Source organism: Caretta caretta, chromosome 1 (assembly GCF_965140235.1).
Source record: "Caretta caretta isolate rCarCar2 chromosome 1, rCarCar1.hap1, whole genome shotgun sequence".
Taxonomy (NCBI): domain Eukaryota; kingdom Metazoa; phylum Chordata; order Testudines; family Cheloniidae; genus Caretta; species Caretta caretta.
Genome location: NC_134206.1, coordinates 316,497,331 through 317,650,763, shown reverse-complemented (window position 1 = coordinate 317,650,763; position 1,153,433 = coordinate 316,497,331). Strand labels below are relative to the sequence as shown.

The 1,153,433-nt window shown below is 41.6% G+C and overlaps 2 protein-coding genes, 2 long non-coding RNA genes and 1 other non-coding gene across 6 annotated transcripts; 1 reads left to right on the top strand and 4 right to left on the bottom strand.

The window, feature by feature from the left end:
- Window positions 1-470,672: 470,672 nt before the first annotated feature.
- Window positions 470,673-972,873, bottom strand: LOC142070925 (uncharacterized). The gene is made up of 5 exons (XR_012666853.1): window positions 972,705-972,873; window positions 947,274-947,438; window positions 732,836-732,985; window positions 479,313-479,439; window positions 470,673-472,983 (listed from the first exon to the last, which is right to left on the bottom strand). It is a non-coding gene; the product is annotated as an uncharacterized LOC142070925 (long non-coding RNA).
- Window positions 532,132-532,315, bottom strand: LOC125630723 (U2 spliceosomal RNA). The gene has a single exon (XR_007354772.1). It is a non-coding gene; the product is annotated as a U2 spliceosomal RNA (small nuclear RNA).
- Window positions 726,297-727,971, bottom strand: LOC142071025 (uncharacterized). Its single transcript, XM_075125202.1, has 2 exons — window positions 727,227-727,971; window positions 726,297-726,838 (listed from the first exon to the last, which is right to left on the bottom strand). Exons 1-2 carry the CDS (start codon window positions 727,804-727,806, stop codon window positions 726,297-726,299), a joined length of 1,122 nt encoding a protein of 373 aa, XP_074981303.1. The 5' UTR covers window positions 727,807-727,971.
- Window positions 885,501-888,111, bottom strand: LOC125630633 (uncharacterized). The gene is made up of 2 exons (XM_048836828.2): window positions 887,547-888,111; window positions 885,501-886,155 (listed from the first exon to the last, which is right to left on the bottom strand). The coding sequence occupies exons 1-2, from the start codon at window positions 887,956-887,958 to the stop codon at window positions 885,593-885,595; spliced, it is 975 nt and encodes a 324-aa protein (XP_048692785.1). The 5' UTR covers window positions 887,959-888,111; the 3' UTR covers window positions 885,501-885,592.
- Window positions 972,874-1,011,575: 38,702 nt separating the features above from the next.
- LOC125630634 (uncharacterized) lies at window positions 1,011,576-1,036,604 on the top strand. 2 transcript variants are annotated; one of them, XR_012666563.1, is made up of 3 exons: window positions 1,011,576-1,012,025; window positions 1,018,490-1,018,693; window positions 1,031,910-1,036,604. It is a non-coding gene; the product is annotated as an uncharacterized LOC125630634 (long non-coding RNA). The 2 variants fall into 2 exon arrangements; XR_007354729.2 differs by having other exon boundaries at window positions 1,031,770-1,036,604.
- The last annotated feature ends 116,829 nt before the right edge of the window (window positions 1,036,605-1,153,433 follow it).

The window sequence follows — 1,153,433 nt, the reverse complement described above, 5'->3', positions numbered from 1 at the left end:
TTGAGCACTGTATTTGGCACGTGGGGCAGTTTGACCTGACCCAGCAAAGCTCTTAAACATGTGCTTAACTTTAAGCAAATGAGTAATCCCATTGATTTAAGGGAGACTACTTACATGCATTAAATTAAGCACATGTTTACATTCTTTGTAGGACTGGGACCAGAGGGTCTTAGAGGATTGAGCCTTTGGAAAGTAAATACATTGTTATGTTTCCATCAATTTAACCCCTACTCCATCAACTACCAGCCTCTGTAATGGAATGATCAATAATTCTATTTAAAGCACTGCCCAAGTTAATCATTGAAAATTTAGAAACCAGTCTGAGATTAAGCCAAATGCCTACTTGAGGTATGTGTCTGTTCTTTTCACACAACGAAAGATAAACCTTTAACTGTGACATTTAAATGCAAAATTAATGAACCTATGTTGAGAATAAGCATATCAGTAAGTGAAAAGCTTGTCCTTGAAAAAAAACCCAAAGCTTATCAGATATAGGCAATAAACACTCATTTTATCTTTTTCCTCTTAAAAGATCTTACCATCTCTAGTCACAGGTTCTGCATCCATAGACGGCCACATCAAATTACTTTCACAGCTGCAGTAAGGCAAATTCAGTGTGTATCCACCTTTATATTTCAATCATTGTCCCAAAGGTAGAGCTGTTCCTACTATTTCCTTTTTTCATCGCGTTCATTGTTCAAAATCAAGTGTCCTGACTAGGAAAGTTTTCTTTTCATTATTCTGTAGTATCATTTCCTGGCCATTCATGTCTTTCCTTGTTTACTGCCCCCTTAAATTCTATGGAAGAGAGAAAATAACATGCCAGCTAAAATCTTCAATACTGGTATTGAGAATATCTATGTAACACCACATTACAATCCTTTATAGAATTCACCATAAGTCAAGCACTGAAATACTGATAGCAATTCTCAGGACCAAGATTATATTAGTTAATAGAACAACATGAACTCGTTTTGATGAAAATGGTCTTATTTTGAGTGGCTGATTGAATAAAACTAATCTATTCTTGATACAATCTTCAGATTGTGATTTAGTGCTAAGCACCCTACAGATGTTGTAACCAGCTTTGGGATGTGCTGTTTTTCAATGTATATGTTATGAAAGGGAAAACAAGTGCTAACATACAGAAAACTCATACAATTGGGACCTAGGGCTTTCCAGTTTAATGCACTGGTGTTAGCAGTCCTTTTATTTTCTAAACCACGCTGTGATCTGCAGATACAATGGGCTGGGCACCTACAACTGCCATTGAAATCAGTGGGAGCTGCAGATGCTCAGAAACTCTCAGGTTTTGGCCATTTAAAATGAAGATAGCTGAGAGGGAGCTATGCCCTTAGATCTATTCAGGGAGTGGCCCCTGTGTGCCTGGATCTCCTCTCTCCTGCATGGAAGCTGGGCTGAGCCACCTTTGTGGAATGATCTCTTTTTTTGGACAGTACAGGGGATTGGAACCAGGCAGAGAGAGGGCTGGGGCTAGTGGGCTGAAGGAGGAATGGATAAACCTCAGGCAGAGCCAGGAAGGGAAGGTGCCCACTAAAAATCAATACTGTCTGAGACTGTATGTTCCCCCTCCCCGGAACATCTAATGGGGCTGGGGGTAGATACCTGGTGCAGCGGTGGCCAGAGGAAATCCCTAGTTGCACTGCTGCAATTGAGTTCTGCTACCAAGGAGCAGGCCAAGCACCATTGTGGATAGAGAGTGGCTAGTTCAGATGTACAGGGGCTGTATACAGATAATCCTTGCCTCCCACTGGTCCCTGGGGATTGTCTAAGCTTGGTGGTGGCTTTCATGGCCTATTCTGTATGCAGGTGGAGCAAGCTAAAATCCCTCATGGTGTTTTCCTTTCCCACCAGCTTCCCTCCTGTGGATTTAACCATGAAAGGGAAATAGTATCACTCTTTAGTTTTTACTTGCAAAGGTACATAAGACTGGCATATTTAGAAACAGTGAGTGGAATTTTCAAAAGTACTCAGCTTTGGCCAAACTTTTCTCTCATTGAGCTGAATGGAAGTTTCACTGATGATTTCAGGGGGAGCAGATTCCTGATTGCTTTTGAAAATCCCTTCCATAAAGGATGCAGATATTTTTTAGTGATTCCAACAGAACTTCTTGTTCTTTCTGGCTTTTTACTGGATTCTGGATTCCGTTCTCAGGAGGTCGTCTGCACTGCCTTTATGACAGAGAATGAGAAAGCTTTGAAAGCCACCTTCTTGGCTGCTTGTAGCTGCTGCTCAGCAAACTAGTACCAAGGCAATGTGTGAAGTGCAGTAATTAAAATATCAAACTTTCTGGAGTCCTGCTGGGGCCCACACACACATTCTCCAAGTATTTTGACAGGGCTAATGAAAACATTCATGTTAATTAGTCAAAACAAGAGACATATCACTCTCCTTCAGAAAAGGGGGTCCTGTGAGCTCTTCAGAGGATACTCATGAGGCTGTTCATTCAGCTGCTTACCAGCAATAACATCTGGCATGCAGAAATGTAACTCCGATCCTTGTTGGAGGTTTCAGAGATCCCTAAGCAAAGACACTTATGAAAGATAACTTGAGTGGACTTACATTTTGGAAAGCACTAGAAACTCTGTGGCTGAGTGAATAGGGCACTGGACAGGAACTCAGGAGAGCTGGGTTTGATTCCTAGCTTTGCTGTTGGGTGACCCTGGGCAAGACATCTCATCTCTTTGTGCCTCAGTTTCCCCATCTGTAAAATGTGGCTAATGATACTGACCTCCTTTATAAAGTGTTTTGAGGTCTAACAATGGAAAGCACTATATCAGAGCTAGGTCTTGTTGCTATTTTCAGCAAACCATATTTCTGTTGAATTTCCTGGCCTTGATGTACTAGTGCCATGGTACCCGAACATTTAGTGCTCGCATGTATGCTATGCTCATATGCAAAATCCTTGAGGTATGGGTCCCTTACAAAATATCAAATCTTGGAAATTCAAAAATTGCAGCTTCCCAATTATATGTGTTCCACTGTCTTTGTTTCCATCATGTGACATACTCATCCCTGGGCATTCTGCCATGGTCTTCCTCCTCCTCCTCCTTTAAAACCATGTTTTTTAAAACCCTTGTCAGACAGGACAAGGAGTAATGGTCCCAAGTTGCAGTGGGGGAGGTTTAGGTTGGATATTAGGAAAAACTTTTTCACTAGGAGGGTGGTGAAACACTGGAATGCGTTGCCTAGGGAGGTGGTGGAATCTCCTTCCTTAGTAGATTTTAAGGTCATGCTTGACAAAGCCCTGGCTGGGATGATTTAATTGGGGATTGGTCCTGGCCTTTGAGCAGGGGGTTGGACTAGATGACCTCCTGAGGTCCCTTCCAACCCTGATATTCTATGATTCTATGATTCTATGTTAATTGAGACAGAAGGGGGTGCTCTAAGAACCACAAAGTTGGCACACTCGGACTTTACACTTAAAGGAGTAAGTACATCATTTTGACATCTCCACCTGTCTTCATAACCCAAGATTTCAGACACCAGCCTAAGGCCTTAAGTACCAATGCGCTATTATAAATGTAATTAAATATACTCACTGAGATACTGTCCCTTTTCCATATGCACATACATAACACTCATTATCATGAATAGGAATTACCTACCTGCATTGAGAGGAAACACTCCACCTTTACAGAGAAAGTAGATTATTCCTGGGTATATGTGATAACTAATGCCCCAATCCTTCAAGCTGCTCTATGTGGGCCAACACCTGCAGAGTCCTATTGCCTACAGTGGTGCTCCATGTGGGTTTAAGGGTCCATGGGCAGGATCAGAGACAAAATTGGGTCAGACACCAGAAAAAAATGATTCTTAACAAATTATTGATGAATTTTTGCTGTTTTTCTTCAATTAAATTACTGAGTGGAGCACAGATAATTAGCTGTGGCTGAATATGGCACAGATTGTTTATGGAATAATAGAATAGGTGCAGAATTCACCAAATCATGTATTTGACAAAAAATATTCAGCGAGCTCTACCAGTAACCCTTTTTTTTCATACCTCTGTGCTTCAGCCATGTGCCAACGCTGCTTGGAGTTGGAAGGGTTGCCTCCCCTCCATTTTTTGTAATTATATGGCTCCTGGTTCACCTGAGTTCCCTCATTTGCTTTTCACAAAGCTGCAGTATGTAGTTTGAGAACCAGCTATCGGTAAATTAGATTAACTTAATATAAGGACACTAGATTACTGTTTCTTTCCCAGCAGTACATATTTACATGGATATTGGTGTATCTTTCCTGAATATGGAAAAGTATAAACCAGAGATCAGCAACCTTTGGCCCGCGGCCTGCCAGGGTAAGCCTTCTGGCAGGCCAGGCCAGTTTGTTTACCTGCCGTGTCCGCAGGTTCGGCCGACCATGGATCCCACTGGCTACGGTTTGCCACACCAGGCCAATGGGGGCTGTGGAAAGCTGCGGCCAGCACATCCCTCATCCCGCACAGCTTCCTGCAGCCCCCATTGGTCTGGAGCGGTGAACCGTGGCCAGTGGGAGCTGCAATCGGCCGAACCTGTGGACGCAGCTGGTAAACAAACTGGTCCTGCCCTCCAGGGGGCTCACCTTGGCAGGCCGCATGCCAAAGGTTGCCGAACCCTGGTATAAACAGTGATTGTGTGATGTAACCAACATTTTTTAAATTCTGTACAGTCAATTTTATATTTACAGCAGTTTGGGTGCCTTTCGTAACTTACCTTAAAACAATTTTCAATACAAGTGATTTTTTTTTTAAATTTGAAACTATGAAATCATAGTATATGCAAAAACTGTGTGCTACTTAATGTTAAAACATGAGTCTAAGAGTGAGGACACTTCAGTTCTAATCCACCTCTGCAACTGATTAGTTTTGCACTATTACGTTTGATAAATTGCTCCTTACTAGTATTGTTATTTATTATTAGTTAGATTACAATAGCACCAGGGCCCCAGTCAGTGCTCTGCTGTGTAAGACACTGCACAAACACATACTAAGCAAGAATGATTGCTACAAGAGTTTACCATCTGATTTAATCTCTCTGTACTTCAGTATCCCTGTCTATAAAATGGGAATAACAATACCGTCTCACCTTTTGTAAGTGCTTTGATATCCTGGGACAAAAGTTTAAATGCGAAATATTAGTATTATTATAACCAAGGGCAGAATTCGACACCGGGATTAGCAACAAAAAGAATTATGAGGTCATAAATTCTAATCTAACCCTCCATTCAGGAGGCCATATCTTCATCTGGTGTAAACTGGCATAGCTCCACAGAGCAGCTCACCGATTGACCAAATGGGGATCTGGCCTAGTTAGTTATATTTTTCTACACATGAGATGACCAAGTGGCGTCTGGATTCAAGTTCCACCTAAATTAGAATTCAGGCTTGGGATTTCTATCCAAATATTGAAAATCTTCCAGATCTTTATTAAAATCTGGCATCCAAAGCAAAATGCCAGAAATCTCATGAAATCTTGTGTTTCGAAGACATTTCCATGACTTTTGCCTGATGCCCATATTGCTCTACTTCCCTTATCACAGTTCACCCCCATGGAATATAGTCATCATTGCTGTTTCCTGGAAAGTGGCCTACAGGTCTTTATCTCCTTGTAAGACTCTTCAGGGGATACTACTGGCTGGTTCCATATCACTGTCTCTTTGGAGGTTGCCATGTCAGGCTGCCAATCCCACAGGTCCAACAGGGTATTCCAGGGGTAGCAGCTGACCTAACCTCAACTGTGCAACTGGAAGCACTGCATGTGCCTATTGGAACTACAAATCCCAGAAGTCCTTCCTCAGTTCCATAGGATTGTGATAAGGTGTTTAGCTTTTATAAATGTCACTACATCAAAGTAGACTTGAGTGTGTTATTGTGCATGTCATTGCTTCAAACATTTGCCACGTGGATCCCAGGCAAACTGTTCCATCACAGAGCTGGCCTTTTTAGCTATAGAACCCAGCTTCCATGTTGTCAGTGGGCACGATTCCCATTGGTTTAGCTTTGATTTACACAAGCTCAGCTTTGGCTCAGTATGGCTCAAAAATTATCTTTATTAGCATCTCTGCTTGATATTAAGGAACTTCTGTGAAATAGCCTGTTCTTACTGAAACCCTTTATATTGTTATTCCATTAATGCACATGATAAAAAGCTGTACACAATAATTTTAATATGTTAAGGATATTTTAGGAGCTAAATCCTTTTTTAAAAAAAAAAATTACTATATGCATTTATAAGTATAATTAATGTACTATTGGTGTTGATCAAACTGATTACCCTAGCTATGTAATTGGTGCTTTTTGAAATTAATCTTTCATTTAGTATGCCAAAAGTAATGTTAAATTATCTGCCAGAGATTTGCTGCGTAAATGACATATTACAGGTTTATTATATCTTGAGCATTAATACTATGGTCCTTTACATGCAGCTCATGGGAAAGGAACAGAACACATTTTTCTGAATTGTACATAATAATTAAAACTCATTTAGGATGATATAGACATTCCTAACTTAATCGCTGTCTTGCAAATTATACAAATACCTCATTCTTCCAGGCAGCTGGTCTTGTTGAATTATTGTACATTGCTCTCTGACACTAGCTTTAGAAGAGAGAATGATACAGCAATCTAGAACTGGGTTTTCTACATAATATATCACTTATCACTAGAGTTATTGTCACAACAACCAGTCCATGTCACGTTACATTACTTGCCTTCATTATATTTGTCTCAAGAGTGTAAAACAAATTGGAATATGAATGGCTCACATATTCTGTGAAATATGTTGTAAGTTCTATTGTTTTAACCTGTTGACTATTCTGTTCTTTCACTAGATGGCTACTCCCATATCTACAGTCTACTTTAACCTCTAAGGAAAAAGAAAAAGGGCCAGTTGCTGAAAATATAAAACACTGAGGATGAAATTCTGATTCCACTGAAGTCAAAGAGCGTTTACGCATTGACTTCAATGGGGCATGAATTTCGCCTTGAAAGTATAGAGTCTCTTCATGCTCTACATCTTGTGGTCCCTTAGCAAATGGCTGTTGAAATAACTAGGAACCCAATATTTCAGAGAAGGAAGATGCTGAGTTATTGAGTAATACAACTTTGGGGGCTGATAATGGATTGTCCCAATTGCTTGCCCACCAGTAGTACAGTGATGACTTTATTCCATCAGTGACAGATAGGGCTGGGGAAAATAACAATATGCTACACATCAGTGGCAGAATTAAGAGGATCAATTTCCCATTGGCCATTGCTCATCGGTTGGTAGTGTGGCCTCCATGAACTTAACTAATCCTTATCCCTAGCATCTGTCAAGGTGAGCTTCAATAACCCAACTTCATGATCAATCAAAATCCAATCTATACTCACCATAACCTCACCAGTGACCCAAATTTGTGATAAATATTGCAATAGGACCAGGCGATAGCTAAAATTGGAACTATTCTGGTGGAAGAGTTGTTAAAGAGAATACATAATGACATGATATAAATGTGTTATGACACTAATTGCAATAAGAATGAAAAGTTGTACTTGAACCCAATTTGCTTACAATTTTATTATTCTAATCTGATTATAATTGTGTTGTTTCTCCTAAAGCATGATGGGCAAGAGTCTCAGCTGGTATAAATTGGTTTAGTAACTGTATCGTTACTGTATTTGTTCAGCCGTGCTAAAAAAAACACTTTGTTCAAGGAAAACAAGTAATTAGGATCGGAAGTAAAAGGAAGACAATGTTTATTGACATTTGTCCATCTACCCATATTTTGTTCATCTCTATCTGGAGTGGATTAAAAAGTATGCGATAGCAAGGAAAGTTAAAATATTGCATTTATAACTATCTACTCTGTATATTACACAATCTGTTGAGTACATTGAACAACATCTGGGCACAGTCCAAATGCTTATAAAAAATTGCTGAAACTCTCATTAGCATTTTGAAGATGTCAGCCATTTTTATATAGGTCAGTAGAATGTAACATGCCAAGGGAACCAGTTGGCATATTGCTTTGTGTCAGAACAAATATGATTAACACTATGCCAGATGTGTGTCCTCATGAACTTCCATTAGGGATCAGAGAATTAAACCTTGGCGTCAATTAATGCAACTGAAAGTGCTGCATACCACAGGTTTGTGTGCCCCAACAAGTACCTTGCACATAGGTCTATGAGGGCCACTGAATGTGTGTGTATATAATGTAAATGAACAGATGCATTCCCATTATTTCACATCATCTTGTTATTCCTGTTTGTTGAATGCATTTTTTCCAAGAGAGAAATCAACATGCTCTAGCACTTCCCTAGAATAGAAATCCATCTTCTTCAAACTGACGGGAACTAGGACAAATATTGCTGACATGTTGTGGTTTATCACTTTGCTCTTCTTAGTGGCCTGGGAGGAGAATCAATTAAATTAAATTCAAAATCAGTCCAATACAAACTGTAAAAAAAGATTCTGAAATAATAGAAAGAGGCTGTGCTTTTAATCTACCCATGTCTCAATTCCCCATCTGTAAAATGGAGAAAATAGTCCTTCCCTGCCTCAGAGGGATGTTTTAAGGATAAATATATTAAAGATTTTGAATCACTTAGATACTACAGAGACATTCCTATGATAGAAAGAATTAAAATATTATATTTATTATTATATTATAAATTATAAATGTGTATGTGTTTACATGCACAAAATCTTCTTTATATGTATGTCTAAATATGCATTTACTATGCTAGTGAATGAGAATATTTAAATTAAATGAAGAAATACACCTGGTATTTAAATATATGTTCAACATCAAAATAACATATATAGAGATAGATATAGTTATATGAAACTTTTATCTCATTTTTATTTCATTTTTCCAAAACAATCCTTTAACAAAGTCTGATAATAAAGGTGTTAGACAAATACAGCATCAAAAGACTCTGCAGAGGTTATCCACTGTGTGCATATTTTGTGAGAGCCTTGTCACCTGTGGTATTTAAGATTTCTTTAGATCTTTCCTACTGTTTGATTTTCCACTCTCCTCTTAGCTGTTTTAAGTCCAGCTGTTAGAGTCTGATCAGGTGTTACTCTCACAGCCCAGATGACTACACATTGGGGAGTGATAATGCACTGCATCCGAGAGTGCTAAAGGAGTTGTCGGATGTGATTGCAGAGCCATTGACCTGTATCTTTGAAAACTCGTGGCGATTGGGGGAAGTCCTGGACGACTGGAAAAAGGCTAATGTAGCGCCCATCTTTAAAAAAGGGAAGAAGGAGGATCCGGGGAACTATAGGCCAGTCAGCCTCACCTCAGTCCCTGGAAAAATCATGGAGCAGGTCCTCAAGGAATCAATTCTGAAGCACTTAGAGGAGAGGAAAGTGATCAGGAACAGTCAACATAGATTCACCAAGGGCAAGTCATGCCTGACTGATCTATTTGCCTTCTATGATGAGATAACTGGCTCTGTGGATGAGGGGAAAGCAGTGGATGTATTGTTCCTTGACTTTACCAAAGCTTTTGATACGGTCTCCCGCAGTATTCTTTCCAGCAAGTTAAAGAAGTATGGGCTGGATGAATGGACTATAAGGTGGATAGAAAGTTGGCTAGATTGTCGGGCTCAATGGGTAGTGATCAATGGCTCCGTGTCTAGTTGGCAGCCGGTATCAAGTGGAGTCGGTCCTCTGGCTGGTTTTGTTCAATATCTTCATAAATGATCTGGAGGATGGCGTGGATTGCACCCTTGGCAAGTTTGCAGATGATACTAAACTGGGAGGAGAGGTAGATACACTGGAGGGTAGGGATAGGATACAGAGGGCCCTAGACAAATTAGAGGATTGGGCCAAAAGAAATCTGATGAGGTTCAACAAGGACAAGTGCAGAGTCCTGCACTTAGGACGGAAGAATCCCATGCACCGCCACAGACTAGGGGCTGAATGGCTTGGCAGCAGTTCTGCAGAAAAGGACCTAGGGGTTACAGTGGACAAGAAGCTGGATATGAGTCAACAGTGTGCCCTTGTTGCCAAGAAGGCCAATGGCATTTTGGGATGTATAAGTAGGGGCATTGCCAACAGACAGAGGGACGTGATTGTTCCCCTCTATTGACATTGGTGAGGCCTCATCTGGAGTACCGTGTCAAGTTTTGGGCCCCACACTACAAGAAGGATGTTGAAAGATTGGAGAGAGTCCAGCGAAGGGCAACAAAAATGATTAGGGGTCTAGAACACATGACTTGTGAGGAGAGGCTGAGGGAGCTGGGATTGTTTAGCCTGCAGAAGAGAAGAATGAGGGGGGATTTGATAGCTGCTTTCAACTACCTGAAAGGGGGTTCCAAAGAGGATGGCTCTAGACTGTTCTCAATGGTAGCAGATGACAGAACAAGGAGTAATGGTCTCAAGTTGCAGTGGGGGAGGTTTAGGTTGGATATTAGGAAAAACGTTTTCACTAGGAGGGTGGGGAAACACTGAAATGGGTTACCTAGGGAGGTGGTGAATCTCCTTCCTTAGTAGATTTTAAGGTCAGGCTTGACAAAGCCCTGGCTGGGATGATTTAGTTGGGGATTGGTCCTGCTTTGAGCAGGGGGTTGGACTAGATGACCTCCTGAGGTCCCTTCCAACCCTTATATTCTATGATTCTATGATTCTAATGGTAAAAATGTGGTGGAAAGCCAGTTAGGATTTGATTTTGTTTGTTTGTTTTATAAATAACAAAATGTTTTGAAAAATCTTAGAGGAGATTAAGGCCTTGGTTATACTTGGATTTTGGCCACTCTGGGGCAAGATACAGTGCTGAAAATCACTCTACACCGGTGTTAACTGTGTCTATGCTACGGCTTTGAGCTGATACAGCTATGCCAGTGGCTGAAATCCTACTGTAGACAAGGTCTTAGAAAACAGATTATTTTTGAACTAGCTCCCCAAATTTTTCAAAAGAGTGCTTGAATACTTTAAGTGAGAGAAAATGAAAAGTATAATATTCTGGTCCCTTTCAGGTTGTTGGAAGGCCAGGGAGTAGGAAAGATTTTCTTGAGCTCCATTTGGACAGTTTGATGGGCTGAAAATTCACAAATATGATGGGATAAGGTGTGGGTGAACCTCATGGATTCTGAGGTGCCAGAGCCCGGAAAGGAACCCAAGATTCCTGAGACTCACCCTTCCTCTGCTATCAGCAAATATCTGTGAAACTGGCAAAGTGAGGTGTGTCTATTCCACATTAGTGCTGGTCCATTGAGAGGATGACAATTGTCTATTACTAATACTTACTCCATTAGCTCAAGTGGCAGAGGTCTGTATGGTGGATCGAAAGGTTCCAACCCTGCTGATGATCCAGATGGGGATCAATATAAGGCCACATGACAAACTTTCTGTGTTTAAAGTTAGGGTTTTTTAAAGCTAGGAAAATACACACAAAATACATTAATATCAAGGATGTAAAATCAGTGACTTAAAAGTTAGGAAATGCCAAAATTAAGGTTGTCTGTGCAACCGTAATACTGTCCCCTTGCACATATGCATAGATACAACCTTTAATTATCTGATCATAGGCCCTCTGCCTTATTCAGTGCACAGGATGGACTTGCTTTGGGGATGAATTATGGTTGTATAGTGATGGAGGCTGTTGTCTGCAGGAGCCCTCCCTCATTTATTTGAAAAATTGGAAGGTGGGTAGTGAATGAGGCAGGGGACTGCAGGAAGAGAAAGGATGATCTCATGGTTGAGGCAGTTGAATGCTGTCCTAGAGAACTGGATTCTATTCCTGCCTCAGCCACAGAGTTCCTGTGTAATATTAGGTGAGTCACTTAAACCAAACTTTTCACAGGTGGTCACTAAACGAGATCATGGAGCCTGATTTACAGAAGTGCTGAGCACTCATAGCTGTAAGTGAAGTCAATGGGAGCTGTGCTTGAATACGTAGAGTGCTCTGTACTACATACCCAGAAAATTAGGTCCTAAGTGTCTTACATTGAGCATCCAAAATTAATGGATATTTTTGACATTAACCTCTGTCTACTTCCCATCTTTAAAATGGGGATAACACCATCCCCTCACAGGGGTTTTGTAAAGATAATTAATGTTTGTGAATTACTAAATACTAAAATTATGAGCATCATAGAAAAACCTATTAGGAAATGAATAATTCTGTCTTCAGAGTAAGCTTTGAACAGTGTGCAGGAAATAAGGCCTAGGGCCACACCCCGAACAATGAAACAAAATACTGAATAGCTGATCATTAACTAAGTACCAGTCACCCTGTGGCCTAAATGAGGGATCCTGTGGAAAAAAACAGTATGTGATCATGTAACTGAAGACTCATAAGAGGGCCAAATTAAGTTTGCACAGGCAATTTTAATTTTGGCGTATCCTAACTCCTGAGTGATTCACTTTGCAACTTCAATAAAGGTCTTTTAAAAATAGGGTTTTTTGTGTGTAATTAGGGCTAGACGGGACTATTAAAAGCTACACAGGCAGTTGCCCTACATTTGCATTGTGCTGCAGATGCATTTTCCTTCGTCTGTTACACTCTTTCCCTCCTCCCGGCTCCATCTCTCATTGTGTCACCTAAGCAGGAAGTGAGTGAACTCACTAATGCTTTAGGTGATCTTTTCATAGAGTCATAGAATCATAGAAGATTAGGGTTTGAAGACATCTCAGGAGGTCATCTAGTCCAATCCCTGCTCAAACCAGGAACAACACCAACTAAATCATCCCAGCCAAGGCTTTGTCAAGCCTGGCCTTAAAAACCACTAAAGATGGAGATTCCACCACCTCCCTAGGTAACCCATTCCAGTGCTTCACCACCCTCCTAGTGAAATAGTGTTTCTTAATATCCAACCTAGACCTCCCCCACCGCAACTTGAGACTTGCTCCTTGTTCTGTCATCTGCCACCACTGAGAACAGCTGAGCTCCAACCTCTTTGGAACCCCCCTTCAGGTAATTGAAGGCAGCTATCAAATCCCCCCTGAGTCTTCTTTTCTACTGACTAAATAACCCCAGTTCCCTCAGCCACTCCTCGTAAGTCATGTGCGTCAGCCCCCTAATAATTTTTGTTGCCCTCCGCTGGACTCTCTCCAATTTGTCCACATCCCTTCTGTAGTGGGGGGACCAAAACTGGACGCAATACTCCAGGTGTGGCCTCACCAGTGCCGAATAGAGAGGAATAATCACTTCCCTCGATCTGCTGGCAATGCTCCTATTAATACAGCCCAATATGCCATTGGCCTTCTTGGCAACGAGGGCACTCTGTTGACTCATATCCAGCTACTCATCCACTGTAATCCCCAGGTCCTTTTCTGAAGAACTGCTGCCGAGCCATTTGGTCCTCATCCTGTAGTGGTGCATGAGATTCTTCCGTCCTAAGTGCAGGACTCTGCACTTGTCCTTCTTGAACTGCATCAGATTTCTTTTGGCCCAATCCTCCAATTTGTCTAGGTCACTCTGGACCCTATCCTTACCCTCCAGTGTATCTACCTCTCCCCCCAGTTTAGTGTCATCTGCGAACTTGCTGAGGGTGCAATTAATCCCATCATCCAGATCATTGATAAAGATGTTGAACAAAACTGACCCCAGGACCGACCCCTGGGGCACTCCGCTTGATACCGGCTGCCAACTAGACATGGAGCCATTGATCACTACCCATTGAGCCCGACAATCTAGCCAGCTTTCTAGTCCATTCATCTAATCCATACTTTTTTAACTTGCTGGCAGGAATACTGTGGGAGATCGAATGAAAAGCTTTGCTAAAGTCAAGATATATCACATTCACCGCTTTCCCCATATCCACAGAGATAGTAATCTAATCATAGAAGGCAATGAGGTTGGTCAGGTATGACTTGCCCTTGGTGAATCTATGTTGACTGTTCCTGATCACCTTCCTCTCCTCCAAGTGCTTCAAAATGGATTCCTTGAGGACCTGCTCCATGATTTTTCTGGAGACTGAAGTGAGGCTGACCGGTCTGTAGCTCCCCAGGTTCTCTTTCTTCCCTTTTTAAAAGATGGGCACTATATTTGCCTTTTTCCAATTGTCCGGGACCTCCCCCGATCACCATGAATTTTCAAAGATAATGGCAAACCCAAGGGCGAGATCCTCTGCTGGTGTAACCCAAGATTTCTGAATGGGCATGAAATGAAGCAAACCTAGTTATTCCATCCCTGAAATACAATCTTCTAACTTAATTCCAGTGCGTAGTTCTGGATACTATGCACTTACTAAATTGTTTGTTTTTCCAGTCTCTCATCTTTAAAGGGATTATAGTGCATGTGGCAGTAACCTCTGTGAAAATCAGAGGTTATCATGTTTTCTTGACAGTATACCTGCTGTCAAGAAAACATGATAACATTTTTATAATATAGCCTAATTGTCTTCCTCATGGCCAGGTTACCTAGAAATGCTTGGTTTGCTTAAACCTCCTACTGTATTGGACAGTTTGTTACATTAAATGACTGGCACCTATTGAATTCTATCAGCATAAGACAATATTCAAACAACAAACCTCATGTTACATGTAGATTAGCAAGAGATAGTTTTCTTCTTTGGGAAACTATTTAACCTCTCTGCGTTTCAGAACCCCATAAGATTCCTACCTTGTCTTGTGGATGTGAATTATAAGTAACTATAAGTTATAGAGGGACTAAAGGAGTATTGGGTAAAAATAAAAGAAAGTTACTATTTTAGGGCTAGATCCTGCCTGGCATTTACACAGGTGTGCAGTGGGGCAAGAGGTCACAGAAACCTCCACGCTTGGCATGTGTAAAGGGCCAGGCAGAACTGCAGTCACTTCACAAAGTCTACTCCCTCACTACTCCTCTGGGCACACACAGCTGCCTAAAACTGGCAGGGAGGGTCAGACAATAACTGGGGCCAGGAGTCGGCACTCCCACCTCTACATGCTGGCCACACGAGGAGTGTGCTGCACACTTGGAAGGGTTATAGCAGAGTGCGGGTCGGGAGCTCTGCAAGGCAGAATGACTCCCAGGTGTAGAAACACGCCTTGTGAGCCCTCTGGATCAGCACATCTCCACCTTGCACCCAGCACAGGATTGTGTTAAATGGTACAACTGAGGCCTTAGAAAGCCATGTATGGAGTAGACGCTCTCAAAACACTCAGAGTTAAGTAACCCCCCGATCAATTTATCAACCTTTGCTGGAAAGTTGGAGGTTGTTTCCCTTCTAATCTCTAAATGACCAACCATTACTGTAACTGTGAGCAAAGACAGAAAGGAAAACTGTCGTTTGAGTAAAATGTTTATGAAGAGCGTGAATCAAGTACGATTTCATATAACAAGCCTAATGAGCTTAGATAGGTGTTTGTCCAGTTAGTGCTGTAATTTAGAAGGCCATGCACTGCTGATCCTCCATATGGAAACAGATATATTGATTAGCTGTACTACGCTAATTGAAAAAGCAAACAAAATGGTCTCAAAGTTAAAGGCTTCTGCAAGGTCAAGATAATAGGAATAAATTAAATACTCTAAATAGATATTTTTAAAATATATTTTCAATTAAACCTGTTGGCAGTTAATAATTTCTTTCTATAGGTAAGGCATGAACACATTGCACCTCCAGATAACTAGCCAAATAGCATGGCACAAATCAAAATTCTTCAATAAAGACGACAATCTATTGTAGACTTTACTAACAGGTATTATGGGTGCAACCTCAAATGAAATTTTATTCGAAGGAGATTCATTTAAAACATATAAATGATGTACCAGAATAGTACTATGGGATGTTCCAATCAAACTGATCTTATGTTCTTGAAAATACATTTCAGTTTCAAGCCGTCATAGTCTTTCATTTAGCCAAGACATTTTGCTGACGGTAGACCTGAAATAGCTAGTGTATCTACCAATTTAATATGTTCGCCATTACAAAAAGGATCTGCAGGGTACTTTCCAGTGGCTCCCCCCAAGTATGGTGCCTCACATAGTTGCTTTTTCAGTTACTTGTTTGAATGGGGTAGTGGTAATTTAAAAGTGACTATTTAAAATGTCACCTTCCTATGCAATAGATCTACTCCTTGATTTTCTTAATGATATCTATATTCTTTACAAATGTTCATTTTCACCAAAGCCAATCTAATCTACAAATATGTTTAGTCATTTTGGGTGCCTCAACCTGAGTGAAAAATCCGCATTCTGAGTTGGAGGAGACAGTATTTATTAATCCCAAAATGCTGATGAGGGGGAAGGGTCTGGATTTTGTTCCCGGTAGTTGTACATGCAGAGACACATTTAAGAAAATACATAAAACTAGGAGACAGGTCTTGGAATCTCTAAACTGCTTGGCTCTGGTCTGTTACACAGCCATGATGATGTGTGGGAATGTTCAGAGAAGCCCACAACTGAACCCTTAGGCGAATTTGTGCAGAGGAGGAATTCTCTGCCTGTAGGAGCTGTCCAGAGTAGTTTCCAGGTATTGACTATCACTGTGCAGGCTCCCAGTGCACAGGGTGTGAGATCAGGGGTGCTGGAACTGGGCATGCCAAGGGGGCCATAGCCCTCCCAGTTTTTGCTGGGGAAGACCCCGCCCCATTCCCCTCCTTTTCCCCCTATGGCCCCACCTCCTGGCCAGGCCAGCGTGGAGCCTGGCCGGGGAGCCCAGGCAGATATGGGAGGGAGCCACGTGGACTCTCCACCTGCCCACAGGGGTGGGGTGTGTGTGCACAGAACAGCCTTCAGCCTGCAACCCTGCACCCAGGCTCCCTGCCTGGCCAAGGGCAGGTGAAGGTTAAGTGTCCGCGACTCCGCGCCAGCTCCCTACAGCTGCCCGTGAGGCTCTCCCCAACCCAGCTCCGGTCTTGGGTGGGGGGAGGGGCTCGAAGCTGCAGTCTGGCCATGGTAAGAGCCACGTGGGCAGCTATGGGGAGGCTGGGTCCCTCCACTTGCCCTGGGCAGGGAGCCTGGGGGGTGGGGACACAGGCAGGGGGCTGCTTTTGGCCCAGCCCTGCTCTGGCTTCTGGGTTGGCCAGGGATGGGGCCTCCGGGGGAAAAGGACGGGTGGGGGCGGGCCCCTGGGGGAAGGGGAGGTCTCAGGGCGGGGCCTGGGGGAAGAGGAGAGGCAGGGCCTCGGGCACTTTGGGGAAGGCTCCAGCGCAGGGGTGGTGAGTTGTATGGGCCTGTGGTGCCCAGGCTCCAGCAATGTTTGGAGCTGGGTGTCTCCCCCTGCCCTGCCTGCTGCCCCCGTACACCTCCCCCGGGCCCCAGAGCGTCTCTCCCTCTCCCCTGCAGCTCCGCAATGCCTCTGCTCTGCTGGCTCCCCACATCAACTGCCACTGCAGAGTCCTAGGGCCTCCGTCCACGAGAGGCAGGGCAGGCTGCCCCGACCCTGCCCTTCCGCCTCAGGCCCTTCCATTTTCTGGCCGAACCCTCCACCAGCACAGGGGGCTCCCGCGCCCGCAGCCACCACTTCTGCCTCACACGGGACAAGGAGCAGCCCCGCTCCCCACCTCCAGTGAGGCTACAGTGAGGGGCAGCAGCAGGGGAGGAGGTGCACGTGTGATGGTGGAGGATCTTTAAAAAGGGAAGAAGGAGGATCCTGGGAACAACAGGCCAATCAGCCTCACCTCAGTCCCCGGAAAAATCATGGAGCAGGTCCTCAAAGAATCAATTCTGAAGCACTTAGAGGAGAGGAAAGGGATCAGGAACAGTCAGCATGGATTCACCAAGGGCAAGTCATGCCTGACTAATCTAATTGCCTTCTATGACGAGATAACTGGCTCTGTGGATGAAGGGAAAGCAGTGGACTTTTGTTCCTTGACTTTAGCAAAGCTTTTGACATGGTCTCCCACAGTATTCTTGCCAGCAAGTTAAGGAAGGGGGGAGGGATAGCTCAGTGGTTTGAGCATTGGCCTGCTAAACCCAGGGTTGTGAGTTCAATCCTTGAGGGGGCCATTTAGGGATTTGTGGCATAAATTGGGGATTGGTCCTGCTTTGAGCAGGGGGTTGGACTAGATGACCTCCTGAGGTCCCTTCCAATCCTGAGATTCTATGATTCTATGAAGTATGGGCTGGATGAATGCACTATAAGGTGGGTAGAAAGCTGGCTAGATTGTGGGGCTCAATGGGTAGTGATCAATGGCTCCATGTCTAGTTGGCAGCCGGTATCAAGCGGAGTGCCCCAAGAGTTGGTCCTCTGGCTGGTTTTGTTCAATATCTTCATAAATGATCTGGAGGATGGTGTGGATTACATCCTTGGCAAGTTTGCAGATGACACTAAACTGGGAGGAGTGGTAGATACGCTGGAGGGCAGGGATAGGATACAGAGGGCCCTAGACAAATTAGAGGATTGGGCCAAAAGAAATCTGATGAGGTTCAACAAGGACAAGTGCAGAGACCTGCACTTAGGACGGAAGAATCCCATTCACCGCCACAGACTAGGGATCGAATGGCTAGGCATCAGTTCTGCAGAAAAGGACCTAGGGGTTACAGTGGACAAGAAGCTGGATATGAGTCAACAGTGTGCCCTTGTTGCCAAGAAGGCCAATGGCATTTTGGGATGTATAAGTAGGGGCATAGCGAGCAGATCGAGGGACGTGATCGTTCCCCTCTATTCGACATTGGTGAGGCCTCATCTGGAGTACTGTGTCCAGTTTTGGGCCCCACACTACAAGAAGGATGTGGATAAATTGGAGAGAGTCCAGCGAAGGGCAACAAAAATGATTAGGGGTCTGGAACACATGAGTTATGAGGAGAGGCTGAGGGAACTGGGATTGTTTAGTCTGCGGAAGAGAAGAATGAGGGGGGATTTGATAGCTGCTTTCAACTACCTGAAAGGGGGTTCCAAAGAGGATGGATCTAGACTATTCTCAGTGGTAGCTGATGACAGAACAAGGAGTAATGGTCTCAAGTTGCAGTGGGGGAGGTTTAGGTTGGATATTAGGAAAAACTTTTGCTCTAGGAGGGTGGTGAAAAACTGGAATGCGTTACCTAGGGAGATGGTGGAATCTCCTTCCTTAGAGGTTTTTAAGGTCAGGCTTGACAAAGCCCTGGCTGGGATGATATAGTTGGGGATTGGTCCTGCTTTGAGCAGGGGGTTGGACTAGATGACCTCCTGAGGTCCCTTCCAACCCTGATATTCTATGATTCTATGGCAACCCCCCTCCCCTCCTGGCACCCACCACAGGGGAAGCGACGGGCCTTCCTGGACCTGAGAGGGGCCCTAGGAGCATGTGCAGTGACAATGGTATGAGGTGAGTGTGCTGTCGGGGGGGAGATGGCTGGGGGAAGTCCTCCACTCTGGTCCCAGCCCTGGGGCAGCCTGCCCGCACCCCAAACTCCTCATCCTCAGCCCTGCCCCACCCCAGAGCCTGCACCCCCAGCCAGAGCCCTCACCCCCTGCACCCCAACCCTGTGCCCTAGCCCTGAGCCCCTCCCACACTCCAAACCCCTAATCCCCAGCCCCACCCCAGAGCCCTCATATTTTTACATTATTTTAAAAATATATATATTGGCTTAAAAGGCGGGTGGGGGGTGGGAAGGACGGGGGATGGGGAACTTGGACCAGTTCTGGGCACCACCAAAAATTATACAGCTCCCTACTGTGAGATTGTTTTCTTTATGCTGTACTTTTTTCCTGTTCTGTGCTTGCAATTTCCTGGTGCACTGCCCCTATGGATCTGAGGGAGTTAAATGGTTGTCATGTGAGTGTCACTCTGAATATCAATGGGAGTGCGGTAGCACTCAAGGCAATGGAGCTGGCGTGACAGGCCAGATATTAACATTCTAAATTTGATTTGTGTCCCAGGAGAGTCAAGCCAGCTGGCTCCTTTTTTCATCTCAGTTCTGGTCCTTGACTTGCCTAGTGTGACATTCCCCGGGTTACATTCTGGACTGTTGGACAGCTGTGTCCCCTCAACTCTCCAGTTGGGGTGCCTTTTACACTACTTCACTGTGAGAACAACCACTCCTGGTCTGTTTACATACAGCCTCTAGCATGCAAAATCTCTCTGAGCTGAATCATATGAGTGCTTCTAGGCAAACACTACTGAATTATATTGCAGAGTGACACAAGCAAAGTCCCAGTCACAGACTTGTCCCCAGAAATGAGCATTTTGTACAGCCCAGCCTTTCCTTCTGTGCAGTATAAGCTCATAGAAAGTCCATCATTTAATTAATAGAAAATGATATGCATAAACTCTGTTATCTCAAATGGAGATTCCAGACACTTCAATCCAAACACACACAAGATTAGATAAAACAGCTGGTGTTCTGGTGACAGCAAGTCTATCTTCCAAGATGTAAATTTATCACTCACACCCTTCATACTGCCAAAGAATGCTGCTCAACCTAGTAATAGTCCATATGACTATGCTAACACCTGGCTGAAACGCTGGCTAATCTTTTGTCTCTGAGGATCTAGTTTGGGCTCCTTTTCTACATTTGGAGCATGTCTCAGCAATGTCATATAGTAAAATCTTATAACTTTACATACAATATTGCTACACACATCTTACCCAGACAATAATGTTCAGTAGATTATAGATTTTCAAATGATACTTCACAAGGCATATTTTGTACAAAATTTATCACAGTCTTGCAAAAGAGGTGAACATAGAGGTACAGTCTGTCACACCTAGCAAATCTCACTACTCACCAAAGCTATCCACTTAATTAGGTTTTTCAAACTGACAGAGATTGGAAATTGGAAAGTTGCTCACCTATGGACTATTCATGTAACTTTTAAATGTTTTAATTTTTGGTATCCACATAGGAGGAGAAGAAAGACTCTCTGCCCTCTATCAGATCTTACTGGACAAACTGGTGGATGGATGATGGACACAGTCCTGTGATCACACTCCTTACTATCATCTGTCATTCAGCAGTTAATATCGTGCACCCATGTTAGATACTAACAACAGGTAGACCCAGTGGCAAGGTGGAAGGCTCTGAGTGTAAAAAGGCACGTGCAGCTTTGCTCCTTTGAATGAAATGTTCAAATCTTCCTCCAATTCTTTAGATTTATTTATTTATTTTGAAATGATGTCACCCTAATTTTTAAAATATATTGCAAGATACAAGAAAATAAGCCTGAAGTAGCTCAGGCCATGGCCAACATACCTCCTCACCAGTATAGTCATATGCGCATCTTTTGTTCTGGGGGTAGGCGAGTGATACTACTTACTTGCTAAGTGCAATAGTAGCCATTTCAATCTGCATCTAACCCAAGTCCCTAGTAAGAATTACACAAAATGGGAATTAGAGTTATATGATTTTTAAGATCTGATATGTCACAAATATAAATACAATATTTTCCAAGGGCTAACAAAACGCACCTGTTGGTCCCACATTTCAAAGTCCTGTTGCAAACCACAGAGGCAAAATAGTCAGAAGAATTTGTTTTTGTAATGGAAAGCGTCGTAAAACCATATTATAGGGATTGCTTTCTTGCTCACTCCACTTTCTTGCCTTCTTCCCTCAGTGTATACAAAAAAGAAGAGTGTAAGTGATATGGAAAGCACTTCACAACTGAGGAATTACTTTATACTGCCTAAGTGGCAGAGGAATTCTAGATTATGTAGAGTTATTTCTGCAAGCTTTAGCTTGCTTGCAAAAGTTCCCAGTCTTGTTGGCATTCTTTTTTATTTTATTTTATTTTGTAATGAAAAGAATGCAATATGAGCCAAAAATTGGACCTACCCACTAGTGAAATTCACAGGAGCCCTGGGATTTGTTACCTTGTTGCAGAAGACATAATGTAATGTTAAGAACAAGATAATTGTGTCATAGTCAGAGCTTCTGGTGGTTGTCATTTATACACCAGCAAATCACATTGGTGAGGATTTTTCATCTATGTTCTTTTTATTTCTTGTGTCACTGAAAACTTTCAGTCTTACCTTTGGTCATAAATTTCTTATACTTGCTCTCTCATCCACATATATGGGCCTGATACTGCATTGTCTTGCACTTGATGTCATCATCTATATCAGTACAAAGTAGGTATAAAATGGTACCATATCAGAATGGTAGTATCTTAAACCCACTTTGCACTGATGTAAATGAATACACAAGGTTCAGGCTAGGGAGAATTAGGACCATATAAGTTTACAAGAAGCAGTTACTCTTGCTGTGCACACACTCTTTTTTTTTCCTTTTTCATTCCAAAAATCAAGTAAAATTTCAATTAAGCCAGATATCTCTGTAATTTGGAATGGAGTTGTTTTGTATAACTTCAGAGTGGATGTCTTATCTTTCAGAGGATGTCTCTGACTGTTGTAATAGGTACTTATTTGTTTAGATTTCAGCTGTAGTAAAAAGGGGTACCTATGCCAGTCTGTAAACATCCCTACTGTACATTACAAAACCAAAAAATAAAATAAACACCCAGCAGAACACAAAACCCTCATCCATTCCCCCAGGTCTAATCACCATTAAAACACCCCTTACAAAGCAGGTCATGCAAATAGACACACATTGCAGTAGATATTGACATTTTCCATTTCATATCACCTGTATTTTTAACTCCTGATTTGATATGTGAGGACATTGGCCTTGATTCTCAGTTCTGGCCAAATTTGGAACTGAAGGCTTATCTATATGGGGATGTTAATTCATGTTATTTTGTTTGTGCTAATTACACCAAATTAACTATATCTAACTGAATTGCATCCATTCCTCTTTGTTATACCAGGTTAATGTACATCCCTTGTTAATTACATCTCCACAGCTCTGCACTGTTTGAATTAACCCCACAGCATTCTTGGCAGATATCCCATGGTGCAATGTCCTGCCTCTTTTGGATCTATACATTCTGGATTTTTTCTCATGGTGGATTGTGAGATGCCTATCAGAGCCTACAGAAATTCTGGGACTTAGGAGCAAACTAACCAACTCCCATGATTCCACTCTTTGCATCCCAAAGTTCCTCTGTATTTTGCCAGCACCATTTTCAAACTGCTCTGGCACACACTGCTGAGTACCACGTTCATTACAGTCATTAATGTGAACAGGATGACACACAGGTCTTGGCAGTTGTGCAGCCAGATGGGTTGCTTGGCAGCTTTTGAGGGTTTTGGAAACTTCAGCAATACGGCTACAGGTGGAGGACGAGCAGGAGAATGAAACTGAGCAGTTATTTCCATGAGGCTTTTGTCTGGAGAAGCATTACATGATGGAGCACTGTTTCTGGGCTCAACCAACTAGCAATGTCAGGTGGGAGAGGATAGGGATGAAGAACTGTGACTACCTCCATTGGCTGCAGAACTTCAGGATCTGGGAGGTCACTTTCTTAGAAATCTGTGCAGGGCTCACTCCAGAGCCACAGTGGCAGGAAACTAAGACGAGAATTCCCCTCAGCGTAGAGAAGTGTGTTGCCATCACCAACTGGAAGCTCATCAAGCCTAGTTGCTACTGGTCAGTAGCTAAACAATCTGGTATTGTTTCATATTCTCTGTGTGTATATAAAGTCTGCTGCAGTTTCCATGGTAAACATCTGATGAAGTGAGCTGTAGCTCACGAAAGCTCATGCTCAAATAAATTGGTTAGTCTCTAAGGTGCCACAAGTACTCCTTTTCTTTTTGTGAATCTGGTGTTGGTCCATCAACTGTCGGGGCTGGTTTCATGGAGGTTTGTAATGCTCCTCAGAGGGTGCTGCTGTGCCAAGTCATAACGCTTGACAATGCACAGGTTGAAAGCTTTGCACAAATGGGGTTCTTGAACTGCACAGGGGCTATTGATAGGACCCACGTGCCTATTCTTATCTAATCATAGTTTGTTCTTTATTTAATAACATTATATAATCTCAGGCATCACAGGCAACCAGGTAAGTTTCACCATTGATTTCTACTGGAATTCTCTTCATGAATATGATCCTATCCATAAATTCATTCCAGAAGGGACCATTGTGATTATGTATTCTGACCTCCTGTATAAGGCAGGCCAGAGAACTTCACCAAAATCATTCCTAGAGCAGATATTTTAGAAAAAACTTCCAATCTACGTTTAAAATGGTCAGTGATGGAGAATCCACCATGATCCTTGGTAAATTTGTAAGCAGGGGAATGGTCCTGCAATTGTGGGGAATTTTCCTGTCTTCTATACTTCCCTGGTGGAATCAGATGGTGAAAGGATCTGAGTCCCCACCCCAAATGCCTTTACCTGTATGTCTGCCTGATCTTGAGGACTCGTCTTCCTCTCCCCCATGTGTCAGAGTCCTCATAATCCTGATAAGGCTGGGGCCAGGATCCCTGGGGGGCTTAACCCCCAATCCCACTATGTGTCACTCAGGACAGGGGTGCCCACTCTGGGGCACACTCCCCTCACTCGCCCCTTCCCTGACCCAGTGATCACTATATTGAGTTTAAGCCACATACAATTTATTAAACAGCAATTGCAGACAAATAAGGGAAAAATGGACAAGGTTGAAGGACCTAGGAACCCTGGGCTGTAGCATGGGGATACCACACACAAGAGTTCCTGGCACTCAAGAAAATTGTCTGTCTGTTCTGTACACGTCCCAGGCCCCCTGCCCAGGCCCTCGCTGCACTGTAGTGATACTGTGAGCGAGGCACTTGCTCTTGTGGCAGCTACAGGCCCTCAGGCTCTAGGTGATGGGACCCTTCTCCTCAGCATTGGTCCTCCCATCAGGTCACATCTCCCCTCTTAGTCAGGCCTTCAAGTCCTCAGGGTCGGGCAGGCATACAAGTAAAGGCATTTGGGGTGGGGACTCAGATCCTTTCCCTATCTGATTCCACCAGGGAAGTATAGAAGCCAGGAAAATTCCCCTCTTGTCTGGTGACATCTCTGATTGGGCCCTCCTCCCCTTTGGACTCCCCAGCCACTCACCGTGCACAGCTCCAGTATTATGTGTGGCAGGGCCAGCGTCTACTGTTTGGATCTCACTAAAGCTCAGGCCTGGATTATGGCTGGTGCGGATGGTCTGGGCTATTCTGGCTCCCAGCTTTGGGCCGCTGCTTTCTCCCTGGCTCCATCTACTCTGCCCAGGCAGCCCCAGCTCACATAGAGGACAGGGCCTGGGCTGTTGACTCCCTCACTGGTCCCAGCTGATGTGGAGAGCTGGTCTCCCCATTGGCCCTAAGGACTCTCAGTCTCAATATCCTGACTCCTCTTCAGCCCTTCCCCTTTCTCCTGGTATTGGGAGAGAGCCAACCCCAAACCCCATCAAATTTCAGTAAGGGGCCAACAGCCCCCTTGAAAATTGTTTGAGTGGTTAATTGCTCTCACTGTTGAGTAATTCATCATGTAACTCTCTATCTTTTTCATTCATATTGCAAAGCTGTATTTCCCGGCCATTGCTTAGCAGCTAGCAAACCCCATGGCAATAGCAAATCATCCAAGCATTCTGGGCCACAGTGAATGGCCAGAATGTGTGAAACATCAATGCAACAAGTCAGAAAATCAAGAGGTCAGAAAATAATTTTTTTTTGTGCAATTATTTTACTTGATGCTGGAGGAAGAGAGAGAACCCTAAGTTAAATTATCTGCTGCTCTGGAGAGAGACTCACACCAAAGGTTTTCCATTGAGCAGAGGAGGTAACTTGAGATTAGTAGCCAGAGTGCCATTTGAACCCTGCTTGTGAAGGCTCCGGGCAACCTTCATAGACTTCTATTCCCATTCCCACCTTGCGTGGATGAAAGGGTATAATTATTCCTGCTGTTGCAACTTCATCTTCTTCTTCCTTCTGTAGAGTTTATGCCAGCACAGAGCTCTCCTATAGAGGGAGCAAATGTTAACCCCGGGTGAATCTGGACCAAGGTGGATTCAATGTTTTAGGACAGGGGTGGCCAACCTGTGGCTCCGGAGCCACATGCAGCTCTTCAGAAGTTAGTATGCGGCTCCTTGTATAGGCACCAACTCCAGAGCTGGAGCTACAGGTACCAACTTTCCAATGTGCCAGGGGCTGCTCACTGCTCAACCCCTGGCTCTGCCACAGGCCCTGCCCCACTCCACCCCTTCCTACCCCCTCTCCTGAGCCTGCTATGCTCTCGCTGCTCCCCCTCAGAGCCTCCTGCCCGCCACAAAATAGCTGATCGGGAGGTGCGGGGATAGAGTGGGAGGTGCTGATCGGCAGGGCTGCCGGTGGGCGGGAGGTGCTGGGAGCAGGGGTGGAGCTGATGGGGGGCTGCTGATGTATTACTGTGGCTCTTTGGCAGTGTACATTGGTAAGTTCTGTCTCCTTCTCAGGCTCAAGTTGGCCACCCTGGTTTTAGGAAAAAAGGAGAACAGGAAAGGTGAGATTCTTCCCCAAACTTTCTCAGCTCTAATTAGAGCCTGTTTCCTTTTTATCCTATGCATTGCAAATATTAATTAGGCAGTAAGCCGTATCAGAGGTGACACTTGGGGAGGGCATGTGGGGGTCACTTCCCCCCCCCCCGCTCCAATTTTCTGCTTGGCTTGGACTGAGCATGCTCAGTAACACTGCTGAAGCCAGTTTCCTTCACTCTGACGCCCCCGCTATTGGTGGGCCCGGGTCATCTCTGTAGAGACTGTCTTTTACTCTGTCTGCAAAGTGCCTAACATGATGGGGGTGAAGTCAGGATTGGGCCCTCTAGGTGCTGCTGGAATACAAATTATTATTATTACTTATTAATACATACACGTGTGTGTTTCAGATTTTTTAAAAACATGCTTATATTAGAAGAAAACTGAAGTAGCAAGCAGTTCAAGTTATACAATTGAAAATGTAGGTTCAGATTTATTCTTAGATTATAAATTCTTCTTAACCCTAGGACAAAATCAATCAACTTCCCTTAATCCCTATAAATGCTTTTCCTTTTAAATTGTTCCTTCAATTGTTCAAGTCTTCACTTAACAAAGGGATGGGAATTAGTTCTGCAGACATAACAAATTAGTCATATTGATCCTGCCAAAGGCCCTAAATTATTAATAATCAGCCCATCCCTACACAGCCAGCTTTAGACTTGTAAGAAAGCCTTTATGAAATGTGTGATGCCACCATATAGGAACCTAGGAATCCCCTCTTGTTTTCAAGTCTGTTACATACTTTAATCTTTTACACTGTTTCATGCTGCTTGATGTGTAAATGGAGTAAAATATAAAAAAAGGTTTTGTCAATTTTGCTTTCATGTTTTGGGAGGTGAGTAGAATCTTTAAATGCACTAAAATTTCACCACAGGGAAGAAGATTAAAAAATAGATGAGAAAGTCAATATTCTTTAGTGGCGTTCCAGCTGTCTTCGTTCTGAGAGCCTTGTTTGTAGACAGCCATGTCAGCATTCTAAGTGAAATAAACTTTATTGTCCTGAAGTGCCAATAGTCAATAGTCAATAGTCATTACAATTGCTGGTATGCACTGTGTTGCCAGAGATTGCTTAGACAGAATGAATATTGTTGTTATAAATTACTCCTCAGAGCAGAGAAAAAAAGAAAGCAAACACCTGCCTGTCATTCTTTGGCAAGTGGCTTGTGCTTAGGTTTATGCCTGTTTAATTTACATTTTGGATTAATTGTGTTCCATTCTATACAGGTTCAGGAACATTATTAGGGGAGGGTCTCTTTCAACATTTCATTTCTGTGTTTCTATCACATCAATACAGTCATCACTATGTATCCTCACCCCCATGTGGGTGGATGGTAGTTTGTAAATTATAGGGTTTATTCCCCTATTATAGTGAGGGTTCTGGCATTCTAACTCACACGGAGTATTGTTTTATTCTGCAGATAGTCCCATTAATTTAAATGGGGCTATTCAATGACAGCAAGATTTGATACTGTCACAGGGAAAAGCACCCATGCAATGAGCAAACTCATGACAGGCAATAGTCACATTGCTATTAGTCAGTTTCTCTCTTCCTATCCCTCCCCCCAGCCCCCATCTCGGTAGGCTCTTTGCCCCAGTTCCAATTTTTATAGTGGGGGTGCTGAGAACCACTGAACCAAACTGTAAATCCTGTATATAATTGAAACCACTTCAAGCAAGGGGGGTGCAACAGCACTCCCAGCACCGCTAGTTCCAGCACTTATGCAATTCCCTATCTACTCTTTTCCCTTCCCTTGATCTGTCCTTCTGCAGTCAAGTTAGGCAGCTTCCTCCTCCATGTTGTCTGGGTACAAGTGGGGGTCACTGAGAGCTCAGGAAAGACAGGCTCGTTGATTTCAGTTCTGGTATCCTGCCCTGAGCATCTGAGATCCTGCAATTACAAAAGTCTTTTTTCACCTCTCTTGGCCCAGGTGGAGCATGCACAGTCTGGTCACACGTGGTAGCTGTGAGGTGCTGGATCATGAGCAGTTCACATTGAGTCTTTGAAGATTTTAACTGAAAAACTCTGAACCTCTACTGGGCATATGCAAACTGAGTTTTTAATGGCTTTTAACTTGGCCAAATCGGAGTAGATTTTCACAGGCACAGCAAAAGGCTCATCCCTGATACAAAACCCTACCGCCGCCTCACCCGCCCAACCGCCCCACCCCCACTCCCCACCAAATTTCAAGTCCCTACTCTAAAACTTGGGAGTGCTAGGAATAGGTCACTAGAATTTTTTTAATATTATAAAACAATGTATTTTACCCTAATCTTGTTCTCAGTCAACCTGTTTTGGCTGAAACTTTCCAAAACAATACATTATTAGGCTGACACCTGCCATGGAAAATTTCGGCCCAAACATTCAAGTTTGGCAAAGTTATAAGCAACTGAAAAAAGGTCTTATGATGGGAAGTGTCAGGCTACCTTTTGTAATAGGTGGTGCTATCAGCCCAGCCATAATACTAGGTACATGGAATTCCTACATTTTTAACAGTAGTTATTATTCATAATCATGTGCATTTAGCATTTCTATATTGTCTTCCATCCCAGGGTTCCAGTATTAATTAATTAAGTCTCTTGACAGCCCTGTGAAGTAGGGTATTAATAGCCACCTTTTTTACAAATGGGGAAATTGAGTTACAGAAAGGTTAATTGAGTTGCCCAAAGTCAAACAGCTAGTTAGTGTCAGAGCCAGTCACCTGATTCACTGTTCCATGTTCTAACTACCAGACCATGATGTGTCTTTGGAAACCCTTTAAAATGTTTATTGGTGGAGAAAAGTCATATGCGGGAAAGGGGAGAAGGAACATACAAATAAGAGGAAAATGTATTGGTTCCATTTCAACCTGAAGTGCTCATGGGATAGTGAAAATTAGCAGTGTCCTTATGACAGGAATAGATGCACCTGAGAATACCTGAAACCCATTCAGACATTGAGGGGAATCTAAATTTACTCTCAGAAATTTTCTGTCCTCTCTGAAATAAAACTTCTATACATTTGAAGGGTCAATAGCCCTCCAGTAACATGCTTGTATGCACTGGAGCCACCCAGGTTAACAGCTTGTCTACATAGGGAAATTAACCAGCAGAACTTGTGTAATTGTAGGACACCAGAAATAATTATTCCAAAATAAAGTCACTTTTGTACCAGAATAGAGTGTCCACACGGGGAGTTATACTGGCACAGCTATAGCAGGACAACTAGACCTATATAGTTCTGCTGATCAGTTTTCCCATGAAGACAAGTCCTAGTACTCCTATCATCCTAGGTATACCTGGAAATTCCCTTGGATGAATGGGAATATAAAACACTGGGCCTGATTCTAACTTATACAGAGGACTCTTTACACTGTTCTGACAGCATAAAGAAGTGTTAAAGTGTCCATAAAAGATTTTTATACTCATTTTAAGACCCCTTTATATTGCCAGAGTGCTGTAAAAGGACCTCAGTATAAATAAGAATAAGGTTCATTATGTATCTTGCTGAAAATTGTGGAATAAGTGGAAAAGTAAGGACTACTGGCAAAGGGCTAGAGAGCTAGTTCTTCCTAAGGGATTAGCATGTAAAACAAATTTGAATTTTCCAGACTAATGGGTTTTTGAGATAAACCCCCCAACCTGAAGCAAATAATCACCAGTAACCACACACCACACAACAAAAACACGAACCCAGGAACCTATCCTTGCATCAAAGCCCGTTGCCAACTGTGTCCACATATCTATTCAGGGGACACCATCATAGGGCCTAATCACATCAGCCGCACTATCAGAGGCTCGTTCACCTGCACATCTACCAATGTGATATATGTCATCATGTGCCAGCAATGCCCCCCTGCCATGTACATTGGCCAAACCAGACAGTCTCTACTGTAAAAGAATAAATGGACACAAATCAGACGTCAAGAATTATAACATTCAAAAACCAGTCAGAGAACACTTCAATCTCTCTGGTCACTTGATTACAGACCTAAAAGTGGCAACATGACAACAAAACAACTTCAAAACCAGACTCCAACGAGAGACTGCTGAATTGGAATTAATTTGCAAACTGGACACCATTAAATTAGGCTTGAATAAAGACTGGGAGTGGATGTGTCATTACACAAAGTAAAACTATTTCCCCATGTTTATTTCCCCCCCCCCTCCACCCCTACTGTTCCTCAGATGTTCTTGTCAACTGCTGGAAATGGCCCACCTTGATTATCACTACAAAAGGTTTTTTTTCTGCTGGTAATAACTCACCTTACCTGATCACTCTCGTTACAGTATATATGGTAACATCCATTGTTTCATGTTCTCTGTGTATATAAAATCTCCCCACTGTATTTTCCACTGCATGCATCCAATGAAGTGAGCTGTAGCTCATGAAAGCTTATGTTCAAATAAATTTGTTAGTGTTTAAGGTGCCACAAGTACTCCTTTTCTTTTTGCTGATACAGACTAACACGACTGCTATTCTAAAACCTGTTAAAAAAAGAGGAATCTCGTGTTTAAAAAGTGAATTATCACTAGAATGCCTTGTCTTATTAAATTCAAACTGCAAAAAATACATAACCAAACCCCCAAATCCCAAATCCTTCTGTGACAAGTGACATTGCCAGAGACAGGACAGGCAATATTTCAGGTAGAAGGGAGTTTTTTTGAAAAAAGAAATACAAGTTTGGAGAGATCAAAACTGGCTTTATGCTTCCATACTTTCTTGAAACCTTAAGAGTCACTATAACTCCATAATATTTTGATTGCATTTGCTGAGTGCACTGTTTTGGTTCTTTACTTTGCATTTGAACAATCAGTTGCACACATACAAAATGGGAAGGAATACTGCGGAAAGGAATCTGGGGGTCATAGTGGATCACAAGCTAAATATGAGTCAACAGTGTAACGCTGTTGCACAAAAAACAAACATCATTCTGGCATGTATTGGCAGGAGTATTGTAAGCAAGATACGAGAAGTAATTCTTCCACTCTGTTCCGTGCTGATTAGACCTCAACTGGAGTATTGTGTCCAGTTCTGGGCACCACATTTCAGGAAAGATGTAGACAAATTGGTGAAAGTCCAGAGAAGAGCAACAAAAATTATTACATGTCTAGAAAACATGACCTATGAGGGAAGATTGAAAAAATTGTGTTTGTTTAGTCTGGAGAAGGGAAGACTGAGCTGGAACATAACAGTTTTCAAATATATAAAAGGTTGTTACAAGGAGGAGGCAGAAAAAATGTTCTTCTTACTCTCTGAGGATAGGACAAGAAGCAATGGGCTCAAATCGCAGCAAGGGCAGTTTAGGTTGGTCGTTAGGAAAAACTTCTTAACTGTCAAGAGTGGTTAAGCACTGGAATAAAGTGCCTAGGGAGGTGGTGGAATCTCCATCATTGGGCATTTTTAAGAGCAGGTTGGACAAACACCTGTCAGGGATGGTCTAGATCAGTGCTACTCAAAGTGGTGGTCCACGGACCAGTGCCAGTTCGCAAGCCACCAGCTGCCGGTCTGTGCACACTGGAAAAAAAAATTGCCTGTCCCCCACATCAGATAGCTTGAGAAGCACTGGTCTAGATAATACTTAGTCCTGCCTTGAATGCAGGGGACTGGACTAGATGACCTCTCGAGGTCCCTTCCAGTTCTATGATTCTATGATTTTTATGATTTCCTTTCTTTGTCTGTCTAGCATATCTGTTATGCTACAACATGAACATATTGGTTCTGTAGCACATAATATAAAGAACTACCGAAATATATTACTGTAGCTATTAGGTGGGATTTGACAGAATTTGTAATGGACAAAAATACCCCTTTACAGCATAGTGCCTATGCACCATGTATGTCCTCCTTAAGCCATATTTTCACCCAATATGGGCAAAGAGAATTTTTACTGTTAGTCTTCGGTGACAAATTTTCAACCAGAGTCTGTTAATGTTCTTGCTGACCAGTGTTCTACAACTAATTATAAACATTGTTTGCTGCATTTGTTGTTTGTATTGGAAATGCTATTGAGACAAATGATAGTTGATCGTACTAGTTAAGAACATTATTTTCTTCCCTAAAAGACTGAAGGAATTTGAAAAAAATAAACATTTTCCTATCCTATCAATGTAATTTATTATTCCCTCAATATTAGGGAGTGCTATGAATTATGGGGCATGCATTACTGGTGGCCCCTTGAATCTGTCAAAAATAAATTGTTTTCTCTTTGAGAACTGCAGTGCTATATCTTTGCTATTCAGACCAGTTCATCTCCACACCCTCCCGCTCCGCCTCCAATCCCTTTCTTGTGCATTAACCAAGTATCTCAGTAATCAAGGCACATGAAAACTATTTTCCATAAACTAGATGGAGGACTTACATTCTGCTACTCTTTAATTTAAATTAAATAGAATTCGCTCATTACAATCCATAAAGTCATGCACTGTGTTACAGAAAGGCAACATGCTTATATCAATTACAGAAACAGAACAAAAGTGGAAATGGTATGAAACAACACAATGTTGATTAGGTGGCTACCAAACAATCCTTAAGTTCATATTTTAAATTACCAGGTGAGGATCAGCCCCCTAACATTTTTATGATTATTCTGCTACTGGAAATGTTTGCACATGGCTTAACAAATCTCCTAAAAAAATTGTGTTCAAGTATAGCTTCTCAAAAGCCTAGAGCTTCATTCTGGACTATTATTTTGTTTCTCCTTATGCTATTTATGGACATTAACTTATGCAAAAGTTTTTAAATGTCATAAAATTTGATAGCTTCTGAACTCAAACATGGGAATGTAAACCCAGTTTGGGTTTAGCTCAAACACAACAAACCTTTGAAGTTTACATCTGCTTAGATTTTGTTCCCAACTGGCTGCCCAGCCCTAGAATACAACGATATAAATAGCTTGGCAGTATCATGTAAACCTAAACCATCTACACCCAATTTAAGTAAATTTTCTGTCTCTGCTGATTAGTAGTTTTGGACCCTTGCCATAGTGTACAGTTAAACTGATGCAGTCCTACCAATAAGAAAGTCATTTTAAACAGTGGAACCAACATCTGCAACATTTGAAAAGCACACCTCCTCCTTGAATTACATAAACTGCAGTTTCTTTTGAGGCAGCTGAAGTATAAAATTTAAGGTTTAGCTTTTTGTTCTGGAAACTGAAGAGGGAACACAGAATTGTAAAATAACAAATGGCATCCAACCTACCAGGCTTAACATGAAAAACACAGTGCTCCCTTGTTCATCTAACTTTGGCAAGAAAAATCTAATTGGCAGATTTAAAAAAATAATTTAAAACAGTGGTGGGCAACCTGCAGCACATCAGGGTAATCCGCTGGGGAGCTGCGAGACAGTGTTTATATTGACCGTATGCAGGCATGGCAGCCCATTATTCCCAGTGGCCATGGTTCACTGTTTCTGGCCAATGGGAGCTGTGGGAAGCGGCAGCCAGCACGTCCCTGTGTCCCACGCCACTATCCACAGCTCCCATTGGCCGGGAATGGTGAATCATAGCCACTGGGAGCTGCGGGCAGCTGTGCCAGCGGACGATCAATGTAAACACTGTCTTGTGGCTCACCAACAGGTTAGCCTGATGGGCTGCATGTGGCCCGTGGGCCGCAGGTTGCCCACCACTGATTTAAAATCTTCCATGAAACAGCCTTAGTCTTCAAGTGCTAACCAAACAATAATGCAAACTCTATAGGTACGTTTAATATATCTCATTTGTATTTTACAAATTGATTATTATAATTCTATTGTAATACTGCCCAACGGCCCCAATCAGGATAAGAGTTCCCTTTCGCTACGTGCTGTACAGTTTCCTAGCAGGACATAGTTTTCTGCCCCAAAGATCTTACAATTCTTGCAAAGCCAGCATTTTTATCCAATTGAGCTGTGCACTGTTGTGTGTAAATGTTCAAATGAGCCTATTCGTAGCTAGACATTTGTGTGGGCCACTACATGGTTTACAGCATTTATGAGTGTAAATTAGGCAGGCAATTACACTGTATTCAGTGAAGCTCTACCAGTTTATACCAGCAGAGGAGGTGGCATGAACTCTGCCCAGTTGGCACCCTCATCAGTTTCCCATCCCATCAACTGGACACTGTGCAGCTTTAAAGTACCTACAAACCAGAAAATAATTATACTTGCAAATCTTTCACCAGGTAAATGTATTGAGATTTCATATACAAGCTGACCCAGGGCAAAAAAACCCAGCAGCACACTTTTAAAATGGACACTTCAATTACAATTACATAGCAGTGCTAAAGGAATATTGTCAAGGTAAGTCAACATTTTGATCTACTTTTCTTCTTATGCCTTTAGGCAGAGTCCTTTTTATGTGTTCTAAAGTGAATCTACGGCTTGGGAAAGGTATTAGATTGAGAGGACTGGAAATTGAACTACTAGGTACCAATAGGGCATGGCCAGAGCAAGATAAGCACCCATGATTTCCTGGCAATGTAGTTCAGCTATGACCCAGAGGGGCCATTTATGAGTGTGTGAGGTGATTGCTCCATTTTCATGCACATTCAATCCGTGGCCTTTTCACTCAGATATCCAACATGAGGTGCTAAGTGTAATGGCAGATTTTTGTTACGTGTCCATCTGTCAGCTAGAAACTAGACTGAGCACATCAACCCACTTTCTGTAGACCACAGAACAACAGAATAACAGTTATATATCACCAGACACTACTGTGTTCCATTATTAATCTTTTTCTGTTGTCATTTCAATTTTTTTTCTTAAAAGCAAAAAGCCTGATCTTCATTTGGTGAAAATGACTTTAGCTGCATGATCTGGCCCAAATCATGCAATTATCTTTTTTCTTACTACTGCAAGATATCTAGATAGACATATAGATTAGCTAGCTAGATAAAGGGTGATAGATTGGAAATTGAGGCCACTCTCACCCATCCTTTTGGGGTCTTATGCGCTTACAAAGAAGCAGATACATACAGATGTTGCGTAATCAAATTCATAAGCATGGAGGAAGCGTTCTGACATGTTGGCTGACAGTGTGATCAGTGTTGTCTGTCTGCCAGTTGCCAACTTCCAGAGTAGTCTGTCTTGTTCCTGCTCATTCTTTTTATGGGCTCCCCTCCTGGTTTATCAGCTGCAGCCTCAACTCCACAAAGCATTTGTACACATGCAAAGCTCTTGGGCCCAGATCCACAAAGGAACTAGGGCACCTAGTCGCCAGTAATGCCTACAGTCCCATTTTTAGGAGCCACTTTAGGAGCCACTTGGCCACGTCACACAGTGCCTGAATTTTCAGGATAAAAGTTTCCTAGGTGTTTATGTTTCTGCCTCTGGGCATATGTCCTGCTGCCTCACTCTAGGCCAGTGATCCCCAAACCGGGGTTTTCTGAACCCCTGGATGTTTGCAAAATGTTACAGGGGGTTCTCGGGAAAAAAATCCCTAATGGCAGACAGAGCTGTCCCTAGGGACCCCAGGAAGCATGGGGAAAGCAGCCTGGAGCCCCTGGACTTCCAAGAGCTAAGCAGATCAAAGCAAGCATATCTATCATACTGGGAAAATTTAAACTTCAAGACTCCTTAAAAGAAATGGAAAGGGAAGTAGATATTTGTTTGCTGTTTTTACAATTAAATAGGCAGCTAGTATTGTTTTTAAAATTATTATGAAGAACAAGTTTAAGCTTTGTTCTAACATGCGTTGTTTGCGTGGACCGCTCAAGACCTGATTGCTTGTAAAGGAGGAACTCTTTGAGTTGGCTTCTTAAATACCTTCATGATGTTTCACATCTGATACTCCTTGATGAAGCCTAGGAGCCTTGTCTTATAACAGGCTTATTCAAAGTGATACAAGCTACGAAAGTGAGAAGCGTGTTGCCCTGTAATAAAAATACTGTAATGATAAATAATTAATAATAAATAGTGTCTAATAAGCACGTCATACAAACAAATTTTATATTTCTAAGAGCACTGCTTTTACAATTTATATTCAGGTAAAGGAGAAAATCCCTGGAAATATTCATTTTTAGGAGGGGGTTCACGAGACTTGACATTTTAGTGAAAGGGGTTCACAGGTTGTTAAAGTTTGGGAACCACTGCTCTAGGCACTTATCTCCTGCCTAAGCCCCAAAGTGATCAGGATCCAGGAGAAAACAGCAGGACTGCCAACCTCAAGTGATCAAAAATCATGAGTCGGATCCCCAAAGATCATGAGATTAGCCCCACAAATCATGAGATTTTAATATCATCCAACCATGTTTTTAGTCTGTCTTTTGCTTTTTAATTCCCCTCTACCCTCTGACTATCTGTGTGATAATTTCAATTTGAAACATCATCCTTTAACACACACAAAATACACGTGTCTCCCTGGCTGCTCAGCTGGAGACTCCTGTTTCCTTCTCCAAACCCCTGAGATAGGCGAGCTGCCATTGATTTCCTGTGATTACCTTGACTCCTCTCCTCCCCTTCCCTTTGCTCAGCAGCACCCCCTCCATCACTCCTGTCTCCCTGGCCTTGCTGCCCCTACAAGGCTCCTGGATCCCAAGTAGGGAAGAAATCCCAAGGCAGCGGGAGGTAGGGAAGCGTTGCGATAGGGTCCAGAGTGCAGCAGCTTTTCCCTGACTCTCCTGCCTACTGCTGCCTCAGGTTCCTCTCTCTGCTCGAGGGCCATACATGAAAGTAGGGCTCAGTGGCAATGCAGGTTTTGTCCTTAGCCCAGGGGCTCTAGCAAACAGCTCTGCCCATGTGACTAGAACTGAAAATCACAGGATTGGAGGAGCGTCTCACATCAATGTGACAGCTCCTCCTGCAGGTGCCAAAATCCCATAAATTCTTAAGAATTAGAAACAATGCAGTGCTGCCTTCCCCTGGCTGATGGGAGGGGATTCCCCTGACACACCACTACCCCCAGGCTGGGGGAGCTTCCATTCTATCCTCTCATCTCCCATTACCATCACTGTCCTCTGCATTCCCCTCAGCCTGCCTCCGGTCCATACATCCTTCAGTGCCCCATTCCCCTGAAACCCTTAAATCTGCCTCCTGCTCCCCATCATGTTTCCCATCCACCTTTCACGGTGTCTCTGCTGCTCCTCACAGTCTCTGTGTCCCATCTAGTCCACTGAATTATAGAGTGGCAGCCATTTTTTCTGTGGGCCTGGCTTCAATCTCATTGAAAACAGTGTGATGTGGCGGTCAACTTTATTAAGAGCAGCCTCACTTCCACCTGTAGATGATAGGAAAATGGTGGCCATCTCAATGACTTCAGTCCCATTGGCAGAAATAAGAGATGGTAAGTAAGCAAGTAAAATCCATTTATTCATGTCTGAACTTTGGTGACATCATAGCAGAATGTTCGGAAGCCTTTTTGATCCATTGCTAAATCACACCATCAGCAGCTGACCTCCCAGTGATCTGCAGAACATTATCTATCCATCTGAAGACCTTCCACTATTCCTTTCATGAGAACTGTTTCAAGGCCATTGCCATCTCTATGCCTGATGTGAAAAGGTACATAAATTTGCACCTATTGATTTCAGAGATCAGTGTCTCTCCAATAACATTTCTAACAAAAACATTCATCTTCTTTTCTGTCCAGGAGGCACACAAGTCTTCACCAGCACTACATCTCAAAGACATCATTTTTCCTCTTGTTAACTGCATTAGTTTCCCAGAATTCACATCAATAAGTCACTATGGAAAAAATTAAGCTTTTCACAGTTGATTCCAGATAATAAAATTCAGCTGCTGTTTCCCAGGTTGCATCCTGTTATTACTGATGATAACCTACGTGAACTTCATTTTTGCCACATTTGGGGTAATCCATATTCCTCATTAACTTTTTTACAGTCTCAAAAATTCATTGCATTGCATCAGTGGTTGCCGTGAAAAGCATCGTATCATTAGCATCCCTGAGGTCAGTTAAGACGTGTCCAACATTGGATACCCCAGGTTCTTTCACTTTATTAGGGTTACCAACCCTCCAGGAGACTCCAGGAATTAAAGATTAAACTTTAATTAAAGATTACGTCATGTGATGAAATATCCAGGAATACATCCTATGAAAATTGGCAACCCTACAGTTTATAGGAGATGGTGGGTATTTTTTGAATAAAGGAAAATTTTTGACAGCCTTTCATCATGTTTTCATGATATAGGTAAAAATACCCCAAACTCACTAGAGCTGTGATAAAATCACAAGGATTTGCAATACCCGGATAGGCATTTCTCTGCATAACTTGCCTGTGGGGTCTGGCCTGGTCTAGTAGGAGTGCTTAGAGGCCACCTAACTCCACCCAAAACAGCAGCAGCAGCCCTCCCTTATAACTTTCAGCCCAATGGTTAGGATATTCACCTGGGATATGGGCAACATTCACCCTCTCTCTGATGAGAAGGGATCTGAACAGGGATCTTCCACCTCTCAGGTGAGGGCTACAGGGTATTCTGATGTGGGTATCCCACAGTCTCTCCTATTGAAGTTGTTCCACTTTAATTAAATAACTGAATAATTAAATATTAATTGGGACAGAGACAGTGAGAATCACTTTATAGCCCAGTGGTTACAGCACTCACCTGAGAGGTGGCAGATCTCTGTTCAAATCCCTTCTGTTCATCAGGTAGAGAAGGGACTTGAACTGGGGTCTCCCACATGAGTACCGTAACCACTGGGCTAAATATTATAAGGGAAAGCTGCCTGCTCCACATGGGTGGCATGTGAGCTGCCGATTGGGGGAGGCTAGCCCCCAGCCCCTCTCCTTTCACCCCCCAACTGGAGCACAGAGGGCCCCTGTCATAAATATAAAGGGAAGGGTAAACAGCTTTAAATCCCTCCTGGCCAGAGGAAAAACCCTTTCACCTGTAAAGGGTTAAGAAGCTAAGATAACCTCGCTGGCACCTGACCAAAATGACCAATGAGGAGACGAGATACTTTCAAAGCTGGACGGGGGGGGACAAAGGGTCCTGTGTGTCTGTGTGATGCTTTTGCCAGGACCAGAGCAGAAATGCAGGTCAGAACTCCTGTAAAAAGTCAGTAAGCAATCTAGTTAGATATGCATTAGATTCTGTTTTGTTTAAATGGCTGATAAAATAAGTTGTGCTGAATGGAATGTATATTCCTGTTTTTGTGTCTTTTTGTAACTTAAGGTTTTGCCTAGAGGGATTCTCTGTGTTTTGAATGTGACTATTCTGTAAGGTATTTGCCTTCCTGATTTTACAGAGGTTTTTCTTTTACTTTTTCTTTAATTAAAATTCTTCTTTGAAGAACCTGATTGCTTTTTCATTGTTCTTAAGATCCAAGGGTTTGGGTCTGTGTTCACCTATGCAAATTGGTGAGGATTTTTATCAAGCCTTCCCCAGGAAAGGAGGTGTAGTGCTTGGGGGGATATTTTTTTTGGGGGGGGAGACGTTTCCAAGTGGGCATTTCCCCTGTTATTCTTTGTGTAACACTTTGGTGGTGGCAGCTTTTAACCTAAGCTGGTAAGAATAAGCTTAGGGGGTCTTTCATACAGGTCCCCACATCTGCACCCTAGAGTTCAGAGTGGGGAAGGAACCTTGGCAGCCCCCACCTCAGGCCGCCCCAGTGGCGCAGCCCCACCGCAGAGCGCCGGGTGGGTGGGCAGCATGGCCCCAGCTCCCCCCCGCCAGCTTCTGAGTACTGGGTGGGCAGCACAGCCCCAGCACCCCCAGTCCCAGAGCGATGGGTGGGCGGGTGATGCGGCCTCAGCCCCGGAGCACCAGGCGGGCAGGTGGCATGGCCCCAGCCCCAGCCCATTCCCAGGCCACAGCACTGGAGAAGATCCACAGAGCAGGAAGCAGGAGGGAGCCTGGGGGCAGATCATGGGCAGGGCTATGCCTGGCGTCTGGGGAGGCTCAGGCTCCCCCAGCCTCTGATACCCACTGCCCATGCTCCTCCACTCCTTTCAGCTACTTTGTCTGGAGTTTGGTGGCCTTGGAGCATGCCTTTCCTCACTTTGTGGATTGCTGAACAGAGATATGAGCCTTTGTGAAGCTTGGATTTAGATGCCTAAGTCCATGAGAGGCATGGGGCTTAGGACACACCTTTCTCATGGGCATCTCCCAGTGGCTAACTTCAAAGCCAGCGGGTATCATAGGCTGGGGGAGGTTCTGCCTCCCCAAACAGCCAGGTGTGGCTCCGCCCACACTCTGCCCCCAGTCGTCAACGTCGTTGTCCCCCCGCTTCCCACTCTTTGACTGCGTGTGGCTGCAGTTCCCCAGTGCTGGCCCTGGCTGGGGCTGTGGCCACAAGCCGTCCGCCCTCCCAGCACTCCAGGGCTAGGGGCAGTGGGGGAGAGGGGTTGCCTGAAGTGGGGGCCAGTGGCCGTAGGTTTGCCAGGCATCTGGTTTTCGACCAGAACACCCAGTTGAAAAGGGACCCTGGTGGCTCCTGTTGGCACTGCCAACGGGGCTGTTTAAAGTCCGGTCGGCGGCTCAATGGGGGCCTGGGGCTAAGGCAGGCGGGAGAAGGGGTGGGGCAGGGGTGGGGCCTCGGGCAGCAGGGGTGGGGCTTGCGGGCTAGCCTCCCCTAGTCTGCAGTTCATGCGTGGCCCATGGCTAGCTTAGACAGGTCCTCATCTAGAATGGCTTTTGTGGATGTCATTCTAAGGTACCTATCTCTCCCCACTCTTTGAATAGGGAGCCTAGGAGACTAACCCAGGCTTTATGGATTGCATTGTTGTTCTTTTTTCAGAGGAACAGCCGTGTTCGTCTGTATTCGCAAAAAGAAAAGGAGTACTTGTGGCACCTTAGAGACTAACCAATTTATTTGAGCATGAGCTTTCATGAGCTACAGCTCACTCCACGTGAGCATGAGCTCACGAAAGCTCATGCTCAAATAAATTGGTTAGTCTCTAAGGTGCCACAAGTACTCCTTTTCTTATTGTTGTTCTTGTGATTTTCTAGGCACCGTGATGCTAAGCATCACAACACCTGAGTCCTGTTATGGACGTGGGTCTTAGGCACATGAAGTCAATGGAATTATACATGTGCTTTAGCACTTTGAGTTAGAACCTATCTGAAATTAACTGGTCTCGGGGGGGGGGGGGGAAGAAATCATATGATTTCAATGTAAATAATAAAATCACTGGCAGTTTTCTGAATAGAGCATATTATGGAGCACAGTTCTCCTTCACTACTTCTTGCCCCTTCATCTTGCATCTGTCATGTCTCTCCTTCTCTTTTTTCTTAGGAATAACAGGCAACATGCTAACATCATCTTTTCTCTCAGAAAAGGAAAATAAATAAACCATCACACATGTCATCACCAATGAAACACTGTCCCACTTATATTGACATGATTTGCATCATCCTGTGAGTAGGCAACAGCCTGTGTAATCAAAAGGAGAACAACCCCCAACTGGCTGCTTTTACCTGTAACGAGTACAGAATAGATAATATTTCTGTGCAGCAGACCACTACAGCAGAGGAGCCAGGTCATGAGGACTAAGCTTTTATTGTGGTGCCCATTTTCGAATTGTCCTCTGGCATGTCAACAGGGCATAAATGTGGTGTTTTGGCACATCCCCCTTTCATTCTTCCACTGCTACCCTTTTGTTCATTGTGTGTGCTGAAGGCCAGTAAATGCAGCTACAAATAAGACAATGCTTAATTAACACAATACATTTCAACTTGTTGAAATACTCCCCAGTCCCCTAGCCAGAGCTCTGACACAGAAGCTATTGTTAAGATATAGCTGCATCCTTCTTCACTTAGACCATGCCTGGCAATGGCTTGTGGTGAACAGCGGTATGCGCGTCAAGTGACAGAAAACTGGAAACCAGTAAATTCAGTACTTTTACTTGGTAGAAATATTTATGCACTGTTGTATATGGAGTGGGAGTGTAACAAAGTTCTTTCATACATATATCATGTACAAAAAAATACAGACATACATAAGGGATTTTGCAACAAATACAGTGGCCAACTCTCATTGTTCCCTGCACAAAAGTTATAACAAAGACATTTTAACACCTGTGAAAAATATCTGAATTGCCTGCTGTGGCAGGCAGGACTCACCTTTCCAATTTTTAATTGTCTCAGTGTTGTTATGAAAGAGGTGTTAATGGCCTGCCATTAGGATTCTTGGAAGCAAACCTGATCCAAGACCTTATCACAGTAAATGGGGGAGTTAAACTTTCAACTGAAGTCCCTTGTGTAGTAAAAAAAGCTGCAGAGAAAATAGGGAGCTGACACCTAGATCTGTTGACAAGACTATGCAGCCCAGAGGGAAATGTGTAACTAACTCCTGCATCTCAGATTCAGGGGCTGGGACAAATCTGTTGTGCGGGCAGTCAGCTTGGAGTTTGTATAGTTTAGCTGGGTCCCCTGAAGACAGACAGAGAGAAGAGAGTTGTTTCTTGAGATAGGACAGAAGGGTCTGGTCCAACACTTGAAGAAGCGAATTGCCTGTGTTCAGTGTTGTTCCTACCACTGTTCAGAGAAGCAGGACGTGTACATTTTGTGAATAAATAAATTACACTTACTCTGTGTCACCGATTTCTCATCCAAAAGGAAACCACCTTGCAAGACTCCAAATTTCAGCTACCACTTGGCCACCGGGGCCAATAATATCTACAGTGAGGATTCTTAATGTTGAGCTTTCTCTCCTGGCTCTTACACTTACAGAGTTGAGTCCTTCCAGGACACAAAAAAGCAACACAGTTTGCAAATGACTTACTGTGTTTACATTTGAACAATGGTTTACATTTGTCCATCTGTAAAAATGCTTTGAGATCTACTGATCAGAAAGATGTTTCAATACAATCTTTAATTAAAATAAATCTAGAAAGCTTGTTTGCACAAATATGTGTGGGGAAAATGGAAGCACTTCTTTGTAATAAATACAGCAGCATAGTCTAGGAAAGCAGTTATTCCTACTCTGATTTCAGTAGATATTTGGTAAGAGAAGGGAATTTTATGTTTTGCATATTGTCCCTTACTTCAGAGAATGAGATTTTCAGCTGTTTGAAACAGGGAACAATCCTTCATGCACGTTCATACAGCAGCTACCTCAATGGGACCTCTGGACACTATTGTAATATATCTATATCTATATTTATATATCTATATCTATATCTATATAGTTAGAATGAGAATATACCTCATCCTTATATAATATTAGATCTTCAAAGTGCTTTAATAATAGGAACTCAATAACCCCAATGACAACCCTGTGAGCTAAGCAGGTATTTATTATAATAATCCCTATTTTACAGATGGGGAAACTGAGACAGACTGGCTTGCCTAAACCCATCTGGTGAATCAGTGGCAGAAATGCAGCATTACACTTGGCATTTTGTGCCTCCCAGTCTGATTCCTATTAACTAGACCATGCTGCCTCTCTGGGAAGTTTAAATTCACTGCTAGTGTATGTTGTGCTTCGTGGTGCTTTCGCATGAAATACTCGATGAATTATGACTGGGCTGGTGTTGGTGACATGTTCTTCCTTGAGCATGTCACATTTGGCACTCTGGCAGGGAGAAACAAAGATAAAGCTGACACAAAGAGAGAGCTAAGAATGCTCTACCATGTAGCGGATCTAGTAAATCCTATACAGATTCTGCAAATTGTTTATAGTGCCAGTTTACAGGGTTTTATTGGTGATCCCACATTAATGGCGGATTTCTGCCTTTTGCGGACAGAGATGTGCTAGAGGGTGTGCTCAGGGACTGCTGTTTAGCCAAACTCCTAGGAGGGACTCAGCGAGAATTCTTGGGGCTCCCTGAAAGAGCGTTCCCGAGTGGCAGCTCGACTTCTCTGCCAGAGTCTGTCGTGTGCACTCACTTCTGCACCTGAAGGTGTGCTAGCAGGAGCCAGGGCTTGCATTCTGCTCACACTTATTGGTTGCTTGGCTCCTGCATGAATATACAAGAGGGAGAAGGTTTCTTTTACCCTCCCTTCTGCACCCCATCATGTGCACCCACAGGGCCCAGCCACAGCAAGTGAGTTATTCTTTAATTCACTTTTATTTTCTGTTTTCTCTCTAGACTGTAGAATCCTAATAAATAACTTTCTGTTGACTCTAATCCAACCTCGGTTGGATCTGGGGTCCATATTTGCAGATGCTCTCAAAGGGGACCTCTCTATTATTCTTCAAGAGGCAGCGAAAGGTGAAAGGGCTCGTCACTGGGCAGGTTAAGTCAGTGTGTGTCTTCCTCCCCAGCTGTGCCAAAGAATGGTCATTGGCTACAGTTGAGGGAACAAGAGGGACAATTCACACCCAGCCAGATCTGATTAACCAATACTGGACATATGCACAAGATCTGAAGCAAATCCAGAAAGTGCAAATAAATCGAAGTACATACTGTCCATTGATAACAAACAATTACATACATGAATGAGTTTTTCCTACAATAATCTTATGGAGATGACTTTCATTCATTGTTCACACGTCAGAGCTCTGAGAATTCTATTAAAGTGCAATGACCTGCTATGCAAACACTGTCCTTAATAAGCCCTTGAAGAGAGCTTTTGTTTGCCAGTTGCTGTTCACATGTCACTTTAAGATGTAACAGATAGCAGCTTTATAATTTGGCTTAGATAGTAAGCATTTTAAGCACCTCTGTTATTGCTCTACATATTGCCTCAATAACACACACGTGGCAAAATATGGGGGAGCAAGAAGACAGCTGTCACAAAAGGGAAATGTATTTATCAGAGCACTTGAGGTCTGCTTTGGATCCTAATGAGATTTATTTATCACTAATGCTACTGTTCTGCCTTTGTAAAGAAAGGGAATAATATTTCACCTCTTTTGGCAATTATTTAGAAAGTTGAGTTCACTGGGCCTTATTGTACTTGACAAGATTCTAAAATTTGCATAGGACAAAAGTAAAGGCAGTAATGTTTGTGGAATGCAAGTGACTGCACATATTATACAAATTGTCCATTTTCCGGTGAGGAGCACATTTGCTAATTATGTATGTTTTTTAGATGCTCTTGGACGCCTGGGATCTCAATTTGTAAGTCAGCATAATGTGATGCAACTTGACAAGCAATATGGTTGTAGCAGCTAACATCCAGATAGATCTGCAATATCTGTGAACTAGCAGCTACTCAGATTCTCTAACTGTATAAAAGATTTTCAGATAATTTGGCACAACTCTAGATAAAAGCAGACAAACAAGGTCGGAGAGGGTTGTTAATTCAATTTTTTCAGAAGAAAAAGAAGTAGCACTCCATAATCTTTCGATTATATGTCCATTTTTCTTAAGAGAGCTTGTCATGTTCTTTGGCTTTTACCATTTTATATTAAATGGTTACTGTTGTATTTATTTGTTATTATTATTCATACCTTTGACTATGAAGAGCAGGTAATTACAACAGGGATTTCAAGGACTTTCTTAGATTCTTCTCCAGCTCATCTTCTGTAGTTCTAATTTTAAAAGGGAAACTGCAGTAGCTTCCTCTGCCTTCTCTCAACCCTGACAGCTCTATTTCTCTACCTCTCCAGACCAATTTGTTTTTCAGGGTCACACAGGAAATCCTTACATAAACTCAGTGGGCCCAGTGGGGAGCGGGGACTCAGGAGGCAAGATTCTGGGTGGCTGCCCCACTCCTGGCTGAGCTCCCAGTGGGGAGCAGGGAATGGAGAGCAGGAGGGGGGCAGCTCCCCACCACTGCCCCTCATAGGTCTGTGGAAGCGCTTCTGGCGAGGACGCGTACCACTGACTGTAGGTGGGTAATGTGGACATGAACCACAGCAGTAATTAGTGTGGTGGCTGTAAGTCGATCTAATATAGGTTGACTTAAGTTTTTAGTGTAGAGATGCCTCATTTTAAGGTATGCAAGGGGCTTCTTTAGCCACCCAGGATTGGGAGGGTGTGAGGGTGGTTTACTGCCACATTAACCATCAGTTCCCTCCCCTAGGTTGTGAATTCTGGGCAGTCCTTCTTAGAGGCACAGCACAGAATGTCACCCCTTATCTTTTGTTTCTGTATTGCTGCGCAGAAGCACTTTGCATAACACTGGCTTTATCATTACACACCAATATGCAGCACTCTTCAACTAAGCACATATTTATTGGTCTCCACAGCACTGATAATGGTGCCCTGTTTAAGGGGGAAAAAAACACCTCCACATAGCCAAATCCTTCCTTGGGCAGTGCTTTTAGAAGTAACAAGGATGCTGGTGAGATGTATCCTCTCCTCCTCTGACTTCTAAGCCCATTGTGACAATCCAGGTCCAGCCAAGCCAGGGGGAGAACAGAGAGGTCTAAACCTCCCAAAATAAGCAATTTAATCACCTGGTTGTGGACAATGTCATTGTGATATAAAGTATGTCAAGTAAGGTCCTTTATGAAAGCTTGTAATGTTCTGAACGTGATGGTTCTTAGGAGATAGGTGACAGATTATGGTTATGAATGTGTAGGCATGTATATATGTGTAGAAAATTGTAATTGTCACTATAATGCAACCACAGCATCACCTCACAGCAGTGTGTGAGGCAATCAGGGAGGCAGGGCACCTTCCAGGCCAGGTGTTTACATGAAACCAACTCCAATCACCTCTCATTGTCCAGCTAGGAAGAGACAATGGAGGACCATTAAAGTTCAATGGGAACACATTGAAACAACTTGAAAGTAAAAAGGAAAGTCCAGTCTGGAAAACACCCCTGTTCTGTGTTAATATAAATTACCATAGTCTGAGGAAAAAGTAAAAAGAGCTGCAAACCCTGTTAAAAGGCAAGGGATTTGAAGTGAAGGCTATCTGGAAATTGAGGACCAGAATCTAAGCAGGGTGCTCAGTCTGTTAAACACTGGCTCCCCTCTAGGACAGTATAGAAGTGTACAGCCTGATATTGCATGTTTATGTTTATTTTCTGTGTCGCCTGTATGTGTTTGATTTTCCTTATTATTTGATCTTTGAATCTATGATTTTTCTATTTCTAAACTTTTTGTTTATTTTTACTTCAAGCAAGTCTGTTGTGCGAACTGCGTGGAGTGTGTGTGCCAAAGTGGACTAACAGTTGCAGGCAGGTTTTATGCCTTCGGAGGTGATGAACCAGAGGGGAAAAGTCCAAATGTCTGGTAATTAAGAACTCTGGAAGACTTGAACCATAAGAGATTGTTGAGTCACTGTGCAAGAAATAACGAGGCTGGTGAAAGCCAGTGTGGGACCCTTTGCTTGTCAGATGGCCACTGGTGTCAGAGTGCTGAACTATAGCAACATAGCATAAAGACACCCAAAGTTACAATGCAGGTGGTGACAGAACCACTTATTGGTCTGGGTGATCCCCCAAATGTTACACCCATGTTTCAGAGAAGTTCCGTGAGGAAGGTAGGGGCAGGAATGTCTGGTGGGGACACACTTTGAAAAGGAGTGTGGTCTAGCTAGCATGTGCTGCAAAGTGCCGCATAGTTCCTAGCTGCGGGAGGCAAGGTAGAACTGGACTTGACACCTCCCCAGTAACACCACTGGCTTCCCTCACACATGCAAATTTAGGGCCATGGCGTTCAGGCTAATATAGGAGATTTTTAGATTTGCCACCAGCTAGTTTTGAAGCATGTGGCAGATACTCCTGTCTTCATTTATTTTATTTTTCCCTTAGCTTGTAATTTAAGATAAATAGATAGAGAGAGAGTTAGCCCTGGTCTACAGAGGGATGATCAGCGAGTTATCTCAAGTGTCTATACACAAATGCAAGAAGCCTGGGAAATAAGCAGTGAGAACTGGAAGTCCTGGCACAGTCAAGGAAGTATGATGTGATTGGAATAACAGAAACTTGGTGGGATAACTTACATGACTGGAGTACTGTCATGGATGGATATAAACTGTTCAGGAAGGACAGGCAGGGCAGAAAAGGTGGGGGAGTAGCACTGTATGTAAGAGAGCAGTATGACTGCTCAGAGCTCCGGTATGAAACTGCAGAAAAACCTGAGAGTCTCTAGATTAAGTTTAGAAGTGTGAGCAACAAGGGTGATGTCGTGGTGGGAGTCTGCTATAGACCACTGGACCAGGGGGATGAGGTAGACGAGGCTTTCTTCTGGAAACTAAGGGAAGTTACTAGATCACAGGCCCTGGTTCTCATGGGAGACTTCAATCACCCTGCAATCTGCTGGCAGAGCAATACAGCGGTGCACAGACAATCCAGGAACTTTTTGGAAAGTGTAGGGGACAATTTCCTGGTGCAAGTGCTGGAGGAACCAACTAGGGCAGAGCTCTTCTTGACCAGCTGCTCACAAACTGAGAAGAATTAGTAAGGGAAGCAAAAGAGGATGGGAACCTGGGAGGCAGCGACCATGAGATGGTCGAGTTCAGAATCCTGACACAGGGAAGAAAGGAGAGCAGCAGAATATGGACCCTGGACTTCTGAAAAGCAGACTTTGACTCCCTCAGGGAACTGATGGGCAGGATCCCCTGGGAGAATAACATGAGGGGGAAAGGAGTCCAGGAGAGCTGGCTGTATTTTAAAGAATCCTTATTGAGGTTACAGGGACAAACCATCCCGATGTGTAGAAAGAATAGTAAATATGGCAGGCGACCAGCTTGGCATAACAGTGAAATCCTTGCTGATCTTAAACACAAAAAAGAAGCTTACAAGAAGTGGAAGATTGGACAAATGACCAGGGAGGAGGATAGAAATATTGCTCAGGCATGCAGGAGTGAAATCAGGAAGGCCAAATCACCCTTGGAGTTGCAGCTAGCAAGAGATGTTAAGAGTAACAAGAAGGGTTTCTTCAGGTATGTTAGCAACAAGAAGAAAGCCAAGGAAAGTGTGGGCCCCTTGCTGAATGAGGGAGGCAACCTAGTGACAGAGGATATGGAAAAAGCTAATGTACTCAATGCTTTTTTTGCCTCTGTCTTCACGAACAAGGTCAGCTCCCAGACTATTGCACTGGGCAGCACAGCATGGGGAGGAGGTGACCAGCCCTCTGTGGAGAAAGAAGTGGTTCAGGACTATTTAGAAAATCTGGATGAGCACAAGTCTTGGGGCTGGATGCTCTGAATCCGAGAGTGCTAAAGGAATTGGCGGATGTGATTGCAGAGCCATTGGCCATTATCTTTAAAAATTCATGGTGATCAGGGGAGGTCCCAGATGACTGGAAAAAGGCTAGTGTTGTGCCCATCTTTAAAAAAAGGGAAGACGGAGGATCCAGGGAACTACAGGCCAATCAGCCTTACCTCAGTCCCTGGAAAAATCATGGAGCAGGTCCTCAAGGAATCAATTCTGAAGCACTTAGAGGAGAGGAAAGTGATCAGGAACAGTCAGCATGGATTCACCAAGGGCAAGTCATGCCTGACTAACCTAATTGTCTTTATGACGAGATAACTGGTTCAGTGGATGAGGGGAAAGCAGTGGACGTGTTATTCCTTGACTTTAGCAAAGCTTTTGATACGGTCTCCCACAGTATTCTTGCCAGTAAGTTAAAGAAGTGTGGGTTGGATGAATGGACTATAAGATGGATAGAAAGCTGGCTAGATTGTCGGGCTCAATGGGTAGTGATCAATGGCTCCGTATCTCGTTGGCAGCTGGTATCAAGCAGAGTGCCCCAAGGGTCAGTCCTGGGACTGGTTTTGTTCAATATGTTCATTAATGATCTGGAGGATGGCGTGGATTGCACCCTCAGCAAGTTTGCAGATGATACTAAACTGGGAGGAGAGGTAGACACGCTGGAGGGTATGGATAGGATTCAGAGGGCCCTAGACAAATTGGAGGATTGGGCCAAAAGAAATCTCATGAGGTTCAACAAGGACAAGTGCAGAGTCCTGCACTTAGGACAGAAGAATCCCATGCACTGCTACAGACGAGGGACTGAATGGCTCGGCAGCAGTTCTGCAGAAAAAGACCTAGGGGTTACAGTGGACGAGAAGCTGGATATGAGTCAACAATGTGCCCTTGTTGCCAAGAAGGCCAACGGCATTTTGGGATGTATACGTAGGGGCATTGCCAGCAGATTGAGGGACATGATCATTCCCCTCTATTCGACATTGGTGAGGCCTCATCTGGAGTACTGTGTCCAGTTTTGGGCCCCACACTACAAGAAGGTTGTGAAAAAATTGGAAAGCATCCAGTGGCAGGCAACAAAAATGATTAGGGGACTGGAACACATGATTTATGAGGAGAGACTGAGGGAACTGGGATTGTTTAGTCTGAGAAAGAGAAGAATGAGGAGGGATTTGATAGCTGCTTTCAACTACCTGAAAAGGGGTTCCAAAGAGGATGGCTCTAGACTGTTCTCAGTGGTACAAGGAATAATGGTCTCAAGTTGCAGTGAGGGGAGGTTTAGGTTGGATATTAGGAAAAACTTTTTCACTAGGAGGGTGGTGAAGCCCTGGAATGCGTTACCTAGGGAGGTGGTGGAATCTCCTTCCTTTGAAGTTTATAAGGTCAGGCTTGACAAAGACCTGGCTGAGATGATTTAGTTGGGAGCTGGTCCTGCTTTGAGCAGGGGGTTTAACCCTGCACCCATCCACAAGACGAAGCCATTTTCGTGAAATTAAAGGGCTCTTAAAATCAATTTTTGTACTCCTCCCCAATGAGGGGATTAGCGCTAAAATCAACATCGCTGAGTCAAATTTGGGGTAGTGTGGATGCAATTCAACACTATTGACCTCCGGGAGCTATCCCAGAGTGCTCCATTGTGACCGCTCTGGACAGCACTTTCAACTCAGATGAACTAGTCAGGTACACAGGAAAAGCCCCAGGAGCTTTTGAATTTCATTTCCTGTTTGGCCAGCATGGCGAGCTCATCAGCGCAGGGGACCATACAGCGCCAGAACTGCAAAAGAGTTCCAGCATGGACCAAACTGGAGGAACTGGATCTGATCGCTGTATGGGGAGACGAATCCATCTCCGTTCCAAAAGACGGACAACTCCATTCCAAAAGACGTAATGCCAATATATATGCCAAAATCTCCAAGGACAAATGCGAGGTGTTTACAATTCTCACAACTGCAGCGGTGATTGGAGCGGGCTCCCGCTTCCAGTGCTATGGCGTATGCGTGGGCAATCCAGGAAAAAGGGCGAGAAATTATTGTCTGCCTTTGCTTTCACGGAAGGCGGGAGGGGTCACTGATGACTTGTACCCAAAACCACCAGCGGCTACCTTGTCCGTTATCTCAATTTTTTTAATTAATAAAGAAAGAATGCATGGTTTCAAAACAATAGTTCCTTTATTTCGAAGGAGGGAGGGTGGTTGGCTTATAGGGAATTAAAATCAACAAAGGGGGCTTGTTTGCATCAAGGGGAAACACACACAGCTGTCACTCCATAGCCTGGCCAGTCATGAAACTGATTTTCAAAGTCTCTGTGATGTGCAGCACACCTTGCTGTGCTCTTCTAATCGCCCTGGTGTCTGGCTGCTCAAAATTGGACTCCAGGCTATTTGCCTCAACCTTCCACCCCACCATAAACATCTCCCCCTTACTCTCACAGATATTATGGAGCACACAGCAAGGAGCAATAACAATGGGAATGTTGCTTGCGCTGAGGTCTGACCAACAGCGCCACCAAGCTTTTAAATGTCCAAAGGCACATTCTACCACCATTCTGCACTTGCTCAGCCTATAGTTGAACTGCTCCTTACTCCTGTCCAGGCTTCATGAGCCATGGGAGCAAGGGGTAGGCTGGGGTAGGTGCGACCGCGTGGTGCTGCCAGCTGGGAGAGCAGCCTTAGGCAGAAGCCTCCAGCTTGCAGGATAGCAGAGTTGCAGTGGAGCAAGCAAAACACCATTGATGAGGATGGCTAGCAGTGCTATGGTGTCTGCACGTTTAACCCAGGAAAAAAGCCACAAAACAAATTGTCTGCCATTGCTTTAATGGAGAGAGGGAGCGAGGGAGGGGCGACTGACAGCATGTACCCAAAACCACCCGCGACAATGTTTTTGCCCCATCAGGCATTGGGAGCTTAACCTAGAATTCCAGTGGGCAGCAAAGACTGCAGGAACTGTGGGATAGCTACTCACAGTGCACTGCTCCGAAAGTCGACGCTAGCCACGGCACTGTGGACGCACTCCACCGACTTAATGCGCTTAGTGGGGATACACACAATTGACTGTATAAAATCGCTTCCGAAAAATCGACTTCTATAAAATCGACCTAATTTTGTAGTGTAGATGTACACTGAAAGAGAGAGAGAGGAGCTGATTGTGGTGTGACTGGGACTAGAGTGAGTTAGTGCTATTCAGAATCAGCAAAGGTTGTAGGAAATGGCCCATAATTGGATTTGTGGGGATAGTGAACAAAAATTAAACCAGCTTAAAGAAAATCAGAGAATTATTATTGTTAAGTTCCAGATTTTATTTTTATTTCAGAATCGCTGCTTATTTGAATACAAGAGAATGTGAAACACTCTGGTAACATTTCAAAGCTGAAAGTAGGGAAGTGAATAACGTTGGACTGGAACTGCAATGCTCAGCAGACCCTTGAACTGCTCTGTGAAATCTGGCAAGTACTTGACAGCCTTTATTTGTCTGGATAATGGATGGAGGCAGAAGGTATGATCCAACTTTGAAAAGCAGAGAAAAAATAAGCCATAAGCACCCATACAGATAGCGCATAACTCTTTCAATCAGCCTCTACATTCTCCTGGGAGTCTGCATTCTTTTGGGTTGGTGATAACAACCATATAGTATTTACCCCAAGAACACATGCCAATAACATCAAAGGATTCTTCTAATTGACTTCAAATAGAATAAAGGGAGTGAGTGCTTTCTGTGCATGCCACAGAAGTATGTTTTAACTCTCCACTAATAGTATATCACTGGCCTCACATGAGATCTTTAGAGGGGCTGAGTTGATTCATTATTTGCCAAAAATGACCAGACATTGGTACAATCTGGCATTGCTGCCAACGGTGGCACCACCCTGTTCTTTTTGTTTTATCATGAGGTCAGAGAAAGGTCTTTTGATTTGTATTTGACTGTCATAAAATGTATTGTCCAAAAGGCCACAATTAAAGTAAATTCATTACTGTTACTGGCTCCTAGTATTACAGATCAGTTAGCTATATTAAGGCAGAACTCTAAGTACCTGATTTTCAGCTGGGCCTTATTTCTGTGACCGTAATTGCACCTCCTTTGTTACTCCCATAGTTTACTGTGAGCACAAATATGAGTAGTTAGACTTCTTCGTTTGTGGGTGTGAAAAAGGCAGGCACAGCTGTTTGCAGGCATGGTTTTGTGCTTTCCAAAAGAAAAAAGAGGCACATAATATGACTACTTTTGTGTTATCAAGACTATACATTTATTCCCACTCAAACCAGAAGACATGGGCAGCGGGTGAACCCCTGGCTTGGGTAGACTAGCCCCCACCTCGACCCGCCCCTTCTGCCTAAGGGCCAGCCCCTCCCGCCAGAGCACAGAGCCACCCCTCCCAGCACACACCAGCCACCTCGAGCCCTGGAGTGCCAGGTAGGTGAGTGGGTGGGTGGGTGGTGCGGCCCCCCTCAGCCCTGGAGTGCCGAGTGGGCGGCGTTGCCCCTCTCCCCCAGCCCATGAGCACCTAGCGAGTGAGAGGATGGCACAGCCCCCCCCCCCCCTCCCAGCCCTGAAGTAGCAGGAAGGAGGGCGGGTGGTGTGCATCCTCCAGGCCAGGAATGCTCCCCCCACAGCCCCAGTGCACTGGGTGTGAGACATGGCCCCCCCTCCTCCAGCCCCAGAGTGTTGGGTGGGTGAGCGAATGGTGCACACCCCACCCACCCCCCAGCCCCAGAGCACCCTCCCCAGACCTGGCCCGTGTCTTTGCAGATCTCATCTCTTCTACCCCCACCCCCTGTGGCTGGAGGCAGCTTGTCCCTTCCTGCCCGCACACTTGCACAGTGTCAAAAGGCAGCTAACACCTCCAGGCTGCTGCTGGCCACTGACATAACCCTGCCGCCTCCTGTCCCCTGGCTACAGGGCAAGCAGGAAGGGGTTAAGCCCTAAGGATGCATTGTGCATCAGGGCCCTGGGAACCTGACTGCAGGGGCTTCAACGAACCTGGCCAGAGAGGTGGCTCAGGAGGGGAGGGTGCCTAGGGGATGGAGCAGCCCCCATGCTCTCTGGGGGCAGGACCCAGGGCAGGGAATTGGGGAGTAAAGAGGGTAATAGGCTCCTGCCTGGGGTGGGGCTGCTGTGGAGCCTTCTGGTTTGAGGAGTGAACAGGGTGTAAATCGCTTTCCCCCACCATTCCAGAGCTTAGCGAGGGGCGGAGAGGCTTCCCCATGCCAGTGCTGTGTGGGGCTTGGCACATACAGGGCTTGGCTTCTCCTGACCAGCGCCTTGAGCTGGAGGTTTTTGGGCTTTTCCAGGGCACCAGCCCAGGCAGAGGCAGTGGGGGAAGGAAGGGAGCCTGCCGCCCAGGCTGTTGGTGAGCTGAGCTCTCCAACCAGGGGTTGGTTCTCCGCACAGTGCTGGCAGCAGGACGTGCCAATATGGAGGAGCTGGGGAGGCGAAGGGGCAAAGCAGGGAGAGGACAGCCAGAAGGGAAGCACGTAAAGAGCAGATAGGTGGGCAACAGAGGTGACCCGTAACTGGCCACTGCCTGGCACCTGCCCGCACTCACCAGCCACCACAGCTCACTGTGCGCAGCCAGCGGCAGCCAGAAACGAGACAGGGGGCAGGGCCCTGCTGGCCAAGAGCTGACATGCAGTAGGGGCTGCACTCAAGGACCAGCAGGGGAGCGGCCAGCCCCGCATGTTGCAGCTTTATCTTTTATTGTATTTATTTATTATTATTAGAATAAGTTTATTCCTGTAGGTTCCCAAGGCACGCCATTGAGTGTGTACAGGGGCCAGAGAGGTGGAGGCAATTTTAAATTCCTTTGGGAGTAAAGGGACTGCAGCAGAGGGGTGGATAGAGGATTCACAGCTATCCAACATCACCACTGGGGATACTCCGGATCTCCTTTAATGTCAATATCAGGCACCCAGGCACCTGTTGCTCACTCCCGAGTAACCCATGGAGGAAAGAGGGGGAGGGGGTGTTATTTTGAGTACTGAAACGTTACTGGGAGGTAATCATTTTGAGTACTGAAACATTACTGGGAGGTCTCTCCGGAATACTAAATCATTACAGGGCCCTCTCAGTGGCACTTCAATAGATATTATTCCTTTGGAGTTTCACAAAGCATTCAAGAGTTTCCTATTCACTGTGTGAAATTTTTATGGAATTTGTTTTGAATATTAATTAGTACTTTCTAAATTTTAGCTATTTTACAGTATTTGTACTAGTGGGTAGAGTGTTAAAAGATTCAGAGATTCAGTTTACTTTATAACAACCTTAAACACCACACCTATTTTAAAATTTAGATGAAGAATCCAAACCGTTTCTGTGACGTAGCTCTGGAAGACACAATACAGAAACACTTTCCTTAACAACTTCCTCATCTCTACTAATTCTCTCCAGAGGAGTTCTTGAAGGAACTTTTCCCCCAGCATGCCTTTCAGGGGCTGACCCTTTAAATTTGGCAGAGCCAAGCAGCTGCACTCTTAAAGGTTTCAGAGTAACAGCCATGTTAGTCTGTATTCGCAAAAAGAAAAGGAGTACTTGTGGCACCTTAGAGGCTAACCAATTTATCTGAGCATAAGCTTTCGTGAGCTACAGCTCACTTCATCGGATGCATACTGTGGAAAATGCAGAAGATGTTTTTATACACACAAACCATGAAAAAATGGGTGTTTATCACTACAAAAGGTTTTCTCTCCCCCCACCCTACTCTCCTGCTGGTAATAGCTTATCTAAAGTGATCACTCTCCTTACTCTTACACTCTTAAAGTAGCCATTTTGGAACAGGCTGCTGCTGACTGCATCTCCCATCGTCCAGTTGGTTTGTACCTGTTATGTTTTTTTGCGTACTCTTAAGGCTAAGCCAGGAGTCAGAGGTGCTGGCCTCTGTCTGGGGGTGGAGTGGAATGTCACCTTGAAGGAGAGCCATGTATTCTCCCTTGAGTAGCCACCTGGTCAATGAAAAGAAAAGGAGGACTTGTGGCACAAGTCCTCCTTTTCTTTTTGCGAATACAGACTAACACGGCTGCTACTCTGAAATCTGCTCAGTGAGTAAACAGGGGGAGTGCACAGGCGAACGGGGAGCTGCAGTTGCATCCAGCTGCTACACAAAGGCACAAGAGAGGAGGGAGGCTTTTTGTACCTTCCATCTCTGCCTGTGCCTCTGCAGAGCCCCTGGGGCCAAGCTGGCCTGCAGAGAAGAAATTCTGCTTGAAATCCTTGCAAGCTAATCTGTAGTTCACCTCCAGTCCATGACTCCTTATTCTGAAATGGTAAAAGCTTATTTGCATGTGGCAAGGGTTACTATGCAAAAAACCAGCAGTGTCCTTAGTTAAGAAGTCTAGAGGTGTGAGAGGCATCTGCTACTTTGCTGCCCCCCTGGAAAGTAACTGGAAAGTGGTAGCATGTACATTCTTTGCTTTTTCCAAGCTAAGCTGTTTTCTTGCACATTTTTCTTACAACACAAATAAATTCATACCCATACAGATAATGGAGCTTAAATACAGAAAATCAGCTTAAAAAGATGAGATACAAACCAGTAACAAGCAATACTCACAATCAATATTGCCACACTGTCCTTAATTCATCCCCTTTGCTTAAGTAGTGTAACACTTGTGGGTCTGGATCATCCTTTCTGGAGGAAATACCTGCAGGAGGGGGTAGATTGGGGAAGAAATCTCAGTGAATATCCCCTTGTGGAGTTCCTCCCCATCATTCCATTGGGGATGGGATTTGCATCTTTGAAGAATATACCATGGTCATGCCACCAAATCTGGTGGATTCCTGGGTACAGAGTTAAAAGTATTGTTTCTTTAAATCTGTAGCAGGGAGCCAGAGGTGAGAGTAAGACGTTGGCAGAAGCTCCACACCTAAAGCAGACACATATAAAGTAGAGTTAGGGCTAATATTGCTTCCTTTTTTCTAATAAAGTTCCTTGTTCAGTGTCCGAAGAAAGCAACGCTTTCCATGATTCTTTAGCACTATCCTATACCAATGATCTGTGGGGAAATGGTGCTGTATGTGCAAAGGCTCCATGTCTCTGATCCAGCTCTAGCCCCCCAAATCCTTCCCCTAACCCCTGGCTGCTGTGAGCTTCCCAGGCCACAGAGGCTCCCAGGAAAGGGAGTATTCTGTAGTTATAATATACGCCAGTCTCGGTCCATATTATATTTTCTAGGGGATCTCCTGGGTGTCCCTCAGCTCTGTCCTCAGCCTGTCTAGTCTTTATTTCCCAACGCCATGGACCCGACCTATGGTGAAGCAGAGAAAGAAAAGGGGCAGCCTTTGCAGAGCCCAAAGGAGGTCTAGATTCCCTTTTCCTGCCTTTATTGCAGGTGAAGGGAGATCTACATGCAGAGATTCCCCTTTGTGCATGGACCTGCTGGGAGGGAGGATGCAGGCAATGGTTATTCATGAAGGATCTTAGAACGGTATGTGATTTTAAATAGCACTATGTACTGTAATGTCTAGGCACCCCAGCATAAATTTAGTGTGATACGAGAGGATTAACTCATCTGTTCTTTTGCTTGTATTGTTCTGCTTTCCAGAACTTTTAAACTTTCCTTAATATAGTACATGAATAGTGGCCAGAAGAAATGCATGAGACGTTTTGTTATACTTTTAATACATAAAAAGTTTTTTTGGAGTTGAGAGAACACATTACTGTGAATTTGTTCTTCAATAACCTAATGATATTTACTTCAAGTTATGCATGGCTTCCTAAGAAAGTTATCCCTGTATACTCAAGGAGTTTACGCAAGGTAAATACTCTCAGTAAATAATTACAGCTACAATTCATCTGAGAACCCAGCAAAGGATTAATGAGCATTAGTATTAGGGATGATTGCAAGGTGGGTGAGGTAATATCTTTTATTGGTGTTACTTTAAAGAATCAGCTGTGATCTCTGTTCTGCTAATCGGTCTGTTTTACCAGATGCAAACTATTGTCGTTGGGATGAGTGTTGTTTCCCGTATTTCACCCAAGCATGCAACATTAGCTAACCTGAGAGATTTTCTGAAATGTTGTATCCTTTATTTTAAGCAAAGCTTTTCTTCTTGATGACTGCATTGTTCACTAACTAGAGAATAATCAGCATGTTCAGATTCCTTGATATGCACATTCTTTAACTAATCGCCAGAACTGTAAATCAATAATCAGATTAGGAGCTTCTTGCAGAAAGCAATGGATTTGGTCTCCCTGATTGACAGCAGTAATGTAGTTCATTATTAGGATTAGTTCTTTCAAAAAACTCTTCACATTACAATAATATGTGCACTAGGACGTTTTTCTCCTTAGGTATCTCTTCCAGCCCTTTAGTCCAACTTGTGCAGTGGTGTATTACTCAGTGTGTCTTCTCCCCAGATCACTGGACAAACCAAAGATAGCATGATATTTGCTTTTTAAATAGATAGACTTTGGCATTTTGAAAGAAGCTCCCAGCAGGATGGCCTCCGCTGCTGAAATATGTCAGTAGCCATCTCTCCTCATTATTCAAATGGCCTTTTTGATGAATGGCAGCAGCAATCTTTCCTTGTTAGTGCTAGTTAGCAGAATGCTCATCACTATTGTTTTAGCATAATTATCTTCAGTGTTAGATGGAGGCCAGACTGTTTCCTATTAATGCTACTTGCTGGAGCTGATTTTTGTTCATAACTGTTAGTGCTAAGGCACGGAAATCATGAATACTAAAAAGCAATACATCACTTACCCATATGGAATATGCAAGAACATTTTTTTATTTCCTTTTTAGAAGGCATCACTTTAAAAATTCTCTGAATTGTATAAAGCTATTGGCATGTCAAATCAAATAATTTTTGTCTGTCTAACAGAGAGGTAGAAATGAGTATATTCCCAGGAATGTTTGTATCTCTTGACTTGATTGAACTAAACATAACTAAACTTTTGTCATTGCATCTCTGAGAGTGGGAAGAAAGAAAGAGAGAGAGAGATGTGTATTGTTCAAAATTTAAGAAATCTGCAATGATTATGTTGATGAAAGGTTATAACTATAGGAATGTTTTGCTAGCTGGAAGCTGTGCCTCAAATAAAGGGGAGGGAGAAAAAGCCCTACTCTTAATCTCTTAATGAGATAACATGTTACATATCCATTTACTGTAAGATTCCAGTCCACCACTGCTGGCTACAGTCAGGTTGGTTATGTAATGATGTTATTAGTATTATGAAATAGATTGCAATTCATTCATAGGGATATGAGCTCTGCAGAGTCCATTCAACTTCTCCCAAGAAAGAATCTATTTCTATTGTTCCAATAAATTTTGACATTTCCTTTTTAGGTCAACTGGTAAAAAATGTGTTGATAAGAGCATGTACTTTGAGGATGAGGTTTAACTTTAAAGAGAGTGATTATTTAATAAATCACTTTAATTATGCAACGCCTCACCAGCAATTAAAATACACAATTTAAAAACTAAGGCTCTGATTCTGCAATATGCCCCATGCAGGGACTGCCCATGGAGAACTCATTACAGGATCAGAGCCTCAGGTACTTATAAGAGTAAAGAGAGGGAACATGATAAAACCAGTCACAATTGCTTTGCTGTGGGTGAGCTTTTACAAAGGAAAAGGTCTTTATGTCTTAAAAAGGAGCCCCAGGTATAGCATTGTTTAGGTTCAACAGCAGGCCAATTTAGAGGCGAGGGGCAACAGAGGCAAAGATATGAATAGTGCCAGTGTGGGGAATCAGAGTAACAGCCGTGTTAGTCTGTATTCGCAAAAAGAAAAGGAGTACTTGTGGCACCTTAGAGACTAACCAATTTATTTGAGCATGAGCTTTCGTGAGCTACAGCTCACTTCATCAGATACATACCGTGGAAACTGCAGCAGACTTTATATACACACAGAGAATATGAAACAATACCTCCTCCCACCCCACTGTCCTGCTGGTAATAGCTTATCTAAAGTGATCAACAGGTGGGCCATTTCCAGCACAAATCCAGGGCCTGCAGCAGAGCCAATCTCCAGGCAACCTAATGAGCAGGGTGGGCCTTTAGTGGGCTATTTGGCTATGTCTCCTGATTGGGTGGAAGCGTCAGCAGACTGGCTCTTAAGCCCAGCAGCAGGGGCAAAGTGGCTGTTCAAAACATTTGCCCACTGCTGCAAGAGCTGCTGTGCCCGCTTGCTGCTGCCTTGTTCCAGCCTTGGACTCAGCCCTGTTCCTGTCTGGCCTTACTCCAATAACCCAGTTCTGACCCTCAGCTCCAATTCCTAACTTCTGACTTTGGCTCTGGCATCTGGTCTCTGACTCCAGCTCTTACCCTTCGGTTTGGCATCTGCCTCTGGCTCCAGTCCTGATCCTGGGCTCTGAGTTCTGGCTCTGGACTCCGATTCCTGGCGACAGATGTCAGATCCAATCACTAGGCAAGACTGCCCATGTCCTGGGTCAATGACAGTTTGAGCAGTCCCAACACCAAAAATAAGGGAACTAGAGTTGATACACCAAGCATGAATTCTACCCAGGTGAATCACTCTGATAGAAAGTAGAAACCCTACAGACTTTGCCCAGGTTGATACCCTGCAGGTACAGAAAGCGGTCCTATAAACTCAAACCACACTGCCTTCAGCTCTGACTCCCCCAACCCCAACGATCCCAAGCTCCCCCGACCTGACAAGTTCAATGGCGACTGTGACAAATTTTGTGGATTCATAAATCAGTGTCTGCTCCTGTTTCTGCTATGCCCACATTCATACTCCACAGACCAAGTATGAGCGGGATTAATTATTAGCCTGATTACCTGGGAGGCCATGGCTTGGGCATCACCGCTCCTGGAAAATCCAGCCCCCTTCCGGGACAATTTCAGGACTTTGTGAGGTCTATGGGGGTGATCTTTGATGACCCAAGTTGGCCTAAGCCATGCTTCAGGTATTGTGGCAGGGACACTGGGCAGTTGCAGTGGCATTCAGATGCTTGGTAGCAGACATAGAGTGGAACAAGGTTGCCTAGTGTTAACATTTCTGGCTCAGCTTAAACAACAATATTAATGATGAATTGGCATAGGTGGAATCCCTGTCTGGCATAGAAGTCTTAGTTGACCTATACATCAAGGTCGATGACAGTTTCACTGAACACCACCAAGACAAAGATGGTCCTGCTGGCTCCTGCCAGCCGTGCCATTGCTGACACTTCCTCCCATCACCAATTCCTTCTCCATCACCTAAACCCATGCAATGTCACTCCAACACAGAGAAGAATCATTGCTGGGCATTGGACCTCTGCCTTGACTGTGGGAAACTAGGACACTTTGCATCAAGCTACACGGCTAACATCTGATCTGTGCCCAGTCAGGAAGTGCCAAGCTCGAGCCCCAATAGTAGGGTACAGGCTGTGCTGGAGCTCTTCCCCTCTTCCCAGCAACTCATACCAACACTCATTTGCCCATACCCTGGTGATGGCCAATCAGCACCTAACATCTCTCCACCTCCCTCTCCTGCTTCATCACTCTGTGATACCTGATATCAACCTAGGCAGGCTGGTGGACTCAAGTGTCTCAGGCAATTTCGTAGATCTGGAGTTCACCCAAGCACACAATATCTCCATCCAATGCAAAGGACTCCCCACCTAGATGCGTCCCTCTTTTCTTTGGGACCAGTCACCCACCAGAGGGCTCCCTTAGAGGTCACAGAGAAACTCTCCAGTTTGGGCTAATTTGTGCATCCTGGGCATCCCCTAGCTCATTGCCCGTCCACTGTGTATCCATTGACAGGCATGATACACTTTGACTCCCCATCTTATTGATAATCCTGTTTCCCAAGAACCAACCCAGGACCAGCAACCCATTGTAACTTACTCAGTCCTCCAAAGAATTCAGAGATATGAAGCAAAGGTGATCTCAGCAACCCTCACCACCTCCCCAATGACCCCAGGTATTCCTGTTAAATATCAACACTTTGCCGACATGTTCAACAAAAAGAAAGCCGAACCCTATTACCTCATTGCACCTATGCCTGCTCCATCAGCCTCTATCTGGGAGCAAAGGTTCCCTTCAGGTGCATTTATGCCCTCTCTGAACTCGAACTACAAGATTCCAGAGATGTATCGAGGAAAACCTGCAGAAATGGTTCATTTGTCCCTCCATGTCCCCAGCCAGGGCCCCAATCTTCTTTATGGTGAAGAAAGACAGCTCCCTCTGGTTTAGTTTGGACTGCCAAGTACTGAACAAGATTTCAGTCTGAAACTGACACCCCATACCACTTATTAATGAACTGTTCGAAAGACTCCATTCTGCCAAGATCTTCACAAAGTTGGATCTCTGCGGAGCTTATCACCTGGTGAGGATCCAGGAAGGAAATGAATAGAAGATTGCCTTCCTGATCAGATATGACTACTTTGAGTATTGGTCACAGTGTTCGGGTTGTGCAATGCCCCGGTGACCTCCCAACATTTCATAAATGACATAATTAAGGACATGTTGGATCCAATTTGTTGTCATTTACCTAGATGGCATCCTCCTTTTCTCCAAAAGTGAGGATCTCTACAATCATCACATGTGCACTCTTTTGGAGAGACTCCTCCAAAAACCACTTCTTCATGAAGCTTGAGAAGTATGAGTTAGATGAGGACAATGTGGAATTCTTGGGATATATGATCTTGCTTGAGGGACTCATCATGGACTTTCATAATGCGTTGGCAATATCTGTCTGGCTGAACCCAAGGATGTACAGGGGATGCAGCAATTCCTGGAGTTCACCAGTTTCTATAGGTAATCTATTGAAGGATTATCTAGCCACATTGCATCCATAACTGCACTTCTGTAAAAAGGGGCCTGGTTCACCTGGACCACAGAGGCCTTTGATCTACTGAAGAGGGCATTCACCTCACACACATCCTGATTTACCCAGTGCCTACTGAACCATTTATAATTGAGGCCATCACCTTTAATTTTGCATATGTGCAATTTTATCTCAACATGCAGGCACCTGCAATCAACTCCACCCCTTTGTTTTGATTCTCAAAAGCTAACCCTGGCAGAAAAAAAATGATGATATTTGGGACAAGCAGCTGCTGGCTATGAAGGCAACTTTCAAGGAGTGGCGCCACCTCTGAGAAGCCCGATTCCCTGTCCAAACATGATGGACCACAAAAACCTGGAATATCTATGGATTGCTAGATGCCTTAACTAATGCCAAATCCACTAGACCCTCTTCTTCACTCACTTCAACTTTGTGGTCACCTATCATCCATGGACCAGAAACAAGAAAGCAGATACCCTATCCCACAAGGCGAATATCTTGAACCTGGCAAAGAGCCCTCTGCCACAATGCTAACGGGGACAATTGTCAGCAGAATGACATCCTCCATCAGTTTCCTGCTCCCTAATGACCCAGATCCACATGACCTGAATGATGTGGGTACCCAACATGACTCCAAGTTCCGATTACAGAATGGTCTCCTGTATCACAAGGGTTTTATTTATATTCCAGAAGGATAAACCAGTCTTCAAGTGTTGAAACTATGTCCTAATTCACCACTTGTGAGTCATTTTGGCCAGTTTAAGACCTGAAATCTGGTGTCAAGAAGCTTCTGGTGGTCAAGCCAATGAGCTTATAGCAAGGATTATATAAATTCCCACAACCTCTGCGACTCCACGGAGAGCTCCATGATCTCCTCCAGCCTCTTCCCACTCTTCTACAGCCTAGGTCTTCAGTACCAATGGACTTGATTGTAGAACTGTCATATCCCAGGTGTTGGGTCACCCTCAAAGTTATATAAGTATGATAGAATTATAATTATGTAGTAGTAGAAATAAAGATAGACAAAAGAGTATATAGGTATTGTAAAAAGGTATGAACATCAGTTCCATGCTGTTGAATTTCACTCTGTAACAAATGCAAGGCCAAAGTGCTAATTATTTCAGGCTGGTACAGGACAAACAGTCTGTGCTGGAAAGTGATAAGAACTTTGAGGAAACAATGCTGTTCTTTAAAACAACACCCTGATGCTCTTTCTCTGTGGGGGCCCCTGGTCATAGAATCATAGAATATCAGGGTTGGAAGGGACCTTAGGAGGTCATCTAGTCCAACCCCCTGCTCAAAGCAGGACCAATCTCCAATTTTTGCCCCAGATCCCTAAATGACCCCCTTAAAGATTGAACTCACAACCCTGGGTTTAGCAGGCCAATGCTCAAACCACTGAGCTGTCCCTCCCCCGCTATGCCTATGTCATGCCTATGTAAATCTTGGTATCCAAAGAGGGAAAAATAGATAGTGGGATAAAACTTGTTGAATGAATCAAGAGTCATAGATTGTGTTGTTAAGTAAAAGAATGAATGATGAGTGCATGGAATTGAGAGCCTGAAGCAGGGAAATAATTGGTTAGTAAATGGTGCCAGCCTCATCCTAAGAATTTCAACCTTGATATCGATGGGCCAAAGAATATATATATATTGCGGATGATACTAAACTGGGAGGAGTGGTAGATACGCTGGAGGGCAGGGATAGGATACAGAGGGACCTAGACAAATTGGAGGATTGGGCCAAAAGAAATCTGATGAGGTTCAATAAGGATAAGTGCAGGGTCCTGCACTTAGGATGGAAGAACCCAATGCACAGCTACAGACTAGGGACCAAATGGCTAGGCAACAGTTCTGCGGAAAAGGACCTAGGGGTGACAGTGGACAAGAAGCTGGATATGAGTCAGCAGTGTGCCCTTGTTGCCAAGAAGGCCAATGGCATTTTGGGATGTATAAGTAGGGGCATTGCCAGCAGATCGAGGGACGTGATCGTCCCCCTCTATTCGACATTGGTGAGGCCTCATCTGGAGTACTGTGTCCAGTTTTGGGCCCCACACTACAAGAAGGATGTGGATAAATTGGAAAGAGTCCAGCGAAGGGCAACAAAAATGATTAGGGGTCTGGAACACATGAGTTATGAGGAGAGGCTGAGGGAACTGGGATTGTTTAGTCTGCAGAAGAGAAGAATGAGGGGGGATTTGATAGCTGCTTTCAACTACCTGAGTGGTGGTTCCAGAGAGGATGGTTCTAGACTATTCTCAGTGGTAGAAGAGGACAGGACAAGGAGTAATGGTCTCAAGTTGCAGTGGGGGAGGTTTAGGTTGGATATTAGGAAAAACTTTTTCACTAGGAGGGTGGTGAAACACTGGAATGCGTTGCCTAGGGAGGTGGTGGAATCTCCTTCCTTAGAAGTTTTTAAGGTCAGGCTTGGCAAAGCCCTGGCTGGAATGATTTAATTGGGGATTGGTCCTGCTTTTGAGCAGTGGGTTGGACTAGATGACCTCCTGAGGTCCCTTCCAACCCTGATATTCTATGATTCTATGATAATATGCAAAGTGGAGATAACCGGATGATCAACGGAGGGCGAACCGGAATCCACGCAAAACGCATCGAGGAAGAACAAGAAGATAACACCTAGCCATCATGGAGCTGTCATGGATGTTCCACCTGCTGATTGAGCTGATTGATGGTCATCTCAATTGTAAATTCAGCATGATGAAGCAACTCCCATAGACTTGTATTGAACCAGAGACCTATAAAAATTGGGTCCAGGGACTGTGTTCTTTGAGTCTGATTCTACACTCCAGGAGCATCGGATGCGCATCTGACAATGACTTGGCTCCATTCTCCTGTCCAGGCCACCTGGCCAGTGACCTGGCACGAGCAACATCTAGGCTAGTAACTATAACAACCTTTATGTAGAACCTGTGTGCGAATGTCTGTGTGTCTGACTGGATCTATATAGAAATTGCATATAGGAATATTTTGTTGTATTTACAATAAACGTGGCAATTTGCCTTGTCCCTCTTACAAGATCCTGTTGGTATCATTTTTATTAGTGTAACATAATTGGTGGAGAATTGTGGAAGAGGGAATATTGGCATCTGTCCCGGTTATCATAAACCAACTAGTGTGCACACAACTGGCTCATAGGAGTACAGCATTATTGGTTGACCTAAGCTCACTGACCTCCGGTAGGTAGGAGCTCACAGAGAAAAATAGAAAACTTTGGTAAAGCTACAATTACGGTATCCAAGCCAAATTACTCGCCGAACAAGATCAGGAGTAATAAAGAGCCGAAAGGCCTGGCACTCACCTGCTGAACGATAGATATCAGGGGTAACAAAAAGGAAACAAAAATAAGCTTGTAAAAATGTTTAACAAAAGGCAGGGGAAGCCAATAACAGAGGGAGGAATGGAATTAACAGAAGCTCCAGCCTCTCCCTTTGTAAAAGAAGGTACACCTTTTAAACAAATCCTTCAAAAATTTGGGCACAGTCCTTGGACTGAACAAGCCCTAGCTGATGTCTGCACTATTTCAGACCTAGAGGATAGAATGGCTCAGTATATCCTCACATACAAACCTTCTAGTGCTGCCAAAAGAGATGTAGCAGCAATTTGGTTGTTGTGGGAGGCATGTAAGGATTCTTACCTCCACTTGTCCTCAAGTAAAGAGGAAAAGGCACAAACGGAAAAGGGAGCAGACAATTGGATACCCAAAGTCAGCTGAAAATAGTGAAAGAGGCACTCCAGGAATGCAAAAAGAGAGAGAGATTCCTGGCAGACCAAGCTAAAGCCTCTGAGAAAATGGAAAGAGAATCATGTGCTCCAAGGTATGGTAAAGAAATTAACCTTGAAGCAGGGCAGAGCACCTGCAAATCCTAGTCGTTGTGAGTCACTAATTAAGAGTCTGAGACAAAAATTGGGCTTTGCCTCTAAGCGGGTAGCAGCCATTACAGCAGGTGAAGGGGGAGAAGGTCCTATGTAGGGCACTCCCAGGCATAATTACAAAGAGAAAAGAGAGTGAAAAGTTAACTCTGCAGAGGCTGGAGGGAATTAAGCAGCTAAACTTTGTGAAAATGTTAAAAAGAAAAAGTGTTAGAGGAAAATAATTCTTGGTTTCTTTGCAGCCATTCTGAAGGAAAAATGGGCCCTTTTCCAAAGGAATGTCTGTAAATTAGCCAGGCAAAAAATAAACTATCTGATTAAAATCATTGGACTGGACAATTTAGTCAAATTTGCTAAAAGAACATAAGGGAGTTCTATTGGAACTTAACTGCCTCAAATGTATAAAGGGAATGTAAGATGTAAAAAAGAGAGCAGTGTGGAAGGGATGTTAAGAAAAGGAAAATGTGTATGTATCTATCTGTGTGTGTGTAAATATGTAAAGCTCTAAGGACCAATTGGTTTTGTTTTTGTATTAAATAATGCCACTAAAAATCCATTTGACTCTTTAATTCAAAGTTGCAAAACTGACAGACCTTTTTGCTCGACACAGGTAAGTAGTGTTGTTTGGCTTTGGGATTTGGCATTTAATCCTTAAGAGGTAACCTAATGCTTTACAAAATTTAAAATGTTTTTAAGTTGTGGCTGCAGCCAGGCAGTCAAAATCAGGAGAATAGAAAAAAAAAAAAATTTGGATTCTTTTTGTTTGTTTGTTTGTTTTTTGTTTGTTTTTGTAACAAAATAGCACATGAGAGCTGTAGTAAAAGAATAAATAAATAAGAAATTAAAAAAGACAGTGTCCCTCTGAAGCAACAGCAGTGGTGAGCTGCACAAAACAAAAAGAAGCAATGTTAGAAACACTGAGTCTTAAAATGGCTCTGTGTAATCAGACTCACTTGAGTAAAGGTACATGAAAACTCTGTAAGCACAAAAGAAATAGTTACACCTTATGTAAAAATTGATATGGATAATGTTATAGAACTTAAACTATGCAAGGAATGTGCATTTGCCCCAGAACATGTGCAGGGTATATTGTAGAAGGGGCAAAAGAAATGCAGACATACCATGCTACTTAATTAAAATGCTATTAGGGCTCCAAAGGGAGCCACCATAGGTTGGATTTTCTTTTTCAGATTGTTGTGTGTTGTGGAAGCAGAAGTTAAAAGTTAAAAGTAATCAAAACTCTGGTGAAAGTTGATTCGGTCCCTTTTAAGATAGAGTCTCTGAGCTGCTGATGGCTTTAAATCCAAAAGTCTGTGAAAATGCAAATTACCTAAATGATAAAGGAAGGAAAGAACTAGCAGCACAAAGGAGCTGCAGATAAAGAACATACCTGGTCAGCAAATAAATTGTCTAAATAAAAGGCATGGTATAACACGATAACTTTAATAAATCTAATGATAATAAGTACCCCTGTACAGTGTGTATGATTTTTGGAAAAATCCTTTAAGGTCATATGGTAATGATGCTTCTCAGCTATTACCTGTAAATAAACTTAAAACTTAACACACACAGGAAAATATGAGGGTAATTCCTCTGTTTTGCCTGCAATCAGCAAGGGTATTTGTAAAAGAAATATTTTAAGCAATAATCTGCCACCCCAAAAGGGGTAGAAACATGTTCTTTTTGTCTTTCAGGAAATCAGGAAAAGCTGATGCCAGCTGAAGAGCAACCCAATACCATGAATCTACTGTCACAATAGAAATTGTGTTTTGTGTTCTATGTTTTGTCTTGAGATTTGTCTTGTTGCTAGCACTGTTGTGTGTTTAAAATATATATATATATGCATATATACTGCAGACTTTCAGGTAATTAAGAATAAATTAAGCTCTCTGTGCCAACTACAAGATAGCCTAATTCAGAACGTAGACCTGGTTCCAATAGGCATTGGCAATGTAAAAGCTAGATGGAATCTTTGGCAATGGCTTAATGCCACTACCTGGATGTTGCATAAACAACAATTACAGCTAGAAAACCGCACAGCCATAGCTATGGGGTGTACGGAGATGCAAATTATGGCACTCTCCATATTAGAACAGGAAATGTTCTAGGTTATATCAGGGAATACTAAGGTCTTGCTACACCTACTAAAACAACAAAGAAGATCACTGTTTGACACATATCGGTACGAATGGATGCAGTATGTGTCCAGTAATGTAAGACCAGAACTACTGCTTGGAGAAATTATTATTAAAATATCACATCAACAAGGTCAGGAGACTCGGGTATGGAAAGTTAGCCCACTCCCTACAATGCATGTGGGATCACACTGGCTACCTCGGACTTCGAGCCAGTGGGCTGGGGAGGACGGAAAACTATTGGATATTAGAGGATGTACTGAATGGACACCTCAAAAGTGGGTGTGCTTATCCCTGCCTGAAGCCTCAGAACCTTGCAGTAAGGATATGTCCATTGGATCCTGTGTATGGGATGAGTTAAATAATGAAACCAGGGTATTGTATAATGGGCAATGTGTTTGTATTACCTCATGAAAAATTGTATATTGGGAGGATGGGAGGACCAGTAATCCACCGGTAGATGAATGTAAATGTAATGTAAGCACTATTTTCACTAAAAATCATACTTACTATTTGCGACAGCCAAAAATATCTCAATTTACAATGGAGGCAGAATTGCCAGAGTTCTCCATTCACCTTGATCTTGACTGGCAAGAGTTAGCACTAGAGTTACTAAAGAGCAAAGAAGTCACCCAGCTATTAGAACAAACAAGTGAGACCATAGGGAATAGAACTATCCACGTTAATTGGAATAAGAAAAGGAGTACTTGTGGCACCTTAGAGACTAACCAATTTATTTGAGCATGAGCTTTCGTGAGCTACAGCTCACTTCATCAGATGCATACCGTGGAAACTGCAGCAGACTTTATATACACACAGAGAATATGAAACAATACCTCCTCCCACCCCACTGTCCTGCTGGTAATAGCTTATCTAAAGTGATCAACAGGTGGGCCATTTCCAGCACAAATCCAGGTTTTCTCACCCCCCCCCCCCACAAATTCACTCTCCTGCTGGTGCTAGCCCATCCAAAGTGACAACTCTTTACATAATCAAGTCGGGCTATTTCCTGCATAGATCCAGGTTTTCTCACATCCCCCCACCCCCATACACACACAAACTCACTCTCCTGCTGGTAATAGCTCATCTAAACTGACCACTCTCCAAGTTTAAATCCAAGTTAAACCAGAACATCTGGGGGGGGGGGGGGGTAGGAAAAAACAAGAGGAAACAGGCTACCTTGCATAATGACTTAGCCACTCCCAGTCTCTATTTAAGCCTAAATTAATAGTATCCAATTTGCAAATGAATTCCAATTCAGCAGTTTCTCGCTGGAGTCTGGATTTGAAGTTTTTTTGTTTTAAGATAGCGACCTTCATGTCTGTGATTGTGTGACCAGAGAGATTGAAGTGTTCTCCGACTGGTTTATGAATGTTATAATTCTTGACATCTGATTTGTGTCCATTTATTCTTTTACGTAGAGACTGTCCAGTTTGACCAATGTACATGGCAGAGGGGCATTGCTGGCACATAATGGCATATATCACATTGGTGGATGTGCAGGTGAACGAGCCTCTGATAGTGTGGCTGATGTTATTAGGCCCTGTGATGGTGTCCCCTGAATAGATATGTGGGCACAATTGGCAACGGGCTTTGTTGCAAGGATAAGTTCCTGGGTTAGTGGTTCTGTTGTGTGGTATGTGGTTGTTGGTGAGTATTTGCTTCAGGTTGCGGGGCTGTCTGTAGGCAAGGCAAATACTCACCAACAACCACATACCACACAACAGAACCACTAACCCAGGAACTTATCCTTGCAACAAAGCCCGTTGCCAATTGTGCCCACATATCTATTCAGGGGACACCATCACAGGGCCTAATAACATCAGCCACACTATCAGAGGCTCGTTCACCTGCACATCCACCAATGTGATATATGCCATTATGTGCCAGCAATGCCCCTCTGCCATGTACATTGGTCAAACTGGACAGTCTCTACGTAAAAGAATAAATGGACACAAATCAGATGTCAAGAATTATAACATTCATAAACCAGTCGGAGAACACTTCAATCTCTCTGGTCACACAATCACAGACATGAAGGTCGCTATCTTAAAACAAAAAAACTTCAAATCCAGACTCCAGCGAGAAACTGCTGAATTGGAATTCATTTGCAAATTGGATACTATTAATTTAGGCTTAAATAGAGACTGGGAGTGGCTAAGTCATTATGCAAGGTAGCCTGTTTCCTCTTGTTTTTTCCTACCCCCCCCCCCAGATGTTCTGGTTTAACTTGGATTTAAACTTGGAGAGTGGTCAGTTTAGATGAGCTATTACCAGCAGGAGAGTGAGTTTGTGTGTGTATGGGGGGGGGGGGGGGATGTGAGAAAACCTGGATCTATGCAGGAAATAGCCCAACTTGATTATGTAAAGAGTTGTCACTTTGGATGGGCTAGCACCAGCAGGAGAGTGAATTTGTGGGGGTGGGGGTGGAGGGTGAGAAAACCTGGATTTGTGCTGGAAATGGCCCACCTGTTGATCACTTTAGATAAGCTATTACCAGCAGGACAGTGGGGTGGGAGGAGGTATTGTTTCATATTCTCTGTGTATATATAAAGTCTGCTGCAGTTTCCACGGTATGCATCTGATGAAGTGAGCTGTAGCTCACGAAAGCTCATGCTCAAATAAATTGGTTAGTCTCTAAGGTGCCACAAGTACTCCTTTTCTTTTTGCGAATACAGACTAACAGGGCTGTTCCTCTGAAACCTGTTAATTGGAATGTGTGGAATGTGTTGTTGGATAAAAAGAATGTATGTGAGGCTAGAATCACAAGCCCAACTCGCCTCTCAATATATGCTCTCTCAAAGATTATATAGAAAATGACACTATTGACTATATTATTATAGTGTCAAAAGAGGGATAATGTTGGGTTGCCCTCAAAGTTACATAAGTATGATAGAATTATAATTATGTAGTAGTAGAAATAAAGATAGACAAAAGAGTATATAGGTATTGTAAAAAGGTAGGAACATCAGTTCCATGCTGTTGAATTTTACTCTGTAACAAATGCAAGGCCAAAGTGCTAATTATTTAAGGCCGGTACAGGACAAAGAGTCTGTGCTGGAAAGTGATAAGAACTTTGAGGAAACAATGCTGTTCTTTAAAACAACACCCTGATGCTCTTCCTCCGTGGGGGCCCCTTGTCATGCCTATGTAAATCTTGGTATCCAAAGAGGGAAAAATAGATAGTGGGATAAAACTTGTTGAATGAATCAAGAGTCATAGATTGTGTTGTTAAGTAAAAGAATGAATGATGAGTGCATGGAATTGAGAGCCTGAAGCAGGGAAATAATTGGTTAGTAAATGGTACCAGCCTCATCCTAAGAATTTCAACCTTGATATCGATGGGCCGAAGAATATGCAAAGTGGAGATAACCGGATGATCAACGGAGGGCGAACCGGAAAACGCATCGAGGAAGAACAAGAAGATAACACCTAGCCATCATGGAGCCATCATGGATGTACCACCTACTGATTGAGCTGATTGATGGTCATCTCAATTGTAAATTCAGCATGATGAAGCAACTCCCATAGACTTGTACTGAACCAGAGACCTATAAAAATTGGGTCCAGGAACTTTGTTCTTTGAGTCTGGTTCTATGACCACCCTCCAGGAGCATCGGATGCGCATCTGACAACGACTTGGCTCCATTCTCGTGTCCAGGCCACTAGCAACATCTAGGCTGGTAACTATAACAACCTTTATGTAGAACCTGTGTGTGAATGTCCGTATGTGTGAATGAATCTATATAGAAATTGCATATAGGAATATTTTGTTGTATTTACAATAAATGTGGCAATTTGCCTTGTCCCTCTTACAAGATCCTGTTGGTATCATTTTTATTAGTATAACACAAGGACCCACAGTAATCCTGGTTGCCATTCGGCACACTTCATCCCATGCTTTACTGTTTCTACCACATGGGAGACAGCAAGGCTATTCTTGGAAATCATTACTAGGTGATACCCATAGTCATTGTGTCAGACCAGGGATTCCAGTTCATCTCCTGATTCTGGTAGGAATTTCTCCAACTCCTTGGCAATGAATCAGCCACAATTTAATGGGAAAACAGGGACAATCAGTAAGTTATCACCAGGGTGACTGGCTCCCTTTATTGTGCTGTGCTGAATATGCATATAACAATACAATCCATGTCTTGACCCAACATAGTCCATTCTTTGCAAACCATGACTTTCATCCCCCTCTTTCACCCAGATTTATACGTGATTTCCCCAGTACCAGCCACCATGGATTCACCCTCCCATCTACACTGCATGCAGCAAGAGCTAAAGGAATACTTGCAATCCTCCAAAAGAAACCTACAAACACCATGCAGACCAAAAAGAAAAGGAGTACTTGTGGCACCTTAGAGACTAACCAATTTAAGCTCATGCTCAAATAAATTGGTTAGTCTCTAAGTGCCACAAGTACTCCTTTTCTTTTTGCGAATACAGACTAACACGGCTGTTACTCTGAAACATGCAGACCAAGACTGTCAGGCTGCCCCCAATCTGGTTAAAAGGAACAAGGTGTGGCTTTCTGTCCAGAACCTTAAACTGAGCCAGCCATCTCCCATTGTAGGCTATCAATACCTGGGCCCCTTCAAGATTATAGAATGGGTAAACACTATGGCCTTCAGGCTACAGCTGCCCAAGTCTTAAAAAATCCACCCCATCTTTTACATCTCACTTTTAAAACCTTACACTGAGAACTCATACCTAAACAGTTCCATACCACTATCGCCACCTATAACAGTCCGTAGACAAGAGGAATACTTGGCCCATTGAATCCTCAATGCCCATTGAGTTAGGGGAAGGCTCCATTACCTGGTGGAGTGGGAAGGCTATGTTCTGGCAAGCACTCTTGAGAACTGGTAGAAAACATCCATGCTCTGGACCTAATGAGAGTTCCATCAGAAGTACCCTGAGAATCCAGTCCCAAGGCCTGTAGGAGGGGCCAATGCGGGGGAGGGGTGGTACTGTCAGGAATCAGGGCTTCCATCACAGACAGGCTGGAAGCAGAGCCTGCATCAGAGCCAATAGCTGGGCAACCTAACAAGCGCAGCTGGCCTGTAATAGGCTGCCTAATTGACTACGCTGCCTGACTGGTAGGAAAAGTTAGCAGACCTGCTCTTAAACCCAGAAACAGCAGCAGTTCAGTGGCTGGTGGATCAAAGCATTCACCCACAGCTGCAATATCTCCTGCTTGTTCCCAGCCTTCCTCCTGCCTTGCTTTAGCCCTGCTCCTGCCTTTGCCCCAGCCTTCACCCTGCCTTGTCTCACACCAGATAACCTGGTTCTGACCTTCAGCTCTGATTCCTGACTTCAGCTCTGACCCTTCGCTTTGGCATATGGCCTCTGACCCTGACCATGGGTGCCAATTCCCTTCTGCCAATGACTGCTCCAACCATTAGGCAAGACCACCCATGTCTCAGTCTCTGATGCCACCCTCCTTTTCCAAACAATGATTTGACTATTTAATGAAATATCTTTAGTTTTAGTAGGCAGTTTTTATGCATTATTCAAATGACAGTTAAGGAAATTTATTCAGGCTCAAACAGCACTTTAAATGGATTTTAAAACAATCAGCAGCAGAAAAAAATGAGAGGGGTGGGAGCACAAACTTGCTTATAAGATATGTACACAAATAATTGTATATTTTACATCTTTGTGGATTTATATTTTGTGATCCCCAAAGTACCACTTTCAAGAACATAACTTAGCCTTGAGATTTACTTTATTGAAGCATATCTTGGACTCAGAAACAGGGTGAATATCAAGTTGCTCATCAGGAAGATTTTTTCAAGTACACTTAGTAGAAATTAAATTCCTATGGAAGTATATTATTTCAGACCTCACATAATGCATGTCACACAGCTATTTTAGGATTTTTGAAAGCTGAAATGTAATCCAGTGAGGCTATCATGCAACCCACATCATTACTAAAATTATGTTGCATCGTTATTGTCATTGAGGAATAGCTTTTCTGATATGAGTATGTCCTTCTGTATACATTTGATTTTCCCCAGTCACTTATACTAGAAACATCTTTGAGTGCCAGATAACTGAACCTGGATCTAATCTGTAACTGATTTACTGCTCTTGCCTTCAGGGTCATCATCCATATACTTAATAGCACCAGTAGACATACCAGCTTTGACAGACTGTATATGAAGTTTTGTTTATAAAGCTCAGGCTGTGCCCAAACCCTGAGGATCTAACTCAAGCAAACTCCTATTGACTCTTGAACAAGGAGTAAGAACCTCAGGATTTGGCCCAATGTGTATGTAATACCAGGAAACTACATGCTTCTTTTAGATAATAAACAAAAAGGGGGGGGGGTCAAATCGTCTCAAGCTCAAAGACCAGTTAAGCACATGCTTACTTCTAAATATGTGAGTAGTCCCACTGATTTCAATTAGACTGTTTTGTGTGAGTAAAACTATGTGGTAGTAGGTGATATGAGGCTTAGGGAAGAGAGGATACCAGTACTATCGTTTTGGAGCAGGTGGAATCCATATAAAATCATTTCTTTTTCTGGGACCTTGAGATCCTACATGGGAGCCCCTGTGCTTTCCACAAGAGCAAAATTAACTAAGGGCTTGTCTTCACTACTGAGGTAAGTGGACCTAAATTACGCTACTCCAGCTACATGAATAATGTAGATAGAGACAACATAGCTTATGTCGACTTACCCTGGTGTCTTCACTCTGGGAGACACTCTCCGGTCAACTTACCTTGCTCTTCTTGGGGAGCTGTCGTGCTGCAGCTGACCAGAGAGTCGATTTAGCGGGTCTTCACTAGACCCGCTAAATCGACACTCGCTGCATCGACTGCAGCAGTGTTGATCTCCCTGGTAGTGAAGACAAGCCCTAATAGTTGAGTCCACATTCAGTGACTAGAATTGATTGGCTTGAGTCTCCTCTCATTTACGCAGCTGCTTCAACTGAGTTACTCTTGACTTACCCTGGTGTTTTTTTCTGACATACAACTAAGCCTGAGATTCAGACAGGAACCTCCTGTTATGTATGCAGCAACTTTATCATATGGATCGACAGAGAGCTTCTCATTTGTCTCTCTGGTAAGGGCTATGCTAAGCTTGTCTCTTGTGAAGTGGATCTTTCTGCTGTCATATAACAGTAAGATATTTTTCACATAAAGCACATTTTTAAGGCAAAATAATTATTGAGAAGACCCAAAAACAGAATTGCCCAATAGTCTCCTACCCCAGCCTTTAATAGAATAAACATTCTAGAATAAACATCCCATACAAATGGGAAAATGAGAGAATAGACCACCTTTGGTAAAGAAAATAATGATCCATTCATCTTAGAGTTTTTTGCTGCTTCCCATACCGTAGTATCTAAGTGCCATCCATGTAAAATAGACTTGGCAATGCCAGATTTTCTAGTGGACTTCACAATGATGAAAAGGGAGTTGGAAGGGAGTGTGGGTCAGAAAGAGGGCAGAACAGAACCTGTTTTTATTTAAAAATAAAGAAAAGTTACATACACATTTATAAGGTACTACAGTTTATTGCAACATTTATTTACTTTGGGATTTCTCATTAAATTGTGTAAGTGGCACCTTTGCAGTATGGTGCATGGCGACCAAAGCAGCCTTATCCAGACTTCCTAAAGGCCATTTTCTAGGCATTCACATTTTGTCCAGTCAATTGTAGCATTCCTATACAGTTTTCTGCTGTAAAAGATTATGGATAAAATTTTGTTTCCATTTATGTCAATGGTTTTCAATGGATTTCATTCCATGATGTCTCTTTCTAATGGCTTGTCTAACTGTTTGGTGCCCCATGCAGCTATATGTGCTGCTTGCCTCTTTAAAAAAAGAAAAAAAAAATCTGAGTTTTATTGTAAAATAGATTACACATATTGTGTATATTATATGATGGAACTAAAGTGCGTGATGCAGTGGAGTTAGATCCTTGTGATGTGAAATAGTGAAAAAATAATTGTTTTGATCTTTTTTTACGTGAACCAAGTTTGATATTTGGCCATCTCCCAAAACTAGGAGGATTATTATGTGGGAAAGTAGCATGTTACACTTGGGAGAAGTTGGATAATTAGTGCTGTAGGTTTTAGAACACCAAGATGTTTATTATTTTCCCCCTTCCTTTTTTTTTTCTTTTTCCCCTAGTAATCCTTCTCATCTCAACTAACTTGGCAAATCTCTGTGCTTCACCCCCATCTGTATTATGTACAGAGTGGTGAAATTTCACTAGCAAGCTCCTCAATTGCTGAATACTGCATAGTGTTCCTTCACACATGCAGCACTTGAATGCTTTGATCTTGTCAGTGCAGGAACAAAGCAGAATGAAAACCCTTGCATTTTCTATAGGATATGGATTCCTAAAGCAATCACTGTTGTTTGGCGCCATGCTCTTTAGCCAAATGATCACCAGCAGTGAAGCAAGTTCACCCAGCAAGCTGGCTGGTGGCTAAAGCACTGGCTGGTGGCAAGGGGAGCTAAGATTCTGTTTAGTGAGCAGTTGCTGAAAAAGTGGAACCAGAGCCTTACGGTGCCACTAGCTGACAGGTAACGAAGAAGCTCCATGGCCTTTGGGAATCAACTATTTTCTCCACAGCTCTTTTTTCTTAGTTCAGTTTAATTTGTCTGCACAATCCCAGCAGTAGAGATTTTTATTATAAATCAAATAAAATCATTCTTTATAATGGCATTTTTGAAAAGATCCAATCAATTTTAAACTATATGTAAAAGGCATTTTAGGACATCCTGTGATGTTTTTCCAAGGGGTAGTTGCTATTTTTAGTGGCTTTTTTGTAAATCTCTTAAATTTAAAATGTATTGTTTCAATCAATTAATACATAGTAAATACAGCACAGTTGCAGCCTACATCTAAAAATCCAATTCTAAACTCTATTTTAGGTCTGTGTGAGCTCTCATAGACATTTTTCACTATCACAAAATGTATACACCCCTGTTTACTGTGTGGAAGTTAACAGAGAATGGGAGCTCAAGATTGGACACAACAGGGCCCCAGTTCAGCAAAGAAATGCACTAGGTTGGACCTCTGTGCCCATGTGGAATCCCATTTTTACTCCCAATGGAATTCCAGGGCTCCATGCAGGGGCATTTATTTGTATTTTAGTAGCACTCAGATTTCAACATAATGGACCTATTCAAACCAAGTCAGCTGGAAGCATAGACAAAGAGTGCAGGGAATCAGAGTAGCAGCCGTGTTAGTCTGTATTCGCAAAAAGAAAAGGAGTACTTGTGGCACCTTAGAGACTAACAAATTTATTTGAGCATAAGCTTTCGTGAGCTACAGCTCACTTCATTGGATGCATTCAGTGGAAAATACAGTGGGGAGATTTATATACATAGACAACATGAAACAATGGGTGTTACCATACACACTATAAGGAGAGTGATCATTTAAGGTGAGCTATTACCAGCAGGAGAGCGGGGAGGGGGAAGGAGAACCTTTTGTAGTGATAATCAAGGTGGGCCATTTCCAGCAGTTGACAAGAACATCTGAGGAACAGTGGGGGGTGGGGTGGGGGAATAAACATGGGGAAATAGTTTTACTTTGTGTAATGACACATCCACTCCCAGTCTTTATTCAAGCATAAGTTAATTTTATCCAGTTTGCAAATTAATTCCAATTCAGCAGTCTCTCATTGGAGTCTGTTTTTGAAGTTTCTTTGTTGAAGAATTGCAACTTTTAGGTCTGTAATCGAGTGACCAAAGAGATTGAAGTGTTCTCCAACTGGTTTTTGAATGTTATAATTCTTGACATCTGATTTGTGTCCACTTATTCTTTTACGTAGAGACTGTCCAGTTTGGCCAATGTACATGGCAGAGGGGCATTGCTGGCACATGATGGCATATATCACATTGGTAGATGTGCAGGTGAACGAGCCTCTGATAGTGTGGCTGATATGATTAAACCCTATGATGGTGTCCTCTGAATAGATATGTGGACACAGTTGGCAACTGGCTTTGTTGCAAGGAGAAGTTCCTGGGTTAGTGGTTTTTGTTGTGCGGTGTGTGGTTGCTGGTGAGTATTTGCTTCAGGTTGGGGGGCTGTCAGTAAGCAAGGACTGGCCTGTCTCCCAAGATCTGTGAGAGTGATGGGTCGTCCTTCAGGATAGGTTGTAGATCCTTGATGATGCGTTGGAGAGGTTTTAGTTGGGGGCTGAAGGTGACGGCTAGTGGCATTCTGTTATTTTCTTTGTTGGGCCTGTCCTGTAGTAGGTGACTTCTGGGTACTCTTCTGGCTCTGTCAATCTGTTTCTTCACTTCAGCAGGTGGGTACTGTAGTTGTAAGAACGCTTGATAGATCTTGTAGGTGTTTGTCTCTGTCTGAGGGGTTGGAGCAAATGCGATTGTTTCGTAGAGCTTGGCTGTAGACAATGGACTGTGTGGTGTGGTCTCGATGAAAGCTGGATGCATGTAGGTAGGAATAGCAGTCAGTAGGTTTCCGATATAGGGTGGTGTTTATGTGACCATTGCTTATTAGCACCATAGTGTCCAGAAAGTGGATCTCTTGTGTGGACTGGTCCAGGCTGAGGTTGATGGTGGGATGGAAATTGTTGAAATCATGGTGGAATTCCTCCATGGCTTCTTTTCCATGGGTCCAGATCATAAAGATGTCATCAATGTAGCGCAAGTAGAGTAGGGGCATTAGGGGACGAGAGCTGAGGAAGCGTTGTTCTAAGTCAGCCATACAAATGTTGGCATACTGTGGGGCCATGTGGGTACCCATAGCAGTGCCACTGATTTGAAGGTAGACATCCCACCCCCCTGCTCTCCTGCTGGTAATAGGTCACCTTACCTGATCGCTCTTGTTACAGTGTGTATGGTAACACCCATTGTTTCATGTTCTCTGTGTATATAAAATCTCCCCACTGTATTTTCCACTGCATGCATGCGATGAAGTGAGCTGTAGCTCATGAAAGCTTATGCTCAAATAAATTTGTTAGTCTCTAAGGTGCCAAAAGTACTCCTTTTCTTTTAGTGCAGGGAATGAATCTTGGCCTGAGGCAGCCAGGCCCACCAATAGGAATTCCAGGCGCCAGGGCCAGGGCCTTAGGGGGGTGGGGCCCAGGGCGGAAGTGACAAATCCGTCACTTCAAGGACCTCCCGTCACTTCTGGGACTGACCCTGCAACGGCTCATGGGACCCCCCTCAAAATGCGGGGTCTGGCCCTGGAGTGGTCACACTTGCCTAAGAGCCCTGCGGCTAGCTCTGGCGATTTAAAAAGGCCAGGGGCCCCAGGTCCTTTTAAAATGCCCAGGCCCCTGGGCAATCCTCCTGCCCCCAGTTGGTGGGCCTGGAGGCAGCATATGTATAGAATAAGTACAATAGGTTAGGCCACTGTTTGTTGGGGGAGCAGAAGTGGGCAAACTTATCTAAGAGCTGCTACCCTCTGTCTGTTTCCTATGACCCATAAGCAATGGCAAGTAGAGCCTAAGAGTTTGTCTACACAGCAACTTAATGCATGGCAAGCCACAGTGTGTGTCTACTACTTGTAGTAAGACAAGCCACATTCTGGGACTTCTCTGCGGGAAAGCAATATCCACATGGGATGTTGCTGAGTGGCAAGCTGGTGTCCTGTAGATTCACACCCTGGCTTTCTGCACAGAAACTTACCTTGTAGACAAGCCCTCAGAGTAGCACTGAAACGGGGTCCAGAAGATGGGGTTTGAAATATACTGGGACCTCCAGCAAGGGCCCATAATATGGGGCATGCATACATAGCTTAGAGCCACCTGTGCACATCCCCTCTGTGAGTACAGGAATGGAGAATCAAGCCAAGTATCTCTTAGATGATCATACTTTACTTAAAAAAAACTCTTTACATTTGAAGTAATTTTGATGAGATCTTAATGTGATGGGTAATACTTTGGTATTAGCACTGACTCCGGAATGTCTGTATTTTGAAAGAGCATTACATAATTTAAGAAAGAATTATACAGGTACTTTGGAGAACTTGTGGGGCAAGACTAGCTCATTCACATTTTAAAAAGAACCTCCTACGGTGCTTTTTACTTAAGACTAGTCACCCAGCATATGCAATGTCTTGTCACTTAATCACTTTTGAAGCATATTATTAATTTAATATCATGAGAGAATAAAATCATATCCAAATAGGTCTTAGTACTCAACAAGTCTCAGCAGCTGTGGGCAAGTTTCCAGTAGTTTTCCACTCTTTTTTAATGAAACATATATTCATACCTATTAACAGGTATATACAGTAATTTTGCAGAGAGTGTCAAGGATGTCAGTGATAGCTGTGGAAATGCATCTCATTCATATCTGCTCTGGTACAAACTACTACTAAATAAAGAAATATAGAAAAGAAAACAATGTACACAATCTGCTTTGCATGGAAACACTCTCAAGAGCTGTATTCCCTTTCCATTGTTTACTTTTATCTTTCTATCTTTTGTAACCTACCTATTATGGTGCATTGTCATTGGTAGTTAGTGCTCTAATTTTGCCAGTAAGTTCTTCGAGGCAGGGACTTTGCCATTTTATATGTCTATGTTGCCTGATCCTTTTTAAGGTTAATAATGTTTCGATTGATGATCAATTAATCTGACTGTGACAAGGTTCTTACCGCAGAATCAGACGATACAGAAATAAAACTATGGAGTTCAGTATCTTGTGAGGAGCCTCAGGGTGGATGACAAGGACAGTCACACTGAAGGCAAAGTAAAACCTTAGATATCTTCATTAAAATAATGAACAACGCCAGAAAGGACCCAAGTCACACGATAACCCTGATTTGTATTATCTCTGCTTTATCGATGATAGCATTCTTTGCATAAGCTCATAGAATTACATACTCACACTCTTCCTTGAGGACCTGGCGGTCAGAGACAAAGGGCCGCCCTGTCTCTGGCATGCCATGGTGTCCAATGGTCCAAGTTCCTCAATGAGTTGAAGGGTCAAGTAATAGAAAGTGAACAGTGATGGAAGAAGCTCAGAAAAGAACTCTAGACCACAGGGTGGCTGCTCTGTTATAGGGCCTGAGCATTATCTGCTTATGCTCAGTCTTCCATGCCCAAATTTATCCTTTTCATCCACATAGTATTGTGGTGTACTTATTCTATAGGTTAATATATTGCTATGTGTAACTGCCATCTTAGCTCATTCTCATACCCTTCACCCCTTGTTTAAGCAGATTTGCAATTATCACTTCCCTGTTCCCGATTGTAGCATTTACTGGTACATTCTAACTCCTACCATTGAGCGAGCTCTCCTTAGTTCCCAAAATCTAAAGGTAACTGTTAGACCATTTATCTATGCCCAGGGTTACAGCCTACTTAACCACATTTATGCTAATTTATGCTTAAGCTAATGTCTTGCAGGATACAGGCCTGCAGGTTTTTTGTATTACAGCTACAGTTGAATATAATGAAAGCAGCTAAATATCATGAAGGCAAGCCAGTGGATATAATATGCAAGCTTGCCCTATGGGCTACATCTATAAAGTGCTATGCACACCAATGGCACAGCAGAAATAACAATTGCACTGAATCTGTTCCTTGGCATATATCCCAATTATAAATATAAAACCCAAACAACCTATGTTAAAAGAACATTACAGTTGCATAGCTGAACACTCAAAAGTTAGGAAACTGAATGAGGCAGGGACCTGAGGAAAAACAGTATATTTACATGGAAGACTGTATCATAATGCATACACACAAGGGATCTGAATTAAGATTGCACAGGCAAACTTAATTCAGGCATTTCCTAAACTCATGGGTCATTACCAAGTTTGGGACCTTATATCCACAGCACAGTCCTCTACCACTTGACCTGATGGAATAAATGGTAGCAGTGCTCGACCCCAACTTCTGCTGGCGCCGGTGGGTGCTCGACCCCCCTCTGCCCCTGGCCCCACCCCAACTCCACCCCTGTCCTGCCCCAACTCCACCCCCTCCCTGTCCCTACTCCAACCCCTTTCCCAAATCCCGGCCCCAGCCCCTCCTCTTCCCCACCTCCTCCCCTGAGCATGCCACGTTCCCGCTCCTCTCCCCTCCCTCCCGGAGCTTGTTACGCCGCAAAACAGCTGTTTTGCGGCGGCAAGCGCTGGGAGGAGAAGCGGGGACGCGGTGCGTTCAGGGGAGGAGGCGGAGGTGGAGGTGAGATGGGGCGGGGAGGGAAGCTTGGCTGCTGGTGGGTGCAGAGCACCCACCAATTTTTCCCTGTGGGTGCTCCAGCCCCGGAGCACCCACGGAGTCGGCACCTATGGTAGCAGTAGAAGGCTGTTATCTTCTGTGTACCCCTGCCATGAAAGGGTGAGGGAGACACATATTTGCCAGTGGGTTTCACTGCTATTTGATAGAGAGCAAAGGAATATTGAGACTCAGGAATCCTGAGTTCAATTCCAGGTTTTGTAGGGGAGTGGACTGTAGTGGTGCAACACTTTTTCCCCTGTATCCCTAGCCTCTCCCTATCCCGTTCTCCCCATTCTTTCTCCTGCTATCCCCCCTGACTCCTGCCCTAGCCTGCACCTCAGCTCCTGCTGCACCACCAACTCCTGTCCATGTTCCCTCTCCCTCTTCTCCTATCTTTTAGGTCTCCTGCCCTATCTCCTAATTGTTCCTCTCACCTCTGTCTTCTTCCCTCCCCCTCCTCCCCGCCACCATTCCTGCCCATATTCCCCTCTCACATTTCCTGCTCCTAACCCACTTTCTGCCTTCCCTGAGTTCCTACCCCATCTCCTCCACTTGCATCTCATCCTCTCCCCCCCCGCCATCATTCCGCTCCTTTCCGCATTTGAGATGAGCTCATTCTTCTGTTCACCAGCAGGGGGAGCATTGAGAGGACAGGAGAGACAGTCTCCCTGCTTTCAGATTCAGTGCTCGGCGCCACTGAGGAGCAATTGGTGGGAAAGTCCTGTTCAGCTCCTTCAACACTGGAATGAAGCATGCTCCATGCAGATGAAATCCTAGGGAAACTTAGCTGCTAACCTGAGCATGTGCAAACTGAGATTTTTAAGAGGCTTGGACAAACTTAGGTGAATTTTTACAGGGATGGCTACAGACATCTTGACACCATGGCGGTCTCTATCCCCCACCACAGCTGAACTTCAGGTCTGATGTATGGAGATGCTCGAGCCCCTCAACAAAACAGCTGTAAGCATTTTTTTTAAATGGACAAAATGTGAATTTTTCTAATCTCGTTTTGAGAAATGGCTGTGCCATTTTAGGTGAAACTTCCCAAAAATGTCAGCCTGAGGCAGACACCCAGAATGGAAAATTTCGGTCCGAACTGTTAAAGTTCAGCAAAGTTTCGTAAGCAACTGAATACAGTCTTATAAAGAGAAGTACCAGGTAATCTTAAGTATAGGGGTTGCTATTTGCACTGCTTATTTTAAGTAGGCCAATTATTTACACAGGGTGTCAGTTCAGCATATACTACTATACTTCTTCCTTTGCTATAGGCGAAGGTTCTAGGAAGAGGGAAAGGGCAAGGAATAGTGTGAATAAGGTTCTCTCTCTTTTGTGCCTGCACAGGGAGCACACAGTTCAAAGTGTAGGGGAATCCATAACACCACCCGCAGCTTCAGATACCCCACAAGAGAGATAGTGGGGTGGGACAAGATCACAGCCATGGCCCCACATCCCCTGTACACTGCCTGGCAGTCCAGTGATGCCCCTAAGGAAGGCGCACAAATTAACAGGGATGCTCCATTTGGCCTCAAAAGCATATGCCCTGCCCACCTCTGTCCTCTCCAAGCAGAATGCTGTTAGCAACACCTGCCTTAGCCCTCCGTTACAATGTGTCAATGATGGGCACAACTGTGATCTGTAAAAAGAAAGAGAGGACATTCAGCTACGAAGTATTTAAACTAGCAATCAGTTAATGTCATTGCTTCTTTTTTTAACTGAGGCCTAACAGTTATCCCGTTAAAAATACTGACTATTTCATGAGCATTTCATCACACCCCAAGGTTACAACTGAATAGCTAGAAACATGGGTAGTTTAAAATACTTGGCCTTCAATGAGTTTCTCTGCTTAAACTGTTCTCTGAGAAAATACCTATGTTTAGGTATTTTTTGTCTCTGGTGGAGATCACTCGTGATCAGCATGTACATAAATCTCTAATGGAAATGTGTTATAACCGCATATGCTGTATAGGGGCTCAAATAGCTTGAGGCTGACCCCTTAGCATTCTCTAAAACTTCCATACATTCAGGTGCTTCATAAGACAGGGATGATCAATAACCTGAAAGCATAAGACCACTTGCTGTGCTCTGTATCACAATACATTTAAGGTGGCATAACTGAGGCACAGAACTTTCTGAAGGCCATGTAATTAAAAGGGATGCATCAGGCGAGGTATTTCCAGTAGAGATAAGGAGGTGTTAGTACCATTATACAAGGCACTGTGTGCAGTTCTGGTCTCCCATGTTTAAGAAGGATGAATTCAAACTGGAACAGGTACAGAGAAGGGCTACTAGGATGATCCGAGGAATGGAAAACCTGTCTTATGAAAGGAGACTCAAGGAGCTTGGCTTGTTCAGCCTAACTAAAAGAAGGTTGAGGGGAGGTATGATTGCTCTCTATAAATATATCAGAGGGATAAATACCAAAGAGGGAGAGGAATTATTTATGTTCAGTACCAATGTGGACACAAGAACAAATGGATATAAACTAGCCACCAGGAAGTTTAGACTAGAAATTAGATGAAGGTTTCTAACCATCAAAGGAGTGAAGTTCTGGAACAGCCTTCCAAAGGAAGCAGTGGGGGGCAAAAGACCTATCTGGCTTCAAGATTAAACTTGATAAGTTTATGGAGGAGATGGTATAATGGGATAACATGTTTTTGGCAATTAATTGATCTTTAACTATTCATGGTAAATAGACCCAATGGCCTGTGATGGGATGTTAGATGGGGTGGGATCTGAGTTACTACAGAGAATTCTTTCCTGGGTATCTGGCTGGTGAATCTTGCCCACATGCTCAGGGTTCAGCTGATCACCATATTTGGGGTCGGGAAGGAATTTTTCTCCAGGGCAGATTGGAAGAGGCCCTGGGGTTTTTTCGCCTTCCTCTGTAGCATGGGGCACAGGTCACTTGCTGGAGGATTCTCTGCACCTTGAAGTCTTTAAACCATGATTTGAGGACTTCAATAGCTCAAATATAGGTGAGAGGTTTATTGCAGGAGTGGGTGGGTGAGATTCTGTGGCCTGTATTGTGCAGGATGTCAGACTAGATGATCATAATGGTCCCTTCTGACCTTAATATCTATGAGTCTATGAGAATTTACTCAGAAGAGGGAAAAATTCCATCTCTTTAACCACAGACAGACTGAAATACAGATTGTAGGACAATATTCTTAGTTACCATGTCAGTTGTGTGGAAAAGACTTTTCTGTGACAGGCTATCAGCTGGATTCTGGCATATCTGATGCCCTTTCTTGAAAGTTGGTCTTTGTGGGCAGACCAGTAGGCCTTTGAACAGCCACCTGGAGTTCTCTGAGGTTGTGTGACACAGGGTGATACTGCCTGTTTAGGAGGGAAGAGGGCCAGTGTACCTATGACTGGTCAGTTAACTCCATATTAGGCTTAAAAGAGGGCACCTGGGCCCTAGAGAGGAGGGTCTCTCAAGGAAGTTGGAAGGGGTAGGAGACAGGAAGGAGGAAACTTGAGGAGCAGCAGCAGCAGATGGTGATGAAAGCCAGTACAGAGAACCACTGGGAAGAGCAAAATGTTGATGGTAAGGATTGGCCAGAGCTGGGGACTCCCGGCCGAGCTGAAAGAGAGCTTGGGCAGAGGCCCCTGGGAACAAGGGGAAGAATCAGCCATGTTAGGAGAAGCTGAGCTCAGAACAAAAAGGTTGATGCTGGAGGACGGATCCCAGGAGCAGCGGTAGGACTCAAAGGTAGGGAGGCCTGGGTGAGTGGAACACTGTGGGAAGCCCCTTGCAGCAGGCCTGAGTGGAGGACTGCAGGAAGCTGAGTCCATAGGGGTCAGCCATGGTGGGATCCCTAGTGAGGGTAGGACTCACAGGCAGAAAGGCTTGGCTGAGTGGAATGCTGTGGGGAGTTCCATCACAGGAGACCCAACTTGGGGTTACAGGAGGCCACTTGTGGGCAAGAAGTGAGTCTTGGAACTGCCAGGGAGGAGGCTTGGAGTTGAGGGTCCTGGAACATGGGCTAAAGGAATGAGATAGTGGTTAATGGCTCTCAGGTGGGTGACCTTGGAACATTGACCTTTGAATGGGATTGACAAGCTGCTGCATTTGAACCTGGTATTCTTCTAGGTTTTGAGAAGAATGGTTCTACTATGAGGAATCTGTGGAGTGTGGCATGCTATATGAATAAAAGGGTTTGAATTTGCCACTAAGAGTGACAGAATTCTTTTGCCTGGGTCATATAGAGGGGAGACTGAGGCAGGCACACTGGTTGTGCCACAGCCTACCACAGTAGGGCGCTACAAGGAGGGGTGCCTTGTCATAATGAGGGGACAGAGGGCTTCCTGAGCAGAGCATTTTGCAGGATTGGTGCCTGGAAGAAGATTAGTGATATCGCCAAGCCTCACATTGGTTACTGACATTTGAGGAAGGCAGACTTAGTCAGGAGTAGAGTTAAAATTACAGATGGACCCTCTTAGAATTTTGCATGCATAAGAGTAATTTTATACTTTCAGTCTGAAAGACATTTTAGATCATGGAAAACAGCCATAAAAAACAAAAATATATTCTACATGCAAGAGCAGTGTGTAGGCCTCACTGACATCATTTTATATAGGTATAATTCCACAGACCTCCATGGAATCATTCCTGACTCATACCAGAATAAATGAGAGGAGAATTAGACCCTGTGTTTCTGTGCTGTAACAGGCTGCAATAAAACAGCTGTGATCTTATCACACAGGCAGGGTTCTTAGAGATTTAAAGGCACAGTACACAGACAAAGTCATCACAGCTTCATAACTAGATACGTTTCAGTTTAATCTTAAAATTTGATTCCGGATCCAAACCTTCCTAATATCCAGGGATATTTGGAAATGGAGTTATGATTTGGACCCATTTCTAATTAAACTCAAGCCAAAGGCCTTTTGTTGTCTCCCCGTTTATCAGGAGTGACAGTCTCTCATCTACATTTCACATTTTGTATGATCTAGCAGATAGATTCTAAATGATTTTTCCTGTATGAAGAAAAATGTAAAAACCTATCTCTTCCTTTCTTCATCGGATGCATCCAATTGTTGGGGACACTGGGGCATGGCCACTAGGTAACTTGAGGGGATGGAAGACCACGAGTGTCAGCCTCTCGGCACTGGGTGCCGGCAACACGATGATGTGAGCTGTAGCTCACGAAAGCTTATGCTCAAATAAATTTGTTAGTCTCTAAGGTGCCACAAGTACTCCTTTTTTTTTTGTGAATACAGACTAACACGGCTGCTACTCTGAAACCTATCTCTTCCTTTGTTCCCCTTAGGTCTCCTTTCATGTACGTGTTGTGCAAGCAGGCATTCTTAGAGAATCAAACAGTTCCAGGCTGGTTTCCGTTTATTAAAACAAAGCAAGAGGAGTGAGATAAATAACCACCTGAAAAACAGGTAAGGGTATCGAGTGCTTTGCCATTAGAATTATTTATCTATGCTATGGAAGTATCACTTAAGATTTCTCAGAAAACTCTGCCCGTGGCATTCCACATACAGTACATTTTTGCCAGAGTTTCAGAGTAAGCCCAAGTTTCTCAAAGAACAGCTGCAAACTAAAAGATCTGGGTTCTGAAGTTTTTAAAAGATGGCATGTGTAACCTTCTTATAACACACTACCTACTTGTCTGAAGCAATGTTCTCATAGTAGTAACTAATCGGCAGGCAATTCACCTATGAACCAAACTATAGATTGCAAATTATTTTACTGGTCATATCTGTAGTTTTACAATCCATGTTGCTTTAACGTATGATAGTTTTCCAAGAACAAGTACTGTGATTGCTTTCTTTTTACTATGTTGACTCATAGCTATAGAAGCGACACAAAAACATTTAAAATGGATGTTTCTTATTTCAAAGACATAGAAAAGTGACAAATGTATTTTCTTAAATCACGTGAGAATAACATGGCACTCACTTTTCTATTTATTGACAGAGAAAATAATTGTTTTACATTTTATTTAACTATCTGGAGTAGATAGATTACAAAATCACTGGATATGAGTCTGAACCAAAACACTGGTTTAAAATATCCCCACACTTCTAGGGAATGCGGCTAAGGACCTGCACTAGATATGTATTTCCCAGGTATATCTCTGTGGAATGGGTCAAACAAAAGCCCCAAATCCAACCCCCCTCTCCACCAAGCATTAGAAGTTTACTGTTCAAGCTCATCTCAAGTGATCCCTTTTTTGGTCCTTAAGGAAATATGTCCCTCCATTTCTGTCACTAGACTTGTCCTCATGTCCAAAACACTTCTTATGTTCAGCTTAGCTACAGGTAAATGTGAATGACCTTTTAATTCACTAACTAGCTAGTGGGGAATGAGAGAGACAAGGTGGGTGATTGAGGTAATATCTTTTATTGGACCAACTTCTGTTGGTAAAAGAGACAAGCTTTTGAGCTACACAAAGGATCATGCCTGCAGAAAAGCCTGGTGTAGCATGAAAGCTTGTCTCTCTCACCACCTGAAGTTGGTACAAAGATATTACCCCATTCACTTTGTGTCTCTAATATCCTGGGACCGACATGACTACAGCAACATGGCATACAATAGTGGAAAATGAAACAGTTAAGTAGATACATGTGTTTTTATTCAATTATTTTTTTATCCGGTCTCCAGGGCTAATGTGAACAGTCTTAAGTGATCCATTACCTCCTGTATGTAGAATTAAAAATAACCAGAGGTTTATACAATTAACATCCTTTATAGACCAGACGTGTAACTATTTTCGCTGAAATTATTAGCCAATATTTTTATTATTTATTCCAGTAGAAAGGAAAATCACTGACAAGCATTCCCTCCTGAACCTTCAACATGACAATAAATATGTCCAGCTACAGCCTGATCCTGCTCTCATTGAAATCAAAGGGAGTTTTGCTACTGACTTCAATAGAAGCAAGATCAGACTCATAATTGCACTGAAAAGCAAATACTAGTATTCTTCAAAGTGATCTTTCTACTCCTGGAATTCAAGTATGTAATCATCAAGGAGGTGCAGACTCTCTGGGGAGGTGCAGGGTGTTCACAGAATCACATGCCTAGAGTCGCCATCTGGTGTGAGGCCAGAAGGTAGTTTGATGGTGGAGGACAGGTGGGTGGGAGGGGTTGGATCCTGTTGGAGTCCAGAAACAGATAGGAGAGATTTAGTTAAGAAGGCATTTTGCCCCAAAAGGTAATTTCATTGGGTTGAGGGTGGAATATTTTGTACAGATGGAGTATACATTTTGGAAAGAGAGGTGTGCAAGACAATTAAGTGACTGTGTGACCCTTAATTTTGTAGTCCTCATCTGTCTATTCTATTGTTACCACACCTATTTTTGGTAACACTGACTTGTTGCATCATGCCTCCCATTAGTCTGTAAACTCTTCAGGACTTGGAATATGCCTGTCTTTATATTCCATGAGGCCCCAAGCACACTGGAAGCACTATGAACCAATATAAATTAATGTATTTTTCACACTACATGTCTGACACAAAATATATCTCCTCTCTCTCCAGAACACAATTACTGAACATGCATGCTATTCTCTCTTATCTGAGATGCATGACAAGATCCCTTTCAAGCTGGTTAGATTTGTAGTCACCTCAGCTGTCAGTAAATAGTTAGAATTCCTCTGGAGCATTAACCTGCCACACCAGCGTTCCATACAAACACACACTCTCTTTTGAACTTCTAAATTAGGCATTCTAAATATTAGGCAGCAGCTGCCTTTCAAAAGTATGGACAAAACTCATTCGACAAGAAACCGAAACTATGCAAACAATTTAAAAAATTGGATTGGAAACCAAAGCACCCAATAAGACTCAAATGCTTTAGTTCCACCCAGAGACAATGCAAAATATCACAAAACAGGCAATAAAAAGACTTGTGTAAACTAAATAATCAAAAATACCCTGCTGAAATATGTACTGACACTGCTGGACATTTAATATACTCTTTTAAGACATATGTAGTGCTCTCCCTATTTCCACAGCTATTTGTACATACTTTAAAACCAAAATGTAAATAATAAAAGAAACACACAACCTTCCTCAGTGTTTATAATTATAGACACAGTATATGTTATGGATAAAATCCAGGCTCCATTGCAGTCAATGAGACTTTTGCCATTGACATTAATGGAGCTAAGTTTTCACCAGACTGCAGGGGAAAGGTTGTAAAATAGTGCCAGAGTCTGGCCACGTGGGACAAGAATAGCCCAAAGTTAAATCATTCTGTCATCACAACAGGGGGTTGGACTAGATGACCTGAGGTCCTTCCAACCCTGATATTCTATGATTCTATGATCACAATGGGCATTGTTTTGCAACAGAAAGACATGAACTCTAATCATTGATTTGACTGGTTTATTGTTTTCATTATCTTTTAATAGTGCATATGAAAGTGAAAGAACAACTTGATGCCCTTCTGCAAAACAATCCCCATGTGATCCTAGAAGATTTAACTTTGAGCTATTTCTGCCATGTGTGGGCAGACTCTGGCACTGTTCTACAACCTTTCCAGCAGCGGTCTGGTGAAGTATTACATATCTTGCTTTAATCTGTGCAGATGAACATTAGCTGCTGCTGTGTTATAAAATGGGAGGAGCAGATAGAAATCTTCCTGTTTTGACTTAGTAATGTGTGGATAAAACTGCAATAAATATTTAAAAACTTTGAAATTCATGTATGGAAAGTCAGCTCATGGATTTTTTGAATGATAATGTAAATGCTTGGTTGCAATCACAGCTACTTTGGAACCTTGCTGTCTTTGGTGGAGCTCTGCCCTCTTTCCCTGCATCAAAAAGAGGGGAGTTAGCAGTTACTGATTCTAGAAGCCACATTGTGTGGCAAAAATCCTCAGGGTAAGGAATAGAGTATATTATGGATAGAGTCCTACCAAATTCACAGCCATGAAAAACGCATCATGGACCATGAAATCTGGTCACCTCCCTGAAATCTGGTCTTTTGTGTGCTTTTACCCTATACTATACAGATTTCACAGGGAGACCAGTGTTTCTCAAAATTGGGGGTCCTGACCCAAAAGGGAGTTCCAGGAGGGTCACAAAGTTATTTTAGGGAGGGTCACAGTATTACCACCCTTGCTTCTGCGCTGCCTTCAGATCAGGATGGCTGGAGAGCAGCGGCTGTTAGCCAGGCGCCCAGCTCTGGAGGCAGTGCCCTGCCAGCAGCAGCGCAGAAGTAAGGGTGGCCATACCATCCCATGCCACCCTTACTTCTGTGCTGCGGCCTTCAGAGCTGGGTGGCCGGAGAGTGGTGGCTTCTGACTGAGGGCCCAGCTCTGCAGGCCGCAGCGCAGAAGTAAGGGTGGCAACTCTGAAGGCAGTGCCAGCAGCCGCAGCAGCACCACAGAAGTAAGGGTAGCAGTACTGCATCCCTCCCTACAATAACCTTGTGACCTCTGCCCCTTCCCCCCAGCTTCTTTTTGGGTCTGGACCCTACAGTTACAACACGGTGAAATTTCTGACTTAAATAGCTGAAATCATGAAAATTACGATTTTAAAAATCCTATGACCATGAAATTGACCAAAATGGACAGTGGATTTGGTAGGGCCCTAGTTATGGAGAATAGCTATTTCCAGCTTCGCTCCATCCTGTCCAAACAATGCCCCTGCTGACTTGTGAACCCCAAACTAAGAGTTGCAGAGAGGAAGTTTATGTGGTCTCTATGGAAAGGGGGGGCATGCTGTTTTATTTACATATAAGGAGAAAGAGGGAGCAGTGGATCCTGTGTTTATAAGTGTTTTCCAAATGAGGTTGTGGGAAGTCATGCATGCATGTTTGACTCAAATATCGCCTCATGATTTAAATGTATTATCTTGTAATTTGCATTCTGATGTATTAAATAGAAAGACAAAGGCTCATGTCCTCCAATGTGCCACAAGTCTACTCAGTGCATTGGGCGGCAAAGGTGGCTTAGGCCAGAGTACGTCTACACTACAAATGAAGGTGCAGTTGTAGTCTGGGTAGGCATAACTGGGCTAGCTGGCGTGGCTAGTAAAAGCAATGAAGAAACTGTAGCATGGACCCTCGTGTGGCCCAGCTATCTGAGTATGTACCAAGGTCTGCAGCAGGCTTATATTCAGGCAGTTAGCCTGCACTGAAGCATGTACCACCACATCCTCACTGCTGTTCCCTGTGCCAGCTAAATTAAAACTAGTGTGGACATGCTTACCTGTACTGCAACCAGAGCTTCATTTGTGGTATATATGTATCCATAAAGCCATCCATACACTGCCCCAGGCTATGGGATACCTGGGGGCCCCTTTGTTCCCTGGCAGAAGTCAGGGCAACCTCCATGCTGCTTTAATTTGCACTGGCTTGAAACAGTCTCCTGTGGGGCATTAATTTGGCAGGGTTCATGGGAGCAAAGCACTCTCCATTATGGTCCCTCGCACCTCTGGAAGATGGCCTGTGCTGGGGAGGGACTGGAAGGGAAGCATAGAGGTGGCTATGCAGGCTCTGTGCCAGTCAGGTATTCCCCTACAGAGGGGGAATCCTAGCAGTCATTATATCGGTTGGAAAGTCCCTTTGTGCTGCTCTGGTGGTGCAAAGTAGCTACAGCTTGAGCTGGGTCATGTCCAAAAACACATCTGTCTTATATGGCTTCAGAGGAGAAACAATCTATTTAGTATGGGTTAAGATAAGAAATATATTGATGCTGTAATTGTTAACATTATTTGTTAAAGGAAAAAGAATAAATCAGTCAAGACTTCTATTGCAGAAAGACCAAAAGAGCAGCATGAATTATCATTTTCACAGAACCCCTCTTACTTTAAAACCGTATTGCCGCGACACATAATATTCTAAACCACAAATATTGTTTGTTAATCTTCTTGGTAGTTTGCATGTGGTTGGACACTGGTACTGCAATTGATTCTGTTAGTCGATTATTAACTCTTCGAAAAACTGAGACTAGAGACTTTGCATTGCAAACAAATTCCCAGGAAGGCTCTTAGATGCCAAAATACATAGACATACTTTTCCTCAGAATCCTTCTCATTTGTTTTTATGGCTGTTATTCCTAGTAATAGTGCTGCCTCACTATCATTTATTTATTTGTTTAGCACTGACAATGTGTTTGCCATGACACAGAACCCGCCCCACCCCCACCCTCACCCCCAATGCTGATGATTAAAAGCTGGCATTATTGGTGCAATTGGAGAAAATGTATATGTATTTTACACTTCAAAGTGTTTTAGTTAAGCCTCACAGTGCTGTGGTGAGAGGCTATTCCCATTTTACAAATGGGTAAAATGAGACACAAGAAATTAAATAACCCAAGATCACACAGCTCAGATGGCAAAGCTGTAAATAGAATTTAGGCTGTGTCTACACTAGGAGCACTTTACTGGTATAGGTATACGGGTACACTATGTTGGTAAAGCACTCCTTCTGTGAATGGAGCTATAACAGTAAAGCTGCACTTTGTATTGGTCAAGTAAAACCACCACCATAAGTGAAACAATCTATACCAGTAAAGGCAGAGATATGCTGGTATATGCAAGGGGCTTCTGCCAGCATAGCTGTGTCTGTCAGGGATAACTCCTTTTCACACTCCTGACTGACATAGCCTTAGTCTCCACCTTGGGGCTCAATGTCCAAGTCCAAGTCCCAGTTTCCTTGTCCAGCCAGTCCCAGTTCCCCCTTCCCAGCTCCACAACCAATATGTCTATCCTCTCCCCTGCACTGGCTCCTGGTTTTAGTTTCCTTCCCTCAGGCTCCTCATATAATCTCAGCCTCCGTGTCCCAGTCTCTGTGTTTAGCAAGTGTTTAGCAGATCCCATTGTAAAGCCAAGGCATCTCTAGACACACAAGTGTCTGTAGCTATCATATCAGGTTTAGTGATTGGGAATTTACCCACTCAAGTGGTAAATTATTAGGGTATGTCTACACTTACAGAGTTTTTGCGTTGTAAGTTTCACCGGTGATAGGGAACCAGTAAAAGGAAAGCGCTGGTTTGTGTACTTACTCAATTCCTCAGGCGTCAGAGAGTGTTTACACTACCAGCACTTCCATCGCGGATGAGAGCAGCGCTGTAGGGCAGCTGTCCCACAGTGCAGCTCTCTCGATAGATCTTGTGGGAAGCGGGAGTGGGGTGAGCAAAAGGCATTCTGGGTCCCTGCTCAGTGCCCCGTGCTGCCCTGCTTCATGTCTCAGGAGCCCCATTACTTCCTTGTTTTTTTCGTGGCATTTTTTAAAAAACCTCCTGCTGTCTGGCTGCTTTCCCCACCACATCTACAAACAAAGGAAAAGGGAGCTTCAATCTGACCAGGGCTTAAGGGGGAGGGGCGGACGTCTGTGCATCAGAGCAGCGGAGATGCTGGCCAGAATGGTCACTTTTGGAAGTGTGGGATATCCTTTGGAGGCCAAAGGGTGTTTACACTGGTGGAACATGTCTTCACTTTCACAGCAGCGTGAAAAGAACAGCGGTGAGAGCTGTACGGTAAGCGGTAAGAGCCTCTCGTGAAGGCAGTTTTCTTTTTGCGGTGAAACTTCTGAGTTTCACCACAAAAAGTCATTAACAAGTGTAGACGCTCCCACGGTTTCAGTGCAAAAAAGGGACTTTTTGCACTTTAAAAGGTAAGTGTAGACATACCCTTAGTTATCAAGACAAGCAGGAATTCTCAATGCTCTAGCCTGTCTGCAAAAGTAAGAGTCAATAAAGCATGAAAAGTATTGTCAAGATAAAATAATAGGGGATAGAAAAGATTACATCTGAAAATATCTCCTAACAAAGTAATTTTTACAGTGTAACTTTAGAAAAATACCTTTGTAAATAGCAACTACTGGCATTAGAACTTCCTCTATTAGAAAATACGGGTGTATTTTTCACATGTGTCAAGACGTATTTCATTAGCAAGACAACTGGCTCAAGCTATCCCTTCAGACATATGCTATGTTTAACTACTAAGCCAACTGCCTGAGGATTCTTCTGGCATGGGGAGCATTCAGGTGATATAGGGCCAGCATAGGAGGTATAGGTTAGGAAAAGAGGGCATGACTGTGGAACTGCTACATTTGGCCAATCACCAGCTGACATAGTGACCCCATTAGCAGCTGGTGCAATTCAGAGAAATTCTGAGTTAAGGCAAGTGCCGTTTGCATGTTGGCCCCTTTTTATTCAACCCGCCAGTGTTCAAAGTGTTGAGATAAGTGCTTTGGGTTTTGGTCTAACTCTGTTTGAGACACAAAAGATCACAGTTCACTATAATAAGAGAGTAAGAGTTATGGTGGTATTAACAAGTTTGAAATATATATTATAAAACTGGTCAGAATATGTGGTACATTTAGTTTTTTTATCCTTAAGTTTAATGCTGTTTTATCAAACTTGTATAAATATATAAACTTGCACCTTATTTTGAGTCCTCAATATATAGCATTAATAAGACCATTACTGGAACACTGTTTTCAGTTCTGGTGTCCACATTTTAAAAAGTACGTTGACAAATTGTAAAGGGTTTAAAGAGTGCGAGACTAATAAAGTTCAGTCTATTGATTGTATTCAAGAGAAAGTTAAGAGGTGACTGGGTCATAGTCTCTGAGTACCTATATGAGGGGGAAGATTTTTGATTGTAGACAAAAGCATCTCAAGATTTTAATCTGGCAGACAGAGGCATACCAAGCTCCAGTTTCTGGAAGATGCCACTAGGGGCTTAGCGACACTTATATTTTATAGCACTCTAACGTGCTGGCTTAGGGCGGTGAAAAATCAAGTCAGAGTGCTTTAAAGCACTGGTGTAAACAGGCTCCAAGTGCTGGGAGGTGCGCTGCCAGTGCTCAGGTCTAATCCCTTTGTGGAGGTGGATTGCCAGGAGCTCTCTCCCAGCGCTCGCGCGCGACCACACTGGCAGTTCAAAGTGCTGCCATGGGGGGAGTGCTCCCGCGACAGTGCTTTGAAGTTTCCAGTGTAGCCATGCTCTAGAAAAATCCAGACTAGAAACAAGGCACACATTTTTAACAATCAGGGTAATTAGTCATTGTAACAATTTATTTAGAGATGTGGTGGATTTTATATCACTGGAAGTCTTTCAATTGCTATTGAATTTTTTTTCCCCTCTAAAAGATAACCTCTGGTTGTGGCAGAGCACATGGGCTTGACGCAAGAATTACTGTCCTGTGTTATGCCGGTCAGACTGGATGCTCATAATTGTCCTTTCTGGTCATAACATCTATGAATTTTAGAAGTGCAAAACGCATCAACTGAAGCACAATAATAAATTGACAAATTACAAAGCACAAATACCATTCTTTTAGTATAAGTGTTAGGATATAGAAATTCAGGCCTGTCTGTAAAGGCCTATACTCTAAGAATTTAGGTGTATTCTTATCACTTAGCTAGTAATAGAGGTATAAAAGAGAGAATCAAAATCACTGTCTGACTGTATAAGGCCTTTTCTCACTGTGACAGTCTGAGGCCCTGTTGTTAGGCTAAGGCCTCTGGCTAAGCACCAGAGGCAGCCATAAGATGGGAAGCGAATGGTCACATCCTCACATTCCAACCTAGTCACATTGAGATAAGGTGCTATTGGGCTGTTAGGAATACAATCCTGTCCTGATAATGCCTGTCGCCTCCAGAGAAAGGGAAGTGCCTAGAAAATGTAAAAGGAAACTTAGTTTGATAGCATCCTGTCTGGCAAGAACTCACTTATCAATAGCTGGGATGTGAAATCCTCATTTCTGTGTTTGTTCTATCACTGTAGTCTCCATTTCCCTATTGTTTGTCTGTATAATCTCTGTCTGCTTCTGTGATTGTTTCTGTCTGCTGTATAATTAATTTTGCTGGGTGTAAACTAATTAAGGTGGTAGGATATAATTGGTTAAATAATCATGTTACAATATGGTAGGATTGGTTAGTTAAATTTCAGTAAAATGATTGGTTAAGGTATAACTAAGCAGAACTCAAGTTTTACTATATAGTCTGCAGTCAGTCAGGAAGTAAGGGGGGGAATGGGAACAGAGAATGGGGGTGGGGAAATTGGAATAATGTTTTGCTAAGGGGGGGAATGGGAACAGGGACACAGGTAAGGCTCTGTGGTGTCAGAGCTGGGAAGGGGGACATTAAGGAAGGAAACTGGAATCATGCTTGCTGGAAGTTCACCCCAATAAACATCGAATTGTTTGCACCTTTGGACTTCGGGTATTGTTGCTCTCTGTTCATGCGAGAAGGACCAGGGAAGTAAGCGGGTGAAGGAATAAGCCCCTAACAATAAGGAGCAACTAGTGGTAGGTATAATGAAACTATTTATTTCTCTGTAGATAGCTGTCTTGAGACATTTCTTTTCCTATGTGATATTTTGATATACTCCTGCTGTAGAAAAGAAAAATAAATGTAAGAACATTGATGGTTATGGAGAAATATAAGGTACAAAAGGTATAATATTCCTGTTGCAGGTGTGTGTTCATGTGCTTTGGGGTGCATTATGCCATTGACTCCATCTCACAATAAAATCTATCTCTCACAGATACCTAGGGAAACATCTCCATTCATTTTCAAATATTGGTCTTATCTCGTTAAGGTGCTGAGGACAAGAGATACTGAGCATGATCGACTCCTACTGAAGTCACTGTGAGTTGAGACCCTGATTCAACCCATGCTTAACAGCACTGGAGTAATCCCATCACTATTCAGTGTATCATATGCTTAACTTTAAATGCGTGCTTAAGTCCCATTCACTGTCATGAGACTTAAACACATAATGTTAAGTACTTTCCTAATTGCTTGGCAAAATTAGCACCTGAGATGGCTCAGCACTTTGCAGAATCAGACTCTTGCTGGCAGTTCACTTAGAGCTTGATGTCAAGGCTACTGAAGTCAGTAGAGACTCTCCCGTTAATTCCATTGGGCCTTTGATCAGACCCATAGAATTATATTAGCAACATGTGTATGTATTTTAAAGTTTAACACCCTCCCACCTCCATATCACATCTTCTTAATTATAAGAGGAGGACATGGTTGGCAGGTATTAAAAGCCAGGACAGGCTAAGCCGCCCCGACCCAGGCCGTGGCCTCACCCATCTTCCCCTGGGAATCCGTGCCCTGCCTTCCCCTCTTCCCTGAAGCTGGTGAAGGTCAGCCTGGCACTGGGGGTTGGGCAGGGGCTGGGGGCTCAGCCCAGCACTTGTGGGGACCAGTGACTCATCTGGGGTGGGCAGGCTGGTGGCCACGGGGGGGGTGATCTCGGGGTTCCTCTGGTTGCTGGGGCAGGGAGGGTGGTAGGGAGGGCTCAGGGCTCCAGCGTGCGGGGATGGGGCCTTGGGCTGAAGGGGCGGGGCCAGCATGCTAGTCTCCTGGAAGTGTGGGGTGGGGGTTCACCTGCCGCCCATGGACAAAGAGAATGAAGGCAAGACAATATTATGATGGTCAACTGATGGCTCAGGCAGTGGTGCTATAAGAAGGGCTTTAGGTTTGAACACTGGGAGGCATTCATGGACAGAGGACAGTTCTCGTATGATGGACTCCACATGAGTAGGGAGGGAATTATACTTCTAGGATGGAGGTCGGCACAACTTATTAAATGAGCTTTAAACTAGTAACTTGGTGGAGAGAGTTGGGAGATGCTCATGTAATCTCCACGCCTGATTTTAACATTGAGAGGGAGGAAAATCAAGTCAGAAAGGATACAGGAATGGAGAAAGGAACAGCAGTGGGTAGGAGAATGGACATTAAGAGGAAGGATAGTGCTGTTACCAGTCAGATAGGCAACTCCGGCAGTAGAGTGACTGTACCCAATCGGGCGAGGAATGTGAGTGAAGCCAAGCAGCAACAATTTAGATATTTGTACACCAATGCAAGGAGCCTGGGTAACAAAATGGAGAAACGAGAACTACTGGTTCAGGAAGTGTGACCAGATGATATAGGCATAACAGAAACATGGTGGAATAGTATTCATGACTGGAATACAGATATTGAAGGGTATGTGCCGTTCAGGAAAGACAAAAATAAAGGCAAAGGTGGTGGAGTAGCATTGGATAATAATGATGAGGTAGACTGTAAAGAGAAGTGATGGAATGGATAAGACAGAATCTGTTTGGGCCAAAATCACTTCAGGAAAGAAATCTATTAGAGGTTTCCCTAGGATTGTTCTGGGGTGTGCTTCAGACCATCAGGATCTGATTTGGATATGGATAGAGACCTCTTTAATGTTCTTAATGAAATAAATATCACTGGGGATTGTGTGATTATGGGAGACTTTAACTTCCCAGATATATATTGGATGACAAGTGCTACTAAGAATAGTAGGGCCTAGATGTTCCTGGATGTGATAATTGACAGATTTCTTCACCAAACAGTTGCTGAACCAACAAGAGGTGATACCATTTTAGATTTGTTATTGGTGAATAGTGAGGCCCTCATAGAAGAACTGGTTGTAGAGGGCAACTTAGATTCGAGTGATCATGCGCTAAATGGAAGGATAAACAAAAATAGATTTACAACAAGGGTCCTTGATTTCAAAATAACGAACTTTCAACAATTAAGGGAACTAGTTAGGGAAGTGGACTGGACTGAAGAACTCAAGGGTCTGAAGGTGAATGAGGCTTGGAATTACTTTAAGTCAAAATTGAAGAAGCTATCTGAACCCTGTACGCCAAGCAAGGGGGGGGTGAGGGGGATGTGTAGGGAAGGGTTGCAGACCAAGCTGGATGAGTAAGCATCTCAAAAAGATTATTAAGAGAAAGCAGAAAGCCTACAAGAAATGGACAGTGGGAGGGATAAAAAAAGGAAAGCTACCTCTTGGAGGTCAGAAAGTATAGGGGAAAAGTGAGAACTGCCAAAAGCCAAGCAGAGTTGGACCTTGCAAAAGGAATTAAAACCAGTAGTAAAAGGTTCTATAGCCATAGAAATAAGAAGAAAACAAGGAAAGAAGAAGTGGGACTGTTAAGCACTGAGGATATGGTGGAGATTAAAGATTGTCTAGGCACGGCCCAATACCTCAACAAATACTTTGCCTCAGGTTTAAATGAGGCTAATGAAGAGTTTTGGGGTAGTGGCAGGGTGACTAATGGAAATAAGGATATGGAAGTAGATATTACCACATCAGATATGGAAGTCAAACTCAAATAGCTTAATGTGGGACCCGGATAATCTTCATCCAAGAATACTAATGCAGCTGGCTCATTAAATTGCAAGACCATAGCAAGGATTTTTAGTAAACTCAGGGGCCATACCCTATGACTGGAGAATTGCTAATATAGTTCCTAATTTTAAGAATGGGAAAAAAGTGATCTAGGAAACTATTGGCCTGTTAGTTTGACCTCAGATGTATGCAAGGTCTTGGAACAAATTTTGAAAGAGATAGTAAGGACATAGAGGTGAACGATAATTGGGACAAAATACAACATGGTTTTACAAAAGGCAGATTGTGCCAGGCCAACCTGATCTCCTTCTTTGAGAAGATAACTGATTTTTCAGAAACAAGAAATGCAGTAGATATAATCTACCTGGATTTGAGTAAGGCATTTGATGCAATTCCACATGGAAAATCATTTGTTAAATTGGAGAAGATGGGGATTACTATGTGAATTGAAAGGTGGATAAGGAACTGGTTAAAGGAGAGATTACAAGAGGTCATAATGAAAGGTGAACTGTCAGGCTGGAGGGAGGTTACTAGTGGAGTTCCTCAGGGATTGGTCTTGGGACCAATTTTATTTAACATTTTTATTACTGACCTTGCCACAAAAAAGTAGGGTATACCAAAAATTTGTGGATGACACAAAGTTGGGAGGTATTGCCAATATGGAAGAGTACCAGAATATCATACAAGAAGATCTGGATGACCTTGTAAACTGGAGTAATAGAAACAGGATGAAATTTTAAAGTGCAAAGTGCAAAGTCGTGCATTTAGGGACTAACAACAAGAATTTTTGCTATAAACTAGGGATTTATCAGTTGGAAGTGACAGAGGAGGAGAACAAATTGGGTCTATTCGACATTGGTGAGGCCTCATCTGGAGTACTGTGTCCAGTTTTGGGCCCCACACTTCAAGAAGGATGTGGATAAATTGGAGAGAGTCCAGCGAAGGGCAACAAAAATGATTAGGGGTCTGGAACACATGAGTTATGAGGAGAGGCTGAGGGAGCTGGGATTGTTTAGCCTGCAGAGGAGAAGAATGAGGGGGGATTTGATAGCTGCTTTCAACTACCTGAAAGGGGGTTCCAAAGAGGATGGCTCTAGACTGTTCTCAATGGTGGCAGATGACAGAACGAGGAGTAATGGTCTCAAGCTGCAGTGGGGGAGGTTTAGATTGGATATTAGGAAAAACTTTTTCACTAAGAGGGTGGTGAAACACTGGAATGCGTTACCTAGGGAGGTGGTAGAAAATCCTTCCTTAGAGGTTTTTAAGGTCAGGCTTGACAAAGCCCTGGCTGGGATGATTTAACTGGGAATTGGTCCTGCTTCGAGCAGGGGGTTGGACTAGATGACCTTCAGGGGTCCCTTCCAACCCTTATATTCTATGATTCTATGATTCTATGATTCTATTGGTTGATCACAGGATGACTATGAACCATCAACGTGATGCAGCCATGAGAATGGCTAGTGCAATTTTAAGATGCATCAGGCGAGGTACTTCCAGTAGCGATAGGGAAGTGTTAGTACCATTATACAAGGCACTGGTGAGACTTCATCTGAAATACTGTATGCAATTCTGTTCTCCCATGTTTAAGAAAGATTAATTCAAACTGGAACAGGTGCAGAGAAGGGCTATTAGGATGATCTGAGCAATGGAAAACTTATCTTACGAGAGGAGACTCAAAGAGCTTGGCTTGTTTAGCCTAACCAAGAGAAGGCTGAGGGGAGATATGATTTTTCTCTATAAATACTTAGAGGGATAAATACCAGGGAGGGAGAGGAATTATTTAAATTGAGCACCAATGTAGATATAAACTGGCCATCAACAAGTTTAGGCTTGAAATTAGGTGAAGGTTTCTAACCATCAGAGGAGTGAAGTTCTGGAACAGCCTTCCAAGGGGAGCACTGGGGGCAAAAAACCTAACTGGCCTCAAGACTGAGCTTAATAAATTTATGGAGGGGAAGGTATGATGGGACTTCCTCAATGGTGTGTGGCCCATCTGCAACTGCCAATTTCAAGAAACCCCAATGGCAGGAGACAGAACACTAGAGGGGGAGGGCTCTGAGTTACTACAGAGAATTATTTCCGAGGTATCTGCCTTGGAGGTCTTGCCCACATGCTATGGGTCTAACTGATCACCATATTTGGTGTTGGGAAGGATTTTTCCCTGGGTCAAATTTGCAGAGACCCTGGGGGGTTTTCCTCTTCCTTTGCAGCATGGGGTGCGGGTCACTTGCAGGTTTAAACTAGTGTAAATGGTGAATTCTCTGTAACCTGAAGTCTTTAAACCATGATTTGAGGACATCAGTAACTCAGCCAGAGGTTAGGGGTCTATTGCAGGAGTTGGTGAGTGAGGTTCTGTGGCCTACAACAGATAATCACAATGGTCCCCTCTGACCTTAAAGTCTATGAGTCTGAATAAATCATGCTAGTAATAGTTTAATTATGTATTTCATATTGAACAGCCAGTGACTGGATATTTTTCTGTGTTAAAAATTAGTATTAAAGGAACCAGAAACAAGTCAACAATAATAAGACAAAGCTAAGCAGTGACCTAGCCTATTTGGGACTGTGATGGGGTTAATAGAGCCCTTGGGAGTCTGCGCAGGAGGTAGCCAATCAGAGAGGAGCTGTGAGGAGCAGCCTGTCAGGGCCCAGCTGGCCCATATAAGAAGGGCTGCAGAACAGAGCAGTTTCAGTAACTCCCTGGAGCCTGAGGAGGGAGGTAGACTAGCTGCCTTGCAGGCTGAAAGCAGCAAGCGCCCTGGACAGGGAGTAGTGCTACAGGCAGAGGCTCAGGGAGCTAAAGGCAGCTCCTGGTGGGCTGCAGGGATCTGCAGGCTGAGGCCCTGAGGCAAGGGCAAAGAGGGTGCTGGGGCCATGGGGAAGTGGCCTGGTGAAATCTACTTAGGAGTTGAAGGGGGCGCTGCAAGCAGTGGCCATCTACAGGGTTCCTGGGCCCAGAACCGGGAGTAATGGGTGGGCCTGAGTCCTTTCCCTCCTTCCCCCCTCCACCACTTGCTACTGAGGAAATGGCTGGACTGAGGAAATGTGATACTGTCCCTCAGAATAGGGGAACACAGAGTGTGGCACAGTCAGAGGGCTGTGTCATGAAGAGGATGCCGTGGTCCTGGGAGTGACATGGGTCCCTGGAGTAGAAGTGACGGTGGCTAGATGCTACCAGAAGAGGGTGCTCTGGTGAGAAGAGCTAATCCCCATGACAGCCAGCAGGAGGCACTGGAATGGTGAGTCGCACTCCATCACTTTTGACAACTTTCAACCAATAAGAACATAAGAATGGCCCTACTGGGTCAGACGAAGGGTCCATCTAGCCCAGTATCCTGTCTTCCGACAGTGGCCAGTGCCAGGTGCCCCAAAGGGAATGAACAGAACAGGTAATCATCAAGTGATCCATCCCCTGTCGCTCATTCCCAGCTTCTGGCAATTTGGCTGAATTGATGAACTTCTTGCTATGGTATGTACATTTGTGAGAATGGGGGATAAAAATAATGAGTTGCATATTCTTTCTTTCCTCTATTAAAGTCTAAACAAAAGGGAGTGCTAATATCGTACATTGATAATGGAAGTTTTCACAGTGGTTGAACGTTTTGGACACTCCCCTATTGAATTCACCAGAGGCTGTAATTTCTAGACACTCCCTAGTCCCTACCCTTGCTGTCTTGGGTTGTGGTAGTGTAGGGGTATACATTTTAGTTTGAGTCCTGTTCTATCTCTGAGTGTGTCTCTGCTCTGTATTGCAGGTGTTTGTACTATCAGAAGTAATAAAGAATCCTGTGCCTTCAAAGAACAGAATCTGAGTTTCACGTGTGTTTTATATGTTGGTAGGAGAGGATGGTTGTGAACTGCAGGCTCCAGGAGTTGGAAAACCCTGCCTCTAAAGAGCAGAGCCTAGAAAAGCAATACAGCTAGCAGCTGTAACTGGGAGTGGTACAGAGGGATACACTGAGCCTAGGAAACAAAGATTGCTGATGCTCAGCTGGAAAAAAATCTGTTTACAGCTAGAGGGGCAATTTTAACAGGTATGGAGTCAAGATCTCTTTATTATTTCACTGTAACATTTCAGGAGAGAATCAAAGCAGAGTTATAGGAAAGTCTTGTTTAGCTCTAATTAGGAACTTTATTCAGCACTTAGACTGTGAGGATGTTGCTAGTTTAGAAGATCATGACATATCTCTGTTGCTGGACCTAAGGAACAGGATGGGGTAGATAACCATTCCACCCCAGGAAAAGAAAAAAGAATGCAATCCCAGTGACGGAAGTGACAGTAGTATGAGCTCCGTGGTGTGAAACCCTGCTAAAGAAAGACTTCAAAAGAGATAAGACAGATTGGAGATTTGAATCAGAAGGATGAGCTGAGTTTTTCTAGTCTAGTCCATCAGACAGAAACAGGACTGCAAAGGGGCTGTTCAGAACCTGAAGCAGTGAAGGCAGTGGTTAAAACAATTTCTCCTGCATTAAGTCTTCATAGAATACCAGGGTTGGAAGGGACCTCAGGAGGTCATCTAGTCCAACCCCCTGCTCAAAACAGGACCCATCCCCAATTTTTGCCCCAGATCCCTAAATGGCCCCCTCAAGGATTGAACTCACAACCCTGGGTTTAGCAGACCAATGCTCAAACCACTGAGCTATCCCTCCCCCCCAAGCTACTTGGAAGGAAATAGTACCATGAGATTACCAAACTTTACAGGAATTGACATCCTATTATAAAAAGAAGGCTGCAACTAAACTGTATCATAATCTTGTCCCAGAGACTCAAAGAAACACCCCAGGATTTCCTGCTACATGTCTTGGATTTGTGACCGAAAATATTGTTTGCATCACAGGAAGCTGATTCCACTCTGAAGGATGATCCACTCCTGGTGCAAAATATGTTCCTCCATTCAGTCTCCACTGGCCTGCAGAATAATAACATTCAAACTGTGATGTTGTCCTATATCCAAGTTCAGTCACAAATGAAGCTTTGTTGGAAAGACTGAGCATTGTAACATGCTGTTTTTCTCTTTCCCAGCTAATAAGAAAAAAATCTTAATGTAGTCCTAACCTGATGACTGGGATTGGAGAATTGAAGATCAGTTTAGCAGAAGTAAGAGATGGAGATCACTGCTACCAAAGAGGTTCTGAGGGCACCCCCATCATGACGGAAGGAGACCACTCCAATCCACAGAGAGAGCTCCTCCCAACTGCCAGAAGAAGGACAAAGGCGATACCTGCAGCCACGGTTTTCAGTGTGGGAGTGAAGAGCACTACCAGTATGGATGTCATTTCATGATGAGGCCCCAAAGTAGTGGATCAGAGGGAAAACTAGGTCTCTCCAAAGGGACCACAAGTGACCAACCATCCCCAAAAGTCCCATGGAGAGACAATCACCAAAAATAAACAAGAAAATGATAAATCCATGTGACTAGTAGAAGTAAACTGATGAAAACTGGTGTAGAGGTACTTGAACAGAGAAATGAAAACAGTGAGTATAATTGTAATGTTGAAGGGATAGTCGGAAATTGTTCATTGTCACCACAGCAGCATGCTAGGCTAACTAACATAGTAGGGAAAAGTGTATGGTTTTGTGTACTTTGAATGGAGTTAAAGAAACATCTTTGTGACACTTTTGTGCACAGAGATTCAAAGTGTCATGCCAATGGGTGAAAGAGGACCTTCGTAATATATCAGTAAGGGAGCTCATGGAATTGCATGAGGGAGATCAAGGTCTGAGGCTTACAGTTGCTAAAGGCCCCCCTATTCCTTGTGACTGGTGAGTTGAAATACAGTTTCATCTGCTAAATGGTGGGAAGGTGCTAACAGTCCCCATTCTGGTCACAACTCATGAGGTGGAAAGTCTTATCATTGGGTACAATGTCATTGAAGAGGTTGTTCAACAGTATTGTCTGGAATGGCCAGTACCCCCAACCCTCCATAGTGTTTTGTCAGTGGTTTCTCCCAGTGTTCAGCAAAAAAAGAAATGAATGTGTTGGTACACTTTCTAAAGACCAGAAAGTCTGGGGAACCTTGGTATGGTACAAGTAGGGAAATAGACTATGTAGAGTTACATGAAAATATGGGTCACCTAGATGCTGACTGTGTTACTGACCTTGCTAGAGACTGTTTCTGTTGGCCCCAGATGAAGGAGGATATTGAGCAACATGTAACTCAGGTTTGTCAATGACTGACACATAGGAGATTGTACCAACATACCAAAGCCCTGTTACATCCTATTAGTACCACAGAACCATTTGAACTAGTCTTAATAGATTTTCTCTTGAGAATGACCCTGTATCATTCCCAGGGAAATGGAAGACCATAAATCTAATTGGTAAGAGTCTTTAAACCAGTCCATGTGTGTTTATAATTATACACACAATGAAACAGGATTTTCTCTATTTTACTTTTCGTATGGGAGACTCCCTTGCTTATATTTGATTGTCGGCCTTTATTTGGTTTAACAGGGAATCAGGAATCAGTGGAGAACTGGGATGATTATGTGAAGAACTGGAAAGCACAGATGAGAGAAGCTTTTGAATTAGGGAATAAAAACTCCAGAAAATCAGTTGCCAGAAACAAGAGTTTCTGTGATTGCAGAGGTCACCCCAGGAGATCAGGTACTTGTCCTGCATTTGTCAGATAATGGGGGATGTGCAAAATTAAAAGTCTACTGGGATAAGCAGTCACATTGTTTCCAAAAAGACAGGGGATCATATGCAAAGCAGTTCCAGAGGATCAATAGGGAAGGGCAAGGGTATTACCACACAGTCTCTTACTGTCTTGTGATTACTTGCCTATAGATAGTTCAACAACAATAAGAAACCCAAGAAAAGTGAGAATAGGAACACATTCTTCAGTTTTTGAGGAACAGACTCCTCTGACAGGTCAAAAGATGACATACAGGTTCAACACCTTAAACCTCAAGGTCAGAATAAACCTGTACCTGTTAACATTGGTGCACAGCATCAAGAGGATAATCCTAGTATTGCAAATGAATCCCAGCCTGTGGGTAATTCTGATGGAATTCTGAGGTATCACACAAAAATGGCCATACTATGTCAGATCAATATTCTACCTAGCCCAGCCCCGATCATCTTGGCTAATAGCCATTGATGGACCTATCCTCCATGAATTTATCTAATTCTTTTTAACCCAATTATACTTTTGATCTTCACAAAATCCCTTGGCAATGAGTCCTACAGGTTGACTATGCATTATGTGAAGAAGTACTTTCTTATGTTTGTTTTAAACTTTTTGATTATATATTTCATTGGGTGACCCCTGGTTCTTGTGTTATATGAAGGGGTAACTAACACTTCTTTATTCACTTTCTCCACACCATTTATGATTTTATAGGTTTCTATCATACACCCCTCCCCCCCCCGTCATCTCATGTCTAAACTGAACAGTCCCAGTCTTTTTAATCTCTCCTCATATGGAAGCTGTTCCATACCCCTAATCATTTTTGTTGCCCTTCTCTGTACTTTTTTCCAATTCTGATTTATCTTTTTTGACATGGGGTAATCAGAACTGCACACAATATTCGAGGTGTGGGCATACCATGGATATATGTAGTGGCATTATAATATTCTTTATCTTATTATCTATCCCTTTCTTAATGGTTCCTAACATTCTGTTAGCTTTGTTGACTGCCACTGCACATTGAGCAGATGTCTTCAGATAACGATTCATGATGACTCCAAGATCTCTTTCTCGACTGCTAATTTAGAACCCATAATTTTGTGTGTATAGTTGGGATTATATTTCCCAAAGAGTATTACTTTGTACTTGTTAACACTGAATTTTATTTGTGGTTTTTGTTGCTCAGTCTCCCAGATTTGTGAGATCCCTTTGTAACTCTTCACAGTCAGTTTTAGACTTAGCTGCCTTGAGTAGTTTAGTATGATCTGCAAACTTTGCCACCTCACAGTTTACCCTCTTTTCCAGATCATTCATGAATATGTTGAACAGCACAGGTCCTGCTATAGATCCTTGATGGTCTCAGTTATTTATCACTTTCCATTGTGAAAACTGACCATTTATTCCTATCCTTTGTATACTATATTTTAATCAGATACTGATCAATAAGAGAACCTTCTCTCTTATCCCATGACTCCTTAGTTTGCTTAAGATCTGTTGGTGAGGGAGCTTGTCAAAGGCTTTCTAATGTAGATCAAAGGAATCTGTTCCAGCACAGGCACAGGCTAACACTGACAGTCATGGATGCACCAGGATGAGAAAGGAACTGAGGATATTCACATTGATGAGCTTGGGACCCTAAGTTACAGATCAATTTGGCTAGACCCTCTAGGGTTGTGTCTTTAGCATACCAGGTACTAAGTATTTAGTCTCGGTGAATTTATGTCTAACAGTGTATATCTACCATATTTAAATGGTTAATTTGAGCTGTAGGATTATCTCTGTCATTAGAAAAAAAGTTTGATGCATAGCTCTACCCCCTTTGTGTTTTGATCAAACATTGATAACTAACTTTTTAACAGTGGTTGAACTTTTTGGACAACCCCCCACTTTTCCCCAGAGGCTGTAATTTCTGGACATTCCCTACCCTTGCTGGGTTGGGTTGTTGTGGCATAGGGGCAGATATTTTAGTTTGAGCTCAGGTCCATGCAGAGAGCCCTGAATTTCTCTCTGCTCTGCATTATGGGCGTGTGCTAAAAGTTTGTGCTTTAAAGACTTTGAAAACATTTATTTCCTAAATATAAAATGGCTCAAAGTACTAGAAAGATGTGGTTACACAAAAGAAGTTGAGTTTGTTTTACTATGTGTTGGGCCAAGCTTTGGATGCTAAGTACAGTAAAGAAACAGAAAAGCTTTAAACCATATGGCTTACTGTTATTAGGCTATTGAATCAAGTTGTTCAGCCATGTCAAACCACATCTGAGACATTTTAATTTGAGCCCTGTTCCTTACAGACCTGCAAGTGTCTCTCTGCCTTCGAAGAATAGAACCTGAGTTTGAAGCATGTTACAAAAGCATGCATAAGAGACAAACATAGCAACACCAACAGGAAGAATCAGGACAAGGGAGATCATTTTACAGAAAGGAAGTTGTATGCTTCAGATATTTATGCTTTGTGTGACATCTGCTTTTCTTTCCACAGCAACACAGAGAAATGTTTGATTCAGATTCTCAGCTGAGATCCATTCCTCTGTGCCACTCATGTACTGTAAGAGGTTCACCTCTATCAGCCAACATGTCAAAATACAACTTGTAATGTCTACTCTAGAGTTTTAAAACATGTTAGTTGAAACATGTTATCTGACATATTTGAAAATACACCTTTTATATTAAGCTAGACAATCTCAATCTGGCCTTTAATTATTAAGATATTGGTTCAACAGAATGTTCACTGATCTATTTAGTTGTTGTTTTCTTAGGGGCTGTTGCTAGAATCATTGCTGTTTAAGAAATTAACAACAAACCCCTTACCCTGACTTTACATATCTTCCCAGGGTGTGTATGGGTGTGTGTGTGTGTGTGTGTGGGCGGGGAGCAGATATGATTATTTCCTCTTACAAATATTATTTGGTTATTACCTAAAAAGAAAAGGAGTACTTGTGGCACCTTAGAGACTAACCAATTTATTTGAGCATGAGCTTTCGTGAGCTACAGCTCACTTCATCAGATGCATACAAGTGAGCTGTAGCTCACGAAAGCTCATGCTCAAATAAATTGGTTAGTCTCTAAGGTGCCACAAGTACTCCTTTTCTTTTTGCGAATACAGACTAACACGGCTGTTCCTCTGAAACTTGGTTATTACCTGCACTTTTGTGGTTTAAATCAACTTCCTGGACTGAAAAAAAGAAAAAAGATCCTCTGGTTTAAGAACAGGCAATCAAAGCAATCTCTTTTCTGTGACATGTTGTGGATTTTAAATAATGAAGAGCACACGTGCGTTACAATCAAAATAAATAATAGTTCAGGGCATTTAATCACGTCAAAGTTGTGGTTAAGGGGAAGGCAAACAAGTATTTACAGAAATGTGTGCTTTAAATGTGAGAATGAACTTACCACACCTATTTCTCTATCCTGGTTCCCAAGGATTCTCAAGAAATTGGATTCAACTACCGTGCTGCTGAATGCTCTGCCAAAGCAGCTTCCTTCAGTATGACATTTAAAAGGCAAACATTGTATTACGTGCTTTTTAACTTCAGGCAGGATTTGCTAAACTATATTTTTTCTCTAAATATTAGTAAAATCTAAGCTGTAAATAGATTTAAAGCTTTTTGATACTTAAAGGTGAACTGAAATTTACTTTAGATTGGTTTTGATGCATGGATGACTTACATATGTTGTATTATTATTTTTTCTTTTAAAGTAAAGTAGAACATTTTTAGAGATAACTTCAAAGGTAATTTACTAATCATCCACAAAACACCTTCATTAACTAGTAGAATGGCTGTTGGAATCATTGTATCTTATTAAGAATCATTAAATTACATGGCAAACCAGAAAAACTTAATTGGAAAAAAATGAACAACTTGTGACAAAACAAATGAATAAGTGTCTTTTTTTTTCACGAGAACTGGTGGGTTATTTGTGCATAAGAATTTTCTTTTTAGCACTTTTTTTTTAAAGGATATGTGTGAATTTCATGGGTAATGGGACTAACATCACTGGTTTGACCCAAGTTAATACTGGCAGGAACACTACAGATGTAAATCCCACACAGAAATAATGATACACCCCAGTCTTGGTATGACACACAAATGCTATTTTACTGCCCTTGGGCCTCTCTTTACTAGAGAATGCCAGTTGTGGTCATTTGTGTGGGTCTTTGGTGATAAGACCAAAAGAGGGGGATAAGATCAAATACTTTTTCACTTGTGTTCTGACCTACAAGACCAGATCTGAATCCTTCTATCCAGGAAAAGAGAGACTAATTCAGTTATGGTCCACTTTCCAAAAATGTTCACTGTTTTTGAAGTATCTAACTTAAGGCATCTAAGATTCACAAGTGGAGAATGGAGGTACCCAAAATTAGTGGACCCTTATGAAAATTTGAACCTCATACACTGTGGCTTTTCCATCCAAATAGCTTTAATGCCATGTCTACTGATTTTTATTTTTTGTGACATTTCAGTATAATGTGTCACACTTTTTCTCTTAAGTTTAAGCATTCATACCTGCTGGATGGTTGAAGTGAAATAACAATCACCTAGTTAAAAAGTTAGTTTGTTGTAGCCAATGGAATAATTATTTTATGGTGTTAACTGTGTTTTAACTTTTGGATGTTTACCACAATTTGTTGTGTTAAACGGTTTGCAAAAAAAAAAGAAATATGTAGGACTAGATTGTGCCATCAAGGCACAGCCATGTTTTGGCTGCAGAGCTGCTCTGCTTCAGACGGAGCACCTGGAGATCTGTCTGAGTTCCCCAGTGAGTCGATAGAGTACGCTTGACAGACACCTTCAGCAGCCAACACACCAGGAATTGAACTGGGGACCTCCAGCGCTAAATGCATGATCCTTTCTGGCAGGAGCTAAAGAATTAGAGAGTGGCTGTAACAACTCATATTCTCTGTGATGTGGCATAGCAGGGGACTTGTAACATACATCCATCAATCGGTAACACGTACACTGCTACACACTTTCAAAGGGCACAGCACTTCCCTGCCAGGCAGCTGACCAGTTCTGCTGATTAGCTTGTAAAGGGGGCAGAGCTATGGCCCTCCCCACCAACTTTGAGGTGCTGTGCACCACAGCAGAGTTTGATCACTTTGAACTCAGTAGAGTGTAGGAGCTGCAATTTTTTCTTGTCCTCAGGTAAGCTGTGCAAAGGGAGGGAGCCTTCTTACTCCTTTCCCAGCACCCCCCCCCACACACACACACAAATGAGGAACATGCAGAGCCCTTATTTGGTGAATGTAGCCCTATTACTGTTTGTACATTGTCTGCAAACATACTGCAGGGTTTTAAACACGCTTATGAATATTGATTTTCAAATAGATTTCAGCTTAAGAATTGTTCATTAACCAGTTGCTCTGGGTAGTCCTTTGAGTGATCAATATCTGCAATTTAATATTTGAGAAATGTGGTTAGCTACATTACGTAGTGTTGTTTCTGTTCCACAAGTGAATGACCTGAGCTTTATACTATTTACTCTTCCACCAGGAATACATTTTGTGTTTTGTCACAAAATGTATTTTACTGGATGACTAAATGAATCTCAGCTCCAGGCCCAAGATTCTGCTCCTGAGATCATGCATACAGGTAACACTTAGTTCACCTGAATGTTTGCAGAGGTGCAAACATGGTTGCAGAGACATTTAATGAGTAATTGAAGAAATGATTTTTGGGGGGGAGGTTTGCTGGGGTTCTCAATTTTGATCCAACACTATATACTTGCATAATAGTTTATTTCTTCACTTTGTTCGATAAGAATACTAGGTACAGTACTACTGTATGCCAGTTAGGAAATACTGTAAAATGAAGTCAGGGGATCAAATGTTAAATATTTAGCAGTCACAAATCAAAGTCTATTTTGCAGGAATTGGTGTGGCAATTCCATTCATATCACCTAATAGGCTACTAGAGTAATGACCTAGAAACAGTGAATGTCAGAGTCACAGATCTTGTTTTTTCCAACCAAATCAGTGCAAGTTGTTTTGATCACCTTCTGCTATTGAGGGCTGAAATATTCTAGGTTTCTCTCCTTCTACAGTTTCTGCACTTCTGTGGTTGGCATTTTAATATGAAACAGATACATGCCACTTAGCTGGAGGAAAACATCAGTAGCCATCATTACCATATGTATGTGCCATCTCTTCTAAACACACACTGTTTGCTGAAATGCCTTTTAACCCCAGTTGAATAAATGAAAACGTTGTATAAACAATTTCTATTCAACTTCTGTTGTATCTAAAGTACCAGCCTAAGGCTTGGTCTACACTAAACTGTAAGTTGATCTCAGTTATGCTAGTTAAGTTATGTAAATTACATAACTTAAATCAACATAACTTTGAACATCTTACAGTGGTGTCTACATTATACTATGTCGATTGGAGACACTCTCCCACTGACATAGCTTCTGCTTCTTGTTGAGGTGGAGTACAGACATTGATGGGACAGCGTTCTCCCATCGAGTTAGCGCATCTTCATCAGACCCGCTAAATCGACCCCACTGCATCGACGGCAGCAGTGCCAATTTGGCGCGGTAGTGAAGACATGCCCTAAGTCTACTTGTTTTTCAGACTGAAGAATTTAACTCTGAAATCTGTAATCATAACGATTATTATTTCAGGTGGTAAATAACACTGGCTCTCTAAAATATATGAAAGCTAATACTTTGAATCTACAATATCAAACACTGAGCAATAATTACATTTCTTCCCCACCCCCACCAAAGAAAAAGAAACTAAATAAAATTTAATATAAAAAATAAAGTACCAAAATAAAGAAATGTTATTCACATCCAAGTTCCTTTAGATTCCTAACATATTTGACATATATATATATATTTCCCAAATATGATTTTTGTTTAATGTACATGGGAGCTGTCTTCCTCTGACATACTATTTGTCATGCAGATATCAGAATTCAGACAAGTGAAGTTCAACAACTATAATGATTTGTTTAAATAAAATGTTGATGATAAATTCTTGAAAATAAACCAGCTGCATCCCTTGAATGAGGTACCCTATATACATGTAAATAGTAAATCTCATATCTGCCTAGTTTATGCTTCTGCATTCTTTGTAGTGAAATTGCAAATTCACTCCCTATCCCAAATTTGCCTGTATGGCTTTTCAGCAGCCAGAGTCCTGATTCCCAGTTAAGTGGAATGGTCTGGTGGATAAAGATGGCTTTAAGTATTCCAGCCATGGAGGAGCCAGTGCATCTCTGGCATCAGTTAGAGTAGCCCCAGAGCTGCTCTAATTTATGATTTGCTTCCTGGAAAGCAAAGAATCAATGGAGAGCAATCCATCTGAACCACCCTCTCTCTCCTGCTCCCCATCCCTGACATGCACCCTTAGCTGGGAGTGGAGAAAGTGTAGGGCTGCTCTGCTCTTCTACACCAGTGGGGGAAAGTTTTTATTTAAGGGGTGTTCCCTGAGGCTGTTTTTGGCCCCTTGAAGGCCTCCCTCTTTTGCTGCCAGGAGTGGTAAGGCCCCTTTATACACTCCATCTGGTAAGGCCCCTTTATACACTCCATCCATCTGAACCACTCTCTCTCTCCTGCTCCCCATCCCTGACATGCTCCATTCAGTCTATGGTGCCCTGGAGAATGTTGTCTATTCTAGAAGGATATTTTTGATTTCAGCATTTTGAAGTTGCATTTCCTGCAAACCTGATTCACCACTACCTTCCGTTGGGCATAGTCAGTAACATTTGTGCAAATCAAGCCAACACGGGTGTGACACTGCACCCCATATTCTTTGCAGGGATATTATTATATGATTATGACATAATTATAATGTATTTTATGCAAGATAAGTCATGTGAGGTATCACTGGAAAAGTTATAATTTGCTGGATATGATTATCTTATTTGTATACCTGTATCATTTTTGTATGAAGTTATTAATATTGACTATGTATCTGCATTTCAGCTGTAGTTACACATGGGTAATGCCCACTAGACAAGATGTTTTCAGTCTAGATAGTGGGTGGGGAAGGGCCTATTCAGAGCAATGGACCATTAGGAAAAAACAATAGGCCTTAGGAGAAGCGTATCTCCCACCTGTGGACCCTTCCTGAGTATGCTACAGACAGCCATAGGATGGTCTCCCTAGTGGAGTCCCGTGGCAGGGATCAACCAGGTTAAAGAAAGGAGCCCACCACTCTGTATATTTTCCTCCCAAGTGGTGACTTGGGGAGAGAGGAGGCAGGGAGCCCTTTACAACTGGGCTAAACTATCTTCTCCTCAGTGACTAATTTATTTCTAATTTATAACCCCCAAATCTTCTGAGTAATGGCTGCTATGACTCTACAAAGACATATGATCAGACCACATGATGCTGAACTCCATCTTGGGTTGTCAGTGTTTTTTCCACAGATTGTTCTGGGAACCAAGCTTTGAAACAAAGGGTTCCTGCCATATGTAAAAGCTATATAAGGAAGGAAGTGACAGTTTTTGACTCCCCACACAAGAAGAATCCTGGAAACTCCTGAGGGACAAAGACTGAACTCGGGGAAGTGCTGGACCCAGGCTAAAGGGATTTCTAGCCTGTGAATGAAACACCTGGGGATTCCAAGCTGTAAAGCAAGTGCAGCTTGCCCCTTTAGAATCTGCAGCCTGCTTGTATCATCTCTTAGGATGAGAATCTGCTATTCATATTCAATCTATTTAGTATATTAAGCTTAGTTTGTGGTTTTTTGTCTATTTGCTAGGTAATCTGCTTTGATCTGTTTGCTGTCACTTATAATCACTTAAAATCTATCTTTTGTAGTTAATAAACTTGTTTTTGCTTTATCTAAACCAGTGTGGGAATCATAATTTGGGGGCAAAGGCTGTGGCATATTCCTCTCCACATTGAGGGAGAGGGCGAATTTTATAAGCCTACACTGTACAGTTCGTGTGCAGTGCAAGACGGAATAATTTTGGCTTTATACTGCAGAGGGGGTGCATGCCTGGGCAGCTGGGAGTTGCCTTAGCTGTAGCCTTCCTATGCACGAGCTGGTCAGAGAACCTGCATGTAACTGCAGTTGGGTGTGTCTCTACCTGTATGTGTGCTGGTGAAAATGCAGGCAGAAGGGCTTTGCAGTTTGTCACAGCAGTACAGTGTGAGAGGGAGCCAATGCTGGTGCATCAGGGGGCTCAGTCGTATCCCAGTTCCAGGTGACACCCTGGGGGGAACCCATTACAACCATTGTGAAGCAATATTTTACACCCACTTTGTATTCACATTGCACAGGTCTAAATGACAATACAATGTACAAGACTGGGGGATGACGGGTGCCTGTGACGCTACAAGGCCTGTGTCAATCTGGCTCATCATGATGCACTGAGCAGGCTCAGAATAGCCTCCTGACAATCTATTCTAACAAAGGGATAGGGGCTGGTTGTATTCTACCTGCTGGTTAGGGAATAATCTGAAGAGGGCCACATGGTCACAGGATGGTCTCCCTAGTGGAGTCCTGTGGCAGGGATCAACCAGCTTAAAGAAAGTAGCCTACCACACTGTAGATTTTCCTCCCAAGTGGTGACTTGGGGAGGAAGGAGGCAGGGAGCCCTTTACAACTGGGCTAAACTATCTTCTCCTCAGTGACTAATTTTATTTCTAATTTATAACCCCAAAATCTTCTTGGCCCACAGTCCATTCTTCTCTGATAGGCTAATTACTCCAGGACTAAGTTTGTACAGTAGTCTTGTCTGTAGGTTGCCTGGGCTGTGGAGGGGGAGGAAATGGAATTGGACTGGATATTAGGTAGCAGTAGGGTGTGGAAGGCAAAACTCCTTCTTGCCAATCCTTCCCCGTTTTCTTTTTACTCTGTACACTAGACTTAGAATCATAGAATCATAGAATATAAGGGTTGGAAGGGACCCCAGAAGGTCATCTAGTCCAACCCCCTGCTCAAAGCAGGACCAATTCCCAGTTAAATCATCCCAGCCAGGGCTTTGTCAAGCCTGACCTTAAAAACCTCTAAGGAAGGAGATTCTACCACCTCCCTAGGTAACGCATTCCAGTGTTTCACCACCCTCCTAGTGAAAAAGTTTTTCCTAATATCCAATCTAAACCTCCCCCACAGCAGCTTGAGACCATTACTCCTCGTTCTGTCATCTGATACCATTGAGAACAGTCTAGAGCCATCCTCTTTGGAACCCCCTTTCAGGTAGTTGAAAACAGCTATCAAATCCCCCCTCATTCTTCTCTTCTGCAGGCTAAACAATCCCAGCTCCCTCAGCCTCTCCTCATAACTCATGTGTTCCAGACCCCTAATCATTTTTGTTGCCCTTCGCTGGATTCTCTCCAATTTATCCACATCCTTCTTGAAGTGTGGGGCCCAAAACTGGACACAGTACTCCAGATGAGGCCTCACCAATGTCGAATAGAGGGGAACGATCACGTCCCTCGATCTGCTCGCTATGCCCCTACTTATACATCCCAAAATGCCATTGGCCTTCTTGGCAACAAGGGCACACTGCTGGCTCATATCCAGCTTCTCGTCCACTGTCACCCCTAGGTCCTTTTCCGCAGAACTGCTGCCTAGCCATTCGGTCCCTAGTCTGTAGCTGTGCATTGGGTTCTTCCGTCCTAAGTGCAGGACCCTGCACTTATCCTTATTGAACCTCATCAGATTTCTTTTGGCCCAATCCTCCAATTTGTCTAGGTCCTTCTGTATCCTATCCCTCCCCTCCAGCGTATCTACCACTCCTCCCAGTTTAGTATCATCCGCAAATTTGCTGAGAGTGCAATCCACACCATCCTCCAGATCATTTAGGAAGATATTGAACAAAACCGGCCCCAGGACCGACCCTTGGGGCACTCCACTTGATACCGGCTGCCAACTAGACATGGAGCCATTGATCACTACCCGTTGAGCCCGACAATCTAGCCAGCTTTCTACCCACCTTGTAGTGCATTCATCCAGCCCATACTTCCTTAACTTGCTGACAAGAATACTGTGGGAGACCGTGTCAAAAGCTTTGCTAAAGTCAAGAAACAATACATCCACTGCTTTCCCTTCATCCACAGAACCAGTAATCTCATCATAGAAGGCGATTAGATTAGTCAGGCATGACCTTCCCTTGGTGAATCCATGCTGGCTGTTCCTGATCACTTTCCTCTCATGCAAGTGCTTCAGGATTGATTCTTTGAGGACCTGCTCCATGATTTTTCCAGGGACTGAAGTGAGGCTGACTGGCCTGTAGTTCCCAGGATCCTCCTTCTTCCCTTTTTTAAAGATTGGCACTACATTAGCCTTTTTCCAGTCATCCGGGACTTCCCCGGTTCGCCACGAGTTTTCAAAGATAATGGCCAATGGCTCTGCAATCACAGCCGCCAGTTCCTTCAGCACTCTCGGATGCAACTCGTCCGGCCCCATGGACTTGTGCACGTCCAGCTTTTCTAAAAAGTCCCTAACCACCTCTATCTCCACAGAGGGCTGGCCATCTCTTCCCCATTTTGTGATGCCCAGCGTAGCAGTCTGGGAGCTGACCTTATTAGTGAAGACAGAGGCAAAAAAAGCATTGAGTACATTAGCTTTTTCCACATCCTCTGTCACTAGTTTGCCTCCCTCATTCAGTAAGGGGCCCACACATTCCTTGGCTTTCTTCTTGTTGCCAACATACCTGAAGAAACCCTTCTTGTTACTCTTGACATCTCTGGCTAGCTGCAGCTCCAGGTGCGATTTGGCCCTCCTGATAACATTCCTACATGCCCTAGCAATATTTTTATACTCTTCCCTGGTCATATGTCCAACCTTCCACTTCTTGTAAGCTTCTTTTTTATGTTTAAGATCCGCTAAGATTTCACCATTAAGCCAAGCTGGTCGCCTGCCATATTTACTATTCTTTCGACTCATCGGGATGGTTTGTCCCTGTAACCTCAACAGGGATTCCTTGAAATACAGCCAGCTCTCCTGGACTCCTTTCCCCTTCAAGTTGCCAGATTGTACGTGGACAGTCAAATCTAGGCTACCTACTTGTCCCTTTGGGAGCTGCAGTACAGTATAATATCTGCTACCTCTGAATTATACCTGCATTGACCCACTTTAAAGAAAGTCGTGTGTCTTTAAATTCTAATAAAACCTGGTAAGTGCTTTGTGCTGCTTTGTGCTGCTTCAGGGTATTTCAAATTTCATGTGATGCAGCTTGACCTGAAATAAACCCAGTGCTACATCACATGAGAGAATACAGCTGTAGCCCAAAGGGAAAGATGACTTTAATAATTTTGAAAATCATGGAATTTGTTTAATCAATTCTGTGCTTCTTACTGAATACATTTTGTGGAGAACCTAGGTAACTGGTGCCTAATAAACTAATGAATCAAATGCGCTTTGCAAGTTAAAAAGCATGTTGGTTTTAATTAAGAACTGTTTTGGGGAAGGGGAGGTTATTTAAAATAATCTATTTTTCACTTAATTACACCTTTCCTCACATGAACATGAGCCATGCTTCCAGCTGCGAGGGATTGGATATGGTTTCCTCCATAGCCAAAGCCTGTCAGCGCTATGCTCCAGGGTCAGATGGAGAGGTTTATTTAAAATGTCATGAGGGGCACCCTCCCCTCCAGCAGCTGAATGTCCTGCCTCCATATTACCCCTAGTCCCTGCCAGCCTGAGAGCTGGGTTGGGATTTAAATTCTGATCTCCTGCCTGGTGGCATAATAAGCTGCCACAAGACTGCCTGGTTGGCTCCAATTAAAACCTTTCAAAGCTTTTGCACTTTTACAGATGCAGAATGTTCCTTAGTTCCTATGCAACCATTTTGCTTTCTCAATGATCTCTAGGCATTTTACTTGTCAACCATCCTGATACAAAATGTGCTGTTTTTGCTTGACCTACATATCAATGCAAAGCTACTTGGTTCTTTAATTCACTGCCAAATAAAGCTGCTGTTATCTCAGGATGGATAAAGGGGAACTAGGCCAAATGGCGATAAAGTCTCAGGGATGAAATGAGATTAAGCCAGTTCTACCTCACCTTGCTATTTGCTAATTATGTATGCACGGGTCAGCGGTACTTACTGTCTGTGTAATAGTCTGTCTAAAGGCCAATTAAAGGGGACTAATGTCAGCAAGTTAATTTCCAGTGAAAAGTGTTAATAGGCATGTTCTTTTTTTTTTTAAGAACACCCCCCCACACACATCCGATGAAGTGAGCTGTAGCTCACGAAAGCTTATGCTCAAATAAATTTGTTAGTCTCTAAGGTGCCACAAGTCCTCCTTTTCTTTTTGCAGATACAGACTAACCCGGCAGCTACTCTGAATTCTTTCAGGGTATGAGACATAATTTATCAGATTACAATATTATGTTAAAATTGAGGAGGATTTCTAGTATTTTGCCAAAACGGCTTGGCAAAGAGAATAACAACACAAATATCCAATCAGGTCAAAGGAATACCCCAATTTCTTTTTAATTAACACTTGAAAACATTGCTAAAGAAAAACATAGTATTACGCAAAGTCTGATGGCCAAGTTAGCATCAGAAACCTCTCAAGGGCATCATGCAGTGCTAAGCAGCTGCCTCAGAAAACTTTTTGGAGCACTTCCTCATCTCAGTCACTGCAGAAACAGAGACTCAGCTGTAGAATAACTGTTTTGTAATAAAGGAGAGTGAGCAGGATTTTCAGGTTTTGTTTTTTTTGTTTGTTTTTTGAGGGGAGGGGAAGGAACTGAAATTTATAAACCTGTGGGCAGTTTTTAAATAAAATTAGCTGAGAAATCAGCAGATCAAAGCACTCTGGGTCATTCAGGAAGTATGTACAGCATCCTTGAAAATGCCTCCTTGGATCCTAATACATTCAAGCCCACCACTGACACACTGCCTCTCTTACGACTAGTCTCCCTTGCCTCTCTGGACCCAATTCCCTTTTCACTTATACCCGTGTATATCAGGAGCAACTCAACTGATGTCAGTGGACCAGTGTAAAATTAGTAAAAGAGAAAAGAGGGTCTATGTCCGTCAGGCTGACTGTCATATTTAAGCAGCTCCTCAGGAGGCAGCATCTGCTGCCCATCAGGGAAAGAAAGCTCTGTCTGGATGCAGCCTCACAGTACTTCCTTTCACTGGTTCAGAAGAGGCTTTGAGTCCAACAGAGCTACCTTAGCACACAGAATATACAGAATCAAAAGACAGTGGGAGAGAGAGGGAAATAATGGAGAGGGATTGAGAGCTGAGGGTATGTCTACACTGCAATTAAAAACCCACAGCTGGCCCAAGACATCTGACTCAGATTTGCAGGGCTCAGCCTAAGGGGCTATTTAATTGTGGTGTAGACATTCAGGCTCAGGCTGGAGCATGGGCTCTGGGACCCTGCAAGAGGGGAGTCCAAGCCCGAACGTCTCCACTGCAATTAAACAGCTTCTGAGCCTGAGCCCTGCGAGCTTGTCAGCTGGCACGGGCTAGCCGCGGCTGTCTAATTGCAGTGTAGAAATACCCAGAGTGGCCACAATAAAGAGGAAGAGAGCTGGAAGAACAGGAGATAACAAGAACATAGTTAGAGAGATAGTAGAGACAGAAGAAAAAGAGACTGATAAAATCGGAAGAGCTGACTCAGGTGTGAGGAGCTGCAGGGACCTGAATAATGGCATTGGATGCAGACAGATTGACAACTCAAAGAGTAAAGATGTCACCACTGTTTTGGTGTTAAAATGTTGTAGCCTATGAGATTTGCAGCGTGACGGGGATCAAAATAACAGTAGACACAATCTGAAAATTAGAAATGTGAGCAACAGCAAGGGTTTGGGGCAGCATTTTTCACTTAAGCAATATGCACATGGAATAAGTTGTCATGAAAGCAAAGTTTTAACAGATATCTACCTGTATTTGTGAAAGAGAGGGCACTGGAGGATATAGTATGACACAGAAGGGAGGTGGAGCTCATCTTAAATGTGGATTAGCTTTTTCCACCAAGACATCTTCATAGATCTATACAGAACTGAGCTGACGTAGCTTGGAATAAAATGGTATTGGTGTAACATTTACCTGGAACTATTTCAGATTACCTGGTGAGAGATCTGTTAGCTGACTCACCTTATATGGCTGTCCACGTTTTGGTCTTGTAATGGGCTACCTCATCTTCCATGTCATACCACTCTCCTCCTATCATATTACCTGCTAACCTATATTACCTAGAAATGTCGCTGTTCTTTATATAGTCTTTTAGGAAATTAGGGCACAGTCCTGTTCAAGTTGCAGTCTGAAGGAACAGAAGTTAAAGTCTGTTCCTTTAGCTACGTCTGTGGTGCAAAAGTAATGGAACGCATCAGCTGGCAAGCACCCTCCTGCCTTTGGTGTCGGGGGCATGCTGGGAACAGGGAAGAGGCAAGAGTGTGGTGAGATCTAGCAATCACCATGTGTTGTACAGTTCCTTGGCTGGAGCTGGTGCAGACTGGCCCGGAGAAGGGAACCATAACTAGCTCCATGATGGCTGCTGAATGGATCTCAGAGAGAATGTTAGCTATAAAGCATGAGGGACTGCAGGCCTTGAACCCTGGACCCACAGCCACCACCCAGCCTCTCATCTAAACAATTGGAGAAGGAAGCCAGTGAAGCGCTAGCTTGCAAAGGGCCCCGCCAGAGGCGACCTGGGGGGGGGGCAGGTGACCCCCACATATTCCCCCCCGATTTTTGTCAGGGTTTGCTGGCCGCACTCAGTTACATGGTGCTGCTGGGCCCTGTCCCTGCATGGCAGCTACTGGACCCGGCAAGCTGAGAGCTGTGGCCATGGAGACATGAAGCAGCAAACAGCTGGAAGTTGCAGGGAGAACTGCTGCTTTTGCGGCTGCCTCTCCCCACCTAGCTAAGGCGGCCCCTCCCTGCAGCTCCCAGCTGTTTGCTGCTGCCTCTCCACATGGAGCTAATGCCTGGGAGCTGCAGGGAGGGGCCACTGAGGGCAAAAGGGGGGCATGCTTGGGGTGTTTGTGACTCAGGCTGTTGGGGGGGTGAACCTTTAAATTGTGCCTCCCAACTCTCAGCAGGTACCAATCATCTCTGGGCTCCACCCATGAAACTCCTGATCAGGGGAAAAAATCCAGTATCACTGATTGGAGAGCTCTATTTAAACCAGAAAGAGAGACAGGAAGTTGTCTGAGCAACTAGAGGAATTGCTGCTGGCATGGACCCTGCCTGCTTACCTGACTTTTGGGTCCTGCTGTCCTGCCTGTTCCTTCCTCCTCGCCTGTTCTGTGTTCCTGTCCTTATCCCAGACCTCCGTCTCTTCTTTGTTTCTGCCTCACTCCAGCCTACTGCTCCTGTGTCTTACCCCTGATGCTGTCTCTTGCATCTGACTGTAACCATCAGGCATGACTGCCCAGGCCCCAGTCACTACATAATGTTATTGTCAGAGGTAATAAAAAGGGATCTCAGGTATCAAGGTATTATTAGGTTTTTGCCATCGTTAATACAGCCCAATTTCTGACTAATCTTCTGTATAATGTAAGGACATTGTGGTTGAAGCATGCTGCCACAATAACCGTATGGACAACTAACACTAGTGTTAGTACAGTTTGTCTTGCTCCCAGGTAAGCATACTTAGATGCCTAATAGGGCTAAATTTGGACTCAGAACAGTCTGAACCCTTAATTAATTTGCATCATTTGGAAGTCAAATTTGAAGATAACTTTATTCAGAGACAGTGCCCTTACTGGAATGTAGGATGGAAGAGTATGGGTGAAATCTTAGCCCCACTGAACTTAATGGAAGTTTTTCCATTGACTTCAGTTGAGCCAGGATTTCACCCACTATACACTGTAATCAAACCAAAAATGGAACAAGGAGTCAACCTGAAATTTCAGTATGTCTGTTTATTGTCAATTTCTACTAAAATAGCTGAAAAATGTGTAGAGGAAAACAAAAAACTTCCATAGAAAAACAGAACCACAAGCAACAAAGAACAGCACAGTTTTATAAAGAATAAAGCTTGATAAACCTTTTTTTTTAATTACAGAATTTTGTCTCAGTTCTACTTCAGCCATTTCTTTTGTAATTAATCTTCACTCATGTAAATAAGGATTGCTTGTATGAGTAAGGGTTGGATAATCAGACCCCTACCAGATGAAAGGAATGCAGTTGATTAGAATATTTTGATTTTTAATAAAATAGTTGATTCCCTGTCTTTAAAAAATATTTCCCTAAAATTAATTCAAAACAACCTGTATAACAAATTTTGTTGCCTTGATTAAAAACTGGCTGAAAGTCTATTAACAAATGTCAGTGATAAATGGCAACGTATTGAATTAGGAAGAAGCATCTCATAGGGCACCACACGAATCAATGTTAGGTCCTGTTGCAGTTAACATCTTCATTAATGATCTGGAAAGGGAATTAACAGCATGTTAATGAAATTCACAAATTATTCTAAACGGGGATGGGGGAGGAGTTGCAAAGACAGCAATAAAACAAAGCCACATAAAAGCATAGAAGTGTGTGCCAAAAGCACCACAGTAAATTGAGGAAATTGCAAGCTATTATTTTTGGAGAAAAATACTAAAATATACAACTATTCAAAGGGTGTGGAAATGTGGAAAGCAGTAATGCTGAAAGACTTAAGGATGATAGGGGAGAGCAAATATACCTGTGTTTTCAGAAATATGGCAGTATAAAAAGCCAGTGCAGTTTTGGATTGAATATTATTGCTGGTTGTGAATTATTCAACAAAACCAAGGTTCAAGTCCCTGCTTTGCCTGATTGACTTGAATCTAGATCTCCCATATCCGAGTTGAGTGCCCTAACCACCAAGTTATCAGTATTCTGGGGTAGAGATTGTCTCTCTCTTTTCTCTCTAGCGATGTTCACACTTAAAAAACTTAAAAGGTCTCATTTTCATTCTCATGTGGAATGAAAAAATTAAAAACCTCAATTTGTCATAGAACATTATTCCTGTTTTCTGGCTTCCCTAATGCATAGCTATCTGTCTTTGGTATGGATATGCCCCCACTACCATAGTTTCTGAGCTCCTTGTGATCTTTAGTGCATTTATCCTCACAACAGTCTGGTGAGTTAATAATACTTCTCTGAATGTCTTTACGGTGTGCACATCTGAAATACTGCACTGAGTTCTGGCACTCTGTTAGGAGAAAGATTTTGAGAAAATGGAGGACATTCAGAAAAGAGCTACAAAAATGATAAGAGGGCCAGAGGGGATGACATATGGGGAAAGATTAAAAGAACAAAATAATATTTAACATATGTAGCATGCTTAAGTGACAAGCAGGGGACACAATAAGCAAGATATTTACAACTATTTACAAGATACAAAGACGGAGATGAATTATTTTAGAGATGGGGAAGGTAGATGGCAATAAAGTAAAGTGAAAATTCCCCTGACATCTTTCTGAGAATGGGCCATGTTGTGGAAGAGATGTTTAAGTAGAGCATTTCTGCTTAACAGTGACCCATATTGTACAATTTTATCTTATCAGGCTGTGGAATCATCTCCCAAGGATGACGAGGACACTCCGTTGCTTTGAAATTTAAATCTAGACTGGACAAAGCATTGAAAAACTTAATGTGCAGCTCTAGCAGAGAAATGAACTAAATAAGTTATTTGGCCTTGTCTGCTTCTAAAGTCTGTGATTTCCAGGTGATCAAAGGAAGTTTTCTGCGTGTAGCCGCCCCAAGCACTAGTCATTGGATAGCCTGCCCAGTTTAACCACCTTGAGACAAATTACATGTTACATCTGCTCAACCCATAGGAAGCAACTAATGGTGAGGTTCCCCTGAGAATGCTGTTCCCATAATCATTCACTCCAAATGGGCCATGGTTTGTCCCACCCTGAAATAAACCAGGTGTCTGCCCCCAAACTCCATTGTTTTCTGAGCATAGGAAGGAGACAAGGGCCATCTGACCAGAGGCTTTGTGCCTTTGCATTTGTTTTGTCTCTCTCAGGTTGCTTCCTCTTCCTCACTTGCCCAGCCAACCCATGATCTTGGCCCACCCAATCGCCACACCCCTGCCTTTCTGTGGATCATAATGGTGGTCTATCTGCAGGCTCCTAGGAAGGTGGAAATACTGATGCAAGGAAGCTGTCCTCTCACCATCCCCATTCCCCATGAAAAAAGTGTGATCCATACACAGAAGAACCCAGCCCCGTCAATGCCCAGATCTCACGATTTGAGATATATGAGACACTTCAGAAACATTTAGTACTAATAAACTAGAAGCCAGTTGTATTTAATGTTCCACTTGTTGTTTTTAGGTAAATTAAGTGGTTGTAAACTTTATTTTTATGACATCAATAAAACAAGCCTTGGAACAAAAACAAACAAACAAAAAGAAGCAAGGGGTGCCACCAGACTCCTTGCTGTTTTTGGGGATACAGACTAACAGGGCTACCCCTTGATACTTGACACCAAAAAGAAGCTAGGTATTGAGAACACAGAATCTGCCAGGAGAGTAGGAAGGTTCAGAGAACAATACAAAAAAATGCCTTAAGTCTTGGAAAATGTTACATAAAATAAGTGAAAAGCTTTACAAAAACATGTATATCTGATAATTTACTTTATATATTCTGGCCTCTCCTCCTTGGTTAGACTTTTAAATTGTCTTGAGAAGGAGAACTGGCAAGATGACAGCATATATTTGTGGTGTTCATTTTACAATGATTACAAGAGGCCTGATCCTTTAGTCCTTACTGGGAAAACCTTACATCAACTTCAGCACCACAGAAGATGCAAGGTTAGGCTCATGATCTAGCAAAATAGGGTACTGGAATAGGAGTCAGGGCACCTGGATTTTAGTTCTGGCTCTGCCATTTTCCTGCTATGTGACCTTGGGCAAGTCAATTTCCCTCTTTGTTTTTGTTTCCTGCACTTTTGCATTGTCCATTTAGATTGTAAACTCTTCAAGGCATGGACTGTCTTGCTATGGCCAGAGCCTGAGCAGGTGTAAAATGCCATAGCTCCTTTCACTTCAGTTGAGCTACAGCGATTTACAAAAGTGGAGGATCTGGCCGCAGCGCAATGGGGCCCCAATCTTGCTTGGGGTCTCTAGACACTAAGGGAATACAAATAAATAATAAAGTTAAGTCCAGAGCAGATATACCCCAACAACAGGGCAGCAAATGAAAGACTGTGGATTCTAGGCTATCCTCTTGTGCTGAGTCAAGGCCGTAAAGAGTGTGGTCTCCACCTCCCTCTCACTTCCTTCTTACCATCCATAGAGAGAATGGGAACTTCTCATCACTCTTCACCTTTAGTTAGCCAGCCTTTAGGAAAAAAAATCTCTTATTTGTATGTAGTTGTAGTTAATTTGAGTGTTAGTATAGTATAGTTTAGTTAGGTAGTTAGTATTCTCATTCTGGGGTTTTATTATGCAAAAATCCCCAGTGTTCAAGCAATGTGCCACCTGTAGGGCCATGATCTCTGTTAGTGATAGGCACAAAAGCTACCTAATTTGTTTGGGTGAGGAATCCGTGAGGGGCAAATTTTCTATTTGTACCTCCTTTCCAATGAGGACAAAGAAGCAGAGGAATTTCTGCTTTAAGGTGCATCTCCTGGAAAAGGTGATGAGTCCCTCTTCAGAGCTTGACCCTGACCACAAGAGGACAGACAGTTTATCCACAAGTAAAGGCCCTCTGGCTGCCCTGGTTTCAAAGCCCAAATTGAGTAAGAAACACTGCTCATATTCTCATAGCCTCTTTGAAGCAGCCAAAATCACCTTCATCCTCTGAGACTGACAGACCATCAAAGTTTCCACAGAAATCCTGAATGGTCTTCTGGTGCCAAGTCGAGGTCTGGTGGCAGGCACTGACTCACCAACACAGTTGCTTGAGGCTCGAATGGATCTATTGAGACTTTGCTGTTATCAGACAGACCCTTGACCCAAGCACTGCCAAGTCTAGTACCACGAGCATTGGCACGGTAACGCTTGCCTCTGGTTTAGATGCCGTCCACACTGCAGTAGTGAAGTACCTTTTTTGTCTCTTTCTGCCGGATTTTCCTGTATTATATCTCCCAGCAGTGATCAGGTTAGCCTTGACCACATCAGCATTGTCAACATCTACTACCACTGCACCGGCAGAGACAAGTGTGACCGTGTCAATGTCAACTCTGCTGGCACCATCAGCATCAACCGACCCTTCAGCCTTCCAAATACCTTGCCTGCTTCCACCAGCTCTGCTACATTGTTAACATCAGTACCTTTAGATCAGCACTGTGTATTGCTGATGTGGAGACTTTCACCAACGCCTGCAGAAACTTTTCCTCCATTCACTGATAAGAGCTAAATTTCCTCCTCTTCACACTCTCACCATGATAGATATATATTTCCTCCTAGGTCTTTCAGGTCTCTCTACACCTGGTGCACTAGGGACACCAGAACCATAGAACAAGAACAATATTCTTACCAGGATGCCCCCGTGGGTACACACCATTGTGGGCAGTACAAAGACTGGAATATACTTTTTCAGCTTCTTGGATATCTTGAACTGCTCCAAAAGCATCTAGGCCCCCATCTGAGACTTAATCTAGCAGATCTCCAATACTGGTTGCTACTAGGGAAGATCCTCTTGAAGTCCCTCAATGACCTCCTTTATTAGTGCGCAGAGAAGAGGAGGCAAGGGAGGAATCCCTAGATGCCCCCCCTTATATTTCTTCCTTTTCCCTGGATGAGACCATCACTTCAGAATCAGCTTTCAGAGGAACAGCCGTGTTAGTCTGTATTCGCAAAAAGAAAAGGAGTATCTCCTTACCCTTAGGTTTTTTAAAAATGTCAGGACCTTATGAAGAAGCTGCACACATCTCTAGGTGTGCAGGCGGAATTTATGCAAAACAATCAAGACAAACTGTTAGATATCTTGCAAACTCCAGTTCTGGGAAGGGTTCTCCTTCCCATTAGAAGCCTTGCTGGAACCTGCCAAGATCTTCTGGCAGATACTGGCCTCTATTCCACCCACTGCAAAACAGGTGGGCAGGTGTTGCCAGATCCCCTAGCAGGAATTTGGTTATTCCTTTCCTCACCCCATCTCAGACTCACTAATGGTCTCAGCAGCCAAATGAGCGATTGAGACCATCTCACCCTAAAGCTACTCCAAAAGATAAGGAGTAAAAAATACTAGACATGTACGGCAGAGAGGCATATACCACGCCAAGCCTTCAAATAAGAGTGTAACATTATCAGGTATCGTTGTACCATCATACCTTTATTAATGCGTCAGAAATTTTGAAATTTGTAGATAAAAGATGGATTGACTGATTAGGTAAGCTTCATAGTATGTTTTTTTCCCCCTTTCTTTTGTCCCCCTTTAAGAAAAAAAAATCTAAATTATGACAGTGACAAAATGAAAGTTCTGGTTTATTACCACATTAAAGAGATAATGCACCTGGGAAAATAAGCTGTAACTCATTACTCACCATTAGTAATAGTTGAAATATCTCTGCATTGTCTCATCTCCTTACAGGGTGGATGGTGGGAAAATAAGAAATAAGAGCTTTTGTGACAGACTTAATTGCAGAGCTGAAGTAAAGGTATCATGATGTAACCAGTCATATAAACTAACCTTAGATATGAAAGCTTAATTGCCTCTTGTGTATATGGAATCCAGTAATTATCTGCAGGAATTCCAGATTGCTTGTATCATTATTATCTATCATTGGTTTTACAGTCATTTTAAAGTAGTGCCCAGAGGCCCCAGTCAGGATCAAAGTCCCATTGTGCTGTTCACTCTACAGATCAGTGCCTGTATTTTCACCCTTACTGTAAGCATACAGTGCCTGTATTTTCACCCTTACTTGTGTATTTGATTGGGTTGTAGCTCTAAAAACTACAAGGAACTCTTTTAGGAGAAGAAATACATGCTATGTCAATTAGTCTACATTATATCAATACAGTTTGATTTTTCCTATAGCCTCAAGCTCAGTCAGCGGTCAATAAATTAAGACCAAAATAATGGTACAGAACATTGTCCTTTGACCAGGCTACTGTGTAGTGTTATCTGGTCTGGTTATTTACTCTGGCACTGGAATCCCCCATGCTAACCTGCCCCCGAAGACTCTCTACTATTTGGTTATCCTTCACTGAGCTGTCTGTGGAGGTCCCTGTTCTGCACAGAATGAGGGGCAGTGCACCTGTGACACTGTCTGTCTCCTGCAGCCCTGTCTCCATGTGAATGCCCATCAGCCAGAGGTCCCCAGGAGTGCTGTAATTTCTGGGAGTGTGGCCAGGAGAAGGTGGAGCAGCCACAGCACAACCCAGCCAGTGGCAGCATGACTCCAGCAGAGCTGAACTGTCTAGTTGAGAGGGAGCGAGCAGAGTGACATCTGGCCCAAGGATGGCTCTAGGCTTCACACAGAAATGGCCCCTTCCCTATGGGTGTCTGAAATTCACGGTTTTGGGAGAGGATGCATCCTCCAACTCCTCAAGTCCCTTTCGTCAGAAGGGCCATTGCCAGGAAATCTCCAGAAGGGGAAGCTTGCAGAAGTTTCCCCACTACCCATTGCCTCCACTTCTTTGCCTTCTCCTGTGGTATTTTCTGAGAGAGGGTGCAATCTGGCCAGCAGTTACCAAATATAGGGGAAGAGTAATGTGTTGTTCAAGTACCACAGCTCTGCAGAGTGGTTTGCCAGATGTTGTGCTGGGGTTGTCCTGTTAACTCCTGATTACATGAGATTTATTTTAACCTGGGCGGAGAGACACCTGACCAAACAGTTACCACTAAGAAGCAAAAATCAATGTTTCCATGGGGAAAAGAATCATCTCTGCTTTTTGAATACCAGGACTTTTCTGAGATGGTATATCACGTTGAAATACACCATCTAACTTACTGATAACCAGGGTGACTGAGGCAACTGCTCTTTCAGACGGGCCTGCTCACCACAGAAATTTGAGATGCCTTCAATGCAATATTATGTTATACTTATCTGAAAAGAAATGGCAATAAAGCATAAGTAAAATAACAACCATCAATGTAAAAGTCTGAATGCACCATGGGTCTCATCTGCTCCCATTGAAGTAGTAGTGAAAGTAGTAAAAGTTCCATAGTATTTCTGCTCTGCTAAGGTTTAGATAGTCATCTATCTGAACTTCCAGTTACTTGTCTGAACTGATCTTTTTTAACTTTGCTCAATACTAACCATATCTGGTCGCAATACTAGACATCTGACTTGCTCACTGCTCAGATGCTTATGGATAACTTTACCATATATTCACCTTCCTGCAGTTGATATGAATAGTCATAGGGCAGGGCATATGTTGTGTAATACCTTAGGAAAGGAAAACAGTGCAGAAAAAAGTTAGGGTATCGTAAGTTAAGGCTAGCCCCATTGCTTTCCCTTCCCTTTAAAGGGTTTTACAGTTGATAGGGGGCATTCTGGCTCTTGCTGCTTAAATGATCAATTGTATGGTTATGTAATTCTTGGATGCCCTTTATTGGGGCAGTTATCTTTACAGAAAAGGTGTAATTCCAGTAGTGGCAGTTACTGGCTTGCAAGTAAAACTGACTGGACAAAACTCAGCCTGATGATGTCCCTCAGAAACTGCCTACCTTTGAAAGGTGGGCAAACTTTTCTGAACCATTCTTGTCTACTAGTAAGCACTGAAAGACACATTTAAGATTCCATAGCAAATTCCTGTCATAATGGAAGTTTGAATTAGCATACTGAGCAAAGTACATGAAATAATATTTGCAGCCAGTGCTGTGCTCATTCAAATCAAGTTATTTTTCCATTGTTATTTACATATTGTAGTTTCTGAGCTGTGAATGTGGAAGGATAATACTGCCTTGACTTACTGGGTTTTTGCCATCATTCTGTGCTAATGAATGGAGTAAGATAGTGTATTCCTTAAGATGTACTGCAGCCTCTTGTTCTTCTCTTTCACATTTTTCACAACAAATCACGTATGAAATAATAAATGCTTCAGAGTCCTGTTAAATCCTTGCTTGTTGCTATAGATACCAATAAAACCACTGTAAACTCATTCTCATTTTTAAAGAACCCCAAATGGCTTCAAAATTCCCTGCAGTTTTTTCAGATTGCAAATTAGGGGAGTTTGGGGGAAAATACTCTCAAGCAGAAATATTCAGTGGGAGGGAGAAAGTTAAGATAGTGGAAGAAGAGCTAGATGAATGGTGAGCCAGAAAGTAGATAAAAGTCTGTGAGGTCAGTGTAATTTAGGGCTATACATAAGAGACAGAACCAAGCCAAACAAGTCACAAAGAATGCAAGAGATAGTCTTCTGGATAGCCCTGGTAAGACTTGAAATGTCCCGTCCAGGTCTCAGTGCCTCAACATATGTAAGACATCGACAGATCAGAGACAGTTCAGAGAAGAGAAAAAATGATTAGGGTACCAGTAAGATTGACTTATGAATAAAGATTTTTCCCCAGGTTCACCAGTATGCTCCAGCTGCCTTGTACCACAGAAGCAAAGAAAAATAGCTGTTAGTCCATCTAAATGAACAAGTGAAGCCAGACTTTTACCTGCTTTGTATTGATGAAACACTGCAAAGAAGCTGCAGTGTATTGTTGAGTCTGGCTATTAAAGAGATAAATGTAAGGGCAACTTTACACAAGTGGCCGACCCACTCTTACACAGAGTAATGATTTCTCAAACAACTAAGAAACAAGTAAATGCTCTGTAGGATTAATGATAAATCAAAACATTGTATTTGATAAACATCCTCAAAGAAACTGCTTCTGATTTTTTTGAGTTGACTTTGGAGAGCTCAGTGCAAGTCCAGTGGTGGGAGGACGTGCAAAGGTGGCTTTAAGTAACAGCTTCCAAGCTGGTGAATTTATTCAGAGTCAACTCTTTCTGTATCATGGCCCTGCTTCACTAGCTCATTTGGACTGCTTTATGCTACTCCACTGGGGTAAGGCAGTCTTGAACCCAGAGCACTTTTCCCATGGCAAAGACTCTCCTATTTCAAACACTTTGCGGCTGGAAGCTTGGAGGCTAGTTCTGAGGAAAAGGGAATGTGGCCAGGAGAGCCTTAAACTGGGCTGTCAGTGACCAGGGCATGGGCAGTAAGGCCTAATGGTTTAAGCAGTAGCAGTGAGAGCCAGAGTCAGGAACTGAGCAAAACTGGAGAGGGCTGGGAACAAATCAGCGAACAGGAGTGATTGGAACTGCAGGTGTAAGCTTTGAGTATCCAGCAACCTGCTGCTGCTGCTGATTTTAAGAGCACGCCTTCTGGTTCCCTTCAGCCAATCAGGCACGTTGGCTAATCAATCAGTTTTGCTGTAGCTCATGTGTTCATTAGTCTTCCTGGAAACTGGAGACTCAGTGGCAGGCCTTTCTTCCTGACATGGGCTAATCAATGGCTACCATAATGGCTCCTGGGATCCACTGGCAGCCATCATAAATACAAGGCCGTTAGTTGGTATAAATTAAAGGAGCCCAAAGGTTACTTTAATTTAAATTGTCTGCCAATTAATCTCAATGGTCCTTATGGCAGCCAGGAACCAACCGGGTGTATGGATGCCCCAACATGTCCTCTTTTCTCAGCTTTCTGCACTGGCGGTAGCATAGGATCCACTTTGGTGGCTTTGCCCCACACATAGTTCCCCTTTTCCGGGGGAATCTGCCAGCAGTTGGCTGCACCAGGTTTAGTTACTGAGTGGCACAAAGCAGCCTGAACATACAGGAGAATCAGGGTCACAATATAGAAAGGTTAGTCTGAATGGATTGCTCCGTTTGAGTTACCTGGGGTTACTTGAGGCAGTAGTTTCCAGTTGTGCTGGCCATTGAATTTTGTTCATGGTCCAAAGTAGATGGAAAGAGGTAGGAAGGTCCTTAGTAAAACTGCTAAAAGAAACCACAGTATGCAGTCAAAGAAATAATGCGAAATGAATTGGTTTAGACTAATGCTCGGTGACTATGGGCTTTTGAGGAATCTGGTGAGGATACAAAATTATTATAGCTATACACCATTGCCTCCTTCAGAGGAGAGAGAACATCAGAAACTTGTTCTGACTGGAGAACTCTGATGGGACATCCAGCTTCCTCTCTTGGAATGTCTCTCTTCTCCTTTCCCTTGCCTTTCTGATCAGTAGTGTCAGTGCATAGCTCCTACTCAGTGTTTTGCCATTACATGTCACTGGGGCCAAACAGCTTCCAACTTTCCACTCTCCCATTGGTCCAATACAAAAGCATTTCAGACTTGGGTTCTTCAGCTCCTGCATCTCATAAAATGCCAATGAGAGGTATTGATTCTAAGGCAAAAAGCCATTAGCTGTCTCAATGGCTGGTGATATTCTGGAGGAAGGCAAGTTCTCTTCTGGTCTGGTCTTGTTCTCATTGAAGTTAATTGGAGTTTTACATGGGAGGAGGATTAGGTCTTTAGCTACCTCAGGGGACAAGGGAAAAACCAATACAGCCCATTTTTATACAAATACATTTAAAAAGCACTTTTTGTCTATTTGAAGAGGAAATGTGTGAAACTTGTTTGAACATAAATGACAGAACTCCATGTTCTCCTCCACCTTACAATTATCTCCATTTAGAACTATGCTTGTCTCACATATTAGCAATTTCCAGCGAAAGCTCCATCATTTCCCGCCTCTAGCATGGCTAATTACTTAAACAGCATATCCTTGAGGAGTAGTCCAAAAGATCTTTGAGATTATCATAGACTGAGATCACATAACTAGAGATATATTTCCATCTCTTTGATCAAATACTGTAATGAGGGAATCAAATTATAGTTCTTTTTCTTGCAAAAACAGGAAATAGAGAGGAATTACATTGCTGACATCCAAAATGCTGTCCAAATGCTCTACGATATGTGTGGTATTCTGAGGAGGAGAGACATTTATAATTCGGCATTCAGGGAACTGGGTGCAAAATACTGTTAATAATAATGGATGAGGTACACCTAACAATGCAAACAAAGGTCTAAATAACCCAAGGCCAATATTTAAAGAAATCCTTTATACTTGGCTTCTAGAAAAAGAGAAATAATGGTATTTTTGTCTTTAGAATTTTTTCCCTTATGTGAAATATTCTTTTTATGTATTAACCTTCATATTAGGTAAAATCATCCCAGCCACATATTTAAGATAAGTCAATATTCTTACCGAAGAATGGAATTTTTAGTGACATTTAAACTTGCAATGACATAATTTAACTCATAGACTCATAGATATTAAGGTCAGAAGGGACCATTATGATCATCTAGTCTGACCTCCTGCACAATGCAGGCCACAGAATCTCACCCACCCACTCCTGCAATAAACCTCTCACCTATATCTGAGCTATTGAAGTCCTCAAATCGTGGTTTAAAGACTTCAAGGTGCAGAGAATTCTCCAGCAAATGACCCGTGCCCAATGCTACAGAGGAAGGCGAAAACCCCCCAGGGCCTCTTCCAATCTGCCCTGGAGGAAAATTCCTTCCCGACCCCAAATATGGCAATCAGCTGAACCCTGAGCATGTGGGCAAAATTCACCAGCCAGATACCCAGGAAAGAATTCTCTGTAGTAACTCAGATCCCACCCCATCTAACATCCCATCACAGGCCATTGTGCCTATTTACCATGAATAGTTAAAGATCAATTAATTGCCAAAATCATGTTATCCCATCATACCATCTCCTCCATAAACTTATCAGGTTTAATCTTGAAGCCAGATATGTCTTTTGCCCCCACTGCTTCCCTTTGGAAGGCTATTCCAGAACTTCATTCCTCTGATGGAGAGAAACCTTCGTCTAATTTCAAGTCTAAACTTCCTGATGGCCAGTTTATATCCATTTGTTCTTGTGTCCACATTGGTACTGAGCTTAAATAATTCCTCTCTCCCTCCGATATTTATCCCTCTGATATATTTATAGAGAGCAATCTTATGTCCCCTCAGCCTTCTTTTGGTTAGGCTAAAGAAGCCAAGCTCCTTGAGTCTCCTTTCATAAGGCAGGTTTTTCCATTCCTCGGATCATCCTAGTAGCTCTTCTCTGTACCTGTTCCCATTTGAATTCATCCTTCTTAAATATGGGAGACCAGAACTGCACACAGTATTTCAAATGAGGTCTCACCAGTGCCTTGTATAACGGTACTAACACCTCCTTATCTCTACTGGAAATACCTTGCCTGATGCATCCCAAGGCCGCATTAGCTTTTTTCATGGCCATATCACATTGGTGGCTCATAGTCATCCTGTGGTCAACCAATACTCCAAGGTCCTTCTCCTCCTCCGTTACTTCGAATTGATGCATCCCCAGCTTATAACTAAAATTCTCGTTATTAATCCCTAAATCCATGACCTTACACTTCTCACTGTTAAATTTCATCCTATTACTATTACTCCAGTTTACAAGGTCATCCAGATCCTCCTGTATGACATAACTCAGTGGTTCCCAATCTTTTCTATATTGGGATCTGATTTCTTCAGACCCACCCCCACATTTAGCCAGGATCTAGCCTAGACCCCATTTAGCGATATGATAATGACCCCGACACACATTTGTGATTCCCCGGTGGGAAACATGGTATTCAAGTTGAGAACCCCTGATCTTAATAAGCATTTCCTTTTAGTGTTTTATCTTCTGGAAAGGAAAGGCTTCTTCCTGAGTACAAAGAAGTGAAGGGTAAAACCGAATGTTTTACTAAGCTATACTCTAGTAAAAGTAGGCCAGGTCATAAATCCTATTGTGCTGATTGCAGGGTTTACAAATATATAAAAAACCCCACAATAATTTCCATTTTTATTCCTGACTTGTATAAACCAAAATAACAAGTTTGCAAGGATCAGGTTTCAGCTGTCACATTATAGTGTTTCCATGACTGGTTTTCCAAGCCTCTCAGTATGTAACAGAGCTGGTAAGAGAGCAGCAAAAATGTCTATGCATTCTGGAAAGAAATTACAGCAATCCAAAAATTACATGAATGGAGTTGATGCATAACCTTTCACTGTTTATACATTAAGGCACAGATTTTCAAAAGGCTCAGGACCCAACAAGTGCCACTTAGGCACCTGAATAGTGGCAGGAATTTCCGAAGTGCTCAGCTGCCATTTAGGCTCCTAATTGAAATATGTATGTTTCAAAAGTGGGGGACACCGGGTGCTGAGCACTCTTGAATATCTGGCCACTTTATTTAGATCCTTAAGTGGGAGCTGAGCTGTTTTGAAAACCCAGTCCTAATAGTGGGAGTTGAGCTCTTTCGAAAATCTGGCCCAAATAGTGATACCGAACTGTACTCAGGGGTGTTCTCAGACATCTCTATTTGATATGATTTTAAGAATGTCTCTAGAACTTAATCAGAATCAAAATACTAAATTATCAAGAAATCACTCGATTTCTGTAGTAGCTAAGGCAGCAGTGATAAAATAGAATCTGTTGTTATTTTTATTACAGTACCATCTAGTAGCCTATGGCCCAGTGCTAGGCACTGTACAAACATGGTCCCTGCCCCCAAAGAGGTTGTGTCTGCACTTGAAGCCAATGGGACTATGGAGAGATGGGAGGGGAGAAAGCAGTATCCATAGTAGTAAGTGTGTGCAGGATCAAGCTTGATCCCATACTTCCATTTGTTGGGGGGGGAAATTAAATGCAGAGGACCAGGATTACCTGTATGTCTGTAACTAAATCTGGAACTCTATCAGTAGTAACTTCTGCTGTACATCCCCAATTTTGTATGAATCTTTATAGATATGTTGGGCTCATCAATGCGAAATCACCCCTGGATATGACTTTGCACATTCAGTTCTGGCAGGATCTGAAAAATAAAGGCTCTCTCTGCCTTTTTTACAAAACATAAGAAACTTAATTTGCAGTACCTAGGTGGTTTGGCAGACCGTCAATTACACTTCACTCATAAGTGTTACGAAAAATTAGTGGGTTTGACTGTCTTGTCTTGCACATTTTCAGAGGTTATTGTGGTTTCGTGTGTTATTTTATATATTCTAAAAGAAATGACATTTATTTAAACCAAAGAACAACTTCTTCCCCTTATCCCATCGTTTGCGGGTCAGGTCATCATGCAAGGATCCACCATCTTTGTCTGTCTAAGGCAGCACTGAGATTCACCTGCTTACCAGCTTCTTTTATGCAATCCATCCATCACTTCCTTAGCTTCTCTCAGGGTCTCTTTCCTAACACCCTCTCCTGCCTAACACTTAAAAAGACGGGAAGTGGTGTGGGCCAAGGGATGTGCTGGCTGCCGCTTCCCACAGCCCCCGTTGGCCTGGAACGGTGAACCGCAGCTGGTGGGAACTGCGATCAGCCGAACCTGGGGACGCTGCAGGTAAACAAACCATCCTGGCCCACCAGCGGATTTCCCTGATGGACCATGCGCCAAAGGTTGCTGTTCCCTGGTATAAAAGATATCAGTGTAAAAATAAGAATGTTAGAAGAGCCAGCTCTAAGTCTGGAAAAAAGCAATGAGTATTTGCCAGACTACTGAACTTAATCACCAACTATTGCACAAGTTAGAAAGAAAACAAACTGATGTGAATATAAACTTAATAAGGAAAAGTGGAAAAAAATACAAGTCTATGGAGAAAAAGAGAGTGAAAGTATTAAAGTTAAAACATATGAGTATATGAAAGAATGTCCTAGATGTGGACGGAGGCACCAATCTAGACAATGTCCGGCATATGATCAAACCTGTTCTATCTGCAAGAAACAGAATCACTTACCAAATGTTTGTAAACAGAGAAGTCTGGAAAAACTCAGAAACATACATTTAGTTCAAAATTCAAAAGTCTCAGAGAAGATAATGAATAAGGAAAACAGAGCTGACATTACAGATGAAGAAAATTTGTTTCTGGGTATTTTGAAACAGAGCCACTCTTTGAACTACAAGGATGAATGGACAGTTGCACTATCTACTAATGCATCATTTATTTTGTATGTAATAGATACAGGTGCACAAGCTAATGTAATTTCAGAGGAAATTATAAAATGTCTAAAAGTAAAAACTGTAGTAAGAGAACAAATACAAAATACAAATATTCATTTATGATCTTATAGTAATGCAAACATTCCTATTACAGGTATTTGTTAATTACAGGTCATAGTTAAAGATAATTTCGAAGACATAAGATTTGTAGTAGTTAAGGGATGAGGAGTTTCTATTTTAGGATTAGAAACATGTTTAGCACTAAATCTAATTGGTGAAATTCAGTCTATTCATGATTCTGAAACACTGGAAATAGAACATCAATTTACAGAGTTATTCATTAGCATTAGTAAATTGGATGTAATTTACCAAAAATATAGTTAAGTGAAACAAAGAAACCAGTTATATAAGCAACTAGAAAAACACTCTTAGCTTTAATAAATAGGGTACAAAAAGAATTAGAAAGGTTAGTTAATTTAGATATAATGAAAAGAGTGGAAGAGCTGAGTGAACGAGTGAGTTCGTTAATAATAATAGAAAAGAAAGATGGATCTTTACGTTTATGTTTTAGATCGAAAAGACTTAAATAAGTATGTTAAAAGGGAAAATTTAAAAATACCTACCAGGGAAGAAATATTTGGACAAAGGTCAGCAGCAAAATACTCTTCCTTTTTAGATGCCTTGAATGGAGTTTTGTCAAATCCATTGGAGCAAGAAAGTCAATTGATATATACATTTAACACACCTTTTGAATATTAATGTTTTAAAATATTACCTTTTGGATTATGGTAATATCTAACTGGGAATTAGTCCTGCTTCGAGCAGGGGGTTGGACTAGATGACCTTCAGGGGTCCCTTCCAACCCTGATATTCTATGATTCTATGATTCTATGATATGGTCAGCTCCAGAGGTATTTCACTGAGCAATATTTTTTTAAAAAAATATAGATGACACACAAGTGCACATAGATAATATAACAATATAGGAAGAACTTTAGAAGAGCATGATATAAGATTAAAGCATTATTTAGTGCAAAAGAAGCAGGATTGAAATTTAACAAAAACAAATGCAAAGTTAGATTGCAAGAATGAATGTTTTTTGAGAAAATCTGACCAATCAGGGATTACAGATTGATCAACAGTGAATACAAACCATTGATAATGCTTACCCGAAAAATAAGGAGTCATCACAGAAATGTTGGGGTATAGTTAAATTTGTAGGAAAATATATACCTAACCTAGCAGAAAAAAAACTAGTTTAAGGGGTTTGTTTTGTAAAAATAATCAATGGAAATGGGACTGTCAAAATCAACAAGAATTTAAGTAGTTTAAGCAACTATTAAAAGTAGCCCCAGTATTAAAACTATTTGATGGTAACAGACTTAATTGCCTTCGGATGTATCTGAACAAGGCCTAGGAACAGTTCTATTACAAAGATATGGTGATCTATGGAAACCAGTTGCTTGTGCATCTAGAGCTATGTCAAAAATGGAATGTCAAATTGCTCAAATAGAGAAGAAAGCTTTGGGATTGTTTTTTGGCATGCAAACAAATTCACATGCTTATATATAGTAAGTCTGTACAGGCAGAAACAGATCATAAACATTTAGTTACTATTTGAAAGAGGAACATGATAGACATACTGCCTTGGTTACAAAGATTATTTTTTCAATTGTATTAAAATGATTTAAAATTAGAATATCAGCAAGGCAAATCATTAATTGTTGCTTTCTAGAACTTATGATGTAACCAGTGTAATTGAAGAGGGTGGTGTGGTACATGTAGATGTACTTAAAAATGTTCCCTATATCAAAAAGAGTATGGGAAGCAATTGTACAAGCAAGTAGACAGGATGAGAATTTACAAAGCATTTTTATCGCTATTAAAAAAGGATATAAAAATTATACTGAAGCCATATAATCAATTTATTCAACACTTATCAGTAATTGAAGGAATTTTGCTTAAGGTAATAGAGTAGTAATTCCTTTAGGGTTAATGGCAGAGATGTGAAAATACATACATGAGGAACATGAGGCATAGAAAAATGTAAATATAGAGCAAGAGATGTTCTGTATTGGTCACAAATGAACCAGACATGGAGGGTTATAGAAAAGAAGTTGATATACATCAAAAATATAGAATTGTTCAGTCTAAACAACCTATGGCATTCAAGAAAACTTAGGACCTTAATCTAACGTAGGCTTAGATCTATTTGAATATAAACAATATGCATATGTTATAGTTCTTGATTATTTTCCAGAAGCATCTATACTAGAAAACACATGTGGCACACAATTAATGAATAAAATTAAATCAATATTTGCAAGGTATGGCATGCCCAATATGGTAATGACTGAACCTAAATTTCATACTCAAGAATTTAAAAGTTTTGCCATAGCATATGATTCCAAACATATTACATCAAGTCCAGGTTACCCATAACCTAATGGGCTAGCTGAAAATGGTGTTAAAATAGTGCAAAGATTACTAACAAAAACTAAAGAAACAAATACTGATTTATATTTGGCATGATTAAATTACAGAACATTACAATTACAACAAGATTTATCACTTGTACAGTTATTTAACAGAAAGTTTAGAAAAAAGTTACCTATGTTTTTTCAAGAAGGATATAAGGAAAGGAATACATATAAATATCACTGGAGTTTGTATCAGAGGAATTATTGTGATAGCGGGCTTTATTTGAAACCAAACGATAAGTGTATGCTAAGTTCCCTCTAAGCTATACAGCTGTGCAGCAGCCTATTAAGCGCCATGCAGGCACTCAGGGCTGCGGTGGGGAGAGATGCTGCTCCCCGGCCCCAACTCAGCCCAGCCCTGGATCTGCCATGGCTGGGGGAGTGGCACCTATCCCGTGGCCTCAGCTCTGGAGCTGCCGCAGCGGGGAGAGGTGCCTCTCCCCACCAGTCTGGTTTCTGCTGCAGGGAGAGAGAGTTAGGGGGAGTCCTCTCTCCACCGCCACAGTCCCAGGGCAGCCTGCACCGCAAACTCCTCATTCCTGGCCCCACCCCAGATCCCGCACCTCCAGCTGAAGCCCTGCCCACCCCCCCACTGCACTACAACCCTCTGCCTCAGCCCTGACCCCCTCCCACACTCCGTACCCCTCTGCTCCGCCTCTGCCACATGAATTTTGTTATGTGCACCAATGTGGAGATGATGTGTGACACCACCTCCAAAGTGGTGAACATAACAAAATTCATTCTGCACGCGAGTTGGAAAAATTAGAGGGAACAGTGAGCATATGTCTCTATAGTGGTAGAAATTGGGCTTGGTAAACCACTGTAACAAAAGAGGTAGCACCTCAATCTTATGATGTCATGACTAATAATTGTGAAGTAGATAGACAAAGCTGGAGACATTTGCGATTGTTACCTCCAAGGCCAGACTCAGCTGAAAGAAGAAGTGAGATAATACAGCAACAAGAGCATCAAGAAAATGAAAATGATACCATTCCTCTAAGTAATAACCACTTCAATAATACAGCAAACATAGAAGGTAGATGGTCATTGGGTCAAAGGAGACCTGTTAAAAGACTTATAGAAAGCTCTTAAGATAATTCTGACATAATTATAGATATAAATTTGTTCTAAAAAATTAAAAGGATGGAGAGATGGTGTTACTTTGGCTTTAAGAGAATGAATATACTCTTCAGGGTGTGGATGCTGACAGCTGGAGGAGGCGGTTGGTATATTAGACTGGTAGATGTACCTGAGTTAAGGTGCTCTGTATATATGTTAACTATATAGCTAATAAAAACGGTCAAATTACTAGCAAAGAATTATTATAAAGACTAGTGGAATACTTGAATATAAAACACCACAATACATATCCCCTAAGATGTTATTCCATCCTCTTCCAGTTTGGACCATATTTTATGTTCAAGCTTACCGTCTTCTGTAACCCACCCGCCCAGGTCCTTGAACTGGTCAGTCTGGTTTAGTAGTACTGCATTAATATCCAGTTCCCCTGCGGCATCTCTATGGACCCCAGGGCCTCAGTCTTAGTCATGTTCATTTTCATCCCACACCAGCTTACTTGGTCATCCTGCTGTTTTTTATTATTACCCTAGGTCTTTTTAAAAAAATGCCCTTATTGCTATGTTATCTTCATATAACAGCCTCTTATCTTCTCTCATTGGGCTCTTCCTCCTGACATAGTCCATCAATATGATAAACAGCTGCAGACTTGGGCTGATCCTTGATGCACTACGACTTACGCTTCAAAGGGGCTTGTAGTTCCAAAAGATGTTCAGATCACTGTTTTGGTGATCTATGTAATTTTTTTGCCAATTATTAAATCCTCAGATTCTCATTTCCTTAGCATTGCTGTGAGCATGCTTCTGTCCACTTTGTCTTATGCCTTTTCCAGGTCTATAAAAGCCCAGAAGCGATCCTGTTGGCAATCTAGCTGCTTCTCTGCCACTTGCTGAATTACACACAGGGCATCTGTGGTTCCTCTACAGCTGAAGTTTTCTTGTTGGAGGAAGGGCCCACCATTTTCCTAATCCTGGGATCCAAACTGAGTTCCAGTATCTTCATCCCATGTGACAGTAACTTTATCCCTTGATAGTTTTTGCATTCATGGATGCTTCCCTTCTAATGTATTAAGACCAAAATAGACTGGCACCCGTCTTTGGGAATTTTCTTGTCTCACCATATGGCTTTAATCACTCTGCTCATCCATTTTAAACCTCTTCATCTACACAATCTACATTCTTTTTAGTTTGTTCCACTCCTCTTGAGCTGATACCAAATCTTTTTCCTTCATGCACAAACTTCTCTTCTGCCCTTGCCCTTAACTTCCCATATTTCAATAATTTATTTTGACCTCAGTTCCCTCCTTGCCCAATGCTCAACTGCAGTCTTTACCACAAGAGGCTTGCGCTGCTACTTTCTCACTAGATATCACTGTGAAGTCCATAACTCGACTCCACTGCAATTTACTCACTATCATCAGATCAATCTGACTTTTGTTTCCACCATCGATGCATGTGACCAAATGACTCACTGTCTTTTTGGAACCATGTATTGGCCATCATCCATTGATTGGCAATACACATGGCTTCCTCATTCATGGTACCTAGGTTGAAATTTCCTAAGCACATTTCATACCCCCTTCATTTTTTGCCTATATGCTGGATAATGTGAATGCACAACAGCAGCTTCTCTAGCATTGCTAGTTTCTGCAAGTCTTAGCAGAAACTCTCTTCTTTATCGCATCCTTGTTGAGGTGCATATGCTGATATGACTAACAGTTCATGATCTTTAACTTGACCTCTCTCACTTACTCTAAAAACTTCAATCCCCATCTTCCTCAACTCTCCTCTTATTACCACCATGACTCCATTATGTCCCCTATTCTCACCTGTATACAAGAGAATTTACAATCTAAGCCCAACTCCTGGACTGCTTTCCCCATCCATTGCTTTTCCTGTATGCACAGAACATGAGTATCTCTCCTTACCATCAGATGAGTTATTTCCATGCCTTTACCAGTCAAGCTGGATACATTCAGTGTTTCTACTTTTATGATATGGGGTTTCTTTAACTATGCAGGTCACTGCTTTTCATCTGACTCTTTGCTCAGACCACTAGTTCCCGTGACCATCTAGAGAAAAGTTCAGATACCAGCTTCTAGAAATCCTACTGGGCTGTGCTGCCAGGCTTGAGGCAGGTGGACTATTGACATTGGACTGAGAAGCACTACCACAACTATCAGCAGTCTCTGGTGAAAAGCATAGAGTCCAGTCTCACCCCTCCTTATTACTGGTATCTACTATCTACTAACAATACTTACTATAATATCACTGTAACAACAATGCTCAGTGAATCATGAGCCTTCCGAAGACACCCAACATGACAAACTTTGCATTGGACACCACACAATCATTTTGCAAGGATGAACCTGGGGGTGCTGGGTGTTCTTCTGAGGTACAGAGCATCACAGTGTGTCTCTCTCACCAACAGAAGTTGGTCCAATAAAAGATATAACATCACCCACCTTGTCTCTCTAATATCCTGGGACTGACATGGCTACAAAAACGCTTCACACAGATCTACCTCAGAATTCAGACCCTTTTCTTTCCTCTACTCTTGATTAAGCTTTCATTTTCTATTATGCATGCAAGTGAGTGGTTATTGGGAACCCAACAGATGCTTGAACTTCTAGGGCCTAGTTTTGTAAGTACCCACTGAGGTTTGGTGTCCCTGGGATCTGGGACTGGAGTGGTAGATACGTTAACTATCTGCTGAGCTCCTCCCTAAGAGTCAACACTGATTATGCCTTTATCAAATTATTACACAGAATGTAAACTTGGGTTGCATGCAAGTATGCATCAGTATATTTGATATGAGTCATCTATCTGGGTAATAAGTCATTAGTCACTGAATCTTACAGCCTCTAGCGACTGCAGATGTAACTATTCTTCACCTGGAATCCTCAACTAAACACAAACGGAGAGAAGCCAAACCCTATGCAGCATGTTACATTCCGCAAGTGATTTGTCACTCCCTGATATACTCTTTTAAAAAGAAAATCTGCTACCAGCTGTGTCTGAGAACACTGCATGTTATCCCACCTGAAGATTTTATGCATGTCTGAATGGAGGTAGAGAATTACCATTCTCCCTCTGGACATTCCTTCGCTCCATGTGGAGTGGGAGAAGTTCACTGAATTTGGCTCATTGTATCATTGTTCCCCTTAAGTAAACAGAATTACTTGTTCTTAATACCAGCAGCAAATAAATCAGGAAATAGCCACGTTATTTTTTGACATATAGGGAGTCACACTTTCTGGATCCTGAAACTCACCACTGACAATTTATAATACTCATTTGATAGACCCTTTGAGGAGGGTCCTGTCTCTCTGGACCAGTGGCATTCAAGAAGGATTGTAACAATGTCTTTCCTCCTGCTATGTGCAACAGAAGCCAATGTTTGTCTTGAAATCAGAGTGATACATAGGAGTTCTGATAAAACACTAATCTACATTCCCCGGCCTTTGTCATATGATATGCACCATAATTACAAAAGGATTAATCCCTGTTACACATCAGGAATCAGTAATACCTGACTTTACTGCCTACTGTTGCATTTCTGACAGTGTGGGCTCCAATTCTGGCCATATCTATGCTAGTTTTCATACATGCTGTAAGTAAAACTTAATCCAAGACCTGATTGTGTTCTGTCTGACTTTTACAGAGAAGCTGCAAGTGCCACAAGAAGTGTCCAAACCAATCCTCCTGTCCTTGAAATGTTCATTGTGCTCTCTGTGTTTAACACAGAGTGAGCGATCACTCCTAGCCCTTTCTCATCCAAAATCATGTACTGCAAAAACAGAATTATAGTTACTCTGGGTTTTGGACCCAAGGGACTCATAGTTTTTTGGTATATTCCTCCTTCAAAGCTTCTTTGTGTTACATTCTTTGAATATACAAAGAGAAATTATATAAAAACAAATACTTTTGCTGGAAAGTTGCAAAGTAATACTACTGTATTTCTTAGAATTCAGAACAATAACACACAAGAACCCCAAAACACAGAGAGAAAAATCAGCCTGCTCCCTAAAACAGAGAGATAAATCAACCTCCCCATACTGAAGGCTGGCTTTCTGCAGACTGGCTCAGATGGTGATCATAGAATCATAGAATATTAGGGTTGGAAGGGACCTCAGGAGGCCATCTTGTCCAACCCCCTGCTCAAAGCAGGACCAATCCCCAACTATATCCCCAGAGCTTTGTCAAGCCTGACCTTAAAAATATCTAAGGAAGGAGATTCCACCACCTCCCTAGGTAACCCATTCCAGTGTTTCACCACCCTCCTAGTGAAAAAGTTTTTCCTAATATCCAACCTAAACCTCCCCCACTGCAACTTGAGACCATTACTCCTTGTTCTGTCATCTGCTACAACTGAGAACAGTCTAGATCCATCCTCTTTGGAACCCCCTTTCAGGTAGTTGAAAGTAGCTATCAAATCCCCCCTCATTCTTCTCTTCTGCAGACTAAACACTCCCAGTTCCCTCAGCCTCTCCTCACAAGTCATGTGTTCCAGTCCCCTAAACATTTTTATTGCCCTCCGCTGGACTCTATCCAATTTTTCCACATCCTTCTTGTAGTGTGGGGCCGAAAACTGGACACAGTACTCCAGATGAGGCCTCACCAATGTCAAATAGAGGGGAATGATCATGTCCCTCGATCCGCTGGCAATGCCCCTACGTATATATCCCAAAATGCCATTGGCCTTTTTGGCAACAAGGGCACACTGTTGATTCATATCCAGCTTCTCGTCCACTGTAACTGCTAGGTCCTTTTCTGCAGAACTGCTGCCGAGCCATTCGGTCCCCAGTCTGTAGCGGTGCATGAGATTCTGCACTTGTCCTTGTTGAACCTCATCAGATTTCTTTTGGCCCAATCCTCTAATTTGTCTAGGGCCCTCTGTATCCTATCCCTGCCCTCCAGGGTATCTATCTCTCCTCCCAGTTTAGTGTCATCTGCAAACTTGCTGAGGGTGCAATCCACACCATCCTCCAGACCATTTATGATGATATTGAACAAAACTGGCCCCAGGACTGAGCCTTGGGGCACTCCACTTCATACCGGCTGCCAACTAGACATGGAGCCATTGATCACTACCCGTTGAGCCTGACAATCTAGCCAACTTTCTATCCACCTTATAGTCCATTCATCCAGCCATACTTCTTTAACTTGCTGGCAAGAATACTGTGGGAGACCATGTCAAAAGCTTTGCTAAAGTCAAGGAACAACACGTCCACTGCTTTCCCTTCATCCACAGAGCCAGTTATCTCATCATAGAAGGCAATTAGGTTAGTCAGGCATGACTTGCCCTTGGTGAATCCATGCTGACTGTTCCTGATCACTTTGCTCTCCTCTAAGTGCTTCAGAATTGATTCCTTGAGGACCTGCTCCATGATTTTTCCAGGGACTGAGGTGAGGCTGACTGGCCTGTAGTTCTCAGGATCCTCCTTCTTCCCTTTTTTAAAGATGGGCACTATATTAGCCTTTTTCCAGTCGTCCGGGACTTCCCCGGATCGCCATGAGTTTTCAAAGATAATGGCCAATGGCTCTGCAATCACATCCGCCAACTCCTTTAGCACTCTCAGATGCAGCGCATCCGTCCCCATGGACTTGTGCTCGTCCAGCTTTTCTAAATAGTCCCGAACCACTTCTTTCTCCACAGAGGGTTGGTCACCTCCTCCCCATGCTGTGCTGCCCAGTGCAGTAGTCTGGGAGCTCACCTTGTTCGTGAAGACAGAGGCAAAAAAAGCATTGAGTACATTAGCTTTTTCCACATCCTCTGTCACTAGGTTGCCTCCCTCATTCAGTAAGGGGCCCACACTTTCCTTGACTTTCTTCTTGTTGCTAACATACCTGAAGAAACCCTTCTTGTTACTCTTAACATCTCTTGCTAGCTGCAACTCCAGGTGTGATTTGGCCTTCCTGATTTCACTCCTGCATGCCTGAGCAATATTTTTATACTCTTCCCTGGTCATTTGTCCAATCTTCCACTTCTTGTAAGCTTCTTTTTTGTGTTCAAGCTTCTTTTTTGTGATCACATGCTTCTCTACAGAGCCCCCAACCCTCCAAGCAGGACCAGGAAGCCACTGAGCATTTAAAGTGAGAGGTTACAATTGTAATACCATATACCAAACTTTGGTTTTCAGGAGAGCCAGCTCACACACTCTAGTCACCCAAAACAGGGCTAACAAGCACTCCAGTTTTGCAGCTGTATCTCTTCAGGTACAAGATGAATAGACAACCACAATGTGTTTTACCAGTTTTGCTTAGGAAGCAGCCCTAAGTATGGTGTTGTATTCTCTCATCCTTTTCACACCTGAGAAAACTGAAGCTAAGGTATAATGCTTAATGATTCTTGTGAATTTAGCATCTACTATTCTTGATAGTCATTGTTTGGGAATTTATTTCCTTCAAGGAAATTTTTACATCTCCTTTCTGTTCTGACACAGAAAACAAAGTCTTCTAGATGTTGTCATATGATTGTTGATGATTATTCTATTCAATTCAGTTGTACAGCTAGTCAAGCAGTATTTGATGAACAACATATTGGCAGATTTTACCCATACTTGTCAAATAAATTATTCAACAATCATTTTTGCTTTATTTGATGATCTGTAACAGCATTTCTGACTCTTCTGTGATCAGGATACCCTCTAAATAAATAAGCATTCTTGTCCCCAGACACTTTAGGAATTGAACAGTTGTTTTCCATCATCATGGTAAAAGCCCCCTGTGTAACTCTGAATGAATACCATTATTCTTCATAGGTACAGGGCTGTGAGAAACCTTTGTAATTTGAGTGCACAGGGATACTCCATAAAGCAGGTTGCATATCTGCTCTTTGCTGGTAACTCGGCAAGACACTGAATCCAGGTTGAACATGTAGTACTCTGCTACTACAGACTCTTTGTTTCCTGGATGGGTAAAACTGGTGAGGTGTAAGGGACCCAGTGGGAGATGAAGCAACATTGGCTGAGCCTGTAGGGAGGGCGGAGGACTCAAGATAGGCATTAGTCAAAACCAATCAGTGAATAAGGGAATGTAAATTATATTTATAGGGCACTCAAATGGCTTCTTTCTGGGTGTGCACCATAGCCCGCACCCCTCTGACATTGGGGTTTGACATGGAACCTAAGGCATGTTTACAGTTTATCTTTAATCATGGTAACCTGCTTCACTATTTTGTTACAGGATGGGTGATAAAAATATGCAGCTCTGATTTGCAGACAAACTGATGCTCAAAACTATTTAAGCTCAGTACGGTTCCCACAGTGTGGTTTGCGTCTAATAGCTCACCTGCATGAAGGAGTGGATTTTCTACCACAGCAATACATGCGAAGCAGCTGGCTGCAAATGAGAGTATCATCATTACCTAACAGTCCTGAAGGAACCCTAGTTGATATCATAATATTTTACAATTGTTCTATCAAAATTACAATTAAAATAGTCATTTTCTTAATAGGAAATTTGAATGAACTGTGGAAAATTTCTTACAGAGTTAAGACAGGTTATGGCAGATCTTGGGAGTCATACTTTATATTAAGGATAAATTTATAAATAGTTTATAAAGGATTTGTAAATTATTAATAGATGTTAGAAGCATGTTACAGACCTGAGTAGTATGTGTTATAGATGGTTATAAAAACAACAGTAAAAGATATTAATAAAACATCTATTAATCATATATGAAACTTTTATAAACTATTTATAAATGTACCTTTAATATAAAGTGAGACCCAAATTATGAGGGGACATATACCAATTGAAAGTTGCCACGTACATGCCAATTATATATTTATGTTTAATTTTATTACTATTTTGTTTATTACTACTACGTCCATAGAAAACAACATCACTATGGGGATTATTATGGTTTCACAGTGTCTCTTAGTGAAGTGGTTCTCAATCTTTTTCTATCTGAGCCCCCCCCCCCCCACATTCTATTTAAATTCCATGGCCCACCTGTGCCACAACTGGTTTTCTGCATATAAAAGTCAAGACTGGCATTAGGGGGTAATAAGCTGGGCAATTGCCCATGGTCCCACACCCCAGGAGAACCCGTGAAGATGAAGATGAGTTGCTCAGGCTTCTTCTTGAGCCCCGGGTGGCAGAGCTCTGGGCCCTGGACTTCAGCCCCATGTGGTGGGGCTTCGGCTTTCTGCCCTGGGCCCTGTTAAATCTAATGCCAGCCCTGCTTGGCGGACCCCCTGAAACTGATCGTGGCTCTCCAGGGGGCCCCAGACCCCTGGTTGCGAGCCACTGACTTAGTTCACTGCACAATACCAGTAAGTAATTTGTGTAAATTAATTGGGAGTGGATATTTTGAATTTAAACAACTTTTTACGTGTCCTTCTATAGGCATCAAAAGTACACATCCTTAGCTCTGTACAATCAAGGCATGGTGGCACAAATATAATTTACCTGTAACATAGTGAGTTGTATTCCAATTGCATACCCTTAAACAAAGCAAAGACAAATAGCTAGACCAGATAGATGTGTGTGTTCTCTTAGTCAGGGGAGGTGGCCCTTGATGGAAATGTCTTTACAGAAAAGTTTGTGTGCAAAAAAATTGGGTTATGTTAAGCAGATTCTAGTGTCTGTCTGTGTATATATGTTTGCATGTGCACAAAGGCAGAGTGTAACACAATCATAATTGTCATAGTTTTGAACACAAAAGACCAGGCTCATCCCTGGTGAAACGTCATTGAATTTGGTCCAAAGGCTTCACAATCTGCAACATTTCATTATATCAAGCAAAGATGGGGAGCATCAAGGACAATTTCTCTTCACTCCCCTGTAACGGCTGTTCTCCATGCCTGTGCCTAAGTCCTCCCAACAGCTGTGGAGGGTGAAGAGGAGTGTGGCTGCAAGAGCCACTAGCATAGCCTATGGCGTGATAAAATGTACGTGTGCTATCCTTATAAGCTGCGCAGCGTGTGGTCGAACTCACTGGATTCTTCTTCAGTGCCATACAGGTCTAGGAGGACTAAGGCAGCTCCTTGTCTTGGTAGAGCTGCTCTTCTTGTGTCTGCAGGGAGGACTCCAGTGGTGGGACTCCTCCCATATTTGGCCACGGAGGGTATGTCTACACTGCAATTAAACACTTACCGGCTGTCCTGTGCCAGCTGACTTAAGCTTGTGGGGCTTGGACTAAGAGGTTGTTTAACTGGGGGGAGGGATAGCTCAGTGGTTTGAGCATTGGCCTGCTAAACCCAGGGTTGTGAGTTCAATCCTTGAGGGGGCCATTTAGGGATCTGGGGCAAAAATTGGGGATTGGTCCTGCTTTGAGCAGGGGGTTGGACTAGATGACCTCCTGAGGTCCCTTCCAACCCTGATATTCTATGATTCTATGAATTGTGGTGTAGATGTTTGGGCTTGGGTTGCAGTCCAAGCTCTAAGACCCGCCCACCTCGCAGGGTCCTAGAATCTGCGCTCAATCTGAGCCCAAACATCTACACCACAATTAAACAGCCCCTAAGTCTGGGCCTCACTAGACTGAGTCAGTAGGCACGAGCCAGCCATGGGCTTTTAATTGCAGTGTAGACATACCCAGAGAGACTCCTTTAGCAATCCTCTTTTATTTTTCCTATAGCTACAGCTAAGGTCAGTGAGGATAGCTGCTAGGAGAAAATCATAGAAATGGTTAATAGCTTGGGCAATTCAGCATAAAGTCCCAATATTTAAATGTTGTTGCATTAAACAAAAGCAGGGCTTTGTATTTCAGAACAGAAACAGTGAGTTAGGAACTTAGACCCCCACATAAATAAATGAATACACCAGCTACTGGTGAGCAAGAAACTTGGCCTGGGTGCTCAGGTCCTGCAAGGCAGAGTAGGAGGGAATGTCAAAGGTTGCTTTCAGACACCTTGGAACTTCACTGATTCCATGCTGGACCAGAGTGCCCCAGCATAAGTTAAAACAAGCACCGGGCTGTTCTAATTTACACTGGCTGGTAACAACCCCAGAGGTTGTTATGCAACTGGGGATGACAGGAGCACAAGGTGAATCCCCAGCTGCCCTTTTAGAGCAGCTCTATATCCCCTTTGTACCATGGAGGCTGTGGATCTAGCCCAGTTTTCTCATTGTTCTTTGTCTTTACAGAATACAGACTTAAGATGGCTGCTTCTATCCCTTAAACACTGAAATCTGTGATGACTTTATTTTGTCAAACAGTTTGGAAGCAACTTCACTGTAGACTCAAGGCATGGTGACACAAATCTAACAGTGAATTGTTGTCAGTGACCAGGATGTGGGCAATTGTGCCTAGCGGTTAGAACAGGGGGGTCAGGCAGAGCGGCTAGAGCAGGATTCAGACATTAGAACCAAGGGTCAGAACTGGAGTTAAGGGACAGATGCCAGAGCTCAGGGTCAGAGCCAAAGTAAAAAATCAGAACTAATTAAACAACAATAGATTATCTGATCCAGGAATAACCCTATTTTGGTTTTGAAGGCAAAACTTCCACTGAAGTGCATAAAAATGTATCCCTATAAGGAGTCATTAGATTTAGCTCTGAATAGAACTTTTCTAGCAGCTTCAACTCTGGTATTGTGTGCATAGTTCCCTTTGTAATCTTCAAAGGGGCAAGTTTGTGGTTCAAGTTTTCTAAATATTCAAAACAAAACAAACAAAAAACCCTTTCCCCTTGGATGATTTTCCATTTTTGCAAGTGTAAGAGAAAAAGGCATGTCAATAAAATATGACCTCTCTAGCAACCTAACCTAAAACAGTTGTCCTACAGAGAGAATTCTGAGTCCATCAAGTTCACTTTGTAATCCTGTAGAGGAATTCAATGTTTATGAACAGTGTGTCAAACTTACAATCTAATATGCATGTAACTTGAGCAAGAAGGAGAGAGGGGAAAAGCATTTATGGAAGTTTCAAAAAGGGAAAAGTCAATATTTTGTTTTCAATTTAATGTGACGCAGAATTCAGCCTACACCTTAAAGCAATGGGAAAAAATGTGAGAGTATGGTGTTCACTTTTGATTTTCAGATAAAGTATTTCTCAAAGATATAGATTAAATGTTCATTACGTAAATGTACTTCCCCATCAATCTATCCTTTGTTCATTTAGATAGAGTGGCACACTGTTTCCATGTCAAACAACTCTTGATTACAAATAAATAATTCAACACTGAGTTACGCTGTCCACAGAGCATGAAAAAGGGAAACGAACTGGAAAAAACGTCAATAAATTTACACTACTAAATTTCAATCAGCTCATTCTGATTGGATAATTAAGCTCCAAATCAACAACAACAAAAAACTGCTTCCATAAGGGGAGAGATGAAAAAGACTGGGACTGTTCAGCTTAGAAAAGAGACAACTAAGAGAGGGATGTGATAGAGGTCTACAAAATCATGAATGCTGCGGTGAAAGGGAATAAGGCAGTGTTATTTACCCCTTCACATGACACATGTACCCGGAGTTGCCCAATAAAATCAGTAGACAGTAAAACAAACATAAGGAAGTACCTCTTCACATGTCACACAGTCAGCCTGTGGAACTCATTGCCAAGGGGTGTTGTGAAGGCCAAAAGTGTAGCTGGGTTCAAACAAGAGTTAGATAAATTCATGGAGGATAAGTCCATTAATGGTTAAAAGAAAAGGAGTACTTGTGGCACCTTAGAGACTAACAAATTTATGTGAGCATAAGCTTTCCTGAGCCTCAGCTCAATGAAGTGAGCTGTAGCTCATGAAAGTTTATGCTCAAATAAATCTGTTAGTCTCTAAGGTGCCACAAGTACTCCTTTTGTTTTTGCGGATACAGACTAACACAGCTGCTACTCTGAAACCCGTCCATTAATGGTTATTAGCCAAGATGGTCAGAGATGCAATCCCATGCTCTGGGTGTCCCTAAATCTGTGACTGCCAGAAGCTGAGACTGGACAACAGGGGATGGATCACTCAATGAGTGTCTGTTCTGTTCATTCCCTCTGAAGCATCTGGCACAGGCCACAGCTGGAAGACAGGATACCAGGCGAGATGGACCATTGGTCTGACCCTGATAGCCCTTCTTATGTTCTTATGGTATGTTCTCTTCCAGTTTGTTGTGGGAGCAAAAAGGGAAGGGAAATGCAACAACTAAGGAAGTTTGCTAACAGCCAACTCATTGCTGTTAAAGGGGAAATCTGAGGACAAACCAAATCAACGGAGTCTAAGAAAAAAGTTCCAAAAATGCATTACAGAAAGGGGTAGGTCATTTCAGCCATATCATGAACCAGCAAGGAGCCCAAGAGTGCATTTATTAAAGTTTAGGGGTTTTTTTTGCTTTATTATTAAATAACACAGATAGTTTGTCTTCTCTAAAAAAATAGATCTACATTTAAATTATATATTGCAAAATTAAGATTCCTTTTGTTATTGGATCAGACTCATGAACCGTCTGCTTCAGTATCCTGTGGTCAATAGCAGCTCCTTTAGAAGAAGGGGAAAGAATCCCTGTAACAGAACATTATGGAATAAGCTCCCCACAGGGGAAGTTTCTACCTAATCCTTGATCCCTTAATGGTTGGTTTATGACCTGAAGCATGAGCATTTATTTCTTTTATATCTTTTATCTTTGCTAATGTAACTGCAGATGTTATTATTCAGATAAATTTCCTCATTATCCTTTTCTTAAGCATACCAGGCTCTTGCTCTCTATAACAGCAGTAGCCAACCTGTGGCTCCGGAGCCACATGCGACTCTGCAGAAGTTAATATGCGGCTCCTTGTATAGGCACCGACTCCGGGGCTGGAGCTACAGGCGACAACTTTCCAATGTGCCAGGGGCTGCTCACTGCTCAACCCCTGGCTCTGCCGCAGGCCTGTCCCCACTCCACCTCTTTCTGCCCCCTCCCCTAAGCCTGCCATGCCCTCGCTCTTCCCCCTCCCCCACCAGAGCCTCCTGCACTCCACGAAACAGGTGATCGGGAGGTGCGGGGATGGAGGGGGAAGCACTGATTGGCGGGGCTGTCAGTGTGTGGGAGATGCTGGGAGTGGAGGGTGGGGAGCGGATGCGGGGCTGCTGATGTATTACTATGGCTCTTTGGCAATGTACTTTGGTAAATTCTGGCTCCTTGTCAGGCTCAGGTTGGCCATCCCTGCTCTATAATATAGTAAAGGAAAAGTCACTAGGTGGCATTGTTACACATCACCTTACAAGTTTTTTTTTCTTAGCATGGGAGCAGTGTACAATCTTTGAAGAAATGCTACATTGTTGTTAGTTTCGTGATGTGGATTCTTTTGGGGGAGCTGTTGTAAATAACAAGAGAATTTGCCCTTTGGGTTAATCTCTTACTAACAACAATCCATAGAGCAGAGTTGCTTCTTAGGAACCAGCCATTGGTGTTCGGGCTGAGCTTTCTGGAGGATGGGAGGACTTGTGTGCTGTTTGTGACCACCTTTGTTCAAAGACTGCTTGTTCAAGCACATTAACTGGTTTTGTGCCATAACACAGAGTAAATCTGAAACTGAAATCAATGTTTCATGATGCAGAAGCTAGCAATGGTTGCTGATAATGAGTTTAACAATAGTACTTAGGAAGTCAGTGATTGACAACATAGCAACAGATTGTCTGATCAAGGAACAAGCTATGCTATGTATTAAGTTTTCAGAAATATTAAGTCACTAAAGTTAGCCCTCAGTTGATATTTAAAATAATGGTACATATTTCCAGATATGTTCTTTATTGTTATTATTTATTTATTTTATTTTATGATTAGTGCCCTTGTTAATAAATTTTGATCTTGTAACACAGATTTGGTTCAGTAATTCTAAACATGCATATATTTTACTTCTTAAGTATTTATTAGACAATTGCTAATTAAACTGGAGTTAATCTATAACGGCACAAGTTACAGTATATTACACATTTAGAAATAGGATATGAATATGTTATGTTTTTGTTAGCTTAGTTGAATAAAGAAAGTATTACAACTTTAACAGGCAATGAAATCATGATCCAAATTTCCCATAGTTCACCAGGAAACTATCAAATTTATATCTGGATTAACGATGTGTTATATCTAAGAAAATATTGGAAACCAAACTAGCTTTATTCAGGATTAGATCTTCCCTAGACAAATTGGAGGATTGGGCCAAAAGAAATCTGATGAGGTTCAATAAGGATAAGTGCAGGGTCCTGCACTTAGGATGGAAGAATCCAATGCACCGCTACAGACTAGGGACCGAATGGCTAGGCAGCAGTTCTGCGGAAAAGGACCTAGGGGTGACAGTGGACGAGAAGCTGGATATGAGTCAACAGTGTGCCCTTGTTGCCAAGAAGGCCAATGGCATTTTGGGATGTATAAGTAGGGGCATAGCGAGCAGATCGAGGGACGTGATCGTTCCCCTCTATTCGACATTGGTGAGGTCTCATCTGGAGTACTGTGTCCAGTTTTCGGCCCCACACTACAAGAAGGATGTGGATAAATTGGAGAGAGTCCAGCGAAGGGCAACAAAAATGATTAGGGGTCTAGAACACATGACTTGTGAGGAGAGGCTGAGGGAGCTGGGATTGTTTAGGCTGCAGAAGAGAAGAATGAGGGGGGATTTGATAGCTGCTTTCAACTACCTGAAAGGGGGTTCCAAAGAGGATGGCTCTAGACTGTTCTCAATGGTAGCAGATGACAGAACGAGGAGTAATGGTCTCAAGTTGCAGTGGGGGAGGTTTAGATTGGATATTAGGAAAAACTTTTTCACTAAGAGGGTGGTGAAACACTGGAATGCGTTACCTAGGGAGGTGGTAGAATCTCCTTCCTTAGAGGTTTTTAAGGTCAGGCTTGACAAAGCCCTGGCTGGGATGATTTAACTGGGAATTGGTCCTGCTTCGAGCAGGGGGTTGGACTAGATGACCTTCAGGGGTCCCTTCCAACCCTGATATTCTATGATTCTATGATTCTATGATTCCCATATGTGGAAGGGAAAACAGAGACATTTGCAACCAATGAGAATGGAAACCACACAGATCTGAGTTGGGGTGAATGGAAATGGGGCATGTTGTGTCTGTAGAATCATTCTCTGTGCCACCACTCAAGAAGAAGTGTTTCTGCCAGTAATTTGCAGAATTTAGGACTGGAGGGTAGGCAGGCTGTGGGCTGAGGTTTGGAGGTGGTACACATCCATGAGGTTAGGAAGTTGTAGGCCTTTCCGCTGTTGGATCTTTCGAAACCCTCAGGGCAAATCCCCTGTCAGTCTAATGAGGGAGGGCTCCCTGCACATCTGACAGAATGATATTAAGGAAATTCAGTGAATGCTAACAAGCAAATCTACCAGTGCAGGATTAATTTGATATGGGATATGGCTCTTTGGTAGTATGTAATAGAACAAAATATTATAAGACATGAAAGAAAAATGGTGCTTGGTGAAAGATATGTAGAGAGTGCAGGTAGTAAGCAATGTTATTCAGTGTTAAATGCTGTGTTTCCTTGTCAAGAGAGGAGCAAAGGGAAAGGATTACAAACCAAAATATTAATAACTGATAGATGTTTCAAACCACACCACAGCTTGGAATAACCATTATAATGTCAACAAAATACCTGAAATAAATCTCCACTGGCTCTAAGAATCTCTTTTAATAGACAACCTTCTGTTGTAAGAGAGCTCTTCAAAGTAACCCGCAAGGTTTCCAATGGCCTTTGTAAAACTTTTCATTAAAGGCCACTTGTACTAAGCAACCAAGTTCTGTTCCTTTGGCTGGTTGCTTAAAACACATTTGAGTGTGCACAGGCTGATGTTGGGACAAATCTCCCCTCCCATTGGGACCCATCCCATTGGGGGTGGCAAAATTAACCCCTGTGCAGAGTAAGCAGGGGTCTGGAGATTTGGGGGAAATTCCATAGACCCAAACACAAAATGTACTGCCTCTTCACTACTCCCCAAGCCCCCTCTCTTGGGACAGCTGGCTGTGGTGGGACATGCACTGCCATGGGACATTAGCAGCTGGGCCCCACCTTCCTAATCTTCCAGGATATCACAACAACTAGAAAAGGAGTACTTGTGGCACCTTAGAGACTAACAAATTTATTTGAGCATAAGCTTTCATGAGCTACGGCTCACTTCATCGGATGCATGCAGTGGAAAATACAGTGGGGAGATTTTATATACACAGAAAACATAAAACAGTGGGTGTTACCATACACACTGTAACAAGAGCGATCAGGTAAGGTGAGCTATTACAAGCAGGAGAGCGGGGGGTGGGGGGTGGGATGTCTACCTTCAAATCAGCGGCACTGCTATGGGTACCCATATGGCCCCACAGTATGCTAACATTTTTATGGCTGACTTAGAACAACACTTCCTCAGCTCTCGTCCCCTAATGCCCCTACTCTACTTGTGCTACATTGATGACATCTTCATGATCTGGACCCATTGAAAAGAAGCCCTTGAAGAATTCCACCATGATTTCAACAATTTCCATCCCACCATCAACCTCAGCCTGGACCAGTCCATACAAGAGATCCACTTCTTGGACACTACGGTGCTAATAAGCAATGGTCACATAAACACCACCCTATACCAGAAACCTACTGGCTCCTATGCTTACCTACATGCCTCCATCTTTCATCCAGACCACACCACACAATCCATTGTCCACAGCCAAGTTCTACGGTACAACCGCATTTGCTCCAACCCCTCAGACAGAGACAAACACCTACAAGATCTCTATCAAGCGTTCTTACAACTACAATACCCACCTGCTGAAGTGAAGAAACAGATTGACAGAGCCAGAAGAATACCCAGAAGTCACCTACTACAGGACAGGCCCAACAAAGAAAATAACAGAACGCCACTAGCTATTACCTTCAGCCCCCAACTAAAACCTCTCCAACGCATCATCAAGGATCTACAACCTATCCTGAAGGATGACCCATCACTCTCACAGATCTTGGGAGACAGGCCAGTCCTTGCTTACAGACAGCCCCCCAACCTGAAGCAAATACTCACCAGCAACCACACACCACACAACAGAACCACTAACCCAGGAACCTATCCTTGCAACAAAGCCCATTGCCAACTGTGTCCACATATCTATTCAGGGGACACCATCACAGGGTCTAATCACATCAGCCACACTATCAGAGGCTCGTTCATCTGCACATCTACCAATGTGATATATGCCATCATGTGCCAGCAATGCCCCTCTGCCATGTACATTGGCCAAACCGGACAGTCTCTATGTAAAAGAATAAATGGACACAAATCAGACGTCAAGAATAACATTCAAAAACCAGTTGGAGAACACTTCAATCTCTTTGGTCACTCGATTACGACCTAAAAATGGCAATTCTTCAACAAAAAAACTTCAAAAACAGACTCCAACAAGAGACTGCTGAAGTGGAATTAATTTGCAAGCTGGATACAATTAACTTAGGCTTGAATAAAGACGGGGAGAGGATGTGTCATTACACAAAGTAAAACTATTTCCCCATGTTTATTTCCCTCCTTACTGTTCCTCAGATGTTCTTGTCAACTGCTGGAAATGGCCCACCTTGATTATCACTACAAAAGGTTCCCCACACCCAGCCCCACTCTCCTGCTGGTAATAGCTCACCTTACCTGATCACTCTTGTTACAATGTGTATGGTAACACCCATTGTTTCATGTTCTCTGTGTATATAAAATCTCCCCACTCTATTTTCCACTATATGCATCCGATGAAGTGGGCTGTAGCTCACAAAAGCCTATGCTCAAATAAATTTGTTAGTCTCTAAGGTGCCACAAGTACTCCTTTTCTTTTTGTGGATACAGACTAACATGGCTGCTACTCTGAAACAACAACTAGAGTTAATGTCACATAGACTCCAACACCCTTCTTTCCACCCACAAAAATTGACTTTATTTTTGTGAAAATCCCACAATTTTCCACACTCTGCAGAACTTTCCGAGAGTCGCGATCTGTCCTCTTGTCATTTACAAAGAATTAAAGTAAATTAGTCAGTGGCAACAAAGCTGAGGGCAGCACAATGGCAAGCAGAGGGCAAAAGATGCTGGGATTGAAACGTCTTTCACCTCATATAGTTGTTCATCTCAACCTACCTAAAATTAATTAAACTGTTTTCCCCCAACAAAATCATTACTGAAAGCTAAAGTTCTTTCATTTTCATTCCCCTTCAGACAGTGAGTGCAGCTGAGCAGGGCCCTGTCTCAGCTGTCCATCCGTATTCAGCAAAGTATTTAACCACGTGTTAAACTTAAGGCACTTGCTTCAGTTCCATTGAATTCAATAAGACTCAAGGATGTGCCTAAAGTTAAGCACATACCTAAGTGCTGCTTTGAACAGGGTTGGACTTAGGGATGTGCTGTCTTGTTATTAAGCACTGTTCAGAAATGTTTCAGATAGCTTCCAGATGAAATTAGGGAACTCCTTAGACTCCAATTTTCTGTCACCTCTCACTGTTCACCACAGCCATTGCCACAAATGAATTCATAATTGCGATGCAAGTCCTGTATACATGTTTCATCTTAGTTCGGAAGGGATCCATTAGATCCCAGAACAGAGCCCTAGGTAGGAGGGTTTGAGAAACATTTCAGTATGTCTATTCTTCTATTGTGCTCTATTTGTGACTGTCTTTATTAGTCATCAGACACACTGTGACAAGAGGAGTACAGCACAGGAGAATGGGTCTGTCAAAAAAACATGCTTGGGCCTGGGGGCAATCCAAAAATGGGCACCACCAGCATAGCTTAATCATCAGAAGCTAGCACTTCAGCAAGTGGCAGATCATGGTAACCTGCTGCAAATACAAAGTATCTTCTGGACAAATTTACTGTACTGAAGAAAGCACAAAGCTTACTTCATATCAAACACATTCCATTTAGTCACAAAATAATTTTGGCTACGGGCTATAAATCAACTTTCCACAAGCATTCATTTAAGCAAGACACATTTGCCCATGCAAATATCTATGAAAAGCAAATAAAAATAAAAGGATTAGGAATGTGGTGAGTCAAAATTCAGTTTATAACTAGCAAAATGTTCACCTACCTAGCTTTACTTTCAAGTGAACATGAAACTCAAAATGATTTGGCCCCAAACCTCTCTGTTATTGCTTGAGGGAGGAGGGGCTATCCTTCCTCACTGTGTGTAGAATTACTGGCCAGGGTGAAGGTTTTCTCCACCCTCAGTCACGTCCCAGGGAAGAGGCATCTGCCTCAGTGCAGTGATTCCCGTCTGGCACCTTTCATGAACAGTAAATTCACTGAAGAAAACTAATTGTAGTCACATTTACACTAAATTATGTTCACTCCAGTTTTGAGTTTGCTTTATGGGGTGTGTTTTAAGAGCCTCTGGAGATGTATTTTAAGGGGATGACTCCAAACACGTTTTCATTTTGTTCTCCCATTCCAGCTCTATGAAATTCCTCCATCCCTCCCCAACATATATTTTGAGTTATAAGCTCAATCCAAGACTTTCAAGCAAATTCAGGGGAAATTTCTTTTCAGATGACATAGGGCACAAACTTTTACTCTAATAGTCTAGGAGTTCCAATCCGACTGATCATACATTCCAAATTATAATTACAATAATACAGCAAATCACCATTAGTGATACCATCGTGTTACTTTGATTGACTGATTTTTATCCAGCTATAGCACATCAGAACCGTCACAGATCTTAGTTAGTATATATAGTTCTACCACAGCACTGAGACAATCATGTTTTACAATATTATCTTCTTGTGATAAAGCCCACTTGTTTCACATTATCCTATGAGTGTTTGTTTGCCACAGCAGTGGCAGTGCTGGTGAACAGCTCAAAGCAACTCCAAATATGACATAGCACCTCTTCAGATGTTAAGATGATTTAATATGACAGAACAGGGACATCTTCTCTGTCTAATAAAGACTGATCCTGTCTGCTTCAAACTGCTCCTGCTAACAAATATGATCACTAAGTTTTAGATAGGCCCAATTAGCCTATATGTGAAAAATCATTAACTTTCCTGCTCTAATGGAAAGTGAGTGTGAGGGATCAAACACTTGTAGTAATACACAAATGGTTGCTAGTCTTTGATGGGAGTTTCACTGACCTAGTTTCCTTGACTCATAGTCATTAATACTGTATCTCCTTACGGTCTCTTTATGCAAGTGGCAGGCAATGTGGTTGCCAGAGCTACCTATTCAGATGTGGATTTGCGGATAGGAGACAAAACACAGACTAAATATCTTAAGTTTCTGTCAGTTTTCAAGAAGGTGAGCATTTTTCTCCTGATAATACTGACAATTTTTAGAGTAACAACCCCCCTCCCATCCTGCTTTTCAACTAGCAAATAAATAAGTAAATAAATCAAATTATGGCATAGTTGGTAGATGGGAAAGTGAACATTCAGATTAAAGGGGCAGTCCAGCAATCTGTACACAGGCAAAACTCCTACTGGAATCTATGGACATTTTACCTGGGTGAGATCTACTGAATCTGTCCCTAAATTTGTTGAATTACTTGGCCTTCAGCAGCATTCTACTCACCTGGGCCTCAGTTCAGCAAAGCATTTAAGATTTGACTAGAGATTTGGCACTAATGCAGATAAGAAAATTAAATAAATTTGACCCTGGCTAATACTATTACAGTAGCTTCTTCTTTTTTCTCTAGCAGTGCTGTCTCAGGCAAGGTCTAACTCAATTCTCACTCATGGGCATTAAGCATATTCCATGCAATCATCACACCTGTAAATAACACAATTTATGGGACACAATTCCTTGTCTGTGTTCTTTTAATCAAGAACCTCAAGTGGAGTTGGTCCTAAACACCTTCTTTCACTACTTCTCCAAGATGTCATGTATAAAAGAACCAACCAGTGCAAGACTGCAGTGGGCTAATTTAAAACAAGATTTAGGAAGAACAGAGCTTAAATTCAGATTAAAACAAAAGAAAAGATCTGTGTACCATTTCCAGCTCAACACTCTTATGTAGATGGGTTCACTGTAGGCTTAGTTAGAATGAATAGAAAGAGCAAACTTAAAATTGTAGAAAAGTCCTCCTTTCTCCCATCTGACCCTTTTAGCCAAGCAGTATCTCAGAGATTCAGCCTCTGATTTCCTGTGACTCAGTCCCTCCTCCCTCCCCAGCTTGTATCCCAGACCATTATAGGCTGTGAACCTGATCCCTTTTTGAGGTTAAAAGTATGCCAGAATTTATTATTGTATCAGGCATTCAGGTGTAGGTTACGTCAGCATTTCTACAATATAATGCGTTATACTGTGTATCGTCCAGGGGAATGTAATAATCTCTTTTTTTGTACAATGGTGGTTCTCTTCTACATTATCTAGCATCCCTTCCTCTCTCCATCCCCCTCCCCTGCCCACCCCCCCACCTGTGGAGGTCAATCTCCTCTTTCAGAACCAAAATTTCAATTTCCACGTGTAGTTTTAGTCAATCTAAAGCGTCAAGGCGACTGGACTTAGGTTTGCATGCCGGTTGCTTCTGGTTAGAGGTTAGAATGAGTCAAGTTCAGTTTGACTTTAAAGCAACAATATTTATATATATTTTTTGTGACGTTGCCTTGTGTCAGTATTTTTACTGTATCTCAAGAATGAATTATTGATAGATGTATTTAATATGTTACACTCACAGCAGTTACAAATTCAGGTGGTGAAGCTAGTTTACAAACATTTACATTTTGCGGTTGGTTCATATGAAGCACGTTTGAATAGCTTTGAAAAAGAAACATGTAAGTATTTGAGTCTGGGCATGAAAAATTTACCAATGGAAAAATGGGTGAAATGTATGCAGATAAAATGCTCTATAGGCTTTAAAAATATGATCAATCTGATTTTCCACACATATAGACAAATATTTATTAGGCATGTAGAAAAGCTTACAGCAACATACAAATCAATACTCATATGTGCCCCAAAAAAGTTAAAATTTTGAGAGTCCCAATTCACCACTACCATACTCCAGTTATGAAATTTGACTGGTGGTAAAACTGGAGTAATACCGTGGTAAAGCAGGGCCTAAAGGGAAATTTGCAAAGGTCCGAAGGAGAGTTAGACTCCCAACTCCCATTGACTTTGATTTTCAGTGTCAGTTGGGGGCCTAACAAACTGTTGTGCCTTTGAAAATCTCTTTAGTGCTTACATACGATGGCAAATGAGGATACTTAATTTGTATTTTCTGTAGATATTTGCAAATCAGTTATCCAGTTTTACATCCTATTCTAGTTCTTCTTTTTTTTTTTAGGATGCATGATTTTGAGGCACGTCTAATTGATGATGATTCATTTAAAATGATAGCAATAGTCAACAGCGAGTGGAAAAAAAAGCTTGTGAATATGTTGGCATTAAGAAGCTGATGGAGATGTTGATTTTTGCAATTTTGAAACATCCAGACTTATTTCCAGGCTCTCCATCAAAATATGAATATGGTAGATGGTCTGAATCTCAAATGGTCCAGAGAGGGCTCTCTTCTGTCTCAGTTGTGTGCTTTGGTTACGTTATTGATTATTGTGTGAAGTTCTTTCAGAGGGTGACAGTGGCACTTTCAGAGGAAGAAGAAGAGCCTGTGCAACTGTTGCCTCATCAGTTCATTGGACTCGGTGAGAGGGAGACCTGGTGAGTCAGGACTCCCTGACAGCACAGACTGGAGGAGCAAGAAATAGGGCAGGTGACAGCTGCCTGGGGGAGAGTTTGTAGGGAGGGAAAAAGACTGGGAAGGAATTGGCTAGAAGACCAGAGGACGGGCTAGTCTGCTGACTGTCGTGAGCTAGAGAGCCAGTTCCAGAAGGTAGAAAAGGGCTGGAGAGTGAGGCCCTGAAACAAGAGCAGAAAGGAACTGGGAACTGAGTGCTACGGGCGTACTCACAGGTGAGTAGCTTAGAAAATTGCTGTACATTTCTATGCTTCACTGTGGGAATTGGGAGAACCATTTTCACCCTGAGGTTTCTATGGATCGTGGTAAGTATATCTGAATAAATCATGTGGAAAGAGGAGATTTTGAATGGACACGAAGAGACACTGTGTTCTTTTCTATAGCTGGACCAAGGGAATACTGAGGCAGGCACACTGGTCATGCCTCAGGAGAGTGCTCCAGGTGGGGCTGCTCTATGATAGGTCGGTATTCTGATCATGCTGCTGCCATTAAACTGTAGATCAGTGTTCATTGCTGCCTAGACATCTAATGCTTTATTATGAGAGTTTGCTCTACGTCTACCTTTAAAAATCTATCCTTCAACTGAGGCGTTTTGATGTGAGAGTCTGAAGTACTCATCTAAGAGTGGCTTGTAAATAATTGGTGATGTATACTAAGGGTCCAGCCTTGTAGTACAAGGAGTCCTTGACTTATGACTCCCAATTTACGTCGGATGCCACTTACGACGCTTTTCAATTGACTGCCCGTTTAGCCCTTACAACGATTGATTTGCATAACGTTTGCTTGAAATCACTTCCTGGTTGCGTTATACTGGGATGGAGCTGGAAGGGGTAGCTTCTGATTGGCTTAGAGGCAGCAGGGTAGCTTGTTGCCAGGTAGGGTTGCCACTTGTTTTTGATTGGCTCATGGCTCCAGGCTCAGCCAGTCAAAAAGCTTGAACAGTGATTGGCTGAGGCTCAGCATGTGTGCTGTTCTCCCTGGCTTTCTGAGCCTGTGTTACCAGCATTCTGAGCAGCACACGGGAATTTATATGGTTATTTGAATGCTGTTTACAAAATACAGTGAACAGTAAATACATTGATGTTGCAACATTAGTCATCTATAATTCATTTAGTACAAAAATCTGGGTTATTGTGGTGAAAATAGTGTATCAAGCCTTGGTTCAGGAACCAATCCCACCTTCATGCCATTAATTCTTATGGGAAAAGCAGTTTCAATTTACAATGTTTCGACTTACAACGCAATTCTGAGGAACAAGTTGTATTGTAAGTCTGAGCACTCCCTGTAGTTAAAATTCATATTGACTTGATTTAAATGGGAATTTGCCTGTACAAGGACTGGCCCCAGGTATCCTCAAGCTGGTGAATCCAAAGTAACCGAACTTTCACTGCAGGATCTGAGGTTTATAGAAATGTACCTTCCTAGTTAAGTCAGAGAAGGGAATTCTCAGGGCATGGCTACACTTGCAGATGTAGAGTGCTTTGAGTTAAACCAGCCTTCGGAGAGCGCAGTAGGGAAAGCGTGGCAATTCGTCCACACTGACACCTACAAGCGCACTGGCGTGGCCACATTGGCTGCTCTTGCAATGGCCACAGAGAGCAGTGCATTGTGGTAGCTATCCCAGCATACAAGTTGCTGCAATGTGCTTTTCAAATGGGGGTGGTGGAGTGTGACAGGGAGTGTGTTGTGTGTATGTGGGGGAGACAGAGAATGGGTTTTGGGGGGGGCTGAAATCATGTCAGCATGCTGTCTTGTAAGTTCAGACAGCAGCAGATCCCTCCCCCCTCCCTCCCACCTCTCTCTCTCACACACAGCATTCCACAGTAATGGTTGCTTTGTCTCCGAGCAGATAAGCAGCCGGCTGTCAGAAACGGAGCTTTCAAAGGGCATATCCACATTCCTATAGCGAGTTCAAAACAATGAGAAGAGTGGCCACTTGACTTAAGGGGATTATGGGATGTTTCCGGAGGCTGATCAGAGCGCAGTAATGCAACACCTCGTCCACACTGACGCCCAGGTGTTTCAGACAAGGCACAGCAAGCGTTAATCTTCTCGCCGAGGTGGAGTACCAGGAGTGCTCTAGCCATGAAGTCAGAGCGCTCTACGTGCCTTGCCAGTGTGGACAGGTAGTGAGCTAGGGCATCCGGGGCTGCTTTAATGCGCTCTAACTCGCAAGTGTAGCCAAGCCCTCAGTAGATACAAGAAACAAAATCCTGGCCCCATTAAAGCCAGTGGGAGTCTTGTCAGGAGGGCTAATTTCTGTAGGAAGTGGCAGGAAGGTACATCCCATTGTTTCAGAGGCATTCAGGAAGCTGTATTAATTTAAAGATTTAAGAGCAAGCTTTGGTGACTGGTGGCAGATGAAATGAATCCTGGAGGAAATCCACTCTGAAATAATTTGTTGAGCAGTGGTGAACTAGATTCAGTTACAATGTCAGGATTTAGTCACTTGAAATTGAATGTATACAATTCCATTAAGAATTATTATTTGTATTACTGTATCACCTAGGAGCCCCATTTATGAACCAGGGCCCCACTGTCCTAGGTACTGTATACACATTCTTCTCTTATTTTTTTAGCAGATTTAGGATCTGATCCAATGTCTATTGATATCCGTGGGAGTCTTTCAGGTGATTAATGAAGGGCAAATGGAGTTTCTAGTTAATACACATACTATATCAGAGTTGGGAATGTAAAGCTCCACTGCTTAACATTCCCAACTCTGATATAGTATGTGTATTAACTAGAAACCTTTTTATCTTAACCAGGAGAACTGCAGCATAAGTATCATTTTTTAATGAGCCTCTTGCTGCACTAGTATTTTGATAGGGTTGCAGTGGGGGCAAAGTAGATTGTGTCCTCAGAATTTGTGCTGGCAGCACATGGCCAGTAGTCCCTCCTTCCACCATAACCAAGTAGTTGTGAATCTATCCATGTGTCAATGCAGCATGAGGCTCATTAATGCTTGTTTTCCTCTCACCCTCCATGCTGTGGAACCTTTTTAAAACAGGTCCCACGGGACAGCAGAATGCAGTAGTAGCCATGGGCCATTGTCTACACAGCAAAGAAAAGCCTGCAGCTGGGCCATGCCAGCCGACTTGGTCTTGCAGGGCTTGGGCTCCAGGGCTGTTTCATTGCTTTATAGACAGCCAGAGGCCCATAGCCTGAGCCCCGCAAGCCCAAGTCAGCTGGCATGGGCCAACCATGCATTTTTGCTGTGTAGACATACCCTAAGCTCAAGGTATGTCTGCACTGCAGCTGGCAGATGTGATTCCTAGGTTGGGTAGACAGACTCTCACTAGCTCTGCTTGAGCTAAAACACAGCAGAGTGGACCTTGTGGCACGGGTAGTGGCTCAGGTTAGCCATGCAAGTCCAAGCCATCCTGATCTTCTAGGTCCTAAATTGGGTGGCTAACTACCGAGCCACTACCCATGCCACAAGATCCACATGGCTATTTTTAGCACACTATCTCAATCACAGCTAGAGGGAGTCTGTCCACCTGTGCTGATAATCTCAGCTCCCAGCTGCAGAGTAGGACATACCCTAATGGTCCTGCAGTGTCTAGGGGTCTTGGAAGCCAAACTTCTGTCCAGTTTTCAGGAGGACTGGAATGGAGACCTCTACTATGTTTGCCTCTGGCATGAATTAAAGCTGCTCCCTTGCTACCACTCATTATGCTAGCCTTTCAGACATAGGACTCCGAATCTCTAAGTATTTTGTCAGCTTAGTTAAAACTGCACTAGCGAAAAATACCCCATACGGTTAATATCCCATATTTTCTGATTGGAATGCTTGATGGTAACTGCAATTAAACAGAATGAAATAATTAACAAGAGCATTGTTGCACTTCAGTGTCTCAACAGATAGTTGTTCCAGTGGGAGAGGACAGCAGGACCTTTAAGCAGCTGCAATGAAAGAACAGCTGACAACCTTTGTTGGGTGTAAATGCGAAATGTACATTCAGTGTACTTGTTTTATCTTTTGTTCTAACATCTGTGACTTAGTCTATATGCCACTAGCAATTACTTGTGGAATTCTGGTAAAGAAAATAAAATATGATTACAAGTAGGAAAGCAAATATGATGAGTTATCATGGCCATTATAGCATGAGAATACTGATCTGGCACTCTTGAAATGGCTTAACTGCAGTAGGAATGCAATCAATCAGTTTTATTTGTGTAATATACTAAATCCCTTTAAATATATATCTTTAATCTTCTAACAAAATATGTCCTTTATTATATCCATTCGCATTGTATACCTCTCTCTCTTTTTCAGCCTTGTTTCCAGAAAAGCTCTTATAAATGTTGCCCCAAGCTGTTACCACTTCATGGATCATCTGGCAGGAAATGAAACTTCAATTGGAAGGGAGAATATAGATTTTCATGAATACTGCTCACAAATGAGTATCAAAATGATACTATTCTTTCCTCTGTTCTCATTTTCAGCATAATTAAACTGGGGCAAAGCGTGGAAAGTATGTGGGCTGCTATTCTCCAAATGTATTAGACTCCACGTCATGGCAAGGATCTCTTAGAACAGCCTCTCTACTTTACCTTGCTCCCATTTGCAATAACCCTCTCTGCCACTGAAATTGCTCTCATCATTACCCTCTCTAATACGCCAGGTGTTAGAATGCTCTAAGGGGAGTGTGGCAGTTCAGTTCCCAAATGTGACATATAGCAAAGCTGATGATAGTAAATGAGAGCTGTCTTCTATGCTGACATGTGCCCTGTTAAATAAGAATGGAAAAAAGAGTTGGGGGTGTGTGCCCAGGAAGTTCTAAGTGCATGTACAATTACACAGTTGCTGCTCTGAGCAGTGCATGTACGTAGTCACCTGAAGTTAAAAAAAAAAAGAGGAATGCTTTTCTGTTTAAACTTGCTTAACATGTTTTGATAATACGAGGGTTTGTACGTCAGCAGTAATTCATATTTAATTTCACTTTTCATTAGCTTGGCTTGCTGCCAGCTTTGAGAAAGCTGCTCTCTCTCCGCAAAACTTCTTAAATGCAGCAAGCTGTTTTTCTCTCTTCCTCCAGCTTCCTGAGCTGAGAGATTGGCTCAGAAAAGGGCTTTTGTAGCAGAATGCCACCATAAGTGGAGTGCCATCGGAGTTCAACTGTGATATTCAAAGAATAAACATGAGATATCAAACTTCTTAATGACTTACATAAGATGTAATGTTTCCCTTATACTGTAGCTGTCTGACAGCCTTCTGAGTTAACATTGCCAATTTGGGAGTTAAAAGAGAAGACAGGATTTGTAAACCTGTTAAAACTTCCTAAATACACAGTTTTTTTTTTCCAGAGAAGATACTTGGCATATAAAAATATCTACACTTACGTAATTTAACTGGACCATGCCATTTGTTTTACTCCTGCGAAACACAATAACACAATCTTGCCCCTTGAATTCTCCCCCCAACAAGATAAAGGCCATACAGATGTAATGTACATGACCTACAGACAGTTGGGCCCAGATTCTCAAAGGTATTTAGGCTCCTATCTTCCACTGAAATCATGGAAGGGCCCAGTTCTACCACTCTTACTCATGTTGAGTCGTAGATTTCCTCAGGGGTAGTTCCACTGATTCCACTGGGGTGCCTTGCAGAGTAACACAGCAATCAATCTGACAAATGGCAGCAGCATATGGCCTTAGGAATATCTCATTCATGTAGTGCCTAATCCTTCCGCGCTCCTTCACATGTAATATGGTATTATTCAACAACTAGTTCCAATGAAACAGAAATAAAGGGGAACAAAATTAAAAGATCCCATGTGGATTGTGTTGAAAGAAAGTTGTATGAGTATCATGGATTTTAATTAGAGAGGTAATGAAAACTTTCCAGGCAGAAGGACACCTGTGCTAATACCAGCAATGTGAAGCCCCTTGTTTAAATACTGGTGTGACACACTATCATTTGGGGAATCTCAGTTCTTGAGAACTGAAAGACAGAGTTACTCTGGGAGTCCACTAAATATTTTGTCGTGTGTAAGTTTCAGGTGCTGGGCATTATGTGGGTGCTGAGAATAGCACTGTCCTTTATCAGAGTACACAGTCAAAGGAGGGATTCGAATGCTAATTTGTAAAACCTATGAGAAGGCACAGAAAGTGCAGAAAAATAGCTGTGGTGTGACTGCAGAGCTGCAGTGTGACAGAATTGACTCCAATTGATAGCGTAGAATGCAAAACATGAACAGTGGGATTGCGTGTAGGAAATCCAAATGGAAAACTGACTGCAGGAGTTGGCTGGTAGTGTGATGTCCATAATGGATGTGTAGGTTTGGGAAGGCAACTGACCCACACATACATTATCACTGGGATTTTCAAAGGATCCTAAGGAAATTAGGTTCCCGATTCCCATTGAATCTAACTCCCCTAGGGCCTTTTGAAATCTCAGCCGACATTCAGAACAAGGAATGTAGCTTCAGAGAGTGTCTCCATTCTAACACTAGTTTTCAGTCTGTATTAGCCAGCTGTTTGAGAACTTTCAGGAAAATGTTAAATAGCGACAATAGTCTGTACTACTCCTCTGCAGTTTTAGACTTTATGTAATTCTCTTTTCCTAGTATTTATTTATATTTTTTGTATTTATTACAGTAGCTCTTATTGGCCATCAACAAGGTGAGGGGCCCACTGTCCTAGGCACTGTACACATGACAGTCCCTGCTCCAAAGAAGAAATAACAAATGGATTAAACAAATAAGTAGATAAAGAAGGTGGAGGGAGGACATAGAAACATAAATAATAGGATGTTTTTGCATACTCTAACTGACTACAGAATACTGTAGTCGTCTCCTCAGCACCCTGGGCTATCACAAGCACATCATGCCTGTCCTTCACTCCCTACAGTGGCTTCTCGTACATATCAAGTCAAGTCTTCATCCTTATCTTTAAGGTGTTGAGTGGCTGTGCCCAGGGTAACAAAAAGGTCACCTAAAGCTCTTGGATGAGGACTGTGGTAGACAATTCTGCTCCATAACACTATGGAATTTTCCAGGATAAAGCTCACATGTGCAGCTGACAGTCCAAGACTGTGCAATGAACTCCTCCAGGAGTGAAGAACCAATACAAACCTCACCATCTTCCACTCCCAGTGCAAAGCACACTTCTTCAGCCTTGCTTCCTCTAATATAAACACATAACAGCTTTGTGGAGAATGAGGTAGTTATCTGTACTATTTTTTTATGAAGATCAGGCAACTTCAGTTTGTTTGTTTGCTGTTATCCTGCCTGAATAGAAGGAGTTAAACCAAATGTCTGGGGGCTTTTCTAAGATGGGGAGGATGGGACCAGAGTATGGTAGAGGGAACAAGGGAAACAAAGAGGAAAGGAAACAATGAAAAAGTCAAGGTACAGTGGCAGGAAATACCAAGGGCCTTTGAGGAAACAACGGGGAAGCTATTTATTGGGAAATATCCTTGCCTGGCTCCAACAAAACTAGCAAGGTTTATCTTGTCTGGCCCAAACCTGAGATCAAGGGGAATACTAAATCATTAAAGTCCCCAGCCCAGGGAGAAAGAGGGGCTGAGACAGCTACTGGAGATGAGTCTCTGACAGAGATGCAGGGGATACCACAGAGGCTGTTAGTCACTCCCATCCCAGTAGGAGATATGTTTGGGCTGAGAGGAACTTACCCAAGTCTGGCAAGGAAAGAACAAAGTGTAGGTAAGAACCCAGGTGCATAGACATTTTATTGTTTTATACCTATTTTCTGCTTGCTTTGGGCTAATAAACAAATCGTTCTGAGTCCTTTAATCAGCTGCTGGTCACAGATTCCCGAAGAGACTTTCTTGCAGGTGCCAAGTACAGTTAGGCCTGCCATGTTTACATGATGAGGAAACAAGGGGGCTGCAGACCAGAGCTCCAGTCCAAGAGTGGTTGGACCACAGGATTCCACCCTTGAGAGAGCGAAGGAAGCCAAGCCTGCCATCTGAAGAGTGCACTCAGGGGACTAAAGGAGGGCTAAAGTGCAGCTTGCCCTGTGACCATGACAAGCATATATCCATATTTATAACAAACCCTCTTGCCAATCTGCAACACTCCATTGCACACACAATTCTCCCTTAGGGGAGAGGATGAGAGAAACAAACCGCATGTGACAGATGTTAGTCAAATGCGCTACTGGAAGTTGCTCAAATACTATGATGATGAAGGCAGTATAAGAACCTACATAGTGTTATGAGCTGGGAGAAATCCTCTTATGGGCTGTGCTAAAAATCCCAGTGAGGTTGATAGGAGTGAATGCAGTCCTGCTAATGAAAAGCTGTTAAGATAAGTTAATCATGAAACACCTACTCACACCTAAGAGAAAAAGGTTATGTGCACCTGTCCAGAGGTTTTAGACTAAGCAGGTGGAGAAGCTTTTGCTGTATAGTGTTTTGGGTAAAGTGTTTGTGTGTGAGGGAAGGGAGAGCAGAAACTGAGTCCAGGTCTACATTACACACTTACTTTGGTATAACTAGATCGCTCAGAGGTGTGCAAAATCCACATCCCTGAGCAACGTAGTTAAACCGACTTTAACCCCCCGTGTAGACAGCACTATGTCAGCAGGAAAGCTTCTTTCACCAACATAGCAACCACCTCTCGCAGAAGTGGAGATATTAAGCCAATGGGAGAGCTCTCTCCGGTCGGCTTAGAGCGTCTTCACCGGAAGCGTTACAGGGCACAGTTGCATTGGTGCAGCTATGCTGATGCAAGTTTGTAATGTAGGCCTGCCCTGAGAGAGACAGAGGCAAAATGCCAAACAGCAGCCAGTGAGCATGGTGTAAAACCTGGGAAACGTAAGAGAGATTTTGTGTCTGGTATTGGCTAAAGAGGCTTGGGGCTTTCAGCTGAGAAACTATTATTTTGTTTCTGGTTCTTCGTGCATTTGGCGGAGCAGGACCTGATATGTTCCTTGTAAATAAACAAGATTGCATCCAAATACTAAGTACCATCATCAGTTTCTACCCCAACCTGCCACAACCGCAGGGCTCTGAACTTTGAAACTGTGTGAGTTGACAAAAGGGCAACAACAGAATAGAATAGAGTACGCAATCCATAGCCAGTCAGTAGCAGTAATCATACAAGTATTAGTAGAGCAACTGCAGTGTATGTGAAAAACAAAAACACTACAGCTATGCATTTTTAATGGACATTCTCATTGCCTATCATAGCCAATGTGCCTTTGGTGTGCCCAGTGTTTTGCTTGGGCCCAGTGGGATATTTTGCAGAGGCTCTAACAAAACCAAATGTGGTGAGTAGCAAGATGATGTATAGTGCTAGCCAGGAAATGAAGGAATAGATGTAGTTAGTTACTGAATTAGGGTCATTTTAAAGAATAAAAGGTAATCCTGCTATTTGCTAATAAGTCAGGCATTTACTTTTTGTGGGTCAGACCCTTTTTGAGTCTCTTTGCTCAGCCATACTTCCAGGCTTGTGACACCCATTTGTTCCAGAACTTTTCAAAATCACGAACCATGTATTAATGTAAAGTTTGTCTGTGGGCCATCTCTTTTTCTATCCCCAGTGTGATGGGGTTGGGACTCACCACCGCAGCACCTCCTGCTGTTCGGTCTGGGAATTAGCTCAGTTCATGCAGAATTCCTTCTGCCAGTAGTGTCCCGTCCGTCTCTTGCCCTCGGTTGGCATCTTGACCCACATTGCTCCCAGCTCACGGCGTCCTCTTCAGGACACTGCCCTCTGGCAGAGCGCCCAAATCCCACTTGCCCCCTTACCAGGGAGGCGGGGCAGGGCATGTTACCAGCAGTCTTTCCAGTTGGCTCCTGCTGCAGTGGCCATCCACAACCCCTCGAGTCTAGCCTCTCTGTTCAAGGGCTGGTTTCAGTCAGTCACGGCCACCCTTCCATGGCCAGGTTCTGTACAAGGAGGAAGGGGTGGGGACCCAGGCATGCCCACTACTCTGGGTCCCAACCCAGGGACCTTCTAGTGGCAGCCTCCCTGCCCTCCTTCTCTCCCCTTGTCTAACTGTCCCGGGCCACTTCCCCTAGAATATCAGGGTTGGAAGGGACCTCAGGAGGTCATCTAGTCCAACCCCCTGCTCAAAGCAGGACCGATCCCCGACTAAATCATCCCAGCCAGGGCTTTGTCAAGTCTGACCTTATAAACTTCTAGGGAAGGAGATTCCACCACCTCCCTAGGTAACCCATTCCAGTGTTTCACCACCCTCCTAGTGAAAAAGTTTTCCTAAAATCCAACCTAAATCTCCCCCACTGCAACTTGAGACCATTACTCCTTGTTCTGTCACCTGCTACCACTGAGAACAGTCTAGATCCATCCTCTTTGGAACCCCCTTTCAGGTAGTTGAAAGCAGCTATCAAATCCCCCCTCATTCTTCTCTTCCGCAGACTAAACACTCCCAGTTCCCTCAGCCTCTCCTCACCAGTCATGTGTTCCAGTCCCCTAATCCTTTGTTGCCCTCCGCTGGACTCTTTCCAATTTTTCCACATCCTTCCTGTAGTGTGGGGCCCAAAACTGGACACAGTACTCTAGATGAGGCCTCACCAATGTCAAATAGAGGGGAACGATCACGTCCCTCGATCTGCTGGCAATGCCCCTACGTATACATCCCAAAATGCCATTGGCCTTCTTGGCAACAAGGGCACACTGTTGACTCATATCCAACCTCTCATCCACTGTAACCCCTAGGTCCTTTTCTGCAGAACTGCTGCCGAGCCATTTGGTCCCTAGTCTGTAGCAGTGCATTGGATTCTTCCGTCCTAAGTGCAGGACTCTGCACTTGTCCTTGTTGAACCTCATCAGATTTCTTTTGTCCCAATCCTCCAATTTGTCTAGGTCCCTCTGTATCCTATCCCTACCCTCCAGCGTATCTACCACTCCTCCCAGTTTAGTGTCATCTGCAAACTTGCTGAGGGTGCAATCCACACCATCCTCCAGATCATTTATGAAGATATTGAACAAAACTGGCAGCAGGACAGACCCCTGGGGCACTCCACTTGATACCGGCTGCCAACTAGACATGGAGCCATTGATCGCTACCTGTTGAGCCTGACAATCTAGCCAGCTTTCTATTCACCTTATAGTCCATTCATCCAGCCCATACTTCTTTAACTTGCTGGCAAGAATACTGTGGGAGACCGTGTCAAAAGCTTTGCTAAAGTCAAGGAACAACACGTCCACTGCTTTCCCTTCATCCACAGAGCCAGTTATCTCATCATAGAGGGCAATTAGATTAGTCAGGCATGACTTGCCCTTGGTGAATCCATGCTGACTGTTCCTGATCACTTTCCTCTCCTCTACGTGCTTCAGAATTGATTCCTTGAGGACCTGCTCCATGATTTTTCCAGGGACTGAGATGAGGCTGACTGGCCTGTAGTTCCCAGGATCCTCCTTCTTCCCTTTTTTAAAGATGGGCACTACATTAGCCTTTTTCCAGTCATCTGGGACCTCCCCCGATCACCATGAGTTTTCAAAGATAATGAGTGGCCCTCCGCACCCTCTAGGCCCTTTCTATCAGGGCCCGCAGTCTGGCAGGTATTGGGCCGGAGCCCTTCTATGCTCCTGCGAGCCTGCCCAGCACTGCTCTGTCTGAGGTGTCTGTGTCCTGCTCAGTAGACAGACTTTTGCCCCATGAAAGTCTGGGACAGCCTACCTGCTCCCTCCCTGGGCAGCCTTTATATAGGGCCTAGCCGAGCCCTGATTGGCTGGCTGTAATACTGGCCCTGATTGGCTCGCAGTTGGCCTTCTCCTGATTGGCTGCCTTTCTGCGCAGCTGCTCTGGCCTACTCTAGCCCTCTCTCTTGTAGAGGTGGGGCAGCCGCCCCACCACACCCAGTCACTCAGTTTCCCTGTAGCAATTATTACATTTGCTTACATGGAAATATTCCATAAGTATTCATGTATTTTTAGTTATGTCTTTAGTATGGTAAGCATTTTCCCTTTTCATCCTGCTTAGGGCCGCATTTAAACACATATTTAATTAAATCCTAATCAAGCTAATCGCTAACTTTAAGCATGTGTGTAAATACTGTCCTGAATAGGATTGCTTTCCCTGAATCAGAGTCTGAGGCCTTGTCTACACTGGCAAGTTTCTGCACAGTAAAGCAGCGTTCTGCGGTGTAACTCCTGAGGGGTACACACTGCCAAGCCACTTAGTGCACAGAAACTGCGCAGTTGCAATGCTGTAAAAAACCCACCCTGACGAGAGGCGTTGAGCTTTCTGTGCCGGGGCTACAGTGCTGCAGTTCCAGTTTAGACACCCTGGTCAATTACAGCACTGCAATTGGCCTCTGGGAGGTGTCCCACAAGGCCTGTTCTCGCCTCTCTGGTCATCAGTTTGAATTCGACTGCCCTGCCCTGAGGTGACCAACTGTGAGCCCACCCCTTAAATTCCTTGGGAATTTTGAAAGTCCCCTTCCTGTTTACTCAGTGATGTGTGCAGTGGTCTCAGCACATCTCTCCAGGTGACCATGCCTGCTCCACACACCAGGCTTGGAGCAATGCCGAGCTCCTGGACCTCATCAGCATTTGGGGAGAGGAGGCTGTTCAGTCCCAGCTGTGCTCCAGCCATAGGAATTATGGATATCTACGGACAGTTTTACGATGCATGACAGAAAGGGGCCATGCCCGGGACACACTGCAGTACAGGGTCAAATGAATGTGGCTTTCCTCATCCAAAAGTTCTGCAGCCACTGCTCGTCATCCCAGATGTGCATCACAAAGTGATTCCCACCACTCAGTGCTTGTTTCCCGAGCCCAAAGTGGTGTTCCACTGTCAAACTCCTCTTGCCTTTGTAGTTTAAAGAATAACTCCACTGCCACTCCTGACATGTTAGTGAGAGCCAGCAGCATACTGGTCAACAGTGCGGGATCCATTCCTGCAGACTGAAGAGGCAGAGCGTGCAGTACACAAAACATTGAAAGATGGTGCCAAATGCACAGGGATTGCTGGGATGCAAAGCAATGGATCATGGGGTATTGGGACAGGACCCAGGATGCCCCATGATCCCCTCTGCTTTCCCACAACTCTTCTCAGCAGAAGAAGAAGAGGAAGAGATGCTCTGTGGGATAGCTGCCCAGAGTGCACCGCTCCGAATACCAATGCAAGGCAGCTGACAGTGTGAACACACAACAGCAGTTTCCCTTCAGCGATCTCTGAGCGGTGCTGTAATTGCCGGCACTTTAACTCTGCCAGTGTAGACATCCTGAGTCACTCTGGCCTAGATTTTTAAAGGTGTTTAGGCATTGCTGCACTCAGCGTTGCAACGCCTAACTAATTTAGGAGCCTACATCTCATTTTCAAAAGGGATTTAGGCTCTTCAGAGCCAAAACCCCATTGACAGTTGATGGGATTTAGGCTGTTTTGCTCAGGGTTGTGAAACATTTCATGCCCTCTGTGATATAGTTAGGTTGACCTAACGGTCACTGTTGACGCAGCTAGACTGATGTCAGACTACGTCCATCAGCCTAGCTACCTCCTCTGAGAGGTGGATTAACTACATTGATGTAGGAAACATCTACACTTCAGCACTACAGGAGCACAACTGCAGTTCTGTAGCTGGGCCACTGTAGCATAGACCTACCTTTAGGGCTTAAATGCCTAAATCACTTTTGAAAATGAGATTTAGGCTCCTAAATTAGTTAAGTGTTGCAATGCTGAGCTAAGCCTAAATGCCTTTAAAAATATATGTCACTATCTACTTTTGCTCTTTATTTTACTTTCCTCTCTCATCTGGAAACAAGGAAGAGAACCATCTCTGGCCAGTTCTCTGCAGGCCATCTGCTAGTTTCTGAGCCTATTTGGTACCCCATGTTCACAAGCTACTTAAGATATGCTTAAGTGGCACACCTGTTTTTGTATGTGATTTTTTGTTTCAAACAAAAGCTTTCCATATGCTACCAGGTGCCTCTTGCTTTTATGTACTACATCTGGAGAGCAGATGCTATAATTTTAATGATGAATGACTCATGTTTGTGGAAATATAAGACATGAAGTCAAAACTATGCACTGATTTCTGTTGACCACCAATTCTGGTTGTCCCCCCCCCCCCTTCCCCATTGTTGTAGCAGTGAAGGCAACAAAGTTCAGTTGTATGGCATATTACATTCAAACAAAAATATATTTGGAGGAGGTTTTTAATCCCATTCTTACTCCTGCTTTTGACTGAATGAAAAGCATCCACTAAGTGGGAGAACAAGTTCAAAGAGAGATCTTAAAATAGATATATTTTGCATTCTGGAACTGTTGAGATTAATAGCTTTATAAGAAAGAAAGGTGCATTCATTTTAAAACAACTGCAGATATTTTAGAATATCCATCCTAGGTAAAAGGAGGAGCCTGTCATAATATTTGGATTGAAATGTAATGGCAGTAGATGACAACCACAGTAGCCCAGTAATAACAACTTACCAAGTTGTTAATAGAAAAGGAGTACTTGTGGCACCTTAGAGACTAACAAATATATTTGAGCATAAGCTTTCGTCATCCGATGAAGTGAGCTGTAGCTCACGAAAGCTTATGCTCAAATATATTTGTTAGTCTCTAAGGTGCCACAAGTACTCCTTTTCTTTTTTGCGAATACAGACTAACACGGCTGCTACTCTGAAACAAGTTGTTAATATGACTGATCCTTATATATTGACACCTTGGCTAATAGGATAAAAATGTATCTAGAGCTTTTCCACATGTGTGTGTCTATATTTTCACTGGCTAATAAAATTAGACATGGACTATGTCTGGCAAGCAATGACACTTCTCTTCCATATAGAACTCTTAGGTTTTCCAGACCTAAGGATCAGCTAGTCAGTGAAGAATTTAATAATGAGGAGGGGGTGGGGGGAAAGACAGATAAAAAGAAAGAGGAATAATGTAATACAATGCAGACTAGTTGCAATCAGTATAGCAGAAGCCAGAAGGCCGAAGTTCAAGGAACTGGCTATGTGAAAAATAAGTAGGGAATTACTACTTAGGTGAGAATTACTTCCAGTAGCTCTGCTATTTAGGGACATTTGTACTGATTTTGAGAAAAAAAATTAAATTGGTCCAAACTCAAACTGGAAAGTGTCTGACTGAAATCCATTAGAGATCACATTGTGGCCTATCCTGCATGCATGTGGTAGGATCCCTTACTCCCCTGAGCCAGCTACCCTTACAATGGGTAGTTCAATGGAGGGGAAGAGAGTACGCTAGATGGCCAATACATCTCCACCATTCCTCAGGGCAGAAATGAGAGAGAAATGAGGAGAGTCTGGTATCCACCCTACCCCAATGCACCAGTCAGCAAAGCCAAGCCAGCCAAAGCCATCCCAAGCATGGATGTACACTTCCCCGGATGCAGAGGTGGGCATTTAAGGGTGGGGGCAGAAACCAGGAGACAGATTGTGAGACTGAGTAACATTCTGCCTTCCTAAAGTAGTGGAACTAGGTGAAACCATACTCTGGTTTTGTGGCAGACATATGACTGACACTGTGGAATAGCTTAGTGATCTAAGCATCAGGCCTCCAACAGGGTGATTTATGGAGCTAAAGATTAAATCTCAGCCCACCTGACTCATTTTCACATCCTTTATGTTAAGTAAATTGAGTTCCATGTAGATTACAGTGTGTGTGTGTGGTGGGGGGGTGGGGAGGGGAGAACTCCTTTGGATGAGGCCTTATAATACTCACCCTTGAGTTCTGCCTATTTTTCATGGACATTAAAGAATCTGTGATTTTTTTAATATATTTTTTTGTAAAAATAGGGTTTTTGTTGTAGCAACCAGGCAAGGTACTAACAAACCTCAACAGGACTTTCTTTTTTAAAGTGGAAACCTCTTTCCCAAGCTGCTGCTCTCCTCGGTAGCTCTCACTCTGTCTCCTCAACTTCCCCCCCATGCTTCCTGTTTCCTGTCCTTTTGAACAAGTTTTCTAAGTTCCTCTGAAACAGATTCCCTGACTGAAAATGGTAAGCACCGTAACTTCTGTCATATAGGCATCACATTATTCTGCATTTTAACTTTATGCAGAAACCCATAAGCACAGCCGAGTTTCTCCTCAACCTGGTGTTGGGTCCCAGCTTAAACTGGTGTGTGTACTGCAAGAGTGCTTTGTGAGGAAGATCAATTTGTGCATTAACTACCCTGAGATTTAAAGCAGCCAATAAATCTCTGCCAAGGATAGGAGTGTCTTTGTGGGCAATGTAGAACTCTGCAATTACACAGTAATCACCAGAAGTAACTATTGCTGGTGGGCAGCCATATACTGATATATGGTTTTTCAAATAGCACATCAAGTGAAGTTTGGGTTCAGTAAGAGGTACATCTTTAAAGTAATGCAAATAGATGGAATCAGGTAGTATAGATACTGCTGAGCCAGTGTCCAACATTAGCTGAATAGAGTGTGATATGTCTGAGGGTATGGCGGAAACGTTTACAGTGCAATTTATTTGTTCTGGAATATGTGCAGTAGTGATTTTGTCCACGCTCAACACAGTAACATCTGGTATTGTAACTGCATGCACCTGTTGATTGAACTGGCTGCTGTGACATACTTTAGCAAAATCCCCAATCTTTTTGCAGTGATTGCACTGAGCTACTTTTGCCGGACATCCTGTGTAGCTTGCAAGGTGTTGTGGGGATCCACAGCGAAAGCATGCATTTACTGTATTTTGAATTTGCTGATTCGGTGGTTTTCCATTAGTTTTCCTCTTGTAATCATTTGTCTGAAGCGATAGTGAACTTTTCTGCAAAGAAGTCACAGCCTGGACTGTGCCTCCTGTATCCATGCTCATTATTTTGGCTTCAGCTATAGCTGGCTCAATCTGAGTAGCAATGGTTATTGTTTTTTCCAGTGTAAGTTGTGGTTCTAGAAGTAAGCGTTCTCTTACATGAAGCATGGTTGTTTTCTCAATGAGCTGGTCTCTAATCATCTCATCTGCCATATTCCCAAAGTCACAAGTTACAATCAGACTCCTCAGGGAAGCAATATACTGCATTATAGTCTCCCCTGTTTTCTGCTCACGCTGGCGAAATCTGTAGCAATTAGCTACTACATTCAATTTTGGCACAAAAAAGTTCTTTAATGCAGTGAGTCCAGTCTCATATTTATCATCTGCAAGGGGAAAAGTATAAAATATATGCTGCCCTTCTGCTCCGAGGCAGTGGATTAGCAGAGCACGCTTTCTTACTTCAGAAATCTCTGTAGCACTGATTGCAAGCAGATAAGTCTCAAACATATGGATCCAGGCAGTAAAAGCAATTGGAGGCTCACCTGGGCTTTGCAGAAAGGGTGCAGGTGGGTTCAGAGGCAGAAGATCCATCCTTGTCGCCAAAATGTTTTAGCAACCAGGCAAGGTACTAACAAACTTCAACAGGACTTCATTTTTTTAAAGTGGAAACCTCTTTACCAAGCTGTTGCTGCACCCTCGGTAGCTCTCACTCCGCCTCCTCAACTTTCCCCCCTCCTTCCTGTTTCCTGTCCTTTCAGACTCCCAAAAGCCAGTTCTTCCACTTCTAATAATTACAAGCACAGTTTTGCACTAAAGTCTTTAGCCAAAATGTCCCCTCTCCCATCATTGTGCATTATACCATGTGCCTGTTGTCTACCTGATTGCTGCCTCCACTCAAGAGATGTCTCCATTTTATGGATATAGTTTATGAAAAAATCTTTGACCTTCAGAATGGACAGTGAGGCATAAAACTAAGATATTGTTGAGATATTTTTGTTAAATTCAGCTCCCATAGAGGACTGGCATTCTCCCACCCAACAGACCTTTCTTTTCCTCAAGACCCCTTGTCCCATTCTGCAATAGCCCTCTTATTCTCCACACATCAGGACATTCTCCCACTCACTCACCCATTGATTCAGTTGTCCCTAGGTACATAGTTCAAGGCCTTCTGAGCAAGATGGACCCAAATCTGTGGTCAGATCCCCGAATTCTCAGGCACTTTTGTGGTAGAATGGAGAATCTATAGCAGCAGCATTTAAACGATAAAAATGTTTAGAATTTGATTGAATTAAATATTCAAATAAATAACATAGTCAAGCCAATAACCCTGTTTGTTTGGATATTAAAGGCAATTAGTTTTATGCTGTCCCCACATCTTTTAGGTTTTTTTTTCCAAAATGCTACAGATTTTTATAGGCAATATGTCACAACACTAGAAAAGCTATCACGGCGGGCAGGGGAAGAACTAGAGGCTTTTTTGCTAGGAATAGAAGGTACTTTATGCTTATAGGCATAGACCAGAGGACTAGAACCCAGGTCTACAGAGCATAGGGTAGCTGTTATTCCCACAGTGCCACTGGGAGGTCATGTAGAAATGTAGGCAGGGAGCACTGTGGAGAGTAGGTGTGACAGGACGTATCGCCCATGAGACCCAGAGTGACAGTACTCTGTGGCCCTCTGAATGGCCAAGTGCCCCTATTTAGCCCCAGGAGGTTGTTTGGGCAATTACGTAGGCCGGTGGTTCCCAAACTTGTTCTGCCGCTTGTGCAGGGAAAGCCCCTGGTGGGCCGGGCTGGTTTGTTTAATCTGCTGCGTCCGCAGGTTTGGCCGATCGCGGCTCCCACTGGCTGCGGTTCACTGCTCCAGGCCAATGGGAGCTGCTGGAAGCGGTGCAGGCTGAGGTAAACAAACCGGCCCGGCCCGCCAGGGGCTTTCCCTGCACAAGCGGCAGAACAAGTTTGGGAACCACTGATGTAGACCTTGGCATGCTGCAATGCCAGCCTTTGCTTTGTCTCCTGAGCTCTGACTCCAGCCTGACTTTGAGCCTGATTCCTGTCTCTCGATTCTAAGCTGGTACTGTCTCTGACCCTGACTCTTGTTTATGGGACTTGGCCTTGTAATTTCTCCAACTCGAGCCCAGTGACTTCAGTCTCTGATGGGGCAGACGTCAATCCAGCTATGCCTGCCTATGACCTGGTCCCTTACAGTGTGGAGCAAGTACATTTAGCTTTATGTTTTCTGCTAAAATCACCAGTAGCAAAATAGTTGACATTTAAAATGGCATGGTTGCTACAGGTGTCCAAGTTAGTAAGTGCCTGGGGGCAGGAACAGACTCTCGCTCTGTGTAGGTACAGCACCAAACACAATGAAGCCCAGTTTCAGTTAGTCCCCTCCAGCTATTAGTGTATTATTAATATTAATATTACATATTAATAATAGTAACAAGAAGTGACTGAGATGAACAGAGCATTTCACACCTCTCCCAGTTATTGTTTCAGACTGTTAGCAGACTCAGGCCCCATTCCTGCAATGAGCTCTGTTCAGCAGATTCCTATGTCAATGCAGACAGCATTGCAGAATCAGGCTTTACTAAGAGCCCTGTCTTAGTTTACACTTGGTGATTGTTATTCATTGTTGTAATGGCTTTTTAATTTTTTTTTAAATTGAAGTTTAGATTCTGCAGCACAATTCTACCACAAAGGACAGGCAACGGGTCGGATTCCAACAGCAAATTCTGAGGCTGCAGAATATAGATGGCCCTGGGTGTAGCTGCTGCTTTTGTTTATCACTGCTGCTTTTGGCCTAAATTCAGGAACAATCAGCTGTAGGGTGCTTCTGAAATCACAGTGCATCTCTGCACTACTAAGTTCATTTAATAAAGCTGCAGCAACAGCTACTGCTGCATTAATCAATATTTAAAACTCATTTTTGTATGCACAATTTTTCTTTTTTGCAGAATTTTAACTTTCCTCAATTCCCTGTTTGTAAAATTCCTATCCCAGTGTGGGGACTCCTGCTGAGCACTACTATTCGGCCTGGTCCAAGCCTCTTGTAGTCAAGACTGCCATTAATTTCAACAGGCTTTAGATCAGGCCCTTAGTACAAGAGACATGAATCCCTTGTGGTCCCTGGGAGGAATGACCAGGTATCACAAACTCTCCTAATCCAGCCCCAGCCATTTTCTGAGCCAGTGAACCCACTGTAAATCAAAGAAGCCTAATTTACAGTGCTTGCCAATCACCCCAGTGGCTGTTCTATAGCAGCCTGGCTTGACTCAGCCATACTCCCTTTGGCCCCAGTAATTCCTCCACGCCAGCTGCAGGAACTAGTCTGTAGGAGGAGATGTAATGCTGGCTCTATGCCACAGAAGTGGCTCCATTCACTCAGAGTTTAGTTTTCTGTGGCTGGCTACAGCTGGGAAAATCTGAGCCATGCTTTTTAACCTGACAATGTGCTCCTTCATTGTTTTTTTTATTTTTAGGATAAAATCCTCTCAAACATGGAGTAAGAGAATTCACGCCAGTGTGGAATGGCAGAGAGCATGGCGAGTGAGGCATCGAGAATTAAATGAAAGAAGGAAGCAGGTAAAGTGGCTTAGCAGACTAATGCTTTTATCCATAAGACCCTTCAAGCAGTGTGATGCTCCCAGTTGTTCATAGGATGAAAGGGAGGAAAATCTGTAATCCTGAGCAAGAACTAACAATACAAAGCTAAAGTACAGAGAACACAAGCATTCAAATAAAACTGAAAAATAATTTCCAAGGCATCTCTGATTGGTGAGGAGGAGAGAGCAGAGACATGCCCCAGACTCTTAACAATCTCACCATGCAGAAGCAGTGTAATTATCATTTACTCTCCATCTTCATTTGCCACATAGTCACAAAAGATGTCATGCTATTATAGCTTACTTGGTGGGTAAACAATAGTGAGTGCCGTAGACACACCCATTCTTTCAATCTGCCATTGAACTTTTGACATTTTTGATCCCTGCTATTTGTTCAGTCTCATGTTAACAAACATGGTTGTGATGACAACATATTGTAGGCAAATCACAAGCAGTGGATCATATGTAAATGTTTTGTTTGCAAACAAACTGATGGTCCTCGCAGTGAAGAAAATTTGATGTCATTTTGCTTTCCTCCAGGAAACTGGCAATGTGCTGACACGGATATGGGAGTCGGATCTAATTTGTAAATATTTGTGCCTGTTGCTATATGCATTCTAGTAAAATAACCCCAATGGGTTCAATGCTAGAGCATTTCTGACTAATGTCAATTGTTTGTACAGAAATAATGTAGTGACTTCTGAGTTATATTCTGAAAATTATCCAAAGTCCATCGAAATATATTGAAAATTTGCTATTGATTACTATGGGCTTCCAATCATTCCTTAGTGGTCCAATGGATGTACTGGGGAGCTGAACTTTCCTCCCTTCTGCTGTCCAAGCTTTCAGCCAGCTTCTTGGCAAGCAGGAGTCTCATGCCAAGTCTAAGGTAAGGGTGATTTGGGATGATCATATCACAATCTTCAGGACAGTGTAGTGGAACTGATTCTGATTCGGTTCACTGTCCTGGTAGCTATTCAGAAACAATAATTTTGGGCCACATTCTGTGCACACAACTCCTCTATAGAAACATCTCACTCACTGAGAAAATTAATTATTCCATCAGTGACTCAGTACCTACTCCAGGCTACGAGAGCAGTAACAGTGACTGATTTGTAATCCCTAATATTGTTGTTCCAGTGCCCTCTTGTGTCCCCTGGCCCCAGGGCCATTACCTTCAGCATGCCAAGTGGAAGGGGAGATTGCAGAGATCTGAAAACCCACTTTCCTTTGAAACTTTTAGTGGTGAGAGATCTCGGTGGGGTGAGGCAGGGTCTGGGTGGACTGGGAGAAAGGACATCAGGCAGAGGTAGAAATGTTTAGAGAATTCTTTTGTCAGAACAGACTTTGAATTGCTGTCAGATTTTAGACAAAAATTGAAACCTCAAATTATGACTCTGGTAATATCTGGATCTGGATCCAGCTACCCACTCCTTTGTCCTATGTCTAATGATTTCCTTTGATTCACACACAATTGCTGCACACTAGCAATGAATATTAAAGGGTTGGATGTTGCATTCAGATCAGATTTATCATTTGATTGGCATTTCCCAAAAGGCTTGCAGACTTGATTTGGAGAAGCCTCCAAATAAACTCAGCCAAAGTTATGGAAATCATGCTGGAGACTTCATGCAAACTGGCTTTCTTGTGAAAGGTCCAGCATTTTCTGGCTCCCTCTGCATTGGAAATACTGCAGAAATAGTCTTCCACTTCCACAAGAGCAGTGTGCAGTTGCGGCAGTCTCCACCCCTCAAACTATATACATTACTATGATGCAGTAAGTCACACCCTCCTGGTTACATAGCCTCTACTCCCTAGGCGTGACTGATTCCACTCATAGAGTCTGTCCCAGGCTTCCTCTTTAATACTATTATTGCCACCTCTTTTATAGTCAGGGTGAAGTCTAATGCACCACACCTGCCCCCAGTGAGTAACTGACAGCTTCTGGCAGTGTTCCAACATGTGCTAGGCTGAAGCAATAAAAGAGTCCTCCTGCTGCAAGATGGGCTATGTAACGAAAGTTCACTGTGCATTTTCACCTAGCTTTAAAACAAATAGGCTTGGGCCTGGTTCGGTTTGAGTTTTGGGCAAAGCTACTGTTCAGTTCAGATTTGACCCATCTCTAACACAGCAATATCTTCTTCTCGGCAAGGTGCCCCTTCGATGGGCATTGCCCCGGTGGCACTAGACAAAACAGCAGTATGTAGATGTGCAAACCGGATGTGGTTAACTTTACAGGCGGAATCCCTGCAACTTTGCTTTGCAGTTCAAGTTCAATGAACTCAAATGGCCCATGTTCACATTCCACAGGATGGGGGCAGCTGGGTTTGTGGGATGGGGAGAGGTGGCTGGTGCAGGAAAGGTTAATTGGGTCTATCTGTACAAACAACCTCAACCCACTTTTGAACTTTTCAGAAACATAGACTGAGGTTTTCAAACACAGACCCTCAAACCTAAGAGTGTGTGAGTAGGATTGTGGTTTGCAGATGTCAGGTTTCATTATTATTCTGTGTTGGGGTCTATACTATAGTCACTCGTGGTGGTCCCAGTTAGGACCCCATTAAGTCCCTCAAGCCCTGTACAAACACAGAGTAAAAATGGTCCCTGTCCTGAAGAGTTTACAGTCTAAATGTGGGTCTGACTAGGGTTAGATTACTGCTAGAAAAATACAAAAACTTACAGAGCTACTGTAGCAGCACTAGTGTTTCTTGATCTGCCTTTTACAATGATGGATAACTACTTTGTATACATTCTCAATCTATTTATGGGAGTGTCTGTGGCCAAGTTTCTCTAGTTTGCAGTTCATTGAGTTGAAGTCAGGGGCCAGATTGGCTCCCATAAGTAGGAAAAAGTTGCTGAGAGAAGAGAGTGCAAGTTTTCATTGCGCTGAGTAACCAGGGCGGCAACATTTGCCTTGTCTCATCAAATGAAAGGGACGTCAGTACTCTAAACCTGTTAAAAGTCCGGTTGGTGGTAAAGCGGGGGAGGAAGGCTCCCTGCCCTGCTCCACGCGCCTCCTGGGAAGCAGCCAGCATGGCCCTCCGAGTCTTGGTGGAAGGGTGGCAATGGGGGCTCCACACACTGCCCGTGCCCTGAGTGCTGGCTCTGCAGCTCCCATTGGCCAGGAACAGTGGCCAATGGGAGCTGCAGGGTGGTGTGAGCAGGCAGGGGCAGTGCGCAGAGCTCCCTGGCCACCCATGCACCTAAGAGCCAGAGGGACATGTCACTGTTTCCTGGGAGCCACTTGAAATAAGTGCCACTCAGAGTCCACACCCCTCAGCCCTTCCCACATCCAAACCCACTGGAGCCCCCCCCCGCACCCTGATCCCCACATTTCTGGCCCCATCCCAGAGCTTGCACCCCCAGCCCAGAGCCTGTACCCCTCCCCACACACCAACCCCATGCCTCAGCCTGGAGCCCCCTCCCATACTTCAATACAGCCTGGAGCCCGCTCCTCATACTTCCCACGGCCCCATTCTCCAACCCCCTCTTGCACCCCAAACCACTCATCCTTGGCCCCACCCCAAAACCTGCGCCTCCAGCCGGAACCCTCACTCTTTCCAGCACTCCAACCCTGTGTCCCAGCCCGGTGAAAGTGAGTGAATGAGTGAGGGTGGGGGGAGAGCGAGCAACAGAGGGATGGGGGATGCAGTGAGAGGGGGATGGGGCCTCAGAGAAGGGGCGGGGTAGGGATGGAGCCTCGGGGAAGGGCAGGGCAGGGGGTGGGACAAGGGTGTTTGGTTTTCTGCTATTAGAAAGTTGGCAACCCTAGGGTAAGGCCATTAGAATCATTGAACTGGAAGGAACCTCGAGAGGTTATCTAGTCCAGTCCCCTTCACTCAAGGCAGGACTAAGTATTATCTAGACCATCCCTGACAGGTGTTTGTCCAACCTGCTCTGAAAAATCCCTAATGATGGAGATTCCACATCCTCCCTAGGCAATTTGTTCAAGTGCTTAATCACTCTGATAGGAAGTTTTTCCTAATGTCCAACCTAAACTTCCCTTCATGCAGTTTAAGCCCATTGCTTCTTGTCCTATCCTCAGACGTTAAGAAGAACAATTTTTCTCCCTGCTCCTTGTAACAACCTTTTATGTACTTGAAAACTGTTATCATGTCCCCCCTCAATCTTCTCTTCTTCAGACTAAACAAACCCAGTTTTTTCAATCTTCCCTCATAGGTCATGTTTTCTAGACCTTTAATCATTTTTGTTGCTCTTCTCTGGACTTTCTCCAATTTGTCCATATCTTTCCTGAAATGTGGCACCCAGAACTGGACACAATACTCCAGTTGAGGCCTAATCAGCACAGAATAGAGCGGAAGAATTACTTCTAATGTCTTGCTTACAATACTGCTGCTAGTACATCTGAGAATGATGTTTGCTTTTTTTGCAACAGTGTTACACTGTTGACTCATATTTAGTTTGTGATCCACTATGACCCCCGGATTCCTTTCCGCAGTACTCCTTCCTAGGCAGTTATTTCTCTTTTTGTATGTGTGCAACTGATTGTTCCTTCATAAGTGGAGTACTTTGCATTTGTCCTTATTGGATTTCATCCAATTTACTTCAGACCATTTCTCCATTTTGTCCAGCTCATTTTGATTTTAATCCTCTCCTCCAAAGCACTTGCAACCCTTCCCAGTTTGGTATCGTCTGCAAACTTTATAAGTGTACTCTCTGTGCCATTATCTAAATTATTGATGAAGATATTAAACAGAATGTTCACACAGAGGCTCAGTTCTTCCTGCTGGCTATCCTGCTCACAGCTTTCCTAGGTTTTGTGACAACCTGTCTCTTTAAGTAACCATGCTCCCATCAGCTCCCCTGCTGACTGTGAACCTTCCTCATGGACGTGGGCTTTTTCCCACCACAAAGAAGGTGAGAGAGTGGTCCTGCGTTTACAGAGTTGGAGTCAGCATTATCTTACTTGCTGATTCACCATGGGATTGAGAAGGAACAACTCAGCAGACAGAAGCTGTCATCCCTACCCCATATTTGCTGTCAACCTACGGAGCTCATGGGAGTATCTGTGAAGTCAGCACTCTTTCTTGTGACCCTTCCCCACTGTGCCCCACTTGCTACCACCTGCCCTTAGAATAAGGAGGCCTTGTCTGTGCCTGCTGGGGGGGTCATATCCCCAACTCCACCAGCTATGAGTGACACAAGCACTTCTCTCTAAGCCTTGCAGGCCCTGCTGTCACTTTACCGAGTAGCAATAGGCACACTACAACCCTTGAGCCCTCCGAGCATCTCCATGGAATATCCAGCCCCTGGGTGACTGGGTATTCACAGTATTCACTGATCCACTGCTTCCAAAGAAGCAGTACACCCCAGCTTACCAGAGCCCTGCTCCGTTTAACTCACAGCACTTAGATTTGTTTATAGGGAAATTAAGTAAAAGTTTATTTAACAAAGCATAGAGATTCAACAGTAGCAAGTAGAAGTATGTGAAAAAAATGTCTACATATGAAATAAAATCATAACATGCATTCTAGAGCCTAGTCTTAATTCACAAGATAGTCTCATATCTAACGTTTAAGTCTCACCTAAAATCCCTACAACCCTTTACAGCCAGACTGACTGTGACCCTTCTTTCATGAGACATGCACTCTTTAACTTGCCTTGTAGGTGAAGGATCCACTATGTCTCTTTGGACCCAGATATACCAGACCAATCCTCTGTCTGTATTCATAAACATCATGCCACTGCTATTAGTTTCATCCTTTAGATTTCCTCTTGTGTAGATTTCACAATCTCTCAGTTTGCACCTGGCTCAGTATGCAAATAGACATACATCGTGAAGCATATAATACACAAATGGCTAGACCTGGAGATAGGTGTTAGTTATCTCTTGCCTGAAAACAACATTTCTGAGGTTTATCACCTCCTGGTGACCTGCCTTAACTCCAAGACCTTAAGAAAATAACTTTCAGTATAGATACATAACTTCTTACATGTTATCCGTATGTAAGCAGAGTCTGAATGACCTCTCCCCCAATATCTAGTCAAGAGCTGTGGAAAAATACTTCAGGAGCTCATCTCATTTGCATGGACACACCCACCCTGCCTAGGTGCTCAGCATGATGGGATTGCTTGCCCAAATTATGATTTGTGGCTGGTGTTGGATCCCCAGTCTCCTTGTTATTGGGGCAGGAGTAATAAAGCGTTGTTATCCTTGTTGTGTGAACCGAGGGCAGCAGAACTGTACCTGGCATACCCTGATGTAGGGACTCACCCTCAACTGAACAGCACTCGCTAGGCAGGGGACATGGGTTCCAAAGCCCACTGAGTTGAGAGAGGATGTGGATAGGTATTTGTAGGTGTGGGTTTTGTTTAAGAGTCCTAGACACCATTTGACCCTTTCTCTCTCCATGGTATAATAAAAGAGCTTATTTAAATTCAATTGAGAGTCTTGTTACATGCTGCAGAGCTGAAATCACTGAGAGCTGTGTTAAGTAGGGGGCCCTGAAGACATGGGGGCCATTCGGGTGGCTGGCAGAGAGGCATGGCAAGCAGCTAGTGGGGTGGCTGGTGGAGAGGTGTGTGGCCAGCAGGGAGGCTGGTGGAGAGGCATGACCAGCAGGACGGCTGGCAAAGAGGGCCAGAGAAGAGCCCTGCAGAAATGTGTGGCAATCGGCCATTGGGGTGATGAGTGAGTGCCCGAGCAGTGGAGTGTGTAAGGTGCTTCCTTATCCCCCACCTCCACGCAGGGTGGGAGATGAACTCTGCAGATGCACTGGCCAAGGACAGCAACTGTGAGTGGGGTACAGAGAAGGGAAGGGCACCATAAGGAACTTTTGAGTGGCTGGACTTAAGAACCTGAGGGGAAAAGGATACTGCCCAACTTACTTGGGGGTGGGTCTTTTGCTCATGGCTTATATTTATGGACCCTAGTTGTGGTGTTTTCCCAAATTAATGCTGAGTTACTTCCGTCCATTTTATTAAAAGTTTTTGCTACACTCAGACTCTGTGCTTGCGAGAGGGGATGTATTACCTCTTGGAAGTGCCCAGGGGGTGGTGTGTAATTGTCCCAGGTCACTGGGTGGGGGCTCAAGCCAGTTTTGTGTTGTATTGTTGAAAAGGAACCCCTAGACAGGGCCACCCAGAGGGGCGGGCAAGTGGGGAAATTTGCTCCAGGCCCCGGGCCCCACAGGGGCCCGCAAGAGAGTTTTCAGGAGCCCCCAGGAAAGTTTTCAGGGGTCCCCAGGAGAATTTTTGGCAGCACTTCGGCGACGGGTTCTTCAGTACCGCTGAACACACCCAGAGTGAAGGACCCACCGCTGAAGACCTGCCGCCGCTTCTTCTGCTCCGGGTCTTTGTCGGCAATTCGGTGGCGGGGATCCTTCGCCGAGCGGAAGGACCCACGCCGCCGAAGACCCCAGGTTCCCTGAATCCTCTGGGCAGCCCTGCCCCTAGATACTGAACCTAGCCCTTGTTGCTGCTGGTGCCGCCTGGCAGAAGGGTTACATGTACATACATTTTGCAATGATTAAGTTAACCCATGGACTACTCTCTCTCTGTATAGACCTCACATGCCACCATTCGGTGAACTATTATGCAGATAACCCAGAGGATCACTGTAAAACCCTATGCACCCCTAGGACTCTGCCTGTTGGTGTTCAGGGGTCAATGGGTCACATCCATCCTGATCCATCAGAACTAAGCCCCTGATCCAAAGCCCAGTGAAGTCAATGGAAGTCTTTCCACAGATTTCTATGTGTTTTGTGAGCCCCCACTGTTTGTAGAAGTGAAGAGAATGAGCTGCTTTTTAAATTAATTAAATAAAACATGTTTTTCCTCTTGCAGTGAATTCTTGAGATTTTTTTTTACAAGCTGGTGACCTCCTGCATTGGAATTCTATTTTCAAAATGTAAAATTGTGTTTTCATAACAGTCTGTCTGATTTTCCCCCTGGCATTTCTGGTATTCTTTCTGCAATGCCACATCTTTCTATGGGAGAAAACATTCAGTACGTCAGAGCTGAGTCCACACTGTCTTTGGAATGTTCAGCTGAAAACAGAAATAGATGTTTTCTCTGTATGTTGTTATTTAGTTACCCAGAGCTGCTCAGTGGGGAATATTATAGAGCAGCATTTCTGTGCACTTAGCTCCTTGCATGACATTTTTAACCTGTTGAAGTTTTGCAATGCTGTTTACCAGACATACAGCACATTTTCTGTGGGTACATTTAATAAGATAATCATTCTCAGAAATGTTTCTGTGTTTTGTATTTTTAATTATTAGAAATATGTAATCTTTAGTTTAAGGTCTACAATGGATTTTTAAAAACTTTTTCTGCACCCTAATTTAGTCATGATGTAAACCAAAGCTATTTAAGGTGCAGATTGAAGCAATTAAAAGGTCTTCCTTTTCTAAAGTCATAATATGGTAACTAAAACTTGGCAAATAATTTGCAACAAATAATTTATTAAAACAAATGTATCCTCTTTTCTCCTTTGCAATTGTCCACAAGTTGTCTGTGAGACTGATTCATTCATCATACTAAATTATTTGCTAAATAAATATTTAGAGAATAGAGAATAATTCTTAGTCTGTAGATTGGGACTGAGCAGTTTGTTGGGAATATTTACTATTTGAATTTGGAGAGATATTGGTCAAATTATGTAGTATGTTTCTAGTCCCAGATTGAATGAATGTGCAGCTGAATGAGGGATTCTGTTCCTTATACAGATACCGTAAAGAACATCAGACTGAGATGGGATCATAGAAAAGAGTCAATGCAGATCTTAATCTGCAGTCAAGCAAAACTTTCTGCTGCAGTTATCAGTCTGTTGTTTTCCCAGTTGATGGACATTAATTGAGGATGATAATATTGATCTCACTGCTGTTGGTATGCTTGTTCCTGCTCTCATAGATGTGAATGCTGGCTAATGGGGGAGGGATAACTCAGTGGTTTGAGCATTGGCCTGCTACACCCAGGGTTGTCAGTCCAATCCTCGAGGGGGCCATTTAGGGATCTGGGGCAAAAAAATTGTGGATTGATCCTGCTTTGAGCAGGGGGTTGGACTAGATGACCTCCTGAGGTCCCTTCCAATCCTGATATTCTGTGATTCTGTGAACCTCCCTAGGTTGCATTCCCTTCCCTAAGCAACTCTCTGTGGTGCCCCTCCCTCCTTTAGTCCCAGGATGTAACCGTGCATTGAAGAGAAGATGTGGAGGGAGAGCCATGGAGGCACAGAGCCTCTTTGTGTACAGCTCCAGCTCCCCCAGAAGCCCAGTTGACAGTAGGGAATCTATGGAGTTTAGGGGATACACCGTTGGGGATGGGGGGAAAAATCTCATTTCTCCCCCATCCCCCACCTGATGGGACAATGTGGGAGAAAGTCCACAAAGAGAATCTCTTATAGTTCCCTATCCCATGAATTTTCATCTAGGAGGGGCAGACTCATCTCAGGGTTGCCCACAGAACTTTTGAATTGCCCTGTTGTATTCTTGAGTTATTAACCAAAATAACAAGGAATCTGCATGTCATAAATAAAAATCAAATTCTGCTCCCACTGAAGTGCCATGGATTTCAGTGAATGAGAGAGAACAGGTGGGCTCCCCATTCAAATGCATATGCCTTTGAAATGGGTGAGATGTACCTACATGTCCCTTTATTCTTAGCATGCAATTATATTTTTGCTTTATAGCTGTCCATACACCCCTTGCTTTCTATGTAAACATAAAACAAGGAAAGAGGAAAGGGTCTAAGATCTTATATTAACATTTGAACTGGTGAAATAATGGAGGGGAAAATAATTACAAGTACATTTCAATTGGTGAGGAGGAAATTGGTTGCATGAATCATTTGCTGAATATTATTTGAAAATGGGGGGAAAACCCCAAAATAAATGTTATGAACCATGGCAAAATGTGTCAGATAATTAATCTGTAATGAATTTAGAATTCAAACAGCTCTGTTAGGAATTTGAGCCTAACCCAAATCCCACAGAAATCGATGGAGTCTTTTGATCTCATTTGTCAGTGCAGGCATCTTACAGTATATTGGAGCAGGTTTCAGAGTAACAGCCGTGTTAGTCTGTATTCGCAAAAAGAAAAGGAGTACTTGTGGCACCTTAGAGACTAACCAATGTATTTGAGCATGAGCTTTCGTGAGCTACAGCTCACTTCATCGGATGCATACCGTGGAAACTGCAGCAGACTTTATATATACACAGAGAATATGAAACAATATCTCCTCCCACCCCACTGTCCTGCTGGTAATAGCTTATCTAAAGTGATCATCAGGTGGGCCATTTCCAGCACAAATCCAGGTTTTCTCACCCTCCACCCCCCCACACAAATTCACTCTCCTGCTGGAGCAGAGTCAGAGATTCAGCGTATTTATTTGCTGATATAATCTTTGTACAGTAATCCTTTCTTATTGTTAGATGAAACAACAGTAAAAATATTGAACCAATATACTATGATAGATATTCAGGCTGAGTGAAAGTTGTAAACCTTTCACTGTAGAATTATGCACTTACACATACATAAGAACAAACCACAAAATTAGTGGTAGATGAGCTGCTAAAGCTATGTTACCAAATGGTACCCCCAATACTCCTGCTCTTACCAGAGCCATCATCACTCTGAGCAATGAAGTTGGATATGGTATATCATGGTATGGTATATCATATTTATATGATATCATGGTATGGTATATCATATTTAGTATTTTATATCCAATTCTTCAGGGAATCATATAAAAATACAAAATATCCAGAGCGGTTAGAATGAAATTTGTTCCTATGCAGAGGCCTGGCACAAGGCTTATGCATTACCCAATTTAAGCTCTATTTTGAGGGCTTAAATGAGATTCCAGCATATCACAGGTCTTGTGCTGGCCCTCAATTTCACTCTTCAATAACAGCGTGCATGCAACAAACTGCTCCATCTATTGTAGGCTTCCAGATACCCAGTGTTAAAGGACAAACCAAAGTCTGCAGAAATCAGTACAGCTAAGCTCTGTAATAATGCATGTCAGCAATAAAACACAAAAAATGAAAACAGTGGAACTGAATTACAGTTCAGTTGGGATATTTTCATACTCTGTAATATAAAAGTTAGTTTCAAAGGACTTCAGTGCATGTTTTTTAAAAAAGGGCAGACAGTTTGAATGGTGTAGTCTATAAATGAAGTGGTGGAGACCAACCTTAGGCACCACTTATTTACTTTCTGTTTATAAACCTTAATGTTTGTTTTCCATGCATTCTGCTTCTTGCAGATGATCACTAAGTACAAGAGTTCCTTTAAAATCAGCAGCGACTGTGGTTTGGCTCTTTGCAACAATGTAAATTTATAGCTTGGTGGAAGGCACTCCAGACTTTGCTGCTTGTTTTTTGTTTGGGTTTCTGGAGGACTGACATTGCTGTTGTGTGTCCCCGTTAAAAAAAATGGAACATCAGGATTTATATAGCCTTGAGTGTACAGCATTTTTTAAAAAGACCGAAACAGCCCAGAGCAGCAGTCAGCCTAGGGTAGAAGATACAGTAATAATTTGATTTGGGACTTGCCTTTAAGCCTCTGTATTATTGATTTCTGACAATTGTGTTCACAGTGTAGTAAGGCAAATAAGCACGGTCACTGTAAATGTACATTGGGCCAGTGAACTCTGGTTTTCCAGATTGAGATTGAAATCTGGCCTCCAATTTCCCCCTGCACTGGCTGTATGGAAGGGGGTCGGGGGTTAGGAACTGCTGTGTCATCTCTGGGCCAGTAGAGGATTGATTGCCGCGCACTGGGGTGATCATCCTGTGAGTGGGCTATGCTGGCTTTAGGGCTACTCCACACCACAGGAGGAGAATCTGTATCAAAGTGGTTAATGCTCAGAAGCCTGTCGGTAGAGAAAGGGACACATGAATACTGAGAAATGCATTAATGGAAAGCTATCCTAGTCCCTGCCCAGTAGAACACAATCTGCTAGAGCTCTTCCAGAGAGTCACATAGGAAATCAGTGCTAGTTTGAGGTTTAATCTGGATTTCCATGGTCACTTTTGCCAGGGTAACAATTCCTCTTTTCCACTGCTAAATGCAGTCAAATCTTTTGAGGGGAGTCTGTGTGGCAATGGGCTTGAATTCAAACAAAAGTTGACTGTTTTATACATTTCAGTGGAACTCTTAAGCTATTACATAGTAGATAAGCAGCAAAAAGCATAAGCTCATGTTGGTGTTTTGACTTTTTGACTCTTGAACTGGATCACATTTCATCTTCTACAAAGCACTCTGCACTGTGACAAAACAACAAATAGCTTAGGTCAGCAATGCATTATGGCCAAGATTTTCAAACTTGAATGCCTAAAGTAAAGCCTCCAAAGCCATATATACACATATATGCACCTAAAAAGTAGCCCAATTTTCAGAAGGACCAACCCCATTTAAAGTCAAAGGGGGAACCTCCTAGGTGCTCAGCATTTTTAAAAACGAGTCCGCTTATTTGGTTTCCCTAAATACAGATTTAGGACAAAACTGAATGAAGGCAATCCAGGGTGTTAGGGACAGCCCACATGGCCATCCCCTTTTGGGGGTAGCTGCAAGTTTCAGAATGAAAATGAACAGCACCGTTCATATTTCTTGGAGCTATTGTTTCAGGCTCTCTGCATATTCAAAAAAGATTCATATTCATCTCTGTTCATATTTCCAAATTTTTCTTTGCATCTATGAGTGCTAGAAACAATAGATTAAAAAAATAAATAAATGCTGAGATTCTAATCTCAACAAGAGACTCCAGGATTTGGGGTCCTAGACACCTGTCATGTGCGTACTTTACCAGCCCTGATTTAGCAGTCTAACTTTAGGCACTCTTTTAATCTTTGCCTGTGATTTAATTGGTCTTTCACATGTACAGAATGCAGGGTTGCCAACTCTTGTGATTTTATCATAGGTCTCACAAAATTTGGTGTTTTTCTTAAAGTCTCAGTTCCTGGAATCATGTAAATTACATGAGAATCTCAAGTTTTTTTTTTTTTTTGTTTGTTTAGAAAAGTTTCTAGCCATAATGATTGTGAAGAAAAACTTAGAAACATGACCCAAATACAAATAGCTAATATACATTTTAAATCTCATTATTTTGGGGGCCTGACTCATGGGTTTTGAACCTTTGGACTGTTGGGACAGAGGGAAAAAAAAGAGTTGTACAAACAGGGCCTGTCAGTCATTTTACTCTAGATATATCTCAGTAATCAGTCTTCCATTAACCCTTTAATGTTTCTTTGCAAACATTTTCAGTGTTCCTTTCTGTAGCCTCTGAGATCAGGCTGGAGTATTTAGATAGGGCTTAATGCTGCTGTTGCGCAAGTCAATGGCAAAGTACCCTTTGATTTTCAAAGGTGCAAGGTCATGCTGCCACAGAACAGTAACGTTTTCTAAGTATAAAGAGAAAATGTAACCAGGATTCCCCTACATTGTGCCATGAGTTTAAAATATGGAGAAGAGATTTAGAAAATGTAGCGTGGAATAGTTTGAATGAGAAGCTGCAGATTGGTGAAAAGCCTGGACAAAAATATTTGTTTTACAACACTTCCAAAATGTGGCTAGGCTCAGGTTTAAGCGTAATTTAGAAGAGCTCAAAGTCTTTCCATACACAGTTTCATTTTTTTACTTTCTGACTGTTCCTTTTGGAATTAATACTTTCTGCAATTGTCATGTTTTTCCTTTACTAGCAAGTCTTAAAGATTGACCTTAGAGCAGTGACAACTAAAAAAGCCTTTCTAAATTTGTCATTGGACAGTAGGTGGTTGTGTTTTACCATATTTTACATCTTAAATTAAGGACCTCAGTGTACAGGATAGCAGGCTACGTGAATTTCCTCTTCCTGACTCTCCTAGAATAAGCAGCATTTGTCAGGCTTCAGAGGGGTAGCCGAGTTAGTCTGGATCTGTAAAAGCAGCAAAGAGTCCTGTGGCACCTTATAGACTAACAGACGTATTGGAGCATGAGCTTTTGTGGGTGAATACCCACTTTGTCGGATGCATCCAATGAGCTTTCGTGGGTGAATACCCACGTTGTCAGATGCATCCGACGAAGTGGGTATTCACCCACGAAAGCTCATGCTCCAATATGTCTGTTAGTCTATAAGGTGCCACATGACTTTTTGCAGCATTTGTCAGGTCATTCAGTATAGGTTATCTAACGTGAATTGTTTTAAGTGTGTTTTAGTTAGGCTTTGTCTACACGGCACTTTTGTCAGTAAAACTTTTGTCATTCAGGGGTGTGAAACCCCTTGCCCCTGAACAACAAAAGTTTTACAGACGAAAAGCACTGGTGTGGACAGCGCTTTGTGAGTGGGAGAGCTCTCCTGCTGACAAAGCTACCGCCTCTCATTGGGGGTGGATTTATTTTGTTGGCGGGAGAGCACTCTCCTGCTGACAAAGAGCGGCTACACTGCGCACCTTTTAGTAATACGGCTGGAGCAGCACAGCTGTGTCACTAAAAGGTGCGTAGTGTAGATGTAGCCTTATAGAAAAGCAGGAGTATGTAATGCGCACCTTGGTAGCCATCATATTGGCTCCTTATGTGAATTCAGAATCATATCTACTTACTTCCTTGACAAAACAAGATTAAGGGTTTGTCTACCCAGGCAGTTATTCCAGAATAGCTATTCCTCTTTAAATTCATATCTGGCCTTAATCCAGAATAACTCTCAAATGTAGACAAGCCCTTATTTTTTTAAAACTTGCTAGGTGCATTATCTTTGCAGCCCCTTTTATTCCTTTCTTCTTAATATTTTGTAATATTTTTATATACTCAAAGCCTGTGCATATTAACTACTCTTCAGAATACCCCTGGAATGTAAGAGGCTACGTATCTTTATCCCCATTTCATAGAAGGGAAAATAGAGAGAAAGGTGAAGAAGATCTTCACTCACTCAGTTTCTTGTCTTTCTACATGCTGCCGAAATCCCACTTCCAGGGCACTCCCATTCCACCATCTTTTCACTTTTCATGGGATGCCCACAAACTCACCTCAATCAAATACCTGCTGCACTTCCACATTCTACATGAGGGGAGAGAACATCAAATAATAAAAACAAGTTATAAATACTTATACGGCCTCTATTACCATATTGTATGAGGGCCTCCCATATATTTATGGATTTATCCTCATAACATTCCAGTGAGGGAGGTAAGTACTATTATCCCCATTTTATAATTTTGGGATTGAAGTACAGAGAGATTAAGTGATTTGTCCAAGGTCACAGAAGAAATCCATGGCAGGGCCAAACATTAAATTCAGACCTCGTTATTATTATTACAGTAGTGCCTAGATACTCCACCAGAGGCCAAGGCCCTTTTGTTGAAGACGGTGTAAAAAACCCCGAGTGGGAGCTCATCTAAAGAAGATAAATCAAACAATAGGGGAAACTGAGGCACATAGGCGTGAAGTGCAATTGTCTAAGGTCACCTAGCAAGCAAGCAGATTAGATGAAAATAGAACCCATGTAATAATTATTTAATGGATAAAGATATACAGCAGCTGCTTCAATAGGTGTTTATTTTATTCTATATAGGCTCTTATGCCACGCTTACCACCATGTCTTGCAGTAGTGCATTAAGCAAAGTGACTATACATCAGTCATGTGTTTGTTCTTTCATTCTCTCCCCAGATGCAGAAGCATGTGCAGTGGAGTGTATTGTTTCGACAGGATTTGCTATGTGTTCATACTAGAGAAGGCAAGGTCAAAGAAATGCACCTTGCAGGCGGAGCAGAAAGTTTGCGGGTTTGTGACGATCCTTGGTTTCTTGGGGAGCTCATTTCGCAGTCTCATACAGGCCCCCACATAAAGTTCTGAGTCCCACACAGATGAGCTGTATTTTTTTGTTGCTTATTCCACTGTGCCAGAAGAGCAAAGTTGTCAACCATGGCCTTCATCCCAGAGCTCTAGACAGTCTTCTAGGCATCTTGGGCCGAGACCACTGAGTGCTGTGAAGATAAGGCCCAAGACCTTGATTAGAAATTGTACGGGAAGCCAGCAAACTGAGTGGAAGGCAGGTGTGATGTGCTCACAGTAACCTGTGTTGCTGATGAGATGTACTGCAGCATTTGTAGTAGTCTGAGTTTCCTAAGGGCTGAAGGCTTTGTGCCCAGGTGTATCACTTTGCAGTAGTCCAGCTGAGGGGTAACAAAGGCATGAATAACTGGGTCCAGGTCTTTATCAACCAGGATGGGATGGAATCTCTTAGGCAACCTGAGATGGCAGAAAGCATTACTCTCAGCCATTGCAATGTGGTAGCTCAGCATCTGTGAGGAATCTCAGAGTTCTCCTGGACTTGAGTACTCCTAGTACATTTAAGATAAAATTTTGCTCGTAAGCAGGCAAATCCCATTGTTTTGCCTTAGAGTTTCACTTAAAAATTAAAGGCAAAATTCTGCTACCTTTATTCATAAATAGCACCTTATTCTATAAAAGTTCCCATTGATTTCAACTAGGATTTCAGTGGGAATAGTTGCAAAGAAAGGTACAACTTAATAGAAGTAAGGATGGCAGAATTGGGCCCTGCATGATTAATAATAATCTTCATTTTTTTCTTTGATGTAGTGCCATTGAAGTCAATTGAATTATATACCAGAGCTGAGCATGGTCTAGAAAGAGAAACCAATTTGTGTGGGGCACCAGCGTCTAATGGATAAGACATGAGTCTAGTAAATAATTACTTAAGAAGAAAAATGATTGTCCATGAGGTTTGCATTTTTCTTTCCTTTCTGGACCCCTTTCTGTAAATGGATATAGAAAAACAATTTGTTTTATACATGATTAGTTAAATTCATAATAATAGTACAGTGGCTTTGTTGTAAATTGTGCCCATCTTTAATTCTGCAGCAGATTTACCAGTTTCTTCTCAATCTGACACAAATTCCTTTTCCACTGAGTGCCCCTGAACAATTGGTATCTGTTTAACAAAGAGCATGCCTATGGCTCTGTGAGTATAGGGAGTACATTTTAACCCTCCATTAATAAAAAACAGAACTTACTGTTCCTCGAGTGAACTCATTAATCTGGCCTTTTGAATTACATGTATATGATTTTTGCCTGGACATATTGTATGTTTAATCGTTCTTCACATTTCATCTCCTAATCCTGCGTTCAGGACTGGTGCATTGTTTATATTCCTTATGTTAAAACAAGTTTTTACGTTTACTGTTCTACAAGGAACATTTCATAAACCGGCTACTGTATGTGTGAACACTGACATTTCTGTCTCCAGTGTAGCTCAGGAGGACAGTGGGGGTTCTGTCTTTCAGGATATATGTGGAAGCAGAGCAGAACTGCTGAAAGAAAGCCTGTACTAGATTGTTTAGTCCTTTCCTAACTCAGAGCCCAGTTCTGCTGCCACGACAGCCAGTGGCAAAACTCATAGTGACTTTAATTATAGCGGTATTAGTGCTTTCACTCCTAAAGGTCAAAACTACTGTGCAAATTACAATCTCGTCCATGGTGCAGGTGAATGAGATCCCCGGCCAAGATCCCCACAACTTGGCCTCTTTATCACACCCAGATGGATGCAAGGCTTCTGCCCTTCCCCCTTCTTCCCTTCTTCTGTGCCTCTCACATTAGAGGAGCGAAGAAGGATGCTGATTAGATGGCAGAAGGGGAAAAGTGGTGTGAGTCTCAGCTACCAGCCAGAGAAACCGCAAGGAGCAGGAGGTGGAAGCAGAATATTGGTGCGTCTGGTCAAAAACTATTGGTTAGGCAGATCTGGTGTAGATGGGGTCTTTTCTGTACCAAAAAATAGTGTCACCAAAGTTATGTCTTTAAAATTTCCCCAAATGTAAATTTTATATGTGCAAATTGTATGCAGTTTTAGGCATTTTGCAGCACCAATCTAGGCAGGCTCAGTCTGAACTTTCCGATCTACATGCGAGCTCCCGCATTCTAACTTTTTTTATTCTGATAGTTTTTTCCTATAGTAGTGGCACTATCTGGTGTTTATAATGCAGTTTTTGTATATGTCAGTGTAACTGGTTCTTTGTTTGGTGTAAAAAACAAACAACCACCACCAACCACAAAAGCCCCAGGGTTAACAGGGAAATGTTTGGTGATGCAATTACCATATGTTTATAATCTTTTGAGGAAAAATAAATTTGTGATTTTTCAAACTTTGAGTATTGTAATGGGCCAGTACTATATTAAAATGGTTTGTATTAATTTCAGGGTAAAATAATTGAATTAACTGTATTTATTTAAATTGAATTTATTATTCTAGGTATGAGAAAACATCTGTTTGAAAATCACTTGCAAAGTCTGACCCAATGGAAGCTTAATCAAATGTACAGTGTTAGATGTGCTCAATAGTTTAATATTTTGTTTGAGTTGGAAATTGTGTAGGAAATGTTATTTGTAAATGTAAGGGTTTTTTATATTACTGAGGTGCTGGCAGTGGCTCGATGGTGCGTGCCAGATTGGACAGGACTGGTGGCTGAGATTCCCACTTCTTTTCCCCTTCTGCCATCTAATCAGCACCTCTCCTAACTCTCAGCTACTCTAATGAGAGAGACACAGAAGCAGCTAGGGGAAGGGGAGAGTTTTTCCACTTAAATATGTATATGAGTTGCAAACGCTCATAGAAGAAGTCTGCAGATAGTTTGCACTCATGCAGGTTTGGATGCTGATGGTGAGTATGACCAGCAATGTTGAACATAGGCATATGTTTGAAAATTGCACTTTGGAGTCCAGCCCTTAATTTCCTGGTATATCTTTGTTCAGTATGATGAGGAAAGTCCAGCTTCCAGAGTGATCTTGAAACTCTCTCTTCCCCAAAGTGTGAACAAATATCAGAGAGAACAAATCTTGGTCTTCAGAGAGGGACAAAGAATGTACCAATCTCAGAACATCCAGTGCTAGGTTGAGTCCGAAAGGGATATAGATAGAAGCCTCTTTAATGGACCATGCATTCTATGTATATCACTGAAAAGAGCATGTTGCATTGATGGTCCTTTCTAGGGACAGCAAATAAAGGGCTACACCCTGACTATACAATCTGCCTCGTGTAAAGGGAAGCACATTGTTGTGCCGGAAAGGGAGTGAATGTCACCCAGTCTATACCTGGTGTTCCCCAGTGTGTTCATGTAACTACACTGCTTGCCATGTTGAGGGGTCGGCACAAAGGTGCCATCCAATACCCACTCCATTCTGTCCCCTCTCACCCATCTGCATGAGCAGGGGACAGAGTGGATCTGAGGAGCCTGGGTCCTTCAGGCACTGCTGCCTTTGGTGTGAGTAGCTGGCACAGCAGTATAAGGGATTTGCTCCACTATCTGGGCCACAGTTTGGCCCAAAGAGGAATAAAATATAACATCTTACGGAGAAGACTCTTATAACTGACTAATTTATGCGTGATTGCTGAAATGAAAAGGTAACACCCTTTAAAGGGAAGCAATATTTTACTCAACATTCAATTAACATATGAAGCTCACTGTGGCACGATATTATGGAGTCAAATAGCATACTTACTTCCCCAGAATGACTTAAATTCTTCACCAAAAAGCATTTAAATGTATCATGCTGACAGTTATAAGAATAGAATCTGCAGTTACAGTACTATAAAGCATAAAGACTATTAACCGCATGCTTCAGGGTATAATCAGAGCTGCAACTAGGGTCAGAAAGGAATTTCTTCCATGTGGTTATGGTACAGTACTGTTAGATGAATCTATGGGAGATTTATATCCTTCTTGAAGCATCTGGCCTTCAGCACTAGAAGAAACAGGATACAGAACTAGCTGGACCACTGGTCTATTCCAGCCAGTTATATATTATGATTAGCAAATAACTTTTCAGTCCAGAAGTTGGCGTATTACTGAGCCATATCTAGCTACTTTATATTAAAATCCATAAAGTGGGAATTCCTGCAAAACCAGTAGGGGAAGACAACTAAATGGGCTTTTCTTCTGGGGGAGAAGGGGGGAAGAAAAACAAAACCTTTAAATACAAGTGAATTACACAAAGTTCTATTCTCTCCCTTCCTTGTTTGGCCAGACACAGTGATACATCTTTTTCTCCCTCCCTGACAGGTTTCATTGCAATAAGTGCCAATAACAATTATGCTGAGTTTGGCTGAATGCAAGCCATGACATTTTTCTCTCAGCTTTTTAGACTTTGACAAGGCTATCAGTTCAGCACAGACCACCTGTTTGTTTTGTAGTGGTTGCCAAAACACATAAGTGTTAATAAGAAAAGGAGATGCTACTTAATAAATGTTTGTGTGTGTGTGTATTTATATAATATATATATATAAATGCACATATATTTCTTCCTTTCTTTGGGATGTGGGGAGATCAACATTTTGAATTGCAAAATATGATTGTTTCATTTCTTCTTTATTCATCTATGATAAATCCTCATGAAAAGATACATTAGATTTATCATAACCTCATTAATAAGATACCTTCCACCGGAATATTTCAAAGTGCTTTACAGATTCAGTTACTGTACTGAATTCAGCCTCACAATAGTGATATGAGGAAAGTAAATGTAATGGACAGATTCTCAGTATATATTGAGGTTAATAAAGCTATGCTGTTTTGCAGCATCTGGGGGTTTGATCCAATGCTTATTTTATGGTGGTTTAAACTGAGGCATGGAGAGGCAAACATTTTCCAGTGTCCCTCAATTTTGATTCCCCAGAGGGCCAGATTTTCAAAGGTACAGAATACCTACAACTCCCATTAACTTCATTGCTGTTATTTTTGGCCCTAATAGCAATTAAACCTGTCAGGTGAAAGAAAGAAAATAAATATGTGTCCTGTGTCTGGCCAAATATATTTAGGAAGGAGAATAGAATGGTTTACAGAATATTAATAAAATTATCCATCTCCGTGGTGTGAAATTTATAGAAAAGGCAGATGCTCAGCATTCTGAAATCAGGCCCCAGGTGTTGCAGATAGGCCCCCAGAACCTAGGGTTCTGGGAAAAAAACATCCACTTTCACAAATGTTGACCTTAGTAACATACCCTAGGTCACACAGAGAGTCCGTGCCAGATCTTAGAATAGGACTCCAGATTCCAGATCATTAGATCCAATCACCAGACCACACTGTCTCTATTAAGTCTTACAATTTTTGCTTTCCAAATCTGATTATGGAAGATCACTTTGCTTACCGCATTTGAGGAGTCTGAGTTAATTGCAATTTAGAATTAAAAGCTGTGGACTTATGTCTTTATTTTATAAGTAGGTAACATATAAACAGATCGTTCTGAAAACAACTAGTGAACCAGTGAACCATGCTTAGAAAAATCAGAGGACAGGGACTGAGTGGTTGCTGTTTTTTCAGCCCATTGCTGGTATTTTACGGCATGGTGTCTGACCACTTTTCTGACTTGTTTGACAACGTCTGTCAATCCTGAGAAAAATCTAAGGAATATTTTAAAACTTTGAGACTTTGATCTGACATATTCTGAGATTTTCCCCAAGATTTATCTTTATTTTTATACCAAAACTTGAAGTTCTCTGCTAAGCATAGATCTATTGCCTCACCATTTAATCAGAACCGTCTACAGTCCCCATATGATAACAGTATGATGTGCTACCAGCATGTAAATCTTAAACATATTCTAAGGGAAACATACAGTTTAAAGCAAGGTTTGTTGTCATGCTCCTTAGGATGTGGGTTCATTGTAAAGTGCAGGTGTGATTGCAGCACAGATAGGCATACCCAGGCTAACTTTAATCTAGCTAGCATGGGTGACCATAGTAGTGAAGTTGTGGTGACACAGGTTTCAGCATAGGCCAGCAACCTGAGTACAAGCCTGCCCGGGAGCCTGGGTATCCTGGGACCCATCATATGTGTACTCATACTGCAATCACACCTCCACTGTGCAGTGAAGACATACCCTTAGTGATTTCAGGTACTTTTCTCCTTTATTCAACTCTTTTTAACTTGATCACATTCCACCCTTCAGCCCCTGTGTGTGTGTGTGTGTGTGTTTCTATCCTTAAGATTAACAACTTCCTTTCCAAATCATCAGCCCCAGGAACATGAAGTTATAGCTTATTGTGTTTCCAGTGTTTTTCTTAGCTGATTCTCCTGGTTGTTGAAATGTACAGTTACATAGCGATAGAGCTGGCTCAAAGTTTTCATTTTCATTCTTTTTCTATGAAGAAGTGATCTTCTAAAAGTGAAAACTCTTGGTTTCTGGTTTGGTTAGTCAATGGAAAACTGAAAACATTTCCTGGATTTTTAGTAGTGTTTTGTTTTTTAAAATTATTTTTTAAAAAGTCCATGAAAAATAATTGCCATTTTTTACCAGCTCTCCAGCGCAGAAACCAGTTCTACCAAACCATTGGGCCACACATATGGGATACAGCTATGAAGTCCTGTTCAGTCTCAGTTAAGAGGTGAAGTACTCTGCTTTGCAAATTTAAAGAAGTCTGTATTAATGTGTGAAATAAAAGACACTACTCCCATTGACTTCAGTGGGATCAGGATTTCACCTGTTTGATGTCTGCAGCTATCATGGAAGATCATGATGCTAATCTATATGTCATGCAAGAGATCCGGAAAAAAGAGGGTCAAGATAAATATGTCAGAGGGGTAGCCATGTTGGTCTGTATTCACAAAAACAACAAGGAGTCCAGTAGCACTTTGCAGACTAACTGATTTATTTGGGCATAAGCTTTCATGGGTAAAAACCCACTTCTTCAGATGCATCTGAAGAAGTGGGTTTTTACCCAAGATAAATATAGACACAGACATCAGAGCTACTGAAGTACAGTATTTCAATCACATTCCATCATCTAATGATGTCAATACCCTATAAATATGGTAAATTGTTGAGACAAGGCAATGCAAAATCATTCTAAGCTAGAAAAGATACTATGCTATACTTATAAGTAGTAGAGGTTTAACTGTTAATTACTGAAATCAGAGACTCTGAAGTGAAACCTGTCCAGTCCTCCTAAGCAAGAAGGATGGTGGCTGCAGCACAGGGCATCAGTACCTTTAAAACAAACTGCGGGCACGTATCGAGCAGGATGGACTGTCTGTGAGAACAGAACAACTACTCTGGAATATCAGAGAAACAGAGAGCTCTGGTGTGCCCTCTGCCTTGATCTCTTAGGGCAAGCCATGTGGCATTGTGACTTGTCAGTTTTTCATATTGCACTATATTCCCACCTGAGGCCTCTGGCCTTTATTGAGTCAGGTTTTAAGAGGCAACCATAATGTGATATTTCTTTATGGGTGACATCATCTTTTGGTAATATGGTTTAATTAAAAGTTGTCTGTAAACTGTAGTTCTTGAAGAAAATATGTGAAATACAAACATCCATAAAATGCAAATAAAAATTGTTTACACATTTTATATAAAAAAGGATTAACGTTTGAAAGAAATAGAAAGTAACAACCCGCTAGCTCCTGTTTAATGTGCTGAAAAGTGCCTTGGGTTTTGAAAAATAAATCTTTCCTTTCTTTCCTAGAAAGCATGATCGTGAATTCAAAATGTTACATAGTCTATTCTCTAAATGTTATGGGAATGCTCCGAGCTATACGAAGATACCTCGCTGGCAATTTGTTGGACAGATTCCAAGACAATTAATTAATATTTACTGTCTCCTATGAAGTGTCTTAGAAACTGCTGAGAAATGCAAATACAGTGTCTGAGAGAGCTCCTGCATCCAACGAAGTACAAACAGCCAATGAGGGCACACTGGAACAATGAATCAAGCAGCCACAGCATCAAATACCTGTTTGACTTCCATCCAATGATGATGTGGCACATATTCCTATATACAGAAAGAGAGGGGAAAAAATTCCAGGGCGCTGCTTGGAAATGTTCACCTTTACTCATCTGTTAATTAAAACAAGTGGCCCCAACTCAATGCAATTTATTTATGAGCAGTTTATACAAGGAATGAAGAAAATTATTTCAAGGCTAAGTGCTGCAAGCTTCTGCTCATTTAGAAAAAAAATCTTGACATGTATTCTTGCAGCTCCTTAACGTATTTAGATGAAAGCAAGTGTTGCACTAGCAAAATTTCACAGCATTGGAAGCAAACTATGGGCTTTTATAATTTATTCTAAGTGAGGGTGGGGAATCAATAAGGTGGATAAAATGACTGTTTAAAAGCTCTGACCATTAAACAAGTCCCATCAAGAATCAGTTAACACCAGCAATTTTGATAAAGAGTGGTCTGCTTTCAGCTATTTGACCCTTTTGAGTTGACTCTTCTTAATAACGGGCAAAACAACTCTCACACCGGAAGCAGTGGGTAAAGTGAGCCATATCATGGGGAAACAGTGCTCTTGTCAAAGCATTTTTGGAGGAATTACTGGAAGCACAATTTCAGGATTTCCTTCCTTGTGATACAAACAAGGCAGCATAAACCTTCTGTGGCCAGTTGATACAGAATTCTCAATCCTATGTGGTTTGAAAAGAGAGGGTCAAATATTTTTGCCAGTGTAAATCCATTGCAGTCAAAGGAGTCACACCAGCTGTTTACTTTATAGGATTTTTCTAAGACACTCATCATTGTGCTGTCTGATCTCACAGATGTTAATGAATTAGGACCTGATCATGTATTGTGTAGCATGAGGGCAGGTTGCTACACTCACAGAGCCCCATGGAATTCCTAGATTGAATGTCTGATCTATACAGAAGTCAGTGGGGCTCTGCATAGCACATTAGTGCACCTGGCACAATGCAGGGTCTCAGGGTGTTAATCCTTACAACCTGTATGGAGGAAATAGACATTATCCCATCTTACTGTGGCATTTTGTCCAAAGTCACACAGGAACTCCTTGCCAATCAGGGTCAAAACCATATTTCCCAAATCTCAGTCCAATAGATTGACCATCCTTCCTTTCAGTATATGAGCCAACAGCATGATGGACTTACAATACAGATTCATTTTCACATTCATCTTCATTGCAAATTAATCTGTAGCAAGTTAACATTTATACAGTTTAGAGCATTTTTTTTTGTTGGAGATCAGTATTTCCAGAAAATATGTACATCATCATTATTTGGTGTTATTGTACATAAAAATAAATTCTATATGCTGTGATAATATTTCATAGTCTCGCTGTACAGTGTGGGCTTTACCGTTCTGATTCAGTCTGAACAAGACAGGTGTCATTTGAAATATATTTCTCTGAAGATGCACATTACCCAATGCTCCAGACCAAAGCTTTAGACTGTAATAAAAATGAGATTTTAAGAATCTTGTGGGAATGCAACTAATAAGATTGTATTAATAGGAAAATTAATGAAGGAAAAGGGCGGTAATAGTGAAGCAAGAGGAGACAGGGTAGATGACAAAGAAGTAAGGCAAGAAGTGAAGAAAGAAGGAAAGATGATCAACTTTCTCTCATCTAATGTCAGAATAGCACTGATACAATAGCACTTCACTAGTTTAAGTCTGTATCATGATAGCATACAGCCTTCCTTTTATTAAGGCCACCACAAGCTTTACATGCCCACACAACGTATAGAGACGGGCAAGGCATTCCTTCACTCCCCTGCATGGGCTGTGCAGCCAAAGGCTCAGAGGGCTGCCAGTTGCCATCCTGTGCAAGTAGGTGGGGAGTGGTCAGAGCCGTGACCCTTCACTTCTCCACAATGCTGCACCCATTAGAAGCTGAGTCTGTATGGAAGGGGAAATAATCTGCTATCGGTGCAAACATTCTCCGCTCGTCCAGAGCAAGGGATCCAAGAAAGGAAATATGACCCTCAGAGGAAGCAGTTCATTCCCTGGGATTTTCAGGTGGCAGCACAGCTACACACTGCCCCTGACTCAGCACAGATTAAGTCACAGGCTTTGTCTTCTCTGCAAAAAGGTGGGAATGGTGGGGTTTTACATCAAAGAGCCATAGATCTCAGTGTCCTAGTGGAGACAAGGCCCAAATAGTTTTTATCTCATTGTCGCTAGTGGAGGTCAACGCCATAACCACCCCCTGCGCGGGTCTAGGGTTGATCGCAACTAGCTACGTTGCGTATGTCTATACAACAGCTGGGAGTGTGCTTCCCAGGGCAGGTAGACAAACACATACTAGCTCGAGCAGAGCTAGCTCATGTCTGCCTGCCCATGCTGAGAAGCACACTCCCAGCTGCTGTATGGATGAGTATACTCACTGAGGTTAAAAATAATCGGGGCCTTGTCTCCACTAGGATTTTACAACAAGATAGGTGTCTTGATGTAAAACGCACCTTTTGGAATGACAACATAGCCTCAGTCTAGCCCCTGTATTTGGAATAAGGAGCACTCTTGATTTGTGATAGATCTTTGTAGTAAAAAATGGAATTTTAAATAGCCTGCCTGTGGCAAGGAGGATGGTGGAGCTGGGCCAAAAAGAAAAGAGAAGTGGCTCCAGTTTAGGATCAGTGCAGGTGCAAGAAAATAAACCTGATTGTTTGCTTTGGAGTTCTTAATAATGAGCCTTTTAAGCGTGAAAATGAAAACGTGAAGAGAGAAAACTTCCTTATTTTCATCTGCTTATTCCCTCCTTCCCCCTTTCATTAGTATGTTGAGAGGAGAGAGAGCACTTCAACTAATAATATAGAAGGGTCTATCAGTGCATTAGTATGTATGTATGTATGTATTTATTTATTTTGACTATTATTTATTTATTTGAAATGGAGTAGCACCTAGGATCTCTAGGCATGGATCCAGACCCTCATTGTGCTAGGCACTGTACAAACAGACTGTTCCTGTCCCAAAATGTTTACAATCAGGTGTAAGTCAAAAGACAACAGGTAGATACAGACAAATGGGGGAGCACAAAGAAACAATGCGGCAATAATTTTGATGATTTTCTATTTGTTATTAAAATATTCACCCATGCCAAGTTCTGCATGCATTTTGAATGTAGCAATAAGGACATATAAAAGAAGCCCCTCCCAAAAAGATTCTTCAGATCACCCAAGAATTAATGTATAGTAACCAGCCAGATCACTTGCTTATTTTAAACCATTTTGTAATTCAAAATGTACTCCCGGAAACCCATATGATATAATTTATAACCTGGGTATTCAACAATTCAAAATATTTATCAGCACAACACATAAGTGAAAATGATTAAAATAGTTAAAATACAAGGAGGGATTTTATTCACTCATATTCAAAATTTAGATTTTTTAAAAATTCCATGCATGTTAAATGTATGTGTGCAGGGTTTGCACATACTAATTGGGACGTGAGATGTCTAATTGCTGCATTCACATTCACAAGTGCCCATTTTCTCACAAAAAGGATTCATAATTGGTATGTATGTAAATTTAGGTCTTGACCCCTGAAAACACAGAGATGAATGAGGTCTGATCTAAAATGCATTGACATCAATGGAATCCATTCCATTGATTTCAATGGGATTTCTATCAGGCCATTGAATAGTCTCATTAAGTTCAACGGGTCTACTCACATACCTGAAATTAGCACATGCTTAAATGTTTCCAAGATCACCCTTGCCTTAGATTGTATATTTTGATGCTGCTTTGACCCCAGCTGAGAGTCATGTATGTGAACCAGGAGTATAGCAATAAGATGCCTTTTCTGGCTTAAGACTATTATACTGATATTCTATAATATCCATCATTTCCTGTGAAAAATCCTTTCTAAAGCCATTGCAGATATTTTACAGTAACAATTTTGAATCCCACAGTTTACAGTGGATTTACTGAAGTGTTTCGATCTATTGCTAAAAAATGCTGTTGCAGGAGGCTAAATGGTCTTGTGGATAAAGCTCTGGTCTAGGCCTTAGGATGATGGTTCTATTCCTAACTCTGCTGCTGGGTGACCTTGGGCAAGTCATTTCCCCTTCTTGGTCCTCAGTTTTCCCCCTTTGTAAAACAGGGATAATGATACTTGCATCCCTTGTAAAGCACTTTAGAGTTACTGAAAACAGTGCTGTATAAGAACCAGGTATCATTTCTTTTTAGATGCATTACTTATATATATATAACTTTGAACACTGCAACTTTTGAAGTATAATTATTCATTCACAGTTTCAAGAAGCAGTTCTCTGTGTGCTAATGTGTACTCCTCTTTCTTGCAAAGTATTTGTGTACAGCATGTCTATCCTGTTCCCTGAACAGGATATTATCATAGAATTGTAGGACTGGAAGGGACCTTGAGAGGTCATTTACTCCAATCCCCTGCACTCGTGGCAGGAGTAAGTATTATCTAGACCATCCCTGACAGGTGTTTGTCCAATCTGTTTTTAAAAAATCTCCAATGATGGAGATTCCACAACTTCCCTGGGCAATTTATTCCAGTGCTTAACCGCCGTGACAGGAAGTTTTTCCTAATATCCAAACTAAACTTCCCTTGCTGCAATTTAAGCCCATTGCTTCTTGTCCTATCCTCAGAGGTTAAGAAGAACAATTTTTCTCCCTCCTCTTTGTAACAATACCTTTTATGTACTTGAAAACTGTTATCATGTCTCCTCCCAGTCTTCTCATCTACAGACTAAACAAATCCAGTTTTTTCAATCTACCCTCATAGGTCATGTTTTCTAGACCTTTAATCATTTTTGTTGCTCATCTCTGGACTTTCTCCAATTTGTCCACATCTTTCCTGAAATGTGGTGCCCAGAACTGGACACAATACTCTAGCTGAGGCCTACTCAGCGCAGAGGAGAGCGGAAGAATTACTTCTTGTGTCTTGCTTACAATACTCCTGCTAATACATCCCAGAATGATGTTTGTTTTGTTTTGTTTTTTTTTTGCAACAGTGTTACACTATTGATTCATATTTAGCTTGTGATCCCCTATGACGCCCAGATCCCTTTCTGTCGTACTCCTTCCTATGCAGTCATTTCCCATTTTGTATGTGTGCAGCTAATTGTTCCTTCCACAGTGGAGTATGTTGCATTTGTCCTTATTGAATTTCATCATGTTTACTTAGTTATGCTATCTTTGTTTTGTTATGTATGTGTGAAAATTTCTCTATCTTCTTTTTTCCATTGACTATACATTATCTGTTACCTTAATTAATTTACATTTTATTGTTTTCAGGGCTGTGATAAATTTCACATCCAGTGCAACATAATTAGGTTGACTTAAACCCTCCACTGTAGACAGAGCTAGGTTGACAGAATAATTCTTCCATCAACTTAGCTCCCTGCTCTCAAAGAGGTGGGTTACTTACATCAGCGGAAAAATCACTTCTATCAGTGTAGGAAGTGTCTACACTACAGCGTTATAGCAGCATAGCTACAGCACCATATCTGTGCTACTGTAGCTGCTGTAATGTAGACTTGCCCCTTAGGCTATGTCTATATTACAGAGCCTATGCCAGCATAGCCCCTAGTGTAGACACAGCACACACCAGCAGAAGGAATTCTTCTGTCCCTGCAGAAACACCACCTCCCAGAACAATAGCTATATTGTCAGAAGCACTCTTCCGTCAAAATGGATGAGTCTACACTCGCGGCTATGGCAGCATAGCTATGTTGGTCAAGGGTGCCTTAGGTCTACTCTATGCTATGGGGGCTATAATGGCAAAGCTATAGCACCATGACTCTGCCAGACCCAATACACAGCCTACATCTATGGAAGAGATTTTTCCATCATTGTAGGAACACCATTTCCCTGAGTAATTATAGCTAGGTGAACTGAAGCATTCTTCAACACAGTTGCATCTACACCGAGGGTTAGGTCAGCATCACTACTAATAAAAAGAAAAGGAGGACTTATGGCGCCTTAGAGACTAACAAATTTATTTGAGCGTCCGATGCATCCGATGCATTCACCGGTGCATCCAATGAAGTGAGCTGTAGCTCACGAAAGCTTATGCTCAAATAAATTGGTTAGTCTCTAAGGTGCCACAAGTACTCCTTTTCTTTTTGCGGATACAGACTAACACGGCTGCTACTCTGAAACCTGTCACTACCAATGTTACTCATCTGGTATCAAGATCGTTTTGAACCTATGATCTTCACTCTGACCCCTGTTTTTCATTAGTTGTCCCCCGCATTCACTTGGTCCCTGGGTCCAGTGGTCCCCCCTGCTGGAGGAGGGGCCTTTAGAACCTCCCAGGTTTCCAGTACAACTAATGTCAACTGTAGACCAGGCCTTAGGCAGTCCTGAGGGCCTGCATACGAAGGGGCGGCTCTACCAATTTTGCTGCCCCAAGCAGTCGCTGCCGAATTGCCGCCGCCAAAACAGTGGTGGAGCTGCCACCAAATTGCCACCGCGGGACAGGGATGGCCGCCCCATTCTGAATGCCGCCCCAAGCACTTGCTAGTAAAGCTGGTGCCTGGAGCCGGCCCTGTGCATAAGGTAAGGCAGCTTCTCCAGCATACCTATGGCCTACAACACTGCCGGCAATCTCCACAGCACTATGCACTGTGCCCCTGTGGCCAGGACTTGAAAAGGGGTCTTTGGAAGGTAGCCTTATGACTCCTGTGCTGGGGCATCCTTCCCACATTGTTTCCAAGGTTTTTAGGGTTACTTTCCATAGCTTCTAGCCTTTTACCTGGCATAAAGGAGCCAGAGCAGAGATGAGGATCTCATCCATAGATTTGAACCCCAGAAGGGACCATTCTTATCAAGTCTGAACTCCTGCATAGAATTACACCCAGCAATTCCTGCATCAAGCCTCTAAGTAATTTTAAATCATTAGTAACTAGTCTTGTGTTAAATGCTATATCTATAGCAGCATAAAGTCCCCAGAAAAAAGGAGAAATAAATTACATTAGTGCTCTTACTCCAGTCAGATCCTGGCCCCATTGTGATAGGCACTGTTCAAACACATCTGAACACATGGACCCAAATCAAGGTTTAGGTTATGTTCATATTTGTTTTGTTATGTACAAATAATTGCATCCATTCCTGCCCCACAGAGTTCACAATATCAGGCCTCAACCCTGCAATTGATAGTACATGGGCAGACAGCTTCACACACATGGAGCCCCATGGAAGTCATTGGGGCTTTGAGGGGCACAGCAACTTGCCCACATTTATCAACTGCATGATTGAGGCCTAACAAAACAAGTGACATCCAAGGGAAGAAATTTGTTAGTCTCTACGGTGCCACAAGTCCTCCTTTTCTTTTTGCGGATACAGACTAACATGGCTGCTATTCTGAAAACAGTCAAGTGTGTGTGTGTGAGTGAGAGAGAGAGAGTAATATTTCAGTGTTTGTGCGTGTATTGCCAAAAGACAGAAGAACGGAAAGTTACCCCGAAGAAAAAAATAAGAGGAAAAGATGGGGCCAAAGCCAAGAAGTATTTGTATCCAGTATTCTAGTTTGGGCTTGTCTCTTCCTGAAAAATTCAGTCCATTTGAAATATCTCCCACCCTCTCTTTTCTCATGTAATTCTCTGAAGGGTAAAAAGTAGTCTGCAGGAATATATTTTCACATTGTAAAAACATCTTTTTATAAGGTTGAACAATCAAAAAGGTTTCATAAATCCAGATTTCCTCTGCTGGCTTTCCCATTCCACACACTGCACTATATTGTTTCTTGCTCTGCACACTGTCGTTTTTTCAGTTTGTTGTTTGGTGTTTTAAAAAGCCCAGAAAGTCAATTAGCTTCAAAATATACACTGAGGAATTTGCAAAATATCCATTGTAGTCAGAGTAACAAAGTCCAAGTCAACACCATCAGACTGAAGAGATGAGCAGTTCCTCAGGTGATGTAAATTGTCATAGGGGTCGACTTGGTGCATCTGGGTGATGCATGCTAGTCTAGTGGGTAGAGGGATAAAAGGGAAAATACAGCTTGCATGACATTGTCTCCTTCCCACTTTCCTGAGGGCATGTCTACAGTGGCACAGCTGCAGCACTGCAGCCATAGTGTAGATGCTTTTTATGTTGATGAAAGGGTTTTTTCTGTCAGTGTAGTAATGCCTCTCTCTGAGAGGCAGTAGGTAGGTTGACAGAAGGATTCTTAGCTGCGTCTGCACTGGGGGTTAGTTTGACCAAACTATGGTGCTCAGGGTGCATGATTTTTCACAGTCCTGAGCTTCTAAGTTTTCGGTGAAGATCAGGCCTGTGACTTCATAGAAGTCCTTCCATTATGTCACTGCACCTGAAGATTTTGGAGTGGACATTGAGAGGAGGATTGGAGCATGGCATGGGATGACCCAGCCTACATCAATATGAATTTTACAGTAAAATACACACACATATAGATGTGTCCATTTCAGCAATTTGACATTTTCTAGGCTCCTGGTATAAAGATATCTAGGTGCTGAAGTAGGTTTGAAAATTTTCCTGTAAGAAATATTATTTCAGTGATACCATATATAATCCTTTCCTTTAATTAATAAATGACATAGCTTACAGATAAAGTTAGGGTCCTGTCAGAGTGTCCTGTAGTATAGTATGCAAATATCGCCATACTCCAGATAAGAAATCATGAGTTGGACCCTCTCAAGATATCAAAAATCATAAGTCAAATCCCCCCAAATTGTGAGATTGGCCCCACAAATCATGACATTTAAATCATGAGATTCAAACCATGTTTTTTAGTCTGTTTTTTTTACTCCTCTCTACTCTTCTGGCTATGTGTGTGATCATTTCAGTTTGAAAAGTCACCCTTTAAATGTACATAAAATGTATGCCTCTCCCTGACTCGGCTGGAAACCCCGCTTAACCTCTCCTCATCCTTCAGGTAGGGGAACTGTCATCCATTTCCTAATACTCCCTTGACTATCTCCTCTGCCTCACTGACCCAGTGGCTTCTTCCCTTTCCCAGACCCAGCAGGTGCTTTCCCGTGACTCCCATTCCTTTGCTTCCCTCTGCCCCATGATCCTCTCACTGCTAGAGGACCATACAATCAAGGCAGCGCTCAGTGTTAGGGGAGTCTGTGTCCACAGAGGATCTTGCACAGCTCTGCCCACCAGGAAAATCATGCGATTGGAGCAGCTGCTCACGTCATCACAACAGCCCCTCCTGCTGGAACCGTGACTTGTGATCAGTTCACGTGAGCTGGCAACACTGCCCGGGCAGTACTGCCTTCCCCTGGTTGCTGGGAGGGAACCCTCAGGCTGGGAGAGCTGCCATTCTACCCTTCCATCTCCCACCCCCATCACTGTCCTCTTCATCCTCCTCAGCCTCCCTCCTGCCCCACACCTCTCCTTGCTCCCCATTCCTCTGCAACCCCTAAATCTGCCTCTTGCTTCCCCTTACTCTCCACATCCACTTTTCATAGTGTCTCGTCTGCTCCTAATAGTCCCTATGTCCCAACTAGCCCCCTGGACCATACAGTGGCAGCAATTTTGCTTGTGGGCCTCACTTCAATCTCATTGAAAACAGTATGAGGTGGCAGTCAACTTTATTAAGGACAGCCTCACTCCACATACAGATAGATTGTAAGGAAATGACAGCCATCTGGTTGGCTTCAGACCCACTGACAGTAATAGGAGATTGTGGCCATTTTGAAGAAGGGAAAATTTGTGAATTGATGCTTTCATCATGAGACAGGTTGAAAAAATACTCCAAAACTGCTAGAGTCATAATATTATTGCACGAGTTGGCAACACTTCCTGTCTGGCCTTGAAATGTACAGGAAAATGGTTCTGCTAGATGCATTGGAGTGAAATTAGCCCTGCTACTCGCTCATGCAAACCACAAACTGAGCCATGGGTAGGATGCAGAGCATTTCACTGACAATGTTTAAATCAAGATTGGATGTTTTTCTAAAAGATATGCTCGAGAAATTATTTTTGGGGAAGTTCTATGGCCTATGTTATGCAGAAAGTCTTGGCCTTTGAATCTATGAAACCTCTGCTGCCTCTTATGTGATTAGATATGGACAGTGATTCTTGCACACATACTATATTGGGTTCTGTGGACACTGGCATTGAATAATTTTGGACTCAACAGCAGTTATGCAGCCCTTCACCTCCTTCAGTGCCTGAACAGGCAGCTCCACTGCATGCAAAAGAGTAGAGCTTTGTGTATCCTCTGGTCAGCTAGCCTCTTCCGTGTAGTAGAACCACTGAGTCGGGGGCTTTATTTCATGGGTGAATTCCACCTCAGGTGAAAATGATGGAGGGAGGGGAGTTTGATGTGGTTGCTGGGGACAGCTGCTGCATCCCTGTCAGACTAAGTAACAACTAGAGAAGCAAGAGAAATTTTGTATACTCCCAAGTTCTCAGAAAAGCTGAAAGCAGAGAATATTTTAACTTAGAGAGTTTATACGGTGGTTCAGGAAAAAGTACAGGTTTCTGTGGTCATATTATATCAAATATTAAAATTAATTTATTGTAACATGACAAGTTGCATATTGGTTGGCTGCTTATCCACTATAATTGCTAATATTTATTGGTCTTAAAAAGTAATTCTAAAATAAAAATATTTTGAATTCAATTACCACTTCACTTTTATTTATTCATATCAAGTTGGGACAAGGTGGTAAATTTTTCCACAAATGTGGAGGTGTTTCCTTTTGCTAACACTTCCTGTTTGTTTTTACAAGGAACATCTCCTACCTTCCAAAAAATCCCCATGCTTTCACAAGACAGATGTATGCAAATTACTTCTGCTGAACGAATTTGCAATTTTTACTTTCCCCAGTGCTTCACCACAACGCCTTTCAGCATGCAAATGTTGTTCTCTGTGGAATTACTCAGAACTGGGTTGGTGAGAGCTCTATTTGCTCATTATTGGAGGCCTCATTAGATAAGACTAACTGGACATACATAAGAATGGATTATAAGCACTGGCCAATGTAATTTAATACTCTGTTTATTATATAAACATTATTATGCAATACTGTTATTTGGTACTGCCTTAAAAATACCACATAAACCTCTAAAACATTAGTTGTTAATAATCATTACATAAAAATAGCCTAGAAAGTATTCATCAATATACTTTGTGTATACATACTTATGTATGAAAAGTATGGATATAGGTAATAGATATAGGATAAACATAAAATCAATGGCTTCTACTGGAAAATGGGTTTGGCTATAAGTAGAACAAAGCAAATTGTTATCAACAAATAATTTGATGAATAAACCAATGATTTGCAAACAGACTGTGAAATTCTCAAATATATTCATTATTTGCAGATGTTTTCAGGAAATAATTACCAGGCTGCTGCTCATTTGTGAATAGTTAATTTGTGAATATTCAAAAGTTTCTACATATACTATATTGTTTAGTTACATAAGTCATATTCTATTGTTTCTGTTCCCTGACTGGGTAATTTATGTGACTAATCAAAACAGAGTGAGTTGCAAATTTTAAAGTTTACAATTAAATATACAGTTCAGCATTTGTTTTCAGTTAATATCTAATCATTTGAGGTTATACTGTTTTTGAGTTTCTCTGTTAGTAAATATTGAGCATGTGCTAATGCTTCTGGAAAGCTAAAACAAAATGGGGTGAACATGGTCAGATCAAATTTCACTTTCAAGTTTGAGTGAATATTAGTGAAATTTTCTCCACATTGTTCACTCAGCCCTAGACACAACTTTTTTTCCTCAGTTTGCCTCCTACAAAATCAGCTGTTCTTTTAGCTTCTGATAACTCCTTTTATGTCAGTGAAGATTTTTCTTGTGTTGGCAGAAGGGTGAGGGTCTGGTTTATAAAATTCATTTGTTTTCACATTTAAACAAAAACACTTCCTCATAACCATAACCTAAACAGGGAGGCAACATCTCTCAGCAAATATACTTCTGTTAAGTCTCATCTCTGGAAATCTTTATTACTTTTGTTCCTGGAAAGTACATTGAGAATGACATGTTCCAGTGAAGAGATTCATCTATTCAGAGCCTCACAGCTGTGCTTAATGACTTCTTTGTTTCGGTTTTCACCAATGTACGTGAGTTAAGAGCCGGTTGGACAAACACCTGTCAGGGATGGTCTAGATCAGTGGTTCTTAACCTTTACTGCAGCCTGCACTCCTTTAGCTCTCAAAATATGTTCTCGCGCCCCTTATCAAATTTCGTTGAAGTAGGTCAGTTGTTTAAACCTAGATATATTTTTGTTTGTTTATTACAGTAATCATTAAAAAAGTATAATGTTAATAAATACATAGGTTTGATGAAACAAAGTAGTTGTACTTACGTGCCTGTGCTTAATTTGTGTTTTCGATGATTTACCTTCTAAAAAAATCTGGCATGTCTTGCACCCCCAGAAAAGGCATCTCGCACCCCCAGGGGATGTGTGCACCCCAGGTTAAGAACCACTGGTCTAGATAATACTTAGTCCTGCCTTGAGTGCAGGGGTCTGTACTAGATGATCTCTCGAGATCCCTTCCAGTTCTATGATTCTATGACTTCTGTGAAACTCTGCACAGCCTTAAGGTCTCCGCAGATGGATCCCATCCCTTTATATAGAAATAACATAGAATTATTTCCAACATATGCCATTGGGAATGGAGTCAGGAGAAGGATGTATGAAGGCCTTGTAGAATTGTGGGTGTATTTCCCCTTCCTAATGAATTGTTTAAAAATATCTTATACATGGGAGAGACAATGTGGGTGAGGTAATATCTTTGGTTGGACCAACTTCTGTTCATGAGAGAGACAAGCTTTTGAGCTCACATGGAGCTCTTCTTCAGGTTCTCACACCAATAGAAGTTGGTCCGCTAAGAGATATTACCTCATCACCTTGTATGTGTAATATCCTGGGGCCAACCTGGCTACAACAACACTCTTCTACATGGCACAGTTTGATGCTTTCTGAAGGCAAAAACTAAACTCTGTAGGAGTTTTTTTGTGTGTGTGTGGGTAGGTTAGCAGTATCCACGAATAGTGTGAGGTCCAGCAGAGAGACAGAAATAATTCAATCCTTCCCTTCAAGAACATCACTGATATGTATAATTGTTATAATATCTACATACATACACAGACACACACACAGACACACACACACACACAGAAGATAGAGGAGGTTGACTAATAACCAAAATATTAGGGTGTAAGTAATTGTATTGTTGCAATATTTCTGAAGAATCCTGTTACAAAAACAAAATTTGCATGATGATTGGATGACTGGAATTATGGAGTATTTACATGGTACTGTCAACATATCTTTTGTAACTAGCATGTTTGAAATGATTCTCTGGAGCTCGAATTTGAAACTTTTGTCCCTGAATGACCTCAGGGTTCTTCAGCAGTATTAGAATATTGTTCATAAGTACTGGATTTTCAGTGCCATTCGCTGATATCTTTTAAATAGCATTGAAGCTTTTGTTAGTTTAGTGGAGACTATAATAATCTCCATGGAATTTTTTTGAAAATCTATATTAAAATAAAATATAGTTGGACAAAACTTAGTGATTTCTCTTTAAATTATCCAAACAAGCGATCCCTGCCATTCAATGGTTATTCTACCTCATGAACTTTCATATACGTTCCTCATTTTCAATTATTATAAATGCTGTAAGCTCAGCCAGGTATAGTACCAGAAAATCTAGATTTCTATGGTTTTGGTTTTTTGCTTTGGACATTATCAGGAAAGATTTTGGAACTAAAAATTAGCAGAAAATATAGATGATGCATGAGGGGAACTATTATATCATTATTAGTGCCTATAATTCCCAATCAGGTTTACTGCTTTGCTATGCTAGGCACCCTACAAATATACAGATAGGCACTGATCCTATCCCAAAGAGTTTACAGTCTAATTTAGAATACAGTTTCCCCTGCTACAACTCTACTCTCAGAAAAATAAACGGATACCAATAAGCAGGTACATAAAGCACAATCCAGCATGAGTTTTCCCAGTATTGGACCGATTTGGAATATATACTGCAGAAGCAAGGTGTGTCCTTTCAGTCTCAGGCTCTCCTGGGCAGTATAGCCACAATTTGAGAAGAGACCACAGCTTTAGAATTATTAACTGTACTCTTCAAACTGGTGCTTATTTTGTGCCAGGGCTTGGCATAAAAAAGTGTTTTCTGCTGGAAGCATTTCCTTCTCAGTTAGAACTGTAAAATTGTTACAGGACCCACGTGCTGTAAATGGCGGAGGTAAATATAGTGCAGTGTGTACAATACCCTGGTCTTTAGAATCACAAATGTGTAAAACTGGCACCTGATCCAGCTACATATGTATGTAATAGTAAGCAGCTCTTCAGTTTTATTCACATTCTATCTGTATCTCAGTGATTGGTGTAAGGGTTTACAGAATTGAGCCTGTGGAGCACAAATGACAATTCAGCAGGAAAATTCATTGCTGTGTAACTTTAGCGCCCTTGTGGCCAAGATGGAGTCTGTTCTGCAGGAACCTCTGGAGTCCTGGGCAATGTTCCAGTCCACTGGTGAGTCTTGGATGCTCCTGGTCATCTTCTGCACCAGTGAACTTTCAACAACAAAGCCCTCCAGTGCCCTCTTCTGCCTCTCTCTGCAAACACACACAGACACCAACCTCCCCACTTAACTAGCTACAGCCACCCTCCTTATTTCCAATGCAAAGTCACAAGCCCTAGTACTCACAGCCCCAGACAGCTCTGGGCAGCAGTGATACTAGGTCCACCTCCTGTTTGTCCTTCTCGGGTGATTCCACCCTGGCCCAGTGCTCCTCCTGTCTCCTGACCTGGGGCAGCCCCAGTCGACTGCTCTGTCCCTCCCAGGCTTTGGGCAGGGTCTTAGCTCCATCACTGTGTCAGGGCCTGTTTACTGCAGCCCTTTGGGCTGGAGCTCTAGACACACATACCCTCTCACTCCCCGTCTCCATGCTCCCCCCCACCCCTCAAAAAACCCAGCACTTCCTCTTCCAGGAACAATTATCTCTTCCTCCCCACAGGAAAAAGATTGCCCATGCTCTCTAAACCCCAAGGGGGTTACATTCTCCCCCCTGCGAAAGAAATAATCCTTGATCTCCCCAGCAAGGTAGAGAAGTCTAGGACATGGATCCCCAGGGGGAGATCCAGGGCCTCCATTGGTCAGGAGTATCCCCATCATCCAATTCATTGGACCCCAGGAAGTGGAACAGGTTTCCCATGAGTCAACTCACCCCCACCTGTGGTACCCCAGAGATCTGCAAGTCACTAGGTTCCTCCAAATGATCATATGCAAGCACACACCTGGGCTTCTGTTCCCTGGAGGAATCTCTAGGCTAGCTGTCAGGCATTGGCTGAGGTGACACCACTGAACATGGTGGCAAGAGGATGGGTCCTTGAGGCATGAAATCAAAGGTGCCTGGGTTTAAAGTGGCTATTTGGAGTACATGATTCTGTTCCCGTACTCTGCCTTCCTCATCTGACTCTTGGGAGTTCTCCACAGCTTCGGCCAGTGGGACCTCGGGTTCTTCCTTTTCACCATTTCTTTGTGTAATGACAAGAGGATGCATTATGGGGAAGGGGGTCCACGGGAGGGAGGCTCTCCAACAGGATGTTTGCCATACCCCATCTCATCTTCACTCTCAGAGGAGTTGGCTGTTTGCACAGACCCGGTATATCTCTGTTGTCAGGACCATGTCTGACTCACGGAGCTGGGAGGCTCAGAATCAGTGCAAACATCCTCATGGGAGAATACTTGTCCCACAGGTAAGATGATGCTGATTGAGAGTTTTGGTGGGACCGTGACTGCCCTCTGGACATATCTGATATCCTGGTAGATCCCCCAGTTTCTCCTCTATAAAGTACGGGTGTGACTCCCAACAATCTGCAATTTTGTTTTTTCCCTGTAATCTGAGATTGAGCCAAAACTTGATTGCCAGTCTGAAGCTCTTGTTGCCTCACTTGCCAATCATATTGGGTTTTGTTCTTTTGACTCTGGTGACCTGAAGCTTGCGTCGCTGTCTGATATGTCTCATTCAGTTGTCCCTTAGGTGAGTCATATACCCCAGATGTGTTTCTGGGAATGCCCCATCTGAAGACACTCCAAAACAGACTTGACAACCAGGCTTTTTGACTGAACATTAGCATGTATAGTATGTACCCAGTTGCATCATGTAGACTGCAGTTATAGGTACGTACCAGGTGCTCCACATACCGGCTCCAGTATTTCTTTTGCTGAGGCTCCAAGGTTTCCAGCATGTTGATTAGCGTGTAGTTGAATCGTTCTGGCAGTGGATCCCCTGGTGGATGATAAGGGGTAGTGTGTAAATTTTTTTTTAATCCCCATGATCTTGCAAAGTTCTTTTATTAATCGACTCTCAAAATCCCATCTCTGATCTGAGTGTAGTCTTGCAGGCAGTCTGTAGTGAATGAAGAACTTCTTCCCACAGGATGTTAGCAACTGTGGAAGCTTTCTGATCTCTGGTGGGATAAGCCTGGGCATAACAAGTAAAATCAGTCACCACCAAGATATTTACAGTGCCCCAGAGATCAGGCTCTAATGACAGAAAGTCCATAAAGACAAGCTCCATGGGTGCCAAACTGTAATGCTGACAAGAGGAGCTGTCTGCTCAGGCAGAGTCTATCAGATCCACCTGGTGCAAGTGTGAACATGGTGAGTGATGTCACCCCACATCCAGGGCCAATAGAATCTCACCTTAACTGGGAATAGAGCGGTTGGAAACCCTAGATGCTCTATTCAGTCGTGGCAGGCCTCCAACATGCTTCACTGGACTTCTGCAATAGCACCAACTGCTTTGGGTGAGGCCTCTGGGGATGCTTCTGCCCATGATAAAGTCATCCTTCTAGAACTTATAGGCAGTTCCATTCCTTTAGCAAAAGGGCCTCCCCTGGGTGACTCAGCCGGATAGCCTTGGGGTCCTTTCTCCTTTCCAATGTGTAAAGGACATCTTTCATCTGTGGATCGGCTTGCTGGGCACGATCCACCTCTCAGTCCTTCAGTCTGGGCAGCTGATGGTCCTGTATTCTAGTAAAACTTGAGTAGACTATGAGTATGGCATCTGGTGCCGCCCCTGGCTCACTCTCCATTGGCTGTGGATTTTTCCGCCACCATGGGTACCGGTTGGTGGAAAGCTCTCAATTCAGGGGTCCACACATTCATCAGATCAAGTCCTTAGTATGAGACCAATGAGACAAGAAATTCGCATCCATGTTTGTTCGGCTGGGTTGGTACTGCAGGGTGAAACCCTAGGCATAGAGTGCTGCTAAACCCCAGTGTCCCACTATGGCTAATTTTGCTGTTGTCTTGACATACATCAAAATATGTCAGTATTTACAATGAACTTGGCCCCACAGAGGTAGTCACAGAACCTCTCTGTCATGGCCTACTTTAATGACAGGAACTCCAATTAATGAGCAGGGTAATTTTTCTCAGGGGGCACGAGGCCTTGACTTGCACAACTACTGGTCAGAGTTTGTCCTCATGCTCTTGATAAAGGATGCCTCCTAACCCGGTATAGTTTATATTGGCATGGAGCTCATATGGCTGGGTGGGATTGATTTTCACCAAAACAGGCGCTTGAGTGAGATGTTGAATGATTTTATGGAAAGCTTCTTCACACTCAGCAATCCACTGCTTTCTGAAAGGTGTTCCCACACTAAAGTATTGATTCCCCTTCTTATTTGTGTGTGTAGAGCACACATCCCTTGATGAGCAATGACTACATACACAATGTGGGGAAAATTCTTCCAGAACCTGCGGTAGTAGCCACAGAATCCCAGAAATGACTGTAATTTCTTAAGGGTTGTTGGCCTTGGAAAGGTCGTTACTGCCTTCACCTTCTCCGGGTTCATAATTATACCATCTGCAGACACTTGTGTCCCACATACCATTTAAGCCAGCAAGTGTAACTTTAGTGCCCTCACGGTCAAGATGAAGTCTGCTGTACAGGCAGCTCTGGACAATAAAAGGCACGTGCCCCTTGCACTCTAGGGGCAACTGTTCCAAACCCCCCCAGAGTGAAAACACACACACGCACATGGGAATAGTACAGAGAATATAGGAAAGGGAAATATTTATTCAGAGGGATGAATGGAGAAAAGAAGGGGAAAGATAGGTGGAGCAGGGAAAAAGGGTTACATTCAACATAAGGGTCCACAGTCCCAGTGGTACCAAAGTCTGAAAGGTCAGACACCCAGGAGTGAGTCTGCACACAGAGTTCAGAAGTTCTGGCCAGAGTTCCAGTCCAGCAGTGAGTCTTGGGGCTCCTGGTTGTCTTCAGTGCCAGTAAACTTTCCCCAAACCCCTCCAGTGCCCTCTTCTACCACTCTTTGCAAACCCACACAGAGACACAACTTCCTCACTGAACTGGCTACAACCTCCTTCCTTACTCCCAATGCAAAGTCATAGGCCCCAGTACTCTCAGCCCCATACAGCTCTGGGCAGCAGGGATACTGGATCCAGCTCCGGTTTGTCCTTCTCGGGTGATTCCTCCCTGGCCCAGTGCTCCTCCTGGCTCCTGTCCTGGGGTGGCCTCAGTTGGCTGCTCTCTCCCTCCCAGGCTTCAGGCTGGTTCTTGGCTGCTTCACTCTCCTAGAGTTCCAGACACACACACACCTTGCTCTCCCATGCTCCCCACCAAAATAGCCCTTCCTCTTCCTGGAATAATCAGCACTTCCTTCCCTCAGGACAAAAGATTTAAAGGGCCATGCTCTCTAAACCCCAAAGGGGTTAGACCTATTCAAAAATAAATGCAGCAGCTTGCTTGCTGTGTTTGCATCACCAGTAGGAATCCCATCTATTGATCTTCCATCCTAGTAATCTTGTAGATATTTTCTGAAGTACTTATGAGGATTATATGATGTGGCTGAGGGATAGGTGGCTTACATGTGCCTGACCCAGTACTTATTATGATGCTGACATTTTTCAGAAATGTTTAAATCCACTCCACATTCCAGCTGTTAAAGTGTATTAATGATGTTGAAGTGGTGACTGCATTTCTGGTGTTCACCACTGTTTCATATTTGTATGCAGGGAACCCATTTTACATTGCTAATTTAAAGAATGCTCATTCAGTGAACTTCTATGGGTCCCTTTCCCAGGCAGAGTTGTTAGATACCTGGCTGTTGGCATTGGGAAGCCTCTGAAAATAATTATGTAGGCTTTGGGCTGTGTTTACTTTTTAAACTTGTGAGTCTGTGAACTGCCAAGAATCTGATTTGGCCCCAGAATAACGGAGGGCACAGGGGAAAGGTTCTATAAAAAGAAGCCCTAAAATCCTTGATCTTTTCTTTAAGAGAGATCCACTGCTCTTGTTTCCTGAGGCCCCATCAAGTCCTTAATGAATCACTTAGCCAGGTGTGGAAGCATTGCACGCAACCTTTTCTCTGCTTAAGGGATCCTTAAATGGCAAATTGCTGATACTTGTTCTGTGGAATAGGAGCTGTCTGGCTGATAACTCATCTTGCTCTTCCTCCTCCACTTTTCTTCTGCTGCTCATTCATACTAAGAAGCCGTAATCCTCTAAGGACTTTACAGTCTTATGCAATGTGAGTGATTTGGATGTCACAAATAGAAGATTATTATAATCTTAGTGTAAACAAGCAGGAAAGCATATCGGGAAGTCATTTTAACACAACTATTTGTGCTAATGCTAGTTGTAAAGCAGAGAATAGAAAAATCTGTTTGACAAGGACAGAAATTTACATTTAAAAGTTGTCATGCTATATATATATTTCTTTGACCACTATATAAAATCACCCACAGAAGGATTACAATAATAGAACATTAAGGTTACAGAGACAAATATCAAAAGTTAGGAAATGCCTGAATTAAGGTTGCCTGTGCAATCTTAATTTGGCCTCCTGTGCCATAGGTGCAGACCAGAGATTTCCCTACACTTCCCCCCCTACCCCCCCGTGAATTTCCCCAGCACCCCGCCCCCTCCAGTTTTGTGAACTAGTTACATGCAGTGTTGCCAATTTAGTAATTGTTTGGAAATTTGAATTGAAATTGAAACATTAATACACACTTTAAAAGCATATACAGTGTATGATAATACATGTATCTGAAAAAGTATAATAGATTCGAAGAGTATGAACATATAAGTTCATAGTATGAACTTCCTTATACAGCTGTTTATGACAATTTCAGTACATTCATTTTGGTGATATTGGCCAACCTAATAATTTCAAACTATTATTTGTAAGCAAAGTCTAAATGAGCTCTCCCTGTCAGCTAGTGATGAGCTGGAGGCTGGGGGAAAAGGCTTCAGGACCAGATTGTATTTACATTCACACCTAATCTACCTAGGTATGCAGCAAACAGAGCTGTATTGCCCAAGTGATTTTTGTTGGGGTTGGGTTACAAATCACTTGACTGCTGGGGTAATGAAATGTTATTCTTATTGTATGAGTAAAGGGCAGTAGAACTGTACTTAGCCTGTGCTGATTGAGGGCATCAAGAGAGGGTGGAAACAGGTGTTTTGCTTGATGGTCTGCCTGAGTCACAAGTATGATTTGACCTGCCCCTCTCCACTGTTTAAAGATAGAGCTGATTAGGCTCCATAGAGAGTCTTGTTTTGTTAAGTGACTGCTACAGCTGAAATCAAGTCTAAGTGCTTAGACCTGCTGTGGGACAGCGTTTCTGTGGAAGAGATGACCCAGTTTGCACTAGCAGCGAGGTTCCCCCATTGAGAGCTCAGCTGAAATCACTGTGAACTGGGTGGAACCTCAAGAGACCAACTTGCAGAGGTCACAGTGGCAGGAGGCAGCAGAAGGTGACGGTGCAGGACCATTGGCAACAGAGCGATTGAGTGAACGGTGGCACAATGAACAGTGGCCAGAGCGAACAGTGAGTGGCTGGAGAAATGAGCAAGGTGCCTTCTTGCCCCCCATGTGGGAGGTGAACTCATGTGAAAGCACCTCTGAACTCTGATTCTTCACTGACCAAGGAGAAAACCCGTGAGTGCTAAGGAGGCTGTTAAGAATGCTGGAGACACAACACAGTTCATGCAAACAAACATGGCATCATACTTTCTATTTAAGCAAGAGATACCACACACTACAAACTGGAGGCTAATGTTAAGTGCATTGTCACTTGTTCATCCTGAAGTTGAACACTGGTTCTGAACAAGACCAGCAAATGCTCACTATTTTTCTGCAAGAAACTCGACTGGCTAGAAACATGTGGTGCAACAGTGGAAGACTCAACAGTTGAAAAAGTGAAGAACTCTCTCACCACATTCAAAAAATTTGTATAGATGGCTGATGAATGCACCCATGCAAATGGACATCAAATCATTGTGTATGTTACCTTGATGTCAGTTATAGGCCAGTAGATGCATTTCTAGATATTCACGTTATAGAAGACACATTGGCTGCATCTGTTGCAACCCACATCTTAGAAGAGTTAAATGCTTGTCAATTGGACCCCAAACAGATGGCTGCTTGTGCATTTGATGGAGCTGCAAACTTTTCTGGAAGACATGGTGGAGTACAAGCTTTGCTCGGAGAAAAAAGTGTAACACTAATCTCTCCTATACACACTGCAGAGGCCATCTACTCCAACTAGCACTAGTACGAGCTGCAGACTCTTCAAAAGACATTAAAAAGCTATAAATTTAATGTCTTCATTATATTGTTTTTTTTCAGCAAGAGTCCAAAAAGACTGAATATCTTGGAAAATAAAGAAGTTACACTGGGACTGAAATTCAAATTAGTCCAACCTGGGAAAACCCTCTGGCTTTCTCATGAGTGATTCTTGGCTGTTGTCTTAAAATTACTCCAGCCATTATTACTGGCTTTGGAAAGTATCTACCAAGATGGGATGGATCTAAGTAGTGAGGCTGGTGGATTACTTTTGCCACTACATTCAGAGAAGACTATTGCCATTTGCTCTCTTGTAAGTCTACTGTTGACACCACTTGGGTCATTAAACAATGCCATCCAGGCATCTGATACAACAGTAGTAGATCTTTGTCCAGCAATAGAAGCTACATTTGGATCAATCAAAGAGCTATCCATTGAAAAAGTACTCGAAGAAGCAAAGACTTCAGTCCAGAAGTTAACTAATGAAGGCATTTATATTGAATCCTTAAGTGAAGAGGACAAGAAGTGTTTGTTAAGACAACTGAAAAAGTACACAGACTTGATTCAAAAATATCTACAACAGCGACTTCTAGATTCTACTCAACCTCTACATAGCTTTTACAGATCCCTGTCCTATAAAACACCGACAGTTGAGTGGAGTGAGGCACTACCAGCAATTTGAGAGCTGGCTCGCTTCTGGACCGCGCCAAGGAAACATCTGTTCACACTCATGTTCCACACCCTTCACATCCTCACCCTTGCGTCCCATCCCGACACGAGGTGGTGGGACCTCCTACCGCCTCTGGAGGGTGAGGCACCCCAGTGGGCCAGCCTATACTCCACCCTGGTCACGAGGTCCGATGGGGATATCAGTTGGCAGCTCCTTCATGGGGCCGTGAGCATGGGTGTGGTCTTGGTGCAGTTCACCCCCACCCTGGACACCTTCCCCTTCTGCAGCGTGAGGGAGACCCTGGCACACATGTACCTGGAGTGCGCCAGGTTGCAGTCCCTCTTCTGGCTCCTCCAGAAGCTCCTGCTGAGGTTCTGGCTGCACTTCTCCACACACTTGTTCATCTTTGCACACCCTATCCATGACCCCACTAAGTCGTGAGACCTCCTCCTGGCACTAGCCAAAGTAGCCATTTTCACCACCAGGAAGGGGATGGTAGACGAGGGAGTGCTCTGTGACTGAGGGGCCTACTTCCGCTCCTCCCTGGTCTCACACATCTGGGAAGAATTCCTCTGGGCAGCGTCCGCTGGCTCCCTTGACGCCTTTGAGGAGTAGTGGGTGCTGTCTGGGGTTCTCTGTTCGGTGTCCCGGTCTGGTTCCCTTCGTTTAGCCCTGTGACCTTACTCCCATCCCTGTTCTATTTTCAGTTGTCCCCCATACTTAATTGAGATCCCGGACCTTGTGGATCGTCCCCTTAGGCTGGGGGAGGTCCTTTAGTAGTGGGCGGGCTCCGCCTGCCCATCTCCAGGATCTCAACAGACTGAAGCTTCTACTACTCTCTTATATCCTTCTGGTCTGAGTCTGTCACAATATATAATTCTCTGCTGAATTCTGTGGAAATTTTGTTTAGTGATATTTTGATGCCTTTTGTATGTTTAAATAGTAACGTCGAATGACTTTTCGTGCACAGGCTCTGACTTTCCAACGTGCCAGGAAGTGCTCGACCCCAGGCCCTGTCCCCCCTTCCTCCCCTTCCCGCAAGTCCCCACCCTGCCTCCTCCCTGCCTCTTCCCGCCCTGTTCTGTCCCCTCCCTGGAGCGTGCGGCATCCTTGCTCCTCCCACCCCCTCCCTCCCCAGCCTCCTGCATGCAATGAAACAGCTGATCGTGGCAGGCAGGAGACATGGGGAGGGAGAGGAAGTGCTGATCTTGGGAGAGGCACTGCGGGAGGGGTAGTGGGTTGTTAGGGGGGCTGCCGGTGGGTGCTCAGCACCCACCATTTTTTTCCCTGTGGGTGCTCCAGCCCTGGAGCACCCAAGGAGTGGACACCTATGCTTTTCAGGGTCTCTCTGGCAACTTCCTACTATGTGCAGTTTGCAATACTGTGTGAGAGCCACTCAGGGAGCCTGGGCCAGTGTGGGGAGCCCTGGACCCTCTGTTTGCCCTGGGTGGCACACCCCGGGGGGCAGGGATATAGGCTGGAAACTGCTTTCAGGAATTTCAGCCCCTCTCCCAGAGCAAGGTGATGGGTCCGGGGCTCCCCAGGCAGCTCTTATCACTGCCTAGATCTGGCTTTGAGCCTGGGCAGGGCCTCGTGGGGAAGAGGAGGAGCAGGGGTGGTGCCATAGAAAGGGGAGGAGCCTTGTGGTCTTCCCACTTCTACCGAGGTTCCGGCGTTCCTGCTGGGGGGCCCCAAATTGGCTGGTGCCCCTGGACACAGGCCCCATGGGCCTATTTGTTAATCCACCACTGTCCTTTCCCTCCCTGCTGGTGAATCCAAGGCCCTCAGGTGATGGTCTGTCCTGCTTCCCAGACATGACTGGTCCCTGGCATGAAGAAGAGACACCACTGCAGTTTCAGCAGGTGAAGGCCCAGCTGCTGGCATGTGGCATGATGCAAAGCTGGTCCTGGAAACTGACTGGCCCTTTGCTGCACCTTCTCCCACCACTCCCCTCCCCTCTTGGGTCTCCAGCGCCTGTGAAGGAAGTACAGTGCTGACATAGGACTGACTGGGACTTGGTGCAAGCATGTGAAGACGTCTGTATGCAAAGCAATTAAAAGAAGTGGCACACATACACCTAAATGCCACTGGGGTGCAGTTGCCACCCCCTGATCCCTTATTCACTCAACCACGGCTGAGCACCCAACAGCTCCAGTCAAGGCTAATTAATGGTCATGTGGATTGAAAGCCTCTGTTTAATCACAGAAAAGTACAGCATAGAAGCTGAAATGGAATCTTCTCCCTTACCTTCCTGCCTACCTACCTTTTAATGTGTCACAATCAGACTCATATCTCATTTCCAGTCCATTAAATTCATATTGTTCATTAAGAGTGGCGGAGTCAAGCAAAAGCAGGAAAGATTTGACCCAAAGTTAAAATAGCCCAAACCTTGAACTTTTGTGAAGTTCAAAAACATCCCAATAACTTCTTTTCAGTTTTTTAGTATGCCAGTATCAATACTTTGAGAGAGAGTAGTCACAGTATTTTCTACCCATCCAGACCCAGGAAGAAGCACTAGGTAGCTCGCAGGAAAATCATCTAGACCAAAGAGGAATAGGTAAGCATTCCGGCTCTGCTGATTATCCACACTTGATCATTTGAAATTCACCCATTACTACTTTGAGGGGAGTGATAGCTCAAAGTACAGGAGTGGGAGGCAGGGTGGCTGAGATCTATTCCTGTCTCTGCCACAGACTTGCTATGTAACCTTGGGCAAGTCAGTGTCCCTCTGTAAAATGGAGATAATACCCATATGATAGGAGAAAATAATACACACATCACAGAGGCATTGTTCTCCTCACGCACAACAGGTGTTTAGCGTCCTCAACCCTGATTTAGATGCCAAACCTTACGTACCCTTATTTGAAAGCGGGGCCCATTTTTATGGTTATTTGTATAGTATATAATTCTTGTTACTGAAGCAGCTGCTCCCTTCCTCCGGTCCTCTCGCAGTTCAGTTTTGTGATTGGCAAAGGAGGCATGTTCCTATGAGAACATCATCAATCATACGTATTATCTTCATCTTTTGTTGCTGTTGTTGAGGAGCGCTGACAGTTGCAGCAGTAGGTAGTGGAGTCTTATTTGGTTAAACTACTTGTGAGCCTGCTTTTGTACTTGCATTTAATCTACAATGATGCCTTATGAAAACACAGCCACACAGTATGCTCTGTGCTGTCCTGGAGGAGGAAATGACCCTGTCCTAGAGCAGCTTACAGCCTAAGAGCAATGAAACATGGCACAGATAGACTGTGCTGGGTGATGGGAGAATGGAAACATCACAGGGCAGAGTGACTTAAATATATGTATTCACATGTAAGAGAACTCCATTTTATATATAGGACATGAATACATCCCGATTTCGGTCATACTATTTCTAAATTAACTTATACAGTTACAAGACCAACAGTCTTACTACTATAGAGGGATGGTGATGGTGAGGTCGGGATTGACTGCTGCATAACTGTGGCTATGCCGTGTTTAAACACCAATAGCATGTTGCTTGAGCCAGCTGCATTCAGGGCCTCTCCTGTGGCTTGATGACACATACCCTTCTCACAACAACCAGTAGATTTGTGGTAACGATCAAAAGGCACTTAAAATGCTTGGAATGTGGTTTAGAAACCCGCCTTGGCATCCCGCTTTTCATGTCTTAGCATAAATGCCTCAACTGTTTTTATTGTTCTTGCAACTGCTCGTTTACATCAAATGAAAGAGATTGGGCTGCAGTGTTTGCATTTGACACTACTTGAAACAAGATGTTAAAGTCTCTTTTGATTATGCTGGTAAAATATTTCATATGAATAATGCCAACAGCTGGGTCAAACCTTTTGGTTTTAAATACAAGATTATTCCAGGATCACTAACAGACAGATTCTTTTTTTAGAGAGAGTTTCTGATAAACTGCCAAGCAGAAAATATGTTACAGAATATAAATGTAATTTCTGTTTAAGTTACAGTTGTGCCACATCTGTATGCATCTGCAGTTTTTCCCCATTACAACTGTAATTTAAAAAGTTTAAATAGTGGAATCTCCCGTATTGGATGAAAAGACAAGTAACTATTTTCAACAGGGAAAAAAAAGAACAAGATTTATATGAAATACACTAACGAGCAAATTATTTGAGTATCAACAGCAACGAGTTTATGGAGCTACAAAAAGACAAGTGTCACGTAGTCAGTGAGTGTCCTTAAAAATCTATAATTCTGAAAATATCATATGGTTTCAAATTTGGCCTGCCTAATCTTAAATTCTGTGGATAATGTTTTTTCTTAGAATTGAAAAAGCAAGCAAGTAAGTTATCTCATCTAGGTCACATTTTATTTGATGACTATGGATTAGGGGAGATTTTCTCATGTCTTATTAGGGCTAGATTCAATATAAGGATCCACAGCCTTCTTCCTCATAATGTTCAGATCTTCCTTCACTTTGGGCAGAATCAGGTTTGGCAACCTCAGGGTGCATAGGATATGGCTCCCTCTTTCCATGTTATCCATACTAGTTCTCCTTTAAGCCGGCCACTGTTGCTAAATGCTGTCCCAACTTCTGTGTGTTTTATATAGCCCATCTCAGTGGTTGTGGTTCAATCTAGGAGGTCATATTTTGAACAGTGAAAGTGTCAAATATATTCCTGACTTCATAGCTAGTACAAACTTTGACTTGACCTAGGCAGTTTATTTGGACTACTCTAATTTAAGGCTAGGACTCATCCCCTTAAGTTTTTTTTTTTTTTTTTAAATCACCATAAACTCTGCCTATGAATCAATTCTAAATTTAACAATAGCAATTGGACAAATCTTAAGAGAGGCTTGCATGTTAATTGCAGCTACTGTCTTTGGACACATTCTAGAAATAGGCATCACCTATCCTTGGATATGGTATCTTTATGGTGCCTTTGCTTTCACAGTTACACAATTGTGACAGGCCCTTCTGTGGACCATACATGTTGAGGGGGAGAGGAAAGTTTCTTTCCATCCTCCTTCCTCTTCTCCCCTAGCTTTAGCACCTGTAAAAAGATCTGTCACAATCTGGCCCTACATGCCTGGGAAGTGTATTATGTTATACATAATAGCAGAATAACACCAGCTGTAAGAATATAAAGTCACATAAAATACCAAATGGACCTAATTCAACCTACTTATAGCTAAACTCATTAATATTAGAGACGTTGGAAAGAAAGTTAAGGGCCAACAGAGTGCGAATTACATGTATGACAAATATTCACATATGAAAAAGTTTTACAGTATGTAACCTGGAAAACAAATCAGGAAAATTATAAACCATCTGGAATATATATCTGAAACAAGTGGAAAAAACAAAACACAGGAGGAACATCTTAAAATAAGGAAATAATAATACTTAACTCTTATATAGCACTTCTCACACATCGATCTCAAAGCACTTTACAACAGAGGTCAGTGTCATTAAGGTATCCCAGAAGGCCAGTAGTAGAGCTGGGGATAGAACCCACATCTCCTGAGTCTCAGTCCAGTGCCTCCTAGGAAACACTGATTTCCTAAAAGAGAAACTACATGTGGTGCACAGGAACACTCAGCCTAGCTAATAAAATGTGCTTAATTTTTATTATTGGGCACCATATGTAATTTTGTTTCTGTTCTTTGAGACCCACTCTTCAAGTTCTTACTTAGGGTAGGTTGTGCCCTGGTGCCCTAGGCATGCAAGTAGCATACTGGGAGGGGACACACTGAAGCTGACTCAAGCTGAATGCTGCTAGGGCAGGGCACCCCAGTGTGATGGCACCCAATCAGCTGTCTGGATGAGACAGAGTTGTGGAAGAGACATGACTTTCAGGGAGCTAGTGTCAGTTAGGGTACTAAGAGGAAGCATGTTCTGTGCTCACCAGCCATATTGAGGCTGACCTCTGAAAAGAGTTCTGTGGGGAAGAGAGTCTTCTTACACACACCTCTCTCTATGTGCCTCTGGATGGGTCAGCTGCAGTCAGACCCTTAGTTTTTTACTCATTCCCTGTTCCGACAAAAATTTCCATTCACTCCCCTCCCCCACCACCTTTGATTGCTACTTGTCCTGTTGAAATCTAGGCTCTTTAAAACAGGAATTTAGTTTTCCTGGTGTGTGAGGCAGCACCAGTGACATTGTGGCTGGTGCTGAAATACAGATAAGTAATAATAAGTAAGAATTTGGCTCCTGCTGTTAGTTATGTTCTGTAAGTGATTATGCCAATAGGAAAAACATTCAATACGAATGCATTGTATATTATTATTTATTATAACTGTTCATCAGAGGGATTTGGTACAAAGGGAAAGTCGTGGTGGCAAACAATGGACTAGTGAGCAGCTAAAAACTAAACAGGTTAATTAGAATGAGATGTGATGTCATCATATTAGTATGTGGCTGATGACACACAACCTGCCTCTCTTCCCTTTCCTGGTGTTTTCCATTTGCCCAATATAAAAAGAAAACTGAAATGCTGTACCAGTTAAACCTGCCTGAGTTCCTTATTGCCACCTCTTTCTTGATTGGGAAAAATGGAAATGAACGTAAACCAGATTGCTTTGCTAAGATTGAAGTGGATTGACAGGGGTTGTGGCAATCAGTAACCAGAATTTGGAAATGGCTATTCGCAAATACTAGGCCCTTCTGAAAAAATTGCATATCTTCAGGAGACTTAGCATAATTTGAACATACTTCACATACACATTTGCATAATTCAGATACATTACAAAGTATAGTAAATATGCTAATGCCCCATAAAGAGCAGCTATACGGAAATCCACTGTATTTTCCTTCATAGACAAATGACAGAAACATTGCTGCCACTCAGCCTTTCAGAGCTTTTTTCCAGTGAATTTGCATTATTTCCCTTAGTGACACATCTTTGTGGCCTATCTTCAATATATGCAGGCATTGGGGTACATGTCTTTCCCCCTTCATAAAATAATTTCATATTCAGAGACTATATCTCATATCTTAGAGTTGCCACATGTTCAGCATTTACTGTATAAACTACACATCTAAATGTATAACTATATTGAACAAATAATTCTGCGTGTGTGGAGAAATTAGAATGCTCATGCGAAGATGCTTGCTGGTAAATGCAGTCACGAGCAAGCACAGGTTTTTTCATAGATTATTCATAGATTAGAAGGGAATCATTGTGCTCTAATCTGGCCTCCTGTATAACACAGATAATAGGACCGTCCTGAATTAATTCCAGTGTGAATTAGAGTATGCCTTTTAGAAAAACATCCAGTCTTGATTTTTGCTGGTAAAGGAGAATCGATCACAACACTGAGTTAGTTGTTTCAATGGTTAATTGTCCTCCTGGTTAAAAATATGGTTAAACTAAACAGACTGAGCTCCTCTTTATAAGGCATTGTCACAGGGTGGCTGACTGGCCTCTTAAGGGGAGATGGGCTTCAGTCTACCTGTGATAAGTGTAACTCTCCTCCCCAGGAGGGAAGAATGAAGGTCATGTGACCAGCAGGTCCGGTGACCCAATAAACCCTATAGTAGATGAGGAAGAAGCCTAGAGAGAGAGACGGGACTGCAGGTGGGTGCTGACAGACGTAGATGCTGCAAGGAGTGAGAAGGCTCTGCTGGGCCCTGAGTCAGCAGCAGGAAGTCACCAGCAGAGAAGGTATGTGGAGAACACCAAATTCCAGGCAAGAAGAGCAGGAAAACAGACCCCTTAGAAGAGGAGCAGAAGAATGCTTGAATGGAAGAGAGGAAGAGAGGCTGTGCCCAGCTTGGGACAGGGACAAAAGAAAGGACCTCTAAAGGGAGGACAGATGCACAGCAAGGAGGAGCTAGGCCCAATGGGAAATGGGGAGAAGACTTTGTAGGTTTGAGTTCTCTTTTGAAAGACTCTGTGCAAGATTTAATAAACTGAACCTAAGAAGGGGAATGTTTTGAATATCTGGAGCGTGTGTACTTTTTAATCGATCCCAAGCAGAAGGGAAAATTGAAGCAGGGCACCCCTGGCCAGCAGGGAGTGCTACTGGGCAGCTGCACCATTTTACAGGCTTGTTTTCCATACTTGAATCATTCTTGTGTCTCTTCTCTGGACCCTCTTCAGTTTGTCAACGTTCTTCTTGAACTGTGGAAGAACTTGACATGGTATTCCAGTAGCAGCTGCACCAGTACCAAGTACAGAGGTGATATAACCTCCTCCTATGCAAGATTCCCCTGTTTATACATCTAAGGATTGCATTGGCCCTTTTGTCCACAGCACTGGACCAGTAGCTTGTGTTATTCTGATTATCCACCCTGACCCCCAAATCTTTTTCTGAGTTACTGCTTTGAAGCGGAATATTGTAAGGGGGGTGGGGTGGGAGAGGGAGATTTCTCCTTCTCCTTATGACCATTCAGTAGTGTCATGATCCATGATTGTGTACCCAGGCAAATATCTACACTGCACAAGTTAAAGAACTAAGATATTGGTTCTTGAGAAGAAAGATGATGCTTCTAAGGCCTAGTCTACACTTGATGGGGGCACGCGGGCAAGCTAAGTCGGTCTAAGTTACGCAACTTCAGCTACGAAAATAGCTGAAGTCAACGTATTTAGAGCTACTTACCTCGGTGTCTTCACTGTTGTAGGTCAACTGCTGCCACTCCTCCGTCGACTCCGCCTATGCTTCTCACTCCGGTGGAGTGCCGGAGTTGACGGGAGAGCGCTCGGCAGTAGATTTATCACGTCTTCACTAGACACGATAAATCGACCCCCGGTGGATTGATCACTCCAGAGGTAAGTGTAGACATGCCCTTAGTAACTGCTCTGAGTCCATAGGGCTGAATGGAACGTTGACTCTTTTGCCGCACAGATGTTAACTTAATACAAATGTACCACACTCCATTGTCAGTTTAACTAAATTAATATCACTTTGCATGGCAGATGCAGAGCAGTCACCTTAATCTGCTACCACGATTCACCTTAACCTACACAACAGCATAAAACTAAACTTTCTATGAACGGGAATAACCTTTCTGTATTTCTCTCAATGGGGCTTTTCCCAAGAAGTCACAATTTCTTGTCTGCTTAGAAACTGTGCATGTGCCAAACCCATTCAGTTTTCCTATTATCAGGCCAAGTTGGAATATTTTACTGTAAATATAGTGCAGAACTGTAGCCATCTATAATTTTTCTTCCACACATGTTGTCCAACATCTGCTTGATGACCGATAGTATTTTATTTTTCTTACACTACTTTTGTTTTGACAGTAATAAATTTAACTCTCCATAGCAAAATCATCTAATGCCTCTAAATACATGGTTAATGCATTTTGTGTGTTCCTTTAATTAAATCAAGTGATTATTTTAATATATAGTGCAGAGAGCCTGATTCAACCACCTCAGCATTCAGTGGACGTTGTATCAGGCCCATAGATAGCAGACCAAGTTGCTCCTACTGAAGACCCAATTTCATATAGTGCATTTAGTTTTTGTTCTTAGCTAACCCCTTCTAGTGTGTTAAAGGTGTCAGTATTGACTTGCATAGCTTTCCCCTCTGAGTTTGGAACCCATCTGTGGAGGACTTGAGGATCCGTGAGGAAATCCTCTCAAAGCACAGCACTTGAGGCAGTCCTGCTGTGGATCAGGGTTTGCAGGGAATGATGGTACAGAACCAATGTATAGAATCAGAGCTCTGGAAAACCAAGGCCTAACAAGATAAAAGGTTCAGGAGACCTCACCCCTGTCAATTGCGAGGGAAGGTGCAAAATTTATCTGCAATAGGACAATGATGAAGAAATTCGGCAAGTGCAAACTAGCAAAGTTTCCTTGATCCTACCTGGGGAATATAAATGAAGACAAGCATTAGAGCCCACTCTCAAAACACTCTCATGTCTTATCTGACCCCAATGAAATGAAAAATTTCTAATATTCCATAAGATGCAGCTCTGACAGACCAGAGTAGTTCATTTCCATCTGGTGCAAGCAGCTGTCAGGAAATAAGGCGGTAGAGGGCACAACACTCCTTTATATAGCCTCACCCTCAAAACACTGGTGGATAATAAGATGAAAGGTAGGACGGGGCGCATGTGCACTCTAACAGGCGCTGTTTGTGGAAGGGTTTACAATTGGGCTGCACCATTTAGTGCATCACACATAAGTGTGAATGTACAGAGTCCCCTCTCAGAACTCTGGTTACAAGTAAATAACCTTCTTATCTCTAACTTTGTATAAGTAGTGATTCTAACAATTGCGATTCTAAGTGATTCTAAGAATTGTACTTTGTCTTGATATTAGGCAAACCAGTACATGTCATGTAAAATCCTCTTTAGCCCTTAATTTGTGATTAATACCAACCTACATAATGGTTGGTGTGGCTTCCATTCCTGTCTCATTTTTGTTAAGTATAGGCATGCTGTCCCTTCCGTACATAAATGACTCATTTAACAGGCTCACTCTTGTTTATTGAAACTTTTCTCTGAAAGCATATAGCTTCTCTTCAATTAATGACTTGAGTTAACTTTATACAAGCATCTTAGAATTATACCTTGATAACACAGTGACTTTTGACTACAGTTTTTACTGCATTCATTTAATCAATCTGATGTTTAATAACATTAGCACTTGCTTAAGATTACATATGAAGGGCCTGATCCTGATATAAGTTCCATGCATGTAACTCTTGGCCCTGTATAATTAATGTATTGACTCCATTTTATTAGAATACTTTATTTGTAGGAAAACCTTCCAGTTCCTAAATAGGATCAGTTGGTATGGTATCACCCTGTAACATACTTCAGGGTTACAAAAATCTGTGCATATTTTGTAGCAAGCAAGAATGTTTGAATATTAAACTGTGCACAAGGCAGATGTCTCTTAGCTATCAGGTAATACATTGAAAGTTCTTCACAGACAATGGAATCTTGCAGCTGAAATTTCCAATGAAGACAATGGGAGTTTTGCCTCTGAAAGGACTAGAGGATTAGGCCCCAAATCAGCAATTCAGTACTGCTAACCAGCCTATAAAACCTAATTTTTTGCTTTATGAGAGCTTTTTAAAGAAGGGTGTTAAAGCCTATTTATTTTATAACAACAATAAATTATTAATAGCGTACAGTACTTTGTCAATACATAATTAACATAATGTTTCAATTAATGTTATGCATTCAGGTTGTTTAATCTTGCTTTAAAGCACTACAAAATCTAACAGAATATTAAATACTATCATGCATTGGCAGTTACCACAAATTAATATTTCTGTGTAAAGTACAGAAAACAAATGTGCTTCCAAGCAGCAGCAGAAGGCTTAAGGTGTGTTCAAGGGCGTAGATATGGAATTACAGCATGTGTCACTCCACACTGACTTCTCTGGGAAATATGCTGCATTCCATAGTTCAGTTCAAGCATAAAGATGCCACAACTGGTTTGTCATGTTGAACATGGCAGGTGCAACACCTTATGCAATATGGCAATTTTTGTTTTCTTACTCATAGGTATTCACGTAACAGTTTGGAATGTTCTGTATTTATTACCCATCCTGTGGTTTACATTTACAATCCAGGAATGAGATTTTTCACCCCTGGGCCAGTCCCTGTAGGCTGGGTAAAAAGTCCAAAGTGAGATAAAGGGTTCTAAAAAGTCCAGAGTGAGATAAAGGGCTCTAAAAGCCCCAGATGCAGCCAGGGAAGAATTTCCCAGTGCAGGAACTGAGGGCAATCTTTGCAAATGCCAGCATAGAAGGCATGCCAGGGTTGTGGGGCTGGGAGGGTTGTCAGGGGATAGTGAAGAGGCTGTCTAAATTATGAAAAGGGCTGTTCTGGCCTCCTGAGTAGCTCAGAATTGGGAGTGAACACAGGGGGCTTAAAGCCACCTTAGTCTCCTCTCTCTATGTTGTGCATTCTGTGCTGTTCCAGAATGCCACCCAAGGTTCCTTTCTTTAGTCTTATGCAATCAGCCCTCAGTGCAGACCTCATATCACCTGAGGATAACACTACACTCAACTCTGGGCCCATATTGTAAATACTCACTGAACAGATACACACGTCTATTGTAAAAGTAGCACTAATGGGCACATATAGGCACTATTTAAATCAAAGGGAGTTTTGCCATTCAGTGAGAGAAGAATTACAGCAATATTCAGGTCAGGATGATCCCAGGCACATCACCCAAACAGATTATTCCTGCTAGGAATAAGAATAATTGGAAAAAGGTTGTGTTTAGGGGCAAATGCCAGTTCAAAGGAGTACATGAGAAAATATGTTGGTCCCTATACCTTATGTGCAATGTCCTACCAGAATTTGGCCCAGATGTACCTGTCAATACTCTGTACGCTTTCCATTGTATACTTCATTATTGTTTGTGTGTCTCACATAAGGTTTTCCTTTCACTGAGTTTTGGGTAAAATCTTAATATGTCAAAAAAGAGACATACATATAATTCTGTACTAATTCTGCCACTTTTTAGATTTGAGGTTAGGGGATCTACAAAGCCACACCTCAATGAATGAATTTCAGGAAAGTAATTTAGTTTAGTTCTAGAAAATGAAAGAATCATTGTAATAATTAAATACTGGAACCCTTTATTTGGACCACATAAAATATACTATTTCAAGTTTGAAACCTCAAGGAAAATAAATCAGAATTACGGTATGCTGGCTGGTAATACAGATGACTGTATTGTTTAATATGTTTCATTTTCTTGATTTTTAACATATTTTTAACGTCCTGTATCTAATAGCTCTTTCCCTAAAACTCTTGTATTTGTTAATGTACTCTATGGAGTATAATTCTGGTTAACAATAACTGGTGCCATTGGTTTTAGTTTAAACCAACATTTGGCAATTCAAGACTGGCTAAAAGCAGATTTAAGTTACTGGTAAGTATCAGTTTTGCTAATAAAACAAAACACTCAAACAATTCAAAATTATGGTTTGTTTTGCTCCATCAGCACTCTCTTTCACATGACTGTCATTCAGCTACACTGGGAAATGGCTGAGGATGGATCGCCTGGATCATGCTCACCAGCTGTGAGTTGTAAATAGCAAACTGTAGTACAGACGTATAGCCTTCTTGTTGTCTTCTTAACGGTTAATGAAAGCAATGGAGGCAATGTGATCTAAGCAGTGTGGGAGCCAGGAACTCCTCAGTTCTAATCCCAGCCCTGATGCTCACTGTGTAGCCGTGAGTATGCCAATTTTGGTCAAAATTTAAAACCGGTGTGCCTAGCATTAGTCACTTAAAAATGTTTTGGTGCATATATGACACTGGTCTGATATTCAGTGGTACTGAGCATTTGCAGCTCCAATTGATATCAATGCAAAATGTGATTGCTGAGTACCTCCTGAAAAGAGGCCACTTCTATTTAGGTGCCTAAATATTGATTGAACAACTGGATCTCAGTTGGATTGAGACATTGACTAAATAGGTTTCAGAGTAGCAGCCGTGTTAGTCTGTAGCCACAAAAAGAAAAGGAGTACTTGTGGCACCTTAGAGACTAACAAGTGAACTGTAGCTTGACTAAATAGGCAACTGGATCTCATCCCCCATCAATATCTTTGAAGTGGGAGTCAAAATGGTCACAAAGAAGCGGTGGGTCTGTCACTGCCCAGTGATGGAATTTCATTAATTTGTAACAAAAATGTGATAAAATTGCTCAGACAGCTTGTTTAAAATGTAAATACACTGCTTTCCAACAACTCACCTGCCTCAGACCTCAGTTGTATGACTGACTCTGCAATCCTATATGTCCCAATTTCTATAAGCCTTGCCTTGAAGTTCCTTTGAGGCCTTTTAGCCCCACATCTAGAAAGAACCATTTTTATGAAGCCTGAGCTATGAATTATGTATGAATTATAATGATTACTTAAGAATTCCCAGTAATCACGCTGAGGTTTAACAGATTCTTGTCCCAAGGTCAGGCCCAGCATTATTAAAATTACTACATAGTTTAGAACCCTTCTGTATTTACAATAGTTTATTCATGCATTTAGCAAAGTCACAAATATTCTAACCCAGTACGGTAGATAGAGATACTACAGAATGTACATATGCACATCCATATACTCACACCACCCTTGCAATCTGAAATGTTAGCCATCATCTTCCTCATCACCATCACCTTCCTCATCATTACTAGTGGTCATATCCTGGCACTTCCCAAGCGCTACATCTCTCTCTCTCTCCTCCTGCCCACAGGCTGGGATACAACTTTTACAATCTGTTACGGTGACACCACTATGTCTAATGCATATTTAGTAGGGGTTTCTCCCCTCTTCCTTATTTGTATTTCCTCACCCTACTAATGTTAAGGTGCCCTTCTCCTATAGGTTAATATAAATATTAATGATCTCAACCTATTATCATATATGCCAATTTGTTGCCATGATACTCTTGTGGTCAGATATCTGAGGATGTTCTATCAAAAAGCCAGTGTTAGTTCATGTTCCTGTGGTTGGCTGGTGTCGTTATTGACAAAAATCTCCCTTACTCACTCTATTTCCAGTTACCCAAAACTTAGGGACAACAGTTAGTCTATTTATCTGTGCCAAAGTTCATAGTTCTCAAGCCTTATTCTAACTACCGAAGCCAATGTCTTATAGGATACAGGCTGGTAGATTCCTTGCAGTACTGCTGAATAAAATAAATGCTAAAGATAGCTCTATGGGGTACAATTAATTTTCTGTCAACATATGCTCATGTTCCTGTTGTTTTGTGTGCAGTCCTGTGTTTCTGTCTAATGAGCTTGGCTCCCCACAAGTGTGAATGACATAATTCTAAGGGAGACATGAGGGAAAGTTTCAGTGTCTTATCATCAGCTGAGAATTGTCAACCTCCTCTCTGGCTGCCACTGGCCAGTTGGAATACCATAGAATTGAGTACTGCAAGGTAGTATCTCAAACCAGATGTGGTGTAAAATCTTCCACATCAGGGTTTGTTGTTTTTAGGCTTTTGGATACCTTATCAAAGTCATCTAGGAGTTTAAGTTGAGATATATGCATTGAGCTATTACATCCTGAGTAACAACAGAGGTTTAGCTTTACTTATGTGAATCTGATTTTACCCAGGGTATAAGACTGTTGCTATTTGACATACCTCTTCTGTGACAATATATGTTCATCAGAAGAAACATAACAAAAACACTGCTTTAAATTTCCCCTAAAACTCTAAAACTCCTGCCATACCTCTTCCTCCCTCCCCCTGTTCCTTTTATTGTTTGTTTCAAAGATAAAAAATAGTTTTTAAATTAATAAATATTGTTCAAGTGTTTAGTTTCTTAGTCTTCAATCTATCTCCCCCCAAAGAAACTTTGGAGTCTACAATTTATCAAAAAACAAAAACAAAAAAAAATCACAGATTTGTTAGCATAGTTGCACAGTTCCCATGTTGTTAATCTGAAATGACGATAAAGGCAAATACTTTGGTAAAATTACCTCCCTACGCAAGTCATAAACAGTAGAGGCAAAGAACACTTTTCTCCTTCCCAAGGGGCTAAGTGCGTAGTTTCATTTACTCAAACTATATGTTTCTTTAAAATAAATAAATAAAAATAAAGTGTAAACGCCAAAGTAAAATTAATGCTTTTAAAGCTGGAGTCACATCTTTTCTGGCATATCTGGAGTAATAGGAAAATCAGCAAAGCAGGAATTTTGCATGTAAAGTCTGAAAAGACACATTTGTTTATTTCTCAAAGTTAAATTACAGGGGCAGCCTTCTAACACTGGTGATGACAATGCTAGGCAAAAGTGAAAGGATAGATAGATATTAGCAGAAATTAATTTTTTAACTTCTAAAATAGGGACCTGTGAGTTTCTTGTTACCAAAGTGGGACTCTGGAGTTTACCTGTCCCACTTCCTCCAATCAATAAGTGAGTATTCAATTTTCAACTTCAAGCCTAAATCTAGGTCAAAATTTGGTCAAAATGTTCTGTATTTTTTCAAGGAAACTTTTAATCAAAAATTCTATTTTTAACCCTCATCAAAAAAATCAATACGGTGTTTTATAAAATTGTTTGGGCTTTTTTGACCAGCTATAAAGCTGGTTGACATTTTTAGACCATTTATAAAATTTGTTAACATTTTGAAAAGCTAGTAAAACTTTTCCAAACATTCCCATAGAAATTGTTTGTTTTTTTCCCAACCATCTGTAGCAAAATCAGATTTAACTATGAGCTAGTTCTTCACTTAAGAAATATCTTAAACAGTAAAAAAAAACACCAAAAAAAACCCCCACTGTTTTAAAAAAATCCCATAAACAACATTTGTCAGAGGCAGGACAGGAAACTATTACCTCATCATTGTGGGAATTTTTGGTCTTGAACAGAGGACTTCCAGGAAGAATCCAGTTCATAAGTAAATTGAAAATGATCTATTTGTTTTTTTCCCTGTACTAATCTAGCACTGTTAAGACAAAAATGTAATGCTAGCATTCTGAAGAGGGATTTATAAAAAACCCATCATTCAAAGGCAGCCTGGGCTGTCTACATCCATCTGATCATTGAGGGGATGGTAGTCAATGAGTGAACCAAAATCAAGGAGCCATCACTGTAAATGTTAGCTACATGGACCTTCATCTACAGAATCCACAACATGGAAGTCAGCTTTACTGCATGCACAATTGTTTACCTAAATAAGTCAGCATTTCATAGTTACCACATAATAATATCTAATATCCTGATCCAAGACCCACGAATACAGACTAACACGGCTGTTACTCTGAAACCTATCAAAATCATTGAGACTCTTTCCACTGACTTAAGGGCCAGAAGCAAAAATCATCAGATAGCGTAGTTTTCCCTGTGCTTAGCATATGAAATAACTGTATGGTATCTTTCGGTAAATGGTGACTTTTATGGCAAATGCTATGTGTTGCTTTCACTGAAGTTTCCCTATTGCATTTTAAAGTGGCATTGCTCAAGTTTTTCAAGGGTGGGACCAGACATGGTTGAACAGGTAACTGCTAAGATCCTATTTTCATGAACAGACACTTTGTAACCTGTCACACTGGGTCTATAAAGGTGTAGAAAGAAAATGTGAAACTTGCAAAAAAAACTACACCAAATTCCTGATTTTTTGGTGAAGCTTTGTTTAAAACATTTTTAGCATGCTGTGACAGTTAACATACTATATCTGCTCCTTCAGACTCCCCTAAATCAACCTTCTTTGGTTTTTCCAGTTCTTTAAATGGCATAATAGTGCTAAACAGGTGTATTCTGTACCTATTCCATTCAGCAAAGAGTCTATGTGTAGTTACATCATGCAGCAAATTAGGAAATCATGTTTAGGATATTAACTCAGTCTACTACACATACATATTTGCCAAATGTGCAGGATAAGGGGTCAGCTTTTGTGAATCCTTAACAACTCCCCTTCTTAGGAGATCTATGAGGAATCAGCAGCAGTTAATAAAAAGTTAAATTACTGCAACTGAATCTGTTGATATTGTAGTACAGGTAGCATGCAATAACAATAAATGACCTAAGCCCTGCATGACAGAATGAGTTGATAACAATAGGCCACACCTCTTCCCACACCTGACATTCTCTCCCCTGTTTCCCCTTGGGTTGGGAGGGTAGCTTCTGACTCAGGGGGAATTCTTCAGGGGCAATTTGTGTCCACTTTCATTCACTTTGCTTAAGTGAAAAGTGAACTTTGCAGTCCACAGAATCAGGCCCTGTCTATTTGTTTCTTTTATTTATTTTAATGGTAGGTTTTGTTTATGCTTTGATAAGTGATATAGAATTAAAATATATTTATTTATTATTTGTATGAGAAGAAAAAGAAAAATCCCTCATGGAAGTGCAGGAGAGTTGTTTCAGTGGACCACAGTGGCTCTTTTACTTGTCAAAATATGTATGCTACTGCAGAAATTATAATATTATAAAATGTACAGACATTATAAAGTTGTCTAGAAACATTTCTATGATTCTATGAAAACTGAATGGTTGATCTGAATAATGACAAATGCCTTTCTAACTCTCTCAGAATGAAGGCCTACTTGAGTACTCACCGCTACTGCACACAGATAGTTGACCCAGCAGAAGCTATTAAGGTCATTATGCCAAGAGCTAATCCAAGACTTTTTAGTCCATAGCTCAATGTTTCTTGAACCCAATATGGTCCATTATGTTTGGACAGCTGCTATATACGCACACATTAACTCTTTACTAAAATCCATTATGATATTTTGATGAGAAGAGGTTGTAGAGCATAGACAGTAGCATTTTCTCCTATTGCTAATGAAATAACACACTTCTTTTTCTCAAAATACCCAAAAGGCAGAAATCCATGGTATGAACTAATGGCCTGGTAACATTTTATTCTGAAGAGTAACACTTTTTTTTTCTAGTTGTAAGACTGCCTAAAGCTTCTGAAACTCTCAACCTCCAAATTTTTAGTTACACATAGGGCAGTCAATTAATCACAGGTAGCTCACCAGATTAACTCAAAAAAATTAATCGCGATTTAAAAAATGAATCACAATTAATCTCACTTTAAATGATAGAATACCAATTGATATGTATTAAATGTTTGTGCATGTTTTTCTATATTTTCAAATATATTGATTTCAATTACAATGCAGAATACAAAATGTACAGTGCTCACTTTATATTATTTTTAATACAAATATTTGCATCGTAAAAATTATAAGAGAAATAGTATTTTTCAATTCCACTCCTACAGATACTGTAGTGCAATCTCTTTATCGTGAAAGTGCAACTTACAAATGTAGATTTGTTTTGTTACATAACTGCACTCAAAAACAAAACAAAAATGTACCATAGGCCTGATTCTCCTCTCATATTGTTGTACATGAGAGGAGAAAGTGAGAGGAGAATCAGTCCTGTTAATAATATCTCTCTATTTCACGTTCTTTTTCCTCACTTGCTTTGGAAGCAAAACAGCAGTTTTATAAATAGTGACATACTGGTTTGCAAAAAAAAAAGCAAAAAAAAAGCATTGTTCCTTGATTGAGGTGGGTTGGGAGATCAATATTTAATCTCAGAATGACACAATCTCCCTTGCTTGTTGTTATGTGCCTAGATGATGTACCAGTGTACCAGGCACTGAATTGTCAGTAAGCTCATGACAGCTATATAGCTGTGGTTATGCTCACACAAAATTAGATGAGCACTGTAACATTTGTGAATGAAGACAAGAAAGTATTTGGAAAGTAGACAACTACATGCAGCTAGCCGTGTATGTTGTGTATACACACATGCACACAAAGTGCCTCAAAACTTTGTTAAAACAGTGATAAACTGTCCTATAATTCCTTGTTCCCTTCCAGAATGTAGAGAGTGGATAAACAGAAAACCACGAAATACAGTTAAAGTGCACTACTCCCACACCAAAACCTTAATTCTGCCCCTCGGAGCTGCAAATAGCCACTGGAAATGGTTCAGTGAGGGTGGTGCAAAGGTTTACAAACTACCAAGGGAAAGGTAAATTCTCCATCTCTTGAATTAGTCTAATTCAAGCTGAGTCTCTCCTCTCTCACACTTGTTTCCCCTGGCCAGTTTCTAACAGAGTGATTTGATCTTCCAAGTCAGTAGCTTCCTTTTTTACTGTTAGAATCTTGGACATCAGATCATTCCCCAGGGCCTTAAGCTCCGAGATCAACTCCCTGGTGGCCAACTGATTTTCTTTGGCCTGGTCATTCTTGCTTGTTTTAGCTGCCATTTTTAAACTTGCAGTCAGAGAGATCTCCCATGCTGAAAGCTTAATACTCTTCTTAATGAGGTGTTTAAAAAAACCATCAGACTTTTCGGGAGGGTCCATTCTCTGCAATGTTGTGCTTTGCTTTCTTGGAATCTTTAACAGGTTTAAGGGATCAGTGGAAGTAGATTTCTTTGCTATCTTTTCAGAAGTCAGGCTTCAGTCAGCCTTCTTAGTTTGGTTTCCTGATGGTCCCTGGATATCTCCCATTCTAACAACCACTATTTAAAAGTCTCTCAAACTTTTTATTAAAGATACCAAAAAGAAGGAAAAATGGTTAAAACATTTCAAATGTGACATATTAAATCTTTCAGTTTAACAATATTCCTTATTCCCTTTCTCTTTAGCTATGTTGTCTTATAGAGAGGAAACCCCTGTTTGACTGTCCTGTAGATGATATTAAAGATGGTATTAATATTCACCCATAGTTGGCAATAACCACTGAGAAGGGGTCAGAAAGGCTGGTGCCATAATAAGTAGACATGAACAAGGACTAAGAATGTGCTTTATGTTGTGTTTCACAGATTTGAATACCAGCATTTATCTGCTTGACCTCCAATTGTATTCACTGTTCTAGGTATAAATGTATTGAATGGTGGAGGGATGAGATGTAGTAGCTTGGCAGAACTTGGATTATGATATGAAGATGTTCATGTATACTTTGAAGGATTAAGTATGCCTCATTTCAGTGCTGAACTCTGTGGCTGTATCAGTAGCGGTGAACAAAGATACCTTCCTGCTGTGGGGATTAGAGAGACAAGGTGGGTGAACTGATATCTCTCATTGGACCAACTTTTGTTGGTGAGAGAGAGACAATCTTTTGAGTTTACACAGAGCTCTTCTTCAGGTCCAGGAAAGATCCTCAGAGTGTCACAGCTAAATCCAAGATGGAACAGATTGTTTGGCATAAGTAGTTAACACATATTGTAAGAGATCATTCAAGGTGAAGTGGCCAGTTAATACCTCTGTAGTCATAGGATCAAAAAAGTCAGGGGCAAGGGTAGGTTAGCAGGTTAGCGGGTTACAGATTGTTATAATAAGCCACAAATCCAGTGTCTTTATTAAGTCCATGATTTTTAGTGTCTAGCAAAGTTATGAATTTAAGCTTTTAGGCTTGTCTTTTGAAGGTCTGATGCAGGTTTCCTTTGAGGATGAGGACTGAGAAGTCAGATATGGAGTGACTGCTTTGTGAAAAGTGTTCACCCACAGGTGATAAGGTGTTTTTGTCATTTATAATTTTTCGGTGTGAGTTCCTTCTAGATCATAATGACTCTTTTGTTATTGGAGCATTTACTGCATTGGATGGGGCACATCATGCATTGATAATCATGTGTAGAATACATGTGACAGTGGTCTCCAGGGCTTAGTAAGGGGTAAATGGAGGCAATATCTCAGAAGAAATCCTCAGGACAAGGGTGATGATGTCATAACATTTACAAGACTGGGGTGGTTTGTGTAGAGTAGGCTCGTTATTTGAGTATATGGCAGGCGTGCTAAACCTGACCTAAACATAAGTTTTGTCTTAGCAAATAGAAGGAATTAGATTTTGTCTTACACTGCTCTGTCCCCAGAATGTTCTGTAGTGTCTCTAAGGACTTGTCTACACTTAAAACGCTACCGCAGCAAAGCTGTAACGCATCAGTGTAGACACTACCTACGCCAATGGGGGCGGGAGGCAGGCTGTTCTCACGTTGGTATACATAATCCACCTTCCTGAGAGGCGGTAGCCTCTTTGATATAAAAATTCTTCCATTGACCTATCACTGCCTACACTGGAGATTAGGTTGGCTTAACTATGTCACTGAGGGGTGTAGATTTTTCACACCTTTGAGTGATGTAACTGGGTCGACCTAACTTTCTAGTGTAGACCAGGGATTGGCAAACTTTGGCATGCGGCCCATCAGGGAAATCTGCTGGCGGGCAAGGACGGTTTGTTAACCTGCAGCATCTGCAGGTTCGGCAGATCACTGCTCCCACTGGCCATGGTTCACCGTTCCAGGCCAATGGGGGCTGTGGGAAGTGGCGCAGGCTGAGGGATGTGCTGGCTGCCGCTTCCTGCAGCCCCCATTGGCCTGGAACAGTGAACCACGGCCAGTGGGAGCTGCCTCAGCCAAACCTGCAGATACTGCAGGTAAACAAACTGTCTCAGCCTGCCAGTGGATTTCCCTGATGGGCTGTGTGCCAAAGGTTGCTGATACCTGGTGAAGATCATGCCTCAGGTTAGGGTGCTCAGAAGGAAGATCCAATGGCCAAAGCACTTGGTTAGGACTTGGGAGACCTGGGTTCAAGACCCTCTTCCACCACAACTACTTATGTAACATAGGGCAAGTCACTTAGGGCGGGTCTATACTGAAAACGTATATCAGCATAGCTATGTCTCACCGGTATGCAACATCCTAACCCTTGCTATAGAGAGCGCTAGGTTGACAAAATTATTCTGTCAGTCTAGCTAGTGCCTCCCAAAGATTGACTACAGCGACAGGAGAATCCCTCCCTTTGCTGTAGCGAGTGTCTACACTGAAGTGCTACAGTGGCACAGCTGTAGCACTGCAGCCATGCCCCTGTAGCCTTTTAAGTGTAGACATAGCTTTAGCTTCTCTGCCCCAATTCCCCATTTGTAAAATGGGGATAATAGCACTTCCCTACTTCACAGGTGTGTTGTAAGAATAAATGCAGGAAATATTGTGAGGCACTCAGATACTGTGGTAATTTAGGACATATAAGTACCTAAGATGGGTATGTGTGTTATTGATGTGTTGGAGGGCAGAGTTAAGGTGGCATGTACTTTTGGTTTTCATTTCCTAGTTTTCAGAGGTTTCGGTGTAGCTGAGCTAAACAATCTGGAAGGGCCCAAAGCACCACTGGGTAACCTTAACTTTGAATTAATGATGTTCTTGGGCATTTAATTTCCTTGTTTTTTAAAAAAATAATTTCTCAGCATCCCCATATATCACAGCTCAGTTTTCCACCTCCATTGCCTTTGTGTCCATGGCAACGATTATCTTAGCCAATTGCGCCACTACCTAGACACTGTTCCATCTCCTCCAACCTTCCCTCTAGCTATGACCACCCCATGCCCGTATTGCTCCAAGGCCCCCACATTCCTTACTGCTTTGACCCTCCCCTCCCAGACACGATCCACCCTCTTCCTTGGCACTCCATGTCCCTGGTAAGCCTGGAGGGGTTGTGCCGCTATGGGAAGGTGATGGAGCATTGACATTTTCCTGTACCGGGGGAGATAAGAAGGGGCAGGAGAATGGAGATATATAGTCCCTATCTCAGATCTGGGCCTAGTCTCCACATCTATCAGCAACACAAGAGGTTCAGAGAGGTGTGAAGTAGCCCATTCATCTCAAAGAGCTGTTGTCAGCTGAATGAGAACGCCCCACGGAGATAGAAAAGGAGTACTTGTGGCACCTTAGAGACTAAGCAATTTATTTGAGCATAAGTTTTCATGAGCTACAGCTCACTTCATCGGATGCATACTGTGGAAACTGCAGAAGACATTATATACACAGAGACCATGAAACAATACCTCCTCCCACCCCACTCTCCTGCTGGTAATAGCTTATCTAAAGTGATCACTCTCCTTACAATGTGTATGAAAATCAAGGTGGACCATTTCCAGCACAAATCTAGGTTTTCTCACCCCTCCCCCCTCCAAAACACACACACACAAACTCACTCTCCTGCTGGTAATAGCACCCCCCCCCAAACACACACACACAAACTCACTCTCCTGCTGGTAATAGCTTATAAGCTATTACCAGCAGGAGAGTGAGTTTGTGTGTGTGTGTTTGGGGGGGGGGGGGGGAGAAAACCTGGATTTGTGCTGGAAATGGCCCACCTTGATTATCATACACATTGTAAAGAGAGTGGTCACTTTGGATGGGCTATTACCAGCAGGAGAGTGAGTTTGTGTGTGTGGTTTTTGGAAAAAAAGGGTGTGTGTGTGAGAAAACCTGGATTTGTACTGGAAATGGCCCACCTTGATTATCATACACATTGTAAAGAGAGTGGTCACTTTGGATGGGCTATTACCAGCAGGAGAGTGAGTTTGGGGGGGGGGGGGCGGAGGGTGAGAAAACCTGGATTTGTGCTGGAAATAAAGCTCATGCTCAAATAAATTGGTTAGTCTCTAAGGTGCCACAAGTACTCCTTTTCTTTTTGCGAATACAGACTAACACGGCTGTTCCTCTGAAACCTGTCATTGTAAGGAGAGTGATCACTTTAGATAAGCTATTACCAGCAGGAGAGTGGGGTGGGAGGAGGTATTGTTTCATGGTCTCTGTGTATATAATGTCTTCTGCAGTTTCCACAGTATGCATCCAATGAAGTGAGCTGTAGCTCACGAAAACTTATGCTCAAATAAATTGCTTAGTCTCTAAGGTGCCACAAGTCCTCCTTTTCTTTTTGTGAATACAGACTAACACGGCTGTTACTCTGAAACCCCATGGAGATGAACACAGAGCTGTTGTTTCAGGCAGAGTGTGTGAAATCAAATAGCTCTCATCCCATCCTCTTGGGGTTTCAGTACCTGAGGGCCTGTGCCAGGCACTGAACAGCTCCCTCGTCTTGCTGCACTTGCGCACTTCAATCTCTCTGGTGAGCTAGCCAAGCTTCTCCCAACCCGGAGTTCTAAATTGTACCCTTAAAAAGGTTTTCACTACTGCTTCTCCAAAGGGACAGCGGATGTCATACACTCGCTGAGATAAACCCTGAGAGGTGATATCAGTTTGGGGAGGATCAGAGAGACAGTCTGATCCGCAAAATAATATAAGTACCAGATGATTTTCCAAACATGAATTTATGGGGATCTGTATCTTGGGAACTCCTTGTTCAAATGACCCCATATTTGGACCACTAACCTACCCTGAAACCTTTTGAACCACAGCAAATTTCAAGATAATCCAAGTCAGCATGAGGATTTTAGAACACTTAGAATAGTCATTGTTTAAATAGTAAGCAGCTCTCAGCCTTAATTATAGCAGAACTGCCATTCTGCTGTAATGTATATACATATTTCTCATCCCTTCCACTCTCTGCACACGTACACTTCTAATTCCCTTCCCTGCTTAGATTAGTAAACATCAACCTTTTTCTTTTTCTCTTTTGCAAGAACAGATCTCCCTTCACCAAAGGTCCAGGTCAGAAGCGAAACAAGAACAAAGCTCCCTTCATTTTCCGCTAACGATCCAGATGTCTCCTCTGAGGATTAGTCTCTCTGCTACTAGTTGCTTTTAAATTGGATTTTTGTGTTTGAGACATTTAAGTGTTATAGTCAGGCTCCCCCATTACTAACAACTCTGATTTTCCCCCCTTAAATGTTATATGCTCATAGGCACAGTGCAGTGGGAAAGCGTGTTCTTGCTTTGTTCTATAAATAAAGATTTGAGTCGTTTATGAAGATAAGTCTGCATTTATTTTAAGCTAATTTTGCTCCCCTGTAGAAACACTGAAGCTTGTTGTATATATTCAGACATTCTAGTGTTCTTTATTGTCTGGTTAAAAACCACCTAGGAAGGTAATAGAATCCTAGACTGCACTTCTAGCTCCTAGTTTTGTACAAGATTTGAATGAGACCTCACCAAATGTCATTTAGGCTTTGATTCAGGAAAGCATACTTTTTTTTAAAAAAAGCACTTAAGCGTATGCTTAACTTTAAGCACTGAAGTCAATAGGACTACAGCACATGCTTATGTGCTTTTTTGAAATAGATGAACTTAACTACATACTTAAGCATTTTCTTGAGTCAAGGCCTTAAAGAACCAGGCGTACAAACCAAAGGGGGAAAATTGCTCTGCTCTGTGGGACTTAAGCAGGAGCTTAAGTGCCCTTTGTGAAAAGGGATGCTTTCCTAAATCAGGGCCAAGATATAGCTCATTAGGCTTTGTCAGACTTACAAAGAGGATCATTTGAGATAGTGTGTAAATACAAAATTAGCTTATGCCACATGAATTTTGTCAATTTTTTTTAATCTCTCCCTTGAGTTTTGTGAGACAATAATTATTTCATGCTCAGTAGCTGGACATGCAGTCATTTAAGTTATCCTATTTAACCATATTTTTCTCTGTTTCTTCATTAATTTAAAATTAGAGCCAGTAATTAATTTGAATATATCGGATGAGGTTTGAAAGGAATAGTTTGGAACATAGCATTTTCTATGTAATGTACAGTAAGCTGTAATTAAAGCTGGGTGAGATCTTTAAAAAAAACCCTTAATTTGTCAACTCTGCGAGCACACGATGAGCTTAATTAATATCAGTGGAGTAAAATCAAGCATTTAACAGTGTTAAATTAGGCTCACAAAATTGAACTGCAAATGTAAAATTTAATTCATTTCCAACTGTGTGGTTTCTTTCACAAACATTTTATTGTTTTTAGCCTTGTCATGGGTGCAACTTCTAGGAGGATGCAGTAAGGATCTCTTCTGTGGTGTTAAACATACTTTCTAGATGCCTTAAAGTACACAAGACTTGCACTTTTGCAACTAAGGAGGTGTTGTGAACTCTATGTAGTAGAGTACAAGTCTTCAGGGACCTCTTAAAGAATATCCACTTTTACCCCTGAAACACACCTGTTTGATAACTCTCCCCACAGCCTTCTCCACTCATAAGATCCTTTTGTGTGTGACAAGAAAAGCTGTCTAGGAACTTGATCTTGCAAGTTATGTGCCTGACAGTCTGGCTCAGATCCAGCAAACTAAGTCTGTGCTTAACTTTAAGCATGTGAGAAGTCCTGTCAACCTCAAAGTGCTCAGCACCTGACAACATTGAACTGCATAAGAATAACCTCTTCTGCCAGATTCTGGGTTATGATTTAATAGTGTGTGCCTCAGGTTTGAAACACCAAGAATCGCTCCAACTAGGGTTCAGATCCTGGACTCAGGCTAGCCCCTTTTCCTTATAAGATACTGTAAGTGAGATCTTTCACATCAGACCTCCCCCACAAAAAAACAAAGTCTTGTTTTTTTCTGTGTTGACATTGAACTTAGCTCTGTTAGACACATTTCACCTAACAGCTGGTTGCTCTGAATGAAGTGATCTTTATATAATACTGTTTATATACTAGGCCCTGGTCTTGCAAACATGTCCTTCGTTTTGTATGTGAGCCTAAAGTCAACAACATGCATAAGTGTGTGTAGGATTGGGGCCTTTGGTTAATTTGAAAAGTGCTTTGTGATCCTTTGGAATGATCACTGCTGAGTAAATGCATTAGATGATTGTTATTATTCTATTATATACTGCCCACAATCTAGTTGGAGGACTTTCAGTGACAATAATAAAAATCAAGAGTAGCAAGCCGTCAGGTGATATCCCCCAGCCAATTAATTTGCCACTCATCATAAAAAAAAAAAAGAAGAAGAAGAAGATAGCTATTTGACCAAAAGACAGACTCAAATTGGCTGCCTGGATTCTTCATTTTAAAGAAGGTGGTAAGATTTGGGAATGATTTTTCCATTACCGCACTACATATGATTATGACCTGCAAACAACAGTGAACTTTTTGCTAATGGGAAATGCAGAAGAAGCAGTTAGTCTCCCAGATTAAAGTCAGGTTATAGCAAATAGAAGGAGCTGATGCTTCTCTAGATAAAAAGTGACATAAAAATGATCCTAAGTATATGTGTAGTTTTGATGAGGTAGTCACCCCTACTGAATTGGCTGATGTTTGGTGGAAAGGATTTTCCAGTGAGGTGCCAGAAGACAAAATTTGAAACAGAAGAGAATAGTGTGAGATTTTTCTTTTTACATGTCCTCTTATGAAGATAGAAGGGCCTATATGGGATATGCAAGAGGTGGAATATAAACTAGTTTATACAGGTCGCCGTGGTTGTATTTCTGTTTAACAACAGTGTTAATGTTACGGCCTTTATAGTGATTCTGTTACACTTATATAAAGGAAGTAGTTTAAGCTTAGATAACACCTTTCACCCAAAGAACTCAATGCACTTTACAAATCCATATAACCTGACATCAAATAATAGCATGGAACATTTAACACATTACTATGAAACTTTGAAAAAATGACTGTTTTTGTAAATACTCCCTTTAGTTTTAATAACAATAGAAATAAAATACCTCTTATGTAGTGCTTTTCATCAGTAGATCTCAAAGCACTTCACAGCCTTTAATGTATATATCCTCATAATACTCCTGTGATATTATCCTCATTTTAAAGATGGGAATCTGAGCCACAGAGAGGCTAGGTGAATTGACCAAAGTAATGATCTGTGGTGGAGCAGGGAATTGAACCAGTGGCTCCCAAATTCTAGGCTATTGCTCTCCCATATTCAATTACAGTGCTATCAGACTTACTGAAATAAGGCTAAGACTCAACATACAATACAGCTTGTCGTGCTTCACAGCAAACCTGCACAGTTGAGTTTTTCTGCTGCTTTTGCAGCAGTGAGTAAATTTGGGGTTTCTGCTCAGCTTTAGTTACATCCTTAGCTGTGTAGGCACCTGGCAAAACTGCGATTTTTTTCAAATAGCCTGAGGCTTAAAATAGATTAACACTTTACTGATGCTTCCATTTCCTAGAAAGTTTATTTTCTTTTCAGCTAAGTGTGAACCCACTGAAAGGCTTCAGGGCTTAAGGAAACACCTAGAATGTTTCAGAAGGGATTTATTTTTCTTGTTTAGAGTTAAACAGTCACTTTAAGCTACATTTCATTCTAATGTTAGAATATTAGAATGCCAGCAATGTTGGATTTATATTATACTGCATGTACACAATGCTGTCCTCCCTGCCCTTTCTCTCTGTTTCATAGGTCTGTATAATGCTTTCAGAAAATCCTTTAGCCTGCTGCTGCTGGCTTTATCTTTGCTTCCAACTTTGACAACTGCCAGAATTGTCAGATTGGATTTAACTTGTATACAGTGAAATAACTGGCTGTGAAACTGAGACATAACATGAAACAGTGAGATATTGGCCTATTCCTGACCTAGAAAATAAAGCAAGAAAGAGGCTCCATGCTAAGACTTAGTTTCTTTCAGCTGGTTTCACTGCAGCTCACTGAGATTTACTGTTACTAAGTTCCACCTGCTATCTTTAACTATCACCAAGTTCATGGATGAAAAAGGACTCACTGCATCTGCAGTAGCTAGATGCAAACCTGAAGATATTCTGAATCCAACTGGCACCATTTCTGACGTTAATGTATTTCACTTTAATAAAAAAGACAAGAATAAACATATTAATTTTAATCAATGGAAGCCAAACACAAAATATACTGTATTTTAGAGCAGGAGAAGAATATTTTGTTGTTTTGCTTCTTGGCGAAGCAGTCGTTTGGCACATTGTAGGGAGCCAGGGTGGCTTCCATCCGAACCAGAGGGTAAAGAGCCACCCTCTCAGCCTGACTGGGCGGGGCCAGGCCAAGTTTACTCCAATCCCCGGAAGCGGAGGGGTGGAACAGGAAGTACAAAGGGCGGGGCCCTTTGCCCAGTGAGGGCAGCACCAGGGAAGGAGACAGGCACAGGCTGTTCCCTCCAGACCCTGCTGCTGACCCAAGGGAGGCCCTGGGCCAGGAGGAACCTGACCTGGAGGAAGGTCTGAGGCGACCAAGACTGCCAGCCGCTGAGGACCTGGAGGGGCCAGGCTGTAACCCGGGCCAGTGTGAGCCCAACACAGAGGGGGAGCTGGAGCTGCCAGCAGCTGAATAACCGGACGAGCTGTAGGGACCGGAGAGGCCTGCTTGAGAGACCGGGTAGGAAGTAGCCCAGGGGCAGAACTGCACAGTGTGGTGGATATATTTGGTCAGCGGGGCGCGGATGGTGCTCCGCTGACGCAGCGGCGGGACCCTCTCCCCCCGCCACTGTCAGGGCCCTGGGCTGGAACGCAGTGGAGTTGGGTGGGCCTGCGTGCCCCTACCCCGGCCAACCCGCCGTGGGTAGCAGAATCCCGAACGCCGCAAGGCCCGGGCCGGCGCCCTCCCCCCACCCTCCTGAGGGGTGCGCTGCAAGGCCCGGGCCGGCACCCCACCCCATTGAGGGGGGCGCCACACCTTCTCTGCTAATTCCCCAGTGCCCGAAAGGTGTGACTAAGGTCTGCCAGTGGGACAGTAGCTCTCCGTCGCCCCCTAGAGGCTCGGTGGACCGATTGAAACCTGTCACACACATATTATGTGAATATGTTACTTGAAGTTGTATTGAATAAATGAGTGACTTATCAGTCTTAACAGTTATAGAGTACTTCACATTTTCAAAACCCTCTCTTAACAGAAGTGATTGAGCCTGCAGGCCCTTGTGTGTAAAAGTAGGAAACAGAGACACAGAAGAATTAAGGTCCTCACCCAAAGCCCTTTGAAGTCAATGGAAATCTTTTATTGACATCAGTGGGCTTTGCATCAGAGCCTAAGACCAGAAGGATCCCAATGGGAGTTAGGTGCCTACATACCTTTGAAGATCTAGGCCTAAGTGACATATCCAAAGTTACGCAGCAAGTCAGTGACCTTGCCCGCTGAGTCTGCACCATGGTCAGCCCCGACCTTCCAGCCTGTCACTCCCCATCCCCAAGAGGGGATACGGGCTGCTGGAACCAGGTCAAGGCCAGGCAGGCAGCTAGCAGGACCCCTGATGTAGGAGCTGCCCCACAGCAGCAGCGAGGTGGAACAGCGCTGGCTGCCCCACTGCCCAATCAAGTTTGGTCCTGGTGCCCCTCTATCATGACAGAGGGGGCGCAGGGTGAAAATTGAGTGAGTGGCATTATGACCTGGTGCAAGGTTTTGCCCCATAACTCCTCCTGGAGCAGCATTGCGACCCCCATGCAGTACACTGCAATGCCACTCACCCAATTTTGGCCCTGCCACCCTCTCTTCACAATGGAGGGCTGGCAGGGTCAAACTTCAATGGGCAGTAGGGTGGGCCAGTGCTGATCCTCCTCATTGCCGCCAGTGGTACCAAGTGTGTATAATGTTCTATGACTGTGGGCACTGCTGCCTACTACCAATAATGCCTTTTTCTGATCCCTTTACCAAAATATCAGCATTATAAACGTCAAAGAAGCATCACAGAATACAGAGGGCATCTCACTGAGCCCATGGTTCAGGGGCAGCATCAGCTGGGTTGGAAACAATGAGATTAAAAAAGGCAATGGAGAACATAGGATGGGTAAGGCCTTCTCTCTCTTAAGGAAAAGGAAGAGAAAGAAAAGCTAGATGAAGAGATAATATGGTCTCTTGGCTGAGAGGAATTATTGTATCTATACCATAAAAACAATCATTGTAAATTTGTAATGATTCAGGACATGCCAAATGTTTCCAAAGTTTGTTTCAAATTTGGTGGGGAAGGAAATTAGTATAGTGACTTTTCTTTTTAAACATTCTAAGGAAGCTGGTCAAAAATTTTGAATGAAGAATGCAGAACCAGAATTTTCCATGGGAACATGTCTCTTTCTTTCTTTCTTTCTTTCTTTCTTTCTTTCTTTCTTTCTTTCTTTCTTTCTTTCTTTCTTTTTGCTATAGGAAAGTTTCTAATTTCATTTCCTTATTTGGTGTTTTGTTTTGATTTTTGGAAACTGAAAATGTTGGTCTACCAATTCAATTTTAGGATTTGGGAGTGGGCTTTTCCCCCTTTTATTTTTTCTCCCTTTTAACCTTTCCCCAGTGGGGAAATAAAAAGGAGGGGGCAGATGTACAAAATATATGATAAAGTGATAAAAGCCCACTTTGCACAATTTTTTTACTTTTTTCCAGCTGGACAGTATTTTGCATCCAGTTGTCACCATTAAGAAGTCATCATTTGACATCCTTTACTACACAGTGGTATTCGATATTATCACAACACTGTAGTTAAAATTCAAGATATACATGGTGAGTGCATGTATGACCAGGGTCCCAGTAGGGGCCAGCTGTGGTCACTCAATTAGGGTGAAGAATGCGAAGAATGGGGCAGATAATCCCCAAAAAGCTAGTGAATATTCCAATACTTAAATTTACCAAGCCAGCATAAAACAGCTTCTTAATTATCTCAGTGTTATTCAGAAGTCCAAACAACACAGTTCCCTTAAAATACTCAGCCTTAGGGCTCCATCCAGGTACCCAAGTAAAATATGATGAAGATTTCTGAAAATCATATTTCATGATATAATGAAAAGGTTCTACCAATCCCAAAGGATCAGACACATTACCTCCCAGGTTATTGAATATTCCAGATCTTACCCAGATACATTCATACAGCCAATTCTTATTAATTAAACTAAAATTAAAAAACAAAAGAGAGAGAGAGTATGGTTAAAAGATCATTATACATACAGACATGACTTCAATCCATTGAGGTTCAGATTCATAGCAGAGAGGGTGAACTTTGTAGTTGCAAAGAGTTCTTTCAGAAATAGTTAATAGGTTATTGTCCAATGTCATTGCAGGGTGTTCCAGCTTAGGACTGGGATCTCAGTCCTTATGGCCTAAGTTTTCCCTGTATGAAGCCTCAAGCAGATCTAAGATGACAGAATCAGGACCCAAGGATCTTTTATACAATTTCATGTCTTTTGGCAAGTTGGAGTTCCTTGGGTAACAAAAGGCAATTTAGGATGACTTTGAAGGAGGTCCATCACTGGTACTTAGCTATATTAATTAACATAAGACAATTTGCTTGTTCCTCCATCATTCACAGTACATTTCAAAGAGAGATGAATACTGGGATATCCCATGTTTACAATTCATGTACATGCTAGGATGTTCTTTTGATCTCTGAACTATCAGAATACAGCATAGACAGGGATTGTTGATTACATCCTTGACTCTACTTATATATATGCAAATACATAAAACCACAAACATTATCTCCCCACACGTCTTTTGAGGGTTATTTATTTTGCAGGATATTTAACCCTTTCTGGCCATGTGTCACAGCATATTAATAGCTTGCAAACTTTGACTTTAATAGCATCTAATGCATATATTTCTAAAAGATTTGAAAGTGAAAACTTTCATTGCATGTAAATTTCTGTATCTGTAAAGACTGGATATGTTTTAAACACAATATTCTGCCTAAATAAAATCTTTAATATTGTTAAATTCACATCGGCTTTCCTCCCCTTTTTTCTTTTATAGAAGTGTTGAAATATTTAAGAGAGTCTCGAGATCAATCCTGCTGCCTGTTACCTCAGCTGAACTACATTAGTTACATCTCAGCAGTCAATACTAGCACAGTAGACCTAGTTTTCACTGGTACTTTCCTCATATGACCCTTCTTTAACAGTGAAATTAATCTACTGAAGAACAGAGATAAGATTTTCAGGTTTCTATGCCAATTGACTTTATGCATCACTGTAGAATTACCATACTTAATTTGATTTAGTTTGCCCGCAACACTGGAATGTACCATAAGGCCAGTTCCTGGGCTATAGCTGAAGTGCACATAGCCCATGTTGGGGAGTGTGTGTGTGTGTGTGTGTGTGTGTGTGTGTGTGTGCACGCAGAAGGCAGCTTAAAACACTCTCCTGAGCACTTAACTGATCCTTGTTCTTCCCTGAGCAGGGTCCATGTTAGTCAACAGAGCATAAGGCTACTCTGACTAGCAATGGCCCCAGAAGACCAAAAATGCATTCGAGTAATGACATACCATGGTGGTATTCTGGCCATGACCCCTTCTCCTATTAGGAAATAATTTAGTGTCCTAAGTAGTTTGGTCTAATTCCATTTATTGCATTTAGTGTGTGGGTGCTGGGTGGTGCTGTAGCCAGTGGTATATAGGAGGTCAGAGTAGATGATCTTCTGGCTTTAAACTGATTCTGCCAACAGGAAGGGGGAGTGGATAGGAGTACGTATGTTAACTTGTGATCTGCCCCTGAAACCGTTAAAAGTTTTAAAGCCAGATTACACCATCACCTACAACACAACACAGACTCTGGCCCTAGTGCCTATTTCCTGGTTTCTTTCTTTAACGAGTTATATTTTATGGGCCAAGAGGGTGGACATTCATGGTTGGATCACCTTAAGGTATTTGTCAAGAGTCCATGTCCAATAACTCTGCAACTTGCACTAGCCTGTGGCAAGAAAAATGGCAACTTTTGAATATATTATTCTCCATGTCTCTTGGTGAAGTCGATGCTATTTTTATGTTTATGTTTAATTTTTAATTTCCATGAGATAGCACCTTTTCTCCAAAGCGCTGGAGAAGAATCATAGAAGTGCACAGGAATAAGAATAATAATAATATAAGTGAATGGCTGGCAGTCTTGCATAAGAACAAAATATTGGGTATATAGGAAGATGAATAAGAGAGAATATTATTGAGAAGAAACAAAGAGATAGGTTGGAATGGAAAATAAAATGACAAGAAGTCAGAAAAAATGAGAGAGGGAAAGAGAATCTCGAAGACATGGGGCTTGAAGACAAAAGGTCCAATGTTTATGATCTATTTAGAGTTTTAATTCTTTGGGGCGGGGACAATGTTTTTGTTGTGAGTTTGTACAGCGCCTAACACAGTGGAATCCTGGGCCAGAATTGGGACTCCTAGAAATAACAACAATTGAAATAATAAATAGTAATAATAATAATAATTAGAAACAATACTAGCAGACTAATCATTGCTAGAGAGAGAAGAAGAGGAAGGAAAGGTGAAAACAGTGGGTGAGGAAAGCAAAGGAAAAGAAGAGTATTGAATTCCTGTAAATACTACTACTTTGTCCACAAAATAATGGCCAAGGCTGTAAAAGGTGAGATTTAATGAAGAGAGAGAAATCAGGTGGCTGATGAGATGAAGAGAACTGAGAATGGAGGAAAGGATACACAAATACTAAAACATGGAATTTGGCTTTAGTAAAAAGACTGTTTAGATGCAAACAAAATATGAAATCAAACAACAGAGGATGCAGATTCAGAAGTGTAAAAGGGAGATCCATGCTGGTATTTTTGCCAGCAGCATTCTAAACAGTGAAGATCTATGCACTGAATTCACTGAGCTCAGCAAGGGGCAATGGAAAGCAGTGGATGGTAAGAGGAGCTTCGGAAGCATTTCAATACTTCTCACACTAATGAGCAGTCCACTCATCAGACAAATGAAATAAATAATGAAATGGCAGCTAGACTCTTGTAGTTGCCATGCGTTAAGTGGTTTAAATTTAGTTGTTTTTTAAGAAGAGAAGAAAGCACATAGTGTAGACATCACAGCTTATGAAGAGCCTTCTGGGTAAAGTCTTCCTCTCTATATAATATGAACTACAATAGCTTGGTCTAATACAGTGAGTTAAGTATTTTCAGTCTAATTTCTATATACGTTGCCTATTTTGAAGTTAAATATTTACAGAAATGCTTAACTGTTTTTATGTGTTAATATTTAAATTGTGTTTTTTGTACAGAGGTCTCAGAATCACAAAATGCTGTAGAGAACACTGTAGGAATTTAAGGTTCTTAAGGTGTATCTTGAATATGAGAGAGTGCAGATGGTTTCAATCTTGCCTAGTGACATAGTCATAGTATTTTATTTTCTTGATTAAATTCCACTTTTTGTTCTTACTGCAGCATGAAAATCATGGAGTTATGCTGATGATGATTTTGCAGAAAATGTAGGCATGAGTTGTGATGTGCACTTCATGCACAATTCATGAAACAACGTCCTGTATGGCCTATATAAGACCTTTCAAGGATGGGGCAGAATTGCAGTGCATTGGAAATTGGGACATGCATTTCCCTTTCACATTTGCAAAAGATATGGCTTAATTTAATTCCCTGTTTTCTTATTTTTTATTCCCCCAAATTCATTTGCAGTCTGGGTCCTGTGGTTTCTTCCCCTGGGCCTTTAGTTGTAAGCAGGACTAAGCCCGATTGTCCTAGTACTGGCAATAAGTGAACAACTTACAACTTCTGCAACAAACGAAACAGGGGTCCTAGAGACAACAGCCTCCTTCAAAACACAGCACACCTCTGATTCATCTCCAGAGCATGATTCATTCTGCAAACTGGTATTTCCTAACTTTGGAGCACTTAATTTTGCAACCTTAAAGTTATTTGTGTGTGTATAATATGTGTATATGTAAAACAACTGTTGATAGAAGCGTAGGTTGTTAAACAAGCATAAATACCCTCCTTGTCAGGTTTCAGTGCAGCATTTTTCAGCTAAATTATGTTTCTACAAAGACTATGATCACTTCTTCTATTCTCCTTCTGTACCTTTTTTAAAATGAACTCTTCTTCAGTGGAAAATAGAAGATGAAGGGTGGGATTTAGGGATAAGTGTATTTGTGATCTATTTTCCATCTGTGCCATAAAATTGACGTCATTGTGGAAGTGAAGCAAAGGGTGTCTGCCACCACTTCAGGTAAATCCATCATAATCCTCCTAAATGCAACAAAAGATTTATTTCTGTAGGAACATATTTTTTCCATCTTAAATTATGCATCATGTGCTGCTGCTGTAGAGAATAGCATAATCAACTCAAACTTCTAACATGGAAATTTCTGAACTTATTTGATGCCTTGTTGTGCCAGGGTACAGTACTGCTGCATTGTAAATATCTTAATTTCAGTCACATGGCTGTAATACCATGGCACAACTGCACAGGGCTCCAGTTCACACTCAGGGGGAGGAAAACAAAGACACAAAAGATTTTTTTGTTTTAATTTAAACTTGATACTCAACTGAGATTAATAGAAGAACATCAGCTTCAACAGGTTTGTATGTAAATGGTTAAATACATTTGTTTTCATTAAAAACAAACAAAGCCAGCTTCACCAGGCATGATCCCCCTAATTTGGTCTCCGGTCAGTTCTAGTCACTCCTACAGGCACTGTGAATGTATATAAAGTTGATATAAAAAAACAAAAACCTGTCCTGATGTGAGCTGCCTTTATGCTATGGTAACATGTCATGGCAGGTCAGTATTACAGGTTTTTATTTGTGTGTATAAGATTTAGCTGTATTGTGTTTCAACTTCTCAGTGTATAAACTTAAAAGAATTTGAAAAGACCTGGCCTGATACCCACGTAAATCAGGACAGGATCAGCTTTAGATAATGAATGAGGTTCCCCTTTAAACAAATGAATATTTTTCATTCACTTCCCAAGATTGCCTTGGTTTGGTGAGGGTCAGCATAGGTCAGTCAGCATGTCCCCCAAATTAAGATTTTTTAAAATTTGTATATGGGACTTGCACGGGCTCATCCTTGCCTGGAACATAGATAACATAAACTTTGCCTGGTAGGCCATTATTCCATTATCATCAAACACTAGACTCATCAGGTATTGTGCATCATACTATTCCATCATTCCTGCCAAGGTTAATTGAGCCAGTTTTTGACATCCTTAGATAACCCACTGGTGAGGATATGGTCCTTCTCTGTGCCCAGTATACAGAGAATATTAGTTTTTTACACTCCTATCTAGAGAGCTTTAGCTTACCCTATAGCAGCTTGTACATTTAGCTCTGGAGGTTCCTGGTTCAGTCTCTAGTACGTCAGCCAAAATGGTGACCATCACATTCACTCATCGTGAAGAGCTCCTTCATTGGCAAGGAGCCTAACTGATATTCATTGTAGGTAAGGGTGGTAGAATCTGGATTATAGTATGGTGGCAAATAACAAAGCATCCCAGTGGAGAGATTTACCATAAACAAAGAGGACAGTGTTATTGTTGCCAGTAACATTTGGAATTGAAAAAAAAAAAGTACAGTCACCTGGTAACTACTGAAAGGATACGTACATCACTAACAGGAGCTTCATTGACATGGTGTGATAGTTCAGTTTGCTATAGTTCTATTGATATCAGCAGACTTACTGGATTTTCTGAGAGCAACCTTCCATCTGTTTCTCCATCCGCAGTCATTAGGGAAGGGGAATACTTTTTGCATTTTAGACATTCCAGATATTTCTCCTTTCCCAGCCCCCCTCCCTAGTGATGTAAAATGTGATAGTTCATCCACTAAAATAGACGGTTTCATTTCACGAGGCACATAGGTGAAGGGCGGCATCCCTGGACCGGGGTGGGCAAAATATGGCCCGTTAGATCTGGCTCATCTAACATTTCTGTCCAGCCTACCATGACTATCATTTCTGGCCGGCCTCCTCTGCCTCCTAGCGATCTCTGAGTTCGGGCCACTAAAAGTCCCGCGGTGCAGCAGGGCGCTCAGGCAGGCTGCCTGCCTGCCTGCTGTGGCCCCATGCCACTCCTGGAAGTGGCTGGCTGCTGCTGGTATGTCTCTGCATGCCCCTGGTGGTGGGGGGGAGGCGGTGCTGCCTCCACCCCCAGCACCATCCTCACAGCTCCCATTGGCTGGAAACCGGCCAATGGGAGCTGCAGGGGTGGTGCTTGTGGGTGTGGGCAGTGCACAGAGACCCACTGTCCCCTCCCCCCAAGGGGCATGCAGAGACATGACAGCAGCAGCTGGCTGCAGCTGCTTTTGGGAGTGGCATGAGGCTATGGCATGCAGGCAGCCTGCCTGAGCCCTGCTGCATCGCTGGCCGGGAGCTGCCTGTGGTAAGCGCCTCCCAGCCAGAGCCTGCACCTTACATCCCTTCCCACACCCCAACCCCCTGCCCCAGGTCAGAACCCCTTCCTGCACCCAAACTCCCTCCCAGACCATGCGCCCCCTCATGCACCCCAATCCCCTGCCCCAGCCTGGAGGCCCCTTCTGCACCAAATTCCTCCCAGAGCCCACACCCCTCACCCTCTCCTGCACCCCAACACTGTGCACCAGCCCAGAGCTCCCTCCTGCTCCCAAACTCCCTCCTAGATCCTGCACCCCACACCATTAATATAGTATAAATGTGCTTCCCATGACTGCTAGGGGGATTATTCCTTCATCCACTTACTTCCCTCGTCCTTTTCGCATGAACAGAGAGCATTAATACCCGAAGTCCAAAGGTGCAAACAATTCGATGTTTATTGGGGTGAACTTCCAGCAAGCATGATTCCAGTTTCCTTCCTTATTGTCCCCCTTCCCAGCTCTGACACCACAGAGCCTTACCTATGTCACTGTTCCCATTCCACCCCCCCTTAGCAAAACATGATTCCAATTCCCCATCCCCATTCCCTGTTCCCATTCCCCCCCCCACACCCACACACTTCCTGATTGACTGCAGACTATATAGTAAAACTTGAGTTCTGCTTAGCTATACCTTAACCAATCATTTTACTGAAATTTAACTAACCAATCCTACCATATTATTTAACCAGTTATATCCCACCACCTTAATTAGTTTACACCCAGCAAAATTAATTATAAAGCAGACAGAAACAATCACAGAACCAGACAGAGACTATGCAAATAAACAATAGCAAAGTGGGAACTATAATGACAAAACAATACAGAAGTGAGGATCCACATCCCAGCTATTGATAAGTGAGTTCTTGCCAGACAGGATGCTATCAAACTAAGTTTCCTTTTACATCTTCTAGGCACTTCCCTTTCTCTGGAGGCGATAGGCATTATCAGGACAGGATTGTATTCCTAACAGCCCAATAGCACCTTCTTTCAATGTGACTAGTTTGGAATGTGAGGATGTGACCGGTTGCTTCCCAGCTTATGGCTGCCTCTGCTGCTTAGCCAAAGGCCTCAGCCTAAGAACAGGGCCTCAGACTGTCACAGTAAGAGAAGGCTCTTACACTGGCAGACAGTGATTTTGATTCTTTCTTTTATACCTCTATAATTAGCTAAGTGATAAGAATACACCTAAATTCTTAGAGTAGAGGCCTTTACAGACAGGACTGAATATCTATATCCTAACTATGACAACTTACCAAAATTCGTGGAGTGGCCCCCCTGCAAAAAGTATTGCCCACCCATGCACTGAACTAAAGCTTATAAGGGGGACCCCACAACCCCCTCCTCCTCTGGCTGCTTTGTGTAGGTTTTGGCATGATCTGAGCACACCTACTGATCAGGCTCTTAAGGCAGGATAGGCAGGGGAACACCTAATTTGTGAATCCCATAGAGGCTTACGCGTGAGTTAGGTACCCAAGGTGTTGGGCAGTGTCAGGACTGAGGCAGCTGTATATATGCCCAGCTGACAAAAATTAAGCACCTAGGGACTTTAGGCACCTACAGGGTTAGGTGGCCACTGGGCCGGGGTTTCGTGAATACCAGTGGTGCGTAAATATTGGATTTAGTCACCTAATATGGCAGTTAGGCGCTTAGATCCTTCCAGTGAATCTCACCCTGGGCTTCTTTTCCTATCAGATAATGTCTATGACTATGCTGTTCCAATGTAAGGTAGAGTAGAATCCAGAGCAGCAGCCACATCCCTGCAGATTAACTCTTCTTGCAGTTGGATTGTTCTTTCTTACATTTTCATATACGTTATATTTTATTAGAGGTGAGGATGTCCCAACATCTGGTCCAAAGTATATAGCAGTTACATTTCCTTGCATTTACTGAAGGGAAAGAAGGCACTTCCACTGACCTTGCTGTAGGAAGTGAGATCTTCGGTCCCTGATTAAGATAATTAATGCGCATATAGTACCAATTCTTTCCCCCAAAACACTTCCTCCTCTGTCGCAGGCTAATATAATCATGTACTATTTGGTCAGTGGGTTGTAACAGTGTAATTGGTGAGTGGAGGCATTTTTTATGTAACATTTCTTAAATATTGGTAGCTAATCTCTCTCTCTCTCTCTCTCTCTCTTTTAAAATCAGACACACAACAACAGCTGAAGAAAACAATTTGTATTGTTTTTAACCCCATCTCCCAGTGTATTTTCTCTTTCTGGGCAAATGGTCTCCATAGCAAGTCTCAGCCCTGAAATTTTCTCAAGACACAATAAGAATTGCTAATGAAAATCCAAATAGGAAGCTTGTAAACTACCATGTGCCATCCATAAAGGGATGCACACCAACTATAGGCTGTAATCCATTTGTAGGTTTCCTCTACCCTATTCAGCACACAAGTATCTCTATGTTAACATACTCATTAGATCCATTCCTGAAATCCAAACTATGGAGTCTTAAAATGCTAGATGACTTGTGTTTTAACTCTTCAAGTAGCTTTCATATCCAATATGGCTCTTTCCCCCTAATACTATACAACATAATAGTCTTATTTTAAATGGGAGTTGCTTGAATAATTCTCTGTACATCAAACTGCAAATATAATATACTGTTCAGGTGTTTAAGAGGCACTTTCTTTCTTACATGAGTTTTGCATCAGTGTTACCCCACTTTAGATTGCCTGAATGTCATCATAAATGGAAGGTAATTTCTTCATGTTCTCTCCTAGTCTGTCCTAATACTTCAAGCTGTACAGTAGCTTTCTAATTCTAATTAACCAGGCTTTTGGAACTGACATCTTTCTCGAGATTTTCTTCTGCTTGATCACACCAGCACTTCCCCCTGTAAACAAAGCACACAGTGGGTGATGATTATGATAGGTGATTAAAATAAGTAAACAGATTGGAGGACATTAAAGTTTTATGCTTCCCTACCATCTGCTTCCTCTTCGCACTGTACAGACTACTGTACATATTGTACACAATTGATTTTGTTTCCACTTCAGTAGCAACAGACACTGTGGCACGCCATCAGTGGTTAGAATAATTCACACAAACTACTGCTATGCCTGCTTTAGGTAGAGCCCTGGTTGATATTCTCTTTGTTTCTCATATGATTTTGGCATTAATTTCATGATGATTCATCTGAATAATGGTATTGAAAGAAAAATATGAGGAAAGTAGTAGATACTTTGTTTCAACACTGAGAAAACAGTTGCTAAACGTTCAACTAATGGGGCTGATCAGTATAAATTATGACTTTCTCCATTGATTATAATGGAGTTACAATGGTGTAAAGCTGGTGGAAGTGAGAGGAGAATCAGGTCCAATAAATAGTGGTCATTTCCCCCTCTCTCTTCTTTGATTTTCACATAACTTCAGGCTCTATTTTATTATTTCAACATGCTCATGTCTTCTTAATACATATCTTTGATGCATCTAGAGGAATGTACATTGTACAACAATACATAGGGCTAGATTGTGATACTTTTATGTTGTCTGGTAACTTACTCCTCAGGTAATTGTATTGAAATTAGTGGGACTCCTCAATATGTAATATACGGTCAACATGAGTAAGGCAATTGCAATGAGGCCTATTATAAATTATTGTGTTTTTCTCAATAGTAACGGTATGTTTATTTATTTATTTCCTTTCACAACATAATAGCAAAAAAAGAAAGAAAGAAAAGAAAAGATAGAGGAAGAGAACTCTGACGCGAACATGGAGTGCCTAAATTTCCTTCAGAGAGCTTTGTGTCTCATCCTAGGAAAAGAAGAACACAGAGATGCATCCTCCCTGACTCATCCCATTAGAAGGCATTACTCAATACATTTTCATAAAATTATGCACTGTAGCATCTTTCATTCAAACAGTTTATGAATATTAATCAGTTGAGTCTTATGAAATTTTTTGTAGGGTAGAATATTATTATGACCAATTTACAGAGAAACTGAACTGCAGGGATAATAGAGTCATAGAAATATAGGGCTGGAAGGTACATTGAGAAGTCCTCAAGTCCAGCCCTGCGTGCTGACACAAGACCAAGTAAACCTAGACCATCCCTGACAGGTGTTTGTCCAACCTCTTCTTAAAAACCACCAACATTGGGGATTCCACAACATCCTTTGGTAACTTATTCTAGTATTTAGCTAACTTTACAGTTAGAATTTTTTCCTAATATCTAACCTAAAAGCCCATTACTACTTGGCCTACCTGAATGGACAAGGAGAACAATTTAACGTACATAAAGACTATTATTAGGTCCCCACTCAGTATTCTTTTCTCAAGACAAAACATGCCCAGTAGTTTAAGCTGTTCTCGTTGGTCAGGTTTTCTAAACTTTTTATTATTTTTGTTGCTCTCTTCTGAACTCTCTCCAATTTATCCTCATCTTAAGTGACTTACCCATGGCCACAAAGCACGTCAGTGTCAGATTCAGGAATACAGATGTAATACTGATGCTTGAGGCTGGGATATAAGCAGCAGGAACTGAACTTGGGACCCTCTGGATCTTAATGCATGAGCCTCTACTATCTAAGCTAAAAGGACTACTTCTTTTACCTGAGGCTGTAAAACGCTCAGCAACAGCTAGTTAGCCTAGTCACCACTAAATAGGGGACAGAGCACCACACCGAGCAGGCATGGCTTACCCAGGGTAGGAGCCTGATCCACTGGATAACTGCACTGACTTCATTGGAAAGACACCATTAATTCTAAAAAGGAAGAATGGTTATGTGGTTATTGCACTTGACTAGAACTCAGAAGATGTGGGTTCTAGTTCTCACTCTTTCACAGTCTCTGTGTGACCTTGAACAAATTACTGCATCTCTAAAATCATAGAATCGTAGAAGATTAGGGTTGGAAGAGACCTCAGGATGTCATCTAGTCCAATTCCCTGCTCAAAGCAGGACCAACACCAATTAAATCATCCCAGCCAGGGCTTTATCAAGCTGGGCCTTAAAAACCTCTAAGGATGGAGATTCCACCACCTCCCTAGGTAACCCGTTCCAGTGCTTCACCACCCTCCTAGTGAAATAGTGTTTCCTAATATCCAACCTAGATTTCCCCCACTGCAATTTGAGACCATTGCTCCTTTTCTGTCATCTGCTACCACTGAGAATAGCCGATCTCCATTCTCTTTGGAACCCCTCTTCATATAGTTGAAGGCTGCTATCAAATCCCCCCTCACTCTTCTCTTCTGCAGACTAAACAAGCCCAGTTCCCTCAGCCTCTCCTCGTAAATCATGTGCCCCAGTCCCTGATCATTTTGTTGCCCTCCGCTGGATTCTCTCCAATTTGTCCACATCCTTTCTGTAGTGGGGGCCCCAAAACTAGACGCAATACTCCAGATGTGGCCTCACCAGTGCCGAATAAAGGGGAATAATCACTTCCCTTGATCTGCTGGCAACCCTCCTACTAATGCAGCCCAATATGACATTAGCCTTCTTGGCAGCAATGGTACATTGCTGACTCATATCCAGCTTCTCATCCATTGTAATCCCCAGGTCCTTTTCTGCAGAAGTGCTGCTTAGCCATGTGTCTCCATTCTCTATCTGTAAGATGGGATAATATTTTCCTACCTTAGAGAGGTTGGGAGTATAAACCCATTAATGTTTGTGAGCTCCCTAAATATCATGGTGGCAGGCACCATAAAGAGAAATACAGCCTATAAACTGACTAGGGTGTGAATTCAGAGATCAGAATGATGCTGAAACACACAATCACTCTCCTAAGCACTGATCCTGTAATTGGATATTCCAGGACAGACCTTGCACCTGCATGGAACTCCATTGCGTTCAACCTGATGAGGACTCATTGTTGCATTTTAATCTCTTGGAAGGCAAAGTGTGAGTACTAGCTACATTAATAAACAAATGTTTTTATAAATTATGCTCTGAATTTTATCAAGCAGAATATTTGCAAATTCATGTTCTGAATTAGCTATGTCGTTTGAGAAATTAATCATGTTAATAATTTTAACAAGGACTTATTAAGTGTGCATTTATGAGGTCCTATTTTTAATCAATTTGTGAGGAAAATTAGCCCAATCATGGTTTTATTTTTTATGAGTCATCAGGCCATTTTCATGCATGAATTAAAACCAATAATTCCAAGATAGTTATTCTGTTGGTCATGCTCACTAGAGATAATTTCTACACTGACAACCTTTTCTTCAGCTTTAGATCATGAAACCACTTAAAAAGTAGGTCAGTAATGATGCAAAATGATGTGACATAGATCAGAATCAGCCATTTTTTAAATTTAATCCAGAATTTTGGTTGGGGAAGATTCATAGATTGAAACCAGATCTAAATTTCATGTATGGCCCTATGTGTATAGGGGACAGAACTCTCAAAACCACCCAATGCAAATCCTTGAACTTTAGATGTTTGGAATCTAGACAGTGGGTCATAATTTGATAGATCAGGTCCATCTCTACTTGTATAGGTCCAAATTCTGATATGCTTACTCCCGCTTGGTAGCAGGAACTCTGCAAGGAACATCATTCCTGCATATGGAGGAAGCTGCTATTCAGAGTAATTGTATCAGAATGTGTCCCATAATGATAGTTGGTTATGAGATTTGTTCCTACGGGGATAAATACCCAAAGGTTTGGATGTTTATCAAAGTTTTTCTGAACTATCTGAACTTCACCAGTCTGCAAATTTGGGGTAGGACCGTTTGTAAAAGTAGGTCTCTCATGAGATTTCTAGAACTTCCAGTTCTGTTCTGGCAAAAAATATAGCAAGAAATAGTCTTTCCTATGGTTTTCCTTCATTTCCTCTTCTGAGTCCAACCAAGATTTTCTTGAATCTCAAAACTAATTCAATTTGAGTTTTGGGTAAAGTTTAGCCAGGGATTTTGGGAGTGTGGGGGGAAGAAGGGGTAGGAGTCCTCTTATCCTTTCAAAACCAGTTGACTCATTCCTGTTGTAGGTGTCTTTCTTCCTCACTTAGTATATAACACATTTGCTTACAGAATTCACAGAAAATTGAAAAAACAACAACGGTATCTTCTTATCTGGGTAAAATGACAGGGAGGGAAATGATAAATCCACTGAAGTAGTGGATGTCATCAGCTATGTCGGAAAATCCCATCACGGTTTTCAATGAAACAGCAACAGAACACAGTAGTGAATATGCTGCAGTGGAGCCCCACCAGTCAAGTGGTTGATATCCCTTTTAAGAGCATCAAAGGGATTATCTCATGGGAAAGATGGACTGTACCAACAACCATAGTAAATATCCATGTGAGGTCTTGCTGTCAGTGAAAAAGGAAACTTGTTTAATTTTTGGTATAGTACAACTTACTGCAGTTTTACTGTTGCTTTCAGAGACTTCAGAGTTATTGTTCTGTGTTTCTAAACGATGGGAGTTTAAGCTTTTGCCAAGAAGTAAACAGTGAAATCTGCAACACATACAGTCAACTTGAGCTAGGAGAAGGGAAGAGTACCCCCAAGCTAGCCTGATTTTGATAAAGCATGTCACATTGAATGTGTTCAAGAGCCAATGGAGAGATTTAAAGTCAGGTGATTTTTGTTAAGATTATTAATTTAAAAAAAACTTAGCTCGAGGTCTTCCATTAATTTTTCACGTGAGTGACCTGGGTTTCATTCTCTTGTTGCATGGGCCACTTAAAGAAGCAATGTGTGGAATCAGCAAGCTAAGCCTCTGGAAGGCAAACAGTGACTCCACTGACTGGTCTAGCAGCAGCAGCAATTTGGTCTGCAGATTGTTCCATTCAGCCACAGGAAGGTCTCCATGCTGGGGAGAGGGAAAATAGTGGATATACTGGAAAAGACCTTGATGGAGCATGAGGATGGAGGCTGATGAACTACTAGAAGTGCCTTTTGACCAAAATGATTCCAAGTAAACTGTCTGGGGGAAAACAGAAGGTCCTGATTAGTGTTGTAAGTGTGGAATATGTCAAGAATTAGGTGTGTCCTATGGGATAATAGAGGAACTATCACTATTAGAGCACTTGGCAGGACGACAAAAGGATGGTATCGTTTCTGTGTTTGATTCAGGTGAGTTTAGAGAATGCATGCCACGTAAAGAGGCAAATTACCCTTACAGTGCAGTGGGTGAGATGAGGCAAGAAGGCTCCAGCCCTTGCATCACATAAGGGTCAGGCAGAATTTCAGCCCATGTACTCTGGGGAGTGCCCATTCGTATTTCACCTGGGAATGCATGGTGCCCCAGAATAAGTTAGGAGGAGATGGAGCTAGGGCTCCTTCCCCTATATGCACTAGTCGGTACAGCTAGCTAGCTGAACCCCAAATAGGGGGGTGGTAGCGGGCACATACTTGACAGCTCCAGGGAGTATTCTGTCACCTTGAACCAGAAAGCCTCCTGTTGTGCCCTAAGGACAGTGCAGTTCCATACTGCCCCCAAAGTAGGGCTATATCTACAGGACACAAACTCAAAGGGAATTCAGTGAGGAACTGATCCTGCACCTTCACTTATACCACACACTCCCAAAATGCAGGGCAGCATAAGGCAAGGTTGGCAGAATGAGACCCTAAGAGAACAGCAAGAAATTAACCACCTCAGAAAGCCAACCTTCAGCCTCCAAAGGCTGGTCATCATTGCTGCACTAAGCAGCTAATCTACAATTTTACTTGTTTATGAACATAAAATACTCAAAGCTATTAATTCATTGCTAGTCTGCAGCATTTTTTTTTTTTTAGTGCATAACATTCTATTTGTGTGCTTAGGGGTTTTTCCTGCAATATGGATCACACACACTGTATGCATTTTAGAATATAGGCAACTCAGTTCTGCATTTGTACTACTGACTGTGAGGAGAAAGAACCAGACACTTTATAACTTGGCTGGTACTGGAAGGTCAAGAGGGTTCAGAATTCAAAACGCTGGTGAGACTGATGTGGAATGTTTGTCTGAGTTTACCAGTGGAGCAATAGTGCTCTAACACAGACACAACAAATAGTAACTCAGAAATGATGGCATAGTGAGTAACTTGCTCCCAGCCACAAACAGCTTTGCTGTCTGCAGTGCAGATGATTAACTGTCCTATTTTTACTCAATCCTGTTTGCTAACTCACTAAGCCACAGACAGTTAACAGAAATTACCACCCTCCCCACCACCACCCCCCTCGCCCCTTCAAGCTATTGCCTGTGAGCTCATCATGCAGTGACAGTTTGATTCAGGAATGTACAAACTAATAAATATTGACACTGAGTTTGTGACCTATTTATTTAGACCTTGTAGATTTATTAAATCATTTGCAATGTGGGATTTAAGCTGACCATCAGTTACTAAAACAATAACAACAACATTACACTGTCAACAAACATAAGTACCCAGAGCAGGATGTGAAGCAAACTTTGTAACAGGCAAGGAGCAGGACGCAGAGAAACCTAATATATTTCACTTAGGTAGATTTATTGATATGTGAGTGATCTTCTACACATTAGAAAATTAGCAGAGCTATACCAGTTCTGGGAAATGTATACTATAATTTGAAAATCAACTCATGTGGCCAATTGCAGTTTCTAAAATTAGAGGACAACAGAGACAAACAACATTTTAGCAAACAGCAAAATTGGCTTTCAGCTAAATCTTTTCCTAATACTTTGACTGATTTAATTGTAGTACCCCCCATATCTATCTATCTATCTATCTATCTATCTATCTATCTATCTATCTATCTATCTATCTATCTATCTATCTATCCTTGTTCCTAAAGTTATTAGTATATAATTTCTAACATCCCCTCATACAGATTTCATTTGCTGAGCCTGAATCCTCGGAATGGGTGCCAGACCAATGCACAGTAGGATGAAGAAGGGAATCTGCACTTTCACCCTGTAGCCATCCTGGTTGCCTCCACTTATATATGGTGTGGGGATGACTAAAGGATATGTGCTACTTTCCTTCTGCCATTGGTTCTGGGTTAATGGATTCACACTGTTTATGGACCATTGACAATGCCTCACCAATACTTTAGCCAGCCAAAATCCTATTTGTCACACTCCTGGACAGATTTCTGCTCCAGAGCTTGCCTCCACAGCACGCAGGATGTAGAGTCCTCTCTTTAGGCTCTTCACTGTCTGGAGTCTGTGCAAAGCATTTTGACCCTTAGGCAGCCACGTACAGGCGGCACAGGATTGTATGATCTTCTGAATATTTAGCTTTTCATTAATTTGGAAGATTTTACAATAATATTTAGCATTTATATAGCATTTTCCATTTTCAACACATTGTACAGACATTAATTAATTAATCCTCACAACCTCCCTGGTATGTGGGTAAGTATTATCCTCCTTTATAGATAGGAACATTGAGGCAGAGAGAGTCAGTGATTTCCTCAAGGCTACACAGCAAATCAGTATGACAGAGCTGGGAATAAAACACATCCATCCTTTGCTCTAATGTTATGAAGACAGATCTATGTAACTTTGCAGGTACAGTATTTGATTTGCTCAGTTCACACATTTCTTCACTCTCTCTCTCCCCGTCGTTTTCCCAGTTACTATCAGCTTCTAATATAAAGGATTTTCTCCTGTCACATTCCTTCAGTTAAGAGATAGTGTGTGAATTCTATCTACCTTACAAATAAAAATAGCCACTAAAAGGTTTGAGCGTGACTGTACTGTCACTCCAGGAGAACTGATTGATTTTTTTTTTTTTTATTCATGGAAAATGTTGATGAAATGTTCAAAAAAAAATTGTTAAAATTTTCCATGGAAAAAATACACGTTAGTGAAAAATGTTCATCTGAAAGAAAAATATTTGTCAGAAAATTTTATTAAGAAGTACTTCAGCAATGGCCCATGGGAGTTGTTGTTCAAGTGCCTTGTACAGTGCCTTATGGGAGTTGTAGTTCGGGCATGTAGCTCATGCCCCCAGCTCGCCTCTAAAGGTTAAACTCCCTGGCAAGACTCCATCAGCCATGCACAATGGTTCCACCTCTTGCACCACCGTGAATCATGGGAGTTCTTTGCCATGACGTATTATGAGGGATTTAGTTTGCTTGAGGAACCTAGCTCACAGAGGAGAACAGGCCACAAGATACCGAAATTTAAACTCCATGAACTGCAGTGGTATTTCCAAATTGAATTTTGGGGGCTTTTGAGCTAAAACCCAAACAACTGAAAAGTTTTTGGGAATTTAGTTTATCAACTAACAGTCAAAAATACTTTTAATGGCAAAATTTCATATTGTTATCAAAATAATTTTATGTCAAAACCCAACCGTTTTAATGGAAAATTTTAAACAAACCTGGTCTCTTTTTTTTTTCTATTTTCTTTCTCACACCTCCACACCCCTCTAGCTTACAAAAAGGAATGCAGTTTGCCAAAGCATTAAAGTGCTCTGCAATTTGCTCTCTTGCACCATGTTCATTCTTTTGCCATTTCTATCATTACAACCTTGACAGCTGAATACTTTGAATTCTGACAGAGTTTTTTAAAGTATATTAGGAACAAAAGAAATCCTAGCAATAGTATAGGCCTATACTAGATGGAGATGATAACATTGTTAATGATGGAGAATAGGCTGAATAAATATCTAAATAAATCTTCAATAACTATTTCTATTCTGTATTTGGAAAGAAGCAGGATGATGATGTACTTGACTCACATGAGGATGATGAAGTACTTTCCATCCCATTAGTAACTCAGGCAGATGTTAAACAGCATCTGTTAGGGATAAACATTTCAAAATCTTAGCAGGCGCTGATAACTTATACCCATTAGTTCAAAAAAGAGCTGGCTGAGGAGATCTCTGGTCCACTGATGTTATTTTTTAATAAATTTTGGAATACCAGAAGATTTGAAGAGTGCTAATATAGTGCCAATATTTAAAAAGAGCAGCAGTATGACTTAGTAACTATAAGCCATTTAGAATAACATAAATCCTAGGCCAAAAAACAAAACAAAACAAAACAAAACAAAAATGGATACAGGATTCAACTAATAAAGAATTAAAGGACAGGAATATAAGCAAAGCCAATCTACATGGGTTTATGGAAAATAGGTCTTGTCAAACAAAACTGATTTCATGCTTTGATGAAATTATAAGTTTGGTTGATAAAGGTAACTGTGTGGATATAATATTAGACTTTTTTAAAGCATATGAATTACTACCACATGATATTCTGATTAAAAAATTGGCCCCATAATATATCAATTGAGCACAAATTAAATGGATTAAGAGCTGGCCAAGTGATTGGCCAAGAGCTTGACAATGATTTTCAAGTAGTTGTCACTTGAAAATCATTGTCAAATGGGAGTGTTTTTAGTGGGGTTCTGCAGGGATTGATAATAGTCCCACTGCTATTCAACATTTTCATGCATGGTAATGAAGTAAATAAAAATTATTGCTGATAAAATTTACAGGTGAGACATAGATTGGCAAAGTAGTAAATTCGAGCAGTTGACAAGAACATCTGAGGAACAGCGGGGGGAGGAATAAACATGGGGAAATAGTTTTACTTTGTGTAATGACCCATCCACTCCCCGTCTTTATTCAAGCTTAAATTAATTGTATCCAGTTTGCAAATTAATTCCAATTCAGCAGTCTCTCGTTGGAGTCTGTTTTTGAAGTCTTTTTGTTGAAGAATTGCCACTTTTAGGTCTGTAATCGAGTGACCAAAGAGATTGAAGTGTTCTCCAACTGGATTTTGAATGTTATAATTCTTGACGTCTGATTTGTGTCCATTTATTCTTTTACTTCCGGTTTGGCCAATGTACATGGCAGAGTGGCTTTGCTGGCACATGATGGCATATATCACATTGGTAGATATGCAGGTGAACGAGCCTCTGATAGTGTGGCTGATGTGATTAGGCCCTATGATGGTGTCCCCTGAATAGATATGTGGACACAGTTGGCAATGGGCTTTATTGCAAGGATAGGTTCCTGGGTTAGTGGTTCTGTAAAAACTTCAAAACCACTCTGAAACCACTTTTTTCAGTTGCTCTTCTTCAACCCTGCTGCTCCATCTCCCTCTTTTCTTGACTCTAACTCTCCTCTTCACCGTTCCACCTTCTTCTTATGTAATGAAGCAGTTCCAAGTTCCATTGGCAAGAAAGCCCTATGTACAACTTCCCTGTGCCTATGATCCTGTGAAAGACTGAATGGTCCCATGGGGGAGAGGAAAGAAACAAGCATCTGATTCCAATTAAGCAGTGTTCTCAGAGGCTGCTGGGAGTGGGAGGGATCCTGGTCTATATAAGCCAGGCCCATTTCATTCCAAGGGGAAGGAGTAGGATAAGGCAGCACTCTAGAAGCAGTACCTAGGGGAACAAAAAGAGCATCATAAAGGGGCAGGAGAAGAGACAAGCACCCGATATGGAAAAAATACTGAGTTTGGGGAGAGTGGGTAACAGGCTGGAACCTGCCTCCCCAGGAAACTGTGGACTTGACATCAAGGTAAGGGAACTATGGAGAAATGGGGCTAGAGACTTTTGGGTATTTACGATGATGATAAAATAAATTCTGATGCACTTTTTCTAACTATTACTACATGTTCTCAGGCTCTATTTTTTCTCCTCCCCCAACCCCTTCCCCCCCACACCCATGGTCAGGTCATCATGACCCATAAGGCAATTGCTTCGTGACAGATCCTTTAACCCTTTAAAGAGAGGGTTTTGTATATTCTATTTTAGTCTAAATGACACTCCACACCAAAGGGCACTTTATCCAATGCTCTTGGGTATTGGGCAATGAATGCTGATGTACACCTAAAACCACAAAGCCATAAAAGTTACAAAATATAAATCATCCAAAGCAGCAGCACTTCTCCCCTCCCCTCCTCGCAACTCATGCAAACAACAATAACATTTCATTCTTGATATTACTAATCTTCATGAAGAGAGGCTTAATCATTGATATTTCCATTTCTTTGAACTGGCTGCAGCATTATGAAGGTCAGGATTCACTAAAAAAACAACTAAACAAGTGTCCCTTCCATGCTTTCCCAAAACTGTCCCACTGCTGCATAAGTACTCTTTGGCCATCCCCCTTCCATGATCCTGTAGATTGGGCATGACAAATGAGCAGTCAAAAACCTTACAGATCTGTCAATCGTCCTACTTCCTCTTTTCTCTGGTTTGGAGTTATTTATATCTCTTTACTGAAATATTTGCAATGTCTGAACCCAGATGGAAAATATCTAAAGCTAATGAAAAAAATGTTTGTTTATATATTTGAGTACTGGCTAATGTCCAGATACTGATGCCATTACTCATACACAATGGGATTACTCCTGCAGTAAGTTACTACTCCACTTGAGGAAAAATCACAGAATATTCTATTCTTTCATATTCCTAAACCATGCCCATCACTCTGGCATCTGAAATAACATTAAAATGAAACAAATTTTATGCAATAAAGCTTAATTGTTCTAATATTAATTTCTTATGCAACCCTCCTTGACATACACCCATGCTCACCTTGCACTCTCACTCTTGTCCTATTCTTCTAATTCTAAAATGTATAAAAATAACAACTGAACTGAGTTTTAATGTTATTTATAGAGCCCTATTTAGAAACTACATAAGAACAATAATCCAATTTATCTGAAAGCCTGTCCTGATTCTGTGTTTGGAAAAAAGCACAGGGTTCACAACCTATACAGTGAATGTGTAGGCATTATGTTTTCAATATTGTAGTATAAATAATAAATAACATGCATCCAGCCTTCAGCATGAGTGTCGGGTTATTTAAGGATAGTACTCTGAGTTATTGATGCTGTTTGTAGTAAAACAGAGAAATGGATAGAATGCATTCCTCAGACCTCACCATGGTCACACGTAAGAAGGCATTAAGTCATCAATCCAATCAGTGTCTGTAGACGCCATATAGTCATATAATTGGGCTGCTGGAGCATTGTAGAGCCCCTGTAAAGATGTATCCGTGAACTAAATCTCAAAACACAAACAGAAAGTTGGTCACTAACCCATTGTTCTTTTCTTTAAGGAATCCCGCTATTTGTATATGGTTACTGTCACTAATTATTGCTATTCTGGTCAAGATGCTAAGTAAGCAGCAAAAATAGCACTGCTTTGTAATGGATGCATGCTGATGCTGATTCCACCTGTTTTTATCTTGACCAAACCTACTACATGTACCGTCACACTGCACACACTAAACTGCTGTATCCTGGCACTTGGGATTCTGCAGTGACTGACACACCAGAGAAACTGGACTTGGGTTTTGATAGTACAGTTACATTGTCATTCTCATCTTATATTATTGCTTCATTTTTCGTGGCCGCGTGCTGCATGACCAACAAGAACATGTATGGCTCTTTGAATGTGTATCCTGCTCCCTTAGCCACAGTCCGATCCCAGCAGCCTGCCTGGTCTGGCACATTTGATAAAACCCACAGATGCTAAAGTCAGCTTTTCAAAGATCCATTTCCTAGGGCATTTAAGTGACTCAGATCCTACCAGTCTCATATCTTATTATGTTTTTCCTATGCTGGTGCGGGTACCAGACTCTCAGGGTTTTAGGCTTACAGGCAGCTTCTTTTTAAGATGCTCTTTTTGTCTGACCAAAGTAATCAGGGAATCTTTTAGTTCTCAGCTCCACTGTTCAGCACCTCTTAATCTTATCAGTTTCAGTTCATGAAGGTATATAAAATAACAGGTTTTGACCATGCCCCTGAGACCTGTGAGTCCAGGAAAGCTTTCAATGCATATACAGGTTTCAGAGTAGCAGCCGTGTTAATCTGTATCCACAAAAAGAACAGGAGTACTTGTGGCACCTTAGAGACTAACACATTTATTAGAGCATAAGCTTTTGTGAACTACAGCTCACTTCATTGGATGCATAGAATGGAACATATAGTAATATATATATATATATGTATATATATATATAAAACTTCCACCTTATCTTAAGATGAGCTATTATCAGCAGGAGGAAAAAAAGCTTTGTAGTGATAATCAAGATGGCCCATTTAGACAGTTGACAAGAAGGTGTGAGGATACTTAACTTAAGGAAATAGATTCAATATGTGTAATGCATATACAAACTATTGTAATTTACATGTAAACACTTGGAATCACATTTCAATATAATCTTACTGGAGTCCCCAAATATTTTAACTCCAGTAATAGCTGAGTTACATTGGCTGTACTTAAAACCTTGCATAGTCTTCATAAGATTCATAGGTAGCATTAGTTATGTTTTACAGCATAGTATCCATTGTATTTCTAACACTTTCTATAAGAAATACCTGTAAAATTGTGAATACTAAGATTAAATAATTTTCAAATCTTATTTATGAATCTAAATTAATTTGCAAGTTTTTAAATACTCCTACTGTGTTCAGTAAATTCCCTCTCTTTTTAATGTGGTGTGTGGCATTTTGGGGGAAGGATCCAATGGCTGAGCAAAGACTCCTTCAATTATTCTAAAGAATAAGAAAAAACGGTAAAACAACACAGTGGAAAAAGAGGGAAAGGCTATTCAAAAGTCCACTAAAGTCAACCAAAAGGTTACCCTTTGACTTCAGTGGGCTTTGGCTCTGGTCTTAAAAGTGAACATCAGAGATAATGTAATTGCAATCTTCAGAGCACTCAAGCACTCACAGAAAATAGTTCACAGCTCATCTTTGCTTTCCTTTCCATTCTAAAAAAATGGTATTTCCAGAAAACTGCCCTGCCTTCATGCATTTTGCCAGTACTTTCCAATCATCATAGTCAACACTTACACTCCTCCTTGACTGGCAGGCAGCAGACACCTTCCCTGAAGAGTTTCAGAGTAGCAACCATGTTAGTCTGTATTCGCAAAAAGAAAAGGAGTACTTGTGGCACCTTAGAGACTAAAAGTGAGCTGTAGCTCACGAAAGCTTATGCTCAAATAAATTTGTTAGTCTCTAAAGTGCCACAAATACTCCTTTTCTTCTTCCCTGAAGAACGCACTTTGCCTTAAAGACCAGATATGCCTTACAACATGTACAACATCTCTGCTTTCAAATATTTTTGCTTCTCAGGTCGAAAAATTACAGCTCTGAGCTGTGTATGTTTTGGACAATGGTGTCTGTTTATTTAGATTGTAAGAAAGGGTGTCTCTCTTTGCTCAAGGCCCTTTCTCAGGATGGGATTAGATCTGAGCTCAGTATACATTTTTTGTTTGTTGCTTTCAATATGACTTGATCAGTAAAAAACAGAATTTAAATGCCACTGTTGGAATTTAATCCAAGCATTTCCAAGTCAGCATGCTTCCCTGAATAAACTATTCTCACAAAATAAAGAACCATTCGTAATATAAAGGTCAGTGTCAGATATATGGTATGCCAGAAAAACGGGAGCGAAAAACAAGCTTTAGAAAAAGAACCAATTGCTCCAGAATTGCTAATTATTTATTAAATTGACTATTTTATTTAATAAAGCACCCGCCATGTGAATCAGGATGCTGGGCAATTTTAATAACAAAGACGATCAACGCACAGTGCAATGTAGAAAAGTGCTTGGAAAGAAAGGAATTGTTGGTATGCAGATCAAATGAGAGGCCTTCAGGTCCCTCATGCCAGATGGGGGTTAGTTATGAAAAAATCCATTAACTGGGGAAGGGAACAGAATAGAAGGAAAAGAAGGGATATGCTTTAAGCAGAAGGATGGACCAGGTTGAACTGATCCTTAAAGCTGATTCTAAATGTACATAGTGCAGGAACACAAGAAACATTTCAATGACTCCAGTTATCTAAAAACTAATTTCTACCAAGACCCTACAAGAGTAAAGTTGAATCTAATATTAAGAATGCTTCCATACTCTTTTGTGCATGTAGGCCCAATCCTACAAGCCTTTACTCAAATGCATTAGCCCAGTGATGAGCTGCCAAAATCTTAACAACAGGTTCCCTTCTCACCCCACAAGGGGGTTGTTGCCCACCCCTGCCCCCTGGGACTCCTGCCCCATCCAACTCCCCATGTTCCTTGACGCCCCCCCCCAGACCCCTGCCCCATCCACCCCCCTCCCCTGTCCCCTGACTGCCCCCAGAACCAGGCAGGAGGGTCTCATGGGCCACCGTAGTGGGTGCCCACTCCACCCCTAAGAGCCAGAGGCACCTGCTACGGGGCGAGGTGGGGAGTCCCGGCGGTGCTTACCTGGGGCAGCTCCCAGGAAGCATCCGGCAGGTCCCTCTGGCTCCTAGGGACGGGGTAGCCTAGCTGGGGGGGAGCAGGCAGAGCGGCCGCCCCCCCCCCCCCACTGATCACATCAAAAGTGGCGCCTTAGGCGCCGACTCCCTGGGTGCTCCAGGGCTGGAGCACCCACGGGGAAAATTTGGTGGGTGCAGAGCACCCACCGGCAGCTCCCCGCCCCGCGCCCGGTCCCAGCTCACCTCACCTCCGCTCCGCCTCCTCCCCTGAATGCACCACCCCGCTCTGCTTCTCCGCGCCCCCCACCCCCACCCCAGCTTCCCGCGTATCAGCTATTCGGCGGGAAGCTGGGGAGGACTGAGAAGCAGGCCGCGGCTTCCTGCTCAAGCCCAAGGGTGGCGGAGGTGAGCTGGGGCGGGGAGCGGTTCCCCTGCGTGCTCCCTTCCCCCGGGTTACCTGCTGCGGCGCAGGCGGCCCTCCTCGCGCCCACCCCCCGCCTGAGCTCACCTCCGCTCTGCCTCCCTGGGCCCGAGCAGGAAACCGCCACTTGCTTCTCAGCTTGCCCCAGCTTCCCGCGCAAACAGCTAATTCGCGGGAAGCCGGGGGTGGGGCGGAGAAGCAGAGCGGGGCGGAGCGTTCAGGGGAGGAGGTGGAGGCAGAGGTGAGGTGAACTGGGGCCGGGGGTGGGGCAGGGAGCTGCTGATGGGTGCTCTGCACCCACCAAATTTTCCCCTTGGGTGCTCCAGGGCTGGCGCACCCGTGGAGTCGGCGCCTAAGGCACCACTTTTGGCCGGTTAAATTTAGAAGCCCTATTAGAACCGGTTGTCCGTCCCAAAACAACCAGTTCTAAAAGGGCTTCTAAATTTAACAACCGGTTCTAGCGAACTGGTGTGAACCGGCTCAAGTTCACCACTGCATTAGCCCACTGATATAAATGTAATGAACAATAATGGAATCAGAACACCTGTAACCTTCTCATTTGTGTGTTGATTCAGCAGGAAAAAGATAAACTTTTTTCCAGGCACATTTGAAAATCCAATTTTTGAAAATGCAGGCCTTAATATTTTATCAACTTACTTTCATTACCACCTTTTGCCATTTAGTATAGACAGACATCTCCTATATTCAATTATTTTCATTGTGAATATTGAATGATCTTTGTTCTCTGATGTGGCACTTTGTTTTTTATTCTTCTATCATGCAATCTACAGATGGAAAAACTCCTAGTCCAGCTCCTTGATTGTTTCTGAGATTGTAAGGCCAGAAAGGACCATTGTGAGCATCTAGTTTCACCTCCTGTAGTGCAGGATTCTTCCTTGTTGCGCATTGACTAGGGCATTCACCATAGTAAAGAATATTAGACATAATATTCATGGGTTGTAAGAAACATTTTAAATATATGAGACACTTAACTGTGATACTGATAGTTTAAAATTAAATCAAGAGAGTCTGAAAAAGTGATGTAAACCTCTAATGGAAATCTGTAAAGTAATCAGACTCCAAGTATGCAACTCTAGTGAAAAAGTCTAAATAATAAGTTTTTTCTTTATAAACCCCATCTTTATTCTATTTTGTATTTTGTTTTGTTGTGCTTCACTGAATATGTGAGCACTGTAGCCAATGAATTTACAAACACTGTTCCTAACTGAACTTTCAGTATGCATAATTCATAAGAACCAAGGCGCACAATTCATAGGAACTAAGGCAAATACACTGGGTTTTGAAACTACCTTCTCCCCAGATGCCCTCCACTGGCCTGAAAATCCTACGCTCAGAGAAGAGCCTCCCCTATGGAAGCTTCCTCTGTAGGTGGCTTAATTAAACTTCAACTCAGCATCCTGGCTGTTGGGCTCAGACTGCCTGCTTGGCTTTCCCCAGAAGCGGAGGTAATTCCTGAATGTTAAAACAGAGCGTTTCAAGCAGGTCATAAAAATGTAACTTGTCAGCTCCTCTAAAGCTCCAGCTGCTGTGCACAGCTTTCTGCCCACCCTGAAGACAGACAATTGTATTTCAGCTATTGTGTTAGCAATGATATATTACTAGCCCAGCCTTGAGAACACTAGACCCAATGTTAGCTTTTTACAACTGACTAAAGACTATTTCCCATTTAAACTTTTTTTAAAAAAATGGCATAAAAGTATTGTGTTCAAATGGATTTTTACTATGTCTCAGTTTTTAGATTGCCTTATAAAGTATTTAAAAAAACCTATTACTTTACTTAGCTAGATTTATATAACGAATTTCTGGTAAATATAGACTATGAATGAAATCCTGATCCTCGCTGAATCCATGGGAGTTTTGCCATTGCTTTCAGTGTGGCCAGGATTTCACTCTGTGAATGAATAAATTTGTGCTACAAACTGTTACTTTTAGCATTGAAATTAGATAACACATTTATTAACCATTCATAAACCAGGCCACATCATGCCCCTGGCTCTGTACGTGCAGAGGGCATTGATGTAGTAGATCTACTGGGACTCTGCTGTAGAGACAAGTTTCAGACTATTGGGAGACACTACAGGTGGGACATACAAGAACAAGTTGTCATATGCACTACATGCTTTCATTGGTTGTCTCTGCTAATGGGACTACTACTTTGTTGATCAAATGCTGGAGTGTTTAGAAAAAAATATGTAATATGTACGTTATAGGCCAAATTTGCAGAAGGGTATCTCCCAGCTTCCACTCAAGTACTGTACACCAGGCAACAAGGAGAAACTTGCACCATGGCTGGCCATGGCCTATCTGTTCTCTGCACAAAAAGTTGACTGCATTTTCCAGTGTCATGTGTACTAAATGTCCTGGATTTTAAATACAATACAAATTTAAAAAATACTACTGAGACCTCTTAAAACTTCAGACTTCAAATTTCAAAGTAACACCCCCTCCAATATTTTATTCCTACAGATGGCCTAAAAAGATTGTTAAGGTATAACAAGATATTACCGGGAGAAGTTACCTACCGATGTTCAAATCAGGGAATATTGCTGTCATGCTAATTGTTTAACCAGCTATATACATTTTTCCAGCTGCATTTTTGTGATATTAAATGAGGCTGAACAGAACAAATATTCATTCTTCCTAACACAGTAATTTAGAAAGAGGAAAATATTGTTTTTGACAGCTAGACTAGGAGTGAATTCACATAGAAGCATTTTTATTTATGAAATTCCCTCAGAATAAAACACATTCAAAATATTGTTTAAACACAATGCACAAAATGGGATTGTCATAAATATAAAGGGAAGGGTAAACACCTTTAAAATCCCTCCTGGCCAGAGGAAAAATCCTTTCACCTGTAAAGGGTTAAGAAGCTAGGATAACCTTGCTGGCACCTGACCAAAATGACCAAAGAGGAGACAAGGTACTTTCAAAAGCTGGAGGGGGCGAGAAACAAAGGCTCTCTCTGTCTGTGTGATGCTTTTGCCGGGGACAGAACAGGAATGGAGTCTTAGAACTTAGTAGGTAATCTAGCTAGATATGCGTTAGATTCTGTTTGTTTAAATGGCTGAGAAAATAAGCTATGCTGAATGGAATGGATATTCCTGTTTTTGTGTCTTTTTGTAACTTAAGGTTTTGCCTAGAGGGATTCTCTATGTTTTGAATCTGATTACCCTGTAAGGTATTTACCATCCTTATTTTACAGAGGTGGTTCTTTTACGTTTTCTTCTATTAAAATTCTTCTTTTAAGAAACTGAATGCTTTTTCATTGTTCTTAAGATCCAAGGGTTTGGGTCTGTGTTCACCTATGCAAATTGGTAAGGTTTTTTATCAAGCCTTCCCCAGGAAAGGGAGTGTAGGGTTTGGGAGGATTGTGGGGGGAAAGACGTTTCCAAGCGGGCTCTTTCCTAATAAAATAATACCGGTTAGACGTTTGGTGGTGGCAGCGAAAGTCCAAGGGCAAAGGTAAAATAGTTTGTACCTTGGGGAAGTTTTAACCTAAGCTAGTAAAAGTAAGCTAAGGAGGTTTTCATGCAGGTTGCCACGTCTGTACCCTAGAGTTCAGAGTGGGGAAGGAACCTTGACAGGGATATAGGGGACATCTTCCGTATGTTAATATCCATATGGGAGTACTTCCATTTACTTCAGTGGGCTTTGGCTTAGGCCCTATGGAAACCATTAATGAGCATTAGAAGGATGGATCTCCGTCCATCTGAGTATCAGGGTAATGGCAACACATCTGCATACTTTTTCTTCTACCGCGCTATTCCAAGAAGCTTCTCTACTGGACCACTACACCTGAGAGGCTCCACATGATGGGGGTAGAGACAGGAGGAAAAGCAGCAAAGAACTGGCTCCTTTCCACAGCCCTCGGTCTTGCAGATCCAACTGACTTGTGTATGGAAATCTGGTAAGGGAGGAAATGATAAGAGTTTGGAAATCTCTATGACTGCTAGTGATTACCCATACAGGCACTCAGCCAATGTTACTTGTTTCAGCTAGAGTTTAATAATGTGCAGTCGCTGGAGCCCTTCTTTTTACAAAATTGTTATTGATCATGCTCTTTTAAGCCTAAATTTTCAAAAGTGACCAGTGATTTTGGATGCCCAACTTGAGATACCTTAAAGGAGACTGATTTTCAGAAAGCGCAGAACATGATCCTCTGAAAATCAGGCTCTACTCATCTCCTCTCCCAGCACAGTGAGCAATATTGTAAACTAAGCCATGCCCTTTGTTGGCCTAAACTGAACTGAAGTTTTAAGTGCTTTGTGATTGCCTGTTATCAAGTAGTTCACAAACCGCAAAATATATGCATTGATCTAGTTCTCACATGAGGGAGAATAAAACTCTTCAAAAATTGTTTTTTAATTTTGTCCTCTTTTTTTTCTTTATGGTACCCATCCAGTTTTATAGTGCCACTATATATACCACTAATCTCATTTTAAAGAAGAATATGTATATCCCAAAGGGGAAGTTTAAAGTTTTTATGTTCCTCCCAATGCAACAATTTTCATTACTATTTTTTTTAATGTAAACACGGTTACAGCCTGGTGAATATAGCAGAATAAATATACCTTGTATGGAAGGGCAATGTAGCCACCTGCTTCTCAAACAGGATCTTTGTTTTTGTTATAACAACTCATCCACCCCCTCAGCCTCAGGAAGAAAAAAAAGTATATCCAGTGTTTTTGGTGTTTTACTCAAGTGCAGCTGTTTCCTTTTAGAAATTTCAGGCTAGGTTTAGTTAACTAAAAGGGAGAGGGTGTTAAATAGGCCGCTTCCTGGACAGTAGACTAAATTAAAGGCTAGAACAACAGAGGCAGATATTAGTGTCTGAGACTGGTGCTTAGAAGCAGTAAAACAAGGAAGTCAGGGTTGACATTCCATTATAATAACATAAGGAAAATCAGACAAGGGACTGAGTGGCTGGTGCAGTCAAGACATGAGCCAATCCATGAGTTCTCTGTGAAATAAGACAATAAAAGATAAAAGCATACATATTTGTGGGCTTACATGTGCTATATATATATATATATCTGCCATGCTGGAATATAGCCTCACACAAAGTGAGACAGTCTAAACTTGTTAGCACATACTCAGCAGCAATTACAATAAATTACTGACTTCATTCAAAACAGATTTAGAATGTTAAATCACTGTTTCCTTCAAGTTGTCCAAAGATTGTGTCTGCCTAGTCAGAGGGCAAAAAGAAAATTAAAATTAATCTTGACTGTGACCAGTAGCAACTTTCAAGCCAGGTGTCTAAGAGCATTTCTTATTGGAGGTGCATATTTGCACCTTCTATATGAACACTGTGGTCATCTGGTCACATTTTCTTTCACTATTTAAAATATAAATAAAAATCTTGCACAGTCACAATATGGTCTCTGGTTTGCTTCTGAGGAAGTAAAACTATTCAAAGCTCTTTATTTAGTGCTTGTGGCAAAACCACAATAAGTCTTTAGGTAAGCTTCCTGGATGTATGTTTTTCTTGGATACTGTTTGCTTGGACATGTCATGAAATCCTGGGAAAAAAATATTTATTAATAAACACCTCAGGGTGAAGTTGTATGCATAGGCCCCAAATACTGTCCTGATAGGGGTAGAGTGAGTCAGGTTCAGGCCTGCACTTTTTTAGAACATAGGCTTGCCTAATATGATGGAAACCAAGCTGACTGCCTTGGTTATTTACTTTGGAACTGCAAGGTGGACTTGAAAAGTGTCCCAGAGGTGAAAAGATAGAGCAGGCCAAAGGGCTTTTATATGAAAAGAAAAAATTAAAGAAGCCACCGTGAAAGAGTAAAGCCTGAATATCCATTACTGTTACTTAAAATGTAATTTTATCTTTTTGGAGTGTATTATTGTACCTCCATATCCAAGAGGATGTTCTTGGAATACATTTGCAACTTAGCATACCAACTGGACAAATAACTGTTAATAAATAAATAGGTTTCCATTTCCCAAAATAAATACAGAATGTGAAACATTCTAGGCTGTATGTGATTAATATGTCTCTGTTATTACTGAATTCTTTACTACAACACAATTGTAACCTTAGATAGGGAAATGAGAGAAAATATACAGTTGTACAACATTAAATGCATGACCACCCCCATCCTGCTATAAATAGCATTAAGCATCTAGTAAATTAAGGCAAGAGTCAGCCAACCTATGCCCATTTTATTCTTTTGCGACTGTGGACAGAAAATCAGAGTTTTCTATCTGAGTACAATCATCACAAATAATTTTGCCAAAAGAATTAATGTTGACAAATACAATATATACCTTTATTTTGTGCCGATACTATTAATAGGATGTATGAAAATATGGCCATAACTTGAAAAGTGTAACACAAAAATAATACAGCTTTTTTGTATTATGCTAGAGCAAATGATAATGGAAGTGCATACATCATTAGTTGTTATTAATAGTCATATTGCAGTAGTGCCCAGAGGCACACACTTAATTGCTGTCCTGAATCAGGATCTGAAGTCCTATTGCGCTAAGTGCTGTGCAATCATATAGGGAGAATGGTCCCTGAGCCAAAGAGCTTACAGTCAGAGGAGATGAGCAGCATATGAAGGGTTCTTGAGAAAAAGACAATGAAATGTGCAGTTTGTAGCTACATAAATACATTTGTGTATGTACATTTAGTATTTTATTTTAATTAATTATATAAATAATTAAAGCCATTAACTTTCCTTAACTGCTCCCTCAGCCTAGCCATTAAATATTGGGCTATTTGTTGTAGGCATTGTGGCAGACATAGGTCTTGAGATGGCAGTGGAAGGAAGAGAAGGTGGTAGCCTTACAGATCAGTTGAGGAAAGACACTCCATAAATAGAGGAAGGAGGGAGGCAAGATGTTTGTGGATGAATAGGGCAATCAAAAGTCAAAACTGACACTGTTGGTGGAATAGAGGGAGCGAGGGCCTCACAGTTTTAATACTGCTTCAGTAAAGGTGTATGTTGACTAACTACTGCCTCTCTCCTCTTTCCATACTGCCACAATTATGATCAGCAGTGTCACTTCAGACGGAGCTCCCTCAGTTCATGAGAGGTTCTTGCAGGCAGCTCATCCTTTGTCAGGGGCCCTCAACTTTAAAATACACTCCCCCTGCCATGGTCTAAAGTAGCTTGTGTCTGCTGACCTTCTGGGCTCAGGCAAACACCTGTCAGTGATAGTCTAAGTATACTTATTCCTGCCACAGTGAGGTCTCTTCCAACCCTACATTACTATGATTCTATGATGTTCTTGGACAGGCATTCCAGGGGCGCTGAGGTGTATGAGATCTGAGAGATGAGGAATTTGATTGTGTTCTCTGTGGCAGGGGTTGGGTTTTGTAGTCTCTGGTGTGATTTTTCCTGTAGTTTTTAATGTACGGTGTTTTATTGCTTTGGGTTGTATTTTTAATATTTTTGTCAGGGTTTCTGGAGCCAGAAAATGGGTATTTTCTGTTCATTTTAGATATAAATAAATAAACATAACGTACAGCTTGTCTTCTTTACAACTTGCTGATATATCACTGCCCACCACAAGTATCTGGAGTCATCTCCACAGCCCAACCTATTGATCCTCATATAAAAGAGCTTTAAGGAGCCATATCAATTCAGGGATTTGGCATACAGGAGGAATAGATGTTTATTGCCTGGTGACTTTGTGCTCCATCCTTCCATTCCTGGCAACAGTGAAATAAATAAATAAATAAATGAATAAAACAACCCTTGGTCCGTAAGAGAAAATTAATTTTATTATTCTTTCCTACTTCCCCCATGCAGAGTAAGGAGGATTTGCTCATCTGATTGGCTAGTGGACAGAAACTCCTTAACCTGATGCTATTCAAAATGAATAATAATAATAATTACACAACCACTGGGTAGTGAGTAATGGTAATTTTGTAATGCCAGTCAGAGAAATTTCATCCAGACACCCCTGAAAGTGTTGCTATGGGTACTATGCTGTGGAGGGTTGTATCTGTGTTAAATATAATAATGTCTGGTGGAGAGAACTATAATAATAATATCTGATGGAGAGAATGCAGAAGGGCAGGGGGAAAAACCTGAAGTATAAGCTGTTTTGTTTGGAATTCCTTTTCTGAAGATGCTGGGTGTAATAAGCATTTAAGTAACTAGTTTTTTTATTTTACTGAAACCACTGAATTTTCCAGACACTGCCAGAATCTTTATATGCAGTGTTTTTTCCTTGCCATTCTTAGCCTTGCCTGGATTTATTATAGAGTATGTGGTGCTGTTCCTATGCAGTGTTTCTAAGTTGTGAAAGAGGAGAATATAATCAGGAGGGTATGTCACCCTTGGCATTGTTTTCACTCCTACATGGAAATTCAGTAGTGTGTGATTTTCAGCTGTAGTTCTTTATTCATACCTTCTCCATGGCAATCATCTAATGCGGGGGGTTTTTTTTTGGTAATGTTCTTATAGGTGAAATATTAGCTCCACTCTTTGTAACAGTGAACCTGTCAAATTCTCATAAGTAATTGTCTGAGAGATCCCCTTTCATCCACCTGTGATCACTTAGCAGATCAAAAAAGTCAGACACCATTTAAAGACCCGAGGATCCTAAATCAGTCTCAAGCTGCTGCTTTTAATGGTTTGTTTTGACGGAGAGGATGGGTCACATGGTTTGCAGTGTTATGTCTGGCTGCCTGTGAAACTAGGTCATTGAAACCTCTAGTAGAGGGAAAGCGGCTATCTTTAATTTCTCTCTCTCTCTCTCTTTCTCTCTCTCTCTGACGTGGCCTTTCTTGCAATTACAGTAACAGCCCAACTTACTACAAATTGGACCACAAGGAAAAAATACACAGGGCATGAAAGATCTTCACACACCAAAACATGTACACTGCTAAGGAAAAAATAAGCATTTCTAAGAGCTAAGGGTTTTACATATGTCACAACTGAAAGATGGGTGCAGAATAGATTACATTTGTCTTTAGTATTACACTTGCAATTTTTCTCATCTAACATTTGGGTTTGATTTAAAGCGAACTGAATTAATTGGAAAGACACCATATTTTCCTTTCTGGCAAAATATAAACAAACATTTTTTGTTTTTGTTTATTAATAGGGCATGAAAACTTGTGTGTGTGTCTGTAGATACATATATATATATATATATATATATATATGTGTGTATGTGTGTGTGTGTGTGTCTACACACACACCCCCTAGATGCCCTACTGAAGCAATATATTTGTGAGTAAATCAAGTATGTTGATGCCAGAAGTACTTTGTTCCCAGCAGCAGAGTATATAAAGAGAAGTGACAGCCAAAAAACACATTCATCTTTTTTCGGTGCTCCAAAGATTGAATGATCTAAGTTTTTTCAACGTGTTAAGAGTAAATAGCTCAGACAGAGTTTTATAAGATCTGCACTGTAAGAAGTTCTCCTTATTAAAGTGTCAGATCTTGATTCAAAGGCAATTCAAAGAGTTACTGGCACTACAAAGGCAATTGCTGTATGTCCATTAATTTCAAAAGGATAAAACTTGTTGTTCCAGGTAAGTTTTAAAGGTGGATTTCTTCATTTTTTGAAGACACTATGCTCTAACTCTAAATAGTTCAGCAATACGGACAACATTTCTCAGACAAGCACAAGAGGAAGTATTGTAGTACATTTATACCACAAGAATTATGTTGTTTTAAACTAAAGCTTCCATTGTAAATTTGTTTGAGACATTTCTAATGTTGGGCTGAATTTGACGTGAGCTGAACCATAATACTGTGATTTATTCATCCCCCCTCCACCTAATTCAGACTTGAGTCCTGGGTGGGAAAGCAATTTCAGGATCAGCCCGTTATTATCAAGGGCCAGATTCTGATTCCCTTATTCCACAAGCAGCATCACTGAATTTAATGAGATTACTCATAGTATAAGATGCTATAGAAGGTGAATAAGGGCTGTCATAATCTGCCCCTAAGTCATGAAGTTATACTAGGTATGCAAAAACAATTGATGTTCGAATGTTGATAGAAGGGGACATTCAGGAATTTCCTTTCTGTGAGACTGCTTCTGCTAAGGCATTACGCAACATGGGTAAGAGTGGCTCAATCCAGCCTGTCACAGGATCACCAACAGTCTTGTAGGGCAGTGAGAAGGGGCCCAGTCTTGCAGCCATCATTCATTACTGCTGGAAATAGGAATTTTGCCTAGTAAGGTTTGCCAGATTGGGCCTAAGAGGAGGAATTGGTGTGGAGTTGCTGTTGTGTCTGAATACTATGCACATCACCACAGTGAGAGGTATAACATCTCTATGTCACTCATCAACAGCTCACTGAAATCAATGGGAGTCAACTTCAATAAGCTTTGGATCAGGCCCATGTCCTGGACTGATAAATATGCCTTTGAATTTCCTCTTTAAATTTAATTTTGGTCATTCTTTGTCATTATACATTGCTACTTTTGAGAGTGAAAGTGAGAGAGAGAGCGAGAGAGAGAGAGATTTATATTGATAAAACTCCTCAGGAAAACTGAAGTAAGGTTATTTTTAAAATGAGAACAATTAGATGTTTGATTGGATTTATATATAAAAGAACTGTAGCTGCCATTCTTAGTGGAGCAGATGTAGTATTATATATTTTCCTTACGGTCTGATGATTTCCTATCATCAGGGAGATCTTTAAGACACTCTTCAGTAATGAGCCAAATTCAGGTGGCAGGGAAATTACAGCTTACTTTTCTCCAGAGGAGACAGTCTTTATTGTATTGTTTATCTTCCTAATTGTGTGTGCTCTTTCTATGCTTCGTATGTTGTTAATTGCTTTTCTGAGCTTCATGTTGTCAAATGACTGATTAAAACTGTAAATTTAGTCCCCTTTAGCTTCTGCTTAGAGAAACTACATGTATTTACAAGTGCAGGGCTAAATTCTCCCTCTCTGGTAGGTTTGTTTAAGGCTTAGCATGGATGTCAGTCAGAGATTTGTGCATAAAGGAAGATATAAATAACCCTCAAAGAGATTTTTTGTGCTACTTGGAGAGAGGAGGTTAGCCTAGACTTTGGCCAAATAGAATTGGATATCTGGAAAGACAAGAGTAACCTAACCTCTTAGGTAATTCTGACTAACTCCAGAACCCAGGAAACACAAAACTTTCAATGAACGGACACACAAAGAGTCCAGACATGCATAAAATAATTTAGTAACCCTTCTTCCCTGTTCATTAATACTCTTCCTATAATATTAATTTGTGTGGCTATCCCACACTGTAACAGAGTGTATTGCTAATAAGCCACAGGTTTAGACCATATGGACAAATGAAAATTTGCTATGAGGAGAGTAATGACAGTTCTGTATGAAAGATACATTCATCCTAAATTGCAACTGAGTATCCGTTATATATTTAAAGTATGTTTGAGGATTTCCCCCCTAAATTTTGGCAGTATTTAAGCATATGCGCATGAGACTGGGAAACAGGTATCTGCCCATTTAAGATTTTTGGGACCAGTTTTGTTCCCTTTACTCTCATGAATTGTCCCATAGACATGGGTCCTAGGTTTGGGTGTACAAACAAAATCAATGGACATGACTAACGGCAATTAGTATGTAACTCAGGCCTTTTGATTTATACCCAGACCTCTGCTCAGGAGGAGCATTGGGAGACATTCTGGCTCTAAAAAGGCAGAATATGTCCTGAGTCTTGCTGTTAAACAATAATAGAAAGCCAGTTTAAATGTATTATAAATGTTTTTGGATGTTTTCTACATTTTCAAATGTACTTATTTGAATTACAATGCAGAATACAAAGTGTAGAGTGCTCACTTTATATTACTATTTTTATTACAAATATTTGCACTGTAAAAAAACAATCTAGAAGTCAAAGTATGAAGGGGCATACAAATTTTTAGCATATATGGCACAGAAATACCTTGCAAAGCTGGCTACGACAGTGCCATGTGAACACTTGTTCTCACTTTTGGGTAACAGTATAAATAAGAAGTGGGTAGTATAATTTCCCGTAAATGTAAACTACCTTGTTTGTCTTAGTGATTGGCTGAACAAGAAGTTGGACTGAGTAGACTTGTAGACTCTAAAGTTTTACCATGCTTTGATTTTGAGTGCAGTTATGTAAAAAAAATAAATTCTACATTTGCAAATTGCACTTTCATGATAAAGAGATTGCGCTACTTTTTTACAGTGCAAGTATTTGTAATAAAAATAATATAAAAGGGGCACTGTACACTTTGTATTCTGTGTTGTAATTGAAATCAATATATTGAAAATGTAGAAAAACATCCATAGGCAGCTCCTCCTCTGGCTGATGGTACCATGGAGTGAGCAGCTGTGGTATTTCCCCCTCTGCTACTGGTGCTCGGAGTTGTGGTTTCTGCTCAGCTTCCACCGCCCTTTGAGTGCTCATGCAGCCAGTCAGAGCTGTCCGGGTGGCTGCAGGCCCAGCAGAGCCCTCAGGGAGTAGCCACCAGCACACAGCCCCAGACAGGTGGGTGGCCCACTGAGGTGAGTCAGGAGGAGGAGGTGGTGCTCCCTCCCTGGATCCCACTATGCAGTGCAGGCCAGAGCTCTCCGTCCCTTGCCCTCCCCAAAATAGAAGTCAAATATTCCTATGCCCAAAGGGTTCCCACCCCTGGCCTGGAGCCCCAAGTCACTCTCCCCCCTCCTGGGCCCTGGAGTTTTTCTAGATGTTGTGGGGGGGGCCTCAGAAAGAAAGTCTGAGACACCCTGATTTGGAGGACAATGAAGGGATTATTAAGGAGGGATGACTGGAAAAAACATATGACACTGTAGCTTTAACTCATGTTGAGTCTTCTTAAAAAATATATTACTAACTCCCACAGGAAAAGGGAACTTCGTTCCTGATCATAATACAAGGGCCACATCCTCATCTGTGGGAATTTGGCATAGTTCCATAGAAGTCAATGGCACAAATGAAGAAGTTAAAGGAGTGTGTCATGATTTGTCATAATGGTTCCCTTTTCTCCTTATTTGTTTTGGAGATGGGAGACATTGCCACTCACAAGAATCTGCTCCATTATCTTGCCCGGTTTCAATGTCACTCTGGCAGGCCTATAATGACATTGAAACCAGGCAAGATAATGGAGCAGCTGATATAGGACTCGATTAATAAAGAATTAAAGGAGGGTAATGTAATTAATGCAAATCAACATGGATTTATGGAAAACAGATCCTGTCCAACTAACTTGATATCTTTTTTTTTTTATGAGATTACAAGTTTGGTTCATAAACATAATAGTGTTGATGTTGTATACTTCAACTTCAGTAAGGCATTTGACTTGATACCACACAACATTTTGATTAAAAAACTCAAATAATATAAAATGAAAAAGGCACACATTAAATGGAATAAAAACTGGCTAACAGATAGTTTTCAAAATGTACTTGTAAATGTGAAATCGTCATCAAGTAGGTATGTTTCCAGTGCATCCCACAGGGATCAGTTCTTGGCCCTATGCTATTTAACATTTTTATCAATGATTTGGAAAACATCTTTAAATGATCACTGATAAGATTTGTAGATGACACAAAAATTGGGGAGTGGTAAATAATGAAGAGGACAAGTCACTGATACAGAGCAATCTGGACCGCTTTGTAAACTGGGTTCAGACAAACAATATGTCACTTAATATGGCTAAATGTAAATGTATACATCTGGGAACAAAGAATGTAGGCCTACAGTAGTGGTTCTCCAAGAGCTGTAATTCACCTCCCGAGAAGTGGTAGCTAGGTTGATGGAAGAATTCTTCCATCGACCTAGCACTCTCTGTGCTGGAGATTAGATTGGTTTAACTACTTCACACAGGGCATGGGATTTTTCAGACCCCTGAGTGATGTAGCTGGGTCAACCTAGCTTTTTAGTGTAGACCTGGCTATGCTTACAAGATGGAATACTTTATCCTGGGAAGCAGTGACTCTGAAAAAGACATGATAGATAATCAGTTGAACATGAGCTCCCAATGTGCGGCTGTAGCCAAAAGATCTAATGTGATCTTGGGATGCCTAAACAGGAATTTTGAGAAGGAGTTATTTTACCTCTATATTTGACACTGGTGTGACTGCTGCTGGAATGGTGTGTCCAGGTCAAGAAAGATGCATTTGTATGGGTTGCCATGAAAATGATTAAAGGGTTAGAAAACATGCCTTATAGTGAAAGATTCAAAGAGCTCAATCTATTTGGCTTAATAAAGACAAGGTTAAGGGGTGACTTGATTAGTCTCTATGTAACTGCATAGGGAACAAATACTTAATAATGGGCTCTTCAAGCTAGCAGCAAAAGGTATAACATGATCCAATGGCTGGAGTTGAAGCTAGACAATTCAGACAGGAAATAAGGTGTACATTTTTGACAGGGAGGGTAATTACCCACTGGAACAGCTAACCAAGGGTCATGGTTGATTCTCCATCACTGACCATTTAAAAATCAAGATTCGATTTTTTTTCTAAGAGACATGATCTAGGAATTATTTTGGGGAAGTTCTATGGCCTGTGTTATACAGGATGTCAGATTAGATGATCACAATGGTCCCTTCTTGCCTTAGAATTTATGAATAAAATACTGTAAGATCAAAGTCTAATTGTGTTTAATTAACAATTGTTACAAATGATAACATGAACTGAAATTTAAGTCCCACTTTATATGACCCCATCATTTTAGTATCTGACATAATACACATGTGAAGAAGGAGATTTTTTTCCCCCCATTGGATTCAAATGGGCTTTGTATCATACCCTAAACCAGAAAAAGGTAGATTAGGCCACAATTCTGCAAGCAGGCACCTGCTTAACTTGACTCATATGAATAGTCTCATTAACTTCAAATTTCAAAACCAACTTTCACTTGGAATGTCCCCATTTCATTGTGGAATTGGGTTTAATTACACTGGAAAAAATAAGAAACACGTTCATTTTAATTTGAATTTCAAGTGTGACTTCCTCCGTGTCTCAGTTCCTCTTCTGCCAAATACTACCCTGCCTCACACGGCAGTGCTCTGATTTGTGAGGTGCTCTGTTTTGTGGGGTCAGCTCTATTATTGTAATGGAAGAGGGTAGCACTGAAAACCAGCACCATCTAAATCTGAAAGGAGGAAGACACGTGAAGCTATTATGTAAATATTTCTACTGAAATTCATTCATACAGTTGTAAAGCAAACAACTGAGATCTGTGCCACTGAGCACAATCTGTAATGTAGAAAGAGAAACAGATTTCCTAGCATATATTTAAGCTCTTCATCTGAGGATAAAACATTCACAACAGGCTAGAACTCTACAGATTTTTTTCATTGGAGGCTGTTTGCTGATTTTTCCCCCTTGTCTTTCCTTAATCTATATTGTATGATCACTTCATACATTTTGTGAAGTGCTTGTAACATGCCAAAAGTAAACCTACTGTACTGTACCTTGGCTAAAAATCAGCTTTCTGAGCCAAGGATTTCTCTGTTCCGAGATGTACCAGAGTCATCAGAGCATCTCGTCCTTGACTGTCTTAAAAGTTTCAGAAATGATTTATGTCAGATTTGACTCTTTTCTGGAGGTGATTGGTCAAATGTTAGGGCTGTAGGTGTGTGATGTCAAAAGGAAAATGCTGGTGCTGGAGGGAATAATACCATAGTGTTTGCACTTCTGAAGCACTTCCGTGTGAGTATATTGGCTAACACTATACAGTAGACCTTGTCAGAAAATTGGATTTTTCATCAACATTTGCTGACCATCTCTATTGCAGATATCTAATTAGTGAAGCCTCATAACACCACTGTGTGGTAGGTTCTACTATGGTGATGGGGGGCCATATAAGAACCTAAATTGATTATCTCCACTTCACAGATGGAGAAATGAGAGATCAGGAGGTTAGGTTTGGCACACAGACAGTCTTTGATAGATCTGACAATAGAATTCAAATCACCTAACTCTCAGTGCAGGGCTTTATAAGTGGATCTTACTGATGATGGCCATGATTCGTCATTACTCTAGAAATTATTAAGGAGACCAAGCAGCTGATAAATTCATTTGGATCTTGAAAAGTACAAACTGTGAAAACAACATATTCAGACTGAGCTATCCAGACAGTTTGGGTGGCAAATAGACCTGAAAAGGTTTTAATCACGATTGGCAAGAGCACATGGAATACAGCTTTTACTCCATCTGTTTGAAATGGATTTACTCATAGTCTTCCTACAAGAGTAGAAATGCAACTAGTTTGCTAGACATTTTGAGTAAAGTTTTCAACAGCACATAATTCCTACTGAAAGTCAATATAATTTAAGCACTTTTGAAAATTTTCTCTTTTACTGTTTAATGATTTATTATATTTAAATGTTTAATTTTTCTGTTGAGCTGGTTTCTTTTATTCTGTCTTTAACTCTGTTTTATTCACTTGTTACCATTCTTCCATACCAATATCCATTTTGTTATCATGGTAGTGGCTCACTGGGGCATGGGCTGGCCTGAAAACACTCTGAAAAGTGTACGAGTTATTTTAGCAGATTGCTCAAACAGCTGTTCCAGTTTTGCAGCAGTTTCTTTTATATTAATCCAACTGAGACTTTGACAAAACTTTAGACAGTTTAAGAGCATTCTAGTCATAACTGCCTTGAAATTTATTTTCATCCCCAGATTTGGCAGTAACAGACTTTGAGTCAGGGAAAACATATTAATCAATGCTCCATCTGCACAAGATAAGCTGAAATATTTTGGTCTACATTTTCAGAAGTGACTGGTGGCTTTGAGTGCCCAACTTGAGATGTTTTGAAGGGCCCGGATTTTCTGAAAGTGATAAGCACACACTTTCTGAAAATCAGGCTCCTTTAAGATATCTCAAATTAGTCACTCAAAATCACTAGTAATTTTTTTAAATATTGGCTAATCTTTGTGGGTCTTTTTAAAAAGTAGTTGGTAGAGCCATTAGTTATTTCCATTAATACCCCTGGAAAAATATAACCTGAACACACTAATTTGCATGAGTTCATGTTTTCCATATGGTCATTTACCTGAAGTAAATGTAAAAGGTATCAGCCTAAGTTCAGAAAATATCATGCTACAACACATATGTCTTTAGTGAGTGTGATCTTAAACAATGGCTTTTGAGAAAGCATAAAATATTGTGTATTAAGACTTTTCTAATGCCGGTCACGCACTTTTTTTGGCCTTCATGCCCTATTTGCTTCATTAAATATCTGCTGGCTATATGTTTGACTGGAAGGTGTTCTTCAGAAATTTTAAGAGGAAAGGGGATATTAATTATGAGTACTCTAGGCACTACTATTGTTCTTGTTCACATTTGTACAAATGGTAATGCCACATAAACTCAATTCACCAAGTGCTTGCTGATACACACATGGGGCTTTTCTATCTGTTTCATAAGTGAAGACAGCTGTGAATAAAAATGGGTAAAGCATTAGTTATCCTGGCTGGAGAAAAGATTTGAGTTAAAATCCTTATATTCACAGTCTCCACTAAGTACAATAGCCATTAGCAAATACACAGACTTTTTCGCTCACATCATTTAGCCACCATCTTATTTACCTGTCTGTTGGCCTTGTCCACCTGCAAAGGCCAGGCAGCTCCACTGCCACATCCTCTGCTGAAGCAAGATTACACTTACCCTCAGGAAAAGGACCTGGCTCCAACCCAAATCTCTCTTTGTCATATTCTTTAACTCCTCTCCTTTATTAAGTCTCCCAATCATAGACCTAAGCTGAAGCTGAATGCATTCACATGACCCTTCTATTGCCAATGAACATAAGAGGGGCATCAGCTGACCACCCAGCTGCCCCTCCATTCATGTTAACTCAGAGGTCCAACACTGAGGTCCAGCTGTGAACTTTCAGGGGGAACTGGCAACCCTCCAGCTTTCAGGTCCGGCTCTGACATCCAGACCTCCCTACAAAGGAGACCCTACGGCACTGATTCAGGGACTGTCCGACATGCAGTAGAGCCTCCATTTGTCCTCAAAAATAAATGAAGTCTGACCATGGATGAGGAGGCAGGTGACTACCAGGTACAAAATATCCAAAGGCACCAGGTGTGAACTTGAAGATGGCCATACTTGTAGCACATACAAAATCTTCTTGGATACTCGAGCCCTCTTAGTCAACTCCCACAATCCTGCTAGTTTTTTAGCAGTGAGTAACTGTACCCACCTCTGTATCTAACTTAGTCTCCAGACAAGCCAGCCTAATGGAAGGGGACTCTTTATTTTTCTTTTGGGGAAACCTACCGGAGAACCTGAAATGAGCCCAATAGGCTTGTTTCCTATTTTGAATCCACCCCTGGTGCAAATAAAACTGTACCCAGGTAGCCCATACCATTGAAAATACAAACCTGGTCTGTGTACCGCTATTCTCTCTGACAGTGTACCGAACCTTTAGAGTATGTTTACACGGCAAGCAGCAACCCATGGCAGCATGTCTCAAAGTATGGGTCTACAGACTCAGGTTCACAGGGCTTGCCCTATGGTGCTAAAAATAGCTCTGTAGATGTTTGGACTCAGGCCCTCAAGCCCAGCTTCCTCCCTAGCCTTCACAGCCGGAGCTTGAATGTCTGCACAGCTATTTTTAGTACTGTAATGTTAACCCCGTAAGCCCAAGTCTGTAGACCTAGGCTCTGAGACTCGCTGAAGTGGGTTGCTGCTTGCTGTGCAGATGTACCCTTAGAGGCTGAGTATGATCAGCATCCCTTGCAAGTAGCTGGGAAGCACCTGGCTGGAAAGCACCTGGCTGCTAATTTGCAAGCTGTCACCATGTTTACAGCAGGATGAAGTAAGAATAAGAGAGAGAGAAGGAGAGAGCTCATTATTCTATGTCTGTTACATCATTCACAACTTCTTCATATGAAGTGAGTGGCTTAAGTGATGTTCTACAGGTACCTTTTTGGGCACTTACATCAAAAGAAAGTCTCGCAGAGCTACTATCCTGAACCTGCACCTTGTTTAAAACAAATAAATCTTACCTCTGGCTAAGTGGCCTAAACTCTCTGAGAACTCTGAAGTTTGGAATCAGTCTATCAAATCTACCTCTTTATCTGGTATATTAAGTCCTACTGAACACCCTTCCCACACTATGCTGTCCCTTGTCATGGCAATCCCACAGAAGTGCCCATAGCATCTTGAGCTCAACTGCAAATGAAGCTATTCTCATAGATTCATAGATTCATAGATATTTAGGTCAGAAGGGACCATTATGATCATCTAGTCTGACCTCCTGCACAACGCAGGCCACAGAATTTCACCCACCACTCCTGCAAAAAACCTCACACCTATATCTGTGCTATTGAAGTCCTCAAATCGTAGTTTAAAGACTTCAAGGAGCAGAGAATCCTCCAGCAACTGATCCGTGCCCCATGCTACAGAGGAAGGCGAAAAACCTCCAGGGCCTCTTCCAATCTGCCCTGGAGGAAAATTCCTTCCCGACCCCAAATATGGCGATCAGCTGCTACCAGTCCTGCACCTAGATGGGGGAACCTGCCAGACCTTTGCCCCATTCTAATGAAGTCATCTTCCCGGGGGCTGGGACAAGTGTATACTGTTTGGGTGCCATTTTTGTTTACCTCTGTGTTTCCATTTGCATAACATTTGCCCTCAATGAAGGCCTAGCATAGTTGCTTGCTAAGATAAGGTCTCCAGCTTGCTGTGCAATCAACCTGGGGTTGCTTCATTCCCATGCCCATTTCAGCCAGCAATCTAAGTTCCTCCAAATGATCTCATATCATAGCCCTACAAGTAGTTTTGGGCCTGACAGACTGATTTGCTATATTTTGGAAAAGGCAAATATTTGTTCAGCAATCTGCCTGCACATGACAGGTGGGTGGTACGCCTGCTTTCACAGGTCCAAGTTATTCCATTAGTCTCTCTGCCCTTATCTCTCCTTCTGCCCTGACTTCCATCATCAATTCCCTTTTCCATAACAAGATTGTTTCTGTATATTGCCCTTTAAATATTATCTCTATTTGCTTTGTTGGAGAAGTTGTGCCATGATTGGAGCAGCCAGTCTTATTTAAGCCTGCCTCATTGAAAAATTGGGACTGTTGGCTGTGATGGCACTTACCGCAGTATATGTCCCTTCCCACACAGGGGAGCCATCTCAATGGCCTCAACTGCTTGCCTCCTAGCAACTTTTCTTCTGAGTTTGTTGAATGGCACACCCCCAGGCAAGGGGAAGGGCATAAAAAGTCCTCTCCTTGGGACTATGGAAGCCAATAGGCTTATGTGGCATTCTTCTGTCCAACCAATCATCTTCCTCAAGGAGGAGCCCGCTCCTCAAGGCCACAACAAGGCAGAGGCTCTACAAGGAGAGGAGCGGGGTATAAACCTTAAAGAGGCCAAGGGTTTTCTTTTCCCTGCTGGCCTAGACAAAGCTTCCTCACTTCTGAGGTTGTGGGGGTGGGGCTTTTTCCCATTTCTGGCTTTTCTTTGGTACCTTAATCATTTCAGGCCATTGTGAGACCCACATTTCATATTATCTTATGTGATGGGACAAGGCCAGATGGCTATTGGAAAGTAGTGAGAAACAGGCATGCTAGCCCTAGGCTAAACAAATCCCTGCTACCATGGAAACCAAATGGCAGTTGCTCCAGGTTAATCAAGACACCTGGGGCCAATTAAGATCCTTCCAGAAAGCAATGGAGACAGCTAGGTTGATTGGGACACCTGAAGCCAAGCAGGGGCTGGCTGAATCTAATTAAAAGCCTCCCAGTTAGTCAGGTGTGTGTGTGTGTGTGTGTGTGTGTGTGCGTGTGTGTGTGTGTGTGTATCAGGAGCTGTAGGAGGAAGTCATGCTGCTGGAGAAGCGGAGGAGTACAAACCCTATCAGGCACAAGAAAGGAGGCCCTGAGGTAAGGATGACATAGATATCGAGGAAGTGGGGGCTGCTGTGGGAAAGTATCCCAGGGAATCATACTTGTCCTGTTTCCAAAAAGTCAGCTACCAAGAGCTGCTATTATCAGGGTCCCTGGGCTGGAGCCTGGAGTAGAGGGCGGGCCCGGGCTCTCCCCCCCCCCCCCCCCAACTCATCACTAAGACTGGGAGACAACAGAGACTGTGAGAGAGAGAATAGCTTCTCCTCACCTCCTTTGCTGGCTTATGATGAAAAATGGCTCAGTAGGCTGTGACCCTTGCCTCTAGAGAAAGAAGGGCTACATGGAGGGTCACAGTGAGCCTCTGAGGCTAGTGTAATCCACCAGGAAGCATGGGACCCACTGAGACAAGGATGGAGCTTTGTCACACTTACTTTGACCTCCTTTCCACTTGCCATTATAATAATTCTTTACTGATATTAGTTACATCCTTCTGCTTTATTCAATGGTTTAAGATTAGAAGAAAAAAATTTCTGTAGTCAGCTTTCCATAAGTATACATCTGTGACTATGGAGATCCCTGCCAATTGCAGGATACCGGTGAAACTCTGTTTAATCCTTTTGTCTGTCTTATCTATTTAGATCATAACCTCCCTGGTGCAGGGATGGTCTCTTCCTATGTGTCTGAACAACACCTAGCACAACTGCACCAGGATCTCAACTGGGCCCTACCTATAATGCTGCTGTAATGCACATTATTAATAATAATAATTGTGTAAATGACTAGCAGAAACCAAAAGCAGTTTGCATGTGCAGAAACATGTTTCCATCTTAAATTTCAAACTCAACTACCTCCATAGTACCATATCTCCCTGGCCCTGGCCTCCCTGATGAGCTCTCTGTTAGTTCCAGGATCCAAGTGTGGGCTGAGATTATAGGGAAAGGTAAATAACACACATTATCTCATTCTCTTGCCTTCCTCAGGAAGCAGTGGGGTATCTGCTGGAAAGGTAATACAAGTGGAACCTGTAGTATGATGAGTGGAACTGGAGAAAGAGGGTCAGGTTTTAGCAGGGAATGCTAGGTGGGTCCCAGGAATGCAAGATGGTGCTCAGACTGCAACGAAACACAGGGCACGTCCACAGTGGCAAAGTTACAGTGCCAGCAGTTACACCGCCACTCAGAAAGCGCTGAAGGGAAATCACTGTTGTGTCTTCACACTGTCAGTTGCCTGTGCAATAGCGTGTTCACACTTGCAGCACTTGCAGCTATATTCAGAACGGTGCACCCTGGGCAACTATCCCACAGAGCACCTCTTTCTTTTTTGCCGCTAAGACTTGTGGGAAGTCAAAGGGAGTTGCGGGACATCATGGGTCCTGTCCCAATGCCCCATGATGCATTGCTTTGCATCCCAGCAATCCCTGTGCTTCCGTTTGCATTTGGCACCATCTTTCAATGGTTTCTGTCCTGCACCCCTTGTGTATTCCTTCCTTTTTTGGGCTGCAGGAATGGATCCCGAACTACTGACCAGTATGCTAATCACTCTGAGCAACACACCACGAGTGGCAGTGGAGTTATTCCTTAAACTAAAAAGGCAAGAGGGGTGCGACATTGATCTCGCCATGTGTACTAGCTATGACTTGAGATTGCTTGTGGCATTCACGGAGGTGCTGACCACAGTGGTACGCCACTTCTGGGCTCGGGAAACAAGCACTGAGTGGTGAGATCACATTGTCATGCACATCTGGGATAATGAGCAGTGGCTGCAGAACTTTTGGATGAGGAAAGCCACATTCATGGGACTGTGTGATGAGCTCACCCCAGACCTACAGCACAAAGACACAAGAATGAGAGCTGCCCTGCTGTTGGGGAACCTCATGGCAATTGTACTGTAGAAGCTGGCTACTCCAGACCGCTACTGATCAGTGGCTAACCAGTTCGGAGTGGGAAAGTCAGCCGTTGGACTCATATTGATGGAAGTGTGCAGGGCCATTAATTGCATCCTGCTCCGAAAGACAGTGACTCTGGGCAACATGCATAACATTGTGGACGGCTTTGCACAAATGAGCTCCCTAACTATGGAGGGGTGATAGATGGCATGCACATTCCAATTCTGGCACCAGACCACCTAATACATTAGCACTAGTACCTAGTACCACCGAGTACATTAATTGCAAGGGGTATTTCTCAATGGTTGTCCAGGTGCTTGTGGATCACTGTGGGCATTTCACAGACATTAATGCAGGCTGGTCTGGAAAGGTGCATGATGCACGCATCTTTCGGAACACTGGCCTGTTCAAGAAGCTGCAAGTAGGGACTTTCTTCCTGGACCAGAACATCACCGTAGGGGAAGTCAAAATGCCCATTGTGATCCTGGGAGACCCCGCCTACCCCTTAATGCCATGGCTTATGAAGCCATACACAGGGTAACTTGATAGCAGAAGGGAGAGGTTCAACCACCAGATGAGCAAGTGCAGAATGACTGTTGAGTGTGCATTTGGCCATTTAAAAGCCCGCTGGCACTGCCTCTATGAGAAGCTGGACCTGGCCGATGACAATATTCCTATGCTTATAGCCATGTGCTGTACGCTCCATAATATTTGTGAAGGGAAGGGTTCTCTCAGGGCTGGACCGCAAAGGCTCAGCAGCAGGAGGCTGAGTTTGAAAAGCCAGAGACCAGGGCTATTAGAGGGGCACAGCGTGGGGCCATAAGGATCAGGGATGCCTTGAGGCGGCAATTTGAAGCTGAAAGCTACTAATATTTGTTGCAATGCTCAGGAGTGCACTACTTGTAATGCTAGGAGGTGATTGGTGCAGATGATGCAATAAGGGGGCTTAACATAATTGTATATTGCTTTACGGTGCTCTTTTTGCTTTCACTTAATAGAATAAAGATTGCTTTCAAATCAATACAATTATTTTATTAAAAGACAACAACCAGAGAAGAGAATCAAATGGAAAAATACATCATCAGGGAGGGGAATGGGGAAAGGGAAGATATCAAGAGGAGGAGGGGTCCCGGGATGGTTAAAGATTTGTGTATGTGCAGGGATCATATCCAACCTTCTCCTTTGGAGTACAGTGCAGCGGGTGCTGTACTTCAGCAGGGCCAAACTGCAGAGGGATGGGTGTTGAATGCATTGGGTAGTGGGAGTCCACACTGCTGGACTGTGAGGAGGGAGGAGTGGAATGTTGCAGGTAGAGAGTGGAGCCAGGAGGTTGATAAGAGTGTATTGGCTGGGGGGGGGGGGGGGCTCATGGGAAAGAGTTTTGCAACAGCGGCTGCAGGGGAGGACGGGCACGGAGCTGCTCAGTTTGAAGAGCTAGTATCACCTGGAGCATGTCCACTTGGTGCTCTGTAATGTTTAAGAGCTGTTCCGTGGCTTCTTACTGTTGTGCCACGTTCTCTTTTTGGTATCTCTTCTCGCTGTCCTGCCACTCCTTCAATTCCTGTTTCTCGGTGACGGAGTGCATCATAACCTCACACAGAAAATCCTCCTTAGTTCTTCTTGGCCGCCTTCTAATTCTGTGCAGCTATTCTGCTGCCGATAACAAAGGGGGAGGCTGGGATCCCAAGGTCATCTCTGTGAAGTTTAAATGCAACACAGACAACACTGATTCAGTGATTTAAAACACAGCCAGTACTCACACACCTGTCACTAACTGGCTGACTCTAGGCAAGCACACGTGAGCCACAAGACCCCCCAAAATGGTGAATAGCCACAGGGGCAGGGTAAATCACTCTTCCCGGACCCTGCTTACACTGGGCCGGTGGCTCTTGGGGAGAGCCAGCACTGTAATCATTCCTGTCCCCACACTTTCCACAGGATGTGATCATAATGGAAGATATCTCACTGCTGGGGTGAACAGGGAACCAAGGGAGGGTCTTCTCCAAGACTGTGGCTTCTGCGCTGGCCCTTATGCAGCTCGCCTGTGTGCAGCAATGGTTCCCTCCCCTCCCCCATGACAGCACAGTGGCACGGGAAAGTTACCATTAATGGGGCAAGAAACAAAGCAGCTCTGCCAAGGAATCTGCAGCAGCAGATTGCCCAGTATCTACATGAGAGTTTCCTCAAGATCTCTGTGAGTCCTCGAGATTCCTGTGAAGTGAGAGAGTCAATCAACAGCCTGTTCCACTGCTCAGACTAGGCATGCGGTGGGAGACAAGCCTGCTTTCTGCAACCCCCCTGGTCCCAACAACTCACTTCAGGAATTCCTCAAATCAGTTCCACTTACCATGGGCCTCCTCTCCTGTTTGTGCTTCTCCAAGATCCAACAGCTGTGACTGGCTACCCTCCTCTGGGGTAGAAAAGAGCTCCTGGTGGCTGCATGCATCTCTGGCCTTTGAGTCATCCTCTGCCTCTGGATTGCCCTCCTGCTCCACATCCTCGTCCAAGATTTCCCGCTCCTGGCTTGGCCCACTCTTGACTGGCACGTGAGCCAACGAAGTTTCCACAGGGGCCTTCGCAGTGGAGGTGGGGTTGCCACTGAGTATCGCATTCTGCTCTTTGTAGAACCAGCAGCTCATGGGCACAGCACCAGAGTGGTGTTTTGCCTCCCATGCCTTTGATAGGCATTCTGCAGCTCCTTCACTTTTACCCTACATTGCAATGTATCCCAGTCATAACCCCTTTCTATCATGCATCGTGAAATCTGTCCATAGATATAATAATGCTTACGGCTGGAGCACAGCTGGGACTGGACAGCCTCTTCTCCCCAAATGCCGATGAGGTCCAGCAGCTTGGCATTGCTCCAAGCAGGGGATTGCCTAGTGTGTGGAGCAGGCATGGTCACCTGAAAAATGCTCTGAGACCACTGCTTTACTGCACAGAAACTCATCAGTGTAGACAGGACCTTAGACCTTTCAACATGTACCAATGGTTTCTATGCATGCTCAGTACAGCCTTCCTACAAGTGTGCTTGCCTGCCAGTGACTTCTTGCTAACGAAAGAGAACCCTCCTTTCAGAGAGATTTGAAGGACAATGGCAGGTAGCATAGACCCTGACAGTGTGGCTTCATTGAAGCTATGCAGCTAGTAAGCTAGAGTGGGGTGAAAGGGAGACCTTGAGCTAGTGTGTAGGAAAAAGACTCCAGAGCCCACAGAATTCTGCAGTTCCTGGGGGACAATTGACATATTGCTATGTTAAAAACCAGTTATTTGGATAATTTTGTTGTCAGCAGGACAGATGAGTGTCACAGACTAGTTAATGTGCTGCCAGCTCTCACAAATCTCATGTTGTTTGATTTTTTTTTTGTAAGGTCCTATCTCCTGGGGCCTTGTGAATACAGGAGAATTCCACTTTTTTAAAAAAAATTTTTATGTAAGTTTCTAGTCTTCATGATCATGGAGAAAAGCTTAAACAAAATGACCCAACTGCACTTGAAAGGCTCAAAAAAAAAAAAAAAGAGAGACAAATAAAAGAAATTAACATTTATTATTTTTTAAAAATCTCATGGTTTTTAAGCCAATCTCATCATTTTGGGGGATTTGTGAGGTTTGAACATTTGGAAATGGCAATGCTGTAATTATGTACAGATGGTTTTACTTACAGTATAGATGGGGTCCAAATATTTTTCAAAATCTCTCCACTGTTGGTTAAAACACACTTCTTTTGGGGGATTCAGTATTAAAAAAAGGTGGAAAAACTGAGCATCTGGAGAGTCATGGGGTCAGATCCTCAGCTGTTATAAATTGGTGTTGCGCCATTGATTTCCATCATACTATGCTAATCTACACCAGCTGAAAACCTGTCCCATGATTTTTTTAAGGATGGCAAAATGCCAGTGGATCAAAAGTTAAGACCATATAAAACTGCCCTTGTGCTCCACCAGAAAGTTCTATCTACATCTCAGTTGCTCTTCTACTGTGGATTGAGGACATTGTATGGTCCAAGATGGAGTTTTAAGTTTTAGCGTGTATTTTTGTTTGTTTACTTTGAACATGTAATTTATTTATTTTTTTTACTAATTTGGCTCTGGTGATAGATTTCACACCTTTTTGTAGCAGAGCTATTCTTTTTTTGTAAACTTGACATTTTTAACATGTGAAAAGTTTTGCATCATATATGTCCCAATAAATGCCACATATATTTGAATACAATAAAATTTGCAATATATGGGGGAGGCTTTCAGAGGCACAGATGGGACTTAAGTATTCAATTCCCATTGAAAGTTATTGAGATTTGTGTGCTAATGCCCACTTGTGTCTTTGAAAAGCTTCCCCCCCCCATATTTGTACTAAAGTTTGCTCCCTAGCTTGTAATGAGATTTATGTATATGCACCTTTTAATAAGGGTTGGAAATATTACTGTATGATTTCCTTTTTGAACAAATAATTATTTAAACTGTTCAATTAAATGCAGAGTATTTTTAGACATCACAGATAAATAAGTGAGAAAATGTAGTGATCTGTTTGACAGTGAGAATAAAAAATATGAAAAATGCCTAATGAAGACATGACCTCCACAGGATTTTAACTTGCTAGATTTGCAATAGGAGACAAACATTTATCCATTATAGAAAGCTATACTGTCTTTGGGTGATATGTATAATCTGAGAATTTAGAAGTGTTAAATTAGCAGCTGGAGGTCTCCTGACTGCAAAAGGATTACAAAAGACGAAATCATAAGACACAACAGAGACTCACAAGGGTAAATAATAATAATACTAGAATTAGGTATTGATTATTCAAACAATGATATCCTCTAATTGTTGGTGTGAATCTATATTTAAAGCCCAGTCCAGGCACTAGGTCTCAGCAGGGAAACCCCTCCAGTCACATTGACTAAAATTAGCATCTCGATAGCCACAGGTGTCTGCCTGCCTGAATCTGGTGGCAGGATAGGGACCATGGCTTAAAGGGTGATTTCTATCACCATGTCCCTTAATACCCTTCAATCTGTCTTCCTCTCTATCTCTTCCCCATTAAAACCATTCTCACCCAGGTTTTAATAACCTCATCCTAGCTGACTTTCCTGGTGAATGGGAATGTCAATGCATCTATAATCGTAATTAAAGTTTATATGTTGTTCTCACTTTCTGTACAAAAAAGTTTGGCAATTGGGTAAATGAGGGAAGATTCCACTGGCCTGTTGGTCAGGCCTACGTCCCCAATTTTAGAGATTAATGCTAGCTTTCAAGGACCTGTGCTTCTGCTAGCATGACCCCCTTAAATCCAACAGACATGCAATCCACATCTATCATTGCTCCATTATTTTTGTTTCCATTGCTTCCATTTTCATATACCATTATTTTTACTATCATCATTTACTATTTATTTAATGGAAACTTCCTGAATCCTGAGTCAGGATCAGGGCCCCATTGTACTAAACACTGGACAAACATTCATTAGGACATAGTCCCTGCCCCAAAGACATTACAATCTATCCTAAATGCAGTTGCAATCTGTAGTGCCAATTAGACCACCTAATTTTGATATACTTCTTACACACACATCTCTTCTTCCCTCCTCACTCCTTCATGGAAAAGTGACAGAGAATTTTGTAGAGAATTATAAGCTTTCAGAAGAATTTTTAAATAACCCGATAGAAATCTATAGCAGGGATGTCATTTTTTATAACTTTCCATAGAATGATAGAATCATAGAATATCAGGGTTGGAAGGGACCTCAGGAGGTCATCTAGTCCAACCCCCTGCTCAAAGCAGGACCAATCCCCAACTAAATCATCCCAGCCAGGCTTTGTCAAGCCTGACCTTAAAAACTTCTAAGGAAGGAGATTCCACCACCTCCCTGGGTAACGCATTCCAGTGCTTCACCACCCTCCTAGTGAAAAAGTTTGTCCTAATATCCAACCTAAACCTCCCCCACTGCAACTTGAGACCATTATTCCTTGTTCTGCCATCTGCTACCACTGAGAACAGTCTAGATCCACCCTCTTTGGAACCCCCTTTCAGGTAGTTGAAAGCAGCTATCAAATCCCCCCTCATAAATCATGTGCTCCAGCCCCCTAATCATTTTTGTTGCCCTCCGCTGGACTCTTTCCAATTTTCCATGTATTAAGAATAATTTCTATAGACCCCTGTTTAATTTCTACAACAGCCTATTGGTTTCATTCCTATTAAATTCCACGGAGTTAGGATTATTTTTAAAATTCCACTCTTTTTGTAAGTATACTGAAGCAGAACAGATGGCTTAAAAGGGACCAGCTAAGTAACTTTCAGTGCCATCTTGTGCTAGAATGTATTTGCCAAAGTCTGACAAATAGAAGGTTTAACTAATGGTTCAGCAGAATGTTGCTATCATATTATCTCTGAATAATAGAACTGGGGACCAGTCAGGGGTATTTCCTGCAATTCTTTTATCTGAATCCTCCAAAGTTTTGGGTGCTGTGGATAATTGTTTCCGGTGTTTCACTATCTGAAGATAATATATATATATATATATATATATATATATATATATATATATATATATATATATATATATATATATATATATATATATATATGGTCATTTCAGTTGTAGGTTTCTGGGTTCTTCCTTTTTTATATGAACATTAATTCCTGTGTGACTGTCACTTACTTTCCAAGTGCTTCAGGTTTTTATCTGTCAAATAAGGATACCCTTTGTCTCTCTTGTTTATTTAGGTTGACAGTTCTTCAAGGCAGGGACTATCTCTCATGTTTAGGTACAAATCCTAGCAAAATGGCCCTGATCTTAGTTGAGCCCTCTGGGTTCTATTGTAATACAAATAAATCTCAAAAAACTAGCCATCAGTAGGGAATCATCATTGAATGGGGGTGTTTCTAATGGGGCTCCGCAGGGATCAGTACTAGTCCCAGTGCTATTCAACATTTTCATCCATGATTTGAAAGTAAATGTAAATGCACTGCTGATAAAATTTGTGGGTGACGCAAAGATTAGCCAAGTGGCAAATAATGACAAGTCAGAGAGGGCAGTTATACAGAGTGATCTGGATTACTTGGTAAATAGGCCTATTCAAACACAATGTGTTTTGGTATAGTCAATGCAAAGTTATACATCTGGGAACAAGGAATGGAGGCCATACTTACAGAATGGGGAGCTGTATCCTCAAAAGCAAGGTGTGAGGATTCTACCAACATGGAGTAGCAGGTGGAAGAAAGGCAAATACATGGTAATAAAATAGAAATGTATATACTCTGACTGCATATGACTGAGAAAAAAAGTTATAAAAAACACACAATAAAATAGTGTCAGCCAGCTCTGGCGTTAATGAAGGAAACAAAAAGAACAGAAAACAAGAAAATTGTTAATGGGGGTGATAAGACATTTTCTCCTTAATGACAGTAATGGAATAATGAGCACAGCCAACATAAAACACGCATTCCAGCACCAGCAGAGCTAGAGAACCATTTCTGAAATGAAGAACAGACAAAGGAAGACTAAAATAAAAATATCCCCCTACACTAAGAACTGAAGTGAAACAAAGGGAGAAGAGCAAAATCATTTTTGGAGATGGCCCCTGCCACCAATATATAAGGGCTAGTGTGTGACTTTAGACACATCCCTGAGAGCACTGTGATTCAGACAAGCACCTCTGAGCCACAATTCCTTCCCTGCTTCCTCCTTGCTCTCGGAGGAGAGAAGTACCGAATGTATTTTGGCCTATACCAGCACTAAGTTACTTTTCTTCCCTCCGCATAGACTCAGCTGCCCTGGACAGTGATTGGAACTATTGGAGTGGGAATGGAACCAAGGCTGTGTCCATTCTCCACTTTAAAGGTCAGACCAACATCTTAAATTCTACCTGGTGCAGAATAGGTAGCTATTGCAGTCTCAAAACCACTAATGTCATTTGCTCCCAGAAATATGTACCCTGTAACAAACAAGCTGTCAAAGTGTGCACTAGCTTCAATTTCTGGATAGAATGAAAATCTAGTCCCATGTGCTTTACAGAAATCAAATCTAGCTGACAAAAACAGACCTGGGCATCTGTTATACATAGCTATTTTTCTTACCTACAGTTTTGTAACGATGCAGGTTTGCTTTTCAACCTTTAAAGACCACTTTTAAGTAGTGAACAAATGCAAATGTTATATGGCACAGGTGATGACACTGGACAACAGAAATCTGTAATCGGAAAAAACCTATGAACTTTTAATTCTCCTGGTACATCTTTTTCCCAGATCCTAGGTTTTTATGTATGTTAATTACATTTGGTTGTGAAGATAGCCTTAGCAATATAAGTGCATACAACTGTTGACTTTATTAATCCAGACAGAAAGATTGGAACAATAAGACTTAAATAATTGTAAACGGCTTCCATTCATATTAATGGGGAGTTAATTTTGAAGCCCAATTATGGTAATTTAAATGCCAATGTTGTTAACCATTTCACTGTTGACTGTACTATCAGAAACATCCTGCCAATGCACTCATCCTTTGTAGCTGAATGTACCTGTCATGCTGTGATGTTCTATTAATTTGAAGGGATCTTCCACAGAAATAAGGCTGCAGGTTTATTTAAAATATGCAAATAGCAAAATATTCGATTGAATATTCTTTCAAACGTTTGGATAATTGTGATGTTTCTGTGGTCTTTACAAAGTAGAGTAAAATGCCTTCATCCCTGTCAGGGTTCCCTCCCCACTCTGAACTCTAGGGTACAGCTGTGGGGGCCCAAATGAAAGCCCCCTATGCTTATTTCTACCAGCTTAGGTTAAAAACTTCCCCAAGGCACAAATCCTTTGTCCTTGGATGGTATGCTGCCACCACCAAGTGATTTAGACAAAGAATCAGTGAAAGGACCACTTGGAATTCCTATTCCCCCAAAATATCCCCCCAAGCCCTACACCATCTTCCTGGGAGGGCTTGAGAATAATAGGTAACCAGATTCTTAAAAAACAGAATTTTATTATAAAGAAAAAAAAAGTAAAAGAAGCACCTCTATAAAATCAGGATGGAAGGTAACTTTACAGGGTAATCAGATTCAAAACACAGAGGATTCTCCTCTAGGCAAAACTTTAAAGTTACAAAAAACAGGGATAAATCTCCCTCTTAGCACAGGGAAAATTCACAAGATAAAACAAAATATAATCTAACACACCTTGCCTTATTTACTTACTCATTTTGCAATATTGAGACTCATTTTAAAATGGTTTATAGGAGAAGGAGTTTTCTGACTTGATGCTTCTCTACTTTCCAAGAGAACACACTAACAAAGCCTCCCTCCCACCCCAGATTTGAAAGTATCTTCTTTCCCCATTGGTTCTTTTGGTCAGGTGCCAACCAGGTTATTTGAGCTTCTTAACCCCTTACAGGTAACGAGGAATTCTAGGCTACCCTTAGTTGTATGGTTATGACACGCCCCCCCAAATCACAGACAGTGCTGGATAGCCTGTTTCACACTGGCTGTGATTTCTTCCTGGAGCTCTAGGAGAAAACAGAATTAATAAGACACATGCACCTCTGATTATATAAAAACTAACAATATGTCCCACATTTCTAGGACGATTTTAACGAGTTGACTCTGGGAAACTTTCACAGGAGAGTGCATCAGCCACCTTTTTAGAAGCTCCTGAAATGTGTTGTATTTCAAAATCAAAATCTTGGAGCGCTAAACTCCACCGAAGAAGTTTTTTGTTATTTTCCTTAACGGTATGAAGCCACTTCAGTGCAGCATGGTTGGTTTGCAGGTATAAACCCCGTCCCCAAACGTATGGGCATAGGTTTTCCAGAGCGTACACAATGGTGTAACATTCCTTTTTGGGGATTGACCAGTGACTTTCCCTCTCAGATAGTTTTTTGCTCAGAAACACAACAGGATGCAATTCTTGATTCAGTCCTTCCTGCATTAAAACTGCTTCCACACCACGCTCGGATGCATGTGTGGTTACTAGGAATGGTTTGTCAAAGTCTGGGGCCCTGAGCATAGGGTCAGACATGAGTGTTGCTTTAATCTGATTAAAGGCCTTCTGACACTCATCAGTCCACTGAACTGCAATTGGCTGGTTCTTTCTGTTTAGGTCGGTCAGTGGGGCAGCGAATTGCCTGTAGTGCAGTACAAATCACCTGTGATATCCAGCCAAGCCTAAGAAGAATTGGACCTGTTTCTTTGACTTTGGGATAGGCCACTTTTGGATAGCATTCATTTTGGCCTGTAGGGGATTGATAGTTCCTTGACCCACCTGGTGTCCGAGGTAAGTCACTCTGTTTAGGACTTTTTGACACTTTTTAGCCTTAACAGTTAGTCCTGCCTCTCGTATGCACTCAAAGAGCTTCCAGAGGTGCTCCAGGTGTTCTGCGTATGAGTCAGAAAATATGGCCACATCATCAAGATAGGCAACTGCAGTTTCTCCTAGTCCCACTAGGAGACTATCTACAAGTTTCTGGAAGGTGGCGGGTGCATTGCGCAGCCTGAAGGGAGCACATGAAATTCATATAGCCCTACATGGGTGATGAAGGCTGACCTTTCCTTGGCAGATTCATCCAGCGGTACTTGCCAGTACCCCTTGGTTAAGTCCAAGGTAGAGATGACCTGGGCACATCCCAGTTTCTCCAATAGTTCATCTGTGCGTGGCATTGGATAGTTGTCTGAGTGAGTTACAGCATTTAGCTTACGGTAGTCCACGCAAAAGCGTATGTCTCCATCTGGTTTGGGAACTAGAACCACTGGAGATGCCCATGCACTATTAGAGGGGCAGATTACTCCCATCTGTAGCATGTCCTGGATCTCCCTTTCTATAGCAGTTTTGGCTTGAGGAGACACCCGGTACGGTTGGGCTCTAATTGGGCAAGCATTACCTGTCTCAATGGAGTGGTATGCCTGTTCGGTCTGTCCTGGGGTGGCTGAGAACATTGGCGTGAATCTAGTGCACAGCTCCTCGATCTGCTGTTGTTGCATACGTCCAAGGGTCATTGAGAGGTTCACCTCTTCCACACCACCGTCACTTTTTCCTTCGTAGTAGACACCTTCAGGTCACTCAGCGTCATCTCCTCCCTGGGCTGTAAACTGACAAACCTTTAATTCTCTGGAATAAAAGGGCTTTAGAGAATTAACATGGTACACTTTAGGCTTTAGGTTTGAGGTATGCTATGAGATAGTTAACAACTCCCAGGCGCTCTTGGACCATGAATGGCCCTTCCCATGACGCTTCCATCTTATGGGCCTGGAGTGCCTTCAAGACCATAACCTGGTCCTCTACTTTGAAGGAACACTCTCTGGCACATTTATCATACCAGGCTTTTTGCTCTTTTTGAGCATCTTTTAGGTTTTCTCTAGCAAGGACTAAAGAGGTTCGGAGGGTGTTTTGTAGGTTGTTTACAAAGTCCAGAATGTTAGTTCCTGGAGAAGGTGTAAACCCCTCCAATTGCTGTTTCACCAATTGTAATGGCCCCTTAACCTCATGGCCATACATAAGTTCAAATGGTGAAAACCCTAAACTGGGATGTGGTACAGCTCGATAGACAAAGAGCAACTGCTGCAACATTAGGTCCCAATCATTGGAATGCTCATTTACGAATTTACGTACCATGGCCCCCAAAGTTCCATTAAACTTCTCCACCAGGCCATTTGATTGATGGTGGTAAGGGGTGGCAACCAAGTGGTTTACCCCATGAGCTTCCACAGGCTTTTCATGGTCCCTGCCAGGAAATTAGTTCCCAAATCCGTAAGAATGTCGGAGGGCCAATCTATCCTGGCAAAAATGTCTGTTAAGGCCTGGCACACACTTTTAGCCCTGGTGTTGCTTAGAGCTACTGCTTCCAGCCATCAAGTGGCAAAATCCATGAATTTCAGGATGTACTGCTTTCTTCTGGGTGTCTTTTTTGGAAAAGGACCCAGAATATCCACAGCTACTCGCTAAAAGGGAACCTTAATGATGGGGAGTGGCTGGAGAGGGGCTGTGACCTGGTCTTGGGGTTTTCCCATTCTTTGGCACACCTCACAAGACCGGACATAAGTAGAAACATCTTTACCCGTTCCCTCCCAGTGGAATGGCTTCCCCAAACGGTCTTTGGTCCTGTTCACCCCAGCATGACCACTAGGATGATCGTGGGCTAAACTCAAGAGCTTTGCCTGGTACTTAGTTGGAACTACCAACTGTCTTTGAGGATGCCAGTCCTCCTGGTGCCCACCAGAAAGAGTTTCCTTGTATAAAAGTCCTCTTTCTGCAACAAACCGGGATTGATTAGAAGAGCTGAGAGGCAGTGGGTTGTTCCATGCCACTGTCCAAGCTCCCTGGAGGCTTTCATCTGCTTTCTGCTTGGCCTGGAACTGTTCCCTTGATGCTGGAGACATCAGTTCCTCATTGGATTGTGGACTTGGGCTTGATCCCTCTGGAAGCAATGTAGGGGATGGGGCTGTTTCCATTGACTGTGAACCGCTCTCTGCTGGTGCACTGGAATTCTAGGCTACCCTTAGCTGTATGGTTATGACAACCCCCTACACTCAACCCTCTTCCCCAGCCCTGAGCCCCCTGATGCACCCTGAACCCCTCATCTCCAACCCCACCCCAGAGCCTACACCCCCAGCCAGACCTCTCATCCCCCCACACCCTAACCCTCTGCCCTAACCCTGAGCCCCCTCCTGCACCTCAATCCCTCCAGCCTGAGCCCCAAACCAAAACCTTTCCCCCCGGCCAGATCCCTCTTCCACTGCACCCAACCCTCTGTCCTAGCCCTGAGCCCCCTCCCACATCTCAATCCCCTCATCCCGAGCCCCAAGCCAGAGCCCTCACCTGCCCACACCCCAACCCTCTTCCCCCTGCCCTGAGCCCCCTTCCACACTCTGCACCCATCAGCCCCACCCCCACCACACATCATCTCCATATCGGTTCACATAACAAAATTCATTCCGCACATGGACATAAAAAATTAGAGGGAACACTGGGATGGACCATCATGTTATGTGTTGGAACCACATTGTCTGTATATAAACTCCTTGAGACAGGAACCGTGTCTTCCTGGACAAATTGGTTCAACAAGAGAGTTTAGTAATTAATGAAGGAAGAATAATAGATTAAAAATGAGTGTAGGGCTCTGATAAACTGAATGGAGACAGAGACAGAGTTCTAAACTCATTATATATGAGTTTAAAAAATAAGGTGTTTAGTAAGCTGCAGAGTCAAATCTTTATGAGTAATGACAACAATATATTAATAACTTTTAGCATCAATTATTAATATCTGCTGTATATAAAATTTCCATTTTCCATAATCTGGTGCTTAAAATTATTGGTAGAGCAAGCAGCAGGCAAGTGAAAGGCATAAATAGGTGAAGCAGACTGAAATTAATTAAACAGACATTGCTAGATGAAGCATCTGCATACTGCAGAGGGCCCTGACCTGGGAACTGCACTTATTTTCAGGCCCCATGGCACAAACCCACTGTCATATCTAAGGGCCTTTGTTAAAAAAAGCTTATTGGTGAGATCAGTCACAAGGAATCAGTTTTGGTTCATTCCAAGGCAGTGAGGTTTCATTTGTAGATGTCAGGAGGGATTTAACAGAGGAGAGGTTATAGAGAAATATCCATAGGATAACTAATTAAGTTGAAAGATTTTCATTGCTGTAGGGAGATGCTTAGAATCAATGGCCTCACAATCTCTGGAGTAATGTTGATTATTCTAAGGATGTTCCCATCATTTTAGAAGGAACTGGCTATTAGGGAGGGGAAAAAAACAATAGAATATAGGAGCAATATTCAATATCCCACTAGCCCAAGCTGGCCAGCAAATTTCCTTTTTTATTGCTAAAAACTATAATGGGTAAGAATTTAAGATAGGTTTACTGTAATAAGTACTGCAAATGTTTTGTAAAACCACATACTATAGGAAGATTATTAGGATATATTTTAATTTTTTATATCCTGTATGTATTGAATAGGATGCAGTTTGGAATGCTTTATACAACCCACAGCACATCTCTTCCTCTCCCCGCACATATCCCCCACCAACAGCATTCTTTAATTAAAAATAGGACTATAGAAATATCCCTGTAAGATTATCATTAAAAAGAAGGTGATTCACATGCCATTAATCCCTGTGAAAGCTTTTACACATAAAGAAAATATCAGAATTTGCTGTTTCACTGCTTTTTTTCCAGAAAGGCAGAAAAATCTATCATTTTTTTTTCTAAATTTTGGTTGTATTTGTTTCTTCAGTGATTGAAACACAAATTTTGCCAGGGAATCAATATTGTGGTTACCAAGGATAAAAAATGAAACCTGAACATTACCCCCAGGAGTTCGGGGATAGGAAGTGACAGAAAGCGAACATTCTGGGGATGGGTGAATTGGCAGGACTAGAATAAAATCTCAATCCTTGCTATAATTAAATGTACCAGAATTCTAGATTCAAATCCATTCAGAAAAATGCGGTGACTGTTTCTTTGAATAGGTGGGCTCTTGTGCTTTGCAATCCAGTGCTGCACAGGCTATACAATAGACGAAGTACCTGGGTGGTGGGGTGCAAGAGTCCTGTTTGAATAGTGGCAGATGGATGAGGAAGGAAGCAGTGTGCCAGGGTTTGTTGTAGAAAATGTTGGAGCTGGGGTCATCAATCTGGCTAGGAGAACTGTGTAGAAATCAGATCCCATCCCCGAAGTGCAGAATGTTAATAATCCACCACAGTGTAATTGATTTCATAACCCAAAGTCACCTCACAAAAGCATTTTCCCTAAGAACCTACCTCAGAGCATGGTGAGGAAGTGAAAGAGCTGCCTTACTGGGATGAATCATGACAAAGAGGAGAAAAAAAATGTAACCCTTTTGCAGGTGGAGCTGGCAGCAACCAGGGTTGGGTTCAATATCTAGGGGTTCCTTTCCATCAATACAGAACCGGCTCGAGCCCCCACCCAGTAATCTTGTAAATTACACATCACCCCTGGGCGCCTCTGAGAGGCAATACTTCCCCACTTCCAAGCACAGAGTCTGAGTGTAGAAAAGAAACCTTTAATGAAAGGAGGGAAGCCACCCACCATTAATTAGGGCAGTGGTTCCCAAACTTGTTCTGCTGCTTGTGCAGGGAAAGCCCCCGGCGGGCCACACCGGTTTGTTTACCTGCCGTGTCCCCAGGTTCAGCTGATCGCGGCACCCAGTGGCCGTGGTTCACTGCTCCAGGCCAATGGGAGCTGCTGGAAGCAGCGCGGGCTGAGGGATGTACTGGCCACCGCTTCCAGCAGCCCCCATTGGCCTGGAGCTGCGAACCGCGACAAGTGGGAGCCGCGATCGGCCGAACCTGCAGAAGCGGCAGGGAAACAAACCGGCCAGCCCGCCAGGGGCTTTCACTGCACAAGTGGCGGAACAAGTTTGGGAACCACTGGATTAGGGAAAATGCCACAAGCAGGATTCATAATCATAAAATTGTGAGCAGGAGGACACCCACCCGGAATGCATGGGGCAGTGCCTTCTGCCTCATGTTCTTGAGTTCTACAACCAAAAGTTCTCTTTCTGTGCCATTCTCTGCTCCCTCGCCATACCCCATTCAGAGTGGTTGTTCTTGGTCAGCGAGGACCCAGGGTTCAGAGGTGCATCTGTGTGAGTTCACCTCCCACCCGGAGAAGAAGGTACCTTGCTTGCTCCGCCATCTGAGCACTTGCTGTGGCTGGCCGCTCTGCCAGCCATGGTTCCTCTCTGCTGGCTGCCCCGCCAGCCACTCATTCCATTCCTGCTGACCGACAGTTCACCGCTCCAAGCAGCCAACTGTCAGTTACCTTCTGCTGCCACCTGTCTCTCTGCTGTGACCTCTGCAGGTCAGTCTTTTAGCGATGGTCAGGTCTTAGTGATTTTCAGCTTTTAGCAGGTGGGGCAAAAACGCTGTCCCTCCACAAGTGATTTCAGCTCTCATTTAAGCACCATGATCTGAGATTCACTTTCTTCTGCCAACCTAGGACCAGATTTTTAAAATGAAATAGGATTGAGGGCCACATATATTTATATGTACATTTGCTACAACCGTGGTCCCAAATCAAGACATTTATCTGTCTATGAAGTTGTAGTGTTGATAATGAGCATAATAAATATCCTGCCATATGTATTTCCCTTTATGTTCCAAGGCTGTAATTTAGCATTAGTAAATGTTCACTATATTTTTTTACATGACCCTTACAAGAAAAAGTTGCTCCACCTGATAGCTAAATGTCTTCTACAATGCGGGGCAACATGCTTCTTTCAAAATATTCCTGAAATAACATCTTTAGTTCATGGAAATATCAGTCCACCTGGATAACACTAACACTCTATGTAATCTGAAAAAAAGTTAAGTACATATGAAACAAAGTTATGTGCCTCCCTGAATTAATCCTTCATCTTATCACTGGTCACGTAAAACACCCAGTAAACTTTAGGTTCCTCACCTATGTTCCTTTCCCCACCACATCTTCCTGCCTCTTCTTTTTCTGTTTGGGTGTCTACCCCAAGAACTCTTCCCAGGCTGCTTTGCTGCTCTCTCTGACCTACTCCTGCTATTCACCCCTGTAGCCATCTTTCCTCATGCTCTCTGGTTCCCAGCTTTTTCAGCTTTCAACATACCACTCCTCCTTCCACACCTGTACAGGATCAGCACTCTCCATGCACATCCACATTACAACAATCCCCATATCTCTTCCAGCAACAATTCCCATTCCCAGTTCTCACTGAATCCCATTCCCAGTCAGTGGAGAATACTGGCCAAAAAAGAAACGTCTCAGGGGCCTTGCTATCTCATTCCAGGAGTTCTACTGTACAAGTAGACCTAGGGAATTGCAGGCACATCTGCTGAGGGAGAGGAAGGGGTCTCTGCAAAAGAGATGATGTCTGGAAAACTTTTCATCCTGTGGTTTTGTTTAGGACTTGGGAACAGTGCATCTTATTGTAGTGTAGGCTGGGGGAGAGATACAGGGGGACTTGTTGGTAGGATCAGGACTGGCTTTCAGCCTCACCTAAGAAGAGGATGAAAATGAGAAGGAGACCCAACTGTTTAGACAATACTTCCAGATCATAGAGGAGAGTTAAAACCAAACCCACCCCAGCAGGGATACCTGGAGATCCTGGGTTCCCAGGTGTGATGGGTTCCCCCTAGGGTGCCACCTGGAACTGGGATACCACTGAGCCCACCTCACCCACCAGCCTGGGCTCCCTTTACACTGTACTTCTGTGACATGCCCTCAAGCCCGCTCAAGCACACATACAGGTAGGGACTCACCCAGCTGCAGCTATACACAAATGCTGAGATCAGCTCTGCCTGGGAAGACTCAGCTAAGGACTGGCCAGTTACTCAAGAGCACACCCCCACTTTGGAGGGTAAACCCAAAATTATACCATCTTGCGCTGCACAGAAAACTATACAGTGTAAGCTCATGAAATTCTCCCTCACCCTCAGTGTGGAGTAGAATAAACACAGCTTTCTTCCCCAAGTTATGATTTCCACACACTGGTTTTAGACAAAATAAAAACAAGTTTATTAACTACAAAAGATAGATTTTAAGTGATTATAAGGGATAGCAAACAGATCAAAGCAGATTACCTAGCAAATAAACAAAAACACAATCTAATCCTAATATACTAAAGGGACTGGATATGAGTAACAGATTCCGATGATTTAGTGGGTGTTGGTCATGCTTTCAGCAGGGGATTGGACTAGATGACCTCCTGAGATCTCTTCCAACCGTAATATTCTTTGATTCTATGATTCTCACCCTAATGGTTGATTTAGGCAGTTTGCCGAGATTCTTGAGGTCAAGCTGCACTTGCTTGTAGCTTAAAACCCCAGGTATTCCTTTCACAGGCTAGAAATCCCTCTATCCTAGGTTCAGTCCTTCTCCCCCAGTTCAGTCCATGTTCCTCAGGTCTTTCTAGCAATCTTCTTGGATGGGGAGTCAGTGAAGAACCACAATGATGTCACTGCCCTGCCTTAAATAGCTTTTGCATATGGCGGGGACCCTTTGTCTCCAAACTTGTTCCCACACCTTTCAGTGGAAAAACACTGGTATTCTATGATGGAGTTCAGTACCAGGTGACTTGGTCACATGCCCCTGTAGGGACACAGCAGCTATGACTTGGAGGCTGTTTGTAGCATCCTCAAGAAGGCTCCACAGTGTGAGATTAGCATTTTCTAAGACCTATTGTTCTCCCTAATGGCCCTTCCCAGCCAGCCATCTAGACTGATTGCATTCTGCCTAGTAGGCATTCCCCAGTTGTAAACACATTTGTAATAAATGCATAGATAATATTCCTAACTTTAGATACCAAAATGATACATGCATACAAATACTGATAATCATATTCAGTGAATTATAACTATTTCATATCTTACATGACCTATCTTGCATAAAATACATCATAGTTATGCCATAATCATATTATTATGAAGAATGTGGGGCATAATGCCACACCAGGAAAAGGATATTTTGGTTTATACACTTTTATTGCAAGGTGTTTTATCCTTTAGACTTTGCCGCTAGGCTGGAATGAGCAGGGTGGAATTGATTTAATGAGCCCACTGGGTGTGGCTGGCTCTGAGCCACAGCCCGCTATATCCACCATTCATGAAATTGCATAGACTCATAGGCTTTAAGGCCAGAAAGGACCATCATGATCATCAAGTCTGACCTACTGCACGTTGCAGGCCACACAACCTCACCAACTCACTCCTGTAATAGAACCCTAACCTCTGTCTGAATAACTGAAGTCTTCAAATCATGATTTAAAGACTTCAAGTTACAGAGAATCCACCATTTACACTAGTTTAAACCTGCTAGTGATGCAAGCTCCATGCTGCAGAAGAAGGTGAAAAACGAGCAGGGTCTCTGCTAGTTTTACCCAGGGGAAAATTCCTTCCCGACCCCAAATATGGCAATCAGTTAGACCCTGAGCACGTGGGCAAGACCCACCAGCCAGATAAAACCAAATAAAATGAAAAAAATCAGAAATTAAAGGGTTACAAATACCTGCTGCATTCAGAAAACTATTTAAGAAACAGATTTAGCATGGCTCAATCCCAAATCTTTAATGAACTAAATTAGTTTTTCTTTTTTTCTAATGGAGTGTGATATTTGAAGCTTTACGTTGGTTTATTGTTTGTTCAATTCTCTCCTATTTTGGAGACGTTGGAGAGGTACCAGTTCAGACATCAAGGCACAGGTTGGCTATGACAGCTTATTAAATGTTTTTATATGCTCAAGTTGACAGAGGAATTATGGGCCAAATTCGAGGCATACTTACATATGATTGAGTGGAATGTCAGCCCTCTGAAGCCATGTGAGCTGGCTCAGTACTAGTGTGACTACATTCTGAGGAGAGTCATGACTCCAAGAGAGCCAGAGGGACTTCATACTCCCAGCAGATGGAGAATCACTGTGGCTTCTAAGGGAAGGTGGGAAGGGAGCTCAGTTAAATGAAAAGCACTGGTGGATTCAAGGGAGCCACGCTTAACAGTATGCCACAACATAACTCACAATGCTTTACCAGGATCCACAGGAGAGAGCGGTGTGGACAGAAGGATACAAGCATAAGTGCCAATATCTAATAAGATTCTTGAGGAAAGAGAAGTAACCCTGAATTAGTTACGAAACAGCTATATGCCAGGAAAATTAGCAGAAATACTAAACAAGGACAAAAATGGCCAAGCAGTTACCACCACTGCAAGTGGAGAGAATGCTAGATTTACGACAGAAAGTGACTGCAGGTCTGCCAAGGTAACAGCTACACCAAGATCATCTGACATAACCATCCCTGAGGAACCGAAGACCTCTAACCAAGCCCAAGGAGGATTCTGGTGCTCTTTTTTTCTTGAGGACATGGAAAATACAAGTGAAACTGCTAATGTGCAGACGATGTAACATAAATACGATGAGCCAAAAACACTGGCTCTGAGTAGCACATTAGCAGCTGAACAGGCCACTGGTGGCTCAAGCATCGATTCTGGGAACAAGATGTAGCCATGTGACCAGAAAGTCATTAAGAAGCAGTTACAACAGTTATTGATAAATGTTCAATAAGAGACAGAATAATCCTCATGTGTTAGAGGGATCAGGCTGTCTAATCTTACTCCCATCCTTGGCATCTTTATTTGGCTATTACTTTGTGGGGATTATTTATAGTTGGTGTTATTTTTTGTTTAAATTTTTTTTAAAGGGAAACTGTAGGAGCAGCCACTCTGGATTTGCCAGTTCTAGGGTTTTTCCCTTAGACTGTGGATTTTCAAACCCAGATACAGCTCTCTGGGGAAAACTCACATGTCTGTGTGCAAACTCTGATTGACTGCCCTCCCCATTAGCCCACTTTCTAGGGAAGAGCAGCCAATCAGAAATGCTGCTTTTGCTGAGGGCCAGCTTCCTCCCTCAGCGCATAGAGCAGGGTTCCCTTCCCCTGGCCCAATCCTAAAGGACCATGAGTGCTACTGAAACACTTTCATCTCGGAGCTGCAATATTGCCAACACCAAGCATTCAAAAATCAGGACTTAGCTGTCCCCCTTCCACCTGAAACAAATACGATCCTGCTTGAAAAATATGATCATTTTCAAAAATAATAATTTTGAGGTATTTTTATTGGTCTTATGGTTTTGTTGTGCTTGGAGGCGCACTCAGGTCACATTTTCAAGCTTTTCTCCAAAACCACAGGACTATCGTTTTGATGAAAGATAAGATTCTCATGTAACCACCTGACTTCAAAAGCTAGGCTTTAACATCAAAACCAAATATCACGAGACATGCAATCAGATCACAAGAGTTGGCAACACTGGGGCAATACCAGGGCTAGAGGGTTTATTGCTCCCCTACCTGATCTGTAACTCCCTATCCCCAGGCTTAGGACAAACAAGAAGAGGAGATATCTGGAACTGCCATTCTTCCCAGTACCATGTGGAGAGCAGCTTGAGCCCTCTTTTTGCACAAGGGAAGTAAGGAGCAAACCCAGAAAGGTAGCAGGCAAAAGAGCAGTCGTAGCAGAATTGGAGCTTTGAAAAGGTGTGCTGGGGGGCAAGGGCAGATATGGCCTGGAGGGGTGTGTGTGCAGAATTAATGTATAGGCTTTAGGGAGCTAGTTCCCTAAACTCAATGATGTCAGCTTTTTGCCTCCAACCTCCCTGAGGGGGAAATTCTCTGGATTTTGATTGGTTTCTAAAGTCTCTGGTAATGTATTTCATCCTCCATAGGCTACTTTCCAAAAAGTTGGACTCTTATTGCTATGGCAGCTAGAATGAAACCAAAACATTAGGGGCAGTGTCTGTCTGGGTGTCACTATAGCAGATGCGAGTGTGTTTGCATGAGTCACCTCCTGGTTCAGCTAGAAAAAACTGACATATCTTATAAACAGAGAGGGTCTCTGTAGTTGTAAATGCAGAGGTAGTGTTATTGTTATTGTTATTATTTAATTTCATTATAATCCTATAACATACCAATCAGAATACCTTATGGTGAACATGAGTGCAATCTAGGCAAGTTGCTTCGTTTCCACTCTATGAATAAAGCAGTCACAAGGATTATATATAAAGAAATGCATCCAAAATATTTTTAATAGAACATTGACAGAATTTAAAAAAAATCCAATTCTTAACATCAACTCATAGGCTGATTTTTGTTAGACAATTTTGTAATCTGTATGAAGACCTAATGTAACCAGTTAGTAAATGTCTAATAAGTACTCTGTCTTTTTACATTTTCTGATAAATACCCTTTGTTATAAAAGGAATATACAATAGGTTTGAGTTCCCTTTGTGTCATGCTGGAGCACACAGGATGTTGGATAAGTGTCCTATTTTCATAAAAGTGCACAGAGACCACCTGCTGTGGATAATATAGGCTATGTTCTGTGACATCACAGCAGCCGGTAATGGGTTCTAACTTCTAACCCGCTCAGTGAAAATTATATAAAACTGAAACTTTGCAAATGCTAAAGAAATCTGCAAAGAACTCTCTTCCACCATGTTCTCTAGTTGTAAGCTAATTGCCAGACATTTTATTCTGCTCCACTTTACACTCATGATTTAAGGTAGCTAGATTTGAATAACAATAGTGTAATAATGTAATGATTATAATAATGTAATATTAGTAAATAAAGAACATGCAAAATGTAGAGGGTTTGATTATGCCCAAAGGTGTAGCCCATTATGAGGTTGTGGTGCATAGGTGTGCCAGCCTAGGAGCTGCATAGGGAAGGGAATGTCGTACAGAAGCCACAACTCCCTCTCTCCCCCTTGTTACAGCTGGCTTATATGAGCAGTAAATTACTACTCCCAGTGTGCGGGCTCAGCACTGCTGGTCGATGCATTCTGGGAGCAGAGCATTGGTTCTCCCCATTCCCTGTCCTTCCCATTCTGTGTCCTCTGGGATGAAGGCTATCAGCATGCATAATACAATCCTTACTCCATTGTGCCCAGTCTCAAGGTCCACGTAGCCCACGCAGAAGACTCCTCTGCGTGGGCATATAGCCAATGTCATAATCTAGCCTAAAATATCTTTAAAGTTATTTTGATACTTTTTGGATCTACAGTGTGTTTCATGGGTAAATTACAGTAGGGAAAATTTATTGAGTAAATGGATTCTTCAAAATATTTGATAATCATGTCCATTAACTTTCACTTATATTAATTTTACTGTATTCTGGATTTTCTCACCTTTTTTCCTATGTTTCAGTTCTTAAAATTTTCCCACCAGCTTTTATTTTGAAAGGCTTCAAAGACAATCTAAAGCTTTAAAAAATCTCAGAGTACAAGTGAAACAGCTATAAACCAATTTCTTAGAATACTTCTAGGATGTTTGCTTCAGAGAAAAAAAGAAACCACACATTTTCCTTTTAATTGTATTGGTGAGATCACGCACTGTCTAAAGCTTTCACTGCTAGTTCTCCTATTTTCATTGTTTGACTACACACTTTGAATGATGATTTGTCAGGTTAAATAGAAGACGTGTCAACATATTCTTTTATATCTGGGTGTTCCTCATAGTGAAGAGCCAACACAGACTTGATTTTTGGATGCCATTGGAGACTAAGGCCTAGAAAATCCTGGGAAGTCAATTGTATTGATTTTTCTCAAGAGCTCACTGTGACCCAGTGACCACACATCAATGTTCAATTTGCCAAGGAACAAAAGGACCTTCCTTTTCTATTTTGGCTGAGAGGTGAATGTCAGAGTGTTGTTTTATTTACCTTTTCCCCCTCTTTAATACACAATAAAGGTCCTAGAAACCTAGGAGAACACGGCCAGGGTCTGTGTTTGATTGAAAACAGAGAAGAATCATTTTCCAGGGTTTGTTAGCTGAATCCTCTTAACCTCTTCTTGTCATCTGAGGTTAAAAGCTTTAAAACCATTACGATAATAGTTGTTAGTAACAGGGCAACATAGGTCTTGCAATAAGAGCTAGCAAAAAGAATATAAAGACAGCCAAATGTTTCTACCTGGTATATCCTGCCGAGGCATAACCTAGTTGGGAAGATGGAAGAGTGTAAATGCTGCAAGTACATGAGTAAATCAGCTTATAAATATTACCACTGATAGGCTAACAGTTCCACAGGAAGTCACTGTGTGAAAGAGAGGTCCAAACAAAGCAACAGATGCAGAAGAGTTTTTCAGCTACTAGTCAGCAAAGGTTACTATTCTTTTCCTTCCTGCCCTTTATGCCTCCATTCTGGTGGGTCTGACTTCGGGATAAGGTGAGAGGCAAGTGAATGGGGAGATTCCAGTCTTAAGATTTGGGGAAGTGGGCCAAGATCACAAGGGAGCAAAGTGGAAGCTGAGGGATATAGTGTGAGGCAGCTGCTGGAGATTTAAAATCTTCCTACTTGGCCTCCTACACCGACAAGTAACATAGAGGGACAAGACTGTACGGGGTATACCATTCCTTTAAGGCCAGAGGGAGACCGATTATCCCATTCCAGGAGTTTGAGGGCAGACCATGATCTAGGGAATGTCAGAAGTAGATTCTGGGAGACAGGAAGTGGTCTCTGGGGAATAGTAAGTGTTTGGGGAAGTATCCATACTACTGTTTATTTAGGGCCCAGGACCAAGAGAGGTGTAATGTAAGGTGGGGCAAAGCTCTGTTTCTCTCAGCCAACCAGAACAAGCTCTGGGAAGGAAAGCATCATATAATCTGCCTCTTCTCTCCCAGTGGAAAGACCTTAAGGAAAAATCTTCTTGCCTACTGACCTCTCCCAGCCTAGGGGAGAGGAGCTGAAGTGCTTTCACCTGGCCTCCAGGTGACAGAAGATGATTGGAGGATTGTGCCCCAGCAGAGATGCCTGGGAGGGAACGACTTTGTTATGAAGGTATTGTTTTGAGTTCTGTTTATTTGAAACACTTTATTGCCAGTCGGGGTAGAACTGAGCGAGGTAATTTAAAGCAGCCAATTGGGAGAAGCTGGTTTAAGCTGGTTTATATCATGGATGGATATAAACTGTTCAGGAAGAATAGGCAGGGCAGAAAAGGTGGGGGAGTAGCATGGTATGTAAGGGAGCAGTATGACTGCTCAAAGCTCCGGTATGAAACTGCAGAAAAACCTGAGAGTCTCTGGATTAAGTTTAGAAGTGTGAGCAACAAGGGTGATGTCGTGGTGGGAGTCAGCTATAGACCACCGGAACAGGGGGATCAGGTGGATGAGGCTTTCTTCCGGCAACTCACGGAAGTTACTAGATCGCAGGGCCTGGTTCTCATGGGAGACTTCAATCACCCTGCTAATTGCTGGCAGAGCAATACAGCGGTGCACAGACAGTCCAGGAACTTTTTGGAAAGTGTAGGGGACAATTTCCTGGTGCAAGTGCTGGAGGAACCAACTAGGGCAGAGCTCTTCTTGACCTGCTGCTCACAAACTGAGAAGAATTAGTAAGGGAAGCAAAAGAGGATGGGAACCTGGGAGGCAGCGACCATGAGATGGTCGAGTTCAGAATCCTGATACAGGGAAGAAAGGAGAGCAGCAGAATATGGACCCTGGACTTCTGAAAAGCAGACTTTGACTCCCTCAGGGAACTGATGGGCAGGATCCCCTGGGAGAATAACATGAGGGGGAAAGGAGTCCAGGAGAGCTGGCTGTATTTTAAAGAATCCTTATTGAGGTTACAGGGACAAACCATCCCGATGTGTAGAAAGAATAGTAAATATGGCAGACGACCAGCTTGGCTTAACAGTGAAATCCTTGCTGATCTTAAACACAAAAAAGAAGCTTACAAGAAGTGGAAGATTGGACAAATGACCAGGGAGGAGTATAAAAATATTGCTCAGGCATGCAGGAGTGAAATCAGGAAGACCAAATCACTATTGGAGTTGCAGCTAGCAAGAGATTTTAAGAGTAACAAGAAGGGTTTCTTCAGGTATGTTAGCAACAAGAAGAAAGTCAAGGAAAGTGTGGGCTGCTTACTGAATGAGGGAGGCAACCTAGTGACAGAGGATGTGGAAAAAGCTAATGTACTCAATGCTTTTTTTGCCTCTGTCTTCACGAACAAGGTCAGCTCCCAGACTATTTCACTGGGCAGCAGAGAATGGGGAGAAGGTGACCTACCTTCTGTGGAGAAAGAAGTGGTTTGGGACTATTTAGAAAAGCTGGACGAGCACAAGTCCATGGGGCCGGATGCACTGCATCTGAGAGTGCTAAAGGACTTGGCAGATGTGAGTGCAGAGCCATTGGCCATTATCTTTGAAAATTCATGGCGATCGGGGGAGGTCCTGGACGACTGGAAAAAGGCTAATGTAGTGTCCATCTGTAAAAAAGGGAAGATGGAGGATCCTGGGAACTACAGGCCAGTCAGCCTCACCTCAGTCTTGGAAAAATCATGAAGCAGGTCCTCAAGGAATCAATTTTGAAGCACTTAGAGGAGAGGAAAGTGATCAGGAACAGTCAGCATGAATTCACCAAGGGCAAGTCATGCCTGACTAATCTAATTGCCTTCTGTGATGAGATAATTGGCTCTGTGGATGAGGAGAAAGCAGTGGACGTGTTGTTCCTTGACTTTAGCAAAACTTTTGATACGGTCTCCCACAGTATTCTTGCCAGCAAGTTAAAGAAGTATGGGCTGGATGAATGGACTATAAGGTGGATAGAAAGCTGGCTAGACCGTCGGGCTTAACGGGTAGTGATCAATGACTACATGTCTAGTTGGCAGCCGGTATCAAGTGGAGTGCCCCAAGGGTCGGTCCTCGGGCCAGTTTTGTTCAATATCTTCATATATGATCTGGAGGATGGTGTGGATTGCACCCTCAGCAAGTTTGCAGATGACACTAAACTGGGAGGAGAAGTAGATATGCTGGAGAGTAGGGATAGGATACAGAGGGCCTTAGACAAATAAGAGGATTGGGCCAAAAGAAATCTGATGAGATTCAACAAGGACAAGTGCAGAGTCCTGCACTTAGGACGGAAGAATCCTATGCACCGCTACAGACTAGGGACCAAATGGCTCGGAAGCAGTTCTGCAGAAAAGGACCTAGGGGTGACAATGGACGAGAAGCTGGATATGAGTCAACAGTGTGCCCTTGTTGCCAAGAAGGCCCATGGCATTTTGGGATGTAGACGTAGGGGCACTGCCAGCAGATTAAGGACATGATCGTTCCCCTCTATTCGACATTGGTGAGGCCTCATCTGGAGTACTGTGTCCAGTTTTGGGCCCCACGTTACAAGAAGGATGTGAAAAAATTGGAAAGCGTCCAGCAGAAGGCAACAAAAATGTTTAGGGGACTGGAACACATGACTTATGAGGAGAGGCTGAGGGAACTGGGATTGTTTAGTGTGCGGAAGAGAAGAATGAGGGGGGATTTGATAGCTGCTTTCAACTACCTGAAAGGGGGTTCCAGAGAGGATGGATCTAGACTGTTCTCAGTGGTAGCAGATGACAGAACAAGGAGTAATGGTCTCAAGTTGCAGCAGGGGAGGTTTAGTTTGGATATTAGGAAAATCTTTTTCACTAGGAGGGTGGTGAAGCACTGGAATGCGTTACCTAGGGAGGAGGTGGAATCTCCTTCCTTTGAGGTTTTTAAGGTCAGGCTTGACAAAGCCCTGGCTGGGATGATTTAGTTGCGGATTGGTCCTGCTTTGAGCAGGGGGTTGGACTAGATGACCTCCTGAGGTCCCTTCCAACCCTGATATTCTATGATTCTATGATTCTAAGGGCTGCAGCCTGCTACAAGAAACATATGGCAATGTTGCCAAATCTTATTATATCTGGTGTTTTGCTAAAAGTGCTAGGCTCTGCAGTCATGTGGATAGAACAGAATCTCAGCTGTCACTATATAAATGAGTAAGTTTCTAGCCCCTGTGGTTGCAGAAATAAGCTTGAACATATGACCCCTAAGGTTCAGAGGCCAGAAAGCAATTAAAAAGAACTCTACATGTATTATTTTTAAAAATCTCATGATTTTTATGCTCTGTCTCATAACGATTTAGGGTCTGACTCATCTTTTTTTTAACGCTTAGGGTGGTAATGCAATCCTGGTGATTATGGGGGAGTGAGGCAGACTGACATGAGTTCTACTTTATATCAGATATGAGCTATTGACTGATTAATGTTGAGTATAAGAATATATGATCCTTGTCTCTTTAAACTCAGATGCAAGGCCGACAGGGAGCTGGCCTCCAGATGATACCTCGATCTAGGACAATCAAAATGGAAAACATATGTCTGTAGGCCACAACAAAGATCAGTCAGCTTTGGGATACGGAGATATTTCTTTGGATATAAGGGGTGGATTCTGCCCGACCCTCCAGACTGATTCTAGTACTCTACTGCTATACCACAAGGGACTAGTAGAGAATTCCTCTGGTGAACTCACTGTTTTGGTCCACCATGTGCAGCCCCATGTTGGCCCCCATTGCAAGCCCCAGCTCAGGTCATGTGCTACAGTGGAACTGTAGTGTTTTGTACCACCAGATACTTGGGCTGGTTAAGCCTGTGAAGCAGTCCATGTACAACCAAGAATCAAAGGTAGATTAAAGATGATTTTGTGACTCTCCCCAGGGGGTGTGCATTCTGTGCTGGACTTCCTAGGGGACAGAGCACAGAATTTCAGTCAAGATGTAGAAGGCTGCAGCATGAAATAGAGAAAAGGGAAAGCAAACCCATGGTCTTTTCCCAGAGTTTCCACTTTGGTTTATATGTACTAATAATAGAAAGCTTCCAGGGGAAGCCCTGAAGAGGGGTATAAAAGAGGGGTATAAAAATGGGCTAAAGGAGAAAAATGGAAAGGATGGAGGTAAGATACAGAATGGAAGGGGAGTAGTGATAAAACAACACAGAAAGGTTGAGGAGACGGGGAAAGAGATAAGAGAAAAAAAATAAAGGTGACCAAAAAACCAGGTATGAGCACCTTACAATGTTGGGGAGGGTCAGCTCTAGATCACATTCCACCAGGCCTCTGTGCTCATCGGGGCTAAACCAAAGCCTGGGATCTGAACCCCCCTGAGCCATGGAAAAAATAATTTGCAGAACTGAGCTCTTGTGATTGAAGTCCATGTCTAGGTTAAAGAGAAGAAAGAGCTAGTCCCACCTCCTGGAGAGAACCCCAAGGTGACTGTGGTGTGTTTTACAATGAAAGAACAAAAGGAGGCTAAATCTATGCCAGAGAGTTTGCTAATTTTTTGTATAACTTTGCAGAAAGAAAATGGATGTTGAAGGGTACTCTTAAACAGAAAGCAGAACTGCCACCCTCGGCTGTTTAATGGCTTGTAAATTAGTAGCAGGGATGAAGAAGAATGGGTATGGTAAATGAGGAATGCTGAAATTAGAGGCATGGCAAACTGTATCCCTCATTTCCTCCTCCTCATCCCTCTACCTTCACCTCTTCCACTTGTACAGAAGTTTTGAACTAGTTAATGTCCATTTGGGTGACCAAGGGGGTTTCCAGTCTTACTGTGAATCCAGGAGACTAACAAACACAAGAGGGTGGGGAATGGTTTGTAGTTTTGAGCCATCTTTTCTTTTCAAACTGTTGCTTTGAAAAAGTTTAACTAGGCTGGAAAAGATTAACATAGGAATTGAAGTGAAATGTAGTAGAACAGAGAGTTATGGAGTACCAGAAAAGTGGATCCATTCACAGATCTTCATAATTTTCCACATGTACTTACACTGGCCTACAACGTGTTAACAGGGTTTGTAAGATTTTTTAATAACCAAATTACTGAGTTCTCAATCTGTCTCACTATGAATGACTGGTAGACTGCAATTGAATGCTGGCTGATTAATGGCTCAATTAAACACTGGTAAAAGATCTCACAAGGAGTGAGTTAAGGACACCCTCACCATGACAATATTAACTCTTAATATACTTCCATGTATAATTTTGTTTCTCAGCTTGAATTTATTTTACTAAGGCTATATATCCTATATACTAATATGAGTTCCTTTTTTTGTAATGATGCTCACTCCCATTAAAGTGAAAGGTAGTCCAGAACTAGAAATGGGGGAGTACAGTTTCCTGGCAACTACATCTAAACTCAAGTGCATCATTAATGCCCATATACTTCCATTTTCCATACCAGACTATTTGATGTGTTCATTCTCAGACTCTGAGGCACTATTGCCAGTAATTCAGCATTTTCTGGTAATGGCATGCCATGCTGGGCAATGTCCTCATCTAGAAGTGATGTAGCATTCCTGGAAATAAGAAAACATGTTAGCAACCCAATAAATGGTAAAGAAATATTGAAAATCCTGACCTATGCGAGCAGATTCCTTCATATCCATTCAGATCTTTAAATTGTATTTTGGGTCTCAAGGTTTGTGGTGTTGCTCCCTATGATCCTATTTTACCTACACACTATGTTTTCAAATAAAAAAAATCTACCTGCTTAATTCCCTCAGCCCCAAATTCTAAATTAATTTAAAGGCCTTCTGCTTACAAAATGTTGTATAGGTTTTGAAATTGATTTTTGGGTTTTTTTTTTCGGGGGGGGGGTCTTTGAGAGGGAGGAATTTGATATTAGAATCTGAAGACATTTTTCAAAGTTTTAGAATTTAGATATAACGAGTGTTCACAGTTTTTGTCTGTGTTATTTAAGTTTCTGACTTCTCAACTTTTAAAGAACAAGTATCTTTTTTCCTAAGCTCTTTGGAAATTGTAAAATTATCACTAAAGCCCTGATGCTGTAAAGACTCATGCACATGCTTAGTTTAACTCATACTTTATGAATTTTCTTTGACTTCAGTGGAGCTGTTTCCAATGGGTTCAAGTCTTCGCAGGACTGGGGACTAGGACTGTCTCTTGGATTTGTTGTGTAGCTGGATTTCCATGTGAAAGGCACATAGACAGTACTTTAACTGTGGTTCTCCCGCTTATTGATTTTGGACCAGACTGTGCTTTTGGGTGGTGCACAGTTCAGCCTGCAGCAGTTTGGAGAAGTAATCGTGACTCAGATTTCAGTAAAGGAGTTATGTTCCCAGGAATAAGTAATTTGCTACTGATAAAGCGCCTTTCCTGGTGCCAGACTGCTACCCTCCTGCACTGTGTCAGTGCATTGTACATTGGGGGAGATGGGGCGCAATCAAGGCTCTGCTCCCTTGCTCTGGGATTGTGGGCACCTAACATCTACTGTCCCCTCCTCCATGCCAGGAAAGGTCCCAGGAGGCCACTCAAGGTGGGTATGCAATGGGGAGCATGCTTACTTTGCCTTTTGCCCATGGGCTATGTAGTTCAAGCCGTGCTGTGTTCTTAAAAGATTCAATCATTTCCAAATTACACCATCTTTTAGCCCTCAAACCATACAAATCTTACTTCACAGACAGAAGAAAGAGTGAGAAGATGCTGTGTGACCTGGTGGTGGCCATCTGAAACATTTTCATTTTACCCACTCTCATTAAGCCACATTAATATGATGCCTTTCTGAACTATTTGATGGAGGGCTCTAATATTTCTGAACAGTATGATAGAAAAACCTTTACACTGTTGGCACTAGCTACAACTATCTGAATTAAAGCCCGACAGTTTGATAACAGCTTTACCATAAAAAAAAATCTTTCACTTACAGTATATTTTATACAGCACAGCACCAAGCCTTTTCAGTCCTTCTCTGTAGTATCTAAGGATGGCATGTCTTCAGTCTGAATTGGCTTGGTGGGTAAATAGCAGGATTTCCACAAACTCTACCTGTGTTTCATTGGTTTTCTGATGTTCAGCAATATCCATCTCTTCTGGGAGTAATTTAGCATATCTCTACCTAATAAATTTTATAACTACAAGCTTTGTAAGACATCTGTGACATTTAGGTTGCATTATTAAAAAAATAAAATAGTGTATATGTTCAAACATCAAGGGGCTTTACTCATGCAATGCAATAAAAAAGACAGGAAAGTATACAAAGTTTACACGCTTTGCATATGTGATTTTTTCCTCCATATTTCAGACTCTTGTATGTATTGTCTGTCTGAGTTTGGAATGCAGCAGTAATAGAGAGATGAAAAACTTCACTAACAGCTTTCTAATGAACTCCTTAAAAGAAGGCATTAGAGAGATTAGTTTTAGTGCTGCAAAATATATAGGAGGCCTTAGAAAAGAAATGTCATTTCAGACTATAGAAGATTAAAAAAAATATAGTTTCTTTCTGGCAATAATTTCTTCAGAGTCCTGCAAATTCTTATGCTACCTCCTGTTTCAAAAGAGAGGAGTCAAGCTGACCTCAATTTTTTCCCCCATAATGAAAGCCTTAATTATTATCAAAACACTAACCTACTGCCATTTACAAGAACGGCAGCAGTTGATAATCATCATATATAACAGATTCTAACCTAACTAAGTTAACTGCAGAGGCCGAGATGCCTAGCCAGTCATGTCTACTGAATTCCACAATAATTATTAATAATACCTTAGCAAGAGCTGTCTGGCACCTTGATCAAGTGTTTCATACCTGACAAAATTATCACCTGAATCGCTCCATAGGATTGGAATCGGAGTGTTTCATCATCTTTCAGCATTTCCGGCACAGCAGAAAGGTTAATCTTCCCATATTTAGAATATGTGTAGAAGTTCAATGGAGTTTGTGTGGGAAATGAAAACAAGAGTCGTAGGGGGGAAAAGTTACCTTTTATGGTATGACTGTCTGTCACTATGTTTCCTGTCTATTCTTTTACACCATTGCAAAGCAAATTCAAAGTGGGTATAAAATTTTACTAAATTAAAATGGTAGCATTTTATACCAACTCCCCAATTACTTTGCATGGATGTAAATGACTATCCAGGGTGATAAGCTATGAGAAATCAGAATATCAACCTCTACTGGAATGACATCTTCCTCCCTCAGTAAAGGAAAGAAAATGTGATGTATTCAAGAGAACAACTGTCAATAACACATGCAGTCTTTTGTCTATCTGGTGCACACATAACTGGTTCTATTGTAACTGGCTATCCAGCAGTACTAAAGTGTTTCTGGGAGGCAGTAGTTGGATTTGCTGATTATTTCATAAAAGGTATTTGGGTTTAATGTTGTAGGTGAAGAAAGGGATAATGTAAGAGATGATGACGGCATGGCTGAGAGCTCGTTAGTCAATTATTGTGATTAATTAGCATTTTTGCCTAGCAACGTAAATGTGTATTTACTGTATAGTCAGATTAAAAACATTTTGAGTTCCCGCAACATACATCAGCCTCTTAAAAAAACAGGCCAATAGGTCTTGCATTCTGAATCTTACACTCTTAAGTGAGATAGAACATAGCATAAATTTTCAAAGGGCTATTGAGAGGTAAATATTATCTAGCCTTGTGCCATATGGAAGTATGGTTTCCATTTTGCCCCTGAAATGGTTCTTATTTTAGAGCTAGATTTGACTATGGCCCGTGTATCTGTAAATACAATTCCTTGCATCACATAAGCTAGATTCAGGGTTTGTCTACATGGGGGCACTCAGGAAAATTAATCCAAATTTTCTAACAATGTGAATTTAAAGTGAATTAGTTAAACTGCATTGACATGTATGGACGCTGTAATGCATAATTAAAGTGTCCTTAATTTGGCTGAGTTTAGTTCACTTCCAAAGTTAATTAAGATAAACCGAATTAAGGCCACTTTAATTTTGAATCAAAGTGATCACACAGGGGTTTAATGCAGTTAACTAATCCATTTTAAAATCACTCCTTTAGTTAATTTGCATTAATGTTCCTGAGAATCTCTGTGTAGATAAGCCCTTAGCTATATTAAGCAGGAACAGAGTCTTATTCTCTCCTCCACCTCAATTACATTTTTGTCATTGTATTGCACTGTATGGATTTTTGGACTAGGTATAGACATACGAACTGTAATGCTAATTAGCCCTCCAAAATGTTCCCTAAATGTTCAGCAAGTTTCTTAGTTTCAAAAATAGAGTGAGTGAATTTGGAGTTCATGAAGGTAAGGGATTGGTAGTATTGGCATGCATTGTGATATTTGCACCACTCAACTCATTGTTGCATTGTAGTCATGATCCCTAACACTCCCTGAGCAGATTGTGTTACCTGTGCTGAACTAAAGCAAATTAGCTAATCTTGGTTGGTGGCCATCATCTTGGCTAACACCAAGGATTGAACTGGGGAGTTCCTGAGTCAAACATGAATCTGTACCACCTGAGTAAAAGAGCTGGGCTGTGAAAGTGGGGCCTGTAACAGACTCATACTCTGTGGATCAGGCACAAGAGGGTAGAGACAACACGCTGCCTAGCCCACGCTGTTCACTTGCTTTGTGGTATAAACAGATTATAGAAGTTAGAGATGGAAAGACCTTTTAGCTCATGAAATCAATTCCCAGGTCTGATTGTGTATCCTAATTTTTTTGTTTTTAAATCAGAAAGGCCTAGTACGCTGTCCCCACTGAACCACGAAGGTACCCTTTTTTCCCCCCGTAAGGAATTCTCGTGCAGTAGTTCATATTCCAGCAGTTAAAATGTCAAATGGTGTGTGTCATACAGGTGGCAAAAGTGAAATTATTTATGGTATGAAATCTGAATTTTGGCTGGGAACCCCAATAATCGCATGACAGGAAGTTCCAAGAGTTATCAATTGGAACAAAATATAATAAATACCTGGGTCTAATTTTGCATAACTGAGGTATTTGGCTATGCTTTGGCTAAGCACCTAAACCAAACTCTAAACCTATTCAAAGCTTATCCAAACTATCTGTGCTTCTTGCTTCAGTGAAACTGGTCTGAAAATTTTGTAAGGGGTTTCATCATGATATTTTCAGTGATTCCATTTCTGGTCCCAGCCAGAAATGCTGTGAAAACAACCTTTTATGGGATAATTCTGATAGTGCTGGCTTCCCTCTTGGCCAGAACCCCAAAAATGAAGAAGGGGAAAAGATACCAACCACATTAGAACCTCTAAAAAGGTTCTGTTTGAATTTGATTATAAACCTGGATGACAGTTGTGGGGCAGAGAAAGAAGGTAGAGTTCCTGTTTTACCTGAACCAGTATCCCCATCTCTCATTATAATCTCTTTCATTAGTTTGCTCAGGGCTGAAGTCCAAGACACAAGCTTCGCTTTCCATCTCCCGACTCAGAGTCACTATCCGAATCCCACAAATGGGTAGTAAATTGTTTGAATTAGAATTAGATGGGCACAGGTTATGCCACTTTCAGCTAATTTGTGTTAGTTCTACAGTAGCCTTGTGGTCTTTGAACAGCTCAAATGTTAGAGTAATGGGAGAGGGAAAAGGAAAGTAATGGGACAATGGGCCCTTGATGTTCAACAATATCACTGTTTTTCTTAAATTGGCAAGCATCAGCAGATTGACATAGATACAGCGTTTGACAGTGGTGCCTGCATGCCAGCTTCTTCTTCTTTTTTTTCTTACTTTCTTAAGGAGAAAATAGAGCAAATATTCTTTATAGCTTTGGTCGTATTCACCATTAAAAGTAGGAAAATTTTATACACGCAAGATGTTGGTATCAGTTTCTTAAAATTTCTGACTTTTTTTTTCTGGGAAAGTTTCCACCAAATATCATTCATATGCTGTTGCCTACAAACTGACAGCTGTGACACAAGTCATAGACAAATGGCATTTAAAAGTGAATGGGGAGATAAAGGAAAGTTTTTCTTCCTTGGTTATTTTATAGTGCCCAAAATGGTTCTATGCACTTCAGAGAGAATTAAAATAGACACAAACAGGGTGGAGCCAAGTCACCTGAGCCCAAATCAGGAGGAGGTAGGAAAGGGGGCAGAAACAGATGCAACTCATGAGTTTACTTGCATGCATGGTATTAGTGGAGTTTTTTATGTTTATTTATTTTAAACAATGTTTTAAAAAACATGGTGGGGCAGGGGTTGGGGGAGGGAAAATCGTGGAAGGGGATAAATTATTAGGAACATATGAAAAGTTAGAAGGAAAAGGGAGAGAGGCACTTTTACCACAAGACTAACTACACTGGCTGGCAGCAGCAGAAGGTTGTTATCCTCTGTGAACCAAGTAGAGGAAGACCTGGGCCTGAGTTGCTCCATTGTATCCATCAAAGCCAAAGACAAAGATATGCAGGTTCTTTCTGAAAGATAGTGTAGCTAATGGATGGGTCTGCAGTATTAGAGGCTTGAGTTCCGTTCCCAGCTTGTGTAGCTTCTCAGTGGGGTAAGAGACTTCTTAATAATAAAGCTTGTGCAGCATACATAATTGTTAATAATCAGAAGAAATAAGTCTAGAATTCATTCTGTCCTGGGGTGAAATCCTGGCCCTGTTGAAGTCAATGGGAGTTTTGCTATTGACATCAGTGGGGCCAAGATTTCACCCCTAGTTCTCAATGCGCAGCATATCTTCCCTTAGGTGAAATAATATTGAATGGAGCAGGAATCATTTCATTTTTATCCCATCTTGACTCAGTGTAAAGTGCTGAGGTGAGACACCAGGATGATACCTGCACAGTGCCATAGAATGTTAAGGGATTTGGGGAGCAATCCAAAACCAAGCTGCAACAGGCAAACTACTGCCTGGAAATGACTACTTTTGATAGCTAACAAATCTGCCATTCTGAATGGATTTTCATGAGGCCAACAAAAGGCACCACCCTAACCACCCCCTGCCAAACTTCAAAGTCTTGTTGCAAATCTTGGCAATAGTGGAACCCTTCCAAAAATGGTTGCAGGAGTTTTAAAAATGGAAAGCACTGTCCAATGCTAATACAAGGGTTGCATGCACTTCCCTTATAAATATCTGCAGTGTAATTGTAGTCATATTGCTCTGAAGACATTAGGGAGACAAGGTGAGAGAGGTAACATCAGAAGGGTTTTCATCAGAAGAGGTACTTGGAAACCATAGAGATTGGCTTAATACAAAAAAATGACTAGAGTAATTTCAACAGAATACGGTTCTTGCTCTTCATCCTCCCCAGAAGAGTACGCCTTGCGAAGAGCTGTAGTGCCCAGTCTTCACTCAGTTAGGCTAAGAGGAGGCTGCACTAGCTTCATGTTTCTTTTCGAACCATAGTGTGAAAGGATAAGTGGTTTTTTTGTTACTGAAAGCTGGTGATTCTGTAAATGTCAATGAGTTATAGGAACAAATGTTTGCTCCTCACTTACAGTAATGGCTTCACAGCATGCCATAAATCAGTTCCAGTTCAGTAGACTAATGCACTTCTTGTGGGAGAGTATTTTGGGGACTGAAATGTATAGTCTGACAAGAATCCATTAAAAAATTGTGAGACTGGATCTCCAAAAAGGCCTTTGAAAAGAAGCCCTATAATTATTTAAAAAATTAAGGTGATCCAGTTCTGAATGTTATTTGGGCTGGTATTGCAATCATTATAATTAGTGCTTTCTACAAACAGCAGATCTGCATAAATACTAAGTATTTTCTTTAATATTACTATTGAAGGTGTGTGTGTGAAAGCAGGGGCATATTTCCAGAATATGAATGATGAAAGTGCATTGAAGACTGATGCTGCTGCTCTTCCAATGTGTAATCAAGATGTCATGCTTATGAAAATAACCAGTTTGTCAATAAATATTAAAAAATGAAGAAGGGACTGAATAGCAATTCTTACATCTCAGAGGCATTCTTTGTTCTTTAACTGGTAATAAGTGGCCTAGTTGCTTGGGGGTTGCTGATATCTGTCTGACTTATTTGCATCCTAAATTAAATAAAGAAACATTGATCTGTGTACACATCAGCCCTCAGTCCTCTGCTGTGCTGAAGCAGACCTCAGTGGAGAAAGGCAAAGGTAGGTTAGGGTTGCTATAGTTTATCACAGTGCAGTGATCTTTCAGGGCCATTAGGTTCGTAAAGATCTCCCGCCGAGCCTACCCTTTCCTGTCCCCATCACACACTCTCTAACCTCCGGCCTGCCCCCAATAGACCTTCCCTTTGCTGGGAAGTGTGGGCAATGGTGATGTTCAATCAGAAAAGTTAGCTTTCTATCGCCATTAAGTAACTATACCAGGAAGCAGAACTGCAGTTCAAATAGCTGGGAATGCATCATTCCAGTTGCATGAAATTTTGTCATTCAATACTTTAGCTGTCCATATCTCCCCAAGATGAATGAGTGTTCTTTTTATTTCTCCAGTGCCCACTGAAGAGGAAAAAATATTTTTTTGAAGATTAAGTAAAAATGAAAATGGTGAATCTGTATAGCACAACCCTCAAAAATAAGGCCATTCTTCTGCAGCAAAGCTCTATGTAAAACAAAGAAGAGAAGGCAGGCAAGCATTTGAGGGACCTGCCAGCAGCAGTCCGAAGAGTCTGGGCTTCCTGCCAAGAGTCTCTGAACCTAAAATCGCGGGTTAACTAAACAGCTAAAATTTCACACCACTCAAGAGCTTTTTTTCCTTGACAGCTATATATTACTGGTACAACTCCCCTAGTATGCTTGAGGGGTCAGAAGATGCTGTTTTACTTCCAGAAACTATACCTTCTGACTTCCATAACTCCTTATGGACTTTTTACTTCAAATGGCAAGGGTCAAGATAATGTTGAATTTGTGAACTTAAAAGTCTTCAATAGAACATAACAAACTTGGCATGGGAAGAAAAGGTACAAATTTCTCTTTTAAGATGACATTAAATACCAATTACCAAATTTATATCTTGAACTGATATAATCCCCTACCATTGAGAATCTTTATTTCAAACTTAATTATACCTTACAACATCCCAGTGTACAGACAAGAGTCAGAGCTGAGAACAGGACCACACTCCTTTCCATAAGCACTAAGTTATTTCTCAATTTTTTTAATCTTTGTTCACGTTGTTCTCTTTGGTGTTTAACTTACATAAGAACATAAGAATGGCCATACTGGGTCAGACCAAAGGTCCATCTAGCCCAGTATCCTGTCTTCTGACAGTGGCCAATGCCAGGTGCCCAGAGAATTAACAGAACAGGTAATCATCAAGTGATCCATTCCCTGTCACTCATTCCCAGCTTCTGGCAAACAGAGGCTAGGGACGCCATCCCTGCCTATCCTGGCTAATAGCCATTGATGGACCTATTCTCCATGACTTTATCTAGTTCTCTTTTGAACCCTGTTATAGTCTTGGCCTTCAAAACATCCTCTGGCAAGGCATTCCACAGGTTGACTGTGCGTTCTGTGAAAAAATATTTCCTTTTGTTTCTATTAATTTCATTTGGTGATCCCTAGTTCTTGTGTTATGAGAAGGAGTAAATAACATTTCCTTATTTACTTTCTCCACACCAGTCATAATTTTACAGACCTCTATCATATCTCCCCTTCGTCATCTCTTTTCCAAGCTGAAAACTCCCAGTCCTATTAATCTCTCCTCGTTTGGAAGCAGTTCCATAGCTCTAATAATTTTTGTTGTCCTTTTCTGAACCTTTTCCAATTCCAATATATCTTTTTGAGAGGGGGCAACTACATCTGCATGCAGTATTCAAGGTGTGGGTGTACCATGAATTTATAGAGAGGCAATATGATATTTTTTTTTCTTATTATCTATCCCTTTCTTAATGATTCCCAGCATTCTGTTCACTTTTTTGACTGCCGCTGCACATTGAGTGGATGTTTTCAGAGAACTATCCACAACAACTCCATGATCTCTTTCTTGAGTGGTAACAGCTAATTTAGATCCCATCATTTTACATTTATAGTTGGGATTATGTTTTCCAATGTGCATGATTTTGCATTTATCAACATTGAATTTCATCTGCCATTTTGTTGCCCAGGAACCCAGAGTTGTGAGACCCTTTTGCAGCTCTTCGCAGACTGCCTGGGACTTGACTACCTTGAGTAGTTTTGTATCATCTGCAAATTTTGCCACCTCACTGTTTACCTCTTTTCCAAGATCATTTATGAATATGTTGAATAGGACTGATCCCAGTACAGACTCCTGGGGCACACCACTATTTACCTCTCTCCATTCTGAAAACTGACCGTTTATTCTTACCCTTTGTTTTCTGTCTTTTAACTAGTTACCAGTCCACGAGAGTACTTTCCCTCTTATTCCATGACATCTTACTTTGCTTAAGAGCCTTTGATGAGGGACCTTGTCAAAGGTTTTCTGAAAATCTAAGTACACTATATTCAGAGGATCCCCCTTGTCCACATGCTTGTTGACCCCCTCAAAGAATTCTAGCAAATTGGTGAGGCATGATTTTCCTTTACAAAAACCATGTTGACTCTTCCCCAACAAATTATGTTCATCTATATGTCTGACAGTTTTGTTCTTGACTATAGTTTTAACCAGTTTGCCAGGTAATGAAGTCAGACTTACCAGCCTGTAATTACCTCTGGAGCCCTTTTTAAAACTTGGCATCACATTAGCTATCCTCCAGTCATTTGGTACAGAAGCTGATTTAAATGATAGGTTACAGACTGCAGTTAGTAGTTCTTCAATTTCACATTTGAGTTCCTTCAGAACTTGTGGGTGAATGCCATCTGGTCCTGGTGACTTACCGTTTCGTTTATCAATTTGTTCCAAAACCTCCTCTAATGACACCTCAATCTGGGACAGTTCCTCAGATTTGTCACCTAAAAAGAATAGCTCAGGTTTGGGAATCTCCCTCACATCCTCAGCTATGAAGACCGATGCAAAGAATTCATTTAGTTTCTCGGCAATGGCCTTATTGTCCTTGAGAGCTTTTTTAGCATCTCAATTGTCCAGTGGCCCCACTGGCTGTTTAGCAGGCTACCAGCTTCTGATATACTTAAAAAAATGTTTGCTATTACTTTTTGAGTCTTTGGCTAGCTGTTCTTCAAATTCTTTTTTGGCCTTCCTAATTACTTTTTTATACTTCATTTGCCAGAGTTTATGCTCCTTTCCGTTTTCCTCACTAGGAATTAACTTCCACTTTTTAAAGGATGCCTTTTTGCCTTTCACTGCTTCTTTTATTTTGTTGTTTAGCCACAGTGTCACTTTTTTGGTTCTCTTACTATGTTTTTAAATTTGGGGTATACATTTAAATTGAGCCTCGATTATGATGTCTTTAAAAAAGTTTCCATGCAGCTTGCAGGGATTTCACTTTTGGTGCTGTACCTTTTAATTTCTGTTTAACTAGCCTCCTCATTTTTGTGTAGTTCCCCTTTCTGAAATTAAAGGCTACAGTTTGGGGCTGCTGTGGTGTTTTCCCCGCCACAGGGATGTTAAATTTAATTATATTATGGTCACTATTACCAAGTGGCCCAGCTATGTTCACCTCTTGGACCAGATCATGTGCTCCACTTAGGACTAAATCAAGAACTGTCTCTCCTCTTGTGTGTTCCAGGATTAGCTGCTCCAAGAAGCAGTCATTTAAGGTGTCAATAAACTTTATCTCTGCATCCCATCCTGAGGTGACATTACCAAGTCAATATGGGGATAGTTGAAATTCCCCATTATTATTTAATTTTTTTATAGCCTCTCTAATCTACCTGAGCATTTCACAGTCATGATAACCATCTCGGTCAGGTGGTTGGTAATATATCCCTACTGCTATATTCCTATTATTAGAGCTGCTATGGAATTGCTATCCATAGAGACACTGTTGTACAGTTTGGTTCATGTAAGATTTGTACTTCATTTGATTCTATGCTTTCTTTCACATATAGTGCCAATCCCCCACCTGCATGACCTGTTCTGTCCTTGTGATATATTTTGTGCCCTGGTATTACTGTGTCCCATTGATTATCCTCATTCAACCAAGTTTCTGTTATGCCTATTATAGCATATCCTCATTTAATACGAGGCACTCTAGTTCACCCATATTATTATTTAGACCTCTAGCATTGGTATATAAGCAGTTTAAAAATGGAGAGAGATCCGCAACCTTTGCACCAGGCAGGCAAGTCACTAAGCAGTTCTCCTGGTCATTGCAAACCCAGATATCTATGTTTCTAATGATCATAGCTATTACTTGTCTCTTCCTAATAACTGGAGTTCCCTCCCCTGGAAGAAGGGTCCCAACTATGGGATCATTTCTCTCTGCTTCAGTTGGATGTTCTCCTTCCCTGAGACTTTCATCCTTGTCTGTCAGGCTATCAGACCAGGGGTGGGACTGTTCTACTTGTTAGGATATAGATATTCAGGCCTGTCTGCAAAGGCCTGTACTTTAAAAATTTAGGTCTATTCTTATCACTTGGCTAGTTATAGAGGTATAAAAGAAAGAATCAAAATCACTGTCTGCTGGTGTAAGGGCCTTCTCTTACTGCGACAGTCTGTTCTTAGGCTAAGGCCTTTGGCTAAGCAGCAGAGGCAGCCATAAGCTAGGAAGCGAACAGTCACATCCTCACATTCCAAACTAGTCACATTGAAAGAAGGTGCTATTGGGCTTTTAGGAATACAATCCTGTCCTGATAGTGCCTATCACCTCCAGAGAAAGGGAAGTGCCTAGAAAATGTAAAAGGAAACTTAGTTTGATAGCATCCTGTCTGGCAAGAACTCACTTATCAATAGTTGGGATGTGAAATCCTCACTTCTGTATTGTCTTGTCATTATAGTTCCCACTTTGCTATTGTTTGTCTGTATAATCTCTATCTGGTTCTGTGATTGTTCCTGTCTGCTGTGTAAATAATTTTGCTGGGTGTAAACTAATTAAGGTGGTGGGATATAATTGGTTACATAATCATGTTACAATATGTTAGGATTGGTTACTTAAATTTCAGGAAAATGATTGGTTAAGGTATAGCAAAGCAGAACTCAAGTTTTACTATATAGCCTGCAGTCAATCAGGAAGTGAGTGGGTGGGTGTGGGGAAGATGGGAACAGAGAATGGGGGTAGGGAAATTGGAATCATGTTTTGCTAAAGGGGGAAATGGGAACAGGGAATGGGGGTAAGGAAATTGGAATCATGTTTGGCTAAGGGCAGGAATGGGAACAAGGACACAGGTGTAAGGCTCTGTGGTGTCAGAGCTGGGAAGGAGGACACTAAGGAAGGAAACTGGAATCATGCTTGCTGGAAGTTCACCCCAATAAATATCGAATTGTTTGCACCTTTGGACTTCGGGTATTGTTGCTCTCTGTTCGTGCGAGAAGGACCAGGGAAGTGAGTGGGTGAAGGAATAAGCCCCCTAACACTACTGTGTCCTGGAAAGTCTTGTCTATGTACATCTCTGCCTCCCTTAGCTCCTCCAGTTCAGTCGCTCTGGTCTCCAAAGCCCATACACAGTCTCTGAGGGCCAGGAGCTCCTTGCACCAAATGTACACATACATATGCCACCTGTCCATAAGGTAGGTAATCATACACGCTGCATTGAGTGCAATAAACTGGATAGCCCCCACTCTGTTGCTGGACTTCTGCCCGCATTATATTTTTACTCATGCAGCTCATTGGTTTGTTGTTTTGTTTTTATCAGGGGGTGTTTTTGGCTTTAAGTTTAACTTACTGGAGGTGAACCCAGGACAGAATATACAGATTTGGGCCCAGAATGTAAACACACTCAAAATTCAGTGGGTGTCCACATCCAGAGCTGTAGTTCATCCCATTGTAGAGAAAGCCCATGGACATAAAGTCAGGATTCATTTCAGTACATCTCTGAGTGACCCAGTCATAGATTTAACAATGTGTTTAGCAGCTACTTCAAAGGAAGCATGGTCCAATGGGCACAAGTCTGTGAGACCCACATTCACTTCCTTGCTACCACAGGTGTCCTGTGTGACTTTGGGCAAGTCACTTAGACGCAGATCCCTAAAAGTATTTGAAATCAATGGGAGTTAGGTACCTAAATATCTTTGAGGATCTGGGTCCTAGTTGCTCTGAGCCTGAGTTCCTCATCTGTTAAATGGGAATAACCTAAAGCCCTTCTCACAGAGCTGTTGTGAGGATAAGTACATTAAAGTTTTTGTGGCACTCAGATACTAGAGCAATGGGGCCATATAAGTACCTTAGATATTTAGTATAACAATGAGTTTATTTAAAGTCAACATGGGTTGAACTAAAACCTCAGATGCATATGCCAGGTACTTGATGAAACTAGGATCCAAGTGTGGAATTTGCCAGAAAGCAGATGATCAGTGGGAGGATTCTGGGAAAGAAGTTATTTGTTCTTTAATGCTGACTCACCTCAAAAACTATAGAGAGGATTATCCAGAGATCTTCTCTGATGAGAGATATGGAGGAGCGTTCCAAGTCCAGATAAGGCAATGGGCTCATTGTACTCCCCTGACCATGCAATAGCCAATGTGCAAATGTTCTGTGCTGCTGGCAGGAGCACTCAGTGCAAGAGGATTATGTGTGGGCTGCTATTCTCCAGAATATGGTCAGATTATACATATACTCTGCCAAAGTAGCCTTCCTTTGTGGGGAGATGCCAATTTTTGTGTTGAGAGATTAATAGCTATTAGGTTATGTTACACATTTGTACTTACATGGCTATATGTCAGACAATTGAGTTATACCACAGTGGAATTACCTCAACAAATTAGAGTTGCAAGGATGCTATATCATTAGTGATGTATAACTATACTGTTTATTTTCTATTATGCAATTCTCTGTACTCTGGCTGAGAGTGTTTTCAGATGTGGATGCCTAAATCTAAATCCATATTGAGGCACCTCAATACATGACATGATTATCAGAGGTGTTGTGTTCAGGCTACTTTCTAAAGGCATCTACATATAGATTAAGGTACCTAATTTTAGGCACTCAGGTTTGAAAAATGGGCTCTGTACATTTATTTCTCAGTACCTGCAGCACACAAATTCCTTTGCTCTGGTTCTGAAGAAGGGCTCTGTGTGGCTCAAAAGCTTGTTTCTCTCACCAATACAAGTTGGTCCAATAAAAGATATTACCTGACCACCTTGTCTCTTTAATATCCTGGGACTGACATAGCTACAATTTCACTGCATATATTCTGGTTGACAGCCATGATCAGCCAGTCAGTCAGGAGTTTCTTTCCTTCTCTACAGTAAGGCTTTTCTTCACAACTGTGTATTTGTGACTGAGCATTGTTTGCTCACATTGGGGAAATCCCAGCCCTTCTTTCCCACTTCGGTTCTGAAATACAATATAAAAATAGTAGTCAGTTGTTCTAGAGTCTGATCATCTATAGGGAGGGGAAAGTGGTGTGAGGAAGTTGTGGGGAGGGAAAGGCCAAGAGTTGATATATTTTAAATATATATTTTAAAAATGTACTTTCCAGGTGTTTGACAGCACATTTTGATTTTTGGAGAGACAAGGTGTGGGAGGTGATATCTTTTATTGGACCAACTTCTGTTGGTGAGAGAGACAAGCTTTCTAGCTCACACAGAGCGCTGCTTCAGGTTTGTGTGGAAAAAAGCTTGTCTCTCTCACCAACAGAAGTTGGTCCAACAAAAGATAGTACCTCACCCATCTTGTTTCTCTAATATCTTGGGACTGACACAGCTACAACCACACTGCATACACATTTTAGTTTTTTTGTTTGTTTTCCCTCATATTTAATTAAATGTGACTATTTATTTTAAAAAGTCAGTTTAAATATGATAACGGAGGGTGCTTCCTGTTAATTCAGTCATAACCATGCCCTAGGCTAATAAACTTTTAGACCTTTGGCCAAGGAGTTGATTTGCTATAAATACCTTGGCCTTTGAACCTCATAAAAGGGAAGCACCTTCAACTTATTATTTTAATGACCAATATAATTTTATCAGCCTTTGCCACTTAAAAGTTTTTCATTTTTTGTCTCTGCACATAACTTGTATAACACATGCCTCTATTTCTCCCTTCATGCCCACTCCCACTAACCCTCTCCAAAAAATCCCCAAGAAAATTCCCTTCACAGATTAATCTTATTAGTTGTGTTCATTCTTTTACATTTCACTTACGGGTCATAAACTTGGACTTATCAAGCGTGGACCAATTAGAGCACGAAAAATCAGATGGCCTACTTGTGGCTATGGCTAGCTACACTATAGCTATGATATTACTATATTAGAAGTTCAGTAAGCTATCTGCCAACCCTTAGCCATTACATTGGATTTAGTTATTGAAGTATTAATCATTTAAAAAATCAAGACAAGCAAAAGTCAATGTAAAACTAAACACAAACATTTCTACTTAAATATATGTGCATCCTCCTCTTTCTTTTTCTGTGGTCTCCTGGCTGTCTCTTTATTTGACTTTGCTAATGAAAGAAAGCAGTGTTGCCAAGTCTTGCATTTTCATTGCAAGTCTTGCAATACTCTGTACTTTTCTTAACTCAGTTGCTCCTGGAGTCATGTGATTATATAAGAATCTCAGCATTTTTTTTTAAAGTGAGTTTCTAGATCTCATGGTTGTGGAGAAAAGCTTGAGAATATGAACCCCTGGAGGTTCAAAAAATCAGAGGGCAAATAAGAAATGGTTGCAAAAAAGAAGTTATAGCTTTAGGAGAGGAAAAAAAACCCATCAAACCCAAGTGAAATGTTGAATTTTAAACACTGAATATTCTTTTCTCAAAAAACATGGGGGGCACACATGGTTATTTGATGAAGAGGTTTCTCTTCACTGGCATCAGTTAGCAGACTGTTAAGAAAAGAGTGAAAGAGGGAGGGAGAGTTATGAGAACACTTTTGAGAGGTTTGCTAGAGGTTTCTGGTTGATTTTGAAAGATTTCTGGAAGTTGTGGTAGCTAAATAGTGTGTGTCTATAAAATATAATGGCACATCAAAGTAATGACTTTATTCTTTATGCACTGGGCAGCGATTTCCCGCCCCCCCCTTCTAAATTAATTTTATCTACCTCTATTTATCTTTGTTTATTTATTTTTTAACTGACACATATCATTCTGGTATCTAGGTATCTAGTGCACCTATACAGATCACAGTGTAAGACTAGGGCCAGAGTGCCATACACAATTAAGAAGTATCAGTACAAAACAAAAATGGTATTATTTTTCTGTTCCTTTGGGAACAGGGGTATCTGAATTTTAGAGTTTCTTTGTTTGATTGAGGGTGCTTCTTTTTGAATTGGTGTTTGTTTTTTTATTTGTGATGTTCCCGGGGAAAAGCTTACTCAAAATCTGTATTTACATTTAAATTTTTAAAACGCTCTGATTTTTATTTTAATTTTTAAGCTTGAGCACTTTAAGTATGTGTGTGAGAGAGGTGGGGGGAGGGGAATCGAGCTGAATTGTAAAGACAAATTATTTAGGTCTGAGTATGATGTGAATGTCACATCTAATCCTCTTGTTGCCTGTCTGTGCTCAGACATATGACAGCAATTGAAATTGTAGTTCTTAGTCTCAAAAGGGTTGCAAATCCCCGGTGTAAACTAAAACAAAGCAAAGCTGAACCTCAAATATAATGGAAAAAGCAAAACCACAAAAGGGTAAGTTGCTGGCCACTGCTATATATTATTACTTTTTCAAAGACTACACATTTCAGACTATCAACAAAACTGACCTATTCATTTTTTCCCTCCTGCCTGACAAATAACACCATGTTCACTGCAAAATCTCTGTTACTGAAAAGTTTAGTGGCAAGTGCAATCATTTATATGGTAGATTTATACACAGATGTATACTGTAGAACTGGTGATGCTAGGCCAGATCCCCAGTGGGTGTAACTCAGCATGACTCTGTTGAAGTCGTTGGAGCTGCCTACACCCTCTGTAAATTGATTTTTGCTATATTTTCTGATTTGAAAAGTCATAAAAAATTACCTTGTAGAAATTATTTGTAGAAGTAGGGTTGCAGAGGCTGGCCAAAGGTATGAAAATTATGTGACATGAATGGGCAGAGTCTTCTGTGCTAAAATAAACAGTTCTACAGAATTTGATAATGGGCATCCTCATGAAGAATGCAGACAAGGGAGGTGACTTGCTTAGGATGGCAGAGGGGTGAGAAAAATCATTAAAAAAAATTCTATAACAAAATTAACAAACTTTTTGCTTTTCTTCTTTTATCTTCTTTCTTTCTGTAGCTGTGTTTTTAGATGCGCAATTTCTTCTTAGGTTTCAAAGTAGCAGCCGTGTTAGTCTGTATCCGCAAAAAGAACAGACGTACTTGTGGCACCTTAGAGACTAACAAATTTATGCTCAAAGACTTATGTTCAAATAAATTTGTTAGTCTCTAAGGTGCCACAAGTTCTCCTGTTCTATTTCTTCTTAAAGTGCCACAAGTTCTCCTGTTCTATTTCTTCTTAGGTGTATTTATTTTATTCTTACCACCTTCATTTTTTGCCCTGCAACCCCATGCCCCCAATTTTAATTTCTCCATTGGCTTTAATTAAACTGGCCTGAAGCTCATGAGCTTTTAAAAACACCATAACCTTGTTTGCGGAGGCTAGATTTCCCGAGGTCTTATAGTCCTACACAATATAGCTTAAATGGCAAAGTCCCAGGCCTTGGTGCACCATTATAAAAAGTCTAGTAAAAGAGGAAATTCACACTGACATCGGTATACTGTGGTTTTGTCACTTTACAGTTTAACTGTCTTAAAAACACAGTATGGTGGAAGTAGTGCTTGCATACAATGAAAGCACCGTTCATTCAAGTAGTGGAGAAAAGAAATGTAAGTTTAATTCCTTTTCTATTGGTCATTCTTTCTACACATGTCCAACTAATCAAGTGTAACTTTCAATGCTCTAATAGCTTAGTATCTACTTGGGTGTTTTTTAATTACACAGTAACCCCAGGTGTTATCAGTAAGTAATTACACTTTCTTGTCTAGCTTATGAACAATAATTTAACTTGTCATAAGTATACATTTCACACTCTATTAGGTCACATGCTTCTAAGGTGCTTTAAGGAACTTGCCTGTTTTTTTTTTTCTTCAATGCTGTCTCTTTCGCTATTTTTTTCTATTCCATTGTAGCTAATGGAAAACAGAAGGCTCACAGATTCAATATCAGGGTTTAAAGAAGTGGTAAAAGTGTAAAAAGCAATTGTTTGAATGTAAAATTGTAAATGAAACACATTTACAAAGTGCCAGCCAAGAGAGTGTGACATATTGAATAAAGCTTCTGAGCTAGAACCTTATCTTAATGTATACTAATCAGAGATAAATTGAGTCTGCTGTAGGCCCTGGAGGCTTCAGTTCTATGGGAGGCCTCTAGGAGCAGGGCTCTGTTAAAATAAAAGGATAAAATCCTATACTTTTTTTTCTGATTTAGTCTTTTCCCCCTTTGCTACTGGCGATAAGGGGCAACAATGGAAAACTCCCCACCAGCTGGTGTTTCACAATGAAAAAGCTCTTGGGAAAATGACTCTCCTATTGACAAAGGCAGTCTGAATGCCTTACTTCAGAAGCCCGTGCTATTTACATAACCACATAAAGGCAAGTTACAATGCAATTAGCCATATCAGGATCACACCAGAGAGTGTGAGAGTTCTTTAAAAAGGTTCCCCCATATACTGTCATGATAGTGCTTTATGCTTTTAATTAAAAGACTCTGTTATTGACTATGAAGCCTTAATTCTCTGGAGTCTAGTGGTGATGAAGTTATAACAGGCGATTTTCTATTTTCCAACCACTTGTGAATTATACCTTGCCATATATAGCAAGGCTCTAAAAATTAGGTGGAGAGCCATTCATTTATTTTCCAAAAGAGAAAATGAGAGTGACACGTCAAAATTAACAGGTACAGTAGCTCATTCAACAGAGCAACCCTACCCCCACTTTAAAATGGGTTGGTTATATTTCATATGCAGTGATGAGAGTTTGGCAGATTTTAACTCAATGGCAATCAAAAAAGTGACACAGAGATTTAGAAAAAAGAAAGAGAAAGAGAGATCAGGCAGTTTGAAGATCAAACTACATTTTTTGTAATTTATTGCTTGAGATATTTTTTCACTATATAACATAGACTAAGTAGAGCATATTGCTTCTGATACAGAGGTTTTACAATATTTAATGAAAAATTTCAGCTAAATCAGATTTTCAAATACTTCTGTCATATTCTTTATTGATAAGCATTTGTTGAGTTGTCCGGACAAAATATGCATACTATTCTTTGTCTGCCAACTATTCTTTTTTGCTATTTCCTATTAGCTATTCATTATTCATGATATGTGGATTGGTCAGCTAAGTCACATGCTATTGTTTCTGTTCTCTGGCTGTATGACTGCAACACTTGGAATAGGAGAATAATCAGTAACAGCTAGGAATAATGAATACCAAATAACACATCTCTTCTGCAAGCTTTTGGGCACATAGTGACTGGTTTTTAAATTCACACAACTTTTGGGATTTGTGAATATTTTCATGGATACCAGTAGTTGTCCAAATATTTGTGAATACCAACTAACATAACCTGAATGCATCCGCTGAAGTGAGCTGTAGCTCACGAGAGCTTATGCTCAAATAAATTTGTTAGTCCCTAAGGTGCCACAAGTCCTCCTTTTCTTTTTTCATAAATGACAGGGCATGATGAAACAAATATCGTGAAACAAACAAACAAACAAAAAGGCTTTTTTGTCAAACGATCAGCTTTAATGATCAATAAATAGAAATTTGAGGGGTAAATTGTGCTCTGCTGCAAGTCAAGGTGTGATTGTAGTATATGTAGGCATACTCATGCTAGCTGTAGACTATAGCTACACTTGAAGTTGCTCATGTGATTCCCAGCTTGAGTAGACATAGTTATGCTTGCTCCAGCAAGCTAGCATGCTAAAAATAGTAGGGTAGCCATGGTTGAATAGGCAGTGGGGAAAAGCAGCATGGGCAAGCCCTTCCAGATATAAACTTGCCCAGATACCAGGGGTATGTGCTTGAGGTGGTTTGCTAATGCCACTGTTCACTGCTGCCTGTGCTATTGTGGCTACACTACTATTTTAAGTGTGCTGGCTCAGCTCACAGTATGTCTGTGCCAGCTGGGAATCCCACCCCCAACTCCAAGGGTCCACATAACTTCAGCCTAGCTAGCAAGGGTAACAACAGTAGTGTAGATATGGTGCCATGAGCTTCAGCCCACGCCAGCCATCCTAGTACAAGCGCACCAGAGAGCCTGGGTATATACTGAAGTTGCCAGCCTGTGCTGAAGTCCTTGCTGCCACATCTTCATTACTATTGTTACCCGTGCCAGACAGATTAAATCTAGCCTGGGTATGCCTATGCGTACTACAGTCACACCTTCACTTTCAGCGTAGACCTGAATTCCCTGTTTCTCCAAGAGGAAAGTGCCCTGTGCCAGGTCTATACCTGATGCAATATACGTCCCTTGACTTGCTGGCATAAGTGTGCGAGTTGGCGCATAGCGGGATTGGGGTGGGGTTGAGGAGGGGATGCAGAGATGCATCTCTGACCACTTTCTGGCAATTCCTGTCCATTTGCATTGGGAGAGAACATAGCAGTCATATAGCTATAATATGGAGCTGTGGGCCCATATATCCACCTACTCCCATGTGTAGACACAGAAGCTAGGCCACAGTCTAGCCCCCAGAGGGAGTGGAGGAGTTTGAGGCTTAGAAGAAACTTAATATGATCCATAAACCTCAGTATATGGAGCCCCATTGAAATCCAGGACTGTGGGCTTAACTTCAGCTCTTCTCTTAGTCAACACTATAAGGTATGTATAATATATGTACAATAACTCACTGGTTCACTCCAGGTGCATTGTGCCACTCAGGTGACATGAAGCAGGCATAAACCTAACTAAACTGGACAATGAAGATGTGTTTGTAAAGCATCTGTATTGCTAGAGTAGTACAAAGATAATCCCAAATGTGCTAGGGAATCACCCCCTATGCACAATGATGAAAGGAAGAGGAGTCGGAGCTGTATGTTGATCTTCTATCCAGTGCTAAAATATAGTGATCTTTATTAAAAGGTCAAGATTTACCAGATAGTTACCACACAGTAGTAGTAGTGCCTCAGTCATTATCTAGTCTAAGAATAAGAAGCTAAATGTGCTTTATCTGATGTCACTGTTAGCGTAACCCTATTGCTCTTGCATTCCGCCCCTCCCCCAACCCTCCACGCTCTTCCATGTAATTTTGGGTTAAGAGCATTAGAATTTAGTCCCTACTGAGTAAGAACTTCAGGATTTGGCCTACTAGTTAAAATCTAGCAAAACATATTTAGCCTAAAGAAACCTGAGTGTAAAAGTAAGTGAAGCCATCAAAATATTTCAAGTCAGTATCCTCTAGTGGTTTAAATGTACTGTAAAGTGCAACTAGTCTTAGCCTTCAACCAATCAGGATTTAAAACTTATCTAAAGATAGTTGATCATAACTGAATTTACCAGCACATGCTGAGGTTTTATTGTTGTACTGCTGTGGTTTTTAAGCTGTGATTGTTATTATTAGACTTTTTAAAATATAAATCAGTGCACGTTTCTATAGTTTGCATCTCAAACTTACACCAGTGAAGCTACTCACTGGTTCACTAATCTGGATTTAGTTACTTGAGTGTTGCTAGCCACCTCTCTTTCCATACAAAAGATTAGACCTTTTTTATTATGATGATTATTAGAAAACATTGGACCTTTCTATTTCTGGGATAATTTCTTACAAGAACCATTACACTTTAAAAGTAAGGCCCATTCCACCTCTCACGTAGAACACACTGGTATATAAGGACTCAGTGGCAAAGCTGTGTGACATAAATCTTTTTGTCTTTTTACAGGTTACATAAACAAGTCACCGAAACCATATTTTTATATGCAGTTCGGGCTTCTTTGGGTATGGTGCTTCCACACTTAAAAGTCTAGGAGTTAGATTAGAGGGCTGGGAGTCAGGAGACCTGGGTTTTATATCTAACTCTGTCACTGATGTCACTGTGTCACCTTGGATAAGTCTGGTGGCTCCTGCATGTTCTCATTACGTATAGATGTAAAACTGGAATAATAATACTTATCCACCTTTGTGAAAAGCTTAGAGATCTTCAAATGGCAAGCACTATGTAAGTGTAAAGAATTCTGATTGTTACTCATTATTAGACAAGAAAACACCCTGGGTAATAGAGCAGGAACCAGAGCTAAAAGAAACAGAGTAACTTCTGCTTTTGCTGCATGTTTCCATTATTCAAATTCACAATGGGGGGACAGTCTACCGTGAAAGAAGGGGAGCACATTCAGATTATCTCAGGACAAATACACAGAGCAAGGGTTGTTTTTAAAAATATGGGTGAGGAACTAGACTGACTAATTTTTCATTAAATTAGTGGGTTTTGTATGTGAAAATCATTTCCAAACATTGATATGGCTTGGTATTTTTGGATCGGGGAGGCAGAGGGTGTGATAATGTACAATGGAGTTCAATGTCTCTTACAGTGAAGATGAACACTGAGATTTTTTAGCAGTTTTATTTTCTTGTTTTGACCCTCCAGTCAGTCTTAATTTCTTCTCTTGCTGTTCTGATCAATTATCCCTCTATCAATCTTCGTATCAGCTTCCTCTTCCTTACTGCATCAGATTTAGGCATCTCAATCTCACCTATAAGGGCTCTTCCTCCTGCCTCTATATCTGCTCCCCTCGCCTCCCAGTGCTTGTCCCACTCTTGTCTCTCTTCACAATCATTTTGTTTTATTGTTCCCTTAGTTGTCTTTACCTACTATTGGCTTCGTACCTCTACCACCAATTTTTGTCTTCATCCACCTGGTGCCCTCTCTTCTCTCCTTCAAATACCTATTTGAGTCATGCTCTTCTAACAGTCCTTCCTACCATATGATTATGAATAATCTCCCTTGAAGCTTTGCCTTGTGTTATTTGTGTTGGGTCAAATCCTGCTTCCACTGAAGTTATTGGGAACTTACCATGGTAGGAGAAGGAGTAAGAGTAGGTTCCTTGGAGAAAAAAAAAACATGTCTAAAATAGTGGAGTAGAGAAAAGACTAGTAATAGGTGAGTGGAGGATGGAGAAAGGGTAAAAGACAGGGACAAGATAACATTAAAAATAAACCAATGAGGCAATGGTGCAGTGTAACAATGTAATACCTCAACCAATTTAATAGTAACCAAATGGTCTCTGAGATTCCTCACTGTGTATGATACCAACATAAACATTTCCTACGATTACTGCAATAAAAATGATGGAATACGAGCAGATATCTTAATATCTAATTTGACCTGTAACTTAAAATTCATGTACAAGTTTGAATGTTTGATAAGGTAAAATATATTATTTGCTCTCATGGAAAGAGCAATATTTTTCACAGTAGGTTGCACTGTTGCTATAGATCAATCAATATAAACATTTAGCTTATAGTCTGAGGTAACAATTTACTGTATCAGATAATTAAATACAGACAACATCTCTGCTGTTCTATTTTTAACTGAAACATTTACCTTAGCAAAAAACAGACAGTGGAAAGAAAACTCCAGGAAGACAATTAACAACTTCTTTATCAATAGTAAAGGTGGCAATGCACTTTTTCCTTTATGCCAGCTGACATGGAAACATACAGAGCTGGTTGGTTGGGGCCTGTAGGTTTGATTTTTGAATCATTATTGAAGCAGATAGTGCCGAAGAAAAAAAGCAACACAGATCTACACCTCCAATCTTATTTTCCAATTATTAAAGACTATCACCAATCTACTAAAAGTAAACCAGTGATGCTGACAATTAAACTTCTACTTTCCTGTGTTTTGGCCATCATCAACAATGTAGAAAAATGAAAAAAGGAGCTGAGAAACATTCAGGACTTATCTTTTTAACACAATGTGATGAATACATACTGCTGCAGTTGTTTTGTCTGTAAAGGGGTTATACAAGCCTATCTGAGAGCTGTATTTTCCCACCATATATTTAAAATTGCTTTGTCTTTGAAGATTTCTTATATCAGTAAACAGGTTTCAGAGTAGCAGCCGTGTTAGTCTGTATTCACAAAAAGAAAAGGAGTACTTGTGGCACCTTAGAGACTAACCAATTTATTTGAGCATAAACTTTCGTGAGCTACAGCCCACTTCATCGGATGCATTCCATCATTAGGTTTCAGAGTAACAGCCGTGTTAGTCTGTATTCGCAAAAGAAAAGGAGTACTTGTGGCACCTTAGAGACTAACCAATTTATTTGAGCATAAGCTTTCGTGAGCTACAGCCCACTTCATTGGATGCATTCCATCATTAGGTTTCAGAGTAACAGCCGTGTTAGTCTGTATTCGCAAAAGAAAAGGAGTACTTGTGGCACCTTAGAGACTAACCAATTTATTTGAGCATAAGCTTTCGTGAGCTACAGCTCACTTCATCGAATGCAACCGATGCATCCGATGAAGTGAGCTGTAGCTCACGAAAGCTTATGCTCAAATAAATTGGTTAGTCTCTAAGGTGCCACAAGTACTCCTCTTCTTATTCCATCATTAGACGCTTTCATCTTAAATCACCACTATATGATAGAGTAGATGGCTCAAGGAATTTTTTAATGAGATCAAGCGCTTTTCACCTCTAGGTCATGGTTTGCATCCCACCCAGGTTAACAATAACCAAAAGTAATAGTTCTATGATGCCAGTATAGAGGCCTGTGTGAAATGAGCAGGTGTCAGTCCGTTCCTAGCAGTCACAAGTAAACATTGAAACAAACCAATGAACAAAAGCATTCTTACTGGCGATCTCAACAAAAAGACATACTGAGACCCCTGTGCCTAGTGGCCCATGAGGCAACCCATTTTTCCCACTACTGTCTATCCAGAGCAAGATGGTTGACTCCATTGTCAATGTATCCTGGGATGTCATGTCTGCCCATAATGGGTTCATATCCAGAATTATCATCTTTAGTTTGTGCAGTTAGATCTCCCATAAGGATAAAAATGTCGTATTTATTGATCTTGCCAAGGACTTTCTGCAATCTTTCATAGAAACAGTCTTTGACCTGTTCCTATTTATTGTTTGTTGGTGCATAACACTGAACGACCATGACTTCTGCGTGGTTCATCACAAAGTGAGTTTGCAGGTTCCCGTTCCTTCAGTGCTTTAGCAGCTTCCTTGCTCAATAATAAGCCTACTCCTTCATAGTGGGCTTTAAGAAGTACATTGTTCATCTTTGGCCTCATGCCCATATTCGTTATCTTTGCTTTTAGTCTCAAGCTACGGCTCCCAGAATGTATTTGCCATTTTACTTGGACTGATCTTAAGGAAGGTAACAAATTGCACATCTTCAGAAGCACAAAGTCTTATTCAGCTATTGGAGATAACATTACTGCACAGCTATAAATATATGCATTCTCAGTGTAACCGTAGTGGGTGCACTGATCACAAGAGAGGAAGTTTGTGAAAGCCAGACCTTTTTATCTCTCTTCACAAAGTTCAAGAGTGGAGTTAATGAGTGGTTCTCTGAAGTGGAAATCTACTGTTGTTAGGCCGCTTACATAATAGAAGTACATCAGTAGTTTCCAATTTTAGTTGTTTTTATTTAGTCCATAAGCTGTCAGACTCCCCTTTAGAGCTTCAGAAGTATTTTTAGAAAATTCTAAACTAGCATATCTGTCAAGTGCCTCTTATACAAAATTGTAGATGTATGAGCAAATGGAGAGATGAGCAACACAGAAAATACTAGAAGTCCCCCAAAATGTGCATAATCCTTATCATTTCTCCTGTACACACTGAAGCTTTCTTCTCTAATACATTTATTTGAGCATAAGCTTTCCTGAGCTACAGCTCACTTCGTAGCTCATGAAAGCTTAGGCTCAAATAAATTTGTTAGTCTCTAAGGTGCCACAAGTACTCCTTTTCTTTTTGCGGATACAGACTGACATGGCTGCTACTCTGAAATTTCTCTAATACAGTAGCTGCAGATAGTATTTCTTTGTATAAAAGCTCTCTGTGTTTTCAGGAGGCAGCTGTTGTAACTAACAGGGAGGAACTTAGGCATTAGTATTTAATCTTTATTATTTTGCCGGACTTTTGAAGTTCTCTAGTGAACTGTCTCTAAGGAATCCGCTAGATTTTTCACCATTTTGGCTGACAATTACTTATTGTCTTCCAAAGGTTTTCCTCACTAAACTGACGTTGATGATTATCTAAATGCAAGCACATTAACACCCCCTGAGTGAGAAGTAATGGCAAGTGTTACTCCCCATACATTTATTTTTTTTAAATTTAATATTTTATTAACAGTTTTCTCTTCTTGAATTTTCTGAGAATGATGTGTTCTTGGCATGCCGGTGTCTGTGTTCAATCCATGATTTTTAGTGTCTAGCAGAGTAATGAATTAAAGCTCCCAGGCTCGTCTTCTGAAAGACATTTTCCCCGGATTTATGGCTTATTACAACAATCTGTAACCCACAAACGCCTTCTTTTTGTCCTCTGACTGCAGAGGTATTAATGGCATGGGCAGTGGGTATCGTAGGCTGCGGGAGGCTTGTGCCTCCACAAACAGCCTGGTGTGGCCCCTCCCACACTCCACCCCCAGACCTCCTCCTCCAGTTCCCGGCACTGTGCCCTGGCCCAGGCTGACTGGGGTTCGGGCTGGGGCTGGCTGGCCTGCCTCCCACAGGGACTCGGGATGGCAGGTGCTGAGGCCGCGCTGCCCGCTGGCGCTCGGACCATGCCGCCATGCACCCCCGGGGCTGGGGACTCTGCTGCCATTCTGCCTGGCCACCCGGTGCACTGGGGGCTGGGGTACTGCTGGCGCCTGGTGCTCTGGGGCTGGCCACCCATCACTCCGGGGCTGGCTGCCAGGCGTACCGGGGCTGGCTGCCCGGCACTGGGGCACAAAGTTATCTAAGGTTATGTCTACACCACACACTCATTTATGGTGGTGTGTGGAGCACATATGCCCCTCAACTTGGGTATAAATAGAAATGTAGATGGTGAGGCACTACTTAGGAGAGTAAATAATGACACATCAGAACCTTACGGTGTACACCCTACATAGTTCTCTACACTCCCCCCCCCCATCTACACTGTTGGTTTTAGCATTACTATCTTTCACTGCCACATGTAGCTACACACCGCAGTGTAGATGAAGTCTGCTTTTCATGGAGGCATATAGCTACATGTACCCTACACAGCACTGCTAGCATAGACAAGGCCTAAAATCTAATGCCTTCTCCAGTCAGCTCTAGTGGCTAACAGGCTAACATCACAGATCCATCAGTGCTTGAGTTGGGGTTGGTGGTGGTGAAAGGAGTGGTGCTCTCCCGAGCTCTGCCAACAAGTTCCACCCATTCCAAAATTAGAAGCCTCTGACAGTAGAGTGTTCAGCTGTTTAAATAAGATCAGGCATTACTCTCTTGCATTAATCCCAGCTCTCGGATTGATCCTAACAACGTTAGTAACAAGACATTCAGCCTCATGCTAGCTTTTAAGCAGACCTAGTATATTTAGATGCGACATTTCAAATGTGCCCTCTAACCTTCCAGGTACAAAAATGAGCAATGCAAAGCTTTGTGTGATTCAAAATCCAGATCTGGGCCTGACTTGAAAATCTTGGGCTTATCTGAAAAGAGACTCAATTGACTAATGTTGTACTAATCTATTTAATATGTGAAGTAAAAGCACATAATGAAACATACCACAAAAGAAAATAAATGATCTACTTAGTAATGAAGAAAGGATTTCAGCTTTAGTTTTTTTATAAGCAATTTCTTTTCAAAGACAGGGTTGTAAGAAAAATGTTAACTATTTGCATTTAAATGCACGTTTGTTTTTAATATAATTCCTACAGATTTGCCAGCATTTGGATTTCTTTCCCTTTGAAAAAGACAATCATTATTCTGTGATTGATTGTACAAAGATTGTGTATATAATAATGGAGAGAAACCTTGCACATACGATTTTATTAAACTCTGTTGGAATACTGTGTTTGCTGCCACTGCTGCATTGTTATACAGCACAAACATTCAAATGCAGTCACAAATGTATTTTACAAGGAAATGCAGACGTGTACTGCTCCAGCTGCCAATTTCTCAAAACTAGTTCTTGTCAATTCAACTCCTTGGGCCAAATTCATACTCTCTTATTTTGAATCTACATACAAAATGTCATTGGAATCATTAGAGAGGGGTAGGATTTGATTTTCATAGACCTCACTGGGAATCAAGCCCCCTACACTTGGGTAGGTGGTCTAAGACTGGATCAGATTTCTGGACATCAGCAAGGAGTCTCAATGGAATTCACACTGCTCTCAGGGCTCTTAATGCCACATGGCTGCATGTGCACTCTGCCAGTGCCTGCCAAATTAAGTTATCGATGTAGATATCTGTAATGTGAACACTAGTCCACCAAGATCTGAAATGCAACCACCATCTACTTTCACAAAAGCTACTGAATAGCTATTGGACCTGGAGTAGATGAGAATCAAATGCCCTGTATATTTTAAGAATGATATTCTTCAGTTGTATGCAATCTTTCAAGATCATAAAGCACTTACAAACGTTAATTAATTATCTCTAACTTTAGATTATTAAGATCATGCTGTATTATTCTCATTTACAGTGGTGGTTAAACTAAGGCATACAGAGGCTTCATAGATTTTAAGCCCAAAAAGAGGCCATTATGATCATCTAGGCTTTGTCTTCACTGCATGCTAACCACATGCTAAACCCTTAACACAGGACACATTCATTCATCTACATGCCTCTACCAGTGCCACACGGCGAGGCAGCCACCATGCTCTAAGCTATAAGGCAAACCGCTAGGTAGCTTTTAATGTGTCTTGCTACCACAAGATTAATGCAGGGAAAATGTGCAACCGTGGGGTTTTCAGAGCAAAGAGATATCATGGTCCTCCAGTCACTTCCCATAAGCCCACTGAGCATCCAGTTCTTTGTATTACCTTGTCATCAGCCTGGGCAATCTGTGCTCTGACCAGAAATGGACTACCTTCATATTCCTCTGCTGAGTACCTTGGCCCCACCCTGTTTGCATCGCTCCACCTTCATCCATCTCCAGTGTTACATATGCACACAAACAGGACTGTCCTTAGGCATACGCAGCTGCGTAGGGCACCTGAAAATTTGGGGCACCCCTGGGTCTTAGTGTCCATCCTTCCACTTCTTCCTATCACTGTTCTAATCTGACCCTTCCTGCAGGCTCCCACCACAGCTGGCTGCTGCAGCCTGGTGAGTCTTCCTCTGGAGGGGATCTAGTACTTAAAAGTGAAAAAGCCTTCCACCCTGCCAGACCTATTAGCACAACACTGAAACTGTTAAAGAGCCATTCAAGTGGTAATGAAGCCTTTTAACAGTCATTTGCCAACCCCCGGGTATATACTGTCAGTTTCTGACTTTACTGCCAAAAACAGTTGTGGATTGCAGTAATATTTACTCAGAACATTAGTCTACAGGATCTTAGTTTAAAATTTTCTTTAAACATATTTCATTAGTGTCAGGTTTCAGAGTAGCAGCCGTGTTAGTCTGTATTTGCAAAAAGGAAAGGAGTACTAGTGGCACCTTAGAGACTAACCAATTTATTTGAGCACAAGCTTTCATGAGCTACAGCTCACTTCATCGGATTGGAGTAGCTCACGAAAGATTGTGCTCAAATAAATTGGTTAGTCTCTAAGGTGCCACTAGTACTCCTTTTCTTATTTCATTAGTGTGTTGCTGAAGATGATAAAATCACATCTCTAAAATATCCTTGCATAGCTTTTTAGATGCACAATCTGAGTATTCATCTTTAGCCTTAAATGCTTGGCTCTTCAGACATATACTTTTTAAAATTAATCCTTCAAAAGACCATCCTTATCTAAGATACACATGCGAGCCGGGGCTGCCATCGGGCATAGGGGCACCAATTTAATAATACTGCATAGGGCCCGATAAATCCTAAGGACAGTCCTGCACACAAACACTCCTGATCATGCTGTTCAAGATGGCGGACTGGCAGAGAAAAAAATGTTTCTTGTCTCGGTGCACACTAGGATAAGGCTTTACCAATCAGAGTAGCAGAGGTCACACTGGATTGCCAATAATCACAGTTGGCACAGACATCTCATTGATGAGTGTGGTGTTAGTGGGGAACAATGAACTAGCTTGTTTATGTTGAAACAGACCAGACTTCTGGAACACCCTGGCATCCTGTTCCCTGCGAATGCATCCAGTGGAGGTGTCCATGAAAATGCCATGGTGGTCCATGAAGAACTTCATAATAAAGGAGCAGTGTCCTCTCATGTTGATATTTGCTTGCTTGATATGGCAGGCATAGGATAGGAATATATATCCCATTCAACACACCTGCACCGTTCAGGAAGCTCATCCATTCAAACCCTGCAATTATTTCAGGAATATTTCCAATGTTGACAAGCCTGGGGAACAGCACAGTGTTGATTACCTTGCAAACCTCCATAACCACTGAGCAAGCTGTAGATTTTCCAACTCCAAACTGATTGCCAACAGATCTGTAGCTGTCTGGGGTTGCCAGTTTCCACCGGGCAAAAGTAATATACTTCTGAACTTTTGTTGGGTCTCTCATCTGGGTGCTCTTCTGCTCAAGTACCTGGGCAAGCTTCTCATATAGCTCCATAGTCTGAATGGCTTAATTGTAGTACCGCTGTTGATAACAGCCACGCAGTCACACCATGTAAACTTTGCAAGAGTTTTGGATAAACTCTAGATACTTTTTGTATTATCTAATGATAATATTTCTGATTTCTTAAAATATGTTTACAAGCTCACCCACAGTCTGCCTTATCTTAATTAACATGATGAGATTCTGGTATTTGACAGTAGATCTATTTGCTGCTGTATAGCACCTTCGCTTTAATAGTGCTGGACTGAAAGCATTTATTGAAAATATAAACTACCTTGTAATCTATCTGATTGTGCTGGTTAAACCACTGAAATGAATTCTGCTTGGTTTTTTAATAAACATGGAGTAGTCTAATAGGCTTATTTTTGTTGATGACAAGAAATATAGATGTCAAAGTCCAATTGTTCTTCCTCAAAATATATTATTTTTAAAGTGAACACCACATTTTTCCTTTAACAAAATATTCATGTGTAGGCCACTGTGTATTTTAAAAGAATATGTATTAACTTTAATAAATATTGGTTAACTCTATGAAAGTTCCAACTTTTTATTCTTGTGGTTATTTTGGATAGCCTCACAACTGCCATCTATCAAGACAGAGAGCAAATTGGGGTAGGCTGTGTTTCTCTTGTACTTCTCCCCTATTCTCCCTGTCCCAATACTCTGCCAAATTCCAACTTTCCCAGGCACATTGCTTTCTACTCACATCACAGCTGGTGCCCAACCTCACCCAGGCTGAAAACATCTTTGCTGATATTTAAACTACAATCTCTGCTGACTTCATCCATGCTCACTCACTTTCTTTCTCTCTCATCCACACACTCTCATCCACACCTTTTTCTCTGTTTCTCTGTATTTGGATGGTGCCCATTGCCAGAGTCTCAGAGCACCTTGTTCTTCTTCCCAACCAGGCCTGATGAGGAGAAAACGTCTTATGTGTTTGGTAGGGGCAGAGGCTGGGTCTGCAGGAGAGATGATTTTACACTGGGTGGATCTTGTGGAAATCCCAGTAGTCTCCATTAGAACCCCCCCATCTGATCTCTAGTGGTTTCTATAGGTCTGGGTTGGCATCCACTGGTCTTTCTTGGTTTCAGCTGGAAGACCAATAGTGCCAAGAAATGATTGATCAATAGACCCATTTCTTGGTTCCACAATCCAGTTGGCCAACTGAAATCAGTAAGAACTATTTGAAAAACTGCTACTATCTGGAACTTCTTTGAATGGGAGGGCAGGGAAGCATCAGTGTGGCAAATAAGGACCTGCTGGGATGGTAAGAGTATGGCTAACACATTGTTGAGAGGTGGGGCAGATAACGCTCAACTGTGTTCCAGTCTGACCTGCAAGAATTTGCCTTGCCAGGCAGAGATAGGCTAAGTGCCTGTTTTTAGAGACTAAGAGTTTTCATTTATCAGTGTATAGCCACGCGTGTTTGATGGTAAAACGTATCTGGGGAATCTTGATCAGTTTGTGGAGGCTGACCACTTGACAACTAAAGTCCTACACTGGCATGTACAATTTCATAGAATCATAGAATCATAGAATATCAGGGTTGGAAGGGACCTCAGGAGGTCATCTAGTCCAACCCCCTGCTCAAAGCAGGACCAATTCCCAGTTAAATCATCCCAGCCAGGGCTTTGTCAAGCCTGACCTTAAAAACCTCTAAGGAAGGAGATTCTACCACCTCCCTAGGTAACGCATTCCAGTGTTTCACCACCCTCTTAGTGAAAAAGTTTTTCCTAATATCCAATCTAAACCTCCCCCAGGAGGTTTCCGAGGAGCCAGTTGAATTTCCACACAGTAAAGTATCAGACCTTAGATTTTCAGGAGTAGGGAGGTCTGTTAGTTCCTAGTCTTTCAATGTATTTTAAAACAGAGGCCAAATTCTGTGGCATCCATTCAGCAGGTGCACCACACAGGCTCGGCCCAGGAACAGAGGCAAACAAGGCTTTAAACCATCTTTGTGCCCTCCTGACTCTGGGCTGCTGAAGGGGTCAAAAGAGTCCTGATGTAATTTAGAATCCTGGGAAGCTGCTCTAAGCTATGGCAATGTGTCCCGTGCTGTGTACGGCGTGTGACACAAGCCACAATGGCTGTAACTCCATGTGCTATGGCTATACTCCCTCCTGCTACTGGACCTGTCCCTGGCACAACCCCTATACTGGGGCTTGTAGTGTGGCATCATAGCACTGTTTCTTCCCAACACAATGCCTCCTTGCAGGCTGTTGAAGGCTCCTATATGACAAGCTGAAAACATCGGCAACAAGATACAACAGTAAACAACTTTGAAGTAGGACATAGGTCAAATTTCATTCATAACTAAATTGCCTTTCTATGGGAAACCAAACACTTCCACTTTTCAGGCAGTTCCATTGCACCTACTTCCTGACTCACCAGGTTTCTGCCACCTGAGATCATTTTTAGGAGAACCAGTTTTTTCTACTATTGAGGAATCAAGGGGGCAGAGCAGTTAACATAAACAGAAACATTTATGTTATGCATGTTAGACCAAAAACAATCTGGATTGCACATATAAGTATCCTTCTGTCAGGCCTCAATGTGAACCACTCTATTTGCTTTTTGTTCAGCAATTAGTGAAGTACACTTCTTAACCATTGTTGCACTGCAGGCTTTGCAAAAGGGCCAAATACTTTATTTTATTTTGCATAATACATTGTATGTATCAAATTTATATATATCCTGTACAATTCTGCCTAAAGATATCCTTCTCTCAAGTTTGGAAAAATGGCCCATTCTTACAGATACCTTTCAGCATCTAGGAGAAATATTCTTGTTGTACAGAATGGTTTTCCACTGAAGATGCATTTGAAGGGCTTCAGAGGCAGTAATCAGTCATTGGCATCTTTGTACAGAGGACACTTACCAGTTTACTGTCCTCTGAGTAGGTGGAAACAAAGACTGGGCAGCACCATAAATTTTGCAGGTTTGCTGTACTTGCAAATAATAATATTAACTTTATTATTTAACTGCAGTGTTACTTTCAATTATACAGTGCTTTAAAAGCTATTTTGTGAATAGCTGCTTAAAGAGTTGGACCTGACCTCCATAATTTTTCAGTTATGACCAAAATGCCAGTACTGATTTAAGGTATTTTTAAAAGATGATATGTAAAGGGGATAAACATGTATTTCTGCTTTTCTTTCTCACTATGTGATGTAAAAATGGTTTGACGAGATGATGGGGTTTTCCTCTATTTTTTCTGGGTATTTTTTACTTGAGAAATATCGGGGATTTCAAGTCTCATCTTTCCTGATTTTTTGATGGTAGATTCTTTGGAGGACTTGGAAAGGGATATTTTCAGATTTCTTAACACTTAACTAAAGGAGGTGGGAGTGTTGAATCCTTAGAAAAGAGAGTTCCTAAGTATTTAGCTATCCAATTTAACAAAACACAAACACAATTCAGTCACTTCAGCTCTCAGTTAATCAAGTTTCTCTTCCTTGGTGCATATGATGTCAGAAACTTGCTACCTCTGTATTCTTCCTTGGAGTCTTCCAGGGCAGAAAAATTCTAATGTACAAACAAAAACAACTCTGTGTTCTGAGATAGACTGAGTGTTATGTTTCTGTGCTGTGTCTTTCGAATGCGTTATGCAATTTAGTTTTATTTTTAAAGACCTTTTTGTGGAATTTTTATCTTGCATTTTGCCATTTGTCGCTATGATCAGGTCAAATGCCCACTGTATTCAGTGGGAGGCTTGCCTGCCTGTAAAGTGTGGGGTCAGTGTCCATTGAGTAAATTGTATTCTCTGCTCAGATTTGCTCACAGTCAAAGGATCATATCTTGGTCTTAATGCCTAGCCCTAGCAAATGGACTTGTCACTGCGGGGGATTCCCTATGGCAAGGATGGAGAGTTTGGAAAAGTCACAGCTGAGATTTACTCTAGATCCATTACCTATCAAAAGGCATGTGCCTTCATACAGAGTATCAGGGGTCTGTACTTAGCTCAAAGAAAGATGCGACAGTTAATAGCAACAGTTCAGCTAAAGGTGGGTGTAGGATCTGGGATGTGGGCAGTCTGACCTAGCAGTTGGAGCGGGAGTCGGGAGCCAGGCTAGATCAGACACCAGCAGATCAGAGTCTGAGACAGGCCAGAGGGCAAACCAGGAATCAGGTGTCAGGAAGCAGGTAGGGTCAGGTTACCAGGAGATCAAAGTCAGCCAGTAAGAGAAGGTAGTGCAAGGGAAGCAGTCCTAAGCAAGGGGAAACCAGTTGCCTGGACAACTTGCTATTCCTGTGCTTGATTTAAATAGAAGTTGGGAGCCCATCAGGACCCCCAACATTCCTCCAATCAGATTCTAGAACGGAAGTGGTCTTTCAGAATTCAACTTTTATTCTAGCAACAGTTAGCAGGTAACTGGATGGCAGGTTGGAACTTACTATCTCCTAAGAGCCTTGTGGACTAGCCTTCATGACCCATAGTCCCTGACAGGCTGTCAATAATTGAATTATGTGATGTTTATGTTCTCTGAATTCCACCTGTGGGCCATTTTAAAAGAGCATGCAGCATTCATGTCATTTTGGTTTAGATTGTTCAGTGACACACCCAAAGTTTTATTGCATTTCAACTTTCCAGCTCTAAATGCCACAGCTAGAACCCAACCCTGCAATTCTTAGTCAGGCAAAACTCCCACTGACCTCATTAGAGCCTACACTGGTTATAGCTTAAATAAGGATCGTAGGATCAGGTTTTTATTAGTTGTCCATCAAATGTCACATTTCTCCAGTCAGATGAATCTCAAATGTTCATGCAATGATGAAATCACATGATTCTTAGTGATCTGATAAATTGATTGTAAATAGCAATCTGTGCAATAAGTGCATTTGTTTTTAAACAACCAGTGTTAGAATAATATATTTCTTCCTTTCTTTTTTCTTCCTCTTTCATTGGTGACAAGAAAAGAGCACAGGTCAGCCACTCTTGTTTATTATGACATCCGACCTATACATGAAGAAACAGATTAAATATTTAGCATATTCATTGCCCTCTCTCTTCCTAAGGACTGTTGGGGGAAAATATATTTTTTTTTATTTGCATAAAGTATATCTGTTAGGATTCAAATGTCAAATGCATGATTCTTCACTTGAAATGTATAGGTTCTGAAACTTGTTTTTGAATAATTGGATTGCTATCACTGTGTTACTATGGAAATGAAAATTCTGGAATTGTATTTATAATATATGCCTTTAATGAAGCCTTCACACAGATTTCAGCTACATTCTGTTATTTAAATGGAAAATACATGCAATACAATTTACTGATTTAAAATAACTTTACAAAATGACACTGCATTTATTTATCAATGTTCTGGCTTTTTATATCTGTTTTCAAATGTTTTTCAATATTTCCATATTTCATCAGTAGAAATTACTTAATGAAAACACACTATTTTTGGACAGCTTTGGACAAAAGCTTAGATTCAAGCTGGAAAATCTGGACTAGAAAATGAGGTTGGAAATCTTTTAAGAACAGGTTTTATGTTACCAAATGTAATTAGAAAGTTCAGAGTGTCTGAGGAATGAAAGAATGAAAACAAAGGAATTAACTGAAATGATATAAATTTCAAAAATTAGGCTTGGTTTTAGATAAGTGAATAATTACTAGGGATAAATCTATTCACCCAATCTCACCTGTGTTTTTCTGTTCTCAGAATAACTGAAAGCAGATTGCAATTTCTTCTACATTACTTTATTTTAAAAATTGAGTGTTGAGATTATTTTGAAATTTTTATTAACTCTGTGGATTTATCATAATCAGTTCTCTCGAGAATTTGCTATTCAAACTGAATTGGTTAGCTATGACTGGTTAGTTACATCACACAGTTTTATTTCTGTTTGACTGGATAAGTGCGCACAGGCAAATTTAAATTTTGTTTCTCTGAAAACACAAATATATGACTTTGAATTTTGTTTTCCATGGACATTCAGTAAAATTTGATTGTATGAATGTTCACTGAAAACAAACCCACTAGGGTTTCTGGAGCATGGTGGAAGTGATTATTTTAAATTGGTTTTGCATCATTTGCCAGTTTAGGCCAAAGATCTTTACCAGCTGATGGCTGCTGGGCAAGGTAGGTGAGGTTGGTTGCTGTTCTCAGTTCAGTTTTTGCATGGACAAATAGCATATCAGACATTCTACCATCATCTCCCTTTTTTTTTTCTTTTTGCAATCTTAAAAGAAAATCTATCTAGGTATTTATGTGGGCTCTATTGCCGTATTTTCGGAGCACATCACAATGTATTATTATTCTCATTTTATGGATCCTGAATCGAGGATCTAATTTAAGTATGTAAGATGCAGAGAGCATAAGGGCCAGGTTACCTGAAGTTGCAGATAGAAACATCTGGTTTGAAGTGACTTGGCCAAATTCTTACAGGAAGTCTAACAGAGCCAGGAATTGAACCCAGATTTTCTGAGTCCTCATCTAGTGGACTTCCTCAAGGAATTAATCGGTATGGAAACTAAATTACCTTCTCCAGCCCAGTGGTGGTCCCCCCAGGTTAGCAATGAGGCATACTGAATGGTAAGGGAGGAAATTTTAACTTCTACTACTCATGCTATATCTATTCTGTGTACAAATTCCAGACTTCATGGACCAGCGATGTCCAACTAGTACCTGTCACTGGTACTAAGTTAATTTAATAAATAACTACTCTCCCCCAGATGTAAAAATTAAATAGGAAACGTGAGTTGTAATAGCTCAGGGATCTGTATAGGGGGATAATAGAAAAAAATAGTCCTTGATGTGCTGCACACTGAGCTGTCACACGCCAAAGGCTGCAGGCATGGTGTAGTACAATGGATAGCAGTGCACAATGCAATGGTAAACTAGCCCAAGGGAGGCTAAACCTCCCCTAATCCAGGCTGAGGCCCCACCCCTGAGGCCCTGCCCTCAATCCCACTCTCCCCACCGAAGCCAGGTCGGGGCTCAGCTTGGGCTTGCAGCCTAGAGCTCGGGGCTCAGCCAGCCAGTGGCCAGGGCAACTCAGGCCATCTGGCTGCCCAGGGTGGCTCAGGCTGGCCAGTGGCCCAGGAGTTGGGCCAGTGCTCAGTCTGGCTGGTGGCCCAGAACTTGGGCCAGCCAGTGTGGCTACGGCAGGTTGGCTAGCGGCTTGAGGCAGCTGGGGCGGGTTGGCCGGGGCTCAGGGAAGTTTGGCTGGGGCTCCTCCGACCTGAGGGGGTGGGGCGTCGGTGGATTTAGGACTCTAGCGGGATCGGGGGTGGTGGGGCCGGAAGGGATGTGTATGGCAGGGTCTCAGGCAGAAGGGATGGGGCCAGGGACTAGCCTCCCCAAAGTTGGGGATTCACACTCCGCCCATGGTAAACCATGACACTGGGCTATGCAGAAACTGCAAATAAAGAACTATTCTGATTTCATGAACTGAAAAGAGTTTAACAATGGCCATATTGTATGGCATAGCCTAACTGTGAACCTTGCAAATAGGAGGTAGAGCCTTGTTTTTCAAAGTAAAGCTGAGGGAACAGGGAGGCAGGACATTTGAGAAGGGGGGAAATTTGTCAGTGAATAATAAACTTGCTGAAAAAAGCATTTTTGGGTCATCAAAGCCATTAGCAAATTCAGGGTGAATTTGGTTAATAGCTTCCACTGAAAAAAAATGAATTTTTCCCCAAAAAGTTAAAATGGTTCATTTTGATCATTTTGAAATGAAATGTTTTGACTTCTCATTTCGAAACAGTTTTGTTTTTAAATTTAGCTATATTTACTTATTTGAAATAAAAAACAGTCTAAAACTCTCCAAAATGAAACTAAATTAAAAAGTGAAAAAAATTATTTCAGATCACAAAAAACCCTGAAAACTAAACTAAATGAGAAAGGTCTACACAGCAATTTTTCAGCCCTGGAGCCTGAGCCCCATGACCCCGAGTCAGCTGACCTAGGCCAGCCATGTTTTTTTTAATCCCTGTGTAGAAGTACCCTAAAGCGCTAAAAGTTTGGATCTGAGTTCTCTAAAGGCTGCCTGTCTCATTCTATACTGTCACACTTTATATCAACAGAGCTGCTCAAACTGTAGCTCCCTCAGTATTGAGGAGGGAGCTATCAACAGGGCATTCTCTATGGCTTTTCTTTATGTCCTGCACCAGTGGATTCGATTCCTGCACCTCTTAGATGTATTAACCTTTACATTTATGACTGCCAGAACCTGGGAATGGACGACAGGGGTTGGATCGCTCAGTAATTGCCCTGTGCTGTTAATTTTCTCTGAAGCATCTGGCACTGGCCACTGTCAGAAGACAGGATACTGGGCTAGATAGACCATTGGTCTGACCCAGTATGGCCGTTATTATATCCTAATGTTCAAAAATGCTCTACAAAGTTCATAATTTTGTTTAGAGTTTTGGGGAAGGGTTGGGAGAAAGTTATGACATGGTGTTTCATAGATCCAACTGGAAAAAAAAGAATATTTCCATTGAGTAATTTTGAACAAAAACACTTTGCTTGAAAATTTTTGGTTTATGAATTTCAGTTTTCCATGGGAAGTTTTTAACAGATTCAAAATGAAAGTAGTTTGTTTTGGCATTTCCTATGGGCAAAATTGTATTCCCCTGCTCCCTTAGAATTGACATTTTTCCGTGGATAATTTCAGTTTCAGCTCAACTATATTTTTCAGCAGGAAAAACTTCCACATGAAAAATTTCGGCAGTTCTAGTATTTGAGCATTTGAGAGATATAATCTATGCAGTTATAGTGTGGGAATGAATTGTTATCGTGGTTTGATATAATTGTTGATTGTTTTGTTTTAATTATTGACTGAGATGTTCCTATGGCATAGAGATAGATAGATAGATAGATAGATAGATAGATAGATAGATAGATAGATAGATAGATAGATAATATCATTTCATTTCCAACCTATGAATTGTGATTAACTCCATCATTGTTGGTATACACCTAGTGTACAAACAATTCACAGCCAACAAAGTGGTATGGTTTAAGATCTCTGACTAAGTTCACACTTAGTCCAATGTCATAGATGCACAACACCATTTAAACCTTAATGGAACAAGTCATGAAAGGGGCTGATTGTAGGCACATTTACCAGATTGACTGTGGACCAATGGGCCATACTACATGACGATTACAGCTCTCTCTCGATATCATTCCAAGAAGCATCTGTCAACTGTTGGCAGACACTTTCAAAAACAAGATGCCCTTTGGATTTCACAACCAATATACCACAGCCAACATGCTGCAAGAATAAAAACTTTAACAACAGATTACTGTATGGCTTACCTCCCAGGCTCTGTCTTTGGTTTTATTACAACCAAACGTTATACCAGTGTTGTAAGGGAAATACATGGGGGCCAATTCATGCATGTGCCATGTTTTGTCCACTGTCTGAATCTGCTGCTGATGATTTTCTTAAGAATGACAACTGTGTTTAATGTCTTCTGGCATCAATTTACAAAATCTCACCCATTTGAGTCACTCTTTAAGGAGAACCATAAAATTCCTGGGAACTGCAGAAGAAAAACAAATTACTTTTGGAGAAATTAAAATAAGAGGGTCCAGCTCACTGGAACACGATGTTTTACATGCTGGAAAGATTGGCAGAATAGCAAAAAACTAATCATGAGAACAGAGGGGTGTGTGCAATAGGCACAGGAGAAGGTGCTGTTGAAACACTTGTTCAGTAGAGGTTCGTAGAATACTTGTGTGTGATTTTGCAGCTTTCTCAAGAAACTATACATGATGCCATTGAAAACCCATCTAGTATTAATGAACAATCCCCATGATGTGTGTTCCAAGAAATGCACTGAAAACCTGAAAGACAAAATTTTGGGAAGATAGTGTAACATTTCTTATGTGAGTCGGTGTTTTAGTTATGGAGTCTGATCATGACAAAATAATTCCATCATAAATCATAACAGTTTAAGCAATAATGTAGCCTTCAGGTCTCTGTTTCTAACAGTTTCAATTTGGAAAAAAGGAGTCCAGTGTGTGGTTGACTGAAAAAATATAACTAGAGTGTCTTTTCCCCACATCACAGTATTCAGGGTGTAAGACTAGCTATTTGTTTTATGTTCCAAGCTTTTCCATATTTTTCTAATGAATCACTGATACTGAACTAAATTATAATGAAACCACTTGCCTTTTTGTATGTTTGTAAGGTGGAATATCAATTTATTGCTCTATATAGATGTTTAGTAATAATTATGATAAAGTAGAAGGAGTGCTGCTTAGTGGACTTCACTAAGAGGGCCTCATCCTGCTAACAGCCTCTCGTCCATATCACACTCCACTTTTATTAAAGAGCCTGATCTTTCAAGGCATCAAAGGGAGTTGAAGGTGCTCATCATTTAGTAGGATGCACCCTATAATGAGTTTTCACTAACCATAAGTGGCTTCTATTATGCTACTCCTCAGCGATTCACAGTGGTGTTCAGAGTTCTGGGAGGAACCACGAGCAGGAGCGTGTGAGAGGGGAGGGCTCCTGCCTCATACTGAGAATGAGGGGCGATCAGCGGGTTATCTCAAGTGCCTATATACAAATGCACAAAGCCTGGGAAACAAGCAGGGAGAACTGGAAGTCCTGGCAAAGTCAAGGTATTATGATGTGATTGGAATAACAGAGACTTGGTGGGATAACTCGCATGACTGGAGTACTGTCATGGATGGGTATAAACTGTTCAGGAAGGACAGGGAGGCCAGAAAAAGTGGGGGAGTTGCGCTGTATGTAAGAGAGCAGTATGACTGCTCAGAGCTCAAGTATGAAACTGCAGAAAAACCTGAGAGTCTCTGGGTTAAGTTTAGAAGCATAAGCAACAAGGGTGATGTCATGGTGGGAGTCTGCTATAGACCACCAGACCAGGGGGATGAGGTGGACGAGGCTTTCTTCCGGCAACTCACAGAAGCTACTAGATCGCTTGCCCTGGTTCTCATGGGTGACTTCAATCATCCTGATAACTGCTGGGAGAGCAATACAGCAGTGCACAGACAATCCAGGAAGTTTTTGGAAAATGTAGGGGACAATTTCCTGGTGCAAGTGCTGGAGGAACCAACTAGGGGCAGAGCTCTTCTTGACCTGCTGCTCACAAACCGGGAAGAATTAGTAGGGGAAGCAAAAGTGGATGGGAACCTGGAAGGCAGTGACCATGAGATGGTTGAGTTCAGGATCCTGACACAAGGAAGAAAGGAAAGCAGCAGAATACGGACCCTGGACTTCAGAAAAGCAGACTTTGACTCCCTCTGGGAACTGATGGGCAGGATCCCCTGGGAGAATAACATGAGGAGGAAAGGAGTCCAGGAGAGCTGGCTGTATTTTAAAGAATCCTTATTGTGGTTACAGGGACAAACCATCCTGATGTGTAGAAAGAATAGTAAATATGGCAGGCAACCAGCTTGGCTTAACAGTGAAATCCTTGCTGATCTTAAACACAAAAAAGAGGCTTACAAGAAGTGGAAGATTGTCAAATGACCAGGGATGATATAAAAAGATTGCTCGGGCATGTAGGAGTGAAATCAGGAAGGCTAAATCACACCTGGAGTTGCAGCTAGCGAGAGATGTTAAGAGTAAAAAGAAGGGTTTCTTCAGGTATGTTGGCAACATGAAGAAAGCCAAGAAAACTGTGGGCCCCTTACTGAATGAGGGAGGCAACCTAGTGACAGAGGATATGGAAAAAGCTAATGTACTCAATGCTTTTTTTGCCTCTGTCTTCACGAACAAGGTCAGCTCCCAGACTACTTCACTGGGCAGCAGAGAATGGGGAGGAGGTGGCCAGCCCTCTGTGAAGAAAGAAGTGGTTCGGGACTATTTAGAAAAGCTGGACGTGCACAAGTGCATGGGGCCGGATGCGTTGCATCCGAGAGTGCTAAAGGAATTGGCGGATGTGATTGCAGAGCCATTGGCCATTATCTATGAAAACTCATGGCGATCGGGGGAAGTCCCGGAAGACTGGAAAAAGGCTAATGTAGTGCCCATTTTTAAAAAAGGGAAGAAGGAGGATCCTGGGAACTACAGGCCAGGCAGCCTCACCTCAATCCCCGGAAAAATCATGGAGCAGGTCCTCAAGGAATCAATTCTGAAGCACTTAGACGAGAGAAAAGTGATCAGGAACGGTCAACATGGATTCACCAAGGGAAAGTCATGCCTGACTAATCTAATTGTCTTCTATGATGAGATAACTGGTTCTGTGGATGAAGGGAAAGTGGTGGACATGTTGTTCCTTGACTTCAGCAAAGCTTTTGACACGGTCTCCCACAGTATTCTTGTCAGCAAGTTAAAGAAGTATGGGCTGGATGGATGCACTACAAGGTGGGTAGAAAGTTGGCTAGATTGTCGGGCTCAACGGGTAGTGATCAATGGCTCCATGTCTAGTTGGCAGCCGGTACCTAGCAGAGTGCCCCAAGGGTCGGTCCTGGGGCCGGTTTTGTTCAATATCTTCATTAATGATCTGGAGGATGGTGTGGATTGCACCCTCAGCAAGTTTGCGGATGACACTAAACTGGGAGGTGTGGTAGATATGCTGGAGGGTAAGGATAGGATAAAGAGGGACCTAGACAAATTGGAGGATTGGTCCAAAAGAAATCTGATGAGGTTCAACAAGGACAAGTGCAGAGTCCTGCACTTAGGATGGAAGAATCCAACGCACCACTACAGACTAGGGACCGAATGGCTAGGCAGCAGTTCTGCAGAGAAGGACCTAGGGGTGACAATGGACGAGAAGCTGGATATGAGTCAACAGTGTGCCCTTGTTGACAAGAAGGCCAATGGCATTTTGGGGTGTATAAGTAGGGGCATTGCCAGCAGATCAAGGGACGTGATCGTTCCCCTCTATTCGACATTGGTGAGGCCTCATCTGGAGTACTGTGTCCAGTTTTGGGCCCCACACTACAAGAAGGATGTGGAAAAATTGGAGAGAGTCCAGCGAAGGGCAACAAAAATGAGTAGGGTTCTGGAACACATGACTTATGAGAAGAGGCTGAGGGAACTGGGATTGTTTAGTCTTCAGAAGAGAAGAATGAGGGGGGATTTGATAGCTGCTTTTAACTACCTGAAAGGTGGATCCAAAGAGGATGGATCTAGACTATTCTCAGCGATAGCAGATGACAGACAAAGAGTAATGGTCTCAAGTTGCAGTGGGGGAGATTTAGGTTGGATATTAGAAAAAACTTTTTCACTAGGAGGGTGGTGAAACACTGGAATGCGTTACCTAGGGAGGTGGTGGAATCCCCTTCCTTAGCAGTTTTTAAGATCGGGCTTGACAAAGCCCTGGCTCGGGATGATTTGGTTGGGGATTGGTCCTGCTCTGGGCAGGGGGTTGGACTAGATGACCTCCAGAAGTCCCTTCCAACTCTGATATTCTATGATTCTATGATTCTATGAATCATCGTGGTAGGGCATCCACTGTTGCATATCACAGAATCACAAAATCGTAGGACTGGAAGGGACCTCGACAGGTGTTCTAGTTCAGTCCCCTGCACTCAAGACAGGACTAAGTATTATGTAGGCCATCCCTGACAGGTGTTTGTCTAATCTGTTCTTAAAAATCTCTAATAATGGAGATTCCACAACATCCCTAAGTAGTTTATTCCAGTGCTTAATCACCCTGACAGTTAGGAAGTTTTTCCTAATGTCCAACCTAAATTGCTCTTGCTGAAATTTAAGCCCATTGCTTCTTGTCCTAACCTCAGATGTTAAGAAGAACAATGTTTCTTCCTTCTCTTTGTAACAACCTTTTATGTACTTGAAAACTGTTATAGTGTCCCCTCTCAGTCTTCTCTTTTCTAGATTAAACAAACCAATTTTTTCAATCTTCTCTAATAAGTCATGATTTCTAGACCATTAATCATTTTTGTTGCTCTTCTCTGGACTTTCTCCAATTTCTCCAAATCTTTCCTAAACACAATACTCCAGTTGAGGCCTAATCATCGCAGAGCAGAGCAGAAAAATTACTTCTTTTAACTTGCTTACAACACTCCTGCTAATACATCCCAAAATGACGTTTGCATTTTTTGCAAGTGTTACACTGTTGATTAATATGTAGCTTGTGATCCACTATGGCTCCCAGATCCCTTTCTGAAGTACTCCTTCATAAGCAATAATTTCCCATTTTTTATGTGGGCAACTGATTGTTCCTTCCTAAATGGAGTACTTTGCATTTGTCCTTATTGAATTTCATCTAATTTACTTCAGACCATTTCTCCAGTTTCTCGAGATCATTTTCAATTTTAATCCTATCCTCCAAAACAATTGCAACCCCTCCCAGCTTAGTATCATCCGCAAACTTTATAAGTGTACTCTTTATGCCCTTATCTAAATCATGGATGAAGATATTGAACAGAACCAGACCTAGAACTGATCCCTGTGGGACCCCACTTAATATGCACTTCCACCTTGACTGTGAGCCACTGATGATTACTCTCTGGGAATGGTTTTCCAACCAGTTATGCACTCACCTTACAGTAGCTCCATCTTGAAGATGTACAGTGCACGCTGTCCTTCATGGATAGCTTGCTCTGTTGGCTGGTGGCCCTGCCTCCTCTCACCATTTTAAAGGGTGCTTAAGGGCATTAGTGTGCTAAGGGCTTCCCTACATGATGGGGTAATTTGCTGTATGGAGATGGAGGTGTGGTTTCTAAAGTGTACTAAGGTATTGCTCATTACTTGGTCTGTGTAGACGCAGGTTGAGTGCACTAAAGGTTCCCTAGTGTGCATTAATGTAGTTTCAAACAGCACTATATGAAAGTGCACCAGCAGGGTTTGAATGGGCCAATTAATGTGCGACACGTTAGGTTGCTTTAGAAATCACACCCCTATAGAGCACATTACTCCACCATGTAGACAAGCCCGAAATGTAACTGTTTTGGGTTTTGTATAGGAAGGGATATTCTTACTGAAATGCATTTTATTTTTACCAAGTGACAATGATATCCATGGTCAGTACTCGTGAAGTTAAAAAGGGATGGAACTGAGAGGGACAAAATAGAAGAAAAACATCTACATATAAGATGGAGTTAGAAGCCTGAGAAAAAATATTACCAGCATCCTCTTCCTTTCTGCCTCGGAATAAGAAAATCAGCAGCAGACCTGATTCCATTAGATCAATGTTTCCCAAACTTGGGATGCTGCTTGTTCAGCGAAAGCCGGGCCAGGCCTGGCTGGACCGGGCCGGGCTGGGTTGTTTACCTGTCGTGTCCGCAGGTTCAGCCGATCGCGGGTCCCACTGGCCGCGGTTCGCTTTGCCTGGCCAATGGGGGCTGTGGGAAGTGGTGGCCAGTACGTCCCTCGGTCCGCGCCGCTTTCTGCAGCCCCCATTGGCCGGGCACAGTGAACCACGGCCAATGGGAGCCGCGATCGGCTCAAGCTGCAGACGCGGCAGGTAAACAAACCGGCCCGGCCCGCCAGGGGCTTTCCCTGAACAAGTGGCGTCTCAAGTTTGGGAAACACTGCATTAGATGATTGTGCTTGAAGTTGTGCAGAGATCAAGTTCAAGATACTGGAATCTAGCCTTGGTTCTGTTTTGTGCTGACAACACCTCCGCTAGTAGATGTGCTATATTCTTATCTTTGTATTAAGTTGTTGTCTTGTATGTGATTGATTTGACCTGAGGGAGTTAAGCAGGAATTTCAGTCCTACTTGTGTGTACTGGACTTGGTATTTGCAGTGTCCCCAAGAAATCTCTGTGATCCTTCGTGCGAGTATTACAGGTCCTTCTGAAAAATAATGGGGAAAGAGGGAGAAATGGCAGGAGCTAAGTCTAAAGTCTTTGGGGGTTTTTTGTTTTGTTTTTGAATGCCAGCACCAGTTTTGATATTAGGAGCCAGGATTTCAGAGGGCTGTAAGACTTTCTGCAGGCATGGAGCTGTGCCTGTTTATTTGCTTAACTTATTTTTTAATAAAAAATTATGTATGTAGGACGCTATCATAGGTTTACAAATCACTGCCATGTAAACTTCAGAAATAAAACAATAATCATTACAACAGTGAGCTTATTTTTTTGTTTAGAGAAACATTATGAAGTTATTAACTTTGAAAAGGGCCCCAGTGACAGCTCTGGAGATTGGTAGTCCAGGCGTCCGCTTACATCTATGTGCCTTGACCCTGACTTGAATGGACCGTCTTAAGAGAGAGGGAGGGTAGTTCCATATAAGTTGAGACTATTGATCCACTGATAAAAACAAAACCAAGTGTGTGGAGATCTGATTATCTACCCTGTTTAATGTATTTCTAAAAAAGAAAAGGAGTACTTGTGGGTGCCACAAGTACTCCTTTTCTTTTTGCGAATACAGACTAACACGGCTGTTACTCTGAAACAATGTATTTCTAGTGCAGCTGTCAATAGAGCAGTTTAAATAAAAGTATAAGTAATCAGTTGCAGTAATCAGTGTAATTACTTCATATTGCAAATAATATGGATGGTCCTAGAGATCATTTGCAAATAGTTTGTGACATGTCTCAGTGTTAAAAAATGAGTTGGGAGCTATCTGTTTGTTATAACATAAGACCTCTGGGGTAGGGATTATCTCTTGTCTATGGTTTTTACACCTTCCAGCATAATGGTGCCCCAAACCTTAATTAGGGCCTTTGAATGCTGCCATTGTCTATAAACTTTGACTACTATTCTAATAATAATAATGTATGTATCTGAAAACTGGAGAATGCCTACTGACATATTAAGTATATGGATCCTGTACCACTACTGGATTTGGCCAGTATTGCTATATTGTTGTTTGGTTCTCCAAAACAACACTTCTGGGACCAAGGCCAGATCCTTAGCTGTAAAAATTCAATATCGCTCCATTGAAGTCAGCCCCTCCCACTCTCTCAGAGTTGGATGACTAATTAACTGAGATTATGATATTTCTAATCAATTCTAGATGTGATATGTTGAACTATACTAAATCATGGCAGTCCAAATTAGCTTGGAGTGCATGGAGGAATGTGGGGATTCTTGTGGCCAAAAGTAAGTAAAGTGGTAAAAGTAAACCAGTGCCAGTTTCTCTCTACTGAAAAAAATCACTGAAATTTGAAAGGAGCAATTCAGTCAGAAACCAGTAAATGCTAATATTTTTAATTTATAATCATGATGTGCAAATTCCCTAGATATGCTAATTTGATTTTGTCAATTAGCTCTAACTGCAGTTACTCAAAGTGCTTAAACGATTACTAATATAAGCAGCGGGTTTTTCATTAAGGTTGATCCCATATGTAGTTTCTTTGTAGTCTCTCCTTCTCAACTGAAGATTGCACCTGGTCCTCAAGGGCTGTAAATCAGTGTCACTTTTGGGATAAGATGTTACATATAAATTTCAGGAAGAGTTTAGTTTCTGATGCATCTGTGCAACTGTATTTTGCCAGCAGCACAACTTGACCTCAGAAAATGGTCAGCATGCTGTAGTTCCCCAGCAGTCTCACAGTGGGGTAGCTGGCCCAGCAGAGCCACCCCTTGATTCTGGTCCTCAACTTACATCCAAATATAGTGACTATAAAGATGTCTTTGGGGAAAAAAAGACCCCAACAGCCAGTTTGCCTCTGTCCAATCGAGCTACAACCATTGGCAAACATTCTGTTCTGGCATATATATGCCACGTCTGACCCTGAACTAGGCATGCTGTGTATAAGCCTTTGGGAGAATTTAGCCAAGGGCTTTATTCGTAAATCTACTTTGCCTGCCAGGGCATCAGTCCTCCTTGTTTAAAAAAAAATGGACAGAAGCGTCTGACTATTGGGCCCTGAATCAGGTCACAATGAGAAACCAATACCCCACTACCACTAATACCCAAGCTAATGGACAGTGTAAGTGCCACCTGATTATAGACCTCTGGGGGGTAATACAACCTAGTACATCTTAGAGTTGGAGACAAATGGAAGACCACCTTTCAAATGCATTATGGTCACTTGGAACATCTCATGATGCCCTATGGTTTGACAAATGCACTTGCGACATTCCAACATTTATTTGTGATGTACTCTTAGACATTCTGGACCAATACATGGTAGCATATCTAGATGACATACTTATTTTTTCAGACAATGCTGAACAACACGTTGTGCATGTCCATTCCATCCTGAAGAGGCTACGCCAACATGACCTCTATGCTAAGCTAAAAAGATGTGCCTTTGGTCAGTCCTCTGTAGAATTCCTTGGGTTCATCCTATCTCCTGCTGTTGTCAAAATGGCCCCATGAAAGGTAAAGGACAGTGCTTGAGTGAGCAGAACCACAGAATATTTGAACTATATTACCTGAGGTTTGTGAACTTCTTGCAGCGGTTCCTCAAAAAGTTTTCAGAGTGGATTGCCACTCTCACTACCCTGCTCCACAAAAACACCAGGTTTCTCTGGTCTCCCAAGGCCCAGCAGGCCTTTGAGCAATTAAAACTCATGTTTACCACCACTCCCATATTGGTTCACACTGACACTTTGCAAGCATTCATCGTCAAAGCCAACGTTTCCAACTTGGTGATCAGAGAAGTGCTATCTCAAAGGGATAGTTCTCAACGATTGCTACATCCATGTGCTTTTTATTCCAGAAAACTCACACCCACAAAACAAAATTATGAAATTTGGGATAAAGAACTCTTGGCAATTAACACCACTTTCAAAGAGTGGTGCCACTATCTAGAAGGGGCATGATACCCTGTCCAGGTGAACACCAATCATAAGAACCTTGAATATCTGTAGAGGGCCAAGGCCTTCTTGCCTCCAGCTTTCACCCTGACCACACCACACGATCCATCGTCTACAGCCAAGCTCTGCGATACAACCGCATTTGCTCCAACCCCTCAGACAGAGACAAACACCTACAAGATCTCTGTCAAGCTTTCTTACAACTACAATACCCACCTGCAGAAGTAAAGAAACAGATTGATAGAGCCAGAAGAGTTCCCAGAAGTTACCTACTACAGGACAGGCCTAACAAAGAAAATAACAGAACGCCACTAGCGGTCACCTTCAGCCCCCAACTAAAACCCCTCCAACGCATTATTAAGGATCTACAACCTATCCTAAAGGATGACCCAACACTCTCACAAGTCTTGGGAGACAGGCCAGTCCTTGCCTACAGACAGCCCCGCAACCTGAAGCAAATACTCACCAACAACCACATACCACACAACAGAACCACTAACCCAGGAACTTATCCTTGCAACAAAGCCCGTTGCCAATTGTGCCCACATATCTATTCAGGGGACACCATCACAGGGCCTAATAACATCAGCCACACTATCAGAGGCTCGTTCACCTGCACATCCACCAATGTGATATATGCCATCATGTGCCAGCAATGCCCCTCTGCCATGTACATTGGTCAAACTGGACAGTCTCTACGTAAAAGAATCAATGGACACAAATCAGATGTCAAGAATTATAACATTCATAAACCAGTCGGAGAACACTTCAATCTCTCTGGTCACGCAATCACAGACATGAAGGTCGCTATCTTAAAACAAAAAAACTTCAAATCCAGACTCCAGCGAGAAACTGCTGAATTGGAATTCATTTGCAAATTGGATACTATTAATTTAGGCTTAAATAGAGACTGGGAGTGGCTAAGTCATTATGCAAGGTAGCCTGTTTCTTCTTGTTTTTTCCTACCCCCCCCCCCCAGATGTTCTGGTTTAACTTGGATTTAAACTTGGAGAGTGGTCAGTTTAGATGAGCTATTACCAGCAGGAGAGTGAGTTTGTGTGTGTATGGGGGTGGGGGGGATGTGAGAAAACCTTGATCTATGCAGGAAATAGCCCTACTTGATTATGTAAAGAGTTGTCACTTTGGATGGGCTAGCACCAGCAGGAGAGTGAATTTGTGTGGGGGGTGGAGGGTGAGAAAACCTGGATTTGTGCTGGAAATGGCCCACCTGTTGATCAGTTTAGATAAGCTATTACCAGCAGGACAGTGGGGTGGGAGGAGGTATTGTTTCATATTCTCTGTGTGTATATAAAGTCTGCTGCAGTTTCCACGGTAAACATCTGATGAAGTGAGCTGTAGCTCACGAAAGCTCATGCTCAAATAAATTGGTTAGTCTCTAAGGTGCCACAAGTACTCCTTTTCTTTTTGCGAATACAGACTAACACGGCTGTTCCTCTGAAACCTTACTTAATTGTGTGCATGTTCCCTATACCTGCACCACATGTCCACCTATGCTGTTCTGGACACAGGTATAATGCTATATATGCATTTTGTGACAAAGTTCCTCCTCTACCTTGGTGGGTCTTGGGCTTATTGGCGGATTTGCTCACCTTGGAGCTTCATGGCACCCCTAAGTGTGACTGTTTTTGTGAACCCACAGTCCAGATCAACTCCTCCTGTGTCTGACCAGGAATTGGGAGGTTTGGGAGGAATCCGGGCCCGCCCTCTACTCCAGGTTCCAGCCCAGGGCCCTGTGGAATGCAGCTGTCTAGAGTGACTCCTGGAACAGCTGTGTGACAGCTACAACTCCCTGAGCTACTTCCCCATGGCCTCCTCCAACACCTTCTTTAGCCTCACCATAGGACCTTCCTCCTGGTGTCTGATAATGCTCAGTCCTCCAACAGTCCACATTCTCACTCTCAGCTCCTAGTGCCCCTTGCTCCCAGCTCCTTACACGTGTACCACAAACTGAAGTGAGCTCCTTTTTAAACCCAGGTGCCCTGATTAGCCTGCCTTAATTGATTCTAGCAGCTTCTTTATTGGCTGCTGGTGTTCTAATCAGCCTGTCTGTCTTAATTGTCTCCAGAAGGTTCCTGATTGTCCTGGAACCTTCCCTGTTACCTTACCCAGGGAAAAGGACCTACTTAACCTGGGGCTAATATATCTGCCTTCTATTACTCTCCTGTAGCCATCTGGCCCAACCCTGTCACAGTGTATACCTATGTCCACACTGCCACTATTGTTATATGACGTTAGTGCTGCATTTCAGGGGAGGTATCCTAGGGTTCTGTGAGTCACAGGGAAACATTCGAGGAACTGGTTTGCTGTGTGTTGTTGATACTGTCCACTGAATTCACACATTTGCCAATGGCAGTTCCTGATCACGTCTCCCCCCCATCAAATTGAATGGAAGACATGGAACAATGGAATGATGATGTGGTTCTGCTCCTGCTCTTTATTGCAGAACAAATGTTTGTGGAGTAGGCTGTCAGCAAGATGCTGGATGGAATTTGGGAAGGCAGCTGACCTTGAGTGTCAATGACAATTTATTCAGCTCCGATAATACAGATATGATAAATGCTGGTATTGCCACCATGTGCCCATGGGTGAACCATTGCTTCTGCTGCCGGAGAACAAGCAGGGGGTAGGGGTGGTGTAGGATCACATTGTTTTGAAAACCTGAGGTGAGCAGCAATGGCTTCAGAACTTGCAAATGAAGAAATATACCTTCATATAGCTGTGTGAGGAACTTGCCCCAAATCTCCAGCACCAGAACACACTATTCAGAGAAGCCATACTTGTGCAGCAGGGGGTGGCTATTGCCCTATGGGAGCTGACAACATCAGATAGCTATCGGTCCATTGCAAACTACTGTGGGGTTGGAAATTCCACTGTCGGGATAGTAGTTGTGCAGGTTTATGAGGCAGTTAACCTGAGATCTACCCACAAGTGGTTGTCATAAGAAAAGTTCCTGAAGTAATAGCTAGATTTGAGAGGATGGGGTTTCCAAACAGTGCAGGGACTCATCAAAGACATCTGTATCCCAATACTTTGGCCACCAAAAGGGGCAAGCGAATATGTGAACCAAAAAGGCTGCAATGCAGATTCATAAATACAAACATGGAAAGGTTCATGGCATCACAGTGCTGAGAAGATTGAGATTGTACTTGAAGGGAGAAGAAGGGAGTTTATTCCCCAGAAATGATATGGTTCTTTACAGTATGTCTGTGTCAACTGTTGTTTTGGGGCATATCCACTCCTACCTTAGCTCATGAAACTATACCTTGACATCAATGACACTGGAAAAAAGGAATTCGGTTACAAACTCCCTAGCTTCAAAACAGTTGTGGAGAGTGCATTTGAAAGGCTGAAATCTTGTTGGTGCTGTCTACACAACCATCTGGATGCCAGTGTGGCAAACACTGTTCACAAAATCATCACCTGCTGCGCATTCCATAACATCTGTGAGCATGATGGGGAATGCTTCCATCCTGATGGGGCTCAGGACAGGTCTGGTTTCAAACTCTGTACAAGCAGCTGGATCCAAACCAAGTGGCCCTAGTTTCCAGTGGGTGAGGGAACTCAAGGATACAATTTTTTCACACTTGTTTGGCCAACAGTTCTATCAGCTTCTCCATTAGGGAATGATCCTGTTCCATGTGCCACACCTCCTGCTCCATAAACCAGTTCATCAATGTCTCTTCCTGCTAAAGAGCCCAATACTCCCCTGCCCTGATGAACTCAAACTGCTTCTGATTCCTCCTGCCCATCCTGATGAGCAACTCTCCCAGGGTCCTTCTGGTTTCTCTCCTGGAAGCCAAATGTCCTGCCAGTTCAAAGACAAGGGGATAGATAGATAGACAGATAGATAGATCCTTTGGAAGACATTGAGAAACCCCTTCCATGCCTTCCCTCCCAATAACATAACTTTGCTTTAGAAGGACAAAATTTGGTACTTTTCATCATTCCAGGAATACAGCTGTTAGACTATCCTCGCTTCTCAGATAACTTTTGCAGCCCATGGGAAAGGAGCAGAGGCTACTAATGGTAAGATACATGTACTGATATTTTTTTTTTTAAATTAAATTTTCAGTGTCTCAAGGCGGGAGGTGGGGGATGGCAGATCCTTCCAGGGGATATGTTACCAGTTTGCAGTTTCTTCTTTAAAGGCTGGTCTACATTTGGAAAACACAGTCATTCTCAAGGTTCCAGAATAGAAAAGAGGTGGCTTTCCAGTCCAGTGGAAGAGATCCAGCAATGCCAGAAAGATGTTTCTGCTAACATATTGATGAATGGAGGGGTTTGGTCAGCTATGAAGGTGGACTAAGCAGATCTGCACTGCTGCTGAACCTGAAGACCCATATGGACTTTCTCCTACACCAGAAATTTGCTAAAATATGGTTACAGGACTTGGAAGCAATCTGACTGGATATTGACTAAATTCTCAGCTAGCTTATAGAACTTCTGTGCAAAGGGAAATGAAAACCACTTGCCCCACTCCACACCTGGCATCACCAAAATATTCTGCCCTTGTGCCTGCCTAACAAAGATGACAGGGACAGGGAAAGAAAGAGATACACCACAGTCTCAGATCAGCACCACAAGTTCCTCTCGTCTCCACACAAAAGGACACCACACTGTGTTTATCCAACAGTCAGACCAGATCCTTCTCTCATCCCTATTTTTTCCACTTGTGCATCAGTGATTAGTGCAGAGAGAGGCCAGAAACCAAGGACAGGGACAGTAAATGTTTTGTAATTGCCCAAGGAATAGACTGTTTTGAATAACTTTCCTCTGATAACCAAAGTGGTCCCTTCTCCTTCCAGAATGAAGCCCTGGGCCGAAGTCCATTTAATGTCCACCTACTACAGACTCTGTGAAATTTCCCAGTACACATGAATGTTCCTGATGCTTTGGGTGAAGTCATAGAGGATGGTGTAGTCCGACCTCACATTGATCAGCTCCTAGGTATGGTCAGTGGGCCAGGTGGCTGCTCTAGAAGCAGGATTCCCGTTAACTTGTACTGATCAAAAAAGTGCCATGGAAAACAGGTAAGGTGTGATTAGCACAGCATGGTACTATGGGGGATGGGAACCTTTTCGGGTAAGGGTCAGGAAGAAGAGGATTCAGTGCATTGTTGGACTGGGGAGGGGAGGACTACTGAAAATCGAGACATGGTAGACACTCCTTACCTCCATCTACACTGTGCATTGGGATGGGTGTGGGGCTATGCCACAGCTGAAGGCATGCACTTACCTCCATCCCTCAGATGTGCTAGCTTACTCAGTCTCTACTTGCCTTCAGACATATGCTAATGGTGTTTACACATGGACTATGGGTTGGGGGGGAAATATGGCAAAACCACATGCATGGGCATGTGTACAGTGGCTAGTACAGATGTAGCCTAAAAGGCAGAGTGTTAGGATATAGATATTCAGGTCTGTCTGTAAAGGCCTCTACTCTAAGAATTTAGGTGTATTCTTATCACTTGGCTAGTTATAGAGGTATAAAAGAAAGAATCAAAATCACTGTCTGCCAGTGTAAGGTCCTTCTCTTACTGTGACAGTCTGAGGCCCAGTTCTTAGGCTAAGGCCTTTGGCTAAGCAACAGAGGCAGCCATAAGCTGGGAAGCGACCGGTCACATCCTCACATTCCAAACTAGTCACATTGAAAGAAGGTGCTATTGGGCTCTTAGGAATACAATCCTGTCCTGATAGTGCCTATCACCTCCAGAGAAAGGGAAGTGCCTAGAAAATATAAAAGGAAACTTAGTTTGATAGCATCCTGTCTGGCAAGAACTCACTTATCAATAGCTGGGATGTGAAATCCTCACTTCTATATTGTTTTGTGATTATAGTTCCCACTTTGCTATTGTTTGTCTGCATAATCTCTATCTGGTTCTGTGATTGTTCCTGTCTGCTGTATAATTAATTTTGCTGGGTGTAAACTAATTAAGGTGGTGGGATATAATTGGTTACATAATCATGTTAGGATTGGTTAGTTAAATTTCAGGAAAATGATTGGTTAAGGTATAGCAAAGCAGAACTCAAGTTTTACTATATAGTCTGCAGTCAATCAGGAAGTAAGGGGGTGGGGGTGGGCATGCAGGTGGGGAAAATGGGAACAGGGAATGGGGTAAGGAAATTGGAATCATGTTTTGCTAAAAGGGGAAATGGGAACAGGGAATGGGGGTAAGGAAATTGGAATCATGTTTTACTAAGGGCAGGAATGGGAACAGGGACACAGGTGTACGGCTCTGTGGTGTCAGAGCTGGGAAGAGGATACTAAGGAAAGAGACTGGAATCATATTTGCTGGAAGTTCACCCCAATAAACATTGAATTGTTTGCACCTTTGGACTTTGGGTATTGTTGCTCTCTGTTCATATGAGAAGGACCAGGGAAGTAAGTGGGTGAAGGAATAAGCCCCCTAACACAGAGTACAAAACTCAAAGCCCAGGAGAAGGGAGGTTAAGTCAGTTTTAAGCCACCTTTGTACCTCCCAGTTTTGGATTGGGCAGGGGCCAAATCAGCCCCCAGCATAAATTAGACAATCCTGAAGGCTTGTCCAAGTTACGGCAGCCACCTCCAGGTACCCTGGGTAAACTGCTCTGAATCACCATAGGGCTGTGTTCTGCATCCCTACCCCTGGCATTCCTCCCCAGTCTCCCACCCCACCCCTTGCCCACCATGCCTCCTAGGCCAGGACTTGCAAGGGGATACTCAGAAGGGAACATGCCATGGTCTTCTATAGTTCTTTCACTAGGGGAAGCCTACCCTGGCCGGAACCAGGGTTTACAATGTCCCACTGTGCCATTGTAGCATATAGGGGCCCAAGCACAGGGTGAGGATCTTACTTGTACAATTTAAGAGAAAAATGGTACCCTTTTGTATAAATTTTGTATAAGAATTCTACAGGAGGGCTATCGTGTTTCAAAAACTCATACAAAGGTTGCCATTTTCTATTAAATTCCATGGGAATTTTCCATGAGGGTTATCTGAATGTATCTGAGCCATCTAGTGCTAATCCATGCCTCATAGTGGTAGACAATGGGAAAATGTGCATGGTAAAAGTTATAATACAGTTCAAACTAATCCAAAATTGATTTTTTTTCAGTGTGGATGAATGTAAACTCGTGATAATGATTGGAAATTGGCTTCTATGTCACATGAAAAAATGTTAACATCTGTTAACTCCCATCCAAGTCTGATTAAGCACTTCTCTTTCAGTTTATTTGGAGTCCTTTCTATTATCTAATAATCTTACTTCAATAATTCAAATTAAATCTAGCTCATAATGACAGATTTTTATCTAAGATCAGGCTAGCTTCCTTGGTTTGATGTAATGTCTCCATCCGTATAGCCATCTTCCATGTAAGTGCAAATTCTTTTAGGAACATAATTTGCCATAGATTGCTGTGGGAACAGTGTATGCAAACCATATAAAGTATAAAATCCTTTTATATGGAGGACAATTCAAAAGGACATTTAAAAGAGATAAGAGAGAAAATTATTGTAGGAACAGGTTTTTAAGTAGGCCTCAAATAGCCTGAATTTTCCAGGCCTCAAATAGCCTCAATAAATTATAACTCATCATTAAATAAGATTCCATTTCTCATTTTCTCTTTTTTTTTTTTTTTGGACTTTGGTCTGATAAAAAGACACTACAGCATCTAGCCTGGCAGGTCTAATTTTAGGCTTATTAGCTTTGTTTCTCTTTACAGGCAGGCACATTCATTTACATGTGACAGGGTCGGGCCAGATGGCTACAGGAGAGTAATAGAAGGCAGATATATTAGCCCCAGGTTAAGTAGGTCCCTTTTCCCTGGGTAAGGTAACAGGGAAGGTTCCAGAAAAATCAGGAACCTTCTGGAGACAATTAAGACAGACAGGCTGATTAGAACACCAGCAGCCAATAAAGAAGCTGCTAGAATCAATTAAGGCAGGCTAATCAGGGCACCTGGGTTTAAAAAGGAGCTCACTTCAGTTTGTGGTACACGTGTAAGGAGCTGGGAGCAAGGGGCACTAGGAGCTGAGAGTGAGAATGCGGATTGTTGGAGGACTGAGGAGTACAAGCATTGTCAGACACCAGGAGGAAAGTCCTATGATGAGGATAAAGAAGGTGTTGGGTGGAGGCCATGGGGAAGTAGCTCAGGGAGTTGTAGCTGCCGCACAGCTGTTCCAGGAGGCACTCTAGACAGCTGCATTCCACAGGGCCCTGGGCTGGAACCTGGAGTAGAGGGCGGGCCTGGTTTCCCCCCAAATCCTCCCAACTCCTGGTCAGACAGAGGAGGAGTTGACCTGGACTGTGGGTTCACAAAAACGGCCAAACTAAGGGCTGCTGTGACGCTCCAATGTAAGCAAATCCACCAATAAGCCCAAGACCCACCAAGGTAGAGGAGAAACTTTGTCACACATACCATTTTTCTTCCTCTGCCTGCCTGCTTCATTCTTGAGAGCTGGCAGAGGTTTGATGGAAAATATATATGTATGTATAAATGACAGTTACCCACTGCTCCTACAAAACTAGGCTTCCATAGTTCTTTTGTAGCTTTCAGAGTCTCTCTCCTGAAGACTACAACAGCGGTCAGCCATTAGATAGTGCAGGCTCAGCATGAAAGGAGCAGAAAGTGGCTACAAAATTTCAGGGCTCGATGAGGGTCTGACATATGACTTGCAGGGTACCAGAAGTATACAGGGAGCTTGGTCCAAATAGTTATAAAGTTTAGGGAATAGAAAAATAAAAGGCTATTTTATAGAGTTCTGTTTTTATGAGGCTCAGCTGCTTGTTTGCCAAGTATAATGGATACACACTGGTCCATTTTTGGAGGAAAAACACCCCCCAAACACACTGTGAGCTTCAAATGAGATTAGTTTTTCCATTGTTTGTAAAAGGCATCATCATACAGAACTGCAGCTTTTAAAACATCTAGCCTCCCTACAGAATGTCACAGTGCTCTTGGTTAGTTCTTAAGAAAGAGATCAAAGAAAGATTTTCAGGTCTTGATGTTCCTGTTCACACTGTGTTCTTTCTGTTCTATCTGCACAACACTGAACAGAACTCAATTTGCCAAGCAAGTGACAGGAGAGCACATTTGTCACTACTTTGTTCTTTTATAAACCCATGAGTGCACTCCAAAGGAGTAATGTGAAAAAAATTTTCACTGGTTATAGATTTAGGAAGGATGATTTTCTTTAGTGGACCAGATTCTACCTTCATTTATACCTGTGTAACCCAAACTAATCCACTGGGCCAGATGCTGATGTGAATTGGCATATTTCCATTGGCTTCAATAGAGCTACACCCATTTAGACCAAAGATCCGTGTCATTCTATTTTAATATATTATCTGCCAGATTACTTTTGTCTCTTTTTTTTACAATAATATTTGGTGCAACTCAAAATCATATACTTGCTATGTTACAGCCTGACTGATCCATTATTAAGAATGCATGTCAAAATGCTTTTTATGCTACTGGGCTAACTAAATGACTTTTAAAGCTAAATTGTTGTCATTATTCTATTAATAAAAGACTAAATACCATTTTTTTCTGGGGATTCAATTTATGAAATTTGTTCTCTTTTTAAAATGTTATATTCCAAATAGGGACACAGGAAATACAGGCATCACACGAACAAGATACACTCCTTCAATCTGAATAGAACCCTAAGCAAAAGGCACAGAGAAAGAGAATAAAAGAATCTTTTTATGTGACAATTGATATAATAGCAGAAAGGTAATTGCCTCCAAGTTTACAAGGCAATAAATGGCTTCCAGTGGTTGATGAACATCAAAGCCATAGGCATTACAGTCAGAAAAGCTGAGTGTACTTACTAGACCTTGAACTCTAGTGCAGAGTCTATCAGAAAGCAATAATGGTTTAAAGTTTGATTGCTTTTTTAACTTATATTTTATTAAAATTTATAGTATCCTTACATGGATCCAGTCATACATAGAACAGAATGCTGTAATCAGCAATCACAACACAGATCAAATGCAACCTAAGGAGATCCTACAGTTAAACCAAATCTGATGAACAAACCCAGCTGAGATTTATACTGTCCATATCTGAGGTCAAGTCTACACTTAAAACGCTGCATCAGCACAGCTGCACTGATGCAGCTGCGTCACTGTAGCACTTTAATGAAGACACTCTATGCCAATGGGAGAACACTCTCCCGTCAGCATAGTTAATCCATCTCTCCAAGTAGATTTTTCACATCCCTGAGTGTCGTGGTTATACTGATATAGGTCTGTAGTGTAGTCTGGATCTGAAATAGTCCAAGTGAAGGAGCACCTCCTTAGAAAAGTAAAAAGTGACAAGAGAATCATAACAAAGTGGAGGTGTGGGAGGGGGGAAAGGGAGAGAAGGGGAAGAAAAGAAGCATAAATGTCTAGAACCTGAAATGTGTGAAGAGTAGAATCCATACTGAACTCTGCTATGAATAACTCCCATTCACACAGGTATCTAGCACACAGACTTTATGTTGATGCGTGTTCCAGAATACCATAGTTAAAGAGGTAAGGAGCAACATTTCAGTGTACAATCTCCATATTATCTCCATAGTAGATTTTATTTGATAATGCCATCATATTTTATATTTACTTAAGCCCAGATCCTTAGATGTATGTAGGTGCCTGCCAAAGTCCCATCAAAATCAATATATTTCTTTCTCTTTCACCATTAAAGATCCCATAGAATTTCAGAAACCATGTGCATACAGCACAAATGAAATACAGCTACCTCCAGGGTGAAGATGGGCAGCTAGGTAGATGACTAATTCAAAATATTCTTCTCAAAAGTAGGATTTGAAGAAATATTCTTCAAGGGCTCTGTGGTAAACCCCTAGTCTTATTAAATATGCCATGGGGTATTTAATGTCCAAACACAACCTCATTTTTAAGGTCTGATATGTACAACCCATATTTAGCAAAGTGCATAGTACTCAATTTATCTAACAAAATTATGAAGGGTTGAGTCAATCTCAATGACAGCTGAACCTGTGAGATCAGGTAGTTAAGGTATTGTTAAGCTATAATTAAGAGCACTAAACTTATCTGGTAGCACCGGAATATGTCACCTTTATTCGCCTTAGTCCATGAATCGTACCATCTATGCCAATGGAAACACTCACAAATAAGGTACTGCTTGGCACAAGTAAGGGAGGCAGAATCTGGCCCTTGATTACCTATGTTGTGTAAATACCCTTTCAGTTTGGTCATTTAAGTCACCAGCTATAATCACCTTGTCAGTAGAAAATATTTATATTGAATGTGTTCACTGTGAAAAATATTTGAGTGAAATCTTAGTTTTATTTAAATAAATGGCAGAACTCCCATTGACTTCAATGGGTCAAGGAGTTCATCCATTCTTACTAAACATATTATTATATAAATTAAAATTGGTTAATCCATGGATAGTATGAGAACAGGTTGGATAATTTTAACGTTATGAATAATAGCCAACATGAATTAAATACAGAAATCAAATTAAGCAAATAGTAAGTAATTATACATTGCAAGTTGCAGAAAATGACAGAGAAGGTGAGCAGCACATGAGATAAAGACCCACCATTAGCTGGAAACTCTTATTGGTGTGCCCACAAAAATGAGATAATTATAGAGAACTCTCAAAAATGCTATTAAGAAACCTAAATTACAATAATCTACCCACCCCTACCAATATTATAAAACAAGTGATATATTTAAAAACAAAACAGATATTCCCAAACATTTCCTCCACCAGGAGCACATATTTCTATGTGCTGTGTGTATCAAGAGGCCCATAAAAAAAAGAAAAGTTTTAAACTAAAACCATAAACTCACTCCAAAAATGTCACCTGAAAAGTCCAAAAGATGATTTCAACAATGAACTCAGTACCCAATTCACATGTTAAAAATGCCCAATAGAAACATCTTGACTGCGAGAGCCATTAGATTTTCCACTGTTGTTGTTTAGTGTTGAAAAATATGGTTCAGTCGAACCATCAGCAGAGTCCCTGAATAAAATGAATCCCTTCTCCTTCAGCACATCTGTCCCACCCTTGCATGACAAATCTTGCTCTCTTTTTGAGTTCTAAAAATGGATGACCCTTCCAGTTCACCCAATCTCTGACTCATGGGGAAAAAAATGTGCTAAACTTGTGGATCCTACACATCAGCCATTGAAAAGGAGATGAAGCTTTTGGGATAAGTTAAAATTCAGACCAGGTAAGTAAATGACTGAAAACTGTTACCATCAGGTGACTATTCTCTTGTATATGGGAAGTGAATTGGTAGTGGTCTTTGGTGGTGGTAGGCAAGTGTTATCTTAATACCATCACCAAATTAGCCTTAATTTGAAACCTTGTTGACAGTCTGAGGAGAAAGGCAAGGACTGAACGAGCTGGTTGACTGAACTGCTTTCCCTCATCTCTACAGTTGGCCACTCCAGGTCAGTTCTGCACAGTGGCAACCCTGTGCTCTTTGAATAGTAAACATAGGCCTACAGTACAGAAAGGATGTCAATCTAGTAGTAGCTCTCATGGGCTCTGTATTTAGCAGAAAATTCATAACTACAATAACTGAGAAACTCATGAGTTCTAAGAAAGGCCCGCAAACTTCCCTATTAGCCCCCTCTACTTTTCTTGAATAACTTTTATGTTACTAGGTTGTTCACCATCTTTTATGCTTCTGATTTAGTCTTCTTATCCTCATCACATATTACTGTAGGTAAGCCAAACACATCCTAACAAATGATAAGTACTGAATGAAAAGAAGCTTCATGAACAGCTGCAAAAACCTCTGTTATGGGGGCCAGTGTTTTAATAACAGCTGCATGGTAGAGCAGCTGTATATTATTGAGAGTGTCCATTATTGAAAATGAATACCTCCATGTTGAGAAGTCACTCACTTGCTAAGAAAAATTCAGAAGTTCACTGAGAGATAATGTTTTTATATGAAAAAAGAAAAGGAGTACTTGTGGCACCTTAGAGACTAACCAATTGTTAGTCTCTAAGGTGCCACAAGTACTCCTTTTCTTTTTGCGAATACAGACTAACACGGCTGTTCCTCTGAAACCTGTTTTTATATGTTCACTTTCAGGTATAAACCTAGTCATTACTGGTTGATGGACTCTATCTGACAAAATATTTCTACTTAGTCAACAAAAAGGTTGGATGTCTCATTCAGCTGAAAGTGGCTCTGGGAAATCTCTTGGATTTCCAGGTCCTTAAAATTGCTCTCCTTTCTGATGTGTTCCCTTTGAGATTGAAATGTGGCGCTATTTTGATATTAATATATTATTAACAATAATACTGAAATGCCTTTCTAGGAATTATTATTCATAAATTTTGTTTAGATATTTTATTTAGATTATTTTAGATAGTGGACTTAATATCACCCACTGAAATTCATTCCTTCCAACTTCTTCACAATGTAATCCTGAGGAGCAGTTATTTTGCTGTGTATCAGAGTCAAAAACTGTCCATTCCATTATTTGCTCTTCCTTTACTTTTTTAAACAAAAGATAGTAAAGTACCTTTATAACACGATCACTTATTTTCTAAAAACTCCTGGGTTGTCAAGAAGGTTCTATAATTTTCACAAACTTTTATGGCATGTCATGAAAGCTGAACACCAGTAGTTCTCTAGATCATTTAGAAGGCACAGGCTTTATGCAGGAATTACTAGGTCAAATTCTATGGCCTGTGTTATGCAGGAGGTCAGATTAGACAATCTTAAAGGATCTTCTGGCATTAAAATCAGTGAGTCTATTGAAAAGAACTCTAGTGCCTAAGAAAGAACTCCAGACATCAGTATATGCAGGGACATAGCTCCAGAACTGCTAGCCATTCACCCGCAAGACAAAGTCATTCAGCCCAACCCAGTACTATAATCCTTTGCATACTTTGCGTGAATGTTACACCATTTATGTTATGAAGAGACAAGGAAGTCTACTAGAAAAACCTTCATTGTAAAGAGCCTCAAAAAGCTCTCATGTTTCACCATCAAGTAAACTTTTTTCTCTTTGTTCATCAGGAGTTGCAACAGTGAATAAATTAGATCAGCTATGGTGATGCAATGTGTCTACCACCTCTACATTCCCCATGAGAGGCTTGAAAACCCAGATGATTCTTTTAATAAGTTGACTAGATATCCCAGGCTAGACATGTTCTAGTTATTTTTAAAGCTCTGGAACTCATGGCTTGCAAGCATACATGATTCGTGATCGTGCAGAAAAACGTAGTATAGCATGAGTAGATGGCAATTGCCTTGAAGACCTAGATTCTGCTGATGATATTGCTTTACTGAGTGACAGCCCTGAAAATTTTCAAAGACGGACAACCTAGCAAAAACAGCAGGACAAGGAGGACTCAAAATTAGTTATGCTAAAGCAAACATCCTTGAAATCGAGACATCAAACAGTAACACATTGGCAGGCAAAAAATAAAAAAAGTAGAACAGTTTGTCTATCCGGGCAGCACCATATTGGCCAACGAAGACCACAAGAAGGAAGTGACACTGAGGATAGGAAAGGCATCCACAGCATTTACTAAACCTACTGACGTATGGAAATCAAAGATATATAGCATTTGAACAAAACTGAGATATTTCAATTCAGGCATAATATCAGTGCTAACATATGACTGTGAGAGATGGAGATCTACCAAAAGCGGTAGATAGGAGACTAGGCACTTTCAAAACTAAGTGCCTGTAAAGATTCTGGGCATTGGTGGGTAAGTCTTCATTACCAGTACAGAGATCCATGAAATCACCAACCAGCAGCTTGTTTCCACCACAAACAGAAAAAAATGCAGGACATATTTGGGCATATACTTCATATGCCAACACACAGACTCCCCCATGAAGCTGTGAAGTGGAAATCAATTGGTGTGAGGAAATGAGGGTACCCAAGAGAAACCTGAAAAAGAATTCTTAGCAGGGAGGGCAGAACAGTCCATCTCAACACCATAGAACAGATGGAAGCAGCAGCAAATGACACCGAGGACTGGAAGAAGCTGGTTTCTGCCCAGTGCACCAACATTGTCATGAGGAGGATGTAAGGGGAAAAGAAGAATAAAATGCCAAGCAAAAATCAGACACAAGGCTTTTATCTACCTTTTGACTCTCTCCTCAAACCCTCTCCCCTCTTTTCCCTTCCCTCTCTATTCAAAATCTGTCTACTTAAAAGAATAAATCAAAGGCATTCTGCATAATCTTCCACTAACTTCCCCGTTCTGACTTTCCTCAGTCTATTCAGACTTCTATTTCCAGCTGCCTATCTGATATCTTCTCCATCATCCTCAATCAAAAAAACCATCAGTTCCCAGAGCGATGCCAGGACAACAAGGGCTAACATGATCTCTGGATTTATAAATACGGGAGTAAAGAGGCATAGGAATAGGGACATAATATTATTTCTGTATATAGTGCTGGTGAGGCCACTACTAGAATACTTGGTTCAGCCCTGTTGTTCACCTATTTAAAAAAAGATGTTAAAAAGATGGGGAGGGTTCACAGAAGATCAACAAGAAGGATTAAGGATGGAAAACACCCTTACCATGAAAGACTAATAGATCTCAGGCTATTTAGCTTCTCAAAGAGATGTTTAAGAGGTTTGAAAGTACCTACACAAGGAGAAGGTATCTAATACTAGAGGCCACTGTACTCTATCTACTAAAAGCATAATGAGCTCCAATGTCTGGATATTGAAACTAAAAATATTCAAACTGGAAATAACACTCATTTTTAACAGTGAGGGTAATTAACCTTTGTAACAGATTACCAAGGGATGTGCGTGGTAGATTCTCTATCATTTGAAGTCTAAACATCTAGATTAGACATTTTTCTTAAAGACATACTATAATTCAACACCAAGTTATTGAGCTTGATGCAGGAATTACTAGGTGAAATTCTGTAGCTTCTGTTTTGCTCTAGTTTAACTCTGAAGGTATGTCTACACTTACAGCAGAATGTAGAGTACAGGCTTTGCCTGCTCAACTATCATGGGGGTAAAGAGCAGTGTAGATGGTGACACACAGCTTAGGTAACTAGAGGAGAGTGCCTATACTCCTGAATCCTAGGGTATATGGTCTGCACAGCTCTCTACATGCCCAAGTAGTGCCACCCATGTCTACACTGCCTTCCCCCGTCATAAGTGAATGAGCAAAACTTGTGGATGTTGCCTCCCTTTCACTGCACTGTGTAGTCACACATGTAGTGCCTGTACTCTTCATGCTGCCATTCCTGTAGACATAGCTTGAGTCTCCATCACAATTGCTTTTCTGCTGCTCCCCTCCCACAGCTCAAGTGGGAAGTAAATTACTGCAGCCCTTTTCTGGATGCAGGTTACCACCCCGTTATGCTGGTTAACTTCCACTGTCTGGTATGCTGCAATGATGGAGCTATAGCTCCCAGCCTCCCTGCCCATATACTCACAGGGGGGTCAGAATCTGGCCCACTATGTAGTTCGAAGCCACAAAATAGCACTCAAAGCACATGATACTTGATGCACAGTACATTATTTTGCAGTATACTAAATCCCTCTACATGTTTGAAACAGCAAAGTTAAATGCAGCATTTGTCACTCATCGCTATTTCCACCCCCACATGTATTATTTCATAATCCATCGCAGCATCCTTCAGAGCAGCTGAACTGCATAAATTCTCCATGTATTAATATTTTGATTAACAGTTTAATAAAAAATAATGACTCTCTTAAGCACCGCTACTGAAGCGTGAGCATATTATTGTGAGCAATCCACTTGCTGAAAAAATAATTTTGCTCTTTAAATATATATATATATATATGTGTGTGTGCCAGAGACTGGGTTGTTAAACTGTAAAAAAAGAGACTATGTAGGTGCTGTTAGCCTCTGAGTCAGCAGCTAACATTTCACAAAAATTAGCATTTTAAGCATAAGTGCTCCCCCTACATGCTATGAGCCATCCATCCTGTATAATCATGTACATGTAGCCTGCTGTACTCTGAGGGTGCTTCACAGCTTACGCAGTCTAAAGGGTAACAAACTGATTCACTGTAGATTAGTCATGTGTAGCTGGTCACGCTGAAGACACACTTACCACGAGAGAGCAATCTGTGTCCTGGTTAAGGAAGGAGGAGTTGACAGCACATGCAGGATTGCAGAGAGACTAGCAGCTTTCTCAGAGATTGAAGGGAAACCACCTGCAAGTGGGTGAACTGTGTTTACTACTGGAGGTAATCAACAATCAGTAATTAACACACAGGTAGGAGAGGAAAAGGTTTGTTGGGACAATTAAATCTTAGCTCTTTCTGATTTTAGACTATTTAAACAACACTGGCACAGTAAACTAGTATTCCTAATTACTCAAGAAGGATAGTACATGCTATTACACTGAATTCATAATAAAGGATCTCTATCTAATATTTCTGTGGCATGTTGCCAGCCTAGAATAGGGTCACAATGCCCTGCAAACTATGTACTACTGTATTACACCCATTTTCTTTGAAAGTTCTAAGACACGGTGACACAGAGCTGTTCTTCGTTGAGTGCCTCTGATAAATCCAAACTGTCAAATTGCCGGTCAAAGGTAAATGGGACATTAAAAAAAAAAAAGTATTGACCTTTTATGCCAGGCTTGCAGCAGTAAATGGTTCATACGAAGAGACTTGTGTAACTGTGTTCCACCAGATGGGAAAAGCTGTTTTGTATGTGGACAGCATGACCTCCTTTATTTATTCTTTTGTCCTGGAATGGTCTCACAGTTGCCATGGCTTTTCAAGATGTGTGAGGTCTGGAGTAGAGATACCATTGTATATAGAAGAAGACATTTGTAAAAGATCTGTGAGGCACTGCTTTACAATTGTTACAGCGGATAAGGCATATCCGGTCTCATTATTTCCTCTGAATTAAGGCGGAAACCCTGTAGGCTCAGAGGAGATCTAAGATGACATATTGGGTCATATCATGCCCCTCTGTAAGGGCGAAACCCAGAGTAAGGAGGCACAGTGACAGAAAACTCTGCAAAGTTCCCTCATAAGGAGGGGCTTGGGGAAGAATTTGCATGAGAAGAGCAAGGTGTTGCCTCTGTACCCTCGCAAAATCTTGCATTCTGGAAAAAGAACAAAGGAAGGGGTTGCCACTGCAGGCTGCTCCCTGACCATTTGGCGTCCTTTGTAACCTTGATGCCATTTGCTCATCTGCCTGTGAAATACCCAATCCCCAAGGTGGTGGTGCAGGTGCAGATCTGGCTTAAAAGCTGCAGAAAGCAGCGTTAATTCTTGCACAAAGAAAAGGAGGACTTGTGGCACCTTAGAGACTAACAAATTTATTTGAGCATAAGCTTTCATGAGCTACAGCTCACTTCATTGGATGCATTCAGCGGAAAATACAGTGGGGAGATTTATATACATAGCGAACATGAAACAATGGGTGTTACCATACACATTGTAACGAGAGTGATCACTTAAAGGTGAGATATTACCAGCAGGAGAGTGGGGGGAAAAAACCTTTTGTAGTGATAATCAAGGTGGGCCATTTCCAGCAGTTGACAAGAACGTCTGAGGAACAGTGGGGGCTGGGAGGGGAATAAACATGGGGAAATAGTTTTACTTTGTGCAATGACCCATCCACTCCCAGTCTCTATTCAAGCCTAAGTTAATTGTATCCAGTTTGCAAATTAATTCCAATTCAGCAGTCTCTTGTTGGAGTCTGTTTTTGAAGTTTTTTTGTTGAAGAATTGCCACTTTTAGGTCTGTAATCAAGTGACCAAAGAGACTGAAGTGTTCTCCGACTGGTTTTTGAATGTTATAATTCTTGACGTCTGATTTGTGTCCATTTATTCTTTTACGTAGAGACTGTCCAGTTTGACCAATGTACATGGCAGAGGGGCATTGCTGGCACATGATGGCATATATCACACTGGTAGATGTGCAGGTGAACGAGCCTCTGATAACGTGGCTGATGTGATTAGGCCCTATGATGGTGTCCCCTGAATAGATATGTGGACACAGTTGGCAATGGGCTTTGTTGCAAGGATAGGTTCCTGGGTTAGTGGTTCTGTTGTGTGGTGTGTAGTTGCTGGTGAGTATTTGCTTCAGGTTGGGGGGTTGTCTGTAAGCAAGGGCTGGCCTGTCTCCCAAGATCTGTGAGAGTGATGGGTCATCCTCTAGGATAGGTTGTAGATCCTTGATGATGGGTTGGAGAGGTTTTAGTTGGGAGCTGAAGGTGACGGCTAGTGGCACAGACATCCATGGGGTTTCTATGTGAGTGTGTTGCACAGGGTGGTTTCTCTCTGGCCCCAAATACTCACCTATTTGCAGAGGGGTTCTGTGTTGCTTTCCCATCCTTTATTCTCCCCACCCCATCTCCGCACATTTTTGCTCCTCTCCAGACACTTGCATGTATCAGAGTCATTATTTTTTAAAGATATGCAGCAAGCCTTTACAAACTGATTAGTTGGAATGGCCTTTGCAGCCCAGATAAAAAAACAATATTATCCCCCAGAGAATCTTAGTGGAAAGGTCCCAAGCCAGCCAGCATCAACAATTAGTTAGGTGGAAATAAGTATTAATTCAAAAACACCTAGAGCTGGTCATACGATCTATTCTGCATAATAGAGCTGATGTATTTGGGCACATTTTGTTGAATATACAATTCATTATACATTTTTTTTATCAATTGACCTGCTCCAAAAGCAACCAAAGAGGGGCTAGCTATGGCAATTAGGCCCTGATTCAGCAAGATATGTAAGCAAGTGTAGTTCTTAAAGCGTGTGAGTAGTACCACTGAAGTTATCTGACTATTCTTGTGCTTAAAGTTACACACATGTTTAAGTATCTTGCTGGACTGAGCCTCAGGCAGGACACATATTACAAAGTGAAAATGTAACAAGTGAGGGTATGAGTTAACCTGGACTCTTACCTGGGTTTTAGACCAAACCCCCCTACTGTCCACACAGAAAAACCTAGAACCTGGGTTTATATGTGATTTGAACCTGGGCTTACTTACCTAGCTGGGATATAGATTAAAGCCTGAGTTTCACTTTAACCTGGGCTCTCCCACGCCTACTTTGCAATGTGGACACAGGCTATTACTCAGGTTCCAGAACTCAGGTGCTGATAGTCTGTCAGTGCCTTCCCACAATCCTTCAATATCCATATTTTTTGACTTTTTGACTTTCTACCTCCTCCCTTCTGCACCAGCAGTCATCTACCAGTTTTTTCAGAGTCATAGAGTTTATGGGCCAGAAGGGACCACTAGATCATCTACTCTGACATCCTGTATATCACCACCCTGCACTCACATAACAACTGAAATTAGCTCAAAATAGTATAGCCCACAGGAGACTAGCCTATTATATGTCAGAAGCATATAGGAAGAACTGAGGTGGGAACCAGTGCCCTGCAATAGCAAGGAAATGATTAAGAGAACTATACCCAGATAATTTGCTAAGTGACTTATCATAGAATATCAGGGTTAGAAGGGACCTCAGGAGGTCATCTACTCCAACCCCTGCTCAAAGCAGGACCAATCCCCAATTTTTGCCCCAGATCCCTAAATGGCCCCCTCAAGGATTGAACGCACAACCGTGGGTTTAAGCAGGCCAATGCTTCAACCACTGAGCTATCCCTCCCCCCTATACTTGAACCCACATACTTCAGAGGAAGGGAAACAACCCCAAAGTCTCTGCCAATCTGACCTGGGGGAAAATTCCTTCCCAACCCCACATATGACGATCAGTTAGACCCTGAGTATGTTGGCAAAAACCAGCCAGCCATGCACCAGAGACGGAGAATGCTTGGTGCCAGATCCAAGCCCTGCCCATCCTGTCCAATGTCCCATCTCTGGTTGTGGTAAAGGAAATTAAAGCAAAAACAAAACAGAATACATTTGGGCAGGGGAATCCCTTCCTGCCTCCTGCAGGTAGCCGGCTGAAACATGGGTCAGTGTTTATACCCTACATACCACAATGCCTGCTCCATTTCTACACAGCACTCGATCAGAACTTGAACTGAGGTAATGTCTGGAAGAGCCTCATCCCACAGTGCTGCAGGCCAAAGACTTCCACCAAGGTTCTGGTGTGAGGTCAGTAAGGTCCACAATTTGGGGAGTTGAACATAAATCACCTCTACAGGAACATATCCCAGAGGCTGGTAGAGGAGAGGATTAAACAGGCAGCAATTTAGTGCAGGGAGAAAATTAAAAAAAAACCTGAAGGTCACCTGCCACATGGGAAAATGACTCCAGCAACCAGCGTGGACACTCACCACCAACCAGCCCCTACTACAAAGAGTCTGACCTGGTGCTCGGTGCTGCCCCCTGCAAGGAGTCCGATGCTGTGCTTTGGAGACAGAATGGGATTATTTTGGGGGGAAGGAGCCAGAGGGACCAGCAGAGCCAGAGGCAACCCTAACAGCAAAAGGACCAGAGAAGCTGGAACTGACCTAGAGCTAGCACAGAGCCATCAGGCAAAGGGGATTGGAAGATGTCCTCATCCTGGAGTCCATGGACCTGTTCAGAGAAGGTCCCAGACAGCTATTTTGGAGCAGTTCCCTGGTCTGTGTTATATTAGAGATCAGATTAGATCACAATGGTCCCTCCTGACCTTAAAATCTATGAATTGGCCAGAGAGGAAGCAGCATCACCACCACAGCTGGGTAAGAGGCTGCTGACACTTTTGTTATTGTTTGAGGGGAAATTACAACGTAAGTAGGAAGGTTTTGCCAGTTTATGACTAATGTAATTATTGTTTTGAAGGCTATTTCTTGCTGTGGGGCAGCCTTTGCATTTCCCCAGCCCCCCTCCTCTCCTGCTTGCTTACAATAGATGTGTCTTTTCAACACCACCTGCCCCTCCTTCACAGTGGACCAGCAGCACCACAATATCAATCAGTGCACTCCTGGAACAGACACGTGCATGGGCAAATGCACCCTGTTAACTTTCCCCCTGTGCTAAGGAGGGAGGGGAGAGAAAAGGTACCCTGTCATGCAAGTCCAATAGGGGCAGTCAATCCAATATCACTGGTCCTGCTGGTTTTGTTTGCACTTTGTATGTTTCACTTCTTTTGACATTTGCACTATATAGCTGGTAGCTGCACTGCCCGTGTTTGTTTTCAATAAAGTATTTGGTTGAACAACCCATCGGTGTGTGAGTGCTTGGGAAACACAAAGAGGCAAGATGTTTAATAAAGTCTCATAACAACAAAAGATAAATTGATGATTATGGCACAGGCACATCACGTTCCTTCACATCATCACTTTTCCCCATGCAAAGCAATGATGTGGGCACACATGATACCTCTGACTTCCCTGGCTCTCTGAGTCCAGCCCCAGTGAGCACAAGTATACTTTCTGGTTACCTGAACCAGGTCTGTAAACCAGCACTAGGCTCAAAAGCTCTCCCCCTTATTCTCTGCCCTTTATCCTTGCCTATGTTGTGCAGTGTGCAGCACATCCAAGTTACTTAAATAGGGTGGGCGCACTGACATCCAAATGGGTCCGTAGGCTGCGCCATCTTGTCTTCAGTTAGCCAAATGTACATCTCACCACAGTCCTGTGACTACTCAGCGTGTAATTAAATTTTCTTCTACAAGGTGCTCTCACATCATGACTCAGAGCATTAAAGGATGGTCTGGGTACCCTAAAACAGCAGTGGGCACAGACACACTCTCAGTATCCATATTACTGGGAAGAAATAAAATCTCTTTTGTTCCAATCTTTAAATACCAGCTCTCCAGAGCATCCTGGCATTATGTACCCTGCTGATGCATCCCACACTGGTGTTCATGAACCTCCCTATATGGTCATCCAGAACCTACCCAATGAGAAAGATCCTTTCCAGTTGATATACTCAGGTGTCCCCTGCAGGGGGCAGACAATGGGCATATAAGCCATTGATGGCCCCAGTGTATTTTGGCAACCCTATTCTCTCAAAGGCAGCAATAATTGCAGGAATTTTAGCAATTTTCACTGCCCATGGTGAAGCACAGCAATAACTGCCTCACAAAATTCCCATCACCACAGCACCAGTAGTTCATTTGCCAGCACCAAACTGGTTAGCCACTGACCTGTAGCAGTTTGGAGTAGTCAACTTCTAGATGGCAATAGCAACCCACTGTTGATGTGTATGGCCTCTTTCACCCGTGAGTCCTGTTGCTGAAGGATAGGGGTGAGCTCCTCACACAATACCGTGAAGTTGGCCTTCCTCTGCATAAGCTCTAAAGCCATTGCTGGTCAACCAGGTCATCATGATGATGTCCTACCAACACTGTGTACTTATGGTCTTGCTCCAGAATTGCTGGTCAGTGAAGGGGGAGTCTACAGCTGTCAAAACCTGCATCAGATGGCTCCAATGCTCCATGAGTGCATCCAGCCTGCATGATCTCCTCACCAGTGGCCACTGCGACCTTCTGAGGCTGACAAGCCTCATGCCTTTATCTGCCTCCAGTTCCAGAAATGGGTATTGCATTAACAACAACATCTGGAACAGGTCATGGTCCTCCATTGGATCCATGCTGGAATAGAGGCCAAGGACAGAAGTGAAGAGAGTGCAGAGTTGGAAGTGCTTTAGTTAACTGTATTAGTGGTTATGACAATCAGGGCCCAGACATCCCAGCAGGGAGTACAGGGGATCTGAACTCCAAAGAATCAACTGATTGAATATAAAAGTGTATTGAGTAAGGCCTTTTATGAAAGTCGGTGACACACTAGTGATTAACATCATTGTGAAATGTATATATTAATACTATAAGAGGAATTATGGATGCTTACTGATATTATGCTTTAAAGTCTGTGACCAAACAGGGAGAAACAGGTTTCCTTGCAGACAGAAAAGAGGGTTTTCACCTACTGCCTACAGTTCAACCAGTGGCTGACCCACCTGCAGTATTATAAGAGAGGAGGTGTGACCCAGGGAGACCCACAAATGCCAACTGGCAGAGAGCACACCATACCATACCATAACTCTCATCAGGCCTGGTTCACTCATTACTCCCAACTCACTGTTGTCATCATCTGTGACTAAAAGGTGTTGTGTAAGGTGTCATATGAAAACTGGTAACACTCTAGTTATTAATATTATTGTATCATTTATGCAGAGGTGGTGTATTAAGAGTTATAGACATGTCCTGGAAATATGGTCCTAAAATGTGTTTGGTAGGCAGTGCTTAAACCCAGCCTGTCCTGGACAAAGGAATGGTGGTTAGCTGGCTTGACTATATCTCCAATGTAAATTAAGCAAGGTGAGAACAGAGACCATGAAAAGGGCACTTATGTGTAAGGTAAACAAAGCCATCAGGCAAGCAAGTGGGGGAAACTGGCCACTTAACCTCAATGGGGGATGGAGACTGACTGCACCCCCAGGACGCCTTCTCAACTCTTGAATCAGGGTCAATGAACTATGGAAGATATAAGCAGAGACAAAAAGTCATTTTGTTATTCATTGTTCAATGGATACAAAGGGCCAGACCATTTAAACTGTGAGAAAAGTGGATCCTTTCAACAAAGGGGTTCCTGGAAACTGATTGTAGGTGTGAAACCTGCTTAGACCAAGATTGTAACTTGCTAAAATTAAGTGTGCATCACTAGAAAGTATGTTTTGTTTTGTTTTACCCATAACCGTAACTGAGTCTTCTATTCTTACTTGTTATCACTTAAATATCTGCTCTTTCTTAATAAACTTACTCTAGTTTTTACTACAAAAACACTCCAGTGCCATGAATCAAACTTAAGGATAAAATCCTCAGCCAAACTAACAGGCTGGTGTATGTTCTGTCTCTCTGGGGGAAGCAGATAACTTATGTGCGGATCCATTAAGAGGGACTGGACACTGCAAGGGAGATAGCTTCAGGAGACTTGGGACTGGAAGAGCTGTTGATGTCACCCTGTAATGAGTACCTCGGTTGGTGGCGTCAGAGTGAGTCCATTGTGCTGTGGATAGGCTAGTGGTGCCAGGTTTCTGAGATAAATCTGCACCACCCAGAAGCACCCAGGGTTCAGGGCAGGCAGTGAAACAACCCCTTATTAGTCTGTGACCCCATAGCATCACAGTGGTGTAAGAGCATTTCCACACAGGGGCTCAGGAAAGTCAGACAAGTTCTCCCACAATACACAGCAAAACAATTAATAGAGCGGCACGTCTTAGTACCGCACTAAGAACCATGGGATATGCCCCAGAAATCCTAGTTCCTAATCTGGGTCACTGCAGCACAAGTGTGGGCTCAGCTACTCAACTATGACTCAAGCATCATTTATCAGCCTGGATAGTCACACCTGGAGTATGAATCCAGGTGCCCAGCCTTGCACCCAGTGAGAGAGTTACTCAGCAGTTATGATCTCATGCCATGTAGTATTTTGACCAGAAATATCCTTTGTACAGATTCCCATCATATCCAGCAATTTCATCTCTATAACCCCAATAAGCTTTCCATGCTTAGCAGTGCCTGGCACATTAAAGTATGAAAATGCATCTGATATATTATAAATGTCTTTCTGTACACCTCTGTCTGTTTTATGATATATAGAGAAGCTGTCCTACTGGCACTTCTTTTGCATGCCATCTATTTCTTAATAAAGTTAATAAAGTGTAATGAGTATAAGCATAAAAATCGATAGGATAAGCAAAGGTTTAGAATGAAAAGAAAAAAGTTGAAAAATTTGTTTGTCTTTAAATATCCAATAGGCCAATAAAAGTAGCAGAAAAGATGCAAGAGATGGAAAGGTTAATTTGTCGACAAAAGAGGCAAACAATTAGCTTACTCTTTACAAATAACTTCTTGCCTTAGTGTTCATAGGGTATGTTTGGGGGCAGTTGCTAGAAACAGATGTACATTTCTCAAGGGATGAAGAAAAATACAGAAAATAACCAAGATCTTGCTGGAGCAAATGATGAAAAGGTAGAACATCTGCTGAGTAACAAAACATTGGTGCTACGCTGGCTGCATTCCACAATTCACGAATGGTAAAACTGAGAAGGCAAACTCTAGCAAATATATTGGGCACATCTAGGGAGACTGAAGGGATACCACTGGCCTGATGGAAGCCATAGAACATTTCCGAGTCAGGGTGTGGAAGTTCTGGAGCCATTGCTGATCATCCCAGGACTGAATGACAGTGTAGTCCCATCACTCTGTAGTGCTGCTCCAGAACCACAACAGATTTAGAGAAGTGGGATACTTGGCTATTATATTTTATTTTATTTTTAAGGGAAGGTAATGTTTGTGGAAGACAGATAACCTTGGGGCCTGAAATCTTCTATTTATCCTCAGACCAGGCAGTGCTAACTACCCCTATTTCCCTACTATTGTGCTTCAACCCTGACCTATAGGAAACCATTTTTAGCAATGAAAGGGTAAAATCAGCCTTCAAGCTGTCCTTGACCTCCTTGCTGAAATTGTGAGAAAGGGTGTCAATTAGTGTCAAATGTGGTAGTGTTTTGTGATGCTTGTCTACTAGGAATTGGATTTAAACCATCAATTCATTTGACAAAGGCTGTTAATAAGCCTTCAGATGATAATGAAAAGTGGAACTCTTATTGTACTTCAGCTTTTTGGGAAATTATTACTGTATATTAGAAACACTCATCAATGACATAGCATGGGAGCACCAAATAAATTAGGATTTCATTAAGAATTATCAGCAGGCTTCACAAATGTGAAATAATTCTTAATACATGTATGCATTTCATGAGGAGCTATGAAAAATATTGAGAAAGAGAAGGTGTCAATAATTTACTTTGGCTTTAGAAAATCATTATGATAAAGTATTGCAGAAAAGAGTAATCTACAAAGACAGTGACTTTGGTATGTGGAGAGAAAGTGTCTGTTTAAATGGATATGGTTGAAAGTTCAATATGTAATTTTTCTTTAAGCAAGAAAAAAGAGAAACAGACAACAAGAATAACATCAAATAATTTTGCATACACTATATCTGCAGTAAAATAAATACTTCAAATCCAGGAATTTTGTTTGTATTGAATAATATTTGAGAATGCCAAATACAGTATGATAGAGATAATTGCGTTATGCAGTGTGGTCCACTATGAACTGGACTGAGATCACCAACTCATTACATATTAAGCACTTTATAGCCATTAGTGACTTTATCCTTGACCTGATTTGAACCTCTGATCAAAAGTGAATCTGTAGCAAAAGTCTCCACCACTATTTCCCTGTGTCATCCATTCACTCAATGGTGTATCTAATAAATCAGTTGAAAAATATTAGCTATGGGCATTTTCTCTCCACAGGAACAGATTTACAAGCCTGCTTCAAAAACACTGCTGAAATGTAAGATGTTTTCTTTTTACTAAGTACATCAGGAATGTTCTAACCTTTTGAAGCTTAGGATAAAGTAAGAGCACTACCATTTTCTAGTAAACTACTTATGAACAAATAGTGCATTATTTTCTGCAAATATTCAGATCCTTTAATTTTCTGTTCAGTTAATTGGCTTAATAGTTTTTATAATACTTCTGTCCTGCTCATTTTCTGAAATATCTACTGAATTATTGCATCTTACATTATGGGCTAAAATTTTATTCAGTACATAAACATTATTACCATATTCCTTCAGTCATTAAATACAGACAACAATCATATATGGTACAGTGAGAATGTGAAACATATATGCTCTACTACAGCGTTTTTCAAAGTTTGGGTCGCGGAATGTCAGGCACTGGGTCGCTCTGGTCAGCACCGCCGACCGGGACAATAAAAGTCCTGTTGGTGGTGCTGCCCAGCTATGGCAGGCTAGTTCCTACCTGTTCCGACACCACGCTGTGCTCTGGAAGCAGCCAGCAACGGGTCCGGCTTTTAGGCAGGGGGACCATGGGACTCCACACACTGCCCCCTGTCCCGAGCACCGGCTCTTCACTCCCATCGGCTGGTTACTGGCCAGTGGGAGCTGCGGGCGGGGGCGTGGTGCCTGCGGGTGAGAGCCACATGGAGCAGCTTGCGCACCTCCGCCTAGGAGCTGGACCTGCTGCTGGGCGCTTCAGGCACAGCACAGTCCGCGATGCCAGGACAGGCACAACCCAGTGTCCATGTGGTTCTTTTCCCAATGGCATTGTCATGTTGGGGTTGTCATTATTGTCACCATTTTTAAATCTGGAACAAAACCCTCTCACAGATACATACAAGAACATACCAACCAAAAGTCAGCGACTAAGCAGAGACAGACTTAAGATGGCTGCTGCCCTCTCTTAAGTTTAAGGTAAACTGGTATGGTGAAGCATTCATTCTAGGCAAAATTCATTCCTGTGCAGAGGTCCAGCAAAAGGGTTATTCACAAACTAACAGCTCAAATTAGGGTTGAAGTGGGATTTAAGTGTTGCATAGTCCTTATGCTGATTTTTACCCTTTGTGCAAAGCCACACAGAATACCAATACATAACAGACCCCTTCACTATCACCTGTGGAGGTGTGTGATTTTGGTGGTGATGGTGAATGTAAAATGGCTAACACAAGTTGGAATGTGTTGGGTTAGTAGGGGAAAGGGATTAGATTAGGCAGGAAATAGATACTGGGCATTGGGGATGGGGGTGTGACTAAGCAAATTGTTGATACCTCTTGTGTCAGGTGTCAACTGCAGCTAAAGAGTGAAATGACCAGCTCCCAGAGGTAAATGAAGTCCAGGACTTGGCTGAAGAATCATTTACCTGTAAAAAAGAAGGAAAGATTTGAAGTCTTTGCACATCAAGGTCTTCCTGGGTATCCCCTACGCTTCTTGTGGGGCGAGGGGGTGAAAGGATTCAAAAGTAAGCTGAGTTCTAAGGGTAGGTTGAAGAGGGTCTTGGTTAGTTATTGGTTATGTGGTGGGAACCCTATAACCCCACACTGGACTCATCTAAATGCCTGGCATGTGAGCGGTGGTGGGCACATGACACTTCATTGTTACATTAATAAAGATGCGGCCTGCAGCTTAAATCCATCTCTGTGCACATCTTTCATTGGCCTGCATGTCTTGATCAATCAGGAATTGATACAGTGAAGGCTACACACACAGCTATAACTCTGCCTCTTCCTTATTTATTATGATATAATGGGGCAAACCCTCAGTTGGTGTAAATCAGTGATTGTCAAACTTTTTTTCATTGGACCACTTGAAAATTGCTAAGGGTCTCAGTGGACCACTTAATGATCTTTCCAAATGTTGTTTGTACCATTAGCTAACTATTATAAAGTGCTTTGGGTAAAAGCAGTATATAAAAAAGCCAATAATCATTTTTTTTTGTTCTACAAATAAAAGCACACAACTCATATTTTAATATCAGTAGTTTTACCTAATTTTACCTAGTTTTTTCTAATGTGATGGAAGTGCCCTCTATCCCCCGCCACGGCAGCCCCAGAGCTGGAGCTAGGAAGGAGGGGGGGTCTCTCCCCAGCAGCCACAGCACTGGAGCTGGGGAAAATCACCTCTTTCTCTGGCCACCACAGCCCTGCACGTCCCAAATTCCCCCCACCCACTCTTCCCACCCCACTGCCCCCTCCCACCTACCCACTATTCCCCCCAAGGCCACCACATCACCTTACATGTGCATCTTCTCCAGGGTCCAGGCACCTAATTAGTGAAGCCATGCCTGCGTGGCTCCACTAATTAGGTGGGTGGCCTTTCATTGTCTCATGTGCAGTCACCCAGGCGCGCACCTTAGAGGGAATTATCCGTGGACCACCTGAATGGAACTCGCAGATCACTGGTGTTCCGCGGTCCACAGTTTGAGAACTTCTGCACTAAACCATTCTTATACCAGCATAAAACAGATTATGTGTAACTTTATAGCAAAATTTGCTCCCATTTATATTATTTGCAACTGTTAGGTCCTTAAGTAAATACATGATCCCAGATTGCACATAGGACAGGTTATTTGTGCATCTAAATTAGCTTTCTAGTTAACTTTATATGAAATGATAAAATACTTATCAATGACATGATGACTGAAGAAATAATAGAAAACCTACCTTTAAAAAGGAAACGTGAAAAATTTTGCATAACCTTAGGGAAAAGGAAAGAAACAGCAGAGATAATATCACGCTCTTTAGCAACCTGCCATGTATCAGGAGTGAAGAACAATGACAACTGAACACAAAGGATAAAATCCCAAAGACAAAAAAGTTTGATGTGTTGGGGTTTAAACCCCCAAACACATTGTGAAACTTTATCCTAAAGCTGGATATACTGAATGCGTCTCTATCAGAGACTTGTAGATGTTTTGCACTGAATTGAATTGAAGACGGAAGATGACAGAGGGCAAATGGGAAGCAGAGGAACTTGGAGAGATGACGAAGAGCAGAGAAAGGAATTAAAAAGAAAAGGGAGAAAAAATGGAGAGTTAATGAGGAAAAGAAAGAAGCAAAAAGAGGAGGAGGGGGAGAGAGAGAGGAAGAGGAGGGAGAAAGGAAAGGAAAAATGGAATAAAGGAGGAAAAGACTTAGAAACAGATGAAAATTAGCGATGGGAAGGTAAAGGGGAAAGAAAAGGAAGAGGAAAAATGGGAGGAGGAGGGTGGCGATAAAAAGAAGATAGAAGGGGGAGGAACAGAGAGGAAGAAGAAAAAGGTCAAAAGGAGAAAGGAAAAGGGGATGACATTGCCGAGTTCACAACCCTACCAGTTTGTAACTGTGTAATGAGTATCAGCCAGCTGCTGGTGGAGGGCATTAGGAAATAATATTTTGCTTGGCCAAATGAAAAAGTGTTGGCATCCAACATCCGTGATGAACATTCTGAATGTGATACCTGATCTTGTGCTAGGAAAAAGCTGCGGTGTGACACCTTCACCAATCAATCACTATGTCTGATTAATACTTTTTTATCATTTTAATTGCATTTCCTGCACCAGGGAACTCTTAATCCAGTTGCACATTGATTTAGGTGGGAATGAAATTCAGATACAGTTTAAAGCAATTGCTCACAATCAGTCCATAAAACAAATTCTACTTCAAGCAGAAATATTTCCCTCAGACCAAAGAGCTATACTTATTCCATGTTTTTATCCTCCAACAAAAATAATTCAGATGATCAGGAACTCATATTTAGCTAATTACATATTTATCTGATAGCCTTCAGGCAGACATGGCTATTAGGGATGGTGCTGGTAGCACACCCTCTTGCCTTTCGCTTTTATAGTGTTGCAGCATTAATTTATTCTATTACTCTAATCAAGGAAAGGCAGCCTCCAATCAATAATAAAGAGATGGTTTTATCTTATTCATCAATCTCTTACTCATAAATATACAGATTTTTTGCCTCCCTAGTAACAATCTTTACAATTTGTCAATGTATGTTAAAAATGGAATGAAGTAAAACTATTCCTTATTATAAAGTGGGTGGATGTGCCAAGCCACATTCAGAAGTGATGCTTATAGTGAAATGAAGGGTTTGTCTTTTTGATTTATTTACAACTAATCTATTGATCTGTAAGAGAGTTTGAATTAGTAAAAACTATATGCCGGAGGCTAGCAGATGTAAGTGAAAGTGGGACATGGGCTACTTTAACTTCTGCCTTCCTACACCTTCTGCTGACTGCTGGAGACTTAAATTCCACTTGTTTTGAATCCCTTTCATGTTAGTAAAGCTAAGGGACTGTAAAGATATCTGAGATAAATAGATTTGGGGATTTTAAGGCCAGAAGGGAACACGATTATGATCATCTAGTCTGACCTCCAGTAGAACAGGACTCAATTTAAGTTAGTTATACACTATTGAGCCCATTTTATTATTATCACAAGGACTCATAATTGCTTGTTCCTTCTTTAAAATTGTAGAAGTATTATCATGGGCCCAGTCTCTCAGACTCTTAGCTATGTGCCTTGTCCATACTGGTATTGAAACTGAGGACTACCCACATGAGTGAAGTTTTACAGGATCAATTGCTGTATTGGTGGGGGGATGGGGAGTGGAGAGCTCCTTTTTCTCATACTGCTGTTTTGCCACTAACATTCTGATAGCAGCCTGTAGTTAAAAACATGATAGTGAATCTGAGCAACTACTTGGGTTAATAAGAGCTAGTCACTTGAGAAAGGGTTTGCTGGTCCCAGCCAGAGTATTTTCACAACTTTTAAGCAGGAAGAAGCATTAGTAGGTCAAATCTTCTGGTGGGTTAACTCAGTGAAGTTGTCCCAGCAGGGAGTTCAGCAGTCTATGTTCATGTAATATTAGGATCCAGATTTTGGTTCTCCACAGTTCAAGGATGTCTGGATTTTGGTTCAGATTTTTCCCTACCCTGACATATGATGAAAAATATAAATCACCTATGGAAACCATGTTTTCTAACCAACAAGAGTAATTTGCCTTTACAGTTACAGGAATTTCAAAATAAACAATATGATCACTGGGAGTGTATGCCAAGATTCTGAACTTTCACCGACCTCTACGCGGATGTCGTTACATATCTTGCCCATTTTCTCTGTGCACACTATATAACATTCCATAAGACTACAAAACAATTCATCTACATTTCAAGATGGATATTATTTCCTTGGGGTAAAAAAATTTGAGGAACTCACATAATTCAAGTTACACTCACTTCAGCTACTGTTTCATATGTCTTTGTATTAAATCGCAGATAAAACGACAATTGTAAGCAACCAGGTAAGAAACTCTCTGCTGTGTTTGATTGTTATAGTGTTTTGTGGTCAGTCATAATTGGCATATTTTAACGGGACTTTTCGTACATTTATATAGACAGATTTAGGGAGGTGCTGACCCCATTCAAACCAGTCTTGGTAACAGTTTGTGCAAGTTCATTAGAGTGTAGAAAATAAAACAACTGTGTTAATATCACAAGCTCTGCATTAAAAGCACAGTGCTTTTATTCTCCCAATTACTTTGCTAAAGGTACTGCACCATGGTGATGGCAAGCATGTGATCACAACAAAAGTCTCATATGACTCCCATGGGCAACTCAGCATGAGTAAGCAATTCCAAGCACCATCCAAAGCTACATTCCAGTAAGAGAGTATCATTTCTGTGCAGCCTCGTGAGTCATGCCCCCATGCCCCAACAAAGGCATCATTGTTATCAATCCCTTTATATGGCTATATTTAATGAATGTCACAATGAACTTTAAAAAAAAATCTTGTATTTCTTATGGACAATATTTACAATTATATTTCATGCCAGTTTCTATTTTGGTTCTGAATGATGATGAACATGTGCTAATTTGTATAACGGATAGCAGATAAACTAAACCCAGGGCAGCATTCCATCTGCATTGGCTTAATACATTTTAAAACAAAGCAAACTGTTTCAGAGAAATTCAGCCCTTCAGCTCTTACAAAAAGCCCAGGTATTTCAGTTTTCTGTAGGAGGAATGAAATTCACTCCCCTGTCAATAGGCATGTAGGCAACACAGTCTTCCTAGAGCCACAATTCCATCATATATGCTGGAATAGGAGTGGCTGCAGGTCAAATCCATATGTTAGAGACATTTTATTTACACTGGAGCTTGGTCAGGAAATGGGGACATTTTTCACAAAATGTTCACAAAATATTTGTCCCCATATGTTGTTGAAAATTCCAAAATTTGGTATTTTTCATCCAGCTCTAATACTCACATAGGTCTCGAGTCAGCTCTCATTGAAGCCAATGGGAGTCTTCCCCTTGACTTCTCAGGGAGCTGGATCAGGCCCTTAGACTGCCTTAGACCTACTCTAATGGTGTTTAAGGAAGTATAAATAAGTGTAACAGGGTTCAAATGACACTATTTTAAACATCACTTCTGAATCTGACTTTACCTCCCCAGGCCTCTGATGTGGGGTTTTGGGGCCACAAGATCTTTGTAAATATGGATTCAGTGGCAGTTCCCCCCTCCGCCCCCCCATCTCTCTTCTTCCATACCAACCTATTTGGGGCCAGAGCAGTTACTCCTGTGAAGCTGATTTGCTCACATCCCGCTCAAGGAAGGAAAATTCTCAGTTTATGGTATGTACATGAACCTCCCTAGCCTGTGTTAATTTCATACTTTGGTCATGACTTATCTACATTTACTCATTTACATACAGTCCTTAGCTCCATCCAGCTCACTCATGGTGCAGCTCAATTGTGGGGGAGGCAAAGGTAGCTGGGGGAGGCAAAGATAGCTCTAAGCATTCTTTAAGTCTTCCCTCATCTTGAGCCATCTGGAAGGGTGAACTGAGGCCTGGTTCAGATTAGGGCAAACACAGGATTTCTCAGACTCACTGCAGCTGCAGTGACTTCTCCTTTAGAGACTGTCTTGCTAGTGGGGATTCACAGAGAACATTACATTCTGGCCTCACCTCCTATAGCCACCTCTCTCTGCCCTGGAATGCTCCCACCCCTAGCTGTTCCCATGACACCCCCTGTGCCACAGGGGCTAAATTAGCTTTCCCTCAGCCAAATCACCATCGGCCCCTTTAGGACTGGTCTGAGATTCTTTTGCATGGCTCTGGCTTTCTGTAACTCCATTCTTGTTTGTTTTCTTATCGAAATTACAGATAAGTACATGGGGCAACTGGTCTCTTTAAGGACTTTGGCACAGATCCTCAAAGGTACTTAGGCTCTAACTCCCACTGAAGTCATTGGGGTTGGACCAATAAAAATACAGCAGAAGAGAATGAGATTGTAAGGTGGTTGGGTCAGGGACCTTCTTGCAGTTCTGCTTGTACAGTGTCTAACAAAATGGGGTCCTAGTCCATGACTGGGGGTCCTAGGTGCTACTACAATACAAGTAAATAATAAATAATAATAACAATTGTAGGTTTCAGAGTAGCAGCCGTGTTAGTCTGTATTCGCAAAAAGAAAAGGAGTACTTGTGGCACCTTAGAGACTAACCAATTTATTTGAGCATGAGCTTTCGTGAGCTGTAGCTCACGAAAGCTCATGCTCAAATAAATTGGTTAGTCTCTAAGGTGCCACAAGTACTCCTTTTCTTTTTTTAATAACAATTGTGGAAGTTGTGAGAGAGAGATGGAGGGGCTACTGAAGGGACATAGGATCTAGACCAGGAATCAGCAACCTTTGGCATGCTGCCCATCAGGGAAATCCGCTGATGGGCCGGGATGGTTTCTTTACCTGCAGCATCTGCAAGTTTGGCCCATCGCAGTTCCCACTGGCCACAGTTCACCATCCCAGGCCAATGGGGGCTGTGCGAAGCGGCAGCCAGCAAATCCCTCGGCCCACGCAAGTTCCCGTAGCCCCCATTGGCCTGAAGCAGCAAACCGTGTCCAGTGGGAGCTGCGATTGGCCGAACTTGTGGACGCTGCAGGTAAACAAACCATCCCGGCCCGCCAGTGGATTTTCCTGAAGGGCAGCATGCCAAAGGTTGCCGATCCCTGATCTAGACCATTACAGAGTCATGAGAGACATAATGGGGAGTCTACTGAGGGATAATAAGGGTGGGGCCCAACAGACCAATTTAACATATTAGAAGATGTTAGAGATGCTGGTGGTGCCTACCAGCAAACTGTGAATAAGGGAGTAGTGGTTATATATGATTCTCATATGTCCCTCACTCAGGTCAATGTCTTTTCTAACTAGATTTAACATCTGAATATCTTGTTTTATGCAATTAAATACAACTCTGCATAATGTAATACAGAAAAATCTCTGCTGTAAAAATAAAGATATGTACTGAAAACATTTTTTGTATGTAATACTACTATCTACCACAGCTGAATGGGACAGCTGCAGTATGCTGTTAAATTCTATCCTGAGTTAAAATCCTGGTGCTGATACTGAAGAGCCTCATGTAAGTCACTTCACCTTTCTGCCAAGGGATAATACGTGCAATACTTACTCATCTCACAGGGTTACTGCAGGGCCGACTGATTAGACAACGTTTGGAAAGAACTTCAGACATGAAAAGAACTATATTCATGTTAAGAATTATTATCACATTCAATGTGAGGTGAATGTTATCTCCATTTTACACAAGGAGAAACTGAGGCAAAATAGGCTAGTTCAAGGTCACAGAGACTGTTATTTTACAAATTTGGCATTAGCAAATTTCAGTGGTAATCCTGAAACCTGCTGAACACCCTCATCCTCCATGATTACAGCGGCAATTGAAGCCACCCAGTGACTCACAAGAGATGCTCTGCATGTTGCACGGCTGGGCCCATGTTAATTTCCAGAATTATTGTGTTAACAGGTTGTACAAAGGGTCTATTACAAAAAGTACATATATGCGTTGTATTTCCAACTGTCTACTCAATTTGCTTTATACCTCTGTGAAATTTGCATCTTTATCCCATAGTTCTGAGGGTCTCCATTTATCTTTTTGTGTTAAAAAAAAATTGAAAGTACAAAAATGCTTTGTAGAAACAACTTCAGTGTTGACTTGGCAAATAGGTTGTGTCGGAATGGTAAGAACACTCAAATATGTAGCCTTTACAGGATTATTTAGTGGTTGTTTCAAGGTCTGTGCCCCATTTTGCATTGCTAATGGTCTTTTCTTTTTTGTTGCCCCGCTTTTCCCTTTCAGATGTATTAGAAATGCAGGCAAATGAATCCATAACCCTCTTCTCTGGTTTCTTTGTACAAAATACAGGCTATTTTAATTATTACCTTTAAAAATGCCAGTATCTAATTTTGCGGTATTTTGTGGAGTGCACAGGCTTTCTGAGTTATTTATTTATTTGCTTCTACTAACAGATAGTACTTTGAATTTCCAATTACTGTGACAATATACCTTTCAGTATTACACTGTCAGTCTTGTGAAAAATACAGTATTATGAATATCATGAATCAAGATTTTCACTGTATTATTTTCTTTTCAGGACACACATTTGTTGGGTTTCTTTGCATTCAATATTTAAATTGTGGTTTAAGTCAAATGCTTCTCAACTTTGATGCACAGGTGTCTGATCTGTGTGCCAACAAATACAGCTCCACACATGCAAACTCTGATTTGGGCACATACCTATGCATGCACAAATGCAAGTCTGTGTGCATATATGGGTGATTGCAGGTTGTGTACACACAAACGTCACACACTCCTCTATATATGCACTTTTGCAATTCTGGCTGCTGTGTCTTTTGCTCTTTAAACTACAAACTTAACATGAAGGAACCCTATGGGCACAGTGGGGTACAAATACTAGTGTTTAATCACTATATACTACATGCAAGACCTCGCTGCATAGATAAACTGCCGCTCTAACAGGGTTCAAGCATTCTGAAACATAGAGACAGTGAGGGCCACTAGAGGGCTCACAAATTAGTTAAAGGTGTAACTACCCAATTCCTAGATAGTACACTGACCCTTAATTTTAAGAGCTGTAAGGTGCCCTTCATCTGTGTGCAGCATTCAGATCGACAGTGGGAAATTTGGACAGGGATTGAAAAAGCCTCATTGGATAAAAAAGCTGTTTTTTTTTTATTTTTCCATAGAAAACTAGTTCTACTAAATATCATTGGAAGTCTTCTGTATCAGATTCAAGCTTCATGCTTTCACTTGCATAACTCTGCACCTACTTATATTTCTGCTCTCATTTTTCTCTATCTCTCTCATGTTTTCTCCTCTGAAGTCTCACTTCATGCAGCCTCCATTTCTCATTGTTCAGTCTCCTTTCACCATTGTAGCACTCCAATTTCTAGTGTGTCACATGACCTTTCTCATAGAATCATAGAATATCAGGGATAGAAGGGACCTCAGGAGGTCATCTAGTCCAACCCCCTGCTCAAAGCAGGACCAATCCCCAGCTAAATAATCCCAGCCAGGGCTTTGTCAAGCCTGAAAAGCCTCAAAGGACGGAGATTCCACCATCTCCCTAGGTAACGCATTCCAGTGTTTCACCACCCTCCTAGTGAAAAAGTTTTTCCTAATATACAACCTAAACCTCTCCCACTGCAACTTGAGACCATTACTCCTTGTTCTGTCATCTGCTACCACTGAGAACAGTCTAGATCCATCCTCTTTGGAACTCCCTTTCAGGTAGTTGAAAGCAGCTATCAAATCCCGCCTCATTCTTCTCTTCTGCAGACTAAACAATCCCAGTTCCCTCAGCCTCTCCTCATAAGTCATGTATTCCAGTCCCCTAATCATTTTTGTTGCCCTCCGCTGGACGCTTTCCAATTTTTCCACATCCTTCTTGTAGCGTAAGGCCCAAAACTGGACACAATACTCCAGATGAGACCTCACCAATGTTGAATAGAGGGGAACGATCACGTCCCTTGATCTGCAGGCAATGCCCCTACGTATACAGCCCAAAATGCCATTGGCCTTCTTGCAAGAAGGGCACACTGTTGACTCATATCCAGCTTCTCATACACTGTAACCCCTAGGTACTTTTCTGCAGAACTGCTGCCTAGTCATTCGGTCCCTAGTCTGTAGCGGTGCATGGGATTCTTCCGTCCTAAGTGCAGGACTCTGCACTTGTCCTTGTTGAACCTCATCAGATTTCTTTTGGCCCAATCCACTAATTTGTCTAGGTCCCTCTGTATCCTATCCCTACCCTCCAGCGTATCTACCACTCCTCCCAGTTTAGTGTCATAGGCAAATTTGCTGAGAGTGCAATCCACACCATCCTCCAGATCATTAATGAAGATATTAAACAAAACTGGCCCCAGGACTGACCCTTGGGACACTCCGCTTGACACCAGCTGCCAACTTGACATGGAGCCATTGATCACTACCCGTTGAGCCCGACGATCTAGCTAGTCCATTCATCCAGCCCATACTCCTTTAACTTGCTGGCAAGAATACTGTGGGAGACAGTGTCAAAAGCTTTGCTAAAGTCAAGGAATAACACGTCCACTGCTTTCCCCTCATCCACAGAGCTGGTTATCTCGTCATAGAAGGCAATTTGATTAGTCAGGCATGACTTACCCTTCGGGAATCCTGTTCCTGATCACTTAAGTAAATAAGATGATCAAGCTTCAATGCTTTGTCCTTTTACCTTTTGTCAACATACATGTCCTTCCTAAGGGTTTTCTGTTGGTAGTGACGGTGATTGGGGTTCTTTTTGTTTTGTTTTTTAGCAATATGGTAACAAATTCTGTGCATGAAATCCTGGCCACATTGAGTCAATGGGAGTTTTGTCATTGACTTCAAAGATAAGTTTATGGAGGATAGTTCCATTAATGGCTATAGGCAAGAGTCTGGGATGCAAACCAATGCTCTCGGTGTCAGACTGCCAGATGCTGGAACTGTATGACAAGGGATGTATCACTCAACAAATTGCCCTCATTCTGTTCTGTTTATTCCCTCTGAAAAATCTTGTATTGGTCACTGTCGGAAGACAGGATACTGGACTACATGGACCATGGTCTGACCCAGTATGGCCATTCTTATGTTCTAAAGGGGCCAGGATTGATGCCCCTATACTTGATTCCTACCATTACTTGGATGAAACACTATGCTTATGTGCTGGGAATGTTTACAAGTTAGTATGTTACTGAAAAAAATTACCCTGTAAAACACCTGAGACCAGATTCTGCTCTCATTTACACCAGTAACATGAGATGGAGTTATTCCTGATTTACACCAGTGTAAGTGAGATCAGTATCAGGCCCATTTTATTATGCATGTTTGATTTCTTATGGTGTTAAGACGATGCTTTATATAAAACGTAATGGGTACAAGATGCAGAAGGACTTTCCCTTGGGGGCAGAGAAAGTATTTTTTTAAAAATTAATATAAAATAAACATAATTATGCATATTAAATATAATTATAACACTTGGGCTATCAGCTTTGTTTTAACCTAGGCCTGCCAATGCCAAAGCAGAACCTCTACCCCTTGAGTTTTAGGTGTGACTTTTTTAGCTGGCAGCTGTAGGAGATTCTTAACTTCTTGAATCAAGTAGTCACTACAAGGAACAAAGATCCACATTTCTCTAATATAGTTTACATACTTACCTTTCCTGAGGAGGCTCATCCCAAGTGCTAAGGCCTAATGGATTCAAGCCCCACACTGATGAGCTATCACATCTATATGATATGTTATATATATATATATATATGATATAGCTATCATATATATATAACAATTCCCACCTGGGTTATCAGTGGTGCTTGACTTTGGGATCTTCACATAGGAAATGTAATGCTGGTTACATTTGCATAGGAAAGAGTATGAAGATCTTGTTAGCTTTGGTTTCTCCAAATGTTTATAATATTTAGTTCTATTATTACCAAAGCATACTCTCTCAAAGATACAAATAAAGAAGCTCACAGAAGTGCACTCTGCTTCTAGTTTTTCAAAACTCTGCGTGAAGCTGTTTAAGAATTTCTAAAAGTATTGTATTTTATTTTATTGTATTGCCCTCTCCAGCACTACCTGCAATGATTTTCTCTGCATACAGTATTCCTCTTTGAGTCTGGAAATCAGGTGCCACATTCATCCCAGAGGTGAGTTTAATTTATAATACAAAGTAAAAGAGAATTCTGTGTGCAGATGACCCAAACAATGCGCTCGCTCCTAGGAGATGCAGAGCTATTCCGGGAGGTTCTTCTAAACGGAAGACTTCCTAAATCAAATAAGCTGCATCCAGCCTTGTGTTCCCTACCTCTTAACAGGTAAATCTGCTTTAGTACATATACCTGGATATATTTTGCAAAGCCACCTTATTAAAACAATTATTTAGTCCTGAAACATTTGGAGCCACATTTTGTCGGCATGACACCATTCACCTGAATGGATTTACCCTATCAGAGAATATGTTCTTCGTGTGAGAAAACCAAACGACCAAATTACAGAATACCTGAGTGAAACAAAACTAAAAGACCTCATCATTAGGGCTTCTCATAGTTTCAAATCCATTGCAATGCTTCTAATGGGAGATTTAGACGCTGGACAGAGATAGTGAAATGAGGGGGAAAATCACCCAGAAATACACTTTTGTGTCTCTGTTTTCTGACCACCACCATAAAATTCTGATAATGTTTCAGGTTTCAAAATAGTAAAGTCTTACCTCTGAAAAGCATAAAAACTACGTTTAGGTTGCTATCAAATGGGTGCCTTGAGCTACCAGTTTCATTTCATTTACTATGTGTTACAGTTTACCATGTCCAACAAAATAACCCTCCAGGTTGGATTTACTTTATCTACAGTTCTACTCCCTGTAGCTGTTCATTATGAAAGAAAATGAGGTGCCCTGACAGCTTGAGAGCTGCTCCTATTTGGGCTACCATAGCAACCAGTCTATTAAAGTATAGGTCACATGGCTTAGTTTCATAAAGCTAATTAATTTGACTAATTATGGACTCATACCAGCTGCAGAAGGTGTTGGTGACCCAGTGAAATCAGCTGTGGAGAATGTGGTTCCTTACTATGACTGTATGACCTCACTGTGCAGTTATATTAATGTCATTATTAGACATGCATCTCATATACACGAAAAACAAATACTGCTGCATGACTAGAAGCTGGACATGGAGCCGTGAAGATGTTTAATATAGACATTTAAATCTTCTTTACTGCTTTTTCTATCATCTGTCATTATTAAATAGGTTATAAAGAGCTGAGTCGTTAAGCTTAAAAGATTGTCATTGAAAGGTGGTTTAATTCATCAGCTTTACAAAGGATTTATGAAGCACCTAGCACTTACAGCAATGCAGATATATACATAAGGACATATTTAGTACAATAATATTTATCAAGCGGGGAATATCTACTACCTAGCTAGTTTTTAATGGTCTTATTTTTTGATACACTGTATAAATAATATTTAATTGATACTCAGAAGTGATTTTATAGTGCAAATAGCATTGAATGTGTTACAAATTAGAAGACCAAAAGCTTTTGCATTGCCTTTATAATTGAGTTAATTTGAGTCAGCACCATATACGCAGTTTGATCTGGATTTTAATAGAAAAAACAGGTGTCTACCTAGGCTTTGGGGAGCAATTAACAATTCATTTTGTATAAAAACTGCAGTGTCTCCCTGGCAAAACTAATTGAAGTAAATAAGACATTTTCAATCAGCTAAGAGAAAGGCATTAAAACAGCCTGGCAAAATTGTCATGACAAATTACCAGCCCAGACACAAAACCTTCTCAGAAGGCCTTTACCATCGTGATGGATGAGATGAAAAATTAATGATATATTACTGGCCTGTCAAAAGAAAAACTTACTCGCCCGGGTGAAAAGAATTTTGTAAGGCTGAATTAAAATATATAAAATTAATTAAACATGGTGTCTTTTTTTTAACCTAATTAGTAGTAGCGCTCTTCCCCTAATAATGTGATAAATAGCTAGATCCTATCCCTACCTCCTCAGCTGTGGATAATCACCTAGCAATGGAACCACTGTAATTCCACAATGCAAGGAGGAGGTGGGATTTATGGAACTGTGTTAGAGGAAGGTGGGGTCAGGATAGGCTAGGAGAAGATTAGGTTGGGGCTGGTGCCATTACCACTGTGCCGCCCTTCTGTCATCTGCTGGTGTCAGGGAGGGAAATAAAGGCCACAGAATTATATTTCCATTCTGTGGCATCAGAGGGGATTCCTCTCACCTTCCTATGCCCAACACCCATCCATCCCAGTTACTTAGGCAGGGCACTAGCATGAGGCTTTGTCTCTAAAAGACTGAAGCAAAACTGTAATGAGTCATGTGGGGGCAGGCAGGAGAACTGGTGAGGGGAAGGATATATTTACATAATAGCCAGAGGAGAGGGTTATATACAACATTTTGTTCACCTTCCTACATTTATTTTGGCCTTCTCTTGTCCAGTTTCTCCTACTAGATGGGTTACCATTACATAGCTCATCCCTGTGCCACAACTTAGCCACCCAAAAGAGAAAGGAATCTTTCCGTTCTCGCTGGCATATAAAACTATATGAAAAGATACAGAAGAGATTGGACTGTTTAATAAAGTGATAAGGTCATGTCATTCACCATAAAATGGGTCACTGATCTTGTAATTTCAAATTTCATTTTTCAGAGTAAATTTAATAATCAAGTGTCATTGTGTATAAAAACTATAGCTCCTTTGTTATAACATATAATTTTCCAATAAACAAAAGTAACTAGAAATTATTGCGGTCTCACATTTTTTATGATTATCTATAAATTATGCTTCTATCTGTTACAAAAAATCCTACCTTCTCACTGTAAGAGTTAGTTGTATTCCACGCTGAGGCACAAAAGGTTGTATATTTGACCACTGCATAATGTGACCTGTCAATATGATTATCTTTTTCTAGTTTATAGAAAAAAAAAGGCCTTGAGTTTATTGAAGCTAAGAGGTTAGTAGGTTGGAATGCTTCCTAACTGCAGCAAACCTTGTGAAAAGAAGGGTAATTAGGAAGGCTGGTGATTAAGAAAGGCCTCCTCTCAGCTTCTGAAAGGTCAGCTACTGTGTAGACTATAGCTAATGCTACTAATGTTACAGCATCTTGTAAAGAATTGTTGTCAAGATACTGGTTTCAAAGAGCTAATAAAAAAGAATCTTCAAAAACCTGTGAAAATTTTCAGCTATAAAATGAAGAACAGACATTGTCTTGATCCTATATTTCACCATGTGCAGAAAATAGATTACCTGACAAAAAACAAGAATAAAGAATAGCCTGCAGGAAAACAATAGGATATCTACTTTTGGTTCCTTTTTCAGGATATATAGTGTGAAATATATCTCTCGTAGCTTATAAGAAGAAACCACTGTTTCAATACAGGCATCTCTTTCAAGCAATCAAGGCCTGAAGATGAGATGCAATGTGTGACATGGATCTAAAATGAGGGAAAACACAAAAGTTATTTACACACAGGAAACTTAAATTATTGTGCGATTCATTCCATTTGGTACAAATAAATGTTTATATACTTTAAGTGTCATGGTTCTCTACTGCTCATGTACATAATTTTAAACAGTAAAAGTGAGGGTCGGCAAATGTGTGCAACACAGGTAATGTTAGGACTAAAATGAGCGATGTCCCTCGAAACAAGAGGTAGAACAGGGAGTCATGCCTTTTCATTAGGGCTGAGCAATGTTTCTATGAATAGTTCACAGTCAGTTTCAGACTTCAGTGCATTGAGGATAGAAATAAATTAAAGTTACCAAGCAGCTAAGCTAGCAAATTTTCCATGTTGACAGTTAGGAATGGTGAAATCAAGGAAATAATGTGAATATTTTTCCTTTTTCAATTTGATACTGTGTTAGCTTCTGGGTAACCATTGAGGTATTATAGAAGCTGTTTTGTGCTGGCTTGGTAAATCTAAGTATTGGAATATACACTGGCTTTGGGGATTGTCTGCTTATTTTTAGGAATAAGTGTAGTGACAGACAGAACAAGGAGCAATGGTCTCAAGTTGCTGACAGAACCAGGAGCCATGGTCTCAAGTTGCAGTGGGGGAGGTCTAGGTTGTATATTAGGAAACACTATTTCACTAGGAGGGTGGTGAAGCACTGGAATGGGTTACCTAGGGAGGTGATGGAATCTCCATCCTTTGAGGTTTTTATGGCCCGGCTTGACAAAGCCCTGGGTGGTATGATTTAGTTGGTGTTGGTCCTGCCTTGAGCAGGGGGTTGGACTAGGTGACCTCATGAGGTCTCTTCCAACCCTAATCTTCCATGATTCTAGTGATTTCTGTTCTTCACATATTCCACCTGGATAGTATTTTGGAGGGAGATCATCACAGAAATTTTGAAAAATAGGAATACTATTGCCTTTCAAAAATTCAAATTCCCCTAAATGTCTATGACAAATGCATCCCTGAGTCTCACTACTGAAAGTGCATACCTAGATTTTTATTAATTAACAAAGACTAAGTACAAGGTGGATGACATAATATTCTTTTATTGGGCCAATGTCTGTTGGTGAAGGAGAGAAACTTTTGAGCACACAGAGAGCTCTTCTTCAGATCTGGGCAAGGTACTCGGAATGTCACAGAGAAATAAAAGGTGAAACAGATTGTTTAGCATAAGGAGTTAAAGTGTTACAAAGACCATTCAAGGTGAAGTGGGCAATTAACACCTCTGTAGTCATAGAACAAAGGGGGTGAGGGTTTAGTGGATTATAGATACTTGTAATGAGCCATAGTTGTAATGAGCCATAAATCCAGTTTCTTTATTGAGTCCATGAGTTCTAGTAGCTAACAAAAGGGAAAAATATTTATAGTGTCAAACAAAGGAAAAAGATTAACTGTAAAATCCTTAACAAACAACACATCTATCACAATCGATCCACCGCTGAGAGGACAGCTATACAGTTGCTGAAATCCAGCCATCAGATAGTGATCAAACCAGTAGACAAAAGGGGCTCTATCATGGTCTTCAACCATGATGACCATGTCACCAAGGCCAGCTGACAACTCTCTGACACCACCTGCTATAATGAACTAAAAAAAGAACGCCACACCAGAGTTCATCCAGGAATTTAAAGATATCTTTGCTGTGATGGGTGTGCATACCCCACTATGGGCAGATGGAGAATGCATACATTGACACACTTCCCCAGACAACTCCAAGAGAAACTCTACAACCTTATCCCCCACAACCCATCCTAGGGACCTTCTACTTGCTTCCCAAGATCCACAAACAAAGGAACCCAGGTCAATCTATCATATCTGGCCATGGCAGTCTTACTGAAGGAATATCAGGACTCACTGAAACCATCCTCAAACCACTTACCATACAAAGGGCCATTTTCCTCCAGGACAAAACTGATTTCCTCCAACATTAACTTTGCAACATTAACAATCTCCCTCAGAACACCATCCTTGCCACCACGGATGTCACCACCCTGTACACCAACATACCTCACTGCCTGCCTCAGATATCTACAGGAAAATGTATAACACTCAGCTATCCAGCCCAAATTCATCCATTTCATCCTCACCAATAACAACTATACATTCAGCAGCAAACACCCACAGCCATGTGTACTAGGATGGCTCCCTAATATGCCAACCTCTTCAATGGCCACCTCAAGTAAGAACTTCTGGAGAAATACACCACGAAACTAATGATATATCTGAGATACATTAATGATATGTTTATCCTCTGGACAGACGACCTAAACTCCCTCTTAGATTTTCACCACGACTTCAACAACCATTACCCATCCATCAAACTTTCTGTACAGCACTCCCACAACAGCATCAACTTCCATAACATGACAATCAGCTTCAGCAGTGGAACCCTACAGACAATTATATATAAGAAACCCATGTGTAGCGAATTAGTTCATTCTATCATCCATTTATCATTGTGTTATGTGGTGTTATGGTCAATTCAGATGGCATTTCATATATAATCAATGTATGTTAAATAGATTTAAGTTGTAGGATTTTTAATTAGTTTGGGGTGGTAAGTGTGTAGAAGGTATAGAAGTAAAGCATGGCTGAAACATAAGGCCTAGAGGCTGAGACCTGTAAGATTTTAGCTTAGCCATAGTAGGTCTATACTTAAGAATGCTTGACATGAGTAAGTGACCTAGGAATAACCCTGTGCCTGTAAGGTCACAAGGTTATTGCATAATATGTGCCAATGGGTGATGTTGCAGAAAAATGGATTGCAACAGACAACAATGTATTATCCGAGATGACGAGACAACTGATTGTAACATCTTTAAATATCTGTCTTGATTGCAGGGTACATGTCATGCCTAGATGCTAATGAGAATAAAAGGAACTACAAACAACTTATGTAAAATGGGGCACCGCACCCCAATTCATGGGGTGTAGAAGTACAGATATGAAAAAAGGGTTGACATCTTCATACATATGCATAAGGTGTTAGGTGTAGTCAGAATTACAATGTAAAAGAGGGTTCCTGGTTGGGTAAAAGTGGGAAGACCCAAGAGATGACCCCACAGGAAATCCTAGCAGGAACAATCTCTTAAGTGATGATTGTCTATTGAGAGGTCCACTGGACTCTAGAATATCTTTGCAGATGTGAGTATGACTACAGTTATATTTATTGCATAGGTTTTTGTAGGATTTCTATATTCAAGGGTAATTGTAACTTTATTTATTGCTTTTATAAAACTTGTAGTACAGATAAAACTTTGTATTTGTGATTCTGCCTGTGGTCATTATCCTTGCACTTGATGTGTTCCTGGAGCCTCCAAAAGCACCAGCGGCAATTTCACACTAAAACTGTAACAATCAGAGCCAAATACATGTTGGTGTAATACAACATGACTAAATTAACTTTAAATAAAGAAAAGGGCTACACATGGATCTTCTCATATACCTTCACAGATCCAATAACCCCCCCAAACACACCAAGAAGTCTGTTATCTATGGTGAGACACAGATACCACAGAATATGCTCCAATGCGAAAGTCTGGGATATACACCTTAACACATTTAAAACTTCCTTCACCAGACAGGGACACTCCACTAGAGAAGTAGATTACATCATGTCTCCCAGATACCCCAGGAGAACTTGCTTCAATAAGGAAAAAAAGCCCTTTGACCACACACCATTGGAACCCATACAGGTATCATTAAACAATTATAACCCATACTTGATGAGAATCAAATCCTGTTAGGATATAGATATTCAGGCCTGTCTGCAAAGGCCTGTACTTTAAGAATTTAGGTATATGTTTATCATTTAGCTAGTTATAGAGGTATAAAAGAAAGAACCAAAATCACTATCTGACTGTATAAGGCCTTTTCTCACTGTGACAGTCTGAGGCCTGTTCTTAGGCTAAGGTCTCTGGCTAAGCAGCAGAGGCAGCCATAAGCTGGGAAGCGACCGGTCACATCCTCACATTCCAAACTAGTCACATTGAAAGAAGGTGCTATTGGGCTCTTAGGAATACAATCCTGTCCTAATAATGCCTATCACCTCCACAGAAAGGGAAGTGCCTAGAAGATGTAAAAGGAAACTTAGTTCGATAAGCATCCTATCTGGCAAGAACTCACTTATCAATAGTTGAGATGTGAAATCCTCATTTCCCTATTGTTTATCTGTATAATCTCTGTCTGGTTCTGTGATTGTTTTTGTCTGCTGTATAATAAATTTTGCTGGGTGTAAACTAATTAAGGTGGTGGGATATAATTTGTTAAATAATCATGTTACAATATGTTAGGATTGGTTAGTTAAATTTCAGTAAAATGATTGGTTCAGGTATAGCTAAGAATATTACTATATAAATTAGGGACAAACAGGAAGTAATTTGGGATTCAAAAATAAGGCAAAAAGGAACTTGGATTTAAGCTTGCTGGAAGTTCACCCCAATAAACATTGCATTGTTTGCACCTTTGGACTTCGGGTATTGTTGCTCTCTGTTCATGCGAGAAGGACCAGGGAAGTGAAGGAATAAGCCCCCTAAAACATCCTGGAAGAAATCTTTCCTAAATCCCTTCTTTTGGCCTTCAAACAACCCTTCCAACCTCACCAATTTCATCAGTAGAAACAAACTTCTCACAGATAAGGACCCACTCATTCAAAGAAGCACCAGACTCTGCCATAATAACATGCAAAACCTGCAACCATATTTCCACTGCTATGTTGATCAATGCCTCCCACAACACATCTTTCAAGATTAAGAGGTCCTGCACATGCCTATGATAACAAGTGGTATACCTCATCCAGTGCATGAAACACCCCCAGTAACAACTGTGTGGGTGAAATGAGACAATCACTATGTTCTCAATGAACTCAAACAGAAAAATGATAAAGTCCAAAAACACCATATTACTCATGGGTAAACACTTTTCACAAAATAATCACTCCATATCTGACCTCTCAGTTCTCATCCTCAAAGGAAACCTGAAGAACACCTTCAAAAGACGAGCCTGGGAGCTTAAATGCATATCTATGTTAGACATGGAAAAACATGGACGCAGTAAAGACACTGGATTTATGGTGCATAATAGCAATCTCTAACCCAATAACCCTCCTTTGTCCTATGACTACTGAGGTGTAAACTGCCATTTCACCTCCAATGGTCTCTTACAACATGTTATCTCTGTATGCTAAACAATCTGTTCCACCTAACATTGAGCTGTGACATTCTGAGTACCTTTCCCAGACATGAAGAAGAGCTCTGAGTAAGCTTGCAAGCTTGCTTCTTTCACCAATAGAAATTGGTCTAATAAAAGATATTACCTCACCAACATTGTCTCTCTGATATTCTGAGACCAACAGGTCTACGGCAACACTGCAAACAAAGAATAAATACCTATTTCTGGGCTTGGCTCTACTCTCCCACTGCCATTTTAATTCTAGTAACTTCAGTAAAGTTGATCCAGACTTACAATTAAGTAAATGAGGGCAGATTCCAGCCCCCGAGTCATACTGATCTTCAGCTCTACTAGTTTCTATATCACTGGATATCATTTATATGTATAACGTGTATATGTACGTCAGAACAGAGTAGAGATGGGTGGAGGAGATAGTGCTAGCATCCAGCCCAATTTTAAATTTACACTATACTTCAAGTTTCAATTAGATTTAGGGTTTAAATTAGATGCAGCTGAACATTTATAAGATGGTCTTGAGAGGTTGTGGCCAGATAAGACACAGGTATCATAAGAACAGCAATTCTTGTGAAATATTTAGATGCATCTGGACCAGAATTAGAAAAATAGGCGTTTTATAAGGTTGTGTCTACTATACTGTAACTTCTATGTAAGTTTGTTTAAGAAAACCCACATTATATTATAATATAATATATAATAATTAGGGCTCTCAAGAGATTTTTAAACGAGCGTCATCAGCATGGAAGCATGTCCTCTGGAATAGTGGCCGAAGTATGAAGGGGCATACAAATGTTTAGCTTATCTGGCACTTAAATTCCTTGCAATGACGGCTACAAAAGTGCCATGTAAACGCCTGTTCTCACTTTCAGGTGACATTGTACATAAGAAGCAGGCAGCATTATGTCCCCTAAATGTAAACAAACTTGTTTGTTTTAGCGATTGGCTGAACAAGAAGTAGGACTGATTGGACTTGTAAACGCTAAAGTTTTACATTGTTTTTTCTTTTTTTTAGTGCAGTTATGTAACCAAAAAAAATCTACATTTGTAAGCTGCACTTTCATGATAAAGATATTGCATTATAGTACATGTATGAGGTGAATTGAAAAACACTATTTCTTTGTTTATCATTTTTACAGTGCAAATATTTGTAATAAAAAATAATATAAAGTGAGCACTGTACACTTTGTATTCTGTGTTGTAATTAAAATCAATATATTTGAAAATGTAGAAAAGCATCCAAAAATATTTAATACATTTCAGTTGGTATTCTATTGTTTAACAGTGGGATTAATCGCAATTAATTTTTTTTAATCACGAGAGTTAACTGCAATTAATCAATAGCCATAATAATAATATATTCACTGGCAAATGTTTATAATGATTTAGGTCCTGATTCAAAGCTCATTGAAGAGTCTTTCCATTCACTTTGAGTCACATGGACAAAGACTTTATTTTAAGGCAGAAGCACAAATAGAAAGAATTAAGGTTGAATTTTCAATCTGAATTCAGCATCCCCTGACCTTTGGGAGTTTGATTTCTCAGTGTAGTGTTACTATATTAGTAGTAGATTTATTGTTTGTTTTTTGCTTGGTTTGGTTTTTTAAACATGGAATATATACATATGGAGTCTTCACATTGCTTTTAACCTAATCAATTGGTTTTCACACTAAAATTTATTTGATAGTGGTGGTCAGTGATTTCCTGCAGTGGATGAACCTGTGACCCGCCTTTGATACTTTTGACCATAAGGTGTTGAGGTGGTTGTGATCACTCGCTGGGGTGGAGGGAGTCTCTCTTGACTGGTTCTCCTTACATTGAGAGATGTCAGAGGGCAATTTTGGGCAATGGCCTTTCTGCCCGAAGGGTTCTTTCACATGGGTTACCACCAGGTTCAGTATTGTCAGATCTCTTGTTCATTGTCTGTCAGAAGCAGTTGAGAGTTCAGTGAGTAAACGTGAAATCAGTGGTGCCAAAATGATGAAACCCAACTGTGACACTTATTATCCCTCTGCCTCAGTGAGAGAGAGAGAGAGAGACTTGCTTGTGTTTTATTGAGTTTCAGCTCTCTGACACCAACAGTCTGTCAGCTACCCAAACAATCCCCTCAGCGCTCTGCCATGCTTTCCCTTGCAATGTAACAATAGGTGCACCCTGAGCCCCCTTGAAGCATTCCCCTACAGTGTCCAGTCCTTAACCATTGAACATTCACAGAAATTACCAGGTCTGCTGTCCCCAAAGAAACAGCGCACCCACCAGCTCCTCTATAACATCACAGCACTGAGATATGTTTATAGAAAAATAATCGTAAGTTTATTATCAAAGATTAAGGTTTAAAAGCTACTGAGTAAGGATAATAATAGAAATGATTATATATAAAACAGAAAGAATAACATGCCTCCTAGAGTCTAAACTTAATTTCAACAGGCTAGACCCTTAATTCAAATAGTTTATCTCCCCTAAAGTAATCCCCCAGTGTGGCTGGGATCCCACTTTCATGAATGCAAAAAGTGCTGTTCTTTTTGCTTCCTCAGTGAAGGACAAAGATGTGTCCTTTTGCCTTCTTCTTAAACCCCCAAAGTTCATTGTTTTGTCCTCAGAGACAGGATGACCTATATGGTTTATTCCCTAGCATGCTGGCTCCATGTTGCCTTCACATCCTCATGTTGACACTGTATGCAAATAGACTTCCACAGTGTTGACTTCCAATGCTTATTTTACATGTGAACCATGGTGGTGCTTTTCTGGTCAAAACCTGCTTGTCAGCCCTGACTCTGATTTAAAAACATATTTTCTAGTATATATACACAACTCCTTAAATATCATCTGGATGTACATCTTGCAATGTGATGATCAGTATGACATAGTATTTTAATAGATACTTCACAACACTCTCTGTGCTGGGTATCATGAGTTTGTCAGTCCTGTTGGAAATTACTGTTATGGAACAGTGAACCCTTTTCCAGTCAGAATGGAGGAGTTCTTAGAGTCACACTAACTTCCATAGATTCATAAAGTTTAAGACCAGAAGAGAATGCCTTCACTTTGCCACTGAACCAGTATGGGCTTTTAGCTAAAGTTAATCTCTTTCTTCATTGTGAAATTTTGGCTTTTTGGCCATGTAATAAACGCTTAAGGAACTCTCAAATTTTAAAAACTTCATTTTTATTGTTTTTATGTGAGCAGTGTCAGGATGAGCTCCACCCTGACATCTGGTGGTGAGGTGTGGCAAGTTGTGGAAAAGAACTTCAGGGGCCGATCTCATTTGCATAGGCACACCCACCCCGCCTAGAATGAGACCATAGCTGCCCAAATGGTCACTTTGGCTGCTGTGGGATCCCCAGTGTCTCTGTTATTGGGGCAGGAAGAATAAATTGTTATTACCCTGATTATGGGAACTGTGCTTGGAACTGTACTTGGCCTTTTGTTATGATGGAGGGACTCACCATCAACTAAGTAGCACTCGCTAGGCCAGGGTCATGAGTTTTAAAACTCTGTAACTGGAGACAAGCATTAATACTTGGTGGCATGGGCCTCTTGGTGAGGGCCTTGCATGCTAATTGCACTTCCTCTTTTCTTCACTGTGGAATATCAGAGCTAATTTTGATTCCATTAGGAGTCTAGTTACAGGCTGCTGAGCTCACTTTGGGCTAATGGTGCACCAGCACTGAGGCTCCCCTACTGCAAGCTGAATTCACCAAAGAACTGAACTGACTAAGAGCTGAAATCACTGAGTGTTGTGTTAAGTAGTGCGGGAGCCTGAAGATATATTGTGGAGCAGTTTGTGGGACAGCTGGAGTGCCTTGTGGACAGGCCGGTGGAGCAGTTCGTAGGACGGTGGGAGCTGCTTGTGGGAGGCGGAGCAGTTTGTGGACCGGCTGGTGGAGCAGTTCGTGGGACGGCGGGAGCTGCTTGTGGGCCGCGGAGCGGAGCTGAGCAAAGGAGTTCGTGGGGCAGCTGGTGGAGTGGAGCGGAGCAAGTGAAGGCCTATGGAGCTGTGGGGCGGTCAGCTTCAGATCATGTATAAGGTGCCTCTTACCCCCGTCCCATCTCCACCCAGGTTGGGAGGTAAAGCTCCGCAGATAAACTTTCGAACTCTGGGGCTGCCCTGACCAGGGACAGAGACTTTTGGGTCATTGGACTTTTGGGACTTTGGGTGATTTGGGGTTGCTGGACTCAAGAACCAAAGGGAAAGGGGCATGCCCCAATTTGCTTGGGGTGGGTTTTTTTGCTCATGGGTTGTGTTATGAATCCTGTTGGTGGTGTTTCCCCAACATAATGCCACATTGTTTCTCTCTGTTATTAAAAGGCTTTTTGCTACAATCAGACTATGTGCTTGCGAGAGGGGAAGTATTGCCTCTTGGAGGCACCCAGCAGGGGTGGTATATATTTGTCCCAGGTCACTGGGTGGGGGCTCGAGCCGGTTTGCATTGTGTTATTGGAATGGATCCCCTAGGTATTGAACCCGGCCCTTGTTGCTGCCAACTCTGATGGGCAGAAGGGTTACATTTATATAAAAGATAAGCACATATTGTAACAAAACATATATAAATGCATGCACAAAGCATATAAATAACAAAATTCAGTATTTATCATTTGAAAAACCTGGAAAAAAACAAACAAACAAACAAACCCAACAAACAGCAACAAAAACAATCCTGATCCCATGGAGGTCATGCAGGGCATCAATTATAAAAGTGACTAAACAGATAAATAATTGAGAACATAACCTATGAGTATAAGGGCCTAATATATACTAAACTGCAAAAGTATACAATAGTTTCATGACATCTTCATATTTTTTCCAAGTGTTTCTGTTAGACAGAGTTATTTTTCCATTAATGCAATAGTGGAGAGCTCACCAAGCCAGTCTATATATGAGGGAGGAATTGCAGATTTCCATTTTTCTCAAAATTTTCTCTTGGCCACTAAAATAGTCACTGCAATCCATTTCTTAATGTTAACTAGTGATACCAATTCATCCTGAACCCCTAAAATACACAACCTTGGAGAAGGAAAGATAGTGACGCTTAAAGTTTTTGAGAGAGAGCACTAAATCTGGACTTCCAGAACACATGTATTTTTGACAGGTAGAGAGGATGGGCAAAAGTTTGGTATGTGGCTGTTTGCAGCTCCCACATTCATTGTGGATTGTTAATTCAGCCTTAGGCAAACATTGCGGAGTCCAGTAGTACCTGTTTAACATCTTGTTCTGGAAGAATCACAAGGATAACATTCCTGAAGTATCTTTCCCATTAAGTCAGATATCTTCCCAGGTTTCTATTGTGATTGTAAAGCTAAGATATTTTTCCCATTTTTCTTTAAGACTGAGAGGGAAACGCAAAGCATTACACCACTTATAAGTAATTCCTACAAAGTGACTTTTGTTTCCATATTTCTTAACATGTTCTTCTAGAAATCTCAATTTTCATTCGTTTTTGTCTGCCTAAATTTTTCCTCCTTGTAAATTCCATTTATAATTTTCTTTATATTAAGGAAATAGATATAAAATTACTGGCTGGGACTTTCCTTGTTTGCCCATATTGAAAGTAATCAGGTCAGGATCACTGGTACCATCTAGTCCGGTGATTAATTCATCTTTATGCCTCATAATTAGGTCCAAAACAGAGTTACCTCAGGTTGGGTGCAATACCTTTTGTGTCAGAAACTCATCACCTCCCATTTTAAAATACCCTAAAGTATCTTTTACTTCTGGCCGCATGAGCCCTCCAGCATACATCTTCCAAATTGAATTCCCTCGTAACAACACATTTTTTCTTTCTACACATTGCAAACAGGTGTTTAAGGAGTAACTCATCCTGTTCTCTCATTTAATTTGATGGGCTGTAACTGACTTTGATCAGTACCCTCCTCCTGGAGCTTGTTAGTAAGCACATCAATTCATATGCATTGAAGATCTTACAGTTCTCAGTTACCAATAACTTGAAAAGAGGTAATGGCGTCTTTAATGTAGAGTCCCCCCGCACACACACACACAGAGACACTTTACCAACTCTATGCTTCCTGAACTGGTTATAACCAGTAATTCTTCACATTCCAGTCATGTGAATTGTCCCACCAGGCTTCAGTAATGCCAATTATATGAAATTTCTTCTCATCAATGAGAATTTCCAATTCCTATTACTCGTTGCCCAGGGGTTGGATTCACAAAGGAACGTAGGCACCTAACTCCCATTGATTTGAATATTAGGCGCCTAACTATCACTGTAAATCCCACTCCAGATTCCTATATAAGTAACCAAAAAATGTCTCCTCTTCACATTCTTTGCCACATTTGTTCAATTTGTTTACAACACACTGTGTACCACATTTGCCTTCTTAGCACCCTCTCCTTATATTGCTAATTTAATGCCTCCTGGAAATCATAGCGAATGTCCAGATGAGAAAATTAGCCCTCCTACCAGTTAGATTCAAGCAATCCCTTCCATATATCCCCTCTCTCACTGGAATGTTGCCCAGTATTCCATAAAACCACATCAGTCACACAACCAACAGTTCACTTCTGGTATTTTCTGCCTTCTCTGACTCATAGGAATGATCTCTGAGAAGATCAATTGGACATTCATTTTCTCCACCTCTTTTCCAAGATTCCTGAAATCTGCTATAATCTGTGTAGTTCCATGTCATTGGTTCCGATGTTTTTCAATGTATATATTTCTCTGTTGTCTGACCTGGCTTTTGCAATGCCTCCTTCAATATCATCTTTGTCTCTGTCAGAAAATGCAACATAATTGCAACAATTAGGAAAAAATGCTGCTCCATTCAAACTATATGGGTAATTCTTTCCTAGTTTGCATAATTCTTATATTTGAAATACAGTGAATCTTTTTTAGTAATTCAGCAGTTTGTGACAATTGTTTTTAAAAGTGGCTGACCCAAAAGAGATTTAATTTCTTGGCAAAATATTTTACATATTTGATCCCATTCTGTAAATAAATCTCTGCTTTTGGTGTGAATGTGTTTGCACAGATGTAAAAAATTAAAAAAAATGTTTAATGAGAAGTAGAACAAATAATTTAGCCATTAGAACGATTACTGAAAAAGGGTTAGAAAGACACACTCTTTAAATATTAAAACAACATTTGTTTTTAAGAAACATAAACCCCTAAAATTCACCTCCAGATTTGCCTTTAACAGTACAATTTGTAGTTAAATATGAATAATGCAATAAACCTGCAGGATATTTTTCATACCACCTGGTATGATGGGCAGTGGAGTTGGTTAATAATACTACAATATCCAGACTCTAAGTGTGCAAGAAACAGGGCTTATGTCATTTTTTTACTTATAGAATGTGATTAGAGAATGCAAGTGAAAGTCAATAACAAATAACAAATAGAACAATTAGATTATAATATATCATCTAAAAGTATAGATACATGAAATATGTACAGAATGGAAAAATTGTTTGCTCGGGCTAAAGAAAATGGCCTGAGTATCTCCTGCTCCTCAATACTCCAGAGCTAATGCTGACTAATCACCCTCTAGGACAGATGAGAGATACACAGGTACTATAGCGCCATCCTGTAGTTAGCAAAATTTAGGATAGGCTTCTTCTACAGAGGTCTCTCCCATTCTGGATTTTCTTCTCGAATCAACCACATGCCCTATTGTAGAAAAGCAGCCAAATTTTAAACAAAAGAAAAGGAGCCAGGTAAAGAAAGAACAGATCAGGGAGAAAAGGAAATGTGTGTGTTCCCTCTGAGCAGTCTACTGTCCACAAAATTAGCAAAGAAAGCCTGGGAGAAAAGTGAAGAAATGTCTTTGGAAGAGGACATTACAGGTCCACTCCTCCGTTGTGTAGGCCTCATGGTCAGGACAACACAGAAGGTGAAAGGCACAAGTGGAAGTTAGGCAGCTAACTCCCACTGACTTTCAACTACCCGGCCTTTGTGCTTTTGGAAGTCTCCTCTATGCTGCTGCCACCAAATTTTACTTACCAGGTCCAAGAAAAACAGTAAGTTGTTGTTCCAAAGGACAAGGGACCTCCTCCCTAGGTTTTGCCATCCTTTCAGCTTATTCCCGTGTCTTCCAGTGAAAGGCCTGTGCTATTCGTATCATCTGTTCTAATGAACAGGAGTTGAAAGAGGTCATGTCCAGGTTCTCTTCCTCATCAAGTGCTCTGTAGCCAGCGAAGTGCCCGATGCTTTGTCTGCAGTGGAAGACCTTCTGTCACAACATTAAAGAAGGACGAATGCAGTCTAATGATCATTAAAGTACAAGTTCACATTTGCTGCTATTATAATAAATAGAAAGATAACTATGTGTTATATGTTTTGTTAGGCTTGGAGTCCAGTGTTCTTTTTCTTAATATGAAGACAAAAAGAGGAACCTTTCCTTGAGGGCATGTTTCGGAAAGCGCTGAATTTTATGAGCCATAATCTCTGCAACTGGTGCAAGAGGTGTAAAATAAATCTTCTTTTGCCAGCAAGGACTTCTGCCCCCAGGAAGTACTCCCCCAAAGGAGTACACACAAACTTTCCATCACTGCACTCCTCAGGGCTTTCCCTCAGGATATGGGAGCAGTTTTATGTTCCTCTGAGGGGTCCATAGGAGGTGCTGAATCAGCACACCTCCAGCACACATGCCTATATCTTGACATGTGCCCACCACCTTTCCATGACACCCGTAAGTGATGGCTGCCTTGTGTCAATACAAGTTCTGCCCTGTCAGGCTTTCAGGTTCTAGGAACTTGTGTCAGGTTTTATGCTGATAGAAGCAACTAAAGATCAGGGTGAGTCTTGTACCATATGTGGAGTTGTAACTTATAGTCAATTGATTTGATATATGAAATGTGCTCTTATGACCTATAGAGAGCCAAAAATGACTACATTTAACTAAAAGTACTTTTACATTTGTTTCACCATTCCATATAGGAACGCAGCAAATAATAATGATATCTGCTTCCTGTCTTCATTCTGTTCTTCTGCCACATTCACCCTGTTAGTTCAGTGATTTATGGTGAAAGATGGACTCTCATTGATCTTAGTCCAAACAGTCAAACTAGTGCATTAAGCTGACATTGTTCAAAGATTCTGAACTCTAAGGCCCTGGTTTGCATGAAATACAATGGCCTACCAAAGAGACACAGAATTAACAGCTGTCATCACCACAGAGCTTGCCATAACTGAGATCATTTTAATTGTGTGCTATATCCCTTTCCTCCACCTTTATTTGCTATTTGCCTTCTTTAGATTGCAAACTTTCTGGGCAGCCGCTATACCTTCCTGAATGTATGTAAACTTAAAGAGATCATTTGGCTTTTACACAGCCTAAGGGCCAGATTCTTTTGCAATTCAGTGAGTAAGAGTATATTACTCCATTGAAGTCAATGGGACTACGTAGGAAGTAAGGTGCTACTGAAGTGGAGTAAGGGTGTCACATGGCCCTTGTCAAGTTTGTTATAATTTATTAAGAGAGGCGAAACACATTAATTACAATGTCCTTTACCTGAATCCAGGTTCTTGTTTCAAAAAGGTGTAGCTACCGATTCCAAATTAAAGATGACTAAGAAGAAAGCACAAGATAATAAACCTGATTGTTCACTGTAGGGGTGTAAGTGTTTCCATTTCAATAGCTTTCTCTTGTCAGATAGATTTTGCCATGCTTTCAGCTTGTTCCCATGCTTTCCAATGAAAGGCCTGTGTTGTTTGTATCATCTGCTGTAATGAACAGGAGTTGAAAGAGGTCATGTCCAGATTCACTTCCTTGCTGCGTTCTGGGATTATGAAATAGAGGTAGAATGACCTTAGGAAAGACCTTTCCATAACAGTGAATTATTGCTTGAAAGCTGTTTAGGACAAAGAATTTATCTTCCACAACCTGCAATTTTTGTTCACAGTTGCCCGAATATGCTCACATTTCTCATGCAGTGGTAGATAATATGTTAGAGCACATATAAAGGACAGCATGGATTTCAGACACTGGTTTTAATGGTTCATTTCATTAAGAAAGTTCTTAGAAAAACTGTTGTGTCATTTTTAGGCCAACAGGTTATGTGTTCATTTCTGAAATAATACAAGGCTAGTCTCTCACTAGGTGTTAAGCACCTAGCAGAGTAGGGACCTTGATCCTGGTTGAAGCCACCACAGTACAAATGATCAAATATTAATAATAATGATACTATACCAGGTGTCACTATGTGGTGCTATTACATATTGTCCTCTAGTTTGTTTTTTCTTTTCTTAGAATCTGAGCAAGTTTTTAGTCTTGGAAGGAATGCTTGTGTTGTTTTTATTGTTTTCTGGGCATAGGGAGCTGTGTGAGCAGCAGAAGAATTTGCTGAGTGCCTTGATCTCAATTCTTAAGGTAGAGTTGATTCCTATGAATGGAGCCTTAGTGTTGGGCTTAGAGTCCTGAAAGAAGGGATTGCCATGAATGCTGTTTGACCATCTTGCTTTACGACTGGGTTTTATGTGTAAATACATTTTCAAACTAGAACCTTTGTGCTTTCTCCCATAGTTCCCCTCCTATGTGGGAAAAGTTTAACTATCCACAAAGCTATCTCATTATCCACCTTCAAAACTCTCATTTACTATGAGGCCTACAAAAATCTTGATAACACAGGCTGCCAGTGTTGATCAATATTGTCTGATTGCTTCTACTCCCCAGGCAGTCTGTATCCATTTGTTGTGTCTTGTTTTAGATTGCAAGCTCTTTGAACAGGGACTTTTTTGTTCTGCGTTTGTACAGTATCTACCATAATGGGGTCCTAGTTCATGTCTGAGACTTTTATGTGTTATGATAATCATAGAATCATAGGACTAGATGAGACCTTGAGAGATCATCTAGTCCAGTCCCTTGCATTCAAGGCAGGACTACGTATTATCTAGACCATCCCTGACAGGTGTTTGTCTAACCTGCTCTTAAAAATCTCCAGAGATTCCACAACCTCCCTAGCCTATTTATTCCAGTGCTTAACCACACTCACAGTTAGGAAGTTTTTTCCTAATATCCAACCTAAACTGCCCTTGCTACAATTTAAGCCCATTGCTCCTTGTCCTATCCTCAGAGGTTAAGAATTTTTTTTTTCTCTCCTGCTTGTAATAACCATTTTTTATTTGAAAATTGTTATCATGTCCCCTCTCGGTCTTCTCTTCTCCAAATTAAACAAACCTATTTTTTTCAATCGTCTCACATAGGTCATGTTTTCTAGACCTTTAATCATTTTTATTGCTCTTCTCTGGACCTTCTCCAATTTGTCCACATCTTTCCTGGTATGTGGCGCCCAGAACTGGACACAATACTCCAGTTGAGGCCTAATCAGTGTCTTGCTTATAACACTCCTGCTAATACCTCCCAGAATGATGTTTGCTTTCTTTGCAACAGTGTTACACTGTTGGCTCATATTTAACTGGTGATCCACTATGACTCCCAGATCCCTTTCCGCAATACTCCTTTCTAGGCACTCATTTCCCATTTTGTATGTGTACAACTGATTGTTCCTTCCTAGGTGGAGTATTTTGTATTTGTCCTTATTGAATTTCATTCTATTTACTTCAGACCATTTCTCCAGTTTGCCCAGATCATTTTGAATTTTAATCCTCTCCTCCAAAGCACTTGCAATGCCTCCCAGCTTGGTATCATCCACAGACTTTATGAGCGTACTCTCTATGCGATAATCTAAATAATTGATGAAGGTATTGAACAGAACCAGACCCAGAACAGATACCTTAGGGACCCCACATTATTTATAATATAAATAATAAGTAATCATAGAAAGTCACACTTAGAGTATCTGCATCACTGTTTTCTCCTCCACTTAGAAGCTGACCTACAAAGAACCAGACATCTATTACTAATCAGCAGAAGGTTGATAGTGGTGTCAGAACACGACAGTGCAGTTATAAGAAGGGGCAACAATATACAGAGATAGGGCTTGATATTTAAGCTATTCCTATATGCATTAAAAGTAGCTAAGCATTATTATTATGAAGGCACCATAACAACTCAATATTTAAGGTTGAATTTTGATGTTAAGGCAGGGATTTTCCCTCTTCTGCATGACAAATACAGAGTATATTCCCTGAAATTACAGCACTCACTCTTTAAGTGCAGAATGAATTTTTGGAGAATTTACAGACAACCAAAGTAATTGCCTAGGTAAATGGCTCCTGCTGCTGGACTTGATTACACTGCTCTTCAAATCCTCTGTAGTGCTCACATGAGCATTTAAGCATATATATGGAAATAGAGGTATGTATTTATATGTAAAGTGACTAGATTGAGGAGCTCCAACTCATGCTCTTACTCACATAAGCACCCATTGATATCAACAGGACCACTCATATCATTACCAAAGCGCATGGGTTGGCACTGTGGCCCATGCTTTGCGGAAGGCTGTGGAATGAAAGGCACCATTTCAATGTATACCATTATCTGATGGCATTTTTTCCAACTGTTTTGTGCCAGTATTTGAAGGTCTTTCTTCAGCTGCTTGTAAACAAACAAACAAAAAACCCAGCCCCATTTCCCTCTAATTTCTTCCAAGGTCACACTACACATTCCGCTGTTACTGATAGTCGTTGGTGGCTGACAGAGAGCAAGACGTTACTTAAGCCCATACCTTCAAAAGCACGTGCTTATAAATCTAAGAATGAATTGATCGCCTGTGTAGCAACACAGACAGGGGCTTTATCCTGGCCCACCCACACAGAATATGACCACACATTAGAAAGAAATTAACACCAGTTTGTGTTGATATTATGCATCACCCTACCATTTTCTCTTGATGCATTCAAAGGGGACTGGGCTTATGCATCTATAAAGGTTGAAATGAATATAATCCTTTATTTAAAATAACATTGTTTTCTCTGCAATGCATTTCAGAGTTACAATGGGTCTCCCTTATTGTAAAAACGTTGCTGGAGTCAATTCAGGGTCATCTGAATTAAAAAGAAAGGAAGGAATAATCAATTCTCTTTAGTAGTGTTGAGTATTTCTAAAAATATTAAACAGAAAGAGCGCTGAGAGTGATTGAAGTTTGGATCACTAGAAACTGAGGTTTCTATCCAGGTAATAGGTACAGCATATGCAGCTGTTATGTAAGGATGTAATGAGTGGTTGCAGAGACCAAAGGTCAACCTCCATTTTGGAAGGTAGAGTTCTGGACAACAGGGAGGTATTAGTAGGGTGAGGAAATACAAATAAGGGAAGGGGAGGAAACCCCTACTAAATATACATTAGGCACAGTGGTGGCAGCATAACGTATTATAAAAGTTGTATCCCAGCCTGTGTGCTTGGGGAGAGAGAGATGGAGCCCTTGGGGGTGTCATTTGACTAACATTTCAGGTTGTTCTGCAAGGGCTGGAGAGAGTATCTGGCTGTTGAAATGTTAGTCACTGTCTTCCTCATCACCAGTGCCTGTCGTCCTGGCACTGCACCCCCAAGGGCTCCACTCTCCCCAAGCACACAGGCTGGGATACAACTTTTATAATACATTATGCTGGCACCACTATGCCTAATGTATATTTAGTAGGGGTTTCCTCCCCTTCCCTTATTTGTATTTCCTCACCCTACTAATGTTGGGGTGCCCTTATCCCATAGATTAGGTCTATTAATGACCTCAGCTTATTATCATATGTCAATTTGTTGCCATGGCTCTGGTTGCTGTTGTACTGGAATTATGTGTTGATTAAATAGAAGTACTCCTTTTCTTTTTGCGAATACAGACTAACACGGCTGTTACTCTGAAACCTAGCAGTACAAGCTTCTCCACAGTGCTTCAAAATTATATGGAGGATCCACTTTGAGGAATGGATAGTTTAACCTTGAGGTAAATAGGCTTCTCATCTCACTGATTTACATCACTGTAAATCAAGAGTAACTCAGTTGAAGTCACTGGAGTTACACTAATGTAAAACTGGAGGAGACTGAGACCCAAATCCTCATTCCCAATGTTCTGAGCTTTTCTGTTCCCTACTATTTTACGGAATGTGCCAGAAGCAATTATTAGAAAGCAATCAAAACATTCATTAAAAAAATGAAGTGGGTTTGGGTATAGGAATGTAATGCATACTGTTAGGGCTAGCATTAGGAGACCGCAGTCTGAGTAACTGTTCATGTGGCTGAAGACATGGAATCTACCTCTGATGCACCTCATAGCAATGAAATAGTTTGACACCACAAGCTGCAAAGGCCTGATCCAAGACCCTTTGGAGTCAGTAAAAAGACTCTCATTGGATTTTGGACCAGGTCCCAAGATAGCAGGAAGCACTAGAATTAGACTCAGAACTTCCCCTTCTACTGGTGGTACCACGTCCGGTGCACACCGTTTTGGTAAGAGTGCCAAAGACACTCTGTGTTGGCCTAAGTCTGCTCCCACTGAAGTCAATGAGCGAGTTCAAAAATCCTACTTTTTTTACCTCAACACAAACACAGCTCCAGCATGGTGGACTGAGAGGAAAAGGAGGGGAACAAGTCTGAGAAAGTAGGAAGGAAGTGAGCAAAGACAGATGACCAGGCTAATTAGAGGAAGGCAACAAAATGGATTAGAAGAAAAACAGAGGAGAATGGGAGACATAAAAGTAAAGAGAAGAAATTAAGACAAAACCATTCTACCAGAAATAGCATTTTTGATCAGTTACAGATAGAAAGTTATGCTTCCCAGAAAGCCATTTCACACAATGGGAAGTTGTGGGAGAACTAGGAACTGCTAAAAAGTTTAAACAAACAAAAAAGAATGGTTTCAGAGTAATAGCCGTGTTAGTCTGTATTCACAAAAAGAAAAGGAGTACTTGTGGCACATGAAAGTTGCGATATTACAACAAAAAAACTTCAAATCCAGACTCCAGTGAGAAACTGTTGAATTGGAATTCATTTGCAAATTGGATACAATTAACTTAGGCTTGAATAGAGACTGGGAGTGGCTAAGTCATTATGCAAGGTAACCTATTTCCCCTTGTTTTTTCCTACCCCCCCCCCCCTTAGATGCTCTTGTTAAACCCTGGATTTGTGCTGGAAATGGCCCACCTTGATTATCATACACATTGTAAAGAGAGTGATCACTTTAGATAAGCTATTACCAGAAGGAGAGTGGGGTGGGGGGAGGTATTTTTTCATGCTTTGTGTGTATAAAAAGATCTTCTACACTTTCCACAGTATGCATCCGATGAAGTGAGCTGTAGCTCACGAAAGCTTATGCTCAAATAAATTGGTTAGTCTCTAAGGTACCACAAGTACTCCTTTTCTTTTTACAAAAAAGAATGGGATTCCCCAGTCATGTTTCTTTTAGTTTTAAATGTGTCATGTATTTTCCAGTTTTATTCCAGAGAAGGCCTCAGGCTCAGATTGTCCCTCTCATTCTCAGTCTTCCCCCTATATGGGAAATTCCTACTAGTTAAAATTAATGTCTCTCTTTTTCCTTACCCTCGTCTTTCCCTTTATTTTATGTAATTAGCTGGGATGTTAGTATCACAGCCTTGCTACATCTTCTTGCCACTACAGCTTTGCTATTGTGCTGTAATGTAGGCATGAGCACACTGTAATTCCCCAACTAAGTAATTCCTCCAACTTGCTTTCATCATCAATTTTAGCCTCTTCTGGACTCAGCCTCCACATCCAGCTGGCTCCCTGCCTAGGGCAGCATCAACTGACTGTTTAGGCAGACTCTGTCCAAAGGCCAGCAGTGAATATTACATTCACACAACAATGGAATTGTCTCCTTTACTGAATAATTATTGCCTTTTTACAACATGACTGTTTGGGAATTCCACAAAGAAGTTTTGCTTGTACATGATCTCAGAATTGTCATTAACAGTCAGTTAAATATAACAAAAGATATGCTCAGCTAATATCAGTCTCTTTCCTTTGGTATTTATATTCCTGATTTGTGGTACATTGAGCTTAACTGGTCTATTGGAGTATACTGTTTAGCGGAGGGATGCAGTATTAGCCACATAGTGAGCATGCTTGGCAGGACCTAGGCAAATATACAGTCTCCTTTATACTTTAAACTCAGGTTTAGAGGAACCATACCTATTTTACATGCACAAAAACTACTGATGTCTTCAGATCAAGTTCACTGTTTTATTTATTATGCACATTAAAGGTATGATGTGATCACAAACATTTTCAAGCTTATGGTTGGCACTTGAATCCATATTGGGTTTGTCTACATTGCAATTAAAAACCCATGGATACTCCATGCCAGCTGACTTGGGTTTGTGAGGCTTGGGTTAAGGGGATGTTTAATTACACCCTGTAAGGTCCTAGAGCCCAGGCTCCAGCCCAAGCTCCAACGTCTACACTGCAATTAAACAGCCCCTTAGCCCAAGACCCTGTGAGCCCGAGGCAGCTGGCGCAGACCAGCCACAGGTGTCTAATTGTAGTGTAGACATATCCATTTAGGTACCTAAATAATTGGCTTGTAATTCAAAGGTGCTGAAATGCCGGCTTCTATTGACTTCAGGTCACTTCATAGACCCTTCATTGATTTCTGAAAAATCAGGCCACTGATTTAGGTGCTAAACTTCTGGAACTCAGGTTTGAAAATTATGACTGGAGTTTATGATGTTATACTTATGTTCCAGAGAGTAAAAACTGATGGATTGATTCTATACTGTGTTGCTCCATTAATTTCAATTCAGTTACACCAGTTGAAATGCCTAACCTGCCCTTGTAAATCTAGCCCTTCATATATACGTACAAGAACAAATCAGTATTTCAGATGTTCCAGTATCAAATTCCCTCCAACAGTCAGAAAAAACTAACATATGGCCTAGTACTTCCATAACAAACTTTACATTTAGCAGTGTAAAATGATGTTCTCAGTTAAAATGTGCACAAATAATTTTGAAATCGTTTTCAAATGTTCCGTTGTTGCAGCTCCCAAGCATATATGAAAATCTGTAGTCCAAGAGTGGGTTATTTCCCTGTTGGGAGAGGAATTAACTGACAGGGACACAGGATACTGTATCCTGGTTTAATTATTGGAAAAGTATGTACACGCAATCGAGGATATAAGATGGGAAAATCAAAGTGTCTCTTATAACTCATTGCTGAGGCACACTACTTTCACAAGTCAGGCATACAGTCCAAACTTCAGCCAGATTGTCTTCTCCTCAAACTATATGACTTTTAACCACTTTACAAACATATTACATCTTCTAAGAACATGTGCCAGTGCTCTCAGCATTTCAAATTATTAGATCACTTTGTATTTTAGCGGCAATGCTTCGTAAAATGACAGGACAGAACATGGTAGCTTGTGGATCCAAAGCATTCTGTGGTAAATCATATTTGTGGCTGCCTGCAAATAATCTCTAGTCAGGAATCCTATTATTTATCCACAGTCTTTACACATGACCACAGCACTGAATTCATGAGACACTGACAAAGGTATCTTAATTTTTCATTTTCTCCACCTGCCTTACTAACTCTTACCATACATGGCAAATGCTGTCCAGTAATTGAAACTTCCAGACAGGTACACTGATTATTTTGGGTATCTTGACAGCTCATTTCTTTTTGTCTCTTTCAAGTACTTTATTGGCAACTAATAGGAAGTAAATGGAGAGGGAAAGGGCTTGGGAGAAAAGAGGGAGAGGAAGTATTAGCAACCCCAAACATCCAAAAATCATGTGTCAGGCCCTGACATTTCATAAGATTATTTTTAAAATCATGAGTTGTAGTTGTTAAATGTGGGGTTCTTCTTATTTGCCCTCTGTTTTTTTTAATCTTCAGGGTTCACTCAGGTCATGTTTTCAAGCTTTTCTCTGAAACCACAAAAGCTAGAAACTTTACTTCTATTTTTTTTTTAATGAAAGCTGAGCTTCACATGACTCCAATAGCTGGGGCTTTAAGTAAAACTTAAAATATTGCAAGACTTTCAATAAAATTGTGAGAGTTAGAAATACCATAGTGGGCACATATTTAAGCTGAGTTTGACATTTGTGAAGAGAGTTTCATGTGCCATTGCTATGTGAGCCAGTCATAAGATAATCGATTTAAAATAGGCACTCAGGTGCCACCTGCTGTTCAGGTAAGCAAATCCAACCTCCTCTTTGCTTAGATGGGAGCTCATCACACAGGTTCTCTTTTCTAGGCTGTTATGCACCATTCTCTCCTCCATGGAGTTTCCTAGTTACATATACACTTTGGTTATTTGTGCATCTGGGTCTTCCCACAAACTACTGATTTTAAGGTCAGGAGGGAACATCTAGAATGACCTGCTGCACAACACCAGCTGGAGAATTTCACTTAATAATTTCTTTTACATCCTTCACAATTGCAACTGTAATGGGAAGGCCCAGAGTTCCTGAAATGTTCTGCTCTGGGACAGAAACAGGATCATTATGCCATCAGGAAGGGGAGTTTCCCAACAGCATCCAGAACCCACTGTGAGTCCTAGAAGGACTCGAGATATCAGACTTTTAAACTGACATTTTTATACACAGAAAAGCTATTGTGGGTAATTTTTAAGGTTTTTATTTCTCCCTCTGGACCACAGACATTTAGACATATGGTAACTAAGGAACCTGGTTTGTCAAAGCAATATGTTAAAAATAATCCCAAAAATTCATTTTAAAAACTCTCAAATATTCCTAACATACCTTTAAAAAAAACATCGGCAGCATAAATGTATAGAAAATGGTGTGGTATATAGCTTTCATCAGCACAAGTTACATGTGGCTTCAACACTCATGACTGATGGAACCATCCCAAAATCATGCCAATAAAACATTTATACCATCTCACTTATCATTGATTCCATCTACATACATATATCCACTCATATAGATAGATATATTGATCTTAAGACCTTTTGTAATCATCCCACTTCTGGGGTAATCCAGAACTTTTCAATAAACCAAGAATTCTGCCCCAGAATTAATAAGTTTTTTTGCCAAACTATATAGATTTGTAAAAAGTTCTTACATTTTCTTCATTTTAGCTCAGATTTTGAATTCTTATTTACAAAACAATTGCATTTCTGTTTAGTGTATCAGTGAAAGATGTAGAGACCATGCAAGCTTTGTCCTGTTATTATAAAGATTTTAATTTTCTTGACTGCAAATAGTAATCAAAAACTTTACAGGAATCAGCGTAGTAGTCCTGTATCCTCACTTTTGGAAATATCTCTTTACAGTTTATTGAAACAATCAAAGACAACCCTGTATAGCTTGCAGGAAATCCTTAAAGCTGACCCTAGGAACTTATGATACCCACAGCATTTTCCATAAACATTTTGCTGAATATAAGAATCATGTCTTTATGATCCCTCAATATGTATGCCTGTCAGTTTCAGCAGTGAGTCCTGGGCTCAGTGGCTCCTCCCCACAGTCTGGTGGGAGGGGCCTTTTGCCCCCCATCCACTTCCCCAGAACTCAATTGGACAGTTTCAGCAGGCATAGAAGTAGACCACAAGGAACTGATATCATTCACTAGACTGTGCATTTTTAAAATATTACTTTAGTCTCCAGGAAACCCAGTGTTTGAAGAGAGACAAAATGGACAGTTCAGATATTCTCAATTATTCAGGTGTCAGGATCATGATTATTAGGAGGATCACAGAAGAACATCTATGGTAAGTGCTTGAATCATTCAGGATAAACACCACTGTGATACATATTTAGAATGGAACTATTCATTTCCCACAGTGCAGTGCTGAATATGTAAATTTCCTTGGGGTACAGGAGGGGGCTCCAGGCTGGGGCAGGGGTTGGGTGCAGGAGGAGTGTGGGGTCCCGGCGGTGCTTACCGCAGCTCTGAGGCAGCAGCTCCCACGTCCCTGCAGCCTCTAAGTGGCGGCATGGCCACGATGCAGCGCACACTGCCTTCGCGCCCATAGGTGCCGCCCCCACAGCTCTTATTGGGTGCAGTTTCTGGCCAATGGGAGCTGCACAGCAGGTGCTGGGGCAGCACGTGGAGCCTCCCAGTCCCTGGCCACCCCAGCGCCTAGGGGACACAGGGACCTGGCAACCGCTTCCGGGGGCAGCGTGGAGTCAGGGCACATAGGGAGCCTGCCTTAATCCCGGGCCTACCCTGTGCCACTGACCAGACTTTTAACGGCCTGGGTGGGAGCACCGACCGGAGCCACCAGGGTCCCTTTTCAACTGGGTGTTCCAGTGAAAAACCAGATGCCTGACACCCCTAGCTTATTCACATGGCACAGTTTTCTATTGACTGGACAACTTAATCTACTGTTACAATAACTACTTACTATCAGTCATTTTCCTTTAGGCAATCCAACCTAAAGTGAAAACTAGGGGTATTCCATGGACTACTCACAAGCTTAAAGTTAAGCATATAGGTTTGTAGGCTCAGGGCCTAAATCGATACTAAATCCAAATATCCCAGTAAACTTTTTAGAGGCCCAGTGCTGGTGGAGGTGCTGTCTTTCAGATGAATCACTGTCACAGAGTATCTCTGCCACTACCTGGTGTACTTAACTGCCTCAGTCACAAATGCCCACTCCTTCACTGAGATGCATATTTATTCTTTTCTTACATAGTAGCAGTATAATGCAGGCTTACATCCTGGGAAGACTTCCCTACAGCCTTCACTCTTCAGCCCAGGCTCACCCTCCAAACTCTCTTCTGAACTCTCTCCTGCTTCCTGTTCCTTCCACTTATATCCTCCCAATTACATCATTAGCCCAGTGATTAGAACCCAGGTGCTCAAAATCCCCCAACCAAAAGGTTAACTGCTTCCAGCTGGACCTGTAGCCTTCTTGAGGCTGCAGCAATGTCAGGGATCAGGATGCTGCTAGTATCCTGTCACGATCATGTATCCAAAATCCTGACTACTTATAGTAATTAAATACCACATTTCACAAGAGCTGGGAATTATCACTAGTGTTTTAATTAAATACCACTTGGATAAATATAGCTTGACTGACTTATTATCTCAACTGGATAAAGTGTTCTTCAGCATAGTATTGTTGTGCCCTCTTTCAAAGCTGCCGCCATCTGTGCAAGTGAAATCAATAGAACATGGGCATGTTAAAAAATCAAAAAAGAGTCTTACAAAAGTGGAAACTAGGCCAAATTACAAAGAATGAATATAAACAAATAACACGAGTATTTAAGGACGCAATTAGAAAGGCCACGACACAAAACAGGATTAAACTAGCTAGAGACATAAAGAATAACAAGAAAACATTCTATAACTACATTAGAAGCAAGAGGAAGACCAAGAACAGGGTGGTCCCATTACTCAATGGGGGTGAAGGGGGATAACAGAAAATATGGAAATGGCAGAAGTGTTAAATTACCTTTTTGTTTCAGTTTGCACCAAAAATGTAAGTAATGATTGGATGTCTAACATAGTGAATGGCAGTAAAAATGAGCTAGGATCAGAGGCTAAAATAGCAAAAGAACAAGTTAAAAATTACTTAAACAAATTAGAGGTCTTCAAGTCACCAGGGTCTGATGAAATGCATCCTAGAATACTCAAAGAGTTGTCTAATGAGATATCTGAGCCATTAGCGATTATCTTCAAAAAGTCATGGAAGATGGGAGAGGTTCCAGAGGACTGGAAAAGGGCAAATATAGTGCCCATCTATAAACAAGGAAATAAGGACAGCCAGGGGAATTACAGACCAGTCATCTTAACTTCAGTACCCAGAAAGATAATGGAGCAAATAATTAAGCAATCAATTTGCAAACAACTAGAAGATAAGGTGATAAGTAATAGTCATCATGGATTTTTCAAGAACAAATTGTGTCAAACCAACCTAATAGCTTTCTTCAACAGCATAACAAGCCTAATGGATAGGGGGGAAGTGGTAGATGTGGTATATCTTGACTTTAGTGAGACATTTGATACTGCCTCGCATGACCTTCTCATAAACAAACTAGAGAAATACTACCTAGATGGAGCTACTATAAGGTGGGTGCATAACCCAGAGAGTAATCCGTGGTTCACAGTCAAGCTGGAAGGACATATTGAGTGGGTTACCACAGGGATCAGTTCTGGGTCCGGTTCTGTTCAATATCGTCATCAATGATTTAGATCAGTGTTTCCCAAACTTGGGACGCCACTTGTTCAGGGAAAACCCCTGGCAGGCTAGGCCACTTTGTTTACCTGCCGCGTCCACAGGTTCAGCCAATCGCACCTCCCATCTGGCTGAAGTTCGCTGTGCCTGGCCAATGGGGGCTGCAAGAAGTGGTGGCCAGTACGTCCCGCAGCCCACGCCACTTCCAGCAGCTCCCATTGGCCTGGAGCAGTGAATCGCGGCCAGCGGGAGCCGCTATCGGCCAAACCTGCGGATGCGGCAGGTAAACAAACCGGCCTGGCACGCCAGGGGCTTTTCCTGAACAAGTAGCATCCCAAGTTTGGGAAACACTGATTTAGATAATGGAACAGAGAGTACACTTATAAAGTTTGTGGATGATACCAAGCTGCGAGGAATTGCAAGTGCTTTGGAGGAGAGGATTAAAATTCAAAATGATCTGAAATGGTTTGAGGTAAATAGGATGGAAATTCAATAAGGACAAATGCAAAGTAGTCTACTAAGGAAGGAACAATCAGTTGCACACATACAAAATGGGAAATGACTGCCTAGGAAGGAGTATTGCAGAAAGAGGTATGGGAGTCATAGTGGATCAAAAGCTAAATATGAGTCAACAGTGTAACACTGTTGCAAAAAAAGCAAACATCATTCTGGGCTGTATTAACAGGAGTGTTGTAAACAAGACACAAGGAATAATAATTCCGCGCCACTCCATGCTGATTAGGCCTCAACTGGAGTACTGTGTCCACTTCAGGTAAGATGTGGACAAATTGGAGAAAGTCCAGAGATGAGCAACAAAAATGATCAAAGGTCTAGAAAATATGACCTATGAGAGACGATCGAAAAAATTGGGTTTGTTTAATCTGGAGAAGAGAAGATTGAGAGGGGACATGAAAAGTACATAAGAGGGGAGGGATAAAAATTGTTCTCATTAACCTCTGAGGATAGGAGAAGAAGCAATGAATTTAAATTGCAGCAAGTGTAGTTTAGGTTGGACATTAGGAAAAAATTCCTATATGTCAGAGTGATTAAGCACTGAAATAAATTGCCTAGGGAGGTTGTGGAATCTCTATCATTGGAGACTTTTAAGAGTAGGTTAGATAAACTTCCATCCTGCACTTAGGACGAAAGAATCCCATGCACCGCTACAGACTAGGGACTGAATGGCTAGGCAGCAATTCTGCAGAAAAGGACCTTGGGGTTACAGTTGACAAGAAGCTGGATATGAGTCAACAGTGTGCCCTTCTTGCCAAGAAGGCTAACGGTATTTTGGGCTGTATATGTAGGGGCATTGCCAGCAAATCGAGGGACTTGATCGTTCCTCTCTATACAACATTGGTGAGGCCTCATCTGGAGTACTGTGACCAGTTTTGGGCCCCACACTACAAAAAGGATGTGGAAAAATTGGAAAGAGTCCAGCAGAGGGCAACAAAAATGATTAGGGGACTGGAACACGTGACTTATGAGGAAAGGCTGAGGCAACTGGGATTGTTTAGTCTGCAGAAGAGAAGAATGAGGAGGGATTTCATAGCTGCTTTCAACTACCTGAAAGGGAGTTCCAAAGAGGATGGATCTAGACTGATCTCAGTGGTAGCAGATGACAGAACAAGGAGCAATGGTCTCAAGTTGCAGTGGGGGAGGTTTAGGTTGGATATTAGGAAAAACTTTTTCACCAGGAGGATGGTGAAGCACTGGAATGCGTTACCTAGAGAGGTGGTGGAATCTCCTTCCTTTGAGGTTTTCAAGGTCAGGCTTGACAAAGCCCTGGCTGGGATGATTTAATTGGGAATTGGTCCTGCTTTGAGCAGGGGGTTGGACTAGATGATCTCCTGAGGTCCCTTCCAACCCTGATATTCTATGATTCTATGAAACACCTGTCAGGCATGGCATAGATAGTACTTAGTCCTGCCTTGAGTGCAAGGGACTAAACTAGATGACCTCTTAAGGTCCCTTCCAGTCCTGTGATTCTATGTTTCTATGTGTTTTGAGTTAAACAGATATTTAAGTAGAGTTTTTCTGAATAGGGATGGACTTCTAAATAAGATAAAAAGTAAAGGTAAGGTAAAAGGCTAAGGTAAAATATTTATCACAGAGATATAGTGGTCATTGTGAAAATGAAGGAGCTAAAACTTGGACTAGTGCTAGTAGTTCCCTAAGCTCTTTGGAACATGGGCTGTGTTTTCCTATATATTTATATATCACTTAACACAATAAGAAAAGGAGGACTTGTGGCACCTGTCAAGGTTCCTCCCTCACTCTGAACTCTAGGGTACAGATGTGGGGACCTGCATAAAAAAAAAACCTCCTAAGCTTATCTTTACCAGCTTAGGTCAAAACTTCCCCAAGGTACAAAATATTCCCCCCGTTGTCCTTGGACTGGCCGCTACCACCACCAAACTAATACTGGTTACTGGGGAAGAGCTGTTTGGACGCGTCCTTCCCCCCAAAATACTTCCCAAAACCTTGCACCCCACTTCCTGGACAAGGTTTGGTAAAAAGCCTCACCAATTTGCCTAGGTGACTACAGACCCAGACCCTTGGATCTTAAGAACAATGAACAATCCTCCCAACACTTGCACCCCCCCTTTCCTGGGAAATGTTGGATAAAAAGCCTCACCAATTTGCATAGGTGACCACAGACCCAAACCCTTGGATCTGAGAACAATGAAAAAGCATTCAGTTTTTTACAAGAAGACTTTTAATAAAAAATAGAAGTAAATAGAAATAAAGAAATCCCCCCTGTAAAATCAGGATGGTAGATATCTTACAGGGTAATTAGATTAAAAAAACATAGAGAACCCCTCTAGGCAAAACCTTAAGTTACAAAAAAGATACACAGACAGAAATAGTTATTCTATTCAGCACAATGCTTTTCTCAGCCATTTAAAGAAATCATAATCTAACACATACCTAGCTAGATTACTTACTAAAAGTTCTAAGATTCCATTCCTGGTCTATCCCCGGCAAAGACCCAGCATACAGACACAGACCCTTTGTTTCTCTCCCTCCTCCCAGCTTTTGAAAGTATCTTGTCTCCTCATTGGTCATTTTGGTCAGGTGCCAGCGAGGTTACCTTTAGCTTCTTAACCCTTTACAGGTGAGAGGAGCTTTCCCCTGGCCAGGAGGGATTTCAAAGGGGTTTACCCTTCCCTTTATATTTATGACAGCACCTTAGAGACTAACAAATTTATTTGAGCATAAGTTTTCGTAAACTACAGCTCACTGCATCCGATGAAGTGAGCTGTAGCTCATGAAAGCTTATGCTCAAATAAATTTGTTAGTCTCTAAGGTGCCACAAGTCCTCCTTTTCTTTTTTGCGGATACAGATTAACACGGCTGCTTCTCTGAAACTTAACATAATGGGGCCCTAATCCTTACTGAAGAAAAATAATTTAATTAATAACCACATGCAGAGATTACATACAATGTTGCTGTAAAGAAAACTGATATTTGCATGCTGCACGCAAGGGCTGCTGTAATTGACTCTGGCCGCTACGCCATGCTGCCCTGAGTGCAAAAGCCATCGTGATTGACTCTGGCCACTAGGCCATGCTGCCCCAAACACAAAGGCTGCTGGAAGTGACTCTGGCCGCTTTCGGCCTAAAGGCTGTCAGGGCCTCCTCTAACCACAGATAAACATCAACTACTGGTATTATCCATTCGGGAGGGTTTGCTAGGTCTTGGATACCATTTTAGAAAGACTCAAGGACACATGTAAAGGCTTGTACCATGCAGCAGACCATCTGTTGTGAAAAATTCCCATATCGAGAGAGGAAAGAGACAGTTTCCCAATTAATTAGCTGTTTTAGGAGAATTGGATATACCCTTTCCAATATGGTTACAACAGTAAAGACAATCATCTATCTGTCAAGCTGTGTCTGTTTGCCTGGTAGTCTAGCATTTTGGAGAAAAGACAGAGAGATATTTATTGTTTATCCTTTTCCCCTGAAGTCACCCCAGGAACTGAATCACTGAATATAGTCATGGTCTTTTTTATCCATAGTTGTTTTGTCCTCTTGTTAATGGTCCCAGTGGAGGCATATCAAGGACAAAGGGTGTTATGGGCGTAGATTTCAGATGTTATTTATAGAAATACTTTCTTATATGAAACTATTAATAGCAACTAGCTGTCCCAGAGATGAATGAACAATACAGATGTCTCAGTCTCATTTAAAGGAGCTATTCTTTTCCTGCAGAAAAGCCCTGTTTGTACAAGGCACCATTTACAAGCCTATTGTTTGGGGTTTTTTTTGCTTTTTGTTTTTTAAATAGCTACACAATACTGTTGTTTTTATCTCTTTCAGCTGAGGGCTGAGTTCCTGGCTTCCGTCTGGCAGCCTCACAAGCAATCTGCATGCAGCAAGCCATGCTTCGTAGGCTCCTTAGAGTGAGCAACTAGGAGGACTGTACACAAAGCCAAAGGGATGACTTGCTTTCCTTGTAAATTCACCCTTTGAAAAGGTGAAGTCTGGGATCCTATTGAAGTCCTGCTGTGCAGGAACTTTCTTTTATGGGGATGGGGATAGCGTGGAGAAGAAATAGGGGGCAAAGGGAGAACTGAGAAAGGTACCAGTTGTATTCAGGGAAGGATCAAAAAGAACAGAAATTTCTGAATATTCTCCATGTTAATCTATTAAGAACAGGCTGTGAAAGATAATACAAAGTTCTTATATGGTAATATATGAGTCAGGTTTATCTGAGCATGGGGTTTAATAGCTTTGTCTTAAATTTCCCATGCAAATATGAATTCAAATTAATTTAAAACACTAAGATAATGAATTCTCATATTTTCATAGAGAAATCTGTGTCACTCAAAGAAGCAGCCTTTTATAATCCCTGTGCTAGCTCCCTTAAAAGAAAACACAGAACTAGAATAGGAGCTGCAGCAACTTCTGTAGTGAAGGTTGCAAAATGGTTTCCATGTTTTTGCTAAGTATGCGCCTAAGGCACGACAAGTTGTACAATCTGTGTGAAACTAGTTTAGTTGTGTCATGAAGCCCAGTATGGCTCCAAACCAGCCCAGAAAACTTGGTAATGTTTTAAGAAATCCTTCCTGCTCCTGCTACTTTCCCTCCAAAATGTCCCTTAGCCAAAGAGAGCCAGGATGGCCTGGAGTTCTATTCTCATCTCTTGTTTCCTACTTCTTTATGTACAACCATTATTCAGTGAGACCAAATCATAAGTATAATCAAAATGGTTTGAAAGTTGCAGTTTGGGATATGGAGAGACCAGAGGGCCAGAACCACCCAAATGGCCCCTTAAAAACCCCATAGACAGCCAACAGAGAATTCTGATCGTGCAAACACTGCAGAAGTCAGCCATATGGCTACTCTCCAAGAATCCCCTCACAAGCCTGGCATAAGAAGCGTGCAGGGGCACAGAAAGCAGTACCTGCACAGATTCCAGGCAGTGTTGTGGCCTCTTCTCCAGTCCCTCAAGCTCAGGTTCAGAATGGCACAAAGGTGGGTTTATAGCTACTTTCCCTCCTCCCACAGCCCTTGGGGGCTGAGTTTTGTGCCACACCTCTTAGATACCCAGCATGGAATCTCCCCCTGAAGCGCCTTCTTTTACATTTTTCCATCCCCCCACCCCCCGGACCCCCAAAGAAATTAAAAACAAAACTCTATGTTGACAGAGAACATAAAGGTTGTATTATTAAGGAATCAAGTCAGGAATGCCAAACTTAAATTTGAACATGCCACCTCAACTTTGCTCTAAAGTGACTATTCATTACATCTACTCATTGCATGCTATTTCTCAAATTGTTCTCTTCTGCAGTATCCTGAGGTACTGTTAAGAAGTCCATGAAAGGCATCTTTTTCAGCAAAAAATGAAGATCCAGGTTGGCCAAAACGTTTCATGAATTTCTCTTTATTTCAGCAAATAGTTTCTGTTGAAATGGAAAAAAAAATATTTTTTTTTTCAGAAAACTTCCCTTTTGATTTTTTTCGGGCTGTATTAGCAAGGATATTTTAGCACTGGAGAAGGAGATGGTGATGGTAACCCTTATAACTTATAGCCCAATGGTTGGGGCACCCATCTGGAATGTGGAGAAACAGGGTTTGAATTTCTGCCCAGAACCAGGGACTTGAATGAGGTCTCCTTGCTCCCAGGTGCCCTAACCACTGGATTAGGGTGGCACATCTTTCTTAATCTCTCCCATTGAAGCTGTTCCAATTTGTATAAAATATTTGAGTATTCACTGAACAAGTGAGTGAAAATGACTCTATAGTCTGGTGATTAGGGCACGCGTGGGGTGGCACCTGGGTTCCAGTCCCTGGTCCATAAATATTTATGTGAAACATTTGTTCAACCTGAAACAATTTTTGTAACATTTTTGATTCACTGAAAATTCAAAAAAATATCAGTTTCAGTTTGACCCAAACCAAATTTTAATTTCAATTTTTGAGAACTACCAGCAAACTAAAACAATCAGTTATTTGCCCACTGATAGTCATTTTCACATTGTATTGTTTGAGAACCAATATGGACCAGTTTCAAGTACCCTTACTCACACTGAGTAATAGCATCATTTACAAGTGGTCTCATTAATTTCAATCATGTGAGCAAAAGTATTGTAAGCGTAAGAATAATCTGGCCCTGCATGTGTAAATATTAATTTGAATAAAACAAATTAATTCACTATGTTTGCACCTTTTTTGCATTTGCTTTCAGTGAATGTTCTAGTGAATGAATTAATTGGCAGGGACATTTGCAGAAACAATTTATTTATGGCTAATAGCAAATATGCTACATAAGTAATTTTTGAATTCATAAATTTGAGTATCATCACTTGAAACCAAATTCTAAGAGTTACATTCAACAAGTGATGGAACAGAAAATAACACATTATGAAGTAATTGCCCAACCAAACTAACTAATACAACTTGAATTTGAATACCAAATAGTCACAACAAACTGCTCATGAACAATCTACAGACCAATAATTATTCGTAGGAAATTATTGGGCCAAGTTTTTTTAATTAGTCAATAAATTTGAGAAGATTGTGAATTGTTCATGGCCATTTTGTGAACAGAAAACAAAAGATCTAAATTTGAGAAACAAATCATTTACTACTAATTATTCACTGAACTTTAGTAAAACTATTGCAGAAATACTAACTAGTTGTTTTTTGTTTCAAGAATGAAGCATGATATTTAGTATCCAGATGGATTCATTAATTGAAATATTTACCTGGTGGGAGTTAGTTCTACTTTTTGGCTCTGAAAGAGAATGAAAAATGTTCATCTTTAATCCATTATCCCTATTTTTATCCTAGGCAATGAAATACAAAATGACAACAAGAGGCCTCCAGGATTGACATTTTCATGAAAAACAAATAGAAAAACATGCACAAAATAAAATCCCATCCCATCCCACTACTTATTTGTTGCTTAAGTGTTCTGCAAGCTTATTTCTGGGAGCACAGATCTCTTCGCCAGTTTCTTTTGGGTTGATGTCCACTATTAACCCAGCTCCATTTTGATTTGCTTTAAACTGTACTTGGAGAAATGTGAAATTATTATGGAAATTATCTATTCTTCTATTGATCTAATGTCTAAAATCATGTCAATCTTCAAATACAGTCAGTCACATCACAGTAGTGCTGGGCTTGTTACTAAGCTACCCTTTAAATAAATATAGAGTAGCTAAAAGCAAGGGGTTTTTTTCTGTTAGGAGACCAATTTGCACGAGTAGATATTTTAAAAGATATCATGATTGGTAGAAATGAATGGATCTTTACAATGTACTTTATCATAAATGGCTGCATTCAGTTTTTTCTGATGGGATTTTGGGATCAAGAATAGTATCATAAAATTAAATACAGCCTTTAATCTTTTATAATTAATTCTCTTTTAGTGAACAGTTAGCTTCTGAAAGCTGCACTGGAAACTGTAGTTCTTTATTCAGCCATATACTGTAGGCCAAGTGCGGTGCAGACAGCTGCAAAGGGAGGTTCCCCACAATTGCCTCTCTAACAACATGAAGGCTGAGCCGGACAGACTAGCCTCTCCAGGAGTATTTTAGGCTCTTTAACTTCATCCTGGACCTCTCCTATGTAGAAATTGATATCTGTGCCAGATTTTGCTGAATGATATGATGGTTTTGAGGGGCCATATACACGCCAAGGTACTTCACAAACTCTTTTCATTTAGGGCCTTAGCTCAGGTTTGAGGTCCCTAAGAAAGCTTGCTGTACATACAGTACCAGATCATAAAGACAAGTACTGTTGGTGTTTTTAAAGTTATGTTGTACCTAGTAAAATATTCCCACTATGATTTAAAGTGGGACACTGAATCTTTCATATTTTTTCTAGTCAGCAATATCTAAAGATTTTTACATATTTATAAGGTTGATTTTATATACAGAGATGCCTTTGTCTATCAGGGTACTGAAGGCTGTAAAATAGATTTCCTTCTTTTTTCACTGTGCTAGGTCCATTCAGCCATGCCATGTCAGGAATTACTTGTACCAGTAAGTATATGACATCTCATCAGTAAAGCATGTAATGATGTCTTTGGTGCATGAAGTGAAATTATTTCAAGTTGCAAACGTCCTCAAGGAAAGGGTGAGAAGGTTGAATGCTAAGAAATAAATCATACATGTCTGTAGGGAATTTTTCTTTTGGGTTAAAGGAAAGATTACTTACAGGCCTACTGCTTCTCCAGGAAGTTGAACTATGGGTGTCAGTGTGTCGAGTGGTTAAAGCAGAGAATTGAGAAGTCGGACTACTGGCTCTGCCTCTTTCTAGCTGTGTGTCTTGAGGCAATTTAACTTCTTAAGCCTCTGTTTATCTGTCTGCGAAATAGTATAGCAAGGCTTGTGCTATGGAACCCACAGGGGGGTGGTGAGGCTTAATTTATTTAACATTTGTAAAGATCAACCTAAAATATACATGCAATTGTGCCAATATCACTATTCTCTATTTCAGGATGGCAATAATGACGTACATCAAAAGAGATGTCTTTTTTTGTATTTTTTCACCCTCCAAAATGGTCAGAATGAGACTGCATTTCATCAGTCAAAAGAATGTCTCTTTCATGCAAATAGTTTAAGCTAAAGAGTTTGGAATATTTTTCCCCAAAAGCTATAAACATTAACTTACTGAAGCAAGTTTATATTAGTTATATCCAAATCCTACTGTAAAAATGCAGTAAGGGCCCCGTTCAGTCCCAATTGAATTATATGGCAATACTCCCATTTACTTCAAAGGGCATTGGATGGAGTCCTAAATAGGTCAAATGTAAATATAACTGGTGTTGGGAAACTCCAAGGAATACAGTAGACTTACAGGCAATCTGTGGAACAGTAGCAGTATTTTATATAACATAAATATCTTTCACTGACATGAGCTAAGCAATGGATTTCCATATGGCCTATTGAAAGCCTTTGTGTTTGTGTTTTACACATGTAGGCATCGAGAGAATTTAAGGAAAGAAAACCTTTACAGACAAGTAAATGGCTGAAGGGATGACACAGTTCAGTCTTGTCAACGTGGAAAGAAAACAGAGTGAATAGGTTTTCATAAACTTTTACAGGAGATGGCTTGAAGGAATCCCATTGGCTTTGTTCATGTGAAGTGTATTGCCAACAAAGTTTAAATCTGTAGCCTGGGAGACCAAGTGAAAATTAGGAATAATTGAAACAGATTTTCACTGTTGTTGTGCTGGAATTTATTTGACCTCAGTCAACTACAGGAAACAGGAACTGGCATCTTTGTAGCCTCCACAGTTCAGTCACATTTACTTACATTAAAACAACTTACTTTTGGTTTGATAAGTTGTCGGTACATATGAAGTAGAGTGCGATTTATTATACATTGGTTGATGGCAGGAGGTTATGCAAGCATCACGCTCATGTTCTAAAACTATTCATTGCTGTGTTTGATTTATTAAGCACCTAATCTGGGTACTTTAAAATATAGAACATAAAAGATAACAATTCATAGAGTATCTAATCAGCTGCACAGGACAAAATAATATTTGCCACCAAAAGAGACCCATAATAACCCAACATTTAGAAACAGCTTTCATCCCATTCCCTACCCAAAAACATAAGTGCTAGCATCATGTGCTGTTTGTATGATGTACCAAATAAGAAATGGGCGGTCACATCCTGCATGAGCTTGAGTTTCCAAATGGTCTCAAGATGTAGACCCATGTAGAGTGCTGTTCAATAAATTTTGTCTCAAGGTGATAAGGTACCATAGCAAGGTCCATATCTGAAAAATGAGGTTACAGTCTCTTGCCAGTGGCAGATGGAAAACATGCTCATAGCTCATGTTATTTGAGTATCCATGGTTAGCTCAAAGATAGAATGCCTCTGAACTGTGAGCTCATTTCACAAACAGCAGCCATAACTCGTGTGTCAGAAGAGGCAACACAGTCCTCACCAATTCTGCTGGCTGCTTTCCCCAACCTGCCAATATTGCCTCTGTCTGCGTTGAAACTCAGCCAGATCACACTCACCCTAGCTCAATCATTTTCAAGTATTAGATCATTTCTTCTATTGCCCCACTTGGTTATACTGATACATTGATGTAGAGTTGAAGACATTACAGCCTGTGTCTTCTCATTAACACCTATATTAGCTTCATAAACACACTGACTGGAGTCAAGGTGTAACAAGATAGAACCCTGCATTAACCTGCATGAAAGTTCCCTAGGTACAGATGAACAATTGCCTCAAACTATCTTCTCTGATATTTCCCAAAGAAAGAATGCAGCCACTGCAGAATTTGTCCATCTACTCTTGTCAAGGACTAGACATCAACAACACTTTATGGTCAGTGGGGCTTGATTTTCACTTACGCATTGCATTGACTTTGCACCTCTGGCAGTGTAGAATTGCCATAAGATGTAAACAAATGTAATTCTGATGCACTTTAAGGTCCTTTTATGCTACGAGAGCAGTACAAAGGGGCTTTAGTGGAAATGAAAATCAGGCCCTATGACTTCATACAGTGCTAGCAGGTCTTTGACCAATGCCACCAGTGTATTTTCAATCTCATTCTCAGATCTGAAACCTGACTGAATTGGGTCAGAGAAGCCTGAGGATTCTGGATCCTTCCAGAACTTTCTGAACCTAACTTACCAAAAAGTAAGGTTGAACACAAGTCAGTAGTTAATGGGATTTTCAGCACTGAGAGGCAAGTTCTTGAGTAGAGGCTTCACATTATCTCTTTTAAGGACAGTTGACACTGTGTAGAAGAATGTTGACAGTTGTACCCAACAGTGGCCTTCAATTGCCAAGGCAGGCAGAAGTATAATTAGCAGGGTTTGCTCTAGGGCAAACCCTGCTATACCTATTCTGTGAATACACACATGATCTCAGACTCCAGGACTGTCATTCTGAAACCTCTCACCCCTTTCATCTCACTCCCATCCCTGTCCTTTTTGAGGTGTCCCTAATAATCAGTTGATCACCATTTTTGCCCCCTCCCCTTTTCTGGGGATGGGTCACTGTCAGCTGTGCAGGAGAGCTCTTTTGTAGACAACTCTCAAAATATTCACAGTATCACAGTTCATTTAAAAAAAGAAAAGGTTTCCATATTTGTCTTACACAAGTATTTCATTTTTCCAGGCTCCTATATTAAAATGGTATTTCTGAAGCTGAAAAATAAAATGAAATTCACTGTTGCTGATTTGAGATACAATAAAGAGTGAAAGGGAGGGAGAAGAAGAGAGCAAAGATTTATTATTTTTATCTCCTCCTTTCTAAATAAAACTTTCTCTAATTTGAACTTTGCTCCAGAAAGGGGAATTTTTGACGGTAACTGGTGTGGAGATGCAGCAGGTTATGCCAGCAGCTTCAGAGATCTATTTTCAACTTAAGGAGACAGGAACAATTAATTTTTTTTCCCCGCTCCAGACCATTTTAATGAGAGAAAACAAAGCTGTCTGCTTCCGGGATGGCATGTGAGGAAAACATCAGGCTCCAGGATTTCATCCTTCACAATCTCTGAAAAACAGGAAAAAGGATTTGAGTTCCTGATGTGCTAACAATTTGTGTTAATTCACACTCATGCATCAGTGACCAGCTCATTTGTGAAACATTGTTTCCAAGGTCAAGGGCTGCTTGTTGGATAAAAGCATTAAGCTGGTGAAAGACAAACATCGCTTACCATAATTGATCAAGCCTTTCATTGCTTTTTTTTTTCTTATATAGTAGGGGCATATGTAGGGGCATATTTAGTATATTTATATAGTAGGGGCATATGTAGGGGCAAATTATAGTAGGGGTATATGTAGATTGCAACATTAGCAGGTGATTCTGAGAGGAAATTAATACATTTTGCCACAGATTGCTGTGGGTGCTGCCAGTACTTCCAAGACTGTAGATCAAAGTCTATTAGGAGTTTGAAAGTATTAAACCATCTTCAGACATACTCTACTATGTGCACTTCAGTTGGAAATGAGGCAATGCTGCTTGCTAAGCTTCACAAAAAGATTCAAGCACTAACGTCTGCACATACTGAGGCTGTTTGACTTTTTTAGTCCTGGTCATCATGGGTTTAGCAGAGTTTCTAAATGATTTTTCCTACAGATTCCTTTTCCTCAATATTTTCTTACAGGTTTTTCCCAATGTGTGAGTTTCCTGAATGAATGCTGGGGCTTGTGCAAGGCTAAGGGTCTGTCACCAATAGAACAGAGTCTTTTTTTTTTTAATTCATACCACAGGCACTGTCAGCAGGTAGCCTCAAAATGTACTTCTCCACCCTGACTTGGCAGGATCACTTTTCCTAGGAGTTAAGAACACATCAATGTCATAACACTTCCCCTGAATAGCCATGCCAATTGTGGCAAATTATGCATCATGATTTTTTTGGTCTTAGACTTTGTTTACTGCAGTCTCTGCTAAGAAAACCAAATTCCCTCCTCTTAAGAATTCAAGTTCATTTGAATGCTTCATGCTGTCTTTTGATCTACATCCATAGATGCTTATTCTTCACAGTGGATGCTGAACACTATTTATCTCATTAATTTGCTGTATCAAGTAAATATCTTCATTCAGTACTACAACATCAGTATGCAGTGTTTTGCCTTTGCCTGCAGAATTTTGTCATCTTCTAAATAGTGTTGCTTGGCACGCAGGCATTACAGTACATTATTTCAGGCAATACTTGTGACTCTGTCAGATAGCAAAAATGTGCAATGTCCTGCAAAGGCTGCTGGTAAGCCATTCTGTGGCTAGTTCCACTATCCACAGTTTCCTCTACCCAGTTGTCAAAACCTCCAGTTTTTCCTTAAGCAATTCTACACTTTTATTGTTATGTATTTTCAGCCCAGAAATCTCTGTGGCACATTGAAAACTGAAACTGTTTAGAGCCGCATAAGAATATTTCATACAAAAATAAATAGCATAAGGTTTTCTCTGATAACATAGTTTAGTGCCTCATAACTCACTAAAAGACTCAAATTTTGAATTTATCAGAATTTCCAGCATTGCATGGAATTTACATTGCCATGGAAACCTTTGGGATTGCAGCACATTTTAAGGTCAGCTTGCCATGGAGTCCATTAGGTCTTCCTTCTAAAGTGCGTATTGATGGGTCTCCTTTCATGGGTCCCTTAACATGAGAGAAGAGATTATTGCCAGCATGACTTTTGGGAAGCAGTAGACCAGGGGACGTAGAGTTCCAAGATAGCTTTTCTCTTAGCTTTTCTCTTGCACACTTTCCGAATGCAACATGGTGGGGGAAGTATGCACATAAATGGCAGTGAGATAGAAGTAAGAAATAGTGGAATGAGTGGGGACCAGGGCAAAGGGACAAGTGAACAGAGGGTCCTGGTTTTATGACCAACCAGGTGTCTACCCACTCTACTTCCTAATATGTGCATGAGTAAGATTCTCTCTTTGGTCCTTCCAGGCACCCCTGCTCTTTATGTTCTTCAAGTAGCAGTGGACTGTGGGAGAGAGCTGGGGTGCTTTTCTGCCACATATATCAGGATTTCTGCAGCATAAGTCAGGGATTCTTGCTACATAGTTGAGGTCAAGTGTGCCACATTGGTCATAATCTAGGCCCTGTGCCCTAAGAATTTTACAGTAGGATTAATTGGGTCTTTAAACATATAATCATCAAAGACAAACTCACTCAAGAGTTTAAGCAATACCAGAATGTATTTTTTTCTGCAATTCTAGGAGCCAAAATATTTATGACCTTCTTTGGTTTCACATAAAATATGACTGTTATAGCTGGGCAACAATGTGCAAGACCTTCAATGAGACCAACTGAAAATTGATTTTTTTATTAACCTGAGGTTTTTAGACTAGTGTTCCTTTTATGAAAACGTTCTTGTGTCAGTGTCCCCTCAATCTCTTATATTCATAAAAAGTAGTCCTTTATGGCCCAGATTCTTTTGGGTAAGGGTGTTTTAGAATTGAGCTGTGAGCAAATCAAGGCAATTCTCATTGATATTTAATTTAAAATTTAGTCATTTGCATCCTTACTATTTTGATACTGGAATATTCAAATGATGTGAAAAGAAGCATAAGTAGATCTAATCTCTGTCTCTCTCTCGGCCTCTTCCTCCCACCTCAAATAATTTAACTAAAATTATCTAATGTTCTAGAATTTGAACAGGCCAATTAGAAAAGGGCATGAATAAATACATGGTACAGATGATGTGTTCTGACCCATCCTTATTAAATCAAGGGATGAAACTGCTTTTGCTATTTCCATTCACAGCACTCTTCCAGCTCATAGCCAGCTAGCAATTAATGGAATCAGATTTAAAGCAGGGAATCAGGAGAAATCAGCTTCGGTGTAGTCATGGGTATATGTACTTGTCAGCATTATGGGCATAGTTGTATTGTACATGTGCTGGCATACAAAGGGAGAGAGAGTACATTCCAGTGTATGAGGAACATTATATCTTTTCCCCCATCTAGTCACTACAATTAGTTTAACCCACTGGCACTGCTGTAGAAACCTATTTTTCTTAGGCTTAAGGTAATGCATATGTTTTTTATCACTGACATTATTAGAAGCAAAGTCAGTTCAATGCTGAGTGCTTTTTACAAATCTCATCCTGTGTTTATAAAGGAAAAGCAAATGAAACAAATATTAACAAGGAATGTTATACCTAATACATGAAATGTAATAACCTAGACAAATGTCAGAGAATCACAGAAATGAGAGAAAGAAAAATACAATTGAACATGCAGTCCATCCTGTCATTGCAGAATTGTTCCTGATTACATTTGCTATTCTTTTGGTCTCTTTGTTTTAAAACAAGTCCTGAGTGGGCATCCACAACTTGTCTGCTGAGACTGCGCCACAGTTTATTACAGGAAGTTTTTCTAGTATTCATGCTACATTTTTTCTTTCTTAATTTCATCTCAACCCTTGTTATATCATTGTGTATTACACTAAAATATATTTCCATCACTGCTGTTTAGACTCTTCAAAAATGTATCGACTTATGTTCTCTTTTATACAAACTATACATATTTAGCATTATGTATTTTTCCCATAAATCATTCTGTCTTGCTTCTTCAATGTTTTTCTAATTCTGCACTAACCTTTTTAACTTGTCAGCATCTTACTAGTAAGGTTCAGAACTGAGCACATTATTCCAGATATTATTGCATCAGAGCTGTATAAAGAGGGACCATTTGCCTCCCTATTCTGGGCCATTGCTTTATTTCCTCAAAATTCAATAACTTGCATTTTTCATAGCTGAATCTCATAGCATTATTGCCTGTCCATATCTCTAATCTCTCTAGGTCAATTTCTCTGTCTTCAGTGGTGTTTGCAACTTTTCCCAATGTAGTATCATCTGCAAATTTTCTTAACATATACTTCACTCTCTTTTCCAAATCAGTGATGAAAATTTAAATGTGATTGGACCATTACTATTAGTATTTACATTACAGTGTTTCTGAGAACAGGGCCCTCTTGTGCTATGCCCTGAAGAAATTATAGTCTCATTAGACAAGACAGACAAGAGAAGGTGAAAACAGATGTAGAGAAAAGTTGAAGGGAAGTGGCCAAGGTCACCCCGAAGGCTAATGAAAGCACTATTGCTGTCATACGCCTCTTGAGGCCTCCCACCAACTTTATATATTGCTGTTTATCATTAATTTTGCTTTCAGTCTTCCGGACAGCTTTCAGGCTACACAAAAGTATTCGTGTCCAAACCAATTTAAACTACTTTTCCATGAAACATTTTATAAAACAAGGCATCAATCCTTTACTAAAATCCAAATATGTTCATCTATTTCATTCCCTCTGTCCACTCATTTTATTATTTTGTCAAAGCACAGCAATCATGTTAATCTGGAAAGAGGCAGTTTTTGCAAACCAAAGCTACTTATGCCTTCATTACGCCTTAGATGTTCTGTGGGTTTTTAAAATCTCTTAATATTTGTTCCATTATTTTACTAAGGACAGAATTCAGACTTACAGTGTGGTAATTTCCAGAAACACTCTCCTCTAGTTCATTTATTTATTTTCAGAAAACTACTCTGCAGCACCATCTAGAGAGGTGTCATGTTTTTCCATATTCAAAGAGAAACTATATATTTGCAGTCTGAATAACTTATTTTAGAGTAAGAAAGACAACAAATTGAGAAAAAAAAATAAAGTCCCTATGAGAAAGCAAAATGATGCAATGACAGCCATCTCAAATTGAAAATGCTCTCCAGAATGAAGGACCTCACAGCAAACAGACAGTCAGACTCCTCAGACAACATGCAGTACACAGAATACAGTGTGGAACAGTAACTTAACTGTAAGCAACCAAATTCACTCTAGAACCAAAATTCCTGAGCTGTCACTGTACAGGTCCAAGAGCAAATTATAAATAATAGTAGTGTAACTCAGCAGAATTTGCTCCAGTAACTGATACATGAAGGCAATGAGAACAAACCCTGTAACCTCTGTATGAAATACCATCAATAGATTGATGCAGACCTTCAGAAGTGTTATGTCTTTGTCTGAAGTGTGATGAAAACTTACTAAAAAAGTCATTCATTTGACAATGGGGAGGTTTGCCTCACTTCTGGGAAAGAAGATTCAGCTCAAAAGTGGCTGAGAAGTGGCAATAGTGAAATACTCACCTGCAAATACTTTCAAAATGCACCATAACTCTTGCAGTAGACCTGAGCCTACTTATGGCCTCGTTACTGATTTAAGGACTGATTTGGGCAATTCCCAATTTGATTATCATAGCCAAATGACCCCTGGGTTCAGCTGTTTAAATTAGACACATTAGACCTTATTTTGCAAGGTCAGATCAAATTCTGCTGAGCTTTTTAATACCAAAGGAAGTCAGTCAGATTTTAATCACCTCCATTGAATAGCAGTCAAAAGAGAGTTTTGAACCCCTCTGTTTATGAAAACACTGAAGAAAATATCTGATCTTTTTAAATTAATGTTCTTTATCCTTATAAATGAATGAATCGGGGTGAGCACATCAACACCAATAGGAAATGATTGTTAGGAACTATTTGTTATTCTTATAGACAAATGATCAGTAAAGGAGATTTCCATTAGCCTACAAAAAGATTGAAGATGAAAAAAAAAGTTCTGTGGCTGTAACTCTAAGTTCACCCTCCTTCTGACTGCAACCGGACAAATAGAAGTAAATGACCAATAGTCTACTAGGAGACTGGCTTGTGTCACTCACAGAAATCTTCCTTTCGATCTTTCTTGACATTTAGTGTTTCCTTTAATAGGACTTTGTAAACTGAAGATTGTAAAACTCAATTTCAGAAGACCATGACAGAAAGTATAATTGTGGTTTCTTCCATAAGTCTTCTCCAAAGGCCACATCTTATGAATTCTGCAGGCTAATTTAACTAATAAGGAAGTGGAAAGGAAACTGGGTAAGGAAAATGGGGTCATCTTTTTCATTATCAAAGCCATATGAGGACATTCAACTGGCAGAGCTGAATAATGTTATGCCATAGATCCTATGATGGTCATGTTTCTAGGCCAAGTATTTAACCTGCTAAATTCTTGTTTAGCCATTAAATACCAGCACTCTTCAAGATGTGAGTGCAAAACTGAACTGAAATGACCTGCGTCCCAAATCTAGTGGAATGAAAATAAGTGTGATAACATAGTCTTGTGATAAGGCACTGGAGTCAGGAGATCTGAGTTCAGTTCCTGGTTATGCCATGGAATTCCTGAATGATCCTGGACAAGTCTCATCATCTCTGTGTGCCTCAGTTCTCAGGCTTTCACGTGTATGTTGTATTTCTTTCTCTCTCAGCTATTCAGGACCAATCCTGCAAAGACATGCACACAGACAGAGCTTGGTGGCCATGAGGAGGCCTGTTACCTTCAGTGGATCAGAAGTGGATTAGACGGCAAGCTCTTCAGGGCAGGGAAGATCTGTGGTTATGTATCTGTTCAGCACCTAGAACAATCACACCCTGATCTTAGTTGTGGTCTGTAGGCATCAGACACTAAAAATAATGATAATAAAATACAGATTTAATTTTAAGTACTACATACAGCTTACCAATATCATAATACAGAAACTTCATTACCATTACATTATTTCTTACACACTTTTATTGCTGCTACCACAGGAGCTACACTAACGCTGATGTTCTTGAATTTACAAATAAATTTCATGTTTGTAGGTGAAAAGATTTGGTTTACACAAACAGCATCAAATACAAAGGAAGCCTTCCCCTCCCAGGTACTAGCTGATACTGGTTTAGCACATCTTGTGTGTTACTTTTCTTTCACATTTTATCAAAGTAATTGTGTCTGTGGTTAACTAGAATTGAGGTTGGTCTGTTGGGCAATGGCATCAACGTCATCACTAGCAGAAGCTTTATGTTCCATCAGAGAGTTGGGGCTCATCATAAATAAAAGTACTGTTCAAAACTAGCCTTTTGAAGTATTTTTTAAAGAATACTCAGATAGCAACACAAGGAAAATAAACAGTTCTTGAGCAAGCCAGTATGTATGTATATTGCTCAAATGTATAATGCAGACAACTGTACCACCATTAGACTGCACATCATGCAGGAGGAAGTGTGGCTTTAAGGCCCATTGAACTCTAATCTTACCAAACCATCACAAGAAAACCACATGTGCTAAAACCAATCTGCTGGCTGAATCACTGTGAACATTCACAGTGTTCCTTAGCTCAGCATTTTTCATATCTTGCCTATGGCGAGTGGTCTAGTGACTGCACATTGAACAGTGCAATGAAACCTGGAGACAAAATGGTTAATTACATTAAGGACTTTATTTTTTCACTTACTATTATGCATCAAAAGAGTCAGAGATGTGAAGAGGGTCTGGTCTAAAACCACTGAAGTCAATGGGAGTATTGTGGAATCAGGTCCCACAAGAGGAAGTAAAATATGAGGGACAACTGTGGGTATGATCTGATATAATACACCATGTGTTCCACGGTCCAGTTTTGCATCTGTTTATATTTTAAAATGTATTTGTCATTAGCAGATGTCTAAATAGATGAGTGTCTATGGAGGTCTTTAAAAAAAGAATCAAAAGAGAGGGAAGTTTCTAAGAAGTTCTGAAGTGATATAAGCAAGGGTAGTGAAACTTACTAAGTATAAGAACATAAGAATGGCCATACTAGGTCAAACCACAGATCCATCTTGCTCAGTATCCTGTCTTCTGACAGTGGCAATGCCAGGTGCCCCAGAGGGAATGAACAGAACAGGTAATCATCAAGTGATCCATCCCCTGTCACCCATTCCAAGCTTCTGGCAAAGTATGAACAAGTTGTTAATTCTACATGGTATTTCGGTGAAACAGGTGACTCTGAATGTTCCTTCCCCCATTCTATTCAATTTGATAGAATACTGTGGTTATTAGAAGAACAAAATAGTCTAATCTATATGACCAAAAATTAGTTGACTTAAGGAAAGCTAGGGAGACAACCAGGTAACCCAATATGCTGAGCTTTAATCACTTCTATACATTTCTGTTTATAGGTCCAGATCCTCAGCTGTGTGTATCAGCACAGCTCCACTGATTTTCATTGATCTATCCCTGTACTTACTATACACTTATAGCACCAATTGTACAAGCACAAGGCTATATAGCCTGTAAGTTTTAGGAATCATTTATGGTTCTTAGAATAAATCTCTGGCAATCGCCCACTGATTCATGAAAAGATCTTGCTAGGTTTGAAGAACTGAAATTAATTACATTTAGTTCTTAAGCTCAATTGATAATACTGCTGACCTCACAGTGTTGAGATAAATTAGATAATTTTCAAGAGCTTAAAGAGAAGACTTACAAATGTAGGAAATGTATAACTGAGCCTGTCAAATACCAAATTTTAAAATATAATCCACTAGATCTCTCTAAAATATGTGTCTTAGTGTTACTTGATTCCCTACTGAAAGGGTGGCTGTGGCATTTCTTAAAATCACCACTATGCTTACAGGTTTCAGAGTGGTAGCCATGTTAGTCTGTATCAGCAAAAACAAGGAGTTGTTAGTCTCTAAGGGGCCACAAGGACTCCTCGTTGTTTTCACTATACTTACATGAATCTAGTTTTCACATACTCCAGTGTTTGAGGGAGTCCAGATCAGACTTTTGGTTTAGTCCATTATCAAGATAAAGCTCAATTGCAAAATTCAGATTTTTGGATTTTGAACATTGGAAACTTTGGGGGATGTTTGGATCTGAGCTTTTGGCATGGGTTTACTTCTACCACTTACAATGGCTTTCGTGATTTTTTTTCCACTATGAAACAGAAATCATATTGATTTATTTTTATGCTTCTTTAAGCCATCAAAAATAATTCTCCATTTTAAATGTTAATGTTTTAATTATAACAGAATCACTAAGGTTTTATACTTAGACACAAGCTACTTTTTATAAATAATTAGAAATGAAATAAACGGTGATAACACTTCACAATAAAACGTCCTGAGATGCAAAGTGTGAGGACTGCACAGACCAAACAATGCGATTAAAGGTGTTTCTCACTTACACAGACATTGTATTGGCTCCAATAGTTATAATGCCAAAAGTAGTGTCCACTATCATGCTTGATTCACTGAATCACAAAGGTTTCTATAAACATTTCATTGGATCGAAAGGTGCATAAACTTGAAATAACGTCATCAAGAGAGGGGAGTTTTCCGTGGACTTACTCTTCCATTGCTAGGACATCAGCAGAAGAGTTTAGCATAGCTCTAGCATTAAAAAAAAAATCAAGTGCAATTAATTACAAGTCACATGAAAATAAACCCCACGAAGTTCAAAGTAAACTCCCCAAAGGTAAATTCTGAGTTAATACTGCTGTCTGAGCCTTGCAACATACATTATATAGCGAGGCTACTTCAGACACAACTGAGCTAATCATAGAATGACAGTCACAGCATCGGTGCCTTACACAGGACAACATATGTCTACATTATTTTCAGTGTAGACTGAAGCAAAATTACAAGAAAGCAAGCCCCCTCTGTTTAAAGTGTTGCATCTGCTTTTTCCCTAGCAAAAAGCTTCAGCTAAAATCATTCTACTTTGAAAACAGAATGACGCAGTGAGACACAGAGCCAGAAAGGGTCACACAACTAGCTGGCTATTTGACCCAGATTCAACCTTTAGAGACATATTAGCAGATAATGTTTGTGTTTTTGTGTCTTTACCTATATATTGTTAGAGGCTGACAGTGTAACTGATCAGTTCCTGTATATCGCTGTATTCCGTTAATTGAGAGATGTTAACATTTAAGTGAACTATGAATGTAATATCACTAACTTAATTTCTCTTTGGAGTACATGATAAACTACCATCTGTAAATAGTGGGAGACAGGCAATTGCTAATTACCAGTGATGCTTGGAAATAGGAGGTTACTTTGAAGACACTATTCTTCACCCAAGAAACCCAAAAGGCTGACAATAGCCTGCCAGGGGTCTACAAACACTCTTGGGCCCCGATCCTTTTTATCTCAGATCTGCTTAAGCTTCATCAGGGGAAGATTGAGTCTCAAGACTGAGGTCTCCCATTCCATTCTGGATCACCCTGGTATTGGATATTTGGACATTGGACTATAACCAGACGGACGGATTCTGGAAAGGACTCTTTGCAACACTAAAACTCACTATCTCAACTATAAAACTAACCTAAGAACTCTAGTCATATCTGTATGTATAATTATCTTTTAACCAATACTCTTTCTTTTCTTTTTAAATAAATTTTAGTTTAGTTAATAAGAATTGGCTGTGAATGTGTATTTGGGTAAGATCTGAAATACTAATTAACTTGGTGGATAATGTGTCCAATCCTTTGGGATTGGTAGAAATTTTTATATGATTAACAAGATTTTCAATAATCCTCATCATATTTCACTTAGCTGTCTGGGTGGGTGACCAAGGCTGGGTTTTGTTAAGGGAACTGTGGTTTTGGCTTCTGGGTAACCAGTAAGGTATTGAAGCTGTTTTGTTGTTGGCTTGGTGAATTTAAATATTAGAATAACCACCAGTTTTGAGGATTATCTACCCCGTTCTTTCCAATTTGCCTGAATTGAGCAATCTCAGCATGCCCGCCCTGGGGCTCCGGTCACAAACATTTAATACATTTTAAAGAAAAATGTAAAATATGACCTATATAATAGCTTATCCCAGTTTTAGTATGACATCTGACATGATTCTACATCAGAGTGAAGGGTTCCAAATCTTTGAAGGGTATCTATGCTAACAAAGAGTACAATGCTACCTACAAAAAGGTAAATGAAGTGCTGTGCATGATCAAATAGGAGCAGCATGTATAAAACAGGGAAGGGCATTAATGTGCTCTATTCACCAGTGGTTTGGCTTCAGGTGGAGTTCTGTCTTCAGTGCTGGCCACCAGATTTTAAAAAGCATAGACAATTAGAGATCAGGGGAGAGCAGCAAAAATGACAGTTTGAGACCAGAACATCTACCACTGTGGTTTATGTTAAGTAGCCCCTTACTCTGAGTAATCCCATTGCTATCAGTGTAATTACACTTGGGCAAAGGTGCTCTGCTACACAGGTAGGGTTGGCAGAGTCTGACACTTTGAAAAAAATATGATTCCGAGGGAAGATTATGAGAACTATTCTGAGGAAAAGAGAATTCCCTTTCTGTGGTAATGATTGAGTGGTGAACCAGAAGGAAAAATGCCATGCCCTGAACAATCAATGCCTCTTTTTGTAGTTCTCTGGGTTTTCCTTAGAAATCCTCTATCCATTTAATAATTAATTAGATTCAATATCCTCCCCTCAAGCAAGTCCTAGAATCCTTGTCAATGTCTTCAGGGAGTTTCTCTGATCTCCTAAAGCCTAATGAATGTTTTTCATTGAATGTCTTCAGAGGAGTCCATGGCTAATTGGAGGACAGAAAACAAGGGAGGTTCATCTACTTTTCCAGCTGTGTGAACAACTACAGCACATATTTACTTTCATAAACATGGGGAAAACTCTGCAAACTCAGCTTAAAGTGGAACCAATGCTGCTTTTAAGGTTTTTTTGAGATATGCACTGAACATTTTTCAGAGCTCTAATGGTAATAGCTTTTGCTTATTATCGATCTAGGCCATATTGAGAAGAAAGTAAACCAGAGATTAATAGCTCTTTATCTCATTACCAAGACACTAAACCATCCAGTTCTCATCAAACTTCTAAAAACACAAGACACCCATTAAACGTTGTTGAAGAAAAACAATTCCTATAGCCCATTTAGGGCAAGATTTTTAATGAATATGTAAAGGGGAACAATTGGTGTGGTATACAGGAAAATGCAATATGTTCATTAAACTGACTTATTCTTTAACAGAACAGCTTTCTATGGTATTTTTGTTGCTCAGGTAGTTATTCTTAATAGCATTACTTCTTTAACAGATGCCCATTTAAAAAGATGCATAGCATTTTGTTTGTTATAGAAAATGCATTCTTACAATAATAGGCCCTACTGTGCTGATGAGCTCGAGAGAGTGTCATGTGCTTATGGTTCATTAGCATTCATTCCACACAGGCATTTGTGTATTTTAAACTTAATATTTACTGATTTCAACAGTGTATGCAGTAATCAGAGAAAAAACAGAGCTATAAAACTGAATACCACACAGAATACTTTTGCAGACTAGAGTCAAGCTCAGAAACATACGCTGACACAGGGCGAAGTGACTGTTTAAGAAAAGAAGCAATCATAACATCAGTGGCCTCTCTGATATGGATTAATATATATCTGTTAATTCCCTCTTTCTCATATATATCAATATATCAGATATCATCATCTGGCCATAACTAAATTTGTGTAGGTGTATAGTTAACCAAATTTAGTTATGGCCAGATACTGATTTCACTTATGCTAGTGGAGTCAGTGAGGTTAGTCTGGATTTATACCTGTGTGACCAGAACCTAGCCTTTACTGCATCTGTAGTGCTTTGGAAACGTAAAGTACTATTTAGTGCTCATTCTTATTGGACCCAAACCAATTACCCTGTATCCAAAGGCCACGTAAAGAGGATTGAAGGAAGGAATACTCATGCTGAACCCAAAACTGAACCTGAAGTTTGTAAATTGACCCTATCTTTAAAATAAAATGAACCAAAACCCTTTGTCCAAATACCTCTGAATTTTTGTAGTTGTTTGATATCCAAAATTTGTGAATTGGATCTATCTCCAATGGATGTCTAGAGTTAGACTATTAAGTCCATATTTAGGCACCTACATAAAGGCCTATAATCTTTTAAGCACCTATTTTTGAAAATCTTGAGGAGTCATTCACAAGTTCATTGCTTACTGGAATGAAAGCTAAATGATCAAACAAGTGCAATGGTAAAGACAAATAAAATAAGCAAAACAGAATAAAACAAATGAATCTCAAGGTATAAAGTTGATATCTTACGAGAATAAACCAGAATTTTTCATTCCTACTTTATTTGTGTTCAATATCTAAATAATAAAAGGAGAATAGATGGTCATTGGTCCATAGTCAGACTTCAGTATGATTTGATCTGGCTTGAATCTCTCATAAATCTAATTGGAAACAAAGCTGCCAACCAAAGATTCAAACATCAGGAGGAAGCCAGGAGAGAGTGGGAGGTAGAAAAAGGAAAAGGGAGACAGATGAATGAAACATTTGGTGACAAAATATACTAATAAGCTGAGTTTAACTTCTGAAAAAAAAACCACCTTATTTTGTTTCTTCCTGTATGTTTTGAAATACAGTACAAGACAACGTATCTTTATATTGTCCCATCCCAGAGGTTCTGGTTCATTAAGATTCTTAAGCAACTTCCTAATTTTAAACATGTGAGTAGTCCCATTGAAATCACTTAGACTACTCAGGTTCTTAAAGTTAGACAGGTGCTTAAGTACTTTGCGGAATAGTGGCCAGAATGCTCCAAAGATTACAATGGCTCAAGAGGGTTTCTGGTGCTTTTCTTTTGAAGTGAAGTGGAATCAGTAGGTCACAGGTGGAATGTTAATAAGAGGAGTAACAAATACATACTTTATGTTGCCTAAGTCTCTCTCTCTCCCAGTCTTTGTCATCATTTATATAGAAATTAAACTACGGATAAGAAACACAGCTGTCTATTAAATAAAGTTGAAGTGGATGGTTTGAAGGACCACGAAGCAGAACCTCTCCCTCACCTCAGTTTTGGGCCTATATGGTTTGTGGCACAGTGACATTCAACTCCCACTAGAATGTGCTAGGGAATTGGGCAAGTAACGCTACCCTGGAGGATTGATAGTGTACAGGGGTTAGTGGCCAGGCGATAGGAAAATGGGACCCTACCCCACTTTAAATTATCTCACTGGAACGAGAAGCAACCCATCTCTCACCACCCAGGCCACTACCCAGAAGAACAGGCTGGGCAGAGTTCCCCACCTGTGGGAAGGGGTGGGACAAGAGTAACTAGTACACTTCCTTTCCCTCATTCTATCTAGAAAGGATACCCCAGCAGGGCCTTGACTATTGGCTCCCCAGAACACTCTGGGATTGGGTTTAAGGCGGCAATCCAATTACCCATTCCAGAGAAACTAAATTAATTCTTTGCATTAGTCTTCACTGCAGAGGATGTGAGGAAGATTGCCACATCTGAGCCCTTCTTTATAGGTGACAAATGTGAGGAACTGTGCCAGACTGAGCTGTCAATAGAGGAGGTTTTTGAAGAAATTAATAAGATAAAGAGTAATAAGCAGGGATCCTAGAAATCCATTTGCCACAGAAAAATGTGGGAAAACGTGGAATTTGCATTTTTACAGAGAATATTTGTTTTTACATTTTGTGAAAAAAATAAAACCATAGTAGCTATTAAATACATTTTACTGAAAGAACCAGTGTTACCTACACAATGTGCACAACCTTCCCTACTTGTGGTTGATTTTTGAATGTGATTAAAATATATACTGGAATCCCATTTATCTGATCTAATTGGGACCGGGGCCAGCTCGGATAATCAAAAATTGGGACAGCCCAGGGCCAATGATGGTTTGGTTAATATGGAGAGCTCCAATCAATGGGGTTCTATTGCGTATCAATGAAAAATTTTGTTCAGCTGATACCTATATATATTGTGGCTAGGGAAACTAAAGTTCAGCATTCCGTTTTAATCACAGAAAAAACATGGATTTTTATAGGTTTCAGCGTAGCAGCCGTGTTAGTCTGTATCCGCAAAAAGAAAAGGAGTACTTGTGACACCTTAGAGACTAACCAATTTATTTGAGCATAAGCTTTCGTGAGCTACAGGTCACTTCATCGGATGCATTCAGTGTAGCATCACTGTAGCTCACGGATGCATACAGTGTAGCATCACTGTAGCTCACGAAAGCTTATGCTCAAATAAATTTGTTAGTCTCTAAGGTGTCACAAGTCCTCCTTTTCTTTTTATGGATTTTTATGTTTTTTTTTTATTGGAGAATTTTGTGGGGTTTTTATTACAAAAAACGAGGACCAGTGATAATACGTCACCAGGACCAGATGGCATTCACCCACGAGTTCTGAAAAAACTCAGATATGAAATTGCAGAACTTTTAATTGTATTATGTAACCTACTGCTTAAATTGGCCTCTTTATCAGATGACTGGAGGATAACAAATGTGAGGTCAATTAAAAAAAAAGGCTTCAGAGGCAATCCTGGTAATTACAGACTGGTAAACCTATCTTCAGTATCAGTCAAATTATTTGAAACTGTAGTAAAGAAGAGAATTACCAGATACATAGCTAAACACGAGACACTGGAAGTCAACATGACACCCTCATAGTGAGGGTGTCAACAAACATATATGCAGAAGTTATCGAGTGGATATAGTGCACTTGGACTTTCAGAAAGCCTTTGATAAGGTCCCTCACCAAAAGCTCCTAAGCCAACTAAGCAGTCATGGGGAAAGAGGGAAGGTCCTCTCATGGATCAGTAAATGGTTAAAAGTTAGGAAACAAAGGGTAGGAATAAATGGTCAGTATTCACAGTGAAGAGAGGTGAATAGAGGGGTCCCCCATGCATCTGTACTGGCACCAGTGATGTTCAACATATTAATAAATGACCTAAGAACAGGGGTAAACATTGAGGTGGCAAAGTTTGCAGTTGATACAACATTATTCAAGATAGTCCAAAGCTGACTGAAGAGTTACAAAGGGATCTCCCAGAACTGGGTGACTGGGCAACAAAATGTCAGTTGTAATTCAGTGTTGATAAATACAAACTAATATACATTGGGAAACATAATCCCAACCATATATACAAAATGATGGAGTCTAAATTAGCAGTTACCATTCAAGAAAGAACTTGGAGTCATCATGGATCGTTCTCTGAAAACATCTGCTCACGGTGCAGCAGCAAGCAAAAGGGCTAAGAGAATGTTAGGAACCATTAGACCATTAGATAATAAGACAGAAAATATCACAATTATTATCACAATTTACACTATATAAATCCAGAGTATGCCCACATCTTGAATACTTTGTGCAGTTCTAGTTACCCAAATTGAAAAAGTACAGCAAAAGCAACAAACATGAGTAGGGGGATGGAACAGCTTCCATACGAGCAGAGAATAAAAAGATTGGGACTACTCAGCTTGGAAAAGAGACAACTAAGAGGGGATACAAAAGAGGTCTATAAAAGTCAACAATGGTGTGGAGAAAGTGAATAAGAAAGTGTTATTTACTCCTTCCCATAATACACAAACCAGGGTCACCCAATAAACCTGCTGCCTATTAAGTTCAAAACAGACATAAGGAAGTACTTCACATAACACACAGTAAACCTGTGGAACTCATTCCCAGGGAATGTTGTGAGGCCAAAAGTATAACTGGGTTCAAAAAGGAATTAGACAAGATCATTGAGGACAGGTTCATCGATGGCTGTTACCCAAGATAGTCAGGGACACAACCCCAGGCTCTGGGTATCCCTAAACCTCTGATGGCCAGAAGCTGGGACTGGATGACGTGGGATGGAACACTCAATAAATTGTCATGTTCTGTTCATTCCCTCTGAAACATCTAGCCCTGGCCACTGCTAGAAGACAGGACACTGGGTGAGATGAACTTCTGGTCTGACCCAGTATGACTTGTATAAGTAGGGGCATAGCGAGCAGATCGAGGGACGTGATCATTCCCCTCTATTCGACATTGGTGAGGCCTCATCTGGAGTACTGTGTCCAGTTTTGGGCCCCACACTTCAAGAAGGATGTGGATAAATTGGAGAGAGTCCAGCGAAGGGCAACAAAAATGATTAGGGGTCTGGAACACATGAGTTATGAGGAGAGGCTGAGGGAGCTGGGATTGTTTAGCCTGCAGAAGAGAAGAATGAGGGGAGATTTGATAGCTGCTTTCAACTACCTGAAAGGGGGTTCCAAAGAGGATGGCTCTAGACTGTTCTCAATGGTATCAGATGACAGAACGAGGAGTAATGGTCTCAAGCTGCAGTGGGGGAGGTTTAGATTGGATATTAGGAAAAACTTTTTCACTAAGAGGGTGGTGAAACACTGGAATGCGTTACCTAGGGAGGTGGTAGAATCTCCTTCCTTAGAGGTTTTTAAGGTCAGGCTTGACAAAGCCCTGGCTGGGATGATTTAACTGGGAATTGGTCCTGCTTCGAGCAGGGGGTTGGACTAGATGACCTTCTGGGGTCCCTTCCAACCCTTATATTCTATGATTCTATGATTCTATGACTGTTCATTTATTCTTACGTTCCCCTACAACAGTGACCCTGGTTCGATGCTGTTCCACAATAGGCTTTAATGAATGAAAAAGATTCAGCTCCCACGTGTGTGAATGCACCAGCTAAGTACAGTAGTCAAGGGTTGACTGAAAAGGAGAGAAAAAGAAAAAAACTTCTTCCTGTGAGCTCTGGATTCCCCTGCCTGCTGTGAGACAGGGCCACCATTGCCTGGAGCTGTGCATGACTCACATTGGTCTTTACCTCAGGACTGGACCAGAACAGTCTCCGTGGAACTGGCTGCAGTTCCCCACAGACTTCTTGCTTTCCCCATGGACTTGGGCTGTTGGGAACACCCTAAGCTGGTGCTAGTCAGGGCTCCCTGCATGGCTGGTCTTAGGGTAGTTTGGAGGTGAGGGGGTTAGTGGGCTTCCATAGCTTGGCCCCTCCTGGTTTCTCCACTGACTCCTTCGCTGGGATCTCTATGACTGTCCCTCATTCCCTTTGCCATGTATCTGATTCCCCAGGTCACTTCCTACAGACCCTCCATCTCTGCCCTCCACAGGGCCCTGCCAGGCTTGGCCTGTCATCTCATTCATGGTGGGTTCCCATTCCCTGTACTGTTCCCCTCCCCCCCGGCCCCACTTGTTGGCTCCCTCCTACACATGTAACTAGCTCGTTACACAGACCATCTGGCCCCTTGTGCTGCTCTTCTCCTCTTGGCGTCTGGCCCCTGCTCCCTCATGCCACCTGGGGCTGCTCTCCCTGATTCCCCTTCCCCAGCACATGAGCTGGGACTCTCTGATTGGGCCAGCTGCCTGGTCAATCAGACTGATGTGGATCACTGGCAACTTTCCATTAGCCCTGATTTCGAGCTCCCTGATTGCCCAGAGGCCCTGTCACTCCCAGAATCCTGACTCCTCTTTGGCCCTTCCCCGTCTGCTGATATGCGGAAGGGCCAACCAAAAAACCCACAAATCTTTAGTAAGGGGCCCACAGTCCTCTTATAATAGCATCACCTTTGCAGCTTTTCTAGCCATGGCAGGGGGAATTTAAGAGGATGAAAATTATTAGCTGTGTGTAATAAAAGCTGTTACAGAGATTAAAAGGGTTCTGACACATTTATAAAATTTTAAAAGTTTGTGTTGGTTTTATCTATCCAACAAACACTTGAGATTCCTGCCAGCTTTCAGGAGGCAAATTTCCCTGGTATGGCAAACTAGTGTTTCATGTGACAAATATGAATTAATCATATAATGATAAAAATGAGTAGGGTATCTGTATTAAAACTGGAATGTTCATTTTAAAAGTGGAACTCATTAGCTGATGGTTGTCTGTCATCACTCAGCTACAACCCTACCTCTGTTGATTCTTCAGTACTCATGACAGCTTTATTAATCCACAGAGTCTCAAAAACAGAGGTTTCCTTTGATCTTGTATCTCATTCCATAGAGATCCTGACAGGATAGGATGGATCATAAAAGAACCCAAGGAACCTTTACAATTGTTTGTATAAATACAGTGATAATGGGTTCGGGTTCATCTTCAACTCTATGTGCATGAATAATTCAATATTTAAAATATATTTTACAAAAATAATGCAAAGTTGGTACTGTAGGCTGGATCAGGGGAGAGGGGGAAGCTTCATTGAGAAGGAATGAACACAGGTAGTGGAACACTGCTGTCAACTGCTGCATTAAAACACAAAACACGAAGGGGCCATTTCTAAGCTAGAACCCAAACAATAAAGTGTCTGAAGTATACCAAAACCAATATTGAACTCTGTCCATATTTTATAGATAGATATAGATACAGATAGATAGATAGATAGCTGTAATTTTCTTCAGAAGAAATGATATACAATTTGGAAAAATATAGGACAAGCTCTGCAAAGTAACGACACTTTTGAGAGTGTCCAACTTTTCAAAGCATATACTTAATTTTAGCATTTATAGAGACAAGAAAAATGTCTTGATAAATTTTGCTTTGAAGATTTTCTGAGGGACAGGTTATTTTAACAGTCATAGTACAAATTTTCTTCAAAATATCAGCAATCCATTTATTAAAAGAATCCGTGATAGCCTTTCTTCAGATGCACCAACAATCCAAAGATTGCATACCTTGAGTGTTTTATCTGTTATAAGGCTGTCCATTCACAATCTGTGAAATTACCTTCTTCTAAAGTCATGTATCCTCCACCCTAATCAGCCTCCTGCATCTCACTGACAAAAGATCAAATTTTATATTCTGTTTTCTAAAGAACATTGAACCTCATTACCTCAGAACTCTTGCCAATTTATGTTCAGATTTCTGAAATGTTTGCTACATCCTTCCAAATTACCACAGGGGCAGGACAGGGTAAAGATGGTATTTGAAGGGAGCCTGGTTTCTGACTAAGGAGTAAGAGTACTTTAGAAAGTATTCATAAGAAGTTGTCAGATTTCACAAACATCAGCACACTCTCAGCTTATGCATGTTCTCTCAAAAGAACCAGAAGCTCTTCACCCAGATGGTTATACCCCTTACAGAATTTACACTCTCAGTGCTCAGGTACAAAATGGAAGAGTTTTCTCTCCCGCTCATAAACTTTCCTCCAAACAATTTTGATTTGCTGGATGCATCCAAAACACCTTGCAAAATAGATCAGCATGGGTCCCGAACTAGCCCTTGATATTATTAATCATCTTTATTATGGTAATGCCTAAAGATGAATCAAGTATGGGCCCCCATTGTGCTAGGAACTGTACAAACACAGAATAGAAGGCAAACTATGCTCTACAGAGCTTACAATCTAAATAGTCAAAACGGACACAAGGTAGGGAAAATGAAGGGAATGGGGACTGTGACTGAGTGTAACTCACCACTGCAGTGCCTCCTGCTGGCTGTCCTGGGGACTAGCTTTGCTCACCAGTGCACCCTCTTCTGGTGGTGTCTTGTCCACCATTACTTCTGCTCCTCGACTCATGTCATTCCAAGGACCACAGTGTCCTCTTCAGGATATAGCCCTCTGGCTGTGCCACACTCTGTACTCCCCACTTCTGAGGAACCTGAAGTCCACTGTCCAGCCACTTCCCTCAGTGGCAACTGCAGCCAACTGCCTGGCCACTTCCTCAATGAGGGGATGGGCAGAAGAGACCAGGACCTGCCCACTATTCGAGGTTCCAGTGGTAGATGGCTGCCACTTGCTACATCCCCTCCGACTCCTCGGTTCATTTCCCTGGGCCACTCCCCCCCCCCACACCCACGACCCACCCAGCACCTTCTTTGGCCTTACCTCAAGGCTCCAGCTTGGCAATTTTAGCAGCTAGCCAGGAGCTCTCTCTAGCTTCCCCAGTTTCTGCTAGTAGCACCTCTCTGTCCTGGGTGCTGACACTCCTTCCTCCTGATGGGAGCCTGATCTTCCCTCCTTGACCTCCAGGCAGCTACTGAACCTGCTCTACCCTGCAGTTCTTTGTATATGGGCCTGCCTGGCCCTGATTGGCTGCTCCTTGCAGCCTCTCTCCCATGGGCTGCTTTCTGCTCCATTAACCCCATACCAGCCAGTGTAGGGCAGATGCCCCATCACAGGGACATTGAAGGAACGAAGGATAAGAGAGGAGAGTAAGAGGGGCAGGCATGGAGGGAAGCTGAGGTGAAGACACTGTGAGGGAAGAAGTCGATTAGAGCGAACAGCCAATCAGCATAGGACAGAAGAAGTCCCGTCAAAATTACACAAAGTTCTCTGAAGGTCTTTGCTTTGGCTTCTCCTGCAGCTGCTCCTAGTGGCTGGTTTTTCCCTCAGGCACATGTGGGGAAGTTAGAGTGACCAGACAGCAAATGTGAAAAATCAGGACAGGGGGTTGGGGGTGATAGCAGCCTATATAAGACAAAGACCCAAAAATCAAGACTGTCCCTATAAAATCGGGACATCTGGTCACCCTAGGCGAAGTAGAAGGGGGAGAGAGTGAACACTACTTAGTCCCAGGGCCCCCTATATTGGGCAGGTCTCTCTGGCACAATTCTGGGTCCAGGAGAGGAGTGGCCCCATTTTGCCCCTTCCACCACAGTTCAGCAGTCCTTGTTTTGGCTGCTTCTGCAGCTCTTCTTTCTGGCTGTAGTGTGTGATTTCAGCATGTGTACTAGACAGCTGACTGCAAGGACATAACCCCCAGTGGGCAGATGGCACCCATCTGGGACACAGCACACCAACAGTTCCTTCTCACACTCTGAGTAGCCATGCCTCCTTCTCACACTCTGAAAATAGTCATCCTACCTAGCAGACATACTGTGGGAGTGAGACGGAAGCATGCTCCTTTCATCCTCTTACTCTATGACTGCAGCAGGCTCATACAGTGACTTGGGAGCTAATTTTGATCTATCTATATTTTTATTTTGACAGAGAGTGTTGGTTTCCTAATTTGGTGAACAAGATTGCGGCCTACTTCACTAACATTCCAGAATGCAAATGGCGCTAACCCAACTTGAACAACACTGATTGCAAAGAAAAAAGAAATAAATTCAGAGACCTGACTGTAAAATCATCTTTTAATTAAACCTTTTATGCTATTTCTTAGTACTACAACTGAAACTAACCAAACTAAAACAGACATTATTATGCATGAAGTGTGTGTATTTAACCTTCTTTCCTATTAATAGCAATAATTAAGTGATGCTGACAAGCCCTCATTTGAGGGTGAGATTGGGGAGGCATGTCTTTCCTGACACAGTGGGATATAACATTAAATCTTAACGTGATGCTGGCAGCCTCCCAAAAGATAGAGTCAAGGCAGGTGGTAATCCAGTTCAGTGGCAATGGAAAACAGGCTACTGTACTTTGGCCTTAACTTACAGTGCACTGTTTGTATTAAGAACAGAGGACACTTTATAAGATATATGTAGTGTATTTCCCTAAGACCTCTCATTTATTTTTTTTTTATTAATAAAGGGTAACAATTGTTTCTCAGGGGTTATATTTTGTTCTTCAGAAAAGAAAGAGTATGTTAAGTAACATGTTAATTAGAATGGTTAGGTACATTCTAAGCATTAAATTACTAATTTTCATTTAACTCTAGCCTAAACACAGGATATTTCAAATGGAATTTTCAATGGAAATTATGTTACTGGAGGTGAAGAAACCACAAGAGGCAAGGATAAATCTTCAACATTTTATTGCTTTTACTTATTGCAAGCTCTGTTTGTGAGAGAAAAATAATTCCCTGAAAATGCAATATGTCTCACATTGGGAGCATGGTTTTAACCCTCAATGATCTAAGCGGGACTATTTAATAGTAATAATATTTTTCCAGGTTGGGTTCTTTAAAATCCATGTTTTGGAAACAAAGGATGAAATTGTGTCCCCATTGAACACATTGGCAAAACTTACACAGACTTTAACAGAGTCAGAATTTTGCCCTTCTGAAGAAGAGCTCTTTGTAAGCTTGACAGTTTGTCTCTCTCATCAACAAAAATTGGTCCAATAAAAGATATTATTTCACCCACCTTGTCTCTCTAATATCCTGGGACCAACACAGCTACAACAACACTGCATTAAACGATGGGACTATTTAAGTCAGAGTATGTAGAATTAGGGTCTTAGGGCTGCTCCTTCTCACATGGGGTCTGATTCTCAGTTACACTAAGGCCTCTTTGTGCCTCTTTGGCAGCATAACAAGGCATTAAAGAGGGTGGGAGCAGCCTTCTCATAATATTCCCTATGCAGAGGGGATCCCTGGCTGATACAGACCCAGTTTAAGGGGCGGTATATCAGCCTTGTTGCTGCCTCTGGCATAGAGAATGCCATGGAGGCATGTTAGGATGCAGCTGGAATGCACTGTCCAACTTTACATGAAGTATTTGTATCTTTCCATGCCCAAGATGAATGCAGAGCATAAGTTAGAGCAGCTCTCCAGCTGCCCCGGAATACAGGCAGTGTAAAGCCACGTTAGCCCCACTATTCTTCCTCCAAGCATACGAATGAAGTTACAGTGAATTTGGCCCACTGACTTCATTGATGCAAGATCAGGCCCATAATAAGGTTCTAGCCAGTGATGAGCTGCCAAAATCTTAACAACAGGTTCCCTCCTCACCCCACAAGGCGGTCATTGCCCATCTCCGCCCCCTGGGATTCCTGCCCCATCCAACCCGCCGTGTTCCTTGACACCCCCCCCCCCCAGGACCCCTGCCCCATCCACCCCCTCCCCTGTCCCCTGACTGCCCCCAGAACTGGGCAGGAGGGTCTCGTGGGCCACTGTAGTGGGTGCCCATCCCGCCCCGCCCCTAAGAGCCAGAGGGACCTGCCGGGGGGCCAGGTGGAGAGTCCCAGTGGTGCTAAACCTGGGGCAGCTCCCAGGAAGCATCCGGCAGGTCCCTCTGGCTCCTAGGAACGGGGTAGCATAGCTGGGGGGGGGAGCAGGGGGAGCGGCTGCTCCCCCCACTGATCACATCAAAAGTGGTGCCTTAGACGCCGACTCCATGGGTGCTCTGGGGCTGGAGCACCCACGGGGAAAATTTTGTGGCTGAAGAGCACCCACCGGCAGCTCCCCGCCCTGCGCCCAGCCCCAGCTCACTTCACCTCTGCTCCACCTCTGCCCCTGAACGCACTGCCCTGCTCTGCTTCTCTGCGCCCCGCCCCTGCTTCCCGAGAATCAGCTGGGGCGGGGAGCGGTTCCCCAGCACGCCCCTGACCCTGGGTTACCTGCTACGACGCGGGCGACCCTCCGCGCGCTCCCCCACTGCAGCTGACCTCCGCCTCCCTGGGCCTGAGTGTGAAGCTGCCGCCTGCTTCTCAGCCCACCCCAGCTTCCCGCGAGAACAGCTGATTTGCGGAAAGCTGGGCGGGGGGGCGGAGAAGCAGAGCGGGACAGCGCTTTCAGGGGAGGAGGCGGAGGCAGAGCGGAGGTGAGCTGGGGCTGGAGCGGAGCGGGGAGCTGCCAGTGGATGCTTTGCTCCCACCAAATTTTCCCCGTGGATGCTCCAGGGCTGGAGCACCCATGGAGTCGGCGCCTAAGGCGCCACTTTTGGCCAGGACAATCGGTTCTAAAAGGGCTTCTAAATTTAACAGCCAGATCCAGCGAACCGGTGTGAACCGGATCCAGCTCACCACTGGTTCTAGCTGGCTGGCCAGCTTCATCTAAATGTCTAAGTCACTGAAAAAGGCAAAATTGTTCAGGATAGTGATTTAATCAGTTTTCCTGTAATGAGTCTGTTTAAAAGAAATAAAAGTGGTAGGTGTCATCAGACAGAGGTTTTAAAGAGACAAAGCTATAAAACAGTGCAGAGGTTCTCTATTCAGAAATAACAGACCTTGCAACTGATAGAAAATACATTCCAAGCATTGTTTTTCTTTGGCGGAGATTGGACTGCTAATTTTATTTTCAGTCCTGATGGACTGGGTGGGTGAGGAAGAGCTTATAATTGATTAGTGCTCATTGGAAACTGGAATTTCCATTCTGTTAGAAATTCCAGCACTTCAAAATTTGTTGTCATTCCAAGTCAGAATGAAAAGTCAAAGTGACAACATTTTCTGGGAAAGAGAAATTCCTGAAAAATTAGATTCAGCAACATCAGTTTGATTATGTTGAATCATTTTGTTGAGAAAATGTCAAAACATTTCATTCTGATAAGGTAAAAAACATTTTGTTTGATGGACTTAAGACCAGAAGGGACCATTGTGATCGTCTAGCTTGACCTCCTATATAACTTAGGCCATAGAAAGCATCATAATATATGTATCTATTACATTCAAATTATTTGTTTTAATATAACGTGTATTTATGAACATAAAATATAAACTTCTGGATAAAAATGATTCCCACAAGTAAATCCTATAATAGAGCATTTGTACATGTGTGCACCATCAGGTACTATTGGCTTTTTTCCAGGTTAAATTCTTTAAAATCCATGTTTTGGAGTTGAGCGGTAAAATCATAACCCTATTGAAGTCATTGGCAAAGCTCACACTGACTTTAACAGAGCCAGAATTTTACTCACTGAGTCACTATCTAGTAGTACAGGTGGCACTGCAAAAATCTTTATAGACCTACACTGCTACATTGTAAACAAGGGATTCTGACTTTGCTGCAGGGCCAAGCAGAAGACAAAACTCGGCTGCGAGGCACGAAACTCTTATTAAAACACAGCTACGACAGTATCTTAAGTAACAAAGGAATTAAAAACTACTTGGGCCTGATGCTGCAGTCTCTCCATCTCTAGAACATCATTGACTTCAATGGAAGTTCAAGGTAGAACATATTTACAAAATAGGGCCCTGCTGTCTCTAATTTTTTTTCCATTGTGAATATCCTTATTTCAAATGCATTCCTCCCTGTTTAATTACTGCAACTAATCTTGATGAGATCCTGTTACATTCTGCTCAGTTTGGGCTAGATTTTGTTCTCAGCTACACTGGTTTAAACGTTCATCCTGAAGTAGGTGGAGTTATTCTAGTCAAACCAAGAGTAGAATCTGGGTCTTTGTCTCTGCATATCTTGACTCTCTGAAGTACCTACCAATATGTAATTTTTTTTCAACTCTACACAACTTAAAAATAAAATGACATGCTTATGTGACAGCTTGTAATACATGACATCTGACCTTTAGGAATTAATGCTGTCCCGTTAAATTTGTAGAGCGTACCCAGTGCGGAACTGAAAATTCAATTCCATTTGCCCTGTATGAACAATGAACCCGTACAATGTCAGCTACTTGGGTCATCTAATTGAACTTATGGCTCATGTGCTACATTAATCGGGCAGCAAGGGTCTGAATATATTTGTGGCTCAAGATTTTAACAATGACTATGATCACATTCAGTGATTTGTTCTTGGGCTGGAGGGGGAGTGAAATTAAATAAAAAATTGCTCCCTTCTCCATAGGGAGACACAACAAGCTTTGATCTCCTTCTAGTATCAAAATTAGCTAAATGTGACTATTCTGTTGCCATGAAATGGCACTTTCGAAAGAGTTTCATTAAAAAAAAGGGTAAAAAAGTTATTCACAATACTCTGTATCAGCAGATTCAACTGTGAAACACCAGCTTGTTTTTCAACACTAATGATACTAACTGGGAAGAAAATCTCATGTTCTTGATGAAGCTGGTGCACATTGTTTAAAGGTAAATATTGATTTGCTCTGTATCTACACATCAGTTGACTCCTTCACTGAGGAATCCACATAATTAAATACCAACTACAGCAACCTGTTAAAAGAACACAGTTTCAGTGCACAAACGGCAAACAAAGAGAGAGATACCATTGGCCCAAATCTGATCTAACAGAAATGATTAAGCTAATGATTATGCTGGTGTAAAGATGATACAATCGATCTGTGAATTTCCTTTAACTTTTCAAACCTGTTAAAAATAAATTTGTTACAATAGGTCTGTATTCTTGTGCCATATCTTCTTCTACAACAGTTATTCCTTGGCTGCTTTAACAGCCATACTGTTCTGTATTTCCTACTAGATAATTATTTTATCCAGTGAGTTTTCTATACCATTTGACCACAAAAAGCCCAGTTCAGTATTCCTTGTGCAAAATAATCTCCTGCTGGCATCAACAGGAGATTTTATTATGCAAGGAGCACTGACTTGGTCCCTTAGTGCCTGTAAAATATATAAGAAGTCAATGAGTTTTGTCTGAGCAAGAATTTTAGTTTCCCAGTCCCTTTTATTTATTTTTTTAGATAAATGTTTATAATGGAGACTAATTGTAGGTGTTAATTATGTCCATCTTAATTAAATTTAAAAATCAGAGGCAGAAGTTTCATAATTTGATCAGACCTGATGTAACAGTGATACTTATGAACTGGAGAAAGGTCAGACTTGGCACCCAACAAATCTTTATTTGCTTCCATAACTCCCTATTCATTTCTTTTCAAAAGTAAAAATAGCAGCTCTTTTTCTGTACTTTCCTCTGCTTTTGAACAAAGCATGAAGTTATTATTTTATTATGCTAACAATATTCAATGGCAAACAGTTCCTGTGTATTATTGTGCCATTCAACCCTCTCCTACAATTGTTGTTGCCTTTTTAACAGAGCAGTTTACAACTCATTGGTGAGTAATTTTAATGTTTGCCCAGTATCCTGAATTCCATTTTCTTCCTCTGACTCACTGCATTGATGACCTATATAAAGAGAAGTTGTTTGCACAGTCCATGTTTTCTCGCTGTTGACATGCACAGGAACTGTTATAAAACCAAATAACAGGAAAGAAAACTCTTCCTTTCTGTGCATAACAGCTGCAGCAGACAACAAAAAACAAACACCTGAGATATATCTAGCTTATTTTTCAGGTGACCTCATTATGAAAAACAGGAAAGACCCAGACCCCTGTGTTTGGTTTATAAAATGTTGTTTGCCTTCACTGGCTCTGTGGGGATTTAGGGACTAACTATATATGTCAGGAAACTCAGGGAAGCAGTCTACATTGTCTGATGCTATTGTTTTTCTTTTGAGTTCACTAAGTTCATTACAACTACACTGTTTCCCTACTAACATGTTTTTGAGCCAGTTTAACTGACTGGAATTTAGTGTCTGAAAATAACCTGACAGAAGATTTGGTGGAGATTTTATCCCATCATTTTTCTTTTTTTAATATATAAAATCAGGTGATCTGAGGTAAAGCTTTGACTGAGACACACTTAAAGGGAATTTGAGGATTTTAGCTCAGTTCTGCTGGATAATAGCCAGTTCCAGTAAAACATAAAGCACATGCAGTCTGTCTAGAAATGTGATCAAAGACAACTGCATGCTACCCCAGCACAGAGAAGCTGAGTTGATCTTCTCATCTGAGCCATGGGGAATCAGTGCCAACTTTCTGTTTTTACAATATTCCTCCTTTCCTCCTTCATTGGAGGCTTCAGGTATTATCTAGAGCTGCTGCAAACTATTCACCATGACTCGCAAACAGGTTTTAAAGGTTACTGCCAGATTTGCCCAGCATCTTTGACATTGGCATAAGCCTCAATGCACTCAAGAGGCTCACAAATAAGGCTAGCCTAAAAACAACATTGGAAAAACAACTAAATCATGCCATGAAGCCAATAGGAAACTCAATATTTTATACTGGGCATGGTGCAGGGGCGGGGGGAGGAAGCAAAATAGTAATTAGAATATGAGGAAATGAGGTAATGTTCAGATCAGAACATATCAAGTTATAGTATGGGACGCAGTGTTATGATACACACTCTTTGTCCAGTCCTGCTAGGTATGAAGTTAATGGCAGAACTCCCACTGCCTTCATTGAGTACAGGATTGGGTCCAATCTTATAGTAATAGTTGAGAAGGCATTTTCATTATAAGCCTTTATTTTCATGTAATGTTTTGAGTGGAAATTAGAAGTCTATCCTAGAATTGTCTGTGTGAATAAAACACCAATGTTTTCCATGAATTAAAAAAAAGAGAACAAAAGATATTTGTCTTTGGATACCGTATAATGAACTTTGTTTTAAATTCCGAACTTGGGCTATATGTATTTAGCAGAGCTTGTTTGAAAAATGGCAGAATTCTAAGTGTTTGAAATTTTGCATTAAGGGTTATATGTATGTCTCTAGTACTCCCCCAATGAAATCCTGGCTCCTTTGCAGCAAGTAGCAAAACTCTCATTGACTTCAGTGTGGCCAGGATTTCACCCTATGTATTTGCACTCATGTAATTTCCTCCCAATCAGTAGGCAGGGTTTGTCTCCTACAGGACTGGTAAAAAGTTTCATCTGTGAAACATATGGATCTCCTGTGATCAGAGGTTCCACCAGAGCCTACTATGTGGGGGAGAGCTATCTACCACTGGGTTCCCTTATTGTCCTTTGCTCCTGGACATCCCTGATCTCCAAGGTAGGTTTCAAAGCACAGAGGGAGAATCTATCAAAATCTTCCTTATTATGAACTTAGGGATAGGGGGAAGGTTCTCAGAGAATGGCTGTTTCCTTCTTCCCTGAATCCCCACCCCTCCTTTCCTTGGTTCACCTTCTTACTTCTGTGAGCCCCAATTAAGCTCTGCCCAGAAGTAGAACTTCTGTGGAGTCAGGGAAAGGTGGCTAATGATACAACAGAGAAGTCACTTCTATGCTTATCTGCTTGGATGTATCAGGATTTTGACATATCTGCCTACTTCTCTAAACAATAGATTTGTGTATACACAATGCATGCTATTTCTGAGATTTCTCATAAATGTTGAAAAGTTGGAAAATGAAAAATGATTGTTTCCACAACAACAATGAAAATATATTGTGTTCTATGGGCCAACTCGGCTCTTCCTGTTTGTTTGTCAATGCATTCTCATTGATTTAAAAAGTTTTTGTGTGAAGCATAATGAGATAAACAAACCATAATTTATCTCCTTTCACGCCAAAAAATTCCAAAGTATTTTGCAGATTCAACCAAGCTCTAAGTAAACATTACACAGCAATCACTTTATCCACAACTAACAACAGCCGCCTTTGGGGTAAAATACAAAAACTGTTTAATATTCATCCCAACCCTTTGCTAGACTTTTAGGACAGTGAGTAAAGCGTGCCGTATCCAGCTGAAACTATGGGGCCATTCAGGTATGAAGAATGAATCTACACAATCTGAAATGTCATCACAAGCTAATGACTGTATTCTTATGAGCTCAACAATATTATATTTAATGACTAGACATTTTTATGTCTAGATAGGTTTATGTCTCATCTGAAACATGGGACCTTGAGTAACATGATGGCCCCGTATACCATTGGGGTATTTTATACTAACTCAGAGGAATCACCAACAGCATTAGTTATAGTACATAAATAATCTGTAACAATCTCCCTACTAATTGTTAACATGGCTTGGTCTTACTTAGGCTGTCAAATCTTACAGAATCAGAGCACAGAACAGTGTCAATGAGGCTACATTAAAAGCAACTAGAGTACAAACATGGTCTGGTGACTGAGTGAGAGTTTCTGAGAAAAGTATACTGAACAATGACAGGGTTTGTAAGACAATTCCTCCCACCAAAACCTGAGTTGAATGATTAGCCATATGCAGTTTTTAGGAGCCCCCAAATAACATTTATAACTGATCAATTTTTATTTGTTTAGTTTTTACCTTAATACAACTCACGAATAATCTTAGTTAGCTACTTACACCACCGGGACCAGATTATGTTTCTGGCATTTACTAAACCAGGCATTAACTAGCCTTACAAGAGAGAGGCTGGTGTGTAGCATGTCACAGAATGGAGGACAAGGTAATAAATGAGTGAGAGGAAACAGTATTGATATAAAAATGAAGTGTGATCAGTGGTACGGCAATGGGAAGAAAAAAGCAGAATTCAGAGACAGAGATGGGTAACAGTGGAGAGGGAGGGGATGACAGAGTGTGGGGAAAGAAAGGAAGGAAATATTGAAAAAGAACAAAAATGCAGTGGAGGGTGAAGGGTAAAGGGGGGAAAAGGAGTTAATGAGAGAAAAGGAAGGGCACTTAAGTTTCCATAAGAATCCAGTAAACTGGAGTTTGGTTAGTAGGAAGATTTCCCAACTTCCCTCAGCTTCAGTTTATCATGGAGCCAAATTCTGATGCCCACATTCAGGCAAATCTCCTGTTGACTTCAACATAGTCTAAGTGAGAATATGCAGTGGTGAGCTGGAGCCGGTTCGCACTGGTTCGCTGGATCCGGTTGTTAAATTTAACTCTAAATTTAATTCTAAATTTAACAACCGGCCAAAAGTGGCACCTTAGGTGCCGGACTCCGTGGGTACTCAGGGGCTGGAGCACCCATGGGGAAAATTTGGTGGCTGCAGAGCACCCACTGGCAGCTCCCTGCCCCGCCCCACCTGGCCCCAGCTCACCTCCACTCTCCCTCTGCCTCCTCCCCTGATCACGCCACGCTGCTCTGCTTCTCCACCCTCTGGCTTCCCGCGAAACAGCTGTTTGCATGGAAAGCCTGAGAGGGTTGAGAAGCAGGCAGCGGCTTCACGCTCAGGCCCAGGGAGGCGGAGGTGAGCTGGGGCGGGGGGCGCGCGGAGGGTCGCCCGCATCGTAGCAGGTAACCCAGGGGGCGTACAGGGCAACCCCTCCCTGCCCCAGCTCTCCTCCACCTCCCTGGGCCTGAGTGCGAAGCCACCGCCTGCTTCTCAGCCCTGCCCCAGGTTCCCACACGAACAGCTGATTCGCAGGAAACTGGGGGGAGACGGGGGACGGAGAAGCAGAGTGGGGCGACGCATTCAGGGGAGGAGGCGGAGGCAGAGCGGAGGTGCGCTGGGGCCAGGCATGGGGCGGGGAGCTGCCAAGCACCCACCAAATTTTCCCCGTGGGTGCTCCAGCCCTGGAGCACCCACGGAGTCGGAGCCTAAAGGCGCCACTTTTGATGTGATCAGTGTGGGGAGTGGCCACTTCCCTGTTCTCCCCTAGCTATGCTACCCCGCCCCTAGGAGTCAGAGAGACCTGTCGGATGCTTCCTGGGAGCTGCCCCAGGTAAGCACCACCGGGACTCCCCACCTGGCCCTCCCGGCAGGTCCCTCTGGCTCTTAGGGGTGGGGTGGGGTGGGCACCCACTACGGTGGCCCATAAGACCCTCTTCCTCAGTGCTGGGGGCAGTCAGGGGACAGGGGAGGGGGGTGGATGGGGCAGGGCTCTGGGGTGGGGGGCGTCAAGGAACGCAGGGGGGTTGGATGGGTCAGGAGTCCCGGGGGGCGGGGGTGGGCCACGACCCCCTCATGGGGTGAGGCGGGAACCGGTTGTTAAGATTTTGGCAGCTCATCACTGAGAATATGTGCTAGAGAAAGGAAGCAACACACTGATTCCAGATCATCTGGATTAAGCAATTTCTCTGAACAAAATCCTGCAACCCTTATTTTTGCATTCCCTTTGACTAAAATGGCAGTTTTGCCATCAGGATTTGGCTCATAGCAGTCAGTTAAACCAGATGATCTGGAATCAGCAAAAGCAGCAAAGAGTCCTGTGGCACCTTATAGACTAACAGACGTATTGGAACATAAGCTTTTGTGGATGAATACCCACTTTGTCGGATGCATGTTATGATATGCATGTTGCTTCCCCTCTCACATCCTTCTAGTCTCACTAATACACACTCATTTGTTTGTAGATTGCAAGAGGTATCTCAGATGAGAAAAGGAGTTATCTAATACGAGAGAAGCTCATGAGTATAGAGTGCATCAGATGAATCACTTATTGTTGCAGAGTCCCTCTAAGCACTTGAATATGTGTGATATATCTAACTACAAACAGCAAGCAGTATTTGTTGGAAGAACCCACTGCAAATAACACAAATTGTCTTAATTGAACTGAAACATCTTTGCTTCTTGATACAGTATTCAATTATGATGATGAGGTAATAGGCAGCAGGTATAATAGGCTAGGGCAGGCCTAAGTTCGCCCTGGCGCAGCTGTGGCTGCCAGATGCCGGTTGTGGGGAAGTTTTTGCTTATTATTAAGTGCCATGTCCTGGATTCCTGATGAACCTCGGAAGCTGAATAACACATACTGCCACCTCAGTCGCCCTGGAACCTGCATGGCACATATAAAAAGCTCAGGTTCTTCAGAAGAGATGTGAGCTTTTCCTGTGGGGCTGCTTGGGGTGTCAGGAGGGGAGGTGTGGTGTGGCTGGGGGTCCTCTGGCCACGGGGGGGGGGGGGGGGGGGCTCAGGGCTCCAGCCGGCCGTGGGGGGGCATTCAGGGCTCCAGCCATGGGGGGCCTCTGGGTTTCTTGTGAGGAGGCCTCAGGCAGAAGGGGTGGGGCCGGGGGGGGGGGAGGGGGGAGGGGGCTAGCCTCCATGAAGAGGGGCTCTACCAACCACCCATGAATGAGGTGTATCTTCTCCCACAGAATTTACAGGAGATTGGCCAGTGTCTTCAATGGGATCAGGATAGGGGCCTCAGAGTACACATTTTGCTTCTTATTATGGACACAGGGTTTGATCCTGCTCTACTAAAAGCAATGGGAGTTTTGCTATTGATTTCAATGGCAACAGGATGAAGCCCTAAGAATTCTGGTTGTGTGTTTGTAATTAATTTAAAACTAGCATTCTATTGCTAACCAGACAGAGCAGTACAATCTCTTTCCACCACTGGTATTTGCCTTAATAAACTCTAGTTTTCCATCTTGTTTTTTAGTGGTCAATATAATAAATCTATCTATCTGTCTGATATGCAGACAAAATGGCTAGTAAATGTCATATCAACTAAAATTACTTCTGCCATATTAATTTCACTTTCACAAGTTATATTAGAAACCAGAAAGAGGACTAGGAAGATGTCTCTTCACCAAACATACCAAATTGAAATCTGGAGACTCAGCATGCCTAGGCATTAAATAATTTGAATCTCCTGCACATATTGTAGGGCTTTTATGACTTCTGTTCCATTTATTCCCATTGCTTTAGAACAAACACCATCCACAGGAAAAATAGTTTTCAAGTCAGATATTCTCCATTGCTCCCTTTACTGAAAGTACCATATTTCAATTAGATGTTCATGGGGGAAACTCAGATAGAGCATGGAGATCCAATTCATTATGAAATGGGTTTGGTAGTTGTTGCGGGCAGGGAGGAGGAGAAAGGAGGCATTTTCCTATGTGCCTGGAAAGTTTGCTTCAGCATATTATTTTCAGACCACTAATAGCTCAAGAATATTTCTCTAAAACATCAAAAAACTTGTAAACACCATAGCAAGCTTTCTACAAATATACTTTTAAAAACTCCTTTAAATTTAATTAAAAAACTAGTAGCCTTCTAAGCATCTTAAAACCTGTTTATTGTTTATACAGCAGCTTATCAAACAGTCTTTTGGGCATTTTAAGTTAAAAGTCAGCAAAAGTGAAATAAGTTTCCTTTCTTTTTTGTGTTATGACTTACACTCTGAATCAGCAATGGTGTTGCCAACATGAACACACTGCCCAGCAGGATGACAAGTTTCTACGGGTCTCCATGGGTCATTTCAAAGACTGTCTCCTCCTCCTCCACCATTTTCTGAGCAAAGCAACAAATGACAAGCAGGCAGGATTATGCTGATGAAAAGGCAAGTGGAGTGACAATTATAAATGGTGGTTTCCTTTGGCAGTGCCTCTTGAAAAGAAATCAGGAATTAATGGGTGTCTTGCAAAATTGAGACAACAGTACAGTACGTTATGAGAAGCAGGACTGTCCTGTTGCAAACGTGTCAGCTGGATGCTGTAGTTTATTTTACTCTGTGTGTAATCTGCTTTAATTAAACCAAACAATACAAATGAGGTCTTGTTACAGATTGTGTTCAAAATAAGGATGGTCAGGATCCAGAAGATACTCAGTTATATAATCATGACCATTATTACTATTAATAGGTCTTTCCAAACCAGAACTTCTTAGAAAATGTTACTTAATATCTTTTTCAGAGTGATTAGAGATTAAATTAGTAAATGTCAATATCTTCTCTCATCATCAATTCACAGACAAAATTGCCATCAACCTGAACAATCCCATCCTGGTGCTATAATGGACAAAGTGACCTAACAGACCTTTTCCATCTCTGATTTGTATGATCAATTGCATAAAACAGATACAATAGAAAAACAAATAATGTAAAATATACACTATACTAACAGTATCTTTCACTATTCTATATTGTTTTTATACTGATTTCATCACCATAGTATATGAGCACCATCCTGCAGAGTTCAATTATCAGGAAACATGAAAACTAGTTCTTTTACATTTTCCAGTATATTATTCTCACCTAGTGTCAGGCACCCATTGCCCCTTTGGAGAAGCACTATTAAAAATGTTAATCAGGATATATGGTCAGTGTACATTAAAGGAGTTGTGCATGGCCCATGTAAATATCCATATATTCATGTTCTTGTCACAGACCTTAGTAAATTTCATGCTGTGAAACTAAAGAAATAGCTCCTTATGACAATGTTGGTAGTCATGTCTGTCAATTATCCAATAGACCCACATGAACTGGGGGCAGTGTAAGTTATCTTGTTGTAGGCATATCTGGTGAATATATCAGAGATACAGTACATTTATAAAACAGAGATACAGTATTATATTAGACAGAACACTACATTTTCAAAAGGTTTATTGGGAAATACAGAGTTTACACAAAACAATCTCATTACTTAGCCCAGTTTAGGAGAGGCTACAAACCATTACTTACCGATGGTGGCTGTGAAGTGTTTTAAGGGAATTGAGCTGGTGGTCTGAGTCTAGTTCCTAATAGACAGCTGTCCACAATTCAATCACCATCATGTGTGTTAGTAATTACTGCCCTTGTTCTCAGCAGTGATATGAAGCATTGAACGGCAATGGAGTCTGAACTATCTTCGTACCTGCAGGTTTGGCCCTTCTAGCTCACAGCTGAGACACACTGATGGTACCAGTGAGTGACCTTCCATTGTAAAACATCAATTTCAAGGGCTTTCCATCTCACTCCTTTTGTGACCATTAAATTCACTTTAAAAATTAAGGGGAAAATGAATTTCTTAATAAGATTTTTTGGCCGAGTTGGCAAGAGTTACTAGTGATTTTAAACATCTCAACTTCTGCATGCTCATCTTGAGAAAGCTAAAAGGGGTCTGATTTTCAGAGAATGCTGAACACCCACTCTCTGGATTTCCCTCTGGAAATCAGACCTGTGCTGGGTTTTCCAACACAAGCCACTCTCTTCCTCGGCATGTCCTTTAAAGTTCCCTGGTCTAGCTCCACCTGCACTGCCCACAAAAGTCTTTCAGAATAAAATGATCTCACACACAAAGACTTCATGGCAAAATTTCTCCCTCTAAGTGTTCTTCGGGGGGTGGGTAAGGGGTGATTTCCATTGCACTGCAAAAGTCTGGAAAGGGGACTCTAAGTCATCAGAAATAAGGCATACATATTTAATAGTACTGGTAATGAACCAGTGGGGCAATTTACCAAAGGTGTTATGGATTCTCCATCACTGGCAATTTTTAAATCGAGATTGGATGTTTTTTCTAAAATATATGCTCTAGTTCAAAGAGGAATTATTTTATGTTCTGTGCTATACAGGAGGTCAGACTAGATGATCACAGTGTTCCCTTCTGGCCTTAGAATCTATGCATTCCCTTACCCAGATTTGAAGGTTCACTGGCAAATAATCCATCTCTATTTTTCCCACTCACAATGGGAGCAGGGTTTTCTCTTTAGGGCTTTTGTCTTGGTTGGTTGGACAATTGATTGATTGGGAGAGAGATGAGCATTGCCCTGCCCTACACAACAAGGCTTCTGGTTCTGGGCCCTTAAAGAAACAGCAATCTCTTCTCCCTGAGACTAAATCTTTCCCCAGGGCCATTTCCTCTCTCCCTACATCTGCCACTGCTGTCCCTAGGATTTGTTCCATTGAGACTATTTGAAGTAGGGTAGCCTGGACCATGTTCCTTTTCCTCCATTTTGAGTCCTCTTTTCCTTACAAGGTCTGTTTAAAGTTTTTCAATTTGGGTATCCAAGAGCACTATTCACTGTTGAAAATCTTGATATTTTTTGCACACATCTTCTGTGTACAACTTGCAAGTCTATTTCTTTAAGTGCAATTCAAGTCATGCATGCAGGACACTCAAAACATATAAATAAATGTATCTCTAAAGCTAGCATCTTAGAAAGATGAAAGCATGGACTGATTCACCAGGGGAAAAAAAATGCTGCTAAGCAATACATTTTATCTGTGTGTAACTTCTCTTCTTTTCTCTAAAAGTTCCCTGGAAATTAAACAGTTATCTCCCGACATCAACGTATATCATATGATACAAAGATCCTGAGCAAAGAGTATGCACATAATACTGGAACATGAAATCTAACATGAGGTGAGAACAGTTTATCAATGTTTCTTAGGAAATTTCCTATTTCATTCAAAGCCTATAGTAATATTTCACTATGCTGCCATCTATGTGTAGATTTCCTCAGTGAGGCAGCCATTTCAGGCAACAAACTTGTTCACTTATCTACTATAAATAGGTTGCTTGTGGAAATACACTCTGGAACTAAAGAATGAGCTTTAAAGATTCTCGTGAATAGAAGAACCATCTATCTAGATATCATGCCATATACAGTGACATTGGCCTGATTATTTACAATATTCAGAACAAATTTCATATATGTGCTTGTTATGAAATCAGTCGCTGATATGAAGTATCCTGTTTTTAACATATTTAAAGCAAGTCTAATATACAAAATGCATTTTCAAAAATGATCAAATGGAAACACATCATATTAAATTGTATAATTTCACCCAAAGAGTGATTAAATATCATCTGTCAGACCCTGTATACAGTAGGCTTGTATCTCTTTTATAGACGCAGTATGTACCCATTAGAAGCTGCATTGTACCACAACCTCTTTAATTAGTCTTTGGACCATTAAGAAATTTGTCTTTTCTTCCATTTATCCCATATGTCACAAAATATAATCTTCCTCCTACCACATTCATCTGATTGCCAAAGTGAAAACAATTATTCCAGTCTGCAGGGTTAAAGGGAATACAGTTATAAAGACGACAGTCAAATTCTCCAGAGTGTGTATTTAGCTGTTGTTTTTTTAAATGGTGACTAATATGGGCAGAATTACAGAAACAGTGTACAGTTCAGATTTTATTTCTCCCTAAAATTAATAAAATACCCCACAAATCACAAGACCCATAGGTTTGATACATCAGAATTACAAATATTGAAAGATTAAAGCCACACAGGTTTCAGAGTAGCAGCCGTGTTAGTCTGTATTTGCAAAAAGAAAAGGAGGACTTGTGGCACCTTAGAGACTAACAAATTTATTTGAGCATAAGCTTTTGTGAGCTACAGCTCACTTCATCGCAGAATGGCAAGCTTGGTAGAAATGGATGGAAATGCTTTATCAGCTGCTTGCCATTCTCAATGGCACTGATAATGATTGAAAACATTTCTCAGAGACTGGATGCCAGCCCAGAGCACTGTTAATAGTAAGCAGATGATCATCAGTTTTTTATTTAAAAAAGTTTCCTGTCAAAATGCAGCCCTTTTTCACATCTTCATTTATATTTGTCCTCCAGCTATTGCACAATTCAGATGTACTGTAGACAGTCTGTATCACAACTGTTACCATTTGTCCACACCAATGATTCAGACACTGCATACTATGTTATAGTAATTTACACCAGAGTCATTCACTAGCAGATACACGCTTGATTTGGAAACAAATACAAAGGAAAAACAGGCTACTGGTGAATGCCCCAAAAAGTTGTGTTTCCTGACTCTGCAGGAAACTAACCTAACATGTACAAATATGGCAAGACAATGACAATGAAAGCCAAAGGTTGCTTGCCTTAAAGTAGTGAAACCAACCAGGAGGTGGAGAATTAAGCTCAAATTTTGTTAAAATATAACACATGCACTTCTTCTATCTGCAGCTGCATATCGAAGGAATTATTCTGTTTATGGATACAAGAAATATGTCTAACAAAAGCTGGCACTTGACTAGACTTGCCCAAATTTGGGTTTTGTTACAATCCAGATCTTGACCCAAGTTTGCAGACATATTCAATGAGGTTTGCTAATCTTTTGGGTTGATCTTGGCTGAGTTTTGGATGCTAAAGAGGTTTCAGACAGAAACCATTACAAGCTTCAGTGTTTCATAAAGTTTGGACCCCATAACAGGCAAAGTCAGATGGCTTTGGCTGTATGTGTTTTCAATGTTCTTTGTGACAGGGCTCATGTTAGGTTGATTTGATACCAATCTCAAGCTGAAGTGAGCCAAAGTCTGTTGTCTTTACTATTCTTGCATGATTCCATAGGAGCAAATTCCTTTGTAGTTTCAGCAAGTATTAAACTTCCTGCCTGAGTCACCTACAGTGCCCACCTCTTCCCCAATCAGTAAGCTGAATTTTTAGGAGAGGCAATCACAAAAACAGGCGTACAAACTCCAGAAGTCTTGCTTAACCTCATGATCTTATTTAGACTGTGTAAGGTCTTCAGGACAGGGACTGTCTCTCATTATATGTTTGTACAGTGCATAGAAGAATGGAGCCTGATCACAGCTTGGGACTTCAGATCCTACCTTTATATAAATAATACATACTATTGGATCACCCAAATAACCATAGTTTTGCCCTGTACTGACACCATGAGGGAAAACAATGAAATAAAACTAGATCATTTAAAAAAATCAGTTGCATCTAATCCAGGACCACAAACACTAAAATGCATTAACCATAATCATATGGTTATAGCATGATGTCTGTATAGGGCAAAACTAAATGTTATTTGGATGATTTAACTGTGCAATTCCTTCCATATGCTAACATGTTTGGCATTCTTTAAAGTTTAACCTTAACTCTCAATTTTCTAGGTTGTTTTTGAATAATTACAACATCTTTCAAATGTAATTTAAATCCATTTTAATATAGATTTTTTTAATCTGGGAATTTATCAAGGAATTATATGCCTGCTCGAGTTCTAGGATGGTTCAAAAACCTATAGAAAGTATATAATTTGAATTATGATAGGTTTACAAAGTAATTTCTAAAGTTCCCTATACATTTCTATATGATTGTATTGGTTTCATACTTACTACATTATACAGGAACTCTTCATCAAGACAGGAAGTACTTGGCCCAGTTTGTGGAATATCTGGCATACTTGTGGAAGAAAGAAATTCTCCAAGAGAGAGCAGCACCTTGCCTCCAGAAACTGCAGTAACCGTAGTTGTGAAGGTAGTTGGGGAAGAGGTAGACCAAGGCAGCCAGGACCACACCAAGGACCAACCAGCAGGGAGGAAATATCCACATGGCACAAGCTTTCAGCAGCCCCCACTGCACCCTCAAACACCTCCCCAGGCATGAGGGCAAAAGAAGAAATAACTTATCCTTAGGGTAAGGCCAGCCCCCTGGGAGGTAGAAATTACTCCAGCAGTGGCCATAGGTTCCAAAGCAACATGGCATGGAAAGGGACCTAGCTAGGGGCTCTACAGGTCCTGGATCCTGTAAATTCACTAGAACCTAATTTTTCCTGTAATGCTCCTGGACACATGTGGCATCCTCCTTTAGGAAGGGGTTAAATAACAAGACCAAATAGGCCCCTGGCACCAGATACTGCCAGAGAGACCAACCTGGATGTCTGGTCAAGCCAGCAGCTTACTTGGAGAGATGTGATCACAATTGGTATATAACAATCTGCATGTACTTACTTAGGAAACCACAAACTACTACATTAAATAAAATATTTCCAAATCTAGCCAAAGGGCCATTTCACATTCTTCAGGTCACATACACTTTTGAAAATTAGAAGTTGGTCAGAGCTAGAACACAATAACATATTTAGCAGTGATTCATAATTTACCAATTTGACCTAAATCATCACTCTACTCTCCCCCTCCCCAAAAATAAGGCTTTTAATTAGAGCACCCTGCATGTATGACTCTGTCTTCTCCTTATTGACTGTGTGACAGTAGCCTAGTGACTAAATAATCCTTTTTATTTTATCTCCTCCACCGCCTCTGCCTCCTCCTCCCTCTCCTTTGGTAGAAAGCTACAAAAATCTAGAAGCAAAAGTTCCTTGTTCCTCTTTACAAAGCCATTTTCATGTGGATTCAGTAATAAAAGTCGCCTTGTTTGGGTTGGCTTTTTTTAGGAGTATTTGTTACTTATTTTCCATATAAAGAAAAGGAGTACTTGTGTCACCTTGGAGACTAACATATTTATTTGAGCATAAGAAGTGAGCTGTAGCTCACGAAAGCTTATGCTCAAATAAATTTGTTAGTCCCTAAGGTGCCACAAGTACTCCTTTTCTTTTTGTGGATACAGACTAACACGGCTGCTACTCCGAAACCTGTCATTATTTTCTATATATGATACATGGAAATTTAGCTTCTTATATTTTTTTCGACAAAAAGGGCATCAATCTCACTGCACATACTTTGGACAATTTGATTATAGGTCAAAATTTTCAAACTTTGTTTCCTAAAGTTACGTATCTAAAATCAACTGGCCTGATTTTCAGAAGTGCTGAGCATCCTCCACTCTGACTGAAATCAGTAGGGTTGCTGGGTGCTCAGTATCTCTGAAAACAAGGCCATTTTTACTTAGATCCCTAATTATAAGAGCCTGCATTTGAAAAATGTTTGTGTTTTCTGTCCTTTCAAATGATTCCACCCACTTGTGGACTGGAGCGTCTGTGGAGATGTGGAATTGGTTAACCAGTCTTGCTTCTGTCTCTCCTCTTTCTCCTGCATTATTAGTCTTTCCAGTGGCTGGATACTACACTGAGGTTTTTCCAAATTTCCGGGCTACTTTCCAAGCAGGTTCTGTAAACAGATGTTCCCAGTGAATTTTATCAACAGATAGTTCACTCAAGCTCAAAACCTGTCAGAAACTCACAGAAAGACACATCTTGTTTCCCAGTGAATTAGTTTTTATATAGACACCCAGCTCATGTCATGGTATAAAGCTTAATGCTTACACAGCTCATGTATTAACACAACACAGTATGTGAAACTTCCCCATTCCACACCACCCCACAGCCTTATTTTTAAATTGATGGCCTTTTAACAAATGTCCATCATTTTCAGTGGAGCAGAAATAATGTCCTTCTGCACCTTCTCACAAAAACAGTTTCAATGTCCGTGTCTAGTCATTGAGATTGTGGTTTCCCCAGATATAGAATGAGGATATTGCTATCTGATGGGGTTGTTAGGACTAGAGGTTTATTTCACTGAAGTTTGAAAAGAGCTAAAGTCAATAGAAGCTGAAGGTGCTTTGCACCTCTTCCATCTGTGAAATGAGGATAATAATTCCTTCCCCCCACAAGGGTGTTATGGGGATCAATTCAATAATATATGCCAGGTGCTCAGATACTACACTGATGGGTGCTATGTAAAAATTTAGCTAGAACGTGAAACGTTGAGGCCAAAGAACCTCTTAATGTCAACTGGCAAGGGGCGCAGAGAGGGTGCATATGTGTTACTAGGATCTCCTAGGTCTGCTATGTACATTCTACTTCACCAAAGAGTATCATGGGAGGACTCAGTAAAAGCTGGCATCACACTGGTCACCAGTATCGTGGTGAAACACATGTATAGATATTATGTAAGGAGTTATGTATATACACTGAAATTTATGTTCTTAAGGTCCATGTCCAGGAGAAAGGGGAAAACCAGGTATTCCAGAAACAAAAAATGTTTATCTATCTGTTGTTTACATGTAATTAAGTATTGTATGGTTCACAGTGAGTCTCCTCTCACCAGTCTGAACCAAATGGTAATGAAGGATTGTGAAAACTTCAAAGAGAGGAAAGTACTGGGAAGAAGCAAAGAGTGGGGTGGAGAGGGAAGGAGGGGGAACACCCTATCCTGAGGTGCAAATCAAAGGCTTGCTATAATAAGTTTGGGGAGACAAAAAGGACACCCTGGCATCCTTCACTTAGGAAGTAAAGGGACAGCAAGTTTGCTTCATGAAAAGGGGTCTCACCCAGGCTTGGCAGAAAACACTGCAAAAAACTTTAAGTAAGATAAGCTTCTTAAGACAAAAGTATAACTTGTTAGTTAAGTTTAGTGCCAGGAAGCATGTTGTGATTTTGTTTTGCTTCCAATATTCTTACCCACTATCACCTGAATCTCCATTATTTGATAATAAATGTATTCTTGTTTTCACTATAAATATGCTCAGTGCTGTGGTGTTAAGTAAAATTGAATCTTGAGCTCAGTCCTTCAAGTATATGTTCCTTTTGGAGCAGCAGACTTCATAATTCTGTGAGAATAAAGGGCTGGATACTACAGGCAACACTCTGAGGACTCGGCAGTTGGTGCATGCCTTGTACTAACCTGTACAGGCAGTGCAAAGCCTGCAGAGCCTGGAAGGTAGGGCTTGTGTTTCCAGAGGCTGAAGGTTTCAGGGAGCAGATCTACAGCAGGCACAGACAAGACTTGCTCCTGCTAAGGGAAGATGGTGGTGAGATGCCTCAAAACTCTAAGTCTCCCTGCGGAGCATCACAATAGTCAAAACCAAGGCTTACCTGATTTAATGGCTTTCATGATCTTGAGACAAAATAATATGTAATTCCTGGTTTCACTCAAAATGGTTTTTTTTTTCAAACCTTTAGTGAGGCTTTTGACAAACCTGGGCTAGGGTCTGAGCTTTTACTGAAGCAAGGAATATGCTGAGTTTTGCATAATTTCGGTTTCACTGTACACATTTCTCGCACATCTAGCAAAAAATCTTTTCATATCTATAAAATGCAGCATTTGTTAATATCAAACAGCAATGGACTAGCCATAGAATACCTGCTTATTTAATCATACCTGTGCTAACATCTACCCACAGGTATCTAGAAATTTAGTTCCTGGGTAACTAATTATTCACTTCTGTGACACAGCACTGGAGTTAGAGACAAAGTTACTGTACAAGGTATAATTCAATCAAGGTGATATGTTGACATCACAAACCCTGGGAGCAAATTGAGCAGTTTATTAATAGCAGCACAGTCCTGAGAGTATTTAGAAACCTTGTGTTTACTCAAGAGTAAATCAGTCTTATTTGTGATACTGTATGTTCTGGCCATTTTAACGTACCCACAGGTGAAGCCTGTGCATTTATGCACATGAAATAAGAGGTTTTGAAAATGCTATTTGAGCAGAAAAAACCTGGTGGTTTGGTTTCACAGGGAGAAACCCCTGTTTCAGTCTATCTCAACAGAACAATTAATTCTGCATCTTCACTCCCTTGCCCAAACTCCTTCTTGTATTCTCAAGCTTGTATTGCATTTAATCATTCTATTCAGTTAGCACCGACTCCAACCAATGTTTGTTCCATGCAGGAACTGGCCTCATAAATGGGTCCAATTAGTGAAACTTTAGTAGTTTAGGTATCAAGAGTTCACATTCAAACCTCCAAGTGTTTGATCGAATGAGAGAGTGATTACTGTGGTGATGGGTGTGGCATAAAACCAGGACAGAATACAGTAGATAATTTGAGAGCCTGATCAGACCTCTTCTGCAGTTCTTCTCGCCCTTTCTTTGTTATAACTCACTGTGCTCTGCAGCTCACACTGGCACTGCCGAATTAGTGGAGTTCCTCGCTATTTAGCACTGTTCCAAACAACTCAGATGCTTCACACTAGCATTCATCCTTCAATTTTTAAAATGCTGATCATCCAGTCCTAAATCATTGGTTAACTTAAGTCCTATGCTACTTAATGTCTTGTAAAATTACGCAAGACAAACTGATGAAGTAAGCTGTAGCTCACGAAAGCTTATGCTCAAATAAATTGGTTAGTCTCTAAGGTACCAGAAGTACTCCTTTTCTTTTTGTTATTTTTAGTTTTATATGTACAGTAAACCTTTCTCCAGCTATAACATTTTATTTTAGAGGAGTCAGTATTTCACAGACATTAAGTAACGGGATCCATTATATTTGCCTGAGCAATATATTATCTATTTAGACACAGCTTTTCTTTCTGACTAAAACCAATCTTTTTCACTAGTTCCGACTTAATCATAAAAATCCCCCTGATGTTCTCCCTGTTTCATCACTACTTATTGTACAAAGAGAGACAGAGAAGCTCTTCATCCTCATTAAACTACTTTTTGTCTTTTCACATTTGCATATTCCAAATTTAGAGCCTATTAACTGATGCTAACTAGTGTTGCTGCTGCAGTGTGGTGTGTGAATTCAGAATATGTTAGATTTACCAGGAACTGTCTAGATTTTCTGCATATGCTGCATGTCTCTGAGCCAACATAATTAACTTTCATAGTCCAAGAGGCTTTGCTTTTAAATGGTGAATGTGGTATCTAGCCATGAAATAAAATGATGGTGTTTTTCTTTTATTTAATCTGAAAATATCCCATTTTTTACTGGACAGCATTCACTACATCAAAAGGGTTTCATAGCTCACACACTACTAAATTTAAAGCACTAGGGCCTAGAATGATTATTGCAAAAGTAGCTATTTAAGACCTTGTCTTTTTGTGTGTGTGAAATCAGTGCAACCAGCACTAGATCCTATATCTTAGAACCTTAGAAATGCTTAAACTCCCCAGGTTCATACCCACTATTTATAGGGAACTCTATTCATCTGGAGTCTTTGTGAAAGCATGGGAAGGAGATTTATAACAGCCTTTCAAAGAATCCCAGTGGAAGAGCATATTACATAATGTTAAAAATGCCTCTGTAAATCTCAGACTATGCTTGATACAACAACGATTTTATTCAAAATGTAGTGGAAGTCACTGAATTTACACAAGGTAAAGGCCTTATCCACTCATGTTTGTTGGTGCTGTAATAAAGAAAAAAGGACCCCTGATGCTGTGGGGCTGTCCAATAGTGAGACTGCCGCAGAAAGAGGTGGACAGCAAAGTTAAAATGGTGCTCAATTTCAACAGCCAAACCTCTGCCAAAAATTATATCCTTGGATATTTTAACCTGCTAATTTGGGTTTAATTCCGCCACAAAGACTTTGGTTCTTGAGGGCTGCAATGAGCACCATGGGTGTGATTTTAGCAAAATCGAAGAGTAGGCTTATGCCTAGAATAGAGCAGTGTCATTTGGACCTGTTTGAGTTAGCAGCCACAGAAAATATAGTTTATTACCATAGAGATCAACTATATGAATTTGATTAAATTTGGATACCTTTTCTAGACAATTTGGATTTTTTTTTTTGAGACAGCTCAAAGAATACCAGACCTCCATTCCACTTAACTTCCTTTTCTTTTCCCTCCCTCCTAGTCCTCTCCTTTCTTCCTTTAGGTATTTGTTTATGTCTTCTATTTTATTACTGTTACTTTCATCCTAATATGTTATATCTGTAGTATGGGATGGTTTTGTATTGTCTAGTCTTGCAGATTTGACTAATTGTAAAATTGCATAATTCTACTGAAGATCCTGTGATACTTGTGAAACTTGGAAAGATATGCCAGCTGTAAGTCATTTAGCTTTCTGTACTTCTCTGTTTCTTTATGAAAACGAATTTAAAAATTGTGTGGGGGATAGGTTGCCCTAGAATGGCTTAACTGGGCTACTGAGTAACTGTTCTACAGTTTGTAATAAAGCAAGACAGCGAAGTTTTTAAGCAAAAATAAAAACTTGTAAAAATAACTTCTTGGAAAAAATTGGCAAGGACTCCTAAATTTCCTTTTCTTTGCAAAGTGTTTTTTCGATCTGCAAAAGAAAATCACTATTGTAATTCTATTTTTCTTAGGTACTTATATGGCTCCCCATTACTATAATATCCAAGTGCCTCACAATTTTTAATGTATTTAACCAGGGACTCAACCTTTCCTGTTATGAATGAAGAACACAGTGTATCCTCCCCCAAATTACAGCACTCGCTCGCTGAGCACAGAATGAATTTATTGACACTGTCTATGTAAATCTGCTAATTAGAGTTAAAATTATGTTTGAAAATGAATCCTTAAAAATAGCACTTAGTGTCAAATTCATTTTTGTCCCAATTGATCTCAACTCAGAAGTTATCTGTCTACAGAAGGATGGACAGAGGTAAATCTTTAGTAAATCTGGTGCAATGGGTGTTTTTGAAAATAAATTTGAGGAATAATGATATTTTTTTCCATTAGTCTTCAAAACTGAAAGTGTCTCCTTCAGCAGAAACTCATATACATTTTCCTTGAAAATGGCTGCCATCTCATATTATTCTCAATGGGACTGAGGTCACAGGTTACGCTCAGTTAATATGGCCACTGTATCCATTCATCTTCCCCTCACAGTGCTTCTGAAGGCACAGGGAGACACCATCTTTCCTGAGGGCAGCTTGGCTTCACTCCCATTGGGAATCATGAGAGGTAGTGGCCTTTTTAACTCTGCCTTGTAGTGACACCCTGAGGGGAAAAAAATATGAAAACCCCACTCTGTGTCTTTAAAAACCAATTTAATCTAATTTGGGATAACAAACAGTAATATGCATCAATCATAATTGTACTGTTATTGCAAAGTGTCTCTATGTGTTTGAGTTATTTTGGGTGTCCTAACTATGTATTTCCATGCCTTAACATGTTCAAATTCCTTTTACATTCAACTTTAACTCTGAATATCCTCCATGTATAATGCTTGTTTTGGGTATATTTACTATAACAACAATTCTTTTTACCCTACATAACTGATAATGCTACCTTAATGTCCATTTTTGTCTAATAATATTTTCAGAGGAAAAGGATGGAAATTCCACCTGTTTACACAATACATAGAAAAAAATTAAGAATAACTCTCATGAGCTCCCCCAAGTGCATGTGCCTACACTTTCTCTTTGTCCCTGCTCCAGGATAGACCAGTGGCCCAGGGCTCTCCCCCTTGTGACAATGGTTTGCCCTCTTGGGCCTTCTGGCTGCAGCTCTCCAGCTGGGCCACTATAGTTCAGTCCCTCTCTGGGTGCCCCAATGTTCAAGCCACTTCCCCCGAGTGGCAAATGAGGGTTGGGAGGGACCCAGGCCCACCCACTACTCCGAGTCCCAGCACAGGGACCCTGTAGAGAGCAGCCATCTGCTGGGTCCCTTTAACTATGTCACACAGCTTCTCTAATTCCTTGGGCCACTTCCCTGTGGCCTCACACCGTCTTCACCCTGACCTCAGGGCCTTGTCCTAATGGAGTCTCAGCAACCAGCTCAGGGCTCCTTCTCGCTCTCCCTGGCTTCTGGCAGCGCTGCCCTGTCTGAGGTTCTGCAGCTCCGTCAGCCAGCCACACACCATCCATGCTCCTACAGCTCCTGCAAGGAACTGAACTCCCTCTGGCCTACAGTTCTTCTTATACTAGGCTGCTGGGCCCCAATTGGCTGTGTCCCACACAGCCACTTTAGGTAGCTTGGAGGAGCTTCTCCACTGCCCTTTTCTGGGGCAGTGTGTGGCAGGGCCACGAGGCCTCCAGCAGGGGGCCTCAGAAGGGCTAGTATAGCCCATTGCAACAACATTCATGTAACTAAGACAAAAGGACTCTTTCCATCCTAGGAATTCCTAAGATGCCATAGTTTATATTCTGTCTCAGGGTCTTACAGCCACACTGTTGGCTGCCTTAAGGGAAGGATCCTGGGGCAAGAGCAGCCACATTGTATACACTGTAGTAAAGTCAAAGGGATCCAACTAATTTAAAAAATCCAATAGAGATATGCCTGCAGGAAACAATCTGTAAACCAGACTCGTTCCAGCTTTAGTCCCTTTATCTCCATTCTTTTCAAAAATACAGCATCTCTAGTACCAATAGCTTGTAGCACTACATTAATAAGAGTTGAATTACTCACATTAATTCCAAAGAAATTCTAATCAGTGTTATTACTTATTCAATGGTGTAAAATGGGAGAATATAGCCTTTATATTTTCTTCATTTATTTTAATAACTTATTTTAGGTCTAATAGTAATGAAACATTCATTGTACTTCTTACAAAGAGAGAGCTGCATGTGCCCTGTAATTTTTCTGATGTGCTTTTCTAATGCATATGTATAGAAATTATGCAGAAAAGACAGAGCTCAAACAATGAATTTACTAATTAATGTGAAGATTTTAATGTTAGTATGACAGCATCATAAGTGGATAATGGGGATCCTAAGTTTCAGCTCTGACAAGCTCTTTAACAATGGGCACTGTTCAGCTGTGTGCAGACAACACACTGTAAAGCAATATTATCTCAAGAAGAATCAAGGTTTTCATACTTTAAGCATATTTGGAAATGTCTGTGATTTTTTTTTTCTTTTTTGCTAAACACTTTCTGATGTTAGTGTTGTTCTTGAAAGGATGATGAACTAAGTTGTGAATAAGAAATATATCTTCAGCCCTGCAATTTTCATGTTTTCTTATACTGAAAGATACAATGCAGACTAGTTTTACATCCTGTAGGTGACAGACATACAGCCAAGATAATTTTTTTCTGTTGTGTGTTATATTAACTACATTATCTAATTACTTTTATTAGTCACTGAATGGTGAAAAAAACAGATTAACTCAAAGCATTTAGAGAACGCATTGTCAATATGGCAATGCAGACTCATGGAGTCTAATGCTTTAAGAACATCAAACTATTTTTTGAGTTCACAGAATTCATAGAACTAATTTAAGTTTGCCAGTCTTTCCCCCTCCCCTCTATAACTTTAACTTGCCTTCTCCCCACAAGGGAGATTCAATTAAACAAACAAAATATGTTTCTTATTTCCCCTACCCCAATCCTTAAATATAGCAGAGCCTGTCCTGTGTATTAAGGCTAGAAGACTCCCAACCAACAACGTGCACAGATGGGTATATATAAGTATATATATAATGGGTATATAATAAGTCCAGCTTATTGTATTAGAGAAGAAGCTGAACACAAACCCTGCATCTGAACATTTTAAACTTGGGAAATTTAGATACAGAATCCGTACTTCACAGCTGGCATTTATAAGTATAATGGACCAAACTAAAATGTTGAATCCAATCTCCCTTAGTTTTGGGTGAATCATGATAATAGTGGCAACAAAATGTAGGCCAGTATAGTGGTGAAGAATGAAGCTGGCAGATCTATGAAACAATATGCTGCTGTGTATGAGATGGGAGTGGGCCATGGTTAAGATAGTCCTCCCCAAGACCCTACCCTCTCAGCCAGAGCCCTTATACTGAGGCAGTTCCAAGACTGTCAATGGCATATGACAATGTCATTCTGCCCCCTTCTGCACCCTCCTGGACATGAGCCCAAAGCTGGAATTATCAGCTATCAAAACTCTCTGAGCACTGCATCCCCAGCAGAAGTCCCCACAAGCCTTCCCACTAGTAAAAGCCTTCTAGTACACATCCCTAGCAACACAGGTTGTTCACTGATTGATCTTTTTTATAATGGAATGATAGATGCCTGGGCCCTCCATCCCTCCCAATGACAGTGTTTTTCTATGAATATTAACTCCTTGCTAATCTTTTACAGCACTTTATGAGATACCAGCTTTGATTTGTTGGTTGTAATATTTTTCTTTTGTGGGGGAGAGCTGTTACTAAAAAGCTCAGGCCCCCCTACATTACCTGTCTCTCTCTTGTTCCCTCCCTCTCCCCTGCTAAATATCTCAGGTGAGTCAGATGCTGCTGGTGTGAGTGGGGTACACTTTGTTATGCCAGGATTTTTTGCTTTTTCATGAGTGAGTGGAGAAACAATAACAGAAAACTCCCACTGGCACACATTCTGCAGGAACTTTAAATAGAGATATTAATGTGAAAGTGCAAATAATGATCTGGAAATCTATAGACTGTGGGCCTAATTGTGCCACTCATATCCACCCACAGAAGGGGCCATCTACACATGGGTCTTAGCTTCATTGCATGGAAGGAGGTGTCAGCTGCCTTCACCGTAACATTCTCCCCATTTTCTCGAGCCCCACAGAATGCTCTCCATTCATCCATGGGCGAGAAGGACAGGAGAGGACCGGATAGTATGGAACTGCATCAGTTGGGTGATGTATCATCTCTCACCAGCTTTATGGGGACCTGGCAGGAAAGACCATTTGCCACAAACTCCCTCTGTGTTAGGGATGCTCTTTGGGGGTGGCCTCAATAAGGGAAGATCCTCACAGTATGACTCCAAAGAGGCCCTGCTGACAGGAATGGTGGAAGTGCTGAGGATCCAGTGCCTGTGCTGACATACAGCTGTCATAGTTCAGGACAACTGCATTTCTCCTCAGAAGAACTGTATTTCTCCTCAGATGTCCATAATGAGCATCCACTCTCAGGCTTCCTGCTCCCTGGCCATCACCTCTCTTTGGTGAAGCCACACATCTCTCTCTCTCTCTCTCTCTCTCTCTCTCCCTCCTGAGTGGGTCTCCAGGCTGTGCAGTTCCTTGCCTTCACTGTGTTATTCCCAGCAGAGACAGATGGCAGGCAGTCCGGAGTGGCTCATGAATGTGGGTACCAACCTCAAGACAGACTGTTACAAACCAGGGCACAAACCCCAAACTAGTGGTGTGTTCTACACTTAGATTTCATCAACCAAGTATCAAGTATGAACTCCGCAAGCATTATAACAGCCTTAACATGGAGTCACAGACAGTCCCCTTGGGCACTCCAGTGTATCTTGCCACCAAGGCAAGCCTGCTATTGTGACAGATGGACCCATACACCAAAAAACACAACAATATTCAGGTTACTCCCAAACCCAAAGGACCAGTCACTTACCACAGGTCAATTGCACCTCAGATCTCACACCAATGACAACGTTAGTAGCCAATCCTGTAACAAGCTAACTGAAGTTTTATTAACTGAGAAAAGGAAATGAGGAGTTATTTACAAGGTTAAAGCAGGTAAACATACACACAAACAACTTACAGTCTTAGGTTCCAAAAATAATAGAAACTGCTGTAATATGCAAGCTCTATATGTCCTTTAGGGCTAACCCAAGCTAAACAGCTTGGGATCCCTTGCTTAAGCTTAGAAATATTGCCCTTTCCAAATTCCAAGCAGCATGACAATTTCTTCTTGACAGAGATTTTTATTCCCTCCCCCAGAGCTCAAGCTGTGATTGTATGAGTGTTTGTGCATAACCCCTCTTCATGAGTATATGGAAAACGATCAACAAAACTTTTTGTTCACTGATGTTCCACAAAGATTTGTCTGGTGTCTATAGGCCTCCTTTTGTTGGACAGGACATGACACCTCTTGTGGTAAACTAGTATTTCACACTTGGTAATGCTTCTTTCCTCTCTGTGCGAGTTTCCAGGTTCATAGCAACACTTTTATAGAGCAAACACTTAAATATTATCTTATAACATGGGATACAGATATTGTAGTGAGACTAATGCATGCAGAAACTCACAAGCATTTAATAAAGTCCAAACACTAAACAAGTCTCTATAAATCTAATACCTATTTTAGCAATGCTAGCATACAGGTGAGCCAGACTGGTTTCCAGCTATGTATTTGTCAGTGTATAGTGATGCCTAGGGGCCTTGGCATGAGCTTGCACCTGGTCTGCCAATACCACAAAAGGCTGCTCAAGCAGGCCTGCTTGCTTTCTCTTCAGAGATGGTTAACAGTATAGCTGCCCACAGTTATTGTTATCACACAGCTATTTTTATGCAAGCCTATTTTATTTTAAGGTAAAGCACTATAGAGAAAACAGATTAAAAACAATAAAAGAACTTACATGAATGCTAACCAGCCAGAGGTCACCCCAACACTAACATGGGCTCTGGCAGGAGCAGTCCTTCAAAACCCCACCCAAGTAGTCTGAAGTTCATCATAGCTTCAGCTCAGAACAAGCCCACAGTCTTATGGGGACTCAGTAGGCCCAGTCCTTCATCACTTCCCTACATTTAGGGCCCTCTGTGGATCAGCTGTCCTATCCATTTGCTGGATCAGAAAGAAGGCCATGAACCTGTTTAAAAAGAGGCTATTTATCCAAAAAACCTTTCTTGCCTGTTGGCCCCTGAAGATTCCAGTCTGAACTGGTCTATGTGAACCTTTCCGGGGCAGCTTCAAACGGCTGATAACCAGAAGAATAAAATTAGCATCTCCCTCCTCCTAGAGATCTTACATGCACATACCACAATAACACATACACAACCGTATTTTAATACAATGGACCCCCAAAGTATTAAACCTAATTCAATGAAGTTTAAATTAATTCACTAACATTTATCTTAATTCCACAAGGTTGCCCAGGATATTGCGGGATATTGTCAGTCTGTCACAACTGCATCTCTCTATGTGACAGTCCTGGCCTCCTAGGGATCTATGGTATTTGTAGGGTAGATCCATAGCGGCAAACCCTGACTTCCCCGTAAAATAATTCAGGAGGAACTTGGCAAAGAAAAGTCCCTTAGCTATTTCTCCTGTGTTTTCCCTAGAAGAGGCTGCAGGCCCATTTGAAAACTAGCTGCTGGTATTATGCTTACTAGCTACTTTGTACAAGTATTTTTATAAAAATTCTGTGAAGCAAGGGTATATCCTTCCCTTCTTACATGTGCATAACTCCCACTGACATTAATGGGACTTATGTATGCATCTCAAGAAGAGAGAAGATCCCTAAGCATCCCTGTTATGATGTCATTAGGATGCAAAATGGTGGTGGGAAAATGTCAATGCACATCTTTGGAGATCTCATTTAAATGCCATTATGATGTACTGTAATTACCATCATTGGCCAAATCATGAATCCTGGGAGACCTTATTAGGACTGATCTGGAATAGAACAAAACTTGTTTTTCTGTTGCACCTTTCATACTCTAGATACCACAAAGTATTTTACAAAGAAATGATTTCAGTGCTGGAATGCTGACCATGGCACTTCAACTATTCTTTTTGAAAAGTATCGGAAGACTTAAGTTTCCACTTTGAAAAACCACTGGGTACAGATAGAAAGATATTCAGTTTAACATCTTATCTGAAGGACAATGCCTTTACATGTTCAAATTCGTAGGGATTTGGGCTCACAGCCCATGCACATAATGGGACTTGAACTAAATCTACTGGCTACCAACAGACATTATGGCCCTGATCCAGAAAAGCACATAAATATATGCTCAATAGTCTCATGCTTAAAGTTAAGCATGTGCTTTATTATTTTGCTGCCTGACGCATATAATGGCAAAAAAATCTCATTTTTTAATATTTAAAGTGTTGGGAAAATTTACATTGCAATATAAATAATTTGTAATAATATAATAAATGATTCCATTCCAAATACTGCAATATCATCAAAACAATATTAAGGGCTAAAATCAACACCTTAAAATTAATAAACAGAATGATTAATTACTATTATTATTGATGTGTTCTAGGGTAGCACCTAGGAGACCGACAGATAGATGATTGTGCTAGACACTGTTCAAACACAAAATAAAAAGATGGTCCTTGCCCCAAGCAGTTTACAATCTAAGTGTAAAATACAAGACAACAGATAGATAAAGACGATGGGGAGCACCAGGAAGTAATGAGACAATATTAGTCAGCGTGCCAGGCAGTCGTCTCAGCAGGCCAGTAGCCTAGCCATTGTCAAGTTTTTTGTAGGCATCATAGAAAAGGTGAGTTTTGAAAGAGGATAATGTGGTAGTTTTGCAGTTCCTCCCAAGAGTGTGGGTTGCATGGGAGAAAGCATGAAGGTGCTTGTTTAAAAATGTTACAAGTGGGCGATGGAGGCTGGCACCATGGGCTGATCATCAGTGGGAGCTGACATGTTGATAGTGAATGAGAGATGATAGGTAGGGTTGCAGCAGGCTGTGAAGGGCCTTGAAATTAAAGACAAGTAGCTTATGTTCGATGCAATAGAGAAGAGGGATCCAGTGGAGCAATGCACAGAGAGAAGTGATGTGGTTAAAGTGACAGACTAGGAAAAAAGAAAAGGAGTACTTGTGGCACCTTAGAGACTAACCAATTTATTTGAGCATAAGCTTTCGTGAGCTACAGCTCACTTCATCGGATGCATACTGTGGAAAGTGTAGAAGATCTTTTTATTCACACAAAGCGTGAAAAAATACCTCCCCCCACCCCACTCTCCTGCTAGTAATAGCTTATCTAAAGTGACCACTCTCCTTACAATGTGCATGATAATCAAGGTGGGCCATTTCCAGCACAAATCCAGAGTTTAACAAGAATGTCTGGGGGAGGGGGGGTTAGGAAAAAACAAGGGGAAATAGGTTACCTTGCATAATGACTTAGCCACTCCCAGTCTCTATTCAAGCCTAAATTAATAGTATCCAATTTGCAAATGAATTCCAATTCAACAGTTTCTCGCTGGAGTCTGGATTTGAAGTTTTTTGTTGTAATATTGCAACTTTCATGTCTTTAATCGTGTGACCAGAGAGATGGAAGTGTTCTCCGACTGGTTTATGAATGTTATAATTCTTGATATCTAATTTGTGTCCATTTATTCTTTTACGTAGAGACTGTCCAGTTTGACCAATGTACATGGCAGAGGGGCATTGCTGGCACATGATGGCATATATCACATTGGTGGATGTGCAGGTGAACGAGCCTCTGATAGTGTGGCTGATGTTATTAGGCCCTGTGATGGTGTCCCCTGAATAGATATGTGGGCACAGTTGGCAATGGGCTTTGTTGCAAGGATAGGTTCCTGGGTTAGTGGTTCTGTTGTGTGGTATGTGGTTGCTGGTGAGTATTTGCTTCAGGTTGGGGGACTGTCTGTAGGCAAGGACTGGCCTGTCTCCCAAGATTTGTGAGAGTGTTGGGTCATCCTTCAGGATAGGTTGTAGATCCTTAATAATGCGTTGGAGGGGTTTTAGTTGGGGGCTGAAGGTGACGGCTAGTGGCATTCTGTTATTTTCTTTGTTAGGCCTGTCCTGTAATAGGTGACTTCTGGGAACTCTTCTGGCTCTATCAATCTGTTTCTTCACTTCCGCAGGTGGGTATTGTAGTTGTAAGAATGCTTGACAGAGATCTTGTAGGTGTTTGTCTCTGTCTAAGGGGTTGGAGCAAATGCGGTTGTATCGCAGAGCTTGGCTGTAGACGATGGATCGTGTGGTGTGGTCAGGGTGAAAGCTGGTGGCATGTAGGTAGGAATAGCGGTCAGTAGGTTTCCGGTATAGGGTGGTGTTTATGTGACCATCGTTTATTATCGTTTATTCCTGTAGTGTCCAGGAAGTGGATCTCTTGTGTGGACTGGACCAGGCTGAGGTTGATGGTGGGATGGAAATTGTTGAAATCATGGTGGAATTCCTCAAGGGCTTCTTTTCCATGGGTCCAGATGATGAAGATGTCATCAATATAGCGCAAGTAGAGTAGGGGCATTAGGGGACGAGAGCTGAGGAAGCGTTGTTCTAAATCAGCCATAAAAATGTTGGCATACTGTGGGGCCATGCGGGTACCCATAGCAGTGCCACTGATCTGAAGGTATATATTGTCCCCAAATGTAAAATAGTTATGGGTAAGGACAAAGTCATAAAGTTCAGCCACCAGGTTAGCCATGACATTATCGGGGATAGTGTTCTTGACGGCTTGTAGTCCATCTTTGTGTGGAATGTTCGTGTAGAGGGCTTCTACATCCATAGTGGCCAGGATGGTGTTATCAGGAAGATCACCGAGGGACTGTAGTTTCCTCAGGAAGTCAGTGATGTCTTGAAGGTAACTGGGAGTGCTGGTAGCATAGGGCCTGAGGAGGGAGTCTACATAGCCAGACAATCCTGCTGTCAGGGTGCCAATGCCTGAGATGATGGGGTGCCCAGGATTTCCAGGTTTATGGATCTTAGGTAGTAGATAGAATATCCCAGGTCGGGGTTCCAGGGGTGTGTCTGTGTGGATTTGATCTTGTGCTTTTTCAGGGAGTTTCTTGAGCAAATGCTGTAGTTTCTTTTGGTAACTCTCAGTGGGATCAGAGGGTAATGGCTTGTAGAAAGTGGTGTTGGAGAGCTGCCGAGCAGCCTCTTGTTCATATTCCGACCTATTCATGATGACAACAGCACCTCCTTTGTCAGCCTTTTTGATTATGATGTCAGAGTTGTTTCTGAGGCTGTGGATGGCATTGTGTTCCGCACGGCTGAGGTTATGAGGCAAGTGATGCTGCTTTTCCACAATTTCAGCCCATGCACGTCGGCGGAAGCACTCTATGTAGAAGTCCAGTCTGCTGTTTTGACCTTCAGGAGGAGTCCACCTAGAAACCTTCTTTTTGTAGTGTTGGTAGGGAGGTCTCTGTGGATTAGTATGTTGTTCAGAGGTATGTTGGAAATATTCCTTGAGTCGGAGACGTCGAAAATAGGATTCTAGGTCACCACAGAACTGTATCATGTTCGTGGGGGTGGAGGGGCAGAAGGAGAGGCCCCGAGATAGGACAGCTGCTTCTGCTGGGCTGAGAGTATAGTTGGATAGGTTAACAATATTGCTGGGTGGGTTGAGGGAACCATTGTTGTGGCCCCTTGTGAACTACTACATGCCTTAATATATGGTCTTTTAATCACAATATATTATTTGTCAATTAATACTAAATGCAATATTGTACAAACTAAATGTATTTGCCTTTTCCTTAGTTTTGTGAATTACCCAAGCAATATTTTCAGTAATTAATTCTCAGAAAATTCCATGTGAAACCAAGAAACACAACAAGCTACATTCTTACTTAGTCATTTATCTCTTTCCTCTTCACTGGACACAAAAGATTCACTTTAGTTAGGAGAAAAAAAAGAAGTATCTCATGACTATACTCAGGAAATCATTTCCTCCCTTCCCCCATTTTCTTTCATTAAATCAATGAAAAGGCAATTTTCAATATGTCCACAGAATGTGTGATAGCTGTAATGTGCAATCTCCATATATGTAAGAGTACATATTACAGAAATTGTGACTATAACATCCATGCACATTTAGTTTAGTCATTAATGTGTTTCTTATTTCATACACTTGAATCCGGTTGTTCTTTTCAGTATTCATTTGTTCCCTTTCTTCCCTGTCATCTAATATTCTACCTGCTTATTATGTTGTCACTCTATCACTTTCCTACTCTTTACCTCCACAATCCTGATGTCATTTTTCTAATTCTCTGCTGCCCTTCTTTAGTGTCAGACTCCTTCAATATGTCATCCTGCTTTTCTTCTGCATCGCAGAACGTAACAATGTAGCACCACTCTGCCTGCAATTTTCCATGTAATATTTCATTAGTTTTATAAACAGGATTTGTGACTTCTTTTCATTTATTGCATTGTAAGCTTTTAATAGATCTGACTAAAAACACCCAGTTTGCCTTCATCAGTTCTATTTCAATTCTTTCTTATGCAGTACAGTTATTGTGAATGATAAACTCTCAAGGCTGACCTTTTCAGCTGTGTTAATGGGAACTTCTTTGTACGTTCATTTATTTTAAAAAGTGTTGCTTGCATATATTGCTTTATTGTTTATCAGCAACTCTGACCTTGAATACAAGAGCTTTATCCCTTAAATGTAAGGATTATTAATTATCTTGATAATTACACCTGATAATCTAAATAATTAAATCCTCAAATAAAGAGGTCTAAAGATTTGGTTGCTTCACCTCACAAGTAGTACCTAAGCCTATGAGTAGAGTGGAGCAAAAACTTTTGTCTGAAACATTTTTTTAGTGAAAAATAAAAATTCAGCTATACTGAACCTTTTGTGAACTTGTGTTGGTTTTGCCAAATTGTGCATTTTGAAAAAAACAAGACAAACCCAAAATTCCAAAAAATTCACGTTTTGTTTTTACATTTTCAAAACAAAAACGTTTTGATACTTTGGTTTGAAATGACTTTTTCTTTCAAAATGTCCTTTAATTTTATTTTTAATAACTAAAAATGTTAAAAAGTGGTCAAACACAAAATAAAACATTCTGATTTTGCCAAAATGGAACATTTTGTTTGACCCGAAATGAAATTTTAAAAACTTTTTAAAATTGCCAATGAACCATACAATCCATTATTTGCACATCTCTACCTTTGATCAGACCCATGAGAGTCATGGTGTAGTGTACTACCTAGCAAAAGAAAGGATATTGGAATGTGATCTTTAGCTATTAAAATTAAGCCAAATTTAGCTCACTTCAACCTATCCAGGTTTTGATCAATAGACCATATACTATTTTAAGTTTGTACAGCTGTGTTATTACACAGTTATGCACTCAAATATGATGCCCTCAAAGGAAACGGAAACTCCTTTTTTAAAAAAGGAAAACAGTAATGCCAGTTACGGGAATTTTAAGTGAACAAAAACCTTAATAATAATAAAAAAAGAAACCCAAAATATCACACACAAAAAGAGGATCACAATTTTTCTTATAGTGTTTGGAGATACTGCAGGGCAGGTCTTTTGTAGCAGGAGGTTGTCTGAAAGGGGGGTAGGTCACTTAGGGTATCTCTATACTGCAATTAAAAACCCGCAGCTGGCCTGTGCCAGCTGACTGGAGCTCAGGCTAAGCATCTGTTTAATTGCAGTGTACACGTTCAGGCTCGGTCTGGAGTCCAGGCTCTAGGCTGTGTAATGTGGGAGGGTCCCAGAGCTTGGGCTGTAGCCCAAGCCTGAACGTCTACACCCCAATTACACAGCCACACAGCCCAAGCCCCATGAGTCCAAGTCAGCTGCATGGTCCAGCTACAGGTGTCTAATTACAGTGCAGATGTGCCCTTATACAGGATTAATTGTGCAGACACTGATTTCCTGATACTGGTTTCACACTGGCCTTACTTCCATGTACATCTGTTGACTTCAACGGAGGTTTTTTTCCATTTCTGGAGGCACTGCAATACCAGGTCGATGCATGGGGTGGACAGAGCAAGCTCCTATTCCATCACCCTGTTTCAAAAATCAATTTAATATACTGACCTCCAATAAAGGACATACCAGATATTAAACTGATAAGAACAGATACTACACTTGATCCTAGTTACCACTGATTTACATAAATGAAAATCAGATATGAAAATCAGACCTACTCATTATTTTTTATCTTTCCTTTCAAACTTTTTCATTGAATACGGATACTAAATGCATGTACTAGGCTGACCAGACAGCAAGTGTGAAAAATCGGGACAGAGAGTGGGGGGTAACAGGAACCTATATAAGAAAAAGCCCCAAATATCGGGAATTTCCCTATAAAATTAGGACATCTGGTCACCCTAGCATGTATGTACCCATGTGCCCACCTCATTTCAGCTGCAAAAATCAGCGCATTAAAATATGGTCAGAATATGAATTAAAAATTCATATTGTCTATGGAAAAAACTAACTCTTTCACTACAAGACACATATCAACAATGTATTGCTATCTTGATTCCTTTTTATGATTTTATAAAACAGCATTCTTTAAATCTAGGAACAGCAAGAAATTATTTGATTGTCTCCTTTGCATAAATGACTCTTTTAATTAATTGTAATTAGACTGACTCTGATCAGGCCATGAGATCAAAGACCATAATTACATAGTATATGTTAAGTACATTTTGATATATAACTATGCTGAATTATTTTTTGTTTAATCTTTTCAGTTAGTGTTTCTACTATTTCTACTGTAGTTTGATTATACATAACAGATAGATAGCTTAACAGGCTGGAATATTAGACACGATAACTGAAGGATGTAATATATATGGCCCTTGGCATTTTTTTAACTGTTTCCCTGACTGTGGCTCCACTTTTATCCACACATGCCTTATTTTTAATTTTAAAATGTAAGAATGAAACAATGCAGTCCCATACCTTCATAGATTTTGTAAAATTGAAAAAATATATATACTAATAAAGCTTTAAGGAATTTTATGTTTTTAAAAAGCATGAAGATTTTAACTTTTCTGTTGCTATGAAGGTTGCAACCTGACAGAACTTGCAGAGGTTGCATAAGGTACTTCTGAATTTTTCATGTTCTGACTTTAGATTGGCCCACTTTAACAAGTATGTGCAGTACACATCCATAAGGCCAGACCAGTGCCCTTTTTGTAGATATATGATTTATTGAATATTGGGTTAGTATTCAGTTTGTGGAGGCAACATTTGTATTCACACCAAATACTGACTTGAATGCAGTTCATTCAAGATAATATTCAACGGCTGACTCTGAATATCTACTGGAACTCACGGGTCCAAATTCATCCCTTGTGTAACTGTACGGGCTTTGGTGGAGTTACATCAGAATTTAATTGGGACCGTTATCATAAATGTGTGTGTTCTTCTAAAAAGTTTTGCCCAATGATCCCAATTATAAACACAAAATCATAATTCTCTTTCTTTTTTTAAAAAAAATCAGTTTTTATTGGAGATCTGTTGTACAGAACAACATAACAGGTATTCAAATACAAGATACACAATAGCAGCTTGGATATATATAATATTAACATTTTAAACTGTTCTAATAAAAGACTTTCAAATAAAAAAGGGAACCCCCCCGCCAAAGAAAACCCACCCAAAACAATGACATTTTACTTTAATCGAATAAATTTAGCAGATATGTAAACCAATCCACCGAACTCTTGAACTTCTTCCACACTGAGGTTACAAATACTGAGCCAGATTCATCAGTGTGCTTTGGCTGCTTTGCACGAACCCAGTGATATAAAGTAGCTGTAAAAACCCAGCTTATTTGGGCAGTGTAGGGCTGTTTTGAGTCACTGAAACAGAGCAAAGCAGCTGCAGTGTACTGTCCCATTCAACAGGCATATTACTTTTATCTCTGGCTCTATTAAAGGAACTTCCAAATTAGAGCTGCTGTACATGATGTGCAACAGTAGCCAGACAGAAACAGTCACCAATTGCTTGAGTCATGGGGTAAGCCATCCTTCCCACACAAACTACAGAATCTAGGTGTTATTCAAAGCTATGATGCTGGACTCTAGCTTTCCTGTGTCTTACAGTTAGTGTTTTCTGGACATATTATGGATCTGGTTCAGTATCTTTCAAGGACCCTTCGCTTCACTATATTTTTGATGTTACTCATTTGGAGGGGAGGAGGCTGGCACCACTGACAGCTCTATTGCATAAAAAAAGATCATCCAGTCTCCCCGCAGTGCACCGAGGGCAGGAATGGGATGAGACCTCAAGCTAGCCAGAGAAGTTTGATGCACCTCAGTAAAAGACCTGACAACCAGTGAAAGATCCTGTTTGCTCAGATTATCTGTGGGAGTTAAGAACTAGATGTAACATCCAATCAATGTCTTACTTTTAGGTTGGTTTTGTAGCTTCTTTGGGGAGGTCCTGGCCAGCTTGTTATACGGGGTTCTTTCAACCCAAAGCTCTTGGTAACTTTTACTCTGTGCAAGGTGGTATCAGGAAATAAATCAGGGGAGACACGGCCATCTGAGGGATAGATGTCTGGCACAAACAGGATAACACAAGAGTGCTTTCACTTAAAGCTAAACTTTACTTAGTCTCAAGCACTAACACACGTCAGCAAAAGGTTAGTAAAACACCCCCAACCCTTGATAATTACCAAAGCTGAGTGTGGCTCTCGAGTGGCACAGTGGCAGGCTTCCGGTGGCCAAATCTTCTGTCTGCCGGTGGGGACTGCAAGATGTATCCAGAGGGAGAGTCCAAAAAGAATCCAACTACCTCAAAAATTTCCCCCTTCTTTATACATTAGTAATAGAATGACATGTCCCTTAAAGAAAACTTTTTAAGTAAGCAGTTTCAATAGAATCATAGAATCATAGAATCATAGAATATAAGGGTTGGAAGGGACCCCAGAAGGTCATCTAGTCCAACCCCCTGCTTGAAGCAGGACCAATTCCCAGTTAAATCATCCCAGCCAGGGCTTTGTCAAGCCTGACCTTAAAAACCTCTAAGGAAGGAGATTCCACCACCTCCCTAGGCAACGCATTCCAGTGTTTCACCACCCTCTTAGTGAAAAAGTTTTTCCTAATATCCAATCTAAACCTCCCCCACTGCAGCTTGAGACCATTACTCCTCGTTCTGTCATCTGATACCATTGAGAACAGTCTAGAGCCATCCTCTTTGGAACCCCCTTTCAGGTAGTTGAAAGCAGCTATCAAATCCCCCCTCATTCTTCTCTTCTGCAGGCTAAACAATCCCAGCTCCCTCAGCCTCTCCTCATAACTCATGTGTTCCAGACCCCTAATCATTTTTGTTGCCCTTCGCTGGACTCTCTCCAATTTATCCACATCCTTCTTGAAGTGTGGGGCCCAAAACTGGACACAGTACTCCAGATGAGGCCTCACCAATGTCGAATAGAGGGGAACGATCACGTCCCTCGATCTGCTCGCTATGCCCCTACTTATACATCCCAAAATGCCATTGGCCTTCTTGGCAACAAGGGCACACTGCTGACTCATATCCAGCTTCTTGTCCACTGTCACCCCTAGGTCCTTTTCCGCAGAACTGCTGCCTAGCCATTCGGTCCCTAGTCTGTAGCTGTGCATTGGGTTCTTCCGTCCTAAGTGCAGGACCCTGCACTTATCCTTATTGAACCTCATCTGATTTCTTTTGGCCCAATCCTCCAATTTGTCTAGGTCCTTCTGTATCCTATCCCTCCCCTCCAGCGTATCTACCACTCCTCCCAGTTTAGTATCATCCGCAAATTTGCTGAGAGTGCAATCCACACCATCCTCCAGATCATTTATGAAGATATTGAACAAAACCGGCCCCAGGACCGACCCTTGGGGCACTCCACTTGATACCGGCTGCCAACTAGACATGGAGCCATTGATAACTACCCGTTGAGCCCGACAATCTAGCCAGCTTTCTACCCACCTTGTAGTGCATTCATCCAGCCCATACTTCCTTAACTTGCTGACAAGAATACTGTGGGAGACCGTGTCAAAAGCTTTGCTAAAGTCAAGAAACAATACATCCACTGCTTTCCCTTCATCCACAGAACCAGTAATCTCATCATAGAAGGCGATTAGATTAGTCAGGCATGACCTTCCCTTGGTGAATCCATGCTGGCTGTTCCTGATCACTTTCCTCTCATGCAAATGCTTCAGGATTGATTCTTTGAGGACCTGCTCCATGATTTTTCCAGGGACTGAAGTGAGGCTGACTGGCCTGTAGTTCCCAGGATCCTCCTTCTTCCCTTTTTTAAAGATTGGCACTACATTAGCCTTTTTCCAGTCATCCGGGACTTCCCCGGTTCGCCACGAGTTTTCAAAGATAATGGCCAATGGCTCTGCAATCACAGCCGCCAGTTCCTTCAGCACTCTCGGATGCAACTCGTCCGGCCCCATGGACTTGTGCACGTCCAGCTTTTCTAAATAGTCCCTAACCACCTCTATCTCCACAGAGGGCTGGCCATCTCTTCCCCATTTTGTGATGCCCAGCGTAGCAGTCTGGGAGCTGACCTTGTTCGTGAAGACAGAGGCAAAAAAAGCATTGAGTACATTAGCTTTTTCAACATCCTCTGTCACTAGTTTGCCTCCCTCATTCAGTAAGGTCAAGCAAGAGGTTCCTTCTGATTATCCATTAACCAGGTGTGGGTTTTTCCAGAGTTTGCAGCCTTGAGGCCCCAATAGACATTCCTGGGGAACATCCTGCTCTTCGAAAATGCACTTATCAGCCACTTCAACACAATTCTTATCAGGAAGGACTCGGGGTCAAGCTGTCCTTTCTGTGGCACCCAACCCCCCCGCTCCACACTCCTGCCTTGGTCAAACTGAGAGTGCTGAATGGCCAATTTACAGCCTGCTGACATGGCTGCTTTTAGCAATAAGCCATAGTGGTTTCAGGCACTTTACTGGTTTGCCAAAGTCTCCCCATACAAGCTAACATGGAATGCTGATTCAGAGAGCAGTTTAAACAATATATGAACTTATGTGTGGATCTAGCTTCCATGTTAAACAATTATAACTTGTATTCGTAGACAAGATGCAAAGTAAAACTTTTGTACAATGTGCACTTTTCTAAAACAGCATCTGCTGGTGAGATATCATAGCTGACATAGGTATAGAGAGGTGACTGGCTACATACTAGACATAAGATGCTGTGAAATCAGAAAGTAGTAACCTGATTAATTACAGTGAAAATAACTCAGTAAAAGATGGAGAGAGAAGGAGTGCCAACAGAGATATGAAAGATTCTATTAAGAAAAAGTTAACTTCACTTACAAAACACTTGATTAATCAGACTTTATACAAGCAGAATTCAACCTCTTCCCAGTCTGGGGTCTGGCTGTAGTGAATCCTACCCACAGGAGCTACTCAGATCTATCGGCTGAAATATCATCCACAGCCACTCCACACTAGGCATAGTATTAGTGCTACTGAATCCACATAACTAGTCTCCCAGGAGCCCCACCTAGGGGTGTAAGTGGTTCAGAGGACCTTGTCTGGGTCTTTCACGACAGGATGAATTTCACACCTACGGTAGGAAATAATTCTTGAAATACAGCAAGTTCAAAAATCTGTAATTTTACCATGAAAAAATTGCCACTCACGGGTTTTAAAAAACATCACAGGATGTGTGTACAGTACACGCTGTTGTTTACATGAGAATACCTTGTGGCATATTCTTTTGATGATGTATGTGATTACTGTATATGACCCTACACACTCCTGTATTCACACCCTAGACACTATTATAATAATCTTTGTACAGACTATGCCTTTTGAGGTATCATTTGAAAACTACCAACTCACTGGTCATTAATATTTTTGTGTGATATATGTGTAGTGCATATTTAGAGCTATGGATATATGCTAGAATTATGACTAAAGTGTGTGAAACCAGGCATGTCAGGGAGAGTTGTAAACAGATTTCTCTTAGACAAAGGTATAGGTGCCAACTCCATGTCCTGTCCTTAAAGACAGGGGTGCTGAACCTCAAGAGATAAGTAATTGAATCAATTGATTGTATACAATATTACTATATTATAGAAATCTATTGAGCAACGTCTTTTACAAAAGCCAATGACACACTGGAGATCAATATCATTGTAAATTGTATGTACTGACACTACAGAAGGAATTATGAATACTCATTAATATTACACTTTACAGTCTGTGAAGCAAACAAAGGGGGAAACTGGTCTCTTTGAAACAGGAGGGAATGCCACAGCTCTCTACCTGTCTCTGAATAAATTATGCAAGGTCTGACCAAAAACAATGGAAGCCCCAGTTACATAGAAATCAGCAGGGGGATGGGAAGAACACAAGAAAGGAAGAACAGCATGAAGTTAGCCTGCCTCTTGAAACAAGATCAATGAACTTTGAAAGAGATTCTTTCCAAAGGTTTATTGGACAATACAGGGAGGGGTAGAGAACCTCTCAATTATCCATCACTAGATAGACAAAAGGGAACAGAGCACTTGCAAGCTGAGAAAGATGGGTTCTTCAACCAAGGGAGGTTGAAGTCTCTGGGAACTGAATAAAGGCCCTTGTGCTTCTGTGGAAGGTCCTGACTGACAGAAAGTCAGCCATGGCTGGGAAGAAGGAAGATTGGTGAGAGAAACCATCTTGAACAAAGCCTGTACCTTGCTAGATTAAGTTTTAGACTTTTAGATGCATTTTCACTTAAATTTGCTTTTAACCCTTTCTATCTTTACTCCTTTTACTTGGCATTACTTAACCCATGCCCTGTTGTTAATAAATGTGTTTTATTTTTACTATAAATCAGCTGAGTGCCGTGTTTGCTGGGAAGGGTGTATTTACCCCAATTAAGTTAGTGAGCTGAAAAGTGCTTTTGTCTCTTTAAAGGAACCAACAAACTTCATTATTTCTCTGAACTGTCCAGGAGAGGGCTGGACATTGCAGAGCAGACACTTTGGGGAAAATCTGGGTCTGGGAATGTGTTGGAGTCATCTTGCTGGTTGTAACCAAGGCTGGTGGAAGCCAGAGCAGGGCTGTGGGGCTTTAGACAGACAGCTCGGGTCAGAGCTGCTGAACCAGGGATGGCTGCATAGCACACAGACACTCAGGGTATGACCTACATACTTGTTGCTGACTATAGTATCCCAGGCTGGGAGCTATAATAGCAAAGCATTGTGAGACACTCAGGGTCACAGCTCCTTACTGATCTGGATTGCACCCCAAATCTCATGATACTGTACCACAAAGCTAATGTGAGTTTTGTACTTATTTTTAGCCAAATCCTGCTTCTATTTACTTCAATGGGAGCAGAAATAGGCCCTTATTGGAAAATTCCCCCCTAAAATATATTCATTTAAAATTTGGGCTCAATATTAGATTCTACACCTCTGAAACACATACCTTACTTGTATCATGATTTACCAAGACATTTTAAATTCAAATGATTCTCTTCATCCTACACTGTATGTCGCCAGCTTGCTGTATTGTCAGTCTGATAATTATCATCATCAAGTGATAGAGGTACAGAGTTTGGACATATGCATACTTGCATTATGTTCTCAGATTTGCATGCGAGTTGGGGTAGAGGAATAATTTCTGATGTCTGTACAAATTATATATGGAAACATAAAACTCCAAAGATGTTTGCCAAAATTTAACCATTTGGGCAGCAATTTGACATGCCATGTGTCTTCCTCGGGCTAACTATTTGGAAAGTATCAGCCCAAATGGTTAAGCCATTTCTCTCTCTTATTTCTAATAGTTGCTTCAAAGCTGTCTGCTATAAATTGGAAATGATAATAAAATAACTACAGAAATGCAGCTTGCTGTTGCCCTTCACATTTTACCCTCTTGTCCCAATTTTGCTAAGTTATAACACAGCCAGCTGGAAAAGAATCCCCATTCTGATTTTTAACCACTACAATGAAAGTGAAAAGAAAACTTCAGTCTGATCACTTAGGCTTTACCACCCCGCCCCCCCCTCCCAGAAAACTTGCATGCACACGTGTGCGCCCTCTCTCTCACAGACATGTATTCTTCTCTTTTGAAGTATTTCAAAAATAAAGCTTCCACTCCAGTGAAGACTATGGGCCAGATTGTGACTGCCTTTGCGGGGGTGTGTAGAAAGGGTTAAAAAGGCACAAGAAGCCTCCTTCACGACTTGGTCTCCTGTATAAGAGTCACATCTAATTGAAGTCCATGTACTTGTAAGATTATTCCCTTCTAAGAGGTGTGAACCGAACAAAAAGCCAAGGAACATAGTGGGAAAGAGAGGTAAATGTCCATTGTGCACATAACTTCTCTGTCAGATGCTCTTCAGGGAACTGTGCCTCCCTGAAGATCTCCCCCACAGCTTCCTTTGGGATGGTGCAACTCTGCACTGCTCCCAATACAGGTCATTGACTTCAAAGCACAACCTAGTCCAAATGTTCTCTAACCAAACAATCACTGTTGAAGCAGCTTCCTGATGAGCAGATGCTTTCCAAGAAAAACCCTTTATTATGAATAGAATTATGTACAGCAATACGGTGACAAGCTTCACATGACTCAGTGTAGCTGCATCTTTGTTTCTGCTCGTGGCAGGAAGTGTGCCCCAGGAAACTAAAGACCGCATGAAGAATGTACAGGACATGTGGCATCTTTACACTTCCTGGACAACTTATTCTATAGCACAATTGTATTGCTATGCTGGGAGGTTGGGCAATCACATCACCTCATTGAAAGCTGTTGGGCATCACCTCCATTCAGGCTAAACAAGGGAACAATGAAATGCCCCTTTGTTTAGAGATAGCTGAAACAATGGTAAACCATGACCCAAGGACTAAACCATATATTCAAGGGGTTTCCCAAAGGTTTGATAACTGTGGGGCAGGAGATTGATTTGATAGATGCTCGAGGTGTGTGTGTGGGGGGGGGGGGGCAGTAGAAACCCAAGGAGACAGATGGAACAAGCACTGGCAGCATGGCCAGGAGAAAAAGCTAGAGAGAGAGCTTTTTGGGTAGAGTGCTGGCTGAAAGAGACTTGAAACTGTGAGCAAAGGAACCGTCTCCTGCTGTTTGATTCCAACTGTATTCAGGGAACAGGACTTTGTAATTCTTTGTAAATAAATACGACTGCATCAGAGAAATACCTGACTCCATCATCATTTTCTCCTCCTAATGGAAACAACCCACAAGACACTGAATATTGGCTAACATCTTGGGCCAAAAGTCCTGCTGAAACATGCCTATCTCCTTTTTGAGTTCAGAGGAGGATGATAACATTTCAGAGTGTGTGTAGGCAAAAGTGACATATAAAGATGTACTCAGAGCCAATTTACAGCAGTGGGTAAAAATCATACTGTATCTGATTCAAACTAGAATAGCTGATGCCTACTCTGAGGAGCCTCCATCCGTTGAATCATCAAATCCCTCCTGGACTGGGCCTATTTGCAGAGACACTGTAGGAGAACACCCACTTGACAGGAGGAGGATGCCATTTTTACTTTGCCAAATTCTACTCACACATGATAAAAGCTGAAGGAAAGCCAGTGTGAGATGTGAAAGCCACTTAAATGAAGCATTTACTCCTTACTTGCCATAAGCTGGGGTGGTGTCCTTCACAAGCTGTTTCCATTAAACTCTGTGCCATTTTTTCTCTCTCCATTGCTACTGCCAAAACCAGATGCCTACGCTATCATATGTATGACATTCCCCGTTAAAGAGCTAGTCTTGATATGTAACTAACTGTGTTTGGTGGCCTTTTGCACCAGTATTTCAGGCTCTTGTCTGACTAAACTGGGCTTCTTGTTTCTCACTTACAAGGCCTTAAACATGACCCAGGAGCAATTATCTTTCCTTGAGCTCAGTCAAGCTAGAGTACATTACATCACAGTAAATACAACGTTAGGATGCTCCAGATTTCCAGCTAGCAACTGTATATATAAAATGGATCTGTATATAAAAGTAACAAATCAGGTAAAGTGCTAATTCCACAAAGGACTCCATGCATGTCAGCTATAAAAATAAAAAGGGATATTTCATGCTCTGCATAGCTTTTTTTGATTTTTGCATGCAACTATGTACTCATTTAAAACATTCAGCTGCATCTCTGTATTCAAAGGCATGACCTGCAGCTTTTCTTCTTCTGTCAGGAAGATCAAACACAGCCAACTCCTTTTCAAAAGTTTCAGAGGAGCAGAGAAAAAAATTCTCTCCCCATCCAAAGCTTCATTTCTAGTCATACAGATATTAAAAGTATTGCAGAGATACATCGAAAGCAAATGCTTTTCAGCGGCCATTTCAAAGCTCAGTGCCCTTTTTAAAGAGCTTATTGTGACTTAGCTCTTGCTCATCTCTTAATCATGCAGAAAATGTTCATGTTAGAGAAGCTGGGGGAAATTCAGCCATGAAACACCCCCAAAGTTCAAAATCTCATGTGTGGGGTGGGTACTTGTTGCCAGGCAACTCTTTAGAGTAGCAGCTGCAATCAAGTTTCAAAAGATATTTTTGGAGGTACTGTTCAGAAAAGCATCACAGCCTTGAATGACCCTGCAACATGCCAGCACCCGAAGTTCTTAGTCATTACTCAGACAAACTCCCTCTGAAGTCAGTAGAGTTCATTTCAGTTAAGACTGATCACCAAAAGAGGGCCAGGTTGTGCCCAACTGATCAATGGGGCACAACAGTGGAAAGGTATGGGGCAAGAAGCCTCTGTGATAAAACTTTACAGCAGTAATAGACCAGCAGAGGACAATGTCGTGAATTTGGTAAGGATGAATCCGCTGCAGCTATTTTCCTCCCAAGGAGGAGGGTGATATTTGGTGGATTTTTTAACAGGTTCTCATTTTTTTCTGATTTCTGACTTCCAGTGTGTGAAGTTTTCTCCTTATCTTAAATGGCCATCATTTCCCATTACTGTCATTGGTGCTGAAGCCACAGGCTGCCCTCAGCAAGGTAGCTACATGTCCCTTTAACCTTTACGATTAAAGTGCAGCTGCCCCCAGCAAAGACAGACCTTCGTTTCCCATGTGGCAGAAGCCAAGGTGCCCAGAGGGTAGATGATGGTCTGTTACACATCCTTTGGGATTTTTTGGAACAAGACAGGAAAATATGAAGAGTCTGGTGAATGTGTGTGTGTGTGTGTGGGGGGGTGTTGTGGAATGAAATAGATGTAGGGATGCAGGGGAACATGGCATGGGACAGAAGGAGAGCGATGGTAGGAGACTAAGGGAAAAGGAGGGAAATATGGGTGCAAGTGAATGTGTAGAGCAGGGGGTGAAGAGGAGACTATGGGAACATAGAGGGAAAACAGGAGTGAGGTAGCTGTTTGGGTAAGTAGGAGAAATGAGAGTGGTAGAACAGCAGTTCCCCACATCCCCTAGGGGATAGGAGAGGGTAAGTGGAGTTCCTGTCAATCCGTGTACTGGGGAGCTGTTTTTTTGTGCATATATTTAAAGCTGAATTTGACCCTGAGATGAAGACACAAATATTGCGGGTAGGTGTCTTCCCTAAGGATGAAAAAAACAAAAGACAGACAAAAGACAATGTGATTTTTGTTTTTTAAATCTTATGAATTTTAAACCAGCCTCATGATTTCTTGAGGGAGCTGACTCAGAATTTTTGGACTTTGGGGGATGGTAATACCGAAGATTCCTGAAAGCTCCAAAGCTCCCCTTAGAACTCACAACTCCATTCTGTCCCCAATGCAGGCCAATATCTATCAGTATTATTTTATTTTATTTTATTTTGGGGCTGTGGGTCTACCAATGTGAAGCTGGTATTACCAGTATTTTTAATACATTGTGTCCTTCTTACTATTACAGGTTGGGAATAGAGAGAGATAGTTTAGTCAGGACTTAAAAGTGTTCTATAACAAGTGTTAGGTCTTTGTGGGAAGGAATAGCTTAGTGGTTTGAGCATTGGTCTGCTAAACCCAGGGTTGTGAGTTCAGTCCTTGAGGGGGTCATTTACGGATCTGGGGCAAAAATTGGGGATTGGTCTGCTTTGAGCACGACGGTTGGACTAGATGACCTCCTGAGGTCCCTTCCAACCCTGATATTCTATGATTCTATCATTCTATCGTTGCCAGATGATGGGTTGTCAGTAGCAAAGGTTTATGGATTGAACAGCATATTTACCATAAAACATTTGTGAAGGGTTCAGTCACTGAGACCCCCTTGGGACTGTTACCTGACATGCTGAATTTGCCTCTGAGCCTGTTTTCCCTACCAGCTTGGGACTTCCAGAATCTGTCTTGTTGAGCCAGATATGCTAGCCTACTGCAATACAGACGCAGGTCTGGTCCATGCCCCTGAAGCTGCAGACTTTAACCAAAAACTGCTCAGCAGGTCACCTATCTCCAGCACCCAGACATCCAGTTCCCAAAGAGATCCAAACCCCAACTAAATCTGTTTTACTCTGTATAAAGCTGCATCTCAGGGAGGTGAACCCCTTTTGTTCTTCCATCGACCTAGCACTGCCTACATCTGGGATTAGGTTGGCTTAACCATGTCACTCATGGGTGTGACTTTTCACACCCCTGAGCAACATAGATGGGTCAAATTAATTTATGTAGGTAGACTGGGACTAGGTGCCTATCAACATGAAATGTACTGACTATGCCCATGGGAGTGTTGCATGACTTCAGCAGTCTGTACAGAGACTTGTCCTGGAGGGAGCTTTTAAATAAATAAGTCTCTAGTGTGCTGCTCCCTGACTGGTAAATGGCATGAATACCAAATCCAAGAGTTCAAAAACCAGTAGACCACCCCAAACAAATCTTCCAACCTTAAATACACACACTAGTCGTTCCCAGTGTCTTTGGACCCATCCTGTACATGTGCATCATAGTATCATTGCAAGAAGCATTAAATCTTAAGAAGAAAGAAAATCTGATGGAAATGATGAGGGCATCAGTACTGCATTCCCTGCATTGGGAAGTGGTCTCTCAGTATCAGCTGTTTAACTGCCTTGCCTTATCACAAACCCCCTTTTACAACTCCTAATTTTTTTTTTGTCTGATTTGATGAACCAGCCCAATTCAGTCCTCAAATTTACAGCCAAAAATCAGACCTTCCTGCAATTAATTGTCACAGAGTTCTCAACAAATTTTCTCACAGATTTTGCCTTTTAAAAAGATAATATCTATCTGTGTACATATGATATATAGTATTTGGCTCCTTTAAACAGGATTATAATACATGCTGCCAGCATGATTTCTAGGTTTCCATGTGCTCCTGAAGATCAAGCAGGCTTATGACTGTCATGTGAAGATCCTGAGACGTGTCGCAACCCCCAAGGGCTCGTAGTATTAAGTCATGTGAGCAAATGTGAGAACAATATCTAGATTAAAAGGATAAATCCACTCTCACCAGCTTTACATTTACCAGTTTTATATACCTTATAGATTCAGTGAAGAAATATCCTTGGAGACTTGCATTTACGATGTCTTGGCTGTTTTCTGCACTTTTAAAGCTAGAGGTGATGGATGGACTATATTACATAAAATAGTTTATGTTGGTACTTCTTAGAGCTGAGCCATATGTCCTTCAAAGCAGATTATATTTATTGTAAATGCACTTGGATTCATCTAGACATCTGTATCAAAGGAGTTAAAATCAAAAGGACCAGGATCAAAGAAACACAAAGGGCTATTAATTGTACTGGATGTAAGGGTTCCTTGCAAGCACTGCTACACCCACTAAGTGCTTAACTCTTTCCTTACTGTACAGGATTCCACTCCTATTTGCAGGCCATAAAAAAGTAAATCTTCATCATGACTTGGTGTACTCTTTCACTTCAGAGGGCTGCTGCACATACATTTAAAATGGTAGGGATTTCTGTAAGCTGTCAGCACTGCATGGATGACTGATTTCTACAGATTTTATTACATTCATTCCAACGTTACTTTCAAAGAGTCCCAGCTGATGACTCCTCTGATGCTAATGTTCTAGATATAGATATCCCCATATAACTTATCAACTTGTTGGAACTTATTTTGTCAAATCATTCCCTTAGGAGGCAGTGAAATTCAATCTAACAGCTTCTGGATGGTATACACTGAGCACAGTTCCTCACCGATACTTTGAAGAACCCATATTTATCAATAGATCAATCAATCCTGTGTTTACAAAAGACTACACAGTACTTAACAGAGTGCTGCTAACTAATGAAGTTTAAATTACATCTGTTAAAACTCAGTCTTATGAAATGTAACCACATGTACCTTAAATAATTTTACCATCTGGTCTCAAATGAGATGGGAGCTCATTCTACAAGTGAGGAATAACAGAACATTAAGAACCAGAGCATACTTATGGGTCAGAAAGGAGACCCATTGACAGGTAATATCCCATCATATAAAGAAGGGAAAAGACCATCCAATTAAACTGTATATGCCCCAAAGACCATGCAATCAACCTAAACAAGGGATGACTTAACCAGTTAAAATGAAATAGAACTTGACTCAAAACTTGAACCAATTTCAAACTGGACCTATTTGAGCTCGACTAACATTCAGATAACTTTCTTCTCACTATTTTAATTTTTTCAAAAGTCAATACATTTCCTGGAACCAAGAGCAGAAATACCAAAGCACTGAAAGACTCTCATAGAATCATAGAATATCAGGGTTGGAAGGGACCTCAGGAGGTCATCTAGTCCAACCCCCTGCTCAAAGCAGGACCCCAAGTAAATCATCCCAGCCAGGGTTTTGTCAAGCCTGACCTTAAAAACCTCAAAGGAAGGAGATTCCACCACCTGCCCAGGTAACCATTCCAGTGCCTCACCACCCTCCTCGTGAAAAAGGTTTTCCTGATATCCAACCTAAACCTCCCCCACTGCAACTTGAGACCATTACTCCTTGTCCTGTCATCTGCTACCACTGAGAATAGTCTAGATCAGTGGTTCCCAAACTTGTTCCACCGCTTGTGCAAGGAAAGCCCCGGGCGGGTTTGTTTACCTGCTGCGTCTGCAGGTTCGGCTGATCACGGCTCCCAGTGGCCGCAGTTTGCGGCTCCAGGCCAATGGGAGCTGCCGGAAGTGGCGGTCAGTACGTTCCTTGGCCCGCGTCGCTTCCAGCAGCTCCCATTGGTCTGGAGCCGCAAACTGCGGCCATTAGGAGCTGTGATCGGCCGAACCTGCAGATGCAGCAGGTAAACAAACCCGCCCAGGGCTTTCCTTGCACAAGCAGTGGAACAAGTTTGGGAACCACTGGTCTAGATCCATCCTCTTTGGAACCCCCTTTCAGGTAGTTGAAAGCAGCTATCAAATCCCCCCTCATTCTTCTCTTCTGCAGACTAAATAATTCCAATTCCCTCAGCCTCTCCTCATAAGTCATGTGCTCCAGCCCCCTAATCATTTTTGTTGCCCTCCTCTGTACTTTTTCCAATTTTTCCACATCCTTCTTGTAGTGTAGGGCCCAAAACTGGACACAGTACTCAGGATGAGGCCTCTCCAGTGCTGAAGAGAGGGGAATGATCACGTTCCTCGATCTGCTGGCAATGCTCCTACTTATACAGCCCAAAATGCCATTAGCCTTCTTGGCAACAAGGGCACACTGTTGACTCATATCCAGCTTCTTGTCCACTGTAACCCCTAGGTCCTTTTCTGCAGAACTGCTGCCTAGTCACTCAGTCTCTAGTCTGTAGCGGTGCTTGGGATTCTTCCGTCCTAAGTGCAGGACTCTGCACTTGTCCTTGTTGGACCCCATCAGATTTCTTTTGGACCAATCCTCTAATTTGTCTAGGTTCCTCTGTACCCTATCCCTACCCTCCAGCGTATCTACTACTCCTCCCAGTTTAGTGTCATCTGCAAACTTGCTGAGGGTGCAATCCACGCCATCCTCCAGATCACTAATGAAGGTATTGAACAAAACCGGCCCCAGGACCGACCCTTGGGGCACTCCGCTTGATACCAGCTGACAACTAGACATGGAGCCATTGATCACTACCCATTGAGCCCGACAATCTAGCCAGCTTTCTATCCACCTTATAGTCCATTCATCCAGCCCATACTTCTTTAACTTGCTGGCAAGAATACTGTGGGAGACCGTATCAAAAGCTTTGCTAAAGTCAAGGAATAACACGTCCACTGCTTTCCCCTCATCCACAGAGCCAGTTATCTCGCCATAAAGACAATTAGGTTAGTCAGGCATGACTTGCCCTTGGTGAATCCATGCTGACTGTTCCTGATCACTTTTCTCTCCTCTAAGTGCTTCAGAATTGATTCCTTGAGGACCTGCTCCATGACTTTTCCAGGGACTGAGGTGAGGCTGACTGGCCTGTAGTTCCCCTGATCCTCCTTCTTCCCTTTTTTAAAAATGGGCACTACATTAGCCTTTTTCCAGTCGTCCGGGACCTCCCCCGATCGCCATGAGTTTTCAAAGATAATGGCCAATGGCTCTGCACTCACATCCGCCAAGTCCTTTAGCACTCTCGGATGCAGAACATCCGGCCCCATGGACTTGTGCTCATCCAGCTTTTCTAAATAGTTCTGATCCACTTCTTTCTCCACAGAGGGCTGGTCACCTCCTCCCTATATTGTGCTGCCCAGTGTAGTAGTCTGGGAGCTGACCTTGTTCGTGAAGACAGAGGCAAAAAAAAAGCACTGAGTACATTAGCTTTTTACACATCCTGTGTCACTAGGTTGCCTCTCCCATTCAGTAAGGGCCCACACTTTCCCTGACCTTCTTCTTGTTGCTAGCATACCTGTAGAAACCCTTCTTGTTACTCTTAACATCCCTTGCTAGCAAATCCTATTGTGATTTGGCCTTCCTGATTTCAGTTCTGAATGCCTGAGCAATATTTTTATACTCCTACCTGATCATTTGTCCAAACTTCCACTTCTTGTCAGCTTCTTTTTTGTGTGTCTTCTCCTTGTGATATTGCAGACCTAACCAGTGGCATAAAGTATCAGGATGCTCAGAAGAAAGCCTGCTTTATGTTATGAGAACTCAAAGTAAATTCTTCAGACTTTAAAGGGCAAATTTTCAAAGAGCCTTAAAAAATTCCACTTTATTATTTGTAGTCACTCCCATTTGCGAGTAATAATATTTTGTACTTATTTAGCACTCTCGTTCATAAATGTCCAAACAATTTACAAAGGAAGATTGGCATTAATATTGCCATTTTAGAAAGTTGGAACCTGAGGCACAGAACAATGAAGAGATTTTCCTGAGATTGCACAGTAAGTCAATAGCAAATCTAAGGGCTGGTCTACACTACTGAGGTAAATCGATCTAAGTTATGCTAGTTCAGTTATGTGAATAACGTAACTGAAGTCAGTGTATCTAGAGCCACTTGCCGCAGTGTCTACACCATGCTCTGTCAACAGGAGATGTTCTTCCACCAACTTTCCTTATTCTTCTCAGGGAGATGGAGTACAGCAGTCGATGGGAGAGCGCTCTGCCATTGACTTAGAGTGCCTTCACCAGACCCACTAAATTAAAACCAGTGCATCAATCACAGCAATGCCGACTTAGCCAGTAGTATAGACATTGCCTGAGACATGGTCTGAGACTAAACCCAGGCACCCCAACTCTTAGCCCCTGTCTACACTACTGGATAAATCTGCACTGCTGCGATTGATGCACCAATGCCAATTTAGCAGGTCTGGTAAGAGTAAGGTAAGTCGGCGGAAAAGCAGTAAGTGGCTCTAGCTACATCAATTTCAGTCATATTATTCACGTAACTAAAGTAGTGTAACTTAGATCGATTTACCGCAGTAGTGTAGACTAGCCCTTAGTCTGATGTCCTTTCCATTAGGGGCTTTCCATTTGCATGTGCAAATGACACTGCTGTGTGTATTTTAAGGAGCTTTTTGAAAATTTGACCCTGGCGTTTCAGCTAATCAAAAAAGCTGCAACATTTGTATTTGCTTTCTCAGACCAAATACCTGAATGGCTTGAAGTTTGCCCATCACCATTACGTAATATTTAAATGTAGATTGTCAAGCTCCCAAAATACAAGTAACACAGGAAATTTCCTAGTGCCATATAACACTCTAATTCTGGAGATTTTAGCAGGCTTCAGTTTATTGTAAAAATAAATCAATGAAACACACAAACCCACACAAAAGAAGCAGGAAGATTGAACTGTTATAGTAAGTGGCAATGTTACCATAAACTGATAATTAAAACTGGATAATCCCAACATATCAGCATTTGAACATCACTCCACAGCAGAAGCTTCAAACTTTAAGGTCCCTGAAACTTAAGCAGCCTCTATTCCTAAGAAGTCACTGAGTTGCAATGACCCATTACTCCCTAAAGCGAGAAGACTGGGGAAGAGTGATATGAATAAGAGTGGGAGAAGAAAGAGTGTGCAAAAAGCTTTCACTTTTGTGCACAGCATGCAATAGCCAGCGACATTTGCTGTTTCATGGCACTAGTTCTGTCATGCTCCCAAAGCAGGAGGGAAAGTGAAGAGAGTGAGAAAGGAGGAAGGGAAAGACAGGAAATAAAGATTAAAGAAAGGATGCGGAGCAAAAGCAAAAGTATGAGGAAAGAATGGAAAATGAGAGTGGGACAGTTCAAAGACAATATTTCTTTGGCTGAATCCAGCATAAGAGCTGTTCCATTTACAGTTGGCTGGAAAACTGGAATTTTTCCTATAAGAAATTTCAAGTCAAAAGTCTCCCATTTAAATGTTTCAGGTTTTCGGTGCGAAGTTTTGCAAAATTTTGAAATGGAAATTATTCTTTCAAACGTTTTAACTTGAAATATCATGCCCATTTTTTTCAAATTGAAACAAAAATTGTTTCATTATGAAAGATCAATTGCAATCTAAAATTTTAGTTTTTTTGATTTCCTGTGGGAAAAAACTGTTTTTAAAGTGGAATTGACATTTTTGGTAAAAAAAATTCAGATTCCGGAAACTTATTTTTTGGCAGGAAAGCTTTCCACACAAAAAAATCGTGACCAACACTAGTTCCACTAAAATCAGTGAAACTAAATCAATGGGACTAATTACCTGGGCTTAGTAAGGGCCTTTATAAGGAAACCAAAAACAAATACAGAAAAATTAAAATAGAATTAAAAAAAAAGATTTTCAGGTACTGAACAAGCATTTTTAAATAAAAGTCCACGATTGTTGTCATAACGTGACTGACTATTTGGCACATTCCTTACACTTTCCATCCCAGTTCATCCTCTATAGCGGCTGAAGAATTTGTTGTTGTTGTTCTGTTGTGGTTTTCTTTAGGCTACAGAACATATTGCAGAAGTCAAATGAAAGAATCTCTCAGCAATTTAACAGCTGCTACAGAAATAAAGACAGGTCTTAGTGGCACTGTAAACAGCAAGACGAAACCATGCCATTCTGCTGGAAAGCTAAAATAATTCATAACTGAGGCCATGATCCTGCAAATATGCACATGCTTTACTTTACATATGAGTAGTCCCATGGGACTATTCACATGCATAAAGTTACACATGTGCATAAGTGTTTGTAGGACCGGGGCCAAGATTTGGAACTATGTTGATTCTGTCTCATATGCACAGGATTATACTGTCAAATTTGTTGTCTGGTCGGATTTTTTCCTAAGGAAAGTGCACACTGAAAGGCTTTTTCAGGGTTCTTTTATTCATCTCTTTTGTTTGGGGTTTATCCCCCCTCTTCTTTCACAAGAGCATTAAGATAGTACTCTTTTAGAGGCAGATAGGCACACCCTGCACAATGCTGGGAGCACAAGGTCTAGGCACTAGTGGACATTATATCTTCCCTTCTTTTCCAGGATTTGATAGTGACTCCGTAATTTTCTTCATTTGAGTATTATGAGCCTACACATTCCAAATCTTTGATTTATTCATTAAAATAAATACTGAAGATTTGCATACAAAAAGGTTTTATGCTTCTGTAGTAAACAGTACAAAGAGGACGATATGCCTTTTGCACTGAATTTGATAAACTGTAAGAGGATCACTAATACTGAAATCTCAGTATATCTAGCAAACAGATTATGGGTCAGATTGACCACTACACAGTGCTTTACAAGTACATGCCAGCAGAAACCAGGGTTTAAGCTCCCAGAAGCAAAATATATATGTACCAGGAGAAGGGGCATAGCTTGCATCCCTTCTCCCAGACAGCTCCAAGAGTGAGCAAGGTAAGGGTCAAGCCACCTCCCCCATCCATCCTCCCTTCATAGAACTGTTGGAGGAGGGTGATGGCTCTACTTATCTTCCACTACATATGCCTATACCACTACTACCCAGATGTCCAAGTGTTTGGACAAGATCAAACCATGGCTGAAGCTGGACCTGAGCAAGATGGAAATTATGCTGCTGGGCAGAGAAATCACTTTGAGGAGATTGCAGCCACCGTGCAATCTCCTTTGGCTGAAACTACACATCTACAGCTGGTCAATTTAGTTTACCCACCTACAGTTGGTCAATTGGCAAATAGCATTTGTGGGTAACACTTTCTACCAACTCCGATTGGCAAGGAGACTTCATCCCATGCTGGCAGAGGTGACTTCGATTATAGCAATGCCATCAGGATTTAGAAAACTCCAACTAGTACAGAAGGCAATACCTATTCCCCTTACAACATTTTCTGACACTGACAACTAGGGGTCTGTGTTCTGCTGCCTTGCACTTACAATGCCCAGGTAGTGAATATGAGCCTTAATTTGTTCACTAGATATACTTGTATTCCAATAGTGGTGGTCTTCTTACAGTTTATCAGGTTCAATGCAGAAGCATATTCTCTCCTTTGTACTATTTACTACAGAAAGGTAAAGGCTTTTTATATATATTCTCTGCCTTGCAAGGCACCTGTTAGAATGAATCTGACCCCATATCTTTTGAGATACATACATTGATAAGCATACTGTTGTGTTTAACTATCAGTGCCTTTTGAAATCTGTGTCACCTTCAGTCTGAAAATCTGTAGAATGCACAGCTGTTTTATGTCTCCTGTTGACCTTGCCTGTGTCCGTGAAAACACTTAAAGAACAAGACTGATGTACTGAAAAGCATAAGAGTTTGAGGAAGTTAGTGCAAGCATAGCTGTTTGTGTAGAGTGATTCCATACCTGGAGATAATGGCTGTTTTGCATTTATTTATGGATATCAATTTCATGATTATTTTTCTAGATTGTGTTGGGGGCTTATTCCTTCACCCACTTACTTCCCTGGTGCTTCTCGCATGAACAGAGAGCAACAATACCCGAAGTCCAAAGGTGCAAACAATTTAATGTTTATTGGGGTGAACTTCCAGCAAGCATGATTCCAGTTTCCTTCCTTAGTGTCCTCCTTCCCAGCTCTGACACCACAGAGCCTTACCTGTGTCCCTGTTCCCATTCCTGCTCTTAGCTGAACATGATTCCAATTTCCCCACCCCCATTTCCTGTTCCCATTTTCCCCCCCACACACACACACTTCCTGATTGACTGCAGACTATATAGTAAAACTTGAGTTCTGCTTAGCTATACCTTAACCAATCATTTTCCTGAAATTTAACTAACCAATCCTAACATATTGTAACATGTTTCAGAGTAGCAGCCGTGTTAGTCTGTATTCGCAAAAAGAAAAGGAGTACTTGTGGCACCTTAGCGACTAACACATTTATTTGAGCATAAGCTTTCGTGGGCTACAGCTCACTTCAGAAGTGAGCTGTAGCCCACGAAAGCTTATGCTCAAATAAATGTGTTAGTCTCTAACTTTTCATATTGTAATATGATTATGTAACCAATTATATCCCACCACCTTAATTACTTTACACCTAGCAAAATTAATTATACAGCAGACAGGAACAATCACAGAACAAGACAGAGACCATGCAAATAATAGCAAAGTGGGTACTATAATGACAAAACAATACAGAAGTGAGGATTTCACATCCCAGCTATTGATAAGTGAGTTCTTGCCAGACAGGATGCTATCGGACTAAGTTTCCTTTTACATCTTCTAGGCACTTCCCTTTCTCTGGCGGCGATAGGCATTATCAGGACAGGATTGTATTCCTAACAGCCCAATAGCACCTTCTTTCAATGTGACTAGTTTGGAATGTGAGGATATGACCGTTCGCTTCCCAGTTTATGGCTGCCTCTGCTGCTTAGCAAACGGCCTGAGCCTAAGAAAAGGGTCTCAGGCTGTCACAGTAAGAGAAGGCTCTTACACTGGCAGACAGTGATTTTGATTCTTTCTTTTATACTTCTATAACTAGCCAAGTGATAAGAATACACCTAAATTCTTAGAGTATAGGCCTTGACAGACAGGCCTGAATATCTATATCCTAACAGATAGGCATGAGGTACTCACTCAAGCTAGACAAGCTTATTTATGTACTTGATGTTGGAGAGTTTACCCATGGTAGTCTTGGGAAACTGGGAATTAAAAGTGGTACATTGTAGTGTGAATCATTTTGTACATTGCAAATACCCTGTGTGAGACATCTAATTGGGTGGGAACGATTCTTCAGGAGTGGGAAACATCCAGTTAAATTTTACTAGCATTATCCAATTTTCCAACTAAAATTCTAGCATTACAATGCTACAACCAGAAAAAAAATCAGAAGGCAAAAGAGCAAAATAATTATATCTACATTTGCTAAACACTCCTAATCCGGCGATAATGGCACATCCTCATGACAAATGGGGACTAAGCAAAGTGGAATTTAATGAGCATTTATTTGTGTACTTGTCTGATTTTTTTCAAAGCAAACAATTACCCGTTTTGCATTTTTTACAATTATTTTATTTTCCCACTGTTCTAATATTTAATACTCTACATATCTTGAAATAACATTTAGCATTTCTGTGAAATAAGATTTGTTTTCTGTATTCAAGATACAATAATGGGCAAAGTTATGCTTTTGGAGAGGTGTACATGCCAAGATATTGAATGGGATTCGCAACAGAGGGCAAAAATTGGTTCCAGTAGCTTTATAAACCAAAATAATCTGAAAAGGATTGATATTTTATTATTATTTTGCAACAAAAGAATTTTTTTAGTCCAATTAAAATTTTATTGGGCTAGGCAACTGAGGAGCAACAAAAGCTCATAAATGTTAATTTACCATACTCTTCTAAAAATTGCAGCTTTAGGTGAATTCAACGCATATGAAGGGAATTCAATGCATATGAATGGCAAGGCTCCCACTGACCTCAGTGGGGCCAGGATTTCACCCGCAAAGTGACAGATTGACTTCAGTGCCGTGAAGAATGAAATCCTAGACAGCAGATACAGCATGACAGTGCTTGCATAAATTTCCACACACAGTCCTACCAAAAAAACCTCCCCCTTATTCTACAGGAGCTCTAGAAGGAAGAAGGTACATTTTCCATAGCCCATTCATTTCTCAACCTGTTTGCTAAGACTGCCTAGAAGAGTGCCAATTGCGGTCATTTTTAAGCTAGAGACATATGTCCACTAACGTCATACCAAGAGCATAGCATTGAGCACATTTCAGAGAGGGCACACTACACTTTTCATCTGGTAATAACTTGATTCTGATGTATCCTGGTGACTTAGTGTGCCCTTACAAATCCCTTGAGCCACTCAGTCTCCATATTATAAATCTTACAACGGTTTGTGTGGAACTAGTTTTAGGATTTAAACATGGGATTACAGCCAATTCCACCTTTAGTTTATCCAGCTGCAATGCTGTCAGAAACCATTCCCTTTTGTGTTGGTTGATTTTTTTTTATCTAAATTATGGGTTAGGATTTTCAAAGCAGTGTACCCTCCTCTCTTCCATAATACATAATGATGGTTATGTGACTAAATCTTCTGCATTGCTTTGAAAATATCTACCATATTTTCTGATTTTTGTGTAATAAAGTTACAATCAACCACAACATTGTGCTGTCATTGGTTACATGTCATGACATCTGAATGTCAAATGTTTAAACAAAATATTACCATTCTACTCATAGGATTTCAATTTAAAAGGATTATTAATATTTATCCTGCAGCAAAGGAGTAACAGAACATGGTTTTAAAAGATATGATGGAGTTCCAGCCCTATATTCCTATGTGAACCTCAAAACATTGCTTCTCAGTTTATCTTAATAAGCGATTAAAGTACTATTTGAATAGACAATGAAAATAATGAATTTATATTCCAATTCTAAACAGTTCATTGAAAAATGGATGATTGTTAGAGTCACAAGATAACCGGAAAATGTTTCACCACTGGAATTTCTGAATTATTATTTCTTTGCTAAACTTCAGATAACATGTACAGTTCAAGTCAATTTATATATTGTCACACACACACACCCCCCATAATAGAGAAATCATCTGCTCTTTGGATGATCACCCAAAAGCAACTACACACCAATTGATTTCTAGAGCAGAAAAAGAAACTCTAAACTACTTTGTTTCTATGTATAAGTTGACTTTCTAGGAAAGTTGGTGGTTATATTAAAGAGTGTGTGTGTGGGGGGTGGGGGGTGGATGTAAGTGTATACCCATGGGAAACATGCTTTTCTTTGCACATGTTAATACAGTACCTGTGAAAGTCTATAATAGTTTCCAGTCAGCCAAGTGTATCACATGAATTTTAAAAGCAGAACAATTATATCCTTGCTAAGCAAAGGCTCAATGGAAATCAGCTTCAGAACCATCTATTAAAATTTTTCTCTAGTTCTTACCTCTCAGCCTTCTATCACATGCATATTGGACAAGGCCAATTAAAGTAAAAAGACAAGAAAGGCCAACAAAATACGAAGGCAGAGCATTAAATGGGAGTTAACAAGCGAAGTTAAACAAAGACTGTACTCCATGCAAAGAGGTCCAGGGTTGCACTGTATGAGAGAAACCAAAATGAGTAGATAGCACCCAGGATCTCAATTAATAAAGTGATTGTGGGACATGAGGAAGCAGACGTTTGTAAATTGGTAGCATTTGTAGTGAACAAAAAACACTCCCTACAAAACCAAAACATAGTGAGTGTTAGTTTGCAAGCACAAGAGCTGAAATACCTAAAGGAAAACTGATAGTACTCAAAGGGCTAAATCATGCCATTTAGGCGCAGCAGTGAGTAGGGACAGTGTGAGTTCAAGGAAGGACAGTGTCTTAGTGAATGGCTGGGTACACTGTGAATAACCTGTACCACTTTTTAGACCCTAATCTTATCCCTTTTCAATACAGTGGCCCTTATCATGAAAAAGCAGCATTTCTCATGCCATTACCTTGCATTCCATCAATTTTCGCTTCATCCATATGCACATGGAAATTGGGATTATGCTCTCCACCGTGCACTTTCAAATTTCAAAATAGTTGGTTGATTAGGACTGGCCAAACAATGACGGTTCTGGTGCCCGATTGGCTCAGACTATCTCATGAGAACAAAGGGATTTTAAATACTCCTTTAGTGAGAGGCTGTTTGCTATAAAAAGAGCATAAAACAGTTTGGGAAGTGATTATGATTATTATTCTTTGATGGTATTTCATCTTTTACACTGATCACAATGGGTAACTATCCTCAGAGACTTTTTATCCTGTTGTGACCATGTCAGTGGTACAAGTCTAGTGAATTAGTTGGGTGATTAAGACCTAACTAGTTTCTGTCTTGTTGTCAGCGGGAACTGATTGACTTCAATTTTGCCCTGGTCTTCCTGATTTTCAGTTGGAAAACTGATTTCATCTGCCTCTATTGAGTTGGGTTTTCAGTATTTAAGATTCCAAATAAACCATCTTTTATCAGTTGCATAATGTTTTATAATTTGACTACAGCGCCCTGAGAATGTTTAGGGGGCTGGACAACCCCTTAGATGGTAAAATTTATGAGAAAGGCCTGAGGCGGAGTTAAGCACACAAACACTCTCCACACATTATTCCATCAAGGTAATGGGTTTTGTCCCTTCTTCAGTGAAATCAGCTGAGTCCAGCCCCAATCTCTCTGAAGACTTAGGCATCTGTTTAAAAGAGCCTATTTAATAACAGGCCAATGAGTAGGCCAATATTTCCTGCTCTATTGCCCACCTGTGAATTGCCCACATGGCCTGCACGCTTCTCACAGGGCAAGGTTGTGACTGGCTTTGATCAGGTGTACGATATCATACAGGAAGCTTCTCTCTCCCTTGCACAGCTCACACAAGGGCAATCACAATAACAGTGCCAGCTAAAAAGGGATTGCTTGGCCTTGTCCTCTCTGAGCATCACACCACCCAGATTAAGGTGGGGAGGGGGGAGAGCGGAAGAGGCAAAATGGGGCCAAGGCTCCAATCCCATCTACCTAGATTACAGCTAAAGCTTGGCATGCTGAAATAAATGATCTGTGAATTCTCCCATGCAGCCAAGCAGCCCCAGAAATGCATGCACCAGGGGCACACCTTCCTCTATTACAAACTGCACAGCACAGCTCTTATACTCATGTGAGTCAGATATAATTCCTTCAAGGTGACTTCAGTCATACTGCTGTAAAAGGGGTGTGAAAGACCAGCACTGTGAAAGCAGGTCCACCTGCTGCTGTGGGCACTGCACCTGTCTGTGAACTGCCACTTCCTTCACCTCCTCCAGCTGCCATCCAGGGTGTTGCTGAGGTGGAAGACCCTACCCTGAATCTGCACAAGAGACGTTCCTGGTTGTCCCAAAGAACAATTTTCCCTATCATTCCCCCCTTGTCAGGGGAAGGGCAAGGAGACAGGTAGCATTTGGCCACTGTTCATGGATTCAGTCTTGTTATGTTTTGTTGGTTTCCCTCTCTTCTGAAAAATATTTTACTTACATGTTCCATCTAGTACTTTTAATAAATGTTATAGTTTCCTTGATTTGGGGGTCCCTCCTTCCTAAGTATGATGAATTGAAGATGTTTTCAGGTTTCAGATAGGGTCCCATCATTCACAGCACAAGAACTAGAATGATGTAACTTTCTGGTGCCATACCGTTAACAGTTTTCTGTCTGTCCCACACCCACAGCTCATCTCCCCCGCCCATGTTCAGAAATATCTGAAGTCCCAAGTATACACAGAAGGGATGGGACAAGTGCAGTTAGTGTTATGTGCTAGCTGTAACTGTAGCAGAGCTCACAACACAGAAAATGGATAGATAAATGTCTTTATGGCTTGGTTCAAATGCAGAAAAATGAAACACAATTCAAGTAACAATACAGATATCTGCCACTACCCAGTGATTTAATCATAGTACTTCATAGCAACCGGTAAGTACAATAAGCACTGCTGACAAAGAACAGTTAAAAAACAGAATGGGAGCACACCCCCAAGCAAATGGTTGATATGGTCATTAAGAGAGACTGAGTGCCCCGATAATAGAGTGCCTCACAATGGTGTGATTGTACCACACCATGATGGTTCTCCTGAACCAGAAGTAATGATCCACCCCAGGCATACTGTGGCAATACCAGTATTTATCAATCCCAGTGGATACCAGTATTTATCATATCTCTGAGCAGTGAAGACTGAAGCATTTCACAATGACTGCATTACAACTCAGCTGCCACCCTCCAAAGCACAAACACAACCCTAAGGTGTTAACCCAGTCGAGGTGCCCTGCTATAATTGTAATGTGTGACTTGTCTCATGAAGGAACAGCTAATGACCTTCAGTTACAGGGAAACAAAATCCTCACAAAGCTTTGTAGCCTTACAAGTATGTGCCAATGTTCCCGCTCTGCTTTTCCAGCAACTATACAAAGTGTGAAGGTGTCCCTTGGCCCAGGCAGTTGTCACCCTCTGGCTTCCTACTGTGCCAAGATGTGTACACATATGGTACCCTTGATTTCTCCAGCCTTCTAGAAACTAGTACCAGTGTGCACATGGGTGGGATTCAGCTTGTAGAGACTTTGTAAAGCAGAGTTGTTCTGAGCGCACTCAGAACAGCAGGACCTCTCTTTACCCTCCTAAACATTATGACATATGTAGGAGGTGACGGTTATAAAAACAGCATTTGCCGCATTAGCATTCGGATGGGTGCAAAGGCAGCAACAATGATATTTCAGCCTACCAAATGCACATTCCATGACCATTCTGAAGCTACTGTATCTAAATTCCTCTTTTCCAGAGTAATTAATGTCAGGATATGGTTTTGTGAACCAAGTTAGGGGTGAGTATGCAGAGTAAATAGCAGTTGGCCCAGGCACACCAAAGAGAACCGTATGGTGTCTGGGAATAAAGTCTCTTCTTCCCCCTTCTAGTACAATCCTGATCTCCTCAGCTGTGTGGCATCACAAACTTTTCCAGGGATTCCCATGTTGATAGTCTGCCTCTGTGGTCCACTCAGCCTTGCAGAATGAGTGAATAGTAACCTTTTTGGTTCACATACATGGTGCTTTTGGTGGGCAAAGCAGTGGGATATGGGTGCCATCTGGAACTCTTCTTACAGCATCTACCCATGGGTAGATCTTAGTGTTAATTGCCTCACAAACCTGCACAGCACTACCCTGATGGAGAACTTTCCAACCCCAAAGTGGTTTTCAACGGACCTATACCTCTGTGGTATTGGCAGCTTTCCACAGGGCAATAGTCACCCACTTCTGAGCTGGCATGCTTCCCTGAATAGTGTTTTGATGCTGGAGGTTTTCTGCAAGCTCTTCACACAGCTCCATGAAGCAGTGTTTCCTCATTTGGTAATTCTGAAGCCACTGGTCATCCCAGGTTTCCACAACGATGTGATCATACCACACCATGCTGGTTCTCCTGCACCAGAAGCGATGCTCGACCTATGGGCATACTGTGGCAATACCAGCATTTACCATATCTGTATCATAGAAGCTGAATGAATTGTCATTAACCTTAAGGTCAGCTGTCCTCGATGTGTCAGAAATTTCTGCCCAAATTCCATCCAGCATATTGCTGATAGCCTACTCCATTGCACAGACATTTGGCCTATGACAAGGAGCAGTAGTGGAACCATGTCATCATCCCATTGCTCCATATGTTCCACCCAGTTTGGCATGGGGGAGATATGAGCAGGAACAGCTATTGACAAATGTGTGCAGGAGGGGGACTGTACCAACAACACACAGCAAAGTGGTTCCTAGAGAGTGTCTCCCTGTGAAACACAGAACTCTTGGATACCACCCCTGAAAAGGTAGCACTAATGTCACATAACAACACAGGCAGCATGGACACAAGTACAAGTGTGTATACAGCTTTATATCTGTGTCCAGTATAACATAAGTGGACACTCAGCACAGGTATAGGGAACATGTGAGAGCATGAAGAAGGTCAAGTAAACAGGTATGCACACCAGTGTAGACACAGCCTATTCATAAGCTTCTGAGCATGCTCTATGTTAATTACTGTAGGGATTTCCAGAAACCTGAGCAGACTCAAATGGAGATGACCACTTGTAGGTTTAATAACAGTATTGTGGCTGCTGCCAATCACCCTTTTCCTTGAGTGATTACTGAATATTATACAAAGGAATTGGACGTTATACAAAGGAATATATTTACAGACTCTTAACTCTCTGTAAAAATAATTTTAAAGGTAAAACTCTGACCAATTATTGGGATGAAAAACAATAGAATTTATTGATCTCTAGCGTCTGTGTTTCAGGAAATGGTTTGTGTCTGATCTTACTTTTATCTCAACAGGTTAATGTTTTAATTAGATAATGTTTGCTAAGTGCTTTGAAGATAGATTAAAAGATTTATACACATAATTATTAAGGTAGGGAAAGTCTTCATTCATTTCTCAAGCAATACCCTCTTCTTTGTAAATGTTAAATGAGTAGATCTGCAAGAAAATGCATCCTTTGTTTATTGATTGAGGGGTAAATGTCAGGCAAACAGTTCATAAACAGAACTTCTTTCTTTGATGCTACCCTTTTCTAGGACCAGAAATAATTCAGTTCATACTGCCACATCTCTCTTTTACTCAGAAACTGTGTCAAACTGTCTAAAATTATGGCTCCTGAATCTGTGATGATTAATGTCGGTGGGAGGTGAGACACCAAACTCATTTAACTCTGGATCACAGGGTTGCTTAAATTCTAGCCTTAAAGGTGAAAGGCAAATCCTATTTCAACTAAGTTTTGCAGCCCCAAAGGGTCTGTGGTGTTTTGAAAGTCAGAGACATAGGCCAGTGCCTAAATACACGATAGCACTACATAACTGCCCTTGCAGGAGCAGTAATATTTTCCATCACATCCAGCCAGCTGCAGACTTAGAAAGTGGAAGGTCTATAAATGAATGGATTTAAATAAAGCCACATTTTGGACATTTGCTTGAAGGACTGATGGAACAAACATTAATGTGGCTGAAATCATGCAGACTGAAATTATACTCATGTCTAAGAATATTGGCCTTCCGCTGGTTTCTTACAAAGGACAAAAAAATCCCTTTTTTACTGGTGCTATTTATTCATTTTTGCCAAACATGAAGAGCAAGAAGCTAAAGGCCATTGCTTGCTGCTTGAACTAAAATGAACTGAACCTTACACCGATGATAAACAGCCTTTAGGCAGAGTGGGAAAAGACGAGTCAGAAGAAATATTCTAATAGCTGTGGGAATTAGGGTCCAAAATAGCTACATTGTCCAGTATTTATGCAAATGTATTTAGCTAGGGCAGTGTTTCCCAAACTTGGGACACCACTTGTGCAGGAAAAGCCCCTTGTTTCCCTACTGCATCCGCAGGTTCAGCCAATCGTGGCTCCCACTGGCCGTGGTTCGCTGCTTCAGGCCAATGGGGGCTGCGGAAAGTGGCAGCCAGTACGTCTCTCGGCCCGTGCCGCTTCCCGCAGCCCCCATTGGCGTGCAGCAGCGAACCGTGGCCAGTGGGAGCCATAATCGGCCAAACCTGCAGATGCTGCAGGTAAACAAACCAGCCCGGCCCACTAGGGGCTTTCCCTGAACAAGTGGCATCCCAAGTTTGGGAAACACTGAGCTAGGGGGTTGGAGGTTTTAAATTTGAAAAATATACTGTTTCAAAATCATTCTTTCTTGAGGGGGAATGGGGAGTGGGCTGAGACCAGGGCTCACAGAACTGTGGGGTGGAGGATTGTGACACAGTGGACTAATGTTGATGTCAATAATAGAAATTATCAAATAAAAAGAGAACTGATGTGACCGTCTGCCTAAATCACAAACCAGACCTTGACTTTAAAGCTCAAACCAGATCCAAATTTTTTCTTAGGCTGTGAAAGAATTTCCTAATTTTCAAGGGCTCTGTATAGGTCCCTCCCACCCCCAGTGCTTCCATGTTTCTGATGAAACAAATACCAAAATAACACAAAAATGCTATTCATTCACATGGTATTCCTGGCTATTTCTGTATGAATAACTGATTTTTAGGTTCACTGTTCATTGCAATTTTTTAATTATCATTATTAGTTTCAGGCTGACCCAAACCAAAAAATTTTCGGTGAACCAAAAAGTTTTTTAAAAAAGGTTCACTTCTGTTGAGCAATGTTTGATTCTACACAAATCATTTAATTTAATTTTCAAACTTTGTAAATACATTTTTAAAAAAAATACAGCTGAAGTAAATTTTTAAAACAAAAAGTCATTTGGAACTGAACAATCAAAACCTTTTTTTTTTAAGATGTTGAAACAAAACATTTCAATTTTTTCAGATTTTTTTTCAAGTTTTTCTGACAATTCAGCAAATTCAGCATGAATTCACTAAATGTTTTGGTCAATACTGTATCCGGATCCTTTTAAAGGTTAATAATTGTATTAATTGCCAATTGATGCTAATTTCATGAGCTCAGTGCAACAGCGTTCTCACCCCTGATTCAGGTTCTACAGAATTAAAACTAAGTAGTTCAATAATTTGTAGGGAACTCTGGAGTGTACAGCAAAGACACTCACACTGAGGGCAAAGCAAAGCCTTAGCCACTGGTATTAAAACAATCAGTAAAGAGAAGAAAGCTCCAAACCACACAAATAGCAGAGATATCTTTGTTATCATCCCCTGCATGTGGTCATATGCTTATATATTCACATCCTTCCTTGGGGACCTGGTGGTGAGAGACAAAGGACCAACCCTATCCCTTGCATGCCAACTGAGTCCGTTGTTCCAGACCCTGCAATGTCTGAACGTCAGTGGTAGACAGTAACAATGAAGAGCTGACGGGTCAATGATGGCAAGCTAGGACCCGCTACATTGTGCCTCAGCCTACTGTAGGGCCCGGGTACGATCATGAATAGTCATCCAGCTACCCAGCCTCCCATGTCCAAAGCTAACTTCCTCACCCTCATTATATTTGGGTGCCTTTATCCTATAGGTTAACATATTAATGCTTTTTTGCTCATTATCATATATGTCATCTATTGCTAAAGCAAGTTTGTGATTAAACATATACCAATGATTCTATCCTAAAATATCCAAGCCCAGTATCAGTTCATTCTTCCTGCAGTTGCCTGGTATCATTATGTACCAACTCCCTCTCTTGAGTAAGATATTCTCAGTTCCCAAAATATAGGATAACTGTTGGGCTATTTTATATATGCTAAGGACCATAGGCCTACTTTACTTATGCTAACTTGCTTAAGCCAGTGTTTTACAGAATAAAGGCCTGTAGGTTCCTTGCATTATTGCTAAGCAAAATAAAAGGCTAAATAAGCTCTATAGGCTACAACCCAAATCTGCATAATCTCATTGACAAAGCCTCTTTGTAATATTTCCAGACTCTGTGGTAGTATTCTGGCCGTTTAAGGCCGCTGGGGAAATCTTGGGAGTAAGGCTCTCCCATTTTAGAAGGTCTATTGCAGACAGACAGGGAAAGACAGTGACAGCTGCTGAGAAAGAGGGGAAATGTAATTTTATTGCAGGTTTGTTAGGCTTTTATTGCAGGTTTGTTAGGCTTTGTCGCTAGCCAACGGTGGAGCTGATTTAAAGACTTTGCCAAGAGAGGCCTGCTCTGGGCCACGGTGCTAATGGGTTGCTTGATACCAATGTACATAATTACAGTATGAGCTTTATCAATGAAGAGACCATACACACCAATTTTACTTGGATAATCCCAGTTTTTCCCAAAGATTTCCATTGGGATGCCTGAAATATCCTGGTTTCTCAGCTCTTATAGAATCATGTAATCATAGGGTTAGAAGATGCAGCAAGGGTTATTTAGTCTGACCCTCTGCCAAGATGCAGGATTTGTTGTGCCTAAACCATTCAAGACAGATAGCAATCCAGCCTCTTCTAGAAAACCTCCAGTGAAGAAACTTCCACAACCGCCCGAGGCATCTGTTCCATTGTCCTACTGTTCTTACAGTTAGGAAGTTTTTCCTGAGATTTAATGTAAATCTGCTGTGCTGTAGTTTTCCATTGCCTTTTCTCCTGCTCTCTGTGGCAAAAGAGAACAACTTGTGCTCCATCTTTTTTTATGGCAGCCTTTCAAGTATCTGAAGACCACTATCATATCCCCCTTAATCTCCTCTTTTCCAAACTAAACATGCCCAGTTCCTTCAGCCTTTGCTCATATAGCTTGCCTTCCATCCCTTTGATCATTTTTGTTGCTCGCCTCTGGATCCTTCCCAGTTTCTCTCCATCCTTTCTATACATTGGTGACCAAAACTGGACACAGTACTTCAGCTGTGGCCTAACCGGCGCCGAGCAGAGCGGTACTATCACCTCCTGTGACATGCATGCTAGTTATGTGCTTTTTTTTGCCACAGCATCACATTGCTGACTCATGCTGAGGCTGTGATCCACCACAGCTCCCAGAGCCTTCTCAGCAGTGCAGCTGCCAAGTCAGTTCTCCATCATTCTGTATTTCTGCATTCGATTTTTCTTCCCTAAGTGTAGCACCTTACATTTGTCTTTGTTGAATTTCATTTTGTTGTCCACAGCCCAGTTCTCCAATTTATCAAGATCCCTCTGAATTTTAGATCTACCTTCCAAAGTATTGGCACCCTTCCCCGCCTCCCCTCCCCACAGCTTTGTGTCATCAGCAAACTTGATCAGTGTGCTCTCTGTACCTACAGCCAGATAATTAATAAAGATGTTAAATGACACTGGACCCAGAACAGATCCCCACGGAACCCCACTTGAGACCCCGCCACCTTCAGTCAAACAGTTGGGTTTTCTAGACCTACAAAATATTTATGCAAGACCTATTGCTACACTGCTATCTAACCTACAGACAAGTATTTTTGTGCCAACTATTGTTCAAGGCAAAGCTTGTCTTACTTTGTCAGGTGACAACATTGCAATACAAGTCCAATGAGTGTAGTTAGTGCAAAAGACCACAGCTCTGGCTTCTTAGGGAGAAGGGTGGTGGGTACCTGGCTATCCCTAAATTGCTGTAAAAAAATCATCCTATGAGAAAAATGTACAGACAAACATTGAGTCACTAGTAGCACCAGCACAAACACTAAAACAAGTAAGTATATTTCTGCTTTTCTATGGGTAACTTCAACCATAAAAAATCTTGCCACAAATGTCTCACTTTTGATTTTTTAAATTATCATCACTTGAGTTATCATGTCTGGGCATGAGTATTCATTCAGATAGTATAGCTCAATCCCCAACTCCTGCCCCAGTGTGCACTGGGCTTGTTGGAAAACCTGAGGTTCTCTTGGGACAGTCTTTTCTTTTGTTGTGTAAAAGTCATAGTCAAGGCTAGGGAGATTCCAGGGAGGCAGGGAAAATAGTGTTATTAACATCAAATGCCTCAGCCTCCGAAGTGCAAGTAGCCTTACATAATCTCTTACAATCGAATAGATGAAAACGGAAATAGAAATAGCACGGGGAAGATTATTGCAAATGGAAAGGAGGATCCTGGTGGATTATTGACTCTAGAAAAGAACTTCAGTTGTGACTCTCAAACAGAAATTCTAAGGAGGAGGTAGGTAAGAGAAGAATCAACATTCAGATAATTTGGAGAGTAGGCTATATATAAGATGAGCCCTACAGAATGCCACATAACCTCAGTGCAGACCTTGCAGAATCCATATTACCCTAAGAAAGCTGTCCTTGATGGGGTTATGGCAGGCATGCAACTGCCTGAGGGGTAGGATGTGGCCTGGGGATGAGAGGAAAGGCGAGACCCACAAGGAGATGGGGGATGTGGGCTCCGGGTTCCATCCCTGTTCAACCTAGAAGCTCCAGTGGAAGTTTCTGCATAGGCTAAAAGCTCCACCGGAGTGCTGTCATTGAGTAATTTTAAAATAGTTTATGAAAGCTTAGCAATTTGAAAGCAAAAATCTTCATAAATCTGGAGTTAAGTTTGTAAATATCTATCACTTAGTGGCATTTAATGGAGAGATCTCTTGAGAGAATGTTGCCATTTTCTTAGAAGATACAGACATTAGCCTGAAAAATAAAAGTGAAGGTTATGCTTAAAAATAGTCCCCAGCTCTGTTAGAATGTATACAAAAACAGTAATGTTCACATGAATAACTAACTCTGCCCTTGTATCTTTGTTCAAAAAATAAGACTGCCAAAACAGTCCTGTCCTCAGACAGCACACATCTCCATCACATCGACTCTGAAAATTGAGCAGTGATCTAACTTGGCTGAAAGACTAGTTGTACTCTACCACAGCATTTAAAGAAACGTACATCTGTATTTACACTGCTTCAGCAAAATGCTCCGGTGCCGTTTATGTCCATTCAGAGTCACTGGACTAAGACGGGCTTTTACATCTTGTCACTGAAAAATTGACTAGATCTGGAACAAAACAGTCAAGACAATTACCTATGAGTGGGATTTTCAAAAGCACTCAGTACTGGCTCAACTCTGCTCCCACGAAAGTCAATCCTAAAACTCCCATTGACTTCAATGGGAACAGAGTTAGGCCAATGCTGCTAAGTCACCCCAGGTTTCTAAAGCAAATGCTGTCCTACTGTGGGGCTTAACATGGAACCTAGCTACTCTATCAGAGACAATAGACCTCTTCAGTAACAGAGCAACAAATATAAACTAGGGGAACAGAGTGATGGATCAGTCACACTTGTGTATCTTAAGCCTGTATATCCAATAACCAGTTCCTTGAGCCCACAGGCAAACGATACAAATAAAGTGGATGTATTGGATTTCAGATGTCTCTCCCTATAGGCTGCTTATTGTATATTTCTCATCCAAATCTTCTTCAAAATAAATCCCTCTTACATACAAGGTGTGATGAGAGGAGAGAGACAGGGTAGAGACTGTTTGGGTGAGTTCAACTGGGTATTTCCAGAACTTCTAATGCTCGTTTTTCTAAAGTGTAACTTTGAAGTTTTAGGCTTTCTGAAGTTTCTAAGAAAATTACAATGTTCTCTTAGAAGATTTGTTTTTCCTTTCAGTAATTGATGGATGCCTTGTTTACAGACTTAACTCCAGTGTAATGAACTTATTATTTACCTATTGATCTACTATGATGCAAAAAGCTTATGTTACAAGCTACTGATTGCTAGTTTTAATTAGTAAGTAATTGAAATGATGAAATGACAGTAGCAATGACAGGTCTCTGGAGTTACAATTTATTTGACAGATTTCCTGAAGTGCTGAAAGAATTTTATTTTTTTAAAGAAATTTGTTTAGTTTTTATACTATAGTAAGTGGTTATATTTTAGGCTTGTATTTATATCTAATCTTGTATATTATATATTCTATTTGCCTTCTTGGTTTATAGCTTTGTCAACTGTTATGGCCTGTAACAAAGAGATCTGAATATTGTCTTATGAATGAGCATTTCACTGGTGCCAGTGGAAGGATTTTATTCACAGCAGAAAATGACTGCATTATCTATCCTATTGAATCTAACAGAAGAGTAACATAGCTAAATAGAACACCCCAAATTCAATGGCAATTCTTACCAGTTAGAGGTGAATTGATGGTCAAATTCTCAGCTAAACTGTAGGCTGCTCACAGGTACTTATTCTAGGCTAAATCCATTTACCGCATCTCAAATCATGCTGACAGTTTTATTTATGTTGTGAACTAGTGACACGCCTTTCATGCATAACAGCTAGCACAATCTCTGCTATTGCTGTGCAAAAGAAATACTACAAACTATATTCTGTCTATAAGAATGTTGCTATGACCATTTTTCTCAATTAGAGAGTTTTTTTCCTTTGTCTGTTTCATTTCCCACAGAAGGTTTCTTGTCTCTCAGCACATAGCATGTGTACACAGCTCAAAATTGCAAATTCTGTGTTGACATAACATTGTCTTACAAGTACTTCAAGCAGCACTCAGTAGCGCCGTTATATTTAATACGCTCTCCACATTTCTGCTAGAAACCTCACATCTAGGGCACATACAGTAGCTTTAATAACTTGAAAGATATTTATAGAAAAATGGAAGTGAGTTCTAATTAATGATGGATCTGATGTGGTGTTCACCCCACACTAGAGAAAAAGTGGTTAATAGAGGCCCCATGGGCCTGCCACACTTTGTTTCAGAAAGGAGCAGTGGAGGCGAGTCCTTCAGGCAGCCAGTTGGAGAGAGGCTGCACAGAGCAGCCAGTCAGGGCCCAGCGGGCTCACATAAAAGGACCAGCAGGGCCAGAGATAGTTGGGTGCTCTGGGAAGGCCATGGAGTGGGGATTCAGAGGAACAGCCGTGTTAGTCTGTATTCGCAAAAAGAAAAGGAGTACTTGTGGCACCTTAGAGACTAACCAATTTATTTGAGCATGAGCTTTCGTGAGCTACAGCTCACTTCATCAGATGTATACCGTGGAAACTGCAGCAGACTTTATATACACACAGAGATCATGAAACAATACCTCCTCCCACCCCACTGTCCTGCTGGTAATAGCTTATCTAAAGTGATCATCAGGTGGGCCATTTCCAGCACAAATCCAGGTTTTCTCACCCTCCACCCCCACACACAAATTCACTCTCCTGCTGGTGCTAGCCCATACAAAGTGACAACTCTTTACATAATCAAGTCGGGCTATTTCCTGCATAAATCCAGGTTTTCTCACATACCCCCACCCCCATACACACACAAACTCACTCTCCTGCTGGTAATAGCTCATCTAAACTGACCACTCTCCAAGTTTAAATCCAAGTTAAACCAGAACATCTGGGGGGGGGGGGTAGGAAAAAACAAGAGGAAACAGGCTACCTTGCATAATGACTTAGCCACTCCCAGTCTCTATTTAAGCCTAAATTAATAGTATCCAATTTGCAAATGAATTCCAATTCAGCAGTTTCTCGCTGGAGTCTGGATTTGAAGTTTTTTTGTTTTAAGATAGCGACCTTCATGTCTGTGATTGCGTGACCAGAGAGATTGAAGTGTTCTCCGACTGGTTTATGAATGTTAGAATTCTTGACATCTGATTTGTGTCCATTTATTCTTTTACATAGAGACTGTCCAGTTTGACCAATGTACATGGCAGAGGGGCATTGCTGGCACATGATGGCATATATCACATTGGTGGATGTGCAGGTGAACGAGCCTCTGATAGTGTGGCTGATGTTATTAGGCCCTGTGATGGTGTCCCCTGAATAGATATGTGGGCACAGTTGGCAACGGGCTTTGTTGCAAGGATAAGTTCCTGGGTTAGTGGTTCTGTTGTGTGGTATGTGGTTGTTGGTGAGTATTTGCTTCAGGTTGCGGGGCTGTCTGTAGGCAAGGACTGGCCTGTCTCCCAAGACTTGTGAGAGTGTTGGGTCATCCTTTAGGATAGGTTGTAGATCCTTAATAATGCGTTGGAGGGGTTTTAGTTGGGGGCTGAAGGTGACCGCTAGTGGCGTTCTGTTATTTTCTTTGTTAGGCCTGTCCTGTAGTAGGTAACTTCTGGGAACTCTTCTGGCTCTATCAATCTGTTTCTTTACTTCTGCAGGTGGGTATTGTAGTTGTAAGAAAGCTTGACAGAGATCTTGTAGGTGTTTGTCTCTGTCTGAGGGGTTGGAGCAAATGCGGTTGTATCGCAGAGCTTGGCTGTAGACGATGGATCGTGTGGTGTGGTCAGGGTGAAAGCTGGAGGCATGCAGGTAGGAATAGCGGTCAGTAGGTTTCCGGTATAGGGTGGTGTTTATGTGGCCATTGTTTATTAGCACTGTAGTGTCCAGGAAGTGGATCTCTTGTGTGGACTGGACCAGGCTGAGGTTGGTGGTGGGATGGAAATTGTTGAAATCATGGTGGAATTCCTCAAGGGCTTCTTTTCCATGGGTCCAGATGATGAAGATGTCATCAATATAGCGCAAGTAGAGTAGAGGATTGTGTTCCTAGCGGGCTGCAGGAAGAGTAGCACCTTTGAATGGAGCAGTTGCTGATAGGATCCAGGGGAGCAAGAGGGAACTCCTGGTGGACAGCTAATACTATCTGGCTCAAGGTCCTGAGAAGAGGACGAAGAAGGTGTTGAAGTCTAAGGGAAAAGGTCCAGGGTATTGCAGCAGTATTGTCAGAGAAATTAAGGAGAGGCAGGAAGAGGCTGCTATCTACAGGGTCCCTGGGCCGGGACCTGGAGTAGTGGGTGGGCCCAGGTTGTTCCCTTCACCACCACCACCACTCACTACTGGGGAAGTGGCTGAAGTATTGACAAAGATACAGAACTCCCCTCGGAAAGGGGAAACATGGATAGTGACATGTCTGAGAGGGCCGAGTCTTGGAAACGACACCGAGGTTCATGGGCTGAGATGGGTCTGCAGGTGGAAAAGACATTATGAGAGGCATCACCAGGAGAGGGTGTGCCAGCTGAAAGCTAATCCCTGAGATGACCAGCAGGAGGTGCCGGTCTGGTGAGTGAACCCCATCGCAATAGCCAAGAGACCTTCAAACTGAATTACAATAAAGTATATGTATTTTTTGAATACATTGAGAGACGATCTTAGACTATCTGATTACTGTATAAGGTTAATTAGTAAAATAAAAGGCCCTGAAATCAAAGAACAGAGGAGAAAATTTAAACGAAACAAAAAATACAGATGTAGGGATCTAAGAATTCATTATGTATTATGGCTGTAATTTTGTGTATTTACTGAGACAACAAATACCTTACCTGCTCAGAATGTGATGTCTGCCTCTCAAAATGGATGCTCATGTACCCTGATTTTCAACAGGCTGAACAATGAGCGTTCTCCATTAAATCAATAGGAGTTCTGGTTATTCAGTACTTTTGAAAATCAGGCCAACAGTGTAATACAAACACTTTGAAAATACAACAGTATTTGTGATGCATGTTTTCTGACTTGTGGTAACCTAAGCTAGCAAAATGAATTTGGGAAAGTAAAGAGGACGGTCACACTGTCCATTCTGCATCTTACAAGGCAGCCATTTCAAATTACAACAGGTTAATCACTTGGCATAGACACATGGAGCCTTAATATTGCTTCCCATAAGAATGTATGTAAATTGCTTAAGCTGTTTTTCATTGATAGAGAAGCAAATTGAAACAAAATTGATTTTCTGATCTCCCAGCTGTTGGTTTGCTACACTCCACCCTAACTAAAAAAAGACTCAATTTTCAACAAATGGAAAGGCACCAATGTTTCAGTTCCTCTGTGTACTGAACTGTTTGTGTTAAAAACATAATGGCTTCAGTATTTACAAGTAAAAATAGTTACTGGGCTGTTCTACACTTTCATTTATACGCAGAATCTGACTATGCTCCTCGGGGTTTTGTGGGTGGGGCTGGCTAGAAAGGGGCACAGCAGGGGACTATCCATGCTCCAAAGTAACAATCCTGCAAACCTGCAAGATTTTGGCTTAGAAATCGGGTTGATTTTTGATACAATTTGGAGCTGAATTAACTCGCCCTAAGTCCTGTATGTGACTGCTACTTTGGAAGCACAAGACAATCCAGAAATGAAGTCAGTTTTCCAAGTGGCAGAGGGTTGTTGGTATGGTGGGGACGAGCAGCAGCCTACATGCCTAGCTCTTGCGTCTACATTACTAGGAAGAGCCAACTCCATGGACCCTAGTGTTGGGAAACCCTGTCCCCTTTCAAGACACAGCCATTTCCAACTAAAGAAGATGATTCATCATGAACTATTTAGTCAGCTTTATAGCGTTTTCCTGCTCATCTGCCTCTCCCATGCAACCATCCCATTTGCACGCACTTGTTTCTCCACAGAAATAGCTGATCATTTAATGTAAAAAAAAAAATCACTGGGGAAAAAATAGGGAATGGCTAAATTCTGTCCCTTGTATACATGAGACAATTCACTAAGAACAATGCAAAATATTATGTGCATCCAAAGGCAGAATTTGCAGCACAGATTTTACTTTGGGTCTTTTACTCTACTATTTTGTACACTAATAAGTGAAATTCACTTCATCTACAAAGCCAGATAATTATGAGTGAAGTGCAGAGTGAAAATCCAGCACTACAATCCAGCACCAGAGTTTTAGATTGCAGCATAATCTTCCCCACTCTGCTGCCACTCTAGACAAAATGGTGGAATAGCAGCTGCAACCCATCTGCACCACTTGCATATGGTGTTACAACTACAAGATGCAGGTACAGGTTTCCTGTGGCCCTCTCCTTTGAACCATGGTACACTGGGAGTGTAGAAATGGCGTTGTCTGGCAGCTTCATACCAGGCTTTTTGCAGGATGCAGGGGAGTGTGAAACTGGAACTATGAGTCACAGTGGGGATGGCTGGGCGTGGCTCAGTAAGGAGACTGGTAGTTGGGGGTCGGAGAGGCTGGGACTGGTAGCAGGTTGGCGAAGAGGGAAACACAGATTGGATGAGGAGCTGAAATCAAGTCCTTTGGACCTTATCAGAAAAATGTGTCTTCCATGCTCATTTCCAATCTGGGCTTGATAAATGAGTGTGTATCATTTGATCTCAGTGAATAATTACTCCTGTTTTCAACTAGCTGACTTGTTGAGCGGTAATTGAGTGAATTTCTTTTCATGCATTTAAATAGATCTTGATGCTGATGCAATTTATGTTTATTCTCAATGTTTAATCATCCAGAACTCTCATACATAACACAGTGATGCATTCAAGAATGGCACTGCAATGTAAACGAATGTGATCTATCATAGAGAACTTTCAATCCCCTGCAGCTGTGATTTCATTTCATTTTGATAAATGACATCCCCATAATCTAATATTGGCACTGTAGTTATAGTTGTGACACTAGCTGCTCTCTGGCAGGCAGGGTAAGATGTGCCATGGTAGAACACAGTCAACCAGGTTCTATATGTATTTAGATTGTATTTTGAGGCATTGATGTGCTTAGCATTTTTATGGACAAATCATTGACACTGTACTTCAAACACAATATATGACCTACATTTTTAAGCTTAAATCTAAAGAAATAAATGATCACCATCCTCCGTACTCTTGGTAACAGTCTTTACTCCATTTCCACACACAACACTCTGCAAGCCAAAACTTAGACAAAACTTAGACTCCAGTCCAGCAAAACACATGGATAACTTTGAGCACTGCAGTGACACTCCTTTTGTGCTTAATTTATTCAGATGTTTAAATGTATTTCTGAATCAGGGTCTTAGTATGCTGAAACTGTCTGGTTTTCATGGCCTCCCTGGTGTATAAAATGATATGGCCCTAAAATATTTGTCACTTCAGTTAGCATGTTATTATTGTTAGTGAAACACCAAAGCTTACTGGCAACATCTGTAAAAAAAACCAGCTAGAATCCGGTAATGACTATTGAGCAAGTTGACTGAATACAGTATTTAGGTGTCTACTCTCCCATTAATGTGAGAAGGACTTAGGTACTACTCCAATTGATGGGAGGAACACACAGCACAGGCTCTACAAGCCTACCCAGAACCCTGGGTATCTATTGACATTGTTCCCACACCAAGGTCCATGACACTGTGTCTTCACTGCTATTTTTTAGCTGGGCTAGCTAGATTAAAGCTAGCTCTGGTATGCCCACGTGTGCTGCAATCACAGCTCTGACTGCACTGTAGAGATACACTTAGTGTTCTTTGTAGCCTAATGGATAGAAGAGACATTTCAGGTCAGACATTAGCATCATATATACATTGAATTAGACTACAGCATGTCACATCCCTCACAACTATGGGGAAAGTGGGAAGGAATGGGATGAAAATACAAGAAGACTAGAATTATATGGTTCTTTGAACACTATTAGTGAAAATTATCTGGCAGATTTAAAGTATTAAAGAAGAAAGCACCATATGTCTCAAATGGTTTGCAAAATTCTGTTGAGGAGAGACTATTTACCATGATAAAATTAGCACTGATTATCACACTTTATAATGGGACCTCTGGGTGTCAATACTACAATGTCCATTTTAGGAGATCCTCAGGAAACAGGTACCAAGTGTCAAGTGTCAGAGGTGCCTGACTAAGCTGAGGAGAGGTAGGGATTGTATGTACCAGGGAAGGGCAGGGTCAGGAAAGGAAGGAAAAATAAGGTTCAATAAGTGGGTAAGCCTGGGGAGGATTGAGGTGGAGCCAGATGCAGGACAGTTTCTGAACAGGAACATAAAAGGCCCAGATCCACAAAGGAACTGAGGCATTGTGACACTGACTTTTAGGCACCTAGAAAAATCACAGGAACATTTTGATCCACAAAGCCTGAGTTAGGTGCCTAGTCCCCATATAAAATTCATGGAGAGAGATAGGCCCCTTACAATGGGATCCACAAAAGCCAGCATGCTGGCTGGGGAGAATCCTAATCTTGCCAATGGTAGATGCTAATGAGAAGGATGTATCTGAAGTCCCCCGTGGGCTGCCACCCCTCCCCCTGCCCACACACACAGTTAGGTGAGTGCTCTAACCACTGTGCTAAAAATTAGAAGGACACCACCTCCTCTGGCCAGGTTCTGAACAGAACCCAATGCAGTAGGCAGTCTCTGAGCATACCGACCAGATCAGGCCCTGCAGGTGGGATAGGTACTTTTCCATCTATCTTCCTCCAGTTTGGGGATTGCTCTGGGGTTTAGGCAGGAGATAGGCATCCAGATACCTAGAGTGAGACAGCACTGGACATGCCCAGTTGCAGAAACTTAGGTGTCTATGGAACTTTTACAGCAAAAATGGAATTGCCAAATGAGTTTAGGTGACTTCAGAGTTAGGGTAGCAGCTGTGTGCAGGTTTTATGGATCACAGTGGTGATCTGGCCAAAGATTCCCTCATGGATTTTTGATTTAGGTTGAGTCCAAAACCTAGAAGAATCAACTAAAATTCAGGGGTGTTTTGATTTGGAGTCTGGATTTGGGATCATCTCTAATATAAAGCTTTAATTCCCTAAAATCCATTATACTGAAGGCAAATTAGGAAAATTCATTTAAGCAAGTACAAATGCATGAGACTGACATTGGCTCCAAGCAGTCAAAGGATTCCCCAAGGCTTCTAAACTCAAACATGCAGAACTCCTACTTTTGCAGTGCCAGAACTAAGCTTCATTCATTAGTTGCGCTAAACAGCATTACAGTTTATTAAGTAAATCATTTTCATAATAGAGCTGGAGAAACTTTATTCACTTGCTTTTGAATCATAGAATATAAGGGTTGGAAGGGAACTCAGGAGGTCATCTAGTCCAAACCCCTGCTCAAAGCAGGACCAATCCCCAATTAAATCATCCCAGCCAGGGCTTTGTCAAACCTGACCTTAAAAACTTCTAAGGAAGGAGATTCCACCATCTCCCTATGTAACGCATTCCAGTGTTTCACCACCCTCCTAGTGAAAAAGTTTGTCCTAATATCCAACCTAAACCTCCCCTCACTGCAACTTGAGACCATTACTCCTCGTTCTGTCATCTGCTACCACTGAGAACAGTCTAGATCCATCCTCTTTGGAACCCCCTTTCAGGTAGTTGAAAGCAGCTACCAAATCTCCCCTCATTCTTCTCTTCCACAGACTAAACAATCCCAGTTCCCTCAGCCTCTCCTCATAAGTCATGTGTTCCAGTCCCCTAAACATTTTTGTTGCCCTCCTCTGGATATTTTCCAATTTTTCCACATCCTTCTTGTAGTATGGGGCCCAAAACTGGACACAGTACTCCAGATGAGGCCTCACCAATGTTGAATAGAGGGGAACGATCATGTCCCTCGATCTGCTGGCAATGCCCCTACTTATACATCCCAAAATGCCATTGGCCTTCTTGCAAGAAGGGCACACTGTTGACTCATATCCAGCTTCTCGTCCACTGTAACCCTTAGGTCCTTTTCTGCAGAACTGCTGCCGAGCCATTCGGTCCCTAGTCTGTAGCGGTGCATTGGATTCTTCCGTCCTAAGCGCAAACTCTGCACTTGTCCTTGTTGAACCTCATCAGATTTCTTTTGGCCTAATCCTCTAATTTGTCTAGGGCCCTCTGTATCCTGTCCCTACCCTCCAGCGTATCTACCTCTCCTCCCAGTTTAATGTCATCTGCAAACTTGCTGAGGGTGCAATCCACACCATCCTCCAGATCATTTATGAAGATATTGAAAAAAACGGCCCCAGGACCGACCTTTGGGGCACTCCACTTGATACTGGCTGCCAACTAGACATGGATTGATCACTACCCATTGAGCCAGACAATCTAGCCAACTTTCTATCCACCTTATAGTCCATTCGTCCAGCCCATACTTCTTTAACTTACTGGCAAGAATACTGTGGGAGACCATGTCAAAAACTTTGCTAAAGTCAAGGAACAACTCGTCCACTGCTTTCCCCTCATCCACAGAGCCAGTTATCTCGTCATAGAAGGCAATTAGATTAGTCAGGCATGACTTGCCATTGGTGAATCCATGCTGACTATTCCTGCTGACTAACCCCTGTTCAAACTCATATCTGCAAAGGTAAAATAGCTGGTACTGTCCACATGCTAAATACAGGGCAAGAGTCTCAGTTGGCTTAAATCAGCATTGTTTACTAAAGTCAAAGGAGCTACACCAATTTACACCAGCTCACGATTTGGTCTAATATATATATACAAATATTTTCACACTTGAGTCTCTTACTATTGAAGGTTTATTTCTGTTTGAGTAAAGAACGGATCCAACCAAAGAAAACTAAATTGATTTGGGATTAGTTGAGTACATAGAAATCTAAAACAAACTGATGGGGAGAGATAAGCCCAAAGAACAGAAAAAGGCAAGATTTACTTTGGCTTCAGGCATAGCAGATAAGTTTAGATGGTTTTGCTACAATTAAAAAAAAATGTAAAATTAGATTTTACAAAACATAGTTTGAAACCCTGGCCTTTACAAGTGATTCCATTGACACTACCCAAATAATTACATCAAGTAAGATTTCTCCCCAAATTTAGAAAGCTCTGATGAATTTTATAGTGTCCTTCTCATCGTTTGAAGCTCTCTCACAAAAGATGGTTTTACTTCAATAGTCTAAAAACATGACTTTGAAAATATTGGTGATTTTTGCAAATTGACACGGAAATTTCCTTGAATCCTTCTGAGAATTTCTAAGTGTAACTAAAGGTAAAAGTGTGGTGTTTTGTCATTTAATACTAATACTGCCATTTCTTTAGTACCTGTCATCCAAGAATCTGAAACCACTTTACAAAAATTACTCAGTAAGCCTCAAAATATTGCATGCAAGATAGCAAGTATAATATTCTCACACCCATTTTACAGTGGGTGTATCTGTAGGTATATTTTTTTGTTTACAGTGAAAATACTAGCCTCAGGTGGAAAACACACTTTTATTAAAAGATACTTGTGTAACTCTCACAAGTGATTTTGATATTTTTCAGAAAATATTCACCACTTAGTGACAAAGAATGGCAGTTTCTTATCTACAAACACTGTCAGTAATTTTTGTTGTGAAGAGCAAAATGTTTGAGACAAAACAAGGAGAAAATATGATTTCACCAAAGTACACTCTGGTAGTCCAATATTATTAGGCAATTTCTTTTTCAGATCATGGTTGTATCATAATTTTGAAACATGCTTTCCTGTAAATTAAACAGTGTACCACAGAAGATACCAGTGTCACTTCATAAACGATTGTACTACAAATCATGGTGTATAGAGTAGGATCGGACAAGCAGTTCTCTTACAGTCTGTAATACATGTGATATTTGCTTTCATAAGGTGCATTAATAATTTTTCATGCTGCTTCCCAAAGAGATCTTAGAATTTGTCTGCTTCCAGAAGCACATTCTATAGCTTCCTATACTCAATAGGCCAGATCCTCAGCAGATACATACAAGCTCCACAAGAGGCTCTGGCCCTATGTCTCTATTAGTCATTGTTTTTTGTGATATTGTACACTAATTTAATATTTTGATTTTTTAAATATAGTATTTAAAATCATTTTTTAAATTGTGAAAGAATTTCATGTTCATTAGTGATGTTCTGTTACAAATGGCTTGTACCAGATTTAGGGTTGGCTGATAAAGTGCGAGGTTTCTCATGGAGGACTGTTCATGCATTTGCAGGGAGGGATAGCTCCATGGTTTGAGCATTGGTCTTCTAAACCCAGGGTTGTGAGTTCAATCCTTGAGGGAGCCATTTAGGGATCAGGGCAAAAATTGGGGATTGGTCCTGCTTTGAGCAGGGGGTTGGACTAGATGACCTCCTGAGGTCCCTTCCAACCCTGATATTCTATGACTTGATTAATGAATTGCATGACTCCTGCTATTTCAGTCTGTCAAAGAAGGCAAGCCTTCTGGATTTGGCTCATCATTTTGTGCTTTGCATCAATGGAGGGAGACCTGAGAGCATCAAAACAATCTAGGATTTGATCTCTGCTCTTTAGAAGTGCAACACCAGAAAATTGCCTATAACGATGCCTACATTCTTGTTCTTTCAATTGGAAAAATATGCAATATATTAAATACTAGCCTGATTTACTTTTCCTTTTAAGATTGAAGCTCTCTATAATGAATGGTTCCCTAAGCAATGAAAGAAAATATACTGCTTCTGCAGCACTCACTGAAGGAATTAACTCCATTTGTCCTCTCATCCCAAATTAACTAATGTGCTAAAATACTACATTTCTGGTAAAGAAAATTTATTATACTGTACTTTTGGCAACAGCACTTTCTACTTAATGACTGCACATGTATTGCCTTGATGAAGATCACTGGATTTGAACCCAAAAGAGCTGGCATGTCATTCATTTATGCACTGCATTCAATAGGAGGGGGAAGTAATTATGAACTAACAATGTTTGTTGGTGAAAAATTTCCACCACTATTAAGCCCGGGGCAGGAAATAGTCCTAATAGTGGGAGTTCTAGGCTGCAACTGTGGACTAAGCTGTGATGTGACATGTTTAGAGATTACTTCTCTCAAAAGCCAAGCACATCCTAACTGAGCATGAGTGAAACATTTTGGATAAAATGAAATAAAATCTCAGCATGAATCTTTGTAAAAACTTGAACCAAACAGTTAAAAAAAAGTTTTGATAACCTTTGAAAAGTTTGTTTTTGTTTTGTTCTTTGTTTTTCTTTCCCCTTCTTCTCCTCCCTCTCCACTAACCCCAGTCACAAACATACCTCCCTCTGCAGTTCCTCATTCTGACTCTAGCCAAAAATAGCACAAGAACTATGGCCCAGATCTACAAAGGGGCTTAGGTGTTAAAACACCTAACTTTTAGGCTCCTAGCCATCCAGTAGAATCCACAGACCATGGGTTAGGCACATGGGCTCCCCATACTATGCATGGTGAGAGATAGGTGCCAAAGTATGGGATCCACAAAAGCCAGCACTTTAGGCAGAGAGCCGCGTAAGCTAGCCAATAGCAGATGCTGATGAGGGGTATCTGTCCTAACCCCACCCTTCTCATAGAGTCTGATGCCTATCCTATCAGAGCCGTGAACACTCTCCTGCCGTCAGGCACCTAAACTGTTGGCAGCACATGTCTAACTCCACACCAAATAGGGAGGAGGAAGTCTCCCTCATAACTGTTAACCCAGGGGGCAAGGAACTCAGCTGGCATGTGGGAAACCCCTCCTCTGTTACCCCTTCTATCTGATAAGGAGCAGAGATTTGAACATGAGTTTCCATCTCTCAGGTGAGTGCCCTAAATACTGGTCTATAAAGCCCCTCTCATTCTCTCTCTGGGCGAAAACCTATTTAATTGCTTATACAAAGTAGAAGGGCTTCAGCAAGAGGGTGACTCAGGCACTCATCTAAGAGATGAAAAACATGTTCAAAACCCTTCCCCCTCATTAGGAAGAGAAAGGAAATGAACCACGGTCTCCCACAGCTTGGGTGAGTGCCTAGACTACCAGGCTACGGGCTATAAGGGAGGGGGCGGCTGCTGCTGCTGCTGCTGTCTTCTCCCCCAGGTTGTTTTGTGTGGAGTTAGGCATGCATTGGATCAGGTCCTACAGGCAAGATAGATAAAGGGAAAACACTCCTGTTCATCTAGTTTGAGGATTGTTCTGGGGCTCAGCCATTTAGACACCTGTGTGAAGCAGCAGTGTGTGTGTGCAGAGGCAGAAACGTAGGTAGCTAGGAGACTTTTACCTCAAACATTTAAGGATCAAGGGATTTTAGGCATCTACAGGGTTAGGTGGCAGCTGAGCAGGGGTTTTGAGGATCTCAGTGGCACCTGAATTTTGGACTTCAGGACTGCAGTGGGCTGTTAGGGCTGCAGTATGGGGAGGGGGAGAGAGGGAGAGAGGAGTGAGCAGGGGGGTCGGGGCCTCAAGGGGAAAGAGGCGGAGTGGGAGCAGGGCTGTGGGGGAAGGGGCAGAATGGGGTGGGACCATGGGCAGGGCCTCAGGCTCTTAAACCCGCCTTTGCCCATGGCCCCGACTGAGCTCTTACTCCACCCCCACACACACACACACTGGGGCCACGGGGAGGCTGAGAGCAGCAAGAGGGTGCATGGCCTCTGCTAGAAGAGGTGGTGTATGGGGATAGCCTCCCCAAGCAGAAGCTTCACCCACCACCCATGTTAAGAGGTTTGTTTTGTTTTTAGGTTAAGATTAATTCTATAATGTATGTTTCTCACCAATCAGTGACTTTTCCAAATCCAATACAGTTCTGGCAGTTTTTCAAGCAATTTCCTTATTTATAACCAAACAAGAAAAAAATCAAGTGAGATAATTTTTTAAATATGCCTATATCCCTTCCCTTGGTACTAAAGTAATTCTTGTAATTTGTAAGTTTAGGCAATGATTTTGGTTGATTAGCCATCTCCTGAGGCCATCTAGGAGACATATCTTTCATTAATTTTAATGGAAGATGTCACAGGATCCCCTACATGGTTTTTAAAATTCAAACCTTTATAATTGAAGATTTTGTTCCGAAAAGGACTTTTTTTATTCCTCTAGTATATTTGTCCAAATATTGACATTTTAATACATAAAAAGGCAGTCGAGAAGTACCAAAATACATACAACATTTAGCCCTTTCAGTGATGAGGTTTGCAGGATGTAAGGAGGTTTCAAGAGCCCTTATGATTATTCGGAGATGAGTTCACTGCATTTGAAGTGACAGAACTCCTGTTCCACTCTTGATAGACTAACATCAATGAGTAAATATAAACCCAGTGTACTGTTCCTTTAGAAATTAAAGAAAAGAATGAAGAAAATGAGAAAGGGATCAAATTTTTGTACTGCATAGAATTATATGATTAATGTGCAATGTTAAGTACAATTCTGTTAGCAATTGTGGGCACCATTAGAACCAGTAGGAATGATGGCATTGATTTTGATGGAAGTAGAATCAAGTTCCAAAATTCAGGGATTCAATTTAAGCATATTTCTAGAGATGCTCAAAATTTGTTTATTTTTCAAACGGTGGGGACCTATCACTGCATATTTCAGCAGAATTGATCGGTCCTTCAGCCCTCATCTAGATTGCACTGATCACAACATGCGTATTTTCCAATGGGAATATGCAGAGGCACGTTGGGAAAGTGGATGTCTACTCTCCCCATAGCCACTCCAAAATGTCATCTGTACATTCTTTTTTTCTTGGGTCATATGCAGGTTTCTATAACAGCACTAGGCTGTAATCCTAATAACAATTATTATTTCCAAATGATCCCCTTTGCTGGTGGTTCCAAGGCTCTGATAATATATTCAGTATACATAAAGTTGGACTGCCACAGAAATACATGCTTTCTGTCAGTGTAGTAATGCTTAAGACTTCACTTGTACAAACACTTTACATATGAGGCCTCCCACTTAACCCATGTGTATAAATGTTTGCAGGATGAGGTCCTAAATATGTAATCAAAAGCTACTATGACGTGTTAGAGCAGTAGTCTAAAGTACTACAGCTTCCAGAGTTGTTACTAATATTTTTAAATGTTATTGAATACTCTAATATTTGCATTTAAAAGCCAGTTGCTTCACTGGCAGAAAATGGATATTTCACTGGCAGAGCATCTTTACTTATGTGTGTGTGGGGGGTGGAGTCTGATATACTATATATATTTTCAATATTATCAGAGTTTTAGGACCAAAATGGAGAGGCCTCATCAGGGAATAATAATACTAAGTACTTTTCAGTACATATTAAACTGCAGCATTCTTGCCATTTTCTCACTTGAAATCCAACAAAAATGTTTCATTCCTACAATTTTGCTGAAATGAAGCAGCTCCTGAAAAAGGAATAAAACACCTTATTTTATGCTAATTTTACACTTCAAAAATTCTGTTTAACAATATTTGTCAAGCTAGCCTCTCTCCCATGTGTGAAATGTTAAGTATGTGTGTACAGATACATGTTTTCTGAATCAGAGCCTGTGAATGTTCCCTTTTTCAAAGGGATACTTCCTAACGGCAGCAGCCAATCTGCATGACTGCATAAAACAGCCTTCTTCTACGTCAATGACATCTGTTCAACCCTATTGCCCTGCATGGTAATCAAGCTCAAGGAAATCATGTCAGGGGATGCAGAGAGGGTGCATCCATTGAGGATTTATCGTGGATGTGGATGTGTGCTTTTTTGTCTATTAGACTGGGAATACTTTCAAAGATACTGTCCACCTCAAAGACCTTAGCCTGTGTGAGATGACAGTCAGATTATAAAAAACAAAACAAAAAACCGCACCCCCGCTCGGCCAAAAAATACAAAAAATTGCCAGTTTCAGGGAGGATGGTAGGTTCGTTTCTCTGAAGGAAGTATAATCATCATTTGCATTGGGCATAGTTATTCCTTAGATGGTGGCTTGAACACCCCCAACTGACACAGCTTTGTTTGCAAAAGCCCTAGTGTAGATGCAGTTATACCGGAAAAACAGTCCTTTTGTTGGCATAGCTTAGATTGTTTGGGGTGGTGATGGTAGTAAAATATCTCCTTCTGTTGGTATAACCTGTGTCTCCACCAAGGGACTTTGCCAGGGTGGGTATACTGCTATGGCTATGCCAGCAAACCATGTGCAGTGTAGACAAGCCCTGAGATAGATGCTAAGGAGAACAGCAAGCAGAGGGCATGGAGTTTCACTGAATAGTCTGTCCATGACTGCTTCACCCCTGCTCAGTGAAATGAGAGAGCACATGAAGTTTCACTGCCTTTTTTAGGTCATATGTGATCTTGCAAGGGAGAGAGAGAGGAATTCCCTCCACACGCTTAGCATATGTTCTTTTTTCTTATGGGCAAGACATTTAAATAGCCTTTTAGTAAACTAATGAGTCTTTAGAAAAGGGTTTTCATAAAATAGCCCAAGGTCTTATGTTTTGTGTCTCTGCCTGTTAGTGTTAATATCTACCAAAAGTTGAGAGGTTATTACACTGATTTTTTAAAAAACAACTCTGAATCAAATTCCTTTGAAAATTTTTAGTATGCTATTTAGAAAAGGCCCTCTTCCAGATAGAGTATCAGTCAAAGCATATTTAATAGCCATTCACATCTTTTACTTAGTATTACAAGTCTGGTTTTGTGTGTGACCCACTGTCAAATTGAATTGATCCTGAATTAATAAGTAGAGGAATTAAGCTACTGAACAACAAATACAAAGTAAATCTGCTTTTTTTCTCCCTTTTTTCTTCCTTCAAGACTATACAGCTGAAAGAAAAGGCTGAACCATCAAAGAAAGGTAATTATTCTAACAATAACATGCCCTGATTAAATTCTAGTCAAATACACTAATAAAATCATTATGTTCAATTAGCAACTGTCAAACAGCATTGGTTTTGGTGGAAAACTGATAATTTATTCCTCTATTCAATTGTTCATTAAAAAAATCATGGAGATAAGAAATATTGCACATAGAAACAGCAGTAGTAACAGATGATTTACAATACGGCAAATTCCTCTGTGCAAGAAAAGACAGACAGGGTGTGAGTACAAAATATCGAGTTGAAAACATTAATTTGAAAATAGATTAAAAATATAATATTTTCATGATTTTTTTCTCCTATGCTTTTTCTGTTGTGGCCAGATAAGTCATATGGCAGATACTCTAGTTTGTGAATACTTCTCCTTACTGAAATTTATACTGAAAATATATATTGTAAGTACGTATATGGAAATGATAACTCTTACCAAAAAAATAAACACAAAAAAGGGGTCATTACATGCTTGAATGGGACCTAGGCACTTTTGAAAATTCCACCAGCTGCCTATTTGCCCTTTAGGTGCCTAAATACTTTTAAAAAATCTCTCTTGGGGACTAATCCAGCTCCACTGACGTCAATGGGAGTCTTTTCATTGACTTCAAGTGGTGTTGGATTGGGCTATTAGTCAACCCAAAGTACATGCTATTGCTTAAGTCATGTGGATACTTCTGCATGTGTTTAACTTTAAGTAGAGGCCAAAATGTACACAAATGTGTATGCATGCAGACACACACATACACACTATCAGACCACTCTCTAAATGCAAATGTATGTTCATAGACCAGGTCTACACTAAAATGTTAAGATGACCAAGCTATGTCCCTCAGGGGTGTGAAAAATCCACCCTAAAAAGCCAACCTAACCCTTGGTGTAGACAATGCTAGGTCAATGGGAGATTTCTTCCATCAACTTAGTTTACTACTTCTTGGGGAGGTGGATTAACCCCAGCTATGGGTGAAATCCTCCTAACGCTGTTGTGAGTGGATACACTTCAATGCTACAGTAGCACAGCTGCACCGGTTTAAATGTAGACATAACCTGGAAAAATCATGGAGCAGGTCCTCAAGGAATCTATCCTGAAGCACTTACACGAGAGGAAAGTGATCAGGAACAGTCAGCATGGATTCACCAAGGGAAGGTCATGCCTGACTAATCTAATGGCCTTCTATGATGAGATTACTGGTTCTGTGGATGAAGGGAAAGCAGTGGATGTATTGTTTCTTGACTTTAGCAAAGCTTTTGACACGGTCTCCCACAGTATTCTTGTCAGCAAGTTAAAGAAGTATGGGCTGGATGAATGCACTATAAGGTGGGTAGAAAGTTGGCTAGATTGTCGGGCTCAACGGGTAGTGATCAATGGCTCCATGTCTAGTTGGCAGCCGGTATCAAGTGGAGCACCCCAAGGGTCGATCCTGGGGCCGGTTTTGTTCAATATCTTCATAAATGATCTGAAGGATGGTGTGGATTGCACTCTCAGCAAATTTGCGGATGATACTAAACTAGGAGGAGTGGTAGATACGGTGGCAGGTAGGGATAGGATACAGAGGGACCTAGACAAATTGGAGAATTGGGCCAAAAGAAATCTGATGAGGTTCAACAAGGATAAGTGCAGGGTCCTGCACTTAGGACGGAAGAATCCAATGCACCGCTACAGACTAGGGACCGAATGGCTAGGCAACAGTCCTGCAGAAAAGGACCTAGGGGTGACAGTGGACGAGAAGCTGGATATGAGTCAACAGTGTGCCCTTGTTGCCAAGAAGGCCAATGGCATTTTGGGATGTATAAGTAGGGGCATAGCCAGCAGATAGAGGGACGTGATTGTTCTCCTCTATTCGACATTGGTGAGGCCTCATCCTGAGTACTGTGTCCAGTTTTGGGCCCCACACTACAAGAAGGATGTGGATAAATTGGAGAGAGTCCAGCGAAGGGCAACAAAAAATATTAGGGGTCTGGAACACATGACTTATGAGGAGAGGCTGAGGGAACTGGGATTGTTTAGTCTGCAGAAGAGAAGAATGAGGGGGGATTTGATAGCTGCTTTCAATACCTGAGAGGTGGTTCCAAAGAGGATGGTTCTATACTATTCTCAGTGGTAGAAGATGACAGGACAAGGAGTAATGGTCTCAAGTTGCAGTGGGGGAGGTTTAGGTTGGATATTAGGAAAAACTTTTTCACTAGGAGGGTGGTGAAACACTGGAATGCGTTACCTAGGGAGGTGGTAGAATCTCCTTCCTTAGAAGTTTTTAAGGTCAGGCTTGACAAAGCCCTGGCTGGGATGATTTAATTGGGGATTGGTCCTGCTTTGAGCAGGGAGTTGGATTAGATGACCTCCTGAGGTCCCTTCCAACCCTGATATTCTATGATTCTATGATACTGAAGTAAATCAAAGATTCCCATAGACTTCAATGGGAGCTGGATCTGGCCCATTGTATCTTAGGTTTCCTCACAAAGGCCCCAGTTCAGCAATACATTTAAGCACATGAACAAATCCTACTGAAGTCAGCAAGCTGTAAGTACCCAGGTATGATTAGATCAGAGATCATTACATGTCAGAGTTACAAACTGGGTGACAGAGATCTGAGGAGGTGAGCTGGATTGCCAAAAGACTCCTAGCCCTTTGTTCTAATAGTTAGGCTACATGATCTCCACACAGATATCTCAGCTCTTTTTGAAACTTCATCTGAGAGTACATTTCATAAAATAGCACCTGTACCATTTTACTGATGTTTCCAGTGCTTCATAGATAACTTAGTACCTTTCTGCTCTGCTAACAAATGCGTAATAGAAAAAGAGTTGGAAGACAAGTAAAAGCATTTATTGGAAGATGTATAGTATAAGTATGTCAGTGTATTAATAGAAGTGATTAAATGATTCTGGGTGTGTAGTATTACTTGAGGTGTGTCAGTAAAATACATCCAAAGTAAGAGCTCTGCCTTGAGCAGTGGTAAGTACCAGCGGTGCACACATGTAACAATTTAGGAGATGTCATTATGAGATGCAATACCTTTGTATGATCAACTAAACAGCATTCTTAATGCTACACATTTATTCCTTGGTTTCTTTTATAGATATTTTCTATAGAAATCCAGTAGGGGTACAAATTACCTGTGGACATCTAAACACTGATAATAGCTGACGTATGCAACATTTGTTCACCTCAAACTACTATCACATTCACTAATTTACCAGAAATAAGACCGCTGTCTATATGCAATAAGGCTATGCTGATTTACACCAGCAGACAGTTTGGCCCATGGTGCCTATTTGCTCCTCCTGAACAAGGTATATATGGTGACCTTTACAATCAGTCATAATACTGATACATAAATGGCTGGATTCCCCATTGGTGTTAATCAGCACAACTCCATGGAAGTCACTTGAATTGCATCCATTTATGATGAGGTTAGGTTTGCCTATATAGTATATGTACATTATAGGCAGCAGCATGGTAAATGCCAGGAAAAGGAGAGAGGAAGGCATTTTAGAGAAAAGGGATGATATGAAAATCACCTGAAAATAAGACTTTTATGGAGATAATGGTGAGATACACAAGAAATGGTTTTAAATTAAGTTCCACATTATATTGCAGCTCAGCTCACTTGCACCTTCAGCAAATAAAACAAAGATAGCACCACATCCATTTATTATTTGCTACTATAGAAGGGGGATGCAGTCATTGAGATCTGGAATTTGCATATGGATTCCAGATTATCTGCTTAACAGGAAACTACTGAATTAACCAGGGAAAATGCCAACGTACATATTTAGCCACTTGTCTGTGTACTGATTAACAAGAGACAATTTGTAACCATTTTCACACACTATTTTTAGAAACATTCTTCCACTAATTTGCCATCTGTGATGATTTTTAATTTTTTCCCCTGGTAAACATTTCTGAGAAATAATTAGAGCAGTAAGAGCTTGAGAAAATTTGCCTGGCAAGTGAATTCACCCCGCACCCCCTATAAGGCAGACAAGTTTTCCAAGCCCAAACAGATTTCATTAAAATGAAGGCAGAATTTAACAGTAAGAAGGAGAAAGAAAAGCAGCTGAGTTAATTGGAACAAACACTAGACCTTTTTTTATATCAGTCTAGGCAAAGTCTGAATCAGCGGATTCAATTTATAGGGTCTGGGATTTTTTGGCAGGGAAAATGGGAAACTGAGAGGAAGGATGATCGGGGGTTGGCACTAGACTGGGACTTGGAAGATTTCAGTCCAATTCTTGCTCTGACAGAGATTTCCTTTAAATCACTTAGGCCCTCGAGTTGCTTTGCTGGACAGACCCTTGAAGGCTGTGGATGAAGAGGCTTACATGAACATAGCATTTGCGGGACTGGAGGCTTAATTTTTGTGTCTTGCTTGCCCATCTGTAAAATGGGCATAATACTTCCTTTGTCATGTCTATTTACATTGTATATTCCTCAGGGCAGGGACTTCTTTCTATGGATATGTCTACACAGCAAAGAAAAACATGTGGCTGGCCCCTACCAGCTGACTCAGGCTCATGGGGCTTGGGCTGTGAGGCTGTTTCATTGTTCTGTAGACTTCCAGGCTTGGGCTGGAGCCTGAGCCCTGGGACCCTTTGACCCCTCAGGATCCTAGAGCCCAGACTCCAGCCTGAAGCTGGAATTCTATGCAGCACTGAAACAGCCCCATAGACCAAGCCCTGCAAGCCTGAGTCGGCTAGCACAGGCCAGCCGTGGGTATCTAGTTGCTGTGTAGACATACCCTATGTGCCTAGTCAGTGCCTTCAATCTTGGCCAACACTTCTAGACACTACTGTAATACAACTAAATTGTAATGTTGAAAGGACATTCCTCAGAGCAAGCTAATTTTTATTTTACTAACTTGTGACTGAAAAAGCAGTTCATTTCTTGTTTTTACTTTAAAAAAAAGGTAATTAGAATCTGGAGGACCTTTTCCAACAAATAATAACAACTTTAAAGCATGTCAAAATAAGTCCTAAATGACGATATTTGATAGCACTTTTAAAAGATTGCTTTGACGTTATTATGAGGTTAATTGTAACTCAGCCACAAAACTTTGATGAAACAAAAAAAGTCTCAGACTATGTTATCACTAATTTTATTCTGTAAAATTGCATTTGAGAATTTATAAAAGAATAAAATATAGAAAAACAGGAGGCTTTAAGCTCCCCTCTGCTATGAGGCATGGAAGAGAACTAAGAAAGGTAATATAACAACTAACAAAAATGATCATAGTATGATTGGAAAGGGGGGTGAACAGTGAGATGGCAAAATTTGTAGACAATACAAAATTACTCAAGGTAGTAAAGTCCAAAGCAGACTGCAAAGAATTACAAAGAGATCTCACTAAACTGGGTGACTGGGCAACAAAATGGAAAATGAAATTCAATGTTGCTAAGTGCAAAGTAATGCATGTTGGACAACGTAATCCCAACAATACATACAAAATGACGGTATCTAAGTTAGCTGTTACTATAGGTGATGCGTAGGGGAGGTATGTGGTGTTCAGTGCCTCCCCAGATTGCGGCAAGTGCCGAGCTGCCCTTACAGGGCTTGCTCTGCTCGGCTTGCCAGCAGGGGAGGAGGGCTCGGTCCTTCTCCTGAGTGCCTCCTCCTGGCATTTCCAGCTGGCTCAGCCCCTCCTCCTAGCAGTCAGGCCTGGGCAGGGAGCTGAGGGGGTGGGATGGAGCAGCTTTTCAGAGGGTGGCCACTCCTCTGTGCAGCGAGGCAGCTGCCTGAGAGACAGCCTGGCTGGGGAGGTGGCAGCAGCCTGCCCCTTCTTCTCCTCGCCCGGACCCAGCTTCTAGGGACAGGGGCCGAGCCAACCAGAAATGTCCTGAGGATCAGGAGGCTCTGGCTTGCTCAGCCATTGTCGCCAGCAGCCAGGCCCAAGTGGGGAGTAGAGGGGGTGGGCTGCCAGCCAGGCTTTCTCTCAGGCAGCCGCAGCGTGGCACAGAGGAACAGCCACCCTCATGCATGAGAAGCAGCTCCGTCCTGCACCCTCCGTTCCCCACCCGGGTCCAGCTGCCAGGGACAGCGGCCGAGCAAGCCAGATGTGCTGGGGGGAGGGAGGAAAAGCACAGCGAGAGAAGGGCAGAGCTCCCCCAGGTTAACTCTGGCTGGGTAAGCGTGGTGGCCCTGCGCCAGGTGCAAGGTGGGTTGGGGGGTCGCAGGGTAAGGCACCAAGAGCAGGTTCCTTCTGCTCAGCCAGAGGTAGGGACATTGCCTGCACCCCTCCTCCTGCTGAGGTGTCTGTGGGAGCTCCGGGGAGACACTGGTGCTGTGAGTCTCCCTGGCCCAGGGCCAGCCCATGTATGGGCTAGAGGCACATGCTCCCTATCCTTTGGCCCTCAGGAACCAACAGGATTGTTTTCCATGGCCCAGGTTGGTGGGATTGGAAAATTCCTCCCAGAAGCAAGGTGTGGGGTTGTCACATGCCCCCCCCTTTACATTGTGCCTCCCCCACCCCACCCTCAGTATCAGCAGGCATGAGTTATCTCTGGCTGTTACCACTTGAGAAAGAGATCTTGGAGTCATTGTAGATAGTTCTCTGAAAACATCCACTCAGTATGCAGCAGCAGTCAAAAAACATAACAGAACATTAGGAAAGGGAGAGATAATAAAACAGAGTTTCATAATGCCACTATATAAATCCATAGTATGCCTATACCTTGAATACTGAATGCAGTCCTGGTTGCCCCATCTCAGAAAAGGTATATTAGAATATTATTCTAAATATTAGAGGTATACAACTCCCAGACAAGGAGAGATTAAAAAGACGGTGACTGTTCATCTTAGAAAAGAGATGAACAAGGAGGGATAGGAGAAAGGTCTATAAAATTATGAATGATATTGAGAAAGTGAATATGGAAGTGTTATTTACCACTTCACATAACACAAATACTAGGAAAAAGAAAAGGAGTACTAGTGGCACCTTAGAGACTAACCAATTTATTTGAGCATAAGCTTTTATAGTATAGGGTAAAAGCACACAGAAGACCAGATTTCACGAAGGAGACCAGATTTCATGGTCCGTGATGCAATTTTCTTGGCCGTGAATTTGATAGGACCCTAGTTATGACCTTAAAAAGCACCTTAAAATACTTAGCTCTTCATCCTGAAAATACTTATGCATACGCTTAACTTTGCAGATGTGAATAGTCCCAGTGAGTTCAAAGCGACAACTCATGTGCCTTAATGTAAAGGCATGTCTAAGTGTTTGCAGGAGAGTGGCCTTAAATTGGGGACAGTACTATTTATGTACTATTTTCCCCAACAGCACTCAGAAATAGCATAAGGGATTCTCTTCAGACTTTCAAAAAGAGGCCTTTGGGCTGAAACTAAACATGAACATTTTCAGCCCAAGCAGTGAAATTCCAAGAAGTTATGAACAACTAAAAGAAGGGGCTATTGAGAGCCTCACTGAGTGCTACTTGGTGCCTTCTGTAATTATAATGGCTCCTCTGCCTGTCTCTTTCTTGAATTATAAAGTTCTCTCATGAGCAGTTTGACTGATATTGAAACCACAGACAAGCAGTTCTTGGAACTGCTCTAAACATAAGCAGTATGGTTTAGTTTCTAGAAATTTTGTAAATATTTTTCCTGTGTATAGACAACATCTTAATTACATAGCTACACGAAAGACCAGACCTGCTCAGAAGAGCCATTAAGGCTCATAATAAGGTGTTTAAACATGCACACACACACATGCATTATATAATTACTATGTTAGCTCGAATGGCTCTAAAAGAAGTCTGAGGTACTTCAGAAGCTTCATGCTTGCTTTTTGTGTACGAGAAGAAGGGAGAAGATTCAGGTACCATAAAATGCTTAATAACTACTGTGACCCAAATACTGCTGTGGACTCTGCCAATGCAGTGCAGCACTGGGGATGACAAAGTTTACAAAAAACAACCAAACGTGCACACTTTGGTAGGATAACATTGTTCCATCAATATATGACTGGTTTAAGTTTCCCTAGACTGAGTTTTATCCGAGCATCCACTGAAGTAGTGATTCTCAACCAGAGGTCCGAGGCCCCCTGGGGGGACTGCAAGCAGGTTTCAGGGGGCCACCAAGGAGGGCCAGCATTAGACTCCCTGGGTCCCAGGCCAGAAAGCCGAAGCCCTGCCACATGGGGCTGAAGCCCGGGCCCTGAGCTCTGCCACTCAAGATTGAAGCCGAAGCCTGAGCAATGTAGCTTTGTGGGGGCCCCTGTGGCATGAGGCAATTTCTCTGCTTGCTACCCCTAATACCAGCCATGGCTTTTATATGCAGCAAACCAGTTATTTTGACACAGGTAGGCTGTGGAGGTTTTATAGCATTTGGGTTTTTTTGTTTGTTTGTTTGTTTTTTGGAGGGGGGCTCAGAAAGTAAAAGGTTGAGAACCCCTGCTCTGAAGGACAGCTCTGTCCTTACACAACTGGGGCTGATTCCAAAAGAGCAGGAAAGCTGGTTTCTCTCCTCTTATATGGCATGCACCTACAGAAAGCCCAGAATTCATGATAACACAGTGAGGTGCAGAGAAGATGGAGTTGCCATGGAAGTGCTATTATTAAAAAGCTCAATCATTCTCAGTTTATGCACAAAGACAGATCCTTAACTAAGGAACTAGCCCAGAATTTTCTCTTTTCTTCGGCTGGATAAATTTATTATTTTGTTTGTTTATTTATGGACCATCCATCCAAATATGCTTACAATATCATTTGTGACACTCTGGGAAATGTATATCTTTAACTTCCACACCTTTCTAGCAAGAAACTATTAAAAGCATCTTGCATTTAAACAGACTAAAACTTTCCCAGGCAACACCTTCCTCACTTCACTGCTGAAACACTGTTTTAACAAACAATCCAATGTGAAGAATGTATGTTTCTGTTAACTGCATGTTGCCATCAGTTTGTATCTCCTGCCATTCTGCATGTCCTCTAATTCCCCGCTGGGCCAGATGTCCCAAAAGCAAGAGGCCTAGACAACATATTTTGAATATCCCACAAAAAATATGGAATAATTTGCTGAGGTCAGAATTTTCAGACTTCAGTGCCTAAAGCTATTGGAATAAGCAAGCCAAAATGTCTCAGTTATCAGTAAAACACAGCAGATGTGAAAGAATGTTAAACAGAGTCTATTACAATGTTTCAGGTGCAGCACAATCATTCCCTATCCCTGCTTGTAAGCAAATATTAGTACACTTTTTAAAATAAGATTTTTCTTATTTCTTGTGTTCCAAAATCTACAGGAAAGAGAAATAAACTGTAATGAATGAAGAATGTATTTGCTTATTCAGTGCACGGGTTTCTGCTGTGATCGCGTCTCATTTTCAGAGGACTATTATTTAGATGCCGAATGTTAGGCATTCAAGCTTGACATTTTTTGTCTTTGGAAGTATAAAATTAGGGTTTGGTCCCCAGTGACGTCTATTACTTTAATCACATTACCCCTGAGTGTGACTCTGTAGGGCTTTATTTCTCTGGGATTTTTTTCTTTGTTGCAAAATACAACACAAGTAGCAGAGGAAATATAATCACCCTACGCAGAATGCATAGCTCACATAGTTCTGCAGTAATATTTTTTGTCTGTTTGGTTTTTTGCATGTTTAAAAAGCAATTCACCAAAATAAAATCCTACAGAAATTCTCTGCAGGATTGTGGTTAAAGTGAAAGCACAAAACATTTTTCTGTGTGCATTTAGAGCAAAGATAGCTTTGCAAGAGCCCAGGAGACAGGTTGTTAGATCAGTGAATCTATTACTGCAGTTGGATGTACTTTCAGACAAGGTAGTATATGGTATCTTTTGAGCTCTTTGGATTTCCTGCCCCAGTGACACAGTATGTCTTTGCTGTTACTTCTATACGAGCAATCATATTGCAGTGAGTTAAAAGAAAAAAGGGAGGGGGGAAAAAAAGGCAGGTAACATATGGAGCTGTATAACAGAGTGTCTTTGACTCAAAGCCTCTGTTATTTCAGTCGTACTTCACAAAAATAATATTTTGGGGGTACATTTTCAGAAAGCTTGAGGTCTGGCCTCCATTTTGCATTCAAATTTTGGTGCCCGCAAAAAGAATGGCAGATGCAAGTCCGGGTACTTGTATCTCTAATCACCTGCCATTCAGCTGCACACATAAAAACACAAGGGCAAGTTCTGAGGGAGCTAACAGAGCCTGCAAAAGGGAGACTGGGAATCTGTAAACGTACCCCTTTGCTTCTTGGACAACTAGACTTCACAAAATTGGATTTAAACATCAAAATACCAAAGCAAAGAAACAATAGGTGATGTATCTCAACAAGAAAAACTGTTGGCCTACTTATTATTAAAATATTTGAGTAATCCGATTTATAGATCACTACTGTAAACAGGACTTTCCTCAACAACTATTTAAATGGATAGGGTGAAATCCTATCTCCATTTAAGTCAATGACAAAATTCTCATCAACTTCAATATGGCCTGGTGTGATGCTACTCCCCATATTCTTCATAGAAATATTGTTATAATATGAATATGGCACAACTAGGGTGTATTTTATGCAAGATGGGTCATGTGAGATATCATTGGAAAGATTATGATTTACTGAATGATTACCCTATTTGTATTCATGTATCATTTCTGTACCTGAAGTTAGGAATATAGACTCTGTAGCAATTACTAAAGTGTTTGCACCTGGGGAACGTCCACCAGACAGTAGTCTATCAGCCTGGATTGGCCGTTAGGAAGGATAATAGGTCTTTGAAGATGATAATCTCCCTCTTCCCTGAGAAGTTTCCTGGGATGCTGTTTTGACACTGCAGGGTCAGGTGATCATGTCACCTGGTACTGGACACCATCTTGGACTTCTAGTGTTTTTCCACTAAGAGGAGGTGGGGGTCAAACTGGGAAACAAAGGATTCCCACCATATGCAAATCCTATTTAAGGCTGGGGAGTGAGTTAATCTTGGTTCATTCTTCACTGAATTCCAACCCAGGATGACTGCATGAAATATCTAAGAAACAAAGACAAAGTGGAAGGGTGGTGTGGGGGGAGTACTGAACCCAGGCTAGAAATGGTTTCTGGCCCGTGAAGGATATACCTGGAATTTTAAGCTGCTAGCAAGAACAGTATGTCCTCAAGAAATTCTGCAATCTTTCTAAAAAAAGATTTAGGGTGACAAATTACTATTTGTAGCCAATTTCTTTAGTGTATTAAACCCAGTTTGCATGTTTGGTTTATTTGCTCAGTAATCTGCTTTAATCTGTTTGCGATCCCTTGTAATCACTTAAAATCTGCCTTTTGTAGTAAATAAACTTGTTTTTTGTTTCTTCTAAAACCAGTTTGTGTAATTCATAAGGGCAGAGGTGGGCAAAAAGCTGCACATAGCTTCCTCCACATTGAGGGAGGGGGCGGATTTCATGAGCTTACGCTGTATAGATTTCTGTGCAGTGCAAGACAATACAATTTTGCGTTTACGCTCCAGAGGGGGTGTGCACTTGAGTGCTGGGCAATCCCCAAGCTGAGTCTTTCTCCACAGAGCTGGTCAGTGTCTGTGTCCTTTTGCAGCTGTGTGTGGCCTTACCTGTGTGTGCTGGAGGAGGCTAGAGGGCCTGGCACAGCAGGACAGGGAGATGGACACCAGGCTGGTAGAACAGGTGGACGCAGTAGGACCCCAGTACATCAGCTGGCACCCAAGCGTGGTGGGGTAACCCATCACACCTGGACTTTACCCCTACATTTTAAAAACATTAGTGAAGATAGTGTGCAGTGTTACATTTGATTTGGTTTATGCAAATGAAAAATCTTGTATCTAGTTTAGCTTAGTAATATATTTATGCCATAATTATTGCTTTGGTTCACAGCTTGTTTTTGGCTATTTTGTAACCCTGAATGTTTGCTTTTCTTGAGGTTTTTATTGACATAGCTAGTTTTGCATGAAACATGAAAATTTAAATTTTGGGAAGTTTCTCTGAGAAACTTTATGTAAGACCAAGCTATGATGTGAATGAAATTTCACTAACAATGGTCCAGCTAAAACCTACCACATTTGCTTGTTTTTCACAAATAGACCCATTTTCACAGAACAAAATGAGAACCTACAATTTCAGTTTCTTTTCATTTTATTTTGACTATTTCTCACAGATGTCCTGGTTAGCAGTTTGGTAAAAATATCTTTATGGCATGAAGATTCCTGGGGTCTGATTCTTCTCTGTGATGCTCCAATGTTTGTCAGTGTGTTCAGTAGCTGCTTGTACAAGATATGCTGTAATGCACAGTACATGTGTCTGAGGCATTTGACATGAGCAGGTAATCACAGGTGCAACTTGTCTAAACTTACACCACTACTGGTTAAAATGGGAATAGGAGACACTTCCATGAAAAGGGAGCAGTATGGAAAAAGGCACAAGACAAGTTTGGAAGAACGAAGCATTTAGTTGGGAGACATGAGCTGAAGAAAGAGAACAAGGGAGGATGAAGATGAGAACAGAGATGTACACGGGGCAGAGCAGGATTTAATCTTGAAGGCAAGGACGAGAAATTTGATTCCAATTAGAGGAAGTGAAGGAGCAGCAAAGGTGTTTGAAGAAGGAAAAATGTTAATATGTTTCTCCCCTCTTGTGTATCAAAATGAAAAATACCTATAAGGGCAGAGAATGCTGTCTGAGGTCCTCTGTCATCTGAGGGTTTAAATGAAATATATTCATGGATATGCTGGGAATGTCTCATGGAAAAGGACAAACCATCTTTGTGGCTTTTACTAAATGTTTATTACAAGGGTTCTGGTGTTCACTAATGGAAAGCATTTTTTTTTTTAAATGAAGCTAAAAAGTTCTCAGACCATCATACACTCAGTGTTATTGGCAGGACTGTGGCTGTGATAGTGTACTGCCCCAGAGCGAGTGCCACAGGCACATCAGCAACTCACTGGCCAGCATGCCCTTGTGGCTGGATATGACGTTGCTGGGCCTTTCCCTTAGTTGCCTCCTCCTGTTGGTCACCTAGCTCTGTGGCCAGGTCATTTAAATGTTCAGTCTCTTTCTGGGGTACTCAAAGACCCAAAGTAAACACCACCTTCAACAACAGTCCCAAGGTAACATAAACAAAAGGTCTTTAACCCTGTCTGGGCTCAACTCACACAGTTTTTCCTCAGTCTTATCAGAGCACTGACTCCCCAGGCCTTTCCCCCAGTGAAAGTCCAAGTAAAACAAACCCCATGGCCTTTCATCCCTCCTGGGCGTCTGATCAGTTCCCTGTTCCTCTTGCAGAACAGCAACCCCAGGACTGCCTCAGCAGAGACTAGCCCCTTATTCCAGGGGCCCACCATAGATGATAGCTCAACAGATGATAGCGCTACTCCTGTAGCCACAACCAGCTCAACTGCCCTCCTCCACAACTGCTGGGCTACTGGGCTTCCTGTGTTTGTAAGTCCTACACCCAGCACAGGTATTGCAGGGCAGGGCTAGGCTAATTAAACAGGGTTAGCCAGCCCCAGGCCTCCTGGCCCTTAAAGGAGCAGGCCATCCTGTTACAGTGGGGAAGACCGCTCATTATTGCTTCCATGTCCTTTTATTCAAAAAGCTGAATAATCCTGTTTGTATCTGTTTTTAAATTATTTATGTAAGTAATCCCCAGTACTGGAATGTGATCTGTTAGTCAAAGGTAAAATTTCTGAAGATTTATAAATCAAGAGAGACAGGCGCTGGATACTCCATATATCGAAGTGTTACAACAGATTTAGGTCCCGATCACACAACTTGTTCCACACGGGTAGACCTCTACAAATCTATGGAGTGTCATTGATTTCAATGGGATTCTACACAGGCAGAGAGGTTTACCCATGCAGAAGAAGCTGCAGGAGTAGGGCCTTGAATATTAATGAGTCCTCTGTAAATAAGTTGCACACTATTTATGTGCCAGATGAAAATGCACCTTGTAAACAGTTCTAGGAGTAAAACATGACTGTGTACATCCACTTTATTTCTTTTGTGGAATGTCTTGCAGACTTTTTCCGAGATAAACAAGTGATACACTTTCAACATGGTCCATGGGGAAATTGGCTGTGAACTCTCTTTGAAGATACTTGTGGGAGTTCTGTGATTAATTATTCCTTGTACACCCACTCCATAATGCCCAAGAAAATTAACCCATAGAGTTAGAGCCATATGCAGAAGATGCAGCCATGAATAGACTTAAAAAAAGCTAGAGGACACCTTCAGGAATACTTTTATATACAAAGAATCATAAATTAATGAGCCACTAAGCAAAGTTATTGAGGCAAGTTTCATGCTGGTGTCATTCAGGAAACAATTAGATGGTATCCAGGGGAATGGACTACTAGTTACTTCATATTATGTAAGAACTGGACTAGATAATCTTAAAAGCATGGATATCAATATTCTGTAAATAGAACTAATCAATCAGTGACAGGGTCATATGCAGTATCAATACGGATGGCTGATGACATTATAGATTATCCCCACCATAAAAAAAAAAAATCTATTTCAAAGCATTGCACAGTAGCAATCTGTTCAACCCCCCAGTACTAACATTGCTCATCATCACAATGTAAATTGTTTTAATGGATCAGCTACAAAAAGCAACAAGATACTTTCTAGGTGATTAATATTTTATTAATTTTCATAAACAGAAACAATAAAAATACAAAAAGTAAATGACTTACAGCTTGTACTTGTCACCAGATACCTCACCTTTCACGAGGTATACAATAAAGTTATGCACTTATGCAACTTTACAACTTGTCAAAGCGGCAAGAGCAGACAATACAAAATCAAACAATATTACACAGACCACAATACATTAGGGTTGGGGAAAGAATTAAAAAAAGACACATGCAAATAGGTAAAAAGGGGAAGACAGGACCAGGGGACAGAAGTGGCATGTCAGGTGGAATGGAAGCCTGGCATTTATGGGGCTGTCTCAGCATTTTTATCCAAATGTATCAAGAAATGGAATCCAAATATCTCTGAGTTCATATAATTGCTCTCTACATCGATAAGCTATTCTTCCTTTTGCTGCTATCTCAGTCAGGTCTGAATACCGCTGTTCTATTCCTCTCTTCTGGATATACTCCTTCCACTTTTCAGAGTAGCAGCCATGTTAGTCTGTATTCGCAAAAAGAAAAGGAGTACTTGTGGCACCTTAGAGACTAACCAATTTATTTGAGCATAAGCTTTCGTGAGCTACAGCTCACTTCATCGGATGCATAAAAGTGGAAAATGCAGTGAGGATGTTTTTATAACACAGACCATGAAAAAATGGGTGTTTACCACTTCAAAAGGTTTTCTCCCCCCACCCCACTCTCCTGCTGGTAACAGCTTATCTAAAGTGATCACTCTCCTTACAATGTGTATGATAATCAAGGTGGGCCATTTCCAGCACAAATCCAGGGTTTAACAAGAACGTCTGAGGAAAGGGCGGGTCCATTCCACACAGTCCATTATCTACAGCCAAGCTCTACGATACAACCGTATTTGCTCCAACCCCTCAGACAGAGACAAACACCTACAAGATCTCTATCAAGCATTCTTACAACTACAGTACCCACCTGCTGAAGTGAAGAAACAGATTGACAGAGCCAGAAGAGTACCCAGAAGTCACCTACTACAGGACAGGCCCAACAAAGAAAATAACAGAACACCACTAGCCGTCACCTTCAGCCCCCAACTAAAACCTCTCCAACGCATTATCAAGGATCTACAACCTATCCTGAAGAACGACCCATCACTCTCACAAATCTTGGGAGACAGGCCAGTCCTTGCCTACAGACAGCCCCCAAACCTGAAGCAAATACTCACCAGCAACCACACACCACACAACAGAACCACTAACCCAGGAACCTATTCTTGCAACAAAGCCTGTTGCCAACTGTGCCCACATATCTATTAAGGGAACACCATCACAGGGCCTAATAACATCAGCAACACTATCAGAGGCTCATTCACCTGCACATCTACCAATGTGATATATGCCATCATGTGCAAGCAATGCCCCTCTGCCATGTACATTGGTCAAACTGGACAGTCTCTACGTAAAAGAATAAATGGACAGAAATCAGATGTCAAGAATTATAACATTCATAAACCAGTCGGAGAACACTTCAATCTCTCTGGTCACGCGAGTACAGACATGAAAGTTGCGATATTACAACAGAAAAACTTCAAAACCAGAGTCCAGCGAGAGACTGCTGAATTGGAATTCATTTGCAAATTGGATACAATTAACTTAAGCTTGAATAGAGACTGGGAGTAAGACTAAGTATCTTGCATCCCATCCACCATCTAAGACTAAGTAAGACTGGGCTAAGTCATTATGCAAGGTAACCTATTTCCCCTTGTTTTTTCCTACCCCCCGCCCCTTCCTCAGATGTTCTTGTTAAACCCTGGATTTGTGCTGGAAATGGCCCACCTTGATTATCATACACATTGTAAGGAGAGTGATCACTTTAGATAAGCTATTACCAACAGGAGAGTGGGGTGGGGGGAGAAAACCTTTTGAAGTGGTAAACACCCATTTTTTCATGGTCTGTGTGTATAAAAACATCCTCACTGCATTTTCCACTTTTATGCATCCGATGAAGTGAGCTGTAGTTCACGAAAGCTTATGCTCAAATGAATTGGTTAGTCTCTAAGGTGCCACAAGTACTCCTTTTCTCCTTCCACTTTGTAAAAATTTGCTTAATAATCATTGCAGCTCTCAAGAGCCCAAATCTTTGTGGTGGAATTAAACCCAGCATAATAGGTACCTAACCCAGGATATAATTTTTAGCTGAAATATAAGAATTACAGTGATACTGTGGATATGAGTCTTCCTATCAAGGATATGAAAGGAAATTTAATAATCATTTCTTTCAGTAAGTTTTCATCTTGTTGTATCAGAACTGTGGAACTGAAATGCATCAGGTATCTACTCCATGTCAGAGTTTATAGAGCAGGAGTGTCAAACTCATTCCAGTTCCCTGCGAAATCTTATATGATTTACATACCTCCAAAGTATGCAGAGGCTTTGTTAATTATTATTTGTATTGTGGATGTGCTGAGACTTTTCCAGGCATTTGACAGACACTGGTGATGGCATGTTCCCAGCCCCAGAGGTCTGATAGACTACAAACATACAAAACAGATGAAGGGGTGTGGAAAAGGAATGCAACATACAAACAAATGATCAGAGTAATAGCAGGCACACACCTTGTTAATTCCAGTTCCCCTCTCCTCCCTGCAATTGGGTTTATGAATGCAAATAGGCATTTTCTGTAAACAAACAACAGAACAAGGTCCCTACCCTAAAAAGCTCCCAATCTAAGTAGCTAATACAGAGGATGGTGGATGGGATGCAACAAGGACCAAGTGAATAAGTGGTGAAATTCAGCACACAGCTTTGTTAGTTCCACAGAGTTTGTTGTATAAATTCCTTTTTGAGGGTAAAAGTAGGGTAGTTAAGGCCTGGTCTACACTACAAAGTTAAGTCGACATATGCCAAGTTAGGTTGAGTTAATAATGTATGTGTCTACACTACCAAGTCCCTTCCACCAACCTAAAGGGCTTGCAGAGTTGACTTCTGTACTCCACCCCCGCGAGAGGCATAGTGCTTCAGTCTACATCCACACGATGATATGGGGATAGTGTAGACACTGTGCTGTGTAATTCGAATAAATTGGCCTCCAGGAGGTGTCCCACAGTGCTCCACTGTGACCGCTCTGGAGAGCGCTTTCAACTCCACTACACTTCATCCAGGTACATGGGAAACAGCCGCCCCCATGTTAAAGCCCTGGGAACTTTTGAATTTTCATTTCCTGTTTGATTGTTGTGGAGAGCTCATCCACAGCTGACAATGGATGCTCAAGGCCGCAAACACGCTCCAGCATGGAGCACACAGGAGGTAGTGGATCTTATTGCTGTGTGGGGAGAAGAGTCTGTGCAGGCACAGCTCTGAACCACCAGAAGAAATGCTGACAAAATCATGCATAGGGGGAGAAGGGCTTCACCAGGGACACACAGCAGTGCCACATGAAAATAAAGGAACTTCAGCAAGCGTACAAGAAGACAAGGGAGGCGAACAGTCATGCTGGTTCTGAGCCACAGACGGGCTGCTTCTATGAGGACCTGCATATGATTCTAGGTGGTGACCCCACCACTACCCCAAAACACTCAGTGGATACCTTCCAGGAGCCCCGGATGACCTCGGGCAACAACGAGGAGGACATTGTTGATGAGGAGGAAGAGGAGAATCCGTGGCAGGCAAGTGGAGGATCCATTCTCCCTGACAGCCAAGAACTTTTTTTAACTCTGGAGCCCATCCCCTCACAAGACCAATTATCGGCAGAGCGTGATGCCAGGGAAGGTACCTCTGGTCAGTACACATTTCCAATCAAACTGTAGGGGTTACATGCTATTTTTTAATGTTGAATCTGAATTTAAAAGTTGGGGTAGAAGTTATTGGTGCCCACTCCAGCTATGCAGAGAGTGATCACCGAAAAAGATTGTTTATGTGCCCAGGGATGGCCCAGGAATCCTCCTTTGAGATCTCTAGGAAGCTTTCATGGGAGTAGTTCTTTGCAGAAGGTTTCTGGGAAGGGCTGCCTCATTTTGTCCACCACGGTAGGACATTTTCCTGCGCCACTCCAGTATTAACTCTTCTGGAATCATTGTGGCACACAGCATTGCAGCATAAGTACCAGGTCTGTACCCAGATACTTGAAGCACCTGCTCCCTTTCTGCCTCTGTTACCCTCAGGAGAGTGATATTGCATATGGTCACTTAGGGGAAACAGGGGAAGTTTAAAATGCTAGCCCTTAAACCGCAAGTAACTGTATAAGTAATCCACCCGTTTGGTGAATTCTGGGTCACACAACCACGCTTTCCCGAGCGTGCCCTGATTGTGGTTGGAAGAGATCACTGCGTATTGCAGCCAGCATTTTTAAAAAAAAAGGGGGAGGCACTTCCTGATAGTCTCCTTTCCACCCCAACCCAGTGCCGCTTTTATAACAATCAAATTATTTGTGGGGCTTTACACTGGTGTCTATCCTCAAGCACCATCCAGGTTGCTAGGGAAAGGGGGCTTTTCTGAGGTTGGAACCAAAAGACTGACAAAGGAAGTGCTGTCGTCATCATGAATAGGTCGGAATATGAATGAGAGACTGCTAGGCAGCTCTCTAACACCACATTCTACAGGCCATTACCCTCTGATCCCACTGAGGGTTACCAAAAGAAACTACACCATTTGCTCAAGAAACTCCCTGAAAAAGCACAGAAACAAATCTGCACAGACACACCCCTAGAACTCCGACCAGGGGTATTCTATCTGCTACCCAAGATCCATAAACCTGGAAACCCTGGACACTCCATCATCTCAAGCACTGGCACCCTGACAGCAGGATTGTCTGGTTATGTAGACTCCCTCCTCAGGCCCTACGCTACCAGCACTCCTAGCTATCTTCGAGACACCACTGACTTCCTGAGGAAACTACAATCCATTGGTGATCTTCCAGAAAACACCATCCTGGCCACTATGGATGTAGAAGCCCTCTACACCAACATTTCACACAAAGATGGACTACAAGCCGTCAGGAACAGTATCCCTGATAATGTCTCGGCAAACCTAGTGGCTGAACTTTGTGACTTTGTTCTCACCCACAACTATTTCACATTTGGAGACAATGTATACCTTGATTGCTTAATTATTTGCTCCATTATCTTTCCGGGTACAGAAGTTAAGCTGACTGGTCTGTAATTCCCTGGGTTGTCCTTATTTTCCTTTTTATAGATGGGCACTATATTTGGGCTTTTCCAATCTGCTGGAAGTCTCCGGTCTTCCATGACTTTTCAAAGATAATTGCTAATGGCTCAGATATCTCCTCAGTCAGCTCCTTGCGTATTCTAGGATGTATTTCATCAGGCCCTGGTGATTTGAAGACATCTAACTTGTCTAAGTAATTTTTGACTTGTTCTTTCCCTGTTTTAGACTCTGACCCTTCCTCACTTTCACTGGCATTCACCATGTTAGACATCCAATCACCACGCACCTTCTTGGTGAAAACCGAAACAAAGAAGTAATTAAGCACCTCTGCCATTTCCACATTTTCTGTTATTGTCTTTCCCCCTCATTGAGTAACAGGCCTACTCTGTCCTTGATCTTCCTTTTGCTTCTAATGTATTTGTAGAATGTTTTCTTGTTTCCTTTTATGTCCCTAGCTAGTATGATCTCGTTTTGTGCCTTGGCTTTTCTAATTTTGCCCCTACATACTTGTGTTATTTGTTTATATTCACCCATTGTAATTTGACTGAGTTTCTACTTTTTGTAGGACTCTTTTTTGAGTTTCAGATCATTGAGGATCTCTTGATTAGGCTAGGGTGGTCTCTTGCCATATTTCCTAGCTTTTCTATGCAGTGGGATAGTTTGCTCTTGTGCCCTTTATAATGTCTCTTTAAAAAACTGCCAACTGTCTTCAATTGTTTTTCCCCTTAGGCTTGCTTCCCATGGGATTTTACCTACCAACTCCCTGAGTTTGCTAATGTCTGCCTTCTTGAAATCCATTGTCTTTATTGTGCTGTTCTCCCTCCTACCATTCCTTAGAATCATGAACTTTACCATTTCATGATCACTTTCTCCCAAGTTGCCTTCCACTTTCAAATTCTCAACCAGTTCCTCCCTATTTATCAAAATCAAATCTAGAACAGTCTTCCCCCTAGCAGCTTTTCCCACCTTCGGAAATAAAAAATAGTCTCCAATACATTCCAAGAACTTGTTGGATAATCTGTGCCCTGCTGTGTTATCTTCCCTACAGATATCTGGGTAATTGAAGTCCCCCATCACCACCAAGTCCTGTGCTTTGGATGATTTTGTTAGCTGTTTAAAAAAAGCCTCATCCACCTCTTCTTCCTGGTTTGGTGGTGTGTAGTAGACCCTTACCATGACATCACCCTTGTTTTTTACTCCATTTATCCTTACCCAGAGACTTTCAACAAGTCTGTCTCTCATTTCTATCTCAACCTCAGTCCAAGTGTATACATTTTTAATATATAACGCAACACCTCCTCCCTTTTTTCCCTGCCTGTCCTTCCTGAGCAAGCTGTACCCTTCTATACCAATATTCCAGTCATGCATATTGTCCCACCAAGTTTCCGTGATGCCAACTATGTCATAGTTGTGTTTATTTACTAGTACTTCTAGTTCTTCCTTCTTATTCCTCATACTTCTCACACTAGTATCCAATGAAGTGAGCTGTAGCTCCCGAAAGCATATGCTTAAATAAATTTGTTAGTCTCTAAGGTGCCACAAGTACTCCTTTTCTTTTTGCGGATACAGACTAACACGGCTGCTACTCTGAAACTAGCATACAGACATCTAAGATACTAATTTGATTCTCCCATGCCCCACCCCCGGTTCCATCTTGTTTCTCCCTTATTTCTGTTATAACAGCCCATGCTCCCCCACAGACCCATCTCCCAGGTCTCCATGTTTTTGACTTACCTGTGGGCTTTGGTCACCTGCCCCCGTTGAACCTAGTTTAAAGCGCTCCTCACCATGCCTCCTATGCGGCATGGAGATACGTGAAAGAAAAGAAGATGAAAACATGGTGGAGCATGCTGGGAATGGGGATTGCAGAAGTACAAAGCCATGTGGAAGAAGATGTGGAGACAAGTGGGAAAAGGATACAAAAGAAGCTATAAGCCATGCTCTTTCGGCAAAGTGAAGGAGGTAAGGCGGTTTTGGGCAAATACCCTCTCCCTTGCTTGCCTAGTAGAAATAGTCCCATTCAGTTACCTGGGAGGAGTTCTCTGCTCCACACTTTGAATTTCTAAAGGAGGAGGGAGCAAAGGTGCCTTACAAAAGAGTAACTTGACCAAGTCAGCTGCCTGTGGAACTCCTCCAAAAACATCAAAAAGTACCTAGCGGAGGGTTTTTTTTTTTTAAAACAATGGGAGGATAATCAAATTTAACATCACTCCCAAAAGTGCTGCTTACAGAAGAATGCCTGAAAATGAGATTTTATTTCCAGACTGGCCACTTGGGAAGGAAAGAAATTCTAGTGGATGTAACATTGCTCAATATTCTGGTATCCAGTGGTTCCAAGCAAGACAGGACAAGCAAATTATAGGCTCCTTGCTGTTTTCCAATTAGCGTATCACACAGTTTTTTACCCAACTCCAGGGGGGACCTACATGAGTACCCTATCTCTTGCCTGATTAGAATCCATCAGTATTTTATAATTCTTTTATGACCTTTGCTCTTTCAGGGTTGGTTCTCCTTATAGTATCATTTTTGAAAGCTTGCTTTTGCCCAGGAACTGCAAGTGCTGAATCAGCTCAGCTAAGAAAGGCTGCTTGGCAGGGATGGTAGGAGGACCTGGTAATTGCTTGGCAGGCAAGATTAAAGTATACCATTGGTCAAATTTGGCTGAAGTTTGTATGTCTGAAACTGGTGATACAAGTCTAGACAAACTTATTATTATGAGTTCATGTTCCAAATTTTAAGTCATAATGTCTGTGCTCCTCACAGTGGACACATTATTTAATAAGAGTAGTCTAAAAACCTAATTCTTAAATAAACCTCTATGTTTATGCAAGGAAATTATGGTTTTAGAATTAGTGAGACACATCTCTTTGAAAATGATTATATGATGGAAAATTGACTTTCAAAATATTATTTGTAAATTTAAGCAGCAGACTGGCTAATTTTTATTTTTTGTTGTTAATACTTACATAATTTCCCAATCAAATTTTAGGACTATGGGCCAAAGCATGGGCTTTGCAAAGTAGTGCAAAACAGGAGATCTACACACACAAGCACTGAAAAAGCAGTATTAATGTGAATCCATAATCCAGCTAACAGTTCCTTGCACAGTCCACAGCTAAAATTTTTGCTAGTAGGAGTCATCAGGATGGGAGGTGATGCATACAGGCCATTGCTGTGTCAGAGAATAAACTGCCCCAGGAACTAACCACAAACCCCATCACATTCTGCTCCAACTGCAAGATGCATTTCTTTGACCTTGCCTTTCCTAACATAAATACATAGCAACATGATATTTAAAAACAAACAAAACCCTACCAAAACAAAACCCTCCAATGCACACGCTTCTCCCCGCAGGGAAAAGATGAGAGACCAGACAACATATGACAGATGTTTAGTCTCCTTGTTTAATGCACTAGTGGAAGGCACTCCAATACTACGGTGATGATATTGGTAGAAGAACCTACAGAAAATACACATGAACAAACACAGACTAAACTCTCTGATTCTTTCCTCCACCTTGGATGGCCATCTCAGGTTCTTGTCACGGAGGAGTGCTCTCTCTACAAGAAAGATCAGTTTGCAAATCCAGAATAATGCCACTGATATCAGGGACGTTACTCTTGATTTACACCATCATATCTGAGGTTAGAATCTGCCATCATAGGTTTTACTGGGAATATAAGTGACCATCTGTCACCTGCTCTCATTGCTAAGAATGTTTTTTACGATGGATGTCTATGTGCAGCATTTGCCAGGGTATGGTCTTACAAAATGATATATATTCTCCTCACTATATCCTTGCATATCATGTATCTTAAGAGCATGTATTTATTCTGATCCATACATATTAAAAATTATAAAAGAGTGTCTATGCTATCTTTAGGCAGCGATTGCACACATTCAAAATACAACTGATAAATCCAAATCAAGATTACTCTTTCAGTAATTTTCCATTCATTTAATTATTTCTTTTACGAAATCACAACAATCGGACTTCAAAGAGTTCTCTGAGGATTTAGATGTATTACTCCCACTGCATTAAATAGAGATCAAGTAGCTAAAACAATACATAGCACTTTTAAAATGTCCTCCTATTAGTGTGAGGATACAACAGTATAACCGATATAACAGTATTGGGTACTAGAAGTAATAACAAACATTATTAAAACCCCATAAAGGTTTCCAAAGCATATCTTAGTACTGTTAATATTATATTATAGTTTTCTGGGACTTTTTTAATACCTGAAAATATTGTAAGAAAATAAGATACAGAAATGACATTTTCAATGGAAAACAGTAAGTAATGCTTATAGTTGTGTTTCGAATCACAACCCACTTATTACTATCTATGAAATGGTGCTTTTGGCAAAATTTGAGGGACCGAAATATTCTAAAAGCACTTTAGCATGCAAAAATGAATTCCATTAATGGCAGTAGTGATTAATTACCAAGCTACAGTAGACTACCAAGCTACAGTAAACTTCTGCACAAATCTTCGTAAAGACTTTATAAAGTAGGATTCTTAAACTTTATAACTTTGGTGTGAATACACTGTAAGCAATTAAAGCAAATACAGTAGCATTTGGTGTTATTACTAACCACTTGTAGTGAGCACTGAACTAGGTAGATAAAAATTACTATGATTTTAAAGATGTATTTGTTTCTCATTCAGACTACATTCTAAATAACTTCTCATTTGACTTCCAAAGGGCTTTGGACCAGGCACAGGCACCAACTTTCCAATGTGCCGGGGGGGGGGGCTCAACCCCCGGCTCTGCCCCAGTCCCTGCCCCACTCCACCCCAGCCCCCAAATCCCCACCCCCACCCCTTCCTGCTCACCCAGACCCACCTCTTCCTGCCCCATTCGGCATCCCTCCCCGAGTGCGCGTGTCCTCACTCCTCTCCCCTCCCCCTCCAGAGCCTCCTTCACGCCATGAAAAAGCTGGGAGGAAGGCAGGAAGGAGGGAGGGGGAGGCACTGATCAGTGGGGCCCTCTGGCAGGCAGGAGGCACTTGCGGGAGGGCTGATGGGAGGCTGCCAGTGGGTGCTCAGCACCTAGGGGACCAGGCCTTCACTGTGTACTGATCAATAAGCATTTTGTTACAAGGATAGTAATACATTTGACTTTCTGTGATATTTCCAAAGACAGAAAAATGTGAAATGCTCAGTGTGAGATACTCATATGCAGTTAAAGGCAGGCCTACATTTAACAAGACACTGAAAAATGTACTATAGGAAACAAAGGCCATATTGGCTAGGTAATGGACTACATGAATTAACAGACCTTTACCGTGTTTTTTTCTAATCCTAGTAATAAGTGGTCAGTATAGCTGCACTGGTGCAAACTTCCAGTGTAGATAAGGAGCACAGAACTGGGCAGTGTATGGTTTTCCCATCTCACACATATTTTTGATAGTTTGAACATTTTTACCCTCCTGAATTGGGACAAAAATACTGAAATTTGAAGAAAAAAACTGGTTTGGGTCAAATTATATGTTTTGTTTCACTTTTGACCTTTTTCTCCTTTTTTAAAAAAAACCTTTTTTTTTCAGTCTAATTATCTTAAATTTCAAAACAAAAAGTTGTTTTGAATTGGAAAACCAGAATTCTCACTGTGACAATTTCATAACTCTTTAAAATGTTTTTTCAAGTCAGCCCATTCATCAAAATTCTAACAGTTTGTTTCAACTAATCAGCATTTTTTAATAAAATAACAATTTGTTGAAAAAATCCAGACTAGCTTTAAAGGAAATCTGCCTTGTGAAACCAAGGAAAGCCTCTCAAATGCAAAGTCTGCCTTCTTTGTCTGTCTTTGGGGTTTGCACCAGTGCAGCTGCACTGGTTACTGAAATCAGGACAAATTTGCAGAATAGACAAGGCCTGCTTCTTGATAGATTCTCTGTTACAGTTTGTGTCTAACTGGCATAACCATAATCATAACCTCACTGACCTGCCTAGGCATTAAAATACCTGTCACTACTTCTATTTGGGAATTTTCACTGTGTTCTGGCTCTGGACGCAATTGTCACTTGACTGTACAATTCAGTTTGGGATTGCCAACAGGATTCTATATAATCCGCAAATTGTGTTCCATAAAACTAATGAATAATAATACTGTGTTGAATAACAATGCCAACATAGCACGCGTATTTAAAAAAAACACCTAAATTAAATCTTCAAAAAAGATATTAGCCCATTACAAATGGCAGTCGTTTTCAGTAATAATAAAGAGAGCAGTTGCCAAAAAGTGATTAAAAAACAGGAGAGAGATCATCCATAGTACTAGCATATTTTATATTAACATCCCTCTCTCCCCATGAATAAATTCTCACAAAAAATATCATACACCAAGGATGGGTCTGATTCTCCACTGCCTTGTGCAGTCTCTTGCCCTTGTTCAAACAGCATGCAAACTGGATATAAAACACTTATCATTTTGAAAGGGAAGTGTATTAACTCCACTTTGCACAATTCTATGTGGCAACAGAAGCTACAAGACAGAGGAGAATCAGGACCGTCTTACCCTGAATATTTTATCTGGACAGATTCAAGGTGTAGAAGAAAGAGCGCATCAAACTATAAAGTTGGTCATTGCTCACACCAGGAGCAACTTATGTGGAATAATGTTAAGGTGAGAGAGAATATGAAGTTATGAAAGGGGAATATCCTTCCACCCACAATGACTCTGAGCATCCTTTGTGCCTGTTCCGTGTCAAAATTCTTTTTTAAAAAAACTGAAAAGTGGACAGGGTGCATATGGGGGATATGTGTACTTATGTTAATGCACAGGGAATTCCGTATGGACAGTAAATCTGGATTGACCAAGATTGAACATACGTTTTACATTTGGTCACAGAAAATTCTGGCATTACTATGCACAAAGAGAATCATGACCTGGAAGAGTTGTATCTGAAGACCTGCAGAATACCAGTCAGAAGCTGACTAAGTGATTGAGAGACTCCCATTGATTTTATTGGAAGTTGGATCAGGCCTCTACTCAGGTAACTTTATTACAGTCTGGTTTCCCTAGATGAATGACCAAGGTTGATAGTTTTACCTAATCTATCAATATCTGGCAACCAAATACTTAAGTAGGATAAAGGGGGTACATTCTCCTCTAAGTTATACTGAAGTCAATAGAGCAGTTTAAATAAAAACAATATTCTGTTAGCAGCAATAGATAAGACTGTGTAGTATGATGCATACCAAAAAACTTTACATTATCATCACTTTTTATTTCTCTGATATCTGTTTGGATGCCTCGGCACCTCCCAAACTTAAAAAACACATATTTCTTGACCACTCAAGAATGTCACAGATGCAACTCAGAGGTTATGGTATGGAGCAGCCCTACTACCTTCAGAATCTCAATGACTTAGACAGGTTCAAACATAAACAGAAGAGACTCCATTTGTCACCTTAGTTCATCACTTAGTCTCCACAGAACAAGACAGGTCTGTCTGAGTGATCTGATCCTCAAAGTAACTAAAACTATCCACAGTAAGAAAACAGGAATCTGGTCACAACACATTACTGCTAAATACATTTTGCATACAGTGGGGTCCTGCAATGTAGCTTGACTAAATCTTGTTTAACTGTTTCCCAGATTATGCAACAAGCTCAAACTTTGCAGGGCTATTGCATGATTCAAGAACACAGTTAAAAGCATAATTCAGTCCAGCCTTTGCTAAAGGAAGGAACCACGATTTAACCATGTTGGCTGATACTGTGTTGTACCACACTATGGTCTCACAATATAGTAGTTTTCATAGTGTAGAAGGGACCTACTTATCTCCTATATTTCTTTCATTTCCATGGACCTCTGCTTTTTCTCTCTCCTCTTGGCTTCTTTCTTTTTCCTTTTGGCCCGTCAATTTCTATTCCATTTTTTTATCTCCAGAATAGATTGGCATTGGCCTACTGAAGTGTATTAAATCTCAGTGTGAGTATTGTTTAGATGATTTGGAAGCTTCAGAAATCATTTCTGAATACTTGGTGATCTTTCAAAGTTAATAAACTCCTTGCTATTAAGAAAGGGAGAACTAAATTAGGCTTTTGAGCAAGCTTGCTAGCCCTTAATATTCCTATGAACACAGTGCAAATATAAAAGCTTTTTTCTAGTGTTCAGCTTGTGGTTGAACTGAACAACAAAGCCCCCATTCCCTATATTGTGTATATTTAGTGTAATTTGATCTTGAAAATCTTTCGATACTGATGCTGTAGGTGAATATGTTCTGTATTTACTTATAATACACAATACATAATATCTCATGATTAAAAATGTACACAATATAGCTGAAAAGAGAAAAACTTTTTAAAAACTCTCAAACTTTCAAAAAGTAATCAATCAAGTTTCAATTACAGTGAATTTAAGTGCTTTTTTCCCATCCTTCTGCAATTAGTGGTACATAAATTCATGCTTTTGGTGGTTTTTATTAGTGTTATTTGCTCATTCCAAGAAAGTTAAGAATTTGTCAGCATTTCCACTGCAAACCTTTATTTTCACTATTCTATAACAGCCACAAAAATGTGTTATTGGATGAAACTTGGCACCCAAGGTCTCTGTCTACAGTAGGAACAAATGTTTTTAACCACATTTGCTTTAAGTTGGTTTGGGTATTTTAAGTTATAGGAGAGAGATAGAAGAGTTGTGTGTGGCTGAAGATGCTCTTTTACATTTTTACAATTCAAAACAACTTCATTTATTTAAAAAGAAAATATTGCAGATTTCATAATAGAAAGTCATATTTTTTGCCAGTAAAAATAAATATAAACTCTAAATTACTTCAATAAATAAATAAATTTATAAATTTATAAATAATAAATAAATAAAACTACTTTGTATGCAAGATAACTACTGATTCAGAGTCAGGATTAAAATTCAGGAGTGTCTGACTGTGTGAGTTAATTTACCTTTCTGCATCCAGGCAGATAACAGCATTTAACTACCTCAGAGGCTTCGAACATGAAGAGCATTAAGTATTGTTACTTTAATTATCTGTATTGGCAAATCTGTAGTAATCCTTGCAAAAATAGACAGTTGCAGCCCCAGTTTAAACTGTGTCAATGATCTATAAAATTTAGTCCAATTGAATGTGGCACTGGGAAAGAATATATTACAAAAGGCTGGCTCTTTGGCCCCAAGCAGGAATACCATGAAAGAGGGTGGAAGGTGTTAGATTATGGGAACAGAGGAATGGTCAAGTGGATCAGACCCATCTAGTTTAGTATCCAGTCTCCAGCAGTTGCCAGCACCAGATACTTCAGAAGGTGGCACAGTAAACTCTGCATTAGGAAAATATGGGATAAACTACCCTCCAGAAAGGTCTCATCCTAAATCCCTAAATAGTTAGAGATTGATATAAGTATGAGGTTTTAAATCTCTTCCATTTTTTTTAGCATTAACTATTATAACTTTGGATATTCTTGTTGTACATAGAAATGTCCAATCCCTCTTTGAATCTTGCCAAATGCCTGGCCTCCATAAAAATGGAGGCCAGGAATGGCATCTATAGCAATGAGTTCTATGGTCTAATTATCCATTGTGTTTCTTAAAAGTAATTTCTTTTAATAGTTTTTATTTGCTGCCCTTCAATTTCATAGACTCTCCCTTCATTCTTGGTTCCCCTCCTTATCTGGTGGACTCAAACCCCAGTCTGCATGTAGTCTGAATACCAAAGTAGTGTTGTTGTATTTTGTGTGTAAACAAGAATAAACTAAAAATTGCTTAATACAATAATAGTGTCATCCGTAATTGATTTATTTCTGCCTTGCATTAGTAGCAAAATCCAAGTGCACTCTCATGTCTTGAGAAACCACATACAAGGGCAGAGTTTTAAGGCTTGATTTCACTTAAATCATGTGTTACACTTGATTTCAGTGTAAATCATGAACAACTACACTAAAGCCAAGGCCTGGTCTACACTTAAAATTTAGGTCGACATAGTTACAGCACTGAGGAGTGTGAAAATTCAACACACCTGAACACCATAGCCATTTCAGCATAATTTTCAGCATAGTCTCAGGTTGACCAAAGAATGTTCCCATCAACCTAGCTACCATCTCTCAGGGACGTGGTGTTTCTACGATGACAGTCAAACCCCTTCCATCACTATAGGCTGAATCCACACTATGGCGGTATGCTGGCATAGCAATGGCATTGTCACTATGCCTCTATAGTTTCCATATTGTAGATATGGCCTAAGTGAAATGGAGTTTAACTCTTAGGGCTTGTCTTCACTATGGAGGTAAGCTGACCTAAGTTACGCTAGGTTTAAGTCGACGTAGCTTAGGTGTCTTCACTGCGCTGCGTCGATGGGAGATGCTCTCCGGTCCACTTCCCTTACTCTTCTCATAGAGCTGGAGGACCGGGGTCAACCAGAGAGAGCTCTGCCATCGATTTAGCAGGTCTTCACTAGACCCGCTAAATCGATCCCTGCTGTATCAATTGCAGCAGCGTTGATCTCTCCATAATGAAGACCAGCCCTTAGTGACCTTGCTATTGGGATTTTTCTTGACCCAGTGACTGTTCACTATCATTGCCATTCATAGTGGCAATGCAGTCATTCGTAATGGGCCATTGGGCCAGGAAAAGAGAGTGAGAATGACTATATAGCCTGGAAGTTAGGGTAGTCTCCTGGAGGTGGGAGACCGAAGTTCAAGTCCCTGCTCTATTTAATTATTTATAAAAAGTAGTATAGCTTCAAGAAGCGAATTTGACAAAGCCCCCTACCAAAATATCCCACAGACCAAGGGCAAGGGCTCTCTCCTGCAGTGGGGGAGACTCAAGTTCAAATCCCTTCTCCACAGTATAGAGAGAGGTGAATTGAACCTGGTCTCCCATGTCCCAGGTGAGTGCCCTAAAGAGTATAAGGGAATTGTTATTGCCACCAGCACCTCCTACTCCTCTTCCTCCAGCTGTTTTCTGAAGACTTTGCTTTTGTCAAAATGCCAGAAAGTCAAAACAAAAACATTTAGATTCAAACACTTTTGTTTTGATAATGTAGAAATGTTTCCATTAGTTTCAACTAATTTTTATTTTCAACTTTCCGATTCACCAAAAACGTTGGGCAAATGACCCAAAACAATTTTCCCCCTGATTTTTCAAAATTGGCAGGGAACCAAAAACTCCCCTATTCACCCGGTTCTAATTGTGAGTGCCTAAAAATGTGCTAAACACTTTAAAAGGAAAATTGTGGTCCTTTTTAAAAAACCAAACCCCAACAACAACAAAAAACAGAAACAAAAATACCCCCCTGCAAAGTCTAAACTCAGACATAGCAACAGAACACAGGCCTTAAAACTAGCTAAGATATTCCTAAGCATCTGTGCATGTAGATTTAAGTATAATGTGTTTCTTGTACTACAGTCCAAGAAATGTACTTTATTTTATGCCAATAACAATTTCATTGCTTAATTAACTTTGTATTATTCTTCACTACAGGTTACGTAAGCATTTGTTTAATCGTCCTTGCTCCAGACACAGCTATTGTGTCTTCCTTCTGTTACACAACAGTATTGCCAACTCCATCTTCAAGATTGTCACAAGTCATAAATTACTGGTGAGCAATAGACTACATAGCATTAAAGCTCTTAAGTACTTTGAAAGGGAGTTCTTCCATCATAGGCTTATTGAACTGTTTCTTTGACAGCGTGGCTGTTAGCAGCTGGAGAATAGAAAGTGTGGATTATTGCTGGCAAGCCTACGATCAGGCATGCCTGACTGCAGCACTGATACATGACAGAAGAGGAATGGCTGTGACACAGCTGCAGATTAACAGATAGTCGTGGTGGTGTATTGAGATGGAGGCAGGGGGTGGGAAAGCTCACGAACTGCCAAGAGTGATTCATTCATGGAGCCTGAAGAACTGTGAATCATACTTTGCTCTTGCCATGTGAGCAAGCCAAAGGCTCCCCGTAAGGAGACCAGCCTCATCCAAACCTTGTTTTCAGAAACCTGTAACTGGCATCACCAATATGCTACCATTTTTAAAACTCTTGTTTAAACTCTTCACTCTGTTGAGTGAAGCTATTAAAGATGCAGCTCAAATATTTTTTAGATTCCATGAGGGAAGGGAAATATATATATTAGACATACACAGTGATAGATTCCCTACAACCATATTGTACTATAGTTCATCATTATTTAGCACCTCAGAAAAGAATGTTTTATTTGAAGTTCAAATAGTTCTTATTTGATGTAAATCAGATCATCCATCCCTAACTGATATGAGTGCACACTATCACAGTATTTGTTACAAAGATATTCCTTATACCATAAGGAGGCTCTCAGGCATCCAAACTATGGAGTTAATGTTGATTTTTCTTTATGAAATTACTGCTTTGCTTAATAAAGAATTTCCCTCTTCTCGATCACTAAATCTTCTCAAGTATAAACCTTTAGTTATTTATTTGAAGTACTAAAAAGATTTTTATCCCTTTCAAGCTATACTCTCAACTCTATAGAATTGTTTTTTCTAATTCATAACAACTAAGTAAAGTCATACTCTCCTCACTCAGTTCAACACAGTAGCAACATAAAGGGTTTAATAGCCAATTGGGAAAGTTGGAGTGGAACTTGCTTTTGAGGGGCAAATGCTGCACTATCTAGTCTACCCCAATAGCAAACCATAGCTCAGATGTAAAAGAGCTGTTTCTCTCAAGTATAGACACCCTCAAACCCTAAAAGAAGCAAAAGTATCTAAAAATGATAAAAGGAAAACTTTTTCTACAAAATGCATGATTAACCCATGGAAATCTATGCCACAATATATTATTGAGACCAAGAGGTCAGGAGGTTTCAGGAAAGGATTAGACATTTATATGAATAACAAGAACATTCACAATTTAAGACAAAAATTATAAGGGCCATTCACTGTCATGCTTATGGGCATAATCCAACTGTTAAACACCCAGTTAGAAAAAAAGTTGGGGGATTAGATACTATGGTGTGATATAAAAATCTAGACAGAATAGTTATATTCATATGTCATTACTCTGGAGATTGCAGGATGCTACCATTTTGTTTTGGAACATTTCTGGAAAAATGGTCTCTAAAAGAGCCATGGGAGGAAATAGCACCACTGGGAACGTTGTAGTGGGAGAGTTCATACTGAATTGACCTACATTAACCTTCATAGCAGGTTTAACAACCTTTTCCTGGAAGAGCAAGCCACTGAAACCACCCCTCTATCCTCCAATTGGCTACTCTGATTTTCACCAAACCCCTAATATGCATAGTTCAGGTAGCAGGGCTTTCACCAGTTTAGGAGCTATGTGCCTATCCACTTATTTGTTCCCTTCTGTGCAATACAGCAGAAGTGCATCTGACCTCTTAAAATGTGTTTCTATCTCAACAATACATCTTCTTACTCTTTCTAACTACAAGTCCCACAAACTCATCATGGGCTCTGTCAGAGAAGCTAGGTTTTTTCCATCTCATGGCAAAAAAGGTTCTACAGGCTCAACTTAAGTTCTCTGTGACACCTGTGCAATCCCCATTGCTGGCTAATGAATTTGCACAGGTAAATCTCGGGGAACAATCTAAAGATAGTGGGCGTAGCACAGGTGTTCCAACTTCCTGAGGCCCCATTTGGCCCCACAGATTCTCTATTTCCAATTATGATGGCATTAGAAAAACAAATCTTTTTTTGCAAACTGAGCAAAATTGATATGGAAATCAGTGACAATGACGACCGAGCCATATCATAGTTTTTACAGGAACTTTTTAGGGTAGAAGTGCACATGACATTTGCTAATGTTCAAACTTCTTGAATGTAATGTTCATTATAAACGAACATATTGGTGCTAAGTGATGCTTTTCAGAAAGTCAAGTATTTTCAGCAGTCTCTCTGCCAGAGGTGTTAGGCTGAAGTCCTTCAGTATGTCTGACCCTTAAGCAAACACAGAACTGCACTTATGCATGATACAATTCTTAATATAGTGTTCCTTTATTCTCTCCAATGACAATAATTTATATTATGGAGCACTTTAAAGCACCTTTCTGCTCATTCTTTTAGAAATGAACTCTTAGTATTAAAAATGGTAGCGTAGTGCAAGTGGGAAGTCATGTGTACAGCCTAGAAGGTCATTCACTTACACATGCTTTAAAATCTACATGTAACTATCTTGCCAGTTTTGGGAATTCAGAGAAGCAGCACAAAGGCAGGCCTTGGAACTGAAACAGAGACTGCCTGTCTTGCCTGAGCTGGAAGTACACTCAGACTGGGAGGGCTGGACCAAGTCTGCATGTGGCTGGAGCCGTTCCTCCCCCTGACCTCCAACTCCCAGGCATGTGAACTGTGCCTGAATATACCCCATATTTGGGAAGAGGGGAAGGAGTTACTGAGACCGCAACCTGATTGGCATGCCTAGCTGACAAAGTGCAGGCCCTGAAGAGCCTACTACATGGCTGGGACATCTGAGCTGAACCGGAGAGGGACAATGGGACCACAAGAGGTGGGCTGGCTGCAGATTCATAGATACTAAGGTCAGAAGGGACCATTATAATCATCTAGTCTGACCTCCTGCACAACACAGGTCACAGAATCTCACCCACCCACTCCTGCGAAAAACCTCTCACCTACGTCTGAGCTATTGAAGTCCTCAAATCGTGGTTTAAAGACTTCAAGGAGAGCGAATCCTCCAGCAAGTGACCCGTGCCCCACGTTACAGAGGAAAGTGAAAAACCTCCAGGGCTGGAGCAGCTGGAGAGCTCGTAAGTTGCCCTCTGCCACAGAGGACAGGAGACTCTACTTTGCTTCTCTCAGCTAGAGAGGACTAACTGCTAGCAGCACCTGGTAGGTCATCTCTGTATCAGGAGCCATCAGGGACTCCCTCCAGCTGAAAGGGAGAGCTGTTGGCTTCCAGCAAGGGATCCTAGCCCTTCACATCAACTTCCAAGTTTAGATAAATCCTAAGGGGAGACTTCAGGCTTTCTCATTAGATTAATCTAGTTCAGTTTTGTTAGTGTTAGTGGCTGCTGGGTTGGTTAATTACTCATTTGTTTGACATTCTTGACCCTTTTGCCTGTTCCCTTCCACTTCTTGTAATTAACGTCTATGCTTGATGGGAATATTTGTTGGTCCTTTATTTCCTGTAATTATAAACTGTAATATCCAAAAGGTTGTAGGGGCTGTTAATAGTTTAGGTACCTGGCCACTTGGTGGAGGCACCATGCACAAAGAATCAAGAGCCCACTGGTCATTAAGAGAGTCACTTAGCCCCTGAGGAGGGAAGAAGAGGGGCTCTTAGGGATCAGGGGTGCCTCAGAAGGGGGTATATATAAAATAGCGTGGCCACTAACTTACAGTATTTCCATGTTGTTTGGCTCCCCTCACACTTGTCACATTAGATAATCATTAGAAATAATTCTAATAGCCTTGTTATATTGCAAATCAAATAGTCCACAGCCCTTTGGCTGAACATGCAACTATTCAATATTTAAGGCTATTTACTATTCTGTTTGCACACATTTCTACATTGTACTGTTCTTGGAGAACTCAGGGGAAAAATCTTGTAATAATATATTCACCTACTGGAAAAGTATGGAACGAATGAGATCAAATATAAAACCCCTAAATGACGTATTCCACAACTTCTTAAATTAAAGGCTCAACTTTCAAATGTGTGTGGTAAACATCACCTTGTATTCAGCAGATATTGGTTGTAGAAAGATTCCAGAAGAAGTTTCCAGCTGCAGAAAGCTGTCTGCAGTGAACACAGGCTACTGGAAACAATTACCCATCCATTACAAGTAATAGTCAGTAAGAAACCACAAACAATGTTGCTTTACATTTAAAATAACAACACATTATTTTTAACAAAGAGGTTTTTTGTTCATGCTTTGAAAAAGAAAACTCTCTAATGTTCTTATGAAACTCTAAGTGAACAAAATGGCCTATTAAAAAAACAAAAGACAGTTATTAAATGATTAAAAACCCAAAGACAAAGAACAAAATGAAACTGTCACCTTATTATTCAGCTAATTTACGGATCCTTGTAAAAGCTAATGAAATATGTGAAGATAAAAAGTGACCAGGAAGGAGGTTTTAGCCTGGGCCTTTGAGCACCATAACTCTCCATAATGCATGTTATAAACTGAGGGACAGAAAAGAAGCCTCCACTTACTTCTGGCTAACAGACCTGAACTTAGTTCCATTGATTTCAATGGTAGCCTAAGCCTGAGCCCCACCACTCCAAAGCCCACCACCAAAGCCAAAGCCCAAGGGCTTCCACCCTGGGTGGCAGGGCTCAAGTTACAGGTCCCCTGCCTGGAGCTGAAGCCCTTTGGCTTTGGCCCACCTGCCCAGGCCAGTGGGGCTCAGGCTTTGGCTTTGACCCTCTTCTCCACCCCCACCAAAGAAGCAGAGCTTGGGCAGGCTCAGGCTTCAATTCCCCCTCCTGGGGTCATGTCATAATTTTCATTGTCAGAAGTGCAATGAAGGTTGAGAACCCCTGAAGCCTCAGCAGGTTGCAACACTGGTTCCTCCCTTGGCATCTCTGGCACATTTCCTGTGCATTGACTATCAGTCGTTTGCCACTGCTCAGACAAGCTTTCTGGTGCCTCCTTCAAATTATTCCTTCCTTCAACTTGTGTTCCTCCCTCCAAATTCGATGCAGGTTGCTAGAGGCCCCCTGACACAATTTGGATCAAAGGAAGTGTACTATCTCCTCCATTCATTCCTTCTGTGAGGAAAATTTAGGGCAGTCAATGCACAAGAATCAGGAATTCTGATTTAACAGGTTTCTGAAACTTTGTTTCTCCAAAAGAAAAACTTCCAGCATGATATCCTCTACTGTACAGATATACTGAGCAGTAAGGAGGCAGCTTTTCAGAAATATTGCAAGAACATAAGTGATGCTGTTATTGGAAATTGGTTTTACTCCAAGCCCTGTTTTAACCCCTTAGTGCAGTGAATTTTGTAACAGACAACATAACAAACAAATTAAGAAAACCCATATTTTCCCTATAGTAGCTTTCTATGGTATATTAGCTGATGCTGTACCTGTGGGAGAAAATTTTGTATAGTGAATATCTGTACTTACATTCCTGAGAAGGATAATTGTTTGTAAATGAACATGGTAAGAAGCATTTGCCAGCCATATAAACTGTGAAACACATTTGAAAACTAAAGTGCTTAATTAAAATTCTGAGCCTTTTGCTGGAAGCTGCCATCTTGCTAAACATACTGTGACATGAACCATTATGGGAGACCTTTGTAGGACTTCAAGCAGCTTTCATGTTGGCTTATCATCAGATAAAGAAAAAAATTATTATGTAAATATTTAAAGGGCAAGACTGTTGCCAACTCCACCCAATCCCCAACAAAACCCCCAGTTATGAATCTGTGTGGGGACCAGGCACTTCTGCAGCTGTTGTGGTCCCCATTGAGACAATTCAATGCCAGCACTGCTGCTTGCCAGGATCCTGCCTTCCCCAGCCTCCACAATGAGCAGAGCAGGACAGGCACAAAGGGAACAGACACTGAAAAACATGCTAATGCACACAAAACCCACACGTGCACATGTATTGGACACTGCATCCAAATCAGGTGTATGGACTTTTGAAAGTTTGACCCAAAGTATTAATGGATGGTAAAAACACCTTCTAAAGAGGTGAAGTCTTGTACAAAATCTGTTTCTATTTTTAAAAATACGCATTCATTTTACTATGCCATTTTTGTTGCATGATATTGAATATTACAAAAGGTGATTGAAAAACTTTGCATTATTTAATACACAGGAACAACAGATCACCCCAAATCACACAAAGTAAAGTTTCAGAGGCATATGTTGCTGGCTTTAAATGGTTGAAAATAATGTGGCCTAGCTATAGAAACCTTTCTTTTACTTGTGGTTATGGGTAAAATACCATACATTTATGATTCTATAATGCATGGTAGGGTCCATTGATGCTTCTATATTTTATGCATATGCTCTGTTAAGCCCATCTGTCCTCCAGTAGTTGTAGTCTGGCACCAGCAGAATTATCTCTGAAAAGAATATAAATTCCATAACACAGCTGCAAACTCAAAAGCACACGATTACTGTCAGACATAATGACAAAAGCTCATATTTTACATTTCTAATTTCTGCTGTGGTAGTTCTTACCTTTCATTTTTGTGGCCTTAAGAATGGGACCATTTCTCTGGCATCACAAACCTTTATGGGTTATGGTTTGGGGAGGAGAGAAGTTTGTTAACAAGATTCTTCAAACTTTTCTTCCAGTGCACCTCTCTCCTAGCCTGTAACAATGCCCCTGCTCCTCTGGGGCCCAATCCAATGCCATCAAAGCCAATGGGAGCCTTTCCCATGACTGGATCAGGCCCTTCAAAGTTAACAGATTGCATGATAACTTTGTGGCCCATACACAGATCCACTAGGAGTGCTGTAGAATGAGACCAAACTGCTTTTTGCTTGTGAGCTTAAGTTGGATTTTGAACCCAAGTCTGCAAACATTAAAGGCTAGTTGCATTAGCCTGCTACCCCACTACATCTCTTCTGTTTATCCTCACATCTCTTCTGTTTTAGAATCTAATAAGCAGTCTATTCTGTCATCTATCTACACTATGAAAGAAGCTGGTGCTTTAGATAGCATTTAGCGACTCATGTTCCATTAAGCTATGAATGGAACCACAACTGCTTGGAATTGTTTACAGCTGTTGTCTGGTCCAATCCTAAAACTTATATTTGTGTTACTCCTTAAATTAAGTTCTCTTATGAAAAATTTGCATCATTGTATTATGGATAGACATTTTCCTTCTATAGCTTATGTATTCAATTATATTAAAACACAGATGCCAGTGTTCAAATAATATGCTAGGATGATCTACTAAAGTCATGGGGAAATATCTATATCCTAGAGACTTGACATTTTGTGATTTGACAGTCCACAAGAATATTTTCCTCAAACTCTGGGTGCATGATTTACTAAAATGCACATGAATGTACTGTCATGCCAATAGTGCCTACAATGTGTGTGAGTAGTTTACTTGAGAGCTTTGGGTTTCACAGTTCATACTATATGTTATTTTTGAATACACAGTTTCATGTTATGGTCCTGATGATCTAAAGGGAAAATATTTAATTTTCCCACACTGATGATAACTTGCATTTTTATCCAAGGATCTCCAAAGGGCTTTTTAACTATTCATAAATTTTAAAAAAATAATTTAAGGATAGACAAATAAGTTCAGAAAACAATAAGAACCAACTCAAATCTTTACCCATCTATAGAACTGACATTAATTTTTCTTTCCAAAGTTTTAAAACATTTGGTTGAACTCCATATCTGCCCCTCCCTTGTTGAAGGAGATAGAGGATATCCAAACACTGTGGCACTCACTCCTACCTGCTGTGGAAGGTCTTTTTTGGAGGAAGTTCCAGAAGCCTGATACCATCACAGATAAGCATGTAAGGTGCTCAGACAGTGAAAAGGGAACAGAAACTTCTTCTAAATACCTTACTGGGATACATCCAGTGTGAGGGAGACTACAGCACGTGTAAAGCCAGCAAATCTGGTTCCTTTCACCTCTCTCCAATAAGTCCCAGTGCAGGGGCCTTTTAGAATTAGGAGGCAAGAGTGACTGGAGCAGGATGGGCTCTTTATACCCTCACCTAGATTATGATCCCAAGGGGACCATACCTAAGTGGCACAAGATGCTCTAAACTGTGCTGTGGTTGGATTATCTGACAGTTCCAACCCTATCTTGCTCTGCTGTGTGAGACAAAAGCTGGAGCAAAAGAGAATCTGCTTTGTTTACCTATCTTCTCCCTTGAATCATGAGGATTCAAGTTAAAAGCCCAGATCCTGTAAACTGATCCATGCCAACATTTCTAAAACCATTGAACTGCTGAGCTAAAAAAAACCCCACCTGCCTAATAATTCTAGTTATTATGACTCAGTCTCAACACAAATAATGCTAGCAAATTTCAATATACATATACATGTATATATTGTGACGCGGCAAGGCCAGATGGCTATAGAAAAGTAGTGTAACAAATCCCTGGTACCAGGATAAGTTAAATGGCAGCTGCTCCAAATCAATTAAGACACCTGGGGCCAATTAAGAACTTTCCAGAAGGCAGGGAGAATGCTAGGTTGATTGGGACACTGAAGCCAATCAGGGACTGGCTGAAACTAGTTAAAAGCTTCCCAGTCACCCAGGTGGGTGGGGATGTTAGGAGCTGTGGGAGGAAGTAGTGCTGTTGGAGAGACTAAGCAGTACACATCATATCAGGCACAAGGCAGGAGGCCCTGAGGTAAGGGTGAAGTGGAGCTTGAGGAAGTGGGGGCTGCTGTAGGGAAGTAGCCCAGGGAATTGTATGTGCCATGTTTCTAAAAGGTCAGCTACAATAGCTGATACTATTAGGGTCCCTGGCCTGGAGCCTGGAGTAGAGGGTAGGCCTTTACCCCCCCCCCCCCCCCGATTAATCACTGAGATTGGGAGACAACAGAGACTGTGCAAGGGAGGATAGCTTCTCCTCACCTCCCTCGCTGGCTTATGATGAAAATGGCTTAGTAGACTGTGACCCTTGTCCCTAGAGAGAGAAGGGTTATGTAGAAGGTCACAGTGAGCCTCTGAGACTAGCAAAATTGGCCAGGAAACATGGGACCCACGGAGACAAGGACAGAGCTTTGTCACTATATACATTTGTGATTGTCAATAGAAGTGCCTGTTTAGTTTAGAATTTTAAATAACTGGAAATAACAGATAAATGTTTGGAAAAAAAGAAATAAATATGAATCCTTCTGTATGATGATTTCAGTAGGCTAATAATACACTGCATATGTGCATCTTAAAAGATTCCTACAAATTACATTTCTCTGTAACAGATTGAATTAAAACTTTAGATTCAAACAGCCTCAAAGCATTCAGAATCTAGATTTGAATGTTTGGTTCAGGCCCATCTCTAATGTCAGCAAAGAGGAAGTTATGTAGGCAGATTTATATAAAGAAAATGCCACTCCTCCCTTCTAGTACAACTATGACATTTTATTAACATTCCTCTAAAGGCAGATAATGTATTATCCTGCAAAATGATAGTGCACTATTAAATATATATATATATATATATATATATATAATAGGTTAAAACTGCCATATAAAGAGAAAAGAGCTCCTGCTATCCTCAGTTGCACCCAGGAGATTGTTCAGAGAATGAAAGATGACATACATATGCTTAATAAAGGAAAGCCAACTGCAAACATTGATTCATTTTTCTCCCAAGCAGTTGACTATAAAAGCAGATACATTTTATAATATACTTGAGATTTTTTTTAAACAAAAGACATTTGTTTCTATATGTGAATACAATGCTGGACCATGATACAGTAAGCAAACCAAAATTGCTAGGCCTACAGAGTGCCTATCCCACCATTGATTCGTGTCTGGAAACAGTGTCATAAATTGCTGATACAGACAAGTAAGCAAATTGCACTTTAGTTTGCACAAGCACAGCTCAGTGATTTTAAATCAGTGTTTAAACAGTTTGCATTGCTCACTAGCTATATGTTCTGTACACGTACCACAGTCTGACTAGCTGGCAAAACAACAAATCAAAATACAATATGTCTATTATCAATAGATCATGTCTAACTAACAAACAAATGAAAAACACCCTCAGTTTATTGAATATATTTTAAAGTTATTTCTTGTAGTAAAACTCCCATATATTTTAGGTTTCAGAGTAGCAGCCATGTTAGTCTGTATCCGCAAAAAGAAAAGGAGGACTTGTGGCACCTTAGACTAACAAATTTATTTGAGCATAAGCTTTCGTGAGCTACAGCTCACTTCATCGGATGCATTTGTTAGTCTCTAACGTGCCACAAGTACTCCTTTTCTTTTTGCATATATTTTAGTTATCAGTTTTGTAATGTATTGATTATGTTATATGGTACTGGTACCATCTGCAAGTTTTCCCATTCCACTTTTTACCCCCTTTTCCTGATCATTTATGAATATGTTGAACAGCACTGGTCCCAGTACAGATCCTTGGGGGACCCCACTATTTACCTCTTCTCATTCCTACCCTTCATTTCCTATCTTTTAAGCAGTTATTGATCCATGAGAAGACTTTTCATCTTATCCCATAACTGCTTACTTTGTTTAAGAGCCTTTGATGTGGGTGTGGCATTCCCCTGGTGTTATCTGGACTGGTGATCTGCTAGGTCACTCCAGTCCTTGACTCTGGGAGCCAGCCTTGCCCTGCTCTGCTGTGAGAACCCCCACTCCTGGCCTCTGGCATGTAAGCTGCTCCTTGGATTGTGCAACTGAATGACACTAGCCAATACCTCCTATCCCAGATACAACCCTAGGAATCTCCATCTTGCAGTGTCCAGTTATGCCCACTGGATGCTGCAAGCTTATATGAGTTTGTCAGTTTAACAAAGAAATTGATATGTGCCAGGCTTGTTATCCCAAGGGGAGTCTCTGACACACTTCAAACCAAACGCACTGCTTCAGGTTAATTTATTAACTACAGAAGATAGATTTTTAAGTAAGTATAAGTCAAAGCACAACAAGTCAGATTTAGTCAAATGAAATAAAAGCAAAATGCATTCTAAGCTGATCTTAACACTTTCAGTGCCCTTACAAACTTAGATGCTTCTCACCACAAGCTGGTTGGTTGCCCTTCAGCCAGGCTCTCCCTTTTGATCAGCGCTTCAGTTGCTTTCTGGTGATATCTGTAGATGGAGGTAGAAGAGAGAGCCAGTGTGGCAAATGTCTCTCCCTTTTATCATGTCCTTTCTTCCCTCTAGGCTTTACCCCACCCCTTCAGGGTCAGGTGAGCATTTCCTCATCATAGTCCCTGACTGACTTTAAGGGAAGGGGGGGAGGTGACTCACTGGAGAGTCCAACAAATCCTTTGTTACTGCCTTTGTTCCTGTGAGGCTGGGCTGGGTTTGTCCCATACATGCCCTGTTAAGGTGTGAACTGCCCCTCTGTTCCTAAAAAGTTTTGCCTGGGCTTGTTTTAAGCCATGAGGACACATTTTCAGCCTCATAACTATATACATGAAATAACATTACTACAACAATGCTCAGTGCATCATGAGTCTTCCGAAGACACCCAACATGACAAACTTTGTACTGGATACCACATAATCATATTATAAGGATGAACATGGTGGTGCAGGGTGTACCCCTGAGATACAGAGTGTCACAGTGGGACCTTGTCAAAGACTTTCTGAAAGTCCAAGTACACTGTATCAACAGGATCACCCATGTCTACATGCATGTTGAGCCCCTCAACAAATTATAATATATTTGTGAGGTATGATTTCCCTTTACAAAAGCCATATTGACTCTTCCCCCAACATATTGTGTTCATGTATGTGCCTGATAATTCTGTTTTTACTATAGTTTCAACTAAGTTGCCTGGTAGTGAAAATAGGCTTACTTGCCTGTGATTGCCAGGATCACTATTGGAGCCTTTTACAAAAATAGGCATTAATTAGCTGTCCTCCAGTCACCTGGTGCAGAAGTTGATTTTAAGTGATAGGTTACATACCACAGTTATTATTTGTTCAATTTCTTATTTGACTTCTTTCAGAATTCTTGAGTGAATACCATCTGGCCTTTGTGATTTATTTCTGTTTCATTTATCTGTTTGTTCCAAAACGTCCTATATTTGACACCTCAATCTGGGACAGTTCCTCAATTTGTCACATAAAAAGAATAGCTCCAGTGTGGAGATCGCCCCCACATTCTCTACAGTGAAGACCAACGCAAAGAATTATTTTAGCTTTTCCTCCTGTCTTGTCTCCCTTGAGTGCTCCTTTACCACCTTGACAGTCCAGTGGCCCCACTGACTGTTTGGCAGGCTTCCTGCTTCTGATTTACTTTAAAAAATTCTGTTAGTCTTGTGTCTTTAACCAGTTGCTCTTCAAATTCTTTCTTGTCCTGACTTATACTTTTACATTCGATTTACCAGATTTTATCCTCCTTTCTATTTCTTTAGTAGGATTTGACTTCCAATTTCTAAAGGATGCCTTTCTGCCTCCAACCATCTCTCTTAATCTGCTGTTTAGCCATGGTGGCATTTTGGGGATTCTCTTACTGTTTTTTTGGGGGGGAAGGGGTAAAACATTTAGTTTGAGCCTCTATTATGATATTAAATAGTCTCCATGCAGTTTGCAGGCATTTCACCATTGTGACTGTTCCTTTGTATTTATATTTAACTAGATTCCTCATTCTTGGGAAGTTCCCCTTCTTGAAGTTAAATGCTGTTAAAGGACTGTAATGGGTTTCTTTGGCATTTTTCCTTGTACAGAATGTTAAATTTAATACATTACAGTTGCTATTACCAAGCAGTTAAGCAATATTCACCTCGTGGATCAAATCCTGTGCTCCACTGAAGACTATATCAAGACTTACTTCTCCCCTTATGGGTTCCAGGACTAGCTGCTCCAAGAAGTCATAATTTATGGTGTCCATAAATTTTATCTCTGCATCCCTTCTTGAAGTGACATATACCCAGTCAATATAAGGATAATTAAAATCCCCCATTATTATTGCAATTTCTGCTTTTGTAGTCTCTCTAATCTCCCTGAACATTTCACTGTCACAGTCATCATCCTGGTCAGGTGGTCAGTAGTTCCAGGCAGGCAGGTAATTCTAAACCTCCTGTCTTCCCCTTCCTTCAACTGAACTACTTCACTTACAGGAAAAAAAAAAAAAGAAAGATGTATGTACAAGTTTACACAAATTGTTTTACAGTGGCACCTAACACAGGAATTTTAATAATATTTAATCATTAGATTTAAATAAAAATGTACTTGGAAGTGCATACAAAGTTAGGGAAAAACCCACACAAATTACACAGCAAAATTACTCATTGTTAATTAAAGGACATATTAACATTCACTCTATCCTCAGTCATCCCCAGCCTCACCCTCCAACAAAGAGTTAAGAAATTCCCTAGATCACTTCCTGCATAAATAATTAAGGGCCTGACATAATCTAATGCTCAGATTTTCAAATTGGTGTGCCTAAATGCCAGCAAGTCCCATATGGAGCCATGGGTTTCTATCACTATTACCACTGTCTCCTTGCCCATTCCTCTTCTTTTCATCTGTTATACCAACTTAATCTGTTTTAAATAAGGTGTAATCCTGCAAACACTTATGCATGTGAGTCTCTTTCTGCACATGAACAATATGACAATAGAACTTGGTCCTGTGGTGTTGTAGAGGAAGCAAATTCCAGTATGGAGCTAAGTATGTTGACATGCCATGGAATCTATTAACTCATGTGCCAAAATGGCATCCCGATGCCATGATTTCCAAAAGCCCGAGAGAAGTGAAACACACACAAAAACAGCCGACCAATAGACCAATTTATTTATCTAATTGGATCAGGAAGTCAACATTATAGTAAATCGGTGTTAAAAATCCCTGTTTTGTATTAGGCTCAGCAATCTATCTGGACTAGGAATTTATCTTAGGTTGGATCTTTTAACCAGTGTTTGGCTATAATCTCTGCGTATCTTTCAGAAAGTCAGTGCTGCACCTTCTGCACGGACTGAGCAGTACTGCTCATTTTCCTGCATCTTGAAGTATATTACCTGCCCAGATTTTCCCCCTCCCTCAGTTGTTACTGTAAATGTGAGCAGATCAATCCATTTTCCTGTGTTGTCTGCCTGTAGATAAATTTTCTGTTACTTGTTTACAGAGCAGCATTTCCCAAACATGTGAAAGCTGAGCCCTGCTTCAGTTAAATGAAACCAATCATTTCCCTTTCAATTCCAGTGCGTGTTGTTGAAGCTCAACCCAAAATGAGCAGTGACTCAGCAAATATTCTGTAGATCATCATAATATGACACTTCCTCTTTTCTTTTATGCTATGGTGGGCAGTAAAGAAATTAACAACTCTGACATTTAAAGCATCACCATAATCATCTGAGTACCCATTCAGATGAATGGGGTAGTTCATAACTCACAGCTATTGTTTCAGGCTCTCTGCAAATCACGACAGACATTGCATCAGTTAGACTTGGGTCACAGTTTAAAAGTTTTCTTCACAACTGTAACACTTAGCAACTTCCTTTTTGGGTTAAAATGAAAGACAAAACTCTGTAGAACAAATAAGAGGTCTGTTTGCATCTCACCCCACTCCATCACCCTTACAGTTAGTCTTTCATGCCTTCCTGGTGTACAGGGTGTCCCACTCTTCTACAGTATAGTAGGCAGAGGTGTCTGGCACCAGCCAGCTCTTCACACTGTGATGGCTCTCCAGCAACACAATGTTTGCATATTGGGGCCTGATTCAAATCCCAGTGGAGTCAGTGGAACCTTTCAATAGGCTTTGGATCTGGTCCATGATGATTACCCACCAACTGCCCCTCCTCCTGCCCATGCTCCCTAAATCATAACATACAAAAGAAACAATTCATAAGGCTGAAGATCCAAAAACCTGGAGGTTTTATGCAAATGTCTGTATGCCCTAATTTACATATTTGATGAAGATGCATTGCCTGGCTGGGTGACTACCCTTGGCTGGGTGCCTAGCTGTAGCTGCTGTTTGCTCTTTGGCTGAAGTGAAGTTGCTGGGTTGTCCCTGCCCATTCTACAATATTTGGTTTTGCCCACTGATCACAGGCCCCAGTGAACAGCAAGAGATGGATACAGCATGACCCAGAGTTGCTACAGCTCCAAGTTTGTGGCCATGGGCAGTTTATGGGACTATATTTCAGGCAACAGCTCTGTGGTTAGAGTCCAGGGATTCCACCTAAATCAGCTCTAGCTGTAGAAAGGCAGCCTAGAGTGTCACCAAGAGCCTTTTTGTCACATGAGGAGCCGTAACAGGAACATGTTTTGTTTTTTTTTAATTTACCGTGGCACTGGAAACAGGCTCATAGAATGGCTAACGGATGCTTCATTCCATCTCAGGTTTGCTCCAGTGAGCAGGGCTCATGGGGGATAACATTTTTAAATGTATTACAGTCTCCTGCACCAGTGAGCTGGCCAGGTCTCTCCACAGGTCTCTTATGAAGAAAGCTGCCATTTAGACTGTGTATTTCTGAATCTTGTAACCAGGTGAGCGGAGTGTGAAACAGTCTTGTTATAAAAACACATGTGGAATAGACGGGTGGCTTTAGACTCAGAATTTCTAAAGCAAATGTGTTCAGAATACCGTAATGCTTCTGTCAAAATCTGAAGCAGCGCTGATATAACTGACCCGGTGGGAGAACACCACCACAAAGAATGGCTGAGATAGAAAAAACGTTATTGATATTGATACAAATTACAAATACACCAATTATCTCTATTTCTTTTTGCAGAAATAGAGAAATATTTAGTGGTACAAAATAGAAACTTAGAAAAAATATTCTTACTGGAATAGACATGATTCTGACCTCACCCTGGTATGAATGAGTGGAAGTCAATGAAGTCAGCTCAGTGTAAAGACCTGCATAAGTGATATCAGAATAAGTCCCAAAAATCTATATTTACTTGGTGGCAAATATTTCACCAAAAATCTGAAACAGAATATGAACTGTATTGTACAGTTCCGATAGTCAGTATTTCAACTAGTTTGATTAATTTAACTGAAAGTTATAATTTGAGCTCTGGCCATTATACATCTTTTTTCATGTCTGGAAACTTGTGCTTGATAGCTCCCAACATCAGACTTCTCTCAACCAAGCAAAGAGAAGACCAAGACTGTGGAGTGTAGCTCCCTAGTGATGGAATGGTTTAACATTATTTAACTGAATCCCTGGGTCATCCTGATCTAAAATTATGTGGATATTTTAAAAGTACAAGCTGTTTTAAGGGAAGTCTGTTCTGTTTATTTACTGATGCATGTCCAAATAGGCTTTTCAACCCCTAAAGAAGTGAATCAAAAGCAATTCAGTAGAATCCAGCATGAATAATTTATCTCATTCTCATACTTTTAAAAGAGGAGAAAGGACCTTCTACTTCAGCACTTTGCCGGTGCAATGAAAAACACTGCTAAGTGGGACTTGTGTCTTTGGAGGGTTGGTTTCCCTGCCCAATCGTACTTCCATTATTGTATTATTCAGAGGTATGCCAGACTGTCAAAACTCATTCAGTAGGTCAAAAACATGGGTGCCTGCTGATTTGTGAGTTCCATAGGTAATTTCTTACCTCAGCTGCTGTTGCTTTTGGAGCTGGATCTAACATCTTCAATAGGTGAAAATGCTCCAAATACCAAGCACACTCATGTTTTGATATGAAGCATTTAGGATCTCATTATGGTCTTTTGCTGGGTAAATATACTTAACTTGCAAATTTTGGTGGCTAGAACTTATGATGTGTGATATTGTCCAGAGACCCTCTAGATTTTCCAGTAATCACAGAGAGACATCTCCTTGCTTACGCTGCACTGAGGTGTATAGGGCTGAGTAATGAGGAAGGCTTGGGGACTGAAGGCCTATGTAGGTTCTCCAATTATACACAAACTCCATGACAACCACACAGACCTTAGGGGGTGCAGTGGCAGAGTCTTTTGGGAAGGCAGAGTGCCACACCAAGTTTTTACACAGTTGGGCTGCAAACCAGGGTAGGACTAGTTTCTCTGCTTTCTTGTTATGTAAAATTGTTTATTTCTCTTGTTGCATCCAATCTACTTTAATCCCTCAGAATTAAAACCTGGAAGAGGAAGAGCTGCTGACTGAAAGAATATTGCTGAAAGAGCTCATCCATTCCACCAATTTATAGATTCATAAACTATAAAGCCAAAATGGACCACTGTGGTCCTCTACTCTGACCTCTTGTTTAAATATGCTGGTTATCATGGATCTAATTGTGGGATTGGGTGCAATTCGCTACTGCACTGAAGCCCTGGGACAAAACTTCAGTAACATAAAGAGGGCTAAAATGGAGCCAGGGAATAACCCCTACACAAGACAGAATTTCTATCCTCTGCACACTCACCCTCAGTCCACACCCTGGGGGACAGGCCAAGGGCAGACAGGAGGGGACTCAGAGCACTTCACATTTTAGCAATTTTCTGTGTCCCATGGCTCCTGGAAGCTGTTTTCACTGATGCTAGGGACTGTCAGTTCCTGAATAGTCCCAGAATACAGTGAGCACAAAGATGGCCTAAAACCCCCTTTGCCCTGGCCTGGCTAACTGAAAATTGTGGCCATGGTTTCCATATTTGCACTTCCGTCACATATGTTCACAACTGGGCCATTTATGTTCATGCTTTATCTTTTATTCCTCACTCAGCTTGTCCAATCCAACCCTGGAAACTTTTCATTTTTGGTGGGGCTTCAACAGCAGCATTTTAAGGGGATGTCAGAACGATCAGGTTTAGGAGAAGATTTTGGTCCCCTAGGCACCTATACGATCTAGAATTACTTTCTTTCTTGAATGAAACAAACAAAAACCCATAGTAACTGTGATTAACATTTTGAGGGTAGTAAGAAAACATTACTTGCTTTAAATGGTAGGGTCCCAGTGACCTGTGTTATGCAGAAGGTCAGACTATGATTGTGATGCTCCTTTCTGGCCCTGGAATGTAAGAATATGTGAAAAACATACCCATGAAGGAACAACCTTTTATCATTCTGCTATCTATCAGTTAAAAACAATGAGCCAACCCAAATAAGTGAAAACACTACACTATCTGTTCTCTGTTGTGAATGATGCAGCTTATTGCTTTAGGTCCAGCTTGAGTTTCTGAATTCTTATTGAGTAAGAAATCCTGTTGCATAGAAAGTAAATTCTTATTCAAAGTTAATGGTTGTCATTTCTATGTTTCATGTCAGTTTGGGTTTTAAATTAATTTGTTTAGTTTAAAAATATATAGGTAAAGAGAACAGAGTTAGCAGGAAATGCAGAAGGAAAGGTATTGCTGACCTTGGGAAAATGTTCTGAAACATTTTAAGTAACAGGAAGCACATTACGAATATTACTGTCATGTATTTATCAGGGTAATCCATACACTGATTTGTGGATTCAGAATCATCCAGGGTTATTGCAGGTTGTATTAATTTTAATTGTAAAGTATTAATTTTGTATTTAAATCTCTGACTTTGCTGAAAGATGCATAAAAACTCAGTAAGAAAGCTCCTCATTGCACTTCTGAGTAGTTTATAAGTAAGTTATTCTTCTAAGTCACTTGTAATTTATGCTGATTGGGCTTCATCTGGGAAGGTGCTGACCACCCTGACCCCAATCCAGAAAAACACTTTGAAGTTAAAGTATACGTTTACGAGATTTGCAGGATTGGAGCCAGAATGCTCAGCACCTTACAGGATTGAGCCTGTTACCTCTCAATGCAACTTTTTATATAGAGGGGAAAAAAAGATAATTGACTTCAACTTTCTCTCAAAGAGAGAAGAAGGCACACTAGTTGAATACCAGCAGGTCGTAAGCTTGGTATGGTGTCTGCTGTAAGCCCCTCAAACCCACACCAACTCCAGATTTCAGAGATTTGCAGTGCAGCTCTCAGAGAATAAATTGGCCTTTGGGTTGGATTTGTCACTCCCAGTACATCATGTAGATTCTCCATTAAGAGATCTGATGATAATGCAAGTGTGTCGTGCAACTGCCTAACAAAATGGAAATCTATACAGAGGGATATGACAGTGACAAGTTTCCAGACACCAAAAATAAGAACTGGGAGTGTATTTGGGAAATTTCTTACAAAGGAAAAGCTGGGAATCCCTCTCTATCAGTGGCGCCCCAAGAAGAAAGGTAATTGCTTTCCCTGTGTGTAAAGTAGGGATGCCAACTTCCTAATCACACAACTGAACACCCTTGCCCTGCCCCTTCCATAGGCTCCTCCCCTGCCCTGACCCACTCATTCCTCCCCCCTCCCTCTGTTGCTCACTCTCCCCCACCCAGGGGTTGGGGTGTGGGAAGGGTTGAAGGCTCTAGCTGGTGGTGTGAGCTCTGGGGTGGATCCAGAAATGAAGGGTTCAGGGAGCAGAAGGGGTCTCCATGCTGGGGCAGGGGATTGGAGTGCAGGGTACAGACTCCAGGAGTTTGGGTGCAGGACGGGGCTCAGAGCTGGGGCAAGGAGTTGAGGTGTGGGAGGGCGTGTGGGGTGCAGGCTCTGGGAGGGAGTTGGGTTCTGGGAGGAGGGAGAGGTGCAGGCTCCAGGTGTCCTTACCTCAGGAGGCTCCCTCGAAGTGGCAACATGTCCCTCAGCTCCTTGGCGGAGCCACGACCAAGCGGCTCTGAGTGCTGCCTCTGCCCACAGGTACCACCCCCACAGCTCCCATTGGTCATGATTCCCTGCCAATGGGAGCTGCAGAGCCGGCACTCGTGGCGGGGGCATTGTGTGGACCCCCCTGGCTGCGCCTCTGCCTAGGAGTTGAGGGACATGCTGCTTTCCGGAAGCTGCGCAGACCCAGGTAGGGAGCCTGCCAGCCCCGCCAACTAGACTTTTAATGGCCCAGTCAGCGGTGCTGACCGGAGCCACCAGGGTCCCTTTTCAACCAGGTGTTCTGGTCGAAAACCAGACATCTGGCAACCCCAGTGTAAAGCTCAGAGTTTAATGGAGAAACTCATATATTGCTGATATTTAATAGGCCCTCAACTCCTTGCTGCTATGACCTGTCATGGGCACGGGAGACCTCTTGATTGTGGGGAGCACAACTCTTTGTCACCAAAGACACATTGGGATAGGAACATAATAATGGATCTTGTAATTCCTTCACCCCATCACCCTTTTTGGCATCCCAGAATAAAAGGGCCCTGACTGACAATTCCTCTGAAGATGACAATGGTGCATGGATACAAAGGCCCTCTCCACAGGTCCTTTCAGCCATAATCCTCTGCTAAAACACTGTGCTCCCTGTTTCACTGTTTTGTTAGATCTAGAGCAGCACGAATCTCCTGGGTTTTGATTTCCAAAAATATTGTGACATTTGGAGAAAACAATACTGAAGAGATATTATTGTCAATCTCAAAATAAATTGAAGTTCCGTGTTAAATAACATTAAGTCCCAAATGTACATGCAAAATTATTAAAATTATTGATATATCTCCAACCTTGTATGTCCAATTTGTTCTTTGGTTATCAAAACACCGGGCAGATTTTGCATTCAGTACAGCAATAGCTATGTACAACAGAATAGTTGAAAGGCTGAATTTCCATGTGTTTGTACGTTAAGTCAGCAATCCCCTCAGGCTTTTCATAAGAACAAGTAGAAAAGTCTCTACACTAGCTGGCCCCTTTCAGAGGACAGTGTGTGGGAGATTTTCAGAGATGTGCATAGAGAATGAGAAGCACAACTCCTGTTAGTGTGTAAAGGGAGGGAGTGTATCGAATTCCTCATGCAGCCTGGTGAAAGCATTCCCTTCTCTCTATACTGCAAATTAAACACTGTAATATTTATAACCGTAATTTTGTATTGCTAGCTATAGTCTTTCAACAAAGAATAATATTAAACCCTTAATTATTATTATTTAGTGACAATAACATTCTTCCCACAAAAGGAATTATTTCTTTCTTCTCTGATACATTGTGGCTAATCATTAGTTCCTTTTCTTTTTCATAGTTTGAGACTCATAGCAAAAATGTGAGACTTTTCACTGAGAACTATTCAAAGCCATAAATCTGTGAACCCCTGACTATTGCACACTCTTAGCATAAGTAAGATATAGACAAACTGTCTCCTAATGTTGATTAGTAGATCCACAAACCTGCATATTGCTACCTAAACACTCATTCTGTGTCCAATTACCTATTATGATACACACACACACGGTGAAATGGTCAAGGAGAATGTTTTGTGTGTAATTTTTTTTTAAAAGCAAGAATATAAAAATATATCCAGAAACACTGATGGCTAAAATGCCAATAATCATAAGTGTTTCTTGGTGTAATAATTTGACATTGGGACAAGACAGAAAGAGTGAATAAAATTGATGCCAATTTAAAGGCAGCAAAATTATCAGCATAAATGTGACACTGGTGCAATTGATAAGTTTCTTGAAATGCTGATGGCTGTGTGAAAAATCAGCACAATGCTATATATCTGCTACTTTAACAACAAAAAAGTATGAAACAAAAAATGTCACCTTCCATAGAAGTGGGGCTCTGATTAGTGCCACAGAAGTGATCATAGTCACACAGTTGAGATCATTAAGGATAGAATATAATGAACCTTTTTGGCCATTAAAAGTTCCTTTATTTTTTGTAGTTTAAAGGGCAAACAGACACAAGTCTTCTCTCATTAAAGTATAATAGAAATGACATCTGTTGGAAATACTTCATTTCTTTCACATGTGTAGTCATGATCTGTTTATTTCATATATGGCGCAGAACTGCCAATAGCCGCTAATAATACAAAATTCCTCTAGTTATTGTTTGAGAGTATAGATGGGCCAAACATCTGTGCTTCTGATTCTGAAAAAACAAAACTAGAGATTGTTTAGTTTTATAGTTTATATAAATCCCTAAAGTTCAGGGGTGGAGATTATGATAAAAAGTACTGATTTAAAGTGATCTTTGTGGCCCTTCCCCTTGCAAAGGCCTGTGCAGACTCAGTTCCACCTGGATTATGATTGCCTTCAGATGGATTCCAGAAGGATTTAAGGGTCTATGCAGCCAGATCCCTTTGGAGGATCAGGGTTAGACTGTAATAGAGCACTCACAAAAACCATGGCTTATGAAGTTTGTCATAAATATAAAGGGAAGGGTAAACCCCTTTGAAATCCCTCCTGGCCAGGGGAAAGCTCCTCTCACCTGTAAAGGGTTAAGAAGCTAAAGGTAACCTCGCTGGCACCTGACCAAAATGACCAATGAGGAGACAAGATACTTTCAAAAGCTGGGAGGAGGGAGAGAAACAAAGGGTCTGTGTGTCTGTCTATAGTCTGTCTATATGCTGGTCTTTACCGGGGATAGACCAGGAATGGAGTCTTAGAACTTTTAGTAAGTAATCTAGCTAGGTATGTGTTAGATTATGATTTCTTTAAATGACTGAGAAAAGAATTGTGCTGAATAGAATAACTATTTCTGTCTGTGTATCTTTTTTGTAACTTAAGGTTTTGCCTAGAGGGGTTCTCTATGTTTTTGAATCTAATTACCCTGTAAGATATCTACCATCCTGATTTTACAGGGGGGATTTCTTTATTTCTATTTACTTCTATTTTTATTAAAAGTCTTCTTGTAAAAAACTGAATGCTTTTTCATTGTTCTCAGATCCAAGGGTTTGGGTCTGTGGTCACCTATGGAAATTGGTGAGGCTTTTTATCCAACATTTCCCAGGAAAAGGGGGGTGCAAGTGTTGGGAGGATTGTTCATTGTTCTTAAGATCCAAGGGTCTGGGTCTGTAGTCACCTAGGCAAATTGGTGAGGCTTTTTACCAAACCTTGTCCAGGAAGTGGGGTGCAAGGTTTTGGGAAGTATTTTGTGGGGAAGGATGCGTCCAAACAGCTCTTCCCCAGTAACCAGTATTAGTTTGGTGGTGGTAGCGGCCAGTCCAAGGACAACGGGTGGAATATTTTGTACCTTGGGGAAGTTTTGACCTAAGCTGGTAAAGATAAGCTTAGGAGGTTTTTCATGCAGGTCCCCACATCTGTACCCTAGAGTTCAGAGTGGGGGAGGAACCTTGCCACACCTGTTTACACGAAGTGAACTAACAGCCAGAAAATATTACCCTGGCATTTTGAAAAAAAACAAAAAGCACGTGTTAGAGGAAGGATTAAGAAATGTTAATTATTGAACTGAAATTTGAAAAGGTGAAAGATAACAAGGTGTATAGTACATCCAGGGAGCTGAGCTCAGAACTACAGTGTAGGCTATAGAAACAAAGATAGAGCAGAGAAGGAAAATTGGACAATAAAAGTAATAAGGGACAGCAGGAAAAATGGCTGAGATGTGAGGAAAGCGTACTTAGAAAAAGGGATACTGCATTAATGAGGTGTCTAAAATTGAAGCTTATAACTTCACAGAATTACAAATGCCCACTTCTGTGGAACTTCTGTTAGTGTCATGGTGACAGTATCAGGACAAAGTGAATAAAAAGGCCAGATCACCCACAGGAGGCAAGATCAGAGGGAGGAGTCTCCTGCACAGAAGGCATGAACTTTGCTCTCTTTCATGATGGAATAAGCCTGCCCAGAAACTCTGCAGAACCATGAGGAATTTATGTTGATGCCAGGAGATCTATGTTGATTGCCAGGGGAGCAATGTCCACTGAACTGAGACCCTATTATCTCCTCTCAGTTCTTGCCTCCAGGCTCTGACCACCCCCGAGCAGACAACCCGAACAGAGTTAAGTTAGCATGGAATCCCTCTGGCCTTGGAATCCCTCTAGGATGTAATGGCTTATTTGAGCACTCTGGTCTTCCCTATCGATAATAGTTTCTTAAGCCTGGAGCCATATTGCTTTGTGCCATATCCTGTCAGCTCTCAAAAACTAAATAGGATCTGTCTGTGTCAGTATCTGAAGGCAAACCTCTAAGAAACACCTAAGTGGTACCATAGAGGTGGTGGTGATAAAGTAGATGGCTCAGCTATCTGAGTTTAATCGTAATCAGTGCACGTTGATGTTGTTATAGGCATATGACATGAAGGGACATTGTGCTGCAAGAAGTACCATATTTTAGATCAAATGTAAAATCAAGGTTCAGACCACTGATCATGGCACTCTTCCAAAGAGGACAGGTAGGCGTCTTTTCACTCTTCCTCTCAATGGGATTCTGAAACTGAACCAGCTGCTTACTTTAGATTTATAAACTTTGTCAAGGTTCCTCCCCCACTCTGAACTCTAGGGTACAGATGTGGGGACCTGCATGAAAAACCTCCTAAGCTTATCTTTACCAGCTTAGGTCAAAACTTCCCCAAGGTACAAAATATTCCACCCGTTGTCCTTGGACTGGCCGCTACCACCAAACTAATACTGGTTACTGGGGAAGAGCTGTTTGGACGCGTCCTTCCCCCCAAAATACTTCCCAAAACCTTGCACCCCACTTCCTGGACAAGGTTTGGTAAAAAGCCTCACCAATTTGCCTAGGTGACTACAGACCCAGACCCTTGGATCTTAAGAACAATGAACAATCCTCCCAACACTTGCACCCCCCCTTCCCTGGGAAATGTTGGATAAAAAGCCTCACCAATTTCCATAGGTGACCACAGACCCAAACCCTTGGACCTAAGAACAATGAAAAAGCATTCAGTTTCTTACAAGAAGACTTTTAATAAAAATAGAAGTCACTAGAAATGAAGAAATCCCCCCTGTAAAATCAGGATGGTAGATATCTTACAGGGTAATTAGATTCAAAAACATAGAGAACCCCTCTAGGCAAAACCTTAAGTTACAAAAAAGATACACAGACAGAAATAGTTATTCTATTCAGCACAATTCTTTTCTCAGCCATTTAAAGAAATCATAATCTAACACATACCTAGCTAGATTACTTACTAAAAGTTCTAAGACTCCATTCCTGGTCTATCCCCGACAAAGGCCAGCATATAGACAGACACACAGACCCTTTGTTTCTCTCCCTCCTCCCAGCTTTTGAAAGTATCTTGTCTCCTCATTGGTCATTTTGGTCAGGTGCAAGCGAGGTTACCTTTAGCTTCTTAACCCTTTACAGGTGAGAGGAGCTTTCCCCTGGCCAGGAAGGATTTCAAAGGGGTTTACCCTTCCCTTTATATTTATGACAAGGTGAAAGAATGTCAATCTTTGCTGGTGGAAAAGAATTCTCACCCCTGCTTATCTACAAATCAAGGGCTTTTTTTTTTTTTTTGGTTTACATTTAACATCACATAGGGCTAAATCCTCCCCTGGCAAATGCAATGAAGGGTGCATAGACAGTGCCCGCTGCGGCAAGAACCCTGTCAGTTAGAACTTGTGCTGGCAGCAAAGGTAATGCAAAGTAGAGAGCATTTTTCTGCTGATCTGCACAGGAGCAGCATGCAATCCGAGCTAGTGCTTGCTGCTGACTGCAGCATAAATGCTAGTCAATTGAAGGGCTGGCTGTGTTCTCTAAGGAGCAGATTACAGAATCCAGAAATATGTTGGGAGGGTGGTTGTATTAACCTACCCTCTTCTCCTAGTGCTCTCCTGAGCACTATGGAATGCCCCTGCCCTGCTGCTTGAGAAAATATAAAAAGCCTCTTTACACCCTCTTCCCCATCATTTAAGAACCAATTCAGCACAGATTGTTTTTGCTGAAAAGCAGTGTTTCTCCAGATGTGATTCATGGACCACCGGTGGCTCACAGAGCCGCTTCTGTCACAGTGATGCAGCATCTGTCAGTAGCAAAGAAACACCCCCTTTTCGGAATACTACTATGGTTTCTTGGGGCTTTGGGAATCAACACAAAAACAAGCACAAGCTTTTCTCTGCACCCTGCAAAGCTGACTCATGTTTTTCCTTGTTGAGCATTTATTTGTTGTAGATTAAACTGTGATCAATTCTGTAGATACCAAAATCAGAGGAATAGCAAATATAAAGGGAAACTGAAACAAATTGCTAAGAAACCTCAGAAATAAGAGCACTCAGCTAATCCATTGATGAGCATGGTATAGGACATGCTATGGATAGATAGATGGATTAGACAAAGCAGTAGAAGGAATAAACAGCGTAAAGTAAAAACAGAGGGCGTAATTTTAGCAGTCGTGTCCATTGTACTGAAAGAGGCAGAAGTCCTGTGGAAATAGTAGGATAGGCTAAGATTATATTGTCAAATACAGGCACAAGGGGGTGGAGCTAATTTTACAGCATTTCCAGTCTATTGAGTGTTTCACTTTACAACCTTAACATCCTAGGTTTTGGTTTTTGTATGTAATTAATAAGAATTTCAATAGCTCACAAGAATGGAGCAGGGTGATCAGAGCAACTGACCCTTCCAAAACCAAGGCACCAACCATCTATCCCTCCTTCTTCCAAATCCCTCCTCAAAACTCACTTATTTCATGAAGCCCACAAATACTAACCCACTTATCTACGATATATTTCTTTAAGGAGCAATTCTTGTGGTCTTCTAGTAGAGTGTTGTGTGACCATGTCCTCTTCTATGCCTTATAAAGTACCAAGTATGCTGTCTCCACTTGAACAAGTAATAACAACATGGGACATGAACACAAATGCAGCTGCAATAATAATGAGTCACCCAGCTGAGGAGGTGGAATTTTCACAGTGGAGCTACTATTGGGTGAGTCTCAGAACACTCAGAGGTTTAGTTAGAAAAATACTCATCATTTCAGCTTCAGAACTACACATGCATATTTGAAGCTTGGATAATATGTGTTGTTAGATGTCTTAATTCTTAGCACGAACAGAGGGCTTTGCCTTCTCAGAATACTGTACAAAAATTAACTAAATAATCCTCACAACACTGAAGTAGGTAAGTAACTATTACTTTACAGCAGGTTTGCAGATATAGGACAGAAACAAAGACACAGGGCCTTACTGCATTCTCACTTACACTGTTATAAATCAGGTGTAACTTTTGTAAAGAGACTGCTCAGTGCAACTAAAATAAGGCTACTCACAGGTAGCAGGTTGGGAATTTCTTACTTTATTTAACTGCATCACGGCGGGGTGGGGGGGATGGAATGAGGGAGGGATGGAGAAAGGTAGGAAACCCCCTACCTAAACAGGAAGTAAGGAAAGGGTGGAGTATGGGATACCCAAAGTATTATGGTTGGAGCCAATTAACCCCTGGATGACCACTTTACTATGATAACCATTGAACTCAACAGAGTTGCACTGGTATAAAAAGGGTGTGGGGCGTGAATCCAGAAATAGAGAATCAAGCCCATAGAAAAGTTCTACAAATTGTCCCATACCACTTAGTAAATCAGAGTCATAACTAGGAAGCCTGACTTCCTGGCTTACCTCTCCACACCACATCGTCTACGTAAGTATTTGGGAGGGGAGGGAGCTTAGACTTACCTAAACTTCCTGAGTTTGGAAAACATACCTGCAAATCTTACCAAAATAAACAAACTACACTTTTGGGGGGCTTTTTGGTAATTCTTACTTCCAAATGAGCCCTGAAAATACTGAGTAGCTTTTACTCATGACAGTTCAGAACTTGCATCTTCAGCCCAAGGCACAAATAGGTGCAGAAGTCACAAAAATCTGAAACAAATAAAAACCTAACTCAATTCTTAGAATCTTAAAACAGGTTCCGTTTCATTCCAGGTTTGAGCCATGTCTTAGTGTTCCATAACCCATTAACCTGTTCTTAATTGAAAACTTCATGTTGGAAGGCAGATAACCACCTAATACTGAAAAATCTATTCAATTTTAAAAAGAGGCAAAAGGACATAAAATATGAAATGCTGGGTCTGCCAAATGCACAAATGTCCCTGTGATGGGCTGATGTAGGCTAGAAGGGGTTAATTAGGCTGAGACAGGCCAATTAAGTGGACAGGGTTCACCTGAAGGGAATTAGGTGGCCTAAATTACCCCAGATTACTGATTGAGCCCATTTGAGAAGGAACAGATGGGGATAGTATAAAGCCAGGAAGTTGGCAGCAGAAAAAGGCTGCAGGGACGGAGCTTGTAGCCACTCTCTGGACATTAAAGAGGGAAGGAAAGAAACCTAGGAGAAGAGGGTATAGGGAAAGGCTCATGGAAATAGCAGCAAGGTTTAAGGTGTTGCCGACCTAGGCTGCTGATTAGAGGGTCCCTGAACTGGAACCCAAAGTAAAGGGCAGGCCTGGGTTCCCCTTTCAGCCACTGGGGAAGTGACACAGTCCGGGCAGTGAATGGGCTGACTGCCTTAGACAGTATATATGGTGAGACTTTAATCCACCCCCCAGAAGGGGACAACACACAGGGTACATCTACTCTGCAATTAAACACCTGTGGCTTGCCCATGTCAGCTAACTCCACAAGAGGAGAGGTTCCCAGAGCCTCAATTCCAACCGCAAATCAAATGTCTACACTGCATTCTTGCAGCCCAAACCCCATATGCCTGAGTCAATGGACATGGGCCAGCCACGGGTGTTTAATTGCAGTGCAGACATACACAGAGTGACCTGGCTCCCGGGCAAAGTCACAAAGACGGAGCGATCAAGGCACGAAGAGAAAGCACACTGAGTTACAGAGAGAGAAGGAGAGAGGCTGCAAGGGCTCACAAACAAGCAACAGAAGGGGGCATCTGACCTGGAAGGAGCTAATTTTCAGAGCAGCCAGAAGGAGGCACCCTAATGTTGAGTATACCCTGTGACGGTCCCTTTAAAGGTATTATGTACCTTTAACAAATCACAGGAAATTCTTTTAATTCTCCAGCTTTTTGGGGTTTTTTTCCAGATACAAAGAGTAAATGAAGATTTTCAGCCAGAATGATTAAGAAAACACAAAACAAACACAAAATAAAGTCTTTGTGAGAGAGCACAAATAGAGGGGGCGGGTATCTCTCCTGATAGCATTCACTGAAAAGAAAAATGACTGCCAGCCTCTGCAGACAGCTTGGAGATTTAAGATGCAGTAGATAGGCATATTACATACAATACTACACTTTGTTGGTAGGCTCTCTGAACACTGTAATAATGAAGACTTAAAACCCAGAACCGAGTATGACTCAATGCAGATAACTGCAGGATCTACTATTTTCTCAAGTTCTTTCAGCAAATTGCTTGGTAATCTAACAAAGCTGACTATGACTGCCAACAAATATATGAAATGAATTAGTGCAAGGATTTAATTAATTTTCTAAAGCACTAACTTTGAGTCACTGCTGTAATATTGTAATATGAAAGACATTTTTGGAATATTTAAATCGTATCAAATTAAAATGATTAATGATGTGCAGAGTTGTTACACAGAATTGTAAAAGTTTTGATTTACAATACGATTGCCTGAAGAAATGGTGTCAAGTGTGACTACTTTCTTGCTTTAAAGACTTTCTGCTATGTTATAAACTTTGCATATCATGACAAAATGCACCATTCAACATGAAGAATACCTTTTAAACATTAAGACTGGTTCAGAAGCAATCCCACTGATTCACTGGTCACAGGAGGACAAAATAATTAGCCAAGCTAAATACCTTTTGTATTTTTATCAATTGGAGTCATTTTTCCATGTCAGTGTTTACTTTGCTCTTTTGACAGAGCTTACTAGTGTTATGGGTTCCTTGAATTCCCACTTAGGTAAATGTTTAACTAACTGTTCTTAATCTACTCTTCACAAACCTCATGAATAGATGTGCAAGTACAGTGTAGATTGCCAATATGTTCGCTAAAATTTTCTGTGGGAATGTGTGTGCATGCATATATGGTTACTGGCTTAGTTTTGGGTGCAGACTACCATCAATGTTCCCTCTAATTTTTGACAGGCCGTGTGCGCAAACAATTTCTTCTGTGCAAATTTTTGACAGGCCACGTGTACAAAAAATTTCTTCTGTGCAAATTGTTGTGCTTCTGTGCAATTTTTTGTGCGCGTGGTATTTCGCCATGCGCGTGGGCTTTAGGATCTGTGTGCACGCACACACACACAGCTTAGAGGGAACAGTGGCTACCATGATTAAAAATTAATCTATTTTTAGTAGAATACTGAAATGCACAGTAGGTTACTGTGTTGGGTATTTCTAGAATTGCCCAGTTCACTCTGTGTAGTAGAAATGATTGATAAAACTCTTTTTCGAAAGACTTGTTAAAAATAAAATACAAACATTTGGCACTTCTACAGCACATGCTAGATAAGGATCTCAAAAACACTTTGAGCATTAGTGAATCAAACCACACAGCAAAACCATACAGGGTAGTGAACATTATTCTCACATTTTTACAGATAAGAAAGTTTAAACACAGAGGAATTAGGAAGAAATCCTTTTGAATAGTGTTGTGCAGATCTATATCAACATGGTCAATACTCTTATAAGACAGTGATGAGTACTACAGATAGACAAAGGACAGATGAAGTCTGCAGCCACGCTAGGGTCAGTAGGGCAGAAACTGCTTTTCACTTAAAGTCCAAAAGTTGAATTGCTGTATTGCACGTGAGCATTCATGAGGTGTGAGAAATGTAGGTTCAAAGGATAACTTCTTCTTGCAATGTGTCTATAACCCAACCTTTCCCTAGGCCCTGATCCAGCAACACACTTAAGTGCATCTTTAACTGTAAGCATCTGAATGGTCTCACTGAAGCCAATCAAGTTAATCATGTGCTTAAGTGTGCTGCTGGATTTATTACATTTAAAAGTAGCACCTAATCAATCTTTGAAGTTGTATCTTGCACAGTAAAATGAAAACACATGGCAGACAGAAGTATTCCTCACACTTTATAGCCAAACCAAGTATCAAGACCAAAGTCATTAGGATGCCTCAGTATGTTGCTTTGGTCTCTCCTAACTTAGCCCTTGTGTTGAGAATGTCGCAAACTGAAGCAAACAGTCAGGGATTTGAGGTGTGGGGAAACAGTGAGTGCCTGATTCACCACTGCCCTGCACTTTGTGCAGTCATTAATACCAGTGCAAAATGGGTGTAAAACACAAGCATTCTGATATGGTATGACTTTCCATGGACTTTGTTCTGGTGTGACTACTTAAGTAGCAATGGAGCATTGTACCCTTTTGTCTTTATTCTGTACATAACTTGCTTTCCTCTCCTCTTCCGCTTTCCCTCAATTTAATATTTGCTGAGAATCACTTACCGCTTCTGAGTCTTTCCCAGTCATGAAGACCACATTATTTAATTCTTGCAAACTATCAGTCAGCATCTGAAGACTATGATAACTGAAAAATAGTGAACTCTAGTATGTACATCTTTCAGATTTATTTGGCAGGAAGGCCATTGTAATAATCCACAGACCCTTCTTTCAATGACTACTTAGAATCAATGCACCACATTCAATGGCTCAGACATAATCAGTCAAAAGGCGTTATTTGTATTTATAACTGAAGGGAAAAATACTAAATTTTGCATACAGTATTCCTGAAGGAAAATATACTAAGCTCTCTGGAGTTTAGTGCGGGTTGACATAGTCCCATTTGAAACAGTACTATGTTAATGAATACTAGGAACCTTTTAGAATGCTTCAGCAGGGTCTACATGGGTCAGTTAGACTGCACTCTACAGGGTACACCCCTCTGGTGCACACTGCTGCATGGTGTAGACAAGCCCATAATGCCTCTGACACAGATCAGCAGCATTTTGCATTAGCATCATCCCTGCCACAATGTCAGAAAGAAAGTGGTTCCTATGCAGAATCCTCACTCCAACCCGTTTCTAGGAGCCCTCTGTGAAGTCAGGAGTCTATGTGAAAATAGGAGAGGGAAAAGAGGCAGTCTTAGGGGAAAAAAAGTGCAGGGACTATGCCATACAGCATTCTTCTTTCCCTCCCTTCCCATATGAACATTGCTGAGACAAGTTAATGAAGACTTAATCTCTGTCCATGGTGAGAATGTATTGGAGAGGGGGATGAAGGAAAATCCCTGGCCAGGGGATGTTCTGTCTAGTGGAACCACATTGCCAGGGAGTGAAGAACAAAATTAGAAAGCCCCAGAACTAGGACGGAGGCACATGGCCTCCACAAAAAATGACCCTTACTTCAGGCAGATCTCCTGGGATCCACATGTAAGTTTGGGCATGAGAGGAGTGTAGGAAGCAGGTTTCCAAGGGCAGGACCATAGTTCATTCCTTAGGAGAGTAAATACTACCCTTTGTCCTCCACACAATGGATTTGGGTAAAGGAGAGAATCAGACTTTTCTTTCCTCCCAGATCTCTTAACTCCCATTTCAGTATTCTATCTATTTCCTCCCAGTGTCAACAGGTGTTGATTGCAGTTGGAGATGGACCTGAAAAAAACCTGGGATTCAAATACCCATGATCTTTGGAAAAGGATAAAGCTGGATCTGAATTTTGCACCTCAGGCCCAGCCTTAATTGGAACAAAACTTTCAAACTTTTAGTGATTCCCACCATAACTAATTTTTTGAGAGACATGCATAGGTCCACATATTTATGTTTTGACTCCATCTTATTCCATTTTCAGTTCCTGGCAAAGCCTATTTTTTATTCTTTTTAGATTTCCCTTTTCCTCCCCTTCTCTGTCTCCATTTGTACATTACCACTGCCTAAAGTACAGTATAACTGAACAGGTGAGCCAATGAGACTGCAGGGATTAACAAAGTTTAGTGATTCATATCCTCTGTACCATACAGCTCTACAAATACAGTAGCCCTACATTATAAATAGAGTTAATGACTCCATGGATTTTGAACTTCAGCGACGAACCAGGGTCCATGAATGCATCCTTTGTGCTAACCACAAATCTGATATATAAACAACTTCACAGAGAATAGTTAACCCAAATTATGTACTTAAGTATAGAAGTTGTTTGCTGGGTTCCCCCCCTCCCCCCAAGTTTTAGCATTATATAAAAAATTGTACAATATGTAAGTTTGCTATTGTCAAGTGATTACTGCCATCTAGTTTAATTCTATGTGAAGTTTAGTTTTAACAAATGAGTCATAGATTTATTGAAATTAGTGGCCAGATTCCTCAGCTGCTGTAACTCTGCACTTAGATGTGAAAAGAACCAGTAAGATTATCTGGTCCTTCCCTTTGCTAATGAAGGATTGTTCTCTACAGTACAGTTGTTTGTGCTTTTTCCAACTTAGTTTTAAATGAGGCAAGAGAGAGTTTCCAATACTTTCCTGGAATACTCCTTCAATTAATAGATTCTTCTGTCTGAGTTTTCCTCATGTTCATACTGAATTTTCCCTCTTAATTTCACTCCACTAGGCCTCACAGTATTGATATGGATAAGCAATTAATGGCTCTCCTTAGTATTTACATCCTACTAGTTTTTGTAGATATAGCATCCCTTCTGTGTAATTTAATCAAGCCATGTACAATCAGCTCTATTAGGACCATTGCAAGAGGAGGGAAATCTCCCTTGTTTGCACATTCTGCACAAGGGGCAATCATAATTATAATACCTTGATACTGATGGCAACCTCAAGCCATCACCAGGGATTGAACCCTGAGACAACCAATGCTAAAAGTATGAGTATCTATAACTTCAGCTGCTAAAAGGGGCTATAATACAATAAATAAAATACACTAAAGAATGGGCTCCACCTACCCAGTGCAGATCACAGAGACTGTCTTCTATGTGCACTTTGCTGCAAATGGGCAGGAAGGAAACAGAACTAGGGTCCTGTCCCCACCCACAAGTATAGGGGGTACATTTCATTGTGTTTTGTATACATACCATAACTAGGAGAACATGATAGTTATAGAAAGGGTCCTTCTGAATGATGTCTGTTTTATTGCATTTTTTAAAAAAGTTCGACTATCTGAATTTCCCTGAAATTGCAAGGCAATCTCACTCATTTACTCTAACCAAATTGCCTATGTACAATCACTTTCACCTTGTCAATCCAGGAAAAGAGAAGAAGCACTCAGAAGGATTGATGAGAACTCTATATGCTAATTGCCTTTCTGGCTGAAGAGAAATGTAGCAAAAAACTGACTGTAAAGGAGAACAATGAAAAATTAGTTACTTTGTGTAAATACGTCCAGTTGTTGATAAATGCTCACTGTTTAGTCTCACCAATTTTTTTTCTGCAGCTGTGGAGACAGTTCTCGTCGTGCCTAGCTGTGACTATCTGACTCCTTGCCAGATAATCACCAATTCCTGCTCTGCTGTCTGCTCCAGTTTTTTAAAAAGGCATTTCCCCCCTCCCCCACTTTTCTTGAACCTGATGATTTCATACCGGAAATTTTGCTTTTATTCCAAAGAAGGGGGTCTTTTGTGATGATAACAGAGCACCCTTACAATCAGCTGGGAGTTTTCCTTACTTAGGAAGGGGGTGGGGTGAGTCAAGAATTGACAGAATTCCAACAGTGCTTAAACTGTAGCAGCACAAAAAAGCTATTTAAGGAGTAACAAAAACCTAAAGACACATTTACTCTGAGGTAATGGTGACATAATTTTTTGGAGAATAATTCCCAGTTATTTTAACATTTTTTTCTTACTGCATTCAGGACAAAAATATGAGTAGGATATAGATGTAAACTTTATATGGAGACACTGTGTCTCAAAAATCACGCTGAGTTCCAGCACAGAAAAGTCTCTTTACCTTGACAATAAAGACTGGTTTGATAGTTTATTTTCTTTTTTCCTACAATGAGCCCATTGAAGAACCTTCATCATTTTTATTCGGCTTCAATGCCTTACAGTTTTCTACCTCTTGTAAAGAAAATAAAGTTATTGAAGGCCATTTGGAGGCTGTGAATGAGATCTTGTTTTGAAGTTTCATAATGATTTCATGAATTTATTTTGTGCTGCAAATTACAGTCTCTTGATTGCTAGCATGAGACCTCTAGGTTTTTATTAGCGTCTCTGTGGCCAAAGGAATGGCCAAATTTACTTTAGCCTCTATTCAGCCATCAGTAGTACCCTCACTTTTGAGTAAAAGATCCCTTTGTGATCAGGATATCCTTGCCCTGCTGGTCTCGTTTCTCCCGGCTTCCCTTTCACGTCTCATCTGACCACTCCGGGTCCTCTTGCAGATGATAGAGACAACTGTACTGCAGACATTCCTACAGAGGAGCAGCGCTTTCTGCTAGTAGCTACTAATCTTCACATATGACATTGCCAGGCAGCAAGTCTGCTTCTAGTCACTTAAGCTGATTTCTTTAATCTCTCCACCCCAAGTCTTTGACTGTGCCTTCTGACAATTTGCTACAGCATGATTTTTGTCAGTAGTACACTGCTGTAGAACCTTAACTGCAGCATCTCACATAAACAGGATTTTAGCTTGAAGATGCCCAGACTCTTAAGAGCAGTCCCATTTTGATTTTCTATTAAAAGTCCGGTGTGTAGGGAAATTTGCACTTGGACCAATCAAACTGGAGGATGATGTATATATTTTCTGATTTTGGAGTTTATTGTTTTAACCTGTAGGAAACTTCTTTCCTTATGATATTTTAATGTTAGTAATTTAGAAAAGATCAGCATACCAAATATGTCCAAATCCATTATCCTCTGGAATAAGCCAGTTCCTTAAAACAGAAATACATAGTTACATAATTTCTCCCATAAATAAGGCAGCAATGATCCTTGTAAAGTGAAGCATAGATGACAGAGTCACATAACATTGATGTAGCAGGGATAGGGACCTACTTAGTCTGATTCTAAAGAGAGGAGTAGAGAGGGGAGTGGGCTAGCTCCTGTGAGAAGGCTTCTTTTTTGTTTCTTGGGAGAGTATGCCACAGTTTAGTAAATCTCACAATCCAGACATTTGTCTTGATATTTAGCCTAACTGTTCATATTTTAAAATGTTATTTTTTTCTTGTTCTTCTAGTACACTGTAACATGCTCTGCCAGCCAACATTAAAATAAAACTTGCCTTGTCTATACCGGAGTTTTAAAATGAGTTACTAAAAAACATTTTGTCTAACACACTTTTAAAATACTCCTTTTAGAGTAGAATATAGGAATTGGGTACCGTGTATGGAGTAAGCTCAAAAGTTAGTACCTCTACATAGTAGACAGCCACATCTACACGGGATAATTTGCTTGTAGTTGCTTCTGACAATTCACTCAATTCTCACTAGCGGCTCCAAGTAGCTGCATATGCACAATAGCACCACATCCCAGGACCTTGCCTTGCCTGGCATGCTAAAAACTAGTGAGAGCAGCTAATGGCAATAACTACTAAGGGAAAGGCATGAAGTCTCCTATGGCGAAGCCAGCAAAAAACTTTCAAAGTATATCATTGGCAGAAACAGCCATGGAGCAAGCTAGTGGATACACTGGTCAACCACAAAGCCAAGGAGTCATGGTTGAACACTTGGTGAATATTGGATCATAGAAACCAAATGGGAAAAAAAAAGCATGCCAGCTTGTTTGTCACCAGGACAACCAAAGACCACGTTCACCACCAAACTGTGGTGGTGAAAAGAATGCAATCGGAACAAACAGAACCACAACAAACAGAACAGGGTATTACCTGATGAACTCAAAGGATAAAACATTTATTGGAGCATGGAATGTAAGAACATTACACCAGGCTGGAGCACTTGTGGTAACAATGCAGAAGTTGAAAAGTTATGAATGGGAAATCATCAGTGTATGCAACACAAGATAGGAAGAAAAAGGAGAATTCTACCTTGTTGAACATGCAATATGGACATAGGAAAGAAGATGGTGGACACCAGAATGGAGTTTTATTGGTGCTAAAGCCAAAGGCAAGCCAGGCTCTTAGGGCATTTAACCCAATATCTGCTCATACATTGCAGGCAAAATTCTGAATAAATCTGGTAAAGTCACAATAGTAAAAGATATGTGCTGACCTCAGCGGCCTCCAAGGAAGAAACTGACAAACTTTATAATCTACAGAAAACAATGCAAGAAGTTTCAAGTCAAGTTATGTTACTAGAAAATGTAAATGCGAAAGTAGGATCAGACTGGAATTCCTGGGCTGGAGCAATAAGCAGATTTGGACTAGGTGAAGAAAACAAAAGAGGGAACAAGGCAGAAATTTAGTAGCCTAAACAACAACCTGGTGATAACAAACATGCTGTTTCAACAAAGAATGCTGCAGAGGAAGTGGATGTGGATATCACCCCACGGAAAACAAAGAACATAACAGACTTGTGAATCACAGATGAAAATAAAGTGTGTTGTCATGCAGATCATTTGCAGCTGATATCAAATCAGATAGTAAGTTAATACTAGCATCAATAAAGATAAGTGTGAGCCCAATACAAAAAAATGCCATGAACTATGATCTATGACATGGACTAATTGAAAGAGCCAGATATCAGGAAAGAATACAAAGATGATGAGCGGAAAAACATCATATCTCTGGTTAAAGAAGAAATGAACATTGAAGAGACATGGAACAGTGTAAAAATGGTATTATGACAGAGCCTGAACAAGTGTTGGGCTACAAAGCCAAAATGAAGAAACCAAGATGGATAACAGATGTTGTGATGCAGTTGAGTGACAAGCATAGGAAGCAGAAGAAGAAAAAAAAAGGACAAAGGCTGACCGGAGAGATAAAACAGAAAGAAATGAGAGACAGAAACAACTGGATAACTGAACAATGTAAAGAAACAGAAGAATATGCCAAGAGAAATGTGTCAGATTGTATCACAAGAGAAGTGAACCGAGAGGGACATATGAATTGAAGATGTCAGTGGTGAAAGATAAGAACAGACCAAAAAAATGAGGATGAACAAGCAAAGAATACGTGACGGAAAGAATATTTTGAAGAGCTGTACAATGTGCAGAACACAGTAGATGAAATACTTCCAGAGAAGCTCTCCAGCACAAATGAAGAAGAACAGAAGTGGGAATTCTTAGAAGTAGAAGTAAAGACCTTGTCAAAAAAGTTTGTAAAAGAAAAAGGCACCAGGAAGTGACATAACCGCAAGCAGGTGAGGAACACATAGTAAAGGCAATGAAGAAGCTATTCAACAAGATTTACAAACAAGATCAAGTGCTGAGTGAACAGGGGAAAACAACAACAGTACTGATCTATAAAAAAAGGAGATAGGAGTGCAAGAACTAAAGAGGAATTAGCTTAATGAGCATGCTTGGAAAAGAATTCACTAAAACAGTGCCAAAGAGAATGAAGAGATATGTGGACGTGTCTGCACAGGAACAAGCCAAATTTTGACCACGGTGATTCATAGATTTCAAGGCCAGAAGGGACCATTGTGATAATCTAGTCTAACCTAGATAAGAACTAGATAAATTCATGGAGAATATGTCCATCAATGGCTACTAGCCAGATGGTCAGGGATGTAACACCACGCTCCAAGTGTCCCTAGCCTCTATTTGCCAGATGGATCAATTGATAATCGCCTGTTCTGTTCATTTCCTCTGCAGCACCTGGCATTGGCCACTGTCAGAAGACAGGATACTGGGTTAGATGGACCATTGATCTGACCCATTATGGCAGTTCTTATGATCTTCTGTATAACACAGGTTTCAGAGTAGCAGCTGTGTTAGTCTGTATTCACAAAAAGAAAAGGAGGACTTGTGGCACCTTAGAGACTAACAAATTTATTTGAGCATAAGCTTTCATGAGCTACAGCTGATGAAGTGAGCTGTAGCTCACGAAAGCTTATGCTCAAATAAACTTGTTAGTCTCTAAGGTGCCACAAGTATAACACAGGTTATACTTTCCCGAAATAACTCCTGCAGGATAACCTTTAGATACGCATATCTTTTAGATAAGACAGATAACAGAGAAGTACATAGAATACAACCAAACCTGTTAAAGCAACTTTATAGACTTCTAACTAGATTTTGATAGCATTGGGTAGAAAGGGTTTTGGCCCGATATAAGATGTATGACTTATGTAGGACATCCCCGAAAAACTGATTAAACTTACAGAAAATATATAGGAAGTCAATGAGTGTGGTAAGAGCAGACAAGAAGCTGATGGAATGGTTCAGGACAACTGTAGGAGTGAGACAAGGATTCACACTGCCACCAGATCTGTTCAACTTGGTACTGGAATCAGCAATGGCTGTAGCACTGAGAGATGAAACAGGAAGGGTCATGTTATGTGGAAGGACATACGTAACCTTAGATTCATAGGCTATACTGACCTCACACCATTGACCAAAGAGGATATACGGACAAGCAAATTGGGAAAGCAGAAAATTCAGATTGAACATCAACACAGAGAAGACTAATTATGGTAATTAGATAACAAGAGGTAAAGCTCAAACTCAGATCTTTATCGAAATGCAACTGCATTTGGAAAACTCTACAAGATTTTTAAAGCTAAAGACATTTGATTAAAAACAAAAATCACCATATATGAGACAAATGTCATGCTGATACTACTGTATAAGTTAAAATGCTGGAGTACAAGGAAAGAAGAGAAGAAAATGGCTAGGGCAAGAAATAATGTTTGTTACAGAACATTCAAGAAAGATGACTGTGATGGATTAGATATATGTCAAGAATGGACCTGGAGAGGATATCATATGGCACTACATACCAGAGTCCAAGGAACTAGAACCAGAGGAAGAGTGAGGATGCATTGGATAGACATGGTGAAGTGAGCTGTAGCTCACAAAAGCTTATGCTCAAATAAATTGGTTAGTCTCTAAGGTGCCACAAGTACTCCTTTTCTTTTTGCGAATACAGACTAACACGGCTGCTACTCTGAAACCTGTCATGGTGAAGAATGACTAAGAACAAAAAGGTTTAAATATGAATGAAGCTGTGATACTGACACAAGACAGATAGATGGTGGACATTTGGCCTCATCATCAATGTTGAGTGGGAATTGAAGATAGGAATTGAGTAGCATCCCTTTTAAATAGTTTGAGCCCTCTAGTGGAGCTCATTGTGTTCTGTTTTTGAAACCAGCAACAGCCAAAGTAACATGCTGAGCATTTAGTAAATATGGGTTAAGAACATAGGACTAGAAGAGACTTCCTGAGTCATCAAGTCCAGTCCCCTGCTATCACATGAAATTTTGTCATTTAATCTCATTCATAAATTTATCAAACTCCTTTTAAAAATTAATTAGGTTGTTTCTCTCCTCCCCTGCCCCACTAGAGGAGTGAAATTCTTCTGATAGTTAGAAACCTTCTCCTATTTTCCAGCCTATATTTATTCATAATGACCAATTCACACCCATTTGTTCTTATTTCAACCCTGTCCTTCAGCTTAACTAGCTCTTCTCCCTCTCTGCTGATTGCCCCCCACCCCCATGTATTCAGAGAGAGCAGTCATATCCCCTCTCACCACAGATGCTGAGTTTGTCATTTCCCTGGGGGTGCTTGACTCCCACTCCACCCCAGGCCATGCTCCCATTCCACCCCTTCCCCCAAGACTCTACCCCTGTCCCACCTCTTTTTGCCCCTTCCCACCTTGTTCTACCCCCTTCCCTGAACACATCCCACCTTCACTCCGCCCTGTCTCCCAGCGCCCCCTGCATGCCACTGAACAGCTGATCGTTGTAGGCTAGAAGCTTCGGGAGGGAGGGGGAGGAGCTGATCGGCAGGGCTGCCGGTGGGTGCTGAGCACCCACTGTTTTTTCCCCATTGGTGCTCCAGCCCTGGAGTACTCACGGAGTTGGCGCCCATACCTCTCAGCCTTTGTTTTGCTTGGCTAAACAAACCAAGCTCTTTTACCTTTCTCTCGTAAAACAAGCTCTCCATTCCCCCAATCATCCTTGTAAACCTTTCTCTGCTCCTGTTCCAGTTTATCTTTCTTGAACATGGGTGATCAGAATTGTACATAGCACTCGTTACTCAGTTATTATTGTGCACAGTATAAACAACATTCAGTTATTTAGATTCTCACCACGCCCATGTGTTTTCTTCATGTTCTCATTGTTGTGTAAAATGGCAAAGACAACTATTGGCAACAAGGAGGGGATCCTAATCCAGGAATACACTGAACAAGAGTGAACTGCAGAAGCAAAGTGAAAATGAAACTAAAGGCAACTGCAGATTTAGCCACTGCAATTGTAAGTAAATTGTTGGGGGGCAGGGGCGGAAGGGAGAAGAGGGTTAAAATGACTGGCTGTTTGGGGAAAACATTCTTGTTTGATAGTTCAGTAGGCAACTGGCCCAACCTATATCAAGAGACTGGCATAGCACATAACAGCTAATAGTATCAATGATGAGCAAAAGGCGGCAGTTTTACCGAATGTAATGGGGATTCAAATTTAGAACCTGTTACAATGTAGGTTCTGTTAAACCAGCAAACAAAACATTTGCTGGTATTGTGAAAAGATCACCTATCCCCAAAGCCATTGGTAATTGAAGAGCATACCCGCTTCTATGTAATTAATCAGAGAGAAAATGAAATAATATCTGAATATGTGGCTGAATTAAGGAAATTAATAAAGCATTGCCAGTTTGGAGAGAGTTTAAATTATGCATCAGGGGAGTGGTTACTGTGTGGTATGCAAAATGAAACAGTCCAAACACAGTTATTGACTGAGGCTGATTTGACCCCAAAACATGCACTAGAAATTACTGTCTCGCTGGAGATGGCAGGGAGCTATTAAATCATCATTTTTTAGGGCAACAAATAAATTGGAGGTCAAGCAAAAAAAACCATAACACGGATAACAGTCAAAGACTGCGTGCTTTCATTGCAGGAAAGAGTCACAATGCAAATGATTGTTCGTTCAAGGACAAACTCTGTAGAAACTGCAAGGTACTTGGGCACATACCAGAAATGTGCAGGTTAGACACAACATGTCTCATAATATAAACAAGGTTTATGTGATACAGCATACATGCTGTGTATGAAGAGGCCCTGTTGTATGGCATGGAGAGGGGGCAGGACCATGGCCCCATCTCTTCTCCACTCCTTTGGGGCACTGTGCAATCCCCACATAATCCGCTGAGCAATAGGATTCCAGTTGGGCCAGGCCTTTCACAGGAGATGCGCGGAGGAGCAATTCTCCTTGAAGCCTCCCTCTACTGTGCAACATCACAACAATCTGTCCCTCCGTGTCCTATCCAGGACCTTCCACCGCTGATATAATTTTTTTGAGGATTTAATAGTTTCAACTGTGATGGGAGTTGTGACCGTAAGAGCTCTAATGCCCACTGGTACACAGTCTCTTATCAGACCCAACCAAATGCTCCATCATTGTACTGCCAAACTAATCTTTAGTTCTTTTATTTTTCCCAATGATAGGAGAATGCAGAAACATTGATCAGAAATCACTAGTTATTCAAATGTTGGCATCTTGCATAAAATGGAATCTGAATTTGAACCACCTCTGCTACTGGTTTGCAAAACTAAAACCATACTATTGTCCCCAACATATAGGTGGGATAAAACCAAACTCTTGTATCAAAACCAACCTGAATTTCAAACTTCAGTAGTTTAGATAAAAAAAGAAAGCCTGGTCATAATCACCACCTGCTTACAATTTCCTTTTCCAAAATCAGAATTCCAATGAATGAGATTCTGCTAACCAAAAAACAAACTAACAATTACTCAACTTTGATGTGTTTTCCTTTCTAAATCAGTGGGTCCCTTAATCTTTTGGCTGCATTTCTCTGAATTCCTATTTCTCAATATCTTTCTGGCACTGAGCATTTATAGGTTAATTTCAAAATGTTCAGAGTTCAGGATCAAGTTGAATAAATGTCTAAAAGTTCCAGTAACTTTCCCTGAGCTCTGATTGGGGCAGAACTATCCTTAGAAAAAATTCTTATATCTTATTTCGGTACTTCTAGCTAGCACTAGAATTGAAATTCCAAAGCAACGATGTACAGAAAAATGGAGAAACTTAAAAAAAAAAATTCTCCAAACATCAAAGTTTCATTTTGTTTCATTTTGAGTTCTGGACAAAAGTTTAGGATGGAGAGGCTGTTTCTTCTTTTTATGAAATAATTTCACTCCTAAACAAAGTATTAAGACAGCAAGTTTGCAGCAATGTCTCTTTCGATGCACTCAGACATACTGACAAACTTCTTCAGCAAGTGTAAATTACCACAGCTCTGTTGACTTCAAAGGAGCATTAACACTTTACACCAGCTGAGGATCTGTTTCCCTGAGTAGCCCTTAGTCCCTTACCATATCATTCTAGTGTGACCAGCTTGGAGTTATTATATCTTAGATAGCTGACAGACAATGGCTGAGATTTTAAAAGCTGTGCAAGTGATTTACATACACATCTTCCACTAAAATTAAACAGTGAAGGATTTGTGTTGAAAAAACAAATGTAAGTGTGTGTTTTGGACCAATTAGTCAATGGTAGTCCTCTAAGACATTTTATTATTACTCCAAGAACCTCACTGCTTAAGACGGATAGGAGCCTAGTGCGATGTTCTGAAGTGTCTAAGCGCGTAACAGCAAGTGAAGCATTTTTGAAAACACCACCAAGCACCTATCTCCACCTTTGGCTATGTTATAAAAAAATCATACCCAAGTCTGTGTACTGTTACCCCCCCCCCTTTAATTTATTTCTGCATTGCGACCCACAAGCTGCAGTCTGGTGCCATGCCGCTTTCCTGAACTTAACAGCTGCTTCCTCCACCTCTCACTAATAAAGGAGAAATAAAAACAACAGCCAGACAACAGGTGCCAGACCAGACCAGGCAACATACCTAATTACAGATGCCTGCTACTTCTTATTGCAACAATTGGAGATATTTAAGGCCTGAACTGCAGCAGCTATAAATCAGCATAGCTCCATTGACCTCAATGGTGTTGCACCCATTTACACCAGCTGAGGATCTGACTCAAAGACTTAAAGCACAAGTTAAAAAGATCCAACAACTTAAAGGTGCAGTTTTTGTTTTGAAATTATTTGACATGATTGTAAATGGCTCATCATTGATTTGAAATAGTAACACTAATTCCTTCAGTTCTTTTCACTGTTGTGGCTCCTAAACAATTTGTGCTATTGATCCAAGATTAGTGATAAAGTAATTTCTGTAGTGATTTGTTAGATTACATGCTGTGGTAGTTGTCTATACCAGTGATTGTTAGCAAAGCCCTTTCCCTGCTGTTCATTTCATACTACAATGATTATGGTTATTATCATTACTATAATTATTGTTATGAGTGTCAGATTGGTTAACAGGTTCTATAAATACAAACATGTTTTTTTATATTTGTCAAATGAACCAATAAAAAAAACACTCTTCTTCTTTATTAAAATTATTTTTGTTTTATTAGCTCTTCTTATTCATTCTCTTTCTGAAAACGCATCCTACCCACTTCGCTCGTTGATAAAGCATTGGCCTTTGGACTTACTAGTAAAGGAAATGTTGAATTGCTCAATCTTTTAATTAAATATGTTTGCTTTCTGACAGTAATAGAGATGTATACAGAACAACAAAAATGATGTTAATATTATCAAAAGTTTCACTGAGAATGGAATTTGTAGTGTGTGTAGTCTGTCAGTTCGACGATGACATTTTCAAGCTCTCTCTTTTTGTGGATTCTGGAGTGATTGAAGTCCAAAGCGTGATGCACATGGTCATGAGCAGATTGGGCAGACAAAGTCATTGGTGAGTGTCTTCGTAGCTATAGCAGTAGTATGACACTTTTCCCTTGAAGCTAACAATCAATTATTTCTGTCCTCTTCAAAGGTTTGGAAAGCTCTGAGCATGTTGTGTGTTGCCCTGCTGATTCATTTAATGCAACCTTCTCAAGATCATTGTACCAAAGTGTGTGCTATTCTTGATGCTGTCCTTGTAGTGCTTTCTGGGGCGGCCTTGATTCTGGTGTCCTTGTGCCAATTCTCCATAGAAAATTTTTATGGGGAGTCAATACTGAGGCATCCTAATGTGTGTCCAACCCAGCGTAGTTGGGCTTTTATCAGCATGGCCTTGATGCTTATGGCATTTGACTTTTGAAGAACCTCCGGGTTGGTAATTTTGTCCTGCCAGTGGATTCCCATAATGTTGTGCAGAGACAGCATATGGAAGGCCTCTAGCTGTTTTATTTGCCATTTGTATGGTGTCCAGGTCTCACAGCCATAGAGGAGAGATGTTAGCACAAAAGAATTTGTAGTATGGAGCTACAAAAAAAAGTAAAATAACAAAGCTACTAGGAAACTAAATTTAAAATAGCATAGGCCCAATGTTTCACCTGACACATACCATTGCCACTTCCATTCATCACAATCCAAAGAGTAAAGCATGGAAAGAGTATACATGGTTTTACATAACTTTCAGGCATTACATATTGATTATTTATTTAGATCTATAAAGGCATGTAGGCACCTACAGAATCACCAGAACAACAATATGATCAACAAAGCCTGAGTTTGGTGCCTAGGCCACTTTTTTAAAATATATTTATGCATCTCAAGATGCATTCAAGCATATACTGGGATTTTCAAAAATTCCTAGGAGCCCCAATCCCATTTACTTCAATGGTAGTTAGGTGACTAGGCACCTCTGAAAATCCCACAAGACATCAATGTGAATCTTTGGACATCTAAATACCTTTAAAAATCTGGTCCCTAGGCTCCCTACACAATGACTGGAGAGAGACAGGCAACTTCACAAAAGCCAGCACACTAGGCAAGGACATGCCTAACCTAGCTAATGGGAGATAGCAATGAGAGGGGTGTATCTTAAGCCGCACTTCTCTCTCAAACTAAGGTCCAGGCTGCATGGAGATGCCGGTCTCTGCTTGCAATCCACAGCCAGAACCCTTCTACTGGAGTCAGGTGGCTTAGGCACCTAAGTTGTTTCTTGTGAGAATGAGTGAAGTACCTACCTCACTCCACATGAAATGGACAGGGGTGCGCAGGTTAGAACACTGATGTGGGAAACCCAGGTTTGAGTCCCCCTTCTGCCTTAAAAAGTCATTGGGCCAGAAAGAAAATGACTCCATAGCTTGGTGGTTAGTGTTCCATTTGCACTGAGTGAAGCTGAACAAGCAAAACTTTATTAAATCCTGTGCACTGCACTGTCCATGTGGTTGAGTTGCTTCCATTCCATGTCCCATCAATAACAGTCCCACTAGGGAACACTGGCCCTTTGACACCAGTTCTACTGCTGGGTCACCCTCAAAGTATGATGGAATTATAATGTTGGGTTGCCCTCAAAGTTATATAAGTATGATAGAATTATAATTATGTAGTAGTAGATGTAAAGATAGACAAAAGAGTATATAGGTATTGAAAAAAGGTAGGAACATCAGTTCCATGCTGTTGAATTTCACTCTGTAACAAATGCAAGGCCAAAGTGCTAATTATTTCAAGCCGGTACAGGACAAAGTCTGTGCTGGTAAGTGATAAGAACTTTGAGGAAACAATGCTGTTCTTTAAAACAACACCCTGATGCTCTTCCCCCATGGGGGCCCCTTGTCATGCCTATGTAAATATTGGTATCCAAAGAGGGAAAAATAGATAGTGGGATAAAACTTGTTAAATGAATCAAGAGTCATAGATTGTGTTGTTAAGTAAAAGAATGAATGATGAGTGCATGGAATTGAGAGCCTGAAGCAGGGAAATAATTGGTTAGTAAATGGTGTCAGCCTAATCCTAAGAATCTCAACCTTGATATCGATGGGCCGAAGAATATGCAAAGTGGAGATAACTGGATGACCCCCGGAGGGCGAACCGGAATCCACCCAAAACGCATCAAGGAAGAACAAGAAGATAACACCTAGCCATCATGGAGCCGTCATGGATGTACCACCTGCTGATTGAGCTGATTGATGGTCATCTCAATTGTAAATTTAGCATGATGAAGCAACTTCCATAGACTTGTACTGAACCAGAGACCTATAAAAATTGGGTCCAGGGACTGTGTTCTTTGAGTCTGGTTCTATGACCACCCTCCAGGAGCATCGGATGCACATCTGACGACTTGGCTCCACTCTCGTGTCCACGCCACCTGGCCAGTGACTTGGCACGAGCAACATCTAGGCAGGTAACTATAACAACCTTTATGTAGAACCTGTGTGTGAATGTCTGTGTGTGTGACTGGATCTATATACAAATTGCATATAGGAATATTTTGTTGTATTTACAATAAAAGTGGCAATTTGCCTTGTCCCTCTTACAAGATCCTGTTGGTATCATTTTTATTAGTGTAACACTACTACATGATATAGTTAGGATACCCACCCAGGAGGTGGGAGACCCATGGTCTAGTCCCCCTGGTACAATAACTTTATTTATACACAGTGGAACAGCTTCAACAAAAATAGATTGAGGAAGCCCTCATGTCAGAATATCCCATAGGTAAGTGGTTAGAGCAACCACCCAAGAGATGGATTTGAACAGGGGTCTCCCTTTTTCCCCATCAGGTAGAACCTGACTGAATCTGGGTCTTCTACATTCTGGGGAAGTGCTCTCATGACTGGGCTAAAAGTTAAAAGGTTGACAGCACCACCACCTCTTCCTCCAGCTAGATTTGAATGGGGTCCCAATCCAAAAGGCAGCCTCTGAGCATTCCTACATGATAGGTGCTCCTCCTCCTATCTCATGCATGGGGCCCAGTCTTCCCCTGGTTTGTGAAGCAGATTGGGGCTTAGACAGGAGAATGAGGCAGCAGTGCTTATGCTCAGAGGCAAAAACTTAGGTGCTGAGGGAACTTATACAGTGGGAATTTAGGTGCTGAGGCAGTTTAGGCCCCTATAGGACTAGGCAGCAGCCAAGATGGAGTTTTGTGGATCACAGTGGTACCTAAAAATGGGAATTAGGCACCTAAACCTCAGACTTAGGTGCCTAAGAACCTTTGTGGATTTAGGCACTTACTGATGTATCTGTACCTGCTTCAAATTCAGTACTGTTATAAAATGCTGGATTCATTAATGAATGGTCTTTCCTATACACAAGTCAGCTTGCACTATTCTACGAATGCAGTGTAGTGGTAGCCATGTTGGTCCCATGAACAAAGATCACAGTCCAGGCCACACCAACTCAAAGCAGCACCAGACCTTGCCAGAGCAACAGATGCAAAACCTGCAGATATATCTCCACTGCTACAATGATCAACACTCCCCACAACACACCTTTCAAGATCCATAGCTCCTACACAGGCCTATCACAGCATGTGGTGAACCTCATCCAGGGCACTAAATGCCCCAATAAAAACTATGTTGATGAAACCAGACAACCACTATGCTCTCAAATGAACTCAAACAGGAAAGTGATAAAAGACAAAAACCCCACATCTCCTGTGGGTAAACACTTTTCACAAAACAATCACTCTGTATCTGACCTATCAGTCCTCATCCTCAAAGGAAACCTGCACATTTTCAAAAGACAAGCCTGGGAGCTTAAATTCATAACTTTGTGAGATACTAAAAAATCATGGAATGAACAGAGACACTGGATTTATGGTGTATTACAACGATCTGTAACCTACTAACCCCCTCTTTTTTATCTTATGACTGCAGAGGTGTTAACGGGCCACTCTACCTTGAATGGCCCCTTACAATATGCACTAACTACTTATATTAAACAATCTGTTCCACTTTGTATTGTGCTGTGACTCTGGGAGTATCTTTCCCAGACCTGAAGAAGAGCAGTTTGAGACACGATAGCTTGTCTCACCTCATCCACCAGCACTGTTCTATGTGAGACTGTCACTAGTGCCAGGAAAACAGAATCAGAGGACTCGAAAGGACCTCAAGAGGTCTTGAGTGCAGGGGACTAGAAGATAGGACTAAGTATTATCTGGACCATCCCTGATAGGTATTTGTCTAACCTGCTCTTAAAAATCTTCAGTGACAGATTCCACAACCTCCTAGGCAATTTATTCCAGGGCTTAACCACCCTGACAGTTGGGAAGTTTTTCCTAATATCCAACCTAAACCGCCCTTTCTGTAATTTACGTCCATTGCTTCTTGTCCTATCCTCAGAGGTTAAAGAGAAAAAAATTTCTCCCTCCTCCTTGTAACAACCTTTCATGTACCTGAAAACTGTTAACATGTCCCCCGTCAGTCTTCTCTTCTCCAGACTAAACAAACCCATTTTTTTTCAATCTTCCCTCACAGATCACGTTTTCTAGACTTGTAATCTTTTTTTTCCTCTTATCTGGACTTTCTCCAATTTGTTCACATCTTTCCTGATGTGGCAGCTAGAACTGGACACAATACTCCAGTTGAGGCCTAATCAGCATGGAGTAGAGTGGAAGAATTACTTCTCGTGACTTGCTTTCAGCACTACTGCTAATTCATCCCAGAATGAAGTTTGGGGTTTTTTTTGCAAGTGTTACACTGTTGACTCATATTTAGCTTGAGATCCACTATGACCCCCAGATCCCTTTCCACAATACTCCTTCCTGGGAAGTCATTTCCCATTTTGTATTTATGCAACTGATTGTTCCTTCTGAAGTGAAGTACTTTGCTTTTGCCCTTATTGATGTTTGTCCAGATCATTTTGAATTTTAATCCTATCCTCCAAAGCAGTTGCACCCCTCCCAGCTTGGTGTCATCTGCAAACTTTATACGGGTACTCTCTGCCTTTATCTAAATCATTAAGACATTGTACATAACTGGATTCAGAACTGATCCCTGTAAAACTCCACTTGACATGCACGTCCAGCTTGACTATTTTCTAGGAATGGTTTTCCAACCAGTTATGCACCCAGATTATAGTAGCTCCATTTAGGTTGTATTTGCATAAACAAAGTAGGGAAAGATCATTAGAGACAGTATCAAAAGTCTTACTAAAATCAAGATATACTACATCTACCTCTTCCTCCCTATCCACAAGGCTTGTTATCTGTCAAAGAAAGCTATTAGGTTGATTTAACATGGTTTGTTCTTGACAAATCCATGCTGTTACTTATCGCCTTATTATCTTCTAGGTTTCTGCAAATTGATTGCTTAATTATTTGCTCCATTATCTTTCTGGGTACTGAAGTTAAGCTGACTTTTTATAGTTCCCTTTTTTATAGTTCTATAACATTAAGGTCTATCTGTCCATCCAGATTTTTATAAAAGCACTTATCATAGTATCTGAGCATCAGCCAAAGAGTTAAAAAACTATAGGCAACATTTTTCCAAGTGAAGTGCTCCAAATTAGAATCCTAAACCCTGTATTTTCAAAACCTGCAGCTTCCACTGACTTCAGTGACAGTTAAGGAAATCATTTGTAGTTCTGAATATCAGACCACTTATATTTAGGTGCCTAAATATGGGCTTAGGAGCTTAATTTAATTACCCAAGTTTGAAAATGATGGCCCAAATCCACAAGAAGCCCCCAGCCTAACATTCCTCCCTCATAACTTTAGTGATTTCTTTAATTGTATTTCCTTCTGCATCTCTCACCTTTCTCATCTTTCTTGCCTTCATCTTTTCCTGCTCCTTTTCTACCTTTGCTATTAGTTGTAGTTGTGGAAAAGATACATTGAAAAAGTGACTTCAGAAGGCAATGAAATTAGTGGTCATTCTAATATCTTCCAGTAACAAACACCAAAGTTTAGCCCCTATTGCTGAGTATCCTCATTCTCATTTGAAATTGACAACTTCAACTTTATAGCTTATTGGGAGGAATGTAGATGTCCAGGGAAATCCATGTCATTGAGAGTGAGGTGTGCTCTGAATACCTAGAGCTAATTTCATGGAAGGCCTGGAATACTGAAAACATGATTTTGAACTTGACCATACAGAGAGTCAGAGTAGTGAGTGGAACACTACGATAATGTTTCCTTGGTGCCTAATAGGCTGTTCTATTCTGGACAAATGGAACACTTGTTTTGTTTTGTTTTTGTTTCTTTGTTTTAAAGACTATGGCCCCAATGCCACAATGCACATGCTAAAGTCGATTTCTATTCGAGAAAGCACTTAAGAATGTGTTTAAATCTCATTGACATCCATACAAATTATATGCATTCTAAAGGACTTTGCTAGATGCCTATTGAATTGCTGTTATCCAGCCTTGGAGGTCAAAGTGATCATCTGACAGGTTTGGTTTGGGATTTGGGTGAGTGTGCAGGTCAGTTTTTATTCACCAATCCATCCCTATTTAAAATACAATTTCAGTAATACAGCACGGGCCCTTTACAGATCAAGGACATCCAGAAGAAAGACAGATAACTAGAGAATGGGAAGTACAAGAAAGAATGAACTCTTCTTGCTGATGCACTTAAATAAAATACAGTTGTTGAACCATTTAATGGGTCTCACTTCCTTTCATGACCACCAGAATTATAAATAATTCAAAGAGCAAGACTAATGTAGTTTACAGTGTGTGCCCAATGCTGTCTGCTCAGTTTAAAATGGCATGCACAAGAACCAAGTCCCCATCGGTGAGTAAATATTTGGTATGGTCTTATGTCCATGCACAGGGAGTAAGAAACAGAGAGAGAGAGAGAGAAATAGAAATAATTATAAAGATTTTTCTTGATTTCTTCCAGTTAAGAGAGAAAATTGCTTTACTTGAGTGAAAAATTGAACCAAAGCACACCACTTAAACCCTTGCTGCATCTGTAGTCTCACATCCATAAGAAAAGTTTAATTCTGTATAGAACATTTATTTAAAACACACACAACCATATAGCTTACTTTTATATGGCATCCTTCATCCAAAGGATTGCAAAACATGTATGCTGGAATTTTCAAAGGACCCTAAGGAAGTTTCTTACTGAACTCCCATGGAAATTCAATGGGGCTTGGGCATCTAATTGCCTTCATTTCCTCTGAAAATCCCAGTCTTAACAACTAAACCTAGATATTACTATACTCAGCCTTGAAAGGCTATGGCTATTTAACATTGCACAGCGACATTACAGGATATGAAGTACAGAATGCTGTATGAACCTGAAACTCTGGTTAGATCTATTTTGAGAAGTTCACGCTACCAGAACATCTATTAATTTACTGAAATGTTACAGTTCGAAAGGATTTAACTGTTCTATTTTTGTTTATTTTAATTTTTAGATATTTTTGTTCTAGAATCCAGATACCTTAGGACATTGGTTCTTATAAATGTAATATGTTCTATTAATAACTAAGAAAATATAAGCATGTGAAACCAATTAAGATGGGTTATTACATAGTTTCATTTAGATCATGAAGGCATCTCACACTTCATATCAATAAGGATACGATATCACTTAGTTCACAAAACCTAATCCCAATCCAATGCCTGCTTGATACTTTGACATCTTTCTTTATTTCTTACTTCCTTCTGAGCAAAGGGATTCATTTTCCCTAGATAACATTCATTGTAGGGTTTATTTATAGCCTACTATAACGGTGGCTGACTGACGATCGATTTCTATATTTGCACTCAGCTAGACTCTGACAGTAGAGATTATGAAATAAAAGGGGAAAAATCAAATTTGGTAATTAAAATCACCAAAAAGAGTATCAGTCTAAAAATTTACAAAGATAATATTAGCTTCTCTTATAAAGCAGCCATGCTGGTTCTTAGGTTTCAATTTAGAGACAGGAAGGCCCTCTCACATCTGAAGGACTACTTATCAGATTCTAAGCAATAAATTAATTGAAGGCAAGAAATTGCACAGCAGGCACTATTGCTGATAGCAGCGTCCATCCAAAGAGTGGACCACTACCATCTGCTATTCACAGAATCATAGACTTTAAGGTCAGAAGGTACCATTATGATCGTCTAGTCTGACCTCCTGCACAACGCAGGCCACAGAATCTCACCCACCCACTTCTGTAACAAACCCCTAACCTATGTCTGAGCTATTGAAGTCCTCAAATCATGGTATAAAGACTTCAAGGTGCAGAGAAACCACCAGCAAGTGACTCGTGCCCCACGCTGCAGAGGAAGGCGAAAAAACCCCAGGGCCTCTGACAATCTGCCCTGGAAGAAAATTCCTTTCCGACCCCAAATATGGCAATCAGCTAAACCCTGAGCATGTGGGCAAGACTCACCAGCCAGACACCCAGGAAAGAATTCTCAGTAGTAACTCAGATCCCACCCCATCTAATATCCCATCACTGGCCATTGGGCAAATTTACCGCTAATAGTCAAAGATCAATTCATTGCCAAAATTAGGCTATCCCATCATACCACCCCCTCCATAAACTTATCAAGCTTAGTCTTGAAGTCAGATATGTCTTTTCCCCCACTGCTCCCCTTGGAAGGCTGTTCCAGAACTTCACTCCTCTGATGGTTAGAAACCTTCATCTAATTTCTAGTCTAAACTTCCTGGTGGCCAGTTTATATCCATTTGTTCTTGTGTCCACATTGGTACTGAGCTTACATAATTCCTCTCCCTCCCTAGTATTTATTCCTCTGATATATTTATAGAGAGCAATCATATCTCCCCTCAACCTTCTTTTGGTTAGGCTATACAAGCCAAGCTCTTTGAGTCTCCTTTCATAAGACAGGTTTTCCATTCCTTGGATTATCCTAGTAGCCCTTCTTTGTACCTGTTCCAGTTTGAATTCATCCTTCTTAAACATGGGAGACCAGAACTGCACACAGTATTCCAGATGAGGTCTCACCAGTGCTTTGTATAACGGAACTGACACCTCCTTATCTCTACTGGAAAGACCTTGCCTGATTCATCCCAAGACCGCATTAGCTTTTTTCACAGCCATATCACATTGGCGGCTCCTAGTCATCCTGTGATCAACCAATACTCCAAGGTCTTTCTCCTCCTCTGTTACTTCCAAGTGATGCGTCCCCAGCTTATAACCAAAATTGAAAGGCTGTTGTCTAGTCAACATCATAAAATTAGTTAAAAGTAGTGTCAACATCTGTCCCTGAATCCCCTGCAATTTTTTGTGGTTTTGCAAACAACAACATTTATCTCATTTTAAAAAATGGCATCTCACCTTTGTTGCTGTGTGAAATTCAGAAACAAACAATGGAAACTGACTGAGGGCTTGTCTTCATGGCAACAATTAGCCCGAGGTAGTACACTTGAGTTACTCCACTCGAGCTAACCAAGTGGAGTGAGCATGGCCACACTGCAACACAACACTCAAATGACAGGATCTGTTTGGATCAGCAGCTGACAAGTTATTGTAACTTTAGCTGCTGCTTCCCCACTGCATTACAAGCTTGAGCTTTAGCAGCACTCCAGCTTCACCCCAGACCCCAAGATGGGCCAGCTAACTCAAGCTTAACATGACACTAACTTGAGCTAGAGATTTTGGCGTGAAGACAAGAGTCAGGTTAGTATTCAGTATACACAGAGAGCTGTCACCTGCACAAATTAAATATACAAAATATTTTCTCTGTTATTGAGTTCTAATCCTCCCCTGGTATCATTTGTAAAAATAGTAAGTAAAAAATTCAGACAAGTATGTGAACTTTTCAGTCAACCATATCCCTTGTAAATGAGACCAAATTGTACAGCCTAGGCCTCAAACATCTTACAGCAATCTACCTACCTATCTTAATCTTGGCTCACTTTGTTTACAGTGGTTGCTTGACCCTTTTACACCATTCTGGGTGGCAGGCTCCTGTATGTTTACACTGAAATGCTACTCCCGAGAAGCGGCCAGTATTGGTTGCCTGATGTCTAACTCATTCCTTTCAAATACATATTTTGAAAATATTCTCCTGACCCTAAATAATATCAGTCCTTTTAAAACAAAGATGCAAATACATTAACATTGCAGCAGCTCTCAGGATGACCACTCCCCACCTCTGCTCTGCCCTTCACAACCCCTTGCTATTTCTCCTTTCTCCATTCTTCTTATCAGAAAAAGTAATTATTGTCTATTTCAGTGCCTTGCCTGCTCATGAATGATAGTGTGAGGCAGAGAAGAATGTTCTGTGCTTTCACACACACTCAGAAGAAAAAAAAAAGATGGGTTTATACTCATTTTATTTCCAACAGGGATCATTGTTAGAAGGGACCTGGGGTGACACCAAGCTAAAGTGAAGCTTGTGAAAAATAAGGTCTGCCAACTGCTGAATTGAAGTGGAAAGTCCTAATCTTACAACTCATGTGCAGGACTTAGAAATGGGAAAAGATTGCTAAGAATCTGTATTTTGGAGAAATTATAAATAATTTCATACAGACACAGAAAAATTCAGAGGTGTGTCTCAGTCTAGAAGGAATGCAGGTGGATATAACTTTCACCTTTTTCTGTCCCCTCAGTGTCCATGTTACTCCAACGAAGTCTTCCTCAAAACACCTTTGGACTCACTTCAGTACTTGTAACGTGCCCTCTTTCCACACTATAATGGATTGTTGCTTTTTCCTCTTTGGTTTCTGTAGCGTGAAAGGCAAAGAAAGGTAAAGAGTGAAGCAACAACAAGACAGCCAGTTATTGCTAACATTTCTTTGAAGGCTCAGGCAGCTAATTCTGAGAACTGCTAATGCCATAAAATAGAGACAACAAGAAAACAACCCTGGAGATTATAAATGGTGACATCCCAAAAGGAGGAAAAGGGGACTGATAGAGGATTCTCACATGACATGCCTGACCCAACCCAAGAAGGAAGCAAGGAGAGATGATACACCAGATCAGAGGTGAAGTAAGGTAGAGCACCAACATAGAGGTCAGAGAGAGAAGAGTCTAACTAGCTGACCACCTTCTCTACCACAGAATCATGCTGGGCAACTTACAAAATCAGAACCCAGGAACAAGCTAATTCTGACATAATCACAGCCAGAAACACATCCCCACAAACATCTAAAAAACCCATCTACCTGAAGCTTTTATTCAACTAAGACCTAAAAAAATAACACTGTTATAATTAGATTCCCGACTGTGAGAAAAACCTGTCTGCACACTGCACATTAAGATACTTTTATAGCCATAGAAGGTTACTACTTATTTTAAATTAAACTAAGATTAATATTTACTGACTAATTGTTTCCTTTTAAGAAATTTACATGTGATTACTTATGCGTTATTTTGTTTGTTAAATGTTTTACGGTTTGTGATAAAACCTATAAAATGTCATATGCTTGGTTATCTTGGTATGTAATATATTGAGCTGAGCTGTGATCACTGAATAGTACAAAACTCAAGATTTTAAGGCCAAAAGGAACCACTCTGATCACCTAGTCTGACCTCCTGCATAACACATTCCATAGAATTTTACCCTGTAATTGGGGGAATCATTCTTCCCTATTATATAAATGAACACTATTGAGCACAACTGATTATGCTCCATCTGTGTACACACTTAAGTCTTTACCTTGAAAGAACACACATGAAAATGTGCTTTTCATGTAGTGAGACAGCTCCCTGAAAAGCTCCTTTAAAATTATTTCAAACCTAATTCAAGTCTTTTTAGCCCTTACAATATGAAAGCACATCAAAGATATAGACAAAAAAAAAACAGCTTTGGTAAGGGGAGGCGGCTTATATCTAACCTTTGAACAACCTTTCCACTTTCACAGATAAACATTACAACTACTTTTTATTACTTGACAGGCTACATTCTTGGCTCCTAGGTGTAAATTCTTTGGAAATCAGATACAAAACTTTCATCTACATAGTGAAAACTGTAAATATCAGGCAAAATATCCTTTTATTTTAATGAGTATGCTGTTACAGCAATTTTACAGTGGACCTTTGCTGTCATGCTTAAAACTCTTGAGGTTTCCGGCAGTTCCCTGATGGGTCCTGTCAACTGCTCTTTTCAAAGGAAGTGATCATAACAATTCACTTTCGTGCTCAGTGAACCTTGAATGAATTGAAGGAGAACAACCTCAAATCCACTTGTTTCCTCTCACTCCAAATTTTATATGCATGGCTGACCACACACAACTTAACCCTTTCAATAATCTTGTTTGTAAACAACTGAGATCAGTAACAGAGACAAAACCTATATTATGACTGCTCTTACTGATGCAGTAGACTTTTAAACAATAGGCTTAAAGAACAGTCCTTTTATGGATTTTAAAGCCAGGTTGGATAGCTTTGAAAGGCAAGGCTTTTGGGGGAGAGGGCATGTTTGTTTTTTCCTTTTCTTTCTCCTGATTGTTCAGTTTGATTTCCTGATATTTAAAATGTTTCAAGGCAATGCTTTTTTTTTTTTAAAATATATTCTTCTATAAAGGTGATACATAAGTATGGCACATAGGTGAGAAAGAGATGATAAAAGAAGCCAACGTATTGTTATTAGCAACCAGTCCTGAATATTCTATTCAGGTCAATAATTAGGATTCCCTCACCCAGGGTCAGAAAGGTCAGATGCTGTATCACAGGGATCGGCAACCTTTGGCACACGGCTCACCAGGGTAAGCCCCCAGGCGGGCCAGGCGGATTTGTTTACTGGCCATGTCCGCAGGTTCGGCCGATCTCAGCTTCCACTGGCCGCGGTTTGCCGCTCCAGGCCAATAGGGCTGCAGGAAGCAGCAGCCAGCACATCCCTCGGTCCACGACACTTCCCACAGCCCGCATTGGCCTGGAGCAGCGAACCACGGCCAGTGGGGGCTGCAATCGGCCTAACCTGTGGACGCGGCAGGTAAACAAACTGGTCTGGCCCGCCAGGGGGCTTGCCCTGGTGGGCTGAGTGCCAAAGGTTGCCGATCCCTGTGTTATACACTGGCGTGGATCTCCTTAAATGAAGACAGGGCCTCAGCTTCACATAGACTACTAAAATGATCCACCCACACAAATCTCAATGCAATATAAGGCTGACGTTATGGAAGTTTAAACACCAAGTAGAAAAAGGTGCAGAAATGTGTAAATTAAAGAAGGACTGAGCCTGCTTTATTTTACACACTATCTTGTTAGATGCTTGTCTTGCTACATTATTTCATTTTGGCCATATCCTTCCGAATCTTTCTACTGACTTCAAAGGGGGATGGATCAGATCCTCAAATAGGTATCAAATAGGTATTTAACTGTGCATAAAAAGAAGCTTATAAGGAAAATTTCACACTACAACAGAATTTTTTGAATGCAAAAAGAAAAAGCCGATAAGGTGACAGAATCCACCCACTATAGGTGCTCAGATGTTATAGTAATGGGAATACTATAAAACCCTAGATAAACAGAAGGCTGGTTAAAATAAACGTATCTGACATCATTGTTAAATCAAAGTAGGTGAATTATAGAAATATATAGCTGGAAGTGGCCTCAAAAGGTCATGCAGTCTTGTCCCCCCCACATTGAGAGAAGATTGAAGTACACCTCAGACCAGGTGTCAGCAACCTTCAGCACACGGCCCATCAGGGTAATCCGCTGGTAGGCCACGAGACATTTTGTTTACATTGACTGTACTCAGGCATGGCCCCCAGCAGCTCCCAGTAGCCGTGGTTCACCATTCCTGGCCAATGGGAGCAGTGGGAAGCTCTGGCCAGCACGTCCCTGTGCAGAAGGGAGGGAGGGCGGGCAAGCAGCAACACGAGCTGTGCATGGGATGGAGGGCTTGGGAGAGCAGCTTGGGCCGGGCCAGTGATGGAGGTCTTGTGCTGGCCCTGCATGCAGGGGGTAGAGGTAGGCCTCGGGCCAGCCCCAGGCAGGCAGGTAACAGGGGGGCTTGAGCCAGTCCCATGGGTGGGGGGTAGAGGCGGGTTTTGGGATGGCGCATGTGGTGTCCCGTTTTCCCTTTGGGAAAATATGGTCACCCTATCTTTGTGACAACCATTTACATATCTGAAGACTTATGCTCCCCCTCTGTCTTCTCTAGACTAAACATGCCCAGTTCTTTCAACCTTTCTTCATAGGTGATGTTTTCCAAAACTTCTATTTCTGTTGCTTTCTCCTGGGCTCACTCCAATGTGTTCATATCTTTCTCAAAGTGTGGTGCCAAAACTGGATACAGAACTCCAGCTGTACCAGCAACCAGTAGAGAAGTCCAATAGTACCCAGAGCAGAATAATGATCTCCCATGTCTTACATACAACGCTCCTATTAATGCATTCCCAGCATGACATTTGCCTTTTTCTCAACAGCGTCACACTCTTGACATATATTCAATCTGTACTCAACTAAATCCTCCAGAGCCTTTCCTGGAGTACTACTGCCTAGACAGTGCTTTCCATTTTGTATTTATGCATTTGATTTTTCCTTCTTAAGAGCAGTACTTTGCACTTGCGTTTTCTGAATTTCATCTTACTGATTTCAGACCAGATGTCCAGTTGATCATGATCATATAGAATTCTAATCTTTTCCTCCAAAATACTTGCAACCCTTCCCAGCTTGGTGTCATTCTCAAATTTCATAAGTGTACTTTCCCTTTCATCATCCATGTCATTAATGAATACATTCAATATCTCCTCATGCTGGTCTGATAAGACATCTTGCAAAATTGTTATCAAACTTTACCAGCACTGACACAAAAAATCTACTCACCCATTCTGAGCATGATGATGATGACGATGAAGAAGATAGTAATCTTACTTAGCTGTCCTAAAATTAAATTGACTTTGCTCCAGGCAGGTGGGAAAATAGAATTCTGCAAGGCTCACGTGCATGCTACTTATCCACGTAACTTTCCCCGTCTCTCATTATTATTTATTTTTATTTTTCTAGTACCACCCACATGCTATATACTGTCCAAATACAAAAGACATCACCGTCCCCACCCCAAAGGAGCGTTCTCAGGGCATGTCTATGCTGCAGCTGGGACTGTGCTTCCCAGCGTGGGTATACAGACTAGCACTAGCTCTGCTCGAGCTAATGCTCTAAAAATAGCGGTACAGTTGGCGGTATCATGGACAACAGCTTAGCCTAGCTGCCTGCATACAAACTCAGCTGGACCCACTGGGTACGTACCTGGGTGGCAAGCCCAAGCCCCCACCCTTGCTAGTCCTGGCTGCACTGATATTTTTACAACATTAACTGGAGCAGAGCTAGCATGTCTGTCTCCTCATGTAGACCTACCCTCAAAGGCAGAGTCTATGACTGCATCCTACTTGGGTACTGGAAGATATTGCATAAGTCACTGCCTCTCTGAAGTCCAGAAGTGCAAACGTTTTACAGGGAGAATCTCCAAGGGGTCATGCACCTCTATTACAATACTCCCAGCAGACACAGCCAGAAGTCCACGAGTTACCCACATCTTTGAATAGCTCCACACATTGTTCCAGTAAAGCAATGGTAAATAATTTTTAACAACAGGTTGGACAAACTTCAGTCAGGAATGGTCTAGGTTTACTTGGTCCTGCCTCAGCTCAGGGGGTTGGACTGGTCTTCAAGAACCCTTCTAGGCCTATATTCCTATGGTTCTATATCCATTATACCTGGTTTCTGCACCCGACTAGCCATTCTCAAGATTGGACAGTTTACATGGTGATAAGTGTTTACACACACCTTACTACTGTGTAAGCAGAGTCCTAATGCTGTATAGCCACAGGTCTGCTACTGAGCTACAAACCAAAATATTTAAAAAAATGAAAATTGTTCTCTGAAGTTGTAGTTCAGCTGATGGATTGGAACAGAAAAAAATAATCTGAACTCTCTAGACCACTTACAAGAAATCAAAGTAACAGATGAGTTCACTTTTTGTAATAAAGATTTCCTCTCCAATCCCATAAGTGTCTGATACACCAAGTAGAAAATCCAAACATCTCTCCTCCAACTATTTGTCTTTTCCCAATCTGGAAAAACAAAGTGAGGAGGAAGAGGCATCCATAATATATGCAATTTTAAGATGAGCACCTCATTCATGTGAGGAATTTGGATATGTATTGTCATGGCCCAGCAGGCCCCCTTCTGGCCCCTTTTGGTGTGTGTTGCACTCAATGTCCTCTTGGGTTCTTTCAATCACTTATCCAAATTAGGTTGGTTCAAAATATGTACGTCTTTCATAGGGTCTGATATACTACACAGTGTAACTTACTTCATTAGTTGCCCAGTTCACACCCACACTGGGTCCATATAAAGAGTCCTAGTTGGCTTCTTACCCCTGTTCAGGACATCCCTTCAGCCCCTTTCCTGGAACTGGGGTTGTATTTTAAACAGTGTCTCTTTGTCCCACCTCAAGCTGGGAGTCCCAAACTCTCCTCCTAGAGCAGGCTATACCTCAGTCTCCCTCTCTCTCTCTTTAACCTGGAGTCCCCAGCCCTTCTCCTAGAGGTGGCTTATAATTAGAAGCAGCTGTAAAGCCTCAGCCAGGTTCCCCGCCAGCTGACCCTTTTTCTACAATTAGTCTTTTCACCCTGAAACTAGGAGGGTTCAGCAAGCAAATCTTCTTCTGATGGTATATGCCCTGCTATGAGCGAAGTGGCAGCCTATATGCTAGTCCCCTTTCTCCTGGGTCATCCTCAATTAATCAAGACAGAGGAGTCTTACCCTGCCCATTCTTGTGCCCCCAGGACATTAAAGAAACAGTATTTATTCCCAGGATCACTTCCTTTCCAACAATACCTCTTCGGACTAACCAACCTTGGGGAATATGGTAAATGATACCAGAAAACTGAAAATAAACAAAAGTAAATCCATGCCTATTTCACAATAAAGGTTTTGAGCAAATTAAAGGAGTAAATTATGACACAGACATTCACTGGGCAATGGGTATTGTAAATCAGCAGCAGACTGCGTAGTCTGTACAATAAGCCAAGCTGTTTTATGCCTGTGATTAGGCTACAGAAGAAAAAGAAGCTATCTGGCAACATACATGTTAAACGTGGATTAGCAGGTAATCTGATTAACCAGAATTAGTACAGTATCTTTGGGACAAAGATTTTATGTAGCTAACATCTAAAGAAGAATTGAAAAGCTGTTTACTTAATTGTTAAAATGCACTGCATACACCACAGACATTTTTAATCTTTTTTAAATAACACAGATGGATGGCTTGGATATGACCTGATTTGAACTCTGATCCAGTTGTTTTACATCCTGGCCTGGAGGCCTTCATAATTCCTTTGTAGAACATCCAAAAATGACTGCAGCAAGGGCAGCATCAAACATCCCAAAGCAGACAAAATCCCAATTTTAAAATATAATTTAAAAGCCTTTAAAATTTCCCTTAAAAACAAAGTTAAATATTGAATATATATTCTGATTTTTCCCCAGTGACTCTTTTTTAATTTTCAACTATGAAGCAAGGGGGAATAATTTAAGAAAACCCCCTCACCCTCCTGGGCTCCTTTGAGGTATATAAGGAACAAAAAATTAGTACACTTTGTGGGTTTAATTCTATTTTAAGGCCCATAAAAGGACAGTCTAATATACTATAAGGCAATAACGGAAAAAGCTGATATGGGATTCATCTGGTAAAGAATTAAAGGACAGGAATATAATTAATGCCACTAACCATGGTTTTATAGAAAATAAGGCTTGTCAAACAAATCTGATTACATTCTTTGACAAGATTAAAAGCTTAGTTGATAAAGGTAACTACACAGATGTAATATATTTAGACATTTGTAAGGCATTTGATATAGTACCTCATGACATTCTGATTACAAAAAAAAAAAAAATTAGCACTATACAATCTCAATTCAGCCAATATTAATTTCATTAAGCACTGGCTAACTGATAGATCTCAGAAAGTAGTTGTCAATGGGGGATCATATCTGAATGTGGTTTTTCTAGTGTGGTTCCGCAAGGATCAGAAGTAGGCCCAATTATTGAATAGCATATTCAGGAGCTCAGATTAGATAATCTAACTGTCCCTTCTGGCCTTAAACTGTATGACACTATGGAGGATGGTGATGTTCCTTAGGTTCAGATCCTGGAATGCTTTTTCAAGCCATTACTCCAGTGCATGAAGGTCTGTTCTCCAGGAATGAGGAATGTTGAGGAACATCTGCAGTCCCACATATCCACTTTTTGGTTGGTTGGGGAGTAATGGTAACAGAAACGGAACACCCTCTGAATTCAAAGCTGGTTTTGTTCTTGTGCATGTTCCTCTGTGGGTTCTCCCTGAGGTTAGCTTTCCGTTGCCCTGTCACAGAGCTTGTATTTTGTTACTTTTTTTCTGATACAGAGAACCATTGTTGCTATTCTTAACAATAATGAAAGAAACACCTACTCATGACTTTGATAAAATTCTATACATTTCAAATGTCATGATTCCATTACCAATTCTCATTATAACAGACTTAGGTGGAGTGATGACAATGATTTTACACACAGAGACCTTCAAACCCAACTGTTTATTAGAATTGTTTACATTCAGCATGTAAGATATCTAAAGAAATCATGGCGTCTCTATCACATTAACCATAGCTCAATATTCCAATCATGCTGGTGACATAATACTGGGAGACAACCGTCTTTGGAATGCATTGTTACTGTGGACACATGACGCTAGAAAACTCTAAGGAATCACAAATATGTTTTAAAACTAGAGACCTTGCAAGTATGAGTGTTCTACACTAAGAATTCATAAACATTCCATGATTAGCACAGCAGTCAAAGAGCTCTCATGTATAAACAAGGTATATAGCCTGAAAGAGACTTACAGACCAAAATATCTTGGGTCAAATTCTGCCCCGTGTGCTCTGCCATCCCTCCCCCTCACATACATACACACTTTTTGGTTATTCTGTGTACTATTTTAAGATTACTGCTCTCTAAACTACAAAGCAACTTTTACAAGAATGAAAAATCTGGTAATTTGGATGCACACATTTGGTAAATATTGTTATGACCTTTTATACAATGTGGATACCGCCATGCTTTTGACATCTTCTTCAACAAGTAGTAGTTATAGAAATGATGCTTTATTTGCCATCTGAAAACTACCTCACAATGATAGTTTCTACAAGTACAGTAATATCTCTTGCAGGTATTTCTTGAATGCTATCACAGTTAGCGCTGAGCAAAAGAGATGAAAATATTTTATCCTGATTTTATAATGCAAAAAACTTCATTTCATGTTTCATATTTATAGATTCATAGTTTAAGGCCAAAGGCATTATTAGATTATCTTATCTGACCTCATGTATAACACAGGCCATAGAATTTCACCCCATTACTCCTATATTGAGCTCAGTAACTTGACAACCATATTTTCCAAAAAGGCATCCAATCTTGATCTGAAAACATCGAGATCTTATTTCATCTCTTACATTTTCACTTTGCTTTGAAATGCTTGTGACTTACCTTTGTTTAAAGGCATAAGAAATATGTAAAATTCATTTACATAGAACATGTTTAGTCACGGAACAAATAGCTATCTTTGAATTGTTTCTCTTGTGGGTTTTGGTAGGAAAGGAGCAATAGGAGCAGATACTGAAAAACACACACGCACACACACACACACACAGTAACACGTATGCCTACCACAGAGCTATTTGGATTAAAATCCTTTGTACAATTCATATAGGTTTCTTGCTGATGTTTTTGCAAATGTTATGCAAATAATAATAATACAATATTCAGCAGAACATGGCCTTATTGGGCCAAATCTTCATCTGGACTCACCTTCCACATCCATAAAAATACTCATATTTGCACATGCACCCATTTGCAGCATGCACACTTTAAAATTCTGACACCTTCATTCATCTGAGATTTTCAAAGAAGTCTGAGAGGTTTGGATGGGATTTTAATTGGACTTCCAAATTACTTAGGAAACTTTGAAAATCTCAGTCATGGAATTTCAATTTGTACTCATAAAAACCATCTGGCCAGATGTTAGAATTTTTCAAGGGTGCATGGAGGTGATTGCATCTGCAAAATGTGGATGCATGTATGTGCACATGCATAAATGGAGAACAGGAGCTGAATATCAGGACTGGAAATTTTATAGTTTGCCCGATATGAAAGAAACAAATAAAATGTACAGACAGCAAATGTTTCTTTACTTGAAGTTAAAATACAACAATTTGGGTGGATATAATTTGATGTTTCTTAGCTCTAAGATGTGGGCAACAACTATGTAAAGTTTCTCTCTGCTTCATGCCCACTAAACTCAATTTTCTGAAAATATCAAATGTTTAATTTATGTGATAATATGATTCATATTTCTTTGTCTGGGGAAAAGTTCTTTGTGACCAAAGAATGCTAATAATCTGAAAAATGTTTGGGTAACTTCCTTACTGATTTTAATTTGTGGCTATAAATAGGACAATAAAGGGAAAGTTTGACAATAGTTGCTTTTATATGACTTCTAGGCTACATGGACCTTACCCAGGATATGGAATGTAAGGAATTTCTGTGCTGCCCTTGTAACATTTAGTGGGATGAATTAACAGAAAAAAATATTTACTAACATAAAAATGCATGATCAAGGTCCATAAGTTTTCCTCATTTGAATCTACCCAATATATTATCAGCCTCTTTTCACAGACAGGATTTTCTCTCCTGGGTGATTAAAAAACAAAGAATACAACAAGAACATCCAAGAATGTTACCAAATGTACATCGGGAACTTGAAACAACAATATAATGGAATTCAAGTAATGCCAAAATAAGATTTCTTTCATCATTAATAGACATCTGAAAAACAACACACTACATTGTTTTGCAAGACTCATGCCATCTTTGTAGGTTTGTTTTGCATGTTTTACACAAACCAAAAATAAACTCCCACGAACATAAAATTACGGGTTGAATTCTGCTCTCAGTTACATCCAAGCAACCCCTCTGACATCCAAAGCTAGAGAAGATGGCTCTTCCTTATCTAGCAGTGAATTGCACTAGAGAGTCTCAAAACATCATTAATGAAAAGTGTTTGAAAAATTAAAGCTAAAAATCTATAAGAAAAATCTCTGTGTTCATTACATTTTATTATTCACAATATAAAAACAAGCAGGTATTTTCATGTTGGACATGAATTTAAGATAAACAGAAATCATATACCAATATAATGGTCATGCTTTTATGTTACAATTCAGGGCACTGTACTCCCCCTCTATAGTCTAGCAATCCGGTTTCAGGCTTCTGGATCCCCTGACCATCACCTCTTGAGTGGAGACACAAGTCTCCTGACCAGGGTATGATCCAGGAGCTGTGCAACCTGGAAACACTGTGAATTCACCAACAAAGTCAGAAACCATAAGCAGACCCGCTTTACCTTTCTCCTCAGAGATGGTTAACAGTGCATTTGCCACGGCACTTCCTATGCAAGCCTATTTTATTCTTAATGTAAAAGCACTACAGAAAAAAACATTAAAAACAATAAAAATATGCATGTTAATAAGCTCGTCAGAGATCATCCCAACTCTAACATGGGTTTGGCAGGAGCAGTCCTTCAAAATGCCACAAAAGGGTCTCCTCTATGGTCACAAGGTCGTAGCAGCTTCAACTTAAAACTAGCACCTAGTCTTATAGGACCTCCGTAGGCCAAGTCTTTCCAACCCTTCCCTAAGGCCTGGGGCTCTCTGTTAACCAGAAGTCCTGTCCATTTGGTTGCTTAGGAGAAGGCCTTGAGCCTCTTTAAAACCACAAATCTATTAGAATTCCTTGAGGGGGTCACAACAGGACATGGGTGATCCAGCGTGCTTGCACTTTCAGAAAGCCTTTGACAAGGTTCCACACCAAAGGTTCTTAATCAAAGTAAGCAGTCATGGGGTAAGAGGGAAAGTCCTCTTATAGTCCTCTTATCAATAACTGCTTAAAAGATAGGAAGTGAAGGGTAGGAATGAGAAGAGGTAAATAGTGTGGTCCCCCAAGAATCTGTACTTGGAGGCACAATTTCCCTTTGCAGAAACCGTGTTGACTCTTCTCCAACATATCGTGTTCATCTATGTGTCTGATAATTCTATTTTTAATATAGTTTCAACCAAGTTGCCTGGTACTGAGGTTAGGCTTATTTGCCTGTAATTGCAAGGATCACCTCTGGAGCCTGTTTTTAAAATAGGCATTACATTAGCTATCCTCCAGTCATCTGGTACAGAAGTTGATTTAAGTGATAGGTTACATACCACAGTTAGTAGTTCTGAAATTTTTTATCTGAGTTCCTTCAGAACTCTTGGGTGAATGCCATCTGGTGACTTATTACTGTTTCATTTATCAATTTGTTCCCAAATCTCCCTTATTGATACTCAGTCTGGGAGAAGCCCTCAGATTTGTCATCTAAAAAGAATGGCTCAGATGTGGGAGTCTCCCTCACATCCTCTGCAGGGAAGACTGATGCAAAGAATACATTTAGCTTCCCCATAATGGTCTTGTCTTCCTTGAGTGCCCCTTTAGCACCTTGATTGTCCAGTGGCCTCACTGATTGGTTGGCAGGCTTCCTGATTCTGCTGTACTTCAAAAAAAATGTTGGTTTTTTTGCATCTTTTGCTAGCTGCTCTTCAAATTCTTTTTTGGTCTGCTTAATTATAGTTTTACACTTGATTTGCCAGAGTTTATGTTCCTTTCTATTTTCCTCAGTAGAATTTGACTTCCAATTTTTAAAAGATGTCTTTGTCTCTAACCATCTATTTAACTCTGTTGTTTAGCCATGGTGGCATTTTTTTTGTCCTTCTACTGTCTTTTGTTTATTTAGAGTAGACATAGTTTGAGCCTCTCTTATGATGTTTTTAAAAAGTTTCTATGCAGCCATCAGGCGTTCCATTCTTATGACTGTTCCTTTTATGATGCTTTCTTATCTGGTCCTAAGTTGTCTTTCTGTCTCTCTCTAGCATACATCCTCTTAATTACACCAAAATCTCACATGTGCTCTGGCCCAAGACTGGTTGGTTTCCTCTATATACCACCACAAACTCTTGTTTTATCATTTTCCCTTTATATTTAAGAGTCAGTGAGTATTCTGCCAACATTGACATTGTTCCTCCATTAAGTTTTTCACGGATACTTTTGACTCTTCCACTTTTATGTGCTCATTACATCTCTCTATTTCATTTTTACTATTACATTTATTTGTGCCCCAGTGTCTATTTTATGTGTCACATAAGTGCTATTTGCATACATTTTCATTCGCCAGTCTTGAGTGTTCAGCCTCCTCTATTACTCTGCTTAAGAACAGCTCTTCCTCTTCACTTGAGAAATCTTGCATTTAATGCATATACTTTCCTTCTTTCTCTGCACATTTCAGTGTAATATGTGGATTTCTTACATTTTCTACACATTTGTTGAATGATCTTACTTACATCATCCCTTGTGAAGATACTTTACCATCTGTAGGTGGTCTTCATTACATCAATCAAACCTTTCCCTACTAGGGATTATCTTTAAAGTAGGTTACACTGATGCCCCTTGATTTCATACATATAAATGTGTGTCTCAGCACCTTTTTCCTTATCTGAGCTTCTGCACGCCATATCTTTGAGAGTCACACTGTTAATTGGTTACTTACTTATTTACCTCATTATTATTAGCATTTACATCAGTTAGTTGTCATGGTGTTGCTATAGTATTTCTGCGGTTACACTTATTCCTTAAATTTATCCTGAAATCCCAATAACCTTTATTTGTGACTTTATACTTCCTACCAATCAGCTTTCTAATGATTGGGTTTACTCTTCTGACTTGCTCCTGTTAGTTCCTTATATATTCATGTAAATAATTCTTTCCTCTTTCAATCAGTAATTTAGAATGTTTAACTATCTCCAATCCATGTCACCATTTTGTAAGGCTGGATATCCGAAAGCTTTATAAGAAACATTGTGATCATAAAAGGACACCATTTTAAGGTAAACTGACCTTACACGGCAAATCATAGGGACTTTGTTAATAATGGTGTTTTGAGCTAGAGCACACCATTTTCCATTAACTTGAATAGAATCCTAGAAAAGTTATAATTTTTTTCTCCATAGGGAAAACTGATTACATAAGCAAGTTTCAAGACTCTCACATTCTTTCACAATTTCCTATGGACTTTGTGTGTCCATTCTCACACATGAACCCATGCAACGGTTGTGCTAGCTCATTGGGGGCCCTAAGCAGGAATATTTTAAGTTCCCCCATACCTGCTTCCTAAAACTACTAATTGCATCATTTACATAACCCAAAATCTATCAACACAGCGCATGCTAACACACTTGCCAAAACATCCACATTAAAGATGATGAATGGTATTCTGGGGGTAATACTAAATCACCACCCCTTTGACCGGCCTGGGGTCCTAAGTAATTGCTGAGTCTGCTTATACCTAGTACCACCACTGAACCCGTGCAGCCCAATGAAATCAGTGGAAGTCTTTCCATTAACTTCAGTAGGCTTTGAATTAGGCCCTAATTCTTTGCTGTAGCCAAAACCATGTTCTTTATGGTATGGGCCTGCGCCTACTTCCACTGAAGTAAAGCAAACTACCCTTGCATTCAGTAGTAGATGGAACAGACCCGATACTTCATGTTTATTCATAAGTTAATTTTGTTGGAACTTGCACATTCCAGACACCACCTTGTAAACGGTTAAAAAGTAATATATTTCTTGTGAAGAAAGAGGCTGGAGATTTTGCTACTGTTACTCAAATTTCTAAAGCTCCCTTCCATTCAATATCATTTGGGAACCACTCTCCACAGGGGTACTTATTACTAGGGCTGTTGATTAATCACAGTTAACTCACATGATTAACTCAAAAAAATTAATCACGATTAATCACAGTTTTAATTGCACTGTTAAACAATAGAATACCACTTGAAATTTATTAAATATTTTGGATTTTTTTTACATTTTCATATATATTGTATTCTGTGTTGTAATTAAAATCAAAGCGTATATTCTTTTTATTACAAATATTTGCACTGTAAAAATGATAAGCAAAAGAAATAGTATTTTTCAATTTACCTCATAAAAGTACTGTAGTGCAATCTTTCTCATGAAAGTGAAACTTACAAATGTAGATTTTTTTGTTGCATAACTACACTCAAAAACAAAGCAATGAAAAACTTCAGCGCCTACGGGTCCACTCAGTCCTACTTTTTATTCAGCCAATTGCGAAGACAAACAAGTTTGTTTACATTTACAGGTGATAAAGAAGTGGGCAGCATATTTACAATGTCTCCAGAAAGTGAGAACAGGTATTTGCATGGGACTTTTGTAGCTGGCATAGCAAAGTATTTACATGCCAGATATGCTAAACATTCATATGTCACTTCATGCTTCAGCCACCATTCCAGAGGACGTGCTTCCATTCTGATGATGCTTGTTAAAAAAATAATTTGTTAATTAAATTTGTGACTGAACTCCTTGTGGGAGAATTGTATGTCCCCTGCTCTGTTTAACCTGCATTCTACCATATATTTCATGTTGGGTAGCAGTCTCGGATGATGACCCAGCATGTTGTTCATTTTAAGAACACTTTCACTGCAGATTTCACAAAACACAAAGAATGTACCAATGTGAGATTTCTAAAGATAGCCTCAGCACTCCACCCAAGGTTTAAGAATCTGAAGTGCCTTCCAAAATCTGAGAGGGACAAGGTGTGGAGCATGCTTTCAGAAGTCTTAAAAGAGCAACTCCGATGTGGAAATTACAGAACCCGAACCACCAAAAAAGTAAACCAACCTTCTGCTGGTGGCATCTGACTCAGATAATGAAAATGAACATGCATCGGTCCTCCTTCCTTTGGATTGTAATCGAGCAGAACCCATCATCAGCATGGACGCATGTCCCCTGGAATGGTGGTTGAAGTAGGAAGGGACATATGAATCTTTAGTGCATCTGGCACGTAAATATCTTGCGACGGCGGCTACAAGAGTGCCATGAGAATGCCTGTTCTCACTTTCAGGTGACACGATAAACAAGAAGCAGGCAGCATTATCTCCTGCAAATCTAAACAAACTTGTTTGTCTGAGCAATTGGCTGAACAAGTAGTAGGATTGAGTGGATTTGCAGGCTCTAAAATTTAAATTTACATTACATTATTTTTGAATGCAGGTTTTTTGGTATATAATTCTAGATTTGTAGGTTCAACTTTCATGATAAAGAGATTGCACTACAGTACTTGTATTAAATGAATTGAAAAATACTATTTCTTTTGTTTTTTACAGTGCAAATACTTGTAATCAAAAATAAATATAAAGTGAGCATTGTACACTTTATATTCTGTGTTGTAATTGAAATCAATATATTTGAAAATGTAGAAGACATTCAAAAATATTTAAATAGTATTCTATTATTGTTTAACAGCGCGATTAATTGCGTGGTTAATTTTTTTAACCACTTGACATCCCTACTTAGGACCCTCCTTCTGTCGGTGGTGTGTGTCCTCACCAGAAGTGCTTCCACTGACTGATGAGGGGTAGTTGTGGGGGAGGGCAGGGCTGAAAGCCAGGGCTCTAGAATCTGTGGGGTGAAAGGGTCCCAGAGCCCAGACTCCAGTCTGAGCCCAGAAGTCTACACAGCAATGAAAGAGTCCCGCAACCTGAGCCCCACGAGCCCAAGTCGGCTGGCATGGGCCAGCCGCAGGTTCTTCTTTGCTATGTAGACATACCCTCAGTGGCCCTAATTCAGCAATCTATCCCTATTCAGTAAAGTATTAATCACATAATTAACTTGAGTCCTTCAATGGGTTTTCAGCATAGGCCGAAAGTTAAACATGTGCTTAAGTCCTTTGTTGAATTAGGATGGACTAAAGCATATGCTTAAATATTTTGTTGAACTGGGACCTTAGCGTTTTCTAATCAGAATTGCAGATATATCTGCTGTCTATGAAAAAAATCAAAACTTATGTTCAGTAAAATATTGTCCACTGTAAATTAAGAAATAATCTTGGTAAACATCCTCATCCTGGATTTAAACCCAACAGACACCCTGGATTAACAACTCATTTGCTACCTTAATTAAAATAACCACATCATACTTAGTTACTGAATAGCTTGACCGTTGTTATTTTTCACGCTAAATAAGACCACATGTTTCTTAACCGCACCAGTGAAGGGATAACTAAGTCAATGCTTTCGATAATGCATCAACTCCAAATAAATGTTAGGCTTAGCTGACAGGCACCCTGTAGATGGCAAAAGAGAAAATCAGTTATGAAAGCTTATTTGCTAGATAGCCTGCTAACCCTTTATTTTATATATAATCTAAAAATCACTGGTCTGAACGAGACCTGAACCATACTATATACAGCTGTGCGTTTGTGGATCTCAACTCTGGTGTGCGTGTGAATTATTCTTTAATTGCAAAAATGAAAAGCTAATCCTTCAGGAGGAAAAACAACGTGTCCATTAACAAGAAGCTTGACACTTCATTTTACAGGAGGCATCAACAGGCACCAATGGTAACAGAACTTGAGCTAGCCTTAGTCCTGTTTTCTGTCAGCTACCCCTTTCCCATCAGAGAGGGGGGGGAAAGGATACAAAGTGCAAATACATTACATTAAAAATAATGCTGTTTTGTTATCTTGCTGATCTATGTGACTGCCTTGTCCATGAGCCTTACATGGCAAGTAGTATTAAAGACACATGCTGCTAACTGAAAAGGAGTACTTGTAGCACCTTAGAGACTAACCAATTTATTTGAGCATGAGCTTTCGTGAGCTACAGCTCACTTCATCAGATGTATACCGTGGAAACTGCAGCAGACTTTATATACACACAGAGATCATGAAACAATACCTCCTCCCACCCCACTGTCCTGCTGGTAATAGCTTATCTAAAGTGATCATCAGGTGGGCCATTTCCAGCACAAATCCAGGTTTTCTCACCCTCCACCCCCCCACACAAATTCACTCTCCTGCTGGTGCTAGCCCATCCAAAGTGACAACTCTTTACATAATCAAGTCGGGCTATTTCCTGCATAAATCCAGGTTTTCTCACATCCCCCCCACCCCCATACACACACAAACTCACTCTCCTGCTGGTAATAGCTCATCTAAACTGACCACTCTCCAAGTTTAAATCCAAGTTAAACCAGAACGTCTGGGGGGGGGGGGGTAGGAAAAAACAAGAGGAAACAGGCTACCTTGCATAATGACTTAGCCACTCCCAGTCTCTATTTAAGCAAATTGGATACTATTAATTTAGGCTTAAATAGAGACTGGGAGTGGCTAAGTCATTATGCAAGGTAGCCTATTTCCTCTTGTTTTTTCCTACCCCCCCCCCCCCCCACAGACGTTCTGGTTTAACTTGGATTTAAACTTGGAGAGTGGTCAGTTTAGATGAGCTATTACCAGCAGGAGAGTGAGTTTGTGTGTGTATGGGGGTGGGGGGGATGTGAGAAAACCTGGATTTATGCAGGAAATAGCCCGACTTGATTATGTAAAGAGTTGTCACTTTGGATGGGCTAGCACCAGCAGGAGAGTGAATTTGTGTGGGGGGGTGGAGGGTGAGAAAACCTGGATTTGTGCTGGAAATGGCCCACCTGATGATCACTTTAGATAAGCTATTACCAGCAGGACAGTGGGGTGGGAGGAGGTATTGTTTCATGATCTCTGTGTGTATATAAAGTCTGCTGCAGTTTCCACGGTATACATCTGATGAAGTGAGCTGTAGCTCACGAAAGCTCATGCTCAAATAAATTGGTTAGTCTCTAAGGTGCTACAAGTACTCCTTTTCTTTTTGCGAATACAGACTAACACGGCTGTTACTCTGAAACCTGTCATGCTGCTAACTGTAATCTGGAGAGCTTCTTTTAAATCTCAGCAACAATAGAATTGCTTCAGAACTGAACTCGATGTCCTGAAAGGCTGTCTGAGGATACCCCCAAATAACTCATCATGTATGGGTACAGCGTAAACCTGGGGCTGCAATATTTTTAGATCATTCACAGCAGAAGCCTTACAGAGGTTGTGCATTCTAATCCTTACAGGTTCCCCGGAAGGATACCAGATGCTACTCCCAGTAGTGCCATTGACCTCATTAGGACTTAGTCAGCTCAACAGTAAAACTGACTTTATAAAATAAATAATCAGGAACTCTGAGGAAAACCAAGCTTTTTGAGGCTATAGTAAGGCATCAGAGCAGTGGTAGAGATGCTCTGCATCAAGATACCAAATTTGCGATGATTGCTTCCTACCTCTGCAGTTTCTTGGATCCCCTGCAAAAAAGCCCGTTTGGTCTACTAGTGCACATACATTTTTCCCCCCAGGAATTGAAAAATCAAAGCAGTTTCTCTGCAGTTTTATGTGAAGGCCAACAATATTTAAAAAGCCAATGAATTTGTTCAATGTTACTGTTTGTGAAACACAGATATCACTTGCTAGAACCAGCCATGGTATGGAATTATGTTGTAATAGCTTTTTCAAACAAGGCTGTCAGTAAACTTCAAACTTCTCCCTCAACTCACCCTACAATAGCTCTATTATTCTAGATACAGGCCTTGACCCTGGACAGAGTGTGACATTTCCCTCTGTAATCACCGGTGTAATCCGGACCGGTGATCTCCTAGGTCACTCCAATCCTTGACTCTGGGAGCCAGCCTTATCCTGCTCTGCTGTGAGAACCCCCACTCCTGAGCTGTTCACGTACAGCCTCTGGCATGTAAGCTGCTCCCAGCTACTTGCAAACAAATAACACTAGCCAATATCTCTGGTTCCAGACAGAATCCTAGGAATCTCCATCTTGCGGTGTCCAGTTATGCCCGCTGGACGCTGCAAGCTTATATGAGTTCGTCAATTTAACAAAGAAATTGGTATGTACCTGGCTTGTTATCCAAAGGGGAGTCTCTGATACGCTTCTGTCAAGGTTCCTCCCCCACTCTGAACTCTAGGGTACAGATGTGGGGACCTGCATGAAAAAACCTCCTAAGCTTATCTTTACCAGCTTAGGTCAAAACTTCCCCAAGGTACAAAATATTCCCCCCGTTGTCCTTGGACTGGCCGCTACCACCACCAAACTAATACTGGTTACTGGGGAAGAGCTGTTTGGACGCGTCTTTCCCCCCAAAATACTTCCCAAAACCCTGCACCCCACTTCCTGGACAAGGTTTGGTAAAAAGCCTCACCAATTTGCATAGGTGACCACAGACCCAAACCCTTGGATCTGAGAACAATGAAAAAGCATTCAGTTTTTTACAAGAAGACTTTTAATAAAAAATAGAAGTAAATAGAAATAAAGAAATCCCCCCTGTAAAATCAGGATGGTAGATATCTTACAGGGTAATTAGATTCAAAACATAGAGAACCCCTCTAGGCAAAACCGTAAGTTACAAAAAAGATACACAGACAGAAATAGTTATTCTATTCAGCACAATGCTTTTCTCAGCCATTTAAAGAAATCATAATCTAACACATACCTAGCTAGATTACTTACTAAAAGTTCTAAGACTCCATTCCTGGTCTATCCCCAGCCAAGACGACTACAGACAGACACAGACCCTTTGTTTCTCTCCCTCCTCCCAGCTTTTGAAAGTATCTTGTCTCCTCATTGGTCATTTTGGTCAGGTGCCAGCGAGGTTACCTTTAGCTTCTTAACCCTTTGCAGGTGAGAGGAGCTTTCCCCTGGCCAGGAGGGATTTCAAAGGGGTTTACCCTTCCCTTTATATTTATGACAGCTTCAAACCAAACGCACTGCTTCAGGTCGAATAAATAAATTTATTAACTATGAAAGATATAATCACTTAAAATCTAAGTCAAAGCATAACAAGTCAGATTTGGTCAAATGAAATAAAAGCAAAATGCATTCTAAGCTGATCTTAACACTTTCAGTGCCCCTACAAACTTAGATGCTTCTCACCACAGGCTGGCCCCTTCAGCCAGGCTCTCCCCTTTGATCAGCACCTCAGTCACTTGGTGGTGATGTCTGTAGATGGAGGTGGAAGAGAGAGGAAGAGCATGGCAAACATCTCTCCCTTTTATCATGTCCTTTCCTCCCTCTTGGATTTGCCCCCCCCTTCAGAGTCAGGTGAGCATTACCTCATCAGAGTCCCAAACTGACCAAAAGAAGGTGGGTGACTCACTGAAGAGTCCTACAGATCCTTTGTTGTTGCCTGGACCAGTGTCCTTTGTTCCTGAGAGCCTGGGCTGGGTCCCAAACATGCCTAGAAGAGGTGCGAACTGCCCCTTTGCTCTTAGAAAGTTTTTGCCTGGTCTTGCTTTAAGCCACGAGGACACATTTTCAGCCTCATAACTATATACATGAAATTACAACCTATAACATTACTATATCAATGATTACTATAACAACAATGCTCAGTGCATCATAAGCCTTCCGAAGACACCCAACATGACAAACTTTGCATTACATACCACACAATCATATAAGGATGAACATCGGGGTGCCAGGTGCTCCCTCGAAGTACAGAACATCACACAGAGAGGTTACTAACTGGGCTGTATTGTGCGAAATTATGTTGTGATTTTGGAGTGTGCACAACTGTCCACTGGAACTCACGAGAGAGCCCTCAAACTAATTTCATTTGTAAAGATTGTTGTTTAAATATAATCTGAGAAGCAGCTATATAAATTATTTCAGAAGGCTGTTTCCCAGCAGCTCATGGCCTATACTATGTTTAAGAAAAAGGAAATACAAAGAAAAAAAATAAAAAAAAAATACTCCAAACAGACAACATATCTGAACTAGATTATACTCAATAGTATCACTGTGTGCAAGTGTATGTTCATTTCAAAGAGGCATCATCAAGAGTTGTGGATCTTCATTTGAGCCTCACCTAAACCTCGTGAATCTTCAACATTGTGTTAGAAATCTTATGTGAATGAAATTAAACTAACTAATAATAAAAAGAAAAGGAGTACTTGTGGCACCTGTAGCTCACGAAAGCTTATGCTCAAATAAATTGGTTAGTCTCTAAGGTGCCACAAGTACTCCTTTTCTTTTTGCGAATACAGACTAACACGGCTGTTACTCTGAAACCTAACTAATAATAATATAATAATAATAGTAATAATAATAATAATTCAGGATTCTATTTCTCCTTATTCCATTTAAGCCAGACTTCTTATAAGTTTGACAGGAATTTAGAGATATTTGCAATAAAACAAAGATAAAAGAGATAAAATATAAAAGAGAAACCTTTCCATAGTACTCTACTCAGGCACCTCTTCTTCTAGCCATGGTTCCAAACAGGTGATGGTGAGGTGAGGGAAAATGAAATGGAATTTTTAAAGAATTTAAAGAATTTCTCAGCCTCTTCAAAGTTTTAGAAAGGGTTCAGTTGAAGTCTGAGGTGAAAATTTAGAAAAGGAGAAAGGAGTCTACATCTTCTGTAATACAAGCCCAGGTTACTCCTCCCTAGTGAGGACTACTATATTCCCTTTGAGATGTCTAACCCCAGGCCTGATTCTGCAACCCTTACTGATAGGAGTGACCTTTACTCATGTGAGCTGGCCTATTGATTTTGATGGTGTGACTTATGTGAATAAGGATTGCAGGGCTCAGCCCTTTTGTTCTCTCGTAGCAACATTCATATTCAAATCCTATGAGAAGTCAAGAGGCTCTGTGGAGGCTCACACACAAATAGGGATGACACCTTTCAAAAGAAGCCAGGCCACTCACAAGGTGGTGGTGTTGTGAGATGAGAGAGAGAGAGAAAGGCAGCAGTTACTATATTTATATGTTAACAGAACAAACTCCCTTGGACTGACCTTTGCAAAGGAAATTTGAGCTACAGAGTTGTTTCAAAACTTCAGAATAATCTAATAAGGAAACCTCCACTTTCAATCAAATAGTTTTGAAATTCACCAAAGATGGAAAAGAAAAAAATAATCTAACCCTGACCAGCAGTAAACTTCAGCTGGCTTTCACGAAAAAAACTGACACATTATTAAATCTTGTTTCTGTTTTTAATTTGTGGTGTCTCTATACTGGAAGGTTGCAACCAAGGTAGCCCAATCTGTACAATCTTCTGCTAATCTCTCTGTGGCTGAATAGTCCTTTTGATCCACCCAGGATACCACATCATCCATCCAAGATTTTCTTTTTCTGCTTCATGTTCTTCTTCTATCAACTTTCCCTTCCAGTGCCCGTAAACATACATCACTTACTGAACCTCTTAAAATGTACCCTCCACACTTAATCTTTCAATTCATAATATCTCTAACTAGTATTTGCTGAGTTCCATCTACCTCCAATACTTTTTTTGTTGGTTACATGGTCTATCTGTATTTTCAGAATTCTTCTACAACACCAAAACTCAAATGATTGTAGTTTCTTTATCATCAATTGATTGTTTATCTGTTACTTTTCCATTAACTGTTACTTCTCTTTGAGAAAGTTAAAGTCTCAGTGACTTCTTAAACTCTCCTCCTGACTATACCACCAATGGCACACACTCTTATGCACATGCTTCAGCCTGGGTGCAGCCTGGAACTGTGGGACCACTGTGCCCCCTGAACTCTCTCCAGCCTGGGCTGTCTCTCACAACGCCTTGCTAGTGATCAGCAGCAAACCCCTCCAGGCATTGTTATCACTCAGCACAACCTCACGTGGAGCCCCAGAGCCAGCTATATTGCATGAATGCTCCCAGAGCCACTCATGAATCACACAGAGAAAGGCACCAGAGTCAGATCCCCCCAGCTCCCAGCACTGTACCTCAGGAATATACTATCTTGCACTGCTCAAGATGAGCAATGCAGATTTATTAATTAGTTCACTACTTCATCAGTGGAAAATGGATATATACCAGCCTTTGCAAAACCTGAGTAGATTTGCCATATACTTCATACAAACTCACTGGTAAAGATAAACAGTAAAACAAATTTACTGACTACAAAAATAGATTTTAAGTGATATTAAGTGACAGACAAAAAGTCAGAGTTAGTTACCAAAATGAAAGCACACAATCTAAACTCTCAACCCTATTAGACTGGGCAAGAACTAGACTAAACAGTTTCTCTCACCCCACTGGATATTGCAGTTCATAGTATGCAGATTTCACCCTTGAAATCTGGGCCAGTCGCCTCAGTTGGAGTCTTCAGAGTGTCCTTGTTGCTTGCAATGTAGGTGGGTGAAGGAGAAAGGCCAAGCATGTGGCCTCTGTGTTCTGTTTATAACCTCAGTCCCATGTGCTTGGGGGGCACAAGTCCAGACACATCTGAGGGCATTGCTGAATCTCCAGGGAAAGCTGAGCAATTCCCCTGCGGTGGCCTCATGCAGGTGAGTCATTGCATTGTAGCTCCCTTGCTGGACAATGGCTGTTGATGGGTATTGGTTACATTCCTTGCTGTTGCCTCTGGGGAGCTAATATCTGGCTGATTCCCAACTTACAGCATGCTTTAGTGAAACCACACAACACAATTCTCATAACTTCATTTGCATTAATGATATACATATATGGCTAGAGAAATCACTGTTAGCAGATCATAACCTTTCCCCTGATACCTTACAAAGCATGCTTTATATGTAAGATTACAATTATATGAAAATGAGGAATATGGGGGTTACAGTACTCTCCCCCAAGGGATAGAATGTCACAACATGCTACATCATTTAATGCTTGATCCAAAGCTTATTGAAGTCCAAGGAAAAGAATCCCATTGACTTCAGTGGGCTTTAGATTAGCCTCTTAAGTGCTGATGTTCGTATTAAAGATTTATAGGAAAATACTGAAGTTTATATTAGAGATATTATACACTTAGAATGAAATAGTTGAAACATGAAGTGGAAAGCCAAATGAGCTGCAAGTGACATGCTCTTGAAAGATTCTCCTGGCCCCAACAGAGCAAATTAAATAAAAATCCATTTTATTCATTTATGACCTGTTAACAACACATTGATCCTGCCCCCATTGAAATAAAGATGTGTTTTGTCATTTAGTCCATAGTTTGCAAGTGCAAGAGCATGTCATGCATGAATACATGTTGCTGTTTGACTTTTATTACATGTAGAAGACTGATAAGCTGATTAACAACACGTTTCTACCTTACACTTCCCCAGCATGTACATTTCTGAGAAAAGATTAAAATCTGCATAAATTGACTAAATAATGAGTAAGATGGGACAGTTAATTCTTTTACCAAGAATTTGAAGAACATGACCAATAAGAAGGGAGAGAAATTGTTTAGGTGAGCACTGTCAATTAATCACAGTGAATGCCCACTATTAACTGAAATAAAAACTAGTGCATTTTTAACAGCATTAATTGCATACCTCTGGGCAGGGAGAGAGGCATTGGTTGCGGAGGGACCTGGCAGAGTCTGGTCAGATGCAGTAACCCAATCTACCTCCAGAAGGTGGGAAAAGGAGAGGAGAGGAAGTGGCTCTCATCCTGGTTCCGGCCCCATTTCCCCAGGGGCTGGCCCCTCACCCCGGAGACTAACACCCTCTGAGCATTGGCCCTGGCTGACCCCTAGCTCCGGGCACTGACCCCCCCCATCCCCACGCCACCCTCTTTCTCCAAGGACTGACACCCCCACCTCCCACACTGTGCCCCAATGCCCCCAGCCCGCCTCTCATTCCAGAGGACAACTTCCCTCAAGTACCATCCCTCATTGCCCCTGGCCAGCTCCTCATTCTGGGGATTGATCCTCCCCCCGCCCCATGCCATTCCCCATTGCCCTCAGCTGGCCCCGGCTGTGGGAGTTGTCCCTTAGAGAACAGGGGCCTGGCAAGCTCAGCCTCCCTGCACCAGCCTCTCATCCCCTGCAACAAGCTGAGTCCTTGAGGTAAAATCCACCCTCCCTTGCAAACAAGGGCTCGCTCAGCTGAAGGGAGCACACCTAGCTCAATAAAAGAAGGCGAGCCTGGTGAGCCCAGTACCAGAAACCACCCTTCCAGAAACAGCAACACCCTCCTCCTGCACAAGTCATTGTTTGCTCCTTCTCCCACCTCCATCCTTCCCAAACACTAAATTCAGATTTCTAACATGAAACTCTCTTCCTCTTTGGACAAGAGGCTAGCCTGGCGAGCTCAGAACCTAACCCATCAATGTTGATAAATGCGAAGTATTGCACATTGGAAAACATAATCCCAACTCTACATATAAAATGATGGGGTCTAAATTAGCTGTTACCACTCAAGAAAGATTTCAGAGTAACAGCCGTGTTAGTCTGTCTTTGCAAAAAGAAAAGGAGTACTTGTGGCACCTTAGAGACTAACCAATTTATTTGAGCATGAGCTTTCGTGAGCTACAGCTCACTTCATCGGATGCATACCGTGGAAACTGCAGTAGACATTATATACACACAGAGACCATGAAGCAATACCCCCTCCCTCCCCACTGTCCTGCTGGTAATAGCTTATCTAAAGTGATCATCAAGTTGGGCCATTTCCAGCACAAATCCAGGTTTTCTCACCCTCCGCCCCGCCCCCCACACACAAACTCACTCTCCTGCTGGTAATAGCCCATCCAAAGTGACCACTCTCTTCACAATGTGTATGATAATCAAGGTGGGTCATTTCCAGCACAAATCCAGGTTCTCTCACTCCCTCACCCCCCTCCAAAAAACCACACACACAAACTCACTATCCTGCTGGTAATAGCTCATCCAAAGTGACCACTCTCCCTACAATGTGCATGATAATCAAGGTGGGCCATTTCCAGCACAATTCCAGGTTTTCTCACCCCCCCCACCCCCATACAAACTCACTCTCCTGCTGGTAATAGCTTATCTAAAGTGATCATTAAGTTGGGCCATTTCCAGCACAAATCCAGGTTTTCTCACCCTCCGCCCCTCCCCCCCCGCCCCCCCACTGCTGGTAATAGCCCATCCAAAGTGACCACTCTCTTCACAATGTGTATGATAATCAAGGTGGGCCATTTCCTGCACAAATCCAGGTTCTCTCACCCCCTCACCCCCCTCCAAAAACCACACACACAAACTCAATCTCCTGCTCAAGAAACTCAAGAAAGAGATCTTGGAATCATTGTGGATAGCTCTCTGCAAACATCCACTCAAATGTGCAGCAGCAGTCAAAAAAGCAAACAGAATGTTGGGCATCATTAAGAAAGGGATACATAGTAAGACAGAAAATACAATATTACTTCTATATAAATCCATGGTATGCCTACATCTTGAATACTGCATGCAGATGTGGTAGCCCCATCTCAAAAAAGATATATTGGAATTGGAAAAGGTTCAGAAAAGGGCAACAAAAATTATTAGGGGTATGGAACGGCTGCCATATGAGGAGAGATCAGTAAGACTGGGACTTTTCAGCTTGGAAAAGAGATGACAAAGGGGGGCTATGATTGAGGTCTATAAATTCATGACTGCTGTGGAGAAAGTAAATAAGGAAGTGCTATTTACTCCTTCTCATAAACACAAGAACTAGAGGTCACCAAATGGAATCAATAGGCAGTAGGTTTAAAACAAAGAAAAGGAAGTATTTTTTCACACAACACACAGCAACCTGTGGAACTCCTTTCCAGAGGATGTTTTGAAGGCCAAGACTATAAAAGGGTTCAAAAAAGAATTAGATAAATTCATGGAGGATAGGACCATCAATAGCTATTAGCCAGGGTAGGCAGGGATTGTGTCCCTTGCCTCTGTTTGCCAGAACATGGGAATGGGCAACAAGAAATAGATCACTTGATGATTACCTGTTCTGTTTATTCCCTCTGGGCCACCTGGCATCGGCCACAGTTGGAAGACAGGATACTGGGCTAGATGGACCTATGGTCTGACTCAGTATGGCCATTCTTATATTAACCCAACAGGAGCAGCAAGCAGCAGCAAGAATTCACCCTTCTCCTGCACAACTCACATCCCTTCCTTCTCCAGAATATTGACTTTCTGAGATAAAAAAAATCCTACCCCTTCAATAAGCTGACTCCTCAAAAGGAAGAACAAGAAGTAGGCCTGAGTGTAGGCTCTAAAATTTTACAGTGTTTTATTTCAGTGCAGTCATGTAAAAAATAAATAATTATATATTTGTAAGTTCAACTTTCGTGATAAAGAGATTGCACTACAGTACTTGTATGAGATGAATTGAAATACTATTTTTGTTTATATTTTTACAGTGCAAATATTTGTAATAAAATATAATGTGAGCACTGTACACTTTGTATTGTGTGTTATAATTGAAATCAATTTGAAAATGCAGAAAACATCCAAAATATTTAAATAAATAGTGTTCTATTTTTGTTTAACATTGCCATTAAAACTGTGATTATTCACGATTAATTTTTTTTAATCGCTGGACACCCTAATTTAGGATGATCCTAACTATGGTATAACCATGAGTAATAGCATAAAATAGAATGCAAAAGCTTCTCAAAAGGGAGATCCACGAATCTGTGCAATAATGTCTGCAAGGGAAGTGGTGCATAACTCATCACTAACTATTGAGCAGTAGGTATGGAATGGGACCACAGTTGACATGAGTTGGAATCAAATATCCTTTGTAGAATGAAGAAGTCTGTAGTGGTGCTGTGACCCTTCAGTAGCTCCAAAGGTATGTCTACAGTGCAGTAGGAGGTGTGATTGCAGCACATCTAGACATACCCAAGCTAGAACAAGTATCAATCGCAGTGAAGTCACAGGAGCACAGCTTCAAAGCAAGCTAGCTATTCAAGTATCAAGGGTCCCAGGTGGGCTTTTACAGCTTGCATTGAAACCCATGCTGCCATGGTGTCACTGCCATTGGTACTCACATTAGCTAGATTAAAGCTAGCTCAGGTATGTCTGCTTATGCTACAATCATACACCCCAACTACAGTGTAGAGGCTTCATGCATCTCTTGTGGCTCCCTACATTTCAGGGCCCATAGAGAATACCCAGGTTGGGTACTTTTTCCTACAAAATGTACAGACATAAATGACTAGATTTCTCCTTTAGGGCATCTACCAAATTTTTCCAAGTGTATTTAGGAGTCCCATTGGGCAAGTACATTCTTCTGCAGTTTCCTCAATCTCCATGCAGAATATATAGCCACTGCCTAATTGTCCTTAAGCAGCACAATCGAACAGCCCTTCTCTCCCAAATGTCTTGCCCTGCATGGCTCCTAAGGTGAGCAAGAAGGGAATCCCACTTCTTCTCACCTTAAGATCCCTGCAACTGAGGAAGCTGCCTGCTCAGAGGTATTCCCAACTTTATCTGGGGTAGGCACTCTGACTGGACAGAGGTTAGTGATCCTACAGGACCTTCTCCATGTCTCTGCTGCATTTTTCTCTTTAGCTCCTGCCTATACTTCTCCCTCTACTGCCATGAGTCCCCAACCAGCAACAGAGTCTTCCGTGTGGAGTTAAGCCCAAGAACCTAAATGGCAGCCAGTCCTGTAGCTTATTGGAAAACCACAAACCAGCAATTCTGACGGTTCAGCTGGCAATGTGGAAAGATGAGATGGGCTCGGTCTAAGGCTGCATAGCTGCACACATGCACACAAACCCATAGAGTCATGAGTGGGACATCACTTTACAGAAGGTTTTATGGAATATAACTTGTCCTCACTGAAGTATTTTTGCTATTGTTTTTATATAGGCAGGAAACAGGAGTGCAAAGTAATAGGTTGTTACAAAAGAGCTTTTCCTGCAGTCATGAATAAATAAACTGTGAAATATAATAAGGCATCATGAACAAATTGTTATTGGAAATTAATGTCCGTAAAAGATCATTGGGCAGGGGAAAAAACAGCCGCTTACTCCAATATGCATGGAACTCTCCCTTCCAGTTAGCTAAAAAAGGACAGACAGGAAAGTAACTGAAGATGTTGTAATATTCTATTCCTTCTGAATGCTCTCAACTCTCCATGTGCAGCTAATCTCAGCTGTGAACAGAGGGCCTAAAATACAAGCTATTGTCAAAGGGGAAAGGGTGCTTTCCTTCCTCCAATAAGATCATAATTTTGAAGAGAAGGAAACCATGATTACTAGCAATTCAAATATGTTGTTAGCCTACAAGACAAGGGGATAATTGCCATGGAATATACATGTAAATGTAATCCTCTGCAGGCTTTAGCTCCATCTCTGTAGGTATAGCACTTATTTGTAACAGAATAAGTGATTTTTACACAAACATTTCAAATGAGTAATCTATGCAGTCCAGTCAGCTAGTCACTGTATCCACCAAATAGCTTCTTGTGGCACAATGTGCTTTAAAGCAGTGATAATCAAATGCAATATTCCTTTTTCCAAAGCATCCCAGAATATAGAAGGAGTAAAAAGAAAATTAACACACAAAGTAAACATTCAGGGATGTCACCTGTGTTCAGTGTGTTGTAGTACAGCCCTCTCAAAAGAACATAAATGGGGATGAAATGTAATTGGCATTCATTCCTTTTGCGAGTTTTATTCCAATTACCCTGCTAGGAGAGAATTCTGTTTAACAACAATGGATTTCTAACATCTGTTTGCTAAAGCAAACAATGTTGGCGAAGTTGTGGCTGGAGATACTGTATAGAAACATCAAGGTCTTAGACAGGGTGAAAAAAACAGCACACTTATCCTGAAGGATCCTTTTGTTTAGTCCTTTTCAGAAAGACCACAGTGACCTTAGGAAACCTCCAGCTGTGTCCTGTGAAACTGGGTTAAGAGTCCCAGCGAAGGACTTTGAGAGCCCTCTACAGGCTGTCATGGTTTATTAACTCTAATAGTACTGACACTTTCTGACAAAAATCTCCTTGGTAGCTTTGCTGTGCTCATCTTCATCTGCCTTGGTGTCTGGATGAAAAAAAAAAAGTGTTTTATTTGCCATTTATGACAATGGGGGTTTTGGTGTGCAACAATAAGCCTGCCCTTTAATGATGTATTCAGCTGGCAGCATTGTTCTGCTTAAATATCACTTGCCAAAAAAGGAAAAGAATTTGTCCTCTCTCTGGATTTATTATTTCATTAGGGTTCCTCACCAGAACTCCAGTAAAGGATTTGGGTCTATTAATCACCCTCCACAACCTTCTCAAATAATTAGACTTTTAAAATGTTTGCTACCTCCTTAGTAGAACATAATTTGACAGTGCTGGGTGAATCAGCTGAGGTTCAGACTCACTAACCTTTAGAGGTTTGGCCTGTCTGAGCACATCAGTCTTGAGGTTCCCAACTGAACTGAAAACTGCGCTTTTTTCATTCTTTGTGGCAGGTTTATAGTACAGCACTGCTGGAAGTTTGCCATGAATGGAAAACTCAAAACATACAAATTCTTCATAAGGCAATGAGAGAATGTGGCACTGAAGAATAATGTTCTCTTGCTGTCAGAGCTGCTATGGGGAAGGGGGAGAAAATTACGCTCATTCTAAGACAGATTTGGCAACAATTGTTCCTGTTTAACTCCCTAAATGGGGAATCCTAGTTTGTGCGGCCCCAGCTGTGAAGATCTTGCTGACATCATTGGATGGGATGTTTTTGGCATTGAAAAAAAAATTCTTATGAGACCATTGCATGGGTTTGGTTTATGATTTTAGCCACAAACTCTGTGAACAAGCCTACAATGCAAAACCCCTAAAATGCAATTTTCTTTAGGAACACAGACATTTTAATGGAAAATTTCAGGGTAGGAATAGTTAAAATATTTCTAATTTACCTTATACACAGGGTATAATAAGACAGATTCAAATCACAAAATATGAAAAGGTGCAAACCTCCAACACAAAAAATATATTACTGACACAGTCCCAGTCCAGCTCCTCGCCCCAGTCACTCACCAGACTGCAGGGGGTGAGGGGGTGGGGGGAAATCCAGCTGCTGGACCCTTAGATGCATTTCCTACCACTCCATATCATTTTCTGGGCTGGGTCAAAGTCATTAAGGGCCATTCAGCATCCTTTTGTTCCAGTGCATTGCTTGTGTGCTGAATCATGAAGCCTTCTTCCCCAGCTTGGCTAATCTGACTTTGGGCAGCCCATTCTGCTTTCCTCTCCTGCCTAAACTTCCTACATGTCTCCTGAAGTCTTCCACTATAAATCTTTTTAGAACCTTTTTTGGTTTGGTCACCTGTCTCTTTGTTCTGCTTTTGTAACTTTCCTCCAGTCCCCCTGCAGACCAATTTGGTTTCCCAACTTGGGCACCCTCCATAGCATAACTACTGTGAGGTCAAAACACTATCTTTAACACTCTTCAGTCTGGTGTGTATCTGCTGCCAGTCCTGACTGCAGTAGAAATGCCTTCATGATACATCAATTTTCATAGGAAGAACTTCATAAAATCAACCAGAGTTCATAAGTTGTACATACAGATTTCCCAAATCATCAGTTACACAATCAGGTAATTCAGTTCACATACCTATTGCTTTTTCCCTGGAATCCAAAGTTTCTCTTTGTTTTTATTAGACTGTCATGGGGTTTACTCATTGCACATGGCACCTCCTCCTATAAACTCTGGGGAATAGCGCTTGCCAGGTGTTGCCCTCCTCTGGTCTATGCCATGTCCTCAGTGACTGGTAGAGGAAGTTGGGCTCACCCTCTACTCTGGGTTCTAACTCAGGGACTCTCCAGTCAGCAGCCAAGGCCTGCACTGTCCTATATTGCTACTTTCCCCTGAGCCTTCTCCTACCTTCCTGACTTCCCCTCTGTCTGGGTTCACCAGCCTCCCAACTCCCTCCTCTCAGGGAGTGACTATAGCCTGCCTTCCTGCAGCCCCCTTCTGCTGCCAGCTTCCTGGCTTATATACGCCCCCTTTTACTCTTCAGCTGGGTGCCATCAGCAACTGGATTCCAGAACTCCTTGGCTTCTCGTCCAGGTGCAGCCTGGGCAGTTAATAGGACTGGAAGGGGTTAAGGTAGCCGGGTAGGCATGTGTGGGGTGGACACGCCATCACATAGATCAAGGAGGCATTTACATATTCACAGGTGTCTGCTGTCATTCCAAGATTTCCTATTTGCCACTACAAAAGGATACTCTCAAACAGTCCAAACTAGAGCTGTCCAGAACATGACAATTCCTTTTTGTTGCAACTCTTGAGGTTTCCTCATTGGAATAAAAACAAAAACTTTTGAAAGTTGTCATGAAATTGTGTTGAAATGTCTCTCTTCAAATCAAAACCTGAGCTTTTAGATTCAGGAATGTTTTAGGGGGGTCTAGGGATCTTGAGTCACTTCTAATGAGAAACAGAGCGACTCTGACTTTCATAATCAATAGCTTGGTGGTTAGGGCACTGGCGTGAGATATGGCAGATCCAGGTTCAAGTCCCTGATTCAGGCAGAGCAGGGACTTGAACCTAGATCTCCCAAGCCAGTGCTGTAACCAGCAGGATATAGAGTGCGTCATTTTTTTTTTCTACCTTTCTGATGTAAACATTGAAATTGAAATATTTTAGATTTGACACAAGGAGAGATTACTTATCTTTTGTAAAAGGAAAAGGAGGACTTGTGGCACCCTGGAGACTAACCAATTTATTTGAGCATAAGCTTCCGTGAGCTACAGCCCACTTCATCGGATTGGAGTTTTTTAAATGGGTGTCTCTGTGGGTGCTCCACTTCAGGTGTGCATGCACCTCTGCACCTCGGATTGGAGATATTTGGTATCAATGCCCCTTCAGGCCATGCAGGCACCCCACACATCTTTGTGCACCATTCTTAGAATATATATAAGTGCATGGGCAAGCTGCCCTCAGTTCTTTCTCCACCACAGAGTACCTCAGAGGAAACTCTGAAGCAGAGCAGTGGGACACCCATAGGGGGACACATCTCAAAGATCTCCAGTTTCTGCTCTAGATGAGTAACCTCTCCTTCTTCCTTGAGTAGAGTCCCTATGGGTGCTCCACTTCAGGCGACTCCCAAGTAGTAACCCCCTAAGAAGGGGGGAGCTTTGGAACAGAGTCCAAAACTGAAGACAGAACTGTGTTGCCAGCTGCAGCATCTCATCTAGAGGCAAGAATCAGAGCATAACAGCTGAAGAAAAGATGTACAGAGGTTCAGGTTGCAGCTCCATATATTTCAGTAACTGGAACATTGTTGAATAATGCTGTAGACTGTGAAGTGATAGAATAAGCTATCACTCCAGAAGAAGGTTGAGTATCAGACAGATCATAACAAACAACAGACCCAGAGATCCATACTCAGTCACTAGGTGGAGACTGCAGATCCCTTGTATCAGTCCACAATTGAAACAAGAGTCTAGAAGACTTTCAGAAATGGTTTGATTCTCTCCAGAAAGAAGGTTAATGTTTTCCTGGCATGCAGGGTATGGAAGGTTGCTTCCTGTCTAGTCTGATGCGGTTTTGGGAAAAAGACTGGAAGGTGAATGGTTTGGTTAATATGAAATTCAGAAGACACCTAAGGTAAAATCTAGGATGGGGCCATAACTATACCTTTTTCTTGGAGAACAGTGTAAATGGTGGGTCTGCCATCAAAGCCACTGCCCTGCTCCCAATTCTCCAGACAGAAGGGATGGCCATCAAGAAGGCTGTTTTAAAATCAATAAATGAAGCAACAAACACATAGCTAGTGGCTCAAAAGGGATGTTTAAGGAGGCACTAAAGTAAAAGGTTTGTCCCACAGTGAAGTAGGGTCTCTAATTTGTGTGGGGGAAAATAATCAGATCTCTTGATGTAGTAGGATTACTGAAAACTGAAAAGCCTTCTATCAGAGAATAAAGGCTGTTGTAGACACCAAGTGAACCTTGATGGAACTCATAAAAGCCCGAATCTTTTCAATTCCAACAGAGAGTCAAAAATGGCAGAAAGAAAAGAGTTGACAGGAGAAACTTGTTGACAGGTACACCAGAGCTGATCTCTCCTCAACTTCTGAAGGCGAGTGCACCTTGTAGACTCCTTTCCAGTGTTTATCCACACCTCGTACACTTCTGTTGAACAGAAAGCACCTAACCCAAAGAACCATCAAGGTGCCATGCCTGGAACCGCAAACAGTGGGGATAGAGCCACTTTCCTTTTGTCCCCATGCACCTTCTCGACCCTTTTTAGAGGGGGCCACAGCCTGGCAGGTAACTGGGTTGGAGCTCTCCTCCATTCCCTCAAGCCTGCCCAGCACTGCTCTGTCCAAGGTGCTACCTCCCTCGCCTCAGGAGCCCATCCTCCTCCCTTGCTAGCCAGGGAGAGACTGCCCTCTCCTTTGCTAGGCAGCTTTTATATAGGACCCAGCCCAGCCCTGATTGGCTCTTCACAGGCCCCTGCTGATTGGCTGCTGGTCTGCATAGCCTCTCTGGCCTGTTCCAGCCCTTTTCCTCATGGAGTGGGGCAGCTACCCCACTACACCCCAAATTAGCAATGTGCTGCTGTGGACCCCTAAATCCAACTCCCACTGGTAAATTTCAGATAAGTGTCTGCAGAGGTCATTGGCCATGATGTTCTGTATACTCAGAAGGTAAGAAGCAGAGATCGCTGTCTGGCTAGCTGTGCATCAGTTTCCGAGTTTTATGATTTCAGCATAGAGAGACAGGGAGTGCCCATCACCCTAACAATTGATGTAGAACATGCAGACCACATTGTCTGTCATGATCTTGATGGATTTAGCTTTGACCAAGGGAAGGAAATAGGAGCAAGCCCTTCCGACAGCTCTTAGCTCCAGAATAATGGACTCTTTTGGGAAGACCATTTCCCCAGAATGGTGTGTGCTCTGATGAGCTCCTCATCCCAAGAGGGATGTACTTGATGTGATAATGATGGTTGGAGGAGATAGAAAAAAGGGCACTCTTGTACAGTCATTGAAGAGGTTCTTCCACTATTTGAGCAAATATAGAAATCAACAGGGGATAAGCTTGTCTCTTGAGAGCACGCTTCTTCTTCTTTGGTATGTAAATTGTCTGAGACATCCCTGGAAACATCAGAGATGTAATCCGGCAATATTGGGTTATGAAGATACAAGCCATCCTATGACCTAACAGCTGAAGATGTTTTGCCAAGGTTTGAGGACTTGTCTGAATTCTTGCAAAAAGACTTTTTATGTTCATGAGCCTGTCCACAGGTAGGTGAGCCCTGGCTGTGACTAAATCTAGAGAGGCTTCTATAAAATCCATTGAATTGGGGTCAAATAGAACAGACTTTGAGATTGAGTTGGAGGCCTAAACTGTGGTACAAAGATTTTGTCATTTGTGCTGCCACTAGGGGCTGATCTTATCAAGAGGGTCTGCATAGACAGCCACTGAGATAAGGGAAGATTTTTAACCCTTGTCGACACAAGTGGGTGGCTACGACTGCCGTGACCTTTGAGAATATCCTTGGGACACAGGAGAGCCCGAACGGCAGTACTGATTGTGATTATGGTTGAATACGAATGAAGAAACCTTTTGTATGATGGGTGAATCATGATATAAAATAGGTGTCCTGAGTCACAAATAAACCACCAGTTTTTAGGGAGGGAATTATAGCTGCCAGAGTTACCATCATGAATTGGTTTCCATTCCCTGTTCTTTTTCGGGACCAGAAGGTATTTGGAATAGAACCTCTTTCCCCCATGCTGGACAGAAACTGGTTCTATGGCTCCTAACTGCAGGAGAGGCAATCTCCTGTTTCAGCACATGATCATGAGAGGGGTCTCTATAAAAAGATGGGGATCAGGAGCGGGAGGGTTGAGGTAAAGTGGATGATATAACCAGATTGTATAGTTTTCAAAACCATTGTCGGATTTTATGCTCTCCTATGCAGGTTGGAAATTGTCTCTGCCAATTTCAAAGTGGGGAAGGAGGCTAGGATGGTGAAGCATCAAATCCCTGTTGTGTGGATGATTCAGACTCCCAACCAATCCATCAGAACTGGTGCTTCAACAATGTGGATCGCTGGGGTGAGGCATCTGTGGTAGTGTCTGGTTTCTTTTTTTAATATTTAGGTCCCTTGGTCACTAGCTTGGGTGGCCTATGGAAGGTAGAATAATGGGCTGGGCAAGATCCCTATGCCATCTGTGACTTGCTAAACTTTCTTTTATTTACAGCCATATAGATCTTGAGGGATCTAAGTGTAGCCTCAAGTTTTTTAAGGTATGAAAACAGTCATCTCTTGACGTCTAAAACAATTTGTGGCCAAAATGAAATTCTTCAGCGGTACATGGTAACTCCCTAGGTTAGCCCCAAAGCTGTAGCCAAAACACTCACTGCATAACAATCATCATGGAAATAGACTGGATTCTGATATCGGCTGCATTTAAGGAGGCCTGCAATGATGTTCTTGCTAAAAGCTGACCTTCCTGAATGATGGCTTTGAATTGCTCAAGGTGCTCCTCTGGTAAATGTTCAATAAAGATGTTAAATTTGCTATAATTCAGGTAGCCATATTGGAACATTTGCTTATTCACTATCCTGAATAATAATAGCACTGAGCAGTAGCTCTTGTGGCCAAAAGGATCAAGACACTTCTGTTCCTTATTATACGGGGTAGCCATGGTGTTCTGCTCCCATGTTCATTCACTGCAACCACAACCATGGAATTCAGTGTTGGATGTGTAAATAAAAATGCCAGATCCTTGGATAGGACATAGTACTTGTCACATTTGAAGGAAGGTGGTGCATGGTGGGAGTTTTCCAGATCATCTTGGCTGGCTCAAGAAGAGTCTGTCGTGTTGAATCTGAGGTGTGTACAATGTCCAGAAGTTTATTATGAAAGTCATGGACTTCCTCAAGAGGAATCGAAGTGTATCCACAACTCTCTGCATCAGGTCCTGGAACTGACTGAAGTCATCTACTGTGGAGGATGGCATTACAGCCTCCACAGGAGATTTCAAGATATTAGTGTGAGATGTCACTTCCTTGACATCCCTTCTCCACAAAGATCTCTTCCACCAGCTCAGGTTGGTGAGGAGAGAGTGAAGGTTGGGGAAAATTGGATTGTCTGTGTTCCCTGTTGGAGGCAATGGGAGCCTTCAGAAACTGTTGGCTATATAGGGCTCATGGGTCCCAATAAGGTCAGTGAGGAGGACCACAGGGCATACGAGGAGGTAGCCACCATTGGTCATCCCAACAGCAAAGGCGGAGGATATCTATCCTCCATTCTTTCTGGAGGCAGAGGAAAGTAATGTCTCCTTGAATAGACCCTTTATCTGCAAGTGGAGTCTGTGCCCTCCTACACGTATTGTAAAGGAGGTGACAATTGTTCTCCATGGATGATGGAGTTTGGAGAAGTAGAAGGTCTCAGTGATATAAGAGTAGTAAGTAACCCAGCAGATCTTTGTAGCAAGAGGTGTGTGGTCCCTGTAAGCAGTGGAGACTCACTACAGTTCATCAGAGACTATAAAATCTCTTGGAGTATCTGAACTGCTGTGGTACTGAAGGAACATTAGGGGTCAGTGTCAGTATTAAGGCTAGCCAATGTGAAGGAATGAGAATGCCCAGGTACAGATTCAGATGTAGCAGTCCAGGGCATAAAAGTAGGTACTGAAGAGTCTAACAATGCTGATCTGCTGGTGTGGACATAACCACTGAAACCAGAGGATGTCTTCAGTATTAAGTCTTTCTTAGTAGAGGTGAGAGACTTAGAAGCAGCCTTAGACATCTTCATGGTATCAGAAGCACTCAGTGCCTCAATAGCACTCCTTTTCATCAAGGTCCAGTAATCAAGGTCTCTTTGAAGGAGATTTTACACTCCTTTTCTTATCGTTACCTACCAACTCAGAGTGCAAGGCCCTTGGTACTGGAGACAGAGATGTAGATGTCTCCCCAGAGGTTTAGAGTGACCAGAACCTTGAGGTGGCTGAAGTACATCTCTATCATAACTGAGCAATCAGAAGTCTTACCCCTAGAAGCTCTCTGTGAACTGGATCCAAAGGTAGACACAATCTTACCCCCTGAAGTCATGTGACACCGAGATTCACCGGTACACAGGACAGTACGTAATAGGGGTTCACAGACTCCTGGTGTGATGTCAGTTTTAAAGCTTGTTCCATCACAAGGAGCCTGAACATCAACTCCCTGTTCTTACAAGGTCTGCATTTAAATGAAGTGTAGATCTTACACTTTGGGGAAATATAGGTATCCCCCAAAAACTTCAGACACCAAGGGTGTGTCACTAACTTGGATAGATTCCCAGCAGGAAAGACATTTAAAGCCTGGAGATCGCGGTATACCCCATAAATAAAGAGTCCAAAGAGAATCCACAAACAGAGAAAAAACAAAGTAAAAAGGAACTATTTAACAACTATTTACATCTATAACTAATTTACGAATGATCTGACTACATTAAGGTATTCAATAGAAGAGGGCATACTAGAGACTCCATCTGGCCAAAGGCGGTTGAGAAGGAACCGAGGGCGGTTTGTCCCTGCACAGCCCCATATATCCTCAGAGCAGGAACACAGACATGTGGGTTGCATGCACAGGCCGAACTGGTACTGCTACCAAAAAAATCTCTGATCAAAAGCACAGGGACACATGCATACCTGAAGCAGAGCAACCCTGGGGACACCACTTGAAGAACAGTATATTTCAAAAAATGAAAATGTTCCAACCAGCTCCAGTCCAAACACTGAACCATTTCTATTTTATTTCTCTCAACATTTTATCTGAACCCAAGAGAGTTTAACAAATGTAAACCTTACCTGGCTTTGATTTTAATACAAAACTCAAAACAAATAAGTTCTGCAAAACAATGACCATCCCATTTTTTGTCAATCTTTATTTCAAGTAAAGAAAGACCAAAACCAGAATATGGGGACTTGAACAAAATGAACCTGGATCCAAAGCAATCCTTGATTTTGGTTTTATTAAAAAAACCCCCAAATTACAGACTTTTGCAAAACTACAACCATTCCTTTTTTTGCAAAAAGAACAGGAATACTTATGGCACCTTAGAGACTAACAAATTTATTAGAGCATAAGCTTTCGTGAGCTATAGCTCACTTCATCGGATGCATAGAATGGAACATATAGTAAGATATATATATATAGAGAGAGATATACACACATACAGATAAATTGGAAGTTACCATACAAACTGAGAGAGGCTTATTAGTTAAGATGAGCTATTATCAGTAGGAGAAAAAAAACTTTTGTAGTGATCATCAAGATGGCCCATTTACACAGTTGACAAGAAGTGTGAGGATACTTAACTTAAGGAAAAAGATTCAATATGAGTAATGACCCAACCACTCCCAGTCTCTATTCAAACCCAAGTTAATGGTATCTAGTTTGCATATTAATTCAAGCTCAGCAGTTTCTTGTTGGAGTCTGTTTTTGAAGCTTTTCTGTTGCAAAATTGCCACCTTATCCATCAATGATCTTCCAGAAAACACTCTCCTGGCCACCATGGATGTAGAAGCCCTCTACACCAACATTCCACACAAAGATTCATAGATTCATAGATATTAAGGTCAGAAAGAACCATTATGATCATCTAGTCTGACCTCCTGCACAATGCAGGCCACAGAATCTCACCCACTCACTCCTGCAATAAACTTCTCACGTATGTCTGAGCTATTGAAGTCCTCAAATCATGGTTTAAAGACTTCAAGGAGCAGAGAATCCTCCAGCAAGTGACCCGTGCCCCATGCTACAGAGGAAGGCAAAAAAACTCCAGGGCCTCTTCCAATCTGCCCTGGAGGAAAATTCCTTCCCAACCCCAAATATGGCGATCAGCTGAATCCTGAGCATATGGGCAAGATTCACTAGCCAGATACCCAGGAAAGAATTCTCTGTAGTAACTCAGATCCCACCCCATCTAACATCCCATCACAGGCCATTGGGCCTATTTACCATGAATATTTAAAGATCAATTAATTGCCAAAATCATATTATCCCATCATACTATCTCCTACATAAACTTATCGAGTTTAATCTTAAAGCCAGATAGGTCTTTTGCCCCCACTGCTTCCCTTTGAAGGCTATTCCAAAACGTCAGTTCTCTGACGGTTAGAACCCGTCTTCTAATTTCAAGTCTAAACTTCCCGATGACCAGTTTGTATCCATTTGTTCTTGTGTCTGCATTGGTACCGAGCTAAAATAATTCCTCTCCCTCTCTGGTATTTATCCCTCTGAGATATTTATAGAGAGCAATCATATCTCCCCTCAACCTTCTTTTGGTTAGGCTAAACAAGCCAAGCTCCTTGAGTCTCCTTTCATAAAACAGGTTTTCCATTCCTCGGATCATCTTAGTACCCCTTCTCTGTACCTGTTCTAGTTTGAATTCATCCTTCTTAAACATGGGAGACCAGAACTGCACACAGTATTCCAGGTGAGGTTTCACCAGTATAATGGTACTAACACCTCCTTATCTCCACTGGAAAGACCTTGCCTAATGCATCCCAAGACCGCATTAGCTTTTTTCATGGCCATATCACATTGGTGGCTTATAGTCATCCTGTGATCAACCAATACTCCAAGGTCCTCCTCCTCCATTACTTCTAATTAATGCGTTCCCAGCTTATAACTAAAATTCTTGTTATTAATCCCTAAATGCATGACCTTACACTTCTCACTATTAAATTTCATCCTACTACTATTACTCCAGTTTACGAGGTCATCCAGTTCTTCCTGTATGATATCCCGGTCTCTCTCTAAATTGGCAATACCTCCCAACTTTGTATCATCTGCAAATCTTATTAGCATACTCCCACTTTTTGTGCCAAGGTCAGTAATAAAAAGATTAAATAAGATTGGTCCCAAAACCGATCCCTGAGGAACTCCACTGGTAACCTCCCTCCAGCCTGACAGTTCACCTTTCAGTATGACCCGCTGTAGTCTCCCTGTTAACCAATTCTTTATCCACCTTTCAATTTTCATATCGATCCCCATCTTTTCCAATTTAACTAATAATTCCCCATGTGGCACAGTATCAAACGCCTTACTGAAATCTAGGTAAATTAGATCCACTGCGTTTCCTTTGTCTAAAAAATCTGTTACTTTTTCAAAGAAGGAGATCAGGTTGGTTTGGCATGATCTACCTTTTGTAAAACCATGTTGTATTTTGTCCCATTTACCATTGACCTCAATGTCCTTAACTACTTTTTCCTTCCAAATGTTTTCCAAGACCTTGCATACTATAGATGTCAAACTAACAGGCCTGTAGTTACCCAGATCACTTTTTCCCCCTTTCTTAAAAATAGGAACTATGTTAGCAATTTTCCAATCATACGGTACAACCCCTGAGTTTACAGATTCATTAAAAATTCTTGCTAATGGGCTTGCAATTTCATGTGCCAATTCCTTTAATATTCTTGGATAAAGATTATCGGGGGCCCCCGATTCAGTCCCATTAAGCTGTTCGAGTTTCGCTTCTACCTCAGATATGGTAATATCCACCTCCATATCCTCATTCCCATGTGTCATGCTACCATTATCCCTAAGATCCTCATTAGCCTTATTAAAGACTGAGGCAAAGTATTTGTTTAGATATTGGGCCATGCCTAGATTATCCTTAACCTCCACTCCATCCGCAGTGTTTAGGGGTCCCACTTCTTCTTTCTGTTTTCTTCTTATTTATATGGCTATAGAACCTTTTACTATTGGTTTTAATTCCCTTTGCAAGGTCCAACTCTACTTGACTTTTAGCCTGTCTCACTTTATCCCTACATGTTCTGACCTCAATAAGGTAGCTTTCCTTGCTGATCCCTCCCATCTTCCACTCCCTGTATGCTTTCTGCTTTTTCTTATTCACCTCTCTGATATGCTTGCTCATCCAGCTTGGTCTGCAACTCCTACCTATGAATTTTTTCCCCTTTCTTGAGATGCAGGCTTCCGACAGCTTCTGCAGCTTTGACTTAAAGTAATCCCAGGCCTCCTCTGCCTTTAGAGCCATAAATTCTTCAGTCCAATCCACTTCCCTAACTAATTTCCTTAATTTTTGAAAGTCAGCCCTTTTGAAATCAAAGACCCTAGTCGCAGATTTATTTTTGTTTGTCCTTCCGTTCAGTTTGAACTGAATTAGTTCATGGTCACTTGAACCAAGATTGTCCCCTACAACCATTTCTTCTATGAGGTCCTCACTACTCACCAAAACCAAATCTAAAATGGCATCCCCTCTAGTCGGTTCAGCAACTACTTGATGAAGGAATCCATCAGCTATAGCATCTAGAAAAATCTGAGCCCTATTATTACTACTAGCACTCATCCTCCAGTCTATATCTGGGAAGTTAAAGTCTCCCATGATCACGCAGTTTCCATTGGTATTTACTTCATTAAAAACATTAAAGAGGACTCTATCCATATCCAAATTAGATCCCGGAGGTCTATAGCACATCCCAAGCACTATCACAGGAGAGGCTCTTGTAGTTTTCTTCCCCAATGTGATTTTTGCCCAGATGGACTCTGTCTTATCCATTCCATCGCTTCTTATTTCTTTACATTCTACCTCATCATTGATATACAATGATACTCCACCATCTTTACCTTTATTTCTGTCTTTCTTAAACAACACATACCCTTCAATAGCTGTCGTCCAGTCATGACTACTATTCCACCATGTTTCTGTTATCCCTATAATATCTGGTTTCACTTCCTGCACCAGTAGCTCTAGTTCCTCCATTTTGTTACCTAGGCTCCTCGCATTGGTGTACAAACATCTTAATTTTTCCTGTTTAGCCTCGCTCACATTCTGTACCCGATTAGGCACGGTCATTCTACAGCCAGTATTACCTATTAGACTGGTACCCACACTGCCCTTCCTCCTTATGTCCATTCTCCTACCCACAGCTGTATCCTTTCTTACTTTGTTTTCTTCCCTCTCAATGCTTAAATCCGGCATGGAGATTACCTGGACATCTCGCAACCATCTCCCCCAAATTCCTAGTTTAAAGTTCCTAGTCCACTCTTAATCAGTTGTGCCAGCCTCCATCCTAGAAGTCTATTTCCTTCCCTACTCAGATGAAGTCCATCCCGAGAGAACTGTCCTCTGTCCATGAATGCCTCCCAGTGGCCATACATCCCAAAGCCCTCCTTATAGCACCACTGCCTAAGCCATCTATTGATAGTCATAATCTTGTCACACCTTTGTTGCCCTTCTCTAGGAACAGGCAGAATCCCACTAAAGATTACCTGAGCCTCGATTTCCTTAAGCGTCTTCCCCAGCCTAGCATAGTCTCCCTTGATACGTTCCAGCGAGAATCTAATGGTATCATTTGTTCCCACATGAAGGATAATTAGGGGATTCTATCCTGCTCCCTTTAGGATGCTTTTCAACCTCAGGTCTACATCCCGTATCTTAGCACTTGGAAGACAGCACACCCTTCTATTCTCTGGATCAGCTCTGGCTACAGGCCTGTCTATTCTTCTCAGTAAAGAGTCCCCGATCACATAGACCTTCCTTTTCCTGGTGACTGTGCTAGTCTCCAGTCTATCCCCTGTTCCCTCTGGCTGCAAGTTCTTTCTATTCCTATTCTCCCTTGTAATCCTCTTCACCCCATCCTGTATCCTCCTGGGATACATATTTGGTGTAGTCTCCATTGACTCTTCCCCTTTTCCTATAGGACTAACTGCTCTTCTCTTCTTCCTCGCCCTTCCACCTTCAGTGACCACCTGCTGAGCCCCTTCTTCATTTTCCAACTCTGCAAACCTATTCTTGAGCTCTATTTCTCCTTCACTAGCCCATCTTTTCCTCTGCCTGGTTCTCTTAGTCACATGCTTCCACTGTCCACTTTCCTCACCCAGCAGTCTCCCCTCACAATTCTTCAGTCCTGCTTCTATCTGCAAGTCTGAGCTTTTCCCTTCAGCTGCCTCATGTGTTTGCTCCACAATCCGCTCGAACCCCCTTCTAAACTCAACCAGACTTTCCATCTGCATCTCCAATCCTCAGATCTTTTCCTCGATCAGCTCTATTAGATGGCATTTCATGCAGACAAAACTCTTACCAGGTAGCCCCTCCACGATCATATACATACCGCAGCTTCCACATCCAGTCACCTTCATTGTGTCTTCCACTACATGGGACTACAAGCTATCAGGAACAGTATCCCTGATAATGTCAGGGCAAACCTGGTGACTGACCTTTGTGACTTTGTCCTCACCCACAACTATTTCACATTTGGGGACAATATATATCTTCAAGTCAGCGGCACTGCTATGGGTACCCGCATGGCCCCACAGTATGCTAACATTTTTATGGCTGACTTAGAACAACGCTTCCTTAGCTCTCGTCCCCTAACACCCCTACTCTACTTGCGCTACATTGATGACATCTTCATCATCTGGACCCATGGAAAAGAAGCCCTGGAGGAATTCCACCATGATTTCAACAATTTCCATCCCACCATCAACCTCAGCCTAGACCAATCCACACAAGCGGTCCATTTCCGGGACACTACTGTGCTAATAAGCGATGTTCACATAAATATACTGGAAACCTACTGACTACTATACTTACCTACATGCCTCAAGCTTCCATCCAGGACACACCACACGATCCATTGTCTACAGCCAAGTTCTAAGATACAACTGCGTTTGCTCCAATCCCTCAGACAGAGACAAACACCTACAAGATCTCTATCAAGCATTCTTAAAACTACAATACCCACCTGCTGAAGTGAAAAAACGATTGACAGAGCGAGAAGAGTACCCTGAATTCACCTACTACAGGACAGGCCCAACAAAGAAAAGAACAGAATGCCACTAGCTGTCACCTTCAGCCCCCAACTAAAACCTCTCCAGCGCATCATCAAAGATTTACAACCTATCCTGAAAAATGATCCCTCACTCTCACAGATCTTGGGAGACAGACCAGTCCCCGCTTACAGACAGCCCCCCAACCTGAAGCAAATACTCTCCAGCAACCACACACCACACAACAAAAACACTAACCCAGGAACCTATCCTTGCAACAAAGCCCGATGCCAACTCTGTCCGCATATTTATTCAAGTGACACCATCACAGGACGTAATCACATTAGCCACGCCATCAGGGGCTTGTTCATCTGCACATCTATCAACGTGATATATGCTGTCATGTGCCACCAATGCCCCTCTGCCAATGCCCCTTGGCCAAACCGGACAGTCTCTACGCAAAAGAATAAATGGACACAAATGGAATCATAACATTCAAAAACCGGTAGGAGAATACTTCAACCTCTCTGGCCACTCAGTAAAAGATTTAAGTGTGGCAATTTTGCAACAGAAAAGCTTCAAAAACAGACTTCAACAAGAAACTGCTGAGCTTGAATTAATATACAAACTAGATACCATTAACTTGGGTTTGAATAGAGACTGAGAGTGACTGGGTCATTACACATATTGAATCTTTTTTCTTAAGTTAAGTATCCTCACACCTTCTTGTCAACTGTCTAAATGGGCCATCTTGATGATCACTACAAAAGTTTTCTTCTGCTAATAATAGCTCATCTTAACTAATTAACCTCTCACAGTTTGTATGGTAACTTCCAACTTATCTGTGTGTATATATATCTATATCTTATCTTATATATATGTTCCATTCTATGCATCTGATGAAGTGAGCTGTAGCTCATGAAAGCTTATGCTCTAATAAATTTGTTAGTCTCTAAGGTGCCACAAGTACTCCTGTTCTTTTTACGGATACAGGCTAACACAGCTGCTACTCTGATTCCTTTTTCAGCTCATCACCATTGACAATTGATGGGAAAAGCACAAAGGTTTGGAGTTCGGGACAAATAAGTACTCAGAAATTGTGGATGATGATCAGAATTCTACAGATCTCTTGAGTCAGCAAAATTTGTCTGGAATTTCCAGTTGGGGAAAAATTAATATGAAAGTGGCCTTATTTATAATGGGCCCAGTTGTAGAATCCTTACACATATTGGTGAGCTCTTACTTTCACAAGTGATCTCATTTAATTAAATGGAATAAGGGCTTGATAATGTACCTAGAGGGCAAAACATTGTGATGAAATATTTCAGCATATCTGGTTGTGGTACACAAAGGAGGGAAAAAAATGTTAACTAGACATATCAGAATCTTTAAAATGGGCTATATGGGTTCATTTCAGGAAAGAGGCAAAGGCTGATAATAAAAGACCTTTTTTTCCCAAATTGGTTCAGCTGCCCCTAATAACTACCATATAACTACAATTAATGTTGTCATACATTATATTAAGGGTATATTTATAAACAGGACTTTGGAGTGGAGCCCGGAGCTGGAGCAGCTCCGGAGCAGTGGAGCTGCAGGTTTTTGCTTAGAGCTCGAGCGGAGCGAGAGCACAGCTCCAAAGCCCTGTTTATAAATAGTTTATAAAGGTTAAAGGATCAGTAGATGCTAGGCATGTTACAGATATGAGTACTATGTGTTATAAGCACAACAGAAGAATATATGTATTGTTAGACATAGTTATAAGCAACCTATTGCCTGGTCAGACTGTATAACACTTGATCACCCCTTTACTAAAAACATCTATTAAACACTTTATAAATCTACCCTCAATATAAAGCGTGACCTCAAATCCTATCACTGAAATATCTTTGGGAATATTGAGCTATATAACTCTCCAACTCATTTCTTGAAGTTTTCAACTTTTGTTGTTAAACAATGACATTGGCCTAGAAAGTTATTTGCCTGTAAAGCACCTACGACATTATGGGGCTATTTATCTTTCATTTTTATCACATAATTATTGCTGCTGTTCTTCAAGGAACACTTGTGTTTCACATTCATTTTCATTATAACAAAATCATTTTCTTCTCTTTTACTAGTGGAGTAAGGAATTATTCACATAAAATTTGTGTACTTCTTTGGTTTTTCACACTTCAGTGAGGAAGTCCGTACAACACCGAGAAAAAGGATTTGTTCCTTAATATGTGTCTCCTGTGGGCTAAGAAGTAGAACCCACCAAACACCTTAGCCCCTATCATACGTACACTGGGGTGGTTTTCACCAGTTCCTAACAGGTTAATCATTTCTTTAAGAGAATTCAGAAAACACTTCCCAGTAGCTTATAACAAATAAGTCAAATCAAAATGTGGATATGCACAATATGGCTATGTCCTTTTAAAATATTCCTCTCTAGTGACTTAGAAGGATTTGAAGTAATCTCCTTATGGCTGATTGTAAAATCTAAGTGACTGAAGCAGAGATAGGAATTAGAAATTAACAGGACTCTTACTCTTCTACATAATTTTGCACTTACCTGTTACTGGTAATACTTTAGAAGGTAAAATATTAATTAATTTTAAATCTGTCACCATTTTTGCATCTTAGTTTTTTTCTGCCTGAACATCTGAGAATAGATACTATTTGTTAATATTCTGGCTCTATTTCTGGCTCAAGTGAAAGTGCAGAGTATAATCATCATGTAGCAATGTGCAGGAAATTATATGCTTTTTTTTTTACTCCATTTCTTAAAGATTCAGTATTTAATTAGAAAAATGTGGTCTTGTCTTTTCAGAGATGTTAATATTACTAAACTGATTATGTATTATGCAATGATATTGACCATATTATGTACTACACAGAAAGAATCCATTCGCCAATCTCCATCTGATTATACCTGTGTTAAACCCAAAATGTTCATCATGAGTAACCAGCATAGTTCCTCATTTGGGACACATAAACAGTCCTATAAACACAAATCGTACATGCAAAAGTTGACACAGAAAAGGCCTTTGAATACTCAGTATATGTGAGGGAGGAGAGATGAGCTAAACCTAGTCTTAATATGGGAAGCTGGCTACAGCCTTAGCTACGGAGAGGCTAATACTTGCTGTGAATGTAGCCCTCTTCTGTTCATAAGCTGTCACCAAACCAATTCTCAGTTCTGGAAAATGTATTCATTATTCACAAACATTTGCTACATCGGTTGTTCATAAACTATTCTCTTCAATTTTTTACTGAAGCTTTTTCTTGGTGTGTCACTTGTCACCTAAGACAGTATTTCTTCTGCTTCTTGATTGTCCGATTGGAATAACAAGTGACAAATAGCTAATAATGAATGAATTTTCAAACAAATTTTCATACTAAAATTCATGAATCTCTGGGGATCCACAGACCTGTTAAAATATATCCAATAGGTGATGAAATACATGCAAAATCATGATACCTCACAAGTTTCAGTGAACAGACTCAAACTTTTATTCAAGAAGATACTTATAAATCAGGTTTTTAATATTAGACCAACTCAACACTTTTAATACCCATAAACTGTCAAACGTTTCACAGTTAAATTGAGTGTTTATTACTACTAATAAATGCAAACCCAGCTAAATTATGGCTGTAAATGTAAACTGAAAGACAAGGTGGGTGAGGTAATATCTTTTATTGGACCAATTTCTGTTGGTGAAAAAGAGACAAGGTTCTGAACAACACAGAGTTCTTCTTCTGTATAGCTCAACAACTTGTCTTTTTCACCAATAGAAAATGGTCCAATAAAAGATATTACCTCACTCACCTTGTCTAATATCCTGGGGCCAACATAACTACAACAAAATGTGTAAATTGTGTAAAGTCATGTAGTGTTTCATATGTAACTATTATAGCTCTACATACCTAGCCACTGAAAATAGTCAAATTAAATCCAGATTGTATAACTAAGTCATTTCAGTAATCTTCTGCTCTTTCTAACCTAAGAAGTTTGATTAGTACTTTGCTGATTTTGAATATTTTACTATAGTCCCTTGTTTCCATTACATGCAGGCTAAAGAGCCATCTCAGTAGAGCAGAACAACATTTGGATATTCCATCCAGAGGAAATTCCAACATTTCAACATTTGTTTTCATCCCAGAACAGGAAAAAAATTGATTTAAAAAATTGTGCACAATTAATTTTTTTAAATTAAATTGACATGTTGTTTTGATATTTTCATGGATTCTATGGCCAGAAAGGACCATAGTGATCCTCTAGTCTGGCCTCCTGCAAAGCCATGGGACCTTCCCTGAATTAACTTTTGTTTGAGCTAAAGTATATCTTGTAGATGAATATCCAACCTTGATTTAAATATTGAAATGAAATATTTCATTTTGATTTTCCCAATGGAAAGTCAAAAATTTCGGCAAATCAATTTTTTCAGTGGAAAGATTCAATTGTGTAAAAACTATATTTTCCATCAGAAAATTATTCTGATAGAAATTCCTAACCAGCTCTACATATTAGCTCCTTTTGTTTGTGACAAAGAATCTCCCTATGATTTGCATTCCTTTAGGAATGCTAATGTTCTCCACCAATATATGTTCTGCAAGGGAATGATAAGCAGACCTGTTCCATGTAAGTGTCAGTTTGGCAAAGCCATGCAACCTCTGTTGGGAAACAAAATTTCTTGCCATGAGGAATTTGCTATCTATTTTTGGACAAGGCTTGCTGTTTCCATGGTGGCACATCTGTGTCTGGAGAAAATAAATGGAATATCCTATTTGAATGAGGGGCCATCTGACTCAGGTTCTGAATGTGCTGGAAGGAGTGTAGTATGTCAACTGCATCCGTCCAGGGTGGATCCATGTTTCTCATAGTTTGTAAAACCAAAAGTGTTGATCGAGTTAATGCCCCCCATGTGGGTAGATAGATTCCCAGTTAGCCAATACATATGTTAGGTGTAGGCATACTATATTAATATTGTATTATACCCAGCACATGGGCAGTTGTGTTAACCAAGTTATATTATGTCTTTTCCACAATTCTTTCCACTTTCTTCATTTTTGTCAAGAGATATATATCCCAGAACAGTTTACAAAGCTAATTGTAGAATTTGGCATTAGCGAATATAAAGCCTGTCAAAGGCAAGATACATTTGTTCTATATCCTAGTACAGGTACTTTCATGGAAAACTGGTTTAACATGTAGTATCCAAAACAGAAATATGGAAAGGTACTGACCAACATGTTAAGCAATTGGTACAAACTGATGGACTGTATCTTAAAGATGTATAAACAGTCAGGTTCAGGTGACAATAACATTCCCTTGGTCCCATTCCAAGTATACTTCCAAACTTTAAAATAAATGGTTTGAGTCCCTATTTCTCCAGATGAACTCACCCTAAAACATTGTAATCTATCAAAATAAAATGTTTCTTACCAAATCTATAGAATTTTAGGAAGAGATTTTTTTTAAGATATAAACAATATTCATTCTCTTCCTATTCTGGCTGAGTCAACTTTGCTTACCCTTTTCTTTCCTTCTCCCCACTTCATTAATCATTTGTCCAAACAAAATATAGTCTTTCTATTCTCTCTCTCAGACTGATTAGTCTGGTCTTTGAAAATTGTTGCTGAATTCCCTTCTAATTCCCTTCTTCTGGGCGTTGAAGTGCCCAAGACTGTTAACTCTCTATTAACTCCCATCCTTGAAAAACAGCACAAACAAATTTCACAAAAAACATTGTGGCTAAATTTAAATCACATTCTTTAAGAGAAGTAATCCATAGACATTTACAGTATTATTAAAAGTGGATTTTCTGATGCACTGCCTTTTCCTCTGAGCACATGCAAGTTAAAAGTATAACAAAACTGGCAGGCTAAATGTACATGGATAAGTAAAGTGGTTTCCTTAGAAACAACAAAAACAGTAACTATAAAGTAGAACATCCTCCTAACTGATGTGACTTTTTAATGGCACCTGTAACACAGAGAGCAGATATAAGTAGATTCTCAGTACACAGCATACAACACAGCTCTTCAGTTAGCTGAATTACTCTCCATATAAGATCACATAATCGAGACAGAGTGATTGCCATTAAAAAGGGAACACCATTACACAGTTGCAATATCATTATTATACGTAAAACATAAAAACTAGCATCTCCGGTACCCGTTTGTGCCTATTTCTTCTATGATAAGTAATTCCTCTCCCTCTCTGATGTTTACAGCCTACAAGTTTATGCAAAGATGTGATCACTGCAACAACCCTGCTTCTAACAAAGCCAATCAGAGGCCTATACAGGCATACGGCTTCTGACCTTTTGAATTCTTCAACTTTCTAGTCAAGATTTTCAAAATTAAAAGCCTAAAAAGTTAGGCTCTTAGTATGGAATGTCCAACAGCATCTCAACAGGGCTGGAAAAAAAACCAACAAAACCAACCAACCAAAATAAAAATTTCATGACCAATAAGTAAATGATCTCACATGTAGATGGGCATTATTTCCTTTGGCAAACACTCATGACAACAATGCCAAGCTGTGCAGGCTCCATGGTTCTGTCAGAGATGGTTCACAGGATTGCGTAAAATTGAAAATAGGCTAGAAAATTATGGGATAGAGATTATATTATGGGATGGAGAACATTGCATTCTGGAAAGTTGACCCATTGTTCCCAGTCACCCCTATGTGACTTATTTCTGCCTCACTATGCATTGTGAAATCTACCCAAAAGACTCTGCACTGAATGGTGTCTGGTTGCAAACTGGGATACCTATCCATAGTGCACCACACCGTGCATTGACACAAGCACTCCTAGTGAGCATGCGCAGTGCTGACGCAAGGAGCCAAGCATGCATATGCACAAGCAATATACGAACTGTGGCGGCTGTATGCCAACATAACTTGTGTCAGCAAAACTTTGTAGCGTAGACATGGCCTTAGTATGGAAATAGCTGTGATTAAGCAGAGGTATTTTGAAGTACTCCAGTGAAAACTGGTTAATATGACAAGTTTTTGAGTCTTTGAAATTGCTGTGCTGGACTGCATTCTCAGATATGGAGAAGGATGAGTGCTTTCAACCATCCAAAATCGGTTCTATACAGACATACATCTTGGCATGGCTTATAGTGATTAGAGTATAACAAATTAAGTTTAATTAAAAAGACGTTCAAAACAGAAGTTTGACAGTGTTTATACAATGTATTTTCAACTTTAAAAGTGCAGGTGTACATAGCAGGAGAAGGAGGAAACACAGAAAAAGGTAAGACTTTCATTTTTCTGCTATTGTATTTTGAATAGAGCTGTTTCAAGTCCAGATGCTGTGACAGCCAACACAAGCAGTTTTGCTTTTAGCCTCATATCCCTTTCCACATCCCTGTTTGGTTGTTGATACTTCCTTTGCCCTTTTGTCTCTTCTCTCTCCAATTTTCTGCCTTACTTCTTTTTCTCCTGTTCTCTTTTTCTTCCATTTTTGTTCACTCCTTTATGTTTAACTCCCCTTTTTAATATTTTCTGCCTCCTTTTTTGTTTGTTCTTTTCCTCCCCATTTCCCCCTTCTTGTTTGGACTCTACAGGGTGAAGCAAAGCAGCCTTTTATACACGGGATGGCTGAACACTGAAATGGGAAACTGACTTGGAATCTTGATCAGCTTCCTTCTCCAGCCTTTTATATTCAAACAGGATTCAAACTTTACTGCAGAAGGAAACTGAGTAGTCACATTCCCTCTGCATGAAGTTCTTTAAAAATGAAGTTTATGTGCTTAATATAGATGTAAATTGACTAAGGGTATGTCTACACTACGGAATAAGGTCGAATTTATAGAAGTCGGTTTTTTAGAAATCGGTTTTATAAATTCGAGTGTGTGTGTCCCCACAGTAAATGCTCTAAGTGCATTAAGTGCATTAACTCGGCGGAGCGCTTCCACAGTACCGAGGCAAGCGTCGACTTCCGGAGCGTTGCACTGTGGGTAGCTATCCCACAGTTCCCGCAGTCTCCGCTGCCCATTGGAATTCTGGGTTGAGATCCCAATGCCTGATGGGGCTAAAACATTGTCGCGGGTGGTTCTGGGTACATATCGTCAGCCTCCCGTTCCCTCCCTCCCCCCGTGAAAGCAAGGGCAGACAATCATTTCGCGCCTTTTTTCCTGAGTTACCTGTGCAGACGCCATACCATGGCAAGCATGGAGCCCGCTCAGGTAACCGTCACCCTATGTCTCCTGGGTGCTGGCAGACGCGGTACGGCATTGCTACACAGTAGCAGCAACCCCTTGCCTTGTGGCAGCAGACGGTGCAATACGACTGGTAGTCGTCCTCATCGTGTCCGAGGTGCTCCTGGCCGCGTCGGCTGGGAGCGCCTGGGCAGACATGGGCGCAGGGACTAAATTTGGAGTGACTTGACCAGGTCATTCTCTTTAGTCCTGCAGTCAGTCCTATTGAACCATCTTATGGTGAGCAGGCAGGCGATACGGACTGCTAGCAGTCGTACTGTACCATCTTCTGCCAGGCAGGCAAGAGATGAGGATTGCTAGCAGTCGTATTGCACCATCTTCTGCCAGGCAGGCAAGAGATGGGGATGGCTAGCAGGCGTACTGTACCATCTTCTGCCAAGCAGCCATGAGATGTGGATGGCATGCAGTCCTTCTGCACCGTCTGCTGCCAGCCAAAGATGTAAAAGATAGATGGAGTGGGTCAAAACAAGAAATAGACCAGATTTGTTTTGTACTCATTTGCCTCCTCCCCTGTCTAGGGGACTCATTCCTCTAGGTCACACTGCAGTCACTCACAGAGAAGGTGCAGCGAGGTAAATCTAGCCATGTATCAATCAGAGGCCAGGCTAACCTCCTTGTTCCAATAACAACGATAACTTAGGTGCACCATTTCTTATTGGAACCCTCCGTGCAGTCCTGCCTGAAATACTCCTTGATGTACAGGCACCCCCTTTGTTGATTTTAGCTCCCTGAAGCCAACCCTGTAAGCCGTGTCGTCAGTCGCCCCTCCCTCCGTCAGAGCAACGGCAGACAATCGTTCCGCGCCTTTTTTCTGTGCGGACGCCATACCACGGCAAGCATGGAGCCCGCTCAGCTCACTTTGGCAATTAGGAGCACATTAACCACCACACGCATTATTCAGCAGTATATGCAGCACCAGAACCTGGCAACGCGATACCGGGCGAGGAGGCGACGTCAGCGCGGTCCCGTGAGTGATCAGGACATGGACACAGATTTCTCTGAAAGCATGGGCCCTGCCAATGCATGCATCATGGTGCTAATGGGGCAGGTTCATGCTGTGGAACGCCGATTCTGGGCTCGGGAAACAAGCACAGACTGGTGGGACCGCATAGTGTTGCAGGTCTGGGACGATTCCCAGTGGCTACGAAACTTTCGCATGCGTAAGGGCACTTTCATGGAACTTTGTGACTTGCTTTCCCCTGTCCTGAAGCGCATGAATACCAAGATGAGAGCAGCCCTCACAGTTGAGAAGCGAGTGGCGATAGCCCTGTGGAAGCTTGCAACGCCAGACAGCTACCGGTCAGTTGGGAATCAATTTGGAGTGGGCAAATCTACTGTGGGGGCTGCTGTGATGCAAGTAGCCCACGCAATCAAAGATCTGCTGATATCAAGGGTAGTGACCCTGGGAAATGTGCAGGTCATAGTGGATGGCTTTGCTGCAATGGGATTCCCTAACTGTGGTGGGGCTATAGATGGAACCCATATCCCTATCTTGGCACCGGAGCACCAAGCCGCCGAGTACATAAACCGCAAGGGGTACTTTTCAATAGTGCTGCAAGCTCTGGTGGATCACAAGGGACGTTTCACCAACATCAACGTGGGATGGCCGGGAAAGGTGCATGATGCTCGCATCTTCAGGAACTCTGGTCTGTTTCAAAAGCTGCAGGAAGGGACTTTATTCCCAGACCAGAAAATAACTGTTGGGGATGTTGAAATGCCTATATGTATCCTTGGGGACCCAGCCTACCCCTTAATGCCATGGCTCATGAAGCCGTACACAGGCAGCCTGGACAGTGGTCAGGAGCTGTTCAACTACAGGCTGAGCAAGTGCAGAATGGTGGTAGAATGTGCATTTGGACGTTTAAAGGCGCGCTGGCGCAGTTTATTGACTCGCTTAGACCTCAGCGAAACCAATATTCCCACTGTTATTACTGCTTGCTGTGTGCTCCACAATATCTGTGAGAGTAAGGGGGAGACGTTTATGGCGGGGTGGGAGGTTGAGGCAAATCGCCTGGCTGCTGGTTACGCGCAGCCAGACACCAGGGCGGTTAGAAGAGCACAGGAGGGCGCGGTACGCATCAGAGAAGCTTTGAAAAACAGTTTCATGACTGGCCAGGCTACGGTGTAAAAGTTCTGTTTGTTTCTCCTTGATGAACCCCCCCGCCCCTTGGTTCACTCTACTTCCCTGTAAGCTAACCACCCTCCCCTCCTCCCTTTAATCATTGCTTGCAGAGCCAATAAAGTCATTGCTGCTTCACAGTCATGCATTCGTTATTCATTCATCACACAAACAGGGGGATGACTACCAAGGTATCCCAGGAGGGGTGGTGGAGGAGGGAAGGAAAATGCCACACAGCACTTTAAGCACAGCACTTTAAAAGTTTACAACTTTAAAATTTATTGAATGACAGCCTTCTTTTTTTTGGGCAATCCTCTGTGGGGGAGTGGCTGGTTGGCCGGAGGCCTCCCCACCGTGTTCTTGGGCGTCTGGGTGTGGAGGCTATGGAACTTGGGGAGGAGGGCGGTTGGTTACAGAGGGGCTGCAGTGGCAGTCTGTGCTCCAGCTGCCTTTGCTGCAGCTCAACCATACACTGGAGCATACTGGTTTGGTCCTGCAGCAGCCTCAGCATTGAATCCTGCCTCCTCTCATCACGCTGCCGCCACCTTTGAGCTTCAGCCCTGTCTTCAGCCCGCCACTTACTCTCTTCAGCCCGCCACTTACTCTCTTCAGCCCTCCACCTCTCCTCCCGGTCATTTTGTGCTTTCCTGCACTCTGACATTATTTGCCTCCACGCATTCGTCTGTGCTCTGTCAGTGTGGGAGGACAGCATGAGCTCGGAGAACATTTCATCGCGAGTGCGTTTTTTTTTCTTTCTAAGCTTCACTAGCCTCTGGGAAGGAGAAGATCCTGTGATCATTGAAACACATGCAGCTGGTGGAGAAAAAAAAAGGGACAGCGGTATTTAAAAAGACACATTTTATAAAACAGTGGCTACACTCTTTCAGGGTAAACCTTGAAAGTTAACATTACATACATAGCACATGTGCTTTCGTTACAAGGTCGCATTTTGCCTCCTCCCACCGCGTGAACGGATTTTGGTTGAATGCCAGCAAACATACACTGCAATGCTTTGTTCTACAGTGATTCCCCAGTACGTGTTGCTGGCCTGGAGTGGTAAAGTGTCCTACCATGAAGGACGAAATAAGGCTGCCCTCCCCAGAAACCTTTTGCAAAGGCAGAACCGCAAATGCCAGGGCAAAGTAATCCTTTCACATGCTTGCTTTTAAACCATGTATAGCATTTTAAAAGGTACACTCACCAGAGGTCCCTTCTCCGCCTGCTGAGTCCAGGAGGCAGCCTTGGGTGGGTTCGGGGGGTACTGGCTCCAGGTCTAGGGTGAGAAACAGTTCCTGGCTGTCGGGAAAACCGGTTTCTCCGCTTGCTTGCTGTGAGCTATCTACAACCTCCTCCTCATCATCTTCTTCGTCCCCAAAACCTACTTCTGTATTGCCTCCATCTCCATTGAAGGAGTCAAACAACACGGCTGGGGTAGTGGTGGCTGAACCCCCTAAAATGGCATGCAGCTCATCATAGAAGCGGCATGTTTGGGGCTCTGACCCAGAGCGGCCGTTCGCCTCTCTGGTTTTCTGGTAGGCTTGCCTCAGCTCCTTCAGTTTCACGCGGCACTGCTTCGGGTCCCTGTTATGGCCTCTGTCCTTCATGCCCTGGGAGATTTTCAGAAAGGTTTTGGCATTTCGAAAACTGGAACGGAGTTCTGATAGCACGGATTCCTCTCCCCAAACAGCGATCAGATCCCGTACCTCCCGTTCAGTCCATGCTGGAGCTCTTTTGCGATTCTGGGACTCCATCATGGTCACCTCTGCTGATGAGCTCTGCATGGTCACCTGCAGCTTGCCACGCTGGCCAAACAGGAAATGAGATTCAAAAGTTCGCGGTTCTTTTCCTGTCTACCTGGCCAGTGCATCTGAGTTGAGAGCGCTGTCCAGAGCGGTCAGAATGGAGCACTCTGGGATAGCTCCCGGAGGCCAATACCATCGAATTGTGTCCACAGTACCCCAAATTCGAGCCGGCAAGGTCGATTTAAGCGCTAATCCACTTGTCAGGGGTGGAGTAAGGAAATCGATTTTAAGAGCCCTTTAAGTCGAAATAAAGGGCTTCATTGTGTGGACGGGTGCAGGTTTAAATCGATTTAACGCTGCTAAATTCGATCTAAAGTCCTAGTGTAGACCAGGGCTAACAGTCTAATTCCCACTGCAGAAGTCACTGCTTCTCTTTGCCTCTCGCTCACGTTACCTTCAATACATCATCATAAGCAATCATCTATGCCTACCACTGGTCTCATCTTTTCTGCAATGTTTCAGACAAAATATTTCCTTTTTCCTGGTTTCTTCTTGTTTGCTCAGGACCTGATTTGTTGCCAATCACTATGGATAAATGTATTCTTCCACAGTACTGGTATATCAAGAGAGACAGGAACAGATTGAGACAGTGCTGTACTAATATATTAATACTTTTCAGCTGATAATTGTTCCCCCAATCTGAACCACTCTTTGAATACCAAAATAAATTCAGAAGCAGATATGATTAGCTGACATGTTGCTATATAATGATTAATAAACAGGTCATTTCACTCATTTGCAGATCTCTTGCACAGACACCTTATCGCATAATACACTATTTGCCAAGCCCAAAATCTCCATGTAAACAACTTTTGGACAAAGTTGACAAAGACAGCTACAGAGAGCTGTTTGCTGAGCAAGTGCCTCCAAACTTAATTTTCTTCAAGCATCAGTCATCCCTGCTGACTAGCTAGACTCAAGATAAAGTACAAACTAAGAAAAAAAAACATTTATACTTGGAGACTGGGGACCAGATTCATTGTTACATTCTGGCTGGTTTATGCCACTCCAGCAACTCAATGCGGCTGTAAAGCCAGTTAAGCTTGGATGCTTTCTGTCTTCTCGATAGCAGAGTACAGCTGGATTATTCCAGTGAATCTGGCTCTTCCTTTGGTTCATCTGAGAGTGAAACTAGTTAGAGGGAGAGGTTCCATCAGAGCAGAAGACACATAAAACATAAAAGGGTTTATTCATTAAAGGTGAGCTTGCTATGAAACTTACTGTAGCTCTAATGATAAAAGAAAGACTGAATGAACAAAAAATTAAGAGTAAATTTAAAGAGAATTTTTCTGCACAATTACTGTAATTGGAGCATGCAATCTAGCCCTGTGTAAATGACACATTTTCAAACACTGTTATTCCCACACAAATGTGCATCCACACTCAATATGATTAGGAACTTTATCACCTTCAGTGCTCATCCTGTCCCAGGGTAGTTTCAACCCTTCTTTCAGCTGATATGTTTGTCTCTTTTGTAACAAAACCCTGTGCACACAAGAACAAATCATGCTTGCATCAAACACATTCACAAATGTTGCTAAGCAGAAGGTCCTTCTATCAAGTATTTTTATATACACTTATAGCTAACACAGATCGGCGCTCCAGTGTGAATAAACTTCCGGACTAAGGATGGCTAAGAAATGGCTAGGTATAGAATGGAAATCCTCTTCTTCCAAAATAAGTAGATTATGATTTAGGGCTGGATTGTGTCACGAGGACACAGCCAATGAAGGGGCTTGTATCACGGCACTGTCCCATAAGCAGCATAGGAAAGGAATTGTGGCTCTTTCAGCCACAACTGCCTCCCTTCTCCCCAGATTGGTGCAGGGTGGGGAGTAGTTTGTTGCTTGCATATACTATCTCTTCCCCACTCTCCTTGCACTAGCTCAGCTCCTCAGGTGAGTATGTTGAAGAGACACAGCTAAAGTTCCACTCACTTCCCACTCACTTCCTCTGGAGAAGGGACACATCAATGAAACACCTTTACCTATGGAACATCAGCCTCAAAGTCCAGGTAGCCAGAGTAGGGGCATAAGAGAGGGGAGAGTTCTTATTCCATTGCATACCTCTGTGCAGGTGCACAGCCCAAGATAGAATGTAGCCGATAGTTCATACAGTTGTGTTTTCTTCCTATGTAAGTTACATATTTTGCCTGAATGAAGAGTCGTTTTCAAAGAAATATTCTCCTGAATGAGCATGCCATGTGTAAGGTCAGAGTACATGACTAAGGATAGGTTGTCTACTCTTTAGTTACGTTCATTGTATTGATGCTTTGACTGCTGTGCTCCCCTTTTGCTGTGCAATAGTACATGTTTTGAAAGAGGCACTAAACTTTTGGATGGTGCCCAAAAACATTCTCGCTTTATTACACTGAAATTACTTCTAAGCTAATGAGGAACCTTGTAACCTAACTTAGAACCTTGATAATGGTTCAGACTCCAAGAACATGAATCTCTGCATTGATTCATGCTCTTGGAGTCTGAACCATTATCAAAGCACATGCACTGAGTCATGAAGTTTCAGTCTACCTTATGTCAACAGCTCTGAAGAAACTTACAGCTTCTGAGCATAGTTATATCAATTCACTACTGTTCAGTTATGCTGAATCACAGCACTGATCTATGTTAGTGCTACACCCCAAGTGGTTTTATTACTTGGAAGAGCTCTTGTAGAAAGGTCAATAACCGGAAGCCTTTTTTAAAAAATGTGGTCAGCATTCTAAAGGAAAAACAGTAAAAACAAGAGACATCAGGCAGCTTTCACACAGTCTGCCTTGCAGCATAACTGAAGTCCGATGCTGAATAGCTAATATTCTTACTTCAAACTTGCTATTGCTATTGCCAAACAGTGCATTAATGCCACTGTGAAAACAAAGTGGAAAAGTGTGCACTGAAAGAGAATGTGGATTCTGAAATTTTAGATTGCTTAAATGATTGTATTCACATATGTCCTTTTGGAATGAAATTTTTATGTGATTTTAAAACAGTGTTTCTTTCTGAGCAAGTAAGAATAATTGTTAACAAAGCTATATCACTAGAAGATAAAGAAGCAAACATTTTAATAAACCTATAGTGTACTCTGGTAGTAAACAGTAACCATGAATACCCCTGCAAATTACAGTTGGCATTGTCTGTTCTGCTAAACCTTCTGGGCACCTCAGAAACAAAGAGGTTGGCAGACCAGGAACAGGAAACAAACTGAGAAAGTTTTGGGGACCAGGAGAAGCACTAAACATTGGCAAGGGTCTGGGTGCGTACATAATCAGAAAGGGGAGAAGGAACAGGATCACAGGAAAGGCAAGGGTTGCACAATTTGATTGCTGGGTAAAATAGAGCATATGGGGAGAGTGGATCCATCTCTAGGTGGAAAGAAAGGGTGGAAACGCAGACCCTAAGGCAATAGGTGGGGATATTACAGAACATCCTTATAGAAGAGGATTCTAAATATTTGAATACTCTATGTTTTATTTCATTTTGTTAGATATGTATTGTGTACCTAATTTCAGTCTCATGGGATCCATCTTTCAAGTGTCTAACAAATTCAAACAGTTTCACAGAGTATTGAATATAATTACTTATTCATTGAACAATTTTTTGTATCTTGATGCATACACCCAAGGATGCCATTAAGATTGCATGTTCAACCTAAATTTGGAATTGCCTTACTTCGTAAGCACGACATTTTCAAAGTAGAAGCAAGGGGGATTGGTATATAATTTTTTAACTACAGCGTCATGAGGTTACTTTTAAAATGCATACCTGTCTTTTTTGGAAAAAGGACGGGGCCTGTCAAACCGCTGATTGGCAGGTGGCTGGTGGGTGTTGAGCACCCACTATTTTTTCCCATGGGTGCTGCAGCTCCTGCGCCTATGCCCTCATAGATCTTTGCCACAACTTCAACAGCTACTACGTATCCTTTAAACTCTTTCTGGAACACTCCCTCAACAGCATCAACTTCCTGAACACCACAATCAGCTTCAACAATGGAACCCCAGATACAACTATATACACAAGTACCCCACAGATCACCACACCTACCTTCACAGGTCCAGTAACCACCCCAGCTACACCAAGGAATCTGTTATCTGTAGGCAGGTACTAAGATACCACATAAGATGTATATCCTCCTCAGAGCATGTTAACACACTTAAAACCACATTTACCAAACAAGGACACTCCACTAGAGAAGCAGATTGCATCATGGAACAGACCACCCAAATATCGCAAGAGAACCTACTTCAATACACAAATAAAACCTCCTCTGACTGAACATATCTAGTTGTCACCTACCACGCCACACTGGAATCTATTCAGGGTATCATCAAACAATTACAATCCATACCTGATGGAGACCACACCCTGAAAGACATATTTCTTGAACCCTCTCTTCTGACCTTCAAACAATCCCCAACCTCTCCAAGCTCCTCACAGATCAGGATATCAACTCCAAACAGCATCAGACCCTGACAGAACAACAGATGCAAAACCTGCAGATGTATCTCCATTGCTATGATGATAACTCTCCACAACACACCTTTCAAAATCCATGGGTTCTGCACATACCTATCACAACATGTGGTGCACCTCCTCCAATGCACTAAATGTCCCAACAACTACTATGTGGGTGAAACAAGACAATCACTACACTCTCAAATGAACTCACAGAAAAATGATAAAAGACACACCACACCACCTGAGTGAACACTTTTCACAAAGCAATCACTCTGTCTGATATCTCAGTCCTTATCCTCAAAGGAAACCTGCACAGCACCTTCAGAAGACAACCCTGGGAGCTTAAATTCATTACTTTGTGAGATACTAATAATCAGACTGAACAGAGACACTGGATTTATGGCTTATTACAACAATCTGTAAGCACCTAACCGCCCCAGCCTTCTCCCAGCTCCCACACCTTCCCCCATGACAGACAATGTATTAAAAGCCCACTGCCCCTTGAATGGTCCCTTGAAATATGTCTTAAGTGCTTATGCCTAAACAGTCTAACCCACCTTGTATTTAGCTGTGACACTGAGTACATTTTCCAGACCTGAAGGACTCCGTGTAAACTCGAAAGCTTGTCTCTCTCATCAACGGAAGTTGGTCCAATAAAAGATCTCTCACCCATCTTGCCTCAGTTCATCTGGAAGTAGATAAGCAGCCTGCAACAAAACACATGAATCATGATGACAAGGAGTAGGAATGGAACAAGTCATTGCCCAGAAGCAGGTTACAGGTGAGCCTCAGCAGGTGCAGCCCCATCTGCTTCACAGAACTTCTGCTATGTCTACAGTGTGGCTTTTTGCTTTGGATATTGGCAGCCACTGGCGAATACAGAGTGTGAGAGTAATACGCTATTGTGGGTCTATCCCACCTAAAAAGCCACACAATCATTTTCTCCACTAGCTGGAACTTTAGCCCCCTCCAAGTTAGCATAACATAGAAATTGTTGCAGTGGTCCAGCCTTAAAGTGGGAAAGACATTGATAACTGTGGTAAGGTCTACATCAGAAATGAATGGTGAATTCCTTTCAGCTAGCCAGAAGTGAGCTTACCTCTTTCCAACAAGATCAAGCCATGTACCCCCCGCTTCCTACCTGAGTGCTAATGCCCAAGCTGTTCTCAACCTAATTTACAAAGGCTTATTTATCCAGGTCAGAGTCAATACACAATTCACTGTAATTGACAGTTTTTGTTTTGGAAAGAATAAATGAGTTTCCAGTCCTGGAATAGATGAGTTGTTGCTAGTCAGTGTTACTGTACATGGACAAAAGAGTGGGAAGAACTGTGCAATGTGATCTAGCAGTCTGAACTGATTCTGATCAGTCCCTGGCTTTCATGTGTTCAAAATTCACACAAATCCTCTGGTCTCCAGAAGCAGTGGTGCAAGTAGAAATCATTTCTTGCCAGTACGCTGCACTCATGGGAGGCATATAAAGGGGGGGAGGGCATGTGACCTACCCACATGACTCCTCCCTGCCCTGCCCCCATCCTGGGGCCCCCACGTTCTCCCCATCCCCTGCCCATGATCCACATTACTAGGATGGGTTTTTGTGAGTAGAGCTGGTTGTATTGTTTGTTGTGAATATAGCTATTTCTCTTATTTACAAATAGATCCATAGAAATCAGTCTGTTTGCCTAGTTATTCAGTTCAGACCCACATTACCGGGGTGGGGGAGGCGGTACAGCTGCAGCGGAGGAGCTGCCAGTGTTCTGCTCCTTTCCCCGCTGCTGTTCCCAGCAGAACACCGCAGCTCCTCTGTACTGCCCCCAGCCCCACTCCCCCAACCCTGTCCTCTGGCGGGGCTGCTGTACAGACGGAGGAGAGACAGCTCCGTGGAAGGGCAGGGCAGGGAGTGGGCTCCTCCTCTGTCTTTCCGGTACACTGTACCAGCTATAAATATCTTACTGGTACGGCATACCAGACCATACCACCGTACTTGCACCACTGATTACGAGTAATCTAACAAGGAAAAAACCAACAACCCCACATCTGACTCCCAACCCTAACAGACAAACTCCCAGAAATTGTAGGGTCTGACTCTGAAGAAAAGTAATTTTCAGCCAGAGTTCTACAATGGAGTAAGTCTTATTATATTTGTAACCTGATAAATCTAAAGTAATATACAATCTAATCAAACAGGAAGAGCCGTGCCAAAGAAGGCTAATGGCATCTGTACCATATTTTAACAAAAGCACACAGCATACAAAGTTAACGCAAAACAATTTAGAATAATAAAAAGCACCCAGAAAAATGGGTTTGAAAATTGACTTAAAATTATATAGTTACATTATATTTTTTGGCAATCTCATTTTATATCAGCTTTTTTAAAAAATGAAAGTAACATTTATAATTTTAAATGAGAAAATTAGCATCCGCTGTACAGAGAGCATATTAAGAAAGAGGAATCATTATGGTTAGCATGGCGTGATTCACTGAAATGTGGTGAGTAGGAGGTACTACGTAGTAACCTGAATTGTACTGAAGTTAAAGTACATTTTGTATCCTTTTCAGTCTCTCTCCCCAGGGACTTCTGAGCCAATCCTCCCTGCTATACAGATGAATAGAAGTTTGGGCTGTTTTTCTGAACCAATTCGATATAATTATTAAAAACGTACAAGCTGTTTCACAAACAGTGGGATGGAAATTGGCTGAAGGAACATAAGCTCAGTAACAAGCATTGAGACAAACCTTTCTGCTTTAGCAAAAATGATTGTCTGTTGTAATTTGCACAGTTATTATAGTAGGAACATCTTCCACATATCAGCCAATAATACAACCTAAAGAAACTTTCCCTGTAGTTTTTGGCCCCAGATCTACAAAACTGAGCCAAGTGACACCACTGAATATACATGCTGAAAAGACCACCAATCTCAGAGCTCTATGGCCTGATTCCTCACTCCAGTTATCCTGATTAGACATAAATCCATTAGACATAAAGAGAATCAAGCCCCAGGAATACAAACTGCTGCTAACATAGGTAATTAGACCCTGTCTGAGTTAGTGAACAGAAAATGGGTATTATGATATTGCACAGTAGGTAAAATAAATTAGAGGATAACAGCCATTGCATTGGAGTACATGAAGAAATGAATGGCTTCTGTAGTTAATTAACCGCTGCAACAGTTATCCTCAGAAAACGGTACAAAACGGTACAGAAATACTGGAACTAACAAGGATTAGCTAAAATTGGTTAATGACTCTCTGACCCATGAAATTACTCCAACTCCTGACTCATCCTTCTTCCTCAAGAGTAGAACGTCAGATTCTGAAAAATGATATTTGAAAACATTCATTTGAATTCTGAAGAGCTGTACACTTCCAAAGATATTTGTACCCATTTTAAGTACACCAGAAAATTTGCGCAAACAGGTTTTTGCTTGTATTGTTATTTGAGGAATGACTATTGTTTGTACAAAGACTCTTATCCAGGTGTGACAAGAGCATCTGCCATTCATTATTTGCTAATTTCCTGTTTTAAAAGTTTTGGTTATCTAGTCAGCAGCAGGAGCTCTAGAAGTTGTTATAAATCACACACCACAAACAATAAATAGAGGAAGTCAGCAACGAGTGAATAAACCATAGTCTGATATTTGTTCCCAGGAACTGAATAACTAGGCGAACAGACTGATTTCTATGGATCTATTTGTAAATAAGAGAAAGAGCTATATTTACAACAAACAATGTGTCAAGGTTCCTTCCCCACTCTGAAATCTAAGGTACAGATGTGAGGACCTGCATGAAAGACCCCCTAAGCTTATTCTTACCAGCTTAGGTTAAAAACTTCCTCAAGGTACAAACTTTGCCTTGTCCTTGAACTCTATGCTGCCACCACCAAGCGTGTTAAACAAAGAACAGGGAAAGAGACCACTTGGAGACGTCTTCCTCCAAAATATCCCCCCAAGCCCTACACCCCCTTTCCTGGGGAAGGATTGATAAAAATCCTCACCAATTTGCATAGGTGAACACAGACCCAAACCTTGGATCTTAAGAACAATGAAAAAGCAATCAGGATTTTAAAAGAAGAATTTTAATTAAAGAAAAAGTAAAAGAATCACCTCTGTAAAATCAGGATGGTAAATACCTTACAGGGTAATCAGATTCAAAACATAGAGAATCCCTCTAGGCAAAACCTTAAGTTACAAAAAGACACAAAAACAGGAATATACATTCCATTCAGCACAACTTGTTTACCAGCCATTTAAACAAAAGGAAATCTAATGCATTTCTAGCTAGATTACTTACTAATTTAACAGAAGTTCTGAAGAGCATTTCTGACCTGGTCCTGGCAAAAGCATCACATAGACAGACAGACCCTTTTCCCCTCCCCCCGACTCCAGCTTTGAAAGTATCTCGTCTCCTCATTGGTCATTTTGGTCAGGTGCCAGCAAGGTTATCTTAGCTTCTTAACTCTTTACAGGTGAAAGGGTTTTGCCTCTGGCCAAGAGGCATTTTATAGTTCTGTATACAGAAAGGTGGTTACCCTTCCCTTTATATTTGTGACACAATGCAACTAGCTCGACTCACAAAAACCCATCCTAGCACTAGTTTCTTCCTGCTACTCTTACATGTAATGCCTTCCTAGTGACTTTTATATTGCTGGAAATACTCTTCAAATCCCTAGATGTGTCCTCCCATCTGACCTAATTCCAAATTGCCAGGACTGACTTGACTGTCTGGTTGGGAGGCAGGTCAACTCAGAGTGAATGTCTAGGAGGCTTGAGAAAGCAAACAAACAGGGTCATTTAGAAGTTATTCCAGACAAAGGTTTCAATTTGACTTGCATGCAAGAGCCCTGAACCTTTCCCTGATTCTCTGGCTAGCCTTGCTGACAGCACCACCCCCCAAAAACACCTGAGTTGTCAGGGGCCAACCACAAGCTGATGCATTTCAAAACCTCGGAAGAGTCATTTGCTGAGACAGTTCATTAAGGCCATGCACTGTATTTCTATGTACAGGGAGGGGGAAAAAAAGAGACAGGCATAAAACCATGTAACTTATATAAAATAAATTTTGTCCCTGCGGAGCAAAGAGCTGTGCTACCCTTTATTAGGCTATCCAGTGACCTAACATGCAGATCACAACTGGGCAAAGATGCGAATGGAGAGAGGTTATAAAGTGACTCATTTTGAGGAGAAATCTTTAAAGTGATGAATAGTTTCAAGGATCAGCCTATGTTCAAGAGGAATCAGGTGACTGGACACAGTATCAAAGTTTAAAAAATTCCCGTGGACTGAAAGCTCATCAAGGCAGAGACCATTATTTTTCCTATATATTTGTACAACATTTACCATAGTACACCCTGATTGTAGCTTTTGGTCGCTACTATTATACATACATACACGTATATACATACACACACACAAATTTACCATGAAACTATAAACTTGAGCAGCAAAGCTACAGGTCACCACTTGTATCAAATAATAAAAACAATAGTAATAATAATGGTAGTAAGACAAGAATGCTTGATTTTTCTGAGGTGTCACTAGCTAATTTTTTTATCTTATTTTTCCATAATATAGTAATGGATAAATCAGAATAAAACTCTGAGCAATTATATGTTTATTAATTCCAGTGTTTTTAGAGGGGCTGTCAGAGTGCTGAGTATTCACCACTTTATATCTCCATTCCCCACTATCATTCAGTCTGAAGAGTCCTGAATGGGTCTCCTTTCTATTGCTATCATAAAAGCTCATTAGACAGTGTATCAGTCAGTTTTTGTGGCTCCAAACAAACAAACAATCTAGTAGCATATCCAATGAAAGGTAATTAGAGTAAAAAGGGTCTTCATTACTTTAGGCTGCTTCAAGAAAGATAACCACCACCAAAATGTGCCCCTGGGGCACTGTCCAGTTCAGTGAGTCTCTTGATCTATGAACATCCTGGGAATAGTCTATTTGGCACAGTAATAAATAAACTGGGTCATACCTTGATTGAGGAGGACATTTCGCCTAGTTCCATCCAAACATGAAACTGTCTTTGGCTGCTGATGCAGGTAGAGTGTGGTGTTTTTGCAACGAAATATTGAGAAATTTCAGTTCTGTGGAAAAGATGAGTTTTTGGTTTTACCTCTTCATTCAATATGAAAGTTTTGTAGGCAACTTGAAGTACTCAGAGAAAGATGTTGAAAAGAAAAACTTTAACCCTGCATGCAAAAGTGAAACAAACAGAAAAACGCACTTTTATGGCAAGAGCTAATTAGATGTACTTAGACTTTCCTTCAGTTATTTCCTATGTAGTCCCAGTGGGCACCCCTCCCCCACTTCCCTTCTACCACTGCAATTCTTATACTTCAGGGCTTATCAGTTTCAGACTTCCTTCTAGCAACATGGGTAGAGAGTAGATATTGCCAGGAAATGGAATTTCATTTGTGCAAAGTACTTCAATTTGCCTGCAAAAATTTCATATTGAATGAAGAGGTAAAACCAGAAACTCATCTTTTCCACAGAAATGAAATTTCTCAATATTTCATTGCAAAAACACCAAAGGAAATTTGCTTCTCTGGATCTCTTGCGGCCTGCCTATTAGGCTGCAGTGGAGCAAAGTACACCAGGAAGCCCAGGGTCCATAGCAACTTATCTTGTTGAGCAGCTGGGGAGCCAGGGAGCCTGAAGCCTTCCCAGGAGACTGCCTAGTGCAGTGGTTCTCAACCAGGGATAGGAGTACCCCTGGGGGTACTCAGAGGTCTTCCAGGGGATACATCAGCTCCTCTAGATATTTGCCTAGTTTTACAATGGGCCACATAAAAAGCACTAGCGAAGTCAGTACAAACTAAAATTTCATACAGACAATGACTTGTTTATACTTCTCTATATATTATACACTGAAATTGAGTGCAATATTTACATTCCAATTGATTTATTTTATAATTCTATGATAAAAATGAAAAAGTGAGAAATTTTTCAGTAATGGTGTGCTGTGACACTTTTGTATTTTATATGTCTGATTTTGTACGCAACTAGTTTTTATGTGAGATGAAACTTGGGGTAGGCAAGACAAATCAGATTCCTGAAAGGGGTACTGTCATAGAATCATAGAATCATAGAATATCAGAGTTGGAAGGGACCTCAGGAGGTCATCTAGTCCAACCCCCTGCTCAAAAGCAGGACCCATACCCAATTAAATCATCCCAGCCAGGGCTTTGTCAAGCCTGACCTTAAAAACTTCTAAGGAAGGAGATTCCACCACCTCCCTAGGCAATGCATTCCAGTGTTTCACCACCCTCCTAGTGAAAAAGTTTTTCCTAATATCCAACCTAAACCTCCCCCACTGCAACTTGAGACCATTACTCCTTCTCCTGTCCTCTTCCACCACTGAGAATAGTCTAGAACCATCCTCTCTGGAACTACCTCTCAGGTAGTTGAAAGCAGCTATCAAATCCCCCCTCATTCTTCTCTTCCGCAGACTAAACAATCCCAGTTCCCTCAGCCTCTCCTCATAACTCATGTGTTCCAGACCCCTAATCATTTTTGTTGCCCTTCGCTGGACTCTCTCCAATTTATCCACATCCTTCTTGTAGTGTGGGGCCCAAAACTGGACACAGTACTCCAGATGAGGCCTCACCAATGTCGAATAGAGGGGGACGATCACGTCCCTTGATCTGCTGGCTATGCCCCTACTTATACATCCCAAAATGCCATTGGCCTTCTTGGCAACAAGGGCACACTGCTGGCTCATATCCAGCTTCTCGTCCACTGTCACCCCTAGGTCCTTTTCCGCAGAACTGCTGCCTAGCCATTCGGTCCCTAGTCTGTAGCTGTGCATTGGGTTCTTCCATCCTAAGTGCAGGACCCTGCACTTATCCTTATTGAACCTCATCAGATTTCTTTTGGCTCAATCCTCCAATTTGTCTAGGTCCCTCTGTATCCTATCCCTGCCCTCCAGCGTATCTACCACTCCTCCCAGTTTAGTATCATCTGCAAATTTGCTGAGAGTGCAATCCACACCATCCTCCAGATCATTTATGAAGATATTGAACAAAACCGGCCCCAGGACCGACCCCTGGGGCACTCCACTTGACACCGGCTGCCAACTAGACATGGAGCCATTGATCACTACCCGTTGAGCCCGACAATCTAGCCAACTTTCTACCCACCTTATAGTGCATTCATCCAGCCCATACTTCCTTAACTTGCCGACAAGAATACTGTGGGAGACCGTGTCAAAAGATTTGCTAAAGTCAAGATACAATATATCCACTGCTTTCCCTTCATCCACAGAACCAGTAATCTCATCATAGAAGGCGATTAGATTAGTCAGGCATGACCTTCCCTTGGTGAATCCATGCTGACTGTTCCTGATCACTTTCCTCTCATGTAAGTGCTTCAGGATTGATTCTTTGAGGACCTGCTCCATGATTTTTCCGGGGACTGAAGTGAGGCTTACTGGCCTGTAGTTTCCAGGATCCTCCTTCTTCCCTTTTTAAAAGATTGGCACTACATTAGCCTTTTTCCAGTCATCCGGGACTTCCCCTGTTCGCCACGAGTTTTCAAAGATAATGGCCAATGGCTCTGCAATCACAGCCGCCAGTTCCTTTAGCACTCTCGGATGCAACTCATCCGGCCCCATGGACTTGTGCACGTCCAGCTTTTCTAAATAGTCCCTAACCACCTCTTTCTCCACAGAGGGCTGGCCATCTATTCCCCATGTTGTGATGCCCAGCACAGCAGTCTGGGAGCTGACCTTGTTCGTGAAGACAGAGGCAAAAAAAGCATTGAGTACATTAGCTTTTTCCATATCCTCTGTCACCTGGTTGCCTCTCTCATTCATTAAGGGGCCCACACTTTCCTTGGCTTTCTTCTTGTTGCCAACATACCTGAAGAAACCCTTCTTGTTACTCTTGACATTTCTTGCTAGCTGCAGCTCCAGGTGCGATTTGGCCCTCCTAATTTCATTCCTACATGCCCGAGCAATATTTTTATACTCTTCCCTGGTCATATGTCCAACCTTCCACTTCTTGTAAGCTTCTTTTTTATGCTTAAGATCTGCTAGGATTTCACCGTTAAGCCAAGCTGGTCGCCTGCCATATTTACTATTCTTTCGACACATCGGGATGGTTTGTCCCTGTAACCTCAACACGGATTCCTTGAAATACAGCCAGCTCTCCTGGACTCCTTTCCCCTTCATGTTAGTCCCCCAGGGGATCCTACCCATCCGTTCTCTGAGGGAGTCAAAGTCTGCTTTCCTGAAGTCCAGGGTCCGTATCCTGCTGCTTACCTTTCTTCCCTGTGTCAGGATCCTGAACTCAACCAACTCATGGTCACTGCCTCCCAGATTCCCATCCACTTTTGCTTCCCCTACTAATTCTTCCCGGTTTGTGAGCAGCAGGTCAAGAAAAGCTCCCCCCCTAGTTGGCTCCTCTAGCACTTGCACCAGGAAATTGTCCCCTACGCTTTCCAAAAATTTCCTGAATTGTCTATGCACCACTGTACTGCTCTCCCAGCAGATATCAGGAAAATTAGATTAGTCAGGCATGACCTTCCCTTGGTGAATCCATGCTGACTGTTCCTGATCACTTTCCTCTCATGTAAGTGCTTCAGGATTGATTCTTCAAGGACCTGCTCCATGATTTTTCCGGGGACTGCAGTGAGGCTTACTGGCCTCACTTGGAAGGCTGAGAGCCACTGCCACAGTGGACTGCCAAAGAGCTTGATATCCATGGAGCTGGGAAAGATTTTCCAGTAGAAAATTGAAATTTTCCTTCCCACTAGAACCTTGCTTCAGTTAAATCTACCCTACCTTTTATTTTCTGTTCCTATTTCCTGTATTGGCTAAGCCATCCCTCTAGTACTGGGAGCTTGGGAAATCTGTGTTGGTGGGGCTTGAGTGTCATAGCAATATATGGGGAATAAACAAGAAGAACTGAAAATACTAGTCCATAAACTAAATTCTGACATAATTGCCATCACAGAGAATTGATTGCGTAACTCATGACTGGAATACTGGTATAGAGGGTGTATCTTGTTCAGAAAGGACAAGTCGGGGAGAAGGTGTTGCATTATCCATCAAGAATATACACACTTTTTCTGAGGTCCAGAAGGTGATGAGAGACAGACCAACTGAAAGGCTTTGAGTGAAGTTAAAAGGAGAAAAAACTAGGGGTGATGCCATGATATGGGTCTACTATAGGCCACCAAATCAAGTGGAGGAGGATCTGGATGGAACAATTCTGGCACAAATGTCAGACATATCCAAAACACAAGACTTGGTAGTATTGGGGATTTGAATTATCCAAACATTTGTTGGGAAAGTAATATGACAACACAAATCCTTGGAATGTATTGAGGACAACTTTTTGTTTTAGAAGGTGGAAGAAGTGACGAGGGGGGAAGCCATGTTAGACTTGATTCTGACTAACTGGGAGGAATTGGTTGTGAATCTGAAGGTTCAAGGCATTTTGGATGAAACTGATCATGAAATGAGAGATTTCATGATTGTAAGGAAAGGAAGGAATGAGAGAAGCAGAATAAGGACAACTTCAAAAAAGCAGACTTTAATAGCTCAGAGAACTAGTAGGTAAGGTTCCATAGGAAGATAAAGATGTTCAGGAAAGCTGGCAGTTTCTCAGAGAGACAATTTTAAAGGTGCACCAGCAAACTATATCAGTGCAAACGAAAGATCAGAAGAATAGTAAGAGGCCAATATGGCTCCATCAATAGCTCTTTAATTACTTGAAAAAGAAAAAGGAATACTACAAAACATAGAAAATTGGACAAATGGCTGAAGAGGAGTACAAACGAATAGCATATCCACGTAGGGATTTTCTTTACATACATTAAGAGTAAAAGAAAGATACAGAAAAGTATAGGTCCTCTACTCAGCAGGGAAGGAAAGCTAATAATGGACATCAAGAAGGCTGAGGTGTTTAATGCCTATTTTGCTTTAGTCTTCACTAAAAAAGATAAGTTGTGACCAGATATTTAAAATAATTCATATTAACAAGGGGAGAGGAATGTAAGCCAACATGGGGAAAGAACATAGGTTAAAATATTTGAATAAGTTGAATATATTTAAGTCAATAGGGCCTGATTAAATGCACCCTATGGTGCAAAAGGAACTAGCTGAAATGATCTTGAAACCATTAGCAATTATCTTTTACAACTCATGGAGGATGGGAGAGGTCCTAGAGAACCGCAGAAGGGCAAACAGTACCTATCTTCAAAATGGGGAACAAAGAGGACCAGGGGAATTATAGGCCAGTCAGCCTAACTTTGATACCTGGAAAGATACTGGACTAAATTATTAAACAATCAATTTGTAAGCAGCTAGAGCATAGTAGGGTTATAAGTGATAGCCAGCATGAATATCTTAAGAACAAATCATACCAAACCAACATAACTTCCTTCTTTGACAGGGTTACTGGCCTAGTGAGAAGGAGGGAAGCAGTAGACTTGATTTTAATAAGGCTTTTGACACAGTCCTCCATGACATTCTCATAAGCAAACCAAGCAAACGTGTTCTAGATTAAATTATTATAAAGTGATTGCAAAACTGGTTGAAAGACTGTACTCAAAGTTATCAATGGTTCACTGTCAAAGTGGAAAAGTGTATCTAGTGAGGTCCCATAGGGATCTGTCCTGGTCTGGTATGAGTCAATATTTTCAATAATGACTTGGATAATGGAGGAGAGTCTGCTTACAGATTTTATGGGTGACACCAAACCTTGACAAATTGGAGAATTCGTCTGAAATCAGTAAGATGAAATTCAACAAGGGTAAGTGCAAAGTACTACACTTAGGAAGGAAAAAAATCAACTGCACAATTATAAAATGGTGAATAACTGGTTAGGTAGAAGTATTGCTGAAAAGGTCAGGGAGGTCATAGTGGATCACAGATTTTATGAGAGGCAGCAATGTGATGCACTTGCTAAAAAGGCTAATATCATTGTGGGGCATATTAACAGAAATCTTGTTGTCCAGCTCTACTTGGCTCTGGTGAGGCCTCGGCTGAAATAGTGTGTCCAGTTTTGGGTACCACACTTTAGGAAAGATGTGAAAAACCTGGAAACAGTCCAGAGAAGAGAAATAAAAACAATAAAAGGTTTAGAAAATCTGACCTATGAGACTAGGTTAAAAAAACACAACTGGGCATATTTAGTCTTATGAAAAGAAGGCTCAGGGGGACCTGTTAAGAGTCTTCAGATGTGTTAAGGCCTGTTATAAAGAAGATGGTGATGAATTGTTCTTCATATCCACCAAGGACATGACCAGTAGTAATGGGCTTAATCTGCAGCAATAGTGATTTAGGTAAGATATTAGGGAAAAAATTCTAAGTGTAAGGATAGCTAAGCGCTGGAATAGATGTCCAAGGGAAGTTGTGAAAACCCCATTGTCCAAGTTCAGAGCAACTGCACCTGTAGTCCCCTTCTGTTACCCTACAAGGGCACCAGCTCTAGGCTCCCAGATCCTTAGCCATCACCTCTACTGGAGAGAGATCCATGTCTCTCTTCCTCTTGATGGGGGTATTGTCACACCCCAAGGCCCCCTCCCTCAGGGAGTCCCCTGAGAAGGCAGATCAGCATATTGCTAACGCTGTTGCTCACATTGCAAAGCATTTTGGGGAGGGTCAGAGGGGTATGAGGGGGGAGTGGAAGTTTCCTTTGCAGGGATGAGAGGCTGAGGGAAGGGAGAGAAAGAAGAAAGCAGAGAACGGGTTAATTCAACACTGCGGCTAGCAAGCTCAGTCCGAAGATAAGAAGCTGACTTCAACCCAAGGCCAGCTGCTACTTGCCAAGACAGAAAAGGGGGAAGTCCAACCCACCCTGACCAGCCGTGAGAAAGGAGAGTTATTGAACAAAATGCAGGGGCCAGAAAAAAGAGTAAGATGGCAAAGGCCAACCAGAAACAAACAAAACTGTCTCACGGCCCTAAAACAGGGTATTTTGGGACAGCTAAAGAAACCATGAAAAGCTGGTTTGGACTGGCACAAAGGGCACCAGAAGCAAAGTTCCCCGAATGGAGCACCACCACTCCACTCCCTGCCCACCACTCCATTCCCTGCCCTGTACCCAGGGAGCCAGGACTTAAAACCCTCCTGAAACCTGGAGCAATTTGGAGAGCACAGCAGTTCCTTGGATGGCCTGGCCCAGGACAGTACTCCCATCCACCTCCTTCCCCCCCCACCCCTTCTTCTGACGTTACACTGAGACTTGGCCAGTCTGGGTCGTGCATGTGTGAGTATGAAAGTGGGTTAGGGCTTGGGGCATTAACACTTTCTTTCTTCCCCTGAGTGATGTGGAAGCATTCCCAACACACTCTGCGGTTATTTTATTATTTTATTAATAAAGCTTTAAAATTTAAACACTTGGTGTGCCTCGTCATCTCCTCCCCAAAAAGATCCTGTGCCCCAAGCCTGATCAACTGTGGCCCACGCAGATTGGTAACAAAAATCTGTCCCAGTTTTGGTGGAGAATTGCGGAGCGGGGAGCCCTGCTGAGCGCACCAACTGTTCTACCCTTGGTATTACACAGTTGCTCTGTCCGGCACTGTTGGTATTTCATGTTGAGAATTTTATGGTTACAGGTGTGCCCCACCCTCAGTTGTAGCATAGCTGAGAACCGGAGGGAGGTTTAGCATTCCTCTCTCTACCCCAGTCTGGGGGGAAAGGGTGCAGATGGGTCTACCCCCGGCCGTAAAAATTTCAGGTAATAGGAGTTGAACTTAAAAACCCTCGCTCCAAGGTATCTTCAGTGCATACACCCCAGTCATAGTATAACTGAGTAAAAAAAGAAGAGCTTTGGAGTTTCTCGCTCAGCCCAAGAGGGGCACTTGAAGGGGTGTATGCACCCTCGGTGGTACTGGACCAAGTAATAGAGAGGGAGGCTTAACGTCTCTCCCTCTGGCCCCTCCAAGGAGGGGGCTGTGAGCATGATAAGCCCCGGTGCCGGGGTGAGTAGCGTGAAATCTCAAGTAATTTACAAGACCTTAAAAATGGTACAAACGGTTTGTAAGAACATGTTCAGGAAACAAAAGGGCACAGCTGTAGCCTCGGGAGTCCCACAGTCATGGGCAATGGCATCACCGAGGGGTTCAGGCCTAGACGTATGAGCATTAGGGAGCGCGGACACGATAGTCTGGCTGCCTGGTCAGCTGGCGTCTTGGGAAGCATGTGAACCTGATGCCCGAGCCACAGGGGAGGCAGGGAAGAGGGACGGGACCCTGCTGCCTCTTTCAAAAAGGGGGGTGAGGACCTCTCCCGGCTGGAGAGGGCTCTCGCCCAGGTGGGATACAATCCCTGGGGTTCTGTGATGGAGCTTCAAAGCAGTGTGCATTCTTGGCAGAATTTGTTAGACCTGTATGCCGAGTATGAAAAGCAAAAGGGTAAAACCCTAGGGGCAGCTGTGGGATTAATATAAACTGCAGCAGCCATGTGGTATCAGATGTTGTCAGGACAGAAGGAGGAGTTGGGGAAAAGGGAAGCAGTGTGCACCCAACAGATGGTGGAAATTAAGCAATTAAAAGTGCAGATTACTAACCAGGCTGCAACCCCCCCCCTCCCCCCCAAGCCTATGCCCAGGACAAGTTCCAAGCCTTGAGACAGGACTTCCAGGCAGAAAAAGCAGAAAGCACCCACCTGGAAGCACTGGCTAAGCAGGTACCGGTCCTTCAGGGACTCATGAAAGATGTGACCATTCATGTTCAGCGTACGCCACAACAACAGCGTGCTCACCATGAAAAGGAAATTAAGCACTTAAAACGTCAATTTGGTCCAGGTGGCAAGCCGCATGGGGGATGATTCAGGTGACCCCTGTGAGGGCTTTGATCTCTGCCTTTGTGAGGAGCCTCAATTTTGGGTTGTTGCACCTGTAGTGGCCCTCATTAAGACCAAGAAAAAGTCCAGCGGGTGAAGGGGGAGCAGGTTGTATGTACGGCACCCTCAACTACGAGGAGGTCACCCCATGGAGTGATTATAAAAAGGAAAGGGACCAGGAGGAGTGGGGGCTAGCTGAGGAGCCTAACATCCTTGCTAAACTGGTAGTGGAGCAAAGCCCGTGCCCATGGAAAGGGGGAGTGCGGGTGGGGGAAGAAAAAAGGGTTGGGTCCAAACAAGCAGGCAGGCAGCAGATAAAAAAAATGTTAAAATGGGTTAAAAACCTTAAAAGCATAGTGGCAGAAGTAAAGAAAGCAGTAAGTGCAAACAGAAAATTCAAATCCCTAAAAGAGTACTTGGAATGGTGAAATCTGAGTTGAGGAACATGTCATTTTGGAAAATAAGTCATTTAACAAAAATAAAGCAAAAAGTTAACTCTGCAGAGGCTGGAGGGAATGAAGCAGTTAAACGTTGTAACAGTGTTAAAAAGGAAAAGTGAATAAAAAGAAAATTCTGGGTTTCTTTGCAGCCATTCTGAAGGAAAAATGGGCCCTTTTCCAAAGGAATGCCTGTAAATAATAAAAAAAAAAAAATCGAAGTAAAATCATTTGACTATGAACAATTTAGTCAAATTTGGTAAAAAAAATATAAGGGGGTTCTATTGGAACTTAACTGCCCCAAATGTATAAAGGGAATATAATTTATATACAGCTATTTAAAAACAGAACAATGTATATTGTAGAAGGGGTAAAAAAAAATGCGAACATACCATGCTACTTAATTACAATCCTATTAGGACACCAAAGGGAGCCACAATAGGTTGTATTTTGTTTTTCAGATTTATGTATGTTTTAAAAGCAGGAGTTAAAAGTAAACAGTAATTAAAACGCTGGTAAAAGTTAATTGTGTCCCTTTTAAAACAGTCTCTGAGTTGCTAATGGCTTTAAATCCAAAAGCAAGCCAAAAAGCGCCTGTATTAATGGAAATTACCTAACTAATAAAGGTAAAAGCCATTAAAACCTGGCCTGCCTATAAAACAAACACAGGAAAATATGGGGGTAATTCCTCTGTTATGCCTGCAACCAGCAAGGGTATTTGTAAAGAACATTATATATATATATATATATATATATATATATATATATATAAAGCAATAATCTGCCACCCCCAAAAGGGTAAAAATATGTTTTTCTTGTCTTTCAAAACAACAAAAAAAAGCTAATGCCACCTAAAAAGCAACCCAAAATACCATAAATCTATTGTCACAATAAAAATTGTGTTTTGTGTTCTATGTTTTGTCTTGTGGTGTTGTTTGTCTTGTTGCTAGCACTGTTGTGTACCAAATGCTGCAAGAAAACTTCCTCAGGTAGCATACACCATATTAGGAAAAATTGGTTTTGGAGCAGGAATTATAAATACCGTAAATCTGAAGGCAATTAAAAATAAATTAAGCTCTCTGTCCCAGCTTCAGGACAACCTAATACAAAAAACAAATAAAAATTAAAAAAAAAACCCCTAAGCTTTATTTACCTTGGGACACCAAATGTTTTGGGTAATATCAGGAAACACTAATACACTTGCTAAAGCAAAAAGCAAAGCAAAAAAAATCACTGTTTAATACTTATTGATACAAATAAATGCAGTGTGTTTCTGGCATAGTGAGGCCAGAACTTTTAATTAAAAAAATTGTTGTTAAAAATGCACACCAACAAGCTCTGAAAGCAAAAATATAAAAAGTTAGCCCACTCCCCATATGGCACATGGGATCCTTCTGGCTACCCCAGACCTCGAGCCAGTGGGCTGGGTAGGGAGGGAATCGATTGGACACCAAAGGTTGTACAGAGTGAACTCCTCAAAAGTGGGTGTGCTTGTCCTTGCCTTTTGCTCCAGAGCCCTGTAGTAAAGACATTTCACTAGAATCCTGTGTGTGGGATGAATTAAATAATAAAACCAAAGTACTGTATAATGGGCAATATGTACGTATTATTTCCTAGAAAGAAGTGGTTTGGGAAAATAAAAGTGTTAGCAGCCCGCTAGTAGACAAATGTAAATGTAATGGAAGTACTGTGTTTACCAAACATCACATTTACTGTTTGCCACAACCAAAAAAGTCTCAGCTTTGCCCAGTGGAGGGAGGAGCTATGTAAAACCCGCAAAGCCGAAAGACCGCGTTAGATAAGGAAAAGGCCAAGCGTAAGGCGATCATTGTTAAAGACATCCGGGGATGGTAAATTAAAAACAATGTTAATGTTGCAAAAGCTGGGAAAGGCGGCCCACACTCTGGATATCAAGAGGGTGGGTCTGTACCCCATCATGAGCCGCATCTCCCCAGTAGTGTACCAGCTTCAGCTACCAGGCCAACTAAAATGGGAGCATGCCAATCAGCTCAAAACATATGCTTCTCCCTAGGTTTCTGGTCATGACGTCGCGGGCCTCGGTTGTGGACCAGCCACCTGCTTGGACCATCCTGGCTTCCAGCTGGCCATGGGATTATCTAAATAATCATAATTATAAGAAAAAAAATACCTCCAAAGGCTCTCCCTGGATCAAGCTGCTGATGGGACCCAAGCCACAGAGTGGCGCAAGGCTGGAAGGGAGGTGTCTGTTCCTCCTGTGCTGTCCTGAAGTAAAAGTAAAATAAAAAGCCCTTTGGCAAGAAATAGCAATTACTAATCTCAAAGCATAATATTGTTGTTGTAACCTCCTAAACCAGGCAAAACAACATCCATAATAAAAGTCAGGAAGGGCTATAATAGGACAACTAATAATTTAGAAAGTTTTCATCCATGCCTCAGTTTCCCCAATAGGCGCATTTGTATTGTTCTTCTTCTTGCCTCTGGCTTTGTTAACAGGACAAGGCAGTAATAGCAAGAACCCAGGGACACCCTGAACAGGAGAGGTGAAACTGCTCTGGCTGCTTCAGGCCTGCAGAATCCTTCATTGTAATACAATGTTTTTCTGGGTATTTTCCCCGGCCGAGAGCCCCAGCTCCCTTGGCTCCCTTGGCTCTGCATATCCCTCCCCAATTGAGTCCCAGACGGGATTAACCCAGAAAAGCACCCTACCCCCACCTTCCTTCCCAATTGTACCAAGGGGGGCCACCCTCCAATTTGCCCTCTTTACCCAGACGTTGTTCCCCCCCAGGGAAAAAGCCAACCCTAGTAAGCTCCTTGTGGCATGGGGCTAATTCAGCAGTCAGTGTTTGAAATATTCAGTAAGAGGCCATAAGAAACGAGCTTTTGGGACATTTACAAAAGGCCATAAAACTGGTCCCAAGTGCGGATCTCACCCACCTGACAGTGGCCTCTGCTGCCCTCATATACACTGCCGAATTGGCTCTCCACACACAAATTACCTTAAAGGGACTAATTAAGACCATAATTAAGGCTGGGGAAAAACTAGCATGGGATTCTGTATGCTCCCAGCTCCAACAATATTTAACCCAACAAGTCCTTAGCATATAGAAGAATGTACTCCATAAAGTCTGACTCGGAAAAATTCATCCCCACTCCGGAATCCCCTGAAAACAATGGCCTTTTCACCATTTTGGAGGCTTACTAATTAAAAGTGCACAGGCATAGCCTGCTCCTTCACAGCCTTCGGTCTCATAAAAAAAGTGTGGGCCCCAGCCATAAAAATTCAACCAGGCCTTTGGGACTGGGTGGTCCATCGTGATGTGTGGGAGGTGGCTCCCCCAAATGACATGGCTAAGCGGTACGTGCTGACTGCATCCCTGGGCTATCAACACATATGAATTGCAAAAGGCAACACCTGGCAACTCAGGCCTATGGAGCCCCTCAAATGTGTGCACAGAGAGGGCAGTGCCAGGCCGCTTTTATGAGGTGGGTCAACACATCTGTTGGGAAGGGGAAGCATCGGGATATGCCCCCACCGCAACACATCTGTTTACCAGTACCTCGGCGTGTGTTAAAAAAATCACCAACCCCCTCAATTTGTTGTTAAAATCCCAAGCACAAAATTTTACGGTGCATTGGCCCACTGTTCTGCACCAAACTGCTAATGTTTCTAACTATGTTGTGTTTAATTTTTCCATGGATAACACCCAATGTGTTTCTTCCATTGGCGCATATCCAAGAGCAGCTTTCCATATTCCAGACAGAGGCCTCCTCCTCACAATGTTATAACACACACTGAACCAGAAAAAAGCTGCTTTTGCCACAGCCATTCAAGTGGGGCATTTATGCCAAAAGGGGAATGTGCTATGCTGTGTTACTAATGAAGCCAAAAGTCATCATTGGCCAGTGTATTCAATTGTTGCCGCCCTAACAATTTTGTGTATGTTATATTGCTGTTTATGTAAAAGGCCAACAGTAACCCTAGCCACTGTGTCAGAGGGTGGATGAAAACCTCAGTGGTGACCCCTCCCAACAAAATGTAGATTCAGGTTCAAGGTGGGGGACTGTCAGACTCCCCTGGGAAGGCAAATCAGCATTGTATATTGCGAACGCTGTTGCTCACATTGCAAAGCATTTTGGGGAGGGTCAGAGGGGTATGAGGGGGGAGTGGAAGTTTCCTTTGCAGGGATGAGAGGCTGAGGGAAGGGAGAGAAAGAAGAAAGCAGAGAACGGGTTAATTCAACACTGAGGCTAGCAAGCTCAGTCCGAAGATAAGAAGCTAACTCCAACCCAAGGCCAGCTGCTACCTGCCAAGACAGAAAAGGGGGAAGTCCAACCCACCCCGACCAGCCATGAGAAAGGAGAGTTGTTGAACAACATGCAGGGTCCAGAAAAAGGAGTAAGATGGCAAAGGCCAACCAGAAACAAATAGAACTGTCTCACGGCCCTAAAACCGGGTGTTTTGGGAAAGCTAAAGAAACCGTGAAAAGCCAGTTTGGACTGGCACAAAGGGTACCAGAAGCAAAGGTCCCTGAATGGAGCCTCCCCTCCCCCCCCAGGCGGGAGCCAGGACTTAAAACCCTCCTGAAACCTGGAGCAATTTGGAGAGCACAGCAGATCCTTGGACGGCCTGGCCCAGGACAGCACTCCCGTCCACCTTCCCCCCCACCCAACCCTCTTCTTCTGACGTTACACTAAGACTTGGCCAGTCTGGGTCGGGTGTGTGTAAGTATGAAAGTGGGTTAGGGCTTGGGGCATTAATGCTTTCTTTCTTCCCCTGAGTGATGTGGAAGCGTTCCCAACACTGTCCGCTGTTATTTTATTATTTTATTAATAAAGCTTAAAAATTTAAACACTTGGTGCGCCTCGTCATCTCCTCCCCAAAAAAGATCCTGTGGCCCCAGCCTAATCAACTGTGGCCCAGGCAGATTGGTAACAAAAATCTGTCAGGGTATGTCTAGGCTGCATAGTTCCCTGCCTACTCTGTGATATTCTCAGCAAGTCGTACTGCCTAAACAGGCCAACATCTGCACTTTGCTTTCTCTCCAGGGCCTATTAACAGTGTAATTGCCAGCAGGTACAAGTTACACCACAGCTCTTTCTAAGCAAGCACATTTATTCTTACAATTAAAACATGACAGATAAAATATATTAAAAACTATATTTAGGAATAAAGGAACCTAAACACCTTCTACAAAGCTTACCAGAGGTCACCCATAAGATTTATTGTCCTTGAAGGGTCAAATCCTTCCAACCCTTCTGCAAGGATAGAGTCCCCCTATTGGACAGAAGGTCTTGTCCATTTGCTGCTTCAGAAAGGAATCCATCCCTGAGTCAGTTTAGACTCAGGCTATTTATGCAAAAGTCCTTTCTTTGTCTGTTGGTCTCTGGATAATCTAGTTTGAACTAGTATATGCAAGCTTCCCCAAGAGGTGCTACCTTTCTGGAGAGGGAGTTGCAACCTAGCTGATTTCCTTTATTTGCCATCAACTGTTTTTAGTTTCTGGAGGAGCTGTGGTGTTCCCATGGAGTAGAACACAATAATATATAAACCATTCATTTAAAACAATGGACCCGAAAGATACTGCATGAGGTTGAAATATCTGTCACATCTCTCCCCTTCCCTTCCCCCAGAGAGGTTACAGACAATCAAGGACCATGATAACACATAAATGTAATACAAAATAGTCTTTCAAGGATATTGCAGGAAATAGCCAATTCTGTCGTACACATCATTGGTGGTTTTCGAGAACAGGTTGGACAAACTCGTCAGGGATGGTCTAGGTTTAATTGGTGCTGCCTCAGCACAGGGGCAGTACTAGATGACGTCTTGAGGTCCCATCCAGCCCTACCGTTCTAAGATTCTATTACCAACCCCAAGAGTTCAAAAATCATGAGGTTATATTAGGCTCAGAAACAAAAAGACAAATATAAAGCACCAAAGTCATGTTTTCAAGTCTTCAACCACAAGGTCTAGAATTTTTTTTTAAACGAAAGCTGGAATCTCACCTTCTCACACTCTTCCAGGAGTTGGGATTTCACAGAAACAAGGTATATCATGAAACTCATGATAATCACAAGAGCTGGCAAAACTTTTCTAGGCCTGGAGTATGAACATACCTATCTCTGAGTTAATAATGCCACTAAAGCCTATCAGAAAAATTCAGACAAAACAATGTTTTGTCAAAATTTGCTGATTCAACAAAATGAGCATGTTTCGCAGAAGCGGTCTTATATCATCAAAGTCCCAACAGAATACACTCTGCTTCCCTGCCAGCTTGCCTGGCAGACTCAACAATCTAGGCCAGGGATCAGCAACCTTTGGCATGTGGCCTGTCAGGGAAATCCGCTGGTGGGCCGGGACGGTTTGTTTACCTGCAGCGTCCACAGGTTCGGCCGATCGCAGCTCCCACTGGCCAAGGCTGCCACTTTCTGAAGCCCCCATTGGCCTGGAACAGCAAACCGTGGCCAGTGGGAGCTGCGATCGGCCAAACCTGTGGACACTGCAGGTAAACAAACCCTCCCGGCCCAGCAGCAGATTTCCCTGATGGGCCGCGTGCCAAACATTGCCAATCCCTGATCTAGGTGTCCAGGGTCCATGGTACTGGAGCAAGCAACCATGCAGACTTTCCCAGAACTATACAAATTCGGACTGGAAATAAGGCATACATTTTTAGCAGTGAGTATAGTTAACCAGTGGAAAAAACTTACCAAGGGTCATGGTGGATTCTCCATCACTGGCAGTCTTTTAATCAAACTTGGATGTTTTTATAACAGATATGGTGTAAGAATTATTTCGGGGAAGTTCTACTGTCTGTGTTATATAGGAAATCAGACGAGACTACCACACTGGTTCCTTCTAGCCTTGGAATCTATGGAACCAGGAAGCCCAGGGCTTTCAGGATCAATGGGCCTGTGGCCGCCATCCAGGGTGAACGACCCTAGGACTCTATTCCCTTTTGTGGAGATTTTTGATTTTTTTAAATTTTTGTTCCTAATTGGAAATATCAAAATCCTCTGTGAAATGAAATTATGCCACATGTCGGGTGCTGTTACAAGTCCTCGGTGGTTATGTTACTTTCACAATATTCTCTAGGCCAGGCCTGGATACGAAACCTGCATGCCCTTCATGATGCTGCTGCAGGTCATTACTAGCAGCTCCCGTATATGTAAGCAGAACTGTTAGCAACACCTGTGGTTAAGGTTGCCCAATGCTTTCCATTATAAGACACTGTTTTAGATGCTTGTAACTTTGCCAAGCTTCAACTGTTTGGGTAGAAGTTTTCCATTCCAAAAATCTGCCTCAAACTATGTGAATTTTTTTGTTCATTTGTTTTGTTTAAGCTTCAGCAAAAATGATTTAGCCATTTCTAAGAATGAGGTTAGGAGAAAATAACCATTTTTCCATGTTAAAAAAATTACAGCTATTTCATTGAGAGTTCTAACTAACTCTAATGCCTCTATTGTATTATTTTTATTCTTATTAGATCAGACAGTCAGAAGTAGAGGAGGGCTGGTTACGACCAGTCCTTTTTCAAAAGTCAATGCTTTTTAAGCACATATCACATTCAAGATAACAACCCCACGATATCTCAGATTGATGTATAACATGCATTACTGCAGCATATGTTACTAGGAAAAATAAGAAGAAAAAAACCCAAACCTCCAAAGGTTGCTGCAGGAATCTTTCTGATGACTTTCAGTTACTAATAACGTCTTGGTGTTGGAAACCATTCTTGTACAGCACTGGCATGCTGACTCATTACTTAATTGGTAAATAAACAGATATATTAAATAATCATGGTGGCCTGTTCCAAGCTGCCAATTCTTGCTCTGGGAGCATATGCTAGGCAATTAATAATGATTATTTAATACAAGGATCTATTTCTAGCAGTCTGGTTGAATTTGTACAGGGTATGAAACACACTCAAGTTTTCAAGGACTTCCAATTCCATAACATTTGAAGTGTGCCCATCCTCTATGAAAAGGAGAAAAAGGGGGACAAGTCCAGCAAGCTCAGGGAGATTTGTCCAGTTTTGTGAGATAACAAACCTTCTCCCTGTTATCATAGAATCCCTAAGAGGCTGCATTAATGCAGTTAGAAAACACAAACAGATAATCAAATGACAGTGAAAATGGCAGGGTGGATAAGTCTGGTTCTATAGGGAGTCTTTATTCAGAGGGGCTGAGGCTACTGTGTTATGAAGCAGTTCTGCAGGTTGCAGCGAGACTGGCATTTGGTACAGCAAAAACAATAGACTGACTACAGACAGGCACTTTCTCCATTTGAATTGTAAGGAGTGTTCTTAGGGAGGAATACTCAGACATATGCTGAAATCACCATGGCAACCACTTACTTCAGTCTGACATCAAACCCAGATCAGAACTCCAGAGGCGTCTAGTACATGCTGTTTCTTTCTTTGAATTCATAATATTGATTTAAAAGGCAGGATCCGTTAACCGTTTCTTCTCTTAATTTGGGACAAATGCTCTCTGTAGAGCCTGTGTTATTTCTGTGATTAGAAAACAGGAAGTGCAGACTGGAGTTAAATAATTCATGCCGTTCTGCTGCTCATTCTGTTCTTAGAGCAAGGTTATTTCTAGCTAGCTACTGTAATTTCAGCACACCAATGATAGGATTATACAATATCTAAGAGCCCGCTCATACGCTCAGATAATTAAAAAAACAAACAACAAACAACAACAACAACAAAAACCTGTCTTAATTCTTCCATGCAAAGACAATCAGTTACAAGCCCGGCAAGTGACTGACTAATAACCTTCTGCATGGGTACACATGAAACTCACAGGTTTCTGGTTTAGACTGGCAGCACTGGGAGACCAGCTCATTCAGGGCTGGATTCTCCTTTATATCAAGGACCATTTACATCATGTCCCAGTGATGAAAAGGAACGTTATTGTAGAAAAGAATCAGGCCCTCAGGCTCTGCTAGTGAGGGAGTTCCTCAAGTTGCTTAACAACACCCCTTCAGCCAATTAAGTGGTATGGGTGGACTCAAGAGCGATTTCTACTTAATCCTCCAAAGCTGATCTTCCAAATTGATGGTAGTGATATGGTGTATGAAGCAAGTACTGGGCTGGCAATGGTTATGCCTGCCCTAGAACACCCCCATCTGTCTAAGAGTGCGAGAGGACACTGCTGAGCCCATTTCCCTTGCACTCAGGCCCTTAAAAAGTCCATACAGACCAGATATTCAGAACATTCCCTCTGCTGGGGTTCAATTTATTAAGTCCTGCACAAAATCTTTAAAAGAAAACAAACTTACAAAGTCTTTATCCCAGTATCAACTGGGCACAGTCACTATTCCTTGAGGATCTTCCTTTCTTTAAAGTTCATTTCATTCACCCCAGTCCCAAGTTAGGCACAGCCCTTTTTTCCAGAAGGATCATCCTCCTGTTCCCTCAATATCTTTTTACCAGGAAATTGGCCTTCTCCAGAGGGTTTGGAGCAGGTCTTCCCCATGCTGATTCAGAGGCCTACAGAAGCCTTCTTATTCCCTGCAGTGTCTGTAGATATCTACCAACAACCACGTGCAACCACGTGCAACTCTCTCTACACAGGGATTAAAAAATAAATACCATGGCTGGCCAAGGTCAGCTGACTAGAGTGTGGGGATAAAAATTGCTGTACAGACATTTGGGCTCGGACTGGAGCCTGGGTTCTGAGACCCTCCCTTGTCATGTGGTTCCAAAGCCCAAGTCTGGTCCAAGCTTGGACAGCTACACTGCAGTTTTATAGCCCCATGGCCCGAGCCCTGTGAGCCCAAGCTAGCTGACATGGGCCAGCCACAGCAGTGTAGGCATTCCTTAAGACCTCAGCCCCAGTTCAAACTTACTATTGTGTTTTTAATTTATAAGGTGAGAGGGTTCGCACTCAGAGGATTGCTGTGTGAAAGGGTCACCAATACAAAAGTTTGAGAACCACTACTGTAAAAAAAATGTTAAGGAGACAAACAAGATCAGGTTTTGATCAGCTGCTGTTTCTCCATACTTCAGTGCAATAAAACAAACAAAACCACAGCTCCCCAAATTAATGGATTGTTAGGATTAATTAGGATTTCAGTATATTAACACAGTAAAATTCTGAAGTGCTCATGCTGTTCATCACACACATTCTCTGGGCCCTTTGTGAATCACTCTTAACTTAGCCACTTGGTGCACATGGATGAGACTGCCTCATGGAGAGACAGCCTCATGGAGAGAAGCAGTATTTTCAGGTTTAATTATTTTGGAATTTACATTAAAAATTAGGAGAAATAATGTACTCATAATTTGGGAGTGAGGGAGGTGAAATTAACATCAATTTTTTAATTAAAATTAGAGGATTTTAGGTGTTTATGTACAATTTAACATGATTTTTAAAAAATTACTCAAAAGAGACAACATGCAGCATCAGTTTCATCCGTGACCATTCTGTCATGGTACTGTATACAAGATCTTTTATTATTTATACTGCAATAGACCCTAGGAAACCCAATCATGGACCAGACCCCATTGTGCTAGGTAGTGTACAAATACAGAAGAAGATGGTCCCTGCCCCAAAAAGCTTACCAAGAGTCAAAGTGTGAAATCAGAAAACAGATATATGGGGAAAATACAAGGAACCAATGAGACAATATTGATCACCATGATAGACGGTGGTCACAGCACACCTACTGCCCAACTGTTATCAAATGTTTTGTAAGCACAATGGCAAAGGAATGTCTAAGGAGGGATTTAAAGGGATAATGAAGTAGCTTTCTGGATATTTAATCAGGAGCACCTCTCAAGAGTGAAACAGCATAAAAGAAAGCACTAAGGAGCTTATTTCAAAATACAAGAATATTAACACAATACCTCACTAGAGGGTCGGGATGTGGGGACTCTGGGGGGCTTCCTACTGGAAGCAGAAGTAGGCATTCAATAGATTTCTATACAGTCGTGCACTTTAGAGCAGCCTGACAGCTGCTCTCAGCCATGTTGGAACCAGCCCTGAGAATCAGGAATGCACACACTCACCCAGCAGAGTTCTGGAGCAGGAGAGAACTGACTGCACTGTCCCTATTTCCATGGAATCTCTCATATGGGATTGTTACTGCACCTGTATTTCATGCAATTACTGCATGAATTGTTTATATACCGCCAATTAATAACTTATTTTTTTAATAATAGCATAATAGTACGCACCATTGCCTAGCATTATGTGATCATATAATGAAAGATGTTACACATACATAAGTACAAGAGGGCATCTCACCCTCAATTGTACTAAGTGTATAATACAGATATGAAAGCTATAAAACTGTGCAAATGACATAAAACATCCTATCAAAACTGGATTTTTTAACAGATCTTCCTTCAGCATCTCTAAGTATCTTATCAACATGGTATCTAAACACCATCATGATGTTACACATCAGCACCTTACGAACAGAATTACGCTGATGTGAGAGATACAGCAGCGTTTTTTCTTAACTGTTTTCTGCAGTGATGTTACATTACAGAAGTTTGGCATTCTGTGTACTTGCCAGGGTGCAGGTATTTTGGATACATGCTTTTCCTCTCATCTCTAGCTCAAGTGGCTTCATATTACAAATAGGCTTCTGCACATACAATAACTCTTACACAGTATGAGTCATATTTCATTGGATATGTTACAAAATATAGGACTGAAAGGCCAAAGAAATATATTGAAATTATGACTTCAGCTTTATGAATTTTTCATCAAGTAATGCATTCAGATTGTGTTATGCAAATAGGTTGTCATCTCTCTTCCCTGACCCCTTGTGAGTGTTCAGTATTTGAGGTGAGGGAGTTTGGGTGGGGGTGGGAGAGGAAGACAAGAGATGTAATGTCCAAATACAGTATGTAACATTAGACATGCAACATTAGGCAATTATTTTACAACAATGTGAAGCTTTCTTATCCAAAAGTTTTTTGACTAAAAAAAATGCTCTGTTACTTTAAAAGCAGAACTTGGGCAATTCAGAGTTCAGAGAACTCCATACTGACAGGACTGAATGGTAAGCAGGTTGCATGCCCACCTCCTCATTCAACACCAGATAAGATTATATAAATGTATGTCCAACTTCTGCAATACAGAAACTCATGTAAAGCCAAGAAGGAGATTCTACAGCCTGCAAGAGCTTAAGAAGTGTAGCTACCAATCCAGCACGGAAAGAGAAGATACATCAGAAGGGCTTCCAGCATGCAGATACTTCATTTCTGGACCATTTATAAAATGCAGACAGGAACTAGAGCACAATGTGAAAAAACTCAATGTGATAGAAAGCCTCTGCAGGATGGACAAGTAAAGGTGCTGGAGACTGGGACTGAGGTGCATTGACCGAATGTTGAAGGGATGCTTTTACACAGCTTGCCCCTGCTATTGGCAAAATTTTGACAGGATGCTTTGCAAACGGTACACATCAGAAAATCTATGAACAGAGGGTGAATGAAGTAGATTTCTGCCCTGATTCTGGCTCATCCTAAAATCCACAGTGTATTCCCTATGCAACAGGAGCCATGAAGGAGCATCCCAGACTCCAGCTACATGAATGACATAGCTGGAGTCGATGTACCTTAGGTCGAGTTACTGCAGGGTCTACACCGCAAGGGGTTGACGGGAGAAACTCTCCCGTAGACTTACCTTACTCTTCTCATTGGGGGTAGAGTACAGGGGTCAACTGGAGAGCAATCTGCTGTAAATTTGGCGGGTCTTCACTAGACCCGCTAAATTGACTGCCGGTGGATCGATCTCAGAGTCTCATCCCGGCTGTAGTGTAGACCTGCCCTAAGAGACAATAGCCAAATGGGGGATGATACAGTAGGATTAATCCTTCTCTAGGCAGAAATAATCTGAGAGTGAGACAACTACAGAATATAGGTGCACTTTAACACTGCCGTGTCAGCATATACATGCAGTCATTTTGAAGCCATTTTGTGACGGACCAGAATTTGGACCAAATACTCCCTAAAACAAGAGGTGTCAGTCCTTCACCAACAGGTGTGCTAAATTAACTCTCACAAAGTTAAAAAAAACCAAAAAACACAAAAACCCCCACAAAGCCCTCAGTGGCCCCCCAAAATATTAACACTCATCTGATTGCTCAGACTATTCTCAAATATTTTCATGTTTAGTGCTGTGCATATGAATTCTAGTACAAAAATAATAAATCCCTGGGCTAAAAATACTCTGACTTGTGCTCCCTGACATGATAAAAGCTCCACTCTAAGCTGAAACAATAGGCTGTCCTTGGAACCTTTTCTTTTCACACAGGTTTTCTTTACTCATTGTTTTGTTCCCTGAATATAATGTTTCTAAGTGGCAGCAAAAGCAGTACAGGGTTTCTGATGGGTGGGGGGGGGGAGGTTTGCATGTAATTTTTATATATATAAACATCTGTTGAGTGCCTGCAATCTCTTTTGAAGGATAAAACAAAGTCTCTTGCTCTTTGCACAAATGAAATGCTAGAAATTATCATTCATTGTGTCATGCTTGTAGTCACAGTATGTGCCTGCTTGCCCACTCTTCTCTGACTCACTCCCTCACTGCCTTTAGTCAGACAGTTGTCACTGAGCAGGAACTTCCTCTGCTGCAAAAAAAAGCAGCTTTCTTGTAAATGAATGATGGTCTGGGCCCTCAGATAATACCTCTCCCCTTTAACATTATAATAAATCCTATTCCCCAATCAAGGGAATAAAAGCAACTTATTAGACAGGAGATCCCACCTGATGTATTATGATCGTGTAGGCATGGATGGTACATAATATACCTTATAGATCCTGCTTGCGTACATGCATCAACATGCCTCCGGATGGGGTGTTCCAGAAAATCCTACAGCAATGCCACCTGAATATTAAGCAGGCAGACTGTCTCTGGAGATTCTGCCCTTCCAAGCTGGGTTTTCTCTTCAACAAAAATGGGGAGGGAGGGAAACAGTTCTGAATTGTAAAGAGAGAGCGGGAAGCCCCTGAAGTGACAAAACACTGAATTATTCATTGTGCAGCTTCTAATTGTTCTTGAAGTTAGCGGGTGCCATTTGTAGCTATATCAGCTCAGTGTTGCTGAGTTTCCCCCCCCCCCCCCTTCAGAACTGGGAAGAAAGGGAGAAAGAAAGAAACACCTTACTGCAATTCTCATATCCGCATTGCTGCAGCTCCCTATGTGCAAGGAGCCAAAACAGAGAACCAAATACACATTAAATCCCAATTGCCTCCAATTATTTATAGCACTACATTATAATTTAAATTCTAATAGCAATAGGGTTTCTCATGTAGAGCCATGGGAATATAGCCATTGCTACTTCAAACCAGACCAGTGATCCATCTAATCCAGTGTCCTGTCTCTTACAGCAAGTAGCACCAAGTGCTTCTGAGACAGGTACAAGAAACCCAGGGGAGGACGATTACGGAATAATCTACCTATAAGGGAAGTTATTTTACTAACCGCCATGAGTTAACAGCTGGATTATTCACTAAAGCATGAGAATTTATATCCTTTCAACAACGCAAAAGAAAAATCACATCTAGCTATGAATATTATCATCCAGATAAATGTGCAGTTCCTTTTTAAACCCCACTAAGCTCTTGGCCACAATGAAACCAGTTGCAATGAATTCCGCAGTTAATTATGCATTGTACAAAAAAAGCATTGTTTTCATATGTGTTTATTTACATTCTACATTCCCTTTCCTTTGTATTTTAATAAAGGATAATTACAGGCACCCAGTTTATCTTCTATCATAATTATATTTTTTCTCATATCCCTTATTTAATGTCATGCATTTCCTATCTAAATTAATCAGTCCCAGTCTTCATGCTCTCCTCCTCTGATAGTTTTTACATGCTTCTAATCATTTTCATCACCTGACTCTGAACCCTTTCTGTTCCCTCTGTAACCTTTTGAGAAAGGAAGATAAGAACCGATTCATTTATATAATTATACTTCCTAACATTTTGTTTTCTTTTTGACTGCGAATGTACATTGCCAGAAGGTGAAACCACTGCCTATATCTGGCTGACCAATATTATCTCATTGTTTCCTTGTGCTCCCCATCTGTCTGTCTGTATCCGTCTGTTGCCTTATACTTAGATTGCAAGGTCTTTGGGGCAGAGACTGTCTTTGTGTTTGTAGCACCTAGCTCAAGTGGGTTATGATCCATGACCAAGCTTTTCTGCAATATAAATTGTTAATAAAATAACAAATATATTTTAAAAAATAAATTGTCCACATTAATGCCCAAGGTCTTTCCCCTGAGCGATTAGGGTTAATTTATAAGTTACCATGTGCATAAGCAGTTCAAATTATTTACTCAAATGTACACTACTTTTTATTTATCAATAGTGAATTTCATCTGCCATCATACTGTACATTCACCTAGCTTGTTAAAACCCTACGAATTTTCTCATGGCATCCTCTTGATTTGAATGATTTGGAGCAGGGATTTGATCCAGGGTCTCCCATAGCCCACGTGACGGCCCTAACCCCACCAGGATTTTCTGGGATGGGGCTCTCTAAATCTCTCCTCGTATAGTTGTTCTGCTTTGTATAGATGAATATTCATTGGGCCAGAGAAAGATTGATTCTGTAGGCTGGAGGTTAGGGCACTTATCCAGGATGTGGGAGATGCATGGACTTGAACCTAGGTGTTCTTCATCCCAGTTGAGTGCCATAACTATGGGGCTTTTGGCTATCCCAGGATCTCTCTTTGAAAAACATTGAAAGGTCTCAGATTCAGCCTGATGCGGAATGCAAAAAAAAAAATTAAATTTAAATTTTCATTGTATGGGAAAACCATTTCCTGCTCAGCTCTATTGCTCACCACCTTTCCTTGATCATTTATAGGTATATTAAAGCAAATCTGTTTTAATACGGATCATCTGAGTATCCCACTCTTAACCTTTTCTATGTTGAAATTTGACCATTTATGTCCCACTTCATTTTCTGCCTGTTAGCTAGTGTCTAATCCTTGAAAACACTTTAGCTTTCATCCAATTGCCACTTAGTTTCTTTAACAGCCTCTTTATCGAAAGGGACTTTATCGAATGCTTTTTAAAAGTCTAAATAAATCATGCCACCAATCCTCCTTTATCTACTACTTTGTTGACACGCTCTAAGAATTCTAGTAGACTAGAAAGACATCTTTTTCCTTTACAGATGCAATGCTTGTTTGTTCGTCATACAAAGTGTTTTGTAACTTTTTAAAATTACTGTTTCAACCAATTTACCTGCTACTCAAGAAAGACTCATTGGTCTGCAGTTCCCAAGATCACCCCATAATGCCTTTTAAATATATATATATTCATACATACACACACACGCGTATATATATAGCTTCGATATTATTCATGTCCCAGTCATCAGAATTGCCACAGATTTTAATGAGAGCTTGTATACTTTTGTTAGCTGTTTTATTCTTAAACTCCTCCAGAGCTCTGGGATGTATACCATCCAGTTCTGGTGAGTTGCTGCTCTTCAGTGCATCATTCATCTGAACAACCTCTGATAGTACCCCCTCTTTATTATTTGAAAGAGAGATCCTCTGTGGTGGTGATCAAGTATAGAAATAATTTATCTCCTCTGCAACGTTCTTGTCCTCCTTAATTGCTACTCCCTGGTAGTCCAGTGAACCCACCAATTAATTCCCTTGCAGGTTTCTCGCTTCTAGTACACTGAAAAAAAAATCTTATTTTTCATATCTTTAGCTATCTTCTCTTCAAAATCCTTCTTCACTCTCCTACTTTCTATGTCGTATTTTACCTGTTACAGTTTATTCTTGTTTACACTGTCATCACTAGAATTGGACTTCCTTTTTCTATAAGATACCTGTTTGGTCGGAATAACCTTTTAACCCTTGCTCTGTAAGTACACTTCTCACTCCCTCCCTATATTCTTTTTGTTTAGTTACATGAATTCTGGCTTTGGTGACTCTGTTGAAGTACTGACAACACATTATTAGAGCGGGATTTCAGCGGTTCAGGAAGTATGTCCATGATACATTGACCATCCAGGAAGCCACAGTAGACAACTGATGAAAACCTTTCAAAAATAACCTTAATAAAGAAGACCTGGCCAGCTAATGCAATTTACAGTGCCTAAATCTGCCAGTTTTACTTCTAGTACAGGCATCCACATAAATAGCCAACCTTTTGGATGGCTGTCAAAACTGGTACAAACCTACACACAGTTTGAGGTTCACCATATTTACTGATAGTATATACAGTGAACTGATTATCCTTTACAAATCCAAGGGGATCAGTGCTCATTATACACAAAGAGGTTCAACAGTGAAAAGCCATAAAATGTCACTATGCCTTCAATACTAATACAACACAGGTATCATCTTCATGCCAGCATGTCTCTAATATATTATGCATAAATTGGTATTTCAAAAGTTTTTAGGTGATTCAGCTTCAATGCTGGCTTAGGTTTAAAGAGACAGTTCCTTGTTTTCTAAATTAACTAAGAAATTAGGGTGAAGAATTTCACAATTAACAGTCCCTAGCTGTATTTCCAGTGACCAGTTGTGTCCACTGAAATAGCTTCTGTACTTCAACGGTCTAAAGAGTGGACAGCTTAAACTGCCTCAGTAGCTTTTACAAAATTAAAGAGACTCAATCTAAATTAGCATATTCTGACTCTGCAGGTTGTCCATTAACTGATTCATTAATTAGTACAAGGTAGAGGGCTACCTACTGCTAAGAAGCAGGGTTTATTATGAGTGAAGATAATGAAATGGATAAGTATGTAATCACTCAGCAGAACATGAATGTGCTTCCCTTGAGCACTTCTAGGCTTGGGCAGCTTAAATTAAAAGGACCAACACTTTATACACTGACACTTCCTAAACTCATGATAATATTTTATTTTAAGGCAGCGCTGCTTTTATACAGTACTAGCAAGGGGTAATTTGATGCACTATAGACATCAAGCTAAAACTATTGCTGACTAAACAAACACATTTTTGCTCCTGGCTTTCAAACTACTAGCCAGAGTTTCTATTGCATCCATTGTGTCCCAAACAAGATGGTGCTCTCAAAACTTCAGCAGTTTGTCCCAATAAGACTCACTTCACAAAGCAAACAAAAGGAAACAGAATGAGATATGAAATTAAACAAGAGTTATCCAGCTGGTCAACCAGGTCAGCCAGCTGGATTAGTAGCTTCTCTGAAGTTATCCTTTCTGGCAAGGCAAAAAGCCTCACTGTTGTGCTAGTTATGTAGCATGTACTGATGAAGGTCCCAATTCTCCAACTGGATATGCACCGTATGACCCACCCCCACTGTTTCCAGTGGGGCTCCATACAAGTGCAGGGATCTATCTTTGCAGATCAAACTGTAGAATAAGGAACTTACACAGCATTTAAACAGCCAGGGAATGTGGGTCAGTATTTACTGGGAGATAATAAATATAATGCCAGGTTTTCCGATCTGAAGCTAAGTCATTTGAATGTTCTAGAGAATTAAAAGAAGGTCTTCACATTCAAAAGACAGAGTAAATTAACTGAGTATTATGTGCCTCCATTAATTCATGATGATGTAAGAATTTCATTGTATTAAGTGCATCACAACACACTTTCTTCTGATATATTGTAAAACATTGATTTGCTGTAGGAGTGAACAATCAATAACCAGCTTTTTATTGCCATGCAGGATGAAAATAATTAGTACAATAAAATGAACTGTGAGTAGCAGTCTTTCTGTGTGTTTACCTCCCTGATGTATTTATGGAAAGCAATGAAATTCCCTTCTCAGTCTGTATTTTGCAAGGCTAAACAAGGCCAAGCTGTTTTAGTTCCCTCTCTAAACTAGGCCCTTAATTCTCCTCTGTAGTCTAGTAGCCCTTCTCTGCAACTTTTCAAGTCTGAATTCCTCTTTCCTGAACGAGGTGACCAGAACTGTACATAGTATCCCAGATCAGGTCTTACCCGTGCCTTTACAATGGCATTAATACTTCCCTCTGTCTACTGGAAATAAATCCTAGGATTGCATTTGCCTTTTTCATGCCATGTCATACCAGTGTCTCATAATCATCCTGTGATCCACTAACAGACCCAAATCCTGTAGCCTTTCCAACTGATGAGCCATCAGCTTACAAGAGAAATTCTTGTTATTAGTTCCTAAATCCTCAGCCTCTCTGAAGTTTCTTCTCGTTTTAGCTCCTCTTCTTCTTCATCTTCTATGAAGTCATTTCTCAGACTTCCAACAATCTGATTACCTCCCTTACCGAGTAATGCTTGAAATTCTCTCACTTCAGTGCTTCTACATCCTTTTAACCTTTGATGACGATGGCATGTTAGGGGATATATAGATATATATACACACTTGTATAAGAGACCTCCAAAAAACATAAGTATAGCAGAAAGAGGTGCTGGCGAACCAATAGATGCCACATTTCATTTTTTTTCCTTTCAATACTGACTGGGCCTCATCTTGCTAAAGTCAATGGGAGTTTTTCCATTGGTTTCAGTAGAAAAAGGTTCAAAACAAAAGCTCCAGCATGATGTTCTGGCATGTTTTGATTGAAAAATATAATGGGGTCCCATGTCACAGAGAAGTGAGGGTGTGAACTCCAGTATCAAGGCTAAAATTTACATAACCACAACTGCTATCTTCTTCACCTTCTCAGGCAGGGGATGGGCAGATCACCTTACAACCTTATGTGACCCTACTATCCCGTTCCTCCAACGATCTTACAAGGTCCACACAGAGAACGAGAGAAGATACATCCATATTTCTAATGTAATAAACAGGCAATAAAAAGTAGTTGGACTTTTCTCTGGAATAGTATTCATACATCAGAAATAATAAAAGCAAAACAAATATTTCTCCCTTGTTGTTCAACTTTGTCTACTTAAAAGTTGTTTGGGGGTATATATAACTAAAAACTTTGTAAGTGTCTTAATAGTCTAGGATGAAAAGCAGAGCATTATTTTTATTATTATTATTTAGACCACTTGTGCCCACTAAATAATACCTCTGCCTTATTTTAGTCAACTGTAGTAAATAATAGTACTAATATTTATGTAGCATCTACAACATAGAGCTATCTGTGCTTCATTGACTGCCAAAATGGTAATGCAAAACAAACATTTTTTCCACATCATATTGTTTCTTTCAGTAGAGAGACTCATTTAATAATGCTGTTTACATGGATATTTTATTCCAACCTCACCCTGGTCCAGAGAAGAATGTAATGATATTTCACCTAAAATGAAAACAAACAAACAAACAAAACCATTTTCATAACAGTTGATAAACAAAAGCAGCAAAAATGGTTCAAAAATACATCTATATTGTATGTTTTATAAAATGACTTTCTTGGCCAATTCACTGATTTTTTAAAAACAATTTAGATTTGCAGTAATGATGAAGTGTTTATAGTTCAGCTGTTGGAGATCAGACAAATGAAATCTCTCCATTCTGCTGCATAGCTCCTTCTCCTTAATAGTTCAATATTTCATGCCTGCAGACATGGCATACAGATACAGTATCTTTTAAACAGTTTGTATGTGCCAACCAACAGCATTAAATTATCTCTCACCCAACCAACAATCCATAATGGTTTAACAGTTTTATAAGTCATTCCATGATGATTTAACAATTTCATTGTGATTAATGTCAAAATAGATAGTATTTACATGGATCTGCTTGCATGTTGTCATTAGGGTTACTGATAACATTGTCTGCTACCAGTCTATACCAGATCAATTGTGCATGATTTTCATTCAAAACACCTGTCCAATACTAAACGTTGCTATTTGTAATAGCTTTGACACGATCAACTGCATTACATTTGTTGTCTAAGTTATACCAATAGTTAATGACCTCAAATAATCAAACAGTAAAACCTTAAGAGAGCATTATGACAAGATCAAACATCTATGATGAATGACTAAGTTCTCTGAAGCTGACTTGTACTGACAAGACCAAACAGAAAGCATCAAAAATATGAGACATTGAAGTACATTTTAAAGAAAAATACCAACTCATTCAGTTATTGGGCCATATTCTAAAAATAAATGGCCATATGACCTAACAAAGAAATGTTGGTGCTGGTACATTTCATAAGTTCAGCCATAATGGATCATAACAGTGGTCCACCGAGTCCACTATCTTGTCTCCAACAATATCATCTAATGTAGAGGATCACACACTACAGTAAGCAGCTATGAGGTATACCTCTTCAAAGAAAATACTCCTACCAGTCCCTCCATAGTTATAAATTGGTTTATGCCCTGAAATTTAAGGATTTATATGGCTTCAATGCTTTTGTTTATTTTTTAATATTTTATAGCCCCGAATATTCTTGTTATTTATACGTAGCTAATATTTTTTGGAATCCTGCTAAGCTGTTGGCCTTGTTGATATCTTGTGTCAATGATTTCCACCATCTAATTGAGCTCTGGTCATTTATTCTTTTTATCAGTTTTTAATTTGCTTCCCTTCAATTTCATTGAACATCTCCTCATTCTTGTATTATGAGAAAAAATGAATAGAAGTTCTCCATCTATCATCTCTGTAGAATGCTATCTTTATGTATTTTTATTACACCCTTCCTTTGCCTTCCTCACCAGGAATATGAGTACAGTCGAATAGGTGAGAGCTGAAGGTTTCTTCTCCTTGGTTGGCCACCGACGGAGCTGTGCTCTCCCCTTTTAAAGCCTCCTTCCAAGCCTAACCTCTATTGCATTTGAAGTGGTGCAGAGGTGACTTAGCTCACAGCATCTCATTTAACTTTTCCTGGCCAGAGTGTAGTTTGTATAGCCCATCACAGGGTCCTACCGACAACAGTCTTCTTCATTGCACAGAGCCCTGATTTATCCCCAGAGCAGGGCTCTTCCTGTACACCAAATGAGGGCCTAAAGTTGAACGGTTTTAGGTCACTTTGAAAACCCCAGGTGTAATACATTTTAAATTTACACTTAACTTCATCCTAGAATAGTTTAAGTGTACCTAAGGATATTGTTTCAGCTTCCATTTTGGAATTTTATAGACATGGTATGAAATGTTTAATTTACAATAATCGTGAAATTAACAAAATGAATACTTTTATACTCTAAAATACCATCAAGTTCCCCATTAAGATAACAAATCAGTTCAGTTTCCTTAAAAAATATATTACTTGATAAACTATATTAAGGCAGGTTTCAGAGTAACAGCCGTGTTAGTCTGTATTCGCAAAAAGAAAAGGAGTACTTGTGGCACCTTAGAGACTAACCAATTTATTTGAGCATGAAGTGAGCTGTAGCTCACGAAAGCTCATGCTCAAATAAATTGGTTAGTCTCTAAGGTGCCACAAGTACTCCTTTTCTTTATATTAAGGCAACTTTACATGATCAGGCAAGTAGTACTGGAAAATGATTATTTTTCAGGACAAAGAAAAAGGATCCATTTGCTGTATTCAGTTTACTCTAACAGTTCTGTACCATGTAAAAAAGAAGCTTTTCCCATATTGTCTGTCACTTGTCGGCTAAGAAAATAAAAATGGTCTGTCTGCTCTGCTTTCGGCAATGAATTTCAGATGGTTTATTCCGTGATTGATTGGTAATATGCCATTCTGTTGTGTCTGTTTCTATTTTTGCAGAAAAAACAACATGAAGGAGCATTTAAAATAAAAGTGAATTAAATCAGATTGGCTTTTTCTGATTGTCTCTTTTATGTTTCATCCAACTGGAGAACCATACTGGATGTGTGATTTGAGATCACATATCTGCCTTAGTGTGGGAAGTTGGTATAGGTACGAATGAATTTTCCCCTCAGTTACCCTGATCCTAACAGCATTTTGCCCAGATCCTGCAATACCAAAGAAGACAAACAAAACACATACAAGACAAACTCATCCTTGTGCAGAATACTTTGTTTCCAAACATCAAATAGAATTTCATGCTAATTCAAGCACAGCAAGGAATGTGCATGTGAATGTTTTTCATGGATGTGTATATTGGCATTGTAGGGCAACTTTTTATAAAATGATTTTATGGCATCTTCTTAAGATAGAAATACTCTATGCAAAGATGGACAAAAGAAGCATTGTATATATCTGGATTAAATTTAGAATAGGGTTTAGCTTAAGCTCAGGGGTCGGCAACGTTCGGCACGCAGCCCGTCAGAGTAATCCAGGCCACAAGACATTTTATTTACGTTGACCATCCACAAGCATGGCCCCCTGCAGCTCCCAGGGGCCGTGGTTCACCATTCCCAGCCAATAGGAGCTGCGGGAAGCGGCGGCCAGCACGTCCCTGCAGCCCGCGCCGCTGCCCGCAGCTCCCATTGGCCGGGAAAGGCATACCGCAGCCACTGGGAGCTGCAGGCGGCCATGCCTGTGGATGGTCAACATAAGTAAAACATCTTGCCGCCAGCCAGCAGATTACTCTGACGGGCTGCATGCCGAAGGTTGCCAAACCCTGGTTTAGATAGCACCCGAAAGCTATTCTCAAGATTTTGGCCCCATGTGGTAGAAATTTCACAACGTTGGCTGACTTTACAAGGTTTCTGTTATTCAGGACTGTAGAAAACTTGTGAAATCAGCTAATCTTGAGAGCTTTCCATTATAATAAACAGAAAACAGCTGGTCTCTGGAGATTTCGGCTGTATCCAATCTGGAGAAGGAAAAAAGGCTTCTTCTGGTTTCAACAGTCAAGATCAATCTGGAACCAGACAAGTGGGTTTGGATCTGGTTAACTGAACCTGAACCTCACATTATCTTATCCAAAACTCATTTTCATTTCATTTTACTGTTTCTTATCATGCTTCTTAATAAACTATTCACATTTTCATGCACTGAAGTTATTGGAGTTACATCGTATATGCTCATCAAAGAGAAGATTTAAGAACATATAACAGAATTGTTCCGCTGACATATTGGTGTACCATTTACTTTTCTCCATAAGTTTGGATTCATGCAACCAACCTCTGGAGGAACAAAAATGGGATTCTCTACTGTCTCTCAAATGTATGATATCATAGGCAGAGGTGGCAGTAACACTTGTATTAAAGGTTGCCTGACAGTTTCCCCTATAAAACCCTGCTTTTCAGTTGCTTATAATTTTGCCAAACTTTAACCGTCAGGGCTGAAATTTTCCATGCCAGATGTTTGACAAGTTGAAATTTCTATGGAAAGTTTTAGCAAAAACAGGATGACTGTTTCTAAGAATGAGATTAGAGAAAACTATTTTGTTTTGCTGATGTTAATTTTTTTTATAATGGTTTCTTTGAAAAGCTGTAGCATGTCTATGCTTTGGAGCAGGGACTTGATATGTAGCAAGGTAGTTGCAGTTGGATGAGGATGCATCTCTTGCCATCTCCGTGAAAATCCACTCAAATATCTCTGAAAGTCACAATTTGCATATTTTCGCAGAGATTTGTTTGATGCTAGCAGCTAAATTCTCTAAAGATTCTGTCTGCACTGAGCATACTCCATCCCAGAGTTCAGGAGCAGTACAGGACATAAAACAGTATGATAATGTATACATACAAAGGGGCTGAATGGAGGGCTTTATGTGCAACGTTAATTATGATATTTCCTGTCTTTTGAGTGCTTCTCTTTGCAACTTTAACATTCTTTTTAAAAAATAGTTTTTCAATATGAAATATAACACATAGTTTGCAGTTATGTAGTATCTTTAATCCAAAGTCTCAAAATCTTTTATAAATATTCATTAAAGTAAGGCTTACGACACCCTTCTGGGCAGGGCCAGCTCGAGGCACCAGCGTTCCATCAGGTGCTTGGGGTGGCAGTCAGAAAGGGGCGGCAGAGTTCAGCAGCAGCTTCTCTCTCCCCTGCCGTCCGCGGCAGAAATTCGGCGGCGATAGGTTTTTTCACTGCTTGGGGCGGCAAAAACGGTAGAGCCGGCCCTGCCTCTGGGGTACATAGTTTCTTTACACCAATTTTTGCAGATAGATAAACAGTCTAAAGCAACTTACTCAAGATCACAAACAGCCTGTGAGTGGTAGAGCTAAAAATAAAAGTCATGTATCTTGACTCTCAGACCCTGTTTTAGGCACCGGCTAACACTGCCTTGATATAGCTGCGGTGCACAAATTTATAAAATCAGCTTTATAATATTTTCATGAAAATGTGCTGACCCATGTACAAAAGTTACTCGCCATCCTTTGAAATTATTATTAAAATCAAGCAAAATATTTTCTATATATATTGTTTTATATCTAAATTATCATACTTCATTCTGCCCTAGGGAATAACATGTCACATGCCCTTGGGTGGATGGAATGTTTGCTGAAAGGCTGATAGGTTAGGTACACACATTGAAGAGCCCTGTGATAAACTGCACTTAGCACACACCTTTGACCACCTCACTTCTACTTTGTCCACTAATGGGACTATTTGCAACATTGTAAGGAGGAAGATTTTCAAAAGCACCTAACACATTTAGGAGCAAAAGTCCCAAGACTTTCAATGGGACCTGTGACCCTAATCCCTTTTGCGCACTTTTGAAAAACTCTTCCTAATCTCAGAGTGGCTTCAAAATAAAATGTCAGACTTTCCTTCCTTCTGCCTCAAAAGTAGAATTTAGTCCATAATTACACTGAGCTGAGGCACAGGAAGACCCCGATTCAGTCTGAAACCAACAAGAAGTTTATGGCCTAAAGACCCAATCTTTTCCCATTGAAGTCAATTTATATAAACAGGAACAGAATCAGGCTGCAATATCTCCTGACCCAGCAGAACTAGATTCACTTTACACTATTAGAAATGGTCATAAGATTTTACATCTTATTCCTGTGACAGCTTCAAAACTGAATACATCCTGTCCTATGTCTCAGATCAGTATAGTTTGGGGCATAAATGTTATACCAAACAGAAGCCTCAGGTGAGTTAGTGTAGATGGGTCCTCGTAGTGCTTTTAAACACACCATCCCAGAGCATTTTATATTTGGTCAAGATTTTTATAAATAGGTACCAGAAAGATTATCAGTGGAGTTTGCGCTATAATTTTTGGTTTTACTGGCAAATTCCTCTTTTCTGATTGCAAACTTGTAATGTTTATATGCAAAATACTGCATGTATTGTCAATTCTGTGGGAAAGCAGAGTAGTCCAGTGTTGTAATGTTTCCTTATTTAAAATTTATGAAGAGCACTGCAAATCTGTTGGAAGGTGTATAAAACTTTATAATTATATAAACATTTCTTACAAACATAAAGCACTGTATACATTCACATGTTTCTCCTAACTTCCCAGTGAATTTTACATATAGAGAGTACAATATATTTATAATCAGAAAAGTGGTAGTTGTCAATAAGATCTACAGAAACTGTAAGGGAAACTTCACTGACAGTTGTCCTGTATTGTATTTTTCAAGAATTTGTTATACATATCACTATGAATTATAACAGCCCAAACACTGTCTTAAAATTGATTATTTTCTCATAACATGTCACGTTTGCTACTTTAAATTATTAGTATTGCTACAGAGTATATTATGTAGGGAAATGTGGTTCTTTTTCATTTTTGATTCAAAATGTGTTATTAGATTAGCTTCTTTAAACAATTCTCATAATTTAGGTAAAACCTATTTGCATTATGTTGCAAACAAAAATAAATAGAGATTTTGAGAAAGCATTTTGTGCTATAGAATTGTAACTTATCCTAAAGGCCAATTCTGCAATCCGTCTATTTTAGATTGGTGATAGAGGCCCTATAACTCTGTGCCTGAGCACCTCACAATCATTAATGTATTTATCCTAACACCATCCCTCTGAGGTTGGGAAGTGCTATTATCCTCATTTTACAGATGGGGAAATGCATTACAGAGAGATTAACTGGCTTGGCCAAGGTCACAGGGGCAGTCTGAGGCAGAGCTGGGAATTCCCAAGTTGTAGGCTAGTGCTCTAACCACTGGACCATACTTACTCTCTCAACACACCGCTCCGATTTCACAACTGAAAACCTAATTCTGCCCTCTTACACCTTATTGGGCATAACTCCCATTTACATCTCTTATTACTGTTGGGTGCTACTGGACTGAAAATAAAAGCTGTTGCGTTTTACCATTTACACAACGATAAAAATATGAAGACACCACAAAGGAACAGGGCGGTCCGAATACCCACATTTACTATATAAAGTGAGCACTGTCCACTTTGTATTTTGTGTTGTAATTAAAATCAACATATTTGAAAATGTAGAAAAACATCCAAAAATATGTATAGTAAATTTCAACTGGTATTCTATTATTGTTTAACAGTGCGATTAAAACTGCAATTAATCACAATTAATTTTTTAATCATGATTTTTTTCCAGTTAATCATATGAGTTAATTGTCAGTCCAACTAAATATACACAACACAGAAGGCCTAACTATACATACACATTCTCTTATTCTGACTGGTTTCCGGAACACAGAACACAGTGAGAACTACTAAAAAGCTCACAAACTATTCAAAGGAATACTACCTCATTCTGATATAGTACAAAAGTATGAATCTGAACTGGGACCCCATTGTGCTAGCTACAACCATAGAGAAGAGCTTTCAATCCGATTTATAACAAGACATACCAAGAGATTTGAGAAAACACAGGAGGAGGAAAAGCGGGGAGTAAATAAATGTAAATCACAGTTATGTAGGCTACATGCCCAATTTTACTGTTCCAAATGATTTAAAAGTTTGCAGTTTCATTTTGCCTTTGACCTCGACATTGTTAGTTGTCACGGAAGAAAGGAATTTGAAGGGGATGAGGCCCCAGGGGAAGGGGTAGGAATACTGATATTGAAAGCCAGGCCCTAGGAAAATAAACAGTATATGATCAGATAATTTAAAGTCATGACATAATGCACACATACAAGAGGGGCAAATTAAGGTTGCACAAGCAGCCTCAATTCTGACATATACTAACTTCTATCTGCTGTATTTTGCAATCAATGTTCTGTTAATAGAGGTTTTTGTATGTAATTTTAATATGCCAAACAAAAATACTGATTTGTTGGACATCATTTGTTGTTGTTGAACAGGGGAAATATTTGCAGTTACAATCTGAAGTTGTAAAGAACAATTTATTAATTGGACCAGCATAGTCAAAAGAATCAGCAATATTTTGCTTGAACACTTGGTCCCCAACAGTTAATTCTAAATAGCATTACTATCTAACAAATACTGAACTAGCATTACTGTATAAAGAATACTGAACACTAATATGATCTCCGCCTTATTCCAAAAAATTGAGATTTACTTAACTTTCATCCAGGATTTTTCTTCCAGTAACACTCTTTAGGATTAGCTTTCGGAGCCCTTGAGTTTTAGCTGAACATTAATTATTCATCTTTTTATAAATCTGGTTACAGGTAGAGTAATGCTTTTACACAGAATGACCTCCCAGAACGTATCTTTAAGGCTAATACCCTTTCCTCCTTTACTCTCACTTCTGCTGTGATGCACACAAGAAATCAGCCAACCTTGATTTACTGGGCTGAGGCACATGTTGAGACTGGTGGTTAAGGGATAGTCGGAGAAAGCTAATATTTATTTATGGAATTACAAAACTAAGCAAAAAATAAGAGTAGCAAATATATGTTTATATATGTATATATATTTGTTTGACATCCTTCCCCTACCTTTCATATGCTGCTTGTGTTCTTGCATTGTAGGGGTTTTTATTGTATTGACTGTACCCTTTTTCTAATCAGTACTTAGCAAAACAGAGCCCCAGTACTGCTCAGGGCATTTAGGTGCTACTATGACAAATATACAATAACCAGCAGTGTGTGTACACTATTCAAGGCAATCAATTTAGTCAATGAGTTTTATTCCATTTTTCTGCATTTTTCTGTTTCCAGATTACTATTATCAATTAAGTGACAACAATTGTCACAAATGTGTTCTGTGTTGAAAGTTACTGCAACCTGTGGATTACTGGCAAACTGTTTATTGATTACTCAAAGCAAAACTTGCAATATTAACTACTACAAATTTCAGGAGTTTTAATTATGCACACAGACCATGTAGTATATTTCTCTTTCCTGAATGTAACTCTTGGAATCAGGTTTCCATACTTGCAATACGTATTTGAAATTTGTTTTCCACAAATATCCTGAAATATTTGTTTAATAATTAATAATTTTGGGCCTTGGACTTCACTTGGTCTTGGATTAGGCCCCAGGAGAATGTTCTTGCCAGTGAACTTGTTCATTATAGTACTCAATGAAAGCAAACAATAAAAGGGACATGAACACAGTCATTTCTTATAATTAAGGCTACGTTTTTGTCACGGATATTTTTAGTAAAAGTCAGGGACAGGTTATCGGAAAAAAAGAAAAATTCCTGGAACCCGTAACCTGCCCATGACTTTTACTAAAAATATCTGTCACAAAATAGGGATCTGTGGGTCTCCACAACACCTGGAGCGGCCAGCTGTGCAGAGGCTAGGAGCTCCCTGCAGCAGCTGGGGGCTGCAGGGTACCCTTTCCACTTGCAGCTCCAGGGGTCACTGCTGCAGCTGGTGACCAGGAGCTCAGGGGTTCCCTGCTGCCCCTGGTGACTGGGAGCTCTAAGGGCCACCAGAGGCAGCGTGGATACCCCACAGTTCCCTGCCCCCGGGGGCAGCGGGGGACCAGGCAGCTCCCAACGAACGCAGGACGAAGTCACGGATTCTCTGACCTGCATGACTAAATCGTAGCCTTACTTATAATACTTGCTCAGATCTGATTACAGATTCCAGAGGAGAATCTTCATTTAGCTACACTAGAAGAAACCCAGATTAACTTGATAACTGCTTGAGGCTTACTTATCAGTGCTTCAGAGGGTCTCAGGGAGCTTCAAGAGTGTGGGAGTTCCCATCTGGTCTTGTATAGTGAGCACAACAGTAGGAATCCACTGAAATGCACATCTTCAGAGCCCAAGAATTACAGGTAACTAGTAATTTTCTTGCTTTTAATAAAGATGTTTTCATTTGTATAAGATGTTGTTACAGTTATAACAAAACACATTATACTTAGTAATTTAGCGTCATCATTGTTTATAACCTGCTAGGGCACAGGTAGGCTTGGCAGATTTTTTTATTTGTTTGCAATTTTGACATTTTCTTTTTTAATATTTTTTCAATTGTTAACTTTTATTTTTACATTTGTGGGAAATTAACGTGGGGGGAGGGGCGAGATGTATAGGATTGGGGATTAGGGCAGCACTAACAGCAGGCCCGCAGGGAGTTCCTTGCAAAGCAAAGGGGCAAAGTGTGGGGGAGGCTACAGACCTGGCCTGGCATAATACATAATAATACAGTACAAGAAATAACTAATGTGGCTGTTTTGGTGGGAGGGATGATTTTTTTTTATTTGTCCTAGAAATAAAACAGAAGATTTTTTTGCCTTCTATATGCCTATTACACAATAAAATGTGTACCACACAATTTGATCTGTGGCTTTTATCTTTTGTGAAGGTTACATAATAAGATCTAGCATGTAATTGTAGTAGAACATGATCTGTTGTTCAGCTGGGATTCTTGAAGTCAAGTTGTTTACAGTCTCTTGTGCACTTGTAGTCCCAGCCCAATCCATGTGATAGGTCTGTTTATACTGCTCTTGCCAAGCTGAAAGCAATTCTGTTACTGCACCATAGGCTTCTGCATAAGACTTAACATTGCAGCAAGTTGAGTCAGCAGTACTGGCAGCCAGCCAGAATTCATCACTGCCTCAGGTTTTCTGACATTTAGCTAGTGTCCAGATCAGGTTGCTATTGCAGATATAGCCAAGAAAGGCTATGTTTTCTTTTAAAATGCAGTTTATGAAAGAAATTATTTGCCCAGAGTGTTACTGAGTAGAAGCCTTTCTGACTAAATATGGTGTTGGTGTAATAAAGTTATCAATCCTTAAATAACATATAATACACAACAAAGGAGTCGCAAGTATGGAGTCTCTCTCCTTCATAGATCACCAAAAAGACAAAAATGCTGAGAGAAAAACGTAGGATTCTTCCAAGTTCTTGATCTCTTCTTTGCAGAATGGCAGAGTGGAAAAGCTGTACAATAGGATCATACTAATAGTTTTCCCAGAACCTGAACAATTCTCATATGATGTAAGTTTGCCTCCCATATACTCAGTGTATAAAAAGCCTTTTCAGTTGGCCAAATAAGCCTCTGGATGTGTGCATCCTAGTCACTCTCATTGATTAGACTAGCACTTACTTCTGAGCTCATTAGCCTTTCTCGACATTTCACTCAACCCATAAGCTTCTCATCATTCTATCAGCGGATTCTGTTCTCCCAGCAAATGCTACCACAGCTCTCCTTCCCACAGATATTCATTTTTAATCACCGCCTCCGATACTGGAGTTTGGAGCAAGATATTCAATTCCCTGCCACCAAGGAAAAAACTCTGATGCAGGAGAATGGGAATCCTAGATAATAAATCTCTGAGACTTATGATGGAGGGGATTTTCCGTTTTAAGCCTCTAACTAACATTAAGAAGCAAGTAAAAGGCCCTGGTAGCATTTTGAAGTCTTTAACGTGAATAAGAAAAGGCAAACTGATAAGAGCTTAAGTGTGTCTTTTGTCAAACCATGCTGGAAAGAATCAGCAGAGCTGACACATGCCAACTCTATAAAACTGGCCAGTGTGGTACAGATTGTTTGTATATGTAAAACTGCAGCCTTTTAGCTGTTGTGGGGCTGATTGCTTCACATTGCTCTGTCTCCTCTGCCAGCCCTGTCTCTCTTGTGTGATACTATAAAATGCATATAAGGCACAGTAGGACTTCAGATACAGTAGCAGTCTATCTCAGGGGAAATGGGATGAGGAAGGGGTAGAATACAAGTGGTTTTCTAATTCTTGTCTTATTTTGTTTGTAGAAAGAACCATCCTTCAAATGTCTTTTATGGAGAACCTTTCCTATACAGCAGTTAAATATGTTGATTTAACATATTGCCAGCTATGGGAATGCTAAGTTAATAGGGCAGTAGGATGCAAAACTTCATCTCTTTACAAAAATAAATATAGAAAGTCTTTAAAATCCAAGGCTAAAACTGTACACATGAGATGTTCTCACTCACAGGATTTGAGAGGGAATTTCAGCATAGTATGCCTATTCTTTGGAGGCGGTGAGGAGTCTATAAAACAGCCAACCAGATCTGCAAGCATTTCATGGTAGGTCATTGTTTAGAGACAGCTGGGTCCAAATGATCCTGAGGACTGGTATGCTACGGAGGACCCACAATTTGTGCTGACTGAATTAGTCATTGCAAAGCTGGCAAATATTGTTCTACTTCAAGTGTGATATTTTATACAGATTTACATGTTTGCAAATAATTTGCATATACTAAACAAGTCTATGGTCAACACACCCTGCTCTAATCCATGGTGGAGCAGGACAAGGAGCTGTGCAAAAAACTTGGCAGGGGTAGGCAGGTGGATGGGCACTTTTGGGTGCCAAGGAGTCGAATGGAAAGAGAGGTATAGAGAACTCCTGTCCCTCTTCTGAGGGTTTTGGTTCCTCTCTGAAGCCTCACAACTGGGATCGGACTCATGTGGCATTGGCATCAGGAGATTGTGTCAGTGTTACAGAGCCCTGCTCAGAATGCCACACTCATTATATATATATATATATATATATATATATATCACTATGATAGGAACATTTAAAGTACCTAGAGAGATTAGATGGCATAAAGATAGGCCTCTGCAGATGAGTCCCTTGGAGTTACATAGCCTAACACCAGGCACGCACCGGAGGGCAGGATTGGATCCATGGCAATTAAGAGCAGAACTCCAGATTTGTTCCGAAAAATATTTATATGTGACAGCTTGGTTGAAAGTCAGCAGATGGACTTGGATGATAACAGAAATCCTTGTGGTTTCTAAGTCTTCAGATTTAAGCATCTGCATTAATATTAGTTCAGGAAATTGGGTGCATAGTTACCAGTGAATTTAAACAAGGATTCAAAATCCACTTCAAATAATTAATTGATGGAGAGTGTGAATACATGAGAAATAGTTTATTGGCAGCATTCAGTGCAGTGACTGTGTTTGGGTGGATTGATTGATGAGTGGATGGGGGCATGCTATCCTTTGTGGCAAAAGCACAATAATCTTTCAAGGTCATGCCAATTCTCCACTGTAAGCATATAAATGGTTTTTATTAAGATAATGGAAATGCAAGTAGATGACACTATTTTGAGTGACTAACAATACAGCACTAATATTTTAGAGGGTACAGCAGCGTAAGTCTTGTATTCACTCAGAATCTCAGCAGTAGTATTGGCAGTTCTAGGGAACAAAACCCCAACCACTTCTGTTAAAATCTGATTAATCCAAACTTTCAAAAGAACCTGGAACAAGACTATTTAAAGATTCAACAAAGGTTCAATTAATTTTCCCACCATTATGCTTCCTGATTTGACTAGGACTGAAAGCGGAAATACAGAAGTACCAAGAGAAAGGTACCAGAAACGTCATTAGAATCCTGTTCTTTTGTGATATTTATCTCAAAGAAGTTTGGATAAGCATTTGACTGCAACAGCCAAACTGTTAACATAATCAATGGAGAGGCAACATGGTCTAAACACTATGGACAGAAGTAGAGGGTGGTAGGTAGGAACGCCTGTGTTTTAACACACTTCACTGTGTAGCCTTGCATTGGACAGGCTGCTGATTCCTTTTCCCCGCCTGAGATATTGATACTTACCTACGTTTCTAAGGATGAATAATTCAAATTCAGCCCTCACCACAAGTTAGGAAGGCCCCACAGACAATGGGAGTTGATAAAGTTTTGCTGAATAAACTGAGGGAGCTGGACTCCAGGGCATTGTACAGGATCCCAAACTAATCCTTATTTACACCCCTATTTACAGCCCTCTAGGATGCAGGGCAGAAACTAAGGTGAGTCAAAGAACTGCGGCGGTGTGTATACTCCCCGTGCATTAGGATGCTTCAGGAAGTATTCTGACTCCTCCAGCTCACTGCTGTTTCATGCAATCCAATGCAGGGCTGTGTCTGCATGGCACAATCTATACCCTACTGCACAAGAATCCTTTACCATTCTAATTACCATTTACATTTAAGGTATGATCCCAATCCATTGATAATAATTAGAGGGTAATGAAGAAATTCTGTGATTGAAACACCTAACTGTTAATTTCCAGAAGGGCATCCAGAGGAGTATTTTTTAAAGGTATGCCTTTCTTATCTTCCTGACTCTGAATGTGGTATTTGGGTTGTCCTTGCACACAAAGAAAGCTGTTATAAACAGCAATTTCTGCAACTCTCCCTGTTTCAGAACAAAAGGTGAGCACCATCAGGAAAATGGAGTGTATGTATTACATCTACCCAAAGGTCAGCATGATGAAGTCATGCAAATACTCTGTGAGCTCCGCTTGCTGCATATCCATCTCCAGAGTGAAAAGTTTCTAGTGTTTAGCATCTAGGCCTCAGCCACTGCCTATATTTTCTAGGCCCTCCAAGACAGCCACAATACACAAGGATGCTACAACTAGATGGGCCCAGGATAAAAATCTTGGGTGCAGAATGTTTTCAACAGTGGAATCCCAGCTGCAGAACATCTTACTAACGGACATGACTGAACTGAATCTGAATAGGCACAGGTCTAAATGCAAGACCATCTTTTTAGTTAGGCCTTTCTACTGGTATCGTCATCTTCCAAGGACCAATTCAGAACTGATTGGGAGAGAAGTTAAAGGCATGATAGAAATAACACCAAAGCAAAAATAAACCCGTCACACTGAGAACAAAGGAGGCTGTGAGAAAACTGCCATTGACAGCACACTCAAGGCTCTGTTTTGTGCAGTGTATGTTGTAGTCGTGCCTTAGTAAAAAAATAAAACACAAAAATGAAACAAACTTGGTCCTTTTCTTCAAAACTATCTTGTGAACAGTAGAAGAAGAGGACAACCTTTCTTCATGGGCATGCCACCATTTGGAGGAGAGGGGAGAGAGGAAAGAGAAAGTTTCTAAGAACAGTTCATGTTGATTAAAAAAAATATAGTTGAGAACAAAATCTATTGGGAGGGTCACACAGAGAGAGAAAGAGAAGGAGAGGGAGAGAGAGAGAGAGAACAAAAATGAACTGGGAGACAAAAGAACAAAGGGAGAGAAAAGGAGATTCTCAAAGAGAGGGTCCAGAGGAAGCCTTAAAAGGTTTGATAAGCAGTTCACATAGTTTGGATGATTATCTGCACTCATCCTCTGAATATTCGGAGGGTTTGCACAGTAATCATAAGACCTGGAGGTCATCCAGAAGATGACAGCTTCTCTGTATATTGTCAAACTATACCCTGGAACTCAGTAGGCAGATATAAAGATAAATGATTCCCACATCAAGAGCTATAGTAAGACCTGCTGCATATTTGCATTGAACTGAAAGAGTAGGACAACAAATTTTAATCATCAGAAGTTTTTCCTGTATACCAACAACATTTACTGGTATTTTGGTTCATTATATTCCTTAAAAGCAAACCACCATTTTTTTTTGGTAGGGTGCATGGAAGAAAGAGGAATGCTGGAATTTGTCATTTCGCTATGGCACACTGGTATGCTAAGAAACAATGTGTAACTAATGGATGTAGTAAATGCCAACAACACATCAAGAACCTAACACAGACTACATCTATTTTTATAAAGGAATGCCACTTTCATTTCACATACTGTACTAGATTTTCCAGTTCAAATTAGGAATTGTTCTTAAGAGTGAAACTTCTTGTAATAGTATGAATTCAAGCACTAAGAAACCATTCCATCTGCAGAAAAAGTTACAAGTAAATCCTCTGAATTGGCCACAGAAAATTGAAGCCACATATCAAAATTATGCATGTATATTTTCTCAACCCAGCTATTATTGAATAGTTGTTGTATCAAAAATCACATAATCAGGGAGGGTCAGTTAACACAAAAGGCCAGATCCTGGGACACTACGTGCAGCCATTTTGTGCTGCAACTCCAGGACATTTGAGTTGCAAACCTAGCATATCCAGCTCCAAGAGATCACCCCACTGCAAGCAGGGTCCTCCAGTGGTTTAAAGCCAAGTAGAGTCTCTTACACCACAACCAACCCTGCAGACCACCAAGTAGCATAGGGCTGAGAGTAGCATGACCCAAAAGGAGGAGGGCAGGACAGGACACCTCAACCCTGTGCTGATTGCTGTAGTTTTTGCCCTTTGTGAACTGTTGGCAGGCTGTGTAAATTGAGAGAAATCCTGAGTTTGCTCTAACTGACATGAAGGGAGAGGCCCTAAAACAGTGGACACAGGGGCAAGTGAATGGAAAGATGAGCTTTAAGTACGGTGACCATATTTTCCTAAATTGAAAACAGCACACTGAGTAAGAGGAGACGTCAGTCAGCTCAGGCCAGCCCCAGTGATGCAGCCTTTGGGTCAATGTACTAGTCCTCATGTGGCCCTCCTTGTGATTTGAGTTTGAGATCCCCGGCTTAATCGGTCTCAAATGAGGGGTCACCCTGAGCTGAAAGGACCTTGTTAAGCCAGGGACTCGAATGTCAGACCCCTGTGAAAGTAAGAGGAGTGGGAACAGGTGTCCCAGCCAGGAGGTGTGAAATCTCCCAAAAGTTCCCTGGTCCAGTCCCCTGGTCTGGTTTAAACTGTTCCTCCCCACTGATCAAAGACAGAGCTAAATAGGCTTCATTAGGAGCTTCTTGTTATTTCAAGTACTCAATAAGAGCTGAAATCACTTGTGGTGGGGCAGTTTTTATGCCCAGACTGTTCAGAGCTAAAAATCACTAAGAGACTGACCTATAGAGGTCACAGCAGAGAGGCAGGTGGCAGCAGAAGGTAACTGATGGGCGGCCAGCAAAAGTGGCAAGCAGTCAGACGGTGGGAATGTCTGGTGGGGCGGCCAGCAGAGAGGAACAGCGGCAGGCAAGGAGGCCAGCCAGAGCAAGTGCTCAGATGGCGGCGCAAACAAGGTGCCTTCTTCCCCGGGTGAGAAGTGAACTCACACAGATGCACCTCTGAACGCAGGTCCTCACTGACCAAGGACAACCACTGTGAGTGGGGTACAGTGAGGGAGCAGAGGGGGACACAGTAAAAGGAACATTTGGTTGTATAATTCAAGAACATGAGGCAGAAGACACTGCCCCACTCACTCTGAGGTGGGTGTCCTGCTCACAGTTTTATATTTATGAATCATGCTTGTAGCATTTTCCCTAATTAATGTTGGGTGACTTCTCTCCTTTCATTAAAAGTTTCTTTTCTACACTCAGACTCTGTGCTTGTGAGTGAGGAAGTTTTGCCTCTCAGAGGCACACAGAGGTCGTGTGTAATTTTACCAGGTTACTGGGTGGGGGCTCGAGCCAGTTCTGTGTTGTAATGATGAAAAGGAACACCTAGATATTGAACCTGACCCTTGCTGCTGCCGGCTTCACCGGGCAGAAGGGTTACACTTAAAAAGGGAACATATAGTAAGAAGATATATATAGACATACAGAGAAGGTGGAAGTTGCCATACAAACTATAAGAAGCTAATTAAGATGAGCTATTATCAGCAGGAGAAAAAAACTTTTGTAGTGATAATCAAGATGGCCCATTTAGACAGTTGACAAGAAGGTGTGAGGATACTTAACATAGAGAAATAGATTCAATATGTGTAACGACCCAACCACTCCCAGTCTCTATTGAAACCCAAGTTAATGGTATCTAGTTTGCATATTAATTCAAGCTCAGCAGTCTCTCGTTGGATGTGGACTCTCTCCTCAGCCCCTACGCTACCAGCACTCCCAGCTATCTTTGAGACACCACTGACTTCCTGAGGAAACTACAGTCCATCGATGATCTTCCAGAAAATACCATCCTGGCCACTATGGACGTAGAAGCCTTCTGCACCAACATTCCACACAAAGATGGACTACAAGCTATCAGGAACAGTATCCCCAATAATGTCACAGCAAACCTGGTGGCTGACCTTTGTGACTTTGTCCTCACGCACAACTATTTCACATTTGGGGACAAAATATACCTTCAAGTCAGTGGCACTGCTATGGGTACCCACATGACCCCACAGTATGCCAACATTTTTATGGCTGACTTAGAACAACGCATCCTTAGCTCTCGTCCCCTAACATCCCTACTCTACTTGTGCTACATTGATGACATGCAGTACATTGATGACCAATTCACACAAGCGGTCCATTTCCTGGACACGACTGTGCTAATAAGCGATGGTCACAAAACCACCACCCTATACCGGAAACCTACTGACCACTATACTTACCTACATGCCTTCAGCTTCCATCCAGGACACACCACATGATCCATTGTCTTCAGCCAAGCTCCAAGATACAACCGCATTTGCTCCAATCCCTCAGACAGAGACAAGCACCTACAAGATCTCTATCAAGAATTCTTAAAACTACAATACCCACCTACTGAAGCAAAAAAAAAAAAACAGATTGACAGAGCCAGAAGAGTACCCAGAAGTCACCTACTACGGGACAGGGCCAACAAAGAAAATAACAGAACACCACTAGCTGTCACCTTCAGCCCCCAACTAAAACCTGTCCAGTGCATCATCCAAGATTTACAACCTATCCTGAAAAATGATCCCTCACTCTCACAGATCTTGGGAGACAGACCAGTCCTCGCTTACAGACAGCCCTCCAACCTGAAGCAAATACTCTAGCAACCACACACCACACAACAAAAACACTAACCCAGGAACCTATCCTTGCAACAAAGCTCGATGCCAACTCTGTCCACATATTTATTCAAGTGACACCATCATAGGACCTAATCACATTAGCCACGACATCAGAGGCTCGTTCACCTGCACATCTACCAATGTGATATATGTCATCATGTGCCAGCAATGCCCCTCTGCCATGTACATTGGCCAAACTGGACAGTCTCTGCACAAAAGAATAAATTACACAAATCTGACATCAGGAATCATAACATTCAAAAACCAGTAGGAGAACACTTCAACCACTCTGGCCACTCAGTAAAAGAGTTAAGGGTGGCAATTTTTCAACAGAAAAGCTTCAAAAACAGACTCCAACGAGAAACTGCTGAGCTTGAATTAATATGCAAACTAGATACCATTAACTTGGGTTTGAATAGAGACTGGGAGTGGCTGGCTAATTACACATATTGAATCTATTTCCCTAAGTTAAGTATCCTCACACCTTCTTGTCAAGTGTCTAAATAGGCCATCTTGATTATCACTACAAAAGTTTTTTTCTTCTGCTGATAATAGCTTATCTTAATTAATTAGCCTCTTACAGTTTGTATGGCAACTTCCACCTTCTCTGTGTCTGTGTGTATATATATATATATATATATATATATATATATTCTTCCTATATGTTCCATTCTGTGCATCCGATGAAGTGAGCTGTAGCCCATGAAAGCTTATGCTCTAATAAATTTGTTAGTCTCTAAGGTGCCACAAGTACTCCTGTTCTTTTTGTGGATACAGACTAACACAGCTGCTACTCTAAACTTAAGAAGGGAACTGTCCCAGCCAGAACTGGATATATGTTCACCCTCGTTTTAAGTCACTATTGTATCCCTCACTGCTAATAGTCTGCATTGTGCATTTTATGGACAAACCCCATGATTTTGCACAGTAAGATTTGCTTTCCCCCAATCACTCTTATAAACTCCAGTTCATGTTTTTAATTGCAGTATCCTGAGTTAGTATTTTCAGTGTGTATCTGCTAATCCCTATATCTGTATTGATTACAATAAGAGAGTGTCATAAACCAGCAGTAAACTTGTAAACAGAGCTCTCTACCTGCATAATAAATGTGGTTCTATTCCTAGTGTTGATAGCAGTGTTTCAAATGATAAGTCATTCTGATGAGCTGACATTTTAGCTCTTATGGGGGTGAGGGAGGAGGCTGGGGGTTAAGGAGAACCACAACCAATTTTTTTCAGGCAGCAAATATGTAAAAAGGAAATCAATAATAGAACTACTCTCACTTTAACTGGGAAGATCAAAAATGTTTGATCAGTTTGCACAATTGACCCCAAACTGCAAGGCAAAACACAGGCAGAGTCTGTTAGTAATGAAATTACATTCAACAGTAAATGGTTTCTAAGGAAACCTACCCGAGTAAGACTCACAAGAGCCAGCTGTGCGTGCTCCTGCTGCAGGGAGTACTATGTTGTCACATGGAATTCTGTTTTCATGCACTGTGTCTGAAAGGGTTACTTTGACATGAATAAATCCCAGCCACAGGGTTGTGATATTTTGGTATTAAGAGCCAGTACAGTAATTTTTGTTACTGTACATGCATCAATATACAGTTTCAACAGGGGAGTGGGATTTTTCATATGTAAATGCATGTGTAATTTTCTTTTTGCAATTAAAATGTAATCAAGGAAAAAAAGTGATGACATGCTAAGTAACTCCAACCTAGTATACAATGCTAAAGGCAAGAGAACTAAGCAAGTTCACGCTCAAACGGGTGTCACCATAAGTCAATGCCAGAAAAAGGAAAGAATTAAATTCTGTCATGGATACATATTATTTGATATGCTAGTTATTGCATGAGGATTGCCTGCACGCATATAGTAATGGAATGTGTTTGTAATGTTAAGATTTACTCTACATATGGTAAGTTAAAGTTTTTAACTGCACCTGCATTGTTTAAAGTAACTGATATTTTCCCAGCAACATATAAAAAAAATGATGATTTTCCTTTTAAAAAAAAATAAATTCCACTAATATGGACTAAAGAAGGTTTTAGCGAGGAACTTTCCTCACTTTTTCACCTGAAACAGCTGGGCAAAATGTGAGGATTTTTGTTTGTTTTTTTTAGTTATTTCTTTCTCCTGCTTCTCCACCTACCTCTTTTCCCTCTACCTACTACCCACTCCATCCTCTGTCCCCAGTTCTATGTCCCTTTTTTGCTCTTCAGAGTTTGTTTGTTTGTTAATAAGTCTATCTTAAGGTGAGTATTCCAATACAGGATACCCCTTGTTCTCTTTTAGAGATACATTGACCTATTAGGTTTAGCCCAAAGTAACAATGCCATACTTCTGCAACCTGATGAGGGGTTGCACGAAGGAATTCTGCTCAAAGGAATTCTTCCCTGCTCCATGGGGCCAGTGACCAGAGCTGTCTCGTGATCTGCCCTGTTACATGCTAAGGAATAACTAATGTCTTCAAATTGGCATTTAAATATTGCCAAGTGAAGTCCTGGATTCAACAGTAATGGAAGTAGGTACTCTGCAAAAAGTGACTCCCCCCCACAGAGCCACTTCAAGAGAATCATAGGCCTGGCTCTATGAATTTTCCAGTTGAACATCAAAGACATGTTCTGATTTAAAAGTGATGGCCCAGCTTGCATTATGCAAGACAACATGATTGATGTAATCACCCTGCAAAAATCCCCTATCAAAGATGATGCCCAAGAATCATGCTGCCATATTGCTGGCTACAGTCTCACGCTATCATCCAAAACATGGTCTTGCCACATACATCAAGCAGGGCATGAAGGATTATGACATGATAGATGCCAGGAGAAACTCTAGAATCTTCACTATCTCAATAAGAATCAGTAGGGTAACAGTGATTAACGTGTATAAACCACCAAATACAGACTGGCTTTCCCCCCATTACCCAGCCTATCACCCAGCTGTATGTCAGTGATTTCAATAGCCACCACATAATATTGGGCAAGAATTGTAATAATACTGTGGGCAAGGCACTTGCAGAATGGTCAACAAATGAAGATACACCTCCTTTCAATGCAAAAGACAGGGGCACATTTCATGAGGTTTGCTGGAACAGAGACTGCAACCCAGATCTCTGTTTGAATCATAGAATCATAGAATATCAGGGTTGGAAGGGACCCCAGAAGGTCATCTAGTCCAACCCCCTGCTTGAAGCAGGACCAATTCCCAGTTAAATCATCCCAGCCAGGGCTTTGTCAAGCCTGACCTTAAAAACCTCTAAGGAAGGAGATTCTACCACCTCCCTAGGTAACGCATTCCAGTGTTTAACTAGCCTCTTAGTGAAAAAGTTTTTCCTAATATCCAATCTAAACCTCCCCCACTGCAACTTAAGACCATTACTCCTCGTTCTGTCATCTGATACCATTGAGAACAGTCTAGAGCCATCCTCTTTGGAACCCCCTTTCAGGTAGTTGAAAGCAGCTATCAAATCCCCCCTCATTCTTCTCTTCTGCAGGCTAAACAATCCCAGCTCCCTCAGCCTCTCCTCATAAGTCATGTGTTCCAGACCCCTAATCATTTTTGTTGCCCTTCGCTGGACTCTCTCCAATTTATCCACATCCTTCTTGAAGTGTGGGGCCCTAAACTGGACACAGTACTCCAGATGAGGCCTCACCAATGTCGAATAGAGGGGAACGATCACGTCCCTCGATCTGCTCGCTATGCCCCTACTTATACATCTCAAAATGCCATTGGCCTTCTTGGCAACAAGGGCACACTGCTGACTCATATCCAGCTTCTCGTCCACTGTCACCCCTAGATCCTTTTCCCCAGAACTGCTGCCTAGCCATTCGGTCCCTAGTCTGTAGCTGTGCATTGGGTTCTTCCGTCCTAAGTGCAGGACCCTGCACTTATCCTTATTGAACCTCATCAGATTTCTTTTGGCCCAATCCTCCAATTTCTCTAGGTCCTTCTGTATCCTATCCCTCCCTTCCAGCGTATCTACCACTCCTCCCAGTTTAGTATCATCCGCAAATTTGCTGAGAGTGCAATCCACACCATCCTCCAGATCATTTATGAAGATATTGAAGAAAACCGGCCCCAGGACCGACCCTTGGGGCACTCCACTTGATACCGGCTGCCAGCTAGACATGGAGCCATTGATCACTACCCGTTGAGCCCGACAATCTAGCCATCTTTCTACCCACCTTATAGTGCATTCATCCAGCCCATACTTCCTTTGCTCATGAAAGACTCATTCTGAATCACTCAGAACAGGTCCAGAACTATTCTTGACAACTTTCTACACAGTCAGAATCTACCAGTGATAATCCACATTGTGACTGAATGTCCGGTAATTATGTCTTTACCCAAATCATGATGGAACTTTTGAAAGGCAAGTGGCCAGGATTCACTGTGACAGCTGAGACCACAATCAACATGATTCCACTGAAGCCTGAAAATTAAAATTGTTTAATCTGGCTCATCCAAAGAGTTGCAAGAAAAAAAGCCTTGTGGCTTTCAAAAAAGACACACCCCATGCTGAAAACCAGAAACAAAAAGCCTCTTAAAAAAGACCAAATATCTCATGACCTGAGCACTGCAACATCCCTACCAGAGTCACTGAATTTAGCTTGTTGTCAAAGAAGATGAAGACAATTGAAGCTCTGGACTTTGCTCACTCCAGCCACAAAGCCTGTGAATCATTGAAACTGTAACTGGGTGTACGTGGCCTTTGTGCCTCCCTACAGGAGACCCTGCGGTCTCACTGTATCCCATCCCACCCCACCCAGGAAGCAGCAAAGGTGGATCCTCCAGGTCTGCCTAGAGAGGTGTAATGGAAGCAGACGATCAGAGTTCAGAAAGCTCAGATAAAAGTTCCTGTCTGGGACCAGAGGAGTGAAGAAGGGTGCTCCTCTCTTGCCAGAGGAGCCCAACAGGTAGCCAGAGGTTATGGCGGGTTGAACTTACACTAATATTGCAGAGGGAGAAGGACCTGAGGATAGGCCCAGTAGGAAGAGTCCAAGTGAACTAGCAGTGAAAGATTGAAGTGAGCAGTACAGGACACAGTACTGTGTATTGGGACCCTGGGTTGGAACCCGGAGTAGTCGGTGGGCCCAAGTTCCTATGCCCGCTACCGGTAAAGTGGCATAAACCCAAAGAAGGGGATGAAGCTTATTTGGGAGCCTGAACAAAGGGCTGAATTTATAGGGCCCAAAGCCAGGGATGAAGACCCTAGCAAGGGCAAGTAGACTATTTATTGGATTCTTTAATACCCTGGGGGGGGTTCAAGCAAGTCATTGAAGACCTAAGAAGGTCAGCTGGTAACATACAGAGGCACCAGTGGTGAGAAAGGATGATACCACTCAGAGGTGCTCCAGAGGTCTCAACTGATGCAATCACAAAAATGCTTACGAAATCAAAAGCACCAGGGAATAAGACTACCGAACACAAAATGTACAGAGAGATACAACCAATCAGCTTGCTACTGGCCTCTTTCTCCCCCATCATTGCCCTCCACTGTCGAGGAGGTAAATAAGGCCTGCTCACTCTCAAAAGCTGGGAAAGCTGCAGACCTGGCATGAAGATATCGTTACTGCCTTTGCCAAACCTGGGAAGCAAACCAGTAATCCCTCATCACACCAGCCTATATCACTCCTCTACATGCCGTAGAAGTTCATGGACAGAATATTTATGGTAAGGATTATGACATTTGTAGAAGTAATGTTACCGAATTAACAAAATGATTTCTGACCAGGATGCAGTCACGCTGAACCAAATATTATCCTTGATGTCACACACAAAGGTGGGATTCCAGTGAAAACCTTCAGACTGAGGAGGCAATATAGTCTAAGAAAGCTGCCCATAAAACCATATGAAGGAACAGCCTCATCTTGAAAGCCAGAAAAATTATCCCATGCAGCGCAGTGAAAAAATTCTTCTGAGAAGTCCTGACGAAAGGTAGGTTTTGTGTTTTCTTTGGTGTACTCTCAAACATGGCCTACTATGGGGATGAGTCCTGTTTAATATATACCAGTGATCTTCCCCAAAGATCATCACAGAAATTTGACTATACCGATGACATTACTTTGAACACACATGTATGGGGGGGTAATGCTTACTCTCCTCCCGTGTTTTGGCCAGTGAGTAACAGAGAGAAGGCTTTTCTCATGCCCTTTCCTCTCCTCAACAGCTAGTGCACAGCAGTGCCTGATAGATGAACAGCCTCTGATCTTCCCCACCTCCTCAGCTGGAGAGTCAAATGAGTAGCCCTTGCTGAGCTGAGCAGGCAAGAGCTTTAAGACAATGTGATACAGTAAAGAATATTAGCATGACAAGAATGATTTTCTCTGAAGCATTTCACAATAAGGAGGAGTTCAGGTTAAGTTTTTAGTACATACCAAGAAAAACTAGAATTCCACTTCCAGTTTAGTTAGTAATTTACAATGCTCACTGTCTACCCTCCAATGACACTTATAAAAATTGATTTTTTTCTTTTTTCCTTCAGTGAACACAGGAAATACTACCAAGCAAAATGTTCTCTGACTAGCTAATTTCAATTTTACATTTATGCAAAAACAGTAGACTAGAGTTCTGTGGCAGATGATGTTTGTCAAGGAGGAGACTCAATGCTATGAAGCAACAACTCAGTGTGGGTGATATTCTTGTTCCCCGTACGAAGTCAGAGTGAATGAGCTGTATGGGGGTGGGGGGGGGAGACTTACATGGGAGCAGCGCAGACAAGAATTCTCAGTACAGCCCAGAAGCAGCTGGTCTGCAACTGTTACTACATCTAATGGATTGCAGGAGCAGCCCACAGTGCTCGCTAAGAAGTTGATCTCGTCAGTTTATGGACCGTGTCTACACCACTACTCTAACTCATTCATAGATCCTCTCCAGTATCTTCTTATGGAATGGGACACCACAGAGCTTGACAAGGGCCTGTAGACTTCCCTTGAACAACTTTCTTGAGGTTTCTATCCCCAGTAATGAGACCATGTCTGTTCCATTGTATTTTGGCATTTCCCCAGCCATGTGTTCTCCCTAAATGTAGATACTTAAAACATATTAATGTTATATGCAATTCCTGAACTATTACAATATTTTTAAATTTAAAGTAGGACACATTAGCTGTTGACCTACTATCACATCTTGATTTTTTTTAATTGCCAAAATGGGGTTATTTTTTGTTGATTATAGAAGGAAGGTGGCAATCATCTTGGATGACATTTAAAAATGTAATGAAAACAATACAACAGATGCTATTGGGTTTGGATACAGAAAACATGAGAAATTTTAACAGAACATTTGAATTATTCTTTCTAAATTGATTCTCTGCCTTTAACATAACATGTTTAAAAGGATAATCCATTATCATGTGTAATACTTTGGTATTTTTTCCCCTTTTGTGACAGAAGGATGGAGATTTAAAACCTGGGGAAATATTTTTCCTTTGGATATAATGACCACACAATGCTAATGAGAGTTTTGTATTTTCATGGAGAGGAGAATACAGTATTCATAATCATAGTTACCACAGTTCTGATATATTACATGAATAATCTGGTAGTGCAGTGTACATAATTTGCAAATGGATTACAGATACTTATGCAAAAAAAGTTTGTGAAAATGGTTCTCTTTACTTCTAAAACCTAAGCAAAATGAATATTTAATATGTAGGAAGAGTATGTCTTCTGTTATTATCATATGTTTCTTCATCTATACAATATACATTCTCAAAACTATTTTAGAAGTTCCTGTTGTGTTTCAATAGCTCAATAACAGAATTCCATTTATGTCTTCTAGCAAGAGCTGTAATTTTGCAGGTATAGTCAGCAAAAAGATTGTTCTGTTGACATACTAGATTGCAAGATTGGGTCCTCCGAGCATGAACCCAGACACCTGTCAACAGGACTCCACACAAGCATTGGGGTTCATAATGGCAGATTCAATTGTAGTATCAAGACCATAATTTGAGTCACAGGAAATAGACTGAAACATAGGAAAGAGTGGGATCAACTAGGATCTTTCAAGGTTGTGGCAGGATAAATTCTGATATTTATTTTTAGTTAGTTAATTTAACAGTGTTTAAATACTGTTAGAAACAATAACTAAATTTACCCTACAGTATCTTTGGAAGTCCTTATGTTTAACAACACTGACTAGATCCCAAAATACGGTCCTGATACTGCAAACATTTATGCACATGTTTAAGTGTATGCAAGATAGGGATCTAAATCAGACTTACAATGAAGAAGGAAACAGCCATCCTGACAAAATATCAAATAATTTAAATGTTCTTTTGGTGCCTCTTTCTTGGCTTTTCTAATGCCAATATACTGGGGGGAAATTGGGAAGAATGCATTTGTGTAATCCTTTGGTCAGCATGGAAAATGACTGATGCATTGGGAATATTAGTATCACTTGGATGAAGTAAGATTAAAATGTTGTGGGCTATGATGGGCTAAAATTCTGCAATAATACACTGAATGCCTTCAGAAATTATTGGGAATCAACAAGGTCTGAGACAGAGATTCTTCTCATGAACCCAGACCATAGGTGTAATCTTGAACAGTGACAGGATACTGAGGTCCAACAGTAGACATAGAAAATCACAGCCCTAACAAAGCTAGAAACCCCAGCACAAGAGAGACAACAAATGCTCACTATGCAGCCAAAAAAATGGAGAAAGAGAAAAATAAAGAAGCATCTTTTACTGCTATCTGATTATGAAATCTTCCACTTCCTCCTGTAATTTTAGGTACAAGCTAAACTAATATAAACTTTGGTTAAACTAATGTAAACATCCACTCACAAATTTGTATCATTTTACCTAAATTAGTTTAATATCACATCTTTAGTTTAGTGCAACTTTATGTGTAAATTTATTTAGCTTATGTTAGTTAAAAATAAATCAAAATAAGACACTCTAATCTGAAATAAGAGTGTCCATACGCATACTTGCACCAAAACAGTTAAAGGTGTAAAATAAACTGATTAAGCCCTGGTCTACACTAGGACTTTAGGTCAAATTTAGCAGCATTAAATCGATGTAAACCTGCACCCGTCCACACGATGAAGCCCTTTATTTCGACTTAAAGGGCTCTTAAAATCGATTTCCTTACTCCACCCTTGACAAGTGGATTAGCGCTTAAATCGGCCTTGCCGGCTCGAATTTGGGGTACTGTGGACACAATTCGACGGTATTGGCCTCCGGGAGCTATCCCAGAGTGCTCCATTGTGATCGCTCTGGACAGCACTCTCAACTCAGATGCACTGGCCAGGTAGACAGGAAAAGAACCGCGAACTTTTGAATCTCATTTCCTGTTTGGCCAGTGTGGCAAGCTGCAGGTGACCATTCAGAGCTCATCAGCAGAGGTGACCATGATGGAGTCCCAGAATCACAAAAGAGCTCCAGCATGGACCGAATGGGAGGTACGGGATCTGATCGCTGTTTGGGGAGAGGAATCCGTGCTATCAGAACTCCGTTCCAGTTTTCAAAATGCCAAAACCTTTGTCAAAATCTCCCAGGGCATGAAGGACAGAGGCCATAACAGGGACCCGAAGCAGTGCCGCATGAAACTGAAGGAGCTGAGGCAAGCCTACCAGAAAACCAGAGAGGCGAACAGCCGCTCCAGGTCAGAGCCCCAAACATGCCGCTTCTATGATGAGCTGCATGCCATTTTAGGGGGTTCAGCCACCACTACCCCAGCCGTGTTGTTTGACTCCTTCAATGGAGATGGAGGCAATATGGAAGCAGGTTTTGGGGATGAAGAAGATGATGATGATGAGGTTGTAGATCGCTCACAGCAAGCAAGCAGAGAAACCGGTTTTCCCGACAGCCAGGAACTGTTTCTCACCCTGGACCTGGAGCCAGTACCCCCCGAACCCACCCAAGGCTGCCTCCTGGACCCAGCAGGCGGAGAAGGGACCTCCATGAGGGTACCTTTTAAAATACTCTACATGGTTTAAAAGCAAGCATGTGAAAGGATTACTTTGCCCTGGCATTCGCGGTTCTCCTGGATGTACTACCAAAGCCTTTGCAAAAGGTTTCTACGGAGGGTAGCCTTATTGCGTCCTTCATGGTAGGACACTTTACCACTTCATGCCAGTAACACGTACTCGGGAATCATTGTACAACAAAACATTGCAGTGTATGTTTGCTGGCGTTCAAACAACATCCGTTCTTTATCTCTCTGTGTTATCCTCAGGAGAGTGAGATATAATTCATGGTCACCTGGTTGAAATAGAGTGCTTTTCTTCAGGGGACACTCAGAGGAGCCCATTCCTGCTGGGCTGTTTGCCTGTGGCTAAACAGAAATGTTCCCCGCTGTTAGCCACAGGGAGGGGGGAAGGTTGAGGGGGTAGCCACATGGTGGGGGGGAGGCAAAATGTGACCTTGTAACGAAAGCACATGTGCTATGTATGTAATGTTCACAGCAAGGTTTACCCTGAAAGAGTGTAGCCACTGTTTTATAAAATGTGTCTTTTTAAATACCGCTGTCCCTTTTTTTTTTTCCACCAGCTGCATGTGTTTCAATGATCACAGGATCTTCTCCTTCCCAGAGGCTAGTGAAGATTAGAAAGAAAATAAAATGCACTCGCGATGAAATGTTCTCCGAGCTCATGCTGTCCTCCCACACTGACAGAGCACAGACAAATACGTGGAGGCAAATAATGTCAGAGTGCAGGAAAGCACAAAATGACCAGGAGGAGAGGTGGCGGGCTGAAGAGAGTAAGTGGCGGGCTGAAGAGAGGGCTGAAGCTAAAATGTGTCGGCAGCATGATGAGAGAAGGCAGGATTCAATGCTGAGGCTGCTGCAGGACCAAACCAGTATGCTCCAGTGTATGGTTGAGCTGCAGCAAAGGCAGCTGGAGCACAGACTGCCACTACAGCCCCTGTGTAACCAACCGCCCTCCTCCTCAAGTTCCATAGCCTCCACACCCAGACGCCCAAGAACGCGGTGGGGGGGCCACCGGCCAACCAGCCACTCCGCCACAGAGGATTGCCCAAAAAAGAGAAGGCTGGCATTCAATAAATTTTAAAGTTATAAACTTTTAAAGTGCTGTGTGGCATTTTCCTTCCCTCCTCCACCACCCCTCCTGGGCTACCTTGGTAGTCATCCCCCTATTTGTGTGATGAATGAATAAAGAATGCATGAATGTGAAGCAACAATGACTTTATTGCTTCTGCAAGCGGTTATTGAAGGGAGGAGGGGAGGGTGGTTAGCTTACAGGGAAGTAGAGTGAACCAAGGGGCGGGGGGTTTCATCAAGGAGAAACAAACAGAACTTTCACACCGTAGCCTGGCCAGTCATGAAACTGGTTTTCAAAGCTTCTCTGATGCGTACCGTGCCCTCCTGTGCTCTTCTAACCGCCCTGGTGTCTGGCTGCGCGTAACCAGCAGCCAGGCGATTTGCCTCAACCTCCCACCCCACCATAAACGTCTCCCCCTTACTCTCACAGATATTGTGGAGCACACAGCAAGCAGTAATAACAGTGGGAATATTGGTTTCGCTGAGGTCTAAGCAAGTCAGTAAACTGCGCCAGCGCGCCTTTAAATGTCCAAATGCACATTCTACCACCATTCTGCACTTGCTCAGCCTGTAGTTGAACAGCTCCTGACTACTGTCCAGGCTGCCTGCGTACGGCTTCATGAGCCATGGCATTAAGGGGTAGGCTGGGTCCCCAAGGATACATATAGGCATTTCAACATCCCCAACAGTTATTTTCTGGTCTGGGAATAAAGTCACTTCCTGCAGCTTTTGAAACAGACCAGAGTTCCTGAAGATGCGAGTGTCATGTACCTTTCCCAGCCATCCCACGTTGATGTTGGTGAAACGTCCCTTGTGATCCACCAGAGCTTGCAGCACTACTGAAAAGTACCCTTTGAGGTTTATGTACTCGGCGGCTTGGTGCTCTGGTGCCAAGATAGGGATATGGGTTCCGTCTATGGCCCCACCACAGTTAGGGAATCCCATTGCAGCAAAGCCATCCACTATGACCTGCACATTTCCCAGGGTCACTACCCTTGATATCAGCAGATCTTTGATTGCGTGGGCTACTTGCATCACAGCAGCCCCAACAGTAGATTTGCCCACTCCAAATTGATTCCCAACTGACCGGTAGCTGTCTGGCGTTGCAAGCTTCCACAGGGCTATCGCCACTCGCTTCTCAACTGTGAGGGCTGCTCTCATCTTGGTATTCATGCGCCTCAGGGCAGGGGAAAGCAAGTCACAAAGTTCCATGAAAGTGCCCTTACGCATGCGAAAGTTTCGCAGCCACTGGGAATCGTCCCAGACCTGCAACACTATGCGGTCCCACCAGTCTGTGCTTGTTTCCCGAGCCCAGAATCGGCGTTCCACAGCATGAACCTGTCCCATTAGCACCATGATGCATGCATTGGCAGGGCCCATGCTTTCAGAGAAATCTGTGTCCATGTCCTGATCACTCACATGACCGCGCTGACGTCGCCTCCTCGCCCGGTATCGCTTTGCCAGGTTCTGGTGCTGCATATACTGCTGGATAATGCGTGTGGTGTTTAATGTGCTCCTAATTGCCAAAGTGAGCTGAGCGGCCTCCATGCTTGCCTTGGTATGGCGTCCGCACAGAAAAAAGGAGCGGAACAATTGTCTGCCATTGCTCTGACAGAGGGAGGGGCGACTGACGACACGGCTTACAGGGTTGGCTTCAGGGAGCTAAAATCAACAAAGGGGGTGTCTTTACATCAAGGAGTATTTCAGGCAGGACTTCACGGAGGGTTCCAATAAGAAATGGTGCACCTAAGTTATTGTTCTTATTGGAACAAGGAGGTTAGCCTGGCCTCTGATTGATACATGGCTAGATTTACCTCGCTGCACCTTCTCTGTGAGTGACTGCAGTGTGACCTAGAGGAATGAGTCCCCTAGACGGGGGAGCGGGGGAAAGCAAATGAATACTAAACAAATCTGGTCTATTTCTTGTTTTGATCTACTCTATCTATCTTTTACATCTTTGGCTGGCAGCAGATGGTGCAGAAGGACTGCATGCCATCCACATCTCATGGCTGCTTGGCAGAAGATGGTACAATACGACTGCTAGCCATCCTCATCTCTTGCCTGCCCGGCAGAAGATGGTACAGTACGACTGCTAGCAATCCGTATCGCCTGCCTGCTCACCATAAGATGGTTCAATAGGACTGACTGCAAGTCTAAAGAGAATGACCTGGTCAAGTCACTCCAAATTTAGTCCCTAGGCCCATGTCTGCCCAGGCGCTCCCAGCCGACGTGGCCAGGAGCACCTCGGACACGTCGAGAATGGCTACCAGTCGTACTGCACCGTCTGCTGCCAGAAGGCAATGGGTTGCTGCTACTGTGTAGCAATGCCGTACCGCGTCTGCCAGCACCCAGGAGACATAGGGTAACAGTTACCTGAGCGGGCTCCATGCTTGCCGTGGTATGGCGTCTGCACAGGTAACTCAGGAAAAAAGGCGCGAAACGATTGTCTGCCCTTGCTTTCACGGAGGGAGGGAGGGAAGGGGGGCCTGACGATATGTACCCAGAACCACCCGCAACAATGTTTTAGCCCCATCAGGCATTAGGATCTCAACCCAGAATTCCAATGGGCAGCGGAGACTGCGGGAACTGTGGGATAGCTATCCACAGTGCAATGATCCGGAAGTCGACTCTAGCCTCCGTACTGTGGAAGCACTCCGCTGAGTTAATGCACTTAATGCACTTAGAGCATTTTCTGTGGGGACACACACACTCGAATATATAAAACAGATTTCTAAAAAACTGACTTCTATAAATTCGACCTTATTCTGTTGTGTAGACATACCCTTAGTTATTCTGGTTCTAGTCTGTATGTAGAGAAGCCCTAAATTCCATTCGGAGGATTCTGGTTCTCCCATTCCAGATGGAAGGATGGCATATTTTCCCAGTTGTTTTAAAGCCTTAAGCAGGTTTTTTTCCAGTTCCCTCTCTGAAAGAAAAAGTGCAAGAAAAAGTACCTTTCGACTGAATGAAGAAAAGCTTCAGATTACAAATGCAATAGCTACTCGTGTTGGTGCTGACCACACATTTTTTCCCTGATAGTTTTGAATCCCAAAATCAAATCCTCTGTTTCACGCTAAATAGATGGTCTGTTTCTAGTACCATGCAAACTCCAGCACTAACACAACAGCTACCTATAAGAGCACATACTAAAGCAATATCACCCTTACAAATATACATAACATTTCAGAGTAAACCAGCCTCAGCACTGTGAACTACATAATGCAGAAACACTAGTTTCACTTAAAGCAGGGTCTCATCATCCTTTTTTATTTATACAAAAAAAATACAATGTATCCTCCCCAAAATTGCCATGCTTGCTCTGAGTACAGGAGATGTTTTCTATGAGTAACTTAATTATTCAAACAACGAGGAGTCCGGTGACATGAAGAAGTGGGTTTTTTACCCACCAAAGCTTATGCCCAAATAAATCTGTTAGTCTTTAAGGTGCCACAGGACTCCTCATTGTTTTTTGTGGATACAGACTAACACGGCTACCCCCTGATACTTAGTTATTAAAATTAATTTTGGAATGGGTCCGTTAAGAAATTTAGACTATTATGTGGTCCCCAATGACCTTAGCAAAAGAATATCATAGACTCTTCAAAATAATTCTAGTTAAGGGTAAACTGAGTTTTTAATGAGATATACCTGCAAACGTTTGGATGTTTATCCAAACTCTTCAAACTTATTGAGTTGGGCCCACACACCATAGCCTTTTGCCACCATACAACCTGTTCACCCACAAATGACACTACAGAAACATTTCATCACCTCTTACTAGTATTATCTTCGCTGACAGAAGAGACCCTGCTGTTAGGCCTGCACATTCTGTTTCTCAACTTCAGAAAAAAGAAAGTCTATTATTCTCTCTGAGGTCTTCACAGGGAGGGACCACGGCCACCATTCCCAATGTTGGAAATTGGAGGTGGGCAATGAAAAGTCATAACCCCACCCAAACTGCAGCAAAAGCAGCACAGAGCAGCACCATGCTGCTGTCACTGGCTCATAGGGATCCAGGGAAGATACAAGCCCTTACAAATGGTTACTAAAGAGAACCTTTTCCTCCACATCTAGTCACATGAATTTAGAGAAATTAAGCAGAGTTCAAAATACCCAGATAAGAAAAATCCCACACTTTGTTACCTTTTCCTCTTCAAAACTATCTTAGAAGACTAGGGAATGTCATTACTTCTCAACAGCCAGGACTAGTTAATAGGGACTGAAGCCTTCACCAGTGGCAAAAGTCAACCTCTGAGCCCAATACAAGGCTATCCAAATATTCTGCAACTGCACCAAAGGAATTTATAAACTGTGGGATGAGTGGATGAACTGAATCAGAAAGACAAGTCTTATATGACAGATTGTTCAGGAAGGGATGACAAAACAAGTTATGTAGCTATTTTATAAAGATAATAGATTTAACACTAGCAACTTCGAAACCCATTTTTATAACATTATTGAAAAGGATTCCATTGAACTCTCATTCCCCCAGGCTTGCAATACGATAACCAGCCCAAGTCCAGTTCCTAGTCCAAGTGATGGACCAATCTTAAAGTGATCACTATCTGCAATAAACAAAGTCAGGACTAATTCACATCCCTAATCTTATTCAGATTTTATTTCTGCAGATATGATTGCAACAGATCCACAGAATGATATGAGAACTGATTTAAAGGTTTATATTGCAATGCCAAACAAATAAATGGTGTCAGAAAAAAAAAACATCACCAGCAATGAGTAATATAATTAATAGCAGCAATACATGAAATATTTCAAGAAAAATTAGGAAACTACCACTATACAAAATCTAATCTAATCTAATATAATTGACAATATATAATTCAGTATAATTATGTGATCACATATTACACATATATGCCAATTGTCATAAATATAAAGGGAAGGGTAAACACCTTTAAATCCCTCCTGGCCAGAGGAAAAACCCTTTCACCTGTAAAGGGTTAAGAAGCTAAGACAATCTCGCTGGCACCTGACCAAAATGACCAATGAGGAGACGAGATTCTTTCAAAGCTGGGGGGGGACGGGACAAAGGGTTCTCTGTGTGTGTGTTGTTTTTGCCGGGACCAGAGCAGGAATGCAGGTCAGAACTCCTGTTAAATGTCAGTAAGCAATCTAGTTAGATATGCGTTAGATTCTGTTTTGTTTAAATGGCTGATAAAATAAGTTGTGCTGAATGGAATGTATATTCCTGTTTTTGTGTCTTTTTGTAACTTAAGGTTTTGCCTAGAGGGATTCTCTATGTTTTGAATCTGATTACCCTGTAAGATATTAACCATCCTGATTTTACAGAGGTGATTCTTTTACTTTTTCTTCAGTTAAAATTCTTCTTTGAAGAACCTGATTGCTTTTTCCATTGTTTGTTAAGATACAAGGGTTTGGGTCTGTGTTCACCTATGCAAATTGGTGAGGATTTTTATCAATCCTTCCCCAGGAAAGGGGGTGTAGGGCTTGCGGGGAAAGACGTTTTCAAGTGGGCTTTTTCCCAGTTAGATTTGTTAGACGCTTGGTAGTGGCAGCAATAAAGTCCAAGGACAAAATAGTTTGTACCTTGGGGAAGTTTTAACCTAAGCTAGTAAAAATAAGCTTAGGGGGGTTTTCATGCAGGTCCCCACATCTGTACCCTAGAGTTCAGAGTGGGGAAGGAACCTTGACACCAATACAAACAATAATTAATAGCTACAATTTAATAAGACCAAGTGTGATGGCATGTGTTGATTTAAGTCAGTTGGGTAGTCAAATCAAATAGATAAATAAAACATGGCATTGAAAAGCAGTTTTGCCAGTTGTAGTCACACTGCCTGATATATAGTATAACAACAACACGCAGGAAATTAACAATGTCAATAGGCCACAGGGTACCTGAAATAAAAAGTTCACTTTCTTTCTAAAAGTGTCAGTTTTATTCCCTCTTTTGGATTCAATTTCTGGGAAAGGGCAGGAAAATAAAACACAACATCCAAAAATATAAGCAATAGAAACAAAAGCATACTCAAGTATAAATAACCTTATGCAGCATATCATTATATAAAACAATAAGAGATTGTCATTTTTCTAATCTATTTTAATGATCAGGGTTGTCTTGGAACTCAGAAGGAAATGGAATAGTAGCTGAACTCTGCCTCTGGTCACCATTCACATGTATCAGTAGCAACTTAGAAGAATCATACTGACTGTTTTCCTCTAGAAGAGGACAAGTATTGATTAAAGCTGCAATATACTTTATTTGCCACAGATAACTTGCTTTATGATTAGTTACAAAACTTGTTACTCAGTCCAGGTTCATTGATCTTATGCCCAGTGAAGTCAACGGGAGTCTTTCCATTGACTTTAATGGGCATGAATCGAATCCTGTAAAATTCACTAATCTTTGCCCACTTTTGAGGGAACTTGCACTGATTGATGGTTCTATTTTGAAAGCACATGATACTACAAGCAACTTTGTGGTTTTGGCCATAAAATCCTGATAATATCTCACGCCATAATTTTTCATGTAGTGATCACATTTTTGTTTGGTTATGTCTTTCTCTTATGTCTTTCAGCTTGGTTTTAGGATATCTACTTGCACAATTGCAATATCTGTAATATTTCAGGAAAAATTAGGCAAACTACCACGATAAAAATGCTAATACAATGTAATATAATTGATAATCTATCATTCTATATATTGTCTTTATTACTTATATACTGGAATAAGAGCACCAAAGCTACAACTAACATTACAAAATACTTATGCTATAAATTGTGCATTTAGTTACACCAGTATACATTTGGATTAACTCCACTGAGTTTAATGCAGTTACTTCAGATTTACGTTGGTATAACCGGGAGCAAAATCTGACACTTGTTTAGGAGAGCTCTTCGTCCAGAAACACCTAGAAACTATTGTATGTGAGGTGGGAGCAGACAGAACTTTAGTCGACTGGGAATTAAATCAAGGAAAAGTAAATGGGCCTTAAGGAGAAATTTGGATGCAAAAAAAAAAAAAATCAGGTAAGATATTTCCTTTCCAAAACATGAAGTGATGTGCTTCATTTGTTGGCATTCTGATCTAACGATGAACCACTGTACCTTAGCATCAATACTACCTCCATCTCTAGTTTTTGTATGGGTACACGTCCACTATATGCAGTACTTAAATAGCTATTATGGTGATACAATTTCAGAGACAGTGAAGTTGAGAGGGCATCTATACCTATGAGACCAGGAGAGGGACAAATTAACAGGATATTTTAAGAAATGTACTTGACATCAGTAACCATAGAAAGCTTTATTAAGATTTACACTGGAATTTTTCCCCCCAAAGTTTAAGAAGTCCATTTCAATCCCTCTCTAGACTGCCAGTTAGCAAACTACCCGTGGGTACACCTGTGTTCAGAGTGATAACTCCAATTGCTTCAGCACATTACTAACAAAAATGGACAAAAAACAGTATTTATCCTGGAAAAGGTTTTTTGGTTTTATTTAAATCTCATTTCTTCTTGATTGAAAAAAATACTATATATAATTTAAGCAGAGCATCACTATGTACTGGAACCTTATAATCAGCTTATGCTCCAACATGCAATGGTTCCTGAGCAACTGAATTGTTGTGGCAACAATTGTGTTTATGCTGAAGAAAATGTTGACAGCATAGAATTAATAATGAAATTATTGTAACTTCTACCTTTGCACCACCGTCCTGGTTCTATTTTACTTTATTTCTAGTTGAGTGGGCAAGTTATTGACTATGAGTTGTATACATGTGGACTAAGTATGGGTTATAAAAGGAACCAGTTTTCATATGCAAGTGTGTTACGATCATACAGTAAATACTTAGGGCAAAACTCTGTCTTCACATACATGTGAGGGGAATAGGAGTTCCATGTGCCTGTCCAAGGGAGAATCTGGCCCTTACTATCCATGCTCTAGCATAATGAAATCAGACAACTTAGTCTGTTTTCCAAAGAGCAACTATCTATGTCCAGGGGATGAGACCAGAAGCTGGTGCAAATGAGAAACATGGAAGGACTGAGAATGAAACATGGGCCCAAGGGAAAGCAGCTGCCAGCTGAAGCATCAAGGGGAGCTCTAAAGAACTGACATACATAGTAAGTATAGTTGAAGAAGACGGTACTATGAGGACCCAGAGATATCCCTGTGAAGAGCTAGGTTACAACTACTTTACTGTGTGATCTGAATAAAGGGGACATGCCTTGCTGCAGTACCCCAGCACCAGAGAATGAAGACTATGAAAAGAAGGAAGAAACTCAAAGGGTGAAAATTCTTCTGCTCACTGTGGGGAGAGAGGAAGGTATTTTGCCCCTTTTAGTGGAGCATCTTACTGTCCCCCTACTGCCCCATTGAAGTCAATGGGGCTTTACGTGGGAGCAACACTCCTTCTGTGTGCAAGGAGCTGTAGGATCAAGGCGTAATGGTGCAATTTTATCAAAAGAACAATAACATTTCCTTACTCTAATAAGAAGTCATGTTTTGAGAGAGCAATCTCACAAAAGGAAAAATTTCTATTTGAACACTAGTTCAGTATCATTTGTGTAAGCCCGCAGGACCAATTGTATTGCTTAAGTGGTTCACTATTCCTCCTAATTCTTGTAATTATTTCCCCTATTCAATTTTCAAATATATATCCATTTAGGTGAGATCACTTTGAAATAGAACTTGGTTACAGACAGCATGATATAAAACAAGAAAAGTCACATAAAAAGATCAAATAAAATACCTAGCTCCTATTTAGCACTGTACAAAGAAGATCAGTATCATTATACCCCCTTTATAGATGGTGAAACTGAGGAATAGACAGGAAATGTGACTTACCCAAGCTCACCCAGCCAACCAGTGTCAGAACTTAACCCAGTTTCCAGAGTCCTAGTCCAGTGCTCAAGAGAGTGTTAATGCTATAATCATAGTAATAGATTTTCCAGTGTAGTTATCACTATTTTGTCCTTTAAGTTTCAAGCAGAGATCCCATTGTCTAGTTTACCAACTCTCTTGCCAAAAATCAATCACTTCTAATATATGAGACCAAGTATATAACCATCCAGTAGTTATTAAAACTGATGTTGAAATACCTATGTTGGTGGGCACAAAAGCAACCCCAAATTTTTCATGGGTTAAGATAGTTATGGAAGATCTTACTGAAGGATAACAGAATTCAAAACAGTACACACATTGCTAAGATATAAAACCCCATGGCTGAAATTACTTTCTCACAATTGGGTTTACTTCAGGGCACCTCCATTTTATACAATACAACAAAAGCCCATTGTTCATCATATTGATACCAGCCAGATAGAGTGCCACTTAAAACTTACTGTACACAGCAAAATGAAAACCAGTACACTGAATGCAGGATTTTGAACTACACAACTATGCATATGCTGTCCCTTATTTTTATCTACCAGTGAGGATTTAATTCCAGCCATGAGTTGATAATGTGATGACTCCAAGAGCTCAGGGGAAGATCAGGGTGTCTTGAGTCTTATCGAAAAAACAGACACTCCCAGACTGGCAGTCTGACCTTATTAAATAGGCAAGTGCTATATATAGTCCACAGAGGGCATCTGGATTCAGGCAAGTATAACATGTCTGCCAATCCTTTAGAGTTTTCTTGAGGGTTCAGCTGACAGCTGCTTTCCTGTCCTCAATTCTCTAGCTATTTTCTATATTGGCTTCTGGTCTCAATCTCTCACTTCAGCCTATTGCTTTGTGGGAAGTCAGTGCAAGCAATTGATGATAAAAGCCTTTTGGGGCAATCTGATGATATGCAGATTAGCCTCATTAAAAATGTACAGGATACTCCAATAAAGAATTCACCATCAACAGTTTTATTATTAATATAATACCAGAGATATACATGGTGCTTTAGAGGCAAGTAGAACCCACAGGTCCCTTCCTTAAGGAGTTTACAATTTGAATGAAAGCAGAGCAAGGGATGCCTCTGAACAAAGGGGGAAAGGGGGAAAATACAGGAGTTTTATAGTTACAACAGTGAAAGAAAATGAGATAAGCTTCTAGTTACATATTTCAGAGTGGTAGCCACGTTAGTCTGAATCAGCAAAAAAACCAAGGAGTCCTTGTGGCACCTTAGAGACTAACAAATTTATTTGGGCATAATCAATTTGTTAGTCTCTGAGGTGCCACAAGGACTCCTCGTTTTTTTTCTTCTAGTTACATGTAACTCTTGTTAGTTCTCCATAGCTTTTATTATAATCAATTGAATGTATTAAAAGTTGTGTTGGAGGTTAAAAATTTAACATTTTCTAAAATTTCCTAATCCCATTTATCTGCTACTTCTCCCTAAATTTTTTACCAGTTATTGAAAGAGTCAAATCCCTAGTGGCTTCTTGTGTTTATGATTATGGGAATTATGCTCACCTACTTAAGAAACAGAAACAATGCAGTGTGGTTTATATGACCAACCACAACTAACAGCTAGAATTTCAAACATTGAGTACTGAATATTTGTAACAAACAGTATGTCATCTGTCTACAAAGTTAAAAAAAATTCTGAAAAAAACAGTATAATTTCAAACATGTAAATTCACAGAAATCGTAATCTGTAACTGGAGATTGAGAAACGAAAAAGAGGCTAAATTTGTTGAGAAAATTAAATTATTCACTTGCTTTTGTGATGAGAAAAGCAAGATTATATAATAAATATTATTAATAGGACAAGTTACTGCACTCCTAATGGCAATTTTTATTTCCCAGGAACCAAGCAGCGATTCCATTTTACTTAATCTAAGTAATGCCTTCCATGAAAGTCCATGATTCATTTCATGGTTCTTCCAGCACTAAGTATTTTACCACTGCCCTTGTTAAACATACACCACTTGTGACAAAGATGCAGCAGTGTTCAAGGCCTGAGGGAAAGGGTAAACTTTTCCCACTCTCCTTTGCTTGCCTTGCCAATTAATTTTGTTTCCTTCTTGTCTCTAGCTGCTATCATATCCTCTTACTTCCAGGGATAATTTATATCGATTTATTCCAAGCATCCATAAGTACTCTTTATTATTCTTATCCAGAATAGATAGCCAGCAGCTATTATGCATGATATTGAAATATATACATTTCAGAGTAATGTATAACACACTAAACGGGTCTATATGTAAAAATAAAATCATCTTCAAACTGCATAAAACATTAAACAAATCCACATATGCAGTCATCTATTAAATGGAATTTAATTCCAGACTGCAGTTCCAGGAGAAAATAGAACTATGGGAGGGGTGTTTTTTAAATACTTTGAACCGACATAAAGTGAGTTTTGCTAACAAAACAAGGTTTAGTTATAGCCCAGCGTAGACGCTCGTTCTACTCAATTTGAAGACCGGGGTAAAAATCCCATTGACCTTAATGTGCACTTAGTCTGGGAGATTCCTTAACTGACCACATATTCAAGCTTTAATGCTGTATTGCACCACGAGAGCAGCACAAAGCAGCTTTATTGGGGTTCACTGATTCCAGTAGCATGGAGGTGATATAGCTGCCATCTGGGCTGCCACACTGAGGATTGACCTGAGAACCTCCAGAGTTAAAAATGTTAGTCTCTACAGCTTGAACTCAAACGCCAGGTTCTGAAGCTTGGGGCGGTTACAGATGCATCCTCTGTGGATTGGGCACAGAAAGAAAATTCACAATTCACACTAACCAGTATGTTATGGAGGAAACAGACCAGAGCAGAAACCCTTTTACTGAGTGCAGCACGCTCTGTTCTCCATGGTCTGGCCAGTCAGCTGAGTATTGCCCCAGCAGCACTGCTCAGAATTCTAGGTTTACACAAAACAACTTTTGATATCCTTCCCTCTTCTGGTAGCTTACCCCATTCCAGTATGGTAACACAACTATGTATAGGGCCCATCTTACAATTTCATGATGATTCAAAGAAATGGCTCTTTCAGGCATCCTCAAAAGAACAGACTCATTTTATATAAAACTTGTGCTGCAGAAAGGGAATCTAGGTCCTTGGTGTTTGTGCTTAGTTGCCAACATTTAGCTAAGGTTGGCAAGGATGAATTTTCCATGTACGCTGGGGGGCTAGAGGTTAGTTGGTCCTCGGCTTCTGGAAGACTGTTGGCATTCCAGTGAATTTTAGCATGTAAAAAACATTTTGCAAACATTTACTACTTAACTTCAAAATCCCCCTGTGCCATAGGTAAGAGTTGCTATCCCCAGAACCTTTACTACGGATGATGCATGAGAAGGAAAGATCATAGCTTGACTCTCAGATCCCAAGTTGACAATTGGAAAATGCATCTTTTTACATGTAAACCGGTCACATTACATATGCAAACCTATCAGAGACAATAAACATGGGATGCTATTATGATCCTTCCAAAGCCATTTTTCAGAGTCACACTTCAATAGATCAGCTCCCAACACAATATATATCTTTGTTTTGTTTGCTGTAAAAACTACAAATGTATTTTTCACTAAGATATAACAAAGGAGAAATTGTGGGATAGAAGATCATTCTTTATAGTAGAGGTCAATGTGGTTTGCTATATTGAGATGTATCTCATATCAAAATTACACTAGCTTAACAGACTCTGCATTTTGAAATCTAATAATCATTTTACAAGGGAGTTGAATTTCACGACTGTAGACTTCACTTCTAAAAACAATGAAGCTAATCTGTTAATCCTATGGAGCAAGATTATGAAGATAATATCAAAATTAATTAATTAGAAGAACAAAAAAATAGGAAAGATTGAAGTGGTAGACAACACTGTCCTTATAGTAAGTGACGATACTTATAAGAGTCAATTTGCATTAATATTTCAATGCTTCTTTTTTAATTTTGCTATTATATTTACCAAAAAAATATATATTTTCTTGAGCTCTACATTTCAGAAGACTACCAAAATATATTCTTCAACTTTCAAAATAACATACATATCGGGGCTTAGATCTTATACGAAGCAGAGGATTAAGCGGTAAAATAAATAGAAGCTAGAAACAAAGAATTTAAATAGTTTGCTCACTTGATTATATGGCTGTTATATGTTGGGGTCATATTGCTATAGGAAGCCTAAAGGCTCCCATTCGGGATTCTGCCACTTCCAATTAATCCTTCACAATTTTATCCAGTCTCCCAGTTCAAGAACAATGAAGTTGTTTGCTATATTTAGCATGCTGCCTCCAGCTTAACAGTAATACTGATTGAAGAATTTTAAGTTGACCAACCACACATGTAGACAATGATTTGCCTTTAATGTACTGTAACTTCTATTACATGATGGAGCCAGCATGCTTGTTAATTTGATTCGATATACAATCGTTTTCCATTGATTGGAGCATTCAGTTGCTTGGCAGTTCCATTATTAACAGCTCATGGTTACATTTAATTGATGTTTCTGTATGCCTTTCTGCACTAGGAGTATATACACATTGGAGGGGACTGATTCTTTCTCTCAGTTACACCAGTATAAATCTACAGTAACTCCAGTAGAGTTAATGTAGATACACGAATGTACTTGAGATTTGACCTTGGCCCAAGTTGCTGGAGGTAAAAGCAACTCCTTACAGCTCATCTTGAGTCAAGACCTCTTGCCAGCTTATACATTAGGAAGGGGTGTGATAGCATCTTGCTGTCATATTAACTGAATCTACATAGGATTGACTGATTCAGGAGGCAAATGGTAAAGCCCAGTACATATCGGGATCAGTGCACAGCTTGCACCTACTAAATAGAGCACCTTAGGAAAGTGGGAGTGCTTATGTTAATTGCTTCACGCACAAACAGCCCCCTATGTATCCCTGTCCCGCTTTCCTTCACTGTTCCTGTTACATCACTCACCATTGGGCACCTTCTAGTGCCATTGGATACATCTGGGGATTAGCTCCATTCGGTCTGATGCCCTCACTTCCAGTGATTGGTCACACTGCATTCCCCCTTGCTCTCCAGGACTCACAGTGCTCCTCCAGCCAAATCACTGTACAGTCCTCCCTTTCTTGGGTATCAAAGTCCCTCTGGATCAGCTGTCCACATGCCACTCCAGACAGTCTACCCGTCCAAGTCCTGGTTCTGTGCCACTTTCCCAGAGGCTGGTAGAGAAAACCAAGCCAGCCCACTACTCTGGCTTCCAGTCCAGGGACCCTATGTCTAGCATTTATGGTCTGCTTGTTCTCAGACCATGTTGCTATTTTCCTGGATTCCTCCCTACCTTCCTGCTCTATCTTCTAATCTCCTCCCCTAGTCTTACTAGCCCAAACTCCCTTCTACCAAGGAGTAACTATAGAGCACTTCTTGCCAGACTCTATAACCCCAACCACACCTCCATTCTTCCAGGAAGTGACTGAAGATTAGTACTTCTACAGCCCCCTTCTCTTCCCAGCTTGCTCAGCCTTCCCCTGCCCAGCTGGGCTTCATCATCAATTCGACTTTCAGTCCCTGACCCTCCCCACAGGTGCAGCCTATCAAGTTAATTGTCCTACCAACCTGCTCTGCCTTCTGTGGGGTGAAGACCCCATGACACCTAGGGTAGAAAGTATCTCCACACAGTTCCTGCAATATGGAAAGGGAGGAACCAGGAGCTTCAGTTTGTAAATCAAAGAAAAAAATTATTAATCACTGTGGGGAAAACAGGGATTCAACAGCCGAATGGAGACCCATTTCCTCTCCATGCCAACAGCTCACTTTAAGAGCCCAGCTAAAATAAGGGTAAGTGGGACCTTTCAACTTTTCTCAGATGCTCACTCAGCAAGCAGCATCCCACCCCACTCCACCTCCTGGAAGCACTGCACAGGCTATGTCCTCCCCAGCACCTAGAAGGACTATGGCCCTGGAGAGCAGAGGAAGAAATTGGCAGCTGTTTAAGAACTATGCAGGCACTCTGATGATGAAGGTTACCTCCTTGTGATTCCAACAGACCTCTTTGGCCACAGGGGACAGCCAGAATAGGCAGCAATTGATCCCTAGACATTATTACCTTTAATAATCTCTTCTACTGCTGTGCAGTGAGATAATTTTCATGCCCAGTATACCTTCCTGCCAGCTCCAGGGACATTTCATGAACACAATTTACCAATCAGTGACAAGTAATCCGGATCTGAGTTACTACAGAGAATTCTTTCCTGGGTGTCTGGCTGGTGAGTCTTGCCCACATGCTCAGGGTTTAACTGATCACTATATTTGGGGTCGGGGAGGAATTTCCCCCTAGGGCAGATTGGCAGAGGCTTTGGGGGTTTTTTGCCTTCCTCTGCAGTGTGGGGCACAGCTCACTTGCTGGAGGATTCTCTGCACCTTGAAGTCTTTAAACCACGATTTGAGGACTTCAGTAGCTCAGACATAAGTTAGGGTTTGTTACAGGAGTTGGTGGGTGAGATTCCATGGCCTGCGTTGTGCAGGACGTCAGACTAGATGATCATAATGGTCCCTTCTGACCTTAAAATCTATGATTCTATGGTATAAACAGGATAAATTCCTGCAGCAGTGATGGAACCGTTGTGCATTAATGAGCTATTTAAAAGTTGTTGAGCTTTACTTTAAACCTGTCAGGCACCACAGACCTCAAACTCAGGCCTGTAAGTTGCGAAGCAAGAGCCTTACCCTCTACACCACCATGTTTTGAGGTCAGACCAGGAAATTGCAGTTGATACCCACAAACAGGGTACAGCCATAGACTCAGTGGGACCAGCTGACTAGCAGCAGGCTGCTGATTGGACATCACTTAATATAATGCTTCCTCTTCCTGCCCACCCCCCTTGTCTGAGCAACTAGTCTTTTGGGCCTGTTCCCATCCAGACCACAGCTGGGACAAAATTCCTGCTCACGCAAGACAGTCTTCCAACCTGCCTGAATCCCATCCTGCCAAGCCTATCCTTGTGTCCGCCTGCTACATACATTGACCAGCTCTACACTTTGCCTATTCATCCACTTGCCTTTCCCTTCCCAGACTGACTGAACCTGTCTGTGCCCTTGACTATGCAACTGGATTCACACTTTGGACAACGACCTCTCCCCAATCTTTCAGCGAGACTCAGCTGTTCCCCGTCCTCGTGCATCAAGCATGTGCACCAGCCTCCTGGCCTCAGCGCAGGTCTCACGCCCATGGTCCAACCCACTTATAACCTTTGATTTTTTTTCTCCTCCATTTGATCACTGGTTAAACTTGTACACCAATTCTTGTAAGTTTTTATTTCCTGTTTTTTGAAAGATAGAGTTCCCCGTGGTGTGGAGACAGCAATGGGTTATGCTATAAACAAACATGAAAGGGCATGACCTGAAGCTTCTTACACAAATGAGAGGTGAAAATCCAGAGATAAAGTTCCCTATGTCATCTGGATGTGAAGATATTCGGTAAATAGCAGGTAAAGCAGGACACGACAATATTTATTAACTCTTAACACATTGCCGTCCTTGCCTAAGGTTCTCTCCAAAGTGACTGACTGGGTTTTTTAGCTATTGACTTTAAGGCCACTCTGGTGGTACCAGTTGTCCAGGGACTCTCTGCATAGGATACAAAAGGTGTACTTCAGATATTCAAAAGATTAAGGGGTAGTGTGGTTTAATCCAGCTCAGCCATTCACTCAGGGCAGATCTCACCCTCTGGTCATTGTAACAAGAGGGTGAAAAGCACAGAACCCAAACTCAAATGGGCACTAATCACACAAAAGGAGAGGAGTTGAACCCAAAAAGCAACATAACTTACTCAGATCTTATTGAAGCCTTCAAGATGTGTGGCTTTGTTTGACAAAGTTGCCAGAGCCTCATGGTCAGTTTTGTCCCTCTTACTTTTTTGTGAGAATGCATACTGTGCCCCTCACTGCTTTTAACCTTGAGTGAGTTGTTGTTTGTATTTTAGTCAAACAATTATTAAAGTCAGTAGGGGGAGAAAAGCATCGCGTTCAGAAAATCAGACGCGTCATCAGAGGTGCAACACTGAGTGACCTCAGTACAGAAAAAAAACAGAGAATTTTTTTCCTGACTTTTTGCTGGGGAACAAGATGTACTGCTGTTGCTGAAATATCCTTGACACTGATTTTCAGGCAGGCTATTGTACATGCCTACGGTAGCCTCACAGCAGTGTAACTCTCTTCCTCTTTCCCAGGCTGACAAGAAATTAAAAGAGAGCCATTTCTTCCATGTGGCAGCTTTTTCATAATCAGTTAAGGCAAATAGGGTACCTATGCACTACCATAAAAAACCTGTGGAAAACCCGCAGCTGGCCTGGAGTCAGCTAACTCAGGTTTGTGGGGGTTAGGCTGTGGGGCTGTACACTTCCAGTGTAGACATGTGGGATGGGGCTGGAGTGCCTCAGTTCCCCCATCTACAAAATGGGGATAATAATTCTCTGTTTCTCCCACACTTTTTCTGTCAGCTCTACTTAGTTGGTAAACTCTTTGGGGAAGGGACCGACTCTTACTATGTGTTTGTACAGATCCAATAACAGGCCCTATTCTTAGTTGGGTCACTAAGTACTGCTATAATTCTGCTAAAGAGAACCTTAATCTATTTTAAAGCACCCACATAACTGTTGTGCACACCTACATCAGCCCTGATTGTAGGTGCTTCAAATACATACAGTATAGGTATGCCCGAATGCAGATTTAGATGCTTGATCTTAGGCAAGTTTCAAAACTGGACCCTCAATTGGCATTAGAGCAACTCATGGAACAGCTCAACAATTAAACTCTGTGCCTTCTGTGATCTTCCCCCAAATTGTTTGCCTTTTAGTAGTTACCAGAAAGAGTTTCCAACCAATGGGTTCATAATGGTCTATTAAGGTACTGTCCACCTGAATAGTCATGCAGTATCATGCTTCTCTGATAGGGCATAGACAGAATCATACCATGTCATGCACTGCCTTTTCTCCCAAGTCCCTGGAAATAACTTGAGATATAAGGACTAGTACAATATGTGGCAATGTATTTAATTATTGTATTTTGACTACCCATGCTCTTCAGAATGACTTCCTGACATGTACAGAAGGCAACGGCACTTTTTGCAAACAGGTTCAAAACTGAACACACATGTTTTGGTGTAAAGTAAACCTCTTGAATCCAGGTACAATAGACATAGTAGATAATGCATGCAACTTTACAAAAAATGTCACTAGAGCAAGAACACACAGTCCACCCCCTTTCATTACCCACTGAACAAATCTAATGGTCAGGGACTTCATCAGCAAAAAAAAAAACAAAACAAAACATAACAAAAAAAACCCAAAACAAAACAAATCCACCAGCAACAAACAATAGGCAGCAGAACTAACTGACACTATCAAAATCCTATTCTCACAGTGTTCACTTTTCTCATTCTGTAAGGGCGTGCAAAGCATTGAAAGCAGGCAAAATACCTTCTAGAAAACTTTCTAAATAGGATATAATCACAAGGTTACATATTAGTGAAGCATCAGGCGCAGCAATTGGCTGTGTACAATAACAATGAAGCACAGCACTGTTGGTTTAGGGCTCTTGATGCTTTTAATGAGTAATTGAAGGCTGATTAAAGTTCTTGTTACAATTCCAGAGCCCTTTAAGGCTTTGACGTGTGCAAGGTCAATTCAGAGGTGGCATACTTGAGCCACGTTCCGATTCATAAATGATTTATATTCCTTATGTGCTCCCTGAATTGGCGACCGTTGCCTCTTGGCTGACAATCGTCAGCTTAATGAATGCCCTTTTAAAACAAGACGAATGTCCTTCACCTCAGATAATTATGGCCTATTGTATTATGCTGGTTGGGGAAAAAAAAGAGAGCAAAACTCTCTTAAGATGTCAAGCCTTCAAAATAACACACAGAATTGGGCTGTGTGTTTGCCTTTGGGAATTAGGAACTATGTATCACTGTATGTCGAGTGACAAAAGAAAAAAACAAACACACAAAATAATAAATAGTTTAATCTTGTAAAGCTGTTCAAAGAAATAAGTATCTTGAAATAAAATTCAACCAGCCAGTGAGCTGAGCCTCCCTACTGCTCCCAAAATGAAATTGATCTGGATTGTTGCTAAGGATTGTCACTATAATATTCAGAGGTTACCCTTCTCGAGTTAGTTCAATTAAGGATAGAGCAAGATGGCTTTTTAAAAAGCAAACTGCAGAATTTCTGCACATGTTAGACAAAATACATCTGCTCAGGAAGGCCAAACCCACGTGCAACTTGTGCTGCAGATGCACAATGAATACAGACATTAAAGAAAGGTCACTTTGATGTTTGTAAGTCTCACAGATACTCAGATAATATTTATGGATAACTACTCTCTACTCCACTGGCCTTCAAGCAAATAGTGCCATGGGGATTAGCAGACTGTTCAAGCTATCCACTCAATTTTACTGGCAGATAGTATCCAAGCTACTCCAATTATCATTAACATCATAGCAGTTTCATGTGGCTGTATGGCTATGCTACTATTGTTGTTTAAAAAACACACGCACACAAAAACCAGTACAGCAAATGTCAGCCTTAAATAAGAATTTCCAGACCAGACCAGACTAGAGGGTCATTTTGTCTGGTATGCCACCCATGACAATGGCCAGTGCCTGATACTTCAGAGGAAGATATTAAAAAAAAATCCTGTATTGTGGTGGACAATTATGAAGTAATCTGCCCACTGGGGAATTTTCTTCCTAACACTTTCATCCAGTGCTTTTTCTTATGATTGGAAGCATGAGGGTTATATACTTTTTATATATCTTTTTATCCTTTCCCACGTAACTCCAGATATTCTCATTATCTAAATAAGACTTTTCTGGATTCTTGCTAACCTTCTGGCCTCAATATCCACAAGAAGTTCCAATTAGCTGATTGCTCTGTAAAATAAACAAAAAAAGGCAGTAATGTTCCAGAATGTAGCTCTATCATACAAATAGATTTCTCCCCATAAGCGTTGAACTCCTTCTCCTTCCCAGTTGAAAGGGGAGTCCTTTGATCAGGTTTACAGGATGATGTCAGCACAAGACAGGTATCCTTGCTAAAATAGCATAAAAAGGATGCCTTTTATGGAAGGCTTGATTCAAAATACTTTTAATTTAGCTAAATATTTAAAATAATCATAGTGTAAAAGGACAAGTGATAGAATATTTTTTCAACATACATTTTAAGTAACTCTAAATGTTAAATTACAGCCAGTTTCATGTGCAGTACAATGCATGTTTAAAAAATTCAGTTTTACACAGAAGAATAGAATATTAGGTCTCTTAAGAGCTTATTGCCTTGGAAACAGAATGGCAGAATTTTCAATATCACAGCAGAAGACCAATTTACCATGAAATTTGATTGATGTACTTGGTGTGGTTTGAAATTGAAATTTGGGCCACTGCAGTCTAAGTCAGAAAAGTCTGTTTTCAAAATATTATAATAAATACCAATTTTGGTCTAGATCAGAAGGATATAACAGAGTTTTGAATTTCAGAAGGCAGTTCTTTATGTGTTACTCATGGAATCACAGATTCATAGAAATATAGGGCTGGAAGGGGCCTCGAGAGGTCATCAAGTTCACCCCCTGTACTGAGGAGAGACCAAGTAAACCTAGATCATCCCTGACAGGTGTTTGTCCAGCCTATTCTTAAAAACCACCTAGGGATTCTACAGCCTCTCTTGGAAACCTATTCCAGAGCTAAACTATTCTTATAGTTAGAATGTTTTTTTCCTAATATCTAACCTTAATCTCCCTTGCTGCCAGTTAAGTCCATTACTTCTTGTCCCATCTTCAGTGGACCTGGGGAACAATGGATCATCCTCCCCTTTGTAAGAGCTCTTAACATATCTGTTATCCAGTCCCTCTTTAGTCTTTTTTTCTCAAGACTAAAGGTGTCCAACTTTTTTAAACCTTTCCTCACAAGACAGGTTTTCTAAACCTTTTATAATTTTTTTGCTCTCCTCTGGATTCTCTCCCATTTACCCACATTGTTCTTAAATAGTGGTGTCCAGAATTGGACACAGTACCTCAGCTGAAGCCTCACCACTTCTGAGTAGACAACGACGTGCTAACTGCAAAATGCTCATATGATTAATTATTTAGCTAGAGACACCAATGGAAAGCATGTGACAGTACTTTTTAAAGGATTTGACATACAGCAGGAAGAACTGAAGATAGATATATCACCAAATGCAGGGTGTGTAAATTGCTCATTCAAAAATCTTGTTAAATATGTCATTGGCGATCCCTCAAGGTCGAGGATGATCTCTTTCACAGGTTTTATTTTTATGGGTCCTTTGGTGACTGAAGAGTCCAATTCTGAAGCCACAGACTCGTTGGAAGACAGGGTTGGGCTGCGATTGCCACGTGACTGTTGTCTTTCCTTTCTTTTCTGGCATTTTTCTGCAACCAGGGCAAGGCGATTTTCCTCAAAAGTTCCCTCTCTGACAAGTCTTCACCAGTTATCCCTATCCTGGGCTGCTGTCTCCCAGTGTAAGGTGTCGATGCCATATCTCTTGATGTTTATCTTGAGGGTGTCTTTAAAGCATTTCTTTTTGGCCTCACCATTTCCTTTCTCCTTTGGTGAGTGGGGCATACAGGAGTTGTTTGGGTAACCATACATCAGGCATGTGCACACAGTGCCCACTCCACCTCAGCTGGTGCTGGATAATCAGGGCTCCAAAACTGAAGATGTCGGCCTCTGTGAGGACACTGACATTAGTGCGATGATCCTCCCACTTTACGTTGAGGATCTTCTGAAGAAAGTGCTGGTGCTGGCTGCATTTATGTGGGTTAAGCAAAATCTCATGTGATGGGTTGGGTCACAGAAACCCACTTAGGACTGCCACCTGATGTGCTGAGACTACCTCTAAGCCCATTTTCCCCTGGCAGCTTGGGACTTCAGTACCTTGCCTGGTTGTGCCAGACATGCTAGCCTGCTACAAACACAGACCCAGATCTGAACCACGTCCCCAAAAGCTGCAGGCTTAACTGAAAACAGCTTAAGAAGTGCTCCTGTCTCCAACACCCAGATATCCAGTTCCCAAATAAATACATTTTGCTCTGTATAAAGCTTATACAGGGTAAACTCATAAATTGTGCACCCTTGATAACACTAATAGAGAGATATGCACAGCTGTTTGCTCCTCCAGGAATTACTTACTTACTCTGGGTTAATTAATAAGTAAAAAGTGATTTTATTAAATATAAAAAGTAGGATTGAAATGGTTCCAAGTAATAACAGACAGAACAAAGTAAATTACCAAGCAAAATAAAACAAAAACACGCAAGTCTAAGCCTAACACAGTAGGAAACTAAATGCAGGTAAATCTCACCCTCAGAGATGTTCCAATAAGCTTCTTTGACAGACTAGACTCATTCCTAGTCTGGGTCCAGCAATTACTCACACCCCCATAGTTACTGTCCTTAGTTCCAGTTTCTTTCTGGCATCTCTTAAGGGTGGAGAGGCTATCTCTTGAGCCAGCTGAAGACAAAATGGAGGGGTTTCCCAGGGCCTTATATAGTCTCTCTCCTGTGGGTAGAAGCCCCTTGTGTTCTCCTGGGCAGAATCACAGCTACAAGATAGAGTTTTGGAGTCACATGGGCAAGTCACATGTCCATGCATGACTCAGTTCTTTAGAGGCCGATGCCATTTGTTTACATGTTAGTTTGAACATTCCCAGGAAAGCTCAGATGTCAACTGGCATCTCTCAAGGTCCATTGCTAGCTAAGTACTCCCAATTACTTGAAGAACCCCTTCACACTATGTTGACTAAATCTGCCTTATGTGCCTCCTACAGCAAACACTTTAAATACAAGCAGAGAGCCAATGCTCACAACTTCAGATATAAAAATGATACATTCATACGAATAAGATGAATACATTCAGTAGAACATAACCTTTGCAAAGATATGTTACATGGCATATCTAGCATAAAACATATTCCAGTTATGTCATATTTACCCTCATAAGCATATTTCTATAAAGCACTATTGGGTGCAATGTCACACCTCACTCCTCTTGTAATCCCACTGTCACATGAATAAGGGTAAAATCTGTACCCAAGAGAATATAGCTTGGAAGGATAGTATGCAAAGGTGACTTACCACTTTTCTTTGCACTGTGCCAACTGTACACGTTTTTTTCTGTACATGGTTGTTTCCTCATTTGCTATGTTACAGCAGCTTGAGGGGTCTTCTAACCTACACAAGAGGGGATCTGTATGTTGTAGAAGCATCCTGACAATGCCCCTTTTTCTCATGCCACATTTCTCATGCCATTTTGGCCTGTTACACTGGCAACTAAGAGAGTGGTGGCTTAAGAGCCCCTTCTTTGAATCTGCTTCTCTGAAGATTCATCCTTAAACTGGGCTGATCCTCCTTGGGCCAGTTAAACAGGCTTTGTGGCTAGATTATGCCAGCTTCTCAGCACACATGAGCCACAATGCACTGCAGGATCTGACCCTATGTCACCTTGTAAGATTATAAAGTCTTAGCCCTGACAGTTATTCCAGAGTTGAGAGGTGTTCAGGCCCATTTCTAATTCTGTCCCTATACATCTGGAACAAGCCTATACATCGGCTATTTCTTGTTCTCATAAAAGAGTCACCAAACCAAAATGGATCACAGTGAGCAGAGTTTAACTGTTGACCTCTAGCACTTGTTCCTAACTCCTTCTTCCCCACTATTAGGATGTATTGTTTGCATTTTCACAGAACAGTTGCACGTCTGAAAATTACTTTTACTTACAGGATTAAAAACCCTGATATTAGTGAAAAGGGAACTTGAATGTGAGACTTGAAAAAAAAAAAGGCACCAGTCTCCTGGATTTCTCTGAGTGAGAAGCTTTTTGCACATGTCTGATTGAAAGAAAATATTGAGTCACACAACTAATGTAAACAAACTGCCAGGGCATTACTACGGCCTCTTTCAATAAATTCTCCTTGGGTTCAGACTAGTGGACATTTAATTATTATGGTCTATTTTATTTTATGGCAAATTACCATTCTGACAGAATATGTTTATGAGTCTAAGTATTAAAAAAAATTGATGTATTCTCTCTGTTGCTCTCTTTATGGCTACTTTGTTAAATTTATGATGCACATTGTCTGGGAAAACAAAGATAGTCAAGTATGAAATCACACTTCTGCCACAAGACTTAAACCCAGTATGGAGAGACAGTGATAATTCTGATTATGAATTTAATAATCCCCTAAAATATTTTTAAATGGCAGGCCAGTCAAAAGGATGTAATTTTAGCTTATCAACAACCAACAGCAGTACTATAGCTAAATTTAGCAATATAAATGCTAGTCCTGCTGAAAGTTTAATAGCATTTAAAGTTAATCATAGGACCTTGCGGCTGGCTAACGCTGAAAAACTATTTCTCAGAGGGAGAAAGAAAGAAAAGCTCTTGTCAAACAGTGTGACAAACTTTGCTGGATTTAAAATACTTTTCCTCATAATGGGCTGTCATTGACCTGTGTGTTAAGAATTGAGGGTTTTTTCTTGCTACTGTAAAAAAAAAATTCCAGGAGGTAAAAGTGGATAATGATTGAGGGTTTGTTGATAATAAATCAATGGAAACTGGTTGAGAATGACTGAGAAAGATAATGGGTGTTCACTGTTTCAAATTCTTGTATTTCTGTCCACAAGCGAATCTTCATAGGAACTGATTTCTAGTTAACGGCGATGTGTAATTTCCTTAATGTCCATCCATACATTTATACAATGCTCATCACTGTGCTCTCTGAACCCCTAATTATGGCACTGATTCAAATCTCATTGAAGTCAACAGGACTGCATTGGCTACATTGCATTTTGGATCCGCCCCCCTAAAACATTAAGTGGAAGGAGACAGTAACAGCCCTCAAGTTATGCATCTCTCAGAAGACTCTTCTTTACATTGGCCTTGCTGTGGCTCAAAGGGGAAAAATAAACTTTTAAACATAATTTGAGCAAAGCCAGTCTATCTTCACCTTCCTGCTATGGGGATTATTAGAGAATCAAATTTTTAAATAGGTCCGTGCGGGGTCTATGGGGGTCTATTTTAAATAGGTCTCGTGGGGGTCAGTTGTCTACAAGAGCCAAGCTCTTTAAGAAGTGGTTGATGTCTCTCAGTAGTCCTCATGCTTCTATAGAAGTGGAGTCCAACTGTTTATGTGGGGGGGGGGGTCTAGGCATAGTTGCAACATTTTAAAAAGTTTTCCAAGGGACAATTCTTCAAATAAGATGAGGGATTGGAGGGAGGTCTGGACTACTTGAGGCTTTTGTATGCATTCTAGAGAATTTTAGCACCTCTGCAGTAGAGCTTTGCAAACATCAAATCATTAATCCTCACCACACCCCAGTGAGATAATCAAGTGTTAATACAGATATAAAGACACTTAAGTCACTTAAGTAACAGAGAGTCAGGCCTTGTCTACACTGCAGAGTTTTGTCATCAAAAGTTATGCCGCTTTAATTAAAATGCTTTAATTAAACTGACGTTGCATGTCCATACTATGCACCTTGTGTTGGCAGAGCACATCCACACTAATAGCTCTTGCATCAACACAGAGAACAGTGCACTGCAGGTAGTTATCCCACTGTGCAACTGGCCACAGGGTGTTTTGGAAAGGGTTTGCAATACCTCATGGGGCATGTACAGAGTCACATGATGCAGGTTTCTCAGTCCCATCATTCCATGGGCATCCTACTAGACTGCCAGCTACTTTTCAACTGAAGTGTACGTGGGGCGGGAGGCAGGGGATAGTATGACAGGGAGCATGTGTGTAGAGGCGGGACAGGCAGAAACAGAGTGTGTGTTGGGGAATTTGTGTGAGAGAGTGTGTGTGGGGAGTGTATATGTGAGAGACAGAGTGTGTGTTGTGGGAGAGTATATCGGCATGCTATTTCTTTAAATTCAGCAGTCTCTCCCCTCTGCCCCTCTGAGTTCTCCCACAGCCTCCTCAGCTACCGGGAGCAGCATCCTCAGCAGCTGTGAGTTCTCCAAGATGAGGAATGTCAAAGCTTCCCAGAGCTTTGAAAGGGGAGGGGCACATGCAGCTCCACCCTCCACAATTGTAAAGTCAAGGGACCTATAACCATAAGTTTCAGAGATCCCAAAACTTTGTATGGCTGCTATAAAAGGAAGAAGGAATGGTGACAGTCCGTCATTAACCACTGGTTTTTAGGAAAAGTCACAATAACAAATAAATTCCATGTTCAGCCCTAGCAATCAGTTTATGTTGGTTTGCTTTTGTAAAGCCCTATGCAAGAGAAAGGGATAGAATGACCTATCTCAGAGCAGCACCCCATATAAAATTCTCTACCCAGTCAGTGTGTAAATCTCTGAAGTCTCAATGACAGTTAATGAGCCTTATGTGACCAAAACATAAATACATGTATACTGTATATTCATTTAATGTTAAACCATGTATGCAACCAAAACTTGCATACATGAATCCGGTGGCCAGAGTATATTGGCCCAAGCTACAGCAATTACTGAGAAAACAGCAATCACCTCAAGTTATTTGTATACAGAAGTGTGTTTTCCCTACTTCTCACTCTTCTCTATTTGACCACTGTATATCCCTCAGCTCCAAAGAGCTTTTGCACTCAGAACTCGCCAACCAGGGATGCACAAGGCGAAAAAAACAAAAAAAGAAATTTTTCCCTAATAATATTAAAGTTCAAAGAAACCAAGGAGAGTGAAAATAGAAAAGAAGTTGAACCTTAGCCAGGAAGAGGTCATTTGAAATGTCACTGAGAACAGTTTTGGGGGAGTAGAAAGGACAGAAGTTATACTGGGATGGATCTGGGAGGACACGTAATGAAGGTTGTACAGGACATGTGGAAGGAGGTTAGATTGAAGTAGAAAAGGGAGGCCAGATTGAAGTTAAAGATAGTTGGGGCCAAGAATTGTTTTTTGATAGGGAATACTAGAGAATTTTTGTATGCTGAGGGGATGGAACTTGAGGAGGTCAACACAGAGACAGGATGAGAGGTTCAATTTAGCAACTAAGCAAGCAGAAAACAGGGTAAAGAAGGAAGGGTACTGGGGAAGGGAATGATGGGAGAAGGGAGAGATGATGGAGGAAGCTCAAGTTGGATTTTATCAATCATCTCCTTGGAGAAGATGTCAAGAACTTGGACAAAGAAAGTCAGAAGGAGGGAGGGTACAAGGCTTGAGGAGGGAGCTGAAGAGAGCAAATGGGCATGAGGCTATTTGGATAGAGAAGTAAAATTATTTGGAGTCAGACAGGAGTTAGAGATTCAAGCTGGCAGAGAACTATATAAGCAGTTTAGCAGGTGCCACAAGGGCTGGCAGGGAAGGGAGGAGAATGGGGAAGAGGACAGCCTGCCCTCAGAATTGCACATTCTCCTTCTGCCAGGGTAGATGCAGAAAGCTAGCCCCATGGATGCAAAACTGCAGACACTCCCAAAGCCGAGCAACCAGGCATACAGTTTCACTCCCCCAGGAGCAAGCTACACAAGCATTTTAATCAAAATATGCCTTCTACAGTTTTGACTCCACACATACTTTTCTCTTGCTAATTGGCTTTTTGTTGCAACCCTCTCTTCAGCTGCCTCCTTCACCGTCTCTTTCCATTCAGTCTCATTCCATGCTCCCCTCTTTCCTTCCCTCCCTCTCCTCCTCTGACCCTGATCATCTCCTGTCTCCATTACTCTCCCTTGCCCTCTACATCCCCTCTCCCTTCCTTTGTTTTTCCTTTTACATAAATGGAAATAAATAGAAATCCATCTCAAAACAACACAAACACACACACACACACACACACACACACACAATCATGGAACTAACATGATATTTAACATGACATTCCCTCTGTTCATTCTGTATGGTATGTCCCTCACTTTCACTCTGTGTGTGGCTGGTCTATTTAGATTACAAGATCTTCGGTGAAGAGACCATCTCTTACTCTGGCTGTATAGTGTCTAGTACTGCATGGCCCCTTGCACTATTGGAATACAAATAACAATTAAACAAACAGAGCCCTTCAGCAAGAGGTACTGTTCTGACCTGCTAAGACCTCTCTAATTTAAATATAAAAGTACAATAATTGTCCAGGGTATATTTAGTCAATATAATTGTCAAACTGTAAATTGTGTCTTTTGAGGAATATGCTCACATAATACATTATATTCTAACTATATAGAATAGGCTTGTGAGATCTTTAAACAAATATTAGACAGCAGAAAGAAATGAAACTATGTATACATAATGGAAGTGTGACAGCAGCTACAAATGTGTATAAATACATACACACACTTCCGTGAAAAAACTAGTTTCTATTTTTTCATTGGGATTAGCAGATTACATCTTTCTTTCTCTTCTTTATATTCTTTTGTTGTCTGCATCATATAATGTCCAAGTCTCATGTTTTCTGAATGAAGTGATTAATTTTATTAGAGTGTTACAGTGAATGTACTCAGCATGTTTCTATGTTACAATTATCAAAAGGGTAACATATTTACATATTCAGTATGTGATTAACAGTTTATTTTATTCCATCTATGCCTTATAAATTGTTATGGTTGTTTATTCAATTAGATTTTCATCTCTTTCCAATAAGAGAAAATACTTTTGTTTTTGCTGTGCTATATACCTGTTTTGTAATCCTGGTAACTGTTTACTTCCTTTTTTTATTATTATTTCTGAACACAACGTCTTCATCGTCAGAATATTTAGTAACAGTAACGTAACATCTAGTTTACAATTTTTCCCCTAACAGTTCGGTGTTCTTACCATATGCAAAATGTGCCTCTTTAGTTGTTATGCAGTTATTCAATGTACTCTAAAAGGAATGTTAAATAAAAAGACTCCTGGTAGGAAAATTACACATTATAAATACATTTTAGGCACACAATTTCTGTATCAACTCTGCAGTTACTTTCCTGATTTGCATAATTTTAAAAGCTAAATATTAAACGTGTTGTTAAACAATTCCAAACCATTAAATGCAAATGTATTTTTCAGAACCATCACAGTAGCTAACAAGATCAGCATCAATATTGGAAGTTTGGGGTCATCATAATATACTATTTCCACTATAATCAAACATATAGCTTCAAGAACAGCAATGTCAAGTGCTAATATATGAATAATTTTAATTAGCTTTCTAGAATTCAGTTTATAAACCTTTTGATTTATTATTTTATTTTATCTTCATGGTTAGTTAGTACTTCCTGAAATCTGGCTTTATCTTCTCCCTTCACCCTCCAATAAAGTTCATAATAACTCATTAATTTATGTAGGATACCAAACAATTGAGCTATTGCTAGGTTAAGTTTACAATGTTCTAATTCCAGGTACTATATTCACACGACTGTAATATAATTATAAACAGAAGGGAAGGAGGTGTAAAAATGATAGGCAATCATATTATAAAATATTATTTCAACTACTAGCTATTGGAAAGTCACATAGCCATAATCACGTCGAATTAGTAAAATCTAAAAATAGTTTTGTTCATTTCCTGTACACCACTGATAAATTATTTACACACTGTCTTGCAGATCACTGATAAATTAGCTATAAACATTCTGTCCTCCTGAATAAATTAGTTTATCATGAGATACATAGATGTTTTCCACGTGTCTCTTAATCATGAGTTGAAAAGCTATACTCATTCAGTTGTTATCTCATCTAAATAGATGCATTAAATAAATAATATAAAATCGTTATGACAGCAATTCATCCGTATATTACTTAAATGGGATCTTTCATTGAATTTCATTATAAAGGGGAGATGCTGCATCCTTATTCTTGTTGATCACAGACTCTGTACACAATGAAGAAAATATCCTGTTTCAAATCACTCCTCCTGCACACATTTGAAAATCACTTACAATACAAGTGATATAAGCTATATTTAAAACACATCAATATATAAATAATTATTATTAAATATTATTATTAATAATAATTAATAATAGTTAGCTCTTATAGAGTGCTTTTCATCAGCAGTGTTTAGGGTCTGAGCCAAAGTGTAGTAAAGTCAATGAAAAAATTATATGCAACTTTAATGGACCGTGGATCAAACTGTTAATGTTTACAGAGGTGACTATGTGCGTCATCTTCAGGTTGTTTCACACAGGTTCCCAGTGACAACTCTTGGGATTCAATATCCTATGGCTCCCTCACTAACAATGAGCTATGACTAATAACCAGGCTGTCGCTCATGCCACACTTTTACCTCTGTGAATAATGTGTTCTTTTGTTCATTTATTGATTGAGACATCAACTGGTAAAGATTAAGTTTGGTTGATTAAACATAGATTAGGCATATAAAATCCAATAGCATACAAAAAAGGCTAATTTACCAATTGAGATGCACCAGGCCTGCCTGCCCACACTGATTTGAGGTGGGCTGTGACCTTAATGGTTTGGATAGACTCCTTCTCCCTTGTTTATTCCATATTACAATGTTTTCAGTTTAGCTGAAAAGCTGGTGTCATCTAATCATTAACAAATGCCAGCATCTTACAAATTTCACTCTGCCCCAAATTTCCAGACATAAACAAGCATAACAATTTTGACCTCTGTTAGCATGGGTTCAAAACAAGTCTTCAACTAATCATTATTAAATGTTATATTCTGTCATATCTGGTTTTTCACTGTTTTTTTCTTTTTATAATATTTTTATCTACCTATCCCTTTCTTGTGGTTTCCATTACAATTTATAATTTGTTATTCAAATTTTAGTCAATCATATTCACCTAGCAAGCACACATGGAATAGTTTATACAGATATAAAAAGCCCATTCTCTTAAACATATTTCCATTTAACAAGAAGTTTAGCTGTTATTTGCTAATAATTCTATATCATCTGTTTTTTGCAAAGCTCCATGGGAGTTCTTTAGCATAGTCACGATAAATGCTTAGGCTTTAGGCCTTCATCTGCCAACACCTCCCTCAGATTTAGTGGATGGAGTGACATTTTTCTTCATACACACTAGACAAGCACCTACCCAAAATAAATGTACTGTAACAGTTACTTTTGGTTTTATTCTGGTTTTTAAAAATCAGAATTTTAATATCAGTTGATATATACCAGAAAAAAACATGGAAAATTAGAGATGTTAGATGTTAACTGCCACGATCACATTTCTTATGTGAAGTCTGGTAGAGCTGCTCTGCTGTATTCTCTCACTTCCAAAAAGGGAAAGAAATAATCCATTCAGAAACTGGAATTACCTTTTATTAGAACTAACTCTCCCTCTCTCTCTTTCTCTCTCTCTCTCCACACACACACAGAGTCACATTTCCCTCCCCACCCACATAGAGCATGTGCCTATCTGTCTTAAGGGGGAAATCTTTTCAATTTACTGGGAAGGGGTGGGGGATTAAAGGAAGATAATCTATCCCCTTGGGTTAACCGTTAGTTTCCTCCATCCAAATTCCTTCCTGCCTTTCTCCCCCTCCTTTCTTGGTGTTGTAGAAAGTAATAACACAACACAAAAGATACATTAAAACACCGGAGCTACTGTGTTAAACTGTATCTTGGGTTGCAGTTTTAAATTGTCCATACTGAGTGCAAGGCAGCAGGAAAATAATTTGAATCTATAAACATGTTATGTGAAATTGTTGAAAGTACACAGTGGAATCAAAAAGAAAAGGAGTACTTGTGGCACCTTAGAGACTAACCAATTTATTTGAGCATAAGCTTTCGTGAGCTACAGCTCACTTCAATCAAAGAAATGGTGTGACCTGAGCATGTTTGAACTAAAAGAACTGCACAGCTCAGGGAGTTTCCAAGGCTACTGATTAGGTTACAGGGTTGTAATAGCAACAGACAAAATGTTCTTCAGGTGAAATTGTGCATACAGGGACCGCGAGAAACTGGTTTTGATTGACAGTTTTGATGGACAAGATTGCCACCCTTTTTGGATATTTCTTTTCTGAGGAGAAAGTTAAAAACAGCTCAGCATGGCAGCAGACTTGAGACAGAAGCATTGCCATCACCATCTCATTGACAAGCCTTCCTATGTTGGCCACCACCATTACCTTACAATGGGAATTTAAGAACTTACCAGCTCACCATTGGGCCTTCCTTTTTCTGTAACTCAAAAGATTTCCTGACCAGACCAGATGAGGAGAGGGAACCAGACAGCATCATCATCATCATCTCCTCCATGGCTGTGTCCTGAGCAACTTCTTAGTTGTGAATCTCAGATTCCAGCAATCCCTGCACTCCTCCATGGCCAGTGTGTCAATTCCCACCACCTATTTATCTTTTTTGGCTTTTGTCTAATAAGCATCCAGCTTACCCAGCCAAGACAAATCTAACCCTAAGTTGTAGCTCTTTGCTGTGTCCAGTTTGGGAAGCAAAACAACAACAGGTCAGATCCTAAACTATAATGATCACATACAGAACCAGCATTATACATTTATTCCATCTGAAAATCTGCCAAGCAGTGTGGAAAATTAGGGAGTTATCTAGATTATTTTGTATGCAGGTCAGTTTATCTGCTTGTTATTATAATGCCTGAATGCAAGCAGTTAAATCAAAGGAGGCCGCTGGGGGAGGAAACAAACAGGAAATAAAGCCATGACAATGATAAGGTACAGCCAAAGAGAATACCATTGGTCTTTGAGGAAACAGTGAGGAAGCTATTAATTGGGGAATGCTACTGCCTGGCTCCAGATAGACGAGCAAAGTTTATTTTCTCCAGAACAGAACCTAGGATCAATGGGGACACTAAAACCTTAAAGATCCTAGGCTAGAGAGCAAGGGTTTGTGTGGGCAGCAGCTGATATAGAGAGGAGCCTCTGACAGAGAGAGATAGAGAATGCTTCAGGGGGCTGCCTGTCATGCCCAGCCCGGGGTAGGGAGATCTCACCTGAGTAGAACTTACACTTTATCCTTTGTCAGTGTGGGGTAGGTAAGATCTAGGTGTATAGGCCTTTATGGTTTTACTCTTGTGTCTGATATCATGTCCCTCTGGATAAACGAATAAATAATTAATTATGCTGGAAGGGACCTTGAGAGGTCATCTAGTCCATCACCCTATGCTGAGGCAGGACCAAGTATACGTATACCATATCTGACAGATATTTGTCTAACTTGTTTTTAAAAGCCTCCAATGATGGGGATTCCACAACTTCCCTTGGTAACGTGTTCCAATATGACAGGTTTCAGAGGAACAGCCGTGTTAGTCTGTATTCGCAAAAAGAAAAGGAGTACTTGTGGCACCTTAGAGACTAACCAATTTATTTGAGCATGAGCTTTCGTGAGCTGCAGCTCACTTCATCATCTGATGAAGTGAGCTGTAGCTCACGAAAGCTCATGCTCAAATAAATTGGTTAGTCTCTAAGGTGCCACAAGTACTCCTTTTCTTTTTGTGTTCCAATACTTAACTACCCTTATAGTTAGAAAGTTTTTCCTGCTATCTGACTTGAATCGCCCTTGCTGCAGATTAAGTCAAATATTTCTTGACATACCTTCAGTGGACATGTGACCGACTGAGCACCGTGCTCTTTATAGCAACTTTTTACATATTTGATGACTGTTATCAGCCCCCCACACCTTCTCTTCTATACATAAAACATTAGCAATTCTTTCAACTGCATGTTTTCTAAACCTCTGCTCACCATTACCAATAACTTCTCAATATTGGTCTCTCATGTTCACATTAGAGTAGGAAACCTTTTATAGGTATTAACGTTTTATATTCTTCTGTAATCACATTGGGTTGCAGAGTGGAGTCCAGTTCAGAAGATTCCAATTAAATTCACTGGACTCAATTTAAATGGAGTTTATATGAACTGCTGGACGTACTATGGTGGAACAGAATCAGAACATTACATTTATGATAATTTTCTGTCCTTCGATTTCATTGTCTTTTTCATGTATTATTTAAATAAGGAATGTAGTTGCAGCCATGTGAGTCCCAGGATATTAGAGAGACAAGAGTCCTATGACTGTAGAAGTGTTAACAGGCCATGCTACCTTGAATGGTTCTTTACAATATGCGCTAACTACTTACACTAAATAACCCATTCCACCTTGCATTTTACTTTGACACTGGGAGTACTTTACCCAGCCCTGAAGAAGAGCTCTGTGTGGCTCAAAAGCTTTTCTTTCTCTCACCAACAGAAGTTGTTCCAATAAAAGCTATTATCTCAACCAGCTTAAATAAGGAAGGCAGATATTGAACAAAATCCACAGTTCTTGTGGAGTGTCCAACAGTGCCTAATTCTACTCAACATGCTTTGCAAACCAAACTTCACTTTTGTAACAAACACGTAAAAGAAATTAGACAAATGTCCAAATCCTTTGGCTTGGAAAAGACCACAAAGGCAGTGGATCCAGCCCAGTGTGGGGAGGTCCCAGCTCCTGAGAGATCATGTAGGGGAATTACTTTCCCTTCTGCACTGTGGAATGGCTCAGTCCAAATGACCAGGCAGGTGGGTGGGTGTAGGATAGAGAATACACTGGCCAAAATCTGCACTGAAAGGGGAAACACAATTTTTTACAGAAACTACTAGAGCACTGAGGACACAGCAGTAGCCAGAGATTGGCCCTGCTATTGTTCTCTGACCTGGAGAGCAGGAGGTAGAATTCTGCCTTCCTATCCAGCAGAGAAGCCTAGTTAGAAAGCTCATTTACTCGGATTTTGAGCAGTATTTGGCTCAGAAGGGTAGCAGTGTTAACAGATGAAACACTCTGTTTTTTCCTTTTGGCCTGACAACTTTTATTCCCTTCTAAACTAAGCTGGAGTGCAGCAAGCCTTCCTGTTTCCCCTCCATTAGCCAGGCACTCACATGACAGCATTTTTAACACCCAGCGTCACCCATTTGCATAAAGGATAGATAAAGAGAGGAAGAATTTGATTTAGGAGCCCAATTGTAAGGCCCCCAAGGTTTAAAAATTTTGGTCCTTACAATGCAATTTAAAAAAAAAAGTGGTAAAACCTTTCCTAATCACCAACTATTTTCATACGGCATTTTAAGAGCATCAAAAGCAGCCACAGAGACCATCCAAGAACCATCATCTGTAATTCACTCCATCTGAGCAGCAAGAGCCTGCAGACAATTTTACTGTTTTCAAAGTTTTGTTTTGCATTAACACCTTATATTTGCACATAAATAATGTTACACGTACATATTAGCCAATTCATTATGTACATTTAACAGGGAAGTTTGGTTCTAAGACACAGAGTCTTTGTAATGTACTCATAAATATTCAGGCTGGGGATAGAATATAGCATTATATACCTAGAGCACCATCACTAAAAATAGTATATGTGGATGTCCACAACAGACATGAAATCCCATCTCCTGTTTTAGATTCAGTCTGTTGCAGCAGCAAGACCCTGCAGCCAATTCTATAGCTTTTAAAGTTTTGTTTTGTATTAGCACCTCATATTTGAGCTAAGATAATGTCAGGCTATCTCCTTTCCAGCTAAACAATTGTCATAAATATAAAGGAAAGGGTAAACATCTTTAAAATCCCTCCTGGCCAGAGGCAAAACCCTTTCACCTCTAAAGGGTTAAGAAGCTAGGATAACCTCATTGGCACCTGACCAAAATGACCAATGAGGAGACAAGATACTTTCAAAGCTGGAGTGGGGGGGACAAAGATTTTCTCTGTCTGTGTGAGGCTTTTGCTGGGAACAGAACAGGAATGGAGTCTTAGAACTTAGTAAGTAATCTAGCTAGATATGCGTTAGATTCTGTTTTGTTTAAATGGCTGATAAAATAAGCTGTGCTGAATGGAATGTATATTCCTGTTTTTGTGTCTTTTGTAACTTAAGGTTTTGCCTAGAGGGATTCTCTGTGTTTTGAATCTGATTACCCTGTAAAGTATTTACCATCCTGATTTTACAGAGGTGATTCTTTTACTTTTTTCTTCAATTAAAATTCTTCTTTGAAGAAACTGATTGCTTTTTCGTTTTTCTTAAGATCCAAGGGTTTGGGTCTATGTTCACCTATGCAAATTGGTGAGGATTTTTATCAAGCCTTCCCCAGGAAAGGGGGCGTAGGGTTTGGGGAGGATTTTTGCGGGGAAAGACATTTGCAAGCGGGCTCTTTCCTTGTTATATATTTGTTAGATGCTTGGTGGTGGCAGCAATAAAGTCCAAGGGCAAAAAGTAAAATAGTTTGTACCTTGGGGAAGTTTTAACCTAAGCTGGTAAAAATAAGCTTAGGGGGTTTTTCATGCAGGTCCTCACATCTGTACCCTAGAGTTCAGAGTGGAGAAGGAACCTTGACAAACAATTTTCACATCTTTCTCTTATTATGCATTTTGATATATTCACCCCCTAAACAGCTCCCTTTGGAGTTTTTCTGAATACCTGAAATATTAGTCCCATGGTCAAGGAGCAAAGTATATTTTCAGTGCAGTGCAATAGAACATGGGAAGCCAACTTACAGGCACAAATTATCTGTTCATTAAAGTAAGAGCTTTGTTTATATGGGCTCTGCAGTAGTCTAACATTTTCCTTGTAATATTATCTGCTTACCTCATTTCTTTTATGAACACTGTAGAAAAAGTCACATTAAGTAATGCAGGCTTGAGTGGGATTCCATGTTTTCACTGCTTGAACTGCCATAATTACTGTGAACTTTACTCAGCTTTAACACTACTTTGTGCAGTGTACACACACACACACACACAGACACTGAAGAGGCAAAGAGAGAGGAAATGTACAGAAATGATATTCTCTGGTTGTGTTCTCTCACATCATGTCCAGCAGTTTTCAAAGACTACATTTAATTCAATGAAATGAATTGGGAATAAACCATTTTTTCTAACATTACAAACTGATTTGCATGGCTAGTCTGGAACCAACCATAAAAGTACAATGTTAACATCTATAAATGATTTCCTATATTAAAAATGAATTTGTAAGGCCGATGTGGAGAACTTACTAATGAGTAACAATAGGGTTACTGAATTCAATTATTTCAGTGGATTTTAGCATTCAACTACTTGGTGATTCAAGAAGTTTTCCATTATGGAAAGGTCATGCACCTAGCATATTGCTACATGATTTCCATCAGATCCTTACACAAAATTCAAATAGAGGACAAAATTGGAACTAGTGATAGTGTGCCAGATGCATTCTGGATATTCCCACCAAACCTTTCTGATAGGGATGGTCAGATGAATTATGACTCATTTTGAATCCTCCCATTGTGGATTACTTTCTTCCTCGGAGAAAAATTAAGCAAAGAGCTGGCAGAAATTTTTTAAAAAGCAGAAAAACAAAGGAAACAAGAAGCAAAAAAAGTAAAATTCTAATGAAAAAATGAAGTTAAAATGAATATAGTTAATATTTAGTATAATGTGTGTTTGTACACTAGCTTCCCATGCTGTGCTTTCAACACAACACAGTCTACTCTACAGACTGCTTATAGAGCACCCACTTGTACTAGCTTAGCTCTTTTCAGGGTCAAGGAGAATGTTCTTCTTGTCTTAATAAATAGCAAAGATCTCCCTTGCCTACCATAGCATGCCGAGATTTGAAATGCATGTTCTTTTATCCCTTTAGATAGAAAAATATGCTTATTGAAATTAATACAATATATTTAAATAGCAGTAAAAAATCTACAGGAGTGAAAATTAGTTTTGTGAACTCCAAATATAGTCTGAGAATCCTGTGAAGTTCACCATAATAGGGTATCTGATGAATTTAGAGCCCACATATTTTTTTGCCATTCCTAGAAGTCCCTTTCGTGACTTATCTTTGAAAACTCATGGCGATTGGGGGATGACTGGAAAAAGGCTAATGTAGTGCCCATCTGTAAAAAAGGGAAGAAGGAGGATCCGGGGAACTACAGGCCAGTCAGCTTCACCTCAGTCCCTGGAAAAATCATGGATCAGGTCCTCCAGGAATCAATTTTGAAGCACTTGGAGAGGAAAGTGATCAGGAACAATCAGCATGGATTCACCAAGGGCAAGTCATGCCTGACTAACCTAATTGCCTTCTATGATGAGATAACTGGCTCTGTGGATGAGGAGAAAGCAGTGGACATGTTATTCCTTGACTTTAGCAAAGCTTTTGATACGGTCTCCCACAGTATTCTTGCCAGCAAGTTAAAGAAGTCTGGGCTGGATGAATGGACGATAAGGTGGATAGAAAGCTGGCTAGATTGTTGGGCTTAACGGGTAGTGATCAATGGCTCCATGTCTAGTTGTCAGCTGGTATCAAGCGGAGTGCCCCAAGGGTCGGTCCTGGGGCCGGTTTTGTTCAATATCTTCATTAATGATCTGGAGGATGGCGTGGATTGCACCCTCAGCAAGTTTGCAAGTGACACTAAACTGGGAGGAATGGTAGATACCCTGGAGGGTAGGGATAGGATACAGAAGGACCTAGACAAATTAGAGGATTGGGCCAAAAGTAATCTGATGAGGTTCAACAAGGACAAGTGCAGAGTCCTGCACGTAGGACGGAAGAATCCCATGCACTGCCACAAACTAGGGACCGAGTAGCTAGACAGCAGTTCTGCAGAAAAGGACCTAGGGGTTACAGTGAACGAGAAGCTAGATATGAGTCAACAGTGTGCCCTTGTTGCCAAGAAGGCTAACGGCATTTTGGGCTGTATAAGTAGGAGCATTGCCAGCAGATGGAGGGAAGTGATCGTTCCCCTCTATTCGATATTGGTGAGGCCTCATCTGGAGTACTGTGTCCAGTTTTGGGCCCCACACTACAAGAAAGATGTGGAAAAAATGGAAAGAGTCCAGTGGAGGGCAACAAAAATTATTAGGGGGCTGGAACACATGATTTATGAGGAGAGGCTGAGGGATCTGGGATTATTTAGTCTGCAGAAGAGAATTTGATTTGATAGTTGCTTTCAACTACCTGAAAGGGGGTTCCAAAGAGGATGGATCTAGACTGTTCTCAGTGGTAGCAGATGACAGAACAAGGAGCAATGGTCTCAAGTTGCAGTGGGGGGAGGTTTAGGTTGGATATTAGAAAAAACTTTTTCACCAGGAGAGTGGTGAAGCACTGGAATGCGTTACCTAGAGAGGTGGTGGAATCTCCTTCCTTAGAGGTTTTTAAGGTCAGGCTTGACAAAGCCCTGGTTGGGATGATTTAGTTGGGGATTGGTCCTGCTTTGAACAGGGGGTTGGACTCTATGACCTCCTGAGGTCCCTTCCAACCCTGATATTCTATGATTCTATGACGAGTTGCCAACTACTTCCACATTACAGTGTCAGCCAGTCAAGATTACTGTCTCCTGTTCATCTTTTTTTTTTCAAACAACATTTTTGAACAACACTGTCAACAGTTCTGGAAGCACTGATACCCAACCAATTTGGAGGCAGGTGAGATATAATAGGAGATCTTTTCTGAACACCCAAACCTGTCCAGTTTATGTTTACAAGAAACAAATGAGTTTTCATACTCTACCACTTTCCATTAAGTACAAAAACCTGCAGATATACTGAATGCATAACCATTGACCAGCAGTATTTATGTCAGATGTTATCAATCTGTGCAAATCATTCTAAAAGAAAAAAACATTCAAAATATTTTGAGACTTAACTTTGGCCCTTCAGAAGGAACTTGTATAAAAAGTAATTAATCCTATGTATTTTCAAACTGCATTTGAATTAAACATATTTGACCACCATAAAATTAATTATAGGTTCAAAGTCATGAACCTTTCCTGCCTGGTTTGTTCACTAGCATCTGTAATCAAAGTGAAAGGAGTAAGTGATTGCATTAGGAATACCTTGTTATTTTGTCAAGGATCCAGCAGGGCAATAAGAGAAAAACCAATTGTTCTGTATTTAAATACAATGCAGATGGCCCCTGTTGATATACAGCATCTTTCACAGCATAGTGAGTTTGTTTGGTGCCAAATAATATTCGATACATGCTGTTCCCTTTGTTGACATTTTGTGTACCTCAGAGGGAATTGAAAGAAAGTTATCTTATGGCTGACCACAGTATGGCACAAACTCTGCACAAAAATGTGCACATGGTCCCCATATGGACCCAATACTGTGCTTCTCTGTGTCAGTGTTTGATTCTGGCTCATGTCAGCTTTGCATATTAAGCCAAGCCCACTGGCATACCATTATGTGGAGATGGTTTGTAGATTATTTATGAAACTTAGTTTTAATTAAATCTGGTTAGCTTTCCATTTTTAATTTGTTTTGTTTTTGCAAAGTTATGTAGGGACTTCAATTCATATTGAAATGGCAATTAATAAATCCACTGTATGCATCTGTGTCAGCTCCCCTTGCTGGACATTCACCAGACTGCTGTGTTTGGCTCCCACACAGAGGATCCATACACTTTTAAGCTTCCCTTGGTCTGGGCAGTCTCCAGCACTCTATCTGCCTTTGGCCTCCCTGGCATATTTCCTGGGCAAAGACTTTCTGTCTGATACCCCTTAATGGAAGTGAGACCTCACAGTCCAGCTGCCCTAGGCCCCCAGAACCAGTACAGAACCCCCAAGACACTCCAGTAGCTTAATCACAGAGCTCCAGTGTTGTGGGCATTCTGGTTTACAGGTTACCCCTTCATGGATGTGATAATTGAAGTAAATATACATAGCCTTTGCAAAAGTATTTCTAAAACCACCCACTCTTTGCGTTACATAGCACAAGAGATATACAGATCCAAGGAAAACAATAAATACCTGCAAACCATTCCTTGCCTCAGTTTCCTCACCACTCCTGAGAATTCTTTGAGATTTGGTTAGAGTTTTCTAATGAACCCAGGATCCTTCCTCTCCCACTTTTGTCCTGCACATGGCTTCTCCTCTGGAACATGGAGTTTTTCTATTTGACCCCTACAGGTTTCAGAGTAGCAGCCGTGTTAGTCTGTAGTCTCAAAAAGAAAAGGAGTACTTGTGGCACCGATGAAGTGAGCTGTAGCTCACGAAAGCTTATGCTCAAATAAATTGGTTAGTCTCTAAGGTGCCACAAGTACTCCTTTTCTTTTGACCCCTACAGTCAGCATTCTTCAGTTTTGGCTGGTCCAGGAGTCAGCAAGGTGACTGATGTCTACACTACCCTCCTTCTGTCGGTGTATGCGTCCTCACCAGGAATGCCTTTGCCGACTGAACAGGGGCAGTCGGGGGGGTGGCTGGGAGCTAGGGCTCCCAGTTCTATGTAGCTCCCCCCAGGAGCCCAGCAGCCACCCCAGGGCTTCTCGCCTCCACGCTCCCAGCTGGCAACGGTTGTGGGGGAGCCGCCTGGGGCATCTCACCTCCGGCAGGTAGCGCCACACACAGAGTCTGGTCAGCTGCCATGAAATTGACAAGAATGGCAGCCAACAGCTGATGTAAGGAACTCGGTGTCTACACAAACACTACATCTCCCTAACTACACCTACATAAGCCAGGTGCCTCTGGTGGAGGTGAAGTTATTATGTCGGTGTAGTAGGACACTTACATCAGAGGAAGCAAGGCTGTAGTGTAGACACTGACATAGTTAGGTTGACATAATCTGCCTTATGTTGACCTAACTCTGTAAGGTAGACCAAGCCCTAGAGACAGCTGGTTTTCCTGGGCTCCAGCCCTCCCACTCTTTTGTTCAGGCATAATGTACTTATATGTTGATAGCCCTTAACAGTTGTCGCAATCAGAGACAGACATTCAGGTGCCACTCCCCTGTTCCTTAGTACAAGGGTTATGAGGCAAGAATGCAGCGCAGATAATCATAAGGCTTAAACATAGAGAGTTCACAAGCTCAAACAAGTAATCAATTGTATATAGACAGATTCCCGGACCATCACAGCATCTCTCTGTAAGCTACAAGGGCAAATGGGCATCCTGGTATTAATTGTACAAGGACTACATATGACCATTGCTCAAATAATGTACTGTTAATATTAAGTAACTGTAATGTTGTAGACATTGATGAGATGAACCTTTGTTATGAATGGAACTTTAGACATCCAATAAACCAAAACATTTATAATTACAGATAGCTAAAGCGGTCTTCGAGTTCTGCTAGTATTTGGGAAATGTGAAGGGTTTTCAGGTGACCTTGATTGTGAATTTTCCTGCTATCAGATGTTTGGCTTTTTTGCATGTTTCCCTTTATGCAAAATTCTGAGCGTTTCTTAATTTTTAAATTTGGACCTGCGCACTACATCTCGACTAGCTCATTCTGATGTAAAAATTATCACTATAATAAAATCAATGCAGCACATATTCAATTGATAAAAGACTTGGCTAATTGATAGATCTTATATAAAGCACTGCAAATGTCAAGGAGGAATAGTTAGCCAGAGGGCATGTTTAAAGGGGTTCTTTGGGAATTTGTTGTTGGCCCAATATTATGCAATATCTTTATCAATGACCTAGAAGAGATTTTTAAATCATTGGTGATAAAGTGTTAGATAACATAAAAATGTTGGAGCGGTAAAGAATGCTAAGAAGAGGTCAGTTATACAGAGTGATCTGGATTGCTTTGTAAGATGGGCTCACTTGTATAGCATGCATTTTAATGCAGACAAATGCAAAGTCACACGTGTACAAATAAAGAACGTGGGTCACTGTGACAGTAAAGGATTCTGTCACCGGCTGCCCTTTAGCCCTGGGTGCCTCTGTGCTGTGCAGCTTTGGCTCAGAGTCCTGACAACAGCAGACTACTCACAGCACAATGGTTTGACCTCGGCTTCCACCAGCCCAGTTACTCCTTGCAGGGTGACCCCAACAACCCTTCTGGTACCAAGTCTTCCCAAAGCCATCTCCCCTGCAGTGTTCAGACCCTCTTACTGGAGGCTCACAGAGATAACACCAAATTCATTACCTTCAAAGAGCCAGTACACACAACAGCTTGTTAGCTCAGCTGGAGAAACTCTAATGTGCAGCACCAAGATGGGTAGTAAAACTAAGAAAAAGTTTATTAACAAAGTACATAGATTGAAGTGATAAGAACCCATGGGAGGCAAGTCTATGAGAGAAAAACAATTCGAGAGAGCTGGAAGTTTTTCAGAGAGACATTTTTAAAGGCACAAGAGCAAACTATCCCACTGTATAGGAAAGACTGGTGTCTTGCCATACTTCCTTTCTAGCTTAACCAGGAGCTCTTTCTTGAGTTTCAGATCACTGAAGAGTCCTACAGAAAGTGGAAACTAGGTCAAATTATGAAGGATGAATATAAAGAAACAAGGATATAGGGACAAAATTAGAAAGACCAAGGCACAAAATGAGATTAGACTAGCTAGAAATATAAAGGGTAACAAGAAAACATTCTATAAATACACTGGAAGAAGAGGAAGACTAAGTACAGTGTAGGCCTATTGCTCAATGAAGGGGAAAAGATAATAACAGGAAATGGCAGAAGAGCTAAATGACTTCTTTGTTTCAGTTTCCACCAAAAAGATTAGTAGCATTCAGATATCTGATATAGTGAACACCAGTGAAAATGTGGTAGGATCTCAGGCTAAAATAGGGAAAGAACAGAAAGTTAAAAATTACTGAGACAAGTTAGATGTCTTCAAGTCACCAGGGCCTAATGATATACATCCTAGAACACTCAAGGAGCTGGCTGAGGAGATATCAAAGCCATTAGTGATTACCTTTGAAAACTCATGGAAGATGGGAGAGATTCCATAGGACTGGAAGAGGACAAATATAGTGCCAATATGTCAAAAGAGGAATAAAGACAACCTGGGGAATTACAGACCAGTCAGCTTAACTTCAGTACTTGGAAAGATAATGGAGCAAATAGTCAAGCAAGCAATTTGAAAATACCTGGAAGATAATAAGATAAGTAACAATCAACATGGATTTGTCAAGAACAAATCATGTCAAACCAACCTAATAGCTTTCTTTGACAGTGTAACAAGCCTTGTGAATGGGGGAAAGAGGTAGATGTGGTAGATCTTTACTTTAGTAAAGCTTTTGATGCTGTCTCACATGACCATCTCATAAACAAACTAGGGAAATACCACCTAGATGGAGCTACTATAAGATGGATCCATAACTGTTTGGAAAACTGGTTTCAGAGGAACAGCCGTGTTAGTCTGTATTCGCAAAAAGAAAAGGAGTACTTGTGGCACCTTAGAGACTAACCAATTTATTTGAGCGTGAGCTTTCGTGAGCCACAGCTCACTTCATCAGATGTGTACCGTGGAAACTGCAGCAGACTTTATATACACACAGAGAATATGAAACAATACCTCCTCCCACCCCACTGTCCTGCTGGTAATAGCTTATCTAAAGTGATCAGCAGGTGGGCCATTTCCAGCACAAATCCAGGTTTTCTCACCCTCCACCCCCCCCACACAAATTCACTCTCCTGCTGGTGCTAGCCCATCCAAAGTGACAACTCTTTACATAATCAAGTCGGGCTATTTCCTGCATAGATCCAGGTTTTCTCACTTCCCCCCCACCCCCAAACACACACAAACTCACTCTCCTGCTGGTAATAGCTCATCTAAACTGACCACTCTCCAAGTTTAAATTCAAGTTAAACCAGAATATCGGGGGGGGGGGGTAGGAAAAAACAAGAGGAAACAGGCTACCTTGCATAATGACTTAGCCACTCCCAGTCTCTATTTAAGCCTAAATTAATAGTATCCAATTTGCAAATGAATTCCAATTCAGCAGTTTCTAATAGTATCCAATTTGCAAATGAATTCCAATTCAGCAGTTTCCAGAGAGTAGTTATCAGTGGTTCACAGTCAAGCTGGAAGTGCATATCAAATGGGGTGCCACAGGGATCAGTTCTGGGTCTGATTCTGTTCAATATCTTAATCAGTGGTTTAGATAAAGGCATTGAGAGTACATTTATAAAGTTTGCAGACGATACCAACCTGGGAGGGGTTGCAAGCACTTTGGAGGATAGGATTAAAATTCAAAATGATCTGGACAAACTGGAGAAATGGTCTGAAGAAACTAGGATGATATTTAATAAGGACAAATGCAAAGTACTCCACTTAGGAAGGAACAATCAATTACACATATACAAAATGTGAAATGACTTCTTAGGAAGGAGCACTGAGGAAAGCGATGTGGGGGTCACAGTGGATCACAAACTAAATATGAGTCAACAGTGAAACACTTACAAAAAAAAAGAAAACATCATTCTGGGATGTATTAGCAGGAGTGTTGTAAGCACGACATGAGAAGTAATTCTTCTGTTTTACTCCACGCTAATTAGGCCTCATCTGGAGTATTGTGTCCAGTTCTGGGTGCCACATTTCAGGATCTCCTGAGGTCCCTTCCAGTCCTATACTTCTATTATAACAGTGAAAGACTTAAGAAGCTCAGTCTATTAAACTGATCCAACAGAAGATTAAGAAAGGATTTGATCAAGATCTATAAGTACCTACCTGGGAAGAAGATTTCTGATAGTAGAGGGCTTTATAACCTATCAGACAACAATATGCAAGATCCAATAGCTGGAAGCTAAAGCTAAATAAGCTAGATACATTCAGGCAGGCTAGAAATAAGGCACAATTCTTTTAGCAGTGAGGGTAATTAAAGGTCAATACAATTTACCAAGAGATATGGTGGATTCTCAGTCACCTGAAGTCTTTAAATCAGGATTGGATCTTTCTACAAAATATGTTCTGGCTCAAATCCAAGATATGAATTTGATGCAAGAATAATTGTGTGAAATTGCTATACAGGAAGTCAGCTTAGATGGCCATAATTGTCCCTTCTGGCCTTGAATCTATTAATCTAATAACTTTAATTGTGAATATTTATTGTTCGTTCTCAAGCAAGGATTGGAGGGGGCGGGGGGAAGCAATAGTATTTTCTCATTTTCCATTGAGGGGCCTTACTAGCAATTAGTTTACAAAACAACATCCATCATTCTATGGAGAACAGCAAGAAATGTATGTTCATTAATTTTTTAAAAGGTAAGTTTAGATCTAAGCAGGCATCTGTCACACCCATTTTAAGCTCATTTTAGCCAATGAATCAATTTGGCATTATTATTTAAAATGTTAATAACTTCTAATATTAGGTTAATCAATTAAATTAGTCCTATCCACTAGATCTCAACTAGATCAGTCTGGTACACTCAGTTTTATTTTAGTCCTCCTTACCTTTTTTTGTTAAAACTTTTTGGACTCCAGTTAGCACCTCTAGTTAAAAGAGAGTCTAATTTGACCACAGACGTCAAATACCAATTTTTAGGCTGACATTGAATTCATTGTGGATCAGAGGTGAGGAGGAGGTAGGGAAAATTAGGTTTATAATATAAACTGAATTGCTATCTAAAACATGGAGTGGCTGCTGCCTTTCCATAACAATTTCTTCTGTGTTTTGTTATCTTTCTAAAAGTTTATTGCCAGTAAGTTGTAGGTTCTGATGGTCAATTTCCTGCCAGGATATTTAAAGTCCTTTAGCTCAACAACTTACTCTACCAGAAATAATCAGATAAATAATCTTCAAGGGCAAAAATAGGTTATGAATGCTATACACTGCCTATACCTCATCATTCAGTTTAATGCATAATCCTGATTGTATCATTAGGTAAATGCTAAAGCTGGACAAAGGGCAAAGGCAAACGCAACCCAAATATTGATATTTTCTCTTACTGCAAATGTGCTAACCATAAGACGAATAAAATATTTTTATTCACATTCTTTCGTCTGTGTGCTTATTGTCCACTTATTGGCTTCAGCACAATGCCTCTGTTACCCAATGGCAGACTCAGGGCTTTGTATTAGCCAATTTCCCACTAATACCATCTTGAGAGCAACACCTGCTGCCACTGCTACATTCATTGCTGTCTTGCAAACATTACCTTTGGTTTCAGGAATAAGAATGTGGAAAAAAGGATAATAATGGCGATTCTGGGACAAAATGGGAATGTTTGTCCTTGACCCATTCCCCGCCTGATTTGTGTCATCCCTCTCATCAACAGCTTCTCTCCTCTCTCTTTCCATCTGTCCCATTCTGCTCCGGTTTTCTGTATTCAGTACAAGATGCATCTCCCATGTTACTGTAAATTAAGGCAATTTTTCAAGGGGCTTATTAGGGCAGATTTTCCCAAGTGAGGACCTTCTTACTTTATATGGACACTTTTTGTACACAAACAGCAGACTGATTGACATCTGAGCTTTATATCTGGGGCAGGGGTGAACATCACACCAGATCTGTTAGTTGTCTTTTAGGAGAGTAAGCAACAGTGCATATGTATCACTCTCATCCCTTTGCTCACCTCAGTAGTTTCTCTCCCACTCAGTAAATGGCTATGTGTCGTTCCTGTGACAAATTTAAAGGGTGACCTGGATAGGACAATGTGTGCAGTTTGTACCCATTTTGCTTGATTGTCCCTTGTAATAACCGTGCAACACAACAGCAGAGTGCAGATAAGAGATCAAATTTTCTTTGTTTGGCCTCAGTCACCTGACATGGGTCTAGATTACATGGCAAAGAACAGTATCAGCTATCTCCCATGGCTACAGCTACAATCCTATTTCTTACCACAGCAAAACACTAAACATTCCAAATTTCTCTAGTTGTATTTTTTTCTACAGTAGAACATAAAAGAAATAAAGAGGCAATTTGGGGGGGGCCTTTTTAATTTTTTCCTGATACTCACACTGCACCATGTATGGTCTTGCTACTGTAACTGCTGTCAGATTCAACATGCAGATCAACATCAAAGGTCAAAGTGAAAGTGAAATTTTCAGTAAATTCCACTTTAATTGTGGCTTCCATATTAATGGCTTTGAAGAAGATTGAAGGTTTTACCAGCAAAAGCGTCTCTAACTTCATTCATAGTGAAATGACTCCAGCTCAAAGGTGAGCTGTTTGTATTTTTTTGCTTCACCACAAGAAGTGGAACAGACTAACTTCCCCTGTTTCATTTCATGAGAGAAATGTTTTGCACAGCTGGTAGGAGGTAGCCGGTGCATAGCACAATTAGCCCTTGCCCCCCAGTAAGGTCTTTCGGAATCACCACAATACTGGTAATAATACACTGCCACCTCAGATGAAGAGCTGCAGTATCAGAGTTAAGATTGTGAGTGAACAGTTTGGTGGCTGAGGACAAGATCCAAAGTCCGGTGAAATCAATGGAAAGATTCCAGTTAACTTCAATAGGCTTTGGACGTAGCCCATAGAAAGATTTTTTTTTCCCCTGTACAGACAATAAAATTCCCATTCATTTTGAAAAGATTCCAATTTATATTTAAAAGCATTTACCTCACCCCAAACAGAATATCAATAATCAGTGTCCCAGGCATCACAAAGTTTGAATATATTAGTAATGGGGAACCTACAGACTGTGGTGACGCACTGTAGGATTTTGCTTCAGATGACTATACATAACTATCAACTTATTAATCCATATTGGTAAAATATTTATTTTCCCAGTGGCATGAGGCTACATAATAGGTTGAATGCTTTTGATAGTGCTGATTGGTGAACATACAGTATCACAACAGAATATGTTGTCAACATGATAAAACTGAACTGGAAAACAAAATTTTGAAAGCCAATGTCTAATAGGCATGATTCAATAGCCTGTATTCAGCACATCTGCTATTTTTATTCCAATTTATACAAAACATTTACAACATCTTGATGATACAATTGAGAAAATTGCAACACATGCTGCTATAGTTAACTATCTATGTCTATCAGACTGCAAACATCTGGTTTCTGTCTTCTGAGATGTTAACGCTTCTAACATAACACACCAATCTTTAACAATTTTAAAATAAGTGAACTTTGTTAAACTAAAAATAGTACAAAATAAAATGGCAGGAACCCTATTTTAATAAAAAATGTGTTACCCACAATTTGTAGTCCCTCGTTGACTCAGGGATTGGATTGTGCCAAACAGAGGATGTGAGTCTGTATAAAAGCCACATTAGGCCATTCACTCAGTCCCCACACAAGTTCAGGAGTAGTCACTCACGTATATTGTTTAGTGCTTTGTCAAGTCCTAAATGTTCCAAGTGATGGGGCTTCCCTCAATTCTTTTCTGAGACTTTTACAGTCTAATAATAGGCCTCACTATTAAATGATTCTTGCTCAGTTTCAGCCCATTACTGATGTCTCCCTCCCCTGCCAAGTTATGCACACAGGAATGCCAGTGAAGTTACACCAATGACATATCTGACACAGGATGCATTCTTCACAAGAAAAGTAAGACTCCATATATGGTACCACATGCAGTGTATCTGGCAGCTCACCCTCTCCCATTTAGCACCCAAATGGTATTCCTTCAGCTCTCCTTGTGCTCTGGTTCTGAGGCTGCAACTCCCCCGGGGGGACCGTAAGACACAATGAGGGATGCCCCATGTAGTTTTACAAGCTTGGTAAAAGTATTATTGGTAATTTTCAAGTGATCATCATCACTGGGCAAGTTGTTCTTAGGTTCCACTCTTTAGCATGTATTCATTAATTTTTTAGGATTTTTTTTTTAAATATAGGGAGTATGACACTGTATAGCACAATTTCCTGCTGTTGCACAAATTCCAGCTTGTATCTTTTATGCAGCAGATCTGCAGCACAGCTTCGTTTCTGATTAATATTCAAGGATAATAATAAACATAAGGAAGTCCGTGATTGCAAAAGTCTATATATAAAGTGAATGATTGTGAACAGAATGTACTGAAACTTAGGAGGATCATGCTGGCAAATTAAATGATTTGTGGTTCTAGAATATAATTTTCCAAGAAGGTGATTTATTGATTAGCAATACTTAATCAAGTTTTCATGGAAATATAAAAAGCTAGCTGTTAATTCAAGCAAGTTATAGCAGAATTTTCTAGATAGCTCTGAAATTATTTTAATCTATCCATGTAAACGACATTCATTCTGGTTCCAATTGTTTTTCGAAAAGGGGCCAAATTTCTAAAAAAACTATGCCCAATTGGGGTGTCAAGTAGCCCAAAAACAGTCAAAGATCTAATTCTTCCAGGTACAAGTGTGCTTTATGTTACCCATGCATACTAAGGAATACAACAACAAAACAAAAAGAGATGGCACACTCTTATAACATTTACAAGACTGCCACACCACCAAGTGTCCCTCAGACTCACACCTGCTTTAAAATCTCACAAGCTCCAAAATGCCCAGCTCATTTTCAGGATATTCAACAGAACTTACTCAGGCCTCAAAGTTAACGGGATTCCACTTAAGTGTAAGTATGCTTTGCAGAATTGCAGCCTAAGCCACATACTATTCCCAGTCTAAGTCTTCCCAAGCCTCCCTGAGCTCAAGGCTAGGAGCCACCTTCCCCAGCTAGCTCCTTAACTATTGAGCCCCAAAATTACCATTGCACAAGACTCTCAAAGTGAGGTTTTTCTAGTTTCCTGCTGGCTGCAGAGCAGGTCAAAGACTGCAATCAACCCTAACTTAATCCAAAAAGGAGTCACTTGCATTTAACAGCCCCCTATTCTAGAAGGCTGGAGCCAGTCCCCTATCCTGGAGACTCAGGTGGACCTAGACTCTCTCTCTTTTTTTTTTTTTTTTTTTGCTTATAAGTGGCTACATAGGCACAGAAACTAATCTAATGTCCGATATTGACTTCTTTGGTTCTGAGTCTAGCTCTTGGAGTTAGTATTATTTATTTTGTTACAATAGCATTTAAGGATCAGATGAGAATGAGACCTCATTGTGATAGAAAATGTAAGGAGTAATAGACAGACAGAGAAAGGGTGGGGGAATGGGATATAACACAAGCAGAGTGAACAGTGGGATGGGCTGCAAACTTCATATTAGTTCCACAAGTTTTCTTCCCCTTTGTGGGATGTTTTTGGAGGGGTAATTTTATAACAGTTCTTTGGGTGGGGTTTTGATATCAGGGGATTAGCTGGATGGAAGGAATAAGGAATGGAGAAGGGATATAGAAGGATTAAGGTGGGTGGGTAGGGAAGTGAGGATAGAAGCACAGAGAGCAGGAAAATAAGGGGTTGGAGCAAAGAACCAATCAGCATAAGCCAGAGACTATCCACAGTCCAAACCATAGAAAGTAGCATGATGACATCATCAGTCATAGAGTTCAAGGCCAGGAGTGACCACCAGATCAGTCTGATCTTCACATCACAGGCCAATTAACCTCACCCAGTTACCCCACACTGAGCCCAATAATTTGGACTAGACTAACCTCCTAAACTATTGTGTACTCCAGGCAGATAAAAGGAGGGACTGAGGTGTTCCAAGGCCCCTGCAAGGGCAGGTAACTGATTTGGTGAGATACACCTATAAAGTGATATGCGTGCCATACTGCAGAATGTGGCGAAAACCTCCCAAAGTCCTTCCTGATCTGACCTGGGGGAAAATTCCTTCCTGACTCTGAAAATGGAGATCAGTGTCCTGACTAGAATTTCTTTGTTCCCTAAATCCGCCTGGGGGTGGGACAGGAGAAAAGCATGTGGTAGCAGAGAATGAAACCTGATAGCTGAAGAGTGTTCAGCAGGCAAGCACCCATGTGTAGTGACTGTAAAACACCTGACGGTTTGATAAGGTGTCTTTGATAAATGCTTATTGATGTGTTAGATTTTTTTTCTTAACTATATAGTCTTGTGAGACCTCACAGCCTCCTCCTTGTTGGTTAACAAGGAGTTCTCCAGATGAAGAGGCAGCCATAAGCTCAGAAACAACAGAACAGGAGAGGGGACAGAGGTAGCTTGCCCCAACTTCTCTCACATGATTACTTCCTGAGTCAGGGGGTCCTTCCCTGCAGGGAGGAGCCAGTTTTTAGGGGCTATCTCTGGATGTGCCACAGTCATACAGGGCCAGCCCCACAGTAACTCTGTTACAGTACAAATCTGCTCCATAGTATTATCTCCATAGTATAAAGTTGTAACCACCACCACATTCTTATGCTTCTCAAAATCTCTGGAGGTGACGAAATAAAAAATGTTTTTTTCAGTCTGTCACAGATCTAATGAAGAGCCTCTCTAATGGACGCCCATCAGACTGTATGAGGGGATCATGTAGAACCGTGGCATGGCTTTAAGTCTGAACAGAGACCAGCCTCTGCTCCTGGGTTGGGGTCTCTAGGCTTATTCTCAGGGTACAGATTCTCTGTCTAGTACCCTCTTCTAAGAACTGAGACCCTGCAGTACAACTCTCAAGTCCCTGAAACCAGCCGTGACCCCTGAGTTTTCCATATAGCTTAAACACACTCTCCCCCAGCTTTGAGGGCACTCTGGGTTACCTCTTCAGGGGCATGCAATAGCAAAAGTCAATAGACACAAAGACAGCTTTCCCATTGAATTCTAAAATGCCACTGCTCTTTACATAACAGCACAAGAGTTACACAGATCTTGAAAAAATAATAGACACACCTACATTCATATCCCATGCTTCAGTTTCCTCACAACTCTGGAAAGTTGTTTGGCATTGGACAGAGCCCTCTTTGTTACCCAGGATCCTTCCCCTAAACCTGTATATGACTTTCCTTCCAAAACAAGCAGCCTTCTCTCTAACTCAGCTAGTTTTCTCTGACTTTGGCTGGTCCGCTATTAAACAGGATCCCCTGCTCTGAAAACCTGTCTGCCTCTTCCCCTCTCCTGCCCAAAAGCTTCCTGTGGGGCTTTGTGATTTTTAAAGGGTGGCATCAACAACTTGATTTCTTTGTCCTGAGTCTGGAGATTTTCCACAATCTAAATGCAAGCCTCCTGCAGTGAGGTAAGAGAAAACTGGTTCTCCTAGGCTTGAGCTAGCTCATTTTCCCAGGTGGCCATAATGTTCTAACGACTCACCATTGTACCTGGTCTGGGAGGGACACAGAGTCATAGAGTCATAGAACTGGAAGGGACCTCGAGAGGTCATCTAGTCAAGTCCCCTGCACTCATGTCAGGAGTAAGTATTATCTAGACCATGACATAGCCGTTATGAGCAAATGGTGGATTCCACATCCACAAAGAGGCATTCACAACAAAAACTTCATAGCATCAACCAGAGTTCTTAGGTTGTACAGTTCCCCCAAACTGTCACACAGGCCCACACATAAATGCTAAGGCTGCCTCCACTATCAAGCTTCTTGTTTTCCTTGCCAAAATTAAAGAGCAGCTGATGAACAATAGAGATAAATGTTAAATCATATAATGTTGAAAACATTAAGACTTTAAACTAAGATTCAGCACATATCTTTATAATGGGGAATTCTAAACTCGTAGTGGACATATTACCCTAGAGCCATTGTTTAAAAGATATTATATACTCCTATACTGAAAAAAATGTAATGTTCTTCTGACCCGGGTGTCTACCTCCTTCTCTGCTAGCTCCCTACAGTTTGACGCATCATGGCTCACCATAACACGTTCACAACAACTCATAAAACCAGCTTTATAAATGGTGGTTCCTGCTTAGTCATTTCTGTTAAAGACTCCCAGAGTCTGTTATTGTAGTGGTAACTTACTCTAATAACTTTTTTTTTACTGTTGTTGCAGACACTGTGATTATTATACAACACACTGAAGATTACAAACCTGATCCTCAGCATCAGTCAATTTGCACCTTTCCATTGGCCCAAAGTGGCCCTGAGCCCAGCGGATTTGGCTCTATTTCACAGCGGGATTCTTAGATAGTGGAATGAACACCCGTAATAATCTCACCCCATCCTGTTGACATAGGAGAGGGATCATAGGGGGGTTCCCATATGTACCAGTGATCCCCAGCTCCTATAAGGCCCCCATGGGGCCCATTGCCATCTAGTGCAGTTAGGGCAATTTTCTGGCTGCTCTAATCTGTATGGGAAGACTGGCTAAGTGCAGAGCAACCTTAGGATGAGGGTAATGGAAAGGGCACCTTTCTTCCAACCTTTGTCAACTGTACAAAGTGCTCTTCAGCCACACTGAGGATCTGACCTCATGATTAATCTACATGTAGATCCCATTCCATTGACAATCTAGGGCAGCATTTTGAAACAAAAAGTAAGAAGTCAAGAACCACAGTTATGTTCAAGCTTCCTATTTATTCTGAAGGGTGCTGATGCTAAAATAACACTCTAATCACATTGCTAATTATAGTGTCTGCAAAACTGGCAAAGGCTGCTTTATATAGAATTTTCATAAAGTGAGACCAAGGGATGATCTAAAACATCATTTTCCCTATAAAGTAGAAGCACTTAATATTATCCATTATGATTTTTCTCTCTTAATAGGAATATTCATCATTGCCTTATGCAAAGCTCAAAGAATTAAATGCATTTTAAAAAAATACAAAAAGTAATTTATACACAGATAAATTAGTAATGGCACATCTAAACTACTGCCAGTTCTTGGGGCTCTACTGGAGAATAGTGAGCCATGGTCTTCAGCTTTGCCAGAAATGAGTAAGGCCCCAATGCTGCAAACACTTACTCATGTGTTTAACTTTACTACCATGGAACTTCTCATGGTAGTAAAGTTAAGCACATGTGTGTTTGCAGGACATGAGCCTAAGAGTGTGGATCAAATATCACTGTGTGCTATTCCAGCAGAATGTACCTGCTAATTGTAGCTCTTCCATTGGAAGCTAATGAGCAGAGTAGTCTCACTCCAGCAGAGGTCACAGCAGTGGACCATTACATCCAGACAATGGGTTAGCATTTTGGGGTGGGCACACAAAACAATTTTGTGCTGCCATCACCAAAAGGAACCAATTCCAGTCCCCTGTGACCACACCCCAATGCATAGGACCAGGCTGAGGATTTTGGGGAAAGGTAATAAAATGATTTTGGGGGATAAATTCCAAATTTAATGGACACATTTTATAAATAAGGTGAGTCAAGTGTTTTGTTCCCCATCTCAACCTCCCACTGCTGGAGATGTACATTTGCTGCTTGTCCTGGGCATAGTTGCCAACATATAAAAGAGCTTTACAAGGAACAATTGTTAACGGACCACTAGTCTTCCAGCCACTGGAGGATTTTCACTTTATAAACATTAACTGCTGAATTGTCACAACACCCTTGTGAAGTAGATATGATTGTCCCAATTGTGTAGGTTGAAAACCTGTGGCAAAATACTTGAGGTCAAAAGTTTTGACACTTTTGAAAATCAGGTCACTTCTTCAGGTGCCTAACTTCAGGGACTCACTCTTGAAAATCCTCACTTTATTAACTGCGAAAGGTGCCAGAACCCTGACACCCAAAGTCCTTTGTTCTTGTTAATAAATCACTCTCCCTATGTATTGAACAAAGCCGAAAGTATTTTTTTCATATCTCTTTTTAATCACATCTTGTCACTAGATCTCAAAAATGAAAATTGAGCAAGTACAGATAAAAAGGACCCTGCAGACAAATGCCTTCTGCATCAGACTTATAATTTACCCCATGAAGTAATCTTGTTTCCAATTAAAACTGCTGCTGATTCTGGTATATCAGATGCAGTATCTTTATTTTTGCTTTCTTCTAAAAAGCAAATTCATCTAAAAGCAAATTATCTTTTCCACTATCCTCCCTTATCTTTTTAATTGCACCTGTCATAAATATAAAGGGAAGGCTAACCACCTTTAAATTTCTCCTGGCCAGAGGAAAAACCCTTTCACCTGTAAAGGGTTAAGAAACTAAAGATAACCTCGCTGACACCTGACCAAAATGACCAATGAGGAGACAAGATACTTTCAAAGCTGGAGGGGTGGGGGGAAGAAAGGGTTCTCTCTGTCTGTTTCTTTTGCCGGGACCAGAGCAGGAATGCAGGTCAGAACTCCTGTAAAGGGTTAATAAGCAATCTAGCTAGATATGCATTAGATTCTGTTTTGTTTAAATGGCTGATAAAATAAGTTGTGCTGAATGGAATGTATATTCCTGTTTTTGTGTCTTTTGTAACTTAAGGTTTAGCCTAGAGGGATTCTCTGTGTTTTGAATCTGATTACCCTGTAAGGTATTTACCATCCTGATTTTACAGAGGTGATTCTTTTACTTTTTTTCTTCAATTAAAATTCTTCTTTGAAGAACCTGATTGCTTTTTCATTGTTCTTAAGATCCAAGGGTTTGGGTCTGTGTTCACCTATGCAAATTGGTGAGGATTTTTACCAAGCCTTCCCCAGGAAAGGGGGTGTAGGGCTTGGGAGGATTTTGGAGGGAAAGATGTTTCCAAGTGGGCTCTTTCCCAGTTATATTTTGTTAGACACTTGGTGGTGGCAGCAATAAAGTCCAAGGACAAAAGGTAAAATAGTTTTTACCTTGGAGAAGTTTTAACCTAAGCTGGTAAAAATAAGCTTAGGGGGTTTTTCATGCAGGTCCCCACATCTGTACCCTAGAGTTCAGAGTGGGGAAGGAATCTTGACAGCACCTATTGACAGTTTCAGATCTCAGAGCCAACACCAAGAGTGAATTGTAAATAGTAAAACTGTTCTCTTTGCACCAAAGACTAAGCAAATTAAGAGCCACTTACTTTACTTTAATAGGAGAAGGATCAGAACCTAACTTTGCATCTAACCTAGGGTGAAATCCTGGCCCTGCTGAAGTCCACTAAGGGATTCAGGCATTGCAACGCTGTGCATCACAACATCTAACTTTTAGGTGCCTTGAAAAATCACAGGAACAACAGTGGGATCCACAATGGGATCCATAAAGGCTGAGTTAGGCACCTAAGCTCCTTATACAATGAATGGGGAGAGATAGGAACCTAAGAATGCAATGCACAAAAGCCAGCATGCTAGGTGGGGAGTTGGCTAAGCTAGCCATGGGAGATGCCGATGTACTAATCCCTGCCCCTTTCTCAGAGATAGGTGCCAAAGTCCAAGCTGCAGGGAGGCGCATAACACTCCTAGTGAGCCAGAAAAAGGAGCCCCTCTCCTGGCTTAAGTGTAGTTTCTTGCAGGAACCTGTTAGATGCTTGCCTTTTTTTCACACAAGGAGGAGGAGGTGTCCAGAGAGAGTGAGAGACAATGATTCTGTAGTCCAGTGATTAGGGGGCAGCAGTCCCTGGATCAAATCTTCCTGTTCCAACCCCTCTTTCCTTATTTATCCACAGTGAAACAGCTTCAACAGAGATACTGAACAACTCCCCACATCCGAATATCCCATAGTTGGTGATTGGAGCACTCACCTGAGAGATGGGAGACTCCAGTTCCAATTCCCCTTACACCTGGGTCTCCCACATCCCAGGTAAACTCTCTGACCAATGGGCTAAAAGCTGTAAGGTGGGCAGCACCAGCACTACTAGAACCCACACTATCTCCTCCAGCTGGATTTTGAATGGGGCTCAATCCCGTGGGCACCCGCCAAGCATGCCTACCAGATCAGGCCCCTTGAGGGAGTTAGGTGACCGAATGTCTTTCTTTCCCTGGATCTTATGCACAACACCTAGAGAGAGCCAGCAGTGCATATGCCCAGAGACAGAAACTTAGGCGCTAGTTTTTACTTTGAAAAGCTTAGATGCCACATAAATTTAGATGCCTACAGCATTCAGCAAAAGTTTCGTAGATTGTATGTAAAAGCAGGACTTAGGCATCCAAGTTTCTTCATGGATTCCACCTTAGGAATTTTGCAAGTGACTTCACTGAGGCCAGGATTTCACCCTTTAGCCTCTGTCACTCCAAGAAGAAGAATAGTGCCTAGATATATTATTATTGTATTTATTATTTGGACTGTGGTCCTAGAGGCCCCAGCCTCGTTGGATTGTACGGGTGTTTGGTGCAATTACAAAAACATGGTCCTTGCCCCTGGAGAATTTACCATTTAAATATAAGACAACTGACAGCAGATGAATGAGTAGGGATGATATCAGTGCTAAAAGAGCAGAGAGAGAGAGACAAAGTCTAAGAGGTAAATGGGATCGAATTCAGACTAAAAGGATTAGTCCATGGCAATTAACAAAATAATATGTATTCAAAATAGATAATAGGAAATATTTTTAAAAACAATTATGAACTATAAACATATGTATTCCAGCCAGCTCCTGATCACTGTATTTGTATCTCTTTCCCCCTCCCTTTGTCTTTTTCTATTTAAATTGTTAGATCTGAGGCAGGAACTATGTCTGCACAGCACTTAGCAAAACTGAACCCAATCCCAGCTGGGGTTCTTGGACGTTGCTGTTATACAAATAGATAAATGTAATAATATTTGAGAGATTTAAAATTAAGGAGGAGGAATATTTCTAGCTGAGTTTTTTCAATAAATGGGGAACCTGTGGAATTGTTTCAGATGCAGGTGATCCTAGTTGCACTTTTTTGTATGTGTGACAAGGCAGGCAGTGGCATTCTACAGATCTTGGGTTCTGAAACTGGAGACTTGGGCAAACCTTGGTAAGAGGGCTATGGCAGTCAAGGTAAGAAGTTATGAAGTTATACATGAGGCATTCAGGAAGAGATAGAGTGAAAATCACTGTCACAGAAATACAATGCTCCAGAGGCAGGGCTGGAGAGATTTGCAGGCAGAAATGAGGGAGGAGCCCAGAGGCAATGGAAGAAAATGGAAAGTCTGAAACAAACACAGAGCCAGAAGAGATGGTTGTGTGCTTGAGAATTACTATTTTCACTTCCAGTTTGCACATAGACTTCTCTGCTCTTAGAATTTTTAATACAAGTTGTACACCATTTCAAAAAGTGATTCAAACTTGGCCCATCAATTGCTGTTCCAACAGAGAGAGCCAACTGTACTGCTTGGGGCAACATCCCGTCATGCTTTGCCTTTTCAGCTCGCACAGAACCCTTTCACAATAAATTCTTAGATCTGACTGCTGAGGAACGAGACATAATTACGGCTGTTGTACTAGAACTTTTAATTACTCAGTGTAAAAATAGAAGCTTTTGCAACAGTTTCATGCTTTTAAGTTGTTCCTATTGTGGTAATTGTACTGTATGATGGTGGTAGACTGAATGTAGTAAAACCCACTATTTCCCATATTTTTATTTGAACATAAACATTCAGGGCCAAATTATGCAGCAAGCTAGGAATTGTATGGCAGTGATGATTGACTATATGTCATTCAACAACATTTATTAAAAAGAATGAGGAGTACTTGTGGCACCTTAGAGACTAACAAATTTATTTGGGCATGAGCTTTCGTGGGCTAAAACCCACTTCATCAGATGCATGCAGTGGAAAATACAGTAGGAAGATATATATACACATACATACATACACATACACACAGAACATGAAAAAACGGGTGTTGCCATACTAACTCTAACAAGACTAATCAATTAAGGTGGGCTATTTTCAGCAGGAGGAAAAAAAATAATGGTGTCCAATTTTCAAATTAATTCCAGTTCTGCAGTTTCTCATTGGAGTCTGTTTTTGAAGTTTTTTGTTGAAGAATTGCGACTTTTAGGTCTGTAATTGAGTATCCAGGGAGGTTGAAGGGTTCTCCGACTGGTTTTTGAATGTTATAATTCTTGGCATCTGATTTGTGTCCATTTATTCTTTTGCATAGAGAGTGTCTGGTTTGGCCAATGTACATGCACAGGTACTTCAAAAACAGACTCCAACGAAAAACTGCAGAACTGGAATTAATTTGAAAACTGGACACCATTAAATTAGGCTTGAATAAAGACTGAGAGTGGATGAGTCATTACACAAACTAAAAACTATTTCCCCATGCTAATTTTTCCCCGACTGTTACTCACACCTTCTTGTCAACTGTTTGAAATGGGCCATCCTGATTATCACTACAAAAGTTTTTTTTTTCCTCCTGCTGATAATAGCTCACCTTAATTGATCACTCTCCTTATAGTGTGTATGGCAACACCCATTTTTTCATGTTCTCTGTGTATATATATATATAAGTTTTCATGGGCTAAAACCCACTTCATCAGATACATGCAGTAGAAAATATATATATCTTCCTACTGTATTTTCTACTGCATGCATCTGATGAAGTGGGTTTTAGCCCATGAAAGCTTATGCCCAAATAAATTTGTTAGTCTCTAAGGTGCCACAAGTACTCCTTGTTCTTTTTGCTGATACAGACTAACCCAGCTACCATTCTGAAACCTGTCAACATTTATTAAGTAATTCCAAAAGATTCAAAGTGGAAATGGATAACTAAAGCAAAATCTGTATTTGCATTATCCCAGAGGAATTCTGCCACAGTTCAAGGCAATTGCACCTGTATTTCCCCTCAGTGGTTCAGCAAGGGCACATACTCTTGGCTTCCAGCTCCCAAGCCCTTGCCTTTCTTGAGTGGAGAAGTATCTCTCTCCCTTCTGACTAGGGTATTCCCAGGTTGCATAGCTCCCCTGGCTTCACTGTGTATTTCCCAGCACAGACAGGTTGCCCAAGGACACTTGTTTGCTTTCTCTCCAGAGACTGATAACAGAGTGATTGTCAACAGTTATAAGTTACCACAGCGCACTTCCTATGCAAGCCTACTTTATTCCTAAGATAAAAAGCATTAGAGAGAAAACACATTCAAAACAATAAAAGAACCTCCACACATGTTAATAACTTTAACAGAATTAACCCCAACTCTACCAAGGATTCTTGCTGGTCCAGTCCTTCCAATCCTGCCCTAAGAATTGGGGTCCTCTGTGGACCAGGGGTCCTGTCCATTTTCTGGATCAGGAAGAAGGCCTTAAGCCAGTTTAAAACCCTTTCTTTGTCTGTTGGTCCCTGGAGAATCCAGTTTGAACTTGTATATGCGAACCTGTCCTGGAGGGTGATTTCTCTGGAGATGTTACAATCACCCCCTGCTCTTCTCCTATTTATAATTTCCATGGAACTACATACAATTCCACAATAACACATACACATTTGCATTTTTAATACCTTTGGGGATCCATTGTATTAACTTAATTCAGGGAAGTTTAACTTAATTCAATAAAGTTCATCCAGGATATTGCAGGGAATTGTCAGTCTGTCACAAATACCACTCCTGTGGGGTTTAGGTGCTATTCAGGAGTGTACGTGGGAGGGAGGGGAGATGGGGGGAGGCAATTATTAGACTGTACCAGACTGGTGGAGCAGATTGCAAGTAACGACATGAGGAGTAAAACGCAAACAGCAGCTGCCACCTCAGGTTCCTAAGCCACACAGACATGGAGCTCTGCTAAAGCAGAGCTTAGGAGTTATGCATGGCAGCTACATTTTCCTGCTGTGCAGTTTTAGGAATTTCACAGATAGGAAGCTCTCCTCTAGCATGGCTTAGGAACCTTAGATAGTAGCTACCTCCTCCTGCAAGCCTCTCCTTGACTCCCCAAAGCAGTAATTCACCTCCCTCCCCCAGAGAGGAGATTAATGTGGGCAGGTCTCCCCAAATGTTTGTTTTGTCTTCTGTCCAGAATCACAAGGAATCCCCCCTCTTGCTGCCTCAGGTTCTCTGCTTTAAAATTAGGATGGGGGCAGAAAAATCAAACTCCTTCCTGTGTGGGGAAAAAGGACAGAAACACCCAAAGGTATGGAAAAGAAAGGGAAAAGGTGAGCTGGCAGGAGGTGAGAGAAGGCAGAAAAACAGCCAGTTTTTCTGGATTTATGCAACACCTAGAGCATTTTGGCAGAAAGGTAATTGATGCAACCATTTGCATTGCTGTAATTCACATGACAAATATCTTTTCCACAGTATAAACCTAGTTAAATAAGAAACCACCCAGATATCCCAAAGCATTCAGACTCCCCAGTTGTGCACCCACACGGGGATGGATCCCAGTGCAAGTCCTTGTAGTCCCCTGAGCAAAAGATTGCTCATGACTAGTGTTGCTACTGGCACTGGATTCTTCAAAAGAGTCATGCTCATAGTCCCATCCCTCTGCCCACTAACCAGCACAGCTGGCTCCGTGCTGAGGGGCAGCACACTACAGCTAATCCCAGGGTAACTAAATGGCCATATTCCTCTCTACTACTGGAATTATCAGTGAGGCAACTGCACCTAGAACTTCTACTGGGGCTGTGTGGCTCCAGAGCCATCTCCACTGCAGACTCCACATGCAAGAAGACCACAGAGCTCTCAACGGTCACATAAGGATGAAATGCCAGATTTAATTTTGGAGTTTGCTTCCTTTCACCAGGTTATGTAAAACTAAATTGAACTGTATTTGTACAGAGTTTTGTATTCAGTCTCTGCACATCCAAATGTTTTGATTCTTGAAGGTTTTGCATTGTGCTTACAGAAATATAGGCTTGATATTCAACTGTTACATCTGGAACAACTGGTTTATAACTTGCCTGCCTAAGGCTCCATTTTATTCATCCTAGGCTAATACACATTGAGTGGACCAAGAAGCCATGTAAGGAAATCACCAAGAACAAATTTGCTTTTTTCCCCCATAGAGTCATAGGTAAGGTCAGAAGGGACCATTATGATCATCTAGTCTGATCTCCTGCATAACACAAGCTATAAATTTGTGCAGTGATTCCAGCACCAAGCCCAATGACTACAGCATATCTTTAAAATGTCTTGTTTGAAAGACTCCAGTTGATGGAGAATGTATCATACTTTGGTAATCCTTTCCAATGGTTACTTACCTTCACTTTGTAAAATGTGCATCTTATTTCCAGTGTGAACTCTGCTGAGTTCAAATTTCAGCCACTGGATTTTGTGGCTTTTTCTGCTAAATTAAAAAGAGTCCTTTACTATATCTATTTAATAAACTGGGAAATGTATCATGGAGAAATTTATCTCCCCCCACCCCCTAAAAATACAGTAAAGATTATTTATAATCACATTAAATAATTTAGGGGAATTTACTGTGTGTGTGTATATATATATATATAAAATCAGTGAGCAGGATAGTAGTTTTGAATGCTAAATGAATTCTAATATGGATTTAACAATGTCAAGTGAGTCAGCCGTCACTGTCATCAACAACAAAGTGTGTCATCACCTAATTTAATTAGGGCTAGAACATATTTTAAGGGTTATATTTAATGACCAAGCACAGTTGAAATAATGAACACAAACAGAAGATAAACAAAAACTGTCAAGTAAGTACAATCATTTTAGATGCTTAACTGTTCTTGCCTCCCTCACAATGGAACACCCTGGAAGCATATATTCTGTTTTATAAAGGTTCCTTTTGTAAGGAGTAAAATAATCTGCAATGTATTCAGGAGGCTGGCAATACTACAGTGCTGTCCATTTCACCGCCAGAGATGAAGAACCTAAGCCCTGCAACACAGAGAGCAAAATGTTAGTGAATGAGAATTGCTGTAACAATCCCTGGGTCAGTTCCTGGGCTAAAATGAAATGAAACCTCAGAGCCCCTGAAGGGGACTCTGCAACACTGTTATGCACTGCAGACCACTGCTCAGTAGTAGTCTCTATGTGGGGTTATGCAGGGATAGAGGAAAAGAGCAAAACTGTGAACCTAGCAGATGAATGGTAGGTGTGTGGCTAGAATCTAAAAATATAGTTGGTTATTCTTCAAACGACTTGACTGGATACTGTTAAAAAAAAAATCTGCCCCGACAAAAAGATCACAGATTCACCTCAATAGGAGTGTCACAGGTGGCTGGCCTCTGTGAATAAACTAAGTCTAGCGCCCTTGTGCCAGAGGAGGTGCTCTCAGGTGGGCCAGTTCAGGGGGCTGGGGCTGCACCTTGGGTTACACAGAGTCAGAGTCGGTTGCAGTGAGAGTGAACCTGTAGGGAGAGATGGTCTCCAAAGAAGGGACTTGGGGTGGGTGAGATGACCCAGCTGAAAGTTTTGTTCTTCTTTTGGGAGAAGGCAAAGAAGGCAGGTCAGGCCTTTCATCTTCTCTAGCTGCTCAAAGAGCAGGATGGAACAGTACCTCAGGAAGGCTGTGCCCAGCTGAAAGAGGAGTATTTTTTTGAACTTTGTGTTAATGAAAAAACAGGCAGCCTCCCTCTCTCCACAGAAGGATGTGTGATTGGATGTGAAGACTATGCAGAGTTCTTAAGTGGCCCCAGAGAGGGGTAAAAAGAGGCAGGGTGCTGCAGCGTGACCTCAAGCCAGGAGGGGATGCTTAGGAGGCTAGAGGGAGCTATGGCTGCTCAACTACTCTGAAATCAGGCCCTGCCTGTACTCACTTTATGCCTTGTTTTCACAAAGTCTGGTATTCTGATACATCAGCAAATGGCAGGTTCAAACTGTAATTGGAATTAATATTTTTGGAAAGGTGGGAGTGGACTCAAGACTGGGGGATATAAATACCTAATGTTTAAAATAAGGAAGAAAGGTCAGAGAGGAGCACTATTCCTTGCAAATGAAGTGCTAAATTGCTAGTCTATGTGGAATATTTATTCGGTTACAGAATCTGTACACTTGACAGATTTGAAAACAAAATCTTGCTTGTAACTTCATGTGGTTGCTTGAAAAACTTTGGATCAAACTTCATTTTACCAACGCAGAACCCTATCAGTTTGGAAGCCCACCAGTAAAAGCCAGGCCAACAGCATACAAACAAATATCTACAGAAAGGCATCATGACAGACTCAAACAAGCATTTTACCTATTGGGCAGTGTTGCAGCAGGACACCATGTTCTGTGATCCCCACTGTTTATTTCCCCACACACTTAAAAATTCAGTGAGGCATGTGACATATACTTAAGGAATAGGTTGTGTCGTATAGGCACTGACCAGTCTTGAGGGACATTGCCCTGGGGAAGGCTTGTGTAGGGATTCTGCCTCAGGGAGTAGGACTCTTTCTGCTACCAGGGTTTGTTCCTTAGAACTAACCTAGAGCTGCTGGGTAATGCTAGTGAATACTTTTTCACAAAAGTTTTGCACACAATGTTTTGCCAGTTCCTTTAACATTGTTTTCAACTCTCCAACATTTGACTTCCCACACAGGTCAGCGTGCAAAAAAATCGACCTCGAGCTCAAAAGTGTGTGATCATTCTGATTTTTCAGAAGTACCATGACCAGCCATCACTGTCAAATGGAAAGAAGTTTGTGCGGGGCAAAGTAACAGATGCTTATACACATAGGCACCGACTCCACGGGTGCTCCGGGGCATGGGCACCCATGGAAAAATATTAATGGGTCCTTAGCACCCACTGGCAGCCAGCTGCCCCCTTCTCCTCTAGCACCTCCCGGCTGCAATCAAATCCTCCCCCTCCCTCCAGCGCTTTCTACCCACTGCGGATCAGCTATTCCGCAGCGTGCAGAAGGTGCTGTGAGGGAGTAGGAGGAGCGGGGATGGGGCACACTTGGGGCAGGGGTTGAAACTAGACAGGAAGAGGCAGGGCGGGAGTGGAGGTAGAGCACCCCCAGGGAAAGGAAGAAGCCGACACCTGTGGTTACACACACACACACACACACACACACACACAGAGTATACAGAGAACATCATTACGTCAAACATATCTACAGTTATGACACAGTTGTAGTTCTTGCAGCCCTTTTAGAAGTCACAGATAGTTAAAAGCTGACCTACAATAGGCCAACTTTGAAGGTTTAAGTTGCTTAGACAGATTCTTCTGAAGCAAAACCTTGAGGCAAGGAAGAGTCTGTATATTTCACCCTAGTTTATGTGAAGGTTTTTCTCAAATAAACAGAAACATCTTTGAGGTTGTTTGTGGATCCATGTATCTCAAAGGACTTGGCATTTTCCCAAACTTCAAAAATCCATAATCAATTTCTGATTTGTTTTAAAGAGCTAATAATTGCTCTAGCCACATTCTAATAAACCACATGAGTTAAATATTTTTCAACACTGCATCTCCGGTTATTTGGAATTATACTGGAGAACTGGACAATCACTTGTCAGATGACAAAACATTATTCACATTCTAATCTAATTTGCAAAGATTTGTATTGCAAGATGACAGATATGACCAAAGATTTGATTTAAAAGACCAGTGATATGGCCAATATTCTTGTACTTCCTTTTTGATGTATGCGCTGTTCTCAATTGAATGAATGCGTTGAGAAAGGAAACCAGAAAACTCCAGCACTCAGTCTTGGCAAGTCCATGAACCATATTTAATATGACAGGTTTCAGAGGAACAGCCGTGTTAGTCTGTATTCGCAAAAAGAAAAGGAGTACTTGTGGCACCTTAGAGACTAACCAATTTATTTGAGCATGAGCTTTCGTGAGCTACAGCTCACTTCATCAGATGTTTACCGTGGAAACTGCAGCAGACTTTATATACACACAGAAATCATGAAACAATACCTCCTCCCACCCCACTGTCCTGCTGGTAATAGCTTATCTAAAGTGATCAACAGGTGGGCCATTTCCAGCACAAATCCAGGTTTTCTCACCCTCCACCCCCCCACACAAATTCACTCTCCTGCTGGTGCTAGCCCATCCAAAGTGACAACTCTTTACATAATCAAGTCGGGCTATTTCCTGCATAGACCAGGCTGAGGTTGGTGGTGGGATGGAAATTGTTGAAATCATGGTGGAATTCCTCAAGGGCTTCTTTTCCATGGGTCCAGATGATGAAGATGTCATCAATATAGCGCAAGTAGAGTAGGGGCTTTAGGGGACGAGAGCTGAGGAAGCGTTGTTCTAAATCAGCCATAAAAATGTTGGCATACTGTGGGGCCATGCGGGTACCCATAGCAGTGCCGCTGATCTGAAGGTATACATTGTCCCCAAATGTGAAATAGTTATGGGTAAGGACAAAGTCACAAAGTTCAGCCACCAGGTTAGCCGTGACATTATCGGGGATAGTGTTCTTGACGGCTTGTAGTCCATCTTTGTGTGGAATGTTGGTGTAGAGGGCTTCTACATCCATAGTAGCCAGGATGGTGTTATCAGGAAGATCACCGATGGATTGAAGTTTCCTCAGGAAGTCAGTGGTGTCTCGAAGGTAGCTGGGAGTGCTGGTAGCGTAGGGCCTGAGGAGGGAGTCTACACCACCAACCTCAGCCTGGTCCAGTCCACACAAGAGATCCACTTCCTGGACACTACAGTGCTAATAAACAATGGCCACATAAACACCACCCTATACCGGAAACCTACTGACCGCTATTCCTACCTGCATGCCTCCAGCTTTCACCCTGACCACACCACACGATCCATCGTCTACAGCCAAGCTCTGCGATACAACCGCATTTGCTCCAACCCCTCAGACAGAGACAAACACCTACAAGATCTCTGTCAAGCTTTCTTACAACTACAATACCCACCTGCAGAAGTAAAGAAACAGATTGATAGAGCCAGAAGAGTTCCCAGAAGTTACCTACTACAGGACAGGCCTAACAAAGAAAATAACAGAACGCCACTAGCGGTCACCTTCAGCCCCCAACTAAAACCCCTCCAACGCATTATTAAGGATCTACAACCTATCCTAAAGGATGACCCAACACTCTCACAAGTCTTGGGAGACAGGCCAGTCCTTGCCTACAGACAGCCCCGCAACCTGAAGCAAATACTCACCAACAACCACATACCACACAACAGAACCACTAACCCAGGAACTTATCCTTGCAACAAAGCCCGTTGCCAATTGTGCCCACATATCTATTCAGGGGACACCATCACAGGGCCTAATAACATCAGCCACACTATCAGAGGCTCATTCACCTGCACATCCACCAATGTGATATATGCCATCATGTGCCAGCAATGCCCCTCTGCCATGTACATTGGTCAAACTGGACAGTCTCTACGTAAAAGAATAAATGGACACAAATCAGATGTCAAGAATTATAACATTCATAAACCAGTCGGAGAACACTTCAATCTCTCTGGTCACGCAATCACAGACATGAAGGTCGCTATCTTAAAACAAAAAAACTTCAAATCCAGACTCCAGCGAGAAACTGCTGAATTGGAATTCATTTGCAAATTGGATACTATTAATTTAGGCTTAAATAGAGACTGGGAGTGGCTAAGTCATTATGCAAGGTAGCCTGTTTCCTCTTGTTTTTTCCTACCCCCCCCCCCCCCCAGATGTTCTGGTTTAACTTGGATTTAAACCTGGAGAGTGGTCAGTTTAGATGAGCTATTACCAGCAGGAGAGTGAGTTTGTGTGTGTATGGGGGTGGGGGGGATGTGAGAAAACCTTGATCTATGCAGGAAATAGCCCGACTTGATTATGTAAAGAGTTGTCACTTTGGATGGGCTAGCACCAGCAGGAGAGTGAATTTGTGGGGGGGGGTGGAGGGTGAGAAAACCTGGATTTGTGCTGGAAATGGCCCACCTGTTGATCACTTTAGATAAGCTATTACCAGCAGGACAGTGGGGTGGGAGGAGGTATTGTTTCATGATTTCTGTGTGTATATAAAGTCTGCTGCAGTTTCCACGGTAAACATCTGATGAAGTGAGCTGTAGCTCACGAAAGCTCATGCTCAAATAAATTGGTTAGTCTCTAAGGTGCCACAAGTACTCCTTTTCTTTTTGCATATTTAATATGTATCCATGCTAATAAGTAGCTGAATATAAATCTGAAAAGTGATATACTCAACCTGAAACTTAAAACCTGAGTAATAAAGTAAAAGGTGAAAAAAGCTAGAATGGTGTGAGCCAATGCACCCCTGTATTTACACCCTACACACTATTATAATAATCTTTGTACAGAATATGCTTTGTGAGGTATCATTTTAAAACAAATAACTTGCTGGTAAATAATATGGTGAAATGTTTGAAGCAACATCATGTGTGAAGTTATGAAATCCCCAGTAAGATACTAAAGGCATATGTTCAAACCCATGTAGCCCCAATTAGGTAGAACTGGTCATGCAAGCCTCTCTTAAACAAATGGATGTGTGTTTACCTCAATTTGCATATAAACTCAGATAGGAGAGAGCAAAGGAATAAGACAAAGAAAACCTGCATTTCAGCATACACATAAGCACAGACTCCATGGGAAAAATTGGTGGGTGCTGAGCACTCACCGGCAGCCCCTATCAGCTTCTCCCCAACCCCCAGCGCCTCCCATCTGTGTGCGGGCCCCATGGATCAGCGTCTACTCCCGCCCATGCCTCCCGCCCACTGCGAACAGCTGTTTTGCAGCATGCAGGAGGCTGGGAGGGAGTGGGGAGGAGCAAGCACACCACACGCTTGGGAGAGGAGGCGGAACGAGGCAGGGCAGGGGCAGAGCGGGGGTGGGAAGAGCCGGGGAGTGGGTGGAACAAGGGGGGAGGGGAAGAGGCATGGTGAGGTGGGGCCTGGGGAGAAGGGGTGGAGTGGGGGCAGGGCTGAGCCAAGAGGTTGAGCGCCCCCTGGCACTTTGGCAAGTTGGTGCCTGTGCATACACATGGGCAAAGAAACAGCACAACACTTCTTCCCTACCAGACTCCATGTCTCCTTGCTCTCAGCTGGAAAGAACTTTATCTAGGTGTCACTTTCAGGAAATTGCATCTCAAAGGGTGACTGAACTATAGGAGTGAGGTGGCAAGCTGTTGTACCTTGATCCCCTTAGAGGGACAATGGACGTAATATATCTGGACAGTGCTAATCACATGTTTCTGGGGAAAATCTGGGACTGGGAGTATGCTGGTGAAAGCCAGAGCGTACCTGGAGTGGGCTGGCAGGACTGCAGCGAGACAGACACTCAGGGTGTTACCTGCATGCTGGCAGGCTGTTAGCGGCCCAGGTGAGAGCTAAAACGGTAAAGCACTGGTGATACTCTCAAGGTTGCAGGGCAGGGGAGACACAGCCCCTCACTGGTCTGGATTGCACTCTGGAATGTCATCCATATACTTTTAATTTACTTCCTAAAGGCCTGATTCTGCCACCCTTACTCAAGCTTAGTAGCCAATGGTATTATTCAGAGTGTAAAATACTACTCAGTATGAGTAAGGAGAACAGAACCAGGCTCTTAATCAATTATAAATTAAAGATTCATTAGATAAGGCTTAAAATCAATGACATATCAGATCAAATAGTTGCTTTAATTTTTATTAGTTATTAAATACTTTTCCTGAGTGGAGACAACGTGACATATATTTGGAAAATAAGAATCCAGTCCTGTGAGGTGTTCAGTACCCTCAGTTCCCACTAACGTTGCACATTGTTCTCCTATGGCTGCTCCCTTTGGTTTTTCCCTGACGGTTAGGCAGGGAACTAGTCCCCTGGTGTGGTTGAGTGCACAGGCAAAACAGATCAAAAAGAATTGACGAGAACTACGGTGGAGAATAGGAAGGAAATAATTTACATTAACATGTTGTTTCCTGTCCCCCTAACCACCTTTTCCAGCTGTACAGCTATTTGGATGAAAAGAGATTTGGGGCCAGAATATGTGCTGATTTACACTTTGTATATATCACTGACTCCATGGTGTTGCCTGGGGTGCAAGTAAATAAAAGGTAGGATCCAGCAATCTCAATTCAGTCCCTTTATTAGGCACTAACAGGATTGCCTAGTTGAAAAGCCAATTGATATATTTCTGCATTTTCACATGGAGACTGAGGTGAACAAATGCCTGGTATCAGCGTTTCTGCTGTGTTTGGAGGTTTTATAGACGCTGGAATCTCTCTGCACTATTTGTCGCACAGCGCTGAATTCAGTGACTTGTAACAAAATAACAGCTCTTGTCTCTTAGCCGAGGAATATCTGGAGCCAGAGAAACTCCCACTGTTTCAGAAGGTTTTAATAACAGAGATAAATTCTGCCACCCTCATTCATGCTGAGTAGTGCCTTACTCTGTAAATAGTTCCATTTTTTTTTTTTTATAATGGGACTTACATGTAGAGGAAGTTCTACTCTAAATAAGAGAAGGTGGCAGGATCTCGTCTGTCATATAAACCCTTTGCTACCTCCTAAAGGACATTTACATTTTCCAGGACATGATAAAAACAGGGGACAATCTGCCAAAGACATTTGAAGTTTAAATACATGTTATTGCAGCTTGGTATTTGTAGAGATTACTGAGCTGCATAACCTTTAAAAGTGGAAACCAGCCAAGATTTACAAACAGTTTGGATTGTAAGCATGCAGAGATTACATACTCCTGCAACAGAAAAAGAACTCTTTTGTTTACATAATCAGTTGCTAAAAAATGTTGTAAAAAAGAAACCTCAAACTGGTGTTGTACAGGTTTAAAATGACCACTATGTTGCATCTGTTACGTCATTCTTGTAAAAAAATGCCTTTAGCTCAGCCCTGCAATTGGGATTCTAGGAAACTTCACCCTCTTGTGGTGGAATGCAGGGAAGATATCAGTGATTTAGTGCTTGTCTTCACTACCACACTAAACCAGCAACCTTGCCATCAATGCAGCGGCATCGATTTAGCTGGTCTGGTGAAGACACTAAATCGATAGGAGAGCACTCTCCCATTGACTTCCGTACTCCACCTCAATGAGAGGCAGAAGCTATGTCAACGGGAGAGCGTCTCCCTTTGACATTGCACAGTGTAGACACCACTTTAAGTTGATGTAAGTTACATCAACAAGTTACATAACTTAACTAGTTTAACTTAGTTCGACTTACAGCATTAGTCAAGACAAGGCCTTAGAGAATCCCCATAATTCCTTTCCTGCTCCCATTTGTTCCCAGTGGAGGGGACAATCCATGGAGCAGTTATCTAATCCTGGGCACAGTCTGGCCCCAAATCATCTCCCCATGTTATGCCACAGGGGTCATTTCTTCATGGTCCATTTAAGAGATTTTTTATTAGAACAGTGGCAAATAATGGATCAGAGACATACAGAAATAGGTACAGTAGACAACTGGTCTGTTTCTGGGAGGACAAATATCCTACTTGATATACCCTAGAGTAACTGCCATTGAAAGTAATACAAAGAATCTGGTGAAGACTTCATCGGATGAGGCACATGCTGCCCTTGACTGATACGGTCATAACACTTACTGCTATCAACAATTTTATCAAAATACTACAGAGCTAATCCAGCAAGGTTCTCAACAGGCTCAGCTACCACACACTTAATCTCACATGATTTGTCCCTAACTAAAACCCACACCAAATCCAAGTTGAAACTGAATATCTGATAGATGGCACTTTTCAGGTAAATGATGTGTGCAATTTCCTTGTTGTTTATTTTAACAATAATGACCTGGGTAGGGAAACTGGCTAAGCATATGTGAAGGTGTGGGGGAAGCAAAAGTGGATGGGAATTTGGGAAGCAGTGACCATGAGTTGGTTGAGTTCAGGATCCTGACACAGGGAAGAAAGGTAAGCAGCAGGATACGGACCCTGGACTTCAGGAAAGCAGACTTCGACTCCCTCAGGGAACAGATGGGTAGGATCCCCTGGGGGACTAACATGAAGGGGAAAGGAGTCCAGGAGAGCTGGCTATATTTCAAGGAATCCCTGTTGAGGTTACAGGGACAAACCATCCCGATGTGTCGAAAGAATAGTAAATATGGCAGGCGACCAGCTTGGCTTAACGGTGAAATCCTAGCGGATCTTAAACATAAAAAAGAAGCTTACAAGAAGTGGAAGGTTGGACATATGACCAGGGAAGAGTATAAAAATATTGCTCGGGCATGTAGGAATGAAATCAGGAGGGCCAAATCGCACCTGGAGCTGCAGCTAGCGAGAGATGTCAAGAGTAACAAGAAGGGTTTCTTCAGGTATGTTGGCAACAAGAAGAAAGCCAAGGAAAGTGTGGGCCCCTTACTGAATGAGGGAGGCAACTTAGTGACAGAGGATGCGGAAAAAGCTAATGTACTCAATGCTTTTTTTGCCTCTGTCTTCACTAACAAGGACAGCTCCCAGACTGCTGCACTGGGCATCACAGCATGGGGAGTAGATGGCCAGCCCTCTGTGGAGAAAGAGGTGGTTAGGGACTATTTAGAAAAGCTGGACGTGCACAAGTCCATGGGGCCGGACGAGTTGCATCCGAGAGTGCTAAAGGAATTGGCGGCTGTGATTGTGGAGCCATTGGCCATTATCTTTGAAAACTCGTGGCGAACGGGGGAAGTCCCAGATGACTGGAAAAAGGCTAATGTAGTGCCAATCTTTAAAAAAGGGAAGAAGGAGGATCCTGGGAACTACAGGCCAGTCAGCCTCACCTCAGTCCCCGGAAAAATCATGGAGCAGGTCCTCAAGGAATCAATTCTGAAGCACTTACATGAGAGGAAAGTGATCAGGAACAGTCAGCATGGATTCACCAAGGGAAGGTCATGCCTGACTAATCTAATCGCCTGCTATGATGAGATTACTGGTTCTGTGGATGAAGGGAAAGCAGTGGATGTATTGTTTCTTGACTTTAGCAAAGCTTTTGACACGGTCTCCCACAGTATTCTTGTCAGCAAGTTAAAGAAGTATGAGCTGGATGAATGCACTATAAGGTGGGTAGAAAGTTGGCTAGATTGTCGGGCTCCATGTCTAGTTGGCAGCCGGTGTCTAGTAGAGTGCCCCAGGGGTTGGTCCTGGGGCCGGTTTTGTTCAATATCTTCATAAATGATCTGGAGGATGGTGTGGATTGCACTCTCAGCAAATTTGCGGATGATACTAAACTCGGAAGAGTGGTAGATACGCTGGTGGGCAGGGATAGGATACAGAGGGACCTAGACAAATTGGAGGATTGGCACAAAAGAAATCTGATGAGGTTCAATAAGGATAAGTGCAGGGTCCTGCACTTAGGACGGAAGAACCCAATGCACAGCTACAGACTAGGGACCGAATGGCAAGGCAGCAGTTCTGTGGAAAAGGACCTAGGGGTGACAGTGGACGAGAAGCTGGATATGAGTCAGCAGTGTGCCCTTGTTGCCAAGAAGGCCAATGGCATTTTGGGATGTATAAGTAGGGGCATAGCGAGCAGATCGAGGGACGTGATCATCCCCATCTATTCGACATTGGTGAGGCCTCATCTGGAGTACTGTGTCCAGTTTAGGGCCCCACACTACAAGGAGGATGTGGATAAATTGGAGAGAGTCCAGCGAAGGGCAACAAAAATGATTAGGGGTCTGGAACACATGACTTATGAGGAGATGCTGAGGCAACTGGGATTGTTTAGTCTGCAGAAGAGAAGAATGAGGGGGGATTTGATAGCTGCTTTCAATTACCTGAGAGGTAGTTCCAGAGAGGATGGTTCTAGACTATTCTCAGTGGTAGAAGAGGACAGGACAAGGAGTAATGGTCTCAAGTTGCAGTGGAGGAGGTTTAGGTTGGATATTAGGAAAAACTTTTTCACTAGGAGGGTGGTGAAACACTGGAATGCATTACCTAGGAAGGTGGTAGAATCTCCTTCCTTAGAAGTTTTTAAGGTCAGGCTTGACAAAGCCCTGGCTGGGATGATTTAATTGGAGATTGGTCCTGCTTTGGGCAGGGGTTTGGACTAGATGACCTCCTGAGGTCCCTTCCAACCCTGATATTCTATGATTCTATGTTTCTATGAAGGTAATAGAAGTATGAAAGAGATAAAATAATCCCCCACCGTTCTGGAAGGTTTGGATAAAACTGTGTCCAGTTCTACATTTCTTCTGATTTTGCAAACCAAAACCCAATACATGAAGTATTACAAATCTAAAGCCACTTTTGTAATTTCTGGTCTCTATTGTTTAGCAGTTAGGAATACTCACTAAAGGTGCTTTTTCCTTTGTATTTGACTCAACTCACTGCCATATGTTAAGGGAACATTTTGTTTTGAACAACAAATACTTTAATTTAGACTTGCATGGCTCCATAATCCATTACGTTCATTTGTATACTGACTGTTTTGTTTACCTAACATTTTAAGTAAACCATGAGAACAGCCATTCTGCGACACTTCTTCCACCCACAGCTTGTCTAAGGTTGATGCAATGCATGTGGTTGCAGAGGGCACCTCCTCTCACCACTCATTCTTGGCAGAAGTAAATTGCTTTCCTGCTGGTTAGCTGACAAATTAGCACCTCCCTACTTCTCCTATAACATTAGCCCTGGAACTAGGGAATTCAAGGGAGCACAAAAATGAAAAATAAGTTTATAAAATGTTCAGTTCATTTTTCAAACTTCAATTTACTCTGAATTTTGAGCAAACATTTGGGTCATTTATTGTTTTTCTTAATTTTATTACTCATCCTTCCTTAGTGGAGATGTGCTGTACCTATAGGAAGGCAAATCCTTTACCAGAGAAGGTAAATATAATGTGATCAGTAACCAGTGTAACAACATCAGAGATGGATTATACGTCACTTAAGAAATCTATTCTTAACAAAGATGCTTCTATTCTATCCTATATAGGTTCTCATACTGTGCTCAGCATAGTGGAATCTGAGGTCCTTCAACAGTGCATTGGGCAACATGATTAACATCGGTCACAGGTATGTTCTCTCATTCTCTAACCAGGATGAGTATTATGTGCAGTGGAGTGTCTTGTTTTGTAGGGTTATTTTATTTGCTTTATGAATATACCTGTTGTTAAGGATTTATGTTAGAGAAAGCAAGGTCAGTGAAATGTGCCTTGCACTTGGACTGCAAGATGGTCCATAGTTCCTGGGGGAGTAAAGTCCATAGAAAGTTCTGCCTCCCACACAGGTGAGCTTTACCTTTATTGTAGAGAGTTCCATTGGGCCAGAGGAGCATACTTGGTAACCAGATCCTGAAGCTTCAGATGATCTTTTAGATATCCTGGACCCAGGCCATCTAGCACCTTGAATATAAGGACTGAGAGCTGGAACTTGATTTGAAACTCTATGGGAAGCCAGTGTAGAGAGTGGACAACAGGTTAGATGTGCTCACAGTAGTCTATTGCTGAGGAAATGTACTGCAGCATTCTGTAACAGCTGGAGTTTCTGAAGCACTGAAAGCTTCATGCCCAGGTGGTGTTGTAATCCAGCCAAGAGATGAAGATGTAAATTACTGATAGCAGATGATTGTCCACCAGGATCAGGCCGAGTTTCGTAGGCAACTGGAGATGATTGAAAGTATTACTCCTGGATCCTGCTATGTGAGAGCTTAGCATCAGAAAGGAATCCAAGAGTACTCCTAAACTACCAGACCGAATTGTGAGTGTAGGTGTCTCTTCAACCAAAGGAGACTGCACCATGGCTGCAAACTCTTCAGAATGTTTCCTCTACCCACCAGCATCACTTCTGTCTTGCTCAGGTTCAGTTTCAGCCAGCTGTTCTTTATCTATGAGCTGATCTTGTCTAAGTGCTGGGCCATCTTGATGGCAGTCATATGGTCAGATGTGGTGAAGGATGGATAGAGCTGTGTGTCATCTGCATATTGCTGGCCCTTGAGTTGGTGTCAGCTGACCAGTTCACCTAGTGGCCTGCATGTAGATGTTTAAAAGGATTGGAGGGAGAATTGGTCCTTACAGGACTCCACAAGTGAGGAGGGTCTAGTGATGGAGGTGCAGTTTCCAATTGACATTCATTTGGTGTACCCCTTCCAGAAAGATCTTAGCACATTTTCTTGCAACTCTGCCACCTCTCTCAGGTAAGACAGCAATATCTTATTGTCAGCAGTGCCGAATGCTGCAGGGAGACCCAGGAGGATAAGAATGGATGTCCAACCTTTGTCCATTGACAGGAGGAGATCTAGTAGTGCCACTAAGGCAATTTCAGTTCCATGTCATAGAATATCAGGGTTGGAAGGGATCTCAGGAGGTCATCGAGTCCAACCACCTTCTCAAAGCATGACCAATCCCCAACTAAATCATCCCAGCCAGGGCTTTGTCAAGCCTGACCTTAAAAACCTCTAAGGAAGGAGATTCCACCACCTCCCTAGGTAATGCATTCCAGTGCTTCACCACCCTCCTGGTGAAAAAGTTTTTCCTAATATCCAACCTAAACCTCCCCCACTGCAACTTGAGACCATTACTCCTTGTTCTGTCATCTGCTACCACTGAGAACAGTCTAGATCCATCCTCTTTGGAACCCCCTTTCAGGTAGCTGAAAGCAGTTATCAAATTCCTCCTCATTCTTCTCTTCTGCAGACTAAACAATCCCAGTTGCCTCAGCCTTTCCTCATAAGTCATGTGCTCCAGTCCCCTAACCATTTTTGTTGCCTTCTGTTGGACTCTTTCCAATTTTTCCACATCCTTCTTGTAGTGTAGGGCCCAAAACTGGACACAGTACTCCAGATGAGGCCTCACCAATGTCGTATAGAGAAGAATGATCACTTCCCTCAATCTGCTGGCAATGCCCCTACTTATACAGCCCAAAATGCTATTAACCTTCTTGGCAACAAGGGCACACTGTTGACTAATATCCAGTTTCTCGTCCACTGTAACCCCTAGGTCCTTTTCTGCAGGACTATTGCCTAGCCTTTCTGTCCCTAGTCTGTAGCAGTGCATGGGATTCTTCTGTCCTAAGTGCAGGACTCCCAGTTTAGTGTCATCTGCAAACTTGATGAGGGTGCAGTCCACGCCATCCTCCAGATCATGAAGATATTAAACAAAAACAGCCCCAGAACTGACCCTTGGCCACTCCACTTGATACCAGCTGCCAACTAGACACGGAGCCATTGATCACTACCCATTGAGCCCGATGATCTAGCCAGCTTTCTATCCACCTTCTAGTCCATTCATCCAGCCCATACTTCTTTAACTTGCTGGCAAGAATACTGTGGGAGACTGTATCAAAAGCTTTGCTAAAGTCAAGGAATCCACATCCACTGCTTTCCCCTCATCCACAGAGCCAGCTATCTCATCATAGAAGGCAATTAGGTTAGTCAGGCCTGACTTGTCCTTGGTGAATTCATGCTGACTGTTCCTGATCACTTTCCTCTCTAAGTGTCCTGAATCCAGACTGTGCCACACCTAGGTTCAGTTAGATGAGCTTGTCATCATTCTTTGACTAGATTCTCTGCAAGCTTACTCTCTATATAAAAACAAGGATAATGCCCCCTTTTCCCCTTTGCAGCCAAGACCAACCTGTCTATAATAGTGGCTTTCCTCATTCTAATGATAGTGAATGCCTGCCCATGAGTAGCACCTTACATATCACTATAAAGGTAAAAGGCATTTTATGTGCATAATTAATAATAATAATAACATGCAACTGTTAATAGATTGAGATTTTCAGGGAAGAAAATGCCTAATTCCTTCACCCCTCATTGAACGTTACTCAAAAATATCTGCTTACAGATGAACTGACCCACTAATAAGGATGGGTAAATTGTTTAGTGAAAATAATAGAGGACCTCATTAGTATATCCTTAACTTCTATCTCAGGAAAATCAAAATATGTATACTGCTCACATCTGTTCATTGTTGACCTGCATAATATGTTATGTGCATCTAATTAGAAAGGGTGAGTTCAGCATTAAGGATTAGCATTACAGTTTGAGTTACAGGAATGCTGTGAGTATACTAGGTGTCTGTCTATGTGATGGCAGCACCTCGGGAGGCAGAGTGGTGGAAACCATCAGTTAGAAAGGGGAATGTGAGGGAGGGGTGTTGCAGTACATGACAGAAGCTTCCTTTAACTGGTCACTTTCCTGCTTTTAAAGATTGGAATGGGTGGGATTTACACTCAAGCAGCCTTAACTGGTAGCTAATAAAGGGATGTTTTGTGTTTACAGATATTATACCCTAATATGTCCATAGATTTGAGGTTTGGTGGATCAGGTAATTAGCATGGCAGTTTCCTGTAGTTAAATACCTGCTATAAATCTGAATAGGAGCATAATGGAATACTGGATTTTAAGGCCAAAGGAGATAGCTTAAGAGGCCAGTTACCTCATTCCATGCATCCTGCACAAGTAGAGGGAGGCAAGAAAAATACTCAAGCGGTCACTGAGAGAGGGGACGATGGTCCAGGGAGTAATTAGTGCCTGGCAGATTGAAGGTATAAGGCCATCCCTGACTATTGTTCCTTTAAGGGCCCAGGGACCACTAGCCCTGTAGAGTGGATGGGACAAGGTTCTCCTCTCTCCCAGACATTGCAGACAGGTGATTGTGGTTATTAGACCCACCTGTGGAGATCAAGAGACTGATTAGTCGACTGGGTGAGTGACTCAAAAGGAGACTCCAAGCTCAGTCCATCAGGAGTTTGCTGAGAGGAAAAACTCATCCAAGATGTATTCCCTTGAAGGAAGGCTGTGCATTCCTGGGCTTAAGGGGTGAGTTTGCGGGCCAGAATTTGAAACCAGGGTTTGAAGCACAGAAGCCCAGGGACAGCTTCAACAGGAGAGCTTGAGGGAAACCCACATGAGAATATCCCATCATCCAGGGCTTAGGCATTCGTATTAGAGGTGGGACACCCTGTTCAAACCTCTTCTCCCCATTGGGCAGAAGGGAAAATTGAACCCAGGTTTCTAACATCCTGGGTGAGTGATCTAACCCCCAGGCTAAAAGTTTAAGAAAGGTACTGGCAACTCCACCACCACCACCTTCTCTGTCATTTCTTGCAAGAAACAGTTAAGATCTCTCAGCCACCCGACTCCAGGAAAGGGGTTCTGGCTCCCAAGCAGAGGTAAGCACCTCTCTGCAGCCTGGACGTAGGCACTGAATTCCACGAGAGGGGCGGGGGTTAGGATACACCCCTCTCATCAGAGTCTCCCATTGGCTATCTTAGATGGCTCCCTGCCTAATGTGCTGGCTTTTGTGGATCCCATTCTTAGGTGCCTCTCCCCATTCATTCATATAAGGAGCCTAAGAGGCATCTAACTCAGGCTTTGTGAATCCCACTCTTGTTCTAGTGATTTTCTAGGCACTGAAAAGTTAGGCGGCACAACAATCAGCGTGGTAATGCCTAAGACTCTTTGTGGATCCAGGCCACAGTCCCCAGAAGGAGAGCTGTGAAACTGAAGACATAAGGAGAGAATTTGCAGGGCAGGAAGCCCAAGATTTGAAAGCACACAGTCCCTAGAAGGAGAGATGTGAAACCCTGAACTTGAGTAGAAGAGGAAGCTTCCATGCTGGGGAGGGCAGGACTTGAACCACACATCTCCAGATAGGGTGACCAGATAGCAATTGTGAAAAATCAGGATGGAGGGGGTAATAGGGTCCTATATAAAACAAAGCCCCTAATATCAGAACATCAAGTCACTCTAGCCCCAGAAGAAGGTCTGTGGAGCTTCAGTCTAAGGGGGGAGAGGTACTAAAAGGAGCTCTTTTGGGAGCCAGACAGTGTTTAATAACAAAGGCCCTAATACCAGGAAAAGCTTTGCTGGTTTTCGCCATCCTGTACAGCACCAGACAACAAATAGTAAGATGCTGTTTTGATTCAGTAACTGCTCAGCTGTATATCAAACATGTTACAGAAACAGGCCTTGACTCGAACATGTTTGGTTTGGATCAGTGAATTGAGCGCTTGCTGAGCTCTGGAATACAAATGATGGACCTGTCTGTTTGAGCATTTCCCCTGTTGGTGCCATCCTCTCCTTGCCTATTGCTAATACAGTAATATGTATGCAGTGCACAGCATTCTATGTGACTGCCACTTGACAAAATGTGCCAGCTCATCATCGTCTCCAGACGAGACAGATTTATTATAATTCAATATGTTCCTCGTGAGCACTTCTTTCTGTCTTATGTTACAGTCTGCACAGCATTCAGAATAATAACTACATGCTCTTATGACATTGCAGCACAGAATTTCTGCAGCTGAAAAATTCCTTCCTGGACTCAAACAAATCCAGCTACAAGCAAACTCCTCTTGTTGCTTAAAATTAACATGGGGTCCCCCCAAAAAATAAAAGAGCCAAGCAGTTTACACACTATTGCAGAGTGTGCATCAGAAGGAGAGAATACTTATATATGATTTGCTCTGTATTCAAAAATGAAAATATTTTGGCTGCTTTATGCTAGAGAAATCACTGCAGATAAAAAGCCATTGCACAAGTCAGATTCTAGATGCTGGTACTTGTATTCTTAAAGTCAAATAAGGCACAGCAAGAATAAATGGAAGCTAGGCAGGAACAGCAGTATCTCATACCAAATAAAAGCTACAGGACATGCTGAGATTGTCTCCTGGTGATGGAATCAGTAGTGTTTACAGGTGTTTCCACAAAGTACTCAGAAAATAGTCAGGATGAACACTATCCAGCTGAACTGTGTCCTTTTAAAATGCATCAATCACTTGAGTGACTTTAGATGCCATGACCACCTCTTAGGGCAGTAATGGCAGCAACACTGAATTTGCCAAACAACACAAATATGGGTGCATATCAGCTCAAGAATATTTACCTCTTCAGGCTACTGTTGTCAGCCAGGTACTCCCCCTCTTCCAACCATGGACAGGGAGGAACTGCAGCCTTACTGCTCTAGGCTCAATAAGGAGGTGGACTAAACTTCCCCAGAGGTGGAAGGAAAGTAGTATATTCTCTAGACTAAGCTCATAATTGCAGCATTAAGTGATCACTCCAGCTCAGATTCACAAGGGTACTTAGAAAATCACAGGAACATCAAAGCCTGAGTTTGGTGCTTAGGCTCCCTCTGCAACGAATGGGGAGAGACAGGCATCTTAGAATGTGATCTACAAAACCACCAAACCACAGAGTCCTCTCACTCTCCCTCCCTCCCTGGTCAATAACTAAGTATTTGAAGCTGTTCCATTGTGTATAAATACTTAGAGTCAAAGGACCAGACAGAGAGAGAGTGTGAGAATGACTCTGTAGTCTAATGGTTAGGGCACCCACTTGGGAGGCAGAAGAACCAGGTCCAGTCCCCCTCCAATGACTAATTAGTTATCAAAACTGTGGGAACCTCACCTCAGAGTATCCCATACCTCAGTGATTAGAGCACTCTTCTGAGAGGTGAGCGATCCCCTGTTCAAATCCCTTCGCCCCATCTGGCAGAGAGGAGAGAATTGAACCTGGGTCTCCCACATCCAAGACAGGTGCTCTGGCTGCTGGGCTAAAAGTTAAAAGGCAGACACCTCTTCCTCTGGCATGATTTTGAAAGGTATCTGATCCAGTAGGAGTCTCTGAGCATGCCTGCCAGATCAGGCCCTGTGACAGGGCTCCACTCACCATGCTAGCACCTCCTGCTGGCCATCTTTGGGATTAGCATCACAGGTCAATATGCCCTCTCCCGATGGTGCCTCACCCCATCATCATGTTTGCTCCCAGACTCACATCACTCCAAGGACTGCAGCATCCTCTTCATGTTGCAGGTTGACTGCTGCAGTCCAACTGTCCTGCCACTTCCCCAGTGGCAACTGCAGTCAATTATCCAGCCACTTCCCAACAATACCAGCACCCTCTTCACCCTTGCTTCAGCCTGCAAATCCCAGCAGCTAGCCAGGAACTCTCACTAGATCCCCTGGTCCTTGTTAGCAGCACTGATCTGTCCAGGTTGCTTGCTTCTTTCTGCCTGCCAGGCACCCAGCCCTCCCTCCTTGAGTTCTAGGGAGTCACTGACTCTGCTCTGCCCTGCCGATCTTCTTATATGGGCCTGCCAGGCCCTGATTGGCTGCTACTCTCATCCCCTCTCCAGTTGGCTGCCTCCTGTGCAGGCTCCCTAGGGCTCTATTAACCCCTTAGAGACCAATATGGGGCCAACACCCCATCACAGGCCCCAAACACAACTTAGGCACCTGAACGCCATCTTCCTCTGGTTTATGAATCACTCTGCGGCTTTGGTAGGAGATAGGCAACTGGATGCCTAGGGTGAGGGAGCAATGCACAGAGGCAGAAACTTAGGGGCCTAGGAAACTCTTACCCTGAAAATTTAGGCATCATGTGAGTTTAGGGGCCTATAGTGTTTGGCACAAATTTTCTGAATTGCAGCAGAGCCTAAAACTGGGATTTAGGGGCCTAAGTTTGAGGTTTAGGCACCTAAGTATCTTTGTGAAACTGAGCCTCGGTGCTTGCAAGAGATCTGGTTTATTCTATGTCTGGTTCCAACTGGCTGTGCATAACAAGAGCTTCATAATGCCTCGCCCACGCTCTCTGTCTTGGAAGCTCAGCCCTTAAACCCACAGCTCTCAATACCAGAGTAATGGGAAAAGACATTTCCTGAGAGGCCCTTTCCTTGGATCCAGCTGAGAAAGACCAAGCCTAGCTTCAGCATTGACAGTGTACCACTGGAGTGCCTGCCCGTGCCTTGGTAGGAAAGAGAGAATCTCTTACCCCCACTCTGTTCCCACACAGACCAATCTCCACAATCTTCAAAGGGCCCGGAAAGATGCCCTGTTTGATACTCTTCTCCCTCCCTGAAGCACTTTCCTTACCTGACTCTCGCCGCCTCATACAAGCCCCTACTTGTCTTCCTTAAGCTGCAGGGAGAGAGGTATAGGAACTGGTTTCATTGGCTCCAAGAGTCCTGTTGAGATATGGGAGGCTTCTCATAATCAACTCAACAGCACAACCTCGGGCATTCCAGATTCTGTCCAGCTGCAGAAGTTAACATTTTACCAATCGAGAGCTCAGATTTAATTGAGATTTTGACATTAAAAAGTCAATCCCAGCCATTAAGAATTGAAAATCTATCTGAAAACACAACTAAATTCAACTTATTTCAGCTTCTGAACATGGACCATTCAACCAATCTTTCCTCTTGGTAGGTGACTGAGATGGACTTCTTGATATTTAATAAAGATAAGCAATCCATACCATGGGTGAAATCCTGGCCTCAGTGAAGTCAATAAGAGTTCTGCCATTGATTTTAATGTGGCCAGGACTTCATCTCACATGTGTTTAGATGTAGCTCATGACACGGAGTCCTGTGAAGCCAAGTTTTCTACACTAAAAGTTGAGTCTGCCCTTCAGAGAGCCAATTCTGCAGCATAATTCCAGGTGATAGCTATGCAGGATTCCCACTGAGCAGGACAGTTCTTTCCCTTCAACTTCAAAGATACCAAATAACAAAGTGCTTGACTCCCAAACTACTAGTGAATAAGCCAACTATTTAGTGCATTTCCTTCAGAGGAAACAGCTCAAACTTTTTTACTTTTTATTTGTTTTTAACTTTTCAAGATAATGAAGGAAAAGAAGAAAAGGGAAAACCTTAAATCCAAAGCTTTAAAAATTGTATAGATTTTTGTTTATTTCTATTTTCTTCCTTATGGCAATCTCAGCTTCCTTCCTAATCCTGTACCTGTTACAATGACCAGTAAAATTGATGTATAATGCAAGCAGTGATTATAATGGCCGCAAATTGCTTACACTTATCATTTTGCTTTTGCCCTGAGCCATCTACAGGATCCACGAACTGATAAGATTTAAACTGCTTATATCCCTGACTCCTCTTCTTTGAAAAATTATAGGAGTGAAGCCATACATTTCCTAAGAGACTAAGGACTTTTAAGGGAAATGAGATGAGAAAAAAAAGTTAGTTTGGATGTGCAATAGTTTAATGATAATAGCTTGTCTATAATGCTTTTCCTCTGAGGATCTCAAAGTGCTGTTTAAACATGAATGACATAAGCCGCAAAGCACATCTATGGGGTAACAGTCTTATATTATACATGACAGGCACAGAGAGGTTAAGGGACTTATCGAGGTTGTACAACAAATAAGTGGCAGCATGAAAAAGAGAAAGCAGGAGGCCTGACTGCCAATCCCTGCTGAAACCCCTGTACCAGGACGCTTTTCCTGCTTAATATTATTTTGTTGCCTTAGTGATCATTGATCATTTAGGGCTGGATTGTCTCTGGCCATTGCACTGGAGCATACAATGTGGGGAGGGGAGGAGGAGATGCGAGTGCCAGAAGCCTCCTCCACCCCCAGCCAATACACTTATACCCTCCTGTCATAAACATAGAGCTAAGGGTAGCATAAAATCCCTCTTTTACCTGTAAAGGGTTAAGAAGCTCAGATAACCTGGTTGCCATCTGACCAAAAAGGATCAATAAGTGGAGAAGATACTTTCAAACCTGCGGGGGGAGGTTTTTGTTTTGGGCTTTTGTGTTCTCTCCAGAGACAGAAAGAGACCAAGAAGGTAATCCAGCTCCTACTGAATGATACTTCTAAACTTACAGAAATAGTAAGTAATAGCAAGGAAATGTGTTAGAGTATCTTTTGTTTTAGCTTGTGAATTTTCCCTCTGCTAAGAGGGAGGTTTATCCCTGTTTTTTGTAACTTTGAAGTTTTGCCTAGAGGGGAATCCTCTGTGTTTTAAATATTATTACCCTGTAAAATTACCTTCCATCCTGATTTTACAGAGGTGCTTCTTAATATTTTTTTCTATATAATAAAGTTCTGTTTTTTAAGAATCTGACTGGTTTTTAGTGTCCTAAAAACCCAAGGGTCTGGTCTGTGCTCACCTGGTTTACCTATTTGGTTGGTAGATTATTCTCAAGCCTCCCCAGGAAAAGGGGTGAAGGGGCTTGGGGGGATATTTTAGGAAAACAGGAATTCCAAATGTTTCTTTTCCTGAATCTTTGTCTAACTCACTTGGTGGTGGCAGCAGTACCCATCCAAGGACAAGGAAGGATTTGTGCCTTGGGGAAGTTTCTAACCTAAGCTGGTAGAAATAAGCTTGGGGGGTCATTCATGCAGGTCCCCACATCTGTACCCCAGAGTTCAGAGTGGGGAGGGAACCCTGACACCTCCATATAATGGCCAGAGATAATTATAGTCCCTTCTAGGACTGCAAATAAATACCCATGGCTGTGAGTTCCAGAGCACAGGGCAACTGACTAGGATTCACTCTATGGATCTAAAAATAGCCATGTAGACTGGCTGGAGCAGTGTAACAGGCTGGAGCCCAGGTTATGAAACCCTAAGAGGGGGGTGGGTCTCCAGAGCCCAGGTTGCAGATAAGCAGGAACACCTACACTGCCATTTTTAGCCCCACAGGGCAAGCTTCGTGAGCCCCAGGCAGTTGATCTGGGCTCTGAGACACAGTGCTGCATTTGGGGTGGGGTTTTTTTTTTTTTTTTGCAGTGTAGATATACTTCTAGTAACTCCATGGAACAAGCCATCTCAGAGGGGTTGGAGAGGGACAGGAGAAGACCATACCTTCTCTCACCCCTTCCCACCCATATACACACAGTCTAGCAAAGCTGGTTGCGAGCTCATGCATGGGGATATACTGAACCCTCCTAAGGACTGGTGCAGCATATATCAGGGAGACCTGAAAATAATAGTGCCTCATAATATGCAGCCACAGCATATTATTAATTTTTTATTATCAATTATTATTATTATTATTATTATTATTATTTTAAGATTGTTCTGGCAGGTGTCAGCTGTTTCCAACCTCTTATTCTTAGTACACGAGTAACTGTTCAGTCTTGGGAAGACATGCTGTGTTGCTAGGTTTTAGTTATGCAAGGTTCTGTGTAGAGGCTGTTTTGGAGCGGGAGACGCACGAGCAGCACAGTTAGCTCTTTGCCTTGGTCTCTCATTAGTATCAATTCTGTTAAGTACTATAGGTGCAAGAGGGCACAGCTTAGTCCTCTGGGCCATATTTATCATAGGGTATGTCTACACTACGGAATAAGGTCGAATTTATAGAAGTCGGTTTTTTAGAAATTGGTTTTATATATTCGAGTGTGTGCGTCCCCACAGAAAATGCTCTAAGTGCATTAAGTGCATTAACTCGGCGGAGTGCTTCCACAGTACCGAGGCTAGAGTCAACTTCCGGAGCGTTGCACTGTGGCTATCCAACAGTTCCCGCAGTCTCCGCTGCCCATTGGAATTCTGGGTTGAGATCCCAATGCCTGATGGGGCTAAAACATTGTCGCGGGTGGTTCTGGGTACATATCGTCAGGCCCCTGTTCCCGCCCTCCCTCCGTGAAAGCAAGGGCAGACAATCGTTTCGCACCTTTTTTCCTGAGTTACCTGTGCAGACGCCATACCACGGCAAGCATGGAGCCCGCTCAGGTAACCGTCACCCTATGTCTCCTGGGTGCTGGCAGACGCGGTACGGCATTGCTACACAGTAGCAGCAACCCATTGCCTTGTGGCAGCAGACGGTGTAATACGACTGGTAGCCATCATCGTTGTGTCCGAGGTGCTCTTGGCCACATTGGCTGGGAGCGCCTGGGCAGACATGGGCGCAGGGACTAAATTTGGAGTGACCTGACCAGGTCATTCTCTTTAGACTTGCAGTCAGTCCTATTGAACCGTCTTATGGTGAGCAGGCAGGCGATACGGATTGCTAGCAGTCGTACTGTACCATCTTCTGCTGGGCAGGTAAGAGATGAGGATGGCTAGCAATCGTACTGTACCATCTTCTGCCGAGAAGCCATGAGATGTGGATGGCTTGCAGTCCTTCTGCACCGTCTGCTGCCAGCCAAAGATGTAAAAGATAGATGGAGTGGATCAAAACAAGAAATAGACCAGATTTGTTTTGTACTCATTTGCTTCCCCCCCTCCCCTGTCTAGGGGACTCATTCCTCTAGGTCACACTGTAGTCACTCACAGAGAAGGTGCAGCGAGGTAAATCTAGCCATGTATCAATCAGAGGCCAGGCTAACCTCCTTGTTCCAATAAGAACAATAACTTAGGTGCACCATTTCTTATTGGAACCCTCCGTGAAGTCCTGCCTGAAATACTCCTTGATGTAAAGACACCCCCTTTGTTGATTTTAGCTCCCTGAAGCCAACCCTGTAAGCCATGTTGTCAGTCGCCCCCTCCCTCCGTCAGAGCAACGGCAGACAATCGTACCGCGCCTTTTTTCTGTGTAGACACCATACCAAGGCAAGCATGGAGGCTGCTCAGCTCACTTTGGCAATTAGGAGCACATTCAACACCACACGCATTATCCAGCAGTATATGCAGCACCAGAACCTGGCAAAGTGATACCGGGCGAGGAGGCGACGTCAGCGCGGTCACGTGAGTGATCAGGACATGGACACAGATTTCTCTGAAAGCATGGGCCCTGCCAATGCATGCATCATGGTGCTAATGGGGCAGGTTCATGCTGTGGAACGTGGATTCTGGGCTCGGGAAACAAGCACAGACTGGTGGGACCGCATAGTGTTGCAGGTCTGGGACGATTCCCAGTGGCTGCGAAACTTTCGCATGTGTAAAGGCACTTTCATGGAACTTTGTGACTTGCTTTCCCCTGCCCTAAAGCGCATGAATACCAAGATGAGAGCAGCCCTCACAGTTGAGAAGCGAAGGGCGATAGCCCTGTGGAAGCTTGCAATGCCAGACAGCTACCGGTCAGTTGGGAATCAATTTGGAGGGGGCAAATCTACTGTTGGGGCTGCTGTGATGCAAGTAGCCCACGCAATCAAAGATCTGCTGATATCAAGGGTAGTGACCCTGGGAAATGTGCAGGTCATAGTGGATGGCTTTGCTGCAATGGGATTCCCTAACTGTGGTGGGGCCATAGACGGAACCCATATCCCTATCTTGGCACCAGAGCACCAAGCCGCCAAGTACATAAACCGCAAGGGGTACTTTTCAATAGTGCTGCAAGCTCTGGTGGATCACAAGGGACATTTCACCAACATCAACGTGGGATGGCCGGGAAAGGTACATGACGCTCGCATCTTCAGGAACTCTGGTCTGTTTCAAAAGCTGCAGGAAGTGACTTTATTCCCAGACCAGAAAATAACTGTTGGGGATGTTGAAATGCCTATATGTATCCTTGGGGACCCAGCCTACCTCTTAATGCCATGGCTCATGAAGCCGTACACAGGCAGCCTGGACAGTAGTCAGGAGCTGTTCAACTACAGGCTGAGCAAGTGCAGAAAGGTGGTAGAATGTGCATTTGGACATTTAAAGGCGCGCTGGCGCAGTTTACTGACTTGCTTAGACCTCAGCGAAACCAATATTTCCACTGTTATTACTGCTTGCTGTGTGCTCCACAATCTCTGTGAGAGTAAGGGGGAGACGTTTCTGGCGGGGTGGGAGGTTGAGGCAAATCGCCTGGCTGCTGGTTACGCGCAGCCAGACACCAGGGCGGTTAGAAGAGCACAGGAGGGCGCAGTACGCATCAGAGAAGCTTTGAAAACCAGTTTCGTGACTGGACAGGCTACGGTGTGAAAGTTCTGTTTGTTTCTCCTTGATGAAACCCCCTGCCCCTTGGTTCACTCTACTTCCCTGTAAGCTAACCACCCTCCCCTCCTCCCTTCGATCACCGCTTGCAGAGGCAATAAAGTCATTGTTGCTTCACATTCATGCATTCTTTATTCATTCATCACACAAATAGGGGGATGACTACCAAGGTAGCCCAGAAGGGGTGGTGGAGGAGGGAAGGAAAATGCCACACAGCACTTTAAAAGTTTACAACTTTAAAATTTATTGAATGCCAGCCTTCTTTTTTTTTTGGGCAATCCTCTGTGGCGGAGTGGCTGGTTGGCCGGTGGCCCCCCCACCGCGTTCTTGGGCGTCTGGGTGTGGAGGCTATGGAACTTGGGGAGGAGGGCGGTTGGTTACACAGGGGCTGTAGTGGCAGTCTGTGCTCCAGCTGCCTTTGCTGCAGCTGAACCATACACTGGAGCATACTGGTTTGGTCCTCCAGCAGCCTCAGCATTGAATCCTGCCTCCTCTCATCACACTGCCGCCACATTTGAGCTTCAGCCCTGTCTTCAGCCCGCCACTTACTCTCTTCAACCCGCCACTTTCTCTCTTCAGCCCGCCACCTCTCCTCCCGGTCATTTTGTGCTTTCCTGCACTCTGACATTATTTGCCTCCACGCATTCATCTGTGCTCTGTCAGTACGGGAGGACAGCATGAGCTCGGCGAACATTTCATCTCGAGTGCGTTTTTTTTCCCTTCTAATCTTCACTAGCCTCTGGGAAGGAGAAGATCCTGTGGTCATTGAAACACATGCAGCTGCTGGAGAAAAAAAAAGGGACAGCAGTATTTAAAAAGACACATTTTATAAAACAGTGGCTACACTCTTTCAGGGTAAACCTTGTTGTTAACAAAAAGAAAAGGAGTAGTTGTGGCACCTTAGAGACTAACCAATTTATTTGAGCATAAGCTTTTGTGAGCTACAGCTCACTTTATCGGATGCATACTGTGGAAACTGCAGAAAACATTATATACACAGAGACCATGAAACAATACCTCCTCCCACCCCACTCTCCTGCTGGTAATAGCTTATCTAAAGTGATCACTCTCATTACAATGTGTATGATAATCAAGTTGGGCCATTTCCAGCACAAATCCAGGTTTTCTCACCCTCCCCCCCCACCCCCCACACACACACACACAAACTCACTCTCCTGCTGGTAATAGCCCATCCAAAGTGACCACTCTTTGTGTGTGTGGTTTTTGGGAAAAAAAAAAGGGGGGGGGGGTCAGAAAACCTGGATTTGTGCTGGAAGTGGCCCACCTTGATTATCATACACACTGTAAAGAGAGTGGTCACTTTGGATGGGCTATTACCAGCAGGAGAGTGAGTTTGTGTGTGGGGGGAGGGAGCGTGAGAAAACCTGGATTTGTGCTGGAAATGGCCCAACTTGATTACCATACACACTGTAAGGAGAGTGATCACTTTAGATAAGCTATTACCAGCAGGAGAGTGGGGTGGGAGGAGGTATTGTTTCATGGTCTCTGTGTATATAATGTCTTCTGCAGTTTCCACAGTATGCATCCGATGAAGTGAGCTGTAGCTCACGAAAGCTCATGCTCAAATAAATTGGTTAGTCTCTAAGGTGCCACAAGTACTCCTTTTCTTTTTGCGAATACAGACTAACACGGCTGTTACTCTGAAACTTGCTGTTAACATTACATACATAGCACATGTGCTTTCATTACAAGGTCACATTTTGCCTCCCCCCACCGCGTGGCTACCCCCTCAACCCTTCCCCCTCCCCGTGGCTAACAGTGGGGAACATTTCTGTTCAGCCACAGGCAAACAGCCCAGCAGGAACGGGCTCCTCTGAGTGTCCCCTGAAGAAAAGCACTCTATTTCAACCAGGTGACCATGAATTATATCTCACTCTCCTGAGGATAACACAGAGAGATAAAGAACGGATGTTGTTTGAACGCCAGCAAACATACACTGCAATGCTTTGTTGTACAATGATTCCTGAGTACGTGTTACTGGCCTGGAGTGGTAAAGTGTCCTACCATGAAGGACACAATAAGGCTGCCCTCCCCAGAAACCTTTTGCAAAGGCTTTGGGAGTACATCCAGGAGAGCCGCGAATGCCAGGGCAAAGTAATCCTTTCACATGCTTGCTTTTAAACCATGTATAGTATTTTAAAAGGTACACTCACCGGAGGTCCCTTCTCCGCCTGCCGGGTCCAGGAAGCAGCCTTGGGTGCGTTCAGGGGGTACTGGCTCCAGGTCCAGGGTGAGAAACAGTTCCTGGCTGTTGGGAAAACCGGTTTCTCCGCTTGCTTGCTGTGAGCTATCTACAACCTCATCATCATCATCATCATCATCTTCTTCGTCCCCAAAACCTGCTTCCGTGTTGCCTCCATCTCCATTGAAGGAGTCAAATAACACGGCTGGGGTAGTGGTGGCTGAACCCCCTAAAATGGCATGCAGCTCATCATGGAAGCGGCATGTTTGGGGCTCTGACCCGGAGCAGCCGTTCGCCTCTCTGGTTTTCTGGTAGGCTTGCCTCAGCTCCTTCAGTTTCACGTGGCACTGCTTCGGGTCCCTGTTATGGCCTCTGTCCTTCATGCCCTGGGAGATTTTGACAAAGGTTTTGGCATTTCAAAAACTGGAACGGAGTTCTGATAGCATGGATTCCTCTCCCCAAACAGCGATCAGATCCCGTACCTCCCGTTCGGTCCATGCTGGAGCTCTTTTGCGATTCTGGGACTCCATCATGGTCACCTCTGCTGATGAGCTCTGCATGGTCACCTGCAGCTTGCCACGCTGGCCAAACAGGAAATGAGATTCAAAAGTTCGCGGTTCTTTTCCTGTCTACCTGGCCAGTGCATCTGAGTTGAGAGTGCTGTCCAGAGCGGTCACAATGGAGCACTCTGGGATAGCTCCCGGAGGCCAATACCGTTGAATTGTGTCCACAGTACCCCAAATTCGAGCCGGCAAGGCCGATTTAAGCGCTAATCCACTTGTCAGGGGTGGAGTAAGAAAATCGATTTTAAGAGCCCTTTAAGTTGAAGTAAAGGGCTTCGTTGTGTGGACGGGTGCAGGTTTACATCGATTTAACGCTGCTAAATTCGACCTAAAGTCCTAGTGTAGATCAGGGCATAGTAAAACCATGCTTCTACATTTGGGGGGTACAGCATGATTATCCCCACACATCCCCTTAAATTCCAATCTGTGAGACTATAATCATCATACCTACTGTGAAGCATACGTTATTTATTTTTCATCTTATTATTACTAGCACTGCAATTAATATCCCCCCCTTCTCTTTTCCTATTAAATAAAAATGCAAGTGTAAGAGATTTCATTTTTTTACAGAGACAGAAACTGCCATCCAATTGCCTAATATATAGAACTAGTCAAAAATCAGAATTTCCATCTCATGGAGGGATTCCAGTTGTGACATAGAGGACCATCTACGGTTCGCTACTCTGTGTGTCAGCAGCTCTTATCAGGCCTAACAGACTCAGTACACCTAATACACTCTCGTCATAATCTGTATCTAAAAGGTGGCATGTAAGATATCATCACAAGAGTGATGTAGTGGTGGGAGTCTGCTATAGACCACTGGACCAGGGGGATGAGGTGGATGAGGCTTTCTTCCGGCAGCTCGCAGAAGCTACTAGATTGCATGCCCTGGTTCTCATGGGTGACTTTAATTTTCCTGATATCTGCTGGGAGAGCAATACAGCGGTGCACAGACAATCCAGGAAGTTTTTGGAAAGCGTAGGGGACAATTTCCTGGTTCAAATGCTAGAGGAGCCAACTAGGGGGGGAGCTTTTCTTGACCTGCTGCTCACAGACCGGGAAGAATTAGTGGGGGAAGCAAAAGTGGACGGGAATCTGGGAGGCAGTGACCATGAGTTGGTTGAGTTCAGGATCCTGACACAGGGAAGAAAGGTAAGCAGCAGGATATGGACCCTGGACTTCAGGAAAGCAGACTTCGACTCCCTCAGGGAACAGATGGGTAGGATCCCCTGGGGGACTAACATGAAGGGGAAAGGAGTCCAGGAGAGCTGACTGTATTTCAAGGAATCTCTGTTGAGGTTACAGGGACAAACCATCCCGATGTGTCGAAAGAATAGTAAATATGGCAGGCGACCAGCTTGGCTTAACGGTGAAATCCTAGCAGATCTTAAACATAAAAAAGAAGCTTACAAGAAGTGGAAGGTTGGACATATGACCAGTGAAGAGTATAAAAATATTGCTCGGGCACGTAGGAATGAAATCAGGAGGGCCAAATCGCACCTGGAGCTGCAGCTAGCGAGAGATGTCAAGAGTAACAAGAAGGGTTTCTTCAGGTATGTTGGCAACAAGAAGAAAGCCAAGGAAAGTGTGGGCCCCTTAATGAATGAGGGAGGCAACCTAGTGACAGAGAATATGGAAAAAGCTAATGTACTCAATGCTTTTTTTGCCTCTGTCTTCACGAACAAGGACAGCTCCCAGACTGCTGCGCTGGGCATCACAACATGGGGAATAGATGGCCAGCCCTCTGTGGAGAAAGAGGTGGTTAGGGACTATTTAGAAAAGCTGGACGTGCACAAGTCCATGGGGCCGGATGAGTTGCATCCGAGAGTGCTAAAGGAATTGGCGGCTGTGATTGTGGAGCCATTGGCCATTATCTTTGAAAACTCGTGGCGAACGGGGGAAGTCCCGCATGACTGGAAAAAGGCTAATGTAGTGCCAATCTTTTAAAAAGGGAAGAAGGAGGATCCTGGGAACTACAGGCCAGTCAGCCTCACCTCAGTCCCCGGAAAAATCATGGAGCAGGTCCTCAAAGAATCAATCCTGAAGCACTTACATGAGAGGAAAGTGATCAGGAACAGTCAGCATGGATTCACCAAGGGAAGGTCATGCCTGACTAATCTAATCGCCTGCTATGATGAGATTACTGGTTCTGTGGATGAAGGGAAAGCAGTGGATGTATTGTTTCTTGACTTTAGCAAAGCTTTTGACACGGTCTCCCACAGTATTCTTGTCAGCAAGTTAAGGAAGTATGGGCTGGATGAATGCACTATAAGGTGGGTAGAAAGTTGGCTAGATTGTCGCGCTCAATGAGTAGTGATCAATGGCTCCATGTCTAGTTGGCAGCCGGTGTCAAGTAGAGTGCCCCAGGGGTCGGTCCTGGGGCCGGTTTTGTTCAATATCTTCATAAATGATCTGGAGGATGGTGTGGATTACACTCTCAGAAAATTTGCAGATGATACTAAACTGGGAGGAGTGGTAGATAGGCTGGTGGGCAGGGATAGGATACAGAGGGACCTAGACAAATTGGAGGATTGGGCCAAAAGAAATCTGATGAGGTTCAATAAGGATAAGTGCAGAGTCCTGCACTTAGGACGGAAGAACCCAATGCACAGCTACAGACTAGGGACCGAATGGCTAGGCAGCAGTTCTGTGGAAAAGGACATAGGGGTGACAGTGGACGAGAAGCTGGATATGAGTCAGCAGTGTGCCCTTGTTGCCAAGAAGGCCAATGGCATTTTGGGATGTATAAGTAGGGGCCTAGCCAGCAGATCGAGGGACGTGATCGTCCCCATCTATTCGACATTGGTGAGGCCTCATCTGGAGTACTGTGTCCAGTTTTGGGCCCCACACTACAAGAAGGATGTGGATAAATTGGAGAGAGTCCAGCGAAGGGCAACAAAAATGATTAGGGGTCTGGAACACATGACTTATGAGGAGAGGCTGAGGCAACTGGGATTGTTTAGTCTGCGGAAGAGAAGAATGAGGGGGGATTTGATAGCTGCTTTCAACTACCTGAGAGGTAGTTCCAGAGAGGATGGTTCTAGACTATTCTCAGTGGTAGAAGAGGACAGGACAAGGAGTAATGGTCTCAAGTTGCAGTGGAGGAGGTTTAGGTTGGATATTAGGAAAAACTTTTTCACTAGGAGGGTGGTGAAACACTGGAATGCGTTACCTCGGGAGGTGGTAGAATCTCCTTCCTTAGAAGTTTTTAAGGTCAGGCTTGACAAAGCCCTGGCTGGGATGATTTAATTGGGGATTGGTCCTGCTTTGAGCAGGGGGTTGGACTAGATGACCTCCTGAGGTCCCTTCCAACCCTGATATTCTATAATTCTATGATTGGAAAACTAGCAACTCACTGATCATTAATATTCTTGTGTGATGTGTGTACAAAGAGTTATGGATATGGGCTAGAATTATAGATTTAAAATGTGTTTGTCATGCAGTGCATAAACACAGTCTTAGACAAAAAAAATGTGTATTTGCTTTTCTGACCAGCCTGGAGATCAGGCAGAGACAATGAAGGTCCATTTACATATAAGGTGAACAAAGCTATCAAGTGGAAGAAAAGGTAGGATGGGTCTACACCCCCACAAAAGAGAGAAACTTCATCTGGATTATAAAGGCAGGGGTCTGAAACTCAAATGAAAAGTAATGGAATCATCTGATTGTATACAATATTACTGTGATAGTAAAGTGTATCAAGTAAGGTCTTTTCTGAAATCACTGGTGATTTAATATCATTGTGAAATGCAGGTATTAACATTACATGAGAAAATATGGCTACATAATGATATTATGATTTAAAGTCTGTGACCAAATGCAGGTAAAAATAGGTTCCCTCCCAGACAGGAGGGAAAGCAGCTGTCTGTCTCCAATGAAATTAAGCAAGATGTGACCAAAAACAACTGAAGCCCCATTTACATACAAATCAACAGAGGGATGGGAAATCCACAGGAAGGCAAGAACAGCATGATGTCATCCTGTCTTTTGAAACAAGATCACTGAACTTTGGAAGATAGAAGCAAGGATAGAAGCCATCTTTGGCCTCCATCACTAGACAGACACAAGGGTCAGAGCTCTTGCAAGCTGGTGGGTCTTTCCACCAAGGAAGGGTTGAAGTCTCTGGGAACCGAATATAGGTGAGTAACCAGCCTAGGCAAAGATCTTTCACCTAGGAAGACAAGGGAAGCCAGCACCTTGTACTTCTGTGGAAGGCCCTGACTAAGGGAAAGTCAGCCATGGTTGGGAAGAAGGAATATCGATGAGAAAAAACATCTTGAACAAAGCCTGTAACTTCTAGGTTAAGTTTTAGACACTTAGATGAGTGTTTTCACTTTTATTTGCTTGTAACCATTTCTACTTTTGGGTTACTTGGCATCACTTAATCTATGTCCTTTTGTTAATAAAATTGTTTTGTTTTTACCAAAAAACCAACGCAGTGTTGTGCTTGAAGGGAAGGTATATTTACCCCCAAGTTAAATTAATGAACTGTGAGATGGGTTTGTCTCTTTAAAGGAGCAAATAAACCTTAATCTCTCTCTCTGAATGGTCCAGGAGAAGGCTGGACATTGTAGAGCACACAGTTTGGGGAAAATTTGGGACTAGGGGGTGTGTTGGGATCACTATTCCAAGCTGTTAACCAAAGCTGATGGAGACCAGTCAAAGTCTGTGGTATTGCAAGCAGGCTTCTGGATCCGCAGCATCAGACTAAGGCTTCCCAATACATAGACAGAGTGTGTGCTTGTTGCTGGCTGTGAGCATCCCAGGCTGAAAGCTAGTATAGCAAAGCTTTTAAGGCACTTAAGGGTTACAGGGTAAGAGGTGACAACTGTTCACTAGTCTGGATTGCATCCCAGAATGTGACACCAATATTGCAACATTTGTTTTTGTCCCAAATCAGAATGAAAAATTGAAATATCAAAATTTCTCATGGAATGGAAAGCTCAATTTTTTTTTATTTAGAAATGTCAAAACTTTTCCTTTTTGACATTTGAGTGAAATGAAATGTCTCGGCATTGCCAAATCGAAATGTTGCATTTCACTTTTTGAAATTAATCAAAACATTTTGTTTCAGGTCAGTCTGACTTTATGTCCCCCTGAGCCACCTGTGGTGCCTCATGAGAGCTGAGGAAGTTCTAGTTCATGTTCCTCTGGCCTCCATTCTCCTCTACTGGCTAGGCTCCCCAGCTAGACTACATATTCCTCTATTGGCTAGGCTCCCCAGCTAGACTACATATTCCTCTACTGGCTAGGCTCCCCAGCTAGACTACATATTCCTCTATTGGCTAGGCTCCCCAGCTAGACTACATATTCCTCTATTGGCTAGGCTCCCCAGCTAGACTACATATTCCTCTATTGGCTAGGCTCCCCAGCTAGACTACATATTCCTCTACTGGCTAGGCTCCCCAGCTAGACTACATATTCCTCTACTGGCTAGGCTCCCCAGCTAGACTACATATTCCTCTATTGGCTAGGCTCCCCAGCTAGACTACATATTCCTCTACTGGCTAGGCTCCCCAGCTAGACTACATATTCCTCTACTGGCTAGGCTCCCCAGCTAGACTACATATTCCTCTATTGGCTAGGCTCCCCAGCTAGACTACATATTCCTCTATTGGCTAGGCTCCCCAGATAGACTACATATTCCTCTACTGGCTAGGCTCCCCAGCTAGACTACATATTCCTCTATTGGGTAGGCTCCCCAGCTAGACGACATATTCCTCTATTGGGTAGGCTCCCCAGCTAGACTACATATTCCTCTACTGGCTAGGCTGCCCAGCTAGACTACATATTCCTCTACTGGCTAGGCTCCCCAGCTAGACTACATATTCCTCTATTGGGTAGGCTCCCCAGCTAGACTACATATTCCTCTATTGGCTAGGCTCCCCAGCTAGACTACATATTCCACCATGCACTGCAACAGTTCGACCACAGTATTATGCGTTACATAGTCCATCCAGACAGCCCAGCCCACAGTGGAGAATGGAGACACAAGGCATCCGAACTACAGTTCCCCTCAGGCACCAGGATGACTCAGGAGGACATAGATTAATGCTGAATGAACTCAAAACATTTCAATTTGGTTTGACGAAGAAATGTTTTGATTCATGTCAAACCAACCTGGAAAAAAATAGGCTCGATTTTCCCAACAGAAAAATTGAAATATTTCAGCAAAATAAAAATTTTCCTGCTGAAAATTCAGTTATGTGGAAACTGCATTTTCCATTGAAAATCATTTTAATGTTCACAACCAGTTCTACTAATTTATTAATTTTTTTTAAATCCTAATTTTGCAGATTGAATAGAAAGTAAGGGGGAAGACCCCTCACTAGTGTAAATTGCCATGTCTTCAATGACTTCGATGGAGCTATGAGAATGTACAGTTGCTTAGGATCTATCCCTAAAATATTCAATAAAATTGTTTTACAGTATTACAGAAAAAAATTATGTGGGAATCACTGGGTAATTCCAAGTCAGAAACAAACATGAGTATCTGTATTTTCTAATAAGTTGTGACTTACTAATGAAATGTGCCTTCAACGTGGCCATCTTAGGCAGAAATCCTAAGGGTCTAGGTACTAGGTGGTTTTGCATCTTTGAGCAAACCCATGCAGCTTCAACAATAGAGTTTTAGTTGCAAGAAAATGTGCACTAGTGTTATAATCAATGAAATTTACTGTGGACACTGATGTACCAGGTTTCAGTGTAACAGCCGTGTTAGTCTGTATTCGCAAAAAGAAAAGGAGTACTTGTGGCACCTTAGAGACTAACCAATTTATTTGAGCATGAGCTTTCGTGAGCTACAGCTCATTTCCACAGTATGCATCCGATGAAGTGAGCTGTAGCTCACGAAAGCTCATGCTCAAATAAATTGGTTAGTCTCTAAGGTGCCACAAGTACTCCTTTTCGTTTTACTGATGTACCAGAACTTGAAAAATGCAGAGGAGGATGATGCCAAGGAAAATAAGAAAAGAGGAAAATGAAGGCTTCTGAGGGTGAGCCTTACACACTAACGACTGGCCAAAAATCTCTCCGTGAAATTAATGTTGTCATTATGTGTAACGCAAGTTTGTTTAAAGAAAAGGAACACAAGTAGAAATGAATAATATTTTTAAATCAATATTTCTCTTTATAGAGAACGTCTCATTCCCTTGCGCGGATGAAAAGCAGTTTCATACAGGAGCAGTTTCATTCACCATTGAAATGCAAGCCCAGTAGAATGAAATGTGGCCACAGCTCAGGAGCATTCAGCAGCACCACATATTAGTTCAGGGCAGAAAGAGAAGCACACTAAGTAGCTAAAGTGAGGGGGTGGGAATCTAATTAAGCCAAATGTAATTACCTATGTTAAAATTTGGCCAGTTTACCAGGCTAACAGCTCACTCTTACCATGGGATCTTTACCCACTTTGCACAAGTGGATCGGATTTCCATCTCATCTGAAAGTTGGCCTCAACTCCTAATGGCACCCCCTAACATCAGGCTGAGGCAGCTGGTTCAGTACTGAATCAAGTGGAACAATGCCACCTACTGAATCATCAATACCACATCCTTGCAGCACCCTTTCTTTTCTCTGAGGCCTCCCATTCAACGACTGTTCAAGTCCTGCTTTGCTTGGTTTGTGTGATCTGACATTTGAGATCAAAAGGTGGGATTGCATCAGAAAAAGCTTTACTCACCATTAAAAGAGCTCTCTGCTCATCTGTGTCCCCAGTACAATTCCTTGGCCACACAAGGCTGACAGCAGCTGCTTCAATTTCATGTATATATTAGATGGGTTGACGGGGTGTTGGGGGAAGGGTGTTACATTATTTTATTTCTGCTTTTATTCTCATCATGATAATTTTTACTGGCGTGAAGTGCACATATTGGGGGATTATAGCTCAGGCTCAGCCAATATGGAGCCAGTGAACATTGACACTTCCCAGGATTAGCCTAAAATTTAAAAAGGGACACACAGTACAGAGCTCCCAGGCTCCCTAGCAGCTCACCGGGTGGGCTGTCACAGAGCCAGGGCTCCCTGGGATTCCAGGCTCCTCGGCAGACTCTGGAATCCCAGAGTTCTAGCTTCTGGCCAGCCTGCTAGGCAAACTGCTGCAGAGCCAGGGAGGTGTTACCAGAATTTTAAAAAGCATTCCTTTTCATTTTTTCCAAAGCAGATTTTTTTGAAAATTTCTGATCCACAGAAAATTTTACATTTCTGACTTTACCTTCCAAAATGGAACAATATTTTTTTTTTTTTTTGAAACGTGAAAATTCCCATGGGATGGAAATTCCACTTCCCACCCAGCTCTATTATAAATGTATGCAGCAGTGTGTGTGTAATACGCTCCTCATTCTTATACTATATTTTAAAATCACAGTATGAATGAATCAGTGTGAAAGTCAGACCCCTGAATATCACTGGTGCAAGCAAACATCTTTTAATAGAGCTAAATGTGTACATTTTGGAGCAAAGAATGTAGGCCATATGTACAGGATGGAGGACTATCTTAGGATCCAGTGACTCTGAAAACAATTTGGGGGTCATGGTGGATAATAAGCTGTCCCAGTATAATTCTATGGTTAAAAGGGCCAATATGAACCTTGGATGCATGAAGAGGGGAATCTCGAGTAGAAATAGGCAGGTTATTTTACCTCTGTGTTCAGCACCAGTGTAACCATGGCTGGTGCCCACAATTCAAACAGGATGTTGAAAAATTGGAAAGGGTTCAGAAAGGAGCCATAAGAATGATAGACTCAAGGAGCTCAATCCGTTTACCTTAACAAATAGAAGCTTAAGGGGTGACGTAATTACAATCTGTAAGTACCTACGTGGGGAAAAAATATTTGATAATGGGCTCTTGAATCTAGCACAGAAAGGTGCAACAGGGTCCAACGGCTGGAAGTTGAAGCTAGACAAATTCAGACCAAAAATAATGTATACATATTTAACAATGAGGGTAATTAATCATTAGAACAAATTACCATGGCTCCTGATAGAGTCTCCATTACTGGCAATTTTAAAATCAAGATTGGATAGTTTCTCTAAAATATATGCTATAGGAACTATTTGGGGGAAATTCTGTGGCCCGGGTTATGCAGGAGGTCAGATGAGATCGTCCCTTCTGGCCTGGAAATCTATGAATCTATGCATCCAAATTGGATTGCCACGGTTCTTACCCATCTTGAATAGAGGAAAAGGTAACATTTTAGACAGAGAGGAACTGTCGGATAACGCAGGAGTGGTGCTGATTGTTTACCGTATTTCACTGGTAGGAATTATTAATACAAAACATGGATTGGGAAGCTTTTAAAAGATCATCAGGTATCTCCAATTTCCATTTTTCTTCCATCCCTCCACAATCTGTTTATCCCCAAAAATTCCTGTGTCATTGAAAATGTCCTTCACTTAACAGACGTTCTGCATATACAGTCTCTCCTCTCTCCCTTTCAAAGTGAAATATCGAAAGTGTTCAGTTCAGATAACATACAGCAGAACCACTTCGTTAAATTATCACTTGAATTATTTAGCTCTGACGTGGATAAAGGCCAAGATCTGTGACTGTGTGGAACTTGGAAGTCCATGATGAGTCAGAGACAGTGCAGCAGATGGAATGCAACACACAGCTGATTACTGGTGGCCTGTCACCCACCTTTGGTGTGGGTTTGGGCTGGCAAGAAGATCAAGGATGCAGGAGTGGAAGACGGACAAGAACTATTCTGATGTGGGGCGAGGAAGAGGACTAAAAGAGTACCAAGTGTGACAGTGGCACTGGCTGAGATGGAAGAAAGTCTGTTAAGGAAGTGTGGCAAAGTGTTGGTGGATCTGGCTCTATTTACCCCTTATCTATTCACAATTTAACTCCCACAGATATTTACTGCAGCTAATTTCCAGCTCATATTTGCCTCTTTTCAGATTTCTAGAATGTGCTTCGCTGTATCATGTAAATACAATGTATTATATTACTACTGAAAATTTGCATTTCATACATACATGAAACTCTAACTTGAAAGAGCTTGTTTAGCCCAGGTGAACAAATTTGTACTAAAATTTGATAGTGAACACTAATAACCACTTCCTGTAGCATCAGTAACTCACCTTAGTTTTTCTGTAAGGACCTCTAAAAATATGTGTAAAGAATCTGTCATAATGGCTTTCCAGTATCCTTGGAAGCATAAATAAGAAAATTAACTATTTAGCTTGGAGGCCTATTTCAGTAATCACATTTTCTTTATTATACATCCAATAAATTTAATATATTGGTATGTTGTGTTGTTTTAAGGTATTTACAGATTAAGAGCAATTCTATTTTGACAGGAAAAGAAATTCCATTAGTGATTTGAAATGCTTTTGTTACTCATTAAGCTTTTTCATAGTAGACTGCAGATATTGCTTTATTAGTTGTGTAATTATTCTTTCCTCTTAAACGAGACAGAGAAGACTTTGAATAAGGATTGGGAAAGGAATGCAGGATTAATACCTATAGCTGCAGGATGGTATAAACAATCATTGTACTACATTTAGCGCACAATCTTATTTCACATTATCGAGAAAAAAAATCAGTGTACAGAGCTTTAGATTCTTTAGGCAGAATAACCTAGCAATTTAAAGTCAAAACAAGTATTAATAGAATTCTTCAGTGTGCGTGTATTATGTTACAAAAGTATTACTTAACCTTTCACCTAGTATCCTGGAATTCTGTTTATTCACATTTCCTACTAGATGTGTGCCATCTAATGGTAAATCAGAATAACTCCTATTGTATTCAGACAGAACTGTATTCAGTTACTTCTTGGCTGTGAAAGATGTACTTAATTCAGTGGTTCACAATATGATTTTGTTTCTTAATTGCTATGTGATTCAATATTTTATGTGTACAAAATATTGAGTGACTCCTCATAACTGACATACAATGGGACAGGTTCATCTCAGACTTCAAGATCTGCAGCAACAGAAAGCTCAGCTGAGTGAAAGCTGTGATGGTGCAAGGTGACTGAATGCTCCCTGCTGCACAGAGCCCCTCAGCAAACCAGTCATGCTCAAAAGTGGATGGCACTGGATGTCAGGAATTGCACATGGCTTGGGCAAGAGGACGATACCTGGATTCAGCACATTCACCTTAACAGGTTTAAAGAGGAGGAGCTTCATTAATTTCAGTAGTTGTTCCTGAATTACACCAGGGTGGGTGGGAGAAGAATAAACTTCGGATTCAACTCCTTTGGCTACATTTTTGAAAATTGCTTTTGTTTTCACTGTGCCGATGTTATGCCCTTGAAAGTGGAAGCTCTGAGTCTGTGATATCAGTTGGTCATCCCTGTATAAATGTTTTAAAACAAGTTATGCCAAAAACAAATCCTATCAGCACATTGTAAGTCCTTGTAAATGGACATCAAGAGCCTGATTTTCCTTTCCTTTTCACCATTGCAAATAAGGAATAAATCCACTCAGATCAACAGAGTTACATTAGAGTGGATACCTGTGTGAACCAAGTCCCAAGTGTCTATCACTGATTTAGAGATGCAAATCAGAAAATAAAAAGTGAAAACTATTATCTTGATGATCTGGTGCTAGAGATATTATTTTAACCCTGAAGTGCCATAGGCTTATTTAGTAGGCCATGAACCTGAGTCTGCTCTTACTTCCACTAGTGTTAGTGACAACACTGGGCCTGATCCTCAAATGGTGTAAAGCAGCATAACTCCATTGACAGCACCTGATGTAAACTGGCATGGCTCACAGTAGTGCCTTTGGCCACTCCCATTATACAAAATAATAAAAGTCATCTTTTGAGTATTTCCATCAAATCCTAATTCACTGAGAGTTTGGATTCATTTGAAGTGTTGCACTAGTCACCTACACATCACTTCTAGGGGAATTCTGCGCCACTGTGCAATGCAGAATTTTTCAGAATTCCCTGTTTCCCCTGCAGAATTTCTGGCCGGCACTAGGGACACTGGACTCTGCAGAGGCCAGCTCACAGTGAACGGAGTGCCCAGCCTGGCCAGGCTGGAGGCTGCACGCTCTTTGATCCTCATTCTCCCGGGGATGGAAGAGGGCCTGGGAGACCCACTCAGCTCTGGCAAAGGGTGAGGAAGGGCAGAGACGCCCTACACCATGTCTCCCCACAGGGCAGTAAAGAAGTTGGGGTGGTAAAGACTCATGGGGTGCTGGTGTCTGGGCTGGGGACTGCCCCACGGCTGGGTTCTGTGGGGTGGTTAGTGCTGGTGTCTGGGAGGTGCCCTGTGGCTGGGCTCTGTGGGGAGGGGGGTGCTGGCATCTGGGGGCTGCCCCACAACTGGGTTTGTGGGGCAGGGAGTATTGGCATCTGGGGGGTGCCCCATGGCTTGGCTCTGTGGGGGGGTGCTGGTGTCTGGGGGGTGCCCCACAGCTGGGATCTGTAGGGAGGGGGGTACCAGCATCTGGGGGTGCCCCGCAGCTGGGATCTGTGGGCAGGCAGGTGCTGGGGTCTGTGGGCTGCCCTGCACCTGGGCTTTGTGGGGTGGGGGGTGTTGGCATCTGGGAGGTGCCCCATCGCTGGGGTTTGTGGGGAGGGAGGTGCTGCTATCTAGGGGCTGCCCCACAGCTGGGCTTCATGAGGAGGTGGGTGCTCATGTCTGGGCACTCCCCCATGGCTAGACTATTTGGGGTAGGGGGTGCAGGTGTCTGCAGGGTGCCCCATGGCTGGGCTCTGGGGAAAAGGGGATGTGGGTATCTGGCTGGATGGTGCCCCGCAGCTCAGCTTTGGGGGGATGGGGGTGCAGGTGTCTGAGCTCTGGAACTGGGTTATTGTAGGGCTTTCTTTAACTCTCCAGTCCTGGAGGAATCTTTCTGGCTGTTTTCTGTATTGTTGATGTCCTTGTTGACAGGTATTTTGAAACAAATTACCAAAATAATTGAAACTGGAGTGATTATAGTGTGTTATTTTGACAAATTAAATATGCAGAATTTTGCAGAATTTTAAAATATTGTGTGCAGAATTTTTAATTTTTGGGTACAGAATTTCCCCAGGAGTATCACATTTATGAGGGGGCAAAGCTGTAACATTAACACAAATCACTGTGTAATTACATTACCTTTGTCTCTGGAGGAGTTACTTTTTGTGAAATAATACATTATTTCAGAATTGTGTAACTAGCTCATATACCCTTGGTAATTCAGTCATGCCTTCCTAGCAAATTCTGAATTGTTAGTGAGAAACATGCATTTGCAATGCTTCACTGTTCTCAGATTTTTACTTTGGCATTCATGGGGAGCTTTCTACTGCTTACACATTAGGCTCCGTACAAGACAGCTAAACCCTCCTTCGTGGACTTTGTTTACATCCATTGCAAGACATACTTCTGTGTATTTGCTTAACACTCTAATGTACCTGTGTCATAAATATAAAGGGAAGGGCAAACACCTTTAAAATCCCTTCTGGCCAGAGGAAAAACCCTTTCACCTGTAAAGGTTTAAGAAACTAAAGATAACCTCGCTGGCACCTGACCAAAATGACCAATGAGGAGACAAGATACTTTCAAAGCTGGGGGGGGAAGAAACAAAGGTTTTCTCTGTGTGTTGTTTTGCCAGGAACAGAAAAGGAATGGAGTCTTAGAACTTAGTAAGTAATCTAGCTAGATATGCGTTAGATTCTGTTTTGTTTAAATGGCTGATAAAATAAGCTGTGCTGAATGGAATGTATATTCCTGTTTTTGTGTCTTTTTGGAACTTAAGGTTTTGCCTAGAAGGATTCTCTATGGTTTGAATCTGATTACCCTGTAAGGTATTTACCATCCTGATTTTACAGAGGTGATTCTTTTTTTTCTTCAGTTAAAATTCTTCTTTGAAGAACCTGATTGCTTTTTCCTTGTTCTTAAGATCCAAGGGTTTGGGTCTGTGTTCACCTATGCAAATTGGTGAGGATTTTTATCAAGCCTTCCCCAGGAAAGGGGGTGTAGGGCTTGGGAGGATTGTGGGGGGAAAGATGTTTCCAAGAGGGCTCTTTCCCTGTTATATATTTGTTAGACGCTTGGTGGTGGCAGCAATAAAGTCCAAGGGCAAAAGGTAAAATAGTTTGTACCTTAGGGAAGTTTTAACCTAAGCTGGTAAAAATAATCTTAGGGTTTTTTTCATGCAGGTCCCCACATCTGTACCCTAGAGTTCAGAGTGGGGAAAGAACCTTGACAACCTGCCTTTGCTATTTATAATTCTATACAAGTGCTAAGTATTATTAATTATAATAATATTGGTCCATGTAAGTAGTTATTTCAATGCTGGTGTAAGTGGTGAAGAAGTGTAAGTTACATCAATTTATACTCAATAGATGTGCAAAATAAATAACTCAAATCCAGAAATAAGATGATGAGTGTAGTAGGAAAAGCCTTTTTTATACGTTATTGAGCTGCAAAAAGGGGCACAGGCACAATTTTTAAAAATAATCCTTTGCAGGTTACTTTTTCCAAAATTAGCCAAAGATGTGTATATTTGACAATACACAATGAAATGGTATCACACGGCGATATGTATATAATTTCAGTGACAAGGTCGTATCATTAGACATAAAAAATAAATACCACACCTGTCCTTCAAAACCATGATCAGATAGCTTTCAACTTTTTAAATATAAAGTAAATAATGAGTAATAAGGAATACGTGTGCCCTAAACAGTATATCTTTGTATAAAAGATTTCAATAGTAAGGTCCAGGAAGGATAAATCTTATTACCCAGCCACTGAATGCAACTGATTTAATTCTTTGGACAAGTTAATTTGTATTTTTTATTATCTGTAAAAAGAGCTCTGAACCAAAAAAACCCCTCTGAAAAAAACATTTTCTTGTCATTTTAAAATATAAATATCATTGCTGTCAGTAAAACTACAGCTGCAGTGAAAAGTTTGCCAAAGAGCTGAATTTGGCTGAAAAACCCAGTTCATATTGTGAGCTTACTTTTTTAGCCTTTTATGCCAGAGAAACCACTGCTGTTGACATTCACCCTGTAGTGCACTCTCAGTCCTGAGATGAAGAAATCAGTTGAACTCTGCACAAAGGAACAGCAGAAAGATGGGAGAAATTGGAAGTTTAAATGAAACATTTCTGTGAACTGGTGTGAAACCCAGGACTGGAATTTTGCATTTGGGTGTAATACCCAATGGGCAAGGTGAGTTAGGGGGCAGTCCAGAGTAGTAGACAAGTGTGCATGAATGGTCGGGTAGCTAGGATGCTGATGGGTATCAGAGGCAGTTTGGGGCAATGGTTGGAGTTCTTTCAGGGGGCAGTAGCTGGAAGATCCAGTCCAAGGGGCCAGGTCATGGGGTTAGGGAGGCAAGGTCAGGCACGGCAGCAAAAAGGCATGGTCAGGCATGGCAACAAGCAAGGCAGTCTAGGTGGCAACCAGTGGGCAATGGTCTGTTGCTCAGACAGCTTTCTCTTCCTGTTGGGGTCTTTATATAGTCCAGGTATCCACTAAAAGTGCTGCCTGTCCATCTAATCCGGGGCCTGGGATATGGCTGCTGTGGGTCTGTAGGTTTTTAGCACTCAGGTTGTTGGTCAAAGGTTGCAGTTCAGTGCACCGCCATGGTGCAGCAGTAAAGGACTGGCAGGCCTGGGTTCAATACCTCCTCTCCTGGGGCAGTGTCAGGGCACCAAAGGACCAGGCTTGGCCAGATGGGCCCTGAGGAAGGATATGACTTTTGTGGGAGCATACACATAATAAGCAGCCCTGGGAACCAGCCCTTCCAGCCCGTACCCTTCCCAGTCAATGAGGTACCATATATTCCCACTTCATATCTGGGAATCTAGGCTCTCGTGGACAAGGTACTCTTCTTGGCCTTTAACTTGCAGTGGTGGAGAGGGAGGTTGTTTTCATTCAGGAAAGTGATTGTCAGAGAAAGTTTTAAGGAAGGAGACACGGAATATAGGATGAACCTCAAGATAGCGGGGAAGTCAAAGATTGAAGGTTACTGGGTTGATGTGCCTGCAGATCAGGTACGGGTGCTCCAACTTATGTATGGTCTGCCTGTCTTGAGGGGTTTGGCTGATAGCCATACTTTTTGTCTTACTGCAAATGTAGGGTTTAGTGATGATCAGCATGATGTTTGTATGCTGTCTTGGCTGCATTTACGTTTTGTTTCAACTCTTCATGTGTTTGCTGGATTTGACAAACCAGATATGAAGTTGCAGGAACTGTGGGCGGTGTGGGAAGCGTGGGGTGAAAACTTATGGAATCAGTGAGGCCGAGTCATTTTAGTGGTAGTGTGTGAAGCATCACAAATACTGTTCCAATACCTGGTCCACTGTTTGAGTGACCATCAGTTTGTGGATGATAGGCGGTTGATGCATCGAAACATACCTCTAGGAGGCAGAACACCTCCCACCAAAACCAAGACACAAACTGAGAACCCTGGTCTGAGGTGATGTAATCCAGGAGGCCACAGAGGCAGAACACGTGTGATGAGGAGAGGAGATAAGCAGTATCCTCGCAGTGGGAAGATGTGCACAGGGAATGAAATGCACCATCTTCATTGATTGATCCACTATTGTCAGTATGGTGTGGTGTCCCTACAGACTAACAAGGCTGCTACTCTGAAACCTCAGATTCTGGTAATTCTACAATGAAGTCCATTGTAATGTTAGCCCAAGGCCTCAAGGGGGTCTCAGCGATATTAACATCCCAGAGAATTTAGTTTGGGGAACTTTGGCACAAATGCAGATATCCCAAGCCCTGCTGTAAGGCTGAATGTCACACCACAGTATTGACCACCAAAACAACCAGCATGCCATGCAAGTGGTCTTTGCCTGGCCAAAATGTCCAGCCCAAGGGATATCATGGCAAATGCATAAGACCTCCGAACAGTGGCATACCTCAAGGACATAGCTGTGCCCATAGGTGCCAACTTCTGCTGGCGCCGGTGGGTGCTTGACCCTCCTTTGTCCCCGGCCCCACCACAACTCCACCCCTGCCCCACCCCCATTCCAACCCCGTCCCCAAAGTCCCCGCCCCAACTCCACCCTCTCCCTGCCCCTATTTGACTCCTTCCCCAAGTCCCCACCCTTGCCCTGCCTCTTCCCTGCCTCCTCCTGTGAGCGCGCTGCTTTCCCGCTCCTCCCCCATCCCTCCTGGAGCTTGTTACGCTGCAAAACAGCTGTTTTGCAGCGGCAAGTGCTGGAAGGTAGGCAGAGGAGTGGGGACTCGGCACGCTCAAGGGAGGAGGTGAAGGTGGAGGTGAGGTGAGGCTAGGCTGGGGGGCAGGGTGGGGAGTTTGGCTGCTGGTGAGTGCAGAGCACCCACTAATTTTTCCCTGTGGGTGCTCCAGCCCCGGAGCCTCGGCGCCTATGGATGTGCTCAGGAATGAGGAGGAGTCCATCCCTTTGTGTGAATTTACCTCAGGGTTTCATGTTACAAGTTTGGAGTATCTGGGTTAAGGGGTCATTTGGTAGTGCATAATATATGGTTGTGAATAAAATCAGATGATGGGGATCCTTGGGGAAGTGATCTGGTTTCAGGCTGCAAGGAGGCTCTTCTTCAGGTCCTTTAGGATTGTTGGCATATTCTCTTTACGGGACAAATGGTCTGCCTTACTGTTGTGGGAGTCAGGGTGGTAGTTAATAATAAAACTGAACCTAGAAAAAGAGAGCCCAGCCTACCTGTCGTTGGGTTAGGGCTTTAGCAGAACACAGGTATTCTAGATTTTTGTGATTAGCAAACATCTGAACTGGGTGTCTAGCTCCTTCTAGATAATGCCTCCAGGCCTCAAAAGCCGCTTTGATGGCAAGTTGCTCCTTGTCCAAAATTTCATAATTGCACTCGGCAGGAGTGAGCTTGCCGGAACAGTATGCACAGGGATAAACTCCTTGGTTGAGGTCCTGTCTCTGGGACCGCGCTACCCCAATGGCAACGCTGGAAGCATCAGTTTCCAGGATGAACAGATGACTTGGGTAGGGATGTGTAAGGCTGGATGTGGAGATGAATGCCACATTCCGATGATCAAAGGATTCTTGGGCTTCTGGCATCCAAGTGAACTTAGCTGGTTTTCGCAGCCAAGACGTTATAGGGGCCAGGCTTCAGGAATAGTCCTGTGTAAACCGTCTATAGAGATTCGCCAACCCAACTAAGCACTGAATTTCTCAAGTGGTTTGCTGTGTTGCCCAGTAGTGAACCACTTCTGCCTTTCAGGGATCCATGTGAACTTCCACAGCAGACAGAATGCAGCCTAATAATTCCACAGTTGGCTGGTTTATGACACATTTCTCCAGCTTAGCACAAAGCCAGTGTTGGCCATGTATAGACTGGTCTTTAGAGTGTATTAGGAAGTCATCCAAGTAGGTGACCACAGAATGATATAGCATATTTCATTAATTAATTGCTGAAATGTAGCAAGCACATTAGTAGGTCCAAAAGGCATCATCTGATATTTGAAGTGGCAACAGAGAGTGTAAAAAGTGGTATTCCATTTACCTCCTGACTATATTATGATTAGATTGTACGCCTCTCTGAGGTCTAAATTCATGAATATCTGGGCTCCCAATCCAGGAGCTCTGGGATCAGGGGTAGGGGACATCAGTTCCACACTGCGATTTTTTTTTAGGGAAGGTACTCCACACAGAGTCTTATGGAGCTGTCTTTTTTTTTTTTTTTTTTGGCACAAAGAAAACAGGGGTGTGGAAGACCTGGTGAAAACTTTCTCCAGGTCCCTGTGGATGTAGTCCTTAACGGCGGCTAATCCAGGTTCTAACATGAAATATATTTGGCCAAATGGAATCTTGGCCCCAGACTATAAGTCTATCGGGCAGTTATATTCCTGGTGAGGGGTAGTGTGTCTGTAATTTTGTTTTTTGAATATATCTGAAAACTCTTGGTATTTTGCAGGTAGTGTGACAGTTGACCATAGTAGCAAGGAGGCCTACTCTGTTCCCAAGCATCTCTTCCTGTTTCCAAAGGGGTGGTCTTAGGCTGAATGGGTAGGCCATGTACTTGAGCCACGGTAGCATCCATGAAGTTGCTGCTTGCCCCAGAGCCAATCAGGGCTCACTGGGGGCGGTACGTGTCTGGAATCCTGGATCCAAAGTTGTAACTGGACTTGTAGGTGCAGGGGCGAGGGATCCAGAATGGGTTGCTGGAAGGAAGTCAGTGGACTTTTCCCAGTGTTGCCCAGGCTTGACTCCCTTACCAAGGCTGGGCATGGTCAGAACCACGCAGTCTGGAGACTTCACAGAACAAATGGATCCCATGTGACTGGGGACACCACAATAGAAACACAAGTTCTTTCACCATCAGCTTCCCATTTGGAAGGGTCCAGCTGGGTCTGTGTCATGTGGGTGGCGCCTGGACACCAGGTGAAATCCCTTTCCTCTCGAGTCACCATTCGCTAAGTCAAGTGTCAATTTGGAGGATAGCTCAATAAATGTATCTAGATCCCCCAGGGGCTCTACGCTGGCAAGCTCATCTTTTTGGGACCATGATGGAATTGGTGTAGTTTGGTTGGCCCATTCCAAGCTGTATCTGCCACCAGGTGTTGGAAGTGGGCTACAGACCTTGCAGCTGACTGAGAGATCTGGTGGAATCTCTGTAAGACTACCTCTGTGGTGCAAGCTCAGTGTGGGTCACTGAAGATTGTTGCAAAGGCCCCCAGGAAGGTGTGCCAGTTAGCCAGTCTGTGGTGCTCCTGCTCTAACACAGGGGACCTTGCCAGTTAGAAAGCTGATGATAAGTCCCACCTTTGCCTGGTCCATCTTGTAGGCATTTGGCCATAGCAGGAAAAAGACCTGCAATGGTTCATGAAACACCAAAACTTGCTACAGATCCCATCGTAATGCTCTCGTAAAGGTACCATGGATTCGGGTCCTGAAGACAACATGGGCCAAAGGGTTTTGGGATACATTTCTGCTTGCAGTTCTGTGATCTGGAAGGTTGTGGTTTTCCACCAAAGCTGGTTCATTGTGTCTTATAAAGCTTGTTTTTCTGCCTGTAGGTGCTCCTGGAGGCTCAGTGTCCACTGGGGTGCCTATGGTGCCATACCTGTGGGCTCTATACCTTTTTTTGGGTAGAATGAGCCTAGTAGATTACTGAAGCAGGCTGAGCAAACTATGATGCCCAGTGGTTGAGACACAGTCCAGAGCAGTGATCAAGAGTATATGGGTGGTTGGGTAGCCAGGAGATCGATCAGTATCAGAGGCAGTCAGGGCAATGGTTGAAGTTCTCACAGGGGTCAAGAGCCGGAGGACCCCATCCAAAGGGCTGGGTCAGTGGGTTAGGGATGTGAGGTTTGGCGAGGTGGCAAGGTAAGGTTGGCCGAGGCAGCAGGGCAGCAAGGTGGGTCCAGGAAAGGCAGCAACCAGCAGGCAAGGGTCAGTCACCTTCCCTTTCCTGTTGGGGTCTTTATATAGTCAAAGCACCCAATGAGAGTGCTGCCTGTTCAGTCAGGGACCAGAGGTGTGGCTTCTATGGGTCTGTCGGCCTTTAGCAATAAGGATGTTCATCAGTGGTGGCAATTCACTGCTCCACTGTGGTACAGCAGCTAAGAATGACACCTATGGACATGGCAGAACCTGGGTCTTGACACTGGGAAAGGAGAAGGAAAAAGAAACATCAGTTTGTGATGGGAGCATGCCACATATCCTTCCTTCCATTGTGTAAAATATTTCCTAATGGAGGGACAAGGTAAAGTAGGGAAATGGTTATAAACACCTTTTCCCCTTTTGTTTTGAATGTGCCAACTAACTAAACTGACCCATTGATTTCTATGACAAGAGGGTAAAATGAATGATTCAGTAATAGCTGATATATTTGCTGCTTATTATTTTTCTTTCAAATTTTCCCTGCAATATTTGAACTCTTTCCCTCCTCCTCTTCCCAAAAGTTCTGTTGCCCTTTCAGCAGCTGTTTGTGGACCAATAACCACTTTCAACTCAATTTCTACTGTAAAAAAAAAAGAGCCAGATTTTTATCTCAGTTATGCAGCTGTAAATCTGGAGTAATTTACTGACTTCCGTGGAATAACACCAGTTATACATTGGTGAAAATGTACAATTTAGAAAGAGAAGCTGTCCCTCCAAACACCTCTGACACTTACATTTCAAAGTCCAAGACAGCTGTCTGATTGTTTAGTTATGGTTTAACTTTCAACCCTGAAGTAGTGAGCCAAATTCAGAGCTGGTTAGCAATATTTTTTTTTTCTGTCAAAAGTGCATGTGAGCACGTGGTGTCTTACCTTGTCCCAGAATATACATACGCTATTAAATCATCCAAAAAATACTCCCTGTCTGCAGTTTGTCTTTGTCGTTAACTTATGTAACACCAACAAATCCTTGGCTTTCTCCTGAGCTTAATCATTCCCATTGTTTTTCTCTAGAGGAAACCTGTGTCCCTGTCCCCAGTTCCCTCTGTCTCAAGCTAGGTCTCCACTGCAAAAAAGGTGCAGCAATGTTTGTGTTAGCAATTTCTACAGTGCGATAACTAATGCATGTCAGCTATCCCAATGTAACATCCCAGCATAGACAAGGCACTCTCGTTATTGCTGCAAGATAGGCGAGGCAAGGTCAGTACCATGCCCCTGGCCCTGGTTGACCTCACCTACCTCACAGGAAAACTACAATGCTTTGGACAGGACTCAAATTAGGGGCAAATTTGATAGTAACTTGAATTAACTCTGCAGTCAAGACAAGCCAAGACAAGACACTCAAAACCCTTTTAAACTCCTGGGAGGACTCAGCAGATGCAATATCCGAAGTCAACAAATAACTGCATCTACGTGCAGGATTCTAGAGTGACAACTGACACTACAGAGGCAAAGACGGTTAGAGATTAAACTATTCTTTACACTGTCATGGAGCTAATATACTTTAATGGGGAAATCTGGAGAGACTTGCACAGTGGATGCCCAGGTAGTGGATAAATGAAATCTTCAGGGCTATCATCATGCACATTTGTCTGGCACGGTTCACAAACTCCATAGACTCCCCCAACACTTTCCCTGTATGCGATGAGGGGGACAGTCTCACAGACATGTATTTCCAGTATGCCAGGCAGACCCTGTTTTGCCTCCTCAGGTTCTGTCCGTACTTTTCTCTGCACACATTTATTTTTCTTTAGCACATACATGTCCCTACAAAGTCCGGAGACCTCCTTGTGAAATTCCTCCTAGGACTGGCCAAACTGGCCACCTGTTGGTCTGAAAGCAGGAAGCTTGATGGTGAGGCAGTGTGAGACTTTATGGCTGTTTTCCTTGGCTTTACCTATGCATACATCTGGGAAGAGGTTCAGTGGGTGGTGCTCACCGACTCCTTTGACACTTTCTGGGAGCAGCATGCATTATCCAGTGTGCTCTGGTCAGTGTCCCCTCCAGACCCCTTTTACCACCCTTCTGACCTTGCACTGGCTTGTTCCCATATCTTGATCACATCTGATCCCAGTTCTACACCATTTTGTACTGTATTGATTTTACATTCATTAGAAGCAAGAGGAAGACCAAGAACAGGGTAGGCCCATTACTCAATGAGGAGGGAAAGACAATAAAAAAGGCAGCCATGGCCACCATGTTGTCTTCCTTTTTTGTTTCAGTTTTCACCAAAAAGGTCAGCAGTAAAGACTAACATAAGTGTACATGGGGTCAGACCTGAAGCTAAAATAGGGAAAGAACAAGTTAAAAATTAACTAGAGAAGTTAGATGTCTTCAGGTTGGTAGGGCCTGACGAAACTCATCCTAGAATACTAGAATCATAGACTTTGAGGCCAGAAGGGACCATTATGATCATCTAGTCTGACCTCCTGCACATTACAGGCCACAGAACCTCGCCACCCACTCCTGTAATAGACCCCTAACCTCTTGCTGTGTTACTGAAGTTCTCAAGTCATGACTTAAAGACTTCAAGTTACAGAGAATCCACCATTTCCTCTAGTTTAAACTTGCAAGTGACCCCTGCCCCATGCTGCAGAGGAAGCCAAAAGATCCCCAGGTCTCTGTAAATATGACCTGGGGGACAATTTCTTCCCAACCACAAATATGGCAATCAGTTAGACCCTGAGCATGTGAGCAAGACCCAAAAACCAGACACTTGGAAAATAATTCTCTGTAGTAACTCAGAGCCCTCCCCACCTAGTGTCCCATCACCGACTGCTGCAGATATTTGCTGCTAGTAGTCGCAGGTTGGTTATATCCATTGTAGGCAGTCACATTATACCATCCCCTCCATAAATTTGTCAAGCTCAGTCTTGAAGCCAGTTCATTTTTTTGACCCCCACTATTCCTCTTGGAAAGCTGTTCCAGAACTTCACTCCTCTGGTACTTAGAAACCTTCGTTTAATTTCAAGCTTAAACTTATTGATGGCCAGTTTATATCCATTTGTTCTTGAGTCTTGGTGCTTAACTTAAATAACTCCTCTCCCTCCCTGGTATTTATCCTTCTGATGTATTTATAGAGAGCAATCATCTCCCCTCAGCCTTCTTTTGGTTAGACTAAACAAGCCAAGCTGTTTGAGTCTCCTCTCATAAGGTAAATTTTCCATTCCTCTAATCACCTTAATAGCCCTTCTCTGCACCTTTTCCAGTTTGAATTAATCTTTCTTAAATATGGAAGACCACAGTATTTCAGATGAGGCCTTGTATAATGGTACTAACACTTACCTGTCTCTACTGGAAATACCTGATGCATCCTAGGATTTCATTGGCCTTTTTCAAGGCTGCATCACATTGTGGCTCATAGTCATCCTGTGATCAACCAGTATATCCAAGTCTTTCTCCTCTGTCACTTCCAACTGATAAGTCCCCAGCTTATAGCAAAAATTCTTGGTTGTTAGTCCCTAAATGAATGACCTTGCACTTTGCACTATTAAACTTTATCCCATTTCTATTATTCCTGTTTTCAAGGTCATCCAGATCTTCTTGTGTGATCTTCCAGCCCTCCTCCATATTGGCAATACCCCCCAAGTATGTCATCCACAAATTTAGTTAACACACTCCCACTTTTTGTGCCAAGGTCATTAATAAAAATGTTAAATAAGATAGGTCCCAAGACTGATCCCTGAGGAATTCCACTAGTAACTTTCCTCCAGCCTGGCAGTTCACCCCTCAGAATGACCTGTTGTAGTCTTCCCTTTAACCAGTTCCTTATCCAACTTTCAATCCTCATATAAATCCCCATCTTTGCCAATTTAACTAATAATTTCCCAAGTGGAACTGTATCAAATGCTTTACTGTAATCAGCTAGATTAGATCTACTGTATTTCATGTGTCTAAAAAATCATGCAGTTATCTTCTCAAAGAAGGAGATCAAGTTGGTCTGGTATGATCTACCTCTTGTAAAGCCATGTTGTATTTTATCCCAGTCACCTCTATGTCCTTAACTACTTTTTCTTTCATAATTTGTTCCAAGACCTTGAATACAATTGAGGTCTAACTAACAGGCCTGCAGTTTCACAGATCACTTTGCCCCCTTTTCTTAAAAATAGGTACTATATTAGCAATTCTCCAGTCATAGGGTACAACCCCCAAGTTTACAGATTCACTAAACATTCTTGCTATTTGGCTTGCAATTTCATGGGCCAATTCCTTTAATATTTTTGGATGGAGATTATCTGAGCCCAATGATTTAGTCCCATTAAGCTGTTTGAGTTTGACTTTCACCTCATATGTGGTAATTTCTACTTCCATATCCTCAATTCCATTGGTCACCCTGACACTATCCCTAAGCTCCTTGTTACCCTTATTAAAAACGGAGGCAAAATTTTTGTTTAGATGTTGGGCCTTGCCTAGATTATCTTTAATCTATACCCTATCTGCAGTGTTTAGCAGTCCCACTTCTTCTTTCCTTCTTTTCTTTTTATTTATAGGGCGATAGAACCTTTCACTATTAGTTTTAATCTCCTTTCCAAGGACCAACTCTGCTTGGCATTTGGCAGTTCTCACTTTTCCCCTACTCTTTCTAACCATCAAGAGGTAGCTTTCCTTGCTGATTCATCCCATCTTCCTTTACTTGTGGTCTTTCTGCTTTCTCTTAATAATCTGTGTGACATGCTTGCTCATCCAGTTTGGTCTGCCACCCTTCCCTATGATTTTTTCCCCTTGCTTGGGATGCAGGCTTTAAATAGTGTCTGCAACTTTGACTTAAAGTAATTCCAAGCATCCTCCACATTCAGATCCTTGAGTTCTTCAGTTCAGTCCACCTCCCTCACTAATGCCCTTAATTTTTTAAAGTTTGCCCTTTTGAAATCAAAGGACCTAGTTACAGATCTAGTTTTATCCTTCCATTTAGTTTAAGATGAATTAGTGCATGATCTCTCAAACCAAGGTTGTCTCCCACAACCAGCTTTTCTATAATGTCCTCACTACTCACCAATATCAAATCTAAAACGACATCATTTCTTGTTGGTTCGGTGACAATTTGGTGAAGTAATAACTTCCACGTCCAGAAAAATCTGGGCCCTACTATTATTAGTAGCACTTGTCCTCCAATCTATATCTGAGAAGTTAAAAGATCCCATAATCACACAATTCCCAGTAGTATTTATTTAATTAAAAACATAAAAGAGATCTTTATCCATATCCAAATTTGATCCTGGGGGTCCATAGCATCCCCCACCCACTATCCCATGGGAACCTCTGGTAGCTTTCTTCCCCAAAGTGATTTTGACCCAAACAAACTGTTTTATCTATTCCATCACTTCTAGTTTCTTTACAGTCTACCTCGTCATTAATATCCAATGCTACTCCACCTCCTTTACCTTTATTTCTGTCTTTCCTGAACTGCACTTACCCTTCAAGACCTGTTTTCCAGTCATGACTACTATTCCACCATTTTTCTGTTATCCCTATAATATCTGGTTTCATTTCCTGCACCAATAGTTCTAGTTCCTCCATACTGTTACCTAGTCTCCCTGCATTGGCATACAGACATCTTAGTTGTTTCTGCTTGGCTTCACCCAGATTCCTCACCTGACTGGGTACTGTCGTTCTACTGCCAGTATCGCCTACTATCTTTCCTCTTAAAGCCCTTTCTCCTACCCACTGCTGTTCTTTTCTACATTGCTATATTCTTGATGTTCCTCCTGGTCAATATTAGAATCAAGCATGAAGATTACATGAGCAGTCCCAACGATCTCCCACAAGAAGAGATCTCTGAGCCATTAACAATTATATTTGAGAAATCATGGAGGACAGGAGAGATCCCAGAGGACTAGAAAGGGCAAATATATTGCCTATCTACAAAAAGGAGTGTAAAGACAACACAGGGAACTATAGACTAGTCAGCTTGACTTCAGTAGCCGGAAAGATAATGGAGTAAACAATCAAAATGTAAGCACCTAGAAGATAATAAGGTAATAAGTACCAATCCACATGGATTTGTCAAGAACAAATCATGCCAAACCAACCTAATATCCTTCTTTGGCAATGTTGCAAGTCTTGTGGACAGCGGGGAGGCAGTAGATGTGCTATATCTAGACTTTAGTAAGTCTTTTGATACTGTCTCACACAACCTTCCCATAAACAAACTAGGGAAATATAACCTGGACAAACCTACTATAAGGTGGGTGCACAACTAGCTCGAAAAGTAGTTATTAATAGTTCACAGTCAAGCTGGAAAGGCATATCGAGTGGGGTCCTGCAAGGATGTGTCCCGAGTCCAGTTGTATCCAATATCTTTATAAATGATTCAGACGATGGCATAGACAATACACTTATAATGTTTGTGGATGATACCCAGCTGGGAGGAGTTGCAAGCACTTTGGAGGACAGGATTAGATCGCAAAATGATCTTGACAAACTTGAGAAATGGTCTGAAATAAATAGCATGAAATTCAATAAGGACAAATGCAAAGTACTACTCTTAGGATGTATTAGCAGGAGTGTTGTAAGCAAGATACTATAAATAATTCTTCCACTCTACTCATCACTGATAAGGCCTCAGCTGGAGGCCTCCAGTTCTGGGCATCACACTTCAGGAAAGAAGTGGACAAATTGTCCAGAGGAGAGCAACAAAAATGATTAAAGGGCTAGAAAACACGATCAGTGAGGAAAGATTGAAAAAACAGGATTTGTTTAGTCTAGAGGGGACTGAGGGGCATATGACAACAGTCTTCAAGTATGTTAAAGGTTGTTATAAATAGAGAATGATGATAAACTTTTCTCCTTATCCACTAAGGACAGGAGAAAAAGTTATGGGCACCAAGGGGGATTTAGATTAGACATTGGGGAAAGCTTTCTAAATGTAAGGGTAGTTAAGCACTGGAACAAATTACTTAGGGACCCTGTGGAATCTCCATCTTTGGAGGTTTTTAAGAACAGGTTACACAAACACCTATCATGGATTACTAGATAATACTTTGTCCTGCCTCAGTGGAGGGGATTGGACTAGATGACCTATTGAGATCCCTTCCAGTCCTACATTTCTATGATTCTAAGACCTTCTTTACTGTGTGTCTATTCTCATCTGCATCTGAGGGGAAGGCCAGTGATATATCTGTCATGAGACTCTTCCTTCACCAAAGAAAGATCAAATAGGTATGCATCTTTCATGAGCACTAAATTTGCAATACAAATAAGGAAAGGCAAGAACGTCCTGCAGCCTTAGCAGTGACTGCTATAAGACTAAATTCCGCTTGCAGTGACAATGGTGTAAATCTAGAGGAAATAGGAACATATAGTGATATAGGAATTGCCATATTAAATCAGACCAACAACCCATCTAGTCCCATGCTCTGTCTCTGAAATGGGCCAATTCCAGATGTATGTGTAAAAACATCCGTAATGTACAATTATATAATAAAATGCCCACATGGAACATTCCTTCCTAATATTACTCAGTTGGGGGAAGAGGGTTAGTGAGTTAGGTGTAGAGGAAAAGGGAGAGCCAGATATCAATATCAACAAAGAATGAGGACAAGGAGCTGAAGGAGCCACATGGAAAGAAAGAAGAAAGTGAAGCCGGATGGAGTGCAGTTCATAGCAGGAAAGCTCAAGAAAGGGAGCAAAGGAAGAGTTGGAAGTGTCAGAAGCAGGAGGGTAGGACACCACCATAATTCTAAGGCAATGTGACAGCAAGCAACTTCTTTTTTAGCACTGATATTCTGCTTTTTGTTGCATGTAGGGAGCACTGAATATATACTTTGATGTCCTCAGATACCACAGTCTCCCCACTGTCTACCTTAAGGACCATTTTGAATGTGTTAATAGATTCCAGAAATCAAGAGAACTTCCTTGAATACAAACTGCAAGCAATATGATTAATGCAGTCAAAGAAAATTTAAATCTGTATGGCAAACTATATCTGCATGTTCAGCTCACTGGACTCCCACTCTTTTACAGTATTTTGTATCTATCAAGGCCTAACATTTTGCATAGCTGTTAGCATATATGCCTGTTTTTCAGCCTGAGATAGAATTTTGGGTTTGACCTTTTGATACTCTTATCTTATACTAATATGTGTAAACAAAGACTGTGTATGTTCCTTTTGCCTAGTCAGATGGGTTTTTTTTACTACAATGGGAACAGATAACAGTAGTTAAAGTGTTACTCGAGTGCACACTTCAAGATTGCCCGCAACCCCTATCTCAAGGCAAGGTCAAACAACCAGTCAGGAGGGCAAAAGGGGTTGGGTGGAAGGTATAAAAAATAAAAGGCCAAAGACATGCCCGTCCCTGACCGTAGCACAACCTCACTCCTTACCGCTCCCTTGGAGTACAAAAGGGGGTAGGACTGTGGGCGTGCATTGCAGGTATATTTGGGCCTGCCGAGGAAGAGGAAGAGGAGGAGGAGGTGGGAATGGGGAATGGGGACACAGGCAGTGCTCTGCGGCGTCAGAGCTGGGAAGGGGGACATGGGGTAAAGGCTCTGCGGCGTCAGAGCTGGGAAGGGGGACATGGGGTAAAGGCTCTGCAGCGTCAGAGCTGGGAACAGAACACTGGGAAACAGACTCTGCCGGTGTGTAGAGCTATGGATATGCTTGTTTGGAACTAATCCCAATAAACATCACATCGCCTGCACTTCAGACTTCTGGTCTTCTGCTTTCTGTTTGCGTGACAAGAACTAGGGGAGGGGGTGAAGGGAAAGCCCTCTAACAATAGCATACAATGGTAACATCAATAAATATTTCTTTATACAATTTCCACTTGATGGATCCCACCATCCCCTTTCTTGATGCTTGTTTAATCAGTATAAGTTAAATAGCAAAACTTAGTCCCTCCCAGAAAGAGAAGTAAAATGAGTATCATGACACAAAGAAAACCATGATATTGATTCTCTTGCAATCTCTTGGTAAAACAGTCAAAGCCTAATTTATTCTGAAGCATATTTGGCAATGTAATTAGTTTTCTGTTAGGTCACTGAACAGCTGCAAAGCTTTGGCTGGTATATGGTCAGCAGCAGGGGACTCAACGTTCTGAATATTATACAGTATCACCCTCTCAGATCAGCTGTCCTGCCCAGCCATTTCCATTGCTAAAATAAAGGCTGCAAATAATGTCAGGGGGGAGAGCTTCAGATTGACTGGAAGTCAGTGGAGCCATGAGTTTATGAAGATTTTTGACTGTGTTTTCAGATGAGTTTCTCTTTGAGAATCTGGGTAAGTTTCAATACAAAATTCAAGGCAAAACTCAGGAAGTGAACCCACTTAGGTTAAAATCACAGACAATATTTCCACCAGCCCTTGTACATGACACCAGTTGTCTGTATCTGAATAGGAACCTCCCACCCGCCTCTCCAAAATAAAATCTTGGCATGTGATAAAAGTAACCGTTTAGCTCCATAAAGATGTGATAGATATTTTAAAAGCTGTCAGTAAAGTGAAATAAAACAAAACTAGGGGCTTCTCTTATCTAGTGAAGACCCATTAAATCAACAGCAGAACACTCTCCTGTCGACTCTGGTACTTCTGCTCCCAGAGAAGAGTAAGGTAAGTCGACTGGAGAGCACCAGAGTAAATCAACCTAAGCTACATCGACTCCAGCTACGTTATTAACGTAGCATAACTTGGGTCAACTTGCCCTGGTAGTGAAGAAGAGTCCTCAGGCTAACTTTGTCGCTCTGCTAAGCTTCACAATCTATGCTTGAAAGCTCTGAACTGGGGAGTATCAAAAGGCAAAATATTCCTTTGAAAAAAATTGAAAACAAGTTTACATCAATTTGGAGGCAACCTTTGATATATGTTGAGTTATCACTTCAATTCAGAAAATGCAAGCACTGATTCCCTGATTCTGCTCAACTGAGTTCAACTGGAATTTTTCCATTAACTTCAATGGGGGCAGAATCAGACCATAAAACATTGTCACTGCCAATGAAAAATTCTCTAAGACTATTTAAAATCCTGATATGAGCCATTTGTCTGATGCAAGCCTCTTTCCGATAATCTATGTCCAATAAAATAAAACATGCTAGTAAAGCCAACAAGTACAAAACTTCTCTCCTTATGAATACAACCATGCTGTTCTGGGCCTGTTAGTATTTAGTTTTTCATGGTCAAGGTGAGAGCCTCTTGTTTTTATTTTCCTTTTACCAGTTTCATGGGATAGTGAATCTCTCTTGCTTAGATGCATACCAAAATAAACCTCCCGGTTTGAAAACTTTCAGTTCTTCTCAATATTTTTTTATTGCACAGAAGACTTATTGCAGGGACAACTGAAGCTGTGGGCTCAGTAACATTCCAAACCTTTTGACATGTGTCCATCTTTACGTAATATCGTTGCCTTGGGCACCAAAGGAGTCAGCTGCATTTAACTAGTAAAAGGGCTGATGAATCCATGAAGTGAATGGAGAAAAAGCACACATGCTGTTGTGGAAGGGAAATTCTAAACCTGTATTCAGTCATTTTGCTGTGACTGGCAATCCGATCAGTCAAAGGGAACACTAAATGGCACAGCGGAAGTGAAGATGTTATTATAAAGGGACACATTTTTCCCCTTATTAGCCTCATGAGGAAAGCAGAAAAAAGCTTTCATCAGCTGCTTTAGCAGAATAAGTCTGTGTTATCTGATCTTGTGTGGGCATAAAAGACAACAGGAAGAAGCACTTAATTTGATAGCACTCTAAGCCATTTACTGATAATGAGGTTGAAGGCAATAGTTGTTTCTAATTTATGGGTTTTGTAGCTTTCTTTGAAGCAGAGCTTTAAAAACAGTGAGCAGTACAAACAGAAAAAGATAGGGGTGGGGATATTATACCATTAAAATACTTCATTTTTGGTAACTTTTATATGCAAAAAAAATATGAAAAAAGACTTTGCTCCATATTCCAAGGATATCTATTGGTCTCAAGGAAAGTTTTGCTGTCAAATAGAGTCACAAACTAGAAGGTGTCTGGAATGTTTCCTTGGCAAGCTTTCTAAAGATAATGAAGCTATGCCCTCCTTGACTGCAGTACACCAAAGTCATGGCTCTGATAAGTCATAGCAATAGTGCAGATAACAGCATTCCAACTCTTAGGGAAGTGGGCATTTTTAAAAATATATCAACTCCTAATCCACAGCACTAAGGTCAGAGGTGAAAGTAAGCCGGTACGCCCCAGTATGGCATACCGGCAAGAGCTGGTGCACTGTACTGGGGCAGCCCAGCTTCCCCAGGGGGCAGCCCAGCTTCCCCAGGGGGCAATTTAAAGGGCCTGGGGCTCCCAGCAGTGGCTGGAGCCCCAGGGTCTTTAAATTGCCTCCAGAGCCCCGCTGCTGGAGCCCTGGGATAGCAGCTGCAGGGCTCTGGGGGCTATTTCAATGGCTGGGGCGGTAGAAGCAGGAGAGCCCCGGGCCCTTTAAACAGCTCCCAGGGCCCTAGGGTGGGGGGGCCTCTGGGGGCTATTTAAAGGGCAGGGGCTCCAGTTGCCTCTGCTGCCCCAGTCCTTTAAATAGCCGCTAGAGCCCTGGGGTAGCGGGGGCTCCAGCTGCCTTTGCAGCCCCGGTCCTTTAAATAGCCGCTGGAGCCCCGCCGCTTCCCCAGGGCTCCGGCAGCTATTTAAAGGGCCAGGGCAGTAGAAGAGGGGAGCCCCGGGCCCTTTAAATAGCTCCCGGAGCCCCGGGCAGCTGCTGCTGCTGCTACCCGGGGGGGGAGGGGGCGGGCACTTACATTACAGGGTGGGCTCGGGCTGGCTCTGACCCCTCAACCCCACCCCTTCTGCCCTAGGCCCCGCCCCTTCCAGGGGCCAGAGCTGGCCTCAGCATACCAGTAAGTCACTTGACTTACGTTCACCCCTGACTAAGGTTCAAAGTTTCATGGGGGAAATGGGAAGGGAACAAAGGAGACATAAAGAAAACACAACCTCATATTATCAATGAAATAATGGACAGACAGACAGTTTTCACACTACCCACAATCTGATCTACATAAAATTCCTCCAATGCTCCAGAAGCCTCAGATGTGATTCCACTGGTTTCACTAGCAAGTACACGTGCAACTAACAGTTCTAGGATCCCCATCCTCACAGACAGGTGTCAGTGGATATCAATCAATGGACTGATCCTTGTCTTCAACAATAGCAGAATTTCTTAAGGAAAGTTAACAGCAAGATCAGAGTTTCTTATACACTGAAGGCACTTACAAATTCAAATCCTGTGGCTACAAGTCTATAGATTAAGGTTGGGTCTTTACTATGCAAAATCCTGGTTCCTAGGTTTTTATTGTGTCAAAGGACTCTTTAACCTTAACTAATGACATTGGGCCAGGTTTGAAAGTGGAACAAAATCTTTTTACTTTGGTTCTTCTCTGTGGACCAAGCACCCATAGTATTGATGGTGTTTTTAGAGAATGATGGTTCAGGATCTAAATGTTATGAATATTTAAGATCCTTATGCTTCTGACATGGTACATTTTGAACCATTTCCAAATCTCTAATAGCTTTCCTATTTGAATTAGTAAACTACCATGCTGAAAAATCCAAATCTTAAATTGCCTTAGATTGTAAACAGAACTTTTGATTATGAAACAAATAAGTTAGGAAATGGAAAAGAGCAAGAAAAATTCCTTAGAAGTCTACTAATTTTCCCCTGGATACATCCGGCAGTATGGAGATGTTGGTTGCCTGGTGCTCCTGCAAGCCTGGGTTCAACTCCTGCTGATCCTTGCAGATGGTGTAATTAAATCTCCCCATAGTTACAGTAATTTTAACTATGGGGAGATTTAATTACACCGTCTGCAAGGATCAGCAGGAGTTGAACCCAGGCCTGCAGGAGCACCAGGAAACGAACATCTCCACACTGCCGCAACCATGAGCTGGCTACTACCTACAACCCACAATCCATAGAGGTCGAATACCATGGGAAGTTCAGCCTCTAGTGATCGGAAGCAGAGCTGTCCCATCCATTGGACAGACCGGGGTAACTGCCCCAGGCCCCATGCTTTGGGGGGTCCCATGCTTCAGAGGGATGCGGGGGAGCCTGGTGCCAGCAGCAGGGGTCGGGCCCACACCCTGCACTCACTGGCCTGGGCGTTTATTTCTTTTTCTTGCCCGCAGCCCCCTGGGCTCAGGTTCAGCCTCTGTGGCAGCAGCAGCGAGCAACCCGGCCCCAGCCCGCTCTGCTCTGCCAGATCCTGGCATCGTCTGCCACTTCAGGGACTTAGTGCCCCCCAACCACTAGTACCAGGGCAGGCTGACCCAGGCTGACCATGACCCTGCCCTTCCACCTCGGACGGACCCTTCCCTTTTCTGGTGGGACCCTCCACCAGCACAGGGGGCCCCTAGCACAGATGAGTGCCAGCCGGTAGTCTTCATCGTCCCTCACCCATCACCCAGCACTGGTGTCCCCTCACTGCCCCACACCTCCCACTTCCACTGCCCTTTCTCCTCTCTCCCAGCACTCGTTGGGGTCCTCCAATGCCACCTCCAGGCCAGGGCCAGCCATTATCACCCCCCTGCCTCAGGGTCCTCCTTGCCTTTCAGCTCTCCAGCCTTGGGGTCCCCCTCCCTGCAGTACCAGGACCTGGGGTCCCACAACTCTGCTCTCTCCACCACCCACCAGGACTGAGGTCCTCCATCCATCTGCTTTTCTGCCTCCCCTCTCACTCCCAGCCCCCAAAGAAAACAGATCTTAGAGCCCCTCCTCCATGTTGGAGTGTCTTGGGCTGTCATAAATATACAGCTAAGGGTAGCATAAAATCCCTCCTTACCTGTAAAGGGTTAAGAAGCTCATAACCTGGTTGGCACCTGACCAAAAGGACCAATGGGGAAAGAAGAAACTTTCAAATTGGGTGGGGGTGCGGGGGAAGGCTTTGTTTGGTGCTCTGTGTGTGTTTTCTCTGGAAACAAAGCGAGAGACCAAGCAAGTAATCCAGCTCCCACTGTAATGATACGTATAATATTACAGAAATAGTAAGTAATAGCAAGGAAATGTGTTAGAGTATCTTTTGTTTTAACTTGTGAATTGTCCCTGTGCTAAGAGGGAGGTTTATCCCTGTTTTTGTAACTTTAAAGTTTTTGCCTGGAGGGGAAATCCTCTGTGTTTTGAATCTTTTTGTTACCCTGTAAAGTTATCTTCCATCCTGATTTTACAGAGGTGATTCTTTTATCTTTTTTTAAATAAATTCTTCTTTTAAGAACCTGATTGATTTTTCATTGTTCTTAAGATCCAAAGGTGGGTCTGTGTTCACCTGTACTGATTGGTGAGGATATTATTCTCAAGCCTTCCCCAGGAAAGAGGATGTAGGGCTTGGGGAAATATTTTGAGGGACTAGGACTCCAAGTGGTCCTTTCCCTGATTCTTTGTCTTAATCACTTGGTGGTGGCAGCATACTGTTCAAGGACAAGGTGGAATTTGTGCCTTGGGAAAGTTTTTAACCTAAGCTGGTAAAAATAAGCTTGGGGGATCTTGGATGCGAGTCCCCACATCTGTACCCGAGAGTTCAGAATGGGGAAGGAACCCTGACATAGGCCTTCCAAGAGCCATCAAGTTCCCGAGATATGGACTCTCAGTGTTGTGAATGTGTAATTACATTTTTAAAAAATCGACTGAGGGTAGTGAGACCATATGCACCTGGGAAGTGAATTTGCTGCAAGGAAGTCCAGGAAGGTGGATTTCAGAATGTAAGCGGCACGACACTGATCGTGACTGGTGAGATTTTTTTTTAATTATATGAACTTCATTATAATTATTTTAAAAAGAACTACAATATAATATAACAACATTATAATTATACAGCTGGGCACTATCAATATTTAACCTGCGGCCAGCAGCTGCCCTTGAAGTTCACTGTAACTAGATTTCACCTGTATAAACAAAGTTAAGGGGGGACCCATAGAGGCTGATTTGCCCCGGGCCCCACCTCCTCCTAGAGATGGCCCTGCCAGGAAGTATCCAGGTACCAATGTGAATACCTAGTTAGTTGCCATGACTGCCCTGCTTCTCTGCTCCTGAACTCCTGCCATTGACCTTGCCTATGACTTCGATTCTGACTCCTAATTGACCCCTGGGATCCCAACACAGACTCCGATACCTTGGCTGGTTCCTGACACTGTCTCGCAGCTGGTTCCTGACTCTGTCTCGCAGCTTAACTCCTCACTCCGACTCTAACTCACTCTCAGCTTGACACCTGACCCTCATACGGACTCTGACCCCTGGCTTCAGTTCTAGAATCCCAAGCTCCTGATACTAGTCCTGACTGCCTATACCCAGGTTCCTGACACAACCTCTATTTAAAAAAAAAATAAAACTTTAATTTTAAGTCTGGCATGGGAAAAGGTCACTGAGAAGATGGCATATATCTACATATAGATGTTTCCCACACCCTAAATTATTCCAAGTAGAAAATGGTTTTTATTTTATTTTACAAAGAAAACAATCTGGTTAAGTAAAGAACTCCAGCACTCAATTCCCTTTAAAGAGATCTCAACAAACAATAGTATTATTTAAAACATCTGTAATTTTGTGCACCTTTAAAAAGATTCATTCATTTCCTGCACGGTGGTTTTCTCTCCCAGAAAAGCCAATGCTGCTACTTCTGCTTCTGATGTCCTAAATTGTTGCTCTTTCTATACTCAGTATGATTCAATTGCCAAGGTTCAGAGGCAGCTCAGGGAGGTTGTATTCCTGGGTGCTAATCAAGTGCAGGTGAGACTAATTAGAATCCAAGTCTCCACTTAATTTTTCTCTTCCCTTTTTATGGATCCTGCCCTACCACACTCCACTCCCATCAGCCTTTGCCCCACAACAGTGCCAGTCTTTCTACCCGATAACACTTAGAAACCTCATGGTTTTGTCTGATGTCCAAATCCCCCCGAAAATTGTGCCCAGATTCTAGATCCTTGTGAGTTGTGGTATGATTGTTCTGGGCTGTGGACTGAGAGACGCTGAGAACCATCATACTAGAGGATTTCTATCTTAAATAGTGGTTTACAATATGGAAACCTTTGAGAACCACTGAAATATGTAAGTAAACAAACATTTAATTCCCCAGATTCAAATTCCAACAGCAGTAGCTGGCATAAGGGAAGTTATTCCCAATGTTTAGGTAAAGTAAATACTAGACTTCAAAGCTGCTCCATAATAGTTTCTCTGCCTTGGCCCTGATGCATGGTCAGAAGTTCTCTAGGGGGTGATTAAAGGCTGAGCAGCACCTGTGCACCTCTCTACAGCATGTGAAGAAGGTGGTCCCATACAGTAGGTTGGCTACCCGTACAGCATAAACACTGAATTTATAGGGAGTAGCCCTAGCCACACTAGATCAAACCCTCAGTTGACACTGGGCAATTGGAAAAGCTGCCAGTTTTGTCCTGTATGTTCTTAAAGAGATGGAGCAGTGGCAAGGTTAAACCAGGCATCTCTCTCAATCCTCCAGATGTTTCCTCATATCAAAGGAATTTATCTTTGTGTTGTAATTCAGAGGGTTGGCCACCTTTCACAGCAGCTGGAGGATGAAACACATCAATACAGGCCTAGTACTTTAACCAAGGTTAAAGAAAATAGTTTAGTTACATAAACAACATTGTGAAATACTGCATGTCTTTAGTTATGCAGGTGTAATTTCAATGCTATGTGTAGTCTAAAGCATATTTCAATGATAAGGGATAGATTGAATTATTGTGATTTTATTGGGGATGGATCAAATAAGTTTAAACAAGTCTGAGACATTCCTAACGTTATAGGTGTTCAAGGTTATAGCAGGTCAGATACATGCTTATCTGCTACACTGAATAATTCCAACTGCTTTCCAGCTGGAGAATAGAGCCAACCAGCAACAGAAATGAGTTATACTAATGAGTTTTTCAACTGTGTAAAGTGCTCAGATTCTACAGTGATAAGGCTGGTATAAATTGTTATATCAATTCTATCAAGCGAATGCGAAGAAAACTTCTATTGGAATGAAAGGGTTATTCACATGGGAAAAAGAACTCTGAAGACATCAAGAGAATATGTACAATCTATTTGAAATACGGGTATGAGCCTTGAAGAATGTAAGGTGGCTTTTATGCCACACTCAGCGTTGTAACATCTGAGTACTAGAGCTAGTTGAAATGTCAAAATTTAAAACCAGGCAACTTTTTAAAGCATTTTCATGAAATTTCCCCTCCTGGTTTTTTTTTTTTTTTTTGTCTGGCTCTAGAACTAATCAACATTTTTCAAATTTTAAATAAAAAATGGGGATTTTTTGTTTTGTTTTTTTACAATTTTTACATGATTTTTACAGTTCCCCCTAGCCCTGCATTATTGTTACAACAAGCTCTACTGAGCATCTTATATATTTTAAAAGAAAGAGATCATATCTCGTTTTCTCTTAGTCTTCCCACCATGGTGTGATAATTATCATGTATGTGGTATTTGTGGATAACCACAAGGGTGATTAAATGGGCTTTGTAGTTTGTTCTGGAGGCAATGGGTTTCTGGTCATTCTGAGGTAATCTGGGAAAAAATCAAATCTAGTTTCCTCCCGCTATGCCTAGATTTTTTCTTTTTTAAATGCAGGTCTCCTCCTCTCTAACCTAACTTCATTATCTTTATTATTGTGGGGAAGCTAAGCTAAAGAAGTGTGCTTCACACAGTGCTCTGGAAGCGCCAAGGGCTGAGGAGGCCATTCTCATCTTCTGAGGGAAAGAGTTCCATTGCTTTAGGTCAGGTGCTAAGAAAGCTGTGACTTGCTCCCTCAGGAATATAAATGCCTTGCTTACACTAGGAGCTCTTTGCCTGTATAGGAATACTGGTATATTATACTGGCAAAGCACTCCTAGTGTGGACATATTTTATACCCGCAATACTCCACTTTTGCTGGTATAACCTATTCCAGCCCCGCAAATGAAACAAGCTATATCAGCAAAAGAACAGTTTTGTCGGTATAAGTGAATCTACAGCTTTGCTAGTACAGTTATGTCAGTCAGGGATCATACCTGTCCACGCCCCTGACCAATATAGCCAAGCTAGCGCCAGTCTGTAGAGTTGACATGATGCAGGAAAGTTTGACCAGTATAACCATATCTGCAAAACCCTCTAGTGTGGTTGCCAATACATCAGTATAAAAGTGCTTATACCAGTATAGCTTATGCCGGTTCCCCCGACCAGTATAAGTTATACCAGTCTAAGTGCAGTTATTTTGGTATAACAATGTCTATACTACTGCTTCTACCAGCATAATGTTTTTGTTTCTTTTTTTTTAAAATACCTAAATGACATAGCTGGTAAATCGTTTGCAGTGTTGCTGTAGCCATGTTGGTCTCAGGATATTAGAGAGACAAGGTGGGTGATTGAGGTAATATCTTTTATTGGACCAGCTTCTGTTGGTGAAAGAGACAAACTTTTGAGCTATACTGAGGTATTACCTCATCCACCTTGTCTGTCTAATAGCTGGTAAAGCAGCCTTGAAACTGTAAAACAATTAACTGTCGGGAGTTTGACAGTTTTTTCCTAAAGACCACAAATCATCCAGATCTCCACCATTGCTCACAGCTACAGCGACCAAGGGCGAGGCCTTTGGGATCCATGAAAAGAATGGCCACAGATCCTCAATTGTTGATAAGAATTTTCAGCTGAAACCATGTCTCTGAAACAACTAAGGATGATGCTGACACCCAAAACCAAAATATGCCTATCTACAGACCCGGAGCCTTACATTTAAAAAAAATAAAATTCTTCCTGTTCTGAACGGGATATCCTGCTTTGCAGGACGAAATTTCCTGAGTAACACAGAATATCTCCACCAGGACTCTAGCAAATACAAACACAAATACACTTGTGTCTCCTGTATATCCAGCATGTCCCTCACCATCCTCCTTCAAAACCCTCCTTAAAAATCTCCTCTGCTGTTATGCCTACAAAAAACTTGACAATGTTTAATCAACTAGTGTGCTGTGACCACTGCATAGCATGCTGACCAGTATTGTCTCCTTATATCCTCCTGCTCTCCCCTCACCCCTGCCTTCTGTTTCTTGTATCCACTTGTCTCATTGTAAATGCTTCTAGGCATCTCTTTGTTACATGTTTGTACAGTACCTAGCAAAATGGGGCCCCAGTTTGCGACTGGGGCTTTTAGGTGCTATTGTAATAAATACAAACAAAATATTTGCTATGGCTTACTTATAAAGGATAAAAATGCATCCCTGTGCAGACGGCCAGCACAAGACCTATGCTCTACTTAAGTTATATATATGTGCCCAAAATGGGAGCACAGGATTGGTGCTGGGCCTCTGCACAGAGATAAATGCCATGCACATACTGTATAACAATTGCTTTTCTTTTAGTGTAAATTGTATAGAAGAGCGGGGGGAAGAGCTAAACAGGGATGGAGATCACAGCACAATTTTAGATTGTATAAGATCTTTGCGGCAGGAAGTATAATTTACTATACGACTGTACAATGCCTAGCAAAACAAGGTACCAACCTATTTGACCTCTAGACGCTATCGCAATATGTTCAGTAACTATGAGGGCTACACAAGAACTGGCAACACTGACTACCACAGACATTTTGGTGATAAGAATATGTTCATGCCTGTCAATTTCTACATCTGACTTCCCTTAACAGCTAAATTGAACATGCATACAGTTTTACCCTCTGGACTGATAAGAGACTGCTGTGTCTGAGTAAAGCCAGGGTTCAGCTTTTGCCTCCTGGTGCTAATATATATACAAAAACCCAGCCATACCATTGATCACATTAATAACACCTCATCTACCATCAGCAGTGTTTTGAATGAGAATGCTTCACCCTGGGTCATCTGTAATACTAGCACTGAAGTGTAAGCAATCATTTTCTGCAACCAATTGTACAATAGCGGAGGTGTTAATCTGTTAGGTGACCTTCCACAATATTTTTATGGGAATACATAGAAAGTTTTATAGGACTCAATCTAATCTGGGTTGGTAAATTGCATGAAGCTGCTCTTACTGAACAAGATTAAATTGGAAGATTCAAAGAAAATATGTTAAACTAAAGTAAATTTGACTAGTGAAGGCTTCAATATGATACAAATTGTCTTTCTTCTAAATAACGTTTTTTAAATGAAAGCTCCCCCACATACATTTTTACAAACAGAAGATTGTACTGCATCTGATCATTTTCTTTTTTTGTAAAAAAATCATAAAACATATGTAAAACTGTATACAATTTAGGTTATTGGAGGGCTTTCTTTTACTCAATATAATTCACAATAATAAACAATATGCATAAATCAGTTGTTTATATCTTTGAGTTTTCGTATGCATATGTATGTAAGCAGACATACATATAGTTACACTTGCATATCTATGAATAAATAATCCTTTTGAAACCCTGTACAATACATTGCAGGAGATTCATGATCAGCTGACATGATCTGCTGATAACCACATTTCTTTATGATATGGATATGAGTTCTACTAAAGAAATATACAAGTTATCAAAAATGTAGCCTGTGGCACAACAGTAGTATCGTGCATGGTGTTGCCTGAAATAATGTCGGCAAATATGTCATATCTGGTAACATTTATTTTATTGCTGACATTGTGAGGCACTAATCAGAGTCACATCTGATTGCCATTTACTGAATTAAAATTGCAATAGTGGATTGCTCTAACCCCTCCCAGGTTGTTGTCATCTGCAAATTTTATAAACATACTCCCCATTTCATTATCCAAGTCACTAATGAAAATACTGAATAGTACCAGACCCAAGAAAGACCATTGCAGGACTATATTACATACATCCTCCCAGCAAGCCACTGAAAGCCACTCTTCAAATACAGATTTTCAACCCGTTGTGCACCCACTTTATAGTAATTTCATCTAGACCTAGTTTCGTAAGAGAATGTCATGTGGGATAGTGTCAAACACCTCACTAAAATCAAGACATATCACATCTACTGCTTCCCCGATCCACTAGGCCAGTAACCCTGTCAAAAAAGGAAATTAGGTTGATTTGGCATGATTTGTTCTTGACAAATCCATGTTGACTATTCCTTATCACTAAGTGGTAACAAATAGATTGTTTAAAAATTTGTTCCAGTATCTTTCCAGGTATTGAAGTCAGGCTGACTGACCTATAATTCCCCAGATCCTCTTTGGTCCCCTTTTTAAAGATAGGTACTATGTTTGCCCTTCTCCAGTCAGGGGCGAAAGTAAGGGGGTACGGGCTGGTACGGCGTACCGGTAAAAGGTAGGCACCGGTACAGGCCCGTACCGCTGACTTTAAAGCACTGCTGCAGCAGTGCTTTAACATCACTGCCCCTTTTGCCCCCGATCGGCGGCTCTGCCGGGTCCCTACCAGCAGGGCCACCAATGGGGGGGGGGGGGCGCAAAAGGGGCAGCGACGACCCAGCAGGGACACCGATGGGGGGTGCTTTAACATTGCTGCCCCTTTTGCCCTCCACCCCCTCGGCCGCTGATGGTGGCGGGGGAGGAAAAGAAGTAGCTGCCCTGGGGCTGCGATTTAAAAGGGCAGCAGCAGCAGCCGGAGCCCCGGGCCCTTTAAATCACAGCTGGAGTACCGGGCGGCGCAGGCCAGGGAGTGCAGATGGATGGGCTGGGAGATGCTGACCGCCAAGCCCCGCCCCTTCCGCCCAAGGCCATGCCCCTTCTGGGGGGGGACCAGAGTCACCCTGCACAGTAAGATCTGCATTTTACTTTCACCCCTGTCTCCAGTCCTCTGGGACCTCACCCATCCTCCATGAGTTCTCAAAGATAATCTCTGATGGTTCTGAGACTGCTTCAGCTAGTTCCTTAAGAATTCTAGGGTGGATTTCATCAGGCCCTGCCAGCTTGAATACACTCAACTTATCTAAGTACTGTATTCTTTCATCTGTGTTCTTTCCCTAATCTGGTTTGTGTTCCTTTCCCTTTATTGTTAATATTAACTGTGTTAAGCATCTGGTCACAATTAACTTTTTTAGAGAAGCCTGAAGTAAAATAGGCTTTGAACCCCTCAGCCCTCTTGGCGTGATCTGTTGTTAACTCTTCTTCCCCACTAAGTAATGGACCACCTTTTTCCTTTGTCTTTCTCTTGCTCCTTATGTATTTATCAATGTCTTTTATGTCCTTTGCTAAGAGTAACTCATTTTGTGCCTTAGTCTTTCTGATTTTGTCCCTACATATTTGCACTTTTCTTTGTACTTCTTAGCAATTTGACCATGTTTCCACTTTTTGTAGGATTTCTTTTTGATTTTCAGGTCATTAAAGAGCTCCTGATGCATCCACATTGACCTCTTACTATTCTTCCTATCTTTTCTTCGCACCAGGATAGTTTGCTGTTGTGACTTTACTTTTGTCTATTGAGAAACTGACAGCTCTCCTGAACTCCTTTTTTCCCCTTAGATTTTCTTCCCATGAAGTCAGCTTGTACATACATATTTCAATGCATATTTGGGTACTGAATAGTACATAGAGTACTGTATATCACACTTTTTGTAACCAGCCTTTGTGAGCCACAAAATATAGCAAAAATGTATCTATTCCATATTTTAAAGTGTATTGTTAACATAAATTGCAATATGTGATACATATAGTGGGTCTGATCCTCTGATGATGTATACTGGCATAGTTCCACTGAGTTCCATGGAGCTATGCTGATTTACACCAGTGAAGAGCTGGCCCACTATATTTTATCCAACTGACCAATTTTGATTCAATTTAAAAGACAGGTCAAATTCAGTTAAATTACTTTTATTTCATTGGAATATCTAAAAATATGAGGGTATACTTTTAAGGATGTCTCTCATGTCACAAAAATGGGAATGCTCATGCTATAGGTCCAGGAAACGGGGCAAACTCCAACTGAGCTGAATGCTGATGTAGTTAATAAAAATGAGGTGCCTTCTCACCAGTCTGTCTTGGTGCTTACTAAGCATCAGAATGCCGTGTAAGAATATTTAAAATGTTTGATATTATCGCAATATAAAAATATAATGCACAGACGTTCAAATATATTTTAAAAGTATTGACCATGGTCAGTTCAGCACTGTTCCTTTCATCTCCCTTACCACCATCATGAAAATTAAAAAGGGAAAAATCCTAGCCATGCCCTTACACTTAGAGAAAGTCAGTCACTTCAGCCATTCTATGCTCATTACTGTTCATTAAACACACACACACATATACAAAAATAAGCATTTGAATCAATTGATTGTATACAATATTACTATACTATACAGTACTTAGTGTACTGAGTAAGGTATCACATAAAAACTGGTGATATGCTGGTCATAAATATCATTGTGTGATCTGTGTGTGGATGGCTATTTACATGTAGTGGAAATACGTTCTTAACATATATTTTGGGGCCGACGCGGTCAACATGGTTGTCCTGCAAAAAGGAATGTGATTTGCCAGTCTGGCAGGGTAAGCCAGATACAGTGAAAGTACATTTACATTTAAGGTAAACAAACCAATCAAGCTAACAAGCTGCAGCTTCATGAGCACACCAGGGGACAGAATCTGAACCTCAGGAAAATTTCTTAGCTCTGGAAGCATAGACAGATGGAGCAAAAAGACCTTTCAGTTATCGATCACTTAGGAGACATAGGGGACAGCACCCTCTGAGCCTGTGAAAGTTGGTCCCCATAGTCTGGTAAATTGATGTGAGAAAGAAAACTGCTTAGGCAAAGATTGTAACTTGCTAGAATTAAGTTTTAGTCACTAGAAAGCATGTTTTCTTTGTAACCAGACCTGTCTTTTATTTTTGCTTAATATCACTTTAACCTCTGTTCTTTTTTAATAATTTTTTCTTAGTTTTACTATAAACCATCTCTGTGTTGTTATATAGATGTAAATGTGAGTCTTCAGCTAATCTAACAGGCTGGTGTGTATACTGTCTCTTTGGAGGCAGTGAATTTAATAATTTCTGTGAACGTCCAGCAAGAGGGACTGCGCAATACGAGAAGACATCTTTGGGGAACTCAGGTGGTGGAGTTCAATTATTGTTACCTGCAAGACAAGGTTAAAACAGGCAGAGTCTCAAGGAGTTTGCTGGGGAAGCAGACAGACTGGTATGGCAGGGAGCTGACAAGTCTAATCTCCAGCAAAGCTCGCTTTGGCTGAAGCAGAGGTAACACAGTGGCTCACAGTTCTGGATATCCTGAGCACGATGTCACAGTGGTGTAATCCAGACAGGATTTACACACAGCTTGCTGGCTGACTACGGTTCACACTTCAAGCACTGGTAAACTAGATTTTTAAGTGATTCAGAGTGAGAAAGCTGGGAACAGGCAGAAGAGGTTATAGTTTGTTGGTTTCTGTTTGTTTATTTTGGGTGAAGGAAACAGAGCAAAGGAAAGTATAAAATGAATAAACATCAGCAAAGAGAGGCTGAGCAAAGAAATAGATGCTGAGCTCACCAAGAAACAGTTAGAAGAGCTGTGTGCACAATGAGGTCTGTCAGTAGCTGATCAGAAGAAATCAGAGCTAGTGGCCATGCTGCATTCATATGCCAGGAGGCAGGATTGGGCACCTGCTCCAAACCGGAGGAATCTTTTTCTTCTATAGGGCATGCAGGAGCACAGGCACCAGCTTCCTCCTTGTCCCAGGGGTGCTCAACCTCTGCTCCACCCCAGACCCCGCCCCCACTGCACCCCTACCCCCAAAACCCACCCCTGCCCCACTTCTTCCCACTGCCACTCCACCCCCACCCCACCTCTTCCTGCCCAGTTCCTCCCCCGCTCCAGAGCGTGCCCCATCCCTACTCCTCCCCTTCCCCCCAGGTCCTCCTGCACACTGCAGAACAGCTGATCTTGGCAGGTGGGAGGCACTGGGAGGGAGAGGGAGGAGTTGATTGGTGGGGCCACTGCGGGGTGAGCGGTGCTGGGGGCGAGGGGGAGGAGCTGGCTGCCAGTAAGTGCTAAGCACCCACTAATTTTTTTCCGTAGGTGTTCCAGCCCTGGAGCATGCAATAGGTCAGCATCTATGTGCCGTAGACCAAGCAGACTATTCCCCAGACAATCCAGCAGAGACAAGTGCAGTTCTGTAGAGGTTGGAGAGGCAAGGCTGCTAGTGGAGGAGAGACAAATAGAGCTAGACATCAGATGTCAGCGCAAGTAGGCAGAGATGGAAAAATGTAAGCTTGCTGAGCAGGCAAACACAGGCAGCTCAAACAATTGAAGGTGAAGTCACACCCTTGAAACCCAGGAGGAAGAACATAATGGTGTGTATGATCAGGGACTAGCAGACTACCAGATGTGTTTGTGATGGCCCTCATCACACTGCCTGTAGAGTAAGTCATTGTGGAAACTAAAGGTTTTCTGGGATTCTGACTGTGAGAACTGTGATTTCTTGATGGGTTATTTTCTGTAATGCTGTATGCCCAAGAGCAAACTTACAACTCTTCCATGACAATACTCAGTGGTCAAAGGTATAAACCCTACTGAGGAAAATGAGTCAGCGTTGAGTATGTCTGTGACACAGCTAAAAGGTGCTGTGGCCCAGCATCTACTAGGAGTAAATGGCTGTGGGTCAGTACTCCACTGAGAACAAGACAGACTCAGAGGGATAAGAGGTCTGATTTTCTGCTGGAACCAGTGGAGGAGGTCGCTGGGTTCAGTGAGGGAAAGAGTTTTCCATGTAGGGTTTCAAAGTCATACATGAAACACCAGATTAATCTACAAAAGTGACTGAATTAAGATGTTGCAGGATCCTAAAAGGGCCAAGGAACCAAAAATTCAGCTTGCAAGTAGGTCTGTCTGTCCAGAGATGCTCCATGGAGATCTATAAATTCATCCCACTGAGAAGCTGGGGACTTGCTGTCAATGCTGATCCACACACCGTTTATAGTCTACTCTTGCTTTTTCCAGGTGATCCTTCACTTCTTCCTGGGCCCAACGAATATGCTGTATTAGTTCTCAGGAAGTCAGGGTGAGAGAGGCCATAGATAATTGTGGGTGGAATTGGGAGTGGTACCATAATTAGGAAAAAAGGGGCAAATAGACACATGTTCAGTGTTGTTGTATGCAAATTCCATAAAAAGGAGAAGTAAAGACCAATCATCCTGGTTACAAATGATGTAGCATCTCAGAAACTGTTTGAGGACTGGGGATAGTAAGCAGAGGAAAGACATGTGCAGACTGGGGATGGTAAGCAGATGAAAGACATGTGCAGACCCCGTGCAGGCACAGGATCTCATGCCAGAACAGGGCTGTGAACTGAGATCCCCATTCATAAGTCATGAGCTCTGGAAGGCTATGGAGGCAGACTACATGGCTAATCTATAGCTGAGCTGCCTCTTCAGCAGAGGGAAGTCTGTGTAGGGGATGAAGTGGTCCACTACTATAACAATTGGACTCTTGTAATTCTACAATAAAGTCTACGGCTGTCATAAATATAAAGGGAAGGGTAACCACCTTTCTATATACAGAACTATAAAATCCCTCCTGGCCAGAGGCAAAACCCTTTCACCTGTAAAGGGTTAAGAAGCTAACGTAACCTCACTGGCACCTGACCCAAAATGACCAGTGAGGGGACAAGATACTTTCAAAGCTGGAGGGGGGGGAACAAAGGGTCTGTCTGTCTGTGTGATGCTTTTGCCGGGAACAGATCAGGAATGCAGTCTCAGAACTTCTTAAGTTAAGTTAAGTTAGTAAGTAATCTAGCTAGAAATGCATTAGATTTCCTTTTGTTTAATGGCTGGTAAAATATGCTGTGCTGAACGGAATGTATATTCCTGTTTTTGTGTCTTTTTGTAACTTAAGGTTTTGCCGAGAGGGATTCTCTATGTTTTGAATCTGATTACCCTGTAAGGTATTTACCATCCTGATTTTACAGAGGTGATTCTTTTACCTTTTCTTTCATTAAAATTCTTCTCTTAAGAACCTGATTGATTTTTCATTGTTCTTAAGATCCAAGGGTTTGGGTCTGTGTTCACCTGTATCAATTGGTGAGGATTATTATCAAGCCTTCCCCAGGAAACAGGGTGTAGGGCTTGGGGGGATATTTTGGAGGAAGACGTCTCCAAGTGGTCTCTTTCTCTGTTCTTTGTTTAAAACGCTTGGTGGTGGCAGCATACTGTTCAAGAACAAGGCAAAATTTGTACGTTGGGGAAGTTTTTAACCTAAGCTGGTAAGAATAAGCTTAGGGGGTCTTTCATGCAGGTCCCCACATCTGTACCCTAGAGTTCAGAGGAGGGAAAGAACCTTGACAATGGCACTAGCCGCCCAGGGTTGAGGTCGGGTGTCCAAGAGCTGGAGAGGACTGCAAGGCTTGTGGCTTAGTGTCTGGGTGCAGGCACAAACATCACAGGAGGCAATAAATGACTGTATCATGGGGTGCATCTGGGGCCACCAAAAAGAGTGGGATATCAATTGCTGGGTCTGAAAGTGCTCCAGTGTCCTGTTAGGGGAAAATCATAGCATAGTTGCAGGACTGCAACTTTTGCAGCTCCTGGGGGAACATAGACGGCGGTCCGTTACATAGCTGATCCCTTCCTGGGAGTCCTTCGATTACTTGTTGATAATAGCTTGTTCATCAGGCAGAATTCCTCAGGAAGAAGCAGAGCATATCAATGTGAGAATATCCTGGTGAAGACTAGCACTGAGAAAGTTATGAGCTTTGAGAATAAAGGTTGGTTCCTGGCTGGAGACCCTTGGCTTGGTACCACATCTTCAGGACATGGTGCCAGCCTTGCCATTTTTGGATCTGGGGTGATATGTGATGACAAAATCAAATCATGAGAAAACTAGGGCCCACTGAAGCTGCCATTGGTTTAAAGCTTTTGCCCTTGTCATAAATATAAAGGGAAGGGTAAACCCCTTTGAAATCCCTCCTGGCCAGGGGAAAGCTCCTCTCACCTGTAAAGGGTTAAGAAGCTAAAGGTAACCTCGCTGGCACCTGACCAAAATGACCAATGAGGAGACAAGATACTTTCAAAAGCTGGGAGGAGGGAGAGAAACAAAGGGTCTGTGTGTCTGTCTATAGTCTGTCTTGGCGGGGGATAGACCAGGAATGGAGTCTTAGAACTTTTAGTAAGTAATCTAGCTAGGTACGTGTTAGATTATGATTTCTTTAAATGGCTGAGAAAAGAACTGTGCTGAATAGAATAACTATTTCTCTCTGTGTATCTTTTTTGTAACTTAAGGTTTTGCCTAGAGGGGTTCTCTATGTTTTGAATCTAATTACCCTGTAAGGTAACTACCATCCTGATTTTACAGGGGGAATTTCTTTATTTCTATTTACTTCTATTTTTATTAAAAGTCTTCTTGTAAGAAAACTGAATGCTTTTTCATTGTTCTCAGATCCAAGGGTTTGGGTCTGTGGTCACCTATGCAAATTGGTGAGGCTTTTTATCCAACATTTCCCAGGAAAGGGGGGTGCAAGTGTTGGGAGGATTGTTCCTTGTTCTTAAGATCCAAGGGTCTGGGTCTGTAGTCACCTAGGCAAATTGGTGAGGCTTTTTACCAAACCTTGTCCAGGAAGTGGGGTGCAAGGTTTTGGGAAGTATTTTGGGGGGAAAGACGCGTCCAAACAGCTCTTCCCCAGTAACCAGTATTAGTTTGGTGGTGGTAGCGGCCAATCCAAGGACAACGGGTGGAATATTTTGTACCTTGGGGAAGTTTTGACCTAAGCTGGTAAAGATAAGTTTAGGAGGTTTTTCATGCAGGTCCCCACATCTGTACCCTAGAGTTCAGAGTGGGGGAGGAACCTTGACAGCCCTACATAGGTAGTCCAGATTTTTATGATCAGTGAATACCTGGACTAGGTGGTGAGCTCCTTCCAGGTAGTGCCGCCATTCTGCAAAAGCATTTTTTATCACCAGGAGTTCTTTATCCAGTATTTTGTAGTTTAGCTATGTGGAAGTAAGCTTCTTCAAGTAATAAGAACATGGGTGTAATACTTGTTTGGGACCAAGTCATTGGGAGAAAACAGCTCCAATCACTGTACTGGAATCATTAGCTTCTACAGTGAATGCTTGTGTGGTATCTGGATGAGCCAATATGGATGAGCTAATGAAGAAGAGTTTCAGCTAATTTAACACATGCTGGGCCATGGTAGACCATTCAGAATTCAGCATTTTTCCAAAGGAGAGCAGTGAGGGGATCAATTTGTTTTGAAAAAAATTGGGATGAATAGTCGATAAAAATTGGCAAACCCCAGGAAGCATTGCAGGTCATGTACTGAGTGGGGAGTTAGCCCATCAGACAGCTTGGACTTTGTGTGGGTCCATCTGGATCCCTTCTGAAGATAAGTCAAAGCCCAAGAACTCCAGAGAGGCCTGATAGAAGCACATTTCTCGAACTTGCTGTAGAGGCCATGCTGCAATAAGCATTCCAGAATCATTTGGACATGAGCAGTGTGCTGTTCAAGGTAGATGGAGAAGACAAAAATGTCATTTAGGTAGACTACTAAGTACTGATCCAGTATGTCTCAAAACACATCATTTATAAAATGTTGGAAAGTAGCAGGGTATTGGTCAGCCTTAAGGGCATTACAAGACATTCACAGTGGCCATACCCTGTTTGGAAGGCATTCTTCCACTCATCCCTTTCCCTGATTTACATGAGGTTCTACGCATTCCAGAGGTCCAACTTAGTGAATATATATGCAGCTCCCCTCATGATCCAGCAATTCAGTAATCGGGGTATGGAATAACAATTCCTGATAGTTATCTGATTCAATGCACGATGGTCAATGCATAGTTGGAGACTGCTGTCTTTCTTTTTGACAAAAAGGACTGGTGTACCAGCCAGTGAAGTCAACTTATAGATAAACCCTTGGATCAGGTTCTGACATAGCATAAATTTGCCCAAATGGTAATTTTGCTCAAGGCTGCAGCGCTATTGGGCAGTCATAGTCCAGGGCAGAGGCAAGGTTTCCTCATTCCTCTTTTCAAAAGCATCGGCATAGTCTTGGTATTTCAAGGGAAGTTCTGACATTGCTTCAACAGAACAGAACAGAAGGTTCTGCCTGGACAGCCACTCTCCCCTGAGCCACCCAAGGTTCAGATGCTGGGACAGGATCTACCAGTCCACAACAGTGCTGCTGACAAAACTCCAATGGAAAACGGATTTTCTGTGCTTGCCACCAAATGAGCAGATGGGCGGGGGAGGGGGGGAGGAGAGAAGGGGCGGTCAGGAAATACAGAGGACCAAAGGAACATGTGGAGAATGGATCATGCCCTATTGTAACATTTCTTGGTACCCTGAATCACGGTCTCCAGAGGAGCTGTTTCCTCCATTACTTGACAGAAGACAAAGAGAAATCATGAATAGTCTATGAGGTCAAAGTGGTCTTGTGTTGCAGGGGAATCTGCAAGATCCTGGCTGCTGCTGCATCTATGATGCAGTTGCCTGCACCCAAGTTGATAAGGGCCAGTAGAATGGGAGATTGCAGGGGTGCCCTGGGTATGTGCAACTAAACCGGCACCTGAAAGTGGGGAGCTCGAGTGGGAGCTCAGGGTGTGTTCCAGTCAAGATGGGAGTGTGGGGGAGCTCTTTTCCCTGATTCCTTGGAGTTTTTATGGGGCAGGCTGAGATGGAGTGACCTGAGTCACTGCAGTAGAAGCAGAGATGTTTCTGGTGGTGGTGTTCCTTTTCTACCAGGGTGAGCCATCCAGAGCCCACATCCACCTGCATTGGCTTGGTGGGAGGCATTGATGAAGCGGTAAAAGTACATGGACCAGAGAGTTGCAAGATCACCCTTCTTTCTTCCCTTAGCTCCTGTAACCAATTGTCTATATGGATGGTGCAATCCAGGAGGGCATCCAGACTCATGGGTGTCTCAACCTCGGTTAATTCATCTTTAATTTCTTCTTGCAGAGCCAACAGAACTGGTACAGCTGCGCCCCTTATTCCAATCTGCATTGTCTGTGAGGTGACAGAATTGCACTGCACAGGAGGCTACGGTGCCCTGCCCCCGCTGGTGCTTTCTTAGGGTAGCGCCTACCATCTGAGCTCAGCACAGATCATCAAATAGCATTGACATGGCTTGCAGGAAGACCTCCCAGTTCAACCATACTGGGCTGTCACACTCCAAGAAGCTGAAGGCCCAGTTTAACACTCCCCCTGATAACAGGTTGCTACCCAGACTCACTTTTGTATGATCAGTATTGTAGGACTGACGATGCATCATAAACAGGAGGTAGCATTGGTTTATAAGACCCCAGCGTCGCTGGCAATTACCATTAAACAGTTCCAGCAGATGTACTGGTAAACAGAACTCTGTGAGCCCATGTCTGGGGTGTGGTGTTTTATTACTTGCTTCTGAAATAGCTAGTTCTCTGAGATCAGTTAGATGACCCAGGCCTGCAGGACTTGCTTGTCTATCTGAAGGCAGGCAGCCTGTTTGAGCATGTGTGGTGCTCCCAAAGGGTTAGCCAGATCAATTTTACTGGCACAGGGCCTACTCCTGTGGCCTAAGTGGTCCATGCAAATTGTCACAACATGGATGCAGGCAGTCTCACTTAGTGGTCAGAATTGGACTTGGGAGTCAGGTCATGTCAGATACCAGGAAGTCAGAGTCTGAGAGAGGCCAGAGGGAAAACCAGGAGTCAGGCAAGGTCAGGTTACCAGGAGACTGGAGAGCAGAGTCTGGCAGTAAGTAGCACAAGGGAGGCAGCCCTAAGCAGGGGAAACCCCCAGTTTCTTGGACAAGTTCTTGTTCCTATGCTTGGTTTAAATACAAGCAGGGAACCAATCAGGACCCTCAGAGTTCTGCTAATCAGATCCCTGGACCGGAGTCCTCTGTCAGATGTTAGTTTCTAGTTCTGGCGACCAGTGGCAGGTTGGAATTTACTGGCTCCTAAGAGCCCTGTGGATTAGGGATCAAGACTTGCAGTCCCTGACATGGTGAGACCTTGGTACAACTAAGAAATGAAGTGGGCCAGGACTTCTCTAAAAGCAAGGAAGAATTAGGGTGGTAAGAGATCTGGTTTCACACCTTGGGAGTGACAAGACCCTTTAATGTCCTAGATGACCCAAATGGGTGTGAAACAACTGCCGGGAGAAGTATGGATGTTATGTAGCGGGGGAACTGACCCTTAATCTATGGGTTTAGGATAGTCATTTCAGATGTAATTACACCTATTGGGAGGTTGGAAAGCAAAGTAGCCAATACCCTTTCCAAAAGAGGGGGCACAGATGAAGCTTACATCATGGCCAGTGGCCAAAACTCTAGCAACATTTGTAGTTTGGTTTCCTTGGTACTGTAGTGTATTGAAAACTGTGTTAAAATTGTGATCACTTTAAATTCGCAGGGGTTTCCTGATCCTTCTTGCAGGCAGGGGGCTCTGTAGGGAAGCCTGTGATCAGTAGTCAGTCTGTAGACAGGAAGCCTAGAGTAAGGTGTGGGTGTGCCTCTCTGTTTTAAGAAACTCTCTCTGTTTGGGATTGTTTGTGTATTATCATTTCAAATTCTGAGAAACAAAGTATTCTCATGATGCAACCTTCCACATTTTATGTTTCTATCTAATTTCTGTTTATATGCTATGAAAAAAAACACATACAAGGAAATTCATAGAGATAAACAAAATAGGTCTAGCATGTTTAATCTAATAACTTGTGCTTAGCCACTTTTGTGAGCATAAGAATGCATGTGTCAGAAAAAATATACATTGAACAGGTGCTATAGAAATCTTCAATATTTATATCTACATGTGTAAAACAGTTCAGAAGGACATGTATTAAAACTGACATTGTTTCATTTCTAGCAGTCATATTTAGGAAGAGATGCTGTGTGCTTTATACATTCATTGCCCTTTTCTTTAAGATGTTCCTTTACCCTTTAAAGAACATAAGAATGGCCATACTGGGTCAGACTAAAAGTCCATCCAGCCCAGTATCCTGTCTGCCAACAGTGGCCAATGCCAGGTACCCCAGAGGGAGTGAACCTAACAGGTAATGATCTCATGATCTCTCTCCTGCCGTCCATCTCCACGCTCTGACAAACAGAGGCTAGGGACACCATTCCTTACCCATCCTGGCTAATAGCCGTTAATGGACTTTACCTCCATGAATTTATCCAGTTCTCTTTTAAACCTTGTCATAGTCCTAGCCTTCACAACCTCCTCAGGCAAGGAGTTCCACGTGTTGACTGTGCACTGAGTGAAGAAGAACTTCCTTTTATTTGTTTTAAATCTGCTACCCATTAATTTCATTTGGTGGCCCCTAGTTCTTATATTATGGGAACAAGTAAATAACTTTTCCTTATTCACTTTCTCCACACCAGTCATGATTTTGTATACCTCTATCATATCCCCCCTTAGTCTCCTCTTTCCCAAGCTGAAAAGTCCTAGCCTCTTTAATCTCTCCTCATATGGGACCTGTTCTAAACCCCTAATCATTTTAGTTGCCCTTTTCTGAACCTTTTCTAATGCCAGTCTATCTTTTTTGAGATGTGGGGACCACATCTGTAAGCAGTATTCAAGATGTGGGCATACCATGGATTTATATAAGGGCCATAAGATATTCTCTGTCTTATTCTTTCTCCCTTTTTTAATGATTCCTAACATCCCGTTTGCTTTTTTGACTGCCGCTGCACACAACGTGGATGTCTTCAGAGAACTATCCACGATCACTCCAAGATCTTTCTCCTGATTAGTTGTAGCTAAATTAGCCCCCATCATATTGTATATATAATTGGGGTTATTTTTTCCAATGTGCATTTATTTACATACCTTTATGGTGATGACATTTTATTTTTTACTCTCGTTATTCATGGGATTCCCCTGTGTTATCGAATCAGGAATAAAAGAATGATTTATGTGGTCTGTGTCAGAAAAAATGTTATTTTATGAGGTTATTGACCAGATTATTGAAATGTCCCTTATCTCCTTGACAACCTGAAGTAATTTATAGAGTGTATTCTATAATTTCTTTAATTAGAATGCTTCATTGATCAATCACTTGTGCATTTGCTAGGAATTTGCTAATAAAGAATTGTTCTGTCCACTGTCATCAAGCTATAATATGAGGACTTAATAACTGAGGTACTAGTATCCAAAAGCCAGTCATGCAAAGAGAACAACTGGTTTCAAACAAAGGCACTATGCAGTCAGCACATGACAAGAAATGGAATGAATGTCACTGATATTCCAGTGTTGCTGTTGGTCCCAAGATATTAGAGAGAGAGGATGAGGTAATATCTTTTATTACATCACCCACCTTGTCTCACTGGAATTACAATAATTTCAGATACAAAAGTAAATGTAGAATAACATTTTCAAATTTGTGTGCCTGAATTTAGATACCTAAATCCATACACAGGCATCTCAATCAGGGACCTCTGAGGGCTCAATCCTTCAAGGTGCAGAGCACCCTCACCTCTCATTGAAGCCAGTGCAAAACATACTTTGGCTCCTTGCAGAAGCTAGCATCAGAGAAGTAAAGGCCTTTTACTTTTGTAGTAGAGACTGGGATGGTCCTTCCCCAGGAAAATGATCTGAACGTACTCGTCGCATTTGGTTCAATCTGGCTTTTTCATATGGGGGAATAATTGTCTGCAGAGGAACCCATGAGAGAGGTATCAATATTATCCCTTTGAAGAATGATTTTCACCTACCAGCCTAAAGCTTCTTGTGGCAGCACAGTGTTTCTTACATCACAAGTCCCACAGTGTGTCAGTTTTTGCAATCCAATATAACTTGATACCCTGTAGAAACAGGTCATGAGCTTTGTCAGTTCAAGAGTCAAATCCTAATACTTTTGAGATTTCATCATTTTCCAGTCCAGACCAGTTTGGTTATTTTCATTGTATGACATCTGCTTGTTAATACCAGTTTCAGCCAACTATTCTTCCTATACATAAACATACATGAATATTAAACTTTATCCTTTTTAATAATCTACTTTCAAATCGATCCTCAAATGCAGATATTCAAGGCCTCACTGTGGTGGACCCTTGCTTTCCCACTCAGAGAGAGGCCACTCATTCAGGTTGCCTTTAGGCTTGTCTGGCCAAGGCACGAAGCTGCAGAACAGTCTAGGGCCCTGGTCTCCACCCAAGGTGGAACAAGGCTCCCCAGGTCCTCTAGTTCCCAGCCGCACAGTAGGGCTTGGCACTGGACAGTCATGGCCAGGCTTTAGCCTGGGCTTGGGGAGACTCAAGCTGCCAGCAATTAAACAGTGGCTACAGGGGGCTGGCTTCGGCCGGGGCAGGGCTCTGGCCTCCAGCAAGGCAATCACAGTCTATGTAGCTGGTTTGGGCCTGGGCTTGAGGAGGCTCAGGCTACCAACAAACAAACAGTCTCAAGGCTGGCTTTAGCCTGAGTGAGGCTCAGGCAGGCAGCAAAGCAACAGCCTATAAGGGAGCTGGTAAGGGAGGCTCCTTCTTCAGGGCTAGAGCTTTCCTGCACAGTGTAGGCAGTCGGCCACCCTGGGGTTGGAGGGGGCAGGGGGATGCGGGCCCACCCTACTCCACTGCATCCCAGCCCAGGGCCCTGGCAGAGGCAGGATTGGCTGTCCCTGCGTTGAGGGAGATCCAGCTGCAACAAGTCAACTGAGCCACACTTGGCTCTGCAACCAGCTGCTCCATGGCTTCCCCGGGCCACTTCCTGCCTCCCCAGGGTTTGGTACCTCTCGCTTCCAGGGCTTCTTGGGCTCCTCAGGGTACACCATGGCCGGTAGTCCGAGCCACTCCTCACCGGAGTCTCCCACTTCTGCGGCTATGGGATAGCCGGGGGTAGGTTCCCCTTCTGGGCACGGCAGGAGTGCCTTCTCCTCCGGGAATTCCACCCCAACTGGGCTGCAGGGCCTTCCGCTTATACTTCCAGCACTTCGGTGAGGGAGACGGGGCAGGCTAGGCTCTGCCCACCCAGGGGAGAGTAGTGGACCCTCGCTCTCCTGCTCGGAGGGAGGTCACTCAGCCTCACTACACTCACTCTCACAGCGATTATTTCTCTTCCCCCATCATGTCTTTCACTAACAGCAATGTTTACTTTCTCCTATCCTTTCAACACAGCTTATGCAAATAAATGATATACCAAGTGAAAATTGAAATAAAAGAGGTTAGATAACAATATAATTGTATGCTCTGGCATTACCTGTGATGACTTCATTTTTCTGTTCACCTTTATTTCTTTTTTCCAACTAGTACCAAACTTTTGGCTACTTATTCAAACCAAACACTTTTAAGATTTCCTTCACTAACAGCATTGTCCAAATTACAAAAATGTGTGTGCAGGTAATAACAGGCAAACACCTCTGTCTGCTGCTGTTCTCTCTCTCAGCCTAACCATCCATGAACAACTTGAAATAATAACATTTCAGAAAATATACCTTTCTCAAAATGGCTCTTACAAGAAGGAAGTCACAGTCTGATGAATAACTTGCTGTCAATCTTCTGTAGCTGAAAAACTAACCTACCCATGTTAGAGAGATCCCTCTTCCCAATTTTTTAGCATCACCTTTCTCTTTGTTTAGCTACTGCATGCTGTTACTTGCGATGGATTTTTAGCTCCCCAAAGCCCAGATTCAGCTAGGTACTTAAGCACATGTCTATGGGGACTACTAACATGCTGAAAGTTAGGCACATGCATAAGCTGAATCAGGGCCCTAATCAGGCACTGGAGTGTAAATTCTATGATCTCTGGAAACACAATAAAGGTTTTTTGCTCTTCAAAGATAAGTCAGAAAAATAAATGTGTATCTTTTAGGCAAATTAAGTTGTAAAGATAGTATTTTAGTATAATAGTAATAGACAAGATTATTTCACTTTAATTGGCAAATTTTATTCAAGCAGTGAAAGAGAAATCTAGGCCAATATTTTTATTCAGTTGTATTTATTGTGACCAACTTCAAATTAAAGTTGTATTTATTTTTATAAGATATAAACAAAAGTAAGTACATTTGTCATCTTCCCTCCCCCCAAAAATGTCATAGCTAAATTTCAATCTGCATTCCATGATTTGAGACTAGACTAGACTAAAACTCTAAATCTGCAAAAGCACCACACCACACCACAAGCAACAAAAGCACACCTCACTTTCAAAGTGTAAATTCAAAATTCAGATCCAAATACAAATCTGAACTTTGCAGCTTGGGCTTGTATCTTGTACGGATAGACCTCTCAATGTCTTTAAATCGTCTATTTCAGGAGGGAGACCAACAATTCTGTATAATATTGAGTATCTTATATATAATATAAAATTAATTGTACTCACAACCAAGTTGCATAAGGTAATGACAAGAAGTAGGTGAATGTAATAATACCTCAATATGTGCCTGTATACTGTAAACAAAAATAGATACAGGCATCATATACAAATAGGATAAAACATTGAGGTTTCCAATAGTAATACTATTACCGGCACATTTACTGTCCCTGAATGAATTATGAGTAGTAAGTTGAACTAAGCAATATGCAGCAGTATCTTATAGCCTTTCAAATTAAAATAATGGTTTCCTCAACACACAGTTCTACTGATTTTATACAGTTTCTCTTTAAATATATAATGACGATATTAAGGAAAGCTAGGAAGTGTTATCTTGCGTTTCAATATATTTTAAAAAATTCAAATGTATTAAGTCAGGCTACACTTCACATATTTAGTCAATTCTCAGTGGTATTTCAGGAAAGCTTTATTGAACCAGTAGATTGTTTCCTCTTGGATACCGCTGAGACATTTTCATGGAATTCTAAGATGTTTACAGTAAATTAGAAGCTAATTAGTTGAACTGAAATACCAGCACCTGCTCCTGCATTATTTAAAAGAGAGAAAAACATTTAGGGTTTCACAAATGGAGCTAATACTTAAGGGCCTGGATTTCTCCAAACCTATTTAATCATCTCAAAAGGCTGTCAGAATTACTGGGTTATGAAACTGAATCAGTGTATCTTAGATATTTTTCCTTCCTGGAGTTTCAGTGTTGTTATTTTATTAATATTCTGGCAAACAAGGCTGACAATATTTATGAATCCAGCCATAGCATTAAAAATGCATATCCCATTCAGATTTTATGAATCATAAATTGCAGCAGGAAATGAGCAGTTTAGATGATAATTGACTTGTAAGGATTAGAACTGTCCAGGTTTCCCCTTGTGCAAAGAAAAGGTTCATCTGAGGTCTTACAGCTACATGACAACCATTAATTCCCCCAAACGTAGCATCTATCTCCAGACCCACCTACAGGGAATTGTTTTGTTCTGTCAATTTTATATTTTGTCATTAACAAACTAGTAGTAAAGCAGAGGTAGGAGTCATGGATAGCCAGATGACTGATGGGAAAACCCAAGATGACTGAAATCAAACAATAATTATTATTACAATGTGTTGTAGGTACACATGGATCTTTATATAACCCTTAAAAACAGGGTTAAAAACAGAGTGCTAACCATAATGAACTTATAAATTAATCAGAACAATATAATACATAGACAAGCAGTTCCACATGAGCAGGTGTAGATACAGTCAATGAGAAGCTCAAGGCAGAAATGCTTTGAGAAGGAGGTGGGTTTCAAGGAGCCATTTGGAGAAGGGGGTCTCTTGACCCATGGGAAGTGAGAAGCTGTTCCATCCATAGAAGATGATACAAAGGAAGGTAGCAGGAAGACAAGTGTGGAGAGGGACCAAAAGGGAACATTCAGAAGAGACGATGCTGTGGAGCATCAAAAGTTTAAAAAGTTGGGGAGCTTGACAATGATGGGGAGGGAGACAGAGAAGGGATCTGAGGAAGAGTGTGACAGCACACCAGAAAGGGAAGATACAGAAGTATATTCTAGCTTCACATACCTGAAAGTGTAGAGTAACATGTTCAGAAGATGCACACACTGAAAGTTAGATGGATAAATTCCTCCCTTGAGAAAAGTCTGTGGCTCCATCCACTCTGCTCCCCACCCCTCTTGGTCACAACCTGATCTGCTGCACCTTCACCCCCCTAACCCACTCATCTGACCCTGCCTGTTACCTGATTGGAATCACAGCCTGGCCAGCTCCTCACCGTCTTTGCCTCCGATGGCTCCCATTTGGGCACCTCTGAGTTGTTCCTGAGGTGGGGTTGGGTCTCGGACTTCGAGCATGTGCAGTCCATGAGTACATGCTGATTGCAGCAGTGGTGTCCAATCACTTCAGCCTGAGGAGCAAACAAATTTTTTCAGAAAGGTCAAGGGGTCACAAACAATAGTCTGGGGCCAGAGGCTTTGCCTCTTGTTCTGACTTTGAGCCATTGAAGGGGCACTAAAGGAACAGAAACCACACAAAGTACTCTGTTGGGGATTTCCATGTTGTGAGGGGTGTCTCCAGTGAGTGTACAGTTGGCAGTGCTTGCTCCTACAGCTTCTTCCCCACAACCTCTGGCCCAGGAAGCATATCATGAGGGTGGCAGAGGGCAGCTGGAGTGCACTTTGCTCTAGCTACCCATATAGTTGGCATATGGTCCCAAAGGAACTCTTATTAGCTGTGGATGCTAAAGCAGCGCTCAGGCTGTGTGGGGGCTACAGCAGAAAGTCTCGGCACCATAACTGAGTGTGGTTCTCAGCTTTTCCTCTTTTCCCCTCATCTGGGCTGCCCTAGGATGGCTGTGTTGGGGAAAGGAACCACCCTTCACTAGGTGCTCCATAGGCTCAGGCAGAAACAAACTCCTGTTCTGCTCTCCCACATTTGGTAGGAAAGCAAATGATGGACTAGACAGAACTGCTCTCTCCTCCCGCCCCTGCAATGCAGTTAGGGAGATGCTGAGCGTAGAAGGGACAACACAGCTCTCACGGAGCTTCCACCGAAGTGTTGGGTGGCAGCTGCAGAGGCAGTGCCCCCTACCTACTCCCTCGGCACCAGGGCTGATTCAAACATGTCAGATTAAAATTCAATTCATCCTCAAATACAGTGTCAATAAAGCTGACTTTGGGAGCCCTGAGGGCCACAATTGACTGAAGGTCAGTGGCAGGACATCACAGGGCCTTCCTTCAGGAGGCTGCACCCTATGGTACTACAGTGAAGACCCTAGATGTTGCCAGAGCCTCCTTCCTTCCTCCTACACACCTTCCTTCCCTGCTGTTGCTGGAGACAAGGGGGACAAGAAAAGCATCTGCCACACAGGCATTGTGTCTGCTTAAAGCCATAGAGTAAAACGTCAGAGTTACAAACAGCTCAGGAACAGAGGTTTTTTATAACTCTGAAATGTTTGTAACTGAACAAAACGTTTTGGTTGTTCTTTCAAAAGTTTACAACTGAACATTGACTTAATACAGCATTGAAACTTTACTATGCAGAAGAAAAATGCTGCTTTTCATTTTTTTTAATAGTTTATGTTTAAAACACAGTACCGTACTGTATTTGCTTTTTTTTTTTTTTTTTCTTGTCTCTGCTGCTGCCTGAGTGCATACTTCTGGTTCCAAATGACATGTGTGCTTGACTGGTCAGTCTGTAACTTTGGTGTTCATAACTCTCAGGTTCTTCTGTACAAGGTAATGGGAATTTAATTGGTCAGGCTTTCAGACTAAGTGCAAGTGTCTGGACCTGTGCTGGTGCTTTAGCCATTTCTAGTGGAGGAATCAAAACATCACCTCTGACAGGAGATAGATGGTTTCCTGTATATGGTACAGTACATATGGTTATAATGAACAGAATTCAGAGTAGCATCCGTGTTAGTCTGTATTCGCAAAAAGAAAAGGAGTACTTGTGGCACCTCAGAGACTAACACATTTATTTGAGCATGAGCTTTCGTGAGCTACAGCTCACTTCATCGGATGCATTCAGCATCAACAGAATGTGACAGAAGAAATCCTACCAGTTTCTAAAGCTGCAAATTTGCCAGAAGCTTGCTATTTAGGGATCAACCTCTTTCCCCTTTTATTAATGGAGGATGAATGAGAGATGTAGTCTGGCCAGGGAGCCCAGTGCACTATGGCACCACAGGCAGATGCAGCATAATGTCAAAGTGACTCAAAACTAAACATTTTCATTGAGTACAACACACAAAGCAAGCATTTGGCATTTCAAATAAAAAAATTTCTGAACTGCTTGTTCCACAAACATGTAAATGTTTTGACTTTTTGTTCCAATTCGTGTGAAAAACAAATGTTGAAGTATGACAGTTTTCCACCGGACAGAAATTCTGATTTTCTGTCTGGTCACTGTGTACACAAGTTAAAATACAACGTCAGGAAAGTCTGTGTTAAGAATATGTTGATTTCTTAGATTCAAAATACCAATGACTGAGTTTCCTTTCTTGTAATTACTTCATATTACATAAGAATTTGGGGTAGAGGAGTAATCCATATGTGGTCAGTTGAAGCAACAGTTCAATATTTTAACAAGACATGTTATGAATATATTTTATTTATCACGACTTTTAATATGACTAAATTTAACTGATCACAGGTTAAGCAGCAAGTAGAACAATTCACATGGCTGTTCCAAAGCAATCACTTGCAAATCCTGCTGCTACATTTTTAATGTGGCTTAAGCGTTCCTCCTGTAAGTACTGTTAGTATACTATTTTAATTTCTTGTTCTGATTATATACTTCTTTGAAGCTGAAGTCAATGCATTAGCTAGACTCTCACCACCATAAACAAATGTAATCTGTTTCATTCATTGATTAAGCTAATGCAGCCCAAAGGAACATTTTACCATATCACAAGCTGAATTTGGTACAGTATTTATAACTTCTATTCATGCCCTCTTTGCAACTAGATTTTGAAATTGTAGAGGAGATGTTTTGTTTTCTAAAACAATATGTTCAGATAGATGGATAGGTCAACTTTGTAAGATTTACTAATCATTAGACCATTTAAATACACTTGCCAAGGGTGAGAATATAATTTCTCCTTAATGAGACATTTAATATTTTAACCTAAACGACCATATGCAAGTTCCAGCATAGGAGCTGAAATGGGGCTGTTTTTAAAGGACTCTTAGTTCTGTTTTTCTCTTCCAAATCAAACAGGTGCAGCAAGTGTAAGACAGGTAAAGAAAATGAGCAAAGGAGATAAAAAATATAGAAAATGATGCAAACCTTTGTCCGTGCCTTCAGTTGAATTGCAACTAAGAGCTTGTCTATACTTCCAGCTACATTGGCACTGCTGTGATCGATGCAGCAGTGTCAAATTTAATGGGTCTGGTGAAGACAAGCTAAGTCAATGACAGAGCACTCTCCCATTATGACAGGTTTCAGAGTAACAGCCGTGTTAGTCTGTATTCGCAAAAAGAAAAGGAGTACTTGTGGCACCTTAGAGACTAACCAATTTATTTGAGCATGAGCTTTCGTGAGCTACAGCTGTACAGCTGTACAGCTGTAGCTCACGAAAGCTCATGCTCAAATAAATTGGTTAGTCTCTAAGGTGCCACAAGTACTCCTTTTCTTTTCACTCTCCCATTGACGTCTGTATTCCACCTCTCCAAGAGGCAGAAGGTAAGTCAGCAGGAGAGCATCTCCTGTCAACATAGCATGGTGTAGCCATCGCTGTAAGTCGACCTAAGTTACATCAAATTCAGTTACATATTTACGTAATTGATATAGAGTAACATCGGTCGAATTATAGCTTTAGTGTAGACCAGCCCTAACTCAGATTCATTTATTGACCCCAATACTTCATATTCATTCCCTAGGAAATGGAATGTGATGAAGGAAATCTAAAATGCCCCATCTATTCCCTTCTGACATATTAGTGGCCTCTCCCATGACGAGCTTCCCCATGACATAAGATCTTTTTCCTGGTAATCCCCCTAGCATAGCTTGATGTCATTGCAGACCCAACGCCTTTTGAAACATGTATATATTATGGGCCATGAACTTCCATATGTTCTGGGCACAGAAAACATTCTTGAGTGTCGAGCCCCAGAGCATATAAAGTAAGCAGCAGTTGGCCCCAGTGCAGAGGTCAATGGAGGTGCTGGATCCTAACATGAGAAGAATACAGGAGCAAGAAGTGGTACTTGAAGATAGAGATAGAGTGCTCTGGAGTCAGACTTGGAAAAGAAACAGATGAAACCTTTTGCACAGGCACTGACTCCATGGGTGCTCCGGGGCTCAGGAACCCACAGAAAAAAAATAGTGGGTGTTCAACACGCAGGAGCCAGAACTTGAGTGTGGAATGTGATGAGTTCTGTGCTGCTAACAGCTTCTGCCCTTGGGGCAGGGAGTTTGTTTATAACCGAGGCAGGGTGATTAAGATAACAAAAGGCTTGTCATTAAATTAAATGAAGGATCTTTAGATGATCCTGAAAGCATTCCCAGGCACTCCAGTTAAAAGATAGAAAACAAAGGGTAGGAATAAATGGTCCATTTTCAGAATGGAGAGAAGTCAATAGCGGTGTCCCAGGAGGGGCTTGTACTGGTCTGAGACCAGGGCTGTTCAACATATTCATAAATGATCTGCAAAAAGGAGTAAACAGTAAGGCAGCAAAGTTTGCAGACCATACAAAATTACTCAAGATAGTTAAATCCAAAACAGACTGCAAGGAGTTACAAAGGGATCTCACAAAACTGGGTACTTAGCAACAAAATAGCAGATGAAATTCCATGTTAAATGCAAAGTAATGCACATGGCAAAATATAATCCCAACTATACATACAAAATGATGGTGCCTAAATTAGCTGTTAACCATCAAGAAAGAGATCTTCAAGTTATTAGCAGTACTCTGGAAGCACTATGTTTCCAGAGTACTGCAAATTCATAAGGATCCTTCTCACTGTGCTTGGATTATCCTGAACTCATTCTCCAGCTTCAGAAGACTTAATCATTATCTCCAGTCATCAGTGGAGTAGATGTAACTGAATAATGTAGGTTTCAGAGTAACAGCCGTGTTAGTCTGTATTCGCAAAAAGAAAAGGAGTACTTGTGGCACCTTAGAGACTAACCAATTTATTTGAGCATGAGCTTTCGTGAGCTACAGCTCACTGCTGTAGCTCACGAAAGCTTATGCTCAAATAAATTGGTTAGTCTCTAAGGTGCCACAAGTACTCCTTTTCTTTTTGTGAATAATGTAGCTGTCCTTAACATACATCAAAACAATACCAGGGAATTAGATGTAAATAAGATTGCTGACACTTTCATCTAGAAAGCTACAGTGAGACATCATGTCTTTAAACTTCGACATTAGTGAAGACAGCTTGTAGACTGCAATGATTTGAACATACTGTAATTCATGATAATGTAATTATGTAGTTCATAATAATTTAATCATTATTAAAATAGTAAAGATACCAATGATAAGCACATTTAATTATTAAATATGAAAGAAGTGTACAAATACCCCCCCCCCCCCCACCCAACACACACACCTCTTCAAAAGCACCCACCGGCAAAAACAAAAGTCAGCACCCATGACCTTTTGGATAAATCATTTTAGGAATGGTCTCACTAAAGCATTTGTAAATGCAGAAAAGCAACTGAAATTTATTTTGCTTTTGAAAGACCCACAAATGAGCTGGGGATTTGCAATTACAAAGGAAATTTAAATAAATATCCAATCTGAACTGAACTGCAACTGCCCAAGTCTTTCGGGTTTTCCATCAATATTTGCAATGTACTCAATCGAAAAAATACATGCAAGAGTCCATACAATAAAGGAAAGATTGTATGCTCACTATTTCAAGTAGATCAACCTCCTTTTACTGATTAATCAATACAGCTGGTCAAACATTTCCTACAGAACATTTTACTGTAAGAAAATACTGATGCAATGAAATCTAAACATTTCACAGGCACTTGTTGATTTTTGTCAGAAGTTTTTAAGGGAAATTATTGATATGCTTCTGTATTATATACTTTAAAATGGTTTGATAAGGCTGAAATGAAAAAAAAAACCAAAATATTTTGTTTAGTCAAAATCTCAGAATTTTTCACTTTTTCTCCCAATTGGGATTGGAATTTAAAAATCTCAGCATTTCCCACAATGGGGAAATTCATGTTTTTGATCAGCTCTATTAATCAGCTAAGTGTGGTCTACAGAGCAAAATTAAGAAGTAGTAAAATGAACTTATGCTGCCCTAAATGCTAGTAATTGTTAACACCTTTCATCTCGTTGGATGCTAGCACTTAAACTCTGACAAACACAAGTGTCATAGAGAGGTTGCACTTGTATTCAGCAGTGAAGGGGATTTATATGCAAAGGAAGTTCTGCCATTGAACATTTGGAGCACTACCCCACCCTGAGAAATGGAAATATTTAATCAGAGTGAAATAAATTTTCCATCAGTCGAAGCTTATGGGCCATTAGCAAGTGTCAATTTAACAGCATAACACTTCCATCTTTCAGATGAAAGATCCATCACAGAGCAAGATGCTTCAGTGCCTTAATTCCCCCATTCCCTCGCCCACAGCTTGTATAGCCCACATTCTAATTGAGAGCTCTAAAGTAACTGCAGCACTGAGGATTGTGAAAAACCCAAATTTGTTTGGGTTTTTTGTTTTTTTTTTTCAGAAAAAAACCCTCAACCAGGTAGTTCTTGTTTTTTGTCATTCCTACTCCCCCCAGTTTTTGAACTATTTATCCCCTCTGAAGTATTTACATGAATATAACATATATTTGGAAGCTCCTTGCTTTAAGAAACTAGTAGGTTCTAATTTAAGTCTACAAATAAAAAAAAAAACTTTAGTCTAAAAAGTTAAAAGGAAAGTGATGAAACTGGATGAATAAAAAAAATAAGAAAATTATAGTTCTATCAAGAAGCCAAGAGGAATGGGTGGAAAGGTTGAAGAGCGGGAAATGGCTAAGAATGGAAACAACTTCCTTTGGATGTTGAAGAGAAAGGAGTGAGTGGAATTGTGAACTGTTAGGGGGAGCTTAGTCTGTTAAAATTTAGAAACTTCTAGAAAGTGTGCAGGGCATCTGAATGTGATTCTGTCCAAGCTGGATACTTTACCTTATTTGTAAATCTTTATGGTATTTCATTTATTAGATAGCCATTTCTAACTATTAGCTGAGAAAGCTGCTAGTTAATACTAGAAAGAGCTTAGTTTTTGGTGAATGCCAAACATCAGTGTATGAATTTACCCATGCCTAAAGTTGAAGGGAGTGGTAGGAAAAAGTGATTGACTAGACTGAAATAATGAAATCAGAAAACTTTTCTAAAATAAAATGTAAATATTGTCAAGAGCAGCAAAAGAGAAAGGATTTATTTCCATCTCAAAAAGTGCACAGAACAGGTTCCTTTGGATTCTTCAAAATCATATGTCATTTAAGTCCCCGTTCCAAGTTTCCTACCAGCTTTTCTACATCAACTTTATTCAGGAGCAGATCTGAGTCACAAGTCCCCTTAATTTATTCTTAATCTATTTTCACCTTTATTATACAATTTCAAACAGAATAATTGTCACTTATAGTATCTGAACATGTAGTTATGCCAGACAATAACAATAAACAAGATGGAATTGGTAGGGACACAAGTTACCACATTCTGAGATACCAGGAAGTCTTCCCTCTCCCACGATAGTCATCACCTCCTCTGATCTCCTAAGTCTAGAGTCCTTCCGTTTCTGGTGCAGTTTTTCTCTGATTTTGGCCTTGTTCATTTAGATCTTTTATTCATTTGTAGGTACACTATTACTCAGCTTTTCTCCAGTCAGGTTTTTTAACACATTACCTGTGTATTTGTATATAACCCATAGGTTACGCATGCATAAAGCTTCAATTACCCAGCCTCTGCATTTTTCCAGCTGTTTTGCAGTTTTATGTCATGTTGTTTTGTGTCACCCCTGTTCCTGGGTATCCCCCATAAAATGCTTCTTGTTGTTACAGGTTTGTGTAGTTTTTCCCCTCAAAACTTTTCCAGCATGACATGTTACCTTTGTTCTGACACCAATAACATTATTTTAAGCAGATCAGTAATTCTGTGTAAAAGTGCTGGCAAAGCCACGCTTATGCCAGCTAGATCTTGGCCTAAATGTTACCTTTCTAAAACTCATTCACTATCCATAATCATTGAAATGTAACTAACAATGCTCTTAATCTTACCACTGGTTAACCTACTATTTAGCAATTCCTCATTGGTATATTTCAATATTATAATTCAATGTGTGTGTATTATCCTCCCCCTTAATCTATTGAGGGGTGTGGAAAACTCAGTGACCCTTTTTGCCATCATTTCCTATCTTCTTTAAACTTGGGTTTTCAAAGGCCTTTTTCATTCTAAGTCCAGTTTTGTTTATGAATAGTTACAAAAAAAAAACTTCATTAGAAATTTCCCTGTGTTACACTTTGAGGGGTATCTCAATTTTAGGGCCTTGATATTTAGATGTTTTTTAAGGGAACCTTAACAGTCTGTTCCACCTGTAATACAGACAGTGCAGCCAAGAGATGTGAAATATCAGACCATTTCTGTGTCAGTCCTAGATAGTCTTATTGTTTTTTGTTGTGTTTTGATTCTCATGGTTTTAGTTTTCTTTGTGTTCATTTTCAGCCCTATTAAGTGTGCATAGGCCTAGAGATCTTTTGTTGTGGCTTACATGTCTCTGTAGGTATGGGATAGCAAGTTGATGTCATCTGCAAAGTCAAGGTCCTCTAGCTTCTGTATGAAAGTCCACTGTATGTCCCTTGGTTGTTCTGTTGTCTCTCATTTCCCAATCCATTACCAGTAAAAAGATCATAGGTGACATTACGTATTTGTCCGACACCCATAATAACCTCAAATGGGTTAGTCAGTTCACTGTTATGTATTACTTGTTATTTCATATTTTCACAGAAGCTTTGAAGGATGTTCACAAATTTCTAAGCGATTCCATGGTGGTGTAGCAACTTACATAAAATTGTTCTATACACTGTATCACAGGCTTTTTGGAAATCTATACAATTCATAAAAAATGGCTACTGCCATTAACTCAATAGTTCTATGATGAAACGCAGGGTTACTATTTGATCTATACATCATTTCTCCTGCCTGAACCATGTCTCTTCTTGTCATAACCTTGAAACTACTGCTTTTGCCTTTTACATAGCACAAAATGAGGGATTTAAAGCAATGATGGAAGAACCTAGACGTAGATGTATTCCTCCAGACAGATTTAAACTCACCAGCCCCATCCTAGACTCTGCAAATAAAAAACAAGGAAGGAAGAAAGGAAGAAATAAAGACTCAACAATGCCATTAATCAAGATACATGGTAGGAAGTGAGAAGTGACTGCAGCTAGTCACATATTTTTTGAAAAGTTTGAAATTCTGGTGGAAATTTGTGCTCTCTATTATGCAACATAGGCAACTTCTATGACTCTCTTCATCCTGGCTTCAAACAATGGACTTACTAACAATTGAAAGTTAGTAAAGGATCAGAAAATTTGGGCTAATAAACCCTACCAGCTTAGTGACCCTGGCATGCTGCTATTGTAATAACTCATTATTGAGAGAGACAAGAGCCACCTATTCAAATGCAAAAAACACATTCTGTAGCACCTGGGCTTTATTTGTAGGCCTCTCATCCATGTACTGCTCTGACCCAAACATGCTGGGCTTGTGAAATTTGGTGGGATTTCAGCTAAAGATGAGAGGACAGCCACACTGACTGAATAGGATAAAAACTGCATTGGCTATCAAGTTTAGCTTTTCAATCTCACACATGTCAGAATTTTATAGTATTTAATAATTAGGTATCTGCCAACTGTATGGGGGAAGTATTCTAGAGCAGTAGTACTATCCAACTGTTTCTTAAAGCAGTGAGCTTGTGGATTCAAAACAATCTAGTGCCAACTGTGTCAACCCTCAATCCCCAGCTCACTTTTAAGTTGTGCCATAAAAGCTGCAGGCCTCTGGAAGTTTTATAATGGGGTGAAGAGATGTTTTGCTTTGGTTCATTTTAAGCATTAAGTGACTGCAGCTTATACATATTTATGATTTAAAATTTCAAGACAAACAGCTTTCACTCTACCCAGCCTTATGCAAATGGTACTTTCCCTTTTTATTTTCCTAGAAAGAAAGATGGCTTGGAAAAGGGGAAATTGATCCTGAGCATTCACAGTTGTCACTTGTGAAAGCATTTGCTTCAATGCTTTGTGTCTTCAGCTTCTGCCAATACACAGGGTTCCTCTTAGGGTATGTCTATACTGCAATTAGAGACCTGCAGTTGCCCCATGCCAGCTGACTCGGGCTCGCAGGGCTCAGGTTAAAGGGCTGTTTAACTATAGTGTAGATGCTCAAATTGCAGCCCAAGCTCTGGGACTCTCCTACCTCGCAGTGTCCTCGAGTCCAGGCTCCAGACCGAGCCCAAATGTCTACCCCATAGTTAAACAATCTTTTAGCCCGATCCTGAGTCAGCTGGCACGGGGCAGCCATAGGTTTTTAACTGCAGTGTAGATATACCCACTGCATACTAGCCATCTGTAAGACAGACAAGGAGCAACATTCCAACAGAATAAAGCTATTCACTGTCTTGGCTATCAGAATGCTCCCTTTCAGCTCACCTGATAGAATTTCTGCTCACAGATCATGAGGGTCTTATTTTGAGTCTCTCAGCTGTGATCCGTTGCAATGAGCATGCAATGACCCCAGCCTTGGTCCCTCCAGTCTGTACCTCCAGTACTGCACAAGGGATTGCGGGGAGTGGTGACGTATGAACCAGTTATGAATAGATATGCAATTTTCTACACTACACGAGAGCAGTTGTATAGTGCTTTAATATTTCTGTGTCGAACAAGAGAAGGAGAGAAGAGAAGCAAGCAAAGAAGGATAAAACAGAGAAAACAAGAGTGAGTCTGAAGGAGGAAAAAGCAAGACACTACCAAAACAGGGAGTCTGTACAATGTTATATTAGAAGACTTCATCATGATTTAGACGAGAAAGGGATGTGAAGCTTTAAAATCTGAAATTTCTGTGGTATGTATATGTGATGTTTTGGGACTCACCCAGACCAGTAAGGGATTCTGTCACCACCTGCCTTGTAACTTTGGTTGCCTTAATGCTAGGCTGCTATAACTCAGAGCTCTGACCCTACTAGCCAGCCTTCAGACATAAAGGTCTCACATGCTGGCTTCCACCCATCTAGTTGCTCCTTGCAGGGTGATCCCAGTGGTCCTTCTGATCCCAAGTCTCCCCAAATCTGGCCCCTGAGTTCTTAACTACCAGACATTAATACTTTCTCCTTCTTGTTTGTCACCCCCAAAAGACATAAGAACACAAGAACAGCCATACTGGGTCAGACCAATGGTCCATCTAGCCCAGTGTCCTGTCATCCAACAGTGACTAGTGTCACATGCTTCAGGAGAAATGGACAGAATGGGCCAGTTATCAATTGATCCATCCCCTGTCATCCAGTCACAGTTTCCAGCAGTCAAAGGTTTAGAAACCCTCACAGCATGGGGTTGCATCCCTGACCATCTTGGCTAATAGCCAGTGATGGACCTATCCTCCATGAACTTATCTAATTCTTTTTTTTAACCCGGTTATATTTTTGGCCTTCACAACAACCCCTGGCAATGAGTTCCACAGGTTTACTGTGTGTCGTGTGAAGTACTTCCTTTCGTTTGTTTTAAACCTGTGCCTATTAATTTCATTGAGTGGCTCCTGGTTCTTGTGTTATGTGAAGGGGGAAATAACTCTGCCTTATTCACTTTTTCCAGTCCATTCATGATTTTATAGACCCCTCTCATATCCCCCCTCAGTCATCTGTTTTCTAAGCTGAACTGTCCCAGGCTTTTTAATCTCTCCTTGTAGAGAAGCTGTGTCATACGCCTTATAATTATGGTTACCCTTCTCTGTACCTTTTCCAGTTCTAATATATCAAGAACTGCACACAGTATTCTAGATGGGGGTGTACCATGGATTTATAGAGTGGCATTATGATACTTTCTGTTTTATTATCTATGCCTTTCCTAGTGGTTCCTAACCATGGTTTGCTTTTTTGACTGCACTTGCACATTGAGCAGATGTGTTCAGAGAACAATCCACAATGACTCCAAGATCTCTTTCTTGAGTGGTAACAGCTAATTTAGACCCCATCATTTTGTATGTATAGTTGGGATTATGTTTTCCAATGTGCATTACTTTACACTTATCAACACTGAATTTCATCTGCCATTTTGATGCCCAGTCACACAGTTTTGTGAGATCCCTTTGTAACTCTTCACAGTCAGCTATGGACTTAGCTATTTTAAGGAATTGTGTATCATCTGCAAACTTTGCCACCTCACTGTCTACTTCCTTTTCCAGATCATTTATGGATATGTTGAAGAGTAGTAGAATGCTGGTGCCCCTAGGCACATGCCTACTGTGCCAAATTGGAAATCCAGCCCTGCTCATGATCATTATTGTTTTCCTTAAACCTCCAGCTCTTGGAGTCAAGTAGACATGTGATGATTTCATCCTTCATTCTTAAAGCAAAAGTAAGTTTCTAATCCCTGTGGCTGTGGAGAAAGCTTCAAAATGTGACCCCAGTGCACCTTAAAAGCTCAAAAAGCAGAAGACAAATAAAAAGAACACCAAATCTATTATTTTTACATAATCTCATGATTTTAAAGCCAATCTGATGATTTTTGGTCAGCCTGACTCCTGATTTTTGAACATCTGGGGTTGGCAATACTGCTACAGATCCTTGGAAAACCCCACTATTTACCACTTTCCATTGTGAAAACTGACTATTTAGTCATACCTTTTGTTTCCTGTCTTTTGATCCAGTGACTGATCCTTGAGAGGATCTTCCCTCCTAGCCCATGACTGCTTCCTTTGCTTAAAAGTCTTTGGTGTGGGATCTTTTCAAAGACTTTCTGAAAGTCCAAGCACACTATATGCACTGGATCAACTCCAGGAGTTAAATCTGCCCCCATTTATCAGTCCATTTGGGGCCACGCACTCCACCTAGATTGCCCGATAGACACCTGCTTAGGGTAAAAATAAACAAAGTTTATGTAATAAAAAAATCACAGATTCAAAGATGAAGTAGCAAGAAAAAGCAAACATGACAAGTTACACAGAAAATAACCATAAAGATGCAATCTCAGGCTTTACACCTCTCTATTAACTACATTTCCTGCTTGTAAGCAGTGTTGCTGTAGCCATGTTGGTCTCGAATATTAGAGAGACAAGATGGGTGAGGTAATATCTTTTATTGGACCAACTTCTGTTGGTGAAGGAGACAAGCTCTTGAGCTTACTCAGAGTTTTTCTTCAGACCTTGTCTCTTTAAAGTCCCCTCTTTAATACAAGTTACCTATTGCCTCTTAAGAATTTCCCAGTATGCCCTCTGCCCTACAGGGGATCCAGTATTTCCCAGGCAGCACCCGGCTTACATGCTTGCCCCCTCAGTTCTTGGATAGCCTTCACTTCCAACCCCTTCTCTTTTAACAGGATTTGCAGCTTTTTTGTCTCTCTTGGACTACGGCAGGGATCGGCAACCTTTGGCAAGTGGCCTGCCAGGGAAATCTGCTGGCAGGCTGGGACGGGCCAGTTTGTTTATCTCTAGCCTCTGCAGGTTCGACCAATTGCAGCTCTCACTGGCCGCGGTTTGCCGTCCCAGGCCAATGTGGGTTGCTGGAAGCTGCGACCAGCATATCTCTCGGCCCACGCCGCTTCCCACAGCCCCCATTGGCATGGAGCAGCAAACCACAGCCAGTGGGAGCTGGGATTGGCCAAACCTGCGGACATGGCAGGTAAACAAACCGGCCCGGCCCGCCAGGGGCTTTCCCTGGTGGGCCGCGTGCCAAAGGTTGCCAATCCCTGGACTATGGTAATCCATGGTTACATGGAGCTTGTGTTCTTTAGTTTTCGAAGACTGGGGTTTTCTTTTCAGTTTGAATGCCTTTCCATTAACTTTAATGATCCACCATTGTCTTGGGTTGTACGAGGCTAGGTGCTTAGAGTTAGTTTCATTGTAAACAACTAGCCTGGGAGGTGCCCTCCCTGCCTGATTGCTTCCCCACACTGCTGTGAGGTGATGCTGTAGTTGCACTCCTAGCAGTTACAATTACAATGTTCTACACCTATACACACATGCCTACATTCATAACCCCTATAGATATCTCCTAATGATCATCAAGTTCAGACCATTACGGCTTTCATAAAAGACCTTACTTGACTTATATTAATACACAATAACATTGTATGCAACTAGTTGATTCAATTACTTTTTCTTTAGGGTTCAGCCCCCTCTTCTACCCTTGGAGTGCCTGGACTTTGTCTGTCACAGCATATCCCACACTTTGAGACCCAGGATAGATAATGGAAATTCAAGACAACAACAGGATATGTGGAGATCCTTATTTATTTGTTTATATCTTAATATGATTTCTGCTGAGTTCACAAGCTTGGCTATGAAATTTTATTTATCAACTCTTACAGTGGAATATTTGCACTCTATATCCATTTATTAAATAATTTAAAACCATGGCAAAGTCTTGCTTCAAGTTTAATCACTTACAATAGGCACCAGCATAAAGATTTATAGATATAAAGCCTAAGGTCTCTTGTTCGGTTGCAGAGTAAATCTACTAACATTTGAATGGTTGCTAAATATTTAATGAAACAATAAGCTCCTCAATTTTTTTAACGTAACATGTCTTTTCATCTGTTGTGCCTGAAGAAGAATTTCATATATCAAAATGCACAAGTAACTTAAAGCAATTTTCACATGTCACAGTTTTAAAATATTTCCTCTCATAAGATTCATTCTTCAAATTGTGTCATGATTAGGCAATAATTGGAAGATACTTGTAAGTTTTTAAATTTTGCTTTTTAAGACTAAACTACATTATGTTCCATGTACAAATTATTAAAACCCTTATGTAGTAAATCCTTCTGTAAAATTAACAATTGGGAAAGGATCTGTATACTTGTAAAGAATTTCTGATTTAGCAAAAGTTAAAATTGCAGGAAAAAATATACCAAAGAACAAATCTCTGGAACTACTATCCTTGACAGGTTTCAGAGTAGCAGCCGTGTTAGTCTGTATCCGCAAAAAGAACAGGAGTACTTGTGGCACCTTAGAGACTAACAAATTTATTAGAGCATAAGCTTTCATGAGCTACAGCTCACTTCATCGGATGCATAGAATGGAACATATAGTAAGATATATATAGATATATACACACATACAGATAAGTTGGAAGTTGCCATACAAACTGTGAGAGGCTAATTAGTTGAGATGAGCTATTGTCAGCAGGAGAAAAAAACTTTTGTAGTGATAATCAAAATGGCCCATTTAGACAGTTGACAAGAAGGTGTGAGGATACTTAACTTAAGAAAATAGATTCAATATGTGTAATTAGCCAGCCACTCCCAGTCTCTATTCAAACCCAAGTTAATGGTATCTAGTTTGCATATTAATTCAAGCTCAGCAGTTTCTCGTTGGAGTCTGGTTTTGAAGCTTTTCTGTTGCAAAATTGCCACCCTTAACTCTTTCACTGAGTGGCCAGAGAGGTTGAAGTGTTCTCATACATGAAGTGTTTTTGAATGTTATGATTCCTGATGTCAGATTTGTGTCCATTTATTCTTTTGCGTAGAGACTGTCCGGTTTGGCCAATGTACATGGCAGAGGGGCATTGCTGGCACATGAAGGCATATATCACATTGGTAGATGTTCAGGTGAACGAGCCCCTAATGGCATGGCTAATGTGATTAGGTCCTATGATTGTATCACTTGATAAATATGTGGACAGAGTTGCCATCGGGCTTTGTTGAAGGATAGGTTCCTGGGTTAGTGTTTTTGTTGTCTGGTGTGTGGTTGCTGGTGAGTATTTGCTTCAGGTTGAGGGGCTGTCTGTCTCCCAAGATCTGTGAGAGTGAGGGATCATTTTTCAGGATAGGTTGTAAATATTTGATGATGCACTGAAAAAGTTTTAGTTGGGGGCTGAAGGTGACAGCTAGTGGCATTCTGTTATTTTCTTTGTTGGGCCTGTCCTGTAGTAGGTGACTTCTGGGTACTCTTCTGGCTCTGTCAATCTGTTTTTTAGCTTCAGCAGGTGGGTATTGTAGTTTTAAGAATGCTTGATATTGATCTTGTAGGTGTTTCTCTCTGTCTGAGGGATTGGAGCAAATGTGGTTGTATCTTAGAGCTTGGCTGTAGACAATGGATTGTGTGGTGTGTCCTGGATGAAAGCTGGAGGCATGTAGGTAGGAATAGCAGTCAGTAGGTTTCTGGTATAGGGTGGTGTTTATGTGACCATCGCTTATTAGCACAGTAGTGTCCCAGAAATGGACCGCTTGTGTGGATTGATCTAGGCTGAGGTTGATGGTGGGATGGAAATTGTTGAAATCATGATGGAATTCCTCAAGGGCTTCTTTTCCATGGGTCCAGATGATGAAGATGTCATCAATGTAGCACAAATAGAGTAGGAGTTTTAGGGTATGAGAGCTAAGGAAGCATTGTTCTAAGTCAGCCATAAAAATGTTAGCATGCTGTGGGGCCATGCGGGTACCCATAGCAGTGCCGCTGACTTGAAGGTATATATTGTCCCCAAATGTAAAACAGTTGTGGGTGAGGACAAAATCACAAAGTTCAGCCACCAGGTTTGCCATGACATTATTGGGGATACTGTTCCTGATGGCTTGTAGTCCATCTTTGTGTGGAATGTTGTTGTAGAGGGCTTCTACATCCATAGTGGCCAGGATGGTGTTTTCTGGAAGATCACCGATGGATTGTAGTTTACTCAGGAAGTCAGTGGTGTCTCAAAGATAGCTGGGAGTGCTGGTAGCGTAGGGCCTGAGGAGAGAGTCCATATAGCCAGATAATCCTGTTGTCAGGGTGCCAATGCCTGAGTGATGGGGCATCCAGGATTCCCAGGTTTATGGATTTTGGGAAGCAGATAGAATACCCCTGGTCGGGGTTCTAGGCATGTGTCTGCACAGATCTATTCCTGTGCTTTTTCAGGGAGTTTCTTGAGCAGATGGTGTAGTTTCTTTTGGTAATCCTCAGTGGGATCAGAGGGTAATGGCCCGTAGAATGTGGAGTTAGAGAGCTGCCTAGCAGCCTTTTGTTCATATTCCAACTTATTCATGATGATGACAGCACCTCCTTTGTCAGCCTTTTTGATTATGATGTCAGAGTTGTTCCTGAGGCTGTTGATGGCATTGTGTTCAGCACGGCTCAGGTTATGGGGCAAGTGATGCTGCTTTTCCACAATTTCAGCCCATTCACGTCGACGGAAGCAATCTATGTAGAAGTCAAGTCTACCCTTGAATTACAGTCATATGTAAACCGGTGTTTGTCTTCTTTATTCCACATTTTCATATGGGTAAGTAATGATTTAGCAAACATTACTAGAACTAGAACAAAAGCTAAAATCTACATTTATGACTTTTTGGGAATAAAACACTGGCATAGCCATCTCCATTGGTGATCTCTGGTCTTGCAGTCAATTTCCAGTTTGACTTGCCCTGAATTTCACTTTAAAACAGATTGTTTCCTGTGCTGAGAAAAGCAGCCACAGTAAGATATTTTCTTAGCTGAGATCTCTGCTTTTACTACATGAAGGGAATATGCTTTCACCCTTGAGTTTAAAAGTGCAATTCTTCAGCTTGGAGATTTATTTTTTAAACGACTGGCATAGTATATTCTAATAGGATATGTTAAAGCCATCTGTCCTCTTAATAAATTCTACAAAGCTGTGGGAAGCTTGCCAAAACCACTTGGCTGGCACATTACCTAAATGACAAGGCTTCCGTCTCTGACTTTAGTGACAATCATTCATAAATGTCAAATTTAATCAGGAACTGAAATTCTATGGGATATGGTTGTGGAATCTCCTACTCTCCCATCATATTAAAAAACATACTAAAACACTATGATAACAAAAAGAAAAGGAGTACTTGTGGCACCTTAGAGACTAACCAATTTATTTGAGCATGAGCTTTCGTGAGCTACAGCTCTCTTCATCGGATGCATACCGTGCTCAAATAAATTGGTTAGTCTCTAAGGTGCCACAAGTACTCCTTTTCTTTTTGCAAAGACAGACTAACACAGCTGTTACTCTGAAACCTATGATAACAAACAAATAGATACAGATAAAAGAGGAGGATCACAAAGTGTGAACAGAAAGAGGTCAGATACTTGGGTGCCATTGACCGCTGTGTGCAATTCCAACAGACAAAGCAGCCATGAACCTGACAATCTGGCCAATAGAAATTCCTTTGCTTAGGGGAATCCTCCGGTTACACACAGGGTGTCTCTGAGTGTCACTGAAGACGTTCCTACATTATTACCCTACCCAGATATACCCAGGCAAAGGGCACATCTTGGAGGGGGAGGAACAGAGGTATGGCCGAGATGTCACAATACCCCAGTAATCCCCAGCTGCTGGAATTGCCTTTGAGGCTGCTCTACTTTATGTTAGGGACCAAACTGACACAAACTCATCTTTCTACCAGTATCATCTCAAGAATTACATCAAACACAGCTAGGACCCCATTCAGGGCCTTGTTTCAAAATTCAGGGTTTCTACAGAGGCCAACTTAAGTGAAAATTTATACTCCAACAAATCAAGCACATTCAAAATTGTCAATATTTTCATTGGGATATATCTCGAGTCCTCTCTCCTCTTATGAGAAAGTTTTGTCTTTCCAGCACCTCCAAACAAACTTAAAATCCCATAAAATTTCAGTCAGATCTCTCCAGAGCAACCTGGGTCAGTCTGGTAAATGGCCTGTGATAGCCTGATTTTATTGCTTAGTCTCAGAGACCATTACAAGGTACGTTGCTTTGTCAAGTATCAGAATAGGAATTAACACTGGAAAGCTGAGAGCTTCAGCTTTGTAATGATATATGGGGGTGGAGGGTTCTGTCTTCAGTGGGGCAGAAGGTATAAAAATGACATTATTAAGATTATACTCTTGCACCTGCAGTGTATGTTATGCATAAGAACAGCATCCTGCTTTTTGACCCAGTCAGTCCACCTCTCAGAAAGTCACTCTGTCACTGTAATTTCCATATCTAGGTTTTCAGATGAGCTCTGAGCACTTGCCCACCTCCTCATTAGACAAGGTCAAACAGGACTAATGCATGGAAGATTTACACCTCATTAGAATTGTCTTCATTGCTGTTATTTCACAAGCTAACAAAACAAAAAGGAATTATTCCCCAGTTAGTGCCACGCATCTTTATCTAGCTCATTAGCATTAGCATAACTCTTTTCTCCAGGGCAGCTCAGGGCTCAATTCTTGAAGGAAGGGCTGAGAACAGCAAAATTATAGTACCAAGTGGGACAGGCAGGAAACACTTTCCTGATTTATAATCAGGTCATCTTTACTGCAGCAAACACTCCCGCATTGTTGGGCTACTTAGATCAGCACATCAATTCTTCATCCATAAGAAACTAGCTTTCATTCCTGACAGCTGAGGCCACACATTGGAGGAGAGGCAGATTCCCACCCCTTACTTCACTGAGGGATTTTAACCCCCTAACCACCATGCACTGTGCAAGATTTATACACACAATCACAAAGCCTTTAAATAAAGTCATTAATGGGGAAAATATTGTGTTGAACATCACTGGTAACTACATGAATGCACTACTTTTCCCCTTTGACAAATAGGCAGGGATGGTGGTGTGTGTAAGCCACTGGACTGAGACTCAGGAGACCTAGGTTCAATCTCTGGCCCTAACAAACTTTCTCTGTGACCTTGGTCAAGTCACTTACTCTGTGACTTTGTTCTCTATCTGTAGGTGAGGTGAGATCTCTAGCTCATAGAAGTGTTTGAGGATAAAATTCATGTTTGTGAGGTGCTCAGATACTATGGTGATGAGTTTCACATAATAAGTACTTTGATAGATAGCAGTCTCCGTTGGGAAATTCTTTCAGCAAAGTACTCAGGCACGAACTCAGTGAAAATAATGGGCCTAAATCCATCCATATTCAGCAAAGTACTTAAGAGCACATCCTTAATCATCAGCAATAGGATTAAAATGAAAGTAGTTTGAGATTATTACTCTCAAACCAAAAAATTGCAGTCCCTGTTCTTAAAATCAAAAGCAATCTGTTTCTATTGTGCTCTATTTTACTGTGGATGGTAGCTGAGGCCCAGATTCTGTCTATTAATCAGATTAATTAATCTAATTAATCTATTAATTAATTAATGGGCTATCACCAGCAGGAGAGTGAATTTGTGTGGGGGGGTGGAGGGTGAGAAAACCTGGATTTGTGCTGGAAATGGCCCAACCTGATGATCACTTTAGATAAGCTATTACCAGCAGGACAGTGGGGTGGGAGGAGGTATTGTTTCATATTCTCTGTGTATATATAAAGTCTGCTGCAGTTTCCATGGTATGCATCCGATGAAGTGAGCTGTAGCTCACGAAAGCTCATGCTCAAATAAATTGGTTAGTCTCTAAGGTGCCACAAGTACTCCTTTTCTTTCTATTAATCAAGTAAAACTCCCATTGACTAATCAGCTGACATCAGTGAACCAAAAGGTTCATGAAGTCCAGGGAGTTTTACTCTCTGAAAGACCTCAAAATATGGCCCTAAAAAATGACTATACCATTAACTATCAACAAAACCCTCCAACAACGTGAAATATTCTACATTCCTTTGTTCAATTATCCTCCTACTGTACCAAGTCTTTTACTTCTACTTTGCACATAGGGCTGAGGGGTTTTGTTTGTCATTGTGTAATCTTCTTGCTGTCATGCATACATAAATTGGTGAATGTTATAAATAAAGGTCAACTAGAATACACAGTTGCCGTCGTCTAACCAGGGTTTTATGAAACCTTTTCCCCGTTTACCCTCCAGGAATCTTTCTACGAGAGAGTTAGAATGATTTCTTGACTTCTCAGCAGGTTCAGTTATAACACTGACCTTTTTTTTTTTTTTAAGCCATTGACACATGGAAGAACTTTAAGCATTCTAGTGATTCAGATATTTAATCTAGGTTACTGAAGGAAAGAAGAAAAGGAGGACTTGTGGCAATTTAGAGACTAACAAATTTATTTGAGCACAAGCTTTCGTGAGCTACAGCTCACTTCTGCATCCGATGAAGTGAGCTGTAGCTCACGAAAGCTTATGCTCAAATAAATTTGTTAGTCTCTAAGGTGCCACAAGTACTCCTTTTCTTTTTGCAGATGCAGACTAACACGGCTGCTACTCTGAAACCTTAAGGAAAGAAGAAAGTAAAGATATTAATACCTGTACTAATTAAAATATAACACTTAAATTTTACACCAGGGTTAAGAATTTTTGGCTGGAACACTGAACAAAGAGTTGACCTCAATAACGCACACGGCTCATGCATTGCCTATAGTTTCTTATATTGCTTTCATGTTGTCAACTAGACACCTAGGGTGAATTGCTGGCCCCGCTAAAGTCAATTTGCCATTGACTTCAGCGGAACTAGGATTTTACCCTTAATTTTTGTATTAGTTGATTTAAGATCAGCAAACTGAGTGACATTTTGGCTACGGAGGCTGATTGAAACAACTTATTTGACCCTCCCACTGACCCCCCACAAGAGAGTTCAGAAGTGACATGCTTTTCCTGTGCCTACGAATATTAGTATTAATCCACCCAAAAGAAATTGTTTATCTATTGCTGACAGTCTGGCACGTCCTTATCTAACCTCATCAAATGCTGTTGTAAGAGACTGCCAGTGGAATCAGTCAGTACCTCACTGATTGATGATAATATTGATTTATTCCTTCTTTCTTTATTTATTTATTTAACACATGATCTGTCTTACCAACTACAAAACATTTCAGAAGTTTGTAACATCAAAGGCTAAGGCTTCTTGAGAAAAATGTACATCACTAGATTTCTGAAGATTCACCAGAGCTTTGGAGTTTTGGCTTTGATTTCTATTTAGTTTTATTTTTCACAGTCCATTCTATTTCACTGTCTCCCCTTCATTCAAAAATGATAAAACTGTTGCTACAGGATATTACAGACAATTTTTAAACTGATATTTTGTTATCCTGAGAATACTGCAAAAATATTTAGATAAAAGATTTTAAACTAAGAAAAAAGTGTACCACTAAACAATCATTTACATTTTCCTAAAATAACTAATAATATATCAAAAGTATCTCTGATACCAAAAACATTACAGTGCACTTCACAATTTTATACTGTTCCAGCTTGAGAAAATAGTGGACTCCGAGCCAGGATATTTCTTCTACTATATTTTATTCATAATGGACCTGGCTCTCCAAAGCCTTGCAACGAATTTAGTCATCTCCACTTGTAAAAGTGCACCAGTCCTAGTATGCATTCAGTTTGTACTAGGGCTGGCAAGCAATTTTAAAAAAATTAATCGTGATTAATCACACTGTTAAACAATAATAGAATACCATTTATTTAAATATTTTTGGATGTTTTCTACATTTTCAAATATATTGATTTCAATTACAACACAGAATACAAAGTGTACAGTGCTCACTTTATATTTATTTTTGATTACAGATATTTGCACTTTAAAAAAGAAACAAAAGAAATAGTATTTCAATTCACCTCATAACAAGTATTGTAGTGCGATTAAATCTGGGTAGCGGGAGAGCCCCTGTGACGAAGTGGGACTGTTCTTAATGTTTCCTCTGAATACTGTAGGGGTGCCTCAATTTTCCCTATGCATTTCTTAAGTCTCTAGGTGGTGGGATAAGGGAGTGTAATTGTTGCAGAGCAAAGGGCCAGTGTACATAAATGGCTGACACTCTGTCTCCTGGCAACTGATGGCCTGGGCCCTTCCCCCCTGCAAGGTGAGAGCTAAAGGTGTTGGAGAACAAAGGAATCAGGTGACCTCCTGGCCCGAAAAAGGGACAAAGCCCAGAGGAGGAGGGGCTGGAGAGGGAGTCAGTTTGGAGCTGGCTGGGGATGGGGAGTGAAGTGCAGACATGGCTGTCTGGCTCACTGCCCCCCAAAATGGACCCGGCTGAGGGGTCCTGTTCTCTGCACCTACAAGCTCTGTTTTAGACCTTGTTCCTGTCCTCTAATAAACCTCTGTTTTACTGGCTGGCTAAGAGTCACGTCTGACTGCGAAGTTGGGGTGCAGGACCCTCTGGCTTCCCCAGGAGCCCCACCTGAGCAGACTCACTGTGGGAAGTGCACGGAGGGGCAGAGGATGCTGAATGCTCTGAGGTCAAACCCAGGAAGGTAGAAGCCATGTGAGCTTCTTGCCCTGAAGACAGTCTGCTCACAGAAAGGAGACTTCACCAGAGTCCTGACCGGCTTCGTAGGGAGCAGCTCCAGAGCATCGCCCGGGGACTTCGTGACAGCCCCATAGGGAGGCACTGACTGACGGCTGTTGCCGCATCCCAATTTTGCATCAGGTGCCCTGCCTCCATAACAGGGAGTGAAACTGCCCCCCCACCTCAAGAGGGAGGCCTCAGGTACCCCTTTCTGCACTCCCCAATACCCCTTCCTGCACCCCCCAAATACCCCTTCCAGTACACACACCCTTTCCAGTAAGCCCCAAATACCCCTTCCAGTACACACACCCTTTCCAGCAAGGCCCAAATACTCCTTCCAGCTCCTGCCAGGTACCCTTTCCAGCACCCCACAGGTACCCCTTCCAGTACACACACACCCTCCAACACCCCCAGGTAAATCCTTCAGCATCCCCCAAATACCTGCTCAGTACACACACATCCCTCCAGCATCCCTCAAATCTCCCCTCCAACATCCCCCATATGGCTCCCAGTGCACACACACACACACCCCAACTGTATCCCCCCTCCAGCTCCCTCTCTCTCTTCCAGCAGTGTCCTCTTTTTGGGAACCTGAAACATGGTAACCCTAGGTTTCAGAGTAACAGCCGTGTTAGTCTGTCTTTGCAAAAAGAAAAGGAGTACTTGTGGCGCCTTAGAGACTAACCAATTTATTTGAGCATGAGCTTTCGTGAGCTACAGCTCCCTGATGAAGTGAGCTGTAGCTCACGAAAGCTCATGCTCAAATAAATTGGTTAGTCTCTAAGGTGCCACAAGTACTCCTTTTCTTTATGGTAACCTTAGTTACTGAAAGTTTCAAAGGTGCCTTAGAAAAGCCTCTGCATTGAGTTGAATTTCTGCTTCACTGATGTTCTACACTAGCATTTTTGTTAAAATCTCTCCCCATTACATGTTCACTGGGGCAACTTCACCAGTGGCAGCAGGGATGGGAGCATTCAAGACAAAAGCTTAAGTCAAAGTGAAAATGCTAGGTGGTACCTTTGAACATTGTTATAGGATTCAAACATAAATCCTTATAGTACAGGATATCCTATTAGCTGAAGAAAAAATACTGTAAGTACAACAGGATGCATTATGGACAAATGCTTAATTCTGAATGTCCTTGTTTTTGTGGGTGTGAGTCAGGCCCTTGAATTTATTTGAACATAATTTTCAAATACAGAGAAAACAGATGCGCTATTGGGGGTCTGCTTCTTTTAGATCACATATCATATCAATTCACTTGTTAAAATATATACAAGTTTGTTTTGTTATTTGGTGTATGAAGTGTGGTGTATTTGCCATATACTTTAGTAATAATGCATAATGTTAATAACACATATGCCACATTTTAGATCCATGAGTCTGTCTACACATAGATGCTCTTTGGCCAGATTATTGTTAACCTGCATATAGGATTAAATCCTTCAGTTTTGCCATTAACTTTGATGGCAGCATATTTGAGCCTTACATGGTACAGATGATGCATTTTAATTAAGAATAGAAAATATTTTCATATTCTAGAGGCTGTACTAAAATGTGTACTGTGGTAAAAATAGAGAAATGCTTGTAGTGGATGATTTTTAATGTTGCTAACCCTAGAAAATATAAGGATTAAAAGGGTTGTGTCCATTTTAGCCCCCCAAAACATCAATTTAAAAAATAAGAACTTCATAAATGTGCAAAATGCAGTATCTGAAACGTGAATACTTTGAAACTGATTACTGTCTCAGTTGTAACAATTGGCCCAAATCATGTAAAAATATGTACGTTTTTAAATGGATCTTTTGTATGCCATACTTTGGCTCAGAGCAGTTTGGCATCAGAGTTTTTATAAGATCTGATGAAAGGTTTACATGTTGTCAGACCATTAAATATGACAACACCAGCAGTCCCCTCCAAAACACAAACAAATGCAATAAACAATTCAAGACAGGACCTTCAGAGCAGACAGCTGATCATCTGCCCTCATTGATATTAATGATGCTTTCTTTTTACAGTGGCAGTTATATCAAATAAAGCAGATTAGAGCCATTGACAAAATGGATGTTTCTAGTTTTCAACAGGGGACAAACACTGATTTTCCCTCTGAAGTCTTAGAAGCTTGTGATAAACTCTCTATTCCATTTAAAAATATGAGGGGATCATCTTTTCCAAAACATGTGCTAGTGTTGTATAGACTGGCTCTATTAATTTCACCAGAAGTAAACAGCACTAACATTACAAAGTATCAGTATTGGAGATCCACTAATTTTATTGCACAAAACATTAATGGAAACCAATACAAAGATGGAATGAAAGCACACCATTGTAATTCTAAATTATATTAATGTGCAAAACAGTTACATACCTCGGACTAGATTAATCCAAACTGGTACAGGATGCTGTTTACACCTTCATGCGTCAGTCTGGTCTTCCTCTTTTCAAGGGATGTTCACCCTTAAGCTCGGGCCCATAATGTTGCTGCTGCTGGTCTTTCCTCAACATTTCCACCAACAGAGTTGATATTAGCATTTCTTCATGGTCTGTGAAACAATTTTGCTCAATATATAAATAGTTCCTGACTATAATTATCACCTGCTAATCACAGAACCAATTTACACATTTAGAGCTGGATTCCAGAAATCGCAAACTCTTTTTACATTCTATGTGTAAGCAAATATTTAGGACCCTCTCCTACCTTCTGATGCTGAAATGGCTCCTATTTGCTTTCTCCATTCAACCCCTAGTGACCAGTTTGCATTGGGTTACATTTTGAAGGCTATCTACTCTGTTGTTTTGTTTCAATCAGGCCTGACAGCTTAATTTACAGGTGGGACTCCATAGGATTCTCATCCCCATGCAGTCTGATGAGTGGAACTGGAGAAAGAAACAGCTCCAAAGAGGAGATTGAAATTGCTTCCCATTACTCTGTCTTAGCCTCCCTTAATATGTGGGTTTTCCATCAATGGGTTGTGCTAGCATACATCCTGGACCGAATCTGGGCCTAGTTATTTAGAGTTTGTTCCATTATGTTACCAGTAATAGACGTTAGACTTCATGGTAATTGTCAGTGTCACTCTGCTTTCCTTTTTAAAAAATTGATAGGAATGCATACAAAAACCTCTATTAAAATGAAAGAGAGATAGTTAGATTGCAAAATCTAGCACTCAAAAGTTAGGCAACATCAATATAATGATGCCTGGTTCAACTTTAATTCTTCCTCTTTGTATATATGCATCATGATATAGTTGTTCATTGCATGATCATATCATATTTTTCCCCACAGGCCGCAATGAAACTATTTATCGAGGCAGAAAAAAACCCAAACCCAAAATAAGCTGATGAAGAATGTGATATGAGAAACAATATTAACCAATATCACCCAACGATAGTCGTAAGTGGCTATTTTCTATATACGCTACAATCTGTTTATGTGTTGTAACATTTGGCAAAACAAACTTGGACCCTGATGTTGAATTGTTCTATGTGGATAGATTTCTGCACCAGCACAAAGCTTCATTGACCTCACTGGGTATGTCTATACTGCAATTAAAAACCTGCGTGTAGCCTGTGCCAGTGGACTCTGTCTCATGGGGCTTTTGCTGCGCAACTGTTTCACTGCAGTAGATGTCTGGGCTCAGGCTGCATCCAGGGATGTAGAACCCTGCAAGGTAGGAGGGCCCCAGAGCTTTGGCTACAGACTGAGCCAGAATGTCTACACCACAATTAAACAGCCCCTTAGCCTGAGCTATCTGGCACAGGACAGTTGTGGGTGTCTAATTGCAATGTAGACATACCCAGTAAGGATCAGTGGTTTGCTCACATGGATCACAGTACAGGATCAGGGTTTACTTTTTAGTCCTATTCTTTCTGCTTATATTTTGTTCTTAGAAGGAAAATTTCTCAGTGTTTTAACTCAATGTAAAACTTTGCACCAAAGTAATTATTACAATCAGAGACACTGAGGAAATAAAGCAACTTTATTGGTGATATGTACAACTACAAAGATTTGAGCCACAACTAACAAGTAGAATTTATCCAAGTTCTAATGTCCATACATTCAGTTAAACAGAATTCATAGAACTATCTGTGATAATGCCACCTGGTGACTTCATAATAGTATAGTGACTATTATAGTAGCATAAAGGCCCCTAAGTGCTCAGTTCACAAGTCCAAAAAGCCCCAAACAAAAAACAAATTACCAAACCACACCACACACCTTCAAAAAGGTAACCTGTCCAACAAATCTGAAATGAAATAGAAAGGTGAAGCTGAACATGACAAGCGTTCTTGGAGCAACCAATTCATGGTGATCTCCTTATGACCTCTTTGGAAAAACAGAAGAGAGCTTTTGTTACAGATATCTAGATTAGAATAATAAGACAAAAACACAATTTAGAGTAGAAATAGAGGGACAAATAACTCACGTCTGAGTAGTGGAAATGGTAACTTTCACGCACCACACTGACAGATATAAAATCATACACAGGTATGGGGAAATTACTCTTTTTGCCAGTCTCAGGGTAGATGACATATCTAGAGCTGGAAGTTTTATATGCTGCAATTGATATCTAATAAGACAAGTATTAGGTAGCCATTTTTAGCTGCATTACAATAGCATCATCAAAACAGTGTCACAGAAAAACCTCAGCTGCCAACTGTTCTTTCCTCAGACTGACACCCACCACGGTGAATGTACCCTATGCTGCATGAAGAATACCCTCCCGTATAACATCTACCATAGATATATTGACAATTAGGAAAAAATGACTTTGTATAATATTTGTATCTTGAAAGAAACATCTACTGTAAACTTGTCAGCTTTATACCATCTGGCACCAAAAGCTATTAAATCTGATGCAATTTCTAAACTGTGTTATTCTCTGTTTGGCTTTACAAGGAAAAATACATACTTTTTCCATACAATCAAAAAGTATGGAAAAACATACTTGTTTCTAACCAGTAGAGTTTGGATAGGTTTAAGGGAATTTTAGAAGTCAGAAACAAGTGTTTCTTTAATAATTTGGAGCTGACACAAGAAACTCTGCAGACTGCACACAACAATAAGGCAAAGCAGGAGGAACACAAGGAGCCAGATTCTGCTCTCAGTTATACCAGCAGCTCCACTGAAGTCAATGCTCTCATTAACAGCAGTGTAAAAGCCAGTGCAAGAGTAGAATCAGGCTTAGAGGGGAAAATTCTGCTTTCAGTTATATACATGTAACCACAATGACTTCATCTGATACATGCACAACCCAATGGATTCTGCTCTGATTTACCCTGCTACACCTATGCTCCATAACAAAATTTGGCCCCTCTCTTTCAGATATCTATAAAAATGCCTCAAAGTTTTAGTGTCAAAAACAATTAAAATAGCTATTTTCTGCCTTCTTTCGTGTTGCGCTGGCAAATCATCACCAGAATCTGAAACACTGCAAATCAGCTTCTCTCTAATCTGGTTTATATCTCAAAGTTGGCTAGTCGATTTGTGTTGAAGAGTGCACTGGAAAATCCACTATATTCCAAAAACAAGACCTTATTCACTGAGTGAGCTTTTCTAAAATATTCATAGAGTGCCTCTAGTTTTAAAGTTTTTTAAAATATTTTTATGTGGGCTGGGAAAGGATGACTCAGATTATTATGCATATAAAGCTTGGTTTGTGATAGCTACAAAACTGCAATTTCTATAAAGTTGCCATTCCCACACTATTAATTTACAGGAGGAAAATGCTTTTATTAAACCTAATTTGTAAATTACAAGGGAAAGAAAATGAAAAATGTCTTTTTCACCTACAGTTTTGGACATGAAAAAAATTGTGCGCATACACCAGCTGTAGCATCAAGCTTGCACTACTAATGCCGTATCAGTAACACAGCCCAGTTTTAATCATAGCGAAATTCTTCTTCTATAGTTTTCTTAATCAGGATGGTTAACAATACCACCTTCACCGCCAGGATTCCAATTACATGTAGCATTATTGATGCGCCCATCCACCACCAATACGGTTCCTTCAGATGTTTTTACATGTTAAATTGCTGAAGTCATTTAGAAACCAGTTCAGTAAAAAATGGTTCTGTCTACCTGGAGTCTGACCTACATGAAGACTCCAATCATTAAAGTCAGTTTAACTGAACCAGTTTTAAAACTGGTTTGAATTTTTGAGGAAATTTTCCCAATGTAAATTAGCCTGATGGATGTTTGTCTAGACTTCTTTACTAGTCAACATCTTGTAGACTGGGAGACAAAGGAAGGTCTTGTGGGTCAGACTCTGGCCTAAAACTCAGGAGGTTTGAGCTCAACTGTTTGGTCTTGGTCAAGCCAGTTATTCCCTCTGACTAGACTTCCAAAAGTGATTTAATTACTTTGGATGCCTCAATTTTTGGACATCCAACTTGACATAGCTTAAGGAGACCTGAATTTCAAAGGGAAGGAGCTCAGCACTTTCTGAAAATCAGGTCCTCTTAACATACCTCAAGCCACCCAAATTATCCCTGTAAAAAAATCTTGTCTTGTGTGCCTCCGCTCCACAGCTGTAAAATGGGGATACTATTCCTTCCTTCCTCCCAACCTTTGTCTTGTCTAATTAGATCGTAAGCTCTTTCAGGCAGGGACAGTGGGTCGTGTTTGTACAAAAAATGGGGCCCTGATATTGGTTGGAACCTCTAAGCTAATGCAGCTAGCAAGTGATAACTCCACTATTTTTAGTCTCTCTCCATTTTATTTCCATTTGAATTATGTATCTGATACAGTTATTTTAAAATATTTAAAAATAGGGGAGATAACGTGGGGGGAGAAAGTTCAGCAAATTATTTAAGTTTTATTAGAATTAGAGTTCAATTAGAATAAGAGACAACTCACACTCAGGGATTCCAAGGTCAGGTAGGAAAATCTTCAGGCTGCTTGATGCCTAAAATGTTAACACAAAGATGTTTGTTTTGTTTTTTATCGTCATCAGCTCAGTGACTGTGTTCCATTCAAGACTGTTACTATTGGAACCTTACGGTAACATTTTAAAATATTCTTCCTTTTGGATAAAAATATCATAAAATTGAAGGATAAGTTGTTTACGTAGAACAATAGGGCATCTGATATTTAATCTGCAAGCACTCAATAGGAAGTATTCCAAGTAATGGCACTGTGCTATTATCATATCACTTAGTAAAATGGCAGCAAATTTTTGTATTATTCACATCTCGCTGGGGCCATGCTGAATTATCATGGAGATGCCTTTAAAAATGACATTTAACATATTCCTTTTACATAGTAAAGTGGTTAAAAGCACATTCAAATTTTAAAATGTTTCTGATCTCTTGGCAGCTTGCTGATACATTCTATGGGCCCCCTGCCTCCCACGTTGTTAACTACCGCTCTAAAACTTTTTATAATTACGAATATTGCAGTCACACTAAATTAGACTGACAGATGAAATACTGATTACTAAGGACTTATTAAGGACTACTTTGCAACCAATTATGCTGACATTTGACTTGATTTGACAGTTGAATTGAGTGGAAGATTCCTCTAAACAGAGGAGAAGAATTTAATTTATATCCTCATCATTTTAAGATAATTGTTCAGGACAGATTCATTAATATACCACTACAAAATTTATTTTTATCCCAGCATGGAGCACCCATGATTCAAATGATAGACAAACAGTAAGAGCGTGGGGTCTCAGACACACATGTATTCTCACACACTTTAAGGTTCAGCAGCTGCTACTCTGTATTTTGTGGGATCTTTGGTGCATAACATCGCAGTTCACTACCAGCTCCCAGGAACCTTCCCTGAGCATCAACTAAAGCAGGACAAACAATATCTTCATGTCAGGATTTTTTCCCCAGCAGAGGATGAGAATCTCTTTGTGCGATTATACTTAATTTCCACCGCTGTAAATTTGCCATACTGTTACAGGCAAATTTGCCATCATTACATTGCTTCCTGATAATTGCTCAAACTGTGCTGTGATTTAGTGAATTTCACCAGGAAGCTCACTTTTTGAAATGCACATCTAATTTTTAAAAATATATATAAATAAAAATTAAGAGAAAAGATTACCCCTCCCTTTGAGTAGCACTGGTAAGTATCTGTAGAGCAGGATGAGTGGAAACAAGGGTGCTTGAGTTTGAAAGGATGAGAGTGACAAACTGATCCCCAGGCAGAATCCTCTTTAAAGAGGATGAGCAGGCACACACGTGATATGAGAGGAGGAAATGGTGTCTCGTCACATTTATTGTACCAGAGAGAGACCAGCAAAAATTGAAAAAGGGGGAAAAGTGCCCTTTCCATGGAAACAAAGAGTTAATTTAGGCACTTTTCAAAACATTTTGAAGCCCAGGTTAAGTTATGAGCAAACTGAATAAAGATATGACAAACTAGCAACAAATATTTTAAGTGCAATTAATCAGGATTATTTATGTATTCCATAACACCTAATCAACCTATGGAGCTTATTGGCACAAGATATCATGGATATCATGATATCATGGAGGCCAGGAATTTAGTAAGATTCAAAAAAAACAAACCACCCTGACATTTATACAGTTATACAAATGAGAACATAAGCCAACCAAGCTAACCTGCAAGCATACTATTCCATAGCTGTCCACAATAGTATTTCCTTACAAACAAATGGTACTGGGTGTTGCGGGGCCTGAAGTGGCTCACAGCTAAGAATGGAAAACTTAGGACAGATTGTCACAAACTGGTGGGTATACTCTATCATTATATTTCACCAAGCCAGGAACAAAAGTGTGCTCCTGGATCACTATATAAGTTTTGCCGTGGAGCCATAGACAATCCCCTTAGGCATTCCAGCCCCTTTTTGCCACCCAGACAAACTGGACTTTATGATGAAAGGTTATTAAAACACACATATTAGGATCTTTCAGCCCCAGTGGGCTAGTCACTTGCCTAGGTCCATGGATACTTCAGATCACACGCTAAAAAAATAACACTGTAGCCAATCCGTAGTAAACTAACTAAAGATTTGTTAACTAAGAAAAAGTAATTAGAGTTATTAAATGCTTAAAGCAGATAAAATACATTACAGTTGTGTCAGAGCATATAGTCCAAAATAATAGCAGGAATGCTAAAACTGCTAGTTTTCTATGAGTCTGTCTGGGTTGCCCAAATAGTTTAGGGACCTTAGTCCTTTTGTTCAAAATGTCCCTTTGTTAGAGTTCACCAGTCCAGAGATGGAGTAGGAAAGAAATGGGTAGGGGCTTTCGTTCACTCCTTTTATATCTTGACCCTTTTTGCTGGAAAAATCCTGGCTGTGATTCAAGTCAGGCAGCTTTATGGCGTCTGTGCTCTGCCATCCATCCTTCATCTAAACTGCAGATTCTAGCTTGCACCTTTTCCTACATGCTGTCTGAGGTATCTTTGGGAACAATGTGCATACGCCCTTGTTTACAGTTTGTTTGTTATCCCTGAAGAGCTAACCTGTGGGCATTTCTCAAGATCACTGCATGTTTGAAATATAAATACATAGTTTCATAACTTCATATACAATGAAGATACACACATTTAAACAGGATAATAAATCTTAGCAGATTACAACTTTTCCAATGATACCTCATAAGACATACTTCTTACAAGATTTATCACAATTTTGCAATATTAGTGTAGATGGGCACCTTCCCTTCTATTCAGCATCACACTGGGCACTCTCAGAGACAGGACACTGGATTAGACAGATAGAGCAATGACGCCAGGGCTGGATTACCCAATACGCATACTAAGCACATGCTTAGGGCACCAGCAAAGCAGGGGGCAACAAAAATAATTAGTTTTTTTTTTTTTAAATTGATATTTGATATTTCAAAAAAAGCATCGAAGTAGTCATCATGGGAAGAATCAGAACTTTGTTAGACTTCCTTAGACTCCACTACACACTCTTCCCCCATTTTTCTGTTCTGTTTTTATTACTTATCCCCACCTAAACCAGGGGGGCGTCCTACTAAAGTAGATTGAAATAACAAGAGGAAATCAGATCCTGTCATGTATTGCAATAAATTTATGTTTTATTATTGATATATTCTTCTGAGTTATACGTACTTGATTTGTTTTTTTTTCTTTCTTATATATATATTATATATATACATAAAAATAGTGTATGTTGTGTAATTTTTTTTTTTTTTAAGTTCAGGTAACTGAGATAAGGGGTAGAATGAAACATAACCAACTGAGTGGAGCACAGAAACATAAAGTGATGGAACAAAAGAAACAAAAAACTAGTGAAATTTTCTAAAATCTTCCAAAGCTGACATCATTTTTCAAAGCGAATCCATCAGAAGCAACATCTTCTCTCAGTAGCACAGACATCATTCCAAAACCTGTAGGTGTTTCAGAGACTGACCCTTCTTCTATTGGTGAAACAAACACCATTCCAGAACATGTGGATGTATCAGAGACTGTAACTGATCATCCTATTCCTGGTGGTAAAACAGACATTGTTCTAGAACAGGGGTCTCAAACACGCGGCCCGCGGGGTTCTTCTTTGAGGCCCGCCAAGTTCCCTGTGCCCCCCCACCGTCCCCGCCCCAGCGCGCCGCATCCCCAGCCTACCTCCAGGCCAGGGGTGAGCAAACTACGGCCCCGGGGCCAGATCCGGCCCCTCAGGCTTTGGATCCGCCCCATGGATTTGCCAACCCCGTGGTTCTGAGGGCCCTGTGCTGCTTCCCTGTGGCCCTGGGGGGGGGGGAGCAGAGAACTCCGTGAGCTGTTTTTGCCTGTGGTTACCCCCCCTGAAGCTCCCATTGGCTGGGAACGGGGAAACACACAGAGCGGAGTGGCATGGGGCCGGGGCCAGAGCCAGAGCCAGGGAGCCTACCCTGGCCCAGGAGCACACCCCTGCCACCCTAGAGCTGCTCAAGGTAAGTGGCGCCGGGCTGGAACCCGAACTCCTCCTGCACCCCACACCCCAACTCCCTGCCCTGAGCCCTCTGCCTGTACCCCAACCCCCTGCCACACCCCACACTCCCTCCTGCACCCCAACCCCCTGCCCTGAGCCCCCTGCTGCACCCCACGGGCAGGGGCGGGGGTGGAGTGGGGCACAGGGGCAGCAGCCCTTGGGCCAACGTACAAGTCCTCATGTGGCCCTCCTGCTGATTCGAGTTTGAGACCCCCAGTTCTAGAAGTTGTGGATCTGTCAGAAACTGAACCTGCTCATTCTGTAAATAATAGGAGAAAAGATCCTGGTATGTAGGTTGATTTCAGTACTGATGATGTAGCTTACTGGATAGATCATGGACCAAATGATTGTCAACACCACACTGGACTATTTGAGAAATCACGGTGGACTTTCACCAATGGCAAACAAACAAGATATTGTCCACAAAAAATATTTTTCTGCATAAAAGTGAATGGTGAGAGATACACTCAAGCATGGCTACTGTATTTACCATCAACAGGGTCTGTGTACTGTTTTGTTTGCAAACTTTTTGCATATAAACCTTCAACATCCCTGTTTGCTGTGGATTGATTTAGTGACTGGTGGAATACTGTTTTAATAGAACAACATGAAAATAGCACTACTCACAGAGATTCAATGTTGACATATTTAAATCAAAGACAGGGCTTTGGATTGACACAAAAATTGGGAGAACATATTAAAGGGGAGCATGAATACTGGCAACATGTCTTGCAGCATGTTATAGCTGTTATTCAAACATTCGCTGAACGTGGTCTGCCTTTCCGGGGATCAAATGACACATTTGGATCATTGCAGAATGGAAATTTCTTGGGATTGGAGCTTGTGGCACAGTTTGACTCATTTTTAGCAGGCCATATCTCAAAATATGGGAATGCTGGCAAAGGTAACCCATCATCCTTATCCAAGACAATATGTGATGAACTCATTGGTCTAATGAGTGACAAAGTTCGTTCAGCTATTGTGGATGAAATAAATACTGCTGAGTACTTCAGTTTATCTGTCGACTCTACACCTGATCTTTCACATATTGATCAAATGAGTATTGTACTAAGATATGTGTCTCCCACAGATGGAAAACCAGTTGAACAATGTATAACACTCCTCAATTTGAAAAGCCACATTGGCGAAGAAATGGCAAATCAAGTACTGCATTATCTGTGCCAAGTCTCAAAAATAGATTTCTCAAAGTGCAGAGGTCAATCTTATGACAACGCTGCCAACATGGCAGGGCGTTATCAAGGCAAGCAGACGAAGCTTTTAGAACAGAACAAATATGCCATATTCATACCAGGTGCTGCACCCTCTCTCAATCTTGTTGGCCGCCGCGCTGTTGATTGTTGTCCGGTGGCAGTAAGTTTTTTCTCAACGGTCCAGTTACTTTATACCTTTTTCAATGCCTCAACACACCAATGGGTAGTTCTTAAAACATATTTGGGCAATGACTGTGTGTTGAAATCTCTTTCTAATACTCCCTGGGAGGCACATGCAGTGGCAGTGGCAACTAGTGCAATTCTGGAGTCCTACTCAAAGATTGTGGATGCCTTAGAAAGTATAGCTGAAGACCAATCACAAAAGGGAGAAACTATACAAGAGGCAGAAAACATTGCAAAGAAGATGCAAGAACTAGAGTTTGAATTCATGTTGACCATGTGGAACGAAATTTTACAACACTTTTACCACACAAGTCAAGCTTGTTTGGATATAGATATTCAGGCCTGTCAGCAAAGGCCTGTACTCTAAGAATTTAGGTGTATTCTTATCACTTGGCTAGTGATAGAGGTATAAAAGAAAGAATCAAAATCACTGTCTGCTGGTGTAAGGGCCTTCTCTTACTGTGACAATCTGAGGCCCTGTTCTTAGGCTGAGGCCTTTGGCTAAGCAGCAGAGGCAGCCATAAGCTGGGAAGCGACCGGTCACATCCTCACATTCCAAACTAGTCACATTGAGCTAAGGTGCTATTGGGCTGTTAGGAATACAATCCTGTCCTGATAGTTCCTATCACCTCCAGAGAAAGGGAAGTGCCTAGAAAATGTAAAAGGAAACTTAGTTTGATAGCATCCTGTCTAGCAAGAACTCACTTATCAATAGCTGGGATGTGAAATCCTCACTTCTGTATTGTCTTGTCATTATAGTTCCCACTTTGCTATTGTTTGTCTGTATAATCTCTGTCTGGTTCTGTGATTCTTCCTGTCTGCTGTATAATTAATTTTGCTGGGTGTAAACTAATTAAGGTGGTGGGATATAATTGGTTACATAATCATGTTACAATATGTTAGGATTGGTTAGTTAAATTTCAGGAAAATGATTGGTTAAGGTATAGCTAAGCAGAACTCAAGTTTTACTATATAATCTGTAGTCAATGAGGAAATGACTGGGTGTGGGTGGGGGTGGGCATGTGGGTGAGGGAGATGGGAACAAGGAATGGGGGTAAGAAAATTGGAATCATGTTTTGCTAAAGGGGGAAATGGGAACAGGGAATGGGAGTAAGGAAGTTGGAATCATGTTTGGCTAAGGGTAGTAATGGGAACAGGGACACAGGTGTAAGGCTCTGTGGTTTCAGAGCTGGGAAGGAGGATACTAAGGAAGGAAACTGGAATCATGCTTGCTGGAAGTTCACCCCAATAAACATCGAATTGTTTGCACCTTTGGACTTTGGGTATTGTTGCTCTCTGTTCATGTGAGAAGGACCAGGGAAGTAAGTGGGTGAAGGAATAAGCCCCCTAACAAAGCTCCTCAAGAAAAAGAATTGGATTTGAAAACATGTGCAGACCTCTGTCAATCATTAGCAGACCACTTACACACTTTGAGGAATGATTTCGAAAGATTTGAAGGCATATCAAAAGATATGTTGCCTGATACTAACTACAAAGAAGCCCAGTCCCGCAAGCGAATCAGGAAAAAACAAGCAAATGATAGCAGTGCAACAGAAACAGCATTGAATCCTAGAGACAAATTTTGCGTATCTACTTACTATGCTATAATTGATACACTTGAAGCTCATATGAAGAGGAGAGGTGAAGTGTACAAAGAAATATCAAGTAGATTTTCTTTTCTAAATGATATGGACTTATCTGACGAACAATATTCACAAGGTTCCCAAAAGCTAGTTGACTCCCCTGTTGACTTGAACATGAATCTCTGTGGAGAAGTACAGCAGTTCCACTGTTATATGCGTGCAAAGTTTAACGAAACAGGAAAAATGAAATTCAGTCACACAGTATTGTGTCATGATCTTCATGACACAATACTGAAAGACGGATTACAATGTGTATTTCCAAATGTAGAGATCACACTACATATTTTTCTAACATTGATGATTACTAACTGCTCTGCAGAATGCTCTTTTTCTCAACTGAAAAGAATAAAAAACCCTCAGAGAACAACAATGTGTCAGGACAGACTTGATTCACTTTCCCTATTGTGTATGGAAGCGGACATGCTTCGTCGAGTCAGCTTCGATGAACTTATCCAGAATTTTGCAATCAGAAAATCTAGAAAGAAGCTATTTTAATTTCAGCATACATGTAAGTTTTGTGTTTTATTTTACTGTATAGTATTGTTTTTATTTTGAATTACATGTGGGGGGCACCATAATCTTTTCAGTGCTTAGGGCCTCTAAAGGTCTTAATCTGGCCCTGACTGATGCGATCGTAGGGGAACTGAACAAATGGGGTATCAATGGTGGCATCACTGGCAGAGTGGAGAGGAGAAGTATCCAGAATTTTGGATACCTAACTTCAGCTCTTCAGTCTGAATAATAGCCTGTCTTGTAGGATTTCTACTACTTCCTGACTTAGGTCAGGAATATCCAAATGACAACTCTTCTCATACTGCAGCATTTCAATTTTTTCACTTCTGGTCTCAGATGAAACCCAGGAAACACCAGGAAATACATTGATACGTTAAAAAATGTTCAGTAATCTCAGATATTGTTTTACACACCAATGCTGATACTAATGCACATCCCTATTTACAATTTCAGCAGAGAGCCCAAGAACAGAACAGGCCACAGAGGCTGAACAGTCCTCTAAACCCTAGAGGAGGTTCTTCCATCCAAGACTACGTCTACACTAGGAGCTAGGTGTGTGATTCCCAGCTTGCACAGATATACACATGCTCGATCTCATCAGAGATAGCACGCTAAAAGTAACAGAGTAGCTGTTTATAGCACAATCAGCAATGGCTGCATGGGCTAGCCACCCTGAATACAACTCCACCGAATCCCATGGGTACATACTTGGGGCAGCTAGCCTGTGCTGCTCCTGCTGTGGCCCATGCTATTCACAGCTTCAATACCATTTGTAGCATGCTAGCTCAGATGAGAGCTAGCATGAGTATGTCTACACGAGCTGGGAAATACCCTGCTCCCCACCCCACACACACACACCTCAGAGTGTAGATATAGCCAAATTTAAGGCCACTGGCAGTTCATTGTGGGGATGCTGTTACTATTTCTTCCTGTGCTATTCTTAATCTATGGAAAGAACACTTCAGTCACCAAGTCCATCATTCCAACACCTTACACAAGAAAAATAAATGGTTGCCTTGCATTTGAGTTGAACATGTTTTTATAAATTAATTACAATGAGCTTAATAGGAGTAAATTGAAGAGCATTTTAGCTGCCAACACCTGAGTTGGGAGCTCAGTGTGTTTCTCCTGCTCCTCCATTAATATCATCACCTACATCGGCAGAGTAAAGCCTTCAATCATTTCTTGCTATTCTAGATTCCAGTTTTCTTGTTTGAAATGCAAGATACAATGCAACACTACAACAAATTTATACTTACTTAGATCTCAGGCAAGATCTATGAGTATTGACAAATGTAATGATAATAAAAGTAAACAATAACCCCCCACACTGTACTGTTCTAACAAATCCTTGCAGGAATTGAGAGTCTTCTGTGGCATGCATCCAGGAATGATATTCCTTCATCTACCCAAGAAGCATAGGTGTCTAATATAACTGTGCTTATTGAGGGCTGCTGCATATAAAAGTGGGCAATATTTTTGTAACAGTAAACTGATGGGTCCACACTAGTGATATTAAGCTGAATAGCCACATAGGCCCAGATCCTGCAATTAACACTGTGTACAAAGACCCCTGCATGCACCCTGAACCCCATTGACTTCACTGGGGTTCCTCACTGACACAGGAGTCCACCCATATGCAACATGTCACAGGATCAGGGCCATACAGCCTAATCCTGAAGTCCTATGTAAGTGAAACTCCTAAGGCAGTCTAGAAGCTTTGCCTGCATAGTGACTGCAGGATGGGACCTGGTTAACTACTTGATTAACTAGATTTCTCCTTCTTTTAGGTCCATTCTTAAAGTATAATAAAATAAATAGTCAGCTGCCACAAAGTGTCTCTCTTCAATTCTATGAAAAGCTGGACGTGCACAAGTCCATGGGGCCGGACGAGTTGCATCCGAGAGTGCTGAAGGAACTGGTGGCTGTGATTGCAGAGCCATTGGCCATTATCTTTGAAAACTCGTGGCGAACCGGGGAAGTCCCGGATGACTGGAAAAAGGCTAATGTAGTGCCAATCTTTAAAAAAGGGAAGAAGGAGGATCCTGGGAACTACAGGCCAGTCAGCCTCACTTCAGTCCCTGGAAAAATCATGGAGCAGGTCCTCAAAGAATCAATCCTGAAGCACTTGCATGAGAGGAAAGTGATCAGGAACAGCCAGCATGGATTCACCAAGGGAAGGTCATGCCTGACTAATCTAATCGCCTTCTATGATGAGATTACTGGTTCTGTGGATGAAGGGAAAGCAGTGGATGTATTGTTTCTTGACTTTAGCAAAGCTTTTGACACGGTCTCCCACAGTATTCTTGTCAGCAAGTTAAGGAAGTATGGGCTGGATGAATGCACTACAAGGTGGGTAGAAAGCTGGCTAGATTGTCGGGCTCAACGGGTAGTGATCAATGGCTCCATGTCTAGTTGGCAGCCGGTATCAAGTGGAGTGCCCCAAGGGTCGGTCCTGGGGCCGGTTTTGTTCAATATCTTCATAAATGATCTGGAGGATGGTGTGGATTGCACTCTCAGCAAATTTGCGGATGATACTAAACTGGGAGGAGTGGTAGATATGCTGGAGGGGAGGGATAGGATACAGAAGGACCTAGACAAATTGGAGGATTGGGCCAAAAGAAATCTGATGAGGTTCAATAAGGATAAGTGCAGAGTCCTGCACTTAGGACGGAAGAACCCAATGCACAGCTACAGACTAGGGACCGAATGGCTAGGCAGCAGTTCTGCGGAAAAGGACCTAGGGGTGACAGTGGACGAGAAGCTGGATATGAGTCAGCAGTGTGCCCTTGTTGCCAAGAAGGCCAATGGCATTTTGGGATGTATAAGTAGGGGCATAGCGAGCAGATCGAGGGACGTGATCGTTCCCCTCTATTCAACATTGGTGAGGCCTCATCTGGAGTACTGTGTCCAGTTTTGGGCCCCACACTTCAAGAAGGATGTGGATAAATTGGAGAGAGTCCAGCGAAGGGCAACAAAAATGATTAGGGGTCTGGAACACATGAGTTATGAGGAGAGGCTGAGGGAGCTGGGATTGTTTAGCCTGCAGAAGAGAAGAATGAGGGGGGATTTGATAGCTGTTTTCAACTACCTGAAAGGGGGTTCCAAAGAGGATGGCTCTAGACTGTTCTCAATGGTATCAGATGACAGAACGAGGAGTAATGGTCTCAAGCTGCAGTGGGGGAGGTTTAGATTGGATATTAGGAAAAACTTTTTCACTATGAGGGTGGTGAAACACTGGAATGCGTTACCTAGGGAGGTGGTAGAATCTCCTTCCTTAGAGGTTTTTAAGGTCAGGCTTGACAAAGCCCTGGCTGGGATGATTTAACTGGGAATTGGTCCTGCTTTGAGCAGGGGGTTGGACTAGATGACCTTCTGGGGTCCCTTCCAACCCTTATATTCTATGATTCTATGATTCTATGAGAACACAAAGAAGCAAATCTGTGAGCATATGGTGGGGAGAAGGTACTCATTTTAGATCTCTCTACTACACCTCCATACACCAAACTGGAACAGATGCAGAGAAAGGCTACTAGGATGATCAAAGGAATGGAAAACCTACCTTATAAGAGGATATTCAAAGAGCTTGGCTTGTTTAGCCAAACCAAAAGAGGTTCGAGGAGATACGATTGCTCTCTATAAATACATCGGAGGGATAAATACCAGGGAGGGAGAGGAGTTATTTAATTTAAGCACCAATGTGAGCACAAAAAAAATAGATATAAACTGGCCATCAATAAATTTAGGCTTAAAATAAAGCAAAGGATTCTAACCATTAGAAGAGTGAAGTTCTGGAACAGCCTTCCAAGGGAACAGTGGGAGCCAAAAAATCTAACCGGCTTCAAGACTGAGCTTGATAAGTTTATGGAGGGGATGGTATGATGAGACTGCCTACAAGAGCATAGCCGATTTGCAGCTGCTACCAGCAAATATCTCCAGGAGCCAGTGATGGGATACTAGAAGGGAAGGGCTTTGAGTTACTACGGAAAATTCTTCCCCAGGTGTCTGTCAGGTGGATCTTGCCCACATGCTCAGGGTCTAACTGATTGCTGTATTTGGGGTTGGAAAGGAATTTGCCTTTGGGTCAGATTGGCAGAGACCCTGGGAGTTTTTTGCCTTCATCTGCAGCATGGGGCACAGATCACTTGCAGGTTTAAACTAATATAAATGGTGAGTTCTCTGTAACATGAAGGCTTTAAACCATGATTTGAGGTCTTCAGTAACTCAGCTAGACATTAGGGGTCTATTACAGGAGTGGGTGAGGTTGTGTGGCCTGTGATGTGCAGGAGTTCAGACTAGATGATCATGATGGTCCCTTCTGACCTTAAAGTCTATGAGTCTGTGGTACACAGGGTTGTCACAGACCGGGCAGCAAGGAAGATGGAATTTCATAGGAGCCTTTTGTTAAAATTCTGGCAAGAGGAAGACATCACTGCATTTAATGAATATATCTGAATTTCCTAGGGGGATTGCATATTTGGCAGTTCTCTGATGGAACTTGCAATACAGCACAGCTACTTTTGGTTGGGTGAGAGGGAGGCCTGTCTTTAAACTCACCAGCTAGAGCTGTTGCTTCAAATCCAAAGGCCACACTTTGAGAATTGGCAGACATGGAGTACATGTTGCATACACATCATATTCGACACAAAATTGAACACTTTCCTCTTTGGCTAACTCAGCTTTAAGTGCCTGGATGCCATCTGGCAGGCTCAAAGGGTATATCATTCTTGCAAAATGCTGGCATAATCAACTTGTCCCTTCTGTTATTTTCTGACCATATTTCTTCACAATCGATTGGGTTCACAATTTAAAAGTTTACTATTTTAAGAAGTGAGGATAAGTTTCTAAAATGGAGTTTTATTTTAATTCATAGATTCATAGATTCATAGATATTTAGGCCAGAAGGGACCATTATGATCATCTAGTCTGACCTCCTGCACAATGCAGGCCACAGAATTTCACCCACCACTCCTAAAAAAGACCTCACACCTATATCTGTGCTATTGAAGTCCTCAAATTGTAGTTTGAAGACCTCAAGGAGCAGAGAATCCTCCAGCAAGTGACCCGTGCCCCATGCTACAGAGGAAGGCGAAAAACCTCCAGGGCCTTCCAATCTGCCCTGGAGGAAAATTCCTTCCCGACCCCAAATATGGCGATCAGCTAAACCCTGAGCATATGGGCAAGATTCATCAGCCAGATACTACAGAAAATTCTTTCCCGGGTAACTTGGATCTTACCCCATCTAAAAACCCATCACAGGCCATTGGGCCTATTTACCATGAACATTTAATTACCAAAACCATATTATCCCATCATACCATCTCCTCCATAAACTTATCGAGTTTAATCTTAAAGCAAGATAGATCTTTTGCCCCCACTACTTCCCTCGGAAGGCTATTCCAAAACTTCACTCCTCTGATGGTTAGAAACCTTCGTCTAATTTCTAATCTAAATTTCCTAGTGGCCAGTTTATATCCATTTGTTCTTGTGTCCACATTGGTACTGAGTTTAAATAATTCCTCTCCCTCTCTGGTATTTATCCCTCTGATATATTTATAGAGAGCAATCATATCTCCCCTCAACCTTCTTTTAGTTAGGCTAAACAAGCCAAGCTCCCTGAGTCTCCTTTCATAAGACAAGTTTTCCATTCCTCGGATCATCCCAGTAGCCCTTCTCTGTACCTGTTCCAGTTTGAATTCATCCTTCTTAAACATGGGAGACCAGAACTGCACACAGTATTCCAGGTGAGGTCTCACCAGTGCCTTATATAACGGTACTAAAACCTCCTTATCCCTACTGGAAATACCTCTCCTGATGCATCCCAAGATGACATTAGCTTTTTTCACAGCCATATCACATTGGCAGCTCATAGTCATCCTATGATCAACCAATACTCCAAGGTCCTTTTCCTCCTCCGTTACTTCTAGTTGATGTGTCCCTAGCTTATAACTAAAATTCTTGTTATTAATCCCTAAATGCATGACCTTACACTTCTCACTATTAAATTTCATCCTATTCCTATTACTCCAGTTTACAAGGTCATCCAGATCCTCCTGTAGGGTATCCCTGTCCTTCTCTAAATTAGCAATACCTCCCAGCTTTGTATCATCTGCAAACTTTATTAGCACACTCCCACTTTTTGTGCCCAGGTCAGTAATAAAAAGATTAAATAAGATTGGTCCCAAAACTGATCCTTGAGGAACTCCACTGGTAACCTCCCTCCAACTAGACAGTTCACCTTTCAGTAGGACCCGTTGTAGTCTCCCCTTTAACCAATTCCCTATCCACCTTTCAATTTTCCTATTGATGCCCATCTTATCCAATTTAACTAATAATTCCCCATGTGGCACAGTATCAAACGCCTTACTAAAATCTAAGTAAATTAGATCCACTGCGTTTCCTTTATCTAAAAAATCTGTTACTCTCTCAAAGAAGGAGATCAGGTTGGTTTGGCACGATCTACCTTTTGTAAAACCATGTTGTATTTTGTCCCATTTACCATTGACTTCAATGTCCTTAACTACCTTCTCCTTCAAAATTTTTTCCAAGGCCTTGCATACTACAGATGTCAAACTAACAGGCCTATAATTACTTGGATCACTTTTTTTCCCTTTCTTAAAAATAGGAACTATGTTAGCAATTCTCCAATCATACGGTACAACCCCTGAGTTTACAGATTCATTAAAAATTCTTGCTAATGGGCTTGCAATTTCTTGTGCCAATTCTTTTAATATTCTTGGATGAAGATTATCTGGGCCCCCCGATTTAGTCCCATTAAGCTGTTTGAGTTTCGCTTCTACCTCAGATATGGTGATGTCTACCTCCATATCCTCATTCCCATTTATCATGCTACCATTATCCCTAAGATCCTCTTTAGTCTTATTAAAGACTGAGGCAAAGTATTTGTTTAGATATTGGGCCATGCCTAGATTATCCTTGACCTCCACTCCATCCTCAGTTTTTAGCGGTCCCACTTCTTCTTTCTTTGTTTTCTTCCTATTTATATGACTATAGAACCTTTTACTATTGGTTTTAATTCCCTTTGCAAGGTCCAACTCTACTTGACTTTTAGCCTGTCTCACTTTATCCCTACATATTCTGACCTCAATAAGGTAGCTTTCCTTACTGATCCCTCCCTTCTTCCACTCCCTATATGCTTTCTGCTTTTTCTTAATTACCTCTCTAAGATGCTTGCTCATCCAGCTTGGTCTACAACTCCTGCCTATGAATTTTTTCCCCTTTCTTGGGATGCAGGCTTCCGATAGCTTCTGCAGCTTTAATTTAAAATAATCCCAGGCCTCCTCTACCTTTAAACCCATAAATTCTTCAGTCCAATCCACTTCCCTAACTAATTTCCTTAATTTTTGAAAGTCAGCCCTTTTGAAATCAAAAACCCTAGTTGCAGATTTATTTTTGTTAATCCTTCCATTCAGTTTGAACTGAATTAGCTCATGATCACTTGAGCCAAGATTATCCCCTACAACCATTTCCTCTATGAGGTCCTCATTACTCACCAAGACCAAATCTAAAATGGCATCCCCTCTAGTCGGTTCAGCAACTACTTGCTGAAGGAATCCATCAGCTATCGCATCTAGGAATATCTGAGCCCTATTATTATTACTAGCACTCGTCCTCCAGTCTATATCTGGGAAGTTAAAGTCTCCCATGATCACACAATTTCCATTAGTATTTACTTTATTAAAAACATTAAAAAGGGCTCTATCCATATCCAAATTAGATCCCGGCGGTCTATAGCACACCCCAAGCACTATCCCAGGGGAGGCTCTAATAGTTTTCTTCCCCAATTTAATTGTTGCCCAGACAGACTCAGTCATATCCATTTCATCGCTTCTTATTTCTTTACATTCTATCTCATCATTGATATACAGTGCTACTCCACCACCTTTAATTGTTTATCTCAGCATTCATTTCATTTGAGTTTTACAGTATCATGCCCTTGTACTGTACTGAAAAACTTTTAAAACCCCAAAGCATTGGTATGCTGTGCCTATTTTGAGAGTAAATATACATCATATATATTGTGTATCATACATATACTATATATTTTGCATAATTACTATACATATATACTTAAGTGCTTATACACATTATAGACTAAATTGTGACATTACAACTAGGAGCACCATATTGTTGCTACAGCAACAGCCTGGGTGGGAGAATTTGACTCTGGGAATTGCAATCTTCCAGGCTTGCTGGATGGCTGCTCTGGGGTGTAGTTAAACTGCAGCAGTTCAAAAAAAAAAAAAATTGAAAAATGTTTCAAGTTTATTGAAACATCCCATTCTGACATTTTCAAACTGGGAAGTTTTGTTTTTTGTGTCAAAACAAGTTTCCGTATAGAAATTTCAGTAAACATTGGCTAAGACAGGTTAAAAAATTTTAAAAAAGGTCAAAATTCAAACAAAACTTTTCACAATTATTGACACCCTCTCTCCCCCCCGCAAAAAAGCAAGCAAACCAAAAATCAGTTTGCAACAATATTTGAGATTTTGATTTTCCATCCTGATTTAGAATGGGAAATATTTTCAGAATCTTAACACTATTTATAGAATGGAAAAACTGTTTCCTCCTCAACCCAAAAATGACTATGCATGTTGCAAAGGAGCAGAGAATCAGGTTAAAACTTCAAAATAATAAACATTTACACAATCTAGAACAGGGGTGGGCAAACTTTTTGGCCTGAGGGCCACATCTGGGTATGGAAATTGTATGGTGGGCCATGAATGCTCACAAAAATGGAGGTTGGGGGAGAGCTCGGGCTGGGGGTGCGGAATATGGGTTGGGGCTGGGGATGAGGGGTTGGGGGTGCAAGAGGGTGCTCTGGGCTGGGACTGAGGGATTCGGAGGGTAGGAGGGGTATCAGGGCTGGGGCAGGAGTGTGGGAGGGGGTCGAGGAGGAGGCTCCAGTCAGCGCTTACCTCAAGTAGCTCCCAGAAACAGGCATGTCCACCCTCTGGCTCCTACGTGGAGGCATGGCCAGGCGGCTCTGCGCACTGCCCTGTCCGTAGGTGCCGCTCCTGCAGCTCCCATTGGCAGCAGTTCCCGGCCAATGGGAGCTGCGGGGGAAGCGCTTTGGGCAGGGGCAGTATGCGGAGCCCCCTGGCTGCCCCTATGCATAGAATCTGGAGGGGGGACATGCTGCTGATTCCAGGAATTGTGCAGAATAGGGCAAGCCCGCAACCACACTCCTCAGCTGGAGTGTCGTAGCAGGGCAAGCCCCAGACCCCGCTTCCCAGCGGGCGCTCAAGGAATAGATTAAAATACCTGGAGGGCCAGTTGCGGCCCCCGGGCCTTAGTTTGCCCACCCCTGACCTAGAACATAAAGTATTAGAAATTCACAATGTTAGATGTTTTAAAATGCAATTGAAATCACTACAGTATACATGGCAGATATAGTTACCATACAGTTGTCCTTTAGGGCCAAAAAACTTTTAAAAGAGGGCCCTTCACATGTGCCAGATGGTGTGTCCATGATTGGAAACTGCATTCACATATTCAGCAAGTGAGTGTGCAAATACTGACACAAGTAAATACGGCTGCACAAGTCTGCTCACCCTTTTACAGGTAACTTGGTCTCCTCGTATGGTGGTCCTTAATATCTAATTAAAATATATAATCAGTGCAAAGCCATGGAGCAACACAGGTTTGTGATTCCTATGTAATAGACAATATTTTTTCTATTTTAGTTTCAGTTTATTACAGCATGATCTTACAATATACATTAATACAACTTCATGTCCATTCCTTTCTTTAAAAATATATATATAAATAAGTAAGGACATTTCTTAAAGCAGCAGGCTGTTTCTCCATCAAATGACACAAGAGGTATACTACTACAGCACTCCAATATTAAATTAAAGACAATATGAACAAGAATTTTTTACATCTGTGAAAAACTTAAAAAATTCTGTACATTATTAAATCCTGGACAAAATAAAGTCCTTAATGCTGTCTACTCTTGGGGATTTGACTTTATTAAATGCATCCAAAAGCCCCTGACTATATTTGTTTGGGGGTGGGGGGAAGGGTTGTGTGTGTGTGGGGGGGTGTTTTTTTAAAAATGGGTCATGTGAAAAAAAATTAACATTGATTTCACCAGATACCTTTCGGCCTTGTAACTGCAGTGCAATCTGAGCAGCCTACCATTTAATAAACAATATCTTTCGTTTATCACTGAAGAATTAGTTAATTGTTATATCTGACAGCTGTAAAATAACTTTACAAAAGGCTGGAATGAAAACTCGCATTCACATTATTCCTTCTTGTCCCAGACTCCTGAGAACTCTTTTTGTGTAGTGCTCAGAAAATATCCATAATAAAGAGGACTAAAATGCCAGCTCTTTCTGTCACAATACAAGATTATAGTAAACAAGATGATCACTTAAATGTCTTGCTGCATGAGGTTCATGTTATCCCTGTGATTTTCAGATTGTGGAATATATCAATCAGGAGAGAAGTGGAAGGAACTCGGCATTGCAGAATTTTCCATTGATAGAAATATTTTAGGAATAAAGGAATTTCCATATTGGATCAGACAAATCTTTCCTCTTATCCAGTATTATGTCTCTGATATTGACCAGTACCAGATGCTTTATAAGAAGTTGTAAACCCCCAATAATAGACATTTTATGTAATAACCTACCAATGAGGGAAATTTATTCCAAACCCACAGACCTTCATTTGTGAACAATATTTATACCAAACACTGCAGATGAAGTACTTTGTTAAACAAAGAAATTTTCAATGTCAGTGTTATGGAATGGTTACGTTTTCCCTGGACTGGGGAAGGGTGCAGAGGAGACTCAGTGCTGCCCAATGTGTGAGCTTACATTCATATTGAAAAGAATTATGTGCTTTACTGGACCAAGTAGTGCCAGTCATATTTGCCACTGCTCACATAATTTAGCATGCTTTCCCAATTAGAATCATAGAATATCAGGGTTGGAAGGGACCTCAGGAGGTCATCTAGTCCAACCCCCTGCTCAAAGCAGGATGAATCCCCAACTAAATCATCCCAGCCAGGGCTTTGTCAAGCCTGACCTTAAAAACCTCAAAGGAAGGAGATTCCACCACCTCCCAAGGTAACGCATTCCAGTGCTTCACCACCGTCCTAGTGAAAAAGTTTTTCCTAACATCCAACCTAAACCTCCCCCACTGCAACTTGAGACCATTACTCCTTGTTCTGTCATCTGCTACCACTGAGAACAGTCTAGATCCATCCTCTTTGGAAGCCCCCTTCAGGTAGTTGAAAGCAGCTATCAAATCCCCCCTCATTCTTCTCTTCTGCAGACTAAACAATCCCAGTTCCCTCAGCCTCTCCTCATAAGTCATATGCTCCAGCCCCTTAATCATTTTTGTTGCCCTCCCTGGACTCTTTCCAGTTTTCCACATCCTTCTTGTAGTGTGGGGCCCAAAACTGGACACAGTACTCCAGATGAGGCCTCACCAATGTCAAATAGAGGGCAATGATCATGTCCCTCCATCTCTGGCAATGCCCCTACTTATACAGCACAAAATGCCATTAGCCTTCTTGGCAACAAGGGCACACTGTTAGCTTCTCATCCACTGTAACACCTAGTTCCTTTTCTGCGAAACTGCTACCTAGCCACTCAGTCCCTAGTCTGTAGCGGTGCATGGGATTCTTCCATCCTAACTGCAGGACTCTGCACTTGTCCTTGTTGAACCTCATCAGATTTCTTTTGGCCCAATCCTCTAATTTGTCTAAGTCCCTCTGTATCCTATCCCTGCCCTCCAGCTTGTCTACCACTCCTCCCAGTTTAATCTCATCTGCAAACATGCTGAGGCTCCAATCCATGCCATCCTCCAGATCATTAATGAATATATTGAACAAAATCGGCCCCAGGCCTGACCCTTGGGGCACTCCGCTTGATACCGGCTGCCAACTAGACATGGAGCCATTGATCACTACCCGTTAAGCCCGATGATCTAGGCAGCTTTCTATCCACCTTATCGTCCATTCATCCAGCCCATACTACTTTAACTTGCTGGCAAGAATACTGTGGGAGACCGTATCAAAAGCTTCGCTAAAGTCAAGGAATAACACGTCCACTGCTTTCCCCTCATCCACAGAGCCAGTTATCTCGTCATAGAAGGCAATTAGTTTAGTCAGGCATGATTTGCCCTTGGTGAATCCATGCTGACTGTTCCTGATCACTTTCCTCTCTTCTAAGTGCTTTAGCAACAGCAACTGTGCACAACAATTGTGCAGCAACAGCAATGCATGGCACACCATTTTCACTAATCACCAATCTCTCAAATTATAAATGCAAAAAATTAATTAAACAGTGCATTTTTCATGCCACTGTATCCTCCAAATAAAACATTAAGCCCTGATTTATAGGCGGAGCTAGCAGTGCCGCCTATAGTTAAGGTTCCCGACACTTCCCATTATAAATCCTTCTCTTTAGTTGCTTATAACTACCAAACTTTAACCACTCAGGCTGACATTCTCCATGCTGGGCATCTGCCTTAGGCTGAATGGTTTTTGGAAAGTTTCAGCAAAAATAGTTCAGCCATTTACCAGAATGATATTAGAGAAAAATACACGGTTGTGCCCATTTTAAATATTCTTACAATCATTTCACTGAGCAGTTTTAGCATTTCCATGCTCTGAAGCAGGGGTCTGAAATTTGGCAGGGGGTCTCCCTGGCATCAGGGATGTGCCTTTTGCTGTTCCCATGAATATTTGCCTAGATTTGACCAAGATATAAGCCTCTGAAAAAAATTACAGTTTACAAATGCTCAGAAGAGACTTGTTAGTTTGGCAGCTAAATTCCCTGAAGATTCCATCTGCACTGAGCATGCTTCAGGCCAGAGCTGCAGGGGCTCAGCAGATCTTTCCCTGCAGTTGCTGCTTTAGCCACGGGCACCAGAAATGAGACCTGATGCATTGTCTCTGCCATGCTCTCAATGCTCTCACGCTAGTTTCCAAGCAGCGAGGAGGAGAAAGCTGCCTAACTTGAACACAGAACCAGGAGTAGTGGGGATGGGGTAGCAGAGAGAATAGATTGTTACACTGGGGATGGAGGGAAGATTGTGAATGGGAGCCAGGGAGGGGGACTGGAGCCAGTAGGTGGAGTGAAAGATTGAGATTGGACGAGGAGGTAGTGGGGATGTGGGGAGGTAGCTGGAACTGATGATCAACAAGACTGGGATTGAGCCTTAGAGCTAGCTGGGCAAGGTAAGTGGAATGAGAATGAGGAGCTGGGAGGAGGCGGGGTGGGAGAGATAGATCTGGAGGGAACAGGGTAAGAAAGGGGTCAGGATTTCAGAGAACTCTAACCACTAAAGAACACCCCAATCCACAGTCTGAAATGGAACGCAAGATTCCTGTTTTTTCCACAGGATCTACTTCATTCAGCGCACAGGATGGACTGTGCTCAGACGGTGGTTTAGAGTTATGTGTAGTAAACTAGGCTGTTGTCTATATGGACCCTGCTTTGTTTGTTGCAGAAATGAGAAGGTATGTAGTGAACGAGGCAGGGGACAGCAAGAAGAGTCAGGATGGTCTCATGGCTAAGGCAGTTGAATGCTGCCCTAAAGAAGTGGATTCTGTATCTGCCTTTGCCACAGAGTTCCTGTGTGATGTGAGGCAAGTGACTCAAGCCATACTTTTCGCACGTGGCCACTAACTGTGTGTTCCACGTTTTCTGTGTGCCTGATTCAAGACCCTGGAGTTTGATTTGCAGAAGTGCTGAGCAATCACAGCTGCAACTGAAGTCAATGGGAGCTGTGCTTTGAACACAGAGTGTCATATAATGCTAAGTACTTTGAAATATCAGACCGTTCTACAATTGGGCACCAAAAAATTAGTGGGTACTTTTGACCTGAATCTCTGTGCCTCAGTTCCCCGCCTGTCTTCTAGTTGTCCTTTATGGTCATTTATGCCACCACAGGACCTGACAGTGGAATCTGCTTGGCGCAACAAGTGGTCAAGGACAACAGTCATTAATCACTCTCTCGTCACTGACCCAAACAGCTGTCTACCAGGTTTTGATCTGCCAAGGCACTTGTTGTTATCTCTGAACCAGTTTCGAACAGGACAGGGCAACAGTGCAGTCAATATCTTTAAATAGGGGTTTTCTAATGACCTGCAATGCAGCTCTGGTCAGCTTCAGACTATGTCGCATATCCTTATTGAATGCCCACTGACTTATTTCGACAGCCGGCTACCGGCTCTGCACCTGGCTGATGATTACACCATTAACTGGCTGGGCACACTGCACATATGCCAATGAGTTTCCCACCCTAAAATGGGGATAAAACCCCCTTTCCTTATTCTGAAAATATATTCACAACACTCAGATACTGTAACGATAAACATCATAGAATAGCCCCTGATTTTTTTTTTTCTTCCAAGCAGGGTTTGAGTGATGTTCAGTAAGGAAGTTATGAGGCCACACATTGAAGAATAAGAGGAAAACAAAATACTGAATAGCAGCTTATTCAGTGAGCACCTTCGATCCTGTGCAATGAATGAGGTAAGGTTCTGTGGAAAAAAATAGTTTGTGATTATATAATTTAAATACATATATATATATATATATATATATATATATATATATATAAAATAATGCAAACTCACAAGAAGGCTGCATTAATCTTCCACATGCAACCTTAACTCTGGAATTTTCTAACTTCTGAGCACTTGACTTTGAAAGCTTAACATTCTTTTAACAGTTTTTGGTGTGTAATAAGTAAAATGATGTAATTTGTGCACATTTTTCAATAATATTTCTGCTAAATCTGAAGTTTCGTTCAACTGAAAAGGCCGGTGTAAGAGCTACGGCCCCTCTGGACCAGTCGCACATGGCATTAGGATCATTGGATCTGGTTTGAAGGGGATCCCGTTCCATCCCAGGTCTGCACTGCATCAGCCTCATGACTGGTTGACTGTACAAGGACTGATGTTGCAGTTAATCAATGACACTTGATGGAACTCCCAGGAAGACTGTGCCTCTCTCCATTTGCATCCAACTGCCATAAGCATGTTGACATTCACACTTAGAGCAAGGAAAATTTCAATCAAAACAAAATATATGTTTTCCATTAACTATCCCTTCACACTCTTCCTCAGAGCAGCTTAGTGTACAAGGGGATAGTTAGCAGCAAGAAAACCAGAGACACCAGGCAACAGAACAGGTGAAGGAGCATTCCACTAGGATGATCTAGGATCAGTGGGGAGGAGTTTGTACACCTTGTAGCTCCCCTTCCAGCCTATACACCCATCCTCTTGCCTCCTTCCTACCTTCAAAAGGAAGATATCACTGGCAGTCAACAAGTTCTAACAGGGATTTGAGCACATTGCACTCTCCCATGTGTTTATCCATGGGAAGGTAGCATATAGCCCAAGGATAAAAGAGTAGGAGAGAGAAACATTGTCAAATATTCTGTTTAAACAAATTTCTTATCTTTTGAATACATTTATCCCAACACAATATCCCAACAAAAATGCAAATGAGGATGGCTATTATGACATGCAAACGCAAAACTTCTGGCTGAAAGTTTGGTCTCTGGGCAGCTCAGCAAAACACTTGAGTAGGAAATATAATTTACATAATATATACCACCACCTGATACATAACTGTTGTAATCATAAAATGCATGTAGCATGCTGATACTATGGTACATGTGGTACTTTAACAATATGTACTGCAGCATTTTGCAGTTAGGTTTTTCTATTAAATTTTTATCACTTTGTGGCATGCATATTACTGAAGTAAAAGGCTATGTTTTGCGCTGTAAGAGAGTACCTGGGCTGCAACATGTCTCAGTTAACAGTATGTGCCATGCCATTAACGAGAGGTATGCTATAAGTCAAAACACTACAGCCCCCTTTCATATTTTCATGTGGAAATTTCTATTTAGTTGTGTTTTCCTACAGCAATGGGACAGTGAAGAACAATGAACTTTCTAATTTACACTAGTAACTTCCATTTAATTTTATCTAATTTTCAGTTAATAATGATGATTTATTAAATGAAGAGGATCTGTATTACTGCAGATCCATCCAAACTACATATATAAATGAATGCAACACATTCCTCATTTTATGGATCCATAGTCCTCCAGATTGTGTCTCAAATCCATAGATTAGTGTCCCTTGACTGATGGATTTTATGCTGAGATATCTGAATTAATAACAACACACACATAAGAACGTAGGAACGGCCATATTGGGTCAGACTCATCTATCTAGCCCAGTATCCTGTCTTCCAACAGTGGCCAATGCCAGGTGCTTCAGAGGGAATGAACACAACAGGTAATCACATGTATATACATGTAAAGACATGTATATATAGCTTTTACATGCCAAACGATTCCAAAGCTGTGTACGCACTAGAGCTGACTATAAGACTTGTTCATGAACAGGTTGCTGAATTACGAACCAGGTTTTGATGCAGCCTGTTCTTAGACCTTTATGGTTTCTCCTTGCATACTTTCTTACTTGCAAAGTTTTGTTAGTTCTAATGTTTACAAATGGCAAATGGGCATTCCCTTAGCCAAGATCCTTTTAAACAGAAACGCTCTTTGTTTTGAGCAGAAGTAGAAGTTGTGTTAGATCATTCAGAGATGGGAAGCCGCTCTATGTGACTCAGTGTTAGACTTAGTCACAAAGCTGGGATAGCATATACACATACGGACTGACTCTCCAACACTTGCTGCAGTTAGCGAAAAAAAGAAGTATGAAATCACAAGAGCTCCCAAAACCAGGGCTCTATGTTTTGGAGACAGGGGGGGTTTGGAGATAGATCTTCCTCTCATTTCAAGAGGCAAGAGGAAAAGGGAAAAAGAAGCAAGGAAGGGGAGAGGGAGGAATCAGAGGTGCCCTTTACTTGGACTTTCATAGTAGGTGGGTTTGTTTGTTTTTGTTTGTTTGTTTGTTTGGGGGGGATTCGCAGTATGTTTACACAGTATTTGTATATGAAAATAAAGTTCATGTTTAATTATAGAGAGGAGAAGTAGGAGACTCTTAGAATACTGCATAAAAATGTAAAATGTAATATTAAATGAATAAGCTCCCCAAGGAAATATATGATATATAATATACTTACACTTATGCAGTTAAGCTTTTCTTTCTACTTTCCTAGTTTTTACTTATTAAAATCAATTTTCTCACTTTCCTTACCTAATAAAGTTCCAATAGGTTTCAAAAGCCTGACCGCAGAATTTAGGCCAAACACAGAATACAGGGGACCTTGACCACGCATCCAAAGAGAACGCTATGTGTTATTTTTGCAGCAAGTACATGCAATTGTATTTTGTACGGTCTTGCTGTAACCTGCCAGTCAATTGCTGGAAAGGTTCCATGTGCCCTAGGTGGAGATTATATACCTCTGTAGTGTGATGCATTGTAAAAGAGAAAACTACATATAATGCCAACCCATCCGAAGACCACACAAATACAGGAGAGCTTCCTGCAGCGAAGGCCAAAGCAAAGGTGTTAAGCCTGGTTCAGTGCAATCAATTGCCAATGAGGTTCTGCCTGACTCTTACTGCCAAGCCCAACCCTCAACTTCATGCAGCACCTCCTTGTTTTGAGAACCGATATCTGTTGCTTGATGCTCCCTGATACAAAAATTGAATAAAACAAGTAATATTATAAGTGGAGCTGGCAGAGATGCCTATTGTTAAGCAATCTAACTACATTGTATGTTATATTACCTTCTTCACAGTGGTTTATAATGTTGTCAAACTTTAATCATTTGGGCTTACATTTCCCATGCTGGCTGACTGCCTTGGGATGATTGTTTGTGGGTGCAGAAGGAGGGGAAATTTCAGAAAAAATGGTGCATTTGTTTCTGAGAATGAGGTTAGAGAAAAAATATGTTGTTTTGCAAATGTTAAAAAACTATCACAACCATTTTTTGAGACGCTCTAATGCCTCTATGCTTTGGAGCAAAAATAAGACACTTGGTTGGTGGCTCACTCAGTGGTCAGAGAGTTGTCTCTAGCTATTCCTGTGAAAATCCACCAAAATCTGTTTCAATTATAAAACTGAAAAATTCTGTTTGCACTTGCTCAGTATTCAATAATGATGGTTTTAAGATGCTGGCAACAAAATTCTCTGATCATTCCTCCTCCAGTGAGTATGCTTCCATGAGATTTTCCTGCAATTGCTTTCTATGTCTGCCAGGGGCTGCCTTGGGACTGGGCAACATAATTGAGAGTAAGGAGACTGTCCTCCTGTGTTCTCTATATTCCCATTTCTGGAGCCCAAGCAGTGTTGAGGAGAAGGAGGAAGCACTGCAACTTGAACACAGAGGGGTGAGGTATAGAAAGGAGACAGGGCAGCCTGGGTGGGGGGTAGGTAGTGCAGGCTGTGGTGGAAAGGAAGAGGCTTTGATAGAAGGAAACAATGGGAGAGGGAGACAAAAACAGAGGGGGAATAGAACAGGTTGTGCAAGGCACAGGAGCAGTGGGTGATATAAGTAGGGGAGACAAGTACTGAACAAGACCGGCTAGGGAGGTCATACTGGGGATGGAGCAGAAGTAGGCTTAAAGGACCCCTGCTTCATTCAGTTCACAGGATGGATGTTGCACAATGAATGGGTAACTCTTTTTATCCTCATCATTCAACATGAGGCCCTAGTCTTTATTTAATGCATACTATCCAAACCCTGCACTGAATATAGAATTACTAAAAAAAAGAACACGAGTACTTGTGGCACCTTAGAGACTAACAAATTTATTAGAGCATAAGCTTTCATGGGCTAGAGCCCACTTCATCGGATGCATAGAATGGAACATATAGGAAGAAGATATATATACATATATATACACACATACATACAGAGAAGGTGGAAGTTGCCATACAAACTGTAATTTTGTATGGCAAACAAAGGCTAATTAATTAAGATGAGCTATTATCAGCAGGAGAAAAAAAACTTGTGTAGTGATAATCAAGTTGGCCCATTTAGACAGTTGACAAGAAGGTGTGAAGATACTTAACATGGGGAAATAGATTCAATATGTGTAATGACCCACTCCCAGTCTCTATTTAAACTCAAGTTAATGGTATCTAGTTTGCAAATTAATTCAAGCTCAGCAGTTTCTCATTGGAGTCTGTTTTTGAAGATTTTCTGTTGCAAAATTTCCACCCTTAAGTCCTTTACTGAGTGGCCAGAGAGGTTGAAGTGTTCTGCTACCGGTTTTTTAATGTTATGATTCCTGATGTCAGATTTGTGTCCATTTATTCTTTTGCATAGAGACTGTCCAGTTTGGCCAATGTACATGGCAGAGGGGCATTGCTGGCACATGACAGCATATATTGGTAGATGTGCAGGTGAACGAGCCCTTGATGGCGTGGCTAATGTGATTAGGTCCTATGATGGTGTCACTTGAATAAATGTGGACAGAGTTGGCATCGGGCTTTGTTGCAAGGATAGGTTCCTGGGTTAGTATTTTTGTTGTGTGGTGTGTGGCTGCTGGAGAGTATTTGCTTCAGGTTGGGGGGCTGTCTGTAAGTGAGGACTGGTCTGTCTCCCAAGATCTGTGAGAGTGAGGAATCATTTTTCAGGATAGGTTGTAAATCTTTGATGATGCGCTGGAGAGGTTTTAGTTGGGGGCTGAAGGTGACAGCTAGTGGCATTCTGTTATTTTCTTTGTTGGGCCTGTCCTGTAGTAGGTGACTTCTGGGTACTCTTCTGGCTCTGTCAATCTGTTTTTTCACTTCAGCAGGTGGGTATTGTAGTTGTAAGAATGCTTGATAGAGATCTTGTAGGTGTTTGTCTCTGTCTGAGTGATTGGAGCAAATGCGGTTGTATCTTAGAATTACTGATTCCCTCACAGATTTTTTTCTCGGTGCTCATCATAATACCGTGAGAGTGTTTGACAAACATTAATTAATTTATCTTCACAACACCCTGGTGAGGTGTTATATTATCCCCATTTTACAGGTGAGGAAATGAGGCACCGAACTACTAAGAACAAAATTGTCAAAAATATCTGCTAATTTGGTGTGTCTGAGTTGAGATACCTAGGGCATAATTTTTGTATCTATTTATTGTTTTATAGCACTTTATATGGTGAAAGCATTGTTCCAATTGGCTTTAAATGCAGTTTTGTGACACAGAATAGAATTTAAGGCCATTGGGGACCACCAGATCATCTAATCTGACCTTCTGTATTGCTCAGCACTTCCACAAATCATACCCAAGTACCTCACATTAGGTACTCAGGAAATGAGGAACATAGTGCTCATCTCTGAAGATTTTGGTGTAAGTGATTTACCCAGCTGCCCCAAGGTACTCTGTGGGAGATGCAAGGACAGCATCCAGTTTTTGCAGGAGTCTTTAACTGTCTTAACTACATGACCATTCTTTCTCTTCTCTTTCTTTGCAAACTTCCTGTTCTTTTAACATTGGGTTTTTTATGTCATTAGGTATAAAATTGTATATACAAAGACCATCATCTACTGACAGAGTGACAATATTGTTCAGTATAATACAGAATGTTGAGTAGAGCTGTGATAACATTATAAGATGGCTTCCTAGCTGATCAGCCCTTAAAGTCCTTGTATTCTGTTCTGATCATGTAAGAGGGCCATAAACTTGACAGAGCTACACACACACCCTGCTCCCCCCTGTATGAGACTGCTGGGTGGCACAAAGCCAGGATAGTTGACTCTATAATGCCACCTCTATCTCGGGGGTCATCTCAGAGCCTGGTTGGGGGAAAGGGGCTTGTTGCTGAGTTATCTCTATTCTCAGCTGCCAGGATGGACCTTTGGCAATACAAATGTAAATTAGATGAGCCTTGAGGCTTCTGTAACTCAGGTCAGATTGGCCACCAACCAGATTGAGACTTTCGGGAGACACAAAGGTGGCACAAACCCATATTTGATCCCTCCCAGCTTCCTCAGTTTCTGAGGTGACTGTCTCACCTGGAAAGTGATAATCAAGTCCCCAGTGTATGGCTAGGGAAGGGAATTAATATCCCCACAGGTAGCTAAGACCTTCTGCTCTACAAATCTTGCAAACGGGCTCACAACTGCAGTCCCTCTTTTAGCCATGGAGAGTTAACTCCTACCCTGCCAATCTGGTACTCATTATACTTGCAGTCAAGAAATCTGAAGCAGCTACACTTGTTTTTGATGACAATATGAGATAACTCTAAACATCTGTTGTGACACCTCTCATCTTTTTGGGAACCCACGTTCCTTTTTGGGACATTGGAGCACAAGAACATTAGCCATCCTCATTTACCTTTGGGAGAACAAGGCTGTCCAGGCAGAACTACCTTTCCAAACAGAAATTTGGCTAGCCCCTCAAATGCATAAATTGTTCTTCTTCTTCAAGCTTGGGGGTGGGCTGTGCGGGGACCCAAAGTACTCAGTTCAGTTAAGCCCTAGGTATTTCACATGAAGATCTGCTACACTGGAGAGATTTATGATTATTTTGGTCTTCGGACACTATCACAATGAGCCTTATGAGCCTCGTTCTATAGATTAACTTGGAGATCATTTTGCAAGCTTTTTCACACAGTCAACATGAAAAGAGCCAAATAAAATATGACTGTTTCAGGTAATAATCTTAAATTACAGAGGAGTCATAACAGACTCTAAGAACTAGTGTGAGTTCTTCATTCAAGTAAAACAGTAGCCTGGTGACCTTATGCACAACACATCCTCGTTCTCTTAGGGTAGAGGAAAATATAATTATAAAAAACCTGGAAGTAGCAAGGCTTAAATTACATTGCCAGCGCAGCTTGTTTCTAAAGGGCTTATTACAGTCAGGAACCACAAATCTGTGATTTTTTAAAAAAAACATGAATTGATGTCATAATGAGGTTTAAATGGAGACTCTCTGTCTACATTGCCTCCCAAAGGAGAGGGGTTCCCCTTCTACCCTGGGCATAGTGCCTCCTTCTGCTGTGCCGCTTAATGCAAATGTAAACAAAAAGGAGAATCAAATATGAAGGCTGAATTCATTTCCAGCTGGCTGTCACGGATTTTCACTTTGCTCTCTTCACAGTTCACAAGGGCACCTTTCAAGTCTGGTTTATACAGAAGATGCTTAAAAGGGTACAGCCTACAGCAGAAATACAGCACTGATTGTGAGTTTGGAAACAAAGTTGCTTAGAAAGGCAATCCATATGGAACCTTTATTGTAGAAATATTTAACGCTACTGTTATTGGAGCAACTGAAAATAAAAGAGGAAATATCATATGAACAGCTGTTTTTTCTACCTGTCCAGAAAACTAACGTGTTATTATAAATCTATGTCTCACAACATGGAGCTGGCTCCACTGTCTAGGTAGCCTTAAGTGGTTGCCTGTAGCAGCAAGATATTAGGGGCAGCAAAATGTTTAGTGATTATTAATTGTATGAGCATAGGCGGGGTGGTGCAGACATTTTCCAGTTTGCTGTGGGCAACAAAAACCCTAGAGACATCCCTGGCATCCCCAGATCTTACACATACAAGTAAGCAATTAAAATGTGTAGGGTTTCCTAGGAAGAAAATAATTTTTAAACTACTAGTCCAACTGCAGAGAATAATGGAAGCTTATACCTTTAAAAATATCACAAATATGATACACACTAATCAGTTCATTACAGTATGTGTACCGCTGTCCTCTAGTGGAATCAGAACTGCTCCGTTGTGTGTTCATCTACTAATAGGTAAAGAGTCATCACCTAGAACTTTCATTCATGGAACATTCAGACAGTCACTTGTAGTTGAGAAAGTATTTGCAGGTCCTGAAAGTGGCAGGAATTTAAGCACACATGTTTATTTGTGCAAAAATTCCTGCTATACAGGCATTATTCACTATTCTCCTTTTGAGTCACCCATAAAGGATGCAGATACAGTATCACGTGGGTTTGGTGACAAACGGTAAAACATGGATAATGAACACTTTGTCAAGAACCTATAACCTGAAAAATATTTTCCAAACTATTTGACAAACAAAAACTAAAATTGGAAAAGAGTCGGGATCAGTTTGTGAACATTAGCCAAAAATAAGGCTAAATTTGCAGCTAATAATATTCATAATAAATAGACTGATCACCTTTAGGTATAACTCTGATGCTCCCAAGTGACTGAAAGTTTGATACTTGTTATGCTAGATGATGTTAATGGCAGCTTTGATATAAATCAACCAGACTTGGTTAAAACTGATATGTGTGCTAAGCACCTTTCAGGCTAAATGAAAGGAGAAATTAAATGCCCCTTTATATAGTGATAGCTAGGAACAATAGGAAACCACTGCCCAAGGCAATGGGCCATATGGCAAGGCTGATGAGATGCTAAGCCATGTGCGCTGAGAGGTTTCCCAGGAAATGAATGTAAATGCAGGGGTTGGGAAACCGATGGGTTGCGGCTGTAGCTATGTCTACACTACAAGTGCTAGAGTGGCCACTGTAGTGTAGACACTTTCTACAGCAATAGAAGGCATTTTTCTTCAGTCGACCTAGCAGCATCTATAATAAGGTTTAGGGCAGATTAATTATGTCTCCCAGGGGTATGAATTTTTCACACGCCTGAATGATGTAGCTAAGTCGACTCAAGTTTTAGGTGTAGACCAGCCCTGTGCGGCAGAGAGGCAGAAAGCAATGGAAACAGTGGTAAGTGACCCTAGGAGCAGGCAAAAAGACACTTATAGGCATGGTATTCTCTGGAAAGGCAGACTTGGATTTCTGAGCAAAGAATCTGCCTGCAGCTGTTTGTTTCTAGTGTGTTCATGGGTGTGCTTGCAGAAATGGCATTAAAATCTTATGCATACCTAACATTGTTCTGAAGTGGAGAGGGTGCCAGTTTGGCCATTTTGAACTGAAAGACTCTAACCCATCTCTGTATGTTTGAGTGTATAGAACATTTTCTCAATGTGATTAGCTACCTCTGTATAAAATATTCCCTCATGGACAGTTCATTTATTCTTTTTTTAAAATAAATATTGGATGAAGGAAATTATAACCTTATGGCCCAACTTTCAGATACCAGGTTGAACACTATGGAATGGATTTACTGTTATTCTACCCCTCCCCCCTTGAATAACCCAGAGTGAATATGCTGGGCACTCTAATTTCTCTCTTTTCTCAGAAGCTGAAACCCCATAGGTACAGTTCCTCTGCACTCATTATGCATCTCCTGGGTACACAACTCAAACAAGAGCTACCTTGTGCTAACAGTGAGTTGATTTGCTTGCACTCATCAAAGTGAAGTGATCGCTTCACAGAGGGAAATATTTTGCACTTTAGAATAAAAAAAAACATTCTTCCAATAAAGTTGTAGAGATGCTGGATAGTTGCAGATTTTTCTTTCCATATTTTGATATTGCTAAGCTGCCATACATTTATAAACAACTGGTAGAAGTTCTTTTTTCAACATGTAATTCTTCGGAAGAGTCATGGCTGAAGAGTATTTTTCAGGATACTATAGTGTTGCTGTAAACCTTGTCTTTCCTAACCCCATCCCCTTAATATCTTTTATCACTCTCACTGTGTTAAGGATAATTTTTGAGCCCTAATCCCACTATACTTAGGAGATCAAGTTGCAGGACTGAGGCCTTGATCCCCAATCCTGCAAAGACTTAGTTTGGGGCTTAAATTAATAGGAATACTTGGGTTTAATATTAAACATATCAGTAAGTGTTTACAGGATTTGGGTGTTAGACTGCTTGGGGGAAGAGATTCTTATGACACCTGTGAGAATACTCCCTGGGATTTCATAAAATAATAATTTTAGAGCAACTCTTTCTGCAAGATTTTTTTACATGCATAAAATGTCATACCTTTCCCGAAGTTGGTTTTTTGCCCTTTAAAATTTATAGCATCTCAACTTTCTGTTTTTGTTGTTGTTTTAAACAATGTAAGACTGCTTCATGGCAGATGAAAAACGTTATTTATCATTACACCAGTAGGATTACTGGAAAATATGCAGATCTTAAGCCATCTATTACCATTGATTCCCCAGATTTCCTTCTCCAACCCCTTCTTCCTCTACCATAGAACCACTTTCCTTTCAGTTTGGTTGGTAATGTCTCCTCCTAGGATAGAAAATTACTTTTAGTCAGCCCACAAATAATGCCAAAGGGAGGTGTGGTTTGCACGCTCACTTTTTCTCTCCATAATACTGACTTGATCTGACTTAGTCAAGAACACTTCCAAGGTCATATCTACAAGCAAGTTTCCTGAGCACAGCTATGTGCAGGCTTCATACTAGTGAGCCAGTTAGAGCATGTTTAATTTAATGTGACGTGTTTTAGAAACATCTCTGAAGTAGGACTGAATAAAAATGAGCATTTGTATAGACAAAAGGAATTAATTTGTTAGTCTCTAAGATGCCACAAGTACTCCTTTTCTTTTTGTGAATACAGACTAACACAGCGGCTACTCTAAAACCTGTCATTTGTATAGAGTATTTTTCCTAAAATGAAATTCAGTTCTCAGAAGCTTCTCAACTCAGCTTCCAATTTTTGCATCAAACCACCAGAGGCAAGCAGTCCCAGCAGCATTTTACATGGTTGGAGACAGATGAGGCTAGGCAAACTATGGCCTTCAGAAAGAAGAGAAGCAGGAAGAATTCCAAACAGCTAGAAGTTTCAAATAGATACCAGGTCTTCAACATGGAAACTACAGAAAATACTTCCCAATATTAAGGAGGTCAAAAGGAACGAAGAGACATACAGGACATGTGTGGAAGGCAGATTGGCCCAACCTATAAGAAAATCCATTTTAACTGCAAAGACTTCTCCAACTGTCCAAGGCACACCGATGATCCTTCTTGGAGATTCAATACTGAGAAAAATCAAAAGACCATTCTGCAAGGGATACATGGACAACAGGATGGTGTGCTGCCTTCCTGGAGCCAAGACACATGATGTGACTCTAAAATTGGATAGGCTTATGAAGCCAATGTTCCAGGATCCATTGGTGATGGTTCATATTAGCACTAAGACATTTCATCACAGGATATCTTGCACACAGTGGATTACTTCAGGGAACTTGGAAGCATGCTGAATGAGAAGAATGTTCAAGCCATCTTCTCTGAGATCTTTCCTGTCTCTCAAGCACATGAAGACAGAAAGCAAAGAAGATTCTGCAAGTGAATCACTGGCTAGGTAAGCGGTGCAGTATGGAGGGGTTTGGTTTGTGGAACATTGGTCCACATCCTATGGGGAGAGAGGGCTGTATAGTTTGGATGGCCTTGACCTCAGTAAAAGAGGGACCAATCTTCCCTGAGGCAGGCTGGCTATAGTTGTCAGGAGGGGGTTAGACTAAGAGCAAAAGGGAAGGGTTAAAAGAGGGAAGATATAAGCACTCAGCACAAAATTGAGATATTGAGAACAAAATTAATCAAGAAACCAAAAGACATGAAGAAAATAAATTCTTTAATTGCCTATACACCATAAACTCAATCAAGCTGGTATTTCTGAAACTTGGTGGGATAATTCACACAATTGAAATGTTAAAATCAATGCTTATAACCTATTTAGGAAGGATCGAGTGAGCAAAAGGGGAAATGTTACTAGAGAAATTCTCTAGCCTCCATTTTGTGTGCCTGACTCTATTCTGAACAGACAAAAGCTATTCCCTTCTAAATTGGCAATTTTAAACATGCTCAGTACTGAGATAGGGTGAAATGTTCAGTTAATTAGCAGAAAGCCCAGAATTTGTAAGATGGTGCCCTGACAGAAAGCCAAATGTGTATGTGTGTCGGCAGAATCTCAACTCCAAGGTAAACAGCAGTGAGCATGTGCAAAATTGGTGGCTAGTGAGCCTGTGCAGTGAAGGGTGACAGAAAGGTCAGTTAGCTGATCAGCTGGCTGGTCATAGCTGACTCATATTGGTTACAACTTGTTCTAAAGGTCAACGCTGTCACTGGTGCTCTGAAGTCATGGTTGATACTAAGTATGTGTGAATGAGGTAATTGCTTCTAAGAATAGAAAGATATATTAGAAGAGGGCAAGACTATAGCATAAAAACTCAGCTGTCAGCAGGCAGGATTTGAATTAGAGAAAGAGAGTTGATTGGGAGAAGATGGACAAATTGGAACTCAGCCAGGGGAGCCAAAGAAGAGCTACTGGAAAGAAGTTTGAAAAGCTACTGCAGAAGGAGAGAGAGAAAAGACAACCGGAGCAGAGCAAAGCTGACTGATTAGGAGCTGAGCCGCAACAGTGATTAAAGAAAAATACCAAAACAGCAATGGTGATTTAAAGGGATACCAACGAATTTATAAAGTAAGTCTGCCAGGTTTTTTTAAAATATAAATTTTAGTGTAGTGTGGTCTAGCATAGTATTTAATAGGTGTGTGCTTGAAAAGTGTGTGTATATTGATTGAATCTTACTTATGTAAAACAAAGCATAATTTAAGAACTGCTATCAGCAATTTGTTACAAACGAGCCATTGGTAGCAAAGTGCTTCACTTAGAATCATTTAAATTGTACGCTATTTCAGTTTGAACGCTCTTTAACTTGCAGTATATAATCTGTGTTTCATTTCTATTTCTAGATTACACTGTAGTAGGGATTATTAGTTATTTTAATAAAAAGATACTTTGTTTTGGAGGATAAAATGCCTATGTCAATTTATTGGAAGGTTATATCTGTGTTCTTTAGTGATTCCTTAACAACCCCAAAACTCATACCTCAGGAAGAACAGACGAAGGAGGTGATAGGCAGGTTATTTTAGGGGTGTTCCAAATCCATTTTTTGGGGTAACAGAAGAGTGGCACTCTACATCAAAAATGATATTATCGGTTTCCGAGTCACTGATAACTTGGAAGAAAATGATCTTGAATGCTTATGGATCAATGTCCAAACAGATAAAGCATAAGATGGTCTGTAGCAGACATCAACTAGTACCCAAACAAGTCACACTAGGAAATATGATGACTGCTTCCCTACACATTTATCCACAACATACAGGAAAAAAAACTGTGTGATCATGGGGATTTCAATTTGAGTGACATATGCTGGAGGTCTCATGCTGCCAATACTAAAACATCTTTGGAATTTCTAAACATAACAAATGACAATTTCCAAACTCAAAAAGTGTTCAAGCCAACATGGGAGAGTTCTTTATTAGACTTTGAACAAACAGATAAGGAAGAATTGATCACAGAACTAAACATTAATTGTAGTTTAGGTATAAATGATCTTTACTTGATTACATTTATAATGTGCACGCAGAATAAAGTCCAGACCAGTAATATAAATATTTGGTGCTTTAATAAGGGCCAACTTCACAAAGCTGAAAACAGATATGAGCCATATCAGCTGGTAGGAACAATTTAATCAGAAAAAATCTGAATGATAATTGGGAATAATTTAAAAACACCTTATTAGATGTCCAAAAAGCCACAATCCGACAAGTGAGAAAGAGGATTGATCTGGTTTAGAGGGGAACTGAAGACAACTGTAAAAAATGAAACATATAACAAATGGAAGAAGTGGGAAGTTGGTAGTAATGAATATAAATCAGAAGTTAAGAATTGTAGAAGACTGGTAAAGGAAGTCAAGGGACACAAGCAGAAATCCATGGCCCATAAGGCTAAAGACAGTAAAGAGGTTTTTTAAAAAATATATTAGGAACAAAAAAAATCCTGACAATGGTACTGAGCTATTACTAAAGGGAAATGATAGAATTATCAATAATAATAATACAGAAAAAGCAAAAGTGTTCAGTAAATATTTCTGTTCTATATTTGGGGGAAAACAGATTATATACTCTCATCATATGGTGATGATAACACTATTTCCATTCCACTAGTATCTCTGAAGTATGTTAAACATAAGCTACTACAGTCAAACATTTTAAAATCAGCAAGTCCAGATAACTCACATCAAAGAGTTTGAAAAGAGCTGGCTGATGAGCTCACTGGACCATTGATATTGCGGCCTAATCAGGGTGGAGTAGAGCAGAAGAATTACTTCTTGAGTCTTTCTTACAACACTCCTGCTAATACATCCCAGAATGTTCATATTTAGTTTGTGAATCCCAGATCCCTCTCTGCTGTACTCCCTCCCAGGCAGTCATCTCCCATCTTGTATGTGTGCAACTGATAGTTCCTTCCTAAGTGGAGTACTTTGCATTTGTCCTTATTGAATTTCACCCTGTTTACTTCAGACCATTTTGCCAGTTTGTCCAAATCATGTTGAATTTTAATCCTATCCTCCAAAGCACTTGTAACCCTCCCAGCTTGGTATCATCCGCAAACTTTATAAATGTACTTTCTATGACATTATCTAAATAAATGATGAAGATATTGAACAGAACTGGACCCAGAACTGATCCCTGCGGTACCCCATTTGATATGCCCTTCTGGCTTGACTGTGAGCCACTGATAACTACTCTCCGGGAATGGTTTTCTAACCAGTTTTGTACCCACTTTATAGTAGCTCCATCTAGGTTGTATTTCCCTCATTTGTTTATGAGAAGGTCATGCAAGACAGTATCAAAAGCTTACTAAAGTCAAGATATACCACATCTACCACTTCCCCCCTATCCACAAGGCTTGTTACCTTGTCAAAGAAAGCTAGTAGGTTGGTTTGACAAGATTTGCTCTTAACAAATCCATGTTAACTGTTACTTATCCTATTATCCTCTTGGTGTTTGCAAACGGATTGCTCCATTATCTTTCCTGGTACTGAAGTTAAGCTGACTGCTCTGTAATTCCCCAGGGTTGTCCTTATTTCCCTTTTTATAGATGGGAACTATATTTGCCCTTTTCCAGACCTCTGGAATCTCTCCTATTTTCCATGACTTTTCAAAGATAACCAATAATGACTCAGGTATCTCTCCAGTCAGCTCCTTGAGTATTCTAGGCTGTATTTCATCAGGCCCTGGTGACTTGAAGACATTTAACTTGTCTAAGTAATATTTAACTTGTTCTTTCCCTATTTTAGCCTCTGATCCTACCTCATTTTCACTGGCATTCACTATATTAGACGTCCAATCGCTACTAACATTTTAGGGGAAAACCAAAACAAAAAAAGTCATTTAGCACTTCTGCCATTTCCACATTTTGTATTATTGTCTGTTCATACCCCCCGCCCTCCATCATTGAGTAATGGGACTATCCTGTCCTTGGTCTTCCTCTTGCTTCTAATGTATTTGTACAATGTTTTTTGTCACCCTTTGTGTCTCTAGCTAGTTTAAACTCATTTTGTGCATTGGCCTTTCTAATTTTGCCCTACATATTTGTGTTATTTGTTTATATTAATCCTTTGTAATTTGACTTAGTTTTCACTTTTTGTAGGAATCTTTTTTGAGTTTCAGATCATTGAAGATCTTCTGGTTAAGCCAGGGTGGTCTCTTGCCAGATTTCCTATCTTTCCTATACAGTGGGATAGTTTGCTCTTCTGCCCTTAATAATGTCTCTGAAAAACTGCCAACTCTTTTGAACTGTTCTTCCCCTTAGACTTGCTTCCCATGGGATCTTACCAACTCCCTGAGTTTGCTGAAGTCTGCCTTCTTGAAATCCAATGTCTTTATTGTGCTGTTTTCCCTCCTATCATTCCTTAGAACAGTGGTGCCCAAATTTTTCCACAGCTGGGGCTGGGAGTGAAGCCAGGGCCACAGCTGAGGCCAGGGGCTGGTGGTGGGGCTGTAGCAGAGCTGAGGATAGAGTTGGGATGGTGGTGCTCCATTCCTGCCCCCCTGGACATTCCTCTGTGCCACCTTAGGGCGGCGCGCCCCCCAGTTTGGGGACCACCACCTTAGAATCATGAACTCTACCATTTCATGATCACTTTCACCTAAGCTGCCTTCCACTTTCAAATTCTCAACCAGTTCCTCCCTATTTATCAAAATCAGATCTAGACCAGCCTCTCCCCTCGTAGCTTTCACCACCTTGTGAAATAAAAAAATGTCTCCAATACATTCCAAGAACTTGGATAATCTGTGCTCCGCTGTATTATTTTCCCAGCAGATATCTGGGTCGCTGAAGTCCCGTATCACCGCCAAGTCCTGTGCTTTGGATGATTTAGTTAGCGGTTTAAAAAAAAGCCTCATCCACCTCTTCTCCCTGGTTTGGTGGTCTGTAGTAGACCCCTACCATGACATCACCCTTGTTTTTTACCCCTTTTATCCTTACCCAGAGACTTTCAGCAAGTCTGTTTCCTATTTCCATCTCAACCTCAGTCCAAGTGTACACATTTTTAATATACAAGGCAACACTTGCTCCCTTTTTTCCCTGCCTGTCCTTCCTGAGCAAGCTGTACCCTTCTATACCAATATTCCAGTCATGCGTATTATCCCCAAGTCTCTGTGATGCCAATTATGTCATAGTTGTGTTTTTTAACTAGCATTTAAAGTTCTTCCTGCATATTCCCCATACTTCTAGCATTAGTATACAGACATCTAAGATACTGTTTTTGATTTGCCCCATCATCGAGTGGGTGCATTTCCAGTGGGGTCCCACAAGGATCTGTTCTTGGCCTTAAACTAGTTAATGTTTTAATCAGTCACCTAGAGAAAAACATAAAATCATCACTGAGAGAGTTTGCAAATGACACAAAAATTCACGGGGGGACGGAAGTAAGAAATAATGAAGAGGATGGGTCAGTGATTCAGAGCAATCAGGATCACTTGGTAAACTGGGTATGCTGGGAAAAGAGACAGGGAAGCCATCACAAAAATTAAATCCGAGCACAGACATTTGCCTGTACACTCTTCTCTCCCTTTGTTTGTTGGTGTCATCATCAGCTGTTGTAAAGAAACCAGGGAAGTCCAAACACAGGGTTTGGCAAGTGAAAAAGAAACTGAATTTAAATTGTTTGGTTTTAAATGCCTATGTAATTACTCGTCTTCTGAGTGGGACGTCTGGAATATCTTGACTCCTTTTTAGGAAACAATGAGTGATGCACAGACTTCAGATATTCTTTCCTAGCCTAATTCATTCACAATACTGTATGTGCACAGTTCCTGTTCATGCCTGAAAAAACAGCAGAGCTTTACAGACCTATTTCCACTTTTAGAGTCCCAGCTAAAACAGCATCTCTGTCTCAGCAATTTGCCATTAATATCTTACCTGTCTGTTTCCCCAGCACATCCTGGCTCAAATTCACAGGTGACTAAGGTTGTCTACAACAATGTAACTGAAGCCTTCTTCAAACCCCTTCTGCACCTAAATTACACTAACTCTCAGACTTAATTTCCAGCACGTAATATAACCCCTCCACTCCTTACACATTACCACTCACTTCGGCCCACCGATTCTAATGAATCAAGGGGAGGGAAAATTATGAGGGTAAACTACTTTTTATCTGCCTATCATCTATGCAGCGGTATACAAACACCCCAGGTTTACTTTTAATTTGCATCCTCTTGTTAACTGCTTGTCCTGCTATACACACATCTCTTCCATGCTCTCAGCAATGGGGTATTCCCTCAGATTCAGCAGAGCAGAGTGCAAGGTGAATGTGTAAAAGTGAGGGAGTTATTGGGCAGTGTCATAAATATAAAGGGAAGGGTAAACCCCTTTAAAATCCCTCCTGGCCAGGGGAAAGCTCCTCTCACCTGTAAAGGGTTAAGAAGCTAAAGGTAACCTCGCTGGCACCTGACCAAAATGACCAATGAGGAGACAAGATACTTTCAAAAGCTGGGAGGAGGGAGAAAAACAAAGGGTCTGTGTCTGTCTGTATGCTGCTTTTGCCGGGGATAGAACAGGAATGGAGTCTTAGAACTTTTAGTAAGTAATCTGGCTAGGTATGTGTTAGATTATGATTTCTTTAAATGGCTGAGAAAAGAACTGTGCTGAATAGAATGGCTATTCCTGTCTGTGTGTCTTTTTTGTAACTTAAGGTTTTGCCTAAAGGGATTCTCTATGTTTTGAATCTAATTACCCTGTAAGGTATCTACCATCCTGATTTTACAGAGGTGATTCCTTTACTTCTATTTACTTCTATTTCTATTAAAAGTCCTCTTGTAAGAAAACTGAATGCTTTTTTCATTGTTCTCAGATCCAAGGGTTTGGGTCTGTGGTCACCTATGCAAATTGGTGAGGATTTTTACCAAACCTTTCCCAGGAAGTGGGGTGCAAGGGTTGGGAGGATTTTGGGGGGAAAGACGTGTCTAAACTACGTTTCCCAGTAAACCCAGTTAGAGTTTGGTGGTGGCAGTGGATATTCCAAGGGCAAAGGATAAAATTAATTTGTACTTTGGGGAAGTTTTAACCTAAGCTGGTAAAAGTAAGCTTAGGAGGTTTTCATGCAGGTCCCCACATCTGTACCCTAGAGTTCAGAGTGGGGGAGGAACCTTGACAGGCAGTAAGCTGGTGTGAGTGTAAGGTGTCTGTCTAACTGAGTCTTAGGGTATGCTGACACTGGAGCTGGAGGTGTAATTCCCAGCTCAGGCAGACATACCCACACTAGCTCTGATCAAGCTAGCACGCTAATAGCAGCATAGCCACAGCTGTGCAATAAGCAGGTTGGGCTAGCTGGCCTGAGTACAATCTTGTCTGAGACCCTAGGTATGTACTCAGGCAGCTAGCGCCTCCTGCTGCTGTGGCTACACTTCTATTTTTAGCAGGTTAGCTCTATTAGAGTTAGCACAGGTATATCTCCTTGAGCTGGAAATTGCACCTTCCAGCTCCAGTGTAAACAAAGACAGTCTAAGTCTACTTGGTGTACCTGAGACATTGAGATGTCCAGATGGATATATAACTTACATTTTTTATTCAGCTCTGTTCTCTGTCCACAGTTCTCATCCACTGGATAGAAACTCTCCCACCATATGCTCAATAGGCAACCAGGTGGCCTCCATCTGCTCCCCCTCGTAGATCTGAGTGGAGACAGAGCAGCCAGGAGGAGCCGACAAGCAGCAGTGGTAGCGGTGGCAGCAGCAGCAGAAAGTGGAGTCTACAAGGACAGAAGGTCAGAGGGGCCCAGTACTAGCCCAAAGCAGGTCAGTCCTGAAGCCAGGTGGCCTTGTGGTCAAGCCATGGCCCCACAGGTTTTTTCAGTCTCTCTGCTCTGCAGAGGCCCTATCAGGTTGGTACAGGTGGTCCCAGCCCTACCAGATGTCCACTCTTCTCCCCTCAGGGTTCTGTCTTGGCAGCAGGAAGGGGGAGCAAGGGATGGGGACCTGGGCCCACCCACTCCACCGAGTCCCACCTCAGGCCCCTAAAAGAGGGTGACAGTGCCCAGACCACTTGAGTGACGCTCTCCCCTGAATCTCTTCCAACTGGGCTGGAGTTACTCCATTTGGGGTGTGGTCACAATCTTAGTAGTGGCAGTTTAGCCTGTCTGAGGAACAGCATCCCACTTGTAAGGGGCCTCTCTTGGCTCTCCCAACTCTGAAGGGATGGGGGAATGGAATGGGCAAGGATTCAGATCACCGCTTCCAGAGTGGCCTTACCCATGCTATCGGCCCTTTTCCCACAACACCAAATATCAGCCTCCCTTCCTGTTGCAGTCTGCAACTCCTTCCTCCTTTCCCCTGGTGTGTCAGTGCCCTTTAAAACTGTCCCTCTACCTGGCGTATGCCCTGCAATTGCTGAAGGGTGGGGACTCCCTAACCCAATACTGCCACATGCCTTGCTCTGGCTTAGTGTGGGGGTCTGTAAACCCCATCACATAGCCCCAGTATCCCCCCGGCAACCAGCCATCCACCTCTCAGCAGGTTCCAGTTTCCATCCAGTCCTCAGTCACCCCACCCAGATGTGCCCCAGACATCTCCCTGTTTCCAAAAAGAAACACCCCCATTACCCCCCACCCAACAGTCAGCTGTTCCCAGCTTCTCCACCAAGCTATCCAACTACTCCTCTGGACAATCCCACAAATCCAGCTTCCTTTAGCTACCCCTGCTCCCAGTTCCTTCCAGCCATTAGCTCCTCCAGTGGGAGTTTATAAAGAGTTCACCTGCAGTTCTGCTGCATCCCAACATCCTGAACACTACTAGTGGAATGCATACAATGAGCACAGGTATATCACTAACATACACTTCCCAGCAGAAACTAGAGAAATCATAAGCTGTACCCAAATTCTTTCAAGTGGTGGAAAATGTTTTAGATCATTAAACCGCTGTGGGGACAAATAAAATGCAATAGCATCAGTGTTACAAGTTCTTTTTACTTTTATATTCCTCATAAAATGCTATACAACTGAATATTTAAAGACTACCTACCAAAGATGTAGTAATTCTGGGAAGCAGTAAGTGAAAGAAAAATACAGAGGACATAAGAGTGCAGCACAGATGAGAGATTAAGTTCAGGTGGCCGCTAAGGGAGCCTATGTTGGTATAACTCCATTTTCTTCTGCACTTGTCAGCATGTATACTGTGTTGGTAACTCTCACAGTCTTATCACAAGTCTCAGAGTCCTTGATATTTTTCTTAAAGCCCCACCTCCTGGAGTCAAAGCAGGAAACTCTGTTTTCATTTTTTAAGAAAAGGTAAGTTTCTAGGTCTCATGTTTGACGAGAAAAGTTGAGAACTTGATCCCTGAACACAGAGAAAATAAGCATTAAATAAAAATCAACTTCTTTTTAAAATCTCATGAATTTTGAACACATGATGTTGGCAATACTGTGGACATTATGCACTTACTAGTATGTAACCCTACAGCCCCATACATACCACTTCTGTATTTGGCTGAGACTAAGGGACTCAGCTGGTGTGACTGTCATGGAAAGGATGCAAAAAGAATTCATTATTCCAAAGAGCAATGAATCAAAGAATGGGATAACACTGATGCAATGTAATTGCTATTCTAATAAAAATATCTAGTGCTACTCTGCTCTGCATGTAAAGAGGTATAGCCTTGGGTTTCTCTCATGTAAAGATAAGTCTTTTAGATTAGATCAATCTATAGCCTTAGGTCACTTCTCACTTTAGAGATGTAGTCCAAGAACAAAGGGGTGCACGATTAAACGCTTTAAAAGAGACCTATTAATTTTAAAGTTATACTCTCAACTTGTTGAGGCGCTAAATGTCGCATTCTTAGACTAAGGCAAGTCCTGTAGCAGGGGTCTCAAAGTCCTGGCCCACGGGCTATCTGCCGCCTGAGAACCTCCCCACTGCGGCCCACGGAGGAGAGACACATTACAGCCAAGCTGCCCATAATGTCTGCTTCAGCTGCCACCCCCCACAGCTTCCATTGGCTGGGGAGAGGGACAGAGGCAGCATCATTAGTTGCCAGGCAGAGTCAGCCATGGAGGCAGCATCATTAGTTGCCAGGCAGAATCAGCCATGGAGGCAGCATCATTAATTGCCGGGCAGAGTCAGTCATCGAGGCAGCATCACTTTTTTTCCCCACAATGAATATAAACAAGTCAAAATACCAAACACAACTATCTGATGCACACCTTGCAGCAATCCTGAAGGTTTCAACTGCTCAGTCACTGAGGCCAAACATCAGCAAACTGACAGAACTGAAGTGTTGCCAGGTGCCTGGCAAACACCAAAAACTCTCTGGCAGGCGAAGAATTGTATCAAGTTGTATGACAGTTTCATTATTTCTAAGAAATTCAAAATAAAAAATACAATATAAATGTTTTCTTTTCTGAACATCCTCTTCAGTGACATTATTGGCCTGCTGGGAGGATTTGAGGACTGACACTGGCCCTAAGATAAATTGAGTTTGAGACCCGTATCCTATAGTGAACTCCAACAGGGATTATATATTTTAATATTGTTAAATTGAATACTGTAGTGTAGAAATCAAAATGTTTGGTCCTCAGCAGCATCCCAAACATTATATCGTTGGACCCACAAAAATGCTTTGCTTACTACATTATTTTAGTTTAAATCTAGCTATTAGAATCTCAAATGGCATGGTCCTAATAAACATAGTTACATCCTTTCTATGAAATGTGTAATTTCAGAGAAACAAGGTGGGTGAGGTAATATCTTTTCTTAGACCAACTTCTGTTGGTGAGAGAGACAAGCTTTCAAGCTACACACAGCTCTTCTTCAGGTCTGGGAAAAGTAAATACAAGGTGGAACAGACAAACACTACGCTCTCAAATGAACTCACACAGAAAAATGATAAAAGACAAACACCCTATCACCCATGTGCAAACACTTTTCACAGAACGATCACTCCACATCTGACCTCTTAGTCCTCATCCTCAAAAGAAACCTGCACAACACCTTCAAAAGACAAGTCTGGGAGCTTAAATTCATAACTTTGGTAGACACTAAAAATCATAGGTTTCAGAGTAGCAGCCATGTTAGTCTGTATTCGCAAAAAGAAAAGGAGTACTTGTGGCACCTTAGAGACTAACAAATTTATTTGAGCATAAGCTTTCGTGAGCTATGCATCCGATGAAGTGAGCTGTAGCTCATGAAAGCTTATGCTCAAATAAATTTGTTAGTCTCTAAGGTGCCACAAGTACTCCTTTTCTTTTTACTAAAAATCATGGATTTAATAAAGACAGTGGATTTATGGCTAATTACAACAATTTGTAACCCACTCACCCCCACCCCCCTTTTTGTCCTATGACTGCAGAGGTATTATCTGGCCACTTCACCTTGAATGGTTGTCATAAATATAAAGGGAAGGGTAAACACCTTTAAATCCCTCCTGGCCAGAGGAAAAACCCTTTCACCTGTAAAGAGTTAAGAAGCTAGGATAACCTCGCTGGCACCTGACCAAAATGACCAATGAGGAGACAAGATACTTTCAAAGCTGGAGGGGGGCAGGGAGAAACAAAGGTTCTCTCTGTCTGTGTGACGCTTTTGCCGGGAATAGAAAAGGAATGGAGTCTTAGAACTTAGTAAGTAATCTAGCTAGATATGCGTTAGATTCTGTTTTGTTTAAATGGCTGATAAAATAAGTTGTGCTGAATGGAATGTATATTCCTGTTTTTGTGTCTTTTTGTAACTTAAGGTTTTGCCTAGAGGGATTCTCTATGTTTTGAATCTGATTACCCTGTAAAGTATTTACCATCCTGATTTTACAGAGGTGATTCTTTTACTTCAATTAAAATTCTTCTTTTAAGAACCTGATTGCTTTTTCCTTGTTCTTAAGATCCAAGGGTTTGGGTCTGTGTTCACCTATGCAAATTGGTGAGGATTTTTATCAAGCCTTCCCCAGGAAAGGGAGTGTAGGGTTTGGGAGGATTGTGGGGGGACGTTTCCAAACGGGCTCTTTACCTGTTATATATTTGTTAGACGCTTGGTGGTGGCAGCAATAAAGTCCAAGGGCAAAAGCTAAAATAGTTTGTACCTTGGGGAAGTTTTAACCTAAACTGGTAAAAATAAGCTTAGGGGGTTTTTCATGCAGGTCCCCACATCTGTACCGTAGAGTTCAGCGTGGGGAAGGAACCTTGACAATGGTCAATTACAATGTGTGTTAACTGCTTATGCTAAACAATCTCTACCGCATTATAATTTAGGCCTGGTCTACACTACAAAGTTAGGTTGGCAGAAACCACTTTGCATCGACCTAGTAAAGCAGGTGCCTACACTTAAATCTGTCTCCCCCGACATGATGGTCCCATTATGCCAACATAGTAACATCACCTCCCCAAGCAGCATAGACCCATGGTCTATGTACAGAGGTCAAGGCAGTGCGAGAGTAGACACTGTGTTACTTATGTTGACTTTAACAATCATAGAATCATAGAATATTAGGGTTGGAAGAGACCTCAGAAGATCATCTACTCCAATCCCCCGCTCAAAGCAGGACCAACACCAACTAAAACATCCCAGGCAAGGCTTTGTCAAGCCGGGCCTTAAAATCCTCTAAGGATGGAGATTCCACCACCTCCCTAGGTAACCCATTCCAGTGCTTCATCACCTTCCCCGCAAGGTCACCACCTCACATTACATGTGCGTCTTCTCCAAGGTCCAGGTTCTTCCAGCAGTGTCCCACAATGCCCGATACTGACCACTCTGGTCACAATTGTGAGCTCCACTGCCCCAGGGTAGACCAGAAGCCGCCCCCCCTCCCCCCTTTAAAAACCTCACCATTTTTTGCAGTGCCATATGTTGGTTGTCCAGCTTGGCAATCACACCACTATTTGCTCTCCGTTGTTGTGCACAACTGCCCAGCTGCCCATGCCAGCTACATGCTCCAGACACGCTCCTACCTGGAGTAAACAGGAGATAATGGATGTCCTGGGCTTGTGGGGAGAAAAGTCTGAGCAGGCACTGCTCTGAACCAGCTGTAGAAACATTGACATCTGTGAGCAGATTGCTTAGGGCAGTGGTTCTCAAACTTTTTTTTTCCGCAGACCACTTGAAAATTGCTGAGGGTCTCAGCGGATCACTTAATGACCTTTCCAAATGTTCTTTGTACCATTAGCTAACTATTGTAAAATGCTTTGAATAAAAGTGCTATATATAAAAAAAAACCTTGATAATAATTAACTTTTTTTTGTCCTACAAATAAAAGCACACAACTCATATTTTAATATCAGTAGTCTTACCTTTCTAATGTGATGGATGTGTCCTCTCTCTCTCAGGTGGGACTGGGAAGGAGGAGGGTCTCCCTCTCTCCCCCACTGCGGTAGCCCCTGAGGTGGGGCTAGGAAGGAGGGGGGGTCTTTCCCCCGCCACAGCAGCCCCTGAGCTGAGGCTGGGAAGGAGGGGGATCTCTCCTCAGCAGCCACAGCCCTGGAGCTGTGGAAAGTCACCTCTTTATCTGGCCACCACAGTCCTGCACATCCCAAATTTCCCCCATCCCCTCTTCTCACCCTAGTACTCCCTCCCACCTACCCTTTATTTCCCCCAAGGCCACCACCTCACCTTACATGTGCATCTTCTCCAGGTCCAGGCACCTAATTAGTGGAGCCCCACCTGAGTGGCTCCACTAATTAGGTGGGTGACCCTTCTTTCTCTCATGTGTGACCTTCCAGGTGTGCACCTTCGAGGGAACTATCCACAGACCGCCTGAATGGAGCTCTGGTCCACAGATCACAGTTTGAGAACCTCTGGCTTAGGGGATGCATGAGAAGGGGTACAACAGTGACCAGCAACAGTGCCAGGTGAAAGCCAAGCCACTGCGGCAGGCATATCAAAAGGCCAGGGAGGCCAACAGTCGATCTGTTGCTGAGCCACAGACCTGCTGTTTTTACAACGAGCTGCATGCTATAGTTGGCAGATACTCCACCACCACCGCACATAGCACCCTGGATACCTCTGAGGAGCTCGAGTCACAGGCCCCTGCCATGAACAACAAGGAGGAGGTGGTGGATGAGAAAGAGGAGGGAGAGTATGGGGGACAGACAACCAGGGATCCAGCTGCACAGTGAGCCAGGAGCTGTTTTTGATTCCACCACAGTCCAGCCAGTCAAGCACAGCACACCCCGATGCAGGGAAAGGAACCTTAGGTAACTATGTAAATAAGTTTTCCAGTGCAGGGATGGCACCCCGAAATTAGCAGGACACATCTTTCAACTTTTCATTAATTTCCATGTACTAGAAGAAGTAGTGGAACAACAAAGAGAGGTTAGAGTTGCTATCTGCTTTTCATTCCCCTCTACAGTTAGGTGGGAGGTGGTGATGTGGAGCAGTTTGTTTATGCACACAGGGATCCCCCTGGGATCCCCCTGAGAGACCTCAATGAAACCTCCGTGGAGGCACTCTGCAATCCTCTCCTGAAGTTTTCTATGGATGGCAGCTTTATTTTTTTCTTCACAGTAGGACACTTCCCCGTGCCAGTCGGTGATAACTAAGGCTACATTTTAGTCATAGATTTTTTTAGTAAAAAAGCCATGGACAGGTCATGGGCAATAGACAAAAATGCGTGGCCTGTGACCTGTCCATGACTTGTACTATAAACACTCCTGGTTAAATTTAGTTGCTCTGGAAGGCTCTGGGGCACTGCTCCTCTAGGGGGCTCCAGGGTGTGCGGCTGCTGAGGGTGGGGTGGCTTGGGGAGCTGATGCTCATGGGAGTGGGGGTGGCCTGGGGCCCACTGCTGCTCAGAGGGGGCGTGACCCAGGGCCCACTGTGGCTCATTGGGGGAGGGGGGGGAAGAATCTGAGGCTCGCTGCTCCTCGGGGAGGGGGGCAGCCCAGGGCCCCGCAGCTGCTCCAGGAGAGGGGAGGGGACCTGGGGTGCTGCGGCTGCTCCGGAGGAGAGGAAGTGGCCTGGGCCCTGGACTGTTTCTGCTCTGGCATCCCCCAAGGCAAGCTTTCTGAGGCCGCGTGAGCAGCCACTGGTGTGGCTGGCCCTGGGGCTGCCCCAGCTGTTCCGGCAGCCTGGAGGTAAGCTGCAGCACCGCTGCAGAACACACAGAAGTTCTGGAAAGTCATGGAAACTGTGACCTCTGTGACAGACTCACAGCCTTGGTGATAACTTTTGCAGGTACCATTGCAGTGAACAAGCTAGCAGCATAAAGGCCCGGGCAGCTTCGGGACACCAGCAACTATACTGTCAGTGGTACCTCTGTGTTTTATTTGTACCTGTGGCTTTAAGGGGACCCTCCACGCCAGTGGAACAACTGACCCAGATAAGGAAGAGGAAAAAAAGAGAAGGCAGGAGGACATGTTCTGCAAGAGCCTTCAAACCAGTGCTGCATCAGACCTTGAACAGAGGGGCTGGAGACTGTATGGAGAGGGAAAGAGCAGACAGGAGAACAATGTGGGAAAGGGAGAGGGAGATGCACCAGGATACCATGAGGCTTGTCTGAAAGCAAACTCAGATGTTGGAGACTCTTGTGGACCTCCAGGTCCCACAGCAAACCAAGTACCAGGAAATCATTATGCTCTTTGTGGTTCTTCTCAAGGCTCTGCAAATACCGGGGGATTGTGCATACTGTGCTTGCAACGTGCAGGACAATACTGCGGAGCTGTGCAGGCACCATGCTTCTGTCAGAGAGGGCAGACAAGTCCCTTATGGGTTCATGGGAATTTGAAAATAGGTGAAAAAATTATGGCATAGAGATACTATGGGATGGAGAACATTCTGGGAAGTTGACCCGTTGCTCTCAGTCACTCCTGCACAAGTTGGTTCTTTTCCACCATGTATTGCCAAAACTGCAGAGGGTTGTACTATGGGATCCCTACACTTGGTGCGTACGCTTTGCACTGACACAAGGAGCCAAGTATGCACACTTGCAAGCAATACACTAACTGCAGCAGCTGTATGCCAACATAACTTGCCTTAGCAAAACTTTGTAGTATAGACTTGGACTTAGCTGTGACACTCTGAGTACACTTCCCAGACCTGAAGAAGAGCTCTATATAGCTTGAAAGCTTCTCTCTCTCTCTCACCAACAGAAGTTGGGTCCAATAAAAGGTATTACCTCATCCACCTTGCCTCTCTATTATCCTGGGAGCAACATAGGTACAACACTGCAAACAACCTGTAATATAAGGCTGCTTCAGAACCAGAGAAAAGTAGTATTTTGAGTAAAGCACTGTAAGAGAAGTAACCCTCAAATTGCTGTTTTGATTGATAGCACAGGTGGGGATTGAACTTAAGAATGGCCATACTGGGTCCATCTAGTCCACTATCCTGTCTTCCAATAGTGGCCAATATGAGGTGTTTCAGAGGGAATGAACGGAACAGGTAATCAACAAGTGATCCATCCCTTGTCCCCCATTCCCAGCTTCTGGCATACAGAGTCTAGGGACACCATCCCTACCCACCCTGGCTAATAGCCATTGATGGACCTATCTTCCATGAATTTATCTAGTTCTTTTTTGAACCCTATAATAGTCTTGGCCTGCACAGCATCCTCTGGCTAGGAGTTCCCCTGTTCGTTGTGTGGAGAAATACTTCCTTTTGTTTGTTTCAAACCTGCTGCCTATTAATTTCATTTGGTGACCCCTAGTTCTTGTGTTATGAGAAAGTTAACAAAGAAGAGTTATTTATTCTTTCTCAACTGTCCTGATTTTATAGACCTATATCATATCCGCCCTTAGTCATCTCTTTTCCAAGCTGACAAGTCTCAGTCTTATTAATGTCCTCATATGACAGCTATTCCATACCCCTCCTAATAATTTTTGTTGCCCTTTTCTAAACATTTTCCAATTCCAATATACCTTTTTTGAGATGGGACGAACACAGTTGCATGAAGTATTCAAGAGGTAGGAGTACCATGAATTTATACAGAGGCAATTTGATATTTTCTGTCTTATTTATCTAACACTTTCTTAATGATTCCCAACATTCTGTTAGCTTTTTTAATTGGTGTTCCACACTGAGTGGAAGTTTTCAGAGAATTATCCACAATGATTCCAAGATCTCTTTCTTGAGTGGTAACAGCTAATTTAGACCTCATCATTTTTTATATATGTATTTGGGATTATGTTTTCCAATGTGCATTACTTTGCATTTATCAACATTGAATTTCATCTACCATTTTGTTGCCCAGTCACCAAGTTTTGCAAGATCCCTTTGTACCTCTATGCAGTCTGCTTTGGACTTAACTATCTCAAGTAGTTTTATATTATAATCCTTCTGCCCGTCAGAGATGGGAGCAACAAGGGCCAGGTTCAGTATCTGGGGGTTCCATTCCAATAACACAATGCAAAACCGGCTCGAGCCCCCACCCAGTGACCTGGGACAAATATATACCACCCCCGATGGGTGCCTCCAAGAGGCAATACTTCCCCTCTCGCAAGCACAGAGTCTTGCAAAAAAAAAAGCAAAAAGCCTTTTAATAGCAGAGAGAAACAATGTGGCATTATGTTGGGGAAACACCACCAAAGGATTCATAACACAACCTGTGAGCAAAAAACCCACCCCAAGCAAATTGGGGTGTGTCCTTTCCCTTTGGTTCTTGAGTCCAGCAACCCAAAATCACCCAAAGTCCCAAAAGTCCAACAACCCAAAAGTCTGTGGCCCTGGTCAAGGCAGCCCCAGAGTTCAAGAGTTTATCTGCAGAGTTTTACCTCCCAACCTGGGTGGAGATGAGGGGGGTTAAGGGGCACCTTACGTGGTCCAAAGCTGATTGCCCCACCTCTCTATGGGGCTTCACTCTGCCAGCCGCCCCCATGAGCTGCTCCAGGCATCTGACAAACTGCTCTGCTCCACCCAGCCGCTCTGCTCTACCAGCCGTCCCACAAACTGCTCTGCTCCACCAGCTGCTCTGCTCTGCTCTGCCAGTCGTCCTGCAAACTGCTCCACCATATATCTTCAGGCTCCCCCACTACTTAACATAACACTCAGTGATTTCAGCTCTTAGTAAGTTTAGCTCTTTTGTGATTTCAGCTTGTAGTAGGGGAGCCCCAGTGCTGGTACACCATTAGCCCAAAGTGAATTCAGCTCAGCAGCCTGTAACTAGACTCTTAATGGAATCAAAATTAGCTCCGATATTCCACAGTGGAGAGAGGAGGAAGTACAATTAGCGTGTAAGGTCTTCACCAGGGGGCCCATACCACCAAGTATTAATACCTGTCCCCAGCCTCTCTCCCTTCAGTGGGTTTTGGAACCCATGACCCTTGCCTAACGAGTGCTGCTTAGTTGATGGTGAGTCCCTCCATCATAACAAAAGGCCAAGTACAGTTCCACTGTCCTTGATTCACATAATCAAGATAATAACAGTTTATTCCTGCTCCAATAACAGAGAAACTAGGGCTCCTACAGCAGCCAAAGTGACCATCTAGGCAGGGTGGGTGTTCCTATGCAAATGAGATCAGCCCCTGAAGTTCTTTTCCACAACCCACCATAACTTGCCACCAGATGTCAGGGTAGAGCTCATCCTGACTCTGCTTACATATTATCTGCAAGTGTTGCCACCTCATTGTTTACCCCCTTTTCCAGATCATTTATGAATATGTTGAATAGTACTGGTTCCAGTACAGACCCCTGGGGGACACCACTGTTTACCTCTCTCCATTGCTGGGGAATCAAAGATTTTCTACTGATTTCTGAAACACTGACTTAAAATGTGCCTCTTATCGTTTTCTTTGGGTACCACGGAGTTTATTTCATTCTCACATATATACACACACTCCATATATTCCAAATGTAGAGATGATGTTCCTATCGAATACCATGTGATAAATTGCCTTTATTGTGGACCTTTAATTACCTTACCTACACTATACCTACTAATCATTTTATATTTTAAACTCCTCAGGGCCAGGACTGTCTTATTTTCTTCCCATATTTCTGATCTCACTAGGTCTCTTTGGATTATTTCTGTTATCACTGTTCTTCACAATACCTTCCAGTTTAGCATCTCCTGTGAATTTTCTCAAAATGTTGTTTACCAAATCTTCCAGATTACTAATGAAAATATTACACAAAACTGGGGCCAACACAGACTCCTCCAGAAAACTACTCAATACCTTTTTCATGCTGTTGTTGACAGTATTTTATTACATAATTAATTTTAGGGCGGAGGTAAGGAAAAGATTATTGTTAAATTATAATGATTGTTTTAAAATAGAGTATTAAGCACATACAAAACATTTTTCAGTCAAATTCCCTGTCTGGTGCTTTCTTTGTGACTATGGTATGGGACTATTGTTAGGCTCAAACACTTCAACAATGGATTAAATCCTCATTGAGATTCAGCAGTTTTCTTTGGTTTGATGTCCAGCAGTAAGGGTATGGCTACACTACAATTAAAAACCCACCAATGGCCCATGCTAGCTGACTCGGGCTCACTCACAGGGCTTGGGCTAAGGGGCAGTTTAATTGTGATATAGACATTTGGGCTTGAGCTGGAGTCTGGGCCCAAGGAACCTACAAGGTGGGAGGGTCCCAGAGCTCAGGCTGCAGCCCAATCTGGAATGTCTACATCACAATTAAACAGCCCCTTAGCCCGAACCCCAGGAGTTCATGTCAGCAGGCATAGGCCAGCAGCAAGTGTTTGTTTGGTTTTGGTCACAAGTAAATCATGACAAAAGAAATCAGGTTTCTTTGTGATAATTTGCAATAGTTTGTGCAGCTCAGAAAGCTTCAACCAGATACACAGACTTAGGCTTTGAGCTATTTCTATAGAAATAAACAGGAAAAGGACAAACATAGCCATATAGATACATGACAAGCAGGGAACATAGCCATTTAAAAGGTCACTGCAAATAATATCAATCTATGAGTTATCAAAGATTCAAGTTTTTGTTAAGAGCTTATTGATTCCAAAAAGTGACAGTTGGCTTTTTGATTATAACTTTCGCATTTACAGGTTTAATGCTATATACAACCCTTCTAAAACAAAAATAACAAATCAGTAATTACACAAACTGCTGTAATGCTCCAAACCACAGTGCTCACCACAGCTCAGCTTTATATACATACGTATATATTTTTCAAAAATTAAACAGTATCTTTTAAACTAATTAAGGTTCACGGTCAGAACATTCTCTTTATTCTTTGAAGCAGATGTTTGGGGAGATCCTGGATGCGTCTTTTTATCGCCTCTTGCTAATTACTATCTGCCTATTCTCTCCACTCCCCTGGCTTTCAAGAGGCCAGTGGGCCCCTGTATACCATCTGTTCAAAATTCTGGTCCCTGCCCTCTGTTAGACCTCACTAGACCTTAATCTTTTTTCTTTGCCATTATGGAGATCATGCATGCATTTGGTGGGTCATGTTCCTTTCACTATATAGAGTGGCACGTGCCAATGCCCTTGGGGAATAAGCTGCAGGGCTAAATTTACAACTGGCTTGATTCCCCCAAAACAATATACTTCATTAAGCTTTTCTTCTTCCATATATTAGTTCATACAATTATAGAATATAGCTGATTGTCCACGTACTGGAATTAAGATATCTTTTTAAAGCAATAAGACATAATTAAGTGGGGGAAAACAGGCCACCAGACAAAAAAAAAACCCAGCAAACATTTATTATCTATTTTGAGGGATATAGTTCTCATATTCTTTGGATTACAAATTTACAGCACATTGCTCATTTCAGACCAAAATTTACCTCTGTCTTCCATTTAGCTGGTTCTAATCTCCATCTATTTCTGTAAATTATTTACATCAGAAATGTTGAATAATTTAACTGAGATGAGAAAAACTTTATTCGTGTTAAAGAAATTATCCAACCCTGTCTGCAGCTTCTAATTTCTACTCTACTCTACTCTTCTTTTTCTACATCTCATCTTGTGTGGATCATACATTTTAAAGGCTGCTGAAACAGATTTAGGGAGTTTGTAAACAACCTGCACAGAAACTGCCTTGTCTCCCCATATACGGACACACAACTATTATGATGGAACACCAGAGACCATTTTGAGATTATGTTACAATTTGCACATGTTTTGTAGAACATGCAGCTTTTCAGAAGCTCCATCAAGTTCACAGTGGGTTGACGGAGCTGGCTGACCAAGTATAAAAGGGTTCTCTCACTCACAGAAGAGATCCAACTGGAAGGCCATGGATCAAGCTTCCACACCCAACTGAGAGATCACTTGTCTGCTTCACTGAGCCTTTGCATAAATTCTGAAGCACTCTGCAGGATTCACCTCTGGAAGACACTACTGCACATTTAAATTAATCTAGACTGAACTGGAATATTCCTTCATCGCCAGTCATTTGATTGTTGCTGGCTGGTAAAAGTCACCTTAAATTTTATACCCACACAGGTGTGATATTGTTGGAATAAGCTACATGGGCTTGTTATAAATTGTATATGCATGTGACAAATTTATTACTCACCTTTGACCACATCACCTGCTCTCTGTGCAATAATCCATCTCCCTAGGACTTATTGCAACATTCCAAACAGCTGCTTTTTTAAAAACTCTATCTCCCAGAAAAGTTTGCTTCCAAAATGTAGAATTCTCTCCAAAATATGGTGCCTGCCAAAGGCGCAGGACAGGCAAGATTCAGTCCTGGGTAAGTGCCAACTTCAAAGTTGTGACATTTTATGTAGAGAGAAGCTATTTTAGGTTATGTTGGGATGTGTTTTGCAATGATAGCTTTTAAATATTTTCCTCGGAGCCTTGAACACTTAGTAACTAAGGACCTGATTCAAGCCCACTGAAGTCATTCAAAAGACTATCATTGATGTCAGTGGGCTTTGGCTCAGGCCCTCGGCATCTGGCTCTACAGATAAAGGGAAAAACATACACTGTATAAGGGCCAGATTCACAAAAGGGGACTTACACACAGCTTTTTCCTAGTGGAATTCAAAAACCCAAGTTTGGCTCCAAGGATTCCTATACAACACATGGGGAGAGTCAGAAACCTAAAAATAGGATTCATAAAAACCAGTGTGCTGAGCAGTGACCCACCTAAGCTAGCCACTAGTAAATGCTGACAAAGGGGTATGTCCTAAGCCCTGCCCCTTTCAGGCACTGAGAGCCTAGGGCTGGGCCAGAGGGAGGCACTTATCTCTGCTGTGAACTCTCTCACAAACAGCCTAAGCTGTTTTTTGCAAGAAATGCCACCACAGCAGCAGAACACCCTTCTCCCTTTTCACCAAAAACCTTTATCCCAGTTGTTGGGGCACTCACCCAGGAGGTGGGAAACTTTGGTTCAATTCCTCCTCTCCCTGATGTGGAGCAGCAATTTGAAATTGGGTCTCCCATCTCTCAGGACAGTGCCCTAACCACTGAATGATGGGATATTTCAGTGAGGGTTTCTCTCCATTTCTCATGTGGAAGCTATTCCACTCTGTATAAATAGTTAAATAGTAATTGAGGTAGGGAGAGTGGTTAGGCACTCACCTGAGAGATGGGAGAGACAAATTCAAATCCCTTCTTCACATCAGGCAGAAGGGAAAACTGAACACAGGTCTTCCACATCCCAGGTGAATGCTCTATCCGCCAGGCAAAGATTATTAAAGGAGCCACTGCTGCCACGTCCCCCTCCCTGTCTCCCCCCATATTCTGAGCATGCCTACCAGATTGAGCCCCAACAGCAAGGAAAATGGGGAATACTCAATTTGTGAATGGCATTGTGTGTTAGGTGCTGAATTGCTGGACGGTGCTAGAAGTTAGATTGCTGTGCCCATGTTCAGCTGCTGAAATCTAGACACCTCATTGACTTTAACAGTGGAAACGCCTAGGGAATTTAGACACCTCCAGAGTTAGATGGCAGCTGAGCAGGAGTTTTGTGAATACCAGTGTCACTTAAGTTTGGATTTACATGACTTAAGTGGCAGTTGTCTGTCCAAGTCCTTTTGTGATTCTAGCCCTAAGTGTCCAAATTTATTTGAAATTGGTACTTAGGCACTTTTGAAAAAGTGTTACCCTAACGGACTTATCCATGATCATAGAACTCCCAACAGTGAAGAAAAGAACCTATGAGTCCAGACTCCCAGTCTTCTAACTACTGATCAAACTGCCTATCATAGTTGAACCTGACAATCTTTCAGAACTTCAATAAATGCTAGTGAATGCTAGCATTTTGCATTATTAAATTCGCTCTATATACACCACACATTCGTCATTAATATTTATGAAGAACATTGAGACTATGGTGTTTCATAAATGTTTGTGTACAATACAAAGAGGACCAAAGAGATTGTCAGAAATTCTTCTTTGGAATTAGAGCTATTTTATACACTTACGTATACAAAGAGCCCACGTATAATAATGGCATATCTAAAGAGAAAATACTTTTGCATTAGGATCGAATGTGTAATGAGAATGGAACAATATTTCTGAAAGCAGCCTTTGAATTGTTCTGGATTAAAGGGCAAATTGTATTTTATTTACTTATTTAGTACCGTTTATATCCATTCCCTCTATCCCTCCTACTTTTTTAACACAGTCTTGTTGCATCTGGTTTCAAATTAGTTTGCAAGCTTTTTGGGGACAGGGGCTCTGTCTGTCTAAATACAAACAATCACTGTAGTAGCTGAACTTCCTGTGCAATGAGATCCTGATCCAGATTGGGGCCTTTGGGTGTTAACTCAGTACAAATAAACAACTCTAATAGTTAATTAATTTAAAAGAGCCTATTTCAGACTCTAGGCACATTGCCATAACTTTCATATCAAACAAAACAGACAAAACCTAACAATCCACAATAAATTCAGTGGCCTATCTTCACCCCATTGCTCAGAGAAACTAACCTACTGGAAAATTAAAAAACAAGAGATACCTCATTAGCATCAAATACACCAGCTCTCTCTCTTCTCTTTCCCCTCCCCTATCCCCAACAGGCCTGAGAAAAGGTTTTGTACCATAACCTGAAGGAAAACAGATTTGGACCATTGCTGACAAGGGAAGGCAGAATGAATTCCAAAGAAAAAGTAGCCCTCATAAAGAATGCCCTGCCAGCCCCCACTCTCCCCTATAAACCAACAAGGCTCCAGCCAAACACCTCCACCATTTACAGCTGTGGCAAACACACACAGGAAGAGACACGTCTCTCAAGTAGGCAAATCTCAAGACTTTTAAGACTTTATAGATTAAAACCAACATCTTCAACTCTACTTCTACAAGCAGAGGCAAGCAGATCTGGGCAGGGGCCAGGAAGGGAAGACTTGAGGCTGTGTGGCAAGCTTCTCCATCCTTTTGTTCACAGAAGTCCCTCCATGGATGGTCTGAAGGGGCCAAGCTCTGTGGGTGGTTGGCTGGGGCTCCACCCCCCCAGGGAATTCTAGTGTAAATTAATTCTGAACCTTTAAGCCTCACTTAGGCTGATTTCCTCACCATGGCATGGCCCTCCCCTGCACCCAGAGGCAGCAGTGGAGGGAGGTATTGGCATTGGCACTCAGGGACACTATGGCCCAGATCCTTAGGGGTTCCTCCACTCAACACTGCAATGCCCAAACCCTAAGTGGCCTGCCACCCAGTGGAATTTTCACCCTGAAGCCAGGCACCGAGGCGCCTCATACAATGCATGTTAGGAGCCTCAGGAAGAGATTGTCTGAAGCCAGCCAACTGAGCAGTGAGCCGCCTAACCTTCCCAAGGAATGAAATGCCCAGGAGAGGGGTAAAGAGAGGAGAGGGACTTAGGTGCCCATGACTGACATGGTGCCACAGAAAGCCACCTCCCTCCAGTTGGGATCCTCAGCCATGACCCTGCTCCTGGAGTTAGGTGCTAAAGCCAGGTCAGCCCACAGCTTGTGCCCTGGAGCTGAAAGCCTCTCTCTTTCTCTTTCACCTACTTTCTGTTTCCTGCTAACATTCAATACCTCTCGCATGTTTGCACTATGTTCTTCTGTGGCCCCTGGCTGTCTTTTGTGAGGATACTCTGCTGCCCCCTACCTATCAGTAGCCTGCATCTAGCCTTCCTGATGCAGGGTATGATAAGTATCAAGTCTTAGGCATGCCTCAGAACATGTCTACAGGCCAGGGTGGTGAAATAGATAGTCTCCGGCCTAGTATGAAAATCCTGCTTTGGAGCCTCTAGGGCTTTGGCTTGAGCTAGGGCTCAGTGCAGCTTGTTAGCTGTGGGGCAGCTTTGCAAATGCCAACTGGTGGAAACTTGGGCACCTAAGGGACTTAGATGCTATAGGATTAGGCAGCAGCTAAATGGTGGCTTTGAAAACGTCCGTGGCACATAAATGGTGGACTTTGCCACATAAAGAGGCAGAGAGACACCTAAATACCTTTGTGCCACAGGACTCTTTGCCGCTAAATACCTTTGAGGATCTGGGCCTTTGTGAACACTAATGTCTGAGTTTCCTTTTCACTAGGTGAGCCGGTAGGCCTAGAATTTTTATGTAGACACAGGGCTCCCACAGATCTCAGCAGCTAAGTGGATATGGAGGGCTGACACCCACCCCCTTCCCCCTGTCAGTGGAACTCTTGTCAGGGGAAGGCAGCAAAATTCACCACCAACCAAACTCCTTCTTCCTGTGAGGGAATGCTCAAGACGAAATGCTGCAAGTTGGCATGGTTCCAGTCTCTTTCCTAGAACTAATCTAAATATGAAAAAGTGTGGCCTTCAGTTGTTATGTTTTCTGCTGTCTTTAATGTGATGACTGTGGATTTAGAATGTACACAAGTTGACTGGAATTGTGCATACTCTGATATCCGTTTAAGAAGATTAAAAATATACTGTGATATTTTTCTGGTGAACTGTGCATTTCTGTTCATTTGGGAGAAGAATTTCAGCACACTATTAGTATTCTGTGTAACATTTTTTATTTAGCCTTATTTGGCACTTTCCACCACAACAACATTGATTTTTATGGCAATAAATGGAGCTTTAGAAGACATATGGTTAAAGGATAATACCACTTGGGTTCCCTGTAGTATAGTAATACAAATTCTGGGCACATGGCTTGTTCTTTGATGAGTTACTTTATTAGATTTCCAAATCATGCTGATGCCTAGAGGGTGTAAATAGAATTGAAATAGCTTCACATTGCCACAAGAGAGCAGGGAAGGCCCTATTTTATGAGGCAGAGGTTACACTAAAATAATGTATGACAGATGGTCACTTTTTGTGACCCATCTTACTTGAACAGCATTTTTGTATTGAACACCATTTCTTTTTGTTTCAGAAAATAAATCTGTAAAAGGTATTTTAGCTGCCTGAGTTATTTCAACTCTGCTCATTCTAAACAAAGCTAAAAAAGAAAAACAACATACTAACTTGTCAATAACATCTCCCAGATTGCTCTACATTAGGAGAAATTTTTAAAGAATAGTTGAATATAATGAACATTTCTAATGTTAATAAATTTTAATCTTTAATCAGTTTTCTTGTTTTATTGCAACAAATGTTTATAGATTTACTATTCAGAGGACGTTAATCTACCATGTTTGTTCTTTTCTTTCAGATCAAATAATTGCATTTTCTTATTAAGTACATTTATTTTTAATTCTAAATTAATTTGTACACTTGGCCTCAATACTTTTACTTCTGTTGAAGCATTTCACTTTCTGAAGAGGCTCTATTTTGATGGCCCATAAAAAGATTTTTGTGCATGTTGGATTGACAAACATATTGTCAATTTTTTTAAAGAGATATGTCTTTAAATTATATATTTGGGGCCTAATCCTGAGCTCTTTGCACATAAAAGACCAAATTCTGCCCTCAGATTCACAGCATGGGTGAGCTGACAGGAGCCTCGAACCATACGATCCCCTCAAGCCGAATGGTGACCTCCCAAATGACATAACTGCGTGTTGCATGAACATATTGAGGGCAGCATGGCCTTCATTGATTAACCTATGATTCACCAGTTTTAGGTCATCCTCCAAAAAATATGCCCTACATTCTCCAGAGTGTCACTGGAGCAGCAGCTTACCTCGTCAGGCATTGGAATAGCCACTATGTCAGTTTTCCCCTGTGTGCACCTCAGTTTCCCCTCTTCAGTTTGGTAGTTAATTTGGTCTGATCCTCCAACCAAACCAACCATAGTCCTCTCCTTCCAAAATCCAAACATGACAAAACATGATCAGAATGCTCTACCCAGCATCAATGCAACTTTCCCCTTCGATGTAAGGGAGTGACAACTGGGTCTTCCCGCCACACTCTAAAAAAGCCCCACCTGGAACCCCTACAGAAGAACAGGTGCACACATCAAGTCTTGAGTCCAAACCACTTCTCTCATCCCAGGTCAACCAATCCTTTTCCTGTTTTCACCACAAGTCTAAGTCTTCACTCCTTAGTGCACACCTCACAAGCAACCTCCTACTCCATTGAACCTCTTCAGGCATTTACACAGGGTTCCTGCCTCTTCAAGTCTCCTTCTCCCTGGTCCTTCATGTGTATCTCTTCAGGCCTTTTCCAGGATTGCCAATTTACAGGTTTTTCCCATAGCCTTTCAGTTTTCCTATGGTTATACATGGCAAACCCTGTAACTGGCTGTCCTTTTGCCCTCCTCTTCCATTCCCAGAACTGCTCCCATACCAGGGCTTGGATGGGGGTGGAATGTGTGAAGAAACTCCCCCCTGTCCCCAGTCCCCACACTTGCTGAGAGGGGTGAGAGACTCCCAGCTGCCCCCATTCCACCATCTTACCCAGCAGCAGGAAGACAGTGAGGCAGCAGAGCAGCTGTGGAAAAAGCAGAAGTTGAAGCTAAGGAGAGCCACAGAAAAGGAGCAGCAGAATCTTGGGAGAGGTGGTTGGAGATGTGCAAAATCACAAATGGGTAGAAACTCCCACAGAGTTTCTAAAGTTTGGCCAAATATGGCAAAAAAAAATTAGATGCATTGTCAAGACAACAATGTCCCCTCCCCTCTTTTTTAAATCAGCTGAAATTTAAATCAGATGAAATCAGATGAAATTTAAAAAAAAATCAAAATATTGATACAAAAATGAAAGAAAGACAGTTAATTTCTCTCCCCTCTTATTTTCCCCCCATTTCTACTAGAGACTATGCTTTTCAGTAAACTGTTCTGCAATGTTTAGTCCACCAAACAGGTGAAATATCTTGCACATTTGGCACAGCTACACTTGTTATCAATAGCACTATACAAGTAACTGTGGATTACGGGTGAAACATCCCACTTTTGAGAGACTATACAACCCTTCTTTTAGAAATATTTTAGCCCAGGTCCTCTTCGAATGCACCTTTTGTAACAGAAGAACATCCTTAGTTGCCTACTATTTTGAATGGAAGCTGCAGCTAAGACCCTCAAACACGTACATCAATCTACTATTGGCAGCTATGCACAAATGATCTGATTTAAGTTCACAATCTAACACTTTTTTAATTAACAGTGATCACTCTACTGCATGGAAAGTCTTAGATAATGATAGCAACTAGCAAGGATCCATACTTGGTGTATTTAAGTAATTTTACATTTCTTTCTGTGGGTTGGCAAATTTTAACGCCATCCACATTTCCAAATACTCAGGATGAATCTTAGCATCATTGAAATCAGTGCCAAAACTCCCATCAACTTCAACAGAGTCAGGATTTCACCTTTATTTTTCAAGTTTTAGTGCACACTTTTGTGTATCACTATACATTTGTGTTAAGCCCATACTAAAAGGCCCACGTTTTACTGGCAGACACACTCTCTCCTTTATAAGTACTTGTGTTCACTTTTGACTGAGCTACATTATGAATGCTCTTTATTTTGCCTAATGTGAAGGGTGGGATGCAAGTGAAAAAAAAAAAGAGAGGCACACTTTGGCCCTAATTATAAGCTTACATATAGCCGTGTAACTTGCAGTAATTCATTGAACTAAGTAGAGTTACATCAGTGCAGAACTGATATAAGGGAAGTCAGAATCAGCCCCTTTGGTTCTTCTGTGGGATTTCATTGAAATGTGAACATAATGAAACTGAGAATGATAAGGCTTTGCCAAATAATTCTCCTCATGCTTTGCCTTCTCTTTTTCATTAAATGGTTTCAAAGAGAATTTTTTTTAGATTCATAAAAGTGTAGTTTGAACATTTATGATACCAAAACAGTTTCTATTCTCCATTATTTTCCTGATGTAAAGAGAAAAAAACATAATTAGAAATGTCAACAGTAAGTCATTAGTTTCTTAATAAAATGAAAAAGGATTTTTATTTGAAAAATGCTAATGTTTAGCAATGCTTTATAAGAAATCATTTGTTTGTTCCTTATTAGATTATGTTTAGTGAGTATGATAGCAGAAGCAACAGTGACCATTATATTTAAGGTTTCATAATGTTTTCTATTCTAGCCCCTTGTTTTCAGTCATTGTTATCTTTATAAAACATCTACTTTTGAGGCTGAAATTTTTCAGTTTTGGCCTGTACCTAAAAGTGACTTTTTAAAAATTTCAACTTTGAGGAAAAAATGGTTTAGCTGATTTTGGAATATAAGGAGAGTTGATAAAAATATAATTTTCCTTGATCACATAATGCTTGCAAATTGTTTTTAAGCACTCTACAGAAGAAACAGCTGTAAAAAGCTGAAATATGGTTATTGGCTCCCTTAACAGTGTAAAGTGTTCTCAAAATGTATATGAACTAAGGCAAGAGCTCCACAAGAGCCTTCGGCTGAATCACTACAGCCCTCTTAGGTTACGAAAGTGCTAGAGATGGCTGCTGCGCATTTTATAAGATGTGCAGGGTCTAACACAGCTTTGCATTCTAAACATCACAGCAGGGATTTCTACCCTCTTCAGTTTCAGAACATACCCGGAAAAGAGTAAAGTCAAACAAGTCATCTCCCCCAGTTACACAATCTGAGGGTTCACAAGAAAGGATACCACAAAGCTAACGTCAGCAAATGCATTTTCACTAACAGACCCTTGATCTGAATATCTACTGGTAGCAGGTATTTCCAATGGAGACTCCTTGGTTGTAGAACTTGCTTCCCCACGTGTCTGACAGAATCAGGGTTTGTTAGCACTGAGGCCATGGTGCAAAGCCCATCTGCTAACTTAGGCTGTTGCCTGAGGTGTTCAGAGAAGTGTTTTTATATCCTAAGGCATTATGATGTGTATCTCCTTTTTAGTTATCATTTATGGTAATAAAATAAATTAGAAAAATAATACATGAAATATATGGACTTAATGTTGAGGAAAACCTGGAGATTTAGTGTCCTTCTAAATAAATGTAGACCTTGGCTTTGCCTCCACAAAATATTTACCTCTCATGTCAATAAATCTTTTCATTTCTCACTTAAATGAAAGCCAATTTCTGCTTAATCTGGTTTACTAAGAATAATACATTAGCTGGTCCAGTTTAAATCATTGTTTTGTTTTGTTTTTTTCAAACAAAACACAAAAAGGCTATAGCTTGCTTGAACAATATAGCGTTGCCAATTCTCCTGATTTTATTGCAGACTCACAATATTTGGTATTTTTCTTAAAGCACTGCTCCTGGAGTCATGTTACATGATCATGTCTTCTTTCATTAAAAAAATTCGTTTCCAATTCTCATAGTTGCAGAGAAGAGCTTAAAGGACAAAAGCCAGAATGCAATAAGAAAAAAACAGAATTTCTTAAAATTTCATTATTTTTTAGCCAGTCTCATAATTTCTGAATGCTTAGGATTGGCAATACAGACATCAGTTCTTATTTTTTAAAGTCTATTCTTTAACATTTTAAGTGGAAACCTACAGAAATGTATCCTGCTTGTCATTCCCCAATCAAAAATGACTTTATGGGTTAAACCACTGTGTTCTGAAAACCTTTATTCAGGATGACAATGCGTATGACAGGTGATAGCCTGACAATTTTAAATTTTTAAATTTAAAATTTAAATTTTTAAATTTTAAATGTTCAAGATACTAGAATCATGATATCTTTCTAGAAAGTATGTTATCCAGAAACATTGTTTGTAGCATTCAGGATGTTTATAGTGGAAATGCAAGTTAAGTGGCAATATAAAATGCTAAAGAGATAAAACTCTTTGCATATAAAGTCATGGGGCAAAATCCTGAGGTCTTGTCATGTATTTACTCAGATATACTTCTACTACAGTTAACAGGAATTTATCTGACTAGACACTGAGTAAAGTCCTCAGAATTTAGTCCATTAAAAATAGCTAGGACATACTCATGAGTATAGTCCAAGCAAAAGTTTCCCAGACATTTCAAATTATTTTGTTGTCAAAATATCAGTCATTTATCAACTCACTAAGGGTACATCTACACTGGAATAAAAGACTCATAGCCCGGCTGTGGCTGGCCCAGGTCAGCGGGCTTGAGCTGAGGAGCTAAAAATTGCTGTGTAGACATTCAGGCTCAGGCCGGAGCATGGGCACTGGGACCCTCCCTCCTTGCCTAAACATCTACTCTGCAATTTTACAGCTCTGCAGCCTCAGTCCCATGAGCCCAAGTCAGCTGACACAGGCCAGCCATGGAATTTTAATTCTAAGTAGACATACCCTCAGGGGCAAATCTAACCCCCACCTCTATGGCTGGTGAGGGCCTCTGGTACAGTTCTGTTGTGCAAGGTTGGGGCTGCATTCAGGGGAGCTGATAGGGGGCAAGTAAGCCCTGCCAGTGCAGAGTTCTGCTTTAGCAGTATGCATGGATGGAAGGTTGTAGGGCCAAGGATCTGACACTCCATGGCTCTTCCTATTCCTCACCCCATAAAAAGGGGAATGGCATAACTGCTCCACATAGATCACCAGGATCTGGATTTCAGCCTTAAGAACTGTTTGTACAAATTCAGTGTTATAATATTAATGGCTAAACTCTATGGATTATCTCTTCTTGGCCAGTTTATACCCACTGTAGATTTATTGGATCAAATGTACAGTAGAGGATATATAATTGTTTTCAGGTGAGTTAAGTAAATCAGACATTAGGACAGATATGTTTAGATTGGAAGATGAAATTTAGCAGTGTAACCAGTTAGCTGAAGTATAATTGTTAATGGAAAGTAGAATATGAAAGCATAATTAAACTTGGCATACACAGCCTCAGGTCAGATTATCACTTGGCTATGGAAAAAGTGGGAGCAAAATGTTTGTGTAGGGTATGGTGTAGCCTTAGTCCTCTTTTCTATATAAAATTACAGCAAGACTGTGTTTTATTTAGACTGGCAGAGTTCCTAGAAAGCTCTCATTATGATGCAGGCAGCCTGTAATAGTGGCTTTTTATTTGTTCTCAAAGCTCTGGAGTATTGTCTGTTCAATCACTTACAGATCATGCTGCTCCATAGCTTTCATAAGCACTTGAACAGTGTGAATAAATTGTACTGACAATGCTGGCAGCTCCATACCAAGACTAAGAAAGGCCTCTTATACTTCAACATTTTTCATTCACTGAAAGGTGGTCCTTGTATACAATACGCAGTTCTCATTACTTTACAAGGTTCTCCCAAAACCCACACACAGTGTTTGGCAAAATGAAATAGATTTCCTATCATTAGTTTCTAAAGAAAACATTTTAAATTAATCTGTCTCTAAATACAATTTAGAACAGCAAAGGAAAGCTGTCAACTTATGTGTATATAATACAATGTTGTTCTTCATAAATTAAATAATGGCATAGGGCCAAATGCTCCTTACTTATGCAGACAAAACTTCCATTAGCTCATACTTGGGGTTTTGACTGAGTTAGGATTGTTAGATTTGACTCAAAACTAGTTTGAAGGGTAATTGCCATTATAAAATACAGTAAATCTTTTGAAAAATTGCTTCTTAGCCCTGGTCTACACTATGAGTTTAGGTCGAATTTAGCAGCGTTAGATCAATTTAACCCTGCACCCATCCACACAACAAAGCCATTTTTGTCGACGTAAAGGGCTCTTAAAATCGATCTCTGTACTCCTCCCCGACAAGGGGATTAGCGCTGAAATCGACATCACCAGGTTGAATTTGCGTTAGTGCGGACGCAATTCGACGGTATTTGCCTCTGGGAGCTATCCCAGAGTGCTCCATTGTGACCGCTCTGGACAGCACTTTCAACTCAGATGCACTAGCCAGGTACAAAGGAAAAGCACCGGGAACTTTTGAATTTCATTTCATTTGGCCAGTGTGGTGTGACCACGCAGAGCTCATCAGCAGATATGACCATGGAGTCCCAGAATCACAAAAGAGCTCCAGCATGGACCAAACGGGAGGTACTGGATCTGATCGCTGTATGGAGAGATGAATCCGTGCTATCAGAACTCCGTTCCAAAAGATGAAATGCCAAAATATTTGAAAAAAATCTCCAAGGGCATGAAGGACAGAGTCTATAACAGGGACCCGTAGCAATGCCGCGTGCAACTTAAGGCGCTCAGACAAGGCTACCAAAAAACCAGAGGCAAACGGCCGCTCTGGGTCAGAACCCCAGACATACCGCTTTTATGATGAGCTGCATGCAATTCTAGGTGGTGCCTCTACCACTACTCCACCCCTGTACATGGACTCCTGCAAGGGTGGGGAGTCTCATGCAACAAGGATGAGGATTTTGGGGACGAGGAAGATGATCATGAGGTGGAGGATGAAACTGTTCTCCCTGACAGCCAGGACCTGTTTATCACCCTGGAACAATATCCTCCCAACCCTCCCAAGGCGGGCTCCCGGACTTTGAAGGCAGAGAAGGCACCTCTGGTAAGTGTAGCTTTGTAAATACAATACATGGTTTAAAAGCAAATGTGTTTAAAGATTAATTTTCTCTGAAGACTTGGGATGCATTCACGGCCAGTACAGCTACTGGAAAAGTCTGTTAATGTGTCTGGGGATGGAGCAGAAATCCTCCAGGGACATCTCAAGGAAGCTCTCCTGGATGTACTCCCTCAACCTTTGCAAAAGGTTTCTGGGGAGGGCAGCCTTATTGCATCCTCCATGGTAGGACCCTTTACCATGCCAGGCCAGTAGCACGTAGTCTGGAATCACTGCATAACAAAGCATGGCAGCGTATGGTCCCGGAGTTTGCTGGCATTCAAGCAACATCCATTCTTTATCTCTCTGTGTTATCCTCAGGAGAGTGATATCATTCATGGTCACCTAGTTGAAATAGGGGAGTTTTATTAAGGGGACATTCAGAGGTGGCCGTTCCTGCTAGGCTGTTTGCCTGTGGCTGAAAAGAAATCATCCCCGCTTTTACCCACACGGTGGGGGGGGAGAGGGCATTCACGCTGAGCTGTTCACATTTGGCTGGCAGAGATCTTCCCTGATACCAGTCATGTGGTGGGAGGAGGAGTGAAGCGATCATCCCAGAGAATTGGGTTGGGGGGAGATTAGTTGGGTTTGTGCAGCACCTTAACCCAAAAACCGCAGCCCCTCCTTTTAAATGGCCAACCCAATGGGTACTTGGTATGGGAAAGGAGGGCACTGCTGTTTGAAATCATTCACTGTGAAATGGTTTCAAACCATTCTCCATGAAATTGCCAACCCAACGAGTGCTTGAAATGGGAAAGGAGGGCGCTGCTGTTTGAAACCATTCACCATGAAAGAGTCTACCCATTGTTCTCTAAAAGGTGTCTTTTTAAATACTACTCTCCCTTTTTTTCCTCCCGCAGCTGCAAATGTTTCAACACTCCCCCTATTATCTCCATCCCAGAGGCTAGTGCAGATAAGAAGGTGAAAAAAAACGCACTCGCAATGAAATGTTCTCTGAGCTCATGCAGTCCACCCAAACAGAAAGAGCTCAGCAGAATGCGTGGAGGCAGACAATTGCAGAGTCCAGGAAAGCGGAAAATGAATGTGAGGAGAGGTAATGGGAGCAAGATGATAGGTGGCAGCAGCACGATGAGAGGAGGCAGGAGGCACTGCTGAGGCTACTGGAGGATCAAACTGATATGCTCCGGCGTATGGTTGAGCTGCAGGAAAGGCAGCATGAGCACAGACCACCGCTGCAGCCCCTGTGTAACCACTCGCCCTCCTCCCCAAGTTCCATAGCCCAAGAACATGGGGGTGGCGGCCTCCGGGCACCCAACCACTCCACCCCAGAGGACTTCCCAAGCAACAGAAGGCTGGCATTCAATAAGTTTTGAAGTGCAGTGTGGCCTTGTCCTTCCCTCCTCCTCTCCTCCCCCACCCCACCCGGTGCTTCTTTCCTTCCCCACCCCTCCTGTGCTACCTTGGCAGTTATCCCCCCTAGTTGTGTGATGAATTAATAAAGAATGCATGAATTTGAAACAACAATGACTTTATTGCCTCTGCAAGTGGTGATCAAAGGGGGGAGGGCGGTTGGCTTACAGGGAAATAGAGTGAACCAAGGGGGCGGGTTTTCATCAAGGAGCAACAAACAGAACTCTCACACTGTAGCCTGGCCAGTCATGAAACTGGTTTTCAAAGCTTCTCTGATGTGCAGCGCACCCTGCTGTGCTCTTCTAACTGCCCTGGTGTCTGGCTGCGCATAATCAGTGGCCAGGAGATTTACCTCAACTTCCTACCCCACCATAAATGTCTCCCCCTTACTCTTACCGATATTGTGGAGCACACAACAAGCAGTAATAACAATGGGAATATTGGTTTCACTGAGGTCTAACCGAGTAAGTAAACTGCACCAGCATGCTTTTAAACATCCAAATGCACATTCTACCACCATTCTGCACTTGCTCAGCCTGTAGTTGAACAGCTCCTGACTACTGTCCAGGCTGCCTGTGTATGGCTTCATGAGCCATGGCATTAAGGGGTAGGCTAGGTCCCCAAGAATAACTATAGGCATTTCAACATCCCCAATGGTTATTTTCTGGTCTGGAAAGTAAGTCCCTTCCTGCAGCTGTTCAAACAGACCAGAGTTCCTGAAGATGCGAGCATCATTTACCTTTCCCAGCCATCCCACGCTGATGTTGGTGAAAGGTCCCTTGTGATTCACCAGTGCTTGCAGCACCATTGAAAAGTACCCCTTTCAGTTTATGTACTGGCTGCCTTGGTGGTCCGGTCCCAAGACAGGGATGTGTGTTCCATCTATCGCCCCACCACAGTTAGGGAATCCCATTGCAGCAAAGCCATCCACTATAACCCACACATTTCCCAGAGTCACTACGCCTTGATAGCAGCAGCTCAGTTATTGCATTGGCAACTTGGATCACAGCAGCCCCCACAGTAAATTTGCCCACTCCAAATTGATTCCCGACTGACTGGTAGCTGTCTGGCATTGCAAGCTTCCAGAGGGCTATCGTCACTCGCTTGTGAGCTGTGAGGGCTGCTCTCATCTTAGTATTCTTGTGCTTCAGGGCAGGGAAAAGCAAGTCACAAAGTTCCATGAAAGTGCCCTTACGCATGCGAAAGTTTTGCAGCCACTGGGAATCATCCCAGACCTGCAACACTATGCGGTCCCACCAGTCTGTGCTTGTTTCACAGGGCCCACAATCTGCATTCCACGGCATGAGCCTGCCCCATTGCCACCAGGATGGCCAAACTGCCTGGGCCCGTGCTTTGAGAGAAGTCTGTGTCCATGTCCTCATCACTCTCGTCACCGCGCTGCCATCACCTCCTCGCCTGCTTTTATAGGTTCTGGTTCTGCATATACTGCATGATAATGCGTGAGGTGTTTGCAATGCTCATAACTGTCGAGGTGATCTGAGCGGGCTCCATGCTTGCCGTGGTATGGCGTCTGCAGGAGAGCAGAGTGGCAGCGGAAGCGGTCGTTCAATGATGATGGCTTGCAGACCTACTGCACCGTCTGCTGCCAGGACACGACAGCTGAGCGGGCTGCACGCTTGCCGTTTTATGGTGAGACAAGGGCAGCCGAGCAGAGTTGCAGTGGAAGTGGCCCTGCGAGATCACCAGGAGAGCCGGAGAGGAGAGTGACAGTGGAAGCAGTGGCTGACAACCTGCAAGGTGGATTCATGAGAGCAGGAGAGCAGAGTTGCAGCGGAAGCGGGAGCCCGTGAGAGACAACATGGAGAAACTCGCTATCAAGATAAGAGCAGGAGAGCAGAGTGGCAGCGGAAGCGGTGGTTCGATGATGACAGTTAGCAGTCCTACTGCACTGTCTGCTGAAAGCAGTATGGCGCCCACAAGGAAAAAAGGAACAAAACGATTGTCTGCCGTTGCTTTCACAGAGGGAGGGGCGACTGCTGAGATGTACCCAAAACCACATGCAACAATGTTTTTGCCCTGTCAGGCATTGGGAGCTTAACCCAGAATTCTAAAGGGCGGTTGAGACTGCGGGAACTGTGGGATAGCAATGCTCCAAAAGTTGACGCTAGCCTTGGTACTGTGAATGCACTCTGCCAACTTAATGTGCTTAGTGGGAACACACACACAATCGACTGTATAAAATTGCTTTCTAAAAATCAACTTCTATAAATTCGACCTAATTTTGTAGTGTAAACATACCCTTAATCATTCCTCTTACTCATGAATTTTCAGTCATCTAAACTCCGGAGGCCATTAAAATGAGAAACGGCAACAAAAATACCTTATTAGGTATTATTAATATTAGATAATTAATATAATATAATATATAATAAATTAATATAATAAATTAATCTTATTAGGTATTATTAATATTAGGTAATATTAGAAACGGCAACAAAAATACCTTCAAAGAATGCTGTTTAGGTTGCAAAGTCAAACACCAGAAAAAATTAGAAAAAGCCAGCTTTATGTTTGCCCACACAACCTTAATTCTGCCCCCTTGTGTTTCCATCCTGGGCACTGAATGAGTCAGGGATCATGTAAAAAAAACAGTACATCAGTATGTAATTACAGACTGTCATAAAATGCTTATGCACAAGGGGGACGAATTAAAATTACACGCAACTGCCAATCGGGTATTTCCCAACTTTCAAGTGCTTGACTTGACAAGTGCAATCTAAATAACATTCTCTTAACACAATTTTAAAATGTAATTTTAGGATTTCCTAAAGGATAAGGCAGGGTAAAAACAAATTCTATTTTGCACATCCTCATAGGACACTGAACAGTCAGCACTGCTACCATTCAAGCTACAGGACTAATTGCAGGGATTGGGAACAAAAGAAAGCTGTTATATCAGAGGAGGGAACAGATTGCTGAGTTATGTGGTTGGTTAGTGGGGAAGGGAGGAACTTGGGCCAGTTCTCTTTACACACACACACACACACACACACACACACACACACCCTTGGGAGTTGGGGGAGTTTCACCCCATGTGGTGCTCCAGAGGTGAGATGGGCCACTGGGCCCAGGTGCTGGGTTCAGGGCCCGGTTGGGGGAACCCACCCTCACTCTCTTCTTCTCTCTCCTCCATCCTTCTGAGGAGTTGGGGGTGCTCGAGCCCTATGTTGGTTGCCAGAGGGGCAAAGATGGGCCTCTGGGTCCCAGAGAAGTCCAGCCTGATTCCTGCCCCATGTGGTGCCCCCAGACCAGACCAGACCATCTCTCTCCTCTCCCCCACCCAAAACATCTGCTCTATGAGCTCCCAGAACAGTGTCTGCTGCTGATGCTGTGCTGGTAGCAACATGAGGCCAGCCATAGAATGTTTGTGTATAATTATTATTTTGATATGCTGCCAAAACTTCCTGAGGAATGTAAGGGAGAGGAGAGGAGAAACGGCAATTTTTAATCTCAGCAAAAGCTGATCAGAATGCCATGGGACAGGAAGAGGCACTTTGCTAGCCAAGGGCATTCTCCCTGCAGAATAACAAAGGCCTGCTAGAAAGGAAGGCAATGAGAGCGTCTCAAAAAAAAGGTCACAAGAATCCTTTACAATGGAAATTTAAATATAGGGATCACTACCAGTTTCCCCATAGCAATGCAGAAATGAATACATATATGGCCAAGTGCATCCAGGATCAATGCTTAGCTACCAAGATAGGTGCCTTAGCAATAATAATAAAATAATGGACTTTAGATAACAGAAAAATCACTGATAAAGAGAATAGTTGCTTGTGAACTGTGAGGGCTGATCTCATCTTGGTATTCTTGCGCTTCAGAGCAGGGGAGAGCAAGTCACAAAGTTCCATGACGATGGTTAGCAGGCCTACTGCATCGTCTGCTGCCAGCAGCACCAGGACACAACAGTGGCGGTGTTGGTGAGCTGAGCTGAGCGGGCTGCACGCTTGCCGTGGTACGGCATCTGTAGGAGAGCAGGAAATCGGAGTTGCAGTGGAAGCGGTGGCTGATGACCCGTGAGGTGGATTCAGGAGAGCAGAGTTGCAGCGGAAGTGGGAGCCCATGACAGCCAACATGAAGAAATTCACTATCGAGACAAGAGCAGGAGAGTAGAGTTGCAGCAGAAGCGGTGGTTCGATGACGATGGGTAGCAGTCCTACTGCAACATCTGCTGAAAGCAGTATGGCGTCCGCACGGAAAAAAGGCGCGAAATGATTGTCTGTCATTGCTTTCACGGAGGGAGGGGCAACTGACAACATGTACCCAAAACCTCCCGTGACAATGTTTTTGCCCCATCAGGCATTGGGAGCTTACCCCAGAATTCCAATGGGTGGCGGAGACTGAGGGAACTGTGGGATAGCTACCCACAGTGAAATGCTCCAAAAGTCAACGCTAGCCATGGTACTGTGGACGCACTCCTGCAACTTAATGCGCTTAGTGGGGACACACACAATCGACTGTATAAAATCGTTTCTATAAAAATAGACTTCTATAAATTCGACCTAATTTTGTAGTGTAGATGTACCCTTAGAAATCAAATGAAACTTCCACAACCTCTATTCTCTCCTTTTCTATTAATCTTACTTGTGCCAGCCAGATCGTCCCTCTTTCTAGTATGAGCAGAGCCTCCTCTTTTATTCTAGAGACAACAAAAATTATCCTGATATCCTTTTTCTGAACCTCTTTCTTAAGTAGTAATAAGAGTGTCGAGATCTTAATCTGGCTAAAAGAGGAGAATGCATAGATTCTTCTGAGGCTTCTCCCAACATGGTGCCAGCAACTAACCAATAGGGTGCATTCACAAAAGAATAAAAATGCCATAAAATGATCTCTCAGTAATTTAGTATTCATACTTCAGTGCTGCCTTCCCCACCCCCAAAATAAAAAAAAAAATAAACATACAGAGGTTCCTTTAAAAGGAATTTTTAGCCGAACTTTTTTCCTTCCCTAAGAAGAATGGGATTTTGATTTGGTTCAAGTTTTAAGCAAAGACTCAGGAAGTCTTTGATTTTATCTGAACAAGTTTACACCTCTTAAATAGAGATCTGAGAATTGGGGTTTGAACTCCAAACTAGATCCAGCAAGTTGGCAGCAAATATGCAAGACAAGAAGACAACGATCAGTATTAATCTGAGGTGCATAGGGTTAAAGTGGCAACGATGATTTGTTTTAGAGTAATGAGAGATGACCAACCAGTTCATAGCCATAGTCCTTTCTCCAGTAAATGTAGATAGTGAATCCTAAGCTATTGCAGAAGATCAAATAAAAGTAGATATTTTGATATTTCTGAATTAATTATTCTTTTTCTTCTATACAGCTTCTAGTAGCCACCTCAGAGGTCTAGAGCCACATGCATTAAACATCAGTTCAGGCACATATGTCATAGATTTATCATTATAGTACATATGTGCTTTGTTTCCTGTCTCAGTAATATATACTGATTAGAAATAATTCCTTTTTATTAAAGGGACTTTTTGACGTTTGGAGGCTCACATAATTCTCATAATCTTCCAGACGCCTCAGAGTAGTACAATTATGTAACTGTGATACACTCACTACTGCAGAGATCTAAAAGTGAAGAATAGGTGAAGTGAAGAATGTGGCATCTGACAAAGTGGGTATTCACCCATGAAAGCTTATGTTCCAATACGTCTGTTAGTCTCTAAGATGCCACAGGACTCTTTGCCGCTTTTACAGATCCAGACTAACATGGTTACCCCCCTCATATACTGAACTATGATTTTAAAATATGAAGAAAATTGGTGAATGGTCGCAAATAAGGATTATGTGTTGTTAGTTTAATGCTGAATTGTGTTGGTGTAATGCTGATGTACTGTTTGTGATTTACAACATAGAATGGAACATTAAAAACAAATTATGAAAGTTCTGGTAAATGTATAACTGGGTATGTGTAATGCTAAATGACATTGATTGGAGGAAAGCTAATGATTACATAATATGGAAAGCTACAAGAATACTGGACCTGGCTGAGGGGGAATACCAGATCAGAGCCTGAGACAACTATTGTGAAGTACAGGAGAGCTTCCTGGTACCCTGGCACTCGGTATCCTGGGCCCCTGCCTGTTCCTCTTATCTGTTTTATTGTCTGTCATATACTGTGTATAATAAAAAAATATATAACTGATAAAGATTCTGTCCAAAAATGTATAAAGGTGAAAATTGATTAAGCCTAATTGGGAGGACTTCTGAGACAGTTTCCAACCTTACATACCCATAAAACTTACTTTTGCTTCTTGTACCATTGTTGCAAAAGCCAAACAAAAAACGTAAGCTCATACTGCATCTGAAAACACGTATCAGTTAGCTGGCAATGTTTCAGCTTCCAAATACAAGAAACGTTGAAACATATAAAAATCTCCTTCTCAGTCTAAGTCCTGTGTTATCCTTGTTGTTTTTATGAGAGGAACTGAAACATTTGACAGCTGAGGTAAGTGAAGATGGTATACAAAAGTGCCTGATCCAACTCCCACTGAATTTAAAAGGAGCCTTTCCACTTACTTCAATGAGAGCTAGATGACACCCTGTGTCAAATGAAAACCCAGTTATGAGAGAATACAAATCTGAAGTAATCAGTTCATGAGTGCATTTACCTTAGCCTATTCTTTGATCCCCAAGGACCTCTTCAATCAACCACGAAAGACATATTTTATGCAGGAAGTCTGGATTTGAAGTTGACACCTCTCCTGAAAGGAAGCATTCCTTTTATTGGGCTTTTCCTTTGCTGGCAAGTTCCCTCCCAACCTCCAAGTCATTTGTTTTGCCTCAAGATCCTTCTATAGCCTCCTGGGTAATCCTCACCTACAGAGAAACATCCACAGTAGTGAATCCTTTTACAAACATTTTGCCTTTAAAGTTTTGTATTATAATACACAACTCATGGATGATTATCAAAGCAACATTTCCCTTCAAAATAGAACCCTAGCAAATCAAAATTTCCTGACACAACTATTTCCGCAACAAATGATGATTTTTATTTGGTTGTTTGCCATTTTATGTTCTTTGATTTTTTTTTTAAAAGCGAAGCAGAGCTAATAGAAAATCAGAATTTCCATACCACAGGAAATTCTGATATTTAAACCTTTTTTTCATCCCAAATCAACAGGAAAAGCTGAATTTTTTTTATTTTTATTGTTTTTGGAGAATGAAAAGTTCAGAACATTTCTGATCAGGAAATAACAAAACATTTCACTTTGGCTCTATTAGACATATATGTGCTGCTGCAGTGCTTCATGGGACTTGTAGTTCAGCTGTTTTAGGGCTCATCTTCCCCCATGGGCTGTTTTCCCCAGACAGACTACATTTCCCATGACACTCCACAGTTTCTCCCCAGACTGAACTGCTGTGATGGATCAGGGGTGCAACTGTGTAGTAATTGTTTTCACACTATACCGTTTATAGCTGTGCAGTCTATTGGCTTCAATGGATTTGAGCAGGTGTCACTGAGGGCATAATCTGAGATAATGGGATTGCACAGTTGTACCTGTGAGTATAATTTGACCTGCAGAATGTCTATTACACGTAGAGTCATGCAGAAACTGCAACTGCTGTCCTGTGGAAAATTTCAAATACAAGAAAAACAAATATTCTGAATTGGAACAAAAAGTTGGATATATGAAATTTTCTATGCGAGTGCCATTTTCAAAAAATTCAATTTTGAAAGAACCAAAATTGATGTCTTGAAAGTTTCTGGGCCAAGCTCCCTGAGCTCCCAGGCTCTGTGGCTCCCTGGCTCACAGAAGCCTGCTAGGCGGCCGCTGAGGAACTCAGGAGCCCACCTGGAGGGGAGCTTGAGAGCTAAGCTCTCAAAGCTCCTACACTGATCAGCAGCCCACCTGCTTGGTTTACATTGAAAGTTCCCAGGGATTATTTCAGTTCTATAGAATCAGTATTTTTCAACTGAAAGCTGTTCTGTCAAAAAAAATAATTCAACCAGCTCTGATTACAGGTGATGACATGCCAGCGGGAAAGAGCAATTTGGCTGGTAGAGCCCAGGGTGAATATATAACTCAGGAATCCAGACGCTCAGTCCTGTGCTGGTCCACACTCCCTTACTGAACAGAATGACTCTGAGTAGAACCACAGTAGGATCCTTTTCAGAGTTCAATATTAATTTAACATAAGAATGGCCATATTGGGTCAGTCCAATGGTCTATCTAGCCCGGTGTCCTATCTCCAGCAGTGTCCAGTGCCAGACGCTTCAAAGGGAATGAACAAAAAGGGGCACTTTTGAGTGATCCTTCCAGTTCCAGCTTATGGCAGTTGGAGGTTTAGGGACACCCAGAGCATGAAGTTGCATACCCGGCCATCTTGGCTATTATCCATTGATGGACTTATCCTCCAGGAACTTAGCTACTTCTTCTTTGAACCCAGTTATACTTTTGGCCTTTACAATATCCCATGGCAACAAGTTTCACAGGTTGACTCTGTGATGTGTGAAGAAGTACTTCCTTATGTTTGTTTTAAACCTGCTGCCTATTAATTTCATCAGGTGACCCTGAGCCTTGTGTTATGTGAAGGGGTAAATAACACTTCCCTATTCACTTTCTCCACACCATTCACGATTTTATAAGACCTCTCTCATAACCCTTCTTCATCATCTCTTTTCTAATCTGAACACTCCCAGTCTTTTTAATCTCTCCTCAAATGGAAACTGTTCCTTTCCACTAACTAGTTTCGTTGCTCTTTTCTGCACCTTTTTCAAATCCAGAAAAGAACTGTTTTGAGCATAGTATTTTAATAAAGTCCAATTATTCTACCAGTAGAAGCTTCCTCATAAAGATTAGGTGCATCTAAACTTCAAAGAACTCCACACTGTCTGAATCTAATATATTGACCTGGACCCAGTGACTAGTTCCTGGTCAATATAAACTGATTTCTGGTCACTGGAAACTCCCCCACTTTATCCCTTACGGATATTTAAACTTCTCCATCTGTCCCCAGCTTCTGTGATATAACAACATGAGCTCACTTCATCTCCAATATCTTTTGTTCAGCAGAGAGTTTGCATATTCTAAAATTGTGGAGGGGGAAATTATAAAATACAGCAGCTATAGCATCACTATACTCTAAAACTATAGCACTACTGTGGGACTAAATTCTGAGCAGTGCTGAGAACCCTCAACTCCTGTGGGAAATGTAGCTTTTCAGCACTTCACAGGACTTGGCCCACTTTATTCTGGGGAGTTATCATAGAACTTGAAAGTAATTTTATCACAGTAATTAGAGTAACTACTATTCACAACCTGCTCTTCTCAATTCTGTAGACTCTGTAGATAGCACCTATTAATATGCCATAGTTAATCTGAATAGAACACAAGGATGAACAGCTCAACACTGGGATATATGGATGATTGTTATAGTGCAGCTATAAAACATGGGATAGGTTAATTAGCAACTACTGACATGACCAAATGACACACATACTGTACCGTTATCTACATCTAGCCACTTCGATGTTCTGCTGTGTACGAAAAAGACAAGTGGAGAAAAATGTTGGACAGTGTGATTAAAAACAGGATGAAAAGACAGAAAGATGGAACATAATAGTGGGACATATGTCTCTCTTTTCCTTTTTCTCTTAAAAGTATTTTCTAAATGAATTCACTGGAGATAAACATATGTTTTCATTAACACAAAAAGCAAACATGCCACAGTATTCACTTATAGATGCTTCAACGTATCATGACTATCAACACACCTCCTCTGCTCATTCTCTCAGTCTCAACATTATTTACCACACAACTGTCAGCTGTGGACAGTCCTCCAAGTTAGGGTTCTAATAACATGAATACGTGATTAGCTCCTGTACTATATTAATCTGGCAATCCCTGTTAATCTGAAGGAAACAGGGAGGATAAATAAATACTATAAATTACATTCTCTTTTACAGAAAACTATTGTAAATCTGTGGTATATCTATAATTTGTCCAGAAATAACAATTTTCAACACCAAGTTACCCACTGTGACACATAAGGAAATACTGTTCACTAGTAATTCCTAAATCTAGATGGCTTCTATTCCATTTTCTGGTAGCAGGAAGGACTCAGAAAAAGAAACCATAAAGACAAGGTGAGCTTGTGATGTGCTTTGTGGCCTCAAAACAGCTGTTAGCTGAACCCACTATCCACTGTTTGTGGCTGATTTTGTTCATTCCTCCCCTTTTCATCAGGTTCCTTCTTATACCTAATATCACTGTAAACTCATTTGAAAGTTCTGACATCTACACAGGATCCCCCCAATCACATTTATTTTTACCCCACTCATAAATCCAGTGAGAAAACCCTACACTATGTCACTATCCAAGAAACCAGCCATGTTGCAGGGCCAATAATAGAGGTCAAATGCTGCTTGTCTTATGCATGTAAATAGTCCCACTGACTTCAAGCCACACTGAATACTCAAATGAGAATGGCAAGCTGAATTTGGCCCTTAAATGAAGCAAAGATGAACTCATCAGAGCCTACTCATCAAGGACAATCTTATTTATTATCTGAGCTTCCTGTGCAGGACCTTTCTTTTTATTTCTTTGACAATGCTCTCTGCTCTGAATACTACAATAGTGGAAACCTATTGAAAACTGTTACAGATGCCAATGTCAACTTATTCCCTCCCCACTCCCCAAATGTTTGTGACATTTGTCCTTTTCACTATGGCAAGACTGTTTTTTCCAAAAAAATACGGCACCACAAAAATCACTCGTTCCCCCCTTCCTTGTGAACAAATCTGTGCCCAGCACTTGCCCTGGGTTTTCTATTTCATAATTGACTGTCAGTCATTTTAAAGATGGTCATGCAGCCATTTTCTGTTTGGAATGCAACATTTCAATTTTATCATATTTTCACTGCTTGCCCAGATGTTTCGTGAGTGTGCCAAAACTCAACCAAAATATGTTTTTCACCTCACTCTCTTAAGTGCTTATTTCATTGCTAGACACAAAAGAATACTCTAGTCAGATGAGCAGCACTTTACATTTTTTTACTCGAGACTTCTGCATTTCTGTATTTTACTTTTATGGTGAGTGTTCATTAGACGGTGGTGTTCTATGTAGTCTTTCAAGTTCATTTTCTTAATACGCAAGCAGTGCACAATCTTTGAAGAAACGTTGAATTGTTGTTAGCTTTATGATGCATGCTCTTTTGGTGGAGCTGTTGCAAACAACAAGAGGGTCTTCTGTGTCCCGTAATCTCTCTAACTGGAGTCAGTGCTTGGGGCACAGTTGCTTCCTGGGAAGCAGGCAGTGGTGTTTGGGCTGAAATTTCTATAAGAGGGATTTGCCTGCATGTTGTCTGTGACCACCTCTGTTTAGAGTGGACATAGTTTCACTCACAAAATGCCCAGACTCTGCATCACTGGTTTTTCCTCTTGCAGGAAACTGCCCTGCAAGGTCCTGATATCTGCTACTGCTCAGAAGTGGGGTGACATTCCTGATTTTTTTAAATCTCTCTGCTCTATCTTGCTTTTTTTACTTGATGTATTGATTCCATCACTCCTGAACCTGTTTGATCGCTATAAAAGATATTTTTGAACTAATTTCTGAAAACTGAGATAAACGTGGTTTATATGTGATGGGGTGAAACCCATTGTGGGCTGGAAAGGGTTTAACCGTTAATTAATTATGGCACCGGTGCATAGATGTACCTAACTAGTTGCTTCTCAGCCACAGAGGGTGGAATTGGGAGGCATCAGGTGATAACGTTAAGGAGGAGATCCAAGTCTGAAGGGGGAGCAGACAGGAAGGCTGGCCCCCCGTGAAGAGCTGAAGCGCAAGAGACTGCTGGAGGCCTCAGGAAGACTGGTGGGACCAGGAGTGCTTGACACAGACCGGGGGAAAGGCAGTGGAACCCCAGAAATGGGTTAAGCACAAGACCCAGAAGAGAGGTTGATTCTTTGAGACTTTAGGCTACACCTGGATATCTGTTACCCAGGAAGGGATTTGGACTAGCAACCTCTCAGCTGGAGCACTGGGAGGTGTGCAATCACAGACAGCCTGACAGAAAATCTCTGCAACATCACATGCTAACACAAAGGGGCGATCTCGTGGTGAGTATGCTGCATAACAATATGCTTTTTGAACTTTCTACTACAATTATAGAGAATTCCATTTTTTCCCCTCCCATCTCTCACTGGATACTTTGCTGCTGAAGGAGGAGAAAACCACGATGGAAGATAAAGACACTGTCAGATGCTGCATACCGTCTGCCAAAATACACCCTTGGGTACGAAAGGATCAAGAAAGATGGTGTGCTCCTCTTTTTGTTGTTTCATCTTTCTTTTTCCACATGATCTCTCTCTCTCTCTCTCTCTCTCTGTGGATCAGTCTTACAGTAAATCTACTATGTTTGATGACACGTTAGGAAAACTACTTTGAAAAATAGCCAGCTTGTATTGATAAAACCGACCAAAAATTGAACATTTCTTTTAAATGTACTGTATATTTAACCAACAACAGATCTGCCTTTCTCAGCAAACACTGGAGACAGATTAGATACAGATGGCTATACATAGTTGGGTGACTTAAATGTCGCTTTGTAGATGACAGTCCTAGACAAATCACAGCCAAATCTTTGCATGGAAAGTTGTTCTTGAGCTTAGTTTGTCTCTAATATACAATCTCTTCTTAACAGGATATAATATGTAATCATTAGAGTTTTCATTTGTTGTGTACTTTCTGCTGCCACATATACACTTTATCCAGTTTGGGGTTGTTTGTGGTTTTTTGTTTGTTTGTTGTTTTTGCTGTCTGCCCCTCTCTCCTTTCCCGCTTCCCCATTAATTGAAAAAAATTCCTGCCCTGGCCAGCGCAGCAAGGATGAAAAGAGACACTACCTTGTTCATGGTCTATTATCAGGATCATGCTAGCCAGGGCAGGATTCCATGAGGCAGCTCATGGATGCGTTTGGCTACTCCAGCAAGCAGCAGCATTGAGCCCCCACAGTTAATACTTGCTGATAACAGAATAAAAACTAGTTAGGAGAGCTGGGCTGGATAGTCTTCTTCACAAATTACAAACCACACTCTTGAGGATGCATGTGGTGCTAACCCAGGACATTCATAAACCATCAACTCCAGAGAGATGAATACTTTAGAGAGAACATCAAAATGCTGCTGTTTGTGCAGGGTGTAATACTTATATCACCATGAGGCTCCTGTATTTTATTCTCTGTACTCGGCTCTTTCATAAGATATAGAAGAATGGATCTGAATAAATGGAGTACAGATTGCAAATGATCTGATATGGCTTCCATTATTAAACTCTCCCCAATCTTCACCACCAAATGCTAGCCATATGCATGAGATAAGGTTCATGGAAAAGTTCCCAGTATCATCTTCTCTAGCCCCTGCCTTTGGTACACGAGGGTAACATTTAGTCCTTACCATAAATTGTCCTCAATGCTTACTTCAGGAATGACCTCATCTATAAAACAGTCAGATGTTTTCTGGAAAGTAGTCAAAGGTCTGTCGTGAATGAATCACATGTTTCATCTGCTCTTTGGTTGCAAGTGTTGAACACATGGTGCTCAAAATACGATTTTTTTCCCTTTACTGGAATGCAATAAAAGGCTCACATGTTTTAATCAAAATGTTTATTTGATCCAGTGCTCCATCTTTAAATATGAATGTGTTGCAATCCTCCTGGGTCACTTTTTAAGCTGACAATAGAGCAGCACAGCGATTTTCACTTAAAGAAAAAATCTTTGCTGCTGCATCTCTGTTATCCAGTTTCTGATACAGAGGTAAATCCTCTGAACCAAGGAACAATCAATGGGTGAGTTTCTGCTATCTGGACAGTTTCACAGTGTGGAAAGACCACGCAGGACGCCCGAGCCTCCACAGTAAATGATCAGTGGCTTTTTGACTGTGGATTCTCTCACCTAACCCCATAAGCAAAGATGCTGAAACAAGGGGTTCTACGGGTGCTGCCGCACCCCCTTGCTTGAAGTGGTTTCCATCATATACAGGGTTTACAGTTTGGTTCAATGGCTCTCACCACCCACACTATACAAGTTGTTCCAGCACCCCTGCCCATAAGTAGCGCTGCATATTTGCTAATGCAAGCCTGAGGCTACTGTAGAAGCTCCACAGGTCCTTTATTACCTGGCCCTAGGGTAATAGGGATACCACAAACACATTCCCCTGCAAATAGGCCACTTACTCAGACAAAAGGGGCCAGCATTTGGCCTATATTTCAAACATTCCAAAAGGGGCATTTGTGATCATCTAGTCCAGGGGTTCTCAAACTGGGAGTCAGGATTCCTCAGGGGGTTGCGAGGTTATAATATGGGGGGCGGGGGTCACAAACTGTTAGCCTCCACCCCAAACCCCGCTTCACATCCAGCATTTATAATGGTGTTAAATATATTTAAGTGTTTTTAATTTATAAGTGGGGGGTCACACTCAGAGGCTTGCTATGTGAAAGGGGTCATCAGTACAAAAGTTTGAGAACCACTGATCTTCCCTATAAGACAGGCCATAGAACTTTCCCAAAATAATTCCTAAAGCTTATCTCGTAGCAAAGCATCCAATTTTGATTTTAAAAATGGTCAGTGATGGAGAATCCACCATAACCCTTAGTCAAAGACTAACTGCATGTACAAGTGCACAGTATTCTGCTCCAGGTAAAATTCAAGATTTATTTCTGTCATCCTCTTCAATGTTCAGCACAAGTTACTCACTCACTTCAGTTGCTACATAATTATCCTCATCCCTGGCTGGTTAGATGTAGCAAGTGTGGAATGTGGTGACATAGCTTAAAAATTTGACAACTGTAGATTTTGCCTTCATAATTTGGGAAGTGAACACAGACTGAGACCAGATATCATAGCTCAGGTTAGCACTCCTTCCACTGAAAGCATAAGCTCTAGAGAACTCCCTGATACGGCAATTGGTCATTCTATTCTATGATGTATTCAATGCTATAGCTTGTTAAGAAATATCAAATCACAAAGTCACACAGTGTCAAAGGCAGGAGCTGAGTTTTCTAGTTAAGTGCGATTAGGCTGGTCCTTCAAGAGCTGCTTTTGCATGCTGAACATACAATGTAGAAAGGGACAGAATAGACTCATTGGAAATTCTGACCTGATATTTTTGTGTTGAATAAAGTTTGCCTTGGAGTACCAATGGGAACAGTGGGGGGACAACTTTGACCTAAAATAATAGGTAATAGCAGCTAATTGCTTTGAATTTCAAGAGGTATAATGGCTTGAAGGTGACTGAATTAAGCCTTTGACATAATATTCCCTTTGTCCACTTAAACCCATGGAAAGTCTAATAGTTCAATTTTATAGTTCAGTAGTTTTAAATTAAAAAAAATCCTTTAGCCTTTTGTGCAATAAAATTAACATAAAATCCTGGCAGTACGGCAAAATTAGCATCCACAGTAATCAGCAGCTTAAACCAGTTTCTTAAAATGCCTCAACACAACATTACTGCTTCCTCCACTTGTTATATTTGCCAGATTCTTCATAAAAAGGCATAGCACTGGTGCTATCAACTTGCTTAGACAGAAAAGCTGTTTTCATATTCAGTCTCAGAGTTTGCGTATGTTCCTTGTGAAAAGGGATACTGGATGCCTTTGTACAATTTGAAGAAAATAACATGACAAATGAATCAAATTTTAAAACATACTGTTCTATTCTGCACATGTATTTATTTGTGAAAGTACAAAATCACTGAATATTGGCTGTCTCAATAATTTAATAGAATATTTAAAACATTTAGTGTACAATGGCAGATTTGACTGGCAGTTTTATATCAAGCTAATTAACATTGTGATGTTTTTATAGGAACATAGGATTCATCCAGTCTAGTCCCCTGCTATTGTAGGCAACCCCATCATATATTCAAGTTCATAAACTTATCTATCTTAAAACCAGTTAACTTTCTTGTTCCGACTACTTGTACTAGAAGGCTGTTCCAGAATCTCATTTATCTAATGTTTACAAACCTTTTTTTTTTTTTTAATTTCCAGCCTAAATTTACTCATGGTCAGTTTATACCCATTTGTTCTTATGCCACTGTTGTTTTTGTTAGCGTAAGTAGTTCTTCTCCCTCTCTGGAATTTACTCCCTTTATATATAGAGAGAGAACAGTGATATCCCCTTCATTTTGCTAGGCTAAATAAACCAAGCTCTTTTAATCTGCTCTGGTAAAATAGGCTCCTCCATCCCCTAATCACCCTAGTAGCCCTTCTCTGCTCCTGTTCATTTGAATTCAACTTCTTCAGTAGGGGGGGAACCAGAATTGTACACAGTATTCCAGATGAGGTCTTAATAGTGCCTTGTACAATGGCATTAAATACTTCCCTCTTTCTACTAGAAATACCTCACCTGATACATCTTTGGATCACATGTGTCTTATAGGGAATGAAAACAATAACTGTAGTTAAAGTTACTATGACTTTTCATTATAAAGACCCTATAGTTGCTTGTTTACAACTTTGTCAAAATATAACCATTTGGTCAAAAAAAAAAAAAAAAAACCAACACAACCCACCTTATGCCTGGTCTCTGTCTTGCGCTTAATTTTTTTTAAGTTTTAGCAAGAACAGTCCAAACACTGCCAAGAATGAGGATACAGGCCATTATTTATTGTTGTCCAGTGTTAAATTCTTACAGCCATTTTAAGGGAAGCTCCAGCACTTCTACTTTTTGGAACAGGGGCTTGAAATTTGGCAGGGGTAGTACAGAGGGTAGCACTGTGAATTGCCTTGGAAATCTATCCAGATATGTCTGAATTATAAGCCTCTGAAAATCACCATTTGCACATGCTTAGGAGAGGTTTGTTGGAGGCTGGCAGCTAAAAGCTCCAAATGTTCCATGCTGCTGCAAATGGTCTAACCCAGAATTGCAGGGGCTAAGAGGGACTTGTCCTGTAACAGTTCCTTCTGGAAGCTGTGGGGTTGCTGTGCCTCTGGGTGCCAGAAATGTCACCAGACCCTAAGGAATATGTGTGATCAAATAATTAAAGGCTATCAAAATGCATACACAAAGAGGGGCCAAATTAAAGTTGCTTTAATTCTGGCATTTCCTAACTTTGGAGCGTTTGACTTTGCAATATTAACCTTCTTTTTCAATAGTTTTGTTATTTAATTTAAAATTAGGATATACTGGTATACACATCACATGAAAACATGCACATATACTTTAATCTCTATATCAAAATAAATTGCTAAAAACAGATAAAGGTGCAAATTAAAATACAAGATTATCTGGTAAGCATTAATTTTTGCTATTGATCATGCCATTGGAAGTGTGAAATTTTTCAGTTTATGAAAAATTAATAATTCTCATCAGTTCAAGGATTTGCCACAGTAATAGTTTGTGGTTTTAATTATTTACAATGTAACCTATAAATATATGCCTAATACACTTATTTGTGGCAATATTTTTAAATTAAAGTGCTTATAGTCCTTTTCAGACTATAGACTGTCTGGTATTAATGGTGAGGGAGAAAAAAGTAGTATTTTATAGAAGTGTGTGTGTGTGTATACGTAACTACATTGGAAGTGAATAATTCATAGATTCCAAGACCAGAATGGACCATTGTGATCATCTAGTCTGACCTCCTGTATAACTCAGGCCATTAAACTTCCCCAAAGCAATTCCTAGAGTATATACTGTAGAAAAATATTCCACCTTGATTTTAAAACTGTCACTAATGGATAACCTACCACAACCCTCGGTGAACTGTCCCAATGTACACACCATAGCTGTGGCATGTAGGGTGACCAGATAGCAAGTGTGAAAAATCATGACGGGGTAGGAGGTAATAAGGGCCTATATAAGAAAAAGCCCCAAGTATCAGGACTGTCCCTATAAAATTGGGACATCTGGTCACCCTAGTGGCATGGCTGTACCCATTCTACAGTGCAGTGTGGGTAAGGTCATGGGGTGTGTATCAGGCCATGGGTATCAGTCCTCCAGGGCCATTCCCACAACGCTGCCTGACCCTTGCCCAAAGGTATAATGGTCTCTTAACCCCCATTGCAGAAGTAGTAGCGACCTGTTCTGAGCACCTCAGTGTTCAGCTGAAACTTATTGATCAGTACAGGTGATCACAGTCCGAGAGCAGCCACCTGGGTTCTGGAGCACAAACAGGTGCTGATCAATGTATGGTCAGAATAAACTGTCCTCCATGACTTTGCCTAGCTCAGCAGGAACATTCACCTGTACTGGGAGAAGCGGAGGTGAGTGACGGAGTCCTTCTGGTGTTGTTTTCTCAACCCTAATATCATGTCCCTTTGCAGTGGAGAGGCAAGCAGCTTGCGATGTTTATCAGAAATTCAGAGATTATCCACATGTCCTTTTCATAGCTGTTCCCTGGACACAAGAGATGGACCGTCTAGAGATGCAGATGAGGTTTGGGGTTGGATGGGCTTTTTGGGGGGTGTCTCTGTTCCTCTTCCCTGGGAAGTCCATCTGCTAGCATAGAATACAGTCAATTTCCTCCCAAACTGCCTTCAGTTACACTGCAAGCACAATTTTTGGTGCAGTACAAACTCAAGCAGGTTCCTGAGGTTTAATGGCAGGAAAAATATGCTTGGCCCACCTTTGTAGCTCACCAAACCCCTCCAACTCAGCAATAGGTAGATGGCCAGGAACAGAAGCATCTCTCGGGCATAGGTTGCCAGGACACCTTTTTTTCCAGTACCTTCAAAATGGCTACATTCTCCAAATGATGCCCAGCCTTTCAAGTACAAAAATTTAACTTGTAACATACCCCATGAAAGGAACCAAACCCCACCCCTGTGGGCCCCTTTGATGTACTGTACACATTACAGTATTGTTGTTAAAATATTGTAGGTAGCTTACCGTTGTTAACCTCAGCTCCTTCCTTGTGAACTGCAAAAGTGAAAGAAAGTAGGGGATGGTAGCAGCTGCATGCCTCAGATGCAACAACGTATCCATATTGTGGCCTTCAGCAGCACAATTATGTTATATATGGGGCCGGGGGGAGGGGAGGAAGAGAAGAGTTAGTTCCTAGTTTCCTTCAGAGGAACGCAACCCTTGGCTTTGACTTGTCAGGACCTTTCTGTGAAGAGAGGGAGCCCATTCTGCCAGGAGGGCAGGAGCACCACTGCAGAAAGCAGGGAGATTGAGAAGGACCCTACAGGACCTTCTGATTGGAATTAACCAGAGAAGTCAGGAACAATTTGTTTCCGTAGGTCACAGGAGGATTCCCCTTAGGTGTTGGGAGGATCGGGCTCCTAGGCAAGAGAAGGCAATCATGAACTGCTTCCTGCAAATAGAAAGCAGCACAGGAAGTGGGAGCAAACCCAGAGGGAATGGGATCATGCACTCATGCAGTCCCTAGTACAACTGGTGGTGGAATATTCCTGGGATGTGCCCGCTGCCCTACCCACCGCACCTCTCTGGGAACAAGCACAGCTACAACCTCTTCTTTCCTCACCCCACATCTTCTCCAGCTGCCAGCCAGGCTACTGCTGAGGCAATGGATAACCCTCCACCCCCATACTCCATTATGGGGAGGAGCATGATGGACAGATGGCACAGCATCCTCAACTAGCACCCAAAACCCTTCACAGCAGAACTGCCCCCCCAAATCATGCTATAGGAGAACCCCGAATCAGTCATGTAGCCCAGCTTCTGTTCACCCCCCAAATCCAGGCAGAAGACACTCCCACCTCCTGCCATTTATCCCCCTGCACAATATTCCACAGATATTCCCTCATTGTCAGGAGAGTAGGGGGGCAAGGAGACTATTCCAGTGACATTCATCTTGAACACTGGTTAGGGAGTTTGGTCCGTTTGAGTTCATTTTCATTTCCTTTAAAAAACTATTGTGTGTTCCATGTATGTCTTTAAATAAATAAGGTACTGTTCACTTCTCTTGTGTGCGCGCGCATCTCTTTCTTATAATGAAGGGGATATTTCCTACCATTAGCAGATGGGTCAGCAGGACACAGAGCATGACTGTGGGTTGAGTCTGTTGCTATAGAAATGCAATTAATTATCTGTCCTTCCAACGATCTCTCGATGCCCCTGCCCACCAGCCACACATTTCCTAATGTTTTAAAAAGATCCTAGTGCATGTCCGTACATAGAGCTATGAAGTTAACGTTCTGTCCACTATACTGCAGCACTCAACATAAAGTGTACATAAACTTCTTGATTGCTTTGTAAATGGTGTAAGTAATAATTTAAAAAATCTGAAGAACCAAAAATTCTAGATGTGTCATCAAGCTACGGATCAACATTCCCTACTACCCCAACCCACAAAAAGCAGCCACCGGTTTTAACTCTGGGAGTGCTCATCTAAACATGGCAAGAAGTCCTTACTTTCTAGTGTCCCTCCCACTATTCTGATCTCCCCACAATTTACTTTTCCTAACTTTAAAGAAAGCAAACAAAAAACATGGATGATAACAGCGAATTAAACTCTGAAGTAAATGTTCTTCAGAAGCACCCTGGGAACCCCCCTTCCCCCCCCCCGAAAGATTAAACATCTGGCTTTCTAAATAATTTCATTAACAACACAAACAAAGGAAACCCAAACAGAGTTAAGAATGAATATAGATAACATTGACCAATGCTTTCATGACTCCTTATCCCCCACCCACAACAAACAGTCACTATTAGCAATCATGGGAGTATTCATGCATAACAACTGCTGTCTGCACTGGTTTCAGAGAATATTGATAAGAAGAAATGTATGAAGCACCTTCCAAACCCTCAAATAACTGTTTCAATTTCTTTAACAATGAGCAAATACTCGCCACAAAGCATCCTGAAACAGAGCTTTTAATATATAACAAAAGCTTTAATCACTGCTCTCAATTAAAGTGCGTATACACCCTATTCAGCACAAAACGTTGATCAAAAATGTTAACCTTGATGAGGGGCCCTAACACAATTGTGTGCTCTCAGGTGGCACGCTGACCTCAGCTCCAGGGGATCAGAACCCACCCAGCTATGTTGCAACATAACAAGTGTCTATGGCATATTGAGATTTTTCCAGTACGTTGTGTCACATACTATCCATTAAAAAGAAAAGGAGTACTTGTAGCACCTTAGAGACTAACCAATTTATTTGAACTCCTTTTCTTTTTGCGAATACAGACTAACACGGAATACTCTGAATACTATCCATTGGCAGAGTCCGAAATCAACTTCTGCCTCCCCACTGTTCCATGATGTACGAACAAATAGCATGACAAGTTTCCCTTCTCAACAGGAAACATAAGCAGTGTGCACATGAGTGGGATGCAGCTGCCTGTACATGCTTTGGAAACCAGATCTGTCCTGTGCCCAATCTGTCCAAAAGTATTTACCTCAGGTTTCACATATGGAATATAAGAGGGAAGATCCTTTCATGGATTGAGAACTGGTTAAAAGACAGGGAACAAAGGGTAGAAATAAATGGTAAATTTTCAGAGTGGAGAGGGGTAACTAGTGGTGTTCCCCAAGGATCAGTCCTAGGACCAATCCTATTCAACTTATTCATAAATGATCTGGAGAAAGGGGTAAACAGTGAAGTGGCAAAGTTTGCAGATGATACTAAACTGCTCAAGATAGTTAAGACCAAAGCAGACTGTGAAGAGTTACAAAGGGATCTCACAAAACTAAGTGATTGGGCAACAAAATGGCAAATGAAATTTAATGTGGATAAATGTAAAGTAATGCACATTGGAAAAAATAACCCCAACTATACATACAATATGATGGGGGCTAATTTAGCTACAACTAATCAGGAGAAAGATCTTGGAGTCATCATGGATAGTTCTCTGAAGATGTCCACGCAGCGTGCAGCAGCCGTCAAAAAAGCAAACGGGATGTTAGGAATCATTAAAAAGGGATAGAGAATAAGATGGAGAATATGTTATTGGGGTTATATAAATCCATGATACGCCCATATCTTGAATACTGCATACAGATGTGGTCCCCTCATCTCAAAAAAGATAGACTGGCATTAGAAAAGGTTCAGAGAAGGGCAACTAAAATGATTAGGGGTTTGGAACAGGTTCCATAAGAGGAGAGATTAAAGAGGCTAGGACTTTTCAGCTTGGAAAAGAGGAGACTAAGGGGGGATATGATAGAGGTATACAAAATCATAAGGGGTGTGGAGAAAGTGAATAAGGAAAAGTTATTTACTTGTTCCCGTAATATAAGAACTAGGGGCCACCAAATGAAATTAATGGGCAGCAGGTTTAAAACAAATAAAAGGAAGTTCTTCTTCACTCAGTGCACTGTCAACCTGTGGAACTCTTTGCCTGAGGAGGTTGTGAAGGCTAGGACTATAAAATAGTTTAAAAGAGAATTGGATAAATTTGCTATATATGGCTATTAATATTATATTATATGTTATATATAATATTATATATGGCTATTAGTCAGGATGGGTAAGAAATGGTGTCCCTAGCCTCTGTTTGTCAGAGGGTGGAGATGGATGGCAGGAGAGAGATCACTTGATCATTACCTGTTAGGTTCACTGCCTCTGGGGCACTTGGCATTGGCCACTGTCAGTAGCCAGGATACTGGGCTGGATGGACCTTTGGTCTGACCCAGTATGGCCATTCTTATGTTCTTATGTTTTGCAAGACACAACATCCCACTATAATTAGGACTATGTTTGCCATACTGGTATCCAGGTGGGTCCGAAGATATTGCCAACATGCTTTCAGCCGTCCAAACACACACAATCACCATTCTGCAGCTACTCAATCTATAGCCGAATTCTCTTTTTCTTGAGTCAGCATTGTCAGGGATTGGCTTTATGAGCCAAGTTAGGACTGGATATGAGGGGGTCCCCTAAAATAGTTGTGGGGACAGAAACACCGTAAAGAACCACATTGTTTATGGGAAATAAAATCCCTTCTTCCCCTCTGCAGTACAATGCCAATTTCCTGAGCACCCTGGTATCATAGACCTTTCCTGTGCATCCAGTGTTCGTGTTCATAACCAAACCTCTGTGGTTGTCTTGGAGAACAAGTGAATAGTAACCTTTTTGGTTCACATATTCAATCACCCCTTTTGGTGGGCAAAGTATTGGATGAGCATTCCATTGATGGCCCCTGCACAGTTGGGAAATCCCATCCTCTGAAATCCAGCTATAATTTCAGGGACTTGGGTTGTGGGACAGTGTTGACAGCCTGGCAAACCTGTACAACAACCACCCTAACAGTTGACTTCCCAACCCCAAGCTGATTTGCAACTGACAAGTAGCTTGCACGTGTTGCCAGCTTCCACAGGGCAATAGCCATCTGCTTCTGCACTGGTATGGGTTTCTGAAATCAAGTGGTCTGGCACTGGTGGGATGGTGCAAGTTGTTTGCACAACTCCATGAAGGTCTGCAGCCTCTGGTCATCATCCTAGGTTTCCAAGACAATGTGGTCCCATCACGTGGTACTGGTTCTCCAGGACCAGAGGCGATGGTTCACCAGGGGCGTACCATTTAAATCCCGGCATTGAAAATATCTACTCCATGGCACTCCAGTAGATTTCCATTCACCTTCTCAGTCCTTCATATTTGGTTTCTCAAACAGTTCTGGACTGATTCAGTACAGTACCCAATACTGCACCGCATGAACATTTGCCCCACAAGCAGCAGAAGGAGAGAACCACATCCTCATGGACTTGCTTCAGGTCTTCCACACAACTGGGGAGAAGGGAGAGGTGAGTGGCAGTTGCCATCACCAAATCTGCGAAGGAGGCATACAATACCAGCAATGTGCAGCAAGGCAGCTCCCAGAATATCTCCTGTGACACACAGAACTCTGCGATACCACCTCTGAAATAGTAGTGCTACCATTGTATACCGAAAAGGGGAAGTGCGGACATGGGTACGCTCCTGTACGCAGTGTATACCCATGCCCAGCACAGCCTATATGGACACTCAGTGCGGGGTACCTGCACTAACAGTCCTTGGACAAGTAACTGAGGATGTGTGCTACTACAGACATACCATTAGTGGTACATTGGCTTCACTTTCTGATAACTTCCCCTTTTATAGACTCTTCGTAAGTCTGACCTCTGCACTCAGGCACCGATAAGCTCAGCAATTCAGCAGTTAGCAATTGTCATATAGCTACATCAGACAGCAAAGTGGGAAATCCTAGCTTAGATCTGAACTCAGTATCCCACACCCCAGGTCTGTACAAATTTGGCCAGTGCAAAAGTATGCTATTCTCACATTCCAAAAAGCTTTTCAAAAAAGTAAATATCCAGCCAAAAATCTTTATACTTCAGAGAGTCAAGTCAGGCGGCAACCCCATTAGATAGAAATGTCTTGACTACAGTTCAGATAGCATATGGACTAAATTCAATTTAATTTAAAAAAATATTTCCCCCATTTTTGAAACTTCAGCTAAATATCAAAATTAAAAAAGAAATCAATCATCTCTACAGTTGCTTGAAAAATAGGGAAATGTTTCATTTAAATTTCATCAACATTTTCCTTGGTTTCAAAAAGAAAAAAAATTGACCAGCCCTGATGTACAGTATGTTATGATTGTAATAGTTATTAACAAGATATAACCACTGTTAACAAGGTATAAAAATCAGGGTAAGGGTTTTATGTGGATGTGTATTATACACACACACACACACACAAAAGGCTACAGTTCAAAACTTTTTTTACCTCAAAACACATCACTTACTGAAAAAGTCAGTCATGTGATTTATAGCCACACGTCCAGAATGACTTTCTAGAGCTTTGCTAAAATGTTAGCTTGTATAAACTGGACTACTGAATAGAAAATTGTTAATAAGTAGTATTTCAAAATGGGTTATGGTATAACATAACCAGAAAACACATTTAAATGTTTCAATCTTATCTCTTGAATATGCATAAGATTAAAGAAAGAAAATAAACTAGGACACAAAATTTCAAATTTGTGTCCCAATTCAGAGAGGAATCTATATTCAGGAGAGCACTTAAGTACATGCTCAATTTTAATCAACTGAAATCAATGGGACTTAAGTGCATGCTTGATGCTGAGTTTGTATTTAGGGGCTTCCTGAATAGGTATGGATTTAGTAAGTGTTTTTGTGAATTATGGCCTTGAAGCATTACATTTTCAGCTGCCTAACCATAGGCATCCAAGCTGGAAAATAGCGTGTTAAGCCTTATCTTGACACTGTTTAGTGTGGGTGGTTTTTTTCTGCTAGATGAACTTCCACTATTCATTTTACTCTACGATTGTGATTTCTTCCCTCCTCCCCCCTTTTAAATCATCATGGTCAAGTTTTGCCTTCAGCCATTCAAAAGCTCAGGGATTAAATTTATTCCAAGTGAGAACTGACTGAACCACTTTCTCCTTCTCAGCTGTACACAATGTTTTTCCACTCTGAACAGGGAAATTGCAATAGATTTGCTTCTTATATTCATGCTGCAAGAAACAGTCTTCATTTTATTTAGACATTCTACATTAATGTTTTGGTACATATAGTACAGGGCTTTTATTTAATGAATGTTACACAACTGCATGAATTACAAGAGCATTTCATAATCAGGCAATCAGTTATCCTCTTTCCCTATTTCACTCCCTCACCTCCTTTTGTTAATTTTTCAGAGCAAAGTCCATTCAAATGTGTGTCATTAGCTGTGGAAACATACCTCCTAGGGATCTTAAGATATGGGATTTCTAGGGAAGAAAGGCTAAAAGGGTGGTGATCATAGTGTTAGAGACATTCATCTATAAAAGCAAAGCTCTCCCATCCATATTTACTCTACTCCCCATGCAAACTGTGCCTTTTCCAAATGTAAAATTTTCCAACACAAGCTGTGGACTTGCTGAAGTCCTTAGGAAAATGAAAACCTAAAGTGCAGTTCCACTTTGAAAAAAAAAAATCACTGAATAAAAACGGCAGCATCCTAATCAGCAGATCTGCTCCCTATGTTTAGTTAGAGTCACATCTGCTGACTCCAGTGACAAAAGTTTAGCTCTTGCAATTGTTCGTTTCTGTTAACCATCGGGAGCCAGCACAGCAATTGGACAGTAAATTGAATTATTTTCCTTCTTAAGCATCACCACCAGAATTGTTTATGAAATTCAATTACAGCGCCAACCAGTTAAATCCACGCAAACCCACTGAAAACCACACGTTTTGCACATGAATCACCAAGAGCATCATTTGGCCTGCAGAGTCTTCAATTTTAGTGACGATGCACATGTTCACTTACAGATCACAGGGTTATGTTTAGTTTTAAATTTAGGAATGCAATTTAAACATGTGCCTAAATTAATGGGATTTAACTTTAAACATGTACTTAAGTGCTTTGCTGAATCAGGGTCCGATCCAATGCCCTCTGAAGTCAATGGGAGTCCTTCCGTGGACTTCAAATTAACTTTGAGTGCACTGCTGGCACTTCAAATATACAAAGCAATGAGATATTTTCAGCCAGATTCATGGACTAAGGTGCTGCTCATCATAAATACAAGTACCAAAATCTGGCCCTTAAAAGAGAGATTACAATATGATAAAGTAATTATTCAGAGGCTACATAGCAGCATTTATACAGCAATTTTCATTTAACAACCGATTCTTGCAACACCTTTGAAAAATAAATTAGTATTTATTATCCATATTTCATGAGGGAGGAAAACTGAGGTACAGACTAAGGATCTGATCAGGCAAGTTCTTTCCTTTTTTCCAAATTATAATAGGGTTTTCTGAGGTAAGTGACAGGTCCCAAATTATGTACAGAGGGATCACACAAAACACAATATTACATTTTTAATACAGTGGTTTTAACTGATTATATTAATAGCACTGTTTCAAAATTATTCATACTACATCTGCTTTAGAATTTTTCTAGTACAGAAATTATTCAGTTATTGTAACACAATTTGTTTCAATATTATAAACTAGATATGAAAATCACTGTTCTACTATAGTCATTATTATAAGGTTAAGCCATTTGTACATGACAGCCATTTTTATTGAAACATACCCAACTGCCTGTTCTAAGTGGGAATTACATCTCTTTTCTTAATCCTGTATACTAGAAATCTTTACAAAACTAGAAAGGCCAACAGAATTCATGCAGAACATATAGCAGTAGGGTGAACTATAGAATATATAAGCAGCATTTTTACTTGATGAATAGATCAAATTTTCTACTGCACAAATACTAACTGCTGAAGTATCCAATAATGTAACCACTGAAGATGGAGGTGAAACCCTGCTCCTTCAATGACATTTAAACAAAAGCAAAGAGGATATAATGCTGAATATATATCAGGCTATGTTCAAATAGTTGTATATTTTAAGCGTATGTCACATGCTGTATTCATTCAAAGTGAATGTCAAAATAAGGTCATTTTAAGGAAATTCAGGGGTTATAATTCTGTTCAAATCCCTGTTTAAGACATCAAAATAAAAGCAAACAAAAAATCTGGAAACATTTATCTGTATTCTAAACCAAACTGGCCCTAGCAATTATCTTAAATTTCTTTCTGTACAGCTAAAATAAATTAAAATACTATCACCCGGATGGCCTTCTGGTTCAGCTAGGCCATTTATGCCTTTAATTAAGTATGGATAGATAATGTCCTTTGTTCTTGTTCCGATGCATTTGACACCTGCTGTCTTTGTGATCAGGAAAATGAGCCAGGAAGTTCAGGAGGAGAGGCTTTTAGTCAAAAAATAACACCTGGGTCCCAGCCTGGGCCTACACTTTGCTTAATATAGTTCTGCACAGAAAGCACAGCAGACAAAAAGCCAAACAAGTGAACTTTCGGCTTCAGCTATAATATAGGCTCAGTAGAATATAAATTTTAAATATAACAACGTATAGTCTGCTGAACTTATGTTATACCCTGAAAGCTCACCACTTTTTGTTTGGCTTTTTGTCTGCTATGTTTTCTGTTTAGAACGGTATTAAGCAATGTGACTTTGGGAAGATGTTCTCATTGACATCAGTGGACTTATGATCAGGCCATACGTTAGTCCCAACTTTTGGGAAAGTGTTGGAAAGAATAGGGTTTTTTTCCAATTATTAAGACAGTTGAGGAGGAAAATACTGTTGCACAGTAGTTAGAACAGGAAACCAGGATCAGTTTTCTATTCCCTGTTCCATCACGAGTTACTATGTGATGCTGGCCAAATTAAGTTATTTTAGCAGTGAAGACAAACACAAAGACAGGTTGTTATAAGCATTGCTCCAACTCGAGTTCTGTCCGAACACAGAACTCCTGATGTTGGCTGGGTCATTAGAGAGTATAGGCTAAAGTTCACATTAGCACAACTCTTCAGCTGATAACACAACCACTGGTTAGCATGAATGTAGGCTAAATATGCTGAAGTGCCATTAATTCTCTATGCATTCCCACCATTCCACCTGCCTGTCCAGAAAGGACAGAAAAATTTCCCCACAACTCACTGAGAAATAATTCAAAGAACAACTTAGATTACTGCAGGACAAAGAACCATGGGATATGCCACCCAGAAGTCCTAGTGCCATACATGAGCAAGTAAAGCACCAGTGAAGACCCAGTAGCTCCAGTGTTATTTCTCACTCTGGCCATTCTCAATGGAGCTATGCTAACTAGAGAGGGATAATTCAAATCCAAGTTAACTCTGCAGTAAAGACACATCCTATATTTCTATGTAACCCATCCGTGAAATGGGTATAATCATATGGTCCGAGCTCATACAGAACTTGTGAGGAGTAATTAATGTTTAGAAAGTGCTTTGAGAATCTTTTTATGAAAGGCCCCACTAAGCATGAGCAGAGGTAACAATCTAGCCCAGGGTGGTCAAACTTTTTGGCCCGAGGGCCACATCTGGGTATGGAAATTGTATGGTGGGCCACGAATGCTCACAAAATTGGGGTTGGGGTGCAGGCTCTGGGGTGGGGCCATAAATGAGAAGTTCCGGATGCAGGAGAGGGCTCTGGGTTGGGGAACGGGGTTAGGGCGGGGGGAAGGGGGGCGGATGAGGGCTCCGGCTGGGGGGGGGGGTGTGCTCTGGGGTGGGGCTGAGGATGAGGGGTTGGGGGTGCCATAGGGTGCTCCAGGCTGGGACCGAGGGAGTGGGAGGGGGATCAGCAGTGGTCCAGGGGGTTGGAGCAGGCTCTGGGGCATGCTTACCTCAAGCAGCTCCCAGAAGCAGTGGCATATCCCCCCCCTCCGGCTCCTATGTGGAGGCACAGCCAGGTGGGCTCTGCATCCTGCCCCGTCCGCAGGTGCCACCCCTGCAGCTCCCATTGGCCGAGGTTCCCGGCCAATGGGAGCTGAGGGGGTGGCGCTTGAGGCGGGGGCAGCGTACGGAGTTGCCTGGCTGCCCCTATGCAGGAGGTGCAGGATGGGCGACGTGCTGCTGCTTCTGGGAGCCATTTGGAGCAGGGCAAGCCCCCAACCCCACTCCCCAGCTGGGAGGAAGCTTGAGGGCCAGATTAAAATGTCTGGAGGGCCGGATTGGCCCTCGGGCCATAGTTTGCCCACCCCTGATCTAGCCTATGATTTGAAGCATCGTTTCTGGACGCACATGGAATTTTAACTGCACTCTGAACAGCTCAGGGTTAGAAGAGTAACCCTAACCTATGGATACAGTTCCAAGGAAGAAGCAGACAGAAATACAAAAGGCTAACAATGGCTCAATAGAACACTTATCCAAGAGCAGACAGAGTAATATTTAGCACCTTTTCAAAGCAATTTAACTAATTAGTCTTTACAGTGCTCTTGGCTGATTGGTAAGCATGATTTCCATTTCAGAGGTGGGGAAATGAGGCAGAAAGGTATGATGGCTTACACAAAGTCACAGAGAAGGTTCATAGGAGAGCCAGGTTTAGTACTTGGGAGTTCCCTGCTCACAGTTCTGTTCTCCTTCCTGTGGAGCCGGTCCTTTTACATATTTGAAAGTTTGTGGAACAGACTTAAATGCATAATGTGAAGCATTCACATGTCAACAACAGCAACAAAAAAGCATTTTCTTTATTTGGCTTCCCTCCCCACCCCCCACCCCCGATATTTGCTGGGAGCACTCTTTTAGTCTGCCAGAGGGATTGTCAATCAATCCTTCTTCCCCAGCCACTCACCCATAAGTGACAAAGAACTCCATTAACACCTCAGGCTACATTGATGCCCGTACTGTATGCAGAGATGCTCTATCACAGATCTCATCGCTATTCTCCATCATCAGGATGGCCATTTGCATGGCTTTTCCTGATGGTTGATTACAGTTAAAATACCACAGATTTTGTATGATGTGATGTGCCAAAAGAATCATCCACTTTGTGCATCCTCTCTGTCAATTCTCAACAGAACACTACCCTGGTGTGTAAAATGCCTCAAATACTCCAGATGAAAATGCAGTTTCTGCTTGTCATAGTTTTTCACATTCCCTTCAGTGAAGTGTGATTGCTTGAGAAAGCTGTTGTAATACTACAATGCCACCATCTGGTTAAAGCCAAAGATCTGACCTTGCATGTAGTGAAGAAATAAAATGTCTCTGATCTTCAAAGGAATCAGCAAGTCACTGTCAATAAAATACAGTGGATGTGGAACAGATGCATGCACCAAATTGGACTTGTTCATGCTGGTTAGTTGGAAGTTGGGAGCAGCATTACAAAAGTGAGTGAAATATTTATATTTGCTCTCATTCTCCCTATTTCCAGCGTCAGTGCTGACTTTACATGAGACTTTACACCCTTATACATTGCTAGTTTTTCCATTTCTTGCCTTCAAAGAGCAACTAAAGAATAATTTGCATTCTTCATTATTCCTTAAAATGTAAATCTTTTTAAAAATTGTGCAGTTTGTTTGTGAATGCACTAGTGAACCAACAATTCTGAGGAACCACATCACAACACACAGTCTAACATCACTCCAGCCAAGCCCCTTAATTGTGACATAATGATGGAGTGCCCTCTAGTGGTTTTAAAGAGCACCTTATCCTACATGTATCATTTAAAAACCTGACATTTTTACTATAATGTTTTTAAACTAAAGAGAAATTTAAGATATTAACTGACAAATAGATTCTTCTGAAATATGATCAAAATGATTTGTGTCATTCTTGTTGGAGCCAAATATGGTGCTTTGTTTCAGAAATGCCTGAGAGACTATCCCCTGGAAGCAGACTTGGCAGTATGTTGAATCAAGACAATAATCAAAATATGTAATCACTGGATTTGTTACAGACAAAAAGGGGGGCTCATTCAAGTTTAAACATGTGGAATATGATTTAATCAACTGAGAATAGGCAAAACTTGGTTCTTTTCCATTCAGCTTCTTGAGTTATCATAAAGGGCTTCTTGTGAGGAAATGATATTGCAAGCACATACCCTCCTTTGCTTCTGCACCACCACTAGAAGTACTGATCTTAAATCAAAAGCAGTTTTGGTGGCTCAAACTGATTTCTGAGGAGCAAAAATGAGTGGTGGCAGGGGCAAGCCACAGACCAAGGGGAAATTCTTATTGCAACTCATTTTCATGTGTTAAATGAGTAGTGTTTAGAGTTCAGAGGGGAAAGAGCTTTTGTACAATGTTGTCTCAGTGAGAAACAGAATTTAAAAAATAAACTTTGGAAGACTAAGCCAGAAAACTATCAGCTATAAAGAATCACAAAAAAGGGGCGGGGAAGGTTATATTCCTTTTGGTAGGAGAAAAAGACAGCAGCTTGAGAATTAGGCTTGGTCTACACGGGGGGCGGGAAATCAATCTAAGTTCGGCAACTTCAGCTATGTGAATAACATAGTTGAAGTCGACGTACTTAGATCTAATCACTGCCATGTCTTCACTGCGGTGAGTCGACTGCTGCCACTCCCCCGTCGACTCCGCCTGCGCCTCTCATGCTGGTGGAGTACAGGAGTCAATGGGAGAGCACTTGGGGGTCAATTTATCGTGTCTGGACTAGATGCGATAAGTCAACCCCTGCTGGATCTATCGCTGCCCACCAATCTGGTGGGTAGTATAGACATACACTAAAATGCTAAGGGTAACAGGAAATTGCATGGAACAAAAAGTTAGAGAAGGTGATGGAAGAAATAAGGATTCTCCTTATTCTTCAAAGGCATAAAGGGTTAGCTAAACTTTAAAATAGGTAGAGAAAGGCATTTATTTAGATGTATAGAATAAAAATAATTCTTCTCGTGGGCTCTAGGTGCATTTGCCATTAGTTAAAAATACATTACAAAACCTGAATGACACATTAGCCTCACTTCACATACTAACCACCACTCAGAAAACATGACAATTCCTGCATAAATTCTACACAAATGTTTGCCCTAAGTCACAGATGTCTGTTATCTGGTAGCGTTTACCCCCCATTAACAGATGTTTTCCTACCCATGCTAATTTACAATTGTGTTAATGAACATGTGTTGACACATCCAAGCACAACCAGAATCTCAAGTGTTGACATATCCTGAGAGCATGATGCACTATAGCTGTGGACCTTGTGTAAACATCTACACTGGTGTAAAACACTACTGTTGTGCTGTGGTAGGATCTTACACACGCTGCCTCTATATAAATCCATGGTACGCCCACATCTTGAATACTTCAGACAAATGTGGTCACCCCATCTCAAACAAGATATACTGGAATTGGAAAAGGTTCAGAAAAGGGCAACAAGAATGATTAGGGGTATGGGACAGCTTCCATATGAGAAGAGATTAATAAGACTGGGACTTTTCAGCTTGGAAAAGAGACAACTAAGGACAAATATGATAGAAGTCTATACAATCACGACTGGTATGGAGAAAGAAAAGAAAGAAAGAGTTATTTACTCCTTCTCATAACACAAGAGCTAGGGGGTCACCCTATGAAATTAATAGGCAGCAGGTTTAAAACAAACAAAAGGAAGTCTTCACACAACACACAGTCAACCTGTGGAACTCTTTGCCAGAGGATGTTGTGAAGGCCAAGACTATAGCAGGGTTCAAAATAACTAGATAAGTTAATGGAAGATAGGTCCATCAATGGTTGTGTGATAAATGAAGGGGGGGAGAAGGTAGCTCCGTTTTATGGACACCCAGCCAGCCAGTTAGCTATAAAATCCCTCTTAGTAGCTGTTCTCTACTCGCTTTACCTGTAAAGGATTAAAAAGTCTCACTGCTATGCATAGGTAAAAGGAAGTGAGTGGGCACCTGACCAAAAGAGCCAATGGGAAGGCTAGAACTTTTTAAAATTCAGAAAAACTCCCCCTTTGTCCGTCTGTAGGGGTTCTACTGACTCGAGAGGTGGACAGGGCAGCAGCTATGCTGTAAGAAGCTTGGGTCCAGGTATGAATAATCCTCAGTATCATACCTATAAACTACTCATTTGAAACTCCAGATATGTAAGTAGATCAGGAAATGTCTAGGAAGATGCGATTAGGGTTATCTCTTTATGGCTTGTGGACTCCTCTGTGCTAACCCCAGGTGCTTTTGTTTTGCTTGTAACCTTTAAGTGGGACCTCAAGAAAGCTATTCTTGGTGCTTAATCCTTGTAGTTACTCTTCTAAAATCTAGCAATAGCCTGAGTTTCCAGATGTGTTTTCTTTTCTTTAAAAAAAAAAATAATAAAAAATTACCTTTTCTAATAACAGGATTTGATTTCTGTGTCTTAAGAGGTTCTGCACATGTTTTTTTAGTTAGCTGGTGGCAACAGCTGAGTTTCTTTTTCTTTTCCTTTCTCTGCTGTTCCTGGGAGGGGAGGGGAGCTGGTAAAAGGGCTTGAGGGTACCCCACAGGAAGGAATTCCCAAGTGTGCCTTTCTGGGCTCTCAAAGGGGTTCTGCACTTGGGTAGTGGCAGCATCTGCCAATCCAAGGTCAGAAAAAAGCTGTAACTCTGGGAGTTTAATACAAGCCTGGAGTGGCAAGTATTAATTTTTTGAATTCTTGCGGGCCCACACCTTCTGAACTTAAAGTGCCAGAGTAGGAAATCAGCCTTGACAGGCTGTTAGCCAGGATGGGCAGGGATGGTCATGTCCCTAGCCTTTATTTGCCAGCAGCTGAGAATGGGCAACGGGATGGATCATTTCATGATTATCTGTTCTGTTCATTCCCTCTGAAGCACCTGGCATTGGTCACTGTCGGAAGACAGGATACTGGGCTAAATGGACCTTTGGTTTGACCCAGTATGGCCCTTCTTATGTTTTTATCGTGTAAGTGTTTACATTAGGTGCAGGAACTGATACCAGTCAGCTCAGTGTTTTTGGGGAACCAGGGACGCGGTATCTAGCCTGTCTGACTCATGAAAGACACCCCCCACCAGCCTCTGCTTAAACCAAAACCCATCAGAGAAAAGGCTTGCAGAGAGCAATGAAGGGTGGATGGGAGACACACCTAGACCCCTCCTGACAAGGGTGACAAGATTAAGACATCTCCATTAGCACACAAAATGGAAAACAGAGACAACTCCCCTAGTCTCATCTGCATGAAAGATGGGGCAGGGAGACTGTCAAGGTTCCTCCCCCACTCTGAACTCTAGGGTACAGATGTGGGGACCTGCATGAAAAAAACCCCTAAGCTTATCTTTACCAGCTTAGGTCAAAACTTCCCCAAGGTACAAAATATTACACCCGTTATCCTTGGAATGGCCGCTACCACCACCAAACTAATACTGGTTACTGGGGAAGAGCTGTTTGGACGCGTCTTTCCCCCCAAAATACTTCCCAAAACCTTGCACCCCACTTCCTGGACAAGGTTTGGTAAAAAGCCTCACCAATTTGCATAGGTGACCACAGACCCAAACCCTTGGATCTGAGAACAATGAAAAAGCATTCAGTTTTTACAAGAAGACTTTTAATAAAAAATAGAAGTAAATAGAAATAAAGAAATCCCCCCTGTAAAATCAGGATGGTAGATATCTTACAGGGTAATTAGATTCAAAAACATAGAGAACCCCTCTAGGCAAAACCTTAAGTTACAAAAAAGATGCACAGACAGAAATAGTTATTCTATTCAGCACAATGCTTTTCTCAGCCATTTAAAGGAATCATAATCTAACACATACCTAGCTAGATTACTTACTAAAAGTTCTAAGACTCCATTCCTGTTCTGTCTCTGGCAAGAGCAGCATACAGACAGACACAGACCCCTTTGTTTCTCTCCCTCCTCCCAGCTTTTGAAAGTATCTTGTCTCCTCATTGGTCTTTTTGGTCAGGTGCCAGCGAGGTTACCTTTAGCTTCTTAACCCTTTACAGGTGAGAGGAGCTTTCCCCTGGCCAGGAGGGATTTCAAAGGGGTTTACCCTTCCCTTTATATTTATGACAGAGACATCTTCATTTGCATACAGAATGGAGAACAGAGAACCGCACTGAACTCTGGGATCAGAAAAACAGGGATGCACTGCATCATGGAAATCTCTGCTCCAGATATTAATGAACCTACACCTGCCCACACCCAGCTCAGCAATTATCAGACCAATTCTAGTAATAAATCCTTGATTGAGATCCCAAAATACTGAAGCAGCCTAGTTGCATTGTGAGCTCCCTAGAAGAAACCATCACCCATATCCAAGAGCGATTAGCTCCTATTGTCTAGCCTAAAGAAAACCCTTAAGTCATCAGTTTACCCATAAACAAATCTAGTGTTCTCCCTGGAACCATTGTATTTTCTCTGCAAAAATCCCTACCTTTGCCCAAGTAAGTGTTCTGATGCTTAGATCCAAACTATGCATCAGTGCCACTGGGAATCCATCTTCTCCTGACTGATCATGCTGGGGGCTCTACCTATCTCCTGACCTCAGGACCCTGAGCTACCACCATCACCTGGAAACCCCAACCAGTTCAAGCCTCCTGGAGTGGCTGAGATCCCCCTCTTTCTCTCTCTCTCTGTTTTCCTTTCTACCTTAGGTATTAGCCTTTAATAATGTATGTTAGGTTGGTTTAGCCCTCCTTGTGTAGTTATCACTATTATTCAGTAAATAACTTTTATGGTTAAGCTGGTTGCTTCTCTCTCTCGCTCACTCTGAACTTTACTCTTTTGTGTTCTTAGCTTCTCCCATTTACTCTACAGCAACGCTTCTTTTACCTAAGCTAAAGATCCCTGTAGTGCCCAAAAATACTGGAGGGTTTGCTCATCAAGTGGGTCACTACCAGTACAATTGTGACGTGAAAGTGGGATAGGGACGTGTTAAACCTGTGCCACATAAGAGGAGGGAGGGGGGCAGCTGAAAGTGCTGCTCCGCCCAGCCTAGAGACCAGGGGCACATAAGGGTGACAGCTTGAAGGTGCTGCTTAACCCAGCCAATTGAGTACAGGGACATATGAGGGTTTCAGCTTGAGAGTGCTGACTGATCTGGTCTGCTCAGACTTGCTCTGTTAGTGTGTGTGTGAGTATGTGTGTGTGTGTGTGCACATCTAGTTCTAGGGCTGAAGGAACCCAGTCCTAGGGAACATAGGTCCTGCAAGATAGCTCCATTGGGAGGGGACTTGCAGAAGGAAGAAGTAGAGCTCCATATATAAGCAGTACAATAGAATTACAGAACCCTCCCCACTCCCCAGAAGAATAACCCTAATAAATGAGCATACCCCAAAGTTACGGGCATATTTGGTAACAAATTGGTGGAGATACGCGGGCAGCACGTGACCCTAATCACATGGTCATTGTTGAGCAGTTGCTGTGGAGTAGGGAAACCGAGGCACAGGCCTGCGTAAGCTTTCTTTTCCTTTTTCAGACCAAGCTCCTTTAGCAAGGTCTCTCTCTCAGAGAATTTGGTAACCTTCGGTTAAGAATCGTGCTTAGAATATCTGTAGAACTGTGAAATAAGGAGTTAAGAATAGTGCCTTAAAAATAAAGATTTTAGAAAGAGCTGTTGGGGGGGATCATTAGTGAAATAAGAAAATAGAGATGTCTGAAAAGGACCTTTTGGCTGCTTGCTTGAGGCAGGAGAAAACCAACAGGTTAGAGAGATGGGTAATGAAGAAGGGGAAATGCCCCTGGGAAAGGTGGAGTTTTAAGGGTGAGAATCCCCTGACTGAAGCAAGTCTGAGCTTTGAACAATATTGCACAACCTTTAAGCCACGTGGTAGTGCAATGGATGCAGCTGCTGCATGGGCATGATTTTATGCATATCTGACATGGTTCAAATGGTAAAGAGAAGACAGGAACTGGAGCTTGAGAACGAGCAGTTACAACAGCGTTTGAACAAATGTGAGACGGACGGGTGTGAATTGATAGCAGAAAAGCTCAGAATGGTAACTGTACATAGAGATATACAAGAGGAGAGAGTCAAGGCAAGCAGGAATGCAGAACAGTATAGGAAAGAGTTAACACAGACAAAAGTTCTGTTAGAAGAAGCAAGAGCAGCAACTCGCTTCTTGGCAGCAGACTATCAGGATTGTGAGGCAAAGATTAGTACATTGTGCGCCCAACTTAGTGCCCATAACGGGGTGGTAACAGCTGTAAGGTTGAGAGAGGATTGTGATTGGGGACAGCATCAGGGGGTATCTTTATTTTCCCAGGGGGTTTTCCCAAAGACCCATTTAACCCCAATTGGCCATGAATGCATAATGTTGCTCCTGTTTCCACAAGGGAGGTTAAACACGTAGTTGTAGGAGCTGATCTTCCCACAACGGAGCTGGTCACGGACATAGTAAGGTGGTGTCCTAGTCAAGCCAAGGCTATTGCTGAGAGACTGGGGCCACTGAACCGTGACACAGCCGTTGCATGGCTGGCCCGTGTTTGGCAAATGTACCTCTCTGCCGCTGGCATGGACTTAACCCAATTGGCTCAGTTATGCGCCTCTCCTTGTGATGCAGATGCTCTAGACCCAGGCATAGGTTCTTGGGAGCAGACTGCCACTGGACCCCGGGAATGGATGATAAGTGCTCTTAAAATATTACTGCCGGCATCTTCCCTTAAGAAACTGTATATAATGGAAGAGCTGAAACCAGGGGAGGCCCCAGAAGCTTACCTAATTTGAAAAAAAAAAAAAAATGCTGTCAGCTCTCTGATTCATTACCCCAGACAGAAGAGAATGGGATTGTAACTTTCCAGTATCAGGGACATGAATTACTACAGAGCACTTATGCAGGACTAAATTATCAGACAAAATTGACCATGGGGATTGTGGATTTAGAACACCTACTAACCTGGAGTGAACTAGTGGCAAAAATCAAACAGGCAGGAGATTTACTGTGAGAAACTGGTGTCTTAAAAAGACAAGTCAGCAAACAGACTACCTCAGAGCCTGTGCAGGCTATCACATTTACAAATAATGGTCCTCACTCTGCCAGGCACCCTCCCAATCCTAATTCCCCTACCTCCCACAACTCTGGGCAGCGCCGAAGACCCAAGGAGACCATTAGGAACATGATTTGGAAGGAGCTGGTGAATTTAGGGGAGGATATGGGAAAATATGATCGCCAGCCCCTCAGCATCCTGATTAATGCTTTGTCTCAGGTCATGCGGTAAACGGAGTTAAAGCAGGGAGCTTCCCCACAACCCACTGCCTCGGTACAGAGTGTATCCCCCACACCCACTCCCTGTCAAAGCCAGATCCCTGCCCCCTCTTCTGAGTGGAGGCTCTGGGAGTCTGATGATCAGTAGGGGTGCCCGGTTCCCCATGGGCCTCCCCAGCTGATCGCAAGACGTCAGTGCGATGTATGGAGGAGACCCACTGTGAGGACTACTGTGGGGAACCCAGGGATGTTAGCCCAATTGCTAGCGGACAGGATCTCCGAAGGGAGACCCACCACTAAACAGGTTCAGCTCAGCGGGTATAAGGGAGAAACTATCTCCCATGGTTTGTCTCTTGGCAGTGGCAATCTGCCAGTTAAAAAAGCCATCCCAATCGCCCCAGTGTTTGTCTATGAACAGCCATGTGGTCTGTGACAAGGGGGAGGGAAGTTCAAACTGTTTGTATAGTCAGAAAAGCTGTTTAACTGCTGGGGGAGAAAATGTCTCCAGTGTTGTATCTGTGGAGCAGGCAAAAACCGGTAGCAGAACACTTCAACCTCTCTGGCCACTCCGTAAAAGATTTAACGGTTGCAATTTTGCAACAGAAAAGCTTCAAAAACAGACTCCAACGAGAAACTGCTGAGCTTGAATTAATATGCAAATTAGATACCATTAACTTGGGTTTGAATAGAGACTTGGAGTGGCTGGGTCATTACACATATTGAATCTATTTCCCTATGTTAAGTATCCTCACACCTTCTTGTGAACTGTCTAAATGGGCCATCTTGATTATCACTACAAAAGTTTTTTTCTCCTGCTGATAATAGCTCATCTTAATTAATTAGCCTCTTACAGTTTGTATGGCAACTTCCACCTTGTCTGTATGTATATATATCTTCTTACTACATGTTCCATTCTATGCATCTGATGAAGTGGGCTGTAGCCCACGAAAGATTATGCTCTCATAAATTTGTTAGTCTCTAAGGTGCCACAAGTACTCCTGTTCTTTTCTCAGTTTATGCTTCTTTTGTGAGTTGTGCTAGATGTGGTTCTGGACTCAACTAAAACCCAGGAAGGACGTGTTCCTAAGCCTGTGTCTGTTGGGGATAATGACTTGCCCATGGAGGGAGCTACCCCAATCTCCAAACCTTTGTCTGGGAACAAAGGGGAGGAAATTCCAAACTTTGTGAATGTTAAGAATGGCAGTTTATCTGTTGGGGGAGAGCTTCTCTACAATCTTCTGTCTGTGCAAGCACCCCATCAATGTGGGGGGACTTGATACCAGTCAGCTCTGTGTTTTTGGGGAACCAGGGCGCAGTATCTAGCCTGTCTGACTCATGAAAGACACCCCCCCACCAGCCTCTGCTTAAACCAAAACCCATCAGAGAAAAGGCTTGCAGAGAGCAATGAAGGGCGGATGGGAGACACACCTAGACCCCTCCTGACAAGGGTGACAAGATTGAGACATCTCCATTAGCACACAAAATGGAAAACAGAGACAACTCCCTTAGCCTCATCTGCATGAAAGATGGGGCAGGGAGACATCTTCATTTGCATACAGAATGGAGAACAGAGAACCGCACTGAACTCTGGGATCAGAAAAACAGGGATGCACTGCATCATGGAAATCTCTGCTCCAGATATTAATGAACCTACACCTGCCCACACCCAGCTCAGCAATTATCAGACCAATTCTAGTAATAAATCCTTGATTGAGATCCCAAAATACTGAAGCAGCCTAGTTGCATTGTGAGCTCCCTAGAAGAAACCACCACCCATAGCCAAGAGCAATTAGCTCCTATTGTCTAGCCTAAAGAAAACCCTTAAGTCATCAGTTTACCCATAAACAAATCTAGTGTTCTCCCTGAAACCACTGTATTTTCTCAACAAAAATCCCTACCTATGCCCAAGTAAGTGTTCTGATGCTTAGATCCAAACTATGCATCAGTGCCACTGGGAATCCATCTTCTCCTGACTGATTGTGCTGGGGGCTCTACCTGTCTCCTGACCTCAGGACCCTGAGCTACCACCAGTTCAAGCCTCCTGAAGAGGGTGAGATCCCCCTCTTTCTCTCTCTCTGTTTTCCTTTCTACCTTAGGTATTAGCCTATTAATAACGTATGTAAGGTTGGTTTAGCCCTCCTTGTGTAGTTATCGCTATTATTCAGTAAATAACCTTTATGGTTAAGCTGGTAACTTCTCTCTCTCTCTCGCTCTCTCTGTCTCTGAACTTTAAATGGGGGAAGCTAAGAACACAAAAGAGTACTCTGCAGCAACACCTCTTTTACCTAAACTAAAGATCCCTGTAGTGCCCAAAAATACTGGAGGGTTTGCTCATCAAGTGGGTTACTACCAGTACAATTGTGACGTGAAAGTGGGATAGGGACGTGTTAAACCTGTGGCACATAAGGGTGGAGATGGGGGCAGCTGAAAGTGCCGCTCAGCCCAGCCTAGAGACCATGGACACATAAGGGTGACAGCTTGAAGGTGCTGCTTAACCCAGCCCGTGGAGTACAGGGACATATGAGGGTATCAGCTTGAGAGTGCTGACTGACCCGGTCTGCTCAGACTTGCTCTGTTAGTGTGTGTCTGTGCATCTAGTTCAAGAGCTGGAGGAACCCAGCCCTGGGGAACCTAGGTCCTGCAGGATAGCTCCATTGGGAGGGGACTTGCAGAAGGAAGGAGTAGAGCTCCATATGAACACACAAGTGACATAAGCAGTACATGAATAGAATTAAAGACACACACCCCCCACCCCCCACCCAAGAGCAATCCTAATAAATGAGCATACCCCAAAGTAACGGGCATATTTGGTAACAAAACAGTGGTGAATCTTGCTTGAGCATCTGAAACAAACCAGCAGGTCAGAATCATGACTTTTAAAATTCTACCAGAGCACTTCTTTGCATATAAACACCCATTAATGCAAGGGTGGCCAACCTGTAGCTCCAGAGCCACGTACAGCTCTTCAAATATGCAGCTCCTTGCATACGCACTGACTCCGGGGCTGGAGCTATAGATGCTAACTTTCCAATGTGCCGGTGAGTGGCCCCTGCTCTGTCCCAGGCCCTGCCCCCACTCCAACCCTTCCCCCAAGCCTGCCATGCTCTCGCTCTCCCCCGCCGCCCCAACCAGAGCCTCCTGTGGACCATGTGACAGCTGATCGCGGCAGGTGGGAGGCATGGGGAGGGTGCGGGAGGCACTGATTGGTGTGGCTGCCAGGGAGGAGGTGCTGCAGGTTGGAATGGGGGGAGTTAGTGGGGGGGGCTGCAGACATATTAGTGTGGCTCTTTGGCAATGTACGTTGGTAAATTCTGGCTCCTTCTCAGGCTCAGATTGGCTGCCCCTGCATTAATGTGTCAGAAGTAGGGCTGTCAAGCAATTAAAAAAAATAGTGATTAATCGTGCTGTTAAACAATATTAGAATACCCTTTATTTAAATATTTTGGATGTTTTCTACATTTTCAAATATATTGATTTCAATTACAACACAGAATACAAAGTATACAGTGCTCACTTTATATTTTTTATTACAAATATTTGCACTGTAAAAAAGAAATAGTATTTTTCTATTCACCTCATACAAGTACTATAATGAAATCTTTGTCATGAAAGTTATATAACAAATTTATATTTGTAAGTTCAGCTGCAGTCAAAAACAAAACAATGTAAAACTTTAGAGCCTACAAGTCCACTAAGTCCTATTTCTTGTTCAGACAATCACTCAGACAAACAAGTTTGTTTACATTTGTAGGAGATAATACTGCCTGCTTCTTGTTTACAGTGTCACCCTGAAAGTGAGAACAGGTGTTCTCATAGCACTGTTGTAGTCGGTGTCACAAGATATTTACGTGCCACATGCGCTAAAGATTCATATGTCCCTTCATGCTTCAACCACCATTCCAGGGGACATGCATCCATGCAGATAACAGGTTCTGCTCTATAATGATCCAAAGCAGAGCAGACAGGTGCATGTTCATTTTCACCATCTGAGTCAGATGCCACCAGCAGAAGGTTGATTTTCTTTTTGGGTGGTTTGGGTTCTGTAGTTTCCACATGGGAGTGTTGCTCTTTTAAGACTTCTGAAAGCATGCTCTACACCTAGTCCCTCTCAGATTTTAGAAGGCATTTCAGATTCTTAAACCTTGGGTCGAGTGCTGTAGCTATCTTTAGGAATCTCACATTGGTATCTTTGTGTTTTATCAAATCTGCAGCAAAAGTGTTCTTAAAATGAATAAAATGTGCTGAGTCATCATCCGAGACTGCTATAACATGAAATATATGGTAGACTGTGGGTAAAACATAGCCGGAGACATACAATTTTCCCCCAATGAGTTCAGTCACGAATTTAATTAATGCATTATTTTTTTTAAACGAGTGTCATCAGCATGAAAGCATGTCCTCTGGAATGGTGACCAAAGCATTAAGGGACATACGAATGTTTAGCATATCTGGCAACATAAATATATTGCAATGGCGGCTACAAAAGTCCCATGTGAACACCCGTTCTCACTTTCTGGTGACATTGTAAACGAGAAGCAGGCAGCATTATCTCCTGCAAATGCAAACAAACTTGTTTGTCTTAGCAATTGGCTGAACAAGAAGTGTGACTGAGTGGACTTGTAGGCTTTAAAGTTTTACATTGGTTTTTTTTTAATGCAGTTATGTAACAAAAAATGTACATTTGTAAGTTGCACTTTCATGACAAAGATTGCACTACAGTACTTGTATGAGGTGAATTGAAAAATACTATTTTTTATCATTTTTACAGTGCAAATGTGTAATATAAAGTGAGCAGTGTACACTTTGTATTCTGTGTTGTAATAGAAATAAATATATTTGAAAATGTAGAAAACCATGCAAAAATTTGTAATAAATTTTAATTGGTATTCTGTTTAACAGTGCAATTAAAACTGCGATTAATTTTTGAGTTAATCGCATGAGTTAACTGTGATTAATCAACAGCCCTACTCAGAAGCCAATCCTGTTTGGTTTGTTGACATCACATTCAGTGACTAGGAAAAGATCTATTTTTAAAAAATTCATCCCAGGCTGATCTGACTCCTTGCTCTCAGTGCATTAATAGTTTTGTATAGTGTTTCATCAGCAAGTGAAATCAGATGGTATGGTACAATTTTATATAACTTTGCTAATGACATTGCTTAACACCATTTTTTGCCCCATTACTGAACTGCCTCAGGGTTCTACCATGGATGGGCAAACCAGTTCAGAAAAAAAACCAAACTGTTAATTAAAAATACAAAGTGCATCCAAACCAACATTCTAATATTGTAAAATGTTAGATAATTTCCTGTTATAACTGTATGAAAGTGAAAATTATGGTCAGGCCCCAGAAGCAGAAGGGCTAGAAAAGGCCTTTTACTGCATTTTTGACCACATGAACCCAGAAAAGGCAGTGATTAAAAAAAAAAAAAAATCAGCTAGCAGTAATAATTACTATGATGGTCACTTGAGAGCATTTTTCACAGACACTAGTACCGAAACAGTTTTCACAGTTTTTACCTGGACTAGATGACCTACAGAGGTCCCTTCCCTTCCAGTCCTACACTAGATGGTTCTAGGATAATAGAAAATAGAACTGGGGAATTTCTGATAACACTGGGTTAATTCTGATGCCTATCAAATTGCAGATTGAAGCCTTTCTTGTTGCTTTCCAGGTTTCTTCATCCCACTGAATAGGTGCTCAAGACTATTTCCCCTACATGCAGTTTTGCAAGCTGAATCTCATTTTGTTTTCTGCCCATATTTCTAGTATCTCTAGGTCCTTTTGTATTTTTTCCACTGCAACTAATGTTTGTAACACCTCCCAGTTTGGGGATTTTATTACTGAGGCATTTACTATCACTTTCCAGTCTTTAACGCCTTTATTAACTGATGACCTGATCCTGGTAATTCTTACAAAAACAGTACTGTCATTCATATGAATGACCCTTCTGAAATCAACTGCATGAATAAGTACTCCTTCTGTAAGGATTTGAAGAATGGAGCCCTAAAAAACAGACTTTAGTATTGACCCCTATGGCAGTCCTGCTAAACATATTGTTCAACTTAATTGTCATTAATCAATATACTTTGTTTACTGTTCTTCAGGCAGTTTTTAATCAATGTGAGAATGCTCAGATGCCATTCAACATGTAATACTGCTTTAAGCAATATTTTGGGACCTATGTATTGTCCTGAACCTGCTTGCTGATTACTAGGTATCCTTCCCTACTCCTCTCTGAATGAGCTGGAGAAAAGGATTAGATCACACGTTATTCCTCAGATAGGCAAGGCCCAGTTCCATATCTCTAGGGCTTTGTTACTGGCTTTGTACTAGTGTACTGGAAAAGGAAGCAACAATGTCAATATCTGAGCAGTAGTAGAAGAATACAGGTAGGGCAGGAGACAGCGTCTCCCACCTAGCAGTTAGAGCTCTAAGCAGCCATTACATCCAAGGGTTCATTTCTGGCGACAACCTTGCTTAAAGGGCTCAGTCCACAAGCAGCAGCTCTGCCTAATGGGCACTGTTCTTGGCAGCAATCCCACCAAGTGGGTTCAGTTCCCAGGTGGCAGCTTTGCCTAATGAGTACAGTTCTCATGTGGGGTAGGAGAATGTGGGCCCTCCTGCTCCACCAGGTTCTGACCCAGAGTGCTGGGAAGCTGATTTGGCTTTGCCCACTCTGTGGTATCTTGCGTCAGCCTCACTTCAGCTTCCCTGCATCACTTCTTATCTCCCTCTGTATCCCAGCCAGCTGTCATCTGCCCTGGGGAGTGTGGCTTTCTGGGCTTCCTAACCTAGTCCCAGTCTCCAGGGGATGCGTCTCCCCCTTCCTCATTCCCAGACTGGGTGTGTGATTAGGTTGTGTCTTTCCCTGGAGCTCCCAGAGTACATCCTCCTCCCTGGCCTGCCAGCCCCAACAGAACTGTCTGGCTGCCTTTTAAACCAAGCCTCCAACCTGAGCATGCTCAGCACAGGCAAAGGGCCAGGGCTTTCTGAGCCCAGAGTTGCTCCTTAACCCACTCCTGTCCAGTGTGGCCTACAACCAAGTGGCACAAGGCTAGCTCAATCTGCCAGAAGGATCTACAGACCAATAGTCAATTTTCCTCTCAGAGGAGGACTAGAGACAGCCCAGTATATACCCTGGAAGCCCCACAAGACACAATTACAAGGTACCACCCTTTATTGGACTGCTCCTTAGAGGTTAAGTTAAAAACTACTACTGTCTTATACATAAGGTATTTGCACTCCTTCCAGTCTGCAGCTCTAGTAAAGACACCTCCTTTTCTTACTAGAAGTCCCTCTGCTTGCAGGCCAAGGAATTCAGTTAGCAGCCAACATAGCAGGTAAACCTGCTCTTTTATGGGCAATCAGCTAGAGCATATTCAGTGTGAGAGTGTGCAGACTTCACTGAGCGAGTTGTGTGTTCCTGTTGGAGATTTAATAGGAATTTTGAGAAAAGTAAAATGGGATGTTTGTGAATTTTCTTAGTTTGCTTTTCTTAGACTAGAGAAGTTGGAGGGTTAAAAACCCTTGTGGGAATATTATTTTTCCCAAATTTAGGCCCATATACTGAAACTTGTTCTCCATGTTTGGATTCCTGTGCCCATACAGAACAGATTCTTGTATCAGGCCTCATCACTTAATGTAAAACATCTCCTTCTGTGTACAGTAAATAAAATATTTAAAAACTTAAATGTTTTGAGCAATACTTTGACAGTTTAATTACAGCTGAATTTTATCATTCTGAGAGCCTGCACTTTAGTAGTTAATCTCTGTCCACCACAAGACAAAAAAGAGAGCAGATGTGGTGTCATGAGACCTTATGACCTCTACCAATTAAAGGTCAAAATCTGACTCGCTTCACAGAAGTGTAGCATTTGGGTGTTAGGTTTGTGTACATTTGTCATCTTGTTCAATCAGAGAGATACAACAACAAATAGCTGGTCGAAAGCTGTCAGGATCAGACTAAGCTTGATAGAGTGCCCCAGGTTTTCTTAGTGATTCCAATCGCACAATTCACCCTGGTATTAGATTGTATTGTAGTTAACTAGCGCATGTCACTTTAGAAATATATTCCTTCACTAACTGCTTCTTTGACCTTCTCGTTAACCAAACACTTTGATTAGAAAAATGTTCCATCCATTTAATATCCTATATTAAATATATTTTTATGGCAATATAACAGCTGTCTAGGAATAGATTTGTAAAATTATGGCGGCATCTCATTGAGACCATAGTTAAGGTTGCATTGGATTTTCCATTTAAAGTGTGGTTAAAAATCCATGAATTTAAAAGAAAAATAAGTCAGTCATTCTCAAATGTAGACTATTTTTAAGGAGGAAACACTTATCACACTTTGTAGAACCACCTTGGTAGAATAGGAAATTTAATAAAAATCCCCAGTTTTTAAAATTTCTGGAGAGATTAATATTTTAAGGCCTGTAGAGAGGTAAACAAAAATAGGTATGCTATTTGGAGGCTGTAACAATTTTTAAATGGGATGACTAGCCCTCCTTTCAGGAAACTGAAATTCCAAGTGCAATTTCTTGCATTTTAAATAGAAAAAGGAACCCAACCAAAAAGGAAGCCCACTCGCTATTTATTTGGAATTCTGGAATAACTTGCCCTCAAATTATATTCCATTAAAACAAAGAGCTGTCGTTCACAAAAGCTTATGCTCAAATAAATTGGTTAGTCTCTAAGGTGCCACAAGTACTCCTTTTCTTTTTGCGAATACAAACTAACACGGCTGCTACTCTGTAACCAGTTTTCTTCTGTTCCCCCGCCCCGCCATAGATGGACAGAAAATTGGGATATAGCTTTTTATCTATCTCCTCCCTTCCATTTTACTCCATTCATTTATTCCTGCCTCTTCCCCTTGCCCTCAGCCATTTTATCTAACCTTACCTTAGAATATAAATCTGAGGTTTGGGTTAAAACTATATGTAGTTTTGACAAAAGCTTGCCTTCATCTTATTGTGATTGAAGTGAAAGTTGTGCAGTTTAGAGAGACGTTAATGCTTCTAACATGTGCTTTGTTGATCCTTATAATTTTGAAAGTAAAAGGGCCTGTCTGGTAGAGGAGAGCATCTTGTATTTAAGTATCATGATTGGATGGTATGGCATGTGATCTGAAGTTTGTCTAGATGATAATCTTAGCTAAACTGGTGATTTTTTAAATTTTAGTGATTACATTGAGAAAAAAGGCACTTAGGCAACCTTCTCTGTGAAGTAGCATATTGTGTGCAGGCATATAACAGTGAGGAACAGCTTGTTTTAAATCCTGAAGTCATATATAATGACTATCTTTTCTGATGCTTTGTTTTTCTTTAAGCTTTGTCAAATTAAACTTGGTAGCTGTGCAAAGTTGTGCTTTGCTTGTGCTATTTCTGTATACATTTCTGAGCTTCCGCTCTGCCTGTGTCACTTTAGAACAGAGGGCTTAAATGATTATGTGTGGTGGAGGACATTTCATGGGATAGCAAGTGGATGTAGCTGTACACTGTGCGAGTCACATGAATCTAGAGATTTTGTAAGCCCTACCCCCTTCCACTGTGCAATTCCATGCTTGTTGTGGTGATCTTGTAATCCCATGCACAGTGAAGAAAATATTTTAGCAACTCTGTTCTTGAGCCACTAGGGATAGTTTTATTAATTTCCTTTGTGCAAAATGTTTACCTTTGTGCCACCAGATTCCTTGAGCTGAGAAAGCAACCTTTTGCAATTTTAATGAAGGAGCTCTATCTAGATTCTTACCTTATCAAATCATTGATCTCAAAGAAAAATTATGAAATGGTAATATTTTGATTTCCCCTTATGATAATGGTTGTACTACTGGGATGCTACTGTTGTTGCTCTTATACAGTTATAAAATGTTTAAAGCCAAGCTACAGACAAGAGGCTATAACATTGCTGGTGTGTGTGTAGGGGATATGTACATGAATGATTTATAAAACTCTGACACCTGACAGTGGATGAATTTGAAATGTATGATCTGCATAAAATGGGAAAAGCATATAAGTAAGGTCCTGATCCTGTGGAGACTTTCACGCATACTTAACTTTACACATATAGTTAGTCTTACTGAAGTCACATAGTACAAACATTTAAAAATCCCAAATTCACTGCTAATATAAATCTGATATACCTTCAAATCATTCTATGGGACTAGAACAGGCATAAAGTCAAGTGCGTGCATACACTCCTTGTTGCTGGATCAGGGCATAAGTCATAAATTTAACATAACTAATATTTTTCTCATTAAAAGATACCATTTATTTTGGTACTTCAGAAGTGTTCAGTGCAATTTAGACTCATTTAAAGGTATAATCAGTAGTGTTTTATGAATGGATAAATTTAGGAGTTCAATCATCAAGTAGGATGAAGAGAAGGGATTGTCTAGAGCAGGGATCCGCAACCTTTGGCGAACCACAGGCAGGGAGAGCTGTGATCCGCTGAACCTGCGGACGCTGCAGATAAACAAACCATCAGGGATTTCCAGCGGATTTCCCTGATATGCCACATGCCAAAGGTTGCCAGTCCCTAGTCTAGAGCTCTTCATTATACGCTGTTGTTGTAGCTGTTTCGGTCCAGGATAGTTGGTGTCAGCTCTGGCTAGCCTGCTTGATGGCCCATTAAGGACCATCGGCTATACAACTGACCCACTGAGAGAAGGCAGACACGCCTTGTGCCTCAGCAAGGTATGCAGGAACATGCCTATGGACAGAACTCGAGGTTTTTCCGTGCCATGTGATGGCCAGCTTGTCATTGGAACAAAGAAAGACCACGTGGCAAGAGAATATAAAAAGCTGCTGCAGCTCCTCCATCGTCCTCCTCTTCCTCCTTCAATCCTGCTTCATACCTCTGGAGGAACTTTGCTACACTGAAGCTTTGAACCAAGGACTGAAAGACCCATCCCAGCTGTGGATGTACTCCAGAGACTTGATTTGAACCTGCAGTTTATTCCATCACTGCTACAAGCCTGAACCAAGAACTTTGCCATCACTGTGTGTAATTGATTCCATTTAACCAATTCTAGCTCTCCTCTATATCATTTTCCTTTTATGAAAAAATAAACCTTTAGATTTTCGATTCTAAAGGATTGACAACCCTGTGATTTGTGGGTAAGATCTGATCTGTATGTTGAGCTGGGTCTGGGGCTTGGTCATTTGGGATCGAGAGAATTCCCCCCCCACCCCCCCGCCGCCCTTCCCTTTTACCAAGGTACTGGTTTTCATAACCATCTGTCCCCAGAATGAGTGGCACTGGTGGTGATACTGGAAAACTGGAGTGTCTAAGGGAATTGCTTGTGTGACTTGTGGTTAGCCAGTTGGGTAAAACTAAAGTCTTCTCTGGCTGGTTTGGTTTGCCTTGGTGTGCACAGAAACCCGATCCTTGGGCTGTAACTGCCCTGCTTTCAGGAATTTGTCCTGAATTGGCACTCAGTTGGGTCCCATTAGAACCAGCATTGTTACATAAGTCAAAACATATCTTTGTAGTTAACAAATCTGTTTATTCTATCTGAAGCAGTGCATTTGGTTTGAAGCATGTCAGACTCCTCTTGGGATAACAAGCCTGGTACATATCAGTTTCTTTGTTAAATTGACAAACTCATGAGTTTGCAGTATCCAGCGGGCATAACTGGACACTGCAAGACTGAGGTTCCTAGGGTTGTGTCGGGACTGGAGATATTGGCTAGTGTCATTCAGTTGCACAATCCAAGGAGCAGTTTACATGCCAGAGGCGGTGTGTGAACAGCCCAGCGGGGGGCGGGGCAGTCTCACAGCAGAGCAAGGTAAGACTGGCTCCCAGAGCCAAGGACTGGAGTAACTTGCAGATCACTGTTCCAGATAACATCAGAGGATAATGTCACAGGCTGCTATGTCAGAGTGAAAAAAATCTCCTGTGGGTGAACAGGTTTGTCTTTTATCATAATTTTCCTGTGATCTTATTCAAGAGCACAGTGATTGTCTGATTCACCCACATTGTAGCTACTGGTGCATTTAGTGCACTAGATGGGTTACACCACATATGATAGGCATGTGTAAGACCCATGGATGTGTTGTAGGAGGTGTTGATCATTGTAGCAGTGGGGAGATTGCTTCTGATGAGTTTGGAGAGGTTAGGGAGTTGTTTGAAGGCCAGAAGTAGTTCAGGAAAGATCTTTCAGGGTATGCGTTGTAGTTTGATGACACCCTATATGGGCTCCAGTGTGGGGTAGTAGGTGACAACTAGAGGTGTGCATTCAGAGGGGGGAGGGTTATTTCTGTATTGAAGCAGGTTCTCTTAGGGTATGGGGGGGGGTTGTTAATGATGCAGAGCATTTGTGAAGGAAGTTGGTTGTTTCCTAGAGCAAGCTGGCCCTTTGAGAGGTGAGTGGTTTCTATGAGGTTGAGGATGGTTTCTATGAATTCTGATTGGCCAAGGCATTCTTACTGAAGGATTGATAATGGGCCTGCATAGGTTCCCATTTTTGTGAATCTTGGGAAGCATGTAGAAGGTCCCTGGAGTCAGTTCATTGGGAATGAGTTTGTAGTTTCTCTAGGAGTTGTTTCGGGAAGGATCTGATAACCTTAAATTCCTGCGTAAGTTGGTGTGGCTTCTTTGATTTCTTTATAGTAGGGGGTGTTGGAGAGTTGTTGATTGGCCTCATTAACATAGTCCTCAATTGTTAGGATCAAAACCAGCAAACAAACGGGGCACCACCATAATCACATCTGGTGGTTAGATTTCAGGGATTGTATAGCTGTCCTCAGCAGTAGAGAGAGAGTGGTGGATGTGATGTTTGTTAAGGATTTCAGTGTCTACTTTTTTCCCCTGAAGCAATCAATGTAACAATCAAGAGTGCATTTTCATTTACACTATGGTGTCCAGTCAGATTATTCTTTTTTCTTATGATTGTTGATAGCGACAGTCATTTTAAATGGTGTCATCATTGTTGTGAAAGAATTATTTGAGATGGAGTTGTCAAAAGAATTCTTCTAGTTCTCTACATGTTAGTATTGTATCAGGTTCTGTAGAGAAGCAGAAGTTCAATCCCTGAGAGTATGAGTACAGATTATTAATTTCCAGTTAGGGGTAGTCTTCGTAAATTGCAGATATTCAGGTGTTGTATAGTGTTCATGTGGTGGGTAGTGGTGCCATGGTTTCTCCTGAAGGTGGTGTTCTGTGGGTTGTGGAGTAGTTGTAGTTGGTTCCACTTTTCCTTTTTGCATTGAATGGCTGTCATCAGAGGGCGGGGGGGACGGACGTTAACTATAGTTTTAGATTTCTTGCATGTTTTACGGATACTTTTCCTGATTTTTTCCCCAATGTGTGGGAGCATGTGATGATTTATTGTTTGAGGTGGTCCGTTCTGGAGTATCTGAGGTGCAGTAAGTGGTTCCTCAATTTTTTCTGAAGTCCATCTGCAGAGCTAGTCAGCATATTTGAGTCGTATGCAGTGGTACAACAAAGGCACACCAATCTGTCTGGATTCTTAGGGGCTACTACAATAGAATGATATTTCATAAACTTCCCATGGCAGGATTGTGGGTGAGCAAGCCCCTGATATGAAGGGAGAACAGAAAGAGCAGGTGAGGGAATTTGAAGGCATGTCCTAGGTTTCAGAGTACTGTGGTTTACACTTAAAGAAAACAGCAGCTCACAGGGATCAGGCTGTGGGGCTGTTTCATTGCTGTGTGTTGACTTCTAGAGCCCAGGCTCCAGCCTGCACCCAGGATCCTTTGGGATGGAAGGGTCCCAGAGCTCAGGCTCCAACCTGAGCCCAGAAGTCTACACAAAAATAAAACAGCCCTGCAGGCTGAGCCCCACAAGCCCAAGTTGGCTGGTATGGGCCAGACGTGGGTCTTTGTTTGCTGTGTAGACATACCCATACTGATTAGCAGTTGAGCAGACACACATGTTCCACTCAGCATCACAGAAAGAGGCAAAGCCATAGGACAGTGGTTCCAAAACTTGTTCTGCCGCTTGTGCAGGGAAACCCCGGCAGTCAAGGCTGTTTACCTGCCGCGTCTGCAGGTTCGGCCGATCGCGGCTCCCACTGGCCGCGGTTCGCTGCTCCAGACCAATGGGAGCTGCTGGAAGCGCTGTGGGCCGAGGGACGTACTGGCCGCTACTTCCAGGAGCTCCCATTGGCCTGGAGCAGCGAACCGTGGCCAGTGGGAGCCGCGATCGGCCGAACCTGCAGACGCGACAGGTAAACAAACCGGCCCAGCCCACAAGGGGCTTTCCCTGCACAAGCGGCGGAACAGGTTTGGGAACCACTGCCCATGACCTTGGTTTAGGGCACACCTTAATCAAACTGGCTCTAGGACAGTATGATTAAAAGGGAGTTCTGGCAGAATCCTTTTATGCATAAGGTAAGGAAGACATAGAATATGAAGCCACACAAGACTAGCACAACAAAATTAGAGACTTCTAGCCTTTAATGGAAATAGAATGAAAATTTCTGACAAAGCAGACAAAGATACACATAAGGGGATTTTTCCCCTTTTCCAGCAAAATTTTAATTACCTTGGCCACTGAGGATAATTATAGAACTACATAGGATTTAATAAACCTGACTTTTAAGATTAGGGCCATACTTATGCACAAATTGCTTGTTCACCTTTAAGTACTAATTTTCTTTGGTCTTCAGTTTATTACTAAGCACTTTCACAGAAAAGAACTGGAGATAGACATATTTCCATTATTCCATCATGTTTAAGGATCAATTCTTTGTATGTAAATTTCATGAAAATAAATGTTCATGTAAATGTTTTGGACAATAGTTATATTTTTATTACAAAATTACCTTCTTAATAAGAACACAAGAGATTCCATCTATTCAGTACAGGAACATTCTATGAAGAACTGACCACTACATCTTAGGATCACAATGACAGTCCAAGAATTATTCTTAATAAGACACCAGAATGGTCTTAATATCAAAATGTATTGTCATGGACAATACACTGAAGAGCCATTGCTTTAACAGTCATTACACTTTACTGTTTCTCCAAGCACACTTGAGTTACATAATGAATTGCCTGTATTTTTTTAAATATCACTTCAATAGAGGATGTGATCCATGGTAGAAATAAGATTCATAATATCGTAGGATGAATACATGATTAATAGTAGTCTTTTGATGTGCAAACTGTTAAGAATTTACAACTGTTGTCTATGTAGTGCAATCATTAAAATTACACTAACCTTGTTTAAGGTGAAAAGATTGCAAGAGAAATGTATTCAAAGACCGAATTAGGAATAGGCTGTACTGCACTGAAAAAAAAGTGCTATTTAGTATCTATACAGTGCAATTGGTATGCATGATGCTTTACAGGGTGTTAAAAATGTACCTTTCATATTTAAGGGTCTGATCCACTCCCCCTAAAAAAATCAATGGGAATCTTTCTGTTAAATTTGATACAAGTTTGATATATTATATAAAATTGGACATAGCACAGAAAAGGATAATGAAGTTTGGAAGTTTATTTAAATACGTGTGTCATTGCAATGCCAAAAAAAACAGTTTTAATTTTAAAAAAATCCCCAGCTCTGATGCCTTAGCAAGCTCTCCTCCCTGGCTGCAGCCCCTCTTCCTAGTTCCCTCCCGCCTCCCCACATATCCTTATCTATGGAGCTACTAATGGTCCTGCCATAATAATTCAATTTAGCATATGTGTCCCCATTAGAAGGCAGCAAATGACAGCAGGCGCACAGAAGTAGAGATCACATTTCTAAAGGTTTTTTAGTATTGGCAGTTCTAGTGACTGATTCTTAACAGAACCTGCACAGCCTGGTCAGTGGCTGTGCTTCCTTCTCTGCCAATGTGCTTCAGCCATGGCATAAGACTATCTAGTAAGAAGGGATTTTATTTTTCAGGCACACCAGGGTTGCCAAACAATTTAACACGATGGTTTTATGAGGTGGACTTTTTTGCTACAGATAGGACTAACAACAATTTGTTTCACATAATCCACTGAACAGCTCTTGGATAGCAATAGCTTCCAGTAACTACCAGCTAGAGCTAAATTTGAATTAATAATCCCAAAGTGAAAAACATCTATATCACACTAACAAAATAAATAGTGAGGCATCCAGTTCTCTGTATTAACATATATAAGATTTTCTCTTATGGGTAAGACATCATTAACTCCCTCAACAGAAAATACCTTGGTTGGCAACTGTAGACTACAGCAGTTCCGTTCTATGTGGACTGAGTATTTACATATAGTGTTTTGATTCAATCAAAATAGGCTTTAGCATCAAATCAGTTAAGGATTTAAGTATGCTTGTTTGATTTTATACTAATGACTTAAATATTAACATGTTCTGAGTTTCTTGTATGAAAGTAGGAGGTGGATTTTTAACTTAGCTATAGTAATTCACTGCTCTACATATGTTCATTTGTTTGTATGTTTACTTTTTCTTCAATTGGTTAAACATTAATTAGGGTATGAAACTACAGAAATTGGTTACCTGGACCTTTAATCAGTTTTAAGATATGAATATTGGCTCTGTGGAGATGGCAGCCTCAGTGGAATTTCTGTAAATCACACACTGGTGAATAAAATCAGTTCATTAATCCTTCCTGACAGGTTAATTTCATTCTATTTCTAAGTTGTCATGTTAGAACATGGAGCAAATAATCAAAAACCTTTAAATCAAATACACCAAATCAAGACTAATTGAATAGGCTTCATGTATGTCTATAACTAGATCCATTTTTCAAAACTTAATAGGAAAACTTGTTAAACTATAAAAAATATGCCTTCATAGGTCTTTGAGGGCAAGAAAAAGGTTGACACTGCAATTTTACCTTTGGTAAAACATATTCCTGAAAAGAGACAATGTTCATAATATAGACATGTACACAGTCTAATATACACATTCTTATTATATAAATGCAGCGATACAGCCATTTATATACATTATATGAAACAATGGGATTTTTGCACTGATATTGTCATTCCATAAATTAAGAGCTTCTGAATGTACACATTCTATTTAATTAACTTGTATCATGAAATTGGGTGTGGGAGGGGAGACATACATCTAGGTGAAATTATGGTTAGGTGATTAATGTATGTTGATTGTCTAAGCAAATGTGGCCAGATATTAAGTTACACTGAAGATCAACGACTATTAGTAAATTGAATGGAGCATAAATTTACAAATTGTTAATCCTCACCCTTGGATCTGATGTAATAATTCTTCTGGTACTGAATCACTGGTGGCAAATGAAAGTAAAAATCATATTCTAAGAGGCTGGCTATACAGGGACATTCTAAAACATCCCCACCCTTGTTTATTCTCCAAGTGTACCAGCACTACCGATGTTGAGAGGCCCTATTGCAGGTAGGTTGCCAGTTTTTGAAGGTATTATACTTGGTCTGAGCAGAGTTGGACGACAATACTATAAATGCCTGTCGCAGCTGGTAACTCTTCTACAGAGGGCTCCAAATGTTGCTACCACACATGGAGTTGGACTGGTGTGAGCAGAAGTGGAAATTTAATAGATAAAATTTCTCTGTGCTGATGCCCACCCAAAAGCCTCTGTGCTACTGAAATGGTCTTGCTTTAGTATTTAATTGGAACTCACATAGTGCTGCTGACTTTGTTTGACTCCAGTACAGCAAGCCCAATCTTTAAAAGTCAATGCTGAATTGGAATTTACCAAGTAATTGCTAATATTAGAGTGACTTATTTCAGCTCATAGCAACCCAATCGAAGTAGTCAGTTATATTTCTATTCCTCTAAAAAGTTTTAAATCAGAACAAGGCTTCCCAATACAAATGGGCTTTTTGTTTAAGTAAATATTTTTGCTCTCATAAATCTTAAGTCAAGCAACTTTGTTATTTCACATTCCTCCTTCACTTTGCACATTTGACTTTAAGGAATGGAGACCCTATTGGAACAGTTTACCAGCAACACCAATTTTAGCTGAAGATAACTATATATTTTACACTGGTTTATGGTTTGTAATATAACCTTTGTGTCCTTTAATTGACAAATGGAGTGTTTGCAAAGTTCTGGATCTCACATTTCACTTTGTTGTGCACTTCACTCACATATCAAATTGCATTTACATTATGAAGTAATTTAAGACAGTGTTGAAACTGAATGGACAAAAGATGCAATAATGTCAGTTTGTAATTTAGTGGCATTATTATTCATTATTATTATTATTATAAATAATAAGCACTTCTATACTGACTTCTGAGGATCACAGTGGGTTTCACAAATATGAATGAATGAAGCCTGATAACAGCCCCTTTAGGTAGAAATTATCCCTGAAAACTGAGACAGAGTCATAATTCAGTAAGAAGTCTGACACAGCCATGATTAGAACCTACATTGCTTTGGTCTCAGTGTAGTACCCTAACTACAGGAATGCCTTTCCTCACAAATTCAGCTCTACAAAACAATGAAAAAAATCCCATGTACAGTATGCAGGTTGATTTATTTAAAGCATATTCTACAGATGTAAATATGTAAAACTTATTCTAAATTTCAGACAATGCAAACCATAGATATGGGGGAAATCTCCCCAGGCAAAAAAAAAAAAAAACTCCATAGGCTAAGTTCTCACTTTTTTCAAGTCTTACTTCAATAAAAGTCTCAAGGAATGTATGAAATTAAGCAACTGCACAGATGTACCCAGATCAGAGTCCCTGTAATAGTCAGACACAACACATCTGCCTGAAGCGATTCAAATTATTGCATGGAACAGCAACTTGAATAAAAGTTATTTCAATTTAAAATAAAAAGATACCTAGATCCTTTGAATAAGTATCTTTTACACCTATTACATCATAATCTCAGAAGCATTAAAATAATAATTCAGACAGGAACTTGGCCAGCCAGCCATCTACAAAAAACCCACCACCTTTCCTTTCAACATTTTGCCATATCAATGTCTACCATGTCCCATCACAGGAAAGTCTGCAGCTTCAACTTCTGTTTAATGATCCTTTTGCATTCAGATAGAATCCACTGTCAAATGTAGCATCTCTTACTAGCTTTTAATTGTGATTTCCCCTTTAAAAAAAAATCTTTATAATGATTGACCCTTCCTGTGTGGAAGGACTTAAAGGTCATAACTGAAAATTAGGTCTCTAATTGTATAGGCTTAGTTTTGTACCAGCAAATAATTGGCAATGCCGTTTGTAGCTCTTGTATATCTAACTAGCTAATTTTTGTGCACAGTTAGGAAGATCTGTGCATGTTTGTGGGGGTGCAAAAGTGTACTAGCAAAAGCAGGCCCCCCATTAACTTTAACAGTACTAACTCACATGCTTAACTTAATGTATGTGCAGAATCAGGGACCAAGAGGACTGGCTGAGGCTCAACTCAAAAAAAAAAATGAGGCTCATGTCAATTATACAGATACAGTGCAAGACAGCCAGTAGTTAAAGTCTTCTTTAAAAGAGAACTTAGATTATGAGTAGAAACCTAGAAGTCTTGTCACCTATCTAAAACCAACAGAATCTGTTAAAATCATTTTGAATTTCCATCTTCCAGGAGTGCATTATATACTTGTATAGTGCTAGTAGATTTAGTTCCAAATAGATTACTCAATGGTTTTAAGATATTGAGCGATCCAATTGCACTGTAGGTATATCAAATATGGGCACGTATTTTCAAGGACATGAGTAAACCATTCATCCCCATAGCCACAGTATATCAAGTTTCAGAGTAGCAGCCGTGTTAGTCTGTATTCGCAAAAAGAAAAGGAGTACTAGTGGCACCTTAGAGACTAACCAATTTATTTGAGCATAAGCTTTCGTGAGCTACAGCTCACTTCATCGGATGAAGAAAACCTTTTGTAGTGGATAATCAAGGTGAGCCATTTCCAGCAGTTAACAGGAATGTCTGAGGAACGGAGGGGGGGGGGGAAATAAACATGGGGAAATAGTTTTACATTGTGTAATGACCCATCCACTCCCAGTCTCTATTCAAGCCTAAATTAATTGTATCCAGTTTGCAAATTAATTCCAATTCAGCAGTCTCTCGTTGGAGTCTGTTTTTGAAGTCTTTATTGTTGTAATATTGCGACCTTTAGGTCTGTAATCGAGTGACCAGAGAGATTGAAGTGTTCTCCAACTGGTTTATGAATGTTATAATTCTTGATATCTGATTTGTGTCCATTTATTCTTTTACGTAGAGACTGTCCAGTTTGACCAATGTACATGGCAGAGGGGCATTGCTGGCACATGATGGCATATATCACATTGGTAGATGTGCAGGTGAACAAGCCTCTGATAGTGTGGCTGATGGGATTAGGCCCTATGATGGTGTCCCCTGAATAGATATGTGGACACAGTTGGCAACGGGCTTTGTTGCAAGGATAGGTTCCTGGGTTAGTAGTTCTGTTGTGTGGTGTGTGGTTGCTGGTGAGTATTTGTTTCAGGTTGGGGGGCTGTCTGTATATCAAGTTTCAAGGCAGTCAGAATAATCACTGGACAAGCAAAGGGCCTGATCCAGACAAAAATTACCTACAGCCTCCTCAACAATTCACCCTATAGTGACACCAAGATAATCTTAACAAATTTCATTTACTGTAAGATTACAAACACTATTACATAATCATAATTGTAGGTTTATTGCATGGTGTTATGCTGGGTACAGTTAAGGTTGTTTGGGTATCTTAAATATATTTCCAGATCTTAATGTGTTTGGATTTCTTTTAAGTTTCACCTTAACTCTGAATTTCCTGCATTTCTGATGCTTGTTTTGCAAGGTAATTGCAACATCCATGTAATGCTTCTAATCTTAAAGTACTGATATATACTCTCAATTTAAATCCAGTTTTAACACATTATCAGAGATTATTATATAACCACACCCCTATGCATACACTCAAACACTGATATAGAGATGTATAAGAGCATATATGTGTAATATCCAAAATTGTGTTTTCTTCAGTTAGATAAAATTGTCTTTAAAACTGAACAGATTTGGGGTTAATGGCATTACATTTTCATGGTTTCTCTCCAGAGTATCAGCTATATTATAGTACAGCCCTGAAATAGTGTTCTTTTCAACTTGTTGCAATTTACGCATCCTAGTACAGCTTTTGATTGGGCATCACATGAAAGCACTCAGGCAAACAATGTACCAAGTCAAATACTAAAATAGCATATTGTCTCCCAAAAGGAACAAAGGCAGATTATCAGAGATCTGCTATACTTGCATCCCCAAACCGCATTGAGTGCACATTATTGTAAAATTAAACATACGTTTCCAGATTTAATTCAGTCCAAATCTACTCATATTAATGATAATCCTGACAAAATTCAAAGGGTAACAGTTAGAAACTCAAAAGCTTTTTAATTAGAGTAAAAAAATTTTGAATGAAGTAATATTTATCTGGAAGTTATATAAGAACATTTTTTCCCCTGAATAAAACTCCCATAATCTCTTAAGATCTTAAAGCTAAATGGAGGTCACATTGCATGTGTCACAATGGAAAGTTAAAACTATACAATAGAGTCTAATTAATTGATGTGTTCTCAGTACGATCAGGTTGCCTTTGTATTTCTCAAGTTCTTGTCGCTACTCTTATTGCTTCCTTGATCTGGAAAATGGTAGAGCAAACTGCATGTGCAAAAAACAAAAGCCATTTTAAATATTTGAAAACCTTTAGGTTAGTTGGTCTCCCTATGAAAAGGAAGATGGATGAACCCCAAAAATTCAGAGTTCAGATTTGGGTTCGGGTTCAAGTTTGGTCAGGATAAGCAGCCATAAATATAGATATGCACACTAGCACAGCCATCTTTTATATCTAAGGGGAACCAGGGAAGATGATGAATCATTGGTGGCCATTTTTCAACTGAAAAACATGCTTGAAAAGGTTTCATATACACACACCTAAAGAGTGCAGAGGGGTAACTGCATCCTCTGCCCCACTGTTGGCTCCCCACTGCATATGCAGTGTATCAGAAAATGCTGATCTTGAAAGCTGGAGAGGACCTCTCAAGAACAAGGCTTCTTATAACATTCAAGATTACTGATCACAGAAATTAGTGAGAGCCTGATTCTGCTCTCACTCCAGTTTTATACTGTTGGAACCCTGACTTTAGAGTTATTCCCCATTTACCCTGGTGTGAAATCAGAACTTCCATTTTTACGGTATTCTGGAACTTCCCTTCAATGCATAACAATCCAGACATTTCTGAACTGCTAAAAATAGTTTGTTTTGTATTCAGCACTAAGAGTGCTTAAAGAAAAGATATGTGGTTTAGAGTGAATCTGACATGCAGGAGGTAGGCAGAGTAAGCTTGCAATTGTTACTAAGTCTGACTAAGCTTTTGGCAACAGTTCTTTGGACCAGCTTTGCTAGTTGGGTTCAGAAGGGAAGAAGGTGGAAGTGTGGCAGGTAACCTATCATTTAAATCAGCTTCTGTACCAGATGACTAGAGTCCAGTCTACTGACACAGATTTCCTAATCTCCTAATACTAGCTGTTACTAGGAACAGGAAATAAATGGGAGGAACAGATTTAACCCAAGCATGTGTCTAGTGGGAAGAAATAGAACCACAGCCCTAGAGCTGGCCAAGAACTGGACAGAATACAGTGGGAACATTTTGGTGCTTCTGAAATGAAAAATGTTCTCCAGGCTTCTGGGCTCCTGCTCATCAGCTGTCTGCCTGGCATGCTGCCAAGTATGTGTGGCGCTTGGGTGTTTAGGAACCTGGAAGCCCTGGTTCCCTGCCAGACAGGCTGCTGAACAGCTGGGGAGCCCAGGGTGCTAGAGAGGAGATTATGTGGGCAGCAAACCAGGCAGGTTTGTCAGAAACCTGCTGGCTTCCATTGGAAGTTCACTTAAATCAATATGTTCCCATGGAATACTTAGATTTCAACAAATGAGCATTTTCCAAAGAGGACCCCCCCCCCCCAACACACACACTCACTCAGCAAATTTGACCAGCTCTACTCTCCCTCCTAGAGCTGGTTGTGAATTTTCTGTCTGAATGAGTTTCCCATGGGAAACTCTCCACAAAATTAAAGTTTTCCATAGGAAAACTCAAATTTTCTGTTGTAGACTCATTCCCAGCTCTATGACTCTCCTGCATCTTAGAAGCCCACTAGGCAGTCTCCTGGCAGTTTTTCCCCTGAAACAGGGCAGCAAGTACAGGGGAAAGTCCTGCTCTCACCAATTGTCTCCTAGGTCATGTAGGGTTTTAAATTGCCAACTGTACTATTATTCAGACTACTGAAGGCTGTCCAGGGCACAGTACTGTTTTATTCAGCATCTTTCCACAGTACCTCCAGAGCATATGCTATGTGAACAGTCAAAGGGTGAACAGTGTGTCCCCCTCAGGAAACTAAACACTGAATATAAAAATAAGGACATTTAAAGATAAAATAGTAGGAAAAAACTTAGTATCTCTTGTACAAAAATCTCAGGGACAACCATCATCTATACCAACCAGGAAATGGCTATAATTTTAGATACTGTTTGACAGCTCTCATTTATTCCTAGAGAATTCTACTTCATTCTCGCCAATTAACATAACAGATCCATAAGCGACCCCAAGCATACCACATCTATTCACAAGGGATTATTCAAAAATCATTTATTCAACGTAATCTATGCCTACAGTGGCTGTATTTTCCACAAGATTACTACCCCTCAACATTACACTAAAAGCTGGAAAACCCAGCTTTAATATTTGGTAACTATTTTCTCCAACTGTCAAAAGGAGATCATTTATTTAGCAAATGTGTCTTTCAGAGATTGAGTATATTTTATAGTAGCAGCCATGTTAGTCTGTATTTGCAAAAAGAAAAGGAGTACTTGTGGCACCTTAGAGACTAACAAATTTATTTGAGCATAAGCTTTCGTGAGCATCCGATGAAGTGTGCTGTAGCTCACGAAAGCTTATGCTCAAATGAATTTGTTAGTCTCTAAGGTGCCACTAGTACTCCTTTTCTTTTTGAGTATATTTTATGTAAACCAAGCAGAGTAGGATGCATTTTAGGGGGTAAATACACACATCACTCTACTGAAACACCAGTCTACAGCCTGGCAGCTCTATGAAACCGTGCACAGGGATACGACAAACCATTTACAAGACTGAAAGTGGCAAAGGATATTGTAAAAACAATGAGGAGTCCTTGTGGCACCTTTAGAGACTAACAAATTTGTTAGTCTCTAAAGGTGCCACAAGGACTCCTCGTTGTTTTTGCTGATAAAGACTAACATGGCTACCCCTCTGAAAGGATACCGTATCCACTTAAAAGTTCCAGGGAAATTAGGTAAGAGGATTTTATTTAGCAAAGCTGGAATTTAGCTGGGACACTGGAGCTAATTCTTGTAAGAGTAAAATGCCATCACATACTCAGTGCCCACAGAATTTTGCTTTTCTTATTTCCCAAAAGAAACACTTTCAATGGTCGAGTGCCTCCTGGCACCTCAGTACTGACTCACTGCACAGAGTGATCATCAGTATTACAGATCTAGAGGATGGTGATGATCTCCTCTTGATCAGCATTACAGTCTGCTGTCCATGCTGGTTCTTATATATTTATTTAGTAGCCTTTGATACCATTATCCATAAAGGTTTTGTGGGGATCTAAAGGGTCTGTTCTTCACATATTATAGATATAGGAGAGTGAGTTGTCTGAAGATCTAGCCAGACGGCTGGGTCATGATGCCATCAAGATACACATGACAGGTAACTTATGAGTCCCTTTTTGATTCAATTCAGACAATTGGTGTTTTTTAGTGCCTGGCCAAGATAGCAACTAGATCATAGTCTGTGGGATGAAGCGGTATCCCAATCGGAGAGAAGTGTTGCTGGCAAATACAGAGAAGCACTTTGAAGCCTGCACATGGATTGTGCATGTCCTTAAATAAGGATATTTTGTCCAAGAATTTTTGCAGTCTGGGGGTGCTTCCACTGTGTTCTCTAAACAGGGAACCTCAACTCTGACTATGGCTTCACACTTTAGAGCTGGAGTTTGTTGTGCTTCAGGGCATGGAGAAAGTAAAAATCTGAAAGATTAGCCTAATGGTGGTAGGGGCCTATTTTATTTATTGGGATATCCGTTTATAAAAAGTGCTACACAGATTATTCAACATATGCCAAAATACCTTTGTCACTAGAAGCTACATCCAATCTAGTGCAGTAAGCAAACAACTGCCTCACATGGACCCAAAGGAGACATTACACAAAGGCCATCACTTCATTCTGATCAGTGCTACATCTGGGGTCAATAAACTCTTCACCATCCACAGCTTGAGGACTGATAAATTGACAGTGTCTGCAATGCAGACACTGTCACTTCAGGCCCAGTGTTGCCTCACCTTGTCCCCCAGGATACTCTGTTCACCCCATATCCAGATGGAGAAAGGACAATTCTGGAGATGGAGTAGCCACTGTGCTCCCATACAGACTCAGATGCAAGAAAACCTCTAGGGAATAAAAATCCTGTAAGTGTCCACTGAGTCCAGAACCAAGACTAACCTGATCTCTGGGCGGGGGGGTCAGTATTATAAGCAGATAACAACAAATTCCCTCCAGAGGAGCTGACAGCTCCCTGATGTGTTGGTCTCCCAAGATGTCTTATTAACTTCAACCACATGGAATCCCCTACCCTAAGACTTCCTGTCCAAATTCTCCATTTTGTTTGTCACAGCATCCACAGCCACCTCACATTGAGGGGCGGCGGGGGGGGGGGGTGCTGAGTGGTTTGAGCATTGGCCTGCTAAATACAGGGTTGTGAGTTCAATCCTTGAGGGGGACATTGAGGGATATGGGGCAAAAATCTGTTGGATGATTTAATCGGGGATTGGTCCTGCTTTAAGCAGGGGTTGGACTAGATTATCTCCTGAGGTCCCTTCTAACCCTGATATTCTATGATAAGTCACACATTGGAATAGATCCTTCGATTCAACATGAATATAAGAAACATAGGTGGAAATAAAAATTCACCACCATGCAGCAGCGTATTAATGCCTAGGCCAACAAGACCTAGGCCTAGGGTGGCAAATTTTGCAGGGGCAGCAATTTATAATAGCAGCCAGAGGCTGCTTCCCCTGGTGCTGGTTTGCGCCCTCCGCCCCTGGCCCCGCCCCAACTCACCCCTTCCCCGCCCCTATTGGTCCCCTTCCCCAAATCCCCACCCCGGCCCTACCTCCTCTCCTGAGCGCGCCGTGTTCCCCTGTCTTCCCCCATCCTTCGCGAAGCTGTTTCACGCACAAGCACTGGCAGGGAGCAGGAAGAAGCAGAACCCAGCGGCGTGTTCAGGGGAGGCAGCGGAGCAGAGGTGAGCTGGGGCGTGGGGGCGGGGGAGGGGACGGCAATTATTTCAGGGCCTGGGGCGGCAAAATCTTTAATCCGCCACTGCCACCATGGCCCAATCTCCAAAAACACATGGAATCTGCCAACCTCCAAAACACACTTACAGAAAAGTCTACTCAAGCCATAGAATCAGTGAATCACTGCCTCACTACTCCATAGACACTTGAGCCTCAAAGCAACCTCCCACTACCTAGAAAGATTCTGTCTAAGAACCATGAAAATAAGTTTCTTTCTTAAGTGCTGATTACAAAAACCTTTGCCTCTTAGACATTATGAATTTCTACAATGTTTTGCATGCTGTGAAGGTATCAGAGAGCCTCTCTCATTTTTGCCTGTAGGACAAACAATTTTTTGGGGACTCAAGTCACTTCCAAAACCCAGACTGCCTACTCTCAACTGTACAATACTGTACTTCCCATTGCCAATATATATCTTATTTTGCAGATTATGTCACCTGCATCTGGTACGGTGTTATAGGCAACTAATAAAAATAAACTGAATATATGAATAGAACACCCTCCTCACTATAGAATTCAGCCCATACACATAAGAAGCAGTCATGGAATCAATGACAGCAACCAGAACTGCCTGTCGCACTGATCCCTGACCTTCAAGGAAAATAAAAGAAATGATGTAGTTGCTAGAGACCTTTCCCAACAGATTTTCAACACTTCCTTTCATCAGAGGAATCTACCACCCATTCTAGAATCCATGTTGCCAAATCTCATGTCTTTATCTCAAAATATGTTTTTCTTAAAGCTTGAGTTCCTACAGGTAAATTAATTATGGCACAATCTCAGCTCTCTTTTCATTTTGAGTTTAAAGCAAGTTTCTAGCCTTCATAGTTAAAGAGAAAACCCTGAAAATGTGAAGGACACCCTTACAGGTTCAGAAACCAGAAGGCAAATAAAAGGAATTCCCTTTTTTTTTTTTTTAATGAGGGTCTGGTTAATTTCACTGGAGCTATTCAGTAGTGAACAGCAATGGAACTGACAAGAACTATCAATGTCAGTCCGCAATGGTCAGGATTCCCAACTCTACAGCAGCCTGCCAGGCAAGCAGCCAGGAACCCTAGAGAGCAGATTTCATTTCTGAAGCATCACATTTTGGTATTTCCAAAACAGAACATTTGTTCTATGAACATTTTCAAATTTGATTTTGCATACTGATTCAAGATGCAAAATTCTAAAAATTCAAATTTGCCACAGAACTAGAATTGTGTTTTCTGACCAGCTTGATTTCATTCTTCAAAACAGAGTGAAAAAACCACTGGTACCTCTAGAGGCCTCAAACTACTGCTCAGTGATTAATGGTTTTCTAAGCAAGCAAACCAAGAAAATATCCACAGTGCAGGAGACAGAAATTTCATAGACCCTAGACGAGAGGGGGGGAAACTAGAGCCTGTGGGTCACATCTGGCCCACAGGACCATCCTGCCTGGCCCTTGAGCCCCCAGCCCGGGAGGCGAGCCCCCAGCCCCTTCCCTGCTGTCCTCCCTCCCCCGCAGCCTCAGCTTGCTGTGCCGCCAGCACTCTGGCCCGCTGTCCCTGCCGGGCAGTGCGGTGGCATGGCTGGCTCCGGCTGGGCTGTGAGCTCCTGCGGCTCTGAGTAGCATGGTAAGTAGGGTGGGGAGCGGTTGGATAAGGGGCAGGAGGTCCCAGGGGGCAGTCAGGGGACTAGGAGCAGGGTGGGTTGGAGGTTCTGAGAGGTGAGGTCAGGGGGTGGAAAGTGGGAGGGGGCAGGGGCCAGGCTGTTTAGGGAGGCACAGCCTTCCCTACCTGGCCTGCCATACAGTTTCACAACCCTGATGTGGCTGTTGGGCCAAAAAGTTTGCCCACCCCTGCCCTAGACCATAGAATTTTACTTCTACATAACGTAAGAATGACCCCAAAATTCATTTTTATTTTGCCTAGCTTTCCCTTACTATTTTTCCACATGCACACTGAACAAACCCACTCTCAAACAATACAAACAAACATAAATTAATCCAACTCTTTTCCCAATATGCTGGTAAGGAAGGGAGAGAAATAAAACAAAAATATTTCAATTTTTAAATACTTGTGTGATACTTAGAATCTACAGCAATGGAGGGAAGGAGCAGAGAAATGTCTAAATGGATGACTTTATATAAGGCACATTTTATAAGTTAAAGCAATACTAAATAAATAATCAAGAGGTCAAAAGTAGAGGTGGTTTTGAAACACTAAATCCAGATTTGGATCTTAGAACCCCAGGTGTCTGCATTTATCCTGGAGATGGACTCTTAGTAGTTGCATTCACTGCTACAGCAACCCCCTGGTATCAGATCATGGTATTACATAGGTCTTTGCCTCTAGCACCCACCCCCTTGCTGATCATCTCTTTGGCACCATGGTGGGGCATGGTCAGTTTCTGTCCATGACTTAGCCCTCCAGCTAAATCTCATCTAGTCCAGACCCCTTCTAGGGGGACAGAAGTCCATCTAGATATCTAAACATCCCAAGAGAAACTTTCACCCCTCTCAGTGAACACTTCAACCCTGAGCGTCTGGCCTCAGGTTCTGGAAGGTGGTGTTCCACAACCTCAATGTCCAGCTCCATGCATCAGCTGCCCATCACTCCCTAGATGGATGGCCAATCAGAACTGGTCTACCAGGCACTCAAACAATACCTGTGCTGCTTCCTGAACCACTGTCAAAATAACTGGACTGCACTAGTACCAACTGCTGAATTCGCTTATAACAATGCAGAATGTGTCTCAACTCAATCCAGCCACTTCTACTCCAACTATGGTTTGCCGTCCACATTTCTACCTCTCTGCTCCTCCATCCACAACAGGTCCCACTGCCTCTGATCTAGAGCTTCATGAATGGTCAACCTCCAATCTAACAGATTTAGTAAGGCTAAAGGAGTAGGTTAAAGTTAGTCCTTTTTTAAAAAGGGGGGAAGTGTATTAAAGGCACTCCCAATTCTTACTCATTGAAATTTAATACTTTCAAATTATCAAAAGCAACAAAAATCAATAAAAGGAAAGCTGACAAAACACATTAAACAGAGCACTGAAACAGCAGGGTACTTAAGCACAAACAGAGGAGGCTTGGGAGCATATTGAATTTTGTGATCAGAAGTGATGTGTTAGGATGGGTGTGGTAATGGGAAATCCCTTTGTTTTTTGGCTGGCAGACAGGAAATGGGATGCTTATTTGCCTAGATATAACCTCTAGGTGTCCTAGGCTTCTGGGTAATAGGATGCTAACTGGGCAACCAGTCTAAATTGGGTGGGACTACAGCAAGGGAAGAATTATGTGGTAGTGGGAAACTAGTTGTGTCCCTTAAGTGTTTGTTCATTTCTAGACTTTTTAATGGTTGAAATTTGAAATTTTGGGGGGGGGGGGTAAAGAAAGTAACTCCCCCCTCCCCCGGAAAACTCCATCAAAAGAGTTTCAGAAACCTTAGTTCTTCCTTAAAGCTGTTTGTATTCATGTTTTGTAAATAAGAATTTGCGGTGCCAGTAGCGATAAAGAAATATAGCAGTTATTAGCTCTTGGCAATAGATAGTACTTCACAGTTGTAAAGTGCGGTAAATCATTAAGTCTCAGAACACATAGGTCAGAAAGCGTTAAGACTTGAAGCATGGACACAGGGGTTGACCACTGAAGTGTTAAAATCCATTGCTAATGTAATAACCTGGTATATGGATTTGTGTACAGGCCCAAAGTCCAGAGTTTGGTCAAGAGGTCAGAGGCCTAGCAATAGCTAAGAGAAGGCAAAATAACCAAAGATAACCTTGCTTTTGCTAAAATATGCCTGGTCAGCAAAACGCCAAATGTTGGGGGCAATAATTGTATCTTATTCAAAGTTTCAAATAGAACAAAGAAGCCCTGTTTCTGTTGTGTTAGTTTCTTCTATAGGGAGCTGTTCTTCCCACACATCCAACCTTGAGTTTATAAAAGGTTGGAACATGTCAGTATAAGATATGGCCTCCTCCCACCTCCCTTTCCCAGGAACCAATGCCTGCCTTAAAACACAAATAAGCAACTTAAAAGACAATCTTTATTGCCATATACTTTCACTTTTTCTTTGCTTTTACCCCTAGATATGTATCTGTTGGATAATCAAAGGAGCTACTTCATTCCTATAAACCTCAAATTAAATCCAATATCTATTCTATACTAATACATTTATTAAAGTACTAATTAAATGCTAAATGTTAATTTGTTAATTTAAGACCATGGGTGGAGACATTATGTAACCTTTTGACCATTGGCTACTGTGCTATCATGTCATGCAGCTAAACCTATCCGAGGGTGTGGGACTGCCTACCCCATCACTTTCCCCACCCATAAAAAAATCCATATATTCCGTTGTAATCAATTGACAGTGTCTGAGCCTAATAAGCGAGGTGACACTGTCAGTGCTGAATGTAATAAACTCCTATGCTTGAACTCTACATGGTGTGAATTTGTGTCCTTCAACCAGTACCAAATATTCTTGGAATACAACTATAATGTTAAGCTAAACAAAAAATATTTATCAGAAAACTTATAGTAGTGGGTCATCTTGAACACGAAAACAAAACCAAATATCACCTCTACTACTGAAAAATGGTAGTCATAATTCAAGTATCAACAAGACACCTGGTTCATTGGACAAGAAAATCAATATTTATCATGCTTAACTTTGGACCCCTATTCTGAAAGAAGAGAGACATTTTAAAAATGTCAATCAGGCTATGCATATATATATATATATAGTGTCCTTATCTGATCCTGACCTTTTTAGTTTATAATAGAGAGATGACCATTATGCATGCAGAAATGGATTTTCCGGAGATCTGTAAAAAAAATAAAAGAATAAAAAAAAACCACATGCAACATGTTGCACATTTCCCCCCACCTCCAATGGTGTTAAAATTTTTGTTCAGTTGCTATCAGCCAAATAGATACAACACAACATCCTCAGATGTACAGTGTCTTGTCTTTAAAAAAAAAGACTGGGATAGAATGGCCATCACTTGAAAAATACAGAGCATTTCTGTAGATCTCTCTGGTCTTGTAAAGTCTGCAAATTCAATCTGGGAAGACACTGTTTTGTCCTGGAAATTTCCAGCAGGAGCAAGCAGACCCTGACAGAATGGAGCTGCGCCTTTTAGTGCTAGCTACTGGAAGTACTGGATTTATTTTCAAAAGCAATTTCCTTAGCAGGACGTAATAGCTTAGGGGATTGTTAATGGAATATAAATCCTGTGTATGTCTAGGTCACTGACTCATCTCCAGCCCACATTCGATGCAAGTGACTGTAGAACAATACTATCTGACAGCTGTTAAGTGGCCTGTGTGAAATGAGTTCTCAGTCTAGTTGCTAGTGGCAGATGACTGTACCACAGTTGACACTACTTGCTGTGAAGCCAATGATTAGTAGGGATGGAGACAGACCTACTGTCTCACCTCAGTTGGTACCTTCTCCATTTCATGTTTCCAACACTTCCGGTTAATGGCATGGAAGAGCATGCATTGCAGTGCTCTTTACTCCAACTTGTGACTCCCTCACCCCCATCCCTGCAGTAGCCTCCCCTTTTATTCAGCTTATCACCCTTATTTGCCTTCAAATTCCTCCTTAAATCTCACCTCTCCTAGTTTTCTTCTCTGCTAGTTTTACCCAGATATAACCCACATGTCCCATGTAATTAGATTGTGAAAAACACATACATGTAAAAAGAGAATTAACAGAAAACCAGGGGGGAAAGAGATCTGTGTCTTCACTAGCTACCCACCCCACTATCTGTAGATTATTGGCATGACTTCAGGCACGAACCTCCACCCCTGAAGTCAATACAAATTGTGTCATTGATTTCAATGGGAGCACGTTTGGTGACTTAGGGACTGATTCTGGTACATGGTGCTGCCCACTCCCATTGCTATCAGTGAGCTAAAGCACTCAGTACCCTGAAAATTCAGGTGCTTAGATTCTAAACTCCTTTGAGCAGAAGCCAGGAGTGAAATCCAGGTCCCATGGAAGTTAATGAGAGTTTCACCATTGACTTCAATGAGACCAGGAATTCATCCCAAGCTTTTGTTTGACTGTAAAGCCAGATGTGCCATATAAAAAAAATGGCATGAAGGTAGATCATGACTAACAACTTCTTAATTTTAATTCTGGATACAGATCAATACTACTAGTGAAGGAAGAACTTGTTTTAGGTGGACACCTTATTACAGAAAAATCACCAAACACCATATTGAACAGAACTGAGCATACTCATTTTAAAACATGAACTTTTATGATCAGTGCATTAATGTTTGGATGACAGATTAATATGATAAACTATTGGAGAGTGTGACAAGTTGTACTGTATTTACCAACATAACAAAGCACTTCAGGATCAAGCCAGCTGCCAGATGTTCCAGCAATATCTATCTGAAAAACCTCTAACTCGCCTTAGAACATCATTGACATTCAAGAACACTGGGATCACCTTAAATACCATTCACAGTGCATGTGCTGAAACTATAGCATATTCCACTCATCGGCACCGGGACTGGTTTGACAAAAAACTAGGAAATCCTAGCATTAATTCAACAGAAAAGAACTGCATTCTGTAACTGGCAAAATGATTCCTCTAACCAATGAAAACATGAAGCTTATCACCTGCTGAAAGCCGAAGTCCAAAGGAGGCTACAGAACATCAAAAATCAGTGGTGGCATGAGAAGACCTCTGAGATGCAGGGTTTCATAGATGAGGCTGACATAAGAAACTTCTTCCAAGCAACAAAAGCTATATATGGGCCACGCTCCAAAGGCCCAAAACCCTTTACGTTTCCAAGATGACTCCACCCTCCCCTAGGACAATGCAGCCATTAAAGAACACCAGAAGGAGCACTTTGAGAGCCTACAAAACTGTGAATCCATGGTCTCTGAATACACCATTGAGTCTATTCCACAGTGCTCAGCAATGGAACACCTTGCCTACCCCCATCTGAGGAAGTCTTGCGTGCCATCACCCAGACAAAAAAAAAAAAAAAAAAAAGGTCACAAGGCACCAGGCTCAGACAGCATCCCAGCTGAGGTTTTTAAAGCTTGTTGAACAATGCTCCAGCAAAAACTTTCTTCAAAGGTCCAGATTTTGTCAGATTTCACCTGACTTTAAGAACGCCAACATTGTTACAATATTCAAGAAAGGGGATAAATCTTTGTGTGGGAACTACAGAGGTATTGCCATTCTCTCCATTGCAGGGAAGATCCTTGCCAGATCCTACTAAACCACTTTCTCCCCCTTGCTGAGGAACTCCTCCCCAAATCACAGTGTGGCTTCAGGTCATCCCAAGGCACAACTGATATGATTTTCATGGCATAACAGATTCAGGAGAAGTGCAGAGAGCAACACTAGGAACTGTTCATGGCATTCATTGATCTAACCAAGGCCTTTGACTATCAATCAGGATGCCAGAGACCAAGCACAGACATGCAGATCCCTATCATTGAAGACTCTTGAGTAGTCTTCCAAAGGATGCTGGCACAGCAGATCCTGTATTCAATTTGTGTCAGTGCTCGTTGTTTGGGAGAGGTGGCTGCCAAGGTATGGAAAATGATCCACATTTTCCAGCGGTTCCCTGCAGATGGTCATTTGTGGAGTACGAAGAGCAGTTTGTGCAGGTGAGGGCAAGTACTCAGAGAAGAAGGGCTTGCGGAGGGCAGTGGAAGCACTTCAAAGACATACCGAAAGTAAACCTTAAAAAGGGAGGCATCAACCCAATTTAAAAGAAAATGTGATTTAGAAGGTACGTACGCATAAAGAAGCATGCTGTGGCTCACCACCCTAGGAACATTCTAGAAAAGGCCAAGGGGAGGGGGATGAGCTCAATAGGTGGAGTGGAGAAGTATAAGCATGTGATGAACAAGTCCATATATGGAAAGGTTAAATATGATTGACTAGAGGTTTGTGTTATCTAACTGCCATGTGCTATAAAATATCAACAGGAGGGGCTCCTTGCTGATTTTTGTACCAGAGGCTCTTGCTTTGTGCACATTGAATAAAGTCTTGTTGAATTTAATTGAATAAAGTATCGAAGACCCTTGATTCTGCCCAGCATCTCACTCATTTGGTTATTATTGGGAACCACAAAATCCCAACAATGCATTTGACCTTTTAAACAATAAATATTGCCACATGTATGTCACTGTATTATGCAGGTGATTACTACTGTAATAATTACTGAGGGAAAAAATAACTGGCCATGATTTAATGTCACTTGTAATCTGTATTCTCTTAGTGAACCATGCATAAATTGGACTCCTAAATGTCATGCGTCTCTTGTCCATTTGCTCCATCCACCACCATAAAACAATTTTAAAAAATGAAGTATTGATCACAAAAGTTCAATTTTTTGTCCATGTTTTCTTATTACAGCTAGTATTCACTTGTACAATTCCTGTTACAGTCAATATGAGCTTGTTAATCCAGGCTTGGTCTATTTAAAAATGCCTCCAATAACTAGTGTCAACTGTCTTTCTGTGTTTCTATGGATCATCATTTTGTTCAGGTTTTACAGTACAGGGATAAAAGCATTAGGCATAATTCATTTCCTATACTGTCATCTACATATTAATACAGCTAAAAATTGCAGAGAAGTAACTTGACAAAAATTTATTACTGTTAATACAATTTCAATATGATGTACTGTATATTACACAAAATTTGGGGCTCTTAACTAAGGGCTCCAACCACAATATATAGAGTTGGCAACAGTATGCCCCTGTTACTCCTAAAAAAGGTCTAGGTAGATAGTGACATGTAATCACAAAAGTGAAACTGACATAAAGATGAGCCCAGAGTCTGCATAAAATGGCAGCTAAAGAACCATGCACCCTAAGAAAGCATTGCCAATTCTGGATGCAATTTCCAAGAATGCAAAAAATGGAGAAGATTTAATAAATTTACCTCATTTTCATTAAAAGAAGATACATATCCTTTTATAGTTCACATCAAATTAATAAAATTATTCCTTTAATATGTACAGTGCATTTATGATATTGGAAACAATAAAAGCTTTGCAGTCTTACAAGTGTAATAGACAGCATGGGTCTCTGCATATTAAATGCAGAGAGATAAAACCATTTACTGACAATTATTTTCAAAACATGAGGCTAGAGCTGGTCAGAAGACAATTTTAAACCCACAGGAGACTGATATTTCCATGTTTGTTTTCATCCTGAATTGGGATGAAAAGTTGAAATATCAAATTGACAGAATGGAAAAAAGTTTGAAATTTGTGATCAAACTGAAATATTTCAAGCAGATATTTCATCTTTAAAATGACATTTTAAATTTAAATGTCAATTTGAAATGAAATGTTTGGGTTCAAAACACCAAATTATACCTCTTGGTATTCCTGTGAGGTAGATAAATGTCCCCATTTTACAGATAGGGAAAATCAAGGTAAAGAGGTTACAGAACAGATTCTGATACCCTTATTAATCTTGAGGAGACCCTTTTTTCTAAGGAGCACCACAGGAGTCAATCTGGCTCTTAAGAACGTGCCCAACACCACAAAGGCGAAGAACATAAAAGCATAAAAAGCAGCCATTCTGGGTCAGAAAAAAGAAAAGGAGTACTTGTGGCACCTTAGAGACTAACCAATGAAGTGAGCTGTAGCTCACGAAAGCTTATGCTCAAATAAATTGGTTAGTCTCTAAGGTGCCACAAATACTCCTTTTCTTTTTGCGAATACAGACTAACACGGCTGTTACTCTGAAATGGGTCAAAAAAATGGCCCATGTAACCCAGAATCCTGTCTTCTTACAGTGGCCAGTGTCAGCTGCTTTAGAGGAAATATCCATCCTGTTGTCCAGTCCTAGCTCCTGGCAGTCACAGGTTTAGGGACACCCAAAGCATGGAGTTGTGTCCCTGACTGTCTTGGCTAATAGCCATTGATGGACCTATCCTCCAGGAACTTATCTAATTCTTTTTTTTTTAGCCCAATTATACTTTTGGCCTTCATAACATCCCTTGGCAATGAGTTCCACAGGTTGACTGTGTGGTGTATGAAGAAGTAATTCCTTATGCATATTTTAAACTTGTTGCCTATATATTTCATGGGGTAACGCCTGGTTCATGTGTTATGTGAAGATGTAAATAACACTTCCTTATTCACATTCTCCACATCATTCATGATTTTATAGATATAGATCATGCCCCCTGCCCCCATCATCTCGTTTCTAAGCTGAACTGCTCCAGTCTTTTTAATCTTTCCTTATATGGAAGCTTTTACTTATTCCTAACCATTTTTGTTGCCCTTCTCTGTACCTTTTCCAATTCTACTATATCTTTTTTTTTTAAATGGGGCGACCAGAACTGCACGTAATATTCAAGGTGTGGGTGTACCATGGATTTATATGTATAGTTGGAGTTATGTTTTCCAATGTGAATTACTTTGCATTTATCAACACTGAATTTCATCTGCCATTTTGTTGTCCAGTCACCCAATTTTGTGAAATTCCTTTGTAACTCATCGCAGTCAGTTTTGGACTTAACTATCTTGAGTAACTTTGTATCATCTGCAAACTTTGCCCCCTCACTGTTTACCCCTTTTTCCAGATCATTTATGAATATGTTGAACAGTGCTCATCTCACTACAGATCCTTGGGGGACCCTGCTGTCTACCTCTCTCCACTGTGAAAACTGATCATTTATTCCTACCCTTTATTTCCTGTCTTTTAATCAGTTACTGATACATGTGAGGACCTTCTCTCTTAACCCATGACTATCTACTTTGCTTAAGAGCCTTTGATGAGGGACCTTGTCAAAGGCTTTCTGAAAGTCCAAGTACCCTGGATCACCTTTGTTTACACCCTCAGAGAATTCTAATAGATTAGTGAGGCACAATTTCCCCTTACAAAAGCCTTGTTGACTCTTCCCCAACAAACCATTTTCATCTATGTGGCTGATAATTCTACTAAATTCTAAATTCTAATTCTAAAGTCACCTACTACAGGACAGGCCCAACAAAGATAATTACAGAACGCCACTAGCCATCACCTTCAGCCCCCAACTAAAACCTCTCCAATGCATCATCAAGGATCTACAACCTATCCTGAAGGATGACCCATCACTCTCACAAATCTTGGGAGACAGGCAAGTTCTTGCCTACAGACAGCCCCCCAACCTGAAGCAAATACTCACCAGCAACCACACACCACACAACAGAACCCTAACCCAGGAACCTATCCTTGCAACAAAGCCCGTTGCCAACTGTGTCTACATATCTATTCAGGGGACACCATCATAGGGCCTAATCACATCAGCCACACTATCAGAGGCTCGTTCACCTGCACATCTACCAATGTGATATATGCCATCATGTGCCAGCAATGCCCCTCTGCCATGTACATTGGTCAAACTGGACAGTCTCTACGTAAAAGAATAAATGGACACAAATCAGATGTCAAGAATTATAACATTCATAAACCAGTCGGAGAACACTTCAATCTCTCTGGTCACTCGATTTCAGACCTAAAGGTCGCAATATTACAACAAAAAGACTGCAAAAACAGACTCCAATGAGAGTTGAATTGGAATTAATTTGCAAACTGGATACAATTAACTTAGGCTTGAATAGAGACTGGGAGTGGATGGGTCATTACACAAAGTAAAACTATTTCCCCATGTTTATTTCCCCCCCACACACTGTTCCTCATACGTTCCTGTTAACTGCTGGAAATGGCCCATCTTGATTATCACTACAAAAGGTTTTCTCTCCCCCCTGCCCCGCCCCGCTCTCCTGCTGGTAATAGCTCATCTTAAGTGATCACTCTCCTTACAGTGTGTATGATAACACCCATTTTTTCATGTTCTGTGTGTATATAAATCTCCTCAGTGTATTTTCCACTGAATGCATCCGATGAAGTGAGCTGTAGCTCACGAAAGCTTATGCTTATATAAATTGGTTAGTCTCTAAGGTGCTACTAGTACTCCTTTTCTTTTTGCGAATACAGACTAACACGGCTGCTACTCTGAAATCTGATAATTCTGTTCTTCACTACTGTTCCAACCAATTTGCCTGGTACTGACATTAGGCTTACCAACTGTAATTGCCAGGAACACCTCTGGAGCTATTTTTGTTTAAAATCAGCATTACGTTAGCTATCTGCCAATCGTCTGGTACAGAGATTGATTTAAGCAATACATTATATATCGCAGTTAGTAGTTCTGCAATTTCAAATTTGAGTTACTTCAGAACTCTTGGGTGACTACCATCTGGTCCTGTTCTGCTGTTAACACAGGAATTCCGGGCTCATAGACCTTTAATCTAAAACAACATTACTGTTCATCTCCCCACTTTGATGTGTTTTAATGTAATGTCTACAGAAGGTATAACACTGAAGTCCTACAATATAATAACCTGATGGTTGGATCATCCATAGTGACTATGCGGCACTGGAATTAAATTCCAGGTTTGAGTAAATCTAGTGGTGTCTTGGAATCCAAGCAAAGCTGGACAATGCACTGTTCTGTTTATTTCCATATATAATAGCCCCATACAGTCTACTCATTTGTATGGAAGGATCATTTGAGTCCTCTTATCAAGTCTTCTCGATGCTTGTTCTGATGAATTCAAGCAGCATTGATTTATTACATGAAAAACGTCCTATTCCAACAGTACAAAGCATCAATCTTTTGCCAGCCTACCCTGCTGGTGCATTTACTTTCCCTGCACAAAGTTTTTCTGCAGATATTTTTCAACTTCATCAAATGATAGGGAAAAGAGTTTACTGCAAGTTTCAGCACATGCTTAGAGCTGACTGACAATTGGCATATATGTGTGTGTGTGTAATTTTTGTATGCATAAGTGACAGCAGAAGCTCCAGCTATCATATTATAAACTTGAGTGCAGAGGAATATGCTTCTGTACCTTGAGGCAGTGTCAATGGCAGAACATTCAGCCAGGAAAGCCTAAACAACTGTCTATTTTAAGAGTAGCAGCCGTGTTAGTCTGTGTTCGCAAAAAGAAAATGAGTACTTGTGGCACTTTAGAGACTAACAAATTTATTTAAGCATATATGCTCTAAGGTGCCACAAGTATTCCTTTTCTTTTTGTCTATTTTAAGTTACTGCACCCATTGTTAAGAAACTAATCCTTCCCCCAAAAATAAACAAAAGCCTTCACAGACTGATAAGAAATGATTAGGTAGACTAATATACTGTGTCAGAAAGGGGTTATTCTAAAGGAATCAAACCCCTTTTCTGCTTCCATAAAATGGAAGTTTAGAATAATTTAAAATATTTTATCTTAATATTTTCTTTGCTACACTGTATTATTTTTCAGTTCGCATGACCTCAAAATGATTTCTATGCCAGTTGTTCGTGGAAACTGTCCAGTGAAAAGTGGAATTGTGTGAAGACATTCTTATTTTCTAAAATTTACATCCTAGCATCTTTTGCTCCTTCTCCATATCTCCTTTCATATAGCTAATATTAGGCATTAGCTTTATCTTCAGTAGCCTAGTAAATCTGCAATTTATTTTATAATTAGAATGGCTTTTTCAGTAACGCAATTGTTTTTATGGTGTAATCATCAAAATACCAATCAAAAAGTAAAATGACTTGTAACTGCAAACTTCTTTCAAACTGCATAGTTTGAAGAGTTCACTCACATTCAACAATGGGCATGGTTGTTGGTTTGAGTTCCTGTCCCAAAGCAGTGCTATGTGCTCTACAGATATGAAGACACTGGATTGCTTGCAGTCTAAGTTATAGGTAGAGACATTAGAGCCCAGATGGCATATGTTAATCCTTAGGTAACAGTTTGAGGTACTTCCCTTTACTATATTTTCACAGGTTTGCACAGAACCTAGCCACACAGATTACACTAAAGTCACTGATTTCAGAGTAGCAGCCGTGTTAGTCTGTATTTGCAAAAAGAAAAGGAGTACTTGTGGCACCTTAGAGACTAACCAATTTATCTGAGCATGAGCTTTCGTGAGCTACAGATGAAGTGCACGAAAACTTATGCTCAAATAAATTGGTTAGTCTCTAAGGTGCCACAAGTACTTTTTTTCTTTTACTACAGTCACTGACTTGCTTTGAACATGAAAGGGTACCTAATATGTGCACACTCTAAAAGGTTGAGTTATATAAAATAATACATATTAAGCAACAAATTTTTCACACTAATGATTTGTCAAGAGAACCCTAATGGACTGAACACTAGGTCACGAGCCAGGAATTCCACAATACTAATCCTTCCTCTACCACTGATTCACTCTGTGGCTTTAGAAAAGTCACAGCGTCCCGAGGGCAAGTTTCCCTACAATCTTCACTGGTGCAGATACCTTAGCAGAGGGCCATTGGTGGTTTAAATGCCACAGGAGAAGATTGCAGCAATGCAATGTCCACTTCGGTATGGGGGAGAGGGGCATGTGAATAGGAGGGAAAAAGGGAAAATCCACAGGCAGGCAACACATCTCCCACTTTGGGCAGCATAGGCCTGGAAAGGGGCAGGACCACTCCTCCCATTGTCTCTTCATGCACAGCTTTTATGAATCCCTGATGAAAGAAGGCTGTTGTCCCCTAGCAGAGCAACCATGGGAGGGTGATGGTGAAAGTACTGCCTGCCCTTCTTTAAAGGGGTGACTATTCCAGGGTGTAAGGGGATAGACTCATGTAAGAAGTTGCAGGTTGTGCCTCCTTATGCCAGAGAGGATGAACTGGGCCCCCTGTCTTCTCAGTGTCCCCATCTGTGAAATGGGGATAATAGTAATGATTTATTTCATGGGGATGTTCTAAGGGTTAACTAACAGGCCTCAAACAGGAAATTGCTACAGATATGCTAAGTGCTATCTTCATTATCATGAACACTGTCGAGTATCTTCTTAGTAGCCAGAGGATCATCCCGCCTCATGCTGCAATGGCTACTCCCACACTTTTTCTTTTTTTTCTTTTTTTTTTTCTTTTTTGAGGAGACAAAACAGAGAATCCACTGGTCTCAGTCTAATCTTTCAGAGCCATGTGGAACAAATTCTTCTAAAGGCAACTCCCTTGCTTTCCCATCCTTTTCCTTTAGCAGTTTTCAGCATAATCAGCAATGACCCACACACCCATGTTCCACCCAAAGATGTGCTGAGTGTCTCTTAAGCAGGGCCCAGATCATTTGTCTATGTGAAAAAAAAATCCAACAGGGAACAGGAAATTCCCTGACATTCTTCCTATGGGGTTTCCACCTGACTCCCCCATTGGTGGGTGGCGCCTGGCCCTCTACCAAATAAACAGGATGTTCAGCAGATACGCTGCAATCCCCAGGTTGTTGGAACTGAAGACTAAAGTTCTTCAGGGAATGTTTCCCCTGAAACCATCCCACCCACCTAAATGCACATTCCACAGCTCAATCTGCACTAACATTCCGGTCGATTCCCTCTTTGTTTCTCAGATGAGGTTAATGCACCCCGCACTCAACCCTCTCACTCACAGCCTAACCCATCCCCAGGTGGGGCTTTCCAGAATCTGGGCAGAGGGGGAAAGAGAAGTGAGATGCCACCATGACAGCTAAATCCCTTCAGTGACTTCTTGCTGGCTGCCCACTAGTTTTGGGGCCTTCTGCCAGCAGTCAGGGAGGGGATAGTTTGGTCACAGACTGCTCCAGTGCTTCACTCCGTTACTCTGTGGGGTGTCCTCCAAAGTTTGCATTCCTCCACATCAGCTTCATCTCCTATTCCAAATGGTATCACTTGCAAGGCATCCAGTATAACAGCGGACAAGCAAAACAACTCCAACTTCAGATGCTGCCGTTCAACTCTGCTCCAAAAACAAGGAGCAAACTGTGATGGATCTCAAGCCAAAACGAAATATAAAATATACATGTTTCATGTTTAAAATGAAAAATATCTAATCGAGCAGCAAGAAAATGCTGGCAGCGCAGTGTCTCACATTCATTTAGTACAGAAGAAATTAAATAAAACCACACCAAGATCTCTCGGGGGGGGGGGGGGGGGGCAAGGGGACATTTTAATTTTGACTTGTACCAGCCCGCTATGCTGAGCAGAATGCATAGGTAAGGAAGAGTCATACTACTGGAGGTTTTGTTTTTTAGGGACTTTTTCCCCCCTCTCTTCGTTTTGGTGATAAAATTCAAAAGCTAATAAAATCAGACAGATTATAGCAGCATTGATGAATGGCCACGTCTGGATTTCCTGTCTGGAGACCAGAGCAGAGAAAGAGATGAGGCAGCCAGTCAGAGAAAGAAAAGGAACATCCAGCAGATGGATTATGTCTGGCTGCTCCCTTTATTAATACTGATCTGTATCAGAGCAGTGATGAATACAGGGAAGCACTCAGAAATACTAATGGTTTCACCCTTTAAGTACTAATTTCTAGCCTTCTATCCCATTTAAGATTAAAAGTGCTCTCTGATCTTGTCATTGATGGAAATGGCTATAATGAAGAGGCAGGGCTCTTGGGAAGAAAGAATATACTAGATTTAATGAAAAATATTAAAATCAGCTTTAGATACAGAAAAGTTGTGCACTAGAATCATAGAACATTGGTGCAAGCTATGTTACCCCAAAGCAATTTATATTATTTTTAGTGCACTTTCAAAAATCCTTAAAATCTAACCATTTTTTAAAATCTTGACACTTAGGAACTTAACAAAATTGCTGTTTTGATTAAACACATGGATACATTTAAAATATAAAAGATGAGCTGTGTTAGGATTCAAATATACAGAAGCACAATTAACTAAACTAGCACATGTGCTTTACTGAAGCTAAGGTTATTTCAGCATTATCTTGGTAAATTTCTATCAAAATTTTACTTGGGAGTTAACATGCATTACAGCCTGGCATATCTGCAGATACTCAATAGGAGACACTTTGCAGAAAATCTCTGCTGGTTAAATATATTCTAAAACATAAATACATTGTCATGTTTTTAAACCAATAACATGTATTAGTTATAAAAACAGACAAGCATTTAAACCAAAAGCGTTATCACAAATAGCACTAAAGTTCGTTCTGACTGGAGTATTTCCCAGTTGTTTGATTTGAAATTGCTCATTCAATTTTACTTTTTCACACACAAAGTTGTGGGTTTGTTTGTTTTTGGGGGGCGGGTTGCATGTACTACTTAGGCACACATATGTTTACATTTAGATCTTCTGCATAAGTATTCAATCACCAGAGCTGGCTTTTGAGAGCTGCAAAACACACTACAAAAGGAACGGAGGTCTGGTCTGATGGCGAGATGTGGGCCTGATTTGTTGTGCACTCCTGATTTTAATTTAGGATTGTGGAGTTAGCAGTTGTCAGAGATGGAACTGTTTTATCGGGAAGAGGGTATGAAAGAAGAAATAGCCCCCATGTCCTCATATAAAATTGGTGAAAAAACATTCTCGCTTAACTGACTAATCTAGTTTCTTTAACTACGTCAAAACAGGGAAAATGCAAGGTTCCTCCTCAATTAGACAGACAGACAGATCAACAACTAAACATCATCCAGAATTTTTCCCATCTGCACTTTTCTACTTTCATACCTTCCAAACTGAAAGATGGCTGCAAACCCATGCTATTTTCCCCAGCTATCAGGACAACCTCATATCTTAGTCTGGACCTGGGAAGCCCAACTGGGTGGGTTTCAGGTCTGTCTTTACTGAGCCCCCAAAAAAAGCAAGTGAGCATGTAAAAGTGAGAATATAATTCCTCTCTCTGTGGCTCAGTCTGAGTGCGCAGGCACTACAGGCCACATTCTTATGTGGTCTAAATCAGCATAGATCTACTGTCTGCTGTGTAGTGACACCAGTGCACCCCAGCTGAGAATCTGGCCCTGGGTTCCAAACTGCAGGACAACAAATAAAATACCCCATAGAAGAAAGCATATGGGACTCAAAGCTGATCCAGGAGACGGGGGCCTGAGGGAGAAGGAGAGTGGAAAGGTCTCTCCCATTTGCTTCCATGAAGAGCATTTCCTTCAGAGAAGGAGGGAGGGCAATGACATAAGCACCTTGTAGCCAAAGCCTGAATCTGCTGACCCCTGAACATAATAGAGCATTGTTCTGCGGGGGATTTGCTGGGCTCTGAGAATGTCTGAAAATCTGGGCCTCAGCTAGTAGTGCCAGAGCTATAAAGTCATGAAGGGAGAAAACAGGGATGACATTGTAAAGTTTGCGCGCTAACGTCTTTCCTCCTTCCAGCCAGTAGATAGCCAGGGCTCTGTTGGAATGGGCTTTAATTCTCAATATTCAGGAACATCTGCAGCCTTGTAAGCCTCCATCCTGGATACAGACCCTATTTGATTCAAAGCATCTCTCAAGGGCAAATCTGCCCCCATTCCTATGTCTGCAAATAGTCCTGACTATTGGAGAACTGGTATAATGCAACTGTGGTGGGAAGAGAATGGGTAAATATTGCTGTTTGCAACCATGCATACTGTAGAATTCAGTTCTACGGGGTTTCTCTTTGCACAGGCCCATGGCAGGAGGATTCACTACTAAAAATGTCTGAATGGCAGCGTGAGTGAAAGCTCAATAGCTCTGTGAACTTCTGAGGAGAATTCCTTCAGTTCCTGTGCCAGCCATGACTATTGAAACTTAGCATGAGAATTTGCCCCTTAGAATGTAAGTCACATGTTGGATTCACATAATTTTGGAAAGCTCACTCAAACTTACTGCGTAGTTTTTCTTCAGTATATTTAATTAACCAAGCTTAGTGCTGCATCGGCCAGCAGCACACTTAGCACACCATATCTTCACTGGGTGAGTCACCTTATTACTCTATTCCAGCCTAAACATTAGGTTTACCTTCTGATCTTAACATTTAAATGGCATTTTCCACAGTAACTGTAATCTCTGTGCTGACTGACTGACTTCAAAGTCACAGCAGAAGAAATACGGTCTAGTAATTAAAAGCTCAGGTCTAGAACCCAAGACATCCCAGTTATCTTCTTGGCTCTGATGCAGGATTTCTGGTATGGTTTTGAGAAAATCACTTTCTCTCTCTCTGACTCAGTTCCTCCTTCTGCAAAATGGGGGATTAATAATAGAGCTAGTCAAAGATTTTCTGATGAAATCATTTAATCAAAAAGTGCCGATTTGTCAAACCCCAAGTGTTTTGTGTAAATATCCCAGGTTTGATTAATCAAAAACAGGTTTCCATGAGAAACCTAACAGTTTGCCAGGCTGCTAGGGAGCCCAGGTTTCCAAGATCCACAGCTCCAATGAAGCCCCACCGTGAGGGTTGCCCCAGGGCTGGAAAGCCGGGTCTCCCTGATTTCACAGCTCTGGCAGCTTCATGGCAGCCATGCCAGGGGTTCCACAATATCTGCTGTGAACCCAGAAGCCTGAAACCAGAAATTGGCTCCTGAACTTGCAACAAGTAACCTGAAATCCCTGAGAACTCCAACTTGAGCCAGAATTCTCAGGGCCACTATACTCCCTGCCGCAGAGCCAGGAACCTGGAAGCCCTGGGTCAGGCTCCCAGGGTCTGCGTCCCTGGCGTTGTCCCACTACCTGAAATGCCCCAGCCAAAGAACCCAGAGATTCCACACATTGGGACTAGCTGCCTCCCAACATAATGGTGACAGAATCTGGCCAAATGAGGCCACTAGAGTAAGAACTATTTTTTTGTAACCCTTCCTTTACAATTTGTCACTGAACACCCTTAAAATTAACTTTGTTCATTTAAAGATGCACACCAGTAAATATCAAGATAATCAACCATAATACTTATTTTCCCTCTGTGCCTCACTCTTTTTAGAAATTCTCTGTCAACACAAAGTGCAAGATCAGTCTGAACATTGATATTTTTGGCTAATGTCACAATATCATTGTATACAAAGGAAGTTTTTACCTTTTTCAGTATTCTATTCTGATTTTAAAGAATATTTCATATGTCAATACATTTAAATCTATCACAGAAGAGAATGGGGGATGGGGTAGAGGTTTAAGTATGGAATTAAGTAAGCTTGATGCATAGAAACAATTGGGAAGGAAGAACATCTTTTTAAAACATTGCACAAGCATTAGCTGACTTAAGTATTTTAAAAACAGGTCTACTGATGTGGACAGAATTTGTTAATAACCTTGAAAAGTCCATGATTTATTATTTCTGTCCAATGATCTGATGCATTTTTACAGTTCCTACTGGTATCAATATTTTTCTAATTTCATAATGCAATATGGAATTTCTGGATTTCCCCCTTATGGATTTCCATTTTTATTCCAACACTTTCATTTAGGAACACTAAGTTCCATATGACAGGTTTCAGAGCAGCAGCCATGTTAGTCTGTAGCCACAAAAAGAACAGGATTACTTGTGGCACCTTAGAGACTAACAGATTTATTTGAGCATAAGCTTTCGTGGGCTACAGCCCACTTCATCGGATGCATGCAGTGGAAAATACAGTAGGACGATTTTATATACACAGAGAACATGAAACAATGGGTGTTACCATACACACTGTAACGAGAGTGATCAGGTAAGCTGAGCTATTACCAGCAGGAGAGGAAAACACCCTTTTGTAGTGATAATCAAGATGGGCCACTTCCAGCAGTTGACAAGAACATGTGAGGAACGGTGTGTGTGGGGGGGGGGAAATAAACATGGGGAAATAGTTTTACTTTGTGTAATGACACATCCACTCCTAGTCTTTATTCAAGCCTAATTTAATGGTGTCCAGTTTTCAAATTAATTCCAATTCATCAGTCTCTCATTGGAGTCTGTTTTTGAAGTTTTTTTCTTGTAATATTGTGACTTTTAGGTCTGTAATCGAGTGACCAGAGAGACTGAAGTGTTCTTCGACTGGTTTTTGAATGTTATAATTCTTGACGTCTGATTTGTGTCCATTTATTCTTTTATGTAGAGACTGTCCGAATAAATGGACACAAATCAGACGTCAAGAATTATAATATTAATGGCATACATACCTGGAATAACTGTTTAGGGAATAACTTTATTCTCAAGATCTTATGGTACCCCATATTAAAATAGAACACAGCTGGAGGAAATCCATACAAACACATCCTGTTTTGCTGCTGACTTTACAAGGGGAGACATATGGAACTTAAAAAGAACAGGAGGACTTGTGGAACCTTAGAGACTAACAAATTTATTTGAGCATAAGCTTTCATGGGCTACAGCCCACTTCATCGGATGCATGCAGTGGAAAATACAGTATAGCTATACTAAATATGGAATAACCTCAAAGGAATACTGCCTGGGATAAGTAATCCTCAGAAGGGGTTTGAAGTTAGGTACTCAGTATCTAAAACTTATCCCAGCATGTGAACCTCTATAATCTGCAAAAATGGGCTGCAGATCTCAAAAGAACAAGAGTTCCTTGGGAGATTTCTTGCACTAGTAGTTCTGGTTGAAGCTGAAAACCAGGGGTGAAATTCTGCCCCCATTGAAGTTAATGGCAGAATCCCCATTGACTTCTACGGAGCCAGGCTTTTATCCCAAAAGTGTAAAAACCTCTTATTCAACATTTCAGAAAGGTTTGGTACTTTAACAAACAGCTGTAGGTTTGGGGAATTGATTTTTGAGCAAAACCGGTACACCCATTTCTAATTAACAGGAAAGAAACATGATCTAGCAAGGACATATGTGGAGGCGTTTTGCTGAACTCACAACCAACTTGTTCTTTGGTGGGTGGGAAGAGCCCAGTTATTTGTCCCTTGCTTTTTTATAATTCAGTTTCTGCAATTCTGAAAATTTCTTAAGGGTTGCATAATCATCTTTCCTTTTACTCCTTGATCCCATGGAAGGGCTGAGTTGTACTTTGTTTTCAATTGTTCCAGGAATATCCTGTCTCTCTGTTCTGTGTGGTTCACACCTCCTTGAGTTATAAGTCATAAGTCGTTTTTGTTATTGATCTTTAACTATTCATGGTAAATAGGCCCAATGGCCTGTGATGGGATGCTAGATGGGGTGGGACCTGAGTTACTACAGAGAATTCTTTCCTGGGTATCTGGCTGGTGAATCTTGCCCATATGCTCAGGGTTTAGCTGATCGCCATATTTGGGGTCGGGAAGGAATTTTCCTCCAGGGCAGATTGGAAGAGGCCCTGGAGGTTTTTCACCTTCCTCTGTAGCATGGGGCATGGATCACTTGCTGGAGGATTCTCTGCTCCTTGAAGTCTTTAAACCACGATTTGAGGACTTCAATAGCTCAGACATAGGTGAGAGGTTTTTTGCAGGAGTGGGCGGGTGAGATTCTGTGGCCTGCCTTGTGCAGGAGGTCAGACTGGATGATCATAATGGTCCCTTCTGACCTTAATATCTATGAATCTATAAGACACTGCCGTTTGCCGCCTTTTTCTTGCTACCTAACTGATCACTAAGACTGTATAGAATGATCGCAACACACTCCCCAATCAGCCATCCACACATCCGCAAAATATTGGAGGGAACAAGCCCACACTGAAGACAAGTGAATAAACCAAACCATTTTTTAAGAAAACAACACTCCACAAAAGGTTAGGAAACTTTACAAAAATGGTATACTGCTAATTTTTAGATCTCTCATCATACAGGAATGCTTTGTCCGTTTCTCTCAAACTCTCCTATTATATTCTCCTCTGGAAGAAGACTACCCAGAAGAAATTTCACAGAGAATGGTTTTCTTTTCTCAGAACTAGAGGAGGTGGGAGTCCAAAACAGGCTTATTCTGGTTAAAGTTTCAATTGCTTTCTACAGTGTCACTACAGTGGTTTCATAATAATGAGGCAGAACTCAGACACTGTTCAAGCTGCCTACTACAAAGAATGCAATTAGTAAAGAAAGACCACCCCAGTAAGATGGCACTTGCCACACAACACTGACTAAACACAATAGTATTGGAGGACGACGTTGATGCTACCACCACAGAAGATGAAAAATCCAATTATATCCTTTTATGAAGATTTCTTTAGCACTTAGAAAAATGGGAACAATTGCGGTGTTTCAACACATTTTTACAGAGTTCAGAGTGCAGTGTATGCCCAGTTTATTGCTCTGGATAATTTCGCCCCTTTGTGGTTACAATAATGATGTGCATAGTTCTTTTTCCTTGTGACCCTCTTTGCTGTGGTTGGCATAAAAAAGCCCACTTCAATTTCTTTTTTCTTCTTTCCCACTAGAGACCTCTTCCTTCCTTGCAACTACACTGATCACCTGGTTTCTAAATGAGCCCAGCCTCATTCCCACCAATTTTTTTGTTATGTGTCTCAAAGTACAACACAAGCATTCCTTCGCAATTAACTACATTAATTGGGTTGAGAACAATAATTGGAAAAACAACATAACCAAAATAAATCAAGCTAGTACAGTGAGTGGGGCGTTATTTACAAGTGACATCCAGCACCATTGCCTTCTTGGGTTTGGTCACTAGCTCAGCCACACTGCCACTGACAAGTCATTAGAACTCTGAATGTTCCAGACCTAAAAGGTGCAGTGGCCCGTTGCAGACACTACACTTCTTAAAGCTCCAAACACTGTAACTTCCAGGGGTTATTTTATATGCAAATCCAGACCCTTTGTCAGTGATATTTAGCAGTTTCTGGATTATATTAATGTAACATTTCAGGCTACCCTATAAGTGACCAAAAGTCAGGATATACTAACTTTAGGTTGAACGTAATAGCTCATGAGGGAAGTCAAGAAAGGCAAGCAGACAGGTAACAAGGCAGTGTGGGTCCAATGTGCAGCTTTGGTCACTAAAAAAATAATCCTGCAAGAATGGAAAAGTTGTAGGAGCAGGATTTTATAATTGTACTATAAGAATAGAGGTACTAATGTATGTCTTGATTTCATTTTACCAGCCATCCTTTTTGAATAGCAGAAAGGAATGACCCTCTGGGACATTGGTAGGAATGCATCTGACAAACTGCCAATGTCTGTACTGATGTTAAGGCAGGGACAGACCAGAACAATCCTTATGACTGATTATGGTCACCCTTTTGTTTTAGGATAAGTTATAATGTCTACTATGGTTTCCTATATGTATTACAAATTAGGCACTCTAGTTAAATATACATTTCTTTGTTATAAAGTTCAGTTAGTAAAATACAGGATTTTGTGTTGTGTCTATGATAAATAGATTAGAGAAATATTGAGGGCCTGAAGGCCCAATGTGAACTGTTTTAGTTATAAGATTTAGCAAGACTTAATTTACAATGTATTCTGTATACCTTTGAAGGTTTCTGTGAGAGACTGTTTGTGTGAATGAGGAATGCATGCATCAGAAAAAGATAAGGTGTGAAAGCCATCACAAATGTCCAGATGGTCAAAAAAAAGTGAGAAACTTGGAAACACCAGGAGACAATCAGAAAATATCCATTGTATCTGAGCTAAACATGTTAGCAGCATTGACGACCTCAGAGGTGAGGCAGACACCCCCGAAGGCAAGACAACAAATAGGAGATAACGATGGGAAGCCCGACAATAACCATCAAATGATAACAGCGGAAAACCCCAAGATTACCACCACTTAAGGACTCATGATTACAGGATGACATTGCAAAATGCATGGACTCAAAAGGGAATTTATAAGTATAAAGCTGGGGTGTTTTGCCATGAAACTCTGGGTTCAGTCCTGCAAAGCCTCAGAGCATCGGATCGCGACCGACAGAGCCCAGCTCCTCACTCGAGCTCAGTCTAACTGGCCATTAGATTGACTTGAGCTACAACAGACTGGTAACTATAAAGACCATCTGCAGGACTTGTGTGTGTTGTGTGACTGAAAAGCATATGCTAACTGTTGTATTTACAATAAACGTGGCATATTGCCTTATCCCTCTTATAAGATCCTATTGGTATTATTTTATTAGTGTAACAAAGTCAGTCCCCACCAAATAATGATGCCTGGCTTAGTGACATGGCTGACCTCCCAGCTAACGAATGACTGGTGTTCCACAGAAAGGAAATGCCCAAAAAATTCAAAGCAATGTGGGCTGACTTTTCAGAAGTCTATGAGTGATGTAGTCCCTGAAGATAGATATGTCCTTTCCCCCTCCCTTCCCTTTAACCTAACCTTCTCTAATTACTTTGTGTATTATAATGAATCTGGAATTTTGATATAGTTGTTGTATTTGGAAACGTTAATGAAAATAATAAATATAAGAATTAAAGAAAGGCGAGCAGACAGCATAAAGAGGGAGAGGCCTGCAAAAAAAAAAAAAAACCCTAGGATTTTTATTGCCTCAGGATAAAAATAATGAGCTGGGTCAAATGGCAAATTCCACATCCATAAAATTCTAGCATTCATGGAGCAATGAATGTGGTACAAGACAGTATGTCGATTTATTAAGGGTGCAATTCAATTAGCAGTAGGGGTACCAGCTACTGAAGCCCTCTGCCTCCCACTGCCCCATAGAGAAGACATAGTGGGGTTCAAGGCCTATAGCCTTCTACCTCCTGCCTCCCCGCCACCAGGGGGAAGAGCCACTCACCCAGCATTTCTTGGGGAATGACCTATAAATGTAGTGCACATCAATGTGGGCCAGGGGCCAGCCTTGACAGGTGCCCTCTCCACTCGAGCAGATAGGAACAATGAGGAGGATCTGAGTCTTAGCACTGTCTACCTCTGACTGCCCCCCTAGTCTCTTGAGGAGCAGCCTATGAAAGACTTCTGCTCTCCCTGGACAGCAGAGCAGAAATGGGGAAAGCAGCGGAGGTGAAGATCTTTAACAAAACAATGAAAGTTAATTAAGTGTGCCAGAGATAGTAAAGTGGACATAAGTGTTTGGGGAGAAGGGGGGGGGGCAGAAGCGGTGACTGTAACAGTTAAAGAATGGTCAGGGAGAACAATGGGAATGATTTTAAAGATTAGTAAGTTAGAGATGGTTATAAATATGTACGAACGAAAAACCAGAACACAGGCAGTTTTGGAAATGGATCAGAGCTTAAAAAAAAAAAAAAAAAAGAGTTTAAAGTTTTATGTTACTAGATTTTGAAGCAGGCAATGGGAAGGAAGGCGAAAAACAGCTGTAACTCCTTAAGGAAAGGATACATAATAAAAGCTAAACAAGTGTAATATTTTCCACACAGAGCCTGGCTTTTCCTTTTGAGCATTGTACGCCTCAGAGAGTACATAGTACGCACACATACAGATGTGCGTACAGGTTGTTATTTTGCCTTTGTGCTGTCTCTGTTCACTTGCTTAGCACACAGAGTTAGACAGTTTCTTCTACGGGATTTCCACAGCCAATATAAATTTCAAGTCTTGCCTCTAGTGTAAGTCCTGCCTTGAAAGCACACTCCACTTTAACAGGATTGTGTAGGGAGGAACAGCTGAGTCGATAAGGTGAACTCGAATTATTCTGGTCTTTGCACATTCATTTCTGGATAAATAACGAGAACATGGCAAAGCCTTTTTGCATGCCAACCCCTTTTATCTTCAAGCAGAACCACAAATGGATTATTTATAGATGTGAAGACAGCCCTCTAAGTAAAGCATAAAGGGCAGAGATTACAGAAGATTGATTTCCACAGCTTGTTACATCCATAAACCTATACCCCAAGCAGGTGCACAGGGGAGAATTCCCTTCTTGAGGTCAGCTGTTTATTTCTGGCATGTGCTTACAAACCCCGAGAGAGCAACAGAAGTGCATCTATATGCTACAGTTAGAAAAAGCTGGTACAGAATTATTTGTATACCCCCCCACAACTCAGTGTTATGAATCATAATGGATAATTTAGAGGAAAACTCTATTTCCCACCTACAGCTAAGACAAAGAATATATGTGAAAATATTTTAATGGAGTAGGTTATATGTTCTCAGTGTCCTCTATAAATAATTTGTGAATGTTACAAAAATCAGCAGAAAAACCAGTAAGAAGTGTTACAAACATCAGCACATGGATCTCAGGTTCTTACCTACTCCATTTGGAGGATGAAAGGCAGACTTTTAGAGCTTTTTCACCTGCTTCCATGAAGTCAAGTTGTGCATTTCCCCCTTTTTTCTTTACAGACTTATTAATAGAAATGGCACACTGTCAAAACCCCACTAAAATAGATACAACTTTTATATGTGACGAATATCAGCTTTTTCAGTTTGAACAATATAGTCCTTTCAGTTGTCTGATTCAGAGATTTTAGGTACATAAAGGGTGAGGATGGAGAGAGGTACAGTAGGTAGGGCTGGGAGTTAGGAATCCTGGGTTCTATTCCAACATCTGCCACTGACTCACTTTAGGCATGGATAAACCACGTAACCTCCAAATCAAACTTACTGCTATCTGTGTTGCAACAGTTAACTTTGTAAAGCAAGTTTAAAATCCTTTACTAGTGTATCTATTCCACTAATATCGAGCTGAGGGTGCACAACATCGAACAAAGAGTTTTATCAGCATTTCACAAGATATAGTTGTACAAGATCAAAATTAATACATGTAAGTTCTTAACCAGTTCTTTCTTATAGTAGGATTTTCAACAAAGTTCTTGGCAAAGTACTCTGTGTTCTTACCTTTCTTTTGATTGTCTCCAGTTGATTATTTTTGTTTATTGCACTCAAATTATTTGAAGGGTACTATACACTCGCTTTTACGGGCTGGCAAAGTATTTCTTAACTGGCATAAAGTGTTTCCTCTTAGCATTCGATTGCACAGCAGTGGAGGTTCTATTATGGAACACCGCCCCAATCAGCAAAATGAGTAAATAAAGTAACCTTAAATAGATTTTCCTTCATCCCTATTCTGTGCACACATCACAGCTGTTATTTTAACAGACTAGGTTCTGCAGACAAAGGATCCATACAACAGCAGCTGCTTCAGTGCCCCAGACTTTGTAGTTCAAATTCCAATAGAGAGCTTCAAGTTAGGAGCAGCAGGACTACACTAAAAGCGTCTGTGCAGCACCAATGCTTACTGTTAATTATTGAGCATATGCAGAACTAAAGTAAAAGTTACAATGCACACTAAAAATAATGGCCTAGATTCATGTTAGTTAGGGCCCACATCTAGGGACTGGGAGGGGGGAAATCATGGTGAAGGTCCTTTTGTATTTTAATACTTCTGTTTTCCTCAATTAAAAAAGTATGTGGAGGGAAGATTCTGCAGGTGAGCATGTGGACTGTTTCTGACCGAATATACGTGTCTTGAATTGCCTTTTTATCGTAATTAGGCCACAAGTCAGTAGGTTCAGAAAGCCAGGGATACAGGATTCCAGAAATCTTGTGCTGTCCTCTTGTTGATCATGCCAGTGGCAGGTGGAGTGGAGTGTTCCCAGGGTTGGGAGAAGGGTCCCAGGTCCCAGCTATGCACCTCTGCACAAACACCAATCCTCCTTCCTAGGGGGTCAGAGTTAACACCTGAAGCACCACACTTAATCATAGAACAACACTTTTATTTAGCGAGCTGTAGCTCACGAAAGCTTATGCTCAAATAAATTGGTTAGCCTCTAAGGTGCCACAAGTACTCCTTTTCTTTTTGCGAATACAGACTAACATGGCTGCTATTCTGAAACTTTTATTTAACCAAGGTAAAGCCAGAAGTAGATCCAGGTCAGGATCTCCAGCAGGGGTTACACAGACTCCTTTGCCCTTGGCAAAGCAAACAGCAAAACAGCTTGCCCCCACACGCCTGACTGGATACATGCAGGCTCTCTGCTCTATGGCAATGCAATACTCCCCACCACACACACACACCTTTGGGTCAGTCTAACCTGTCCGTGCATTTGACACTGGCATACAGTGTGAGCTCAGAATGGTGGGTCCTGTTGCATGGTCTCAACTGTTCTGTGACCTTCAGGCAAGGCCTTTATAAACAGAACCCTTTTGCTAGCCACTGGCTCTCCTTCATGCAGCTCCCCCTCTGCCGCAGCACAGGGCTCCTGCTTCCTATGCCTGGTTCTTCCTTTGTTTCCTATCCAAATTTTCTTGGGCTCACCCCTTATCTCACCTCTCAACTGCTCATTCACTCAAATCCTCCCAGCAGTTGGAGTAAATTTTGTGTTTTGGTTTTGGAGTGGCACTCCCCCCAGCCAATCAGGTTTGTGCAGAGCAGTAGGCGGGAGAAAGGAAGGGGATGGAGGGAAGCGGCTTTCTGCCTAGCCCCACACTAGTATCTCAATTATTGACTGTCAACACAATTTAGACTAAGTTGTAGTTTTGTGTACTGTGCTTTAAGAGCAAATTTTAATTTTTTAGTAACAAAAAAATTTTCATGCAAACCTACTGTACTGTGATAGGATAGTGAAAAGCATATCATATCCCATGCAGAAAAGGTATTTAAAGTAAGTGCCTCTTTATAGTAGCAAAATGAGGCATTTCTTATTACATTGTTATAAACTCACTAAAGAGGGTGTCCACTGATGTCAGTGGAAGTCTTTCCACAACTTCAGTGGGTGCTGCATCAGACCATAGGCCTCAAACCTCCAAGCAGCTCCAGATGCCTAGAGGAGTCCGCCCATGTTGAGCTCACAACAGAACTGGGGCCTCAATAAGTAACACAGCACTATGAACATAAATGACCAAAGGAGATATGAATACAAGTACAAGAAAAATGAAAAAGGAACAGAACTCTGCCCCAAGCCCAAACTTAGTTCTATTTTGGGTCCTGAAATCAAACTTGTTTTCTCTCCAGGAAAATTCTTCATAAGAGACTACATACTGTGTGGCAAACATGCTCAGTGAGGACCAGATTGTGATGCCTTTATTCACTTTGAGTAGAACCTTACTCCTCAAATAGCACTGTTCAAATTAATGAGACTACTTGGAGTAAGGTACTAGTTCTCAATGTGAATAAAAGCCTCAGTCTAGTCCTGCATGGCCATGTCTACACTAGGAAAAAGGTGTACTTATCATACATTAGCTGGTCAAGGTAAATCTGAAACTCTCCCCAAAATTTACCTCAGGCAGTTACCACATTAAAATTAGATCTTGCCTTGTCTGCACTAAGATGTTAATATGTTAGTCAACCTACCTTCCCCCCCCCTCCGCCCCCCCCCCCCCCCCCCCCAGTTTAGGCCAATAAGCAAAAGAAATAAAAAGACAAAACCCATACAAGGAATTCTCCAGCCTGCACTCATTGGAGTAGGCGGCTGGTTCTTTCCTACCTGATGGAAAATTCTGAAAATTTACAGTGGGATAGAGCCCTCAATTTCTAACAAAATTGGAAACATCTTACATGAAACATTCCCAGTGGGGCATTTTTTTTCAGGACTCCATCCAGTAATTTTCCAGTCTGACAACATTTAAATGGTAGCATTTTTAAATAATGTTCATATTTTTAAGAATTCATTTAAAGCTGAAGCTTGTCTGGAAGAAAATACTAGAATTCATTATTACTGCCGCACTTGGCACTTAAAGGCAAAACTATTTATTGTAAACTCTGAATGTTGACAACTGTCTAATGAAAACCCTTCCAAGATTACTATATGCATAAAAATGTGGTAAGTCATATTACTCATGTAATTTCTCTGTGTTAGACTTCCTAAATAAACTCTTAGACAAAGATGTAATGAATTTTAATTGCATACAGAATATGACTGAGTTCTAAGTACAGGTATAACATACTGTGACAGCTCTTTTAGACCAGGTTTCTTATTCCTTACATTTCATTTTGATCACCCTGTTAAGTATAAGCTCATATGCACAAAGGGAATCATTTTTCTTTTAAATTATTAATTAAAAGATTAATGCACACCTTTAGGTCTCCCATAAGAACAATGTTCCAATATCTGTGCTGCTTTTAATGAGGTGTGCAAGAGCGATCCAAAACTTATTATTTTCTACAGTAATATTTCCAGAGTTATAAAGAAAATCTTTAACATCCAATGAAGCACAAACCTCATACATGAGTTCCAAAGAGTACACGGACTCATGCTGAATTTGAAATGGAACAAATCAATAAAAGAAATGCAAAGAAATGCCCAAAAAGAAAAACCTACCCTGCTTGGGTGTCCACAGGTTTCCTTAAATAGCCTCCTTAATGACAGGTGTTCAGGAAGCAAGAGGTACTGTCTTACTGACACATTGCACTGGTAGTGTATTTCTGGAGGGTAAAGTTAGCAATTACACACCATTTTTAATATAGATCTGATATGCAAAATGTGCCTATCGGTGTGGAGGGGCTGTTCTTTCTCTGTAGCAAACATAAGCTACTTGTGTTCACGTTCCACGCCCTTTACAGTCAATCCCCACCCTACTTATCTCTCAGTTGCTACTGAATTGAGAATGCTCACCTCCTGTTGGTCCATGACGCCAACTTTCATTGCCCAAATTTTTAAATTTTCAAACAAGCACCCTTCTGCTTTCTCCCATGCAGCCCCTCAGCCTTGGGAGGCATTCCCTAGAAACATCTGCAGAGCTGTCTCGTTATCCACCTTCAAATCCCTTCTCAAAAATCTTCTTTGCCCTGATGCCTACAAAAAACTTGACAACAGTTGAGCTGTTGGTGTGCAGAGACCATCATTTTACGTGCTGATCCATATTGTCTCATTATTTGCTTGTACTCTCCCCATCTGTCTATATCCATCTGTTGGCTCGTCTTATCCTTAGACTGTAAGCTCTTGGGGCAAATTTTCACTCTGCTTTGTACAGCCCCTTGTACCATAGAGTCCATGACTGGGGTTCCTAGGCTCTAAGGCAGGGGTTCCCAAACTTGGTTCGCGGCTTGTTCGGGGTAAGCCCCTGGTAGGCCGCGAGACGCTTTCTTTACCCGAGTATCCTCAGGTACGGCCGCTCACAGCTCCCAGTGGCCACGGTTCGCTGTTCCTGGCCAATGGGAGCTGTGGGAAGTGGCGCGGGCCAGGCCACCGCTTCCCGCAGCTCTCATTGGCCGGGAATGGCGAACTGCAGCCACTGGGAGTTGTGAGCGGCTATACCTGCGGATGTTCAGGTAAAGAAAGCGTCTCGCGGCCTACCAGGGGCTTACCCTGAACAAGCCGCAAACCAAGTTTGGGAACCACTGCTGCAAGGTAATACTACTGCAGCTATAACCAATAATAGCAGCACGGCATACTGCTCACCACTTTATATTCCTGAGGAGCACACTTTCCCACGCTTATTGTGCTAATTCGTAGGCCCTTGTTAAATTTGTGTGGATTTTGCATATTTACTGTTTTTATTATCTCTTGGGATAAATACTCATCTGTTTAGCTATCTAATGCCATTTACTGCCAAGTTACCTACTTCAACACACACACCCATAGCACTTACCTGACTTGGTCTCAGGAAGGCTAGCCCTAAGGGATAGTGATGGACTGGGAGAAGTAACTAAGTGGATGTTAGCCAATAGGGATGAATGAATGACTCATATAATAAGTAATACTACATCAGTTAAAAATAGCAAAATATACTAGAACCTAAAATTCACTGTTTCAGCAAATATTTCTGCTATCTAACTTATTCTTTGGAATACTAGCAGAAAGCAAAGAGAAGGGTTGCATGAACTGACGCAGGGATCCACCACTGAAGTCTTGGTTGCGTCCCCGAAACAGTCCTGTTTCTATACATGTATTTTATAATATTACATGCTCTTATACGGACTTTTGACCAGGCCGTAGTGCACCTTTGTCCATATTGGAAAGCCACCAGTTTGCCAAGACTAAACATTGCTGTTGAAAAGTAAGTCATACTTGGAAAGCAGCTGAACCATGGAACTATATGGTGAAAAACTGCATTGCTGTAGCCAACACTTAGTCTTCGTTCTCATGACAAATTTCTTCACTCCTCCCTTCCAGCGACCCTACCAATTTTGTTTTCTCAAAGAAAAATGTAAAACTGCAGTAAAGTCAGGGGCTATTAAACACTCACTTTTTCTTGAAAAGAACAGGAGTACTTGTGGCACCTTAGAGACTAAGAAATTTAGGAGACCATAGGCTTTTATGGGCTACAGCCCACAGCATAGAATGGAACATATAGTAAGAAGATATATATATATATATCTCCATACAGATAAGTTGGAAGTTGCCATACAAACTGTGAGAGGCTAATTCGTTAAGATCAGCTATTATCAGCAGGAGAAAAAAAAAAAAACTTTTGTCGTGATAATCAAGATGGCCCATTTAGACAGTTGACAAGAAGGTGTGAGGATACTTAACTTAGGGAAATAGATTCAATATGTGTAATGACGCATTTAGTCTGTATCCGTAAAAAGAAAAGGAGGACTTGTGGCACCTTAGAGACTAACAAATTTATTAGAGCATAAGCTTTCGTGAGCTACAGCCACTCCCACTCTCTATCCAAACCCAAGTTAATGGTATCTAGTTTGCATATTAATTCAAGCTCAGCAGTTTCTCATTGGAGTCTGTTTTTGAAGCTTTTCTGTTGCAAAATTGCCACCCTTAAATCTTTTACTGAGAGGCCAGAGAGGTTGAAGTGTTCTCCTACCAGTTTTTGAATGTTATGATTCCTAATGTCAGATTTGTGTACATTTATTCTTTTGCATAGAGACTGTCCGGTTTGGCCAATGTACATGGCAGAGGGGCACTGCTGGCACATGACGGCATATATCACATTGGTAGATGTGCAGGTGAACGAGCCCCTGATGGCATGGCTATTGTGATTAGGTCCTATGATGGTGTCACTTGAATAAATATGTGGACAGAGTTGGCATCGGGCTTTGTTGCAAAGATAGGTTCCTGGGTTAGGGTTTTTGTATCATGGTGTGTGGTTGCTGGAGAGTATTTGCTCATTCACCTGCACATTACCAATGTGATATATGCCATCATGTGCCAGCAATGCCCCCCTGACATGTACATTGGCCAAACCGGACAGTCTCTACGCAAAAGAATAAATGGACACAAATCTGACATCAGGAATCATAACATTCAAAAACCGGTAGGAGAACACTTCAACCTCTCTTTGCCACCTCCCTTGGGTGGCCCACTGGCCGGTCAGCCACTGCTTGGCTGCCTCCAGCTGCGTTTGCCCTCCCCCTAGGGGGCAGTCTTTCCGTAGGTGGCCCAGCTCCTGACAAAGCCAACAGGCTCCCTGCCTCCATGTTGCCCAGGCCTCCTGCTTCTTCCTGTTGTCCCGCACTGGGCCAGCCCTTCCTGGGTTGCCCTGGGTGGTGTTCCTTGGGACAGGGCACTCTCGCCACAGGTGCCTCCGCCACCCGCAGGCCCAACATGCCCACAGCTACCTGGGTTCCCTCACCCAGCACACTGCCTGAGGGACTTGCCACCATCCCTTTTCGGGGTGAGGCACCCTACCCCCAGCCCCGTAGGGACAATCCTATCTTATGTGCCCGCTCCTGGCACAGGCGTAACAAATCCTTGGTTCTGCGCTGGGCCTCCTAGCCCTAGCACTGGGCTCCTTCCTTTGCGGTTCCTCTTGAACTGGAACCAGAGGAGCTTCTGCAAGGCCCGCTGTTCATCCACCAGCCGGACCATATGTCCTTGGAGGGCCCACTGCGCCTCCCATAATCCATCCTGGGTCTCCCGGTCCCTCTTCAGGCCATCAGCCCCCTTCCACTGGGCCGCTGACACCGGGCCCCAACCAGGACAACACCCGGGGACTCCCCATAGAAGACCCCGGTGTACTGGGATCCATCGTCCCTGCTTTTCCACCTTCAAGTTCTCCTTTCTGATTTGGGCAATCATCCCACAGTCCGTGCCCTTACCCTTTGTATTAGGGGCAGACTGCTCATGCCCGCGTTCTCCACTACTCTGTAACCAGGCTCAGACTCACCAGTGGCGCCTCCTGCTGGTCGTCTCAGGGAATTAGCATTCCAGCCTCCAGAGCGCCCTCTGTTGGCCAGTGTCTCGCCTTGTTGCTGGCTCCCATATCCGTCCCAGGACCCCACTGCCTCTTTAACTGGGTGCTGCTCCCTGACAGTACCCCCCACAGTTCTGGGTCTCCCCCTCCCAGGGGAATCCCCACCCACTATCCCTACCTCGCCTCAGTTTTAGGCTCCTGCCAGTCACCAGCTAGCCCCCTGCGCCCTGGGGCAGACTGCAGTCTGAGCCACTCATCACAGGCAAGGTTGGGTTTGGACCTGCTGCCTCTGGCTACCCATGGGCTGCCCCCTGCAACCCCAGCATCTAATAGGCCTTACCAGGCCTGCAGCCTGGTACTTTCCTAGGCCGGCGCTCCCCACCTCCCTTGGTCTGTCCCCAGCCCTGCTCCCCTCCAGATACTTAGTTAAGCCCCTGCAGGCAGGCCCTTCTCTCTCTCAAGGCAGAGAGAGGGAGTTCCTCTGCTCCTGGCTTCCCTGGCTTTTATAAGGCCCAATGGGTCTGCTTGCAGCACGGCCCCCAGCTGTGGCTGCTCTGCCAATCAGCCCAGCTTTTCCCCTGCCCCAGCCCTCTCCCAGGGCTGTTTTAGGCCCTTCCAAGCAGGAGCGAGTGGCCACCCCGGTACAGCATCCGATGAAGTGGGCTGTAGCCCATGAAAGCTTATGCTCAAAGAAATTTGTTAGTCTCTAAGGTGCCATAAGTACTCATGTTCTTTTTGCGGATACAGACTAACACGGCTGCTATTCTGAAACCTCACTTTTTCTTATGCATTTCAGTTACAGGAAAAAATATTATTTGGCTTGGGGTCAATGTACCATGAAAATCCACCCAGTATTAAATAGCTTTACTTTTAATGTACAGCATTTTATAATGAGTAAGCAATGGACTAGAACAAGGAATCATTTTATTCATTCTAATGTGTTTTCCTTAGCTGTTTTACCGCTAGTTGTAGAATCTCTACAATTGACAGAGTATGTTAGAAATTACATAAAACAACATACAGTTTAATTCACCACTGGAAAGAAGGACAAGAAGAAAGAAACATGATAACAAGATGATTTAAAACAGCATGAGCTCTTGATTTTAATCTAAACATCTATCTTAAATTACTGCCTTCGTGCACAGAGGGAATGGAATTTTGTGCAAGACAATTTATTTTAGTGAGTTCTACTGACATTTAGCATGGCTATACTAGGCCTTACTTGTGTGCTTCTTCCGATTTTTTTCCCCTCCTCTTCTGTATAGGAAGTGAGGGGTATTAATCAATTACTGAAAAATTATTAGTTGTTTGACAGTGGACATGGCCACTTGCAAAGGGCTGTAGTCATAAAATACAATGCGTCATGTCATTCTTTGACATTGTTTTTAAATTGACGTGAGATGCTGTTCTTATGTTTAATCCATAACAGAGGAGCAAAAAGCCATGTCAGCATGTGGGAAGCTAGGATTTTAGCTAAACATGGATTTTTGCCAAGTTTAAGCCAGACCCTCCCCTTTTTTATATTGTATCATATTCAGATTCTGTCATCAAAGCAGTCTACCATATTACAAACTATGGATATTAGCCTTAAGTGTCTCCTAAACTATATGTGTTCAGTCAGCACCCACTCTGCATTGACCTTAGAGCTGTGATACAAATGGAAGAAGCATTCAGACTGCCTCCCTGAAAAGAACCAAGCACTAGTATCACCAGGTGAGATAAGGGAAGAACTCATGTTCCATTGCTTGAGTGTTTGAGGGATTCCACTCCCAGCCCCTACAATTTTTAATTTCCAGATACTTATTTTATTCAGTTGAATACTATTTTGCATGAGATTGAAAAAGGGAAATTACTAACAATTTATAACATAGTACTGCATTCTGCTTCATGGCACCGTTCCTTCAAGAGCAGCAGTTGTGAATGATTTGTTTTGAACTAACCCCTTAGAGAACATTTTGTAAAACAACAGGTGTAAATTAAGCACAATTAAATTTTACATTGGGTCCTTCTGGTCTTTTATGGCCTGATACTATATCACAGTTCCTATTACAGCTCCCTGTGGAGTCTCTTTTTATAATCAAAATGACAGTTTACATCATCAACAGCAGACATTACTTGAAATGTAATGTAATCTAATACTCCTTAAAAAAAACCACAGCCCCTCTGAAATCTAGGGCCTGATCCAAAGTCTACAGAAATCAATGGATAGATGCATCAACTTCAGTGAGCTTTGAATCAGGGCAAGTGTCAGTTTAAGTGGGGGAAGGGGGGAAAGTTTAATGTAGAATTTTTACACCTACATGGAAGTTCCTCCACCATTTGCTCTGGATTTGCAATCACAGTTGCCTGTCTTTTAAAAGAGGGCAAGAAAAATAAAAAGATGTTCTTCTCTCACTTTGCCTGGCCAGAGACCCATATAAACAGGGGAACCCAACTGTATATGTGCTGTCAAGTGTACAAACTCAGCAACCTCAAAAGAATGTCTCTTATCTCTCAATTATGCTAAGCACAGTTAAAGGGTCTTAAAGAGTTATTTTCAGTTGCTTACTTTCTAGATATTTAACTTTTCAGGCTGAAATTTGGCCTGTTTGTTTTCAACCTGGAAGCAGTTTTTTTTAGTTACCATCTTCAAGCCTATGGCACTGGTGCATTCTGATGGCACGCTTCGTAGACCAGCTAGCATCCACAAGTATAGTACTGTAATGAATCTTTGTTCTGAGACTATTCCTGGGTGCATCCTGTTGCTGAGCACAGCTTCCCCTGTTTTGGCATTCAAGTCATAGTCAAGTACCAAATAAAACTGCTAATTTTAAGGTTTCATCATGTCAATGCCTTGGAGTCAGGAGCCATTGTGCTACAAGGCACATGCTATGAGGATAAGTCTTACCAAACCCATGCATCATGGTACAGCTCTGTACTGATGCCACATCTTCCAGGGCTCCAGAGTATCAACATTTGTGTTTTAAGGGGTGACAACATATATCCCTAAGCAGTTTGGCGATGAAAGCATTCAGTATGGGACTGTGTGGCATCATCATTGAAGACTTTGGAGCATCCGTACACTTGCTTCATGGAGAACAACTGCACTAGAACCAGATGGTGTTAAAACACTACCTGGACATCCTTGAACCTTTAGAAAGCTACTTGCACCGCCTTGAGGTGCCCTGGTGTCAAAGCTGCTTACTCTAGTCTACAGTATTGTGACATTCTACACCTTGGGAGAGCGTACTGTAACCCTCATATTCCTCATTTTCATATAATTGTGATCTTACATATAAAGCATGCCTAGTAAGGTATCGGGGAAAGGTTATGATCTGCTGAAAGTCATTTCTCTATCCATATATGTGTATCATTAATGTATATGAAGTTATGAGAATTATGTTGTATGGTGGTCACTAAAATATGCTGTAAGTTGGGGAATCAGCCAGATATTAGCTCCCCAGAGGCAACAGCAAGGAAAGTAACCAACGCCCAGGTGGGGTGTCAAACAACCCATCAACAGCCATTGTCCAGCAAGGGAGCTACAATGCAATGACTCACCTGCAGGAGACCACACCAAGGGAATTGCTCAACCTTGCTTGGAGACACTCAGCAATGCCCCCCAGACATGCATGGACTTCCCAAGCACATGGACTGAAGGTATAAAACAGACAGAGTGGACACATACTGGGCCCTTCTCCTGCCCCTGCCTTTGCTGCAAGCAACTAAGACACTGAGAAGAAGACAAGATTCCAACAGAGGAGATTGGCCCAGGTTTAAGGAACAAACCTGTATATTATGGACTGCAGTATCCACTGGGGTGAGAAAAACTGCTTAATCTAGATATTGCCCAGTCTAATAGGGTTGAGAGTTAAGACTGTCTGCTTATATTTTCTTTTCATTTGGTAATCGCTCTGACTTTTTGCCAATCACTTAATATCACTTAAAATCTATCTTTGTAGTTAATAAATGTGTTTGTTTATTCTACCTGAAGCAGTGTGTTTGGTTTGAAGCATGTCAGAGACTCCCCTTGGGATAACATATCCCAAGTATCATTGGTACATATCAATTTCTTTGTTAAATTGACAAACTCATATAAGCTTGCAGCGTCCAGCCAGCATAACTGGACACTGCAAGATGGAGGTTCCTAGCGTTGTGTCTGTGACCAGAGATATTGGCTAGTGTCATTCAGTTGCACAATCCAAGGAGCAGCTTACATGCCAGAGGCCAGGAGTGGGGGTTCTCACAGCAGAGCAGGGTAAGGCTGGCTCCCAGAGTCAAGGACTGAAGTGACCTAGCAGATCACCGGTCTGGAGAACACCAGGGGAACGTCACAAGTATCAATTACTATGTTTTTCAGAATGGCTTTATAATGATATGCAAACACACAGCAGACAGGCCCACCGACAGGGGGTGGGGGAGGCAAAGGGGGCAATTGCCCAGAGCCCAGGTGCTTTAAAAGGGCCTGGGGGCCCGCAGCCACCGCCACTGCTGCAAGGGCTGGGAGCCCGGGGCCCTTTTAAATCGCCCAGACTGGCTGCAGGACTCCTAGGTGTACACGACTGCTCCAGGCCCCAGACTTTGGGGGTGGAAGTGACAGATGCTTCACTTCCACCCTGGGCCCCGTCCCCCAAAGGAACGGCCCTGGGGCTTGGAATTTCTGTCTGCGGGCCTGACAGCAGGCTACTGTTACATCCTGACATAGCATGGCTGTGTATCATAGCCCTCTCTTCAAGGCTCTGAACCATCAAGGGGGCTGCTTTGGAAGACAGTTGTGCACAGATATCACATAGCAAAAGGTCAATGATGTTTAAGGTCAGGGAATAAAGGGTGCAATTCTCCTTTTGCTTTTATTGGTTTTACATTACCATAGCTAGCTATTCTGGATTTATAAGAGTGTTACAGACAAGAATTAGGACCACAGGAACTAGGTTTTAAATGGGCTTTTTAATTGATGCTAGGAATGAAACTACAGTATATCATCCAAGTATGCCAACAAAGAGTAATAAGTTTTGGCATCCCTTAATGTACCTTATTAGATGCTGAAAAGACCTTTTGGCATTACAAAGCCCAATAGCAATCTATTAATTAAGCTGTCTCAGGAGGATACATCAAAAGTGCTTTTGTGTCTGCCCCACTTTTATACATATTTTCTTGATCATACAGGCACTTGATCATGATCACCCCAATAGTACTGTATTTAATTTGGGTTTGAAATCTCTTTATGGCTGTGTACATTACTAAATATATAGGCAACGAAAGACCAAAACACTATTGCTTCCTCCCCAATTAATTGGAGGAAAACATAGCTTTTCTTAGTTCCATGGTTCTGTAATCAATAGAAGTGAGCATGTCCTTGTTTGTTTCTACTTTTAAATACCAGTGTTGGGGAGTTTATCCAGGGATTCTCTCAATTCCTGGAATTTAATGCTTGACCTCTGCTATTCAAGACCATCCATGTTCTTTACAAAGGAATTTCTATATAAAGATAGCAACTCACCCTTAAGGATGAGGATTTCATTTATTTGGAGTTGGAGAATATATCCTGCTTACATTCCTTTTTTAGAATTTATTATAGTGATACGAGTTACTAAAAAACCAGTATTACTATACAATGCATAAAAAACCCTAAGAGTTTTCTGACATTTTCTTTAAGGATTACAAATAATTTATACTAATCCTGTTGCTTACGTCTCCACATTATCTGGAATTGTGAGATGGACATATCAGAGGTCAGATGTGTAAGCAAGGGCAGAGTTTGGGAGGATGCAGGGGGGCATTGCTCCCCCCTCCCCCAAACAGAAGTGAGGTGTGTGGGGGTCATGTACCACTCCTCCCCCACCCCGGCCTTCTGCGAGTGCCGAGCTTCCCTGCAGAGCGTGCTTTGCTCAGCCTGCTGGGGCTGGGGAGCTCTGTCCTGCCATGCTGTGCCTCCCCCCAGCATGTTTCGAGTTTCGGTTTGCGCAGGGGCAGGACAGAGCAGCTATTCTCCGGATCTCTGCCTCGGCACCTAGATGCCGCCTCCTGGGTCCCAGTGCCTGCCCCTTTCCTGTACAACAGGGAGTGCCTGTTGGGGGGCAGGGCAATGGGCGGGGGGGGAGGGAAGAGACAGCGGGGAAGGGGGTGGGATGGGGCAGGGAGAAGAGAAGGGGTGGGGGATGAGGCACAAGACAGACTGGGGGGAGGAAGGGGAGGGGATGGGGAAGAGAAGGGGATATGGGAATGGGCTGGGGGGAGCAGGAGGCCATAGCGTCCCCTGGGCAGCAGCACCAGAGCAGGGACATCGCTGCAGCAACAAGTGCCAGAGTGGCCACCAGGCACCAGCAGTAGCTAGGGCTTCCATGTTAAAGCAGCCCGGCTCCTGCAGCCCAGATACCACTCCAGGTAGGGGGACAGAGCCCGTGAAACTGGCTTCAGTGAGTGTGCGTGCGTGTGCGTGTGCTTGGCCCCCTCGCTCCCAATTATAGCCCTCAAACTATGCCTATGCTTGAAAGTACTCAAACATGTAAAAGATTGGATGCCATTTGGGCTACACTTCTTTAAACTAGGTTTCAGAGTAGCAGCCGTGTTACTCTGTATTCGCAAAAAGAAAAGGAGGACTTGTGGCACCTTAAAGACTAACAAATTAATTTGAGCATAAACTTTCGTGAGCTCATGAAAGCTTATGCTCAAATACATTTGTTAGTCTCTAAGGTGCCACAAGTCCTCCTTTGCTTTTTGCTTTAAAATAGGCACTCTTAGAATGTGCCAGTTCAAGACTGCAGAAAACTTAAGGAAAGTATAAAGACATGGAGGTAATGCTGATGGACACAATATTATTCTGACACTGGAAACAAGGGAATTGCCATACTGGGGGGAAAAATGTTCCATCTTATCTGGTATCTGGCCTCTGGCTGTAGCCTACGTCAGAAACTTGAGAGAAGGAATAAAGATCATATATATTTTGTGAATAGCTGTCCAATACCTTCCTGACTCCAACTATTCTGCAATCTTGAAGTGGTACATTTTGAGAATGTCCATTTCACATCAGAGTACCTGAATGGCATCCAGTCTATCAGCTGATGCCCAGAAGGATGAGAATGAATATTCTCTCAGTGTTTGTCTTAGCTATTTTAAATGAAGTATTCTTATTTGTACAAGGGAGACAAGGTGGGTGAGGTAATATCTTTTATTGGACCAACTTCTTTTGGTGAAAGGGACCTGGTTCTCTAGAGACCTGAAGAAGAGCTCTGTATAAGCTCAAAAGCTTGTCTTGTTCACCCTACTTTGTCCCTAGATTGCAAGGGAGAGCTTATTCAGACCCTGCTTAGGTGTGGTTTAAAAAAAAATCCCACAGTATCAAGTTACGAATATTCACCTTGCCTGAAATGCCAAAAGCCATAGAGGGGCCCACACCTGCAACATATATAACAGAGTCATCATCTGTCATATTGATCTCCAAGGTGAGCATAAATGTATGATCTAGTCCCGTATTTCTGCAAAGGATGTGGGATTTGTTTGCTGATTTCATTATTTTTGGTAGCATCTGCTGTAATACTCCATGATCAAGTACAGGAATGTCAAAAGGAGGCAGGGTAGCCCAGTGACACTTTGAGGAACCAAGCAGCAGGGTGATGGATGTCAGAGTTACAAACACAATTCTGGGAAAATTTAGAGGACTCTTGCTTCTGAAGAGCCATGGTTGTGAGCAAGGAGCATCCCATGATGAAATGGAAAAAAATAGTCTTCTCTGACCTATATTTTCAGAACTTGTTAGCGATTTTTCTGTCTCCATTTTTGGAACCTAAACTTGAGACAACTTGAAGGAGCCAATTTTCAAAAAAAGTGCTGAGCCCTTGCCCTCTGAAAACCAAGCCGTTTTAAAAATGCCTCAAGATGGACACCCAAGAAGGGGAACCTAAAATCACTAGTTGCTTTTTAAAAAGTTAAACCTACAATTCGTGTACTGGAAAATGAACGGGTTTTCACATTCTGAGAAACATTTCACTTGACGATAGTATTGAAGCAGCTCTCCTGCAACAAAACACATAGCACTCTCACAAGTCCTATTTGTCCATTTGTGATTGTAATTTCAACAAAATCCCCATGAATAAGATTTTAAATTTTTTTTTAAAAAGTCACCTCCTGCAATGAAATTCTTCCAGAAGAGTCTTTTTGTTCATTCTACAAACGACATTTACTGCAATTCTTTATAGATGATTGATAATTTGATTCTCTGCATCTGGAATCACAAAATATATGCACAACCTGTCAGCAGGTTATGTGTATCCTATCAATCTACATCGAATAGATTTTTCACTTTTCAGCTGTGTATTTCAAAACTGTGTGTAGTC

Bases quoted from the DNA above. Each gene is read 5' to 3' on its own strand.
- LOC142071025 (XM_075125202.1), bottom strand. From the start codon at position 727,806: ATGCAGAGCTCATCAGCAGAGGTGACCATGATGGAGTCCCAGAATCGC. The intron at 726,839-727,226 runs GTGAGTGTACCT...TTTCTCCACCAG, and splicing joins AGGCGGAGAAGGGACCTCTG to CTGCATGTGTTTCAATGATC.
- LOC125630633 (XM_048836828.2), bottom strand. From the start codon at position 887,958: ATGAAGGACAGAGGCCATAACAGGGACCCGAAGCAGTGCCACGTGAAA. The intron at 886,156-887,546 runs GTGAGTGTACCT...TTTTTTCTCCAG, and splicing joins AGGCGGAGAAGGGACCTCCG to CAGCTGCATGTGTTTCAATG.